This window comes from Pongo abelii, chromosome 4 (genome assembly GCF_028885655.2).
Source record: "Pongo abelii isolate AG06213 chromosome 4, NHGRI_mPonAbe1-v2.0_pri, whole genome shotgun sequence".
Lineage (NCBI taxonomy): Eukaryota > Metazoa > Chordata > Mammalia > Primates > Hominidae > Pongo > Pongo abelii.
The window spans coordinates 141,220,688-142,374,120 of NC_071989.2; the positions used below are offsets into that span (position 1 = coordinate 141,220,688).

The 1,153,433-nt window shown below is 45.3% G+C and overlaps 13 protein-coding genes, 4 long non-coding RNA genes, 1 other non-coding gene and 3 pseudogenes across 40 annotated transcripts; 9 read left to right on the forward strand and 12 right to left on the reverse strand.

The window, feature by feature from the left end:
* Window positions 1-11,618: 11,618 nt before the first annotated feature.
* GDF9 (growth differentiation factor 9) lies at window positions 11,619-17,016 on the reverse strand. Of its 2 annotated transcripts, XM_002815872.6 has the most exons (4): window positions 16,946-17,016; window positions 15,873-16,055; window positions 14,573-15,788; window positions 11,619-12,997 (listed from the first exon to the last, which is right to left on the reverse strand). In XM_002815872.6, exons 3-4 carry the CDS (start codon window positions 14,967-14,969, stop codon window positions 12,027-12,029), a joined length of 1,368 nt encoding a protein of 455 aa, XP_002815918.2. In that variant the 5' UTR covers window positions 14,970-15,788; window positions 15,873-16,055; window positions 16,946-17,016; the 3' UTR covers window positions 11,619-12,026. The 2 variants fall into 2 exon arrangements, with proteins under 2 accessions (XP_002815918.2, XP_063580336.1); XM_063724266.1 differs by lacking the exon at window positions 16,946-17,016 and having other exon boundaries at window positions 15,873-16,884.
* Window positions 17,017-17,061: 45 nt separating this feature from the next.
* UQCRQ (ubiquinol-cytochrome c reductase, complex III subunit VII, 9.5kDa) lies at window positions 17,062-18,117 on the forward strand (the record flags this gene model as incomplete). Its single annotated transcript, NM_001133345.1, is given in 3 exon segments — window positions 17,062-17,119; window positions 17,302-17,468; window positions 17,918-18,117. Coding segments are annotated over 2 exon segments (249 nt in total). The 3' UTR covers window positions 18,013-18,117.
* Window positions 18,118-18,245: 128 nt separating this feature from the next.
* Window positions 18,246-27,554, forward strand: LEAP2 (liver enriched antimicrobial peptide 2). Its single transcript, XM_054556506.2, has 2 exons — window positions 18,246-24,511; window positions 24,834-27,554. Exons 1-2 carry the CDS (start codon window positions 24,357-24,359, stop codon window positions 24,868-24,870), a joined length of 192 nt encoding a protein of 63 aa, XP_054412481.1. The 5' UTR covers window positions 18,246-24,356; the 3' UTR covers window positions 24,871-27,554.
* On the reverse strand, window positions 25,817-114,343 carry AFF4 (ALF transcription elongation factor 4). Of its 5 annotated transcripts, none has more exons than XM_063724263.1 (22): window positions 113,651-114,045; window positions 88,008-88,099; window positions 87,426-87,552; window positions 84,514-85,308; window positions 82,543-82,587; window positions 77,445-77,531; window positions 54,731-54,767; window positions 52,809-52,854; window positions 49,949-50,003; window positions 49,466-49,503; window positions 48,583-48,745; window positions 46,670-47,587; window positions 43,414-43,502; window positions 42,547-42,787; window positions 39,483-39,577; window positions 38,499-38,562; window positions 38,248-38,384; window positions 37,923-37,994; window positions 36,740-36,833; window positions 35,500-35,543; window positions 33,775-33,995; window positions 25,817-31,610 (listed from the first exon to the last, which is right to left on the reverse strand). In XM_063724263.1, exons 3-22 carry the CDS (start codon window positions 87,546-87,548, stop codon window positions 31,483-31,485), a joined length of 3,492 nt encoding a protein of 1,163 aa, XP_063580333.1. In that variant the 5' UTR covers window positions 87,549-87,552; window positions 88,008-88,099; window positions 113,651-114,045; the 3' UTR covers window positions 25,817-31,482. The 5 variants fall into 5 exon arrangements, with proteins under 5 accessions (XP_063580333.1, XP_063580334.1, XP_003776709.1 ...); XM_063724264.1 differs by lacking the exon at window positions 113,651-114,045 and adding an exon at window positions 91,088-91,372; XM_003776661.4 differs by lacking the exon at window positions 88,008-88,099 and having other exon boundaries at window positions 113,651-114,343.
* On the forward strand, window positions 93,155-95,297 carry LOC134761430 (putative elongation factor 1-alpha-like 3). The gene has a single exon (XM_063724267.1). It carries the CDS (start codon window positions 93,634-93,636, stop codon window positions 94,360-94,362), a length of 729 nt encoding a protein of 242 aa, XP_063580337.1. The 5' UTR covers window positions 93,155-93,633; the 3' UTR covers window positions 94,363-95,297.
* On the forward strand, window positions 96,851-99,113 carry LOC112133497 (V-type proton ATPase subunit e 1-like; annotated as a pseudogene).
* LOC112133373 (uncharacterized) lies at window positions 106,466-113,603 on the reverse strand. Its single transcript, XM_054556505.2, is given in 3 exon segments — window positions 106,466-111,279; window positions 111,281-111,322; window positions 111,324-113,603. Coding segments are annotated over 3 exon segments (612 nt in total). The 5' UTR covers window positions 111,735-113,603; the 3' UTR covers window positions 106,466-111,120.
* A 5,813-nt stretch (window positions 114,344-120,156) lies between the features above and the next one.
* On the reverse strand, window positions 120,157-131,738 carry LOC134761431 (uncharacterized). Its single transcript, XR_010140027.1, has 3 exons — window positions 131,693-131,738; window positions 131,209-131,326; window positions 120,157-120,395 (listed from the first exon to the last, which is right to left on the reverse strand). It is a non-coding gene; the product is annotated as an uncharacterized LOC134761431 (long non-coding RNA).
* Window positions 131,739-137,779: 6,041 nt separating this feature from the next.
* LOC100458653 (U4/U6.U5 small nuclear ribonucleoprotein 27 kDa protein-like) lies at window positions 137,780-138,299 on the reverse strand. Its single transcript, XM_054556507.2, has one exon. It carries the CDS (start codon window positions 138,282-138,284, stop codon window positions 137,826-137,828), a length of 459 nt encoding a protein of 152 aa, XP_054412482.1. The 5' UTR covers window positions 138,285-138,299; the 3' UTR covers window positions 137,780-137,825.
* An 8,841-nt stretch (window positions 138,300-147,140) lies between these two features.
* Window positions 147,141-176,539, reverse strand: ZCCHC10 (zinc finger CCHC-type containing 10). 9 transcript variants are annotated; one of them, XM_024247629.3, is made up of 5 exons: window positions 176,410-176,539; window positions 172,768-172,833; window positions 156,843-157,004; window positions 150,292-150,333; window positions 147,141-149,004 (listed from the first exon to the last, which is right to left on the reverse strand). In XM_024247629.3, the coding sequence occupies exons 1-5, from the start codon at window positions 176,448-176,450 to the stop codon at window positions 148,737-148,739; spliced, it is 579 nt and encodes a 192-aa protein (XP_024103397.1). In that variant the 5' UTR covers window positions 176,451-176,539; the 3' UTR covers window positions 147,141-148,736. The 9 variants fall into 9 exon arrangements, with proteins under 9 accessions (XP_024103397.1, XP_024103398.1, XP_054412483.1 ...); XM_024247630.3 differs by having other exon boundaries at window positions 150,292-150,361; XM_054556508.2 differs by having other exon boundaries at window positions 172,738-172,833.
* On the forward strand, window positions 152,596-153,462 carry LOC112133403 (cytochrome c oxidase subunit NDUFA4-like; annotated as a pseudogene).
* Window positions 176,540-201,475: 24,936 nt separating the features above from the next.
* HSPA4 (heat shock protein family A (Hsp70) member 4) lies at window positions 201,476-255,900 on the forward strand. 2 transcript variants are annotated; one of them, NM_001131557.1, is given in 19 exon segments: window positions 201,476-201,890; window positions 214,490-214,547; window positions 216,917-217,057; window positions 219,880-220,002; window positions 222,749-222,848; window positions 223,515-223,648; window positions 226,161-226,405; window positions 236,272-236,348; window positions 237,888-238,039; window positions 238,538-238,644; window positions 239,046-239,179; window positions 240,672-240,853; window positions 242,167-242,256; window positions 245,564-245,716; window positions 246,623-246,748; window positions 249,010-249,117; window positions 251,222-251,341; window positions 253,341-253,502; window positions 253,711-255,900. In NM_001131557.1, coding segments are annotated over 19 exon segments (2,523 nt in total). In that variant the 5' UTR covers window positions 201,476-201,783; the 3' UTR covers window positions 253,915-255,900.
* Window positions 255,901-259,326: 3,426 nt separating this feature from the next.
* LOC112133476 (uncharacterized) lies at window positions 259,327-263,464 on the reverse strand. Its single transcript, XR_008525739.2, has 3 exons — window positions 263,404-263,464; window positions 262,726-262,876; window positions 259,327-259,907 (listed from the first exon to the last, which is right to left on the reverse strand). It is a non-coding gene; the product is annotated as an uncharacterized LOC112133476 (long non-coding RNA).
* Window positions 261,543-423,950, forward strand: LOC129059707 (uncharacterized). Of its 3 annotated transcripts, XR_008525738.2 has the most exons (7): window positions 261,543-263,658; window positions 292,870-292,928; window positions 303,639-303,750; window positions 351,827-351,919; window positions 352,256-352,333; window positions 364,610-364,717; window positions 423,721-423,950. It is a non-coding gene; the product is annotated as an uncharacterized LOC129059707 (long non-coding RNA). The 3 variants fall into 3 exon arrangements; XR_008525735.2 differs by lacking the exons at window positions 292,870-292,928; window positions 423,721-423,950 and adding an exon at window positions 368,085-369,588; XR_008525736.2 differs by lacking the exons at window positions 292,870-292,928; window positions 303,639-303,750; window positions 423,721-423,950 and adding an exon at window positions 368,085-369,588.
* FSTL4 (follistatin like 4) lies at window positions 337,043-750,634 on the reverse strand. Of its 2 annotated transcripts, XM_024247171.3 has the most exons (16): window positions 750,380-750,632; window positions 741,931-742,066; window positions 711,286-711,319; window positions 542,735-542,983; window positions 464,511-464,704; window positions 460,693-460,816; window positions 393,550-393,716; window positions 377,324-377,444; window positions 369,568-369,729; window positions 369,060-369,194; window positions 368,069-368,095; window positions 364,577-364,695; window positions 361,060-361,209; window positions 354,186-354,293; window positions 345,959-346,068; window positions 337,044-343,828 (listed from the first exon to the last, which is right to left on the reverse strand). In XM_024247171.3, the coding sequence occupies exons 2-16, from the start codon at window positions 742,054-742,056 to the stop codon at window positions 343,126-343,128; spliced, it is 2,529 nt and encodes an 842-aa protein (XP_024102939.2). In that variant the 5' UTR covers window positions 742,057-742,066; window positions 750,380-750,632; the 3' UTR covers window positions 337,044-343,125. The 2 variants fall into 2 exon arrangements, with proteins under 2 accessions (XP_054412489.2, XP_024102939.2); XM_054556514.2 differs by lacking the exon at window positions 354,186-354,293 and having other exon boundaries at window positions 337,043-343,828; window positions 750,380-750,634.
* Window positions 534,988-539,981, forward strand: LOC129059708 (uncharacterized). Its single transcript, XR_008525740.1, has 3 exons — window positions 534,988-535,154; window positions 535,618-535,763; window positions 536,410-539,981. It is a non-coding gene; the product is annotated as an uncharacterized LOC129059708 (long non-coding RNA).
* A 101,903-nt stretch (window positions 750,635-852,537) lies between the features above and the next one.
* LOC100459382 (dnaJ homolog subfamily C member 24-like) lies at window positions 852,538-852,977 on the reverse strand (annotated as a pseudogene).
* A 76,345-nt stretch (window positions 852,978-929,322) lies between these two features.
* Window positions 929,323-930,211, forward strand: LOC134761428 (transmembrane protein 14B-like). Its single transcript, XM_063724249.1, has one exon. The coding sequence runs from the start codon at window positions 929,392-929,394 to the stop codon at window positions 929,734-929,736; it is 345 nt and encodes a 114-aa protein (XP_063580319.1). The 5' UTR covers window positions 929,323-929,391; the 3' UTR covers window positions 929,737-930,211.
* A 53,821-nt stretch (window positions 930,212-984,032) lies between these two features.
* Window positions 984,033-984,133, reverse strand: LOC112133652 (small nucleolar RNA U13). Its single transcript, XR_002915279.3, has one exon. It is a non-coding gene; the product is annotated as a small nucleolar RNA U13 (small nucleolar RNA).
* A 103,349-nt stretch (window positions 984,134-1,087,482) lies between these two features.
* On the reverse strand, window positions 1,087,483-1,100,768 carry C4H5orf15 (chromosome 4 C5orf15 homolog; the record flags this gene model as incomplete). The annotated part of the gene is given in 3 exon segments (NM_001133331.1): window positions 1,087,483-1,088,959; window positions 1,091,581-1,092,107; window positions 1,100,557-1,100,768. Coding segments are annotated over 3 exon segments (798 nt in total). The 3' UTR covers window positions 1,087,483-1,088,827.
* A 3,208-nt stretch (window positions 1,100,769-1,103,976) lies between these two features.
* On the reverse strand, window positions 1,103,977-1,138,785 carry VDAC1 (voltage dependent anion channel 1). Of its 6 annotated transcripts, none has more exons than XM_024247031.3 (9): window positions 1,136,941-1,138,785; window positions 1,124,956-1,125,025; window positions 1,124,302-1,124,351; window positions 1,122,986-1,123,138; window positions 1,122,839-1,122,891; window positions 1,112,710-1,112,937; window positions 1,107,894-1,108,044; window positions 1,105,853-1,105,910; window positions 1,103,977-1,104,927 (listed from the first exon to the last, which is right to left on the reverse strand). In XM_024247031.3, exons 2-9 carry the CDS (start codon window positions 1,125,020-1,125,022, stop codon window positions 1,104,836-1,104,838), a joined length of 852 nt encoding a protein of 283 aa, XP_024102799.1. In that variant the 5' UTR covers window positions 1,125,023-1,125,025; window positions 1,136,941-1,138,785; the 3' UTR covers window positions 1,103,977-1,104,835. The 6 variants fall into 6 exon arrangements, with proteins under 6 accessions (XP_024102799.1, XP_024102798.1, XP_024102797.1 ...); XM_024247030.3 differs by having other exon boundaries at window positions 1,124,956-1,125,028; XM_024247029.3 differs by lacking the exon at window positions 1,136,941-1,138,785 and adding an exon at window positions 1,136,706-1,136,858 and having other exon boundaries at window positions 1,124,956-1,125,028.
* Window positions 1,138,786-1,153,433: the final 14,648 nt, after the last annotated feature.

The following is a 1,153,433-nucleotide window of genomic DNA, read 5'->3' on the forward strand; positions in this document are numbered from 1 at the left end:
AGTTCACAGCACAATTTTCCTGGAGAATGATGCAATAGAAGCTGAGCATACTAGCCTTTTGACTTCAATAAACTGTGAAACCTGTTTGTCCATTTTCTAAAGGTAAAATTGAAACTCATTTTCCTACACTTAGACAAAACTTCAGATTACTTATTCCAAGTGATTCAGCCCTGCTAGTTAATACTATCTAATGAGGTAGTTTTTAATGTCAAATATGATATACAGTCGAAATGTTGGATGTTCTCCTGCCTTAGGAATACTCCTACTTTCCTTACCCAAAACTGATAGAAGGATGAGATGGAGAAATATAAGAATGCTATCAAAGAACATGCAGCAAATTATTTGTAGGTCACAAAGGGATTGCAAATTGCTATAGACTTTTCTTATTCATTTTCTCTAAGCAGAGGTTTGGACAAGGACTTTACATGGTACTTTAACGAGCATCTCTTTTTGACTTGGAGAACTGAGCACATGCATTTATCTCTACTTTTTCACACTAACGTTAGAGCAAGTGAACATCAAATATACCCATGAGGACAAAGAATAAGGGAGGAGAGAACAGCAGATGAGTGTGATCAGAGTTTCAGAAGTTAGAAACTGGCTAGAAGAGTGAGCAGTCAGGAAAAAGTGAAACCTAAACCTGCTGGGGATGGGAATGTCAATGAGAAGCAAATGAGTCAGGCCTCAGACGCTAGGGAAGCTCAGGATTCATGTACCATGTATCACGCCATGTACCATGGAAAGCAGGGGGCCAGCTGTGACTGTCAGCTGAATCTTTACATGGAACAATTGGGCCCCTATGTACACTCTCATCCCAAGCAGCTAGATGACTACCCCTCTCCCAACTAACAAGAGACTGGGAGTTGATTCTGTGGGAGAGTTTCAATCAAAGAGGTTCCAGGCAAATAAACTCCAGGCATGGTGGACGTTGGGGGAAGCGATACTCTATTGGGGAAAAAAGGTGAACTGTTCACTGCGAGTGATGAGATCTTAGCTAGCATTGCTGGGCTCTAAAGCCACCAGTAGCTAAGTGTGTATTTTTGCCCCATCTTTTTCCCACCAGAAGATTGGATAATTCTGTGGAGAAACCTGTAGAAATTGATAGGAGCTTCAAACCACAGTGCACTAACACATCTCATCTTCTGACAAAAAGAGCTTCCAATGGCTTTTCTAGGGCCTTATAAGTAGACAACAAAAGACTTTTGAAAAAAGTTTCTACCATGAAAGGTAAAGGCCAAAATAAATAAAAATTCAAATGAATAAATGCAAGAAGAAAATTTCAAAAAAGTTGTAATTAAGAAACACTTCATTTGGATGGAACTATAAAGCCAAAGAATGGGATAAGTTGTATCCTTTCATTTCACTCAATAAACTTGTTTCTTCTCTTATTAGAACGTTGCCACCCTCTCACTTCAGAGATAAGCCAAATAAGAAAAAGCCATGAAAATAGATTCCAAGTTTTTTTCACTTCTCTGCACCCCCATCTCCACTGCCATAGTCCAAAGCAGCAGCATCTTTCACCTGAACCATGACAACAGCCACTTCAATAGGTCTCCCTGCTTCAGACTAGTCCCTGCCAGACAATACTACATAGAACATTTAGAATGATTTTTGTTTTTTTTTTTTTTTGAGACTCTGTTGCCCAGACTGGAGTGCAGTGATGTGATCACAGCTTACTGCAGCCTTGACTGCCTGGGCTCAAGCAATTCCCCTACCTCAGCCTCCCAAGTTGTTGGGACCACAGATGTGTACCACCCTCCTGGGAATTTTTTTTTTTTTTTTTTTTTTTTGTAGAGATGAGGTCTCCCTGTGTTGCCCAAGCTGGTGTTGAACTCCTGGGCTCAAGCAATGCACCCACTTCAGCCTCCCAAAGTGTTGGGATGACAGGCGTGAGCCACCGCACCGGGCCAGAATGATCTACTTAAAAAAAAAAAAAGAGGCCGGGCACGGTGGCTCACGCCTGTCAACCCAGCACTTTGGGAGGCTGAGGCAGGCTTTGACCTGGGAGGTCAAGGGTGCAGTGAGTCAAAATCATGCCACTGCCCTGTACTGGTCAGTTCAAAACCAGCCTGGTCAACATGGTGAAACCCTATCTCTACTAAAAATACAAAAAAATTAGCTGGGCATGGTGGCACACGCCTGTAGTCCCAGCTGCTCGGGAGGCTGAGGTAGGAGAATTGCTTGAACCCGGGAGGTGGAGGTTGCAGTGAGCCCTTATTGCGCCACTGTATTCCAGCCTGGGTGACAGAATAAGACTCTGTCTCAAAAAAAAAAAAAAAAAGAAAAGAAGAGAATCCAACCATTTCAGGCCCTTGATTAAACATTCTCAATGGCTTTCTTTAGAACTTGGAATACAAATCTAATGCCTGGCCAGGCGTGGTGGCTCATGCCTACAATCTTAGCACTTTGGGAAGCTGAGGCAGGTGGGTCACTTGAGGTCAGGAGTTCGAGGCCAACTTGGCCAACATGGCAAAATCCATCCCTGCTAAAAATACAAAAATTAGCTGGGCATGGTGGCATGTGCCTGTAGTCTCAGCTACTCAGGAGGCTGAAGCAGGAGAATCACTTGAACCCGGCAGGCAGAGGTTGCAATGAGCCGAGATTGTGCCACTGCACTCCAGCCTGGGTGACAGAGTGAGACTCCATATTAAAAAACAGAAACAAAACAAACAAACAGAAAACAACTAATGCCTGGCCAGGCGCAGTGGCTCACACCTGTAATCCCAGTACTTTGGGAGGCCGAGGCGGGTGGATCACTTGAGGCCAGAAGTTTGAGACCAGCCTGGTCAACATGTTGAAACCCCCTTTCTACTAAAAATACAAAAATTAGCTGGGCATGGTGGTTCACACCTGTAATCCCAGCTATTTTGGGGGCCGAGGTGGGAGGATTGCTTGAACCTGGGAGGTCATGTCTGCAGTGAGTCAAAATCATGCCACTGCACTCCAGCCTGGGTGACAAAGTGAGACCCTGCCTCAATAAATAAATACATAAATAAATCTAATGCCCTTGTGCTGGCCAACAAGGTCTGGTATCATCAGGTCTGTGTGCTCTTTCAACCTCTCCCACTCCACTTACCATTCCACCCATTCCTTCTCCCCCCTGACATGCCAGCCACATGCAGCTCTTTCTGTTCCTAGAACACAAGGTTGTTCTCCCCTCAGGCCTTAGCCTAGAGGTTCCTGAATATGACTGCTTTTTTTTTTTTTAATTGTCTGTGTCCCCACAGTGTAACAAAAGCTCCATGAGAGCAAGTATCATGTCTATCTTATTTTCCATCAGACCATCTACAAGGGTACCTGACACGTAGTGTGCGCCCAATAAATATTGAATAAAGTAAATCATAGTACAGAAGCCTCAGAGTTTCAAGGGAGAGGTGAAACAATGTAAAATGAAAAAAATATTGAGCCATTAAGCAAATTCCATCAGGGAATATAAAAACTCTATTGATGTTAGAATCAACATTTCCCTTGGACCAAGTAGGTTTCAATGTCAAAAATTCTATTTTATCAATGTCAATATCCTGGTTGTGATATTATGCTATAGTTTTGCAAGACTGAAGGAACTGGATAAGAGATACACAGGATCTCTCTATTATTTATTTCATGTAAATTTACAGTTATCTGTTTTAGTATATTATTTGATATCTAAATTTACTAAATTATTTATATTACTTAGTATGTTATTTTAATCTCTGCTAAAATAAAAAGTTTAAACAATTCTAATTAAAGGTAAGATCATTTAGTATTCACCCAGCCTGCTTTTGCAGTGCCACCCCAAAATGTATTCCTCTATAGAATGTTCCGCAGAAATGAATGCTCACTGATGGAACTTAGGGTCATAGAGGAAGCCTCCGTAGCTGGTAGCTGATATCCTTCTCTGGGAGCTAAAAACATCAGACTGTTCTTAACCACACACAGTGCCTGGCCCATAGTCAGTGTTCAATAAATATTTATTCAGTGAGCTAGTTGTTTGAGAAAGCCAAAATGACATCCAGGCACAGGTTGTGAACTCTTATAACACTGACTGTTATTCCAGCATGGGAAGATACCAGCATCAAAGACAGGTCTATAAATGACTGTGTACTGTTCACAAAGCCCCTGTTACTCTTAAAGGAGTAAGATTCCCAAAATGTACAGTTGACACTTATCCACCTATGTCTAGTTCCTCAATTCTTTGATACACAAAATTTTTTAAAAATAAAATTCTTTGATACAAATTGCATTACATACTAAGGCAGGACAAGGAAATACTCTGGTAGGCCATGTATAAAATCCTGCTCTTTAAATAGATACTGAAATAGTCCTGGTCTTATTAACAAGCCCTTTCCAAAAATCGACTAGTAAATGTGTGGTTTGGGAAGGACAACTGTATCAGGAAGTAGCTACCCACATGAAGAGACCCTATTTGACTTCTCAATTATGGTAAAGGATGAAGTGCCTGCATCTCCTGGTTGTGTTTATATTTTGTTTCTATTTAGGGAACAGTTAATGGGTTAAGCACCATAGTTGTCTATTGTATCCATTTAGCTAATCTACATACCTAAAATATTTTTGGGTCTTACATCCTCTAAAAGAACATCTTAAAAATTTTAATTTCACTTCATTTATTACTTTATAAGTTACAATCCTTACAAAGTTAAACATTAAAATTGACTACATAAAAATTTTGTTTTTTAAATTTTTATTTTTCATTAAAATTGACTACATAAAATTTTATATAAACCAAGTTCTGTCTGAACATTTTTCATTCCCCTCTACCCCATGAAAGAGCAATTTTTTTTCCCCACAGACTGTCTAAACTGCACTCTAAACCAAATCCAGTAGCTGCTGCCCTTGAAGCTGATTAGCAAAACACAAAGTATTCAACATAACACAGGAGCTGATTTAAACTGATAAAGGGCAGGAAATTCAGAGCTGAAGGTAAAACCAGCTCCTGACGTACTCCATTGTTTCTTGGCATACTAAGGCACTCATCACATTAAGTGACCTCATATCTCATCTGGACTAAATACCAAAGCTGAATGCATCTATTTAAGGCAGATGTAGCTTCATCCTTAAATTTCCAGATTTAAATCACTGTTGTCCTTTCTCATTTGTTTTCTAGAGTGGCAGCTTTTATAAGAGTAACTAAAGAAAATAGGTTTCATATGGGAGAGAGAGTTGAGCGATTAGTATACCCTTCTCAATAGTGTGTAAGAGAAACTTTGAAGTTTAAATTTAAAAGATCTATCAGCCTTGACACACTACAGGAATATTAACACTGTCCTATGAGTGAGACTAGATATACAAATAAAGTCTAAGAAAAAAAATTAAATGTCAAGCTATCATTACTCACCTGTAGCATCAAAACACTATGCAAAAAAAGTTTAGGTAAGTACATTTTAGAACTTACCTGTAAGAATGCCCAACGATTTTTCTGCTCCTGAATTTTGGCATTGACCCTAATACTTAACTTCTATCAAAATTATCCCTTCATTTTCTTTTCCAACTCCCCTACTTTCTTCTTTTCGAAATCTTCAGATTTCAGACCACATTCACACTCAAGCACAGAACTAGGTCATGCAAAAAATAAATGGACTTTCGCTCGTTGCCCAGGCTGGAGTGCAATGACACGATCTCGGCTCACTGCAACCTCTACCTCCCAGGTTCAAGCGATTCTCCTGCCTCAGCCTCCCAAGTAGCTGAGATTATGGGCACACGCCACCATGCCTGGCTAATTTTTTGAATTTTTAGTAGAGATGGGGTTTCGCCATGTTGGTCAGGCTGGTCTCGAACTCCTAACCTCAAATGATCTGCCAGCCTTGGCCTCCCAAATTGCTGGGATTACAGGCGTGAGCCACTGTGCCTAGCCCATTCCAGATACTTTTTTACTTTTTTTATTTTTAGAAATTGGATCTCGCTCCATCCATCGCCCAGGCTGGAGTACAACAGCACAATCATGGCTCACTGCAGCTTCCATCTCCCAGGCTCGTGTAATTCACCCATATCAGCCTCCAGAAGAGCTGGGACTGCAGGTTGGAGCCGTCACGCCCAGCTGATTTTTTTTTCGTTGCTGTTAAAGACAGGGGTCTCACTATATTGCCCAGACTGGTCTCGAACTCCTGAACTCAAGGGGTCCTCTCACCTCGGCTTCCTTAAGTGGTAGGATTAGGCATGAGCCACCATGCCTGGCCCTTTTTTAACTCTTAAGAATGACATAATTGGCCAGGGATGGTGGCTCATACCCGTAACCCTACCACTTTTTTTTTTTCCTTCTTCTAGATGGAGTCTCACTCTGTTGCCCAGGCTGGGGTGCAGTGGTGCGATATCTCGGCTCACTGCAGCCTCTGTCTCCCGGGTTCAAGCAGTTCTCCTGCCTCAGCCTCCCTCAGCTGGGATTACAGGCACATGCCACCATGCCTGGTTAATTTTTGTAGTTTTAGTAGAGTCGGGGTTTCACCACCTGTCTCGGCCTCCCAAAGTGCTAGGATTACAGGTATGAGCCACTGCACCTGGCCAGTAACCCTACTACTTTGGGAGGGAGGCGGGAGGATCACTTTAGCCCAGGAGTTTGTGACCAACCCGGGCAACATGGCGAGACCCCATCTCTACTAAAAGTACACAAAATTAGCCAGGAGTGGTGGCACTTGACAACAGTCCAAGCTCCCTGGGAGGCTGAAGTGGGAGGATCACCTGAGCCTGGGAGGTGGAGGCTGCAGTAAGCCGAGATCACGCAACTGCACTCCAGCCTGGGCAACAGAGCAGGACCCTGTCTCAAAAAAAAAAAAAAAAAAAAGAAAGAAAGAAAGAAAGAGAAAAAGAAAAGAAAATTAAAGATTATTTAAACAAATGGAAAACATCTCATGTTCATGAACTGGAAGACAACATTGTTAAGATGGCAATTCTTCCGAAATTGATCTACAGATTCAATACAATCCCTATCAAAATCCTAGTTTTGCAGAAATTAATGAACTGATTCTAAAATTCATATGGTTTTGGGCGGGCACGTTGGCTCATACGTGTAATCCCAGCACTATGGGAGGCCGAGGTGGGTAGATCATTTGAGGCCAGGAGTTGGAGACCAGCCTGGCCAACATGGCAAAACCCTGTCTCTACAAAAAATACAAAAATTAGCCAGGCGTGATGGCGCCTGCCTGTAATGCCAGCTACTCCGGAGGCTGAGGTGTGAGAATCTCTCGAACCTGGGAAGTGGAGCAGAGATCATGCCACTGCACTCCAGCCTGGGTGACAGAGTGAGAGAGACTGTCTCTTAAAAAAAAAAAAAAAAAGTATCTATCTATCTATCTATCTATCTACCTACCTACCTACCTACCTACCTACCTATCTTGACAGGACCTTGCTCTCTGTCACCCTGGAGTATAGGCACATAATCATAGCTCACTGCAGCCTCAACCTCCTGAGCTCAAGCAATCCTCCTGCCTCAGCCTCCTGAATAGCTGTAACTACAGGTGTGCACCACCACACCCAGCTAATTTTTTTAACTTTTTATTTTTTGTAGAGATGATGTCTTACTTTGTTGCCCAGACTGGTCTCAAACTCTTGGATTCAAGCAATCCTCCTGCCTCTGGCTCCCAAAGTGCTGGGATTACAGGTGTGAGCCACCACTCCCAGCCTGGTCAACTGTTTTTTTGACAAGAGTACCAAAATAATTCAACAGGAGAAAAAGTCATCTTAACAAATGGTACTGAAACAACCAGATAATCACATGCAAGAGTAAGAGTTGGACCTCTACCTCATACCATATACAAAAATTAACTCAAAATGGATTTGAGACTTAAGTAAAAGCTAAAACTGGAAAACTCTTAGAAGAAAACATAGGGGAAAAATCTTCATGACATTGATTTTACAACCCAAAATTGGATCTGGCAATGATTCCTTGGATATGACACCAAAAGCATAGTCAAAAAATTGAAAAATAGATGTTTTAATCAAAATTGACAACTTTTGCGCAAAGGACTATCAAGAGAGCGAAAAGGGGCTGGGTGCAGTGGCTCACACTTGTAATACCAACATTTTGGGAGGCTGAGGAGGGCAGATTGCTTGAGCTGAGGAGTTCAAGACCAGCCTGGTTGGCCGGGCGTGGTGGCTCATGCCTGTAATCCCAGCATTTTGGGAGGCCGAGGCAGGCAGATCACGAGGTCAGGAGATCGAGACCATCCTGGCTAACAGAGTGAAACCCCATCTCTACTAAAAATACAAAAAAAAATTAGCCAGGAGTGGTGGCACTTGCCGATAGTCCCAGCTCCCTGGGAGGCTGAAGTGGGAGGATCACCTGAGCCTGGGAGGTGGAGGCTGTAGTAAGTCGAGATCACGCAACTGCACTCCAGCCTGGGTGACAGAGTGAGACTCCATATCAAAAAAAAAAACAAAAAAACCAGCCTGGCAACATGCTGAAACCCATCTCTGCACACACACACACAGTGAAAACATAACCCAAAGAATAAGAAAATATATTTAAAAGTGGACAGGGCTGGATGTGGTGTCTCCCGCCTGTAATCCCAGCACTATGGGAGGCTGAGGCAGGCAGATTACTTGAGGTGAGGAGCTTGAGACCAGCCTGGCCAATGTGGTGAAATCCCATCTCTACCAAAAATACAAAAATTAGCCAGGCCTGGTGGCAAGCACCTGTAATCCCAGCTACTCGGGAGGCTGAGACACGAGAATTGCTTGAACCCAGGAGGTGGGGGTTGCAGTGAGCCGAGATGGCGCCACTGCATTCTAGCCTGGGTGACAGACAGAGAATGAATAGACATTTCTCCAAAGAAGATACACAAATGGTCAGTAAACACATGAAGAAATACTCATCATCATCAATTATTAGGGAAATGCAAATCCAAACCACAATGAAGGTACTCTGCCTATGGAGTAACTATTCTTTTACTTTTCTAAAAGTAATAAATAAACTAAACAAAAAAACAACCACACACACAATGAGATGCCATTTCACGGCCATTAGGATAGCTATTTTATATAAAAAAAATATATATTTAAAAAGCAAATAAAATTACAAGTGCTGGCTATGAGGTAGAGAAATTAGAATACTTGTAAATTGCTGGTAGAAATGTAAAATGCCACAGCCACAAAGAATTACCATGTGATCCCGCAGTTCCATTTCTAGGAATAGATCCAAATGAACAGAAAGCAGAGATTCTAACAGATATTTGTAAACCAATGTTCATAGTAGCATTATTCACAATAGCTAAAAGGTAGAAACAATTCAAGCGTCCATTGATAAACAAAATGTGGTATGAATACAATGGATTATTCAGCCTTAATGAGGAATGAAATTCTGAGATATGCTACATGAATGAGCCTTGAAAACATTATGCTAAGTGAAGTAAGTCAGAGATAAAAGGACAAATATTGAATGATTCACTTATAGGAAGTACCTAGAACAAGCAAATTTGTAGAGCTAGAATAGTGGTTACTAGAAGAAAGAAATGAAGATTTTTAAATTAATTAATTTACTTTGAGATGGAATCTAGCTCTGTCACCCAGGCTGGAGTGCAGTGGCACGATCTCAGCTCATCGCAAGCTCCGCCTCCCAGGTTCATGCCATTCTCCTGCCTCAGCCTCCCCAATAGCTGGGACTACAGCTCATGCCACCACACCCAGCTAATCTTTGTATTTTTTGTGGAGACAGAGTTTTGCAACGTTGCCCAGACTGGGATTTTTTTAATGGGTAACATTGCAAAACCCTGTCTGTTGCCCAGGCTGGGAATTTTTTTTTTTTTTTAAACTACATGGGTAGAGTTTCAGATTGGAATGATGAAAAAGTTCAAGATAGTAGTGATGGTTGGAAATCAATGTGAATGTACTTAATGCCACTGACTTGTATACTTAAAAATAGTTAAGATAGTAAAATGTTGTTATATATATTTTATAATAAAATAACAAAAAGGTAACCTACAGAATGAGAAAATATTTGAAAATTGTGTAAGAAACTTATATCTAGAATATATAACTCTTACAACTCAATAAATATAACAATTAGAAAATGGGCAAAGGATCTTAATAGACATTCTTAAAAAAGATACACAAATGGCTAATAAGCAAATGAAGAGATGCTTAACATCATTAATTATCAAGAGAATGCAAATCAAAACCACAATGAGATACCATTTCACACCCACTTGGATAGCTAGAATAAAACAGTAAGTTCATTACACATTGTATGCTTATACCAAAATATCACATGTACCCTATAAATATATATAACTATTACGTACCCATAGAAAATAAAAACATCCCCCAAAAGTCAGATGAGTGTTGAAAGGATGCTGAGAAATCAGAACCCTCGTGCACTGCTGGTGGGAATGTAAAATGGTGCAGCTGGTTTGGAAAACAGTCTAGCAGTTCCTCAAATGATTAAATGTAGAGTTACCATATGACCTAGCAATTCCACTCTTAGGTATGTACCCCAAAGAAATAAAACTTCTACATGAATTTTATTAGCATTATTTGTAATAGCTAAAAAATGGAAACAGCCCAAATGTCCACCCACAAATGGATAAACAAAATTTGGTATAGCCATACAACGAAATATAGTCACTAGAAAGAAGTACCGATACATGCTACAACACAGATGAACCTTGAAAACATGCTAAGTGAAAGGAGCCAGTCTATTGTATGACTCCATTCATATGAAAGTCCTGAATCAGAAACCTATGAACAAGTTCCTAGTTGCTTAGGGCTGGGAGTGGGGCAGGACAGGAAATGGGAGTAACAGCTAAAGCGTATAGGGTTTCTTTTTGAGGTGATGAATGTGTTCTAAAATTGATGACGGTGATGGTGTCCCATGTTTATAAATATACTATAAACCACTGAATTCTACACTTTAAATGGGTAAATTATATGGTATGTGCATATTTAATGAAGCTAAAAATAGCACCAAGAAAAGATCATTTACAAGAATAAAAAGTACTTATTACATCTAGGAGTTACTTTTGGTTTATACATCAAGGTTTTAGAAACTCAAACACAAAATCACGATATCAACCCTACCTCTGTGCCTCCAGGGCTCTCTCAAAATAGATATATTGAAAACCTACATAAAAACCCTAGCATCCACATAACACCCAGTCAGTAACATAACCAGTCACTACTGCAAGCTTAGTAGGAACAGTTCTACATCGAACTGGAAAAAAACCTGTGGGGGTGGAGTGGAGGGAGCTAAGCAAATCAGCAAAAACCAAACCAAAACAAAAAACCTTCCCTGGCTGCCTTTCATAAGGTCAGAGGTTTTAAATATATAAAGAAAAAAAATACACATACAAAGTCTTGTACATAGGTTTTCTTGGAAAAACATGCAAGGCAATTTCCTTTACATGAATGGGACAAATGTTAAATTGTTCTGTATGACTCGATTGATTTATATATGCCAGTTAACAAGGAGAATTAGTATACTGTTCACCAATCACACTAAAGCAACGGAAGTGGGTTACACTGCCTACTCTCTAGTCCTAGAGAGAGTCTTAACTTCATGAGAATTTCGGTGACGTTAGCCTCCCTTTCACTCTGAAAAAGGATCAAAAGTCGAGCTATGGCCAGCTTTTAGACACTTCCTCTCTCCCCCAAATGATCACTTAAAAGCAATCTTTAATAAAACACACACAAAATTTATGCCATTGACAGAAATTTATTCTTCCATTAAGACTATAGCAATCTGAATTGCCTATTTATAGCTGCAAGTCCATCCAGGATTGATGCTAATTAAGGTTTTTTCCCTATCAAGAATAAGACTCCTATGAAAAGAAAAAAAATCGCTCAAGGAAAAAGATGTAAAGTTTGCCACAATAATTATATTTCATTTAAATTTGGAAATAAAAAAAGGCTCTGTAGCAACAATTGATGTTATCCCTTTATCCTGATAGATGCCATAGAAGGTACTAATCTACACAGGCTCCTCTTTATACAACATATGCTGCATTTAGAGACTTAATATATGAAGCTTTCTCTTGAAGGCACACATAGGCACACAGTAGTTACTTTGCCAAACAGGCTCAGGGTTTTAAGAAGACCATTTGTTAACGACAGGTGCACTTTGTAGCTATCATATCTTCGTACTCTTTATAGGCAATTGAGCCATCAGGCTCAATGGTCAAAACACTCAAGGGGCTGTATTTGGCAGGTACACATGACGGTCTTGGCACTGAGGAGTCCAGCTTCTCGTAGATGATGTTCTGTACCATGGTGTGAACTGGAGAGCCATACCGATGTCCAACAGCCCTCGGACAGTCCCCTTTACAGTATCGAGGGTTGTACCTGTGCGGAGCCACAATCCAGTTGTCCCACTTCAGCTGACTAAAGCTAAGTCTAAAGTCATGGAGCTCACACTCATTTTGGGGAAAAAGAAACTGTTTGAAGTATTCACTCAGATTGAAGGAAGCTGGGACCAAGGGCTTCTTCAATTCAGAACTGACAGTTTCCTGACCTCTGCGGTGACGGCGATGAGAAGATCTCCCATCCTCAGCAGCCTCTTCTCCCACAGGATAGGCAGACAGACTTCTCTCCTGGTCAGGACCCTGGGAAGGCCTCCTTTTATAGTTAAGGGAATACCAGCTGTGATAAGCCTGAGCACTTGTGTCATTCAAATATAAGATCAGTGAGGGGGACACCAGAAGAGTCATGTTAAACAAACCATTCTGTGCTGAAGGATGCTCCAGCTGGTCTTTCATGCATGTAAAATTTATAGACATGTGAATACTTCTCTTGTTGGAGGCCACTAAAGGTTGAAGGAGGCTGGTCACATCAATCTGAATCCATTTGTGTTTCTTTCCAAATTCAAACTGTGAGTTAAAGGTAAATGAGTATGGAGCTCTGCAGAGAGTCCTGCTAGAAGACTCTGGCTCCTTTATCATTAGGTTGCACACACATTTGACAGCAGAGGAAAAAGAAACTGAGTTGTTGATAGTGTACAGCAAGACTGACTTGAGTAAGTGTTCAACGGTAGTAATGCGATCCAGGTTAAATAGCAGTTCCACTGATGGAAGGATTCCTAAGAAGAAAAATAATCTACCGGTAGTGCTTGAATATGAGTCAACATAACAGGCAGTCAAGTCAAAGAATTAGTACTTCATAATATGCTTTCTCCCTTCTCTTTTCCCCACTTTCTCAAGCCTCAAAAAAAAAAAAAAAAAATGGCGGTTAATATAGAAAAGGAAGGCAATTGGTAACACTACTAATGCCCAGCAACCTTACTGGACATTTTATCTCCAGAAAGTCAGATTTGGTGGTGAATCAAAGTAACAGGGAATCACTACATTCTGAAGTTTCATTTTTATTTTTTTTGAGACAGGGTCTCACTCTGTTACCCAGGCTGGAGTGCAGTGGCACCATCATGGCTCACTGCAGCCTCCACCTCCCAGGTGCAACTGATCCCCCCACCTTAGCCTCCCAAGTAGCTGGGACTACAGGCATGAGCCAGCACGCCCAGGTGATTTTTTTGTTTTTGTAGAGACAAGGTCTCGCCATGTTGCCCAGACTGGTCTTGAACTTCTGGGCTCAGGCAATCCTCTCACCTCAACCTCCCAAAGTGCTGGGATCACAGGCATGAGCCACTGTGCTCAGCCTGAAGCTTCATTCTGAGTAATTTGCTCCAAACACAGAAGCAGCTGATAAGGAAAGTAGTATTTTTCTCTTGGATAATCTCTAGAGGGAAAACCATAATAAAAACACTTATCAGACTTATTAAGATGACACGCTAAGCTCTAGTGAAGAAAGTCAATTTAAAACAATGTAATTGGTCCTAGTTAATTTAGAACACTTGAGATTAAAAACAGATGCTCTAAAACCACTATACTAAAATAGGATATTAAGGAAGCAGATACAACTGCCCTGTTGGGTTAGAATGGTTTTAAATCAAGAGCTGGTAGATATATACTCTTTTTTTTTTTTTGAGACGGAGTCTTGCTCTGTTGCCAGGCTGGAGTGCAGTGATGCGATCTTGGCTCACTGCAACCTCTGCCTCCTGGGTTCAAGCGATTCTCCTGCCTCAGCCTCCCGAGTAGCTGGGAGTACAGGTATGCACCACCAAGCCCAGCTAATTTTTATGTTTTTAGTAGAGATGGGGTTTCACCATGTTATAATTTTTTAAAGCACCACACCCAACTGCTGAGTCAAACTGTGGACTGATACTTTGTTCTTGTAAGGGCCAACTGTTCAAAACGGGAACTTTAAGCTTTTCTCTCACAGAAAGTAACAAACAAGAGAAAAATATCCTATTTAACACATCACACCAATAGCTGTAAGAGATGTTTAAGGTCCATTTCTGGGCCAAAAGCTTGGTGGAATAGAAAGAGATGCTAACATTCTCTAGCAGCACTTCCCCTCAGCCTTGAAAGCCATTAAGTCTCTGGTGTTGCTTTAAAATTCCATATTAGCCCACCTTAACCAATGAGAGCATTAGGAAGAAACAATAAGCTCAAGTCCCAGATTTGTTTCAACTGGATATTGAGGTTTATGCAAAATAAAATGCAATTCAAGGAACTAGGCTCAGCTCCTTTCTGTAATTGAAATGCAGAAGTGTCTATCATCTTCCCTCCACCCAGTTAACCAATCTGCTTTTACATACCTGTTATCTGGTCTCCAGGAGCCTGCTTATGCTGGGTACAGGGGGTGAAGAGCCGAACAGTGTTGTAGAGGTGACTTCTATTGGATTTAGGAATCCCTTCCTTGGTAGCATATGTCTTATAGAGCTTTTTCATGTAGTGCAAAGCTCTAGAGTCTGGCTGCAGCCTAGGTGTCCTACCTCGCCCAACAGATAGAACTTTGAAAAGCGGGGGAAGGAGGCCAGCTCTGTCTCTCTCATCTATAGGCTGCAGCAAGGACCAAGGCGTAGCCCCAGATTCCAACTCAGCACTAGCAGCAATCTGAGCATCTCCCCCAGAAGCCTGAGAACCAAGGGTAATAGGAAAGCACAGCCAGGCAAAGCAGCAAAACCAAAGGAGGAATTTGTTGGGAAGTGCCATGGCTTGGAAGAACTAGTGAGGAACATATTTCTCCATGCCAGTCCTCTTTCTAAAGGCCAAGAAGAGCCTAGCTTGGTCTCTTAAATAAATTTCAGGTGTGTGGGTGGACTAGGGTCACTTCTGTAATCAGGCCTCAAGTATGCCTAGCTGAAGATGATTTTTATCAGCTCTATATCAAGCAGCTGATAACACCTTAGTTAGCCAATTTGTTAATTAGATACAAATTTATTTGGTTATTTAGCTTTCCTCTCTTTTCCCCTGGCGTTTACCTAAAACCTGTTATTGTTATACTACCGGACTAGCTATGTAGCTGAAAGTCTAAGATAAATTGAGGAATGATCTTAAATAAAATCTCTCATTTTTTGAGAAATTTGGATTAAGATGTTCGCTAGGTGCTTGCTGAAACTTATAAGGCATGTGGAAAAGCTAACCAATTATTCATGACGATACTCAGATCTGCTGGTATGCAACTTATGGTATTAGGTTTACTCTTCCTCTCAATTTATCCTCACGGCATTTTCCACTTCCAGGTGTTTACAATTGTAATTATTCGCTGCATGTTAATTTGAGGGGTGAGAAAGTCACAATTGGCATAGAAGTTCCAGAGAGCAGAAAACCGTTAGGTCTCTCAGTCCTCCCAGATGGCTGGGTACAGAATATGTACTTGGAGTATTGGAATTGTATTTGCAATGTTCTTAAAAGAGGACATCGCCTTTAACCTTGACTTATTTTTAAATGTAACATACTGATGTCCTTATTTTGGTCTGCACACTCATCTATACATATTTTGGTTGAAAAGTTTTGGGATCTTTGCAGATGCTATAAAATAAATGAATGTTTTATTACTATTATTATTATTCATCCAAATGGTGGTAGAATTTGCTACAATATTTCTGTCCTTACCTGTATTTCTGTTCTTGCCTTGGAGCTGAGACCAGGCTAGACATTACGGTTTAAAAAAATGAGGCAAAGGAGCACCATGAAAAGCTGAAATGAGGGGATATCCAGCGCCACCTCGAAGGAGACTATGCTGGAAGAGTCAGCCTACACTCATAGTGCAAGATACGAAGCCAGTTTGTGCAGTACCTGCATGAGAAAACTAAGGTATGTCTGCAAAATACAAGTTGACTGCCGGCCGAGCCTCCGTGGTCCGTAAGCAGTGTTATAAAACACACCCAACTGTTGAATGAGAGCTTACTCCTATATTAAATATGGCCAGCAATTCCATTAACAAAACACTGACAAGACACCTCAAGGCGAGCTGTACAGGACAACAGCATCATCAAGCAGAATGCACTTCAGGGAAAACACCATAAGGCCTCTCACCCGACTTTCCTTGCTTCTCGCGTGGGGAGAAGAAAGAACTGGGGCATCGTGATACCCCCCACCCCACGCAAACCATCTGGGGAGGAAGCTGGCTGCTGTCGAGGCGGCCTCAGCATTCAATTGACGATTATTTGATTATTTTTGTGGCTGAAATTGACGAAACGTTTGTATTATCTCTTGGGAACGTTTACAGCCTGCCAGTGGGCTCTAAAACAGAATCCAAGAGAAGCCTTAGATGTGTGTTCCTGATTTTGGTGCTGGGGTCGCTGATGGCCTGAAAATAACGAAGCCCCCTTTGAGCTACTGGCCAAGGCCAAATAAAACCTCGTGCTCCTCTGCTGTGGGGCGGCCCGGCCTCGGGGCTCAGAGGCGCTCTGTCTACAGCTGGGAAAACTCGCAGGCCCCAAGCTCCTGGCCAGCGCGGCCCCGGAGGTCGGCAGGCCACTTCCTCGTCGCCTTTTTGTTCCCTCACCCGCCTCCCGCATTCGGCCGCTTCCTGACTGGGATTCCACAGAAAAACCGAGGGCTGAGCAGAAGTGTGAGCGCCTCCAACAGTCCACTGTCCCCCAAAGTCAGTTCAATCCCCGACGTCCTCCGCTAAGCTCCACCCCACCGGCCCCGGCAGGGCCTCCAAGGCACCTCCCACCTACGGGTCACCCAGTCAGGCCACTTCTTTCTGGGACAAAGGCGTCATCCCTTAGAGACAGTAGGAAAATGGTATCTCCCGGAAGTTACCTCACGACCTCCAAGAGCGGCTTCCAATCTTGCCGGAAGTGACGAACGAGTCAATCGAATCGGTGAATACAGAGGGCGAGCTGACCCCTGTGCGTGAGTGGGGTCTGGTTGTGCAGTGTTGGTGGACCCTGGGAGGCTAGGGGGCGCCCCGCTGGGCTGGGAAAGGATAAGGAGTGCAGGGGCAGGAGTCTGGGGTTGGGGACGAACCCCCGCGGGGACTGCGGCGCTTCGCGAAAGCGAGCCAAGCGCCTGTCCACCCTCGGTCCTGCAGGGCCGCCGCCACAATGGGCCGCGAGTTTGGGAATCTGACGCGGATGCGGCATGTGATCAGCTACAGCTTGTCACCTTTCGAGCAGCGCGCCCATCCGCACGTCTTCACTAAAGGAATCCCCAACGTTCTGCGCCGCTTTCGGGAGTCTTTCTTTCGCGTGGTGCCGCGTGAGTGCCCTGGGCCCGCGGGAGCGGGAGGCTGGACCCCAGCAGCAGCAGTAGTCACTGCGCCTCCCCTCTGAGCTCTGGCGGCCGGGAAGGCGCTCTGTAACTTGCCGTATACACCGTTCTCATTGAATATTCCTGACAGCCCTTAAGTTGGTCATATTATCTTCCCCATCTTACACGGGGAAAACTGAGTTACAGAACTGAAATGACTGGCCCAAGGTCACTCGGGTGATTCCAGCGCGTTCCTCTGAGGTCATCTTTATTTAGTTCTTACCAGTGGTGAAATGCTTTGTGTTAAACGTGCAGCAGATAGTGATGATAGTTGCATGGCCTTGGATATGCTAAGAACTACTGAAGTGTATACTTTAAAGAAGACAAGAGGACTGAGACCTTTTTTCTTCTATGTGCCTTATATGTGTGCTCTCTGTTTACTCCCTTAATTTTTAAAGAGTTTGTAGTGTTTTATCTTATCTACACATGGGGGACTGAAGAATTCGAGAGATCCAAGAGGAAGAATCCAGCTGCCTATGAAAATGACAAATGAGCAACGCATCTGGATGACGGTTCCCTGTCTCTGAAAGACCTTTCTCTGGAAGAGGAGTCTGCATTGTAGTGTCTCAAAGACACAATAAACTTCCTATGGTCTGCACTGTTGTGATATTACATTTTTGTGAGTAGAATCCTGTGTGACCACTAATATTCAAGTTCATGAAGCGCCCCTCCTCAGCATGAGTCTTGAAGTTTTGCCTGGTCTCGGGTTTTGGTGAAAGAGCAGGGCTCGCCCTTTGTTCCATTATCTACAAGAAAATAGCTGCAGCTACTGCTGCAGCTAACCATTTGTGGGTGACATGGGCTATGGGGAGTGCTGGTTCTTGGGCCTCTGCTCCCATAACAACAATAAAGTCTAGTAACTATTGTAATTAGTGTGTGTCAGGGACACTTTTATTTTTTATTTTTTGAGATGGAGTCTTGCTCTGTTACCCAGGCTGGAGTGCAGTGGTGCGATCTCGGCTCACTGCCATCTCTGTCTCCTGGGTTCAAACGATTCTCCTGTCTCAGCCTCCTAGTAGCTGGGATTACAGGTGCAGGACACCACACCTGGCTAATTTTTTCTATTTTTAGTAGAGACAGGTTTCACCATGTTGGCCAGGCTAGTTCTGGAACTCCTGACCTCAGATGATCTGCGCGCCTCAGCCTCCCAAAGTGCTGGGATTACAGGCGTAAGCCATGGTGCTCTGGGCCTCAAATACTCTTCTTAGCTACGCAAATGAACTGTTAAACCTCACAAGCACCTTTAATGTATCCTCATTTGGCAGATGAGGAAACGGGCACAGAGAGATTAAGTAATTTGCCAGAAATTGTACAGCAGTGAATGGTGGAGTCTTGCACTAAAGTGATGCTCTTAAAACTATGCTCTATTGCAGGGGTGTCCAATCTTTTGGCTTCCCTGGGCCACACATAAAATACACTAACACTACAATAGCTGATAAGCTTTAAAAAATTGCAAAAAAACCTCAACGTTTTAAGAAAGTTTACAAATTTTTGTTGGGTTGGATTCAAAGCCATCCTGGGCTGCTTGCTGCCCAGGACTGCGGTTGGACAAGCTTGCTCTACTGCCTTTCCTCCTAAGGCAGGCCTTAGCCTGAGGGGATATCAGCTATAAAACAGATGAGGTGATCTCTTGGCCTCCACAGCAGTTTTCTGTTTCTGTGCCAGGAAGCCAACAGTGTTTTCAACTGTATGTGGTTCATAAAGCCTCAAAGATTTACTCTGGCCCTTTATGAATAAAGTTTACGCCTGATCTAAAGCCTTTAAATTATCTTTTTGGTATTAAAGGTACCATTTTCCCTTTGCCCACCGAGAGTTGGTGGGGGTAGGTGTGATTGGTAGTTTTATGCCTCTAGTTCCTTAGAGAGGCTTCTCTCTAAGCTTCGGGACATGGGTCTCACCTGTGGTAGCAGGTATGTGGAATATGATGCATTGTCATAGCTCAGTCAGTACAGTATATGATATGGGATCTGAGATCCATTTTTAGAAACTCTTCTAAGGACTCTTCCTGCTAGCAGGAACTTTTATTCTGGGTCAGACTTTTTTTTTTTTTTTTTTTTGAGATGGAGTCTTGCTCTGTCACCAGGCTGGAGTTTACTGGTGCAATCTCAGCTCACTGCAACCTCCGCCTCCCGAGCTCAAGTGATTGTCCTGCCTCAGCCTCCCGAATAGCTGGGACTACAGGCGCACACCAACACACCCAGCTAATTTTTGTATTTTTATTTTTTTGTTTAGTAGAGACGGAGTTTCACCATGTTGGCCAGGATGGTCTTGATCTCTTGACCTCGTGATCCTCCTGCCTCGACCTCCCAAAGTGTTGGGATTACAGGTGTGAGCCACCGTGCCCGGCCAGACTGTATCTTTATTATCCTAATTACTGCTATTGCCTTTTAAGAATCAAAAGTTAAGATACTTCAAAACACGGCCGGATGCAGTGGCTCACGCCTGTAATGCCAGCACTTTGGGAGGCTGAAGTGGGTGAATCACTTGAGGTCAGGAGTTTGAGACCAGCCTGGCCAACATGGTGAAACCCTGTCTCTACTAAAAATATAAAAATTAGGTGAGTGTGGTGGCACACGCCTGTAATCCCAGCTACTCAGGAGGCTGAGGCAGAATTGCTTGAACCTGGGAGGTGGAGGTTGCAGTGAGTCAAGATTGTGCCACTGCACTCCAGCCTGGGTGACAGAGCAAGACTTCAAAACAAAACCTAAAAGATAAACTACATTGTGAGGCAAGATACGGGGAGAAGGCTGAGTCTTATAGTCTTGGGCTCGTCCTCTTAGCCCGTCACTTCCTCATTATGTGATATAGGCAAGAAACCTACTTTCATGAGCCTTAAGCTTCTCACCCATAAAATAGAAATATTATAAAATTCTTGGGTTGTGGTGATGGTGAAATGAGTGACAAGTGTCTGGCAAGATGGTACGGGCTTAACACAGGGCAACTAACTGTCTGAGGAACTCTTCTACCTCACCCCCAAAAGACAGTCCAATTTTCCCATTTGCCTCTTTGTCCAGATTTATTCCCAGGTCTTGCAGCATATTTGGGTCATAGACTTCTTTGAGAATGATGAAAACTGTGGACCCATCCTTACCTTGCATAGCTTCAAAAAGTTCACAGCCCAGAGGAGGACCACTGCTTTGAGAGGCCATTGATGTCTTTCTCCCTCTGGTGTTTGCCCCAAGCCGCTGAAGTAGATGGCCACCCTCTCCCATCTTGCTCGCCTTGTTCTACACTTAGACTATTTCTCCCTGGTTCTTTGACTCCTTTGGAGAGACCAGCTCAAAAGATTCAAACCCCTTTTCTCAGCCCAAACCAGGCACCAAGCCTATTCTTTTTATTCCAGGAGTGCTCTACTGAGATGACTCTGCCGTAAGCCCTGTGATGTGTGGAGCTTCTGCTTTGGATGAAATTAGTCTGCTTTAAGCCTGTGTCTCATCAAAGGGCTTCCCTCTCTAAGCTTGGGGAAATGGATCTCACCTGTGTGGCAGGAGTGCTGAGGTGGTGGGTGTGTGGAATGTGGTGAGTTTTAGTAGTTCAGTGCTCCTATACGTGACCTGGGATCATTTTAGGGGACATTCTATTTGCAGAAATCCTCAGAGGAGGACCTGAGTAAAACCTTGTAAGAAGGACAGCTGCTGTGGGCTTCAGTGCTGGTAACCCATCTGGAGCCTCCAGTCCTGGGTATGGATCCCTTACCTGCTACTCTGGCACAACCACTTGCTCCATTTAACCTTTCTTTTTCCAAATGCTTCTGCCCCCACAAGCGTTTTTATCTACGGGCTGCAGAGTCTGATGAAAGGAATACCCTTGCTCTTTTAGTTTGCAGGCAGTCCTCAAAATGCAGGCCTAAGGTAGGCCCAAAAGTCTATGCCAGTTCCAGCTAGCAAAAAAGCAAATACACTTTGACCTTTTGTTGAAATTTTACCTGGTAAAGTTTTTCCATTTCAGAGTCTTTCATCTTTTATTAGGCACCTCCTGCTTAGGGACAGCAAAAAGTTTCCAATTACTGCCAACTCCTAGTGATCAACCTGGAATGTGTTTCAAACAGCTGCTCATGTAGCTATACCCTCTTTCTCCCATTTCATCCTAAGCATTTGCCTCAGAAGCATAAAATCTCTGAGAGTTGTATCCAGAGTTACCAAGCTCTCAGCTATCAAATCTGCTTCAGTCTCATTTTCTTCTTGTAAATTAGTCATTTGAACCTCCAAACTGACAGAATAGGAGACTAAAGCCCAAAGAGGGGAAGGGCTGGCCTATGGGCAGTTGCACTCTGTAGACCCCAGGCTACTGCTTACCAGCCAAGCATTCTACCTTCTTATGGCTGAAACTGTTAAAGCCTACTTAGGCCTTTCTATTGGATGAAGGAGCATGTAGTTACGTGTATATTCACTGAGCAAAATACTTGATTGTAGAATCCATGAAAATTTTTTTTTTAAATTTCAAGAAGAGGCCTTCGCAGTCTCTCAAGTATGGGATGGCTGTGGACAAAAACTGTCAATTCAGCTAAGTGCTGCCTGGATGTTGCTTTGAGTTTGATTTTTGCTCCATACTTAAACAACTAGCATTCACATAGACATATGTTAAAATACTTTCCCCTTCCCCAACAGTGGTTGCTTCCACAGACAGTGACTAATGGTTTTTTCTTTTGGGGAGAGGGTGGCATACAACATAGAGGCTTGAACTAAAGGCCTCTGCAATGTTGTCACACACTCATGAGGATGAATGGTGCTTTCCCCCTACACACAGAGCGGCAAGGGCTTCAAGCTCTTTCTTTCCTTGTGTTATTAGCTTTACAAATTAACACCATGCTAGTTTGATCCTGCTAGAAGTACAGGAAGGCAGAAATGGAGGATTAGGAGAATTACTCATCTTTTGGATGAACAGTTTCCAAATCCCATTTGGCACATCACTCTAGACTGGTAAAGTGGAGGCTGACACTGAGGCCACAGACCCAACTGGCTCTAGGACATCACGTTGTTCAGTCCTTTGCTTATCTAATCACATTTGTGTTCTTACCCAATGCTCACTAGGTCACCCACATAGCCACTTCCCCTCCCAGCAAAAGTTCCCAGTTAGGCCCCTGTCTGGGATCATCCAGTATCCAAGCTCAGGGGTGAAGGGAGCAGAGAACTAGTCTCAACTGGTTAGTTGGTATATAGGTCTCTTCTCAGTGTTCCTGAAGTGCATGCAGTGACATCCCCCTCAAGGACTGGCTCCATGATTCTGAGAGGACTAGAATCAGGACAGTCAGATCTGTGGTCACATCCTGCCCAATTCCAGCTCTAAGGTCCATCAAACCATCTGCTTCTCCCTTGGCAAGAAGCTCCCTCTATCTGACTGGCAGCAGGGTCAGTGGCCATCCTTTTCTACCTTCAGCTGTTGTGCATCTCCTCCACGTTTTCCTGGGGTAAAGGAACAAGCAGGTTCTTATCCAAATACCCAACCTGTGAAGATGAGACGGCCCTTGGGAAGAGGTATTAGCCAAGTTTTCAGTGTGATGCCTGGCAGAAAGAATTTGCTGTATTTGTCTTAAGCTTATTATCCTCCCAGGTCATAGGAAGATCTAAAGTCCAATGAATCTCCTTACTCGGAATTCACACCTTTCCCTTCAAACTTAAAATGCCCATGTCATTTCACGAGTACCCATAACTACCCATGGTTTAGATACATGTCCCCCCCTTGGTCTAGAAATCTGCAGCAGTTCCTACTTAAACTGATGGATGCTTTGGGCTTTGGAGGTATCTCATCCCTATGCCTGCTGCCCTGAAGCTGCCGGAAGGAAAGGCCCCACTCAGCTACTGGGAAGAAAGCTCATAATTCAAGGCTTTTAATACAGTCACTGCACAAGCTCTCCCTCTGATTTAGGAGATCTTGTTACCTCCTCATCTACATGTGCTTAAAGACAAAAAGAAACTTATAATTATTCAATTCACATGTGGTCCAAATAAGTCTCACATCCAGCCATTCCCGAGAGGGCAGGAGGCCAGACTTTGAACTTTCCACAGCTGGGTCTTCATTTTACTAGTGAGATAAAGAGATGCAGATTAGGGTGACAGTCCATCTAAGCAAGTGGATGATCTGGGGAACTGTAGACCTTGCTGAAGCATCCTCCCACAGAAAGGAGATAAGGGCCTTATCCAATTGCCTGTACACAATAGATCAGTGCTTCTTTCCTAGACAAGGCTGAAAGGGGCCAACATTATTTCTGAAGACTTCATTATTGGAATTCTATGGGAGTGATCTCACTGAGCTATTTTGGAATAGAAATGTGGCTAGTTGCCTGACCTCCCTCAATGGTTTCACGTGGCTTTCAAAGGGAAGGAAGGACAGTGCTGACTTTTGGTAAAATGGGCGAAAGGGTCCATGCCAGCAACACAATCACTCAAAGTCCAGATGAGGGATCAGTAAATACAACGTGCCTGAAAGGCGGCCCTTGAGCACATTCCTCCGGTAGACATTAACTTATTAAATTGATTCTGATTACAAATATAAACTTTGCCCCTATCTCACCCGGTAACAATGCAAGAGTTGATGTCAGTCTATAAAAGGAAGTAGGAACTGTCCCTGGCTTTCAGGCTCCAACATCCTCCCTCTGTCAAGATGTGGCACCTCAAACTTTGTGCAGTCCTCATGATCTTCCTGTTGCTGTTGGGCCAGGTAAGGAGGGAAGGATATGTATGTGTATGTGTGGAGTGTGGAGATGATAGTGGTGGTGGAACTTGAAAGCTAGATTCAGTCCTGGGGAATGGTTCCTCTGTTCTGAGTCTACAGCATCCGCGGAATGGAATGATCACTCTTCCAAGGTGTGCAGCACGGTGTCAACACTTTCATATCTGAATGTCTGCCCTACAGATAGATGGCTCCCCAATACCAGAAGTGAGTTCAGCAAAGAGAAGGCCACGGAGAATGACCCCATTTTGGAGAGGGGTTTCCCTCAGGCCTATTGGAGCCTCCTGCCGGGATGATTCTGAGTGTATCACAAGGCTATGCAGGTACTCCACGAACCTGGGAGCAGGGTTGGGTCAGAGAGCCCTGAGAAGCTGGGCAGAGGAGTGACAAGGGGACACATGAACCTAAGAATAAAGCTGGGATGGAGGAGTTCTAGACTGAGACTGGGAGCTCCGTGGAAAATCCCTTAGGAGTTAGGAGCCAAGAACAGCTCCATGTGGGTACCATGAAAGAGTGGTGCCTTTCCATTCTTCAGTCCTTCCTGAGACTGGACAGATCAAGCGAAGAGGAAGGAAATGCAGCATAGGTGGCCCTGGTCACTCCTAGACCCAGTCTTAAAAAAAACTACCCTTTCTTTTCCCCTAGAAAAAGACGCTGTTCCTTAAGTGTGGCCCAGGAATGATGTACATACCAGGGGAAGAAAGGACAGCAGTCACCTCTGACAATGCTCCGTTCTATGGAATATTGATTAACTGCATTTTGGCTGGAGACACCCAAGTGAAGCAATCTTGTATTTTTAATATTTAAAGGCAGATGTATGCTTTAAATTGGTCTCCGTTTCTTCTTAGAATGTTGATATATGGATAAGCATAACTAAACTTGTCAATTTAGAGTTTATTTTTCTATGGATACTATTAAATGTCTCAAATTGAAATTTTAGCAGTCTGGAATTCAAGCTTTTGAGGGAAAGAAGGATTCACTTTGTATACTAAAGAAAAAAACAGCATTGCCCAGTAATGTGTTAACTTCTCAATCTGGAAAGTGTGGTGAGAGCTACATAATCAACAGCTACGTAATCAACTTCAGCAAGTTCCTAAGCTGTGGCCCTGGATCCCTTCACTCCGTAACTCTTCAGGGAGGTGTCAAAGGTGGTCAAGCCTGGGAGGCTGAGGCAGGAGAATCACTTGAACCTGGGAGGCAGAGGTTGCAGTGAGCCAAGATCATGCCACTGCACCCCAGCCTGGGTGACAGAGACAGACTCTGTCTCAAAAAAAAAAAAAAAAAAAAAAAAGATGGTCAAGCACTTGCCATCTAATGAAGCACCCAGGTTTGTCTATGACTGTCTGAACATAATGCAGAACAGAAAGAAAAATCTAGTTTAATAAAGCAATAAAAGCCCAAGCCACCAAAAGCATCAAAAGAGATTTAAGATTTCTGTTGGGACAAGGTGAATTTTGACATATGCACAAGGACCCATGGCCAGCAAGTTCAGAATTTCTGTAATCAGAAAATGAGACCTCAGCTGGCGGGAACAGACTTTTAAAGAGTAGTAATGGACCTTAAGACACAAAACAGGAATTGCATGAAAAGGGCTCAGAGTTAAAGAAATATAAAGAGTACAGTGTTCATTAACTTTAATACAGAAAATCTATTTGATATTTATTAAACTTAGTTTCTCCAGCTATGGTTTGGCATTGTACAAAGCATCTTAATGACACAGTAGAGTTAAAAAGATCTTTACAAATTGAAATGTGATACCCTTGTCTCCAAATATTTTAATTGCCATAAATTTGTTTAAAAATACACATTAAACGCATGTTTGACACTCTAAACTTTCTATACTCTCAATACCACAAAATACATATAATATACTATACAGATGTGGAAAAATCTAGTTAGTATATAATACTTTGCTCACCATTAACAGCTTTATCACGTGAAATGCACATACTGACTTAGAAATCCTAGCTTTTGAGCCCCAAAGTACCTCTGAAATTGTAATGTATTGCAACAAATAAAAATCACAGTATATAATTGAAATTCTGGTTGAAAATGTAAGATGCCTAAATATTTTGGATAAAAGAAATGTAAAACAAAGATTTGGTTCATGTACAAAACAAAGGCATCCTATCAGTCACTAACAGTACCTTTCTGCAAAATCAACAGGCTTTTAATTTATCAGTGACATTATCTCCCCTCCAAAACCCTCCCCAAATATCAAACAATTATTTACCAAATAATTTTAATTTCAAATAAAAGGATTTTCAATAAATATATAAGCATTTCCATCCTCCATATACAAAATTTCTTAAAACCATTCAAAACGGAGGCTAGATAGAAATTTTCGTAACTGTGCTTACCAACCCCACAACTGGCCCTTAAAGGTGGTGCCTTTTCAGGCAATGTCAACTGGCCAGTTCTGTTGGTGAGCCCCCCACCCCCACCCCACCCATCCCAGTACTGTTGAATGCTCATGTTAATGATTTGCCAGGTGTGTGCATAAAGTTGTAAAATGGGGACACTTCTGGAACGCCAACAACAAACTCAACAATATGGATGATCATGGCATTGATTTGAAAGGCAGCATTTCCAAATTGATATTTTCCAGAGAGGAACATAGCAGGTAGAAAATTCCAATGGTTAAAAGCTGAAAAGAAGTCCCACATGGAAGCAGTAAGAGGTCAAAACTGAGTATCACTAGAATTTCTGGGTGGGAGCTTTTTTTATTTTTAAGAATGGCAAGTTATGTTTAGCTGAGTAACAGCGGCAAGGAGAGGTCAATGCTGACATTCCTGAAAGTCAACTTCTTTACATGATGACTACTTAGGCTGCTATTTTAGGATACTTAAAGATCTCTAAGACTTGGATTAGACTTAACTTGAATACCTTATTCTGTGACCAAATTACATGAAAAGAAGATACATAGTTATTCTTTCCATTCCCTTTTCTGGAGACAGCAAGTTCTTTCTAATTAACCATAGGGTTCATGTGAATAGGAGCTTTGTAAGACCAGCATCCACTTTACGAACTATTAATAATTTACTTTTTGTCACTTGCTAACTTGGTTTTGGGGTCTAGAGGTCTAAAATGAATTTCTCCATTAGTGAGTATCTGAAAGACATGCTCACAAACATGAAAAATTTGGCCTCTTGTCACTACATATTCCATGGCATTCAATTATCTCTTCTATTAATTTTACTGAATAGCAACCTTAGATGTACAGTATTATTACTGGAAAAAAGCCTGCCTCTTCAATACATTAATGCATAAAGCTGAAATGAAATTTATGTTCCATGTATTAGGGGTTATACAGGTATGATAGGTATCTATATGGGTTTGAAATGCTCTGGCTCCCCAAGTTACTTAGGTTTTTTAAAAAACATCATCACAAGCTGCCTAACAGTCATCCCCAGTAGATGTTCCTGGGACCCAGACACAAACTCCTATAAATCAAAATATATAATGAGGCCATACTGTTCAATTAGCAACTGGAAAATTAAAATCTTTCCCACCCTGTAAGAGCCCTACGACACTACAGAAGGGCTCAAATACATTTTAAAAGTTAATTTACTACAAATCATAGTAATTAAGCTTTAACAATCTAAAGGAATACACATTGCACCCTTGAACATTAATATTCAAGGTGTCAACAAGAAAGTGTCTTAGATCAATTTAATAAATAATGTGGAAATAGTTGCACTAAGCTAAAATACTAAACACACACATTTTTGACAAACTAATTTCATGTTTTCATACATACATACATATATATAAAGTGTGTATGTGTACATAAGTTGCATACCCTTACACCTAGAAGAGTGCACAGTGTACCCCTCCTCTATATAACTAGGCATCACTGACTGGAACAATCACTGGCTGCTCTGAAACTCCACAGAGTACTGGCCTCTAGAGCCAGAACTTTCATTTATAACAAGTGCCTTTTGTAGGCTCTTGCTTCAGAATGCAAGCTCATTCATGAAAAAATGTACCAACGTTTCTGTCATTAAATACAAAATTATGCTGTCTGATCTGTCTGATTAAACCTTTAATGAGAAGAAACAAACAACAATTTTTAAAAAACTAGTGAATCTAATAAAGCCAAGTGTGTCATTCAAAGTGCAGCCCAAGTGCCTAAGAATCCGCCACTGCGAGAGCTCCCAGAAACACAGGTGGCTGTGGGCTCACGCACACTGCTCTCAATTGCTTTTACACTAGAGAATTAAATCAATGGTGGTCAACCTTCTCCACTCTTCAGCAGCTATAGCTGTAAGTTTATCTGAAGTACTCACTGCATATAAAGTCACTTCTTGGCTACTTGCCCAGAAAAAGGTGGCACTCAGGCAAGGAATGGGCTGGATGCTCTCCAGCCAGACTGGAGCCTGGGCTGAGCTGTGGAAACTCCCCTGAAGGGGAATGCTCCCCACAGCCCAGCCCAGTCTGGCCCAGGCAAGACTACTGTGACAACTGCATCCACTGCAATTGGTTCGTTGGTTGCTTATAAAGAGTCTAATGGTGTATAGGCTGCTGCCTCCTGGCATACAAGTGTAGTCATAAAGAGCAGTCAACAAAGTAACTGTTTAAAATAGTTGTTGTTTAGTAACTGTTTAAAATAGTTGTTGTTTCTATAATTAACCATATACTAAGTACAAGTCTCAGACTAAGTTTTTAGCCACTTGTCAAATTCAGTTTTAAATGGTTAGAAAACACTGAGGACACCTATTGAGGAGGGAGGGAGGAAGAGGAGTCCAAAGTATGTGCTGGAGCAGATGATGACAAAGACAGAACATCTAAGACAGACGTGAAGGAAAGGGAGTAGTATTTCCACACACTATGACATTGAAAATTCAATTATTTATGATAGGATTTTGATCCATTGCCCATTACTACCTTGTGGGAAAAATCCTCCACAATGAAAAGGTTGAAAAATTCATTCTCCAAAAATTGACACAGTTTTAAAGAGAAAATATTAGAGCAGCACCATAAACCATGCAGGAAACTCTGCTTTAACAAAATATCAGTGTGACCCCAGAAATGCTCCTGCTGCCTTTCAGGACATACAAGAGACTAGAACACACTAGAACTTAGAGGTATCCCATTGGCTGTTGTTGCTGAAAGTCTGAAAGCCCAGAGGATACTTTTTCCATTTCTAAGACATCACTGCAAATTAAGGAATCCGAGTCAGAGAAATCAAAGAAGGACAAGACATAACATGTACTTGATTAACAACCATTATTTCTTACTAAATAACTATCATGATCATTGAGAAGTTGTCCTCTTATGGAAAACTGTTCCTAGAACACACTAAGATTAAGTTAGAAAGATATCAGAGGCAATTTCTCCAAGAGAAACAGGTTAAATTCAACATAATTTGTACATCTCAATCTTCAATGATATCTAAAAACAATCTGAGGTACAAAACAGTTAAGAAGCTCTATAAATATGAGGCCACAAGGACAATGAAAGTTCACTAACTTCAAAAATAAGTGTAAAAAAGTCTCAAACACAAAGGATTCACTGCACTACTGGACTTGAAACTTTTCTATTCCTTCTTTCCCCTTTCCTATTTCAAGCCTTAGCAATCATCTACAAATAGTAGGATAATCTTTTTTTCTGACTGAATGGATTCATTTTTGGAATGGGGAGAGGGACAAACTATTTTTCAAAGCAGCATTACCCAATTGGTTAGACTAAGTCATGTACCAAAGCAATAGCTTTTCTGAAAGAACTAATCTTTATATGACCCTAAAGAAAGATTTAAAACGAAAAAATTGAACATTATTATTGTAGAAGACCAATCATGTATGGACGATCTGGTCCTAGTGTAAAACTTCATTTGTAAACAATCCATAGAGTCTTCATTTAAAGGTAAGATTTAAGGCACACCAAACATGATAGGGGCATGAAAAATAAAGTTTAGAGGGTACATTTCTTATCTTAGATTTCTATATGCACCTTGTAGCAAAAGGTACTTTGATATACAACTCTTACAGAGCCAGCTTCTTAAGCTCTACCCCTGGCTCCCTTCCCTGTCCCGAGAGCTCACACTGAATCAAGTTAGGTACACTTTTCTAGTGTGAAATTTTCTGATTCCATCAGAAACATACATCATTGAAGAGGGCCTTCATAATACAAAAGGAGTAAACAGAAGATAGGTTTAAAAAGGAGAAATTCATCATCTCTACATCAGGCATTAGAACTGTAAGCTGTATAGCAAAAGCACACACCGAAGCTCCAGCCTATTTCTGTATCAGTAACTGCACGCTCATATCAGAGCATCACAATCCAGTATGAGGGGGAAAAATCTGAAAAATAACTCTAACCGTCAAAGATAATCAATTAAAGACACATAAGCAGCAATCCTCAGGAGTTGGATCATCCTTTTTTCCACAGTAACTTATTCTGTTTCGATTAAGTGTCAAATGATTAACAACAAAAAATAACATATGGTTTTAATAAGATCCGTAACGTTCAGGATTGTCCTTTTATGAAACCCTTCAACACGAAATGCTTCTTCTAGAAAGTCTGTCCTCCCTCTTTTGTAATGCATTAAATGCAAATTATAGTCACCGTGTGATTGCTGTAGTGTTAACACACATTCACAGTTTTTGAAATAATGCATACCAAATCAGACACATTTCATAGTACATACATGTAGAATGCCATTTTCTCATATTTAAGTGATTTTTTTCAATGTGTAGAAGAATATCCTTAATACTAACTGTAAATTCCACAATAATAAAATTGGAGTTAAGATTTCAAATATCAGGTCAGGTAGTAGGTGTAAAAAGAGTATGTCCTTATTTTAGATGAACCAATTCTTACTCTTAGAACAGCTACCACAAAAAGATATTAGGTAATAAAGCTCCCAAGGTATATAAATAAAAATGTCTACATTAAATTTATGCTAAATATTCAACAGAGTAAATTTATAGGCAGAAATAACTAAGTCTTAAACTATCCCCAATCTGGGAACTTAAAAAAATTAAAATAAATAAAATTTCAATTCATTAGTTATGAATTGCAACTGGAATTTCAATCTTATCATAGCTCACGGAAACCATCTTATCAATGTGCTGCAGATTTAAAAGCATTTAAATAATCTTTCACATTGGAAATATTAAAGGGCCAACTGACATGATGGCTTTGGATTATCAAAAACAACAACACATGAACCAACGAGGAGAAAACTATTCCTCATTCTTAGTGTCGACTAGGTGGTATGTTATGGCAGTTTTCCTTCGTGATGTGACACAGTGTTGTGGAGAAAATCAGAGGCAACGAGAATGTGTTCAGTTCAAGATATCAACTTGGCATCCTGGCGAAGCCAGTGCAGTCCCTGCCGGGTATAACGAACTAGATCTGTCATGATACTTGCATTAAAGATGAGAGGGCCCATTACTTTATCCAGTTCAGCAAAGAACTCTAGAAAACCAAAAACATTCATTAAATGATATATACTCTTTTGAATCACTGCTTTAAAATTATGAGTAGAGATTATAAAACAGCATTCATAAACTCAAAAAATACCTCCTCCTACACTAAAATGCTTATTGTCCATGTTTTAGAGCAAATCATTCCACAGTCTCTCAAGTTATATTTGTTCCCTAAGTCATGCAACATTTTAAACAGAATGTATGGTCAGAAATTAAGTGTTATATATAAGCAGGATTCCATGAATGGAAATGATAAATTGCTATTATGCAGTAGATATTATTAAAATGAAGATTTAATGCCATAATGTGCTATTGATTACTCAAAACATTTTGTGCATTGCTTTTCTATAAGAAGCAAGTGATACAAAAAGGAGGACGTTCTTTGCCTGTTTCCTGTAACAGCCTCTGTGAGGTTAGACACTTAAGATTATATCAAACTTTCAGCTACAATCATATGCCATGAACCAACTGATAACTAAATCCCATGTTTTTATTTATTTTCATTTATTTTTAGACAGTCTCCCTGTCGCCCAGGCTGGAGTGCAGTGGTGCGATCTCGGTTCACTGCAACCCCGGTCTCCTGGGTTCAAGCGATTCTGCTGCCTCAGCCAAATAAAAAATATAAAAAAGTGTTTTCTTTTTTTTTTTTTAGTAGAGATGGGGTTTCACCATGTTGGCCAGGCTGGTCTCGAACTCCTGACCTTGGGTGATCCACTCGCCTTGGCTTCCCAAAGTGCTGGGATTACAAGGTGTGAGCCACCACGCCCGGCCACAAATTATGTTTTTATAAATACAGCTTTATGTTGAATGTTGGGATTCCTAGCCTGGGCAACGTAATGAGACCTTATCTCTACAAAAAGTAGAAAAATTAGCCAGGTGTGGTGGCATTCATCTGTAGTCCCAGCTACTCAGGAGGCTGAGGCAGGAGGATCACTTGAGCCCAAAAGGTAGATGCTGCAGTGAGCTGTGACTATGCCACAGCCTGGGTGACAGAGTAAAACCCTGTCTCAAAAAAAAAAAAAAAAAAAATTGGGATTCCACTTTTACCTTTCTCTCACCATTGCCTCTCTTTAGGGATAGGAATCTTACATTTTCATCTGATTACCTGTTCACACTGTAAGTATTTAAATGTACTCTGTGACACAATGATACTTGATTGGCTAATGTAGTGTTTCTCTGTAAAGGATCTGCCTAAAGAGAAGCTGCATGCACATATTTGCTAATAACATCTACTAAATAAAATGGTGGTTTATACAGTAATTTCCACTAAGGTCTTCAAAGACTTTATAATTCTCAATGTCCTTGGTTTGGGAAATAATAAACTTTTAAAGGGCAAAGCCTCAAACAACCTAATTTTAAAGAATGTTAAGAATTCTGGCCGGACGTGGTGGCTCACACTTGTAATCCCAGCATTTTGAGAGGCTGAGGCGGGCAGATCACGAGGTCAGCAGTTCAAGACCAGCCTGGTCCACATGGTGAAACCCCATCTCTACTAAAAATACAAAAATTAGCTGGGCGTGGTGGCAGGCACTTGTAATCTCAGCTACTCAGGAAGCTGAGGCAGGAGAATCGCTTGAAACCGGAAGGTGGAAGCTGCAGTGAGTCGAGATCGTGCCACTGTGCTCCAGCCTGGGCAACAAAAGCGAAACTCCATCTCAAAAAAAAAAAAAAAAAAAAAAAAAATTCTATTCATTTCCTGGTCTCCTTTATTTCACAGGTTTCTTCCAATATACCTAAAAATCCAGTATGAGCATGCTTTCTTATACATTAACCTTCTCAGATGTACAGATGTTTGGATGTAATCTTATGTCTACTGCTAAATTTACTGTTAACCATCCTATGGTAGGACATATATTTTATTACTTTTATGGTATGAGCTGCATTTAATGTGCCAGAATATAGGCACATATGTCTTAGACCAAGAACTATTTTCAGTTTAGTTTTGTCACCAGAATCATGAGAGGTATCTTTTGACCAAATTCAGTTTCATTTATTGTTTAACTGCTAAGCAATGAAGACTATTAACAAACAGATTATCATTAACTCTAAAGTAAATAATAAAACTAAATACAGACTAAATACTTACTTAACTAAATTATAAAAGTTCCTTCTAACAATTCCATCCCTTGAAGTTTATCCAGAAACCTACCTACCTTTTTGCTCTTTGGAAAGCTGTTCAGCTTGGTCCCAAATTTCGGTGGCATAGAGGAAGTTGGATGTGACCTGAACATAGCTGGCTGCCATCTGGTGGATCTTCTGTGGAATGGTCACTGAAGAACCACTTGCAGAAGCACTACTGGCCCCAGATGAATAATTTCCTGAATTGCCTGGTGACAGCTTTGGAGAAACAGGGGAAGGCATCCCCACAGCTTTGCTACACAACAGAAATAGGAAGCTTGTTCATATGGACATGGTGAGCATTATAAAATCAAGTACTACTAGCTCTTTCTACATGAAAGCATTTAAAATGTAAAGATTCTCTTAAACTAGATGGGTTTGCAGAGAACTACAATTTCTTCTAAATAAGTACTATAATCTTGTAATTCATAATCTTGTTATCTTAGAATCTGTACCTTTTGTTTTAATGAATGACAACAAAACAAGAGATGGACAATAACTGAAGAAGTCATGCACCTTGTTACAGTTCAAAGACTTAAAAGCCAGATCCCCTCACTCTCTGCTCAACACTTTCCATCTATTCGGGCATATAATTACATATTTTTTATACTGTTTTGTAGAAAGTTTGGTGGAATTCACATTTAACCTAAAAAACTGTGGTAGAAGATGGGAACATCTTTTATTGAACTCCATAATTTCTGACACTTTCCTAGTTTAACCAAATTACTCAGAGCTGACAAAGAGATACAGCTCTCTCAAGCAACTGTAATCACCCCAAGCTTTCTGCCAATTAAATATTTCTTAGAAAACATACATGTTGAAATCTGGCAGGTTCATTTCAGGAGTACTAAAATTTGTGAAATGTTCAAGACTATGATCACACACTAAAAGAAAGGAAAAATCAAAAGTTGGGGTAAAAATAAACTTGTGTATACATATATACATATTTTGGAGACACTCATGCTCTGTCACCCAAGCTGGAGTGCAGTGGCGCGATCTCGACTTACTGCAACCTCCGCACCTCCCTGGTTCCAGTGATTCTCCTGCCTCAGCCTCCAGAGTAGCTAGGATTACAGGCGTGCATGACACCACACCCGGCTAATTTTTGTATTTTTAGTACAGATGGGGTTTCACCATGTTGGCCAGCCTGGTCTTGAACTCCTGACCTTGTGATCTGCCTGCCTTGGCCTCTCAAAGTGCTGGGATTACAGGCGTGAGCCACCATGCCCGGCTTGTTTGTATTTTTATCTGCACTTTTAACATTATAAACTTATGTAAGAAAATACATACAGGACAAAGAATGTCAATTCTTATAATAATTGAACAGATACAATTTAAAAGGTTCCATGGTGTTTTTCATCCTTTGGGAGATAGGTGGGATGAAAGTGACGTGGAGATGGAGGAGAAATCACAATCATGTCACTGTTACTAAATTCTGGCAGTGCCAAGATCTGACTAAAGATAAGCCTGCTGTGATAAGTCCAAGTAACTATGGAAATCAAACTGTGAAAAGGGTTGAGTGCTAGTAAAAACTCAGATTTCTTAACAGGTGAAATGTCTCATATCTAATCTTTATGATTATGTTCATTTATATTTTCAATTCATAAAAAATAGAGAAAAATTGTAACTTCTAAAAATATTTTATCAGAGACGGTTTTACTTATTTAAAAAGTAGTCATCTTTCCGTTTTTGGAAATTGGACCATCCTCATTTCACTTTTATTGCCACAATAATATTTTACATAATAAAATTTTACCTACCTTCCCAAGCCAGGCGATGGTGCTTGAGAATTATTATAAGAATTCTGTGGAAAAAGTAAAATGTACTTAACAACAACAAAAACCACCACTACTTTATAAAGTTCTAAATATATTTAAAAGCACTGGGCAAGAGCTGATCGTGAGCAGTTTTAAATATTTAAGACACCAAAATACACGTGTGTGTGTGTGTGTGTGTGTGTGTGTAAAAGTAGAAAAGAAATAAATTATTAGGTGAGAGCTGGGTGTTCTGGAAGACTTCACAGAAGAGGCAAGGAAAGAATGAGTAACACATGGATAAAGGGAAGGGGGATACATCCCAGCTACTCCCAGCTACCTGGGAGTAGCTGCAGTGAGCCATGATCGTTTTTTTAAAAAACTCCCTCTTAAAAAAGGGGTGGGTGGGTAGGTGGGTGGGGAAAGGGGAGAGATGAATCATACTATGCACAAAGGCTGCAGAAAAGACAATGTATGTGCCCCATGCAGTTTGCCTAAAGCAGAGGTTTAGACAAGGAACAAGAGAGAGACCCCTTGGGGCCAGGGTAAGGAGTTTAAACTTGACCCAGCAGGCAACTACTGAAGGGTTCCAAGTCATAATCAGAGGCAGATTTTAGGAGGATTTATGTGGTGCTGGCCTGAAGAAACATAGGAAAATCTTTTAGGAAACTAAGATAGTAGTCAGAAAAGGATGGCATGAAAACAAAAGACTTTTTGTTTTTTTGTTTTTGAGACAGAGTCTCTCTCTGTCACCAGGCTGAGTGCAGTGGCATGACCTCGGCTCACTGCAGCCTCTGCCTCCAGGGTTCAAGCGATTCTCCTGCCTCAGCCTCCCAAGTAGCTGGGACTACAGGCGTGTGGCACCACGCCTGGCTAATTTTTGTATATTTAGTAGAGATGGGGTTTCACCATGTTGGCCAAGATGGTCTCAATCTCTTGACCTCATGACCTGCCTGCCTCGGCCTCCCAAAGTGCTGAGATTACAGGCATGAGCCACTGAACCCGGCCAAAAACAAAAGATCATTTAAAAAGTAAATACAGCTGCTGCACATGGCTATAAGAGTTCTACAATCAGATACACGTAGATTAAAAAACTCGAAGGAACCTCAAACTTATTTGAAAGGTCCCAAACAGTAGCTCCTCCCCTGGTGTGTTTTGCATAAACATGAGGGCAGTTCTCAGATGGGGATGGGAGACTAGAAATTCTGTCTCCTAGGAAACGGACCTTGTGCTTTCGCATACTTACCTTCAGGTGCTCTGTCAGTGTCTTTGAGTACTTCAGAGCATTTTCCTTCTTCAGTTTGAAAAGCCTCAGGTACAGCAAAGACTCGCATCGCAGGCTAGCCAATGGAAAAGGGCAGCTTATTTACCAGGACAGCAAACTCTGGCCAGATTTGCACAGACAGACTTTGCATTGTGCAGGAGACTGGCTCATGTGACCATGGCATAGGCCACAACATTAACCGTTAGGCAAAACCAACAGATGTGTTCTTATTGTGGTACACATCCTAGGGAGGGGAAGATGGCTAAGAAGCCTAGGACTAGCCTCTCATTATTTGCTGACATTCCAAAATCCAAACCTTATCCATAGGACACCAACATGTCATGAAGTTTTAAAAATTACGAAGGGGTAGAATTTCCAAACCAAAGTGTAAACAATCTAAAATTAAAAAACAAAAACTAGGAAACTCAACTGCAAATATTACAAACCACAACATAGCTTACAAAGACCATGCAGGATCATCCCTGCCTATCTCTCCAGTCACACCCACTTCTCGCTGGTCTTCTTTTAGTTCCTTGAAAGTTTCCCATTCCTTTTCACCATCCAGCCCTTGTACATGTTGTTCCCTCTAAATAGAGTAGGTCTCCCTACCCTCTACTGTTACAGTTACATATACTTTTCTTTCAAAATACTTAATTCATATGGACTTGTATGATGATTTGATTTCTGTCTTCTCACACTAGACTATACTCCATGATGAATAGGGCTATGTTAGTTTTCTTCTCAGCTGCATTCCCAGTGTTAAACAGTGCCAGGTAAAGTAAAGACCTATAACAATCCAACTGATAATATCTCACTGGGATGAAGCAAACAAGTCACATCCTTTATTCTGAACAAACTAGATGCTTGCTCCCTAAGGAAAAGTATATGCGAATGGAGAGAGCGGGTACCAAAGGAAGAGTGTGGAAAAGTGATTATTCAAGACCATGGAGGTTTCTACTATCAGTCTCACAAAGCCAAGGCTTTCATCAAGAGGGAAATGGATCAGAGACTGACAACAACTCAAACCTTTCAGTAGGAATTTTGAGTTACTTCCTGCTTGACCCATCAGGAACAGATTTAAGACAGGATCACAGAAGTCTGATTCAAGGAAAACATTCAGAAGAGCACACACAGCACTATTCATTATAGAACACAGAAAACTCACCAAAGTACTGTGAGTCGTTTATCTGCAGCTGTAGCATCTGGTGCCAAGTAATTCTTTAGCTTCATAGTGTATCTGTTGAGTTACAATAACAAACAAATGACAAACAGAATACTTCACCTTGATCTTATAATTTCACTTGTCCTCAAAACATTAGAATTTCAAACCTAAATAAAAGCAAAAATACTCATTGAAGTATCTACTTCTGCTTTATCCAAGGACATTAAAGGATTATACACCCTCTTCAGTTTACTATATATCAGCCCCTTCCTTGATGGACCAGAGAAATAATGTTATTGCCAATGATCTGCCAAGTTTTTCCACTTACTTGATGAGATCCACCGTCTCTGAATACATAGGGAATGGGGATTTGGATTCCTGAGCATTCTTCTCTAATGCATTCCCACATTCAATGAAAGATACCACAGCATCAAGATAGTATACAGCTTTCTCAAACCTATCAGACTGAAGAAAGGAGAATGCAAGTAATGAGTAATTGATCTGTTATGGCTACAAACATCAGAGATTACTTAAGTTAATTTGATTAAATACGTAAGTATAAGGAGAATATTTACATACCAATGCATCTGCATTGTGCTTTAGCTTTTTTGCTTCTTGCAAATAATGGTCTGCTGAATAATTTCTGCAAGATAAATTTTCATTATAAATAGAATAGTAAATATTTTCATAATACTAGTTCATTTCAGTATGTAGTATCCCCCTCAGTTTTGATGTCCTCAAGCAAAGAAAATGAGCTATTACTAAGTATTTGTTTCAGTATTTTCTGACAAATGTTTATATTAGGTTAAAAGCATAAGTTGTTTTGACGAACTCATGGCAAATCTAATTAGGAAAATAGAAATCAAGCTCCCTAGTATCAAATACTAAGTTACTCAAGTTGATTGTAAGATTAAGCATAAATAAAATGTGAGTAGGAGAAATTATCTTTTATTAAAATAGAGGAAAAAACAATATTGCTCTTCCTCATTTAAGAAACCCTCCACTTTAACAGTGATATCAGCAGTAGTAAGATTCTTCTACTGGAAGGCAGATCATTCACATCCCTCATGGGAGTCATGGAGTTAAGTTAAAGGAGCAGTACTTGGACTAGTGGGTACTTTTCAAATTGAAACCTGAATATTCTGCAGATCATACATAAGTATACATCCTTCTGATCAACGATAGATTTTTTTTTTTTTTGAGACGGAGTCTCGCTCTGTCGCCCAGGCGGGAGTACAGTGGCGCAATCTCGGCTCACTGCAACCTCTGCCTCCCGGGTTCAAGCAGTTCTCCTGCCTCAGCCTCCTGAATAGCTGCGATTACAAGTATGCACCACCACGCCCAGCTAATTTTTGTATTTTTAGTACAGACAGGGTTTCTCCATGTTGGTCAGGCTGGTCTCAAACTCCTGACCTCATGATCTGCCTGCCTGGGCCTCCAAAAGAGCTGGGATTACAAGCGTGAGTCACCACGCCCAGCCAATGATAGAAATTAAAATGAGTTCCTTATATGCTGACTGGAATCATTTCTTAAATACAGATACAAAAAATCATATTATCTCACCTGTCATCAAAGACAAGCTTTGTTCTCCGAGGCTTAGAAGAATCAAGAGTTGGCGCAGATGGAGGACAGTTAGAGGAGCTACTTGGAGCCTTTTCCTGACCAAAAAAATATACAACTACAATGAAAACTGTAAGGAGATTAAAAATGAAACTAATAGCATTTCTTCAGCCACTGGTAAAAAAGGAAACAAAATTTCATTGCCTTTCGTAATGAATTTCCTTGTTACAAAACTTTTATAAACTTCATAATGTAAACTTTAAAAAAAAAAAAAGCGTCCATTTTATATAACTGAAATATTCATTCTAATATTTATATAAGGGTCTACTACATGCCAGGCTGTGGCCTAGGCAGTTGTTAAAACATAAGGAAGACAAAAGCCTAGTATGAAAATGGCAGCACTACTTACGGCAAAATTTATTGGTAGTTACTGGTCAACGAAAACAGCAATAATATTAATAGCATCTAATATTTATTATGTGCTTACTACTTACCAGGCACTAAGTTAACTAAGTACTTGGCATTATTGTTAATCCTTTAACAAACCTATGAAATAAGTACTACTATTAAGATAAAATGAGAAAGCAGTCTCAAGGAGGTTGAGTAACTTGCCTAAGTTCAAACAGGTTTTAAGCGGCATTCCTGGAATTTGAGTTTTAAATTCAGAATTGCCAGACTTCAAAAGCCTAGTTAACTCTCTTAAACTTTACTCTGCCTCTCATCCACGTCTTTTTTTTATTTTAAGAGATGGGAGTCTTGCTATGTTGCCCAGGTTGATCTTAAACTCCTAGGCTCAAGTGATCCTCCCACCTCAGCCTCCTGAGTAGCCAGGACCATGGGCATGTACTACTGCACCTGGCTATATGTCTTATTCTGCCTCCTATCAATATAGCCCTTTGCGAAAGAGCTATGACTCTCAACTGCCTTCCATGCAGCCCTGTCTTTAATAAAACGAATATACATTTTTCCATAATAAAACACCATAAACAAGTGGAATATATTCCAGGAATGTATGGATGTTTCAACATTAGAAAACTCAATAATATATAATTTTACTTTACCTAACAATTTACCCAATATAAAATTTTTTATATTTATATAAAAAATATAAAAATTTTAAATATATAATTATATTTTGAAGTGGCTTTCTGAATATTATGTTGTACTGTAACATTACTAGGATAGCTTTTCCTCTGTTTTATTTATTGAGAAAGGGTCTCACTCTGTTGCCTAGGCTGGAGTGCAGTGGTGCAATCATGGTTCACTGTGGCTTCAACCTCCTGGGCTCAAGCGATCCTCCAGACAGCCTCCCAAAGTGTTGGAATTACAGGCTGTGAGCCACCATGCCTGGCCCCCTCTATGTTTTATAAATAGACCCATAAGGACCTACATTCAGATTTGCTTTTCAGAGGATTTCTGAAAATAAGTTTCCAAATATTTAAACACAGTTTTCTTATATAAAAACTATGTGCAATGTTGGTTTTCCAGATCTAATTTTTTCTTTAGTTGATAGAATAAAAAATAGCATATTTCCTAACTAAATTAGATTGTTCTCTAATAAACTCAAATGTCACTGCCTAACTTGGAAATTGTCAAGACTAACAAATATTAACGTCAATAACTGTTAAGTGCCAAGAGCTATTGAAATCAAAGTGGTAAGGCCCTATTCTATATTTTGTTGAAAACAACGGAGTACCAAATGACTACATTTGATCCAACAAATATTTCCTCATTACCCAGCAAGTTAAGCACCGGATAAAACACAAAATAAGACACAAATCCCTGCTTTCAAGAAGCTGACGAACTTCTTGAAGAAACTCCCTTCTTATGTGTGATAGAAGCATACACAGTGATTTTTATCTATGAGATAGCAGAATCCAAATGAGCAGGAAAGCTCACTTATTTAAAAGCAAATAAATAAATTAATTAATTAAATAAAATAAAATAATAATAAAAAAAGCAATAGCAGGTTTCAAGAAGCAAGCACAGAGGCCTCAAATCCTACAGTTAAAGGATGGGAAATGGAGAAAAACCATCAGCAGGCAGATGGAGAACTGGAGCAATAAAGCAGGCCAATATAAGAGTCAAGGTCCTAAGCACCTTGTGCTAACACTAAATTACTACAGAAGGAGGTTGTTCGGCTAGAGAAAAAGCTTTCTGTGCATTTTGAGAATTTCTTAATTAAAATAATCTCAATTTAAAAAATTTTAATTTTACCACAGTTAATAAATATAATAGCTTTAAGGAGTCTTATTTTTCAACTCTCAAACCTTTGCTTACTAAGTAATAGGTATTTTCTGATTTGAGTAAATTTGCTCCTGATCAGAACAGTTTAGAAAGCAAACAACCCGGTAAACAAATTGAGGGTGAGTGACTATTAAAGTACAGCCTTGAAAAAGCTCCTTTGATCCAAATCTCCAACTATAAAAATGAAGAATATTCCCCTACATTGTGAGTATCCTAGGAATAATAATTAGAAATAATTTCAGTGCTAACTTAGCTAAAGATTTCTTTTTCTATTTCATGAATCAAAGCCAAATGATTGCTTTGTCACTTTACATAATATAACTTGTTTGTAAAGTATAATTCTGAGAAACTCAAAGCCTATTTCAAACAATACACAAGAACTCAATCTTAGCAACTAGAACCACTTAGTTCTTATTTTAAAAACTTCCATAACCAATTTTTCCAATTACTGGTTTCTATCTTTTTTTTTTTTTTAATTCTAAAGTTCTTTTACAGACAGGGTCTCACCACGTTGCCCAGGCTGGACTCAAATTCCTCAAATGATCCTTCCATCTTAGCCTCCCAAATAGCTGGGACTACAGGTATGAGCTACCATACCCAGGGGTTTTTATTTCAGTATGTATGTGACCAGCTGACTTACTGCCTTCACAGTCTTATATCACTGTATTAATTTATCAGGATTATTACATATAGAGGGTAAAAGGCATAGGCCTATATATTTACTGAGATGTTACAATAATTTCAAAGCACAGTGTCACCCTGGAAAAGTCACATGGCAAGTTGAGTGATTTTCAAAAGCCCCAGGCCCCCAGCACTTTACCTTAACCTCCTTGGAGCTACTGGAAGTCTTCCCTTCGGTCTTCTTCTGCTTTGATGTGGAGGAACTGTTTTTGCTACTGCCACTCGTCTCCTTGTTGCTGTTACTGCTTGACTTTAAAGAAGAAGACTGACTAATAGTCCTCTTCCGAGAGCCATGCTCTGTTTTTGGATCTTTTGAAGGAACAGGCCCAGCAGGAGAAGGCAACAAATCCTTTTCTTTTGCAGCACTCTGCTTAGACGACCTGCCAAATCAAACGAATGCCTTCATTTCTCCACACAGTAATACAGGGGTAATTGATTTTCCCATTTCTGTTTGTCTGCTTTCAAGACAAATCTGTTTTTTTCCCATTTGATTACTAGGACACATGATTTCTATAAAACAAAACAAGACTGTAAATTCCACGAAGGTAGGCATCTTCTCTGTTTTTATTCCTGTGGTTGTATATCCAGGGCCAAAAACTGACCTACCACTCAGTAGTACTCAATAAATATTGGCTGAATGATTGAACAAATTGATGAATGGTGAATGAAGAGATTACCACTTTTAAGTTGGCAAGCAGTCTCTTGGAAATTACAGATAAGTTTGCCATCTAACCAGAAAGTGGCATAGCTTTACTTTAATTCTCCCCCTATACTCACCCCTACCCCAATAAAAAATGAGGATAGGAAGAACTAATTAAATGTTAAATGTTTTTCATCCCTATTAGCTAAAAGCAAAAGCTCCCACTATTTGGCATATGTTATGTGTGTGCATTTATATAACACTTGCTTACTAAAAGGAACACTCAAAGCATGTTAGAAAGTACCCACTATCAAATGATATACATATATTAATAACACTAGTATGCAACATGTTTTGGGAACATACTCTCTGTTGCTGGATGGCTTATGGCCTGCTGAATTCTTGTCCTCCGTTTTGGGTTTCTTGCTCTCACTGGCTCGGTTATCATCTTCATTCTAGATGAAAAACAGAAACCGTAGTCTGATTTTTATTCAACTAACTTCAGCTTCCAGCACTAGCTACCCACAAAGAGTTTATCCATGATTAGGCATCAGAAAGAAGATAAAAGAGAAGTACAATAATTCATTTAAATAATATTCAAAAAGATGAGGTTTTAAGGCTGAGGTCTCCTATTTTAGATACACAGAACCCAAAGACTGAAACACATTTCCTACAGTCTCTAAGATGGCATCTTTTCAATGTAATGATTTGGGAGGTGGTATCTGTGAAATTATAATTAAGATATAATTTACATAACATAAAATTCACTCTTTAGAAGTGCCCAATTCCATAACATTTGGTATATTCAGAGTTGTACAACCATCACCACAATGAAATTTTATTATTTATTTTTGAGACAGAGTCTCGTTCTGTCGCCCAGGCTGGAGTGCAGTGGCACAATCTCAGCTCACTGTAACCTCTACCTCCTGGGTTCAAGAAATTCTTCTGCCTCAGCCTCCCAGCTAATTTTTTGTATTTTTAGTAGAGACAGGGTTTCACCGTGTTAGCCAGGATGGTCTCAATCTCCTGACCTCATGATCCACCCGCCTTGGCCTCCCAAAGTGCTGGGATTACAGGTGTGAGCCACCGCACCCGGCTTAATGAATTTTAAAATATTTTCATTATCCTGAAAACACACTCTATACCCATTAGTAGTCACTCCCCATCTCCTCCTCCCCCAGACACTGGCAATCACATTTCATCTTTATAGATTTGCCTATTCTAGACATTTCAGGAAAATGGATCATTCAGTAGATGTGGCCTTTGTGGCTCCTTTCATTTAGTGTAACATTTTTAAGGTTCATCCATGTTGCGCAGCATGGATCAGTACTGCATTCTCATTTATGGCTGAACAGTATTCACTGCATAGAATTTATTCATTTCATTTAGTCATTCATCAGGTAATGGCCATTTGGGTTGTCTCCACTTTTTGGCTAATATGAATAATGCTACTATGAACATTCAAGTACAAGTTTTTGTGTGGACATGTTTTCATTTCTCTTGGATATATACCTAGCAGTACAACTGCAGACCAAAAGGTAACTCTATGTTTAACTTTTTCAGTAACTACAAAACTATGTTCCAAAGCAGTGGTATCATTTCCATTCTCATCGGCACCGTGTCAAAGTTCCAACTTTTTCACAACTTTGCCAACATTTTTTATGGTCCATACTTTTGATCATAGCACAGCCTAGTGACTCAAAAAACTTTCTGATGGAAAACACAAGTGGTGGGCCCATCCATTGCCAATGTTACTTTTCTAAGTGAATCTAAGTTTTCCTTTTGCTTCAAATATCAGGGCACGAGAATGCAAATATTCTACCATAACAAAAGAATCTGTTCCCCTATACAAACGAATAAAGACAGACAAATGAAAACATGAGAAAAAGAAATCTACATCCTTCATTACCCTTAACTGGGTCTTCTCTTAGTACTACCTGCTTTATCTCCAGGTACTGCCCTTGACACTTCATATTTTAAATGTTTGAATACCTTATAAAAGGGCCAGGTGTGGTGGCTGACACCTGTAATGTCAGTGCTTTGGGAGGACTGCTTAATTCCAGGAGTTTGAGACCAGTTTGGGCAATATAGCAAGACACCATCTCTATAAAAAATTAGCCAGGTGTGGGGTCCCATGCCTGTAGTCCTAGCTACTTGGGAGGCGGAGGAGGGAGAATCACTTGAACCTGGGAGTTTGAGGTTGCAGTGAGCTATGAATGCCATGGCACTCCAGCCTAGGTGACAGAGTAAGACCCTGTCTCTAAAAGTAAGAAAAATAAAATAAAATCTTACAAAAAAAGTAATACTTTTAAAGCACAACCATTTTTTAAAATTCCATAAAAAACATCCTAGTTTCCTAAAGAGCAGAGTCTATCATACACAAGCTCTTATTCCACATAATTCTATGAATTAAATCCCACAGCCAAGTCCAGCGATCTGAGGCTGTGGGCTACAGGGGCCAGCAGCCCTAAACAGCTTACTAGTTGAGCAAAACATCTCTATACTATGATAATGGAAACTCATTAGGTATAGTATGGAGAGTAGTAAGCTTTGGTTTTCCAAAAATTTAAATAATGTGGACAATTTCAATTTTTAAAGATTCAAAAAAGAAGTATTATTCTAATTTGTCTGAATATATATCGTCTGCACATGGCACTGTGGTTTTATGAAAAGGAGAAAGGAAAATATCTCACTCCATTTTAAGAAAGTGCTCTACTCTCCCTGTAGTCTATGTGATTCTCAGGTCAACTGGAGTGGCGTTTGTGTTCTAAGTTTACTTGGTAAGGCCATTCTGGTACCTATCTGTTCACTTACTCAAGCTTAACTTCTGGTCTTTCACAATCATACACATGTATCGGAGGAAATTATAGTATTCTTTGATATAGACTACTTAAAACTTTACATTCTCCTGAAAATTCCTCACTAGAGCTGAAAAGGTAAGGCTGTTTTTCCCACAGAGTCTCTATATATGTAATGATTCAGATCTCTTCATTGCATGATTATTATCCCTCCAATCATAGACATGTGTGAGTTTTCACATTTCCTCAGTCTAAGAAAAGCAGATCTTAAATGTACAAATTTTGCCTCTATATCCAAAATTATCTTGGAAGTATTTAGAGATGACAGCTGGCTATGAGCCAGCAATATTTTTAGTTCTGACCTTTGTTAAGGAAAATAAGCTGGGGCATAGAGGTGCATAGCAGATGAGTTATTTAAAGTGTGACTTGGTTTGGGTGTACGACATAAGAGAACGGTAGGGATTATAACAATCCGGGGAGTACATATCCAAACTAAAAACACCTAAAACCAAAATGTTGAGAATGTTGCAAATGCCTGTTTGCAAGTTGCTGCTCTCTAACCTCTACACTGGCCAGCACATGCTGAAAAGCACTGACTCATTTCTTATTTCATTAGCAACTATTCTGCTTTACTGAAGGACACAGGCAGAAGCACAGAAATCCTCAGGAGACTGTTCCACATGTAGCCTCGCCTGGGCCTTGGGTTTACCCACTATTTTCCTTCACAGCTTATGACCCACCTTGTTACTCTGTGGCTTACTGAGATTTCCACCACATTTCAGATTCTGATGTTTCAAAACAAACAACAAAAACCCTTCACAAACCTTATGCTTCCTCTTGCCTTTGTTGGAAACTTTCTCTGAGGCTTGTTTCTGAGCCTCTCTCGTGTGCTTTTCTGGCACATTTTTCTTTTCCCCCTTGGGCGGCTCTGTTTCTTTGTAAGGCTTTCCTGGTATTCTAGTCAAAAGATTCAGGTCAATCTTCACAATAAGTGGGTACCTGTCATCAGGCTCACTGAGGGGTGAAAGAAGTTCCTTCTCTTCCATAGGAGAGAACATTCGTTGCCGAAAAAAGCTATCTTCTTCCTCCACTGAGGAGGGTTTAACAGGAGTCCTATTGCTCTCGGGGTACTTAGGAGTTTGTGAGGAAGGAGGAAGGCTCTCGCTTTCATCTGAATCCGAGGATGAGGTATCTGTTTCTATGATTTCCCTTGATTTCTGGGAAGATTTACTTGTTGACTTATATTTCTTTTTCTCTGCTGTAGGTCGAGGGGAAGACTTAGACTCCTTCTTTATATTGGGTTTCCTTGAGCCTTTGGTGGCTGCTTTGTGTCTGCTGGAGGGCATGCTGCTAGCCAAGTCTACAGGGGTTTCACTTTCTATCTTCAGGCCTCCACGAGGCTCTTCAGCAGCTGCCTTCTCAGCCTTTTTGGGTTGTTTTTTGCCTACAGTTCTTCTCTGTGTTGTGCTGTCACTCTGCGCAGGAGATTTCTGCCTCCCACGCCCACTTTCTGATCCCTTTTGGATGGTTTTGGAGTCTCGTCCAGGAGTAGCAGAACTCGTTTCTTTAGGTCCACTTGTGTCAGTGTAACTATTCCCAGTGCCCTGCTCTCGGCCTTCCTTTTTGTAGCCTTGAGATGATGGGATGTTACTGTCCACTGAAGAAGCGGGTGACACTTTATGTGGGTTCACTTTATTCAGCCAATTATCAAGTTGCCATTTGTTTGTTGGTGGGGGTTCAGGCTGAAAAACAGAGAAATATGTATGCTTTTTTCGATACTGAAGCGTTCTCCCTCCTTTACAACCTCAAAGAAGAGGAAAAACCACAATGCCTAATGCAACAAAAGCAAATGGTTCTCTATGAACCAAAGCAAAGGGCTGAGTATTGACTATTAGCTGTTATCATCTGAATAAGAAGATAAGCGGCCAGGCACAGTGGCTCACACCTGTAATCCCAGCGCTTTGGGAGGCTGAGGTGGGCGGATCATGAGATCAGGAGTTTGAGACCAGTCTGACCAACATGGTGAAATCTCATCTCTATTAAAAATACAAAAATTAGCCAGGTATGGTAGCGCATGCCTGTAATCCCAGCTACTCAGGAGGCTGAGGCAGGAGAATCACTTGAACCCGGGAGGCAGAAGTTGCAGTGAGCCAAAACTGAGCCACTGCACTCCAGCCTGGGTGACAGAGTAAGACTCCGTCTTAAAAAAAAAAAAAAAAAAAAAAAAAAAGAAGATAAGCTTAATGTTATATATGACCTTTAAATAGCAAATATTCCTATTCAAGAATCCAATTTCAAAGGCATAATTACAAATTACCATACAGAATATTTAACTCTAGAAAGTAAACAAATGATGTAGGTACAAAGAGAGATTTTTAACTGCAATTTAACAAGCTATACCAAAATTATATTACATAAGATTCTTTTTATCAACATGATGTTCTTTGTAACCACAGAACATCCATTACCATGTTGAGTCATAAAAATAAAAGACCAAACTAAAGGTACACAATATTTTGGTGACCTGTAATATGCAAAGCAGTTCCTTATCTAGACCGAATTTGTTCAAACAACAAGGAACCATCTAGGTTTCCTCCAAGGTACACAGTACAATTTCTTTTTGTCAGACTATGGAACCTTCTTTCCTTCTCCTTTTATATTTGGATCAGGTTTTAAATGGACATCACCAAGGACCCTGAGAGGGCCTATGGAAGGTACCCCACCGCCTCTGTCTCACCTCGGGAGATGCACTCTGGGATGGCTCATTTGCCTCACTGTCACTGGAACTACTTTCACTCTCTGAGTCAGATCCAGAGCTGCTTTCAGATCCACTGTGGCTACTAGAATCATCCCTGGAGTTATCTGCTCCTTCACTATTATGGTGTGAAGGTTCAGAGTTACTAAAAGAGATGAAATATATAAATGTCCAAAGTTTATTTTACATTGACAACAGGAAAACATCCACATCGGACAACCAACTTTCTTTTTTCTTGTCTTTTTTTTTTTTTTTTTTAGACGGAGTCTTGCTCTGTGGCCCAGGCTGGAATGCAGTGGCACTATCTCAGCTCACTGCAACCTCCGCCTTCCAAGTTCAAGCAATTCTCCTGTCTCAGCCTCCCAAGTAGCTGGGACTACAGGCGTCCACCACCACGCCCGGCTAATTTTTGTACTTTTAGAAGAGACGGGGTTTCACCATATTGGTCAGGTGGGTCTCAAACTCCTGGCCGCTGGTGATCCGCCCGCCTCGGCCTCCCAAAGTGCTGGGATTACAGGCGTGAGCCACCATGCCCGGCCGCAACTTTCTTTAAAATGTTTACTATGTGTTAGACTGCTATAATTCTACGAATCCAGAACTTCACTGTAAATGAAATGAGTAATTCTTTTTAAAGTTTCTGATGTGCTACTTAGCTATTAATACTCACCTTTTAAAAACAGTTTGAGGTATAATACAGAAAACATCCACTTTAAGTGTATAATTCAATGACTTTTAGTTAATTTACAGAGTTGTACAACCATTATCAAAATTGATATTTACTTATAAGGCCACTTATTATATCCCTGCAATGTTATCAGGCTGACCCAACTCTTACCAATAAAACAGAAAAGAAAAGGATGCCCACCTTCCTGGTGTACTCCTCGGCATTGTCTTATCACAATCCTAAAATTAAAACATAAGAAGGAATCTGTGAATGAATAAACAGTATTCTATTTGCTTAGTGTGAATAATATTGGAACTCTTAACAGAAAAAACTGGCTTCTCTAATGTATGCAACAATGTTTAGCACTTATACTGTTTTTACCTAAAGAGTAACTGAATTGCCAGAATAAGATCAAAAGCTTTGCTAATAGTTATTATTGTCAATAATCTACTGCTTCATGAGTATGTTTTGATCCATAATAAATGCTCAGGAAAACCCAATTTTTTAAAAAAATAAGAAAAAAATGGATATTTAAAAACAGAGAAGACAACTACAACATTCCAGTGTCAGAAAGCTTATAACAAACTTATTTTAAGTAATAAATGCATTATTCAATTATCATTTTTATAAAATACAATGAAAATACTATATGAGACTGGCAAAATAATACAATAGTAGACACACCTGTTCCCCATCACTGTCTTCACTGCTGCTTAGTTTTAAGTCATCTTTTAACATACTAGAGGGAAAAGACAAAGAATTATTATTTTTGGAACAGTTTACATGGTATGTCAGAGTACTAAATATCTACTAAAAATTCTAGAAATAATCACTGTGGTAGCCAAAAATTTAACCAAAAAACAAAACACCAGTAAGTCTTATTCTATCTGGTTTCGTTCAAAATCTCAAAATTGAGAATGGAGGAATTTAACCATTCCTAAGCTCTATCCTTCCCATGAATAAAATATTCACCTTTTCTAATTAAACAAAAGCTACTTTCTATAAACTCTCATAATTCAGTTCTGTAATCTCTAACTTTTCCCCTAGTTGCACACACACATTCATTATTAAAAATTAACAAAGTCATACCCAACAATCCACTATAGAGATATAATTCCTAAAAAGAAGGAAGATAAAATGAAAGCATCAAGCAATTCTTCCTTTGTCCCCCATGTTCCATAAAGAGAGGTTAGTATAACTGTTGACAACTAGGTAACTGTGAAAACCAGAAGTTTCCTAAGCCAAAGTTCTAGTTCATAAATGCCTTGCTATGAAACAAAGTGCCCTCTGTAGAAATAAATATTTTGGATAAAAGTCCTGGCTATATAGCAGAAATGGCTATGTATATATTTTTAAAACTCTGAAGTTCTGGCTGGGTGCGGTGGCTCATGCCTGTAATCCCACTACTTTGGGAGGCTGAGGTTGGCAGATCACCTGAGGTCATGAGTTTGAGACCAGCCAGGCCAACAGGGTGAAACCCTGTCTCTACTAAAAATACAAAAATTAGCCTGGCGTGGTGGTGGGCGCCTGTAATGCTAGCTACCCCGGAGGATGAGGTAAGAGGAGAAACACTTGAACCCAGGAGGTGGAGGTTGCAGTGAGCCGACATCCCATCACTGCACTCCAGCCTAGGTGACAGAGCAAGACTCTGTCTCAAAAAAACAAAACAAAACAAAAAAACTCCCAAGTTCCAAAATCTCCCTTGATCAAAATTCAAATCAATTAAAACACATATACACAAATACTATAAGCTGACAGTTTCTGGAATTTGTTTTTGAAAGCAAAATTAAAGATGTAAATTTTCTTTTAAGGCCATAAAATCAAAACCATTAAACTTAAAATTTTCTATGTAACAGTCCACAAAACATTCCTTGTCTTTTTACATGGGAGGAAAAATTAATACAAAGCTTAGGGAGAACTACAACTAGGAAAATGTCTAATTTCTCGTTATCAGTAATTCCATTACCTTTCTTAAAATTTCATTACAATCTCCAATCAGTGAGAAGGAAATCTTCTTTCACTCTATTAACTACTTGTACTTTTCCTCCTCAAAGTTTAACCAACATTTCTATATCTAATCCTAAGTTCAAAATATTACATATTAAACACCACCTTGAAATAAAGTAACCAGATGATTTTTAAGACTGGCTCAATTAAACAGAACAGGGAAAAAAGAGTTTTCTTTCAGACAGGGGCTTAGTGCATCTATCCCTATGACTGATTTTCCTCTAAGGAAATGTACTTAGTCTGAATTCTCTCGGCCCTTATGATTTAACAATAGCAGCTCAATGAACTTGTTTACACATGTGAATATGTCAAAGCTTTTACCAGACTGCTCAGGGCCCTGCACACTTTTGTTCCCTCACAACCAAAGTGATAGGTATATATATGGTAAGCACGCATCCGTTCTTTACATATAAATAAGTATGATGAATAGAAGTATAATTTGAATTTTTCAGCAGTGAAGGGGGTACTTCTTTTGTTCATGTATTTTCATTCTTAGTTCTTATATTCAGCTGAAGTGCTACCAGGCTAGGGTCATCACAGTATAGTCTGTGACTATGGCATAGAAAGCTGGCACTGTAGTCACTGCTTCTTTAGAACTTTGCTTTAATCACTGAGTTAACTTGTGGTCTCAGGAGTTCAGGAGTTCATTCTCTACGTTGGAATTTATTCTCATCCAATACATTACCCTGTTACATTTTTATATATATTCCTGCTTCTACCAACAAAATAAAAATAAGAAAACTTAAAGACAGTACAAACTATGTATGTTACTTAATCTAGTGGTTAAATGAAGGGCTTGGCCTAAAGAATAATTCTGTCTTTATTTTTTGACTTATTAAATATAAATTAGGAATATACACACAAAAACATACACATACAACTCTCAGATGAGAAAAAACCATGATCTCAGAGCAAAGTAGGCAAACTGTGGCCCACAAGCCAAATCCAACCTACCACATTGTTTTAAAGAGTGTGGCTGGAATACTGCCACACTTAGGGTCTACAGCTGCTTTCATACTACAAATGGCAGAGCTGAGCAGTCAAAACACAGACTATGTGGCTCTGAAAGCCTAAATATTTCACTATCTGACCCTTTACATAAAAATTTGCATGCTCATGCCTTAAAAGGTCAATATTTCTTTTATTTTTTCATTTTTCTGAGACCAAGTCTCGCTCTGTGGCCCAGGCTGGAGTGAAGTGGCACGATCTCGGCTCCCTACAACCTCTGCCTCCCAGGTTCAAGTAATTCTCCTGCCTCAGCCTTCCAAGTAGCTGGGATTACAGGCACTTGCCACCACGCCTGGCTAATTTCTTGTATTTTTAGTAGAGAAGGGGTTTCACCACGTTGGCCAGGCTGGTCTCGAACTCCTGACCTCACGTGATCTGCCTGCCTTGACCTCCCAAAGTGCTGGGATTACAGGTGTGAGCCACACTGCCCAGCCTCAATATTTCTAAATACTGTTCAAAATACCTAGATATTACAGGTAACTTTTAGCAAAAACGATAAACATTAAACTCATTAAAGCAATAAACTTACGATTTAGACTGGTGCCCATTTGAAGTTTTAGAAGGATTATATCTTTCTGGAACAAAAAGAATGAAGTGAGCAACTAAAGGATGGCTATTTAGACTGTAAAATGTCTATGTAAAATACCCTCAAATAAATGTAAATCAAACAATGAAATATAATTCTTCAACCACCAAACTGGTAACACCTTCAAGCCCAATAATACGAGATACTGGTGACTACAGGGGAAATAAGCATGTGCACATGTTGCTGGTAGGACTATAAACTCATACGATCTTCTTGAAGGGCAACCTGGTAATACCTTCTCAGTACTGTAACTATACTGCTAAGTGACTTAATAATTCCAATGAAAGGAATTTACATTACAGGTATAATCTTGAGGAATACACGAACACACAAGCACACACTTGGGAATGTTTATTATAGCCTGGCTTGTAATGGCAAAAACTGGAAAAAAAAAAATGTCCATCGATAGGGGACTAGTGAAATAAATTAAGATATTTTCATATTATAACATAATTTTAAGGTTAAAACAATGAGCTAGAGCTTTATGCTGATATAGAAACAGCTCTAAAACAAAGTGAAAAACACAAATAATGAGTAGAGGCAGCTTATGATCCCATTTGTGAACAGCTTTCAGAAAAGAGAATGGGAGAAGAGTAGAAGGATGAAGCATTCTTAAAAGATGACAACTAGGGAAAACAAGCTGAGAAAAAAAGGAAATAAAAAGAAGAGAGAAATTGTAAATTCTCTGGCCTATAGTTAGCTGTTTTCTGCATTTTAACATTTTCTGCATATTAACAATGTCAGATCCCTTTTTCCTGTAGCTACGGCCTTTAAGGTGGAACTAAGAAACTAATATACAGATAAAGCATAACATCAAAGAGGTATTCTTCTAGTTTTATCCCTGCATTAAGATCACTGAAGATAAACTAAGGATCAAAAAGTTCCACATTTTCATTTCCAAAATACCTTATGACTAGTATAAATCTACCTTAATTAAGAAGTTACTGCTCTTGGCAAAAAGAATACCTGTTTTATTACAGAGGTATAAGGTGAAGCCCAGACATTTGCAATGGTTCCTGATCTTACCACTCTCAATCTACACAACCACAATCTCTTGGGACCATAAGACTATCTTCCCCAGAATTCTTCTGACAGGCCAAGAGAGTAAGGGTGAAGGTGAGAGTATAGCGGGCAGCAGACTTTCTACCCAGATCAGAAAACCAAGGAAGAATAAACAGGGACTGTACAAATATAAGAAGAAAAGGGCCATGGTCAGCTAAATAAAATGATCCCTTCTTGTGCGGAGTTTTGCCATCATAGAACCAAGTATCTTCATGAAGTAAGTTAAAAGAAAGAAGAATAACTCTTGAGTTTACGAGGTGCCCATCAAATTGTATTCATGAACTGTTAGTTCAAATGCTTAATAAAAGTAGTGTATTTTGATCTCCAGTGACCTACAGTTCTTGAATTTTTTAAAGCATAACAATTTTTCAGCTCAACCCACTACTACCCATTAGATCATAAAAATTAGGATACGAGGGCATGGTGGTTCACACCAGTAATCCCAGCACTTTGGGAGGCGAGGCAGGTGGATCACTTGAGCTCAGGAGTTCGAGACCAGCCTGGGCAACATAGTGAGACCCTATCTCTACTAAAAATTTAAAAAATCAGCCAGGCATAGTGGCATGTGCCCATAGTCCCAGCTACTCAGTAGGCTGAGGCAGGAGGATCACTTGAGCCCTGGAGATCGAGGCTGCAGTGAGCTATGATCACACTACTACACTCCAGAAAAAAAAAAAGAAAAGAGAAATGAAAAAGGATATGACATGTAAAGGTATTACTAAAGTTATATACGGTGTGACCGTGAAAATTGAATGTTCAATAAATAGCTTAATTTGAAAACAAAGAGGGAAAGAAATACTCACTTTGTTCTCCAGGGCCAAAATTGGACTGCTGAGACTCCTAAGAAAAAGGAACATAAAATTATACAAAGTGACACTAAAAAAGAAAGGTTAATTAGTGAAAAATGCTTAAATTACATAAAAACACTTCAAGTACTTGAAAAAGTACAGAAACAATGTAATGATCCTGTCTGATCAACCTTGGCAATTTTGTGATCAATAATGGACTTTCCCAGAGATTAATACAAAAAGCATTAAGCCACCTAATAATCTTTATCATTCAATTCTTTCAGCAGCATCCATTGTAGTCATATCCTTATTTAGAGCCCTTTATAAAATAAATAATTTCAATTTAAAATTCTTGGTCTAAAGAAAACACTTCATTTAAAACTAAAGGTAATACCGAAGACAGTGTACTAGGTGAAGTATACCACTTTTTTGGGAGGCCGAGGCTGGCGGATCATGAGGTCAGGAGATCAAGACCATCCTGGCCAACATGGTGAAACCCCGTCTCTACGAAAAATACAAAAATTAGTTGGGTGTGGTGGCGTGCACCTGTAGTCCCAGCTACTTGGGAGACTGAGGCAGGAGAATCATTTGAACCCTGGGAGGCAGAGGTTGCAGTGAGCTGAGATCACGCCACTGCACTCCAGCCTGGCAACAGGGCGAGACTCTATCTCAAACAAACAAACAAAAAAAAGTATACCACTTTTATGGACTAAAAAAATCCTATATGGATCTTTCCATGTCATTTTACTCCCTCCTTCTCCCTGCTCCCAATATTTTATATACATTAGCAACGTGAGGAAGAGATGGTCATTTACTTCCATGTAAGCTCTATAACAGCATAGTGTCCAGCACTCAGGAAGCACCAACAGAAAGAAGCCAGAATGTCACCCTTAGTGAAACATGGCTTTCCAAACTCAATTTTCATGACCAGAACAGCTGTTCCATATGTGCAAACTATGCATTTCTCAAAATTAAATCTGGGTACAAGATGTAGCACTAAAATTACACAAATATTCCTAAAAGCTTACTTAAAAATAAGCATAATCTTCCTTTAGTTACAGAACTGTCTGTGAAAGAACAATCCAAATAGTTAGAAAGCTAAAATATAGTTTTGTGGTTAAAAAACATTAAAAACCTATTTCTACACTCAACTGATTTTCCAAGAGGATGCCAAGACCATTATATGGGAAAGAATAGTCTTTTTAACAATGGTGCTGAGCAAACTGAATATCCATGGGCAAAATAAAGCTGGGCCTTTATATCACATCATATTAAAAAAAAAAAAAACACTCAAGATGGACCAAAGACCTATAAATGTAAAAGCCAGAGCTATAAAATCCTTAGAAAAAAACACAGTGCCAAATCTAAATGACCTGGGATTTAGCAAGATAAACTTGACTTAATCAAAATTAAAAACTTCTGTGCTTCAAAGATTGCTATCAAAAAAGTGAAAAGACAACTCACAGAATAGGAGAAAATATTTGCAAATGATGTGTCTGATAAGGGGCTGGTATCCACAATATACTACAAAGAGCTCTTACAATTCAATAACAAGACAAGCCAATTAAAAAACAGGAAAAGGGCCTGAACAAACATTTACCCAAGGAAGACATATAAATGGCCAATAAGCAGATGAAAAGATTTCTCACACCTGTCATCACGGAACTACAAATCTACAATGAGATACCACTTCACAACCACTAGGATGACTAGAATCAAAAAGACAGATGTAACAAGTGTTGACAAGGATGTGAAGAAATCAGAACCCTGGTAAGAATGGGAAATGGTACAGCTGCTTTGGAAACATTCTGGCAGTTCCTCAAATAAGTAAACACAGAGTTACCACATGACCCAGCCATTCCACTCTTAGGTATACAACCAAACAAAATGTAAACATATGTCCACACAAACACTTCTACATAAGTGTTTATAGCAATATTATTCATAACAGCCAAAAAGTGGAAACAACTCAAATGTCCATCAGCTGATGAATGTATAAACAAAATGTGATATATATGTATACACTGGAATATTATTTGGCCATAAAAAGGAAAGAAGTACTGTTACATGCTACAACTTAGATGAATCTTAAAAACAATGTTAAGTGAAAGAATATAGTCACAAAAGACCACATACTACATTATCCTATTTATATAAAATGTTTAGAACAGGGAGATCTATAGAGATAGAGTAGATTAGTGGTTGCTTAAGGCCAGGAAGGTAGAGGGAAAGAGGGATAACAGCTAAAGGGTACAGTTTCTGAGTTGATGATTTATAAATAAACTCAAAACTACTGAACTCTACATTTGAAGTAGATGAATTACACGGTAAGTGAATCACATCTCAGTACTGCTATTAAAAAACTGTAAATAGAGCAGTGGGCAAGAGGTCACTTTTGTGACTTTTGTTTAAAATGAAGATTCCAGGATGGGTGTGGTGGCTTATGCATGTAATCCCAATACTTTGGGAGGCTAAGCAATGAGGACAGCTTGAGGCCAGGAGTTCAAGACCAGACTGGGCAACATACCAAGATCCTATCTGTACAAATAATAAAAATAAAATAAAATGAAGATTCCTTTACCCCCTCAAATTGTTTACTGTCTTATATTCATTTACTTGGTAAATGGCCTAAAAGTTAATAGTCCCATATTCCAAATAATCTGATTTCTTTGTCTTATATCTGACAACAGTCAGCAGGTCCACAAATACTACTGGATTCTGTCTCTTAAACACCCACCAAAGGAAAGACCATCTGAACCAGAAAGACTTCAGGTCCTCATCTTTTTTACCTACAATGGCCTTCTAATGGATCTTCCTAGCTCTAGTTTCTCTCCTTTACTCAACTATAGCCTCCAGTTTACCCTTCTACAGCCCAAGTCTTAGTATGCGTCATCACTGCTCTCCTATTTTTCGTAGAACTTCCAATGACTCTGTTTTTTCCTAAGGATGGAACCCAAACTCTCTGGCAACACACTTACTCATGTATCAAAGTACTGAGAAAACAATGATAAGCAAAAACTAACAGGGGCCCTGCCCCCATGAAGCTTAACACCTATTTGAATGTCAATAATTACTATCTTTGCAAGTACTCACGCAAATCAAAATGGCAACTGTAATAAATACAATGAAGGGCAAATACACATAATTATATTGAGTTTGTAATTGTGCATGCGTGTGTGTGTGTGTGTGTGTGTGTGTGTGTGTGTGTGTGTGTGTGTGTGTGTGTGTGTGTGTGTGTGTGTGTGTGTGTGTGTGTGTGTGTGTGTGTGTGTGTGTGTGTGTGTGTGTGTGTGTGTGTGTGTGTGTGTGTGATCTAGCCAGGAAGATGAGCAAAGGCTTCCCTGAAGAACTGCCATTCAGATTGAAATTTGAAGGATATATAGGAAACAAACTGGGAAAGGAAGAGATAGGCTAAGTGCCGTAGGGAGAGAGAAAACGTGTAAAGTCCAGCTTAAAGGTAAGAGCATGGCTGGTAAAAGGAACGTAAAGGCAGCCCACAGAGAGGAAAAAGTAAAGGTGGAAGAGTGGTGAGATATGAAACTGAATACCTAAAATGCCAGATCACACAGTTTACAGACTTATAGACCATATTAAAGACCTGTGTGTGGGCAGCTTATTAAGTAGGAGAGTTACACAACTACATCTGCACATTGTGAGGACCACCTCGCCTACTAAGTGCAGAACAGCTTTAAGAAAGCTAGAATGGAGTTAAGGATACAAAATGAGGTTACTGGAGTAGTACCAGTAGGAGATAACTACAGCTTAAACAAGTTTGTCTTCCAGCTTTTTTTTAATCATATACTCCATTACTAAGAAATTTTTCCATTTGTATCTCCAAAATATGTATAGAATATGCATTACTACTTAACATATGTATAAGATTAAAATACTGCAATTTCAAAGGCATAACAAAAATTAAATACCATTTTTAGAGTAATTTTAAAATATATTTATGAATGACAACAAAATCTTTCTTACACACAAAAATATAATGCTTCAAAGGTATGACACTAAGATGGACTTATTTTTGATATCTGGTTTCACTGGATGCCACAAAGATATAGTTATACTCATGAAGGAAATATCATGCTTATTAAATCACAGTAACAAAATTTCAGTCCTATACATTAATTATGTAAAGAATTCTATTGAAGTTGAATTAGATTTCCATGTTCCCTGTTGTAAATCATTTAGGAAAATAAATTAGAAGGATGCATTTTATTATTTTTAGCAAATAGGTTCAAACCACTGAATAGAAATTTTTTTTCAGCTCTTCAAAGTATTTATATTAGAACTGTAGTTTTTTGGTAATAAAAAACTAAAAATACATAAACAATGACAATATTATTTTCCTAGCTCGAGTGTATGTATATGTATATACACACACACTCATATATATATATCTATACTATCTATAGATATATATATATCTATTTTTTTTTTTGAGACGGAATCTAGCTCTGTCACCCGGGCTGAAGTGCAGTGGTGCGATTTCGGCTCTCTGCCACCTCCAGCTCCCAGGTTCAAGCGATTCTCCTGCCTCAGCCTTCCAAGTAGCTGGGATTACAGGCACCCGCCACCACGCCCAGTTAATTTTTGTATTTTTAGTAGAGAAGGGGTTTCACTGTGTTGGCCACGCCGGTCTCGAACTCCTGACCTTGTGATCCACCCACCTTGGCCTCTAAAAGTGCTGGGATTATAAGCGTGAGGCACCGCACCCAGCCGCTCAAGTATATTTTTTAGGGAAGCGGTTACTTCGTTCATTGTTAAAACATCTTTTTTTTTTTTTTGAGATGGAGTTTCACACTCCTGTAGGATGTTTTATACTTGTTGCCCAGGCTGGAGTGCAATGGCATGATCTCTGCTCACTGCAACCTCCGTCTCTTGGGCTCAAGTGACTCTCCAGCCTCAGCCTTCCAAGTAGCTGGGATTATAGGTGCATGCCACCACACCCGGCTAATTTTTGTATTTTTAGTAGAGATGGGGCCACCATGGTGGCCAGGCTGGTCTTGAACTCCTGATCTCAGGTGATCCACCCGCCTCGGCCTCCCCAAGTGCTGGGATTACAGGCATGAGCCACCACGCTAGGCCAACATCATCTTTACTCTGAAGAGAGAAGGGGGTTTAATTATTTTTTAAAAATACATGATGAAAAGATACATATAGCATATTTGGTGGTGGTGTGCGTGTGTGTATATCTGTGTGTGAGATAAGAGAGATAAAAAGAGAGAGGTGTCTAACTCATTTTTAAGTGGGATAACCGATATCATGAAACAACTTCTATGTTAGTGTAAAAAAATTCAGATTCACTCATTTCATTACAGAATATATTGTACAGAGCATGATTCTGTAACTGAGTTGAAGATATTCACAGTTTCAGACATTTCTGGCTTCGACATCATTGTTCCAACACTGCAACTGTGCATAAACTGCACTTTTGCCATTACTCTTGCCTTGTCCTGGGTTCCTTTTTGTAATTCCTGTTAAAGCAGCTACTGTATCAACAGTGGCATGTGGAAGGGGAAGGACAAGAGGGGAGGAGAAGATAAGATAAAGATTTGTGAAGCACCTAGGTAAAGAGGTTCTAGGTAAAGAACAGAATACAAAGAGAAGACAACTTATGTCTAAGTGTGATGCACACAACTACACATCCAATTAAACACTAATAAATAATTCCTATTGCTTTCTTTTGTATTATTGATTTCTACAACCAAATGTTTGGTACAGGCAAAACACATTTCTTGTTTCACACTTCCTTATAGCACCCAGCAAAATACCGGGGAAAAATAGCAAATATGAATCAATCTTTAGTAAGCTTTGTTCTAAACAAAAGGAGTGACTGAGGAATCACATGGAACAGAGGGATTGAATTGTTTTTGTTTTTAAATGGGACCAATTCAAGGAGAGAGATGAATACACTAAACCAGCTCCCCAATATGATCCTAAACTTAGCACCATTTGCCACCTGTGAACTGCTCTTTCAGACTCAACAATGGTGTGAAGTACTTTCTGAGTGTTCCTTATCGTCCCACATCTTGCTAGCACTCCTGTACTTCTCCTTCAAACTCTTAATTGCTGTCACCTCCTGTAGGATGCTAACCCCAAATTCCCTAGGTATAACAACTTTCTCCCTTCTCTGTCCTCTCATTGGACTTGGTACATATAGTCAGTGCACATGGAGAGTAAGTACCTATTAAAGTATCACACAGAGCTTTTAGGTATATTACACATGAAGTTGTACCCACTTAAATTCGGAGAATGAGATAAGCTATCGGTAAGAAGCAACCCATTAGCAACAGTCAGTCAGTAGCTGAGGTGTCTCACAAACACCAAAATCTAAACACTGTTACTTGAGTATATATATCCAAATTCACGTAACAAACATTCATTGAACAGCTACTTTGTGCCAGAACTATTCTAAGCATTGGCACAGCATTTTCCTATGTTCTTTAAATACTCATCTTAGAGCAAGAACATTTAAATTGTACAGCGTTCTATCTCCAGTGTCAAGAACACTGCTGGAGGTTGTTCCAAACATGGTAAGTGCAAAGGCAATCAAAATCTTTAATATTCCCCAAACTATCACTGGAAAATCTCCCAAGCTATCCCCAACTATACCCATATTCTCTGCTTCCGTCTGGTGCCAATGAAGTAGTGGTGTTCTATTCTAAAGCTACTGTCCTCTACTTGGGCACTGAATCTCAATCACTCTTGTGAAGATTTCCTAAGGTTACCTCTTCTCTTTCCCATGGATCATTTATTTTTCCCTTTCTACTAAACCATCAGCATTATAAAAATAACAAAATATCTTCATCTTATAAAAACGCTCCCCTGACATCACCATACAGTTCTTGGTTTATCACATTCTCTGTTTCTTTTTACAGTAAATGCTTCAAAAGACACTTACTCTGATATCTTTTGAGACTAGTACAACTAGTCTTTTACCCTCATCTTTCTACTAAAAATCTTTGTCATTAATAAAGAACAAATTGTCAAATCTCATGCCAGGAACATAGTAAGAAGTTAATAAATATCTGTTTAATTAATAAATATATAAGCACTATCAAATTTTTATCAATAAAAACATGTCTAACATAAAAATATGTATTAAATGTCTAACAGCAGATTAGACATCGCAGAACAACAGATTAGTGTGAACCTAAAGACACAGCAATACAAACCATCCAAAATGGAGCAATATAGTATAAGACCTCCCACAAAAAAAAAGAAAAAAAAAGAAAGAACAGAACATTAGTGAACTCTGGGACAACTTTAAGGGGCCTCATATATATGTAATTGGAGTCCTTGAAGAAAACAACAAAAGGGGAGAAGAGGGTAAAAAAAAAAAAAAAAATTGAGTAATACCAAGTTTCCCAAATTTGATGGAAACTGTAACAAACCTCAAGCACAAGAAAGATAAAGAGAGCTACAGGAGAACGTATCATAACTGAACAGATTAAAAGCAATGATTAAAAAAAACTTAAAGACGGCCAAAAAAAAAAAAAAAAAGGACATTTTACATACAAACAAAAGAATGACAACAATGTACATATCAAAAACAATGCAAGCTGGCAGATAGTTGCAAGGGGGCAAGGTCCGCAATCTAGAAATCTATAGCTGGCAAAAATACTTTAAAAATAAAAATGGAAAGGCAAAATAAAGATTTTTTCAAAGTACTAAAATAAATATTAAAGAAAGTCCTCCAGATAATAGTAAAATGGGCCAGGTGCGGTGGCTCATGCCTGTAATCCCAGCACTTTGGGAGGTGGAGGTTGGCGGATCACCTGAGGTCAGGAGTTCGAGATTGTCTCTATTAAAAATACAAAAAAACAAAACAAAACAAAACAAACAAAAAAACATTTAGCAGGGCGTGGTGGCAGGCACTTGGAATCCCAGCTACTCCGGAGACTGAGGCAGAACTGCTTGAACCAGGGAGGTGGAGGTTGCAGTGAGCCAAGATTGCACCACTGCACTCCAGCCTGGGTGACACAGCAATACGCTGTCTCAGAAAAAAGTAAAGATAACAAACTGTGTTTATTTATTTTGAGACAGGGTCTCACTACCACCCAGACTGGAGTGCAGTGGAGTGATGATGGCTCACTGCAGCCAAGACCTCCAGGACTCAAGCTATTTTCCCACCTCAGCCTCCTGAGCAGCTGGGACCACAGGTACGTATCACCACACTCAGATAATTTTATTTTTTGTAGAGACAGGGTCTCACTATGTTGCCAAGGCTGGTCTCAAACTCCTGGACTCAAGTGATCCTCCTTCCTCGGACTCCCAAAGTGCTAGGATTATAGGTGTGAGCCATTGTGCCTAGCCTAAAAGATAATAGATTGTTTAAATAAAAAATAGTAACAATATTCTGCCATTTATACTTTATGTGGAAGTAAAACATAAACAACAATAATACAGATTCTACAACGGGAGAAATCTAAGTATAATGACAATAGGGTCTTATACAGTAGAAAAGGATGGTATAAAATCACTTGAAGATAGAGGCTGACACACACACACACACACCCCCCCACACACACACACACACAAAAGGCCTGATGAGACAAAGAGAAATCAAAAAGCAAGATAGTAGATTTAAGCCCAACTGTATAAATAATCACATTAAATGTAGGTGGTCTGAACACCCTAATTAAAGAGCAGACTGTCAGATTATATTTAAAAAGCACAACAAAATCATATACTACCTACAAGAAATGCATTTTAAATATAAGAATACAAACAGGTTAAAAGCAAAAGGTTGGAAAAAAGTATACCATGCTAACATTAAATAAAAGAAAGTTGGACCTGGTCATATTAATATAAAAGTAAATTTTACCGCAAAGAATATTATAAGGTTTAAAAGGGGTTGTTTCATAGTAATAAAGACTCAACTCATTAAGAGGTAACAATCCTAAATGTTTATGCACCTAAAAACAGAGTTTGAGAAAGCATGAAGAAACAAAGCAAGAACATATATACAAATCGAAAATTATAGTTGGAGTTAACTCTCAATAATAATTGATAGAATTAAAATGAGTAAGGATATAGAACATTAGTATAACACCATAAGCCAACTTGACCTAACAGGATACTCCACTCAACAACAGCAGAATAAGCTTCTTTTTGAGAAAGGGTCTTTCTCTGTCACCCAGGCTGGAGTACAGTGGCATGATCATGGCTCACTGTAGCCTTGACCTCTTGTGCTCAGGCAATCCTCTTGTTTCGGCCTCCTGAGTAGCTGGGACTTCAGATGCCCACCACCGTGCCCGGCTGATTTTTAAATTTTTGGTAGACATGAGGTCTGGCTGTTGCTCAGGCTGGTGGTCTCAAACTTCAGGCCTCCAGGGATCCTCCCACCTCAGCCTTCTAAAGTGTTGGGATTACAAGCGTGTGCCACTACACTGGCTGCAATACACATTCTTTTCAAGTGTACACAAAACATTAGCAAAAAAAGACAATAATCTGGGACATGAAATAAGTCTCAATCTCATACAATGTATGCTTCATGACCACAATGGAATTAAATCACAAATCAAAACAGAAAATATGCAGAAAATCTCCAAATATTTGGGAACCAACACAATTAGATATAATCCAAAAAACCAGAAATTAGGCCAGACACGGAGGCTCACCCCTGTAATTCCAGCACTTTGGGACACCGAGGTGGGTGGATCGCTTGAGGTCAGGAGTTTGAGACCAGCCTGACCAACATGGTGAAACCCAGTCTCTACTAAAAATACAAAAATTAGTCAGGTATGGTAGTATATGCTTATAATCCCAGCTACTTGGGAGGCTGAGGCAGGAGAATCCTTTGAACCTGTGAGGTGGAGGTTACAATGATTCGAGATCACACCACTGCACTCCAGCCTGGGCGATGGAGCGAGATTCCATCTAAAAATAAATAAATAAACAAAGTAAGAAAATAAGAAAAATCTCAATTAAATGACCTTAGCTTCTACCTCAAGAAATCTGTTAAAAAGACGAGCAAGCCGGGCGCAGCGGCTCACGCCTGTAATCCCAGCATTTTGGGAGGCTGAGGCGGGCAGATCATGAGGTCAGGAGTTCGAGACCAGCCTGACCAACATGGTGAAACCCCGTCTCTAATAAAAATACAAAAATTAGCCAGGCATGGTGGCACGTGCCTGTAATCCCAGCTACTCAGGAGGCTGAGGCAGGAGAATCGCTTGAACCTGGGAGGTGGGGGTTGCAGTGAGCCAAGATCACGCCACTGCACTCCAGCCTGGGAGACAGAGCAAGACTGCATCTCAAAAAAAGAAAAAGAAGAAGAAGAAATTAAACCATAAGAAAGCAGAAAAGTAAAAGATCAGGGTGGAAATCAATGCAATAAAAAACAAAAACAACAGAGGAAGAAAAAACAGCTATCAAGAAAACTGACAATCTCTAGCCAGGACACTCAAGAAAAAGACAAGAAAACAAATTACCAGAATAGGGAATAAGAGAAGTGCTATCATAATAGAATATGTTAAACGTATAAGGGAATATTATAAAGAACTTACAGCAATTTGTTAACTTTGGTAATTCATAGATAAAATGGACAAATTCCTTGAAAGATATAAACAACCAAAGAGCATTCAAGGAGAAATAGATAACATGAGTAGCCCTATAGCTACTAAAGAAGTCTAATGTTTGCTTTAAAACCATCTTACAAAGAAAGCTTATATCCAGAGATAAATTCTAACAAACACTTAAAAAAAAAAAATACCATTTCTGGCCAGGCACGGTGGCTCATGCCTTTGATCCCAGCACTTTGGGAGGCCAAGGCAGGCGGATCACGAGGTCAGGAGATGGTCTAGACCATCCTGGGCTAACACAAAGAAACCCCATCTCTACTAAAAATACAAAAAATTAGCCGGGCGTGGTGGCGCATGCCTGTAGTCCCAGCTACTCGGGAGGCTGAGGCAGGAGAACGGCATGAACCCGGGAGGCAGAGCTTGCAGTGAGCCGAGATCACAGCACTGCACTCCAGCCTGGGTGACAGAGCAAGACTGTCTCAAAAAAAAGAAAGAAAGAAAGAAAAAATACCATTTCTATGCACACTATTCCAGAAAATGGAAGGGGAAGCAATTATTTCCCAATCCATTCTATAAGGCCATCATTACTCAGATACCAAAACAAGGCAAGGATATGAAACCATCCTCACAGGGTTAAACAGAATTCTGGACAGAAATATAATTATAATTAAGCATTAATTATACTGCACTTTGACCCACTTCTTTGTTTTTTTTTTGTTTTTTGTTTTTTTTTTGAGATGGAGTCTCGCTCTGTCACTCAGGCTGGAGTGCAGTGGTACGATCTCGGATCACTGCAACCTCCACCTCCCAGGTTCAAGCGATTCTCCTGCCTCAGCCTCCTGGGTAGCTGGGACTACAGGCACCCACCACCACGCTCGGCTAATTTTTCTATTTTTAGTAGAGATGGGGTTTCACCATATTGGCCAGGCTGGTCTTGAACTCCTGACCCTGTGATCCCCCCACCTCAGCTTCCCAGAGTGCTGGGATTACAGACGTGAGCCACTACAACCGGCTGACTCACTTCTTTGTAACAGAAAGTCACTAACACTAGATACTGACCATCAGCATCCCCACTGTTCCTATAGATAGAATTTCTGACATTAGAAACTTAAGGCTTTTGTTTAAGAATTGCTTAAGGCCAGGTGTGGTTGCTCACATCCGTAACCCCAGTACTTTGGGAGGGTGAGGCATGTGGATCACGCGTTCAGGACCAGCCTGGGCAACACTGGGAAACCCTGTCTCTACTAAAAAATTATCTGGGCGTGGTGGCAGGCACCTGTAATCCCAGCTACTCAGGAGGCTGAGGCAGGGAGAATCACTTGAGCTTGGGAAGCAGAGGTTGCAATGAGCTGATATCATGACACTGCACTCTAGCCTGGGTGACAGAGTAAGATGCTGTCTCAAAAAAAAAAAAAAAAAAGAATCACTTAAGCAAGACAGTCTCAGTAGCTCATGCTTATCAACCCAGTGCTTTGAGAGGCTTAGACAGGAGGATTGCTTTAGCCCAGGAGTTTGAGACCAGCGTGGGCAACATCATGAGACCCTGTTTCCACAAATTTTTTTTTAAAAAATGAAGAGTTGCTTAAGCACAGTGGAACAGCTGAAGCCAACCAGTTTAAAGATCTCCACAGGGGAACAGAATCAGCATGAGAATACTGCTTGTACATATTCCTATCCCATGATTTCACCTAGCATTCTTTGACAAATCAATGATCTTAATACTTCAGCCCACTCCAAAATCCTTAAAAGCCATGGTCTCAAATCCTTGGGAAGACAGATTTGAGGTTTCCTCTCATCTCTTTGTTTGGAGGCCCTATAATTAAACTCCTTCTCTGCAGCAACCCAGTGTCTCTGTTATTGACTTGCTGTGTGCATCAGACAACAGACCTGTTATGGTTACAGATTTAAGAAGAGAACAATACAGACCAAGATAGCCCAGGAATACAGACGCAAAAATTAGAAAAAACTTTTAAAATCAAATTCAGCACTATAAAAAAATACATCATGACCAAGTACAGTTTACATCAGGAATGTAATATTGATTTAACATTTAAAATTAACCAATGTTTTTTGGGTTTGTTTTTTTGAGATGGAGTTTCGCTCTTGTTGCCCAGGCTGGAGTGCAATAGGGTGATCTTGGCTCACCGCAACCTCCACCTCCCGGGTTCAAGCGATTCTCCTGCCTCAGCCTCCCGAGCAGCCGGGATTACAGCCATGTGCCACCGCGCCCAGCTAATTTTGTATTTTTAGTAGAGATGGGGTTTCTCCATGTTGGTCAGGCTGGTCTCGAACTCCTGACCTCAGGTGATCCACCCGCCTCAGCCTCCCAAAGTGCTGGGATTACAGGCGTGAGCCACCATGCCCAGTGAAATTTAACCAATGTTATTCACCATATTAATACAAATCAAAACAGGAAAATCTTATGATCATTCCAATAGATTTTTAAAATATTCAACAAAATTCAAAATTCATTCCTAATGAGAACTCTTAGGCAAAGAGGAATAGAAGAATTTCCTCAATGTAATAAATGACATCCACAAAAAGCCTGCAGCTAACATCACACTTAATAATGAAAGACTGGATACTTTCTCCTCTATGATAAAAAATAAGGCAAGAATGTCTAATCTCACTACTGGCATTCAACATCATACTAGAGATTCTAGCTAGTGCAATAAAGCAAGAATATAAAATAAGGCATCCATTTGAAACAAACATTATAAAATCTTTACTCACAGGTGAAATGACTAAGTAGAAAATATATGGTATCTACAAAAATGCTATTAAAATTAAGTAAATTTAGCAAAATTACAAGATGAAACATAAAATTATACATGAAAGTTATCTCTTTTTCTTTCTTTCTTTCTTTTTTTTTTGAGACGGAGACTCGGCTCACTGCAACCTCCACCTCCCAGGTTCAAGGAATTCTCTTGCCTCAGCCTCCCAAGTAGCTGGGATTACAGGTGTGTGCCACCGCACATGACTAATTTTTGTATTTTTTAGCAGAGATGGGGTTTCTACTAAACCATGTGGGCCAGGCTGGTCTTGAACTCCCGACCTCAGGTGATCCTCTTCAGCCTCCCAAAGTGCTGGGATTACAGGCATGAGCCACCGCATTCGGCCCATGAAATGTATTTCTATAAATTAGCAAGGAAAAATCAAATACTGAAATTTTTATAAAATTCCATTTATAACAGCACTAAAAGAATCAAACAGGGCTGGGTACAGTGGCTCATGCCTGTAATCCCAGCTCTTTGGGAGGCCAAGGTGGGCAGACCACTTGAGGCCAGGAGTTCGAGACTATCCTGGCCAACATAGTGAAAACCCGTCTTTACTAAGAGTATAAAGATTAGCTAGGTGTGGTGGCACTGGTCTGTAATCCCACCTACTTAGAAGGCTTAGGCTACAGTGAGCCAAGATTGTGCCACTGCACTCCAGCCTGGGTGACAGAGCAAGATTCTGTATCACAAAAAAAAAAAAAAAAAAAAATCAGCCAGGCACAGTGGCTCACGCCTGTAATCCCAGCACTTTGGGAGGCCGAGGCGGGTGGATCAGTTGAGGTCAGGAGTTCAAGACCAGCCTCGTCAACATGGCAAAACCTCGTCTCTACTAAAAATATAAAAATTAACTGGGCGTCACGGTGGGCGCCTGTAATCCCAGCTACTTGGGAGGCTGAGGCAGGAGAATCGCTTGAACCCAGGAGGCGGAGGTTGCACTGAGCACCACTGTACTCCAGCCTGGGCGACAGAGTGAGACTCTTTCAAAAAACAAAAAGATAACTCTAACAAAAGATGTCCAAAATCTATACACTGAAAACTACAAAACAATACTGAAAGAAATTAAATTAGACCAAAATAGAGAGAAATAAGGACTCATGGGTCAGAAGATTCAATATTGCTAAGACGTCAATTCTCCCCAAATTGATCTATAGATCCAACGCAATCCCTGTCAAAATCCCACAAGACTTTTATGCTGAAATTGACAAGGTGTTCTTCTTTTTATTTTTTTTTTTGAGACAGAGTCTTGTTCTGTCACCCAGGCTGGAGCACATGCAGTGGCATCATCTTAGCTGACTGCAACCTCTGCCTCCCAGAGACTCCTGCCTCAGCCTCCTGAGTAGCTGGGATTACAGGTGTGCACTACCATGCCCCGCGCCCAACTAATTTTTGTGTTTTTAGTAGAGACGGGGTTTTACCATGTTGGCCAGGCTAGACCCAAACTCCTCCTTAGGTGATCCACCCACCTCGGCCTCCCAAATTGCGGGGATTACAGGTGTGAGCCACTGTGCCCAGCCCAAAATTCTTATGAAAATGCAAAGGGCCTAGAAAAGTCAAATCTACTTTGAAAAACACTAATATAATATGAGGATTTACACTGTAGTGACTTTACAGTAAGTCTCAAAGTCAAATCATCAAGACAGGCTCATATTGGCACCATGACAGACAAACAGGTCAACAAAACATAAAAAGTCAGAAACGCATCACACATACAGAGTCAACTACAACTGCAAAGGCAATTCAATGGAAAGAGAAGGCTTTTAAATAAAGATGCTAATTGGATATGTACATACAAGAGGATAAAACTTCATTCCATATACTGTAACAATATAGAAAAATTAGCTTAAGATAAATCATAGATCTAAATGGAAAACCTAAAACTATAAAAAATCTAGGAAAGGCTGGGCACAGTGGCTCATGCTTATAACTGTAGCACTTTGGGAGGCCAAGGCAGGTGGATCATTTAAGCTTAGGAGTTCGAGACCAGGCTGGGCAACATGGCAAAACCCCATCATCTCTACTAGAAATACAAAAATTAGCCGGGTGTGGTGGCACGCACTTGTAATTCCAGCTATTCGGGAGGCCAAAGCATGAGAATCGCTTGAGGCCAGGAGTCGGATTTGCAGTGAGCCAAGATCACACCACTGCACTCCAGCCTGGGTGACAGAGTGAGACTCTCTGAAAAAAAGTCTAGGATAACTGAGAGCAGAGTCCCAGCTATGCAGGAAGCAGAGGAGGTGGGATGGTCACCTGAGCCCACAAGTTCAAGACTAGCCAGGGCAACACAGAGAGACCTGGTCTCTTATTTAAAAGAAAAAAAAAAGTCTAGGAAACAACATAGGAGGATTTGGGTTAGGCAAAGATTTTTCTTTTTCTTTTTCTTTTTTTTTTTCAGATGGAGTCTTGCTCTGTTGCCCAGGCTGGAGTGCACTGGCACAATCTTGGCTCACTGCAACCTCTGCCTCCTGAGTTCATGTGATTCTCCTGCCTCAGTCTCCCGAGTAGCTGGGATTACAGATGCCCGCCACCATGTCTGGCTAATTTTTGTATTTTTAGTAGAGTCGGAGTTTCACCATGTTGGCCAGGCTGGTCTTGAACTCCTGACCTCAAGTGATCTGCCCACCTCAGCCTCCCAAAGTGCTGACATTACAGGTGTGAGCCACCAGCCCAGCAGGCGAACATTTTTTTTTTTTTTTTGAGACAAGGTCTCACTCTGTCACCTAGGCTGGAGTGCAGTGGCATAATCATGACTCACTGCAGCCTCAACCTCTCAAGCTCAAACGATCCCCCACCTCATCCTCCCAAGTAGTTGGGACTATATAGGTCATGCCACCACGCCTGGCTAATTTTTACATTTTTTGTAGAGGTGGGGTCTTGACTTGTTGACCAGGCTAGTCTCACACTTCTGACCTCAGGTGATCTACCCACCTTGGCCTCCCAAAGTGCTAGGATTACAGGCAAGAGCCACCTCACCCAGCCACGCAAAGATTTCATAGACACCAAAAACATGACCTGTAAAAGAAAACACTGAAGAAGTGGACTTTATAAAAATTAACATGTGTTCTTAGAGGGACACTATTAAGAGAATGAAAAGGTAGTCCACAGAGCAAGAAAACAAATTTTCAAATCACATATATGATAATGGCAATAAGAATCTTAGCCCACTTCAGGCCAGGCGCAGTGGCTCACGCCTGTAATCCCAGCACTTTGGGAGGCCGGGGTGGGCAGATCACAAGGTCAGGAGATCGAGACCATCCTGGCTAACACGGTGAAATCCCATCTCTACTAAAAATATAAAAAATTAGTCAGGCATGGTGGCAGGCGCCTGCAGTCCCAGCTATTCGAGAGGCTGAGGCAGAAGAATGGTGTGAACTCAGGAGGCGGAGCTTGCAGCGAGCCGAGATCGCGCCACTGCACTCCAGCCTGAGTGACAGAGTGAGACTCCGTCTCAAAAACAAAAACAAAAAAGAATCTTAGCCCATTTAAAAATGGGCAAAATATTCAGACACTGCACCAAAGAAGATGGGCAAAATATTCAGATACTGCACCAAAGAAGATAAGCAAATGGCAAATCAGTACCTGAAAAGATGTTCAAGATACTCTGTCTCTAGAGAAATGTAAATTGAAATCACAATGAGGTACCACTATAATACTGCTAGAAGGCTAAAGTTTTAAAAGACTGACAATATCAAGTGTTAGTAAGGACATGGAACAAGTGGAACCCTCATATACCATTGGCAGGAATATAAAATGGTTCAACCACTTTGGAAAATAGTATGACAGTTTTTTTTTTTTTTTGAGACAGTTTCACTCTTGTTGCCCAGGCTGGAGTGCAATGACACGATCTCGGCTCACTGCAACCTCCACCTCCCAACTTCAAGCGATTCTCCTGCCTTAGCCTCCAAGTACCTGGGATTACAGGCATGCGCCATGATGCCTGGCTAATTTTGTATTTTTAGTAGAGATGGGGTTTCTCCATGTTGGTCAGGCTGGTCTCGAATTCCCAACCTCAGGTGATCCACCCACCTTGGCCTCCCAAAGTGCTGGGATTACAGGCGTGAGCCATTGCACCCAGCATGACAGTTGTTTTCTAATTTTTTTCCCCCCCCAGAGAGGGTCGGTCTCTGTAACCCAGGCTAGAGAGTAGTGGCATGATCTCTGCTCACTGCAGCCTCAACCAGCTGCAGTCAAGCAATCCTCCCACCTTAGCATCCTGAGTAGCTAAGACTACAGGCCTGTGCCACCATGCCTGGGTAATTTTTTTTTAATTTTTTGTGGAGACAGAGTCTCATTATGTTGCCTACACTGGTCTCAAACTTCTGGACTCAAGTGATCCTCCCACATCAACCTCTCAAAGTACTAGGACTACAGGTGTGAGGCATAGACACCTACCATATACCTAACCACCCCACTAATAGGCATTTATAATATAGACATAAAAACAGGCGAGGTGTAGTGGCTCATGCTTGTAATCTCAGCACTTTGAGAGGCCAAAGCAGGAGGATTGCTTGAGCCCTGGAGTTCAAGAGCAGCCTGAGCAACGTGGTAAAACCTCGTCTCTACAAAAAAATACAAAAATCAGCCAGACATAGTGGCATGCACCTGTAGTCCCAGCTACTTGGGAGGCTGAGGTGAGAGACTGCTTGAGCCCAGGAGTTTGTGAGTGCAATGAGCCATGATCATGCCACTGCACTCTAGCCTGGACAACAGAGACCTTGTCTTAAAAAAAAAGAAAAAAAAAAAGACATAAAAGTATACGTTTATACAAAGATTTATACACAAATATTCACATCAGCTTTATTTTTAATAAGCAAAAACGAGGTTGGGCTCAGTGGTTTATGCCTGTAATCCCGGCACTTTGGGAGGCCGAGGCAGGCGGCTCACGAAGTCAAGAGATCAAGACCATCCTGGCCAACATGGTGAAACCCTGTCTCTACTAAAAATACAAAAATTAGCTAGGCGTGGTGGCATATACCTGTAGTCCCAGCTACTTGGGAGGCTGAAGCAGGAGAATCGCTTGAAACCAGGAGGTGGAGGTTGCAGTGAGCCGAGATCGCGCCACTGCACTCCAGTCTGGTGGCAGAGCAAGACTCCATCTCAAAAAAAAAAAAAATAACCAAAAACTAGAAGCAACCCAAATGTCCATTAGTAGATAATTAGGTAAATTATGATGCCACATAACTGAATATTACCTTAGTAATTAAAAAGAATGGGGGCCGGGCACAGTGGCTCACATCTGTAATCCCAGCACTTTGGGAGGCCGATGTGGGCGGATCAGGAGGTAAGGAGATTGAGACCATGCTGGCCAACATGGTGAAACCTCGCCTCTACTAAAAACACAAAAAATTAGCCAGGTGTGGTGGTGCGTACCTGTAGTCCCAGCTATTCAGGAGGCTGAGGCAGGAGAATCACTTGAACCAGGTAGGCAGAGGCTGCAGTGGGCCAAGACTGCACCACTGCACTCCAGCCTGGGGAACAGAGCAAGACTTTGTCTCAAAAAAATAATAATTTTTTAAAGTCAACCAGGCATGGTGGTGCATGCCTGTAGTCCCTGCTACTCAGGAGGCTGAGGCAGGAGGATCACTTGAGCCTGGGAGGTCGAGGCTGCAATGAGCCATGATCCCGCCACTGCACTGCAGCCTGGATGACAAAGTGAGACCCTGTTGCAAAGAAAGAAAGGAAAGAAAGGAGAGAGAGAGAGAGAGAGAGAAAGGAAGGAAGGAAGGAAGGAAGGAAACAGGGAGGGAGGGAGGAAGGGAGAGAAGGAGGGAGTGAGTGATTGAGTTTTCAGTTTACTATAAATTTAGTGGTAGGCACAGTAGCTTGTGCTTGGGACACTGAAACAGAAGGATGGCTTGAAGTCAGGAGTTTGAGACCAGCCTGGGCAGTATAGTGAGACCCCCATCTATATGTGAGTCTGGCATGGTGGTAAGCACCTGTAGTCCGAGGTATTCAAGAGGCTGAAATGAGAGGATTGCTAGAGCTCAGGAGTTCAAGGGTATAGTGAGCTATATGATCACACCACTGTACTCCAGCCTAGGTAAGACCAGCCTAGGCGAGACCTCAGTCTCTAAAAATTTCAAATATAATAAGTAAAATTTAACATGCACTTACCCTATGAACCAGCAATTCTACTTTGTACTATGATACCCAGTATTTACCCAGGATAAAAGAAAACATGAATGTTTATAAATGCTTTATTCTTAACAGTCTAAATCTGGAAATAACCCAAATGCTCATCAACAGGAAGCAAATTTTGGTATTTCCATATAATAAAATACTGATTGGGAATAAAAAAAGAAAAACTGGGACAGGAGTGGTGGCTCACGCCTGTGATCCTAGCACTTTGGGAGGCCAACGCAGGTGGATCACGAGGTCAGGAGTTCGAGACCAGCCTGACCAACATGGTGAAACCCCGTCTCTACTAAAAATACAAAAATCAGCCAGGCATGGTGGTGCATGCCTGTAATCCCAGCTACTTAGGAGGCTGAGGCTGGAGAATCGCTTGAACCCGGGAGGCGGAGGTTGCAGTGAGCCAAGATCATGCCACTGCACTCTGGCCTGGGCAACAGAGTGAGACTCCATCTCAAAAAAAGAAAAAGAGAAACCATGGATATAATCAAGAACATGGAAGAATTACAAAACTAAATACTCAGCAAAAGAAGGTAAATATATAAAAGAAGCACACGATGTACTGATTCCATTTACATGAAATTCTAGAAAAAGCAAAACTTATCTACAGTGACATAAAATAGATAAGAAATTGCATAGGGACAGTGGTGGAGGCGAGGGAGACTACAAAGGAACATGAAGAAATTTGGGGGTGATGGAAATGCTCTAATTCCCAATTATGGTGGTGGTTATACAGGTGCACATATCTATCAAAACTCAAACTGCAGGCCGGGCGCAGTGGTTCACGCCTGTTAATTCCAGCACTTTGGGAGGCAAAGGCAAGTGGATAACCTGAGGTCAGGAGTTTGAGACCAGCCTGGTCAACATGGTGAAACCCTGTCTCTACTAAAAATACAAAAAATTAGCCGGGCGTGGTGGCGTGCACCTGTAATCTCAGCTACTCAAGAAGCTGAGGCAGGAAAATCGCTTGAACCCAGAAGGCGGAGGTTGCAGTGAGTCGAGATTGCACCAGGTGACAGAGCAAGACTCCATCTCAAAACAAACAAACTAACAAACAAAAAAACAAAACTCAAACTGCACATTAAATACCAGTGCATTGGCCAAGTGTGTTGGCTCACACCTGTAATCCTAGCACCTTGGGAGGCTGAGGCGGGTGGATCACCTGATGTCAGGAGTTCAAGACCAGCCTGGCCAACATGGTGAAACCCTGTCTCTACTAAAAATACAAAAATTAGCTGGGCGTGATGGCGGGCGCCTGTAGTCCCAGCTACTCGGGAGGCTGACACAGGAGAATCACTTGAACCCAAGAGGCAGAGGTTGCAGTGAACCAAGATCACACCATTGCACTCCAGCCTGGGTGACAAAGGGAGACTCTATCTCAGAAAAATAAATAAATAAATAAATAAATACCGGTGCATTTTATATATGTAAACAAAGATATAAAAGGTAAGAGTGATATGGCACACATATAGATAGAAAATTTTTAAATCTACCTGACATCATTCACAAAGGTAAACATAAAAAATAAAACTAAAAACCACATTAAAATAAAAATAAGAGGGTATGTTTATGACTCTAGAGAAAGAAAAGTCTTCTTTAACAAGAGATTAAAAGCAAAAACTATAAAGGAGGAAGATATATTTTATTCATCAAAAATTAAAAACTTTAGACCATAAAAAGACAAGAATCTAACTGGTAGATAAATTCTCAGCATGTATAAGAAATTATTAGAATCCAGAATTCAAACAAAACAACACAAAACAAAAAAGGAAGACCACCTAAAACTCAATAGGTAAAAAATGCAACCCAAAGGACAGTGAGAATAAGCAAATTTACCCACAAAGAAACCAAATGGATAACAAATATGTAAAGATGATGAACCTCACTAGCAATCAAGCAAATGGAATGCCATTTTTACTCAAAACACTGCTGTTTAATAATATCAAATGGTGGTGTGCATGTGTGAAACAACAAGTAATACAAGTGGGAATACTGGCTGGTACAAATCCTGTAATAGAACTATGGAAGGAATTTGTGAGAGTATGTATTAAATATATACTCTCAACACTCAGCAATTCTACTTTTTCCTTTTTACCCTAAAGAAAATCACATGCACACAGAAGGCACCAACAAAGTTACCAACTGAAGAAATATTTATAGAAATGAAAACTTGCTATCAGCTTAAATACCAAAGAGAAATGGCTAAACTAGGATACATTAACACTACAGATGCAATAAAAAGAAACGAAATACCTCTACATGTAGTAACATGGACAGGTCCCCAAGACCTACTGCTGACCGATGAAAGATACAGAACAATATATTTGTGTAGAAATAAATGAGAAAATGCTTACATGTAATTATTATATATGTATTACATGAATATAAAAAAGACTTGCAAAGGTACTTATGAAAGGAGCTCTGTTGGGATGAAGGGGACGGAATTGGGGAAAGGCTATTATTGGGGGACTGGTCAAACTTTCACAAGGAGAATGTATTTCTGTATTATTTGTTTTAAGTGTAAATTAATACTGTTAAGTATAAGTTTAAAAAAAAGTCAATCTGCTGATTTTAAACAACCTTGGAACTGTTATCTGAGGAATCTCTTTCCATGGGACATAAGTATGGTTGCTATGTCTTATGGAAACAGTTTCTTAAAACAACAGTTTGAGAAGCCCTTACCACCTCTGGCCTACAATACCATAATAGTCTGCAATAAATATCAATGTCTTTTTTTTTTTTTAGATAGAATTTTGCTCTGTTTCCCAGGCTGGAGTGCTGTGGTGCAATCACAGCTCACTGCAGCCTTGACCTCCCAGGCTCAAGTGATCCTCCCATCTCAGCCTCCCGAGTAACTGGGACCACAGGCATGTGCCACTATGCCAAGTTTTTTTTTTTTTTTTTTTTTCAATTTTTGGTAGAGACAGGGTCTTGCTATGTTGACCAGGCTGGTCGCCAACTCCTGGCCTCAAGAGAGTCTCTTGCCTCAGCCTTCCAAAGTGCTGGGATTACAGGCGTGAGCCACTTTGTCAGGCTATATTAATGTCTTTTAAATCTCTCTCGCATATTGCCTTCAAAGCGTTCTTAAATACCTCTTGATTCAAGATGCTCTCAATTCCATTACCCTGCTAATTATCTTCATAACAGTTGTCACTATCTGAATTTATTTATTCACTCATTTACTGTCTGTCTCCCACTAGAATAGGAATGGCAAGACAATTTTTAATCCATATGATTTTAGTCAAGCCATTTAGAGTTTTCTTACATTATGAAAGATACATTTTATTTACTTACCTTAGTTGGAAAAGGAAATTTGGAAGGTTCTGTTTTGCATGGTGTATGAATAGCCGTTAGAGGGGGTGGCCATGAATGCGTCATCTCCTGAAATGTAATTATTACAGTTTGTTTTCAACCAGGTCAAGGATAAAAATTATACAGCTAAAAACCAGATTTGTATTTATAAATACTGGTTTCATGACAGCTCCTCCAAAATTCTACATACTTAGTCAATAAATATTAAGCACAATTGTGTGCAAGGCACTATGGTGTAGTTAATAAGAAGATTAATAAATGCTCCCTGGCTTTGAGGAGTTTACAATTCAAATTATGAAACCTGTGAATAGTTACAGAAATCAGCCTGTAATCAAATACAAGGCACATAATAAAACACTAAACAGGAAGAGCTTGCTGGGAGAGTGGGAGGAAGGGGACAATGATAAGGAAAACAGCTAACATTTACTGTGTACCTTGAATGGGCCAGACACTGTGCTAAGTGTTTTACATGTTTATTACTCATTTAGTACTCACAATGACATTATGAGGTAGATACCATTATTATCCTACCTCTATTTAGGATGAAACTGAAGCACAAAAGTTATTTATTCAAGGCCATACACTGAGTAAATAATGAACATTATATTTCATCCTCAAAAGTCTGGCTATAGAGCCTATATACTCGTAGAAAAATTTTGTCAGGGGAAGAAATCAGAAGAGAAATTTCAAAAGCACATGAGGAAGAAAACAGAAAAGCAAGACCCTAAGTTTGATTTCATTCAATGCCTTCTGCCTAATCTTAATGCCAAATATGTCTGGGTGAAGTCTGGTAAGATTACAATGTGTATGTTAGATAAGCCGAGGAGACAGAGGTATCAGAATAAGGAGAGAGTATATTATTTCTGGCATTTAGTTCAAAGTAACCCATCAGGTAAATTAAGGAAATGCAACAAATTAACAGTGGTGTAACACCTAGGAATTTATCCCATAGCAATATCCACACAGTTTTGTAAAGAGATATGTATAAGGGGCTCACACTTCAAAAACTGAAACAACCTAGGTAGTCAATGTGAAAGTTGTGAGAATCAAAATGGAGTCACTAATTGTTTATATATTTAAAAACACAAAAAACAAAAAACAAAAAAACAACAACAAAAAAAACCAAAACACCCCGAGCTGGGAAAGACCATGAAGAAAGGCTTCTCATGCTTGTATGCCTGATAAACAAAAAAGTCTATAAAAACCACAACCTTGCACAAAGGTCATCAAAACCTTAAACCAAAAAAATATTTCCACAAGGACATCTGTCCAGCTTGTCCGACCTCAGACTGGTATCATCCTTACTACTGATCTTTGTAGCCAAGGATAATTATTTCAAAAACAATTATGTAATCTTCCTCATTTTTTCCTTTAAAAACCTTTGTCTCTCTTTACCTCTTTGAATATGACCATAGACTACTATGGCACGTGTATTTCCACTGCAATGCTTTATTCCCATCATCTTTTCTTTCAGAGAGCCTCTGTTATTTAGGTTGACACCAACACAGTACTGATTAAATAAATTACCAGACATCTATAAAACAGAACACCAAGCAGACATTAACATGAGAAATTTAACTGCTGATATGTAATGATGTCCACAGTATTTTATTAAGTGACAAAGACAAATCATAGTCTACATCCTAGTTAATGTTTAGCTTTGGGCAACAGAATGACAGAAGGAAGAAGAGACAAGGGCACTTGATATATTACTACTTGAACCTCTTAAAACAGCCACCTGCACATAATTGCTCTTTATTCCCTTAAAATGCTTTGTTTTTTAATAGAATTTCACTTCCCAAAATAATATTATGTAATAGATTGCTTCCTACACCCAGCTCTAGAATATCAGCTCAAAGGCATAACATTATGACCACTGTATTCCCAGTGGTTGACACAAAGTAGGTACTTAATGAGAATGCCTTGAATAAATCATTTTTTCAATAAATATACATTTAGAGTAAATTTTTTTTAAGTTCATGATGGGGTTCCTAAAAATGATATGACTACAAATACAAAGAAAACATGAAGGGAACACACACCTGAAGTTCCTTGCATACTACAGACAGGAAAGGGAAAAGGAAACAAAAATTCATAAACTCAGGTTTTTAGCATCAGCATTTTATATCTCAAATATCAAAACTCTCAATTGAAAATTTGATTTAATTCTCCAATCATCATCGAATGACTGAGCACCTATTAACTAAAGGCCAAGTGCCAAGCCCCTGCACATATAAAATATAGATGTCAATAACATTAAAGAGATCATTAAATGTAAGAAAATCTTCCACATACTAATAATTCTATGCACTGTTGAGGATTCAGAGGAAAATATTTATGCTCCCTTACACTTTTTATATACATGGCAACTAAGAAATGAATGAGATTCAAATGAAAGAGCTATCACTGTGGTCTCATAATCTGATATAGGGGAAGAAGGATTTCATTGGGATTACAGGGAAAAAAAATCTATATATAACTGAAGAGGGAGGAGAAATACATTCCAAGCTTGCTTTATTTAAGGAGGTAAAAGAGCAAGAATGTATGTGGCTTAGGGAAACCAGTTTGGCAAAAGCGGTCAGTCAGTAATGAGAGAGGTTAGGATTGGCCTGCGGATATTAAATTTGGATACTATTCTTTCTATAACCTTAGAGAGCCACTGAAAATTTTTAAGGGAAAAATTAATTTATGAAGACCACAGGGCCTGAAGTAAAGAATCAGGTAGCAATGCAAAAGACATATGAGTAGGGAGATTCTGGAGGCAGAAAGGCTGAATGAGGACTCAGTGTTATAATTACTGAAGCTCAAGGTGGCAGAAACAGGAAGAAAGGAATGGATATTTAAAAAGCAAAAATTTTAAAGTCTACATCTAGTTTTGCAACTACATAGAACATGAGGAAGAAATCAGAGATATTTAGGATTCTACACTTACAAGCATGGGAAAATGGTGTACTACTAATCCAAGGAAGTCTGATAAGTATGGCTTTAGACATGTTGAGTCTGAAGAGGCAAAGAGAAATAAATCCAAATGGAAACTCAGCTAAGAAGCAATTAAGAGACAAACCAAAACCCAAAGGAGGACAGTGCAGGATAAAAAGACTAAACAGCTGTCTAAGAGATAAAACCAAGAATGGTGGAAAAGGCAAGTCAAAGAGCAGAAAGAGCAGAGGCTAGAAGAATGCATCTGCACTTAAGAAATAAGAGAAGGCACAAGGGTTCCAAAAAGGGCAAAGAAAGAGAGGCAAGAAAGGCGGAAGGCAAATAAAAACAATGAAGCATAAAAACAGTCAAGGAAAGAAGAATGTTTGCAGAAGGAAAAAATACATAGCAGAAAGAATAAAAAAGAACTCAAATAATGCCTCTGGATGGAGGGAGAAAGACAATGACCATAGAGAAACAGGTTCAGCAAAATGACAGAGGTAAAAGGGAGATTATAGTGGGCTAAAGAAAGGAATGGGAAAGAAAAGAGTGGAAGCAACCAATGCAGGTAGTCTTTCAAAGGTGTTCACAGTGAATTTAAGTATATACACAAATTCAGGAGCTCATAAAAAAAAAGAAAGAAAATAAATACAAGTAATATGTGACTGACAGTTTTCTCTACTAAGAAAAAAGTAGTCATTGTCATTCACTAATTCACTGGACTTTCTCTTTTTCCAATAGAGTAATGTACTTTTTGGTCATGTGTCAATTTTAAACATGTGTCATTAAATACCCAAAATGTTGACTGGGCGTGGTGGCTCATGCCTATAATCCCAGCACTTTGGAAGGCCAAGGCAGGCAGACAGGAGTTCCAGACCAGCCTGGCCAACATGGTGAAACCCTGTCTCTACCAAAAAAAAAAAAAAAAAAAAAAAAAAAAAATACAAAAATTAGCCAGGCATGGTGGCGGGTGCCTATAATCCCAGCTACTCAGGAGGCTGAGGCAGGAGAATCACTTGAACCTGCAAGGCGGAGGTTGCAGTGAGCCGAGATCACGCCACTGCACTCCAACCTGGGTGACAGAGTAAAACTCCGGCTCAAAAAAAAAAAAAATGTGTAAAACAGCTGGGTGCAGTGGCTCAGGCTATAATCCCAGCACTTTGGGAGGCCGGGCAGGGGGATGGGGGAGTGGGGAGTAACTTGAGGTCAGAAGTTCAAGACCAGCCCGGACAAAGTGGTGAAACCCGATTTCTACTAAAAATACAAAAATTAGCTGGACATGGTGGTGGGCACCTGTAATACCAGCTACTCAGGAGGCTGAGGCACGAGAACTGCTTGAACTCAGGAGGCAGAGGTAGCAGTGAGCCTAGATTATGCCACTGTACTCCAGACTGGGCAACAGAGTGAGACTCCATATCAAGAAAAAACAAATGTGCAAAACTGGAAGGAAATCTATTACTGTAAGATTTGACCAGTATGTACAGATGAACCAAAGCAAGGTATTTTGATCATAATGGTTTGGCTGATAACTACTGAGTTTTTTGCACTCCAAATTATTAACAGTTAAGCATGAGAAAGTACAGTTATAATTGGCTTGTTAATGCTTTCCAGGCAAAGTTAGTGTTAAGATTAAAATTTATTTTACTTAAAAGCAAAGAACGCGGCCAGGCGCAGTGACTCACACCTGTAATCCCAGCACTCTGGGAGGTCGAGGCAGGTGGATCACCTGAGGTCAGGAGTTCCAGGCCAGCCTGGCCACCCCATCTCCACAAAAATACAAAAATTAGCTGGGCATGATGGCGGGAGCCTGTAATCCCATCTACTCAGGAGGCTAAGGTGAAAGAATTGCTTGAACCTGGGAGGTGGAGGTTGCAGTGAGCCGAGATCGCACCACTGCACTCCAGCCTGGGCGACAGAGTGAGACTTCATCTCAAAAAAAAAAAAAAAAAACAAAAAAAAACACAAAGAACAAAACTAGCTCTCTGAAGGCAAATGGTAAACAAAGAAGAGAGTAAATTATTTATGATGGACATAATCAAGTTACAAATATAAGCAATCTGTTGCTTCAGATCCTTTGTGAAATACAGGTAGAAAGAGGGTAAGAAGGTGGCAGAGCATAAAAAATTAAAGAAACTGAAATGATTTTTTTTTTAAAACTTACTTTTAAGATTTCATCCACACAGCTCACATCACCAGAAGCTGATGCCTTGAGAGAAAAAGCAGCACACATTAGATTTTTATCAGTAGATTTTTAGTATTTGCTTCACAGATTTAAAAACATTATTAAAAGTATTTATGACCCCACTACTCTAAATCAGTACACTGGTTAGAATCTTTGGATTAATTTCCTTAAATATAAATTTTTCAAGCACCAGAAGATTTTAATCACCAAACTATACAAAGCTGGGGGAACTTTATAGTTTTCAAAGGTTTTAAGTTTTTTATCCTGTATTTTAGATTAGAAATAATTTCTAGAATGTAATTTTTCAGGTGTGCAGCTTGTCTAAAAATTTAACCTTATCTATATATAAAATATATCATGATATTGAGATACATCATTTCACATAAACAAAGTTAACCCATTTATGCCAGAGGTTGCAAATTTTTTGTGTGAAAAATCGTACCTTAGCGATGACCTTGAGCAGTAGGATGTAAGTAACTCCTACAAGCTTAGCATTCCAATAATGGAACACCAAGCATAAATGGGTTAAACAAGTATTACTGAAAGATTACTAGTCTGGAACATGGACATTTTACATAGTCTTTCTAAGTCACAAAAAGCAAATTGCTTATTCTAAGGCACAAACAGGAATTAGAGAGCCGAACTCAAGTCAAACTCTAAAGATCATGTTGTTTAAAGAAAGAACAAATTACCATTTTACTGTTCTCTTGAGAGGAGTAATTAGGTAACAAATGCCACTCAAAATGAGTTTCCCAAGGCCACTGGAAAGATGTTTTAAATGTTTGCAAAACAGCATTTTACATTACCCGGATTCTTCCTTCCACCATTTTGAGCTAAGAGTTGTAATTTTTTGACTACTGACATCACTTTCCAAATTTTTTTTTATTGCACAAACTACATCAAAAGATAAAATTTGGGGCCGGGCGCGGTGGCTCACGCCTGTAATCCCAGCACTTTGCGAGGCCGAAGCGGGCGGATCACGTGAGGTCAGGAGTTCAAGACCAGCCTGACCAACATGGTGAAATCCCATCTCTACTAAAAATACAAAATTAACCGGGCATGGTGGCGCATGCCTGTAATCCCAGCTACTCGGGAGGCTGAGGCAGGAGAATCGCTTGAACCTGGGAGGTAGAAGTTGCAGTGAGCCAAAATCGCGCCATTGCACTCTAGCATGCGCAACAAGAGCAAAATTCCAACTCAAAAAAAAAAAAAAAGAGAGAGAGAAAATTTGGGCCAGGCATAATGGTCATGTCTGTAACCTCAGCACTTTGGAAGGCCAAGATGAGAGGATCGCTTGAGGCCAGGAGCTCCAGACCAGCCTGGACAACATTATGAGACACCCATCTTGAAAAAAAAGATATAATTTCAGCTATTTCACAATGAAATGTTCTAAAATGCTTTGGTAAGCAATTCAATTTAAATTTCAAACCATCACTATGAACCTGGAGCAGCTGTCTTAATCCTTTAAGTATAACCAGAGAAAAGGATCATAGCATTCAAAGTAAACAATATTACCATTTCCACAGACCCAAAAGTCCCATTTATCATAACCATAAACCATCACTTGCATCTCATTCATTAGTATCAATCTAAGCATAGAAAAGTTAATTTTGTTTTTAAACAACAACAAAGGTATATTGTTCTATAAAATCAAAATGCAGAAATCTAAGATATCAATTAGTCATTCTTTTATTCTATAACTGACTTGTCATCTTAGTATTTGAAAACTGTGAATGACATTTTCTCCATTTCCCAAGAGGACAAGTTAACAGATCTACGGATCCACTTGGGAGTAACTCACAAGTCTCTCTTTACATTTTTTTCATCTTTCAACTTTTACATTCCTTACTATTAAGGCAAGCAAGCAGTGTTCAAGTTCAATCGTAATTTCATGATCACTCAATTGCTTCACATAGTCGCAATGTTAAAAGCTCTAAATGTGTGACTTACATCCAGTGGTTGGGAAGGTATTTTCAGCTTGGTGAGATGTGCTTTGCTGCTGGGCTTCAGCTCAGTCATGCTGTTGCCATGGGATTGGCTGCTGTAGTGCTCAGAGGACAGCTTTGGTTCCATGGACTCCTGTCCGTCCATGGGCCGCACATAGGCAGTGGGTTTCTGTAACATTGAATTGGACTTTGACATCAATGAGGGTGGGAAAGATTGAGTTGAGTGCTGCCCACTTGAAAAAGGTACACGGGAAGGAGAATCCCAGTTTGCATCAGGGTCCCGAGGTGATTTGGAGCGTTGATGTTCCTTGCTATGGTGATCATTCCCGTGAGACCTGGAATGACTAGAACTTAATGAAGAAACAGCCTGGGGTTTTCCAGGGCTGGAAGAACGTGATTTGGAGTGTTCTGATCCATGCTGGCCTTTTTTCCGGCTACTGCTCCCACTACTGTTATATGACTCACGGTCGTGCCTCTGACCACTACTGTTAGTGCCACTACTGCTACCTGCACTGGTCCGCTGGCTACTATGTCCACTCTGTAAGCCTGAGGACCGTTTCTGAGACTGAGAAGTGCTGGGTGCAGGTCCTACTGGAGTCCATTTGCTACTCTGATGAGAGCCTCCATGTCTCTGCTCAAAGAAATTTGGGTTAGATTTTTCATCTGCTGATGGTGGTACTGTAGGCTTGGGAATTGCAACAAGCTTTGGTATAGATCTGTCTCCTATGAAATCCTTCATTTCATCGTAGTTTCCAAGCATACTCTGAATACGACTTGATAACTTATCTTCTTTGCTAGTCTACAAAAAAATAAAATAAAATTATAAAATGAGCAATAATCAGAAATAAAATATAATTCTGAACTAATTTTCCAAACTTCGAATCAAAAGGGGCTTTTCAAAGGGAGGCTTTACCTCATATCTTAACGTTAATACCTTGAAGCAAACTCCAAATATATCATTTCTGTAGCGAAAAAAAAATCATTGAAAAGTGCCTAAAAATAACCATACTAAAATAAAATATAATCCAAGCACAGTGGCACGTGCCCGTACTCCCAGCTACTCTGGGCAGCTAAGGCAGGTTTGCTCAATTCCAAGATTTTGAGGCTCCAGTGCACTATGATTTCACCTGTGAATAGCAACTGTACTCCAGCATGGGTAACATAGCAAGACTGTCTTTTAAATACACAAAGTATTTTGAAGGGCCGGGTGCAGTGGCTCACACCTGTAATCCCAGCACTTTGGGAGGCCGAGACGGACAGATCACCTGATGTCAGGAGTTCCAGACCAGCCTGGCCAACATGGTGAAAACCCATTTCTACTAAAAATACAAAAGTTAGCCAGGTGTGGCAGGACATGGTGGCTCACACCTATAATTCCAGCACTTTGGGAGGCCAAGGTGGGCAGATCACCTGAGGTCAGGAGTTGGAGACCAGCCTGGCCCACATGGTGAAACCCCGTTTCTACTAAAAATATAAAAATTAGCTAGGCGTGGTGGCGGGTGCCTGTAATCCCAGCTACTCAGGAGGCTGAGGCAGGAGAATCGCTTGAACCCAGGAAGTAGAGGTTGCAGTGAGCAGAGATTGTATCATTGCACTCCAGTAAGACTCCATCTCCGAAAAAAAAAAAAAATTAGCCTGGCAAGGTGGTGCATGCCTGTAATCCCAGCTACTCGAGAGGCTGAGGCAGGAGAATCACTTGAACCCAGAAGTCAGTGGTGGCAATGAGCCGAGATCATGACATGGCACTCCAGCCTGGACGAAAGAACAAGATTCCGTCTCATAAAAAAAAATCTTTTGAAGAACAGAAAAGTAATCTGCCTTTATAACATTAAGTTCCGGCTGGGCACAGTGGCTCACACCTGTAATCCCAGCACTTTGGGAGGCTGAGGCGGGCGGATCTCAAGGTCAAGAGATCGAGACCATCCTGACTAACATGGTGAAACCCCATCTCTACAAAAAATACAAAAAATTAGCCGGGCATGGTGGCAGGCACCTGTAGTCCCAGCTACTCGGGAGGCTTAGGCAGGAGAATGGCGTGAACCCGCGAGGCGGAGCTTGCAGTGAGCCCAGATCGCGCCACTGCACTCCAGCCTGGGTGACAGAGCAAGACTCCGTCTCAAAAAATAAAAATAAAAAAAAAAAAAAATTAAGTTCCACAGTCCAGCAGATTAGCTAACACTCGTATTTTGGCAGTTTATGAAAATATTATATTCCTTATAATTCAATGTTATAGTTAGAAGCAGAAACAAAAATTTAAAGAAACAAGTGATACCCAAATGACTATAACAACAGAAAAAGAAATCAGACTGATACTGAAGACACATTTATTCAAACATACTAATAATCTCTGAAACTTTGTAAACTAAGTAGCAAATGGCAGTGAGAAGAAACAAAAGCATGTGTGAAATATTCATTTTTTATTGATATCATACTTAAAGAATACCTAGGAAAAATCAAACAATGCAAATTGAGTCACAAAATTCTAATTCAATTCAAAATTCAGAATGGTGAAGTACCCGCCCATGATTAGTAGCACAACTAGGAAAATAGAGGTAAATGTATGAGCCAACTCAAACCACATTTTTAAGAACACAGGACAGCAATAGGAGGTGGGTTAGAAAATGACTTTTAGGGTGCTGGTAATGCTCTATTCCTTGATCTGAGTTGCATGAAGCTGTTGATGCTGTGAAAATTCTTCAAGTCATAATACCTATTTTGTGTATTTTTCTGTAAGCATAATATACTCCAAAGAAAAGTTTATCCCCAAAAAAGTATCTTCTATGTAAAGGACAGGAAAAAAATGTTAAGTGGTATTCATAGTAATTCTTTTCTAATATAAACATTCAAGTATGAAACATTTTAAAAGCAAAAATGTCATGCTCATGGGAAAAAAACATTCACAGAAGGGCAACTTACAACTTTGTATGGCTCTGCAAAGAGAGGAGAGCTAGGTGGGAAGGCGTCTTCGCCCTGCTGAATTTCCTGATTCCGCCTTTCCCGTTCTTTCATACGCAGCACATTCCGGTCTTCACGGTTCATGTTGCTATGAAAAGAAACACAATCTTTGTATCACAAAAATAAAAGGAAAAATTAAATATTCTGTACAGATTTTGTCAGCTTAACACTTCAATCACAGATTCCCTTTTGACCTCCAAGTAATAACAGGCATTAGTGCTGAAGCTGGGTTTTGGTAATGGTTTTATCAGTAAATACCAATAATGTCTTCCACAACTATTCCGAGGAAACACTAGCCCAGAATATTAGAACCCACCCCAACAAAACACTTAACCTTATCAATGTTTGAAGTACTCTGTTAGCTAAAAGCAAAAACTTGTACATTCACAGGGCAAGTAGTATCTGAACACAAATCCTCAGTATTTCCTTTTGGGCCCTCCTCTTCAGAAATCTGCCTATTCTTTGCCCTTAGAAGCATATAACCCACTCCCAACTACCACCCTTCCCTCCAGGGTCCAGTTCTTTTCTCTACTTTGCATCTACCTTATCTTGATTTCTTTTTGTCCCAAACACAGCTTCCTTGGTGTCCATCCTTATGGTAGTTTGACCTCAGCTTTGCTGTTGCTCTAGATTCCCTAAAAAACGACATTTCTCCTCTAAATATATTAATATTTCAATTAACACCTCAATAAATGGCAAAACCCAGGTTCTCAGTGATAGAATCAAAAATTAACTTGGGTTAGTAACAGTAACTAAAATTGTATTGAAAAAGGAAGTCTTTGGAGTGAGGGAAAAATGGAAGTCCCATCTCTATAATCATGACAGTTTGTCTTATTTTCACTAGAACAAACCAAGAGAAATACAGCCAGTTTATAGCAGCAAGGATTTTGGTTAAATAGACAATGGTAGTAAAGGCTGGCAAACTCTGGCACTAGGGATTACCAGGGAATTTGCAACACTCTTCCCTGGAGACAGATTAAATAATCAGACCTGGTTTTGTTTTTAAAAAAAAAAAAAAAAAAAAAAGTCCCACTGGAGCCCAGAAAGAAACAATCAGGTTATATGTGCGGAGCATTTCTGGCCTATAATTCATAAATCAAATCAGAAAATTAAAGTTCATCAGAAACTATAATTATAAAATTAGAATTAGTAACAAACCAGTATGATACCTTTTTTTTTTTTTGAAACAGAATCTTGCTCTATCATCCAGGCTAGAGTGCGGTGGTGCAATCTCCCAGCTCACCACAACCCATGCCTCCCGGGTTCAAGCGATTCTCCTACCTCAGCCTCCTGAGTAGCTGGGATTACAGGTGCATGCCAATGGCTGGCTAATTTTTTTATTTTTAGTAGAGACAGGATTTCACCATGTTGGCCAGGCTGGCCTGGACTCCTGACCTCAAGTGATCCTCCCACCTTGGCCTCCCAAAGTGCTGGGATTACAGGCATGAGAGCCACCAAGTACTTTTGAGGACTTTAATCAGTGGTTAGAACTAGTGAAAGCAAACATTTAAAATTAAAACTTCCTGATTTGCATACTAAATGTCATGCAATAAAAGCAATTTAATGGCCGGAGCGGCTCACGCCTGTAATCCTAGCACTTTGGGAGGCTGAGGTGGGCAGATCACAAGGTCAGGAGATCAAGACCATCCTGGCTAACACGGTGAAACCCCATTTCTACTAAAAATACAAAACATTAGCCAGGCGCGGTGGCAGGCGCCTGTAGTCCCGGCTACTCAGAAGGCTGAGGCAAGAGAATGGCGTGAACCCGGGAGGCAGAGATTGCAGTGAGCTGAGATGGCGCCACTGCACTCCAGCCTGGGCAACAGAGCGAGACTCCATCTCAAAAAAAAAAAAAAAAAAGCAATTTAATAATGTTTAGGAAAAAAAAAAAAAGGGACCCGAGGTGGGAGGATCGCTTGACGTGCCTAGCCAACATGACAAAACCGCATCTCTCCTAAAAATAAAAAAATTAGCCAGATGTGGTGGTGCACACCTGTAATTTCAGCTTCTCAGGAGGCTCAAGCAAGAGAATCACTTGAACCTAGGAGGCAGAGGTTGCAGTGAGCCATGACTGTGCCACTGATCTCCAGACTGGGAGACAGAACAAGACCCTGACTCAGGAAAAAAAAAAAAAAAGAATGTTCTAAGTGTTTCAGATATGTTTTCAAATTGTTTTGTAAGTATACAATTTTCTAATAAGCTTAAACAGGATTTCTTTGGTTTCGCTAGTACTTAGCACTCTGTAGAACCACAAAAAGTATTTCAATCTTTAAAGAATACCACAAAACTTAAGTATTCATAAAACAAAACCAAAGAACATATTATACTCCATCACATTTGAACCAGGTAATAGTTTTATATCACTAACAACCATGCTTCAAATAGGCCTCTTGGGCTATGGTTCTGCCAACATACAAAGTTATTTATACCTGAGAGACTAAGGAATATGTTAAGTACCAGTTTCCTTAAATTTAAATCCTGAAAGATCTGCAACTTCTTTTTTTTTTTTTTTTTTTATTTTTGAGACGAAGTCTCGCTCTTGTCCCCCAGGTTGAAGTGCGATGGCACGATCTCGGCTCACTGCAACCTCCACCTCCCGGGTTCAATTGATTCTCCTGCCTCAGCCTCCTGAGTAGCTGGGATTACAGGCACCTGCCACCACGCCTGGCTAATTTTTGTATTTTTAGTAGCGATGGGATTTCACCGAGTTAGCCAAACTCCTGGTCTCAAACTCCAGACATCAGGTGATCCGCCTGCCTTGGCCTCCCAAAGTGCTGGGATTACAGGCGTGAGCCTGTAAACTTTGGCTTAAGGCCAGGAGCGGTGGCTTACAACTGTAATCCCAGCACTTTGAGAGGCCGAGGTGGGCAGATCACTGGAGGTAAGGAGTTCAAGACCAGCCTGGCCAATGCGGTGAAACCCCATCTCTACTACAAAATACAAAAAAGTAGCCTTCTGTGGTAGCAGTTGCCTATAATCCCAGCTACTCAGGAGGCTGAAGCAGGAGAATTGCTTGAACCTGGGAGGCGGAGGTTGCAGTGAGTCAAGATCGCACCACTGGACTCCAGCCTGGGTGATAAGAGCAAGACTCCATCTCAAAAAAATAAAAATAAAGGCCAGGTGTGGCGGCTCACGCCTGTAATCCTAGCACTTTGGGTGGCGGAGGCGGGCAGATCATGAGGTCAGGAGATTGAGACATCCTGGCTAACACGGTGAAACCCCATCTCTACTAAAAATACAAAAAGAAATTAGCCGGGCGTGGTGGTGGGCGCCTGAAGTCCCAGCTACTCGGGAGGCTGAGGCAGGAGAATGGTGTGAACCTGGGAGGCGGAGCTTGCAGTGAGTCGAGATCGCACCACTGCACTCCAGCCTGGGCGACAGAGCGAGACTCCATCTCAAAAAAAAGAAAAAGAAAAACTAAAGTATGATTTTATTTTATAGATTGAGCAGCACTAAAATAATCATTCAAGAAGTATTTCTATATCTCTTGTAAAAATAGGTGATTCCTATAATAAAATTCTTTCTGTAATTCAATGTCAAAGAAACTGGTTTTTTAAACAATCAAAGTCACACAAGTGAACATTTATAAGGCTACCAGGAAGCTAAGAACTAAATTAACTCACTGTAATAATTAGGTCGGGTGCCGTGGCTCACTCCTGTAATCCCAGCACTTTGGGAGGCCGAGGCAGGCGGATCACCTGAGGTCAAGAATTCAAGACCAGCCTGGCCAACATGGTGAAACCCCGTCTCTACCAAAAATACAAAAATTAGCCAGGCATGGTGGCAGGTGTCTGTAATCCCAGCTACTTGGGAGGCTGATGTAGGAGAAAAGCTTGAACTCAGGAGGCGGAGGTTGCAGCGAGCTGAGATTGCATCACTGAACTCCAGCCTGGGTGACAAAACAAAACCACATCTCAAAAAAAAAAAAAAAGAAAAGAAAGAAAAGAAAAAATTAATATACCAGTTATAGTGCTTATTCTCTATTTTTTTCCGATCTTTTTGTATCAAATATATTGGTTCGATTTTTTTCCCTCCTGTGTCTCTTACCATCACTCTCTGCCTAAGATGAAATAAGTTTTCTCCAAAAGCAATAATTCCAGTAATCTGAACTCCTCCAATGTTAACATGAAATTTAAATGAGTCAATCTGAAGTATATCTTTGTCATACGGGCAAAACTATTTTATAGCTATGAGAATACAGGAATAAACAAGCTCAGTTTCTTTTCTTTTCTTTTTTTTTTTTTTTTTTTTGAGACAGAGTCTCGCTCTATCTCCCAGGCTGGAAAGCAGTGGCACAATCTCAGCTCACTGCAATCTCAGACTCCCAGGTTCAAATGATTCTCATGCCTCAGCCTCCCAAGTAACTGGAATTACAGGCACACACCACCACACCTGGCTAACTTTTTTTTGTATTTTTAGTAGGGACAAGGTTTCGCAATGTTGCCCAGGCTGGTCTCCAACTCCTGACCTCAAGAGATCTGCCCACCTTGGCCTCCAAATGTGCTGGGATTACAGGCGTGAGCCACAGCGCCCAGCCAACAAACTGAGTTTCTCACACAATACTCTCACAACATCCTTCTAACACCAGATGTGTGGGGTTTTTTTCCCACACACAAGCAAGCAATTGGCTGGGCGCGGTGGCTCACGCCTGCAATCCCAGCACTTTAGGAGGCCAACGAGGGCAGATTACCTGAGGTCAGGCATTTGAGACGAGCCTGGCCAACATGGGGAATCCCCTCCTCTACTAAAAATACAAAAATTGACAGGGCATGGTGGCACATGCCTTAATCCCAGCTACTCAGGAGGCTGAGGCAGGAGAATAGCTTGAACCCAGGAGGCAGAGGTTGCAGTGAGACGAGATCGCACCAGTGCACTCCAGCCCGGGCAACAGAGCAAGACTCCGTCTCAAAAAAAAAAAAAAAAAAAAAGTAAGCAATCAATTCTTCAGAAAATACCAGCTGGGTGTCCTCTGTCTCCTACCTGGAGATACTGTCAGACCCCACAGGTTGAGTGAGAGTTCGGTCCCCAAGGCTGCCCCCCACTTTTGATGTCAATCCCAAGTCCCAGGTTGTTTTTACCTGTGCTTCTGACTAACTGGCTAAAAATCGGGGTTCTGCAACCCCTTCCTTCAGTTTGAATAATTTGCTGGAGAAGCTCACAGAATGAATGGAAACCTGGTTACTGGGCTCTTACAAATGTTATTTTAAAGGATATAAATAAACCGTTAAATGAAGAGTTACAGAGGCAAGATGTACAATGGTGTAGGAGCTTCAATTCCCTTGGAGAATGGTGTGCCACCCTCTCGCTACGTGAACATGTTCTAGGTTACCTTTCTGGAAGCGCCCTGAACTCAGTCCTTTTTACCTTTTTTTTTTTTTTTAAGACAGAGTTTCGCTCTTGTTGCCCAGGCTGGAGTGCAATGGCGCCATCTCGGCCGGCTCACCGCAACCTTTGCCTGCCGGGTTCAAGAGATTCTCCTACCTCAACCTCCCGAGTAGCTGGGATTACAGGCATGCGCCACCATGCCAGGCTGATTTTGTATTTTAAGTAGAGATGGGGTTTCTCCATGTTGGTCAGGCTAGTCTCAAACTCCTGACCTCAGGTGATCCACTCACCTCGGTCTCCCAAAGTGCTGGGATTAGAGGCGTAGGCCACTGCACCCAGCCCATGTCAGATATTATTAATCCTGCCACTTGACAAAATACCATTTAACACCTGGGTGCAGTGGCTCATGCCTGTAATCCCAGCACTTTAGGAGGCCGAGGCATGAGGATCGCTTGAGCTTAGGAGTTCAAGAACACCTTGGGCCACATGATGAGACCCAGTCTCTACAAGGCTACTGAGATGGGAAAGGGGTCCTCCGAGTATACCTGGGTCTTGGATAAACTGAAAGCTGAGTGTGAGGGTGGTGGCACTGATGACAGTTTCCTGTGGAAACTTGAGGCCAGAAAGTATTATGTAACTAGTTGACGCCTCAAGACAAAGACTTTTTAAAAAACATGATTACAGGCACATCTCGGGCTGACTGTGCTACCCTGATTGTTGCAGCTGGTGAATTTGAAGCTGGTATCTCCTTCTGACTTACACATTGGGTGTGAAACAGCTAATTGATGGAGTTAACAAAATGGATTCCACTTAGCCACCCTACAGACAGAAGAGATACAAGGAAATGGTTAAGGAAGTCAGCCCTTACAATAAGAAAGTTGGCTACAACCCCAACACAGTAGCAATTGTGCCAATTTCCGGTTGGAATGATGGCAACATGCTGCGGCCAAGTGCTAACATGCCTTGGTTCAAGGGATGGAAAGTCACCTGTAAAGATGGCAATGCCAGTGTAAACACCCTGCTTGAAGCTCTGGATTGCATCCTACTACCAACTTGTCCAACTGACAAGCCCTTGTGTCTGTCTCCCCAAAATATCTACAAAATTGGTGGTATTGGTACTATCTCTGTGGGCCAAGTGGAGACTGGTGTCAGCATAGCGGTCACCTTAGCTCCAGTCAATGTTACAACTAAAGCCAAATCTGTTGCAATATACCATGAAGCTTTGAGTGAAGTTTTTCCTGGGAACAATGGGGGCTTCAATGTCAAGAATGTATCTGTCAAAAATGTTCATCATGGCAATGTTGCTGGTGACAGAAAAAATGACCCACCAATGGAAGCAGCTGGCTTCACTGCTCAGGTGATTATCCTGAACCACCCAGTCCAAATCAGTGCTGGCTATGCTCCTGTAATGGATTGCCACATGGCTCACACTGCCTGTAAGTTTCCTGAGCTGAAGGGAAAGACGGATTGCCATTCTGGTAAGCTGAAAGATGGCCCTAAATTCTTGAAATCTGGTAATGCTCCCATCTTTGATATGATTCCTGGCAAGCCCACGTGTGTTGAGAGCTTCTGACTATCCTTCTTTGGGTTGTTTTGCTGTTCATAATGTAAGACAAACAGTTGCTGTGAGTGTCATCAAAACAGAGGATAAGCCTGTAATCCCAGCACTTTGGGAGACCGAGGAGGGCAGATCACAAGGTCAGGAGATCGAGACCATCCTGGCTAACACGGTGAAACCCCGTCTCTACTAAAAATACAAAAAAATTAGCCGGGTGTGATGGCGGGTGCCTGTAGTCCCAGCTACTCGGGAGGCTGACGCAGGAGAATGGTGTGAACCCGGGAGGCGGAGCTTGCAGTGAGCCGAGATCGCACTGCTGCACTCCAGCCTGGGTGACAGAGCGAGACTCCGTTTCAAAAAAAAAAAAAAAAAAAAAAACAGAGGATAAGGCCAGGCACGGTGGTTCACACCTGTAATCCCAGCACTTTGGAAGCTGTGGCAGAAGAATCACTCAAGCTCAGGAGTTTGAGACCAGCCTGGACAACATGGTGAAACTCCATCTCTACAAAAAATACAAAAAAATTAGCTGGGTGTGCTGGCATGCGTCTGTGGTCCCAGCTACTCAGGAAACTGAGGTCTGGGGAATGCTTGAGCCTGAGAGGTGGAAGTTCAAATGAGTCAAGATAGTACCACTGCACTCCAGCCTGAGTGACAGAGTGAGACTCTCTCTCAAAAAATTTAAAATTGGCTCACGCCCGTAATCCCAGCACTTTGGGAGGCTGAGGCAGGCGGATAAACTGAGGTCAGGAGTTCAAGACCAGTCTGGCCAACAGAGTGAAACCCCATCTCTACTAAAAATACAAAAATTAGCCATGCGTGGTGGCAGGCGCCTATAATCCCAGCTACTTCAGAGGCTGAGGCAGGAGAATCACTTGAACACGGGAGGTGGAGTTTGCAGTGAGCCGTGACCACATCACTGCACTCCAGCCTGGGCAACAAGAGTGACACTCCATCTCAAAAAAAAAAAAAAAAAAAGAAAAAAAAATTTTTTTTAATTAAAAAAAAACAAAAAAACAGTGGACAAGAAGGCTCCTGGACCTGGCAATATCATCGAGTCTGCCCAGAAAGCTCAGAAGACTAAATGAATATCATCCCTAATACCTGCCACCAGTCTCAATCAATGGTATAAGAACAGTCTCAGAACTGTTTGTTTCGATTGGCCATTTAAGTTTAACAGTAAAAGACTGGTTAATGATAACAGGGCATGGTAAAATCTTCAGAAGGAAAAGATGACTGTTTTGTGATCCATTTTGAGTTTTTTTCATGTGGCAGTTTTAAATTACTAGTTTTTAAAATCAGTACTGTTTAATGGAAGCCACTTAACCAAGAATCTGTCTCAGAATGTTGAGACCCATGAAACAAAGTTTAATGAGAGGCTGGTTCGAAGGTAGTCAGTTATCTCAACTGATTGTTCACAGTCAAGTTACAGACTGAATCCCTTGCTCTAGTCTTTGACCCCTTCTCACTCCCACACTTGACTGCCTACTTTTAAAAACAAACAACGCTGGGCGCAGTGGGTCACGCCTGTAAACCCAGCACTTTGGGAGGCCAAGGCGGGAGGATCATCTGAGATCAGGAGTTCGAGACCAGCCTGGCCAACATAGTGAAACCCCGTCTCCACTAAAAATACAAAAATTAGCTGGGCATGGTGGCGGGCACCTGTAATCCCAGCTACTCGGGAGGCTGAGACAGGAGAATTGCTTGAACCTGGGAGGTGGAGGTTGCAGTGAGCCGAGATTGCACCACTGCACTGCACTCCAGCCTGGGCGACAGAACAAGTCTCCATCTCGAAATAAAATAAAATAAAAATTAAAATTAACAGGCCGGGCACAGTGGCTCGCGCCTGTAATCCTAGCACTTTGGGAGGCTGAGGCAGGCGGATCATCTGAGGTCAGGAGTTCGAGACTAGCCTGACCAACATGGAAAAACCCCGTCTCTACTAAAAATACAAAATTAGCCAGGCGTGGCGGCGCAAGCCTGTAATCCCAGCTACTCGGGAGGGTGAGGCAGGAGAATTGCTTGAACCCGGGAGGCGGAGGTTGTGGTGAGCCAAGATTGCACCATTGCACTCCAGCCTGGGCAACAAGAGCAATACTCTGTCTCAAAAAAAATAAATTAATAAATAAACAAGTAAAGTTTAATGAGAAAAAAAAAACCCACAATATCACTCCACACCCATTAGGATGACTATGATAAAAACAAAAACACAAAATAACACATGTTGGTGAAGACGTAGACAATTTGGAACCTTTGTGCACTGCTGGTGGGAATGTACAACGGTGCAGCTGCTATGGATTGGCAGTTCCTCAAAAACTTTAACAAATAATTACCAAAGGATCCAGCAATTTTACTCCTAGGAATATATCCAAAAGAACTGAAAGCAGACACTCAAACAGATCCACGTACACCAGTGTTCATAGCAGCATCGTTCACAATAGCGAAAAGATGAAAACAACCCAAGTGTCCATCAACAGATGACGATCCATCAACACAGATAAGCAAAATGTCGTATATATATATACATAATGGAATACTACTTAGCCATAAGGAATGAAATTCTGATACATGCTACAACATAGATGAACCTTGAAAACGTTATGCTGTGTGAAATAAGTCAGACACAAAAGGACACATATTGCATGATTCTACTTAATATGAGGCACCTGGAATAGGCAAATTCATAGAGACAGAAAACAGAATAGAGGTGGGGAGGTTCCGTTTGGGATGATGAAAAAGTTCTGGAAACTGACAGTATAGATGATTGCACAACACTGTGAATGTACTTAATGCCACTGAATTGTATATGTAAAATTATTAAAATAGTAAATTTTGTTATATATATTTTGCCACAATAAAAAAATTAGTACACCGTAAAAATAAAAATTTAAATGTGTACTCCTAGGAATTAAATTCATTCTATAATTTTTTTATAAACACATACATTAGTTATAAAACATTTTAGGTCAGGCGTGGTGGCATGCTCCTGTAGTCCCAGCTACTTGGGAGATGGAGGCACGAGAATCGCTTGAACCCGGGAGGCAGAGGTTGCAGTGAGCCGAGATCATGCCACTGCACTTTGTGGCGACTGAGTGAGACTCTGTCTCAAATAAATTAGTTAAATAAGTATATAAAACACTTTATGACTTTTTGCAAGTTTAATTTTAAAAAATTTAAAACAACCGAGCGTTGTGGCTCACATCTGTAATCCCAGCACTTTGGGAGGCTGAGGCAGTGGATCACTTGAGGTCAGGAGTTCAAGACCAGCCTGGCCAACATGGCCAAACCCCATCTCTACTAAAACTACAAAAATTAGCCAGGTGTAGTGATGCGCACCTGTAGTCCCAGCTACTGGGGAGGCTGAGGCAAGAGAATCATTTGAATCTGGGAGGCAAAAGTTGCAGTGAGCCGAGATTGTGCCACTCCACTCTAGTCTGCACAACAGGGTGAGACTCTGTCTCAAAAACAAAAAATTAAAACTATTTAGTGTAAAATGTGTACTCTAACATTCCCCATTCAAGTGGAGGTCAGAATTTGTTACAATGTTTTTTTGTTTTTTTTCACTTAGTGTCTTAGAATAACTATCCTACTGAAAAACAGAGTCATTCAACTATAAGATTATTGAGTGATTTAAACTCTGAAAGTCCAAATGAGATTTGAGCTAAGATTTCAATTATTTTCAAACCCAGTATATTACAACTGCTATTAAACTGTAACTTTACCACAATGCACTATGCTAAAGCACAAAGCCTCAGCAGTACATAAATCCCTCTTGGCCTCATTTGGTGGGATTTCTCTACCCATGAGACAGTCTGAAGAGGTCACTTCCTACAAGTCAGGGAAACAAAGGTTGTACACCTACAGATCAAAGCCAATAACAAAACATCAGGTCCCCAGACAATATTTAGCACAGAAGGACCTTTGCCCCAAAGTTAGTCATGAGACTTCTATAGCCTTCAGGTTTAAAATAATGTAGTGAAAAACATGAAAAGAAAGATAACAATTCCACACATTTTTGCTTTCTTCATCACATCCTTATGTATTATGTGAATTTCTTATTGTATTTCATAAATCACTCTCAACTCGTCCCTCAAAGTTTCCCAGAAATTATGTTTTTTTTTTTTTTTGAGATGGAGTCTTGCTCTGTCGCCAGGCTGGAATGCAGTGGCATGATCTCGGCTCACTGCAACCTCCGCCTCCTGGGTTCAAGCAATTCTCGTGCCTCAGCCTCCCAAACAGCTGGGACTACAGGAGCCCGCCAACACGTCTGGCTAATCTTTTGTATTTTAATAGAGACAGGGTTTCACCATGTTGGCCAAGATGGTGTCGATCTTCTGACCTCATGATCTGCCCGCCTCGGCCTCCCAAAGAGAAACTGTACTGTTTTTCTCTGATGAATGTTCTTTCCCACTCCTCACAAGTATTTCACGAAGTTCTGTGACTCCCCACAATCCTAATTTTCATTCACAAATAACCTTGTCTTAATGGACAAAGATTAAAAAACAATACTAAAAATCAGAGAGAGGCAGCTCCAGCAGCAAACATAGCGTATCATGGCCTCACAGTGACGAGCATGTTCTGGGGCTCTGTTGGCTTCTTTGTGCCCTAGTTCGTCCCTAAGGAGCCTAACTGGGGAATTATCATCACCATGATGGTGACTTGTTCAGTTTGCCGCTCTCTTTTGGCTGATTGCAATTTTGGCCCAATGCAACCCTCTCTATGGACCATGCTTGAAAGATGAAACCACCTGGTATCTGAAGCATCACTAGACTTGAAGAAGACATGTTCTACAGTGTTCAGTCATTGAAATCGAGAAAGCGAATTCCTTTTTGGATGCAAAATCACCTCCAAATGCAGGCCACCTTCTTCGACTTTGCCTGTTTGGGGCATCAGCTGCCTTAAATGTTCATACCACATTTGAATTTTTTTTCACAATGCAGTATTTTTTTCCTTCACCTTATTTACACTTTGATGAATTATGTGTGTACTTAACCTAAACTGTGCTGATTCCACACAATATTTATGGACTCTTCTAAAACAGAAGATGCTCTCTTCTGAGAAATACATTAATCTATCCCTTGGAATTTATAGATTTGAAGACGGCTCTTGCCTTATCAAAACATGGGAATCAGTGACGGGTCTAAAAACTGCTACTAGACAAACAAGACTCCAGTGGGGCAGTCAGTAAGAAGGCATGTTGAGAGGGAAGATCCCAACGAAACTACACCAAATTACATTTTCAGGATGAAAATCTTATTTCTGCCGTCTTTTTTTTTTTTTTTTGAGATGGGGTCTTGCCGTGTTGCCCAGGCTTGTTTCAAATTCTTTGGCTCAAGCAATCCTCCTGCCACAGCCTTCAGAGTAGCTGAGACTACAAGCATAAGCCATCATACCTGGCTCTCTACCATCTTTTGGAATAAATTATTTTTCTGCTTTAAGAAACAATGGGCCAGGCCCAGTGGCTCATACCTGCAATCCCCGTACTTTGGGAGGCCAAGGTGGAAGGACCACTTGAGCCCAGGAGTTCCAGACCAGCCTGGGCAACAAAGTGAGACCTCATCTCTTAAAAAATGTAAAAATTAGGCCGGGCACGGTGGCTCAAGCCTGTAATCCCAGCACTTTGGGAGGCTGAGGCGGGTGGATCACGAGGCCAGGAGATTGAGACCATCCTGGCTAACACGGTGAAACCCCATCTCTACTAAACACACACACACACACACACACACACACACACACACACCAGGAGATTGAGACCATCCTGGCTAACACGGTGAAACCCCATCTCTACTAAAAACACACACACACACACACCAGGAGATCGAGACCATCCTGGCTAACACGGCGAAACCCCATCTCTACTAAAAACACACACACACACACACACCAGGAGATTGAGACCATCCTGGCTAACACGGTGAAACCCCATCTGTACTAAAAACACACACACACACACACACGCACACACGCACACGCGCGCGCGCGCGCGCCCAGGAGTTTGAGACTGCAGTGAGCTATGTTTGCACTACTGCACTCCAGCATGGCCAACAGAGCAAGACCTGCTCTCAAAAATAAATAAATGAAAACAAAAAGCAGCCACGCATGGTGGCTCACGCCTGTAATCCCAGCACTCTGGGAGGCTGAGGCGGGCGGATCACGAGGTCAGGAGTTCAAGACCAGCCTGGCCAACATAGTGAAACCCCATCTCAACTAAAAATACAAAAAATCAGCCATGCCTGGCCGGGCGCGATGGCTCACACCTGTAATCCCAGCATCTTGGGAGGCCGAGGCAGACGGATCACCTGAGGTTGGGAGTTCGAGACCAGCCTAACCAACATGGAGAAACCCCGTCTCTATTAAAAATACAAAATTAGCCGGGAATGGTGGCACATGCCTGTAATCCCAGCTACTCAGGAGGCTGAGGCAGGAGAATCGCTTGAAAGGGAGATGGAGGTTGTAGTGAGCCGAGATCATGCCATTGCACTCCAGCCTGGGCAATAAAAGTGAAACTCCATCTCAATAAATAAATAAATAAATAAACAAACAAGTAAGCCAGGCATGGTGGTGGGCACCTATAATCGTAGCTACTCGGGAGGCTGAGGTAGGATAATCGCTTGACCCAGGAGGCAGAGGTTGCAGTGAGCCAAGACTGCGCCATTGCACTCCAGCCCAGGCGATGCTGTGAGACTCCATCTCAAAAATAAAATAAAATGAAAATAAAAAACAATGGAAGAAAAATATTTTTATCAATCAACCATCAACTTTCAAACTATCAGTGTCTACATCTATTCTCTTCCCTCCCAGTGACAAAGGAAAACAACTCGAATCTCCCTAACAAAGAACAATTATCCTTATTTTGCTATCTTCTAGACCTTTAGCAGTTGCGATCTTTTTCTCCAACAACTTCAACTTCTCCATCTCTAGTGAATCCTACGAATCCTTTCCATCAGCATTCAAACATATTCTTCTTAAAAAAATTTTTTTTTAAAGGCCAGGCATGGTGGCTCATATCTGCTGTAATCCCAGCACTTTGGGAGGCTGAGACAGGCAGATCACTTGAGGCCAGGAGTTCAAGACCAGCCTGGCCAACATGGCAAAACCCTGTCTCTACTAAAATTACAAAAATTAGCCAGGCGTGGTGGTGCAAACCTGTAGTCCTAGCTACTCGGGAAGCTGAAGCAGGAGAATCGCTTGAACCAGGAGGCAGAGGTTGCAGCAAGCAGAGATCACGACACTGCACTCCAGCCTGGGCAACAAAGCGAGACTCTGTCTCAAAAAAAAAAAAAAAAAAAGTCTTCATTGGCCCCACATCTCTCTCCAGCCAAGCTTCTCAAAAGGACTTTTGGTGATTCTCCACCTCCTCAGCAACCACTCATTTTATAAAATGTTACCCTAAAAGATAAGGACCAATACAGTGAACAGTTGTGCTACCCATCAAACAACCACCTTAGGAAATAAAAGCATTACCAACATAGTTGAAGGCTGCTGTGTACTTCTCTTGGATCACATCTCCAAGTATTCTCTCCCCCTGTAAGCAGTAGACACTATTCTGATTTTGGTGTCAACCATTCTCAGGAATTTCATTTCCTTTTTTCTTTTCTTTTTCTTTTTTTTTTCAGACAGAGTGTCACTTGGTTCCCAAGGCTGGAGTGCAGTGGCACGATCTCAGCTCACTGCAACCTCCACATCCCAGGTTCAAGCAATTCTCCTGCCTCAGCCTCCCAAGTAGCTGGGACTACAGGCCCTGCCACAACACCAGGCTAATTTTTGTATTTTCAGTAGGGATGGGGTTTCACCATATTGCCTAGGCTGGTCTCAAACTCTTGACCTCAAGTGATCGGCCCACCTCGGCCTCCCAAAGTGCTGGGATTATTGGCATGAGCCACTACACCCAGCTAGGAATTTTCTTTATACTTTTACTACATATGTATATATCTCTAAATAAGAAACTGAATTGTTTTGCATATTTTTTCAACATTATTAAAAAGGTATACTGGCCGGGCACGGTGGCTCACTCCTGTAATCCCAGCACTTTGGGAGGCCAAGGTGGGCGGATCACGAGGTCAGGAGATCGAGACCATCTTGGCTAACATGGTGAAACCCCGTCTCTACTAAAAATACAAAAAATTAGCCGGGCGCGGTGGCGGGCGCTTGTAATCCCAGCTACTCAGGAGGCTGAGGCAGGAGAATGGCATGAACCCGGGAGGTGGAGCTTGCAGTAAGCCGAGATAGCGCCACTGCAGTCTGGCCTGGGTGAAAGAGTGAGACTCCTTCTCAAAAATAAAAAAAAAAATAAAAATAAAATAAAAAGGTATACTCTTAACAACTCAGTTTTTTGAATCCTCAGCATTATGAGGTTAATCCATTGCTGTAGTTCATTTATTTTCACTGTGTATCCAGTTTACTTATCTACTCTCCAGATGGCACATATTTAGGTAGTTTCCCCGTTCTCTGCCATTACAAACAATGCTAAATGATCATTTTTATGCACATCTCTTTGTACCAACGAGTGAGAGTTCTTCTAGAATAGACAGCTAGAAGTGGAACTACCGCAGAGGATGAACATTTTCAACTTTAGCAGATACAACCAAATTATTAATACTTTCCAAAATGTCGTATCCAATCACTATTCAACATTCTACTGTTTCCAATTTCCCAACATTCTGTTTCCAATTTCCCACATCATATTTCTTTGCCAAGATCATTAGCAACTTCCATATTGCTAAATTCAACAGATATTTTATCATTTTACTTGACTTACCGTTCAATACATTCAGCCACTTATCTCTCCTTGATATACTCTTTGGCTTCTGTAACACTTAGCCTTCCCAGTTTCCCCAGTTCCTCTTCCCATCCTACCTACCAGATGTCTTCAAAAGTGGTGCTCCACTGTGCTCAGCCATGGGTCTTATTCTCATTCATTTTATATCCTCTCCTTACATTCCCAAAGCTTAAAATATCTCTATGTGGCCAGGCGTGGTGGCTCACACCTGTAATCCCAGCATTTTGGGAGGCCAAGGCAGGCAGATCACTTGAGGTCAGGAGTTCAAGACCAGCCTGGCCAACATGGTGAAACTCCGTCTCTGCTAAAAATAACAAAAAAAATTAACTGGGCATAGTGGTGCATGCCTGTAATTCCACCTACTCGAGAGGCTGTGGCATGAGAATCACTTGAACCTGGGAGGCAGAGGTTGCAGTGAGCCAAGATCGTACCACTGCACTCTAGTTTAAGTGACGGAGTGAGACTCTGTCTCAAACAAAAAACAAAAAAAAACAACTCTATGCCTACAACAAGAATGCCCACATATGCTCCCCATGACACTTTCTCTTCTGAAATACAAAACCACACATCCAGGAACCTGTCTGACAATGCCCTTTGGCTATCTAAGAAATCTAAATCAGGGCTAGGCACTATGTCTCATGCCTGTAATCTCAGCACTTTGGGAGGGCAAGGTGAGAGAACTGCTTGAGCTCAGGAATTCAAGACCAGCCTAGGCAACATAGGGAGAATCTGTCTCTATTAAAAAAAAAAAAAAAAAAAAAAAAAATTGTATTATCTTTTTTTAATCCCAAAGGCTTCAAAACTAAGAAATCTCTGTTTTTTTAATTTCAATTTTTTATTTTTTAGAGATAGGGTCTCAGTCTGTCACCCAGGCTGGAGTGCAGTGGTGCAATCATAGTTCACTGTAACCTCAAACTCCTTAGGTAAGTGATCCTTCCACCTCAGCCTCCTGAGTAGCTGGGACTAAAGGATGCATGACACCACACCTGGCTAATTTTTTTTTCTTTTTAATTTTTTGTAGAGACAAGATCTCACTATGTTGCCCAGGCCAGTCTAAAACTCCTGGCCTCAAGTAATCCTACCACCTCAGCCTCCCAAAGTGCTGGGATTACAAGAACTTTGTAATGAGTCACCATGCCCAGTCCCAAAAATCTCAATCTTAATACATCTAAAATTAATTTTCTGATCTGCTTTCCCTTACCACCAACCACTCCTCCTCCAGTGATCCTCATCCTAATAGTAGTGCATCCAGCCAGCCAACTGCTTTTGCTGAATTCTTCCTTCAACCTCTCTTCAAATCTAATCCATCACCATAACCTCCAAAATATATTTTGAATCTCCTTCCTCACTTCTTTTTCCACTGCCACTGTTCAAAACACACCACATTTTATCTTCAGCTTGAATAAACACTACAGCCTTTCTAATTGGACTTCTACTTCCCTCGGTCTCTCTTTATATGCCATACAGCAGCCAAAGTAATCCTTCTAAGACACAAGTCAGGTCAGATTGCCTAACTCCTGCTTAAAATTTTTAAATAAGCTTTCCGTTTACTTTAAGATAAACTTTAAAGTCCTCAACATGGCTTACAATATTCTACTTGATCTGACTCTTGCCTCCTCATCAGATTAATCTCATACTTTCTACCAGTCCCTTCCAGTTCTTGAACACGGTGTGCCTTCCAGATTCAGGAAAGTCATGCAGATGAGCACTCCCCAATCTTTTTGGCACCAGGGACCAGTTTCACAGATGACAATTTTTCCATGGATGGACAGGGGTTGCGGGGAGATGATTTTGAAAGAAAACCATTTCACCTCAGATCATCAGGCATTAGATTCTCAGGAGTATGCAACCTAGATCCCTTGCATGTGCAGTTCACAACAGGGTTCAAGCTCCTACTGACACGGCAGAGTTCCCTCGACCCCATCACGTGACTCGTGACAGGGGTAGCTCACTTGCTTACCTGCCATGCTCAAACCCCTTGCGGGAGGGGGAGCACACAGGGTGAGTGGGTGCAGAAGCTTTTGGGTGCTGGCAGGAATTAACCCCATACCAGCCCATGGCAGCATCTAGGGGTGGTTGCCCATGACCTCTGGAGCCCTAGAGGGTGTGTGTTACAAACAATGCTCTTTCATCATTTGCTGTCCACGGATGGCTAAGCGTTAAGCTCAGTGGAGGCTAAGTGTTAAGCTCAGTGGAAGGTCAGGGTGATAGCCTTTCACGTCCTGCCCTCTTGGTACCCAGGTTCTTCTCCGGTATCCAGGAAGAATCAGATCACATGAACTTGAAGGATGCTGAATGCAGAGATTGTATTGAGTGATGGAAGTGGCTCTCAGCAGGATGGGGAGCTGGAAAAGGTATGGAGTGGGAAGATAATCTTCCCCTGGAGCTCAGCTGTCCCTAGCTGAAATCCTCTCCAACCCATAGTCTCTGGTGTCCAGCTGCTGCTTCTCCTTTCTGCTTCTTCTCTTCTCTCCTCAGCCGTACCACTCTGTTCCTCTGCTAGTGGAGCTTGGGCTTTTTATGGGTACAGGGTGGAGGGGCGTGGCGGGCCAGAGTGGTTATAGAAAAGGAAACATTGAGGCAGGAAAACAGGGATGTGAAGTTCTTATTTAGGGTTATGGGTCAAAGCTTGAGGGGCCCTCACCAGGTACCCCACCCGCTTCTAGCCAGTATTTCCCTGCCTCCTATCTGTATCACTATGATAATCTGATCTGATAGGAAGCAAAGCTCAGACGGTAATGCTCACTTGCACAGTATACTAGTGTACATATAACTATACAGGTCAGGTCTAGTGGCTTATGCCTGTAATCTGAACACTTTGGGAGGCCAAGGCGGGCAGATCACGAGGTCAGGAGTTCAAGACCAGCCTGATCAACATGGTGAAACCCCATCTCTACTAAAAATACAGAAACTAGCCGGGTATGGTGGCGGACGCCTATAATCCCAGCTACTCAGGAGGCTGAGGCAGGAGAATCGCTTGAACCCGGAAGGTAGAGGTTGCAGTGAGCCAAGATCATGCCACTGCACTCCAGCCTGGGTGACTGAGTGAGATTCCGTCTCAAAAAAAAAAAATATATATATATATACACACACACACACATAAAATATATACATATACATGTATTACAGAGATTACATAGTATATAATATACAGCAGAGTATATTATATATACTACATATAAACTATACTATATGTACTACAATATATACTATACCATATATTATAGTATACATAATATGCACAAGATGTGTAATATATAAATATATAATAAATGTAATATATGTAAATATATGTATATTATACACATATGTATTATACAAATATACATATTCTACAAAAAAAAACCCTAACAGCCACCACAGTAAATAGGGACCTTGTAACTAACTGCTCAACCCTAGAGAAATCCTCAAACCCAAGTATCCACTAAGGCCGGATTCAATAAATGTTTTTAGGGCCACAGTAAATATTTCAGGTTTGGCAGGCCGTATAGTCACAATTACTAAATTCTGCCATCACAGCAGCAAAAGCAGCCACAGACAATACATAAACAAAAAACAAACGGGTGTGCTGTCTGTGTTCCAGTAAAACTTTATTTATGGACATTGAAATCTGAGTTTCCTGGCCGGGCCCAGTGGCTCATGCTTGTAATCCCAGCACCCTGGAAGGCCAAGGCAGGCGGATTACTAGAGGTCAGAAGTTCAAGACCAGCCTGGCCAACCTGGTGAAACCCCATCTCTACTAAAACTACAAAAATTAGCTAGGCGTGGTGGCGCACACCTGTAATCCCAGCCACTCGGGAGGCTGAAGCAGGGAGAATCACTTGAACCTGGGAGGCAGAGGCTGCAGTGAGCCGAGATCATGCCACTGCACTCCAGCCTGGGCAACAGAGCAAGGCTCCATCTCAGAAAAAAAAAAAAAAAAAAAAGAGAGAGAGAGCAAGAGAGAGAAATCTGAGTTTCCTAAAATATTGACTTGCTAAAAAAAAAATGATTTTTCTCCCACCATTTAAAAATGTAAACATGGGCCAGGCAAGGTGGCTCACACCTGTAATCCCAGCACTGTGGGAGGCTGAGGCAGGCAGATCATGAGGTCAGGAGTTCAAGAACAGCCTGACTAACGTGGTGAAACCCCATCTCTACTAAAAATACAAAAATTAGCTGGCGTGGTGGCAGGCGCCTGTAATCCCAGCTACTCAGGAGGCTAAGGCAGGAGAATCAGTTGAACCTGGGAGGTGAAGGTTGTGGTGAGCCAAGATTGCACCATTGCACTCCAGCCTGGGTGACAGTGTGAGACTTCATCTCAAAAAAAAAAAAAAAAAAAAGGAAAAATGGCCAGGTGCAGTAACTCATGCCTGGAATCTCAGCACACTGAGTGGCTGAGGTGGGAGGACTACCTGAGGCCAGGAATTTGTAACCAGCCCAGGCAACACAGCAAGACCCCATCTTTGCAAAAACCAAAAAATTTAGCCAGGTATGGTGGCTCGTGCCTGTAGTCCTAGCTACTTGCAAGGCTGAGGCAGGAGGATCACATGCGCGAAGCAGATCGAGGCTGCAGTGAGCCATGACTGCCCCATGCACTCCAGCCCGGGCAACTGAGTGCAATCCTGTCCAAAAAAATAATAATAATTATTATTATTTAAAATGTTATTTTATTTAATGCTAAATCAGATCAGACTTCTAGATGTTAACTATTAAAATTTACAGAAGGGACGGGTGCAGTGGCTCATATGTATAATCCCAGCACTTTGGGAGGCCGAGGTGGGCAGATCACCTGAGGTCAGGAGTTCAAGATCAGCCTGGTCAACATGGCAAAATCCCGTCTCTACTAAAAATACAAAAATTGGCTGGGCATAGTGGTAGGCGCCTGTAGTCCCAGCTACTCAGGAGACTGGGGCAGGAGGACTGCTTGAAATCCAGGAAGCAGAGGTTGCAGTGAGTTGAGATCATGCCACTGCACTCTAGCCTGGGTGACAGTGCAAGACTCCATCTCAAATAATAGAAATAAAAAAATAAATAAAATAAATAAAATTTACAGAAAATACAAGGGACAAAAGAACATATTACATGAAACCACTGGGATCTCATCAACACAATCTAGATTCTGAGAAGTATCATAGGGCAAAGACCTGGCTTCTTCAACAAACCGATTGTATGGGAATAACCACAATAAAAAGATAGAGGAAAACTTATAGATTAAAAGAAAAAAGTATCGATTACCTAAACCCAATGTAATATATACAGACCTTATTTGGATCCTAATTCACACAAATTGTAAAAACAATACAAAAACTATAATCAGGAAAATGTGAACACTTAACTGGATATTGATGATATTAAGGAATGAATGTTACTTTTTTTAGTGTATAATACTGGGATTGTTTTAATCTTCATATTTAGAAACACATAATGAAATATTACAACACTTACAGTCCTTCTTTTACTAGTGTCTTCTCTAATACATTTTTCGTGATGTTACTCAGCAGGCTATAGTCCCATAGTAGCTGCATAACAAATAATTAAAAGAGGTACACCAGCCTGGACAACAGGGCAAAACCCCATTTCTACAAAAAATACAAAAAAATTAGCAGGGAATGGTGGTGCACACCTGTAGTCCCAGCTACTCGGGAGGCTGAGGAATGAAAACTGCTTGAGCCTGGGAAGCAGAGGTTGCAGTGAGCCAAGATCACATCACTGCACTCCAGCCTGGACGACAGAGTGAGACCCTGTCTCAAAAAAAAAAAAAAAAAAAAAGGAGCTACAAAGTGATGCAGAGATTGAAAGGAAGTAGATCACAATTGGAGTGGGGTGAAGAATTAACCAAAACTTCAAGAAGGCAATGAAACGTAAATCAGGCCTTTAAAAACGGTGAAATTTTAACAGGTAAGAAACAAGTTAGAAGAAATAATATTCCAATTGGAAGAAATGGAAGCAACTGCAAAAAGGTGAGAAGGTGTGTCTCTGCAGAGTATTGGCTGGTACTCACCTCTCCATAAAACTATCCCTTCCCTAATGATGACATGAAAAGGAAAAGTCATAACCCACTAGGCAACTCCAAACTGACAAAATCCTGGGAGAGCTATTAGGCCCAAAGCAACCCCAGGGAGCCCTGTCCCCGAACAGATCTCTGGATAATCAAACCATACTGGCTTTCCAGTGCAGTCTATTCATGTCAGTCCCTGACTCCTCCTACCCAACAACCTTGGGAAAAGAATACATGAAGTTCTTTTACCTGTCCTAGGAAATGATTATTGAAGTAATTAGTTTAAAACAGTATCCACTAATAAGCTAGGTTTCCTTGCCTAAAAGCCACCAACACAGTTCATTAAGAACTCCGAGAAAGAAAAAGTTACATAAAATGCCTTCTGTCAGAACATTCCTCAGGTTACAGATTTTTTTTTTTTTTTTTTTTGAGATGGAGTCTTGCTGTGTTGCCAGGCTGGAGTGCAGCGGTGCGATCTCAGCTCACTGCAACCTCCGCCTCCCAGGTTCAAGCGATTCTCCTGCCTCAGCCTCCCAAGTAGCTGGGACTACAGGCGCCACCATGCCCAGCTAATTTTTGTATTTTTAGTAAAGATGGGGTTTCACCATATTGTCCAGGATTGTCTTGATCTCTTGACCTCATGATCCGCCCGCCCTGGCCTCCCAAAGTGCTAGGATTACAGGCATGAGCCACCAGGCCCGACAAGGTTACAGATTTTTTTAATAAAGCATAGCTGATAAAGCAGGTAGTTAAGTAAGTTTTCTTTTTTCTTCAAAAATAGAATAGGTAGCTCTAGTATTAAAATGTTTTGGAATACTCTGGAATTGAATTTGGAGGTTCTAATATTTCCGTGCCCCAGTATCGTTAAAATTTTCAAGATATGATACCAGTGAAAATGAACATCAAGACAAATAGGAATGCAGAATGCAGATGATGTGCCAAAACTCAGTAACTGGAACATATATTACTGCCCTCTTCCGTGTACTAGAGTATATCACTTCAAATAACCAAGAAGGGTATGTACAGGGAGTTAACAACAAATAGGAGTGCTTTTCTTTTCTTTTTTTTTTTTTGAGACGGAGTCTTGCTCTGTTGCCCAGGCTGGAGTGCAGTGGTGCGATCTTGACTCACTGCAAGCTCTGCCTCCCGGGTTCACGCCATTCTCCTACCTCAGCCTCCCGAGTAGATGGGACTACAGGCGCCTGCCACCACGCCCGGCTAATTTTTTGTATTTTTTTTAGTAGAGACGTGTTAGCCGGGATGGTCTCGATCTCCTGACCTCGTGATCTGCCCGCCTCAGCCTCCCAAAGTGCTGGGATTAGAGGCATGAGCCACCGCGCCTGGCCAGTAGGAGTGCTTTTCTTAAACCAAAGGAAAAAGCAGCAAGGTAACAGGTCAGGTTAGCTTTATGCAGTCTTTAGTCACTAACTACACCTTCTTTCACAATAACTAATACTAGCTAACACCCTCCCAGAAATCAAATAGAATTGTTTCAACTAATCAGAGGAAATGAATAAGGGAATGGGTAAAACAATAAGGATGCAGGAGAGCTGGGAACCTTTATATCATATAGCAAAGTCTTCATAGTGAGATATCTGTAGAATAAAGCTAAAGTAAAAAAAAAAAATCTAAGCCATCAATTTTTTATAGTACATGCTGTACTTCTGGGTCATTGTCCAGGTGTGCTCTCAATACTTAAGAATACCTCTTTGATTTTATTAAAAATACCACAAAGAAAAGTCCTCATAGATTTTGAACTCCATTCTAAACCAGTAGATGGCCACAAAGGAAGAAATACCTGTTTTATTTGTTCCTCTCAGGTACACATAAAACTATGGCATTTACCTTACCTTCTCAAAAAAGGCAAAATATATAACTTTTAGAAAGCTTCATCTTCTGTCTCATCTTCTGAAACTGACAGGTTTTTCCCTTTCAAATACTGATCCTTTGTTCATACAGCTTTCTTTACATTACCTTTCTGTGAAATCTTAGATAAGTTGATAGAACAATTTCAAGTTCAAAATATTATCACATTCAAATTCAATCTAGTAATTGTGTAAAATACTGAGGAAGATAAAAAGAGGAATAAATATAGTACTTCCTCCAAGACCCTGTAACAGATCTATAAGAAAATTACTATGCATCCCTCAATATCTGCAAGAGACAGGGAAAAAAAAGAAAATTACAATGCAAAATATATAGTGGGCTTCTGCTTGTTTTGAGACATCATCTAGGTTGGCCGGGCGCAGTGGCTCACGCCTGTAATCCCAACACTTTGGGAGGCCAAGGCGTGCGGATCACGAGGTCAGGAGCTCCAGACCAGTCTGACCAACCTGCCGAAACCCCGTATCTACTAAAAATACAAAAAAAATTAGCCGGGAATGGTGGTGTGTACCTGCAATCCCAACTACTCAGGAGGCTGAGGCAGGAGAATCGCTTGAACCCGGGAGGCGGAGGTTGCAGTGAGCAGAGATGGAGCCACTGCACTCCAGTGGTGTGATTTCGGCTTACTGCAACCTTCGCCTCCCAGTTCAAGCGATTCTCAAGGGATTCTCGTGCCTCAGCCTCTGGAGTAGCTGGGACTACAGGCATGTACCACCATGCCTGGCTAATTTGGTTCTCATGCCTCATGCTCTCAAGTAACTAGAACTACAGGTGTGCACCACCACATCTGGCTAATTTTTGTATTTTTAGTAGAGACGGGGTTTCACTATGTTGGCCAGGCTGGTCTAGAACTCCTGACCTCAGGTGATCCGCCCACCTCGGCCTCTCAAAGTGCTAAAGTGCTAGGATTACAGGTGTGAACCACCAGGCCCGGCTGCAGAATATATTGCTACAAAAAGGGTACAATAACTCAAGGGTACCCAGAAGAGAATGTATCAACCTGAATGTGAGAATCTGACAAGTAGAAAGTGACTCAGAACAAAAATATTCAATCTTTAAGAATTCTTAATTACACAGCTTCACCTTACACTCCCAAATTGTAGATCATGTTCCAATTAACACAGCTAGGCTCTTTTTTCAGACACCCTATCTTGTCCCCACTTGAAGCAAAATTTTATTTAAATTAAAATTTGCCTACTATTTCTAGAGAGCTAACAAAAATCAAAGTACCAGCCTGCAAACCACCACAAATTGAATGAAACTGCTGGTAATAAAGAAAAATTTGACTGCTTCCAGATTTTTAGTAAGTTAACTCTGAAAGATAACTTAAAATAACTTACTGGGAATTTTTCTTATGTTTAGGAGCTGAAAGATGCAGTGATAATAAGGAAAACGAACCTGAGAAATTTAAAGACAGCTTTGTTGAAAACCAAGTGGCCACTTGCCAACACTTCTTTATGCACGTATGACCAAAGATGATTCTAGGCAGACTCACAGACCACAAAGGCTCTTCATCAAATCCCAAATTAAGAAAGTTCTCATAAATATTTCAATTTTGATAAGTTAAAGGCCAGTTAAGTTTTAAAAAGCACTTTATGAAGTGCAGAATCAATATAGAAACGAAGCTTTGCGCTTTTCATATCTGAGCCCTAAGAACAGCACACATTTTATGTTACATTTACAGTCTATTCACAGACACCTATAGCTTAGATTCCATCAAGAAAAACGCTGGTCAAAGGAAAAGTGACTGGCCTTAGTATAAAATTTCCATGTGGCCAACAGGGAAGAAACCGCATAATTCTGAATTACAACTGACAAAACTACGAGAACCCTAAATCGAACTCTTCGCCTTTAACTCCATATACAAACATTTCAGATTCCTACTTCCACTTCCTGAAAATAATACTGTTTGTAAACGAAAAGGCAATAAGGTTACTCCCAAAACTCCTGTACTCCATGATCCATCCTCAAAGAGTGGAAGGAACAGCAAAGTAGAAGGAACAAAGCACTGACGTCAATTACGAGATTAACCCCAAGCACAGGCAGCTGGAGGAAAGGCCTAAACATCAATATCCACGCACAAGCTACTGGGATAACTAGGTAACAGACCGATTCAGAAGTTGTGGGGGGGAGTGTTCGAGTATTATACCCCCACGTTCCCATTTTTAGTCAACCCCCTTCGCAAATCGAAGGCGGAAATTTTTCCTTTTTTTTTTTTTTTTTTTGCGGGGGTGGGGGGTGTGGGAGAGGTGCGCAGGATCGCGAGAAGGAAAGCGAGAACTAGCTGGGTAATGTTAGCCAGAATCTGGGCCTATTTTCTCTTTAATTAGACACAATTTGAAATTGAGGAGGATATGAAAAAGTAACAAATCAGCCGATGGAATGTCTGAGAAAAGAAAGAGGAAAGGAGAAACACTAAACGGATGGATTTCTGGGAATTTTTGTTAGGACTGGGTTAGCTTTTTTTATTTTCTTATTTTTGCGGGAAGGTGGTGGGGTGGGACGCGCAGATGAGGGGAGGGATGACGCCTGATCGAGCAGCCCCAGCCCGGAGGGTCTCCCCGAGGCTCCTCGCAGAACTTGTGGCCCCCCACCCCACCCGGCCCCGGCCACAATCCCCGCGGCCCGGCCCGGCCCTGGGTCAGTCTGTCGGCCCTTCTTACCTCCAGTCCCGGCTCCGCTAGGCCCGAACCATCTCCTGGCTGCGGCAGTGGCGGCGCCGGGCCTGCACCTTCACCGGACGCGCATTCGAGCCCGCCCAGGGGGCGGTGACAGGCTGCCAAGGGCGAGGGGCTCCGGGAGGCGGCGGGGGTTCCGGAGGCCTCGACAAACGAAGGCGGCGCCGGCGGCGGCGGCGGCAGCGACGCGCCTCACACGGAACAGGCGTAGGCCCCGCACCGCTCCATGACGGTCGGGCCCGGACTGGGACAGCTGACTGAGGCGGCGGGGGCGGGTTGACGAGGACCTGGCACCAGGATCCCCGCCCCGTCCGCTGGCGGCGGCGACGGCAGCTGGACTCCTGCAGCCAGGGATGTGACTGACGCAGCGGCCGTGCCACCATGTGACCAGGCCCGGGCGGGTGCGGGGCGTCACGTGATGCCTCTGCGCCCCTCCCCGCTGGGGGAGTAGGGAGCGGGGGTCTGTGGGCCGGCTGGGCCGGGAGGCGACGCCCGGGGTAGTGACGTGCCCGGCTGTAGGGTCCGATGACCCGGGCCAGGCAAAGGACCCGCCCGAGCGATATAGGCCTGAGCCTCTGGGCACTGCGGCCGCGTCAGGCAGGGCTGCCAGGGCAGGAGAGGGCCTGCACATCCGGGAGCTCACGCCCTCCTGCGCGTAGCCAGCTAGTGAGGTTCCGAAGGGCGGGGCCGGGCCGAACCGGATATGCCGGTTCTGGGGCTCAGGTGACAGACCCAGGCCTTCCGCCCCTCGCTCCTGGTGGGGATCCGGCCCAACCCGGAGCTCCTTAGACTTTCTTCCAGGTGTCGAAGCCTCGAGTCCTCAAGAGGTCCAGCAAAAAGGCAAAGGACGCAGGAGGCTGTTCGGTATTTCCAGTAAACTTACCCTAAGAAGCCAAACCGTCCCTCTTTCTTCGTCATTTAAACATCTTCTGCCACTAATGTTTTCCTTTTTATTTATTTATTGAGGTAGATCTCGCTGTTGTCGCCCAGGCTGGAGTACAATGGCGCGATCTCGGCTCACTGCAACCTCCACCTCCCGAGTTCAAGCGATTCTCGTACCTCAGCCTCCGGAGTAGCTGGGATTAAAGCCGGGAGCCACCACCTACGGCTAATTTTTGTATTTTTAATAGAGACACCGTTTCACCATGTTGGCCAGGCTGGTCTCGAACTCCTGACCTCAACCAATCCAGCCGCCTCGGCCTCCCAAAGTGTTGGGATTACAGGCGTGAGCCACCGCACCCGGCCCACTAATGTTTTTCTTCAGCATATCATTCTGAACACTTCTTTCACCTCTAAACATCCTTTCAGTCAGGGCAAGCTATAATTTAACTCAGAGAGTAAAATGATATAGACTTGACAGGGTTTTCAAAGGGTCTCATAGAACCTAATAGGGTAACTGTCCAGGGATGAACCTCTTGTTCATCATTTCAAAAACGAGATATTGGCGGGGCGTGGTGGCTCATGCCTCTAATCCCAGCACTTTGGGAGGCCCAGGTGGGCGGATCACGAGGTCAAGAGACCATCATGGCCAACATGGTGAAACCCCGTCTCTACTAAAAATACAAAAATTAGCTGGGCGTTGTGGCGCGCGCCTGTAGTCCCAGCTACTTGGGAGGCTGAGGCAGGAGAATCACTTGAATCTGGGAAGCGGAGGTTGCAGTGAGCCGAGATCGCGCCACTGCACTCCAGCCTGGCGACAGAGCCAGCCTCTTACCTGTTTACTTTCAGTGAAGAAGCCTTATGAAGTTTTTTGTTGTTTTCTTTTTGCTGTTTACTTTCTGATTTTGAAGCGATCAATTTAGAGATTGTTTTTAATGAGATTCAAAGGTTTTGAGGAACTTTGTAATCAAGTAGTATAAGAAATATGAAAAATGCTTTTATGAGCCTCAAAGGTAGCAACAGAAGTATACAACTTTTTTCGTTTTTGTTTTTTGGAGTGGGTTTTTTGTTGTTGTTTGTTTTGTTTTGTTTTGTTTTTGGTAGAGCCAGGGTCTCACTATGTTGCCCAGTCTGGTCTGAAACTCCCGGGCTGAAGGGATTGCCTGCCTCAGCCTCCGAAAGTGCTGGCATCACAGGCGTGAGCCACCAAACAGTGCCCAGCCCTTTTTCATTTCTAAAATTCCTGACTACCGACCGGGCGCAGTGGCTTACGCCTGTAATCCCAGCACATTTGGAGGCCGAGGCGGGTGGATCACAAGGTCAGGAGTTCAAGACTGGCCCGAACAACATGGTGAAACCCCGTCTCTACTAAAAATACAAAAATTAGCCAGGTATGGTGGTCACGCCTGCAATCCCATCTACTCAGGAGGCTGAGGCAGGAGAATTGCTTGAACCTAGGAGGCGGAGGTTGCAGTGAGCCGAGATCTAGAGATAGCACCACTGCACTCCAGCCTGGGCCGCAGAGCGGGACTCCGTCTCAAAAAAAAAAAAAGAATTCTTGACTACCTACTATTTCTTTTAAGCTTCACTCTTTATATGCATTTTCTCTATAGAGCTATATAAATTAGGAAAAGTCTTAATACAAAACTCAAAACATGACGGAATAAAAAATAATTGATTCTCCCATCTCTGTCTGTTAGCTGTTTCAGTCCTGGAAGGCAATCACTTAGCATTTAATAATGTATCCTTCCCTACATATTTGTAAGTAATACATTAAAATATAGGGATACTTCTTTTTACACAAAAGGTAACACACTATATACGCTGTTCAGTCCTTTTTTTTCTCACTTCAAATATCTTGGATAGGCTGGGCACAGTGGCTCAGGCCTATGATCCCAACACTTTAGGAGGCCGAGGGGGGCTGATCGCTTGAGACCAGGAGTTTGAGACCAACCCTGGCAACATGGCAAAACCCCATCCCTACAAAAAATACAAAAATTAGCCGGGCGTGGTGGTGCATGCATATAGTCCCAGCTACTCTGGAGACTGAGGTGGGAGGATCACCTGAGCCTAGGAGGTCGGTGCTGCAGTGAGCCGGGAGCGTGCCATCCAGCCTGGATGAGAGTGAGACCCTGTCTCAAAAAAAGAAAAAAGAAAAAAAGAAAAAAATGTCTTGGACATCCTGCCATATCAGTATATAATGAACTACCTTTTTCTTCCTAGAGGCAGAATAATATTCCACTTATGCAAACATCCTAATTTATTTAACCAATCCCCTAAAGGTGGATATTCCGCTTGTTGCCAAGCCATTACTATTACATGCTAAGCTGCAATGAATAACCTCATACAAGACAGGGCAACATAGTGAGACCCCATCTCTACAAAAAATAAAAAATTAGCCGTTTGTGGTGGCACAGACTTGTGGTCCCAACTACTAGAGAGGCTGAGGTGGGAGAATCATTTGTACCCAGGAGGTGAAGGCTGCAATGAGCCCTAATCGCACCACTGCACTCCAGTCTCAGTGACAGAGCAAGACCCTGTCTCAAAAAAGTTAAAATAATTAAAAACGAAAAACAACCCCATATAATGAGCAAATTATACCTGTATGATAAATCCTTAGCCTGGAATCTTTAGATCAAAAGGATTTTTAATTTTGATAGATATTACCAAATTATCCTACACAGAAATTGTGCCTATTTCATTTACTTGCTTTCAAATTCTGCTTAAGAAGATTTACAAGGCTGTATAGGTTGGAGGGTTGAAGGGATGGAGAGTGGCAAAAGAAAAGAGTATTTGTAACTTTACACCATAATAATTTTTTTTTTTTTTGAGACAGAGTCTCGCTCTGTCGCCCAGGCTGGAGTGCAGTGGCGCGATCTCGGCTCACTGCAAGCTCCACCTCCCGGGTTCACGCCATTCTCCTGCTTCAGCCTCCCCAGTAGCTGGGACTACAGGTGCCCGCCACCACACCCGGCTAATTTTTTTGTATTTTTAGTAGAGACGGGGTTTCACCATGTTAGCCAGGATGGTCTCGATCTCCTGACCTCGTGATCTGCCCGCCTCGACCTACCAAAGTGCTGGGATTACAGGTGTGAGCCACCACTCTCGGCCACACCATAATAATTTTGATTAAAGATGAGTATTAAGGTGCAAATTGAAAATATGTAACAAACTTTAGGTTTCCTTGCTTATTTTGAAGTAAATGTTATTTGGCTAACGCAAATAATAATATGCTTTTGTTCCGTAAAGGATAGTGATACTTTTTCAATACAAAATGAAACCTTATTTAAAAACCAAAAAGGGGAGGAATGGCCAGTGTAGCCTTTTATTTGGCATTATTCTGCAAATAAGAAGTTTCTGGCCAGGTGTGGTGGCTCACGCTTGTAATCCCAGCACTTTGGGAGGCCAAGGCAGGCAGATCACCTGAGGTCGGGAGTTCCAGACCAGCCTGACCAACATGGAGAAACCCAGTCTCTACTAAAAATACTAAAATTAGCTGGGCGTGGTGGCCAGTGCCTATAATCCCAGCTACTCAGGAGGCTGAGGCAGGAGAATCACTTGAACCCAGGAGGCCAAGGTTTTGGTGAGCCAAAACCTTGCTGTTGCACTCCACCGTGGGCAGCAAGAGCGAAACTCCATCTCAAAAAAAAAGTTTCCTCTGTTTCAGCAGATAAAAGAAAAAGTTCCTAAAATTATTTCTAAATTTTTAATATTTTAATATTTTATCATTTTGTTTAAGAAGTTACATCTGTTTTAACAAAGTGAATGTTCTGTCTCTAACTTCATGTTCTAGAACAGTGTAAGACTACCGTGCAGAATGGAGAAATTGCAGAAAATAACGTACCATAAAACTAAAAGAGAAACAAAGGCCGGGCGCGGTGGCTCATGCCTGTAATCCCAGCACTTTGGGAGGCCGAGGTAGGTGGATCACAAGGTCAGGAGTTCAAAACCAGCCTGGCCAAGATGGTGAAACCCCGTCTCTACTAAAAATACAAAAATTAGCTGGGGGCAGTGGCAGGCGCCTGTAATCCCAGCTACTCAGGAGGCTGAGGTAGGAGAATTGCTTGAATTCGGGCTTCAGAGGTTGCAGTGAGCCAAGATCGTGCCACTGCACTCCAGCCTGGGCGACAGAGTGAGACTCCATCTCAAAAAAAAAAAAAAAAAAGAGAGAGAAACAAAAATCTCAAAGCAAAATATGATTGTTTTACTAGCATGCAAGATTTTAACAAAGGATTTAGGCCGGGCACAGTGGCTCATGCCTGTAATCCCAGCACTTTGGGAGGCCACAGCAGGTGGATCATCTGAGGTCAGGAGTTCGAGACCAGCCTGGCCAACATGGCGAAATTCTGTGTCTACTAAAATACAAAAATTAGCTGGGCATAGTGGCGCGCACCTATAATCCCAGCTACTTGGGAGGCTGAGACAGGAGAACTGCTTGAACCCAGGAGGCAGACGTTGCAGTGAGCCAAGATCTTGCCATTTACAGTCCAGCCTCGGCAACAGAGCAAAACTCTGTCTCAAAAAAAAATAAAGATTTAATGTATATTGTTAGAGTAGCAATACTTAGTAACTGAGTACTGTTTTTAAGTTAAGTCTTTGGAGGTAAAATTTACATATCATAAAATTCATCCTTGGCTGGGCGTGGTGGCTCATCCCTGTAATCCCAGCACTTTGGGAGGCAGAGGTGGGCAGATCACTTGAGGTCAGGAGTTTGAGACCAGCCTGGACAACATGGTGAAACCCATTCTCTACTGAAAATACAAAAATTAGCCAGGCATGGTGGCACACACCTGTGATCCCAGCTACTCGGGAGGCTAAGGCAGGAGAATCACTTGAACCTGGTAAGTGGAGGTTGCAGTGAGCCGAGATCTTGCCACTGCACTCCACCCTGGGCAACAGAGTGAGAATCCGTCTCAAAAAAAAAAAAAAAAGTATATAATGTACAGTTTTATGAGTTCTGACAAATGCATACAGTTGTGTAACTACCACCACAGTCAAGATATAGAACATTTCAATCACCACAAAATATTCCCTCTTGCCCCTTGGTAATGAACCCTTCATTTCAACCCCAGTTCCTGGAAAACATAGATCTACTTTTTGTCCTTATACCATTACCTTTTCCAGAATATCAAACAAATGGAATCATGCAGTATATAGCCTTTCATGTCTGGCTTCTTTCACTTGGTATAATGCTTGTGAAATTTATCCATTGTTGTTTTCATGTATCAGTACTTTATTTTTTTTAATCACTGAATAGTATTCCATTGTGTGGATATAACATAGCTTGTTTAGCCATTAATCAGTTGAAGAACATTTGGGTTGTTTCCATTAACAAAAAACAATTAGAAGTCATTGTAGAAGTCCAAAAATAAAATAAAATAAAATAAAAATTATGAATAAAGCTGCTATAAATATCCATGTACAAGGTTTCATTTGGGCCTTAAATGATCTCCACCAATATTTTCTGAAAATCACATCTAGATATAGGAACTACCAAGTCACAACTACAGCTACATAAACATTATTCCATATTATTTTAGAAACTCAGATAATTTATTCATTATTTATCTAATATTTATTAAACATCTACTATATAGAAGGTACTGTTCTAAGCACATGGATAACACAATTGTCAGATACTAGCTCCCCCAAAATACCACCAAGACAACCCATTGGCGAAACCCTGTCTCTACTAAAAATACAAAAAAATTAGCCAGGCGTGGTGGCGGATACCTGTAATCCCAGCTACTTGGGAGGCTGAGGCAGGAGAATTGCTTGAACCCGGGAGGAGGAAGTTGCAGTGAGCCGAGACTGCACCGTTGCACTCCAGCTTGGGTGACAGAATGATACTCTGTCTCAAGAAAAAAAAAAGCAAAACTGAGTTATTGTTCACTTCAATAAAAAAGATCACTACCTTAACACAGTCTCAGTAACATCTTTAAGGGGGAAAGCAAAGTTGGAATATTTATAAGGTTTGGGGATCTGATTTAAGAGAGTTTTTCAATTCAAGGGGTTTGATTACAACTGGGTAAGAATCATGATACATTGGGATTTGTGGACACAGTAAGGAAAGGTTTTTTTGAGACAGAGTTCTGCTCTTGTCACCCAGGCTGGAGTGCAGTGGCGAGATCTCTCGGCTCACTGCAGCCTCCGCCTCCCAGGTTCAGGTGATTCTCTGGCCTCAGCATCCTGAGTAGCTGGGATTACAGGCGCCCACCACCATGCCCAGCTAATTTTTGTATTTTTAGTAGAGACAGGGTTTCACCATGTTGGCCAGACTGGTCTCGAACTCCTGACCTCGGGTAATCCACCTGCCTCAGCCTCCCAAAGTGCTGGGATTATAGGCGTGAACCACCACACCCAGCCAGGAAAGGGTTTTAAAGAGTCTGGGATAGTGTATTAGTTTTCTACTGCTGCAGTAATGAATTACCACAAATTTAGGGGCTTCAAACACCACAAATGTGTTACCTTACAATTGTGTCAATAGAAGTCTGACACGAGTCTCACTTGATTAAGACAATGTATTGGCAAGACTGTTGCTTTCTACAAGCTCTAAGGGAGAGTCCTTCCCTTTTCCAGCTTCTAGAGGCTGCCCTCATTCATTGGCTTGTGACCCTTTCCTCTATCTTCAAAGCCAGCAACGGCTGGTTGTGTTCTTTTAAAATCACGTCACTTTGACTTTCTATTCCATCTCCATTATTTATTTTATATATATAAAAATATATATTTGGCCGGGCACGGTGGCTCACACCTGTAATCTCAGCACTTTGGAAGGCCGAGGCGGGTGGATCACAAGGTCAGGAGATCGAGACCATCCTGGCTAACACAGTGAAACCCTGTCTCTACTACAAATGCAAAAAATTAGCCGGGCGTGGTAGCACATGCCTGTAGTCCCAGCTACTAGGGAGGCTGAGGCAGGAGAATGGCGTGAACTCAGGAGGCGGAGCTTGCAGTGAGCAGAGATGGAGCCACTGCACTCCAGCCTGGGTGACTGAGCGAGACTCTGTCTCAAAACAAAAAACAAAAAACAAAAAATTAGCCGGGCGTGGTGGCAGGCCCTGTAGTCCCAGCTACTCGGGAGGGTGAGGCAGGAGAATGGCGTGAACCTGGGAGGCGGAACTTGCAGTGAGCCAAGATCACATCACTGCATTCCAGCCTGGGCGACAGAGTGAGACTCCATCTCAAAAAAAAAAAAAAAAAAAAAAAAAAAAATATATATATATATATATATACACTATATATGTATTATATAAAAGTAAAGGACACTTCTTATTATTTTGGGCCAACTCAGATCATTCAGAATCTCATCTACTTGTTTTAAGGTCAACTAAATAAACAACCTTAATTTCATCTGCCACCTCAATTCCCCTATGCCATATAAAGTAGCATATTAGGGCCGGGCGTGGTGGCTCATGCCTGTAATCCCAGCACTTTGGGAGGCCAAGGCAGGTGGATCACAAGGTCAGGAATTCGAGACCAGGCTGGCCAATGTGGCGAAACTCCATCTCTACTAAAAATACAAAAATTAGCAGGGCATGGTGGCATGGTGTTGGGTGCCTGTAATCCCAACTACTCAGGAGGCTGAGACAGGAGAATCGCTTGAACTTGGGAGGCAGAGGTTGCAGTGAGCTGAGATCGCACCATTGCACTCCAGCCTGGGTGATAAGAGTGAAACTCCATCTCAAAATAAAATAAAATAAAATAAATAATAAAATAGCATATTAGGTTGGGTGGGTTGGCTCATGCATGTAATCCCAGCACACTGGGAGGCTTAGGCAACAGGATCACTTGAGCCCAGGAGTTCAAGACCAGCCTGAGCAACACATGAGACCCCATCTCTTAAAAAACTGAAAAATTAACCAGATGTGGTGGTGCACGCCTGCAATCCCAGGTACTTGGGAGGCTGAGGTAGAAGGATAAATTGAGCCTTGGGAGGTGGAGGCTGCAATGATCCATGATCCTGCCACTGGGTGACAGGGAGAGATCCTGTCTCAAAAAAAAAAAAAAAAAAAAAAAGCATATTAGTATATTCACAGGTTCACAGGTTCTAAGGATTAGTACATGAACATCTTTGGGGAAGAATTATTCTGCCTACCACGGAGCATAAAGTCACTTGAAGTCATCTATTGAAAAGCTGAGCAGTTAGATGTTCTTTTAAACATTTATATGGTTTGGATCTGTGTTCCCACCCAAATCTCAAGTAAAATTGTAATTCCCAATGTTGGAGGTGGGGCCTGATGTGAGGTGATTGGATCATGGAGGTGTTTCTCATGAATAATTTAGCACCATCCTCTTAGTTCTGGTCTCATGATAGTGAGTTCTCATAAGATCTGGTTGACTAAAAGTGTGTGGCACAGCTGGGCATGGTGGCTCATGCCTGTAACCCTAGCACTTTGGGAGGCCAAGGTGGGCGGATCACTTGAGGTCAGGAATTTGACACCAGCCTGGCCAACATGGCAAAACCCCATCTTTACAAAAATACAAAAATTAGCCAGGTGTGGTGGTGTGCACATGTAGTCTCAGCTACTTGGGAGGCTGAGGCAGGAGAATTGCTTCAACTCAAGAGGCGGAGGTTGCAGTGAGCCAAGATCACGCCACTGCATTCCAGCCTGGGCAACAGAGTGAGACTGTCTCAAAAAAAAAAAAAAAAAGTTTGTGGCACCTCCCCCATTATGCTCTCTTGCTGCTACTCTGGCCTCGTGATGTGTGTGGTCCCTCTTCACATTCCACCATGATTGTAAGTTTCCTGAGGCCTCCCCATTAGCTGAGAAGTTGCTAGTATCATGCTTCTTGTACAACCTGCATAACTGTGAGCCAATTAAACCTCTTATCTTTACAAATTACGCAGCCTCAGGTATTTCTTTATGGCAATGCAAGAACGGACTAATGCCTGTCATTCCAGCTACTCGGGAGGCTGAGGCAGGAGAATCACTTGAACCCAGGAAGCAGAGGTTGCAGTCAGCCAAGACCCCACCATTGCACTCCAGCCTGGGCAATAGAGTGAGACTCTGTCTGAAAAAACAAACAAACAGACTAATACAAACACGATTTTGAAAAGTTGCTGAAATTGTTAGAGGTGTTCCAACAGAGAGACTCCGTCTTGACTACCGGCTGGGTGAAACAAGGCTGAGACCTACTGGGCTGCATTCCCAGGAGGTTAGGCATTCTTAGTCACAGGATGAGGTAGGAGGTCTGCACAAGATACAGGTCACAAAGACCTTGCTGATAAAACAGGTTGTAGTAAAGAAGCTGGCTAAAACCCACCAAAACCAAGATGGTGATGAAAGTGACCTCTGATTGTCCTCATTGCTCATTATTCCTTAATCATAAATCATTAGCATGCTAAAAGACACTCCCACCAGCACAATGATAGTTTACAAATGCCATAGCAATGTCCTGAAGTTACCCTATATGGTCTAAAGGGGGGAGGAACACTTAGTTCTGGGAAATCCCTGTCCCTTTCCTGGAAAACTCATAAATAATCCACTCCTTATTTAGCATATGATCAAGAAATAACTATAAGTATACTTAGTCAAGGGACTCATGTCACTGTTCTGTCTATGGAGTATCATTCTTTTGTTTCTTCTGTAATAAACGTGCTTTTACTCTACCCTATTGATGGACTCCCCTGAATTCTTTTTCTTTTGTTTTTTTTTTTTTTTGAGAGGGAGTCTTGCTCTGTCGCCCAGGCTGGAGTTCAGCGGTGTGATCTCAGCTTGCTGCAACCTCTGCATCCCAGGTTCAAGCTATTCTCCTGCCTTGGCCTCCCCAGTAGGTGGGATTGCAGGCACATGTCACCATGCCCAGCTAATTTTTTTTTGTATTTTTAGTAGACACGGGGTTTCACCATGTTGGCCAGGATGGTCTCCAACTCCTGACCTCAAGTGATCCACCCGCCTCGGCCTCCCAAAGTGCTGGGATTACAGGCGTGAGCCACCATGCCCGGCCTAGCAAACTTTCTATGTAAGAAACAGATAGTAAAATATTTTAGGCTTTGCAGGTCAAGTGGCAAAATCAAAGATTTTTTTTTTTTGAGATAGGATCTCACTCTATCGCCCAGGCTGGAGTACAGTGGTGCAATCTCAGGTTGCTGCAGCCTCCATCTCCCAGGTTCAAGCGATTTTCCTGCCTCAGCCACCCAAGTAGCTGGGATTACAGGCACCCGCCACCACACCCAGCTAATTTTTGTATTTTTAGTATACAACTTGGTTTAACCAAATTGGCCAGGCTGGTCTTGAACTCCCGACCTCAAGAGACCTACCCACCTTGGCCTCTCAAAGTGCTGGGATTCCAGGTGTGAGCCACCATACCCGGCTAAATCAAGGATTTCATCTAGGTACTTATATAATAATATAAAAGTTTCCATAAATATTTTATTGATAACATTTACACTTTGTGTGTGTGTGTGTGTGGAAAACACAGTCTCACTATATTGCCCAGGCAGGTTTCAAACTCCTGGGCTCAAGCTGTCCTCCTACATCTGTCTCCTTAAGAGCTGGGATTACAAGGTTGAGCCACCACGCCTAGCTTATTGATAAAATTTAAAATATAGTAATTAAGTTTTCAGGCCTGTTAATAAGAATAAAGCAATTTTGGCTAGACGCAGTGACTCACGCCTGTAAACTCAGCATTTTTGGAGGCCGAGGCAGGAGGATCACTTGAGGTCAGAAGTTTGAGAGCAGCCTGGCCAACATGGTGAAACCCGGTCTCTACTAAAAATACAAAAATTAGCTGGACATGGTTGTGTGTGCCTGTGATCCCAGCTACTTGGGAGGCTGAGGTAGGAGAATAGCTTGAGCATGGGAGGCGGAGATTGCAGTGAGCAGAGATCGATCACACCATTGCATTCCATCCTGGGCTACAGAATGAGTCTCTGTCTCAAAAAAAAAAAAAAAAAAAAAAAGAAAACAAAAGAAAAAAGAAAAAAAAATCTTTTCACACAGATAGGTACTCTTAAATATGATATCAATCCACTGTCATATGATATTATTTTAGAATAACCATTGCTGGAGAGAAATTTATAAAATTTTATTAGAGGTTGGGCCCAGTGCCTCATGCCTAAATCCCAGGACTTTGGGAGGCCAAGGCGGGGAGATCACTTGAGGTCAGGAGTTCGACACCAGCCTGGCCAACATGGTGAAACCCCGTCTCTATTAAAAATACAAAAATTAGCCAGGCGTGGTAGTGTGCACCTGTAATCCCAGCTACTCAGGAGGCTGAGGCAGGAGAATCGTTTGAACCAAGGAAGTGGAGGTTGCAGTAAGCTGAGATCTTGCCACTGCACTCCAGCCTGGGTGACAGAGTGAAACTGTCTCAAAAAAAAAATAAGTAAATTGTATTAGACTCTTCTCTTAATATATGCCTTTGAGCATATCATTACATTGAAAAGTAATCACCTCCAATTGAAGATTAGATGGGAGATCTTCAATTGTACATTTAAATTGATTTTGAAATATGGAAATTTCCAGCCGGGAGTGGTGGCTTACACCTGTAATCCCAGCACTTTGGGAGGCTGAGGCAGGTAGATCATGAGGCCAAGAGATCGAGACCAGTCGATCTCTTCTGGTGAAACCCCATCTCTACTAAAAATACAAAAATTAGCTGGGCATGGTGACGTGCACCTGTAGTCCCAGCTGCTCAGGAGGCTGAGGCAGGAGAATCACTTGAACCAGAGAGGTGGAGGTTGCAGTGAGCCGAGATCATGCCACTGCACTCCAGCCTGGTGACAGAGTGAGACTCCGTCTCAAAAAAAAAAAAAAAAGAAATACGGAAATTTACTTTATATGTGAGAGCCAAAACATGCTGCAGGCACTGTAGTTCAAATCACAGAAAAGATGTATGCTGCAAACTTGTGCAATAATGGACATCTCAGGTCTTGTTTTAACTTTGACACCAGGCCAGGCACAGTGGCTCACACCTGTAATCCCAGTACTTTGGTAGGCCAATGCAGGCAAATCACCTGAGGTCAGGAGTTCCAGACCAGCCTGGCCAACATGGTGAAACCCTGTCTCTTCTAAAAATACAAAAATTAGCCAGGTGTGGTGGCACTCACCTGTAGTCCCAGCTACTCTGGAGGCTGAGGTAGGAGAATCGCTTGAACTTGGAAGGTGGAGGGTGCAGTGAGCCGAGATCATGCCACTGCAATCCAGCCTGGGCAACAGAGTGAGACTCTGTCTCAAAAAAAAAAAAAAAAAAAAAAAAAATTGACACCATAGGAAGTGTGTAAATCAACCTGACATTTCTTGTGATTCAAACAACGTTATGTATTGCCCAAAACAACTTTATCACAGTAAGAGTTTCACATATCAATACCATTTTAACTGATAATTTTAGGTTGAACGTATTAAGAAATGTTATTACATCTTCAGCAAAAGCTAATCTCTAAAACCACTTAGTATTCAATAAAACTGGTTAAGGGCAATTCTCATTCATAAGAATTTCCATCTCGCAGAATTATTCATCATAGCCAAAGGTAAAAGCAACTGACTGTTCAACAATGAATGAATGGATAAGCAAAATGTGGTATAGATGTATATACAATGAAATATTATTCAAACTCCAAAAGGAAGAACAGCTGGGCACAGTGGCTCACACCTGTAATCCCAGCACTTTGGGAGGCTATGGCAGGCAGATTACTTGAGGTTAGGAGTTCGAGACCACCCTGGCCGACATGGTGAAACCCCATCTCTACTAAAAATACGAAAATTATCCAGGTGTGTTGGCGCATACCTATAATCTCAGCTACTTGGGTGGCTGAGGCGGAAGAATCCCTTGAACCTGGGAGGCAGAGTTTGCAGTGAGCCGAGATTATGTCAGTGCACTCCAGCCTGGGCAACAGAGCGAGACTCTGCCTCAAAAAAAAAAAAAAAAAAAGGAAGGACAAGTGCTAAAACTTGGATATACCTTGAGGATATTATGCAAGATGAAATAAGACAATCAGAAAAGACAAATACTATGTGATTCCACTTGTATAAGGTACCAAGAGCTGTCGAATTCACAAAGACATAAAGTAGAATGGCAGTTCCTAGGGGTTGGGAGTAGGGAGGTAATGAGGAATTATTATTCAATGGGTATAGAGCTTGAGTTTTGCAATATGAAAAGTTCTAGAGATGGGTGGTGGTAATGGTGGCCATGGTTTCACAACATTGTGAATATACTTAATACTATTGAACTGTACACTTAAAAATTGTTAGGATGGTATAATGTTATGTATATTTTACCACAAGGTTTAAAAATTTCCTTCTCAGCCAGGCACGGTAGCTCATGCCTATAATCCCAATACTTTGGGAGGCCAAGGCAGGCGGATCACCTGAGGTCGAGAGTTCGAGACCAGCCTGACCTACATGGAGAAACCCCGTCTCTACTAAAAATACAAAAAATTAGCTGGGCGTGGTGGCGCATGCCTGTACTCCCAGCTACTCGGGAGGCTGAGGCAGGAGAATTGCTTGAACCCGGGAGGTGGAGGTTGCGGTGAGCTGAGATTGTGCCATCGCACCCCAGCTTGGGCAACAAAAGTGAAATTCCATCTTAAAAAAAAAAAAATTTTCCTTCTCAGCCCTGAGCTTAAATAAAATAGTAAGTTACAACTGCTAAGCCATCAAACTGCTGTATGGTAGATCAAGTCAGGATATTCAGCTTCATTACTGAAAAAAATCCTGGAATTCATAATGATTAAGTCCCGAAGAGCAAATAAAGTTCACTGTTGACACTGTTGGCTCAATAACACATGATAAATTCAAATATTTCCTGCAAGGGTTTTTTTTTTTTTTTTTTTTTTGAGATGGAGTCTTGCTCTGTCACCCTGGCTGGAGTGCAGTGGTGCAATCTCAGCTCACTGCAACCTCTGCCTCCCGGGTTCAAGAGATTCTCCTGCCTCAGCCTCCTGAGTAGCTGGGACTACAGGTGCATGCCACCACACCCAGATAATTTTGGTCTTTTCAGTAGAGACGGGGTTTCACCATGTTGGCCAGGCTAGTCTCAATTTCCTGACCTCGTGATCCACATGCCTTGGCCTCCCGAAGTGCTGGAATTACAGGCATGAGCCACTGTGCCCAGCCCCCTGCAAGGCTTTAAACATCTTACACTGTCACGAGCTTAGTGAATCTGCCCAGCTAAGTTTCTTCTGTCCCACAAATATTGGTAACCCCATAAATTATAACACATCTTAGCAGATTCCACTTCAGGTTGTACTGAATTTCAAATTCTTTGAAAATATTCTTGCATGTACTTATTCCATAGAGACTACTCTTTGAAGTTAATTCTTCAGTCACTTCCAACTTAACATTGCTCATTGAATAAACAACAACTGAACAGTTTTGCTAACATCCATCACCTTTTTAACAGTCAAAGACATATAGATAAAAAAGAAGAAAAGACTCCAGAAATAAACACCGCTCATTTATAAGTAGTTGATATTGAACAAGAATTCTTTTTTTTTTTTTTTCGGAGACAGAGTCTTGCTTTGTCACCCAGGCTAGAATGCAATGGTGTGATCTTGGCTCACTGCAACCTCCGCCTCCCATGTTCAAGTGATTATCCTGCCTCAGCCTCCTGAGTAGCTGGGATTACAGGTGCCCGCCACCACACCTGGCTAATTTTTGTATTTTTAGTAGCAACAGGGTTTCACCATGTTGGTCAGGCTGGTCTCAAACTCCTGACCTCAGGTAATCTACCTGCCTTGGCCTCCCAAAGTGTTCGGATTACAGCATGAGACACCTCGCCCGGCCCAATGTTCAACAAAATTTCTAAGACAATTTAATCCAATTGCCACTGCACCCAATGACAATCTGTTTGTTTGTTTGTTTTTGCAACAGAGTCTCGCTCTGTCGCCCAGGCTAGAGTGCAGCGGCGTGATCTCAGCTCACTGCAAGCTCCGCCTCCCAGGTTCATGCCATTCTCCTGCCTCAGCCTTCCAAGTACCTGGGACTACAGGCACCCGCCACCGCTCTCCCGGCTAATTTTTTGTATTTTTAGTAGAGATGGGGTTTCACCGTGTTAGCCAGGATGGTCTTGATCTCCTGACCTTGTGATCCGCTCACCTTGGCCTCCCAAAGTGCTGGGATTACAGGCGTGAGCCACCACACCCGGCCCCTGACAATCCAGTTTTTAAAAAATGGTCGCTGGGCGCGGTGGCTCACGCCTGTAATCCCAGCACTTTGGGAGGCCGAGGCAGGTAGATCACCTGAGGTTGGGAGTTTGAGACCAACCTGACCAACCAACATGGTGAAACCCCATCTCTACTAAAAATACAAAACTTAGGTGGGCGCGGTGGTGGGCGCCTGTAATCCCAGCTACTCAGGAGGCTGAGACATGAGAATAGCTTGGACCCGGAAGGCGGAGGTTGTAGTGAGCTGAGATCGGGCCATTGAGCTCTAGCCTGGGCAACAGAGTGAGACTGTCTCAACAACAACAACAACAACAACAAAATAAAAAATTAAAAAATTTAAAAAAAATGGTCAAAGGGGCCAGGCGCAGTGGCTCACGCCTGTGATCCCAGCTCTTTGTGAAGCTGAGGCCAGTGGATCATGAGGTCGAGAGTTGGAGACCAGCCTGGCCAACACAGTGAAACCCCATCTCTACTAAAAACACAAAACTTAGCCAGGTGTGGTGTTACGCCTGTAGTCCCAGCTACTCAGGAGGCTGAGGCAGGGAAATCACTTGAACCCAGGCAGTGGAAGTTGCAGTGAGCCAACACTGTGCCATTGCACTCCAGCCTGGCTGACAGAGCGAGACTCCATCTCAAAAAAAAAAAAAAAAAAAAAGGTCAAAGGGCCACAGCACTTTGAGAGCTGAGGTGGGTGGATCACCTGAGGTCAGGAGTTCGAGACCAGCCTGGCCAAGACCAGCCTGGCCAACATGGCGAAACCCCGTCTCTACTAAAAATACACAAATTAGCTGGGCGTGGTGGTGCACACCTGTCATCCCAGCTACTTGGGAGGCTGAGGCAGGAATTCACTTGAACCCAGGAGATGGAGGTTGCAGTGAGCTGAGATCACGCCACTGTACTCCAGCCTGGGCAACAGAGCAGGACTCCATCTCAAAAAATAAAAATGAAAATAAATAAAAAATGGCCAGAAGATCTCAAAAGACATCTTTCTTTTCTTTCTTCTTCTTCTTTTTTTTTTTTCCAGACAGAGTCTTCTCACTCTGTTACCCAGGATGGAGTGCAAGTGGAATGATCTCGGCTCACTGCAGCCTCCATCTCCTAGCTTCAAGTGATTCTTGTGCCTCAGCCTCTGGAGTAGCTGTGACTACAGGCGTGCACCACCACGACCGGCTAATTTTTATATTTTTAGTAGAGATGGAGTTTTGCCATGTTGGCCAGGCTGGTCTCAAACTCCTGACCTCAAGTGATCCTCTTGCCTTGGCCTCCTAAACTGCTGGGGTGAGCCACAGTGTCTGGCCCTCAGTAGGCATCTTTCCAAAGAAGGTATACAAATACAAATGACCACTAAGCACATAAGAAGATACTCAACATTATTAACCATCAGAGAAATGCATATCAAAACAGTGAGGTATCACTTTATGCCCCCTAGGATGACTATGATCAAAATGACAGATACTTGATTTTGATTATAGTACTAGTGTCTTAGTCTGTTTGTATTGCTATAAAGGAATATCTGAGGCTAGGCAATTTATAAAGAAAAGAGGATTATTTTGCTCACAGTTTTACAGGCTGTACAGGAGGCATGGTACTGCCATCTCTTACGCTTTTGGTGGGGTCCAAAGGCTGTTTCCATTCATGACAGAAGGCAAAGGGGAACCAATGTGTGCAGAGATCACCTGTTAAGAGAGGAATCAAGGGAGCAGGGGAAGTGCCAGGCTCTTTTAGAAACCAGCTCTTGTGTAAACTAATAGGGTAAGAACTCACTCACTCCCTGACCAGTGAGGTAATTAATTTATTCATGAGGGATCCACCCCTATGACCCAAACACCTCCCAGTAGGCCCTACATACAACATTGGGGATCAAATTTCAATATGAGGCTTGGGAATACAAGCATCCAAACTATACTAGTTGTGAGGATGTGGAGAAATTGGAATGCTTATAGATTGCTAGTGGGTTTACACTGTAAAATGGTATAGCTGCTTTGGAAAACAGTCAGTTCCTCAAAACACTTGATCCAGAAATTCCACTCCTGATAACATACCTAAGTTAACATGTGATCCAGAAATTCCACTTCTGAGTATACACCTAAGAAAATTCAAATCATATTTTCACACAAAAACTTGTACATGAATGTTAACTGCAGCATTATTCATAAAAACCAAAATGTAGAAAACAACCCAAATGTCCTTCAACTGAAGAATCCATAATGAAATTGATATGTACATACAAAATATTATTTGGTAATAAAAAGAAATGAATTACTGGTATATGCTACAATCTGAACAAACCTTGAAAACATTATGCTGAGTGAAAAAAGCCAGCCACAAAGGAAAATATATTTTATGATTCCCTGTATGAAATGTCCACAATAGGCAAATCTATAGAGACACAAAGTAGATTAGTGGTTACCTATGGCTGTGTGGTTGGGGGGTAGACACTGGAATGTCCACAGTAGGCAAATCTATAGAGACACAAAGTAGATTAGTGGTTACCTATGGCTGTGTGGTTGGGGGGTAGACACTGGAAATGGGTAGTGACTGCTAATGGGTACAGGGTTTTGTTGTTGTTGTTGTTGTTTTGAAAGAGAGTTTTGCTCTTGTTGCCCAGGCTAGAGTGCAATGGTGCAATCTCAGCTCGCTGCAACCTCCGCCTCCCGGGTTCAAACGATTCTCCTGCCTCAGCCTCCCGAGTAGCTGGGATTACAGACATCCACCACCATGCCCGGCTAATTTTTGTATTTTTTGGTAGAGACAGGGTTTCTCCATGTTGGTTAGGTGATCCACCCGCCTTGGCCTCCCAAAGTGCTGGGATTACAGGCATGAGGCACCGCGCCCGGCTAGGGTTTCTTTTCATGGTGATCGGAATATTCTAAGATTTATTCTGTTGGGCCAGGCATGTTGGCGTACACCTGTAATCGCAGCGCTTTGGGAGGCCAATGCAGAAGGATCCCTTGAGCCCAAGAGTTCCCGAGCAGCCTAAGCAATACAGCAAGACGCTATTGCTATTAAAAAAAAAAATTAGGCCAGGCACGGTGGCTCACACCTGTAATCCCAGCACTTTGGGAGGCCGAGGTGGGTGGATCACCTGAGGTAAGGAGTTCAAGACCAGCCTGACCAACATGGTTAAACCCCATCTCTACTAAAAATACAAAATTAGCCACGCGTGCTGGCACATGCCTGTAATCCCAGCTACTTGGGAGGCTGAGAAAAGAGAATTGTTTGAACTCAGGAGGCAGAGGTTGCAGTGAGCCAAGATCGCGCCATTGTACTCCAGCCTGGGCAACAAGAGCGAAACTCTGTCTCAAAAAAAAAAAAAAAAAAAAAATTAGTCGGGCATGGTGGTGCGTGCCTGTGATCCCAGCTACATAAGAGGCTGGGGTAAAAGATCTCCTGGGCTTAGGGAGGTAGAAGCTGCAGTGAGCCATGATCATGCCACTGCACTCCAGCCTGGGCAACAGAACGAGTCCTTGTGAGTGTTTCAAGAGACAAAGCAGAAGCTGTAATGCCTCTTATGACCTCACTTCTGAAGTCACACACGGTTATTCTTGTACTATTCTATTGGTCACGTAGGTTATCTCTGATTCCATGTGGAAAGGGACTATATAAGGTCATAAGTAACTGGAAATGATTATCATTGGGAACCATCTTAAAGGCTGGTTATCACAATCCAAACCATAATTTTAAGCAATTTACACAGGAAAAAAATGTTAATGAACACTAAAGTCTAATTTTTAAAATATTGACTCAATTTTATTTCCATTTCATATCTATATGTATACCCTACATATACATTGCTTACTGTTTGAAGTTTATTCCCTTTAGGTGTATAAATTTATTTATTTGCTTGTTTTTTCTTTTTATTTTGAGATGGAGTCTTGCTCTGTCACCCAGGCTGGAGTGCAGTGGCACAATCTCGGCTCACTGCCACCTCTGCCTCCCAGGTTCAAGCGATTCTCCTGCTTCAGCCTCCAGAGTACTTGGGATTACAGGTGTGTGCCACCACGCCCAGCTAATTTTTTTATTTTTAGTAGAGACAGGTTTTCACCATGTTGGCCAGGATGGTCTCGAACTCCTGACCTCAAGTGACTCGCCCACCTCAGCCTCCCAAAGTGCTGGGATTATAGGAGTGAGCCACCACACCTGGCCTGTTTGTTTGTTGTTTGTGTTTTTTGTTTGTTTTTGTTTTTTGAGACGGAGTCCCACTCCGTTGCCCAGGCTGGAGTGCAGTGGTGCGATCTCAGCTCACTGCAACCTCTGCTTCCCGGGTTCAAGGGATTCTCCTGCCTTAGCCTCCCGAGTACCTGGGACTGCAGGTGCACGCCACCACACCCAGCTAATTTTTGTATTTTTAGTAGAGACAGGTTTTCACCATGTTGGCCAGGATGATCTCGATCTCTTAAACTTGTGACCTGCCCGCCGCAGCCTCCCAAAGTGTTAGGATTACAGATGTGAGCCACGGTGCCTGGCCTTGTTTGTTTTTTAAGACAGAGCCTCACTCTGTCACCCAGGCTGGTGTGCAGTGGCACAATCTCCACTCACTGCCACTTTAACCTCCTGGGCTCAAGGAATATTCCCACCTCAGCCTCCAGAGTAGCTGGGACTACAGGCATGCGCCACCGTATCTGGCTAATTTTTGCATTTTTCGTAGAGATGGGGTTTCACCTTTTTGCCCAGACTGGCCTAGAACTCATGAGCTCAAGTGATCCACCTACTTCAGCCTCCCAAAGTGCTGGGATTATATGCGTGAGCCATGGCGCCCACCCCCATCTGTTTATTCTTAAGTGAACCTTGGTAGTTTGTCTTTCAAGGAATTTGTCCATTCATATAATTTATTTATTTAATTTTTAAAGAGACAGGGTCTTGCTCTGTTGTTTAGGCTGGAGTGCAGTGGTGCAAACACAGTTCACTTCAGCCTCAGACTCCTTGGCTCAAGCAATCCTCCCACCTCAGCCTCCCAAGTAGCTGGGACTATGCACCACTAAGCCCAGCTAATTAAAAAAATTTTTTTTCTAGAGACAGGGTCTCACTATGTTGCGCAGGCTAGTCTCCAATTGCTGGCCTAAAGCAATTCTCCAGCCTCAGCCTTCCAAAGTGCTGGGATTATAGCACTTTGGGCTCTAATGTGGTATAAGCCACAGTGCCCTGCCTATCTAATTTATTAAATGAGTAAAGTTGTTCATACTGTTCTCTTAGTGTCCTTTTAATATCTGGGAATGTGTTGTAATAGCACCTCTCTCATTCCTAATGTTGGTAATTTGTGTCCTCTTTTTTATCCTGGGCAGTCTGGTTAGAGGTTTATCAATTTTATTAATCTTCTCATAGAACCATCTTTTGGATTCACTGAAGGTATTGTTTTTTCATTTTCTATTACATTGATTTCTGCTCTGATCTTTATTTTTCTTTCCTTTCTTATATTTCTTTCTTCTGCTTATTTTGGGATTTTTTGCTCTTATTTTCCTAGTTTCTTAAGATGAAAGCTGAAGTCATTGATCTGAGACTTTTCCCCTAATATAAATTTCCCCTACGTATTACTTCAGCAGCATTTCACAAATATTAATATGTTTTGTTTTCATCTTCATTCAGTTAAAATGCCTTCTAATTTTCCTTTTGATTTCCTCTTTGAGCATGGATTATATGGAAGCGTCTTGTGGCTGGGCACAGTGGCTCATGCCTGTAATCCCAGCACTTTGGGAGGCCGAGGCAGGCGGATCACAAGGTCAGGAAATAGAGACCATTCTGTCCAACATGGTGAAACCTCATCTCCACTAAAATACAAAAAAATTAGCCAGGCGTTGTGGCGTACACCTGTAGTCCCAGCTACTCAGGAGGCTGAGGCAGGGGAATCGCTTGAACCCAGGAGGCGGAGGTTGCAGTGAACCAAGATTGCGCCATTGCACACCAGCCTGGTGACAGAGCAAGACCCCATCTCAAAAAAAAAAAAAAGAAGTGTCTTGTTTAGTTCCATATAGTGGGGGACTTTCCAGAGATGTTTCTGTTATTGATTTCTAATTTAGTTCCACCATGGTCGAAGACTATATCTTGTATGACTTGAACCTTTTCATATTTATTGAGACTTGTTTTATAGCGTAGAATGTGGATTACCTTGGTAAATATACGTTACTAAATATTCTGGGTACACTTTGAAAAGAATGTATATTCTGCTATTGTTGGGTGGAGTGGTTCTGTAAGTGGCAATTATGTCAAGTGGGTTTATTGTGTTGTTCAAATCTGCTGTGTCTTCACTGATTTTTTTTGTCTATTGTTCTATTAGTTATTGAGTATGAGTATTGGAATCTCTCACTATAATTGTGAATTTGTCTATTTCTCATTTTATTTCTATCAGTTTTGCTTTATGCTTTCAAGCTCTGTTATTAGGTATATTCATGTTTAGGATGATTATATCCTAATATATGAATTGTCACATTATCATACAAAATTATGAAATAGTAATAATACAAAAATAGTATGAATATGAAATATGAATATAAATGAAAATATGAATGTGAAATGTGAACAATGCAAAATATATGAGTGATACAAAAATTATGAATTGCCACATCATCATACAAAATGACCTTTTTTATCCCTGTTAATACTTCTTTTTTTTTTAATGGAGATAGATAGTAGTCACAGTTTTTTTTGTTGTTGTTGTTTTTTTGAGACGGAGTCTTGCTTTTTCGCCCAGGCCGGAGTGCAGTGGTGCAATCGCGGCTCACTGCAAGCTCCTCCTCCTGGGTTCATGCCATTCTCCTGCCTCAGCCTCCCGAGTAGCTGGGACTACAGGCGCCTGCCACCGCCCGGCTAATTTTTTGTATTTTTAGTAGAGACAGGGTTTCACCGTGTTAGCCAGGATGGTCTCAATCTCCTGACCTCGTGATCCGCCCGCCTCGGCCTCCCAAAGTGTTGGGATTACAGGCGTGAGCCACCGCGCCCCGCCAGTAGTCACAGTTTTAATAATAATGGCAAGTCATGGGAGGCAAGTCAATGTTTATCAGTGAAACAGTAGTTAATAAATTATGATACAACCAAGTAGCTACTAAAAGCTAAGTTTCCAAAGAATATTTAAAAGGATTTTTTAAATGTTCACAGTACACGGGAGAAAAAAGGGTTAAAGAAAGAACTGCATACATATTCTGATCTCATGGGTGAGGGTGAGAAATATACACCCAAAGAAGCCTGGAAAGACATATCCCAAAATGTTAAAATTGATTATTTCTGGGAGTAGATAACAGGTGATTTTTGGCTTTCCTTTTACTTTTTGGTTTCTCTCAGATCTTTTTTTGCATGTATTGCTTTTATACTTGGGGGGAGAACAATAAATGGTATTTTGTCGGGGGGAACCACAGAAGATAGAAAAATCTAGTTATGCTTTTTCATTCTTCCTATTTTTAAATTACTAAGAATCAAGATGCTTAAATCTATGCATGAAATAAAAAAAGAAAATGTCTCGGGAGATTCTTTAGTAACAAAAATATTTATCAAATCTAAAAGGGTAGAAATACTGCTTTATTGGATAAACTTACTTCCAAATTACTTTCATGTTTTTTAAGAAGTCCTAATGAGCATTCAAGAAGAAAACATATACTGCTTCCACAGGAATAAGGACAAATAAAATGAGGCTGCCACTTGCCACAAATGATATTTCCTAAAAGAAAAAAATGTAATATTTAACTTTTCTTCTGTTGAGGCAAGGTAAGTGAACTGCATACATCATAAATAAGATTTTCTTGGCCAGGCGCTGTGGCTCATGCCTGTAATCCTAGCACTTTGGGAGGCCAAGGTGGGCGGATCACGAGGTCAGGAGATCGAGATCATCCTGGCTAACACGGTGAAACCTCATCTCTACTAAAAAATACAAAAAATTAGCCAGGCGTGGTGGTGGGTGCCTGTAGTCCCAGCTACTGGGGAGGCTGAGGCAAGAGAATGGCGTGAACCCGGGAGGCGGAGCTTGCAGTCAGCCGAAATTGCACCACTGCACTCCAGCCTGGGCGACAGAGTGAGACTCTGTCTCAAAAATAAATAAATAAATAAATAAATTAATTAATAAAATAAAAATATTTTCTTGCTTTACAAGAAGGAAGAACTGAGATCCTGTTTTTTGAATGCAAGTTAAATACAAAATCCACTCTCTGACCAAGATGAGGGGGAAAAAATCATTCTTCAACATTTCAATTCTCATGCAATGAAATCCAAAGGTCTGTGGAATCCACCTTTTCGATTCATGTACTGCCTGTACTTCCTCTTCTGAGAGACATTTATGGCATAGGCATTTACAGAGCAATCCACCTTCTTACCTTTTGTGGAGTCAAAGGAGGCAAATTCCATTAACTTCATCATTTCTATTTCTTCCTCTGTTTTGCCCTCTAAGTCTTCCTCAGTAATCTGCCATTCTTTGCTCTTTGTTTCTTTCTTTTCCTCATCTCTTCTTTCATTCGGTTGAGAAGGGGAAGGAGATGTGGATTTATGTCGTCTTGGAGATCGGGAGCGTCTTAGGTGCGGGGATCGCGAGCGGTTCCTTCTCCCATCTCTCTCCGGAGACCTGGACCTTTCTCGGCGCCTGCGTTCTCTCTCACGGGATGTGGACCGGGAACGCCTACCTTCCCTCCGTGGGGAGCGGCTGCGACTGCGACCCATTTGGAGTCCCGCTCCCCGGAAACGACTGGTTTTTTGTTGTTTGTTTGTTTTTTGGAGACAGGGTATTGCTCTGTCACTAAGGCTTGAGTGCAGTGGCAGGGTCATGGCTCACTGCAGCCTCAACCTCCTGGGCTCAAACGATCCTCCCAGTTCAGCCTCCTGAGTAGCTGGGACTACAGGCACGTGCCACCACACCCGGCTAAGTTTTTTATTTTTTGTAGAGATCGGATTTTGCCATGTTGCCCAGGCTGGTGTCCAACACCTCGACTCAAGCAATTCACCCACCTCGGCTTCTCAGAGTGCTAGGATTACAGGCATGAGCCACCATGCCTTGGCCTCTTCTGAAATCTACTTTGTCTAATATTAATATAGTCTCTCTGGTTTTCTTTTGATTAATGTTAACATATCTGTTTGTGCCTATCTATTTATTTATTTGAAATGGAGTTTCGCTTTTGTTGCCCAGGCTGGAGTGCAATGGCGGGATCTCAGCTTACTGCAACCTCCGCCTCCGGGTTCAAGCGATTCTCCTGCCTCAGCCTCCAGAGTAGCTGGGATTACAGGCATGCGCTGCCACCCTCAGCTAATTTTTGTATTTTTAGTAGAGAGGGGGTTTCACCGTGTTGTCCATGTTGGTTTCGATCTCCTGACCTCGTGCTCCACCCACCTCGGCTTCCCAAAGTGCTGGGATTACAGGCATGAGCCACCGCTCCTGGCCAAAAACACAAACTATTTTATAGTTGAAGAATTTGCCGGGCGCAGTGGCTGACGCCTGTAATCCCAGCATTTTGGGAGCCCGAGGCCGGTGGATCACGAAGTCAGGAGTTCAAGACCAACCTGGCCAAGATGGTGAAACCCCGTCTCTACTAAAAATACAAAAAATTAGCCGGGCGTGGTGGCACGCGCCTGTAACCCCAGCTACTCCGGAGGCTGAGGCAGATAATTGCTTAAACCTGGAGGGGCGGAGGTTGCAGTGAGCCGAGATCGTGCCACTGGACTCCAGCCTGGGAGACAGAGCGCGACTCCGTCTCAAAAAAAAAAAAAAAAAAAAAAAAAAAAAAGAATTTATGTCTGTAGTTGTCTGAGGATTGGTTAGGGGTAGAGTAAGTAGGGAGGAATGAGTAGAAAAGATTACAGAGGGGCACAAGGGAGCTCTTGGGGGCAATGGTTATGGTTAATCACCTTCCTTGTGGTGATGATTTCATGAAAGTATACATATGTCAAAAATTATTGAATTGTACTATTTAATAATATGCAGATTATTGTTAAGGTTGTAGGAAATAATTGGGAAGTAATGAAAGAAAAAATTGATCTACAGCCTGGGCAACATGGTAAAATCCGTCTCTATCAAAAAAATACAAAAAAAATTAGCCAGGCATGGTGGTGCCCACCTGTAATCCTAGCTACTCGGGAGGCTGAGGTGGGAGAATCGTTTGAACCTGGAGGCAGAGGTTGCAGTGGGCTGAGATCGTGTCACTGCATTCTAGCCTGGGCGACAGAGTGAGACCCTGTCTCAAAAAAAAAAAAAAAAATTAATATATAATCTTACTACCCAAACATGAGAATTGTTAGTAATTTGGCCACTATCAAACTCTACAGACACATTTTCAAATGCCTAAGTGTTATCTGAATTTTTTTTTTTTTTTTGAGATGGAGCCTCGCTTTGCCTTGCCCAGGCTGGAGTGCAGTGGTGTGATCTCAGCTCACCACAGCCTCTGCCTCCTGGGTTCAAGTGATTCTCCTGTCTCAGCCTCCCAGGTAGCTGGGATTACAGGTGTGTGCCACCACATCCAGCTACTTTTGTGTTTTAATAGAGACAGGGTTTCACCATATTGGCCAGGCTGGTCTCGAACTCCTGGCCTCAGGTGATCCACCCACCTCAGCCTACCAAAGTGTTGGGATTAGGATTACAGGTGTGAGCCACCGAGCCTAGCCTAAATTTTTTTTTTTTGAGACAGAGTCTTGCTCTGTTGCCCAGGCTGGAGTGCAGTGGCACAATCTCGGCTCAGTGCAACCTCTGCCTCCCGGGTTTAGGTGATTCTCTTGCCTCAGCCTCTCGAGTAGCTGGGATTACAGGCGCCTGCCACTATGCCCAGCTAAATTTTGTATTTTTCGTAGAGATGGGGTTTCACCATGATGGACAGCCTGGTTTTTTAAAAATTGTAATATTTTATTGTGTTAATAAAAATAGTTTGACATTTCTCACATTGCTAAGGTCAGTTTATATTTGTCATATAGTAGCTGCTATTATTGCAATTTTACTGAAATGTGTATTTTTATTTTAATATTCACCCAGTAATCCAAACAACAGACCTTGAAACTTTTCCAGTATACCTCTCTCACTACCGTAATCAACTAATCACAAAATTCTGTCATTTCTACCTTCTCGTCTCTCATATCTGTTACCTCCTTTCTGGTCTCATTGTTAATGTATTAGGTTAGACCCTCATTTCTCTTCTGGACAATTACAATAATGTGTCCCATTTTCTTTTCTTATTGCTAAAGACATTAAGCCAGGGAAGGTAAGATGGCTCAGGCCTGTAAATCAGCACTTTGGGAGGCCAAGGCAGCAGGATCACTTGAGGCCAGGAATTTGAGGTGAGCCTGGGCAACATGGTGAGATCTTGTCTCTACAAAAAAGTTTTTAAAAAATTAGCTGGGGGCCAGGCGCGGTGGCTCACGCCTGTAATCCCAGCACTTTGGGAGGCCGAGGTGGGTGGATCATGCGGTCAGGAGATCGAGACCATCCTGGCTAACATGGTGAAACCCTGTCTCTACTAAAAATATAAAACATTAGCCGGGCGTGGTGGCGGGCGCCTACAGTCCCAGCTACCGGGGAGGCTGAGGCAGGAGAATGGCGTGAACCCAGGAGGCAGAGCTTGCAGTGAGCTGAGATCATGCCACTGCACTGCAGCCTGGGCGAGAGAGCAAGACTCTGTCTCAAAAAAAAAAAAAAAAAAGTAGCTGGGCATGGTGGTGCATGCCTGTAGTCTGAGGTACTCCAGAGGCTGAAGTAGGAAGAGCACTTGAGCCTGGGAAGCAGAGTCATCTGTAGTGAGCTGTGATTGAGCTAGTGCACTCCAGCCTGGGTGACAGAGCAAGATCCTGTCTCAAAATAATAATAAGCCAATAAATTTAATAAAATATGAAAAGACAATTTTCCTTGAATATTTAAATGTTGATTACAAGCTGATCAGCTATGTATTTTGTGATTATTATACATATATGTTTACAAATATATATACTATGTATTTAAAATATTTCTTTCTTTCTTTTTTTTTTTTTTTTTTTGAGATGGGGTCTTACTCTGTCGCCCAGGCTGGAGTGCACTAGCTCAATCACAGCTCACTGCAGACTTGACTTCCCCAAGCTCAGGTGATCCTCCCACCTCAGTTTTTGTATTTTTGGTAGAGACGGGGTTTTGCCATGTTGCCCAGGTTGGTTTCGAACTCCTGGGCTCAACCAATCTGTCCGCCTGGACCTCCCAAAGTGCTAAGATTACAGGAGTGAGCCACCATGCCCAGCCTTCTGTATTTTTATATATATATTTACAAACACCATTAACATCAAGGGTTTTATTAGTTTTATCTTTTTTTTTTTTTTGAGATGGAGTCTCACTCTGTCACCCACACTGGAGTGCAACGGTACGGTGTCAGCTCACTGCAACCTCCACCTCCTGGCTTCAAGCGATTCTCCTGCCTCAGCCTCTCAAGTAGCTGAGATTACAGGTGCCTGCCACCACGCCCGGCTAATTTTTGTATTTTCAGTAAAGATGGGGTATCACCATGTTGGCCAGGCTGGTCTCAAACTCCTGACCTCAGGTGATCCGCTTGTCTCGGCCTCCCAAAGTGCTGGGATTACAGGCATGAGCCACTGCGCCCAGTCTGGTAATATTATTTTGATGCTTTCTCAGGATTACATTAATATTACAGACCCAAAAGAAAAGTAATACCATCTCACACAAACTGAGATGATAAAATCTGGGTCACAGATAATTTGATTCTTGGTTGAAGTATAGGGCTTGGCTGCTTCTTACAGAGTCATTTGATTGGTTTCTCTATTTCTAGTCTTGACACTCTTGACAAGCTTTTAAATGTTTCTTGAATGTAGGATTTTCCTGTCATCTTCCAAATAGAATACAAATTCCTTAGCCTGACCTATAGTACCCTTGATAATAAAACAGTTATCACCAGCAGCCTCAACCCCGGCTAGTCTCCCATACAAACAGGCTTCCCACCAGGCCCAACAGCTCTTTCTCAGCCAAATCCACCTCCCCTGGAAGACTCTACCAAACTTCCAGCAATTGTTTAAGACTCTAGGCACTCTAGCAAGACTTTTGCAGCACTTAAATCTATAATTATTTATTAATAGCCTGTAAACCCTCAAGGGACAGGGCCAGGAACTTAATAACAGTTGTTAAAGTTTGCCTGAATTAATAAGTTTTCTCTTCTGTCCATGGGCACAGTGACCCTTCAAGATTGCTAACTAGAGAGGATTTTTCCTCGTGCAGATGTCTCGTGGTTTTGGTTTACATGTTTTGTGATCGTAGATTTTGTTATGGATTTGCCTAGTACAAGACTCACCTTTTCAGAGTCCCCTCAGGACTTTTATTTATTTATTTATTTATTTATTTATATTTTGAGATGGAGTCTCTCTCTGTCACCTAGGCTGGAGTGCAGTGGCACGATCTCAGCTCACTGCAAGCTCCGCCTCCTGGGTTCATGCCATTCTCCTGCCTCAGCCTCCGGAGTAGCTGGGACTACAGGCGCCCACCACCGCGCCAGGCTAATTTTCTGTATTTTTAGTAGAGACAGGGTTTCACCGTGTTAGCCAGGATGGTCTTGATCTCCTGACCTCGTGATCAACCCGCCTTGGCCTCCCAAAGTGCTGGGATTACAGGCGTGAGCCACCGTGCCCAGCCTATTTATTTATTTATTTATTTAATTTTAGCTTAATTTTAGGCTAGCCAAGTGACACAATGGGAGTGGAGAAGGAACAAAGAAATCTGTAACTGGTTGTGATCAATTAGTTGTAAACACCACTGCACTTGGACCAGCCTCCCTCAGGACTTCTTAAGGAAGGGAATCAGTTTATCGAGTAGATAGCACAGTGTCCAAACACTAAAAAGTTACCAAGCAGTTCTATGGTTTTTCATTCTTGATTTTGTCCACAATTTTTGTTAGAGAAATATCTGGAGCTGAAGATTTATAAATGAGGCCCAACATTACTCATTGTTTTTATTCCAAGTGGTTCTTAGCATATGGCAACTTGTATTGTTTCTTATTTAATTTTAAATTAGTCATGGGCTGGGCGCAGCGGCTCACGTCTGTAATCCTAGCACTTTGGGAGGCTAAGGTGGGTGGATCACTTGAGGTCAAGAGTTCAAGACCAGCCTGGCCAACATGGTGAAACCCCATCTCTACTAAAAATACGAAAATTAGCCAGGCAGTAGTGGCGCGTGCCTGTAATCCCAGCTACTCGGGAGGCTGAGGCAGGAGAATCACTTGAATCTGGGAGGTGGGGGTTGCAGAGAGCCGAGATTGTACCACTGCACTCCAGTCTAGGGAACAGAGTGAGACCCTGTCTCAAAAAAATAAAAAATTAATTAATTAGTTAATGGAGTACTCATTAATCATGGCAGACGGTGTCTCACACCTGTAATCTCACTACTTTGGGAGGCTGAGGTGGAAGGATGGCTTAAGCCCAGGACTTCGAGACTAGCCTGGGCAACATGATGAGACCTCATTTCTACAAAAAATACAAAAATTAGCCAGGCATGGTGGCACACACCTGTAGTCCCAGCTACTAGGGAGGCTGAAGTGGGAGGATCGCTTGACCCTGGGAGGTCAAGGCTGCAGTGAGCTGTGATCACACCACTACACTCCAACCTGGGCAACAGAATGAGACCCTATCTCCAAAAAAAAAACAAAAACAAAACAAAACAAAACAAAATAGATGTTCACTACTGTTCACTTGCAAAATTTCATGATAAAAAAAATAAACCCACTAAGACAGCATGAACAGGAGAGGAGTGCATAGGGGTGCATCTCCTTACATAAACTTTCTACCAGTCTGCTTTCAAGCCCTCCTTGTGCCTTGGCTGGCAGAAGTCTATGGTGCCATCAAGTTTGGAAGCTTTTCAGAGTCTGTGGCTTGCTTCCTGTTGTCTTTTACTCACTGTGGGCTTAGGCTTTGGCTTTCTTTGGTTATTCAAGTCAACATCCGCTTTTCAGCTTCCAGTATAGTTGTCATTTCTCATCTGTTACATCTCTTATGGTGATTAATTTTATGTGTCAACTTTACTGGGCTAAGGGATGCCCAGATAGCTGGTAAAACATTATTTCTGGGTGTTTTGGGAAGACATTAGCATTTGAAACAGTAAACTGACTAAAGAAGATCCATTCCCCTAGGCATCATCTAATCCATTGAGAGCCTATATAGAAATAGAAAAGGCAGAGGAAGAGAGAATTCTCTTTTTTTTTTTTTTTTTTTTTTGAGACAGAGTCTTGCTCTGTTGCCCAGGCTGGAGTGCAATGGTGTGACCTTGGCTCACTGCAACCTCCACCTCCCAGGTTCAAGCAATTCTACTGCCTCAGCCTCCTGAGAAGCTGGAATTACAGGCACCCCACCACCACACCTGGCTAATTTTTGTATTTTTAGTAGAGATGGGGTTTCACCATGTTGGCCAGGCTGGTCTCAAACTCCTGACCTCAGGTGATCCACCCACCTCAGCCTCCCAAAGTGCTGAGATAACAGGCATGAGCCACCACACCTGACCTTTATGTCTTTGTATAGTACTTTCCAAAGAAGAGTTCTGTTAATGTTTGTGGTTATTACTGATTAGCTTGAATAGCAGACACAAATGCCCTTGGGGGTACACAAAAAACTTTCAAGAACATTGAAGTTATTAAAGCGATTCTCCTGCCTCAGCCTCCTGAGTAGCTGAGATTATAGGCATGCACCACCATGCCTGGCTAATTTTTGTATTTTCAGTAGAGACGGGGTTTCACCATGTTGGTCAGGCTGGTCTCGAACTCCTGACCTCATGATCTGCCTGCCTTGGCCTCCCAAAGTGCTGGGATTACAGGTGTGAGCCACCGTGCCCGGGGGTGCCTGGCTAATTTTTGTGTTTTTTGTAAAGATGCGGTTTCACCATGTTGGTCAGCCTCGAACTCCTGAGCTCAAGCAATCCGCCTGCTTTGGCCTCCCAAAATGCTGGGATAACAGCCGTTAGCCACCGCGCTCAGCCTGGAACCACCTTAATCAAGTGATCAAGGTCAACATTGCCAGTAATAAATAAGACACATGAACATTATGAATCTCATGATATGATTGAAGACATTCCATTTCTGTAATATTCTTCCAAAAAGCATAACCTCAATTCAATCACAAGAAAACATCAGACAAATCCAGATTTTTTTTTACACAGTCTCACTGTCACCCATGAAGGAGTGCAACGGCACAATCTTGGCTCACTGCAACCTCCACCTCCCAGGTTCAAGCGATTCTCCTGCCTCAGCCTCCTGAGTAGCTGGGACTACAGGCATGCGCCACCACACCTGGCTAATTTTTTTGTATTTTTAGTAGAGAGGGGGTTTTACCATGTCAGTCAGGCTGATCTTGAACTACTGACCTCAAATGATCCAGCCACCTCGGCCTCCCAAAGTGCTAGGATTACAGGCAGGAGTCACCACGCCCGACCAAACCAACCCAGATTGAGGGGTATTAGACAAGATAATTCTTCAAAAGTGACAAGGGCATGAAAGACAAGGTAACACTGAAGTATTGAGACTGTAGTAAAGGTAGAAGTAACTAAAAGTATTTCTGGGTAGTATTCTGGAATATAAAAAGGATATTAGTGGGAAAATGAGCAAAATATGAATAAGGTTTTCAGTTTAATAGCATTTTACTATGCTATAATAGGATGTCTTTAAAAAATAGTATTTTACTAGATGTTAAATTTCTTGGTTCTGGCAATTGTGACACGGTTATGTAAGATGTTAACACTATGGGAAGCTAGATGAGGTTTATAAAGAAATTGTGCTATTTTTGCAACTTTTCTATAAATCCACAGTTCAAAATTTAAAAAGAATAAATATGGCTAAGAATATGAAACACCCTCTCTGCACTTTTTCCACTTCCAGTGTTAACTTATGGCTAATGCTGTATTTTCATTCTAGGGCAAAATTGCTATATTATAAAGTCTATTAATATAAACAAAATGTATGTGGAATGAAAACCTATGATCTAACGACTCCTTTTGATATGAATGTGGTTAAGTAACATACTCACTACATTTGCCAGGGACTCAACTTCCAGAGTCCTGCCTTTAGGCAGGACTAAAAATAAAACTCTCTAAAAGTTAGTCCCCACTTTGCCATTGATTCTGTTTTTTGTTTTTCTTCACTCTGTCACCCAGGCTGTAGTGCAGTGGCACACTCATGGCTCAGTGCAGCCTCAACCTCCTGGGCTCAAACTATTCTCTTGCCACAGCCTCCTGAGTAGCTGGGACTATAGGGGCACATCACCATGCCCAGCTAATTTTTTAATTTTTTGTAGAGACAGAGTCTTAATATGTTGCCTAGGCTGGTCTCATACTCCTGGACTCAAGTGATTCTCCCGTCTTGGCTTCCCAAAATGTTGGGATTACAGGCATGAGCCACTGTGACCAGCCTGATTCTGTCTTTTTGAATGAAATGTGTGACTAGAAGAACTGAGTTCCTGCTCTCTGTACCTCTCCAGTCATACTTTTAACAGCCATAATAGTAAAACTTTAAAATTGGAATTTATTCAAATGTCTTTACACCTCAAATGGAATAAGAACTGGCATTAAATAAAACAGTAAAGCGAGAACAGAAGTTTAAGCTTGTGAGCACAAATTGTGAGTTTTATTTAACTGCAAGTGGTGCAACCTATGTAACACATTCTTTTCTCATCCGTGTTCTTTAACTGCTAATATTACCTTTACAGAGACAAACGTTATAAAATGTGCCTGACTGGTAATTTATTAACTCTATCTGTCAAGTGATAATATTCTGTAGGCAGCCTTTGAAATGATGTTTTGAGAATTTATTTACAACCATTGAACACAGATGGTTTTGTAAAACTGACAATTACAGGCTCCTTAAACTCACAACATACATATATTTCAATATTTAAATAGCCCATTTTCTTCAAAAGTAATTTTCTACTGCTTTTTCATAAAAATATAAAAAAGACAACATTTATAGTTTTAAAAACCTATATTTAACCCAAATCAAATTTTTTCTACAAATGATACCTCTTTCCAAAAAGTTAAAAAGACATCACAGAGTACTGTGATGTTAAACCAAAGACTCATCACAATAACAGCATTTTACTTTTAAGAAATATTGTGCAGTATTTCCTTAACCTTTCATGCTAGATTTCAACTATGTATATCCTATGTAAACACACCAGATGAATCCTAGTCATTCATATTTATGCAGTAGACTGTCATATATGACCAGTTACCATACAAACTATAATACCATATTTTCAAAAATAGCAAAAGGCAATCTTTATGAAAGCTTAAAAAAAGCTTTTAATAAAAGGCGACCAACATTGCCCTAATTTTCAGTAAAAATTACCTCTTCTTCCTACCTGTCCCCTGCTTTGAATGGTACCTTTTATTGCATGTTAATACACAAAGATATTTCTAGCACTTCTACTTAAGTTAGCCTCTTACATGGCTGCTTTCTTTTCTGATACACTGACTTTTATCAGAAGGCACCAAGATTAGACTCCTAAGTAGTTTCAATTTTTTTGTCCCTTTTTAGGTTCCTCTAGAATAATTTTCCTCAGAAAAGGATAACTTGAAAAACTTAAGGAACCAGAAGAAAATGAACGACGTAACACAGCAATTTGAAACTTACAGCATTCAAAAACTATAAATATATTAATAGGCTCCTTGAACATACCACTTAGGACAAAAAGTCAGATAACTTTCTGAACATAAATGTAAAAATAGAGCACATTTATTAACAGTAGGAAAACTCCTAAGCTTACAGTAACAACATATTAAATCTTACGTAACACACAGCCAAAAGCATTAGAAATCCACTGCCAGATATCCTGATGCACCATCCTGAAAATATGTCTGATACATACCACTAACATATAAAACAAAGTATGGCATTTATTTCACAGAGAGAAAAGATAGTTTCATCACACAAACAGATTTGCAGATTTCAGCTTTAAGTTCTAGAGATATATTTTAAAGATAAAAAAAACAAGATTCACCCTTCAAATAAAAAAGTCTCTCTATATAAGCCATTATTAATACTCTTTATGCTCTTACAATGTAAAACATTTAGAAACTTTTGAATTCTAGAAATGTTCACCAGTTAACCTACTTGGCCTTAACATATTCTAAATTCCCTTTCAAGAATCACATCAATGTTTTCAGTCCATCGGTCCAATATGAACGGAGCAACTCTATTTCTTTTTCTTCTTCTTTGGTGGTTCATCGTCAGAGCTGCTCTCTGTGCTGGTGCTACTGCTACTCGAAGAACTGGAATCTGAGTCTGAATCAGAGGAGGAGGAAGAGGTTGTGGAGGAGGCTGAGGATGAGGAACTAGAGGAGCTTTCATCAGTGTCACTGTCCTCTGAGGAGGAAGAGGTAGATGTTTCTTCACTCTCTGATGAAGAATCACTGGCAGAACTGTCACTGCTACTGCTACTGGAACTGGTTACACTCTTAGACCTATTAGATAATACACAGTTATATACATGGGAAGGTGACATGTAATAGAACGTTAAAAGCAATTTCTTTTTTTTTTTTTCGAGATGGAGTCTTGCTCTGTTGCCCAGTGTGGAGTGCAGTGGCACAATCTCAGCTCACTGCAACCTCCACCACCCAGGTTCAAGAAATTCTCTTGCCTCAGCCTCCCAAGTAGCCAGGATTACAGGTGCGCACACCGACGCCCAGTTGATTTTTGTATTTTTAGTACAGACGGGGTTTCATCATGTTCACCATGTTGGCTAGGCTGGTCTCGAACTCCTGACCTCATGATCCGCCTGCCTCAGCCTCCCAAAGTGCTAGGATTACAGGTGTGAGCCACTGCGCCCAGCCAAAAGCAATTTCATATGATTCCGTTTATATATATGCTTATATATTGAAGCTTTGCTAGCATGTTATCCTTAGGTTTGATGTTTTGGAGATTGTCTAACTGTTGTAAACCACAGTCCCTCTCTTTACAAGGCATTGTTACTTCAGCAACTTAATTCTCTTGGATGGAATTCAAGATAAGCATATCTACTATATTACGCTTCAGAGGGAATAATGTTAGAATAAAGCTGCAGTATAACAATTGGGTCTATTTAAACCTCATGTAGCTTAGCTGGTGACTGTTTCTTCATCTTTATTTTAACTACTTCAGACCAGATATGGCTGGCCAACAATTTCTTACCAGTCTATTAATACTTCCTATTCTAAGCCAAGAGAAGACAATTATTTATTGTTTCCAGGTATAAGGACTCTAGAAAGTTGGAGTAAAAGGAGAAATGGAAGCAATGCCTTTCCACACAGGTTAAAAAAAGGAACTTATCAGAAAATAGGATGATTATTTAATTATAAATTGCAGTAAGAGGCTTCAGATCCAAATCTTATAGCTATTTTTTTTTGAGACAGAGTTTCGCTCTTGTCGCCCAGGCTGCAGTGCAATGGCATGATCTTGGCTCACTGCAACCTCTGCCTCCCAGGTTCAAGCGATTCTCCTGCCTCAGCCTCCCAAGTAGCTGGGATTACAGGCATGTGCCACCACACCCAGCTAATTTTTGTATTTTTAGTAGAGACAGGGTTTCACCATGTTGGACAGGCTGGTCTCGAACTCCTGACCTCAGGTGATCCACCCACCTTGGCCTCCCAAAGTGCTGGGATTATAGGCATGAGCCACTGCATCTGGCATAGCTATTGTTTTAAAATCACTGTTCCCATCCCTCCAATTAGTATTACATGTTATCTATAAAACACTGCTAAAACCACACATACCTTTTTTTCTTGGCCTTTCTTTCTACATTGGTTTCTCCAATGCTGATAAACACGAGGGGGAAAAAAGCTCCTGTTAATAGAGTGATCATACACAGCTCAGACAAGCCCTTCTGCTATCCCCCAAATCATTTTACTCTGGAGAAACATTTTGTGTTTTTATCACATACAGAGTATAGTATTTCTTATTATAAGCAAGTGGAAAGTCTGCCATTGTAGGCTGTATATGGCACATGCAGTCAACTTAACCAGCATTTAAGCAAGACAATGTATCTTAGCACCTGTATAAAAGTCAGGTAAGTTAGTAGTTAAGATGATTAAATTTTTTTAGTCTGGAACTTAGGCTGATATAGCTATATCACTACCTCCTGAACAACAGAACAAAGCTAATAGCACAATAGCCATAATTTTTCAAAAGCAGCCCTTTAATTTAAAATAACTATTTCTTTTTCTGCATGTCCCCTTTTATTTATTTATTTTTTTGAGACGAAGTCTTGTTCTGTTGTCCAGGCTGGTGCAGTGGCGCGATCTTGGCTCACTGCAACCTCCGCCTCCTGGGTTCAAGGAATTCTTCTGCCTCAGCCTCCCGAGTAGCTGGGACTACAGGTGTGTGCCACCAAGCCCGGCTAATTTTTATATTTTTAGTAGAGACAGGGTTTTACCATACTGGCCAGGCTGGTCTCAAACTCCTGACCTCATGATCCGCCCACCTTGGCCTCCCAAAGTCCTGGGATTACAGGTGTGAGCCACCCTGCCTGGCCGAGTTATTTACTCTTTAAAGACCAGAAATGTAATACTTCAAAACTATGCTCACCCACATTATTTATAAAGTCTGGTAAATTTGAATGAAAGGGACAAATGGCTTGCTGCTATTATTCTGTCAAACAACATGCATACTAAATCACGTTTTTAAATTACAGAATTAGGCCAGGTGCGGTGGCTCACACCTGTAATCCCAGCACTTTGGGAGGCTGAGGCGGGCAGATCATTTGAGGTCAGGAGTTTGAGACCAGCCTGGCCAACATGGTGAAACCCTGTCTCTACTAAAAAAAAAAATACAAAAATTAGCCAGGCTTGGTGGTGCAAGCCTGTACTCCCAGCTACCCAGGAGACTGAGGCAGGAGAATCTCTTGAATCTGGGAGGCGGAGGTTGCAGTGAGCTGAGATCACACCATTGCACTCCAGTTTGGGCGACAGAGCAAGACTCTGTCTCAAAATAAAAACAACAACAACAAGAAAAAAACAGAATTAATTCTATCACCACTGTCCTGTAAATTTAACTCTTTTTTTTCTTTTTGAGACAGGGTCTCACTGTTACTCAGGCTGGAGTGCAGTGGCATGATCTTGGCTTACCGCAACCTCTGCCTCCCAGGCTCAAGCAATCCTCCCACCTCAACCTCCGGAGTAGCTGGGACTACAAGCGCACACCACCATGCCTGTATTTTGTATTTTTTGTAGAGACGGGGTTTTACCATGTTGCCCAGGCTGGTCCTGAACTCACAAGCTCAAGCAATCTGCTCACCTCAGCTTCCCAAAATGTTGGGATTACAAGTGTGAGCCACCACACATGGCCAACATTTTTATATCCTGGCCTTCTCTATATTTCCTAGATAATGCTTCCGTCATTGTTTCCTGAGTCTCCAAACATAAACATGTATTTATGTAAAGTTTTTTACACAATGGAATTACTTACTGAATTGTCATTTTGGGAGTAAAATAAGAGGGTGAAGTATACTTGTTAAATTATAACTGAATCAAAACTCAGCAATCTTTTTTTTTTTTTGAGATGGAGTCTCCCTCTGTCACCCAGGCAGGAGTGCAGTGGCAGGATCTCGGCTCACTGCCAGCTCCACCTCCCGGGTTCATGCCATTCTCCTGCCTCAGCCTCCCGAGTAGCTGGGACTACAGGCGCCCGCCACCATGTCTGGCTAATTTTTTTGTATTTTTAGTAGAGACAGGGTTTCACCATGTTAGCCAGGATGGTCTCGATCTCCTGATCTCGTGATCCACCTGCCTCAGCCTCCCAAAGTGCTGGGATTACAGGTGTGAGCCACGGTGCCCAGCCAGCAATCTTTTTTAACAGAGCCAGATTCATGTAATTATATATATTTTTAGACCAAAATACTTGTGAGATACAATTAGAAAAACAAAAGTAACTGTCAAAATAAAATCTTATTTATTTATTTATTTTTTGTAGAGATGAGACTTGCTATTTTGCCCAGGCTGGTCTCAAACTCCTGTCCTCAAGTGATCCTCCCACCTTAGCTTCCCAAAGTGCTAGGATTATAGGTGTGCGCCTAAACTAGAATGAAAATTTTCATAATCCGTATTTCATCCTTTAGGACACAGGTCTTCAAACTTTTTTTTTTGCTTACATTCCTAATAAAATAATTTCTGGAAAACTCATACTTGCAATTCTAAGTTTTAATATTTGCAAAGGGCATATTATATACATATTATAAAAAGTTCTACAATAATTTAATACCTATTATTCACATAAGAACATATGAACATTTTTAACAGCTGATACTTTTTTTTTTTTTTTTGAGGCAGAGGCTCGTTCTGTCGCCCAGGTGGGAGTGCTGTTGCGTGATCTTGGCTCACTTCAACCTCTACCTCCTGGGTTCAAGCAATTTTCCCGTCTCAGCCACCTGAATAGCTGGGATTACAGGTGCCCGCCACCATGCCTGGCTAACTTTTGTACTTTAAGTAGAGATGGCGTTTCACCATGTTGGCCAGGCTGGTCTCGAACTCTTGACCTCAGGCTATCCACCCACTTTGGCCTCCCAAAGTGTTGGGATTACAGGTTCCCGCCACCACGCCTGGCCTTTTTTTAAGAAACAGGGTCTTGGCAGATACTACTTAGCCCAGGGCCTGGTGGCTAGGCTGGTTGTCTCCTTTCCAGTTGGAGGCTTCTGCTGCAAACATTCTCCACCAGATCATGGGTCAGGCCAAGAAGCGTGTGAAGTTGATCCCCCTTTTTGTATTTATTGGAACTGGAGGTACTGGAGCAGCACTGTTTCTCTCGCGTCTGGCATTGTTCAATCCAGATGTTTGTTGGGACAGAAAGAATAACCCAGAGCCCTGAACAAACTGGGTCCCAATGATCAATACAAGTTCTACTCAGTGAATGTGGATTACAGCAAATTGAAGAAAGAAGGTTCAGATTTCTAAATGAAATGTTTTACTATAAAGCTCCTTTAGAATGAAGGTCTTCCAGAAGCCATCTGCACAATTTTCCACTTAACAGGAAATATTTCTCCTCTAAATGCATGAAATCATGTTGAGGTAATCTACTAGAGATTACACTGATTAATAAATAACTGAAAGTTGGAAAAAAAAAAAAAAAAACAGGGCCTTGCTATGTTGCCTAGGCTGTTCTTAGACTTCTGGCCTCAAGTGATCCTCTTGTCTTGGCCTCCCAAAGTGCTGGGATTACAGGCATGAGCCAGAGCATTTGGCTGATAGTATAAATTTTAATAACTATTACATTAAAACAAACTTATTGGTAATGTGTATATATATATATTTTTGGCGAGATAGAGTCTCACTGTATCACCCAGGCTGGAGTACAGTGGTGTGATTTCAGCTCCCTGCAACTTCTGCCTCCTGGGTTCAAGCGATCCTCCTGCCTCAGCTTCCCAAGTAGCTGCGATTACAGGGTGTACCACCGCACCCAGCTAATTTTTGTATATTTAGTAGAGGCAGGGTTTTGCCATGTTGGCCAGGATGGTCTTGAACTCCTGACCTCGAGTGATCCACCCACCTCGGCCTCCCATAGTGCTGGAATTACAGGCGTGAGCCACTGTGCCCAGTCCGGAAATGCATTTCTTAATGACAGATTTTTTTCTAGTTTATGTATCTATAAATAAATGTTTCTTCATGGTAGAATGTGACCAGGTTTGGCATCAATTAAATTCCTGTTTTTAAATTTTATTTTATCAATAGAGATGGCTCCTTGGGAATTATTTCTTATTTTTTCTTTCTTTTTTTTTTTTTGAGATGGAGTTTCGCTCTTGTTGCCCAGGCTGAAGTGCAATGGTGCAGTCTCAGCTCACCACAACCTCTGCCTCCTGGGTTCAAGTGATTCTCCTGCCTCAGCCTCCCAAGTAACTGGGATTATGGGCATGCACCACCACGTCTGTATAATTTTGTATTTTTAGTAGAGATGGGGTTTCTCCATGTTGGTCAGGTTGGTCTCAAACTCCCAACCTCAGGTGATCCACCTGCCTTGGCCTCTCAAAGTGCTGGGATTACAGGCATGAGCCAACGCGCCCGGCTTAATTCTTATTTTATTTTTATTTTTATTTTTTGAGACGGAGTCTCGCTCTGTCACCCGGGCTAGAGTGCAGTGGCGCGATCTCGGCTCCCTTGCAAGCTCCGCCTCCTGGGTTCACACCATTCTCCTGGCTCAGCCTCCCAAGTAGCTGGGACTACAGGCGCCCGCCACCACACCCGGCTAATTTTTTGTATCTTTTTAGTAGAGACGGGGTTTCACTGTGTTAGCCAGGATGGTCTCGATCTCCTGACCTCGTGATCCGCCCGCCTCGGCCTCCCAGAATGCTGGGATTACAGGTATAAGCCACCATGCCCGGCTTAATTCTTAAGTGTCACATATTTAACCTAGAGAAACCCTAACCTAAATAGATTGATTGGAATGGAAAGACTTTTGTTATTTCCATGTCACTCAGTTCTCTGCATTCCATCTGTTATATTCCACAAGTCACATAATAATATTCCATTAAAATATGCTTTTTAATTGACAATTCAATTAGGTCCTCTTCAATTTTGCTGAGGGAAAAACCTTAAAAAAGTATTTACTCTCAGCTGGGTGCGGTGGCTCACGCCTGTAATCCCAGCACTTTGGGAGGCCGAGGCAGGCAGATCACGAGGTCAGGAGATCGAGACCATCCTGGCTAACATGGTGAAACCCAGTCTCTACTAAAAATACAAAAAATTAGCCAGGTGTGGTTGCACGCACCTATATTCCCAGCTACTCCGGAGGCTGAGGCACAATCACGTGAACCTGGGAAGCAGAGGTTGAAGTGAGCTGAGATCGCACCACTGCACTCCAGCCTGGGTGACAGAGCGAGACTCTGTCTCAAAAAAAAAAAAAAATTTTACTCTAAAAAATTATGACCAGCTGGGCACGGTGGCTCATGCCTATAATCCCAGCACTTTGGGAGGCTGAGGTGGGTGGATTGCTCGAGCTCAGGAGTTTGAGACCACCCTGGGCAACATGGCAAAATCCCATCTCTACCAAAAATACAAAAAATTAGCCAGGCATGGTGGTGTGCACCTGAAGTCTCAGCTACTGGGGAGGCTGAGGTGGGAGAATTACTTGAACCCAGGAGGTGGAGGTTACAGTGAGCTGAGACTGCACTCCAGCCTGGATGACACAGTGAGACCCTGTCTCAAAACAAACAAACAAACAAAACTATTATGACCATTCACTTTCTCAGCACAAACACCACTATTCTGAAAAACCGTCTACGTTTTTATACGTGAGGACAATACACTAAGGTATGTTAGAGATGGGTGAGAGGTATACCTTTCTTTTGTGAGATTAGAAAAGTGTTGTTGGAAAAGGGGAAGTAGAAAAGGAGACCAGTAGGCAAGTTCTCATCAGATTTGTTTTAAGGAAGAATTGTATATGAATGTTGATAATCTAGAAATTGGTTATCTATTTCTGCATAACTCTTGAAGAACTTTCACATCACAAATTGGAAGACTGTTGCCTTGAAAGTCTAAATATTTAAGACACTATTATACAGCTAACAGCCCTTAGGAAGATGCTTTTTTTTTTTTTTGAGACAGAGTCTTGCTCTGTTGCCCAGTCTGGAATGCAGTGGCACAATCTCAGCTCACCAAAACTTCCACCTCCCAGGTTCAAGTGATTCTCTTGCCTCAGCCTCCTGAGTAGCTGGGATTACAGGTACCTGCCACCATGCCCGGCTAATTTTTGTATTTTTAGTAGAGATGGGATTTCACCATGTTGGCCAGGTGTGGGCCTCCCAAAGTGTTGGGATTACAGGTGTGAGCCACCCCGACCAGCCAATTCTTCTTTTTATAAACATAAATCATAGCATATTATATATTCTGTTCTCTACCTTAATTAATATACCTGATACTTCTTGGATAGCTTTCCATGTCAGCTCATATAATCTATCTGTTAATTCAATTGTCATTTCATTGACAGTTGAGGCAAAAAAGCAAAATGATTAAGACCATGAATCTGGGGGACAGGCTGCATGATTTAACACTTACTTTTTCTTCTTACTAGCTGTATGACAATGAGTAAGTTATTCAACATCTCCTTGCTTTAGTTTCTTCATATGTAAAATGAAGACAATAATACTGCCTACCTTAATAGTGTAGATATCAGGTTTAAATAAGCTAATAAAGACCCTAGAATAGTACTTGGCACACAGTAGCATCCATTAAACATTAGTAACATTATAATTAAAATCTGGAGAACCACCATGAAACGTCTGGTCCTTAATTCTATATACACATTAAAAAAATACTCCTTTGGATACCACATGTAAACCTACCTTTGTTGTAATAATAATCTGTTTTCTTTTTCTTTTAAAGCTTTCTTTAGTTCTGCTGTCCTTGAGGGCCTATGTAGGTATTTTCTTTTTCCTGTGCATTCATAAGTCCAATGTCCAAATTCCAAGCATTTCTGACATCTTACATGTTGCTTATTTGCTTCACTACAGAAAAAAAATAGAATACAAGCCTTAAAATTCTGTCTTGTGACTTTCACCCTAAAAACTATAAAAAATATAAAGGATAAAATTATGTTTACTCTTACGGTCCAATTCATAAAAATCAACATTTTACCCTTTATGTTACGTGAGATTTAATACAACAAAGTATAGTAAGTGTAATGACATGGTTTGGCTGTGTCCCCATCTAAATCTCATCTTGAATTCCCACATGTTGTGGGAGAAACCTGGTGGGAGGTAACTTAATCATAGGGGCAAGTCTTTCCTGTGCTGTTCTTGTGATAGTGAATAAATCTCACAAGATCTGATGGTTTTAAAAATAGGAGTTTCCGGCCGGGCGTGGTGGCTCACACCTATAATCCCAGCACTTTAGGAGGCTGAAGCAGGCGGATTACGAGGTCAGGAGATTGAGACCATCCTGCCTAACGTGGTGAAACCCTATCTCCACTAAAAATACAAAAAAATTAGCCAAGCGTGATGGTGGGCGCCTGTAGTCCCAGCTACTCGGGAGGCTGAGGCAGGAGAATGGTATGAACCCGGGAGGCAGAGCTTGCAGTGAGCCAAGATTGCACCACTGTACTCCAGCCTGGGCAACAGAGCGAGACTCCGTCTCACACACACACACAAAAACACACAGGAGTTTCCCTGCACGGTCTCTCTCTCTTTTCCTGCTGCCGTCCATGTAAGACATGACTTGTTCCTCCTTGCCTTTTCCCATGATTGTGAGGCCTCCCCAGAGATGTTGAACTGTGATTCCAATAAACTTCTTTGTTTTGTAAATTGCCCAGCCTTGGGTATGTCTTTATCAGCAGCATGAAAATGGATTAATACATATAATAAATGGTTAAAAGCATAGACCTTGAAGTTAAGATACAGTTGAATTCAAATCTTGACTCCTCAATTCTGTTCCAGTTATGAGAGACTAGAGCATTCAGACTACCTTCCAGCTCAGAACTAGAAAAGACTGTCAAGACATTTTTAACAAGCTTCTTTAAGAATCAGAAAATCGGCTGGGTGTGGTGGCTCACACCTGTAATCCCAGCACTTTGGGAGGTCGAGGCAGGCGGATCACGAGGTCAGGAGATTGAAACCATCCTGGCTAACACGGTGAAACCCCATCTCTACTAAAAATACAAAAAATTAGCCGGGTGTGGTGGTGGGCGCCTGTAGTCCCAAGCTACTGGGGAGACTGAGGCAGGAGAACGGTGTGAACCCGGGAGGCAAAGCTTGCAGTGAGCTGAGATCGCGCCACTGCACTCCAGCATGGGTGACAGAGTAAGACTCTGTCTCAAAAAAAAAAAAAAAGAATCAGATAATCAGGCCGGGAGCAGTGGCTCACACCTGTAATCCCAGCACTTTGGGAGGCTGAGGCAGGTGGATCAGGAGGTCAGGAGTTCGAGACCAGCCTGGCCAACATGGTGAAACCCTGTCTCTACTAAAAATACAAAAATTAGCTGGGCGTGGTGGTGGGCACCTGTAATCCCAGCTACATGGGAGGCTGAGGCAGGAGAATCATTTGAACCTGGGAGGTGGAGGTTGCAGTGAGCCGAGATTGCACCATTGCACTCCAGCCTGGGCAACAGGGTGAGACTCCATCTCAAAAAAAAAAAAAAAAAAATCAGAGAATCAACAAGGGGGTCAAGCTGACCAGCTGAAATGGCTCAGGTTTGTAATCCCAGCATTTTGGGAGGCCACGGTGGAAAGACTGCTTGAGGCCAGGAATTTGAGACCAGCCAGGCAGGACAACACAGCAAGACTCAATCTCTACAACAAATTTTGAAAAATTAGCCAAGGCCAGGCCCGGTGGTTCACGCTTGTAATCCTAGCACTTTCGGGGGCCAAGGGAGGCAGACAACTTGAGCTCAGAAGTTTGAGACTAGCCTAGGCAACATGGTGAAACCCTGTCTCTAAAAAAAACTACAAAAATTAGCCGGGTGTGGTGGCAAACACCTGTAGTCCCAGCTACTTGGGAAGCTGAGATAGGAGGTGCACTTAAGCCCAGGAGTTCGAGGCTACAGTAAGCTATGATTGCGCCACTGCACTTCAACTTGGGTGACTCTCTTTTTTTTTATTTTTTATTTTAAAGATGAAGTCTCACCCTGTTGCCCAGGCTGGAGTGCAGTGGCACGATCTCGGCTCACCACAAGCCTCCCAGGTTCAAGCGATTCTCCTGCCTCAGCCTCCTGAGTAGTTGAGACTACAGGCAAGCACTATCACGCCCAGCTAATTTTTATATTTTTTGTAGAGGTGGGGTTTTGCCATGTTGGCCAGGCTGGTCTCAAACTCCTGGCCTCAAGTGATCCACCTACTTCCGCCTCCCAAAGTGCTGGGATTACAGGCATGAGCCACTGCACCTTGCCTGATTCTGTCTCTTAAAAAAAAAAGATGGCCAAGTGCGGTGGTGGCTCATTCCCATCATCCCAGCACTTTGTGGTCGCTTGAGGTCAGAAATTCGAGACCAGCGTGGCCAACATGGTGAAACCCGTCTCTACTAAAACAAAAATTGCCAGGCTTGGTGGCACACACCTGTAATCTCAGCTACTCAGGAAGCTGAGGCAGGAGAATCGTTTGAACTTAAGGAGGCGGAGGTTGCAGTGAGCTGAGATCATGCCACTGCATTCTGGCCTGGGTGACAGACTAAGACTCCGTCTCAAAAAAAAAAAAAAAAAGAATAATCAAAACAAGATATGGAAGAAGATAGAAATCCAGAATTAAGTCAACTTTTGTGCTGGGTGTGTCTGTCCATCGCAAGAGGGTAAGCATCACATATGACAAGCTAGGGAGATAAACTCTGTGTCAGAGTTAAGACGAAGGGCTATACCCTACAAATAAACCCAAGTTTTTACAAACTTCAGCCAACTTCTAGTTACCTAGAAGACTGAGAAAAATCCAGTCCCTGAAATTGGACTGAGATACAGCCAAGGAAGAAAAAGAAGTAAAAGAATTGAAAAGGAAGAAATAAACCTGTCATTTCTTATCGATAACATGTTAGGTACACTGTAAATCCTAATGAATCTACAGATAAAATATTTTGAAATAATTAGAATTAAGTGAGTTTAGCAAGGTTTTAAATTTGGGTCAGCAATTTTTTTTTTTTTTGGAGACGAAGTCTTGCTCTGTCACCCAGGCTAGAGTGTAGCGGCGCGATCTCGGCTTACTGCAACCTCTGCCCCCCAGGTTCAAGCAATTTTCCTGCCTCAGCTTCGGGAGTAGCTGGGACTACAGGCACACACCACCACACAAGGTTAATTTTTTTTATTTTAGTAGAGACGGGGTTTCACCGTGTTATCCTGGCTGGTCTCGAACGCCTAGGCTCAGGCAATCCACTTGCCTCAGCCTCCCAAAGTGCTAGGATTACAGGTGTGAGCCACCGTGTCCGGTACAAGTCAGCAAATTTTTCTGTAAAGGGTCAGGTAGTAAATATTACAGGCTTTGTGGAACAAGAGGCAAAACTGTGGATGTTATATAGGTACTCATATAACATGAGAGAAAACAAATTTCCATATTTTGTGGATGAAATGAAGGCTCATATATAAACAACATTCTTAGCTTATGAGCCTCCAAAAACAGGTAGCAGGCAGGATTCAGTGACCATGGTTTGTGGAACCTTATATTAGCTATAGAGACACCATATAAAGATGAATTGAGTTTCTATATAACAAAAACAGTTTTCGTATTTTGTTTGTAGAGATGAGGTCTCCTTATGTTGCCCAGGCTAGTTTCAAATTCTTGAGCTCAAGTGATCCTCGCACCTTGGCCTCCCAAAGTGCTGGGATTACAGGCGTGAATCACTGCACCCAGCCACAAAAACAGTTTAAAAGGAACTTTTTTTTTTTTTTGAGATGGAGTTTCACTCTTGTTGCCCAGGCTGGAGTGCAATGGCGCGATCTCAGGTCACTGCAACATCTACCTCTCAAATTCAAGCGATTCTCCTGCCTCAGCCTCCTGGGTAGCTGGGATTACAGGGGCACGCCACCACACCCAGCTAATTTTTTGTATTTTTAGTAGAGATGGGGTTTCACTATGTTGGTCAGGCTGAGCTCGAACTCCAGACCTCAAGTGATCCACCCGCCTTGGCCTCCCAAAGTGTTGGGATTACAGGTGTGAGCCACCGCACCTGGCTAAAAGGAATCTTTTAATTAAAATTTTTTTTTTTTTTTTTAGAGAAGAGGTCTCACTAAGTTGCCCAGGCTGGTCTTGAACTCCTGGGCTCAAGCAACCCTCCTGCTTTGGCCTCCCAGATTACAGACATGAGCCACTGCATAAGTGAACATTTTAAAAAGATAATATTTATAATAATCCTAAAAACTACCAAATACCTAGAAAACAGAGAAAAGAAGTGTGAGACTTTTATACCAAAACAAACCTTAGGCCAGGCGTGGTGGCTCACACCTGTAATCCCAACACTTTGGGAGGCCAAGGCAGGTGGATCACAAGGTCAGGAATTCAGGACAATCCTGGCCAAGATGATGAAACCCCATCTCTAATAAAAATACAAAAAAATTAGCTGCGTGCAGTGGTAAACACCTGTAATCCTAGCTACTCGGGAGGCTGAGGCAAGAGAATTGCTTGAACCTGGGCAGCAGAGGATGCAGTGAGCCAAGATCACACCACTGCACTCCAGCCTGGGCGATACAGTGAGACTCCATCTAAAAAAAAAAAAAAAAAAAAAAGTGACTGAGATAAATTAAATACCGATAAAAGTAGCTAAACAAATAGAGGGATATACCATGTTCATAGACTGGAAGGTTCAGTATTATAAAATGTCAATTCTCCCCAGATTCCTGTATAGATTCAAAGCAATTCCAATAAAAATCCCAAAAGTTTTTTTGGGTGCAGAACTTAACAAGCTCATTCTAAAATATGTACACAGCCAGGCTTGATGGCTCTCTCCTGTAATCCCAGCACTCTGGGAGGCCAAGGTAGGCAGATCATTTGAGGTCAGAAGTTCGAGACCAGCGTGGGCAACACGGTGAAAGCCCATCTCCACCAAAAATATTTTTTAAAACATTATCTGGTCATGGTGGCACACACCTGTAGTCCCCAGCTACTTGGGAGGCTGAGGCAGGAGAATTGCTCAAACCTGGGAGGCAGAGGTTGCAGTGAACCAAGATCGTGCCACTGCACCCTAGCCTGAGGGACAGAGTGAGGCTCCATTTCAAAAAAAAAAAAAAAAAAAAGAAAGAAAAAAAGAAAAAAGTGGGCCAGGCTCAGTGGCTCACGCCTGTAATCCCAGCACCTTGGAAGGTCGAGGCAGGCGAATCACCTGAGGCCAGGAGTTCAAGACCAGCCTGGCCAACACAGTGAAACCCCATCTCTACTAAAAATATAAAAATTAGCCGGGTGTGATGGTGCATGCCTGTAATCCCAGCTACTTGAGAGGCTGAGGCAGGAGAATTTCTTGAACTCAGGAGGCAGAGGTTGCAGTGAGCCAAGATCACACGAATGCACTCCAGCCTAGGCAACAGAGTGAGACTCCATCTCAAAAAAAAAAAAGCGTACAGAAATTCAAAAGGCCAGTAACAGACAAAATGCCCTTGTAAAAGAACAAGTAGGGAAGATTTTAATTAAAAAAAAAAGATGGATAACAGAAAAATAAGATGAAGTAGAATATGAAAAGATAGTACAAAAATGGGACTAGGGGCCGGTCACAGTGGCTCACGCCTATAATCCCAGTACTTTGGGAGGCCAAGGTGGGTAGATCACTTGAGGTCAGGAGTCCAAGACCAGCCTGGCCAACATGGTGAAACCTCGTTTCTATTAAAAGTACAAAAAATAGGCCGGGTGTGGTGGCTCACGCCTGTAATCCCAGCACTTTGGGAGGCTGAGGCAAGCGGATTACAAGGTCAGGAGATGGAGACCATCCTGGCTAACACGGTGAAACCCCGTCTCTACTAAAAATACAAAAAAATTAGCTGGGAGCGGTGGCAGGTGCCTGTAGTCCCCAGGAGGCTGAAGCAGGACAATGGCGTGAACCCGGGAGGTGGAGCTTGCAGTGAGCCCAGATGGCGCCACTGCACTCCAGCCTGGGTGACAGAGCGAGACTCCGTCTCAAAAAAATAAATACATAAAAAATAATAATAAATAAATAAAAATACAAATACAAAAAATTAGCTGGGCGTGGCAACGCACACCTGTGGTCCCAGCTACTTGGGAGGCTGAGACAGGAGAATTGCTTGAACCCGAAAGGCACAGATTGCAGTGAGCCGAGATAGCACCGCTGCACTCCAACCTGGGCGACAGAGTGAGACTCCATCTCCAAGAAAAAAAAAAGAAGGGACTAGGAAACACAAATTAACAATAAACATATGAAAAACTATTCATTAGTAATCAAAGAAAAGCAAATTAAAACCCCAACAAAACCACTACATACATACCTCCCAGAAAGACTAAAAATAAAAACTGGTAATAGCAAATGTTAGCAAAGATATGTAGCAAAAGAGGCCAGGCTCACACCTGTAATCCCAGCACTTTGGAAGGCCGAGGCGGGCAGATCACGAGGTCAGGAGTTCGAGACCAGCCTGGACAACATAGTGAAACCTCGTCTCTACTAAAAATACAAAAATTAGCTGGGCATGGTGGTGCGCGCCTGTAGTCCCCCCTACTCAGGAGGCTGAGGCAGGAGAATCGCTTGAACCCAGGTGGCGGATGCTGTGGTCAGCCAAGATTGCGCCACTGCATTCCAGCCTGGGCAACAAAGCAAGACTCCATCTTAAAAAAACATATATATATATGTAGGAAAAGAAACATCCATCCACTATTGATAAGAATACAAATTGGTACAACTATTTAGGAAAAAAAAAAAAAGCCTCAAAAACAACCATTTACTATAGTTGAAAAGATATGCTTACTCTATGGCCCAGCAATTCTACTTGTATGCAATAGAAATCCATGCACAAGTATACCAAAAAATATTTACATATTGCTTTTCCTATTATAGCTTTTAAAAATTTTCAGTCACAACCTTACAGAAAAGTTCTCTGTTTCAAATAATTATTTTTCTTGAATCATTTGTAAGCTACCCACTTGATTCCTCATCAACCCAGAATATTTTCCTGCATATTTTCTGTGAACTAGAACCTTCTCCTATATGTCAATCAAAATCAAGAAATTAATGTTGATACATTCCTACTATTCTTTTTTTTTTTTTTTTTTTGAGACGGAGTTTTGCTCTTGTTGCCCAGGCTGGAGTGCAATGGCACGACTTCAGCTCACTACAACCTCCGCCTCCCACGTTCAAGCAATTCTCCTGCCTCAGCCTCCCCAGTAGCTGGGATTACAGGCATGTGCCACCACGCCTGGCTAATTTTTTTTGCATTTTTAGTAGAAGGGGGTTTCTCCATGTTGGTCAGGCTGGTCTTGAACTCCTGACCTCAGATGATCCGCCCACCCCGGCCTCCCAAAGTGCTGGGATTACAGGCGTGAGCCACCATGCCCAGCCCTATTTATTCTTTAGACCACATTTAAGTTGCATCAAATGTCTTAATGTCCCGTATAGCAAATTCAGTTCAGCACCACAGTTGCCCTTGTCACATTTCTTTAGTCTCCTTCAGTAGGGAAGAGTTCCTCAGTCACGTCTTGCTTTTCATGATCTTGACACTTTTAGAAAATTACAAGCCAGGTATCTTCACAGTGTGCTTCAATTTGAGTTGGAAAATTTGCTTCCAAGCCCACTCATGTGGCTATTTGCAGAAGGCTTTTTAGTTCCTGCCATGTTGGCCTTTCCACAGTGCTACTTACAACACAGCTTTGCCCAGAGTGAATGACCAAGACCATCGGTTTTGCTGTATTCGACTGATCACACAGACCAACCATGGTATAATGCGTTATTACACAAGGGTGTACCAGGGGACAGAGATCATCATAGTCCATCTTAGAGGCTGGCTATCACATCTGATATCTCTGAGTATCTTTGGCAGGAATAAAACAGAAGTGATGCTGTGTACTTCTCATTATATCCTATCAGGTTAACATAAGATTTCAATTTGTCTTATTACTGATGATGTTCACTTTGATCCCTTGATTAAGGAGTGTCTACCAGACTTCGCCACTGTTAGTTTTTTTTTTTTTTTTTTGAGACTAAGTCTTGCTCTGTCACCCAGGCTGGAGTGCAGTGGCATGATCTCAGCTCACTGCAGCCTCTGCCTCCTGGGCTCAAGAAATTCTCCTGCCTCAGCCTACTGAGTAGCTGGGATTATAGGTGCGCACCACCACACTCAGCTAATTTTTGTATTTTTAGCAGATACGGGGTTTCACCATGTTGGCCAGGATGGTCTCGAACTCCTAACCTCAAGTGATCTGGCTGACTTGGCCTCCCAAAGTGCTGGGATTACAGGCAGAAGCCACCGCGTTTGGCCTGTAAAGTTACTTTTCATCCTTCTGTAATTGTGGCAGTTTTAAAATATGTTCACAAATTTTGTGGAATTGTAATTCCCCTCTCCTTGGGTGTGGCTTGGACTTCACAACTTGCTTCCAACTAACAGAATGAAGCAAGGTGAGGGAGTGTGACTTTGAAGACTAGGTCAAGTAGCTGCCATGTTATGAAGATACTCAAGCAGCCTCCACAATGACCCATGTGGCAAGGAACCTTACCCTGCTGTCAATAGCCGTGTAAGTGAACCATCTTGGAAGCAGATTCCCAGTTCTGGTCAAGCCTTCAGATAACTGCTGCCCCTGCCAACATCCTGATCACAACCACATGGGAAAGCCTGAGTCAGAACCACTCGCCTAGGTCACTCCTCAATTCCTGACCCAGGGAAACTGTGAATTAATATTTATTGTTATAAGCCACTAAATTTTAGGAGTAATCTGTTACACAGCAATTGATAACTAATAATTATTTTGTGGGCTAATACTTGAAAGTCCATAAATATCCTACTCCTCATTAAATATTTAGTTCCTTTATTCATGAGTGTGGATTAATATTTTTCCATTTTATTCAATGGGTTATAATCCATCACCATCTTTTAGTCTGAGGCTCAAATTGTCACAGTTTTGGTCAGTGGGAGCCCCTTCAAGCTGGATTCTGTGTTCTTTTGACATGGCTCCTTTATTATTTGGGTATTTCCTTGATTTCTGGTACAAAAACAAAAAAATACAGGCTCAGTTTGTATTTTCCCTGCTCCAGCCTGAAACCAGCCATTTCTCCAAGGTGATCTGATAATGTTTGGAGCCAACATGTGCTTGCTGTTACTGCGATATTGCTGCTCCTAGTTAGTGTCAGTGGACAGAGCTAGGGAACACACATGCCTACTCACCTGTCAAATATACATACTTACATCTATATTTAATATTTTGAAAACCATGATTTCACACTGATAATTTTAATTCTAACCCAATTTCACAGATTTTTAAAATTTTCCTCCGCTTGATCTTAGCCAAAAAGCCGAGAAGCAATTATTATTTATTTTTCTCTCTTTTTTTTTCTGAGACGGAGTTTCGCGCCTGTGCCCAGGCTGGAGTGCAATGACGCAATCTTGGCTCACTGCAACCTCCACCTCCTGGGTTCAATCAATTCTCTTGCCTCAGCCTCCCAAGTAGCTGGGATTATAGGTGCCTGCCACCACACCCGGCTAATTTTTGTATTTTTAGTAGAGGTGGGGTTTCACCACATTGGCCAGGCTGGTCTTGAACTCCTGACCTCAGGTGATCTGCCCGCCTCTGCCTCCCAAAGTGCTGGGATTATAGGTGTGACCCACCGTGCCCAGCTATTTTTCTCTTCTATACTTCCTTCTTCAGGAAGAAACCTGGCTCCCACTATCCTTAATAGATTACTTATTTGGTCAATTCCCCTTATATAACCAATTGTCCATTGTTGCCACTGCTGCCTCCTCCCCCATATCCTCTTAACTTCGCTTGCAATCCTGCCCTGCACCCCCACCCACGAATCCCATTGCCAGGCGGGCCCCCCAGACACATTTCTCTTTATACTCGGGCTCTGGTACCCTATACCAAATTATACCCACTCACATACCCTGTGTGGATGTTCTCTCCATGAGGAGACAACTTTTGTTAAACTGCCTCATGTGGACACCTTTGACCCAGCTTGGGATCTGACACCCTGCATTGGACTTCCCCACTACTGGATGACCTCTGCAACCTGCTGACATCACAAGCCAGTTCAAGCTCCTCTGTAGGTGCTCTGACCCCACATTCAGCTCTAATATTTCAAAGCCAAGTTGACCCTCTGCATAGACACCTAGTGTGCTCTATTCTACCCAATACCTTTAGGATTGTATTGTTCAGGAAGCGAAGAGGAAGAACTATAAAAATGTCCATAGCATGATTTTTTTTCATTTTTGAGACAGTGTCTCACTCTGCTGCCCAGACTGGAGTGCGATGGTGTGATCATGGCTCACTGCAACCTCAATCTCCTGAGCTCAAGCCATCCTTCCACCTCAGCCTCTCAAGTAGCTGGGACCACAGGTGTGCACCACCACACATGGCTAATATTTTTAGTTTTTGTAGAGATAGGGTCTCACTATGTTTCCTAGGCTGGTTTCAAACTCCTGGCCTCAAGCAATCTGCCCACCTCAGCATCCCAAAGTGCTGGGATTGTAGGCATGAGCCACTGTGCTTGGCAGCATGATTTGCAGTATCCTCAAAATTGGAAATAATATGAAAGTAAAACAGAAGTTTGTGGTACAGAATACAGAGGAATACTTCACGGTAATGACAAAGAATAAATTACAGCTTCATTTAACATAATATATAAGATAGACTCAAAATAATTCAAATTGAACGATTCTACACAAAGTTTAGAGATAGCCAGGTGTGGTAGCTCACTCCTGTAATCCCAACACTTTAGGAGGCCAGGTGGGTGGATCACTTGAAGCCAGGAGTTCGAGACTAGCCTGGCCAACATGGCAAAACTCTGTCTCTACTAAATATACAAAAAATTGGCTGGGTGTCGTGGCACATGCCTGTAGTCCCAACTGCTTGGGAGGCTGAGGCCTATGAATCGCTTGAAACCAGGAGGCAGAGGTTGCAGTGAGCCGAGATCGCACCACAGCACTCCAGTCTGGGCAACAAAGTGAGAATCTGTCTCAAAAAAAAAAAATACAAAATTAAACTCTAGTGCACAGATAGTAAATAAACCAAGGCCAGGTGTGTTCGTTCACACCTGTAATCCCAGCACTTCTTTAAAGTTTTAAAGAAATCTTTACTCTTTCACTACATAGCTATATGATCTTCAGCAAGCTGATTTTTTTTTTTTTTTTTAATTACAATAGAGACAAGGTCTCACTATGTTGCCCAATCAGGTCTCAAACTCCTGGGCTGAAGCAATCCTCCCTCCTTGGCCTCTCTCTTTTTTTTTGAGACAGAGCCTTCCTCTGTCGTCCAGGCTGGAGCACAGTGGCACAATTTCGGTTCACTGCAACCTCCGTCTCCCAGGTTCAAACGATTCTCGTGCCTCAGCCTCCCAAGTAGCTAGGACTACAGGGTGTGCCACCCTGCCCTGCTAATTTTTGTAGTTTTAGTAGAGACAGGGTTTCGTCATGTTAACCAGGCTAGTCTTGAACTCCTGACCTCAGGTGATCTTTGGCCTCAGCCCACCTTGGCCTCCCAAAGTGCTGGGATTACAGGCGTGAGCCACTGCATCCAGCCCGCACTGCATTTTTATGGGCAAGAATCTTCTGCAATACTGTAAGTTTCCTATGACTTAAAGATTTGAGAAACAGTGCAAAGACAATGAAAGAAGCAGGCCCTCATAGAGTCACATAGCCAGGAAGGCTGGACTAGACAGAGCACTCAGTAATCATCTTTTCTTTCTGTCCATTTCAAAGCCTTTCACGATTTTTCCTAAAAATGAAAATATGTGAGGGTGTTGGGGGTGGGGGTCCATAGTCTTCTTTTCCAAGCTTATAGGTTGTTTTCTCCATATTGAGAAACTGATAGCTTGGGACCCTAGTCATTAAAAATATCCACCAGACATTCTGGAGTTTGTTTTTTATTGTTATAAATACGACATTCACAAATATCATCTAAAGCTCAGGTATGAGGCTGGACACAGTGGCTCACGCCTATAATCCTGGCACTTTGAGAGGCCAAGGCAGGATCACCCGAGCTCAGGAGTTTGAGACCAGCCTGGGCAACACTGTCTCTAAAAAAAAAAAAAGAGAGAGAGAGAAAACAAATGAAGCCCAGGTATGATTAACATATTTTATATGTATGTTTTAAACACTCACAACTCACAAATCACCCCTAAAAATACTAATTTTCCATAAAGATTGCTGAGTTAGACAAACATAATTTCAAAACAAACAAGATTACCATTTCTTTCTACCCAAATGAATTATCTATTCAAACAATATTTCATTTCTATTTGCTAAGGTAAGGCTGAGGGATGTATTTTAACGGTACAGGCTTTTTTACGTGAAATGACGTTCTTTGGTACCAAAAATACTAGGACACACTTGCCATATTGGCAAAGTTGTTTTTTTAATGCCTATTGTTGGCAAAAGCAGGGAATAGCCACTCTGTAAATGGACACTACTGGAGAGAATGTAAAGTGGCACAAATTTTTCAAAGGGCAACTTGTTAATATGCAACAAAAAAATTTTAAATGTGCATACCAGCTGGGTGCAGTGACTCACACCTGTAATCCCAGCACTTTGGGAGGCCAAGGCGGGTGGATCACTTCAGGTCAGAAGTTCAAGACCAGCCTGGCCAACACGGTAAAACCCTATCTCTACTAAAAATAAAAAAATTAGCTGCGTGGGGTGGTGCATCTGTAGTCCTAGCTACTCGGGAGGCTGAGACAGGAGAATTGCTTGAATCCCAGAGGCAGAGGTTGCAGTGAGCTGAAATCGTGCCTCTGTACTCTAGCCTGGGTGACACAGTGAGACTCCATCTCAAAAAAAAAAAAAAAAAAGTACATACCAAAAAGAGAACATAAAAGATGACCATTTATCTAGAAAATACCTAAGAATCCAAACAATAGAGCAACTAGGCCAGGCACAGTGGCTCATGCCTATAATCCCGGCATTTTGGGAAACAGAGGTGGGAGGATCATTTGAGCCCAGGAGTTCAAGACAAGCCTGGGCAACATAGAGACACCCTGCCTGTACAAAAAATAAAATTGTGGCCAGGAGCGGTGGTTCACACTTGTAATATCCCAGCACTTTGGAAGGCCAAGGCAGATCACTTGATACTAGGAGTTCAAGACCAGCCTGGCCAATACAGTGAAACCCCGACTCTACTGAAAATACAAAAATTAGCCTGTAATCCCAGCTACTTGGGAGGCTGAAGCATGAGAATCACTTGAGCCTGGGAGGCAGAGGCTGCAAGGAACCGAGATCGCGCCACTGTACTCCAGCCTGGGCCACAGAGCAAGACTCTGTCTCAAAAAAATATAAATAAAAAAATAAAATAAAATTGCTGAATGTAGTGGGTTGCAGCTGTAGTCTCAGTTACTCCGGAGGCTGTGGTGGGAGAATCATTTGAGCCAGGAGTTCAAGGCTGCAATGAGATATGATCATACAACTACACGCCAGCCTGTGTGACAGAGCAAAAGCCTGTCTCTTAAAAAAAAAAAAAAAAAAAAAGCTATTAGAACTAATAAATTAGTAAGGTCAGAGGACATAAGATCATTAGACACAAGACTACCAGCAACAACTGAAACTAAAAATTTTTTTTTTTTGAGACGGAGTCTCACTCTGTCACCCAGGCTGGAGTGCAGTGGTGCAATACTGGCTCACTGCAAGCTCTGTCTCCCGGGTTCATGCCATTCTCCCACCTCAGCCTCCCGAGTAGCTGGGACTACAAGGGCCCGCCACCACGCACGGCTAATTTTTTGTATTTATTTATTTATTTTTTCTGAGACAAGTCTCGCTCTGTCGTCCAGGCTGGAGTACAGTGGCGCAATCTCGGCTCACTGCAAGCTCCGCCTCCCGGGTTCACGCAACTCTCCTGCCTCAGCCTACTGAGTAGCTGGGACTACAGGCACCTGCCACTACGCCCGGCTAATTTTTTGTATTTTTAGTAGAGACAGGGTTTCACCGTGTTAGCCAGGATGGTCTCAATCTCCTGACCTCCTGATCCGCCCACCTCGGCCTCCCAAAGTGCTGGATTACAGGCATAAGCCACCGCGCCCGGCCTAATTTTTTGTATTTTTAGTAGAGACGGGGTTTCACCGTGTTAGCCAGGATGGTCTTGATCTCTTGACCTTGTGATCCGCCTGCCTCAGCCTCCCAAAGTGCTGGGATTACAGGCGTGAGTTACCGCACCAGGCCTTTTGAAACTAAAATTTTTAAAAAACACTATTACAATACTTAGGGGCAAATCTGACAAAAGACGTACAAGACCTTTGAAAACTACAAAACACTGCTAAGAGAAATTAAAGATGACCTAAATAAATGGCGAGATATACATAAGCACGGATCAGAAAACTCAATGCTGTTAGGATGTCAATTCTCCATAGGTTGATCTGTACACTCAATGCAATCCCAGCTGAAATTGCAGCAGCTTTTGGTAAGCTAATTCTAAAATTTATCTGAAAATACAATCTAAAATAGTCAAAATAACTCTGAAAAAGAGCAAAATCAGAGGGCTAACGTGGTTTCAAGACTTATTATGAAGCTACAGTAATCATGACACTACCATAGACTTTATAAATACTGTACATTAATTAGGCTGCCCTAAATTTATACATTTTTTAAATTTCAATAATAAATTAATCTTAGCTTACTACAATTTTACTTTATAACTTTTTTTTTTTGAAACAGAGTCTTGCTCTGTCACCCAGGCTGGAGTGCAATGGTGTGATCTCGGCTCACTGAAACCTCCGCCTCCCAGGTTATAGTGATTCTCCTGCCTCAGCCTCCCAAGTAGCTGGAATTACAGGTGCCCGCCATGACACCTGGCTAATTTTTTGTATTTTTAGTAGATATGGGGTTTCACCATATTGGTCAAGCTGGTCTTGAACTCTGGACCTCAGGTCATCCACCCACCATGGGCCACCCAAAGTGCTGGGATTACAGGCGTGAGCCACCGCACCCAGCCTACTTTATAACTTATAAATGTTTAAAACTTTTTGACTCTTTTGTAATAATCATTAACACACAAACACATTTATAGCTGTATAAAATTTTTTTCTTTCTTTATATCTTCATTCTATAAGCTGTTTTCTATTAAAATTTATTTTTGTTTTTAAACTTTTTTGTTAAAAACTAAGACACACACACATTAGCCTAGGTCTACACAGGGTCAGGATCATCAAGATGTCACTAGGCAACAGAAATTTTTTTAGCTCCATTATAATCTTATGGGACAACCATAGAATTAATATATGGGATGTTATGTGGTACATGACAATATAGAGAGAGATCCAGTTATGGCCTGCATGGTTTGGTATTGTTCAACTTTTTTTTTTTTTTTTTGAGACGGACTCTCGGTCTGTCACCAGGCTGGACTGCAGTGGCGAGATCTCGGCTCACTGCAACCTCCGTCTCCCGGGTTCAAGCAATTCTCCTGCCTAGCCTCCCAAGTAGTTGGGACTACAGGTGCATGCCACCACACCCAGCTAATTTCTGTAATTTTTGTAGAGATGAGGTTTCAACATGTTGGCCAGGATGGTCTCGATCTCTTGACCTTGTGATCCACCCGCCTTAGCCTCCCAAAGTGCTGGGATTACAGGCATGAGCCACCACGCCCCAGCCTTGTTCAACATTTTTATAAATGCCTTGTATGAGGACACAAATGTACATATTTATCAAACCTGCAGTTGACACAAAGCTGAGAGGGATACCTAATAACGATGGATGGCTGAATCAGGATCCAAAAGGTCTTGACAGGCTGCAACTCTGTGTCGAATCTAACAAGATGAAATTTAACAAGGACAAAGTAAGTCTGACACTTAAGTCCAGAAAATCAATACAAGGCAGGGGAGGTCTGACTTGATGACAATTCAGGTAGAAAACAGGGTTTTTTAACTGACTGAAATCATAGCAAGGGTGAAAAACAAGTGAGTAAGAAAGAAGTGGGGTTTAACTTTATAAATATTTTTTTTTTTCAGCTCAACATAAACTTTTAGATAGATTTGAAAAACACAACAGGCCACTTCAGGAGGTAAGTACACATTACTGGAAGTCTTCAAGCCAAGTTTGATGACGACTCTGGATGTTAAAGAGGGAGTAGTGGAATCTCATATAAGGTTTAATAGAAGAAATGACCCCAAATAGTGCCTAGACTCCATAATTTACTTAATATAGGTAGATGTAAGTACAGTTTACAAGGTAAAAATAATTAAATCAATTATTTCATTCCAACTTATTTAGTAGACTGACTAGTTAAGTCTCTGAAAGATCTACTGAATGAGGAGTTCGTATTTAGGCTTTTTTCCCCATTTTCTTCTATTAGTCCAAAGACCTTTTTTTTTTTTTTTTTTTTTTAAGAACGATAAGGCCAGGCGTGGTGGCTCACACCTGTAATCCCAGCACTTTGGGAGGCTGAAGTGGGCAGATTACCTGAGGTCAGAAGTTCGAGACCAGCCTGACCAACATGGAGAAACCCCGTCTCTACTAAAAATGCAAAATTAGCCAGGCGAGTGGCACATGCCTGTAATCCCAGCTAAAGGAGGCTGAGGCAGGAGAATCACTTGAACCTGGGAGGTGGAGGTTGTGGCGAGCCAAGATCACGCCACTGCACTCCAACCTGGGCAACAAGAGCAAAACTCCATCTCAAAAAAAAAAAAAAAAAAAAAAATTGATGATAGTACTTTCTCATTACTAACTTAAAAACTATTTTAAATGTGTTGTTATGGAAGTAACATATGCTCCTTGTAAATAAAATTAAACCTTTTTGATGAATATAAAATGAAAAGTAAAGGCTCCTCTCCTGCTTTCCCCCCAAATTCTCTTGGACTTCGCAAGCCTCTAAAGGCCCTCCTTTGCTGAATCCCTTGGAGACTTACACTCTGTATACCACAACAGTTTTTATAATATGCCACGTTTGCTTCCCAACAAGACCGGAAGCTCCTTAAAGGTAAGATTTGTCTTTTACAAATCATGTAACTCATGTACCAAATACAGACACATTGTAGATATAAAAATTTGTTTAACTTTTGATACTTCTGAAACAAGAAATAGCAGTATTATTCAGATGCTAAGTCTTATTTTCACTTCATATTTAAAGTGGACATTGGTTTTGCCAATCCTGCATTCATTTACCTCCTCTGACCTATCCACCCTGGTCATCATTGGCTTATGGTCATCCATTCAATTGTACTGAAAGGAGAATAAGATCTCTAAATCAATCAGAGCTTCACAATCCCACAGGCATGGTTTAGCACTGGGCATGTAATCCAATCTAGACCAAAGAACTGCAATCAACTTGAAGCTGAGAGAATATATAGGACCCTGGATACTGCAGCCATCTTGGGTGCAAAGAATAAAGCCTATCCAAATATGGAGCCAACAACGAAAGAGCAAGCGTGAGAGACAGACAGGGAGAAATGGGACCCTGGTGACATCATTTAGCACTCCCTTTAAGTATTATCATCCCATTTTTGATCTCAGAATTGTCTGACTTAATGGTGGCTCATGCCTGTAATCCCAGCACTTTGGGAGGCTAAGATGGGCGGATCACTTGAGATCAGGAGTTCAAGACCAGCCTGACCAACATGGTGAAACCCCATCTCTACTAAAAATACAAAAATTAGCAGGGCATGGTGACGGACACCTGTAGTCCCAGCTAGTCGGGAGACTGAGGCAGGAGAATCATTTGAACCAGGGAGGCAGAGGTTGCCGTGAGCCAAGATCCCACCACTGCATTCCAGCCTGGGCAACAGAGTGAGACTCCGTCTAAACAAAAAAACAAAAAAAAAACTGTCTGGCTTCGAGCCTTCTTCCTTCACCAAGCTTACTACTCTAACTCCCTAAGTCTGTCTGTACATTTGAGGAACTCTTCTTATCAGGCCTGAAACGGTAGATGGAAAGGAGAAGAGAAAGGGATTATTTGAATTAAAAATATATAAAAAGATATACAGATAAACACACATATATACTAGCAGACTTTGAGCTACATATAGACATGAAAATGGAGATGGCATGAAATATTTATGAAAAAGAGGCAGATGTCTGGATGTGCAAAGGCTGTTGGAAAAAAAAGCTTTAGAAGAAAGGGGTTGCCGCGCACGGTGGCTCACACCTGTAATCCCAGCACTTTGGGAGGCCGAGGCAGGCGGATCACGAGGTCAGGAGATCGAGACCATCCTGGCTAACACGGTGAAACCCCATCTCTACTAAAAACACAAAAAATCAGCCGGGCGTGGTGGCGGGCGCCTGTAGTCCCAGCTATTCGGGAGGCTGAGGCAAGGAATGGCATGAACCCGAGGGGCCGAGCTTGCAGTGAGCCGAGATTGCGCCACTGCACTCCAGCCTGGGAGACAGAGCAAGACTCCGCCTCAAAAAAAAAGAAAAAAGAAAGAAAGGGGCATCTGGGGTGACCCTTGCATTATTTGTCAGCTATGAATCTCTTCTGCCACTCTCTCTTGTTCATTAGGCGTAATGGCCATCTTTCAGTTCTCTAAAAAGTAAGTTTCAGGTTCAAAGCAATTATGCCACTATCCAGATGCTCTCTCAAAATCCTTGTATGACTGTTCCTTTTTCACCCTTTAAATCTCTGTTCAAATTCCACCTCTTCAGAGATGGCTTTCCAGTCCAACCAACCTAAAGTGGGCCTTTCCCTCTTTCCATCACAACAGCTTATTTCCTTGAAAGCTGTTATCACCAGCTGTATTTACAATTTGTGGTTTATCGACTGTTTCCATCACTAGAATGTAAGCTCTCTGAAAGCAAGGATTTTGTCTTCAACACCTCTTTTTATTTATACCCAATGTCTGGCACAGAACGGTAGGAACTAAATAAATTAATATTTATTGAAAGAGAGAATGAGTAGCAAAAGGTGATAAGATAGCCTGGGAAAGCAATCGGCATTGTAGGCAGGGTGTTCCTAGGGAAGGCGCTGGAATAAGGAAGTAGGAAAAGGCAGCTGGGCTGGACGCTGAATAGGAAACTGAAGGTTTACGTCGGCTGGAATAAAGGTGTCGGACCGTGGCTTCAGGGCTCCCCTGTCCACGCGTGGGGTTGGCGGAGGGGCATAAATCACTGAGTGACCAACTGTGGGCGTTCCCTTCAGAGAAACCAAACGCGACAGTTGTCTTCAAACCCCGCTCTGTCCCGTGCCGCAGACTTTACGCGGCTGTCTTCCGCGAAATCGCTAACCCACGGTCACCAGACTTATCGCCCGGGCCCGAGCCCCTCGGGAGCCAGAAGAGGGTTTGAGAAACGGACATTCTCCGCCGGTCCCAATAGGGGTCAGACACCAGCCCGTTGACGCGCGTTTCCCCGCTCCCAGCCCTCCAGTGGGCCCGAACCGGATCCTTACTTACGCTTGTCTCCGGGCTATCAGCCGATGCATGGGAGTCGCCATCTTAGCGCGGTCAAAGCCGGCCGCGCAGGGTTTTGGGAAACTCCTCGGAAGGGCGGGGCTTCCAACCGGGAGGCCGTAGACGTAGGCGGGGCCAGACAGGCCTCTAAGGGGATCTGGGGCAGCCTCCGCGGCAGTATCTTAGTGCCGGCTGGTGGGTTGGAAGGGGAGGGGCTGGAGGGGAGGGGCTGGAGGGGCTGGAGGATCGGGACTGGAGGGGCTGGTGGGTCGGGACGGGAGGGGCTGGTGGGTCGGGAGGGGCCGATGTCTCCAGTGTGGGTCTCGGGTTCTCGGGCCGAACAGGGTTTCAAAGGATGATTACAGGCAAGAACATTATCTGTGGAAAATGAGGACAACATTCTCGAACGAGGGATACACATACAAAGACAAAGAATGAAACTGTGGTGTTCAGAAAACTAGAAGTAGTCTGGAGAATAGAAAGGAATTAGTTGACCAGGATTGAGACCATCAATTGAAAGAATGACTTTAGCAAGCCATAGAGTGCAAACATATACGTTATTTCTGTTTTTTATGTATTTCACAGCGTTGTTGCAAGTACTAAATGGGACTGTATAATTAAAGCTGCTTTGTCAAGCAGAAAAGGACTATACAAATATTTTAGAATATTTTAGCTGCACCTACATGTAATGTCAGCTCACGGAGCTACTATTCTCTTAAAAAACCCACGTTCTCTGAAATATATATAACTTTCTGAAGTGTGTTTGTGTGTGTGTTTCTGGGTCATCCATATTTTTTCCTTTTTTTTTTTTTTTTTTTTTAATTTGAGACAGAGTCTCGCTGTGTCGCCAGGCTGGAGTGCAGTGGCGCGATCTCAGCTCAGTGCAACCTCCGGGTCCCTGGTTCAAGAGATTCTCTTGTCTCCGCCTCCCGAATAGCTGGGATTACAGGCACGCGCCACCATGCCCAGCTAATTTTTGTATTTTTATTAGAGACAGGGTTTCACCATGTTGGCCAGGATGGTCTCGATCTCCTGACCTCATAATCCACCCGCCTCGGCCTCCTAAAGTGCTGGGATTACAGGCGTGAGCCACCGCGCCCAGCCGTATTTTTTTCAATTAATAATTAACACTTAAAATGTTTTAGGAGCTGAGGACAGAGCATTTGAACAAATAAAATCCGTGTACACATGGAACTTTCTACAGACAATGAATGAAGACTGTTCCCATGGGTATAAGTACTCTAACGAAAAATATTTCAGAGTAAGTGATTAAAGAGTGATTAAGAGTTAGGGAAGGTGATGATGTGACCTTTGAGCACAACTTGTTCTTCAAAAAAATGGGCTCTTACATGTTGTGTTCTCCATCTTGCTTTTTTCATTCCTCAGTGTATTTATGAAAATGTTTTCCCGGTCAGGCGCAGTGGCTCACGCCTGTAATCCCAGCACTTTCGGAGGCCGAGAACGGCGGATCACCTGAGGTTGGGAGTTCAAGGCCAGCTTGACCAGCATGGAGAAACCCCATCTCTACTAAAAATACGAAAAAAATTAGCCGGGCGTGGTGGTGCATTCCTGTAATCCCAGCTACTCGGGAGGCTGAGGCAAGAGATTCGCTTGAACTCGAGAGGCGGAGGTTGCGGTGAGCCGAGATTGCGCCATTGCACTCCAGCCTGGGCAACAAGAGTGAAACTCTGTCTCAAAAACAAAAAAAGAAAAGAAAATATTTTCCCACGTCCGCACATACAGATCTAATTCATTCTTTTTATATATTATGTTATGGATTACATGGATATTCCCCAAGTATCCAGCCAGTACCCTATTGCTGAACCATTCGATCATTTACCACAACAACAGAAAGAGTAAATTTTTAAACAACCCCCCGTGTTGCTATAAGATGACGTCCTAGTAGGATTGCTGGGTCAAAGGACATGCACCCTGTTTTTCTTTTTTTTGAGACGGAGTCTACCTCTATTGCCCAGGCTGGAATGCAGTGACACGATCTTGGCTCACTGCACCCTCCGCCTCCCGGGTTCAAGGGATTCCCCTGCCTCAGCCTCCCGAGTAGCTGGGACTACAGGCGACTGCCACCGTGCCTGGCTAATATTTGTATTTTTAGAGACAGGGTTTCACCATGTTGGCCAAGCTGGTCTCAAACTCCTGACCTCAGGTGATCCGCCCGCCTTGGGCTCCCAAAGTGCTGAGATTACAGGCGTGAGCCAATGCACCAGAATGGCGCTATTGTTTTTTTAAAAAATGTTTTTACCCTTTATGTTTTACCATTGGTTATTGTAACTATTCAAGAAACCTCAGTGCTGTAACTGGTAAAATTGGAATCTGGTACAAAAATCAAGTGTGAGTTTACCCTTCATATGCCTTGGCATAAAACAACAAGAACTCTTCTTCCAGTAGCATAAAAAAATTTAACTAACTTGGCCGGGCATGATGGCTCACACCTGTGGAATGCAGTGACATGATCTTGGCTTGTGGATCACTTGATGTCAGGAGTTCAAGACCAGCCTGGCCAATATGGTGAAACCCCGTCTCTACTAAAAATACAAAAATTAGCCGGGCGTGGTGGTGCGTGCCTGTAATCCCAGATACCAGGGAGGCTGAGGCAGGAGAATTGCTTGAACCCAGGAGGCAGAAGTTGCAGTGAGCCGAGATTGCACCGCTGCACTCCAGCCTGGGTGACAGAGCGAGACTTGTCTCAAAAAAAAAAAAAAAAAAAATAGAATTACCCAGGCATGGTGGCACATGCCTGTAATCCCTGCTACTCGGGAGGCTGAGGCAGGAGAATCGCTTGAACCCGGAAGGCGGAGGGTGCAGTGAGCCAAGATCATGTCACTGCATTCCACACTCTAGCCTGGGTGATGGAACAAGATTCCATCTCAAAAAAAAAAAGAAAGAAAAAGAAAAAGAATTTAACTAACTTGGCTAAATAGGGGAGTGGTTCAGAGCAGGGTGACCATTCATTTTGTAAAGAACAGTGGCTGTGCAAGGGGATTTGAGAGTGGCCATTCTGGGCCTCTGTGGGTAAGAAGCTCTGATTCTCCAAATGAAAACAGGATTGGCTCTTTCATCCACCTCTGAGCATGAGGGCATGAGTAGTGCCCGAAACTCCCCGGAATGAGGTGAGACCTGCTTTCCTCAATTTATTTCTGCTTTCCAAGAAGACCTAAAAACAAAATGCTCAAAAGTTGTGTCATGTTTCCTTATCTTCAGATGAAGCTGCTTGGGTTCCTTAAAGTCCTTGGGCTTTGATGCAACACTTTGCTGTGACATAGATCATAAGGCTGTGTGATTGTGAGTCCGGGATTTGCTGGCTCCTCTGGTGATTTAAACTAGTCTGCAGTAGAAGAGAAGGAAATTGACATGCCAAGAGAAACAGAGATGAGAGACAGAAAAAGACCTACCTAGACTTGATTTGCTTTTCGTTTGATTATTTGGGGTTATCTCAGCTTCCTCAGTATATTCCTTTTTTTTTTTTTTTTTTTTGAGACAAAGTCTCACTCTGTCACCCGGGCTGGAGTGCCCCAGCATGATCTCGGCTCACTGCAACCTCTGCCTCCCAGGTTCAAACAATTTTCGTGCCCCAGCCTCCCAAGTAGCCAGGATTACAGGCATGCATCACCATGCCCGGCTAAATTTTTTGTATTTTTAATAGAGATGGCATTTCACCACGTTAGTCAGGCTGGTCTCAAACTCCTGACCTGAAATGATCTGCCTGTCTTGGCCTCCCAAAGTGTTGGGTTTACAGGCATGAGCCACTGCACCCGGCCTGCATTCCTTTTTTTATTAAGATAGTTCAGGTTAGGTTTCTGTTTCTTGACCCCAAAGGATCCTTGACTTTATCACCAGAGGTAGGGTTTATCCTCATTTTACAAATAAAGGGACTGAGACTCGGGCATGTTAAAAAATTTGTCCAAGGCCCACAGCCTTGAGCTTTTTCCATTACACATCTATTCCTCCCTTCCAGCCAGTTTTGTTTGAGATAACATAGAACCAATTTCCTTATGTCAATTCAGATTCAATTGCAAGAAAAACAAAACACCTCTGGCTAAGTAAACAATGAATTTATTGGCAGTTTATTGGCTAGCTCACAGTATAGAAGTAATTGAACATCCAGGCCTTGCAAATATCTTGAATCAGAAAAGTTCAGATCACAGGACTGGGAACTTGTGTGCTTCCTCTTTAAACAATTGCCAGCAGATCATCAGGTTCAACCCCCTGCAGTATCTGTGTACCTAATATTGCCTCAGCTTGAGCCGAGGTCACACCACTGCACTCCAGCCTGGTAAACAGAGTAAGACTCTATCTCAAAAAGAAAAATACTAAATCAAGATTAAGTTTACATGGTGTGTAATGCAAAATAAAACAGTAATTATAATTTGTTTTATGAATAAGAATGGCAAGAATGTCTCCACAAAAAGCAAATATAGCTTAAGAACACTTTAGGGCCAGGCATGGTGGTTCATCCCGGTAATCCCAGCACTTCGGGAGACTGAGGTGAGTGGATTGCTTGAGCCCAGGAATTTGAGACCAGCCTGGGCAAAATGGCAAAACTCTGTCTCTATCATATATATATGATAGAGCTATATTACATATATATATATAATTTTTAATTTGTTTTTATTTATTTATTTAATTTTATTTTTGAGACAGAGTCTCACTCTGTCACCCAGGCTAGAATGCAGTGGTGTGATCACAGCTCACCGCAACCTCTGCTTCCCAGGTTCAAGCAATCCTCCCACTTCAGCCTCCCAAGTAGCTGGAACTATAGGCATGTGCCACCACACCTGGCTAATTTGTGTGCGCGTGTGTGTGTGTGTGCGCGCCCAGGCTGCTCTTGAACTCCTGGGCTCAAGTAACCCACCAGTCTCAGCCTCCCAAAGTGCTGGGATCACATGCATATTAAAGCTTGCTTCAAATTTCGAAGTATTGCCAGCATTTGTAAATGTGTCCACTTTAGGTAATACAGTACACTTGTCCATTTATTATATGTTGGACCAGGATTATTTTTGTGACAAAATATTCATGCTCTGTCTCTGCATTTAAAAAATACTGTTTCTGGCCAGGCATGGTGGCTCATGCCTGTAATACCAGCACTTTGGGAGACGAAGCGAGCGGATAACCTGAGGTCGGGAGTTTGAGACCAGCCTGACCAATATGGAGAAACCCCGTCTCTACTAAAAATACAAAATTAGCTGGGCATGGTGGCACATGCCTGTAATCCCAGCTACTCGGGAGGCTAAGGCAGGAGAATCGCTTGAACTCAGGAGGCAGAGGTTGCGGTAAGCAGAGATCGTGCCACTGCACTCCAGCCTGGGCAACAAGAGCAAAACTCTGTCTCAAAAAAAAACAACAAACAAACAGTTTCTTTTCCATTTTCTCCAATGAAATTTTATTAGAGGTCATTTAAAAATCGATGTTCTGAAGGGCTATATTTTTTTATTTTAATTTAATTTAATTTTTTTTTGAGATGGAGTCTTGCTCGGTCGCCTAGGCTGGAGTGCAGTGGCGCAATCTCGGCTCACTGCAACCTCAGCGTCCCGGGTTCAAGCTATTCTCCTACCTCAGCCTCCTGAGTAGCTGGGACTACTAGAGAGTAGTGGTGCATTCATAGCTCACTGTAGCCTCGACCTCCTGGGCTCAAGCCATCCTCCAGACTCAGCCTCCTGAATAGCTGGGATTACAGGCATGTGCCACCATGCTTGGCTAATTAAAAAATTTTGGGGGCGGGGATAGAGGCAGGGTCTTGCAGGTTCACGACCACATAGGCTGGTCTTGAACTCCTAGACTCAAGTGATCCTCCTGCCTCAGCCTCCCTAGTAGCTAGGACTACAGGTGCTCACCACCAGATCCAGCTAAAGGGCTTTTCATCATTGATAAACCCTCAAAGTATATTTTAATCCCTGGCATTTTTATGTGAACATACCTACTGCACTGAATCATGAATTTTATATGTGGTAGACTGATTCGTTAGGGCTCCTCAAATTGCAAGTGAACCAAAATCAATCCTTGAAAAAAAAGTGTATTTAAAGGATGGGAAGATACTGGGAGACGCCAGAGCAGGGAAACTAAGCACCTCAGCCCAGAACCAAGGATGTGATGCCTTTTGGCAAGACAAACTAGCCTCTGCTTTCCTCCAAGTAGTGGTCTCTTTCCTTCAGGCCTCTCTGGCTTAAAGTATGGCCACTGAAACCTTGGGAACACATTCTTATGATTCCGCAGCCTGTCAAAGACAAACCCAAGCAAATAAGGCAATTGATTTTATTCAGGCTGTTGTGATATGGCAAGCAGCTTAGATTGAAGGTCAGACTCTTGACAGGGTATGTTTGTCCGACACTTACAGGGAGGAGTCGGTAATTCACAGGTGGGGTGTTTTATAGTTGGAATTGTTTTTGTGATCAAGGTGAGTCTCAATCAGCTGAACAGGAAATATCTCTATGGCTAGCTAGTCTCAGAGGGACAAACAGTTCCCCTTATGAGACAAATAATGCAAATTTGGAGAGTCTGTGTCTGGTCTTGCCATAAGTAAACGGGGTCACTGGTCTTATCTAAGTCCTATCCAGAAGAGTGATTCTTTGCAGTAAGCTGGGACAAAGAGTGTGTGTGTCGGCATGGGGTGAGGGGGGGTGGGGGGCGGGTGGTTCTTAACCATCTCAGTTTTCCAGAAGTGTAGGACTTACATAGAGTTCAATGTTATGAAAACAGGAGAAAGACTATTCCACCAGCTGAGACACTCTGAAGAGAGCGCCATGTGCTTGGTCACATGTTTATCTGCTTATCTCTCCTTCAAATCATTGTGGTCCAGTGAGAGGAGGTGCTGTGAATAATTCAGCTTGGGTTATGCCCACTCCTATTGTAGCGTGGTAGAGAGAAGGGGTCCTGGGAAGATCCAGAAAAATCACCACCACAGTGGGCAAACTGTCACAATTTAATTCCAGTGGAACTTAATTTGAAAACTTTTTCTTTTTCTTTCTTTTTTTTTTTTTTTTTGAGACAGAGTTTCGCTCCTGTTGCCCAGGCTGGAGTGCAATGGCACGATCTCGGCTCACCGCAACCTGCACCTCCCGGGTTCAAGTGATTCTCCTGCCTCAGCCTCCCAAGTAGCTGGGATTACAGGCATGCACCACCACGCCCGGCTAATTTTTTGTATTTTTAGTAGAGACGGGGTTTCTCCATGTTGGTCAGGCTGGTCTCGAACTCCTGACCTCAGGTGATCTGCCTGCCTCGGCCTCCTAAAGTGCTGGGATTACAGGCGCGAGCCACCATGCCCGGCCAAAAACTTTTTCTTATAGCAGAAAAAGACACAAACCTTTGTCCAAAATTAGATAAAAAATAGATAAAATTAGATAGTGGCACTGTAATGATGATGCTCCTAAGTTACCATAAATCTTTTTCTTGACCTTTAGACAGTCCAAGGAGTCTCACGTGACATCCCACGTTTCCTTCCTCAAATTGCCCCTCCCTCTTTCAAATCTTAATTCTATAAAATTAAGATGGCAAGGCCAGGCGTGGTGGTTCACGCCTGTAATCCCAGCACTTTGGGAGGCCGAGGCAGGCAGATTACCTGAGGAGGCAGGTGGATCACCTGAGGTCGGGAGTTAGAGACCGGCCTGACCAACATGGAGAAATCCCGTCTCCACTAAAAATACAAAATTAGCCAGGCGTGGTGGCGCATGCCTGTAATCCCAGATATTCAGGAGGCTGAGGCAGGAGAATCGCTTGAACCTGGGAGGCGGAGGTTGTGGTGAGCCGAGATCATGCCATTGCACTCCAGCTTGGGTAACAAGAGCAAAACTCCGTCTCAAAAAAAAAAAAAAAGAAAAATGAGACAGCAAATGTTAAGAAGCGTTGGTAATATTTCAAGTTACTCTGTTTTTGACAATTCTTTTGGCGGTACTTCCTAATTTCCCATTCTACCTCAAGGCCTAATTTGGCTTAATGTGAGCTAGAGGTCACAGAAATCCCTGTTCCAGAAATCCCTGTTCCCAACACCTAAGAGCTTTAAAGCCTCAAGATATCTGAATCAGTAAGGTGAGAAAACAGCCTATTGCAATAATGCTCCAAGGAAATTGGATTCCTTAGGCCAAAATAAGCAAATATAGACAGGAAGTCTTAGAGCTTAAGAAACACAGAAGAGTTTTTAAATCCTCACCTTTCCATTCCAACCAGTGAAAATGCAAACAGGGAAAAAGAGCTCAGAAATCTCTTCTTGTGAATAATTGGATTTCCAACCAGTAGTTAATTGGGCTTAATGTAATCACAGGTTATTCAATCAGGCTGCTATTGGTGAAATCTATGTGGTTTTCTTTTTTTGACCCTTAAAATTGTAACCCAGGTGTTACCTAGGGGCTTTGTTGAACTTGGAGAACTGGGTAATCTTGGCTACAACATCTAGGGTCTAGGGTAGTTGAAAGATGACTCTATACTTTTAGTGGTTTAATTTCACGTAGGCTTCACTGTCTCTGTTCCTGCTCCAGGTCACATCTGAATAAGAGGCTGCATCTCATTTGTGGGTGCCCACTAGAAATCCCACTGCGCCAAGCATCTCATGATTTTATTGAAGGTTTGTGGGCTGCAGTAAAGGGTTGTCACATGCCAGCTGTCTCTCTGGCTCTCAATGACTTTCCCCACTTCCTCTCTAATCAGGACCCCTTCCAAAATCCCACAGTCCCTACATATTGCCTTGTGAAACTCCCTGGAAAGTTATGTAAATAAGTGTCCCCTCCCCTATATAATTTAACTCAAAGCCCACCCAGGCCTATTTGGATTCCTCTGCTCACTGGTACTCTGGTGCCAACTTTTCCTCTAATTACATCAACACTGTGAGATATCTTTTAGGGTATTTTTTTTTTTTTTTTGAGATGGAGTCTGGCTCTGTCGACCAAGCTGGAGTGCAGTAGCGTGATCTCAGCTCACTGCAAGCTCCACCTCCCAGGTTCATGCCATTCTCCTGCCTCAGCCTCCCAAGTAGCTGGGACTACAGGCGACCACCACCACGCCTGGCTAATTTTTCTATTTTTAGTAGAGACGGGGTTTCACCATGTTAGCCAGGATGGTCTCCATCTCCTGACCTTGTGATCTGCCCGCCTCGGCCTCCCAAAGTGCTGGGATTACAGGCATGAGCCACGGCGCCCAGCCAGGGTATTTTCTTTTTTTTAGATGGAGTCTTGCTCTGTCGCCCAGGCTGGAGTGCAGTGGTGCAATCTCCTCTCACTGCAACCTCCGCCTCCCAGGTTCAAGAAATTCTTCTGCCTCTGCCTCCCAAGTAGCTGGGATTACAGGCACGCGTCACCATGCTCAGCTAATTTTTGTATTATTAATAGAGATGGGGTTTCACCATGTTGGCCAGGCTGGTCTTGAACTCCTGACCTCAAGTGATCCACCTGCCTCAGCCTCCCAAAGTGCTGGGATTACAGGCATGAGCCACCACGCCTGGCCATTTTAATGTATCTTTCTAGTTCATGATGACAGTCCTCTAAAAACTGGATGTTGGTGACCCTGTACCCCTAGCCACACTTGACTGAACTAGTTTGACTGATTTAAGCTGGGTCAATCAAGGCCTCTTACCTGAGAATTTTATGTTAGAACTCACGGTCTTTACTTTTCATCCCTGTGTAGGGTTGGTCCTGAAGCATGTATATTCAGAGCTGAGGGGCAGCCAGTGTCTGGAGAGAGAGAAATCTGGTCTACAGAGAAAGAAGGCTGAGGCAGGTGGATCACTTGAAGTCCGGAGTTCAAGACCGGCCTGGTTAAAATGGTGAATCCCTGTCTCTATTAAAAATACAGGGCCAGGCATGGTAGCTCATGCCTGTAATCCCAGCAATTCGGGAGGCCAAGGCAGGCAGATCACGAGGTCAGAAGTTCGAGATCAGCCTGGCCAGCATGGTGAAACCCTGTTTCTACTAAAAATACTAAAAATTAGCCAGGCATCGTGGCATATGCTTGTAGTCTCAGCTACTTGGGAGGCTGAGTCAGGAGAATTGCTTGAACCCAGCAGGCAGAGGTTGCAGTAAGCTGAGATTGCGCCACTGCACTCTAGTCTGGGCAACAGAGTGAGACTCCATGTCAAAAAAAAAAAAAAAAAAAAAAAAAATTAGCCGAGCATGTTGGCACATGCCTGTAGTCCCAGCTACTTAGGAGCCTGAGGTGGGAGGATCTCTTGAACCCAGGAGGTAGAGATTGCAGTGAGCTGAAATGGTGCCACTGCACTCCAGCCTGGGTGACAGAGCGAGACTCTGTCTCCAATAATAATAATAATAATAAATAAAAATAAATGTTTTTTGTAGAGACAGGGTCTCACTATATTGCCCAGGCTGGTCTCAGACTCCGGGGCTCAAGTGATCTGCCCACCCAGACCTTCCAAAGTGCAGGGATTACAGGCGTGAGCCACCGTGTCCGGCAACCATCACTACTACCTGTTTCCAGAACTTTTTCATCATCCCAAATAGAAACTCTGTATTCACTTAAAAATGATTCCCCAATCTGGCTGGGCACAGTGGCTCACGCCTGTAATCCCAGCACTTTGGGAGGCCAAGGCGGGCAGATCACAAGGTCAGGAGTTGGAGACTAGCCTCACCAACATAGTGAAACCCCGTCTCCACTTAAAATACAAAAATTAGCCGGGCATGGTAGTGGGCGCCTTTAGTCCCAGCTACTCAGGAGCCTGAGGCAGGATAATTGCTTGAACCTGGGAGGCGGAGGTTGCAGTGAGCCGAGATGGTGCCACTGCACTCCAGCCTGGGCGACAGAGCAAGACTCTGTCTCAAACAAACAAACTAAAACCCCATCCATTCTGCTTAGCCTCTGGTAACCTCTATTTTACATTCTATCTCTGTGAGTTTGCTTATTCTAGCTTCCTTATATAAGTGTAATCATATCCTATTTGTCCTTTTGGGTCTGGCTTATTTCACTTAGCATAATAATTTCAAAGTTCAGCCAGGTGGTGGTTCACACCCGTAATCCCAGCACTTTGGCAGGCCAAGGCAGGTGGACTGCTTGAGCCCAGGAGTTTGAGACCAGCCTAGGCAACATGGCAAAACCCTGTCTCTATAAAAAATATAAAAATTAGTGAAGTGTGGTGGCATAAGCCTGTAGTCCCAGCTACTCAGGAGGCTGAGATGGGAGGATCACTTGAGCCTGGGAGGTGGAGGTCTCAGCAAGCTGAGATTGTGCCACTGCACCCCAGCCTGGGTGACAGAGTGAGACCCTATCTCAAAAAAACAAACAAACAAAAAAACAAAATAATGTTTTCAAGGTTTATTCATGTTCTAGCATTTATCTGGATTTCATTCCTTTTTATGGCTCAATAATGGTCCATGCATGGCTGGGCATGGTGGCTCCCACCTGTAATCTCAGCACTTTGGGAGGCCGAGGTGAGTGGATCACCTGAGGTCAGGAGTTTGAGACCAGCCTGGCCAACCAACATGGTGAAACCCCGTCTCTACTAAAAATACAAAATTAGCTGGGCGTGGTGGTGGGTGCCTGTAATTCCAGCTATTTGGGAGGCTGAGGTAGGAGAATCGCTTGAACCTGGGAGGCAGAGGTTGTAGTGAGAAGAGATCGTGCCATTGCACTCCAGCCTGGGCAATAAGAGCAAGACTCTGTCTCAAAAAAAAAAAAAAAGTCTATGTATATAGCACATTTTGTTTATTCATCTGTTGAGGGACACGGGTTGCTTCCATCTTTTGGCTATTGTGAATAATGCTGCTATAAACATTGGTGCGCAAGTATCTGTTTGAGTCTTTGCTTTCAATTCCTTTGGGTATATAGGCACTTGTGAGTGGAACTGCTGGCTCATAGGTAATACTATGCTTGGCTCTTTGAGGACAAAGTATAATTTTTATTTTTTTGTTTGTATTTTATTAAGGAAATGTCTGAATCATAAAAGTATAAATTTTAAAAAGTTATGAACATGCAAATATATAGTGAGGGTATGTCAGTGATTTATTTAACTGACTCATGAGACAGCCAGCAGGAGAACAAAGCTGATTCAATAGAGAATTCAAGAGACTCGTGAAAGAAAGAATGCTGAAGTTAGATTTCAAAATTAGATACAAAACTTGTTATTCTACAGAGCATAAAAACACAATTTTGGGGAATATTTTATCTTTTTCTTTCTGTTTTTTGTGAGACGGAATCTCACTCTGTAGTCCAAGCTGGAGTGCAGTGGCGCCATCTCAGCTCACTGCAACCTCCACCTCCCAGGCTCAAGTGATTCTTGTGTCTCAGCCTCCCGACTAGCTGGGACTACAGGCACACACCACCATGCCTGGCTAATTTTTTGTATTTTAGTAGAGACGGGGTGTCACCATGTTGCCCAGGATGGTCTCAAACTCCTGAGCTCAGGCTATCCGCCTATCTTGGCCTCCCAAAGTTCTGGGTTAACAGGCATGAGCCACTGCGCCCAGCCTTTTTTTTTTGAGACAGAGTCTTGCTCTGTCGCCCAGGCTGGAGTGCAGTGGCGCTATCTTGGCTCACACAACCTCCACCTCCCGGGTTCAAGCGATTCTCCTGCCTCAGCCTTCTGAGTAGCTGGGATAACAGGCGCTTGCCACCACGCCCAGCTAATTTTTATATATTTTTTTTAGTAGAGATGGGGTTTCACCATGTTGGCCAGGCTGGTCTCGAACTCCTGACCTCAAGTGATCCCCCTGCCTTGGCCTCCCAAAATGATGGGATTACAGGCGCAAGCCACCACTCCTGGCGGGGAATATTTTTTTCTAACAGACACAAATAATTTACATCTCAGCTGGACATGGTGGGTGAGTTATGCTTATAATCTTAGTACTTTGGGAGGATGCAGCAGGCGGATTCCTTGAGCATAGGAGTTTGAGACTAGCATGGGCAAGATGAAGAAATCCTGTCTCTGCAAAAAAATAAATGAATAAATTAACCAAGCATAGTGGCATAAGCCTGTAGTCCCAGTTACTTGGGAAGATGAAGCAGGAGCATTGCTTGAGCCTGAGAGGTGGAGGCAAAAAAGAAAGGAAAAAAAATAAATAATTAATATCTCTACCATACAAAAATTATTTGCTGCCGGGTGCGGTGGCTTACGCCTATAATCCCAGCACTTTGGGAGGCCGAGGTGGGCGGATCACAAGGTCAGGAGATCGAGACCATCCTGGCTAACACAGTGAAACCCTGTCTCTACTAAAGATACAAAAATTAGCCGGGCGTGGTGGTGGGCGCCTGTAGTCCCAACTACTCGGGAGGCTGAGGCAGGAGAATGGCATGAACCCGGGACACGGAGCTTGCAGTGAGCCAAGATCGCGCCACTGCACTCCATCCAGCCTGAGTGACAGAGCGAGACTCCATCTCAAAAAAAAAAAAAAGAAAAAAAAATTATTTGCAATTTATCAGTCTTCTATAACATCTAATTTTATAGTCCGAGCCTTAATCAGTAGAAAACAGCAAGTCAGTTACATTTTCTTTGAGAAGCACATGACTATTAGATGGACTTATTAGACAACGATTTAGTATGATATTGAAAGGTCAAGCAAGCCAGGCGCGGTGGCTTATGCCTGTAATCCCAGCACTTTGGGAGGCTGAGGCAGATCACCTGAGGTCAGGAGTTTGAGACCAGCCTGACCAACATGGAGAAACCCCGTCTCTACTAAAGATACAGAATTAGCCAGGTGTGGTGGTGCATGCCTGTAATAACAGCTAGTTGGGAGGCTGAGGCAGGAGAATCGCTTGAACCCGGGAGGCAGAAGTTGAGGTGAGCTGAGATTGCGTCATTGCACTCCAGCCTGGGCAACAAGAACAAAACTCTGTCTCAGAAAAAAAAAACAAACTTCCATTGAAAGTCCTAGAGAAAGACACTAACTTAAGGAACTTGAAAGCAAAGCAAATGCTGAGTGATGTGTGTGTGTGTGTGTGTGTGTGTGTGTGTGTCTAGGTGGGGAGAGATAGAATCAGCAAACTTGTGTACTCAGAAAAGGCAAATAAATGAAATCCTTGACTTCAGTTGTTCTCAAAAGAGGAGCCCTGATTCTTTTATGTACTTTTTCCTTTATTTGCCATTTTTCTTTTTCTTTTTCTTTTTTGAGATGGAGTCTTGCTGTGTTGCCCAGGCTGGAGTGCAGTGGTGTGATCTTGGCTCACTGCAACCTCTGCCTTCCAGGTTCAAGCAATTCTCCTGTCTCAGCCTCCCGAGTATCTGGGATTACAGGTGCCTGCCACCACGCCTGGCTAATTTTTTGTGTTTTAGTAGAGACAGGATTTCACCATCTTGCCCATGCTGGTCTCGAGCTCCTGAGCTCAGGCAATCCACCCGCTTCGGCCTCCCAAAGTGCTAGGATTACAAGCATGAGCCACTGCGCCCAGCCACCATTTTTCACTCTTGCCCTTCTTAGGCCATATTCCTTGAGCTGAGGCTGCACCTCCTCCTCTTCATCCTGGCATGCAATGAGGTCTCAGGAACAGGCATGCATGGGCCTGCCTACACTAGGAAAAGAATGGCCTGTTTCTGAGAATGATCTCCCAGAAGTTCAAGATGTGAGTTTATGGGATTTTAACTGCCAGGCAGAAGTATTAAGAGCAGCCTTCCAAAACCAGCCAGGGACCACAGGTCATCATTCTTTGTTTTCTGATCTGTCCCTTCCTTCTCCAATCTTCTTAATTTATCCCCTCCTCCCTAGGTCAGGCACACGGGCATTGTCTCTCCCTATGTTACATGTGCCTGCATGCTCACACACCCACAATTGGGCTTGTAACTTTAAGTTCATAGTACCTTTGCAATCTGGCTTGCAACTTCATATTCAAAGTCCCTTTGAAGCTACTCCAGGTACCCACTGAATACTGAGTTAAGATTTGACCAAATCAGACCCAAACAAATGAAGAGTAACGATGCACCTAGAGGAAAGGTTGGTTGGTCCAGGTACCCTGTATTCTATAGTTAGGCTATGGTATTCAGAGTCCTGTCTTTTGATTCCTTCTTATCTTCTCATGGTGTGTGTGGGTTTTTGTTTTGTTATTTTTATTTATTATTATTATTTTTGAGACAGAGTCTCACTCTGTCACCAGGCTGGAGTGCAGTGGCGTGATTGTTTTATTATTCTTAGGTGGTTTCACTTCATCTCCCAGGCTGGAGTGTAGTGGCATGAACAGGGTTCACTGCAGCCTCCATCTACTGGGCTCAAGCAATCCTCCTGTCTCAGCTTCCAAAAGTGCTGGGATTACAGGCATGAGCCACTGTGCCCAACCTCCTGGTGGTTTTGAATTAAAACAGCAACCTGATTTGGCCTATGGTAGGATCTCTAGACGGATTCAATATGCTGCCACATAACTTTCCATTCCTTTAAAAGGGTTCTGTTATTAATGTTAAATTATTTTCGCCACTCTCCAAAAACAAGCCTACCCTAACTGGATTAGATAGTGCACAGTCGGCCCCTTCAGCAAAACGGTAAAGTTGGTAAGGTTTGTCTGCCTTTGCCCCTTTGAGCCTTCCTTCTTGTGCATGTGACTAAACTCCTCTCATTTCTGTGGTTCTTCTTCCTAAACTCCTCTCATTTCTGTGGTTATCATTTGTCTTCATTCACATGGAGATCTAAGACTGTTACTTTGTCTCCTAACCTTGGAAAGGAATTTTACTTTGAGAGAGGATGCCCTGGAAAGAACATGAGAGAGAAGCCCTAATGGAGATATTTCAGGTACTATTCTAAACTACTAAAAGTGACTTTTAAATTTTATGTATGTATGTATGTATGTATTGAGACGTAGTCTTGCTCTGTCGCCCAGGCTGGAGTGCAGTGGCGCAATCTCGGCTCACTGCAACCTCCGCCTCCCGGGTTCAAGCGATTCTCCTGCCTCAGCCTCCTGAGTAGCTGGGACTACAGGGGCGCACCACCACTCCTGGCTAATTATTTTGTATTTTTAGTAGAGACGGGGTTTCACCATGTTAGCCAGGCTGGTCTCGAACTCCTGACCTCAGGCAATCTGCCTGCCTCGGCCTCCCACAGCTCTGGGATTGCAGGCATGAACCACCGCGCCTGGCCAAAAGTGATCTTTTTAGTACAAGTAGGACCCTCATATATATATATATAAAGAAGAATTTATTAAGTATTAACCTAAATGATCACAGCGTCCCACAATAGACTGTCTGCAAGCTGAGGAGCAAGGAGAGCCAGTCCAAGTCCCAAAACTGAGGAACCTGGAGTCCGATGTTTGAGGGCAGGAAGCATCCAGCACAGGAGAAAGATGTAGGCTGGGAGGCTAGGCCCCTCTCGTCATTTCATGTTTTTCTGCCTGCTTTATATTCACTGGCAGCTGATTAGATGGCGCCCACCATCTAATCCCCAGCCTGCCCACCATCTACTTCCCTAGCCCACTGACTCAAATGTTAATCTTCCTAGGCAACACTCTCATAGACACTCAGGATCAATATTGCACCCTTCAATCCAATCAAGTTGATGCTCAGTATTAACCATCACACTGATCCTTTATCAAATTGCAAATATTCACACTCTGGGCAGGGCGAGGTGGCTCATACCTGTAATCCCAGCACTTTGGGATGCTGAGGTGGGGGGATCACCTGAGGTCAGGGGTTCAAGACCAGCCTGGCCAAAATGGTGAAAACCCGTCTTTGTTAAAAATACAAACAAATTAGCCAGGTGTGGCAGTGAGCGCTTGTAGTCCCAGCTACTTGGGAGGCTGAGGAAGGAGAATCGCTTGAACCTGGGAGGCGGAGGTTGCAGTAAGCTGAGATCGTGCCATTGCACTCAAGCCTGGGCAACAGAGTGAGACTCTGTCTCAAAAAAAAAAAAAAAAAGTTCTGTTAAGTTGCAGGAATGAGATGGCAGCTGCTATTACTGCAGTACAGTTCCCTGTAGGGGCCTCTATACTTAGGGACAGGACAGGGACAGGCCAGGCTAGAGCAGAGCTGGGCTGAGGAGGAGTCATGTTGGGCATCAGCAGACTAGGCCAATAGGCAGGACTTGGGGGCGGAGTTGGAACGTTAGCTGCTAGAGGTGGAAAAAAACCTAGTCTGGGGCTAGGTGAGGAGTGTTGGAGCCAGTGAAAATGTGAGTCATGTCAGGAAAATCACTGGTGATCAAGGGGCCTAGATGAAAGGGTTAAAATTTCAGAATGTCAGCTTATATGGCCCAGAGAAATCCGTGCAGTGTTCCCCCAGCACTTTTTTTTTTTTTTTTGAGACGGAGTCTCGCTCTGTCGCCCAGGCTAGAGCGCAGTGGCAGGATCTCGGCTCACTGTAAGCTCCGCCTCCTGGGTTCACGTCATTCTCCTGCCTCAGCCTCCCAAGTAGCTGGGACTACAGGTGCCCGCCACCACACCCGGCTAATATTTTTGTATTTTTAGGAGAGACAGGGTTTCACCGTGTTAGCTAGGATGGTCTCAATCTCTTGACCTTGTGATCCGCCCGCCTCGGCCTCCCAAAGTGCTGGGATTACAGGCGTGAGCCACCGCGCCCGGCCTCCCCCAGCATTTAAAAGTTACAAAGAGGGAAAGTGCTGGGACTACTAATGACGCTGCAAGCCATATACATTAAGTGAACCAACCTGATTAAGGACAAAAAAATAGAGCTTAAGAGAAAAGGCCACTGGATGAGATCATAGTGCTGTTATGTAAGCAGACAGTTTGATAGCCAGAGTGGAGTAAAGACCCTGGGATTTTAGCCAGTTTGGAGTTAGAAGTGAATTGTGGGGCCGGGAGCAGTGGCTCATTCCTGTAATCCCAGCACTTTGGGAGGCCGAAGTGGGCGGATCACGAGGTCAGGAGATTGAGACAATCCTGGCCAACATGGTGAAACCCCGTCTCTATTAAAAATACAAAAATTAGCTGGGCGTGGTGGCACGTGCCTGTAATCCCAGCTACTCAGGAGGCTGAGGCAGGAGAATCACTTGAACCAGGGAGTCAGAGGTTGCAGTGAGCCGAGATTGCGCCACTGCACTCCAGCCTGGCAACACAGTGAGACTGCATCTCAAAAAAAAAAAAAAAAAAAAAGAGAAGTGAACTGTGATGGTAGTTTTTGTATCAAAAGAGCATTATGGGCCTGGCATGGTGGCTCACGCCTGTAATTCCAGCACTTTGGGAGGTCAAGGTGGGAGGATCACTTGAACATAGGGGTTCGAGTCCAGTCTGGGCAACAAAGAGAGACCCCATATTCACAAATAATTGAAAAATTAGCTGGGTGTGGTGGCAGGCACTTGTGGCCTGACTACTCAGGAGGCTGAGGCAGGAGGACGGCCTGAGCCTGCGAGGTTGAAGTTGCATTGTACCATGATCAAGCCATTGCACTCCAGCCTGGGCAACAGAGTGAGACCCTGTGTGGAAAAAAAAAAAAAAGCGTTATGCTTAGAAAAATGCTTGAGTGGCCATGCGAGGTGCCTCAGGCCTGTAATCCCAACACTTTGGGAGGCCAAGGTAGGTGGATCACTTGAGGTCAAGAGTTTGAGTCCAGCCTGGCAAAACAGTGAAACCCTGTCTCTACTAAAAATACAAAAATTGGCCAGGTGCAGTGACTCATGTCTGTAATCCCAGCACTTTGGGAGGCCGAGGTGGGTGGATCACCTCAGGTCAGGAGTTTGAGACCAGCCTGACCAACATGGAGAAACCCTGTCTCTACTAAAAATACAAAATTAGCCGGGTGTGGTGGCGCATGCCCCTAATCCCAGCTACTTGGGAGGTTGAGGCAGGAGAATCGCTTGAACCTGGGAGGCGGAGGTTGCAGTGAGCTGAGATTGTGCCATTGCACTCCAGCCTGGGCAACAAGAGTGAAAGTCCGTCTCAAAACCAAAAAAAAAAAAAAAAAAAAAAAAAATTAGCTGGGCATGGTGGTGGGCGTCTGTAATCCCAGCTACCTGGAAGGCTGAGGCGGGAGGAATCGCTTGAACCCAGGAGGTAGAGGTTGCAGTGAGCGGAGATCACGCCACTGCACTCCAGCCTGGGCAACAGAGTGAGACTCCAACTAAAAAAAAAACAAAAAAAACAAAAAAAACCAAAAAAAACGCTTGAGTAAAAAAAGCAAAAGACTAAACTATGTTCTCCCAGTATTTTTAACCCGGTATTTCCTTTTTTTCTTTTTTTTGTTTGAGAAGTCTTGTTCTGTTACCCAGGCTGGAGTGCAGTGGCACGATCTCAGCTCACCGCTGCCTCCTGGGTTCAAGCAATTCTTCTGCCTCAGCCTCCCGAGTAGCTGGGACTACAGGCGCGCACTGTTACGCCTGGCTAATTTTTGTATTCTTCATAGAGATGGGGTTACACCACGTCGGCCAGGATGGTCTTGATGTCTTGACCTCGTGATCTGCCCTCCTCGGCCTCCCAAAGTGCTGGGATTATAGGTGTGAGCCACTGTGCCCAGCCATTAATCTGGTAGTTGGTTTTTTTTTTTTTTTTTTTGACAGAGTCTTGCTCTGTGGTTCAGGCTGGAGTGCAGTGGTGCGATCTCAGCTCACTGCAATCTCTTCTTCCCGGGTTCAAGTGATTCTCCTGCCTCAGCCTCCTCGGTTGCTGGGGTTATAGGTGTGTGCCACCATGCCTAATTTTTGTATTTCTGGTCGAGAAGGGGTTTCCCCATATTGGTCAGGCTGGTCTCGAACTCCTGACCTCGTGATCTGCCCACCTCGGTCCCCCAAAATGCTGGGATTACAGGCGTGAACCACTGCCCCCAGCCCCCAGTATTTCTTATATTTCTATTTATGATTATACAAAGTTAAAGGTTTTCCACAGGACTTCTCAGAACCTTAAAATTGTTAATATTAACCTGTCGATATCTCCTAGAACAAACGCTGTCCTGTGAAACAGTTTGGGAGGCCGAGGTGGGAGAACTGCTTGAGGCCAGGAATTCAAGACCTGTCTGAGCAATGTAGCGAGACCCCCACTCGTTTCATTCTTTCTTTCCTTCCTCTTTTTTTTTTTTTTTTTTTTCCCAGAGTCTCGCTCTGTCGCCCAAGTTGGAGTGCAGTGGCGCGATCTCAGCTCACTGCAAGCTCCGCCTCCCAGGTTCATGCCATTCTCCTGCATCAGCCTTCTGAGTAGCTAGGACTACATGCGTCCGCCACCACGCCTGGCTAATTTTTTGTATTTTTAGTAGAGACAGGGTTTCACTGTGTTAGCCAGGATGGTCCCGATCTCCTGACCTTGTGATCTGCCCAACTGGGCCTCCCAAATTGCTGGGATTAGAGGCATGAGCCACTGCGCTCGGCCTCTTTTCTTTTTCTTTCTTTCCTCCCTTCTTCTCTTTCTTTCTTTCTTCCTTTCTCTCTCTCTCTTTCTTTCTTTGAGACAGAGTCTCTTTCTCTTACCAACGGTTGGAGTGCTGTGGTACCATCTCACTTCACTGCAACCTCTGCAACCTCCACCTACCGGGCTCAAGCAGTTCTCTTGCCCCTGCCTCCTGAGTAGCTGGAATTACAGATGCGTGACATCAGGCCCAGCTAATTTTTGTATTTTTAGTAGAGAAGGGGTTTCACCATGTTGGCCAGGCTGGTCTTGAACTCCCAACTTCAGGTGATCCACCTGCCTCAGCCTCCCAAAGTGCTGGTGAGAGATGACAACGTGCTAGCAGCCCTCGCTTGCTCTCGGCGCCTCCTCGGCCTGGCGTCCACTCTGGCCATGCTCGAGGAGCCCTTCAGCCTGCCCCTGTGCTGTGGGGGCCCCTCTCTGGGGCTGGCCGAGGCTGCAGCAGGCTCCCTCTGCTCGTGGGGAGGTGTGGAGGGAGAAGCATGGGCAGGAGCTGGGGCTGCCCGCAGCACTCGTGGGCTGGTGTGGGATCTGGGTGGGCAAGGGCTCGGTGGCCTGCACTCAGCGCTGCTGGCTGGTGCCTGCTGGGCTTGATGGGGGGATGAACTCCCTCTGGGCTGCCGGAGTGCCCGGGCTAGGTGCCGCAAAGTCCCATGGTGAGTGCCATGAGAGGTGAAGCTGGCTGCGCTTCTGGGTCTGGTGGGGACTTGGAAAACTTTTCTGTCTAGCTAAAGGACTGTAAATGCACCAATCAGAACTCTATGTCTAGCTAAAGGTTTGTAAACACACCAGTCAGCACTCTGTGTCTAGCTAAAGGTTTGTAAATGCACCAATCAGCGCTCTGTGTCTAGCTAATCAGGTGGGGTACTTGGAGAACTTTTGTGTCTAGCTAAAGGATTGTAAATGCACCAATCAGCACTCTGTGTCTAGCTAAAGGTTTGTAAAGACACCAATTAGCACTCTGTCAAAATGGACCAATCAGCTTTCTGTAAAATGGACCAATCAGCAGGATGTAGGTGGGGCCAGATAAGGGAATAAAAGCAGGCTGCGCACCCCTCCCCCCCCACCTTCCCCATCAGCCAGCGGCGGCAACCTGCTCAGGTCCCCTTCCACACTGTGAAAGTTTTGTTCTTTTGCTCTTCACAATAAATCTTGCTGCTGCTCACTCTTTGGGTCTGCACTGCCTTTAAGAGCTGTAACACTCACTGTGAAGTTCTGCAGCTTCACTCCTGAAGTCAGCGTAGACCACGAACCCACCAGAAGGAAGAAACTTCAGACATGTCCGAACAGCAGAAGGAACAAACTCTGGACACACCATCTTTAAGAACTGTAACACTCACGTGAGGGTCTGCAGCTTCATTCTTGAAGTTAGGGAGACCAAGAACCCACCAATTCTGGACACACTGGGATTACAGGCATGAGCTGCTGTGCCTGGCTAAGAGATCCTCATTTTTACAAAAAAATGAAAAAATGAGCTGTATGTGGCACCACATGCCTGTAGTCCTAGCTACTCAGGAGGCTGAGGTGGGAGGATTGCTTGAGCCCAGGCTGCAGTGAGCTATGACCATGACACTGCACTCCAGTCTGGGTGACAGAACATGATCATCTAAAAGAAGAAATAGAGAAGCAGTGTAGTTGTGAGAAAGTTGTGTGACCTTGAACAAGTACCTTAACCTTATCAGGTCTCTATAAAATAGGAAAAATATCACCTACCTGATGGGCTTGCTATGACGAGTAAAGGAATTATGATATTGATATCAGTACAGTGTCTGGCATAATGCTAGCATATGCTGTAGGAATGCCAGAGACATGGTAATTACCATTATTATTGATTTATTGGAGTTTTGGAGTTTAAGAAAGGGTTGTTGCTTTGATTAAAGGTATTGATCCACTAAAGGTATTGATCCCTGTAAGATCAGGGAGGTCAGAAAATCACCATTACCTGAGCAGGTAGTTTCCTTGTGAAGCAAAAAATTGCAGAAGCTGCTCCAGAGTGTAGGGCAGGATTCCACTGGACACTTGTCGGGGAGAAATATGAGTCCCCAGCTGATGGAGAACCTTTTGTCTTTTGGTGGGCAGCCTATGAACACTGTATATTTAAAAACAAACACTTCTGTGATTGCTTAGGACTAAATTTAATCGTGGTATTTGAGAGTGGCATTTAACAACTTCCTGCTTCTAAAATACTTAAATACTTAAGATACTCTGCCAAATGGAAAGAATTTGTTCTCCAATCACAGTGCCTCCAACATTAAATATTCTGGACACTTCATTGGTTCGCAGTTGTGATACTTGGAAACTTGCCACTTTAGATTCTTCAGGATTCTAAAATAACCTTTTCCTGACTTCATTTATTTAAATATCCCAGAATAATCTCTTGAGCTATAAGTTTGATGATCCAGGAAACTATTTATAGGAGGATGAGTACTCTCTGTGACTGATGGTAGTTATGTTTTATTTTGAGAAGGACAAATCATTAAAAAGATTGATAGGGCTGGTGGTATTTTAAACTGAAAGCAGTACCAAGGCAAACACAGCAGTTAAGGTATGAAGTTGGAACATAGTAAGACATGGTTATAATTTTCATCAACTTAGCTAAGACATAGGGAGGTCTTCCAATAGAAGGAAGGCAAAAACAGGCAGTAACACAGACAGTGATCTTTTAGGTTCACCGGACACTTTAGCCTAGGCAGCTCGGGCTGTTTGCTCAGTGATTAACAACTGAGATAAACAGATAGAGACAGGACTCTGTCATAATTAAGGTCAACAGTGTGCTTGGTATTATTGATATTGCCCCTAGGTAGGAGAAAAACAGAGGAAGGAAGGTCAAGGTCAACCTAACTTAAAAAAACTTTAAAAAATTGTGGTGAAATATACATAAAATTTACCATTTTCATCATTTTTAAATGTACAAATCAGTGTCACTGATCATGCACATTGTTACGCAACTACCACCAGCATCTATCTCCAGAACTTTCTCATCTTCCCAAACTGAGACTCTGTATCCCTTAACTCTCCATTTCACTCTACTTGTGAAACCGCTTTTCTGTCTTTATGTAGTTTATTGTAGGTGCCTGATACAAGTGGAATCATGTTAAATTTTGAATATAAAATTAAAATTAAAAAAATTAATTTTGATTTGTTTGGCTTTTCACTTGGCGTATTTTCAAGGTTCATTTGTGCTGTAGCATTTATCAGACTCTCATTCCTTTGTCTTTTCAAAGCTGTATAATGTACTGTTGTGTGTATACACTAAATTTAGAAAACTCATTCACTGTCAGTGGACATGTGGATTGTTTCCTCCTTTTAGCTACCGTGAATAAGCTACTATGAACATGGGTATACAACGTACAAATATGTCCCTGCTCTCGTTTTTCCAAAGGCTGTTCCTTGCTGCCTCCACTCTTTTTACTCCCAGTACCCTTTTACAGGTAGCACCTGGTACTTGTCTTTGACGAACAAACAGGTTTTAGTTAGGCAAAATGTGAGAACTGTGTGGCCATTTGCAAGTTTTAATGGTAATCAACCCGGGTTTGGGGTTGCTCCTGTACAGTGAAGTACCTCCTGAGGTGGCAGGAAATGCAGGTATTTAAAGGGAAGGGCATACCAGGACAATGTAATTTCTACTTTGCTCATTCACTTTTAAAATGGCTGAAGGGCAGGTACTCTAGCCTTGAGACCTTCAACTCATGATATACCCTCCAGCAACGGAGAATTTCTTTTTAGTCCTTAAACTATGGTCTCTATTGCTAGTTTTCCAAACTTGAACACAGCCTTTTCCTTTCCTGGGAAGTTGTCCTAGTCTCCACCATTGTGTGCATATAGCACTTGCCATTCTGTACTGGGGTCACCTTTACTTGTTTAGCCACCCTCATGATGGGGATGATCCAAGTTTTGCAGAGGTGAAACTTATATACCGTTCGGGGGCCCTAAAAATACACAAAACAAATAATTAAAAGACAAATCACAGCACATTACTAGAGACTTGGAGATTCAGATTCTCCTTAGATCTCTCTGGGTAATTTATTAGAAATGCTTACATAGATTTGCTTCCTAATCTCAAGCTGGCTTCCCCTCTCCAGAACTCAGCAACTACCTGTTCTCCCAGGAGGCCATGCAAGCGAGGAACCCTGAAGCTTAACATTTATTAACTTCATGTAAAGGTCTGAGCGGACCTTTCAGGCCAGGCAGGGTGTCACTTGCCTGTGTTCCTTGTTAGGGCCTACCACCGGGTAGGTGCTTGGAATGTACTGTGGATTAAAGTCTTAAATCCTGCGGGCCCCTCAATCTATCTAAGGACATGAGTGGCTTAGAGAACGGCGCGACAAGGCTAAGCGAAAGAAAACAAGGCGGTGTGGCTGGGAGTGGGCTCCTTCCCTCCGCTGGTGAGGGTGCGATCTTAGACTCTTGACAGAACCCGACATAAGGGCCGCGTTCCAATGGCGGCCTTCTCCCCTACCGGCCAACCTGCCCCGAGAAGAGCAGAAAGCACCCTGGGGGATCTGCAGATCAGCTTGCGTCTCATTCTGGGGGACCGACACGGTGGAATGCAAGACACCCCACTACCGGAAGTTTCTTTGATATTCAGAAAAACGGCGGAAGTAAGCCGCACCGCTTCCTCAGTATAGTGCCTCGAGCTGGCTCGCCTACTTTCTACGGTAAAGGGAGGTGCTCCACATCTCCATGCAGCTGTGCAGCGCCACAGGTTCCATGCGCAGGCTCGGTTCGTCAAACGCGCTTCCCAGCCGTCTTTCAGCCAGCCACCCAGTCCTTTCCCAGGGTCTCAAGCCAGGACGTGACGTATTCATACGTACTGGGGGCGGGGCCTGAAGGGGGGGGAAATCGCCTGAGCCGGGATATCGCGAGAACATTCCGTTCTTTCGTAGCTCTCGTGCTGCGGCTCAGCTCTCGTCGCAACGAGATCTTTCGAGATCTTCTCCGCCCCCGCTACCGGCGCCTCCTCTGCGGCCACTGAGCCGGAGCCGGCCTGAGCAGCGCTCTGGGTGGCAGTCCCCACTGGAAGGATTTAGGCGCTCGCGTGGACACCGCACGCCCCTCAGTAGCCTCGTCCCAAGAGGCCTGTTTTCCACGCGCTAGCCCCGCCGGGGGTCTGTGTCCTGTCTCGGTGGCCGGACCCGGGCCCGAGCCCGAGCCCGAGCAGTAGCCGGCGCCATGTCGGTGGTGGGCATAGACCTGGGCTTCCAGAGCTGCTACGTCGCTGTGGCCCGCGCCGGCGGCATCGAGACTATCGCTAATGAGTATAGCGACCGCTGCACGCCGTAAGTGTGGGCCGGGCCGGCCGCGTGCACTGGGGTGAGGAGCTAATGCTTGTTCCAGTCTGGGACCCTCGCTGCTTGGGGAACGCGGGCCGAGGAGTCGCCTCCGTTCCAAGCCGAGGTCCCGGTGGGTCAGAGACCCCCAGTAGGTACTAGGACACTAGGGGCCGCGACCCACCATGAGCGTGGGTGTGTGCTAAGCGCGAGGGCCTTTTCCCTGGTGGCCCGTCGGCCGAAGGAAGGCTTCTGGCCGGTACTCGGACCAGCGGAGGGCACGGGTAGGAACTGGAAGGACTGCAGGCCTAGGATGTAAACGGATCGCGGTCCTTTTCTGGAGGGCAGAGACCAGGCCCAGGTCGTACTGAGTCTTTTGAGTCCAACAGAAAGCTCAGAACTTTGCACACAGCAGACGCTTAATAATAGTTGAATTGAACGGGTTCTGGGGCTTGCCAGCCGCGAGACCGTGGAGCGGTCAGCGTCCCACGTGAGTGGGGGCGGGGCAGCGCCCGGAAGAGAGCGAGCTGGAGCAGCCTCAGGCTCGGGTTCCGGATGGACTCGGGATCTTGAGATTGGGGTGGCACGGATAGGAATTTAATAAAATCGGTGCTCTTATGATAACTTTGCAATCGCTTTTGTTTTCCACATTATTTCGGGATATTGTATTATATTGAGTCATTCTCTGTTTTGTGCGCGTTAACCCCTCAATAGGGTTGCACTTTAACGGTAATGCATTCTAACCAGTGTGTTGGCCAAAATTGTTAGTGGCTCAAGTACCCGCCTTGACTTCTAGAACCCATAGTAAGTTTTGGGACCAGCATAGACACAGCTCTAAAAAATGGTGAGTCACTCAGGTCTTTCATTGGTTACAGTAAAACAGTCTGCCTTTTGAATACATGTAGATACATTTTAATCCATTGTCATGTTCTTAGACAAAATCTTGTAAGAAGTTCTGTATTATTTGCCATTTAGGGTCTCAATTCTTTTTTTTTTTTCTTTTTCTTTTTTGAGACAGGGTCTCGCTCTGGCTGCCCAGGCTAGAGTGCAGTGGTGCGATCTTGGTTCACTGCAGCCTCGACCTCCCTGGCTCCTGGCTCAGGTGATTCTCCCACCTCAGCCTCCTAAGTAGCTGGCGTTGCAGGCGTGCGCCACCATGCTTGGCTAATTTTATTTATTTTTAGTAGAAATCGGGTTTCACTATGTCACTCAGGCTGGTCTCGAACTCCTGGACTCAAGCAGTCCTCCAGTCTCGGCCTTCCGGAGTGCTGGGATTACAGACATGAACCACCGTGCCCTGCCCAGGGGTTCACTTGTTATTGATTGATTGAGATGGAGTCTCGCTGTGTTGCCCCAGGCTGGAGTGCAGTGGCATGATCTCAGCTCATTGCAACCTCGGCCTCGGGGGTTCATGCGATTCTCCTGCCTCAGCCTCCTCAGGAGCTGGGATTACAGGCGCGTGCTACCATGCCCGGCTAAATTTTGTATTTTTAGTAGAGATGGGGTGTTGTCGAGTTGCCCAGGCTGGTCTTGAACTCCTGACCTCAAGTGATCCTTCCGCCTCGGCCTCCCAAAGTGCTAGGATTATAGGCGTGAGTCACAGTGCCCGGCCCCAGGGGCTCAATTCTAAGGTCCATTATTTTCACCCTCAATTTTTGTCACATTTCTTCAGCAGGTTTCAGCCAAACTAGATTGTTCAGAAGTCTCACATTTCCTTTCCACTTGTCGAATTTCTGCACCCCGCACCTCCTAACCCAGGTGCTTCCCCTGAAAACTCATCCCAGAAGCCAAAACTATAGTTTGCTGTCCTTTTGCTGAGTTTAGTCTTGTTAACAGTCCTATTAAGGTTTTTTTTTTTTTTGAAAAGGAGTCTCACTCTGTTCCCTACGCTGGAGTGCATTGGCATAATCTCGGCTCACTGCAGCCTCCGCCTCCTGGGTTCAAGCTATTCTCCTGCGTCAGCCTCCCCAGTAGCTGGGATTACAGGTGTGCGCCACCACGCCCGGCTAATTTTTGTCTTTTTTAGTAGAGACAGGGTTTCAACCATGTTGGCCAGGGTGGGCTCGAACTCTTGACCTCAAGTGATCTGCCTGCCTAGGCCTTCCAAAGTGCTGGGATTACAGGCGTGAGCCACCGCACCCGGCACAGCTTTATTAAGGTTTAATTCATATACTATACAATTTAACCAGTTGAAGTGATTGTTTTTAGTGTAGTCACGAAACAGTGCAACCATTACTGTAATCAGTTTTAGAACATTTTCATCACTCCCCCAAAGCCCTGTGCCCTTTAGCAGTGTATTTTCCCTATTTGTACTTTTTAACAATGGGTAGTCTAACTTGGCATCTCCAGGGAAGTGTATTGTGCCATGAAGTTTTTTTTTTAAGCATTAAAGTTTGTTTTTAAGCATTTTAGTATTTATTTGAGAATATCTTTGGATCCGTGTTTTCTTGGTCTATAAAATGTCTCCCCTAAGGAACGGAAAAGGTTAAAGCGCTGAGTTAATTGTTTTGGTCCTTTCCTGCCTTGTGATTGAACACACTTTAGCTCCAAAGAGCGCACAGGAAGAGAATCCCAAGTATTGGGAAGAACAGTGTTTCTATCCTTTCTTTTAGATTATTATCACATGCTCCTGTTTTTCTTTTAGAAAGACAATAGCTGTAACAATTATACCATGAATTCTATTTGAAACTGAGTTGTTTCAGATAAAAAATTTGCCTCAAAGACATTGTGATATATGACCCCATACACCATGGAATTGTGATAAGAAAATTCCATTTAAATAATTTTCCTTACATGTTTTCTTTATATTTTCCTTCATAGTTTTCATTAACTTACAGGCATGCCATACATTTCAAGTAATTTCTGAACTGTATGATTTTGATTCACTTTTATTACTCTGTTTTGGAGTCTTGGGCTAAATAGAAAATGGTAGCAGGAAGTTTTTTTTTTTTTTTTTTTTGGTAGCGGTTATGGAGGGATGGATTTGGAGCTCATACGTACAAAAAGACTGCATGTTGTGGGTTTGTTTTAACGTGAGAGTGGAAATGAGATGCAAGTCTTAGAGGGTTTTTGATGGTGGAAGTACCTCGTTTCAGATTGTGGGTGTAACAATCTGGATTAGGTTTTTGAGGAGCCAGTGGAGTCTCATCCAGAAGAGACCCTTGATTTTCCACCCAATTTAGGCTTCCTTCATTTTATCAGATGTTGAGTGCCTCTGATGTGGTAGCCATTTTTCTAAGCACTGGAGGTACTATGGTGAACAAATAAGGTCATGCCATTATGGACATGGCTGGTGGATTAAACCAAATACTAAACAAAAATATATAGTAATTACTAACTGTGGTAAAGGGCAAGGTGGAAAAGTACAGAATACAGTGAGAGTGTAGAATAAGCGGGTCTAATTTAAATTGGATGGAAGGACCTGGCACAATAGCTCATGCCTGTAATCCCAGCACTCTGGGAGGCCGAGGTAGGAGGATCGCTTGAGGTCAGGAGTTCGCAACCAGCCTGGCCAACATGGTGGAACCCTGTCTCTACTAAAAATACAAAAATTAGCTGGGTGCGGTGGCAGGCGCCTGTGGTCCCAGCTACTCTGGAGGCTGAGGCAGGAGAATCGCTTGAACCCGGTAGGTGGAGGTTGCAGTGAGCCGGAATCATGCACTGCACTCCAACCTGGGTGACAGAGCGAGACTCTGTCTCAAAAATAAGTTGGGTAGAAGGTGCTTTGAAAGAAATACCATCTGAGACCTGAGGATGAGTAGGAGTTTACCTTGGAGGTCACAGTAGGTTTGAGGAAGAGTTGTTCCAGGCAAAAGGAACAGCAAGTGGGAAAGACCTGAGCAAGAAGAGCTGCATCCTTGATAGATTGAAGAGCAGCCACGACTCTTTCAGCTGCTTGAGAGAATGCTGTGAGATGAATCTGAGGAATTAGGCAGAGCCTTGTAAATAATAATAATGATTTTTACCTAGGTGCGGTGGGAAGATTATTTTTTGAGACGGAGTCTGGCTCTGTCACCCAGGCTGGAGTGCATTGTTGCGGTCATGTGTGTACACGCGGCTAATTTTTGTATTTTTAGATAGACGTGGTTTCGCCATGTTGGCCAGGATGGTCTCAAACTCCTGGCCTCAAATGATCCACCCGCCTAGACCTCCCAAAGTGCTGGGAATACAGGTGTGAGCCACCGCGCCCGGCCTGTAAAATTCTTTATTATGGCTCTAACACATTTTCTTCAAACAGGTTATTTCTAACTTTTCGATGTTACAAATAGTTCTTCAATAAGTAGCCTTACATATTTATGTTATAATGTTAATGCTTTTATTTTTGTTGTATAGATTTCCAGAGGTGAAGTTGCTAGGGTAAGGGATATACTGTATATACTTAAAGTTTCAGTAGTATTGCCAGAATTCTTTACACAAATATAAGGGATTAATTTGCAGTAGGAACAGATGTGATTTCTGTACTTCATTGGAGATTATAAGAATTACAATGAGTTAAAACTATAACTCATACCTTTTTTTTTTGCCATAGTGCTCAGAATAATGCCTGGGATTCAGTAAATACTGCCAAAGTATTTGCTAATAATACTATTACTTTTTGTATTTTTTATTAATTTTTTATGAGATTAGGACAGTAAGATGAAATCTATGGAAGTTTACCTTTTGGGTTCTACATCTGTGTACTTTTAAAGTGCAAAGGTTAATTACTGAGGAATTTGCTGTGTTTTTAGGAACAGCAAATCTAAAGTATGAGTTGTTTGGTCTGTTGGGTATCAGCTCTTTTTGGTACTTTCTAGTCCATGGCTAATGCAGTAACCAGAGAGTGCTCTGATTAATGTCTCTATTTCCATTCCAGTTTTGCGTATCAGTTGTATTTGATAGTCTAATTATTGTGGTTTCTCTGAAAAGCTCTTTTTCTCCTATTGTTGAAGAAAGTGAATTAGAGCAACGGCTATTGTAATATCCTGAGAGTAGTTCTGCATACCTTTTTTTTTTTTGAGACAATGTCCCACTCTTGCTCAGGCTGGAGTGCAGTGGTGCAATCTTGGCTCACTGCAACCTCCGCCTCTCAGGCTCAAGCAGTTCTGGTGCCTCAGCCTCCCGAATAGCTGGGACTACAAGTGCATGCTACCGCGCCTAGCTATGCATACACTTATAAAAATGAAACTATGCCTTTTAAAGGACCTATGCCAATTGCAGCTGTTCATAATATCCTCTCAGAATGTGCATAAATATTTGGTCAGTAGTCTCTTTTAAGAAAGGAAAATAGTGATATTGTCTGGCTGAAAAAGGAAGTAATTTCTAGGACTTAAAGATTAGAACAGAGGGATCTTAAACTTGATTTGAATTAACTCCCTGCAATTTGGAATGGAGGAAAAGCAATGTCAGTCAAGCAGCAAATGTGTGAGTACTTCTTATGGATTAAGCAGCATTGACTTGGCATTGTGTGTAGTATAGAGGAAGTGTAAGATAGAGATTCCTGCTGTCTAGTTGTAATCAATGTAGTTAAAATATGAATAACGTAAGCAGCAGTAAATAGAATGAGTCCAATTATGGACAAGGCTGTGTGATACAGACCTAAAATATCATGTTCAAAGGAGATGTAAGCAGTGGAGGCTAAACTGATGAGGAAAGGCTGGAGTGAGACTTGAACTAATAGGATTAGGTAATACATGGAATAAAGGATTCAGATAGTTTGAGTGAAGGATAGAAGTAGGAATGAATTAAGGCTGGCTGTGGTGGCTCATGCCTGTTATCCCAGCACTTTGGGAGGCCGAGGCAGGAGGATTGCTTGAAGTTAGGAGTGTGAGACCAGCCTGGGCAATATAGCAAGACTCTGTCTCTATAAAAAATTTAAAACATTAGCAGGCTGTGGTGGCATGCCAGCTACTTGGGAAACTGAGGTGGGAGGATCACTTGAGGTCAGTGATCAAGGCTGCAGTGAGCCGTGATTGAGTACTACACTCCAAGCCTGGGTGACAGAGTGAGAACCGTCTCTTAAAAAACATAACGGGGCTGGGCACAGTGGCTCATGCCTGTAATCTCAGCACTTGAAGAGGCTGAGGTGGGCGGGTCACCTGAAGTCAGGAGTTTGAGACCAGCCTGGCCAACCCAGTGAAACCTTGTCTCTACTAAAAAATACAAAATTAGCTGGGTGTGGTGGTGCATGCCTGTAATCCCAGCCACTCAAGAGGCTGAGGCATGAGAATTGCTTGAATTCGGGAGGTGGAGGTTGCAGTGAGCTGAGGTCATGCCATTGCACTCCAGCCTGGCCAACAGGAGTGAAACTCCATCTCAAAACCCCAAAAACAAAACCAAAACAAAATAGGGCCGGCTGTGGTGGCTTACATCTGTAATCCCAGCACTTTGGGAGGCCGGGGTCGGGGGATCACTTGAGCTGAGGAGTTCGGTACTAGCCTGGACAACGTGGCGAAACCCCATCTCTACAAAAAGTACAAAAATTGGCCGGGTGTGGTGGCTCACGCCTGTAATCCCAGCACTTTCGGAGGCCGAGGTGGGTGGATCCCCTGAGGTCAGGAGTTTGAGACCAGCCTGGCCAGTATGATGAAACCCTGCCTCTACTAAAGACACAAAAATTAGCTGGGTGTAGTGGCACGCGCCTGTAATCCCAGCTCCTCAGGAGGCTGAGGCAGGAGAATTGCTTGAATCCAGGAGGCAGAGGTTGCAGTGAGCCGAGATGGTGCCACTGCACTCCAGCCTGGGTGACAGAGTGAGACTGCGTCTCAAAAATAGTAATAATAATAATATAATAATAAAATAGGCTGGGTGTGGTGGCTCGTGCCTGTAATCCCAGCACTTCAGGAGGCCGAGGCGGGCGGATCGCCTGAGGTCAGGAGTTTGAGACCAGCCTGGCCAAGATGGGGAAACCCTGTCTCTACTAAAAATAAAAAAATTAGCTGGGTGTGGTGGCAGGTGCCTGTAATCCCAGCTACTTGGGAGGCTGAGGCAGGAGAATCACTTGAACCCGGGAGGCAGAGGTTGCAGTGAGCCGAGATTATGCCATTGCCTCCAGCCTGGGTGACAAGAGTGAGACTTCGTCTCAAAAAAAAAAAAAAAAAATTAGCTGGGCATGGTGGTACGCACCTATAGTCCCAGCTTCTTGGGAGGCTGAGGTAGGAGGATTGCTTGAGCCTGGGAGGCAGAGGTTGCAGTGAGCAGATTTCGAGCCACTGCATTCCAGCCTGGGTGACAGAGTGAGAGACTCTGTCTCAAAACCAGAAAAAAAATCCAAAATGTGTGTATACGTGGGGTTTGGAGTCTGACGGTCCTAATTTTGAATTACAGACTCTAATACGTTTCTGGGCACATTGACTTGACTTGAGTCAGCTCTTCCTCTATACTAACCCCATTTCTCAGAGAATTTAGGATTATCAAGTGTAGGATGCTTAGCACACCACCTGGCACCAGAAGGCTCTGTAATGAGAACTATGAAACAAGGGAGCTTGACCTGCTTGGATGAGAGAGGATTCCTGCCATGGATAGGGATCAGGGATGTAGATAGTGCAAGATTTGAAAGTTCTTGTTGACTGGAAAGTAGTAGATATATTTCCTTTAAATATTCTTGTCTTGCTTATTCCATGTCAAAATCCTCAATAATTCAGCCATTGAAGACTTTTCCGAGCATTTGTTGAGGAGAAGCAAACTGATTGTGGTATATCAGTTTTACTTTTTTTTTTTTAGGACTTACTAGATATATTAGGATTACATAGGAGTATTTACCTAAATGTTAATAGTGGCCCTCTATGGTGGGGGGAGGGTTGTGGAAGTATATATAATTTTTATTTTTTTCTTCATACTTGTCTGTTTTCTAATTTTCTACAGTAAACTTGTACCAAAAAGCATTGACCTAGGTTCTAGTGCTAGCGCTAATATTCAAGTTAATCTTTTTGAGTATCATCTCATTTAAATATTAGGTTTGTTTATGTAAGCTTTTAGTTTTCAAAATCCTTCAATTTGTGCTGTTTCCTTTTTTTTTTTTTTGCGACGGAGTTCGTTCTGTCGCCCAGGCTGGAACGCAGTGGTGCAATCTCGGCTCACTGCAATCTCTGCCTCCCGGGTTCAAGTGACTCTTCTGCCTCAGCCTCCTGAGTAGCTGGGATTACAGGCGCACGCCACCATGCCTGGCTGATTTTTGTATTTTTAGTAGAGATGGATTTCACCGTGTTGTCCAGGCTGGTCTGAAACTCCTGACCTCAGATGATCTGCCCGCCTCGGCCTCTCAAAGTGTTGGGATTACAGGCCTGAGCCAGCGTGCCTGGTGCTGTTTTACATACTGACCCAATTCAGCAAATTGATCATATTCTGTTTTCGGTTGTCATTTTTTAATGGAAGTAGAACTTTTTTTTTAATCTCACATCAGTAGATAATTTTAAAGGTAGCTGACTGGATTTCAGTTACAGTAGGTGAAACAGGACTTTTTTTTTTTTTTTTTTTGAGACAGGGTCTCACTCTGTCACTCAGGCTGGAGTGCAGTGGCATGATTATAGCTCACTGCAACCTTGACTGCAAGAACTGAGTTTTAAATTTTATTTAATTTTAAATAATTTAAATTTAAATAGCCACATGTGGCTAGTGGCTACTTCATTAGACAGCATGTATCTGTAACTGAAGACCTCAGATTTTACATTTTTCATTAAGACTTGGTACGTGCACACACACAACTGAAAAGCTTCATTAAACAATAGTACTTTCACATGCAATGTATACATGTGTTTTCTTTTTTTTTTTTTTTGAGATGGAGTGTTGCCCTGTCACCTAGGCTGGAGTGCAGTGATGTGATCTCTGCTCACTGCAAGCTCCACCTCCTGGGTTCATGCCATTCTCCTGCCTCAGCCTCCCAAGTAGCTGGGACTATAGGCACCCTCCACCACACCTGGCTAATTTTTTGTATTTTTAGTAGAGACGGGGTTTCACTGTGTTCCAGGATGGTCTCGATTTCCTGACCTCGTTATCCACCTGCCTCGGCCTCCCAAAGTGCTGGGATTACAGGCGTGAGCCACCGCGCCTGGCCGTGTTTTCTATTTAAGTTGCTGTTCGTGACTTCTTCCAATCCCTGATTGATTTTAGACCCACACATGGGTTGTGACTTACGGCTTATAAATCATTGTTTTAGCAAGAGAAATAAATGTGTTAGCATTGATAATGTAATTCGGTTTGTGGTTGGTGTTAAGTAGAAATTAAACCAAGTCCAATCAGTTTTAAGAGGTAAAAAGGATTACTACCCTTCCCCCCCACCCGACTGAGTCTTGCTCTCTTGCCCAGGCTGGAGTGCAGTGGCTCGATCTTGGCTTACTACAACCTCCACATCCTGGGTTCAAGCGATTCTGGGGCCTCAGCCTCCTGAGTAGCTGGGACTACAGGCGTGTGCCACCACGCCTGGCTAATTTTTTTGTTTTTTGTTTTGTATTTTTAGTAGAGATAGAGTTTCGCCATGTTGGCCAGGCTGATCTTGAATTCCTGACCTCAGGTGATCTGCCTGCCTTGGCCTCCCTAAATGCTGGGATTACAGATATAAGCCACTGTGCCCGGTAAACGATTACTTTTTATTTGGGGGTTGGGGTGAGTTGAGAAGGCTTTACAGACAAAATAGGTGGAATTTCTAGAGAATACGTGACGGTACTGGGCATTTCAGATGTCAAAAGTGACATAAGCAAAGCAGGAAGATTGGGATGCTTTATTCAACTTGTGTTGATTGTGTGGATGAAATACAGCTGGAAAATGGGATTGGGTTGGGAGAGGCCTTAGGTTCCATATTAAGGAATATAGGTTTTATTTGTTGGTAGTTGGTTTTGTTTGGAAGGCAATTAGAAGCAAGACAGTTTCAAAGTTACTGATGTAGAATAGGAAATTAACCCTTCAGCAGGATTTGCAGGAAAGTTGGGAATTGTAATTGTTTTGAGGAGATAAAGGTTTGAAAAAGGGCTGCAGGAAACAATGGAAGATGAGTAACATTGCCTTTTAGTTATGTTGTGATTGGGGTCATGGTGGGATATACCTTAGAAATTTAGATCTGGTGGTATTTAGAAAGATGGAGGTGTGCCAATTATTAGGCTTATGCTAGGCAGCCTTTTTGAGGTGGAGGAAGTGGGTAAGATTGCCTTGGGCGATTTCCTAAAGGGTAATATGGGCTTTGAGAGGAGAGACATTTACGTGGTACTGAGGATTTTTTTTTATTTATTTGCATCTAGTGTCTAAAACAGAGATTTTATTTGTTTTAGGGATTGGTGACAAAGTTGCAGAAAGGCTGAGCTTGACACCTTTGCTTTTGAGGGGCTACTCCCAGCACTTTCTAGGCCCAAAAGCTTAGGATTTGGAGGAATTCTGGTGAGGTCCTAGGGTGTACCATGTTTGTTCTTCCTGTCATTTAATAGAAGTCATGGCTTCCTGTGGCTGCCCTGGGAGATTGGCTCACAGGGGTTCTTAGCCATTGGTTGTAAAGGACCACTGAAGCCCAGGGAGGCCCAGCATTCTGCCAGTTTCTACAGGGCTCTTAAGTTTATGTTTCTACTAAATCAATAGTTCATCTAATTTAGTCGGATTTGGACCAAGGCCGTATGGTTCCAGAGCTCTTATTTACTCTGTTGACTTGGAAGAATTAGGAGTTCAGGGAGGATGAGAGTCAAAGCTTCAGACATCACCGAGAGTCCTGACTTCATTGCTTTCAGGTTGCATGACCCTGGATACATTTATTTACTATCTTTTTTTTTTTTTTTTTTTTTGAGACAGGGTCTCGCTTGCTCTGTTCCCCAGGCTGGAGTGCAATAGCATGATCACAGCTTTACTGCAGCCTCAGCCTCCTGGGTTCAGGTGATCCTCCTGCCTCAGCCACCCCCACCCCATGACTTCCTCCATAGCTGGGATTACAGGTGCTCACCACCATGCCCAGCTAATTTTTTTTTTTTTTTTTTAATAGAGATAGGGTTTCGCCATGCTGCCCAGGCTGGTCTTGAATTCCTGGACTCAAGTGATCCACTTGCTTTGGCCTCCCAAAATGTTGGGATTACAGGCTTGAGCCACTGCGCCCAGCCAAATTTACTCTTTTTTGTTTTGTTTTTGAGACGGAGTCTCGCTGTTGTTGCCCAGGCTGGAGGGCAATGGCGCGATCTTGGCTCACTGCAACCTCCGTCTCCCAGGTTCAAGTGATTCTCCTGCCTCAGCCTCCCGAGTAGCTGGGATTATAGGCCCCTGCCACCACGCCCAGCTAATTTTTTTGTATTTTTAGTAGAGACGGGGTTTCATCATGTTGGCGTGGCTGGTCTCGAACTCCAGACCTCAGGTGATCTGCCCTCCTTGGCCCCCCAAAGTGCTGGAATTACAGGCTTGAGCCACCACGCTCGGCCAAAATTTACTTATACTTATTAATGCCCTTTTTTGTTTGTTTGTTTTGTTTTTGAGACAGGGTCTTGCTCTGTTGCCAGGCTGGAGTGCAGTGGCACGATCTCGGCTCACTGCAACCTCCGACTCCTTGGTTCAAGCAATTCTCCTGCCTCAGCCTCCTGAGTAGGTGGGATTACAGACACATGCCACCACGCCCAGCTACTTTTTGTATTTTTAGTAGAGACAGGGTTTCACCATGTTGGCCTGGCTGGTCTCCAACTCCTGACCTCAGGTGATCCGCCTGCTTCAGCCTGCCAAAGTGCTGGGATTACAGGCGTGAGCCACTGCACTTTTTAAGCATAAGCACAGAGTTTTTATTTAACCTTCAAGCAGGTTTCAGTTTTGCCTCTCTAAAAGAAGCAGTAAATGGATTAAATCAGGAGATAGTGTATGAATTGGTGATTTAGAAGAATGTTCAGAAGTGGGGTTAAAGTTCCTTGTCAGAAATTCTGAGTCCTGGCCAGGTGCGGTGGCTCATGCCTATAATGTCAGCATTTTGGGAGTCCAAGGTGGGTGAATCATCTGAGGTCAGGAGTTCGAGACCAGCCTGACCAACATGGTGAAACCCTGTTGCTACTAAAAATACAAAAATTAGCTGGGCGTGATGGTGCATGCCTGTAATCCCAGCTATTTGGGAGGCTGAGGGATGAAAATCACTTGAACCTGGGAGGCAGAGGTTGCAGTGAGCTGAGATAGGGCCACTGCAGTCTTGCCTAGGCAACAGAGTGAGACTCTTGAAAAAAAAAAAAAATTGAGTGCCTGGAAACTAGTTGTAGAAAAATTACTTTTTTACTTATTTAATAGGGCGAGAGTTGTTTTCAGGGTTTGTAGACTATATTCTTGGTGAAGTTGTGAGCTGTCTTAAAAATGTTAATTGATACATTGACGTGAGGGTACATTATTTTATACTGGGATTTTGAACAGGAGACTTGAAAAATAATTAGAGGATGATAGAGACTGTCTAGCCCACCTCTCTAGTATTCTAGACAGGTAGTTATCACATCAGATCTGTGCTCCAGCATGTAAATGACAGGACTCAGTTGTAAGAGGCAACCCGTTCCATGGACAGATTTACTCAATAGAAAGGTTAAAATCATAGATTTGTACCATTAAAATATATGGCATTTTAGCTGACACTCAGATCTTGCCTGCTGTGCTTTTGGATTTATTATTGCAGTAAGATTTAATTCTTAAGTGTGTTTTTTGTCTTCTAGGGCTTGCATTTCTTTTGGTCCTAAGAATCGTTCAATTGGAGCAGCGGCTAAAAGCCAGGTAAAGTTTCATTTTTTTCCTAAAATGACTTATTTCTCCTCTTCATCCATGTGTTCAGCAAGTAGTTGAATGCCCATTATGTGCCTAGCACTAGTAGGCCCTGGGTATACAACTGACAGATACAGACCTCTTCTCTGTTCTCATGTACAGTCAGCCCTCAGAATTCCATGGGTTCTGCATCTGTAGATTCAAACAACTGTGGATCAAAAATATTTTTGGGAAAAAATACAACACTGGAACAATAAAAAATACAAATAAAAACAATCCAGTGTAACAACTACTTACATAGCATTTACATTGTATTAGGTGTTACAAGTAATATAGAGACAACTTCAAGTATACAGGAGGATGTGCGTAGGTTATAGGCCAATACTATGTCATTTTGTATAAGGGCCTTGAGCATCTGTGGATTTTGGTCTAATTCAGGGGGTGCCCTGGAATCAGTCCCCTGCAGATACCCAGGAACCACTGCTTCAGTGAGAAGCACATAGCCTTAAAATAGCATTAGCAGTATAATCTGTTTAATGCAAACTACCAGGGTGTGTTTTGTCCAGATCTTGTTAAGCAAGGCTTGCTTGTTCCTTGATATTTTACATGCTCCTTAAGTCTGTCTTGTTGGGCCTTTCATCTTACTCATATATAAGGTAAGTGTTGATCTTGTTAAACAAGTTTCTCAAGGAAGGAAAGCATACCTCTAGAAATACATTAAAGGACTTGCTGTTAGTTTACTCGGTAAACCAGGAACCTGACGTAGTTGCTGGTTTCTGAATAACCAGAGCAGCAGAACCCCAAGAGTTCTGTTATTCTAAGTGTCTGAGATATCTGTAAAATTAAGGAGTTGCATGTTTGACCTTCTTATGGTTCAGCCTGGAGCAATCCCTATAGGGTGAATCTGTTTTTGAATGGGGCAGGGCCTAAAATTTATTAGCCTAAAAAAGTGGTGTTTGGCCAATTGGTTTTTAATTAAGTTGGATGTTTTATGGTTCATTTTCACAGTGTTCAAGATCTTTTAGGAGACAGCAGGTAGAAAATATTGGGCCATTTTGAAATCTCTTCCTTCTAAAATTTGAGCAAATCGCTCCTGTTTTTTAAACCTGCTTTTCATGATTGAGAAACAGTTACTATACTAAACTGGCTGCCCAGTTCTAGGTTGATACAGTTATTGTGTTACAGAGTTTCTGTTTGGCAGCTTACTGGAGGAAGGCATGATTTGGGAGGCCTCATCTGTTTCACAAAAGGACTTCTGTGTGTTCCTTTCATCTAGTTGATAAAGGAGCTTACTACATCTCCTGCATTGGGAAGAGGAGCCTGTAAATCTTAAGCAGAAGGTCATTCTGGAATTTTTTGAATGTTTTTGTCAGCATTTTCCCCTCATAAATTGTGATAGTTTATTCTAGAGGAATTAGAAAACATAGATAAAAAAGTGTAAGGAATTTGAAAGTCACCTGTTCAACCATTATCCAAAAATCTTATAGACTTTGTCTTACCACCTTCTGAAAACTTTTACCTGTTGATATTTCATTGTATGAATATCCCATAATTTATTTAAGCATTTCCCTGTTATTAACCATTTAGGCTGTTTCTAGGCATCTGCTATTACAGATTATACTCTCCCAATATCCTTTTGTGTTCATTTTTGTGTACTTAGTATGATTTTTTTTCCCCTTTATGAGAAATTTGTTTCACTGGAATTTTTTTCTTTTCTTTTTTTTTTTTTTTTTTTGAGGATGCAGTTGCCCTATCAGCGCAACCTCCACCTCCCAGGTTCAAATGATTCTCATGCCTCAGCCTCCTGAGTAGCTGGGGTTGCAGGTGCGCACCACCATGCCCGGCTAATTTTTTGTATTTTTAGTAGAGACAGCGTTTCACCATGTTGGTCAGGCTGGTCTCGAACTCCTGACCTCAAATGAGGCCCTGGCCTCTTTCAAACTGCTGGGATTACAGGCGTGAGCCATGACACCCGGCCTTAACTAGAATTTCTAAATCAATTTATGTATTGCTGAGTTGGTTCCTGGAAACTTTCAACCATAAACTATGGGCAATTTTTAAAGGCTAAAAGTTATTTTATGTAAATGTTTATTAGAAGTTTAAGAACAGAAAATACTTATGCAAGTGTAATGACCTGACTTCATGGGATATAGGAAGAGCAGGGCTCTATTTTTAGCCCTGCCATTCTGGGACCCATGCAAATCCCTCCTCCCTCACTTCGCATGCTAGTAGGCACCATTTAGAAAAGTTTAGGGTCTGAAGAAACCGAAACCAAGAAGGAGACTCTATAAAGTTAAAATGTTGCTAATTTAATCTGAGGCTGTTGAAATAAAAAAAAAATTAGTAGTAGTCTTTCCACTCTTTGGTATTCTTTCTCTTAGGTAATTTCTAATGCAAAGAACACAGTCCAAGGATTTAAAAGATTCCATGGCCGAGCATTCTCTGATCCATTTGTGGAGGCAGAAAAATCTAACCTTGCATATGATGTTGTGCAGTTGCCTACAGGATTAACAGGTATAAAGGTAAGGTTGTCAGGTTAATGCCTTATAATTAAAATGCATTATTATATTTTATCAGTTCAATATCTATCTGTACCTTTCTGATGTGAGATTGTAATGAAAATGCTTACAGATGATTAGGGAAAGCTTTTTTATAGTAAAGACTATTTGACATTTTTTGAATGATATGGATTTTGGTTGGGAGCCGTGAGTGGTGCTCTTAATATGGGTTGGAGGCCTGGGTAGTGATGGTTTGAAGTTAATACGGCCATTGCTGCTTGTTTTGCTCACTGATGCAGTGGGCTTTTTAGCATGATTTTAGGGAATGACTTCTGGAAGAGCAGGCAAAGGAATCACAGTTTTTTTTTTTTTTTTTTTTTTTTTTTTTTGAGGTGGACTCTTGCCCTGTCACCCAGGCTGGCGGGCAATGGTGTGATCTTGGCTCACTGCCACCTCTGCCTCCTGGGTTCAAGCGATTCTCCTGCCTCACCCTACCAAGTAACTGTGATTATAGGCGTGTGCCACCATGCCTGGGTAGTTTTTTGCATCTTTAGTAGAGACAGGGTTTCACTGTGTTGGCCAGGTTGGTCTCGAACTCCTGACCTTGTGATTCGCATGCCTCGGCCTCCCAAAGTGCTGGGATTACAGGCGTGAGCCACCGTGCCTGGCAGGAATCACAGTTTTAAGTCACTAGCAGATAGATGGACATACTCTTGGAGATAGGACTTAATTTAGAAAGAGATGTTCTTTTGGGGAAAAGTGAGTTTGGTCTTTATCTCTGGTACATCTAGTGGAGTCTCTGTGAAGTATGCAGTGAACTGATCCCAGAAAAAGAGGTAAGAGGCTGGGAGATGGATAGGGTGGACACATTTGCCTTTCTTGCACTCAGAGATAGTAAGAGGAATCCACGACGGGGGGTGGGGGTGTGATTGGCTTTCCAGGCAGGTGAGTTTACGGAGAGATTTGGTTTTGGAGGCCAAGAATCAGGAGAACAGGCTGGAAAGCCAAGAAATGTTGAGAACCATGAGAAAAAGGTAGTCTGCTGTTGCAGTGTAGCCGATAATTTAGTTGTATTTAGAAGTGAAAAATTCTGAAAACTAAAGAATGATGACTGGGTTTTCTTAAAATATCTGTGGTAGTTAAGGACAGTTTGAATGGGATAGTAAAAGATGAAGCTGAAGCACAGGAGAGACAAAGGGGTTAAAAAGGGAGGTGAAGAAATGTGCAATATTTATTAGAAATAAGAAATAAATAAAAGAAATAGGATAGGTATTGGCAGATTTATTCATAAGCATTGCAAGAAGCAAAGGAGAAAAAGACTAGGAAGAAGATTTGGGAAACAAGTAGATGCAAGTCTAAAAGTGGTGGAATTGACCTCAGAATTAGGCAAATAGCAGGGAAGAAAGAGATAATTTAGAAAGGGCACCAGGAGGGATATTTCTCCATCTTTATCATGCAGTAAAGTAAGAACTGTTCAATTCTAAACCATAATAAATTGTGGTTGGGCTGGGGAGTGAGAAGGTGGCACGCAAGCTGAGTTAGGGCAGCAGCTAAAAGAAGAGAGCAACATGTTCTATTCTGGATTGTAATTGGGGAATATGGGCATGTAGGATGGGTTGGGATTATTTTAGGCAGTCTTCAACATTTAAAATTCGTAACTGTTACCAAAGTTGCAGACTTTTATCTGGAATAGGGCTTTATCTTGAAGCTTTGTTCATTCATTATTGTTACTTATTTTAATTTTTTTTTCTTTTTTGAGACAATCTCACTGTGTTGCCTAGGCTGGAGTGCAGTGGCACGATCTAGGTTTACTGCAACCTCTGCCTCCTGGGTTCAAGCAATTCTCATGCTTCAGTCTCCCTAGTAGCTGGGATTATAGGCACGGACCATCATGCCCAGCTAATTTTTTGTGTTTTTAGTAGAGATGGGGTTTCACCATTTTGGTCAGGCTGGTCTTGAACTCCTGACCTCAAGTGATTTGCCTGCCTCAGCCTCCCAAAATGCTGGGACTACAGGTGTGAGCCACTGCACCTAGCCCATCTTTTATTATTTAATTCAACCAGTATTTATTGTGCCAGATCCTGTTCTAGGTGCTGGAGCTATGGCAGTGAACAATCAGACAAATGCATGTCCTCAGATTAGATTGAATCCTAATTGTGGAGATGGATAATAAACAGTAAACACATTAAAATACACATAGTATGTCAGATAGTAAAACAGTTTCTACCAGCAGCCTCTTTATGGAGGGACAGTGTGGGTCATGGTGAGCTACACTGATTTGTCTTTGCAAAGGAACTTTTCTTAAGATTTGTTGTTTTACACTGTGGTCCTTCATCTCCAAGTATCGTGTTTGGTTGAAAGCTAAAATAGGCTAGGCGTGGTGGCTCATGCCTGTAATCCCAGCACTTTGGGAGGCCGAGGCAGGAGGATTGCTTGAAGCCAGGAGTTTTGAGACCAGCATCGGCAACAAAGCAAGAACCCTGTCTCTACAAGAAAAAAATAAATTAGCTAGGTATGGTAACGTGCTTTTGCTCCCTGCTACTTGGGAGACTGAGGCAGGAGGATTGCTTAAACCCAGGAGGTTAAGTCTCCAGTGAGCTGTGATCATGCCACTGCGCTCCAGAGAGAGAGAATGACAGAGAGAGAGACCCTGCCTCCAAAAAAATAAAAAAAGAAGCTAAAAGTGACCTTCAAGGTATTACTTCGAAAACTAGCTTTTTTTTTTCAATCCCCTCTTGAGATAATGTTGCATTGATAATGGGAAGCATTGTTCATTTTAGCTTTTAGGGCTAGGACATGAAGAAAGAAATATAATAAGTCTAGGCCCCTTTGTTGTTTTCTTGCAGGTGACATATATGGAGGAAGAGAGAAATTTTACCACTGAGCAAGTGACTGCCATGCTTTTGTCCAAACTGAAGGAGACAGCTGAAAGTGTTCTTAAGAAGCCTGTAGTTGACTGTGTTGTTTCGGTGAGTTTGATCCCTATACGTTATTGGGAATTTGCATGAAGAAGCAGAGAGAAGAAAGCTGCTAATTTCAAGTAAAGTTGTTTTTTGTCTCAGGTTGTAATGGTTATTTAAAAAATTTGTCAGGCTGGGCACGGTGGCTCACGCCTGTAATCCCAGCACTTTGGGAGGCCAAGGTGGGTGGATCACCTGAGGTCAGGAGTTCGAGACCAGCCTGGCCAACATGGTGAAACCCTGTCTCTACTAAAAATACAAAAATTAGCTGGGTGTGGTGGTGGGCACCTGTAATCCCGGCTACTCGGGAGGCTGAGGCAGGAGAATCACTTCAACCTAGGAGGCTGAGGTTGCGGTGAGCTGAGATCTTGCCATTGCACTTCGGCCTGGGCGACAAGAGCAAAACTCTGTTTCAAAGAAAAAAAAATTTATGAAACTAGTCTTCATTTTGTTACTCTCTTCTGCTGCTTAGCTTTTGCTCAGGCCTCTTTTGTTATTCTGCCTGTTTAAATCTCTTCTGTACTTCAAGGTGCATTCATCTTAGCCTGCCCACTTCTTCCTGGATTTTTTTCATCGCCTAGCATAGCACAGGGTAGCCACTCATTTGTTGAATTAGTTGGATACCTCTAATTGTAAATGGCACTTGTTCTCTATTTGTATTTGCTGTTGATATCTAGCGTTAAAGACAAAGGCAAGGACTGGGCATGGTGGTTTAATCCCAGCACTGTGGGAGGCCAGGGCAGGAAGATTGTTTGAGACCAGCCTGGGCGACACAATGAGATCCCTGTCTTTACCAAAAACAAAAACAAAAACAAACAAACAAAAAATTAGCTGGGCATGGTGGTGCACACCTGTAGTCCCAGCTACTTGGGAGGCTCATTCGAGCCCAGGAGTTTGAGGCTGCAGTGAGCTGTGATCACACCACTGCATTCTAGCCTGGACAACAGAGTGAGACCCTGTCTCAAAAAAATTATCCAAAAAACAAAGACATGGCAGCAGTTGACTTTATCTTTTGCATATCCGTGTTAAGATGGAAGCCTGGCTACTGTAGCTTTGTGCTTTAGTATGGTGGAATCCTTAGGGACTGTTGAAATACGTGTGGTTACATTGGCTTTGCCATCGTATCTCCTCATTCTGCAATTGTTACCTGATACTTTAGTTTCGTGGCCTCTTTTGTCTTAATGTTGGTGCATTGATTGGCAAAGCAAGGACTGTTAGGTGGCTTTTTCACCCCAGAGTCTGTTGCCTGGCGGATTCCTTGGTCCTTGGTTATTGTAAAGTAGAATTGACATTTGTCAGAAAGAATTGGATTATAGTTGTGTACACCATTCTGGGGATAGGCTTTATTCTTTATAGAAGAATGAAAATTCTGTGTTCCTTTAAAAAGCTCAGATTCAGTGACCTTGATTCCCCAGTGGCTGATACACCAGATCCTGTATTTCTTAGATGTTTCCTACCTTTCCTCAGCTCTCCATTGGTCTCCCAGATTTGTTTCCATTCTTCCATCTAGTGCCCCTAGCTTTGATCCTTCATAACACTCTGTGTGGGAGTAAAATTTATGTAAAATATTGGAATGCCTAAGTGTCTTTTCCAGTTTTGGGTATCAAGTTAAAAGGTGATAGTGTTGAGTCATGTTTGGGCGGGGCCTCAAGATCACACTTGAGTTTTGGTAATTTGCTTAGGAGGGTTCACAGGCCCTAGCATATAGCTATTCTCATGCTAAGATTTATTGTAGTGAAGGGATACAAAGCAAAATCAACAAAGGGAAAAGGCACATGAGGCAGAGTCTGGAGGAAACCAGGCACAAGCTTCCCAGAGTCAGCATGTGCTTAACTCCAGCAACAGGTTGTAACAATACGGGTGAAATGTCCTCTACCGCAGGAGTTCTACCTGAGCCTGGTCCAGGGTTTTTTTCTGTTTTTTTTTGTTTTTTTTTTTTGGAGACTGAGTTTCGCTCTTGTTTCCCAGCTTGGAGTGCAGTGGCATGATCTTGGCTCACTGCAGCTTCCATCTCCCAGGTTCAAGCCTCAGCCTTTGGAGTAGCTGGGATTACAGGCATGTGCCACCACACCCAGCTAGTGTTTTTTTTTTTGTATTTTTTGTAGAGATGGGGTTTCACCATGTTGGCCAGGCTGGTCTTAAACTCCTGACATCAGGTGATCCACCCGCCCTGGCCCCACAAAGTGCTGGGATTACAGGCATGAGCCACCACGCCTGGCTAGTCCACGATTTTTATCAGGGGTCAGTCACATTGGTACCCTATACCTAGCATGAACCAAAATTCCAACTCCCAGAAGGAAAGCCGGTAGTCAGCACAAGCTACATGTTTATATAAACAGTTTAGGTACAGTGAACCACTCTTAATCATTTAGGGAAATTTTTTCTATTGATATAGTGAACTGTTTGCGAATCAAGATCCTAGATGCCAGGCAAGGACCAACATGCAAGCAGGCGTTTTCTAAGGATATCAGTTTCTGGCCTTTATATTAACTCTTCTCTGCTGTCACTACTTTAGCTGTTGGTATTTTGGTCTGCCATGTAATGAGTATATGTAAGGTAATGGTATGGCTATATGTTAACCCTAACACTGCTTACTAAACACTCTAACTTTTCCCTACTAGTTTGAAATATTTTCTTGATCATATACAGAATAAATTGCTGTAGGTATTTGATGGCGTTCCTGGATTTTACTAACTAAAATTAGAATCTATAATACAGTAAACATCCTTTTTTTTTTTTTTTTTTTTTTTTGGAGGTTCCTTGTTTCTATACTGATGCAGAAAGACGATCAGTGATGGATGCAACACAGATTGCTGGTCTTAATTGCTTGCGATTAATGAATGAAACCACTGCAGGTAAGGAGGACTGTTGATTATTTTTTTGACTTGGTTAATCTTGAAGGTTGTGAAATTTTAAAACCCCAGAGTTTCTTGCTCTTTATTTTGCTTTCAGCACTGCTGCTCTTGCTTACCACTGGGGTCATGGTGTTTTTGGATACTGTGTCACTTGTGAAGAATTAATCTGACCAGTGCTTTTTGTGTACCTTTATAGCATGCATTTTGGTATTTAAACACATGCTTGTTGGGGAAGGAGCACACTTAGCGTGTGGAGCAGTGCTTTGAGTTAAAGACTGGTCTTCTCTTAGACTTGTGGACTGGTAGAGTCAGAGGAATGGGACATTAAGCAGCATCTCATGGACAGAACATGTGGGGATGTTAACATAGCATAGGGGTAGAAGAGATCCAGGAAAATATATTTGGAAAATGGGGGAAATGGCTTGGAGAAAATTATGCCAAAGTCCATTGGCAACTGTAAGGAAGTCTAAGTGAATATCAGTATTTAATTCTTGGAAGATAATCTTTTTCTTGAATAAATTATACAGTGCTTATGAAGAATTTGATTTCTAAAACATAACACATGTAGTTGCATTCATTATATATAAAACCTCTTTTTTCCTGCTTAAATGAATTTTATTTACTTAGATGTTCTTATGTTTAATTTTTGTGTTTTTTCTTCTGTAGTTGCTCTTGCATATGGAATCTATAAGCAGGATCTTCCTGCCTTAGAAGAGAAACCAAGAAATGTAGTTTTTGTAGACATGGGCCACTCTGCTTATCAAGTTTCTGTATGTGCATTTAATAGAGGAAAACTGAAAGTAAGTATATATTTTTTTTCCAGAAGACTGTGTTAGTAGTATGGTAATTAAGAAATTTTGAGAGACAATGATTTTTTCTCATCTACAATATGGGAGAAACAATGCATACCTTACAGGGTTATTCAGAGGATTTTTTTTCTTTTCTTTTTTTCTCTTTTTTTTTTTTTTTTGAGACAGAGTTTCGCTCTTGTTGCCCAGGTTGGAGTGCAATGGCGCTATCTTGGCTCACCGCAACCTCCACCTCCCAGGTTCAAGCGATTCTCTTGCCTCAGCCTCCCTAGTAGCTGGGATTACGGGCATGTGCCATCACGCCCAGCTAATTTTGTATTTTTAGTAGAGACGGGTTTTATCCATGTTGGTCAGGCTGGTCTCGAACTCCCGACCTGAGGTGATCCACCTGCCTTGGCCTCCCAAAGTGCTGGGATTATAGGCGTGAGCCACGGTGCCCAGCAGTAGGATTTTTTAACATGTAGTTCCTTGGTGAATTTTACATGGGGGATTGAGAGGGTGGTACAGGTGCTCTGTCCTCTTGCTCATGAGGTTTTGAGTGTTCTGGAAAAGGGGTTTCTTTTGGATTCCAAAACAAACTGGACTAGGAATTACAGATTTCTAGAAAGCCTAAAGTTTAAGCAGTTTTATACACACAGAAGTATAGAAGGCAAGGAGGGGCCAGAGGGTGATCTCTGTCATAGTTGAGTTTGCTGGTTTATGCTAGTTCCACAGTAGGGTATAAAATTCTCTGTCTAGATGATTTTATCTAGAATTTGGTGAAGAACCAAGGATTTCTCAAGTGTTTGCTTTAATTATTTGAATTGTATATTAAAATTCTTGGTGCCAAGGTCTAAATTGACCATCTTGTACCCATTGGAGATTGGTGGAGAGGGATTACCCCAAACTAAATATTTGGTAATTTTGGAGGCATTTTGAGACTTTATTTGTTATGGTCTTGTTTCTTTGAAAAATAGACGTTTCCACTTTATTTTCTGGTTTATATTGTTTCTAGGTGGTTTTGTTTTTAAATAAAAAGAAAGTGAATCTTTTAGATAATTGGGAAATGAGAGATTTGTGATTTTGCTTTTTGACAGCTATAAATGGTGGACCAAATGTAATTCTCAGTGTTTAAACTTTAATCACTAATAGAATTTCTAAGATCTATGCTATGCTTTCATCTTTTTAAACAGAAGACTTTGGTTATAATTTAGCCTGGCTTTGGATCAGAATGATGTGTATTAGTAGCCATCTGCTTCTGTTTTTCTAAATTGTCCTTCAGTGTTATCTGTCACCTGTCAGTTTTCCAATCCTTTTGATTACTTTTAAATTATAAAAATCTTCATTACAAAAATCTCCCCAAATTGGAAAACATTTATGTGTAAAGAAAAGTCTGGGCAAATGGTAAAACCCTGTCTCTACAAAAGTTAGGTGGGTGTGGTGGTGTTCCTGTAGTCCCAGCTACTCTGGAGGCTGAGGTGGGGGGATTGCTTGAGCCCGGAGTTTGAGAACAGCCTGGGCAGCATGGCGAAACCCCGTCTCTACAAAGAAAATACAAAAATTAGCTGGATGTGGTGATGTGTGCCTGTAGCCCTAGCTACTTGGGATGCTGGGGTGGCAGGATTGCTTGAGCCTGGATGGTCGAGGCTACAGTGAGCTGAGATCGTGCCACTGCACTCCTCCCTGGGCAACAGAGTGAGACCCTGTCTCAACAACAACAACAAAAAGAAAAGTTACTTAAAATCTTACCATTCTTAACAGCTTGGTGTATTTCAGTCTAGTTTTCTAAGAAAACAGAATTGGAGTCACTGTATTTAGCTCTGTGTCCTGTCTTTTTTTTTAAATTAACATACTAAGAAAATTTCCCCCATGACGTTTAGCATTCTTTGAAGAGATTGTTTTTACTGGTTTTATTCCTTCATAAGGATGTCATCACTTATTTAGCCTAACTTCTATTACTGAATCTAATTAGATCTAGTTTGCTTCTCATCTGTTAGAGATTTGAAAACGGGTAACCCAGGCTAATTAGACTTCCAGGTTAAATAGAAACACATTGCTGTGAGCTAAGGCTTTAAGGAATCCTTTGGTAGTAAACTGCAGAGAGTTGAGCCTTGGTATTACTCAGTTTTGTGATAGTGAGTAGACTAGAAGTATGCACATGACATGTTAGTATATTTTACCTTGGACATGTAACTGCTATTGGGAGTCAGACTGGTGTAGTGGGGAGGGCATGGACTTTGGAATTAAGGAGATTTGACTTTGAATTCCACTTCTACCACTTAGTAGCTTTGCGAACTGCAGTTTATCTCATCTCTCTAGGTCTGTAGCATTATCTGTAAATTGGGGATTATAGTGCCTATTTTTACAGTGTGGGGTAATAAGGATTAAATGATGTATACATTGCTTTGTTTTAACCTTAATGTAACCCTCTCTTTTTTTTTAAATAACTTACCAGGTAAATATATATCATCTGTTTCAAAATCGATTGGTTAATTGTTAGATTAATTCTCATTTTTTCCTTAAGGTTCTGGCCACTGCATTTGACACGACATTGGGAGGTAGAAAATTTGATGAAGTGTTAGTAAATCACTTCTGTGAAGAATTTGGGAAGAAATACAAGCTAGACATTAAGTCCAAAATCCGTGCATTATTACGACTCTCTCAGGAGTGTGAGAAACTCAAGAAATTGATGAGTGCAAATGCTTCAGATCTCCCTTTGAGCATTGAATGTTTTATGAATGATGTTGATGTATCTGGAACTATGAATAGGTAAGTATATTACTATTTCGATGTTAAAGTGAAGAGTGAGTTTTCTCCACATATATTAACCTTTAATTGGCTAATTGTTAAAATCATCATGGGGGTTATATGATAATTTTGGTTCCATTTTAAAAATTAGAAGCCATTCAGGACCCTGCTTTTTATGTAAAGTTGGGTCTGGTTATTCTAATAATGTAGACTAATGTTTTTGTTCTGATTAATTGAATATTCCAACATGTTGGTAGTTCTTTACATATGCATTTGTTATACACAAGATTTCAGTTTCCAAAAAATCAGGGCAAAGGGCTGTAATGCAGAATTAAATTGAATTTAATTTACCCATTGATTAAGAAATTGTAAATTTTTTTTGAGTTGGAGGTTTTTGCTCTTTTGCCCAGGCTGGAGTAAAGTGGCACAGTCTCGACTCACTGCAACCTCTGCCCCCAGGTTCAAGTGATTCTCCTGCCTCAGCCTCCTGAGTAGCTGGGGTTATAGGTGCCTGCCACCACGCCCAGCTAATTTTTGTATTTTTAGTAGGGACGGGTTTTCGCCATGTTGGCCAGGCTGGTCTCAAACTCCTGATCTCAGGTGATCCACCCACCTCAGCCCCCCAAAGTATGAGGATTACAGGTGTGAGCCACCGTGCCTAGCCTGAAATTTTTCTTTTTGAAAGATTCGGGTTCACTTGAGGGTGACAGCTCTTTTTGTATAGTGCTGCAAGAATTCTGGGTAATTGACATTTCGGGGTTATCCTCAGAAACACCCAGAGTGTTATTGTTGCCTGGTTCGGTTGCTTGGATGGTGGGAGTAAGATGTTCTTTTGGCTGTGAACTCTGCTGGTAGAATTCAGGCAAGACTGATGGTGTATTTGGAGACATGTGCCTGAGCTATCCATAAAAAAATTGAAATGGTGTTTATTGTTGCCTGGTATCCAAATTTTTAGTCAGCTCTCCCCCTACTTGCAAGAGATGGCTTTTGTTTTTGTTAAGCAGCAGTCTTGTGTGTGTGTATGTGTGTTCCATGAAGTCTGGAGGTAGGCCAATATGTTTCAGAAATTGTTAGTGAAATGTTACGTGTTTGTAAGAGCTAAGTAGATACTTATTAAGTAGTTTAAATTTTTTAAAAACTGAATTTGCCTGTGTGCTGTTTTTTGAAAATAGTTGTGGCCAGGTATGGTGGCTCACGCCTGTAATCCCAGCACTTTGGGAGGCAGAGGCAGGTGGATCACGAGGTCAGGAGATTGAGACCATCCTGGCTAACATGGTGAAACCCCGTCTCTACTAAAAATACAAAAAATTAGCCAGGTGTGGTGGTGGGTGCCTGTAGTCCCAGCTGCTGGGGAGGCTGAGGCAGGAGAATGGTGTGAACCTGGGAGATGTAGCTTGCAGTGAGCCGAGATTGCACCACTGCACTCCAGTCTGGGTGACAATGAGACTCCGTCTCAAAAAAAAAAAAAAAAAAAGAAAAAAAAAAAAGTTGTACTGTGATGGGGCGTGGTGGCTCACTCCTGTAATCCCAGCACTTTGGGAGGCAGGTGGATCACTTGAGGTTAGGAGTTAGAGACCAGCCTAGCCAACGTGGCGAAACTCTTTCTCTACTAGAAATACAAAAACTAGCTGGGTGTGATGGCAGGCGCCTGTAATCCCAGCTACTCAGGAGGCTGAGGCAGGAGAATCACTTGAACTTGGGAGACGAAGGTTGCAGTGAGCTGAGATCATGCCACTGTACTCTAACTTGGGCAACAAAGTGAGACACTGTCTCCAAAAAAAAAAAAAAAGTTGTACTGTATTTACATCATCAGAATACATAGCTCTTATATGTTCTATATTATAGCCTTCATTTGGTGTGATTATTGTTATTTTTTTGAGACAGGATCTTACTCTGTCACCTAGGCTGGAGTGTAGTGGTGTGATCTTGGCTCACTGCACCCTCTGTTTCCTGGGCTCAAGTGATCCTCCTGCCTCAGTCTCCTGAGTAGCTGGGACTACAGGCACGTGCCCCCACGCCTGGCTAATTTTTGTATTTTTTGTAGAGACTGGGTGTCACCGTGTCGCCCAGGCTGGTCTTGAACTCCTGAACTCAAGTGATCTGCCTGCCTCAGCCTCCCAAAGTGCTGGGGTTACAGGCACGAGATACCGTGCCTGGCCCCCTTCATTTAGTCTTTAACATTCACCTTTGTTTAAATCGATGAAACCAGATTATTTGACATTATATTTCTTTTAATTAATGGTTTCTTCACTTAAGAAAAACTTGAGGTGAAATTCAAGTATCATAAAATTAAGCATTTTAAAGTAAACAATTCACTGGAATTTAGTACATTCACAGGGTTGCGTAATGGCCACCTCTATGTAATGGAAAACATTTTCATCACCCCAGAATAAAACTTCATACCCAGTAGGTGATTATTTCCTGTTTCCCCTTACCTCTGGTCCCTGGTGATCAACAGCTTGTTTTCTGTTTCTGTGGATTTATCTATTCTGGATATTTCATATAAGTGGAATCATGTAATATGTGTCTGGATTCTTTTGTTCTAACTTCTCAGTGTAATGTTTTTGAGGTTCATCCACATTCTGTATCAGTACTTAATTTGTTTTTTTGGGCAGATATTATTTTCTTGTATGGATATACCATATTTTATTCATCCATTCGTTTGCTGATGAGCATTTGGGTTTCTACTTTTTAGCTATTGTGAATAGTGCTATGGACATTTGTGAACAAGTACTTGTTTTCAGGTCTTTTGCTTATATACCTAGGAGTGGAATTGCTGGCTTATACAGCAATTCTGTGTTTAACTTTTTGAGGAATCTCCAAACTGTATTTCTCAGTGATTACCCCACCAGCGCTGTACTGGGTTTCAGTTTCTCCACGTCTTTGTCAGCACTTATTTTCAATTTTTTGGATTATTTTAGTAGATTACTAGTAGCTTTGTGTTAATTCATCGTTTTGATGGTTGGAAGTGCATTCTCCTGCAGATTCCTAAGGGATAGCACCTGTGAATAGTATTCCTTAAGTTCTTGCATGTTGATGACAGTTTGCCATGTTTATACTTAAAAGTCACTTTAGCTGGATAGAACATTGTTAGCTTTTCTTTCCTTGTTGAGGATCTTAAATGCAGTAACAATCTATTTTCTTTTGGTGTATAACATTGCTGTCAAAGTGTGACAGCATAGTTTTTAGATATTTGTCACTTGTTCGTTTTGCTTAGATGCCCAAATATTTTTGATTTTTTTTTTCTTGAAAGTCCATTTGGGTGTGGTGGCTCACACCTGTAATCCTAGCACTTTGGGACGTCGAGATGGGCGGATGGCTTGAGCTCAGGAGTTCGAGACCAGCCTGGGCAACATGGCAAAACCTCGTCTCTACTAAAAATACAAAAAAATAGCATGATGTGGTGGCATATCGCTTGTAGTTCGGGCTACTCGGGAGGCGGAGGTGGGAGGATCACCTGAGCTTAGTAAGTCGAGGCTGCAGTGAACCATGATCACACCACATTGCACTCCAGCCAGGGTGATGAGAGTGAGATCCTGTCTCAAAAAAAAAAAAAAAAAAAAAACTCAATAATTTTACTACAATATGTTTTGATGTTGGTTATTTTGCATCAGTTTTTTTCCAGGTATGCAGTGTGCCTTTTCATTATATAGTTTGACATTACAAATTTAAGTTTAATTAAAATTTCTTAAGTTTTCTTGAATTATATTTTCTAGTATTCTGTTGTAGTGCTGTGGTTTTCTCTTTTGGGAATTCCTACATAATTATGTTGGATCTTCTTTGCCTATCTTACATATTTTTTTTTTTTTAGTTTGCCTGTTTTTTGTATTTGCCATTTTTGGTCCAGTCCTTCATGGCATTGCTCTTGTGTACTGTTTAGTTTTCATTTCTGACATTTATTCTTACACTTCTAATTCTGTTCTAGGTCTTTCTAATTCTGATTTGTTCTTTCATTTCCTGTATCACTTTTATTGAGATATAATTCACATACCATAAAACCTTACTATTTTAAAGTGTACAATTCCAAGGTTGTGCAACTGTGACCACTATTTAATTCTAGAATGTTTTTATCACCCCAAAAAGAAACCTTGTGCCCATTAGCATTTACTCTCCATTTCCCTCCATACCCTAGGCAATTACCAATATGTTTTCTGTCTCTATAGATTTGCCTGTTCTTTTTTTTTTTTTTTTTGAGACAGTGTCTCAGTAGGTCATCCAGGCTGGAGTACAGTGATGTGATCTTGGCTTGCTTCAACCTCCACCTCCCGGGTTTAAATGATTCTCATGCCTCAGCCTCCTGAGTAGCTGGAATTACAGGTGTGGGCCACCATGCCCAGCTACTTTTTGTATTTTTAGTAGAGATGGGGTTTCGCCATGTTGGCCAGGCTGGTCTTGAACTGCTGACCTCGAGTCATCCACCCACCTCTGCCTCTCAAAGTGCAGGGATTATAAGTGTGAGTCCCTCTTTTGTTTTTGTGAAATATTTTAAAAATGTGGCTTAACTTTCTGAGATGTTTTCCCTCCCTCTTCTTTTGTGTTTACTGTGTTGTCCTGCTTAGTTTGGATTTTTTAATCAGTAGTTTTTCTTCAGTGAGTTCTTTTTCTTTGAAGATAACTTTAGGTTGGGCCCAGTTTGCTGTGGTCCCTGAATACCTTATTTTAGGGCCTTTTATACTTGTTTTGGAGCATGCCAACCCCTGCTGATTTCAGCTGCTGTTTTCAATTTGGCGCTCTGAGTTAGGTTATTCTGGAGTTTTCAGGTCAATTATATACCCTTTTGTTTCCTTCTGTTTATTTTGCACAGAGCTGATACTAAGCAGGAATTGTAGCTGTGGGTGGTTTGTCTCTGCCTATATGTATTTTGAGGTTTGTGGGCATATTTCATTACCTAGTTTTGTTGTAGGATTGTTTAAGCCCAGGAGATGGAGGCTGCCGTGAACCATGATTGTGCCACTGCGCTCCAGCCTGGGCGACAGAGGGAAAGCCTCTTAAAAACAAAACCAAAAAAATCCGCATCAAATTATCACATTATTCAGCAGTTGTATTTCTAGATACATATTCAAGAGAAGTGGAAACACATGTCCACAGAAAAACTCATATGTGAATGTTCATTGCACTACTCATAATAGACAAAAAGTGGAAACAGCCCAAATGTTCATCAGCTGATGAAGTGGATAAATAAAACATGCTATGTTCATACAATGGGATATTTTTGGTACTTGAAAAAAATGTAATACAGATACATACTAAAACATGGGTGAACCTTCAGAAGTTCACGCTGCTGAACGAAATCACAAAAGGCCACATTTTGTATGATTCTGTTTATATGACATGCCCAGAATTGGCAAATCTGTAGAGACAGAAAGTAGATTTAGTGGTTGCCTAGGGCTGTGGGAGTTGAGGAAAGTAACAGTTAAGGGTGATGAAAATGTTCTTTTTTAGACTGAAAATGTTTTAAAATTGATTATGGCGATGCTTGCACAACTCTGTATATATGAAGTCACTGAATTGTATACTTTAAAAATATTTTTGTACCAAAACCTCATGCCCAAAAGTCAGTAATTACATACTTTATTTTTATCTTTTTAATTTTTTAAATTTATTTCTTTTTGAAACAAGTTCTCACTTTGTCATGCAGTCTGGAGTGCAGTGGTACGATCTCAGCTCACTGCAGCCTCACTCTCTCAGGTTCTAGAGATCCTCCCACCTCAGACCCCCAAGTAGATGGGAGTATAGGTGTTCACCAACATGCCTGGCTAATTTTTGTATTTTTTGTAGAGACCGGATTTTGCCATATTGCTCAGGCTGGTCTCAGATTCCTGAGCTCGGCCACCCTCCTCAGACTCCCAAAGTGCTAGGATTACAGGTGTGAGCCACCTCACCCGGACGGGAATTATATACTTTAAATGGGTGAATTCTATAGCATGTAAATTATATTGCAATAAAACTTTTTAAAAAGAAACTATCAAAAAACCTCTATTGTCCAGGCATGGTGGCTCACGCCTGTAATCCCAGCATTTTGGGAGGCTGAGGTGGGTGGATCACCTGAGGTCAGGAGTTTGAGACCAGCTTGGCCAATGTGGTAAAACCCCATCTCTACTAAAAATGCAAAAATTAGCCGGGTGTGGTGGTGGGTGCCTGTAATCCCAACTACTCGGGAGGCTGAGGCAGGAGAATTGCTTGGACCCGGGAGGCAGAGGCTGCAGTGAGCTGAGATAGTGCCACTGCACTCCAGCCTGGATGACAGAGTGAGACTCCATCTCAAAAAAATACAAAAAAAAATTACCCGGGCTTGGTGGCGTGCACCTGTAGTCCCAGCTACTCGGGAGGCTGAGGTGGGAGAATTGCTTGAACCTGGGAGGCAGAGGTAGCAGTGAGCTGAGATTGTGCCACTGCACTCTAGCCTGGGTGACAGAATGAGACTCCATCTCAAAAAAACAAAACAAAACAAAACCCTACTGCTGTTGCTATCTTCTTAACAATCTTTCCTTTGCTTTTCACAATTTTGATTTCGGATAGTTTCAGACGTGCAACAAAGTTGGAAGAATTTTACAATAAATGTCCTTATCCCACCACTTAGGTTCTACTGATAACATTTACTGTACTTGTTTTATTACATATTTGTTCATATATCCTATAAAGCCATCAATTTTTAATTTTTTTATTATTATTATTTTTTGAGATGGAGTTTTGCTCTTGTTGCCCAGGCTGGAGTGCAATGGCGTGATTTCAGCTCACCGTAACCTCCGCCTCCCGGGTTCAAGCGATTCTCCTGCCTCAGCTTCCCAAGTAGCTGGGGTTACAGGCATGCACCACCACACCCAGCTAAGTTTGTATTTTTTGTAGAGATGGTGTTTCTCTGTGTTGGTCAGGCTGGTCTTGAACTCCCAGCCTTAGGTGATCCGCCCGCCTCAGCCTCCCAAAGTGCTGGGATTACAGGTGTGAGCCACTGCGTGGCCTGGCCTCAATTTTGTGTTTAGCATATCTCAAAGTAAATTGCATCTGTATACTTCTTGCAGAAACTTAAATTGCGGACATCTATAAATGTAGACTTCTCCCCAAATACTAAGGTTTGCATATTAACCAGAATTCATTGTTTTTTGGATATATTTTTATATGACACACTCAGGTTTTAAGTGCTCATTTGCTGAGTTTCAACATACACATATATCTTTGTAACTAATGCCTTTATTATGAAATAGACCATTATGTTGGAATGTTTCTTCAGGCTTCCATAACCACTGATGTGCTTTTTGTATTTTTCAGTCCATAGATTAAGTTTGCCAATTCTGTAACTTCTTGTAAGTGAAATCATGTAGTATGTAGTTTTTTGTGTAAGGCATTTTTTAGTCAGCATAAAATTGAGATTCATTTGTTTGTTTCACGTGCCATTTGTTGTTCTTCTGTATTGCTAACTACTGTGCCATTGTAGGTTTGTTGTTATTGATGGACAGTGACTCTTCAGCTTTTTTTCTATTAGAAGTAAAACATTTTAAACTTCTAACATGTAAGACCTCTGGTTGCTATACATCTCACCAATATTGATGTTAGCAGTCCTTAAGTTTTGCATGCTCTGGTGGGTGCATTCTACACTTTACTATTCTTTTTTTTTTTTTTTTTGAGATGGAGTTTCACTCTTTTTGTCCAGGCTGGAGTGCAATGTCCTGATCTCAGCTCATTGCAACCTCTGCCTTCCAGGTTCAAGCGATTCTCCTGCCTCAGTCTCCCAAATAGCTGGGATTACAGGCATGCACCACCACGCCTGGCTAATTTTGTATTTTTGGTAGAGACGGGGTTTCTCCATGTTGGTCAGGCTGGTCTCAAACTCCTGACTTGAGGTGATCCACCTGCCTCGGCCTCCCAAAGTGCTGAGTTTACAGGCGTGAGCCACCGCACCCAGCCTACTATTCTTTTTTATTGAGATGTAATTTAATAAAGTTACCCCCTTTTCCCTTTTTTTTGGAGAAAGGATACCTATTGCCCAGGCTGGAGTGCAATGGGTTGATCATGGCTCACTGTAGCCTTGACCTCCCAGGCCCAGGTGATCCTCCTGCCTCAGCTTCCTGGGTAGCTGAGACTACAGGTGTGCACCACCATACCTGGCTAATTTCTTCTATGTTTTGTAGAGATGGGGTTTTGCTGTGTGGTCTAGGCTGGTCTTGAACTCCTGGGCTCAAGCCTTAGCTTCATGATGTGTTGGGACTACAGGCTTGAGCCACTGCACCCAACTAGAAGTCACCCTTTTAACGTGTATAATTCAGTGATTTAAAAAAAATTTTTTTTTTTTTTTTTTAGTATTTTCGTAGAGCTCAGCAGCCATCATCACAACTAAATTTCAGAACGTTTTCATTACTTCTTAAACCCTAAATGAGTGAGTAATCAGGCTGTGAAAAGACATTGAGGAACCTTAAATGCATATTGCTAAGTGAAAGAAGCCAATTTGAAAAATCTGCATACTGTAGGATTCCAACTATATGACATTTTGGAAAAGGCAAAACTATGCAGACGACCGGGTGCGATGGCTCATGCCTGTGATCTCAGCACTTTGGGAGGCCGAGGCAGGTGAATCACTTGAGGTCAGGAGTTGAAGACCAGCCTGACCAACATGGTGAAATCCCATCTCTACTAAAAAAAAAAAAAAAAAAAAAAAAAACCTAATTAGCTGGGTGTGGTGGTGCACGCCTGTAATCCCAGCTACTCAGGAAGCTGAGGTAGGAGAATTGCTTGAACTCGGAAGGTGGAGGTTGCAGTAAGCTGGGCAACAAGATTGAAACTCCTTCTGAAAAAACCCCCGCGCCCCCCCACCTCCCTCCAAAAAAAAACTATGCAGACAATAAAACAGTCAGTTACCTGGAGTTTGGAGCAGGGAGGGTTGAATAGTTGGAGCACAGGGAGGGATGAATAGTTGGAGCACAGGAATGAATAGTTGTAGAACAGTGAGATTATTCTGTATGTTACTGAAGTGGTGAATACTTATACATTGTTAAAACTCATAAAACACTAATAGGAGTTATCATTTATCAGCATTGACTCATTAATTGTAACAAATGTACCATACTAATGCAAGATGTTAATAGAGGAACTGGGCTGGGAGTGAGGAGGGGATGTATGGGGATTCTTGTTATGTTCATTTCTCTGTAGACCTAAAACATCTAAAAATGTGTATTAATATAAAAGAAAGAGACATGTTGTGTATGCCTGTAGACCCAGCTACTTGGGAGGCTAAGGTGGGAAAATCACCTGAGCCTGGGAGCTCACTGCTGAGGTTGCAGTGAGAGTGAGCCAAGATCGTGCCACTGCACTCTAGTCTGGGCAATAGAGTTAGACCCTGTCTCAAAAACAAACTCTGTACTCATTAGGTGTCCTTCCCATCTCTTCTTCTTCCCTTTAGTCATTGGTAGCCACTCGTCTCCTTTCTCTGGATATACCTATTCTGAATATTTCACATAAATTTTTGTTCTTGTTTGACTTTAACCCAGCATAATGTTTTCATGTGTTGTAATATGTATTAGTTCCTCTTATTATATTCATTCATTTGTATTGCTTTATGCAGTTGGTAGGCATCTGGGTTGTTTCGGCTGCTTGTGAACGTTGATATACCAGTTTTGTGTGTGAACATGTGTTTTCTATTCTTTTGGCTATATACCTAGAATGGAATTGCTGAATCATATGCTAACTCTCTAACATCTTGAGGAACTGCCAAACACTTTTCCCACGTGGCTGCACCATTTTCATTTTCTATTACCTGGGAATGTGTGAAGGATCCACTGTCACCACATTTTGCCAGCACTCGTTGTTACCTGTTTTTTTATTATAGCCATCCATTCCACATAAAAGTGGCATGTGATTTAATGTACTGTTTTTTTGTTTTGTTTTGTTTTTTATAGAGGCAAATTTCTGGAGATGTGCAATGATCTCTTAGCTAGAGTGGAGCCACCACTTCGTAGTGTTTTGGAACAAACCAGTAAGTATTTTTGTGATTGAATTTGTTTGCGTATCTCAGACTCTTTGGAAATTGTTATTTATTATCTTACTTTTGCAAGCAGTGATAGAAATTTTTATTGTATGAACTAATTCAGTGGTATATATTAAACTTTTTTTCAGTCTGTATCTTCCCCCTACCCAAAGTAATCTTTTGAAATGTCTAGGGAAATCTAATAAAAGTTTCTCCAAGAAACTGAATTCAGACTGAAAGTTGGATATAAGCCTCACAATTATTTAATGGTGGTAAAAATTGTCTTTTGCGATGCTGATATGGTAGTCTTATAAGCTTTTCTGTCAGTGAATTCTTCCCTAGCTGGATGAGAGCTACAGCAAAGTGGGAAGGTAGGATAACCATGTAGTTATTTAACAAGATGCTTTAATTTTGTCTCAGGCTAAAAGGTGACTGTTTGATTTAGGAATATATACTAATTTTCCTAAAATCTTTCTTTGACAGACCATTTACCTGGACTTCACTGTTGTGTTGATTGCTATTTCAGAGTGTTGAGATATACTGTCAGCTTGGCACAGGCTTTCCTTTAGTGATGATGGCAGATGGGCTTATTTCCACACTGGGAAAGCCCATTTCTTTAAATAGCCCTTCTCAAGAAGTTAGCAGTGGTGTTAGATAAAATGTGACCAGGAGATCAGGTGATATTAAGAAGTATTTTATGAGCAACAGCAGATCCTTTGATACACACCTTCTTTCTGATACGAAGAAACTGTACCTGTAGTTTATTTTTTATTGTATTTTTATTTTTTGAGATGGAAGTCTTGCTCTGTCACCCAGGCTGGAGTGCAGTCGTTCAATCTCAGCTCACTGCAACCTCCACCTCCTGGGTTAAAGCAATTCTCCTGCCTCAGCCTCCTGAGTAGCTGGGATTACAGGCATGTGCCACCACGTCTGGCTAATTTTTGTATTTTTAGTGGAGACGGGGTTTTACCATGTTGGTCACACTGGTTTTGAACTCCTGACCTCAGGTGATCCGCCCACTTCGGCCTCCTAAAGTACTGGGATTACAAGCATGAGCCACCATGCCTGGCCTCTACCTGTGGTTTAATGTGGACTATGTTTATGCCTTGGATTAGAACACTGGAGTAGCTGGATGTGATTCTTCTTTTTTTTCCTTTAATGTCAGGTCAGAGTAACTCAGTGGTTTGAGGCCCTCTTATTTTCCTGATGGCTAGCGTATTTGAATGTTTGGTCTATTGATGTTTTAACACATGTTTGTGTGAGATTGTGTGAGAAATTCAGGACCTGTACACTGCAGTACATTTGAGTATTCCTGGCCCTCACCTCCTAAATCCCACTAGCTACCCTTCCCCCATTATTTTGAGAATTAAAACACCTACTTGTTTCCAGATGCCACATGCCTCTGTGAGTTTGGGCATGAGTATACGTGTGTTGTGGAGGTGGGTGAGGGAGTGGAGGAGTTTTGTTATACATCTGAGTTATTTCATCATGGTACGATTATTGTTCTTTCATTTCATTAAAAAAATCTGTCTAATTTTTTAAAAATAGAGTTAAAGAAAGAAGATATTTATGCAGTGGAGATAGTTGGTGGTGCTACACGAATCCCTGCGGTAAAAGAGAAGATCAGCAAATTTTTTGGTAAAGAACTTAGTACAACATTAAATGCTGATGAAGCTGTCACTCGAGGCTGTGCATTGCAGGTGAATATTCTTTCTTTTATAGGTAACCATTTATAAATCATTGTAACAAGATGGCAGTGGTTTATGTATCTAATAACCTGGGGTTAGCTCAGGGTGATTTCAAGGTGTTGAGATTCCAAAACCTTTGTTTTAAAATAGAGGTGATGTTCCTAAAAGTAATTGTACTCTGTAGCACATAAGATGAATTAATTGACTAGAAACATAGGTAACTCTGAGCCTGAAGTATGACTAGAAGTTTGGCCTGTTATGTATGTCTATATTAAATAGTGTACATCAACTAAATAAGGGTTGGGGTTAATAGAAAGATAAGGAATAGCTAGATTATATAGGTAATTGACATGATAAAAGTTTGTAAAACTGTTCAGACACCATTAAATTACTAATATAAATATTTTAAAAAGACCATTGATTTTCTGAAGTAATTTGTAGGTTTAGTGATATTATCAGTTTATAATGTTTATACTTGTTAAATGGAATTTTTGAAAATTATTATTCTAGTGTGCCATCTTATCGCCTGCTTTCAAAGTCAGAGAATTTTCTATCACTGATGTAGTACCATATCCAATATCTCTGAGATGGAATTCTCCAGCTGAAGAAGGGTCAAGGTATCATGTTTATTAATCATTTACATACCTAAAGTTAATTGACTATTAGATCTGAGTAATATGTTGCTTTTCATTTCAGTTTACATAAATCTGTAACATTTTATCATAGTGCATGAAGGAAAGTGGTCATTTGTTTTAGTCAGAATAAATTTGTGTCCTTAATTAGTTTCTCACACTTGATTCTGCTGAAATCATTGGTGCCTTTTATGTGCAGATTGACATATATTCCTTTTTTACTGACTTTATATATAAAGATTCTTGGGAACTCCTATAATCTGGAAATAATACCAATTGAAAAGAGAGAGAAACTAACACTGTGCAATAATTACAAACCTAGAACACATGGGTGAAAGTGTTAGGAATATCCTGAATTTGTGTTTTTGTCTTTTTCCTCCATTCAGTGACTGTGAAGTCTTTTCCAAAAATCATGCTGCTCCTTTCTCTAAAGTCCTTACATTTTATAGAAAGGAACCTTTCACTCTTGAGGCCTACTACAGCTCTCCTCAGGATTTGCCCTATCCAGATCCTGCTATAGGTAAGTAAAGAGTTGGGAATTAAAAAAAAAAAAAAAAAAAAGCACAGTGGCTCACAACTGTAATCCCAACACTTTGGAAGGCTAAGGTGGGAGGATCACTTGAGCCGAAGAGTTCGAGATCAGCCTGGGCAACATAGTGGGACCCTGTCTCCATTTAAAAAAAAAAAAAAAAAAAGAAAAGCTTATCTACTTGGAGAGTTGGCATAGTAGAAAGAACAAGTACGGTATTCTGAAATTTAGGGGCTTTAGATTGCAACAGAAAACCTCTTCCAGTCTCATTAGCAGGTTTAGAACCAGCCAAATGGCTATTATTTAATTGGATCTCCTGTTGTATTGGCAGTTTTTCTTGGTTAGCACCCATTGTAATTACAACTTACATATAAGGTGGTGCTGTATACTATAAGGAGTTAACGAAATTCAATTTGGACCCTAACATACAGTTATAAGATGTATACAGAAAATCGCCAGGTGCAGTGGCTCACGCCTGTAATCCCAGCACTTTGGGAGGCCGAGGCGGGCAGGTCAGGAGATCAAGACCATCCTGGCTAACACGGTGAAACCCCGTCTCTACTAAAAAAAATACAAAAAAAAATTAGCCAGGCATGGTGGCGGGCGCCTGTAGTCCCAGCTACTTGGGAGGCTGAGGCAGGAGACTGGCGTGAACCCGGTAGGCAGAGCTTGCAGTGAGCTGAGATCACGCCACTGCACTCCAGCCTGGGTGACAGAGTGAGACTCTGTCTCAAAAAAAAAAAAAAAAAAAAAAATGTATACAGAAAATCATTAGGAGATGGTGATACAATATCAAAACATCCTAGGTCTCAGAACCGTGTTATCTAGAGTAGTTATAGACTCTGGGAAACTCTTATCTGGAAATAATACTAGTTGAGAAGAGGTAGAAACTAGTTATACTATAAAGACCTACAATATATGGGTAAAGAATTAGGAGTATCCTGAATGGCATTTAGAAGCTGTGGAAAGTTAACCTATTCTTTTTTCCCCATCTGTAAATCTGTAAAACCAGGAATAACAATGATAATTCATACTTTGCAGAGTTCTGGGAATGAAGAAAATGTAAATAAAAACCTTGTACAGTAACTGGATCTAGAAATGGCAATTTACTGATAAACGACAAGCAGAGTGGAATCTTTTTTTTTTTCTGTTTTGTTTTTTGAGTAGAGAATGTGACAAATCTGTTTTAGGAATTAATCTGAAAGTAGCATATAAAGATAAATAGAAATAAGAAATTGGAAGAAAGGAAAGAATCGGGAGATATTTGAGTTCTTAATTGGGGCAGGATAATAAGAGACTGTGAAAGAAGAAAGAGAAATCTGATGATTTATTAAGATTCTAAAAGGACCAATTTTGCTTATTTTAAGCATCATGTTACTGAGCTATCATTGAAAGTAGACATAATCTAGCAGTGTAGGCATATATTCATGCTTGAATTCATCCTCTTAGGTTATGTGTTCTTTTGTCTCTTGTATGTCCCTAGCTCAGTTTTCAGTTCAGAAAGTCACTCCTCAATCTGATGGCTCCAGTTCAAAAGTGAAAGTCAAAGTTCGAGTAAATGTCCATGGCATTTTCAGTGTGTCCAGTGCATCTTTAGTGGAGGTTCACAAGTCTGAGGAAAATGAGGAGCCAATGGAAACAGATCAGAATGCAAAGGAGGAAGAGGTAATCTAGACATTGTATACCATTTGTGATGGCCCAGAGGTGACTTGTCTAGAAATTATAGCAAGTAGACTTGGTGGCAAGGCAGGAGCATTGTGACAGAGCTGCTGAGTGAGAGTGGGTTTGTATGTTTGCCCTTCCCCCAATATAAGTGAACCAGCAGTAGATTTTTATGCAGAATTTGTATAGAAGTGGAACACAAGTTGATTTCTCCTTTCAGATCATACACTTCTCAACTTGAGTTATTCTTGATTCTGGTTATTGAAGAGTGCTCTGAGTCTCAGTTAATTATTTTCAAAAGTAGAATAGATTGTACACTCATTTGTTGGAATTATGCACTGGGTCTTCATTGTGCATCAGAATCAAAGCTTTATAAAACTACAAATTACCTATGATTCCAGCACTTTGGGAGGCTGAGGCAGGAAGATTGCTTGAGCCCAGAAGTTTGAGGCCAGCCTGGGCAACAAAGTGAGACCCTCATCTCTACAAAAAGTAAAAAAAAAAAAAAAACTAGCCAGGTGTGGTGGCACACACCTGTGGTCCCACCTACATGGGAGGCTGAGGCAGGAGGATTGTGTGAGCCTAGGACGTCAAGGCTGCAGTGAGTCCTGTTTGCGCCACTGCACTCCAGCCTGTGTGTCAGAGTGTGACCCTGCCTCGAGGAAAACAAAACTACAAATGCTTGGGTTTCATCCCCACAGATTTTATTGGAGTTGGTCTGGGCTGAGACCCAGGTAGCAGTAGTTTTAAAAGCCTCTCAGGTCATTCTAATATGTTGCAGGCATTGAGAAGCCACTGGTTCAGGCTCTCCACAAACCTTCTTTCATTGTTATTTTTAGGCTTTGTAATTTTAACGTGTTCACCTCCCCTAGCACATGCAGTGGTCATACTTTTGAGGATGAAGAGAGGCTGACTTAGGAGCTATTTGAAAAAGTTGGAACTTTTGAGAGAAAATACCTTTGAGGAAGCCTGGAGAAGCTTATGCTCTCTTCAGGTTGTATTTTGTAGATTGTATTAAATGATGCCACATTGTGAACTGTGAGTACTTAATGGTGTACAAAGCAGTTCCACAGTTATTCTTGTGTATGTAAAGGTAGGGCAGGGCAAGTGTTATCCTCATTGTACAGATGTATTAACTAAGATCCAGAGTGGAAAACTTCTGTGTCCTAGGTAATGTCGCCTACCTGGAATTTTAGCATAGGTCTTCTGATTGCTGGTAATTCAGCAGGAATTACATAACCATGTGACTTTGTCAATGTGTAATGAAGGTTGTTTAGTCTTCCTAATTGCAGGATTTAATTTGACCTGTTTTTCAGAAGATGCAAGTGGACCAGGAGGAACCACATGTTGAAGAGCAACAGCAGCAGACACCAGCAGAAAATAAGGCAGAGTCTGAAGAAATGGAGGTATGCGTTGTGTGTTTTTTTTTTTTTTTTTTTTTTTTTTTTTTGAGGCAGAGTGTCACTCTGTTGCCCAGGCTGGAGTGCAATGACATGATCTCGGCTCGCTGCATCCTCCACCTCCCGGATTCAAGTGATTCTCCTACCTCAACCTGCTGAGTAGCTGGGATTGCAGACGCCCACCACCATGGCAGCTATTTTTTATTTTTGTATTTTTTAGCAGAGATAGGGTTTCACTATGTTGGCTAGGCAGATCTCGAACTTCTGACCTCAGGTGATCCACCTGCCTTGTCCTCCCAAAGTGCTGGTATTACAGGCGTGAGCCACCACGCCTGGCTGAGTTGTGTTTTAGAGTATGCACTGCAGTCTTTTTAAAGTACATGGTTTTGGCTGAGGGGCAGTGTCTTGAAAGATAGTTATACTAGAAACTCTTAATTTATTTGAACAATTTTTTTAGGAAGATTTTGTAGTGATTTGTAGTGTGCTATTTGCAAGATGGCCTTTAAACTCTCTCCTGGTTGATACATGAGAAGAAAGCACTCAGGGATCCTAGTTTTACTAGGCTAGTGATTTGTTTATGCTAGTTTCTGAATGGCTTATACTAAGTCTTTCTACCCATAATTTAAGTCATTACTGATAAACAATAATGAAACTGAAAAAATTTTCAAAATCATCAATGATCCATGCCTTTTACTTTTTAATCTTTTTATTTTTTTGAGATGGACTCTAGCTCTGTCGCCCGGGCTGGAGTACAGTGGCATGATCTCGGCTCACTGCAGCCCCCGCCTTCTGGGTTCAAGCGATTCTTATGCCTCAGCCTCCTGGGTAGGTGGGACTACAGGCGTGCACCATCACGCCTGGATAATGTTTGTATTTTTAGTAGAGACAGGGTTTCTCCATGTTGGCCAGGCTGGCGTCGAACTCCTGACCTCAAGTGATCCTCCCACTTCGGCACCCTGGGATTACAGGCATGAGCCACTGCGCCCAGCCAAAATAACAACTTTTAGTAAAAAGGCGTGGGGCCTGGTTCGGTGGTTCATGCTTGTAATCCCAGCACTTTGAGAGGCTGAGGCGGGTGGATCACTTGGGGTCAGGAGTGAGACCAGCCTGGTCAACATGGTGAAACCCCGTCTCTACTAAAAATACAAAATTTATCCCATTGGGGTGGTACATGCCGGTAGCCCCAGCCACCCAGGAGGCTGAGGCATGAGAATTGCTTGAACCTGGGAGATAGAGGTTATGTGAGCTGAGATTGTGCCACTGCACTCCAATCTGGGCGACAGAGCAAGACTCCATCTTAAAAAGTTATTTTAAATAATGGAATAATGGATTTAAATATATTTTGTGAATAATGTAAATAATGTATTTATTTCAAAAAGAGTAGTAACATTTTTGAATCCTTTACAACCTATTCTTTAATTTTGAGTTGTCATGTTTAAATTTTTTTATCATTGAAAATATCTTTTATTTATAAAATTACAATGTATAATCTCACCATCTTAGGAGTTTCTAATTTTAAAAAGTTTCTAATTTTTAAAAATTTCTAATTTAAAAGTGGCATTTAAAAAAGTTGGACAGAACCTTAAAGTGGCTTAAGTCTGTTACATATTTTCATGTCAATTAACAAAATTTAATTGCTTTTCTTTAGCTGTGCAAGTAATATTAAAAAAGAAAATGGACAGGAAATGGTGCTTACAGATTCTTTAGTTGGGTCAGGCCTTTTTCAAGATGGAAGACCCTTTATGTTGTTGGGTGAGATGGGGGCAGCAGTGGCAGAGACAAGGACTTGTTCTCCTGTATGTTTGTGGAAGGTGGGTGAAGAGAAGGGAGAAGTGATGGCTGCTTCCCCAATGCCCTTGAGCTGTGGGGGGGTGGTTTTAGAGGTATTATTTATCTAGGCTTCCTTGGGATGGCTCAGAAACTAAAGTGCCTTTTGCATAGTATTGCTTCTAAAGGCAAATGAAATAGAAATGATAGATAAATTTCAGCAGCCGACTTAAGTTAGTTTGATAGGAGGTGGGAATTGACATTAAGATTTTGCTTTATCATAGAACAAATTGAATTCCAGATGAATTCTAAAGTTGAAAGTTGAAAAAGCTTGAAGTGAATATTTTTCTAATCTGTGGATGAGGAAGGGCTTTCAGAGTATGAAAGCAACATAAGTAATCTCAAAGGAAAAGATGGATAGATTTGACAGTCAAAACTTATATATAGACAAATAATACAGTTAGAAAAAACTAGAGGAGTCGCTGTGGCTCACACCTGTAATCCAGCACTTTGGGAGGCTGAGGCGGCGGATCACCTAAGGTCAGGAGTTCGAGACCAGCCTAGCCAACATGGTGAAACCCGATCTCTACTAAAAATACAAAAATTAGCTGGGCATAGTGGCAGGTGCCTGTAATCCCAGCTACTCAGGAGGCTGAGGCAGGAGAATCTCTTGAACCCGAGAGGCAGAGGTTGCAGTGAGCTCAGATGGTGCCATTGCACTCCAGCCTGGGCTACAGAGCGAGACTCCATCTCAAAAAAACAAACAAAAAAACTAGAAGAGTCAGTTGTTTGTAGGGGAAAGAAACACTGCAATCCTAAGAGAACAGTGGATAAAATATTACTAGGCAGTTTGAGGAAATAGTTAAGTATGGCTTGTAAGTGTCTGAAAAAGGTTAAAAGAAACTCATACTAAATAACAGTCAGATGATGTTAAATGAATTCTCATTTGTGGACAGGGTGCAGTAGAATGAGTTTTTTCCTTGTGAGAATGTAAATAGTTACAGACATGATAGAAATAAAATTACCAGCATGTTACTGATCCATAAATATTTCATACCTTCCTCCTCACTAACTTCATTTGAATGTCTATATGTTTAAATAAAGGTAGAAAAATTTTTAATAGTGATTATATATTGATATGGGGTTGTAGGAGATATGTATTTTATAAAATTTACCATCTTAACTGCTTTTAAGTGTACCGTTCAGTAGTGTTAAATATGTAGACATTGTGGTGTAACCAGTCTTCAGAACTTTATCTTGAAAAACTGAAACTCATACCCATTAAATAACTTTCCATTATTCCCCTCCCCCATCCCCTGACAGCCACTATTCTGCTTCCATTTTTATGAATTTGACTGCTCTAGATACCTCATCGTATTTACTTATTTTTTATTTTCTAGATGTTATGGTAGTCCTAAGTTACTTAGATCATCATCAAAAGAGAACGAAGTAAAAAAAAGCAAAAACAGTTGTTCAAACATGACTCATTTTGAAGTTTAAGGTAGTCTGTGTATGTGTTTGTTCTTAATGATTTCTATTGTTTTAGACCTCTCAAGCTGGATCCAAGGATAAAAAGATGGACCAACCACCCCAAGCCAAGAAGGCAAAAGTGAAGACCAGTACCGTGGACCTGCCAATCGAGAATCAGCTATTATGGCAGATAGACAGAGAGATGCTCAACTTGTACATTGAAAATGAGGTTGTTATTTAAAGTCTATTGGAACAATGAGCTAACAAATTAATGTTACCATAGTATTCAGACTCTGTGTCCAGTGACTTCATGCATTTTTGATTGTTTGGACTTAGAGAAAATAATTTAGACTTTTGTGTGGTATTGTAAGGGCAAGTTGAAGCAATAGATCCCATGTTATGTCAATTCTTTTACGGTAGTACTAAGATGTCTGTATTGCTAGAAGCTCTGTTATGAAAATTTTGACATATAATGTCTTTGTTGTAGGGGAGGTATTGTTCATTTTTGAATATGTGGGTATATTTGTTCACTAGAGATTGGGATATTTGAGGTTGGTGGTCATGGAAGTTATTCAGTAGGAGAAATCGTATGGCATTAATGGTGGCAGTATTTTGCTTATTCCTTTCCGTTGCCAGTCAGTATGTAAATATAGTAACTCTTACTGAGTGATGCAAGGTTTGGGATTTGTGAGCACATTAATTGAATTAATTTTTGTCTATGAGGTTTCTTACCAGGTTTCCACTGGATCTTAGAATAATTTGTCTTCTAGAAACTTCAGCATTTATACTGCGTGAATGAATTTGATTTTTCTTATCTCATAATAATACAGCAGAGGATATCACTTAGTAACATTGAACCAATAGTTTTTTAAATTTCTCGTCTTAAATTCTTTAATTTTGCTTTTGAGTGTCTACACCTTGATATTTCTATTGTTCTTTTTTTAATCCCACCCACAAAACTCTTTTTGATATTCAAAGTCTGTCAAAGATTAGTCTTCCCACTTCCCTTTGTTATGTGACTTGCAGAACTAAAAGGATGTGGGGAAGAAAGAGTCTCTACTTTTATAATTATATTGGTATTTAAGAAGAAATTAGTTGTCCTAATGTCTAATTTATACATAATATTTATTCTCAGGGTAAGATGATCATGCAGGATAAACTGGAGAAGGAGCGGAATGATGCTAAGAACGCAGTGGAGGAATATGTGTATGAAATGAGAGACAAGCTTAGTGGTGAATATGAGAAGTTTGTGAGTGAAGATGTAAGTCTGCCACAACATGCCTAACTACTGTGTGTCTTCCGTGAACATCTTTAAGTGGGTTAGAAGGGAAGTGTGCAGCTAAATGTGTATGGTAGAATTATTAAAAATGGAGTTTTTTTGGGGGGGGCAAAATTTTATATTTTTTTCTGTATTTCTCTATTAGTACAGTGTTTTGTAAGGTTTGGTCTTTGTGCATCACGTTCACAAATCACTTTTGACATGTTCGAATATTGTTATTTATCTTGTATTTTTCTTTTCTTTCTTTCTTTTTTTTTTTTTTGAGACAGAGTTTTGCTCTTGTTGCCCAGGCCGGAGTGCAATGGTGTGATCTCGGCTCACCGCAGCCTCCGCCTCCCAGGTTCAAGCAGTTCTCCTCCCCCAGCCTCCCGAATAGCTGGGATTACAGGCATGTGCTACCACGCCTGGCTAATTTTTGTATTTTTAGTAGAGATGGGATTTCTCCATGTTGATCAGGCTGGTCTCTAACTCCTGACCTCAGGTGATCCGTCCGCCTTGGCCTCCCAAAGTGCTGGGATTACAGGCGTGAGCCACCGCGCCCGGCATGTATTTTTCTTTAAATTGTTAAAGCTCACTTTTTCCCATTTATTGTAACTCACAATTTTTAGTTTTTTTAAAAAAAATTTGAATAGCTCTTGGGTACAGGTGGTTTTTGGTTACATGGATGAATTATATAGTGGTGAATTCTGAGATTTTGGTGCACCTGTCATCCACGTCCTGTACATCATACCTAAGATGGTAGTTTTTTTATCCCACACCCCACTTCTGTCTTCCCGCTTCTGAGTCTCCAAAGTCCATTATATTAACTGTGTATGCTCCATAGCTTAGCTCCTACTTATAAGTGAAAACATAGCAGTATTTGGTTTTCCATTCCCAAGTTACTTTACTTAGAATAATGGCTTCCAGCTCCATCCAGTTGCTGCAAAAGACATTATTTTGCTACTTTTTATGACTCAGTAGTATTCCATGGTGTGTGTGTATATACCACGTTTTCTTTATTTTATTTTTATTTTTTATTTTTATTTTTTTGAGATGGAGTCTCGCTCTGTCACCCGGGCTGGAGTGTGGTGACGCGATCTTGGCTCACTGCAAGCTCTGCCTCTCAGGTTCACGCCATTCTCCTGCCTCAGCCTCCTGAGTAGCTGGGAGTACAGGTGCCTGCTACCACGGCTGGCTAATTTTTTTTATTTGAATTTTTTTTAGTAGAGACGGGGTTTCACCGTATTAGCCGGGATGGTCTTGATCTCCTGACTTCATGATCCACCTGCCTCGGCCTCCCAGAGTGCTGGGATTACAGGCGTGAGCCACCGTGCCTGGCCTACCACGTTTTCTTTATTTATTCATTGGTTGATGGGTACTTAGTTGTTTTTATTTTTTTATTTTTTTGAGATGGAGTTTCAGTCTTATTGCCCAGGCTGGAGTACAGTGGTACGATCTTGGCTCACTGCAACCTCCGCCTCCCTGGTTCAAGCGATTCTCCTGCCTCAGCCTCCCTAGCAACTGGGACTACAGGCATGCTCCACCATGCCTGGCTAATTTTTGTATTTTTAGTAGAGACGGGGTTTCACCATGTTGGCCAGGCTAGTTTGTCCTTACCTCAGGTGATCCACCCGCTTCAGCCTCCCAAAGTGCTGGGATTACAGGCGTGAGCCACTGTTCCCGGCCGCACTTGCTTTTACATGCAGTTTTTCGTTCTGAAATTTTTTAACTTACCAAAAGCCCTCCACGGGAGGGAGAATAATATAATAAAACTCCCCATACCTATCAAGTAGACCAACATTTGCCATCCTTGTTTTCTGTATCTCCCATCTCCTTACTCCCCCTGTATCTTACCTTATTTTTTTTTGAAATGGAGTCTTGCTCTGTTGTCCAGGCTGGAGTGCAGTGGCCCCATCTTGGGTCACTGCAACCTCCACCTCCTGAGTTCAAGCAGTTCCCCTGCTTCAGCCTTTCTAGTAGCTGGGATTACAGGTGTCTGCCATCACGCCCGGGTAATTTTTTTTGTATTTTTAGTGGAGACGGGGTTTCACCATGTTGGCCAGGCTGTTCTCGAACTCCTGACCTCAGGTGATCCACCTGCCTCAGCCTCCCAAAGTGCTAGGATTACAAGTGTGAGCCGCTGCGCCTGGCTGCCCTCTGTATTTTAAAGCAAATCTCAGATACATCATTATATTCTATGCCTCTGACTGTATTGGGGATGTAATTTTTGATTGACCTAATTATAATATTTTCTTTATCATTAGGATCGTAACAGTTTTACTTTGAAACTGGAAGATACTGAAAATTGGTTGTATGAGGATGGAGAAGACCAGCCAAAGCAAGTTTATGTTGATAAGTTGGCTGAATTAAAAGTAAGTGACTCTTGAGAGCAGAGGTATCCAGAACCCTAGTTGAAGCTTCCTCTGAGGAGCTCAAATTTGGGAGGAATTCTCAAGTAAAGACAGACTGAAAATGATGTTTGATGAACTAAACCCTTTATGACTTAGGCTCATTATCATTCTCACTTTTAGAACTTTGTAATAACAAAATGATTTTTCTGAAAATTGAGTTTAGGTTTGTAATGCTTCACTGAATTGGATGTTTAGTGCATTCTTGGTGTCAAGAGATAAAATGACTGCAAGACTTAGTACCTGCCCTAAAGGCACAGGGAATGCAGTTGGGGCAGGGCTGTTTCTGTTTATGTAGTTTGGATTCTTGATAAAAGCAAAGCATCTGGTGGGTTATTTTTTATATTTTGATATATTATTTTATTATTTTATTATTTATCTATCTATTTATTTTTTAATACACAGTCTTGCTCCGTTGCCCAGGCTGGAGTGCAGTGGCACAGTCTCCGCTCACTGCAACCTCTGCCTCCTGGGTTCAGGGGATTCTCATGCTTCAGCCTCCAGAGTAGCTGGGATTACAGGCGTGTGCCACCATGCCCAGCTAATTTTTGTATTTTTAGTAGAGACAGGGTTTCACCATGTTGGCCAGGCTGGTTTGAACTCCTGACTTCAAGTGATCTGCATGCCTTGGCCTCCCAAAGTGCTGGAATTATAGGTGTGAGCCACCATGCCTAGCCAAAGCATCTGGTTTTGTATTTAAAGCATCTGATTTTTTTTTTTTTTTGAGACGGAGCCTTGCTTTGTTGCCCAGGCTGGAGTGCAGTGGCGTGACCTCGGCTCACTGCAGGCTCCGCCTCCCAGGTTCACGCCATTCTCCTGCCTCAGCTCCCAAGCGCAGTGGCTCATGCCTGTAATCCCAGCACTTTCGGAGGCCGAGGTGGGCGGATCACGAAGTCAGGAGATTGAGACCAAGGTGAAATCCCGTCTCTACTAAAAATGCAAAAATCAGCTGGGCGTGGTGGCGGGTGCCTGCAGTCCCAGCATCTGATTTTTTAACATTAGGATTAAAAATGCAAAGAATTACATAAAATTGAGGCCTTTTGTTCAGAAAAGGTTGCAGATGCACAAGAATGAACTTTTTACATTTCTCTTTAAATTTAGCTCTGGATTACTTGGTTTCTTGTGGAACTGGGCCATTTTGAGTCTCACTCTGTCAGTCGGGCTGGAGTTCAGTGGTGTTATCATGGCTTACTGCAGCCTCGACCTCCCATGCTCAAGTGGTCCTTCTGCCTCAGTCTCCCAAGTAGCTAGGACTACAGCTGTGTGCCATCACGCCTGGCTGTTTTAATTTTTTTTGTAGGGAAAGGGTCTCCCTGTGTTGCCCAGACTGGTATGGGAACTCCTGGACTCAAGCAATTCTCCTTCCTTGGTCTCCCAAAGTGCTGGGATTACAGGCATGAGCCACCGAACCTGACCAAGCATTTCTTAATATCACTGTTGTATTAAGTTTTCAAGTTCCAGTTATTTCATAAATGATTTTTTGTTTGAATCAGTATCCATATAGGGTTCATAGATTTTATTGATGTCGCTTATAACTGTGTCTATAGTTCTTCTTCCATTATTTCCCCGTGTCGCCCCACCCTTTCCTTATTTAGTTTATGAGGAAATTGGATCATTGGTCCTGTAGGATTTTCCTCTAGTTGGATTTTGCTGATTTTCACCTCCCTGGTGGTATTTAATATTATTTGTTAAATTGATGGTTACATTTAGAGGCTCCATCAGATTCAGGTGTTTAAGATTTTAAATTAAAACATTTTTTATTTTTGGCAAGTATACTTTATATTTGGTACTGTGTATCTCTATTAGGAGGCACCTAATTTTTGGTGGTCTCCCTGCTGTGTTTTGAGGGCTCAGGTGACAAATTGAAGCGATTCCACATGGAACAGTGTTGAGGTATAGTCTCATTCCCCTCCTGAAGTAGCTTCATATTTCCAAAGGCCTGGAGAAATATATTTAACTTCTTATATATAGCACACGGAGATTAAATGTACTTTATCACCAGTCTTAGTGGAATCAGTACTCTGGATCGTTGAACTGCCATATGAAGACTGTGTATTCTTCTGTTAAGAATCTAGGTCAACCTATTAAGATACGTTTCCAGGAATCTGAAGAACGACCAAAATTATTTGAAGAACTAGGGAAACAGATCCAACAGTATATGAAAATAATCAGCTCTTTCAAAAACAAGGTAACTTTTTTCTTTTTCCTACTCTTATTTTAGTAAAGTTAACTTTTTTTTTTTTTTTTGAGACGGAGTCTTGCTCTGTTGCCCAGGCTCTGGAGTACAGTGACGCAATCTCGGCTCACTGCAACCTCCATCTCCTGGGTTTAAGCAATTCTTCTGCCTCAGCTTCCCGAGTAGCTGGGATTACAGGTGTGCACCACCATGCCCAGCTTATTTTTGTATTTTTAGTAGAGATGGGGTTTTGCCATGTTGGTCAGGCTGGTCTCGAACTCCTGACCTCAAGTGATCCACCTGCCTTGGCCTCCCAGAGTGCTGGCTGGTATTACAGGCGTGAGCCACTGCTCCCGGCCGTAAAGTTAACTTCTGAGGCATTTACATAGCATTTTTTTCTCTTGTTCTCATTAAGTTGTTTAATAGCACTTTTTATTTTGGATATTAATGTAATGTGTAATGTTTTATAGCGTCTTAATAAGAACCATAGGATTTGCTGTATCTCTTTAATAGGTGGAATCTGGAATTGAACAGTGTTGATCAGTTTCCTTTTCGTTAGTGTTTGACTTAACATGCGCTATCCTGGTCTTTCTAACACCTGAGGCCAGTAATTATCCACACAGTACCTTTATAAGGTAGGGGGTGGTATCAGCATTTATAGATAAATTCCAACTTATTTAAGCCTCACTTTCCTTAAGCAACATTCAAGGTCACTAAATTGGGAGAACTGTCATTTAGCCAGAAGTCTGACTCCAAAGTTCAGACTTTGGAGTATAAAGTTCCTCCATTATACCCCAGGTTCTTGACATATTGTTAGTGTAAGAAACTTTGAATGATAAATTGAGCTTTTGTGGGGTTTTTTTTTGGTTTGTTTGTTTTTGTTTTTTGACGAGTTCTCACTTTGTCACCCAGGCTGGGGTGCAGTGGTGAAATCTCGGCTCACTGCAGCCTCAATCTCTCTGACTGAAGCAGTTCTCCTGCCTCAGCTACTTTCTAAGTCGCTGGGACTATAGGCACGCACCACCACACCCAACTAGGGTTGTCTTTTTTTTTTCTTTGAGATGGCATTTCACCATGTTACCCAGGCTGGTCTTGAACGCCTGAGCTCAAATGATCCACCCACCTCGACCTTCCAAAGTGCTAGGATTACAGGCATTAGCCATCAGGCCCCGCCTTTTTTTTTTTTTTTTTTTTTCCTCCTTCTTTTTTGTGAGACAAGGTCTCAGTCTGTTGTCCATGCTCTAGTGCAGTGGTGTGATCGTAGTTTACTGCATCCTCAACCTCCTGGGCTCAAGTGACCATCCTGCCTCAGCCTTCTGAGTAGCTGGGACTGTAGGCACATGGCCCTCATGCCTGGCTAATCTTTGTATTTTTTGTGGAGATGGGCTCATCGTGTTGTTCAGGTCTTGAAGTCATGGGCTTAAGCGATCCTCCTGCCTCAGCCTCCCAAAGTGCTAAGATTACAAGTGTGAGCCACCGTGCCTAGCCTGAAAGGCCTTCTTCTTCTTCTTCTTCTTTTTTTTTTTGAGACGTAGTCTCGCTCTGTTGCCCAGGCTGGAGTGCAGTGGTGTGATCTCAGCTCACTGTAAGCTCCACCTCCTGGGTTCACATGAAAGGCCTTCTTTTAAAAATAGTATTCATTATAGTTTTGGTTCCGAACTAGCATGCTGCAACTTCAGCTCTCATATCTCATGTAATTTTTTTGCATTGTGAAATTATCTTCCTAAGATTTTGTATAAATCAGGTGCTGCTGTTTATCTTGTTGAAGCCTTTTAATTGATACCTTATGAATTTTCTTGACCTTTAAAATTTAAATCTATCCTGAGTGTATTAAAAAATTGTGATTAGGTTTCTTTTGAATAATTCTGTTCAGATTGTGAGGCTAATAAATATGCTTTATTTTTTGAAAGATTATAAGTTTTTGAAAAATGGCAGAAACTAGACAGTATTTGCGGGGAGGGAGGGAGGGTATTACCCTTTTAGCACTTGTCTGACTGTCTCCTGGTTGCAGGAGGACCAGTATGATCATTTGGATGCTGCTGACATGACAAAGGTAGAAAAAAGCACAAATGAAGCAATGGAGTGGATGAATAACAAGCTAAATCTGCAGAACAAGCAGAGTTTGACCATGGATCCAGTTGTCAAGTCAAAAGAGATTGAAGCTAAAATTAAGGTAATTTAAGACTTTTTTTTAAGAGTCTTTTCTTGACAGCCTTATTATTAATAGTCCTCAAGTGACACTTAGGAGGGAACTTTATTATAGTGTTTTAGCTTCTAGGTTGAGGATTGGATGGTGGGAGAGGGTGGATTTGGCTTTAGCATGGCTTGTAAAATTTGTTGATTTTATAAGAAACCACAGTTTTCTCTCTTACCCATTCCAGGAGCTGACAAGTATTTGTAGCCCTATAATTTCAAAGCCCAAACCCAAAGTGGAACCTCCAAAAGAGGAACAAAAAAATGCAGAGCAGAATGGACCAGTGGATGGACAAGGAGACAACCCAGGCCCCCAGGCTGCTGAGCAGGGTACAGACGCAGCTGTGCCTTCGGATTCAGACAAGAAGCTTCCTGAAATGGACATTGATTGATTCCAACACTTGTTTCTATTAAAACAGACTATTATAAAGCTTTAAGTTGTCAACTTTGTTCTAAATATCAACTAGAGCAAGTGAATACTGAAGATTTCTTAGTCAGTTTTTAGGGGATTTTCGGGGAGGGGAAATAGGTAATGTATGGAGCATTTTGACTTCTAAATAGTTAGATACAGAAATTAAGTGCATTGTATCTTTTTCATAATGGTACTATTTAGAAGCCCAGTTAGTCTTACTGAGCTTATGCTTCACTCCTTTATGTTTAACCATGTGTCTACAAGAATAAGTTTGTTTTGGAAAGTTGAGCTATAGCTACAGCTCTAGCTATCCAGCAGACTTTTCATTATGACTTACATGGCAGGAGCTCTAATTATGCTTTAAAAATCTGTTGTGGAGATTGCTTTAAAGGCTCCCTGCCTGGTGTGGGGATGGGGTCCCCCTCTTTGTGAGGGCTGGAGCATGGCATGGCATGGATTAACACGGCAGAGGAACAAAGGTGTGCTCTGAGCTTCTTCATATTTCACCTTCACCCTCACCTGTGTTCTCTTCCCTCTCTCCCAATAAAAGGGCTCTCATTATAAATGCCATGTACTTCTCTTGGGAAAATAGACCCCCTTGCTTAGAGTAAGTTGTTAACTGAGGGCTTTAAACCTGGAGGCTCTTCCTGAAAGTATGTTCATGAATACCCCAAGCATCAAGGTCTAAATAATTTTCAGAAGATTAGAATTGGGTAGATATACTGTTGGATATAGCCATGGTAAATTTAACTGAGGAATTAAATCCTTGTTAATTTTGGTGTAAAGATTTGTATCCTGGCCTGTTTATTCAGGTGGGAGATGTTCTGTATAATTTCGAGGTATAGCTTGAACTCCTAGAACAAGAGTTAAAAGTTATTTTTAGCTCATTCACAATCACTTGTGTGTTAAGTGTTAATATCTGTCATGAACCTGCCAATTTGTACATGTTAAGCAGCTGACAGATGATACAAAAAAACTAAGATACACTGGATTGTACTGGATGAGTGAAATTAGTGTTAAAGAAGTGTGGTGCCTGATGTTATAACAACACCTCATTCTTAACTGTGTGGCCAGTGTCAGGTATACCAAAGCATTCCTCTGACTGCTTTTTGGGGCAGTGTTGACAGGAGTGAGGCATTTTGGAAACTCCAAGGGAAGCCTGTGTTTGAGGCCAGAGTTGGTACCTGCTTTAAGAAACTCTTACAGGGCTTGTTGGTAATGTTTTGGATCTTTGTAAAAATTGATATTCTGTATAACAGAGTGCCTCTCTGTTACTTTTGGCCTATGTTGTTAGAAATAAGATGCTATCTTGCATAGTTAGAATTAAGCGTTTGTCCATCTCTAGATAACATTGAAAAGTTTTAGAGTGTTACAGGCTCTAAAGTGCAATGGAGAACAATTGCTTAGGAGGAGGAAGGGGAAAGTATACTTATGTTGGTGTGTAAGCACACATGGAGGCCTCGAGGCACCACAACAAGGCCATGTTCTTAGCACATCCTCTGTTCTCTACCTGTCATGCTTCAAGAGTTCCAACTGGCCTGCTGTGAAGCCAGTAGCTATTTTAAAAGTGCTGGTTGCAGGATTAAGCCAACCCTTTACAACTGGCCCAGTCCTTAATGGCCATTTCTTCTTTAAAAAAAAAAAATTGTTTTTGTCTTTTTTTGGTGTGTGTGTGTGTGGGGAAGGGTGTGGGTGCTGGGATGGGGGTGAATTTGAAGTTGAAACAAGATGATGTGGTCTGCTTGCTCTCTGCTTAGACAGGCTTTAAGACCAATTGGATTTTCATGGAGGCCAGGACAGAGAGTGGTAATTGATGGCTTGTGTACAGACAAGCATTTATCCAGGTTGCGGTATCCAAACTGGTTTGTTAAAGCTCCAGGTCACGTTCTTACACTAAGAAAATCATTCAGTAAACATGAGACAAGTTTAGGAAAAACTAATAAAATAAACCTGTCTTACACTTGAATGGTTTCCTTAATTCCATAATGAAGGCTGCGGGGTGTGTTTGTGGGGGTGTGTGGGGTGGGGGCGGGGGGTATGTTTTCAGTAATAACGTTCTCTAGGAGTAGGAACCCTCTGAGCTAAATTTCACTTAACATCCGTTGAAGACTTCCAGCCTGAAGAGTGACAGCTGAAGCACACTGCCTACTTTGTGAGAAAATGTTGCCTAATTTTTCTGTACTCCCTCCAGTTGAGTCTTGGCCCAGTTCCTTTGGTGTTAGGAATCCTTGTCTTGCTCCTGTGACTGGGCCTTACTTTGAGGGTTTTGTTAGCAGAAGGTGGAGGTTATGGCATAAAGATAAGTGCTAGGACTGATACCTGGCCAAAGAACAGCATGGTCCAGGGTGTGCTAGAACAGTTGCCGCCACTGGATATGTGGTGTGGCTGCGTGGAATGTGTGTTGATGTATGTATGTGGTGGTGATGGGTGTTTAAAGGGCATTAAGCCAGTGAAAAAGACCTTAACTGGACAAGGCATGGGTCTTGTTCCCTGGGTCATGCCCCTTACACAGTCCTAGTCCTCTGGCTGTAGGAGCAGCTTACCTGCCAGGGCCTACCCAGGGCCTATTGTAGCCACGTGTCTAAGAAACGTGTCTGTAGTAGGTTGGGTTTCCTCCTGAGCATCTAAGTGGTTTCTGTAGGGGAATTGTTAGATGTGGTAGAAAGAGCTGAGATAGCTGGGTGTGGTGGTGTGCACCTGTGATTCCAGATAGTTGGGGAGCTGAGGCAGGAGGATCACTTGAGCCCAGGTGGTCAAAGCTGCAGTGAACCGAGATTGTGCCATTGCAACTCCAGCCTGGGTGATAAAGTGATACCCTGTCTCCGTAAAAGGTGGGGGGCTGAGAGATCAGGGTTCTGTTGTGGGGCAGTGGGAGCTGTTTTGCAGGGGCACAGGGGGCCTGGGGGATGTTGGAGGTAGTGGGACTTAGTCCACCTTTGAGGGGACAGCCAAATGAAGGGGAAAATTGCTGGGTTTGGTACCTGCAGGAAGAGGGAAGATGTAAGCATGGTTCCAGCTCAAAACCATGCTTTAAAAGTTGGGATAGTAGTTACTCTTTGTGGAGTAGTGACAAGATGATGTGAGGCTTGGTGATGCTTGTTTTTTGATCTGACTTTTGATAGTGTACTCATATGTACACTTGACCTATTTCAATAATTTTAAGTGGCTTTAACAGAAAGATGTGTATTACTTTTGTTGTTGTTTTTGTTTTGAGATGGAGTCTCGCTTTGTCGCTCAGGCTGGAGTGCAGTGGCGGGATCTTGGTTTACTGCAACCTCTGCCTCCCGGGTTCAAGTGATTTTTCTGCCTCAGCCTCGCGAGTAACGGACTAGAGGCATGTGCCACCACGCACTGCTAAGTTTTGTATTTTTAGTAGAGACAGGGTTTCACTGTATTGGCCAGGCTGGTCTCGAACTCCTGACCTTGTGATCTGCCCGCCTTGGCCTCCCAAAGTGCCAGGATTACGGGTGTGAGCCACCATTCCCGGCCTACATTTTTACACAAAGAGTGTAGGTTATAAAACTACATAGCCTCTCAGGTTTTGAAAGAACATTAAATGGGTTTGCAATAAAAAAGCCAGAAGGATTTTCCCAGATGAAGTGGTTTTTAGGGATTGTGGGTGATTGTATATTTTTGCTTGTTTCTGTTTTCAAAGATTGCTACAATAAGCATTTAGGGCCAGACATGGTGGCTCATTCCTGTAATCCCAGCCAAAGTGGGAGGATCTCTTGGGTCCAGGAGTTCAAGACCAGCCTGGGCAACATAGGGAGACAAGCCCCTACCCCCCACCGCCTCCTGTCACTAATAAAAGCATTTAGGAATTTTATAATGTTAAGAAAACTAGAAGTGTGTTTTAAGAAGAATGGCTCCAAGGTTTCAAACCTAGAATACGGGATATGATTGTACATGTGGAGCTTCTAGTCTTGAGGAGTCACTGGAGATGTGGTGGGAGTTTAGATTGAGAAGTTTTCCTGGGTGGGGTTGAGACATTGAAGCTACAGGTGGGTGTGGATGGAAGCTTTTGGGGCTGGAGTTGTGTTCCTGGTTGACGGGATGAAGGCTTGTGTTTAGATGTGTCAGGAAGAGGAAGTAGAAGCTTCGAAAGAAGGAACTGCCAGAGAGGAGTTACGATGCATAAAGCATGTTGGGAGGAAGGGAGCTAGAGATGTGAGATGCGGCAGTGGCCGGCAGGGTTAGATGCTTCAGTAGGGTGGGAGCTGGGTGGGGTGAAGGGGCTTGAGGTGAGGCTGCAGGTGCTGAGTACTTGGTCAAGAAGCTTGGCCTCTCTGAAATGAGGCATCAGGCTGCGAGAAAGGAGGTTGGGCAGTGTCCTGTGCCCACAGTCCTATGTGTAAATGGGGATGGTTCCCACCACTTAGTTGAGACCATTGGGAATCTTGGAATTGCCAGTACATTCGTTGGATGTACTTGGCTTTGGCTGGGGCAGCCTTGGGCCATGACCCTCTAACCTGGAATGCCACTGTTTTTGTGAACTATTTTGAGCAGATGCTGCAAGAAGTGTAGAAACTAAAGAGGTGACTTCTTAAGCATCAGTCTAGGAGGCAAATAGGGAAAATGGCCAAGTTGAGGTACAAGCAACACATCTGGAAAGATAAAGGAGGGTGTAAATTTCTGGAGGATCAGGGAGGGAAAGACCTCAGAGTATGTTAAAAAAAATACAGAACGCTTTCCAGATTTGCTCAATATCCATGGACAAGTGCCAGGCTAATCCTGACCTTATTCCTCCAGTTTCAGCACACGTCATTAGGACAGGGTGAGTAGAGACTCTACTCTCACTTCGTAAGTGGCATTCGCCAGCTTCAAACACAACACAGAAAAGAATACAGAAAGCTGTGTTTTTATCGGGCCTGTTCACTAGTGTGTCTGGGTTTACATCCTTCAAGGGCCAGGTGGACTATTAGATTTGGAGTCCTGGATCAGTGGAGGGAGAGAAAGCTGCAAGTACTTATCACAAGTACTGCAAGTACTTATCACAAGTAAGCAGACCTTTACTCACCACATACTGGAGGTCTCCCATTTTTTTTTCTACATGAACTTTAAAATGTATTTTAAAATATCTATTATTTAAGTTAGACTCAGCTGATGCTTACAGAAGAGAAAACTGGAAACAGATGGTCTTGGAAGACCAGTCAGTGGCCCAGCTTCCAGGATGTAAATCCCAGCAAAGCATTTCTAAGAATGAGCTGGGTCAGTATATATTCCACAAAAGGATGGTTCCAATTACAGGGTACCTTTCAGGAGTGCCAGTGGGGAGCTTTGTAGGACCCATGTGAGGTTGCCATGAGGAGCTGGTGAGCTGTGTGGGTTAGGAAAGTTGAAATGGTCCATGCAGTGGTAAAGGAGGCTGCAGCATGAGTGAAGGTCTTTCCTCAGTGACTGGTCCTGTCCTTGTCTTCTACATCCCACAACTGAAGGAGGGACTCTGCCTGGGTTACAGCTACCTCCCTGCAGCCCGGCAAGAAGCAGTGAATGGAGAAGGCGCTCAGTGAATACTTGAAGGCAGAAATGCAGTATTTTACTGTTTTCTATTGTTTTCAATGAGGGGAAAAACGGTAGAACTCTTTTTGAAGTCATCACACCTTCCATTTTTGGGGATGAGGAAAGAGTCTCAGAATGGGTGGATGGCAGAGCCAAGAATTTTAATGCCAGCTGTTTTGAAGAGTGCTACTTTTCTGGAAAGTTGTATGGCTAGACTATGGGGCTTTTGCCTTCCAAAAAGTCACCCTGAGTATAGCATTAGTTGGAGTAACACTCCCTAAGAATCTGATGTTCCCCTCCAGCGAATTCTGATTTGGTCTTGTGTGAAACTGCAGTGTTTGTGTTGCCACATGGCGGAGCCATCGCTCTTCCTTTGCCGTGGTGGCTGGTTCTGTGTGTAGATCAGACTTCACTCCTTGAGGAGTCCCAGAAGTTTGGAGAACACAGACGGCCACCTCCTCTCCTTCTGGGTAGCTAAAAGCGAAATAAGTATGGTTTAACAGAGGCCTCAAGCTAGCAAGCAGGGGCTCAAGCAAGAAAGTAGGCCTTTTGCTACTAATCTCTTAGGTCCTTACCACCCAAAGTATGGCATCACTGTTAAAAAGAAGAATCTTGGACTGATCCCAGACCTCAGGTAGATCCCAGCCCAGTGCTTCTCAGTATACCTGGGGATCTTGCTAAAATGCAGATTCTGATTCAGCAGGTCAGAGTGGGGCTGAAGAGTCTATTTTTTTCTTTTCTTTTCTTTTCTTTTTTTTTTTTTTTTTGACAGAGTCTCACTGTGTCACCCAGGCTGGAGTGCAGTGGCGCGAGCTCGGCTCACTGCAACAACCTCTGCTGCCCGGGTTCAAGCGATTCTCCTGCCTCAGCCTACCAAGTAGCTGGGATTACAGGTGCCTGCCACCACGCCCGGCTAATTTTTGTAGTTTTAGTAGGGATGGGGTTTCACCATTTTGGCCAGGCTGGTCTTGAATTCCTGACCTCGTGATCCACCCGCCTTGGCCTCCCAAGGTGCTGGGATTACAGGTGTGAGCCACCGTGCCCGGCGAAGAGTCCATTTCTAACAAGTTCCCAGGAGATGCCTATCATGGACTGTGCTTTGACTGAGAAAGACAACCTATAGGAGCCTCAGTTCCTTCATCTGTAAAATGGGGGTAACACCAGGCCTGTCCGGCATGTGAGATGATGGATGTGGAAGGCACTGAAGACAGGAAGAATAAAGGTATTGCACACAACAGGTGTGCAACTTGCCCTTTAAAGTGCAGAGTAGCTGACCCAGACATAAGCAGTCCGAGTTACCACAGCCTCCCGGCCTTTCTTGTCCTTACCCCACCAGGAGCCCAGGCTCCGGAGGAACAAGGTAGAAAGTCAACCTAAGAACCAAAGATGTACTGCCCTCCCATGTGACATGGTCATAGTACCCGGATGGGTAGGGAGTGCTGCTTCCTGCCCCTGGGGTGACAAGTGAATCCATCCCACCTGGATGGAGGAACGGAGGTCTCTCTTCCTTTTAACTTGAGCCATTCCAATGGACTCAGCCTCGTGTGATCCTATTAGTAGCCTCAGCAAGGAGCAGGAACAACACACTGACCCCTGTTCAAGGTGGAGTTCTGTAGCTGTGGGTAGAGACTCCTAGAAAGCAGCGATTTGCCTCTGAATCCTGGACATCTGCTGCAGAGAAGTGAGGAAGAGCTTCAGAATGCCTGGGCTCCGTGTGAGGCTCCTGAGGCCCAGTTTTGTTTCCTTGCCTAACTTGTGGTGGAGAGGCCAAATATGCATGGCATAAAAGAGACAAGAAGGCCGGATGTGGTGGCTCATGCTGTAATCCCAGCACTTTGGGAGGCTGAGGCAGGCGGATTGCCTGAGGTCAGGGGTTCGAGACCAGCCTGACCAACATGGTGAAACCCCGTCTCTACTAAAAATACAAAAATTAGCCTGGTGTGGTGGCGGGTGCCTGTAATCCCAGCTACTTGGGAGGCTGAGGCATGAGAATTGCTTGAACCTGGGAGGCAGAGGATGCAGTGAGCCGTGATTGCACCACTGTACTCCAACCTGGGTGACAAAGCGAGACTCTGTCTCAAAAAAAAAAAAAAAAAGGACAAGATTTCTTGGTGTATGAGGGTTCCCCCCTTCCTTCAAAGAGGATTGCCCCTTGGCATTCATCACTGTCTACAAGTTCTGTCTTGGTCATCTTGTTTTGCAGATTTCTATAATGCCCAATCTGGAAAATGGGAAGAAGAGACAACACAGGAGAGGCGGAGGAGAAAGGGAGGGAGGAATCTCCTTGTGGACCAGCTCCCAGGCTCTCCTTTGAGGTAAAGCAGTGGCTCGAGTGTGCATCTGAATCCCCTGGGGGCCTGGTTACACAGACGACTGGGCCTGCCCTCCAAGTTTCAGATTCCATAGGTCTTCAATGGGGTCCTGGAGTTTCATTTCTAACAAGCTCCCAGGTGAGCCTGCTGCTTTTGTTCTGTGGATAGAGAGTCCGGGTGACTGGTAAAGGAGAAATAACTGGGGCTGCTGATTCACATCACAAACAGCTGCGGGTGATGGCGGTTGTGGGCGAGAGGTGTAAAGAGCAAGGCTGAGTACAATGGTGAGGAGTAGGAGGAGAGGGAAAGGCAAAGTGTTTCTGAAGAAATGCCAAGGAAAGTTTGGTATTTCTCTGGAACTGTTTCTGACCACAGGACATTGTGTCTTGTGGGCTATGTGACTTGGCCCTAGCTTGGTTGTGACCAGTGCTAGTATGTGGAGCGGCTTTTCTTCGGGCGACTGGCTTATCTCCATGATGCTTCTGGCTCCCTGGCCTCGCTGGATAGTTGGCAAGTCTGTGACTTCTTTATCCACGTGTGTCTTTTTCCTGGCCAGGTGGAAAGCTTCCCCAGGGTGGAGGAGACATTTGCCAGGTTAAGGTCCTTCTCTAATGGTACCCACAAGCCAAGCCGCACCCCTGTCTGCCCCTCTCCACCCCTGTCCTCAAAGTGGAGAATGGCTCTGTGGCTTGGAGGGGCCTTCACAGCCCAAGGGAAAGGCCTCAGGGTTTCCGATGTACCCGAGTGAGACATGCATGTCAGTCAATTTCCATTAAATCAGATCCAGCGCTTCAGCTTGCTCCACACAGCTTTTAAGGACACTAAAAATAAGCCCTAAAGTGGAGCTAACTCCTCAAGCAACACTGTTAATGAAATTGCTTCCTGTTAATTTGAGTTTACAAAATAAGTATCACCTGACAATCTGGCATGGCTGTCATGGCACCCACCCCCAGGAATGGGCTGCTGGTGGAGGACTTCACCTGGGAGCTGAGGACTTTCTGGCCTCAAATGCCATGGCAACCGAAGGGGACCCAGTGGTTACAACAAATGGGGAGCCTGGACTTCATTTGTTGGCTTGTTTGTCCCTTTTGTAACCATTCTCTGAGCGGCCAGCTCTTAGTCTAGCGGGGCCTACAGGTAAATAGATAATTAACAATCAACGTGCAAGGTAGCGATAAGAGAAGTACAAGGAGCTAGGGAGCAGCCTGAGGAGGTAGCCAGGAGTGGCGCGGGGGTAAAGGATGAGTGCATGTCGGTTGCATAAGTGAGTAGAGAGAGGGTTTGGTGAGGGAGCTGGAGGCAAAGGGGACAGCTGGACCACAGAAGGGCAGGGAGTGACCAGTAGTTGGAGTGGAAAACTCAGGGCAGAGAATGGAGAAAGATAAGGCTGGCGAGATGCTAGCTGGGGCCTGCAGCACAGATGCTGTCAGTGGGTGAGGTCACATAAAAGGCTCCCCCACCTTCTTTTTGCAGTCACTGCTTGATATAGGGGTTAGGAGGATGCTGCTCTTGAAAAGGGAGCCTTATGAAATTCAAGATGATAGACACCATCAGAGATGGGGTGGTGACAAGCAAAGTCAGATTCTAGGAAAGGGCAAAGGGTCCCTGGCAGGGAGGAATCTGGCCTCATGATACAGGAGGGAGGAGGGCATCCTTACCCCAGCCCCTGCAGCTTGAAGGCATCTGGGTGTGGGCATGGAGAGAGCTGGCCCACGAGTCACAATGCCTTAGGCCCAGGCACCCTTGCTGGGGGGCACTGCTGCCTGAGTGTGGCACGCTTGAATAGGCAGGAGAGTGGGTCAGGGAGTTCAGCAGGTGTAGCACATCTTGGGGGCTGCTTGTGGCTCTGGGGCCTGGCTATGGAACCTGCTGACGCCTGGTGCCCCTTGTCAGACAGCAGCCAAGTCATCCATGTAAGCAACATCTCAGGGAGGCCTGAAATATTTGGGGGAGGGAATTCCTGGGGCTCAGAACACTTGTATCTTTCATACTGAGACAAATGAGGGCTTCATTTATACCTAGACAAAGGGCCTTGATTTTTTCCTTACGGTATTGGTAAACCATGGTGAGTTTTTGTTTGGTTTTGGAGGCAGGGTCTCACTCTTGCCCAGGCTGGAGGACAGTAACATGATCATAGCTCAATGCAGCCTCAAACTCCTGGGCTCTAAGTGATCTTCCTGCCTCAGCGTTCTGAGTAATTGGGACTACAGGCATAAGCCACCACGCCTGGACAGCCATGGTGAGTTTTAAAGCGAGGACACAGCCCTCCTGCTCCAATGCCTGGCCCTCAAGGGACAGGGAGTTGAGGGTGAAGGGGAAGGACTGGGTGGGTTTGCAGGAAGAGAGGCTTTTGTGAGGATGCAGGTGGTTTGAGATGAGGGCAGAACTAGGGGGCTCAGACCCCAGTGGGCTCTGGAAATGCTCCCTGTAAGACATGCTGGCTGTTATCCTTGTTCAACTAGCCTCTCTAATGTCTCACATTCTGTTGTAAAATGGCTCTGTGGCTGAGCTGCCCCTGGAAGGGTTGGCCCCCATTTATAATAGCAGTGATCAAGGCAGTTCCCAGACAATGCGTGACCTCACCTTTTCTCTGAAGCAAGTGGGAAAGAAGAATAGGTCCATCCCGGATGGCAGAGGATACAGTCCAGCAGGGTCAGGGCCCAATAGCAGGGCTACAGTTCTTAGGAAGGACACACGGGGCCAGGGGCGGTGGCTCACACCTGTAATCCCAGTACTTTGGGAGGCCGAGGTGGTTGGATCACTTGAGGTCAGGAGTTCGAGAACAGCCTGGCCAACATGGTGAAACCCCATCTCTACTAAAAATGCAAAAATGGAGTTGTGGTACGCACCTGTATCCCAGCTACTCGTAGGCTACTCGTAGGCTACTCGTAGGCTAAGGCATGAGAATCACTTGAATCTGGGAGGTAGAGGTTGCAGTTAGCCGAGATCATGCCACTGCACTCCAATCTGGGCAACAGAGCGAGACTCCATCTCAGGAGAAAAAGAAAAAAAAAAAAGGACACACGGACATGGATGCTGCTCTTTCAGGCCAGTCCCTTGTGTGTCTTCTACTTAGCACCCGCTTTGTTCCTAGTGGACCTACATGTGCTATCATTGGTCATTTTCTCCTCCTGGTGAAAATGTGGATTGACGTCCCTACCTCCCTTTCACACTGGGCCCTTGGGGGACAAGCTGGGCAGTGTGTTAAAGGGTTTCTTTAGAGGTTCTGGGGATGTCCCCTTCATGCTGTTTTCTTGGGCCTTTTTCTTCTTTCATAGGCAGAGCTGATGGTGAGTAAACTTCCCTTTTCTTTAGCTCTATTTGTGTTAAAATGGCCCAGTTTACACTTCACCAAAACCGTGGAATCATGTGGACACTTTGTTAGGGCCCCTCATGGGCCCTGGAGGTGGAGCCTCATGTTAGGGTGGACGTGCCTCTGCTCTGAATCTGCAATGGGCCAAGTGCAAAGCTGTGTTGTCAGTGCCAGATGGCCCAGTGATAGTGAGGGTACTGGTTTTGCAGGGCTGTCGTAAAAAAGTACTACAGCCTAGGTGGCCTAAACAACAAAAGTTTGTTCTCTCACAATTCTGGAGGCTGGAAATCTAAGATCAAGAGGCCAGCAGGGCTGGTTCCTTCTCAGGGCTGTGAGAGAATTGGCTTCACACTTCCCTCCTGGCTTCTGGTAGTCCCAGGCATTCCTTGGCTCATGGAGAGCCATCTCCCAGTGTCTCTTCACATAGTCTTCCCTCTCTGCAGGTCCCTGTGTCCAGATATCCCCTTTTTATAAGGACGCCAGATTAGATTAGGGCCCACCCTAATGACCTCATTTTAACTTAACTCTAAAGACCTTATTTCCAAATAAGGGGATATTCTGAGGTGCTGGAGGTTAGGACTTCAACATATCTTTTTTAAGGGGACACAAACCATTACAGCCCCCTTTGCCTGTGGGTTTCTCGGGGACTTCCAGGGCACACGTGCTCAGGCAGGGCCGTGTTGGCTGAGGGTTTCTAGGATTGCCCTTGGAGCAGGCCCAGCATCTGGCCTGCCAGGAAGGGCTCTGGGCTTGAGGGAAGGATGCTAAGGAACTGTGTTGAGAATTGTTGGGGCAGCTCCACCTTCCCAGACTCTTCGCTGTTCTCCCTACCTCCGTGTCCCCCCAGTTCCTCAATGGGCAGTTGCGTAAGGATGCTTGGGAGCAGAACTGGTTGCATGACTGGCTTCCTGGAGTCTCCACTATGGGAGTCCTGGGAAAGTTCCAGAGAACTTGTATGCAGATCACATCCAAATGTGCATGAACACACCCTCCTACTTGGCCTGTATATACGTGCCAAGAATCAGGCTGATCTGCGTTCTGGAGGGATGGGAGGGGCCTCGCCTGTTGGTCCGGGTTTGCATCGCTTGACCTGTAAATTCTGAAAGACAGTGGTTGGTGACCTCCTCTACCTCTCCTCCCAGGACCGGGGTGGTCAGGGCTTAGCCCCAGGTGGCCTGGCCTCTGCTGCATGTCTGTCCTCTGCTGTGTGTCGTGCAAGGTGTTTTTCTGCATGTTGTTCACAGGAGTTGAGTAAATTATGAGGACATCAACTCTAAAATGTAGCCTTGGCTTCAGAAACGTCGGACAAAATGGCAACAACTGAATTTCAGATGTAGAGCTCGTTGCATTTAACATTTATGAGTGGCAATAAAAGGGAAGGTTGGAATCGTATCTGCAGTTCCCAACCACAAGCCATAATTTTACACGCTCAAACATCTGTTTTAAGATTGTAGCAGAGAGTGTTGGGTAATTGGCTCCCTTTTGTCCTGGGCCCATCAGTTAGGCCCCATCAACTTTATTATAAATTCTCAGGGATTTATTAGTAAACAACATTTGGGGAGCCTGATGCTGCCGCACTGTAGCCAGGGAGCTTGAAGTGTCTGAGTTAGGGCCTATGCATCAGTGCTTTCCTGGGCAGTCAAGAGCTTCTAACCCAGGGAACCTCTACTTCTCAAGAAGCCCCTGGGGCAGGAGGGAGAGGGAGAGAAGCTAGAAGGTGCAGCTTCCTGGGAAGGAGGTTTGTTCCCACAGCCTGACCTGCCCTGGGGGCCGGTCTTGCGAGATTTGGGCGCAGAGGTGTCTGGTGGGACAAAGGTGGTCTCATCCTGGCTTCACCACAGGTAAGCTGGGTGATGACAGGCAAAGCGTTTATGTTTTCTGTGCCTCAGTTTCCGTATCTATAAAAATGGAGATAATACTCCTATTTCCTGAGGCGATTGTGGAGATTAACATGAACATGTGTGAGGGCTCAGCACTGTCTGGGCACACGGAGAGACCCGGCAGGTGGGATATTAGTACCAGGGAAATGAAAGGAGAAGGCGGAACTAAATAGCTGGAGAAGGAGATGGCTGTCTGCAGGAGCACTGGGGGGCCCTGGGGGGCTGACAGAGCTGCTTCACCCACAGTTCCATGTGGCTTCCAGGTGTGGGCCTATCAGGAGGGGGAAGTTGCTGACTGTACCTCCGTGTCAGGGCTGGGAGAGTGGGCGGTGTCCCTGCACTGCCTGGCCTCTGCTAGCTCTGCAGGCCTCATTCTAGCCCTTAGGTGGTCCCGGTGCATCCGCAGCCCTTTGCCCAACCTCTTGTCCACCTGCCAGACCACCACCCTGCCTCCACTCCTTCAGGGGTGCTGAGCAAGGCCTAGTGTGGACTGTGGCTGGCTGCAGGGGACTCCCATGGGTGGGTGGTTCTTCTTAAGGAGGGCTGGGGGTAGGGTCTGGCCCAATTTACTTATTTGTATGGTGGGGCACTCACAGGACAGGAGGATAGTGGGAAACCAATTGGTCTGCAGGTATGAACATCAGGGTTTGCGTGGAGGGATTGCCTGGCTTGGGGCCTCTCTCTTGGGTTTATTGGCCTTGGCACAGCCTGGCTGGCTGGCCTGCCTGGAAGAGCTGAAGCTGGAGCAATTTCTCTGGGAGGTGCATGTCCCAGGATGGCTGCTCTCAGCCTGGGCCAGAGACGGGCTCAGCTTTCCTGTTCATGACCAAAAGCTCCAAACTGGCCTCCCTGGGTGGGGTGATGAGGAATCCCAGTCTGCCACAGAGCACCTGAGGGTAATGGGATCCCAGCAACAAACACACGGCCTGCTGTGTAGCTCAGACAGCCCTGAGCCTGAATCCCCACTCCCCTGTGACCCAGCCCTGGAGCCTCCAATTAACCTCTCTAAACCTCAGCGTCTTCATTTATGAACTGGGAGTAATAATAGAATCCACCTGTGAAGATTGAACAAGCTAATGCATGGCAAATGCTTAGTGCCACACCTGTCACTAAGCACTAAATCAGTGTTAGCTGTTCTTGTTCATCAGGTTAAATGAGGCGTTGGCATTCAGTGGGAGATAAACCTAATCCGGGCTTCTTGGTGAGGCTTAAAGAACACAGCCTCTTGAGTTGCATGAGGCCTGGTTCAAATCCTGCCTCTACCGTCTGTGTGACCTTGGGGAAGTTACCGCCTCTGGGGCTCCATGTCCTCCTCTGTAAAGTTAGCGTAAGAATATGACCTATCTCATAGGGTTATTGTGAAGATTAAATGAAACTGTCTCAGTAAATGTAAGTTTTGTTGTTATTAATAGTATTAGTCACATTCAAAGGAACTTTTTTTTTTTTTGAGCCTGCTTCTCCACCCCGACATGTCCTGGCCCAGTGTCCAGCTTCATGAGGGGGTGTGGGGGCAACCCTGTCAGTGTTTGGCATAAGAGGTGAGGATCCCCTGAGGCCAAAAAATTCACCCACAGTTTCCCTGGGATCAGCATGTATCCATGTATCCTCTCACCCCCAACTCCAAACTGCCCAGGGAAGCCTTGAGTCTCAAGGCACAGCCAGAAGCTGGTGTAATTCGCGTTCAGGTCCTGGCAGGTCCAGGAGGGAAATGGTATTTTTTTGCCCCAAATAGGAAATTAGTGGCAGGAGAGGCCAGCTTGGCAGAGAGCTTGTGCCACGTTGTCTGCCAGCTGGATTCAGAGGCATTCTCACTGGCAGCTGGAGCTCTGGTCTCACCCAAGAAATAAACCTGCGTGTCCCCCCCCGCACCCCAGGGTGAATGCAGTGCTGCCCTCGGCCTTTGGGTGCCCCTGGGAATGACTACCCTGAGAGGTGCCAGCTTCTTCCTGTTACAGCCCAGGAAAGTGCACCAGGCCTCTGTTTTCCACCAGCAATAAGACTTTGTCTTGTGTGATCTCAAAGGCCTTGGAACAGGCCAGGGCCTCACCAGTAGGTGAGGAACAGTGACTCAGTGTCTGAGGTCCTGCCCCAGCCCACCTTCTACCCGAGTGAATCGGAGCATGCTCCCCAGTGGCTTCTGGTGTGCTTTGAATCAAACCCTCCCTCTTCACCAAGGAGATCTGGGTCTGGCCTCACCCTGACCCACTGTCTTCCTCCTCCCCTGGACTCCGGCTCCCCGAGCCTGCCTTTTATTCCTTGAATGTGCCCATGATTGGTTCTGAGTCAGGGGCTTTGTGTAGCAGTTTCCGCTCCCTGGAAGCCTCCCCACACACACTCTCCTGCCTCCCTTCCTCACTTCCTTCAGGTCTCTGTTTCTCCCCAGAGAGACTTTCCTTGATTTCCCTCTGCAAGAATGGCCTCACCAATCTCTCTTTTCTATCACCCCGTTTCCTTTACAGGTCTTATCCCAAAAGGCGCAGAGTGAGGGGATTGAGAGGAAGGCCTTAAACCTAGACACACCTGGGGTGGCTGTTCTTGATCTCCCTGTTCACTGGCTGTGTGACCCTGGACAGGCTACTTACTCCCTCTGTGCCTCGTACGTAAAGTGGAGATAATAACAGGACTTTCCCTTAAAGGACTAAGTGAGTTAATCCATGTGAAATGCCGAGAATCGTGCTTGCTGCAGAGTCAGTGCTCAGGAAATAAGAGCTATTATTATCACAGTCTATATTTCGTTACTGGTATTGCAGCTGCTGGACTATAAATTCTAGGAGCAACCACATCTAACCTGTTCACTGCTGTACTCCAGGATATCAAGGGTGCTCAATAAATGCCCACTGAATAAACCAATGGTGCCAAGGTGATCACAGTGAATAGCAGAGCCTGGCCTTAGGTGCAGAGAGGCTTGTTCTGGGGCTTGAACTTTGTTCATTCCACACTGACAGTCCTAGGTCAAAACATTTCAGATTATTTTAACTCAAATACTGTGGTTCAATTTTATGCTATCCCTCAGAAAAATGATTTATAAAACAAAAGGGCGTCCCTCCTGCCCACTCAGGCTTGGCACCGAGCTCTGCTGTAGCAGGAGCGTCTTGGTCACAGTGGTGGAGGTGAAATGGGGCAGGGGGCAGAAGTCAGCCTGGCCTTCCCTTGCCCTTCACAAAGGCTATCTGCCATAAAAGGAGACCCGCCCCGGTGTGTGGGGTGGGGAGTGCTGGGAACTGTTGGCTCTGCCTTCTGGTGCTCGGATTCCCATGGGGGTCTGCACAATGGCCTGGACTTTACCCCTGGTGTCCACTGCAGCCCAGCCTGGTGCTTTGGCCCTGGGAGATGAGTAGAGAGGGGCCTTTGGGGCAAGGATGGCAGGTGCTTTGGAAGACGGGCCCGTGTCCAGTTTTTCTGAGGGGCGAATGGGAGAAGGGGCTGGCAGTGTGGCCCTCAGGGTGTGCCTGGCCCACTGAGTGGGAAAACACTCAGAGGTGTTGGCGTCTGCCTCCTGGGCACGAGGGAGACAGGTGGCTGAGCCCACTTTGGCTACCTCATCTTGGACACTTCATGTGACCTCTGAAAGCCTCAATCTTGGGTGGAAATAGACATCTGTCTTGTTATCTCCTCTCCCCTCTCCATCTGCCATACTTTTAGGCCTGCGGCAGCACCAGGACCTAGAATTCCACAGTTCAGAAACCATCTAGGCACGTGAACTGGAGTCTCCCCTCTTGGCGGCACCCCTGCCCATCACGAGTGGCACTCAAGCCCCCACATAGATGTGGGAGCTGCACCCCTTTTCTTGTCCCCTCTGGGAAGGGACACTCCGCAATACTCTGCCCCTTCCTAAGAATTCCTTTTTTATAACATAAGTGTTAAAAAGGCTGGAGAGTGTCTCCTCCATCCTCTTTTCTACAGGCAGGAGGGGTGACAGGGTGGCTAGATGAAGGGCCCACTTGGCCATGTCTTAGTAAGTTCTGCTCAGGTTGCCTAGGTGCTCTTTTTAGAGTGGGACTTTCTTCCCAGTGTCCTGAGTTTTGGGGTTCAATCCAAATTCCAAATCAGGAAAATCCCATCTACCATCATTGACTGCTTTGTCAGGAGATCAGCCTGGCCAAGTAATAATTTATTGGAGGGGAGGGGCTTCCCCCTTCCCGCTTCCTCCCTCCCCTTCTATCTTCTCCCCCTCTTCCTATCTCCCCACTTGGCTGGAGTGTCAGAGCATGCAACTACTAGAACACCGCATTCACTCCACAAACATGTACTCACTACCTGCTGTGAACAAGACTCCCATTTCTGCCTTCTTTAGCTTGAGGTCCATTGGCAGAGGGTTTGGGGAGAGCCACGTTAGGAGCCCAGGGGAGTGGAGCTCAGGCCCTCACCCTTCCCTGTCTCTTCTCCCCAACTCTGAACTCAGTGTCCCTAAGACTTAGGGGCTGCTGGCCCACATCCAAGCCTCCTCATTACTAACGGGACTGCAGCTTCATTTGTTTGATTTATGTTTAATATTCTACTGGTTTATACCTTTTCTCAGCAGCTTAATAATGATCCATAAACCCGTCTCTCTGGACTTAGATTTGGAAGGCCTGTGTCTCTGGGGGCCATTTTGATTTTACAAAATTTTTAAAGTAACCGGGGGTCTAAACTCTATCCTGGCTCAACATATTCACACCTGTTCCCTGATACTCAGCCCCATCGGGAGCCAGTGCCCAGCACACGCTCCCCCAACATTTTGTGATTCCCTTGTACGTTCACGGGCAGGCTGAGATGGGGACCATGGCGGTATCTCAGTTGTGTTCTTTTTCCTTGCTCTAGGTCCTGTCTGCTGGGCACTGGCAGGTCCCATGGGCCCTGCTGACTCTGGCTCCAATTCTGAAGGGCACTGTCATCTCTCCCTGGAGCCACTTTCTAGAGTACTTCAGGTTCACCCATGTGGCCCTGAGCTCTTGCAGAAGTAGAAAGGTCCCTCTTCCTTGTTTGTGTTTGATTCAGCTGTGCGGTCCTGTAGTCAGGTGTTTGGGGTCCTTTAGCGCCGTGGCGTTTGCATGAGAGAGGCTCTCAGGTTTCAATTTCTAGCTCTCTCCTTTCTTGCACCCAGGTTGAATCACCAGGGACAGAGCTGGCCATGCCTCCTCTCTTACTGGCAGGTTTGTCTCTGGGTCCGGTTCATCATGCCTGGCCCTTTTTGTCTCAGGACAAGTCCTCTCCTGGGAGAGGCCTCAATATCTCAGCAGGTGGATACCTGGAGGCTGTCATTCCAGGCTGTGAAGACTGCCATTCATGAGCCCAGCCAGGGTCACCCTGAAACATCTCTCCATACACTTTAGGCTTTAGGGGGTTGTTTAGGGATGATATTTTTCTCTGAAGAATGTCGAGGGGCCTGCAAGATGAAGGCTGCATGTATGGGTGGGGACAGGTAAGGGAAGATGGAGCTGCCCATGGGTGGGTAAGTGATTCTGGTTTAGTGGACCCTAGATTTCTTAGAGAAATGCCTAATGCTAATTGTCCTATGGTCACTGGTGTTCCTTAGAGGGGCCTCAAAAGTGTGTCTGGGAAAGTGCTGGGTTGTACGTCCCTGAGGATATGGGTAAGTGGCCCTGAGCTATTGTATTAGGATTCTCCTGAAAGACAGAACCAGTAAGAACCAGTAGGAGGTAAGGAAGGAAGAGAGAGAGAAAGAGAAAGAAGAAAGAAATGTGGGAGGGAATTTATTAGGGGGATTGGCTCACATGATTATGGAGGCTGAGAAGTCCCACTCCAGGTTGTCTGCAAGCTAGAGACCCTGGAATGCTGCTAGCATGGCTCAGTCCGAATCTGAAAACCTCAGGCCAGGGGAGCTGATGGTGCAACTCTCAGCCTGAGGTCCAAGGCCTGAGAAACTGGAAGGCCGCTGGTGCAAGTTCCAGAGTCAGAAGACCAGAGAGACTGGAGTTCTGATGTCTAAGGGCAGGAGAAAACGGATGTCCTAGTTCCAGTGGGGAGAGAGGGTGAGCTCCTCTTTCCTCTGCCTTTTTGTTCTATCCAGGCCCTCAGTCATTTGGATAGTGCCTGCCCACATTGGGTGAGGGCGGATCTTCCTTATTGGGTCCATTGATTCAAATGCCAATCTCTTATGGAAACATCCTCACATACCCAGAAATAATGCTTTACCATCTGACTTTCCCTTAATCAGTCAAGCAGACACCTAAAATCAACCATCACAGACATCCAGTCTCACTCAAGGGAGTTATAAATGAAGGGTTGGTGTCAAGGGTCAGTCTTGGGCCACTGGGGACTGACTTAAGACAGGCTGTCTTAGGGAGAGCATTGACCTATGACATTAAGACCCTGATCTTGTCCTTGTTCATTGTTTATTTATACAGTAATTTTTCACTGAAGATGAATGATGAGCAAAATAGGTGCTAGGGCTCCTGGACTCTACTGGGGACAGACACTTAATAACCACACATATGAAAGCATTGCTGTAAACTGACAAATGCTATGAGGAAAATGTACATGGGCAGGGAGCCTTCCACCATGGGAAGGCATGTTTAAGCTGAGAACCTGAAAGATGACCTTGAATTAATTGAGCAAGAAGGGTGGGGTGCCTGTGTGGGTAACGATGAGAAAGAACACACACATCCAGGCCTCAGACTTAGCCAAGAGGACTTGGGGCTTCCTTTGGGCAACAGGAATGATGAGGGGAACAGTTTGCTTATGCAGTGTGACCCTGTTCACTCCCACTTACCCTTTTGGGTGGGCTGTGGCTTCTCTGGAAATGATGCCCAGTGTTCTGCTTATGGGAAAAATCATTAGTGTTCAGAATAAGTTTCTTGGCCAGCTGAAGACATCCTTTTTGCTTTGCTTTATTCATTGTTATGAATTGCAATCAAAGACAGTTTAATGGTGAAATTGCTATAAAATGGCAGAGAAAACATTTCTTTGGGTATTAGTTTTGTTTTAGTAAATTACAAAGTAGTGATTTAACTTGCCACCTTCAGGATTATTTCTGCCTCTCAGTGGGGTAATATAATCAGCGAGATCTACTACAGCCCTCATTTTCTAGAGAACACAGATAAATAATCTCCCAATATGCTCTTGAGCAAACTAAATTACCTGTGACATTTGATATCCCCCATACGGAACCAAGGGATGTCACTTGGAGCGTGAGGGTGTTTGTGGAGGATGCTAGAGATTCATGGGAATTCTGCAGCAAAGGAGACAGTGGATTAAAGATGGAAATTGGGTCCCAATGGAGAATCACTTGAAAAGGGTCCCTGCATGTGTAAATATATGCAGGAGTTTTCCAATGGCATTGCTGCACCAAGGCTGGGAGTCAAATTTAGCTATGTCTGCAGTCACATGGGAGTCCAGAGAAATGGAAGGAGGCTGGAGCACAGCCAGCCCTCTCATGATACAGGCTATTTGTGCATCACGAGCTTTCCAGCTGACATTTTAGTATATGTGCTGCCACAGTGACCACATGGCTGTTTATTTTTTTTAAATTTTTTTGAGACGGAGTCTCTCTCTGTTGCCCAGGCTGGAGTGCAATGGTGAGATCTTGGCTCACTGCAACCTCCACCTCCTGGGTTCAAGTGATTCTCCTGCCTCAGCCTCCTGAGTAGCTAGGATTACAGGCTAGCCTGCCACCATGCCTGGCTAATTTTTTTTTTTTATTAGTAGAGATGGTGTTTCACCACGTTGGCCAGGCTGGTCTTGAACTCCTGACCTCAGATGATCTGCTTGCCTTGGCCTCCCAAAGTGCTGGGATTACAGGCATGAGCCACCATGCCTGGCCGCACATGGCTATTTAATACACATTTTCTGAGTCTCTACTATGTGCCTGTTGGACACTGCTGGGGTAATAGGTTCCACATCTGTCCTCTGCAGAGCTCAGAGTGTGGAAGGGCACTGAAACTTGAGTACCACCAAGTATGTTGTTCATAGGACAGAATGGGGGCCAGGGATCATTCTGCCTGGGGGTGGGAACGCTTCACTGAGCTAAGGGTCTGGCTGAGCCTTGAAGGCTGTAAGAACTATTCTAAGCAGAGAAGGGAAGGGAAGGAAGGACAGTCCAGGCAGAAGGGACATCATGGGCAAGGGTGCAGAGGTGTGAAGTCCTGCTGTTGTTGAAGGCAGTGGGCAGGTGCAGTTTCCAGAGGGTGCTCTTTGAGGGGGGGAGAGTGGGAGGAGGGTGGGACCCGATGGTGAGGGGTCTTGAATGATAACTCAGACTCAGCTCCTCCTCATGGGCCTGTCTTCAGGATGGAATAGTTTCGAGATTTTGGAGGAACCTGTCTGAGACCCATCTGTTCAGCCTAATTCCGTATCTAGAGGGGCTGTCTGTGGGAAAGAGAGAGAGGGAATGGTTACAGAGTGGGCAGTGGGTAACCTGGGACCTCATCTACTGCATCACTTTTACTGATACCCTATGTGGCTTTGGGTAAATCACTCAGCCCCTTTGAGCCTCAGTTTTCTCATCTGTAGAATGCGACAGTAACTCGCATCTTCCCTTCCCGTTGGCTGCTGTGAGAGTCCAGTGAAGTCACGGGAGCCCCAGGTACACAGAATGAGGCAGTCTCTGTCCCAGGGATAGGTATCTCTGTGTTTTCCCTGCCTTCTCTGCTGGTCCTGGGGAAGAAAAGGTTTGCCTGAGAGAGGAGCTCCGACTGAGCAATGGTGAAGCTAGTGAAGAGGCAGGCTGGCTGGGTGGTGTCCTGGAGCCTCACTGCTGAGAGGAGCTAACACTGCCTGGATTGTGTGAGAAGTGGGAGAAGACTGCGGTGACAGAACAGCTCTCTCTGCAAGTGGCTGGAACAGATGACCTTGAGGGGCTTCTAGGGAGGGGGATAGCCTTCTGAGGGGCAAAGTTCAGTATACAGAGGGTGACTAGAATGGTTGGAGGAGGCCAGCCTGGCAACCATGGGGCCTGGGCTTTGCTGAAAGGGGTGCGCAAATTTGGGGCTAGACCTTATTTGCTCAGGACAGTGGAGGTCATGTGAGTCATCTTCAGTACGCTTTGCTTTCTGTCCTTACCATGGTGCTTGGCTGTTCTTCTGACTAGCTGCCAAGCAAATAGTTAGCAAATGTCAATTCGAAAAGGTCCCAAATGGTTAGGGTGGCCTCATGTCTTGGTCTGGACTTAAAATAATGGTGGTAGGGTCTAGAGCTGCATTGGCCAGTGTGGTAGCCACTAGCCACATGTGGCTATTGAGCATGTGGAATGTGCCTGGACTGAATTAGGATATGCTGTAAACATAAAGGTACACACTGGATTTTGATGACTTTGTACAAAAAATATAAGCTGAGTACATGGTGAAATAATATTTTAGATATATTGGGTTGAGTGAAATGAAATATATATAAAATATAGTATTATAATTTCACCTGTTTCTTTTTACTTTTTAACATGGCTACTACAAAATTTAAAATTAAATGTGATTTGCACTATATTTCAATTAGGCAGTGCTGGTCTAGAGGCTGAAGGGAGGAAGCATTGTAGATGAAGACCTCTTTGCATCTCCAAAGAGGACTTCCTCCTGCCTAGACTGGGCACTTGAGTGGCAGCTGCTCTGGGAAGCTGGGCACTCAGTTAATAGCAGCCCCACATGGGTGGTTGTTCTCCTCTTCTGCTTTCTGAGCCTTCTAGGAAACTGTCTCTGGGCCAGGCAGTGATGGGGCTGGGATAGCCAGAAAGTGTTGAGGATCCCAGACAGAGAGCATATTCAGGCCTACAGAGGAGGTTACTGCATGGCCGTTATTCATAAAGGCTCCTATTCATTACACAGAGGTCTCTCTGGATGGGGAGCAGCTCATATTCATTCCTATAGCCACAAAACCTGGCACAGATCCTTCATACAGTAGGCTGACTGGATGGATAGGTGGATGGTGGCAGGATGGTTTTTTGAGGACACAAATGAAACATAGAGACTAAAGACAGTGCAGCTGGATGAATGGTGGTTGGATAAGGCTCAGAGAGATGGACAGTTGGGTGGCTGGGTGAAAAGATGAATGAATGAAGGGGTAGATGGAGATAGAGGATGTTGAATCTGGGGGCGGATAGATGAAAGGAAGATGGATGGATGGATGGATAAATAGATGGAATGGGTAAAAGGAAGATGGATGATTAGGCAGCTAGATAATTGAATGGTGGGTTGATGGAGGACGGAAAAAGAATGAAGAGGCTCATCCCAACACAAGCAAGCATTGGTCAAGTTTTGTTGAGGACATTTTACCTCTTCTGCTCAGCATGCAGTACGTTTCCCTAACTCTTTTTGTTTTGCTCAGACATGTCTGGAGCTTCTCCAGGCTTTCATTGGATTCTCTGGAGAGTTCTCATTGCCATGGCTGTGCTAATCAAGTCTCTCTCTCTAATTAGAACTGTCAGCTCCCTGGTGGGCCGCCTCTGTCATTTTGAGGGTTGGAGAGCAGGTTGACAGGTTGGGACATGTGTATGAGGGTGCAGATGATGTGTTTGTTAGACTGTCTGGGAAATTCTTTATGACAATCATTGTTTTATACAAACATCATAGGATTCTCCAAATAATCAAGGAATCAAGAGTGTGAGAGAGAAAGAGAGAATAGAAAGCGACTCGAAGGATTCTGAATGAATGGGATAGGGGAGAGAAGATAGAGATTTCTTTTTACAACCCTATTCCTGATGTTTGTTGGAGTATAATAACTGCCTTCACATGTGCAGACATGACTATGACCTTCCAGAAAGTCCTTTCTCTGACAGCCCATTCTCCTTTTTCATGTCCTAGAAGGCCACATGGAAAGCCTGAGTCTCAGAACAAAGTACTGCCTTGGCATTTCTGGATTTGAGTGGTTTCTCTGGAGGTGGCAGGAGTGGGTGCTGAATAGGAAGCTCATAGCCTCTCTAGTGACAGGGATCCAAACAGTACAGAGGAGAGAACAGTCATTCATTGTCAGCTAGTGAGGCTGCATCACTGCCTAGGACAGTGGTTGGGGGCGCCTGAATTTTCTGCATCCGCAAAGGCTTTAATCATTGTGATCAGCAGTCAGCTCATCACCATTAATTGAATTACATTCTGAACAAGCTTCCTGGAGAGGTTCCACTGCAAATGGTGCAGAAGGACGGCTGGAGCCCTTCTGCACACCACAGCTTGTTCTGCATGCTGGGGCATAGTCTGAATGTGTAGTTGCCAGCAGTACTTTTCTCAGAAGTCCAAACCTTTCTCTAGCTCCCTTTCCTCTTATTTTTAAGATTAAAAACCACCAAATCTCATCCTCAATACCCTAAGTAGCAAACAAATCACTTTCCCTACTGTATAATTGAAAGAAAACTGGACCTCCTTTTATTAATACAATCTCAGTACAATTAAGCATCCAAAGGAAATGCACAAGGCCCTAGAAGCCTTGTGAGGGTCATGAACAGCGTTGCTGAAGGTTTCCTTAGGGGGGTTGTCAATGGGGAGTTATTTGGCAAATTTCCTAAATGTTCTCTCTTACCCATTTATTTCCTTGATGCCTGGATTTTCTAGCAACTGCTGAGCTCTCCGCTTTCTCTTCAAAATGCTCAATCTCTGGGCTGGCTTTCTTCTCTCTGGCTCTGGCCAAGACCGTTTAAGCAACTCCCAGCTCCAAAGTTTTGTTTTCCTTCCAGCAAAGGCAAGCTCATCCTTATGCAGATGATTTAGACTCTGGCTCATTCCTGTTCTCTTTTGGTTTCTCACCCTGATCAGTCTGATGAAGGGAGCCCGCCAAGCAGGTTTGGCCAAACGTTCCTCGGGTAATTCTAGCTTTTGGATGTGCAGGCTGAGCTACGAATGGCAGCCTCTGGAAGATGAAGGCTGAGGTGGAGAGAAGTCAGGGATGCTGAATGAAGTGCTCTCAGAGTGCTCCTGGCATCCTGAGATTTCACCTTTAGAAATGTGTTAGAAAATTGTCCTCGAGTAACAGAAGCCCACTTATACTAGTTCATTGCAAAAGTTATTATAAAGACATAGGAGTTGGTTTCAGAGCCTAAGACCAGGAAGGAAGCTGGAACTCGGGAATGGGCTGAGACTAGAACCTGGAAAGCTGTCAGTTTCCTCGCTTCCTCCCTTGCTCCCTCCCTCTCCTCCCTCCCTCTCCTCCTTTCGATTCTTCTCTCTCCCTCCCCCCTTCCACTTCCTCTCTTCTCTCTCCTCCCCTCTTTTTTCTCTGTAGACTAGCTTTCTCTGGCCATAACGGGGAAGATGGCCACCCCACACTCTTTGAGCTTTACTTGGCTCTCAGTTCCAGTCACACAAGGAAGTTAATAACTGAGTCTACCTGGAGAAGATTCTCACTGACCCACCTTGGGGCATGTAATCTTCCCAGATAATAGGTCCTGTCACCTCTGGCCAGGGAGATGTGCTTCTGAGGTGCACACATGGCTGCTGTGACCCACACTTGTGGTGTGGGAAGGCAGTTTTCAGGACAATGGGATGACCCATGGGCTGGGTGAGTCATCCCTTTAAGGTGTTTCCCGCAGGAGGCACTTATGTGACAAATACATCACCCAAGTGGGGGAAATGCTTATGGGGCTCCTGTTGCTATTAATGTGGCTAATCAGACTACATAGGATTTTGCACTATTGTCTGAGCAGTTTTCCATGTTATTACAAACATTTTATAATAGAGACTTTAAATGACTTTATTACAAATTACTTAATAAGAATCTCATTGTGGGACACGTTTTAATTTTGTTTCCACCATTACAGGTAATACAGCAGTAGTCATCCTTATGCATAGGCCTCTATCTAGGTTTTGGATTATTTTCTTTGAAATAGATTGCCAGAGGTGGAATTATAGGTTAGGGTTTTTATTTGCAAATGAGAGAATCCACTTTCTCTAGACGTAGATGTTTAAGGAGAAAGGAGTCTTTATAGAAGATACTTAGCCACTTTGGGGGATGGGTGCAAAGAACCAGGTTGGGATATGACAGCAAGGAATGATGTTGCTAGGATCAGTGCTCTGCCCCATTATGGGACTTTCCAGTGAAATATCGGTGCTGCTGCAGCCTGCTGACGGGCACGAATGACCCCAGGGCTGGTCTTCAGAAGCTCTGCCATAGATTCTCTAAAAGGACCAGTTTTCTCCAACAGCGTACTACTAGAAGACTGAACTGCTTGAACATGGCTGTCAATTCATCTCCCCTTCCATTCATATGGATGGGTCTGATTGGCAGAACCCGGGACACATGTCCTCAGTGTAGAGTAAGGATGTCTGATAAGTGGGCTTTGGCTTTGTAGTACAGGAAGGTAGGATGCATGAGACTGCCAAAATATCAAGCGGTTATTAAAAAGATGCCAGTTGTCTATGAATGGTGGATACCTACTATGTGTTCAGATGTAAGTTTAGAGGAAAAACTATACAGGCTGGAGCAATGGCTCAGCGATATCGTTAAAAGCTCAGGTGCTTTCTCTCTTCCAATGTGTTGACAGAGTGTCCAAGGAGGAAAGAAGGGTATGAGAGCAAAGGGGATTTATTCTTAAGAGCTCGCCCTTTCCAGGAATCAAAGTCTCCAGCAGGGCCGGGCACAGTGGCTCATGCCTGTAATCCCAGCACTTTGGGAGGCTGAGGTAGGAGGATCATTTGAGCCCAGGAGTTTGAGACCAGCTTGGGCAACATGGTGAAACCCTGTCTCTACTGAAAAAAAAAATATATATATATATATATATGTGTGTGTGTGTGTGTGTGTGTGTATGTGTATATATGAATATATATATGTGTAGGTATATGTGTTAGCAAGGCACGGTGGTGCACACCTGTAATCCCAGCTACTCGGGAGGCTGAGGCAGGAGAATCACTTGAATCCAGGAGATGGAGGTTGCAGGGAGCCGAGATTGCACCACTGCACTCCAGCCTGGACAACAGAGCGAGACTCTGTCTCAAAAGGAAAAAAAAGTCTCCAACAGACTTTCCTGTAATGGTCTAAGTCAAGTACCCACTCCTAGACCTATCTCTGGCAAAGATAATGGGACTATCCTGGTTGCATCAAGGCTGGGGACATTGCCACCCAGGCTGGAGTGCAGTGGTGTGATCATAGGTCACTGCAACCTCAAACTCCTGGCCTCAGGTGATCCTCCTGACTCAGCCTCCCAAGTAGCTGGGACTACAGGCACATGCCATCATGCCTGGCTATTTCTATTTTTTATTTTTATAGAGATGAGTTCTCCCTATGTTGCCTAGGCTTGTCTCTGACATTTGGCCTCAAGTGATCCTCCCTCCTTGGCCTCCCAAAGTGTTGGGATTACAGGTATAAGCCACTGTGCCCGGCCTCAGACGCTAGGTTCTGTTAGCAGGAACGAGCAGCTCTTGGCAAAGTAATAGTATCTGCCACAAGGGGTATTAACTTTTTTTGTATGAACGTTTTAAGACTCTTGATGCATATTGCCAAATTATCTCCAAAATGGTTGTACCAACTCAAATTCTTATGAACAGCATATGGGTCTATATGTTTTATCACATCCTTGCCAGCTAGTTTCACATATTTATTTATAACCATAGTACTGAACTCTATTCTTAGTAGTTCTGATAGTTTTTTAGATTAAATGACCTTGAATTTTATAGAAATACAATCTTATGAATGAATAAGTGGAAATGATTTTAGTCTCATTTTTAATAGTTACATTTTATTTTATTTATTTATTTATTTATTATTATACTTAAAGTTTTAGGGTACATGTGCAGAAAGTACAGGTTTGTTACATGTGTACACATGAGCCATGTTGATGTGCTGCACCCATTAACTCGTCATTTAGCATTAGGTATATCTCCTAATGCTATCCCTCCCCACTCCCCCAACCCCACAACAGTCCCCAGTGTGTGATGTTCCCCTTCCTGTGTCCATGTGTTCTCATTGTTCAATTCCCACCTATGAGTGAGAACATGCAGTGTTTGGTTTTTTGTTCTTGCGATAGTTTGCTGAGAATGATGGTTTCTAGCTTCATCCATGTCCCTACAAAGGACATGAACTCATCATTTTTTATGGCTGCATAGTATTCCATGGTATATATGTGCCACATTTTCTTAATCCAGTCTATCATAGATGGACATTTGGATTGGTTCCAAGTCTTTGCTATTGTGAATAGTGCCGCTATAAACATACGTGTGCATGTGTCTTTATAGCAGCATGATTTATAATCCTTTGGGTATATACCCAGTAATGGGATGGCTGGGTCAAATGGTATTTCTAGTTCTAGATCCCTGAGGAATCGCCACACTGACTTCCACAATGGTTGAACTAGTTTACAGTCCCACCAACAGTGTAAAAGTGTTCCTATTTCTCCGCATTCTCTCCAGCACCTGTTGTTTCCTGACTTTTTAATGATTGCCATTCTAACTGGTGTGAGATGGTATCTCATTGTGGTTTTGATTTGCATTTCTCTGATGGCCAGTGATGGTGAGCATTGTTTCATGTGTTTTTTGGCTGCATAAACATCTTCTTTTGAGAAGTGTCTGTTCATGTCCTTCACCCACTTTTTGATGGGGTTGTTTGTTTTTTTCTTGTAAATTTGTTTGAGTTCATTGTAGATTCTGGATATTAGCCCTTTGTCAGATGAGTAGGTTGCAAAAATTTTCTCCCATTCTGTAGGTTTCCTGTTCACTCTGATGGTGGTTTCTTTTGCTGTGCAGAAGTTCTTTAGTTTAATGAGATCCCATTTGTCAATTTTGGCTTTTGTTGCTATTGCTTTTGGTATTTTAGACATGAAGTCCTTACCCATGCCTATGTCCTGAATGGTATTGCCTAGGTTTTCTTCTGGGGTTTTTATGGTTTTAGGTCTAACATGTAAGTCTTTGATCCATCTTGAATTAATTTTTGTATAAGGTGTAAGAAAGGGATCCAGTTTCAGCTTTCTACATATGGCTAGCCAGTTTTCCCAGCACCATTTATTAAATAGGGAATCCTTTCCCCATTTCTTCTTTTTGTCAGGTTTGTCAAAGATCAGATAGTTGTAGATGTGCGGCATTATTCCTGAGGGCTCTATTCTGTTCCATTGTTCTATATCTCTGTTTTGGTACCAGTACCATGCTGTTTTGGTTACTGTAGCCTTGTAGTGTAGTTTGAAGTCAGGTAGCATGATCCCTCCAGCTTTGTTCTTTTGGCTTAGGATTGACTTGGCGATGCGGGCTCTTTTTTGGTTCCATATGAACTTTAAAGTAGTTTTTTCCAATTCTGTGAGGAAAGTCATTGGTAGCTTGATGGGGATGGCATTGAATCTATAAATTACCTTGGACAGTATGGCCATTTTCACGATATTGATTCTTCCTACCCATGAGCATGGAATGTTCTTCCATTTGTTTGTATCCTCTTTTATTTCATTGAGCAGTGGTTTGTAGTTCTCCTTGAAGAGGTCCTTCACATTCCTTGTAAGTTGGATTCCTAGGTATTTTATTCTCTTTGAAGCAATTGTGAATGGGAGTTCACTCATGATTTGGCTCTCTGTTTGTCTGTTATTGGTGTATAAGAATGCTTGTGATTTTTGCACATTGATTTTGTATCCTGAGACTTTGCTGAAGTTGCTTATCAGCTTAAGGAGATTTTGGGCTGAGACGATGGGGTTTTCTAGATATACAATCATGTCATCTGCAAACAGGGACAATTTGACTTCTTCTTTTCCTAATTGAATGCCCTTTATTCCCTTCTCCTGCCTGATTGCCCTGGCCAGAACTTCCAACACTATGTTGAATAGGAGTGGTGAGAGAGGGCATCCCTGTCTTGTGTCAGTTTTCAAAGGGAATGCTTCCAGTTTTTGTCCATTCAGTATGATATTGGCTGTGGGTTTGTCATAGATAGCTCTTATTATTTTGAGATACGTCCCATCAATACCTAATTTATTGAGAGTTTTTAGCATGAAGCATTGTTGAATTTTGTCAAAGGCCTTTTCTGCATCTATTGAGATAATCATGTGGTTTTTGTCTTTGGTTCTGTTTATATGCTGGATTACATTTATTGATTTTCGTATGTTGAACCAGCCTTGCATCCTAGGGATGAAGCCCACTTGATCATGGTGGATAAGCTTTTTGATGTGCTGCTGGATTCGGTTTGCCAGTATTTTATTGAGGATTTTTGCATCAATGTTCATCAAGGATATTGGTCTAAAATTCTCTTTTTTTGTTGTGTCTCTGCCAGACTTTGGTATCAGGATGGTGCTGGCCTCATAAAATGAGTTAGGGAGGATTCCCTTTTTTTCTATTGATTGGAATAGTTTCAGAAGGAATGGTACCAGCTCCTCCTTGCACCTCTGGCAGAATTCAGCTGTGAATCCATCTGGTCCTGGACTTTTTTTGGTTGGTAAGCTATTAATTATTGCCTCAATTTCAGAGCCTATTATTGGTCTATTCAGAGATTCAACCTCTTTCTGGTTGAGTCTTGGGAGGGTGTATGTGTCGAGGAATTTATCCATCTCTTCTAGATTTTCTAGTTTATTTGTGTAGAGGTGTTTATAGTATTCTCTGATGGTAGTTTGTATTTCTGTGGGATCGGTGGTGATATCCCCTTTATCATTTTTTATTGCGTCTATTTGATTCTTCTCTCTTTTCTTTATTAGTCTTGCTAGTGGTCTATCAATTTTGTTGACCTTTTCAAAAAACCAGCTCCTGGATTCATTGATTTTTTGAAGCATTTTTTTGTGTCTCTGTTTCTTTCAGTTCTGCTCTGATCTTAGTTATTTCTTGCCTTCTGCTAGCTTTTGAATGTGTTTGCTCTTGCTTTTCTAGTTCTTTTAATTGTGATGTTAGGGTGTCAATTTTGGATCTTTCCTGCTTTCTCTTGTGGGCATTTAGTGCTATAAATTTCCCTCTACACACTGCTTTGAATGTGTCCCAGAGATTCTGGTATGTTGTGTCTTTGTTCTCGTGGGTTTCAAAGAACATCTTTATTTCTGCCTTCATTTCGTTATGTACCCAGTAATCATTCAGGAGCAGGTTGTTCAGTTTCCATGTAGTTGAGCGGTTTTGAGTGAGATTCTTAATCCTGAGTTCTAGTTTGATTGCACTGTGGTCTGAGAGACAATTTGTTATAATTTCTGTTCTTTTACATTTGCTGAGGAGTGCTTTACTTCCAATTATGTGGTCAATTTTGGAATGGGTGTGGTGTGGTGCTGAGAAGAATGTATATTCTGTTGATTTGGGGTGGAGAGTTCTGTAGATGTCTATTAGGTCTGCTTGGTGCAGAGCTGAGTTCAATTCCTGGATATCCTTGTTAACTTTCTGTCTCATTGATCTGTCTAATGTTGACAGTGGGGGTGTTAAAGTCTCCCATTATTATTGTGTGGGAGTGTAAGTCTCTTTGTAGGTCACTAAGGACTTGCTTTATGAATCTGGGTGCTCCCGTATTGGATGCATATATATTTAGGATAGTTAGTTCTTCTTGTTGAATTGATCCCTTTACCATTATGTAATGGCCTTCTTTGTCTCTTTTGATCTTTGTTGGTTTAAAGTTTGTTTTATCCGAGACTAGGATTGCAACCCCTGCTTTTTTTTGTTTTCCATTTGCTTGGTAGATCTTCCTCCATCCCTTTATTTTGAGCCATGTGTGTCTCTGCACGTGAGATGGGTTTCCTGAAGACAGCACGCTGATGGGTCTTGACTCTTTATCCAATTTGCCAGTCTGTGCCTTTTAATTGGAGCATTTAGCCCATTTACATTTAAGGTTAGTATTGTTATGTGTGAATTTGATCCTGTCATTATGATGTTAGCTGGTTATTTTGCTCGTTAGTTGATGCAGTTTCTTCCTAGCCTTGACGGTCTTTACAATTTGGCATGTTTTTGCAGTGGCTGGTACTGGTTGTTTCTTTCCATGTTTAGTGCTTTCTTCAGGAGCTCTTGTAAGGCAGGCCTGGTGGTGACAAAATCTCTCAGCATTTGCTTGTCTGTAAAGGATTTTATTTCTCCTTCACTTATGAAGCTTAGTTTGGCTGGATATGAAATTCTGGGTTGAAAATTCTTTTCTTTAAGAAGGTTGAATATTGGCCCCCACTCTCTTCTGGCTTGTAGAGTTTCTGCTGAGAGATCGGCTGTTAGTCTGATGGGCTTCCCTTTGTGGGTAACCTGACCTTTCTCTCTGGCTGAATGGTTACATTTTTAAGTATTATTTTTATCTTATTGTATTGATGAGGCCTTTCTGAACAGTGTTAGATAATGGTGGTGATGAACATCCTTGGGTTTTCCTGATTTTTTTGTTTTGAGACAGAGTCTCACTCTGTCACCCAGGCTGGAGTGCAGTGGCATGGTCTCGGCTCACTGCAACCTCCGCCTCCTGGGTTCATGCCATTCTCCTGCCTCATCCTCCCGAGTAGCTGGGACTACAGGTGCCCGCCACCATGCCCGGCTAATTTTTTGTATTTTTAGTAGAGATGGGGTTTCACTGTGTTAGCCAGGATGGTCTTGATCTCCTGACCTCGTGATCCGCCCACCTCGGCCTCCCAAAGTGCTGGGATTACTGGCGTGAGCCACAGTGCCTGGCCGTGTTTTCCTGATTTTAATGTCAAAACTATAGTGTTGTTTTGGTAGGTTTGATGTGATTTGTTCGTTTGAGATATGTCTTATTTTCTCAAATTAAGCTATTGCTTATAAGATGCACCAACTTAATAACAGCTTTTGGAGGGTGGAGTGGGGAGAGGAAAAAGCTACTTAATGTTAACCTTACACATTGAAAGATACTCGTATTGCAGTGATGGTAAATGTGAAACAAACGTACCTTAGAATAACTAAAGGAAAAACTATATAAAAAATTTTCCCTCCCATGGTTAGTGTTGTAATTAAATACACACTCACTTGATGTAAGCAGTATCCTCACAGAAGATAAGTTCTTTTTTTTTTTTCCCCTGACTTGGAGTCTCACTGTGTCACCCAGGCTGGGGTGCAGTGGCATGATCTCAGCTTACTACAACCTCCGTCTCCTGAGTTCAGGCTCCTGCCTCAGTCTTCCAAATAGCTGGGATTACAGGCGCCTGCCACCACACCCTGCTAGTTTTTGTATTTTTAGTAGAGACGGGGTTTCACCATTGTTGTCCAGGCTGGTCTCAAACTCCTGACCTCAGGTGGCCTGCCCACTTCAGCCTCCCAAAGTGTTGGGATTACAGGCATGAGCCACTGTGCCTGACTAGGTAAATTCTTTATACAGTATATACTTTATGATGTTCAGCAAGTATCATTCTATTCTGTTTTAGAATTTTCATGAGAAATGGATGTTGAATTTAACAAGAGTCTAAGCATAAGGCTATCATTAGAAAGACTGATGCCCTGATATGAATAATTTCCTAATGCTAAACCATTTTTGTGATCCTGGGATAAACCCTACTTTATTGCTCTGTATTATTCTTTTAATAGTATGTTGAATTCTATTTCTAGTATTTTATTTAGGATTATTACAGCTATTTTCCTAAGTGAGGAGGATCCATGGGATTTTTTTTTTTTCCTCTTCCTGTCGATTGTGGTGTAACAGTTATGATCATTTCATCACGTAAACTCGATGGTTGTGCATCTTTTTTTAATGTGGTAGAACAGTTTGTATGACAAAAATTAGCAGTTCTTGAAAGCAAATTCAACATCAGGACCTAGAGTCTTTTGCGGAAGTAATTATTTGGTAACATCTTCAACTTTTTTCTTGATTATTGGTCTTAAAAAGCCTTATAGGGTCAATTTTGAGAATTTATATTTTCCCACAGAAATTTTTGTCATTGAGATCTTCAAATTCATTAGCAAATAATAGTGAAGTGTCTCATAATTTTTAAGTCTTCCCTTTATCTGTTTCATTTATTTATTTTTATTTTTTATTTTATTTATTTTATTTTGAGACGGAGTCTTGCTCTGTTGCCCAGGCTGCAGTGCAGTGGCGTGATCTAGGTTCACCGCAACCTCTGCCTCCTAGGTTCAAGCAATTCTCCTGCTTCAGCCTCCCTAGTCACTGGGATTAGAGGCGTGCACCATGATGCCTGGCTAATTTTTGTATTTTTAGTACAGATGGATTTCACCGTGTTGGCCAGGCTTGTCTCAAACTCCTGGCCTCAAGTGATCCACCTACCTCAGTCTCCCAAAATGCTGGGATTACAGGCATGAGGCACTGCACCCAGCCTGTTTTATTATTTTTGAATTAATTTACTTAGCTCCTCTCTGCTTTTATTGAAGTCATCTAATGTTCTCAATCCAATCAGTGTTACGTCTCATCTCGTCTCTTTTCTTCTCTTTTTTTTTGATGGCGTATCGCTCTGTCGCCCAGGCTGGAGTGCAGTGGTGCAATCTCGGCTCACTGCAACCTCCACCTCCCGGGTTCACACCATTCTCCTGCCTCAGCCTCCCGAGTAGCTGGGACTGTGGCTGCCCGCCACCATACCCGGCTAATGTTTTTTGTATTTTTGGTAGAAATGGGGTTTCACCGTCTTAGCTGGGATGGTCTTGATTTCCTGACCTCGTGATCCGCTTTCCTCAGCCTCCCAAAGTGTTGGGATTACACGCGTGAGCCACAGTGCCTGGCCCTTTTTTTCTTTTTTCTTTTTTTTTTGGCAGGTGGTGAGAATTGGGCTCCTACTTTGACCTGTGACTGTTTTGCTGCTGAGTTTTGGTGTTTCTTCATTGTTCTGTGAGTAAATGCTAAGGGGAAAGGGACTTTGTTCTTTCACTCTCTGATGTTTCCTGAGCATCTAGAACACTTTCTGGCCATAGTAGGGGTGCAATACTTATTCACTGGGCAAATGAAAAAATGACTGTGGGGAAACAGGTGAGAAGCTGCTGCCAGAAGCCTCCTTTTCAGGGAAGACCTCGTAAGGACAGAAAGAAGTAGGCGACAGGTCTTCTCCTGTCTGCAAAGGTGAACTTTTGCTATGGCCACCCCCCACCTCACCCACCCACAACCACCGACCACGCAGTTCGAACGGAATTCTTTCTTGGAGCTGGTGGTGGGTGACTGGTGTAAGGGACCGTCCCCTCTGAGCTCCCTGCTCCCAGGCCTGAGCTTTCAGGGCAGTGAGGCCTTCTGATCACAGAGATGCGCAGGCAGGAGCATGATGGTAGGGAGACAGGTGGGCTCCTGGAGGTGGAGAAGGTGACCGCTAGGGGAGGAGATGAGTCACTGGGATCGGGGGCTGGATGGAGGAGGTCTTGGGACAGGGGTTGAGGTAAGAAGACAGTTACTTTAGGTAAGGTTTAACTTCTGGTCCTGGAAAGCTCTGAGCTTGAGCCCAGGATAGCTGAGCTGTGGCTGCTGACCATGAGGGTGACTGTATCAGACTCTGCCTTAGGGATGAGGGGGGCCCTGTGGGCTGGTCAGGAGGGGCCCTGAAGGTGGACACCTGCCTTCACTTCATCTTCATCTAGAGTTGCCAGATAAAATGCAGGATGTCCAGTTAAATTAGAATTTCACATAAATGATGAGCAATATTTCTTTAGTATGAGTTTGTCCTATGGATTTGGGACCTCTTGATTTACCCATCTCTGAGGCAGGGGACTCCCAGGACCTGGGAGGGGCTTCTCACTGGGAAGGCAGGAAGGCGCCACCCTCTACCGCATATCCCCGCAAAATATTCCCAGCAAAAAGGAAGTCTTTAGCCGCCAATGAGCAATACTCCTCCTCCCTCATCCACTCTTGCTTCTCAAATGGAAGCATGAACTAAGCCCACTCTCTACACCCTCCTCTGCTTGGGGGTGGCCTTCTGGCCAGCTTTATGGGCTCTGCTGGACACAGAGAAGAGCGTGAGGAGTGCTTACCTTCCAGCAAGCCACAGTCAGTCAGAGCAAGTGAGGCATAGGCCCCGGAAATAGGAGTCTAGGCAGGCTGGTGGGCTTCTGTACCTAGGGTGAGGGGCACAATCAGGATGGTGGGCTGGAAGGTGAGTTGGGGAGGAGGGGCAGGCAGGAGGTGACCAGAGGCCGAGGGGAGCAGCCCGATGGTGTAGAGTGGCAGGGGTGAAGCAGGAAGGTCCTGAGCACCCCCTCCCAGGTACTTCCTCGGTGCTATCTGCTCCCAGGTGCTCTGGAAAAGCTGAAGGTCAAATTCTAACTTTCTGGGCTAGAAAGTAAGTTTTGGGAAGTAAGTGTTGTCAAGGAGACAACCTCTAGGTATTGTCACGAAGTTTGTGTTACCCTCAGGTTAGCCTCATTTATTTCTGGCAGAAGGTTAAAAACTATACAAATAATTTTTATGGACATAATTATGTTCTCATCCCAAAATAATGTGGCACAGTTCCATAATTACTCAGAAATGATCATTGTTTGAACAGCTATTAATTAGTGAATAGCTTTGGAAAAAAGTTTCAATAGGTTTGGGAAGCATTGCTAGTAACCCATTATGATATGTCTGGGGGTCAAATCACCATGTCATGTCAAAGCATAGATTTATAGTTCCATTTTAAATCATTTCAAAATAATTAAGAATGTGCTGTGCATCTGAGTGGGCAGAGTTGAGGCACAAAAACCATATATCTGCATTAGGAAGGGAACGGATCATTTCCGGCCAAAATGGAGATTAAAGCTCTTTCAACATCCATTTGGCAAGAGCATGCATGTTTTATGGCTTCTCAAGAAGTATCAGTGATTTTAGATAAATAGCATTCAGCTCTTCTTTCCCTTTCCCCATGGCCTTCTTGCAAGCCAAGAGAGGAAAATTACAAATCATCAGGAACTTCTGACCTTGACTTAGAATTTCAGGTGGGAGTCCAGCCATATGCACTCTTCCTGGCAGAGTGGGGGATATTTCTACATTACTCTTTGCTGCCTTCTAGAGTGGGTCTGGGGGAGGCAGCTCTGCTCTTTCCTCTGAGACACATTCTGTTTTTGGGGTATGTGTGCTAGAATACCTTTAGCCCAGCAACCTTCGTGCCTCCCTGGAACGCTAGGGCACCTCTAGTCTTTTGGAGCTGCCTTTCCTCCTGGGCGTCTTTGGAGCCCTTGTTGGGGAGGGGAAGGAAGCTGTTCCTTACTTAGTGTTGATGTGCTCCGGGCCCTCTGCTGCACACTTCATGCACATGATTGCAGCCTCCGATTGGGCAGGTACTGTTATCCCTGTGTGGCCCGGGAGGAGATGGAAGCTCAGAGAGATGAGAGGATTTCTGCAAGCTTGGGAAGGAAGCCTACAGCTGGAGGGAATCTTTAGGTTCAGTATGCCATATACCCTCAGATGTTTGACCCCTCTCCCCCACTCCCTTTTTTTCTTTTTTTTTTGAGATAGGGTCTCATTGGGTCACCCAGGCTGGAATGCAGTGGTGAACAAAGCTCACTGCAGCTTTGACCTCCTGGTCTCAAGTGATCCTCCCACCTCACCCTCCTAAGTAGCTGGGACCACAAGCCTGTGCCATCACTCCCAGTTTATTTAAAAATTTTTTTGTAGAGACAGAGTTTCACCATATTACTTGGGCTGATCTCCAACTCCGGGCTCAAGTGATCCTCTTGCCTTGGCCTCCCAAGGTGTTAGGAATCCAGGTGTGAGCCACGACACCTGGCCTGGCTCCCTTTGGTGACTTACCCATGATGAGGTCATCTAGTCCAGGCTTAAACACCTCTTGTGGAGTGGTGCTCACTGCCAGTGACGTGTTCCATTCAGCATAATTAGTATACACCCATTGTTTAAACCAAAAATGCACATAAAGTAAAAGATGATGGCCTCTCCTATGCCCCTGTTAATCCTATTCCTCAGAGGAAATCACTGTCAGCAGTTGGGTGTGTATCATTCCAAATACCTTCCTACGCTATATATATATGTACATTGAAAACATGTCAGTAGAATCATACATACTGATTTGCTTTTTCACTCAATAAATTGTGGATGTTCACTCAGGTATATGTAGGCACCTACATCATTCTATCTATTGCCTATTGACCTAGCTCTCATTGACATTTCTTTCATCTCTGTTTTATCTCTTTCTATTTATTTGTATAGTTAGTTCTGTCTTCCAAATATGATCTTCAAAATAGATCTTACCATTTATCTCACCTTGTCCATCTCTGATGTGGATTATTATCATAGCCTCCTACCTGGAATCCCTGCTTCTGCCCTGGCCCTGCCCTATAGCCTGTTCTGAACCCAGCAGGTGTAGTGGGCCTTTCAAAATGCAAGTTGCATCATGTCACTTCTCTGCCCAAACCCTCTTATGGCTTCCCTCCCATCAGAGTTAAAGCCCAGCTGTCCCACAGCTTGGAGGCCCTCCATGCCCCTGTCCTCCTGCCGTCCTGCTCCGTGTCTTTGGCTTCATCTCCCCATTGTTTTCTCTGCCCCTGCTGTGCTGGCCTCGTTGGTGTCCTTTGGACTTGCCAGGCCTGCTGCTACCTCTGGGCCTTAGGACTTAACATTCCTACTGCCTGTAAAGTTCTTTCCAGAAATCCAGGTGGCTCGCACCCTTACTTCCTTTCAGATTTTTGCTCAAATGTCAGTGAAGGCCTTCCCTCCCTACCTCTCTGTAGACTGATATGATTTCTTAAGGTGAGCTTAAAAAATATCTACACATATACCCCAAGTCAAAGCTGGCATTATGCTTACTGATAAAACAATGAAAGCATTCAAATTAAATGAGGTACTTACGTACCTGCACTGATGGTCCGGGAAGAAAGAGAAAGGACAAAGAACTGGAGGGTCTGGAGTGGTCAGTGATTGTCCAGTGTAGCAGTAGTCTAACAAGCTGGAAAGGGAGGGTGTGGGCATGGTTTGAATTAATGATACTGATAGGGGAGTATTATTGGTATTATTGGTGGATGACAAGGTCCAAGATGGGATACTGAGTGGCCAAGATGGAGTGAACAAGGACACTGGAGTGAGGTGGTGATATGGTTTGGCTCTGTGTCCTCACCCAAATTTCATCTTGAATTGTACTCCCATAATTCCCAAGTGTCATAGGAGGGACCCATTGAGAGATAATTGAATCACGGGGGTGGTTCCCCCCTACTGTTCTCGTGGTAGTGAATAGGTCTCACAAGATCTGACGGTTTTATCAGAGGTTTCTGCTTTTGTGTCTTCCTCATTCTCTCTTTGCCTGCTGCCATCCATGTAAGATGTGACTTGCTCCTTGCTTTCCACCATGATTGTGAGGCTTCCCCAGCCACGTGGAACTGTAAGTCCAATTAAACCTTTTTCTTTTGTAAATTGCCCATTCTTGGGTATGTCTTTATCAGCAGCATGAAAATAGACTAATACAGGTGGTGAAGGAAGTGAAGGTCAGGGTGCAGGTTGGGCCATCCATGTGGATGTTGGTTGCCTAGGAGGAAGGAAGGACTGAGGGTGGAGGGGAAGATGGGCACCAGGTGCCCAAGTCTCAGATGAGTTGCCCAACCTTGGTCAACACAGTGAGGAGGGTCCTGGCGGTGGGGAAGTAATGATGTAAGAGCAGAGAGGATAGGGACTCCACTTCCCATCCCTGAGGGCTCTGGGGAGGTGGCATCCACTGTGGAAAGCCAGGTTTCATTCAAGGCAGAGAAGGCCTGAAGGCTGGTGATATGGAAAGGTTTTGAGTAGAGGCTGGTGATATGGAAAGGTTTTTAAGTTGTGGAGCTGCAGCTCTGGAAGGCCCAGCGGAAGGCTGGGGTGTTAAGAGAGCCTGTCCTACAGAGCTGCAAATAGTAAAAGTCTTAATAGAAAATTTCAGACATCCTAGGCCAGGCGCAGTGACTCACGCCTATAATTCCAGCACTTTGGGAGGACAAGGTGGGCAGATCACTTGAGGTCAGGAGTTTGAGACCAGCCCGGCCAATATGGTGAAACCCCATCTCTACTAAAAATACAACAAACTAGCTGGGTGTGGTGGTGTTCACCTGCAGTCCCAGCTACTCGGGAGGCTGAGGCAGGAGAATCGCTTGAATCTGGGATGCAGAGGTTGCAGTGAGCTGAGATCGTGCCACTGCACTCTGGCCTGGACAACAGCGAGACTTGGTTTCAAAAAAAGAAAATTTCAGACATCCTTAATGTATTTATCATATTTATACTTATTTTCCTTCACAGTTTATCAATCTAAGTATAATTAGCATCTGATTGAGGCCAAATTCCTGCTTTCTTTCCATACACTTTATGATTCCACTGTTGTCTCAGTTGGCATGTCACCTCCCAAATCTGAGTAAAAGTACCTTCTGCTCTAATTGTATCCCCTCTTTCCATAAGTTCACACCTGAATCCATGAGCCCAGCTGGGGACCGGTATCCAAGACAGCTTCTGGCTGGATTCTCCCCAGCCACCATCCTTCTGAACAGCAGGCCCTGGGCATGGGCAGCTGTGGCAGGAGTGAGGCGCTGTCATCCACAACACTCCCAGAGAGGGCTGTTTGACCTCACGAGCGATTGCCCCAGAGACCCCATTTTTACTCATATTTCTGGGGAAATCTTACTTGAGGATCAAATGGGAGAGAGCCTATAAAAATGTTTAGCAAGTTGCTTGGTGCATAGTAGGTTGTGTGTTTTGCTAGTCGAAGGCATTCTTCTGGCAGTGGGATGTCCGAGCAGCTTGTCTAGCCTTCTTGTTGCACAAACACTGCTGCTGCAGGCCCCGTCTATCAGAACTGTTGCTGTCACAGAAGTTGCTGATGCACAAACATGAATCACAGTGTGAGAACTGCTCATAATTGCCTCATATATGTTTTCAGTTCTCAAATTTAAAACCATTTACTGCTGGGAACAGATGTTAAATTCAGGATGCTTGTCAATTGTTGGCGTGATACACAAACAAAGATGCTTAAAATTAGAAGCCTGATTGAATTTTAAGTACAGTGATCACAGTGGTTGGAATGAAAATAATTGAAAGGGTAAACAGCTTATTGTGAGAGATGGAAGTACGCAATGGAAGGAGAAGCTGAATTTGAAATTGGAAAACTCATGATGTGGAATTGTAATAGGGAGTCTACGATGATCATTAAGTTAATTAACACTTAATTGTAATAGAAACTCTCTAACAGCACTTAAGGAACATTAATACCAGATAGACTCATTCATAACTTAGGTGATCACAAGAAAAGCCATGTGGATTCAATAATGGTAACAATGATTACTCTTATGTGTTGGGCACCTACCATGTGTCAGATAATGGACTTGAATCTGTATCTATCTGATTAGCGTTTAGACCACTGATTGTTCTCGGAGACCACGAAGAACTGGCAGTCCCTTGCTTTGGCCAGTTGAAAAAATCATGCTAAAATGACATAAAATTTACCATTTTAATTATTTTGAAGTGTAAGGTTCAGTGGCATGAAGCAAATTTACAACACTGTGCAACCATCACCACCATCCATTTCCAGATCCTTTTCATCATTTCAAACAAACTCTGTACATATTAATATTAAACAGTAAACTTCCAGTCTCCCTCACTCACTGGTGGCCTCTACTATTCTTTCCATCTCCATGAATTTTCCTGGGCCAAATTTGGTAACACTAATGTCACCTCTACCTCACCCCAACTCTCAAACTGCTCATTGACGGCAAGGTCGGCTGTCCTCATTGTGCTGATCCCTCATGGCATGCAGAGCTGGGCAGGCTGACTGGAAACACCTCTGGACCCCTAGAACGTTCTCAGAGGCATTCGAACCAGAGCAACTTCATCTTGAATAGGAGCTGGGTAAAATAAGGCTAAGATCTACTGGGCTGCATTCCCAGACCGTTAGGCGTTCTAAGTCACGGAATAATGTAGGAGGTCGGCAGGAGATACAGGTCATAAGACCTTGATGATAAAACAGGTTGCAATAAAGAAGCTGGCCAAACTCCACTAAAACCAAGATGGCGACAAGAGTGACCTCTGGTCGTCCTCACTGCTACACTCCCAGCAGCGCCACAACAGCTTATAAGTGCTATGGCAACATCAGGAGGTTACCCTATATGGTCTAAAAAGGGGAGGCATGAATACTCCACCCCTTGTTTAGCACATCATTAAGAAATAACCATAAAAATGGGCAGCCAGCAGCCCTTGTGGCTGCTCTGCCTATGGAGTAGCCGTTCTTTTATTCCTTTACTTTCCTAATAAAGTTGCTTTCAAGATGGACTTGCCCCGAATTCTTTCTTGTGCTAGATCCAGGAACCCTCTCTTGGGGTCTAGATTGGGACTCCTTTCTGGTAACAACATCACAAGGAGGCCGTTCTCAGAGAAGGCTGGACACCTGCCATCAGGCTGCGGTAGGCCTGCTTCCCCTGTGAAGGCCACGTGCCAGCTGCTGGCTGCGTTCTTCATCCTGTCAGGGCTCAGGATGGAGGGAGCACGTGGAGGGTTAATCCTCCCATATTGCACACCAACTGCAGCAGCTGCTTCTAGTTTCATGAGTGGGCCACAGCCTTCCTGGCTTCCAGGCATTTGGACATGTTGGTGCTTCTTTCAAGAACACTGGCCCCTCACTGTCTCTTCTGCTTTGCAGAGCTAACTTATAATTCTTCAAGTCTTGGCTGAGAAGTTCTTCCAGGAGGCTTCACTGCTTCTGCCAGGGTGCCCCTCCTCTGCCTGGTATGGTATCCAGCATCCTCCCAGGGTGTTCTGTGTGTCTTGTACCCCAGCTCTGATCACACTGGGCTGCTGGCATCTGCTCACCGGTCCCTCTGTCCTCCTAGCTCAGGGGTTGTATGAGCTGCAGCCCCCATCATTGGCACCAGGCCTGGCACATAGTTATTATTCGGTAAGTGGGATGAATCCCCTCCATAGCCTCTGCACCCCAGAGAAAAATCACAGTACGTGGCCCCTTCTCTGCCTGTTTTGACTGGCATGTGCCCGAGTTCCCATGCTCCTGTGCTCACAGGGTTGCCCAAACACATGGACTTCTGGGAATAGATGTATATGGAGGGTCCATGGAGAAGTGACAGAAAGGGGAGGAGGCTGCCGATCACCCCTGCTCAGAGGCTGCACTTTGGCTCCCTGAGGGGGAAGTGTATTGTGTTGCATAGAAATGGGTATTTGTTGAAATTTAGTGAGTTCAGGTCATGACTCAGTTTGTTTCCTTCTGAAGTTTGCTCCTCAGTTGGGATTCCTGGCTGCACGTGTGAGCTGTGAGTGTCACAGTCTTGCTTGCTTCCTGTTGTGGTTGCTGGTGGACTGTGAGCAAAGTGAATTTTAATTTTCCTAAACCTACAAATGTTATTTCAGTTTGAAATGAAACAGAGATATCCTATTTCTGCCTTGTTATCTGTTTCGTGTGGTGGGTGAGAAAATTATGATGTAAATACTGTGTGTCAGGCCTGGATCTTACATAAAGAACTCGATGAAAAGCACCAAGAGGGTGCCAGACATCCAGGGAAAGTTCTTGGTGATGTTGCAGAGTCCGAGTTCAAGTCTCCATCGTGAGGTCTTGACATGGAAGAAGCATGGCCAGCACTGTCCATCAGTGTGAACAGAGGACTGACATGCAGCTTGGGAAAGTCAGAGCCCCTCACGTCTCTTTCCTTTACTGAGTCCTCTCCCAAAGGTGCATCTTAGAGACATGTGTCCATAAATTTGTAATTGCCACAAGGCAGTGAATGATTAAGATAGAGCTAGATTTGAGTTCTGATTCTGTCACTTATTAGCTCTGTGACTTAGGGCATGTTACTTACCTCTTTGGGCCTCAGTTTCCTCATCTGTAAACTGGAGGTGACAATTCCAGCCTCCTAGAGTGGTTGTGAATACAAAATGAGACAAAGCAAGTGCTCACCACTAGGCCTGGCACAGCATGAATGTTAAGTATAGGGTAGGTATAGTCTTAGTTCAGTTATGACTTAGAATTGCTAACACACGTTGAATTTGGGTTGCAGTCTCCCATGTGCTACCAGACAGACTGGTTTCTATATTCTTTCTTCTTTCCAGAGTAGAATCATCTGTGATTCCTATCCTGAGACTAATTTATTCTGTGATCGAATAAAAGATCTTCAGGAGGGTGTTCCAGGCAGCTGTGTGCCTCCCCGCTTGGGGAAGACTCTTCTGTCTCAGGTTATTCCTGCTTAAGGTGTTTGGCAATACAACCATGAAGGAGAAATGTTTGGTGTGGTTGTGGCAGGTAACAAAGGACTTCTTGTGGCAAGTCTGGGTGTCCCTATACTATCAATTGTGTGCTCCTCAGCAGGGGAGGGCCGTACGTACATGGGCATGTGCGTGTACATGGCCGTGGAGGCCTCCCTGTGCCTGCTGGGGGCCTGGGATTTGCCCAGCTGTCTAATGTTGACTAAAGCTGCTGCTGTGACAGATGTTCTTTTGCTTAGAGATTCACTGTGGAGTATTTAGTACAAGAACTTGTGGTAAGCAGTTACTGCTTGAAGATTCATACTCTACATTAAAAACTTCTTTATTAGCAATCTGATTTAATGGGCAGATAATCCAGAGTCCTGGAGACAGTCATCTGCCACTGTTTGAACACATTTTATCAGATAATGGTGTGAGAACTGTCTGGGCAGCAGCCCTGCGGGGGCTTAAGTTGCTCTCAGAGCTCCCAGGATCTAGCAGAGGTTGTTCTTCTTTTTAAGTGTCTAAAGGTATCCTTCCGTTTCCACTTTATCTCAGTCCTGCTGGTTTTTATATGCAAAATCCCTGGTGAGTAGAGTCAGAGGGAAAGAGCTGGGCCTGGAAGTCAGGCTCTGCTGCTTATTTGCTAGGTGACCATTTTGCCTCTCTGGCCTGGCCTTGTGACTATGTCATTACCTCTCATAATACAGGTTATGGAAAATTCCCTCACAGCCCCTCGGATGCAGAGTTCTGGTCTCATGGAGGAGAATGGGTGATCACTCAGCTCTCACCACCCTTGATGAAAGTACTCTAAGCTCCCAAAGCTTTCCATTTATCTTCCAAACAGCCAGGGTTATAGGTCCCTTGAGAGGGTTGCTGCATGGGCCTGGCTATTCTGGGGTTAGGAAACTGTTAATGGAAACAAGATGCAATGGTTGTCGAACTCCCCTTGTGTTCTGCCTCCTGGGGTCTCTCTCATGGGTATTTTGTTCTTGGTTCTGGAGAAGTCTGAGGGATGGTGGCAAAGGCAGCTGGAATGCCCATGATGCCAACAGATATGCTTCCTCCTCAGGACACGGGAGCCTGGTTTGCTGGTTAGCCATAGAATTCTTTTTTCTTTTGTATTTTCCATTGTGTGTCTCGTATATTGCCTCTTTTCAAAAGCATTAGTAGGTAGTTTTCTTAAGAAAAAGGGGCTGGGTGTGCTGGCTCATGCCTGTAATCCCAGCACTTTGGGAGGCAGAGGCAGGCGGATCACCTGAAGTCAGGAGTTTAAGACCAGCCTGACCAAGGTGGAGAAACCGTGTCTCTATTAAAAATACGAAATTAGCCGGGCATGGTGGCACATGCCTGTAATCTTAGCTACTCGGGAGGCTGAGGCAGGAGAATCGCTTGAACCCGGGAGGCAGAGGTTGCGGTGAGCCGAGACTGCGCCATTGCACTCCAGCCTGGGCAACAAGAGCGAAGCTCCATCTCAAAAAAAAAAAAAGGAAAAAAAAAAAAGAAAAAGAAAAGGTGAGAAAAAGAAAAATAGATTGAGCCAAAGCAGGAAAAATATTGAAAAGTAAGATCTTTATCTAGTTTGTCGAGCTTTGCAAAAATCTTATTTATCTTGACTAATATTTCCATATTTCATCTTATTCTTCCTTATGTATTCATACATTAAATCAATGTGCTGTGACTTGCTCTAGTGAAGTGGAACTGAAGGTCAAGAATTCAATTGCCCAGTAGCCACAGGGATACTCTTGGGTGTAACACCTGACTGGTTAACAGATGGATTTCTGGTTATGGAATCCATCAGGGCCTGCAGTGGTCCTCACAGTAACTCTCACAACAGAAGCGTGGCTGCTCATTTGTAAAGCCTGTATCTGCATTTGAGGGCTTCCTCAGGCATATCCCCAGACTTGAGGGGATGGTGGCACATGTGTGCATCTGGCTTTCCGTTCTCCTGCGAGAACCCCCTTCCTGGTGTCAGGAGCCATGTCTTGGTCCATAGGGCAAAGAGTGGGCCTGCAGGGCAGGCAGTACAGGCTTATAGCAGATCACTTTGCTAAAGCTTAGAGAGTGTTGTTGGCCTGGAAAGAAGTTGTACCCAGTCACTAGCTTTCCTCTTTCACCTAGACCCAAGCCTATAGAGGTACATGGCTCTTTGTGGTGGGGTTTGCAAGGGCATCAGAAAAGTCCCTCATTACCCTGAAACACAGGTAATTTCATTACCCTGAAACACTGTCCCCACCAACTTGCACTTGTGTTTGACGTCCTAGAGCGCTACCCTTTTTGTGTTAAGACACTCCCCGCCCCCATGAGGGAGTATCCATATAACTATGACCATGGTGCTGGAGGACACTGGTGGTTCAGCTCCTTCCTCCAAGGTCAGGGCTGGGCCCTGGGACTGGTGAGGTAGAATCTCCAAAGCCATACCGGGCCTGGGAGCTTTGTCCCGTGTCACACTGTCATTTTGTTTCAGAGTGATGCAGTCCTTGCCAGCCTGATAAAGAAGAACTTAGTCACTGAAGTGAAGGTGTTTCCTGGGGCTGCTTGACTTGGGCCCTGGGATTCAGTAAATTCTGGGATTGTAAGAGCTGAAAGGGAAACTGACAAGGCTGGGTGCAGTGGTTCATGACTGTAATCCCAACACTTTGGGAGAGGCAGGAGGATTGCTAGAGCCCAGGAGTTCAAGACCAGCCTGGGCAAGATGGCAAGACGTCATCTCTACAAAAATTAAAAAAATAGCTGGGGTCGCCGGGCTTGGTGGCTCATGCCTGTAATCCCAGCACTTTGGGAGGCTGAGGCGGGAGGGTCACTTGAGGTCAGGAGTTCAAGACCAGCCTGGCAAACATGGTGAAACCCTGTCTCTACTAAAAATACAAAAATTAGCTGGGCATGGTGGCGGGTGCCTGTAATCCCAGCTACTCGGGAGGCTGAGGCAGGAGAATCGCTTGAACCTGGGAGGCGGAGGTTGCAGTGAGCCGAGATCATGCCACTGCACTCCAGCCTGGGTGGCAGAGCAAGACTTCATCTCAAATTAAAAAAAAAAAAAAAAAGCTGGACATGGTGACATGCACCTGTAATCCCAGCTACTCGGGAGCATGAGGTGGGAGGATCACTTGAGCCCAGGAGTTCGAGTCTGCAGTGAGTTTTGGTCACACCACTGCACTCTAGACTGGGTGACAGAGTGGGACCCTGTCTCCATTAAAAAAAAATAATGACATGGATTTAGCTGGTCCAAGTTCCTTGTAAGCCCCAATCTCAGAGAAGAGAAGGTGATTGGAAGAAGGTGATTGCCAGAGGCGGGTGCTGTGTGGAGATGGCCGGCCTCCACTCCCTGTGTCCTCGCTGAACTTCCTATACGGCCAACTTTCTCAGTCTCCCTTAAGAGGATGCCCTTAGCAGTTGGGCCCCTCTCCTCCTTGGTGTCCCTCCCTCCTCTGTAGCTCTGTATTTGTCTTTGCCAGTTCCTTAGCTTCTCTGGCTCAAAAAAATCTCTCAGTCCTATCTGTGCTGTGGTAGCCCCACTTTTTTCTCTTGGAGTTTTCTGATGGCTCTCTGGGGCCTTAGGTGGGTTTCTGTATGCAAAGGGGCTGAGCTTCAGGCAGACGATTGGCTCGGGTGGGAAGGCCCAGCTTTCCTCAGTGTCCTTGTCCTGGCTTAGTGTCTGTGAGGGGCAAGGCCTGGGCTCCTGAGCCCTGACAGGAGGCCAGAGTGTCTAGAACAGGGTGGCTTGTAGGGATGGGTGTTCCTAACTCTAAAGAACTCTTCTGTTGGGGGCTGCCAGGGCCCCTTCCTGAGGAAGTTGTGTTCCAAGCTCTGCCTGAGCTCCTCCTCCAGCATGCATCTCTCCTGTGTTATGTTCCTGTTTCCGGACTGGGAACGACAAAGCTTGGGCTTATGTGCTGGTGCCTGGCTTCTTCCAGGAGTTAACGAAGGTGCCAGGATGGGGATATTTGAGGACTGGGTGCAGTGAGGGGGATTTTCTCTTGGAGCTCAGTAAAATGATCATGGGTAGAAAGAAAATGTTCCCACAGCCACAAAGCTGAAAACAAGGGGAGCATAAATAATTAAGACAGAAAATCCTTTGGGGCTCATGTCTGAGGTGGGAGATACAGATTTGATAATCAAATTTCATCAAAGTGCCACATGCAGGCTGGGTAGCCAGACCAGTGAGCAGCAAAACCAGGATGTCTCTCCAGCCTGGAGTGTGGCACCATCTGATGCAGGGGAGTACAACAGAGATTCAGCTAATACCTGTAATTTCCAGAGAAATCAATTTAGGTGTCACAATCAGAGCATGGAATTGGAGTGAAGAAAATGCCCAGGAGCTGATGAGTGTCTTCAAAAGGAATTGGAATTTCATGCACATTTTTTTTTTTTTTTTTTTTTTGAGACGGAGTCTCACTCTGTCACCCAGGCTGGATCTTGGCTCACTACAACCTCTACCTCCTGGGTTCAAGCAACTCTCCTGCCTCAGCGTCCTGAGTAGCTGGGATAACAGGCACCTGCTACCACGCCCGGCTAATTTTTGTGTTTTTAGTAGAGACAGGGCTTCACCATGTTAGTCAGGCTGGTCTCGAACTCCTGACCTCAGGTGATCCACCCACCTTGACCTCCCAAAGTGCTGGGATTACAGGCGTGAGCCACCGCATCTGGCTCAAGCACAAATTTCATATTCACCAAAGATGAGCAGAGGGAGCCCAAGGAGGAAGATGTTTCTTAAATGTGTCCCAGATCAGGCCCTGGGACTTGGCCTAGAAGAGATTGTGTAGAGGATCCTGATGGAGGGGTCATCTTTGTGGTCACACCCCAGGCACTAGACAGAGAGGTAGGCCAGTTCTTTAGCCAGGAAAGAAGTGTGTGAGGAATGAAGTTCACTCTTGACTGCATTTGTTCAGGTCAGAACCATTTTGGAGGGCTCTTTCTTGGTCTTTTTGCCTTTTGCAGGAAGGTTGTCTAAGGCAACGACTGTCCTTCCTGAGGGTTGGAACATGAGAGCCTGGGAGTTGCCGCAACTAGGAGGGGACAGAGGCTCCTAAATATTGGACAGAGCTCATGGCTAGTAAAGACAACAGGAAACCAGCAGGTGCTGGTGGGTGTCACTTCCACCCTTAAAACCTCTCCCAGGCTGGGTGCGGTGACTCACGCCTGTAATCCCTGCACATTGGGAGGCAAACACCTGAGGTCAGGAGTTTGAGACCAGCCTGGCCAACATGGTGAAACCCTGTCTACTAAAATAGAAAAATTAACTGGGCATGGTGGTGCATGCTTGTAATCCCAGCTACTTGGGTGGCTGAGGAAGGAGAATTGCTTGAACCTGGGAGGTGGAGGTTGTAGGGAGCCGAGATTGTGCCACCGCACTCCAGTCTGGCAACAGAGTGAGATTCCATCTAAAAAAAAAAGCCTCTCAAACATATATACAGTCATGCACCACTTAGGATGGGGATGCATTCTGAGAAATGCATCATTAGGTGATTTCATCATTGTGCAAATATCATAGAGTGTGCTAGCACAAACCTAGATGGTACAGCCCAATATACACCTAGGCTATACGATATGGACTGTTGCTCCTAGGCTACAAACCTGTACAGCAGGTTACTGTACTGATTACAGTAGGCACTTATAAAACAATCCTAAGTATTTGTGTATCTAAACATAGAAAAGGTACAGTACAAATATGGTATTTATACGTATATACATATATGGTATATTCTATGTATCTACATAAATACAAATATACCCATGGAAAATTCATAGTACTTGTGGGTATGTTTATGTGTGTGTTTAAAAATAGGAGAGGTAATAAATACATTCTACAAACTTGCTTTTTTCATTTAACAAAACTTCTTGGCTATCCAGCCATATTATCAGTATCTAAAGGTCTCTTATTTTTTAAAAACAGCTTCAAGATTGTGGTAGGCAGAAGAATACACTCTGCCCCCCAGCCTTCACCAGATGTCCACTGTGAATATATTACCTTCCATGGCAGAGGAACTTTGTAAATGTGATCATGGGTAAGGACCTTGAGAGGAAGAGATTGTTTTGGATTATGAAGGTGGGCCCAATCTAATCAATGGGGGCATTAAAAGTGGAAGAGGGAGGCAGAGGTAGGTCACAGAGAGGCGATGGGAGAAGGACCTGCTGTTTGGAGGGTGGAGGAATTGGGCCGTGAGCCAAGTGATGCAGCAACCCCTAGAAACTGGGAATGGCTCTCGGCTTGCAGCCAGCAAGAAAAAGAATAAATCAGTAGGAAATGAATTCTCCCCGCAAGCCTCCAGAAAGGAACACAGCCTGGAGACACCTTGATTTTAGTCTGCGGAGACACACACTGGACTTCTGAGTACCAGAAGTGAAAAGGAATAAATTTGTGTTGTTTTAAGTTGGTAATTTGTCATGGCAGCAATGAAAAAGACCACAACGGTGTTCCTTGGGGTAGCCTCCCCATGGTTTATTTAGCTATTCCCCTGTTGGTGACGGAAGTTTACATTCCTCATTTTCTTTAATGGAATGCTTTATGGGAAGTGTGTACACAAGGGAAGGTGTTGTTCTAGGACAGGGTTTTCTAAAAATATCTTTGATAATCTCCAGTAAGAAATACATTTTATGTAATGATCCAGTGGACATACCCACATATAAAACAAAACTTCAATAAACTATACTTGTCCTCAATACCTGTGTTACATTCTGATTATTTTCTGGGCTACTCTATTCTATTCCATTCAGAACATGCTGGTTGCCAGCCACTAAATTTATTTCACAGTTCATGAATGGATTTCAACCGAAAGTTTAAAAAATACTACTCTAGAAGCCGCTTGGCTAGGCTATCATGTGGTAAACTAAGTGAACATGTGCTCTGACCACCACTCAGCCCAGCAGGGACACCAAAAAATGAGGATTCTTTTTTTTTTTTGGTTCTTAATTTTGAGGATTCATTTTTTGATGACATAATCTACAATTGTGCCATCAGAAAATTTAGAAATAAGTGATTTTAGCATGTGTTTTATGGTTTAGTATTGCTCTTATTCATTAAATTTGAAAACTTTTTATTTGGAAATATGGAGTCCCAAGAAGTTACAAAGACACTACATAGAAGTCCTGTGTGCCCATCATCCAATTTTCCCCAATGGTTACATCTTACATACTACTTTTTTGAGATGGAGTCTCACTTTGTTGCTCAGGGTGGAATGCAATGGTGTGATCTCGGCTCACTGGAACCTCTGCCTCCCGAATTCAAGCGATTCTCCTGCCTCAGCCTCCCAAGTAGCTAGGATTACAGGCACCTACCACCACGCCTGGCTAGTTTTTGTATTTTTAGTAGAGACGGGGTTTCACCTTGTTGACCAGGCTGGTCTGGAACTCCTGATCTCAAGTGATCCACCCACCTTGGCCTCCCAAAGTCCTGGGATTACAAGCGTGAGCCACCATGCCCAGCCACATCTTACATAATTATAGAACAAGATTGAAACCAGGAAACTGACACTGGTATGATGTATCGTATGGTTAATATCATTTTATCAGTTGTGTGGATTCCTGTAGACAGTGCAATCAAGATACAGAACTAGTATCTTCCTGTAAAGATCTCCCTGGTGCTACCCCTTTAGAGTCAGACCCATGCCTCTTCCTCAGCCATTCCTAACCTCTGGAGCTACTAATCTATTTTCTGTCTCTATAAATTTGTCATTTTGAGAATGTTATATAGATGGAAAAATGTGTACCTTTTAAGATGGGTTTTTTTTCACTTAGCATAATGTCCTGGAGCTCCATCCAAGTTGTTGCATGTGTGAATAGTTCATTCCCTTTTATTGATAGTAGTATTCCATGGTATGGGTGTTTGACCATCATTGTATTAAGGGAGGTTTTTATTGTTTCCAATTTTTTTTTTTTTTTTTTTTTTTTTTGAGATGGAGTCTTACTCTGTCGCCCAGGCCGGAGTGCAGTGGCGGGATCTCGGCTCACTGCAAGCTCCGCCTCCCGGATTCACGCCATTCTCCTGCCTCAGCCTCCCAAGTAGCTTGGGACTACAGGCGCCTGCCACTACGCCCGGCTAATATTTTGTATTTTTAGTAGAGACGGGGTTTCACCGTTTTAGCCACGATGGTCTCGATCTCCTGACCTTGTGATCCGCCCGCCTCAGCCTCCCAAAGTGCTGGGATTACAGGCGTGAGCCACCACGCCCGGCCTTGTTTCCAATTTTTGGCTATTGTAAATAAAGCTGTTATAAATAACCATGTTCAAGTGTCATATGGATATATTATTATTCCTCATTGATTTCTGGGTCATACACAATTGCCAGTCATATGATAAGTATATATTTAATTTTCTTTTTTTGAGATGGAGTCTCACTCTGTCGCCCAGGCTGGAGTGCAGTGGTGTGATCTCGACTCACTGCAAACTCTGCCTTTCAGGTTCGCGCCATTCTCCTGCCTTAGCCTCCTGAGTAGCTGGGACTACAGGTGCCTGCCACCATGCCCGGCTAATTTTTTGTATTTTTAGTAGAGATGAGGTTACACCATGTTAGCCAGGATGGTCTCGATCTCTTGACCTTGTGATCCACCTGCCTCGGCCTCCCAAAGTGCTGGGATTACAGGCGTGAGCCACTGCGCCTGGCCATATATATTTAATTTTTAAAGAAATTGCTAAGTTGCTTTCTGGAGTGGCTATATCAGCAGTGTGAGAGAGATACAGTTTCTCCACCTCCTTGTCAGCAGTTGGCATTGTCACTACTTATTTTAGCTGCTCTAACAGCTATAGTGATATCTCGTTGTAATCTTGATTTGCGTTTCCCTAATGGCTGATGATGTTGAACATCTTTCATGGGCTTATTTGCCATCTGTATATTCTTTTCAGTGAGATGTCTCTTCATGTGTATTGTTTTTTATTTTGAGAGTTTCATGCTAGTCTGGTGGGAGATGTGGTAGAAGCACAATATTTTTTGGTGATTTTTAGTGCTGAATGGATACTAAGCTTTGAAGTTTCTGGTCTTTGAATAAGCAGACATAGACAACGTGACTATAGTAGTTTATACTTCTAGCACTTTTTGGGGTTCCTGTTTCCACATACCTTCATAAATATTTAATGTTGTTAACCTTATTCTTTTTTTTTCTAATTTGATGAGTCACAATTGATCCAACTATTTTAATCTGCATTTGACTGAATACTAGTAAGGATACGCATCTTTTTATAATGTTTTGGACATTTGTATTCTCAAAAATGATCTGTTTGTAGCTTTTGCCACTTAAAAATGAATCTTTAATCACACAAATAAATTACATCTTATTTATTTATTTATTTATTTATTTATTTATTTATTTATTTATTTGAGACAGAGTCTGTCTCTGTTGCCCAGGCTGGAGTGCAGTGGCAACATCTTGGCTCATTGCAACCTCTACCTCCCAGGCTCAAGTGAATCCTCCTACCCCAGCCTCCCGAGTAGCTGGGATTACAGGCCAGTGCCACCACACCCAGCTAATTTTTGTATTTTTAGTAGAGATGGGTGATTTGATTTGGCTGTGTCTCCACCTAAATCTCATCTTGAATTCTAGTTCCCATAATCTTCACATGTCGTGGGAGGGACCTGGTCGGAGGTTATTGAATCATGGCGGTGGTTACCCTCATGCTGTTCTCATGATAGTGAGTTCTCGTGAAATCTGATGGGACACTTCTCCTTCCTGCTGCCTTGTGAAGAAGGTGCCTTGCTTCTCTTTCACTTTCTGCCATAACTGTAAGTTTCCTGAGGGCTCCCCAGCCATGCAGAACTGTGAGTCATTTGAACTTCTTTCCTTTATAAATTATGCAGTCTCAAATATGTCTTTATTAGCAGTGTGAGAATGGACTGATAACAAAGGGATTTTGCCATGTTGTCCAGGGTGGTCTCAAACTCCAGAGCTCAAGTGATTTACCTGCCTTGGCCTCCCAAAGTGCTGGGATTGCAGGCGTGGGCCACTGGGCCAGCTTGTCTTATTATTCTTAATAATTTTTTTTTAAAAAGGAAAATGATTGGTAACGTTAAAGTCCCCTTTGAATACCATTCTGTCTCTTAACATATCACCCCAACACTTAGTTGCTTAAAATGACAATCATTTATCCATGAGTGTACAGGTTGGCTGGGTAGTTCAGCTGATTTGGGCTGACCTTGCTCATGCATCATGACCTTGGTCAGCGAGCTGGATGCCTGTGATGTAGTTGGTCTGATGGCCTGGATTGGAACGACTTTGCTTTCCTGCTGTTATCTTTCATATCCTTCCATTAGGGTATTCTGGAAATGTTCTCATCATGTGAGTCCAAGAAACATTCAAGCACTTTTTGAACACCCTTCTTGTGACAATTTTGCCTCTGTTCCATTGGCCAAAGCAAGTCACATGGTTAAGTACAGAGTTAGTGTGCAATGATACTACTAAAAGGCACAGATAGAGGGAAGCATGAAGCTTTGGGGCCACTAACGTAGTCAGTCTACCATTGTGCACTTTTGGCCACAACTAACTATATCCCTCCCATATGCAAAATATGCTCACCCCCCGTTCTAGGATCCCCAAAAGGTTATCCAATCACATCATTATGTTTGAAGCCTAGGATCTCATGATCTATATCAGCTCTGCTTGTGGCTCCTTGGATGCAATTTCTCTTGATCTGGGGACCTATGAACTAAAAAGATAATTTTTCTCCCCCTCCTAACATACAGTGGTAAGACAGGGACAGGAAAATTGCAATAGATACTCCTACTCAAAAGAGTGGGAGGCACATTGCATCACTGTCGGTAACAATTCTACAATCCAGCTTGGAAAACATTGTCGGGTTCCCCTATTTTGGGAAGAACTTCACTTGCAGGTACCCCTTACCACAGAGGTGGTGAATATCCCTTGATTAACACCCAATTCTGCTCACTCAGAGTGGCTTTCTTTTCTTTCTTTTTTTTTTTTTTTGAAAGAGGGCTTCTAGTTTCTATGAAGTTTTCAAATCCACTATTTTCCAAGGCCCTTGGCTTCACCCTTTGAGGTGTCCTCCTTTTTCCATTATCCTTCTTGGCCGCTTCTGAAGAGAAGATATGCCCTTTAAGCAATGTCCTTCTCAGCCTTCTTCCTGTCCACAGACCTTTTTTCATTTTGAATAATTTCTACTCAGACTGGGGGCATTTATGACAATGGAACATCCTCAAAAACATCGTGGGTTTTCTAGGCTTCTCATTGCATTTAATGCCATTTGTCAAAAGCCACACCCATAATTTTTTGAGAACTTTATCTTTTTTAGACTTAACCACTGCTGCTCTGGGCATGTCAGACATGTTTTAAAGACTCCTAGGTTCCCTTTCTTCAGGGACAAGAACTATAAGGCAATACCAAGTGTTCATTCAAGCTTCTGCTTATGCCAAGTTTTCTATTGCTCCATTGGCCAAAGCAAATACATAGCTAAGCCCAGTGTCAGTATGGTCAGTCACTGCAAGAGGGCATGGATTCAGGGAAATATGAAAAATTGAGGCTTTAATGCAATCCATCTATCATAAAAGGTAATTTAAAAAATGTTGGTGTGATTTCTTGGGTGTGTGTGCACATAAATATTAACTGTATATGATTCTGCATCTTGCTATTTTCACTTAGTAATATCTTTTCTTTGATAAATTTCTTTTAACTGCTATAAGAATTTCATAGTACAAATATATAGTGCATTTTACTGAGCCATTTCTGTGATGAACGAACATTTAGGTTATTTCTAATTTTTTCACTATTACTTTATATAGTCTGAGACATACTTCCCCCCCCATTTTATCATCTCTGATATTATTATGATACCTTACAAGTATTTGGGAGTTTTATTCTTAGTATGTAGAATAATTATGCATCTTGTAATCAGTGTTGCTTTAGGTTTGACAAAATGTGATACAAACGTTTATGAACATTCTGCTTGGACTGATTTCTGAATCAGTTTAACCATTTATACTCTCAGCACTGCTTTCCATCCTTGCCAATAATTGGTTCATAGTTAGTTTTTCGTGATTTGCCAACATGATAGATGTGAAATGGTATCTCACTGCAATTTTAAATTTACTTTTCTGATTACTAGTTAGGTTAAACATTGCTTCATATTTCTTGGCCATTTAGGTTTTCTTTCTGTGAATTATCTGTTAGATCTTTTCCACATTTTTATAGGGTTGTCTTTTTCTTGCTGATTTGTAGAAATTCTTTATATATTATAGACACTAATCTTTTGTTGGTGTGTTGCAAATATCTTCTTCCATTCTGAAGTTTAACTTCTTTGTTTGTAGTGTTCTTTATTATATAGATAATTTGAGTTTAATGGAGTTGAATTTTAAAAATTAATTTTTTAATGGTTTGAAATTTTTGTGTCTTGTCTAAAAAATTCTTCACTACTATTACTACTAGTAGTAGCAACTACTATTTCTCCAACAGTTACTATGTGCCAGGCACTGTTCTAAGTGTATTAACTAATTCAATTATCATAACTCCTTTGGATAGTTTTTATTATTAACCTTACCCTACACCTAGAAAACTGGGTGAACCAGTTTGTGCTAGGTTAAATAATGCACCACCCCAAAGATAACCACATCCTTATTCCTGGAACCTGTGGATATTACCTAAAGGATGGATTTTATATGGCAAGATATGTAATTGGGGTGAAATTATCTGAATTATTTGGGTGTGCCTCCAGTGTAATCGTAAGTATCCTCATGAGAAGGAGGCAGAGGGAGGTACCACATAGTAGAAGAGGAGAAGGCAGTGTGGCCACAGAGGCAGAGGTTGGCATGATGCAGCCACAAGCCAAGAAATACCAGTACCACCAGGAGCTGGAAGAGGCAAGGAACATGGAACATACTTTCACATTATTGTCTATGTGTTTTTCCTCTTTAATGAATTGCCTGTCTATCCACTTTCCTATTAGGTTCTCTTTTTTCCTGGGAGATCGTCATCTAGACTGGATACCTAGTTATGTGTATGATACATATATATTTTCCAGTATGTAACATGACTTTTTGTGTTGCTTATGTTGTTTTTTGCCAAAATTTTACATTTTGATTTAGTCAACTTTATTATTTTTTCTTTATATACACCTGTTTGTGATTATTATGTATGTTTCTAGAGACAGGGTCTCATTCTGTGACCCAGGCTAGAGAGCGGTGGCCTGATCATGGCTCACTTGAATCCTAGTCTCAGGCGATCCCTCCATCTCAGCCTCTGGAGGAGGTAGGACTATAGGCACACATCACCACAACCAGCTATTTTTTTTTTTTTTTTTTTTTTTGAGATGGAGTCTTGCTCTGTCACCCAGGCTGGAGTGCAGTGGCACTATCTTGGCTCACGGTAACCTCCGCCTCCCGGGTTCAAGCGATTCTCCTGTCTCAGCCTCCCGAGAAGCTGGGATTACAGGTGTGTGCCACCATGCCTGGCTAATTTTTGAATTTTTAGTAGAGGCAGGGTTTCACCATATTGGTGGTCTCAAACTCCACCATGTCAGGCTGGTCTCGAACTCCTAACCTCAGGTGATCCACCTGCCTCGGCCTCCCAAAGTGCTGGGGTGAGCCACCACGCCCTGCCTAATTTTTAAAGTTTTCTGTAGAGGTGGGGGTCTCACTGTATTGCCCAGGCTGATCTTGAACTCCTGGCCTCAAGAGATCCTCCTGCCACAGCCTCCCAAAGCACTGGGATTACAGGTATGGGCCACTACACTAGGCCTGTTTGTGATTTAAGAAGATTTTCTCAGACTTTATATTGTCTTCTAAAGCTTTGACTTTTTGGAATATTTAGGTTCTTTCATCTATCTGGAATTTATTTTTGAGAATAGCGTGTAGGGACATAATTTTATTCAAAAATAGAGAGTCAGTTGCCTCAATACCATTATTAACACGTCCAGTTTTCTCCCACTGACTTGAAATGATGCTATCTACACATGAACCCATTTCTGAGCTCTCAATTACATTTCTTTGGTCCATCTCTCCTTACTCTAAAACCAAACAATATCAATACCTATAGTTTCATAAAACGTTTTGATATTTGGTAGGGCAAGTTCTCCTCTTTTCGTTTCAAAACAGTTATTTACTATGTTCACATATATACGTTTTCATGTGCATTTTAGAATCACCTTATGCAAGTCCTTGCAAATCTTGTTTTGGTATTGGGATTGTGTTTGCATTGAATGTTTAGATTATTGGAAGGGAGCTGAAAATGTTATTATAAAAAATCTTCCTGTTCTCGAAAATGGTTTCTCTCTCCGGGTCATTTTCATTATTGTTCAGTTAAGTCTTACAGTTATACTATTTCTTGCACATTTCTTATTAGGTGTATGCCAAGGCACATTATGGTACTGATATCTTTCCTTTCCTACTATAAAACTGGTTAGCGCTAATATATAGGAGCAATTGATTTTTTGCTATATAGAAGTTTGACTTGGTTGTAGTTGTAGTCGAATTTATGATTTTTTTTTTTTTTTTTTTTTTTACTTTAACAGCTTCTAGATTTTAAATTATATGAAGGAACGTTCTCTCCCAATCATCATGTTGGATATTCACCTGTGTTTTTTTCTAGTACTTGTATGGTTTCAGTTTTTAACTTTTAGGCCTCTGATCTGTTTGGCATTTATTCCGGGGTTTGGTGTAAAGGATGGACCCAGTTTTATCTTCTTCTCTATGACTATCCTAGTGCACCAACTCCATTTTATCCCTAAAGCCTGTCTTTCCCCACTGATTTGAGATACTGCCCTAATGTAAACTAAATGTTCTTATTTCTGAGTTTTCTCTTCTGTTCCATTAATCTGTCTAGTCATGCACAGTACTCTACTGTCTTAACCATAGAAGCCTTATAATGAGTTTTCATGCCTAGTAGGGTTGGGTGTGTGTGATTTATTTATTTTGGCATTTAGTGGGCCCTTTCATTCGGCAGACACATGTCTATCTTCTGTTGTGGGAGGTGTTTATTTTTCTTCCTTCTTTTCCTTTGCTCATTTTCTTGTGTAGTTTCTATTATTCTATTCCTTGGTAGCCATTTCTGGAAGAGCTCTGGGCCTCTGATTCATTCTTTAGATGTGTTAATTCTGCAACTCAGCACTTTTATTATCTTCTTAATATCAACAGTTCAATTTTTATTGAGCCTGGTTCTTTCTTCATTGCTTATTCTTTTTACTTAATGGATGTGGTATCCTCCCATATTTTTCTAAGTATATAAAATATTTTTATGGTAAAAGATTCTGTTCCAGTCACGCTATTGACCGTGTTTCCTTTGAGCTCTCCTGTTTGGTGAGTTTGTCTCTCCCTCATGGCGTAGACAGTCCTCAAATGTTTGGAGATCTGTCATTGTGCGCTTATTTTTTATTTTTTATTTATTTATTTTCAGCTTTCATCTGTGTTTATTTTTTTTCATATAAAAGTTACATGTTTGAAATGTCTGCAGGAAGATGCCACCATCAGACAGGTAAGCTGGGGCATATATATTACAATGTAACCCTGTGGAGGTCGTGGGGCCGGAGCGGGAAGATGCTCCCCAGAATCGGGTTCAGGTCAGACATGGTGTGTGCCTGTCTCTCCTTGCCCCCCCGACACCTGCAGGTGAGGACTGACCTCTGCGAGGAACGAGTCCTCCGCCTGGCTCATGTCTGTCTGTGAAGACTGATTCCCACAACCCGCCCGGGCCCCCCAAAGGAACAGACGAGCCACGGCCAGGCTGCAGCACTGAGCACAGAGCTCAGCAATAACCAGGCCCAGGCGCAGGGGGACGCCTGCCATCAATAAGTTAGACATACATCGCACCTTGCCGTCCTCACGCAGGTAGCCCCCGGGCACTGCTCATGTGCTGCCTGGGCCCTGCTGCTCAGAACACCAAGGGCTCTCAGCGAGGGCCTGGGGAGTTGCTTGGGTACACTGGGGCCAGGCACAGGGTCTGTTCTGAATTTGGGGAAGGTGAAGAGACCCCACCTCTATCCGGCTCAAGCCCAAGAACAAGGCAGACAGAGCTGTGGACGGCACCCGACCACAGACACGGTTCCGCCTGCTGCTGGGGTAAGAGGCCTGGTTTCTGAGGCTGCAGCATGGCACTGGCATTGCCTATGCTACAGAGGGGGACTCCTACGAGTCTCACAAATACAGGGAGAATTTCAGTTCGCACAACCCAAGGGCCCTGTGTGCAGAGCGGCCCTCACACGCTGTGCGCTTATTTTTAATGGAGAATCCTTTAGCGCCTGTCTATTGCCTGTTACGATAATTGCCCTATTAAGTCACCTCTGACCCAAGCCTTCTCTAGCTGTGGGTTTCCACTGTGAGCATGAAACATCTTGTGTTTTACCATCCTTTTCTTTTCTCCTGTCTTCTCCTTTCCCTTTCCCTCTTTCTTTACCTCTTCCTTTTCTTTCTTTTTTCTTTTCTTTTCTTTCTTTCTTATCCTGGCCAATGGCATTCCTTTGCCGCTTTTTTTTTTTGTCTTTCAGGGACTTCTCACATTTTGTGGTCAGCCAGAGTGTCCCTTCTTGTTTTGAGCAGAGTATATAGTAATTATTAAACTTTTGCCCGGTACTTGAATAGATTTGTTGCAGGAGTGGGAGACTATCCTTGATTCAGTTCATCACCTTGAAACTGCAACTTCATCATGTTTTCTCTTTTCTTTCCTTTTTAAAATTTTGAAATAATTTTTTTCAGGATTCATGGTAATTTTTCCCCAATTAAAAAATATGTTGGAATATACATAACATAAAATTTACCATCTTAACCATTTTAAAATGTACAGTTCAGTGGTATTAAATACATTAATAATGTTGTGCAAACATCACCACCATCTTTCTCCCAGACTCTTTTCATCTTATAAAAGTGAAACTGTGTACCTGCTAAGCTACTTCCCATTAGCACTCCCTCCAGCCCCTGGATGCCACCATCCTACTTTCTGTTTCTATGAATTTCACTACTCTAAGGGCCTCATATAAGTGGAATCATATAGTATTTGTCTTTTTGTGACTGGCTTATTTCACTTAACATAATGGCCTAAAGGTTTATCCATGTCGTAGCATATATCAGAATTTCTTACCTTTTTTTGTTGTTGTGTTGTTGTTTTTGAGACAGAGTCTCGCTCTGTCACCCAAGCTAGAGTGCAGTGGTTCCATCACGGTTTACTCCTCAACCTCCCAAGTTCAAGCAATCCTCCCAGCTCAGCCTCCCGAGTAGCTGGCACTGCAAGGTGCATGCCACCACACCTGGCTAATTTTAAAATTTTATTTTGTAGAAACTGGGTCTTGCTATGAGCTCAAGGGATCCTCCTGCCTTGGCCTCCCAGAGTGCTGGGATTATAGGTGTGAGCCACCGTGCCTGGCATTATTACCTTTTTATGGCTGAATAGTATGTGTATACCACATTTCGCTTATTCATCTGCTGATGAATGCGTGGGTTGTTTCCACATTCTAGCTATGGTGAATAATGCTGCTGTCAACATGAGTGTACAGATATCTCTTTGAGACCCTGTTTTCAATTCCTTTGTGTGTATCCTCAGAAGTAGAATTGCTGGATCATATGGTAATTCTATTTTTTATTTTTAATTTTTAATTTTTTTTTTTTGAGACAGACTCTTGCTCTGTCACCCAGGCTGGAGTGCAATGGCACGATCCTGGCTCACTGCAGCCTCCACCTCCCAGGTTCAAGCGATTCTCCTGCCTCAGCCTCCTGAGTAGCTGGGACTACAGGCACGTGACACCACACCTGGCTAATTTTTTTGTATTTTTAGTAGAGGCAGGGTTTCACCATGTTGTTCAGGCTCCTCTCAAACTCCTGACCTTGTGATCTGCCTGCCTAGACCTCCCAAAGTGCTGGGATTACAGGTGTGAGCCACCGTGCCTGGTGTATTTTTAATTTTTATGGAAGCCTCATACAGTTTTCTACAGTGGTTGTACCATTTTACATTCCCACCAGCAGTGCACCAAGGTTCCAATTTCTCTACATCCTCTCCAACATGTTATTTTCTGTTTTTTATTTTTTTTGATAGTACTCATCCTAATAGATATGAGGTGATAACTCATTGTAGCTTTCATTTGCATTTCTTCAGTGATTACTGGTATTGAGCATCTTCTCAGTGCTCATTGGGCATTTGTTATCTTTAGAGAAATGTCTATTCAAATCCTTTGCTTCTTTTTGAATCAGGTTTTTGTTTTTTTTGTTGTATTTTGGATATTAATCCATTATCAGATATATGGTTTGCAAATATTTTCTCCCATTTTGTGAGTTGCCTTTTTACTTTGTTGATATTGTCTTCTGATGCACAAAAATTTTAAAGTCCAGTTTGTCTATTTTTTCTTCTGTTGCCTGTGTCTTCGGTGTCATATCCAGGAAATCATTGCTAACTCCAGTGGTGCAAAGTTTTTGCCCTATGTTTTCTTCTAAGGCTTTTATGGCTTTAAGTCTTATGTTTAGGTCTTTGATCTATTTTGAATTAATTTTTATTATGGTGTTAGGTCAGGGTCCAACTTCATTATTGCACATGGATATTCGGTTTTCCCAGTATCATTTCTTAAAAAGACTGTTCTTTTCCCATTGAATGGTCTTGGCATCCTTTCAAAAATCATTTATTTGACTATGAGAAAGTTTATATCTGGGTTCTGTACTTCTTTGGCCTATATGTCCATCTTTCTGTTAGTACCACACTGTTTTGATTACTGCAGCTTTATAGTATGTTTTGAAATCAGGAAGTGTAAATCCTTCCACTTTGTTCTTCTTTCTCAAGATTCTTTTGTCTGTTTGAGTTCCCTAGAGATTCCATAAATTTTAGGATGGGTTTTTCTATTTTCGCAAAAAAATATCATTGGGATTTTAATAGGGACTACATTGAATCTGTAGGTTGCTTTGTGTAATATTGATATCTTAACAATATAAGCCTTTCAATCTATGAACATGGAATGTGTTTCCATTTATTTATGTTATCTTTAGTTTCTTTCAGCAATATTTTATATAATAATTTTTGTTGTTCAGTCTTTGACCTGCTTGGTTAAGTTCCTAAGTTTTTATTGTTTTTGATGCTATTGTAAATGGAATTTTTTTTTTCTAACTTTCTATTCAGGTACTTCATTGTCAGTGTATAGAAATGCAACTGATTTTTGTCTGTTGATTTCATATCTTGTTACTTTGCTGACTCATTTATTAGTTCTAATACTGTTTTTGTGGAATCTTTAGGGGTTTCTACATAAGGCCATATAACCTGCGAATGGAGAGAATTTTACTTCTTTCTTTCCAATTTGGATGTCTGAAAAGATTTTTTTTTTTTTTACATTCCATCAATACCTAGTTTATTGAGAGTTTTTAGCATGAAGGGCAGTTGAATTTTGTCCAAGGGCTTTTCTGTATCTATTGAGATAATCATGTGGTTTTTGTCATTGGTTCTGTTCATGTGATGGATTACGTTTATTGATTTCCATATGTTGAACCAGCCTTGCATCCCAGGGATGAAGCTGATCTGATCGTGGTCGATAAGCTTTTTGATGTGCTGCTGGATTTTCACATCGATGTTCATCAGGGATATTGGTCTAAAATTCTGTTTTTTTGTTGTGTCTGCGAGGCTTTTGTATCAGGATGACGTTGGCCTCATAAAATGAGTTGGGGGGGATTCCTTCTTTTTCTATTGATTGGAATAGTTTCAGAAGGAATGGTACCAGCTCCTCTTTGTACCTCTAGTAGAATTTGGCTGTGAATTCGTCTGGTCCTGGACTTTTTTTGGTTGGTAGGCTATTAATTATTGCCTCAATTTCAGAGCCTGTTATTGGTCTATTCAGAGATCCAACTTCTTCCTGGTTTAATCTTGGGATGGTGTATATGTCCAGGAAATTAACCATTTCTTTTAGATTTTCTAGTTTATTTGCATAGAGGTGTTTGTAGTATTCTCTGATGGTAGTTTGTATTTCTGTGGGATCGGTGGTGATACCCCTTTACCATTTTTTATTGCATCTATTTGATTCTTCTCTCTTTTCTTCTTTATTAGTCTTGCTAGTGGTCTGTCAATTTTGTTGACCTTTTCAAAAAACCAGCTCTTAGATTCATTGATTTTTTTGAAGGGTTTTTTGTGTTTCTATCTCTTTCAGTTCTGCTCTGATCTTAGTTATTTCTTGTCTTCTGCTAGCTTTTACATGTGTTTGCTCTTGCTTCTCTAGTTCTTTTAATTGTGATGTTAGGGTGTCGATTTTAGATCTTTCCTGCTTTCTCTTGTGGGCATTTAGTGCTATAAATTTCCCTCTACACACTGCTTTAAATGTGTCCCAGAGATTCTGGTATGTTATGTCTTTGTTCTCATTGGTTTCAAAGAACATCTTTATTTCTGCCTTCATTTCGTTATGTACCCAGTAGTCATTCAGGAGCAAGTTGTTCAGTTTCCATGTAGTTGTGCGGTTTTGAGTGAGTTTCTTAATCCTGAGTTCTAATTTGATTGCACTGTGGTCTGAGAGACAGTTTTTTGTGATTTCTGTTCTTTTACATTTGCTAAGGAGTGCTTTACTTCCAATTATGTGGTCAATTTTAGAATAAGTGTGATGTGGTTCTGAGAAGAATGTATATTCTGTTGATTTGGGGTGGAGAGTTCTGTAGGTGTCTATTAGGTCTGCTTGTTGCAGAGCTGAGTTCAGGTCCTGGATATCCTTGTTAACCTTCTGTCTCATTGATCTGTCTAATATTGGCAGTGGGGTGTTAAGTCTCCCATTATTACTGTGTGGGAGTCTAAGTCTCTTTCTAGGTCTCTAAGGACTTGCTTTATGAATCTGGGTGCTCCTGTATTGGGTGCATATATATTTAGGATAGTTAGCTCTTCTTGCTGAATTGATCCCTTTACCATTATGTAATGGCCTTCTTTGTCTCTTTTGATCTTTGTTGGTTTAAAGTCTGTTTTATCAGAGACTAGGATTGCAACCCCTGCTTTTTTTTTTTTTGCTTTCCATTTGCTTGGTAGATCTTCCTCCCTTAATTTTGAGCCTGTATGTGTCTTTGAACGTGAGGTGGGTCTCCTGAATACAGCACACTGATGGGTCTTGACTCTTTATCCAATTTGCCAGTCTGTGTCTTTTAATTGAGGCATTTAGTCCAGTTACATTTAAGGTTAATATTGTTATGTGTGAATTTGATCCTGTCATTATGATGTTTGCTGGTTATTTTGCACGTTAATTGATGCAGTTTCTTCATAGCATCGATAGTCTTTACAATTTGACCTATTTTTGCAGTGGCTGGTACTGGTTGTTCCTTTCCATGTTTAGTGCTTCCTTCAGAAGCTCTTGTAAGGCAGGCCTGGTGGTGACAAAATCTCTCAGCATTTGCTTGTCTGGAAAGGATTTTATTTCTCCTTCACTTAATGAAGCTTAGTTTAGCTGGATATGAAATTCTGGGTTGAAAATTCTTTTCTTTAAGAATGTTGAATATTAGCCCCCACTCTTTCTGGCTTTTAGGGTTTCTGCTGAGAGAAATGCTGTTAGTCTGATGGGCTTCCCTTTGTGGGTAACTTGACTTCTCTCTGGCTGCCCTTAACACTTTTTCCTTCATTTCAACCTTGGTGATTCTGACAATTATGTCTTAGGGTTGCTCTTCTCGAGGAGTATCTTTGTGGTGTTCTCTGTATTCCCTGAATTTGAATGTTGGCCTGCCTTGCTATGTTGGGGAAGTTCTCCTGGATAATATCCTGAAGAGTGCTTTCCAACTTGGTTCCATTCTCCCCATCACTTTCAGGTGATCAAATCAAACGTAGATTTGGTCTTTTCACATAGTCCCATATTTCTTGGAGGCTTTGTTCATTTCTTTTTACTCTTTTTTCTCTAACCTTGTTTTCTCACTTTATTTCATAAATTTGATCTTCAGTCACTGGTACCCTTTCTTCCACTTGACTGAATTGGCTATTGAAGCTTGTGAATGTGTCACAAAGTTCTTTTGCCATGGTTTTCAGCTCCATCAGGTCATTTAAGGTCTTCTCTACACTGTTTATTCTAGTTAGCCATTCGTCTAATCTTTTGTCAAGGTTTTTAGCTTCCTTGTGATGTGTTTGAACATCCTCCTTTAGCTTGGAGAAGTTTGTTATTACTGACCTTCTGAAGCCTACTTCTGTCAACTCATTAAAGTCATACTCCACCCAGCTTTGTTCCACTGCTGGAGAGGAGCTGCGATCCTTTGGAGGAGAAGAGGTGCTCTGATTTTTAGAATTTTCAGCTTTTCTGCTCTGGTTTCTCCCCATCTTTGTGGTTTTATCTACCTTTAGTCTTTGATGTTGGTGACCTACAGATGGGGTTTTGGTGTAGATGACCTTTTTGTTGATGTCGATGCTATTCCTTTCTGTTTGTTAGTTTTCCTTCTAACAGTCAGGTCCCTCAGCTGCAGGTCTGTTGGAGTTCGCTGGAGGTCCACTCCAGACCCTGTTTGCCTGGGTATCACCAGCGGAGGCTGCAGAACAGCAAATATTACAGAACAGCAAATATTTCTGCCTGATCCTTCCTCTGGAAGCTTCGTCCCAGAGGGGCAGCCGCCTATATGAGGTGTCTGTTGGCCCCTACTTGGAAATGTCTCCCGGTTAGGCTACACGAGGGTCAGGGACACTTGAGGAGGCAGTTTGTCTGTTCTCAGAGCTCAAACACCATGCTGGGAGAACCACTGCTCTCTTAAGAGCTGTCAGACAGGGACGTTTAAGTCTGCACAAGTTGTCTGCTGCCTTTTGTTCAGCTATGCCCTGACCACAGAGGTGAAGTCTAGAGGCAGTAGGCTTTGTTGAGCTGTGGTGGGCTCCACCCAGTTCGAGCTTCCCTGGCCACTTTGTTTACCTACTCAAGCCACAGCAATGGCAGACGCCCCTCCCCCAGCCAGGCTGCCTTCTGGCAGATCCATCTCAGACTGCCACAATAGCAATGAGCAAGGCTCTGTGGGCGTGGGAGCTACTGAGCCAGGCACGGGAGAGAATCACCTTGTCTGTCAGTTGCTAAGACCTTGGGAAAAGCACTGTATTTGGGCGGGAGTGCCCCATTTTTCCAGGTAGCCTGTCATGGCTTCCCTTGGCTAGAAAAGGGAAATCCCCTGACTCCTTGAGCTTTCCGGGTGAGGTGATGCCCTGCCCTGCTTCAGCTCGCCCTCCGTGGGCTGCACCTACTGTGCAACCAGTCCCAATGAGATGAACCAGGTACCTCAGTTGGAAATGCAGAAATCACCAGTCTTCTGCATGAGTCATGCTGGGAGCTGCAGACTGGAGCTGTTCCTATTTGGCCATCTTGGAACACCCTCCTTTTTTTTTTTTTTTTTTTTTTGAGATGGAGTCTTGCTCTGTTGCCCAGGCTGGAGTGCAGTGATGCAATCTTGGCTCACTGCAACCTCTGCCTCCTGGGTTCAAGCGATTCTCCTGCATCAGCCACCTGAGTAGCTGGGATTACAGGTGCCCACCACTACATCCAGCTAATTTTTTGTACTTTTTAGTAGAGATGGAGTTTCGCCATGTTGTCCAGGCTGGTCTTGAACTTCTGACCTCAGGTGATCCACCTGCCTTGGCCTCCCAAAGTGCTGGGATTACAGGTATGAGCCACCACACCCAGCTGAAAAGAATTTTTTTTTGAGACAGAGTCTTGCTGTGTTGCCCAGGTTGGAGTGCAATGGTGTGATCTCGGCTCACCGCAACCTCTCTCTCCCAGGTTCAAGCAATTCTCCTGTGTCAGCCTCCCGAGTGGCTGGGATTACAGGCACTTGCTACTGCGCCAAGCTAATTTTTGTATTTTTAGTAGAGACAGGGTTTCATCATGTTGGCCAGTTTAGTCTCGAACTCCTGACCTCAAATGATCTGCCCGCCTCAGCCTCCCAAAGTGCTGGGATTACATGCATGAGCCACTGTGCCTGGACACTGAAAAGGATTTTTATTTATTAAAAAAAATGAGAAAATTATATCCAACATCCAGTTACATTTGTATGCATGAATAGATGATCACAATTTATGGCATATACTTATTTATTTGTACTTTAAATAATAAAAAGTATAGCAATGTGTTAGTTGTTTAAAATATGAAATACAGTAAAGTATAAAAGTTGGAATTCTCTCGTTTTTTTTTTAATGTATCAGTTATTTAATTAGGTTCTTTGTAAGACATTTAATATACCAATTTGTGAGGATAAACTCCTTTCCTCAGGGCAAATAGTTCACAAGTAGCCCTGGAGATGAGAAACAGCTTTGATTTTGATGCAATTTTCAAGTCCACATCTTTCTGGTCAACCCTGCACTGCTTTGTAATCTCATATTTCTCTTTATGTGTCAAAGATCTCACCTTCCTGGCTTCTGGGCTTTCTCAGCTGCTTCTTGACATAAGTATCAGTGAGATTATTTGGGATTTTCACATTGCTGATATTAATTTTTGTGGAGGTGGCAATGATAATTTCTGGTGTGTTCTATAAAGAGGAACTTGCTTGAAGACCAGAGGTCTAGTCACAAGTAGCTCAGCTACTTCAGAAAAGCCACCCTCCTGTATCTGTAGTGCCCAGTGATGGTGATCAGATGGTCCTGGGAGCGATGCTGGCTCACAGTTTTCTTGGATGTTGACTGAAGGGTTTTCGCCATGGCTTGGCAGCTTTAAAGGCACATCTTCAGTAGGGTAATATCTAGGCATTTTGCAAAGTTTACCCACCTGGGTACTACCATTCTCATCACCACCAGTTTTTTGGTTGTGTGACAGTGGCAAGAACCTTCTCCTTTTTCTTTTCAATCCTGGATTTAGTGGCTGAGTATTTCCTTTTTTACTGGAATACATAGCAGATAGGGAATATCTGCCAGTTCCTCTGATGAGGATAGGATTTCAGCTGTCATGGGGCTTCCCCTTCTTGGGATTTTTGGCTGTGAGGTTATCCTTTTTCACCTTGCCACCAGCATCAGCCTTCTTGGCTTCACATTTCTTCTCTTTAGTATCTGGCTTCTTGACTTTTTACCTACCATCTTGCAAGAGCTCTCTCAAGATTCTTGAATTATTTACAGGATGGGTTTAACTTAAAAATTATATTCATTATGTAGAAAAGTACAGAGGAGTGTATAGAAAATACTGATGTGTAACCATCACTTACTCTTTGCTACTCTATCAAATGTCAATGCCATATTTATTTAGGTTAATTTTATTTAGATTAAAAAATAATAGGAAAAGTCTTATAGATACAGTTGAATTCCATTACACACCCTTCCCTTCTCCTATTCTCTTTACTTCTACTCCTGAGGTAACCATTAATATGGATTTTTTGGTTGTCATTATCATGTATATTTCATTGCATGTAAATGTAGCAATGGACAATGCATAGTGTAATATTTTGCATATTTAAAAAACTATATAAATGGCATATTGTGCACATCTTTATAAAATTTCCTTTTTGTTTTCTTTTTCCGTCTTTTTTTTGTTTGTTTTTAGACAGTGTCTTGCTCTGTCACCCAGACTGCAGTGCAGTGGCGTGATCATAGTTCATTGTAACCTCAATTTCTTGACCTCAAGTGATACTCCCACCTTAGTCTCCTGAAGCATTGGGATTACAGGTGTGAGCCACAACACTCGGCCTAATTTCCTTTGTAAACTTGCTTGACATTTATCCATTAATACATGTAAATCTAATTCATTCATTTACTATTTCATTCTGTAAATATACCACGATTTATCTGTTCTTTTGTGATGGTCATTTAGGTTGTTTCCAGCTTTTCTCTATTACAAACAGTGTTACTGTGAACCTTCTAAAAATGTTTCTTTGTGCATATGTACTAGAGTTTCTCTAGGGTATATACTTAAAAATGTTACTGCTGGATTGCAGGGTGTACACATCTTTAACTTAATTAGATTTTGCCAAATTGCTCTCCAAAGTGGTGATGTCAATTTGCACTCTACTAGAAGTGTATAAGATATCCTATTTTTCCAAGTGCTCATCAACATTGGGTGTTATTGAACTTGTTAATTACTATCACTCCTCTGAGGGTGAAATTGTATTGCAATGTATATTTAAACAGCATTTTCCTGATTATTAATGAGATTGAGTAACCTTTCATTTGTTTGCTGGCCATCAAGTTTCCCTCTGTGATTTGCATGTTCATATCTTTGTCCAGTTTTTATTAGATTATCTTTTTCTTAAGAATTTCCTTATGTAGTCTGGACACTAATGCGTTATTTATTGTATGACTATAAATATCTTGCTTCAAATTATATGCCTTGTGTTTTTACTTTGCTTATGGTGTCTTTTGAAGTATAGACTTTAAAACACTTGTTTGTAAAATAGGTAGTATAATCACATGGTTAACACTATTGTAATTACTCAATTCCATTGGGGTACCTTTGTCTGTCCCTGCAGCAATACAACTGTGTTTTAATTATTATAGCTTTATAAGAAACCTTACCTGGTAAGATTAATTCTGTCATTCCCTATCCCCCAGATTGTCTTGGTTATTCTTGGCCTTATTGGCATTTGATTGGATTTAACTGGAATTATAGTTATGCACTGCATAATGATGTTTTAGCCAGTGATGGACCACATATGTGATAGTGGTCCCATAAGATTATAATGGAGCTGAAAAAGTTCTTTTCTATGTGTAGATACATTTAGATACACAAATACTTACCATTGTTTTATAATTGCCTATAGTATTGAATATAGTAACATGCTGTACAGGCTTGTAGCCTAGGAGCAATATGCTGTACCATATAGGCTGGGTATGTAGTAGGCTATACCATCTAGGTTTGTGTTAACTATGATGATGAAACCACTTAATGATGCATTTCTCAGAACACATCCCTGTCCTTAAGTGGTGTGTTACTGTACATAACATTTATAGATTAATTTGGGGGAAAACTTGTATCTTTAGGATACTAGGGCTTCCTAGTCATGAACACAACATAAATCATCATTTAAAAAATTTTATTTATTTGTTTTTTTGAGACAGAGTTTCGCTCTTGTCGCCCAGGCTCTAGTCCGATGGTGTGATCTTGGTTCACTGCAACCTCTGCCTTCCTGGTTCAAGCGATTCTCTTGCCTCGGCCTCCTGAGGAGCTGGGATTACAGGCCCCTGCCACCATGCCTGGCTAATTTTTGTACTTTTAGTAGAGATGGGGTTTTGCCATGTTGGTCAGGCTGGTCTCAAACTCCTGATCTCAGGTGATCCACCCACCTTGGCCTCCCAAAGTACTGGGATTACAGGTGTGAGCCACCATGCCCGGCCATATCATCATTTACATAAGTCTTTAAAATGTCTTTTATAAACATATAATTTTCTCCATAAAACACCTGCATACTTTTTGGTTAGATATATTTTTTGGTATGTTGTATTTTTGTGCTATTATACATTAGGTATTACTTAAAAATTACATTTTCTAATTGTTGCTATTACATAAGATCACAACCAACTTTTCTATATCTATTGGCAAAGTTACCAAACTCTTATTAGTTCTTAATAGTGTATCTTTAGAAACTCTTGGATTTTGTATGCATTTGCATCCACTGTAAATAATGACATTTTAATTTTTTCTTATGCAGTTCTTATGCTTGCCATCTGTCCGTCTGTCTCTCTACCTTACTAGACTTGCTAGGACCTCCAGCTCCATACTGAAAGGAGGGAGCCATCTTTGATCTGTTGTTGACTCTAAAGCGAATGGGTTTAACATTTCACCTTAAATGTGATGTATTGTTTCATTACCTCCGTTAATTAAGATAATATTAATAGCGGCTATAACAAGCATCAAAATCTCAGTGTCTATAATAAGTTTGTTTCTTGCTCAATTAAATTTCAAAACATGTATTGCTGATGGGTGGCCAGTCTCCAAAAGATCACTTAAGTGGGCTGAGTGTGGTGGGTCATGCCTGTAATTCCAGCACTTTGGGAGGCCAAGGTGGGTGGATCACTTGAGCCCAGGAGTTCCAGAGCAGCCTGGGAAATCCTGTCTCTACAAAAAAACACAAAAATTAGCTAGGCGTGGTGATGGGTAACTGTAGTCCTAGCTACATGAGGGGCTGAGGCAGGAGGATTGCTTGAACCTGGGAGGTTGAGGCTGTAAGTGAGCCAAAATTACGCCATTACACTCCAGCGTGGGTAACAGAGTGAGACCCTGTCTCTCGTAGAGTAGGATTTCATGGGCTAGGCCTGGAAGTGGTGTGCACCACTGATGCCTGCTTTCAAATCAAACTCCAGGTGATGTGCAGGCCTCTCCTTTAAGTCCTGATGTAGTTTCTTGTCATGTGGTGATCCATGAACTCAAAAGACAAGTCCCAACCCCCCCACCCCCCATGTCCCCAGTGAATGACCAGTGGTGTTGCAAGCACAGGAAAAATCACAATAAGAATTTGTATTCAGAAAAAGGAAGAGGAGATACATAGCCGTGCCTGGTCAGCAATGATTAAAAGCTTCCAGGTAGGCATTGGGAAGGTCGCTCTGCCCACTTAGTTTCAAGTGCCAGCAGTCTCATCCAAAGATCATTACTAGAGGGAATTCTCAAATCTGACTTATTTCCTAAGGACATTGCCATCTATTCCTAATTTATTAGGAGTGTGTGTGTTTTTATTAATGGGAGGGGTTCTTGCTATGTTGCTCAGGTGGGACTTGAAGTTGCAGGGTCAAGGGCTCCTCTTGCCTCAACCTCTCGAGTAGCTGGGATTACAGCTGCATGCCACTGCACCTGGCAGGAGTTTATTTTTTATTTGTGTTTATTTATTTTGTGACAGGGTCTCGCTCTGTTGCCCAGGCTAGAGTATGGTGGTGCGATCTCAGCTTACTGCAACACCCTCCTCCCAGGCTCAAGCAATGCTCCCTCCTCAGCCTCCTGAGTAGCTGGGACTACAGGTGTGTGCGCCACCATGCCTGGCTAATTTTTTTTATTTTTTTTTTGTGGAGATGGGGTTTTGGTATGTTTCCCAGGCTGGTCTTGAACTCCTGAGCTCAAGTGATCCATTGGTCTCAGCCTCCCAACGTGCTGGCATTACAGGTGTGAGCCACCATGCCTGGCCCAGAGTTTTTTAAACGATGAATGGGTATTGAATTTTATTAAATGTTTTTTCTGTATCTACTGAGATGATCACAAATTTTTCTTCTTTAATATGTTAATGAAGTGAATTACATTAATAGATTTTCTAAAGTTGATCTACGCTTGTATGACTGGAATATTCCCTTCTTGATCATGAGGTATTCTAAAATCTGATTTGCTAGAATTTTATTTAGAATTTTTCTATCTATTGCTCTTAAGTGATATTGGCCCATAATTTTCATTTCTTTTACTGTTCTCATATGGCATTTGTTTCAGGGTTTACTAGTGTCATAAAATGAATTGAAGAGCTTTTCCTTTTATATTTTCTGAAACATTTTATGTAAGATAGAATTGCCTCTTAAACTGTCTGGGCCTAGTGCTTTTGTTTTTGTGTGTAGATTAACTATTGATTTGCTTTCTTTTATAGACTTACCTGGGTTTTCCATTCGTTTTTGAGTTTGTTTTGGCAAACCATTTTTTCGAGGAAATGGTCCATTTCATTTAGGTTTTTATATGAATTGCATAACGTTGTTCATAGTGATCTTTTGTTTTAAAACATCTTTGCTTAATCTGTGAAAACTGTTTGCTTTTGTTCATACCTAATACTGTTTATAGTCTTTTTCCTGATCAGTCCTGCTGTGCATTTGCTATTCTGTTAGTTTTTGCAAAGAGTCAGCTCTTGTTTTTTTTTCAATCCTTTTTATAATTTGTTTTCTACTTTTAAAATGTCTCCTCTTCCTACTCTATTTTTGGCCTTCTACTTTCTTTGGTTTTACTCTGCTGTTCTTGTTATTTCTTGAATTAAATGCTCAGATCTCTGATATTTAGCCTTCTATTCTTTTCTAATGTAGGCATTCTTTTGTAATGTATACATTTCTGTTACTTCATGTGCAGTATAAAGCTCTGATATATATCTCTAATATATCAACTAGTATATTTATGATTTGATATATCTGTGTATATCAAGATATATGTATGTATATGTATAGTTATATCTCTGGTAATTTAATTGGAAATATTTTCTAATTTCCATTATGATTTCTTCTTTGAGTTCTGGATTAATTATACTTTTTTTTTTTTTTGAAATGGAGTCTTGCTTTGTCACCCAGGCTGGAGTGCAGTGGCACGATCTCAGCTCACTGCAGCCTCCACCTCCTGGGTTCAAGCGATTCTCCTGCCCCAGCCTCCCGAGTGGCTGGGACTACAGGTGCATGCCACTGTGCCCAGCTAATTTTCGTATTTTTAGTAGAGATGGGGTTTTACCATGTTGGCCAGGCTGGTCTCAGACTTCTGACCTCAAGTGATCCGTCTGCCTTGGCCTCCCAAAGTGCTGGGATTACAGGCATGAGCCACCGCGCCCAGCCTAATTACACATTTAAGTCTCCAAATGTATGGAGATTCTTTGGTCAGCTTTTTAGTCATTGATTTCTATTTTATTGCATTGTGGTCAGATAATATGCTCTATGATTTTGATTCTGTGGTAGTCACTGGAAATTTTCTGTGGCATTGTACCTAGTAAATGGTTAGTTTTTTGTATAGTTTCATGTGAGTTTGAAAAAAATTGTATTTTTTTCTGAATTCTATACGTAAGGTTCTATGTACATCTATGGATCAAGCTTATTGTGTGGCTCAAATCTTCTGTATTTTCATCAGCTTTTTTTGTTTTTTATTTTTATTAAGTACAGTGGTATAATCTTGGCTCACTGCAACCTCTGCCTCCTGGGTTCAAGTGAATCTTGTGCTTCAGCCTACTGAGTAGGGATGCTACTATTACAGGCGCATTAGGATTACAGGCGTGCCACCACACTCAGCTAATTTTTGTATTTTTAGTAGAGACGGGGTTTTGCCATGTTGGCCAGGCTGGTCTCGAACTCCTGACCTCAAGTGATCCACCTGCCTCGGCCACCCAAACTGCTGGGATTACAGGCATGAGCCACTGCGTCCGGCCATTTTTATCAGTTTTTATTTGTTCAAGACAATTATTGAGAGAGCTATGATGCTCTTTCTCTGCTGTGATGATAGATTTGTCAGTTCCTCGCAACACTATCAATTTTGCTTATTATATATTTTGAGGCTATGTTTTTAGAATTTGTTTTACCTGCCTGGTGAGTGGATACTTTTATCATGTAGTAACTCTCTTTATTCCTGTTGTTTGCCTTAAAGTCTATTGTCAGGTACTAATATGACTACAACAGTTTGTTTTTAAAAAATTATTACTTGGTGTGTATTTCTAATCCATTGTTTAAAAAATTTATGTATATTTTATTGAGATATAATTCACATACCATAAAATCTATCATTTTATACAATTCAATGGTGGTTATAGTTTATTCACACAGTTGTGCAATAATCACCACAATCTTTTTCCAGAACATTTTCATCTGCCAAAGAAATACTATAGTTAGCTGTCAATCTCCATTTTCCTCTCCGCCAGCCCCTGGCAGCCATGAATCTCTCTGTCTCTATAGATTTGCTTGTTCTAGGCATTTCATATAAATGCACTCATATGACACATGCCCTACTGCTGTGCCTGTCTTCTTTCACATAGCATAAGGTTTTCAAGGTTCATTCAGGTTGTAGCATGAATCAGTATTTCACTCCTTATTATGGCTGAATAACAGAGTTTTTTCTGATACTTTTTCGTACTTTTTCTGGTTTCCCTGAGCTAATGGGTAAATTTTTCTCCAGATCACTCTTTCCCTGAAGATAAATTCCTTTGAGTGTCTCAAGTTTATTCAGGAATCTCAGTTGACAATGTTTCACCTTGCTTGGGTCTGAGGTTTTATCTCTGTTCACACTTGTGTATCACAATCCAAGCCCCAATTTGTTCATACTTTCTTGTATTTATCTTTCTCTTTTTTGTTTTTTGTAGTTTTTGTTTTTCTTGGCTGTACATTTTTAAAGGTATTTGTTTTCTTTTCTCCAGCATTTCTGGGTAGTGGTGGATTTTTTTTTAAAACATGGTTCATGATATTGCCAGAAACAGAAGTCTTTTAATAAACATTTTAATGTAAGATATAACATAATGCACAAAGTACATATAACATAAATGCACAGTTCCATGAATAATTATAATCACTACCAGACCAAGGAATAGAACATTGTAAACACCCAAGAACCTCTCTTTGTGCCTCTTCTTAGTAGTAATCTCTTCTCTTTTCTCATGATTCTGACTTTTGGGATAACCATTTTCTTGCCTCTCTTCATAGTTTTGTTACTTATATGTGTCTGTGTTAAAGGACAGTTTAATTTAATTTTGGCTGTTTTTGAGCTATGTCTACCCTTTTGTTTGACATTATGTTTGTGAGACTTATTTGTAATGTTTTGTGTAGCTGTACTTAGTTCATTTTCATTGCTGTATTCCATTATATAAATGTATCATGTTTTTCTTTGTTCTGCTACTGAAGGATATTTGCATTGTTTCCAGCCTTTGCTATTACAACAAATGCTGCAATGACTATTCATGAACATGTACCCTGGTGTATGTATTCCAGCAACATTTATTGAAAAAGTTTGTCTTTTCCCCACCAATCTGGAGTGCTACCTCTGCTATAGATAACATTTTCATATATACATATATTTATTTCTGATTCCTATATTGTTTCATTGATCTGTTTGTCTAATGTTGCTCAGTTACATACTGTCTTAATTACTATAACTTTATATTAAGTCTTGTATTTGATAGAGTAAGTCCTCCCAAACTTTCTTTTTTCTTTCTTTTCTTTTTTTTTTTTTTTTTTTTTTTTTGAGATGGGGTCTCACTCTGTTACCCAGGCTGGAGTGCAGTGGTACAATCTTGGCTCACTGCAACTTCTGCCTCCCAGACTCAAGCGATCCTCTCATCTCAGCCTCCTGAGTAGCTGGGACTACAGGTGCACACAACCACACTTGGCTAATTTTTGTAGTTTTGGTAGAGATGAGGTTTTTCTATGATGCCCAGGCTAGTCTTGAACTCCTGAGCTCAAGTGATCCACCTGCTTTGGCATCCCAGAGTCCTGGGGTTACAGGCATGAGCCACCATGCCTAGCCCTTCCCAGACATTTTTCTTCAAGAATTTCTTAGCTATTTTTGACATTTTTAACTTCCACATAAATTTTAGAATTAGCTTGCCAAAATCCTTTCTTAAAATTGTAATTGGGCAGGCATCTGTAGTCCCAGCTACTCAGGATGCTGAGGCAGGAGAATGGTGTGAACCTGGGAGGTGGAGCTTGCAGTGAGCCAAGATTGCACTACTGCACTCCAGCCTGGGCGACAGTGCGAGACTCTGTCTCAAAAAAAAAAAAAAAAAAAAATTGGGATTGCAATTATTCTCTAAATCAGTTTGGGATAAATTAACATTGTTATATTATTAAATCTTCCAATCAACATGGTATATCTTTCAATTTAATGTTTTTAATATCTCTCAAAGCTCTAGAATTCTCTTTAGAGAGATCTTGTATATCTTTATCGATTTTATTTCTATTAAAAATGTTATTATAATGGTATTTTTAAAAAAATTCGTTTAAACTGTTGCTGTTATGGAAAAATATAATTATGTTTATTGTATTAATTTTTCATCATCAACCTTGCTAAACTCTGTTGCTAATTTTAATAATGTATCTTGTATATTCATTTTAATTTTCTTTTTATAGAGACAGAGTTTTGCTCTGTTGTCCAGGCATGCAGTGGCACAATTATAGCTCACTACAGCCTCACTGGGCTTAAGCAAGTTTTCCAAGTAGCTGGGACTACAGGCATGTGCCACCATGCCCAGCTAATTTTAAAATTTTTTGTAAGACTGAGTCTGGCTTTGTTGCCCAGGCTGGTCTGGAGCTCTTGGCCTCAAGCAATCGTCGCGCCTTAGCCTGCGAAAGTGTTGGGACTACAGGCATGAGCCACCTAGCCCAGCCCCCTCATTTGAATTTTTTACATACACAATTATATAGTCTTGTTGCTTTCCAATTCTTACACCTTTTATTTCTATTTCTTACTTTATTGATCCGGCTAGGACTACAGTGTACAGTGCTAAGTCAAAGTGGCCATAGTGGATCCTTGCCTTATTCCCTTTCTAAAAGGGGGCACTCTCAATGTTTTACTTTAATATTTTTACTTCAGTGAAGCATGTTTGCTATAGACCTTCATCTCTAATAATTAAGACAATTTCTGGTTCTACTTTGCTTAGAGGAAATCATGAATATGAATGAATTTAGGATTTTCTCAATGCTTTTTCTACATCTCTTGAGATGCTCATATACTTTTCCTTTAAACTGATAATGTGGTGAATTACATCAATTTTTTTTTCTAATGTTAAATCAACTTTGCATTTCTGGGATTCATCCAGCTTACACGTAATGCACTATCCTTTTTTCTAAATTGCTGGATTTAGTTTGCTGATATTTTGTTTAGCATATTGGTATTTACATTATGAGTAAAATAGGCTTGTAATTGTCCCTTTCTGGGGTTGTTCTTATTTTCTAGTATTGCACCCTGAGTTGGGGATGTTTTTCATCCCTTTCTATTCTCTGGAAGAGTTGTGTAAAATTGGTGTTACAGCTTCCTTAAATGTTTGATAATATTCACTGGTGACACCATCTGGGCCTGGAGGTTTTTGTTTTTTCTTTTGAAATAATTACAGATTCACATGCAGTTATAAGAAATACTATAGCAAGATCCTGTGTACTTATGCTCAGTTTCCTCCAAAAGTAACATCTTGCAAAACCATAGTACGAGATCACAGCCAGGATACTGACATTGACACAATCAAGATACGGGGCATTCTGTTGCCACAGGATCTCACATGTTATCCTTTTATAGCCACACCCAGGTCCCTCCTACCGCATCCCCCTTCTGCATCCCTGATGATCATTAACCTGTTCCTCATTTCTACAATTTTGCCATTTCAGGAATGGTATATACATATATACAGTATGTAACCTTGGAATGGAATCATGTACAGTATGCAATATTTTGGTATTGGCTTTTTCACTCAATGTAATTCTCTGGAGACTCACTCAAGGTCGATGTGTCTATCACTAAGTCATTCCTCTTTATTGCTGAGTAATATTCCATGGTATGAATAGGCTGCAGTTTGACTCTTCACCCATTGAAGAACATCTAGATTGTTTCCCATTTTAGTCTGATATGAGTAAAGCTGCAATGAACATTTGTATAGAGGTTTTTGTGTGAAGGTAAGTATTTCTGTGGGATAAATGCCCAAAAGTACAATTATTGAATCAAATGATAGTTAAATGCTGATTTTTAAAAAAATTGCCAAACCGCTTTTCAGAGAGTCTGTACCATTTTTTATATTCCCATCTGACATGCATGAGTGACCCAGTTTTTCTGCAGCCTCAGCAGTGATTTTTTCACTATTTATTTTATCAGAGTAGTATTTTCACAATTGTAATAGGTGTGTAGTGATATCTCATTGTGTTTTTAATGTGCATTTCCCTAATGGCTGATAATGTTAAATTTCTTTACATGTGCTTATTTAACATCTATATATCCTCTTTGGTGAAATATCTGCTTAAGAATTCTTTTTGCCCATTGTCTTTTCTTTTCCTTTTTTTTTTTTTTTTTTCTGAGACAAGGTCTCATGCTTTCACCCAGGCTGGAGTGCAGTGGTGCGATCTCAGCTCACTGCAACGTCCAGCTCCGGGGTTCAAGCAATTCTCCTTTCTCAGCCTCCCAAGTAGCTGGGATTACAGGTGCATGCCACCATTCCTGGATAATTTTTGTATTTTTAGTAGAGATGGGGTTTTGTCATGTTGGCCAGGCTAGTCTTGAACTCCCGACCTCAAGTGATCTGCCCACCTCTGCCTCCAAAGTGGGCAGATCACTTGAGGTCAGGATTATAGGTATGAGCCACTGCACCTGGCTTTTTTTTTTTTTTTTGCCTATCTTCTAATTGAATTGTTTGTTATTTTACTGTAAGTTTTGTGAGCTCTTCATGTATTTTAGATACTAGGCCTTTGTTGGATATGCGGTTTGCAGATATTTTCTCCTAGAATGTTGTCTTTCCATTGTTTTAACAGGATCTTTTATAGAGCAAAAATGTGAAATTTTGATGAGGTCCAGTGTATCAAATTTTCCTTTTATGGATCATGCTTTTGGTGCCAAGTGTAAGAACTCTTTGCCCACCTGTAACTCTTGCCTCCATTTCCCTGTGAGGCCACTGGAAGGAAAGCCCAAGTGTGTGTGGAGAGGCAAGCGCTGTTGGGAGAGAAGCAGCTCCCTGCCCTGCCCCTGTCTCTGGGTGCTCACTTCTCCATTCTTTCCTCACCTCCTGGATGATGTTCTTTAAAATTTTTTATTCCGTGTTTTTAGTGGTAAAATTGTTCTGAATGATTTAATCTTCCCCCTGAAGAGGAAGGGAAATCTGACCATTGTTTCTGAGGTAGAAGTTTGTGAGGCACTTACATACTTGGTGGTGGCCCAAGGGGAATTCTTGCCTGGATGTAGGAATGAGTCCATCTTCTTCGGCTCATCTGTTTTGTTTTCCTCCCCTCCTTTGCGCAGGAAGGAGTAGGTAGGATCTACAGGCTCTGTAATCGTGTCTCACTTTTGGGAGATAACTGTCTCCCCTCAGGGTGCCCCTGTTCACCAAAGACATGAGTCCTTGTTCCTGACTGCTGCAAAGGGAGCAAGGGTGGACGGGGAACCATGCTGTCTGTGTTGCACCTGTACCGCTCACGAGTGAGTGCCAGTGTCAGATTTCTCTTAATCTTGATCACAGAAGTGATACAGTTTACTGTAGAAGTTCTAGACAATAGAAATAAACATGTAGAGGAAAACCAGATCCACTTATAATCCCAGAATATGGTGTTTAACTTTTTGGCCTATTCCCACTTGCCCCCGACCCCCGAATTCTACTTTTTTTTTTTTTTTTTTTTGAGACAGGGTCTCACTCTGTCACCCAGGCTGGAGTGCAGTGGTGTGATCTTGGTTCACTGCAACCTCCACCTCCTAGGCTCAAGTGATCCTCCTACCTCAGCTGAGACTACAGGTGTGTGTCACCACATCCAGCTAATTTTTGTATTTTTGGTGGAGATGGGGTTTTGTCATGTTGCCCAGGCTGGTCTCCAACTCTTGGGCTCAAGTGATCCACCCACCTTGGCATCCCAAAGTAGTGCTAGGATTACAGGCGTGAGCCACCAGGCCACCCACCGCCAACTCCACCCGCCCCCGTACTCCAGTATTCTTTTATAAAATAAGAATATACAGCATGCATTTTCTTATATCCTGAAGAAATGTGAGTGAGCTTACCTAGCAGTGCATCAGGAGATGCTGATTCAGATTGCCCTGCAGGTTCCGGAGAGCCTGATCAGTGGGAACACAGGGCCTGGCTCCTTTTAGGGTTCCCCCAGGGTCTGGTCTATAAGTCACATTCTCTGTCTTGTGCCCCAGGGATGCTGAAGGTCTCCCTGTTGTTGCTCTGCCTGGGGGCATTCTCCCCATTGCATACAGGGTGGGTCCTGGGGGCTGTCACTTCCCATCCCTTCTTCCTGGGCCGCCCAGTTCCACTGGTCACTGCTGACCAATATCTCCCGCCTGGTAACTGGATTTCACTTTGGCAGGAGACTCTGGTTCAAGGGGAGGAACTCTGAACATGGGGATAATGGCCAGTGGCCTTGGATAAGTGAGAGTTAAGGAAACATAAACTAATTTTCTTTGGATGGAAGTTTACACATAGAGATGATACTTACCTAGACTTGCAGATAATATGATGTACTATTTATTGCATAAATACATTTGATTTTAAAACAATATTAATTTTAGCTCTGGGCATATCCAGCCTTAGCTAACTGAGAATTGTGGCTCTGGGACCATCTGCTGGCTGCTCTCCAGACTGCCACACCAGTCTGGGGAGCTGGCTCTCTTGGAATGGAGGTTAGAGCAAAGCCCCTGCTATAGGTAGCCTGTGCTTCTTGGGGTCTGCAGGGAAGTGAGGCTGGAGCAGCTGCAGTTCAGACATTTTCATGGTGGTGGATATCTCGGGCAGCAGGATCAGCAGTTACAGTATGCGTTCTGACCACAGACGTAGATTCAAATTCTGGCTCTGCTGCTCTGAGCCTCAGCTTCCTCTTCTGTAAAGTGGGGATAATAATAACACATACCTTGCTGGGTGATTGTAAGGTTTAAAAACAGGTGCTTATTAAGTGCTTATCTCAGGGCTAGGCACATGTAGTAGGTTACACCTCCAGGAGAGATGGGGAGCAGTACCTTGTTTATGTCACTGTGATGATTAATGTAATGTCAGCTTGGCCAGGCCACTACTAAAGACTGAATGTTTGTGTTACCCAGCCCCCAATGTGATGGTACTTGGAGGTGGGGCCTTTGCGAGGTGATTAGGGTATGAGAGTGAATGGGATTGGAGCCCTTAGAAAGAGGCTCCTGGAAGCTCCTTTGCCCCTTCCACCACGTGAGGACACAGTGAGAGGATGGATGCCTAGGAACCAGGAAATGGCCTCTCACCAGACACCAAGTCTGTTGCTGTCTTGATCTTGGGCCTCCCAAACTCCAGAATGATGAGAAATAAATTAGTTTATAAGCGACAAAGTCTGTGGTATTCTGTTATAGCAGCCTGAAGAGACTAAGACAGTCGTGGTCTCTGGTGTCTAGTCAAACACTACTCTAGATGATTCTGTGAAGGTATTTTAAAAATGAGATTAACATTCATTTCTTGGTTTTTATTTTTTGAGACAGTGTCTCACTCTCTTACCCAGACTGGAACGCAGTGGTGAGATCATGGCTCACTGCAGCCTCAAACTGCTGGGATCAAGGGATCCTCCCACCTCAGCCTTCCAAGTAGCTGGGACCACAGGTGCACACCACTATGTCTGGCTAATTAATTATTATTATTTTTTTTGGTAGAGATGGAGTCTCCCTATGTTGCTCAGGCTGGTCTCAAACTCCTGGACTCAAGCGATCCTCCTACTTTGGCCTCTCAAAGTGCTGGGATTATAGTCATGAGCCACCACGCCCAGCTCAGATTACCACTTAAATCAGTAGACTTGGAGGAAAGCAGATTACCCTCTGTGATGTAGGTGAGCTCCATTCAATCAGTTGAAGGCCATAATAGAAAAAGACTGGCCTCCTGGTAAGGAAGGGATTCTGCCAGCAGGTGGCCTCTGGACTCAAACTCCAACTCTTCTCTGGGTCTCCAGCTGCTGCCTGCCAGGCCGATTTTGGCCTTACCAGCTTCCATAGTCACATGAGTCAATTCCTTAAAATAGATCTCTCTTTCTGTCTCTTTCTTCACATAATACACACACACCCTAGGGGCCCTGCCTAATACTGTCATGGCATAGCCGTCTTTAAGCTCGCTGAAGGCAGGTGCTGGGTCTCCTTTGTTCAGCCCTCTGTCGCTCATACCTGGCACAGTGCTGGCTCCCCGTTAGTAGCCTGGTGATTACTGGGCACTTCCCACTTTCCATGTCTCAGTTAGAAAGTCTGCCCCAATGAGAGCCAAGAGTGGGCGGGGTAATGGATTCATGTCTGGGGCTGTAGTGAGTTTTTAGTGCCTGCCAGGGCAGATGGTGGGCAGTTTTGAACCGGATGTGGTTGTGCATTTTGGGAGCTGAAACTTCCACATGGAGAAGAGAGACTTCTGGGTCCAGGTGCCTGCCTTTGTCCAGCCACTCTTTGGACTGGGCCAGAGCACGACTATCGCACTGTGATCAGCATGAACCTGCAATTACGATGGAAAGGTGGGAGAAGGACGCAGAGTGGCTTTGCCTTAATCAGTTCTCACTTTAACAACTGCAAACAGACTGGCACCAGAAAAAGGTAGCTTTTCTCAAGTTTTATTGTAAAATCCTCAGAAAAAGAGCATTTACAATGACAATAGTTTATGATAATTTGGAGTCATGGTTATACCAAGTGGTACTGTAAATACACCATGTGTTTAATACTGTGTAATAGGTCAAAGTAAACACAAACTTATTTCAAATGCCACATACGGTTACTGTGTTGGTACAAATTTCTGCTAAAGTTGATGTATTAAAAATAATTCATATATATTTTATAAATAAGGAAAAATTCACATGTATAATAATTACAGGAAGCCTTTTGAGAAATACAGGTGATTACAGAAAATATATTTTGGAGGCTACACAACAGTTCAAAATAATGTAATCTGCCTTGACATGAGAGATCTGAGAGTTTTCTGAGGTGGGGAAGCATGAGACTCGAATAGGACAAATGATGTGTGTGGCTTCACATCTTGAGGGTCACTCAGCTGCGCTACAGCATGAAATGGTGTGTGTGACCACGCCAGCAAAACTCCATGCCCAGTTCTGCTTTGAGATAATCTCACACAGCCTTTGGGAAGCATGAGAAGCAGGGGAAAGGTGGGAAGCCACGGGGCCAGGCTAGGAAGGATGAGGGGGCCGGCCAGCCGTGGGAGCCAGGCAGGGAGGGAGTCGGGAACTGTGGGTCTGTGGTATGCGGCTTGCAAACCTGTTTCTCTCACCTCTCCCAAGTAGCACAGGACCCACAACTCTTCAACCTATGGCAGATGTCATGCTGGGCAGTGGATAAAGGTTTAGATTTGGGGCATTTTCTCAATTTAGAGCTCTTGGGCCTCACAACCCAGCCAATACTGGTTGCTCTTACTCAGAAACAAAGCTCTGATCTTGAAGAGGGTGCCTCTGAAGGGCAGCAATCTCTGATCCTGCCAAGCACATGTCGCCAAGCTTGGTGTAGGGGTAAGTCAATAGTTATTGCTTTGTGGAGTGCTGGCTGAGCCCTCAAAAGCCCTCTAGGGCATGGCCCATGTTCTCTGTGGCCACATGAGCAAGGGCTGGTTCCATATATGTAAAGATGAGCTTGGAAAGAAGCGTGCATGAATTGTGTGTGTGTGGTTTTTTTTTTTTTAAGTGCATGCTAAATACTCTGGTGCTGGCTAAAGAAGCCTCACTGTGAATTTTGGAGGATAATCCCCACTCTTCTATTCTCCATAATTTCATACATTGTTATTTAGTTAAATTAGCCTTCCCCACTTGCTGCCCACAGCTCCAAAGGAGGATGTGGATGCACAGGACAATGCTTGTTTGTGTCCCAGGGTCTGCTGTGTGGCTGCTGCCTAAAGCATGCAGGCCCAAATAAGATGCTCAAATCCTCATGTGACTTAGCAGGTAACCTGGTATAGATAAAAGCAGGGAGTGGATTGCATTCCACTGGCTACTTGGGGTCTTGTAGTCACACCCTGAAGATAGGCACTGTATTTTTTTTTTCCCTTGAATTTTTAAGCATCTCTGTTTTATGATCTCTATAATTTTGGAGAGAAACCAAGGCAGCTAGTGACTTTCTTGAACAAAATTTCTTTGCCTACATGCCAGTTTGGGAGCACATAGTAGTATCTGGCCTATGAATGACTTCTGGCTTGTACCCCAAAGCAGGAAAGCGGCACGGGCAAAGACCATGGGGTAGGGGCTGGTGTAGCGGTCAGGTCAGTTGCTCCTTGAATGGTAGGAGCTGTTGTGGAGTGGCTCATGAGCAGGGGGCCTGAGACACAGGAATGGAACAGGAAAGAGGGGAGAATAAAAAGGGAGTTGGAGGGAGGCTGCAGGGGCTTGGGACCTCTGAGAGATGATGCTTGGCTGAGATGTCATGGTCTCGCTATTCCTGCTGGACAACACCTGACTCCCCTGATGGTTCCCAGCCAGCTCTCTCTAGTCTTGGTCATCTAACTCCAAAGGTCTGCAAGCGAAGGTTTGGAGGGTGTGATTCTGGGCGGCAAGGGACTGTGTCCCTATGGGTTCTGACTGTACTTGGAGTGGAACCTGGGGTCCTGGGTGGGGGAGGCTGTCAAGGACTTTGGTGGCAGTGCTTCAATCTTATTTGTTACCTGCCTGGCCTCCTGGCTGGGGGTGGAGGGGAGTAGCATTCTGGGGGTGCTGGGTGTAGGGGTGAGTGTGAGGTAGATTGGTGGATGCATAGGAAGGAGCTGGGAGTGGTAGTGTCAACTCTCCTGGAGGCTTGCTTCTGAAAAGGAGGTTTGAAGAGTGGGAGAGAGAGTTGTGGGATTTGCTAGTGAAGATGGTTTGTTGTCTGTAATAATGGAATGAAACACATCATGATAAATGAATCAACTATACTTTTTAAGCCCCTTGTAGAAAAATATATCCAGAGTGAATCTGTTTCACATCTCAGTTCTGAAATCTTCTTTAGTTCACAGGTTATTGGTCAACAGAAAACAAGATGTGGCCGTACAAAGCCAACTCCTGGCTGCTTTCCTAAATGAAGACTCAGTAGTTGCAATCTCTATGGCAGCAGGCCATTCTCTGCTTTATTTGGGGTTGAAAGCTGGCTTCCAGTGCCTACCTGGAATGGGGAGCCTTGTCTGGACAGATGGAGATGGGGAGATGTCTGGGTTGGGGGTGGGAATTGTAGGGGTTGAGTTTCTGTCTCTGGTGATGCTATCTCTAGGTCAAAGTGCCTGAAGTTTGGTATTAGTAGTTGGCTCCAGCCAGGATTTACAGGGCTCTTCTAGCTTCTTCCTGGAGCTTGGGGAAAAGTGGGACACTCGAATGACTTGGAGACTGAAGAAATAAGCCTGGGCCAGCCCCAGGCAGGGTGGGCTGGGTCAGTGTTGGTGAGGCTAGGATGATAGCTTTGGCTGTGGGTGTGATGCTCATCAACCCTCCTCATGCAGGCAGGTCGTGCCATCGTCCAGAAGCCAACAGTCCCCCTTCCTGCCATCCGTCTGAGGCTGCCTGGGTGGGCTTTTGGACCCAGAGCCTTTATGCAGGGTTCTGCCCACTGGAGCAGAAGAAAGAGGGCCTCTATTTCAAAGCCTTCCTGTCACCACAGGTGCAGATTATTTGTCATTTTGGGGAAAAAAAAAACTATTGAATTTTTGTAAAATTAATTTTATTTCAAAATGACTGAGGGAGTTTATATAAATAGCTTTCTTGATGATTCTTTTGGTAAAGTCAGTGCTTCTTTAATAGCTAAGATATCAGTTGTGAATTGATCTTGTGGGTTCATTAGGAGGATTACCGGCTGGGCTTGCTACAGGAGGCCCCCCTGTAGTGAGGCATTTCCTACCAGTGGCTTTCCAACTGTGTCCCATGAACCTCTTCTGGGGTGAAGCATGGGAGAAAGGGCAGGCCAGTCTGGCCTTCCTCCTCCTCCTCCTTCTCCTCCCGCCCCTGACTCCCCACCCAACCAACTCTATTGGTTTTCCTGCTAAAAGGCATTTACCTCCCTGCATTGGTGACTTTGCCTCCTGGGGCTGGACTCCTGAAACCCTGACCTAGGCTTCAGGCCTGCTTCGATTCAGTTGTGTCTGGCATGCTGTCAGTGAGACCTAAGCCTGCCGTCTCCAGGAAATGCACTCTGAGGACAGCGAAGGGCAGCTATGCTTTTTAGACACGCTCCAAGATGGAAGGGACAGTGGGGGGGGGGAACAGGTGCCGTCACTCCTGATTATTTTAAAAGACCAGTTTGGGTCGAACTGGTCTTTGACTTAGGAATCCTGCTGCCCAGAGGGGCTCGTGTTCTGGTCTGGTAGTTGGTGGGGCTTTTCCTCCTTTAGGCTCAGAGATCCTTTTTCTGTCAGGGGCTGATACAATTGAAATTTTTCCAAAAAAAGAAGTTTATGAAAGTTGGAGAATTTTAGTGGTAAAAATGGGAGATTGGGAGTAAACATATCAAGATACTGAGGCAGGAAAAAAAAAGGGGTGAGATGGGTCATCCATGCATCCCAGCTACTGTGAAACTGCATTCTAGGCTTTTGAGGTGAGCTTCCTCAACTTATATCTACATAGCACATCTTTTAAAATAAAAAACAGATGTACCTGTCTAGGTACAACCCTAGGAGTCACAGGGAACAGGTGTTTGGTGGACCAAGATACATGAGACATACAAGTGATTGATCTCATGAGATCTGGGGCAGGGGATGCAGGTGGCTTGGGCAGTCAGGCAGGAGTGAAAGGAGCTGTGTGTGTTGAGAGTGACACAGAGTCTAGGGTTTCCTCTCCTTGAAAGAGTTCGTTCCTCAATGGCAAAGGAAAATCCTGGTCATGTCAGTAGGTGAAGGTGGCCAAATTAGCAAAGATGTCTGTGGTGAGACCACCTCTCCCAACCCATGTGGCTTGCAAAATGATCATTCAAACCAGGACACATGTAAGTTCCACTCATATGCGGGAGAGGGAAGGCAAGCCTGTTTTTGCTGAGTCTCTGATCTAGGCGGTCTCCAGAGGGCTGTGTGGGTTGCACTTCTTCGATGCCCACATGAGAGTCACCACAGCCTGAGACACGTAAGGAGAATGCAGTAGCGCCAGCCTGTGGCCTTCTGTTCTGGGTTCTGCAGTGTGTGTGTATTGATTGGGGAATGTGGGTAAGAAAACCCTCGCTGAAATGTGTTCTCGCTGCAGTGCTGATGCGGGAATGGGGTACCAGAGATGAGTGGATGGGCCACAGGTAGGAAAACAACATCTGTTTTGAAAAGGTATAGCTTCAGGAACTCACCTGGCCCCACTTGTGTCCTTGTGGTTTCTGCATTGAGCTTGGAGGCCACCCATACCTTGCCAGGCAAGCCCAGTCTGCCCTGAATCTGGGGTACCAGATCTGACTAATGAGATGTCTCCCTTCAGTGCTGAAAAGGAGGCACACAGAACTTGTTCTGGTTTTTTGAGGTCCTAACACAGAACCGAGTCCTTACGGATGAGGTGGCCTGGTCTGCTCTTGGAGAAGCAGGGTGGCAATAGTTGACAGGGCTGGTATTCTTAGATGACCATTGTTCTTTCTGGCCGTGGAATGTGGGGTTGTGACCCCCCCGAGACTCGGCCTAAGGCAGGGAAGGATATAGTTGGACCTCGGAGAGCATCTTTTTGCTTACTAGCATTTGAGATTACAAAAATTTTTTTAATCAAAAATTTCCAAAATAAAGTGAGTGATTTCCCCATTCCCCAAGATGCAGTAAGTCTTGTTGGCTCTCCCTCAGGCTTACAGCAAGTCAAATGGAAAGAAAAGCAAGAAGCAGCCGCGAGGGAGAAGATGTGGTCCCACGCGAGGACGGATGGGCTTTCAGTTCGAGAGGGAGGCCCCTGCTCCTGGTCGGCCTCTGCTTCCGGGCCACTCTGTCAGGGCAGAGTCTGGCTGGGTCTGGCGGTAAGGGACAATGACTATGTGAAGGCAACTGACAGAGGCGTCTGCTTGGAGAGCAGGATCCCTTGGTTCCATGATGTCCCCAGGTCACGCAGTGTGCAGCTTGGCACAGAAATGATCCCTTTACACAGCAGCATGTGTTCTCATTGTAGCTCAAGGCATAAATCATACTTCCTAACAAAAAAACCCCAATCTTGGTAGCAGCGCATACCTTATACTAGGAAACTTGCAAGGAGACCAGTGTTGAACCACAAAGCGAGTACAGGTTTTTGCTTTTGTCTGTAAAAATGTACAGCGCACCTGCTTGGGGCTGCAGTGTCAGGACTAGGGGGTGCTCCTTGGCCCAGGGCTCTGCTCTGGGTCCTTCATACCTCACCCACCCACACCACTGTGGTCCCCCCCTTTATACCTGACACCTCACACCGCAGCGTGTTTTGTCTCCCATTGATGAGGAACAGTGACTCTCGGGCTGGTGTGAGGAGGTACTGTCCAAAAAGCCCACTGTCCCTCATGATTCTGCGGGCACCCCCCCAGGGCTGGGCTGGCCCTGTGGGTGGCTCCTTTAAGTTCTTCAGCATGCCCACCTTCCCCGTGGACAGCTCCAGGAACAGCAGGTCTGGCTCCATGTGCAGAGCCGCATAGATGTTGTATTGATTGCTTTCAGTGAAGGAGCGCTGGAAGGCCAAGTCTGAGATGCCCGAGTTTATTTGCAGGTCATACAGGGTCTGGATCTCGCCCCGCACTGTGATCTCCTGCACGTGCAGCCAGGGGCTGTCAGCTGCACCACTGACTATGAAGCGCCCGTCGGGGGATGTGTGTGGGGTGCCTGTTACATCACCATTGGGGCCAATCACAGAGTCTGTGACACTGTCAATGAGCAGCTGTCGGGCAGCAGAGGCGGGGCTGTCCTGACGGCACTGGATGAAGAAGTAGCCGCCCAGGTGGGTGTGCGCCATGGCCTGGGGCATGCAGCCATGGTGGTGCAGGCCGATGGTCTTGAGGGGCATCATTGTTTCCAGGTCCACCTTGTGGACCGCAGGGTCAGACTTGTTGAAGATGAAGCCAAACCTGGGAGGGGAAGAACTGAGGTCAGAGGTCACCTCCAGGGGTGGGGAATCTGTCATTTGTCTTAAACAATTATATCCTCTGCCTTTTCCCTTTATTATAATCCTTCAGTGATCTGATAGCCTAGTAATAAGATCTGTCATTTTGCAGGGGATGTCTTCATAAACAAATAATCTATGATCTCAATCCAAACGCAGTGGAGTTACAAATGTTCCTGGATTTATGCTCTTGTAACATGCACTCATCGTTGGAAATGATTATGGAGGAAGGCGAGAGGCCCTTCAGCTGCTTCTCCGTTTATAATGCTTATGATCTGTTTCCCTGAGGCCCATGCCAGCTAGAAAGGGGCGAGTCTGTGTCTGGATGGTGAGCATGGAGGAAAAGGGCAAGAGATCCCTGCCCTGATTCTGCCTGTTACAAAGATAAGATATGAGTTCTATATCCTCGCTGTTTTCTAGACTAACTGGCAAGTTAGAATTTGAGGATGCAGATGCAGCCGAACAAGTGCAGATGTTCTGTTAGTACCCTCTTCCCCTGGAAGGGAAACATGCGGGGGTAGTCTCTTCTCTGGCCACATTGGTGATGTGGGTAGGAAGAACCCTGGGCATTGGGGTTGAGGACAGCTTTTCCCTCCGGAGCTAGATGGCCTGGTGCCGGCACACTGCCCTGCTAGCTGCAAAGCCTGGGGCAGGCTGCTTGCCTCTCTGAGCCTCAGTGACTCTAACCAGGGTAGCTCCTTCCTAGGGCTACTGGGAGGATTTGATCTAAGATGGAACTTTAGCAGAGGGACTCAGGTAGGTGGAAGCTGCTCACATCTGGATTTTCTAAAATTCCTCTTTGGAGGCTGGTTGGGAGTATGGAAAAGCCTGACTCCAGACAGGACTTCCCTTTGATCTTGAGAGCCTGTACCTAAATCCCTTGCTCACAGAGGCCTTTTGGTGCTGTGTACACCTACAGGAATAGACTGGATTCTCTTCTGTAATTTTCTCTAGAAAAACTGTACCCCAGAGTGGAGGAAAATACTCCCTCCAAGGCATATCTTTAAAGCATCCTTAAAGAACCGGAGCATGGAAATAGCAAGAAAGAAAACTCTGCTCTTATAAGAAACTTTAAGTTAAAAGCCGCACACAGGAACTGCAGAGCCTCTGAGTGGGCCCGACCCTCAGCTGAATACAGCTGCTTTATGAGGGCTTCACCATTTAATATACTCTTAGAGGCTCTTGCACAGGCTCTCTCTGCAGTGGGAGGGTTCATAAAGTGGCTTTCTTCCTTGGGTAAGGGTGAATGGGTGCATCTCCAGCATCAACTTGCAAAAACGAATCATTTCTTTCTGCAGAGAGGTGCTTGATGGCGGATTATAGAAAGGTATAAATAGTGCTACAAGACATTTGGGGTCTCGATGGCTTAGAGACAGGCTTGGTCGTCTGGCAGTGGTAAGTTTACAGAAGATATTGGGGGCTCTCTGAAGTGAAGAGGGATGGGGACTGACCATGCTGGGCCGAGGTCTGCAGTTGAGGCCATGGCTCTTATTGTTGGGTGGTTGTTTTAGGTAGTGGCAAACCATGGCAATCAGGAAGCCTTGTCTCTTTGTGGGCTCCTCGCTCTGGGGGTTCCTAAAGCATTATGGGCTGTGGTTAGATGGGAATGTGGAAGAATGGTGCACTGAAAGAAGACTTGGGTTTACATTTAGTCTGACTTTGCCAATTCCTAGCTGTGTGACATTGGTCAGTGTCTTAACTTCTCTGATCCTCATCTGTAACATAGGGGTTAAGACCACTTGGACTAGATTTTTGTGTCTAGCAAGCAGAGGGTGCTCAATTTACCGCTACTGTTTCTTTCTTTCCTCTGCTGCCTTTACCTTAAGGATGGGACTTCCTGACCTTTCTGGGCCACTGAGGGCATTAGGAGCTGGGTGCCTTCAGTATAATAGAGTTACTGACCCCAAGCAATGAGGACTAGGCTCTGGGTCTGTTTTACTGGAGCTTCTCTGTTCCTTCATGATGGGGTCCAAATCCAGCATAGGAGGAGTGGAGGAGACAGAGAAATGAGCAGGTCCCATGCTGGGCAAAGCTGCCCCTTGCAGGGCTGAGCTGGAGCAGGGAGTGCCTTAGAGGCATCATGGGCCAGTCTCACCTGATGTGGTTGATGATGAGGTTTGTTGGGGGAATGAAGAAATCATCCACTCCTGCGAAGGGTGTGCGGATGAGGTGCTGGCCCTGGCCGGCGCTGGCTTCTGTGATCACCTACAACACAGAGTGGGAATCCTAGTGAGGGCCCATGCAGGTGGGGGCTGATCCTGGAGACACCTGTATGCTCAGGTGGAGTCACCCTGGCAGAGGGGTGCTTGGGAGAGAGATGACTAACAAACGTCAATCTCAGGGAAGAGGCAAGAGCAAAGTGGGAGCAGTTCAGGAACATCCTAGGAAGGGACTCATTCTTCCTGAAAGAGGAAGTGGTGGGACAGGACTGATTGCCCGAATTGCTTCTGCCCCATGGTTAAGCCTGCCTTGCTGCACTTTGTCAGCCACCATGATGGCAGAGTGAGAACCTGAGGGGGGGGTGGTGGGGTTTCCAAGGGAAGTCTCCAGAATGGAAACATCACTGTAGTTGCTCAGAGACCACCTCCTCTCGCAATGGGGAATCCTACCTTCTCAACATGGAAGCCATGCTAGGGAAAGTGGGAGAGGGCTTTCAATCATGAAAATGTCAAGTGGTGGAACTGTCTACTGGGAATTCATTTTTCTCTGGTGCCAGATGCCTAGGCCAGTTTGTTGGTAGTCTCTGTCAGATGCTGCTCACAGGCATTCTCTGAGGTGCGACTCCAGGATTGATGAGAGAAAGCAGACATCCTACGGGATGCCACTCTGAGATGCTGGGCTGTTTAGATGTCTTGCAATTAGAATGGTGGGAAGAGGTCCTGATCTCACACAGGAGACTTGCTGTAGAAAGTCAACAATCAGGCCCTGTGCCTTGTACAAATTGGTGATGACAGAGCACGGCTGCCTCTGTTTCCCTGGAGGTAACGCTTTCTCCCCTGTGGACTCGGCAGGAGACAAGAACCTTTCCCTGGTGTGTGTCCCAGCTGCACTCATGTCAGGGAAGGCACAATGGCAGCTCCGAGCAGAAGCCAGGTGGTGTGTGAAGTCAGATAGGATGAGTGAGTGGTCTGGAGTCCCTGCCATGAAACCCTGTGGTCAGGCTGGGCAGCCCTTCTGTCAGCCAGTGAGGCCCAAGCCAGCCAGCCTGTGTCCTCCTGCCTTCTGCATATGCTCATCAGCCTTCAAGTTCTAGGCCACTGCCCAGAAAGCAGCAGACCAGTGGCCCGATGAGGGGCTTGGCCAACTTACAGGCCCCGAGAAGCCCAGACCTTCTGTGCAGGAGAGGAGGCAGATGCTGGGCCCCTGAACGGGAAGGTGAGACACTTTTTCTAATCATGATATTGTGGCCATATGTGTAGAAAGGAGGGTCTAGATTTCTGCAGCCTGAGGCTTGGCCTGTAGGGAGAGAGCTGACTCTGGTGGGGGCTTGTGACTCCCATGGCTGAGAGCTCTGGATGCTTCTACTTTTTAGGAATGGAGCTGCCTTCTGGCTTTTACTTTTATGACAAAACAAACAGCACCTGGCCTGCCTCCTCAGGCAGGCTGGAGGCTTGTGTCTTTTTTCGTCTTACTTTCCTCTGCAGTCAGCAGGCAGAGTGCTGGGCTGGAGTGATGCAAGCCATGATTTTCAGGCTTGAGGCAGTCCTCACGTTGCATTAGGTTATTTCTCTGTGATTTTTTTTTTTAAGAGGCCAAATGATTACTTCTATGGCAAGCTCATAGGAAAAAAACTCATAGAAGTGGGTGTTAAGAAAATATCAGCATTAGGAAACTGGATCTTAGAGAGTCTGAAAAGAAAATGCCAGGGAATTCCAAGAAGCCATGCAATCATTGCTTGGTATCAGGCCTGTCATTTTAGCTCATAGTAGAGATGGAAAATTACAGGCTGTCATCGGTCAGTGTCATTCACGCTTCACTGCTCTGACACCCTATATTCAGAGGTTACTTCATCAAAACGCAGTGCCACAGGCCATTGAACTGATGTGGGCATGTCAGCCTCGTTTCTCTGAGTCACGAGTTCCTCCTCAGCTTTTTCTTGTGTCCTAACACACTGCTGGGCCCACAGTGCCCTAAAGATAACTGTCAAGCCCCTCACATCTGCTGCTGTATGGGCTTGGTACAGGAGATGCATGCATGTGCCTGAATCTCAGGATATGCCCATCAGTTGGCAGGGTGGGGACAGGAAGGCTTGGGCATCTCCCTCAGAGGGATGTATGAAGCCAGCTGGGAAGTGGCATGTGGAGGGGCGGGACAACATGGTATCCAGAGGACAGGCTGGGAGGCAGCTAAAAGCTGGCCTGAGAAAGGGGGTGGGCCAGAGAGTGCAGGGCAGCATTGGAAAAGATGCCAAACCTTCCAAACCTTCCAAACCTGGGTGCTGAGGAGGGCTTTGGTGGAGGGAGCCTCATTTGTACAAACACATTCCTGTAGTCTTCCCAAAGTGTGTTCAAGAAATCCTTCCGTGTTGGATATTTAGGATATTATTTTTAATCTCTCGCAAATACAAAATTGTATTTGCGAGAGATTAAAAATAATGTCATAGCTCAATTTTTGTCCACATCCATGATTATGGCCTTTGGAAAAAATTCTGAGAAGTCAAGTTGCTGGATCAAAAATTACTCTTTCACTGGCCAGGCATGGCGGCTCACACCTGTAATCCCAGTACTTTGGGAAGCTGAGGTGGGCAGATCACTTGAGGTCAGGAGTTTGAGACCAGCCTGGCCAACATGGTGAAACCCCATCTCTACAAAAAATACAAAAATTAGCTGGGTGTAGTGGCATGTACCTGTAATCCCAGCTATTCAGGAGGCTGAGGCACGAGAATTGTTTGAATCCAGGAAGAGGAGGTTGCAGTGAGCCAAGATTGTGCCACTGCACTTTCAGTCTGGGTGCAGAGTGAGATTCTGTCTCAAAAAAAAAAAAAAATTAATCTTCCAGGCTTTTGGTTCACACTTCCCAATTGCTCACCACAAAGGCTATGCCAGTTGAATTTCCAGGAGCAGTTTTTGTAAGCAATGGTTTCTTTAACCCTAGCCCACAGTGATGAAGGTAGGTTTATTCAAATGATTTCATACTTTTTTTTTGTGATAATGCATATCCTAGACTTTCCGGTTATGAGGAGGGAAGCATCATGCTGTAATTCCTGGTATTATGCTTTCAGTGTTTTGTCATTTAGGTAAAGGTAAACTATTGGTTATTGGTTTTGGAGAAGTAGTCTTTATTATACCTAAAGAATTTCCTTCTATTCCTATTTTTAGGCTTTTTATTAAGAATGCCTGCTGTATTTAATTAAATGTCTTTTCAGTATTTATTGAAAACATCCTACATGTTTTCTCTTTCAATTTGTTGGTGTTATGAATAATATTGACTGATTTCCTGACAGTGAACCATCATTGCATCCTGGAAATGTGTTCCCTGCTTGAGCATTTAGACACATTCCTGGATTCTATGTCTTTTTCTTTGTGTGTGTGTGTGTGTGTGTGTGTGTGTGTGTGTAGTGTTTGTTTATACACATGCATCTCTCCTGTGAAACTCCCTTTTTAAAATAAATTATCCTTGCATAATATTCCTGGATTTGTATGTTAGACAAGGACATGGGTCCAAGTCATCTCTTGGATTCCAGTCATTCCTGTAACCAAAATCAATTCTTCACAATTTATTCATTTTAAAAAATCATAAGCCATGTGATTTCAATGCGCTTTAATTTGAATTCAATTAAAAAGAATTTAACAAGTCAACTTTTCCCAAACAAAACTTTGTATTCTATTTTCTTTAGCAGCTCAGTGAATCTAAACATTAAGTTTCAATATAAAATCTTTAGAAACACCGTAAAACTATTTAAACAGTGGTAGTTTGCATCTCTTTGTAATCACTGAGCCCATGAAATTCAAAGCCAGACAAATCCTTGTACTACTAAGGGTCATAAGCCAGAATGTCTTAAAAAATATCCTCAAAGCTTTGGAATCCATAAGAATTAGGAAATGAGTCAGAGTCAGACACCCCGAGCACAAACTAGCGCAACCCCACAAAACATGTTTAATTTGAGTTTTCATCCTGGACTCTATTTCTAATAGTATGTTAGAATTAAAAACAGAATTCTGCCTCTGTATTTATAAGTGAGATTAGTCTACAGTTTTATTTTTTTATACTATTTTAAATCAGGTTTTATAATCACAATAACACTGGCTATTTAAAACAAACTGTACATTTTCACCCTATGGTCTTGGGATAGTTCAAGTAAAATTACCTAATTTTGAGGACTTGACAAAACTCAGCTGTACATTTTTCTATGGTAGATTTTTCTTTAAAAAATCCATGGTAATTACTCTAGCTCAAGTTTCTCTTTTCATAAGTGAGTCAATTTTTTTAAAACATTTTGCAAGCATTCACTCATTTCCTCTAGGTTCTAAAATTTGTTGCCTCAGAGTTTCAATGTAGTGTTATTTTTTGAGATAAAATCTCATTCTGTCACCCAGGCTGGAATGCAGTGACGTGATCTCGGCTCACTGCAACCTCCACCTCCACCTCCTGGGTTCAAGTGATTCTCCTGCCTCAGCCTCCTGAGTCTCTGGGATTACAGATGTACACGACCACACCCAGCTAATTTTTGTATTTTTAGTAGAGACAGGGTTTCACCATGTTGGCCAGGGTAGTCTTGAACTCCTGACCTCAGGTGATTCATCCGCCTCGGCCTCCCAAAGTGCTGGGATTATAGGCATGAACCACTGCGCCTGGCCTATTTTTCGTCTTTTCATCCTCCTGTATCTGCAATAAAATTCCCTTTCTCATTCCTCATTTTGTCTATTTTTGTTTGCTTTTTTCTTTATTGGGGTTGTGAAGGATTCATCTTTTTTGTTTTGCTTTCTATTAATTTTAGTCTCTATTCTTTCTTGCAAGTTTTGTTCTCTTTCAATTTCTTAAATACTTCCTTTTCAGGCTTTTAAGCCCCAAGAATTCCTTGGTACAGCTTTCTCTGTATCCTGTAAATTTTGATACGAAATAGTCTCTTTTTCTTTGCTTTTGAGACCATTGGTAGTTTTCCTTTTAATTTCCTCTTTGATCCAATAGATAGATATATCCAGGAATGTTTTCTTACTTATCAGAAAATATAGCCTACAACATCTACTTTTACAAAAATTTAAAGTTTCTTTAGTGATATACTTTTTTATATGGAGACATACTAAAAAATTCTATTTGACTGATGAAAGGCTTTCTATATTTTTATTAAACCAAACTTCTTGTTTATATTCAATTTTCCTGTCATCTTGTCTCTTCGTATATTTTAAATCAAGCTCTTCTATGTTAATCACTCTTGTTTTATGTATTTGTTATGTTGTTTGATATAGATCAGCTGTTCAGCACCTACTGTCTCTCAACATGCTTAGTGCTCTTAACCCTAAATTCTACATTGCCTGATGCTACCATGCATGCATGCTTTTTTGTTCACCTGTCATCACTATTCTCACCCCTTTAAGGGCAACCTTTTATTATCACTTTATGTGTGTTTCTTGGAAAAAAGTTATTGCTAGTTTTTAAACCCAGTCTGCTCATCTCTGCTTTTAATTGGGGAATTCAGTCATATTTGGTATAATGAGATATTCACTTCTCAACTACCAATTTCAAACAACATTCTCTGTATCCTCTCTTATCCCAATAAAGTGAGGTTTAAAGTGAAGTTTTGAGTATTTTTACTCCCCCTTTCTGCATACTCCCTACTTTTGTTTATTTTTTGAAACAGGGTCTCACTCTGTCACCCAGGCTGGAGTGCAGTGGCATGATCTTGGCTCACTGCAGCCTCCACCTTCTAAGTTCAAGTGATTCTCCTGTCTCAGCCTATCAAGTAGCTAGGACTACAGGTGCATCACACCTGGCTAATTTTTGTATTTTTTTTTTTTTTTTGTAGAGACGCGGTTTTCCTAGGTTGCTCCTGCTGGTCTCCAACTCCTGAGCTCAAGTAATCCTCCTGCCTCAGCCTCCCAAAGTGCTAGGATTACAGGTAAGAGCCACTGCACCTGGCTCCTACTCTTTTTACTGAAACAATTTATCTTTAGTTACAGCTTGGTGCCAGAATTTCTTTCATTGTCTCTCTCGTCATTCAAATGTCCTCACCTAGCACTTATTGTACATTGCCAGATAGCCTCTCCTCATCCATTTTACTTTTAATTTTAGATCTTCCTCTCCTGGTTCATTACTTGCCACTATCTCTGTCCACCTTGATGTCTCTATTCTGGCTCATCTGATGTTTGTCTAGTATCTTTCCTTAGGTGTGGCCCATGCGTGATGGGCTCCCTGAGTTCCTGCATACCCGTATATCTTTCTTTTGTCCTGACAGGTAAATGATGTCTTGCTTGGGAATAGAACCCTTGGAGCATGTAAATGGAATACCACGGTCTTCCAGCTCCTATTGCAGGTGAGAAGTCCACTGTCAATTTGATTAGTTTTTCTTAAAACTTGGAGTTCTGGAACTTTATCACTAGTGAAGAGATGTGTCATTTCTCATCAGTTTAGCCTGGACTTGTAGATTCCTTTTAATCTACAGGATTAAGTTTCTTCAACTTGAATGTTTTATTGGAAACTTATTTAATGTTTGACTCCATTCTAATAGTTATCTTTTCTTTCTAAACTTCTGCTCTTCCCACTTCACGGCCCAACCTCTTCATGGGTTTGCTCTGTGATTTGAGAGAGCTTTTCTTGTTCTTTATCTTTCAGGCTACTATTTTCGGTCTCAGTAGAAACCACGTATTTTTCTTTTTTTTGTTTTTTGAGACAGAGTCTTGCTCTGCTGCCCAGGCTGGAGTGCAGTGGTTCCATCTTGGCTCACTACAACCTCCACCTCCAGGGTTCACGCGATTCTCCTTGCTCCTGAGTAGCTGGGACTACAGGTGTGCACCATCACGCCTGGCTAAGTTTGGGCATTTTTAGTAGAGATGGGGTTTCACTGCGTTGGCCAGGCTGGTTTCAAATGCCTGACCTCAGGTGATCTGCCCACCTTGGCCTCCCCAAGTGCTGGGATTACAGGCGTGAGCCACTGCGCCTGTTCACGTTTTTCATCTATTGCAGTTTTAAACTGGGAAATCTTTTTTGTTGTTTTTCTGGTGACCCCTCCTCTTGAATTTTCTGAAGTGCTTTCTTATTTTTTGTTGGTATTTCTGGCAGCTGTATTTCTTTGGGCTGGTACTGTGTTCTGAGTGACCTTTATTGTGGTGTCCAGGCTCTCTGATAGGTTATTACTACTTTTTGTCAGCTCACTGGGCCCAAGAATGGTTGGTGGCTTCCCCAGTGTGACAGTGGCCTCAGAGTATAGAAACTGAAGTTGTGAGTGATGCAGAGGTGCAGGTAGTTGGTCAGTCCCTAGGAGGAAGCTTCTCCAGACCCTGGTCTTTCTGCCCTCTTGCCAGTCTTGGTTCCAGAGGGTTCTAGAGGGGAGTTAGCTCCATTTGCAGCCCTTCTCACCTTGGGTTCTGAGAGAGAGAGAGAGAGAGACCCTAATCTCCAGAGGCATCCATTATACGTAATGAATTAACTTTTCTCCTGTGCACCCAGAATGGTTCTATGCACCATCTTTGGGAGAATTGAGAAAATAGGCATTCAAATCACTTTATAGGGTTCATTCCTCTTATGGATCCCTGATGGGCAAGTCTGGGCAGGGCATACTCAAATTACTCAAGTCAGGGTTGCTATTGACCTTTCTTGGCTGATGGGGGAAGGGATCCCACGGATCTCTGGAGCTCAAGCTCTACCCAAGGGAGTGCTAGATGTTTGGGCTCCAGAGCCACACTGTCTAGGGTGGACCATAGGCAAATTATGGAACTTTTCTGTACTCTAGCACACTGTAAGCACTTGGTAAGTGGGCTTTTGTTTACAGATATAATTGCTGCTGCTTCTCCTTCTTCACTGGCTAACATCTGCTGCCTGCTTTGACACTATTCTCCAGCCTCCCTTCTAGACCCCAGAGCCTCATTCTGTTGGGACCCAGGAGCTATTGGCTCAAGAGAGGCAGGATTGTGGGGCTGGATGGGGATTGGGTGCTATGTTCTGATTGTTGTGATGTCAGAATCCCATTCATCATCATTATTGCTGTCATCAATTGCCTGTGAGGGGCATTGGCCTGAGGCTCTTTCCTCCTCTCTCCTTGAGCCTTTATGGATATATTTTGGACAAATGTAATTAGCTACCTGGAGAAGCAGGAGATACTTATTTTATAGGGAGAGAGTTCTTCTCTCAGTGGAGTGTGGGTATCAGCCTCCAAGTGCTCAACATACCTGGAGACTTGGTTGGGACTTGTGCACGTCCCCCCAGCTCAGGACCCACACTTGGTCATGTGACTTGTCATAGGACAGCTTAGCCGGCAGAGGGTCCACACCTATGGACTTGAAAAAAAATAGTGACATGTTGTGAAAGCTGACATGATGGTCATTTCTGGGCGTTGTATGCATGGGCATCACTCCTGGGCGAGGGGAAAGCCAGTCTAGAAGCCTTGCCAATGGTTCCATTTGGGAACCCAGGGCAGAAGCTTCCCCTCTGGCTTTCTTCTCAGAGGCATAATTATTATTATTATTATTATTATTTTTTGAGATGGAGTCTTGCTCTTGTTGCCCAGGCTGGAGTGCAATGATGCGATCTCTGCTCACTGCAACCTCCGCCTCCCAGGCTCAAGAGAGTCTCCTGCCTCAACCTCCCGAGTAGCTGGGATTACAGGCATACACCACCACGCCCTGCTAATTTTGTATTTTTAGTAGAGACGGGATTTCTCCATGTTGGTCAGGCTGGTCCCAAACTCCTGACCTCAGGTGATCTGCCCACCTCAGCCTCCCAAAGTGCTGGGATTACAGGTGTGAGCCACTGCGCCCAGCCCAGAGGCATAAAATTAGTGGTCAATAATGTTCCTTATTTTCCTGCATGTTTTACTTAAAGGGACCTAGACTAACACGGCAAAAGTCTGAACACAGAGGCTAAGTTTTTCACTCAGGAACCAGCTCCAGGGTTCCTTCATTCTTCCTGAAAGTCTTGGACCCTCAGCATCCTTCCCTAGACTACTCTGTGGCCTAGATTCTGGTGAGTTGGTCCTTCCTCCTAGGTCATCTGAGGTGGACTTTGAGATCATCCATTATCACCCCTCTCTATCTATCTTTGTTCTACTCTGGGCAGTTTCTATCTTGCACAGGCTTTGACTGGCGCCTCTGGGTCTCAGACTATGGCATCAGCAGATGTGCTCTTTTTTAACTGCAGTACTGCTATCCCCTGATGATATAGCTTCTCCTATGGCCCTGTCAAATGAAAGCTGTTTTCTACTTCTTATAATATAGATTACAAGCTCAAAAACTCTGTTCTATAATGCTCATGTCACTAGACTATGGCCCCCTGCTCTTCTTCTTGTCACTGGTCAACATTCTAGTCCTCCCTTTGCTGTCTTCCTCTCTACTACTCACTTGGTCACTAAGTTTGGTGCCTTCAATCCACATGGAAGAGTCATCCAAAGCCCTCCTTAGTTCCTTCTTGGTTTCAATGATCTTTTCCTCCTCCCCACCTCAGCCACCATAACTTATACTTTATCTCACCCACCCATATTCTAGTATTCTAGTCTCTCTGATGTGGGGGAGAAAAACTGCATCCTCTCTGCCTCCACTGGTCAAAACTTTTCTAAAGAAGTAAGCACTTCTCCTTAACTCACTTTCACCAAGTTTCTGAATTCATGCCAAATTCAGAGGTCATTTTGTAATCCTATTTGACATTTCAGTAAGATTCCACATGATTAAACCCTTACATACCCTTCCTTACCTCACGTGGCCTCCCACCTCCCTGGCTTCTCCTCTTCATTCTGACTTTACCTTTGACTGGAATGCCATGGCTTCTAATAACCGTCTATACTCTGATGACTCTAGAATTCATTCATCTGTTGATGATCTCAACCTAACGTATAGAGAATTGAACTTTTGATTTTCCCACCCTGCTGAAATATATCTCTTCTCCACTCATCACCATCTTTGAAGTCTCCCTTTACTCTCTTGCTTTAATTAAAAACTCTTGTCCCCTGAGCCTTAAGTAGAGGCGGTTTTTTATTTTCTAGACTTTACATACCCCAAGTCCTTTGTAGCCTCCAGCTACCTGTATTTGTTCCTGCCAGCTTCTCTTCATTCACCAAAGGCTTTAGCACCTGACACTGTCTTCCTCTACTGAGGGCTTCCTAACCCATCAGTAATGATACCATCTTGACAACACATTCTCCTCCAGCTATCCTGTTCAACTTCCCTCAAGTTTGGACTTTAGCTATTCTCTCTCCTTTCTGCTTAACCTTCTCCCATTGGATTTCATACTCTTATTCTAAGGTGGTATGGAGCAGGAGTCTGGAGAACTTAAGCCAAAAATCATTTCAATTCAGGACAGAATTTTTCACAGTCTCAATGTGCTGAGCAGCAAGGCTATGGCAGCCAAGAGATCTGATTCTGGCAAACAAGGCCTAGGATTAGGGGCAAATCAGAGGCAGGCTGAGCCCTACAGAAGCTTCTACTCAGTCTCTACTGTCTTTGCCTAGCAGAGGAAAGTGTAATCTTCTATATAGAGTGTTTGCCATTAAAGGTTTATTAGAAACAGAAGATAGGTTGAGAGAACATATCCAAATTGAAGCAGAAAGAGACATGTGGGACCCAATGGAAAGTCCTAACTTTTTTTTTTTAAACAGAGTTCCCAAAGAAGAGGTGAGAGAGAACGAGGCAGCAGAATATATGAAAAAATAATGGCTGACATTTTTTTCAGTCTTTTGAAAGATATCAGCATACATATTCAAGAAATACACATATTCTTTGTAAATCCCAAATCATAATAACTACAAAGAATGCCATATGCACACACATAATAAACTGCTAAAGATCATGGAGAAAAATCTGGAAAGTAGAGAAAAATGATACAGCACCTTCAAAATAGCAACAATAAGACTATCAACAAAAATAACTGAAGATAATGAAATGATACCTTAAAATGCTGAAAGAAAAGAATCGCCAACATAGAATTCTATACTCAGTGAAGAATAGAAAGTAAATTTTTTTTTTTTTTTTGAGACGGAGTCTCCCTTTGTCACCCAGGCTGGTGCAATCTTGGCTCACTGCAATCTCTGCCTCCCAGGTTCAAGTGATTCTCCTGTCTCAGCCTCCCAAGTAGCTGAGATTATAGGCCTGCACCACCATGCCCAGCTAATTTTTGTATTTTTAGTAGAGACAGGGCCTCACTATGTTGGTCAGACTGGTCTCGAACTCCTGACCGCAGGTGATCCACCTGCCCTGGCCTCCCAGAGTGCTGGGATTACAGGCATGAGCCACCGTGCCTGGCCTGAGAAATACAAAGTAAAGATATTTGAAAAGAAAAACTGTGAGACTCTGTTTCCAACAGATCTTTAAGCAAAGTTGGTGTTAGAACTATTCAGGAATTAATGGCAAATGTGTGGGTGAATATAAATTAATGTCCTGTGGGGTTAAGTTACATATACAGATAAAATTCATTACCACAACAATGCAAAAGTAAGGGGGAGGAGGGTTGAAGGAGTTGAAGTGTTTTATGGTTCTAGCATTATTGGGGATATTCAGTAACAATTTGTATGAGACTGTATTGATGCAATGATGTGTGTTGTAATCACTATTATGTTAACAACATAAAAGAGTGCATCGTCAACAACAGAATAATTAAAATGCTTGGCAAATCCACAAGAAAGCAAAAAGGAGAAAAAAGCAACAGAAACAGGTAGGTCAAATAATAAAAGTAACATAGTAGATAAAAATCAACTATATAATTAATTACATTAAACATAAACGGATCAAATACTCCAAGTAAAACACTAAGATGATTAAATTAGATAAAAACCCAACTACACATGGCTTTATAAAAGAGGACCTTAAATATAATGACATAGAAAAGTTGAAAGTTAAAAGGAGGGAACAATTATACCATGAGAACACTAATTAAAATAAATCTGATTTAGCTATACTAGTGTTTGTTAGACAATAGATTTTCAGGCAGGCAGCATTACCAGAGACAAAGAGGGATATTTTGTAAGAATAAAAGGAAAATGATATAATTTTAAAGCAAAAATGGGTAGAACTTTGAGAAATATAGTGGAAGATGTTAACACACCTCTCTGCAGCTGATGGATTAAGCAGACAAGAAAATCACCAAGGATAGATCTGAACAATACAATGAACCAAGTAGATATAATTGACACATATATAGAATACCGTAGCTAACATCAGAATGCACATTCTTTTAAAGTACACATGGAACATTTACCAAAATTGGTCATAAGCTCAGTCATAAAACAAGCTTCAATAAATCTCAAAGGATTGATATTATTCAGAGTATGTTCTCTGGCCAGGGGAATCAATAACAAAGAGACAGTTGGAACATGTCCCATTGTATTTGCCAAGAGAAACATGACCCTGGCTATTTCCAACTTTCTTCATATAACAAGCCTTTACTGGGGAAACTGAGGATTGTTGAAGAGATCCAACTCTGGTCTCACTTTAAATTTATACCCACAGTTCTTAAGTGGGCCCTCATTGTTGCCCAGCAGTCCTATCATATTTGCCTGGACAGTTCAGTCTCATGTTCAACTTTTACCTCTCTCTTCAAACCTCCAGGCTTGACTGAGAAAAAACAACTCAAAAAGAAGTTCATCTAACTACCACCCATTGCATCACCTATTGTACTTGTGCCTGGATGTAAGATATTCCATTTCCTTCTGTTATAATGAAAGGATGTGATTTTATCTGGAGCTAGATCTCCCCTTGTGTGCTTTGGATTTCATTGACTCCTGCCTAGTGTCAATGCACGATGAGGATGCAGGAGAGAAAGAGAAGAATTGTGGGAGTAGTTATTCTCAGTAGCATATAGTGCTGTAATGTCACCTACTTTAAAAAAGTTCTTTTGGCATTCCCTTCCAGGCATTGCCTCATTTCTTTACATTTACTCACCTTTACAGCAAAACCCTTCCATATGATTGCCTGTATTCACCATCTCCATTTCCTCACCTACGATTCTAACTTGAATCCACTCCAGCAAGCTTGCATTCCACCATTATCCTATCTGTTCCTGCCAAGGTGATCCACGACTCTATGGTACCAAATCCAATGGTCAGTCCTCAGTCTTCATAACATACATATGCTCATCACAGCATAACTCTCCCTTGAAACACACTCTTCTTTTAGCTTCAAGAATATCTCTCTTTATCCTAATTTTTTCCTATCTTTCAGGTTACTCCTCCTTAGTCTCCTTTATTGGTTTATTCTCTCCTTACTGATGTTTAAATGTTGGAGTGCTTCAGGCCTCCAACCTTGACCTCTTCTTTGTCTATACCACCTCTTGGTGATTTCATCCAGTTTTCTGGATTAATACAGTTCATGTGGTGACGATACCCAAAAATCGATATCTCTAGCTTAGGCCTCTCCTTTGACTCCAGACCTGTTTATCTAACTGCTTACTTGACTTCTCTACTTACACATCTAACAGTATTTTAAACTTAAATCATCCCCCAATCTGCTCCCTGCCTTGCCCGAAGTCTCTTCTCTTATAGTGCATTAGTTTCATATTGCTGCAGTAACCAATTATTAGAGATTTCATGGCTTAAAACAACACATTTATTCTCTTACAGTTCTGGAGACCAGAAAGCCAAAATCAGTTGAAACCAGCACTCCTTCTAGAGGCTCTAGGGGAGAGTATGGTTCCATGCCTTTTTCCAGTCTCCAGAGCTGCATTTCTTGTATCCCTTGGCTTCTGGCCCCTTCATCCCATCTTCAAAGACAGCAACTCAGCATCTTGTTTCAGTTCTCACATTGCCTTTTTCATCTTTGCAGTCAAATTTTTCTTGGCCTCCCTCTTATAAGGACATTTGTGATTGCATTCAGGGCCCATCCAGGTAATCCAGGATAATCTCATTTAAAAATCCTTAATTTAAACACAACTGCAAAGTCCCTTTTGCTGTATAAGGCGACATCCACAGGTCCTGCAGATTAGGATGTAGACATCTTGGGGGCTATTATTTAGCCTACCACACATTGTAAATGGTATCACCCTCCTATAGTTGCTTAAGTTAAAAGACAACTTAAATCCTTTTTATCTCAAGCCTTATATTCAACCTGTCAGAAAGAATCTATCAGAAAGTCTTTCAGGCTTCATGTTTAAAATATGTCAAGAAACTGATCATTTTTCACCACTCCCACTGCTGTTGTCATCTCTTGCCTGGATTACATCAGACCAGATCCCTGCTCCATCTTCCTGTTTTTTTGAGACAGAGTTTCACTCTCTTGCCCAGGCTGGAGTGCAGTGGTGTGATCTCGGCTCACTGCAACCTCCACCTCCCGGGTTCAAGTGATTCTCCTGCCTCAGCCTCCTGAGTAGCTGGGATTACAGGCACCTGCCACCACGCCTGGCTAATTTTTTTGTATTTTTAGTAGAGACGGGGTTTCACCACATTGGCCAGGCTGGTCTCAAACTCCTGACCTTTGGTGATCCGCCCACCTCAGCCTCCCAAAGTGCTGAGATTATAGGCGTGAGCCACCACACCCAGCCCCTGTTTGTTAATACAACCACCAGGTTGATTCTTTAAAGATCTAAGTCAGATTGGATCAATCCCCTGATGAAAGCCCTTCTGTGACTTTCTCACTGAAATATCCTCACTTTGGGCTTTGTTTTAGCTCCTGACTGGTCTCCGAGGCCCTGTGTGAGTGGGCCCTTGCTTGGCCTGACTTCATCCTCCCACTCTACCCCTCATCACTGTGCCTTCTCTCAGAGTCTCGGTCCTACCTGGCATCTCATTCACTTTGAGGGAGAAGGCCAATTGAAAATAGTCTTCCAGTTCCTCTTTTGCTTGGAACCTGGTTTTTCATAGTCCTTATTACTTATAGTTCTCTAAAATTCTGATTTATGGTCTGTTCCCCAACTAGAATATGAGTTCTAGGGACATTATTGCTCATTCATGGCTGTTTCCCTACATAGTAGACAATCAATACTTAATGAATAATTACACATGAATCTTTTCTCCCTTCAGTCTGACCACCTGGCACAGCAGCTGGGGAGTATGCAGAAAGCAAAGAAGAACGTGGCAGGCTGTGCCCCAGAATTCGAAGTTTTCCTCACTCCATTAAAGAGGTGTACCTGTAGGACTTTCTGGGCTTGGATGTCGACCACAAGGACTCTGCTCAGTGCTGGCTGGGCCACATAGATGTACCGGTTCCGGACGTTGACTGCAGATACCCACTGGCAGGGCTGGGTTGCATTTTTTTCTCTTTGAGGACATATTTCTTCCTGCAAAGGAGATAGGCTGTCATATATCTTCTTAATTGCCCTTTCCCTCCAACATCTCTAGGTACTCTCTCCCCTGACCCTCCTCTGTGCCTTTCTTCCTCTCTGTTAGAATCCTTTGGATCCATAGAACAGGGCACCCAAGCCCTCCAACATCACCGACTTCTCACTTAACATTCCTTTAATCTTTTGGGGCTAAAACCCCCTTTGCACCCGTTCAGTTAGCAGCTTCCAGGTCCACGTTCTTCTATTCTGTACGCTACCTTCTCCCTCTCCTCATCCTCATTTTAAAAACTTCTGTTCATGGCCAAACTTCTGAAACAGTTGCCTATACTCCTTCTCCACTTCCCACCTCTTGTGTGCTCCTTAACGCTCTGGCTCTAGTCCTCAGAGCTGACGTTGTTCTCCCCAAGGTCAACATGGACTCCTCACTTATTACATTAAACCTGTGTTGACTCTTCTTCTGTTCCCTCCCGTCCATCCTCCCTCGGCGGCTGATCCTCTGTTGCTGGACTCTGCTCAGTGTGCTGATCTCTATATGCTAGCGTGTCCAGGGTTCACGCCTAAGTTTCTTCTCTAAAATCCACCCCCTTGTTAATCTCATTGAAACCTATGGCTTTAAATACAGTCTATGTGCTCACAACTCCCAATTCATACCTTTAGCCCAGGCCTCTTCCCCGAACTCCAGACTTGAATAACCAACTGCCTAGCTCCACTTGGTTGTTCAAAATCAACTCTTGATTTTACTTCCTAATCCTGCTCATTCTACTGAAAACCTGGCAGTTCTGCTGTTTTACTTCCATAGGCCGAAACCTTACAATCTAGTGAAGTGAGGCCATCCTTGATGCCTCTAACCTCAGGCCCCATCCAATGTCTCACAAGTCATTTCAGATTTACCTTCACAATGTATCCAGAAATAGGCTCTGACCATTTCTGCTCCATCACCCTGGCTCAAGCCACACTACCTGCCACTTAGGTGACTGCTATAGCATCCGTATATGCTCCTGGATTCCACCCTAGCCTCCCAACCTGTTCTTGACACGGCAGCCACAGGGATCATTGTAAAATTCAAGTCAGATCATGTGACTCCTCTTTCTCAATTCCCCCTCACTCCCAATAACATTATTTCCTGTTCAGAATAAAATCCCAAGTCTTTCCTAAAAGGCCCTCTACATTCGGTCTGCTGCTTTTCTCTCTTATCCACCCCACTCCACGCCATGGGCGTGCTCAGCACTCCTCAATCATGCCGCTCTCCTGTACCAGGGCCTTTGCCTTGGCTGTTCCTTTTGCTTGGAATGTTCTTCCCCAGATATCTACAGGGTTTATTTTCTCATTTCCTTCAGGTCTCTGCTTAGTGTCACCTTATTGGGAGGTCTTCTCTGACCTCGTCTATCTCAGCTCTCCTTGTACCCTTACTCTCTTACCAGCTGCATTTTTCATTTACCACTTGGCTTTCTGCATGCATTTGTCTACCTGGGCACAGCATTTCCTCCTTCACTAGATTGTAAGTTCCTTGAGGGCAGGTCTTTGGTTCACTGCTATATGATTAGCACCTAGTACAGTGCCTGGCACAGAGTCAGTGCTTAAAATGTATTTGTTGACAGAATAAATGAGTGTAAAAGGGGACCTTCTTTTCCCTTGTCTTACATGATGATATATAGTCTCATGGTTTTCCTTGCGATTGTGGCCCAACTCTGTCTCAATCTTCTTTGTGGTTCCTCTTAGTCTGCCTGTCCCTGAACTGTTGGTGACCCCAGGGTTCTGTTCCAGATACCCATCTCAAATCACTTGCACATGCCCTTGTCTGTCGCATTTGGCCAACACTCACATGCTAATGGCACCCAGATCTGTCTTTATCTCAGACCCTTCTTCTCCAGCTCCTGCTTGGTTCTCTCATGCCACCCTCCTTTCTCTCCTAGGTGACTGCAATAGCTTTGAAACTAGTCTCTCTCCTTTTACTCTTGTTTTCATATTTAATCCTTATATAATCCCAATTTGCCTATGAGACAACTGCAGCTTAGAGAGGCTAGGTAACTTTTCTAAAGCCACTTAGTCTACAGAGGTGGGATTTGAACCCAAGTCTACCTGACTCTGAAGCCTATGCCTTTATCTGTGACATCACGCTGCTTCCTTCTGGAAAAAGTAGACATCTAAGCCAGCAGAGAGGCCTGACGTGGGATGCACCAATCTCCTACTCACCAGCCCTTCAGGAAGAGGCTTGTCCCATTGTAACTCTCGTTAGGTGTTCGAGCATTTTCTAGATGGAAAATCGTTCTTTGGGATCATTCCCCAGCTCACTAGTCTTATATTGCCTGAAACACCTTCAGGACCTCTCTGTGTCTTGTGTCTAGCTTCTTAGCCAGGAAAACTGAATCCCAGTTAGGATTTTAGAGAGTCCCTCCAAGTTGCAGGTTAGGTTACTACAAATATATGAGAAATTTGTGCCAATGTGATGGAGTGAAATTATTTAAACCTAATTGCTAGAACCTTTCTAACTGGCTTCATAGCTGTTATTAATATATGGAAGGAACATTGATGGGAAATAACACTTCTAAAAGATAATTAACTCAAATGAAACAGCCTGGAAAACAGCTTTTCCCAAAGCCACAAATGTGAGAAATGGAACAGCCTGAGATATACCAATAGCTAGCACAGCAATGCTTTAGGAACTTGCCTGGGCCAAGCCCACTTCCTCCATGGGCTCCAAGCCCATAACTATTCACTGAGTGAATTGTGCAGTTATTTCGTTTTGTACAACTGAGGACACACTGTATCCTCAAGGGGAAGGCATATGGGGGATTGACATGACCCTCTGGGATTCAACACTATAGTCCTGTCCTCAAGGCGCTCAGGGGATCCCGCAAGGCCAAGTGGGAAACGAGCCAGAGGAACAGAGGCCTGGTGTGGGAGCCACAGCCCTGGGGGAGGCTTCCTAAGGCTATCCTGGAAGGGCTTTCCTGGATCCTCTATCAGCAATCATCTCTCCTGCCTCTGCCCACTGAATGTTCCATCGTTATTTTCCACCTGGCCTTAGTTTCCTGAAGGCTACTGAGAAAACACCTGTTTGGCAGATGTCTGTTCACATTGCTGTCTCCATCGTTTGACTGTGAATTTCTGGAGGCCAGGAACCCATTTGTACCGCCTGGGCCTCACCTGAGGCTCAGTGCAGAGAAGTGGCTTCTGGATGAAGGAATGAGAATTTTAAATTCTTAGCCTCATCTATTCCTCTCTTAGCCTGGGAAAAAATTTGGAACCACACCACATATAGCAAATGGAATTTTAGAAATCGAATGGCATGCCTGGTTAAAGATGGACTTTTAGAATTTTGCCTGTGTATGATGTAGAAGCTGCCCCAGGCACAGATACTTACATAGCTCATGAAAATCTTTTCTGTGGGTTTGAGGTGCCTCTGGATTTCACAGTCCACAGGATGGATGACGATGATGCCGTCGTCGGAGAAGACATAGAACATGTTTCCCACGCTGAGGCCTGGGAGGAGCAAATGGAACGGGTATGTCCTCCAAGCAGTCGGCCCCCGGGCAGGGTCACACGCAGCACTGAACACACAAGAAACCGGCCACGTGGATGCATCTGGTGCAGGCACGAGATGCAATTCCTGGTCAGGGTGGGGGTGGAATGAGCAGCCAGCTTGTAGCTGGATGGGTGCAGAGAGGGCCCCCAGGACTATGAATCAGTAAAGCATGTCACAGGCTACGTACAGCTGCCCTAAGTCATCTAGGGTTGGCCACAGGTTTTCAGATAAAAGCCTTGGCTTTGACGTACATTTGACCTTTCCTGTTCTGAAAGGGAAAGCCTCCCTTGATTGTTTATTATATACTAGTCACATCAGGATGGATCAGTGGATGCCAAAGCAGCAAAGGCTTTCATTTGCTTTTTTAAACCCATGTATGTACAGTGTCACTTCCTGGAATGTGGAGTCTAAGAATGCTGCCCTTTGCCCAAACTCTGTCCTGGCTGTGCTGGCCAACCCCTCTTTACAGACAGCTTGCTCTTACTTCTGTTCCCCGCCCCCCGTGCCCCCCACCATTTCTCTGGGGCAGCCCGTGCCAGGCAGCAGAACCTACACTCCAGTCATGCCCCCCTGCCTGCCCCGACCCCGGCCCAGGGCTGTAGCTGTCTGGGGAGAAGGTCTAAGCAAACCAGCTGAGAAGGGGCCTTGGGGACCAGGTAGCTCAGCCTTATTTTAAAGATAAACTGAGGTCCAAGGAGGGAAAGGGACTTGTCTGAGGCCACCCGTCTCTGTGCCAGAGCTGGAGCTAGAGCCTGGGCCCTGCCTTCTGGCCTCTGTCCCTCGTTCTGTCTCTATAAAAGGGGAACAAGGTACAAAGAGATGTAAGCTCTTAGAGCGCTCCTTCCCTCTTTCCTTCTCCCTGTCTTTCTGTCTCCTCCCGCCTCTGTCTCCTTATTCCTCTCTCCCCTTTCCCTTCCTTTCTTCATTTCTTTTAAATCTAGAACATTAAGATCTCTGTAAATTCTAGGGTAAATATGTAGAAAAATCTCTTTTCTAGTTTTTTTTTTTTTAGCATGCTGAGAAAACTGGTATGCTGGTTTAATGGACTATTTGGGCAAGTTTTTAGTGAGTTAGAAAACAACAAAACAGGAATCACTGTTTTACTTTTTTCCAACAACTCTGCATGCAGTTTTCTGGGCCTTGGGTCCTTGGCACCCAGAGGCACTAATGTGAGTGGTCCTTGCTGTTGAACAAGGGGCTGACTCTATGATAAACCTCAGCCGCCTCCAGCGTCTGTGCTGAGACAAGCTCTGGGCAGGAGGACTCCTGCCACCAGGAGCAGCTGGAACCCAGCCTCTCAGGAGCTGTGAACACCAGGGAGTATCCAGCATAGCTCTCCATAAGCAATCCCTGGGGAATCAGGGGCACTGGGCAGCCTGTTTCTCGAAAGCCAGATGAAGCTCACCTCCCGCCAAGAGTCAGTCTTAGCTCCACAGCATCTCGGTGTTTGGAGCCAGCACTCCAGCATACACCTGCCCTGACCCCATCTATCTCACCCACAGCAGGAACTTCTCTTCTGTATTCTTTCACCTGGCAAACTGCTTCCACGCAAACCTAGGGGCCAGAGGGGGTCAAAATCCCCACTAAGCCACAAACTCCAGGAACAGCCTCCCAAGGCTGCTTAGAAAATTGGAAGTTGGAAGAACAAACATGATTGAAAGCATAATAGAGCCCACATGGGGTTTGTGGCTGTAGCTACGTTCTGGGCTGAGTGCAGTACCTTGGCCTTGCTCATAGTCAGCCCTGGAATATGAGGCTCAACAAACAGTCATTCAACAAGTAATTGACTTCACGGGATACCCAGCCTCCTGATCCAGCTCCCTGGAAGCTGCCTGAGTGTAGCTTCTGCTAAGAGGGCCCGAGGGAGCTGTTTTTGCTTTTGTCTGCTCTCATCTCATTTCTCCTGTTGAGACTTGAGTGTCCCCTGAGGCCTGCTGGTCTCTTCATTTTGGCTCCCTATCCCTATCTCCAGACCTCCAGTTTCAGGAGTGAAGGGTACAAACATCTAGCTACCCAGGCAGGATAGAATTTGTTCATTGCTCAATTGTTCAATATACCTGCCAACCCTATGCCCCAAGGCAGTTGTGGGTCTTTAGCGGGCACTTGGGTCTTTACAGCTGATTTCACATCCCATAGGGCCTCTCGCATTTTTGGCAGGTCTCTACTTCTGAAACTTGAGAACCTTTGTAGTAACCTCCCCTAAGGAAAACACCACCTCTTAAACACTTGAGTGACTGTGCATCTCAGCCTAGGTGCTGCTAGTTCAGCAGCTGTGAGAGCCTAAGGGGCTGCCGTGATCAGCGACTGTTGCTATTGACAGCATTCCTCATTTTCTGGGCTCTGCCTTTGTTTTGTTCCCAGACTTTTCATGTCAGCTTTAGTGCCTGATGTTCAGGAAATTGTTCTGAGTATGTGTCTGCATGCATATGCCAGACTGCAGGTAACACCGTGTGAAGTTCTTGAGGAAAAAATGAGATGGGAAATGTCTTGGTTTTCAAACAGGGAGATTTTGTGCTTAACCCATCAATCACATGGTACCTCCTGCTGCTGCCCACTGAGCTGGAGAATGAGTTGCCACAAGGGGATTTGGACTCAGATCTGGTTGTGGGGACACAGTGGGGACTGGGACCCAGGCATGCACCTGCACCTGCACCCCACACAGTGACTCAGGCTCTGCCACCAGCTCCCACACATGTCCACTATATTTTCAGCCATATGAAATTGTCAATATTAGACCACTTTGATGCACAAAAATGGCAACTTCGTATGGCTCAACTTACTAAAGATTTGCTTGATAAACTTCATATGGCTTAACTTACTAAAGATTTGCTTGATAAATATGTTTCTGAACATCTATACATTTAAAAATATACATTGGCAGAAATCATGGCAGCTTTTTTCCTCAGCATTTCCTCAATCAAAGCATATTTAAGGTACAGTGACTATCTAGTAGAGATCTACAACTTTTTGTTTCTTTTTAAAACCACACAAGATAAGCAAAGCACTAAACCCAACACCAGTCAGCTACTGGAAAAAAGTTTAAGGCCCAGATCTTACCAGGAACCCCTACCAACTGTTCTGCTTCAGCAGAGGTTACAAGCCACTTTTAATGAAAGCTTTGCATTTTAAAATTTCTCATTAAAGACATGAGTACATTTTAAATTTGATTTAATGCATATGCCACTTGAATTTGACATTGACTTCCTGCTCCCATAGTTGTAAGGCTGCTTTGTGTGTGGGAAAGCTGATGGCAGATCACGGAAAGACGGCCCATCATAGAACCACACACACGTGATCACAGGCATGACACAAAACAATGAAGCTTGGTACCTTCCTCTCGCCACAGGATGTTTGCAACTGCAGCAGCAGAGAATGAAGAAAGCAGGAATGTGATGGAGGGAAGGAAAAAGAAGAAAGCAGTGTTAAACCTTCACTGTAGTGATTCCACTTACGAAGATCCTGGTACCTAGTCCATCACTTACAGAATCTATACCACTCATTGCCGTAGGAACAGTATCTTGGGGGAAGCTCTGGACATGAACAAATGCTTTCAGGTCTCCAGACCCTTTTGATTCCTAAGTGAATATTTGAAATCATGCCCTAGGACCACAGAAGCTAATGGAATTTCTCACATCTTATGGATGATCAAGAGTAAGCAACATCTCTCCCAGATTTCCTGGACTACCAGCAGGAGAAGTGACTTTCAACTAGGATTCTCCTAAGATGACCATGTGAAATATTCTGATTATCTACTTTGATGAAAATGGCTTAGCCTGGAGTCTTTGACCATGATTAATACCCATGTCTATGAAATCACACCTGCAGGCCTACCTGGGGAGCAGTGGTTATGAGGAGAGCACGCTTAGCACACCGATGGGCCGGACCCCTAGCGTAAAGGCTACCACACTCCCAGTGGTGTGCATGTGTGCACAGGTCAGGTTCTGGGCCACTGTGGGACATCAGTACCTGGTGGGTGGATAGTATAACAGATTTTGTGGATGAAAGGTAGAGGTTCAGGGCATACAGCAAGTAAAAAGCAGAGCTGGGACTCGACTATTTGGGTTTCCTTGTGTTCCTGGGCTCTGTCTGCTGTCCAGGGAATCTCCCTGTCTGTTTCCAGAGTTGTCTAGGTTGCCAGGGAAGACCTGCTCACCTCTGGGTGCCCTCCAATTCCAGATTTATGCAAAGAGGGATATGAGGCTTACCCCTGTCTTCACGGGCTCATGGTTGGCAGCTGTGGCCCTGGTCAATTGGTGCCCTCCCTTGCCACCCAACATGCCCCAGCCAGCTCAGTGAGAAGCATAAACGCGTGTCGACTTACGGGTCTTTCTAGCTGAGTCTTCAATGAAGAGCGAGGAGATATCTTCATCCACACCCACTTCATTTTTGGCAATGCAGGTGTATGCCCCTGTGTCTTCATACCGAACACTGCTGATGTGGAGTTCGCTCCCATTGGCTGCAGACAGGACAGTGCTCAGGATGGACTGCTCAGCTGGAGACCCCCTCACTTTCCTTTACAGGGCCATTGAGAGTGTTAGGGCTGCCCAGCCCCTGGGCAGCCAGCAGCCCTGATCATACGCCCAGGAAGGGCTGGTACATCTGAAATGCACTGAGGGTGAGCTGGACCTGAGTGACAGCTTCTCATCGTTGCTCTCGGAAAGCCCCAAAAGACCTGTGTGAGCCCAGATAACAGGGAAATTTGGGAGCCATCTGTTCACTCCTAACCTGTCTGACTTATAAACAAATTATACCTCTCATTTCCATTCCTGGAGTCTCAGCTTGATTTGAATGGGAATATCGCATAGACCTCTACCAAGGGCAGTTCTTACCTAAAAGGGAAAGCTGTTTAGACATCTGAGTTGAGACATCCACGCCGTTTTTCAGCCAAGTGATTCTGGGCATGGGAATGCCCTCAGCATGGCATCTCAGGCTGGCCGCCACTCCGGGCTCCTGTGCCTGGCTCTCTGGATAGACACGGATGACTGGCGGCACTGTGGGTGAGAGTCAGTGCTGGTGAGAAAGAGATGGCCCTGACCTGGACTTGGGCCTGTGGCCCAACCTGAGACCCTGCTCCAGAGGAGGTGAACCCAAGAGGTGACTGGAGTTCTGTGTTTAACCAGATTACAATAATCCTGTCCAGCAACTCAAGCTCTAAAAGAAAGGGCTATAAAATGGATTGCAGATAATAAACATGTCAGACTTTGTACCCTATGACTCATGGCTTTCATCATTATTCTAAATACGATCAGAAGACCATCCAAATATTTAATGCTGTTCAGCTGCTACATGTAAAGAGCAGCAGCCACTGAAATTTATTTCCGAATAAAATTTAGATACATTTCCTTTCTGTTATCAGAAAGCCATTGGATAGGGGTTAATTTCTTGCAGGAAATGTATCAGAAAGCACTTATGGCACTGACTGGCAGGGCCTCTGTTCTGGAGAAGTTCATTCATTTTCCAGTGGGCCATTCTCATTTCTCCACTTCTCAACCCCTGGAACATGGGTGAAAGGCCAGGTGTGCCCTCCTCAGCTTGGAGTGACTCAGCCATGGGCCCTGGCAGTCAGGTTCAGGGTTGGGGGTATGAGCCTGCCCACTCACCAGACGAGCATGGGTAGGCAAGGCTCCAGCACCCTCCACAGAGCTCTGGCCCTTCCTACCCAGCCTGGCTGTGGGGAGGGGCCTGGAAGAAGCAATGAGGGTCTGGAGGACCCTCCCTCTTACCCCTAGCTCTGGGTCCAGGAAATAAGTATCATTTTTAGTGGAATTGAGGGTTCTTCCTTATCTATAACTTTTACTTTATACACTTTCAAAGAAGATTTGTGAGATGTAAACATACCTGCATATTAAACTAAACTAAAAACACTGTCCCTGGAGATGGGGGAGATGGATTTTTCTTGAAGTGGACAGCTACATTTTCCTAGAGTTATCTGGAACTCCCTGTTGTTCAGTAAAAGAAAGCATCCCAGTACTTTAGAATAGAAAAGATTTTTCTTGGAACCAGAGCATAGAACAAATTGGTACTTATGTACGAAAGGCAATGGTGTGGGTCCCGGGACCTGAGTGGGGTAGAATTTTTGTGATGCATGTGGGGTGGGCAGAGGATAAAAGAAAAACTCCATGGCCTTCCTGTGAGAAATGAACTCTGTAGCTCCTGTCACAGCTCCTCAGGGGCTGCTCATAATTCCATCAACTCAGTCTGAATTTCAAGTCTTTTCTTGATCTGTGGGGACACAGTTGGAGGCAGAGGTGAAAGCTAAATGGACAACTGCCTAGGGAGACAATCTCATCCTCCAATGGTCCAGAGCTGTTTCAATAACATGAGCTCAGAGCACCCAATGCCAAACCACACAGAGACCGAAAACAATAAAGTCAGAGTCCTCGCGTCAGTTTTTCTTTGTTTGAAGCCCTGGGGGAGAATGCCAGGGAGTGGCAGAAAAGCCTGTCACAAGTCAGGCCACTAGGGGTGGAGGAGGTCCACGGAGCTCCAGCGGAGGCACGTCTGGAGGACTGCTTCCAACATAAATGTGTAGCTCTCTTCTCTGACCCCTGTTTGATCCAAAGAGGAAAGAAAGAAACTTCCCTGCTTGATTCAAAGAGGAAAGAAAGAAACTTCCCTACACCTTGCCTTGGGTAGAGGGAGGAGTGGGGTTCCCTTTGAATAGATAGAATTTTGGTCGGAATTCAGGAACACAGAGATAGAACCAGGAGTACTGGCCTTGGGGGTGGTTGGAGAAGGTGGTAGCATAGAGCCACCAGAGTTCTAGAATAGGAATGGCCAGGACGCTGGGGTTAATAATCTTGGGTTCTTACTAGATCACTGTCTATTTCTACAAGCCTGCCTGGCAACCACAGAGTAAACTTAAAGAAAGAAGAAGAATCAGTGGAGACAGAAGCAAAAATGAATGAATCAACCAGAAAGCTGAAGAACAGAACTGGTAAAGAAATCTAAGAGCTGTTTGTAAAAACGAACAAAACAGCCAAATTCCTGGGATGTTTGATCAATAAAAAAATAGAAAAAGAACACAGAGGGGATTAAAAAATATGAGAATGCTGTATTCAATTATTGGTAATAAATGTGAAAGTCTCAGTGAAATGGATCATTTAAAAGGAACCTTTAGGCCAGGTGCGGTGGCTCATGCCTATTATCTCAGCACTTTGGGAGGCTGAGGTGGGCAGATCCCTTGAGCCCACATGTTCGAGGCTAGCCTGGGCAACATGGCAAAGCCCCGCCTCTATCAAACATACAAACATTAGCCAGGTGTGGTGGCACACACCTCTGGTCCCAGCTACTCAGTAGGCTGAGATGGGGGATCCTTTGAGCCCGGAAGGTCGAGGCTGTAGTGAGCCATGGTTGTGCCACTGCACTCCAGCCTGGGTGATAGAGCAAGAACCTCTCTCAAATAATAATAATAAAAAAAGGAAACTTGGGAGTACCAGCATTGAGTTAAGGAGAGAATATTTAAAACAACTGTAAAGTACTACTAACTCAAAAGGCACTCTGACAAGTTTTATCAGATAATTCCTTCAATCATTTAAGGAACGAATAATTCCTAGAGCATAGAACAGGGAAGATGTTCCAAGTTACATCATGAAGGTAGCATAACCTGGACACCAAAACCCGGCAGAGAATGCAAAGAAGACTACAGACTGATCTCACTTAGGGTGTGATACACCAAAATTCTAAGTAATATATGGACAAGTCAAAACTAGCATGGTATTAAAAGAACATACTGTGGGCAAGGGTAATATGTTTCAATGGCTAACTATTAGGAAATCTACCATTAATCATTCCAAAGTCAAGGAGAAAAACCATTTGATTCTCTTGCTAGACACTAGAAGGGCCTTTGAAAAAAGTTCAAAATCAATTTCTTGGGGAAAAACCCTCAATAAAATAGGAACAGAATGATATTTTCTTCGTGCAATGAAGACTATCTCTATAAAAAGAAGAAACGACACCATTCTTTTTCAAATGGTGAAACATTAATTTGGGAAAAAAGAAAAAGGACAAAGGAAGGGAGGCAATACCAGACTCCCAATGTCACGCTGGATGTTGTCAATGGAAGGCAAGAAATGAGAGGCACAAATAGTACAAAGATGGAGAAAAATCATATGTAGTTATATCCAGGTAATGCACCAATAAAGTTATAAGGATTAATTGGTACGTAAAGAGGCCAGTACCAAAACATACAAAATTAACAGCTTGCTTGTACACCAGCAATGGCCAGACAGAAAATATAATGGAACTCAATGAAGAAAACAATAAAACCTCACTGATGACATTAAAAAAGGCTTGGATAATTGGAGAGAGATGCTCTTGGGTAGAAAGACTTAATATCGTTAGGAAACAAATTCAAAATTAAGCCATATGTTTAATCTAACTCCAATTAAAAAATCAGTTGGTAGGTGCCAGGCACCGTGGCTCGTGTCTGTAATCCCAGCACTTTGGGAGGCTGAGGTGGGCGGATCGCTTGAGTGCAGGAGTTTGAGACCAGCCTGGGCAATGTGGTGAAACCCTGATTCTACCAAAAATACAAAAAGTTAGCCAGATATGGTGGCATGCACCTGTAATCCCAGCTACTTGGAAGGCTGAGATGGGAGGATTGTTTGAGCCTGGAAAGTTGAGGCTGCAGTGAGCCTAGATCATGCTATTGCACTCCAACCTGGGCAACTGAGGGAGACCTTGTCTTAAAAAAAAAAAAAAATCAGTTGGTAGGGGCTTGACAAAACAATTCTGAATTTAGAAGAAAAAATATGCAAGAAGAGCTGAGGAAATTTTGAAAAAAGGGAGTGACTGTCATTTTGCTATACCAGATATTACAAAGTTAGATAATACCAAATGTTGCAAAGAGGGGTGCAGGGAGAGGACTGAGGAAGAGCTGAGGGCGTTCTGAGTGTGGCACCGCCTTAATGATCTTGATGCATTTTACAAAGCTGTCAATTCAATACTGTGCAGCCAAAGTTTACTAAATGCCAGCCAAGTGTCAGGCACGTCACACACAGCAGTGGGTGAGATAGCCTCAGGCCCTACCCTCGTGGAGCTTTTGGTCTGGGGGAAGTGATTCAAGAATTAACCATGAGTGAGACAGTCACTTCCAGAGGGAGCTTTGGGAGCACGGGGACAGTGGTCTCAGAAAATTGTCAGAATAGGGAACAGGCTCCACCCTCTCACTTCACCCAGGAAGTGCTTCCTGATGTCTATGGTGCCTGTCCTTTTACTGGCAGTGGGCTTGTCCAGTGAACTGGAAACTCAAGGAATGAGCTTGCCTCTGTATGGTGGGTGGTACACCGGCCCCTCCGTGAGGCGGCCAGCACCAGGGCTGGACACTGGCCTGTGCCTCAGCCCTGGCCTCTGATAGGAATCCTGCAGACCCACATGAATGGCATAGGGGCAGGTGCGGGGAGCCTGGTAAAGCACGATGCTGGGCTCACCCCCAGCATCTGATTCCTAAGATCTGAGATGGGGCTGGAGGATGTGCATTTGCCTAACAGGTTCCAAGGGAGACCCTGAGTCAGTCCTGACTTGGAAGCTCTCCCAGACCAATTCAGGACTAATTTTGAACCAAAGTGCATGCCAGTGTTCTAGAACAAAATGAAACCTGACTGCAAGTCAAGGGTGTGGAATGAATCATTCACTTAAAAATACATAACTAAATGCAAGACACCTGGGTCTCCATTAGCAGGGGCAAAAAGATGGCTCACATGTGCTTAGAGTGAGATGCACCCTCTGCTGGTCTTGAGGTTTTTTTGAGCCAAAGCGGGTAAGATGACTCCCCACTGGCCTCCAGCCCTTCAGCAGGACTAAAGAGGGGGCCTCAGATCTGCCTGCTCCACCTCCGGTGCCCCTGTGTCTCCCCAGTTTTGCCCCAACTCTCTACTGAGGGTCATTAGGCCTCTTCTCCTCCTGCGCCTTATCCCAGATCATGCCAATCTCCACTAGAAGCCTACGCCTCTGGGGCATCCCTACTCCCCAGAACCTCCTGTTGTGCCTTCTGGAACTCATGTTCTGTCATTAGCAACATCTCCCACATCCTCAGACTCTTCTATGAGCACTCCTTCACCTTCTTGCTCCAGTGGAAACCTGGCTTCCTCCTGAGAATGCAGCTTCTCCTGCAGTGGCTTCAGGGGCGGCCCCTTCTCTTGGTACCGCTAGGGTGGGAGGTGGGGTAGGCGTCCTCCTGGGCCCTCGTTGCCACTTCCAGACCATTCTCATGTCACGTCCACCTCCTACCTAGACACCACCCCTGCTCGGACATAGCTCCCACGCCTCTCACTCCTGCATCCTGGTCCCCTTTTCTACCGGATTTTTCCTGTTAGCCCACACAATGCTTTTATTTCTCCTACCTTGAAAAAAAAAACCCTTCTCTTTATCCCAGTTTCTCTCTCAACTATGCCCCATTTTTCTCCTTGAAAACACCCTGAAGTGTTGTCCATACTCGAAGTTAGAGCCAGCTCTGGGCAGCTCCTACCTGTGCCAGGGCTCTGGATCCAGCCTCCCGCCAGGAGGATGGAACAGTGTGGACAGGGAGGGTCTATGTAGGTGTGTGAAGTTGCTGGGGCCCTGCCAGGAAAGGCGGAGACCAAGCTCTCTGCCAGCAACGTGGCAGAGACCCAACTCTTTCCTTTGGCCCTGATCTCCTCTTTTCCTTTTGTGTTAATCCACACATTAAAAATAATGTGAAATTAATATATCCTAAGCACACACATTCATTTTCTCTCTTTTTTCTTTGAGATAGAGTCTCCTTCTGTCGCCCAGGCTGGAGTGCAGCAGTGCTATCTCAGCTCATTGCAAACTTCACCTCCTGGGTTCAAGCAATTCTCATGCCTCAGCCTCCCAAGTAGCTGGGATTACAGGCACGTGCCACCACACATGGCTAATTTTGTATTTTTTTGTAGAGACAGGGTTTCACCATGTTGGCCAGGCTGGGCTCGAACTCCTGGGCTCAAGCGATCCAGCCTCAGCCTCCCAAAGTGCTGTGATTATAGGCGTGAGCCACCACACCGGCCTCGTTTTCTCTTAAATTTGAAAACCTTCAAGTGAAAACATTTGCATCCATAACACAAAGGCCCCCTGTCTTTGGGAAACACTGACCATTCCCAATGTGAAAGGCAGTGTAAACAGATCCTTAAGTAAGAGGCACAGTCACGAAAGTAGCATGCGGGAGTAATAAACAGATTCAGGAGGTTATTATTGTGTTTTCGGGAATGAATCGCTACTTGTCTGAACTGTGGGGAGGTCAAGCATATTTTTAATTTAGGGGATTAATCATTTATGTCTGATTTCTTTTTCCTTCCTATGAAAGCAATATAAGAGGTTTACCCAAAGTTATAAATCACATCAGTGCTCGGGCCGCATCTCTGGGAGGTCTGGGCTATGGGCAAGTTATACTGATAATTTGAGAGAGGAAGTAGTTGCTGGAATGGTTTCTTTAGTCAACCGAGTCAGCGCAGAGTCATGGAAGGGCAAGTCCCAGAAGATGGTGGCCCTGCCTGTGCATGGAATCCTGCCCCCACTGCTGGCAGTGTGGCAGCTCCCCAGAGAAGCAGCCTATATTCTATTCTTGGCTTGAACATTTTCTCTGGGTCTTGATTTTCCAAACTGCATAATGAGAAGGAGGCTCTCTGAGGGGCCACCAGCTCTGACCATCTGTGTCCACCAACTACAGCTAAATTTGGCTTGAACTACACCAACACTCACCCCCGTATCTACCCTACCTTGGACTTTGAACTACATCCTCTGCCAGGCATTTCCCAAGCATTGTATACGTATTCTATTTCATCAGACAAGGTTGAGGCAGCCAGCGGTGTGACCTAGAGGTCAGAGTATGGGGTCTGGATCCAGAGCAACACCCAGCAGTTGTGTGACCCCAAGCAAGTGACCTTTTTTAGCAAATCATCCATGAAGTGGATTAAGATACGTGGATGGGAAGGTCCATGTGAAGGGCTGAGTACAGGGACTGACCAAGGCAAGTGCTGGGAAAACCCTGGCTGCTGTAATCAGGAGGCAGTGAATTCTTCAGTTTCTGGGACTCCTGGCAACACAGGGTCCTGTGAGAATCAAGGAAAAGCTTCCAAGCCTCAGTTTCTGTCCTGGCTTGGCTAAGATGAGGCTCACTGGGCCTCCTGGGGAGGGAGACGGACACAAGCCCTTGGAGGAAATAGAGCCTCCTAATTGAACAAGTGATATGGTTCCATACCACCTGGAAGGAGTGGTGGATTTCAGTTTCTGCTCTCACTAGATTCAGAGGCCACAGCGGCTCACCAGCACTGTGTTGCCTAAGGGGCATGCTCCATGCTCCACACGGTCTGTGGGAGCCCCAGCTGCCGAGTGTGACTGGTCTGAATGGCTCACGCCATGGTACTTGGATTTGTTTCATCTATGGAGGCTTTGGGTGGAGCCAAATATGAAAATCGGTCAACAGACTTTGCCCTTTCCACACGGTTCCCCTTTACTTATAAGAGAGATGATATATTTTGGGGTTAGATATTTCTTTAAGAAGACAGAATACAGGAGGGGGCGAGGCTGATCTGAGCAGCAGTTTGGGGGGGCTTTGAGGGGACAACATGCATGGAGCCATTTACTAACCATTCACCTGCAGGACGTGGGTCTGGAACAGCTGCTCGTGGCCGGAAGCATGGCACGTGTAATTGCCCATGTGGATGGTGGTCACCTTGGTGATGTACAGGGAATCATCCTCTCCAAAGTCCTGCACAGGGCAAAGACGACGATGAGACTGGCCTCTTTATTGAACAGGCTGGAAACCATAGCTGTCTCCTGGGTTTCCAGAAATCCTGCAGCTGGGAGAGAGTTCCTTTCTGCCTGGCCCTTGCTCAGCCAGAGCTGTCTGCAGGGGTGAGCCGTCCTGGGCAGCAGCAACCCCATCTCGCCTCCACATTGTGGGCCCAGACCCCTGCATCTGTTTAAGGCCTTGTGTACCTGGCCCCTCCTCCATGAGGCCTGGTTTGAACACTTCCCCCAGCACACGCCCTCTCAATTTCAAGCAACTAGGCCCACGTGTCCCCCCATTTACCAGCTGCCTGCTTGTTTCTCAGGGGTGTTGCTCGCCTGATGAGCAGCTCTGTTTCCGGAGGCCAGGCCTTGTTTAGAGCAGGGGTTAGCCGACTTTCTTAAGGGGCTAGTGAGCAGATATTTTTGGCTTCATGGGTAGCACAATTTCTGCCAAATACCCAACTCCGCCATTACAGCATGAAAATAGCCTTCACGACACATAAATTAATGAACGTGGCTGTGTTCCACTGAAGTTTTATTTAAAGTTGGTGGCCTGGATTTGGCCCATGGGCTGCAGTTGGCCTGCCTATGGTTTAGATCCCACCTCAATTCCAGAATGATTTCAGGCTGCTTGCAGAGATCTTGGTAACCCAAGGGAAGGGAAATAGAACTAAGGGGAAAATGGGGCAAACAAAAAAACCAGGGCAGGAACATCAAAGATGCCCATGGGTTCCACAGGAAATGGCTCAATAAGCCTCAGCACTGCCATCTCTGCAGCCTCACACGATGGGGTCTTAATAGGCCAGTGCATAGAGGAGGGATGGGCAGGAGGGGCTTTTGGCTGCATCAGAGTCCCCTGATGAGCGTTGGGCACCAAGCACTTGCCCAGTCAGCTGCATTCCCTTTTGCAGACCTGTGCCCAGTGCTGGCCCTTCCAGGCACCAACTACAGACATGCCAGGGATTGGAATCACCTGCTTTCTACAGAGAGCCCTCATCAGGTTGGGCCTTGGCTACCAAACATTTCCCAGGATATGGTGCTCAGAGCTGATGGTACAGAGAAGGCCCAGGCTCACTGATGAGCAAGGGGGCTGTGCACTGTCATCTGCGGGGAGTGATGGGAACTCAGGACATCCAGGATTTAGCTTGAGCTCTGCCATTGACCAATGTACCCAGTCTCTCTGGGCACTGGCTTCTCCACCTGTAAGTTGTGGACAATATATATGGCCTGTCTGCCTTATGTGGTGTTGGGAGATCCAGTGAGAAAATGCATGTGAGTGTATTTTTGAATGTGGGATGCATGATATACACAGGGGATGTTATTTTTCTTGTTATTATTAGCAGAAGATGCAAAACTCCTCTTGACCCACTGGAGCAAACACCAAATCATCCTTCCTGCCTTTGCCTGGCCCTTTCTGAGCTCCCTTTTCCCACAGAAGCATTCTGGTGGCAGGAGAGAAGGCTGTGGTGGCATGAGGGCTAAAAGCAGCTGAGGGCAGCTCCCCGGGTCCTCCGCTGATACTCACGTGAGCTCCTGTCCCTGAAATGCTGATGTTCTCTCTTGCTAACACTCCAGAGGGCCCGGCCACAATGGTCCCGAAACCCCTTAAAGACACTTTCTGGGCCGGGCGCGGTAGCTCATGCCTGTAATCCCAACACTTTGGGAGGCCGAGGTGGGCGGATCACTTGAGGTCAGGAGTTTGAGACCAGCCTGGCCAACGTGGTGAAACCCTGTCTCTACTAAAAATACAAAACAAACAAACAAAAAAATTAGCTGGGCGTGGAGGTGGGCAACTGTAGTCCCAGCTACTCAGGAGGCTGAGGTAGGAGAATCACTTAAACCCGGGAGGCGGAGGTTGTAGTGAGCTGAGATTGCGCCACTGCACTCCAGGCTGGGTGACAGAGCGAGACCCCCCCCCCCCCCCAAAAATAAAAGACACTTTCTGGCTAATTAGCTGGATGAAGGGGTGCTGGCCCAGAGTGAAACTTGGGGTAGGGCAAAGGCAGGAAGGTAGATGGTGAGCACATGCAGCCTGCTTGTAGGGAGGGTCAGGACAAAAACTCCTAGCAGTGCTCCCAAAGAAGTAAAATGTTGCAGAGGGCTGCGGAAACCCTGAGAGTTTGCTGTGAAACATTGCTCTGCTTCAAAGAGCCCTTTTCTACCATTCTGCGGAAGCCTCCATGATAAAATAAAACACTAGATAGCTGATTTATCCTGCATTGTAAGAGTCATAAAAGGTTCATACTTGAGTTGCTTATGAAAAGTTAATGACTAGTCAGTTCTGGGGCCGACATATTTCTAGTCTAAGCTGTTTCCTGTGTCAAAACCTAAGTCTGGAGGAAAATCTGTTTAGCTTGGAGTCTCAGTGGTGGGATGGCATCCTGAAATGGTACAGCCATTTCAAAGGGAAAAGGGTGGCAGGGCTTGGAAACTCCTCAGCACCCCAGTTGGTGGGTCCCAGGGCAGACACCATCCCAGAGGGCAAAAACCAGAGCTGCTTGCAGGGAGCCTGGCGCTGTGGACCTGCTGGCATTTTCCCTCCAAACTGCCTTCCTGAGCCTTCACATCCATAGCCCCTTCTCACGATGGCCCTTGAAGCTGGCCTCAGGCTCTGGCAGGCCCTGCCCTCATCACCACCTGTATGGTGTTGCTTAGTCATCAGCACCACCACATTCCTCAGGTTGAGATGGGCCCTGGGCTCTGAGGGCTGCCCCAAGGCCACTGTTCCCAGATATCAACCTCAGGTTGATACCCATTAATACCAACATACGGTCTTCAAGAGGTTACCGTGTGCCGGGAACTTACACGTCACCTTGTATGTATTTAATCCTCAGGAAAAAATCCCTGAAAACCCCAATCCAGAAAACAAAACAAAAGCCCAGTTCCCCAGGGGCTGAGACACTAGGCTGTCCTTGCAGATTCATTCAGAGTGGGGTCTTCTCTCCTCACCTGCATGGCTCCTGCTCTGGCCAGCCGCCACCTTCCTGGGGGATGCCAGGGACCCTGGCTTCTGGCCCACAGCCTCTGCCCCAAGGCAGCCGCATCACGCCCCTCATACTCAGAGCCTTGTTTGCTGGGGGCCAGCCCCTCTCAGACACTACCCCCTCGCACACTCCCCTTGCTGTTGCTCTAGCGTGCCAGGCATGCTCCCCTCCTCCCAGGCTGTCTGTCTGTCTCCCTCTCCTGCAAGTCTGCTCCAACCTTGTCTGGCAGCCCCATCTCTGGAGCCTAACCTCTGCCCCACACCCTGCTTGGTGCCTCCTGCGGACCCACTGCTGTGCCGCCTGCTGCTTTCTGTACTTACCTTGTTTGCTGTCTGTCTTCCCCTGCAGAATGTGAGCTCTGCAGAGGAGGGCAAGGAGGCTTGTGCCCCGTGTGCCTGTCACAGTCCTGGTGCACAGTGGGCCCTCAAAAAATAGCTGTCGAGTGGACTGTACAGGGCACTGAGCTAGGCTTTCTGCCGGGATTCTTTCAGTTTGACAGCCGAGGTGCCCACCTGCCTTCCTGTCCACTCAAATATTGCCCAGCCACACAGGCTCAAAATGAGGCAGCTGGCGGGAAGAGCAGAGCACTGGTCTCAAGTCTCGTCCCCACTTCCCCACTTGTCCCCTTCTCCATCCTGCAGCCCTGGGGAGAACTCGAGGCTCTTTTGCACTCCTCAGGCTGGGGCACGTTGGAATCGACCAAAGCTCAGAGCAGCAGGAAGAGATGGAAAAGCCCATCGTGCATGGATTCCCACCCTCTACTGATGACTTGTGCTGTCTGTTAACCTTGTGCTGTCTGTTAACCTCACTGTCTGTTTCTTTCCTGCTTACTAAGTACACATCCCTACTCCCCAGGAGCAGAGACTTAACTCTTGGGCAATCACTCAGGTGCTAAGGGGTGTGTGTCAGCCCTTGGAGGACTTGAGGGGCTGCTGGGTGTGTTATGGCTCTTCCATGAGAACCTAAGCATTACCTGCCTGTGGCTTCAGCTCGGAGGAGAAGCTGACTCTGTAATAAGTAAAATAACGTCTCTGGGTGAAAATGATAGGCATCATATAATTACAGAACAAAGCGCATATTGTTTTCTGGATATGAATACTGGCTACAGAAATCAAATTTACCTCACTGGATGTGAGAAAATTACTTTAACAATTGACTTATAAGAAGCTACATAAAACTAAGCCTGCAATCCTTCCTCTTCTGAATGTTCTTTGAGATGCATCTGAATACTGCTATCAATGCTTGATTGCATCTCTGTACTTGTCTCTTTATGGATGGCTTTTTTTTTTTTTGCTCTAATGCATAGAACTGTATTAGCAAAATCAAGGTTCCTTACAGAAATAAACAGATGTCAGATTAGACCATTCTTTGTATTGATGGATATCTATTTTCTGGGAAAGAGACAATTTTAAAGACACGGTTCTCACCTTTTAAAAAGCGATTTTCTAAGTATCTGCCCTTAATAAAGAACACAACTAAATGAGACTTAAGTATTAAACAATAGTTAAGCAGAGATGAGATGGGGGATGTTGTCATAGTGATCCATGGGAGTCAGGTATATGTAATATGGAAATGAGCCATCAATACTGAATATTTAGGGACTAAATGTTCAATGCAAGGACTCCAGAGTGATATTAGAGTTTAGGTTAATGATACTGTCAATGTTACAAGTTCAGACTCAGTTTAGAAACAATTATTCAGAGCTTTTCCAACATTGCCCTCCTCAGGAGCACCCCTGGCTCTCTTTGCGGGAGGAGGGAGTAAACGGGGAGTCTCTTCCTCCAACAATCCTTCAATTCTGGCCCCCAGAATGCCACTAACTTTAGCATGTCACCTGCACAGTCGAATGCAGCGAACCTAAACATAGAGTGACATGCGGTGCCTCGGTGATGGCCATTCCTCAAACACGTCCAGACTTGCCTGGCCCTTATCCAGACCAAGCCAGGACCACATGCACATGTGGGTGAGCACACAGAGGCATCCACATGGACACATGCAGTACATGTGAGCGTGCACACATGGGGGAGGGAGCACACCCAAACATCTACATGGACATGTGGTACACATGATGATGTACACGCATGAGTGCACACACGTACCAACACACTGGCTCTCTAGTGCTGACCTCCGTGACCAACACTGAGGTTACAGCGCCATTCACTTCATTCCAGCCCCTCATAGTGAGAGGTGACAGCGTTCTGGCAGCCCTCGCAGCCCTCCCTTGCTCTTGCCTCCTTGGCCTTGGTGCCCACTCTGGCCGTGCTTGAGGAGCCCTTCAGCCCACCGCTGTACTGTGGGAGCCTCTTTCTGGGCTGGCCAAGGCCAGAGCCGGCTCCCTTAGCTTGCAGGGAGGTGTGGAGGGAGAGGCGCGGGCGGGAATCGGAGCTGCGCGGGGCTTGTGCGGCTTGCCGGCCAGCGCGAGTTCCGGGTGGGCATGGGCTCGGCCGGCCCACACTCAGAGCAGCTGGCCGGCCCCCAAGCCCCGGGCAGTGAGGGGCTTAGCACCTGGGCCAGCAGCTGCTGTGCTCGATTTCTTGCCGGGCCTTAGCTGCCTCCCCGCGGGGCAGGGCTCGGGACCTGCAGCCTGCCATGCCTGAGCCTACCCCCGCTCCCTGCCCCACGGCCCGCGCCCCTGGCCCGCCGTGGGCTCCTGTGCATCCTGAGCCTCCCGGAGGAGCGCTGCTCCCTGCTGCAGGGCGCCCAGTCCCATCCACCACCCATGGGCTGAGGAGTGCAGGCGCGTGGCGGAAGACTGGCAGCTCCACCTGCAGCACCGGTGGGGGATCCACTGGGTGAAGCCAGCTGGGCTCCTGACTCTGGTGGGGACTTGGAGAACCTTTATGTCTAGCTAAGGGATTGTAAATACACCAATCGGCACTCTGTCTCTAGCTCAAGGTTTGTAAACACACCAATCAGCACCCTGTGTCTAGCTCATGGTTTGTGAATGCACCAATCGGCACTCTGTATCTAGTTATTCTGGTGGGGACTTGGAGAAACTTTATGTCTAGCTAAGGGATTGTAAATACACCAATCGGCACTCTGTATCTAGCTCAAGGTTTGTAAACACACCAATCAGCACCCTGTATCTAGCTCAGGGTTTGTGAATGCACCAATCGGCACTCTGTATTTAGTTAATCTGGTGGGGACTTGGAGAATCTTTATGTCTAGCTAAGGGATTGTAAATACACCAATCGGCACTCTGTATCTAGCTCAAGGTTTGTAAACACACCAATCAGCACCCTGTGTCTAGCTCAGGGTTTGTGAATGCACCAATCAACACTCTGTATCTAGCTACTCTGGTGGGGACTTGGAGAACCTTTGTGTGGTGTGGACACCCTGTATCTAGTGGGGATGTGGAGAACTTTTGTGTCTAGCTCAGGGATTATAAATGCACCAATCAGCACCCTGTCAAAACAGACCAATCAGCTCTCTGTAAAACAGACCAATCGGCTCTCTGTAAAATGGACCAATCAGCAGGATGTGGGTGGGGCCAGATAAAAGAATAAAAGCAGGCTGCTGGAGCCAGCAGTGGCAACCTGCTCAGGTCGCCTTGTGTGCTGTGGAGGCTTTGTTCTTTTGCTCTTTGCAATAAATCTTGCTCCTGCTCACTCTTTGGGTCCACGCTGCATTTATGAGCTGTAACACTCACCGTGAAGGTCTGCAGCTTTACTCCTGAAGCCAGCAAGACCACGAACCCACCAGGAGGAATGAACAACTCCAAATGCTCCTCCTTAAGAGCTGTAACACTCACCGTGAAGGTCTGCAGCTTCACTCCTGAAGCCAGCGAGACTGCGAACCCACCAGAAGGAAGAAACTCGGAACACATCCGAGCATCAAGAGGAACAAACTCTGGACATGCCGCCTTTAAGAACGGAGACACTCATCGCAAGGGTCTGCGGCTTCATTCTTGAAGTCAGTGAGACCAAGAACCCACCAATTCCGGACACAATAGGACGGAGTTGCCATCCTGCAAAGACCTGAAGAACCATCCTCTTTCTCAGAGTCTGCTCAAGAAAAAGAAGTCTGTGCAACTTGGAGCAATCTCTAAGTAGCTGACTGAGCCCCCTGGAAGAGGGCTGTTGTGGGCAGCTGCGTTCAGTATGAGCAATCCGGAGTGGGCCTGTCCTCCTGCCTGTTCCCAGGTTCAGGCTCAGAAGAGGGAGTTGGAGGCATGAGAGAAGTCACTGTGGGGAGAGCACCTGGTTCCTCCAAGGCTCAGGGCATGTGTGGTCCCTGGCTGACTTGGGTGTCTTCTGGTGTGTGCGGTCAGTCTCTCCTTCTGACCGTGGATGCCAAAGGGGAGGCCCTTATCTCTTAGTGCATGACTCATCTCTTTGTGCATGACTGTATTATCCTCAGCATGGCATGTGGTTCCTGTGCATAACTGGAGCTCAATGAGTATTTTCTGACTTCAGGGAGTGTGTTAGCCTAGCATGCTACCTCGTGGGGAGCCCTGAGAGGAAGGATAGTAAAGAATTCATATTACCCAGAGAGGTTTGGTCTTGCCCTCTTTGGCTACAGGGAGGCAATCTCTAGGCTCTGCAATGTCATGCCTCATAGGGGTCTCTTTATTTGCCTGGGGTCTTTGGGCCAGGTGGTACCAGTTCTGTCTCTGGAGGGGCTGGGGATGAGAGGGCAGCCACGTGGGCAGTATTTGAATGAGCTCCAGCAAAAACTTTGGACACCGAGGCCTGGGTGAGCTTCTCTGGGAAATTGACACTGTGACAGTGACATGTCTGTGACTCCACTGGGAGAGGAGAACAGAGGTTCCATGTTTAGAGCCCTCCTGGGCTCTGCCCTGTGGGCTTCATCACTTGGCTGACTTTAATCTGTACTCTTTTTGCTGTATTCACTTGGCTGACTTTAATCTGTACTCTTTTTGTTGTATTAAACTTTAACTGTGAATATAACACTTACAATGAGTTCCGTTTTTCCAGCAAATTGTTGAACCTGAGGGTGGTTTTGGGAACCACCTAACTTCCAGTTTATGTCAGAAGAGGGTGTCTTCTGTGGAAGAGCCAACTTCACTTGGCTCAAAAACTCAAATAGGGAAGTTCTGACCTAGTGGTATGCGTGCTGAAATTACATATAGGGACAAACCTGATTGTCTGGGTATACACGGGGGCTCAGCAACCTGCAACAGAAGCCTCATGCCAGAGACGTTGCTCTGAGCACTCCACTTGTCCACCCTTAGAGGCCAGGGGACAAATACCTCTTGACATGCCAGGACTCCAGAGTGTTATGTAGTAGGGGTGGCAGCTAATGGGGCCCTCTGGTGAGGTGCAGGCCTGAGCCCTTGAATGGGGCTTTGGCTCCTTGGCTAATTAGCGTGGCATCCCCAGCTGGAGCGGGAAGGGACTCAGGTTCTAGACTGCACTGCAGCGGTCATCTGAAGTTCCAGACCACCTCACACCCGCTGCTTTCCTTTGGGAAACCTGCAACCCTCTTCCTGGGGACCCTTGGATCATGAATCCCCAGGCTGAGAAGGCCTTACCAAGGGTTCCAGCTCCTGACTCTAACGTGGACCACACTCACAGCCATGACAGCTGATTCCTGTCCTTGAGACACTCCAGAGAGGATTTAAATCTCCTTCTATGGCTCACTTCAGGGACCAAGATGACTTTCAGTTAGGAATTTTCTCCTGACACGGTGTTCAAAACTCTTACACATTGTTGGAGAAGGCGTAGACTGGTGCAGCCATTTTGGAGGGAGATTTGGCAAAACCCATCAAAACTGAAAACGCATCACTTCCAAGAACTTATCTTACATGTCAACTTACACACATGTGCAAAGAGGTGGGTATAAGGATGTTTACTGCAGTCTTGTTTGCTGTAGACAAAACCTGAAACAGCTGCATGGGGCTGGGGAGGGGGAGTCCAGGAAGAGCAGTGCTTGGGCATGGCTCATGGGCTGCAGGACCTCTTGGTGGCTCCCTTGTCCTTGCTTAGTGTGGAGAGTGCCCTTGGAGGGGTGGGCTCCAATCTGTAGTGACCAAGAGAGGCACCAATCGGCCTCCTTCATTGGCTGGGCCTCAGTAGGGAGGCAGTGAGGCTCAGGGAGGAAGAGACTCTGTGGGGAGTTCCTGGGCTCTGCAGTCAGGGTATAGAAGCTGAATCAGAACCTTCCTGTGGGACCCTGTACCTTGGAGATGGGGCCGGAAGTGGTCACTGAGTACAAATCAAGCCCTGAGGCCAGGGCTTCCCCTAAGGCTTTCCCCTAAGAGGGAAAAGAGGACCTTGAAAGAGGCACTGAGAAAGCAAAGGCCAGAGGAGACACTTGGCAGGGTAGAGTCACCCCACAAGTTCCACAGGCTGGAGTACCACAGGCCCCGGCCCCCATATCTTGGAGAGCTCTGGACAACACTCCCAACAGTTTGAACTCATTCAAAACTCTAAACTGGATGTTCAGATGTTTTCGACACAAGCTACAGAGAATTGGCCAAAGCCTTTAAGTGCTTCAAGTGTAGTGTTTTCTAAGATTTTAAAACAAAATGTACCCAAGCATTTAATGAGATTATTTTAATGCAGAGCCTACAACCACTGTCTATCGTGGTGCAAACAGCTCTCCATGCTAATCAAACGCCTCTCATCTTTTTACAATGAATTCATGACTGGTTCATATAAAGACAATAAAAATTAAATGAGTCATGAGCTCCTAAATCATTTTCTTTTGGTCTTTTTAATAACTCACTTCCAAAGAAGAGCTAGCTGAGAGCATACGCTTCATTAGAATTATTTGTTCCTGGTTTTATACCATTTAGGTATGGGGAGAAAAGTGAACATTTTAACACATCCTTCAAACACTGCCACAAATACTTTCTTCTAATGGGTTTTGTTTTTCTGCTTTTATCACCATACTCTGCCTGCCGACATTAGAAAGCCCCAAATAGCGAGATTCAGTGAAAAAAAAAAAAACCCTAAACAAAAAACAGTGGCTCTTTCAAGTCATTTGAAATATACCGAGTTTGTTGTAGGCCTTTTTGTTTTTTCTGTTTTTTTTTTTTTTTTTAAAGAATACAATAGAAAAATGTTTTCTCTCCCTGAGAATATCCTGGCTAAACAATTCCACGTGCTGGTCTCAGAGCACGTTGCTTCCTTCCTTGCTGGGGCCAGAGGCCAGCAGCCAGTGAGAATAGGAGCTCCACACACAGGGACCCATATCCAATTTGATACATTCCACTGGGGCCTGGGAACTACAGACAGCCCCACAGCAAAGACTTGGAATTGCTGGGGGCTAGATATTATGTCCCACAAGCAAGGAACCCAGAGAGCTCTGGGCCAGGGCATGTAGGTGGCTGTAGGCCCATGGGCAAGTTCTCCACTCCTCTGAATGACTTAACTCCACGTGCCTCATGGGGCAGGGGTATGGGATGAGCTGATGCTTATGACCTGACGACCGGCACGGAGCCTGCACCGTGTATCAATGGTGACAACACTGGCAACAACACTTGTGATGGTTCAGCCCAACAGCCATTACCTGTGACTTTTCAGATGCCCTGTCCCTATTTCTGCCCATTCCTGTCTCCTGGCCCTCAGGATCATAAAGGACAGTGAGGAAGACAGTTATGAGACGAAGGGCGGGTGACACTGTTGAGGCAGGACATGCTGACTAGGTTTGGGGACAGTCACTTCACCCTCTGAGTGGCTGCTGTGCAGGCTGGGTGATCAGAGAAGCAGAGGGCTGAGGCCCAGAATGGGTTTTCATGTTCTGTTTCTGCAGAAAGTGAGGCAGCACCCCATCCTTCCCAACCCCAATACCTAGAATGGGGGCCAGAGTAGGGAGGGAATGTGTGGATCTGCTTCTGAGATGGGTCTCACCCCAGCCCCCAAAGCCTGGACCTGAGTCCCCAGGAGACAGGGGCTATAGGGGAAACTCACCAGGGAAGGGCCCCTTGTGGGGGCCCCACAGCAGGGGCTGGGGGTGAAGGCTCCCCTTCTACCAGACACAAGCACAGGCACACTCCTGGGGGCAGCCTGGCCCAGGCCCAGGTCGTGCAGAGCACAGGGTGCTGCTGGTGGCCACGCCTCTGCTTAGCTTCTGAGGTGGGGGCAGTGGGCTGTGCCTCCTCAAGGACTGAGGTGAGCGGGGGCACAGGGCCAGGTCAGAAGCACATCCAGACACACAGCTGCTTCAGTAACGAAACCCACAGTCGGCCAGGAAGTAAACAAATTACAGGCTGCACTTTGTTAGCTCTGGGGAACATGAGCGCGAGCAGACACTATTGATTTCTCATCAAACAAACAGAAGGCGGCATCATAATCCAGAGACCCACGGCCAGGAGGGGCTGCAGCATGTGCCCTGGGCTGCTGATCTGCTGGGGAGCACCTGTCTTTGGGGGCCTTACACCATTCGTCCATAATTCTAGCCTCTGCTCAGTGGTGGATTTGTTTTCCCTCCTGCAAGCTGGGCTGGGTAAGGCTGAAGCCTCCTGCAAGGCAGTGGCTCAGGTGTCCTTAGGAGACATACCAGGTCCAGGCCCAGGCTGAACTTCCTGACAACCTTAAGAAGGCAAAGGCCAGGTACGGTGGCTCACACCTGTAGTCCTAGCACTTTGGGAGGTCGAGGCAGGAGGATCACTTGAGCTCAGGAGTTTGAGGTCAGCCTGGGCAACATAGCAACACCCCTCTTCACAAAAAAATAAAAAAAATTAGCCAGGCATGGTGGTGCATGCCTGTGGTCCCAGATACTCTGGAGGCTGAGGTGGGAGGATCACTTGAGCTCTGGAGGTCGAGGCTGCAGTGAGCCAAGATCATGCCACTGTGCTCCAGTCTGGGTGACAGAGAGAGACCCTACTGCCTAAAAAAAAAAAAAAAAAAAGGCAAAGTGAAGACATCATGAACTGAACCACTGCCCCATCAGGGGAGCCTTGGGTGGAAGCCAGGGGGACCCTGGGGCATTGCTGCACTCCAGATGTGCCACTGGGGAAGTTAGAGAGGAGGAAGACTCAGAAAACATCAAGAAGGCTCCCCTCACTTCTGGGCCTTCTGTTATTTGAACTCCCTCTTGGATGCATGTTTAATCTTAGGCTAGAAAAGGCGCTCCAGACTCTTGCAGCACACATATCTGACCCTGTCACTCCCCCATCAAACATCTGCGCTTCCCTACTGCCCACAGGGCAATTGCTAAGACTCTTAATGTTAATATTCAAGGATCTTTATGTTCTAGCCCCAGTCTGTCCCTATACACTTCTTTCTCACTCACTTATTCCTGTCTCCTGAAGCCCCAGTCAGAAGGGCTCCTTTCTCTGGCCCCCAGAACAGTTATTAGTGGATACTTCGCCTCCCTGGAGGCTGTGGACAGTGTCTTTGTTCTCTACTCTGGTACGGAGCTTGTGACTCTCAGGCACTTAGCAAGTGAGTCAGCCCAAATGATGACTCCCCATGTACGCCACCTGGATGGGCCACACATGATTGGGTGACTCATAAGTGCTTCTGAGAGCAACACTGCTCGCTGCAGAATCTGAGTGGCTCCTTCTTACTTGGCTGCAGGCGAGAGAGGTACATTTACTTTCTGATCAAATATTATTCTGATGCTCAGGGCATGCTCGATGTTTGCAAGTCAGAAAAGTTTAATTACACGTGTCATTAGAATGGCATTCTGTAATAGCTCTGTGACTGAATTCATTAACAGAATTCTTAACAGATAAGACAAGGCAAATTAATATTTTGTTGCTCACGAAAGCTTCTCATTAAGAGAGTAGTGAAAAAGTGATTAATATTTTGTTGCCAATCAAGATGTCTCATACAAATGACAAAGAAAGGAGGCCCATGCTCCTTTGTGCTCTGTGATCTCCCCACCTTGGGTTTTGAAGGCCGATCAGCTTCCCCCCGTACAGCCGTGTTTGGGGGTCACCACTGATTACAATGCCGGTGATCGTATTTCATCTCCCACTGCCATGGGGTGAACATGGCCGCTGAGACACCTCAGGCCAAGGGACTCTGGGAGCTTCATCAACCCCAGAATCTTTGCTGCATCAGTGTTGCACTCCTGGGCTGTTCTTTCCTAATTCTTGCTTCAAAAATGCAAGTGAATCTCGATGACCTGGCTCTAGCCCCCTTCAGCCTGAATTCTTCCAAGGGTTGCTTTCCGCACTGTCCCGAGTGGGGATACTGCTTATGAGCACCTCTTGCGTGCCAGGCACTGAGCTGAGTCCTTGACACACTTCAGCCTGAAAACGCCCACGTAAGGAGGACATCATGCTTTTTCTCCACAGGCTCAGAGAGGTCCAACAGCTCACCCAAAACTGCTCTGGATTTGCTGGAGGCGGAGGGGCAGTGCCTCTCTCCCTGGGTGAATCAAGGCTGATGTGGACAGTGAGACCTCTGTCCCCACTGCGAGCAGCAGGGGCATGCCAAGGTCCTATCTGCCTGACCAGGGAGCCTCACCCGGCTGTTGCTGGCTGCTTGGTGGGGACTCAGGCTGCAAGATGCTGAGGATGTTATTTAGCAGCAGCAGGAATAATAATATAATAATAATATTAATGATAGCAACAATAGTAAAAATGATGACAGTGATAATAGTTAGCATTTATAGAACACCATACGTGAAGAGCCTTACATGCATATTGTCATTTAGTCCTTATTGGAACCCTATGAGGCTGGTACCATTATTTATCCCCATTTCACAGAAGGGGAAACTGGAGCTTAGAGCAGTCAAGGTTACTAGACTAGTAACTTTCCATGGTTCTAGCTAGTAAGTGGCAGACCCCAGGCTCATGCCCTTCACTAGCAAGCTGTGCCACCTCCTTCCCTCAGGTAGGGGAGGTGTGCGTGCGTTTTGTGTGTTTGTACACATCGGGCTTGGACCCCTGTGGGGCTGGTGCTGCCCTGCTCCCTTGTGTAGGGGGTTCTGAGAAGCCCTGGGCCCTGCCTATTTGCAGGCTACTGACTCAACCATGAGCAGCAAGTGTTTCCTGGGAGGTAACGAGGGGCTATTCATCTCTGGTTGCACCCACAATTACCCAAATTGCTAACCTTATTGTGAAAAGTAGAAATGCAATTGAGTTGGTGCTGGAGGCATGTTTGAGGGAGGGGAGAACCACTCCAAGTAATTTAATTAACCGATGGCAAGTACATTAAGTGGAGTTTTGCCTCTACTTTTATTGCTGATGTCTTTCAGTGGAGCGCCAAGTAATCCACATGAAATGCTCCCACAGACACAGGTGGACCTGTCCCAGTATGGATCAATCTTTCCTGGCCAAACATGTTTAAAAGCTGGCACTGTACCTTGTGAGCAGGTAGAGTGGAGGACATCACACTCACAAACATGCACCCCAACACAGTGCAGTCTTTACAGATAGGACACTGCTCTTTCTTGCTAAGTTCTCAGACAAGCCCTGGCCATCGCAGGCCCAGAAAATGAAGTGTTCTGCCCATCCAGCATCTGTCCAGCAAGCACCCACCAGGATTGTGCTGCATTGACATTCAAAGCTGTAGAGGATACTGGCTATGTTCACCGTGGCGGGAAATCACAAGGAAACAATCCTGTCCAGTGTGACAAGGCTAGGGGAAGGGTACTCCTTGGCAGCTCTGCCCAGGGTAGAACCTCCAGAGTGGCCCCCTCTTTCCATCTGCTTCCCCCATGACCCCCGGGATGTAGCTGAAGGGGCCTAGAGAGTAGGAGAGGACTAACTTTGGTGGTTCCTGCAGCATTTCATGCTGGGTCTCTCTCCCCACAAGTCTCAGAGTTGGAAGGGACCTTCAAAGTCACTGGGTTTAGCAGCATTTAGGTCTTGTGGCTAGCAGCATTGCTGACCACAGTCCCTGCTTGAGCTTGCACATGCCCCTTGGGATAAGGAGCCCAGTGCCTCCTGTGGCGGCTCTCTCCATGGTGGGGCAGGTTTGATGGCTGGAATGGGGTTCCATCTAAGGGTCCTAAATTGATCTCCTTTTGAGGTGCACCTTGTGCTAGTCCAACTCAGGGGGTCACACAGCCCAGGTCAGCTCCCTTTGCCCCAGCCCCTACCCCACCACCTTTGAGATGTTAGCAGGAACTGACCATTCATCCCACGGGTCTTTCTTCTCTGGGCAAGCATCCCACTGTGGACCAGCTGTCTTGTCCTGAGCCAACAAGGCTAGGCTGCCCTCTCTTCTGCCTGAAAATTATATTCCTGTTACTGTAACCTAAGACCCGTCAGCTGTCCTGGCAGCTCACTACGTGGGTGACATCACTCTGTCTTCTCACATGAACTTCTGGGAAGCCACATCACGTCTTGTGCCAAACCTGGACCAATAAATATCCTTGAATTATGCCACTTTTTTAAGTCCAATAGAAGGGAAGTATTGCTAATGTTTTTCTTATAGATTAATTCATTGAGGATCGGCAGATTAAGAAATTGCTCAAAGTGACAAAGCTGACGTGAGTGATGCTGGGACCCCAACGGAGGCTGCCTGGTTCCTCAGAGCACAGACATACCCCCTGATGTCCACACTAGGCTGCATGAGCTCAGTTGCTTTCTTCTTCCACACAGCACCACTTAACTCATCATACCCTCATCCCCTCACCCAGCAACGAACGTCCCCAAGGTGGGTCCCCTCTGGCCTGACCTGCTTTCCCTCCACCTTCTCATCTGGCACCTGCCATTTGTCTTCCAGCCAACCCAGCCCAGTGGCTCACCTCTGCCCTCCACAGGGACCACCCCTTCCCTGCACACAGCTGTCTACAGCCTACCCAGCACTAGGGCCCAGAACCTCCTCCTAAGGTCCCCCAGCCCACTGTTCTCTCAGCTGTGGAGCCTGCTGCACTATCTGCTGGCCTGTGGTCCATCTCTCTGAGCCCTGTGAGCAGGCCCACACAGTCTGTTCTCAGGGTCACCTCCAGGCCTTTGCTAATGCAGCCCCATTCAGAGGCCTCCTGTCCCACCCATCGCATCCCTCTTCTCTTCCTTAGCCGGACATAGCATGGCCACCATTCATCTATTTTCTTCTGTGGTGGGACTTGGATTTTCTGATACTGCCAAGCTGACAACTGGCTAGAAAAGCACCAAACACAGGATGTTAAACTAAAACTCTCCCATCCTGCCACTGCCTGTGGCATCTTACCCAGTGTACTCTCCCAGGGAGGTGCGCTTGAGCTCAGAGTGACTTCCAGGTGACTTACATTGATGTCTTCCAAGTCCAGGAAGTTCAGGGTGAGCCCGTTGCGCTTCCAGATGATTGGTGGTCTCAGGTCTCCACGGACGGCACAGGTCAGCACTGTGCTCAGCCCCACGGTCACTGTGGTCACACTGACCCTGTCCTCGGGGGCGAGGCTGAGCTGAACCACTTCTGCAGAGGGAAAGGAGGAGGCACGGTCAGGTGCAGGCCCGGGGAGTGGAGTCTCAACTCAAGGTGAATAGCCATGAATTTCCTGGGTAGAAGGGGCCCAGAAGGGCTTCACGGCTCCCTGAAAATTGTTTACAATGTGCTGACTAAATGTAGAGATAGACACTTTTGCTGGGCGAGGAGCCAAGACTTAGGTCAAATGCCCAAAAGGCTATGTGAGTCCAAACAGGTCAAAAACCATAATTAATGTGCCGGGGACAATCTGGGCCATAGATCTGTGTCAAGCCAAGAATGTGGGCTGCGAAGGCCAGGGGACCCAACACAGAGAGACCGGGGGGCAGGGGTGCAGCACCCTGCTCACAGCTCCCCTGGCCTATTGGAGTCTGGGCCTTGCTAAGGGCAGACAAGGTCTGCTGAGTGAGCTAACAAGTTCCTTTTCCATCTGGGGTCAGTTTTAAAGGTTGTGCTGTCTGAAATCTGAGGAATGAACTGGCTGATCTTTGAAGGTTTGTTTCTGTCTGAGGATTTGCTGAACTTGGATTTGGATTTCTGTCCTGTGACCATGCACTGTAGCTTTTAATTTTTTGAAGAATACTTCAGGCTGCAGAAATTATTAATCCTTGCCATTTTGCACTTGATAACTGGCATTAGGACTGATCATTCTTCAGGCAAATGGGAAGAATCTAAGATAGTTCTCTGCAATCACAAGCTTTTTGAAATTCTCAGGATTTATGAAAAAGTTAATCAAACTCAGGCTGCTCAAATGACCAAATGGGATCAGGCTTTGGGGGAGAGTCAGCAGCCCACTGATGGGACTGGCTCCCTTTTGCTCTTCCCCCAAATCTGTGCACTCAGGGAGGCTGGGGCTATTGCCAGAGGTGGCATGAGCTGAGGGAGGCAGGCTGGCTCTGGGTGCAGTGGGTACTATTTTGTCTATTCCCTATTCATGCTTATGATTCTATTGGGACCTGGGGGACCCCAACAGATGTATCCCCCTGAACTGGGACAAAGCAGAGTTGGGAGCTGAGCTCTGCTATTCTGCGGGACGCTTGTGAGCTGCAACCAGGCAGCAGCAGCCCCGCAGGCAGCACATCTGTGCTCACACCCTCTTGCCCGTGTGTGTGGGAGAGGGGAAGAGGGAGCGAAAACAGCCGCAGGTGCAAGGCACAGCAGAGCAGCTGAATTGAAAGCAGGGACCTGAGGTCAGACCCTGAGCAGCAAAGCCCTCCCTCCTCCACAGATGCTGAGTGGCCCTGCCCCGGGCTCACAAAGATGAACAAGCTATGCTAGGTGCTTCATCAGTGCTGTTGGATGGATGGATGAGAAATGGAGAAAATGAAATAAAGAAGTAAAAGAGCCAATAGGCTGGTGGGGAGGGGACAATCACACACAGGAAAAATGTGACTAACGGTGAAGGAACCCTCAAGGAAAGATAAGCACCCAGTGATGGATGCAGACGCAACTGGCATAATATTTTACCAACATTAAAGTGATGCATTTCAAGTTCCCCCTTAAATCAAGTTCTGCTCACTACCCTCCCACCTCCGAGTCATGAGGCTTATTGCCCAGGGCAGGAGGGAGAAGGCACTAACTCCGTAGCATGACCCGGCCTTTGGAGAGGAGAAAGAGAGAGAATGAGAATTTGCTAAAATGGTTTAGCTCCCACCGTACTCTGTGGGTCCGTAGGACTCAGACCTCAGCATTCTCCCCAAGAGTAGAGGAGGCATCCTTTCCTCATCAGATGACCACGAGGCTCCCCTGGGCCACGAGGCTTTGTGTCGCTGCTCCTGCCACCTGGGGCAACCGCATGTGTCTGGGCAGAGAGCCAGAACCACCTTGGCTCCTGGTATGGAAACAGGCCCAATTTTCCCAGATAACTGAAGCTTGAGAAACTTAAATTTGTTTTATCTGAGTTCTTTTAACAGGAAACCAACCACCAGGCCTCCTAGATCACTGCACCCGGACAATGAGACACACCTGCTGCCTGTTGACCATCTCCTGTCTTACCCCTCCCTAATTCCCTGCTATCTAAACCCCGAACTTTAGTCAGAGCGATGGATTTGCAACTGGTCTCCCATTTCCAGGCTGATGTCCCTGAGATTAAAGCCTTTCTTCCCTGGCAATATTCCATCCACTCAGTGATAGACTTTCTGTGAGGTGAACAACCAGACCTAGGCCGAACCCCTGGTGTTCAGCAACATCATATCTGGACCTGAGAACTGCCTTGGGCTGCCAGACCAAGGTCCAAAGGGAAGTGCCCCTGGCCTCAAGGGGCGTGGAGGCCAGTGGTGGCTGTGGGAGGCCTTGCTTGGGGGAATATCCTGACCCCCGAGTCCACCAGGCTGTGAGCCCAGATCATGAGCACACCCAGGGCTGAGCTCAGTTTCCAGTGACCTCAGACAGGGCAACTCAGAGTCCCTTGCCGTGGGAAGTGAGGCCACAGTGCACCACCACGCTGCTTCCCTGGACACTCAGAAGCCAGCCGGGGAGAGCAGCTGGGACGTGAGGTGGAAGCTAGAGACACAGAGCAGTTTTTAGACAGAGCACTACTTACGTGGACTCTTAAAATCGTCAGCTCATGCTAATCTTTACAATGGATTGAGCATTTAGTTGTGTTTTTCTCCCATTGGGGTGAGGCTTGTAAAGTCAGGTTAGTTACAAAAGGAACTAGATTTTCCCTGCACGTCTGATCCGTGGTCAGACTAGAAGGAAAAGACCAATTGGGCTGTCGGGGAGGGGCTCTTGGAGGCAGCAGCAGGGCTTCCCCTGGGCCCTAGAGATCCGCTTCTCAGGTGCAGATCCCCAGCCACCTGTATCATATCTCTGGGGGTGGGTAATTAAAACACAGATTCTTGCCCCTCTGCCTCAGACTGATGCAGATGCTCTGGTGGGCTGGGTGGACATCCAGATTTCAACAAGTGGGCTGGGTGGACATCCAGATTTCAACAAGTGGGCTGGGTGGACATCCAGATTTTAACAAGCATCCCAAGGGGTTCTGTGGTGGCCTGAGAACCACTGTGTTACAAGATGAGAAGGGCTCTGGGTACGTAGAGAGGGGGAATGCAGGTGGGAGACAGGGAGATGAGGCAGTCTGGTAGGCTGGGGTTTCCTGGGGCTCTAGACACAAGGCTAGGAGCATGGCCCCTCATTTGGAACATAGGACTGATGTGAAAGGTAGGATCCCCTCCTCCATGTGGCCCCAAAGTCACATATTCCAAGCGGCTCTAGAAAAAGGTCTGCAGGAGCCTCAAACATGGGGCTAATAGGAAACAAAAATCCAAGTGGGAGATGGAAGCCTTCTGTGTCCCTCCGGTTCTCTGCTGGCTGGGATAACTGGCTGCTGCATCCTCCCTGAGTTATTCCTAGTCATTTGTATGTAGAAGATGTGTACTTTGCGCAGGAAAAACTCATGCAGAATTAGAATGTGTGAATACTGATAGAACCATCGTAATTCTGCTCCTGTCAGCTACACGAATATTAACCAAACAGCAAATATTTGGATCACTTAAAGTTTAATTAAATGAATGTTTTATTGGATTTAATTTGTGTCAATATTCCCCAGCTCCTTTCACAATTCTGAAGGGATTTATGGCTACTGAGCCCTCTCCTTCCACCCTCACTCCCAGTTACTTCCTGGTCAACAAGCCTCCCCCTGGCAGGTCCTCCTTCCTTGCTAAGTGGCAAGGGTAGGACTAAGTGGCTTCCCAGGGTGACTTCCAGGGAGAGTAAAAAATGAGACAGCATCATGTGCTGGGCCCCGAGTGAGCAGGGCAGGCCACTTGGCCCCCAGGCCTGGCTCTGCTGCTGACAAGCTCAGTGGCCTTGGCAGCTCCCTTCCTGTCACTGGGCCTCAGTTTAGACATGGATACAATGAGGGCTTGGATCCCCCTCGCTTTTGACTCGGAACCGATTATTCTATGTTCATGTCCCCGGAGACCCCCTGAGTCTTGCAAGTGCTCCCACTGCATCTTTTCTTGCCCCTAAGTGTCATCTGCCCGTGTTCTTTGCCCACTTACCCATGATGGTAAAAGTGATGCCTCAAGTGGCAGCACCAATGGGTGCCAAGTCCCACTGAGGCTTCCCTCCTGACACCCTTTGAGGACTCCCCTGCCCTATCCCAGGCCCCCTATAGCCTCCTGCATGGTCACCTCTCCAGTTTGCCCCTGCTGCCTGCAAGTCTTTTGTTGCCACTGGCAGAACAAGGTACATCTCAGCCCTGCTCAACAGCTGTCAATGGCTCCCTATTACCCACAGATCACCACATAGAATCCAGAAGAGTCCCCGGTCTTGACCCTGCTGTGTCTCTAACATTATTTACCACTGCGCCAGCTGGCTCCCCATGGCATTTGTGTCTTCAGACCTCAGTGTGGGCCTGCTTGGCACCTGCTACTCATCCATTCTGAGCTCCTCACACTATTGGCCCCTACCTCCAAGATGACCTCATGGGATGTTTCTGGGACCCTGAAGTTTTAATGTAAAGAAACACTTGGACAGATATTAGGTGAAGAAGATTGAAAGAGACTGTCCTGGTGAATTTATCAGAACTTTTTCAGGCTTAGTAACAGAAACACTCAGAAATGCTCAACTATTAATAGCTTAGGGGGAAAAAGGTGGTTTAGTTCCCACAATGGGAAATCTAAGGGAGGTGGAAGAGGTTGCAGGCATCCAGGGCCTTCGACAGTGGCATTCTCTACTTGGTTGCAAGATGTCCATTGGTGGCCCCACACTCACATTGTTTCTGTATGTGGGATCCCAGAGGAAGGGACAAAATCTTGCCTGAGAGCCCGGAAAAAGCATGGGGGAGCTCTGATTGGCCACATACAGCTCCTGTGTTCTTCCCTGAAGCAAACACTGAAGGCAAGAGGACTGAATATTGTGCAGGTGTGGGACTGATTGGCCCATCAGGCCTGGGCCGTGTGGCCACCTCCAGGGGCAGGGACTAGGTGTTTGGGCTGGGGTAAAATGTCTAATGGAAAGGGTATATTGGGCAGATCGACACCCTATGACCATCACAGGGATGCAGAAAGGGCCCCCTCCCTTCCCTCCATCTACATCACAACTGCATCGGGAAGCCTGGGCATCGTGCGTGATCAGGGCAGATAGCTGCAGTCCTACAGTGAAGACAGTAAGAATCGTCAGAACTGAAACCTGATTTAGGCTACTGCAGTCCTGCCTCCACCCTGTGCCTTCTCTGGAGAGTGATGGGGGCAGCTTTCACAGGGAGGAGATGTGGCCCAACTAAGCAAACCCCACCATCCTGTTGAGCCTCACATCCTGATGGCGAGGGTCTGGAATTTGTGGAGATGGCCTTCTGTGTTCAGTGATCGCACATCTCCTGAACCTCACCCGCGCCGGCCACATCTGCAGGGCTGTGGACCAGCTAAGCCCCAGGCCTGGTCTCTGCTCTGGTGGGGAGTCAGGTCACATGAGAGGAAGATGAAGATGCCACATGCAGCCCTCTAGGGGGCAACGAGAGGTCCTTCTGGCTCCTGGCTGTGGCTCCAATGCCCCCGTGTTGACTGACCATCTGTGGGCTCATTAGCCACTATGTGGGAAGGTTTCCAAGGTCCCTGGAAGACCAAACGAGATATGCCCAGCACTCAGATTGTGATCGGGGGTCAGTGAGAGAGGGCTCGGCCAGACGCTGTGTCTGGGGTGAGAATGTGTCTACACACAGAGGCTGGTGTCTTTGGAAAGAGAGGGCTGGGCTGGGGGTCAGAGCAGCCCATCAGGGAGCTTGTCTGGCATTGCTGGGCAGAAGTCTGTGCCCACAGCGGGACTGACGCCCTGCTATGAGAACTGGCATTGGAGAGCTGCTCTGCAAGTAGGGAATCTGAGGAGGGCAAGGGAGTTGGGGTGTTCTCAAAGCTCAGGCCTTCCCATGATATCCCCCTGGGATGAAAAGACATGGGTCACACTGCAGTGATGGCCCAAGTCAGTGTGGGTTGGTTGGCACAAGACAGAGCTTCCTGGACCACTAGCTAGGCTGCGTGTCCCACAGTGGGATTCTGGGCAGGGCTGTTTGGCACTCTGGTGCCTAGCACAAGGCGTGGCACACAGTAGGTGGGCTCAAGGCCATGACCTGTCTCTCTAGGCCCTTCAAACCAGTGCAGTAGCATACCCTTGGTTTTCCAGACACGAGATGCCACAAACACCTGTCCTCACCTTTCTCCCTGAGTCTTGGAGCTTCGAGAGAAGAGGCAGTCACAGGGAATTAATGGGCTTACCATAAGCAGGCTAACAAACACCCTTCCTGAAAGCACGAGGCCATAACATTTCAATTGTTGGAGAACTGGGTTTTAGTTCCTATTACAGCTTTCCCTTAATCTCAGGCGCTATTTCTCACACTGACTTGAACTCGATGAGACACTCATAAACCCATCAGCACCCTCTCAAACACGATTCTGGTGCTTTGTAGCGATAGAAATTAAATTTCTCAAATTCTTGTCAAGCTGGTGTTAGTTTTCTTATGTCAGAAACACACTAATGGAACACATTCCTACTTGGATATTTGCCATTTTTCAAATGATGCCGTTGGTGAAAAAAACCCTGTCAAAAGCTCAGTAACCTGCCTGCACATCAATATTTTTGACTGAGCCTCGGAGGGCAAACTCAGGCTCAGGGGCCTGCTTGGGAATGAGGGCAATTTGGAGAGAGCACAGGCCAGGCGCTTAGACACATCTCTGTAACTGTGGCCTCTTCCCACATTGTTCTCCTTCTAAATTAATGTGCTTTCCTGAAATAAACCCCTCAGGTGACCTGGGTGCCACCAAAGAAGCTGTGGCATTGGAGTGACAAAGTCTATTGATCTGGTCCCATCCCTGTGACCAGAGTCACACTGTGAAGTTGGTGAGTAGGGGAGGAGCCAAGGTGCAGTGCGCATGCCCAGTGTCTTCTGAACAAATAGGGCAACATCTCCTGGACCTTGTGACTTTGGCTGGTGTTTACAGAGTGAAGCTGCTTTGGCGTATCCTAGTGAGCCGGGCAAGGCCGGTGGGAGGGATAGTGTGCTTTTTGTCTCCTCTGTTCCCTCTACCAGAGATTGTCACTCTGGGATCCTTTCAAATAACTCCTGAATGTTTGTGGATGGGAGGCTGGGGATAGGATGTCTTAAAGCCTTTCATCTTGACATTCCTGTTTAGAGCACCAGGGTGCATCCAGCCTGCACAGGTGGCTCTGTATTAGCCAGACTTGCTCCAAAGCCACACAAGAGAGCACTTGCATCAGTCCCAAATCTCCTGTTTCCTTATGTGTAACCAGATTCAATCTTCCTGCCATTGTCATTCCCTCTTGCTTGCTTCATTTTGGGGATGGCAATAAAATTACTAGTTAATTACCTGCGGGTCAGTGGGTAATTTACTTTTTCAACTGGCCTATGTTGCTTGATGTTGCTTCAAATTTTATTACAGTTTAGTTATCAAGTTCTGCTCTCTGGTGTGAACAAACACCTTTGTAAGCTGCATAAAGGCAGAGACTATATCTGTTTTATTTATGTTGTATCCCCAGCACCTAATACAATGCCTACCACGCAGAAGGGACTTAATAAGCAGTTTTAAGCAAGTGAACTATTAGGGTAGTGCTCAGTCAACAATTATTTATGGAGCTGGTACCAGGAGCCAGGGTACAGTGGGAATATACTGGTGAGAAAAACAGGCCCGGTGCTTGCTAACCTGGAGCTCATGGCTTAGCAGAGAAGACAAGTGTTAAGTGGGGAGGGAGAGCAGAGGCCTGAACCTGTCTACAGACCCCAGGTTAAGGGCCTGTGACTCCTGTAAAGCCTGGTTGCCCTCTTTCTTGGTAGAGCCCTCCCTGTGTGCCCGGCAGACCTGTGTCCTGCTATCAAGACATCCGTCTGATGTAGTATCCTCCTTGTTTGCAGGAGGGGCCTGTACAGGGGCAGGGTTACCTGGGCATCCCTCTGGGCTCTGGGGTTCCATTTAGCCTCCTCTGGCCAATACATCTTTTTGGTTTTGAGAAAACTAAACCTCAATGTGACTGCTATGTGCAGATGAACAGGAAGTTAGAGCAGAACTCAGTGCCCAGGGGCTGTGACATCACCATCCTGGGTGTCATGGGGTGCCACAGTGTGGCAGGCAGGAGAGGCATCCATCAGAAGGAGCAAAGGATCCTTGCTGAGGTGGAGAGCACAGGGCCTCCTGGTCAGCAGGGGCATGGCTGTCACAGTGCTGCATACCAGCTCTTCCACCTCCGCTGGTTCCTGTGTGTGGGGTAGCCTTGGTCAGCTCGGCCACTCTATGGGTCTCTCCCACCCTACTGAGTCTACACCCAAAGATGATGGGCATACCTCTGCTCAAGATATTTGCAAAAGGAGAGTATCTTAACTGCCTATTACTTCGGTGTCTTAAGGGGGAAAAGAATGTATTACCTTATGTAATTATACAGAGCTACTCAGAATTTACAAAAATTCATACGGATCTCTAAGGTTGGATCCAGAATCTCCTGAGCAAGTCAGTGGAGAAGAGCAAACAGTTTTTACCTAACTAGCAAGAGGGGGCCATGCTGTGTGTTTCCAAATGCCAGCTCATCTTCCAATTCCTGTGGACTCATTATGACTATTTCCTGGCCTCTCCTGGAGCCAGAATGGGGCCATGTCATTGGGTTTGACATGGCAGGTGATAGAAAGTGACCATACCTGGCCACACAACCTCTGTGTCATTGTCTTGGTTAGTTTTATATGTTACCTTGACTGGGCCACAAGGCACCCAGATATTTGTTCGAGCATTATTCTGGGTGTGTCTGTGAGGGTGTTTCTGGATGAGATTGACATTTGAATCAGTAGACTGAGTAGAGCAGATCGCCCTCCCCAATGAGGGCGGGCCTCATCCAATCCGTTGAAGACCTGGATAGAAAAAATGAGCCTGGGTAAGAGGGAACCCCTCCTGTCTCACTGCTGAGCTGGGACATTGGTCTTTTTCCTGCTTTCAGACTGAAACTGAAACACTGGCTTCAACAGAAGCCAATGTTTTATTGGTTCCATAGAAGACATATACATCTCCTGTTGGTTTTATTTCTCTGGAGGATAACGCAGTCATCATCCATGCTCTCCTCTCCCCGCCTTTGGAGGCTGTGTGGTCATGCATTTGATGAGAGTGAAGAACATGGACTAGTCACTGTTTAGGGAGAGCTGCCTGACCCCATCAGACTTGATGAGGATGAGAAACCAGCCTTTACTGTATTACACTACTGAGATTTTGGGATTTCTATAGCAGCTGGTGTTAATTACATAACACACCCCCTCAGAAGGGAAAGAAATACCAGTTAACGTATTTCCACTGAAGAAGTCATAAGGAAATGGGAAAGAGACTTTTGAGAGGCCAAGTCATCCAGGTCAGGAACCTTCTGAGAATGTTTTAACAAGAGTAGATCCACTTTGGCTCCAATCCCCAGAACACCTTCTGTACAGGGAGCTCACTCCTTCACTCCACATCTGTATCTGTTGCTACAGCGTCCAAACTGCTGGACTGAGGGAGCAAGGGCTGGGGGAAGGAGGGTGTCTCAGAGTAGGCTGGCAGAGAACATGCAAACAAATTACACAGTACAATAAGCATTATGGATAGAAAGAACAAGATGAGAGAATACCAAGAGAGTAGCAGGGGAGGGCTATTAAGATGTGTGTGTGTGTGGGGTGCTGGTGTGGGGGGAAGCCTCTTTGAGTAGAGAATATTTAAGTGAAGATCTTTAAAATGAGAAGAAACCAGCCAGGCCAAGAATGGGAGCAAGGACATTCTAGTTAGAGAAAACAGCCCATACAAAGGTCTTGAGGCAGGGTGGGGGCTTGGAGTGCTCTGGGAGCTGAAATAGACCAGTGCAGCTGAAGCACAGGGCACAAGGCAAGGGCATGTGGCACAGATGCGGTCAGAGGCAGGAAATAGCCAGTTGGAGCGGGCAGAGCAAGGTAAGGACTGATGGCTTTAATTTAAGGAGATTAAAAGTGATCAGAAGGATTTTTTTCTTTTTTTTTTTTTTGAGGAGGAGTCTCGCTCTGTTACCCAGGCTGGAGTGCAGCTGCGCGATCTTGGCTTATGATCAGAAGGATTTTATGTCAATCAGCGATGTGACATGATTTGCATGCTAAAGGATCACTCTGGCTGTTGTGCGAACGGACTGGTGGGAGAGAGGGAAAAAATGCAGGGGGACCATTTAGGAGGCCAAGGCAGTAGTTCAGGAGAGAGACAGGTGGTGACTGTGGAGATGAAGAGGAAGGGACAGGGCTGGGAAATAGTTTGGATGGGGTGGGGAGAAAAGAGGGTGTCAGAATGACTCCCGTGTTCTTGACTTGATCCTCTTGCATAATATGGTGTGATTTCCTGTGGTGAAGCAGGCTGGGAGGGGAGGTCCAGGGACCCCACACAACCTTGAGGTCCCATCTTTGTCTTGATGATAACCCCCTAACCCTCCCAAGGCATTTGATTTGAAATGTAATTTGGGATCGCTTTCTTGGCCTCCTCTGGTGAATGAGATTTGAAGATGATTTCTAAACTGTGGCATTCTTGTTACTAAAAACCCTTCTCCAAGGAAGCAGAATAGATGCATGTCTTTATCATTTGGGTCCCTGTCATCCCAAGTTTCCTGGGGTTGGACTGTGTCCGGCCGGCCGCTCGAGCAGCAGAAGGCAGACACAGAGCCTCCCCCACTGCATCCCTTCACCATTTCCACCCCACAGCACAGGCTGTGCCCTCTCCAAATGGGGGACTGTGCTTCACACACAGGAAGGGGAGAAGCCACTGGGTCCTGAAAGAACATGAATAAATATAACTTGTTTTCTGTTTAATTATCCAGTCTCCTGAGACTATTCAGTCATGGCTGTGTTTTGTAAACAGGCATCTGCAGACCATTTTGAACAGTTTACATCAGTGTATTTGTTTTTGATTCCAATTTCCCGAGTGTGCCACAGTGCTGATGAACTCCTGATGAGGGGTTCCTGTGCCAGCCATCAGCTCTGCTGCTCCCAGGGACCACGGAGCTCCTGCTGCCTTCTTTTTTGTAAAGGAAACATTGCTCACAGCCTCCCGGCCCCTCTCTAAGCACAGCTCCCAGGGACCTCTGCCCTCTACCTCCTGGTCCAGGGGGAGCCGTGATCAGACTCTGTTTCCCACTATGGGAGACTCCTGGTATCCTGTTTTCAGGGCTCACCTGAGAAGCTCTTACAGCTTGTTTGCTGAATATTTAGTAACATGGCAGGGAGCTCAGCTGAGCCCAATTGTTGGAAGGGCAGGGGCACTGGCCCCTGATGGCCTGATTTGGACTTTGGCAGAGGGGTTCAGGAGTGGGGTTTGGAAGAGCCTCATCCCTCTCCAACTGGTGACACTGTGGGCACGAGCAGAAAGCGGAAACATGGAGTAAGGAAGGCCTCTGGGGGCAGTGGTAAGAAAGGAGGCTGGAGATGTTGGGAGGAGGGGTTGGCGGGGCCTGTGGTCTAGTAAGGAGTCTATGTTTGATTTTCTAAGAAGCTGTTGTAGGATTCTAGGCAGGAGACTAAAATGGTCTGATTTACACCTTTAAAGACCATCTGTGTATTGGTTGAGATGGTCTTCAGCTGCATTAACAGAAAATCCTGACTGCAAATGGGGCTGGCTAATTCGGAAATTGCATCTCCATCACGAGAAGGCCCCACTGCATGTTTCCTGGGCAGGTTAATTCCATGGTTCCCGAATGTCACCAAAGCCTCAAGCTCTCTCTTTTCTGCAGTCCTCAGCACGCTGCCTTGATGCCTGTTGGGGTTACTGGGAAGCCTACAAACAGGTGGAGGCATCACACGTAGGTACATATCCAGTGGAGAGGATGTGAGTTTTAAGAACTATAAACTAAAAATAAAATCCTAAGACATCCACCAAATGGATGGACCCCCCTCTTAGCCAAGAGGACCCCAGAAAACTCTTAAAAACTGACTTCCCAGCCATGATGGGAAAGAGGTTGGACACGCCTTGTTATATCCACCCCATTTTGCAGTTTAGACACAACAATGGACCAGCATTCATGTTAAAACAGAGCTCATGAGGGTGACAGGCCAGGCGCAGTGCTCACACCGGGAATCCCAGCACTTTGGGAGGCCGAGGCAGGTGGATCATTGAGGTCAGGAGTTGGAGACCAGCCTGGCCAACATGGTGAAACTCCGTCTCTACTAAAAATACAAAAATTAGCTGGATGTGGTGGCGTGCACCTGTAATCCTAGCATTTTGGGAGGCTGAGGCAGGCAGATCACTTGAGCTCAGGAGTTCAAGGCCTGCCTGGGCAATATGGCGAAACTCCATCTCTACAAAAAATACAAATAATTAGCTGGGCATGGTGGTGTGTGCCTGTAGTCCCAGCTACTCAGGAGGCTGAGGTGGGAGAATTGCTTGAGCCCAGGAGGCGGAGGTTGTAGTGAGCTGAGATTGCGCCACTGGACTCCAACCTGGGCAACAGCAGAGTGAGACCCAGTCTCAAAAAAAAAAAAGTGACAGAATAGACTCTTTGTGGTAATAAAATACCAAATTATAAATGGGACCTAACGCCATGTCAGGCAAGGGTTAAGTCTCGCACCCCTATGCCTGAATAAACTGCGCTCTACCTGCCACGAGGCTTTTCCTTTCCTCCAGCAGCTAAACAAGCACTGGCCTTGAGATAAGCAATGCTGGAACAACTGCAGCTCCCCTGGAGGCCGACTCACTGCCCCAGCCCCTGTTCTGCAAGTCACAACTACAGCTTCGACCGGACAAGAGAGTGATTTCAGTAACTTTCTCCTGATAAGAGGACCACTGACCCTGGACTGATTCTGGCTGCTTCACACAGGCTGCACACTTGAGTGCCTTTGCATCCCGAAAAGACCTTTTCACCTATAGGGCCTAATTGTAATAGAGTGAAATGTTAATTTTCCACTCCAAAGTGAAAATGGGTCATATGTTACATGCATGTTTGTTCAATACCCATGCGCCAGGACCACCTTCCTAAATATCCACAGCTCCTCCTGTAACCTGTAGAATATGTCTACTTGGCCAACCACATTCTGCGTAAAGCTCCGACCACAATCCCTTCTCCTTCCAAGCACCTGTCTCTGGTCTTTGCTGCAGGCTGCGCTGCCCAGTCTGCGGGATGGTCACCTTGCAGGCTGTAATCCTTTATAAGAAAGAAAGTCTCCTTTTCTAAATTGACACTTGTGTGATTTTTTTAAGTTAATAAAGCAAAGAAGCTTCTCCAAGAGGCCCCCAGCCGACTTCCCCTCAGGTTCATTGGCCAGATCTGTGTCACATCACTCCTAAACAACTGTGGAAAAGCCACCCTGACTGGCATCAGGTGGTGTGGGGGGAGGTGGGCAAACAGGTTCTGTCAGGAAGGAGGGAGGGGCTGAGGGTGTTGGGATAGCACTCTGTTGGTTTGGGTGTCGGGGGGTGGGTGATAGAGGAGGCTGCCACCCAGGCATGGCGCTCTGGACCGAGCATGGCTCTGAGAGCAGGTGCTGGGGGCAGACTGAGCGGGCCACCTGCTGGAAGAGGGGCCAACAGGCTTGACTGGATGGAGAGATTGAGGGAAAGGGAGGAATCCAGGATGAATACTGGGTTTTTGGCCTGAAAAACTGTGTGGGTGTTGGTTCCATTTGCTGAAAGGCTGAGGGTTAGGGTAGACATTTCAGTTGAGATGCAGAGTTCTGTCTTTAACCATGGGAGGTGTGCTGAGGGGTGGTCAGTTGGATATGGGAGTTTGGGGCTCAGGAGGGTGGCCTAGGCTAGGTGTGCAACCTTGAAATTTATTGATGCATAAGTAATACTTACAAACACAGGATCACATGAGATCCCTGGGGAGAGAGTGTGGAGTGAGGAAAGAGATCTGAGGGTGGAGTTCTGGGACCCCCAATGTTTAAAGGCGAGAGGATGGACAGGGGCCAGTGAGGAGGGTAGGGCTGAGGAAGAAGGGCCAAGGAGGGTGTGGGTCACTTGTGCCCAGTGTGGCTGAGAGCTCCAGGTGGATGAGGAGTGAGATTTGACCATGGGCTTGGCAACACAGAGGTCATTTGGGACCTCTAATGTTTCGTTAGAGCACTGGGGAATGAAGCCATCTTTGGAATGGGTTGGACAGAGAACGGGAGGTGAGAAGGTGAAGAGGCATTCTTTAGAAGGGTTTTGTCATGATAGAGAGAAGAGAAATGGGATGGTAGACAGAAGGTCAAGGATATTGGGTTGTCATGTTTTTAAGGTGTTGTGTTTGTATGCTAGTGGGAGTGATCGGATAGAGAGGGAGAATTGTATGCTACAAGAGAGAGAAGGGAGAATTTCAGAAGAAAAGTCTCTGAATGGGTGAGGTGGGGGCACGGAGCCTGAGTGGGGGCCCAGCCTCTGATGGGGCAGAGACCTTGTGCATTGTGACAGAAGGTGGGCAGAGCCTGGAGTATAATGGGGATGTGGGGAACTGAACCCAATGGTGGAAAGATTGGGTAAAACCCATTTGGTATACATTAGTGCCTCTCAAACAAAGTGAGTTTTCTCAAGAGACATTTGGTAATGCCTGGAGGTATTTTTGGTTGTCACAACTTGGGGAGGGGGTGGTTTCTTACTGGCATCTGGTGGATGCAGCCTGAGGATGCTGTGGAACAACCCAAAATATACAGAACAGTCTCCATGACAAAGAATTAAATGGCTCCAAATACCAATAGTGGCGCCGTTGAGAACTGTGCTAAATATTAATAACCACAATGCTAGCAATAAAAATGTGACTTGCACACCGTTAAAATAAATACTTATTTTTCATATGTTGGGAGTGGCTGCCCACCCACTGCCCTGCCCTAGGCAGGGGAGATCGCCTGTGTGGATCCCTGTCCTAACTCACCCGTGTCTTGGTGGTTACACTCTGGGGAGGCCCCCTGTCATTCCTCATCCTGAGCTCGACAAGGCCAAACCTTGCCCGGGGGTGTGGCTATCACACTCTCCTGCAGACACCAGGCTTGGGGGGCCCACCTGCCCTTCCTGGTGGTGGAGGGTCTCTGTGCAGGCAGCTGACTGGGAGGGAGACTCAGAAGAGTGGGTGTCACCACCATTATCGTTGTGACATAAAACCAATTCCTTTGCCTTTGCCAAAACCTTTTCTGTGTTAGGCAGACGTGTGGTAGCAAAGTTTTAAAGTATTGGGATGCGAGAAATCTCTTTCCCTTATATGGGACATTTCTCTCTCTCTTCGTCTTGGGTAGGTTCTTTAAATTATCTTTCAGTGAGAACCCTATCCTGTCATGTATGCTTTATCCAAAGACAGGTCTTGGTAAGAAAAATGCCTCCTGTTTCCTTTCCAAAGACTCCTCCGCCATCTGTCAGTTTGGAAATCTCCACATCTTGACCCATGGCAAATTGCTTCTCAGCAGCACTGATGTGGTGCTTGCCTTAGGAGGCACAGGCAGAGGCTGCCAGCTGGCTGAGTGAATGGTCCATTTTAGGGATGAATGAACCAAAATCTCATCCACTCTCCCTATCTTAACAATTACAGCCAGGTGCCCTCCCACTCCTCTGAAGCCACACTTTTCTCTTTATCCCCTCTGTGCTGCTTCCAGTAGGGACCTCAGCATTTGGTGGCAGGAGGTGGCCTCTTCCCGGGGCATGCTGGCCATAGGGTGGGTCTGTGCAGCGCCACCTCCTAGGCCCCTTCCCCCCACATCATCTCGGAGGGAGCGGGCTCCTCTGCCTGGCACTGAAGGCCTGCTAGCACCTGATTTCCAGCCTCATCTCCCACAACTCACACTGAGCTGGACACAAGTGGAACTGCCGGCCACTCTCCAAATGTCCTGGGCCTTCCCCCATCGCTGGCCACCAGGGAGGGCACCACCTCACAGAGGAGCTCAAAACTATGCAAATATGCCCAGATCATCTCAACTCAAACTAGGCAGCTGAAAGTCAATGTGAAAGTTCCAGGCTTTGGTGACATCTCTGCCCTGCCCTCACCCCACCCTGCCTCTGGAGGTGACACAGGTGTGGTGACTGTCCTGCACCCAGTGAGGATGCCTGTCTGGGGCCTCTGGGGCAGGGGTGGGGCAGGACACAAACCCACAAAAATAAATTTCAATGATCACAAAGGTAGGGGTGAAACTAAAATTTGAAAAAGTATCTTTTGACAAATTTGCCATGTGGTGGGTTGGGTTTTGGAGAATTGGCCTGTAGTCTGAATGCAGGGGAGTCAATCCCCCTCCCACTAGGGACTCACAGGCTGGCAGGAGATGCTCCACAGGCTGCCCCTCCCCCAGCACCCCTGCAGGGCTGGTCATCCTGGACCTGATGCCACTGACAGGCCTGTCCCATGTGGGGATGTGAAAGCGGAGGCCCAGAGAGGTACCGTGGCAGGACCAGTGCCCCGGGGGATTCCAGCTCAGCACACTTTTTCCTTCTTAGCACCCCATTTCAATGCACAGGGGTTGGAGGGAGAAGGGGACAATGATAAATTCAAGGAAAAAATATCTGGATCTCATCCTCACATGGCTAACAAGTTAGCGAAAGGTAATTAAGACTTAGACATGGTGCCTCTGCTCTTTCTCCCACAACCCACCCAGCCAGGCTAGGGAGGGGGCAGGGAAAGCCCCCAGGAATGAGTGCTGTCGCCACTGTTCCTTGCACCATTTATACTCCCCGGCCACAGGAGACTGATTTCTCTTGATCTTGTGTGTTTTGTTTGCGGTTGTGGTGCTGATGACTTCACTGTTAGAACTGAACAGCCTCACACAGGCAGGGCCACTGCAGGGGTCCCAGTGCCCTGGGTGGAGGGGCCACATGCACAGCCTGAGCAGAAGTCCGCATCCTAACAAACAGCTCCTGCATCGAGAGGTCTACAGCCCATGTTGGGCTCAGTTTCTCTTTTGCACATTGTAAAAACCAGATAAAAGAAACTACCATCAGAGTGAACAGGCAACCTACAGAATGGGAGAAAATTTTTGCAATCTACTCATCTGACAAAGGGCTAATATCCAGGGTCTACAATGAACTCAAACAAATTTACAAGAAAAAAACAAACAACCCCATCAAAAAGTGGGAGAAGGATATGAACAGACACTTCTCAAGACATTTATGCAGCCAAAAGACACATGAAAAAATGCTCATCATCACTGGCCATCAGAGAAATGCAAATCAAAACCACAATGAGATATCATCTCACACCAGTTAGAATGGCAATCATTAAAAAGTCAGGAAACAACAGGTGCTGGAGAGAATGTGGAGAAATAGGAACACTTTTACACTGTTGGTGGGACTGTAAACTAATTCAACCATTGTGGAAGTCAGTGTGGCGATTCCTCAGGGATCTAGAACTAGAAATACCATTTGACCCAGCCATCCCATTACTGGGTATATACCCAAAGGATTATAAATCATAATCCTTTATGATTATATGCTATAAATCATATAGCATATATGATAAATCATATAACATATATGATTATATGCTATAAAGATACACGCACACATATGTTTATTGCGGCACTATTCACAATAGCAAAGACTTGGAACCAGGCCAAATGTCCAACAATGATAGACTGGATTAAGAAAATGTGGCACATATACACCATGGAATACTATGCAGCCATAAAAAATGATGAGTTCATGTCCTTTGTAGGGACATGGATGAAGCTGGAAACCATCATTCTCAGCAAACTATCGCAAGGACAAAAAACCAAACACCGCATGTTTTCACTCATAGGTGGGAATTGAACAATGAGAACACATGGTCACAGGAAGGGGAACATCACACACCGGGGCCTGTTGTGGGGTGGGGGGAGGGGGGAGGGATAGCATGTGGAGATATACCTAATGCTACATGACGAGTTAATGGGTGCAGCACACCAACATGGCACATGTATACATATGTAACAAACCTGCACGTTGTGCATATGTACCCTAAAACTTAAAGTATAATAAAAAAAACCGGAACACATTCAGGTTCAAAGGCCTCAGAAGTGTTTGGGATAAAACTATCCTTTGGGTTCTTGGGAGGCAAGTCTGTGGCTCCTTTATAAACATGAATCACATGAAGAAACCACACAGATACCTCATGGCGAGCACTGCCCTTCCCCCTCCTTCTGTATCCCTGGAGACCCCAGTTTCGCCCATGTAGCCTGCTTTGTGCTGACATCAGGCTGCCTGGAGTGCCCTTATGAGGTGGTCCTTTCAGCCTACCCGTAACCCCAACTGTGCCAAGAGGGCCCCTCTCAGTCTCACCTCCCCTTATCCACTCTGGCCCATCAAGAAGGAAAGGGTTCTGAGAAACTCACTCGTGCTCAGGAAAGATCAGCTGATGGCCACCAGGTGTGTTCCCGTCCCAGGTCCTGGCTGTGTTTGGTCTCCCCCAACCTCTCCAGGCCCACCTGAGCCTTCCTCTGCAGAGGTCTTGAGAAGGCTGGGGTGGTCTATCAGTCCATTCTTGCATTGCTATAAAGAAATATCTGAGGCTGGGTAATTTATAAAGAAAAAAGGCTTAATTGGCTCACGGCTCTGCAGGCTGTACAAGCATGGCACCAGCATCGTCTTGGCTTCTGGTGAGGCCTCAGCAAGCTTACGGTCATGGGGAAGGTGAAGAGGGAGTGGGAGCAAGAGAGAGAGGAGGAAGAGCCAGTCTCCCTTCAACAACCAGCTCTCCCATGAACTGAGAACTCACTTATCACCAAGGGGATGGTGCTCGGCCCTTCATAGGGATCTGACCCATGGTCCAGTCACCTCCCACCCGGCCCCACCTCCGACACTGGGCATCTCATTTCAACATGAGATTTGGAGGGGACAAGCATCCAAACTATCTGGGGTGGGAAAATGATCCTGATACCAGGAAGCCTCCACTCGCCCTCAGCTCCACAGATGCTGCACAGCACGGCCTGCCTGCAGCCCAGGGGCCAGCCCAGCAGTCCCCACAAAGTCCTGGGAGCCATCGGTGGCCACTGGCTCCTTCTGCTAAATCCGAGGTGCTTCAGGAGGGCAGCGTTACTGTCTCAGAGCCCAACACAGCCCTCCTGCGGAAAACAAATATGGCGTGGTTGGAAAGCAGTCACCAGAGTGGAAATGTATCCATCCACGCAGCTGCTCACCCTACCCTAGAGATGAGTTTCTGCTGGGAGCCATCCCCGGGTAGCCTCTGAGAAAATCCACAGCAGTCTGACCCCTGGCATTCCCAGCTGGGCCAGCCTAGCTCTGTTGGACCTGGTCCTCTATGTCCACAGAACATCCACCCTGGGTGACTTGTCCCATCCCTCCCTTATCTCCCCTGCCAGTTCCACTTTCCCAGGCTCAGCCTCATCATCCCTCCCATCCTTCCCTCATCTCCCCAACCAGTTCCCCTTTCCCAGGCCCAGCCTCATCATCCTTTCTGGCTCCTTCAGGTCCTGCCCTCCAGTCCTTGGGTCCGGGCACCTTTTCCTTCCCAAGCCTTTCAGCTTGGCCTCTCCTCCACTCCCATAGCCACAGGCAGAGGCTCTCCAAAGGGCTCTTGCTTGCAGGCCATGTCCTGGACATGTACCCTGACACCTGGGACAGCCTGGAGACCTTGAGTGTGAGCTGGCTCAGCACCTTCCCGAGTCTTCCCCGGCAGCCCCTCACTCACATCTTCCTCTTGCACCTCATGTTGGGATCACAGCCTATCAGGGTGCCCTGAGCCAGGTTTTGTGCCATGTTCTGTGGAGGCCGGGTCAATGGGACACTCTGTGGGGAGGCGTCAGCTGAGAAAGCAGCACCTGATGGGGCACACAGGGTGGGGTGAGGGGTGGGTGTGGTTGAGTGGCAGGAATGATCTCTGCCTGGCTTCCACGCCTCCTCAGCACCTTGCACGGGGCCTGGTGCTTAGCCGACCCCAACAGACATTAGCTGAGTGAAGGAGCCATGCTTGCCAACTGTAGAGGAGGAGGAAAACGGGTACTGTATGCACTGAAGGGCAAAGGAAGGCTGAGGAGCAGCGAGGGTCTCAAGATGCTTGGGCCGTGGCAGGCAGCAGGGAGAGGGGCAGGGGTCCTGGCAGCCCTGGTTTTCCAGGTCCCACAGCAGGCACCTCACACCCCCAGTCATGAGGTACACTTGTGGGTGAGGGGAAGGCCTCAGGGGCCGCACAGATGACACACGGGGGCTGTGCTGAGCTCAGCTGGTGCACCAGGCATGCCGCCGAGCACTAGGGTGGGGGCCCTCTCCTAGGGGCTTCATTTGCTGTGCTGAGTGTGGTTGGGACTTCATAGCCTACCACCCACACGATGGGGGACTGTTGAATGGCTCCAACCAAAATGTACTCTCCCTAGAGGCTGGTGGCAGCCCTACAAGTCCTGGTCATGTTGTCCCCACCCAGGCCCACAATGGAGTGGCTGAGCCCTCGCTAAGGGTGAGCACACCATGACTACACAGCTGGCAGCCCCGAATCCCACCACCTGAGCCCGAACACTCCCAGGAGGCCCTCACTGGACATCGTGAGCCCAGCCAGCGCTGGCCAGACAGCTCTGAGCATGCAGAGTGCGGAGCCCAGGTGTGGGGGCCTCTGTGGGCAAACCCAGGGTACACAGACCACAGCACGCACACCCAACATGGCTGCTGACTATTTTCAAGGTCCTGACCTTGGCAGCTTCTACAGACGGATTAGGAAGTTGTGGGTAGAACGGCTTTGTGCTGTCCTGAAACAACACTCTGGTTTAATGAGCTCCCTGTACACGCACGGCAATTGTCAGTGAAATCTGCCCATTAAAGTACACGTGGTTTGGAAGGAGACTTGGCCCTCTCCCGCCTGAGGCCCAGGCCCTGCCCGGTTCCTGCCTCTCCATCCTTCCCCAGGGCTGCCGTCCACATGGGCTCGGAGAGAAGGTGGTGAGCCAGGAATGCTGTGGAGCAAATCACTGCATGTCAGCAGAACCTGGGCTTCAGGATGCCTCTGTCCCTCTGTGAGAAGCAGGTGAGGCAGCTGCCTAGCTCTGCCCAGTCTGTCACTGATTAAGGAGTGGGGGAGTCCGTGGCAGCAGATGGTAAAGGACACTGTCCACTCCTGTCCTCTGTTTGCCTGGTGTCCTGGGACCCAGGAAAGCTGGATCAGGCCTAGGACCCCCTCTTGGTCAGCCTGCAGCAGACAAAGCAGCCTCTGCTGCCCTGCTCAGAGAGAAGCCTGGGCAGTGGAGGTCCGGAGCAGTGACCACAGCTTCCCCCTTGTGGGCTCCTCACTCGGTGTCCTCAGCTTTGGGAGGGTCCTGACATTTCTGGATCACCCCCATGGGAACCAGAAAAGGATGTGTATGCCGCTGCCCGCAGTGCCTTCTAAGAACACAAAGGTCCCTACAAGTCACACAGGTGGAGGGTCTGGCCTGCCAGCTGGGCAGGGTGGGCTCCTGTGCTGTGTCTCCACACCTGGAGTCTTCCCAATCCTATGTCTCAGGACGACTTTTCCTGGGAGGAGGAACAGTAGTAGGAAAAACCGGGTGATGATTCAACAGGTTCTGGGGATAGGGGAAGAAAAGGGAGGAGATGGGGTCTGCGAGGAGGAGGTGCAGGATTCTGGTAGGGGATGGTGAGGAGGCAGGCACGGGACAGGCCCAGCCCCTGCCATCTGAAAGCTGCAGACTGTATTTGCATGGGGCCGTGAGAGCCTGTCCCTGAGCCCTGGCTTAGGAGGGCCCCAGGACCCATGAGAGGGCCTGGGGCTGGGGTTAAACAGGCAGGGGCAGTAACGACAACCTGTTCTTCACAAAGCACGCTCATATCCACAGCCGCATAAGCCCCACAGGGAGGCTGGGTGAGGAGCATCTGCCCATCTCACAGATGAAGAGGCTGAGGCTGAATGAGGTGAAGCAATTTGCCCCAGATCTCAAGTAGATCCTCTCCCCTGATGCCCAGGCTGGTCAGAGCAAGGGAAGCACCATGGCCACAGTGCTCCTGGGGTGCCCTTGCTAAAGGGGGGACTTGGTGTTGCTCTCCTGCCAGTGGACACCTGAGTCCATCACTGAAGATTTGTTTCAGAAACTGAGACACACCTGGGAAGGAACCACCTGCCATGCTGTCAGTTATTAACACGCAGGCAGAAGAGACTGCTAGATAGGTTCCAAGCGGGGGAAGTGTGATTTGCTTGGGGCAGAGGTCAAGGTCCAGAGAACAGGAAGAAGGTCATGAGACACAGGAGGCAAACTCTCCCGACCTCCACATTTCACTGGCTTGGCTGGGGCAAGAAGCTCTGTGTTTAGAAGGCGCGTGAGCTACACATTCAGGCTCAGCAGAAATGAACAGTATCATTGAGGAGCTGTGTCTGCCACTGACTCCAAATTTGCTTTCAGTAGCATTAGCCATTTAACTGAAATTGTACCTTAAAAAAATGCCAAAACTAATGGGCTCAAATAAAATGTTAGCTATTTATTATGTAGTAGTTTCTGAAAAATCCAGCTGGTCAAAACTCAAGCTCTAAAGGGAGTTCACTTGGAAAACCAAGGTGCCAGAGACATCAGGTAATCAGAACAGAACTGATAAACCCACTCAACAGGCCTTAGCATAAGCACTGTTTTCACCAAGAGCAGAGGCTAGATTCCCCTTCCTGGGAGCTTCATCTGTTGTCGCCCAAGCTCCCAGGTCATCAGGTTACAGCACAGAACACTTTGGGTCTGGTCAGCTTTGGTCTGTGCCTTCCCACACCACATGATGGAGAATTCTATGCTGACTCCCAGGGCTCCAATGCCTCCCTGGCCTGTGTGCTGTCCCCTACTCTGAGTGAGACAAGTCACTACCCCCCTACATGGGCGTTGTTTGAAAAGCTGGGCTAATGCACATTTGAGTTTCCGGGTGACTGAGGAATCCTGGGAAGTTCTGAGGCCTTTGCAGGTCAAATGGGAGGTGGTGGAGGCCTGGCTCATTTGTCTTGGTAGCCCGGCTTCTGCAGGAGCACAGTCCAAGTGCAAACCTCAGCTGCCTTCCTGCTCATCCTGAGACAGTGAGGAGGGAGTGAGCTGTTTCATTTTTTTCCCTAACTTTGGAAACCATAAGACATGGAGACAAGAGCCAGTCACTTTTGGAAGAGATGTCAGGAAGCCTCTAGTGAAGGTATCCGATGGTATACTTACACAGATGTGCAAAGATATCTGTGACCAACGATGCCAATTGCAGTATTATCTAGTGAAAAACTAAGAACAACCTGAATATCCATCATCAGGGGATTGGTTATTATGTTTTGGTTTCAAATAGAATTTGAAAGAGCCAGGCAGGCTAGGCGCGGTGGCTCATGCCTGTAATCCCAGCACTTTGGGAGGCCGAGGTGAGTGGATCATGAGGTCAGGAGATCGAGACCATCCTGGCTAACACGGTGAAACCCCATCTCTACTAAAAATAAAAAAAAATTAGCCGGGCGTGGTGGTGGGCACCTGCAGTCCCAGCTACTCGGGAGGCTGAGGTAGGAGAATGGCGTGAACCCGGGAGGCGGAGCTTGCAGTGAGCTGAGATCGCGCCACTGCACCGCTCCAGCCTGGGCGACGGAGTGAGACTCCGTCTCAAAAAAAAAAAAAAAAAAAGAAAGAGCCAGGCAAATCTATTTGTACTGACCTGAAATGGTTTTAAATGAGAAAAGCAAGTTGCAAAACAATGTGTGGAGTCTGATCCTAGGTCACAAAAATACCTGCGTGGTGTTTGTACATGCAGGAAAGAAAGCCTGTGTGGGTCCAAGCAAATTGCCAATGGAATTTATCCATGAGGCGTGAGACGGGGGATAAGAGAGCAGTGGGATTTGGGAGGGGTTATCTTTCAACTTCTTATGTGCAGTAGTGTACAATTAGCATGTATTACTTTGAAACAAAATATATTCCAAAATAAAAGAAAGAAAACCCTGAGGAACATCCCTGTCTCAGGGTCTAACGATGGCCGCACAGAGGCAGCTGGACTTGAAGGATATGTTCTTAGGAACTCATGCTCACTTGGGTTCTGGAGTTTTTCAATCAGCCCAATGCTCTGGCCCAAGCCCTCACTAGAGATGGTCCTTTGTCTGCTCCATGTAAGGGGTGCTGGACCTGTTAATTCCGTTTGCCTTTGAGCTCACTTTGGTTGGGGTCTGGAAAGTTCTACCAGTCACATTAGTGCGTCCTCTCTCATCTCACTGGGTTGCTGACCACAGACTTCACTGCAGCTCGGACCCTTATGAATCTGGGTTTGGTGAACACTGTGCTTGTAAAGCTTAGAGAGGAGGTCTCAAATTTGACGGCATCTGTTGCTGCCTACCCAGTTCCGATGGAAGCCTCCATGCCCACGCACCTGCTCTGCTTCTCTCTCTCTCCTTTCCTCTCCAGTTTCTTTAATTCAGGTCAACCTTCCCTGGTAGCCCCTAACTCAATAAAGCATGTGTGCCTAACATGGCCCTTCCTGCAGAGTTCCACTTCATTATCTCCATAATCCAACCTGGGGCTGGGTAAGAAGAGCACAGCCACTCTCTGAGTGATTTAACAGGATGCTTTAATGATTTATAGAAAAGGAACATTGACCCCAGGTAAGAGGTGCTAAACTGATACTTTAAAAGCACACCATCCATTTCGCTCTGATGGACTCTCCTCCTTAAATCACCGTGTTGTCATTTTTATGATGCAGATCTAGCTATTGAGGCTACAGGACTGTGAAATGTCATATAAAAAAGCCAATAAGAAAAAAATAAAATTAAGTTGTGGGGAGCGTGCATTAGCATTTCAAAATGTTCTGTTGCATTATGCTATTATTCTCTCTCTGTCAAGGGGCACTGGGATCCTGTCCTCCTCATAAAGAGACTGTGCCACAGAATGTATTAGCGCTCCATTCCTGAAACGGCGTGGCAGCTGAAGGGCATAGTTACAATAATGGCAAAACACATTCTGGACTAAATTTGATAGGACGTGGGGGCAGTCCGCGTCCTCTGATGACAAAGTCCTGATTGCTTCTCTCCTTGTTGGTTCAGTCCTGTGGCTTTCAAAGTTTTGACAAATGAATGTTTTCAGCATTTCTGCCCTGCAAGAAAGTGAGGAATGAGATCTGCTGAGGTGAGGGTCTGACTCTTGCATTTCAGATGACAACGCGGGGGCTGGGATTTTGTAAAGGGCAGGTCACCCCTACTCTATGCTCTCCTGCCCCACAGCTTGTATGATAACCCCCACATTATCCAAGGCCCAGAACTACTCCAGTTGCTGGGTCTAGAGTTGCATAGTCATGACCCGCTGTGCCATCTGGAAAGGACCAGTTTAATAACTCACAATGGGCCTTGGTCTTCAGGACTGGAAGCCTTTGAAAAACTTTACCTCCATCCTTGGAGCTCAAACACTTGGCTCTCTGAGGTCCCTCTTCCATTGTAAGTTGGAGTTCAGTTAGAGCTACTTCCTGAGCTCTGCTTCCAGGCCTGAGTTGGGCCAGATGGAGGGAAGTGGCTGCAGCGGGAAGAGGCTCTGCTTGCCCGTCTTGAAGGGCCCTCTCAGTCTCCTGGGTAACTGTGGGAATGTGATTCCTTTCGATGGCTCTTAATTTGCCCAATTGGGGAAGATGAATCTAGTGCCCCTGGTAGGTGATTACATTAAGCCATAGAGACAATTGCAGTGCTTTATCTGGGACTTTTCAGAAAGCTGACTTGTTCTTTAGGAGCCATCGGCTTAATGGAATTCCACTGTGTTATTTTCCAGTGTGATGTGCTGCAAGATGGGTTTGGTCAACACTTTGGTTTGGGGAATATATTTTCATTTGAGAAGATGCCTCTGCTGGGCTTCTTGCGGCATTGGTTTTGGAAGCATAGATTCTCAGCCCAGCCGAGGGAAGGCCACGACACATACAGGGTACGGAGAGCACAGACCTGCTTTAAACTTCTTGCCAGGAGTGGCTAGGCTTTCCTGCCCCCCACCGCCCCAGCATCAAGCCCAGCTAGTGAGATTCTGTTCTGAATTGAATTTTAGCCTTAATGAGATACCAAGTCCCTTCTGTTCTCAGTAACAGAGACCTTGAGAGTTTTTATTAGAGAATGAGCGAGACAAAACTTTTCACTGTTTTTCATGTTCCTAAGAACAGCCTAAGTCGTAACCTGAATTTTTATGTAACTAATTATGACTGTGACTTGGGTATGAAAGATTTATACAATCAGAAAAGAAATTACCTGGGTTATCTCTGAGCAGGCGGGGGATGAACTGCATAAGGAAGTTAATCAGTTTTCTAGGTCATACAAAAGGCACCTGCACGGTGCTGGGTGGCATGGCCAGTGGCAGAGGGAGGGAGGGATGCAGGGGATGCCCTCCTGGGACCTCAACAGAGCTGCTTTTCCTCCTCCACCCTGAAGAGCAGCCAGCTTTGACCGGGGGGCTTTGGAATCGACACTTTCTCCCAACATGACTTTCCCACCCCCTGCTTCCTAAGAGTGACTCATGGGACTCAACAGTCCCAGGGAAATTAAAACACAGTGAGGTGAGTGGCTTAATGGGAAACAGGAGACATCCCAACAAGGGGAATGCGCCAGGAATGTCAATTCCTACAATCAGAACGGAAGCCAGAATTCTATTAATTTTTGCACCTTAAAGTTTCATTTCAGTTAAAAACAGGGACTGAGAATTAATGACACGGCCATTTCTTGAAGCCAACAACCAAAGGAATGAGTGTTTGCCAAGAAGTAATAGCTCTTGTAACACTTACACTCACTGCATTCTTAATGCATTGTTTATCTGTGGAAAAAGCAGTTTGCCCAGCGTGGTGGTAAGGAGGGTATGATGGAAAGCCGGCGTGGAGGGAGAGAGGAGGCACGCGCGTGCAGCGCCGTGATGTGCATTTAGTTACGCGACGGCTTCTGGAGGCCCACAACTGATTAATATACACGGGCTTATTCATTTACTCAGCATTATGTTTAATCATTTAATTTCGCAAGAGTTTTTAGATCTTTTAATTATCCTAATATTCTTCTTATTGCAACATATTACTAAGCTGTTAGTTCAATTCAATTAAAAAGTGTCATCCAAAAGTAATTTAATCCATATGCGTCGTTAAGTGGATACCCCAGATATGTCTGCATTTTAAAGGAATAATAACTCTTCCGATTTTATTAGTCTGTAAATGAGTGCGCTGCATTAGCACTAAAGGCAGCATCGCGAGTGGTGAATGTTTGTAGGCATTGATGTGGCAACAGATCTATAACTGTTTCTTTGGATTTTGTACTAAAACTCAGAAGAGAAGATGAAAACTTGGGCCATCTGTTAGGACTTGTAATTCTCAGGTGGCCCCTGAAACCCAGTTTGACTTTCTGATGCTGGTAATATTTGTCATAGAACAGCCCTTCAGTTCCCCTTCTGGGTTTGCCATCCCCTGCAGGAGCAGGACGGATTGGGCCATCAAGGGCCAGAGTTGCATGTGCTGGGGGCCAGCGCTGGGTGTGGGGAGAGGTTAGTCCCTTGTCACAGTTCTGACCTTCCTGGTTGACTCTTGTGATATTTCCTCTGTTCTCTCCAGAGAAGTGCTGTCCAATGGTATGGCAATGCAAGCCACATATCTGATTTACATTTCTTGTAGCCAAGTAAAAAGAAGAAACAGCTGATAGTAATTTAATAATATCTATTCTTTTAACATAAAATCAATGTAAAAATTAGTTAATGAGATATTTACCTTCTTTTTCCACAGAAGGCTTTAAAATCTAATGTGTATTTTATACTTACATCTCAATTTGGACTAGCCTAATTTCAGGTGCTCAGCAGCCACACATACCTAGGACTTGTAACATAGCCATGTTGGAGACTTAGCTCTAGAGTCCTCAGGACTGGGGCCCTGTGTGGCCTGTGGCTGTGGCTTACTTGGGCCTGTGGCTCCTCTTAATGGAAGAGGGAGCTGCTTGGGGTCAGGGTTACCTGGGGGATCTTCCTGAAGAAGTTGGCAGCTCTGTTCTTTGAGCTTCTCTCAAGGGGTGCACAACAGTGGATACTGGCTACTGATGACCTCTGAGGCTTGACTTACCCTGAGGTTGCAGGAACCCAGCAGGCCCCAGGCTGATGGAAAGAAACAGCTGCAAAGATGCTTGTGACCATGTATCTGTGTTCACAGGCCTTTGCGTAGCTGAAGGGAAAACTAGGTTTGCAGGCAGCAGAAGGAGTAACCCACTGCAGGGATAACAGGGAGCTCTGCCCAGGGAGGGTCCATATGCACTTGTCACTCCACTGTGCTTCCCCCAAGCGTGAGTCAGGGCATGCAGGAGGTGCTGACACACAGCGGAGTTCCCTTCTGCGCCTCCAGCAGAAGACTAGCCTGATTACTGAGCTCAGAGAGTCAGCTTGGTCCTTAGCCTGCTGCATCCCACAAGGAAAGATTTACTCTCCTTGGGGAACAAAGTCTTCCATGATGAAGACACTTGGGATATTAATGCCTGCACTTTGAGGCCCAAGTGTTCATTTTTCTTTGGCAAACTCTCAACCTGGCCAGGGCGGTGGCTGGGGCTGATGGAGTTGCTTGCAGAGATGTCCTCTGGGCAGGCAGGGATGTTATTTAATACTTGAGTCTGGTGACAGTAGCCAAAGGTGGTTCCCATTTCCTGAACTTTAAGCAGTTAATCCCCTCGGCCTGTGTCCTGTTTGGGCCAGCAGAGGAGCCTTGAGAAGTCAGGGACAAATAGAGAGACCTTGCAAAATCTTAATGCCCTTCTCTACTTTTGCAAAATGCTGTGCTTATTAATATCTCATTCTCAGAAAAAGGGCAATCTGTGCTTGTTTTTATTTATTTATTTATTTTATTTATTTATTTTTTTAGGAGAATAGCAATAAAAAAGGAAAATTAAATTAGCAACTCTGTCTGAGCTTCTCATCCATTCAAGTGTCTTCAACTTCATAACCTGTTAACTTAAACTCTGGCCACCTATTTAAGAGGTTTCAAGAAGACCGCAGTATTCTGCCTGACCCCATTGGAATGTCAGCCTAACAGACACAGGTCTGAAGCCTAGGGGCTGGTCCTGAGTGAGAGGGCTCTGGTGGGGTGGTGTGCTCAGCCCACCCACGTGACCCAGAAAGCTAATCCTTCCATCAACACAGCAGTCCTCGCTCCAAAGCACACACTCAACTCCAAGAATTAGTCAAATACAATTACACACATGAGGTGGCCTCTCCAACCCCTATTAAATAATGGGAAGATAAAACTCTTCAGAGGAAAACATCACAAAGAAACTGCACTTAGTAACCAGGACAAGGTACCAGTAATAGCTGCTAACAGTTATTGGGTGCCAACTGTATACCTGACTCTGTCCTATGCATAGGACCTGCTACATAATTTACAGGGCCTTGTGTAATATAAAAATGCAGTTCCCTTTGTTTAAAAAATTATAAGAATTTAGGCTGGGCACGGTGGCTCATGTCTGTAATTCCAGCACTTTGGAAGGCCGAGGCGGGTGGATCACTTGAGGTCAGGAGTTTGAGACCAGCCTGGCCAACATGGTGAAACCCTGTCTCTACTAAAAATACAAAAAAATTAGCTGGGCTTGGTGGTGCACGCTTGTAATCACAGCTATTCGGGAGGCTGAGGCAGGAGAATCACTTGAACCCATGAAATGGATGTTGCAATGAGCTGAGATTGCACCACTGCACTCCAGCCTGGGCAACGGAGGGAGACTCTATCTAATATATATACATAATGAATTTCAAGATGTGGTCAGGCGCAGTGGCTCATGCCTGTGATCCCAGCACTTTGGGAGGCTGAGACAGGCAGATCATCTGAGGTCAGGAGTTCGAGACCAGCCTGACTAACATGGTGAAACCCCGTCTCTACTAAAAATACAGAAATTAGCCAGGTGTGTTGGCAGGCACCTGTGATCCCAGCTACTTGGGAGGCTGAGGCAGGAGAATTGCTTGAACCCGGAAGGTGGAGGTTCCAGTGTGCTGAGATCGTGCCACTGCACTCCAGCCTGGGCAATAAGAGCAAAACTCTGTCTTAAAAAAAAAAAAAAAAGAATTTCAAGATGTCGACAGCAGAGCATTAAAGCAAGCATGGGTCCCTGCTGAGTGTGGACCCTTGTGTGACTACACATGTCTCAAGCCAGAAGGCTGCATTGCATCAACTGGTTTAATTCTCACAACAAGATACATACGAATACCCTCTCCACTTTACAGATGAGCAAAGCAAGGCTTAAAGAGCTAAGGAGACTGAGGGAATGAAGGTTTTGAAGTGGTCTGAATGGAGAAAGAAGTGGCGGGAGAGCTGAGTCATCATGCAGCACACGGCAAGGTAGCAGAAAACCCCAGAGAACAACAGCAGCCTGCCCCAGAGTCAGCCGTGAGCGCTGATTTAGTTTCAGGAAAACAATAACACTTTGTCCCATTAAATTAATGTTGTTAATTTGAAGTTTATTGGTTTTGCAGTTTGCTTTTATTTCATTTATAAATTTGTTTTAGCTTTATGGCTGTGAGAGAGCTCTCCGCATAAGGAACGTGTACCTGGTTTTATGTTTGTACATATTTAAGTAACATTATACTAAATATAACTCAAGTCAACAGAGAGCAATCACAATGTATCCCCTTTAAGTGGGGTCTGCACTTTCCTTAAGGAGGGAAATACATCTCTTGTCCCCCAGGGTGGAAGCCATAGAGGGTGCTCACAACCTTGTCTTCAGCTGGCTGCCAGCAGGGCTGTCCTGGCTGGCTTGGGGCCTGTGATGCTGGACCCCAGTGGAGAGGGAGGGCACGCATAGGTGGCTCCTCTAAGCAGGTGGCTGTCTACAGGCTGGGGATGGCAGGGCCCCAGAAGGTCTGTCCCGCCCTGGCCTCCCTCCTGGCTGCTGCCCTACATTCCTTTGTCTTGGCCCAGGGAGCCCTTAGCCTTATGGCAAATTCTTGAAAAGTGTCCCTGACCCAAAGGCAGGGGGGAGCCCTGTAGGAACACCCAGGGGCTCAAGGCCATGGTGGGGGAAAAAATAATGACCCCTCAAGACTGTGCCCCAAGCTGGCCCTGAATGGGTACCTTGGGGCCAAAGGCCATCCCTCCCCACTCCCCACCTTGGTTAAGTGTCTACTCTTATAACAGGAGCATGTTTAAAACCAGGCATCGCTATCTTATTACTCTGTGCATATTCTCCACCAGCAATTTGATGCGAAGAGATAGATTTCCGACAGAAATGCGTACCAAAGGCTTGCACAAGAACATTCGTAGGACCATTATTTATAATTTTCCCAAACTGGAAACAAGCTGGTACATCAACCCAGGTGGCATATTCTTACAACAGAATATTATCATCAATGAAAAGGAACAAACTCCTGCTATAGATGAAGTGACAATAGGCAAATCTCACATAGTTTGAAGCAAGCAGCCAGGCACACAGAGGTCATTCTGTATGAGTCCATTGATATAAAGTTCAAACATAGGCAAAATTACTCTGTGATATTAGAAAGACAGGGTAATAGGCTGGGCACGGTGGCTTACTCCTGTAATTCCAGCACTTTGGGAGGCCAAGGCAGGTGGATCACCTGAGGTCGGGAGTTTGAAATCAGCCTGGCCAACACGGTGAAACCTTGTCTCTACTAAAAATGAAAAAATAAATTAGCTGGGTGTGGTGGTGTGTGCCTGTAATCCCAGCTACTTGGGAGGCTTAGGCAGAATTGCTTGAACCTGAGAGGCAGAGGCTGCAGTGAGCCGAGATTGTGCCATTGCACTCCAGCCTGGGCAACAGAGCAAGACTCGGTCTCAAAAAAAAAAAAAAAAAAAAAATGGAAAGAAAAGTGGGATGATAATTGTGTCAGGTAGGAGGACGGGTATGGGGATTGGGTGCGGGCAGGAAGGAGGGCATCTGAGGTGCTGGTGGCACCGTGTTTCTCATGGGGACAGTGGCTGCACAGCATGCTCCTGTCTGCTTCATTGAGCTGTGCATTTTTCTGTGTATGCTGCAATCCACTTACTTTCTAAAAAATAACTGAAATATTATCACAGAAAACATAGGGCTAAACAGCAGATACAATCTTTACAGAGGAAAGAATGTATTGCTATTCCCCATCAGCTTCCATCTCTCTGCCCCTGGGCAAGTCCTGGGAGGAGCCTGCAGGAAGGCTGGGGCCCTCCTAGACCTGACTTGCCCCTTGGGGTGGGCCCCTGACGCTCTGGATAAAGCAGCCTCATGAGTGGGGCTGACTCTGGGGGATCCTGGGGCCCTGGGCTTTCTTCCCCCACCAGCATGATGTAGGAGGAAGCCCTCTTCTGAACTGTTTTTGGGGGTTCATGCCAGGGACACTTGGTGCTGATGGGAAGCAAAAGATAAAGAACAGCCAGTCCGGAGTAGGCGGGGGCCTCATAGCAAAGATGCCATGCGACAAGGGATTTCATCACCCTGTGCCCATTCTTGTGACCAGAGCTGTGTGCTCTTCTGAGCTCAGTCCCATGGCCTGGAACATTGCGGCCCTCACCACAACAGCAGGAGGGTGAGCCTAATTCACAGGTGGGAAAACTAACCCCAGGAACCTTAAGAGATTTGCATGGGTGCCCCCAGGATCACCCCCAGCACATCAGAGGTGACTGGCCTCATGGCCTGTACAAAGTGCTGCTGGGCTGACACAGTGACATTCAGAAGCAGAGAGGTCCCATGACTGCCTTCAAGAATGGCCAGTCTATAGGAGGGCTAGGCATCCTGTCCAGAGGCCTGTCTCCCTAGAGCTCTGGGGTTCCATGTGGCATGTGTGTTTGGAGCAAAGGGGTCTTGTGAAGCCCTGTGTAACTCTCTCAGCTCCCCAGGCCCTCTGCCACACCTCGGCTGCAGTCTTGGCTTGTGTTCCCAAATCCTACTTGTCCTCCAGCCACATGGAGAGCCCTTCCATTTTCAGGAGTCCCAGCTCCCAGCAGGGCTCTGTCTGTGCTGGAACTTTCTTTCCCATGTTCTTTCAGGGCTGATACCAGCGTATGCTTCCTGCTCTCTCAGGAGTTGGGTGTGTCTTAGTGATGACTTTTTCCCTGCAACACTGTCTAAGGGAGCTCAGACCTGGTCTCCTGCCTGTCCCAGAAGGCCATACCAGGTGAGGTGGCATCAGGAAACTTCCTGGGGGACATGAGAGGTGCAAGGAAGACCTCAGTGGAACACTGGACCCTAGGAGCTGAGCTCAGATGGACATGTCCCTCCCTAGAGAGGGTTCCGACAGGTCTGCAGGCCACTGCCATCTAGAAAACACCAGCCGCTTCCTCACAGCTATGCAGGGGCATTTCTTGCTCCGGACCAAGATATTAGGCAGGCATGAGCCCTTCAAGACAATCTGATCCCCTGCTCCTCCCACGGATGAATCAACTAAGGCCCAGATGGCAAGGTAGCCTCAGGTTTACAGGGCAGTAATAGCCTTCCTGGGCCTGAGTAGCTGAAGATGTAGCTACACATGTGTTTTGCCCGCCCTGCACTGGGAGGCCCCAGCTCCTTGCCAGTCCTGGCCAGCAGGCTTATACTGTGTGGTTGCAACTCAAATGCTGCTGTGAAGCTGGGGGTTCGTGCAAAAGAATGTCAGTTTCTATAGAGAAGTTCTTTAGAACTGACTGTGTGTTCTCTGTACTTCTAGTGCCCTAGACCAGGGGTTCCCAATCTCTAGGCTGTGGATGGTCCATGGCCTGTTAAGAGCCGGGACACAGCAGGAGGTGAGCAGCGTGCACTGAGTTCTGCCTCCTGTCAGATCAGCAGCAGCGTTAGATTCTCAAAGGAGCACAAACCCTATAGTGAACTGTGCATGTGGGGGATTTAAGTTATGTGCTCCTTATGAGAATCTAATGCCTGATGATCTGAGGTTGAACAGTTTTGTCCGAAATCATCTTTGTTCCGCTCCCCAACTCCCAGTCTGTGGAAAAACAGTCTTCCAGGAAACCGGTCCCTGGTGCCAAAAATGTTTGGGAATGCTGCCTTAGCCTGTTGCCAACAGGTGGGGCGCGGGAGCCTGGCAAGGAGATGCAGGCTGAATCTGGGTTGGCCGTGTGCACACATCTCCTAGGACGGTCCAAGGGGAATGTGAGCGCGGGGAGGGTGGAAGTCACAGGATCGGAGTGCTCAGGTGGGGTGGAGGGGCCACAGGGCTGGCAGGCCTGTGAGACCCGTGTCACGGCATGAGGCAGGGTCATGTGGCAGGGGCATCCTCCTTGGGGCCTATGGTGGGTTGAGTCGTGTCCCCAACCCCTCACCAAATTCATGTCTATTAGAACCTCAGAATGTGACCTGATTGGAAAATAGAATCTTTGCAGATATAATTACTTATGGATCTTGAGATGAAATCATCCTGGATTTACTGTGGGCTTGAATCCGGTTACTGGTGTCCTTATGAGATGAGGAGAAGCCATGGGGGACAAAGAAGGAGGCCCTGTGAAGATGGAGGCAGACACTGGAGTTACGTTGCTGCAAGCCAGGGAATACCAGGAGCCACCAGAGGTGGAAGAGGCAAGGGCCTGGAGACTTTGAAGGGAGTGTGGTCCTGCCAACACCTTGATTTCTGGCTTCTGGCCTCCTGAGTGGTGAGAGCACACGTTTATGTGGTTTAAAGCCACTGTGTGATCATCTCTCATATCAGCCCTAGGAAACCCACGGAAGGTCCTTATTGCACTTAGGGAGCAAATCGACCTCTAGCACCCTCTAGGCCTCAATGTGGCCACCTGCTCTGACCCCTGGCCAATCATTTCGGTACCAACCACAGCCTCATTACATGGATGCGAGTTCAGGTGGCAAGTGGCAGGTGGGCATGGGGAGGGGGTGAGGGGAGAGACCTTGAAATGGCAGGTTGCAGGCTCAGTTGGCCCACTCATACCCGCTGCAGTTAGCACAGAGCTTGCCGCCTCAGAGCCCAGGCATAAATATTTGTGAGTCGAGTTATTCCCAGTCAAGACTGATGCCATTTGGGACATGGACTGGGCCAGGGGTGTGCAGATGAGGCATAAAAGTCATCCCCGAGCTGCTCTGAAAACTGCTCTCAAAATGTGGCAGCACCAAGTCCCCAGCCCCAAAGCAGGTCTCCAAGATACTGCCCACAACTGGGAGGCTCCCCTCAGCTGCCTGGTCTTGCTCCTGATGTTTTGCCAGGGCTTAGCACAGAGCCTGGGAACACACATCCTCCAAAAACCGAGGCCCACTCAGAGCCACAGGGTAGCCACTGAACGCAGAGTAAAGACCACCCCCTTTCTGCAATGGCCTCCCCTACAGCTTCCCTGGCCCTCCACATTCCAGCCATGCTGGCCTGCCTCCAGCCCTTGACTACAGCAAGCGCCTCCCTGTCTCCAGGTCTCCCGGACATCTGGCTAGTTCCTCTCACCTCCCTGTCTCTTCCTTTACATTATCCCTCAGACAGGTGCCCTACCCATAACTACCCAATCTAGAGTAGACTGCCACTGTTTTCCTATCTTTCTCCCCAGAACTGTAAGTTCTCCAAGGGCAGGAACCACATCTGGCTTTGCTTACCATCAAATGCCAGCAGCCTGCCCAGTGCCCCACACATGGAACGTGCTGGGTAAACAGTTGGTGGGTGAGCAGTGAGCCTGCACACTGGTCCCTGTGTCTGGGACACCCCCTGGAGTCGCTTGTGTCCTGCCCCTTCCACCAGCCCAACCTCCTTGGAGCCCTGAGCCAGCTGGTTCTCTACTTTAGCTCAAATCCTGGGCCTGGTGTTTGTGATCTGCATTAATGGCCTGAGGGACACTTGAAGGTCTTGAGTCCAGAGACCCCAGAAGGTCCCTGCTGACTGTTGCCTGAAACGCTTTTCCTAGGAAAATATCTCTGAAATAGGTTGGACTTAGGAGGCAAATAATAACAGTAATAAAATCTGACATTCCCTGAGCACCCTGCCTCGCACTCTGCTAAGCCCTTTACACACATTTTCTCCTTGAACCCTCAGAACAATGTTTCTGTACAATTACTTCCATTGTACAGATGAGAAAACTGAGACTCAGACAGGTAAATCTGCCCAGCTCTGCAGGATTCCTGAGCTGAGCTCCCTAAAAGCTGCTGCAGTCCTGGGCCAGGACTCTTCTATGATTTGGGCTGAATAGCTGGAACCAGACAAAAAAAGTGGAAGGCTATGATGGACGTGGAGACGGAAGGGGAGTGGCCAGGGAGGGGTTTTCTTTTCGCCTGAGCTACCAGTTGAGGGTCTGCACTGGCAAGGCCCCTTGTTCTGGACTAGGGCAGTCCCAGTCCCCAGGACATGAAGAGGGGATATAGATTTTGGAGGATTTGGCTTTTCCAGGGCATGGGTTGGGTCTCAAAGGAGCAGGTCATGGGGTTTGGGTCAGGACTTCTGGGGAGAATGGTGGCTGAGATTTCACTAGATGAGTTGTTGACAAACCTGGGTCTGAAATCCAAGGTTCTAGGCTCCCAGACTAGAGACCAGGCCAGAGCCTGGCCTATCAGGTGGGTGGAACTGGTCAGGAATCTAGGCACCTATGTTTTCCCCGAAGCATGAATTCACAGAGCACTCATGATGTGCCAAGCCCCATGTAAGCTCTTGGGAATGGCAGATGAGTGAGTCCAGGGGAGGCAGATGAGAAGAGACATGGGAAATGCTTGGTGGGCATCTGTGGTGTCCTCAAGGCCTCTCTGAGCAGGAGACACTTGAACTGAGTCTTAAAGGAGTTTGCCCAGAAGATGGGAAGAGTAGGGCCTGAGGAGGGGCTTCCAAGCAGAGGAAACAGTATGTGCCCTTCTGTGGGCACACATGAACATGGCCAGGAGCACCAAACCACATGCTCAGGGAGTGGTAGAAATTCCTGAAACACTGGGGCCCCAGAGGAGTCTTCCTGGTAGATCCTTGCGTGTTCCAGGGTAGGAAATCTGTGGCCATTTGGGGGAGAAGCCACCAGTTCTGGTTTCCTGCCAGCTCACAGTTGCATTGTTGAGTCCCAATTAACATTCATGGAATAACTGAAACATGTAATTGGAAAACTTAAAATGCATTTTAATCCCATTAGCAGCAGGATCATTTCTCCCATATGATTCTTCTTGGGGGTGAGTTGGAGGTGCAGCAGTGGCTCCTGTGGGTGGGAGCAGAGGCCTTCTGTTCTGGGAATGACAGCCATCCCCTCTTCATGCCCTGGGGGCTGGGACTGCTCTGGTGTGCCCTGAACAGAGACCTGAGTTGCTTCACTGGTGAGTGAAACCTGCTAACTCCATCTGGTCAATGGGAACTGCCCTGAACCCTCACCTGGGCTCAGCCCCTTTGAACCAGGGGTTTGTCACCCTTGCCCTAGTCGTCTGAAGCCCTGAACTACTGCTCTGACAGGGTCTGTACTGACCTTGTTACCACAAAGAGCAGAAGCCTCTTTCCCAGGAAGATAACTTTCTCTAAACAAATACTACAGTCTTGCAATGCTCATCTGACACTTGTCTCTTTCCAAAGAGATAGCCATTAATACTTGTCAAGTTCTGAGAAATGATTTGGGAGCAGAGGGGCATGGAATGTCTGTTAGCACAAGGTTGGGGCCCTGGGCTGGAGGAGATACACCCCATCAAAGTAAACATGCCATTGTTATCTCACCAGGCACGAGGGAAACCTGCTGCTCACTTCTGAGAGCTGCTCATTGGTGACAGAGATTTTCAAGAGTGGTGGTGGAGAAACTGGGTGTACTGAACTGTTTGCATCCTAAAGATGTGCTGCCCTTCCTGGAGTCCTCTGGGCCTCTAAGCCTAGCTTGTGTGTGTGTGTTACAGGGGTGGGCAGTGTTCTCCAAGGCTCTAATGGGGCCATGCTGTGCCTTGAGACTCCAGCTGGTGGGGCTGGCCCTTGTCCAAATGGTGGACAGTGACCTGGGCCCTGTCTTGGAAAGATGTGTCCATTGGCAAGTGATAAAGAAAGCAATACAAGTCACTGAGACACAGCTGATGAGGAGTCTATTGCACGGTCCAGACCCGGGGGGACAGTCTGCTTTCCACTTCTCTGTCTCACCTTCCTGTTCATCCCAAATAATGCCAGACACATGGTGGCATTTCTTCCTGTACAGACCTGGGGCAGCAGATCCCCAGGGATAAGCAAATTCTAGTGCTGCTTGGGGTGGAATCGAGAGCAGGCCCTGGAAGTGTTTGGCCATAAGCTCCATTTGCCAGGGGCAGTGGCTCATAGAAACCATTATGAGGAATTGGACAGTGGGCTGTTGGCTCACAGCACTGCATGGGTGTAGGGCAATATATTGGTCTGCTCTCACACTGCTATAAAAAACTACCTGACACTGGGTAATTGATGAAGAACAGAGATTTAGTTGATTCGCAGTTCCTCAGGCTGTACAGGAAGCATGGCTGGGAGGCCTCAGGAAACTTACAATCATGGCAGAAGGCAAAGGGGAAGCAAGCATGTCTTACTATGGCAGAGCAGGAGAGAAAGAGCAAAGGGGGAAGTGCTACACACTTTTAAAACATCAGATCTTGTGGAAACTCACTATCATGAGAGTGGCAAGGGGGAAATCCGCTCCCATGATCCAATCACCTCCCATCAGGTCCCTCCCCCAGCATTGAGAATTACAATTCAACATGAGATTTGGGTGGAGACACGGAAACAAACCATATCAGGCAAAGACCAGGAGACACATGTAGAAGGCAAGATGTTATCCGCACAGAAGTGGGAGGAGGCTGCCCACCACTGGCCCTTCTCTCATGCTGATCCAGCCCCAACCTCAGAGAGACCATCTGCAAATCTGGAACTCCAAGCACATCATCAGGAGCAATTCTCACAAGTCCATGCTCCCAGGTCAGACCACTGCTAATCAAAGTGTTGCTTCTTCTAATTAGAGTGAGTCAAGTCATTAAAAACACTATCCTTCAATTGTTGGAGTGTGACATTTCTTCTTGATCCTAAGACAGATGCCCCTCAGGACAGAAGTGGAACTGGAGGGAGGGGAAGGAGTGAGCAGAGGGCAGCAGTAGTTCTGCTGCTGAGGCCCTGCTGATGTGAGCAGTGCCTGCCCGAGCAGTCTCCTCCCTCTACATCCTTGCCATTATCCTCTTCCTCTTCCCACCCAACCTGTGCAGACACAGGGTCTGGCATGTGCTGCTCTGGAACCACTCCTTGGACTCTGCCTTGGGCACTTGCTCTTTTTGTTAAGTCCTTGGGCAACCCTCCTGGAGAAGATTCAGGCATCCAAGATTTGGATGAACCCCCACAGGCCAATCTTCTTGGCATTTTCTGCTTTGAAATGGTTATAAACTCTCTCAAGTTGGAGAGGATGCTTGGTGTCAGATGCTGGAGGATATCTGACATGGTCCCTGCCTTCCTTAACATATTAGCTTTTTGCCTGGAGGGAGTCCTGGGGTAGGGTAGGGGAGTAAACAGACCCACGGGAAGAGATAGGCTGAGTAGGGTGTTGGGGTGCTGTGAAAGGACTGGCTAGGGCACGAGACCTAATGAGCAGGCAGAGGTGCTCAGACTTGGTGAGGTGGGAAATAGGGAGCCAGCAAAGGCTCTGGAGTAAGTGTGCACGAGATGATAGGTGATGCTATGGAAGCCCCGCTGGGCAGCCCTGAGAGTGGTCAAAACATGGCATTGAGTCAGTAGGGACGCCCTTGTTTTGTCCCTTCTATGCCTGGCTAGTTCATGAGGGAACAGGGAGATTTGCACAAAGTTTATTTGCCCTCTGATTATAAATGGGCAGGGCGCTGTTTGAAGGAAGAGAAGGCAAGAAATATTTGTAAACAATGAGAAGAAAAGCGAGAAGACAAATGGAAATTTTGATGGAGGTGGCACTGCTAAAACCTTGTAATAGTAATAATATTTCAGCTTTGACCAGTGTCCTGGCAGAATGAGGGGAACACACACAGCTCAAGTGAGGTTCGGTCAGGTGCCAGCTTGCTGGGACCCTAGCCTTTCCCTGAAGGCTGCCTCTGGTACCAAAGGTTCTCTCTGACTTGGGCAGGAAAGGTCCCCCATTCCCTTGGCCCTAAAATGTTACCCTCAGAACTGCCATGGAGTAGGATCTGAATTCTCACATTTTCCTCTTAACAGTTCCAAAGGAATGATTTCCCGGTTTCCTCCAAGGTCAAGTGCATGTCCTGCCACCACAAGGAGTTTCCCTCACTCACCTCACGTGACCTTCGTCCGTGAGGAAGTCACACAAAGCTCCCAGCTGTGGAGTCAGTCGGTCACACAAAGCTCCCTGGCGAGTCAGTCTCTGAGGATCACTCAGACTATGAGGTCCAATGGCTCCTTCGCTGCCCCAGCTGCACCCAGCTTAGCACCACCTGGCCCGGTTTGGTGATTCACTTTCCATAAACCTCAGGATGGGCCCGCAGGCTAGGCCACGCCCAGGCATAAACTTTGCCAAGACCTGTCCACTGGGCTCTCAGCACTCTCAGGGTTGCCCACTTGCCCAGAGCACGAAGTTCTAGAAAGGGAGCTGGATCGGTGGCCCTATCTGCCAGGGCACCAATAACTAAGCTCTGTGCCAAGCCCTGTCCTGGGTGCCTGAGCACAGCAGAATCTGACCTGCCCTGTGTCCATGGCACTTGCAACCTAGGTGTGGGTGTGACATGGTCATGACACAAGGCTGACCTCTAAGCATCCCTGGGTGTGATGTTGTGCAGTGCTTAGGAGCCTGGGTTCTAATCCCAACTCCACCATTTACTGACTATGCAACCTTGGGCAAATTTCTTAACCTCTCTGGACCTCAGTTTCCTCTTCTATAAAATGGGACTCAGAATCTGCCTCATAGACTTTTAGTGAGGACTGAATATGTGAAAACTATTTAGCATGTATCAGGCACATGGTTAACACTTGCTAGGTACTAACAGAGAGGGACAACAGACCTTAGAGCTTTGGAGGCCCTACCCAGATCTCCACATTCAGGCATGTAAAAACACTCGGAATGAGGCCTAACTTTTTCTGAAGAGATCTTGTTTCTGTGGAGCACATTTTTGATGTACATCCACCCGCTACAAGTTAATCGCCTCTTCAGTCTTGACTAAAACCTTTCTTCTCACCCATAGGCTATGGTTCAAAAGGCTTAAAAAGTCAACTCATGACCCGTGTGGCTCTCTGGAGCCCATGGATGTTGCCCCAGCTGGAGGCCACACCATCACATTGGGGACCCTCCACTATGCATCTGAAGCAAGGTAGGACTGCAGGCAGGGGACTTAGGGAGGGCTTCCTGGAGGAGGTGGCGTCTGAGCTGGTCCACAGTGGACTGCAAAGATCCTAACAAGCAGATCAGCCTTCTTTGCTGCTTTTTGGAAACACTTTTGTTTCTCTCTGTTTTTACTTAAAGTGTCAGTGAGCGTCTGGAAGTTTTAAGACACACTGATCACCTCAATGCTGCCCTCAGACCACATCTCTCCATGGGGCTTGAATGGAGAATTTTCAATCCCATAAAAAGAAAACCTAATTTGAGAAGTACTGATTGTAAATATCATTCTGTCTCTCTTACTTAAAAACAAAGCCTCGACTCTGGGCAGCCCCTGCATTGCCTGGTTGCATTCCCATCTTTATGTTCACAAGTCCAAATACCAGTGCTTTTCAGGAAGAAATCCTTAGCTTTCAGTGTGTTAAAGCTTTGTAGGTTGGCCGGATGCGGTGGCTCACACCTGTAATCCCAGCACTTTGGGAGGCTGAGGCGGGCGGATCATGAGGTCAGGAGATCGAGACCATCCTGGCTAACATGGTGAAACCCTGTCTCTACTAAAAATACAAAAAATTAGCTGGGCGTGGTGGCGGGCGCCCGTAGTCCCAGCTACTCGGGAGGCTGAGGCAGGAGAACGGCATGAACCCAGGAGGTGGGGCTTGCAGTGAGCTGAGATCGCACCACTGCACTCCAGCCTGGGCGACAGAGCAAGACTCCATCTCAAAAAAAAAAAAAAAAAAGAAAAAATGCTTTGTAGGTGACTATTCTACCGAGGAGGTGAACACTACTGCTGGGAGTCTGTGAATGACAGCTGCATGCACATCTGTTAAATCAGCAGCGGCTTGGGATGCTACCTGGGTGCTGGCCTATGACGGAGGCTGCAGTTGGGTCATTTCATTTCCTAAGATGCAGGCATGGGCATCCCAACCAGCTCAGCTCTGGATCTGCTTCTCCCCTGCCCAGAGCTTTGGATGGCTGTTCTTGGCCTCTCACTCCAGGCCTCTATATTCTGACTGACCTGACACTGTGGTCCCCACTGCCCCCTGCCGCCTGCACTCTGCTCTAGGATGACAGCAGTGCCGTTTCTTGAATGTATTTTGTGTCCTCCAGCCTCAGTGTCTTTCTTTGCTCCCACTGTTCTTTCTGCCCTTTACTCCAATCACACACATCCTTCTGGATGCCATTCAAATGCCAAACACCACCTCCTCCAGGGAGCCTGCCTTCCATGACTGCCACATCACGAGCACTCTGCATCTCTCCCTCATACCATATCCCCAATCTCCTGCCTCAGGAAAGCAGAGAAAGGCTATTTGTTTTGGACTTGGACTTGCCTGGATTTAATCCCAGCTGTGCTATTGCCCGACCTCAGTCATCTCATCTGTAAATTGGGGTTAATAATAGTACCTGTTTGAGGACTGAACTACATACAATATAAATGATTTAACGTAGTGCCTGGCACAAAGTAATGCCTCAGTAAAGAACAATTATTATTTTAAAAAATGATGAATGTATTTTGAGTATTCCAGCCTCACCTCTTACTAACTAGGTAGCCCTGGGAGTGAGTGACTTAACCTCTCTGAGGGTGGGGCTTTGCGGACTCCGCAGGCCTTAGATGAGAGTTTTGGAGACAGGCTGCAGAGGCCCTATAGTAGAGGCCCCTCTGTCCCGGGGGTCCCCCATGGTGGGACAGGGAGCCCCAGGCACCCTCAGCAGCACAGCCAGGGAGAGGCTGCTGCCTGCCCCTCCCAGGCCTGTCTGGGTCTGCTCAGGCCCCATTCCTGGCCCGCTCACTGTATTGAACTGTTTGGAGCGATGTTGCTGTTCATCTGGAAACAGCTTCATATTCAGTACGCACAAGACCAAACACAGACCCTGCCCAGCCACGAGGGGCTCAAAACCTGTCACAGTCACAATGCTCAGAGCCCCCAGCAAGAAATTCATCAAGATGAAGCACCAAGCTTTTAAAGAGCCTCTGCCTGAGCCCCTTGGCCCTGGATGCTGGGACAGGGCCTGCCTAGGGAGAGCCTTTGTGTCCTGGAAAGTGGAGGTAGACCCAAGGCCCCAAGGTGCCTGTGAAAAGGGCTCTGGCCTCGCTTGACTGACCTATCCAAGTGGCAGCCCCTGTCAGGACAGCTGGACAGCGCTGGAGGGGGCATCTGGGGACTAAGCATCACTCCATTTTTCTGGGTCGCATGTCCACCTTGATAATTGTTCCTCGGTTACAGGAAAACTGTCTGCTCTCTTTCTACAAAGACTGAGGTGAGGGTCTGTCAGAGGCTGCTCTCCATACCCTAGAGGTGGTGCTGTGCCATCCTCCCGTCTCTGCAGCCTGGGCTCAGAGGCACAGCCTGGCCTGGAGGAGGCCCTTGGGCAAGGGAGCTCCACAGAGTGTATGCCCCTCTTTGTTGCAGCATTTCTCAGGAGCCAAGGTCAGCTCCCAGCCACCCTTGGGAACTGGGATAACAGTGGAAACCTTGGGGGCTGTGAGGTCTGGAGCCTCAGGGCAAAGCAGGGCAGAGCTGAAAATGAGGTCACAACTCCAACTGCCCCGCCATTGATCTGCCCACCTTTAGCAGGTACTTAATACTGAAGGAATTATATTCTTGAATCTCCACTCCTAATCCTTCCTCTGAGCCTTTCTCTCACCTTGAAGTAGAACCCTTTCCTTCTCTATCTGTCCAAATCTATCCCATCTTCATTCTTCAAGATCCAGCCTTAGCCCATCTTCTTCCAGGAAGCCCAGATGGTTCCATAGCACCTATCATCCTAACCCTGTGGTTTAGCACTTGATATTTACATACCTCCTTCTTGCCTGGGAGCCCCACTTCCCTAGATGGGTCGGGAGCTCCTGAGAGCAGGGCCTGGGCTGCCACTTTCTCCCCTTCCTGAATGAATGACTGCACGTGTCTCCCTTCCCCAGGATCCATGCTGAAGGAAAAGGCCTCTAAGACACAGGGCAGAGGGGCAGGTGTCCTGCTGTGGTAGGCACCTGTCTTCCAGCTTGCCCAACTCTGGGACTAGTCCTGCAGCCTGTCCTGGCACAGATGTAGCACAAAGCCTGACATTCTGCCTCCAGAGCTGCCCAAAGACCAGCACCAAGCCTTTAACTGGTAATACAACCTGACGGTACCATGTCCCAGTGATGGGTGGGGGGGACTTATTTCATCTTGCTCAGCCAGGCACAGAGTTGTTTATTTCAACTCTCTTTGGCTGTCAGTTCACTTGATGAGAAATAGAAATGGAGCAATGACTTCTGAAACAAAAAGAATCTTGTCTCAATTGCATTTGTATTCAAATGGGCAAAATAAATTCCAGGGCCTTTCTGAGAGTGTGCCGGGAGTGAGGCCTGTGTGCAAAGGGGGTGCTGATGGCTCTCCATCCCCGAGAGAGCGGCCAAGATTAAGAATTCAGCCTCAGAACAAACCTTCAGCAGCCAATCTGTTAGGCAGCTGCCCAGGTGCAGCACCAGCAGGGTGCGGCTCCTCGCAAAAGCAGCCTGGTGATTAATTATTGTGTCTTGCCATCCAGGACTGTGAGGAGGAGAGTGAATAAATGACGGGGAATTTTATGTACCCATGATGGGCAGGAGACAGGTGAGACTGTTTGCTGCTCTAAGTGAACAGAATGTTTGGAGCTGCATCAGAGGGCACTCGCAATGCCTGCACCTCTGCTGACCCCCTCTGCCGCCAGCACTGGGCGAATGAGGAAAATGGAGCTGGGGGCAGAGCTCCTGTGAGGGCCATCGGGGAGTCCTTGAGCCTCTGCGGCATGGAGATAAGGCAAAGCTTCCAGCCTGGGTCTTCCCTCTTCATCTGGCATCCCTGCTTCCCAGCAGGCCAGCAGCCTTGGGAAGGGGTCCCACATGGGCGACTGGGGCCCCAGGGAGTTGTACTTTCCACTGGGTCTGTGGATTATGACATGGCTATCTGAAGCCCCTGAATTTTAGCTCTAGGCATTATGCCTAGGCTGTGTGGTCTCCTAGGATGAGGTAAAGCAGGAACCACAGGGGCCACAGCAGAGGGTGGCATGTGGCTTCCAACACAGCCCCCGCCCCTGGAGCCCTCTTGGATGGCTCTAAGCACTGCCCTCAGCTCAGTGACCTCAGCACACTTGGGGATGGACAGGCCGGCAGACAGGCCCATGGCTCCAGGCCACCTGCCCTTGGCCTGCGGTCCCTCGCCTGCAATGTGGACCGCTTCTCTTCAACATGACCCCCTGTGGGACCCCACTGAAATGACAATATGGCTGAATGCTGGCCAGCCTGTCAGGGAGGAGATCGAGCCCAGTGAGCCCGCAGTGCTGGGCTTCCCACTCTTGTGCCACATCTCCCAGCCCCTCAGTCTCCCTAGAGCCTCCGTCTCCGACTCCCCACCCATCTCCTGAGCCTGCGCTCAAGGTCACGTGCAGCTTCTCAAAGACTCAACCGCCCACTTGGAAGCATTTAACGATCTGATTACAAAAGAAGTACAATGGGAAGGGGGAAAATATGTTGGTGAGACAGGAGACACAGGAGGGGAGGTGAGTTTGGGGGAAGAGCGGGCAGTTGAGTCACACTAAGTGTGTGGTGCCTCTAAGTAATGACCCTTGGACCCCTTGGTCCCCTTGGACCTTAGGGACTGCTGAAGACCTGGTGCTGGAAACCTCATGTCTGGAGGCATGGGTGGGACAAGACCCTCCCCAGGGCAGAGTAAATTGAGGGGAGCAGCACACCTGAGTGTCTCAGACAGGCCCTCCATCTGTTTTTGTAAATCAAGTTTTCCTGGAACACAGACACATTCATTTGTTTACATTGTATCTACAGCTGCCTCACATTGCAATGTCAGAGTTCAATGGCTGTGGTAGACACTGTATGGCTTACAAGACCTAAGATGCCTACGTCCTGGCCCTCTACAAAGAAAGTGTAAGGGGCTGGCAGGGGAAAGGAGCTCACTTTAAAATAAGATGGAGAACAGGTGGCCAAAAAGGTGGAGAGCAAATGAGCATCTCAAGGAGGGAGAGGTCCGGAGGGCCTTATCTGCAGAGAGGTCAGACTGGATAAAGATAGGAGTGTTCTCTGGCTATGCCAACAGCAAGGCAAGAGTGACCTGTTGCAGGCCTCAGTTCCTGTACAGGTGTCGGGGAGGTGGGGAGGGTGTGGACGGAGCACAGAGGGAAGCCAGGGGTCAGGATTAAGGCCATGGAGTTGATGAGAACAGCCAGCCTTTCTGAAGACGCTTGGCTAGTTCAGTGGGAGGGGAGAGGGCTGTGGGCCATAGGGTACATGTTTCAATCAGCAAGCCCTTCAATTTCAGACCTAAGCCTTGAACACTTTTCTAAAATATCAGAGACTGCTTTCCTACCTTGGTTACAACTGTCCAGCAGCTTCCCAGACTCGGCCCTGCCAGGCCTTGAGTCTCCACCCAGCCCATGGAGATGGGCACTGGCGGATGGAGGATCACAGAGAGAGGGGAGTGGCAGACCCAGGGCAGAGCCTTGGGGTCGTGCTGCCCTGGTACTTTCCCGAGAAAGAACTCGCCAGTTCTTTCTCCATCTCTGACCCCTTTTCCACACCAGAATGCAGAAAACAAGTCCACCTTGCCATGCAGCCTTCTCTGACCCATGGCTCCCAACCCTTCTTCCTGGGGCTGCACTGGCCTCTGGGTTCTCTTTGTGGCACAAGAGCTCAGACCACCAGGCCTGCCTGGAAGGGGCCAAGGGGTGTGAACCATGCCCTTTCCTCCAGGCCCCAGTCCTCCTGCCTCTACATGCTACCTCCCAAGGCTGTGCCTCCCTGCCCCTACCTCGCACAGCTTGAGCACAGTGGCCACTCCAGGAGGGGTTGAGTCAGCCCACTGGCCTCCTGGGGTGTGCCATCATGATTCATCACAGTGGTGCCACAGCCAGGCCTGAGGCCCACCTGTGAATCAAAAAAAAAAAAAAAAAAAGTGTGAAGTAGCAAACTCATCATTTGAGACTCTCACGCTTCCTGAGATGAGATGATTCCCATTAACAAAACACCTCCATTTTCAGAAAATCCATGTTCACAGCTTGCTCTGTAGAGCCTGCCCCCACAAGTTATGATTTATATTTTATTACAAGGTGAAAAGAGACAAAAAAAATCCTCACAAGGAAAAAAAAAAGCCCACTGACTCTTTACAGCAACTCCCAGGGCATTTGATTTAAAGGGACATTGTCATCTTTAATGTTTTCATTTCGAGGAATTAGAGAGCGCCGCTGCGATAATTTAGAAGCTCCTGATTTAAGGGGCAGCCTTCGTGGTCTAGCTTCACTGTATTTCCCTTTTTATGATTCCAGAGAGTATTTTCTGAGAGATAATAATGTTGGGTGATATTTCTCCTTTGTCAGGTGGAGGCCTGAGAAGAAAATTAAAAGAGATCCTTTCTTCTCCCCTCTGTGAGGCCAGGCTATGGACTGCGGAGGACTGTCACAGCCACCTCCTGCCACTCCATCTCCACAGGGCCTGACCCTGCCTTCTGGCGCCCCCAGCACTGAGAAGGAGAGACAGGCGGCCATCTTGGCCCTGCGGGGAACTCTCGGAATGGTCTTCACTGTTCAGCTCCTTCTCTCCCGACTGCCACCCCACACAAGGGCCACAAGAGCCTCCCAGAATCATCTTTCTTTTTGTGCTCTTTTCTGTTCCCACTTTTGCATCTGTGTTCAGGTCTTCTACAGCCTCTGGAGTTTCCTAGCCCTCACTCTTCCCTGTGGGTGTCTACAGGTCGGTCCTCCTCAAACTGACTTTGACCACACCTTCCAGGCTTCCCGGGCTTCCTTGACATGCCCAAACTCCGTGGCCTGCATGTCTTTGGCAGAGAATGCTCTGTGTTCACCTCAACCTGCATCCATTCCCTCCTGTGGACACAGCTGGACTACATTTCCCAGCTCTTCCTGCAGTTGAGGGAGCCATATGACTGAGTTCTGGCCAGTGGAATGTGTCAGGAAGGATGGGTGCAAGGGCTTTGCTGGGCTCCAAAACAGCTCCTGCAAGCCCCTCTGGTATACTCTCTCCATCCCTCTGTATACTGGCCAGATGCAGCATCCAGTAAAGGAATCTGAGGCCCCAGGAGACGGAAGAACCACATACTGAAGATGCCCGAGTCCCCATGTCACTGTGTGCACAGAAACTGAACACCAGCCTTGAGCTATTACAGGAATGAAGAACAAATCTTTGCCCTAATAAATATTGCACTAAGCCCCTGAGATTCGGGGGTTGTGTGTTTCTGCATTTAGCTCCCTAACACACGCTCTTGCTGCTCTTGTTCTAATCCCTCCCTCCAGCATCATTTCTTCTCTTTCATTTGTCCATGGCACGGGACGAGTTGGCTATATTAGATGGTCTGGAGCCTTCCCATCTGTTCTTACGCTTAGGCTGTTGCCTCTGACTGGGATGCCTTTTCCCACTCCCATACCTGCCTGTGAAATCCCATCTGCCCTCCTTTGTGAAGACTAATAGCATCATTTTGCTTAGCTATGTTACACCCTCCTCTCAGTTTCCATGGCGTTCTTTTGGCAACCATCCCACAGCCTTTTGCCTTGTTTTTGCACACATCTTGTTTTCCCATAGAAGAGTGGACTTCTTGGGGCCAGGGACCAAATCTTACTCATGGTCAACCTGTCTGTGTTGGAAGGTACTCTGTGTGGTGTCCAGGGTGTTAATTTTGGAGGACATCCCCTGATTTGAGTTTCATCTCTACCACCACATACAACTTTTCGATGCCTCAGTTCCTCTTCTGTAAAATGGGGATAAAGAGAGACCCTGCCTCAAAGAACCTGCTCTCAGGGAGAAAGGGAAACCTCCGTGCATGCTCCACGTGCCACCCACCATCCCTCTTTGCTACAGTCACCTGCCGACTCTGGGTTATGCCTCACCCCATTTCCTGTGTTGTAGCCTATGGCTAACAGTAGTCTCCCTTACATGCCACCTGTGTAAGCGCCAGGTGATTTAAACATCCAAGTTGATTACCTGCCAACTCTCCACCTTACAGGTGGCCATATCCTGGAGTCCAGACACTGTCATTACAAATAATGGCAGCCTGAAAACTCATATCTTCAGGCATCCTACTCTCTGATCACCTCCAATCTCTTCTGGTTTATTCTGTCTGGTATCCAGACTCCAAGAATTCTTCAGCCCCACCAGGAATCTACTGACCAACTGTATGCCTGTCACCTGTGGTGATGTTGCTTCCTCCTTACCATGGAATTCCATGGAATTGAAATCACTGGAATGATACTGTCGCACACATTCAATTCCCTTACCCCCTCTTGACAATCCTCCAACCCTGGTGAAATCTGTCTGGGTGCTGTCTGCTTATACCCAGGTAGCTGAACATGCTGGGGAAACAGCCACCCTGCTGACTAGTCTCACTTTGGATTCAGGACTAGGACCCTCAAGTGGGTCCCGAAAGCTGCCCAGAGATCACACCGCCTCCTCTGCATCTGTCCCTCTTTCACTCTCCTACACAATCGTTCCCGACCTTCTTCTCCCTCCTCAGACTTCCACATCTCCTCCCCTATCCTCACGCTCAGCCATGACCCTGCTTCCTGATTCACTGAGAAAACAGATGTCTGCACACGTGCCCACCACACCGACCCACCCATCTCTGTCGGCTCACATGCTCAGGCTTCTTTCCTGTTAACTGGGTCTGCCACCCATGCATCTAAGACAATCCCCAACCTGGGCCCTGGATTCCACCTCCCCTCGCCTACTCAAAGAAGTCATCTGGTTGTCCTGCCTCTTCTTTCCACAGCCTCAATTTCCCCTTTCTCCTTGACTTTGCTCATCCACAGACATGCCGGTTGCTGCTGTGTGTTTGCAAAAGCCTTCTTGGCCCTGCTATCCTTTTAGCTACTGCCCTATTCTGTTCTTTGCTGCAAAACTCCTCAGAAGATTTATCTTCATTTAGTTTCTCCAGTTCCTTTCTTCCCACTCCATCTTAAACCCAATCCAATGACACTTTTGTACCCTCTCCCATCCCATTGCATGGAAACTGGCTTTCAAGCTGAAGACCTCCAAATGACTAATACAAGTCTCTTTTCTTTGTCCTCATCTTAACTGAGCTTTCAGCACTTGGGACAGCTGACCGCTTCCTGACTCACTCTTCTCTTGGCTCCCAGGACATTGCACTTGCCTGGGTTTCCTCCCAACACTCTGGCATCTTCCTCTCATTCTCTTTTGGGGCTCCCACTCCTCTTCCTGACCTCTTTCCATCTGAGGCTCTTAGGGCTCCGTCTTGCCTTCTCTTCTCTATCCACATTCACCTACTCAGTGATCTCATCCAACTCATAGCTTTAAATGCTGTCAGTATGCTAAGGGTTTCCAAGTTTCCATCTTCAGCCTAGACCTCTCCTCGTCTATCCAACTGCCTGTTCAACACTGCCACTTGAATGTCTGATAGCATCTCAAACTCAGTATGCCCCCAAATTAACTCCTGATCTTCCCTCCTAAACCTCCTCCACCCATGGTCTCCTCTGTCTCAGTTAATGGCAACTCCATCCTTCCAGTCCTCATGCCCAAAACCCTGGAGTTATCCTGGACTCCTTTCTTTTCTAATAACCACATGCAACTCACCAGCAAATCTCTTTGGCACTGCCCTTCAGAATACACCCATGATCCAGCCTCTCCTCATCACCATTGTGCTCATTAGCTGGATTATTGCAACAGCCTCCTAACTTGTCTACCTGCTCCTACTTTTGCCCTGTAACAGTCTTTTCTCAAAACAGCAGCCAAAGTGCTTCTGTTAAAATATAAAGTCAGATCACATCCCTTCTCTACTCGAAGCCCTCCAATAATCTAGTTTCACCCATTGTGAAAACAAAAGTGCTTAGGTTAGCTTCCAGGGGCCCCCAGGACCTTTGACCCTGCCCTCAGCTTCCCATACCACTCCAACCATCAGACCTATTTTTACCTAGGAGGCTAGGACACATCTTCCCCCAGTGACTGCGTGGTGAATGCCCTTACCCCTTCAACACCTGGCTCACACAGCCCCTCTGGATGAGGCTTTCCCTGGGCTATCGTATTTAATTTTGCCCACCCCTGCCCACCCCTGCCCTGCCCTGCCCTACCCTGCCCTCTGTGTTGCTGTTCTCAAAAGTACTACTCACGTTGTAATCTATGCATCCATTGTTGTTTATCTGTGTCTCCTCCCTGCAATGCAAGTTCCGTGAGGGCAAGAGTTTTTGTCTGTGTTGAAACCCATTGAATTTCTGCAGCCTAGAACAGCTCCTGCCAGGAAGTATTTGTGTGAATGACCGCACACTACCTCCAGGGCTAAGCGCTTTTCACCTGCAGGCCTGCCTTGGGGGCTGGGGCTGGTGGGGACACTGCAGCCTCAGGTGTAGGTTCTGAGGGGGCACCTCTGAGGTCACATGGGCAGGGAGTACCTGCCTACCTTGATGGCATCAGGAAATCTTCCAGAGTTCATAATTGCACCCTTTGATGGAAAGCATTTTGAAAAAAAGCTCTCTACAGGAGAAAAAAGGACAATTTTTCATGCCAAATAGTGTTACCAAAAAAACTGATTTTGCACAAATGGTATCCTACATGCAGGATCTCAAAGCATTTTGCAAATGTGTATTAATTGGTTATTACAACATCCCTTCCAGACAGAGGAAGAATCAGTCTCCTGAATAACAAGAGAACACTTGGTTTTCATGATTAAATCAGGCACAAAGATGGAATGTTGTGAGCCCCAGGGTTCCAGGAGCAGAGGAGGGTGCTCCTACCTGTCCTCAAGCCAAGGCTCGGTGGGACTCCTGGGTGGCAGGTGGCCTCATCAGATGTGCTGATGGAGTGCTGGAGCCCTCATGCATGGCTTGGAATTTTTGGTCTACTGGGTAACCACAGGCAATTATTTAATCTCTCTGTGTCTCCAGCTCTTCACCTCTAAAATGAGACACGTGGTATCTTTTCATAAGGATTGAATGTCGCTAAATGAGATAATGTTAAGCGGCTTAACACTCAGTCAATGTTATTAGTAATAACAAATGTTACAGCACAGCCACCAGCCACAGCCTCCTTGCCTCCTTCATGAGAATCCGGTACACCTGACTGGCCCTAGCTCTCACAGAAGTCTAGAGTGGGCATATGAAGTCTCAAGAAGTGCTTGCCAAATTGGGTTTAAGACCCCTGAAGCCTCACTGTAGTCCCTCCTGGACTCTGCTGGGTAGCTCAGATTCTAGAAGCCAGGGTGTTTCTGATGGGCTGGCCCTTGTGGGACAGGATGCCACGTGGGGTGGGCAGCGTCGGGACCAACAGTCCCCTATCCCTCATCTGGACCAGCAGTTCTCTATCCCTAGCCACTGGTACCTGCAAGGCCAACATCTGCCTAGTTTGAGGCACCAAAGGGGTCTCCTGAAACAGACGCTGGTGACCAAGATTGTCTAGAATGACTTGAGAGGCAGCATAGCTTAGTAGGTAAGAACACAGGCTTGGAAGCTGAACTCCTGGGTTCAAACCCTGCCCTGTAACTCTCTAGCTGAGAGGTGGGCAAGTTACTCTAGCATGGTGCCTCTGGGCCTCATCTATAAAAAGGGGATAATGATAGTTTCTCTCTCATAGATTGTTGCAAGGATTAATGAATTCACTTAGAATAGCTTAGCATCAACTATCAATGCTGTATGATTACCTGAAATTAATTATGTAGCTTCAGAGGCAAGCTCTGCAACACATGGTGAGCCCTGCAATGCTCTGCTCCTTACGTGTGCGATGCCTCTACACCAGGTGCTGGGCAAGTGTCTGCCCATCCAGCCAACACTCCATCGTGGGTGGGCTTCCCCACTGTGGGCTCTGGACTGGTTTCTTAGTAATCAACTTGCAGACAGGATGACAGGGCCAGGCTTGTCACATCACCATTCTTTTCCCAGGGCTCAGTCCAGAACTTCCCTGGGGCAGATGGTAGGCATGAATGGATACATAAGAGCAAATATTCATCTGTTGTGTTGCTTCAATTTGGGGCATTTCCTTAAACTCCTGCCTACTCAGAGCTGAAGCCCAAGAGCTTCCTAACCTGTTGGCTTTGTGACTTCAAAGACCATGTCTGTCACATCTGAGAGCAGGAAACTCAGCCATGGTGCTGATTCATGTGGCACCTGCGGGGCTGTCTCAGTTCGCTCTCAAAGCTTACTGTCCTCTGCAGAGAACTGAGGGACAGCCACTTGCCAGGCCACTCTCCCTGGAAGTGCGCATGGCATCAGAACATCTTCATCTGAGGATCAGGAACCGGGGCTGGAGACCAAGAGGCCAGTCCCTTTGGTGAGACCGAGGCCCAGGCCAGAGCCTTTGTGGTTGTGCCATTGTAAGGACTGCACTGCTCCCCTGGGATGAGGGCTACTCCCTGCAGCTTGGGCATCTTGGTAGACATTTGAGGTTACAGAGTTTGTAAGGGCCTGAGCCTTCTGAGACACTGTTTTCAAAAGGAACAGGTTGGGTGCAGTCAGTCTAGTCTAACACAGACTTTTAAAAGTCACGCTGCTCAGACTCTGGGGCCTGGGAATATTTCATCTACTCAGCTGCCTGGCCAGGGCTGCTGACAGAGGGGCTGGGGCCTGTGGTCTCAAAGGCAGGGATCATAGGCTTGGGCTGAGTCCGGCAAGATCAGTTACCTCTCCTGACTTCAAAGGGAGGTGCACACATGAGTGTGAAGGCTCAGGAAGGGCTCACATGGCCAGATGTCCCCAGTCTCTCTCCTTGTGTCCATTTAATGCTGAGTTCCTCCCTCCTCTCAAAAACCACTACTTCCCAGAGCCCTTAACCAGCAGCACATCCAGCTGCTTTGAGTTTCCCCCACCCTGTGCTGTCTCTGCTTCCCCTTCACATGGGCTGCCTTCAAATTCTAACCAGGCAGTGGCTGGCAGGTGGGAGGCAGGGAGGCTGCGGAGAGTCTGGCATGAATTTTCCAAAGTGGACAGTCAGCCTCTGAATGATGGAGAGCTGACTGGGTCTGGGGGCCCTGCTCAGCCCAGGCCATTATTGTTAATTTAGAGAATGCAAGGGAAACATCCAGAGTGGAAGCCCACTGGCATTCCTTTCTAATTAGATGCAGCTATCAACTGCTTCTCCAACCAGCAGAAGCCAGAGCTCCCTGAAAGGCTGCCCCATCACCGCTCCTCCTTGTGTCTGGGAAGGTGTGTGCACATCTTTAGTTGAAGGCAAGGGGAGATAGGTGCTCTGTGACTGGGGGACTGGGGAGGGTGAGACCCAGGAAAAATGAGCAGAACTTTGAACTGCATGGAATACAATTAGTCGGTACGCTGTCAACAGGGCAGACATCTGTACTTAGCCTGAGACACACTGGGTTGCCTCCAGGACTGCCTTTAAGGTGTGGCCACTATTGCTCCTTTTCCAAAACCCCACCTTCCTCACAGCTGGCCCTTCTGCCACTGAACATTCCACATTTTCTGTGTTTTCCCAAACTCAGAAGCCCTTAGCTTTACCAGGAAGCTCTGTCCTTCGCTTGGCCACCATTCACAGGACAGTCATTCTGTAAGTGCCCTAAGCCCTCAAGCCTCAAGGGTGTCGGTGGAGGCCCGGGCTGCAGGATGGCCGGATCCAGCTGCACCTTGCACCTACTCTGCTCCCTCTGCACTACGGGACATGAGGAAGGAGACGTGGTGGCCACATCTCCCACAGGGACACAGTCTTCTTGTTACCAAGTCTGCTCGTTCACTCAGCACCTCCAGGTGTCAGTAGTGGCAGGGCCCTGGGCTAGCTTTGCTCTGGAGCTTTCTAGATGCTGAGTTATTTAACCTGTAGTACTTTTAGGCCCAGTTCCCCACCCATGCCTGTTTGTTCTGTCTGAGCCAGCCAGGAGTCGACTCCACTGCCCTTAAATCCCCTACTGTGCCCTGAGCATGGAGCAGTGGCCTCCCCAGCTGTGGCCTGGTACAGTTGCTGCCTGGACAGTATTCAGCCTGGGGCTTCCTGTGAGCTCCTCCGAAGGCTGTCAGCCTTCACCAAGGTGTCAGCAAGTTACCCTGAGGGATGGGTGTTCCAAACACCCATGAAAGGCAGGGATGTGACTTCTGTCTCCAAGCCATCGTTTCCGTGATGTTGAACCTGCTGCCAAGCATCAGCACATTTCCAAGCACCATGGCACAGAGGTAGACTATTGAGGGTCAGGACCAACACCAGGGCTGGAAGTGGCTCAGAAGAGGAGTCTCTGGAGGTGCATTTATTTGTGGGAGCTGAGAAGGAATGGATATTTGATGGGGTTTGGGTTTGAGAGAAAGCAGTCCTCCATGGGACACCTGTTCTGAATAACAGGTCTACTGCTCGGCCCTGCTCTCTCTGTGGAGCCAGAAGCCCTGAGCTTTGTCAGGAGGTTGGAGGCGTCAACTGCTATGGTTCTGCAGGATAGTAATCCTGCTCCTTTCACACTGTCATCTGAAAGGGACCCAGGTGAAATGTGTCTGGAAACACCTGTGGCACACGGACTTCAGGACTCAGAAAGGACGCCAGTTCAGGGGCCCTTCCCTCTGCCGCAGCACAGGTGAACAGCTCCCAGAGAGGGTCTGCCTCACTGATCCCACCGTCTGCCCACCCCAGATCACACATCATGGGGGAAGACACAAAGACTCCAAAGAGTCGTGGCTGGAGCCAAAGTGCAGCCAGCATCCTGCCAAAGTGTGCAGGTCTGGAACTGCCACACCTGGCTGTGAGTTGGGCTCTGCAGCCCCAACCTCCTTGGGACTTGGTTTCCTTATTTTTGGAACTTGGAGGTCAGGAGAGGTGCTGCCTGCCAGATGCCTCACCTGGCGTCTGGCACGCAGTGAGCGTGCAGCCTGCAGTGGTTGCTGGGAAGCAACGGGCTCTGGAGAGTCATTAGCAACTCGCTAGTGGAGGCTCTGTCTAAAGGGGATTGGGAAGATGAGTAAGCCCAGAGATGCCACTCAGATGGAGAATGTGGGGCGGGCTTGGAGGTGCCGCTCCATACACTGCCCATCTCAACAACTGTGGAGGGGGAGAGAGTCCTTTGGGGCCCATTCCCACCCCACCTGGATGCGTTTTGCAGTCCCAACAAGTATATAAATAGTTGTTCTGCCTGGAGCACCTGTCTGATGAAAAATTGCCCATGCCATCCGGAGAAGAACGGCTCTCCAAGGGCATAGCTTGCAGGCTGCCCCAGGTGGTTCACACAGAGGCCTCCTTGCACCTTCCCTGAGCAGATCTAAATGGGGAGTGGGGCACGGGATGAGACTGTTGCTGCAGTGTTGGAATTCTAGTGGAAGCCCAAAATGGAAAGCCATTACCAAGTACCCCCATGCTAAAGAGTGACAGAAAGCCACCTCGTGTTGGTGACCAAACTGCTGAGCGGTCCTCAGCTCATCACCCTCCTCAGCCCACAGCCAGGGGAAGATTTGGATTCACCGGGAAGTCTGAGCAGAGGAGAAAAAACTCTTCTGCTTGTACCTGTGCTGAGTCCAGCCTGTAGTTCCACAAACTAGTTACGAGTGTTCGCTTGTCCCAGTCAAAATCAGGATCCCAAGGGTCCAAAGATGCTATCAGCCTTCATATGTAAAGGCAAAAATCTGGGACCTCCAGAACCCCACCAAATCCTGTGTGAGCTAAATGAGAACTCGGGGCTCTGAACATATGGCCGTTAGGTGTGCCCCCTTCTATATAGACTCAGAACATCTGCTCCTCCATCCACGGGGAAGATCTCCCATTGGTTTATTTCCACGCTGCACTTGTGATGACCTTTCTCTTCCTGCTTATCAAGAACACAAATAAATACCCAGAAAGATCAACTTCCACAGCCACTGCCATCCTCTGACTTCACAGGTCTTCCAAAAAGGGAAATCAGAGGAGACTTGGGTATGAACACTTTACTGCAGAGCATATTTTAATCCCACTCTACCTCTTGCCTCGGGCCTCCTTATGGTATCCAGGGAGCCTCTGGGAGGCATTTGGTAAGGACAGATGCTCTGTTATAAAGGGTGCTAAGGGTGGCTTGGCACTGTCCCGTGGAAGGCCAGCTTTGGGGGAAACAGGAGTCCCACCAGGACAGCAGTGAGTAAACAGGAGCATGGTGCCAAACTGAGGGGTAACTGCAGGTTCCATGGCCCCTCTCTGCCCCTCAGCCACCAGCTCACAGACCACTGTGTGGAACCATGGTGAGCTGCTCACCTGGTGCGTGCCACATGTGGGCAACAGGATGATTCCACCATCAAGGGGAACCCTCATGTCTGTTCTTCATTCTCTCTGGGAACTGCCACAACAGCTCTGAACATTTTCTCTTTACTACAACTTTTAAAAAGCCCACCATGGTCTTTAATCCCGGTGACAAATGTTTGTCAAGCACCTACTCTGTGCCAGGCTGAATGCCCACCCCATGGAAAGTGCTAGGCTCCTCTTCCCTGCTCTGCTGGCCTTGTCCTCCCGCTGGAGCAAGAGCCTTGGGCCATAACCACTCTGCCAGCTCTTCGAGGTCACCGCTACTTTCCCTTTGGCCTTTTGTGCCTCCTGCATTTGTTACTGTCTAGCCCTGCTGCCGTCTTTGCATACACTCATTAGTCCTGTGGCCTCTGACTATATTTCAACCACCTGGCGACTCTCCTGCTCTCAGCCTGCCTCGGTCCTCAACCCAGAGTGAGGGTGTGGGGAATGGCTGGCCTCTGGGCTAGAAGAGGTGCTCCTTAGCCTCTGGGGCTAAAGAGCTGCTCAGGAAGGGCCACGATAAGTAGGGATCAGTATTGCTGATGCTGAGAAAATCTCAGATGGGGCACTGGCCTATCTTCTGGGGGTTTCCAGCTCACTCCTCATCTGCTGCTTCAGGCAGGCAGTAGTAGCTCAGGTGTCCAATGCCTCTCTCTGCCTAGCCAGGGACTGTCTGTCCCCAGGGTCTGGCTCTCCAGCCAGCTCCTATCAGGGGCCACTTTGGTGCCAAGGCTTCTGAGTGCCCTGGCCCTGAGTGTGGCCCACAGCTGTTCACCCAGTCAGTCACTATGTCCCATGTGAATGGAGTTCCTCTTACATCCCCACCACTCCCTAATCCCAGGACACAGCTTGTTCCCGTGCAGCCCACAAGCTGGGCCTTGTAGTAGTGGTGGTAGGGTTTTGCAGGGCACTGTCATGGAGCCTGAGAATAGGTGACCAGAGAGGAAGGAAAGAGCAACAAGCTAGAGAACCGGTGATTGTGCCCTAAGCATCCTTCCTAGGCTGGTACAACCTCAGGCAAGGTTTACCTTTCAGAAACATGCGAAGGTGGGTCTTTTCCACACCTCAGGACACCTGGTTATCACTAGGTACCTCAGAGCTCACACCACCCACACCCACGCTGAGACAAGGGCCGTGCTGGCAGGCCAAGCAGGCAGCGGGCTGGGGGGCACTCCATGTTACCCTCAGTTTGGTTTCTGACCTCCTGCCTGGAGCCTGGGAGGTAGCCTCGGCCATGCAAAGATCTCCCTTGAGATGTGAGCTCTGGAAGGCTCAGGCATTCACATCCTAAGCCCGTCAACACTCCAATCCAAGGGAGCAAGCTGAGAAATCGGGAATGTGACCTTCAGTGCTTAATTGCATGTTGAAGTCCTCACAAAAGCTTTGCAAAAACATGGAGATTTATGAGGACAATATGGTGCTATCCTAGTAAAAAGCTGACATTTAAATTGTTCTCATTTTATATCTTTGTAATGAAATTCTTTGTTTCCTCTGCAGCCATTTTTGAGTATTTACTAACATTCAGAGAGCTCTCTCCTGCATGCAAAACTTTGAGCTTTATGATGTCAGGCTGGGCTGTGTGACACATGAACATGAGACTGTTCTGTAGCTCCTGGGGGAGTTCTTACCCCAGGAATAGTGAAGGACAAGGTGTCCAGCCACCCTGCTCCTGCCTCTCCCTCCAAGAGGAGGGTTTAAAAAAATCACCAAAGCTTCATATTTTAATGAGTTTTCTTTGCAATTTGTATATAATAGATTTTCAATAACAACCTGTAATTAGTTCATTTTCTGCTATTCAATTGCTCTGCACGGAGGCCACTGACAACTTCCAGCTGGGATCTTTAAAAATGGAAAGTGCTTGAAGACTCAGCTCCAGACAATGACTAGAAAGTGCCCGGTCCCACCATGCAGCTGTTAGAAGTAAACCATTGAGATGGGAAAGGGGCAGTCTGGGTTTAAAACTTCCAAGTGTGGGAGAAGAAGGAACTGGTGCAGGGTGCACTGGCCAGCAGTCATCAGTTCTGGTTCAGAATTGAGCCCTCTGTGGTGTAATGGGGGACAGAGATTGTTCCACCCAGAACCCCAATGCACAGATGGGGGCCCCATTCCTGCCACCCCTGTTCCTCATGCAGATGAGTCACTCATCAGACACTTGCCAAGGGGCTCCTGACAACTTTTCCTGCACAGCAGGGGCAGGTGCAGGCAGATGCATGCACTCAGCTGTGTTTCTGTCTTTATATAGCAAGGGAGAGCCAAAAAGGACAGAGTCCAGACCCCAGAACATCAGGAGGTCTTAGATAACAGCTCTAGGTCCTAGGAGGTCTTAAATAACGGCTCTGCTCGCATGTCTGTCCCAACAGTCATCACTGGAGGCCTTCAAAGGCCAAGTCCAGCTCTCCAGCTGATACTCAGTCCCCTCTCCAGCGGCTTGCAGGCTGGCATACCTGCAGTGATGGGACTCACCACTCACTGGGCAACTCTGGAGAGGCTGGGAAGAGTCCCCCTCACAGCCGAGCTAAGCTGGCCTTCTTCAAGCCCTGGCCTCTGAGTCTGAGTTCTGCCCCCAGGGCCCTAACTGTGGTGGTGGCCTTTCTACCCTGGATATTGCCTCCTCCCTCAGTCAAGCCCCTTGTCCCTTGGGATCACATGCTCCCCCCACCTGCCTGGGACACCTTTTTCCTCACCCTCTGCCTGGTTATCTCTAGCTTGGCATTCAGGTCTCTGCTCTGATGTCCCTTCCTGACCTCTCTGGGGACAGTTGGTCCTCCTGCACCCAGGATGCTCTCTCTCAGCTCCTACTTTGTTTATTGGGTCATCTTTCTGTTCCCCCCCTGCCTTTCTACCCAGGTGGCAAGCTCCCCATGGGCAGGGCCTGCTGTGGTCTTGCTCACAGCTGAGTCTCTGCCCAGTGCTTCCCCAAGAGTGAGCTCTGTGTGCATTTGCTGACCTAATGCCACCTCATCTTTCATTGTTTTCCTCCTCTTATGCCTCCCGACCTCAATTCCTGACCCTTTCCCTGTGCTGCTCTCCCTGCCCTGGTCAGGTTCCTCTGAAAGGCTCAGGTTGGTGGCCTGCCTCTTCCATGCCACTCCACGCCAAGTGTACAGATGGGAGAGGAGACCGGGCCTGTCCCTCCCTGCCCAGGAGCTCACCCTGCTTTCAGAGAGCCTCAGCCTACAGCAGCTTCAGGGCGGACCCGCTGGCCTTCCCACGGTGGTCTTCCTTCCGCGTTTGTCCTCACCTGCAGTGGGGAGCTTGGGTATTTGTGGCCGATGGTTTTGCTCCAGAGGCCTGCCTTGCCAGCCTGCCAGGGCCCAGCATGGAAATACAAACCCATATTCTATGCCTATGAATTATTTCCAAGGTATGTGGATTTGCACAGCCAGCAAAGCTGACCTCCAGGTGAAGTGGCAGGAGTTGGGCTGGGTGGGGCTGCTGGTCCTGGGCTGCTGTAGCCAGGATCTGCCGCATCATGAGGGATGTGGCTGTGGGCCGGCAGGCATACAGGGCTGAGGAGTGGGCTGAGCAAGAGCCCTCCTCTGCATACGTGGTTGCCGGAGGTAAAGGTAATTACACAGCCTGCCAGCCGACCAGAGCACTTACTCTGAGGAGGACTGAATGGCCAGTTAGCAGCCCTAGGGTCAGGACGAGAGCTTTCTAGTGTGAGTTACTTTCGTCTTCAATAAGGCGTCATTAGCCCATGTGAGAAGCAGGGGCTCCCCTCACACCCAGTTGCTCATCCAGTGATTAGGGATGTCCAGGCTGGGGATGTCCAGCTGGCCTGCTCCAGTCAGGCTGATGCTTCTCTACCAAGGGCTCCAGCTGTGGGGCCCCAACAAGGCACTTCCTCTCCCCCTGTTTTCTCAAGGCCCCCTGGAGGCATGCAGAGACCCTCTGGGATCGCTGGCCACAGCTGCATATCTGGACTCCTCTCCTTGCCCGATGTATTTCTCCATGTCCTTCATGCCCTCAATAAGAAACTCTGACCAAGGCCTTCCTGGGTGCCATACCCCATGCTGAGCAGGAGTGCAGGATGGGGGAAGCAGCCTCTATCCTCAGGGAGCCTGTGGTCCCTGAGGGGGAAGGACAACAATGGCATGGCACAGGGTGATGGGGCACACACAGACATCTTCATCATCACCCTCACCACCGCCATCATTGACGTGGTTAATGTTTGCCTAACACTTACTATAGGCAAAGTCTCATGCTATTAATCACTTTACATTAAGTAGCTCCTTTAGTCCTGAATAACTCTGTGCATGGTTGTTATTCCCATTTTACAGATGGGAAACTTAAAGCCCAGTTTAACCTCTGGTAGGGAACTGTCCAAAGTCACACAGTTAGTCAGTCGCAGAATAAAGATTCAAAACCAGGTCTAGCTTGGACTCTGGAGTCCACACTCTTAATAATCAGGCCACAGCCTTGTTAACCCAGGGCTGTGGGCGCACAGAGGAAGGTGTGTGGGGCTTGGTGGAGGAAAGAGAAATTGAGAAAGACCTCCTGGAGGAGAAGACCATTGAGTTGGGGCTTGAAGTTTAGGGAAATCACGTGAGGACAGTGAGATTCTCTTCAATGGAGAATGCAGATGGGTTGCAAAGTTTGTTTAAATGCATGAGAAAGTTCTAGAATCAGACACGCCCACTAAATCCTGACTCTGTTACCTGCTGACTATGTGGCCTTGGGTTAGCTACTTCTCTGAGTTTCAGTTTCTTCATCTGTGAAACTGGACATAGTGTACAGTGCTGACACATGTTAAATGCTGGGTATCACTTTATACAACTGGAGTACTAAGAGCCTATTACTAACTATAGTGATATTGACAAACAAAGTCATTCAAATGGAACACTGACTATGAACCCTGTCCTCTAGCGCTGGCCTCAGGAGACTCGGCAAGCTCACGTGGCAGTCTTCTTGAAGCCCTCTCTATACACTTGAAGTCAGGACAGCACCCCCACCTCTGTCTCCGGGAGGAGGTGGTGAGACTCCCACCTTCTGTCTTCCAATTTTCTTTTTTCTTTTTTTTTTTGAGATGGAGTCTCGCTCTGTTGCCCAGGCTGGAGTGCAGTGGCGCGATCTCCGCTCGCTGCGAACTCCGCCTCCTGGGTTCACGCCATTCTCCTGCCTCAGCCTCCCGAGTAGCTGGGACTACAGGTGCCCACCACCACGCCCGGCTAATTTTTTGTATTTTTAGTAGAGATGGGGTTTCACCATGTTAGCCAGGATGGTCTGGATCTCCTGACCTCATGATCTGCCCGCCTCGGCCTCCCAAAGTGCTGGGATTACAGGTGTGAGCCACCGTGCCCAGCCCTGTCTTCCAATTTTCAATTCCTCCCTTGGCCACTCCAGCTTTAACTGTTTTGTGCCCTTGAGAAAATGAGGGACCAAGGGCAGTGAATCAGTTCTTCAGCCACTTTATTTGCAAACCCTGTGTGGGAAAGCCAGTGTCTTCCTTTGGGGTAGGGGGAGTCACTGGCACCCATAGTCTTGGCTTCAGCCAAAACTGAGACCAGCCCATAGGCATTGCTTGCTCTCCAAATTCAAGAGCCAAGTAAATTCAGATAAAATTTTTGATGAACCCCATGCTATTTAAAATCTTGTTACTTACTATCCAAAACTCAGGAATGAAATGGAGTAGAACAAAGCAGTATCCTTGCCATCTAAGCTCCTTGTCTGAACTCACCCTACCTAGATAAAGAGCCAGATAGATCTGGGTAGTGAGGATGCTTGCGGTTGCTTATTTTACCATCCTGCTCAACACAGGGTGGGTGTGAGGATTGGCTGAGATAGCGTGTGTGGAAGTCTGGTACGGGGTCAGGCACTATTAGTTCCAAAGGATAGTGGTGTGGTAAGTGAAACTGCACCATCCCTTCACTTTGCAACAGAGACAGTGAAAAAACAGACGTAAATTCACCAGATGACCATATCATCTGTTTCATAAAGTTGCCCTCGCTGTAGTGGTAGTGCTGTAGATTAAAACACTGTTTTCCTTTCTGCTTGCCTGGAGCTTACACATGTCAGAGGTGAGGAAGGGTGTCTGGCTCCCCTACATTCAGCACCCCAGGTCCTCTTCACACTCCACCTGTGTGGTCACCGGACCTTAACATGTGAAGCCCTTTATCTTGCACTGCTAGCTGCTCAAAACCTTCCCATGCATCCAACACATTCATGGGCTTTGATCTCATAGGAGTAATTAAAAGGACAACTATTTTCTAAAATGCAGAAGAAACTTGCAATGAATTTAAAGTGAGAAAAATCCTTGTTTTAGCAACGTGTTCTCCCCTGATCCCAACCTGAGCACTCAGAACAGGGCAAAAACCATGCACTATCGAGAAGCTTTTTAGATGAGCAACTTTGAAGTTAATTTACTGTGATGGACAGACAGGGCCAGCATACACCTTGCTTATGGTGACCCCGGAGCCTGGGTCTCTGCCATGGCAGGGACAGGTGGCACTACTCCTTGTTGGAGTGGTGGGGAGTGGCGTGGGGAAGGGGAGGCAGAGGGCACTGCTGGAGAAGGACACTGAGCCTTTAGTTCCTAGATCAGCCTGTGGTTTGGGAAGCCAAAACAATGCAAAGAGAATGTTTAGTTGACAAAAGGAGGAAGCAGGGGCACGCTCATATTTCATTCCTGTCCCTGTACAGAGAGAGGCAATTGGGAGCCTTGGCTCCATCTGACAATCAGAAAGAGACTTCACTGACTCCCATGACTAGGCACTGCCTGCACCCCGGAGGAGAGTCACCTGTTCCTCAGAGCCGGCAAGGGGGTACAGCCCCATCATGAACCAGCTCAGCGCAGACAGCCACCAGCTGTGGGACTCCTAGCATCACCCCCCACCATCTGCAGACTGTGGCAAGCATGGCCCAGCCAGGGCCAGGCCAGCTGCATGGGAAGACATGATTTAGGAGACCACCCCCACAAACCTCAAAAACTGATAAATACAACTTCCTTCTCTGGGTAAAACAGCCCCCAAACCATCACCCTTTAGTAAAGCGATTAACTCCGCATTGGTAGGCTACTGAGCTGGAGTCACCCCACAGACCTCACCCTGCCTTATACCCAAGGACGCCAGCAAAATAGAGACTAGAAAATAAAATGCTCATGCCTCAACGTCTGCCAGCCCATCAGCTCTAGTTTTTAAAATTAAATCCAGAATGTTGTTGCTGAAATGTTTGAGATATTACTTTCTGGGTTTTAGTGAGATTTCTTTAATGCCCATCGATTGCTGGGTAATAACTTGTACCTATATGTCTCATTTCAATTACCTATTTAAAATTCGCTGAACCATAAATCTATTCCCAGAGCTATGGGAATTTAGTTTAGAGTTCCTGTGACTTTGAAAAACCATTGATCCCCATATGCTCCAAGTGGCTGCATGTCAAGCCTTTATAGTGGGGGTTAACTCATTTTGCGGCTTCCTTAATGGCTGTGAGTTTACGTTTTATTGCATATCTATTATTTGGGCTGGGCTGTGATGAATAGTTTGGCTGTCTGGTTCAAAACAAGTCCAAGGCGACAGCAGAATCTAATTTGCTTTAAAAATGATGATTATAAAGCTTTCCAAATAATAATCCAGGAACGAAGGGAGCTGAGACCACATTGCTCTGTATGAGACATGTGGCTGGAGGGAAGGTAATGACGTCCTTCCCTTTCCAGGGTAGCTCATGTTTATAATGACCTTACTAGGAAAGCTGGAGAGGCCTTCTCTTTCATCATAGGCAACAGGGATGCTTCCATTTCTTTGAGAGCAAAGCCAAGAGCTTGCTGTTTGGCCCCAGACCCATTCATGGGAACTGTGCTCATAAAGCAGAGGCTGCTATGGTACCAGGCACTAAGATGGTGCCCAAGCAGTGCTATAATCTGCTTGATGATGGCATCTGGGACATTAAGTAACGATGCCTGGTATGCCCCACAAATCCCTGAAGTCCAGTCTTGGCCTCTGGCTCTAAAAATGCACTGAGCTTTTCCTTCATAACTCTTTTGGCAGAGGGGTCTAGGCTCAGAAAGTGTTTTTGGGAATGTCTTGGAACTATCCCCAGAGAACATGTTGCTGCTTTCCTGACTCGGAGAGCTGCTGTTCCTGTAACCTGCCCTAGCTGCTCAAGCCTGCTCTTGTTCATGTTCCATGGAATCATCAAGGAGTCTCAGTGAGGGGAGGCGGGTGGGGAGGATATTGCCAGAAGTGGACTCCGAGGGCAGGAGAGAGGGTCTTGTCCAGTGATATGCAGGTCAATGTTTAACAACCGGCCCTCTAGAGAAGAAAAAATGTCCCCCCCTTCCCCTTTTTGGTAGCATATGTGTGGTGTGAATTTCTATGATGTAAATATTCCCAACGTGACCAATTTAAAGCGGCCAAGTGTCTAACTGTTTGCTTGCAAAATTCCTGAAAATTTAACAATGAGCTCTCATGAACCAGGTGTGGGGAGTTGTGGATACTTCCACACATTCCAAATGTATTTCCAGATGTATTTCTGGAAATAATCTCTTTGGCCCACAAGACAAACACCTCCGCAGCAGGATAAGCCTATCAGTCACTCTCACCTTATTATGAACCAACATAGGCAGGTATGAGTTTGACTAGTGGGCAGGCAGGAGGATGACGGGGACCCTGCACAGTCACAGTACATCAAGCAAAGCTCTGGAACCCAGGGTGGACTTTGGTACTAAGGATGATATGAACTGGAAAGGCCCCTGCAACCACGTCAAGCTCATGGACACTTCCCACAGGGAAGAATCATGCTTGCTTCTCTCCTCTGACGTCATCCAAGTACCTCTCTATTTGCCACAAGAGCCCTTCTTGCCAACAAATCACAAGGATCCCTCTTCAGGCCTTGTGAAGGTGTGGAATAGCAACAGCCCAAAGAGATGTCACTCTGAAGCAGGAATACTTTGCTGGAAAACGGGAGTCCAGGTAAAGGCTGGGGTTGAGGGAGGATACCAGGCTCTGTGGCTCAGGGTACTCAGTGCCCCTGGGGGTGGGGTGGGCTTGCACCCACCTCCCGAATGCCAGGGCTTGCACTTAGGAACTGTGAGCTGGCAGCTCACACCCAAGGGTATATGCATTGCCCGCTTTAAACAGAGCTTGAACATCTTCTAATGTAAGGGGCTTCATCTCTTTTGGGCCAACGATGTCCCCTCTAGTCTCCAGCATGGGCCCAGCACCGCCCTTTCCTCTCCTCTCTGCTGACCCCTGCCTGGAGCTATGCATGGCTCTTGTATCTTGCATTTCTTGTAAGTCCTGTCCCAGCACCTTCTCTGGTTAATGTAATCTCCTGGACAATCACCTCAAGTAAAAGGTACAGGTCCCGAAGGCATCCCATCCACTTGCATGTGCACCAGGCACTCCCTGGAGGGGCACTCAGAGTGCCCCTCTGTTTTCTAAGAGCACCCACTTTCCCTTCTTCTCCAGGGATCCCCTTCCTCTCTTCACTTTGGACCCTCACTCTCCATTGTCCTTGGGTAGTCACTGCTCCCTGCCGCTGCATGGCCAAGCCTCCAAGCCCTCCTGCAGGGTGTTTTTCTCCAGGCAGGGCTCCCCACATGGCCAGGCCCTAGCCTGAGGATAGCCCTAAAATCTGCTTCCCTCTCCTTCAGTCATAGAACCCCCAAAGGGTGTTCACATTGCCCTCACAGCTATGCTTCAATTACAGTCCTAGGCCCCTCAAAGAGCAAGAAAAATCTTTATTCAAAAGGAACAGGGAAAGCCCTCTCTGGCCCCATCCACTCTCCGTTTAGTCTTTTCTTAAAGCTCAGGCTTGTTGTAGAACAAATTCATCAGCTTTCCTCTGTATAAGAAACCAACCTGGGAGACAACTGAGGACAGACTCCAGGCACCCAACAGCATTTTGGTGCAGGAGCACCTGCAGAAATAAGCCCTTTTCCCACTGGGACCCAACTTACGGAAGGCCATGTAGAACTCGCGGAGGGTCAGGGAGCTGTCACTGTTGTAGTCGTCAAATCGGAGAAGGTCACCTGGTGAGCAACCAAGTAAGTCTTCATCCAGGTCCTGCTTCTTCAGCACATGCTGTGGGGTGAGGAGGAGAACAAGGCCAGAGTCAGGTGAGTTTAGAGTCATAGGCATTGATGAAAATGACCCAGGCCAAGAGGGAATCCAGGGACAGCTCAGTGGGCCTTGACGGGTACCTGAGGCTCTTTGGTTTTGTCTTGTCTGACTCCTTCATTTTATGGATGAGAAAACTAGGGCTCAGAGAGGGGAAGTGGCTTCCCCAGGTTCACACAGTGCTTGGGGCAGAGTCTAGACTAGAGCTCAGTTGTGTCTTCTCCTTGTCTAGGCAGACAGACCCAGACAGTCTGAGATGGGAATCCTTGAGGCCACCTGCTCTACTGCTGTGTGGTATAGGTGGGGAGACAGGAGAGAAAAGGCCCCATCAGATAAACCCAGCAAACAGTGGCTGAACTCAGTGTGGGGACAGAGGTCTGCCAGCTTCCAGCTGCATAGAGCTGGAGGTCACTGCTGCATCATGCACCCACCCACCACCCATCAGCCCTTACCCATGGTAGGCAGTGCTGCCTGGACACAGCACACTCCCAGGCCCCTCCGTTCTATCCACCTAGACCTGAGCTTCGCCCCTGCCTGCCCTGTCCTGCCCAGGACACAGATGTCCACCCTTGTGACTCTGGCACAGAGGCTACAGACATAGGCTCTCGTAAACTCCTCTCTGGTTGTGGTCTGAGCCATAGGACACAGAGGCTGCTCAGCATGATCAGCCACATGTCCCAAGGTAACTAAGGGTAGAACTTCCAGCCACCCTTGCTCAGCTGGAGCTACAGCCAGAAGCTAGTGTGCTCGGAACTGAAGGTCTTGGAGGGAAAATACTCAGAAGGAAATCTCAGAAGAAAGAAAATGATTTTATTTTATTTTGGTGTGGGGGAGGGGAGCAGAGGCATTTTCTCTTTATTTAACATTCTCAGCTTGGTCTGCTGTATTAAAGGCAATTTAATGTGATAATGTTAAAAAAAAATGACCCTTCACCAAGCCAGTAAGAGTGTTCGATAAGAGGGAGATCAACCATAACGCCTGAGATCAATCTTCCAAAGATGGAAATTTCCCTTTGTCTATTTCTGCATTGGAAATTGATTAACTTTTTATAGGACTGACAAGTTCTTCCCCAGCACCTTTGATTCAGGGTCAAGGAAAGGCCCACTTTAGCCGGGCTCTGCTTGGCAGATTTATGAAATGGACTTTAACTACATTAAATTTTAAAGGGGAAATCATTGTCCAATTACCACGCTTGTTAATGGCTTCAGGTGCCTCAGGCCACATATCTGCCAGGTTAGAGCGAAGTGCCTGGTAAGGTTCTGTTTACCTGGAGCTGTGTGGGCCTGGATACCAAGAGCTTATAGCGGCTTCTGTTCAAGACAAGTTGATGCCACCTGCCCTTCGTGCTCCCTGCTCGGTAGTTTGAGGAATTGCCAGGTGGTTCTTCCTGCAGGTAGCTGTAACTATCAGGACCTGGGATTTTCCCAGAGCAGCCTGAGTCACCTGCAGGTCCCTGGCCCTGCCCCTCGGGGTCTTAGCCAGAGCTGGGGCCTAGTGCTGATGGAGGTGATGACATGCTGGGAGGGCGGTTGCCCCGGGGGTCATGGGCAGCAAGCCTCCTGGGAGGCAGGCCTTGAATGGGCCTGCGCGAGCCGCTCAGGTATGGGTGAGCAGAGCAGAGCAGAGTCATCTGAGATTCCCAGCGTGCTTCCTGGAAGCAGGCTCAGGACTGGCTGGAACGGAGGGCCTACGTTCCAAAGCTTCTGGTGGCTGCTCCTTACTAGGGTTCTGTGGGTACTTGCTGTCCCTATAGACCTTGAAGGAACCATGCGGTGCCTCTTGGTGGGAGCCATTCTCCCCAGGGAGATTCCAAGTGCCCTGAGGAGAGCAGGTGCATGCAAGTCAGCCTGCCAGGTTTCATCTCAGTTCCGTCATGTCCCAGGCAGTGAACAACTCAGGCAAGTTGTCTGATTTCTTAGAGTCTTGGTATCCTCATCTGAAAATATCTGTGAAGTGGGATAATAGTTGTCCCCTCCTTACAGCAGAGGATGGTCGAAAGATTTAAGGAGGAAATAATAATAATAAAAATGATGATGATGGCAACAATACTGATGACTGTCTCTATTGAAACACACCATCTGGCCAGGCATAGTGGCTCACACCTGTAATCCCAGCACTTTGAGAGGCCAAGGTGTGTGGATCATCTGAGGTCAGGAGTTTGAGACCAGCCTGGCAAAATGGTGAAACCACATCTCTACTAAAAATGCAAAAATTAGCTGGGTGTGGTGGTGTAAGCCTATAATTCCAGCTACTTGGGAGGCTGAGGCACAAGAATGGCTTCAGCCCGGGAGGCAGAGGCTGCAATGAGCCAAGATTGCGCTACTGCACTCCAGTCTGGGTGACAGAGCGAGACCATGTCTAAAAAAGAAACATACCGCATACCAGGTACCACTCTAAGCCATTCGCTGTCTTAGCTCATTTAACCCTCATGATGACCCTGTGAGGTTCACAGCTGAACACAGAGGTACAGTGAAACGACATTGTCTCCCAAGGTCCACTAGCTCATACATGCTAGAGGCAGCACTTGACCTTAGGCAGTTTGACTCTAAAGTCTGCATTCTTTGCCACTATCCTACATAACAACGAACTCTTCTGTGTTTATTAATCATAGGTCAAGGGCCTAGCTCAATGTCAAGCACATGGCTAAATGAATGCTAGGGCACTCCCCACCCCACTTCTTCCCAATGACCGGGCCACAGCCTTGAGAAGGTCTCTGTGCCATGTTTAAGATTTCTTTAAATTGGCATCAAAGGTGGGGACCTGTCTTTATTATCCATTCACTGAGTGGACAGTCTGTGGTCACAAGAAAAAAGCCGCCCACCGCCCCCCACCACCCAACTCGGGGAGGCTGATCTCACTCTCCTTGCAGATCTTGCACCTGCCTGGTGCGGCTCTAGGGCTACAGACCCTTAGAAACAAACCAGTAAGCAGAAGTAGGAATGCAGGCCCCTCCAGCCCACCCCACCTTTTCTACCATCAGGACCCTACAGGCTCTTCCCTGCAACTGGCAGTGGCTGTGTCCCCAGTGAGTGAGGTCACTCTTTCCTTGCTTTCTATGCTGCAGACACTAACTACCCCTGCACCACCTTGTAGCTCGACAAAGGACATGTGTGCTGTGTTGAACACTGTAGTCTCAGGGGAGGGAGGCAAACCACAGGGTGTAATGCAAGTGTTTTCCCAAATGAGAGCAGGCTTGGTGGGGGGTTGACGGGTAGACACAGGGCTTTCTGCAAACAAGCAGTCTGAGGTTTGGGTTCCTGATCTTTGGATACTAAGGAGCAGTGATGTCCTAAGGTAGAAGACTTGGGGACTTCCAGGTTATAGCTCCAATGGTGTTCAATGGAAACCAAGCACTGCTTCCTTGTAACTTTTCTGCTGAGTAACTAATCCTACTCAAGGAAGAAAAGATTGATTTCCTAGTCAAAACATCAGAGACCAGGCCCTCTGAAGTGAGTTTTTTGCCAGATAGCTGAGAGGGCCTGAAAGCTTGTTTGTAAATAGAGGCTAAAGGTGGCTGGTGGGAAGAACCTGACCTCATTTTGTTTGTGAGATGTTCTCAGAGGTATTGAACACATGCTCTTAGACACCAGGGGGCCAGGGTGGGAAATGGAAAACTGGATTCCTCCATAATGTGACTTTCACTGAACACCATGCCCACCTGAGCCAGTTCAGAGCTGCTGAGGTGGCCACTGCCATCTGCATCTAAGTCCCTGAACAGAGATTCCACCAGGAGGCGCTTCTGGGAGGCAGGGTCTTGTCTGCTGTCTCCTTCTTGGAGGGGCTGCAGGCGGGTCTGGAGTGCCAGAAGGACATTCTTCAAGCGGGCATAGCCGGCCATGGTGCAAGTGTCACCTGAAAGAGAAGGTGAGGTTATTATTGTGAGACTTATCCCGTGGTCTTGAGAGAACGTTCTTGACGCTGGTCCATTCATCTCACTCGCAAACAGTCACTGGGCATTCACTATGTGCAGTGCATGGTGCAACTATAGTCGATGGGACTTGTTTGTGTTCTGCTCACCAATCCATCCCATAAATATTGATTGAACATGGAATGCATGCTACACATGATGCAAATGCTGGAGGGAATCTGTTTGTCCATCCGACAAATATTTATTGAGCACCTACTACAAGCCAGACTAGAGTGACTGCCAGATGGAATGGGAAATTCTTCCAGCGGAATATATAGCGGCAGCCCCACAGAGGCTTTAGGAAAGCCGTCCCCAATCCCATTTTGTAATCGCTGGTTTTTGCCTTAATCCTACCTTAAAGGCTGCTTTTGAATACTTGGCCTCCTAGATTAGGGAGTTTTAGTTAACAGGACTAATAAGCTCTGCTTATGTTAATTAGGCACCTTCCCAGAGCTGGATTACTTCAAAACAAACATATACACAAGTCTATGACCAAGAAACAAAAAGAAGCTTTACGATGTTAAAACCGAAGCACACAGCTCGTTTTATCCCAGGCGCGCTTGCTGAATGGCATCAGAACCGTGCAGTGTTTGGGCAAGTGAGGCCTGGGATGCATTGCAGCATGGTATAGTTTATCTTGCTGGTGACGGGCTTCTAGGATGGACATCATGCAAGGCATGGCACATACACTCAGACTGCAGGAGTGTCTGTGGAGAAGGCAGCCCCTCCAGCCCCACTTCCCATCTCCCTGGGGGATAAGTACTTCCAGCGCCTGGCTTTGCTGAATCCTGGAGAATAGGCATGGGCTCCTCACTGACCATTCCAGGTTGAAGGCCAATGGGTTGCTGGAGCCTGGGGCTCTTCTCCTTAATTCCAAGGCCAGTTTAGGGCCTGAGATAATATCCCAGAGTTGGAGAGTCAATAGAAAGAAGTGTTAGAGAGCATGAGCTCTGAGGTCCCCTGGGTTTGAGCTCCAGCTCTGCTGCCATCAGGCATGTAGCCTTGGGCAGGGTGCCTCAGTGATCTCATCTGTGAAGCAGAGATACCAGTGCGTCCCACACAGGGTTGTTATGAGGATTAAGTAAGATGTGCACATACAGGCCTTTGCACCAGCGTGGCACCCAGTAGGGGCTCATAACATAGATAGCTACTCTCTCCCTTGTCATTATGGGAACCACATTTACTGAAGAGCAACCATCAGGGAAGCTACTGGGGGGAAAGGGATGATGAGGAAGTCTGTCTGTCTGTTTCTCTCTTCCTCCCTTCCTCTTTTCCTCCCTCATACCCTCCCTTGATAAGCCTGGACAGCCCAACCACTTTTTCTTGTGTTTGTTTGTATTTCTAGATTTTCTTCCAATTTGAGGTCAATTGATTTCCGTCAGAAACAGATGCCCGTTACCATTTCCTCCTGCATGTTTATTTAGAAAAAAATCAATTGTTGTGTTCAATATAATCAGATCTATTTGCTCTCTGGGAGTCTTCATGCTCTGACAAGAATGCCTCTCTCCCACCCCCTCACCTTGCTTGCATCCCTCTTTTGCCTGGTAGGATATTGATTCCTGGGAGTTCTTGGGGCCTCCAGTTGGCAAACCCAATTCTCAAGTCTGTAGAGCTACGTGGCATTGAAAATAGTGGCTTTGTCCCCCTACAAAACTTCCTGGGTTTTTCCTTTTTCTGGGCCTGGATAAGGATCAGTTTTGGGGAAGGGGAGAAATAGTTTTGCCTGAGTCTAGCTCCTCACTCCCTGAAAGAGGCTGAAATTTTGTCCTGGCAAATAGACCAGAAGTGGGGGTACAGAATGAAAGTGGAGGTGGGGCCAGCTGCTGGGGTAAATAGAGATGGATGTGTGCCTGTGTGGAGGGTCTGCAGGAGCCAGCATTTCTGCAGCCCCCAGGACTTCCTGGAGTGGGGGGCATTTATACCCAGATACTGAAAAACTGATGTACACAGCAGGTGGATATGGTGTCAGGAAGAGGCTGCACTCAGAAACACCGGTGGGCAATCAGGCTCCGAAGAACATGCTGCAGCAGGGCCACCTGAAGGTGAGGCCAGGCCGTGTCAGAAAGGCAGGATGCCCCATCCTTGCAGATCCCCCCAACCTTCCTCCTGGACCTTGGTGGGGCGTAAACCACTTCTGAGCTGCCTGCTGTCCTAGGCAAGATTCCCTTCTGGGAGCCTCTTGTTTCGTCTCAGGACCCCAGTGGCCAGGCCGGCCTAAGCATGGAGAGCGCCCTGGGAGTTCTTGGGGTCACCAGCTGGCAAACCCATTTCTCAAGTCTGTAGAGCTACACAGACTGGGGTCCCCCTGTGAGCAGGGGTCTGCAGCTAGGCAACACCTCCAACACTGGCAGGTGGGGGAGACCATCCAGGTGGGTCTTGCTGGGATGGAAGTGGGGTGCTGAGGCATCCTCCCCAGGCTCAGCCCCTCCTCATATCCTCACAGCTGCCCGTGAGCGCAGACTTCTGGCTGCTTCACCCTGGCAACTGCCCAGCAGACACCTTCTGGTCAGGAAGGTGTATTCAGGTCTAGAAGTCAATCATCTGGGGGAAAGGGGTGGGTCCTGCAGGTCTCCAGCATCAGCTCCCTGAGCCCACGGTCCCACCCCCTGCTAGGGCCCACACTGGCCAGGCCCCTCCCATCCTTTTACCAGTGTTTATTTACATTCTGTGTGCCCGATGCTGGGCAGCTTCTAGTCCTGGGCACTGTGGGTGCCTGTGGTGGGAGGCCAAGGGAGGGATGTTCAGGATGAGACCTGTAGGATGAGGAGTTGTGGGAGGAAGCAGAGGGAAGAGCAGGCCAGGAGCAGGACTGCGTGTGCAGGAGCCATGGTGTGGCACGTCTGGAGACTGGTGAAAGCTGGTGTGGCTGGGCTGGAGGGGCTGAGTCAGGTGGAGAGTGAAACAAGACAGGCAGGAGAGGGCAGTGGGACAACCCAGGCAGAGCCTCCAAGGCCGTGGGGAAGTGTGTGGCACCGCACGTCATGCTGTTCAAAACTTTCTTTGTCATTTCTTCCCTTTACTGAGGGCACTCCATGCCCTGGCCAAGCTCGCCACTGGGGTCCTGAGATGAACCAAGGGATTCCAGGAAGAGAATCTTAAATCCTTCTTTACCCCAGGAGCAACTGTGCTTTAATGAGTTGCAAGAGAGAACTTTGCCTAAACTCAAATCATGAAGTCATTTGTCCGAAATTACTGAGCTCCTCTGGTGCCCGATAGCACTGGGGAAGGGCCGTGGACCCTGGAGGAAAGGCGGCCTGATGCTCAGAGCTTTGCTTCTGTGCAGATGATCACTCGAGATCCCAAAGTCCAAACTCTCTTTTTGGGAAGGCTTTTGATCCTTCATCTCCAAGGGCTGCCTTCTTGGTGGCTCCCTGCCTTCACTCCCTGCCTTTGTCATCCGAATTCCAAAGGGCTTGAGGTGGGGTGGGGGAAGGAAAACTTTCTTCTTTGCCTTCTTCCAGCCCCCAGAGGCGGATGCCCCAAAGCTGCAGCCTGTAGCTCAGTCTCCCTGGATAGCTTTCCTCCCTCACAGCTGGCCTTGGCTTCCAGGATAGATATCTTCCTAACAAGGTGTGTCAGAGTCATAGGTTACCAAATTCCAGTTTTATTTTTACATTCCTGCCCCCTGCTGGTTTCACTGTGGAGTCAGATAGGAGTGACTTAGCTGTGTGGAGCACTGGGCATTTTGGACACCACTGGACATGGTCTTCAGCTAACGGCTCCCTCCCCTCTTCCAGCTTCAAACATTTGTCTGATTCTAGAAGAAATACATGCCCATCAGAGAACCACTTGGAAAATGCAAATAAATATAAAGAAAAAGAAAATAAATCATCCTGAAATCCACCTCCCAGATGCAGCTGCTGTCAACACACTGCTGGCCAGATGTGAAGCTGGGCCCTCTCCATGAGTGACACTGAGCCCATTATTGAAATGAGCTCTTTCACGTAGTCCAGCCCTCGTCTGCTGTGTGGGCTCTGAGACCTGTTTTCTGATCTTCCTCCTATTCTTCTCAAATTCCAATCATTGGCCGGGCGTGGTGGCTCATGCCTGTAATCCCAGCACTTTGGGAGGCTGAGGCGGGCGGATCACAAGGTCAGGATATTGAGACCATCCTGGCTAACACGGTGAAACCCCGTCTCTACCAAAAATACAAAAAATTAGCCAGGCATGGTGGTGGGCGCCTGTGGTCCCAGCTACTCGGGAGGCTGAGGTAGGAGAATGGCGTGAACCCGGGAGGCGGAGCTTGCAGTGAGCCGAGATCACGCCACTGCACTCCAGTCTGGGCGACAGAGCGAGACTCCGTCTCAAAAAAAAAAAAAAAAAATTCCAATCATTTTGGGCAAGAAAGTGTCAACACCCAAGGTTCATGTCTTTCTTATCTTCACCCCAGTCAGCCCTGCCCACCTGCCCAGCAATTCCACACAGGTGACTACAAGAAAGGTAGGGGGTATGGGGGGACCGGGGGGACTTCAGCAGCACTGATCACTGGGCATGCTCCTGCCCAGGGGCCTGGCATTGACTATCCCCCTGGCTGGAGTGCTATTCACCCAAATCTCCACCTGGTGTACTCATCTTGGCCTCTGCTTAAACATCACCTGATGTAAGCTGGCACCCCTTACCTTCATCACTCTCCATGCCCTGACACTGTGTGTGTTGGGCCTGGCTCCCAGGGAGGGAGGGAATCAGATCTCTCCGGACAAGGGCAGGGTCCAGTCTTAGCCTTGGTCCACAGGATACTTTACTCCTTCGGAGGGAAGGTCCCTGGGGTGTGTGGCAGAGGCTTGGGGACCACCCCACCCCTCCCTGGTGCCCCTGTGGGTGATGGTCAAGATGATTTTGAGAATGATAGTGGCAGGACGGGTGCGATGGCTCACGCCTTTAATCCTAGCACTTTGGGAGGCCAAGGCGGGTGGATTACCTGAGGTCAGGAGTTCAAGAGAATGGTTCGAGAGAATGCCATGAGGAGCCCTGAGCCGGGGCCCAGATCCCATTGCCAGGGCCTCTCTAACACAGCCTGGGATGGGGAGACTCAGAATACAGTTGAACTTCAGCATTGATTAATCCAGAGGCGTGACTCTTCCAGAGAGAAGGTGGGATGCTTGCATATAACCTTGACGTCCATGCCTTGAACAAGGCTCAGCAGGGGCTGCCAGGTTGGGACCCACAGGGGACCTGCTTCATGAGTGGCCAGGACCGCTGTGATTTGGACTGCAGAGGTTTCTGCCCACATGTTTGGAAAGTCATTTCAGTGTTTCCTCTGAGTCTTGCTGGTTTCCAGGTAAGGAGAAATTCATGTTGTCATAAATAAGGGGATTTTGTTTTTGCCTTTGTGGTAACCTTGGCTAGGTCAAGCCTTACGGTGAGGTTTGGAGAATTTCAGGGAAGCCCCCTCCATAGCTGGAAACTCCCTGTGCTCTGAACACAGCTGCCCTTTCTCATGCTGCCCCACCCCCTTCCTGTCTTCAGGCCCAATCCACCTCGTCTGTAGGAAGCTTGTCCACTCACACACACCACACACACACACACACACACAGGACTGCCTTCTCCCTCAGCTTTCCTTTCTGCCTGATATGAAATCCTTTCTGGGTGAGGCTTGCCCCAGCCTTAGTTTGGGCTCCCCCAAAGCAGTCCCTGAGATGAGGATCTAGGGGCAAGCAGCATATTTGAAGATGATCCCAAGAAGTGCTGGAAGGAACAGGAAGTAGACTGGGAAGGGAGAAAAGCCAACAAAGGGCTCACTCATGAGTGGGATGCCGCTGTGGGCAATGGGGGTTCAATCCCATGGGGTCCTCAGAGGGACTGTGTAGAACACACCGCAGAATTGCTCCACTGAGGTGGGAGGGAGCCGGGATATTTTTCTACTGACTTCCATCCCTATTAGCTGAGGTTGCTCTTGGAGGAATTCACCACCTCCAGCTAGCAGTTCTGGACCTCCCAAATGAGGACTGAGTACACGCCTGAGACCAGAAAATGTCCTCAGGCTGAAGCTGCAGGTGCCTGGGATTGGATGCTCTTGGCAAGTGTTATGGGGAATCATCCACCCAAGCTGCACATCACCTCTGGGGTTGACTGAGAGAAGCTGGATGGGTGGCTTTCAGCATCTGCTATGTCCCCTCAATGGGATTACATGTTCTGAGCAGGCAGGAGTTGAAGTGGACAGTTCCCCATGCAGCATTACAGTATGAAATGCTTGTTGAGTGAGAGGACGAGAGTCCTATGGCTCCAGGGCAGTCTCATGAAGCTGGAGCCAGGGTGATGGGCTCACCCTGTAACAACCTTGTCTAAGGTCTTCAGGTGGACACAGACTTCATCATGGGCTGCCACGTCTACCTGATATCAACACTGCTAATGACAGTCACCACAAGGCCAGACAGAGCACTGGATGGGGGATCAGGAGACCACCTGACTTCAGCTGTGAGACCTTAGGAAAGGCATTCACTCCCCGGCCCTTCCTACTTCTATTCCCTATCTTAACATGGGGATAATAATAGCTTCTTACTGCCTTCCCGCGTCATGGCATACAAGGAAATGTGAGGACTTAGCAAGTGGTTGGCGAGGCCTGGGGTCTTCTCTTGGTGAGATGGGCTCAAAGCCCCAAGGGAGGGGTATGGCTCATTTGTCTTTGTCTCCTTTACTGTGGGGCCTGGGACAGGTTGGCAACTAAATCAGTGCTCATGGCTAAACAGAAGACAGAAGATGTCCTGATCCTCTCCCTCCCCCCCGACCGCCAGTGCACATGTCCCGTCTGGGGCTTCTTGGGGAGAGAGGTTGCACATCCTGGTCAGCCTGACACTGACAGCATCATTGACAGGCCCTGTGAAGGGCTCAGCCACCTTCCTGCCAGCCTGGGTGCCCTCCATGCCACAGGGCTGGCCTGGCCATCCCCTGGCCCCGGCCTCAGGCTCGTTGGCAGCACATGCGTGGGGCTCCTCCTGCTCCCAGACCAGGCCTGCTTTGGCAGATAAAATATTGATCAGCCTGCCGAGGAGCCCAGAGTGTGATCCTATTTTCATGTCAGAACTTGGTAATGAACTACATTTATCAAGCCCGTTCTCCATGAGAAAGGTCAGTCGCAGATCCGGCTAAGTTGTTATGACACCTCATTAATCTAGTTCCCTCAATAATTGTCCCTCTTTGAAGATTCTAATGTCCTCCCATTCCCACTGCACTCCCTTCACACTGAGGAAGATGATTATAGCAGGAGAACAGGCACATCCACATTTAATTTTTGAGCAAAGGGAGATAGGTAGCAGGTAGCAGTCTCTGGAATTAAATGTCCATCAAAGAAACACTTTCTATTGCAAAACAAAGGGAAGCAAGGGAGACACTGTAAATATTCCATCAGCCACTTGTGCCCCTGCCAGACTGTGCTCAAAGGGACCATCTTCATTCTGTGGCAGGTGAAGCTCCTATTAAAGGCGTGGGTGGGGCTGGGAGACTCCGAAGAGTCAAGGGGAGGGAGGCATTTGTAATATGGGCAATGTGGAAGGTGCTACACAAGCTGTTGGGAGCTCAGATTCTGAGAGGGAGACAGGCCAGGTGGTCAATGCCCAGGCCTTGGATCCCAGGGGTGAGGCACCTGCATGATGGTGGGGTGGGAAAGTGGGCTGTCTCTTGCTGCCCCATCCTACTCTCCCACTGCAAGGTGTTTCTTCGCCAACTCCTTCAGCCTCTCTCACCTAACACACCAACCCTGCCTAACGGGGACCCTCGTGTGCTGCCCTGTTCTCTCTCACCAGCCTTCTCCAGCCTTGAATTTCTGTGACTTTTTCATCCACTGTGGTCATCAGGCTCCCTGTTAGACTGTGAGCTCCTCCAGGGCAGGGGGGCCTTGCTTACAGGTGTACCCCCAGCACCTGGCCCAGCATCCACACATAGAAGGGACTCATTCAGTGTCTGTTACCTGTATGACTGTGGAAGACGGGCGGCAGGTGGGCTTGGAGAGTGGCTACAGCCCTGCCCTGAAAAAGAGACAATCCCAGCCACCCTGCACCATGGTGACAGGTCTGGATCTCTGGAGGGGGCTAGTGCCTGTGTCACCCATCATGTCAGTTCCTTGGGGGGCATGCTGACCATGTGGTACATGTGGCCATGCTCACTGAAGCCCAAACCTCCATACCTCACCCAGTGGGGACAACCGAAAACCTGCAAAGCTGGCCCCATGGAGTGAACTCCAGCATGGCCAGGCTAGGGGTGGTGGCAAGGTGGTCTCTGGACACTAGGTTGCATAGAAGTGTGGTGGGCGCAAGGCAGCTGCCTGGGAATTGCTTCTGGAGAGGAGGAGGAGGAAAGCTTCTGCCCTCTTGTCTTGGCATTGTTGGTCGGGACAGCCCTGGATCACCCTGTGAAGAGGCCAGCCGGGCGCCCTGTGCTTGAAACAGCCACCCAGGTAAGGAGGCCTGTGGATGAATTTGGCTATGACACAGCTTCAGGAAAGACCCTGTTTTTTGCCCCGGTTCTGATCAGTAAATGAACAGAGCCGACCCTGTGGACCATCTGTGTTCTTGGGGACAGCTTTATACACAGGCAGAATGTGGGGTCAAGGTGGGTGCGGGGAATCCCCAGGCCACTATAAGACCTCAGCCCCATGAGTCTCCAGGGTGCTGGAATTTCCCTTCTTGGGGTCACTGTACTCTCAGGAGTCCCCCTTTGAAGAATATCCAAAATGTACTGGAGAGGGGAATGCAGGACATGGCTCAACATCATGAAAGAGCTCAGCTGCCACTGCTGGAAGCAATCCCTTTGGGGAAGGGGGCGTGGACCTAGGGGCAAAGGCATGGGGAAGAAAGACTTGCCTGGGTGGGGGATGGTGGGTTTGCTCTGAATGCCAACAAATGGGGTGAGGATCTCTCTTCCCAAACCAGACACAGGCCATCCCTGCAGAAACCACATAGTAACCAGCCACTCTCTGGAGCTGCACTCACTGGGCTCCAGCCCCTCTTCAACCTGGCAGGGTGGCTAGAGCTCAGATCCCCAGACCTCACCTGAGAACCCCCCAGAGAGGCCCAGGGGAGAGACAGGACATGCCCCCATCCTCTTGGCTGCCTGTCCCCCAGACATTAGCAACACAGGTTTCCACACTTTCCCCATCAGCCTGGTAAGTCATGTCATGTGCTGCCCCAGCAAAGCTTCGATCTTCACCACCGAAGCAAAAACCTGGCTTAATTGTCTGGCACCCATGTTATATAGCTCAGTGTGGCTGCGTTACAGGGGCCTCGGTTGTGATGTGTCATTCTGAGGTCTATTTTGAAACTGCTAAGCTGTGCAAAGAACAAGCAGCATTTTACTCCCAGATCTAATTTAGGAGCTGCCGTAACTTTGCTGGAGTTTAGCTTAAGAGGAACAGATGTTTAACTTGATGTAAATTCATGAACATTAACAATCTTTCTGCTGCCATTTCTGGGAAAATTCAATTAACAATAAATGCCAAAACCAATGGGCTTATCTTTAAGATACATTTTAGCTAACACGATGTCGTTTCACTGACAGTGTTGACTGAGCCACAAAACTCTGAAAATTCCAAGAGATTGTTACACACATATGATACAGTCTTCTCACAATCCCCAAACAAACATAGACAGGTGTACTGGAAGTTGTGCCACCTGGTAACCCACTGCCGCTGTTCCCTAGGGTCTGTGACTTCTAAGTGAGTGGGTCACTATCCCCTTCTCTCAGCACTCTGTGGCGGTGTTTATGCCTGTCATTGGCTTAAAACCACTGGCTACTCTAGCCTTGAAGGCCCTCCCAGTGGTCCCAGTCTGGCTCCACGGACTTCCCACTCCCTGCCAGAAAGCCCGCCCGCAGAGCTTGCTCCCAGGTGCCCCACTCCTGGCAGGCCCTCTCTTCAAATCTGACTTTTCTGCCAAGGCCCAGTTCCACAGAGCTGTTTCCATCCATTCCAAACCACACACTCTGGACCTTGGCTCTGTGAGCCTGGAGGGGTTTGTCCTTGTCCTATCTCCTAAACAGAGCTTCTTAAAGCAATGACTGCTCCCAGCATCTTTGCATCTCTTGGGTGAATAGCTTCACGTTCTTAGACAACACTGCTAACAGGGACCTACGGTGGGCATACCTTCATCAGGTGCTGCAGCCTGCCCATGGCCTAGAGGAACTCAGCCTGCCTCCTGTCCCTTCCATCACTTGGAGCTCTCCCTGGAACACTCCTCACTCCTTAGTCCCAACACCAGAACCAGCAATGAGCCAAATGCAGTCATTAGACAGATGGGAAAACTGAGGCCCAGGGTGGGGAAGGGACACGGCTGGACCATGGGGCAGACTAGTAGCAGATCCAAGATCAGAACCCAGATCTCCTGACCCTGGTCTTTCAACCACATAACACCAGGGCCTCAGGAAACTCAACGAAGAACCTGTTTACTCTGGCTTTCCCTAAAGGAGGCCCAGGACAGGCCTAGCTGAGGAAGTGCAACGGAATGGGAGAGCTGCTCTAGAAGGTCTGCAGCTCTGTTAGAAACAAATTTTCAGCTTCTAGAAGGGTAGCAAGTATGGGGTGAGGCCCAGAAAGCTGCATTTTAAGAGTCTCTGCTGATTCTGGCACAGATAGTCCACTGAGCACACTTTGGGAAACACAGTTTTAGCAAACACGCTTACCTTCCCCCTACCCGACAGGGCTCACTTGGCCACCTTGCTTGAGAGCCGACTGGCTCTCAGGAGGGGCCTGGAAGGGAAAACTACCAGGGATTAAGTCAGAAAGAGAACCTGGGTAATAGCGGGAGGGTGCCTGCCTCTCAGCCAAGACCGAGACAGAGCCGAGCAGTTCCTTCCAACATCCTGCCTCTTGCTTCACGGCAAGGCATGGATGTGCTGGTTCCTCTAATTGGGAAACAGAGGCCAGTATAAGGGCTTCAGAGGGAGGAGGGCATGGCTACAGGACTGGGTCTGTCTCTTGTTCAGCTGAGCTGACAGCCATCACAGGCAGCTGAGTTTGCGGCTGAAAGGGTTGGTTCTCTCAAAGGTCATCTGCTGGCATTTGGCCATGCCAAGGTCCTGGGATCCTACACAAGGATTTTGGCATGTGGGTACTCTAGCATCCAGGGACTGGCTGAGGGAAATCAAGTGGTTACAGCCTCTTAGACGCAGCCCCTCATCCTCCCTGGATTCAAAGAGGGTCTTGCATCCAGGCTGCCAAACTATTCTCGGTCAGTTTCCATCTGGTCTTTTCCCTGGAGTGTCCATATTTGTCATCTCAGCTAATTTTGAATTTTCTAGGTTGAAGGTACAAGGCTCACTTTGGAACCACAAACAGAATCTGCATGTCTAAGGCTTGACATGGCCTTTTACCCAGGGTTAAACACACACGAGGCCATGTAGACCTTGTGCCTGGTTCCCCAGCTGTGCTGCACTGGAGCAGATCCAGCCGACTCCAAGTCTGGTGGCAATATCTACCTCCACTTGCACCTGAATCCGCAGACAATGCCTCATCTCAATTTGCACCCCAGCATCAGGTCATTTAAATTAACAAAACCACCCAGACCTTTGTTAGATAAATGGTACATTTGCTCATGAATGCCTGGTTCAATTGATGTTGCTATACAATCTGCCGTCTGACATTTACAATCCTCTCTTTTATTCCTATTAGAGAAAGCAAAATTGGTTGGATCCCTGGGAGAGGGATCCACATATACTTTTTATGGTTGACTGGCACAACTATCAGGTGGCCCCAGAGTGAAAGAGCACTGTATGAAAACATGAATAAATGCTAAAGCCCTCCTGGTATTAAGAACTTTAGTTTTTACTGTTGTGTTAGTGGAAAATCTCCACCAGCTAGATTCCCTAACAGGTCAGCATTCCTTCTGGAAGGTGGGCAACAGCTTCTTGTGAACTCCGGCTCCCCCTTTGCCCTGTCCAGCAGCTCAGCCCTCCTCCCACTCTCCCTGTCACCAGCCCCAAGAGCAGAAGCAGTAGTGCTGGACTAGAGGTCAGTCACCAGGCGGGGAAGTCGGAGGGGATATGGGAGTGTGGGCGCCTTCCCCACCTCCTGTTTAATTTTATTAATTTTGTTCCCAAGACTTCCTTGGGAGGCTGCGTCCTCCCAAACATCTAACTAAGGGGAAAAGGCCGGCTGTTGAGCTGGCAGTAACTTTGCTCAGCGTCAGTGAGGCAATGGCGTCAGCGATGTCCAGAAATGTAGATGCTTTGAGCTCGAGCTACTGTGGTCTTTGAGTGGCCACTAGACTGAGTGGTGGGCACATCCACAGAGACACGGCCGGGTCTGAGGCTGTCGCTTCCTCCGCGAATGATCAAGATGAGGCTTACTGGCTCCAGACTGAGGCTGATGGGTCAGGCAAAGGGAGCACTTAGCTCCCACATGGACTCATCACACATGCAAGGAGTCTCTATAAACGGTCTCAACAAGGGCAGTGCTGTCTCCAAGAGGCGTTTTGGAATTTTGTGGGGGTGTTTTTGGTTGTCACAATGATTGGAGGGCCTTGGTGGCACTTAATGGGTGGGGCCAGGGGTCCTAGCGATCCTGACCTTCACGGTACCATCCTGCACAAAAACTTCTGCTGGCCTGGTGTATTGGTCGGGGTGCTCTTAGAGGGACAGAACTCAAAGGAGATATATATATATATATATTTTTTTTATTAAGTATTAACTTACACACCTGTAACAGGTTCTGTCTGCAGCTCTCACAAGGTCTCACAATAGACTGTCTGCAAGCTGAGGAGCAAGGAGAGCCAGTCCGAGTCTCAGAACTGAAGAACTTGGAGTCTGATGCTCGAGGGCAGGAAGCAACCAGCCCGGGAGAAAGATGTGGGCTGGGAGGCCAGGCCCGTCTCTCCTTTTCACATTTTTCTGCCTTCTTGATATTCGCTGGAAGCTGACTAGATTGTGCCCACCAGATCAAGGGTGGATCTGCCTTCCCCAGCCCACTGACTCAAATGTTAATCTCCTTTGGCAACACCCTCACAGACACACCCAGGATTAATACTTTGTATCCCTCAATCCAATCAAGTTGACGTTCAGTATTAACCATCACACCTGGCATCTCATCTGAGTTTTTAAATGTCTCATTCACGGCAGCAAAACATCTGGTTACTATTACTTGAGCCTAGAATCTAATGTGTTACACAGCATTCACCCCCTTCGCCCCGGGTTTGGCAAAGGCATTCCAAGGATGCACCTCTGCTGTCAGTTGTAGATTTTGTTTACTATTTTATCAAGAGTCATTCACCATTTTGGAGAATCCCATCTCTAAAGCAATGACACTTGAATATTCAAGCTGTCAACATAACAGACATGTAACAGGTTCTGCGTGCAGCTGTTGTATTCTTAGGGTTCCATGTGTAGATGCTGACATCTGGCCTCCATGAGTGCAGCTGGTGCCCAGATATTCACATACTGAAAGGTTTATTTTATGTGCATCACTTTTCCTGCATTTCTCCTTTTTATCACATTGTATTAGGCTGTTCTTGCATTGCTATAAAGAAATACCTGAGTCTGGGTAATTTATAAGAAAAGAATTGGCTCACAGTTCTGCAGGCTGTACAGGATGTATAGCGCTGGCAACAGCTTCTGGTGAGGCCTCAGGAAGCTTTTACTCACGAAAGAAGGTGAAAGGGGAGCAGGTGTCTCACAGGGCAAGAGCAGAGGCAAGAGAGTGGGGAGAGAGGTGCCACACCCTTTTAAACAACCAGATCTCGCAAGAACTCACTACCGTGAGGACAGCCCTGAGGGGATGGTGCCAAGCCATTCATGAGAATTCCACCCCCATGATCCAATCAGCTCCCACCAGGCCCCACCTCCAACACTGGGGATTGCATTTCAACATGAGATTTCAGGGTACAAATATCCAAAGAATAATACACCACACATATATGGGATAGAACTTAGATATATCCTTTATATCAAATATATGTCATATTTGATGACATGTATCCATTTCAAGATAATAAAGGGGGGCTTTACAAAAGATTTGCTATAAAAAGGTGGCTTTAGGTCTGACAGGGGGTAAACACAAGTGATTTACACGAGCAACCCAAATCTGTGGCCTCACTTCTTTTCACACTCCCAGGTACTGTGATTTTTAAAGAACAGCGGGAACAGTGTGGGAGTATGCCTGTGCGTTCGTATGTGCTGAAGTGTGAGTGTGTCCCTGTGGTTATGCTGTGGACACATGTGCACCTGTGTGGAAGCTCTGCCAGCATGGTCAAAAACGGGGACAGGGGATTCAGGGTCATGCCTGGGGGCCATGGAGGCTCCTGGCCTCTAGGAAGGCAGCCCACAGCAGCCCTGGAGGAAGAGGCATCGCCTCTGTGCACTGGGGTACAGACAGTAAGCCCCGCTGAGAGGGAAAGCAGCTCCGCATAGGTCTCGGGAGGGCTTTCTCCAGAACTGGGCTCTCTCCTGTCTCTGTTCTCCCAGGACACCCCCAGGCAGGGCAGGTGTGACCTGAAATAACAGGTGGGGAGACTGGGGCAGTAGCAGTTTCTGAGCGGGTGTCTCACAGGCCTGGCAGCTCATGGTGTTTTTCTCTCCTCTGTGCTGATCTTCAGCTTCTGAGCCAAGCCAAAGAGTCACTGGGTATTCAAGACAACAAGCAGACATTCTGGTCCTCTGATGTGAGGGGTGCCTGGACTGCAAATCAACGCCATTGAACTGCGGTCTCCAGGAAGGAACTCCCCAAATGTTAACACATTCCACATTCACCTGCAGAAGGGGCTCCTGGGGTCATTTACTTTAGAAGAAAAGGTGTTAGAGGGAAACTGCCTCAGAATGCTCTCAGAAAACGGGTCTGCTATAAGCCGGGGATTTGTGCTCTTACATGAGCTTGGCAGGAAATGGCATTTCAGAGAAGAATGACCCAAACAGAGGGTTTTAGACCTGAGACAGCTCAGAGAAATTTCCTGAGGTTTGAAGATTTATCTTAACCTCTCGGACATGAACGATTGACAGTAAATCCCTGGTCAAAATAAAACAAAACTCCACAACTCGGAAAGCGAACACCAGCCATTTTGGGAGATCTTTGGATTATTTCCAGGGCTTGAGCCTCTGCGAGAAGAGTGAGAAGGCTCCCCTTCCCCGTCACCTACACTGCTGTTCTGAGGATTATCTACACGGGAAACTTATCAAAATGTGGGCAGCCCGTGGAGGGAGCTGCAGAAACCCTCATTTCTGTGAAAGTCAGTGCCAGGCGGAACGTGTGGGTTTTTCAACCTGAAGCTTCTGAGCTGATGAGCAGGCTGTGGTCCCAGTTCACATCCAGAATGCAGGGCCTGGCAGTGTGAGAAGCCGGGGCTGCCGAGGGAAGGTTGGCAGTGGGGATAAACAGCAAACCAGGTGTGGGTCCTCCGAGTGCTCAGAAAGCCCTCCTCTTCCAGCGATGGAGTTTGATTCCAGACACATCTCAGCCATAATGCATCTGCACTGCTCACTCCCTGAACACCGGGAAAGGAGCGAAAGCAGCAGCCTGATGGGATTTGGCAGATGTGCTGGCTCTCACTAGACTCACACACTGAGCAATCACTCCAACCTGCTCTCTGCCTCCATATTTATCAGTTCCTGGAGCCTGAGAATGGCCTCCTGGCTGCCTTGTCTGTCATGGTAATGGATTCAGATGCTTTGAGAGGTTCAGGATCCACAGTTGATGGGAGTGACAGGGACCCTCTTGGATTCTCCAAAGAAAAGTGTACACAGCTCAGAGAACTCCTGGGGCCAGAGGGGCGGAGCCAGTGGCCTGCAGCCTGAGGGTCTTCCCATCTGAGATCCCAGGAGGAGCCCTGTGCACCTGTGTCCCTGTGGATATGGTGCAGATCACGTGTCACAGAATTAGCATGTTTTGCTTCAGGATGTGTTTACCTGTCTTCTGACTTACACTTTGAAAATGTGGTTAAAATATTCATAAAGAACTTTCCAGGCAGAAGGGCAAATACTGAGAAATCACCTGGTAAGTGAGGCTCAAGAAATGCCAGTTGATGATGTCATGGCTCCTAATAAAAACAGGAGCCATCAGCTAAATAAGCCAATCACACTCTTACTTCTATTTTTGTTTTTACCACGAATGGTGCTCTCTCTTTGGTGAGGATAACACTCTGGTAAGAGTTTCAAAAGCCTGGGGTGAGAAACTCCTTCATTTCTTTTGGAGGCTCATGGCACCCAGTATAGGCTCAGGTGCAGAGAGGACACAGGAGAATAGGTCCTTGCACGTGCAGGTGTCCTCTCTCTCTCTGTCTCTCTCTGTCTCCTCTCTCTCTCTCTCTCATGCACACACATACACACACACTCACCCACACTCTCACACACAGTTGTGGATCTGGGTGTGCATCCCAGTGACACTGCTCCTGTGGTGGCAGCTCAGCCCCAGCCCCATCCTGCACCCTGTTTGCCTCTTGGAGGCTCCTACACAGCTGGCCCAACACAAATCCCAGGTCATAGAGCCCAGGAACAGGGATAAAGATTTTGGAATGATGTAGTCCAGGCTCCTCATTTATTGATTAGGAAACTGAGGCCAAGGAACAGTGAGAGGCCTGGGGCCCCAGGCAATGGCGATGCACCCAGGCCGTTGCCTGCCTGTCCTTCTGTGCCCCACATTCTTGTTTTTTTTTTCTGCCCATCTCCACCTCCTTTCTCTTCTGCTTTCAGCCTTCCAGCTCTAACTGTGATGGGAGAGGACAGGAATCTCTATAGCACAAGGACCATGTTGAAACCCTGCCCAGGCATAGGGGTCTCTCACTGGGCAAATCTTATTGTCACTAACACACTGGCACATCCTGCCTTTTACTGCCAACAGCTGTGGCTCAGAAATCCAGACGTCTGGGCTGGTCATCTATCTCATCCAGGGCTGAGAAATGTAGGGAACACAAAGATGGGATTTCCAGGTCTTTTAACTGACAGGAATGACCTGTAGCCGATTCCCAGAGCAAGGTACCCTTTAGAGGAAGCAGAGTCACACCCAGCGAGGGCATCTCCATGTCAGGCAGAGGCTGACCAGCACTGGGCAGGGCCTCCTGCATCAGGCAGAGGGTAGTGTCTGAGACTGAAGGGAAAGGAAATCTGGAAAGATCCATGTTGCAGGATGTTCTTCAGGGCCCTCAGACACAGAGCTATGAGTACAGCTGCTCTTGGGAAGGGCAGAGTGAGCTGGACCCCAGCCTGAGCCAAGAGGGCCCTTCAATGCCCCATGTCTGACCTCTGAGGCATTGGAAGGGCCAGGCCCCACCCAGGTCCCGAGGTCTCACCTAGAGCAGGAGGAAGCCTGAGAGCCAACAGGAGATCTTTGTTTTCTGCTCCACTGGTAATTTGTATCGCTTCCACTCAAAAGTCTGTCTTCCTTTGGGCGTAGAGTCTAGAAATGGTTGGAGTTCCAAACTGATATTGCAGCCGAGTTCCAAATTGATAAAGCATCTGAATCCATTACCATGACGACAAGTTCCTAGGTGATTGCTTCAAGTTCTACATGCAGCTTCCAGTCACAGTCGGTGAGGGTCCTGCCACGCTCACTGGGTCCTTCTCTTCCACACTCACATGAAGCTTTTCTTTACCCCATGGCCTCTGCTCTCTTCCCTGTTTCCCCTCTACCTGGGCACTCCTCTAAGTGGCAGTGCTGGTGTTAGCCACCTTTCTGCTTTGTCACAGTCACGCCCTCTCCTCTTTCAAAAGGCTACCTGAGTAGTGGGTATGCTTGGGTGGGTCACGCTCGAATAGAGCATGGTGTGGGGTGCGTCTGGGCGCTGGTAAGATTCTGTCTTTTGATCTGGGTGCTGGTTACGCAGATATGTTCTCTGTGGAAATTCACTGAGTTATATACTTATGATTTATTCATTTTCTCTCTGTGTTATGCTTCAATGATATGTTTATTTAAAAAAGGTAACCTGATGTTTCTCAATATATCTGAAAGACAGCAGTTGCTTTGAGTGGACAGTATTTGTCCTCAGCCAAGCCCAGGTCTAGGTACATGAGGGAGGGGTGGCAAGGTGCGAGGCTCACAGGAGAGGGTCACTGATATGGAAGTGGCGGCAGCTCTTCTGGTCCCTGAGACTCTGCCATCCTGGGCTGGGCATCCCTTCAACCCAGGGCTGCCAGGAGGCCTGGAGTCTCTGGGGAGGAGGCTGGGTGGGGGTGTGCGGTTTGCCAAGCAGCCTTAGGAGAAGAATACAAGGCCTAAGAGTCAGGGGATCTCCACTGCCCCAGGGCGTCCTGGCCTCACCCAATACTCAGCTCCAAGAGGTATCTAAAGGAGGCTTAGTCCAGGAGCTAGGACACCTTGGGGTGTCCTACACAAGCACTGTGAGCAAGGCTCCTGAAACACCTGGTGATCTGTGCTGACACGGCACCACTTCCTCATGTTGAAGGCGTGGATGGCCGTGGCTCCTGGCTCAGAGATATCGGCATGGAGGCAGGTGCTCAGTTAGTCTGTTCTTGGTGAGGGTTTGTTATGGGCCCTGACATAAAACTGGGCCTCCTTGGAGACCCCTGAGCACACAGGGCCAATGTGTAAGGCCTGAGGAGCCTCTCAAAGGCCATGCCCTGGCCTCGTCTGCCCTGCTCTCCCCTCCTGGGCTTCTCAAGGGTTTGAGGACTGAAGTATGGACTCAGGCACGGCTGGGACTCGACCTTCATGGCCCTGGCTGTTCAGCTCATGTGACACAAAAAGAGACATCAAGGGTCTCCTGCCCAGGAGGAATCAAGATGGACCTTTCTGCCCTTTCCCCTCATGGTCCGGTCATGCCTGACTGGCCAGCAAGCCACCCCTGGACAGGCCCAGCCTCCCTCCCACCAGGCCTTGCATGGTTGGCCTCCTCTACCTGAAATGTCCCCCTATCAGCCCTAACCTGTCCCCTGGGGACAGCTCCAATTTCTTTTTTTTTTCTAGAAAGCCTTCCCTGAACAGCTCTCCCCTCCCCTTTCTTGGGGGGGCAATCAGAGTCCAAATTCTGCACTTGACTTTCAACATTAACTGCCCTATAAAGTTGATTCTTCCTCCAGTATGCAGTGTGATGCCCACCAAGCAGATGGGCCCTGATGCACCAACACTGGGATTCTCAGGACAGGAAGAGTTTTGCCTTCTGCATTATTATACCCACCACACCCATGAAGGATGCTTCTTAATTATTTGGAATGAACTAATTGATCCCAAACTATGTGGCTTGCACTGAGGGAGCAGAGGGACCTCTACTTGACAGTGGGAGATATTTATAACCATTCCAAATATCTGGCTTGGCAGAGATAGGCAACCCATAGCTTACCCTGCTCTGTGAATTCATGAGCATGTGAATTACTACCGGGATTTACTGTAACTCTAGATCCCAGATTGAATATGGACCAAATAGGCACAAGGCAAAGAGCTCCAAACCATAACCACAGGGCAGCAGCCCTCATCATTTTGAGGCCCTGGAACTGTCCCTGACCCTTGCCGCATCCTCCCCAGCAAAGCTGGGCTGTCCAGCTCAGGGAGGAGGCAGGGGTGGGGTGGGGAATGAGCACAGCCAGCCCTGAACAGTCCTCATTACTCAACAAACAAGCACTGACCCCACCCTGCCTTCCACTGCACTGAGGTGTGAAGCAGGTGGAGAAGGGGGCGAGGCTTGAGCCCTGCTCTCCAGAAGCCCATGCCCCAGGACATGAGAAGATGTGGGCACAGCTGGCTGGGCAACTTCCCTTCTGGCTGTCTCTCTCCCATCCTGCTCGCCTCTCCTGACCACAGCCTCCTCTGCAGTCAGCATTGAGTGCTGAGAGCTGTGTGAATGCTCTTCTGTTAAGGAGGATGAGAAAAGGATGGTATGGATTTTATTCCCTGCCCCCATTTACCCAGGGCAGGGGTGAGAGGCTGACTGATGAAGTCACTGCCTAGACTTGTCACTGGGGCCCCCACATCTTCTTCAACACATCCTCCTGCCCACTCCATCTAAACAACCCTATGGCCAGTTCTGTCCCATGGTTCCCTGCAGACCTGACCCTGTGTGCCTGTCTTTCTATTGAGCCAGCCAGGTCCTTCATCCTCCCTGGGGCCTTTTCTGATTCCCCAGCCTGTGCTGGTCTCCCTTGAGCCCTTCTAGGCATGTGGCATCTAATGCTTGAGGAGAGTGAGCACCATTTCCATGACCACACTGTGCACCCGGGGGCAGGCGCTGTGTCCACCCCTTCCCAGGCTTCTCCAGATCCATGGGGTTGGCGGGCTCGCAGTATGTGCTCAAGACATGTGACCACTAATGGAATGATGAATGATTTGCCCTATCACAGCAACATACCCCTGTCTTGAGAATGGGACACCTCTGGCAACTGGGCACAGGTCTGTGTTCGGGGATGGCGGGCTGCAGGCCCACAGTGCTCGATTTGGGATATCGTCCTCTCTGGTAAGGTCCAGAGCCCCCAACCTGCCCTTACACCAGCATGGGGCTGGGGTGGGCAAGCTTACTTCCAGACAGTGTGCACCAGGATGATGAGGCAAACCACTAAGGGGCATCATGACTGCATTCTAGGTGGGGGCTTCTTGCACCTGTGACCCAAATGCAAGGCCAAAGGTACATTTTCCAACTAGGAAGTGGCCTGTTTAGCATCCTCTGCAATGGACTCTTGCCCACACTTTACCTAGTTTTTAAATGCAGATGAGGTATAACTCACGGTGGCAGCTGGCTCTGCTTGTTTAATTGGGGTGCATTAGCACTGAATTGGAGCCCTAGGCTTCTTCGAGGAGTGGATCTGGGTCCACTTATCTGGATTGCATCCACCTGAGCAAACGGCCGTGATTATAGCTTTTAAATGACTTCCTAGAGCTAATGGATCACAGAAAATAGTGTGAGACTAAAAGTAAATATAAAATGAGGGAGTTGGCTGGCTTGAAAGCGGGGCTGCCAAATGGGAACACCAGCAATAATTACATTTGAAATGCCACCCATGTCTCAGGAAATTTTCCCAGTTTATGCCTCCAAGTTTCAGGCTGGATGTTACAGAGTCGATGCTGCACACCACTCAGAGCTTTCAACATGCTCCAAGTAGCTAAGACTAGTTGTCCCCTCCATCAGAAAGCAAACATAAGAGCTGGAGAAGCATCTTTTAAAAAGTGAGCCAACTCAGTGGAGTTGATTTGACTTTTAAGGTGCTAGGTAGTAAGCATTTTGGAGGATAGGATACTGTTTGAAGAAATGGAGATCAAATGTGAAGACAGTCATGGTTCTTGCCTACAAATCACTTACAATTGTGTGGCCTTAGATGAGGGGGTTTGGGTGGTGAGTATGCGTACGGAGGGCATCTGGCAGGAGAGCTCCAGGGGTGTCTTTGCATCACAGGATGTATCCGAGTGTGAGCTTGACTCTCTGGGTCCCTGGTGTGCACATAAGTCTCCCAGGTCACCCATGGGGAGATGTCTGATTGGCAGGTGTAAATGTTGATTGAGTCATGTTTCTAGATGACTCGGGTCACTCACTGGCCCTGGCCCTGATGAGCCCCCGGGTGTGTGCCCCTATCCCTGTCTGCTCCATGCTTAGAGGCCCTGGTGGGGTGTGCTGACCCATTTATGCCAGTGCACACTCTGGACTGGCTCCTGCGGGAGCTGGCCTCCACCATGCTCCATCTTCCCACCCTGGTGTTCTCAGGCCCCTTTAAAGGTGGTCGTTGCTGAGAGTATTTGGCTGCTTCTCCTGCACCATGCTTTTCTAGGTTCCCAGAAGCTGTGGTTCTTTGGGACGTGGGGTGGCACATGCTATACCGAAACTTCCCTCTGCTCCCCCATGGACACTTGGTTCCCTCAATCGAGGCTGGTGCAGGGGAAGCTTGGAGCGGTGTCCACCCACTATCCAGCCCAGTATCCACTATCCTCTCTTGAGCTCCTGATGTCCCACCCCACTGTTGGCCTGACATTTCCCCACATTGTCCCACAGGTCCCTCGACTCAACATGGCCCAAATGGAACTCACCATCAACATTGCTCTTTCTTTCACATCCCAGCCTCAGCCGACAACCCCTCCACCCAAGCCCCCTGCTTCCCAAATCGCACACTTGGCACTACCTCACCATCTTGCCCATCCCCAGCCAATCAGTCCTGGCTCAGGTCATTTCTACCACTGTGTCTCTCAAGGTGCCAGTTTCCCACCACTCCTACCACCTCTGCTCTAGTTCAGGAAGCCATTAACACCCCCGGATGACCACTATGCCTCCGATCATGTCCCCACCAATCCTCCCCCACTCAGTAGCTGGAGGAATCTTATGGGGACTCCCACTGCCTTCGGGCTGGAGCCAGGCAGTGCCCTCCCTGACTTGCCCTGATATGACTATATGACTCCAGCCTCATCCTTTCCTACTCTCACACCAGTTCTGGTGACCCTGCACCACCTCAGTTCCTTAAACATGCCTGCCATCACCTTGGGGCTAGAACACCACAGCTAGAATCTTGCCCCTGCCCCTTTCCAAGCCTCTTCAGATCCGTGGGGCTGTGCAGAGGGCTGGCTTGCAGCATCTGCTCAAGACATGTGGTCACTGATGGAATGATGACTGCTTTGCCGTATCACAGTAGTGCAACCCTGAATAGGGAGCAGGAATAGGACACCTCTGGCAACTGGGCACAGGCCTGCTCTAGGGGAGGGAGGGGTAGAGGGCTTTGGGTCTTAGCGGGCATGTGGATTTCCTGCATGTCACTATCTTGACCACTCCTGGCTGGGTTCAGCCTCCTGTGTATTCTGAGAGCCCTGGACACCCCCTCAGAGCATCGATCATCTCTGCTTCCTCTACTTGTCCACATGTCCCTCCCACCATCGACAAGAGCCAACGGGGGTCCTGGCATACAACTAGCACTCAACAAACATGTGCCAGATAAACACAGGAACGAACACATGGCTTTGTCCAGAGTTGCTTCTACTGAGACATGCACGGCCTCTAAGTTTCCTTTGACCCCGAGTCCAGGCTGCCATAGGACAGCCCCTTGGTAAACTGAACAAGAATACTCCACGCTCACAGGCCTTCCCTTTTGCTTCCCCTGGAACTTTCCTCCAGTGAAATCCAACTCCTTTGCCTAGGTGAGAGCAGAAGAGAAACCAAGACAAATACATCCAAGTGTGAGGTGCTCTAGCTGTGAGCCCCTCCCCTGGCTAGGACCAGCCTTGATGACCTGGGGTCTGTTCTCCTCTTCAGAGATGGGGAAGGGAGCTCTACTCAGTGTGAAAAAGTATGGGGATTGGAGTCACTGTGGTTTGAAAATCCTCCCAGTTCTCTCTTTTGCTTTTATTTCCCTGCATGGGTGCTCACAGGACAGGCTGGAGGGCGTGGGGTGCTCTTTCTCCCCCACACTCGTGTTCCAGGCATGGGGGGGTCTCAGAGCAGAGCAGTACCCACTTGCTTGCTTGCTGGAAGCCCAGGGCTTCTCTCTCTGGGCCTCATTTCCTCATCTGTCAAATGGGGCTGATAACCTCTGTCCTGTAATTGCGATAGGAGTCAAGGCCCAGAATGGCACCTTGCCTGGCCTGGCTCCAGGGGAGGAGCACCCCGGATGGCAGAGAAATACTCTTTGCATTTTAGTGCTCAGATTTTCATCCCTCTGAGGCATGGGGTGAGTGTGGGGTGTATGGAAGGTTCTGGGGGTCAATCTCTCTCCAGAGGAAACCTCCAGGGGTTTGAGCCCAGGGAGTCCACAGGATCCAGCGTAGATGTCCCCTCCTGGCAGAACTGTGTGTGTGGGGTGCTCATGAGGTGACTGTAATGGAAACATGAATTGTCCTGCTTCAAGGCAGCCACTTCAAAATGTTGTAATAACCATTATAAACCCATTCTCTGCACACCCACTAATAAATACCTTAGTCCCACGTCACATTTCCTAGTATCTCTAAAGACACCAGGAGAAGGCATGAAGGCCATAAAAGAAACATAAAAGTACAGTTGCAGATGAGCCTAAAACCCATTTCTTTGAAGCTTAATTGATGGGAAAAGCTTCTGGCCCTAGAGAACTTAAAGGCCCATCGTACAGATATTTGATTAAGTGTCCTCATATCACAGACCACGCTAAACTGGAAATCATTATGCAGTAATTGCAAATACATTAATAAAATGATGATGTGGGTTTGTTCAGGACATAAAAAAGGAATAAAATAATTCACTCAGATAACTCAACAAAAACGAGCAGGCTGCCCCCGAGACAGCTAGAAGAGAGCCTCCTGAGACAGTGCCTGGCCCTGTATTGTCAAAAGCTTTTAGGGTAAGTGGATGCATAGCTAGGCTTCAAAACCACCCCAAGGCCCAGGTGCGGGGTGCCTGAGGGTGCTCCAAAGTCACTGCCCACAGCAGGGGCCGCCAGCCCACTCTCATTCGCATCACACAGCAGGGACAGACCAGGCTCTAAGGACAGTGTTCCTTAGACGACTTGTGCAGACATGACCTCTCTTCGAAACTAAGAGCACAGGAGAGAGTTCACATTAACTTTACTAGTTAACGTGATTATGTTTGAGTTCCTTCCCCCACTTTTTTTTTTTTACATAGGGGAAAGTAAAAAAAAAAAAAAATGTGTGCAGGAACTCAAATATAAAAGATATGTGCAGGAATTCAAACACATTCACATTAACTAGTTAAGGTCTCAGACAAGGTCAAGGTGACTCCCTAACCATGAGCTGGCTTCCCACAGGACGTGAGTTGGGCTCAGCGGCTGGCTCTCATACCCCAGAACACGGCCTCTCCTGGCATTTCCCTTGCACATGGTCCTAGGAATTCCTGCCAAGCCCCCGTGTGAGTGCATGTGAAGGAAGCAGCAGGGGATAAGGGAAGGGCTGGTGGAGACCTCTCAGACAGGAACCCTTCCCCCTCTCTCTCCGGTGCTCTTTTGTGAGGGGAGTACAGCCACCACCTACCAATGCCTCTGCTCTAACTCCAGGGCCTGTCACCTCTCTGTGCCATCCTCTCCAGCCCCTGCTCTCTGCTCCTCCATATCCCATATGTCCTACCAGGCCCACCTTGAAACATTCTTCCTTCAGGAAACCCTAGGTGTCAACCTTGAATGTGCCACTTATAAGCTATGTGACCTCTGGTAAGTCACTTACCCTCTCTGAACCTTAATTCTGTCATCCATGATGCAAGAACACTAACAGTATCTTATTGATGTAGCTGTGGCCCTCCAATGTATGACAGTCAACCCCCGCCTCTCCAGCCTATAAAAGAGCTAGTAGCTTTGCCACCAGGCCTAGTACCTGCTCCAGCGCTGTCTCCCAGGCACTTGCGGCTTCCTGTGTGATTTCTCTGAGGCTGGAGCCATCTCCTCACTGGCTCTGGCAACTCACACAGAGCCCACACAGGGTGGGGTCCACAGAGGCCCCAGGAATAGACAGGGAATCAGGCAGACGAGTGGCAGGAAAGGGAGCTGGAAGGAGAGCCTTCCTGTTGACAGGAGGGGGCACTGAAGGTCTGTGGTGAGGTCGCTTGAAGCTCAGGGAATGGCAGCACTGGCAGGAGGGAAACAGCGCCGGACCCCCACGTGGCTGGAGAGAGAGGCGGCAGAGGTGGGAGGAGAAGCCGTGGGGTCAGGCTGGTCGACACCATGGAGGGGCTTAGAGGGCACCAGGGGCGGTTTGCAGAGAAGGGGCAGGGGAAATTTTAGCTTGGAGTCAAAGAAAACAAAACTGTGCCTCTGCCAAAGCAAGGAAGTGGAAAAACCCTGTGTCAATTATCTCTGAACAAGCAGCACCATTCATCTTCTACTTACAGCACCGCAGTGAGGAGGCGAGCTGTCAACCTGCTCATCCGCAGCGCTTTTACCCCAACACCTGATGAAGGAGGAACATCTGGAGTCGGCCTCTGCCTGTCTGCTCTGGCCAGGGCTGTGTGTCCCACGAGTCTTTCTGGAGGGCCTACTGTGGACGTCCAGCCTGAATCAGATGCTGCAGGTGAGCTGAGCAGAGACACCCCAGACATAGGGCAAATGTCAGCTAAAAGCAAATTAACATTGTAACCCTAAACATTCCCCTTTCATGGGGACTATGAGAAAATTTGGGAAAAAGAAAAAAAGAATGACTAGTGATTCTCAGACCTCTAACAAGGCCACATGCATTTGTGCATACTCCCTTGGTCGTTTGCCTTCACGCTGTGTGTGTTTGCACATGGCAGCCATAGAACCCATGGTAACCAGAGTATGCCTTTCCAATAATCTCCCAGAATACCCTGGTTACTGATTGCTCATGGATCCTTACACCATAAGGGGAGCTGCTTCCCACCATCCCTAGAAAACCCACCTGCCAGTGATTGTCCTAATGACTGTGGGAGTTGAGGCCTTTCCTTCTTCCTAGAAGCAGGCCAGGGACCACCCCTGCTGGCCCATCGAGACGAAGGATGCTCTTGTCACACGGGTGATTATTGTGCATCATCACAAGGGCTCAGGCCACTCGTCCTGGGAAAGTCTATTTTATTTCAGTTAGCAAGAGGTAAAGCAGGGTGCAGATTTCCTTAGCAACTCTGGAAGAAGAGAGAAAGTTCTGAGTCCTCTGTGAGGAGGACAGAGGGAGGGTTGACGCTAGCTCTGATATGAAATGACTCCTTAGGGCCACTAGTGGTGCCAACAGAAAGCAGACATACCTTGGCTGGGCTGGATGCTCAGCACGGTTGTGGAGACAGCCTGCAGCCAGCATCTGGGCTCCCTGGGAGGCTGGCCCACGGCCACCTCTCTGTTCCTGGGAACACCTGAGCAGCTCGGCAGCTTCACACAGAACGTGGAATACAGAGGACTTTTCAAAACACTGCAGCATCCTTCTGAACCCTGGGGCTTGAGAATCTTAGGTCTTCCAAAACCACACATATCAGAAATACATGTTTTGGTCAAACTGCTTAGTGCAGTTGAAAGAAGACTCTGACCTTATACTGAAACAAAGTTTTTTATAGCCGGGGGCTGCAGTTTGGTGATGTTTGGTTGTATTCAAGGCAGTAAGAGACATTTTATCAAGGGTGCAGTTCCCATCTACTGGGTTTCTGTTTACTCTGCAAGACCTAATTCTGTATTGTCATTCCGTGAGCAACACCGCTTGAATTCAATTGCTAGATTTTGAATTTCCTTAAGCAAGTTCTATTTAGTTGAGGCCAGAATCTCAGTGGGTGGTAATAAATATCAAAGCACAGGATGGTCGAGGGAAACAAAGTAAAAATCCCAAATCAGATATGATTATTGATCAACGCTGAACTGCTTTAATCATTTCTATGCTAATTCCAGATATATACACACATATTGGCATTTTCATTACATAAATACATTGACATTTTCAACTGAGAAAATATACTGAGCAATTTAAAATTGCAATCTTTGGAGAATGGCAAATAAATAAAAATATAGTAAAAGGCACAGAACAGAAAAGGCAGTGAATTCTTATAGGCCTGAGACAGCCTGTGAAACACCTTCAGATATTTAATACGGCACCACTTTCTTGAAAATTTTTAAAAGCAAAATATGCATACCATAAAAAACAAAAACTGTAAATAATACAATTGGACAAATTAAACACCCTTTCTTGCCCCTTCACTATGGAAAAAATCAATTCCCTGATCCTTCCCTGTTACTTATACGGTCTAAAACATTAATTTTTACCTCATTACATTCTGTAACTATAAGTAATCAGTGTAAGTTTCTATTCATTGACTCTAAAAGTGAAAATGAATAAAGAACATTATCAACATTCTGATGATGTAACCCTCATCCATGGCAGAAAGATACAGTGAACCTCATGGCAGGGGAGATGTCAGCCCAGGTGACTCACCTGTGCTGTTTGAAGGAGATTATTTTAAGCTTCATAGTTAAATTGTTCTCTTTCTTCATCTTCCTTTAATTGCTCAAAATCGTGACATATTTTAGTTTGCTTAATATTTTATGATGCCTTTCTGGTTTAGCAATTTGCCTTCCCCAGAATTTTTAACTGCCTTAAAAAATTTATTGAGGGATAGCACATATGTATTCTTCATCATATCTCTGAGGACTTCCAGCTTCTTCATCTTATTTTTGTTCAATGGAATTAACTTTCTTCTTGAAGACTTGCTTTTCAGAACCTTCTGACTTTCTGTTCTAACTTGAATGGATTATCTCCCAGGTTTCTTACACAGTTGTACCACATGTCCTGCCGGGGTTTTGTTTCACTGGATACCTGGCTTAGCTCTTCTGTTTCTTGGACCAGCTCTTCTTTCTAGGTTCTTTTCTGTCTTGCTGGATTACACTCCTCACCCTCCATGCCCCCACTTTTTAAATCAGAAAGATATACAAGAAATCTCATTTCTTGTATATCTGAAAATGTTTTTATTTGATATAAAAGTCTAGGTACAAAATTGTTTGCCCTTAGAAATGTGAAGGCAAGTGTGTGTTCATATCCTTTGCCCACCTTTGGATGGGGTTGTTTTTCTATTATAAATTTGTTTAAGTTCCTTGTAGATTCTGGATATTAGCCCTTTGTCTGATAGATAGGTTGCAAAAATTTTCTCCTATTCAGTAGGTTGCCTGTTCATTCTGATGATAGTTTCTTTTGCTGTGCAGAAGCTCTTTAGTTTAATTAGATCCCATTTGTCAATTTTGGCTTTTGTTGTAATTGCTTTTGGTGTTTTAGTCATGAAGTCTTTGCCCATGCCTACATCCTGAATGGTATTGCCTAGGTTTTCTTCTAGGGTTTTTATGGTTTTAGGTTTTACATTTAAGTCTTTAGTCCATCTTGAATTAATTTTTGTATAAGGTGTAAGGAAGGAGTCTGGCCAACAAACATATGAAAAAAAGCTCATCATTACTGGTTATTAGAGAAATGCAAATCAAAACCACAGTGAGATACCATCTTACACCAGTTAGAATGGAGATCATCAAAAAGTCAGGAAACAGATGCCAGAAAGGATGTGGAGAAATAGGAACGCTTTTACACTGTTGGTGGGAGTATAAATTAGTTCAGCCGTTGTGAAAGACAGTGTGGCAATTCCTCAAGGATCTGGAACCAGAAATACCATTTGACCCAGCAATCCCATTACTGGGTATATACTCAAAGGATTATAAATCATTCTACTATAACGACTCATCCACACGTATGTTTATTGCGCCACTATTCATGATAACAAAGACTTGGAACCAACCCAAATGCCCATCAACAGTAGACTGGATAAAGGAAATGTGGCAGATATACAACATGGAATAATACTATGCAGCCATTAAAAAGAATGAGTTCATGTCCTTTGCAGGGACATGAATGAAGCTGGAAACCATCATTCTCAGCAAACTAACACAGGAGCAGAAAACCAAACACCACATGTTCTCACTCATAAGTGGGAGTTGAACAATGGGAACACATGGATAGAGGGAGGGGAACATCACACACTGGGGCCTGTCAGGGGGTTGGGGGCAAGGGGAGGGACAGCATTAGAATAAATACCTAATGCATGCCGGGCTTAAAACCTAGATGATGGGTTGATGGGTGCAGCAAACCACCATGGCACATGTATACCTATGTAACAAACCTGCACGTTCTGCACACGTATCCCAGAACTTAAAGTATAATAAATAAATAAAAAATAAAAATAAAAGAAATGTGAAGGCAATTACCTCACTGCCTTCCAGTGTTGCTAATGCCAATCTGCCAACAATGATTCCTGATCCTTTGTTGATAACTTGTCTTTTATCTCTGGAAGCTTTGAGAATCTTTTCTTTATCCTAAATGTTCTGAAATTTCAAGAGGATACACAACTATACAACTGCGGGTCTTTTTTCATTCCCCCCTGCTTATGTCTCAGTGGGTCATTCCTTTTGAAGGTCTATATCTTAGCTCAGCTCTGGGGAGTTTTCTTCTGTTATTCCTTTGGTAATTTCCTGCTCTTAAATTTCTTCGTTCTCTCTTTCTGGGTTGATATTAGTTAGATATTGGTATTGCTAGTCATCTGTGTTTCTCAGTTTCTCTCTCGCCTTTTCTATTTCTTTGACTTTTAATCTAAGTTGTGGGATACTTCCTTGACTTATTCTTTGGCTCCTTCTATGGAAGGTTTAGTATTGGTGACTGCATTTTTAATTTCCAAGAAATACTTCTTGTGCTATTTTCCTTTCTCATAACAACCTGTTCTTATTTTATAGAAATGTTTTATCAAGTCCCTCTAAAGGTTTTTTTTTTATTAGGTTTAAAAATTTAAAACTTTTTCCTTTGTTCCCTATCCCCCATGGCCAGTTGCTCTTCCGTCCTGTTGGTTCTTCCCTTTTGTGCTCTTGGCTTTCTCAAAATGTCTCATGATCCCCGTTGATCCACTGCATTGTGCATGATGGGTTGATCAGTGCAGGCAGTAGACACTGGTGTGCATTGCCTGTGGCTGTGTAGGTCTCTGTCTCTTCCCCTGGAAGGGCTGCGTGTGAACTCCCTCTGTCGGGAGGTGTGTCACACAGCAGGCTCAGTTTAGTATGCTCCCTGGGCAGCATACAGGTGACCCCACCTAATCCTCTTGACTTCTAATCTTTTTGATTTTTACTTTTTTGATAAAGTGTCTCTGTTGCCCAGGCTGGAGTGCAGTGGTGTGATCTCAGCTCATTGCAACCTCTGCCTCCTGGGTTCAAGTGATTCTCTTGCCTCAGCCTCCTGAGTAGCTGGGACAACAGGCATGTGCCACCATGCCTGGTTAATTTTTGTATTTTTAGTATAGATAGGGTTATAGATGGGGTTTCACCATGTTGGCCAGGCTGGTCTTGAACTTCTGACCTCAAGTGATCCACCCACCTTGGCTTTCCAAAGTGCTGCGATTATAGGCATGAGCCACTGAGCCCAGCCTTGACTTTCAATCCCTTGAGGTCAGATCAGCACCATGTATTTTCCTTTTCTTAGTCCTCAAGAGGACCCTGAATAAGACAATGATTAATAACAACAAAAACAAACAAAACCTCCCTTATTATTCATTAATGGCCCACTCTGAGCCAGGTATGTTATAGCTGCATTATTTCTGTTTATTTATTTAATTCCATAAATAGACCTAGTTTCCATTTTAGAGATGAGGAAACAGACCCAAAAAGAGTAAGACACCTGCATCATAGCCAGGAAGAACCTGAGAGACTAGCATATCCAGCCCCTCACTCAAAAGACAAGGAAACCGAGGCCCAGTTTTGTCCAAAGCCATAGTTTGGTGAGGATAGTATTTCAGAATGATGGCCAGTGATTTTTCATTTTCAGTGAATTATTTTTTTCTCCTAAGTTCTTCTACCATTAAAATAAGACATGAGGCTGAATGTTATGGTCTCAGAGAAGAGTATGGTGCACAGAGCATAAAGGTATCAAACTCTTGACTCTTGAAAATCATACCAGAGACCATTTTCTGAAAATGAAGGCTTTTGATTTGCAGAAAACAGGCTTTTGAAAGGTAATTTATGTCTAAAGCTGCAAAATCTTAGCTTTTCATAGCAAAGAATAAAGCTATGGAGTCCATAAAGTTTAGAGTCTAAGAAGAGGCACTGGGGAGAATGTGTAGGAATTTCAGAGCTAGTTTTCCCTCCCAATGAGAGATCAAGTCACTTGTCTGGGAGGGAGAGGGGAAATGAATTAGGAGATGAGAACAGTAGAGACAGCCACTAGAAGGGGGGTCTACATCCCATTCTCCTGGGAGGAGCATCCCATTCCATAGGAGTTGGTGGGGGTCCCAGGATGCCATGGGAAAGGGGCTGGAAGCCTGTGAGAGCCCCCAAGTCTGGCCAGGCGCAGGAGCTGAGGGGCAGAAAGGGCAGGAGTGCTCACGGAGGTGACTAGGCGGGAGCAGGCCACTCTCAGCTGTGTGTCCTCCACTTCGCAACCTGTGCCTCTCTAGTCCAGCTGCTCAGAACTCATAGCCTGCTACCTCTGCTTCCTTGTGGAGGGACTGTGGGCTACTTATCTGTGCCTCAGTTTCCTCATCTGAAAAATGGGGATACTAATAGAACTTGCCACACTGGGTAGCTGTGAGGATTAAGTGAGATGGTGTACGGAAAGTCCCCAGCATGGAGCCTGGAACAGAGAAACTGCCTGGAAAATGCAGCTCTTGTAAGACCAGCTTTAAAATCTACCCGCCTGAACCAGCAGAACTAGGGTACTCCTGCATGGAGGCCAATTAAAACGGCTAAGTCATCACCATCTTTTCAATAACTGCCACTTAGAGTCCTGACACCAGGGCTTGTGTGGTTTCTAATCGTATTCAGTGAGATCTCAGAATAGTTCTGTCAAGTACACAGACCCCGTGTCCTCGTGAAAATAAATAAAACACATCTTGTGACAACTTCAGTCCTCTTTGCAGAGGGAAGGCTGGGATGTGGACCCCTGCCTATGTGTGAGACCCACAAACCCAGAGATGAGCAGTGGGTAGCCCTGGGGGAAGAACACCAAACACTCTTTTAATTGCTAAAAGATGGAGTGCAAGGCTGCTCCGTTGTTGAAAGCCTCTGTGTGTGTGTGTGTGTGTGTGTGTGTGTTTCTCCATGTGTCTTCTTCCCTGTAGCCCCATCTCTCTGAGGAGCTTCCAGCGGTGCAGAAGTCATTGACCCACAAGGCACAAGCTCACTGCACCAAAGAAGCTAAGAGTGCAGCCAGCACAGCAGAATACTTCCAAATGTCATGCTGCCATGCGACTGCAAAGGACCCATGGGATGGACTTTCTGTTTGTCATGCTGCCATGTGACTGTAAAGGACCCACAGGATGGACTTTCTGTTTGTCATGCTGCCATGTGACTGTAAAGGACCCATGGGATGGACTTTATGTTTGTCATGCTGCCATGCGACTGTAAAGGACCCATGGGATGGACTATATGTTCTTTCTGTTCTTGGAGATAGTGTCATACACCTACGAAGAGTGATGGTTATTAGAGGCACTGAGACAAACCCCTGCTGGGGGCCAGCACTGCTGTGCCCGCTGGGGCCCCAGTCTGCCCCTCTGTGTCCAGCCCCATGAGAACCCGCTGTTGCAGGAAGGGCCCACACAGCACGGGCAGATCTTCCCTCCAGCCCCAGGCCCTCAGGGTTGACTACCTCCCCTGGTTCTTCACTCCTTCTCTTCCTTCTCAAGGTTTCTCTCAAGGTTTAGGTTCCTGTTTTCTTTCCTACAATCAAAAGCTCTTTGGCATGAGTGAAGATTAAATTTTCTGTAACAGGTACCATCCACATAATGGATTAAACAAATGATAAGTTTTGCTGTCTTTATGTAAAAGAACATAGAGGCAGGTGATCCAGAGCTGGCATAGTGTCCTCCATTAACTTGTCAGAGACCCAGGGTCATCTCAGTTCATTATTCTGCCATCCCCTGGGTGTGGCCCTGGGCTCCGTGGTCCGGGATGAAGCTAGCCAAAATATTCTCCTTCTAGGCAGTGATCGGGAGGAAAGGAAGAAGGAGGACATCCCCTCTCTTCCTTAAGGTGGCTTTCTGGAAATCTCACATAACACTTCTGCTTCATCTGATTGTAAAGAACATGGTAGGAAGGCTAACTTAGCTATAAGAAAGGCTGGGAAATGTAGTTTCTTATCTGGATGGCAATGTGTCCAGGTAACTTCAAGATTTTGTTACTAAAGGAGGAGGTGGGAAGATGTTTAGTGGAAGGCAACTAGTAATATCTGCATATGTAAATTTTTTTATTTCGGCCAGCAGAGGGAAAGCGGCACAGATGTCTCCAATGCCCCTTTGCTGCATTTCCAGTCCCTATACCTGAGCCCTTCTCGTAGCTTCTAATATTATTCCATTGTGTTCTGGCATCTGCTGTGTTTTTTCTACCTATATAATTGTCCCTTTGTAGGTAATATGTCTTTTATCTCTGGTTGCTTTTAAGCTTTTCTCATTATCTTTGACATTCTATAATTTTACCATTAAGTCTTGAATCACTTTTACAATTTTGCCTGGAACTTATTACACTTTCTCAATCTGAAGATGAAAGTATTTTTCAATTCTGGAAAATTTCTAGCCATTCTCTCTTCAAACATTACTCTCTCATTCTTGCTGTTTTCACCTTCTATAACTCCTATTAGATGTATATGAGTTCTTCTCATTGTCACCCATATCTTAGCTGCTGTTTTATGTTTTCCTTTTCTTTTTCTCTCTATGCTATATTCTGGGCTATTTCTTCAGCTGTCTTCCAAATTTTTAATTCTCTCTTCGGCTGCCTAATCTATATTTTTAATTTTTACTTTTTTTGAGACAGAGTCTCGCTCTGTCTCCCAGGCTGGAGTGCAGTGGCATAATCTCAGCTTACTGCAACCTTCACCTCCTGGGTTCAAGCAATTCTCCTGCCTCAGCCTCCCTAGTAGCTGGGCCTACAGGCATGCACTACCATGGCCAGTTAATTTTTTTATTTTTAGTAGAGATGGGGTTTTGCCATGTTGGTCAGGCTGGTCTCAAACTCCTGATCTCAGGTGATCCACCTACCTTGGACTCCCAAAGTGCTGAGATTACAGGTGTGAGCCACTGCACCTGGCCCTATATTTTTTATTTTGAATTAAATAGCAACTAAATTTTTCCTGCAAGTCTAGTGTGGCTCTTTTTTTTTTTTTATTTTTGAAGAGTGTTTAGATCTGTCACAATTTCTTATTGCTTTAAATATTTTATTTTGCTTTTATTTGTTGTTCTCAACTTTTTAGAATTGGCGGTACATATGCAGGGATGTTACAAAGGTATATTGTGTGATGCTGGGGTTTAAAATATGAGCAAATCCGTCACCTTGGAAGTGAGCATAGTACCCAATAGCTAGTTTTTCACCCTTGCTCAGTGCCACCCCCTACCCATTAGTCCCCATGTCCTTTGGGGACTATATAAACATATATATATAAACATATATATATATATAAACATATATAAGCATATATATATAAACATATATATGTGTGTGTGTATATATATATATATATATATATATATGTTTGTTTTTTTTTTTTTTGAGACAAGTTCTCGCTTTGTCACCCAGACTAGAGTGTAGTGGTGTGATCTTGGCTCACAGCAACCTCAACCTCCTGGGCTCAAGTGATCTTCCCACCTCAGCCCCCCAAGTAGCTGGTACTACAGGGACATGCCACCATGCATAGCTAATTTTTACAATTTTTGTAGAGACCAGGTTCTACCATGTTGCCCAGGCCGGTCTCAAATACTGTTCCCATCTTTATGTCCACATGTACCCAATGTTTAGCTCCCACTTATAAGTGAGAATATGTGATATTTGGTTTTCTATTTCTGCATTAGTTCACTTAGGATAATGACCTCCAGCTGCGTCCATGTTGTTGCAAATGACAGGACCTCCTTCTTTTTTATGGCTGCATAGTATTCCATGGTGTGTATGTAACACATTTTTTAAAAATCCAATTCACTGTTAATGGGCACCTGGGTTGATTCCATGTTTTTGCTATTGTGAATAGCTTATTGCTTTAAATATTTTAAACACTCTTTAAAAATTATATTTCAATCAAAGATACATAAGCCCATAATTTACAGTCCAATAATTATTTAAGATTTTTTAATGGAAAACAGCAGATCTGTCCCCTTCTTCCCATTTCTCTCCCCTTCCAGCCCATTTAGTTGGTTCTTTTGGAATTTACCTTAAAATATCCTACTTGTGCGTTTGGCATCTATTAACTTCCCAGTATAAAGATGAGAATTTAGCTCTCTTTTACACACTTCCCCTACCCCCTTTACAAATAAACACTCTCCTGCTCCTCCACCCCTTCAATAAAGATAGATAGCATTTTGGTTAGCTCCGTGTTTATGTAATTGGGCCTTACAAATGCCATTCACGGCCAAGCCAGGAAACGCACTGTGAAAAGTTCTTTTCTTGAATGGCTTCTTTTCTCTCCTACCTAATTTTTGGTGATGAACAAATAACCCCTCTGCAGAGGAGGAAGCAAAGGTCTGCATGTGGGCTGGAGCCAGACTGCTCCCCGGTCTGAAGGGGCGTGCGAGGGGTCCCTTCCACACCCCCAAAAGAGGCCCCAGGCGCTCCTCCTGCCCTCCCCTGGAGTTTGGCAGGAGAGTGTGTGGGGCACCATTTCTCAGATGGAAATAACAAGGAGTGAAAATGAGGGAATGTTGTATAGAAAATGAGGGACAGAGCTAGGTGAGGTGGGGGTGGGATAACCAGAGTCATACAGTTTGGATCAACACTTTCTAGAAGTTTTTCTTAAAAAGTTGCCATCTGACAGAGTTATAGCAGAGGCCATAAGGCCAAAGACAAAAATAACTGTACACAAGCACACACACACAGTTGCCATCTGAAAAAACAAACCCAGAAGCAAGAAGGAGGCATGCTGCCTGCGGGGCTTTGTTCACCACGGGCCTCTGGGTTGCAGCGGCACTTCCCAGAGGCCAGTTCTTTGAGCAGCGGCAGGAGCCCTGAGCGTGCTGGACAGCGTTCCGGACATGCGGGGGCAGTGCTCATCCTGCTTGGCTCTTCCCCGCTGAGGACAGGCAGGCCAGAGTTACTGAGACTGGGGCAGAGGTCAAGGGGTGGGCTTTTGAAAACAGGCCCCTGCAGCTATTCTGCACTGGCAGCAGGGTCAGGAGCTGCATCTGGTCTTAATTCTGCTCCTGCTATGTGGCCTCAGAAAGGTCACTTATCCTCCCAGAACCTTAGTTTGTGCATCTGTAAAATGACCCCTATTATGCAGGACTATTATAAGGATGGAGAGATAGCGGCCAAAAAGAAAAAAAAAAAAAGCACAGGGAGTTGATGATGCTATGGACCAGGTGGGAAGCCCTTCAAGGCCTTACCAGGGTGGAAAGAGACAAGGGGCTAGAATGACACATGCATGAGCCAGCGCCATTTGGCCCTGAGACAGAGGAGAGCAAAATCCCTATTGCTGAAATGGGAATGTGATCAGCTGGTTCTAAAAGGGGTTCCATGAATGTTTTCAAAGATGGATGGAGATGACTGGGTAGGCCTGGAAGCTTCCCCAGCTCAGCCCTCTTGGTTGAGTGTGCATTGAAGTTTTGACATGCAGAGAACATCCTGGAGAGCCTTAGTGGCCCAGGCCCAGGTCTCACTGAGGAAGTAAAGTGAATCCACACCCAGCAGTAACTGGCAGTTCCTTTTACTTCCTCAATGGGACCATGTAAGCTCCTTGTGAACAGAGTTTGAACTCATCCCTCCTGTGGCCTCAGAGAATGGGCAAAGGGCAGGGCACTGGGCAGGGAATCCATGAGACCAATCCATAGATACTGGTATAACTAAGGGCACAGCACCAGTCCTCTAGCTGATGGCCTTGAGACAATCTTACAATTCAAAGGCCACAGCCGTGCCCATGCAGATTCCACATCACCTACCTCACACCTGCAGCCCCGGGAGCACCATCTTTCCACCAGAGAGTGAGACTGACGGTACCCAAGTGATGACAGTAATGTACATGCATGTGTGGGATGAGGAATGTCACTGCCGTGCTGGCCTGGGCCTAGGCCTGCTCTGTGCCTGCTGGCTCCTGTCGTGCTGATGGTGGGCTCTGTCTACTGCTAATTGAATTTAGGAAGCCCTGCTGTCAGCAGCGGTCTCTGGTTGTGGTTGATGCTGAACTCCTAAGGGCAGATTTTATCAGTCCTAAGCAGTTGTTGGTATGTACTTTGCATGTTAAAAGAGGCGTAGCATCCTGACAGGCGCTACTGGAACTGCAGAATACATACTCACAGGTGCCAGCCACCTGTGCTAGATGTCTGTGCAGCCTGGCTGAGGAAGGCAGTGCTCTAGACACTTGAGTGCTCTCCTCAGCTATTCCCAGACAGCTTCCCAAGTTTTGAAAACAAATAACACTTAGCATGAAGCTAAATTGAATATGACTGAATCTTTCTTTGGGTTCAGAAGACACTCTAAACTCTAGCAGAAACTTAGGACTAGCATTAACAATGTCTAGTTTTGGGCCTGGGCATGGTGGCTCACGTCGGTAATCCCAGTGCTTTGGGAGGCCGAGGCGGGTGGATCACAAGGTCAAGAGATTGAGACCATCCTGGCCAACATGGTGAAACCCCATCTCTACTAAAAATACAAAAAATAGCTGGGTGTGGTGGCGCATGCCTGTAGTCCCAGCTACTCAGGAGGCTGAGGCAGGAGAATCGCTTGAACCTGGGAGGCGGAGGTTGCAGTGAGTCGAGATTGTGCCACTGCACTCCAGCCTGGGCGAAAGAGAGAAACTCTGTCTCAAAAACAAACAAACAAACAAACAAAAAAAGAACAAACGACAACAAAACAATGCCTGGTTTTGTTTTAAAAGAAAGTAGGAAACAAATCTTCTAGTTATTTAGGTTTTAACGGCCAAGAAGGGGTTTCTAATCCTTTATTTCAGACGCAGAATTCTGTTTTTGTGCTGGTCTGTGCTCCCCTTCACACTCCGGAGAAACTCCTTGAAACCAACACCCATGGCTGTGCACTGGTCCCATGGGAAGATGCATCGAGAACTGTCTGACTCTTAGTGAGGACCGATGTCCAGGCCTCTCAGGCAATCCTCGCATGGCTGGTGTTTTATCTTTTAAGAGGAAGAGGCTGAAGGCCTCTTACAGAGGCTTGGGGGCCTGGGTCCCAGGGGACCTTCTGGGTCCTGGAGGCCAGTTATAACTGCTGCGCAAACCTCCCCCATAGCCAAGGGCTAAGGGGGCTGTGCTGTAAGAAGTCCTGATCATGAAAAGCATAGTCTTTTCATGCAGACAGCTATGTACACTATGAAATAATTCTTATTTGCCATAGATTCAATCACAGACACATACTTTGTGCCCACTGTGTGCTAAGCCCTGGGGACACCACTGTCATCACCAATCAGACCCTTCATTCATGGGCTCATGGCTTGTGGGCACCAAGACAAATTTGGGCATGCCCAGGTAGTCTACTGATCTCTACCTGGCTATGCCACTGAACCTGGATTTAGAGATGAGGTCTGGGAGGGCCTCTAGGAGGAGGTATTGAGAGGGGGAATTTGAAAGGAAGAAGTATGTCATGGAGAGTTTTGATGGCCAGGGCCAAGTTCTAGACCCGAGGTCCAGCCACCTCCCCTGGGGAGAGGCCGAGAAGGACAGGTAGACGCCCCTGCAGCATGTTTCAGGAAACCTCTCAGCTTTTTTCAGATGGGACTGGTTACCAGAGAGGCCCCAGGAGCTCGTTGATGAGTATATGGTAGTGACAAGTGAGCAGAAACCACTTTGTAAGTGTCAACTGCAGGGTTGCCACAAGACTAGAAACTTAAAGGGAAAAAAAGCATGAAAGACCCACCTGTGTGGTGTGAAGCACGGCTGCCTCCTGGCCTGCCTCGCAGGGATGCCTCAGGCCCACGCAGTCTTTTTGGCAGGGGACCCCTCACAGCTTCCTGCAGCACTTTTATGGGGACGATGCTGGGCATGCAAACGAGGCCCTAGGCCACATCACACAGCCCCTTTCCTGCCCATCAGGAAGAGCCTGTGCTGGAGGCTGAGCTGGTAAAGGGCCATGCCACCCCCTTTTCCATTCCAGGTTGGTTTTACAGTCCAGGGCCAGAGTGGGTCCCAGCGCCCAACTAAAGGTTGCAGTAACTCTGGAGTCTGAGAAGTCCATTGGGCACAAGTGTGGAGCTGGGGCGGACTGCAAACCCCCGGACAGACCCAGGGCAGGGACCAATAGCCTGCTGGTCAGTGTGGCCAGATCAGATCCCTGGCAAGTGGGAGAGGAAGGACAGCATGTTTGAGATTTGCTGTGATTCACCTCAGCTGGCCTTGGAAGAGCAACTCTGATCCTTTGGCAGAGTCTCAGTCCCCCTCCTGTTTGTGCTGTCCCCGTGACCTGCCCTGCCCCTAGGAGAACTCCCCGTTGGCTTCTCTGTCTCCTCCTCCAGACTGGAAGCACTTCCTTCACTTTCTTCCCTCTCTTCTGCCCCCAAGGCAGGAGCCCCTCTCTCTAGCTGCATCTTCAGCCTGGCTCACAGGAGATGCTGATAGATATTTACACAAACAACAAATTGGCAGTAAGGAAAAAAGGTACAGGGATTGGGAGCCAGGGAACCGATTTCTAGTTGTGTTTGGCCTATCAGTGTCTGTTTACAGTTTAGAAGGGGCTGATTTCAGCTAAGGCTTAAAGCTGATATCATCCCTTGTAAAGCAAAATGGAATTCTTCCCAAGTAACCTAACCGTGAGAATGGCCATTTGCTTCCGAACCTACAGGGCCCTTTCATTGCCTCATCAGCTTCTGCAGGCTCTGCAGACCCAGGTTTCTTGCCTACCTCATTTCTTAAGATTCACTCCTTCTGGCCTGTCTTCCTAGCACACCTAGGGGGTGTTGGGGCACCCCCTAAAATGAAGCCAAAGCAGTTGACTTGGGCTCGGAGACACCCACACTGAGGTCCCCAAAGGAGAAGTGTGCTAGGGCCACAAAACACCTGGGGCCTTCCGGAGGCCTCTGCTGCCTCCAGCTTCTCAGCCCACTCCTGTTCTGGCTGAGTCTGGGCGGAGGCAGCACAGTTAGCGCTGGTGCCCACTCAGGAGGACAAGTCGGCTTGGGCTGGGCATAGAGCTCCAGCCATGCTAGCCAGTCTGTGGTCAGCTCAGCCTGGCAAAGTGTGCAGTGGACCCAGGGCCACCTGCCATCTGCTCAGCTTGTCCTTGCCTGCTGTAGGACGCCACCTGGCCTGACTCATTTCAGCGTAGCATCGTCCAATCTCCTCTGATTCTGACCCCCATTCACATAGAAGGACCCTTATGATTACATGGAGCCCTCTCAGATAATCCAGGATAAGCTTCCCTGGGTCTAGATCCTTAACTTCACCCGCAGAGTCCCTGTGCCATGTAAGGGGACATACTCACAGTTTCAGGAAATTGGCTATAACTATCTCTGGGGAGGGGGAAGTGGCATCCTGACGAACACACTGGCCGATTCAGCCTGTCAGCTCCCAGCATCAACCTGGGAAGGCTGATTAGAGGAATGACGGCTGGCTTTACATGTTGTTCTCCTAGTGAATCAAGCAGCAGGGACAGGACTCTGAGAGCAAAGGCAGCCCCCAGCAGGGAGGGCGAGGGGGCCTGGGCTGGCTATGCCGAGCGCTGTCCTCCTCAGGCCCTGGAGCCTGTGCTGCTGATACCTTGTGTTCACTTGCACGATGGGGCCCACCCCAGCCAGGGTTCCACTTCATTTTTTTTTTTTTTTTTTTTTTTTTTTTTTGAGACGGAATCTCACTCTGTTGCCCAAGCTGGAGTGCAGTGGCGCGATCTCAGTTCACTGCAACCTCCGCCTCCCGGATTCAAGCGATTCTCATACCTCAGCCTCCTGAGTAGCTGGGATTACAGGCGCCCGCCACCACACCCAGCTAATTTCTGTATTTTTACTAGAGACGGGGTTTCACCAGGTTGGCCAGGCTGGTCTCAAACAAGTGATCCACCTGCCTCAGCCTCCCACTTCTTTTAAATAAAATGCTATTTCCCGATTGCAAAACAGCACATACTCCCTGAAGACAAACTGGAATATAAAGGAAAGAACTAAAAAGGAAATAAGTCTCTGATGGTCCCAACATGCAGAGTCAGCATTCAGGTCTGGTTACCCATGTGTAAATTCTCACACGGTGGGGTCTTTCTGTACACCCTAACTTTTTTGCTCTTAACCTGTTGGCATTTCTTTTGCCATTGGCTGCTCTTCTAGCTAGAGCGTGATGTGTAACAATGCATAGGATTTGGTCCTTCCCTTCTCCTATAAATGACTTAATCTTTGGTGGCCATTCTGTGTGCCTTTCTCACTAATATTGGTAATGCTGCCACCTACATCTTTTTGTATCATTGTGATAGTTTCCTTGGGACAGATTCCTGGCAGTAGAGAAGCTGCGTCAAAAGGCGCATAGTAAACTCCAAGAAGGCAGGGACTGTATCTATCATTTTCCTGGTTTATCCACAGTGTGAATTCCTGTGGATATGTGAAGACTGACTGACTATGGGAGACTGATGAATAAAGGTGATGAATTTCAAAAATATTCAGCCAAGGAAAAGAGGACAGACACAAAAGAGTACATACTATACGATTATGCTTACAAGAAGTTTTAGAATAGGCAAACGAACTTATCATATTAGAAATCAGATCAGCAATGGCCCTTGGCAGGGCAGTGATGGGGGGACTGACTAGGAAAGAACCGGGGGGGAAAGTTCTGGGGATGACAGCAATTGTCTGTATCTTGATTGGCATAGTAGTTACATGGGTGTGATGCCTTTGTCAAAACTCACTGAATTTAGCCACTTATTGTTGGCAGTAATATTAGTGTCTTGCTTCTTATAGATTTAGAGTACACTTAAATTAATGAAAGGCCCCACATCTGCCCCACCCTCATTCAGCTTTTAAAAGCATTTCCTTTACTCTTCTTAGGCTTAATTGAAACTCTTCTCTGAGCCCCTTTTCCTACCCGTTCCGCTGCTAGTGATGGCCTCAGTTGTCCCTCACAGGAGCTTTCCTGGGGAGCCAAGGAGGCCAGGGCAGGTGTGGAAAGGCCTCTACCTGACTCCCCGTGCTGCTGAGACTGCCCTGGCAGACTGGGGAGCCAGTATTCTGAGCTCCAGCCTGCCTCAAGGCCCCTAAGCTCTCTGCTTTGTAAACCGCATAAGTGGGTTCCAAGAGAACAGATTTCCTGAAGTGCTGCCCAGGAATCATACAGCCCTAACAGTGGACCCTCAGCGTGGCTTCCCTTTCCTGCAGGGCTGGGGCCTTCATGGGAACACACCCTGTCCCTGTCCTCTGTGTCCCCAATCGGGTACCTATAAAGTACACTCCAAGTACAATCTTCTCAATGTTTACTCAAAATAGGAAAGAGAAATTCTGGCGATTTTCCTCCCACCAGCACCTCGCTGTTCCTTGACCTTTTAAAGCCCATTTTATGATGAGAAAGAAAGAACCCACTGTTGAATTCAAAGCTGGCTCTAAGATCTGACCTTAACACATGAAAATGTGTTTTGGTCCAATGATCATTTTGCAGAATCTAAGTCTGAAAATATTCTTGCTTCAAATCTCAAGTTAAAAAACATAAACATCACTATAGTATCTCTTAGAGTTTGTTTTCAGGCAATTTTTTTTTTTTTTTTTTTTTTGCAACAAGTCAGCTTTCATTTTTTGTGAACAATCTTCAAATTTACCAAGTTTGATAGGCTGGAAAAGGAACCTAGACAAAGCAATAAAATCTCAACAGCAAAGTTCCTATTGATGTGATTACAGTTTTAAAGAAACAAGAGATGACACATTTAAAAAGTAAACTTCTTATATTGTCCAATTATGCTCAGTAAAAATAAAAATAAGCTCATAGAAGGGCTATGTTTTCAACGTCCACTTTAATTTCAGACAGTTAAAAGCAGCAATGCACTACCCTTCAAAAATAATAAATAAAGTTCCAGAGTAATTGAAAAGCCTCTTCATCTCTTCTGAGATGACGCGTCCCATTCTCTGTCATGTTTCCCAATTATCACTGTGAGTGATACTCCCTAAAGCAGGGAGCTTAATTGCCATCTTACCGTGTGTTGCATTTACCGTATATTCCTAAAGCAAAATTTGGGAAATTAAATCTTTGAGAATAAAACTGTTCAATCACAATAATACAATTGTGTAGGACCTTTTTTTCTCTTCTTGGAGTTTACAAACCTCGAAATTCTGCTCTGAGCAAGAAACCAATTTTGGAAATGAGTTAAATGACCCAGAGTCAGGAGAACATCAGATTAACTTTTTCTGAGCCCTTGAAGCTGAGAGCAAGTCTGAAACATGATTCCCAACCTCTCCTCGCTCTAATAAACTTTTCAAGGAGGGGTCGCATACCGACCCTGCAATGCTGGCTTCTTTCCAGAGCCTTCTGATGACTTGGTATTGTCTCTGGATGAAAACCATCCTGGGAGTGGGAGACCCTTACCTCTGCCCCTTTGTATGTCATCTTGAGATTTCACGGTCATCTTGAGATTTCGCGGTTGACTGCGATAATCCTTTATAATTATTTACTATCTAATTGCGAAGCACCCTTTCTATCATCTGCAGTTTCTTCTACAACAGCAGCAGGCCCTGTCAGTGGGCCTCTTGCTCTGCCTGAGCTCCAATCTTTCCTCTTTTCCAGCTGCCATCTTTAGCTTCCAGAAAGCCCATTTCAACCTTATCTGCCCAAGGATCTCAGGGCTCCCTGGAGCATCAGACCAGCACGTCTTGGCCAAAATGCATAGGTATCTCTTTCAGAGTCTTCTGCTCTTGCTTCTAAATGTCACTTTTTACCCCAAAAATTTCCCTAAAAATTTTGAGGCTGGGAATATATAGCCACGAGGAAACCCAAAGGAGGTGTCAAATGCCTTCTAGTCCTGACAAGATTCTCCCTGTAAGACACTGGTTCTAAGTGGGGCAGAACTGCCTTGTAGTGGTTTTTTTGGAAATCACTGGGGCATTTTCAGCAGTCTCAATGATTGAGGTGGGGATGGGGTTGCTATTAGTATTGAGTGAGCAAGGACCAGGGATACCAGACATTTTGCATTGTATAAGACAGTCCTTCACAACAATACATTGTCACATGCCCCTATTTCTTTGAATATCCCATTGGATATTCATGTAGTTGAAAACATATTCATAATTATTTGAGCCTAGAACCTAACTCTAGTTATCCATGAATACAAAGTATTTTGTGCATGGCTTAATATACTTGGAATTTCTCTGGGATACAACTACTATAAAAACCAAGGAATGAGTATACATTATTTTGTTCAGAACTTTATCAACAGTTGTTTATCATATCTCGTTACCAATGGCAACACAGTGTTGTGGTGTATGAGTTGCCAATTCCATACACCTGTATCAGTTATATTTGTAGAGGCTGCCTTCATGCCAGCATCTGGCTACATCATTATGAATTCCACCGTGGTCTTGCATATTGAAATATGTAATATTTTACTACAAATTACTTTCTTTGTATTTCTCATTTATATTTTAATTAGGACATCATATTGTGAAATTATGTGTGGAAGTGGATTATATTGTCTATAATTTTCGTTTCAGGACAATACATGGGGTGTTATTAAACATTTGTTCTAAAAAGTCGGCACTGGATCTGAAAGAGTTGAGAACCAGTGTTTGAAGATTTGGCAGTGGAACCCAGTCACTCTTCCCAAAAGAGGGCAGGAGGAGCCTTTGTTCACTTGCTTGTGTGTTTTGATTAGTTTTCACTCACCCAGCATGTAGCCTGAGCGCTTTCTCAGCGCGTCTGTGGGGCTCCCTGTCTATGCGTTCAGGATTTCTCTGATAGGTCTGGGGGCTGAGGCCTCTGGGCCTGCTGTGTGCCTGTGCACATGGGAAGGCAGCCCTTGTCCATGGAGACTGGAAAATGCTCCCTGTCCAGACCAGGCAAAAGAACACAAGGGGGAGGCTGAGCATAGAAGGCGCTTCCAGGCCTGGCCCCTGCTCTCCAGGAACTCCTTCCCATAGTCTCAGCAGCCATTTCTAGATCCTAGTTAATTTCTATTTTAAAAGCATCATCTCATACTTTTGTTTTAACTCATCAATTACTATGCCTTTAACCTATCTCCTTTTTAAATCATTCATTTTAAAATTCATTTCTTTCTTTGTTTCTTTTCTATTTCATCTTAAGTTTAATATCTGAGATTTAAATTCCAAGCTAATTCCTCCTCTCCTGTCTCCTATAGCTGTCAGCCTTTTAGACCTCTTATTTTAAACCTCTTCTGTTTTATTCATTTCTCTCTCTTCTAACTTCTTCCTTTTTTACCTCCATTTGGGGTTTTATGACCTATCATTCTTAAAGAAAAATAATTACGCTTCTTTATTTTCTCTTTCCGAATAATCTGCATACTTCACAGAGAAAAAAAACATACAAACAGAATCAGGTGTACAAATTACCTCATGGTTAAGCATGTGGTAGGGGGCAGCAGCGACAGGTACCAAGTGCCCACAGAAGCTACCCACATTTCCATGAGTGGGGGTGTTCCAGGAGGCCCTCAGCTCTAGCACTGCTTTTCCTTTGGGGGATATCAGGTTATGGGGGAGTCTTTTACGGTAGCCCCCTCAATCCTTGTTTTCCCACAGCAACTCTGGAAATTCCCACCCTTAATGACTTTTCGTCTTCTACTTGTCACAATCACGCCTTCCCCCAAGCTTGGCCATTAACAGGAAGGTCTTCCCTGACCACCGCAGCCTGAAGTACTCCATCCAGCCCTGAATTTGAATGGCCAGCCGCAATGTAGGTCTAACTATATTAAATGCCTTTTCATTTCACTTTCCTTGCTCTTGCCTTAAAAATAACATTTAGCATCCATGTGAGAGGCCAACAAGGCTGCTCCTGAACCTCCAGCCAGTGTACTTGGCGATACAGCCAGGATGAAACCTGGGCTGAGGGCATCTCAGAGCTGGCAGGCTGTGGACCACAGGGACCAAACTCCTGCTTACTACCTTGGTCGAGCTGCAATTTCACATCCCAAGAGTTGCCTAAAAGGAGGGCTGCCCACACCCTGCCCATCCTGTCTTTCCATCAGCCTTAACAGCTTTGTGCAGGCCCTCTCACCACTCAGCTGGCCTCACACTGAGCTAACTCTAGTGTTCTAATGGCTGGGTTAATTCGTAGACGGTGGCTCAGAGGGCACTGAATTAACACTTGCCACTTTGCAATAACTCACCAGCCTTCCCGTGGATGCTTTAGCCCACCTCTGGGCCCTGAATGTGCTGCTGGGGACAGATCTTTAAATAATTCCCTTCTCACTGAACAGGGCAGCCTGGCTAAGGCAGGACATGCCTGACATTCCAGCATCAGCAGGCGACTGACAACTCAGAAATATGGAACCAAGAGTGCCCATGGGGTCAACAGTTTCCAACACTGCCCAGCAAGGGACACGTTCAAATTGCATCTTGAGCTAGGCTCTGTTTCTGAAAGTCCAAGTCTCCAGACAGCTTGTAACAACTAAAGCCCGGTTCTGTTGGAGGTGTGGGAGTGGGTAATGGTGGTCACAAGTAAAGCCTGCTGTCTCAAGGCCTGAAACTTCAAAGGGGACTCTGAGTGTACTTCCAGTGGGCACCTAACCTCCTGATTGAGGTGGCAACAGGCCACTGCAAAGGAGGAATTGGCAGGGGCTGCCCCATGCCAGGGGCCTCTTACACCTGCTGAGCCCTGATTCAAGGTCCTATGATGAAGACTCCCTGCTCCTCCCGCAGGAATCATCCCTCCTGACACATTAGCAAGCAACGTTTGGGAAATTGTGCAGTTATGAGGCAGGCGCCTAAATGAATCCTGAAGGAGATGGTACATTTTTTTAGCCACTTAATTGAATCTGTGGCAGTAAATCTTTTAGTCTTCTCTTAGCATTTAGAATTTCAATTTACTTCATGGATTTTTGTGCTCAACCCCCAGTGAAAATGAACATTTGTGCTGAAAAGCTTTTAATCAACCGTTCTCAAAATGTCAGTCCCCCTTATCTCCAAAGCCCACTGAAATCTTTGTGCCTGTGGTTTTAAAAATATATTCTGTGTATGCCGTTTCTCCCTTTCAGATTCTAGCATTCTTTATTGTGGCTTAATCAGAGTCATTTTTGATGTTCATCCCTCTCTTAATCTCCTTAGATTTCTTTTTAAGGTGAGCTTTCCACTTCAATCCAGCTTCACTGATCTATTAAGATTCTCTGAGGCCGCTGCCTCACAGATGAAGACACGCTTCTGTGGAAAGCCCTCAGAAAGCCCTCTATTTTAGTGCACAGAAGGTTAATTGCCCAGTCTTTAATTAAATCAGTCATTTTTCTTTAATGTTGTTTGTGGAACTCCGTAGTAAATTAAGCCGTAAACCTGTCCTCCTTTTACGAGGAGTTTGAGTTTTGACTGTTCTTGCTTGCAGTCAAAACTCAAAAAGGCTGGTCATGGCAAAAGTTAATTTCTAAAATAATAATAATAATAATAAACCTTAATGGAAAAAGAACACAAGATATCCTGAAAGAGATCAAATTTTAGGGATTTTAATGGCAAATGTTTTATTTGGGGAAAGGCGCTTTCTAATACTTTTCTGGTAAAATGGAAACGATCTCCAGCCAAGTTGCTGAGCCGGGGGACCACCTAGGCAGGTCCAGATGGGACCTCCCCTCTGGGGTCTTTCAAATGTGGCTGTCATTTGAGCGGCCACCCGGGGACAGCATGCCCCCACCTGCTGATTTGCTAATAAGCACCCCTGCTGCCCTGACCCCCTGCACGAGGCAGGATGTTCTATCGATTTCTCCCTGGCCCTCTGGTTTCCCATGAGCCTAATCAGCGGTGCAGTCTTCAGTCGTTGCTCCTTGATTTGTCAGGAGAATGAGTTATCCGAGCTGACGCTCCCTGTGATTTGTAGGTTGGAGAACTCAGCCGTACTGCTGTGACCTTTTCAATATTCTGTTATTAGATGGGCTGGCCATTTCAACTTCCTCCTGAACAAAGTATCTTCAACATGTGCTGAAGAGGGAGAATGGCCAGTTAATCAGAACACCGAATGCTGAAAAGGTCGGACCAGGGCCACGGGTATTAACATTCACCATCTGCGTCAGCCTCCTGCAGCCTGCAAGCCTCACGACTGGCAGGGGCTGGTGGTATCCGACAAAGGGATGAGGGCTAGCCCTCAGCCCTTCTTCCGCCCCTTGTAGACAGGGACTGCTTCTCTCAGTATTACCCTCCTCTAATGGGCAACCCAGACTCTTGTCATCCACAAGGCACCCCCTGCCTGGGCTTCTGGATACTTCTCCAACATCATCTCCTACCACCCTCTCACTTTTGATGCTCCAACCACAGTGGCCTTTGTGTGCCACCTTGAACGTGCCAAGCTCCTTTCAGGCGCAGGGCCTTTGTACTTGCTGAGCGTTGGCATGGGTCTCTCTTTCCCCTGATTTTTGCATGGCTGCCTCCGTCTCAAAATGCAGCTCTCATCTCAAATGTCATTGCACAGAGGCCTTCCGAGGATACCCTAGCCATTGAAACTCCACATTGAAACATCTCCCTCAATGCTTTTCTTTATGGTCTTTACCACCTGCCATCCTTGTCTGTTCATGTGTTTATTCTCTGTCTCACTCTATTCAAATGTGAGCAGCTTGAGGGCAAGGATACCATCTGACACGGTCACTGTTGTATCGCTGGTGCTTGACACAGCACAAGTCCACAGCGGGTCCTCAATCCATGTTTACTGACAGAGTGACAGTGACATGCAATTTATTTTTTTAAAAATCCGTAACTCCGATTCCTCTCTGGTCACTGAAAACTTTCTTCTGCCTGCTTCCCTATGTCCCTTTCCTCACTTGCTTCTTGGAGGACCCACAGCACACCCTCTGGTGACTCAAGAAGCCAGGTGAAACTCAGCATTCAGAATCTGAACTCACTGCAGCTCTTCAGTCCAAGGAACATCAAGGGACCAGTTCAAGATGGAAGTGTCTTACACAAGCACAAGGCAACATCCTAATTTACAGTAACGGGACCATTTTCAAGACTCCAGTTTTGAATTGAAGTCTACTTAAAATACTAATAGCTTGAAAAGGCCAAAAAAATTCCTACAATTCCCTTTGCTTAATTTTTTGGTGCAGAGCATTCTAATACTGTTAAATGATATATTTAAATGTTGAAGTATTTTAAATGAATATTTAAATGTATTGAAATGTTGAAGCCAAACAACAGCAGGATAAGAAGGCACCCCCTGCCATTCAGGGTCCTCCCCTTGAAGGTCTCTCCTGAAATAGTGACTCTGTTAGCTGCTTGCGGCAGACTTTGGTGGAAGACAGCTGTTCTTCTTTCCTGGAAGAGCTCAGCTCGGGACTAGCAAAGGATGAGACAGAGCCAACTGATCTGCTTAGGCAGCAATGAGAATAATGGACACCAAGATGTCCATAGGCCCTACAGGGAATAAAGACTCAAGTCAGCCAGCAATCTCTGCTCCAAAGGCCTGAGATTCATGTCTTATCCCCACAAAGTGGAACAAGACTGGTTTTTAGCACCACAAAAATGTGTGAGGTTGGATGTGTTGTCTCTGAAACAATGTGGAAGATTTCAGTCCAGAATGTCTCTCTTTAGCCCCAAGGTAAACAAGAAAACAGCCATATGGCAATGCTTTATTCTCAGAAGTTTTCTAGGAATCCAACCAAAGCATCCCAGAAAGGCCTGCGTTTTTAATTCCTTTCCAATTAGACCCTGGGATTTTAGGACAGCAACATGGGGAGGCTTCACTGCCACAACATGTGACAAATTTCTGGGAGTGCTTTCACTCCAGATCTTGGTTGGCAGCAGGCAGAACCATTTGAACAGCTGCAGCTTGGTCACGCTCTCTCTCGTTGGCTCTCCCGCACCTCAAGGATGGAAGATGTTAAGAAGTGCAAGGAAGTGGGTTTCCCTGCTACTGTGGGGTTTCTGCAGTAGGCCACATCAGGAGTTGGAATCAAAGATCAGGAGAGTAGAAAAGGAAATTAAAGCTAATGGTTTTAAAGAGCCTGCCAGCTATGATCCTTGGGAGAGAACAAATCAAACACAGTTCCACAGGTGACACGGGATGTACCTGAATAGAAACCTAACACAGTTTCACATTTCATTTGGCTGGAACTTTGTTCTCCATGTTCTGCTGTGAATAAACCCAGATCCAACAGGCAGAATCAAGATCCCAGAGTCTTAAGACTTTGGTGGAACCAGGAGACCATCTTGTCTAGCCTCTGCATAAGAAAGATACCCTTGTCCAAGGGGAGTTCTGGCCTTTGCCCCCTGCCCCTGGGAGGGGATTGCTGAGCCCTTGGACTGTGCTGCCTGATAAGAGCATCTTTGTTTAGCTGGGGGCTTTGGGCCATGACACAGTCTATGCTAACAATGTGATTTATGGTGGGAGGCCACGGACCATGTGGTGTCAGCTCAACCTCTGAAAGGCCAGACACTACGGTCAGACATGCAGCCAGCCAGCCATATCCATGTGACTGAGTCTCAGTAACATCCTTGGATGCCAAGGCTCAGGCAAGCTTCCCTGGTTGGCGGTGCTCTGAGTGTATTGTCACACACCAGTGCTGTCTGCACAACTCCACTGGGAGGGTACACTGGGGAGTTATGTGCTTGGAACTCTTCTGGGCCCCATGCCCCTCTTCCCTCTGTTGATCTTAATGTCTCCTTGTGCTGTAATAAACCATAACCATGAGCATAAAGGTTTTTGTGAGCTCTGTGAATCCTTCTGGTGAATTATTGAGCAGCTGATGTCAGAAGTGAGGGTACCTTAGAGGACTGCCAACCTCTGTAGAAACTAAGGTCCAAAGAGCAACAGGAAGAGCCTGGGAGAACTCAGGTCTCTTGATGCCCAGTTGAGTTCCCTAGCACGGGAGGTGCATCACACACAGATTCCTGAGCCAGGAAACAAACGTGCACCAGAACAGAACCGGTGGGTAGTCATTCCTGTAGTCTAGCCCCATGGGCAGCTGTGCCCCTGGCCTTGCTGTCAGATGTACTTGGACCCTCCAAGCCAAAGTCTACTTGGTCCCCTCTTTGTCCCCCAACTGTGGACATGTTGGCTTGTCATCTAGCCCATTCTAATAATTTTATTTCACTGAGTAAAGATCAGTTGGCAGGCCAGGACTTTTCCTAGTGCCAACTGGCTTTTTCTGCAAAAAGGGGATTTTCCAGCAGATGGTGCTTCAGGGATTCAGTTTATCTTATGCTGGGAAAAGTCAGTCTTGAGCCAAATGTAGGTATCCATCCCAACAGATGAAGAAGCCTCAGGGACTGACTTCCAAGGTTGGCTTGGGCTCCATGCAGGGTTCTGGCAGGCACACCCACACATGGCCTGCTGAATGCCACCAGCCTCCAAAGCTACCCAAGTTTGTCCTTTTCTTGTTAATGTAAATCTCTATATCTTCCAAAGTTTAATGCCCATCTGGCATGTGAGGCTTGGCTAAAGAGAATCATGCCTCTTAATAAAACAGGAAGCCAATTACACAAGTTGTTACATTTGGCAGCTGGTATCTTGCTAATTTGCAGCATGGGTGGTCCCTCTGTTAATCCCCTCCCTGGGCTCATTGCTCCTGTGTCTCCTCAGCAGGAACTGGGTGGAGAGCCACACTGAGACATCTCATGCCACTCACAGCAGAGTCTCAGAATATCACGATGAGAAGGGGACTGAGAAAACAGTAAGGCCAGCCCCCTCTATTGCACAGAGGGAGAAAGTGAGGTCACCTGGCAGGGGGTTGGGTGGGAGGACCAGGCTTGTTTCGTCACAACCCAGTGAGGTTAGAACACCAAGTCCTGGCACCCAGCCTGACACAGCCCCTCCCACTGCCCAGGCACCTACTTTCTTATTCTCCACAAAATGCTCAGCTTAGGTGGGCCCCATTCTGACAGGTGGGCGCCTCCTGCACAATGTGATTTTAGAGACTCTAGCAGGCTCATTGGGCCTCAAACGACACCACTAAGGGCAATACACTTGTGCCGTTTGATTTACTGGGTGGGTTCTGTCACCCGGCATCAGCAGGGCTTAGTTAACCCATTAGGCTCCCCACTCCAGATAGTCTCAGAGCTGAGGAATCCCTAGTGGCAGAGGACACAGGGCAGCTAGCTATGACACAGGCAGAAGAGCACCTCCCTCCCCGCCCCAGGTGCCAGCAAAGCGCTGCTGATTTGACCCCTTTGTTGGGGTTGGTCCTGTCTAGCAGGGCTGCCCTCCACCCACCCAAGCCAAGACCATCCTACTGGATTCCAATCCCCCTCCTCCAGGAAGCTTCCTGGCCACCCAGCTCTTACTGTTCTAGCTCCTTTGAACTGTCACCGTGCATGTGGTCATAGCCCCACAACCTTCATCTTCAATCATGCCCTGATATTTTCTGTCTGCCCTGATGAGACCCAGAGTTCTCCAGGGCAGAAGAGGAACATGATTTCTGCCCAGAGTTCTCTGCTTGTCGCTGAGGAAATGACGAGGTCGCTTGGAATATGGCAGCTGTGGTTGGCAGGCTGGGCCGTGGGCAGGGAGACAGGCTGAGACTGAGATGGCCCCTCACTTGGTATCTGCCTGCAGGCCAGCCTCTCTAAAGTGAAGCATCTGGATCCCATCTAAGGAGCCTCTCCCTGTGGGGGAGTCCTAATTTTTTTAAAAACATTAGCCATGGCTGGGCAGGAAGCCTGCTGGAGGATACCCAAAGGAAGACAGGGGTCCCAGGCCTGCAGGGAAACAGGACAGTAGTTCTCCCAGGCAAGCCAGTGTGCTCAGGGTCCTGTGTGGTCTGGCTTCCTAGGCAGAGTTGTGTGAGGACAGGCTCGGGGAAGGGCAGCATAGGCCCTCAAGCGTGGTCTTTGGGCAGCCTTGGGGTTTGGACTCCTGTCCCACCAGCTGGACAGAAGGAATGAGGGATGAGGCGGTGCTGTGGGAAGTGGGGAGAAGGGGTAGGCAGGTGTGAGGCAGCAGTGAGTCAGAGGCTCAGGCAGCCTCGCCCTCAGAGCAGAGGGGGTGGTTTCAGGAATGAGAAGAAGGAAAAAAAGCCAGAGTTCAAAGACCCATTAAGGTCTAAGGCAACTGGCCCCATGGAGCAACAGGGAAAGGCAGGTTGGGGTCATCGAATGGGTGCTGGGGTGCTGAGTCAACCCAGGGTAAGAGATTGCTCTCCCCTGCCATGACTGGCTGCAAACTGGGTCCCCAGCACAGATGTGAGCTTGGACATCAGGCCTGTGATGACAGAGGCCCTGGCTGCCTCCCTGGCCAGTACCAGCCTGGCTCTCTGAATGCCTGGGTAGTTCTGGGCAATGCTGGCAAGCAGGGCCCATGCAGGGATGGGGCATGGAGGGACAGCGCACAGAGGGCCAAGGGCCCCGAGGACTCAGAGGGTCACCAACCCCAGGCCATCGAGACCGGCCAGCTCTGGGACTTAATGGAATGAGCCACACAACCTACAAAGGGTGTCCACTCTGAGATTCTGACCACGTAAGCTCTGCCCATGTTTTGGGGCTGCCCAGAAGCCAGCACTGCTTTCCCAAGGCCCTCACTGCAAGAGGCATTCCTGACATTTAACATATCTACTCCTGAGGGTTTATCCCATGTAGTTCTCATGAAATTTAAAATCATGGCTAGTGTCCCTAAAACTCCCAGGATGGGAAAAAGCAAGCACGAGGGAAGAGGGCCTAGGGAAAGTGTGGGCCTGACTCCTGGTGGCAGGATGGACCTGTCTAGGGTGTGAGAGCCGCTGAGTGTCCCTACAGGGCCTCCACTTGTCTGGCACAACACAAGAGCTCCCCGGGGAAAAGCCTCCATTTGAAGTGCCTGTAAAGTAATGCGGAATGTGGCAGATGATTCATGTGTGTAACTATCAGTTGGAAGACAACGAAATGTCATTTTCACCTTTGTTCTCAGATTCCTTTGAAGTGTGAAAAAAGATGGTTTCAGCGATCACTGGGCATTGTTTGTTACAGGAGCATCATTAAAGAAACTGATTTGGGGCTTGAAAAATACTGAAGTATGAAGACTGTCTATTAGAGCTGGAAGGATTCCTCATCAGACCTCGCTCCCGGGGCAGAAATTCCTCCGCCTCTTCCCCAACAGCCTCAGCTGCTGCTTGTCCACTCCCAGGGACGGGAAGCCCACTTCGTCACCAGGCGGCCCATTGCAAAGACAGCCCCAGCTGTCGGAAGGCTCACCATTTTATGGTGGAAACTGCTTCCAGGAGAGAGGAATTGAAATCCATGACACTGACAAGCAGGGCATTTGAAATTGGCCTCCCTGTCACCCACCCACAGGCCGAACATCTGCCTGCTGGGGCTGCCCAAACACATCTCATCAAAATTCCAGGTGAAGGGCCATCAGCTTTGGAGACAGTTTTCATGTTTCTCCCACCAGGGAGATAATGCTTCATGCTGAGATTTGAGGACTGGCGGGGAATTATCTATCTATCTATCTATTTACCTATTTTTTAAAATTTATTGTCCTGTGGGATAAAGTTTCTAGACTGTGTGTGATCCTAGTCTTTGCCCCCTGGAGGTCACCTGTGTGTCAGAATCCCCCTAACCATGTGACACGAAAGAGAGAACACATAACTGAGCGCAGTGTTTACGTTGGTATTAGGACTGGGTCATGGCCCAAGGCTCCTAGTCACCAAACTTCCAAGCCTTTCCACAACGAGCCCTGGAGTCAGCAGGAAGCCAGCCTACAGGCTTCTGCAAAGGAACTTTTAAAGGTAGTAAAAAGCCAAGGAGGACAACTGCAATTCCAAGCAACACTTAGAGTGGGAGCCATAAAACCAGCCCGATGAAAGAGAGGTGTTGTGTTTTAGTGTTAACATCACTTATGGGGGAACGGATCCAGACACATTCTGAACAGCCTTTGTTTCCCCTTGGGTAGCCAGCTCCTCTCTGGAGAGTTCAGGGAATCTGCATATCAAATGTGGCATTTTATGGTGCGAACTGGGCCTCCAGTGGGGAGGAACTGAAATTTCTGGCATATACAGGCCGGGCACTCTGCTTTAATTGTGCCCAGAGGGAGGGTGGCTCCTTATAACAGGCTTCTTCATGTTCTTTGTCACAGCTGCTTTCTCAGCAGCTCCCCTCTGTGAGAACATCATGACTGGCTGCTATGGACTGAATGTGTCTCCCCAGAATTCATACATTAAAGCCTAAATCCCCAACGTGAAGGTATTAGGAGGTGGGGGGAGCCTCATGAACGGGATTAGTGCCTTTCTCAGAAGAGACATGAGAGAGGATCTCTCTCTGCCATGTGAGCATGCAACAAAAAGGTGGCTAAAAAGTCACTCCAAAAAGGTGGAATAAAATTTTCATAGTTGTTTAAATCATCTATTTGGTGCTATTCTGTTAAGGAAGCCCAAATGGACCATTCTAATCCCTGCCAGGAAGGCCTGTAGCTATTACGAAGAGCCCCCAGGGCTCTGCAGCCAACAAGAGCTGACACGACACCACCAGCCCACTGCCTTTTGGGGTGATGCAGGAGGTGGGTGGTCAGCATCTTGAATCTTAGGCTGTGGGAATTACAGGGATTGGAAGAGTTTGTTCCAAGGGTAACTTCCTTGAAACACATCCTGAGAGTAAGAATGTGAAATCCATGAGTAACACCACCATGTGGGAGCGTTGCACAATGAGCTATATGTAGAAGCAGAGATCCACTGGATGCACATACAAGAGGGAACCAGTGTGAACAGGCGGCAGCACCAATGTGAAAATGAGTGAGCTGGAATATACTGCTTCATGGCCAAGCTGATCCATGACTTAACACCAGGTTGGGTGTGTGGGATGCTGGCCCCACAATGAACAACTGTTTGGGGCAGACCTCACCAAACCTACCCTCTCTTCTTGGGAAGCCTTGATCATAACCTAGTCCATGTAGACTCGGTTGGGGCCATAGTGCACCCTCCATCTCCCTGAGTGGGGCACTAAGATGGGTGACCAGCACAAGCACCTGAGCAGCAATGGTCCCCAGAATCTCAGCATGAAGCATCACTTGCCTCTACCTTCAGCAACATGATGCCCTTCTCTATATTGACTTAAACAGAACTGGTCACAGAGCTTCAGAATTATCCCCACCCTTCAGGAAGCACGGGAAGTTTTTTCCCTTAGACTCCAGCTCTCTCCTGCAGTAACCACACTCAGCAGCAAAGATGTGAGGGCTAAGCTGCTTGCCTCTGCCTGACCTGAAATGAAATCCCTTGGGCATGGAAACCCTGAGCCCCACATTAATCTAGCTAGCCATGCCCTGAGTGGTAACTTAGAAGGGTAATTTCACAGGATCTGGAAAGGTCCTCCTGCCCCCTCCCCTGGCTTCCCTATCCTCCTCCAACTGCCCACACTCAGACTTACTGACCTGGGCACAAAGGATTTTATTTGATAATTACAGGTAGTTAGATGTGCAACTTTCTCCTATTCGGTCATTATGGAGGCAAATTTATTCACAAGAAGTCCCTTTCTGGACAAGGGTCCATTGTTCTGGTGGAGTTGAAGGGAGGAAAGGGGTCCACACAGGGGTTCTGGGCCCAGGGCACACAGTGATTTTACCAGAGACAAGTCTGAGTTCACCATCTCTTCTCTGTGGAATTGAGCTGTGCAGATGAAATGGTCTTTTAATATTATCTCTTCTAGATAGAAATTGTGACAGTACTAGTATCTTGGTTAAATATGAACTTTCCAATCATATTCTTGGTGGGCAGTTAAACAAGCAAATCAAAAACCCCTAAGTATGGACTGAATGTTTGTGTCTCCCCAAATTCATCTGTTGAAGCATAAATCTCCACTGTGATGATGCTTGGAGGTGAGGTGTTTGTTAGGTAATTAGTTCACAAGGATGGAGTCCTCATGAATGGGATTAATACCCTTTTAAAAAGAGACAGGAAGCGATGATCTCTCTCTCTCTCTCTCTCTACCATGTGCGGTCACAGCAAGAAGATTGTCATCTGCAAACCAGGAAGAGGACCCTCGCCAGACACAGATCTGCTACCACCTTGATCTTGGACTTCCCAGCCCCCAGAACTGTGAGAAATAAATTTCTTTAAGCCACTCAGACTATGATAATCTGTTATAGTATCAGACTGACTAAGCACCCCTCATTTCAACAATTCAGGCCTATGACAGTGTCAGGTGACATGGGGCCACAGATCTGACAGAAATCTTGGAGTCCCAAAATTTTAGAGTTGGATGGAACCTTGAGAGGCAATCAAATTCATGTCAGCCATCTAGAAATCAGTAGGTGGTATTCTAGGAGTCAGCTGGTGCATAACCTGGTTGGCAGTCTCAACTTAAACACCTCTGTCTCTCCTGAAGGGATTCTCTGCACTTTCCCTGCAGCACTCTTGAGCACCCCTCACCTGCCGTTTTCCAAAGAAAACAATGGTTTGACTTACTGTTGAGTAAAGAGATCCATTTATAAAGAGCTATTTTGAAAAAAAACCCAAAACATAGGGTGTGCATGGCATATATATATATATATATATATATATATATATATATATATATATATGAAGAAAAGACTCTAAAGTTACATACCAAAATATTATCCCTGGTTCTCTCTGATGGTAAATCACTTTTATTTCTCTCTTTTGTGCTTTTCTGTATGTCCTAAATTATCTGGAAATAATACGTAATACCTTTGTAATCAGAAAAACAACAATAAAAGGAAAGCAACAGCAGTTACTTTTAAAGACCCCTAATCAAGATTTTCCTGCCTTGATTGAAATAGCAAAGCCTCATGCTAGTTCCCCATTGTCAGAAAACAGCTGGAGTGTTGGTGAAAGCATGAAAGGAAATAAACTGGTTAGTAAAAAGCAGTGGAGGAGCTTTAAAGTAGGTGCTACTTTGTGATAAAAATGTACCTTATTCTACTCTCACTCCTGTTGGGTATAGTTGATCCATTAAAAGCAACTACCAAAAATATCTACTTGTCTAGAAATCTGGCTTTCTGTCACATTGGGATCAGTAATAGCCTCTAAAGTTAATTTGTTCTTCCCACATTGACATGATTTAAAGTGATATGAACGCTTGTGAGATGAGTGGAGATAGTAGAAAATATTACAAGTTTCTGGAAGATCCATGGCCTCAGAGAGCACACATATTGCTTGCATCAGTTGATATTTATACTTAAGTAATGGAGAGATATACTATGTTTACGGATGGAAAGCCACAGTCTTGTAAAGATGTTGATTCTTCCTGAATTTACTCATAGACTCAATGCAATACAAATCAAATTTCCAACAGGTTGTGTGTATACACACGTGTGCACTTGACAACCTGAATCTACAATTTATAAACATGTACAAAGTCCTGAAGACAGCTTCAGTGCTCTCAAAGAAGAAGGACAAGGGCTTTCCCTGTGAGATATCAGAACTTACTATATAAAGCTTTTGTAATTAAGACATTGTGGTATTGGTGCAGGAATAGATCAACTGAACAGAAGAAAGAACTCTGCAATAGGCTCCTGCAGAAACAGACATTTGCTACAAGAGAGAGGCAGTATTGTAGATCTCTGGGGGAACAGATAGACTTTTCAATAAATGGCGTTAGGGCAAATTGGAATTGGAATTCATGTGAAAAATAATAAAACTAGGCCTTTGCATTATACCATTCACAAAACATTAAATCCAGGTAGACTGAAAAAATACCATTGGGTCCCGCTTTTAGAATGATGGCATAAGGAACTCTGTAGACATGCTCTTCAGAGAAATAAATATAAATGGTGAAATGATGATTTGATTTAAAAAAAAAAAACACACTCCAAACCCAACCAGTTAAAGTGTCTGGAAATTTTTCTAAGTACCTATAGCACAAGAAGAAACATTTATTCAAGAAAATCTACTTTTGGGAGGCTAAGGTGGGTGGATCACCTGAGGTCAGGAGTTTGAGACCAACCTGACCCACATGGTGAAACTCCATCTCTACTAAAAATACAAAAATTAGCCAGGTGTGGTGGTGGGCGCCTGTAATCCCAGCTACTTGGGAGGCTGAGACATGAGAATAGCTTGAACTCGGGAGGTGGAGGTTGCAGTGAGTTGAGATCATGCCATTGCACTCCAGCCTGGGGGACAGAGCAAGAGTCCGTCTCAAAAAAAAAAAAAAAAAAAAAAAAAAAAAAGAAAATCTACTAAATTCAGTAAGAACAGCAAGAGTCTTACTTGAGCCACGATCTGCTTGCTCCCTCTCTCTTTGCCAGCTCAGTGTGAAGGAAGCTTCATTCTGGATGGAAGTGCCAAGGAGACAGTGTTCCCTCTTCCCCAGCTTCCAGTCAATGTATATAATATTTCCCTGGGAGGTCAGGATGCCAGCACAACTAATCCCCACCAGCTCCAAGCTGTGGAGACTAAATTCCGGGCAAATGCAACTGAGGAGTCTGAGGCTCTCATCTTCCACTCAGCTCTGACTCATAAGATGGAGACTCTATTGCTGGTGTGACAGGCCAGTGACACTGGGACCCAAATTTCCCTCACCCCAGTTTACTCATAGGATAGAGATTTCATGATGGGAGAAGTGAGCTGAGAGACCAGAGTCTACCATGACGACCAGGCTAGAATTACAACTAAGGGTGTCATTCTAAGAGAACTGGGCCATTATGCCCACACCAAACTCTGGAGCAGTGGCTTGGAGATTTTGGCCATGGGGAGAGACAGGCTATTAAAATGGAGAGTTCTGACTGAGAGGAATTTGGAACAGAGCATGAGGAAGTTTGAGCCTAAAAGTGCTCTTGAAACAATGAAGATTTTGGTGGTAAGTAATTAAGAGGAGGCTGGTAGCTCCATGAGAGCAACAAGCTAGACTGTAGGCCAGCTAGTTTACTAGGGAAGAAAATGAACAAAACAAAAAATGAACAAAGCCTCAGAGAAATGTGTGACACCATTAAGCACACCACCATATGTGCAGTAGAAGCACCAGAAAAAGAAAAGTGAAAGGAACAGAAAATTATTTGAAGGATTAATGGCTAAAAACTTCCTAAATTTGATTAAAAAATTAATCAGTACATCCAAGAAACTGAACAATCTTCAAGGAAGATATACACAGAGATCCAGGTGCACTCTACTAAAAATATTGAAAACAAAAACAAAGAGAAAAATTTGAAAGCAGCAACAGGTTTTTCTTTTTTACTCGTGTACAAAGGAACTTCAATATGATTAACAGCTGACTTTTCGTCAGAAGCTAAAGAAGCCAGTAGACAGTGGAATGACATATTTAATGTGCTAAAAAACAAAACTGTAAACAAAGAACCTTATATCCAACAAAACCACTTTTCAAAAATGAAGGCAAAATAAGGACATTCTCAGATAAACAAAAACAAATAATTCATTGCTACATACTCACTCTACAAAAGGTGAAAGAAGCTTTTTAGGCTGAAAGCAAGTGACCCCAGATGGTAATCACATCCACACCAAAAACAAAGAGCACTGGCAAAAATAACTACGTAATTATACAAGACAGTATAAATATATATTTATTCTCCTTTCTTGTTAGCTGATTTTAAAAGCAATTGTATAAAATAATATGCTTATAACTGTATGATTGTGCCTGTGACATACAGAAACATAACATACTTGAAAATAATAGCACAAAGGATGTAGGTGGGTACAAAACTGTATTGGAATAAGGAAATGATATCAAATGATAACTTGAATCTACAAAAACATTGAAGAAAACCAGCAATGGTAAATAAGAAGGTTAACATACAAATTATATAACTACATACTTGCTCTCATTTATTCCCTCAGCTTTTTTAAATGACAAAATTATTTAAAGAAGTAAGTTTAAAACATGTATTATTGGGTTTGTAACATATATAGGTTTATTTTGTGTAACAGTAACAGCAGAAAAATGTAAAGTGTAAAAAAAATAGGAATAACATTTCTATATCTCACAGAAATTAAAACTTTTAGTATGAATTTGGAGTAAATTCTGATAAGTTAAGATGTATATAGTAAACCCTAGAAAAATCACTAAAAACACTCTCCAAAAATGTAGGAAAAATATCATTGAATGACTTAAAATGCTACAACAGAAAATGTTCAGTTAATGCAAAACAAAGCACTAAGGGAGAAACAGAGGAATAAATAAAATAAGACATATAAGAAGCAAAGTAAAATTTCAAATATAAATCCAACTATATCAATAATCATATTAAATGCTAATGAATTAAGCAATCCAATCAAAAGGCAGAGATTTTCAGACCAGATAAAAAAATAATATTCAAATATATGCTGGCTGTAGAAAACATACTTTAGAATTAAAGATATAAATAGGTTGCAAGTAAAAGCACGGAAAAAGAAACTATAAGAAAGTTGAAAGAGTTATACTAATATCAGACAAAATTAACTTTAATACAAACAACGCTACTAGAGATAACCAGGGGTTACATAAACAGATAATAATAAAAGGGCTAATCAATTTGAAAGATTTAATAGTTTTAAACATATACACATCTAACAACAAACCCCAAAATACATGAAGCAAAAGCGACAGAACTAAAGAAAGAAATAGATGACAATGATAGATGGAGGCTCTAATATCTCACTTTTAATAATGAATAGAACAACTAGGAAGATCAACAAGAAAATAAAAGACTTGGACAAAACTATAATACAACTAAACCTACTAGACGCTGCTAGAATACCCTACTTAACAAAAGCAGAATGTACATTTTTCTCAAGTGTACATAGAACATTTTCCAGGATAGACCATATACTAGACCAGAATAGAAAGTTCAATAAATTTAAAAGAACTGAAGTCACACAAAATATGTTCATCTACCACAAAAAAATGAAATTAAAACCAATATCCAAATGAAATCTGGGAAATTCACAGATATGTGGAAATTAAACAACACACACTCACATAACCAACGGGTCAAAGAAGAAATTACAAGAGAAAATACACTTTGATATGAATGAAAATAAAGACACAACATAAAAAAACTTATGAGATGTAGCTAAAGGAGTGCTTAGAGAGAAACTTGTAGCTATTGATGCTTACATTAAAAAAGAAACAGGCCAGGCACAATGGCTCATGCCTGTAATCTCAGCATTTTGGAAGGCTGAGGTAGGTGGATCACAAGGTCAAGAGATGGAGACCATCCTGGCCAACATGGTGAAACCTCATCTTTACTAAATATACAAAAATTAGCTGGGCGTGGTGGCGTGTGCCTGTAGTCTCAGCTACTTGGGAGGCTGAGGCAAGAGAATCGCTTGAACCTGAGAGACAAAGGTTGCAGTGAGCCACTGCACTCCAGCCTGGTGACAGAGCGAGACTCTATCTCAAAAATAAATAAATAAAATCTCAAATCAATAACCTAATCTTTCACCATAACACACTGGAAAAAGAAGAGCAAACTAAACCCAAAACAAGCAGGGCAAGCAAGTAGTAAAGATTAAAGTGGAAATTAATGAAAGGAGAATAGAAAAGCAATAGAGTAACTCAACAAACCCCAAAATTGGTTCTTTCAAAAAAAAAATCAACAAAATTGACAAAACCCTTAGCTAGACTAACAAAAAAATGTTTTAGAAGTCTCAAATTACTAACAATAGTAAGGAGGATGATATTACTACTGACTTCACAAAATAAAAAGGATTATAAGGGAAAAGTATGAATAAGTATGTGCCAATAAATTAGACAACTTTGATGAATTGGACAAATTTGTAGAAAGACACAAACTATTGAAAGTAACTCAACAAGAAATAAAAAATCTATATAAGTAAAGAGATTTAGTTATTTAATTTCACACAAAGAAAAGCACAGGACCAAATTAATTCACTGGTAAATTCTATAAAACATTTAAAGAAGAATTAATACCAATTCTTCATAAACTCTTCCACAAAATAAAAGAGAAGGGAATATGTTCCAACACATTCTATGACTTCAATATCAACCTTATATCAAAACCAGGCAAGATAACACAAGAAAACTACTGACCAATATCCATTATGATTATAGATATAAAAAAATCCTCAACAAAATACTAGCAAACCATATCCAGCAATATATAAAATATATATCATATATATAACTTATAAAATAAATTTATAAAATACATTTATCCAATTATACCTAATATCAAATCCAGGGTATAAAAAGGATTATACATCATTACCAAGTGGGATTTATCCCAGGAATGTAAGATTGGTTTAACATATGAAAATCAATTACCGTAATAAACAACAGGAAAAAGGGCAAAACCCACAATAGTTGCAGAAAAAGCATTTTGTCAAAAAGGGGTTTTATAATCACAAGTGTTAGTAAGAATATGAATTATGGGAATTCACACACTGTTGTTTCCAAGGAAAGCTGGTCAACAATTTTGGGAAAGAGTATGGTGATATCTAGAAAGGAGAGTGAAGTACAGTGCCTAGCGTACACGCTAGAGGAACACTTTCACAGGTGCACAGGAAGACATATCCGAGAATGATTCCAGTTGCACAGCTTGGAATATCCCCAAATGGGAACTAACCCAAATGCTTGGCTGTCAACAGTAGAATGGATACATCATGGCATAGTTATATAAGGGGATATCCAGGAATGAAAAGAACAAGGTACAACTATACCCTATATGGACTAGTCTTACAAATCAGATACTGAGTGTAAGAAATAAATCTGAAAAGAACACCCACAGCATGGTTCCATTTATATGGAGTTCAAAAACAAGAGAAAGTAAACCATGTGGAGACACATGCATGAATATAAATTTAGATAACTATAAAGAAAGCCGCAAGATGATTATCACAGAACGGACAGTGGTCACCTCCAAGCAGGGAGGAGGACGTTGAGTAGGGAGGGGCACGAGAGAGGGAGCCTTTCTACAGCACAGCCTAATTCCTAAAACACGGCTCTTGTCTACAGGATCATTCTTTTAACTGCATGTAGACATTTTCATCCCATTGTCTGTATGCCATATGTCATAATAGAAAATGAAGAAAAACATTTCCTTTTCACCAAGTGGCTTCCCTTCCAATTCTATGAATGTGCCAGTAGGTCAGCCTTGCACGTGGACACAGCTATGTGCAGGGTTGTGTGTTCAAGCATTCCTATGAGCACTCAGCTCTCACTCTAGTTAAACACGCTGGCCGGGATGCCATGGACTGAGGAAGAACATGAGGAAGCAGGGCCTCTGTCCTCCACGGAGACAGCCAAGTTAGCTGTGGCTGTGTGACTTACTTTTCCAAGGAAATGGGGGTTTAAGTGAATGTGTGTCAATTCCAGGCTCTACGTTGGGGTTTTACTCCCTCTTCACATCCCCTTCCCCATCGTGCACTTCCTCCTGGTCATCCCAGAGCCCAGATCCTGGTGGGCTCAGCAGGGGCTGCCCAGATACCCCCTGAAGGGGTGGGGAGAGACACCCTCTCACGGAGGAGGTTTGCTCAGCACACCCCTCTCCTGCCAAAATCCTCCTGGTTCTCAGATGCACGGCCTTCCCTACAGCACTGACTGCAGAAGGCCATGTGGGCCTGGGTCTGTGAGCTGAGCCCCTGCGGACCCATGCTGGATGTACTGTGTGAGTGAGAAACTTTTACTGGGGTGCCGATGTTTTGCAGTTGTTTGTTACTGTGGCATAACCTAACACTCCCCTGAAACCTCCATTTCTTTACGTGGGTAATAATTTCCACCTACTTGTGATGATTGTTAGTTCTCATCATTCCCTCCTCCTCCTCCTCCTCTCACTTTAAACTGGATGCAAGAACACTGAGAAATAACTCATTTGTTGAATTAGTCATTTACTTATAATCCAGACTGTGATTGCTTGGAAAATTGGAGAGAGGGATTTCTCCAATAAAAGACAAACTTGCTGGCTCATGTGGGGTTGACAGCATTCACAGGACCATGAACAGTCAGATGGCATAGTTCATCCCCTGATGCTGGGGAGCATGGGTGATCATCTATTTCAGGCTCTCTCAACTCTGCTAGGGAAACTGCTTAATTCCCTCAACATAGAACTAGTAGCTTGCACCATGTAATACATACTCCCAGTTAACTGAGAAACACATTATTTCAGTCACTTGTTTTAGATATGTGTAGGCACACTGAAGTCAGACCTCACAGGGAGGGCATGGAAAGGGAAAATGAAACAGGAGGTGAGAAGATGAGGAGGAGTACAGGGAAAGAAAGAGGGCACAGACAGAGACAGGGAGAGAGAGAGAAGGCGGGTGGGAGAAGGAGGAACAGAGCGTGCAACTGCCTGGTGGATATTCAGGTGGCTGGACCTGGCTCTGCGTGCCCACGTGGACTTTACTGACATGTTACTCCTTGGCCCATTTTGAAATGACCTCTCCATTGGCATGACCAGCTACTCCCCAGCTGGCCAAGCCCAGCCCACCCTGATTTTGTCCTACCCTGAGTTTCAAATGTCTCCCAGTCACAGCTCTTCCTGTGGCCCACATCCTGCACTTCCTTGTGGCCATTCCAGAGCCCAGACCCTGGCGGGCTCAGCAGGTGCTGCCCAGGTACCACCTGAAGGGGTGGGGAGAGCCACTCTCTCAGGAAGGAGGTTTGCCTTCTCCTGCCAAAATTCTCTTGGTTTTCAGATGCGCAGCTGTGCCCTTTGGCTTTGAGATTCCTGGGGCTAGAAACTCCCAACCAGAAAGTCTCAGCGGTGGTGCTAGGGTCCGCGGAGAGGAGAGCCGTTCTGAAGGACGTGTCCTTTCCTGGGTCAGGCAAAGGTACTTGTCAAAACCAGATCTCTGTCCCATTGAATGACAAACCAGTGCCCACTTCCCTGGAACAAGTTTTTCTCCAATTAACTTAAGTCATGTATCTGCCTGTCTGACTGACAGGCCCCAGGGCCCTGGGAGAAGACAAGACATTCCATCACTCGGCTGGGACACCTCAAACATTTGCTCTGTTAATTGGCTGCTGCCTTATTAAGAGGCGGGTCTCCTGCCACAGCCTTCATTACCAATTTCCAGGAGTAACTAGGCTCCCCCACGCTCCAGTCACCAAGGCGGTTGATTAAATACCCTTATTCCCATGTCTTTGAACTCAGCAGCTTGCTGGCCGAGGCATGCATTTCCCAGACAAAGGTATCCTTAGAAAAGAGGCACACTTGGATCTAATCAGCAGCTTCTGCGCTCTGCCACTCCTCTCCCTCCATTTGTAGACTGTTCTTTTGTTCTGAGAAATCTGACACCTACATTCCCCTTTGGTCTTTCTCCCCTTAAGTTTGCATCTTACATTGTTTGAGTGTTTAAATATAATTTCAAATGGATATTGTTTAAATTATTAAGCTTCTGGAAGAAAAGAAGACTTTGCTGGGAAAAATGTGATTGGCAGAAAGCACCTCTGAGGCTGGTGGATGAGGAGAGGTAAAGTCTTCTGGAATCAAGCTGCTTCCCCACCCTCCTGTGGAACCCCTGCCTACTGGAGGTGGAGGTTGCAACTCAGGAAAGGACAGTGCAATGACCCTAGAGTGCAACACTCCATCCATCTATAGGCCAGGACAGGAACCCAGCCACGGGGTATGAAAATCACACTCTGACTTGGGCATCCAAGCCACATTTCCTTTCTGAGTCAGTGGCCCGCTCTCCAGATGGGGTGGTGACAGGGTGCGCCCTGACGAAGGGCTGACACTTCCACAGGGCTGTTCAGGGCCCAGCCCTAATGGGAAACTTGGCTCATGTCAGCTGAAGGACTTCACTCAGGCCTCGCTGAGATGACTTGTACTTCTGCTTAGAAAAGGACTGGCTAAGGATGGAGGAAGGCAGTTAGAACCATCCTGGGGTGGGCAGGTGTGATGGTTAATTTTCACAATCAGTGCCTGGTCCTGCTGACTGTATTTTTCCTAAGTGGTTCTCTGGTCTGCCCACTCCCCCGATTCAGGCCTCTGTGTGGCTTTGCTGAATGTCCTCGATGCCTCCTGCTGGGCCCCTGCCTCCAGGGTCACTCTGTCCCAAGGGCAACACAGGTGATCTTTCTGAACACCAGGCCTATGGTTTAAAACCCCAGAATGCTGCCTCCCCTTGCATCCAGGAGAAAGTCCACGCTCCTTAACCTGACGGTCCAGGTCTGGCCTCAGCTTGGCCAAAGCTCCTTTCCAGGCTTGCGCTTGCTGCTTTCTCTCTGCTCTAAACTCTATATTTGGAGAAACACCAATTGGCTTGTGGCTCCCCATGCTGGCTTCATACCCTAATCCTTGGCCTAGAAGACTCCCCTCCTCTTTCTCTAACCCATTTCTCATCATTTAGTACTCAGCCCAGATGGCACGCCCTCTTGGAGGTCTCCCTGTTCCTTCCATAACAGACTGGACGTGCTCCGTCGTCACGCTCCCCACCCTGGTTTACAATAGGCAGGGGGTGCCTCAGCTCCCCATAGGCAGGGCCATCTCACACTCCTCTTGGACCCCCGCCACCAGGCCCTTCACTAGGCCTGGTACACAGCAGGCACTCAGCACTGTTTGTTGAAGAAATGAAATGCAGAATTGCAGAAGCCTGCCAAGGCATGAATGGCCCAGATACAAGAATCACAGATCTTTCTATGAAATCGTGAAACACAGGAATGAAACTTGGTCGATGCAGCATTGAAAACAGGGACCACTACTTTACTTTTCTCAGGAGTGTGAACAACAGGCAGGATGAGGTTTAGAGCACATGCTGGTACCACTCATGGGTTCCTGTGTGATGTGCACCAGAGAAACTCTATCCCTGATCACACCCACCCTGAATTCCTTTTCCAAGGCTGCCATCTCGGGCTGCCCCACAGGCTCCTGGTCCCCCTAGAACCCAACCTGGGCTGCAGAGAGGCTGAGTCCACTGGCAGCAAATCTAGTTAGCAGCTCGGTCCCGAGACCACTCTGTCCATCGGCTCCTCTGAGGTGAGCCATACACAGTCCCTGGCTTTTTGCTAATTTTGAAAAAGGGAGAGACTGTGCAGGTGCTCACTGCAAGGCCTCCTTCCTTTTTTAATTACAGAAATCATTATATACATAGACAGTGTGGCATAATAGAAGGAACAAAGACAACAAAGAAACAAAGGTTTTCAAAAACCATCACAATTTCTATGTTGAGTCAAGAGTGGCTATCAACACGGGCACATGTCAGCTACATGTGCAGAAAGTTGCCTTCAGAACACAAGTGAGAGTGCAGGCACAATCTGCCCAGTTGCTGAATGATAGTCACTGTGTGTTTTCTTTAAAAATTGTACATGTAAGAGATGTGGCAGAGCAGACAGAGCAAAGACAACATTTAACATTTCAAAGCAGTCTTTATTGCAGCTTTCCTCCTCACCGGTTGAGTGGTGTTGGGCAAGTCATTAAACCTTTGTGAGCCTCAGTTTCCTCACCTGCCGAGTTAGGGGTAATAACAGTCCTTACCTTGCAGGGCTGTCATAGGATTAAAGAACGGAAAGTGCACAGAATGCTCAGCCTTGGACCTGGCATGTCACATGGGCTGTTTGAGTTAGTTGTTACCGTGTCCTCCATTCTCATCCAATCTCTGGTTTTTTAAAAAGGGTAAGATGTGTAAAATGACAATCATTTGCTGCAAAGCTTGATGATTATAATCACAGCCAGCAGAGTCTCCGTGGGGCTATAGCCACAGGAATCCTGGTGGTGCCTTCACTCCGAGTTCTTTCCTTCCCAGCCTTCTAGACAGGCACGCTCAAGTGTGCATCTTGTTTTGTGCCAACTGTTTCTCTAAATTAGTATATGGGCTTCTGTCGGCATGTTTTACAGAGAGAAACCACATTTCTCAGCAGTGGACTTTGCCTTCCTTTTGTATAGATTCCCCATTTCTTCAGGTCTTCCTGATACCCACAGTTGCTTACCCTGAGAACCACAAAAGTTTTTAATATGGAAAGTTTGTTCCTTTAAAATTGCTAGGATAATGTTTATTGAGACAAGCCTGGCACACAAATAACATCTTCATGTCACTGAAATTTGGCAGGGGGCAGAGGTGGGGACACTGGCGAGAAGGAACCCAGGCAGAAGTGGAGACACAGAAAGGAGTGACCGAGAAATATGGGTGTTTTTCTTCCTGTGCGATGAAGCCCTCATCCTATGTTTCACGTGGCATTGGTGGGGACTTTCTTCCTTTGTAATGTGCTCACTGGGGTTGTCATGTCACACAGCCACGTGGAGACAGCCACTGAAGTTCAAAGACAAGATGGGTGTAAATGTGATTCATTTCATTAAAACAACTGGATATACAATACTTGATGTCTGCGGTAACTCTAACTTCTCCTCATTTTCCCTTTAGGGGAGTGAGAGTATTTAGGTACCTGCTGTCCGATCAGTTGCAAGTGCCAAGTCTGGTGGAGGAGGAAAGAATGCAGCCATAACATCAGCAAAGCTGCATGAAGTATTTTCCTCTGATGCTGCTTCCCCTGCCCTGTACCTGATTGTTCATGTCCCACCCATCCACTCTTCCAGGTTCAGGTCAAGCCCCACTCCCCGACAAATATCCCTCCTAATCGTGGGAGTGGCCACTGACACACAGTGAAATGGGATAGGCAGGTGCCAGTACTGGTGCTGTCATTTACAAGTTCAATAACTGGGAAAGTTATTTGGCTTCTCTTTGTCTCTCAGTAAACACCAACTAGGAAGAGGAGTGCACGAGATGACGTCCATACAGCCTCTGGTGGTGGGCTGGCAGCCTGGCAGACTCTCGGTGAATGAGAATTTGTATTTCCCATGATCCTATCCACCCCACCCTGATGGCCATTCCTTCTTCTTTTCTGCAAGGCTGTGTCCCATGCTGGCCCTTTATTGTCTTGGGGGTTGAACCTCTACCTCTGTCTCTTAACAGGGCAGCTCTTCTACCTTCTTTGCCTTTTCTTGGCAACAGAGTTTGGCTCTCATGCATTTCTCTCTAATTGGTTAATCACATTGTATTGACTGCAACATTCGAACCAATAGTTCAGGCTTTCCCAATCGTCCTGACCATGTCGCTGGCATACTGACACACGCCCATGAACAAAGGCTTCATCACACAAGGAAGACACACTATGACCCGCTGGGGTTTTCTTCCACTTCAGTTGCAGCCCTGCATGCTTTCTGGGGAGCACACTCTAGCCACCGAGATGAAGGCAGGGGGAGGCCCGACTGTAGGGTCGAACACGTCAGTCAGTGGCTGATCCTTCCCATGGTCTCCGGATACACCAGTGAAGGCAGGAGTTGAAGTCTCCCAGGTCAACTGGGAACAACCAGGGACACTTGTCTGGGGCTGCGTGAGGTTCGTTCTGGGCTCTGATGGAATATTGCCCTCATGTATACTTTTTAACATACTGAGTCAAGGATTATGCGTGATCTGTTGAAATTCCCATAAGTCAGTCAAGAAAATTAAGTGCACTTAACCTCATCATTTACCCTTTGCAATTTTTGGTAACTATATTTGAAAAAGTTATTTAGACACCTTCTCATTTCAAGAGCCTCTGTGCTCACCTAAGCCTTGAGTTCCTCTTTGTCAGATTCTCTGATTTCTCTGTAGAATGTAAAGGATTCATCTTTCACTATTTTTTCCCAGCCAAGAGTACGTGGGTGGTGTATTATTTGAACCCTCGCCTAGCAGAAAATACTTTTTATTGTTTCCATACGTGGATGGCCATTTGATGAGTGTAGAATTCTTGCATCATGGTCTTACCACCCCAAAACTCTACCAATGTTCTTCAGTGCCTTCTTGCTTTTTAATATTGCAGAAAAGTCCAAGGACAGAATGTCTTTTTCCTTCACACCAGACAGTGTCTGAGACTCACCTTTGACAGAAATGTAACTGAAGGGGAGAAGCTGCCCCTGGGCAAGCTGGTCAGCTGAAAGCACTCGAGAGCCGCCAGTGAAACACCAGGTAGTTTTTTTCTTCTTTTTTTTTTTTCTGTTTTGTTTTTCTCTTCCTGGACACTTCAGATCAATTTAATTTTTTTTTCAAAACCTAAAATTTTAGCAATTATATTTTGACTTATTTGATAAATCTTTCAGCATAGGCACTTATTTTTTCAGATCTCTCTTTGCTTATTGTGTCCATTTGAATTGCTCTGAGGTCTTTAAGATAACCAATCACTATTATTTTAAATCTTTTATCTCTGTCTTACATAACTATCATCCTCTCCCACATTATTTTTTAAATCTTCTTCTCATTCTCGGTGTATTTGGGGAGCGGTTTTCAAGTTTGTTCCCTGTATTGGAACAACTGTGATTTCTGTATTGTTAATCTTTCCTTTTACTGCTTGAAGTAGAGAATGAACTTCTGCAATTGTATTTCAGGTTCTTTATATTCTTTCCTTACCTCCCCCAGCTTCCATTTTATTTTTGACTGTGGCTCAGCCAATTTACAATCCCATTTTTTATCTCATTTCAGAGTTCATGTTTTCTTGAATTGGGAGTAGAACACAGTTGCTGTCTAAAATGTGCTTCTGTTTCTTGTAATAATTTTTCCCCAAAGCATGCTCTTTTGCTGCATCTTAAGTGTGTGCTCTCCTCCTCCTCTGTTGCAGAAGCCAGCTTCACTTTCATTCGTGTTCAGACTGGTCTGTTCAGGCTTCACCTCTGTTTACTCTCACCGCAGCCCAGTGAGATTGACCAGACTGGAATTACAGCTAAATCCATGGTCACTGCCACGACATATTGCACCTGGAGAGGGGTCTTAACTTCCCGGTAACCAGCATTCATGGCTAAACAGTTGAGAGACGCCCTTGAAAATCTGGAGTTTTGCACGTGGGTGGGAAGGAGAACAAGCAAGCTCACTGTCTACGGAATTAGGATGATGTGTCACTGACCCTTTCTGGTACCACCTCTGCCCCTACCCTTGTGTCCCCTTCTGAAACCTCCTCCTTGGTCTAGGGTATTTCTTCTTTTGCAGCTTTACAAGAGACTTCTTCCTCGCCCCTGCTTTCCTGTCCATCACCCACCTATCCAGAAAGGTTCTGCCCTTCATATCCTCTGATGCCTCTAATCTAGGGTTCCCCAAATCATTGGACAATCTTGCACGGGGAAAAGATTAAAGTCTCAGCTATGAGGACTCATGCAGACCTGGGTCTGTACAAGCTCCACCTGACTGGATATAAGCAAAGATCTCTGAAAATCCCTGTAAAAATACCTTGGGTTTATTATATTTTGATGGAAATATGGATCACTGGATGAGCATCTGAGAAAGAGAGACGAAGATGGGGCGGAGGAAGACAGAAAGAGACAGAGACGTACAGGTGTATTGGAGGAAGAGTCAGAGAGCTAGCCAGGCTGAATGAGTGAGGGAGGCAAAGGCTCAAAGAGGCATTTGCTGGACCACTGTAGACCAGGCCTTTGGGCATACCTTAGCCAACTGAAGGGGGCATGGGGTGCACTGAACACAAGCAGTGGAAGAGAAAGCACAAGTTCCCTAAGGAAGACAAGAAAAGAGAGATGGCTGCTAAGTCCCTGGATGAGCCCTTTTTTCCAGCTACAAAGAGAAATGCACAACTCAGATCACCCTGCTTATAATAAGTGGACAGAGTTCACTGCATCTGGCTATTTTAATTACCAGCAAGCAAAGTGATTTTGCTACTTTCATTTAGAGGAGCTTTTTGAAAGTAGTTTTCACTCCGATTACTTTCATTAACAAGTGATCAAAACGCATCAAAGCAGAAATGAGCACAAGAAGAAAAGCAGAGGGAAGAACTCTCTAGGAGATGTCCAAACTCAGTAGTCACTGTTAAGCTCTGTCTTCCCTCATTAGCCTGGAGAATACATGTGTTCTGGATCTGGCCCTCATGAGGCACCCAGGTACAGGACTGGGCACAAGCTCACCTGCAATCAGGAAGCATGGGTGGTTCCCAGAGACCCAGGATGCTGTACAGGGCTGGGCCCCAGCTTTCTGTAGTTCTGTCCCTCAGTTCTCCTGGCTGAGGACTCAACTCCACAGACCTTACATTCAGTTGTTTGGTGTGGTCTTGTTCCTCATTCATCCAATGAGCCTGCTCTGCTGGGAAGTGTTTACTCCTGAAGACACTCTCTGCTGATGGAGATGAGCAGTCATTTACTCTCCCCTGGGTCACTGCCTCCTGATCCCCCTCATTTATTTCAGTTAACTTCACACAGTGGCAAGTGCTCCTCCCTCTCTTTGGAGAAGATGGCCCAAACTGGGTCATTGCTTCCCTGTCCAGAAAAGCAGGCAGGGAGGCTGAGTGACCATGCGAGGCACAAGGGCTGGGGCGAGGGAGGGAACAGCCCAGCCCCCAGGCCTCTGCTCAATTCTTGTACCCACTGTCCTCCCAGCCACCGGCCCCCTAAATGCCTTATATCACCAGGCAGCAGAGGAATCTGAAAAGGATCCCACTTCTAGAAAAGAGAACGAAAGTCCTGTCCTCGAGCTGCTTAGAGAATGCTCACTGCACACCAGGTGCTGCTCCTGTCATACTCACCACACTCTACGAGGTAAGTGCTGTTATTATTCCTATTTTACAGATGAGGTAAATGAGGCACAGAAAGCTCACGTGCCAAAGCAGTGCCCTCGAGCACGTGCCACATTGTCCCATCAGCCTGGGGCTCCCTGATGCTTCCACAGGCCCCAGCACCTCTTGCTACAGGGATTGTTCCACACCAAATCCCCTATCAATGCCTGACAGCATCGCAGCCCTGCAGCAGGATCTCACACATCCCAGGAAGTGAGTCTCCCGCTGAGAGCTGGACTGGGCTGACAAAGCTGGGGATGTAAGAAGCTTTCCCTGGCAGGACAGAGAAGACTTGTGGAAGTACAGAAATGTCCCTGGAGGTGTGGGGCCCAATTTAAATTCCTAAAGTAACAAGACTCAAAGTAACAACAACAGCAACAAAATAACAAGAAGAAGAAGAAGAAAAAAGGCTCTTTGGCGGCAACTAACTTGCAACAAAATACTGAGTTTTTCTGTCTGTTTAGAAACGAGTAAGAAAAAAAGATTCCTTAGTGAGCCTGTAGTATGTTTAACTTCTTTCCAAAAATGGAAATGATTTCCTATCTTTCATTAACTTGGGAACTCCCCTCTAAAGCACCCAAACCTACCTGCAACCGCCAGCAGGCTGAGGAAGCTGAAGGGGCCCCTTAAAACCGAACCTCTAACAGTCCCCTTTCTTCCATAATTTCATGGTATGTTTGGAAAACTGCCCAACTATGACATTGTATCATCTGGTATAATACAACGCTGGCTTGGTGAGTGATTGCTGAAAGGGAAGCTCATCTTCGTGAACAGCGTAGGAGATAAAGCGTGAATTCAAAACCAAGAAAAATGAGTTTAAAAGTGCCAACTAATACACAAATAGGAATGCGATGTCACAAGATAACTTTGAAAACACAAACTCTTCAAGAAGTTAAACAGTGAAATCCACCCAATATCTTGGCATTCTCTTGGTAGGATTTGGTGCTGAGAAAAAATGCGACTCTAATTTTGCTACAAGAAGAGATACATCTTTCCCACACCCCCTTTTGCCCCAGACTTTCAGTGAGACCCTGCTTGTGACTCAGGAGATCTGGGATCAAAGCTGTAAACTCTAGCTGCAGCAATCCTTTTGAGTCTGGTTGATTTCCCATACATGCTAATGATCCCTAAATGATATATTTCATTTTACATTCACAAGCAATCCCATTGCCATAGCAACTGGAATGTGATACCAGAAGTTTTCTTGTAAATGGGATTTAGAATGCTGCCTCTTCTCCCTTGCAGGGTGGTGAAGGCTATGTGTCCCCCACCAGTCCTCAGGAGAACCCCCTCGCTGACAGGAAATCAGGGCCTCTGGCCACAGACAGGGAGCTCTGAACTGCAGCAGCTTAGCCCAGCACAACCCATCACTTCTCTCCTCTTGCTCCACACACTCCAGCTGCACAAGGACTTGTCCTAATATTGACTTCTGGGGACAGATAAAGTCCCAGAGAATGAAGTCACAACTTCTTCTTGTAAAGTCTGATAGAAATAGAGAATGAAAGATGGATGATTTTAGAATTTTTGCTTGCATGAAAAACAAGGTATTTTTTTTTGTTTCCTGTATTAATAACTCCCTGGAAAATTGGGACAAATGACAAACTGTCATTCATGGACCTCAAGCTGTTATTAAATATTCTGCTGCCATTGTGGGGTGGGGACTGTAGGAACTTGTTCTTTATATCCTCCTTTGTTCCAGGACCCTCTGTCCCCACAGAGGTTCCCGACAGAGCCTCTGTCATCTATTTCGTTCTACTCCCCCCTGGAGCCGTGGTTCTGGTGAAGGTGACGTGCTCACCCCAAGGCACTCACCTGGGGGCTGGCCTGCCTTCCATCAGTCAGGCTCCTGTGAATCAGTGCCCAGGTCTTTCCTGTTTGCCGGGCACTCCCTATGGGAATGATCGAGGAGAGGCAGCCCAGCTCTCCTGCCCTCCCACCAGGACTACAGCTGACCCTGAGGGTGAGGCACTGAAGGCTTTCCAGTGGAGTCCAGGCCCAAGAGGCCATCTGCAGAAAGAGAAGTCCTGGCTCTAGGTGGACATTGCTGGGAGAGGCCCCAGCAATGAGTGTCTGCCTGACACTCATGTCTTCCTTACCCACTCTCCGGCTACCATTAAATAATCTGGGCCCAGAAATCTCTCCCCAAACCTCCCAGACAGAACCCTTGCTCCTGCCTCTGCGTTCTTCACAGTTTGTGCATCTCTCTACTCTCGGCCTGTGGCCACGCTGGATTAGAATAAATAATGATGGCAGGTCTCATGAACACCAAATCCATGCAATGCACCAGGCAGTGTGCTAAGTGGTGTTTGTGCAGCCCCTCCTTTACTTCTCTCCATGGCTGCAGCAGGTGGGTACTGCCATTAGTCCCATTTTACAGCCGAGGAAAAGGCCCAGAGAAGCAGAGTGATGCAACAAACACCACACAGCTGGGAAGTACCAGGGCTGGGATGCCACCCTTGGTCTTTCTGGGAGCTCACAGGCACCACTCTCCACTAAAAAGGGGTCCTTAAGAGAGGAGTTCTGCTATACCATGTGGGCAGCAACTCACAATCTTTGAAAACCTCAATAAGTCAGAAGGATTCGGTGGATAAATTCAATCAGCATGAAGCAGAACTGAGACCTGATCTGCTCAAGGCTGCCTGCCCCCTGCTCCACGCCAGCTTGTCCCCATCACTCCTCACCTCGGTGGGTTTTGTGGCGGCTGGTTTTTCCCTCCCATTAAATGAGAAATGTTGTTTGAATAACCGATGGTGAGGGAGGCTGTGCACACTGTGATGCAGAAATAGAAACCTTTAGGAAGATGCAATTTGGAGGATATTAGAAACCAGAGAATGGAACATCAGTCTATAAAATTCAACACGGCCAATAAAGCTGGAGCAACTGGTCAAGTGTTTTAGTGTGCACGGTTGCAGAGGAACTGGCGGCATGTGGCTGGGCAGTGCTTCCAGACTGGGGACGTTTTTCCTAGGCTAATTTTGGCCCCATTTCCATAATTTATCTCATGATCTCTGAAGCACCTCGGCATTAGCATCATAAGCACAGCTGTGAAAATGTCCAAGACTATTGTCATCACCGGGTAAAGGCACATTTCCCAAGCCCTGCCCTGCCTAGCACTCCATGCTGCCACGACTGCTGAGTGCAGTGGCCCATTTAGGTGGGTGCAGGTGACACAGATAGATGTAACAGAGGCCAACACACCTTTGCCCCACCACCTCAGCCGTGAATCCGCCTCCACTCACGTGTGTCATGCATCACACCATCCTCAGTGGGGGTCTGTGAGGGTGAGGCAGGAGCTCTGCCACTTCCCACTTGGTGCCCAGGCCTTTACAGCCTGGACTGCTCTCATGCCTTTGTCTTCTAGTGTTGCAGGCACTTGGCAGGTCTCTAGTCCAAGCCTCCTCCTCTCCTCCCTATGCAACCTAAAGCACATTCCTGACCTCACGCAACTCCAGGTGGGCTCTCCTAGCTCAGGCTATGTGGGCCTGTTCCCATTTGCCTGCAAGCTGCTTCTGTCTTCTACACATTTCCTAATTCATGTATAGCCATTTTGTACACAAATATTTGTATACAATAAATACTTCTACAGGCCACGGCATGTACTGTTTACCAGGGCCACATCAATCAACACAGGATGTGCATTCTGACTCTTGTATCTTCAAGCATCTGGGAGCCATTGAGCATTTTCTTGGTGCAAGGCATGGGGCTAGGTGCTAATACATAAGCGCATAAAACAGCCATAGCCGCTGCCCTAATGGCTCTTACTGTCCAGTGGGAGCTGGTAGTTCCCTTCTTTTCTGACTCAATCTCAGCCCAAAGCATGAATCCTTGGCCCCAGCTCCACAGACATGTTCTGATGTCCATGCAGGGGCTTCCTTGTCTTGCTCAGAGGTGTTCTGGACAGGCAAGACATGGGATGCCTTCCCATCAACAACTGCTCCAGGCCAGAGTTTGTGTCCTTGCCATGCTGGGAGCCATTGTGCTGGTGTCTGCCTGACCACATTCTATGCACAGCACAGCCTCCTGATTCATGGGACTCTGTGCAGAAGGGTAAACATGGTCCTTGTCACAACCTTGCAAAGGCCCATCCTATGTGGAGACCTGGGTAGTGCCCTGTTGCCTGGTCCCTAGTGAACCTGAACCAGCCAGGGCTTAATTTGACCTGCCTGGATTCTACTCCCCAAGGAGCTTCCTCTAAGGGCAGGGGTCTCTGGAGGTGGGACACACAGTATGCATCACCAAAATGCCACTGCTGCTATTTTGTTGCATACCAGTCTTTGTCTTTATTTCCTAAACATATGTAACTTGTAGACTCAGCCCCCAGGTCACTTGTCAAAAAGGCATTGGAAGATCGATCACAAAACCCAAAACCACAGGGCAAGGGCTCTGTTCCTACCTTTGAGGAAACAGTCCTTGCTGTGGATGACGGTGATCCTCTTTCCCAGGAGGCAAGCAGCACGGTGGAGCTTACAGTGGTTTTCATAAAACCTCCCATCAGAGCCGCACACAGGCACGTAGCTGGGCCTGCATGCCTCCAGGCACTGGCATTCGGGCTCCCCTGTCTTTCTGCTGAGCACGCACCGGCTCCCTCGGCTGCAGAACTTCTTCCCACAGGAGGCCAGCAGCTCGATGTGGCTGGAAAGCCCTGCCAGACACACAAACACAGAGGGTCAGCTACAAACACTCAGAGGGTCTGGGGTCAAGGGCTTCCTTTGTAGCTCACAAGCACAGACTCCATTTGCTTGTGCAGCCAAGCTACTCAAGGTGGGGCCTGGGGGCTTGGGGTCTCCTAGGGAGTGCCTGTCCCTCCATGAGGTGGTCATTGGTGCCAAGAAGGGTGTCCTGCCTTGCAGAGCTCAGGTTTCATGGCTGACTCACTCTGAACATCTGAAACACAACACCTTTCCATCCTAGGACCAAGCTGGGGGCTTTTGATCAACTCTTGGTTCTTTCTTAGGCTTACTTTTCCTGCTTCCAGTTGAAAAATGAAAACACCCAGCTGTTCTGTGCTCACAAAGAAGCACCTTACATAGAAGGACAAAGCCTGCTACTACTGCTCCCAGGCTCACAGTCAGCCTCCTGGACTAGAGGCTTATTAAAATCAATGACTTTTTAAAAAAGTGGTCCCCCGCTACCCTCTGCCTGCAATACCTTTTCCTTCCTTCCTTCTTTTCCTTTACTATGTCATGACTTTGGACCAGGCTGTGTACTAGGCACCTTAGGGGTCTCAAAGATGAACAAGTCATACCTTTCCCTCTTTCTGACTTTGTCATTCTGTATGGTGGTGACATGTATGCAGATCAGGCAAAGAGCCTGGGAGCCAGGGAACTAAGTTTGGAAGAAGTAACTGGGAGTGGCAGAGATCACGGAGGGGGTGATGTGCCAGTGGACCCTGCAAAGGAGAGAAGGGTTTTCCCAGACACACAGCAGGCTTGAGCCAAGACTCCCCCGGCCGCCCTGGGGGTGGCATTTGCAGGTCTCAGGTAGAAGACTAGATGTGAGCAGGAGTTTTGTACAGTGGTGGGGTTGGGGGTCAAGGTGTGATTTCTGGGAGACTTGGAGAGCCAAGCAGAGAAATTCAGGTACACTACTGTAGGCACTGGGGAGTCACTGCAGGGAGGAAATGTGGCGTAAGAAGAAAGTCATGCTCCAAGTGTTCAGGATGGGGGTGGGGGTAGCTGAGGTGGGGAGACCAGAGGCTGGCCGTTTCCTTGGGGGAGAATGTGGTTCTCCATGACACACGTCATCAGGGGAGACACCAGCAGCCTTTCCCCACCACTCAGTCCTTTCTAGCACAATGTTGCAGTTATGGGCAAGAAGGCGGAGCCCCTGGAAATGGGAGCTGCCACATTGCTTGAGTGTCCCCTGCACCCTACAACACCCACAGTGATCTCAGGCAGCAGCACCCAGAGCTCACACACCAAAGAGGTCAGGGCAGCTGGAAAGGGCACGTTTAAGTGAAAGGCGAAACAGGCATCCATCACCAACATCACACTGCATTCTGGGAGTCTGGAAATGAGATAATCGGCACATGTCACTGAAGGTACAGATGGAAATTTGAGAATTACACAGGGACACCAAAAGACAACTGAAATGTGAATACAGATTTTTATGGCCTCAGAAGACTTTGCTTTAAGTGTTAATTAAATCTCCATCAAAATACTCAGCAAGACAGAATGGCCCTAGTAATCATGACCAAACTTTTAGCCCCAGCTCCTACCCATGGGATTAAAATGTCTAAGCAAAAAAGAAGAAAAAAAAAGAAAGAAAAAAAAAAAATCTCTTTTTCTTGTTTTTGGTTAAGTCTGCTTTTCATCATTATAGATTTGAAAGGAAAAAAATCAGTTATCGGCAGATTAACTGCTTGATTCAATAATTCATTTAAATTCCTCCAGCCTTGGCAAACTAAGAAGTATTGACTTTTTCTTGAATCATAATAAACTAGAAGGTCAAATATCTCTGAGCAGTGTAAAAGTGCCGATCCTAAGCAGGTGGGAATCTCTTTTATCCACTTTGCTAATTGTTTGCATGTCACCATGAAGGCCCAGTGGCATTCAGCAGCCCCTCTACACGCCTTCCTGTCAAGGTTGATGGGGGTGGGGAGGGAAGGAGGCAGAAGGCAGGCAGGCGCTTGGCAGGGAGGCTCTGGGCTGGAGGCCCCCCACTCACAGTGTTTATGGCCGCTTTGCCATGGAGCATATTTGATTAGCGTGATTCTCCTGGGTTGTTGGAAACTGGGTTACCCTAGAAAGTGCTGGTGCCTACTAGAAGAAACTAACAGCTCTGAAAATATCAGCCTTTGTTTCTCTCCCAAGACAGGGCCAGGACGCAGAGCATTGCCATCGGATCACTGTTTTAATAACCTTCCCATGCAGATAGGATGCAACCCACTAATTGCCCATTTTGAAGAAACAAGAGGTAAAGTCTCTGTGCCCTGGCCTCTCCGAGCCTGCTTCAGAGCGTGTGCCCTGGCCCCCATTGCTCTCTCCCTCTGGCTAAACCAGCTCCAAGTCACTATTGTAGGCATTTCCTCTATGAAGTGCTTGCTACCAGCCTAAGTCCAAGAGTCCCTCTCTGAATCCTCCCACCCCAAAGTGCCTGCCCTGCTCTGGCCTCAGGAGGCCCCACAGGTGCTAGGCCTTTCTCCTTGTGTGGCCCCAGTATACTCAGGTTTTAAGAAATGTAGAAATTTTCAGCACTGATCCCTTGAAGGCTAATTCAGTGCAGTTAAGAAGCCAGGCTAGGGGCTCGGGTGGGGAGGATGATGAAGCCTCACACGTGTTGACCCGGTAGGGGTGCATTTTCCCTTTGCCTTCTCCAAAGCAGGCAGGATGGAAGTGGAAGGATGGAGGTATGAGGGGAAGATGGGTGTCCATGGAGGTGGGTCTTCTGGAGTAAAGAGAACTAGAATCCTGGAGAAGCAGAGTTGGAAGGGGCTTCAGAGACCACCTACTCCATCCCAGGCAGGCAAACCAAAGCCAGTTCATGGGGGGCTGGGGGAGAAGCTACTTTCCCCGACCCCCTCCTTTGAAAGCTGTGTGTCCAGATGGTAGTGAGCACCTCTGAGGCCCAGTGTCACACGGGGCAGCAGGTACCCACGTTGGCTTAGCTTGCTGGGGAGGCTCCCATGGCCTTCCCTGCAGGCTGCACTCCGAGGGGTCAGTGTTAAGGAAACTCTGGTGCCAACCTGTGGCTGCTGAAGTTGTCAAGAACACTCAGGTTCTCCCTGACATGGAAATTGGCTGTCGGCAAATATTTGATTCCTGATTACTTGCAATTAAGACAAAAGTAGCATGAAGGCCCTGCATACGCCCTTCACAATGGCCCCACAGAGGGCTGAGAATACCCCGGGTGGGGGTAGGCCCAGAATCTGATCCACAGCTACACAGATGCTGACCCAGGGGTGGGCTCCTCATTAAACAAGTCCCTTGTTACCGCTTCCTCCTTGTCATTAAAACAGAATGAATTCCCCACTCCTACCATGATGATGATAAAACAGTAATGGGAACGGTAACCAAGTGAGACTACCAGCAACTGCCTGTAGTATTTATGAGGACACCCACAATGCATGAAAAGTACAATGTGCTTAATTTATAGTCATCAAGAAAGCCATTTACTCAGGTTAAAAACTGATCATCCTGCCAAATAAGCTGCTTTTCAACACAAATTAAATTTACTGAACATGGTCAGAAATGGGAACTTTTACATTAACATTATGGCGGCAGGAGAAACAAGTCTATTGGTACCATTTGGTGCTGAAGACTCCCTCTGTGATCTGAATAAGGATTTTCAATAAGAATGTCACAGACCCAGGCCTGCCATGAACTGGGAGCATAGATAGGTACAGGTGGTGTAACTGAGTGGTTGTGGAAGGCAAGCCCGTCTGACCCCGGTGGAAGGCATAAAAGGTGGCTGAGTCCTGAGAGAGTCCTGAATCCCCAGAGAGAGTGAGTCTGCATCCACATGGAGCAGGAAGCCCCTCCGTTGTTCTCCCACAGCCAGCCACAACCAAGAGCACAGACAGTTGGGTAATTTTGCTTCCAAACTCTGACTCAGCCTCTGTAACTGCTTCCTGGGCCCAAAGAAAACTAACGAGTGCTCCCTTCTCAGGGACAGTGCCCCAAGTGGCAATGAGGGAAAACTCAGGAGCTCTTCCACTCTTGGATGCCGACGGCCTGCTGGCACATTCTTCCCAACACAGCTTTTCTGTGTCTGAGACCTCATCTCCAGCTTGACTATTGATGACAGCCCCATCTCTCCTGACCAGGCCTTGGGAGCTCCCTGCTCCCATCTCAGCCAGAGGTTCTGCCTAGGCCTCCTCCTGAAGGCTGTCAGTGCCCCCAGCACACGACCTAGCATTGAATTCCACTACCTCACCCCAACTCACTATGAAGCTTCAATGAGGTGATGGGTTGGCTCCGAGGAGACTACTCACTGGAAAGCCCAAAACTGGCTGAAAAGAGCAGGGTGTGAATGCAGAAGACCAGAGGCAGTGTGTGCAGCACCAAGAACCTCAAGAACCTCATCTGCCACCTGCCACGAACCCTGGCCCAGCACAGCAGCTGTCTCCAGCTTCTGCAGACAGAGGTACTTATCCAGCCAAGTGCCTGCCCATGGGCAGATACAGCCCCTTACACATGGCCTTATATACTTTATCCTCCAGGTACTGACACACCAACACACAGGGGAGCGGCAGCCCTTGCCTGGGGTCACAGTTGGGTTTCTTAGTGACCCAGAGATGAGGCTTTGCCTGCGGAAGAGCCATGTGCATGTAGCTATGTGCAGATATGTGGGGTGCACATCCAGGGATTGGAGGTAACGGTCCCAGTATTCTTCCCCGCTTTAAGACAACTTATACTCTCACACGTGGCAAGGTGGTCCAGGGACAGAGAGTGCCTGTCAGTGTTGACTCTCATTGCAGAAACCACCCAAGTATCTGGTATGCAGCTGCAGAATTCAGGTTTGTGTGAGAACCAGGCAGAGGCCCCACGCTCCAGTCCCATGCCATGTCTACCCTAAGATGGGGTGGGCACTTCCGGAGCACCTGCCTGTCAGCTCCCCACGTCTATCCACCCAACAAATATTTACTGAGCACCTGCTATGTGCCAGTCCTGATTCCAGATGCTGGGGATTCAGACAGAATAGGCTCCTATCCTCAGGGCACTAACATGACAGTGTAGGAAGACACACAAGAGGGTGAACTGGCAAACAAAAAAACAAGACAAGTATAGATGGTGTTAAACGCGAGGAAGGAAATAACCAGGGTGCTGCAGTGGGCACACTTTACTCTGGTGGTCAGGGAAGCCTCTTTGAAGAGGTGAGATTAGACCTGAGACCTGATGGTGAAGATGGCAGAGACCTGGGGGAAGGAGAGAGTGGAGCACGCTTGGGTGCCCTGGAACCTGGCATGCAGGGCGGGGAGGCCTGGTATAAGAAGAGGCCTGGCTCCAAAAGCCCTGCTCCAAGGTAAACATCACCAGGCAGACTCAGTCTGCAGGGAGCTGTGAGGCAGATGCAAAGTTTCACCCTACCCAACTGTCCCACCACTCAGCCCTCTCAGCTGAAAGAGGTCTATCCTCCTATTAGAGGCCAGAAAACTCTCGGAACCCCTCAGGGCTGCTGGTGGGAAGAGAGCAGCCCTCTCTGAGCTCTGACTACAGGCTACCTTGGTGAGGGCCTCTACACTACTAGATGGCCTGGGTGCTGGGGCTGCGTCAGGTCTACCTCCACCCTGTAATGCCTCATTTATACTCAAGGATTGGGAAGAGGATCTGTGATTCCTCCCAAGGACATGTGTGTGTTAACACCCAGCCAGAGAGGGCCACGTGTAAGTGACTATTATTTACTGAGGCATGCCCACCAGGCACCATGCTAAACTCTTAGAATCTATGAGCTCATCTGATGCTCATTTAATCCGCCTCAAAGCTCTATTAAGTAGACACACAGGCCCTACTCAGCACATACTTGTGGCATGAATATATGCCCATTTTACACATTAGGAAACATGAGTCAAGTGACTTAGGTGGTAGAGCCTAACTTCGAATCAGTCTCACTCCAAATCCCTCGAATTTGGGATAATCTGCTCAGCTGGCGATATGGTCCCTGCTTCAAAGAACTCATGCTAGGAGGATCTAGATGTCCATAGTGTGAGCTTCTCCAACATCAGGATACATCCACACATCAGCAACCCTGGCCTGCAGGATGGCTGCTGCTCATCCACCTCATGGACATATAGCTTAGAGGCCTAAGTAGCAACTCCTCTAAAGGCTGGAGGTTTACAGGGCTGCAGAAGGAAGCCCTGCTTGTATCTGTGAACATCACAGCCCAAACCCACTCCTTGTCATGCATGGACACCTGTCCATTAAGCCCCTTGCCTCCCACTATGATGTTTCCAGCTTCATCACCTCTCTGTCTCCACTCCTGCTATTTTGCCTGAAACTGGACAGGTGACTGCTGGGCAGATGTGATGTACTCTCAGTGACCACAGGTGATTTCAAACTCAACCGGTGAGCACAGCCTGTATGCTGAGGTTCTTGTGCACTTGACGAAAGCAGTTTGACCAGTTCTGAAAGACTTGACCACATTCTCCAATCCCAAAGCTCAACAGAAACACATGGTTATCCATTGCTGGAAGGTAATGCAACCTGCCATACATAATGTTTACAGATCCTAACCTGAGGTCTGACAAATTGACTTCAAAGTCAGAAATGCCTGGAACAAGAAGAGAAAAGGAACACCTTTCATCTGTCAGGAGGCCTCTCAATTCTGCCAAAAGAGTTTCTATCTAACCAATTTGTATCAAACCAAAGCACAAATAGGTTTCTACATATTGTCTAATGTCCCTGGGCACGGCTTTTGGAGGTGGTTATTTCTGGTCATAGTTGAAGATCAAACACCAAACACAAGTGCCAAAGCATACTTTTCAAAAACTTAAAAATGTGACTGTCACGATAATCTAAAGTGAGCATATGTTAAAGCTGTGTTTGTCTTCTTAATGAGAGAGCCCACAGTGCAGACGCTGATTCAGAGGAGGACTTGAGGAGCCACATAGGAAAGAGAAGGTTGGGATGAGATGCCTAGGCTAGGCACACAGTAGGTGAGTGATCTGCAGGGCAAGAAAACCACAAACTTTCAGGTTCTCTTTTCCACCAAAAAGAATCATGTGCATTTTTACTGGGAATAAATGTGCAAGTTAACATGTCACTGCACAGTCTGGGCCTTTAATCAGTGGTAAATTGTGAGTTGAACAAAGACGTAACCCTCTAGCCTGGGTCAGTAAATAATCCTTGGGCAGGTCTAGTAAACAAGGTCCCAGAGGGAGGACTTGCCACCCTCTCTTTCTCTTATTCCCAAGTTTTGGATAATTTTCTCAATACCACCTAAATCTCTACAGTAACCAACGTCAGCTGAGGGAGCTGCCAAGGACTCTCATCTCTTTCTTCTGCCTGGGGCACCTTCCTTCAGAGCCCCCAGCCTCACAAAAAGACCCCAGAAAGGGAGGAACGTGAGGCTCCAAGCCACTTAGCTGAGACTTACTGAGACAGAGAGAACTTTCTCCTGGGAAAGGCCCCTGGTGGAGCAGAGGGAGAAGGGGCTGGAGCTAGAGGCCATGCTGCTGTGGCGGGAGCTGACTGAGCTGACTGTGCAGCTTCTCTTCACTGAGGTGGGGGTGGGGTGGGGGCGGGGTGGGGTGCGGCGGGGGCGGGGTGGGGTTGGGGGAGTGCTGCAACAGAACTTCCTGGGTCTCAAGTAACACAGTAACACAGTAAAACCTTGGCCTCCACCCAGTCCTGTGCTCCTTCACAGTTGATAGCTGTGTGAGCCCAGGCAAGGTTCCACCTTCTTTTCCCTATTTAAAAGTGAGGATAACAATGGTCCTTACGGGATTGCCCCTTACAGGATTGCTTTGAGGATTACATGAGATAATTCATGTAGAGAGCTTGGCACTTAGTAAGTGCTCAATTCGGACACTCTGAATTGGTGAAAGGTTGAATAAATAGGACTGGAAAAGAAGTAGCCATTTGGTTTTACTGATTCAAGTGCATGAGCCTGTGGGGTAGTTGCTGTCTTCGGGAGGCCAGCCTTAATGGAAAGGTGAACATATTTATATTGAAAGTATTGAATGGTTTTTAAAAAGGCAGACGCAAAATAGCATGCTTCAAAATACCCCAAGGAAATGCTTCCCTTGCAATTTCCCTTGTGCCAGGGCTTCACTGGACCCTTATAAACTCTGCCGGGCTTCCAAGGTAGGGGAGTCTGAAATTATACATTCTCAGGGCAAAGTGACTGGAACTAACTCACAGCACAAACTGCAGGCTCCACTCATCACCTAAGGGCAGTGTCAGGTAGTCACCAGGACCGCTGGCCTGCCAGAGGAACCCTGGAGCTCAGTTTCAAAGGCATCCCCCGACCTGGGCCCAATGCCAGCATATCTTGCAAACCTCTCAGGCTCACCTGCTACAGACAGGTCCTATGGTTTCTCCTTCTTCTGGGAGCTCTTTGCATTGCGTGTCATCTCCCCATCTGCTGTCTGTGACAACAGTGAAGCTACCTGACTCACCATTTCCAGAGCTTTCCCCCCAGCCCTCCCAGGTCTCCTCCACCTAAAGGAGGCTGCCAGCCTGCTGGCCTGAGGACCCCACTCCTGTGGTTCCTTACACAGAACACCAGGCCCTGAGGCAGGGCCCCAGCAGTGCCTTCACAGCTGCTCAGAACTCCAGGCTGGGCGTCAGGCAGTGTCTGTGGTTTCAGGGCTGGGACCAGGCTCCACTTCATTCAGAGCTCAGCACCAGGCCTGGCACAGATCGGGCTGGGTGGAAGACTGAATGTGATGAAGACACTGCAGAGACCCAAGATTGGCTGGATAGAGAGCTGAGTAATCAATCAATGGTTTTACAGAAACAGACATGGTCACAGATTGAGTGGAAAGTGTGGAGATTGTAGAAAGCCCTCGGTGGGAGAATAGCGACCTGGGATCTACAAGGCATGTCTCTTTCACAAGAGAGCCTCAGTTTCCTCATGGGTACGTGACAGGGCTGTATAGAGATCCCTGAGATCGAAAAAATCATCCCACATCTGTGAATTGAGGATGTACATCAGAGCCTGTGTTTTAACTTGGATGTCTTTTGGCTATAATAAAACTGCACAAACCTTTTTCTTTTCCCTCTATTTGTCCTATCAAGTTATCTCAACCGGCTTTTGAAGGGTTATTTTGGAGACCTTCTTGGGAAGAAAAGCTGCGTAAAAATGTCAAGTACAATAGGATTTCTGCCCTTGGGAGAGTTTCTTTTACAAAACGGCTTTGTTTTAGAACACTTCCTCCAAATATATTCCTACCCCCGAGTTCCTTTTCTTTGCCTAAAGCCTCTTCAGCTCGCATCTGTCTTATTCCCTGTCACCAGCCCTCATTTTTCCTTCAGGTACTTAGCTCCTTTGTCACTTTCTCCAGCTCCTCTGGGCTCCCTCCCTCTTGGAGCCAAGGGGACCAGATGTTGCTGCTCTCCACGGTCTGCACCGTCTCGCTGATGCGCCACTACGCGGGATCTTTCCTGCTTTTCCACCAACTAATGATTCAAGGCCGTGACACCCCAGGCTGCCTCCAATTATTTCAAGAATCACTGTGGAGTTACTCTGTGAGCCGCCGTGATGCTCCTTGTCACTTTATCGTTGGAGACTTGCCAGCACAGATGGGGAGCTAAATTCTTCCAGGGCCCTTTACCTGCCACACAAGGGCCGCCCCAGTCTGCACCTTGCCTTGGTTGGATCACTTGTCATAGACGTGTCTCACAATAACAACATGCTTTTCTCCTTCATTCTACTTTTAAAGAAAAAAATGGGGGCTCAGTTAAAATATCTAATATTAGCACAAAAAACTACCATTTTCTAATCAGGAGCATTTCAATTTCTCCTCTCAAGTATCTGCCCTTGTCTCTCAATGGGATTATCAGCCATAAAAACATGCACTGGATAATATCAAGACAAAGCTTAGTAACAATATCGGACAACTTGATTTCCTCTATTCTCAACTTCAATCCCCTGGCTCAACTGAGCCAAGCAGTGGCTGAGGCCTCTGACAGGTGGGCCTGAGGGTTCTGGGAGGCTAACTTTCCTGAATGCATGGGTGGGCTGGTCTGCTCTACCCCTGAGTACAGAAGAGCATGTGGAGACCAGGGGTCTCCACTGGGGCCTGACAACCTGTCTACTTCCATGAGAAGCTCACAAGGTCAGCAACTGCCCTATCAGGTACTCTCTGTGAGACCACCACCGCCTTAAGGTGCTTCAGTGTTGCCTTCAAACAGGCTACGGAAAAGAACCATATACACTGGGAGCTCCAGCCTCTGAAAAAATGACTAGAATTACAGCTACTGCAGGGGAGGAGTGACACCTTAAATAGTGACAACAAAATACCAAAATGCCACAGGAATCAAGCACAGCACAAAGAGGGTTTTTGAGGGAGCTATGATTTTTGAGCCAACAAGAAAATCAGGAGAATTTCAGGAAAGAATTTAAGGAGATAATGGTCACTATTAAGATGTCAGGTCTTCCAAGGTTAAGAATATCAGGGCAATTTAAGGAGAGAATGGTCACTATTAAGACTGCAGTCTTCCGAGGTCAAGAAGAAGACATATCTCAAAACCCAGAATGAAAATAGAAATAAAGAAAGTCTTAAAATACAGTAATAATTCCATTTAAAACTTTAAGGACAAAGAAATAGAAGAAAATTCCTTAAATAGCCAATCACTAAGTGTTTCCAATTAAAATCAGGAGCCAGACAGGGATATTTGTTATCATCATTCTTATTCATAAAGGAAGTATAATAAGACAAGACAATGAAATAATCATTAACATTTGGAAAAGAAAGACAGCTAATCTCTTCTTGCTGATTATGTATCTGTATACTTAGAAATCCAAGAGACTCCAGTGAAAAAATATTAAAATTATAAGAGAATTATGAAACTAGTTGGACAGATGATAAATATGCCAAAATCATTCCTCTCAACAGTAGCAATAAATAATTAGAAGTGAAAAAGGGAAAAACCGTCTACTCATAATCATGGTAAAAACCATAAAATATTAGTAAACAAATTTGACAAGAAAGCCACAGGATCTATATAAACAAAGACTACAAAACCCTATTGAAGGTCATAAAATAAGATTGGAACCTTTCTTATTCGTGGGTAGGAAGACATTCTCATAATTACACAAATTTAATGCAATCATTTTAGACTTAGATAAAATGATCTTAAAAAGTTCATTTGAAGTAATAAGTGCCCCCAGATAACCAAGAAAAATAAGAGAAAGAATACTGTAGGGGGATGTGCCTTCCCAGATACTAGAACATTCAACCCAGAAAGCTGCTGTGATAAAATCAATATGAGATCAAACCAGGAATAGGCAAATCAGTGACTGCAGATATGGCAATAAAATAGAAAACAGGATCCAGAAATAAATGCCAATGTATATGAAAATTAGATGTATAACAAGAGTTACCACTCCAATGGGAAAATGATAGCTCTCTGATAGATGATGCTGGGGCAACCTGCTATCCACCTAGAATGAAACAACATTGGAAACCTATTTCACACCACACAAAAAATCAAATTTGAATAGCTATAAATGTTTAAATTATTTCTATTAAATAATGAGTAGACAGAAAAAAACACTTATCCACTCTGTGGATGGCTTAAGCATTATCATACAACAAACGGATGAATCCATTCATTTAAAGAAAAAGAACGGTGTCTTTCATTTTGAATTTTCCCATGTGTCCCTCTCCAGTTCTATTCCCTCATTGCCACTCAGAGATAGTCATTAGCCTGAATTTTGTGTTTATCATTCTTTTGGTTTATCTCACCTTTGTATTTCTATGCAGTATGTTGTTTTCCATGTTTTTGAACTTTATATAAATGAATCACACTCTATGTACTCATCAGAGACTTTCTTCTTTTGCTCTCCCACGATATTTAGTTACACCCATGTCTGCATATAGTGGTGATTCATTCATTTTCCTTATAGTACCCTCACATAAACATATTATTTATTTAGTTTATATTAGATTGTTTATTTGCCTTTTTCTGTGTTCCTCTTTCTCTCTTTTGTTTGCTTATTTTGAATCAAATACTTCACCCTGATTTTCTTCTTCTACTCATATAAAAATTAAATATCTCTTTTATTCTTCTACTGTTTATCTCAAATTTTAAAATGTATAACTAAGCCAAAGTCTATAATCAACACTTTAACCCTCCCCATGAAGAACCTTAGAACACCTTAGAACCTTTCCTGACCTAACTATATGACAATACTGTATATTGTGAGTCTATCTTTATTCCTCATAATTCCTTCTTATACCTCAAATTCTCTTTATGTTTGTCTAAAATGTCTATTTTATCCTAATTTTAAAGAGCTATTTATGCTGTGTAATTATTCTTACGTTCGTGTATTTTTTTTTCTTTCAACTTGATAAACATTTTGTTCCCCTACCCTCTGGCTTTGTTGAGATGTTACCTGACAGCCTTTTCATTCCCTTGTAGGTAATCCATTTTTGATGTCTGGATAATTTTAACATCTTCCCTGGTTTTCTGCAATTTCTCTGTGATGCAAACACACATATTTCTTTGCATTTATTCTGCTTATAATTCATCAGGTTTCCTGAAAGTGAGGATTTATGTCTTTCATCAATTCTTGAACATCCTTACCTATCTTCCATTAAATGGTATCTCTATTCCATTATTTTTCTCCTTCTTTCCCAGGTATTCTAATTAGACATATGCTACAAATTTTCATTCTATTTAAGTATCTCTTATCTCTTTCACATTTCCCATCTTTGGTTTTTCTATGTTGCATTCTGTATAATTTTTTCAAATCCATCTTCTAGCTCTTAAATTACCTCTTCAGCTATTTCTAACCTACGGTTACACTCTTCCACTGAATTTTGAATTTTGAATTTTCAGAAGTTCTTTTTAGCCATTCATAAAGATGATTGGTCATTTGTATAATCTCTTGATTTTCAATCATATTTTTAATTTTTTAAAAATATTAAATATACATATTTTATATTCAGTATAATTTTGTTATTCACAGATTTTGTTGGTTCTTACATGGCACTCTCCTTTTGGTGTTTTGATTTCTTTTTAAAAGAGCTCACATTTTCTGGAAATTAATCTGTGAAAATTTTTTGAGTTACAGTTTGGATATAGGCTCTTGATTGTGCCAGGCACCCAAGGACTCCACCATTCTGGGTTAAACTAAATTTTATGTTTGAGATTTTTCAGGTTACTCAGGTAGTTTGCATATGAGCTACAATTCCTTCTGGAGATCAGTCGATGGTTATAAATTTTCAAGGAAATTTCTCTCTCTCTACTCAGTGCCAAGATTTGAGAAAGGAACATTTTCCTGCCAGTCCTTGGGACTGGGTGGATTTCTTTCTTTCTTGTTCACCCTTACACTGCAGATATAGCACTTGAGGGGCCCCGGTGTATATATATAGGGGACTGGGAGTGGGAACCTTCCACATATGCCTACCTCGGAAGGACCCTGGGATTTGGCCTTGGTATCCTGAGCCACGGAGGGTACGTAAACCAAAACTAACGTTCACCTAGTTTGGCAAAAGCCCTCAAGGTAAAGTCAGTCTCACAGCTATCTTACCTCTCTGGATTCTTGATTTCACTTGTATTTTTAGCCTCTAGGTAGTCCTTATTTTCTTACCAAGCACATCAATGTTTAAAAGGATTTTAAAAATATTTATCTGCCATATTGCCAGAGGCAAAAGTCAGATTATGACTTTTAAAAATAGAATCCAACAATTAAAGAAACACTTCGAGGTAAATACAGGGGTATTATTTTCAACACAGCACCATTTAGCCCTTTGGAGAACAGACAAGAACAATTCCTGTTGCAGAAGAACCCCAGGAGCCTGGGTTATTGCCAGACAGCCTATTTTCATTTTCCTGAGACCACCTGCATGTTAAAAGCAAGTTTAAACTCTCCTGTCACCAGGAATTTAAACAATAAAGAGAAGCCTATTAATGGGGTACAATGGACGAAAAAAATGGACACATTTGCTACCAATAACCTATGCACATCTCTTCCACCTCCAAACCCAACGTAGAAGCCCTTAGCATCAGTACTTTCTTTCTTCAATATGTAGATGTGGCTGGCTACAAATACAAGGTCAGTGACTAGTTCCTTTTGAGCCACTTCTGATAGAAGAAATCAAAAGACTGAGTTGAGTTTGAAGTATCTTCTGAGCAGGCAATGCCTTGCTTTAGGCAGGCCCACCACAGTGTGGGTCTCGACCTATAATGTCATCTGATCTCTCATCTATGTTGGTCAGGACAAGCCTGTTTGACTGTCCTGCTCTCCTGAGATGGTAGCATCCGAAAGTGAAGGCTTTACCCTCCACTGTCCTTGAGGTATTTCCACCTAAAGCTTGGACAAAAGTCACTCTAAGTACTGGCTCAGTCTTACTTATGGTGGCAAAATTAGACAATCTTAAAAATCAAAATATTCTTCTGAGCAGGTCACATTAACCAAAACTAAATTATCTTTGATTCTTGTTAATATACTTAGATCTCAACTCTAAACACATAAGAATGACTTTTGCCTTTTTTTAATTCCAAGGAGAGGAGATTCTAACAATGTTTTATCTTCAAAAAGTCATAGTAAAGAGGAGGTGGCAGAGCATGGTGGTGGCCAAGTGGGGGTCAAAGCCATCACAAGGAAAGGGACATCACAAGTGGGAGGGTGGCTTTGTCGGTCTCTGGTAGCAGCTGAGGTGGGTGGTGGCAAGGTGGGATTAGGTGCAGGAAGGTGGCTGAGTGGTGCAGCAGCTTGGCAGGGGCAGGAGGTTATTTTATACGCAGGAGAATCTAACAGTACATAAATATATTGAGGACAGTGGGAACTAGGTTTTTCATGGAAGAAGAGAATTACAAATATGAAAAGAGGGAACACTAGAATGAACTCTGTGGTTGGACTGGCATTGGAGGTATTGAAGTGAACTCATGGTTTATAGCTCAAGATATATGTGTATGTGTCTACGTATACATAGGTCCTTATCCCCGCTTTTGGAGAGCGTCTGCAAGCAGCAAAACCCCAATAGCAAGGAGCACGTTTAACGCTCACATCTTTGCTTCTCAAAATAGCTCACCACTAAAAAGAACCAAGGCTCTTTGAAAAAATGGTTTGTTCCAGGGAAGGGGCAGGGAAAAAATAAGAATAGCCTGGAACATCTTGTACCAGAAAGTAAGGAATCACTTAAAGAATCATGAGATGCATCAAAAAGGACATAGAAGGCAGTCTGAAGAAGCTCCTACTGGCCAAGTCTGGGACATTTTAAGCATGAAAATTGTAAGGATCGTAATGGGTAATAGCTTTCTGTTAATTTGGTGGAACTGATTTTTTAAAAGTGAACAAATAAATGGGGACAAGAGAAACTCTTCTTTACAGTAAATTTTAACTTGTAAATGTAGAAGAAATGATGGAACTAGAACATTTTCATTTGGCAATCATAGTACTAGTTAATTCTGGTTACAGAATTGAGACATGTTAATATTAGCGGGTGAAAGAGAAACAACAAGATATTTACATAGTCTCAAAGTATCTCATCAGAAAACATTTATTACTTTTATACATTTTATTAATTTTAAAGAAAAACAGGACAAGTTTATGGTGGAGAAAGCTGGCAGATATCATTTTACTCAAGTGATCAAAATTAACATCACCAATGGTGTCACCAGTTGACATAAATTCCTACTTGATAGGATGTGGGGAGAAGAGCTCGGCATAATTTCAGTAATATTCTTGCCAAAAGTTCATGAAGAAACATCAGACAAACTCTAATAGAAATAAGTGGCCTGTAATTTTAAAAACTGCTAAGGACATAAAGATCAAGGAATGACTCAAGCACTGTTCTGAATTGAAGTAGGCTGAGGACAGATGACAGCTAAGTGCAATGAGTGCTCTGGTTTGAATTTTCTTTCTATTGAGGACATATTAAGACAGCTGGCAACATTTGAATGGGGTCTTTGGGTAAAGGATGTGGGGAAGTTCTGTGTACTGTACTTGCAGTTTTCCAATACTATTGAACATACTTGAAAAAAATAGGACATCCAAAATTGCATATGCAGAATTCTACTTCTAACCAGGATACAGAAGTTTGAAAAAGATTGTTGTTCTCATAACAAAAAATGCCAAATAAACTAAAATTCATATCTTTTTAAAAGCCATGGGGCAGTAATGAAAGAATATATGTCTAAGTCAATCATATTCCAGAGAAGAACAAGCCTTTAGTAGAACTGATATATATAACATCTGAAATAAAGGATTAATGGGCTTCGATAAGATTAAGAGCTGACTGGACATAGCAGAAAAAGGGATCAATAAATTCAAAGACAGGTCAACAATAAAAAAGGCCCGTACTGAAGCACAGAGAGAAAAAAGAGTGAGAAAAAAAATTAAACAGATTATTAGAGAACTGTGGGACAATAAGAATAGGACCAACATACATGTAATTGGAATTTCAGAAGGAGAGGAGATAATGAATAGGGCAGAAGGAATATTTGAAAATATATTGGCTAAAAATTTACAAAACTGAAGAAAGACAACTCAATGTCCGAGGCAAGGAATCCTCAAGCAAAATAAACACAAAGGAAACCACAAAGGCAAATTATTATCTAACCACTGAAAACCAAAGATAACAAGAAAACATAAGCAGCAGCCAGAGGAATAAAAGACACATTATTTTCAGGGGAACAATAAGAATGAGGTTTCAGCTGGGTGTGGTGGCTCACGCCTGTAATCCCAGCACTTTGGGAGGCTGAGGCAGGTGGATCACTTGAGGTCAGGAGTTTGAGACCAGCCGGGCCAACAAGGTGAAACCCCCATCCCTACTAAAAATACAAAAATTAGCCAGGCGTGGTAGTGCACAACTGTAGTCCCAGCTACTAGGGTGGCTGAGGCAGGAGAATCTCTTGAACCCGGGAGGCGGAGGTTGTAGTGAGCTGAGATTGTGCCACTGCACTCCAGCCTGGGTGACAGAGTGAGACTCCATCTTAAAAAAAAAAAAAAGAGGTTTCACTTACAATCAGAAACAATGAGAGTCAGTAGACAGTGAACTAACTTTCCACCTCAAGAATAAAGAAAAAGTAAAGAGTGTACCAAAAGGAAGCACAAACAAGAATAGTAAGGAAAAGACATCACTAAACTAGAAAATGAATAATAGAGAAAAATCAGCAAAGCTAAAATGTGGTTCTTTAAAAAAATTATGAATGTATAAATTCTTAGCAAGTCTGATCAAGGAGAAAAAAGATGGATATTATAAATTACCGATATCAGGAGTGAAAGAAAGAGTATTTCTATAGATATTACAGACATTAGAAATTATTAGGTGATATTAGAAATTTTACACCAATAATTTGACAAATTAGATAAAATGAAAAATTCTGTAAAAAGCATAATTCATGAAACAGGTCAATATGCTCACGGATTAGAAGACTCAATATATCTAAGATGTGGATTCTTCCTAAATTTACCTACAGATTTGACACAATCTCATTCATAATACCACCAGACTTCTTGAAAAAAATCGACGAGCTATTTTAAAAATTATATGGAAATGGTTATAGAAATAAGGAAATAAAGTTTATATAGAATATGCAAAACAATCTTGAAAAAGAACAAGTTTGGAGAACAAATGCTACCTTAACTCATGAATTACTATACAACTACAATAAATAAGACCATGCAGTACTTGAATAAGGAGAGCGACTGAGAGGCCAGAAATAGCGTTATACTATATGGTCATTTGACTTTTAAGGACACACATTCATTGAAGTATAATTGACAATTAACTACACCTATATACAGCATACAATTTGAAACATTTCAACATATATATACACCCATGAAACCATATCACAACAAAGACAACAAACACATCACCCAAGATTCCTCATGCCACTTTGTAACCCTCCCTTTGCCCTTCCCTGTCCCTCCAACCCAAGTCTGATCTGGCTTTTGTCATCAGACATTAGTTTGGATTTCCTATAATTTTATATAAATGGGATCACATAGTAGATGCTCTTGTTTTGTGCAGCTTTACTCAGCATAATTATTTTGAGATTCATTCATGTTATAGAACACATCGATAGGTTTTAGCTTCATTAAAGTTTGCCATGTGTCAAGAGTTCATTCCTTTTTTAATTTTTAATTTTTATTTTTTGAGACAGAGTCTCGCTCTGTTGCCAGGCTGGAGTGCAGTGGCGCGATCTTGGCTCACTGCAACCTCCCAGTTTAAGTGATTCTCCTGCCTCAGCCTCCCGAGTAGCTGGGACTACAGGCATGTGCCACCACGGCCAGCTAATTTTTGTATTTTTAGTAGAGATGGGGTTTCACCACATTGGCCAGGATGGTCTCGATATCTTGACCTCATGATCCGCCCACCTCAGCCTCCCAAAATGCTGGGATTACAGGTGTGAGCCACCATGCCTGGCCAGTTCATTCCTTTTTATTTCTGAGTAGCATTCTACTATATGGATATACCACAGTTTGTCTATTCATTCAACTGTTAATGGACATTTGGGTTGATTCTGATATTTTACAATTTCGAATAAGGCTGCTATGAACATCTATGTACAAGTATTTTTATGGACATATGCTTTCATTTCTTTTGGGTAAGTAGGTAAGAGTAGAATGGCTGGATCATACGGTAGATGTAGGTTTACTTTTTAAAGAAACTGCCAAACCATCTTCCAAAGTGGTTGTACCATTTTACATTCCCATCAGCAGATTATGAATGTTCTGGTTCCCCCAGATCCTTGCCAACACTGGCTATGGTCAGTCTGTTAACTTTTAATCTGTTTAAATTTAGTGGCATATTACTAAATGCGTAGTGGTATATCACTGTGATTTCAATCTGTATTTCCTAATGACTGATGATCTTGAGCATCTTTTTATGTGCTTATTTGCCACTCATAGGTATATATCCAAGAGAAATGAAAGACTATGCTCACAAAAGGACACATACAAAAATATTTATAGAAGTTTTATTCATCATAGTTCCCAAATGGAAACGAACCTAATGTACATTAACAGGAATCACAAAACAAACTGTGATATAGTCATACAATAAAATACTACTTAGCAATAACAGGAACAAGCAATGGATTTTCCCAGCTATGTGGATAAAACTCAGTGTTACATTGAGTTTGAATCAAAGAAGCCACAAAGTTTCCTTACTGTATGGTTCCACTTACATAAAAATCAAAAATAGCTAAAACTAATCTATGATGCTAGAACTCAGAACAGTGCTTGCCTCTGTGAATGGGAAGGTTGACTAGAAAGATCATTTTCTAGGTTGATAGCAATGTTTTATATCTTGATTGAGTGATGGTGTATACATTTGCTGAACATCATTGACAAAAATCTATGCATTTAATTGTATGTAAATTATACCCCAATTTTAAAATAGTTCATATTCAGGTTTTACTTTTTGTTGAAACCACACTTGTGATTAAATAATCTCAAGTGGAAATGTAAGAAATCTTTTATTCCTCCCAAATCTTAACAAGCAACCCAGGGCTTCACACATGTGCAGGCTGGCTGGCAGGGGCTCTGGTCCACTCTAGGCTCTGAAGATGATGGGGGCTCTTAGACAGGGACTACTGTGCAAATTCCCTGACCTCAAATGATGGTGCCACCACAGCAGCAGGAGCAAGAAGACAACAGGGACCTGGTGTGGTCCAGAGCTGCTCAAACTGCAGAGATGCTTCTAACACAGGAGAGGGTCACAGAGCCATGCTGGTGGGCCCTCTGTTCATGGCTGCAGCCAGGGCTGGCCCGCAGGTGCGTGGTTGTAGAGTAATACAGGGTCCCACATTCAGAAGGGTCTCGGGCTTGGGGCTTACCGCGGGGGTTCTTGTCTTGAAATGCTTGCTGATTCTCTTTGAACTTGTGTTCTATAAGAGAAGGGTGATGGGAGAGTGGAGAATGTGTCAGGGCTTAGAGCCTTGGCTCATGTGTGGCCCTGACTCTCACCTCCTCCTCAGCGTCCCAGGATGGCTCTCTGCTGCCCTTCCCACCCCTATCCCCTGGGTGGCCTCCCCCACTCACCCCTGTTGCTGCCTTCAACCTTGAACAGTGACCTGGTCACACTGGGGGAGGGAGCATTCTGCCATTGCCCTCCACCCCTGGAAGGGGCCTGGGTGTGGGTATGGGTGAGGCAATGGTTGGGCCCACACCACCAGGCATCTCAGGGCGGGGCAAGGGGATGGCTGTCACTGCCCAGGCTGATAGCACCATGGCGCATACAGTGGGCCTCTTGTCCACCTTCAAGTCAGGTTTTGAACACATCCTGGTACAGGAGTTGTAAGCTGTTGGACGTTGTCTGTCTATAGAGGGTTGGGCAGTGGGCCCAAAGGAAACCCCTAGCTGAGGCTCTACATTTGCCTTTTGCAGTGGGTCCTACAAATTATGTGGCCAGTTCTGGCTACAGCCACTGTCGGGGGACTCCCCTGCCTGCTGTCTGTATACTTTCCCTTGCATGATCCCAGGCCCGATAGCTGAGCATATGGGATACGAGTTTCCCCATTCGCTGAGCTCTTTGCTTGCCCTTGTGGTATGCATTCCACGGGGTGGACATTGCCCTAACGGTGGGTAACACTAGCAAACTGGTCCAGCAGGGGGAGCCATTTCCAACATCTTATGTGCTCTCTTCAGAAATGATCTCTAAGTGCTGCTCTCGGGAGGATAAAAAGTGAGCCCATCCTGCCACCTTGAATGACAGCCCATAGGACACAAAGATTGGCAGCAAGCTCCTTTGGGTGGGCATCATGCTCACTCATTCATTCATTCATTCATTCATTCAGATACCTATTGAGTGTGTGCCAGGCCATATTCTAAGTGCTAGAGATATAGCAGTGAACAAAACATACAAAAATCCCTGCCTTTATGGAGCTTATATTTGAGTGGAGGAGACAGGCAGGAAGTGATAAGTACCATGAAGAAAAAGAAAACTAAAAAAGGAGATAAGGAGTGAAGGGACAAGGGATATTTAGATAAGGTGGTCAGGGAGGGCCTCTTGGAGGAGGCAGCCTTTCAGCATGGAGTGAGGGAACAAGCTGAAGAGGATCAGAGTCCAGACCAAGTGCCAAGTCCCTTGGGTGGGAGTTAATTTGATGTTTTCGAGGAAGAGCAAGAAGGATGATTGGGATGAAGGAGAGAAGAAGGACGTGGGTGAAGATGGGGTTAGAGGCAAATTGGGGACAGAGCAGCAGGGCTGAGTGGGGAGCTCTGGCTGCGTCCTAAGTGTAGTAACAAGCCACTGGTGGATTTTAAGCAGGAGAGTGGTACAATATGATGTATGTTCTTACAAATGCATGCTGGCTGCTGGGTGGAGGATTGACAGAAATGTGGCAAAAGGAGAAGCAGGGAGGCAGCCTAGGTCTGAGCAAGAGAGCCAGGCCTGGACTGGGGGGCACTGAGGAAGAGCGGAGGGCTTGGTGAGACAGTGGAGGGTAGTGTGAGTGAAGGAGGTGGGGTAAGAAGGACTGCGTAGGTTTGCAGCTGAACAATGAGGAGGATGCTGTTTACCATTTACTAAAAGGGGGAAAATGTGTCAAGACCAGGTTTGGAAGGAAAAAAAAAATCAAAGAATTTGTTCTAACTACTTTAAGAATGGGATGGCTATTACGTGTCTAAGTGGGGAAAATCAAGGGGCAGTTGTTCATGTGAACCTGGAGCTCAGGAGGGAGGTGTCCCTGGAGATGCAGAAATGGAAGATTTTAAAGTCATGGGACTGGATGACATCACCTAGGGAATGACAGTAAATAGAAAACAGTGTCATCCTACACAAATTACTCTTAGACAATTATTGAGCATGGTAATTTGTGAAATTTAACAATTCTATCTCTACATTAGGAAAGGTGTGTTTGACTTGAAAATATGTGTTTAATTGGGTCATTCAGACCACTTCAAAACTCTTGCCACGTTTATTTCATTTTTCCTTTATGGCTGGAAGTTGTAATGTCTTAGAAACAACACCCAAGCCCCTCTGGGCTGACGTGATTGTTCTGATGAATAAGGCTTTTTGTCTGCTGAGAGAATGAGGCTAAATGAACAAGAAACAGGTCAGTGCTGTGCAGGCTCTGAACGGCTGAGCTCTCGTTTTGAAGTTTCATTTGTACAGTTGCTGTCTGGGGGAAATGGAAAGAAAAAGAAAAGATCCCCTGGTATTTCTGTCACAACAGGTTGGAGCTGGCCCGCTGGCTTTGTTCTTGGACTGCACCAATGAATGGGCGGCTTGTTTCCTGGCGCCTTTTGACTGCTCTGCACTGCTCACTTGGATGAGGCGCAGCCCCGAACTGGGGTCTTGGGACATTTCCAGCATTCGTTGACATCAGCAGAAACTTCAGTCCTAAATGCATCCAGGTGGTACCTCATGCTGTCCTGTCTGCCAGCTAGGAGCTGGAGAAGGCCCAACCTCCCTCTTCCTTGCTCTCTTGGGTCCTTCCTGCCCTCCTGCCAAGAGCCTCTCACAGCACTCTCTGTGGAAGAGGCCCTCAGCCTCCCTCCTGGAATGTCAGCGGGCAGGGCTGCCCAATTCTGCTGCTACATGGGGAGTTAGCCCCTGCTACAGGAGTGGCGGAGTGGATGGGGTGACAGTAGTGAAGGCAAAGGTGGCTGTGGTCTTCGAGGGGTGGTGGGAATGATGGCGGTGAGGCGGTGGTGATGGCTAATAGTGGTGGAGGCAACGGTAGTGGTGACGGCAGGGATGGTGATGGCTGATGGCAGTAAGGATGGCGATCGGGGTGGTGACGATAGACGTGGTTAGAAACAGCTCATTTTCTTCCCCTCTGAGAATGAGTACAGACAAATGACTCATGACTGAGGCCATGGGACTGCTCTCTGCACAGAGCAGGAAGAAGACATACATAACTGAGTATAACTTTGTCACAACGGAGTACTCGGTGTGTGCACAAAACTGGGTGTGCACGTGCCAGGACAAGTCCCTCGGTGCACACAGCGCACTTGAGCTGGAGCCCAGCATGGAGCTGAGGAACAGCGCTGGGGTCCCGGCGGTTCACCATCTTACCACCAGGTGTCGCTGTGTGCACGAGGGCAAAGGGCACCCGCAGACCAGCAGGGCCGAGCCTGGGCTCTGCAGAATCGGACTGGGCTCCCTGTGGGGAGACCACATTCTGTCTAACGCCAGCAGAAGGAGTGCCTGTCCCCAAGATTTCAGGGGACACCTCAGACCCGAGTCATGCAGCAGCTCCGAGGGAGGTGGTGCCTGAACTTTCTAGCCGTTCAAAGTCAGTGCACATCCAAGCGTTTGCTGAGTGATCCTGCTGTGCGGGTAACCAGCCAGACCCGTGAACAGTGCAGGAGGCCAGTTGGGAAGTTATCATGAGATGATCACCCAGCGTGATGGAAGCATCTCCTGGGACCAGCTGACAATTTGGGAAGTTTACAGAGCACTTGAGACACAACCCGAGGGGACTGTTTTGGAGATGGGAGATAAAAGGAGATGATATTTGTATTCAATACCTTAGAGACAGGAATGACATGTTTTGTGAGCTTTGCATTTCCCAGCAGTCTCTCAGATGATGGTCTTTAGAATGTCCAGGGGCACCTGGGTTCTCTACAGCTTCCCTGGTTGTGCTGTCCCACGGCGTCTCCGGGTTGGTGACACTCAAGCACTACAGGAATACATGATGGTGTCCTCTGAGAGGCACCATGGCACATGTCAGGCCAAGGGAAGGCTGGTCTGGACAGGGAAGCTGGCAGTGACCATGTGGTCACTAGGGAGCATTCCCATAGCTGGGCTCACTTCTAAATACCACGTAAAGGAGAGAGTACTGGCTTTGGAGTCTAACGATCTTGAGATCTTGAGTCTAATTCTCCCATCTGGAAAATGGGAGAATAAGCCTTTCCCTGAGGCCCATAGAGAGAAGCACATGCCATAGTGAAATGTAAGGCACTTAGCATGGCTCCTGGTGCACAGTGGGTGCAGAAAATGCTAGGCCTTTCCTCCCTTCCCATCAAATAGATAACCTAATCAAAAGAAAATCTGTAAAAACAAAACAAAAGATATAGCAACATTTCTTATGTGCATCAGACTGGGTCTAACTATTAGACTGTGGATTAATCTATTTCAAGTGAGTATTGATAGAAAAGATCTATGGGCTCACATGTATTGCACATTTATTGTGTTCCAGACACTATAAGGACTTGATGTAGATTTTGTTACAGATTTTTGACAACACTTTATTTAAAGTTTTTAGTTTGTAAATCTTTTTAACATTAAGATTTCTTCAAAGTGACCTAAAAAAAAAAGGTACCTTAGCTAAGTCCGAGGTTTGTCTTAGGAGCTGCTCTCAAGCTGTTTGAATGGCCTGTCCCAGCCTGGTCTTGTCTCCCAGCAGGAGACCCAGAGCAAGTCAGCCAGAGGCTGGCAGAGATAATGCCATCCCCAGGTGGCAAAGCTGTTAACCGCGCATCGCCAAACCTTCCAGGCCTGAGGTTTAACGATGCCCCACAGCAGGAGTTGTGCTGAGATATTAAGCAAGAGACAAAAGGGAAAGCTATTTCGAATGTGAGTTCAAATTGTTTAGCAGAAAACCTGGAAAAGTAATTAGCAGACTCTTGTGAGGAAAGAATTAATGCCCAACTGACCTCCCAAGACTCTGTAATATCTGAATTTCCACTGTCGGAGATTCATTTCTTTGAATAGCCCTTCTGGGTTCCTCTCTGAAACTCTACATTTGAACTTTAAAGTTAAAGCATTAATTAATTAATTCACTCATTGAATAATTCTGTGTTCCTACTGTGGGTGAGATGCTAGGTCCTGGGGACACAGCAGAGAATAAGGGAGACACGGATCAGGCCCTCAAAGCTTATGATCCAGTTTCTGGCTGTCATATGTAGCTGTGTGGTTTGTCCACTGCACGATAAGCCAAGTGGCGGATGAAATCCAGAAGCTGGTTAGGTCCAAAGGGAGAACAGGGACATAGGATAAAGAGTCTGCATTTGAAGTTAGGGTGAGGAGAAGGGAAGCAGGAATGACGTGGGGGGCTCTAGTCTTCCTGTCTAAGTGCTGAGGACCCCCCCTGAGCAAGACCCTTCTCTCTTGGCCTTGGTCTTCTCTTCTTCCACATATGGGGAGCTGGAAGTGGACCAGTCTTAACTTCCTCTGTAGCTTTCACCTTCCTCATTGCCCCAACGTCCCTGAGAGTGTGCCTTTGATCTCAAAAGAAGTCATCTTTCCCAGTTAGGAATTTTTAAAGCACAGAATGTGCTAGCAGAAGACTGAGTGTTGTCCTTCAAGCCTGATCGAAGGAAAGTCTTTCCCATGAAGGAAGGACACAGGGAGCAAAGGATAGCCGGGAGTCTGAGGATGTGAGAGGGGGAAACCTGCCTCTGTGGCCCTCCTGGGCTGTGCTGACCCGCAGGACCAGTGGCTTGGGTCTCCTGCATAATGACCCCATGTCACTTCATGGGGGTTCTGGGCAGATGAACAGCGCTGCCCTGCCCCCTTCGCACTCCCTAATTGGAGAATGTCATGAAGTTGGTCTCCAGACAGAGATCATTAGGAAGAGACTAACAATTCTGATCACTCATAACGGAGCTCTCATGGCCAATTAGCAGCAGAGGAAACTGAACTGTACCGTGGGTTGGGGAATGATCAATGCCGGCACTGTGCATTCTGGCAGGGTGGGTCACTGGGTGGCTGGGGAGTGGAGGCAAAAGTAGTGGAATTGGTGGCAATGGGGGCTATGGAGGAGCAATCTCTGGCTGGAGGCACAAGCCTCAGTCCTGTTATTTCCCAGGCAGACAGTCAGCCAGTTCTGCTTTAATAATGCACTTATAGAAGCTCCAGTTCCCGTCTTTAGTTTAGCAAACACCACTGTTACCACAACCCAGAACCCAAACCAGGCTAAAATGTTTCCTTTTTCCGAAAGTCAGCACAAGTTCTGGAAGGAGTAAGCTGAGATTTCAGGTTCTAAAACCTAAATCTCAGCATGTCTTATCATGTTCTCAGTGTTCCGTCTCTCAAATGCCCAATGGCCCAGAGGAATTTTGGTTTATCAAACCTTGAAATACCCCAACATTCCTCACAGTACTCTTCCGTCCTATGAACTAGCTCACACTGCCCCCCAAGACTACCCCAGCAATGTCACCACTGGAGAACATGCAGGCTCTGAAGTCAGGCAGCCCTGGGTTACAATCTCACTTCGGCTATGATCAGCTGTGTGACCTTGGACCAGCCACATCACCTCTCTGGGCCTCAGTTTCCACACCTATAGAGCATGAATAACAACTACTATTTTCCCCGAGGACGAGAGACGGCTCATGTGCAACGCCCAGCACAGTGTGGGCCACTAGAAGGTGCTCAGTAACTGGAAGGGTACCTTGTTTTATCAGCTCCCACAGCTGAACTCTGTTCTCAAGGAATGAACCCAGGAGCCTGAGAGGATGTAGCCCCTTTTGGCAGCAGAGATATGAGAGTCCACTTCCAAGGCTTGCCTTTCTCAATCTGCAGGGCTACTGCCTTATCCAGACCTCCCAAGCCCAGGAAACTGTTGGTAAGTGAAAGGGTGAGTGAGTGTGTGTTGGGGGGATGGGAGTTATACACAACACAGGCCGCTGTCCTTATGAGTGCTTCCAGCAATTAGTGCACACAATGGCAGGGGGAGGGGCGGGAGTGGCGGGGGCAACAGGGGTAAAAATGCAGGTTCCTGGACTCCACACCCAGTGACTCTGTTCAGTAGTTCTGAGGCAGGGTCTAGGACCGTGGCTGAGTTAGGATACAAAGCTGTGGTCTTAGATCACATGTTGAGAAGCCCTACAGGGTTCCAACTTCTGCCATCAGGACAGACAAGGCTTTGGTTTACATCCTTCTCAGAGGTTTCATCTGGCCATGTGGCTCCAGAGAAGTGTGAGGGTTTGGGTTTCTCTGGGGAGGTGCACACAGGACCTTTGCTGTCTATGGTTGCACCTTCTGGAAACGTTGGGCAGGCACAAGGGTGAGAGATGGAGCTGGGGAGGCAGCTATTTCAAGAACTCTTCTGAAGTCCCTAATGGGAGAAAAATCACACTCTATACCCAGATATCAACTTCTGTGAGTTGGGAGGTCACAAGTAATGTGTGAATAACAATACCTCAGGTGTGCTGAGTTGGAAATGAGTTGCTTTTATGATAATGAATTTCAAGTGGATTTAAATTTATCCCTGTAATATGATCATTGCCATACACTTACACGATGAAAAACTGTGTGTATAAAAGGGATTGCAGCCAATGTGTGGAACTGGGCAGGACTCTTGATCTATTGTACCTGGGTATGCCAGACAGATGATGTAATCTGTCATACACGTCATGGCAGAAGGAGGGCCTGCTGCACCATCTGGGCTGTGATCTCTGACTCTCTGGCTTGCCCTAGCTGCCCTGAGCTGGTGCCTTACTAAGCTCACCTTGCTGCCACCTCCAACTGGACCATGGGTAGGGGCTGCCCAGGGCCTTGCTTGACATGCTTGTGGAGGGTACCCTGTCCAGAGCCAACAGGACACGAACAACAGAAGGGTCAGGTCCATTCTGGGTCCCAGCTATCCACTGTGAGGCATCTGCTAAGGACATCCTGGGCATGAGACCTGTGTGAACTGGCACTTGTGCTGTTCTCAGCATGGCAGAAGCTGCAGAGACCAAGGCCCTGAGCACCAAGTGGTCACACAGCACAAGTGACTGCCCAGGTGCAGAGGTGCTGCAGATAGGGGCTCCTGTCCTCACTCTCTGCAGAAGCAACCTCGACTCCAGATATTGAGGGCTCTGTCATCCTGGATGCTCCTTGCTCTACGGCCACTAAACTTAATATGACTCTTCCAAAGGGTTTTTCTGTTAATTGTCAATGCCAGCACAGGGCTGGCAAGTAGTGGGCATGCAATGCTTCATTGTTAAGAGTAAACTACGACACACAGAGGCACCATTTCTGTTATGGTGTGAAATGCAAATGTCATCATCCTAAGCAGCTTCCCCAAGTCTCAGTTGTAGTTTCCAGAAATAAGTGACTGCCTTCTTATCCACATGCAGGAACTTCAGTTATTTCTCCCCAGCCCTAGTGGTGGGATCCTAAGGATAGCATAAATCAGGGAAAGAAACCCAACACTAAAGTTTCCATAGAGCATTACCCCGTGAAAGCCTCTTCTCCAGAGTGCCCTAAACTGGGTCCTGGATGTGGTTAAACTGATTTGCCCCTCGTTGGCCCACATCAGCAGAGATCTGCTCGTAGGACGCCCACAGCCCATGGAATCATGAATGCCGAGGAGCTGCCCCCTTCGTCTTTAACTCAAATGAGCCTGAGGATAACGATGGCAATGGCATTGATGTCGGCTGAGCTCTTACCACATGCCAAGTTCTGCGCAAAGTGCCCTCTGGAAATGATCATCTCCACAACAATCTCACAAGGGAGGTAGAAATAATACAACCTATTTCCATTTTCTAGGTGGGAACACAGGCTGAATGAGGATTCTACCCCAGGACTGCCTGGTACCAGGTCTATGCTCATGACTCTCCCACTGCAGGGATGAAGGGAAGAAACCGCATAAGCTGGAACAACAGTCAAGCCAAGAGAAGATGTCAGCAATGGGGGCTGACTTTAAGCTCACTCTCCCTCCAGAACCTGCCTTCTCCAAAAGTAGGCCTGTCCTCTTGATTGTGAATCTCCAGGCTCCTAAACACTTATCAGGTCATTTGGATTCCCTGTACTATGGGTTTCTGGACTCTTGGATGCACCGTACTATGGGTTGCTGGACTCCCTGGGTTGTCTACAAGAAGAACAGAGCACGGGAAGTTTAGGTATCCATTCCCCGTGGGGCATCCATCCTCAGCATGAGGCCACCATCCCTCAGTGACCTCCTAGAATCCATCAGCTCACTCCACCTCAAGATGTAACTCAATTAGAGGATAAAGTCCCTTCTCTCCTATTTCAGGTTAATTGGGTCTGTGCCAGAGTTCACATATTCTTGTTTTCGCATCTCTATTGATTAATGGGCAAATCATTGGTAATAGACACACACTGCATACTATGAGTATTTGAGACGTGAGCTGTAAATAAGTGCTTATAATTAGTACTTGAGAAAGATTGGACAGCCATAACATATACAAAGCACTTGGAAAATGTGAGGTGCAATTTTTCCTTGTCCAAGCAATTTTCAAACTCTAGATAGAAAGCTGCTTGGGTGTGGAATGTAAGTTGAAAGTGAGACTTTCACACTAGGGGCAAACTTTGCAACAGAGGAAACAATTGTAGAAAAACCAATTTAGTTAATTGTCTTTGTTTCACCTGCTGTTCATGTGTACCTGGAGCTTGCTGCTCTCCTGAAGCCTAGTCTTGCTCCAGTTTGAGTGGCCCTGTGGAGTAGGTCTTGCTGCTTCTGCATGTATTTCCACATCTCCCAGGGGTTAGGGTTAATGAAAAAGTGGTATTTGCAAAGGGTTTGAGGAGTGGCTCTAGGACAGTGATGTTTGTTGCCATGGAAATGAATACAGTCTCCAATTCATCACTATCATCTCAGCAGGACTTGGGAGAGGAATAGCCAAGCCAGAGACCTTACAAGTTTGGTCACAGATGCACCCATGAACTAGCAAGAGAAGTAGAGGAAAAACTGTTCAGGCATGCCTCAGCACCACCTATGTCTTTTTAGCCAAATTAATACCAAAATCTTACTCCACAGAACAAAAGGGTAAAATATGACTTTCCAAAATAACAGATTGGCTTGCTCTTCCCTCCCTCTTTCCCTTCCTCAAATTCCTGATGTACCTTTCAACATGATTCCACTAGTGGAATTAGAGGTAACACAAAACATTGGTGATATTCACTGACTGTTTTTTGAAGAATGCACCCATAACTGGATATTGAGATGCTTAGCTGGCTGTGCTTAACTCTAATTTGGCAAAACTATACAGGGGGGTCAGCAGAGTCTTCAGTAAAGGCCCCACAGAGGAGGCTTAGAGGAAAAGGACACCTTATACAAACAAGAGTTTCCCCTTCATTCCTGCAAAGTGGTGGTGAACAATAAAGTGTTCTATTAAACTTCCTGGTGGACAATAATTAAATGCAACCAGAATGGACTTTTGATGGAAAAAACAGCACATATATGTTGATAGGAAGAAAACAGGAGAGACCTAGAGGGGTGCATCATGAGGGAGAAACTTCTAAGTCAAAGGTTGCAAATATAGGGCCCCCAGACCCCCATTCCCCCAGCAGACAGTGGTAAACATCCAGCACTTTCCCACTGAGCCCAGGTGTGGCCTTCTTATTTACCTCTCACATCACTCCAGGCAGCCACTACCAAGAGAACTATGTTACCACCTGTGGTAGATTAAAGATGGCAATACATTCTCTGATGCTCCTTCCTCTGAGACGCAGAGTACAATTTTTCTCCTCTCAAATTAGGTGTGGCCTTAGTAACTTGCTTGAACAATAGAATGGAACAGCCAAGACTTGACTTCGGAAGCTAAGAAGGCTTGCAGCTTCCACATGAATGTCTTGGAACACTCACTCTTAGACCCCTGAGCCACCATGTAGGAGATCTCACTACCCTGCAGGAGAGACCAGGAAGAGATACTCTGAGACTACAAGGGGTGGAGGAGTACAGCTAAGCCCAGCCTTCCAGCTGACCCTGTCAAGATGCTAGATGTGTGGGTAACACTGGATAAGGCCCTCAATTATAGCCCAGCCAGCAGCTGAATGCTACTGACACTACTGAGTAACCCCAGTCAATGCCACCTGAAGCAGAAAAATCACCCAGCTGAGCCCTGTCTTAATTCCTTATTCACACAGTCATGAACTAAAATACAATGGTAGTTGTTTTAAGCTGCTAGGTTTTGGGGGTAATTTGTTACACATCAGTAAATAACCTGAATACCACACAAAGCAAAACTCATTGGCCACCTGGGTCTAGATAAAAACGGTATTCAGTGTCCAGAATGAATCCTTGGGGTTTTTTTCATTAATAATTACAATGGTGATACTAGCATTTATTAAGTGCAAGATACATTGGAACCATTTTATATAGAACTCATTTATATGCAAAATCCAAGTACCCAAGGATAGACACAAATCCCCATGAACTGAGCCAAACACTGATGGACCTACCTCAGTTGACAGTTAAATAACAATTCAGTAAGACAGAGGGTGTAAGTATAAGTTGTCAATCACATCTGTTCTGTCATTTGCACTTCACTATACCTCCATTCAAGCCGGGCAAGACTGGTTTCATTATCTTAAAAAAAAAATAGACTAGAAAACTGAGGCTCAGAGAGGTTGTGATTTGTTGAAGTTCACACAGGTTAGTGAAGGAGGTAAATTTGGAATCCAGATGTGACAAGTCCAGGACCAATGGTCTTTTTGTACGCCACAATGCCTCTCTAAACATTAGCTAATAGAGAGAAATTCTCTTCATAATGACATTTCTGCCTCTCCCACAATATCTACCCAATGCCATGAACATCAGACAATACCCTGCAAAGGAAATAAACTTTCAAATAGGCATGCACTGCACGAGAGATTTGCAGCACCTAATTTCTCAGGCTCCCTTCTGCCAAACCTACCTTGTGGGGGTGGTGTGAGGGTTAAGAGTTCGAGTTGCTATGAGACTTGAGCCAGGTGAGGCACACACTGAGTGCTCAGTAAATGGGGAAAATACTACTTCTCCTTTAACTTATTCAACAATTATTTATTGGGCATCTGCTATCTGCATGTGCTGTTCTAGGCACCAGGGATTTGGTGGTAAACCAAATAAGCAGAAATCTGCTCCTTACAAATCTTGTATTCCAGTGTCAAGTGGAAACCTATGGAAGATAGGATGCTGGGTGGGTGGCTGGCGAGGCCCACTCACTTGGTAACTGACTGATTTTCACACAGCAGCATTGGATTAAACTTGATTCAAATTTATCCACAGCAACATAACAAATCTCCATCTTTAGAGATCCTTGCAGTATACCCCAAGCCACAAGCCTAAATCTGGCAATTTTTCATATGCTTCTGTGCCTTGCTATGTGTGGTCATGGCCCAGATCTTTTAAGCAGTACTAAGGAATGGCTTACAAAGAGAATGCAGAAGGCTTCTTGGGTTCTATCTCATTAAAAGGCATCTGGCTCCTCTATTCTGTCTGCCCCTGACTCCTCAGGCTGTCAAAGAGGGAAAGAGAAATTTCAGGAGTTGCAAGGCAAAGAAAATCTAAGCTGTTCTCTTTTTCAGTGAACTAAAAGCCAGAGCTGAAATCCTGCATGTTTAAAACTGGAGCTCATTGGAATTCACCAAAACCTGGACAAGTTCCCCAGAGACCTGCAAAAGCTTAATAGTCCTATTTGTTTTTGAAGTAGGGGACACTGTGCAAATCCATTCCACCTGCCTGTCCATATTAGTGTCATTTTCTGGTCTGGTGGGTTAGATGGGGGAAGGATTACCCACTAACTGGCAACGGGGCACCCACACAAGGGTAGGGCACCCCTTCAAGCCTGGAGATTTCCCAAAGTATTTGATTTTTTTTAGCACTGTTAGTAAGTCAAGCTGTTTGGCATGATTTACCTGTTTCAGTTTCAATGAAACGTTTTTGGTTTGATTTCTATTTCATTCATGTGGCAAGCATTTATTGCCTACTAAGTGCCAGGCAGTGTTCTAAGTGAATATAGCAGCCTGCAATGGAATTTATATTCTCATGGGCAAAGCTTAGACAATACAGAAAGGAGTCAGTTAAGAAAAAAAAATCAGATGGTCATGAGTGCAGACAATTAAAATACATTGTTTCGATAGGTAAAGTCAGGGTGGCAACTCTAGGTGATCAGGAGGCCTCTTGGAGGAGGTGGATTTAAGCTGAGACCTCAGGAGCAGTCAGCTCTGTAAAGAGCTGGGGGAAGCATGGCAGGCAGAGGGAAGAGCTGGTGTCAAGGCCAGTGCAGGTGTCTGGGCCAAGAGGGGAGGCCAGAAAGGCTGAAGCAAGGTGGGAAGGGAGGGTGGCAGGCGATGAGGTCAGACAGGGAGGCAGCAGTGGGATTTCAGGGGCCTCCGAGCCATGGCAAAGGGAAAAGCTTAGGAATTTTTTTCAAGGTGTGATGGGAAAGCCCTGGAGGGTTTTAAGCAGGAGGTAGTACAATCTGATTTACATTGAAAACAGATTACTCTAGCTATTGCATGGAGATTGGTCTGTAACGGGGCCAAAGGGGAGGGAGGGAGACCAATGGGAGGCTTCTAAGTTTCTAAAGATGAAAGATGATGGTGGCTTTGACTAGGGCATAGTAGTGGTGATGACAGAAGTAGATGAGACTCAAGGTGCGTTTTGGAAGTAGAGTTGATAAGACTTGGTTTGATGGATTAGATGAGGAGCTGTGGGGGAATGTTATAAAATAAATAGAATGTTTTTCAGAGAGAATAACTCCACATTTTACTATATTTCACCCTAGTCTTTTCCAGTTACATAAATATACATGTGTACTTTATAAAATTGGAATCTGGAAGTAGTTTTATATCATGCTTTTAAACTTAACATTCTTTTTGTGACTATTTCCACAAGTCATAATTTTTAATGACCGAATAATATCTCATCATATGGGGCACACCATATTTCCTTTAACCAGTCACTGCTTGACATTTGGGCTGCTTCCAAAACTTCTGCTTTGACAAACAAGGCTACAGTAAACATCCCTGAACATAAATCTTTAGGCAATCTCTGATTTTTTTCCTTGTGATAAATTGCCTGAAGTGGAATTACTGAATCAAAAGCATTTTGAAAAAGAGACTTAATAAATAAGTACTGCCAAATTACTGACCACAGAGTTGGTGCCATTTTATATTTTCATTGGCTACCTTTGAGAGTCCCCTTTCGCTCTATCCTTGCTAAAACTGAATTTTATCATTAAAAATTGCCGATTTCATAGCCAAAAATATATTATGTTACTGTTTTAATTTGCCTTATTTTGATTATTAGGAAAGTTCAGAATCTAATATTTAATAATGATGTGTATTTGGTGGATGGATGTGAATGTCTGTGTGTGTATGTGCCCTCTTTTCATGTGCTTCACAAACTTTTCTATGTGGATGGTCATCTTTTTTATTGATTACTAAGAGCTCTTTCTATAGTAAAGTCATTCATAACTCCAACTATTTTTCCCCAGTTTTTCATTTGCCTTATGATATACAGAAGCTTAAAGATTTTATGTCATCAAAAATATCAACCATGTCTCTAATTGTATCTTCCTTTTTTATTTGGTTTAGGAAAGCCCCACTCACCTTAGTAAAAGTACAAAAATATCTGCTCATATTTATTTGAGGTCTTTTATGATTTTATGTGTTTTATTTAACTTTTTAAGCCACCATTTCCCAAGTGATTTCTGCAGAACATGAAACACCGGTCTCACAAAATACTCAAGTAATTCTGGGAATAGCATGTGCTATAGTTCCCTCTTGGGATTGTAGCATGCACAGTAGCATCAAAGATGGTTAAAAGTCCTGCAACAAAAATATCTGCTTAACTTTGCTTACCATGGTGTTTTGCAGATGTATTTGACTCCAGAATCCTTTTCTTGTCATGTTTATTAATGTCCTGTAAGAGCGTTTTGGGACAAGTGCTTTAGAAGAGCCACCGTATCCAACTGCAACATGAAGTCATCCACCTTATTAAAACAAATACTTCATCATTTGGCCCAGTACCATTTGAAAATAACTGATCCTTTTTCTCACAGTTTTGAAAGGCTGTGTTAGGTTAGCACTGTGTTCTAAGGTTTGTTCCTGGCCTTTCTGTTCAGTTCTACCGGTATGTTAAACTCTCACACTACGATTGTGCTCCTATTTTTCCTTTTATTCCTAACAGTAATCACTGATATTGTGTTATTTGGTACCTAAAGCTCCATGACCACAGCATCTTCTTTATGGATTTTATCACCATAAAATGGCATCCCTTTTTCTCATTTAGTGTTGTTGCCTTGAATTCTACTTCCCCTCTAAATTGCTACCCTTGCTTTCTGTTTTTGTTTTTGACTAATAGAACTTTGCCCACTCTTTTTCCTTTAATCTCCTTATGCCATTTGGCTTTAAGTGTGTGTCTTTTCATTCTCTCATGCATCAGAAATGTATGAATACTTCCCACATGCCAAGTGTTAGGCACTAGAGAATACAGTGGTAATCACAAAAAAAATACAATGCTTACCCTCTTCTGAGGGTATTCTAAGCATAGTATTTATTCTAAGTATAGTATAAAAGACAGACATCAGCCAGTAGTTTCATAAGTATATGTAAAATTACAATGGTGGCCTATGTTTTATGGTATATGGCATTATGAGCTAAGTGCTACAAAAGTTTACAATGGAATGACAATTTCGTTTGGTGGAATTGGCTCAGGAAAGACTTTCCTAAGGAGGGGACATTTGGGCTCAGCTCCGAAAGATGTGTTTGTTAACTAAATTGGGTAAGGGGGAGGCACTGGGAGTGCTCCAGATGGAGGATGACAGGAAGGAGTGTGGCAGGAAGGAGTGTGTTGTCAGTTAGTGGGGTTAGGCATGGAGAACAAGGAGAACATGGTGTGAGTTGAGGCTAGAAAGGTTAATAGGGTCAGACCATGCAGCATCTTTTGGATCCTGCTGAGAATTTGAGCCTTTATTCTAGAAGCATTGAGAAGTTATTAAATGGTATTAAGCAGAAGTATTATAAGCAATGATATGCTGGAGACTACTATTTATAAGGGCAGATGATTCGTATCTCTTCCCAACTCTGTGTTCCATGACATCACTGGACTGGTCAACTGAAGTCATCCACGGTAGTAGTATTTACACTGTGGAAATTGGCAAATGCTATAAATTAGGACTTTTCCCACCGAGAGCCAGTTGTTAAACATTTATCAGCACACCACTGATTGACATAATCACCAATTGTGTTTTGAAAAGAAATCACTCTGGTATTTGGGTGGAAAACAGATTCCAGGGGAGCAAGAGAGAATACAGGGAGACTGGTTAGGATGTGATTATGAGAGTCTTGTTGAGAAAAAACTGTATTTTGAATTAGAGTGGTGGTATTGGAGATAGAGAGAAGTGAATGGATTTGAGATGTGAGTAATATTTAGAGCCAAAAAAATTAATGATGGATTGGATTGAGTTGCTACAGGAGAAAGAGGTGACAAAGATGGCTCAAATATCTATGGCTTATGAAGATGGATGAAGGGTGGTACCATTTACTGAGATAGATGCGCTGGTTGGAGAATGGTGCTTTTTTGGGTTGTTGTTTATTTGTTTGTTTTTCTGGCAGGAAGGTTAGTGATGGGGAAAGACCATGAGTTTAGATTTGGACATTCTGAGTTTTAGTTGCCGGTGAGGCACTCAAGTGCCTTTGTTAAGTACGCAGTTGGACATATCGGCCTGGAAATCAGAGCAGAGGTCTAAGTAGGAGCCATCAGTGAGAGTCACCGCACTTGGGCACTATTTCAACCTTTGGGCATGGTTGAGGTAGCTTGAGAAGGGAATATGGAATCAGAAGACAGGATTGCTCATTTAATCTCTAAGATTTGAGCTTGAAGAAAGAATATTTAGTAGCCAACATTTAATGCAAACTGTATATAGTATGTAGTAAATAGGTGTTTTTTTTTTTTTTTTTAGATGGAGTTTCGCCCTGTTGCCCAGGTTGGAGTGCAATGGTGCAATCTTGGCTCACTGCAACCTCCGCCTACTGGGCTCAAGTGATTCTCCTGCCTCAGCCTCCCGAGTAGCTGGGATTACAGTTGCTCACCACCACACCCGGCTAATTTTTTGTATTTTTAGTAGAGACGGGGTTTCACCATGTTGGCCAGGCTGGTCTTGAACTCCTGACCTCAGGTGATCCACTCACCTCAGCCTCCCAAAGTGCTGACATTACAGGCATGAGCCACTGCACTTGGCCAGTAAATGGTTTTTTTTAAGTCAATTTGGAGTCTTTGCATTATCATTGAGAAGTTGTTCTCTTCACTTTCTTTTAAACATTTTTTCATTATTTATGTTATTGAGCTTTCTCCCTTCGTTCTTTTCCTTTTATTATTATTATTGTCTTCAGCTTTGTGGGCCAAGTTTTCTTTCTTTGGTTGGAATTTATAGCTACTGGATTGTAATGTATTACTCTAATTATATATACTTAATTCTATAATTGACTTGTTTGGAATCTCATGGCACATTCTTTTATGGTACGATATTTTGATTCATTTATCAGTTAGGTGGAGCATGACTTGAAGTACTTCTTTTAAAAAATAAGAAAAAGCAGGAAGATGGTGTATATCTGAACTCTTGCATATCTGAGAATGCCTTTCTTTTGCCTTCAACATGAACAACATCTAGGCAGAGGACAAATTCTTGGATCGTAATCTTTTGTCCTTGAAACATTCCAAATACTGCTCCATTATCTTCTGGCATTCAGTGCTTACAGGCAAGAAGTCATGAATTGATTTAATTTGTTCTTCCAGGATGCTAGTAGAGTTTTTTGGTGTAGGTATTTCAAAACCCTTTCCAGGATATGTCCATGGAGTAGATGGTATTGATTGGAAGGAGAATATATGATATTGGTGGTAGGAATTATATTAGGGGTTGTTAATAGAAAAGAATATATGAAGTCCCTGAATTTAGGGACACATGTACATGTCGTTAAGATGTAGAGAAATAGATACAGGGTGTGGAGGAAGGAGGTGGATCTGGTGGAAACTGCAGAACCTTTACATTCACATGATCACAAGTGTGGGACGAGTGAGGAACACAGTGGGAGTTTGACTAAGTAAAGATTTCAGTGAAGGCTGAGGTGCAAATTCATCATCCGGATTGCCCTGACAATGGGGCTCACACCTCATGGAAATGACATTATAATGAGGAAAACCCACATGCAAGATATAAATTTGATTTCGAGGATGAGCAGAACTGATCTAGTTAGCTCTGCCTTTGGGGAAGGTCTGAGGAGGAGTTAGGGAGGTATCTGGCTGCAAGCTAAGAATGGGGTTATGCGAGAAACAATTTACATTATATAAAAAAGGGCTGGGATGAGCACGGATGCTCAAGATCTTCTGGAACCTCACGGGCCTTTGATTCCTCCTGCCCACTTTGGTGGAAGTCAGTGTAGGTAATAAAGCATGTACCTGTGAAGTCACATTGTCTTGCTCTTATTCTACTTATTGTAACACTGTCTAGAAGGAAGCTTGGATAGAGAAATGGCCAAGTGTATTCCCTAATAGCTTGGGATGAAGTGATGGGCTGTAGGGATTTTCTCCCAGCCCTTGCTAACATCTAAGCAGTTTGGGCCACCTGGGGATGGGGTGGGGTGGACAGGGTGGACAACGGGAATAGAACAAGAGTGTCTAGGCATATCTTCCTTTTTATGTTTCTAGAACTCTATGAGACCTTTGAATCTATTATTTATTAACTTTAAATAAAACATTCTTTTTAGAAGCCTTTTGACATGACCAGGCCCAAACTTGCCAATATTTGGTTACTCCTGGAGCCATGAATTTCTACCTTCAATCAGGACAAAAGCTATTTGAGGCCTCTGGGTGGGACTGCGATTGACACCACACATTAAATTTTTCGCTCTGTTGTTGTCAGGTGGGAGGCTGGCTGTCCTTTCTACTGCTAAAAAGAAACAGCTCAGGATGACCAGGTTGCTAGCTAACTTAAGAAAACGCCTTGCCTTCATCCCTCCTGCTTCAGAGGTCTTCAAGTGCCAGCTCGTGGGGGTAACTGGGAGAGTCCCTTCCCTCTTGGGGCTGATCTCTCCCTTCGTCTAAAACAGGGCTTAGAATAAGAGGTGCTGCAAGCTCTGGCACCAATATCTATGAGGGCAAAGAGAGGGTCATTCTCCAAAGACGGCTGTGCCTGACAGCGTGCAGGCTCCAGATGCACACGGGCAGAGCAGGCCACGCCACTGGGAAGGCTTTGCCAAAGGGGGCAGGTATGGGGTTTTCATGTACTTAGCCCACCCCCACCCTCTTCCCCACACCTGGCACCATCAGTGCTAGAAATGCCTTCATTAGGAATTCACTTCCTCAGTAGTAGGCGTTGTTTTATTCAGGGCGTGGACACCCTGGGAGGGGTCAGATGTTGATCTGTGTTAGCTGTAAGCATAGAGGATCTGTTCAGTCATGCTGCAGACCCACAGTTCTTAGTGGGCAGAGCCCTGGGGGTGGGGGACACGTCAGGGTCGGGAGGAGGGAAAGGAAGAGTCACCCTGGAACACAAGCCCTGGCTGTGGAAGAATGGCAGGTCCAGCTGGGCGAGTAGTACAGGAGAGAGCTCTGGAACCCGGGGCTACACCCATTCACTGAATAATTTCTGGGCGCTGTGGAGGGAGAGGGCCTCAGCGGGCAAGGTGGGCACAGGAGCAACACACATCATTTGGGTGGCTGTGGGCAGCTCAGGGGTGCCCGTAAGATGCCTCACCGAGCCTGTTTTTGGCAAGGGTTTGGACTTCAAGGCCCTTTCTTGTGGAATGCTCAGCATCTGTCAGCTTCTGCTCCACAGGCCCACGGGGAGCTCTCAGCAGCCAGCCTAATGTGGGGCTGCAATGAGCCCTTACATCTGGCTGGCCGACCAAGCTGCTTATGGCAATGTCAGGCTTGAGCTGAGACTTTAAATTCAACTTCCTGGGAGAAGCAGTCGGTACTGGACTTAGCTTATCGCTTCCCCAGGATGGATGTGCCAAGGAGTGCTAATAGTTTTCCACGGAGCTGGGTCACCTCCCTGGAGGCACAAGGTAGTGGCCTGAGTCATTCCACTGGCAGAACACAATCTCTGAGAGGCCTGGGAATGTCCAAGAAGGGGGAAGAGAAGACAATGGAGACTGTAAAGAGCCTAGCCCAGACACAGCGTGGAAGACAGGTTTCAGGCAGGACATGAGAACCACGCCCCCAGCCCTCACCCATCACTTCTCTACACCTCCACTGGACCCACCTCAGCACCACACAGAGGAGGAATGTGTCCTAGAGGCTCGGATACAGTGGACTACTGCCTCCTGCACTTGGCCTCCTGGGTCTGGGTCAGGGCCAGCCCTGCTCCTGAGGATAGTCAGAAAGAGGAAGAAAACACTCCTGGTGTCAGGGCCTGCACAGCACAGGGCCTGGCTTGGGGCAGTCTTGATGTGGTTCCTCTGAAATCAGACTCTGAGTAGGACTTGAATGCAAATATATTGGGAAGTGATATCCTAGGAAGCACTGGTAGGGAGATGGGGAAATGAAAGAAGGGAGAGAAAGAAGCCAACACAGGGCAAATTAATGAGCAGGTTATCACTGTGGGCAGCTGGGATTAAGCCTGCCAGGAAGGCACCTGGGAGATGGGGCAGGATGCCTTCCTGCACCTGAGGGTTGCAGAGCTGGTACTTATCCGGCAACTCTTGCTCATTGTCAGTTGAAGGCTGCTCCTGGACACATGAACTCCCAGCACTCCTGGCTTGCCCTGTGCACTGACCAGACATGCCCCTGCATCCTGGTAGCATCCCGAGGGGAGACAGAGAGTTGCAAAAGATGCCCTCAGTGTGTAGGAAACAACGAGATCACTGCCAGTATCCGCTACAGTGGCCAAGAAACGTTTAGTGCAGATAGGCAAACTGTGCCTCCAGCCCTCACCCATCACAGTGACAGAGGGATGCAAGTGGAAAATCCACCAACACGGAGCACAGGACAAGGGAGGGCCACCTGCTTTGAGGCCTGAGGCAAGCAGGTGATAGACAGGGCTACTGAACCCTGGAAAAGTCCAGGGAAATTGAGTCACTTCCATGAGGCCCTAGAGATGGCTGGCGGCAAGGTCAGGACCAGAGAACTCAGATTTCCCCACTCCAGCAGTGTTGCCACCAGAGCCCACTCCCTCCCACAGGCATGCTCCAGAGCAGCAGGGTCGGCTGACACTGCTCCGCACATGGCAGCTTCACACAGTAAGTAACTGGCTACCTGGCAAGCCCAGCTTCTCTCTTGCATGGATTTTAGTCCAGGCTGGCAGGGCCTGGGACAAGTGGATGTTCACTGGTGGAGCTCTTTTCATGCCTCTGAATGGGTATGGGTGGCCATGCTGCCAATCAACCAGTGAGTTGCTGGCATTGTACCCACAGTGGTGAGAAGCTGGGCTGGTAGGGACAGCCCCGGTCACATGGAGAAATCCTATTCTGTGGATTTGAGCTGTCAATAAATTCTCAGACGTCCAGGTTAGAGGCAGGGCCAGGCAGCATCCTCCAGGAAGAGTGAGGATGAGCCTCCATGCAAAGGTCTCAACTGATTATTTGAGGTGGCAATCACCTTCCAATGGCTAATTGGCTAAGGATAAACCACTCAGTGGTTAAATCCTACATGTCCACGCCATGGGATAACAAGATCCTAGCTATCAATCTCCTTCTATTTGGTTATAAGAAGAGACAACAGGACTGAAAATTGATGACACAGGCATCCCTTTCAGCTCCCAATAACTTCTCTTTGTTGCTAATTATATAGTTGTGGTATCTGGCCATTAAGTCATTAGAATGAAAGATGCTAAATAGAGCTATGCTTGCATGGAGTCAGATCCATTTTTATTGAGCCGTCTCTTCTGCAGCTTTTCTTGAGATGTGATGTTGATGCCTTTTATCTACTATTCATCAAGATTAAGGAAAAAAAAATCCTCATCTGTTTTTGACCAGAGTCAATAAAAGCATGTTCAGCAAAACCAATATAATATAGCATGGTGTCATTCTTTTATTTAGTTTTTAAAAAATGCTCACACAGTGGTATATAATCTTGAGCCCTGGTAGAAGTGAGAATTAAAAACATGGAGGCATCTGTGGTATGACTTCCTGAGTCACAGAACCCCTAAATTTCATGTCCTCCCTTTTCCTGAGTCATAGAGGCTCAATCAGGCTTTTGGAGTCAGCAAAATAAAAACCACTCAGTGGCAAAGTCTGCATTATACAACTGACCCAACACCATTAGCATCTCTAGACTTTCTACCTGATCTATCTGTTTCATTTTCATCGTATCCAAGTACACACACCATACCTTCTTCAAAGCAACAACAGGTATCCTGTATATCTTAATAAGTTTAATAAACGTGAGCAAAGCACAATAAGTCAAATCTGGTGATTTTTAAAGAATACTTCTGAAGATTCCATTTATCAGAAAACTGTTACCTCTAAATACACCTGCAGAAATATCATTCTTGTTCCATATGGACCACCTTGACTTCTGCGCATCCTCAACCTCCTTTGGAGAATGTCTTCTGCACGACACCTTGTGTTCATAAGGTAAGTGTCACATTCTAATTAGAAATCAAACATGGGTGCTGGAGTCTAAATGTGGAATTTAAATTCACTCAAGGTCCAAAAATATCCAATCATTCCTATCTGAGATTTCTTCCAGGTGCAAGAAAGTGATAAGCGGAGCTCGATTCCTCTAATTTGCCTTAAAGAAGAAATTGCAACATTTAAGGATTCCCATCTGGCAAAGCAAAAACTCCAATGTTCTAAACATCCAAGCTTGAACTGAAATTGTCACACTCTCTAGTGTTGGGGCAACTCATTCATGGTGTTGGGAGGTCCCCAGTCCCTTCTGCTAGGACATCTGTTTCTTAAAACCAGGGCAAATGGTTAACCCTTCAGGCCCATCCCTCTGGAAAAGGGGAAATACTGGGCTTTTACCTAACGTGGCTGCTTTTTAGATGATGTTCTCCAATCTGTGCCTGGGTATGTCTGGACCTGGAGTGCTTTGGTGGTGCTCTGACTCCTCCTAGTCAAGAAATCCAACACCTCTCAGGCCAGCCCCTCTGTGGGTTCAGCCCGATATTCTGAGGAGGGCACAGACTAACTCACTGACTAGTGGGTCAATTACTGCCCATAGGGACCCTTAGCCTCATAGGAGGCCCCATCCCATCTCTGCCCCTTGCACCATATTCCAGCCACACTTTACTGTCTGCAGAAACCCACTACCCCATATGGGGCTCTGTCTGGCCTGGGCTTCACCTACACAATTCTCAGTTCAGAATACTAACCCTCACTCTCTTGCTTAAGACCCTGGTGTGCTTTCAGTGTAGACATCACTTGGTCCAAGGCACCCTTCCTATCTCTCCATTTTGGGGCTTGGGGTTCCTCCTATATGCTCCTACACACCCCCTTCTTTTCCTCCTGGGCACTTGTGCTGGGCTGCAGTTGCTCACCCACCATGGCACATGGAGGGAGGGTAGAAGCCACGTCTGGATTGGTGACTGCTGTATTTCCAGTCCTTACAGTGTCTGGCTCAAAGCAGACACTCAACCAATGTTTGTTAAATGACTAAACAACTGAAAGGAAGGAAGAAAAGAAAAATAAAAACATAAAGACAAACAGATAGGTAGGCATTTTCTTGCCCACAGTCCCCATGGGAGGATTCGCCCTCCAGACCGTTCATGATTTCATGATGTAAGTTGGAAGCAGTGAGCACAGTTGGGCCACCTGGCTTCTCCAGGGCCCATCACCAATGAAAGCCAGTCCTGGGAGCTCCAGCACCCTCCTCACCTACAGCCACCCTGCCTGGCAGTGCCCGGCCCTCTTTGGGGACCATACTGGCCCTCTGTTCCCTCTCTTGCCCAGATATGTTGTGCTCAGACTCAGTTCCCTCTGTTCCATGCAGGGTGATCAAAAAAGGTCTATGTCTTTTCATTTTTTTCTCTCTTGCTAGACCAACATGTGCCCCCAGTTCTGCTCTATCCAGGCCCTGGCCAGCTTTGAATCAGAGGCCTTGAGCTGCTGGGCTCTGGCTTCCCCTCTCTGAGCCCTGCTATATAGCCTGTGGGCTCTCAGGGACCAGGCAGGAAGGAAAGTGAAGTAGGGGCTTCTGCAGGGCACTGGATGGGGCTGTCCTTGGGGTAACTCACTCTTTCCCCAGATACATGGTACTTATTAGCTGTGGGCCCATGGCACGGGGGATGAGATGAGCACACACGAGGTCTCAAGCAGCCAGCCCCTCACCCACTCCACTAAGCCCATGGCATCGCTCCTTCCAGCTTCCATTTCTGGGGCCAAGGGAGGAGGGCGAGATGCCAGATTGCTCCTAGCCCCTGTTTAACCCCCACTGTCTCCTACTGCCGCCACTGACCTTGGTACATAGCCTGTGGAAAGGTGGAGGCAGCCTCCAAGCTGGGCGCAGATGGAAACACACACCTTGTAGCCAGCGTGTGAAAATACATTAAGCCCTGCACCTAGCACATAGCACCTCTTGAAGGGTAAGGACTGAAGACCCAGCAATCCAGACCTGCTTCTGCTCCCAGTGTTTTCACATTCAAGCGAAAGAGCAAGTCTGCCTTCTTTTGGCATGGGAGGTGCCGTTTACTTTCAAAAATCGAGAAGCAGAGGGGCAGCTTCCAGCTAAAAAAGCCTTACTGGTGAGGGTCCATCTATGGGGATTTCCAGGTGAGGGACTGGCCTGGCTGCAGGAGTGCTCCCTCAGATCACTGCTGCGGGGCAGCACAGGCTGGGGAGTGCTCCCTCAGATCACTGCTGCGGGGCAGCGCAGGCCGGGGAGTGTGGGTCTGGCCTCGTCTGGGTCACCTATCGGCTGGCTGCCACCCCATCGGCCCTGCCTGCCCTGACACCTGGCTGCAGGGCTGGTGTATGCTATCTCACCCAGGCCCTCTGTTCAAGGACTCCCAAGGATCCTTGTGGAACCTGGGGATGAAGTGCCACTCCTGGGAGCCAGCTGGCCCCACCTGGGAGTCTCTAAGATACCAAGCTGAAAGCAGACTGGGATGGGTAGCTGGGAGTATGCCAGGAGGGGCTTCAATCGGGGCCTTTCTTCCCCAAAACGTGCACAGGCCCTCCCGGGTCCCCAGGCCTGTGTATTTGCTTGTCAGAGCTGCAGCAATATTTAACAGAGAGAAATTCTTGGGGATTATTTAAGTGAGTTTTGAATTTATACTTGAGTTTTAAAGGAGAAAAAAAAAGACAATCTTCTTTAAACAACTTCCATGAAAGGTTATAAAACACAGATAATTTACATACAGGAGCAGATGGCAGGCTGGGTGCCATTCTAGGCAAACCACGTGTCCCCTGGCAGTTCTTTTTAATGGATACTACACGTTTATATGTGGTTTATAAACTCAAGGGCTAGCCATTTCCCTAAGTGATTGATTGTAGGGTATAAAAATGATGGCAGTCATGACCTTCATTTCATCCGAGGAGACTTCTCCACCCCACCCCTATTTGGGGGCAGCCAGAGCTATTTGTGCCCTACCAAAACCTGCAGGCTCTCAGGCCAGGCTCGGTGGCTCACACCTGTAATCCTAGCACTTTGGGAGGCCGAGGCAGGCAGATCACTTGAGGTCAGGAGTTGGAGACCAGCCTGGCCAACATGGTGAAACCCTGTCTCTACTAAAAACACAAAAATTAGCTGGGCTTGCTGGCAGGCACCTGTAATCCCAGCTACTTGGGAGGCTGAGGCAGGAGAATCACCTGAATCCAGGAGGTGGAGGCTGCAGTGAGCCGAGATCGAACCATGCCACTGTGCTGCAACAGAGCGAGACTCTGTCTTAACAACAACAACCCCTCACGCTCTCGTCCACTAGTGGGTTCTGCTGGCTACCTGTTCCACACTGTGGGGCTCTCTTCTGCTCCCAACATGCTGACACTGGCATTCCCCCCACTCCTCCAAGTGTTCTCTTTCGAGTGGTTCCTAACCAACTATCAGGAGAGCCTGCCTGGAACACATTGGGGCTCCTCCCTCCCGGGGCCCTCCGCAGGTGGGAATCAGGAGCTGGTCCTCTTTCAGGCAGCTGTATTCCCACAGCCCAGCCCCCTCCCAAAGTCTACAGCAAAGGTTCCTGTTTCAGCACAGGCCCCTAAGAGGACATGTCTGCACACCGCTGCTCCCTCTTCTGTTGGTGGATCCAGGTTCCAGGCCTCTCCCCAGTCCTTCCCAGCTCTGTGGCTCCACTCATCCTGTCCCCTCCTGTGGACCTCAGTCTCAGGCACTCTGACCACCCATGACTGGGCTGGTGGCTGAGGGGGTTCTGGAGGCAGAGGAAGAGAACACAGGTCTAGGGTATTCAGACCACAAATGGCTCCTGTAGGCTGAAGAGAAAAGACAACTCCTACAAAGTACATCTTTCAGCTCTTCAGGACCCAGAGACTGTTCATTGTGGGCTCCCCTGCCGATGCTCTGAGGCCACCCATGTGCTGAGATGTCAGGGCAGCAGAAGAGGCAGTAGGAAGAGCAGTGATGCTGATATCCAGGAGGACTTGTGTGCCAGGCCCTGGGACAAGCCTCTTGGTGAGGTAAGTGTCACCACCAGCCTGTGTGACAGCCGGGGAAGTCAAGGCACAGAGTGTGGGCACCACCTGTCCAAGCCCCTATATGGCCAAGTGTCCAGCCCAGGTCACCTGGTGCCCAAGTCTGCCCTTTAAACCACTGTACTATTCTGCCTTTTCTAAAGGCCAAACTTTTATCTGATGAATCAGAGTAGTACCTGATGCATCTCCCAGAAACTTCCAAACCCTGTGCTTTTGAGAAGCACCTGGCTGGCAGATCAGAAAGAACGACCCACTTCATAAGATGGTGGGTCCGGTTCCTGCAGTTCGAATTCCATAAAGTTCACAGAAACACAAGATGAACAACCATGTATGCGGGATTATAATTTCTTTTTCTTCTCTTTTTTTTTTTTTTTTTTTTTTTTGAGACTGAGTCTCACTCTGTCACCCAGGCTGGAATGCAGTGGTGCAATCTCAGCTCACTGCAACCTCCATCTCCTGGGTTCAAGTGATTCTCCTGCCTCAGCCTTCCAAGTAGCTGGGACTACAGGTGCCCGTCACCACATTCAACTAATTTTTGTATTTTTAGTAGAGACAGGGTTTCGCCATGTTGGCCAGGCTGGTCTTGAACTCCTGACCTCAACTGATCTGTCCGCCTTGGCCTCCCAAAGTGCTGGGATTACAGGTGTGAACCACCGCACCCAGCCTAGGATTATAATTTTCTGTCATTTTAGTGCAAACTACATAATCCCACCATTCTGATGGAAATTTCCTAATTTTTCAGCAGAACTCTCCTTTTTTTTTTTATTTCTTGGAACAGATGGCAAGACTTTTTAATTTCAGGTAACTTCAAGGAGGAAATTATTTCTCCTCTTTGTTTGCATGTGTGAGTATACCATGTTTCACATTTAGCATGAAAGTAGCCGTGGTTTAGTCTTTGCTCACACTTGAGATGCTGAGAACACACTTTAAATTAAGCACTATCAGTAAACAGTGATCATAAAGTAGCAGGAAGATAACATTCCGTTAATTTGCCCCTGCTGAAACCATATGCTGCTTCCCTCCCCAGGGCTGCCCTGCTGAATGGTTTCTGTTCACTCTGTAGTCACAGTCATGGCTTCTAGACTTCTCCCTGCACCTCTGTTTTCCACAGGCCCAGCGACCTTCCTCAGTGGCCCAGGAGATCACCAGGCCCAGCACCCACGCCGTCTGAAGGGGAGAAACAGGGGGGCCCCTGTATGCTGCCAGTGGCACAGCCCAGAGTGCAGGTGTGTGGATGGCTCTTCGTAACCCATCCCCACCAGGTGCCACCCTTGGCTTTTCAATGCATTCCCTCAGAGCACACGATGTCAGGCGTTCCCTGCTCCTGGGGCTCATGGTAGGGGGCACACAGAAGTTAAAGGGCGGTAACAACAAAGTGAACGGGAGCAGTGGGCACTCGCCTCTGTCAGAGCTCAGCTCACCGTCGCTGTCCTCACCACGACACCATTGGGAACACACTAACGTCCCCACTCTCGAGACAGAAGACTGAGGTTGAGAGGTCGCTGACAGCTCCCAAGGTCAGACAGGGCGGCTTCAGAATCCCTGGGGGTGCGGGGGCGATGGGGGGGGGGCCCACAGAATTTTCCACCTTTTGCACAGACTCCCCAGATGCTTCTTAAACACAATGAAGTTTGACACCCAAAGGTGATAAGATGGGATTTTAAATTCAGGTCCCCAAATCTAGTGCTCTTTTTAAGCCACAGCTGCCACCAATGTTTAGGTAATCAGCTGACTAATTCTCACCCAGATGTTTAATGGCAATTGGCTAATTTATACTGGGGAGGTAATTCTGACAACTCCCAGATAACATTTCCATTTTAGTGGTAGCCTTCAGGTATGCATATATATAAAATATATATTATATAATATATATAATATAATAATATATAACATATTAATATTATATATTATATAACATATTAATATTATATATTATATAACATATTAATATTATATATTATATAACATATTAATATTATATATTATATAACATATTAATATTATATATTATATATATATATTATATAGACAGGGGTTGAAAGGGAAGGGAGCATCTCTGCAAACAGCCCCACTCCTCTGATCCCCTGAAGATGCCCCCAGACAAGCGCTGAGTGTTCTACAGAATGATCCACCCCACGCGCCCCTGTGCCCCTGAGTCTGTGCACACAGTAGGCCTGGGGGGTAGGGTGGCCTTGCCCTGCACTGCCCCTTCGCGCCTCACCTTGAACCTGCTTGCCAGGTGGATTCCTGGCACTGAGATGACCCCGACACCCCTCTTCAGAACGCTGGGCCTGGTGCCTTGTTTGGGGGCATCTCAACCCCAGCATGTGGAGTTCCGTGGCATCAGGCACCACACAGAACCCTTTGGGGCTGTGAGAGGGAGGCTGGCATGACACTGTCAGCTGAAAGCTAGCAAGGCCAAGGGAAACCATGGCCAAATAGTCTAACACACGTGGGCCTCTGAAAGGCAGGAGCTGTGGTTGTGGTTGGGGCCTGGAGACAAGCCCGCGGTTTGGGACCCAATAAAGCAACCAGGAGTAATCTCCATGTGGGGAAAACCTGGAAAACAGACAGTGGCTGAAAGGGCGGATTACAGGGAGAGCCTTCCTCAAGCATCCACCCCAGGCGTGGTCCGAGGTGAGGGGTGAGGTCTGCATCCCTCCCGTATTTCAAGGTCCATCACAGCAGTTCCCAGACTTCTTTCTGAGATGGCGGGTGTTCCCTGTGGGATGCGCTCTTTTCCTCTCCCTTCCAACACCACTGTGCAATTCATTTTCCCTGCGGGTCTTTTAAGTATTGGCAAATGCAGGAAATTTAAAAAAAAAATGAAATGGAGGGCAAATTGGATTTCATCCTGAGTGAAAGGAATCTATAGAATTGATCCCCAGGCCCTCTGCTCTTGGGGTCCCACTAGGCCTTTACTGGGGACACACTGTGGTCAGTTGTCTAGCAGAAGTTACAATCCAGGCTTCTCTTTCTGGGTTTAGGTCAAGTTTGCTTCAGAAATGTGAAAGGGCTTTTGTGTTGGCAGCCCCTGTACAAGTGGCTTTGGAATAGCCGCTTACCAGCTGGCTTTGAAAGAATTCTTTTTGCTAAGAGCTTTACCTAGGTTCCTCACCAAATACAAATACTAGTCTTTCCTCCATCTCCAGGCCCAAGGAAAAAACAGCCCATGATGCATGCAAACCCACAGCAAGCAAGATGATTTCTATCAGGGGAGACTTTTACAGGCAGACCAGCTGTAGGGTCCATTCTCTTTATGACATGCATTATGGATCTCCCCAAGAGAAGGAGGCAGAGGAGGTCACCTGAGGGTGAACCTACTGAGCCCAGAGTGATGGGCCCCTCAGGAGCTGGGAGGCTCAGCCAGGACTGTGCCCTAATGGCTGGGGGAGGCTATGGGCTCCGGCCCTGCTGCTTCCTTTTAGCCATCTGCACACACACCGAGCACTCACGGCCCACAGGGCCCAGGGGAACTCTGAGAACCACCACTGGTCTTGTCCATCTTTCATAATTCAGTAGAATCAGGGTTAAAAAAAGTGCATGAGCAATCGACATAATTTATATGCTGCAAGTGGACGAGCTGACATCCTCTCGCATCATAAAGTTTAAATAACGGTGGTTTAACACCAGATGTAAGTGCAGCTGTCCTGAGCGGAACGCCATTAGCTCCATTACAACAGGAGATGGTAGTTTTCCCAGTTCAGCATCCCTAGGAAAACATCACACCTGTCATCTTGGTGCCACAAGCAGCTGACTTAATGCAGAGTCTACCGGCACCTTTTCAGATCAGATCCATCAGGGAGCTGGGGCATTCACAGAGGAGGGGAGATCAGGGCTGCAGACCAATGGGGGAGAGCCAGGTGATGCCAGCACTTAGTACATGCTGGACAAGACCCAGACCCCAGGTGTTCCCAGGTAGCAAGACTCTTCACCCTGGAGGGGGAATGGGGTGAGTGGAGGGAGATGCGGACAGAGGGAGGCAGAGGCATGATGGGAGGGAGGAAAGAAGGGGAACTGGGAGAGGAAGAAGAATGGAGGGAGAGGAAACCAAAAGGACGGGAGTTAGATCTGGGCCTAAGTAACTCAGAGAAGGAAGCTCTTTCCCAGTTATGGCAAAGTCCCTAAAGGGCAGGTTGAATTGATTTAGGCAGGCAGGGTCTGCACACATTGATTTGTTCCATCTGCATTGGCTGAGGGTCAATGTTTCCCTTCCAATCAGGAAGCCTTCTGAGGAACTGCTGTTTACGAAAGGAAAGTTTGAGAATGTTGGCCAGGCACGGTGGCTCACGCCTGTAATCCCAGCACTTTGGGAGGCAGAGGCATGCGGATCACCTGAGGTCAGGAGTTCAAGACCAGCCTGGCCAACATGGCAAAACTCGGTCTCTACTTAAAAAAAAAAAAAAAATTACCTGGACATGGTGGCAGGCGCCTGTAATGCCAGCTACTTGGCAGGCTGAGGCAGAAGAATCGCTTGAACCCAGGAAGGGGAGGTTGCAGTGAGCTGAGATCATGCCACTTCACTCTAGCCTGGGCAACAAGAGCAAAAGTCTGTCTCAAAAAAGAAAAAAAAGAGAATGTTAACATCAGGAAAAGGCCAACAGGACCAAAACACAGCAGAAACACATGTGTGGAGCAGAGCCACCAGCCTCTGTCTATACTTGGGCTAAGCCAGGGTCCGTGGAACACTTTGCTGGGTACAGAGCAGCCTCATCTCAGAGATGAAAAACTGAGGCCTGGGGGGAGGGACAGGAACTTTTCCAAGGCTCCTGAGGCATTTGAGAAGGAAACATAATTGTTCAAGTTGGGCAGAAGAATTGAATATTTCTGTTTGTCTGGCAATGGATTTGCTGTACCTCTCCACCAAGGGACGAGAGCATCAAGATTGCCCAAGATTGCACCAAGGCGGCCACAGCCAAAGAGAGAAGGAGCCATCTGTCTTGCTGTCTGCCTGCCTCGTAATGCTTCCCTGTCAGGCACTGTAGATGCAGACATAAAAAGCATGGTCCCTCTTCCCCCAGGAGCCCACACCTGGCTGGGGAGATAGACCTACAGAGTATCTGGGGCTTCCGTGGAGTTCCACACAGCAGGCTATTGGGGCACAGAGGATGGAGCCCTCCCAACTTGGCAGAAGAGCCTTGCCAGGAGAAGGAGAAGCTGGCTACCTGGCCTCACTCCCATTGGAAATATAAAAACTCCAGCTGCATGGCAGAGCGTCACTCTTGCCTATCTGATTACCTGGGGAGAAGCATGTCTAAGAAGATACAGACTATTCTTGTTGTATCATCCTTTGCTCATATCTCTCAAGTACCAAACCAAACAACTGAATTTTTTAAAGGCAACAAAGGTATTTGTGTTTCACTGAGCAATGAGAGGAAAACAATGGAGGAATACTTAGCGGGATCTGCAGCCAGAGAAATTTTCCTGAGCTAAGAGATTTCTGTGCAGGCAATTTCCATAGGCATTTCTCATTTAAATGGAAATTCCTCCGGAAACACCACCACCACCAACAGCTAACATCTAGTGCTTGACTAAGTGCCAGGCACTGAGAGGTGTACATGTATTAACTCATTTAATCCTCACAACTTCCTTATGAGGTAAGTGCTCTTATTAAATGTACTGTGTAGATGAAGAAATTGAGGCTCAAAGAGGTTAAGCAATTAGTCCAAGATCACTCAGGTTGTAAGTAGTAGAGCCAGGATTTGAATCCAGGAAAGCAGGAGCTGTGCTTGGACAGCCCCAGTGGGTGCTCTTCCAGGGACCCCAGGCAGCTGAGTGGAGTGTCCTGTTGCTATTCCTGCCAGAAAGAACACATATGGCACAGCTCTGCTGTTCTCAGACGACATCTAAAAGACAGGATGATGACAGTTCTTTATTGCAGGCGCACTCTGTGCAGTGTCCCCTTTAGTCAGAGTCCTACCAATAACTCTATGAAGCAACTGAGGCACAGCAGTGAAGTCATTTGTTGGAGGTTATACAAATGGTGCATTGTGAACTTGAATTCAATATCAGTGCCTAGAACAATGCCTGTGCACATACAGGCTCAAAAATGAATGAATGAATGAATGAATGAACAGATGAGTGACTCCAGATCCAAGCCCAGGCCTCCCCTCAGTGTGCCATACTGTATCTTCTATGTCACTCTTCTTCTACATCCAATGACAACACAGACAGTGAGAAGGCAGGAACAGAACATGGAATTTTTTCTCCTTCCTGAAGGGCCCCATTCATGCCACCTTCTCTTGAAGTCTGTAGTTCTTCATCATCATCATAATTCCCACAGTCTTCATATGACATCTGAGTGTACACAGTCTGCATAATAGCTTTTCTAAGATCTTGTATTCACACTAGATGAACTTCTGAGTGGATGCTCCCACCCCCAGGCAATGGAACCTGTCCCTGGGAGTAGCGCTTCACTACACCTGGGCAGAGGGGCCTCACATAGGGGCCTATGCTGTCTTATCTTGGGCTATCTCAAGACAAGCCCCTCCTGGACCCAGGCCAAGGAGCTGGGGACAAATATCTGCCTGAGCCTAGACCTGGGGGCCAGCCCTGATTCTTGCCCACCCAAGGCTGTCAACTTGGAGAAGGAAATGGAAGAGAAGGAACAAGCCATCTTCTTAGAAACCTCCTAGTGGGTCTGTGGCTGGGAGCCACAGCACACCCCAAGCAAGGGCACTGATCCCCATGAAGGGCTACCATGTCCAGCACAGAGTTGGTGTCCAATAAGGACTCTTAGGTCATCTCATGACTAATCAGGAAGAGGGGGCCAGGTTGAGGGGGTGGAGGCTTTGGAGGAACAGTGGCCGCCCAGCCTCTAAGGCAGTGTTTTCACAGTCCTGAAAACATTACAGCATTTTTATATTTCCTAAGAAGTGGAAACAACTAAGTTGGGTTGGGATGAGGCATTCCAGCAACACAGCAGCTGTCAGAAGAGAAGCATAAACCATTCTCAGCAATATAAATATCACATTTCCTCCTCAATCAGTGAGTTTTAATTTATTTATCTAGCTGAGCCATGATGGATACAGTCTGCCCAAATATATTACATAAGGATAATGCAATCTCTTATCCAGAAAACCACCATATTATAGATACTATCACGCTACTTTCTCAAAAGCATTTGCTACCCTAGCAACCAAAAAAGAAAAAAAAAACAACAACAACTAGGACATAAAAATTACATTGCATCTGCAATACTTTGTTGAAATTGGTTTTGCAATAAAGCATGTATTGTAAAAACAAAGGTTTAATGATATATCAGTTTGGTGAAAATCTGATTACAAAGCAAAAATACGTACATCTGAGTAAAGTTGCAGAGCTTTTAAAAATGAAACTTGGCAAGGAAATCCTGGACAAGCTTCAGCTGGAAGGGTGCTGGATTTTAATTTTTTCTGAATGGCGGGTTTGCACCAGTGATACCCCTTCCTTCACACACAACTTCAGCATCAATCCTGAATCTGAACCTTCAGCAGCAGTCGCTGGAGCTCATAAGCTCACAGAGGTGGCAGATGGCTGCCTGGACATAGAAACTATTTGTCAAGAAAGGAAAATATCTCTGCCCTCAAAGGCGGCATTTCTCTCACTATGGAATCACACGTTAGCTGGGAACATTTGAAGGGAATTCATGAGGCAGCCAAGCGCAAGTCACGATGGCTGCACCGCTCTGTGATAAGCCACCACCCACATTCTGTTGACCTAGAATTTGTCTGTTCTGAATACCACACAGTTTGCCAGTCACCCTCTGGGGCTTGAAGGCTCTTTTTCTTTTCTGTGGTGGGTGGTCCCTCAGCAACCAGACTGGGCCTGCAATTTCTGAGACCCCAAGATGTGTGGCCTCCTAAAGCATTCTCTCCTATCACAGGGGTCTCCTCATGGCATTTCATTTTAGAGTTTTCTCTGTTGACAATCTCCTTCACAAATTGAGATCGCCTTGAGGGCGGGGCCCTGTCTTGACTCGGTGCCCCACCCCCAGCCCAGTACTTGGTGCAGAGTAGGCCTCACTCAACACGGGTTGGTTAAATGAAGGCATGAGTGCCAGGCTCAATACCAAAGGAGGAGGGTGGAGAGATGAAGGAGACGTGGCCCCTGCCTTGGGAGGTTTGTGGTTGAGTTGAGGAAGAGTGGAGAGGGAGAGGTGGCACATTCAATAATCTCCCCATGTTTAGATTTCCTCCTCTTGATTCCTTCGTCTACCCAGGCTCCTCTTCTTGGTACTTCCTAGCCTTCCTGCTTTAGAAAAAGGATAAACTCATCCTATGAAAATGCTGGGCAATTATCTTGAGAGGTATTTTTATTTCCCAAGAAAATAATAGGCAAGGAAATGCTTAATCCAAAAGAATGAATGAGAGCATTTCTGGCATAGTAACTTCTGGGCGAAGGTAAAACATTGCAACTGCTACCAATAACACAGCAAAAGATAGAAGAAATTTGTTTTTTAAGCATATATATATGTGTACCTCACTGATTATATTTATTAACGTATATTGATTGCATTTTCAAATACCTGCTAGAAAGGCCTAGGCCTGCAGACTTAGCCAGCTGAAGCTGACAGGAGAGGGTCTTTGAAAGAGGCCTGCAAAAGAGAAATGTCTAGAGGGAGAGAAAAGAGGAAAATCCCAAGGGAAGTTTTATATCAGCTCAAGACCAGATTCAAGGAGGCTTCAAGAACAAAATGATACTTAAGGTCTTAGAAGAGAAGTGAATGGTCAAAAGGCAAAGGGTTGGTGACATGGAATTATGAACAAGACTCCTGGCCTGGTGCCCACACTCCACCACAGCCTGAGGACATGGACTTCTGCAAACCTGTGCTGGCCTCCTGCTCCCTTGCCAGAAAGGGAATGCCTCCAACCTGGGCTAGCACCCAGAAGTTCATGTGCATGCTCCCTCTGAACCCACAGGGAGGCTCCTGGAGGTCTGACAGTCGCCGAATACTTCTAGGGTCCCAGCCCTCGTAATGTCTTGCCATCAGCAAGTTCTACTTGCTATGTGTAAGGCAGGGGAGGGCGTTCTGGGGATAGTAAGTTAGCAATGCAGGTATTTCCTGTAAAGAGCCTCAGCCATGTGGATCAGCCTTTTGGGCATAATGTCCTGGTTATATTAGGACCCTGGGGACCCTTGGAGGAGCTCCTCAGGGTCCTTCTGTATCTCTGATTTCTGCAGCACGTCATTCACTGACTCACACATGCACATACACACACCCTAGCCCAAACCTCCTGGTGGGTGGAGATGAAGCCCACTGGCTGTGAAGCTGGCCGTCCTGAGACAACAAGTGGGCCATGCTTGGACTGGACGCCAACTTAGGCCTTGTGATAGCTTTGGCTTCTACTTTTTGCTTTAGCTTTGATGTGCTCTGGGTTACACACTTGACTAGTGAGCCCTGCTTTTGGATGGTCACCCTCCCCTTTCCTCAGTGTAGCTTAAGCATTAGTTCAGCTTAGGCAGGGGGAAAACCAGCTGATTCTCTGCCTCCTGCCTACACTGCCTTCAAGACCCAGACACAGGCTTTCCCTGCTCAGGCCAACAGCCCTTGGTGGTCACTGCACTTTGGGTTAGGACCCAATAGTATGAAGCTTTCTTTCTTTCCTTTTTTTCTGAAGACTTGTCAATGGTCAAGGCACATCATACAAAGTTCTACTTAAAAAAACAAAACAAAACAAAACAAAAAACCCTGAAGCACAAGTAACACACCACATAAGCATGCAATTTTCTCCACTATGGTTTTGCCCCAGTATAGGAACAAGCCCCCAACTATCTGTGACATGAATGGTTCTGAGTTGAGAAGAGCTGGGAGCACACACAGCCTGGCTGCTCCCAGAGGATGCCCCAGGACACCTGTCTGCTTCCTACCTCTGGTCCATTTGTGCCCTGCTGACTTTCTGAATTTTTGCCCTTCAGATCTCTACACAGTGCAGGAACTTGCTGAAAGACCTCATGAAATATGACTGGTGAGATTCCATTCCACTGACCCTCAGCAAGGATGGAGCTAAATGCACTGGGTGGAATTTACAACCTATAATTTTCTGTAACATTGTTCCTGGAGTGGGGAGATAGAGAAAGAAAAAAAGAAGAAGAAGAAAAAAAGAAAGCTAAGAGAAGGAAACATAATTTCAATTCATTCATGATTTATCTATTCCCTCCCTGTGGCTGCAGGGGAATTTTAACTCGGTTGCAAAATGGCCTGCTTGTGCAAGATGCCACATGCCATGGAGCTGCAAACAGCATGAGCATGTTAACATTTCCTTTGCTGGTTGCTTCCAGCCTTTCACCTTGCTGCTACCTGGCCTGACATTTTATAGATTTCAGCAACTGGGCAGGACATCACGGGCCTCCTGGAGCACACAGGTGGGTGGTACCTGGTATGCATAGACTCACCCCTTTCCCTGCACAAACAAAACTCTGTAGCCAATGTGAAACAGAGAATGTTTGAAATCTGTGTCCTTTCCACTTCTGCTGCTTTCTCCTTTATCCAGTGCCTTTCCTTTGAAATGCTGTGAAGCCCTGAAGGGATGTGAGTGAGCTGTGAAGAGGAGCCTCTTAGAATTATCAGTTTCATGTTAGCCAGCCAAGGCAGTGGGGCCAATCAAATGCTTCTCAGCTGCCTGTGTCATTTGCACTGATGGGCTCCATCTAAAAAGGAGTCGTCAGCATCTCAAGTCTGCGTTGCCCCACTTGGTGTAACAAAGCCCTTCCCCATACATTTCCCCATTCAATCTGCTTCTGCCATTTAATCAAGCATTCTTTAACTTCCAGAAGAAAAGGGAACACGGCGACCTTGGAAGGAGTGGATGAGGCCATTAATCAATGGTCTCTGCATGCAAGTGAGGAGCAGCCAATTCCTAAAGCTGAGCATCAGATTCCAATTAGTGCACAAGACTGAGTCCGGGAGGAAGGGGTTAATGCCAATGTCACCGGGCAGAAGAAACACAGGAAAATTCATTCCCATAGCCTGGCCTCCGACAAGCATCTCTCTATCTATACGTTCAGCTGAACTTTCCTTTCCCATTCTGCACGGTGAACAGTCATTGTTTAAAAATGTCATGATAATAATCAGCTTTTGCTGCAAAGATATGAAAAATGTATTTTAAGATCAAAAGGATGATATTGTCTTCCAGCAGATTACACATTCCGCCCACAGAAAAGGCTAATCTGATGTCCTCAGAGAGGAAATAGGTAAACATTTTCAACATTATCACCATCTGTGTTTCATTTCTTTGGGCCTGCTCAAGAAAAAAGTTATTTATGTATTAATAAAAAAGAATGATTTTGTCCTTAAGAAAATGGTAATGGCAGCCTTGAAATATCTGCCTTGGGTTTTACAATCCCAGCTGTGTACACCCAGGAAGAAACAGGGATGCCATCACCCCACCTCCTTGGGTAGTAAGCCTCCTTCCTCCCCATTCTCTGTCTTCACCCCAAATTGAAGTTAGGTCTGGCATTGGCAAAGGCAGCATCTCATCCCATGTAGTTCATGAGGAGAGAATAGGCTTCCTTAATGGGAATGCCAGAGGGGTGCCCTGGGGTTGGAATCCCTGTCCTTCTGCATCTGGCAAGCCACATGTCCTCTCTGGGCCTGGGTCCCATCTGTGGACTGGGGATGGCCTGGCCTCATGGGAATGCCCCCAGATGATGGGCAACTGTTTTCCAGTTACCAGGGCCACACAGACACAAGCACTGGCATCACTGTTGTCTGTGGGAGTATTATCACCAAACACAAGGTGGGAGAGGAGGAGGGAAGGATTCAGTCCTGTAAAACCTGCAACCTTTTAGATTATTTCAAGCGTTGGCTTGGACAGCCTCCTGTGAAGGCCCCATCACATCCTCCAGGAGCTCTGGAGCAGCAGGGGGTAGGGTGCACACACGCCTGTTGTAGAAGGGGACTGAGGAGAGGCGCAGGGGACATTAGACACCCCAGCTCCCATGGCCTTTGAAAGTCAGGCTGGTGCTGATGGATGCCTCAGACCTCTGCCTTAGAGGTGTGGTGTCACTGCCCCTGCCTCCAACAGACCCCACCTGCCTCTGGAAGCAGGGAGGCATGTGTGGGGCTGAAGGCTCTCGGGAAGCTTTCAGCCAGCAGTCTTCCAGAAACTGCAGAGATTCTACTGTTTTTCCCCATTTCCTTGAGCCTGAGAGGCTGAAGCAAAGGGCACATACGTTTATTCTGAGGCTAAAAACAAAGAACAAAGCAAACCCACCGATAGTCCCCGAGAGTGCTTTCCCTTTCCCACCACCCTGGGGTCCATCAGGGACAGCCCTTCCTCCAAAGCAGTGGAGAGGGGAGCCCCCATCAGCCACCACCCATGAAGAGTCTGCACGTGGAATTAATACCATACCAAGAGTCACTCAGTATTTAGGACAATTAAATATGACGAGGATTAGATTTTTTAATTCCAGGTTAAAAAAAAAAAAACACTTATCTAGAACTTCAAGTGTCAATATAAAATAATGTTTTTTTTTAAAAATTATTTTGCTCTCAAAAATCTACCTTAGAGTTGAGTAAATTAAAAATTCAATCAGCAGATATTATCAAACATCTGCAGAGGAGACTGTGAAGAATTAACAACAAAGCAAAACCAAACAGGCAGTCCTTGTCCTCCAGCAGTTTGTAGTCTGAGGCAATGGGGTCACACAGGAGAGGAAAGAGGCTGTGGGGGCCAAGGCTACCTCTCTCATGCGAGAACAGGAGACCATGAGCGGCAACTCAGCCTTTGGAAGTGAAATGCTGTGGCGTTGAGTTTTGGGTTATCTTTGATGAACTCTGGCTTATCCACACTGGACTAGTGAGCTGTGTGTCTCACCACCCTCCCCTTTCCCTAGGCAAAGAATCATGCCACACTCTCCCCCTGCCCCTGTCATGGACACAGGGTCCTCCTTTGAGGTAGGAAAATAGGATCTGGAGGCAGGAAACACATAAGGCTGATTCACACTTCAGCTACGAAAGGAAATATCCTCCCCATAGGGTGTACGCCGAGTAAATGACTTTGTAACTTTACTTCATCCTCTTCATTTAAATAGGGTGTAAACCAAGTAACCAATGGAATCCTCTAGAGGGTATTTAAGCCCCCATAAATTCTGTAAAGGGGCCCTTAAGGCCCTATGCTCAGGCCCGCTCCCACACTGTGGACTGTACTTTCATTTTCAATACACCTCTGCTTATGTTACTTCATTCTTGCTTTGTTTGTGCGTTTTGTCCAATTCTTTGTTCGAGACAGCGAGAAACTGGACACCCTCCACCGGTAACACCTTCCCCAACGCTCTTTCCAAGGGCAGCAGTCAAGCCGCCGGGGGGATGATGGCACCACCCAGTGTGCAGCTGTCTGTCCGCCATCTGATTTTGGGGTCCCAGCTCCTCCTTGCAGCGACCACATATTTTCTGCTCCTGGTCTTTTGCAGTTTCCAGCTCAGTTAGTTTCACCTTATCATTGCTCCTCGCATGAACACACATTTCTTTTCTTTCTGTCTATGAGCTCCAGGGCTCTATTCCTAGAGAAGCCTAATAGTCGTAAGCCTCATCTCCATTTTAAGAAGTAACAGGGCATGTTCTATAGTGAAACTGAAAGAAATCGACTTTCCAGTGGGGCCCAACGCTACCTAGAGGATCTGATTGTCTCTTTGGAAACTTTCTACAGAGAGTATTCACTGGGTCAGGGCAGGCCTGAATGCTAGTCACACTGCTGGCTGTGTGACTTTGGGCCAAACACCAAACTTCTCTGAGTCTCAGTTTGCTCGTTTGATAAATAAGGGCTTGAATTGAGCTCTGGCTCAAACGCCTTCCAACTCTTACATGCTATGAGGCTAGCTTCTCATCCTCTTTCAGTTAAATCTGTTTCCTTCAGGTTACGCCAAGCACGAGAAAAAAAAAGGAACAATTTCCCTTTCAGTGCTATAATTTTTCTTATAACACTGGGTTCCATGATATTAATTGTATGTATAAAGTAGTTTTTAGCAACATTAAAGGTTAAATAAAGTTTTGGACCCTAGTCCAGAAGTCAAACCACATTCAGGAGAATACTCCTGCGGAAAAAAATGCATTTTTGTTTTCAAAGGTCTAGATGACTGCCTAATGCTAAACTGCTGGGAGCAAAACTCTCTTGTGAGTTGTGGACTGCTTGCACAAATCACTCACTCACATTTCATCTGTCAGTGTGGCTCTGATATTCAAATTTCCAATCTAAAGGGACAATGCCCTAACTAGCATGGGCTTCAATCCATGACACAATACTGGGGCCTCCATCCATCCTCCCCTGTCATAACAGACTGATTACCCCCAGAAGTGGTTCTTCAAGATTCTTACAGGGTGAGTGTCACATTTTTGGCATTTTGGCCTCTTGCAAGGGACTTAATTACATTTCTAGGTAGTTTACTGGAGCTTTAAAAATTTTTCTGTTCCATATCCTAACTCTACAGTGCAATCTCCCAGTTTTAGTTCACCAATGTTTGTTGCTGTAAATCTGTCCTTGAAACATCCTGGGATGAATGCAAATTTGATTTTTACCCCCTAAACAAACAAACAAACAAACAAACCCTCCAAATTAGCAAAGAAATTCTACGGAAGTTACAAGCTAGGCTCTGTTGCTGACTGACTGGACGTATCTGGGGCTCTCAATAAGATATTTTTCACTCCGGTGACCTTGGAGAAGGGTTGGATGCTTCATCCTTATTCACTATTCTGCTATTTATAGCAAAGCATTTTATACCATTTATATGATTTATCATGCCATTTGATCAGCCTGCATAATAAATCTCATAAATTGTCTTCATTTGAGAACTTTACTCCCCCAACACATTTAAAAAGAAAAGACCGAGACCTAGGATGTTTAAATAAGAAAATAACTACACATTCTCACAACCACACCTCAGAACCTCCTGGCTCTCAGCAAGGATGAGACAAGCTCTAGGCCTATGCAGGTTTAGAGGAAGAGTCCTGCCAAGCACAGGCCCTGCTGCCAGCCATGATATGAGAAGTAAACAATGGTCTCAGGCAGCAAGTGGGGCCATCTGCTTTCAAAAACCATCTGACCTCACCTGAGTCCATCACAGATACTGTCCAAAGAAGGGGCAGTGGGGAGAGAAAGGTAGACAAAGATCTCAAGACCACATCCTCACTGGGGCAAGAGAGCCACGACAACTGCTTTTGTGACATCCCCCGATGTCCCCTCTGGCCCCCCAGATGATGTCTTATCAAAGAGAAAGCTGGCCAGGTGCTCACACGCAGGCTTGGCACTCATAGCCCTTGAGGGGCAAAGCCTGGGAGCTTGGTCCTCCCTCCCCCCACACCCTGGAGAATTCCTAGGAAATATGCCAAGCTCTGTGTCCCTTTGGTGCCAGGGCACATGCGTGCTCTTTTTCTCACTCCAAGATGTAGAAAACACCTTAATTATCTTTCAGCCCATTAACACTCAACTCTGTGGCCCAGAATTCAATTCAACTCAAGTGGACTCAAAGTAGCACATGTGGAGGATGCAGGGGTTGACTCTGGAGCCTCCATTTCACTCCTAATGATTAACCAAAGACACTCCTGAAATCCCACTTCCATGACAATGATTGGTTCGGGAAGGAGCAGGTAGACTACCCTGGCCAATGAAATGTGAGGAACGCTAAGAAGGATTCTGAAGAGATAGTCTGTTTCCTTGGATGTGGGTCTGTGAGTGACTCTGCAGGGTCCAGCTGGAAGGCTAAGCTGGCCCACGAAGGATGACAGAGTGGAAGGAAGCCGGCACTTGATACTGATGATCCTGGGGCCTGCCCTATTCATAAACTTAGCAATGTGTGAAAATAACTTTCCCTACTATTTGAGCCAGTTTGGGGCTTTCTGTAACCTAGAGAGCAGGTGACCTGACAGCACACTCAGTTTCTGAGCTGCCCCTGGGCCGAGGTCTCAGAGATGGGAGACTTTGTGCTCCTGGAGTTCGCAACCAGAGTCTGGCTTCACCTTCCTTCCAAAGCCTCGCTGAGGAACGCCGTGCGAGGCAGGAAGTCTCTTCTAGGTCTCAGGGATTTGATCATCTTTACTATGCATGAAGCACCAGCAAGCAATCACGGCAGGCCCAAGGCCACGCCAGCATCCTTAGTGACTGTGTGTTAGGCCTCACAGACACTCCCTGTCCTATGAGTACCTGGTGACAGAGATTTGGACAAATTTTAGTCAGGCTTTTTTGAGCCCTCTGCTTTGCAGGGCCTAATCCTTGGTCTACTGGGCCCAGTTTTAGCAAAGAATCCTGAGAAGCAAATTTATCCAGGATCCTCCACTCTTGATATCCAATCAAGTGTCTCTTCCTCCACCTAGATGTCTAATCAAGTTCCCACCCCCTACACCAAACTAAGCCCTCTTGGTAATTTTCCATCCACTCCCTTACTCCACCGGCTATAAATCCCTACCTGTCCCCATTGTATTTGGACTTGAGTTCAACCAAGTGTTAGAGCAATTTCTCTTCACCACTGGCCATCCATTTTCCTCTTGTACCTGTGCTTTGTGTTTCTTCTCTGGGGTGCAAACCCAGACAGCAAGGCAGGGGAAATGGTCTGTTCCCCAAAGCATGCTCTCCTCCCTCATCTAGTCCCGGCTTCTCAACCTCCTAGGACAAATTTCTTACATAATCAGAGGACTGGGTTTTTCATACAGCTATGAAGATTAAAGTACAATATCCTGTGTCAAGGAGCTTGACTTTAATATATCCTGGCATAGATGACTGATAGCCTTTCCTGAGAGCAAATGAGGAGAGAGAACGAATACAAGTGACTGTATGAATGAATCCATTACTAAATAAAGGTGCTGAGCACCTGAAGGCAGGCTGGAGAATAGGAAGGACCAGCAAAGTTAGGTGGAGGCTGGGGAAGCCAAGGACTGGTTTCTTCACTGGCAGTACACATTTTGTGCAGGGCAGTTCCAAGCCTTCTTGCCAAACTATTCTTCCATGTCAGTATCGATTCATTGTTTTGAATTCTGTCTCAATCACCTCCCAAGGTGACAGTCCCTGAACCTGGAGCGTGTACTCACTGACATATCACAACTGTGATGGATCAACCGTCTCACGTCTCAAGGTGCCCTCGGATGTTCCACCTAGGAGCTCTGCTTCTGAGATGACACTTACACTAAGCAGTGTTGGGGCCACCCCTCCCCGTCTGCACAAGACATCTGTAGCCCAGCCCTGCCTCTGCTCTATCTGAGCGCAAATCCACCAGGCCAGGTGCGGCAGTGGAGGTGCCCAGAAGAGCCCAAGTTACTAACTTGAAGGCTGCTACATTTTCCCAATAACAAAATCACTCTTCATTGCTGAGTCTATATGCGGGTTTTTCTGCTTTAATAATGAGAAAGACAGTCCCACCCCCCCACCACCAAATACCCCAAACAAAACCATAGTCCAGGCTTAAAAGGTTCCAGTTGTTCAAGGGATATTTCTCTCTCTCTCTTTCACAAAAGGAAAACCACTACTAGTTTTACAAACACAGCATCAGCAGAGGGGCCGGCCTTGTGGGGAAAAGTTCATTTGATTTCTGTGGCACAAGCAACTGTCCCAGACCAGCAGCTTCCAGCACTACGTTCATACTCCTACCTTCCTCCCATGGAGGGAGAGGTGCAGGTCAGCTGTGAAGGAGGGAGAAAGCTGCTGCAAAGAAGCCTGGGGAAAACTTGGTCCCTGGACCTGGAGGCCACACAGAGTCGAGCCAGGGAGTTGCTCACCCAGCTGCAGGATTTGATCAGGGAAATTCTCAAAGGTTATGCAAAGGAAGAGGCTGTTTTCATAATTTTTATATATGTATTTCATACAAAACATAGCGGAGTCGACTAGTAATTTAAGTGGGACCTTTCTGTGACCTTCCCTGATAGGAGCAGTCTCTACTCAACCACATCTACAATACATCCCCAAGAAGTCAGTGCTTGGCTTCCCCAACCCCCACCTACCTTTGTTGGTCTTTCCTATTTTCCAACCTGCCTTCAGGTGCTCGACACCTTCGTTTATTAATTGATTCATACATGCAGTCACTTTGTATTTACTCTCTCTCTCTCCCCATTTGTTCTCAGTAAAGGGTATCAGTCATTTATGTGAAATGGTAATTTGCACATAGGGCAGTCCGGCCTGCCATCTTTGCTAGTCCCTGAAAGGCACTGCCACATTGGCCTCCCCTGGCCTCTGCCCATGCCATGCTCACTCCTTTCTTTGCCTGGTGTTCCCTCCATTGGCAGCACCCATTCTATTTCTTACCCACCCTTCAAAGTCAGGCTCAAGTTCCTATGGCCTCTCAAAGTCTTTCCTACCTGATTTAACCCACATTAGTCTCCTCTGAGCTCCTCTCATCTGTAAGACCATATCACAGAAATATGAACAGGATTCTGTGCTGTCTTGTATTATCCCGTTACTTTCCCCCCAAATAGGGAATAAACTTCCTGAGGCCAGGTCCCGTGCCACATATTCCACGAAGCCCCAAGCAGGGTGCTGAGCCCAGCCCATGGTGGGAGCAGTGGGTGATTCAGGAGCTAGGCAGACTAGCCCTAGGTTCTAATGCTGGGTGGGTGACCCAGAACCAGTTCTTGCTCTGGGCAGGGGGTGGGGAGGCCACTCCCCACACACATGGAGGAGCACAGTGGGGTCGGGCCAGTGCTCACTGCCCTGGCAAGGGAGCAGTTCCTCTCAGACTCTGGTGAGTGGGCCTGGGTGACAGCGACTGTGTGAGCCTGAACAGAGGGACAGTGCGGTCTAAGGTGGGAGGAAGAGAGTCTTAACGAGGACCCTGACAAAGCAGCATGCAACATGGGCACTGAAACCAACTCTAACAGGGATACTGGATTTCCAAGTGATTTTATCGATGGTTGAAGGCTCAACATCGTGGCTAGCTTATCTTAGAGACCAGACCTCTAACCCCTATGCCAACAAGCTTCCGGTGCTTAAGGGAGAGATTAAGTCAGGATTTGTACATTTTCCTGCAGTGAGGCAAGGGGAAGGGATAATTTGTGCCCCTCACTTGGTTCTGAGTAGAAGGAAACAGGACATGGCCTCTGCCATCAAAGTGTTTACCCACTTCTTGAGCAAGTTTCTCACCACATCCTGCTCCCCATATGGGAAAGGAGGGGGCAGGGTGGGGACAGAGTCCCTGATGAGCCAATCCATCAATCTCTCTCTCTTCCCCCAGGGTTCTCATTTTGAGTGGAGTTGGGGTAGAAGAATTCCTTGGGACAAGAACACTTAACGGCCAGGCGCAGTGGCTCACGCCTGTAATCCCAGCACTTTAGGAGGCCAAGGCAGGCAGATCATGAGGTCAGGAGATCAAGACCACCCTGGCTAACATGGTGAAACCCCATCTCTACTAAAAATACAAAAAATTAGCCAGGCGTGGTGGCGGGCGCCTGTAGTCCCAGCTACTTGGGAGGCTGAGGCAGGAGACTGGTGTGAACCCAGGAGGCGGAGCTTGCAGTGAGCCGAGATAGCGCCACTGCAGTCCGGCCTGGGCAAAAGAGCGAGACTCTGTCTCAAAAAAAAAAAAAAAAAAAGAACATTTACCAATCCTCAGGGTTACTCATTCATTCAAAGTTCATCCATCCACCCATCTACCATGTATCCGGTCAACATTTATTGAATTCCCTCTGAGTAATAAATAGACCCTTTGCCACATGACAGGAGTATAAAGTGAACAGGGCGAGGCCCTGCCTCTCTCAGGCTGCTCACAATCTGGCAAGGGCAACAGAGAGACAAATGGATGCAAGACAGTGTGAAAGTGAGATAAGTCCTAAGCCCAGCACGGGCACAAAGAAGGGAGTGCCTGACTCTTCCCGCCATGGCTGGGGAAGGCTTCACAGGGAAGGACGCCTGGCCTGAGGAATGAGGAGCAGTGTAGGGTCAGAGTGTGAGTGTGTGTGTGTGAGTATAAGTGTGAGAGTGTGTGTGAGAATATGAGTGTGTGAGTATGAGTGTGTGAGTGTATGTGTGTGTGTTATGTGTATGTATGAGTGTGAATGTATATGTGAGAGTGTGTATGTGTGTGAGTGTTTGTGAGAGTATGATTGTGTGTATGAGTATGTGTGTGCACGTGTATGTGTGAGTGTAAGAATGTGTGTGTATGTATAAGTGTATGAATGTGTATGTGGGTGTGTGCGTGTGTATATGTGTATGTGTGTGAGAGTGAGTGTATGAGTGTGTGAGTATGCATGTATGTGAGTATATGAGTGTGTGTGAGTATATGAGGCTGTATATGTATGTGTGAGAATGAGTATATGAGAGTGTGTGTGTGAGTGTGTATGTGCACACCACTGCATTCCCTGGGACAGAGGCTGAGTGGCATGACAGAGTGAAGGTGTGAGAAGCCAGGTTTCCCACGGCTGGGCCTGCAAGAGGAGGCTGGCTCTACCCTCCCTGATGCCAAGGGTTGTCTGATACATTGTCTCCTAGCTTACCGGAAGCCACAAAGCCGTTAAGAAGTGGCAAATTATGATCTGATTGTGTTACTTGTGTCTTGGGCCGCCCCTACCACGACTGAGAGGAGGGCAGCTGGGAGGAAGACAGTGAGCTCAGCAGGGGCTGCTGTAGAAATCCGGGTCACAGAGGGTGGGCCTGAGTCAAGGCTGTGATGGAGGAGATGGGCACAAGACAGAATCCATAGGTCTTGCAGGCAAGGGGGAGAGAAGGGCAGGAGTTCCCTCAGAGAAGCCAGGAGTAGAAGCTTGCACCCCCACCCCGATGGAGCACACGGCTCACCTCATAAAGGCCTCGACCTCCTGAGCAGCCTGCGCTCCCTGGTGACTGCTTTCTGGCTGTTTGCTCAGACACTGCTGGCTGTGAACTAAACACTCCTAAAACGTTTCTTATACATTGCAGATGTTTTTCTACCTTGAAACACTTGGATGGTTTAATTTGTTTTCTGAAATAACAAAAGCAATTAGAGTAATTGCCTTCAGAATGGGGCACTCATAGGGAACAACCTCAACCCCACACAGGAGGCGCCTGGCAGATTCCTTCCAGGTTCATAATTTATGGAGCAATTTGCCTGTCCTGTCACAGGCAGGAGCCTCTCAGCAAGGGGAAGGTGTACCAGGCACCAGGTCCCTCACTTGGTAGCCTGTTTGTAGCTCCTCTTGCTGGGAAGATGAAAATAAGAGATAGTTACTTCCCACCACGGGGAAGGCTGGGGGAGGCAGGCAGGGGGAGGCCTGCCCACCCAGCACAGGACCTCTGGGCACCAACAAGGGCTCTGTGGGCCTTGTCTTAGTGCCCTGTGGGTGTCCCTGCCCCAGAGCATCGCTCTCCTGGTTTGCAGATGACTCCATCCCACTGAGCTAGAATCAGACCCTGGGTCCCAGAGTCCAGGATGGGTGGGAATGATAAGCTGGATGTGGTCCATGGCTGTCTGTATTTTGGTTCATTTCCAAGACAGGTGATCAGCAGTATTAGGGTGAGTTAAGAATGGAAGAAGGTGACTGTGGCTTCATCTCTTTCTCTGTTTTCTTATGAAGGCCGACTCGAAGTTTCTCTGAGAGAATTACTAGACCTCCCCACTAAGGCAGAGGAGCCCAAGCCATGGAGCCACTGCCTTTTCTCCCTCTAGCCATATCAACATCGTATCAGCAGCACCACCAGTCAGGCTGCTGATCAGCTGCTCAGCAGGCCACACCCCAGCCTAAGGTCCAGGTTCCAGACCTGAGACTCAGTGTGGCAGCACCGGGTAAACTCCCCCAGTTGCTCCTGTGCTGCAAACTCTGCCAAGGGACTTCTGACAGGCAGGCCAGCTATGACCAAGCTCACCTCCAGGACTCTCCAGCTCAGTGCGGGAAACACGGCTACCCAACCAACACGCATGTACAGGGCAGAATGACCTATACGCTACACAATAAGACACATGAGGGAACCGCTGAGAGGGTGGAGGGGGTGAGAGATTCCCTACAAGTGCAGGAATCAGGAAACTTTCTTGAGGAAATAGCATTTAATCCAGGCCCTAAAGGAAGGGCAGTATTTGAAAGGCAGGTATAATTATTTTTAATGGCAAAAACCATAATTACTTTTGCACTGACCTCACAGAAGCCAGTGCATCTCAAGCTGAACAAATGCACAGATATGTGAAGGCAGGAGATGTGTCTGAGAGGGGACTGCTGGTCTCACTTGGCCAGAGGGCAGGAGCCAGAGGAAAGCAGAGGGAGGTAAGGTTAGAAAGACCCCTCAGGACCGGATTGCGAAGAGGCCAAATGGCGATCAAGGTGATGGATTCTCCTCTGTGTGCTGGGAGAGCCAATGCTGCCAATTCTGAAGACCGTGGGCTGCATTGGCCAGGGATGCAATGGAGCCAGGAACTCTGTTGGAAAGATCTGCCCAAGGAGAAGAGAACAGTCCAAGAGCTCATAACCAGAGCTGCATTGAGATGTGGATATGGGAAAGGGATGAATGACAGATGACCCAGTTTTCCAATTTAAGCAAGTGGGTGAATTTTGGTGCTGTTCCCTGCAGCCAGCATGACTGGAGGAGATGCAGATAGTGTTGGACCTGGAAGAGGGGATGGAACAGTTTTGCTTTTGGCATGTTAAACTGGGGATGCCAAGTACTAATATTAGAAAGCCAGAAGTTTCAAACATTTTAAAAACGAAAGGAGAAGTTTCAAAATGACAGGGTAGGTACATGCATTTCTTTCTCCTGCTGAGACTCAATTACAATGTCTTTAATAGAGTAAATCACAACAGTAAAGATAGTGGAAGAGGCACCCTTGGTGAGCAAGGGATTTAAATACATTTCCAGAACACTCACTGGTGCACAGGGCAGAGGACACCTCAGTCCACAGCCCACAGCCCAGAACATATGCAGAAGAGGCAGCCGCTGTACAGGGAGCCTACCTCCAAATAACACCTCCCTCAGAGGCACAGTCAAGATAAGGATGGGGAAAAATTGAAGCGCTATATGTGGAAAATTCTCTTAGGCAGAAAAAAAAAGAATTTTTTTCCTAAAGAAATGGAATCCACAGCCTGCGGAGAACCACGGTGGTTCCTGTGGGTGTTAGCACCTTCCTTACTCTGGAAGGGCATTGCGTAGGGGCTGCTCACGTGACATCCAGCTCCCAGTCTGCTCATCCTAAAGTGGAAACTGCCAGCTGACAGGCCCTTCCCTGGAATAAGAGCTTCCAGTCAACCCTTGTGCTGTCCTTACTCCCATATTGGGAGTGGACAACCAAGAATTGCCAGACCCGCAACAGAAAACACACAGAGCAGGACCACAGATGAGCAGAAAACAAACAGATGAACAAACAATGACAGCTGACTAAAAATAAAACCCAAACAGAGATAATCCATGTGACAGAAGAAAACTAAAAGTAAAAGCATAATTCCAAAAGAAAACCAAACACTGCAAACTAGTATCCTCAGTTGGTTTCAACAAGATGCCACTTCTAGGAATCAGAACGCAAGAAAGTGTGCTTAAAAATTAAAAGCATGAGTCTTAGGCTGCGCTCAGTGGCTCACGCCTGTAATAGCAGCACTTTGGGATGCTGAGGCAGGTGGATCACCTGAGATCAGGAGTTTGAGACCAGCCTGGCCAACATGGTGAAACCCCATCTCTACTAAAAATACAAAACTTAGCCAAGAGTAGTGGCGCATGTCTGTAATCCCAGCTACTCAGGAGGCTGAGGCAGGAGAATCGCTTGAACCCAGGAGGCGGAGGTTGCAGTGAGCCAAGATTGCACCACTGCACTCCAGCCTGGGGAACAAGAGTGAAACTCTGTCTCAAAAATAAAATAAAATAAAATAAAATAAAAAATAAAAGCATGAGTCTTGAAACAAAAAGTTCAATACTCAGATCAGATGATAAAGCCAAGAAATATTTTCCAGAATATAGAATAAAATATATAGAACAGACACTTTAAGAGAAAAGTAACAGAAAATTTTGATACAGGAAGTCTCATATGCAATTTAGATTTCTAGAAAGACAGAAACCTGAGAAGAGGAAATTGTTTAAGAAAATTATAATTGCTTTTATCTGGGGAAGGATATATGTCTTTAGGCTGAAGGACCACAAAAGGAATCACAAAGTCAGACACATCATTGCAAAATTTTATAACACCAAGGACATTAATGTTATTTTGTTTGTCATGGATTTTTTGCATTAATTTTGATTTGTAAAATATTGCATTAAAATATTATTTGTTTTAACTACTGAGTCTTTGTGTTGGAGGCACGTGCCTCAATTGCCTCACTCTGATCCTCGCCCTGTTTTGTGCCAGGCATAGAAACTGGAGATAAGTGAGTGAATCAGCTTCTACTCTCATGAACCTTAAAGGGTTCATGAAGGGATTGCTCTAGTCCCAATGCTGTGTCCCCCTAAACTCATATGTTGAAATCTTAACCCCCAAGGTGATGGTATTAGGATGTGGGGCCTTTGGGAGGTGATTAGGTCAGGAGAGTGGAATTCTCATGGATGGGATTGGTGCCCTTATAAAAGAGACCCCAGAGAGGCCTCTGCCCCTTCTGCCATGTGAGGACACAGCTGAAAGATGCCATCTATGAACCAGAAAGTGGGCCCTCACAAGACTCTGACTTGGCCAGTGCTTTGATCTTAGACTTCTCAGCCTCCGAAATTTTAAATTTCTGTTGTTTATCAGCTACCCAGGCTATGCGATTTTGTTATAGTAGCCTCAGTGGACTAACACAGGGATGATCCTAACAGCTTCCAGATAGATTAAATGGGTCACCCATAAGGAATAAGAATCAGTCTAGCGTTGGACTTCTTACCAATGACACTGCTTGCTTAAAGATGATGCCTTTAAAAGTATGACGGTGTGGTTTTTCTCTCCCGGATACACAGTTACACTACACTTTTCATCCCCCTTGCTCTAGAGGGGGCCATTCCACTAGGTCTCACATACAGGGTGTCAGTAGAATGATACGTCACCTCTGGGCTGGGTCAGTTAAGAGCTGCTGGGCCTTTTCCATGTTCTTTCAAATCTCCCTCTCATCCTTGTCCATAGTGACATTGGGGGCCACACTATAGAAAGAATCTGGTTTCAGAATTACTGTGTGGAGCAGAGAACTCCCGCACTCCAACAGGGGGATGAACAGGCTGTGCTGTGAGTATACAATAAACTCTTATACTACTGACATTTGGGCGTTATATAGCAGTTATACTACCTTGACTATTAGAAGAAACATTTTCAACCTGGAATTCTATATTCAGTCAATCTGTCAATCAAGTACAAATACAGAATGAAAGCATTTTCAAATATTTGAGTAATTGAAAGTGGAACTCCTGTGCACACTTTCTCAGGAAATAACATAAGGGTATACCCCAGAAAAAAGAAAGTGCAAGCCAAGAAAGGAAATTCAGGATATCCTGGGAAGGAGAGTGCAAGCAAAAAGAACATTCTAGATTAGAGTAAGAAAAAGAGGGTCCAGAAGAGAGGACTCCATGAAAAAAAAAAAAGAAAGACAACTGATGATAAAAGAAATCGTATTAGTGAGTGCCTAGAAAATGTGAGGATATGTGGAAGGCAATTGATGGAGGGTAAAAAAGGAAAATTTATTTCAGCCTGATACCAGAGAAGAGTCTTCACTGAATGGCACAGAGTTGGTATGCTGGATGCACAGAGAACTAAATGAAATACTAGGACATGATTTGACTCTCCAACAATGGCATCTCATAGTCATACTAATGTAAATGTGATTTATTTGTCTTCAACTTTCAGAATCAGCTTGTAGACAAATGATGGAAGACCATCCAAATGCTGACACAGCAGGGACATCTTGGTCATCAAGTCTAACCCCAGCCTTGAAAGATGGATACACCAGGGTTTGAACAGGGATGTGATTTTCCCAAGGTCCCTGAGTGTGTAGCAGGGGTTGGAGGGCAATGGCCTTGGTGCCTGTACTCCCAGTCCCACTGTGCCCTGACTCTTGTACTGTTCACCTTGCCTGGACTCACACTCACAAGCCGTGGCAGGGGGAGCTCCTGCCCATGACCTTGCTTTCTCAGCAAAGGCTATTGTGACTCCTGCAGGGTTTACCATCTAGTTCCAGTTCTGACACGCCTTCCCCTCCCTGTTTCTTTAGATACTTTTCTTCCCAGTAGGGGCAGCTGTCGATTTCTTCTCTAGACAAGATAACCTTGCCTGTGCAATGTGCTCTAATCTAGTGCTCTGTTTCTATAGTTTTCAGATGCTATTGGAGAGACTCTGATTTGAAAAGAAAAGAAAAAAAAAATCAATGGTGTGCTTTGTAGAGGTGACACGTCAAAGCATGTCAAACTGCTTGGCAGTTTGACTCCACACCGCCCGGTCTGCAGTATTAGCGACAGAATAGAACGCTTGGCCCTTTGGTCATGACTGGACAAAGTGGCTCCTAACTGCATGCAGTGTGTCCCTCCCATGGTCTGAGATCAGCACTGACCAGTCATGCTTGACCCCGTAACCACTTGGACAGCCATCAGCACACGCTGCAGCACCACACATGCAGTGTGTGGTGATGGCTGCCCAACTATTTAGGGGGTCAAGAGGTTATTAGGCCAGACCTCTGCCTCCGCATCAATACATTACCTACATACACTTGAGTAGAGGAGTCTTCCACATCTGGAATCTCTAAGAAAGGTATAATAACAGAGATAGAATCTCTAGAGAAATCTTAGGTATTAGTCTGTTCTCATGCCGCTATGAAGAAATACCTGAGACTGGGTAATTTATAGAGGAAAGAGGTTTAATTGACTCACAGTTTCCCATGGCTAGGGAAGCCTCAGGAGACTTACAATCACGGCAGAAGGCACCTCTTCACAGGGTGGCAGGAGAGACAATGAGTGCAGAGTCAAGAGGAGAAAAGCTCCTTATAAAACCATCAGATCTTGTGAGAACTCACTCACTATCATGAGAACAGCTTGGGGGAACTGCCCCCGTAATCTAATCACCTCCCACGAGGTCCCTCCCACAACACATGGGGATTGCAATTTGAATTACAACTCAAGATGAGATTTTGGGTGGGGGCACAGCCAAACCATGTCATCTTGCTACAGGGATGGTATGATCTAACCCACCGTAAAGAAAACAGATTCTAAATCTCACCTCAACTCCGCCTGCTGTATTTTCTTTCCACCTTAGGCTCATCTTCAGGGGCAGCTGAGACATGGGGAGTGCAGCATCTGGGGTGGCCTCTTGCATACAGGTGGTGCCTAATAACCAGGGAATGGGACATTCACACAATCCCTCCATGCCCCAGTTTTTGACCCCTGTATCACCCTCTCTCATCATGTCCTCCACTCATGCTGCCCAAGAATGAACAAACGGGAGATGGGGCCAAGCTCTTGCTGAGAACTAGCAAGTACCAGTGCCCAGCTAGAGAGCACAGCACCCTCTGGAACACAGGTTCAGGCTGGGCATTTTCATCTGTAGCCCCCGTGAAGGAGTGTCCCTAGCTCCATCAGTGCACTGAGAAATGCACAGGCCAGTGGAAAATGCCAGGTTTTGCTCATTTGTTAATAATTCTATTCTGTAGCTGTCATTAAAGGCATTCTGTGCTCAAGGATGGGCAAAACTCCATGGCTTTCGTGACTTACAGGCAGGCACTGCAACATTAAGCAGCTATTTGCAATGAAGAGCCTTCATTTTCTGCTTCCCTACCCTGGCATTAATAAGGAAAGCACATCTAATTGCCAAAAATGGTTGATGCAATGAGAGAAAACTCTGAGCACCAGGTCAGTGGAAAGGACGGGCACACCAACGATTACTCTTAAATTATCTTTCCTCTGTCTTAGCAGCTTGCTTTAAACGCAGTAAACAAACAGCAACTGCTTTGCAGTTTTGACTGATAATTATCTCATGAATGAGGCCCGTAATTTTAATTGATGGCACCCACTTCCTCCCAGTGCTCCCAACACCCATGGGGAAACTCAGCCTCACAGTGTTCGAGGGGAAACCCCAGTCATTCGGTGGCCCCAAAGTCATCCTAATGTTAGGTTCCCAAAGGCTGTCCTCAGCAGAGAGAGAATAAAAAGGAATGCCACAGCTTACGTGTCACAACCAGGCTGTGAGCCTCGTGTGCAGCCCAGGCTGGCCCCAGGACGTGGCCCGGGCAAGCATTTAAGTCTGGGAAGCAGGGGAGCTGGACGTCTATCACATGTCTCAGTTAAGAACTAAAACTAAGCTTCAGGCTCCTGTTCCCAAGAATTTGCTCCGTCCTGACAAAAACCGCATCAATTTTCCCAGTTAACTACCAACAGGTGGGAGAGAAGGGCACGCACCAAAATGTCATTTATAATTTAAAATTCATTATTGAAAAGGGCTCTGCAGTAATAGTTCAACCTCAATCATTTCAAAGATGCTTTCACAAAGGCGGCGTCCGACTGTGGGAACGGGGAGGCCAGGAGGGTTTTCCAGGGCTGCCTTCCCTGTTCCCTGTACCGTGCCTCCCCCTCCCCTGCCACAACCCTCCTGTCAGAAAGCTGTTTTATCTCTGGAGAAGTTTTATGCCAGGGATATATGACCAGAATACATGAAGGTCTTTTGAATTTATTTTCAATAGCCCTGCTACTCTCTTCTGTATGAAATATTTAGCATTTAAGTCGTTATTTCTGCTGCTGGCAAAGTCTCAGGTGCAGGTGGCTTTGTAGAGATGGCAGAATGTCACACCAAGGTAATTGTTTCTCTTTATTTCCTCTAGATAAAGAATAAGTAATAGGCAAGTCTGAATTATCGGGTGGTGCTTGCATCACGGGCTCCTGTGATAACATAAACTGGGAGATTGAATTTGGAGTGGTCTGCATAATCAGCCCTCCCCTCTACTTCAACAATTTGCCTGTGAGTGAACCTGCATTCGTGAGCCACCTCTGCTACCCTGCTCTCACGCGTGTGTGAGAGTTCATGCCTTCTAGGAGCTCTGAGTGGTGGAACTGGCTTTTAATGTCCACCCTCCAGAGGAGTCCGGGCGAATAGGGCTTATCTTGTGGGGCTCTCTGAGAAGGTGGCAGGAGGGTAAGGTGGGTGAGGGGTGCACAGCAGGAGCAAAGTTCAGGAAAGGAGGAGGACGAGAGAAAAGGAAAGTAGCAGAGGCAAAGAAAGGTGCTGAGGCCAGCAGAAAGGTGTGAAGAGAGAGGCTGCTGGGGCAAAAACGAGATCATCACTCCCGGACAAGAGGCTTGCTGAGCAGCTAAACCAAATGGAATCAGTCTCCGAACCTTTGGAAGCTCTGTCATTCAGCTTGAGGCAAATTCCATTAAGCTCAGTTACACAAAGATGAAGGAATTGGGTGGCCAGTGAGTGCTACATCTTGGGCAACATGCTTATGGCCCCTCGACCACCTTGTCTTGTGTATACCTTATTGCAGTTTGGTTTTGATGCATGGCTGACATGGGCTTGACATGAACACTGGTCAAGGCCCTCAGTTTAGCAGCACATTGTTATACCAATGCTTTCATAGCTCTCAGGAAAATTTAAGACTGAGAACAAAGTTTGTTCCTCCAATCCCCAGCATTTTAAGCAGATGTAAATATTCATGCATGATGGGAAAGCTAGTTAGAGAGAAGTTGTTGTGGAGAAAATGGTTCTGTGAATTTTTTGTAGCCTAGCCACTTACCTCCTTGGTAAACTCACACAGAAAAAAAGTGCACAGATGTCAAATTTCCACCTTCACTGACATATGTCCATTCTCTCAGGATAGAGGAGAAATCTCTGTCCATGTCCAACATGTCCTTCTGAGCCCTCTTTACCCAACTACAATTCCCCTATTCAAGGGTCAGAGCTTGTCCTTTCTCTGTAGAGTGGACCTCACTGACCCCGAGTCAGGGGGACACTCATTGAACCATCTTTATATATATATATATATATGGTGGTCATGGGATCCTTCTTCACCTGAAGATCAAGCCAATCAGAATGAATCTAACTGACCCACCTGAAGGTTACACCCATGACCTTGGCCTCTTAGGCAAAGTGCCTCATCATCTGGGGGTGGGGCTGCATCTGGCACACAGTACGTCCTCAGTAAATCATTTTCTTACTGAAGACTTCTGTGCCCCTGCAGCCTTATTCTGCCATCAGCATTTTGCTTAAGGAGCAAGCAAACTAATACTATGGACATGAAGACGTTTACCCACTATTTATGTTTAAAATTTGGTTTAAAATATGTTTAAATGATTCAATAATTATTAGTGAGTAAAAATCTAGAAAGAAAGAAAAAAGAAAAAGAAAAAACTTAAAATATATTCTTCAAATCTGCAGATAGCTTAGTTGGCTTATACGAATACTACTCTGATTTCTAAAGGAAAGGAGTCAAATTTCTCACAGATAACCAATAAGCAGTTCAGCCATTTTCTCTCTCATTTGCTCTACTATTCTAACAAATTCCATTCTTTTTAGGTCTTTTCAATAGACTACCATTATGTTGGGCATTTACTTTATGCCTGCTAGTCTGTGTTCAATGATTTTCATACAACTCATTTAATCCTCCTAGCAAACCTATGGAGACAGGGTTTAACTATGTTCCCAATTTACAAATAAGGAAACTGAGGCTGGAGAGCACATGTGGCTTGCCCAAGGCCACCAGAGTTGCAAATCAAACTGTGCTGTGTGATTCCCAAAACCCCGCTCTTAATGGACTCAAGTTCTTCTCTTCTCAGGAAGACACGGGGGGAAAATGACCCTTTAATGTTTTGTCTGCTTCTCTTAGAGAACAACCTGCTGAAATTTTATTTGGTTTGGGCGGCAACTTTTCTGAAAGCATCTTCTTCAAACTTTATCTTCAAAACTCTGCAAAAAATGTTTTTTTTCTTTTCCTGAGAAGCGCCAATTTTCCAGAGAATTCAGACAGAAATTTGCCCAAATAATTAATAACTCTGTCTTAGGTACTGAGGCATACCTCTTGTTGGGGACATTTCGTGTCACTTTATGCTTCAGTTACTGGAAAGTTCCCATTGTCTGGCCAGTGTGGCTTTGACAGTGATGTCATCTGAGGGAGACGCCAATCATTAATGCCAGCCATACAAGTATCTCTTCCTGATTTTCACTGTGGTACATATCGTTGTGTGAGTGAGTTTCATTAGAAGGCAAATTACGTTCTTCTGCTGAAGGTCCCCATTGAACCAAAAACCACTTTTGATGTTCTTCCAAGATATTACTAATGAAAAATGTGTGAGAATGAGCCATGTAACCGATTCCCTGATTCTTTTCTCTTAATAAAATGTATGCTGCGTAAAGCCCACATTGTGGCCCCATTTGGATTTAGGCTCTCTCAGCTACCTTCATCCTCACGATTTATGGTGTGACTATACACACAAACAGTCTAAAAATATCTTGACTGCTCATCTGAAATTCTAACTGTATTGGTGAGCAAGTCGTCTGTCTCTGGACTGCTTCCATAACCCACTTGGGTTCAGACCACAGGAAGGAGCATCCGTAGCTGTGGTAACAGGCGGGGATAAATAATGCATTTTCAGGAGAGAGCCTTACTTTGCTGCAGTTGTTAGAATGCATTCCCCACATTACAGGCTTGCAAATTTAATCTTAATTTCTTCTGTGAGTTTCTCTCTAAGATTCTCCATTGATCCCCTGAGTCAAGAAAATGTGTAGTTTATCATCTGCCTGATGAACAATAGCTGAGTTGCTCCAAGTTGCCTCATCCTTTTCCTTACATCAGATCAGGACAAGATTTTAATTTTTCATGAAGAGCAAAACTGTAGCTTTCTACATGGCCAGATAACTGGGGTAATTTGCTCACACACACAAGTGCAGTTTCAGCTTGGGGCCATTGAGGACTCTGTGATGACCCGGATTGCGGAATGGAAAGGAGGGTGCCTTGTTAGGCAGCGGTGGCAGACGGAAGCGGGGAGTCCTTCACTGACCCCACAAAGTATGGAGAGAAGCTGCCCCATCCACAGGAATGTCTCAGTCCCTAAAGCATACAGATAAAAATGATTTCTCACCTCTCAAATCTTTGCACATTTTCCATGTAAAGTGAAATGTATTTGGATAATTCTTTAAGTAAAATAGAAATGTCTATTTGCTGGGGAGAAATTGAGAGAAGTTTAACTAAAATTAAAAAGCAGAAAAATTCTAAAGTCCTTATTAGATGTCTCCACATTATCTTATTTGATTTCCTTCCCAGCACTCATCACTACCTAACACTCACCTGCCTTGATTTGCTCACTTACTGCTTGCCTGCATGACAGTCCCATGAAGGCGGGGACCATGTGCGTCTTACTTGCTGCAGGGCTCCCAGGGCTGAGCCCAGTGCTGGGGACAAAAAAGGAGTAAATAGGTGTCAGTTTCGATGAGTGAATCAACCAGAAGGCACCGGCCTGGGCCAGCCAGACTCCACTGATGATGTCTATACTGAGGCCGTAAGACTTCTTTAGGATGCAGTTCTTTTTCCATCTAAAGAGGGTAATACAATAGCCAAAGAGTGGAAGCAACCAAGATGTTCATCAGCTGATGAACGGATGCACAAAATGTGGCACATGTGATGGAATATGATTCAGCAACCAAAAGACATGCAACAATATGGAAGAACCTCAAGAACACTGTGCCCAGTGGAGAAAGTCAGAAACAAAGTGACACATTGTGTATGAGTCCATGTGAGACATGCCCAGAGGAGGCAAGAGTACAGTGACAAAAAGTGAGTTAGGGGTTGCCTAGGGCTGGGGTGGGCATGGGGGTGCCTGGATATTGGCATCAAGTTTCTTTTGCAGGTGATGAACATGTTCTAAAATTAGATTGTAGTGACAAACTAATTTTAGAAAATTCTTCAAACAGACCAAAAATCATTGACTTGTACATAAAATGGATCAGTTTTATGGCATGTAAATTATATCCCAATAAAGCTGTTAGAAAATGAAATACTATGTTAATGCCATGAGATTTTTAGTTTTTTTCCTGTGGTCTTTGGGAAATGCATAGCAGTGTGGCTAATGTGTCTTTTATCTTCTTAAGCAAAATAAATTGAATAAAAACTCCAAAAAATTAGAAAAGAGGGGGACACTCTACCCTCCCTATAAGGATCCAATGGGACAATGTTTGTGACAGGGCCTAACACCAAATGCAAGGGAAAAAGGCAGATGTGGACCCCAGGCAAAGTTGACCCTGCTGGTCATACCACCCCCACATGCAGTAGGCAGATGGGGAGGGACTCACAGGCTGGAGCCAGACTGCCTGGGTTCAAATCTCAACTCCACCACTAACTGGCCTGATGCCCTTGGGCAAATTACTTCACCTCTGTAAGCCTCAGTTTCCTCATCTACAAAATCGGGACCATAATATTAACGCTTTCACCATGAGACCTGTACCTGGTGCAGAATAAGTCCTATGTAAATATTTGTCATTACTACTATTTGAGTTTCTTGCAGAAACTGAGGCGCTCAAAATGCCACCAAAGTGCTTCATGGTCATCCTGCAGCACTGAAGGTGAAAGGTGTGGGTATAAGTGACCTCTGGAATAGCACATATGGCTTTCAAAGTCACCAAGGTTTTGCCTAAGGGGACATTCTCTGATTCAACCCCAGCCACTCCTTGTCCTGGTTACACCTGGCTTGGATCAACGTGAAGCCGGTTCTACTTGTCGGCCCAGCTCCTGGAGAGAGGGTGACAGAGTCCTGGTATGGACGCGGTGGGAGCCAGAGTCTCCTCTGCCTCAATGTTTTCCACTGTATTCTCCCCAGCGAGACCTCTGGGCAGTCCCCTTGCAATCTAACATCTAGACCTTGAACCTCTGCTCCAGATGCCGCCACCCCAGCTGAATAACCTTCTTCATGATCCTGAAGAAATGCTTTAGTGGATGATAGTTCTTCTGTTTCTCTGGGAAGAGGAAACTTGATTTTTAAATGAGATTTCTCCCCAAGACTTCACCTACCTTTCAGCAAAACTTCCAAGAAAAGAGCAGCTCCTGACATCAAACAGCAGGTGCCACACATCACATTTACGGCCCTGTGTGTGGAGGAAGGCAGGCCAGACCATGACATAGCAGCGGTACGAGTAACCCGCTGGGTTCCAGCAGAACCCAGGCTGGAAGGGACCGTGGCTGTTGGCCTAATAAGCCCTAACAAGCTAGCCTGCCAGGGGCTGTGCACTGCGCTGTTTACCAAGGATGTCCTGAGGTCAGTACATGTGACTCCATGAGCAGTGAGCATGTGGCTCTCTGGCCTTGAGATGTTTAACTCTTGGTTGGCATTAATCTGGATTGCAAGTTTTATTTCTGAGACTGATCATTCAAGAGCTATCAAGCATTGGTTAGGCACGGTGGTTCACATATGTAATCCCAGCACTTGGGGAGGCTGAGGCGGGTGGATCACTTGAGGCCAGGAGTTTGAGACCAGCCTGGCCAACATGGCAAAACACCTATCTCTACTAAAAATACAAAAATTAGGTGGGCATGGTGGCACACACCTATAGTTCCAGATACTTGAGAGGCTGAGGCAGGAGAATCACTTGAGCCTGGGAAGCAGAAGTTGCAGTGAGCCAAGATTGTGGCCCTGCACTGCAGCCTGGGTGATGGAGTGAGACTGTCTCAAAAAAAAAAAAAAAAAAAAAAAGCTATTAAGCTTTTTTAAGGGAACTCATCACAGGTAGTCAGCTGCTCAGGTTGAAAGAACATTCTATTTATTTGTACATTCAATAAATGTTTATTGAGTGCTCACTATGTGCCAGGCTCTGGGCCACTGTCTGGGTTCACAAGAGTGAACAAGTCAGACATAGCCCCTACCTACATGGAGCTTACAGTCTGATGAAGAAGACAGCAGAGCAACCTGGAATTGACCAACTGACCTGTCATCAAAAGGAAGAGGTCTGCTGCTGGGACAGCAGCTCAAGCGCAGTCATAATAAAAAGGGCTGTAAATCTCCAATGCCTCTCTGTGCCATCTAAGCAGACATTCATACCCCAACAAAAACCACGAGAATAGGCAGAAAGTGCTGGGTCCAAGCTTTGGGGAATTTATCTTGAGAAGGAGGGAAGGAGCAAGGGAAGCTGCCACCAACATGGAAAAGGAAAACATCTGAAGATGAACTGGGCTGCGGTTTGGCGATGTCTGCCTGCAGATGCAGTGCCAGTTTCACTAACAGCTAATGCAAACTGATGCAAAAACGTCCATATTGCAAAGGAAAAGTGGAATCCCAAGACTGTTGATGGAATCTGCTCAGTATGGAAGGAAATGCCATGTAAATGTGTGTTTGAAAGATAATCAGGAAGCCAGACTGCAATGCCAAGAAAAATAAACCCAGTCTGATCATCCAGACTACCCTGGGCCAAAGAGCCAGATCTGAGCATTGCACAGGTTTCTGGCAGCACTACCCTAGCATCAATGCTGCAGAGCAACATTTACTACAAGCAACTGAGACAATAGGAGAATCTGTTAAAAATAATCAGGTTCCCATGAAACACGACTGGCAAGGATAGGGGCTGCCCAGAGGTTAGTCTGGGCTCAGCCATGGTTGTTGCAGGCCCTCAAGAGTTCACAGAAATGGACTACTTCCAGAGAATGCTGTAGGGCTAACAGAGGCTGACCCTTCACCTTGCCCATGGTGCACTTCTCCCTGCCAGAGAACTAGCCAAGCCACCCACAGCACAGCCTCACAGCTCCACAGCAGAAACAGATGCCGGGGGCCCCAGCTATGGTGAGGAGTGAGCAGGTGGCAGGGGCTGTCTCACCACAGCATATGGCTTGCAGGGTGTGCAGGTAAGGAGAAGGTGTTGGTATGCATGACAGTGGGGATCCCAAGGCCTCCAAGGGAGGGCAGAGGCTCTGAGATCCCTCAGCTATGCAAATTGGCAGGAGGGAACTTCAGAGCAAGCCTACAGGGAAGCTCTGCATTTCCTGGGAATGATGGACTCTTGGGCCCCTTGCTGATAATCCAGACTACCCTGGGCCAAAGAGCCAGGCCTAAGCATTGAAAAGGAACTTGCAGGCTGTCATGGACCAAAGCCACCTTTGGAGAATGATATGGTTTGGCTGCGTCCCCACCCAAATCTCATCTTGAATTGTAGCTCCCATCATCCCATGTGTCGTGGGAGGCACCCAGTGGGAGGTAACTGAATCATGGGGGCAGGTTTTTCCCATGCTGTTCTCATGATAGTGAGTAAGACTCATATGAGATCTGATGGTTTTATAAAGGGCAGTTCCCCTGCACAAGCTCTTGCCTGCCACCATGTAAGATGTGCGTTTGTTCCTCCTTCACCTCCCACCATGACTGTGAGCCCTCCCCAGCCATGTGGAACTGACAGTCCATTAAACCTCTTTTTCTTTGTAAATTGCCCAGTCTTGGGTATTTCTTCATAGCAATAAGAAAATGAACTAACACAGAGACAGCACAAATGCCCAGCAAAGGGCATATGACTGACGGCCAGCCTTGTTCAGGGATGCAAGTGTACATGTCCCTACATGTGTGTGGACTGCAGAAGCCCATTCCTAGCACCCATCCCAATAAAAGGGCTAGGATAAGCTGGCTGGGGTTCTGACTGGACCCTCTTTAAAGCCTGACCATTTAAGGCCACTCCAGTCCCCCATGGATGGGCTAGTTATCATCTATTCTTTCACCACAGTTCACCCTCTGACACTGGCTTCAGAGTTGCCTCATTATTTAGCCTGGAGGCCAAGGCCAGGTCATGATCCAGCCTTTTCCTTTTGGTGTTTTGGAGCTTCTCATGATCAGACTTTGTGTTTCAGTAAGGCACAGGCGTGGCATGGTAGTGGGAGACATCAGCAGGTCTCCAGGGCAGGTAGGGGCCTCTGCGTAGGGGCAGAACGTGCTCAGCAGGAAATAAAATCCTTTCCCGCTGCCAGTTCTGTTACCCAGCTCACAGGCTGCCTCCTTGGCTCTCACCCAGAGCAAGGCCTTGCCCAGCATTCTGCACTACAGAGGTGCTGGCTATAAAGGCTTTCCTGTTTGTGGCTCCTCCCTGTAGCCTGCCAGGCCTCCAAGAGAGAATGTCCACTCCTGCTGTCTTTCTCTGGACTCTTCTCTCCCTACCCCTACCTCAAATCTCCAGCTCTCCTCATCCTGGCTCCAGCAACCTGGCTGCCTTTCACTTCCTTCTACCTTCCTCCACATGCACCTCTGCCTAAATAGGAGGTCCATATAGATTCTCTCTCCCTGGGTGTGGCACCTTCTCTGCTGTACAGCAAATTGGGCAATGTCCTCCTCTCCCAGGCATGGGCTCCTGAAGCAAATGGAAGGCGCTGCACAAGTGGCACCATCACCATCTCTGAGCCCTCTCTTTGCAGAACATTGAAATGGAGGAAGAAAAAAGCTTTAAGCAGCATTTCATTGAAAGGCCTTCTCACACAGAACTTTGACGATGACACTGGAAGAGAGGCCACTTATACAAATAAAACTTTTTAAGAAATAGAGTTTAAAATCTCGGTTTTCTTCACTAGCCCAGGAGGAAGGAAGAATAGAAGATATCTACTAGCCCACATGAGAGAAAAGCTTTATTCTCTTACATTTATAAGAACCATCATGTGTCAAAGAAAAATATGCTATTCTATAACGTTTAAAACAGGTCATCTTAGAATTCTCATCCTGTCTTTACCAAAACATAAAGAGAATCTCTCCTGCTTTCTAGACCTCCACTGCTTTATCTGCACTTGGTGGAAGACCTTTCTACACGCTGCTCAGCAACATGGTCTCTACCATCTCTTAAGTAACAACATAACACAGTGAAAAGAGCCTAGTGTCAGTGGTCAGGGTCGGGACACTTGAAATGTAGCCACACTTCTGCAACTGATGTCAGTGTGAGGGCTTCATAGTCCCCTTCTGTAAAGTGGGGATTCCTTCCTTCTTACTTTACATGGTTGTCATAGAATTAGTTGAGATCGTGAATGTGACAGCTCAGAGCTTTCTAAATGTAAGCACCTTGTATTTATTAGGTAACAGTTCTTATTATTGCTGCAGGGAAAGGTGCCACGCGGTTCAGACTCAAGCTCAATTCAGGCATGGTTTGAAGGGTAACTTCACCCGAAGAACTTTCTAGCTCTTCTCTTTTTTCTTTGTCAAGGATTTTAAAACATTAATATTACCCTTGACAGTAACCACAAATTTTGGTTTAAAAATGAAATGTGTCTGCCCCAGGTAGTGCCATTTCTCTGTCCAGAAAATAATTCCATGAGACACTCCAAGAGTTTCTTTCAATGGCCACAAAGAGGACCCTTCAGCAGCCCCTGCTGTAGGAAAATTTGCTCTCTTAAGCCCGTGCTTCTGAACAACCAAGGAGGCAGAGTTCACATTCACAGCCAGCTCTTGGGAGCAGATGCTGAAGAATATCTGCCTGGAGACTCAAAGAGAAAGCAGGAGGGAACCCTTTATGGGCAGGTAATGGCGCTGCTTCCCATGCAGGCAGACCTCGCTGGTTCAGGCTAATTGGGAGGACGGCCAGCCTGTGTTGGCAACAGCTGAATTTGGGAACATTGAAAGTGAAAAGTAATTTAATTTCAGTATATGCAGCAACTCAAATTAAGCTAAGGAAGCATGGTCAGGACTTGCTGCTCAGCAGAGATCCTTTAAACCCACTTTAAGAGAGGTAAATGACTTATAATCAGCACATTCCAAGCAAATATGCAAATAGCAGGAGCCACTGCAGCTGCAAACAAGCTGTGGTCCTAAGTGGGCTGGCAGGGCAGGCAGGAGGCACTCCTTCAGGCCGCAGCAATGTTCGGGTCCTCAGCAAGCACTCTGGCCCTGGAAAACTCAGCCCAGCTGCTGGCTAAAGAGTCAGATACCGTGCAGGACCAGGGCTGAGTTGCTGAGGCTTGCCTCGAGTGCCTGGGAGCATCTTACCCACTGTACATGGACACGTTTTGTTCCTGAACCACAGTTATCTGAGGGAGTATATCCGCATTACCTCAACACACTACCTGTCACAATGGGCTTCTTCCAGAAGACAAACTCTCCTTCAAGTGGCAAATCCCAATTTTCTCCAGTTCTGGACTATGGAGCCTGTCTTCCCATTGGTAAATGGGCATATTCCCAAGGGAGCAGGAAGTACGAAGGACCAGCTCCTGGGGGAATGGCACTCACGGCGAGACTGGCTCACACTCACGAACATGTGGCCTTCAGGCGACCATCGGTAAAACACGGGCTCATGGAGGAGAATGAGCAAGGTGTGGGCAGAGGGGCCTGAGAGACAGAGACAGGATTGGGGGAAGGAAGGAGAGAGAGATTGGGAGCAAGAGACTGACACACAGAGACACACTACGAGAGCATCAGAGAGAGACCTAAAGAGAAGGAGGACAGGGTACGAGGGGCGGGGAGAAACAGAGACCAAGAGATGGCAAGGAAGAGAGATACACAGAGATAGTGAGGGACCAAAGGAGAGTGACAAAGAGCGGGAGGGAGGGGAGGGGAGAGACAGGTGGGGGGAGAGGGAGAAAGAGAGAGAGAGCAGAGGAGCGGGGATTGATTTCTCTGAGGAACAGGAGAAAGGGACATAATTCCAGCAAGCGTTCCCTCTCCTGTCCTTCATTTTCTTTAAAACTAGCTCAATCATCGACCACATCTGAAAGCACATTTGAGGAGATAAGTTGAAGAAAAACGTGTTTCCCTATGAAAAATCCATCACCCGACACAAGTTACTCTTATCTCTTGTGCTAAGAAAGCCAAAACAACCCTGGTGACCCTTTACAGTTGTGTTACTCCAAAAACCTAGAAACGGCCCCCTCTTCACCCTGTCAAACCCCAGCTCCTGGTCTGAAGTGATGGTCTCACAGGGGCCAGTGATCCCAGAGCAGGAGCTGGCGGTGGGTGGGCGGAGCAGGAGGAACTTTGAACCACACCTTCTTAGGCACTAACCTACATATTGAAGCGCCACAAAACAGAGCAAAGTAGTGTTATCGCTATTTGACCTATGGAGGAAATTGAGGCCCAGAGAGGATAACTTGCTCAAAGTTATGCAGCCAGTAGGGGAGAATCCGGGGCTCCCACCTGACATGTGACACTGGCAGGAGGCCCCTGACCCTGGCTTCTGAGAACTGCACACCCTTACAGCACACAGCTTTGCCATGGAGTGCCACTTACTTATATTACCCCTGCCAGCAGCTGTATCTGGGGGGAGTGGGTCTGATTCTGGAATCCCATACACCAACGAACTGCATAGAAGGACCTTGTGAGCACATTGCTCAAGAGGATGCTCTGATGTAGGCATCTTCCTCTCTGAGCACGTGGAAGGCCTGACACAGAGCTCCTGGTCTCACTGCCCAAGTCATGCCCTTACATTTCCCTGCACTTGGCACGTGGCTCTGCACTCCTCCCAGGGTGACTGGGTTCAGGATGATCACACACAGCAAAGAGAAGGTGCCTGTGATGTAAGTTGCTGCTTGGTATTCACTTCCTTCTGCAATCTGAGCTGTCACCATCTTCCCTTGCAGATGATGGAGCGTGAGCCACTCTGAGGTTCAGCATCACTCACAAAGTCCCTGCATGTGCAATGGCAGAGTCCTTGTCTTGGTGAACTGTTCTGCTGTTCATCAATCTCTGTGACCTCAGGTGAGCTCCTGCCTCTGAGCCTCAGGCTTTCGTTTATTAAATGTAGAAGCTGTACCCCATAGGGTTGTTGCCAGTGTTTCCTGAGTTGATGTACATTTCAGCACGGTGCCTAGTTGATGATGAGTCCTCTCTCAGTAAAGGAAGGTTGGCCATGGAAAGCTTCTCCCTATGCAGGTGCTTCTCCCTGTACAGGTGTGGCCAGGGACCATCTCAGGATGGTGCTGACCACCCCCAGCAATTGCCCCACTGAGCTCATTCCCAGCCCTCCACTGAGCCACAGCTAAGGACTAGCATGAGCACTTCGTGACTGTCTCTGAGCTACTTAAAATCCTGCAGACACCGGGTCTGGCTCTAACTCTGCTGCCGAGGACACTCGGGCAAGTCTCCCCACTGGTGTGGGCCTCAGTTTTGCCATCTTTAGAACCAAGCATAGATCATCAGGTCTGAAAGAGACCAACCAGTCAAACACCAGCCTTTTGCAGATGGGAAAACTGGCATTCAAAGAGGAAAGGGCTCACTACTAATACAAAGATAGTGAAGGAAATAGAATTCAGACCTCTTCCTGAACAGCTGATGCTTTAAAGGACTGGAGCTAATTTGAATATCTGCTACCATATACACATATGGTTTTTAACTGGCATTTTATAATTTTGATTTTTGCTGATATAATTATCCTGCATTGTTTAGGATTATTTTAAAAAAGAAAAGCCAAGAGAGTTAAGATAATCTTTGCAACAAGCTCTCTTTTTTTGAGATGGAGTCTCACTCTGTTGCCCAGGCTGGAGTGCAGTGGCACAATCTCTGCTCACTGCAACCTCTGCCTGTTGGGTTCAAGCGATTCTCATGTCTCAGCCTCCTGAGTAGCTGGAATTACAGGTACCCACCACCACATCCAGCTAATTTTTATATTTTTCTAGAGATGGGGTTTTGCCATGTTGGCCAGGCTGGTTTCTAACTCCTGACCTCAAGTGATCTGCCCACCTCAGCCTCCCAAAGTGCTGAGATTACAGGCGTGAGCCACTGCGCCCAGCCAAGCTCTCTTTTTATGGTAAGAAATCTACACAGATTGATGATGGGACATGTCCTTTCATGTGTAGGGTAGAAATCATGTTTATCTGTAGATGAGAAATATGCTATTAAAAATGTAGATTTGGAAGAAAATTCCCAAACCATTGCCAATTTTTATTCTTGAGGAAAATGAAAACATAGTAGTAAGAGCTTCTGTGGGATGGGAGTGGGTGTGGGGGTGCTGGCTGTGAATGAGCCATGAGTGCTTCAGAGGGCCACCCTCACCCCAATCTCATGGGCCCCATGATGCCCCTCACCCCTCCCACTGCCTCTGGATAACTAATCCTACTCTCTGGCATCTGGAGAGTGCCCGTGAGAGATTCACAGAGCCTGGAAACTCCAAAGCTCCTGCTGTAGGACCATCCAAAAGGCCATCTTGTCAAGCCTCCATTGGACAGAGGGTAGGGGTACTGAGAGGGGCCAGATAGCAGGGGTTAAATGAGCACAATCAGTGTTATTGGATGGTTGACTCCTCCTTCCTCTGGGTCCTATCCTGGCACAGGGTGCCACTACTAATCAGGCCCAGAAGCCTCCAAAATTCTTAAGATAAATACCAAACTCTGGACCTCTGAAGTGATAGGGCAGACCCTCAGGAGAACCTATTTCTCAGCTAACCTTCTGTGGGGCATCTGCCTGGCCTAGTCCACTGCAGAAACCTGGTTCCTGTTCAGAGATGTTCATTGCACTGAGTGTTGGGATGGGGCCAAGCGTCATGAGAGGCGAGGAAGAACTTAGTCAGCTAAATAATGTAATAATCCTACACGTGGCAGTTTATGCAAGTGACTTCCATTGCCACCATGTAAAGTAGCACAGAGGGCCTCCATTTCTCTTTTCTTTTTTTTCTGTCACATGTCTGTCCCAGAGGCTTCCATTTTTCAAGTGAGAAATGCTAGAATGCCTTTGAGGTACTATCTAGAAAGTTCTGTTAGCAGATATTGCCTGTGACATTCAGGAGAACTTGGGGCTAAGACTCTCAAAATATTCTTAAGAAGACATTGCAAAGAGCCAGGCTCAGGGACCAATGCCAGTTCTGGTGGAGGAAACGTTCCCTTTTAGCACACAGACAGCACACTGCCTCTGAGCAGTGGATACATAATATGTCACCCCCAAAATAGCCCTAGCTTCTCCACTCCATGTTGACCAAGAGAGCTCCTTGACTCTACCTGTAGGGCCCTGATGCCCTCCCCGGGTGGTGACAAAGGACAAGGAGACACTTATCACTGACATTTGAACAGATGCCCATGAACATTAGTGAGATCAAAGGCTTACCTCTAGCCCTGAATGCAGCCTCCAGCCTGAAACCAGTGACATCATCTCCTACAACTGCAACCAGTGACATCATCTCCTACAACTGCAACCAGTGACATCATCTCCTACAACTCATTCCTTTTGCCAGGAAATGCCTGTTTCCATGCTAACCTTGACTGCCAGGAAACATCTCATTCCAGGTTCTCAGTACAGGACATTCTCCTCTTTGTCAAATTAGTTTCTTGCCTTTATAAACTTAATTTTACCTGCCCTGGTTTATGTGTATTTTCCTCATAAGTCTCCCATCTTTGCCTCATTGATTTTTTTTTTTTTTTTTAAATCTGCAGGGTACCATGAAAAATGCAGGAATGTCCTACAATGGAAGTGTTTTGTTCAGGTGTCACAGAGTACTAGTAGCTGTGTGGTGAAATTAATAACAAACTGATCTACTTCTTAGGTCATTTTGACCTTTGAGTGAATTAAAACATAATTCACATAGAACAGTCTCTGGCACATAGCATTATTGCCAGTCTTGTCAGAGTTTGACAATTTTAAAAGTTTTTTTTTTTTTTCCAGGAGGCCAAATTTTGATTTTGTTGATCCTCACTATTGCTTCTTTATTTTCTATTAAGGCATGCTCTTTTCTTTATTATTTTTAAAGTTTGAGTTGAACTACTGGCTCTAATTTTCTAAAATTATACTGAAGGCTATAACTTTTCCTCCAATTATTGCTTTAGCAGCATCCTATATACTTTAATATGTAGTGAATTCATTATTGCTTGCTTCTAAACTTTCAGTGATTTCAGTTAGGACCTATTCTCTGACCCTTGAGTTATTTCAAAATATGTTTTTAAGTCTCCAAGTGTATGGGTTTCTAGTGGGCTTTTTGTTTATTAATTTATAATTTTGGTGCAAATTAGTTAAGGAATATGGCCTATCAATTAGTTGGTATTTGTTAAAACTTGTTTTGTGGCCAAGAATGTGGCTAATTTTTGTATTGTGCATGCAAAGAATGTGTATTAGGTGTGGAGTTTTACATATAATGAATGGATTAATCTTATTAGTTAACATTTTCAAATAGCCAGTTTTTATTGAGTATACACAGACACAAAGAAAGGAACAATAGACACCAGAGCCTACCTGAGGGTGGAGTTCAGGTGAAAGGAGTGTAAGGACTGAAAAACAACTATCTTTACTATGCTGTTTACCTGGGTGACAAAATTATCTGTATACCAAAACCCTGTAACATGCAATTTACCCACATAACAAACCTGCACATGTACCCCTGAACCTAAAATAAAAATTGGAAAGAAAAAAAAAATCCAGTTTTTAATAAATTTTTGTTTGACATCATTTTATAAAAATATGTGTCACAATATCTATTATTGTAGACTGTAAATTTGTCGATGTTATTGTATGAGTTCCTAGGCTTTGCATTATGTCTGTTTAGGAGCTGTGTTAAGTGCATATAGGTTCATGATTATGGTGTGTTCCCATGAATTGTTTCTTTTGTCACTGTGCAGTAAACCCAATAATGCTTTTGTGCCTTAAACAATACTTTGATATTAATGTTACTACAAATAATTTTTTCTTTTTTTTTTTTTTGAGACGGAGTCTCACTCTGTTGCCCAGGCTGGAGTGCAGTGGAACGATCTCGGCTTACTGCAAGCTCCACCTCCCGAGTTCATGCCATTCTCCTGCCTCAGCCTCCAGAGTCGCTGGGACTACAGGCGCCCGCCACCATGCCCGGCTAATTTTTTTGTATTTTTTTAGTAGAGACAGAGTTTCACCATGTTAGCCAGGATGGTCTCAATCTCCTGACCTCGTGATCCGCCCACCTTGGCCTCCCAAAGTGCTGGGATTACAGGCGTGAGCCACTGCACCCGGCCTAATTTTTTCTTTTAGAATTTGTGAGTACATATTTTCAATTAATTTCATTTCAAATTTTGTGCCATTATATTTAGACATGATCTTTGTAAATAGCACATCTGTGTATTTTAAAAATTCAATCTGAAAATTGCTGTTGACTAACAGATAAATCCAATCCACTAAAACATATTACTGATATATTCAGTTTTTGCCAACTTGAGTATTTATTTCATATTATTTTTATTTCTATATATTATTACTACTTATGACGCCTTTACTTTGCTTCATTTTGTCTACTTCTCTGCCGTCTACTGAGTTGCAATCTACTGAGCTGTCTGAATGTTATTTATCCAACTCTTTTTTTCCAGACTCTTCTGTTAGAGGTTATATTCTATTTCTTTTCTTTTACAGGTTACCCTTAAATTTTCAATATGCATTCTGACTTAAAGCCTAAAGTTTTTTAAGGCCTAGTATCTTCTCAAATAACACAAGAAGCATAAAATTCTTTAGTACTGACCATCATCACCATCTCTTGTCTCATATTTTAAATGCCCCCAAATTAGTCATTTTATTATCTATGCTTTTCTTCAGTCAACACTTACTTATAATTATGCCTATGTTTTTTCCTATTCCCTTTCTCACTAGCAATTATTGTATTACATTATTTTCTTCTGGGGTCAATTGCCTTCCTCCTAAAGTATATATACCTTTAGTTCTTTCAGTAAGAGTTTATGTAACCTCTTCAGTAACCTCTTAAATCTTTATCAGAAAGTATCTTTGCCCTTCACTCTCAAATAGAATTCTAAGTTGACTATTTTACCTCATTATTTAGAAGATATTATTCAATTGCCTTCTGGCTTCCATTGTTGCTAATGAAGTTTGCAATTAGTAATTGTTCCTTTGCAGAGAATCTTTTTTCCTTCTTTGGTCACTTTTTATCTTTGGTATTCTGCAGATCATTGTAACATAATTTGTATTTATATTGTTCATGATTTGGAGTGCTGCTTTTATCTAGGCATTTATATCTTTAAAAAAATTTTGGAAAAGGCCTAGCTTTTATCATCTCCAGTGTTTCTTCTCCCTCACCTCCTCTACACTTTTCTTATGGACTGCCCTACTTGTTCTTCAAAACTCTTAATAATATCTTTTAACAATATTTCTTAATATTTCAATATCTTAATATTTTCTCTTAATATCTGTTTTATATTTTCTATCTTTGTGTCTCTCTGAGCTCTTTCCTGAGTAATTTCAGAACTATCTTCCTGTTCAACAATTCTCTCTTCAGCTATACCTAATATGTTTTAAAATCATTTATTGTATTATTAATTTAAATAATGTTAATTTCTAGAAATTCTACTTTTCCAAATTTGCTTGTTTTTCCCCTATGATTCCTTCTTTATAATTCTCTTCTTTTTATTATTCTAATAATTTCAAACATGGATTTTTAAATAGTTACTTTTACATTGTTTTATTACATGAAGATTCTGAAGGAGCTAACCCCAGTGTGTTGAGTCTGGGGTTAACTCTTCCCGATGGCAAATTAGTTCCTTATGATCTGCAATTTTATGTTGTAGGTTGAGATTTTCTTTTTCCCATCGGCATCCTGTACATTCTGGTGTGGAGATTGTCCTTTAGAATGGATTTGCATGTGTTTCTTCTAGGAGCTCTAGTGGTTTTACTGATCTGGGACCTATCTTTAAGTTTATTTCTAGGTTTAGAATTTCTGTAACATGTAAGTAGTGTAAATTCAATGTGGTTCAAAGTCTAGGCAGACCACAAGCTACTTGCCACATTCCTTGACCATTAGGTAAAATTTTCTTAGTCCCCATTTTCACAGAGAGGGCCGTCCTCCCAGGTCTCAGCCTTAAGTAGAATCCTTTCTGTCTTGTGCAGGCCCAAAGTAACTTGCTGTCCTGGGATGGAGATAAAAGCCTTTACTACTAGCCCTGATGTGGCCCGTACTGGGTCTGACGCTGCCCCCTCAAACCTCAGGGTGCCATGACACTGGCTTGCTCACTCATCACTGCCTTTGAGAGTGGTTTGTTCATTTTTGTGCCTAGAAATTTCTCTAACCTTCAAGTCCAGTCATATATTTAGAAAAAAAACATTTTCCCCAGTAATATTTTATTTTCTATATGTTTGGATTGAGGAGAATGGAGGGGTCCAGGGTCAACTCAGATCGTCCTTCTGCCGGATGTTGAACCTTCTAGCCCCTTTCTTCAATATTTATTTTCTTCTGAGACAGAAACCAGCCCCCAGCCAATCACTGCTTCAAACTACACAAGGTTATGAGAAAGAAATCCCAATAGTGAATTACAGAGCTTCAGCATGTGTAAAAACAATAGCATATTTACTATGTGCCAGACACTGTTTTAAGCACTTTAGCCATACTAAGACATCTGGTTCCTATGACAGCCCTGTGAGGTAGATATTATTATCCATTTTACAGTTATGGATACTGAGGAACAGAGAAGTTAAACACACTCACTCTGTGCTTCATAACATGTAAACCACAGCAGAAAGAAAAAAGAAAAGGAAGAGATTTCCACTTTCCCTGAAATCTGGGATGATAGAGGACTTCATGTGTGATGGTTTTGCAACTTTTGCCTGACACTGGAGCCTTAACACTATGTTATCCTGCCTAAGATGATACTTGTGATATCTTTTTTTTTTTTTTTACAACACTGTGTTGTATGAATGTGTAATTTAATTTCCTTAAAAGCTTTCCAAGTCTAGCATCGCACAGGAGTGAGGTCACTGAATCACTGGTGTTGTTACTAATGTCCCCAGCAGACATTAACACAAACTGAATCCTGCGCTGAAAGCACATTTTCAGGCATTTTTGGATATCCTGCCAGCACAGAATACACTGAGAGGCAGTAATTTTTGAAGATAAAATGTTCAACAACTGCATCTTTTGACCTTCTGGGATTCCTATCATACGTTTTGATCAACTTAGTCTGAATTCCATGGGGCTAAACTGTATGTGAGAAAATGTGAAATCCTGATATCCCTTTGAAGAATATGGCCTGGTTTATGTGCACATTTATTTCAATATGACATTTAACAGAAGAGGGCCTGTGGCCCGGGTGTGCTGAGGAGACTCCGCTCCTGAGACTCTCACCTTGAGCACATCCCTCTGGCGCACAGAGGGGCACCGGCTTGCATTTTAAGGCGTCTTATGCAAACGTTTTTATCAACGTGGAAAGTGAACTGTGTGTTTTCCTTCCTCTCAATCCTGGAACTGTAGGTTACGTTTAGTAAATATTTTGACTGGTGAGGCTGTAAACAACTGTCTCCATTCTCAGGCAGAAAAGCAAACATATCCGTGTTGAATCAACAAAGCGGATGGGATGTTTCATGTCTTGGCCCGTAGCATCCTGACAGGAATCCATCCGTGGAAACGAGCAGCCAGAAACATTTGTGAGAAGGATCCACACACATGCTAGCCCACTTACGCACCGGTTGGGAATGAGGGATTGTAGCCAGTACGAGAGATGGGAGAATCGTGCTATGAATGAGCAAGGCCAAAACTTGACCAGGCCCCTGCGGGGAAGCGCTGGGTGGATAAGTGGGTACCTTTGAGCTCAGAGAAACTGCAACTCATCTCCAGGCCACTCACTGTGATTGCTGGAGAAAGGAGCAAGGATCCCACGATGTGGCAGGCACACCCAGGAGGCAGCTGTTCTAACCGTGGAAGAAGTAAGTGCCTCAAATCATTCCCTAAAATTGGTTCATTTGCGGACATCTCTAAGGGGATGAACGATAATCCAAATAACTGAGCTTAAGGCCTTTACATGACAAAATACGTTTTATTCTAAGTGTAAATATTTTGGATGGAGTTCCTGCTCTGGGGTATAACACACTTCCACACCTTCTACAAAGAGAGAACTGAAAAGTCTCTGGAGCTTGATGGGGAAGTTAGGATCATCACAGTGAACAGCAATGATGAGCCCATGCTCTGCTCCGGGGACCACTCCGGGGCCTAACGAGAAATTAGAGGGAGGTTTGAGGCAAACCTGTGTAAACTAGTGGCCTTCTGTCCACTTTTTCAATTTGCATTTGGGTGGCCACCTGTCCCCTGCACTGTGACCAAAATCTGTCTCTGAGAGCTCCTTTCCTGCATCTAAATGTCCATAGGCCATGCAATCAGATGATCAAGGTGGTTAGAATTATGTTTAAAGCAGGAGACTCTAGGCTGTGAGGACACCAAGTGGGGTTCCTCCACTGAAGTAAGTAAGAGCATAAATGCAGGGACAGTGGCCTCAGCATGGGTAGCTTAGGGGTCTTTGGGGCTCCTGCTGGGTTTAACGATGTTCAGAGGCAGAGGAGGGCAGATGTGTTGTGCTGCAGCTCTGCCACTGGGAGCAGAAGGACCAATGCCACCTCCAGCACATAACCTGAGATTCCATCCTCCGATCACTCACTTCTGTCTATACCACTACACTCTACAGCATGTGCCCTGACATCCAAGCCCACCTACACCCAATTCCTTTAAGTAGAATGTATGCAACTCTGTGAAATAAAGCAGGGAGATGTAACAAATGCTCTGTAGGTATGGAAACAGTCAAACAAACAAAGAAAGCAATCTTGTAGATAAAAATGCAGGGTGCTTTCCAAGATGTTAACTTGGAAGAGAAGAAACTGCCCAGTTCCGTGGTCTGACACTCAGCTCTCTCTCTCATGCTAAACCCCTTCAGAGGGCAGGTGTGCAGACATCTAAGATTTAAGACAAAAAACCACAGTTGACTTAGCTTCTCCACTAAACCTGGCCACACGGCCCTCCCATCAAAGGAATCAGGGAGCCCTGGGACCTGTGTTGTAGGCAAAGATCTGCATTCATGGCTTGAGGCTTTGAACCAACCCAGGACCAGGAGAGGAGGCTCCTGCATTCCCTGACGTGGTATCTCTGGCCACAATACCCTCACAGATGCCCCATGATGAACGTCATGGGAGGCTCCATAGGAAATGTGGACACGAGGACAAGGAGTGAGGTGATCCTGGCCTGCCCTTCCCCTGCCTTTGCCCCACTCTCAGACTGGGGCTGTCCCAAGAGGGAGATTCTAAGGGACGCTCAAACCACTTGCAACCAGGCTGCACTGCCAGTCTTTCCCCGCCAAGCCATCGTAAGCCACTGTCCCATCCTCTCCCACTCAGCAGCTAGCCTTGCTCTTGTCCTCCCTATACGTCTGGTTGGACTGCCCAAAGCCCTGACTCCCCCTTACTGCCTCCCGCCCATCTTCTGGTCTTAGCCAGCCCCACCCCAATCCTCTTCCCTCACTTGTCCCCTTGGGGTACCTGGGCTCCCCATGGGAGCCCAGGGAGCCTCTGCCCACCTCAGCTCAGGGTCTGCTCTTCCTTCATGGGTCCCGTGCTATAAACATATTTATACTGACGAAGAAACCGGAAATCTCTTCCCCTGGGCCCATCCTCACTGGCACTGCCCACAGTGCCCAGTTCTGAAGCAACGGGTCTACCACAGCATTAGCTGAGATCCCTGCTTCCACATGAAGAAGGAGCCTTCCCTGGAGGGAGCAGTTCACTGAGCTCTAGGCTCAGGCACATCTGAATTCCAATCCTGGTTCTGTCACTCAGGTGGCTGTGCGACCTTGAGATGGTCACCTTCCTTGAGTTTCCTCTTCCGATGGAAGAAGATGGATAATAAAGCCTACCTCATAGAGGGGCTGGGGAAATCAGAATAATATACATAGAGCACTGCTGAACACATAGTGCATGCTCAGTAAGTGGTAGCCATAGCTGCTGAGAGTATTTTTGCTGTTGTTTGCCTGAGGGGCAGGAGAAGCCTCTGCATCCCCTTCAGCCCAAGCTCAGGCAGCTCCTGAGGCTTATTCCTTATCCTCACTCATCAGGCCTCTTTCTCGGACATCAGATCCTGAATCTGTGGGGGTCATGCAGGCAGACAGGGGTACTGGGGCTGAAACCCTCTGACCTGGTACTGGGGAAACTGGAGTCTATGATGCATAGACATCCATCTCTGATAAACTTAGAATATGATTCAGACCCAGATGCATGAACTTGCTGCTTCCAGAGAAGTCCTGCCTACATTTTTCCCCCTTGCTCTTTAAATAGAAAGCACAATAGAACACGGTTATACAACTAAAAAGAAAAATGTTTTCTAAGTAGGAGATGCTCTCAAGAAAGACCAGATTTAGGTGAAGGTTTACAGAAAGGAAATTTGCATGAAAGATTTTATCTAGAAGGTGCTTCCGCTGAATGCACACTAAGTGGTCAGAGGGGTTTATGAAGGCCCAGCTCTGTGCACTGGGCTTGTCTGTGACTTGTGGGGTCTGTCTCCATGCATGGCACGCAGCCTACACACTGGTGGCACTGAGGGGCAGCTGGAGAGAGGGAAGCCTCTGCTCTCCCATAATATTCTTTAGCACCCCACCAATAAATACATACTGGGAGTTGGAGTAGTGGGTGTACTGTGCAAATGAGACTTCCAGATAAATCCTCAGGTGCCTCACCGCATGGTGACTGCCTCCCCAAGCTCTTCTCCTTAGAGCTTCCAGAGCTGCTATTGGGGCTAATCCCACATTCTCTCATCTCTGTCTTCAGTGAAATAATGTTTGAGAAAGTTTCCTCTCCCCAAGACTCATTATTCATGGTCTTGCTTACTAAGAATTGCAACACAGAGGTGGATAGAAGCCAGGATTATTATTACAGAGTCTATACATCTACACATTATCTATACATCTATACATTTAAAGTTATCCTTTAAAAAATAATAGATCAGCTGGGCGTGATGGCTCACACCTGTAATCCCAGCACTTTGGGAGGCTGAGGCAGGCAGATCACCAGAGGTTGGGAGTTTGAGATCAGCCTGGCTAACATGGTGAAACCCCGTTTCTACTAAATATACAAAATTAACTGGGCGTGGTGGCACACACCTGCAATCTCAGCTCTTCGGGAGGCTGAGGCGGGAGAATCACTTGAACCCGGGAGGTGGAGGTTGCAGTGAGCCAGGATTGCACCACCACACTCCAGCCTAGGTGACAGAGTGAGACTCAGTCTCCAAAATAAAAATAAAAATAAAAATAAAAGGATCATGCCTTTTAAGCCCTTTCCAACTTTCCAGAGTACTTTCCAGTTCTCATAAGTGACCATATTCTCCCCTCCCTACATACTCAATCCACACCAACTCACTCACTTTTTTATTGAGCACCTGCTGGGGCCTGTCTTCTATGAGGTCTGTTTTAGCAGAACTAGAGATGGGAGTAGGAACAGACACAGACCCTTGTCCTCAGGGAGGCTCTTGGGAATCAATGCCTGGAATCCCAAAGGCCACCATGTTTTCAGCAGCAACAAATTACACACACACACACACACACACACACACACACACACACGTTGCACTCGCAAGTAATTTTCTAAATATGTAACAACCGATATAGCATGAGCAGTGACCAATCAGAATGAACCCAAGTCATATATGCCCAGTTCGACCACACAGTTGCAGACTGAGTGAATAACAGTTCTTCTCATGACCATGTTTCAAAAACTACACACAGGAGATCCGCAAAGCAGCTCTCACACCATCCCTGTCTAATGTCCTGGGATGTCTGGTTTAGCTCAAATCTCTGGAGGGATCTGACCATTTGAACAGAGCCCTCTCATGGCTACACACATCACTGGGTCCTAGAAGTGCCTGGGAGATGTGGTAGGATTCCCCTAGTAAGTAACACAAGGGGAATACACACACACACACACACACACACACACACACACACACACACATACACAGTGTGTGAGTGTGGATCTAAGCAAAAGTCAGACATCTATGAATCTATGATCTGGGCTCTGAGGGTGGCGTGTCTAGTATCAGCTTGCACAAATTGGAATTACCAACTGCTTCCCCAAATCCAAACCCAAGAATCAACCTCCTAGGTTGCAGTTCAGCTGAAATGTGCTGTTCATAACAGTGACAACTCATATTTGCTTCAGTGAAGCACACTCTTACATGATTTTCAATTCCTTCTGTGACTGAGCACAGGCTCAACTGATTAATCCTGTGCTGGGGATTTGGGGCCTCTGACATGCTGCCAAGGCCATGCCACCCAAGCCTCTCTCTCATCCCTTTGAAGTCCTTGAGGCAGCAATGATCTCTACCCATCTCCACCTCCCACAGTACACATTTTAGCTTTATTACGAGATCCTGGAAAGGTAGAGCCTAAATCCTGCCATGTCATATTTTGCTTGACATTCATTTATTCGATCAACCAATGTGTATTTCATGCCCACTCTGAGCACTCTCATCTTTGCCACTAGACCAGATGGGCTGCAAACCATGCTGCATATTTCCTTTTCATCACCTCTCATGGGCCAGGAAAAGGCTGGGGATGTATAGGGCGCTTCATAAACACTTAGAGCATTGAATCAATATTTGCTCTGCTACAGGAGTAGAGCAGGAGTTCTAAGAGCATGTCCTGGGCCCCATTTTAAGTTGAAGGCTTACGTTGAGTCTTTTTATTGCCTGGGCCTGGCTCACCATCCTCCTCTTCCCTGAAGTCTTTATACTTTCATTTCTGTGAACTCATCTGATCCTTGAGTGTCCCTGGAAGAGAAACTGAGCTTTCACTTTGCAGACAAAGAAAGTAGTTAGCTGACTTGTCCCTGGTTTTGTATGCCAATAAGCCTTAGCATTGAGACTGGAGCTCATGCTTACTGAACTCTGAACTTGGGCTTGTCACCCTGCCTGACTCTGCCTTTGAATAAAAGGTAATGAGATCTAAGCTATCGGTTCAATTCCTTCCTCAGAAGGAACGCCTCATCATCCTTTCTTCACAGAATGCCCCACAACACAAAGCTTTGGTTTCCATGGGTCCAGCTAGACCAGATATGCCTGGAACTTTACCTTGGCAACAATAAGACCCAGCCTCCTGACTCTAGGGGTGTCATGTCATCTTGGAGGTATAAAAATCAACACACATACCCACAAAATAATGAAGGTGTTAATTTTCCAAGCTTGCACTCTCAGGCTATTTTACAAAATAGTCATGTTAAAAAAAATTAAACTGATTAACATATTAACCTTTGAGAATGTAAAAGCTGATAAAATAGCCAAACCTATTTCCAAAAAAGATTTCCTAATGACTAATTCTACTCTCTAACCTTTCTGGATAGAGTAGATGATCATATAATAATTTAGCATAATTAAACTCTCCAAAGGAAATTGCCCAGAAGAGAACAAACTGGACACACAGTGGGAAGCCATTCAGTTTTCAACACTCTTGTAAAGCACAGAAACTGACAAGACTCCTGTTTGCTTCATGGAAAAAAAAAAAAAAAGTCATCTGCTTTAACTTTTGAATTTGCTTGGCATCTGGAGGAAGGGGAGATAAAAGGGAGACTCTAAGTGCCGTGTAATTTTAGCCAGTTGCAGATGGAACATGGCTATCACTCATGGTGGGAAATGCGCTTCTGGAGAAGATGAAAAGAGAGGGCAGATCACAAGGTGGCCATAGAGACGATTCCAGCCTGAGCCTGAGTGTGCTAAAGCGTGACGTACAGCAGACGGCTGGGGAAAGGAAGACATCTTCCAACCAAAACCATGTGAGAGAAAATGCACAGCAATTTGTTATATGCTTTACAATTTTAAGAAAAAAACAATAAAAAGCAAAAGCAAACTTTCCTTTGCTGTGGATTGCAGCACAAAATTGGTCATGTTTGAATGATGGAAGAGTTCTTCATTTTCGCTGTGTCTTGTACCAAATATCGTAATCAGCTCAGGCACTGAGTTTCTAGGAGTCTACCACCCCTCTGGAAGGAGAACAGTGCAGTCCATGAGAAAGTCCTGTTTGTTAGGCAGACAATACTCAAAACTGGAGGAAGGAGGAACAGGTATAAACTGAAGTCATCCAGGGAGGCACCATGGATGACATGGGATCTATTTTTAGGTAAGTCAGCAGATGAGACAATTATTTAAAGGGCACCTTTGAAGACTATGTAGGCAGAATTCTAAAAATGCCTCCTCACCACCCAATATTCCATGCCATAACCCCTGGGACCAATGAATATGATGAAGTACCATTCATGTGATTACGTTCTATTTTGTTACATGGCACTGTTATGGGTTGAATTGGGTCCTTCAGAAAGGTATGTTGAAGTCCTAACTTCCAGTACCTGTGAATAGGACTTTATTTGGAAATAAGGTATTTGCAGATATAATCAAGTAAAGATGAGGCCATCGGTGTGGGCCCTAATCCAACATGATTACTGGCCTTATAAGAAGTGATGAGTTTGGACACAGACACCACAGAGAGGAGAACGCAGACACACAGGGAAGAGACCACGTGAAGACAGAGGCAGAGATTGGAATGATGCTGCCAGAAGTCAAGGGACACCTGGGGCTTCCAGAAGCTGGAAGGGGCAGGAAGGCCTCCTTTCTTAGAGGCTTTGGAGGGAGGACAGCCCTAATGACACTTTGATTTTGGACCACTAGCCTCGACACTTTGATTTTGGACCACTAGCCTCCAGAACTATGAGAGAATAAGTCATTCCCAACGCTTTAAGCCACCCATTTTGTGGCACTTTGTTACAGCAGCCCTAGGAGACTAACACAGGCACGGGTGATGCAAAGACAGAAAGGTTATCCAGGTAGGACTGATAGAATGACACAAGACCTTCAAGTAGAGAGCTTTGTCTGGCTGGTGGCAGAGGAGAAGTCAAAGGGAATCAAATCCTGACAAGGATCTAACATGTCACTGCCAATTTGAAGATGGAGAGCCACATGGGAAGGGAAGAAGGCAGGTGACTTTTAGGAGCAGAGAGCATCCTCTAGCTAACAGTCAGCAAAGAAAGCAGGTGATACGGTTTGGATCTGTGTCCCCATCAAATCTCCTGTGGAATTGCAATCCCCAGTGTTGGAGGTGGGGCCTGGTGGGAGGCAATTGGATCATGGGGGCAGAGTTCTCATGAATGGGTTAGCACCAACCCCTCAGTGCTGTTCATGTGAAATGAGTGAGTTATCATGAGGTCCAGTTGTTTTAAAAGTGTGTAGCACCTTCTCCCTCCCTCTCTTCCTCCCGCTCTGGCCACGTGAGACGTGCCTGCTTTTCCTATGCCTTCTGCCATGACTGTAAGTTTCCTGAGGTCTCCTCAGAAGCAGAAGCCACTGTGCTTCCTGTAGAGCCTGCAGAACCATGAGCCAATTAAACCTCTTTTCTTTATAAATTACTCAGTCTCAGGTATTTCTTTATAGCACTGTGAGAGTAGCCTAATACAGCAAGGATCTCAGTTCTACTCTCACACAGCACTGAGTTCTTTCGAATGATTTTAACTTTGTGAGTCCCTAAGCAGAGAACCTCATTAAGCCCTCATGAGGACTCCTAATCTACAGACACTTTAAGACAATAAATTTGTGTTAAGTTGCTATGTTTGTGGTAATTTGTTACAGCAGCAATAGAAAACTAATACAGAGACTGAGGAGGTTCACTGTATCAAGGTAAAGTCATTTGCTTACTCCCTCATTAGCAGAAAGGGCTGGTAATTTATGACAAAATTAGAGACTTTCCAGAGAGCTATAGAAATGATCACAGATCATGCTTACTCCCAGATTCCAAGGGAAAGAACCCACAAAGTTGCAATAGAAGCGAAGATGAGTTGGTTAGAAACAGAGATATGCTGGTAAATGTTAAACAACCAGCACTCCAGGAAGAGGGAAAAATAAATTTAAAACCTCGATTACTAGAATTTGACAGTTTCCACGTGTGATTGTTCCTAACATGGCCAGTATCAAACAAGCGGCTCACAAAATTCCTGCAAATTTAACAATAAGCTCTCATGAGCCAGTGTGCACTGGCTCCGGCACACCACTGGGATCATAAAGCAAATGGAGGGAAGTTGTCTTGAGGGAATTTAGACAGGCTTGGTGTGAAAGAGACGAGGAGACCCAGCGTCAAATGCATCCACCTTCCTACGAAAGAGCTCAGTGGCTCTGGCTCTCCAGGCCCTGTGGTAGACCTTCTTCTCTTCAGACTCTACCTTCTTGCCCCAGACAATTTCAGCCACTCATGGCTTCTTTTGCCATCCGCATGCTGATGACTCCCAAATCTCCATATTCAGCCCAGTTCCCTGTGAGGCATTCCAGCCCTACATAGCCAACAGCCTGTGTGCTCTCTCCTCTCCCACTAAGTTGGCACATCCAGCTTAACACGTCTAAACCAGAGTCCATCATTGTATTAGTCCATTCTCACACTGCTATGAAGAACTGCCAGAGACTGGATAAATTATAAAGGAAAGAGATTTAATTGACTCACAATTTCCCAGGGCTGGGGAGGCCTCAGATAACTTACAATCATGGCAGAAGGGGAAGAAAACATGTCCTTCTTCACAATGGTGGGAGGAAGGAGAAGAATGAGAGCCGAGCAACGGGGGAAACCCCTTATAAAACCATCAGCTCTCGTGAGAACTTACTATCACAAGAATATCGTGGGGGAAACTGCCCCCATGATTCAATTACTTCCCATTGGGTCCCTCCTACCACACGTGGGGATTATGGGAACTACAATTCAAGATGAGATTTGGGTGGGAACACAGCCAAACCATATCAATCATTTACCCCCAAAAGACCTGGTCTTCCCCCGAAACTCCCTGTATTAGTGTTTAGTGCCTCTGTCCAGGTGAAAAAGGCAGGAATCTAGGAAGTATCCCTGAAGCTCCTTTTTCACTTTCCATATCCAGTAAGTCACCATGTCTGATCAAAACGCTCCTCAAACATAGGGAAAAATAGGTAGAATCCATCTATTTCTCCTATGCCTACCATTGTACTATTCCAAACCACAAGTGTTGCTCTTCTAGGTTATTATAGTAATTTCCTAACTCAGCCTCCATAATCCCCATTTTTTACAACAGAATAATCCTTTAAAACTATAAACTTCATCAAGTCACAACCCTGATTACAACCTATTGATGCTTACCATTGCTTTTAGGATAAACTCAACATCCTTCACTGGGACTCTGAGTGACCTAGTCCCTGCCTACCTCTACTGCATTACCTTGTCCCATGTATCCCCTCACTCCCTAACCCATGCTGGCTCTTCTCAGCTCCCAGAGCTCTCGTCTTCCTCCCACTCTTATCCTGGGCTCTCTTTTTCTAGATAACCTTTACTCAGCTACCAGCTCTTGGCCTTCATGCCACTTCCTCAGGGAAGCCTTCCTGATTTCCCCAGACTAGTCAGGTGCCCACAGCCCTCTGTTCTTTTCCTTCATAGCTCTTAACACAATTGCAATCAAATAATTACTGGTACAATTATTTGTTTAATGGCTGCTCTCCCCCCGTGAATATGAACTCGAGTAGGATCAGGACCCCTGTAAGAGACTGGTCATTGCTATATTTTCACAGTTCAGATGTTGTCTTTATGCAGAGATGCAGAATATATTTTTTAAGTAACAATAAAGAAAACATATAGTGCTAAGTGAAAAACCTCAGGTCATAGAATAGATTGTACAGGAAGATTTCAATTTGTGGAAACAATGTAAATGCATTAACAGAGAATAGGCTGGATATAAATCAGAATAATAACAAAGACTATTTCTAGGTGGTGGTATTACAAGTAATTTTTGCCTTCCTCTCTCTATTTATATATTCAATTTTTTCTAAAAAGGACAAGTTTTGTTTTTATAACCAGAAAAAAAAACTATAAAAGGTATTATTTTTAAACATAGCAGAACGGGCATTGTGTCTGAGATTAAAGAACAGAGGAGGTTCCTGTCCTTCTCCATTCTCTAGTCATCAGCAAGTCACTGAATAAATGAGCACCCTCAAAGCACATCTGCGGCAGCAGCAGGTTTCACAGGCAGATGTCTGTGTCCCAGAAGGTGCCTGCCCCAGTAGGTGCCGAAAACAAGATTCTCCTCCTAAAGTCTGATTAGCCCAGAAGACAAACAGTAAGAGAAGAAAAGCCCATCCTTACAAGTCCTTCTTAATCAAAGCCCAGGAGATATTCTGAGCCATTAGACAGGATTTTTATTTCCACTGGGATGAAGATATTTTGGAATAAATTCTCTGTCTTATTCCTTAGAATGAATTCTTTAAAAGAAGGGATGCATTCCCTACAGCTGCCCAATTTTTTCACAAGTGGATGAGAAACTGCAACTCTATCACCTACGTGATAAATTAAGGTTCCTACTAGCAGATGAAGCAATGGAAGGTTGTTTATAATGTTACTGCTCCTGAGGCCTGAAATCACAGCATCAGGGTTACATATCAACATCTGGCAGAAACAAATCAGTTGCCAGATAAAATCCAATAAACTACACTTCTTCTCAATCCCCATCAAAAATACCCATCCTACTTGCTTCTGAATATATTCTTCAAGTAGGTTTATTTAAGGAAAGACAACTGTAGAATCCCAGACAGCGGGCAAGTAGGCTGCCTGCCAATCCTGGCAAGGTGGGAGTCTCTTTTGGAGCTGGGGAAGGACCTTCACCTTCAGGAAGTCTTCATTGAATAGAAAATCATCAGAGCTGTCACCCAAACCCACCTCTTACAGAAAATGCTGGTAATTGTTTTGTAAAAATATAATGACTGTCAATTCATTTGATTGTCCAGGGATTTGTGACATGGCAGAACTATGCTCTTACCTCATTACGAAGTTTTAGTCCATGTGTTTCCCTAACTCTAGCTAACACAGGATCTGTTGGAGCCAAAGGCAGAGGATTTGTTTGACAAGCTGATGACCTTGTGCCAGGATAGCAGCAAATGCACAGCAGGATAATATTAAGCCATTATTAGCTTCCTAACCATTCACACAGATGAGTTGATTCTATCAACTTGTCACTCTGAAAAGTCAACAGCTCCACTCTAGAAGAATGAGAAAGGGGACAGATTTGGTCTGATGAGCAGGGAGGGAACAGAAGAAAGATTGGAAGCTCAAGTGGGTGGACAAGACAAGCAGGACGAATAAAAATTCTGGGTTTTGATTTTTCACTTATTCAGATGGTTCATATAACCGCTACACAGTCTTGGGCTCCATTTGCTCACCTCTGTAACGGGGGATTAATTTGCCCAGCATTGTTATGAGAGCAGATATGACACAAAGTGTTTCATGAATTTGAGGGTTAAGGCAGGGCACAAACAAAGATGAGAATTAGGTTGAAAACAAAGTTGTCTAAGCATCCATCTTGGCTCTCAGTGCTCAGATCAATGCCTGGCAAAAGTGAGGTCATTCAATAAATATTTGTTGGATAAATATTTGTTGGAGGAATGACTGGCTGGCTGAATGAATTAACAAATACCAAGTATTTCTGAAAGATTCACCTGAAATAAATTAGACTGGGCCTTTAAAAAGCAGGCAATAGGCCGGGCGCGGTGGCTCAGGCCTGTAATCCTACCACTTTGGGAGGCCGAGGTGGGTGGATCACCTGAGGTCAGGAGTTCCAGACCAGCCTGGCCAACATGGCGAAACCCCATCTCTACTAAAAATACAAAAATTCGCTGGGCATGGTGGCGCATGCCTGTAATCCCAGCTGCTTGGGAGGCTGAGGCAGGAGAATCACTTGAACCCAGGAGGCAGAGACTGCAGTGAGCTGAGATCACGCCACTGCCCTCCAGCCTGGGTGACAGTGAGACTCTGTCTCAAAAAATAAAATAAATAAAATAAAATAAAAAGCAGCAATATAAATATTAGTTTAGTTCAATTTTTTAAATAAAAATGAACAGAACAATGCAGCATGCTGTACCAGCTCTTGATAATCTTCCCAAGCAGGCTGAAAGTGTTTGAGCCCTTTGGGTCCTTTCTGCAGACTGATCAGAAAGCTGCTTTGGAAGCAGCTCAGAAACTACCTTCGCCATTTCCAGAGTCTACTGCTCTTTTTTGAAAGTAAGTACGTACAGTCGGCCCTCTGGATCTGCGGGTTCCACATCTACAGATTCAAACAACGGAGACTTGAAAGCATTTTTTTTTTTTTTTTTTTTTTTGATACGGAGTCTCGCTCTGTCGCCAGGCTGGAGTGCAGCGGCATGATCTCAGCTCACTGCAACCTCCACCTCCTGGGTTCAAGAGATTCTCCTGCCTCAGCCTCCTAAGTAGCTGGGATTACAGGTGCCCGGCACCATGCCCTGCTAATTTTTGTATTTTTAGTAGAGACGGTGTTTCACTATGTTGGCCAGGATGGTCTCAATATCCTGACCTCATGATCCGCCCTCCTCGGCCTCCTAAAGTGCTGGGGTTACAGGCATGAGCCACTGCGCCTGGCCAAAAGCATTTAAAACAAAACAAAACAAAAAAACAATAAAAAATAACATAACCATAAAAGTAGAATTTAAAAAAAATACAGTATAACAACTATTTATACAGCGTTTACATTGTGTGAGGTATTACAGTCACAGACTGCTTAATGATGGGATCGGTTCTGAGAAATGCATCATTGGGTATTTTGCCTGATGTCATCATTGTGCAAAATTGTATTATGAAAGGGAACAGCAATGAATTTTTCTTTTAGCTACACTGGTCCCTGGTTGCATGAGTGTGGCCCTCTAATTATGTTACTAAGTCTCTTTGCACCTCACTTTCCTCATAGGTTAAATGGGGATTAGAATAGCACCACCCCCTCAAAGTGATGAAAATTAAATTGCAGGTAGGATTGGTGCCTGGCCCTCAGCAAGCATGCAGCGAATGTTAGCTAACTGTTATTAACTATTATTCTGCCATGGGGATGGGTGGGAATCATCTTAAATTGCAAGGATTCTAAAATAGCCCTTTCCTTTGAGGTCAGGCCTCATGTGTCAAATGCTTGGCTTTCTATCTTGAAGGTCTGAGCTACCTTTGGGAGGGTCACCCATGGATAAGCTAAGTACTCCCCAGCATATTTTGCAGTAGGTTTGTTTACACCAGCATTGCCACAAACACGTGAATAAGGATTATGATGTGATGACAGCTATGACATCACTAGGTGACAGGAATTTTTCAGGTTCAGTGTAATCATACAAGACTTCCACTGTATATGCAGTCTGTTGTCAACTGAAACATCATTATGCAGCACATGACTAAGTAATCCAGAGATCATTTAAAGTGTATGGAAGAACGTGTGTAGGTTATATGTAAAAACGACACCACTTTGTAGAAGGGATTTGAGCATCTGAGGATTTTAGTATCTGTGGAAGTCCTGGAACCACATGAGTGAGAAGCAAATAGCTTTAAAATAGCATTAACAGTATAATCTGTTTAATGCAAACTGCTAGGATGTATTTTGCCCAGATCCTGTTTAAGCAAGGCTTGATATTTTACATGCTCCTTAGAGTCTGTCTTGTTGGGCCTTTCATCTTACTCTTATATAAGGTAAGTGTTGATCTTGTTAATCATCTTGCTCATATATAAGGTAAGTGTTAATCTTGTAATCCTTCCTTGTTTCTCAAGGAAGGAAAGCATACCTCTAGAAGCACATTAAAGGACTTGCTATTGGTTTACTCTGTAAACCAGGAACCTGACATAGTTGCTGGTTTCTGAGTAACCAGAGCAGTACAACAAATGAAAGGAAATAAATCTAGTTTTGATTCTCAAAATGCAGGCCTATTCCAGCCACCCCATTACATTCCCATTCCTGTGTTTAAGCCTCCTTCAGACCACAGCAGAGCTGCCCTGCTACGCTGGGTGAGCCCTTCTCCTGCAGTTTTGCCCTGGCTACAGAGCTGCAACCCCCATACCTCATCTCCTCTGGGCTCTGGATTCTCACGAGACAGAAACCTCCTCTTTTTTCACAACACAGCAAAGACTTGGCCAACCTTCTCCGTCTCCTCGTTTTCATGGCCTATTCAGATTTTTGCTTTTCTAATTTCCTCTTCTGATTCTTTATCAGAGAGGAGTCTTTGTGGTCCCAGGGCCTGCCTCCTCCTTGCTCATTTCAGCCAGCACCCAGAATACCCTTACAGAGAAGCGAATCACTCAGCAAGCACCAATTTATCCCAAGAAAACCTTTTAAGGGGTTGAGACCAATGAGTGTTCGCTCTTGCTATTTAAACGGTTATTGCTCTCAGCCCAGGAGTATGGCTGTTGGAGCTTTCACTTGTTTTCTCCTGGAAATGATTCATTTCATAACAACAGAGTCCTTCAATGAAGGACTGCAATAGCTTCTGGGTTGCTAAACACTCTGAATGTTTCATTATGGATAACGGGCCTAACACGATAACATATGTAAGCAACCAGGAAAGGAGAACAGATACAAAGACAGCCATGAAGCTGGGCAGGCAGTGTGACAGCTCTGTCTCTCCTGCTGCCCTGGGCAGTGCTCACTGGCCCAGAGCCTTGACCTTGAAATGCTTGCTCTGAACCTTGGCAGGAACCTCAGAAGTCATGCACATGTTCACTGACCACAGAGCTCTAGGGACAAACATCTGGTTTCAGATATGGAGTGCAGGCAAAAGATCTGGTCCACTCACTCATACTTCATAATCATAACCAATGATTTAGTGCCCACTGTATGCTAGGCCCTGTGCCAAGGTATTTAGTACGTTATATCCTTTAATCCTCAGAATAACCCTATGAGGAAGGCACCAGTATTATCCCCATTTTACAGTTCAAAGAACTGAAGCTTAGTGTGATTAACTAATTTGTCTAAGGTCACAGAGTTAAGTGGCATGGCCAGACAATGGAACCTTGTTGTCTTACCCTCAATGCTGTGAAACAATAGACAACAGCCCATAGCAACACCCTCTACACAGTGGTTCTGGGCAAAACACCTTGTTGGCATCATATATTAACAAATCCACTGACCCCCAAAAGACCATGTGGTAAGTTAAATGAGCTCCTGCCTATTTCTATATAATAAATTACCTTTCAAACCCCAAGGACTGTGCATGGATATTCCCAGGTTGGGCTAAAGCTCATGTTGTCCAGGTGGTACCTTCCTGTCAGCTCTCCATGATTAATTTATGACTCTGGAGTTTGCTACTGGACCTACCCAACAATGTTCCCAGCCTTCCCTGAGAACAGACCACACAAGTTTTCAGGAAGATCAGTTTTCCCAGCAGAAGGAAAAACCACAAACTCAGCTCCCTACCCAGATTTTATCTCCCACTCCAAGAGAACTGGGGGAAAACAAAACATTTTAAAGGCAAACAGGAACAAAATGTAGTGTAAATGTTACTGAGATCACTGTCTTCATGGAGCTCCAGGGAGTCCTTTCTGGAAGACAGGAGCTTGGCGATCCTGTCCTCTGCCTCCACCGGTGAGTCAGCAAAATGGATCTGAGCGCAAGGTTAGAGCCACAGCCATGTCCCACTCGATAAGGTTTCTGCTGGTTCTCTCCTCTGACGTCAAAACCCATCTGTGAGATGGGGACACGAAAGCCAGCTCTTGCTCAAAAAGGGTTTCTGTACAGCTCTCAGGCTGCCCCCTGTTTCAGAAGCCATTCTTACAGTGATTTCGTAGCAACTGATGTTTCTCTTGCTTGATCATCTCTCACCTCCAGCTCAAGGAGTTTTTGCAAGCTCAGTTTCTGGGCCTGAGATGAGATGTAACCCCTCTGAGTTCCATCAAGGCCACAGGCCATGCCTTCAAGGGCACCCCAAGCACAGCCAGACCAGCTGTGGGCCAGGCTCCTCTGGGTCCCTCAACCTAAGCTGGCATCTCTCTGTGGCACAAGTGGTCTGCCATGGGCCTGGGTCCCTGGTTAGGACATGATCAGAACCCTGAGATACTCAGGATCATTCAGCGATGGAGTTGCATGTGCTCTTCTTCTTTCCAGCCAGACCTTAAGGACAAAGAACCAGGCTTCTGGATTTGTGCTGTTCCCTCTTCTCCTCCCCAGTAGCCAGCAACATCATACAAATCCTGTCAACCACGATCCTTACCATATCCACAGCCTCTTCTAAGGAAAACTGTCTTGACCGCAGACCCAACTGAATAAGTAGCTCCAGGCAGCCATATTTTGTACCCCACAACTTGCTGTGACCACGTCTAACTGGAGCAAGGGGCACACGTGACCCAAAGGCTGCAACTCCAAAGACTCTCCCGTGACACGTCCTAAGAGGTGAGGAGAGCCAGCTGGACAGACCTTTTTGAGAATTTAAACTGAAAAAATGATTAATTTTTCAAGTGATTAATCAGTTTGCCCCATTAAAAGTGAGACTTGGAGGAAGCTTCAAAATGAGGTATGCCAGGAACCAGAGGGATCCAAGCCAAGCTGAGTTTGGAGGAGGCAGAAGCCAGGAGTATTCAGAGGCTGAGAGGCAGAGGAAAGAGACAGGGCAGCAGGGATGCAGCCAGCTGACATGGCCATGGTGGGTGGAGCAGGCAGATGGGGGTCAGAAGTGAAGACAGAGCTGAGCGTCATTCAAGGTGGAGTGACGGAGTGGAGGGTGAGGAAACACACAGCTGCATGGCGGGAGCCAAATGCTTTGGACCAATTCCAGTTTCACGGCTCCACCATGTTTGTAGTTTTCAGCATTCTGCAAAGTCCTTGCTCCCTTATTGCCCCTCATGTAACCCACAGTACCCTCCTTCTACATCCTTCACTGAGGAAGATTCTACAGGACATGCATGCAGGCCCACACTGGGCAAGGCCATTCCTCCCTCCTCCAAAGCCCAAAGCCCACGCATCACCCTGCCTCACCACAGCGTCACTCTTTCCCTGGGGCTGTAGGCAGCAGACCGTGCTTCTCACCTGCGTCCTACCCACCTCTCTCTCTGCCACATGTAGTCTAACACACAGTTCAGACTCAATGCTGACTATACAAATCTCCCCACAGCTCACTGCATTCTCTTCAAGACCCTCAATAGGTGCTTCAGATTCCCAAATGACACAGTGAGCAAACAACTATGTCGCAGGAAGGATCTGTGATCTTCCTTAGAGGGCTTGGATCTCAAATAGATTGGAGATTTGGAGTTGAAAATCAGCTACTGTCCAGTGAATTTTTCCAGTTTGTTTTTTAAAAGAGATTTGACATAGAATAATGTGGGTAATTCTTCAAAGAATTTTACACATTAGACTTTTATAGTACATGTCCTTCAATTATACTGCTACATATCCCGAGCAGTATTTTAGGCAATTGCATGTGTTTTTCAATCTCTTTTCCCTCTGCATCATAAATTATGTAGTATATTCTGTAAAAAGATAAATGTGTACCTTCACACATATGTATATACCCAGATACCTGTACACTCAGAAGGAAGAGTAATGGCTTATGCATATGATGCTGCAGTAGCCTTAGTTGCCAATAGGGAGGTAGGCCTGGGTGGAAAGGTGATGTCCAGAGACTGGATAAGATTTTCTTTCTTTCTTTCTTTTTTTGAGACAGTTTTGCTCTCTCTCGCCCAGGCTGGAGTGCAGTGGCATGATCTTGGCTCGCTGCAACCTCTGCCTTCCAGGTTCAAGCGATTCTCATGCCTCAGCCTCTTGAGTAGCTGGGACTACAGGCATGAGCTACCATGCCTGGCTAATTTTTGTATTGCTTTTAGTAGAAATGGGGTTTCCCCATGTTGGCCAGGCTGGTCGTGAACTCCTGACCTCAAACGATCAGCCCGCCTCAGCCTCCCAATGTGCTGGGATTACAGGCATGAGCCACTGTGCCCGGCCTGGATAAGATTTTCTAGTATCTCACAGACCTCCTCCAGAGAGCTGCGCCTTTGCTAATCCTCTTCTGTAACAGGCATTTTGCTTTGATGATGCCTAATTCCAAACTATAAGCATGGAATATCTTGGTATACTTATATTCACATCATATATGTTCCAATAGGGCAGAATTGTTTCTTTTTACAAATATGCATATTATTAATTGCTATATGAGGAGAAACCTTGAATTGTATTCTTTGGTCACAGAGAAGAATGGTTACCACTAGGACAAGCAGGAATACGTGAAATTCACGCCGACACAGTGGGTAAGAGCAGAGACCCTAGCAGCAGTATACACTATGAACTGCAGTGTGTCCTGTACCCATCCATGTGTTCAGCAGGGCAGAGCAGCAGCCAGCGGGGGCTGGAAGAGGAACCGCATGAGGTGGACTCTTCCTACAGAATTCTTCCAATTCCAATTCTATGGAATTGGATGCTATTAAACCTGTCTTCAGCCATCCACGTGGACAGACGGCAAGGACAAAAGCTTCTAAACATCCTGACTATTGGTCAGCAGTGACTGGGAATGGATCACTTCTTTTTCAGTGGTAAGTAAACGAGATTTAAACCCAACATGAGGCCTGGTACAAAGGAGTGGGGATAGAGGTGGGAGTAGAATCTGTATATTGAGACAAACAGAACATTATCCTGAAGAGTCCTCTCTGAAAATGATCTACTTTAGAATTCAGAAGAAAGTAAGAGAACTTCGGCACCTCAAGAGAATTAAATAAACTGTCGGGGCTGGGCGCAGTGGCTCACACCTGTAATCCCAGCACTTTGGGAGGCCAAGGCGGGTGGATCACGAGGTCAGGAGTTCGAGACCATCCTGGCTAACACGGTGAAACCCCATCTCTACTAAAAATACAAAAAAATAGCCGGGGGTGGTGGCAGGCGCCTGTTGTCTCAGCTACTTGAGAGGCTGAGGCAGGAGAATGGCGTGAACCCAGGAGGTGGAGCTTGCAGTGAGTCGAGATCACACCACTGCACTCCAGCCTGAGCTACAGAGCAAGACTCCATCTCAAAAATAATAAAAATAAAATAAAATAATTAACCGTCGGTTAGGGAGAGCAGGAGGAATCCCTAGAGAAGAGGAACAGATGAAGAAACAAGAGGGTGAATCAAAGGCTCGAGAGAAGAGGATAAAGGAAAAACATGAGGAAATGAGAAGTGAGGTGACTTAGAAAAAGGAGTGCAAGAGGTGGAAAATGCATTTGCATAATTAGCATCCACATAGGAGCCAGTAAAGAGCAGAACTGAAATGATACAAAACTCAGTCAATGACATGTTGGACAAACTTTAGAAGCTTTCCCAGAGTGCAGAGAAGAAAACGAGCAGATGTGCAGGCCAGGCAATAGAGTTTCCACTACACACAGATAATTTCAGAAGACAAGGCTAGAACAAATAATCAAGACAAAGACATAGTTGTGGGAAATGTTCCTAAAGACTGAAGCATAGATTAAAAGCATTCATCATGTTCCAGAAGAAAAAATGGTAAGAAATCGATACTATACTTACCCAAATAAACATTTGGATAATGAAGACAAAGGACAAGTGGTTCTAGCATTTTAGCCAGAAAACCACAAAACAATTTATTTTTTAAACAAAGGAAACAAACCAGGCCTCCCTTAGACTTTTATTCTGGAATACAAAATACTAGAAGATAATGGACCAATGTCTACATAGTTGTAAGGGAAAGTAATTTTATTTAGGAAGTATAATAAGGAAGGTGGTCTTTACTATATAAAAGTAATACTTTGTATTCTTGGATATGCAATATTCAAGACAATATAACACTCATGCATTCTTCATTTAAAAACATCACTTGAAAATGTAATATTAATATAATTAACCTGAGAAAAGAAAATTAACATCTGAAACTATAATATAGAAGAACCCCCGATAAGCCATGCAACCAAATAAATAAGAGATAAATCTAAATAAATGCTATAATGTTGGTTAATAAGTTGAATAAATTGTCAGCATGTTTTAGAAAGAAAAGACTAACAAAAAGTTTTTCATTGGTTGGCTCCAAATTCCTAATAATAATAGAAACTAAGAAGTGGTACAGGGCCAGACATGTGGCTCACCCCTGTAATGCCAGCACTTTGGGAGGCTGAGGTGGGAGGATCACTTGAGGTCAGGAGGTCAGGGCTGGAATGAGCCATGATCACACCATTGCACTCCAGCCTGAGCAACAAAGTGAGACCCCCATCTCTTAAAAGGAAAGGGGAAAAAAAAAAAACTTTCAAAATTTTTAAAGGTAACCTATGGGAGATTTAAGAATAGGGAATATACGAGGCACTGACAGATGATAATAAAATAACAACAGTTTATAGAGTACAATACAGGAAACAAAGAAAAAGAAAGCATAAATTCAGAAAACAAAATAAGCTGCAAGAAGCAATTCTGATCATAACACATATTATAATAACTATAAATAGGTTAAATCTTCCTGTGATAACATAAATAATTCTCAGATTGGCTCAACAAATAACACCTGCTTTTTTTTTGAAAAAAAAGCAAAACATACAAAAAATATAGATTAAATGATAAACCAGTAAAAATTAGTATTTAGAACATAGTATGCACTCAAGAAATATTTGTTGGCAAAGTGAATATCAGAAAAATCAAATAACAAAAAAGCAAGGTTGGTAATAACATCAAAGTACTTAGGATGGCAAACAATATTCAACAATTCCGTATACTGAAAAAATTGAGTTTCTTAACTCATTTTCAAAGTGCGTCAACCACCATATGAGAAATAAAATGTAAAAACTAAAATCTACAGCTCATGAAAAATAATGCAAAAATAAATAAATAAAAACCTTAAGTAAAGAATACCAAATCAAACCTAGTGCTATTTTTTTTTTTTTGAAAGAGTAACGTGCCATGACCAAGGAGGACTTATTCTAAGAGTTCAGTGATAATTTACCAATATTTTAATGAACCACTTAGGAGCAATCCTTTTACTTTTAGAATTAAGACGAAGCTCACGTACTATGTACTAAGACTTTGTTTCCTGGAAGGTCTAGACCCTGCGGTTAGACAAGAATACAAGATAATAGTCAAAAAACATTGAAAAGAAGAGGAGAAAATGATCATATTTTCTGGAAAAAAAATCTACAATTCACAAAATTACTATTAGAATTTGTAAGAGATTTAGTAAGGCACTGTTTACAATATAAATTAACACACACACATACACAAAACCAGAAAATTATAATAACAAACAATCCAAAAGCAACCAAAAATATAAAATGTCTATAAAATGTGCAAAACACCTATGAAGAAAATGACAGAAATTTATTGAGAAAATAGGAGGGTTGAGTAAATAGAGAGACTCTGTGTCCCTGAATAGGAAAATTCAGGATTGTAAAGATTTTAATTTTCTCCACATTCCCCTATAACAGTAACACAATTCCAATAAATTGTGAATGGGATTTCTTTTGGGAACATAACAAAAATTATTCAAATTAACTCATGTGGAAAACATTTCCAAAAAAAGATTCAGAAAAGGGAGTCTGAGGTGCTGACTTCTCTAACATTAAAGTGCATTGTAAAACTAAGGTTACCAAAACAATGGGGTATGGCAGCAGGAACAGGCAGATCCAAACAACAGACTAAAAATCTAGGAAGATACATGTAAATAGAGTGTCATTTCAAGGAAAAAAAGAAAGGATATGTCATTCAATTTATGGTGTTGGAACAATTAGTTAACCACATGGAAGATAATTAAATCAAATCTCTGCCTCTCTGCCTTGAGGCTGGGCGCCTATAATCCCAGCACTTTGGGAAACTGAGGCAAGAGGATCTTTGGTCCCAGGAATTCGAGGCTACAGTAAGCCATGATTGCACCACTGCACTCCAGCCTAGGAGACAGAGTGAGAACCTGTCTCAAAACAAAAAACAAAAAACAAAAAACAAAAAACTGCCTTATAGCAAACATTGAACTCTCAACTGACTAAAAAAATGTACAAACTGGCCAGAGTCAGTGGCACATGTCTGTAATCCCAGCACTTTGGGAGGCCAAGGTGGGTGGATCACCTGAGGTCAGGAGTTGGAGACCAGCCTGGCCAATATGGTAAAACCTGTTCTCCACAAAAAATACAAAAATTAGCTGAGCATAGTGGCAGGTGCCTATACTCCCAGCTACTCAGGAGGCTGAGGCACAAGAATTGCTTGAACCTGGGAGGTGGAGGTTGCAGTGAGCCGAGATCATACCAATGCATTTCAGCCTGGGTGACAGAGTGAGACTCCATCTCAAAAAAACACACACACACACACACATATATATATATATATATACACACACACACACACACATACACATACACACATAAACTGAAAGCATAATAATACTAAGAGAAAATATAAATAAACATTTACATAATTTTTGGCTGTATATTATTAGAGTTCTATAGAGAAATAGAACTAATAGTGTGTGTGTGTGTGTGTCTGTGTGTGCGTGTGTCTGTGTCTGTGTGTGTGTGTGGGGGGGGGGGTGATTGAGGGAGAGGGAGAAATAGATCTTTTTTAAGGAATTGGCTCATGTGATTACAGAGGCTGGCAAGTCCAAAATCTGCAGGGTAGGCTGGCAGGCTGAAGTCCCAGGAAAGAGTTGATGTTACCACTCAAGTCCAAAGCAGTCCACTGGCAGAATTATCTCTTCTTTGGGGGAGCTAAGTCTTTTTTCTACTAAGACCTTCCACTGACTGGGTGAGGTCCACCCACATTATGGAGGGTAATCTGCTTTATTCAAAGTCTAGTAATTTAAACGTCAATCTCATCTGAAAAGTATCTTCACAGAAATATCTAGAATAATGTTCGACCAAATATTTGGGCACTATGGCCTAGCCAAGTGGACATACAAAATTAACCATGCCAAATTGGAAAGCACTTTCTATGCATATAAACAAATGCTGATACCATAAAGGAAAAAAGTTAAACATTTTTGACTAAATAAACATTAAAAACCTTCTGTTTGTCAAGCCTACCATAAACAAAAGACAAATGACAAATTGGGAAAATACTTGCAAAATGTTTGCTGAAAAATCAATGTCTTTAACATATAAAAGTGTTATTTTACAAATCAATAATAAGAAGAAATACATCAATAGAAAAAAGACAGGGAGCAATCAAACTACAGAGAAATCAATACAACTGGCGAATAAACAAATGAAAAAATGTTCATCATCACCAATAATCAAAGAAAGGCTAATTAAAACAATGAAATACCATTTTTATACTATCAAATTAGTAAAGCTGTTTAGAAATGTTAGCACCCAGCAAAGGATAGGTGGGGCAGGGGGCAGCATTATCTTCAATTTCTGGGATGTGAATTGAATAACCTTTCAAAATGGCAGTTTGACACTATAGTTCTAAAGATCTGAAACTCTGCATATGTTCTGCTCTACACTCCAACAATTTTACTACTAGACTCTATGTGAAGGACAAAATTAGGAGTATACGGACAAGGATATAAGAACAGAGATCTCCCTCTCCCTCTCCCTCTCCCTCTCCCTCTCCCGTCTCCCGTCTCCCGTCTCCCGTCTCCCTCTCCCTGTCTCCCTCTCCTTCTTTCTTCAGTCTCCCTCTGTTGCCAAAGCCGAAGCTGGACTGTACTGCCATGATCTCAGCTCGCTGCAACCTCCCTGCCTCGGGCTCCTGTGATTCTCCTGCTTGCGCCTGCCGAGTGCCGGGGATTGCAGGCACGCGCCACCACGCCTGACTGGTTTTTGTATTTTTGATGGAGACAGGGTTTCACCGTGTTGACCAGGCTGGTCTCCAGCTCCCGGCCCGAGTGATCTGCCCGCCTCGGCCTCCCGAGGTGCTGGGATTGCAGACGGAGACTCACTCACTCAATGCTCAATGTTGCCTAGCCTGGAGTGCAGTGGTGTGATCTCGGCTCGCTGCAACCTCCACCTCCCAGCCGCCTGCCTTGGCCTCCCAAAGTGCTAAGATTACTGCCTCCGTCCCGCCGCCACCCCGTCTAGGAAGTGAGGAGCGTTTCTGCCTGACCGCCCATCGTCTGGGATGTGAGGAGCGCCTCTGCCCGGCTGCCCCGTCTGGGAAGTGAGGAGCGTCTCTGCCCGGCCGCCATCCCGTATAGGAAGTGAGGAGCGTCTCTGCCCGGCCGCCCATCGTCTGGGAAGTGAGGAGCGCCTCTACCTGGCCGCCCCGTCTGGGAAGTGAGGAGCGCCTCTACCTGGCCGCCCTGACTGGGAAGTGAGGAGCGCCTCTGCCCGGCCGCCCATCGTCTGGGAAGTGAGGAGCGCCTCTACCTGGCCGCCCCGTCTGGGAAGTGAGGAGCGCCTCTACCTGGCCGCCCCGTCTGGGAAGTGAGGAGCGCCTCTGCCCGGCCGCCCATCGTCTGGGAAGTGAGGAGCGCCTCTACCTGGCCGCCCCGTCTGGGAAGTGAGGAGCGCCTCTGCCCGGCCGCCCATCGTCTGGGAAGTGAGGAGCGCCTCTACCTGGCCGCCCCGTCTGGGAAGTGAGGAGCGCCTCTGCCCGGCCGCCCATCGTCTGGGAAGTGAGGAGCGCCTCTACCTGGCCGCCCCGTCTGGGAAGTGAGGAGCGCCTCTACCTGGCCGCCCCGTCTGGGAAGTGAGGAGCGCCTCTACCTGGCCGCCCATCGTCTGGGAAGTGAGGAGCACCTCTGCCCGGCCGCCCATCCTCTGGGAGGTGAGGAGCGCCTCTGCCCGGCCGCCCCCTCTGGGAAGTGAGGAGCGCCTCTGCCCAGCCGCCCCGTCTGGGAAGTGAGGAGCGCCTCTGCCTGGCTGCCACCCCGTCTGGGAGGAAGTGAGGAGCGCCTCTGCCCGGCCGCGCCCATCTGGGAAGTGATGAGCGCCTCTGCCCGGCCGCCCCATCTGGGAAGTGAGGAGCGCCTCTGCCCGGCCGTCCCGTCTGGGAGGTGAGGAGCACCTCTGCCAGGCCGCCCTGTCTGGGAGGTGAGGAGTGCCTCTGCCCGGCCACCCATCATCTGGGAAGTGAGGAGCGCCTCTGCCCGGCCACCCTGTCTGGGAGGTGTACCCAACAGCTCCGAAGAGACAGCGACCATCGAGAACGGGCCATGAGGACGATGGCGGTTTTGTTGAAAAGAAAAGGGGGAAATGTGGGGAAAAGAAAGAGAGATCAGATTGTTACTGTGTCTGTGTAGAAAGAAGTAGGCATAGGAGACTCCATTTTGTTCTGTACTAGGAGAAATTCTTCTGCCTTGGGATGCTGTTGATCTATGGCCTTGCCCCCAGCCCCGTGCTCTCTGAAACATGTGCTGTGTCAACTCAGGGTTAAATGGATTAAGGGCGGTGCAAGATGTGCTTTGTTAAACAGATGCTTGAAGGCAGCATGCTCTTTAAGAGTCATCACCACTCCCTAATCTCAAGTACCCAGGGACACAAACACTGCAGAAAGCCGCAGGGACCTCTGCCTAGGAAAACCAGAGACCTTTGTTCATGTGTTTATCTGCTGACCTTCTCTCCACTATTATCCTATGACCCTGCCATATCCCCCTCTCCGAGAAACACCCAAGAATGATCAATAAATACTTAATTAAAAAAAAAAAAAAAAAAAAAGAACAGACATGCTGAATGCTTGTTTTTCTTAACCCATGCATAGGAAAAAGCTTGGTTGGGAGATACATGCCAATGGTAATGGTTTTTAATGTCTGGATGATAATTTAAAAATATTTTTATGTGCTTTGCTATATTTCCAAATTGGCTACAATGCAATTTATCCATTTTGTAATTGGGGGAAAAATTTAAAACCATTCTTAAAACCAAATTACAAAGGATATTTATTCCCTGACCCCCACGGAATGCATTAAATTAACAATAATCTTTGTATGTGGTTAGTACTTGAGTCTTTCATCAATCCAGTGAAAGAAGAAAGACTATTATTAGCACCACTTTACAAATAAAAGTACGAGACCTGGGGGGAAGAAAAAACTTTCGTAAAACCAAGCTCTCTGTTTTGAGGCTCACTTGTCAGGCAGAGTACAAGGTCCTCCATGCAAGGAGGGGTTCCCCTCCTGCCTCTGACCCTTAACATTCCACTGCTTGTCCTTATAATCTAGCATTGCCCATGGTACTTTCCAAAGGCCACCATTTGTTCTGATCATTGTAAAAACACACAACACATTTCCACCCCAGGGCTTCTCTTCTATAAGGTGGAATGCGCCCCTGCTTTCTGGATGTACACTGACTAATCGGGCACTAGAAGTCACACATATGGCTGGCTTCCTCTCAGATAAACACCTCTCAGACAGGGACCAAGTCCCTTCTGTTCCCATCCCAGCACCTGGCACCTTGTGAGGTGCTGAGCTGGCCTCAGGAAGCAGGTGCTGGGTTAGTGCCTTGAGGCTGTCATGCCGCCAATCACCAATGTGCATGCTTCTTTCTGTCTGCTCGCTCCAAAGTAGCAACATAAAGGCAAGCCGGGATGGCTACAGTCGATTTCAACGCATCAGCCTTTCCGAGAAGGGCAATAGCAGTAATGATGGCGCCTGGGCCCCTTTGGTATTTTTCATGCAATAACTGTCTGTACTTTTCCAACCAGATATTATCCCTCCTTCCCCAGCAAGATGCCTTTTATAGAGAATTTTGTTGTTTAGCAAGAACCATTCCTGCCCTAAGAGGCACAATCAGGAACAAGAAATCAAAATAAGTCATCCTAAGATCTTCTAATCGGAGAGCGAGGTCACTGAACCTTCGACCCTGCAAGTCACATGCATTTCATTTTAGGTCTAATTACAATACTTAGGCAGGAGATGTAGGTGTCACCCTAGCAAGGAGAGCTACAGAAGATTGAGGGTAAATTTTTTACATGAAATGACTTGGGATAAACAAGTAGCTAGAGTAGACCGTGGGCACCACTGTATTAAAAGAGTAACAACATAAAACAGATGCACATGAAAAGAACCTGCAAGTGGCAATTGCAGGTGGGTTTCCATATTTCTTTTCTCAATTTTTCTTCTGCTTTTTTTCCTCTTCTCTTCTCCTTTCTCAGGACCCTCCCTTCTCTTTCCCTCATTTTCTTTTTTTGCAATGTGGCTGCATTGCTTATGTACTTAAAACCACAGGTTTGGGGAAGAAGGTGTGGAGTAGACGGGTGGAGAGCTCTCAGAAGGTGTCACAGGACACTGGAGGAGGTGCAGTGAGCAGTAGAGACGGCCCTGTGCCCACTCCTTCCCTTCCATGCTGCAGGCCTCTTCTCTTCATCTCGAGAAAGCCATTCCACTCAACCATCCAGAGCACACCATGGAGGGCTGTGGGGAGCACCAAGATGGGAACCCCAGGGTTGCCCCCAGAGATATTTGGCGTCAGGGTGGGGGTGGGAGGGGCCAGAGGAGAAGCAGCCAATGATGGACAGCACTTTCATAGGACACAAAGGACCTGCCCTGGAGCGTAGCACTTCAGGAAGAAAAAATAGTGCATTCTTCCAATGGCAAGGTGCTAAGTGTGAAATTAGGGGGCTGGTGGGTTCCGGCTCAGAAAGTGTAATCTTTGCCTCAGATCTGTCAGAAGGCAGGGGAGGGTGGAGAGTGTTCACTGAAGGGGTTTTTAAGAGCAGGGTTGCTTTTATGAAAAGTCACATATATCATCCAGACACAGGTATGTGTGTGTATTCTGCATACATATATTTATCACTGTGCATAATATAGAATGATGTAGCATTTGGGGCAGCACAAAGCTAGGCCCTGAGAAGGAGGTGTGGGCTAGATGGATTCTGATGGGATGGAGGGGTGGGTCTGAATCACTGGAAAAGCTGATGTGGAGGAAGAAGGTGGTTCTGGCAGCAGGGGCTAGGCAAATATTTCTCCTGCTGCTTCCTGAAGAAGCACCATGTAAGAAACGATGTGGGTTCAAAGTCCCTGTGTGGATTAAACCTTCTGAAGTTTGTTTTCTCCTCTGGTAAAAAGTAACTACCTTAAAGAAATTTTTTTTCATCAAGCATTCACTGTTCCTTCTTTGGGCAAGCATGTCCTGAGCTTGCTTTAGCAAAATGACCCCAGCCCCACTCTTAGGGTGAAGCTGACCCCCCAACCCCAGCAGCAGGGGGAAAACATGCCTCCACTTAACCTTAGGTGCAGCAGTCTTTCCTTCTCTATATAACTGGTGTTCAGGGATGGTCCCAGGACCCAAGCTGGTCCAGCAAGAGGAAACCTCAGAGATTCAGCTGAGCAATCGGGCAGGCTGTCACTTGCTTCCCTGCTGAGCCCTGAATCCAATCCAGCAATAATATGCAACCAGTTATCACCAGTCTTCCCAGTTACAGATCCTTTTCTCTGGGCTTAAAGCACTTTGGGTTGGATTTTTGTCACTTGCAGTTGGAAATCCTAATTGATGAGGACTTGCAAGCTCACCAAGGCAGGAGCTTTGTACTGCCTGCCACCCTATCTTCAGCACCCGGGAGAGTGCCCGGCGTCTAGTTGGCTCTCAAAAATCTTTCAGGAATCATCAAATGAATGATTCCAAAATAGCAACTCCTTTGTGAACCTGCTACATTTTAACAGAAGAAATGATTCTCAATAAACATTATTTCCTTTTCTATTTTATTGCCCATTATCCTATCAACTCTTTCTAAATTAACTCCCAGAGAGGAACCCTATTAACTCTTTATTTGGCTATTAATGTCTTGTGAGAATTTTTATTTAATTCCCTCTCATGGAGAGGCAGAGTGGGCAGCCATGACATTGCAACCATCTTTAATTTCTAAGTAAGAAAGCCGCTAGACATTTTGGCCACAAAGGGGCTTCACAGGTCATCTGATTTGATCTCCTGCCTCCAGGTAGATGGATTTATAAACTGCAGGGTTGTCCCAAGAGCACAGTGATGCAATTGAGAAGAGATGCCAGAAGGCACAATTAGATGATGTAAAGCTCTCTAAGTGCCAAAGATGTGGAAACTTCAGGAGACACTGTGCAAAGCAGAATAAGGATATAGATCCCCAGGTCCTCAGAGTTCCCCACAGTGACATATAGCTGTCAGGAAAATTATCTATGAGGAGCAAGAATTCTACCAGGTGGGAGAGGCTTGAGTCTATGCACATGAACCATTCCAGACAAATAGCTGTCAAGACAGGACCACTGATATTGTAATTCCCTTGCTGGGAATTAATTCAGCATTTAATCACACTAAAAATCAAAACGATTGCTTCTTTGCCTCTCCACTTCTCTTATGCTGGACTTGAGCCCATGACTCCTATTAAATTTCCCAAGAAAATGTTAAAACAGTTGGTCAGCATTCTTCCTTTAACCACCCTAGAAGATAGTAATTACCTATGTGCCACAATCTCTTGGGCATTGGGATTCAAAAAATAAAAAACGCAACTCTTATCACCTTTTCTCATAGCATTATTTTCTCTCCCTTAATTCATCCTGTTGTTTATTTCTGGACCTTCTCCAGCTTTCTCACATTCTGGAGGCCAAATCATGACATAATGCTGATGCAGACATCTCTCTGATGTGACTTGCAAACTAAACAATTTTCAGTAGCATCTTTCACATTTCCTATTTCAGTGGCTGCTACTTTTTAAATTAAGCTAATTGATTATCCAATTGACACGTTCTTAGCATGTGTCTGCCCCAGTGGCCCTTCAGGGCTGAGGGGCTTCAACAGCCCCAATTATCATTCTAAAAGCCCCAATTATCATTAATAAAGCACACAACTCAATGAGTCTGAGATTTGAAACGCTAAGTGCCTCGGGGGCAGGGATCATGTATTTCAATGTTTTCTAGCCCTCAAGCACTGATTGGGAACTGTTAATATTACTTTTGTATTTTAATCCGTTGGGTATAATTAAGGCACTGGAAAAAGTGTTTTCACAGAATGTGTAAGGGACTGAATTGTGCCCCCGCCCCCCCCAGCCCCCCCACTCCACATTCATGTTAAAATCCTAACCCCAATGTGACTATATTTGGAGTTAGAATTTTCAAGGAGGTAATTAAGGTAAAATGAGGTCAGGAGGGCGGGGCTCAAATCTGATAGGACTGGTGTCCTTATAAGAAGAGACGCCAGCCGTCTCTCTCCCGGCATGCGTGCAGAGGAAAGGCCATGTGAGGACACAGCAAGAAGGTAGCTGTCTGCAAGCCCAGGAGAGAGGCCTCACCAATCCTCCCGGTACCTTGGCTCAGACTTCCAGCCTCCAGGACCGTGAGAAAATAAACTTCTGGTGTTGAAGCCACACAGTCTGCAATACTTTGTCATGGCAGCCCAAGTAGACTCACACAGGACAGACATAGGAGAAATCTGAATGGACTGGCATCCATGCCTGGAGCTGCATGGGTGCAGAGTGGGTGGGAGAGGGAAAACCAGCCAGCAGGGAAAACCACCAGATAGTGGATGACATAGCAAGTTACCTACTTCTTCTTCAGAGAAAGGGCATGGGTTTCTGAGCCAGTCAGACCTGGGCTTGAATCCAGGCTGTTAGGCCTATTACAAAAGTGAAAATCAATGTAACATTTGTGAATCTCGGTTTTTTCATATGTAAAGTGAGGTTGACAGCACTGGTCACTTGGGTTTGGTGTGATGATTAAATGTGGAGCCTGACACATAACAGGTACTCAATAAATAGCAACTACTCCTAGCATTGTTGCCATTCATTCATTCAACAGCATTCCAGGGATCTAATATACAATTTATTATTTATTATGTTACCCATTTATTACAATTGTAAATTTGAAACACATTTTAAAATACCAAGTCTGACAGGACATTTTTGTCTTAGAACTGACATCTTAGTCCACTGTACAGACATTAAACAATAAATAAGACAATTTCCCATAATAACAATTGCTGTGAAGAGGCTAAAACAAAGTCACAGGTGGGGAGGGAAGAGGGGCGTCCTTGTGACAGGAACGTCAGTGGTGGTCTCTCTGGGAAGTTAACATCTGGGAGACACCAGATGAGACAGCAGCAGTCACAAAAGATCCGAGGGGAGACGCCCAGGGAGAGGGGACAGCACAGCATGTGCACAGGCCCAGGGTGGGAGCAGGTGTGTCCCGCTTGAGGGGCAGAAGGAGGACAGGTCAGCGTGTCTGGAGCATGGGAAGCTGGAGAGAGAGATGGACAGGTTTGAATGGAGAGAGGTAGGCAGAGGTGAGATCACACAAGCACTTGGAGGCCTAGGAAGCAATTGGATTTTATCCTAAGCCTAATGGGAGATCACTGACAATTTAGGAAGATAAATCATTTTCATGACTGTGGGTTTTCCAAGGTCTGACATGATAAAGGGAAAAAGGTTTGTGATGACTGAAGAGTGAAGAACCAGAGTCACAGCCTCTGGCAATGCAAGAAGAAAGGGGAGAGCAGTGTCAACCCTCAGGAGTTTGTAGGGAATACGCACCATTTGCCCGTGTGTCACTTTGCCTCATTCGAGATGCTGTAACTTGCTGTAACAGAGGGCTAAAACAACTTCGCGCAGAGAAGCCTGCTCACAGAACGTGTGCTTCCCCCAAGCTGTGTCTCTTTGGACCAGTACTTGGGATACTAACAGGTGCATAGAGGGCCCTCTAGAAATGCACCCCCCACCCCGCCCCCAGGTGGGTTGTACAATACTGCAGTGATTCAAACGTATAGCGCTAAAGCCAGGAAAATCACAACCAACACACAGCCCCCATGGGCCTCTGCACACACAAGGCAGCCATCCCCCTGCCTGGCCCAGCTAGTGAATGAGGCCACCCACTGGGCACCCACTCAGATGCACTGGCGGATGTTAGGTTTCAGGACTGAATTTGGCCTCACTGTACTCAGTCCTCCTCACAGCCCTTTGGAGTCACCTAATCTTGCTAATTTGTCTATAAATGCTTTAGATAAGGAGTCCCTGAACAGACACACGGCACCACTAACTTCATGGATCAGAAAGTCCTCTGAAACTTTACCTTTTTAACCCTGTTACATGGAGTCTTCCCAGCAGATGGGTGCCCCAGCCTTTCCGCTGTTCTGGCAAAACAGGCCCACAGTTGATATGTCAGTTTGATGTCTCAAGGGCTACCATTAATTATGTATCCCTTTGGTTAGAAATGCAAATGACCCTTGGCAGTCATTTAGATCTCCATGTGAACTCGCTTATCATGCACATTCCACCCCAAACAGAGCTGGCCAAGCCAAGCATGATGCTTGATGAGAGCTGGGTTGTTTCTCCCTGCACTGCCCAAGTCCGTGTCTGCTTAGCCTGTGCCTGACTTCTGCCTCACAAGGATACACAGAGTTCCCACTCAAAGGCAGCTTCTTTGTTTCCCACTGAGAAAGAGCTGCTTAGGGAGAATTAGAGCAAGCTAAATTAGGGGCATTGAAACCATCCTGCCCAGTGGTGTTCCCCAGCTCTGGATCCATAGCTTTCTCATTTGATGGTGAGCAGGGGGAGTTTCTCATTCATCTTAAGCAGTCTCCTCACGGTCTCTGTTCTCCTGAGACTGGCAAATGATCATCAGAAACCATCCTGGCCTTGGCAATGATGCCCGCCTCACTAACAAGCTATATCTCAGCGGTGTAATTGCCAGTTAAAGAGCACTTCGTCCTAATTAACCTCTTCAGGGAATGAGTAAAAGCATCAAGAATTCCAGAGTTCACAGAACCTGTGCATAAGCCCTTGTCATGCAAATGAAGAAATTGAGTTTTGGGATGATTAGGACCCAAGGTCCCTCAGCTAACCAGTGCAGGACTCAGATCAGAATCTGGACTTCTAGACTGACTCCTGAAGCCCTGGTTTACTCCATCAGCCAGTGGGAACTGTCAATATTCTCCTAGCTATTTATGTCTTCAAATATGTCTGTCAAAGACATATTAGTTGAGCATTACATGCTCAGCACTGTCCTGGGTGCTAGGGTCATGGGGGAGATGGAGCAGCTTGTTATTCTCTCAACTGTCTACTGAGCACTTCTCACAGGACACACACACTGAGGGCCCTGAGGAAAGCACTACTTTAACAGATGAACAGTTTTGATACCTAGCACTGTGATTTTCTAACTACAATGAGACATTGATACTTATCACACACAGTTATTGGACATACTAAATGCCATGATATTTATGAGGCCTACAGTAAGTGATCAATACACTGTAGCTATTTTTATTCTCTTCACTACATAGCGGGGGAGATGAAGCGATTCATGAAACCAAGGGGGTAGCCTCATTATCAAGCACTGGACAATGAGGGGTGGGTTTTGAGTGTTGAGAGAAAGAAGGTGAACAGGAGGGAACTGAGAAGTCTTTGCAGAGATGAGATCTCAGCTGGGTCTTGGAGGAAGAGGAGAATCCATTCGCAAATAGGGAAAGCCCAAATGTACAGCCAGAACGAAGGGGACTTGCTGGGTTAGGGTGCGACTCCTGTTGGAGAGGTAGGGTAAGGATCCCCCATGGATGGTCTTGAAATTTGGGCAGAAAAAAAGTGAGGGTTCCTAATGACCCCTGGAGGCCATTTAGATCTCCATGTGGATTAGCTTATCACACACACTCCAACCCCAACTGAGCTGGCCAGTGGTGAGAAGATAACATGTGCGGATGAGCTGTGGAGTGGCGCTATGCAGACAGGGTCAGGGAGGCTCATGGGGAGGTCTTTGCAGGGAGCTGGGGATGAGGACTTTGACCACATGGGAGTAGCAGGAGGAGGTGGGATGAATGCGAAACAGGAGAAGGAGCAGAACTTGTCGGCCAACCTGGACAATGCAGACTTGGACCAACAGGAGCTGGTGAATGGGCTGAAGTTTTGAGCTTGAGTGGACAGAGTTGCCAGTCAACTTCCTTCACCTCCAAAAGGCTCTCCGGAGGCAGTTTCCAAGTCCTCCTTTTTCCCACCCAACAGAGGGGCAACTGGCAGCAAGCTGCCAGTTGTGTAAGTCCACACAGCCACAATCACTGTGGACGAGGATGAATCCTGATGCAGCCCTCTGTCCTGAGAAGCTCATCAGGTCTGTGTGGGTATCTCCAAAAGACTGCTAATGTGCTGATTCTCAGTCCCCACATGTCCCCCTGTCTCTTGTTTTGTTTCTACACTGCTGGAAAATGAGAGGTTTCAGCAGAAGATGGAAAATTATCCTTTATTTTGATTCTGTGTTTGAACATCTTCCACTTCTCTGCAAATTGAGGGGTATATTTTAGTATAATGCTTGGCTAACGGAACCAGAGAATCAAAAATTAGTCAAGGCTCCAAGAGGACTGGTGAAGCTTTATGCCTCATAGAGACATGCTACTTTCACTAGAAACTGCTTCTGACTCCTCATGAAGACCAGGGTTCACCCCCAAATCAGGCAGGGCTAGCCAGTGCCTGTTCTCTCATCCTCAGTTGTGATCTCTTTTGCTCTGAGATGTGCACGCGCACGCATACACACACACACACACACCCACCCATAAGTGCATTCACTGCATAACTGACCAATGTTATAAGCATTCCAGACACAAGATGCTGTTAAACAACCAAGCATCATCCCTGAAAATGTAGGCTGAACCGATCCTATAAGAACTATAAACTGAACAGCTGAGGGAACTCAGAGTAGCAAGAGTCATTCACATTCTAGAAATATGCTCCCCCTCCCCCCATCGCACTTTTCCTTATTTGGAAACATGAAGGTGAAGGTGCAAAAGACACATCACACACAGACTGAGCTATGGAGTGATAACCAGCAGGGTGCCTGGCCCAGCCAGCTATGTCAATTCTCGGCCTAGACAAGAGAGTCCAAGTAACCCCCAGGGGTCAGCCACCCCACATGGCAGCCTTGGCCTTGCTTGGCTTCCCACCCCCAAGGAACACTGGGCACTCACCTGCAAGCTGTTAAGACACAAATCTTATTAATTTAGCTCCCCCAAGCCAGATGCCTATGTTGGGAAGGAGGGTGAACCTGGTCATCAGGGTTAGCCCAAGCACCACAGAATAACCTTGATAAGTGTTATCATCTCAGGGATTTGGTTCAGGTGTACAAGGTGGAACAGATGGAATGTGGTTGCAGGTAAAATGCCATATCCCCTCTTGCTGTTTCAGTAACAATTTCAAAGACACACTATTATGGCTCTAAGAAATAAGTCACCTTTAACAAACGGGGGATTTCCCACAGAAAGGTGAGCTGCCCATTAGGCCTCACTATGGCCTACAAGGTCTGCCAACCTTTCTGGTAACTCTTGGCTTCTTCTCCTCCATTTAACATCTGATCATACTGAGTTTTCGTTCCTAACTCAAGCCATGCTCTCTTGCTCTCAGGACCACTGCTCATGGAATTTTCTCTGCTTTAAACACCCTCCCTCCACCTGGCCCCTGCCCCACCCTGCCCCTGCTGGGCCATCTCCTTCTGTTCTCTGGTTAGATACCCTGTCCTTGGGAAAGACGTCCTGACCACCACGTCTGGATTCGACACCACATGCAAGCTCTCATGCTACATGTCACGCTGAACTGTGATTCCCCCTCCCTGAGCTTGTCATGGGATGACTACATCCCTAGCACCCAGGGCAGAGCCTGGCACGCTCCTCTGTGAACACTTTTTGAATTGAGCTGTGCTGCTGAGACACCAGCAGAACCCCCGCCCCACTCTTCTGCAGGCCAAGGCCACTGTTCCCAGCCAACAACTCCCTTGTCCACACAGCTCCTTCCATCCCAGGTGACTTGATATCCATTACAGCGCATGGTTCCCCCAACAACCCGTGTAAGTCAGCATGGCAGGGATACCACCTCATATTTTAGAAATAAACAAATTGAGATGTCTAGTAAAACGTGTTCTCCTTGTTTGGACACAGAGCTGTTCGCTATCTCCAGCCTCTCTTGCCATTAGATGTGGCTAGGTGATTAAGTCTCCTCCATGAGAATGTGCATGGCAGTGAGCAGTGCCACCTCCAGGTCTGGCCCATGAGAACGTCCCACAGGCATGGGGGAGCCTCCATGTTCTTTCTCTGGCTGCCTGGGATGCTGATTCCCAGGGCAATCTTGGAAGCCATTGTCAGCCTGGATCCATGAATAACCACGTGGAAGACAGCTGCCTTGACAATCTGAACATCTGCTCAGAATTGTTCCTGGAGCAAGAAGTAAACGTCTATTGTGTGAAGCCACTGAAATCATGGAGACTATTTGTTATTGGAACCTAGCATTCCCTGTGAATACCCAAAGACTCAGAAAAGATAAATGACTTGCCCAAAATATTAACAACAAATGCCAGCACCAGAATCCATGTTTTAATTAAGAATCCTCACATGACTCTGTGCAGAACTAGCATTCATCACAAGGTATTTTATTCAGGTGTCTCCTTCTCTGTCTTCCCTATGAGACAAAAACCAACCCAGACACAAACAGTCGGCCCAGGAACCTACAGAGCTAGCATCAGGCCTTGTACATTGCAGGCTCCCAATGCTTTCTTGAGCACACACTGACATAATACTTACTATGCACCAATCTCTGTTTTAAGATTTTTATAAATTTTAATTTGTTGAATTCTCCTAACTTTATGAGGTATGATTATTATCATCTCCATTTTATAGATGAGGATAATTAGGCAACACTGCCTCCCTAGTGCCTGATCAAGGAGCTAAAAAGTCCCCAACCCAGACAGGGCTTTTCTGGTTCTAAACTCTCTCCTAACAGAGGCTCAGCAAATGGTAAAGTTCTGCTTCATTGAAGACTCACCCTTCAGAGTTGCTGGTTCAGAACTCTGTTGAATGGTTTTTTGTATATTGCTATTCATCTGTGTAATATTTATTTTCTGTGGGAAAGGAAAATAAAGCAATAAAATGTTTCAGTTTTTTTTTTTTTTTTTTTTAAAGCATCCTGTCTGATTGGATTTGTGCAGCAGTCCTCAGAACACGGATCCAAACCAGTACATGAAGACGCTGGCTTTGTGTAACCATTTCTCTTTTCTAAGGCAGCGAGTCCAGCTTTTTGGAGTGTGACACCCAATTTGCTTGTTTGGATTTTGTTGCACTTTTTTTTCTTTCCTGCCTCCAAATTCAGCTAAAACTGCTGTATTCTGTGTATTTGTTTTTTGTTTGAAGCAAATGGTTTTGAGACTTCTGTGCCAGCCCTTGAGACAGCTGGAGACACCCTGGGGTGCTGTAAAACCGAGGGTGGGAATCACTGATCTCAGAGAGAAGAAAAAACAGTTCAAGGAAAACTAGCAAATCAGCATCTTCTGAAGCTGCAGCATGAGCCAAGGGCGCTGCGGCCCTGGATAGCGCCGTTAGGAGCCGCAGAAATGCCTCCCCACTCACGCTGGAATTCAAGGTTACAGCAGGTTAAAAACACCTTGCCGGACTCCAGGTGCCCACCTCAGCACCTTTGCTGCCTGCTCAGGGACATTCACAGTGGAGCAGTTCTCAGGGCCCATGTGTAATCCTCAGTCATGTGACATGCATTGTGTGCTCAACACTAGCCTAGGCACCTTGAAGACAAAGACAAATAAATAAGCTTAAATGAAGCAAATCTAGTTTCTGCCTTCAAGGAGATTGTGGTAAGGAAGAAAATAAGACACAGGCATAATATCTTGCATGTGTCCTGGAGAACATATGAGTTTAGCTAGAAAGAGAACCTCATCTCCTCCAGCTAGAAATTGCTGTGTGGCTGTGCCAATTTTAGGTGGACCTATGGCCAGGGACCCTGCCCTGACCACAGGGACCCTTCCTCATGGAGCCCCAAGATAAACAAGGCACATTGGCAGAGGAGGGCCAAGAAACCCCTAACTAAGGGCTATACCCAGGCCCCACACCCCAGTGCAGAGACCTGGCAGGCTCAGCTGGGCCAGAGACTCAGACTCACACAGGCCCTGAGTGGGCTCTCTGTGGTCTTTCCCTCTCACACCCACAGACTCATATGGGATCTTGCCCCAGTGCCCAATGCTGCACAAGCCTGGACCACAGTGGGCTGTGCCCAGATTGGACATGGGCCAGACTCACATCTAGAAGGTGGGACTGAAGATGAGGCTGGGCCCTGGATGGGGCCGATATTCTTCTTTGCCAGGAGAGCAAATGCAGAAAAGGATGGGCTCAGACGCACAGACTGACCCCTCCTTGTGTCTCACTGGCTGACCATTGATGGGATGCTCTCTTCACACGGTTTCTTTCAACATCTTTCCATTGAAATCTTAGCAACCTTCTTGTCAACATATTCCTTTAAAGCAATTGTTACAAGGCACCTCTTTGGGAGAATGTGCTGCCCCCGTCCCCCAGTGCTATGAGTGAGACAAGAAAGGGGAGGAGGTGAGTTGTCTGGGGCCCTGACTTTGGCCCTAACCTCTGTGGTCACCTTGCCAGAGAGGGACCCACATCATGAGTTTCAGGATTATCCCTACCCATGACTCACGAGGCCTTGAGCGTCCTGCTTCTGCCAGGGAAGATCCCCTGGAAAGACTGAGGGCCAGAGCTGAGTGTGGAGTGTGGATCCCTCCACACTGGCAGCAGCCAAACCCCTCCATGCTGCATTTGTTCCCTAAAAGAACATTTTTCTAAGCAGGCCTCTCAGCTCTGGGGAATGAACAGCGATGGAGTGAGCAACAAATTGTTTCATTTGCTAAGACTGTGAGCTACAACTTGCAATAAATCAGTGTGAAATGAGAAAATAGAAAGGGAAAGATGATCCTTCTCCAGTTGCCAGTCAAGCTTTAGTTTACAGCACCACAGGTTTGGTGATGGGGCGGAAATCATCAGACTCCTCGCTCACAGTCATATTCTCAAAGGAACCATACTGAAAGCATTCCAGTGAGCTCATTCCTGGCATCCATCCCTGTAGGACACAACCCTTCAATAATCTGCATGCCTTTACTGTGGGAAGGAAAACCAAGCACACTCCAGGTCAGGGGTGGAACAGGGCATGCCTCACAATAGATGGAATAATGGCCCCACAGATATCTACGTCCTAGGCCTGGTACCTATATATATGTTCTTTTACACTGCAAAAGGGACTTTACAGAAGTGAGTGAGGTAAGGATCTTGGATGGAAAAATTATCCTGCAAGATCCAGGAGGGCTCAATACAATCACAGATCCTTCTAAAAGAGAGGCAGGAGGGTCACAGTCGGAGAAGGAGACATGATGACAGAAGTAGACAAGTAGACATCAGAGTGACGTGGGGCCACAAGCCAAGAAGGCAGGTAGCCTCCAGAAACTAGAAAGTGCAAGGAAATAGATTCTCCCTTAGAGCATGTAGAAAGAAGAACTGCCTCTGTGCTTGTTAGCAGCCCCACAGGCCAACCATCATAAATAACTTCCAGGAATCTACAGTCACCACAAAATGCCCCACATTATCCCCTCCATGCTGTGTATTTTCTACATTCCTAACATAGAGAATTATGTTCAATATCATCTCCAGGTCTGATTGGGAATAGAAACAGCCTCCTTTTTGGTTGTGTAGGCACATGGCAAAGCCTCTATTGTAGAACAAGGCCAGGGAGGGAGGTATTCCGGTTAACCCAGGACACTGGGTTACTCAAGAGTTCCCAAGGAAGACCGTGCTAGACAGAACGGAGGGCCCTCTCACGAGCCACTCATAAACAGGACTCTGGGCGTCAGAACCAGGCCTTATCTACCCCATAAGGACTTCTGATTCTCTGAACACAACAGGACAAAAATGTACATTGCATGATAAACATAAGTTGGATTTGCTCTGATAACCAAGGTCAGAGCCTTCTTTAACAACATCAGTAGGGGCAATGTCACCCGTGGCCATCCTGGCTCAGAAAGGCCGGTCACAGATGGGCTGGCCAGCCAGAGTCCTAGAGTACCAATCCTGAGTCTCCCCTTTGGTCAAGGGCCCTGGAGTCTCCCCTTTGGTCAAGGAAGTACCTGGAGAAAAACCATTCAGAGGACAAAACACAGCCAGGGCAGGTGATCTCCAAACCCCAAGCATCCAACCAGAAATGAACCCCAGAGACCCTGTCTCAGCTGTGAAACTTCTAGGGCACAGTTCCAGGGATTCCTGCTCAGCAACAAACAGCACTTTGTGGATTCTAGGAGTTTATGCAAGAAACAGAGGGGTCTTGTGGGCTTTATCATGGAATTAGAGCTACCAAAAATAATCCTCATGGTCATGATGTAGCTTTCACACCTTGATTTTAGCTTAGTGAAACTGATCTTAACTTCTGACTTCCAGAAGTGAGATAATAAGTTTACGGGTATTTGTTGGGTTTCGTTTGTTTGTTTGAGACGGGGCCTCCCTCTGCTGTCCAGGCTGAAGTGACGTGATCTCTGCTCACTATAGCCTCAAACTCCTCGGAATCAGGTGATTCTCCCATCTCAGCCTCCTAAGTAGCTAGGACTACAGGCATGTACCAACATGCCCAGCTATTTTCTTGTATTTTTAGTAGAGACAGGGTTTTGCCATGTTGGCCAGGATGGTCTTGAACTCCTGGCCTCAAGCAATCCACCCATCTCAGCCTCCCAAAGTGTTGGGATTACAGGCGTGAGCCACCATGCCTGGCCAGTAAGTTTATACTTAAGCCACCCAGTCCGTGGTAATTTGTTACAGCAGCAATAGGAAAACTAAGCCAGGCTTTCCATGTTCAGTTATCTCCACCCTGCTTTGGGCATGACAGGCCTTCAGCAAAACCTAGTGAGGAGGGGAACAAACATTCGCTTCATCAGCAACCTCACTCCACATTGGAAATGAGTCACCCTGAGTGCCCACCGCAGAGCAGATGGACTGTGAGTGTCAATAAGGAAGAGTGGGTGGTAGATCTAAGTGCCCCTAAGGAGTCTCCATCCTGCCCCATCACCCTTTCCTGCCCAACTTCTCCCTCCAGGTGCTCCCACAGCTCTGGCTCCCCCGAGTCCTTGCTCCTGCTGCAGTGCTCCTCATCTACATCTCCTCCTGAAACCTCAGGCCTAATACCGTACATTGGGCCTGACATTCTCCTGCAGCACCTACTTGTCTTCATCTGTTTTGTGCTGCTATAACAGAATTATCTGAGACTAATTTATAATAAACAGAAAGTTATTGGCTTATAGTTCTGGAGGCAAGGAAGTCAAAGAACCCATCACCTGGAAAATAAACTGGTTGTATTAAAAAAAAACTGACTGTAAAAAAAACCAACAAATAAGTACATTGAGTCTCCTATGAAATAGCAGAGACTCCATGTTAAAGCTAACAAATCATCCTAAACTATCAGATGCAAATTATTTTTCTGTCACTTGAGTTTAAGAAAAGGTAGGTAAGAAATTCCCTCTGCTGTTTTCCAGTGAGTCAAGGTCTTCTCTGCCTTCTACAATTTGGTCCTAACTCTGGGACGAGTCCAGGCACGGGGGCAAACTGAGCCCCAGGATAAAAAGTGGATCTTTTCTAATACATTTAACTACAGTAATGAATTCTTTATATTCTGATGTATTTCTTCACACTATTCCTGTTACTTTTATGCCTAGTGATGAAGTTTCAGATAGCTCTGCCCTCCATGTGCCCATGATGACTATTATTGTGGAACCATTAAATTCAGAACTTATAAGGTCCAGCCTCAGAAGAATAATGTGGTTGAAGGAACATAGCCCCAAGGTCAAAAATAATTTTAACAACACAAATTCTTTCCTTGCTTTTTTCAAAAATGGTTACTAGGATACAAATACCTAATTCATGGAGACATTTGATAACATCCCTTCTTTTCTCCCCTAGTTCCCTCACACGCCCAGCTGTCCCCAGCATCACATCCCCAGCTGTCCCCAGCATCGCTCCCAAAATTGTCTTAATCTCTTCACTCCCAGCTTCTCTGCAACTCCCTCCCTTTTTTCCATGCAGCCTCCTTTTCATCCTTTTAATATGTGGGCCGACCTGCCTCTTAATGAGAAAAGAAGGAAAGAGGGGTGCTACGAACTGAATTGTGCCCCCCCTAAAATTCGTATGTTGAAATTCTAATCCCCAATGTGACTGTATTTGGCATTAAGACTTTCAAGAAGGTAATTAAGGTTAACTGTGGTCATAAGGAGGGGGGTTATCTGATAGGATAGTTGGCCTCATAAGAAGAGGCACAGAGAACTCTCTCCCTCTCTCTACCATGTGAAGACAGAGCAAGCAGACCACTATCTACAAGCCAGGTAGAGCACCCTCACCAGAAATCAAGCTGGTCAGCATCCTGATCTTGGACTTTGCAGCCTTCAAAACTGTGAGAACTGTTGGGAGCAAGCCCCCCAAAATCTGGCCATAAACTGGCCCCAAAACTGGCCATAAATAAAATCTCTGCAGCAATGTAACATGTCCATAATGGCCATAATGCCCAAGCTGGAAGGCTGTGGGTTTACGGGAATGAGGGCAAGGAACACCTGGCCCGCCCAGGGCAGAAAACCGCTTAAAGGCATTCTTAAGCCACAAACAAAAGCCTGAGCCATCTGTGTCGTAAGGGCGTGTTCCTGCTGCAATTAATTCGGCCCATCCCTTCGTTTCCCTTAAGGGATACTTCTAGTTAATTTAACATCTATAGAAACAATGCTAATGACTGGTTTGCTGTTAATAAATACGTGGGTAAATCTCTGTTCAGGGCTCTCAGCTCTGAAGGCTGTGAGACCTCTGATTTCCCACTTCACACCTCTATATTTCTGTGTGTGTGTCTTTAATTCTTCCAGCGCCGCTAGGTTAGGGTCTCCCCGACCGAGCTGTTCTCGGCAGAGAACAAATGTCTGTTGCTTAAGCCACCCAGTCTATGACATTTTGTTGTAGCAGTCCAAGTAGATTAGGACAAGGGGGATAGAAATTGGGTTAGAAATTATGGGATTTTCTTTGGTGGACTGAAGGAAGTGAAGAGGAAGTAAACATTCTCATACTAATGAGTGTCATTTTGTGTCATAATAGTGCATACGGCACTAGGTTATTATTTATACAGAGACTGAGAGACTGAACTGCTCCAGAGCAGGGACAATGCCTTGCTCATCTTTCTTTCGCTATCACCAAGCAGAGGGCCTCTCACACACAGTAGATCCTCTGCAAATACACACAGAATGGTGAATAAGCAAGTGAATGAATTAATGAACTGAGCACATGATGGAAAGGCATGCACTGGTCTCTGGTTAGCATCAGATTTTACCCCCATTATAAAAGTAGTATCTGTTTATTGTGGGAAAATATTAGAAAATACAGATAATAATGAGAGAAAGAAAAATTATTCAAACTGACTAGTCAGAAATAAACCTCAATTTTTAGTCTATATTCTTCCATATTTATCTCATTTATTTATTTATTCAAATTAGAAACTAGAAACTGACAGTACATTCTATTTTTAGAACTTGCTTTTCTCCTCCCTTAACAGCATATTGTGAACAACTTTCTATTTCAACAAAATACTTGTAAAGGTATAACATTGTTTTAAATATTTGTTTAGTATGCTATGGCATGATTGTATTGTCATTATTTCAGTCAATTACTTTTGGGGGACATTTAAAGGTACTTTATTATTATAATCAATGCCATAATAAATATTTAAAATTTCTTTAAAATTATTTAAAATTAACTTATGAATAGAAGCAAAGTAGTTATAAAGTATATGTGGCATATAAAATAACAATACAATGATTATCCATGTATAATCCATGTATAATAATTTTACTTGTTTTTGTCATTTGCTTCTTTTTGCCAAATATTATGTGCCTGAGACTTATCAATTTTATTACATGTAACTGTAATGCATTCATTTTCACTCTGGGTATAGTATTCTAGATCTATCTATTTATATTCTGTATATTATTATAGGATAATTGCTATATTCTTTATCACTATAGACTATATCACAATTTAGAATTTATACATTCCTCTGTTGCTAGATCTTTAAATTGTTCATAATTTTAAATTATGAACAGAGGTGCTAGAACTTTCTTGCTCATGTCTCCCAGTACAAATATGGAAAAGATTCTATGGGAGGTTGCTCCTGGGAGTGGGGTGTTTGGTTCCTAGAGTACGGCATTTTCAGCTGTATTAAATAAAGCCAAACTGTTTCCCAAAAGAGTTGCACAAGCTTCTGCTCTCACCAGCAGTGTCTTGTGCTATTTCTTAAGGATGGCCATCATTATTTCTGGTCCTTTGGTTTCCACATAAATTATAGAACCTGCTTGTCAAATTACATGCACTCATTCACATACTTTTTATAACAAGTTAATATACTGTTCATTTTGGGGGAGAATAAACTCCTTTACAGTACTGACCTTCTTATTAATTAATTAGCCCCTTCAACAAAGTTTCATAATTTTTTCCCCATGAGGACCTTATACATTTTAGTTTTATATTCATTCTTGCTTTATATTTTTGATGCCAGTAGTGGTATCAATTTTAAATTACATTTTCTCTTTGTTACTGTTATATAGATAAGCAATTACATTTTGCATGTTGATTTTGTATTTAACAACCTTATTAAAAGATATTAGTTATCCTAGTAATATATTCACAGAGCATTTGGCTTTTCTACACAACCATATCGTTTGTGAATAATCACAGTTTTGTTTCTCTCTTTCAAATTTTCATATTGTTTATTTCTTTCTCTTGCCTTACTGCACTAGCTAGGACCTCCAGTGCAATATTAAACAGAAGTGAGATAGCAGGTGCTCTCATCATGCTCATGTTTATTTTGATATCATTTCAAACTCACAGAAAAATAGCAAGAATAACATAAGGATCTCCTATACTTTATCTCAGATTTAGCATTTTGCCCCATTTGCTTATCATTTCTCTCTCTCATATATATATATGTACACACACACACACACACATAGATACATACACATATATAGTGTGTATCTATATATACACACACATATCTATAAATATATAGGCATACATGTATATATGTATACATATATAAACACAGTACATACATGTATTTTGGGGGGAACCATTTGAGAACAAGCTAAAGCCCCAAGTGCCTTTAATCCTAAAGCATATATTTCCTGAGATCAACACAGCCTCCTACAGTATAATTGTAGAAATCAGCATTGCTATGATGCTATTACCTAATCCACAGTCCATATTCAATTTTTGTCAATTATCCCAATAATGTCTTTATATCTAATTTTTTTTCCTAGTCCAGGTTCGAACCCAGGATCACAGATTGCATTTAGTTGTTATGTCTCTTTAGTCTCATTTTATCTGGAACAGTTCCTCAGCCTTTCTGTCTCTTGACCTTAATATTTTTGAAGGGTACAGGCAAGTTATTTTGTAGAATGTCCCTCAACATGGATTTGTTTGATGTTTCCTCCTAAGATTCAAGTTATAAATTTTTCACAGGAATACCAAAGAATTGACACTTTGTCCTTCTTCGTATATCACATCAAGAGGCATATGATGCTGATTCATCCCAATATTGGTGATGCCAGTTTTAATTGCTTGGTTAAGGTTATATCCACCAAGTGTCCCTAAAGTAGAGTTACTCTTTGTCCTTTTGTAATTAAAAAGTAATGTGTGGAGAAACACTTGCAGAATATGTAAATATTCTGTTCCTCATCAAATTTTGACTGTTGGTTTTCCGTATCTACTGAGACTTTTTTTTAACTCCATCTTTCCTTCTATATTTCTTATCTAGCATTCCACCAGGAAGAGCTTTCCTTTACATCCATCTACTTATTTATTCATTTATGTATGTAGGGACTCATGCATTCCTATCTTATTCAGTGTGTTGTAATTATTTTCCAGTTATGTTTTGTTGTGTAACCATTCAAAAGCCTGGGGGTTTGACACAACACTTATTTTATTATTTTTCATGGTTTCTGTGGGTTGGGAATTTGGGATGGACTCAGCTAAGTGATTATGGCTCTGGGTCCCTCATGTGGTTAGAGTCAGACAACGGCCAGAGCTGGGAGAGCGGGGGGCTAGCCAGCTGGGGGCTTGTTGAGCGTCTCTCTTTCTCTTTGTGTGGCCTCAGAGCATCTCCACGTGGTCTCTACATGTTGGCTCACTTGGGCTCCTTCACCAGATGGTAACCTCAGGGCACACTGTTTATATGGTGGTTCGGGGATCCACCGTGAGTAACCTAGCCAGCAAGGTGATGATTTGTCATTTGTATGACGAAGCTTTAGAAGTCATATAGAATCACATCTGCCACAGTTACAACCTGCCCAGATTCAAGAGGGGGGAAATAGATTCCCATCTTTACATGGAAGAAAGGTCAAATTCATGTTATAAGGATATGCGTGATGAGAGATATTGTTGCTGCCATCTTTGGAAAATCAATCTGGTATGATCCACCCTCTGGCCACAATTCACATCCCTCCCATATGCAATAATCCTCTCTCTAATATTCCCAAATCTATTAGTGCAGCAGCACAAAATCCAGGATCGAAATCAGGTTATATGTTATCTAAGTCAGGTCCAGGTTCAGACAAGACTCCTCAGGTGACGTTCCTAGGATTCAGCTCCTCGTGCACCATTCCTCTGAATCTGAAGACCTGTAAACACTCACCCCATAGGCCCATGCATAACAGTGGGGCGGCACACGACAACTACAGATATTTTCATTTAAAAAGGGAGAAAATGTGAGGCATACATCAGGTGCTGATCCATAGCAGTTCTGCAATTTAGCCAGTACTTGTTTCTAGTCCCTTGATTAGGACTCAGGTTGACTCCAGGAATAATTCTCCAGGGCTCTTGGCTCCACCCTTTTGAGTCTTTCTTCCTTTCCATACAAAGTAACCCATGTTAAGTAGTTTTCTCAGCCTGCTTCCTGCTTGCAGAAGTTAGGACATTCAGGGGCCTCTTCATTTTGCACTGTCTCTATCACTTACAGTTTAAGCTTGAATAATATTTGAAAAAACAAATTTGCTTTCTTTTAGCGTATCAGTTTACAATGTACTCTGTGGTGATTAGTGTGTCATCTTGGCTGGGTCACAGAGCCCAAATATTTCATCAAACATTTTACTGGATGTTTCTGTGAAGGTTTTTTTTTTTCTTTGATGAGGTAAACATTTTAACAGCGACACTTTGAGTAAAGCAGATTATCTTCCATAGTGTGGGTGAGTCTCATCCAATCAGTTGAAGGCCTTAATAGAACAAAAATTGACCTCCCCAAAGCAAGAAGGAATTCTGCTAGCAGACATGGCCTTTAGATTCAAACTGCAACCCTTCCCTGGGTCTCCAGCCTGCCAGCTTACCCCATCAGATTCTGGATTTGCCAAGCCTCCACAATTGCAAGAGACAATTCCTTAAAATAAATACATTCTTAAGCACACACACACACACACATACACACACACACACACACACTCATTCATTCTCTCTCTCTCTCTGTTGGTTCTGTTTCTGAAGAGAACCCTAATACATACTCTTTCCAAGAAAAGCCAAACTCACAAATCTCTTCAAGATAAACCCTACTGTTTCCTGGGCTCCCTATGGGACAATGCTGTTAAGATGCTAGAAGCCCTATTGTTCAGCAGCAAGGCACACCTTAAGATCTGTAAAAATCCTCCTTTTTTTCCTGGATGGAAGCGTTTATGATACCTTGAATATTTCTGAGGTTTTAACAAAGAACCTTATAGGTACCCCTCATGGATTTTCTTTTTGCCCTGAAATCTTTTCTTAATTTGACAACTTTTCACCACCTTTGAGAGGCTGGGAATGGAACAAGTTTGACTTTCAAGCCTGGTAAGTCTTGGCTCCTTTATATTTAACAGTTTGTTCTCCAGCTCACCTCTCCCTCTCATGTTTTAACATAGGCGAAAAAAAAAAAAAAAAGAAAAAACAAAACAAACAAAAAAAAACTAATCTGGTGGTACTTTCTAATTTCTGTCTGACAACCTCTTTAGTGGAATCGTCAAGTTTATTTAGCATATTTCCTATCTTTTTGCATTAGCAGAGGTGACAATATTATTAAACCACCCACTACCCCACATCCAGGGTTCTTCCATCCAACTTCTTGGAACATTTTCTTCCCTTGACTTTAAGTGCCCACTGAGAGCCTCCTCAGGACTCTGCCAGCCCGCTCACACAGCCCCTGCAAGCTTTCACCAGCAGTCTCAAGGCCTCCTGCCACCAAAACCAAAGTCAGGTGTTTTGAGGTTTTGTCATGGTGTCATCTCATATTTTTGTCCCCAATATATTATGATTACCTATTACTATGCAAAGAATTGCCACAAAACGTAGTGACTTAAAACAACAACAAGCATTGCATTATTTCTCGATATTTCTGTATGTCAGATATCTGGGGAGGGTTCAGCCAGGTGGATTCAGCTCAGGAGCCTCTCACGTAGTTGTTGTCAGATGGTGGCTGAAGCTGTTGGGGGCCGATGTGGCATTCTTCTCTTTTCAGGCTGTCTCAGGCTCTCTCCATGTGGTTCTTCCACATGGACTAGTTTGCACAGGGACCTCAGGACAGTTAGACAGTTGACATGGTGGCTTAGGCTCCAGCATGAGTGTTCCAGCCAGCATGGTGGAAGCTACCCTGTCTTCTGTGATTTGGCCTCGAAGTCCTATAGCATCACTTCCACAAAAGTCCCCAGGTTCAAGGGGAGGGGACATAGACCCTGCCTCTCAACAAGAGAAGGGTCAAAGACACATTGTAAGAAGAATATGTAAAATGGAAGATACTGTTGTGGCTAGCTTTGAAACATACAATATGCCACAAATCCATTAACATGTTTTTTTCTTTTTAAAGCTCAAATTGTCCAGATGTGGCCAGCATGAGTCCTTTAAGTTTGCTATTGAGTCGTTTTGACAAGTCCCCATGATGCTTTGAGCACTGCTTTATTTTTCTGACACAAAGTAACCTTCCAGATTCATTGTATACTTTTTCTGCTTCATTTCCCCACTTCTCCAAGGAAGCTTAGTTCCCTTCAGTGGAAAACCTGGCTGCTAGGGGTGTACATTGCTACTGGAGTATCACTGCTTCTGTGCCTTCTCAACACACAGAGCTAGAGAATGTTACACACACACACACACACACACACACACACGCACACACTTAACTTCAAGCAATACTTAACCGATACTTCCAACTCCCATCTGAAAACAAATGTACCATTCTAGATTTCCCACTTTCCATATCTGTAAAACCCTTTCCTAACAGTGAAAAACCTTGCTTGCATTATATACTAAATACATTTATTATTTGCTACTGGTTTTAAAAAAATGGTGTTTGAAGTTAAAGAAGTTCCCTTCTATTTGGTTCTCCTTGTGTAAGAATTTTTTCTGTAATAAATGAATGGATATTAGATTTTTAAAATACTTTTCTTACATCTATTGAGATGATTATATGACTTAGCCACTTAAAATTGTTCTGTGGTGAAATATATCCAGAGACTTCTAGTGAAACAAATATAGTTTGAGATAAATCCAAATTGTTATGGTTTCTTATCTTTTATTAATAGACTGCTAAATATAGTTTGCTAATTTTTGCCTAGGACTTTTGTACTTATGTACAAACTGGCATTTAAAAAAACATTCTTGCCAGGTTTTGGTGTCAAGTTTATGTTATTCTCATCAATGTACCCACTTTTTCTGGATTCTGGAATAGTTCATATGAGATGAAAATTGTTGTTGTTGGAAAATTTGTTAGTACCCACTGGTAAAATATCTGGATCTGATATATTCTTTGTGGGAAGATTTCCAGTTAGAAATCTGATTATATTTCTTGAATGATGCTAAGACTGATTAGGTTTTTTATTTCTACTGAAGTGAGTTTGGACAATTTTTTTTTCAGGAAATTTGACCAGCAGAGCTTTCAAACATATTGGTGAAATAAGATTCTATTATTGTTTTGATTTCTGCAGCTTTAATTATTACATCTTCTTTTCATTTCTGATATGTGTATTTATTCCCTCCTCCTCCCTCCTTTTTTACTCTTGACATAGTTTGGTTAGTTTTATTGGTTCTTTCAAAAATCAGCCTTTGGCTTTGTTGAACCTTTCTGTTGTACTTTTTTTTTTTTCAATTTTATCCATTCCTTTTTATTATTGTTCTTTATTACTTCCTTCCTTCAACTTTATTTGGGTTTACTCTGCTACTCTTTTCCTAACATTGTGAGGTGGAGATGTTTAACCCATCAACTTTGGTCCTGTCTTGTTTTTTCTTTTCTTGTCTTGTCTTTTCTTCTTTTCTTTTTCTTTCTTTCTCTCTCTCTTTCTTTCTCTCTCTCTCTCTTTTTTTTTTTTTTTAAAGAAACAGAGTCTTGCTCTGCCACCAGGCTGGAGTGCAGTGGTGCCATCAGAGCTCACTGCAGCTTCAAACTCCTTGGCTCAAGTGATCCTCCCACCTCAGCCTCCTGAGTAGCTGGGACTACAGGTGTGTACTATCATGCCTGGTTAATTTTTTTATCTTTTTGTAGAGACAGGGTCCCACTGTTTGCTCAGGCTTGTCTCCAACTCCTGGCCTCAAGCAATCAACCCACCTCAGCCTCCCAAAGAGTTGGGATTACAGGCATGAGCCACCATGCCTAGCCTCTTTCTTCTCTTCTAATGGAATTATTTAAGATTATGTAATAGCTCCCATTGTGATCATGAGCTTGTCTATTTCTCCTTATAAGTCTGTCAATTTTTACTTTATATGTTAATCTGATCTTACTCGGTAAATACATACTTGGAATAGTTATTATCTTCCTGGTGAATTTAATCTATTATTACTTAGTGGTCCTGTTACTCTCTAGTTATGCTTTATGCCTTTATTATATTGTGTTTCACTTTATTATACCTATACCAGGCTCTTTCTGCTATTTTTCTGGAATATTGTTTTTCATCTTTTATTTTCAGCCTTTAATCCTTGTATTTTAGGTATGTTTGTTTGTCAAATAGCTGGGCCTTTTTTTTCTATTCTGATAACTATTATCTTTCAATTGGAGCATTTGGTTTGTTTACATTTATTGTAATTACTAATATAGTTGAATTTAAAGCTAATATTTCATATTTTCTGTTTTTTCTGCCTTTTCTATTTTTCATTTTCTCCCTTGAATTCTTCCTAGATTTTTTGAATATTTTTCTCACTTCATTTATTGTCTACTACTAAACTTGAAAGTTATGCTTTGTTAGTGGTTTCCTTAGACATTTTTACCCTCTATACTTATCAAAATTAAGTTTATAGGTATCTTTTTTCTTTTTCTCAACCATACAAGGATTTCAGTACAAAAATTCAAAGTTGTCCTTTTTTGACTGATCTGCTATATTTTCACATATTTTCTGCCAAACTTTTAAAGTTATGAGACATTATTATTTCATGCAATTAATACTTAGATTAACACAAATATTCCCACTTTTAATTAATTAAAATTAAATTAATTCCCAAATATTAGCCCAAATATTGCCACTTTCTTTACTCATTATTGCTTCTTATATCTTAGACCTTCCATTCTTCCTATTCGAAAACATCCATTAAAATTGCCACAAATGAAGGTGTGTTAAAAATCTTTTATTTTTTTTTCAGAAGTGTCTCCATTTTAAAGTTTTATTCAAAGATATTTGAGGGTATAAAGTTCTATACTGAGGAAACATTGGCAACTTATGGTTCTGGCTTCAATAAAATAGCTGTTGTTTGACTTAAAAATCACTGTACAGCTGGACTAGAACAGTAAAACAATTGTTTCTAGGCCCTGGAGGCAGGCATCGTGTGCTGCTATTCTTGAAAGAAAGAAAACACACGAGATGAGCACCACGCTCACCCCTGTTTTCTTCCTGAGGGTAGTTTTTAATGGGTTCAAGGCCCAAACCTTGTCACAGGGAAACGGAGCTCAAGTAGAGAGCAGCAGTCTTACTAGGTAGAAGAAAAAGATGTCAAAGTCTGAGATTTCTGAGGCTGGAATTGAGCTCAGGATAAGAGCAAGTTACAGAAAAGGAGCCCCAAAAGCCTAAATAGGGTTTCTCTTTGGTCCCGGACTAAATCCTAAGCTGTATGAACAGCAGCAAGATTTCAGGGTCCTGGAAATATTTGGGAAGCTAAGAGCTCAACAGAGATTTTACAGGTTGTATAGCACTGAGTAGGTGAAATTCTGGCCCAGTCAAAGTATAGAGAACTTGGTAAATACCCTGAGCTTTTGGGCAGTGGAGACCCAGTGGTATAATAAAGAATTTGACTGGTATTTGTCCCTGGTTTCTGAAAGGGAGAAAATCCTTGGAGTAATAGGAGTGTCTTTATTATTTATCACACCTTGTATCACACCCTTATATCACACCCGAGTTTACATTAAGAGATGAGATGGCTCAGGACAGGGGCTGGTCACCAGAAATATCAACCACGTGAGTAGAGGGTTAGGTCTTAGAGCTAGCCTGACTTCTGGACAAAAAGAGGTCCCATATATGGTTTGAGAGCGCTCCCCAAGATTCTAGTGTGAGATCTGGTCCCTGGTGTGGCAGTGTTGGGAGGTAGAGTCTTTAAGAGGCGATTAGGTCACTAAGAGGGATTCATGCCACTCTCGTAGGACTGGATTAATTCTCAAGGAAGTGAGTGAGTCCTTGCTCTCACAGGACTGAATTAGTTACAAGAGTGTGTTATTATAAAGCAAGGCTTCTCCCTGAGTTTTCCCCCTTTCACACCCACCCACTTCCCTGCTATATTACGGCATGATGCAGCATGGAGCCCTCACCAGAAGTCACCCAGATGTGGCTGCCTGATCTTGGACTTCTCAACCTCCAGAATTGTGAGCCAAAACAAACCTTTTTTCTTTATACATTACCCAGTATCAGGTATTTAGTTATAGTAACAGAAAATGGACTAAGAGAAAATTGACACAAAAAGTAGGGCTACTGCTATACAAATACCTGAAAATGTTGAAGCAGCTTTTGGAACTAGACAATGGAACAATTTTGTGAATTGTTCCAAAATTGTTCCAAAAAAGTGAATGCTAGAAAAAGCCTATATTGCCATGAATGGAGGATTTAGGGAATTCTGGTGAAGGTGCAGAAGAGAAAACTAGGGATAGTCTAGAACTTCTCAGAGATTATCTAAATGGTCATGACCAGAATGTTCACAGATACGTGGAGAGTAAAGGCCATTCTGACAAGGTCTCAAATGGAACTGAAGAACAAGGTATTGGAAACTGGAGTAAAGACTATAAAGTTGTAAAGAAGTTGGCTACATTGTGTTCATGCCCTAGGGCTCTATGGAATGTAGAACTTAAGAGCAATGAATTAGAATATATGGTGGAAGAAATATCTAAGAGGCAGCAAAGTATTCAGGCTATTATATGGCTACTTTTAATCACTTACGTTAAGTAGTGAGAGAGGAAAAAATGACTTACAGATGAAACTCATAATCAAAAGGGTAACAAAGTGGAAAGACCTGGAAAATTCTCAGGCTGGCCACGTAAAGAGTGAAAAAGTGGCTGGACGCAGTGGCTCATGCCTATAATCCCAGCATTTTGGGAGGCCAAGGCAGGTGGATTACCTGAGGTCAGGAGCTCGAAACCAGCCTGACCACATGGTGAAACCCCGTCTCTACTAAAAATACAAAAATTAGCCAGGCGTGGTGGCACATGCCTGTAATCCCAGCTGCTTGAGAGGCTGAGGCAGGAGAATTGCTTGAGCCCAGGAGACGGAGGTTGCAGGGAGCTGAGATCATGCCACTGCACTCCAGCCTGGCTGACAGGGCGAGACTTTGTTTCAAAAAAAAAAAAAAAAAAAAAAAAAAAAAAAAGGAGCGAAAAAGTGTGTTCAGGAGAGGAAACCAAAGATGTGGTCCAGCAACCTTTTGCTAAGGAGATTAGTATAGACAGAAGGGATAAGCAAGACAATGGAAGACAGATCTGGAAGGTATTTCAGAGACCTTCAAGGCTGCTCCTTGTATCATATACCCACAGGCATAGGAGAGCAGAATGGTTTCAGGAAATGAGCCCAGGGCACCCTCCACAGGCTTGCTTCCCAGGGCTCCCTGAGGTCTCTGTTCCCCACATTCCAGCGTAGCACTCCTCTGCCAACCCAGCCACAGCTCCAGGTATAGCTGGAGCCACTGCTCTAGAAAGTACAAGGTGACCTTTGTGGCATTCATGTGGCAACAATTCTGCAGGCATGAAGAATACAAGAGACATGGGGGCATGGCTTCCTCCCCGCAGATTTCAAAGGATATTGTGAACACCCTGGGGGCCCAGGAAGAGACTTGTCAGAAGGACTGAGCCACTGCAGACAGCCCCCATTAAGCAACGCCTAGGAGAACCATGGGAATGGAATCACCATGGAGACTTCAGAATCATGGAGCTACAGCATGCAACACCATTCTGGGAGAGCTGAAGTGTGAGACATAGAGTCGGAGAAGATTATTCTGGAGCCTCAAAATTTAATGTTGTTCCCTGTAGGGCTTTGGACTTACTTGGGGCCTGATACTCCTTTCTTCTTGCCTGTCTGTCTGTCTGTCTCTCTCTCTCTTAGAAGGGAAATGTCTATCTTATACCTGTCCATTCATTGTATCTTGGAAGTAGATAACTGATTTTGATTCCACAGGCTGCTCATAGGTAAGACTTTGGATTTTTGAGTTGGTGCTGGAACAAGTTAAGACCTTTGGGACTATTAGAATAGAATAATTGTATTTTGCATTGTGAGAAGAACATGAAATTCTGGGGGGCAGGTGTGAAATGCTATGGTTTGAGTGTGTCCCCCAGAATTCCTGTGTTAGAAATTTGGCCCCCAGTGTGGCGGTGTTGGGAGATGGGGGCTTTAAGAGGTGATTGGGTTGTTAAGAGGGATTAACACTGCTCTTACGGGACTGGGTTAATTCTTATGAATGTGGGAGTCCTCCCCTTCATGAGACTGGATTAATTACCACAAAAGCGAGTTGCTATAAAGTGAGGCTGTCCTTGCATTTGCCCTTTTGGCATGCACTCAGCTCACCCTCATGTTATGATGAAGCATGAGACCCTCACCAGAAGATGATCAGATTTGGCAACCTGAGCCTCTAGAATCATGACCCAAAATAAACCTCTTTTTTAAAAATAAATAAATAAATAAACCAGTCTCAGGTATTCCCTTATAGCAGCAGAAAATTAACTAAGACAAGAGGGGAGCTGGATTACACGGCCAATCATTAAAGTTAACTGGCCAATCACTAAAGTGATAATACCTACAAAATAAAATCCCAGTAAAAACCCTGGACACCCAAGCTCAGCAGAGCTTCCTGGTTGGTGAACACACTGATGTGCCAGGAGAACAATGTAGCCTGATTTCATGGGGAGTGGGCATGGAAGCTCCGCATTTAGGACCCTCCCAGGGTCTATGTATTTCTTCATTTGGCTTCATCTGTATCATTTATAATAAAATGGTAATCAAAAATATAGAACTTTTCTGAGTTCTGTGAGTCACTCTATGAATTATCAAACCTAAGGGTGTCATGGAAAGGATTTATAGTCAGTGTTTATAGTCAACAATTTATAGTCAGTAGGTCAGAAATGCAGGTGGCTTGGGGGAACCCTGAACCTATGGTTAGCGTTTGAAGTTAGAGCAGTCTCATAGAGGACTGAATCCTTAACTTAGGGGGTCTGCTAACTCCAGGTGGTTAGTGGCAGAAATGAATTGCAGCATACTAGTTGATATCAGACTACACAAAAAGGCTTTGTCCTATGGGTAAGAATCATATCCTAGGAATAAGGCCTATACATTACAACTGAGGGAGAAACCAAAAAAATCCCCTAACAAAGTCTAAACATGAACAGCAAAAAATGGTAACCTGTAATCATGAGATAAAATCATCAACTGAGGTAGACCTAGAGATGCTAACACTATTGGCATTAGCAGACAGAGGACTTCAAAATTACTATCATCTGTGTGGCAAAGAAAAGAAAGAGTAGCTCAGCAGAGAACTGGAACCCATAAGAGAGAATCAAAAGGATCTAGAACTGTAAAATATTATATTGAATTTTAAGAATTCACTGGCTAGAATTAACGTAAAAAAAAACTGAAGAAAAGGTTAATGAACTCAAAGGTAGATTGAAGCTTGAAGGGGAAAAAAAGAAGGGAAAAAACAGATAATAGAGTAAGAGTGTTGTGGAACATGGTTAATAGGTCTAAAATTCTAGATTGACCAATATTTTCTCTCAGCATATTAAAGATATTCCAATGCTTTCTGATTTCTACTGGGAAATAAACTGTAAGTCTCTCATAAGTAATCTATTTTTTCTCTCTAGCTACTTTGAGGGTTGTCATTTTGTCCTTAGCATTCTGCAAGTTTATGTTGTAGATAGCCTTACGTTTCTTTTTGTTTATCCTATTTGGGATTCACTGGGCTTCCTATATCTGAGGATAGCTGTCTTCCTTTAGCTTTGTAAACTTTTTTCAACCATTATCCCTTCCAATATTACTCTTCCTGTTTTCTCTCTTTAACCCCAATTACAAATGCTTGAGTCCTCCTCATCCTAGTCTCTGCCTCCTAACCTCGATAGCTTTGTCTCCTCCTTGTATTCTGGTTACATTTTCAGATGTATCTTCCAGTTCTCTTCAGTTATGCCCTGTTTGCTCTGAAGTCTATCGTTTGATTTTTAAAATTTCAATTACATTTTTTATTTCTAGAAATTCTATTTGGTTATTTTTCAAATAATCAAGATAGTTTATATAGGCTTATTCTTTGTTTATATTGTCAGCTCCCTTTTTATTGCTTATAACATAGCATGCATAATTTTTTAAATGTTTATTCTATTATCTGGTCTACATAGTTCCTTTCTGCTGGCTCTTCTTTTGGTGTTTTGCATCCTTTCATTTTTGAAAATTTTAACTGGGAGCTCATATTCCATGGATGGAAAACTGTCAAAATTATTTGAGGCCAATGTTGAAGAAGAGTTCTTTTACACAGGATTTGTGTTTGCTCTGCCATGTACCTAGGAACACTACCAACCAGGACTGTTTCAAGCAAAATTCTTCGCTGAGGCTTTCTCAGACTAGTCTGTTATATGAATTCTACTGAAAGCTTAGCTTGTGGTTCCTGTTCTCAGAGGAAACATTTTGGGTCCCACTCAGCATTAAGGTTTAAGGCAGGCAACTTTCTTCACACATCCTTGAGAGAAGACAGGGCATGTTTATTTTTATTTCACCCTTACACTAGAGAGGTAGCCTACTGGGGTCTGTTGGGGTCTCAGTTTTTATGTAGAGGAGGTTTTCTAACAGACTGATCTGCCCTAGGCTTGACTCCTGTCCCCATATCTCTTGAGGTCAAAACAATCAGAGCTCAAGGTCACCTGCGTTGGGCAAATACTCTCAAAGCAAAAGTCTGCTTCAGAACCCAACTTTCTCTGAGTTTTTGGCCTCTTATGAATTCTTTAGTTCCTGCTTTCTCACTGAGGTATTTAAAAGATTGTTTAAATGTTTTATCCATTATTTAAAATTGTTTTAAGTGGGAGAGTCAGCTAAGTTATCTAGCCTCCCACAGCCAGAAACAATAAGCTGCATAAATAGTTCAAAAATTTTCATGTTATTAGTACCTACTCTTTCTGAAATGGTGGATAAATGTGATTACTCAGTTTTGAGGAAAGAAAATAAGTTGGTCCAGTTAAATCCAAGGCTTTCTAACCCAATGCATTTCAGTAAGTATTCCTAACCCAATGCATTTCAGTAAGTATTCACCAAAGACATCCTAGTCCCCCATACTATAGGCCCACTCAGAATTAGAAGTCACAACCCCAGGCAACCCCAGCCCCAACTGTGGGTGAATAATAGCTAACAATGATGGCTAATATAGAGCCTACTCAGAAGGTGGGCCAGTGCTATGCTAAGCTTTTTAACATGCATTTAATCCATACAACTGCCATAGGAGGTAGACAGAATTATCACCACTATTTTAGATGTGAGAAAAACTAAAGCACAGAAGTTTAAATAACTTGTTAAAAGTAATATAACCAGTACATTGGATCATACTCAGAATGTCTGGCTGTATAATTTTGAAAAACTACGCCGAATAATTAGAGAACACAGAAGGAGACAACTCTCAACTCAATGAGATCATATGAGTAATAAGAGTAGGATAAAGTCCCAATGTAATGGTGGCTGGAAATGTTATAGAAAGCCAACTTTTAGGTAGAATGGAGTTTGGCTTCTTTTCACTGTATGAGTGATGATTTTCTTGTCCTTTTATATCGTGTGCCATATTATGTGGTCATTGTACACTTACAATGCCTGCCCCAAGCTAGAAAGACTCATCTTGCTCCTCCCCTCCTTTAGGGAGGGAGGTTAGAGTTTCCATGCAGATCCTGTTAATCCAACTTTCTTACTATTACTTAGAACATGTTTCTAATAAACCTCCTGGGATTCATATAAGTTCTTTCATAGCAGTCAAGCAATTGGGAATGAACCATCCTAAAGACAACGGGCGAGCCACCCAAAGCAACCAACAATACCACCAGCTTTGTTTGCCTGGGTCTTGCCTCTGTTTACGATACTTGGGGAACAGCAAGTGTGGGAGGGAGGATAAATTACAAGATAGCTTTTATAAAATGACTAATAAAGAAATAATGGAAGCCCAATAACTACCAATTACAGAGGCAAGAGAAATAATAAAAATAATAAAGCAGAAAATGTACAAAGCAAACAATTAAGACTATTTTATCAAAACATACTGAGACTCAGCAAGCATTAATTCTCACTGCACAAGGGCAGTAACCGTTTATCATCTGAATTTTGCACATTAAGAAAATGACACCAAGGGAGTTAATAATTTCCTCCAAGCTCTAGGACACTTCGGAGCCCAGATTAAAAGTTAGCTATGCTCATGCTCAGCTGAGATGTCATCTCTCATTAAAGTCTAAATCAGCTCAGAGAACACACCACATTTATTATTTTTTATAAAATCGTGTGATTCTGGAGGAGCCAACAGTATCTTTGGGATAAACACACTGATTAAAAACATACTTTTAAAATGTCTCTTTTTCTAACCCAGTGGACCAAATATATAAATTAGAGCTATTCTGGTCTACTGAGTACTGTAAATGTATATGTAGATGTAACAAAGTATCAGTTGGAAATATCTTTGAAAAGTTATTACTCTGCAATATACGTGGAATGTCTTAAATGCTTAAAGCAACTGCCTCATTTTAAAGACATAACTTACATAGAGAGGCACAAATATTAATTACAAAGCTCGAAGCTTGCTTGTAAATTTATTGCCTAGAGTGAATATTTACAGATTAGCATAAATATCAAAAAATAAGATAGAATAATGGAAGATTTAACCGCCTAAAGCAAGAACCCACTTCTAGACACCAGCATCATTAGAGACATTCAAGGAGGGCTGAAGAGGTAAAGGGTTCCTTCAGCCTTTACTCTAATTTTCCCCACCTTCCCTCCTGCCCTCCATTTTCCTCTCTCCCCCATCTCCTTACTGACATCTGACTCTACTGGTCCATAATTAACAAGTTCTATACCTTAGTACAAAACAGGGATTGAAAACTCAAATGTCTATGGAGGCTACACAGGTAATTTAAGGAGCTTGGGTCTTCTGGAATTTCTACTTGGTCATATTTATTCTACAGAACTGTATCTAACACACTTAGTCTCGCTATGAGGAATGCACTAGGGAGTGGTGAGGACTGCGGAAAAGCAGGAGAGCATGTATACCCTTCAAAGACACGGCTGCTCTCACCCAAGCCTGCTGCTGCCATGAGGTCATGTGGGCCCAGGGTTATCAAAGCATTTTGCTTTCCAAGATCATCTGTATATTTGGATATTTGAATCTGTTGGTAAAATACCCTTATTTTCAAACGATGGCAACTCATTCATATTGAAATATTTTTATGTTTACAAAAAACCTCGCAGGCCAAGATGGTATAAATCAAAATCTGCCGGCTGAATCTGGCCCACGGGTCACCAGTTTGAGACCTGTCATATGAAACAAATATGGAACAGAAATCGGGCTCAAGGGTCTTAGGAGAAACCTGTCTTAGGTTTTCTTATGAAGAGGCAGACAGGCTTGGTGAGTTTCCAGGTAGGAGATGATGTGGCTCAATGAAAGTTCAGCTGTTCCTCCAGGACCCAACGTGACTTTGGGGGTATTCATAAGGAAACAGGGGATGAAGCCCTAACAGTGGGTGTTCTAGGAATTAGCAGCAGATAGGAGAGATATATGTGTGCAAAAGTCTTTTCTGGACACTTGCACATGGTAGAAGAGCCACAGAATTCTCAACTGAAGGGTTCAGGGCAAGCGACCTCTGGGTAAAGTCTCCTGGTCCTGCCATTCCCTGTGCTCCAACTGCAGTGGCTACTTAGTCTCTTGCCATCAGGTCTCTGGGCCTGGAAAACGTAACTCTCCCTCTGACCTCCAGGGGGCGCGGGAGAAAGGGTGAGTCCCATGGTACCCGGAACCCAAAGTCTGTATCAAGAGGGAGGAAGCCTAGGCTTGTCCAAGACTAACAGCCTGGACCAGCATCTTCACCTCTTTTCCGAGGCATGGCAGCATCTTCTCAGTGTCTTGCCCCAGACGTTTCTTTTCCGTTTCCCTCTGTCCTCCACGTTTCCCTCCCATCAAGCACAGCTATGGATGTGCCTGCTCTTCCTAAGCTTTTCAAGGACTGTCCATTTAGAAGTGACCTTGCAGACTTGCCTTAGAGCTGAGAGTCCTCAGGACAAGGGTCCTAGCAAAGCTACAGTAGCAAGACACAGGGGACATCCCACCACAAAGGACTGAATATTTAGGTACAGTGAAGTCAATAAATAAGTCACCAACTTACTGAAACGCCCAGCAAACCAAATCACAAATCCTTTCAAAGCTGTGTCTTCTCATTTCTAAAACACTATCTGGCCACATTGGACTATTGTGAGTGTTAAAATAAGTGAACTCAGCATAGCGTATGGCATATGGTGGAGGCTTTAATAACAACAGTTGTCATCATGTGCCCCCTCCCATATAATCTCCGATCCCCTAAGGCAGGAAAACAAAACACTTAGAAATAACTTAAATTCAAAACATAGAACTTAACTAGAAAACTCAGCCAGGACCGCCATCACTAGGATATGGTGGCTAAGTCTCTGGGATATGTTGGACACTATGCCACCCTACAGAGAAGGGGGAACCTGGACTCAAGGGTGGGAAGAGCAAGAAAAACAACCCAGAGAGCCCTGAGAACTAAGAGCACTGGCTTAGAGCCCCAAATCCCTCCTCTGCTACTCACTAGCCCTGTGACCTCAGGCACATCACTGTACCTGTTCAAGCCTACCTCATCTGTACAAATAAGGGGTGACCCTGTGGGGCCTTTGATCTGGAGTTGGATCATTTGGATGATTCCATGAATGGTAGAGACCAGAAGCAAGCCCGACCTTGCAAGGAGGGAATGGTCACCGCCATGCCCAGCATTCAGGCAGGATGCTTGGTGGACGGAGTTTAGTCATGAAGACTGGCTACGCAGCTGACCTTTTGGAAATCCAGACACAGAGCCTGGGGAGATGGGGGGGAGGTGCCTGGACCACAGTGGTGGGCACATCTAGTGCTCTCTCAGGTCATCTACATGGGCCTCTGCTGCAGGTAGCATGTTTCTCGCTATATTCCAAATGTCTCTGATCCATGACACTTGCATCCTAATGGATCCTGCTGTCAGCAATGGATGAGCATTGAGCTAATAGATGTCAAACAGCATTTACATTTCTGAAATGGCTTCATCTGCTCCCTCTCCCAGGACTCTCCAAAGTGAAATTTGAAATGTGGACAGATGGGTCAGCTCTGGACAGCTCCACTTCCAGAATTCTCATGGGCAAGAAACAATTATTTATTTTTTCCTAAACAGACAGACAGTGCTGAGCTTATTCAACAACAACAAGCTGCTTTTCAACCTTGTCTTCTTGGAAAGGCGTGCAATTTCCTAAGAGGCACATGGAAATATCTGTCACCTTGTAGTTTAAATAGCATTCATTCATTCATTCATTCATTCAAAGCACACTCACAATGAATTATCTTGTTCATTAGAAATTCTGCAGAAGACCAGTGAGAGGTTTGGATTGGAGAGAGCATGGGGGAGTTTAGCATCTGCGATGTGGTACGAGAATCAAACCGCGCTGCTAGATTCACCCAAGCACCCTCTGCATATTGACGGCAGGGTCAGAATGGTATTCTCAGTCTGGGTTTCAGTAGCAGGGACATCTGTAGCTATCAGAAAATGCTGTGGAATCATCTGTCTAGGGACCATCTGTATTTGGGGGTTATTCCAATGTAGCACCTGACACATGATAATGAATGGATTTTTCTGGCTCTCTCTGGCTCTATTTTAAACTGTCATCATTTTAAACCATGAAATATGTCAAGTGATAATTAAACCTCACCACAGACAGGTACTGTGAAAATGATTAACTTTTACCATTTCCTCCATACGCATTTTGAATATTTTGAATACCCCAGGTATGGGATCATTACATTGACAGATGAGAGAAGTCATCTTTACAATAATTTACTTTTAAAAGAACCAAAACAGAACTGAAAATTCTGTGTTTTCCCATTGGGTTTTAATTTGAAAACTTCTGCCATAAACTCTTATTTTCAGAGGAAGCCTGGTGAGAGTAATACAGAACTGGATGCCATAATCTCCAACTCTGCCTCAATTAGCTGTGTGACCCGGGGCAAGTCCCTTGCCATCTCTGAGTATCAGTCTCCTCCTCTGTCAAATACCAATGACCATATCTTCACTCTTCCCAACTCACAGGCTTTCTTGAGCATATTAAATGAGAGGACAAATGGGAAAGTTCTTTGAGAGCAAAAGGCACACCAGTTACACTATTTGAATGTAAGGTATTATTTTAAATTCTGTATAAAGGGGAAAAAAGTAATATGCCAGCACAGCTTTACAGGCTTACTGTTTTTAAAAAATAAACACACACACAAAACTGAAACCTCAACTCATTTTATTTTCAGCTGAAGTTTCTGAGCAGGAGATTAGATCTGACCCTATCAAATCAACGTCCCCTCTGAGCCACAGGACTCCCATTTTGTGTCCAAATATGCAGGGACTCACACAAACGATAAAAATTCAAATGAAGCAGCCAAGCAGCTGGATGGGAATGTTGCTTCCAGCAAAAAGGGAGAGCAAATAACTGCTAAAATTAGTAAAGCGAACAGACTGAAACATATTTTTACCCCCCACAACTCATTCTCCAGACCTGTGGGTTTTTTTACAGGCTTATTTCTTCTGAACTTGGGGTTCTCTACTCCCCTTTGGTAGCAGCAGCAAGACACAGCTCCCCAAGATGGGAGGTTGGGGGAGGTCCCAGGACCTCTGACTCTGCAGGCATGCTGACTGTAGAACAATGAATCCACGTTTTTGAATACGAATATTTCAATCAGAATTACACAAACATTGTCAGATTCCCATAGAATGTATCTTCCTGAATGACCTTAGTGAAGCCCATTTTAATTCTTTGATCAATTTCCTACAGAGTACAAAGGTCCTCATTTTTAAGATTTACAAAATAAGATTGCAATGCCTATCTCAGAGGTTGTTTATGAAGATTAAATAAGAAGTTGAATGTGAAAATGTTTCCATTTCCAATCTACAGAATTTATAGTAAAGGACTAAACCTTTTGCCTCTAAATTGTCTTGAATGTGTGGACACACAGGAAATTACTTATTAAAAAGTGGCTCCTGGCGGGGTGCGGTGGCTCACGCCTGTAATCCCAGCACTTTGGGAGGCTGAGGCAGATGGATCACCAGAGGTCAGGAGTTTGAGACCAGCCTGGCCAACTTGGTGAAACCCCGTCTCTACCAAAAAATACAAAAATTATCTGGGCGTGGTGGTGCACGCCTGTAATCCCAGTTACTCTGGAGGCTGAGGAAAGAGAATCGCTTGAACCCGGGAGGCAGAGGTTGCAAAAAGTGGCTCCTGAACAGCAGCCCTGGTTATAGGTAAGGTCCATCCCCCATCCTGTGTTCCTGTCTGCCACCCCATTCCCATTTAGAAGCAGCCAGCCCAGCGAGCCTCCACCAACCCCTTCCCAAGAAAGAAGGCGATCTCTTAGGAAAAATGGAAAATAAAAGCTTCTGACAAACATCATCAAGGAAAGGACTGAAGCCACTGCCAGGGAAGGGGCTTGCTCATTCACTTTTCTCTCTATTTGGGGTGATTTCATCATTTGATGTTCATTTGCTTTTCATCCTTACGTACTTTGGCTAAAGGGCTAAAGAAAGGATGTCATGTTTGGGGTAAAACCCCTCTCAAGTTTCGGCTAGTGAATGCTTGATGCACCTCCCCAGGTATCTCCTGCACCTACCCTAGGGGACAGGGCAAAAGAACAAGGTGAAAAAACCCAATCGCTGGAGACAGCTGTGATTTGAAACAACAAAAAAGTGCCCTTTATTTGTCATCAGGGATCTGAGTTCAAACTCACACTCTGTTAGAAGCTCCTGTGACCTTGGGTCAATTGCTTAATCTCTTAGCCTTGGATTCCTTCTGAAGACAGAAGAGAGCACCTCCCCCCTGAAACGCTAGGTGAATGTTTGCTCATTCTTAGCCTGCTTTGAGGCACTCAGAATCCTTTTAGGGGTGGAGGGTGTGAGAGACACCCAGATGTGAAATCATTAAGTAGATGTTAATATGTTTAGGGAATTTCCTTTTACCTTCCTGCTTCTGTGTCCCCTATTCAGACCCAATTGCCATTTGGGGATCCACCTTCCTCCCACTCTCACTTCATGATATCCTGACCAGGGGTATGGCTGGTGACTGTCAGGAAACCCAGCAGCACACAGCATTAATTAAGTGTATGAATCACATGACCTGAGTCTGTCCAATCCCAGTGAGCTTTAGCACTTTTGTGGGATACACTGGACTAGAGGCCATCTGTCTTCCACTGGACCTGGAGTTGTGAAGAGGGGAGGCTGGCACTCACCATGAAGGGGAACCCCAAGAGAGGGGCAAAACGGAGGGAGAAGCCAGGTCCTTACACTCCATATCAAGTATATCTGAAGCCCAGCACCCCTCACCTTCCACCCTCACTGGACTATCCAATTACATAAGGCATAAGTCCTCTTTTTGTTTGAGCTAGTTGGGTTGGGGTTTGTTATTTGCAACAAAAACATCACCACTGGTACAGTGTTCCCTTAAAAGTCAAAGAGGACCCTCTGCTGAGACAGCCATGCTTTGGACAAAAGATCCTGAAACTTCACCTCCACCAGAACATTCAGAGAGTTGTTCTCCCAGATTCCAACATCAATTACACTGAACAAATGCTCTCTCTATGTTGCAGACCCAGCTGAGAGGTGGCTGGCCATAGTGCAGGTACACCAGGTAGACATCTGTCTGCAGGACGCTTGGGCATCTTCTCAACTGACTCATCTATAAGGGCAGGGACTATGCTGGGTCATCTCTGCACACCAAACTCCAATCAGCCCAAGGAAACTTCTATAAAGCAACCAATAAAACCTCACCTTTCCAGAGGAGTCATTTCTCCATTACAAGTAGTAGTTATCAAACTAGAGTCCCAGATATTGTTTTTGAGGCACTGATGAGGTGAGAGAGCCATTGAGGGGCAGAGAATGGAGCTGAGAAGCTGGAGCTCCGAAGAACAGGGTAGGGGCAATCACTGGCTTGCAGTACATGGGAGAACCAGCTCTGTGCACCAGCACTGACTGCGCTCAGACCCCGGCCCAGGTCTCCCCACTGTTGGCTGCACTCTTATCCCAGAAGGCTGTGGGTCACTGTCTCCACAGAGCCAGTGCCCGTCCCACCTGCTCATTTCTGGGACACACGCTCCCTGACTTCCTGGACAGCTCAAAACAACATTCAACATTTTGTGAAAAGGTTTTTTTTTTTTTTTTTTTTTTTTTTTAAATGCAGGCCCTGACGCATTTCTTGGAACCCAATGGCAACCTTGGCCAAGAAATATAACCCAAATAAGAGCATGTAGAGACCAGTGGAGTGGGTTAGAATGCACAGGATTTTCCAACCCTGGTTGCCTGATCTGCCAAGACGCCGTGGCTTATTCACCAAGCCCAACTTGTGCACCTTGGTGGTCCTTACCACAGCCACAGGAGAGAAACGGGCCAAATGCAGAGTGAGTGAGGCCAATCAGGAGAGAGGGTATTGGCAGGTCTTGCTGATTTAGAGGAGAGGTCTCCCCTTACAGATTATTTCCAGTCCTGGCTCTGCTCCTGCTGAAGCAGAGAGATTAAAGATTTGTTAAAAAACAACACAATCTTAAAATAATGAAAAGGCAGGTTTGTTGTTTTTTACAAAAGAGCTTTAAAAGATGAAGTCATTTGGATGAAAAGAATAGAATTAGAACATAATGGTCAGTTGCATCCCGTACTTCGTTTCCTAATAAAGAAAGATTGCCAAGCAGCAATGAGATAAAAGAGACAGAAACAAATGATTTTTAAGTCACAGATAATTAACCCCAGAGGCTTGTGGATAGCACATTAATATGCTGGGGCAAATAGCTTAATGAGGTTTGAAAAGGGCTTCAGTGTTTATATGGAGAAGATAATTTCAAGGGTTCCTGAAAAGCAAAGAAATGCCTCTGGCTTGGGGACTGGTCAAGTAACGAAGATGACAAATGTCAAGCTTAACTTCTGCTGGGATCTGAGAGATGAGGGTGAGTCTCCTGGGTGGGGCGGGGATGTCAGCAGGTGTACAGGGAGCACTATCATCTCTCTCCACTGGTCCTTGAGGGGCAGGATCAGCGGGCTTCAGGCTGACACCATCCTGTCTTTTGGTCTTTAGGAATGTGCAGTGGTTTATACCCTTTAGGGGTCATGACCTCTTCGACAATGTGACTCTTCCCCACAAATTCCAGATAGTGACCTATGACCAAATATTGCAATGCAACCTCTAAGGAGACCCCTAGGCAAGCACGAGTGATTACACAGGGGTTCATTATCTTGCCCACACCGACCTACAGCTTGCCCGTCATAACCACAGAGGTTTAGCTCATGTGCATGAACACATTTTAAGCTCCTTCTAGCAGAGGGACCTACAAGTCGTTAGAAAGGGCAGAGGAGCTCTCTGAGGATGGTAGTTAAGGAAAGTGAGCATTCCCAGGGACTGGTGGGAAGAGCAAGCTCAGCAAATAGGACCAGGTATCCTGGAGCTATGGGGTTCACAGTCAAACAACCTGGAAGGCCGTATACCTGTGATCTGACCTTTGTGAGAAACGGAGAGATGACATAGAGCCAAGTCAGCCCTGGGATATGCCAGGCATCTAACACTTTTTCAGTGCCCACTCTGTCTCAGGGACAGGGGACCCTGGGAGGAAGACATCTGACCCCTGAGTTTCCAAAACTTGTGCCTGCACAGCAGCATGAGAGCTGTCCCAGGGCAAAGGCTACAGGTACCAGGTGAGTGGTGCTGTGGCTCTTGGGGAGGATTTACATACCTCAGATTCAGATAGCATCACTGGCAGATCCATCATGAGCCCTGAGCTATCCACCACAAGGTCCTGCTGCCTCCAATCCCTGGAGAGAGCTGAGCCCAGCCAGAGGATGGGATGGTTTATATCTGTAATGCTTAAGGATGATTTCTGACCCCAGTGCTCAGAAAGCATCTTGGGAGAGAAGTTTATGTTTGTCTTTAAGTCTCACTCTATCTCCCAGGTTGGAGTGCAGTGGTGCGATCTCGTCTCCCTGCAACCTCCGCCTCCTGGGTTCAAGTGATTCTCCTGCCTCCTGAGTAGCTGGGACTACAGGCATGCACCACCATGCCTGGCTAATTTTTTGTATTTTTAGTAGAGACGGGGTTTTCACCATGCTAGCCAGGTTGGTCTTGAACTCCTGACCTTGCGATCTGGCCACCTCAGCCTCCCAAAATGCTGGGATTACAGGCGTGAGCCACCGTGCCCGGCCATTTGTCTTTAAGTTCTTAAAGGCACCATCTTAAAGGCTTAGTTCTTCTGATTGTAGAATGAGAGAATTCGAGCATAAAGTTAAAGAAAGACTCTGACAGAGGAAAGGGACCAGAACAGGCTAAGTTTAAGATAATTCTTCGGCCAGGAGTTGTGGCTCACACCTGTAATCCCAGCACTTTGGGAGGCTGAGGCGGGCAGATCCCAAGGTCAGGAGATAGAGACCATCCTGGCTAACACAGTGAAACCCTGTCTTTACTAAAAAAATATGAAAACTTTAGCCGGGCATAGTGGCAGGCACCTGTAGTCCCAGCTACTCGGGAGGCTGAGGCAGGAGAATGGCATGAACCCGGGAGGCAGAGCTTGCAGTGAGCTGAGATCGCACCACTGCACTCCAGCCTGGGTGACTGAGTGAGACTAGGACTCAAAATAATAATAATAATAATAATTCTTCATGGAAAAGTCAATAGGCTACAACATCCAGGGTCTCATGAATGCATCTTGGAGACAGAAGAATGAACTGGCTTACTTGAGAAAGGCCTCTATGTCTATGGCCAGGCCTGTAAGAGCTCTAGTAAAAATTACCCAGGCACTGAGCACTGCCAACATTGCCTGTCCTGTGCCAAGGGCTCTGCACACACAGTCACCCCTCCCAATATGTCCACGAGGCTGTGTGGACACGGAACACATCCCTGCACAGAATCTTCCTTTGAGGACCAAACCATTGCCTGTGGTCTGGATGAGGATGATTTTGCAAACCCTGAGGGGATTTTTCTGGTGTCATTCTGGGGGAAAAGTTTCACCCTCTGAGACGGTGAGCAGGCAGGACTCTGAGCTGCAGCTGCTTGTGGCCATCCTGGAAGGCTACCTGGAAGAGGCCAATGTGCCAGGAGAAGGAAGGACAGGAACAGTGTGAGAATCCTTTTATCAGCTGTTCTTGAAGCCAGATCCACCCTTAGATTCTGCAGCTTCATAAGCCTTTCAGGCTTCAGCCAGCACAAGTTGGGTTTCTACAACTCAGAATTGGGACTGATGGTTTGTACTATTACTATCTGCATCCTTTTTCAGGTAAGGTTGAGTAACTTACCTGAAGTCACGCTGTGAGTAAGCTGCCTACCAATTGGTCATGATCAAAACTGGGCACCAAATCACTACTTAAGCAGGACACATTAGCTAGGCGCGCCATGCACTTCCCATTCGGGCAACTAGGGCAACTAGGCACAATATAGTTTCCCAGCATCTGAAAAAAGGCAACACAACCCAGAAAGAGCCAATTTCTGTGAGGTTGGGAGACAGGAGATAGATGTCACTCTCAACTTCTTTGAGCCCAGTGACTGTAGAAGAACACTCAGTGCCCCATTGTATGTGAGAGACGGTACGATGGGGGAAGGAAAAGCCATCTCTTTCCCCAGATGGCAGTCTTGAATTGAAAAAGACCCACGGCTCCACACACTGTCAAATCTGGATGGCTCCCTTTTAAATTCCCTACATCTGCAGCTATTAAAGAAGTTACCTCAAAATAACCTAGGAGTTTATTAATCTGTTTCATTGAAGACAGTCAACCATTTCACATTACACCAAGATAGATTAGGCAGGGAACTGAGAGATCCAGAAAACATCTGCTACACAAAATCAAAATTAATGGTAAACAGAATGCAGTTCTTGATAGCTGAAGTTCACCCAGATGCAGAGAACTATAAAGGGGCTATTGGAGGCAGCTGCCAATTAGGGACTGATTCCACGGGTTTTCAGAAAGTGAGGCTCTAGTTTCACACTCAGGACTGGCAGGTCATGTTTGCTTAGGAGATTCGCACTGCGAAGGAGCCAGAGCCACGCTGAGTGTGCATGTGATGGTCACCCCCTTTTTTCCTTTTCCCTGAAGACAGCAGCGGCCCTCCTCTCCCGGGCTCCCTCACAGCCTTGCTGGAAGCCAGGTCAGGCTGGACAGGGCTGGAACATATGTGGAGCCAGCGTTGGGAGGGTGGGTAATGCAACATGACATTGGTGCTCATCCCCAAACTCGCAGCCCCTAATCACAGCACAATCACAGACATCTGGAATAGCTTACAGATCGCCCTATGCTCCTTAGAGATGGCTGACAAGAGCTGAATTATCCCAGCCATTTGCTCAGCTTACTCAAGTGTTCGCTCATGGCTGTAATTCAATGTGATGGGATCAGTCAGAGAAAAGTACTGGTTTGAGTAGATGAATTTTGGCAGTCACAATCAGCACTGGTCCTCACAGTGGACACAGGAGTGTCTTAGAGAGGTAAGGGTGGCACCTTTTGCTGAAGCTTCAGAAAAGGGTGAAATTAAATTTTAGGTGTCTGGAGGGAGTTATAAAAATACCTGCATTGGAAAGCACAGAGAGATGCAGCCATCACTCCTTCCCATGCAGTTCGTATAGGCAGGTCCCAGGCATGAATATCCAGGGTCATACGGGGCTGTGCTGAAGGAGGAATGGCTCTGTCTCCCTTGGGGAGACATGCAACCTTCCCAGAGGACACCCTATCAGTCTCGTAGTCCTGCCACAATCTTTGCTACAGTGTCTACCTTCAAGTCCCACAAATCTAACTTGGAAACAAAGCAAGTCCCTCTCAGCTCTCTGGACTTGGCAACCAACATAAGGTACAGACACCCTTGGATGTGATGAAGCAAGATCAAGTCACTTAAGCAACCACCACCCACTAAAGAGAGGTTCAGGGCATCAGAGAGGTACCAGCCCAGAAGCATTCCTCATCCCTACTAAAAATTAACATGGAAAGGAAGGAGTCTCATGTGTACAGTGCTATCTGCTCTGTGTCACAGGTTACTCAAGGGAAAGGGAGGTAAAGAACATGAACGTTCTCTGAAAACATCAGAACGACCAAGAAGATATTCTTATTATTGCTGTCACACTGTTCTGTACATGCACAGCCCATGGAGCACAGTCTGGTGCCTGGGCACTCTGAGGAAGCTCACCCTCTTCCCGGGCTCTCTAGGGCAGGGTTTGCAAAAGGCACTGCATGGAATGCCTGCCCTGAGATGGTCAAAAACAACACAATTAATTTTGTTAAATCCCACAGAAAACCAAGTTTGGAAAATGCTGCATATTACATTCCCTGTTGAGAGCGACATTTTGTCTATGAAAAATCCTGAGAGATTCTCCAGTCAAAATATCATCATCATCAACAACAATGAAAACTAAAGCTTACTGAGTCCAACATTTTCCAAGTGTATTACTGTCCTAGGGCCACCATAATAAACCACAAACTAAGTGACTTAAAACCAGAGAAATGGATTTTCTCCCAGTTCTGGAGGCTGGGAGTACAAAATTGAGGGGCTGGCAGGGCCATGCTCTCTCTGAAGGTTCTAGGGATGGAGGGTCCCTTGCAACTTGCCAGCTCATGGTGGTTGCCAGCAATGCTCTGCTTCTATCATCACACGATGTTCTCCTTGTATGTCTTTGTCCAATTCTCCCTTTTCTTATAAGGACCTCACTATTGGATTAGGGCCCACCCTAATCCATTATGACTTCATCTTTATATCTGCCAAAACCCTATTTCCAAATAAGGTTCCATTCACAGGTTCTGGTTTAGGACTTTGACATGTCTTTTTGGGGAACACAATTCAACCCATAATACTAAGCTTACTTGAATTTTCTTCAGTGCATCAGCCAGGAAAATCTAATGACAGCCATAGAACATTTCTTTAAAAGTGCCTTTCTAGAACCAAAGGGCCCAGTGCCTCACTTGTATATTACTGGGAAAGGCCAGAATGAAAAGGCTACACACACAAAGCAAATGTGTAGCTTGCACTTAATTTAAGAAACAATTGTTGATTAACTACTGACCCTGGGCTAGGGCTGTGAGGAATTTGGGGATGAAGAAGGCGGGAGGGTCTCTGATCTCAGGAAATTAACCTGATGGGAGCCCTTCCCTCTCCAATTAGATAGGGTAAGCTAAACACTTCAAGAAAGAGAGTTGGAAAGGATGAAGGGGAGGCGGATTTGACAAGGATGAGGGACAAGGCATGCAGGAATAGTGTAAGGCCAGAGGCAAGAAGGCTAGACAGCATGACATCTACGGCTTGAGGGGAGGAGGGGGAAATAGGGCAGAGGACAGTTCTAAGGCACACAATGCATTCACTTTGCCCCAACTGTCACTAGTTCCCACTATGACTTGGCCTGGACTCGATTTCCACTGCTAACATTAACCCCTCTCGCTTCTCAACACACATACTTAGTCAAGAGTTTTCAAAAGTCACATAATGTGAAGTTGCAGTTGGTTAGCCATTTGTGGCCCTAAACCTTCAATGGAGGGGATGCTCCTGAGTCAGGTACAGTACTGAAATAAGGCAAACCAAAACAGGAAACCTCCTCAGGTTCTGTGACTGGGAGCTTCCTCTCTAGACCTGAAGACTTTCTAGACTCTCCTGGGCCTTGTAAGCTGTGCAGAAAAATCAGCTATTACTCGTCTGTTCCTCTTTCAGTCCAGTGTCGAGTCAGAGCTGGGAACCAACCCAGGTGTTCATTGCTAGACAATATCTTACTTTTCTTTGAAAGAAAAATAGTTTACTGAAGCACCATAGTGCTTCTATTCTTTTTATACTTGTGCACTGTTCTGGAGAAGATTAACAACCCCACAACCCAAGTCAGTGAGTCAGTGAATTCCCAGACCTAAAAATACTTAGAAGCAGCCGGCAAGGTCCCACTCCTTTTCTTCCTGCCAGGTTGTAAGCATTGACGTTACAGCACTGGGCTATTTCAGGAACTCTCAAACATTCAACTTTGACAGAAACAAGCAAGAAAGACATCAGTGCACAATAGGAAGAAAAAAGTTTCTGTGATGTCAGAACAGATTTGCTAGTACAAACCCACAGTGTATGTTCCTAGTCAACCATCTTTGAAGGCTGACACTTCCAGCGGTGGAGAGGTTACAGATGAATGGAGTGCAGCCTGACTACACCTTCACTTGTCCTCTGGACACTCTCATTCTTCTGGGGGTTTGAAGTCATAAGTTCAGTCAGGCCTTTTTCATGCATTTGAATAGAAGTACATGGCTCTTTTATAACCCCAGCCTTATTAGAGACATTTTCAACACAAGGACAGTAAGATTCCAAAAAGGTTAAGTTTATATGTGATTTTACGATGCAAATCAATTCCAAACATTCACAGTCGGGATTCTGGCATAAACAGAATATTATTCAAAGCCAAAGTTCATGTCAAATTCTCCCCTCCTTATGGCTATTTCTCTCCAACTTACATGGTCACAGTACCCATTGTGAACACTACTTTCCCTAAGAAACATCCTTCCCAGCCCCATCAACCTTCATCCATTTGGTTTTGATATTCAAACAGTGCAGTTTCCTTTACATATTGTCCTACAGTTCAGAGGACATCGAGTCCGAAACCAAAGATAATGGCAAATGGGAATGTAAGCCAGAAAGTTCATCTTAGAGTCAGATTATCCAGATCCTATGACCCTAGGGATCCAGCACCATGGACAGCAGCACACTATCAGCTGGACTCGATATAGTGTGAAAAGTTTGTGTTACCAAGGTCTCAGGCATGAATATCCATGTATCAACGCATGTTGATAACATAGCCATCCTATGTCTTTTGCTGTGTTGCATAACACAAGAACTAATGAGGAGGCAAAGCAATGTTAGATTTAGGAGTCAATATAGAATTTGCTAACTTCTTTTAGATTTGTCTCCCTTTTTGGAGACAGTACCACAGAGAAGGATGTGGTGAAGGGTAAAACCAAAGCCACATTCTAGACCAGGAACTCATTTTCGTTTCTGATCTCATCATTCTATCCGTGTAATAAAAAGATGATTGTTAATGATTCCACAAATCATACAAAAGACATCCCTTATTAGAGACTAGGTATTACTGAAAATGAATAAGGGAAACTTCAATTTCCACTAAAAGATTTCTGAAAGTAACACCCATATATGTTTACCTCAGAGACCATAAAACAAATGTGCTACAGGAACTCTGGCGGGGGAAACAGAACATCATGGAATTGTTTTCAAAAGGAAAATTAATTAGTGATTTCTATTTCAGCTTAGCTGAAGCTGTAAGAAATCTATTCAGAAATATTTTTCACAGCGGCATCTCTTCCTAGATATTGAAATACCACAAACCATAAGCCATTTTTTGTGTTGTTCATGTTGCTTTGTTGGGTAAAACTAATAATTATTCCAAACTTCACTCAAGAATGAGGCTTCTCTTAAGAGACCAAAAACATGATTGTGAATGAGCCAGTTCTTCAAGTATCCCACCTCTGGTACTTGAAGGTAGAAGTCATAGTTTTCACAAGCAAACCTGGCCTTCAGTTCATCCAGTCCCTACAGACAAGTGCTAAGCAGTCAGCACCCAGAAAAGGCCACATGAAATTTCAAAGAATGAGCTGCCCACAGTCTAAAGTTCATCTTAGTTTCAGCAAACTACTTCAAAAATGTCAACACTGAAAATAAAATGGGTAAGAGTGCATTTTTCCTACCTTCTCTTCTTGTGACTTCAAAGCTTCTGGGCTCCTGCAAGAAAAGAAAGACTTTGTGTTTTTTGAAGAATAATTCATATGTACAGACACTTGCAAATATCTCCTCTCTTGTTAGTCATATATTTATGAAAAGGTGAACAATCTACTAAGAATATGACACTGAGCAATGTTGGTCTACTAAACTCTCAACATGTACATCTATAAATGTAAACAACTTGTTGCTTTGAGGGCTTAGGCAAAAAAAAAAAAAAATCCTGTTAATCACAAAATTTTTAATGAGCACAGCTAATTCTCAGGGCCTTCCTTATTTGGAATCTGGTCTGGTACCAAGTGTTAAGGAAGACCCTCTTCCAGGTTGATGACCCACCCTCTGCCTGAACTGTAGTGCTTTTAGGGACTGAAGAAAACATAAGCAGATTGGCTGAAATTATCTGGCCAGCAGCAGGTTCTGCTTTGTGGTGCTATGGTGAAGATCACCACTGCTCCTGGATATGTCACTGACATCACCTGATAATGGATTAAACACAATTTATAGTTTCCAAAGGGTGAGATCCTATGAACAATTTGGATAGCCAGTTCATGCCACTGGACTAAATTAAGCCCTTGGGTTTTCCTCATTCAATCCTATCTTTATTGATGCCTACTATGTGCAGGGCAACAAGCAAAGTGCTTCAGAAGTTACCCAGGTAAAACTGAGTACCTGCATTGATATTCACAGTTGATTAGGGGGCTACAGAAAAAACACAAATTACTGAGAAATCAAAGGGTAATTTGTCTTGTAAATACCAGCATTTCACATTCCAGTTGGAAACATAAGGAAAAGTGTTTTTAAAAGAACCTTTGAAAATAGCACTGAAGAATAGGCAGGTTTTCAGACAGAAATGGGGGAAAGAGGGTGGACCAGAAAGAGAGAATGGCATGGGAAAATGTTGGGTGGTAGGAAAATTCAGGGTAGCTCTAGAAGAAGGAAAAGTCCTGGTGAGAAGTAATGGGGGGAAAGACTAGAAATGCATATTGCAGTTTCATAACTAATATAACGTATCTCCAATTCATCATAAACGACATGTTTTGGATAAAAAGCCTAAGGTTAAAAATAAGCTGAAAGTCCATACTAGCAACTAAAGAAGAGAAGAGAAAACACCAAACTGGGACTACTGCCTCAACGCCGCAGCCAAGAAGGTAATTCAGCAACAGTGCTTTTTAAGGCAATAGCATTGTCTTTCACACCTTAGCATTCTTGTCTAGCATCCTCTTGTCAGAAGGGGGAGGCAATATTAGAGATGAAACTAAGAGGGCACTGGGAAGGTTGTCCCACCCAAATTACATTCCCTGACTGCTACCTTTCTACTGAGGAAAAAGCCCTGGTGGAGATCAGTGGAAGATCCATGTCACATGCCAACAGCCCATCACACAAACCAAACTCTGGTTCCTGAAGGAGTACTCATCACGTAAGGGTTCAGAGGAGGAGGCATAGAGAAGACAGGTGTAATGCAGGAAACATAAACCACAGAGCGTATTTTGCACAAAGCAAACCCAGCTCCTCCCAAACTGTTCCTCAGTAACCTGCTCCAAGGCCTGGCACCTGTTTCTTCAAACAACTAGTATTCGTGGAATAGGAGATATTCATAATCAGCTCCAGAAAAAAACTATGAAATTTTTGTTGTGGTTACATAAAATTTATAAATTAATTTAGGGAAAGCTGACATCTATATAATGTTGCATGTTCTTATCTAATAACACGGGATTTTAATAATTGTTCGAGTCTACTTTTGCTTCTTTCGAGAGTATTTTATAGTTTTCCTTGTGCATATTTTGAATATTTTTTTTTATGTCTTTTGTTATCATAAATGGAATGTTCTCTTATTATTTCTTCTAGCTGATTTTTGTTTGTATATTTGATGGCAATTTAAAAATAATTTTTATATTTATTTTATAACCAGCTTCTTGGTTAAATTTTACTGTTTGTAATAGTTTTTCCATTGATTCTTTTGGGGTTTCCATTTGAGTATTTATGGAATTTGCAAACAGTAATTGTCTTATCTCTTCTTTCCAATTCCTATACTTCCAGTTGTTTTCTCTTGCCTTAGGGCTTTAACCAATTCTCAACCCATGTTAGGCGTTGTGGTCATACTGGGCACCCTTGTCTTGGCTTTTGCTTTCAGAAGAAAACCTTTAGCATTTCCCCATTAAGTGACAGGCTGGCTTTTAGCCTGAGATATGTTTATTATGTTAATGAAACCAATATACATTTTACTGAGTTTTAAAAATAAACGTATGTGCCAGCTGAAAAACAGCTTGTTCCTTTACTCATTTGTTTATTGACTGTTTCCCTCTAGTGGAATGTGGGTTGGGATGGCGCCAGTATCTTTTTCACTCTTGCATCATCAGTGCTGTAGCAGAACAGATGCTCAATACATATTTGTTGAATAAAAAATAAAATAAAATAAATGTGTTGGATTTTATCAAGTACTTTTCTCTGGTATTTAAGGAGATAACCATATGATTTTTCTCCTTAGTTCTATTAATAGGATGACTTACATAGTAGATCTCATAATATTCCACTACCCCTGTATTTCTAAAACATGCTTTTCTTAGTCATAATATACTTTTTAAAATATGCTGCTGGATTCTGTTTATTATTTTAAATATGTTTTACATTTATTGGTCTATAATTTTTTGTATTGATATTCATAAATGAGATTGGTCCACCAATCTCATATTTTTCTTATCAGATTTAGAAATTGGCCAGGCGTGGTGGCTCTCACCTGTAATCCCAGCACTTTGGGAGGCCGAGGCGGGCGGATCAAGAGGTCAGGAGATCAAGACCATCCTGGCTAACATGGTGAAACCCCATCTCTACTAAAAATACAAAAAATTAGCTGGGCATGGTGGGGGGCACCTGTAGTCCCAGCTACTCGGGAGGCTGAGGCTGGAGAATGCCGTGAACCCAGGAGGTGGAGCTTGCAGTGAGCCGAGATCGCACCACTGCACTCCAGCCTGGGAGACAGCAAGACTCTGTCTCAAAAAAAAAAAGCAAAAAGAAGAAATTAAAACGAACCAACTTTATGTAATGTAATGAATTTGGAAGTTTTCCTTTTATTATACTCTGAAATAATTTAAATCAAAATAGGATTATCTTATTTTAAAATTTTTTTATTTTTGAGACAGAGTCTCACACTGTGGCCCTGGCTGGAGTGCAGTGGCATGATCTGGACTCACTGCAACGTCTGCCTCCCAGGTTCAAGTGATTCTCCTGCCTCAGCCTCCCAGTTCTTGCACTTCATTTCTCAGAGACTGACTGAAAGGGAGGAGAGGTTAAACTTGTCCAAGGTCTCACATTTTGGTCAGTGGCCAGCTAAGATTTAAATCCCAAAATCTGATTCCAATGCCTATGCACATAGCATTCCAACTTTAAAAATAGTCATGATAGTTAATTCCTAGGGACATTGTGAAAATTTTATGAGATAGACTTCCTCTTTGTGCCATAAAAAAGTAGCTTGTATGAGACTGATCCTTCTGCTATCAACAGCTATAAAAGTGGAATTAAAAAAAGTTTTTGAAGGCATCCAAGAGCAACAAAAACAGCCAGAATTTAAAGGAAAGTTATGAGAGAAAAGTCCATTGAGATGAGCCCCATATTCACTGCCACATTTCCCCTTTGCGACATTTGCTGTTTTGCATAGAAGCCAAACAGAATGTAATATTCTAGAACTTAGAGAAGTCTCTCTGAGATGGGAAATAAACATCAGAGTGCAAGGCTACCAAAGAAGACAGAAATTGAGGGTCAGAAACCCTGGAAAAGGAAACCAGAAAGAAGTGAGCTCAACATTTTCAGCTTCCCCTTGAGTTATATGATTATGCCTGAGCTACACACATAAAGGGCAAAAGGCTGAGAAACAAGTTAAAAAGTAGCCTCAAACAAGCACCAAAAAAAGCCTCAAATAATAAAATCTAAGTATAGATTTTGAAAGTACATGGTACTAAAGAGATAAAAATTAGGCTTTCCAAGAAATAATCACCCTGGCAAATGCAGCAGACTTACCACTAAGATCATATATTCTCAAATTATTCCTATTCTTGAGTAGATAAAGATGATATTCCAGGACTCTATCTGTCTAACAAAGAAAAATAAATCCTCTGTGGAAAACAATAAAGTGATCCACAGGCTTTACAGTTTTTCATATATAATCTCCAGCATCCAGTCTAAAATTACCAGACATTGCACGAAATGGGATAGAATGGCTAAAATCCAAGAAAACAGACCACAGAAACAGAGCCATGTGTTATCCAGATCTTAGAATTCTTAGGCACAAGCTTTAGAATAACTATGGCTAATATGTTTAGGAAAATGGGAGAAAAGATGCTGAATTTCATTATAAAACTAGAATCGATTAAAAGACTACACATTGGGTACAGTGTACACTGCTCAGGTGATGGATGCATCAAAATCTCAGAAATCACCACTAAAAAACTGTAACCAAACACCACTTGTCCTCCAAAAACCTACTGAAACAAAAGTAAACAAAAAATAATCAAACAAAAATTTCATAACTGAAAATGAAATAACTGAAAAATTCAATAGGTGAATTTAACAACAGATTAAACACAACTGAAGAAAGGAATAGTAAGATGGAAGCTAGATCAGTAAAAAGTAACCACACAGAAGATCTGAAAGGAAAAAAGATAAAGAATGAAAAATACAGGAAAAGTATGAGACACTGTAACATCGTGAAGAGTTCTAACAAGCATGTAATTAAATTTTCAAAGTGAAAGTTCAGAGGAAATTGGGCAGAATCAATATTTAAAGAGATGCTGGTTGATACTTTTCCAAAATTAATGAAAGACATCAAGCCAGAAATTTGGGAATCTCCACAAGCCCCAAGCAAGATAAATACAAACATAACCATATCTAAGTACTCAGTAAAATAGTTGAATATTCAAAGACAAATAGAAAATCTTTAAAACAGCCAAAGGGTGGGTGGTAGAGATGGGGAGAACATTGCCTACAAAGGAGCAACAGTAAGTGTGATAGCTGATTTTTCAGGAGGAAACAATGGAACCAGAAGACAATGGAATGCCATCTTTAGTTTTTAACTTTTTAAACTTTTATTTGAAGTTCAGGGGTATATGTGCACATTTGTTATATAGGTAAACTGCATGTCTTGGGGGTTTGGTGTAAAGCTCACCCAGGTAATAAGCATAGTACCCACCATCTTTAAAATTTGAAAAAAAATTAGAATCCAATGAAAATATGGGTATTCATAAGGTAAAAATAAATGAAGGTAAAATACAGATATTTAGACAAAAAAACCTTGAGAGAATACATTGCCAACAAATTAACACTAAGAGCAATACTTTATAGCGAACTTTTAAGGCAACAACGCAAAAAATTATTCAGATGAATGTATAGCTATGCAAGAAGAAATAATGAGCACCAAAAAGGGTGAAAAAAAAAAACAAATAAAAATACATTTGGCTACTTAACACAACAATAATGCACTGTAAGATAAAAATATTTGTAGAACTAAAATACATAGTAATATGATTTTTTTAAAAAGGTCAGGAGGTCAAATGAGATTAAAGTGTTATAATGTCCTAGTACTGTCCAAAAAATGGCAAAATTAGTACTATGACACCAAAGGAATGAAGTAACCAAAACTGTCTCATCCAATAGAAGACAAGAAAGGCAGAAGAGAAAAGCAATATAGAACAGAGAAAACACGGGTTTATATTTAAACCTACTTAACTATAAATGGGCTAAATAATCCCACTAAAACACAAGGATTCGGCTGGGCACGGTGGCTCATGCATGTAATCCCAGCACTTTGGGAGGCTGAGGCAGGTGGATCACGAGGTCAGGAGATCGAGACCATCCTGGCTAACACAGTGTAACCCTATCTCTACTAAAAATACAAAAAATTAGACAGGCATGGTGGTGGGCGCCTGTAGTCCCAGCTACTTGGGAGGCTGAGGCAGGAGAATGGCATGAACCCGGGAGGTGGAGCTTGCAGTGAGCCCAGATTGCGCCACTGTACTCCAGCCTGGGCGACAGAGCAAGACGCCGTCTCAAAAAAAAAAAAAAAAAAAAAACATACAAGGATTGGCATAATAGAGAAAACAATATCTAACTATATGCTGCCTACAAGAGACATATCATAAATATATGTTTACAAAAAGGCTGAATGTAAAGATTTAAATGATAAACCATATTAACGTCAACCAAGAAAACATCGCTATAGATAAAGTAGGCAAGAATTATTATTAGTGATAAAAAGGGACGGTTCATAATTAGAAAAGGAACAACTTAACAGGAATATATAGCAATTCTAAACCTGTACATACCTAGTAGCATGGTCTAAACATATGCAAAGCCAAAACTCAAAGAACTAAGAGGAGAATTTTTTTAACCCACAATAATTGTTGGAAAATTTTAAAAATCTCTGTCTTTAACTGATAGAACAAGTAGAGGAAAAAAGCATCAGTAAGGATATAGAAAAGTTAAACACCATAATTTTAAAACTTGACCTAATTGATAGACATCAAACACCGTACCAAATAGCACTTCATTTCAAGTGTCCATTCAAGATTTATAAAAATTGGCCATATGCTGAGCCATAAGCAAGTTTAAACACATCATGGCAACCTCATGGAAAAAATGTTGGACGTATCTTAGAATATACATAAAAATCATTTCCTGATGGATTGTAGATCTACATGTGACAAGTAATGCAACTAAGTCTCTATAAGATATCAAGATTATCTTCATGACTTTAAATACGTAGGTGAAAATTTCTTAAAGAGGATGTGAAAAGCAAACCAAAAGAATATCTCAGACTTTATTAAAATTAGGACTTCTGTTTATTAAAAGATAGGATCAAGACAATGAAAAACAAAGCCATTAAGGAAATATATTTGCAATCCATATATCTTACGAATGACTTACTGAGAATATATAAAATACTTTTGCAAATCAATATGAAAAAGACAAATAACCTAATTGAAGAATGAGTAAAAGATTTGAATAGGCACTTCGCAAGTTGAAACCACAGTGGGATACTGCTATAAACCACATATAATAGATGACATTAAAAAAAACTGTTAATACTAAATGTTTACAAGGATATGAAGGAACTATAATTTTTATACCCTCAGAGGAATCAGCACCAGCAAAACTTTCCTCATTGGTCTGAGTCCCAGTATGGAGAGGCTCCTCCCTTGGAGATGGTAGTGATAAAGTATTCCTTCCTGCAGGTACTGCTCTTAACTATTGCAGTGTTTCCTTTTCCACCTTCTTAATCCTTTAATATCTGTTTAACCAATTCCCTGTAATTAAATTATGTTAAAACAACTATTGTGACATCTATGTTCCTGACCCAACAATTTAACTCCTAAGTAAATGTACAACAGAAGTACATTCATGTGAGCACCAAAATGCATGTATAAGAATGCTGAATGCAGCATATGTAATACAAATGTCCACCAATGGTAGAACGGATAAACTGTGGCATATCCATACAATGGAAAACTTCACTGCAATGCAAAAGAGAAAACTCTGCAACATGTGATAATGTAGCTGAATCTCATTGTCATAGCGCTGAGGGAAAGAAAGCAGAAACAAATAGTACAAGTTTATAAGATTTTATTTTTATAAATCTCAGAAACAAGCAAAATCAATCTCTGATGATAGATGAGTAGTAACCTTTGCGAGGATAATGACCGGGGGGACACAGAGTGGTTTCTGGGATGCTTGAAATGTTCTATATTATCATCTTGGTGGTGGTCACATAGATGTGTTCACTTACAAAATATTAACCAAGTACTACACTTAGGATATGTGTATTTACTATATATTTGATATGCTCCAGTAAAAATTTTTAAAATAAGACAAATTACCCAGGAGTAATCAGAAGTTTGTTAAATAGAGGGAACAAACCCCACTTCTAATTTACAGATGAAGAAAGATGTACTGAGGGAAAGACTGCAACTTGCTGAATATCACGTGAGAAGTGGTCACATCAGGACTAGACTCAAACTTCTGAGGTCCTACCACTATACTCTACTTCCTCCAAGGAAATGCTCAACACACATTCGTGAAAAATATGACAGGGATTAAGAGTGGGGGCCAGCTGTGCCTCTGTCACCTTTGTTGAATTATTTAACATTTCCTAAGTCTCTGTCTGTTGATCTGTAAAGGCAGAAATAGCACATTCCTCACAGAGTGGTTGTGATGATCATATGAAATAATAATAAGCTTGTCCCATGCTTAGCATGGTGTCTGGCACATAGGCAGTCCTCCAACATGTGCCACCATCATCAGCAACATTACCATTCATGAAAAGAGCTAAGAGAGGGAGACGATCAGATTATTTTTGGGAGGTAAATGAGTTCAATGGCTTCCTCAATTATTGAGGCTAAATAAGAATCCATCTTTCCAGTGCTTAAAAAAGCAACCCCTCAAAAGCTGTAGCAGAAATGTAAGGAATGAAATTCATTGACATAATGACACCAAGGCCCTGGATGCATTGTCTAAGGAAGAAATTATTTTCTGCAGAAGCTTCAAACCAGATGGTTATAAATGAGACTTAGCGCATGGGCATTACTTAATGACTAAATTTCTTTAACTAAAAATCTAATTTTATTATAGTATAAATCACACTTTCTTGAAGCAGGGAATTAATTTTAGATTTTTCATTCACTGCTCATAACCTTTCTACGAGTTCGACAGCCAAATCATTTAAAATGTCGTTTAACCAATACAATACAACAGCTTTATTCCTCATTGTGCCCTTCCTGAATCCGTTATCTCTCGCTATAATGTAGCAGAACTTAAATAAAAAATTACAATTCTATAAAGCTGTATTTTACTATGCAGTTAAACTACACAATCTTTATTTTTGAATCAATATAATATGAGTGCTGAGCAATATTTTTCATAATCCAAAAGCCGATTACAGATTCTCAGTTACCAAAAAACAGTTTGAAGGCTGCTGAAAGAGTATAAATGAGCACTCTCAAATTCCACCCCTAGGTCCATCCCATGTCCATCTTGGGCACAAGGGGTGAGGCTCTGGAAAAGGATGGTGAGGCCCTGCCCCAGATCATAGTCACGCCTCTGCATCCATGCTCTCAGAGGTCTTTGGTTAGGGAGTAAGCCTCAGTCTGTCACCCAAAATATTATGGGATTCACTGGGAAAATATTGGCTATGTGGGTTACGAAAGTGGGGGATCAAAAGCATCCACATTGAGAAGAGAGTGAAATGAAAAAGTAAATGGAGTGGAGCTCCACGTGACCAGATCTTCGTAGACAAAGCAGAATGGAGTGGAGCGCAACGTGGCCAGATCTTCGTAGATAAAGCAGAAAGGAGTCTGCTGTACAAGGGGCCCAGCCTGAGGAGGTCCCTGTGCCAGTGTCCTGAAGATGGGCCCCTGACTGGCAGCACCTCCATCCAGCAGCAGAGGGGCTGAGGAAGCTCCTGGCTTCAGAGTTCCTCAGGCCCCAACTTCCTGAAGACACACAAAAGGAAGCCCACGTGTTCAATTTATGAACCAATTAGTACAGATGAGATGGAAGCTTTGCCATGGGACTCATCGATACTGAAATTCTGATGTCTAAGTTCTAAGTTTTTCATATCTGAGATGCTCTTAAAATGAATGATTCTTTAACAACCTTTCTTACAATTTTTCATTTATTCACTTGCATTTTAAAAACTTGACTCTAAGCAGGTTCATTTTTGCTAGCAAGACACTATTCTGCAATTAAAATCTTCACTTGGACTGACAAAATACAGCTAAATAAAGTGGCGCCTTATGTAGCACGTATTCCACTGCTGGCTCCCACTTACTGTGCACACAGTAAGAGTTTTGCACACTTTATCTCATTTATATGTCTGAGTTAAAGGCAGAAGGAAAACTATTGAGTTGTTAGATTTCTCAGCACACCATGTCTGGGTCCTCAAAGCCAGAGAAGGTTAGAGAATTAACCCTAAACCCGGGGCTAGTTTGAAAGCCAAGCTGAATAATCCAGCAAAGAACAGGATTTTCTGGGGGAGGGTCTAAACACCCCCTGCTTCCTCCAGTTATGCACAGCTTGCTGCAAGTGCTCATGAAGAACACCAAAGGAGTGCTGGCTCTTGAGAAATGCCACTTTAATCGAGGGGTCAGTGTTCCCCTCCTGCACCACAGAGAACAGTGTCAGATGGCTCTGGGGTTAGGGAGAGGTGTGTGTAGCCCTGGTAGATGGGCTTACTGCCTTAAAGGACAGTCAAAGGCGGGGGAGGCACAGCCACCAACACTAAACCTTTAGGGTCTTAGATAGCTGAGGGAGTTTGATAAAGGCCAGGGGTCCCTGCACCTTTCAGCTAGCCCTGCCTAGGAGTTGCCCAACCAGCAGAGGCTGAGCTTGCCTTTCTCATCTTCCCAGGAGACCAAGTGTGAAGGGGAGAGGGCTGGGCACGGCCATATAGGCAAAGAATGTGCAAGTCTCCTTTGAGCCCAGGAGTTCGAGACCAGCCTGGGCAACATAGTGAAAACCCATGTCTACAAAAAAATATGAAAATTAGCTGGGCATGGTGATGCCTACCTGTAGTCCCAGAAACTTGTGAGGCTGAGATGGGAGGATCACCTGAGCCCAGGGAGGTAGAGGCTGCAGTGAGCTGTGATTGCGCCACTGTGCTCCAACCTGGGTGATAGCGTGAGACCCTGTCTCAAAACAAACAAACAAACAAAACAGTGCAAGTCTCCGGCACTTTGGGGCTGAAACACAGATAGCACAGCAAGCAAGCTCTGTGTCCCCTCTATTGCCTGTCTTACAATAAATGACAATAAATGGATCAATGTAAGGAAACCAGTATTACACGGGGCTGGGAAGTCTAAAATAACTAAGCCAGAGAGTTTAAAGGGAGGTTTATCAAGAGAAAAGGAAGAGATCATGTCAGATGACTTTTTAAAAATACCAAGGAAATGTCTTTACTATTAAGGTACTCTTTTACTTTACTAATTTAAAAAAGAATCATCATAATAAACCCATCAATAGCTTCTTGTGGGCAGACCTGGGAATGCCAACTTTACTATACCCATGAGGGCAAAGCCTCCAGTAGGTCTGAATCACCTGATTCTTTCAGTAGCTGCTCCGCCAGCTGCAGGCCTCAGGAAGCCACCCGGATACTTCCCACTCCAGTTTGCCCATCTGTAAAACGGGCAGACCCGACAGCCCAGCCAGGACAATTGAGGCGATATCTCAGAAACATGGGCAGAGTCCCACAGAGAGTTGTGTCCAGGGCTTTCTGACAGGAAGCAAAGGGTGGTCAGTGAAGGAGAAAGCTGTGATACTCTAAAAAGAAATGGAATTAATGGTGATTACCAGACACTAGACAGAAAAGAAAGCAAAGGGATATGTGCCCATCTTCAGAAATTAAGATGATTTGGAAATATCATATGAGGATTTAGTGATTTTAAATTCTAGATATCATTTAAAGCTTTATGCTAAAGGTTATTCATTTACAATTTAAAAAGAAAAGTTAGCCCTGAATTTAAGACAGTCTTTGGTAGCAAATCCACCGAAGTGACAATATGAGTAAACACTCAGTTACATTTGATGAAATAAATGTTAATAACTGATTGATCACTGCTCCTTGTTAAACATAATCACCTGCACACAGCCAGATTAAGGGACCAAGAAGGCAAGAGGGGAATTTTCCAGTTGTATCTCTCAGACAACCCAACAAATTAAAAACTAATTAACTTTTTGATTTGGAAAGTAATCCACATCTCTCAGAATGCGCAATCACCACGTCCAAGACCATCACAACAGTCAGCAGCACGGGGCTCTAACTCAGCACCCCGAGGAACAACCTCATTAACATGTCATTGTTATTTCCACTGACACTAGCAGGGCTCAACCTAACACAGGCATTATCTGCAGAGCTGCTTAACCACAAAAGCAATGGTCGTACTAGACTGTAACTACAAGAGGGGTGTCCATCTCCCCGAGGGTCCACGTCTCCTTCATGTCTTACAGCAGCACAGAGCCTGGCATAGCGTAGGCCCTAAACACATTCTATTGCTAGAATGAAATCAGATTATCCCAAGATCTCCTGGTAAGAATATGGAGGTGAGTGCAGTTTCCCAGTTGGCTCACAGAACACACGGACTGTCACTGAAGCCTTACGTTCTCTATTTTTCCTTTTGTAGGTAGTTTCTACAGAAACACAGGGACAGCCTGTGATGCGTTCCTCATTCTGAGACGCTTCATGTCTACCAGCTGTTGATCGAACAAGCTTCTCTTCTGCACTGACTTCATTCCAGCAGTCCATGATCCATAAGAAAATCATGACAGTCTTGTGGGTGTCTGAGGGAGGAGAGAGGACAGCAAGACAAGTGGCTCTTGGGAGGAAAGGGGACAGGAGTTAATGTTTAAATTATTTATTACACCCTCCAGGAACCATCCAGTAAATGATACAACTTAACATCCACCTGTTTAACATGATATTCCAATCTGCTACTTTTCTTTCTGCCAACTGCAAGCCCAAGATGAGGTTTAGAATAACCTGTGCCTAGAAAATTAAAAGACAAAAAAGGAAGAAAGTGTGCCCTCCAGTACAGTCCTCATGTCTGAGTCTCTTTTTCATTCTTTGTTTTGCACAGTTAGGGAGTCACAGATACAGACGGTCTGACATAAAGATGCAAAATGTGCCAGAGTCATGGTGGGGCCAGCGGTGATTGATCGGGCTAGAGCCTCTGAGAAGGTGAGCAAGCTGGGAAAGGGCCGGCTGGGGGCAGGACTGGGTGCAAGTGGTGTCTGATCGGGATAAGCTGAAAACACCCAAAGTGGCCAATGCTTAAGGTCAGGCACACCCTCTTCTCCAAAGGGACACTTGAAGACCCCTTAATCCAAGACTTCCAACCAGAAACTGTCATCTGACACAGCAACAGGTCCCCTCCCCTTGGATCTTCCTGCTAGCTAGTGTTCCCTCTGTCCTCCTGAGCATCTTCTCTGCCCCTCTTCACTTCCACTCCCATCCCTCACAGCCTCTGTGGCTCAGCTTTGTGGATGCCTTCCCATCAGGTCCCAGCTTGCAATTCCCACCTCCTTGACCCTCCCCAAGACCCTCAGCCCCATCACCCTGGTCTCTCAGCAGAGCTCTTGACAGGCCTCCTGAGCAATTTATTTCATCATCCCTTCGTTTGTTTATGTGTTCACTCATTCAGTAGATATTTATTGTCCTGGAGATGTAGCAGTGCCAAGACAGCCCCAGCCCCAGTCCTTATGAAGCTTAGGATCTCACTGGAAGAGACAGGCAACAAACAAACAAAGGAAATATAGAGAATAGCTCATGCTAAGAAGTGCCAGGCACTTCTAAGTGTGCCTGGGGGTGCCTGGAGGTGCAAAATGAAACAAGGAAGGGGGATAGACTGCCACAGGGGAAAGGCTTTGCTGTGTTAGATCAGGCAGTCAGGCCGTGCCCCTCCTGGGGGCTGGTACTGGAGTAGCTCTCTACTTCAATACCCAATCTGAGCACGTTTGTCTGCTCAGGACTGTTCAATCCCTCCTGCCCACTAGGTGAGCCTCTCTTTTCACTGTCATCTCCCCACTTCATAGCTGTGGCACCAGCAGTAAGAACTAGCAAGGGAAGCAGCGGAGGTCCTAGGGATGGCAGTAGCATCCCAGTAGCAGCTTCCATTTGCTAAGCAATTACCCATGCCAGGCTCCATGCTGAGCCCTCTCCACACCCGCCTCCTTCAATCTTCACAGCCCCCAGAGGAACTTCCAACTCCTACCCACACCCACGAACCTCCACCATGTGTGCCTTACTCAGGGTCTGGTGATTTTGGATTGCTGTCTGAATAAATCATTGGTTGGGGCTCCCACAGGCTTTTTGTACAAGGAGATAAATCCCCATACACACTTTGATTAGAAGGCACTTTCATTGTACCACTATAACACTTATATTAAAAATGAAACTTAAAGTAGTTTAAATTAAATGAGTTATATTTAATTAAAAAGGCTTTAAGGCACAATAAGACTGTTTTTCAATTTTCTTTTACAACAGAGTCAAAAGGAAGAAAGGCCCCCAGTGGTCAGCAGAGCTAGATTGGTGTTTACTTGGGACCTGGCCCATCTGAGAATCCCAAGGAAAATCCAGTTTTATTCCCTGTCTTCTTTCTGTTCCTTAGGTAGGATGCACCATGAGCTTCAGTTTCCTCGTCTGAAGAGGAGATTGAAAGGTGCTACCTATGAGATTGTCGTGAGAAAGGAATGAGGGAGCATGCAGACAGCATGCAATGTCACTCCCCAAGTAGAGAAATACCTGCCCCACACATGCCACGTCAGGAATCAGGCCAGCCTTAGCCACCCACACCTCCCAGGAGGGGCCTTGTGCCTGTGCAAAGGCACAGGGAAGCTTTGTCCCCTACAGCCTGAATCAGTTCTTTCCCTTGAGGAGTAGGTGCTGAGAAAGACAATGAGGACAGAAGTGGGCATTTTGCCTGCAGTTCTCTCATAGGCTAACCCAGCGGTTCTCAAATGGGGACATTTAAATAATCCAGAGTACAGGTCATACCCTAAACCAATTAAATCACAATCTCTGGGGGTGGGACACAGGCATCAGTATTTTTTGAAGCCACCCCAGTGGTTCTAATGGATGGACAAGTTTGGGAACTACTGGGTTAACACCTTAACATCTTAACACCTTACAAACTTTTGCCCCAGTGGGCCTGGCCAGTGCTGTGCACCATGGTGCCCAGCTGCCTCAGACAAACCTCTGCAGGTGCCAGTGGGCTGGCAGGGTTCTCCAATGAGGGTGCCCTGCTACTCCCACATATGGGGAGGGGTGTCCCTTCATAACAGAGGGTATCAGTTGGGTGTCACAGGCACAGAAACTACTGTAAACAGTGGTGCCAGTTTCTCTTCCCAGCAAGAGTCAGTGGAGCCAGAGGATAGCTTGGGCAGGCCCACACTCGCCTTCCATGAGGACCGATGCCAGCTCAGTATCCAGAACTCACTGGATGCAGGTGGGAAGAGTAGGCTCAAGCAGCCAGGACTTAGAAGCCTCCTGGTGACATGGAGAATGGGGCCACTGGGCTTGCAGTGCATGAGCCACAAAGGGGCTCACCTGCACCCCAGACCCCCGGCACTGGGTCACCATATACATGGCATTAACCTCCAGGAGCTTCAGTTTCCTCATCTGCAAAATGAGGTAGGGTAGTGTCTATGAGACTGCAGTGAGAGCTGAGAGAGGAGGGCAAAGAGCACTCAGTATCTGGTAGCTGCTGTCCACCTGCCAATTTCCACCCACAAACAGCATCCTGGCTGTGCCCCCAGCAATCAGCATAGCACCCAGCCTGAAAGAAGTGCTCATCACTGTTTCTGAGACTCTGGAGTGGGGAGGGGTCCACTAGTTCTACTGTGGTCAGTAGGCAACAGCTGGGAGACACAGGATGGGGGAAAGGCATCTGTTGGTACAGTGTCAACCCATGGGCCATGGCCAACCCCTGTCAACACTGCTCCCTCACACCTCTTCTTCCTTCCACGCTAGGCTCTCACCCATGACTTTCTCTCAGCCTTTGGGGCTGCCCATTGGCTTATTTGTTCTAACCCACTTGAATGCCAGGATGCCTTCCACTTGGTCTTCTGCAGGCGTAGATACCTCATGTGTCCTGGGCCCTGTATGTGTCTGGGGTATCCCTGTCCTGCCCATAGAGATGCCCTCCTCTCCTCACTCATGGGCAGCTCTGACCACTCACTAGCCATGGCCATATCTTAGCGCAGGGGTGCTCACCCACCTAGATGAAAAGGGCATACTCTGAAGGAGCCACCACAGCTCAACCAATCTTTAGTACTCAGTGTGCCTGGGGGTGCCTGACACTCCCACCTCTGAGGAGGAGGCTGTCCCTCCATGGCAGCACCTCCAGCAGAAGCACATGAGCTTGCCTCTGGCCTCGTATCAGCAGCAGCCCCGCTGCTGTCTCCAGCGGCCAGTGGAAGAGTCAGCAAACACCAGCACATTCCCACTAGGTTTCCTGACCCTCCAAAAGCCCTTCACAGTAACCACAGTTGGTATCACTGTAACCAACTTGGCTGCCAATGCTGGGAATCTTACCTACTCTTTAAGATCAAGGCCCCAGAACCTTGCTTCTGAAAGGGAGACTGCTGTGGTCAACCTTTAGGAACTTCCCAAGACCAATTCTTAAAAGCAGAAACAGAGACCACCAAATATCACACACTTAGTCCTCCATCCACAGACACTGCCCTCACCGTCCCATGTGAGGGCAGTAGCTGCCAAGTCCCCACTGGAATCCTGGAAGAAGTGCAAGGAAATAGCCAAAGGAATGTTAATATGTTAATTCTCAGAGGTTCAGTGGCTGCCTGATGGTGAAAGAAGAGAAATTGCGGGGGAGGAGGGTGAATAGGGGAAGAACTCATCTAGGTCAAGAGGCCCCCCCACAGCCCAGCCCCAGGAGACCACCTCAAACTCTGCTGCCCTCCAGGAGGAGGGGATGCCTCCTCTGATGTGACGTTGTCTGCTTTGGCCTTCCAAAGCTCAATGTCATCAAATGTCCTTTTCCTAGACTCAAAAATATGTCCTTGGGGATAAGAGCACAATACTGTGGTTAGGAATACATGCTAGATAGTCAGAAAGCCAGATGCAAACCCTGGCTCCACCACTTACTATATGGGAGATCTCAAACAGCTCACTTATCTTGAAGCCTCAATTTCTACATGTGTAAAATAAACAAATTAATAGTACCTCATAGACTGTCTTTGGGAAGTCAATGAATTAATCCACTTAGTGCTTTGGCAAAATGAAAGCTGTTTATTAATTCTATCATTATCAATAGCTATGGAATTAAAAGAAATTCATATTAGGAATGAGAATTCCTATTGGGAATCTCCTCTTTATTTATTTATTTATTTATTTATTTATTTGTTTGAGACACAGTCTTGCTCTGTCGCTCTGTCACCAGGATGGAGTGCAGTGGCACAATCTTCCTCTTTATTCTTATAAGAGAAGGATAAGAGGAGCCATTCAGACTTCCATCCCAGAGCTCCAGAGGACACTGCCCCCTTTCATCCTCACCCTAGAGATGTCCCTGGTTCCCTAGCCCTCTCTAACTCTTGGCTACACAGAAAGAGACATCACAACAAAAACCAAATTTTTAATGCAATAAGACTTTGTATCTGGCTGGGAGCAAAGCTGAGATTCAGAACTGGGGAGGTGGGGAATACATCTATCCCATCTTGTCTTCCATGATGACGGGCCAAATTATCCCACAGCAGCTCAACTATTTTGCTTGCTAGATTTGGCAGGGTGGTGGACCTTCTAAGAAGAGGCATCTGGTCAAGCCATGACTCCCCTCCCATGTAACCCCTCTTTCTTCCCAAGAATGATTCCAGCTAAACCTCAAAGCAGCTGCACTAAGGAGCTCCCTACAGCCACAGGATATGTATCTCTGGAGTCACAGGGCCACAACTGAGCACCAAAGCCTGCTCCCCTTTAATGAGTTTGATGGGTCAGGAGTGGACACAGGCTGCCTTAGTCCATTTTGTGCTGCTATAACAGAATACCTAAGACTGGGTACTTTATAATGAACAGAAATTTATTGGCTCACAGTTCTGGAGTCTGGGAAGTCCAAGATTGAGGGGCTGCATTTGGCAAGGACCTCCTTGCTGCATACTCCCATGGTGAAAGGTCAAAGACAGAGAGCAAGAGATCCAATTCCCAGTCTCAAGCCCTTCTATAATCAGCATTCCTGAGGGTGGAGCATGGAGCCTTCGTGACCTAAACACCCCCATTAGGCACCATTACCCAACTTGTGGCACTGGGGATTAAGTTTCCAACACATGCTTTTTGGGGAATACATTCCAACCATAGTACCCCAGGAGCTAAGCGCACTGGCACCAGGATGGAGGGGAGGGCCAGGGTAGTGACTGGCAAAATGCAAGTCGGCCTGTGGAGGCCAAGCCTATTTTACAGCCTGTCTGCAGGGACATCCTAGGAATGGATAAGTTGGGCTTCCGAGCTGCCCAGCCACAGACAGGCCAGGTTGGTGAGGTAGGGTATGGCGAGAGTGCTGACAAGACAGGGAGAGGAAGGCAGGCAAGCAAAGCAGGGGAGCAAAGATTTAACAGCACAAGGCAGGCCTTACTGCCAGGGCCAACCCCTGCTCTGAAGATCCAAAAATGCAACTCCATAAAATGCCCCATGTTTATATAAACTTGGCTCACATTTCTCTGTGTGCTTGCTGAGAGGTTTGAGGCTGGCTCTGCAGCCTCACCAACTTTCCTCCACCCACAATAACCTCCTGCCACTCCTTCACAAGAGCCACCCAGTGCTGTACCCACATCCTCCCCTCAGAGTCCCTGGAGGCCCCCTTACCCACTGGGACCTGCCTCCTGGCCACAGGCAAATGGACCTGGGAAGATATTTCCCCAAGCTGAGCCAATAAGGCTCTGCCCCTTGAGAACCTGAGGATACAGACAGACCTCAAATGAGACAGAGGCCCAGAGCTGCAGCAAGGGCTACACTCAGAGCTCTCTGGAAAGACAAGTCTCTGGAGAGAACAGGCAGAGGAGGGAGAAATGGAGAAGGCTCAGAAGGGAGTTGGGCGACAGACTGCCAATGCCTCTAAGCCTGAGCCCATGAAGGCATCCTGCCATTGGCTTTGGGAGAAGGTCTGGGGCCTCATGACAACCCTTCTTTGTACATGAGCATGTTAGCAGGTGATTCTGCTCCTTGCTACCAAAGGGTCCCTGATGAATCCCCTGGTCCACAGACCCAGATACCCACCTTAACCAATCTCTTCCGTTTTCCCCTCCTGACAGATACGGCCCTATTCCACCCTACACCTAGACTCAGAGTGTTACTCCTTCTTAAATACGCTAATACTCTGCCCACCCAGATCCTGGTCTTCCTCTAGAAGTACCTCCGCCTCCAAGAGGTCCTTCCCAATCCCACCTTCCACCCTGCGCATTTCTGTGCTAAATTCTCACATCACCCACGGTTTGGCCTGTGCTGCTAACTAAATACTCTTTGTGCTGCATTCACCACTCACCATTGTGCTCACCACATTCTTAAAGCTGTTTGTGATTATTCTTTCTTCTTTCTCATAATCCCATGGCGAGATATCAGATAAGAATTTCTTGTACAGGGCAGTTCACGATCATCTTTACTTGTAACACAAGAACAGTCATTTTGAATAAATTCAGATTTAAATTATATATATCGTTCTCATCTGGAATGGATAACGAATCACAGATAATTTTGTTCTAGTCAGCATGGTCGTAAAAGTGTTTCTGTTCCTAAGAATTACTGGACAACTGGTGCTATGGTTTGGATGTTTGTCCCCTGCCAAACCTAATGCCAAAATTTGACCCTCAATGTTGGGGGTGAGGCCTAATGGGAGGTGTCTGAGTCATGGAGTTGGATCCCTTAGGAGTGGCTTGGTGCCATCCTTGCAGCAATGAGTGAGTCCTACCCTACTAGTTCCCAAGAGAGCTGGCTTTTAAATAGAGCCTGGAACCTCTCACTCCCACCTTGCTTGCTCTCTTACCGTGTGATCTCTACACACACCCATTCCCTTTCACCTTCTACCAGGAGTGGAAGCTTCCTGAGGTCTCACCAGAAGCAGATTCTGGGGCCATGCTTCTTGTACAGCCTGCAGATCCACGAGTCAAATAAACTTACTTTCTTTATAAATTACCAGACTCAGCTATTCCTTTATAGCAACACTAAATGGGCTAAGACAACTCGCCACAATCAACTGGACCAGGAAGGATACCTGGACCAAGGTGCAACTCTACAGCAAGGAATAAGACCTCCAATAGGACAGTTTTGGCCACTGGGGTGGTAGTGTCACATGCTGCAGTACCCTAAGCAAGATGAAGGACGACAGAGGAAGCTGGGAGTCTCTAAGTGTCACCCACATAGGATAGACACAGTGCTGAATGTGGCAGCCCTGTGGGTGTCCAGAACCTCAACAGCCCCTTTCTTCACCCTCTTTCAACACCACCCCTGGCCCTGAAACTTGTCCACCAGTAATAATGAGCACCCACATCCTCTACACTGCCAGCCCAAGTCCTCTGAGGGGAGCTTAGGCGTCACTGAGCCAACAAGAACACAGCCATATCAGGAGGAACCACTTCAGGGGAGAGGTCCCAGAGCGGCACAGGCTCTGGTGGATAAGTTTTGGGAGGGAGTGTTGAAGGACCGTAAAGGAGGGGGCTGGTGGAGGTTCTGGACACCAGAGGGCTGCTGCATTCAGCACTATGTCCATCCTATGCAGGTGACACCTAGAGACTTCCGGCTTCCTCCAGCCCCCAACCCGCACTCTTAAGGACTTTAGAACAGCTGAGCCAGGGGCCAGGACAAACCTGTGATACCAGATCTGCTATCAGCCACGTGCACCTGGGCAGGGAATGTCTGGACTATGAGCACAAGTGTCCAGCCCTGGGACCAGGCGTGGGGAATCCGGGAGGCAGATGGACTTCTTTCTTTATTAAGATGTACTTCTTTCTAATAAAGATGTACTTCCTTCTTTATTACTCAATAAATATGCCTGCTTTTCTTTAGGCTAAAGTTGAGAACTTAATTTCAACATTATATACAGACTAGAAAAAGATCATTAACTAATGTAGGTGATTCCTTCTGCTAACTTGGAATCCATTCTGAAGCAGCTGATTGCTCCTACCTCCCACCCCCACCCCAGTGGCCCTCAAGCCTCAAGGATAGAATCACAAATCCCATTTCTCTTCAACCACTTAGCCAGCCTTAGTACAGGGCCAGGCACACAGCTAGGTGCTCAGTGGATGTCTGTTGATTACTAAGATTAAGTCAACCAGATGTCCCGATTGGCCAAGCCAGCCCAGGGCTCAGAGACCCTCTAGGTAGGGATAAGAGAAAGTCAAATGGGAATTTCTGCTTCAGGAAACAAAGATATGATCCTAAGCCATACTGCCAGGCATGAACACTCAAGCATGAAGCAGAGAGGCCTACTTTGTTTTTATTGAGACAGTCTCACTCTGTTGCCCAGGCTGGAGTGCAGTGGTATGATCTTGGCTCACTGCAACCTCCGCCTCCTGGGTTCAAGCGATTCTCTTGCCTCAGCCTCCCAAGTAGCTGGGATTACAGGTGTGTGCCACCATGCTCAGTTTTTTTTTTTTTGTATTTTTGGTAGAGACTGGGTTTTGCCATGTTGGCCAGGCTGGTCTCGGACTCCTGACCTCAGGTGATCTGACCACCTTGGCCTCCCAAAGTGTTGGGATTACAGGCATGAGCTACTGCACCCGGCCGGAAGCCTGCTCTTCACTCTTCAAATGCTAATATGAGAACAGCAGTAACAACCAAACAGAAAATAGCAGAGGAGGAAGAGGAGGCACCATGGGGCGTATTTTAGAGCCACTCTAATTAGAGTATCTGCCTGGCAGGCCTCTCCCGTTGGACACCTCCCGGCATCCTCACATGAAAGCCTACTTACCTGGAATGGACACTCAAAATGTGGCATCAGCAGAACCAACAGAAACTTGACGTCTTTTCTATTGAGACCAAAGTTTTCAAGGACGTTTTAAATGCAAGACCAGAAAGGGAAATAAATGGAAAAAGAGTTCTGTTCTCTTTACTTAGAGAGCAAGCTTTAAATGATAGCAGAGCTCAAACAAGCTTTCAGTTCAATTGTCCTAAGACTGGCATTAAGGAAAGCCATCAAGAGTCTTATACCTACTTAATGACATTTTAAAAGAGTAGTTCTGCTCCTTTCTGCCCTCTTTGAGGATGGCTGGCAACCACCTACCCCGGAGCCACAGACTATTTCTACTGACCCTGAAAATTCTAAGCACAAACAAAGCATCCTGCATTTGTTTGACTTTACATTTCACTCTGTGGATTCATGGTTTTGGCAAGGGTCTGGCTGCCTGCTAGTGATGCTGGCCTCTGCAGAGGAAACAGTCAGAGCCAAGCAGGCCCTCAAAGCCATTCTAGGAAGGGGATGGCAACTGAGTCAGGGTCCCACCTGTTCCTACACACATCCCATACGACTCTCTGAAGCCTCTCCTGGTTCAAGAAGAAAGTTAAGAAGATTTGAAACTGATGGGATTCTACCAGATGTGGAAGCCAAAGGCAGTCCAGTGACTATCTCCTGGGATTTCTTATGTAAGGAGTCCCAAAACTGAAGACACCTTGTCCAAACCCCGTATGATGACAAAATGAATAGTAAAAGATGGCTGACTCGTTCACTTATTCAACAAATATCTGAACATCCTGCTGTGTGCCAGGCTTTCTGGACACTGAGGATATGGGGCCCAGTCCCAAGATATTTACCACTCCACTGGAAAGAGGACCCTCCTACCCTGAGGGCTGCCTTGCTACGTGATATGTGGCCATGGCCAGCAGTGACAAGAACTGCAGCAGCTGAAGTTGACATATCAGGCTGTGGCTCAGGAAGGGCGCACGGTCTTCTTGACAGCCACTGACTGTGGTTCTGGGATGACAAACACGAAACCACAGTTCTGTCTGCTGTGTTCTGTGGAGGCAATCTGTGCCGGGCACCTCATGTACCATCTTAGTGCTCATAAAACCCTGAAAATGGTATTGTTATATTGCCTGCATTTCACTCGTGGCAAACCTAAAGCCTGGAGGGGGCGATTCCCTTAGCTCCAAAGCTGGCTAGGGAACAAACAGATTTTAGCCCCTGGGCCCTCTGAGTTGAGGGTGCACTTGAAGCAAAGGCAGGGCCGGGGATGCCTTAGGCAGCAGCACAGGCAGCAGGCAAAGTGATTCAGTCCCAACAGGAAAAACCAATTATGGGGTTTTAAAACAGCAAACATCCTGGAGGAGAAAGTGGCAACATAAAACACACAAGGTGAGAGTTAACAGGGTTCCACGGAGGGGGAGGAGGACAGCAGCCATTTCTCCCAGGAGCCTAGAGAGCTGTGCACATCAGCCTGCCTACACCAGGAGCTAGCCCTGCCATCAGCCAAGCAGGCCACCAGAAGCACTGAGGACTTTCAGCCTGAGCAGGGGAAGAGGCGTCCTCTGAAAAAGCAGGCCATGCTTCAGGGGCCCAGGCCCCTGGCTGGGGCTGAAGCCTGGGATGTGCTGGGGGCGTCTGTCACCTCTGAGGCTAGGCCAACTCCCTCACAGGTGGGAAGGCACTTCTGTGAGCTGTATCACAGGCTCGCTGGTGGTCTCACTGATTCTCTGGAAAGGGCTTTTGCAAGAAATAGAATATGACTTCCATTCTCAACTCTTAAAAAGAAAAATACACACAGTTTTCAATCTAGATCCCAAATAACACAAAACCTTAACCTTCAAAGTACTTTAACAAAATCAACAATGGCAGCTTCCGTCTCCAGCTAAGCCCTCCAGAAGGGTTTCGATTTGCACCCAAGGCCCTCTTGGAACAAAGGAAGAAAAGCCAAGGGCTCAGTGTCTAGACGCAGCATCAAGCAGGTAGACAGGTGCTACCTTAGGCCGGTCCCACCGACCAAGGGAAGACAATGCTCTCAGAGTCTCTTGACCAACGCCAGCACCAGCACCAGCTCTCCCAACCCTAACCCCTGTGCAAGATCAAACTGAAACTCACCTTGTGATTGAGGGAAGACCTCAGCCCCACAGGCCACTCACACTCATTCTTCACCTCTGCCAAGAGCACACACTCCTGGCAGGAGTAAAACAAGGCTGATTTTTATTAGGAGGAAAGAAATTGGGTTTCTCTTGTTCCAGACCTTCCTGACTGAAGGGAATGCCCCAAAGGATGGCTACCCATCAAGAGAGAGGCGAGGCTGGTGGACAGATGGCTTCTCAGCCACCTGGCCACACTTCCTCCCCCCAACACCAATGTGCCAGCACCCACCACAGTGTCCTCCGTGTCGCCTGCTCAGAGCACTGGGCCCATATCCTCCCACATCCTCCATGTCTAGATCCAGTATGCTCCACCTCCCAGGTGGCTGGTGACAAGACAAAGCCCGGGAGCCAGTGGCAGAGACCACAGCCATGGAGGCAGAAGGACAATGGCTCTGGCTTGGCAGGCCCGAAGAGTAGAGCCCACTCATTGGGCCTTGTTAGAGCCTGTCTGACACAAGGACAACATTTACTTCCATCCAAATGGGAAGCAAAAGCAATAACCCACAGGGTGTAGGGGATAAATCAAGCAGATGATTGGGACTTGGCAGATCTGTGCTGCCAACTCCCCAAAAAATGGAAATTGGAGCCCCATTTACAATGCATGGCCTGATGTCCTCATTACAAGGGTGGGAAGTTTCCTACAGGATTATAGATAATTTAGCAACAGAGGAATAAATAAAGTAGTTAGATGAGTAAAATGTTAAATTAAGAGGAAGACAAATAATGGGCTTCTGTGAACTCATAAATGCTCATTTTCCTGGGTCACAGAACTTTTCAGGGCCAATTAAAATTCTATCAACTATGATCTCAAAATACTAAAGAGGCACACAGTGCACTAACTGGTACAGTGTGGAAGGGCTGGCTGGGAGCGGTGGAGAGGACACAAAGAACAAAGACAGTGACTTTCCCTGTTCAAGGATAAAGAGAAAAGCAAGACTCCAAAACAGTGCACCAATGCAGCAATGCTCATCCCCAAAACAGGCTGGCTGGCCCTAGGGACAGAGATGGGACAGGACACCAGTAGGGGAGCCACGGTGGTGGCGAGAGGTGAGTGCGTTGTTGGTCCTTGGAGCAGGGAGTGTGGGCTAAGCCTCAGCATTTAAAATCACCTCTTTCAGAATTTAAAACCACCTACAGACAAGCCAGGGAGGAACCATGGGTTCCGAGAGCGAGAGTTACCTGTCCAGTTGCTTGAAAACAGGTTCAAATGACCCTAGAACCAAGGTTGTCTAAGTTCATCTTTCTCATCACCTACCTGCCCACTAAGCTAGTCTCATCAAGCTATTTTCCAGCATGACTGCAGCCTGCCCATTTCTCTCCTTTTCCTGACTGCAGTCAGCATCAAGTCAGCAAGAACTAAAAAAAGGCCAAGGTCAATCCAACTGGGATTCTCCTTGCGTGTGTGCATGGGAGGAGGCAGGGGGCTCCCCAGTGTCCCCCGGGATCTGAAGTATCAGCATCACCTGGAGCTCAGAATCTTGGGACCTACCTCAGATTTGCTGCATTAGAATCTGCATTTTAACAAGATCTCAGACCGTTCACAAGCACATTGCATCTCAAGAGGTGTTGGCGCAGGTTATAGCACACCCCATTCTGTAACTGGGAATGGGTTCATCCCAATGCCCCTGAGACCTTGGGAGGTTCTGCCACCACCATTTGCCTTGAAAATTATAAATGTACTGATAACGTCTATAGGCGGGAGGTTGTGCCCTCCCAGTTGTACCTGAAAAACGAATATCCACATCCTCTGACTCAGAATAATCAGCAGAAAGCCCTGGCTAAGTGTTAGGGACCCAGAGAAGTGGCCCCCACGTCAACCAGCACCGCACCTGCAGAGGAAGTTCTGGATCCTTTTGAAAGGGGTACATGGTTCGGTTATCCCAGGGCTCCACGGCCCTGGGGAGAAGACCATTCTCGCCTCTTGCTGAGATACCTTGCCCAGGGTCTCATCTTCTTTGAAAGCAAGTCAAGTACTAGAATTTGCAATGGTGAGTATCACAAGGGTGATGCGGCAGAAAAGCCATAAGAGATGCACACGTACTGCAGGTGAGGCTTAAGAAAATGCGAACGTCCAGCTTGGACCCCCCGTTGGTTCACAGGGAAGAGGGAGTTCCTTTTATTTATGCCCACAAACCAGCTGAGGGCCAGGGTGAGTACAAACACCAACGAGCAGATCTCAAGCCCTATAGACGACCAGCTGTTCTTCCCCAGTAATCAGTCAAAGAGCACAGTCAGGGTTATGGGTGGTGGGGAGAATTTTATCAGAAAGGGTGGTTGGGGGTGAGGGGCACTAGCGTTAAGACAATGAATACATAAGAACAGTGAAAGTGTTTTGTAAAAATCAGTGCTCAGTCTTAGCAGCCCAAGTACTACTGAATGCCCAGCCAAGGCAGAACGAAGCCACGGAGCATCTGGGGACTCTGCAATTTGAGGCTGCCATGCCTCGCGTGGACAGGAGTGCCGTGCCTGCCGTCAACACTTGTAGCAAGGGGAAGGGGCCGGTCAGTCAGGGTAGGATCAATGCTGTCTTAGGCTGACCCCTGAGGTTAGGGAGGCGGGGAATCATGTTTAAGTTACCTGACACCACTCCACGTATTTCTTCTGCAAAGACTTTACTTTGAGAGAATTTGCAAATACTGAAAACCCATGGTGTCTGAGCTCAAAACCTATCTGTCATCTATAAACGCTGAGGCATATGAGGTGACAATTTAAGAAGGAATCAATATTAACATGTACAGGTATGTAGTACGTGACTATGTATATGCCATGGGTAAGAGTCATTTAGAAAAAGTTCAGTAAAATGCATGAAAGACGTATAAGACCATGTAACGCCCACCATTCAATCTCAGAGCCCAGCAAATGGGTGAGATGCTGGTGCTGGAACACGACACCCAGGCCCCAAAAGTGGGAGGCTCCCACCATAGCACCCAGGCCCCAAAAATGGGGTGGCTCCAATGGCAGCACCGAAGCCCCAAAAGGGGAGGCTCCCACCACAGCACCCAGGCTGCAAAAGTTGGGGGGCTGCCACTGCAGCACCCAGGCCCCAAAAGTGGGGGGCTCCCACAAATGCCTATTTCTCAAAAGCAGGTCTGCTCTCTGGAGGCTGCTACCATATCACTTCTCACCCCTTCCTGGTTCCTTGGTTCCCCCTCAAATACAAAATTCTACCAATATTGATTTTACTACTATATTTATCTTGACCAGTGTACAGACAGTCCCTGACTTAGGTTTGGTTTGACTTAGGATTTTTCAACGTGAGCATAGTATGAAAATGATACACATTCAGTAGAAATCGTACTTTTAAGTGCCCATACAACCCTTCTGTTTGTCACTTTCAGTACAGTATTCAATAAATTACATAAGATATTCAACATTTTATTATAAAATAGGCTTTGTGTTAGATGATTTTGCCCTAAGTGTAGGCTAATGTCAGTGTTCTGAGCATGCTGAAGGCAGGCCAGACTAGGCTACGATGTTTGGTAGGATAGGTGTATGAAATACATTTTCGACCTATGATATTTTCAACTTACAGTGGGTTTATTTGGATGTAACCCCGTCGTAAGTCAAAAAGCATCTGTGTAGGATAAGGGGGGGGGGCATATAACAACATTTCATTATTTCAATAAATTGTACCTCTCAGAATTGTTTCCTCTGAATTCACAATTCCATTAGTATTCTAGGGCACGTTCTGCCACTCCACTCTTATGAAAGAGGCACTCCACCCAGCTGTATTTCTTTTTATCTATGTCTGTAAAATGGTAAACTCCTTGAAGCTATTTCCACTGCAGTCTTTGTACATAAAACAATAATTTAACACTTGCTATAATTGCTTTAAAAATATGTGCACACTCACGCGTTGGTCATTTAATTCTTATTTACCCTTAGGTCATTCAAATAATTGGTATAATAACTTTAAAGGTAAATCAAATCTTATTAATGCTTTCTAAGTACTTTAAAAATCTTAAGTCAATGAGTATTTGTGTGAAGTACTACTACTGGGAAGAAACACAGAAACATTTTAATATCTGGTTCCTGAAAAAGGTTTTTCACTTATTTAGAGTCTCAGGAAACTCTGCTGGTTTTGATTCTTCCAGGAAATAAGACTGTCTGCGGAAACTGCTAGAGGAGTTTAATATAGTTTGGACTGTGAGTTATTGCTACATTAATAGCTACAATTCAAATAAGAAACTTCCCAGAAACTATAACACGCAAGGACTATCTTGGATATTAGGATGCAAGCCTGCCTGGCCTGCAGGCTGCTCACAGATTTGCTGGGGAAAACCATCCACGTCCCCACTGGGAGTGAACCTGCTGTGCAGGGAGGTATACCCTGCACTGAAATGCCTGATGGTCTGGTCTGAATTTTGGAAGCACCAGAGTGACTTTATGACCAGGACCAAAGGTCACATAAATATCGATTGGCTTAAAAATGCATTGAACCTCTATTTTGTTTATAAAATTATTAGACACTGTAAGGAAGAAAAGATAAATAAGATAGGCTCCATCCATATGCTAACGTAAAAATAAAAGACTAAGAAAACAAAGAGAGAGAGGAAGGACTAAGAATTCAGAAAAAGAGACCAGGTGTGACCAAGAGTGGTCAAAGAAGGTTCTAAAGAAAAAGTGAGAACCAGAGCTGGGCCCTGAAGGAGGAGGAGAGTCAGGTGTAGAAAGGAAAGACACAGAAAGGAGAGACAGCACACCCCGCAGGAGGCCCCTGGTGAGCAGGGGCATGGAGGTGCATGGAGGGATGCACAGAGTGTGAGCAAGGGCTGCAAACAAACCCGTTGAAATAAATGTTCCGCTCTCTGTTTTCTTTTTTTTCCTTTGAGTTTTTTCTTTTTCTTTCTTTCGTTCTTTTTTTTTTTTTTTTTCCCAGACATGGTCTCACTCTGTCACCCAGGCTAGAGAGCAGTGGCACAATCATGGCTTGTTGCAGCCTTGACTTCCCCAGGCTCAGGTGGTACTGCCACCTCAGCCTCTCGAGTAGCTGGGACTACAGGAGTGCACCACCACACCCAGCTAATTTTTGTATTTTTAGTGGAGACAGGGTTTTGCTATGTTGCCCAGGCTGGTCTTGAACTCCTGGGCTCAAGTGATCTGCCCACCTCGGCCTCTCAAACTGCTTGGATTATTAAGTGTGAGCCACCGTACCTGGCAGTGTTCTGTTCTCTACAGCTAAACATTTAACCTAGGCTATCCTAAGCCCTAGGCCCATTCCCATTATCATCTCATTTAATCACTGATAGAAACAGTTTCAATGATTAGAAGTTATTATACTGCAAAAACAAAAGCTATAGCAAAAAACTATATATACATGATCAATAGGGCAATAGTTCTTGTGGTGCAGAATCTACGCAGTCATCACTTCCCTTTCCTGAAGCAGCAACATTCCTGGACTTGGAAGACAAAAGCTACCCTGGAGCGGGGGTTGCAGGGGAGCAAAATAACAACCCCCAAAAAGCGTTACTTCCTCCCAATGACCAGCATTTGCTCCTTCTTGTTGGCACACAAAGAATTAGGGTGTTAACAGCTAAGATAAAGAGGCCCTGGTTTGATATTAACTTACCTTCAATTTACCTCCAGCTAAATCCCACCTTAATTGACTTGATACTTTTATTTGAAATAAGTGGTTTAAAACAGTGGGCCGATGAGCCCCAATAGTAAGCAGACTAAGCTTACCTGTGTGTTTGTCTGTTTGCTTTGCTATTAAATATTCGACAATATATGTGTAGGATTTAAGTGATCATTTTCTCTTCGTATGGATATGAGTGTACTGATAAAGCTGTTCCCATAAGGGAAATGCTGTTCTCACCAGCAAGCCAGCCTCCACACTCTTTCAAAAGAGCATTAAGTTGCGTCCTTCATGGATTTAGATGGCAGAGATAGCGTTTCTGTTTAATCATCTGCTCACCACAAAAGGAAGGCACACTAACTTCAGCAGGAAAAGTGTACATTAAATTACTTCTGAAGCTCCCCAAGGATTAAGGCTGGTAGGTTTGGGATTGCATTACAATTAAGTAATAATGAAAGAGAAATCATGTCTTTTGATCAAATAATGCATTAATCCTACCCTGCACTGAGTAACCTTATTCACTCTCTGGGAATGTTGACTTTTTGAGGTAATTTTTATTTCTCATTCCACAGGACAGGAAACAGGGACAGAGAAAAAAGAGAATGGCAGGCATCAAGGAAGACAATGGGAGGAAAAGTGCCCTGGAAAGCTCCCTATTAGGAATTAGTATTCATCACAGCATAGAGAAAATCCCAGGTGGTTTTAACGGAAGGGTGAAGTCATTCCTTAAGAGTCAGCACACACAAAGCATTTTCTGCAGAAAAATACATTTTGCCCATGAACCCCAAATTCATGGGACCTACTACCTTGGGCAGGGCCAGGTTGCAGTTTATGGATCTTCTTTACTACATAAGACCAGGGTTCACTAAGCAATTAGCAGAACATCCAGACTCTCCACGGAGGTATTTGAGAAGTTTTTCAAGCACTTTAGAAGCATTTATATATACCTAACATGCCATTAATCATTCTTATCTGTTCATTAAAGCACTCTCCCTCAGGACCTCCACTTGCCAGTTCTTTCTCGGCCTGGTGCTTTTTATCTATAAACCTGAAAAGTAGTCCATTTCTTTTCAAATACATTTTATAATTAAAATACTTCACTAATTCACATGGGTGTGCTCCACCAATTACTCTGCATTTTCAGAGTTTTATTAAATATATAGAAAAGTCATTCTCCTGAGGGTCTTTGTAGAGACTAATCAGGCAACTCAAGCTTGGTTTTGGAATACACTTTCAGCATCTGAGAGGTTTTAGAGCCATTACTCACGTTGCATTATCAACCTCTTGTCTGTATCCACACATGTTGCCTTCTTCTGTCCCCACCAAAAAGGAAGTGCAATTTTAATTCACTTTGTGATCTAATTGATCTAAACTAAAGGTGGAGGGGAAATCAGATACTGTAACATCGGAAAGCAATCAGTTTGAAATGTCATGTCAGCAGGGATTTGACTATACCTCTGCCTGTGACTCCCCCACACCCACATCCGGGCCTCTGCTGGTTCCTGGGTCCATCCATCCCAGCGCGGCCGGCAGGGAGGCTCCGAGCAGTGTGAGATGCAGCCAAAAGCCTCCTGGTTTCATTTTGATGAGTCTGTTGAAGAAATGACAAATGCTGAGAATAAAACATTGTGAGATGGATATAGTAAGTCACAGTGAGTTAGTATGTGTTCCACAGAATCAGATAAACCTGGGTTTAAATCCTGGCACCAAACTTCTGTTCTACCTTGGAGTAGTTATATTACTTCTGAGCCTTAGTTTACTTATTTCTAAAATGGCAATAATATGTACCTTGAAAGGCTTTTGTGAGGATTGAAGGAGTTAGTGTCGGGCATAGAGTAAGAACTCTATAAATGCTGTTACGTGGAAACCCATTTGAAATGCCACCTACCGTTACATCTATAAGAACAAACCAGGGTGAGGCAGGTGGGTCACCTCTATTAGGCTGCCATATAGCCATGCCTTAGTTTCCTGAGAAAGCATTTGGGGCTAGGCACACAATTAGTGCTCGAGAAATTATGATTATGGCTGGGCGCAGTGGCTCACAACCTGTAATCCCAGCACTTTAGTAGGCGGAGGCAGATGGATCACTTGAGGTCAGGAGTTTGAGACCAGTCTGGCCAACAAGGTGAAACCCGGTCTCTACTAAACATACAAAAATTAGCCGGGTGTGGTAGCAGGCACCTGTAATTCCAGCTACTCAGGAGGCTGGGGCAGGAGAATCGCTTGAACTCGGGAGGCGGAGGTTGCAGTGAGCCGAGATCATATCTCTGCACTTTAGCCTGGGCGACAGAGTGAGACTCTGTCTTAAAAAAAAGAAATGATTATTAAGAATTATGTTACATCTCTGGCACCTCATTTGCAGCCGACACCTCAGTTTATAAGACAGTGAGCTTCAAAATGGCATCATAAGGTCTAATATCTTAGTTTCAAGACCAACCATTTTTGTAGCAGAATCCAAGCATCCAATGATAATAGAATTTCAATAACCTTTAAGGTGTTTCCTGAGGCTCACTTGATAACATTATTGTATACAGTCCTAAAAGACAAGAAGTGAGCAATTCAAGGTAATCAAATAATCACATGGATGAAAAAACTAAGGATCAGCTACAACAAATATTCAAGTCCAAATCATGTGCTAAGCATTGTGCTGAGGAAATGAGGATGCAGACTATCTTACTTGTCCAATAAGCTGTACTTTTGGGAAAAAGTTTTCCACTGTGAACACAGTCCAGCCATAATTTCAGTATTCTGATTATGAAACATAACCAGATACAGCTCATTATGCAGTACTTAGAACCCTTACTCAAGGAAACTTTAGGGGTTATTGATTTCTGCTTGTACCACACAATTTATTGCTTAATCACATGTGGTCCACACTGCATCCTGATCTAGGCTGGTGAGTTAAAGACACCGGAGCTCCTTGGAGGCCAGCACCCAGCATGAACTTGCCTGGGGCTGGTCCAGAACAGACATCCAAGTCAGAAAGAAGTGGGTGCTTGAGGGACCTGGCAGTCCATCCCTGCTCACTGCCATAGGCAACAGCTTTGGAGCATCCATAGTTTAGACAATGGGGTGGAAGTTGTCACACAGTCACTAGTGCTGAGTCCAGGGCTGGCAAACAATTACACTCCTGCCACATCCCAGGTTTCTTCTGGCTGCTATCCACATCCAAATAGAGCTGCCTCTCCACATTTGCTTTATGTCTCCAGCTGGAGACAGAAATGCCCACAGGGAGAAGAAGTCAAACTCAAAATTGTGGGCCTATAACACTGGCCTGTGAAAAGGCAAGGTTATAAGATATGACTGTCTTTTAAGAGAAGGTGTCTGCTTGTTTTAAAAAGAGTCCATAAGCTCCCACTCATGTATCTGTTTCTTCGGTCACTCATCTTTGACATCTGTTGACAAAGCTGAGCTACCGGGAAAAGAGTCTGGGTGGCCAGTAAATATAATCTGAAGGTCACAGTCTCACCATCAGGACCTGCCCCACACTCCGAAGAAGGCAGAGTTGAGTGGAATAGTGCCGCTTCAGCTGCCACCCGGGAGAGGACTGTGAGGACTGTGAGGACTGCAGCAGTCATGGCACCCCCTCCCCTGCCCCCCAATGGCTTCTGCACTCTTGATCTAGTGATCTAGCTAGGGTATGTGAAATCTTACAGGGAGAAAGAGCAGGAAAAGAAAATCATATTCAGGACTAAGAGAGAATAAAAATGTCTTCCCCTAACTGCAACCTGTTTTTCTTGTTTTCTTGACATGGAGTTTCACTCTTGTAGCCTGGGCTGGAGTGCAATGGTGCGATCTCGGCTCACTGCAACCTCCACCTCCTGGGTTCAAGTGATTCTCCTGCCTCAGCCTCCTGAGTAGCTGGGATGACAGGCATGCGCCACCATGCCCAGCTAATTTTGTATTTTTAATAGAGACGGGGTTTCTCCATGTTGGTCAGGCTGGTCTCGAACTCCCAACCTCAGGTGATCCACCTGCCTCGGCCTCCCAAAGTGCTGGTATTATAGGAATGAGCCATTGTGCCCAGCTGCAACCCATTTTTCTAAAAATAAACAAGGTAACTCCCTATTCTCCATAAGTGATCCTCTTCTGAATGCAGAGCCACTTTCCAGAGACTGCAGAAAACAGTGAGTGGATTTTTGGAATTTTTAAAAACCAGCCATAGGAATTTAAGCTAGAACTAGAAAGACATTGCTACTTATTCTCATTAATTTTGTCCTACTTATCTACTATCAAACATTGTTCACAGAGTAAACACAAAAAGTCTACTTTTCTCCCTTTCCATGTCTCCTAGCTCACATAAACTAAAAACAGCATGATAATCCAAATCTATTCTAGTTAATGTACAGCTGTCAACTCCTGGAGTTATGAAATACACAAGCCACAAAATCTGGTATTTAACTTTTAATCTGCTTTGTAATCTAAGATCAATTATGTTTTATGTTTTGGTACTAATGGGTAGCATTAAAATAAAATATATTCATTTCAACTGTGATTTTGGCAAACGCCAAATCAGTTCATAAGAGGATGCACCAAGACTGCTGGTTTCTGGGTTGTGTTTCAGGAGGCCCAAGATCCAAGCCTGGAGCTTGGCCTGGAGTTGCCACTGGTTTTATCTGGTTTGTGTTTATATTTCCTGTAAGATTGTATTCAGAAACAGGGAAACACATGAACCAGGCCAACTACTGAAATACTCCTGGGCAGCTTGTTTGTAAAGTTTAGCTCAGTCTGTCTACTGCTAGCTGTGATTTCATTTGCACTGTGGATGTGTTTTAGATGTCATTTTATACTTAACGGTGATTGACAATTCATTATATCTACAGCATCAACAGCCTGGAAATTTACAGCTCAAGTTTTATGACAGTTCAGCTCATAAAAAAGAATTAATATTGGGTCTAAATCAATTTTGATTATCTGTCTAATAATCAAATAGAGACTATCAATTTGGTTAACACTTATATAGCAATTACGATGTGTCAGGTACTGTGCTAAACACTTCACAGGTATTAACTCATAACCCTCCTTTTTCTACTCCATGATGGGGGCAATGATTATCCCTCAATCAGATGACAGAGGAGATGGGGTCACAGAGAGGTTAAGGACTCTGCCAAGGCCATGTGGCAAACAAGTGGCAAAACTGAGATTCCAAGTCAGGCACACAGACCCACGACATCTATTCTCTTAACTCGCACCTGCTGCTGACTGTCTGTTTTGTTTTGTCCTCCCTGTTTTGTTTTGATAAACAGTTGTTTTTAGTATAATGGGGAAAATCTAGAGACAGTAAGATAGGAGGCCGTGTCCCCGAGACTCTCCTTTCCTCTGAAAGCTGCCACGAGCTGCTCTCCTCTTCATGGCTCCAAACAAGGGGAAAGAGCCAAGCTGCTCACCCTTAATTCCCACATTTCCCCCGGGATGAGGGCCCCTGGGCAGACTCTCCTCAGTCCTCACTGCTGCTCTATTTATGGGCTAAGAAAAAATATGGTAGAAGGAAAGAAGGGAGGGAGGGAGGGAGGGGAACCATGAAAAGATGCACAGAATCCCAGGCAGATGCCCCTCAGCTCACGGAGAGCGCCAGCATCATAAGGCTAGTCACTCTGGAGAAGTAAATCTGTTAACAAATTAATTACTCCTCAAATTCAAATTCAAATAGTCCTACTGGCCTTCAGATAGAGGCAAATGCAAGAATCTCCCCATTATAGAATTGGGAAGGTGCCATCCCTAAGGTCACAAATCCCCTTTTTAACCTAGAGCTCCTTTTGAGATCAATTTAGATTAATAAGTTTCATTCAATCCTTGCTAAGTCCTAAGTATTAATTATAAATCTACCTAGGACTGTCCACATATAAAGAGCTGAGACTACCTTTTGTTCCAAACAAGTCATAAAGTACACTGACTTGATACTTAAGCCATCTTGTTTGGAAGGGAGGTGTTTCAATGCTTCCCCTGTGGTTTCCTACCTGAGCTGTGACAGACATTCCCCCAGTCAGGAGAACCTGGTGCTAACCTGGCTGCCGCATAGATAGGACACCTGAAGACCAGAAGGTGGACGAATCCACCCAGGTTCGAGGACAAATCAGTGGCTAGGCCTAAACTGGAACCCAGGCATCCTGCCCCCAGGGCAACTGTTTGGTTCCTTATATTATGGCACACTTACATCTAGAGTGGGAATTTGCATTCTCTGTTTAGATAGGCAGATTTTGCTTTTCTCAATGCTGAAGGACCTCCACTAGATTGTCCACCTCCTTGTGAAAACCACAGGATTTTCGGGTGTTCTAAAATAAGCTAATATCTGTGCTATTATTTATCTGTATTTAGAATTACAGAAGTACTACTGGTTAGTATGACGCAACATTCCAAATACTGTCTTGCTTTTTGAAGAAAGCTGAAAAAGCATGAAATATGAATGCAAACTGTTAGGGAGAAATAGGTATTCATATGAAAATACCAAAATCTGCCCCACCCAGAGAACACACACAGGCATGTAAGCTGGCTTTATTGACCAAGCTCACAGTCCAGAGAGAAGCAATCCCATTAAACTGGCAATGGGTTTAATACAAACTTCTCTTTCTATTCCAGGAACCAGCCCTGTTGGGAAGAATGGGAATTCTGGCCCTCAGAGTTTCGGTGGCGTTGTTCATCCATTCTCTCTGTCAGCCTCCCTCCCAGAACTTGGTAACTTTACCAGACTAGCCATTAAGGATTAGCCATACAGAAATGGCTTCTTTTTGTAACCAACAGGACCAGAAATTACAAAGATGATTTGGCAGAACCAAGCAATGCCACCCAGCCTTGGAGAGAACAGTCAGATTTGTGACCCTGAAACATCTGCATTCTCAAGCTTTCCAAATGAAAAAGTGTCTGCCCTACACACACTGTAGGTGTGTAGCATTTTATACATGGCATGTTGGCAATCAACACATAAAAATCAACTGGGATTCTGGAATTCCAAATACTGACTGAATACAACCTGGAATTCTCTTCTGCATGACTGCTCAAATTTAAAAGGAAAAGAAAAGCCACATTTCAACCCCAGCGTGAAACCAGGAGGCTGTATGGGAACCTCTCAAAGGCTTAGGACCCTAGTTTTGATATGTGAGTGTTTTAGAAAAAAAGAAAGTGGTACAGATTTCCTAAGACAGTCCCTAAAATACCAACCCAGGGAAATTAGGCATGGAAATACAGCAAGCAAACCTTGCAGCAAGCCCTAATGAAGTTAAATTGCATTTCCTATTAATTATCTACTCTATATCATTAGTTAATTCTTCCCCAACACTTGATAAATTAGATGCCTAAATTATTGTACGTGCCATGTCGAAATCTATGATATTCCTATTTACCATGAAGTTTAACACAGACACACATGTGACTTCCAATAACCTTTATCCTTCCAACCTTCAGGTTATACCTCTTAAGAACCACATTCTCTTGACTGCAGTTCTATTTTGTTGGAAATTCCATGCCTTATGTTATGCATTGAGACAGAAAATGTAAAGAAAGATGTGCTCTTGAGATATCTAATTGCATTAAGCTAGGAAGCACACAACTGACCACACATAAGCAACTCAAGAAGGTTGAGTTTGCAGAGAAACACTCAAACAAGGCAAGGTAGGAATTAAGGTAGTTTTATGAAATAATGACTATTCAATGCTAGTCTCTGAATATAGTGTTAAGTCAAACAAAAAATCATAAGGTGAAGGTCACATTTAAAAAGTCCTACAGCCCTTAGTAAAAGGAAAAAAAGTCCTCAGTGCCTGACTGGTCATGGTGGAAAAATCCAACCTCCTCTTCCCTCACCCACCTCCAGGGCACAGCCAGAAGGATAAAAGTTCTCCTAATACCCAGAAAAACAAGCTGGCCCTTTTCCAGAAGAAAAAGAGCTTTCCTAGAATCAACAAAAATTGAGGATGATCATAAAATTCTAAGAGAGAAAAAAGCACTAGGACAACTCTAACGAGCAATTTTAATACATTACATCAAAGTGGACTATTTTCTTATGTGAACTTTGGCTCAGTCTGAAGTCTTGGGAGAGGGTGGTGCCTTTTTTTCCTAGGATGGGAGAGAAAAAGCGAACATCTAGCAGAGTATGGCAGAAATGGTCTAGTGATGCTGCAGTGCCTCCTCACAACGCTAAGATGGGAAGCAGACACGTGCCCTGTAGGGCATCTGCTCATATGTCCGGCTTGAGCTCCTGCTGTGGCTCTGGAGTCTCAGAAGCTGCATCACTCACACCTCTGACCATTCCCTTCCCAGGTGACCCCCCCCCCGCCCAACCAGACCCAGAGCCTGTCCTGGGGGCCAGAGGGGCAGGCACAGAAACTGGTGCCTGGCCCCCAGGATTAAGAAGACACTATTAAAAAGCATCGCTGGTTTCCCCTAAATTTGGCAGTAGGAAAATAACTTAGGACTTTAAAGAAGAGTCCTACTCGCTCCCCGATCCATCTTTTCCCCTCACAGATTGTGACACAGGCCCATTCCCGGTGAACATTTTGGCTGGCAGTTACTTCACCACCTATTGAAATTCTGTTTACGTTTGGCCCAGAGAACCTGGACGGATGTTTGTATCTCGGGGGCCCCATCTAGTACAATTCCTAGTGCACAGGCTTGCAACAAATTTACGAAGGGAACAGACCAAGCTGCCGGCGCTGTTTTTCACTGGAGGAAAGCTCGGCGGAAGCGACACCTAGAGGGGAGCGGCGGGCTGTGGCCGCGCCATTCATCAGTGTCGGCGGCCCACGGCCGCGAGCGAGGGCTGCTGGACAGCGCCCCGGCACCCGCTCTTGGGCCGCGACACCTACCTCGCCGGGCCCGCCCCGCTGACCCGCGCACTCCTAGTGCACTTGCCGCGCCGCCTGGAGGCTCGCCGCGCTCTGGAAACCAAGAAACCCCATAGCCTCGGCGTCTTTCCGCTCCCGCAAGAGTTGCGGGCACAAAGTCCTCAGGTGGCAGGCCTCGGCTTGGCGCCGCTTTGTCGGCTGCAGGGAGCCCCAAAGACTAGAGCCAGCTCGTCCCCAAACTCGAGGCGACACGCGCCGAAAGCAGAGTGCTGTGCCTGCCTCGTCCAGGTCCCTCCTGAAACTCAGAACTGCTTTGCGGGCGCAAAGAGGGCGGAGATCATCCACAGTGCAAGCTCTCTTAGCACCAAGCCCCCAGCCCGAACGCTGAACGCCCCCAACACACTGCTCCCTAGACACCTTCAAGCGGGGACCCCGGGCCGCTCGCTCTGGACCGCGGCCGGCTGCGCACAAGCAGCGCCGCAGGCTGCCTGGAGTCGGGTCGTGCCCGGATTCCTTCCTCCCCAGCCTCACACGCGGTGGACCCCGGGGTAGCCAGGGCCAGGCGAAGCGCAGCGGGCCCTTTGGGCTGCAGCGAGGAGACGCCAAGTTTCCCCGCAAAGCCGCGGGGAGGAGGTGCTGAGAAAGCCTGCCCCGCGCTCTAGTCCGGAGCCAAGGGCACCGGGTCCGGGCCGAGGGGCCGCGCTCGCCTGGCTCCGCCGGGGTCGCTCGGGGTCCTGAGCCCAAGAACGGCGCCTGCAGGGTTTCGGAGCCGGGCGCCAGCTACGGGCTCGGCCCGAGCGCTTCTGCGTGGCGCCCCGCGTGCCAACCGGGTCACTCCGGTCCCCACCGCAGACCCCGGCCACGAACCTCGGCGTCCCAGCCTCTACCTCGAGTCCTGGCCTTGGCCGGGGTAGCCCTGCCGAGCCCTGGCCCGGGGGTCCCTTCCCCGCGGGCAAACTTGGCTTTCCCGGCGCGGGCAGTAAGGACAAGCAAGCGCCCGCGCCGGGCCCTGCAGCAAGATGCGGGGCCGCGGGGGCCAGGACCCCAGTGGGGTGCAGCGGGACCGGCTAGTGGCGGCGCCAGCGACATGGCACCCTCCCCACGCCCGCTCCGGAGCTGCGCCCGCGTACCTGAGACGGCCGGGGCCGAGAGGAAGACCAGGTGGCCGGACTCGGGCGGGAGGGAGGGAGCGCCCCGTGGCGGCGGCGGCGACCCCGCCCCGCGTCCTTCGGCTGGTTTCTCGGGCTGTCGGCGGGTCCCGGGCTCGCTGGAGGCTGTTGAGGCTCCAGCTCCCTGAGCCGCCGCTGCCCGCTGCTGTGCCACCGCCGCCGCGGCTGCCCTATTTCTGCCGCCGGGACCGGAGCCCGTGACGTCACCCTCCGGGCCCCGCCTGCCCAATCGCCGCCACCTGTGCGCGCCGCCCGCCCGCCAGCCGGTCAGACCCGCGCGGCGGCCACGGCAGGTGCGCGGAGCAGGCGGGCGCGCACGCGGGGCGCGATGACTCGGGAGCGCTGGGGCCATCTAGGGCCCGGCGGGAGGAGGACCAGCGTAGTGCTCCTGCCTCTGGCTAGCGTGGAGCTCGGCAAGTGACAGCCCCTCTTCACCTCTGCTCTCCTCCAGGCTCCTTTCCGGGCCAGGTTCCCCAAGGCTGTGCTCTCCAGGCGCACAGGGGGTCTCTGAATCCGCGGCCATTGCTCGTGCTGGTATACCACAGCAGGAGAGCTGTCCCTGGGGACAAAGTGGGTGAAACCCCCCGCCGTTGAGACCCAACAACCTGGGAAACAGCAAAGGTTTTCTTTCTCTTTTCTGAATCTTCCCTCTTCCAACTACAGAATCTTAAGACATTCTGGGCATACAGGGGCAATCCCAAGTGACATTTGCCTACCTGACCTAGCTGGGCCCAGAGGGTCCCTTCTCCCTTAGAACAAGGTATTTCCCCTTCCTGATCCCATCCCCAAGCCTGGGGCTCCCAAACTTTTCTGGATCCCTCTTTAACATCAGCAGCTTTTGAGATCAGTCTTGGTTCCCGAATGAACTGGAAACACCTTTGTAACAACTAGGGGCCCATAAATGGTCATACCGTAGCCTCAGTCTGGCAGGAAACTTAGGAGGGAGCCCCTACCCAGGCCAGGCTGATGGCCAGGAGCCTTTCTGAGGGCCTGCCTCCTGCTCTGGCTGCGTGGGCACCAAGGGCCTTCCTGGCTTAGGTGAACAGTGTCCTGTCCATGCCTCTGTAATCTCTCCTGGCCTGGGGGAGGTGACAGAGGGGATTCTTCTGCGGATGAAGCTAGTTAAATATAAGGAAAAGGGGAAGAATAATGGAAGGCTGACATGAAGAAAGAGATATTACATTTGTTTTTTCCTTCCACAGATTTTCCTGCAGCTGAACCCCTCCAATGCAGCAGGCACTGTGCTATTAATAGTTGCTGGAGATACAGCAGTGAATGGGCCAGCGTGGTCCTGACATCACACGGTTTTGGTCTGGGGTCCAGCTCTCCCTCTATCACTGCCAAGCTATGTAATGCAGAGCCAGTCGTATCTCTACTGTAGGTATCAGTTTCCCCACTTGTAAAATGAGCGGTTGGACAAAATCTGGTTGACTTCCCATGTGGATACCATGATTTTTACTCAGAAGGATAAAAGCTACTCCATCCTCAGTGACCCTGGGCCCTAGCCAGTGTGATGCTCTCTCGGATTTGACTATGAATCTTTGCCAAGGCCACCATGACTGAACTTCTGGGGCTGGCTAGGGGCCAGATTCTCTGTGGCAGGACTGGGGAAGGGATGGCACTTTTCATCTTGGAAAACAGAAGAGAAAATGAATATAAAAGGAAGCAGGGAAGTTTGGAAATGTGCTGTGCCTCCCTCTGAAATGTAATTCTAAGTCTGTGGTTAGGAAGGTACACCATGGCTTACAGGCCGGATTCAGCTCTCCTCTCAGACATGAGGTATTTGGAAAAGCAGATTTCTGTTCTCAGCTCTGATCACAAAGTCCCTGAGTCAGCCTAGTGGCCTTATTACATAATCAAAGCAGGACTTTGTGTATTTTTTGTTTTTTAATAACTCAAGGTCATATGTAAATCAGGGTCTGTAGATTGACCAAGATCAGAAATAGCTCTGTTTAATGCAGTGAACAGGCACTGAACTTCTACACGCTTCCCAAAGAAGTAGAAGAAGGTAGTTGCTGCAAACCAGATGTATGGAATATTCCTTAGAGAGAATGCTAACATCTGAAGTGAGCTGTTTGACTACTGTTCATAAAATAAGAGTGAAATTAAAAGTCACTTTGGAATGAGAAAGGTGAAGTGTGAATGACAAAATAAAACAAGGCTCCAGGGAAGCAGCATCAGATGCCAGTAACCTTGACACCTCTTTGAATTGCTCTGTGCTTTTACCTCTCAGTGTAATTTTTTGTTTAATAGCACACCCCAAATTGGAAAATAGGCTAGATTTCACACAGAGAATTTCAAAATTTGCCTGAAACCCTGCTTCAGAACTTGCAAGCATACTGATTCTCAGTAGCCAACTAGGATTCTTAGGGGAAAAAAGTGGTTAAGTTTTGAATTTCATGTAATTCAATAAGCTTGGAATAGGGGAGCTAAAAGGAAACATAAATTCCAGTTACTGCCCCCCAGCCTCACTCTAAGTTTTTGGTGAGTGGTTCAGCCATAGATACACATAAAAACGTTATTGATATACTTTTACAAGATCAAAAAGTTTAAGCAACCCAAATATTTTTTTACTTTGCCGGTTTAAAATCTTTTTTTCTATTTCTAATCCTTACCAAAAACACAACAATATAATGAAAAAGTACTGCCAAACGATGTGTGTCTCTTTTAGGACATTTCAGATTACACCTGCATATCAGGATACTCAGAGATGACACATAGCCATGGGAATCAGGAGGAAGCAAGGCACTTTCTCCAGATCCAACCAAAAGTATCTGCATCACTAACTGTGGGTCAGCTTACCCTTGGGAGTCCCCACTAGGCTGGTCAAACAGTGCCTAGAAATACCCATTAGAAGCCAGACTGGGAAGTCATGTGAGAAGGTGGGAAAAGGCAGGAAACAGTCTTCCTTGTCTTGCATAATTTAACGTTCTGCTGCCTGTTCAAAAAATGTTTTTGTAAATCTTCAAACCAAACCATGCAGTTTACTGAAGAGCCAGCCCTGTGCTTAGGAGAGCCCTGGATGGGAGGCACAAGGATGGGGTCTCTCTTCTGCCTCAGCCTCTAGGGCTCAGTGAGCCTGGGAGAGTCACACCTTTCCCAGATCTTGTTTTCTCTTCTTTTAAGTGGGAATTGGGGATGGGTATGTGGGAGGCAGTCATACTAAACGACATGTCTAAGACCATTTTCAGTTCTAAAGGTCTATGCCTTTATTTTGCCTGTATTTATAGAAGTTCAGTTATTCTGATCTAAACAGAGCTATGATGTTGAAGTTTTCTTCTAAGTCTAATATTAATGCTTATTTTTAAGATGATAATTCATTAATCATCTAGAAATTAAGGGAATGTTGGCAGTAAGTTCAATATCCTAGACTTAAGATTACACATACATAATTGTTTTTAACTTTGATTCAGCGAGAAAAGTAGCTAGCATGGAGATAAGGTATTCATTCAAGGGACAACTGTGATTGGGGAAATTTTTCAAGACAAAGAAGAAGGGGTATAGAGTAGGAATTTTAAAGAAGTTGGGATAAATGAGAAGATGCAGTGATGGAAAGGGAATTGTGAATGGTAAAAATGGAGGGAGATGAACATAAAACCCTCACCATGGAATTGTTACCAAGGCAAATTCCCATCAAACTCCCAGGGGCTGGATTGATGGCACAAGGGGACCAAGAAAGGTGCTGATAACAGGAGGAAACTGAAGTCTGCTACTCTTAAGAATGTATTGTTTACAAGGGATAATTGGGGATGAGATGGCCAGGCCTACAGCCACAAACTATCATACCTTACCGAGTATAGGCAAAAGGGATGAAAGAGGGAACATATTAAGAGGAGAGTGAAGAGAGGGGTCAATTTCCTTTCTTCAAAAGGGACAACATAAATTTTTATCATGACCCTGTTTTCCAACTCACCAGTATAGAATCATAAATAATGTGAAAATCTAAATCTATCTATCTATCTATCTATCTGTCTATCTATCTATCTATCTATCTGTCTATCTATCTAATTTTAAAGGTGAACTGCTACCTTAGGGAGCTTCCATTCTTTTTCTTCCTCTTCTTTTCTTTTTGAGACAGGGTGTTACTCTGTCACCCAGGCTGGAGTCCAGTGGTGGGATCACAGCTCACTGTAGCCTCAACCTCCCTGGGCTCAGGTGATCCTCCCACCTTAGCCTCCCAATAGCTGGGACTACAGGCATGCACTACCACACCCAGCTAATTTTTGTATTTTTTGTAGAGATCGGGTCTCCCTATGTTGCTCAGGCTGGTCTTGAACTCCTGGGCTCAAGTAATTTGCCCCACCTCGGCCTCCCAAAGAGCTGGGATTACAGGCATGAGCTACCTGGCCAGCTGAAGCTTCCATTCTTCTAAATAAACATTCCTTTCAAATGAATATGCAGTATTATGATGGGTCACCTCAAGGGCTATGAAGACAACTATCTAACCTTCAGGGGTATAAGATGGTACTGGACTTAGTTGATAGGCCACCCTAGATCTGAGCAGCCGTTCTGACCTCTTTGACCCTAACCTGGACCAGGGCTTTGGACACTTACTTGCCTTGCTTCCTAGCAAGAGTGGCCCTATTAACTGTTCCATGCCATCTCCACAGTCTTAGAGCCAGGTCCCCTCTGCTGTTACTGCCACTACTTCAGATCAAGAAGTCCTGTCTGGCTGGGCATGTTGGCTCACGCGTGTAATCCCAGCACTTTGGGAGGCCGAGGCGGGTAGATCATGAGGTCAAGGGGTCGAGACCATCCTGGCCAACGCGGTGAAACTCCGTCTCTACTAAAAATACAAAAATTAGCTGGGCATGGTGGCACGCGCCTGAAGTCTCAGCTACTCAGGAGGCTGAGGCAGGAGAATCACTTGAACCTGGGAGGCAGAGGTTGCAGTGAGCCGAGGTCATGCTACTGCATTCCAGCCTGAGCAACAGAGCGAGACTCCATCTCAAAAAAAAAAAAAAAAAAAAAAAGTCCTGCCTGAGGAACCAAATGACAGCAAGAAACTGGCCTCCGTGCCTATGCATTTGTCAGACTCAAGACCTGGGGCTCTGGCTTCCCCCAGAGACCTCCTGAAGAGGCTACTTAATACAGCACAGTTAACGCCCTGAGGGCTGGACTTTGACCAGTGGGAGACTAGGCACAGGAGGAAGCCAGCAGACAAATTCCCCCTTGTTTCCCTGGATGGTCTCTATGGAGATGCAGTGCCCCAAGTCTTCTTTGAAGATACTGTGGCGGCCCAGCACACACACAGCTGCACTTGTTACAAGGCTGTGGCCTGTTCAGCATTTGAGCTTTCTCCTTCCCTGCACCTGCTTCCCTGGGATTTTCCTTCTCCTTGATAAAGTGTTAGCTTATAAGCTTTGCCTCCAGTTCTGTATTCTAGAGACCCCAGACTGATAGAAGTAACTGGAAGTAAGAGTGGTGACTTTTCAAGAGGGCAGAGGACAAAGTTCTTTCACAGGGGTGCTTAGGCAGAGATATGATTAGATGAGGGCATGACATACGAGAAGATCTAGCTGGGAGGGCATTTAGGCAGAAGGCCTAGCAGGCATAAGGAAGGAACTGGCTGATGTAGCTAAGCAGAGGGATCCAGGCGAAGAGTTGCAGAAGAAGGAGAGGGATAGGCAAGGACCAGATCACACAGGGTCCTGACAAATACGGTAGCCCTTCGTTATCCACGGGGATATGTTCCAAGACACTTAGTGGATGCCTGAAATCATGGATATTACTGCACCTGTGTATACTGGTTTTTCCCGTACATACATACCTATGATACAGTTTAATTTATAAATTAGATACAGTAAGAGATTAACAACAATAATTCATAACATATAACAATATATTATAATAAAAGTTATGTGACTATGATATATCTATCTTCCTCTCAAAATATCTTATTATATGTAATGTTTCAGACCACAATTGACTGCAGGTAACTAAACCTGTGGAAAGTGAAAGTGAAACCTCAAATAAGGGGGAACCACTGAAAGGACTCTAGATCTGATGTCAGGTCTAAGGAAAGCCATGGAGGGGAGGAGGGTGAGCAAGGATCTATAGTATGTTTTTAACAGATGTCTCTGGCTGCTGTATGAAGAACAAACTGGATAGAGAGGATAGTGACCAGGTGCAAGAGTGAAAGCAGGAAAGACCAGATGCTCAGTTGTCAAGAGGTGCAAAGTGATGTCTAACCCATTATCGTCATCACTACCATCCAACCAGCACCTAAGGTTTATTGACTGCTAACTATGCCTTGGACACCAGTCCTAGCCCTTTATATGTATTGTTTTTCCTAATCCTCGTGACAACTCTGTAAGATCCTTATTGTATAAATTAAGCTCAAAGAAGTTACCCAGTTTATCTAAGGCAATTTGGCTGGCAAATGGCAGAGCTAGGATTTGACTCAGAGCCTGTCCTCATAATCACTACACAATTCTGTATCAGTTACACACTGTGTGTGTATATGGCAGCTGTCACATATCTCAGGATTTATGTACTACAAATAGGTGCCTAGAGAACCTTCTCTTCTGAATCTATTGGTATATTTAATTCGTTGTCCTCATCATGAACCCTTGTCATATAAAATCAAAACCAAACATGTAGTCTAAGAAATTATGGTAGACATTGTTGATTGGATACTCAAAGTATATTTCTCTCTTCTTTTCTGCATATGGAATGTCAATTCCATTCAGGTGTCTCACCTTCAGCATGGTCTAAGCCAATCATGAAGCTCTTTTCCAGTGGTAATCAGGGAGCCCAGTTCTGGCTGAGGAGAGGTGAGAGAGTGTCAGCTGGGGAGACAAAGAGGTACACAGGAAAAGGTGGTACCTCTTCTCCCTCTTGATACTGTCATTAAGTATAAGACACCCCTAGACCCACAGCCACCAACTTGTGACCCTGTAAATGGCTAAGTTGACTCATGGAGGATGGTGGAACAGGGAAAGAAATAGAACCTAGGTCCTTAATGAGCTGCAGAAATAACCCATTCTAAAGCTGTCCTACCTCAGGATTTATTTTCCTTCCTACTTAAATCAGTTGAGTTGGGTTTTTCTGTTACTCAAAGTAGAAAACACATCAAATGAAAAATAAGTCAAAATGTAAATAAAAACCCGATGCATTATTTGACTGGCTTCAGGCACACAGTATGGGAGGCAAATGCTATTAATATGAGCATCATCTCCACTTTCCATGTCAAGATGCGTTTTGTACATTATTTGCCAAGAACCTCAAGCTGGTCAGTGGTTGAAGTCTCCTGACTCCAACCCAGTGCTGAGACATATGGTAATTTTCAGTTATGGAGAACATTTAATTAACTAAGACCCTCCATTTCCTAATTGCAGTAAATAAAAACAGTGGGCACATAACAACTGATATGAACAGGATGCTTTAAAGCTGACAAATGCATGCACATACATCAGCATTGCCTAGCCATATGTGACTTGCAGGCCTTTCACTACAACCCTCTTCAAAACATTTTACAATAGTTTTACCATTTTGGTGTAGTATATAACAAAGAAGTGATTTGAAGTTTAAACAAATTATTTCAGAGTAACATATTAAATGTTATCTTCTAAAATTGGCTTTAATACAATCATTAATAACATTCATGAAATATAGTCACTACAGATAAGTTTCCATTTTGTATCATTTAACAAGTATATAATATTTAATTTTTATTTAATTAAATGAAATAAAGCATCATTTTCTGACACATATGCTAAAAAATGATGTCATATCTAGTTTGGGGATAGAATGTATACGAAAAAGTGTTTTAGGACTAAAATCCTTGACAGTGCCTCAAGTATAGGCAAAAACTGTCTTTCAAGAATTGGTGTCTAAAATTCTGGAATTGCATGCTTTAAAACACTACCATTTTATTTATATATTTTCTATGTTTTGTTTATAAATGGCAGGAGGGGAAAGATTTCAGGCCACTATTTCCAAGCACTCTGCAAATAACATATTGTGGGTGTGGATACAGCCTTTATTCTCAACACATGAAAAACCAAACTGAATATAATTGTCACTCTATTTTTCTCTTTTTAACACTGTTTTTGAAGTATGAAAGACAGCTTGATAGTCTATATATAAGGATTTTTATCAGATGAATGCAATTTACAGATTGGTGAAGGTAATTTTGAAGCAAAATTGTAGACTTACCATTTTTTGCTCTTAATTAGCTTGTATTTCATCATCACGTTCCTTATGTTTCTAGTCTTTAAACACAGCCTATTATGGGCACAAATCAAACATGTATGACTAAGAAAAACACCAATTTAAAATTATAACAGTCTCAAGCATCCCAGCAGTCAGTGATGTTCAACCAAGAGATAAACTGAGTAAAGGAATCATAAGTGTCCTCATCTGCCTTCCTCCACCTAACCACTGTGTGTGCTTGCTTGTTACATACCAACAGGCTTTCAGTCTTTTATTACAAATGGAAAAACTGTGGTGATCAGGGAACATTTCTACACTGCTGGTGGGAATGTAAACTACTACAGCCACTATGGAAAACAGTGCGGAGATTCCTTAAAGAACTAAAAGTAGAACTACCATTTGATCCAGCTACTGGTTATCTACCCAGAGGAAAATAAGTCATTATTCGAAAAAGATACTTGCACATGCATGTTTATAGCAGCACAATTCATAATTGCAAAATCATGGAACTAACCCAAATGCTCATCAATCAAAGAGTGGATAAAGAAACTGTCGTATATATACACGACAGAATACTACTAAACCATAAAAACGAATGAATTAAGAGCATTGGGCTGGGCTTGGTGGCTCATGCCTGTAATCCCAGCACTTTGGGAGGCTGAGGCGGGCGGATCACGAGGTCAAGAGATCGAGACCATCCTGGCTAATACGATGAAACCCCGTCTCTACTAAAAATACAAAAAATGAGCCGGGCGTGTTGGCATGCGCCTGTAGTCCCAGCTACTCGGGAGGCTGAGGCAGGAGAATGGCGTGAACCCGGGAGGTGGAGCTTGCAGTGAGCCGAGATCACGCCACTGCACTCCAGCCTGGGTGACAGAGCGAGACTCCATCTCAAAAAAAACAAAAAACAAAAAACAAAAAAAACAAAAAAAGAGCATTTGCAGTGACCAGGATGAGATTAGAGACTATTATTCTAAGTGAAGTAAATCAGGAATGGAAAACCAAACATCGTATGTTCTCACTGATATGTGGGAGCTAAGCTATGAGGACACAAAGGCATAAGAATGATACAATGGACTTTGGGGACTTGGGGGAAAGAGTTGGGAGGGGGCGAGGGATAAAAGACTACAAATATGGTGCAGTGTATACTGCTCGGGTGAAGGGTACACCAAAACCTCACAAATCACCACTAAAGAACTTACTCATGTAACCAAATACCACCTGTATCCCAATAACTTATGGAAAAATAAAATAATAAAAATAAAAAAAAAACAAATGGAAAAAACCTAATATATCACTTAGTGATTTTTTTATTTTTTTAATTTTGAAATAATTCTAGATTCACATACATTTGTAAGAAATAATACAGAGAGATCTTGTGTACTCTTTACCCAGTTTCCTCCAATGGTAACAACTTGAAAAACCATAGTACAATACCACAACCAGGTAATTGACATGGATAAAATGAAGATACATGGCAGTCCCATCACAAGAATCCTTTCTGTGGCCCTTTTATACCCATCCCACCTCCCTTCTCTCTCTCCCTCCCCCCTTATCCCTAATCTCTGGCAATCTCCATTTTTTTTCTCATTTTTATAATTGTGTCATTTTAAGAATGCTATGTAAAGGGAATCATACAACATGTAACCTTTGGTAGACTGGCTTTCTTTGCTCAGCATAACTACCTTGAGAATCATACAAGTTGTTTCATGTGTCAATAGTTTTGCTCCTTTGTATGACTGAGTAGCATTCCATGGTATGGAAGTGCCACATTTGTTTAACCACCTGGCTTTTTCTATTTTTTGGTGATTACAAATAAAGTTGCTATAAATATTTGTGTACAGGTTTTTGTGTGAACATAAATTTTCATTTTTCTGGGATCTATGCCCATGAGTACAATTGTTGGCTTGTATGACAGTTACATGTTTACTTCTTTAAAAAAGTGGCCAATTTTGAATAAAAATATTACACGAAAAAGCCAAAAAATAAAAGAACCAGCAAAATTATTTTTCAGAATAGCTAAACTATTTTACCTTCCTCCTAGTAATGTCTGAGTGATTCCATTTCTCTGCATCCTTGCCTGCATTTGGTGTTGTCACTATTTTTTATTTTAGCCATTCTGACAGGTGTGTGGTTTTAACTTACATTTCTCTAATGGCTCATGGTGTTGAAAATTTTTTCATGTGCTTATTTGTCATCTGTATATCCTCTTTGGTGAAATATCTCTTCATTCTAATTGCATTGTTTGGTTCTTTTACTGTTGAGTGTTGAGAGTTTTTTGTACATTCAAGATGCTAGTTCTTTGTTGGTGTGGTTTAGAATGTTTTCCTCCAGTCTCTAGCTTGTTTTTCCAGTCTCTTAACGGGTCTTGTGCAGAGCAAAAGTTTTTAATTTTGATGCAGTCAGACTTATCATTTTTTCCCTTTTGTGGGTCTTGCTTTTGGTGTCAAGTCTAAATACAAAATCCCAAAGATTTTCTCCACTTTTAAAATAAAAGTTTAATAGTTTTATGTTTTACAATTAAGTCTGTCCCCATTTTGAGGGAATTTTTATACAAGGTCTGAGACTTAGGACGCGGTTCTTTTTTTTTTTTTTTTCCTACAAATGTCCAGCACCATTTGTTGAAAAGGCTATCCATTGACTTATTTTACATCTTTGCCAAAAATCAACTGGGTAGAAATTGCAAGGGTCCCTGAATAGCCAAAACAATCTTTTAAAAGAAGAACAAAGTCAAAGGGCTCACACTTCAATGCTTACTTCAAAGCTACAGAAATTAAAAGAGTATGGTACTGGTATAAGGACAGACGTATAGACCAATGGAATAGAATTGAGAGTCCAGAAATACACATCTATGGCCAACTGATTTTCAACAGGGGTTCTAAGACTATACAATGGAGAAAGAACTATCTCTATGACAATTGGCCCTGGGATAACTCGATATCCACATGCAAAAGAATGTGTTTAGACCCCTACCTCACACCAAATTTAAAAACTGACTTAAAATTGATTTACGACCTAAATATAAGAGCTAAAAACATAAACTCTTGAGGGGAAATCATAGGAATAAATCTTCATGACCTTGGATTTGGCAATGTATCCTTAGATATAACACAAAAAGCATGAGTAACAAATATAAATAAATTTGAGTTTATCAAAATTTAAAAACTTTTGTGTATCAAATAACCTTATCAAGAAAGTAAAAAGACAACCCACAGAATAAGAGAAAATATTTGCATATATATCCAATAAGGAATAAGAACTTGCATGACTCAACAACAAAAAGATGAACAACTCAATTAAAAGCTAGGCAGAGGACTTGAACAAACATTTCTTCAGAGAAGATATATAAATGGCTGAATACTTGCATTAAGGAAATACAAATCAAACCACAATGATATACCGCTTCATACCCACCACCAGGAAGGCTACAATAATATATATTTTAAAGGAAGATAACAAGTGTTGGTGAGGATATGAATCACTGGAAGCCACATACTTTTCTGATAGAAATGTAAAATTGTTCAGTCATGGAAGACAGTGTGGTGGGTCCTTAAAAGTTAAACATAAAATGGTCATATGACCCAGCAATTCCACCCCTAAGTATATGCCCAAAAGAATTGAAAATAAGCGCTCAAAAATTTGTACATGAATGTTCGCAGCAGCAATACTGACAACAGCTAAAAGGTAAAAACGACTCAAATGTTCATCAATGGAAGAACAGATAAATGAATTGTGGTATATGCATATAATGGAATATTATTTAGCCACAAAAGGAATAAAGTACTGATACATGCTACAACATAGCTGAATCTCAAAAACATGTTAAGTGAAAGAAGGCATACACAAAATGTCACATATTATATGATTCTTTTAATATGAAATATTCAGAATAGGTAAATCCATAGAAACAAAGCAGATTAGTGGTTGAAAGAAGGAATAGAGTAACTACTTCCCATAAGATATGGGGTTTTATTATGGGGTAATGAAAATGTTTTGAAACTAGCTAGAGGTGATGGTTGCGCAACATCGTGAATATGCTAAATGTCACTGATTTGTTCATTTTAAAACGGTTAATTGCATATGAATTTCACTTCTGAACAAAAAAATACTCAAGCACATTTTGTGGGTTTATTTCTGGGTTCTCTATTCTGTTCCATTGATCTATGTATCTGTTTCTCTAACAATATCACATAGTTTTGATTTCTATAGTTATGTCTTGAAATTAGTGATTCCTTACAATTTTTCTTTTTTTCAAAATTATGTTAGCTATTTTTGGTCTTTTATCTTTCTGTATAAATTTTATAATCATCTTGTCTATATCTACAGAAAATCTTATTTTAATTTTGGTGGGAATTTTGTTAAACCTGTGTATCATTTTGGGGAGAATTGACATTTTACTATGTTGAGTATGTCTCTTCATTTATTTAGATCTTCTCCCATTTCTTTCATTACTTTTTAGTAGTTTTCTCTTTATTTCTCTTGGTATATAATTCTTTTTATATTTTGTTGTATTCTCTGCTAATATTTCCGTTAAGAATGTTTGTGTCTATATTCATGAGAGATATGGGTCTTTAGTGTTTTTTTTGTAGTGTTTTTGTCTGGTTTTGGTATTAGGGTAATACTAGCTTCATAACATGAACTGAGAAATATTCCTTCCTCCTCTGTTTTCTGGAAAAGATAAGTGTAGAATTGGTGTTAGGTCTTCAAACATTTTGTAGAATCCTCCAGTGAAACCATCTGAGCTGAAGATTTTCTTTTGGGGAATTTTTAGTTGCTAATTCAATTTTCCTAATAGTTATAGGACTATTTAAATTACCTTAATATTGGAGGAGTTGTGGAAGTTTATGCATTTTGAAGAATTATTTCATTTAATTTTAGTTGTCAAATTTGTGTGTATAGAGTGGTTAATACTACCTTATTCTTTGTTTGATGTCTATAGAGTCTGTAATAATATTCCTTGCTTAATTCCTGGTATTGGTAATCTGTGCCTTCTCCCTTTTTTATTTTTGTCAGACTTTCTTAAGGTTTGGTGTCAACTTTATTGATCTTTAAAAATAACTCTTTGTTTCATTGATTTTTCTCCATTGGGTTTTTGTTTTCAATGTCATCAATTTCTTTTCTTATTTTTATTATTTCCTTAGTTCTGCTTGCTTTGGTTCTATTTTAGTCTTCATTTTCTAAGCTCTTGAGGTGTGAGCTTAGATTATTTGAGACAGTTCCATATATATATACATAATTTGTGCGTGTGTGTGTGACAGAGACAGTCTCCCTGTTGCCCAGGCTAGTCTTGAATCCTGAGCTCAAGCAATTCACCTGCCTCAGTCTCCCAAAGTACTTGGATTACAGGTGTGAACCACTGCACTTGGCCCTCTTTTCTAAGGTATGCATTTAGTGCTATAACTTTCCCTCTCAGAACTGCTTTATGTCCCACAAATTTTGATATGATGTGTTCTCATTTTCATTCAGTTTAATATATTTTTTTATTTCCTTTGAGACTTCCTCTTCGACCCATGAATTATTTAGAAGTGTGTTGTTATGTTTCCAATTGTTTGGAAATTTTCCTGTACCTTTCTATATGGATTTCTAGTTTTGTTCCATTGTGGATGGAGAATGCACCCCACGTGGTATAAATTCTTTCAAAGTTAGGTTTGTTTTATGGCCCAGTATATGGTCTATTTTGTTACATGTTCTGTGCACACTTTTAAAAATGTGTATTCTGCTGTTGTTGGGTGGAGTATTCTGCAACTATTGATTGGATCCTGTTTGTTGATGGTGTTCTTGAATTCTTCTTTACCTTTGCTGATTTTCTATCTAGTTGTTCTAACAATTGTTGAGAGAGCAGGTATTGAAGTCTCCAACTATAACTGAATGTGTCTGTCCCTCCTTTCAATTCTTTCAGTACCTGCTTCACGTATTTTGCAGCTCTATTTATGCTGCATACACATTTAGTATTGCTATATCTCCTTGGTAGACTAACCCTTTTACCATTATATGATGTCCTCTCTGTCTCTCTTTTTTTTTAATTTTTTTTGCTATGACGTCTACTGTCCTCACACTGCTAATAAAGACATTCCCAAGACTGTGTAATTTATAAAGAAAAGGGGTTTAATTGACTCATAGTTCCACGTGGCTGAGGAGGACTCACAATCATGGCAGAAGAGCAAGGGATGTCTTACATGGCAGCAGACAAGAGAATGAGAGCCAAGGAAAAAGGGGTTTCCCCTTATAAAACCATCAGATCTCATGAGACTTATTCACTACCATGAGAACACTATGGGAGAGATCACTTTCCTGATTCAATTATCTCTCACTGGGTCCTCCCATGACACATGGGAATTATGAGAGCTACAATTCAAGATGAGATTTGTGTGGGGACACAGCCAAACCATATCATCTATATTATCTGCTGTTAATATAGGTACTTTGAATTCTTTTGATTAATGTTTGCATACTTTTACATTCAACCTGCCTATGATGTTATATTTGAAGTGAATTTCTTATAGACAGCATATAGCAGGATTATGTTTTTTAATCCATTCTGAAAATCTCTTTTAATAGCCTATTTAGACCATTTACATTTAATTGACATGTCAATGCTTAAGCCTACCATTTTATTTTTTGTTCTGTGTGTGTTTTCTCTTTTTCATTTGTTTTCTTTTTCCTGCCTTCTTTCAAGTGAAACTTCTAAGATATATTTTTATATAATATTTTTGCATTATTTATATTTATTTTTATTCAATTTGTATTTATCTGTAGTGTTTTTGAGTGTATCTCTTTGTATCACTTTTACCTGGCTGCTTTAAGAATTACATTATATAAAACTCATTCAAAACCACACAACTACATGGAAACTGAACAACCTGGGTAAATCAGGAAATTAAGTCAGAAATAAATAAGTTCTTTGACACCAATGAGAACAAAGACACAACCTACTAGAATCTCTGGGACACAACTAAAGCAGTGTTTAGAGGGAAATTTATAGCACTAAATGCCCACAGTAGAAAACAGGAAAGATCTAAAATTGACACCCTAACATCACAATTAAAAGAATTAGATAAGCAAGAGCAAACAAATTCAAAAGCTAACAGAAGACAAGAAATAGCTAAGATCAGAGCAGAACTGAAAGAGATAGAGACACAAAAAACCCTTCAAAAAAATCAATGAATCAGGAGCTAGTGTTTTTCTTTTGTTTCTTTTTTTTTTTTTTTTTTTGAGATGGAGTTTTGCTCCTGTTGCCCAGGCTGGTGCAATGGCATGATCTCGGCTCACTGCAACCTTCGCCTCCTGGGTTCAAGTGATTCTCCTGCCTCAGCCTCCCGAGTAGCTGGAATTACAGGCATGTACCACCATGCTTGGCTAATTTTGTATTTTTTAGTAGAGATGGGGTTTCTCCATTTTGGTCAGGCTGGTCTCGAACCCCCAACCTCAGGTGATCCACCCACCTCGGCCTCCCAAAGTGCTGGGGTTATAGGCATGAGCCACCATGCCCAGCTACCAGGAGCTTTTTTTTTTTTAAAAGATTAGCTAAATAGAGACTGCTAGGCCAGACTAATAAAGAAGAAAAGAGAGAAGAATCCAATAGACACAATAAAAAAAAAGATAAAGGGGATATCACCACTATTCCCACAGAAATACAAACTACCATCAGAGAATACTATAAACACCTCTATGTAAATAAGCTAGAAAATCTAGAATAAATGGACAAATTTCTGGACACATACACCCTCCCAAGACTAAACCAGGAAGAAGTCAAATCCCTGAATAGACCAATAACAAGTTCTGAAATTGAGGCAGTAATTAACAGCCTACCAACCAAAAAAAGCCCAGGACCAGACAGATTCACAGCCAAATTCTACCAGAGGTACAAAGAGGAACTGGTACCATTCCTTCTGAAAGTATTCCAAACAATAGAAATAGAGGGACTCTTCCCTAACTCATTTTATGAGGCCAGCATCATGCTGATACTAAAACCTGGCAGAGACATAACAAAAAAAGAAAATTTCGGGCCAATATCCCTGATGAACATCAATGCAAAAATCCTCAATAAAATACTGGCAATCCAAATCCAGCAGCACATCAAAAAGCTTATCCACCACAATCAAGTCAGCTTCATCCCTGGGATGCAAGGCTGGTTCAACATATGCAAATCAATAAATGTAATCCATCACATGAACAGAACCAATGACAAAAACCACATGATTATCTCAATAGATGCAGAAAAGGCCTTCGATAAAAGTCAACACCTCTTTATGCTAAAAACTCTCAATAAGCTAGGTATTAATGCAACGTATTTCAAAATAATAAGAACTATTTATGAAAAACCCACAGCCAATATCATACTGAATGGGCAAAAGCTGGAAACTGGCAGAAGACAAGGATGTCCTCTCTCACCACTCCTGTTCAATATAGTATCGGAAGTTCTGGCCAGGGCAATCAGGCAAGAGAAAGAAATAAAGAGTATTCAAATAGGAAGAGAGGAAGTCAAGTTTTCTCTGTTTGCAGATGACGTGATTGTATATTTAGAAAACCCCATTGTCTCAGCCCAAAATCTCCTTAAGCTGATAAGCAACTTCAGCAAAGTCTCAGGATACAAAATCAATGTGCAAAAATCACAAGAATTCTTATACACCAATAATAGACAGACAGCCAAATCATGAGTGAACTCCCATTCACAGTTGCTAGAAAGAGAATAAAATACCTAGGAATCCAACTTACAAAGGATGTGAAGGACCTCTTCAAGGAGAACTACAAGCCACTGCTCAAGGAAGTAAGAGAGGATGCAAACAAATGGAAAAACATTGCATGCTCATGGATAGGAAGAATCAATATCGTGAAAATGGCCATATTGCCCAAAGTAATTTATAGATTCCATGCTATTCCCATCAAGCTACCACTGACTTTTTTTTACAGAATTAGAAAAACAACTTTAAATTTCATATGGAACCAAAAAAGAGCCCGTATAGCCAAGACAATCCTAAACAAAAAGAACAAAGCTGGAGGCATCAAGCTACCTGACTTCAATCTATACTACAAGGCTACAATAACCAAAACAGCATTGTACTGGTACCAAAACTGATATATAGACCAATGGAACAGAACAGAGACCTCGGAAATAATGCCACATATCTACAACCACCTGATCTTTGACAAACCTGACAAAAACAAGCAATGGGGAAAGAATTCCCTATTTAATAAATGGTGTTGGGAAAACTGGCTAGCCATATACATATACAGGGAAAACTGAAACTGGACCCCTTCCTTACACCTTATACAAAAATTAACTCAAGATGGATTAAAGACTTAAATGTAAAACCTAAAACCATTAAAAACCCTAGAAGCAAACCTAGGCAATACCACTCAGGACACAGGCATGGGCAAAGACTTCATGACTAAAACACCAAAAACCATGGCAACAAAAGCCAAAATTGGCAAATGGAATCTAATTAAACTAAAGAGCTTCTGCACAGCAAAAGAAACTGTCATGAGAGTGAACAGGCAACCTACAGAATGGGAGAATATTTTTGCAATCTATCCATCTGATAAAGGGCCAATATCCAGAATCTACAAGGAACTTAAACACCTTTACAAGAAAAAAAACAAATAACCCCATCAAAGAGTGGGCAAAGGATATGAATGGACACTTCTCAAAAGAGGACATTTATGCGGCCAACAAACATATGAAAAAAAGCTCATCATCACTGGTCATTAGAGAAATGCAAATCAAAACCACAATGAGATACCATCTCACGCCAGTTAGAATGGCGATCATTAAAAAGTCAGGAAACAACAGATGCTGGAGAGAATGTGGAGAAATAGGAATGCTTTTACATTGTTGGTAGGAGTGTAAATTAGTTCAAACATCCTGCAAGACAGTGTGGCAATTCCTCAAGGGTCTAGAACTAGAAATACCATTTGACCCAGCAATCCCATTATTAGGTATATACCCAAAGGATTATAAATCATTCTACTATAAAGACACATGCACACGTATGTTTATTGCAGCACTATTCTATTCACAATAGCAAATACTTGAAACCAACCCAAATGCCCATCAATGATGGACTGGATAAATAAAATGTGGCACATATACACCATGGATTACTATGCAGCCATAAAAAAGATGAGTTCATGTCCTTTGCAGGGACGTGGATGAAGCTGGAAACCATCATTCTCAGCAAACTAACAGAGGAACAGAAAACCAAACACCGCATGTTCTCACTCATAAGTGGGAGTTGAACAATGAGAACACATGGGCACAGGGAGGGGAACATCACACACCGGGGTCTATTGTGGGGTGGGGCTTAGGGGAGGGATACCATTAGGAGAAATACCTAATGTAGATGACGGTTTGATGGGTGCAGCAAACCACCATGGCACATGTATACCTGTGTAACAAACCTGTACGTTCTGCACATGTATCCCAGAACTTAAAGTATAATAAAAAAGAATTACGTCATATATACATAACATTACACAGTCTTACTAGTTTTAAAATTTCACCAGTTCAAGTAAAGTATAAGACTATTACCTCCCTTTACCCTCCCCTGTTTATAATATAAGGGTCTTAAATATTTTCTCTACATACATTTATAACCACAACAGATGGTGTTATAATTTTTGCTTCAAATATCAAACATAATTTAGAAAACTCAGGAGGAAAAGGAAAATCTGTTGCATTTACCCATATTTCTGCTTACCATGATTTTTCTTCTTTCTCAATATTCCAAAATTCCATTTTTATTTTCTTTCTTTTTAGAAAACTTCCTTTAGACATTCTTTCAGGGTAGTTCTGCTGGAGACAAATTATCTTAGTTTTCCTTTTCCTAGGAATTGTCTTAATTATCGTTTTATTCCTGAAGAATATTTTCTCTAGATGTGGGATTCTGGGTTGACAGTTGTTATTCTTTCATCAGTTGAAAAAGGTTATGCCACTTCCTTCTGGCCTCCATAGTTTTGTGTTTTTTGTTTGTTTTTTTTGTTGTTGTTGTTTTCTTTTGAAACAGGGTCACGCTCTGTTGCCCAGCCTGGGGTGCAGTGGCATGATCATGGCTCATTGCATGCAGTCTGAACCTCCTGGGGCTTAAGCAATCCTCCCAATGCAGCCTCCCAAGTAGCTGGGACCGGAGGTACATGTCACCACACTCAGCTAATTTTTTTTGTATTTTTGTAGAGATGGGCTTTCACTATGTTGCCCAGGCTGGGCTTGAGATTCTGGGCTCAATGATCCACACAACTTGACCTCCCAAAGTGTTGGAATTACAGATGTGTACCACTGTGCCTGCCCAGCCTCTGTAGTTTTTAATAACTCCTCTGTCATTCACATTATTTTTGCCATATAGATAAAGCCTCATTTCTCTCTTGTTGCTTTCAATATTTTTTTATTTGTCCTTAATTTTCAGAAATTTTAGAAATTATCTTGGTGTGGATTTATCCTGCTTGGAGTTTGCTAACCTCCTTGAAAGTGTAGATTGAGTCTTTTGTTACATTTGGGAAGTTTTCAACCGTTATTTCTTTGAGTGCTTTTTGAGCCTTGCCCTCTTTCTCCCTTCCTTCCAGGACTCTAATAACATAGGTCCCACAGGTTCCTGAGATTCTGTTAATTTCAGTCTATTTTCTCTACTATTTTCAGATTGGGCAATGTATTGTTCTATCTTCAAACTCACTAATTATTTCCTCTGTCCCCTCCAATCTGCTATTGAAACCATTCATTAAATTTTTTTCTTTCAGTTACTGTATCTTTCAGCTTTTACATTTTTATTTGGTCCTTCTTTATATCTTTTATTTCTTTGTTGAGACTTCCTCTTTTTTTCATTGATTTCAAGTGTGTTTCGAATTGCTTACTGAAGCATTGTCATGACGCCTGCTTTAAAATCTTATCAAATAATTCCAACATCTCTGCCATTTCAGTGTTGGCATCTGTTGATTGTATTTTTCATTGTTTGATATCTTCCTGGTTGGTTGTATGATGAATGAGTTTTGAACGAAACCTGGCCAATTTGAATATTATGTTCTGAAACTCTGGATCTTATTTAAACTTTCTGGTTTAACCAGCTTTCTCTGACATCACTCTAGTAGGAGAAGGGACAAAGGTGTCATCTGTTACTCCCCAGTGGGTATAGAAGCCCAAGTTCAATACTTAGTGTCCATTGAACCGAGAAGAAGGAGAGGCTCCTTGTTGGTGCTTGGCAAGGGTAGGAATTCAATCTTCCTGTTAGGCCTTCACTGAAACCTCCCTGGCAGGGAATGATAGGAGTGGCTCATTATGGCTCACCCCATGGCTTCCACTGACATCATGGGATGGAGAGAAGTGGTGGGAGAGTGGCCTTTTTACCAAGGGACAAGCGGTGGTGGTAAAGGTCCTGACTCTCCACTAGGCCTCCTCCAACACTACCTCAATGGCAAAGAGAAAGGGTGCCTTCTTCCTGCTGGTGGGGTACAAAACCAGACTCCCTACTTGGCCATCTCTGACACCATTGTGGTGAGGGTACTGGGGCACCTTGTTGCAGCCTGGCAAGTATGGTAGTCTAGGATCCCTACTTGGCCTTTGTTGGTGTGTGTAGGGATGGGGTCACAGGTCTTTCTGGGATGGTTGGGTGAAGTAGACTGGTTAATGTCTAAAAGTTTTCTGTCTTGCTAGGCTGCCTCTTTCCTGGTCCTTTGGCTAGAGAGAACAGGCTTTTCTCTTTTTTTTTTTTCCTCTGTACCTGTTGGCATTTCCAGATTGCTGCCTCTTCAGCTCCAAGTCTGGAACATATGAGGCAAAAAGAAAACCCAGAGAACTCATCTCTGTGACATTCTTTGTGTCCTAAATTCCCTAATGAGTCTGCCTTCTTCTCCTCACCTTATGTCTCTTTATAATGTCCAGGGATTTTAGCTGTATTTAACAGGAAGAATGGGGTGGGGGTGAGGAGAAATCATCCATCATCCTAGAAGTGAAAGTTCATTTGTTTATTGTAAAAATAGCAATCTGTACTCTCTAGAATATCTCCAGTTGTGAGGTACTTACACAGATGACATCAACTGAGATTTGTGATATGTCAGACACGTTACTAATTGAGAAAATAACTACATGATAAGGTTCTCATGCCTGTTCCCCCACCATTCTTTGTCTAATCTTCTCCAGAGAGTACCCTCATACTCTACAGCGAATAGCATGGCAATTAATTTCCCCCAGGATTCAGACACAATATGGATTGGAGAGTACCGCCTTGTTCATCCAGAGCTTAGTTATAAATATATTGTTTTTAAAACAATAGACTCCAGACAATAGGATCTCTTATTTATTGCATCCTTGGTGGAAGGTAAAGGAATAAATAGTTCCTCTACTTGGCACTTTATTGATCTCTTGCCTATTTTATTCTTAAAAAAAAAAAAACATAAGACACTATAATGTTATCCCATCTGTTCTTTATGTCTAAGTTGGAGTGGAAAGCAGTCCCCTGCTAGTTTACATATGAAGGCAGTTAGGAAGAGAGGATACATTGGTTTCAGGAGGCTTCAGTGATGAGTCATATGCATGATGTACTCTGAGGATCAGACTCCACAGCGAGTGAATGATTAAAACTCAACAGGACTGCTGTGGTCAGAGAAGACAAGGTAGCCTCCAGAGAGCACTGCACTTACATGCTTAATAACAGTAGGTCTTGATGTGAAGTAATCCAATTGCTTCCACAATAAATGTGGAAAAGGATGACTGCTACATCCCTGATATATGTATATGGGAAAGTATGCGGACCAGAAGTCTTACCAGTTCCTTAAAACTGCTTTGGCGGCTGGGCACAGTGGCTCATGCCAGTAATCCCAGCACGCTGGGAGGCCAAGGTGGGCAGATCACCTGAGGTCAGGAGTTTGAGACAAGCCTGACCAACATGGAGAAATCCCGTGTCTACTAAAAATACAAAATTAGCTGGGCGTGGTGGCACATGCCTGTAATCCCTGCTACTTGGGAGGCTGAGGCAGGAGAAATGTTTGAACCCAGGAGGTGGAGGTTGTGTTGAGCTGAGATCACACCATTGCACACCAGCCTGGGTGACAGAGCGAGACTCCATCTCCAAAAAACAAACAAACAAACAAACAAAACTGCCTTGGCTCCTACTTTCTGTGTTTGCAAAAACAAGGAGTGAAAATATCATCACTCCTTTCTCTTCCCCCAGAAAAATCCAACCCAGTTCAACTTCAGCCCAGTGGTGAGAGGAGAGGTCCTGCCGTGGGCACGAATGACCCTGGGTACGAGAAGGAGGCAGTAAAATCATTATAGTACAGCGTCACCTCATAGTGCATGGCATCACGTGAGCAGGGACTCTGTGCTGTCATCATTATATCCCAGGGCCCAGGTCGGCACCTGGCCTATAATAGTCCCTCAATAAATGTATGTTGAATGAAAAAATAAACAACCCTGAGGGGCTGTTAGGACAAATGGCTGTTTCATAAAAGATATTCACTGGCTTCTGGTTATATTCAAGGCAAGACCAAGAATCAAAGACCCAGAGGTCCCAGAACAGAAGCCTGACATTCACTGGGGAGTTTATAGTCTGGCAGGGAGACAGGCCAGGCTCATCTGCCACAGTGAAACTCAGCAGCCTGAGAGCTCCACTCTTTGAGTGGGATAGAAAGGAAGGGCTGTGGGAATTCCAAAGTTGTATTTTGGGACTCAGCGGTCAGGAAGCCCAGCCTGTGGGCTCTTTGAGGACATAGGCAGGGTCTTTTACATGTCTAAACCCCTTGGTGTCCAGTGCTGGGTCTGATTCACAGTAAACACTCAACAAAGGTTTACTGAATAGTGAATCAATAAAATGACCTGGCTTTTCCACCTATGAGCTGTGCAACCTGAGACAAGGCATCTAACCTCTCTGTGCCTCAGTTTTCTCTTCTACAAAATTGGAATAATAATAGAACCTACCACTTAGGGGTTACTATGAGGATTAAATGAGTTAATATATGTAAATTACTCATTTAGTTGAGAGTAAGCACCATGTAAATATTTGCTGTTATGATTATTATTGTTGTTATGTCTGAATGAATGGATAGTTTTTAACAGGATCCTAGAGATGATTTTAACAGATGGACTATGGTGGGGGTGGTAGGACTAGTAAAATCAAACATGAAAAAACAGGAATAAAAATTATTGCTATGTTTCGAACAACAACTGAACATTGGTGCTTAACAGCCCAATGAGGAAAATATAATTATCCATACTATACAGATGAAGAAACGGAGGCTCAGAGAGGTTAAGCAACTTATTCATGGTTACACAGCTGGTAAGGAACATAGCTGGAATCTGCACTGTTTGGCTGGAATGGAAGCATAAGCAGAGGGACAGTAAATGGCAAGTTCAAAGGATAGATGGCAGCTAGATTATGGCAGGAGAGTTTGGAGTTTTTTCTGTAGTGGTGCAACAATGACAACATGAAACCCAGGCTCTTGAAAGATGACCCTATTTATGATGTGACAGGACAGACTGGACTTGATGTCATAATTCTTCCACCTAGAACTCACTTCTCTGTTTTCTGTCTTGTGCTTGCCCTTTCTTCTCCCTGAAACCTACTCCAAACACGCTTTCATTGTCACCACTCCACTGAAACTCATCTTGTAATATCATCTACGACCTCCCCATTGCTATTAATACATCCAATGGCAAATTTTCAGTCCTCATCTTATTTGGCTCCCATATTCACTCAACAAAAATTTTGGTTGAGCATCTACTATATTCTAGGTCCTAGTTTAGGGGCTGGAGACTATGCATAGAATAAAATAGAAAAAGGTCCCTGTGCTCATGGAAGTTGCAGCCCAGTAAAGAGTAGAACTTGACACAGCTGTTCACTCACTTGTCTTAACACTTTCTCCACTTGCTTTCTGGGACATTGCACTCCTGGTTTTCTTTCTATCTCCTTGGCCATTTCTTCTCAGTCTGCTCTGCTGGTTTCTCCTTATGTCTCTTCCATCTAAAAGTTGGGATGCTTTGGGCGCTAGTCCTTGAATCTCTTCTCTGTCTCACTTGTGTTGAAGAGCTCTTCCCCTTCATGGGTTTTGTCACCTTGTATAAGATGACAACTCTGAAACTTACATCTCCAACCTGGACCTCTCTCTTGAACCCTAGACTCCTACATCCCATCACCTGAGCACTTCCACTTGAATGGCAAATGGGCTGTTAGCTGACTGAATGGGCTCAAATCTAAATTTCTGATCTTACTCTCTGCAAAACTGTTCCACCCAAACTTTCTCAAATCACATCATAGCAGCTCCATCCCTTCAGTTAATCAGTCTGAAAGCCTTGGAGTTATCCTTGGCTCTTCTCTTTCTCTCATATTCCAATCCAATTTATCAGCAAATCTTAGCTCCACTTTCGCAATATAGCCTAAATCTGACAGCTTGTCACTGCCTTTACAGCCACCACTCCCTTGCAGGCCACCATCAACTCTCAGCTGTATCCGGAGCTCCCTTCTTCCCCTCCTCACTCCCCAGGACTATTCTCAAAGCAGAAGCTGAGCTATCCTGTGAAATAGCTGTTGGATCACAGCACCCATGTCTTGACTCCCTCCTTCAGGACTTCTCATCTCACTCCAAGGAAAAGCCTGAGTCCTCGCAGGCCCCACGCAACGAGGCCCCTGTCATCTCTCCAGCTGGGGTCCTACTTCTCTCCCTCTGCTGCAGCTCCACTGGCCTCCTTGCTATTCCCAGGATACTCCAGGCATGCTCCTGCCTAAGGACGTCCCTCCCCAGGTACCCACTGGGCTCACTCCCTCCTCTTCCAGACCCTGCTTCTCAATGAAGCCTTTTCTGACCAGCCTCCTTAAAATTTCAGCTCCTCCAACCCTAGTATTACCTGTCACCTTTCCCTGCTTTTTCTCCCATAGCACTTATTGTCTTTCAGCATACTATATATTTTGCTTATTTCTTTTTTTTTTCTGTATCTTCCCTCTGACATATAAGCTCCATGAGGGCTGGACTTTTTTTTAATATACATACACTGCATGCAATTTGTAAATTGCCTTTTTTTTTCACTTAAAAGTATATCGTGAACACTTTCTCATGCCCCTGCATACTCATAGCTTAGCTCCTGTCATTAAGTATTTCTCTAATGACACGTATTTTAGGGTTTTTTAACCTTTTAAAATGTGCTTTATTGGAACTTTTATTATTTATTTTATTTTTTATTTTAAGTTCTGGGATACATGTGCAGAATGTGTAGTTTTGTTACATTGGTATACGTGTGCCATGGTGGTTTGCTGCACTTATCAACTCGTCATCTAGGTTTTAAGCCTGGTATGCATTAGGTATTTGTCCTAATGCTCTCCTTCCCCTTGGTCCCCACCCCCCGACAGGCCCCAGTGTGTGTTGTTCCCCTCCCTGTGTCCATCATTCTCAGCAAACTAACACAGGAACAGAAAACCAAACACCACATTTTCTCACTCATAAGTCAGAGTTAAACAATGAGAACACAGGGCTGCACTTTTATCTTTTGGGTTCATTACTACGTCCTCAATACGTAGACTCATATGTAGCAATAGTCAGCGCTCTATAAATATTCACAAGTGGGATGCTGAGATTCAGAAAAGAGGGGGTCTGTGGACAGCCATCAGGTTTTCGCCAACCTCAAGTGAACAAACAAACTGTGTGAGGCCCATGGGGTGAGCTTGGCGAGACACAGGGTTTCCCAAGCAGATGAGAAAGCCTTTGCTCCTTCCCTGAGAAGGGCCCTTGCCCTGTCCTCAGAGCTTGCCTTGCTTCCAAAGCAAACCCAGAGCTTTGAGTCAAGTCAGAAGGTTCCAGGCAGGGCAGAATCCCTGGAGGAGGAAGAGGAGGATCTCCTACTCTCCGGCCATCTGTGGAAGCCCCATGGTGGGCAGTGAAGGGCAATGGGCACAGAGGAACCTTGGGGGGAATGCCTTCTCTCTCTACCACATTACCTCTGCCCATGTTCAGGAGGTCCCATAACAAGTGCGACAAGCAAGCTTTTATCCACATCTTATGTGCTACCAGCTGGGGGTTGAGCTTGCATGCAAGACAAATGTCTTCACACCACCCAGAGTGATCTTTCCCACAAACTCTGAAGGGTCAGCACCTGAGACAGGGACAATCTCCAGGCCCACATTCTATGAGCCAGGAACAAAAAAAGAGTCAGAACTGACTTCTTAGAAAGAAAAGAAAGACTCTGCACTGGTTTTGTTTAACATTGAAATACAGACCCCATTCACACCCACCACAGTTATGTTAAGCAAACACAAAAGTAACAATAGGCATGGTGCAATGACAGAGGAGCCTACAGTTATCACAGTGACAAGGTGTGCCTTGCCCACAGGCCATTCTTTAAGGCTTTTCACTCTGATGATGCATGAAATTACCCACCCTGATGGAGCTGTGCCTACATTCATGCCAACTAGCAACATGGCATCTCCTCATTAGCCCCTTGGTCACAAATCCACCCGGAGAGATGTGATTAATGAGAATCTCATAAAACCTGGGGGAATGGGCCATCTTAGATGCCTTGGAAGGGAGACATTGTCATTTACAGCCACATAAATCACCATGTGTCAATCCCTGCTTTCTCACTGTCACACCTTGGTGAGCTGCCCTACCGCCTTCAAGATGTGACATGGTTTCTAGGACAGCAGAACCTCCTGCTCTGTGGGACACCTTATACCTAGTTTCAAAGCAAGGTCAGAGTTGAGCTCTAATTATCCCAGTACACTCCTGGCTCTGAGACCTGCTAACAGGGTGAAAGAAAGGAGCAGGGTGTTAACATCAGGAGAAATACCAAATGTGGAGTGCTAGCCTGATTCATTTCACAGCTGTAGTCTTTTTTGATTTGTTTGTAATTTTGTACACTACTGCTTCCAATTTGATACTGTCCGGGCCTGGGATGAAAATAAGAATGGGATAACAGATGATGAGCTCAAAATACTGAACACAATCATACTCACCCTGCATGTATGTACAGCCAATATGTCATTTGGAAGAAGGGACCATTGGCCACTAGGCAAAGTTGAGAAGGTAAAATGTCACAGAATTTAAGATGCATTTCTTATGTACTTAGGAGCTGTCACCAGAGCTGCGTCGCTGCTCTGGAGAGGAAACTAGGCTTCATGTTTCATAATCAGTTACCTTACACAAATGAATTAAAAGTCCAAAAAGAGTATTGGAAGAATTTCCATGTACTTGCTTTCCTTGGCAGGGGTAACATGTACTGTTGTGCAGGTTGTATACTGCACTACTCAATGGGGCACAATTCCTATAGACTACATTTTCAAATAGCACCTCCTAGAGTCATGAAGTCATTACCCTACAACCATATGGAGCAGCCCTGCTGCTGACTGAGTAACTTTGAGTATTCCGAAGGGCTCATGGGAATGTCACAAATAGATCACAAAGACCCAACCATATAGTGCCCACACCGATAGCCTAAAAAACAAAACAAAACAAAACAAAAAACACACACACACAAAAAAAAACACGTACTGATTCATGAATTACTAATACAGTTGGCTTACTGTTCTCAGGCTCAATAGGACAAGGGGCCATTCCATTTATTCTAGATATTCTGGAATAATACATTTTTTGTATACTTCAATATTTTAAAAACTCCCTAAACTTAACAACTGTTTTAAAAATGATCTTTCTTTGCTGAGCGGCACTTCTGCAAACTTTTGGGAAAACAATGTTATAAGTATAAATATGTTAGATTTCAAATACTCTGGGACCAACACTTCTACTCCAAAGAATTAATCCTATAAATAAAAGTGTATGAATATATTTGCATGTTTGTGTATATATGTGTATGTGTATATACACATACATAGGCAAAAATGTTCACTATAGTATGGCTTTTAGTAGCAAAAAATAAAGGAAATTATTTGAATTTGTACTAATAAGGGATTTGCTAATTACAACATATGCATACAATGAAATACAATGCAGTCTTTAAAAGAATCCACATAGCTACTTGTACTTGTAGAAGACTATTCTTCTTTTTCTCCTCCTCTTCCTCCTCCTCTTTCTTCTTTCCTCTTTCTTCTTTCTTCTTCTTACCTTTCTTCCTTCTTCTTCTCCTTCTTCCCCCCCTCCCCTTCTTCTTCCTCCTCCTCCTTCTTTCTTCTTTTTCTTCTTTCCTCTTTCTTCTTTCTTCTTCTTTTCTGGATTCCTAGAAGCTCTTGAACACTCTTCTAATGTTTGAGAAATTAACTCTCTCTCAATACCTTCTTCCCAAGGTAAAAGGCAGACATCACACTTCCAGGCTTCCTTTGCCACTAGGTCCCAGCTATGTAACCTGATTTCACCAGTGAAATACACCGCATAAGACTTCAAAAGGGAAGTGAGGAAATGGGATCAGAGAGGGGCAGGGTTTTTCTGGCAAGAATAGTGCTTGAAACAACCTCTTTTGGCACTTACAAGGCTAGCTTCTGAGATAGAAGTGCTATCAGCGTTAGTGGCGGGGCAGTTTCAGCAAAGATGAGTCCCCAACAGAGCCAAGCACTGCATCTAAACGGCTTACTGGTGGCAGCACTGGGGTTTTCTCATCAGTACAGTTCTGCAGTGTGGGTTTGGCCACCGTTCCTCAAAGCAGAGCTCCAAACCTAGTTCTTTGTCCCTCCAACACTTCTGTGAGCTGTCTGATCTTCTTTTAGTAAGCTTTTTTCTTTTTAATGAGCTGAGTCAACTGCCTGCAAAGACATGCATGATACATGATCCTTAACTTTTGTTAATCCACACTTCTGTACATCGCCCATGGAGACCCTCCAAGCCACCATTCAGACACCATATTTAGACCTTCAGAACTCAGCAGAGGAATGCATATGCAAATTTTGCAGGATGGAACTGCCAGCCTGTCCCCAACCTAGGTTAAGGAGCATGGCCATCTCTGTCTGCACAGCAGGACAGAGTTGTACAATTATGCTCAAATATTTTATTGCATTATGCTCTTGTTAGCTTAGAAAAATAAATAATAAGAAATTTAAATGTAGACATGTACAAGAAGAAGACAAGGTCTAGTATATGCTTAATAAAATTGAAACAAAGAAATCACAGGGGTATTACAAGGAGGAAGTCTTTGGCCTTGATTTGCTACTCATCGAACTTGAGCTGGTGGACTTGGTGTTCAACCATAAAGCACAAGAACAAATTGCAAGAATGTGAATGAGATGCCAAGATAACTTAGATCTCTGAGACTGCAGTCACCTTAGAAAATGTATGTCTATTATTCACTTTTGCATATTTAACTTCCAAACATCTTTTCAGAAGTATATTATGTGTGAAAGTCGGAGACTGCCTATATATTCTAAAGTAAAATAAGTAGGATGCAGAAGAGTGTGCATAGGTTTGAACTCAGCTTTAAAGCATACGTATATGTATATGTATGTATTTTATATAGGCATTGAACAAATCTGGATGTATACCCTGCAAACTCTGAAAAGTTGTTAACTCTGTGGGTTGAGATGGTAAAGAAATTTCCTGTGCTATTTCACACAGCCTTGAATTATTTGAAATTTTGCAATAAGCAAGTTTTTCATGCTGTTATAATCATCAAAAACCCTATAAGTCATATCCGTTGGGAAGAAAAGGCACAATGGCTCTTCAGAGCTTCCTGAGGCCTGAGGCTATTGTGTAGTGATGAGCCTCAGACCCTAGGTCTCAGGAGGCCTTTGTCCTCCTCCAACCTTCCTTCAGGCTGATGTGTGGTCGGGTGCCTGCCATGCCACCCCTCTAGGCCTTATGTCTAATCCCTAATATTAGCAGATTGGCACACACTATCATGGTGGTCCTCTGGAGTTCTTCACAACAAACGCAGGACTCAATCCACCAAGCAGGTCATCCACCCCAGACAGATGCTCCTTGCGTAAGCTGACAATAAACACAAGAACTATGTCCTGTCTTAACACAGTGCCCTGAAGATGTAGTGCGGTGTGAGCAAGACTGATTGACTATCCTGCCTAATAAAGTGAGATCCTGCCCTGAAGGGGGCATAGGCCGCAGAGCTCACAATGATCAGAGAGAAAATCGAATGAAGCCGGTATTACCCCATACTTACAAGAAGGAAGGTGAGAGCCTCACAGCAATTCGGGAGAGGATGAAACAACATGCAAAGAAGACATAAGGATGGGATGAAACTGTTGTTATGTTAGTGCTTTGCAGGGAGGCCATTTACACTTTCTAACACTTCTAATACTTATTCTATTCTTCTAGTAAATAAAATAAAAAGATTTCCTAAATTCAAGTGGCTATCAAAGTAAAATGATGGTGGGAAAAGGGTAAAGGTATTTTACTTGGTAAAATGTGTCCTTCCCAGGGCCACAGGGATGCACTGTGCTAGGAGAAATGAAGGTTCACTGGACACACAGAGGAGATGTGTAATCTGTGCTTTCAGCTGGAACAGCCCTTCTGGTCGCTAGAGTCCGAGCTTGCAGCTGTGCTGAAAAAGACCACTCCATTGCTTATCCTTTTCTTTGTTCCAACTTCTGAGTAAAAAACTAAAGTTTTTGTGTGTGTGTGTGTGTGTTTTTCTTTTAACCCTGTGGCAGGGGCAGGAACTGAACCGTGAAACCCACAATGGAATTAACTTGCTGAGATTCCTCTGCCTGGTCCTTGTTAATGTCATGGTGGCCTTTAGCCCCTGCTCTCTGCAAGTCTCTCCCTCTGCTGTTGGTTCAGCATCTTCATTCACAGTGGCCGGGCCCCAGAGTGACAACAGTAGTGTAATTGTTGGGATGAGAATGCAGGGAAACCACCGTGGTGGTCCTGCCTGCTGACCTGGGAGGACAGCTTTGGTGGAGAAGACATGGAAGGAAAGACCAACTGGAAGTTTCCTACTCATTGTTCACTTACATCAGACCAAGTGACAGCCTGATTCTTTGAACAAAGGCATTGCTGGGAACCTGTTCTGCTGGTTACTTTCCATTCGCCTTTCCCCCATACCCATACCCTGCCCTCTGCCTGGCTCTGTGCTTTAAGAGGCTGACCTCTATGGATTGTGGTCAACATCCACAAGCTCCTTTTTCCTCTGGCTCTAGCTGGGTTCTGCCAACTGGTTACACCAGTAATCAGAGGCTGGAAGAACAGATTGGGTATTTCTTCATTGGCCCCTCCCTGCTTTGGCCCATCTCTCGGTGACTACAGCTCCCGACAGGCAGCTCCCCTCCACAGCCTCAGTTCTCATAGGGCTCTGTGAACATTATTTCCTCCCCTGTCCCTTTGGTCCTAATGGTGGTAATAACTTCCCACCAGGGACCTCATGACCCTTCGGTTTTTTTCTTCACCTCTCCACTATAGAGTATGGTAGCTCTCTTATTAAAATCTCTTCATTTGACCCATCTGCATGAATTCTGTGTCCTTTCAAAATCCTGATACATCTGCCATTCTTTTGCTTCAGGGGTCTGCTTTTTCCTCCCCAGTGGGTGATGCAGAGAGTCTCTGAAACTGGGGGTATACCTGTATGAAACTATACTATGAAACTGAAACCTTATCTGTAGCTCTGAAGTAAGAGAAGCCCCAAGAGGTGTGCATGGTTCTAGGATAGTGAATGAAGCAAGTGCCTCGAGTGTGTGGGCAAGTGCTGATGCAGGTGGCAAGCACCTCTTGGAAAGGACACCCAAGGACAGGCATTTCTAATCAAGGGTAAGGGCCCCTGAGGAAAGCTGGCTGGTTTCTCTGCTACTACTTTTTTTCATTCATTCAACAAATGTTGTTTGAGAACTGACTAGGTGCCTGGCACTTCACTAAGTATAGTAGGCTGACTAGTAACCTCCCAGAAGGATACATCCATATCCTCATCCCCAGTACCTGGGGATGCTGCTTTTATGGACAAAGATGTGATTAAAGCATTGGAGAGGAAGAGTTTGTCCTGAATTGTCTAGCCAGACCCTAAATCCAATGACAAGTATCCTCATAAGAGTGAGAAAGAGGGAGATTTGACAGGCAGCAGAGGAGGAAGCAATGTGACCATGGGGACAGAGATTGGAGTTATGCAACCCATCAACTAAGGAACACCAGAAGCCAGAAAAGGCAAGAAAGTTTCCTCCTCTAGAGAACTTTGGAGGGAGCATGGCCCTCTGAACACCTTGAATTGGGACTAACTGGGTGGCTGCAAACAGCAGACAGAACTGTGCAAGAATAAATGTCTGCTGCTTCAAGCCACCCAGTTAGTGCATTGTGTTATGGCAAGCCCAGGAGATGAATACACCAAGTACTGGGGATCCAGTCATGATCAAGAAAGACATGGTCCTACCCTCCTAGAGCATGCAGTCCAGGAGAGCAAACAGATAATGACCAGGTGGACAAAAATACACAATTACAAACTAATAAGTGCATTGATGTGCTTAGATAGAGAAAAATGCAAAAGAGGCCTTATTTAAACTGGGGGTCAGGGAAAGCATCTTTGAGGAGGTGACCTCTGAGCTGGGACTTAAAGGATGAGAGAGAACCAGCCATAGAAATCTCTCAGGGAAAAGTGTCAAGACAAAGGAGAAAATAAGTCAAAGGCTCTGAGTGAGGGAATAGACTAACATGTTCAAGAAACTCAAAGAGGTTTAGTATAGTTGGAATGAGGTCAGAGAGGTAAGCAGGGCCAGGATGCACAGAGATTATGGGCCATGGTAGGGTCTTGGGATTTTATTCTGTGATGAGAAGGCTTCTGATGGTTGAGAGGAATGGAATGCCATGAGCTAATTTAAGGTTTTACATCAACACCTCTGGTTGCTGCTATGAGAGAGAGCAGGGAGACCAGTTAGTATACTGTCACAGCCTTCCAGGGAAGCAGTAAAGATGAACTAAGGTGGTTCCTTCAAGGTGCAGAGGAGATGGATTGAGGACATAGTTTGGAGATAGAACTGTCAGGAATTGATGGACATGGGATATGAGAGAAAGACATGAGTTAAGGATGACACCAAGATTTTAGGCTAGAGTAACTGGGTGTATGTGGTGCCATTTATTGAGAAGATAACGAGCAGTGAGGAAGACCCAGGAGAACGACATAACTGGGAAATGTCCCCCTACTCCATTTACATTTATTATCAAAGTCTTCTGAGTTAGAAAAAGCTGTACCATTTTCGTTGTTTTAGAGGCCCAAGAGAAAGTATCTTGGCTCCTGCAAAGGTGTGACTGGAACCATTGGTCACCTAGATTTAATCACTCTAGCACCACAAAAACAACATAACAAGGAGCAGAGAAAAACCACAGAAGTACAAAGCTGGGTCTTCTAAAGGCAATGTTTGTTTTGTCTCCTATGCTGCATGAAGAGGGGCCCAATGTAAATTGTGGGTTCCATGGATTGGGATCTAATCTAGTAAGCACCACACCCCACCCAGCTCTATCCACTTACTATGGTCTTGACTCCATTGGAGGCACCAGGAGAAGACACAGCAGAGGGAGTGGTTGAGAGATATATCCTGAATATCTGAACAACCCACCCGTTACCAAACACTCCACTAAAATCACTGATGTTTTAGCCAAATGTTACCTCAGTATATTGAGTTCCGTAAATTGACTACCCTTCTCCCTAAAGCATGGGATTATGAGAAAGTGGCCCTGAGAAGGAATAAAATACCCACATCATCTAAACCTTCCTCAACTACTAATCTGCCTTCCAGGAAGCAGAGACAAGGCAACTTGCAATGATAGAGGCTGTGCAGGGCCTACCAGCAAACTCTGCAGTCTTATATTGAAGTCCTAGATAAGACTCTTTCTGGGGAAGTCATCTGAAGAATCATCTCTCAAATCCATAGATTATTTCTTCATCCCTTTCCAGGATATAGCACACAGCTAAGAACCAGGAAGAAGGAAAAGATGCACACACAGCCTCAAGCCATAAGCTAAAGGCTTATGCATATTTCTCATTGGAAATCCAGAAATCCATTCACTCTAGTCTCTTTACCCTTCTTAGGGTTTACTTAATTTCTTATTTTAAGGTCATGCCCAACTCTAACATTCTTGATGATCTGATTACTCAAGTTAGATCTTAGCAGTAATAACTATGAAGGGAAGTGATACGGTTTGGCTGTGTCCCCATCCAGATCTCATCTTGAATTCCCATGTGTTGTGGGAGGGACCCAGTGGGAGGTAATTGAATCATGGACGCAGGTCTTTTCCGTGCTGTTCTCATGATAGTCAATAAGTCTCATGGGATCTGACGGTTCTATAAAAAGGAGTTTCCCTGCACAAGCTCTCTTTGCCTGCTGCCATCCATGGAACGTGTGACTTGCTCCTTCTTGCCTTCCACCATGATTGTGAGGCCTCCCCAACCATGTAGAACTGTAGGTCCACTAAACCTCTTTTTCTTCCCAGTCTCGGGTATGTCTTTATCAGCAGCATGGAAGTAGACTAATACAGGAAGAAAAATAAAGTACAAACCAGTGAGTGACACCTAAAAGCATGAGAAAAAAGGAGGTGATAGAAAATACAAATTAAAAAACCAGAAACAAGAATTGGAAAAGCTTAGAGCTAAATAGTGCCAGAGCAAATGTTCCAATTCAGTTTAGTAGCCCAAGAGGGCAGCTTTGAATTGCTGCATGGTTTAATAATTGATTCCAAGCACAGCAACTGGACAAGAAGGGTATCCCTTGACTACAGTTGTCAGGCCCAACCTTTCCAGGGCTGGGCTCAGGGTAAACTGTCTCTCTCTGGGCTACCCCCATACCTGACCCTCAGCAAGAGGGGGTCACATAGCCCATAAAAGTAGGCATTCATCAACCCCCTATGGTACATCCAACACAATTCTAAGCCTGGGAATAAGCTTAATGCAGCTGCCTCCAGAGTCATGGGATGCTTATCAGCCACAGTTCCCCTGGCTTCAAAGGGTCTGTTGAGCACTGACACTCTGCAGGGCAAAGAAAGGGACCCAGTGCTGACTTTTAAAAAATGGACTTTATTTTTTAGAGCAGTTTTTAGGTTCCCAACAAAATTGAACACACAACACAGATATTTTCTACATACGTCCACCTCCCACATGAATAACCTCTCCTACAATCAGCATCCCCCACCAGAGTGGGACACTGGTTACAATCAATGACCCTACATTGACTCATCCTCGTGTATGTGTGTCTGTAGTGCGCATTAGGGTTCACTCTTGGTGTCGTACATTCTATGTGTTCGGACAAATGTAAAATGACATGTATCCACTATTATAGTATCATACAAAGTAGTTTCACTGCCCCAAAAATCCTCTTTGCTCCACCTATTTGTCCCTCCCTTCCCCAACTCCAGGCTACCACTGATCTTTTCCTGTCTCTATAGTTTTGCCTTTTCCAGAATGTCATATGGTTGGATCATGTAGTACATAGCCTTTTCAGGTTAGGTTCTTTCACTGGGTAATATGCATTTCAGTTTCTTCTGTGCCTTTTCATGGCTTGATAGCTCATTTGTTTATAGTGCTGAATAATATTCCACTGTCTGATATGCCACAATCTATCCATTTACCTACTGAAGGACATCTTGGTTGCTTCCAAGTTTTGCCAATTATGAATAAAGCTGCTATAAATACCCATGTGTAGGTTCTTGTGTATAGAGTTTTCAGCTCCCTTGAGTAAATACCAAGGAGTGTGATTACTGAATCTTATGGTAAAAGTTTTTTTAAAAAGATATGTTTAGTTTTGTAAGAAACTGCTAAATTGTTTGCAAAAGTGACTGTACCATTTTACACTCCCACTAGCAGTAAATGAGCGTTTCTGTTGCTCTACAACGTCAGTGTACTGGGTTTTGACCATTCTAATAAGTGTGTAGTGATATCTCACTGTTGTTTTAATTTGTATTTTCCCAGTGACACATGATATGGAGCTTGTTTTCATTTGTTTATTTGCTATCTACATCTTCTTTGGTGAGATGCCTGTTAAGGTCTTTGGCCCATTTTTTAATTATAATATGTGTTTTCTTATTGTTGAGTTTTTAAGAGTTCTTTGTGTATTTTGAATAAGGGTCCTTTATCAGATGTTTCTTTTACAAATATTTCCTCCCAGTCTGTGGTCTGCCTTTTCATTCTCTTGAGAGTGTCGTTTCCAGAGCAAAAATGTTTCATTTCAATGAAGTTTAGTATCTTAGTCCATTTTGTGTTGCCATAAAGAAATAGCTGAGGCCAAGTAATTTATCACACACACAAAAAAAAGATTTATTTGGCTCACAGTTCTGCCAGCTGTACAAGAAGCATGGTGCTGAAATCTGCTTGGCTTCTGCTGAGGGCCTCAGGTTCCTTCTGTTCATGGAGAGGGCAAAGGGGAACCAATGTGTGCAAAGATCCCATGGCGAGAGAGGAAGCAAGAGAGAGTGGGGAAGTGCCAGGCTCTTTCTACCAGTCAGCTTTCATGGGAACTTACAGAGTGAGAACTCACTTACCCCAAGAGAGGGCATTAATCTATTCATGAAGGATTCACCCCCATGACCCAAACACCTCCCATGGGCCCCACCCCCAACATTGGGAACCAAACTTCAACATGAAGTTTGAGGGGACAAATATCCAAACCATAGCATCTACTTAATTAATTATTTCTTTTATGGGTTGTGCCTTTGATGTTATATCTAGAAAGTTATCACCATTATCACCAAACCCAAGGTCATCTAGATTTTTTCATATGTTATCTTCCAGGAATTTTATAAATTTGCATTTTAAATATATGTCAGTGATATATTTTCAGTTAATTTTTGTGAAGAGTGAAAAGTCTATGTCTACATTCATGTTTTTGCACATGTATGACCAGTTGTCCTAGCATCATTTATTGAAGAGGTTGTCTTTACTCCATTATATTGCCTCTGCTCTTTTGTCATATTTATATGGGTCTATTTCTTGGCTCTTTATTCTGTTCCACTGATCTATCTGTCTGTTCTTTCACCAGTAAAACACTGTCTTGATTACTATAGCTTTATAGTAAGTCTTAAAGTTGGGCAATGTCAGTCTTCTGACTTTGTTCTTGTCCTTCAACATTGTTCTGGCTATTCTGGGTCTTTTGCCCCTCCATATAAACTTTGAGATTAGTTTGTCAATATCCACAATCCATACATCAAGTTGGAAAAAACTAACTTCTTGACTATGTTGAGTCTTTCTATCCAGGAACATGAAATATCTCTTCATTTAGTTCTTTGATTTCTTTCATCAGAATTTTGTAGTTTTCCTCATACAGATCTTATATATACTTTGTTTTATATGAAAAGCATTTTATTTTTTGAGTGCTAATGTAAAAGATATTATGTTTTTAATTTCAAATTCACATGTTGCTGGCAAACAGAAAAGCAATCGACACTTGTGTTTTAACCATGTATCTTGCAGCCGTGATATAACTGCATATTAGATCCAGGAATTTTTTTTGTCAGTTCATTTGGATTTTCTACATAGACGATCATGTCATCTACACACAAAAATAGTTTCATTTCTTTCTTTCCAATTTGTATAATTTTATTTCCCTTTCTTGTCTTATTGCACTAGCTAGAGTTTCAGTACGACGTAGAAAAGCAGTGGTGAGAGGAGACATCCTTGCCTTGTTTATAATCTTAGAAGGAAAGTTTCAAGTTTCTTGCTAAGTATGATGTTAGCTATAGGGTTTTTTTGTGGATATTCTTTATCAAGTTGAGGAAGTTCTCCTCTGTTCCTAGTTTACTGAGAGGTCTTTTTATTATTATGAATGGGTGTTGGATTTTGTCAAATGCTTTTTCTGCATCTATTGATATGATCACGTGATTTTTCTCCTTAGCCTGTTGATGTGATGGATTACATTAATAGATTTTTGAATTTTGAACCAGTCTTGTATACCTGGGATAAACCTCACTTGGTCATAGTGTATAACTCCTTTTAAACATTGTTGGATTTGATTTGCTTTTTTTTTTTTTTTCAGGCGGAGTCTTGCTTTATCGCCTGATTTGCTTATATTTTGTCAAGAATGTTTGCATCTATATTTATGAAAGATACTGGTCTGTATTTTCCTTTTCTTGTAATGTCTTTCTTTGGCTTTGGTATTGGAGTAATGCTGACCTCATAGAATGACTTAGAAAGTATTTCCTCTGTTTCTATCTTCTGAAAGAGATTGTAGAAACTTTATATATTTTTTTCCTTAAATGTTTGATAGAATTCACCTGCCATCCATCTGGGCCTAGTGTTCTCTGTTTTCTTTAATAGATACAGGCCCTTTCAGATTGTCTATTTCTTTTTGTATGAGTTTTGGCAAATTGTGTTTTTCAAGGAATTGGTTCACTTCATCTAGGTTATCAAATTTGTAAGCTTAGAGTTATTCATAGTATTCCTTGATTATCCTTTTAATGTCCATGGGATCTATAGTAATGTCCCCTCTTTCATTTGTGATATTAATAATTTGTGTCTTCTGCTTTTTTTCTTAGCCTGGCTAGAGGCTTATCACTTTCATTAGTTTTTCAAAGAAGCAGCTTTTAGTTTTATTGATTTTCCCTATTGATTTTGTTTTTAATTTTATTGATTTCTGCTCTAATTTTTTTATTTTCTTCTGATTACTTTGGATTTAGTTTGCTCTTCATTTTCGAGTTTCCCAAGGTGGAAATTTAGCTGAATGACTTTAGATCTTTCTTCTTTCTCATATATGCATTCAGTGCTATACATTTTTCTCTTAAGTGCTGCTTTCATTCCATCTCACAAATTTTGATAAGTTGTGATTTCATTTTCATTTAGTTCAAAATATTTTAAATTTTCTTTTGAGATTTCTTTGACCCATATGTTATTTAGAAATGTGTTGTTTAATTTCACAGTATTTTGGGATTTCCTAGCTATGTTTTTATTTACTTTTACTTTTTGCTTGCTTTAATTCCATTATGGTCTGAAAGCAGACATTGTATGATTCCCACTCTTGTAAGCATGTTAAGGAGTGTTTTATGGCCCAGAAAGTAGTCTATCTTCATGAACATTCCACATGAACTTGAGAAGACTACGTATTCTTCAGCACTGACTTTTTAAAACCTGAAACAAGGACCACACTTATCCTGGTTAACACTGATATCCAGACAGTATTGTAATCAAGCTATAGGTGTATTAAATAAACAAAAATGTGACAAAGAGATGATCAATTAGGAGAAGTAACTGCACCCATCATGGTAACAATGGGTGTCTTGCCCACATTCCATCTCTTGGGGGTTTAATCTTCATTATAAAATTATCCACAGACTGAGATCCTATGTCCCTGCCAGGACTGGATTCATATACCCATAAAATAGTCTATATAGAAGTGCTCATTCCTTGTGAGTGTCAGCCAAACACTGCATTAGGCTTTAGACAGAACAAGACATAACACACACACCTACACACACACATACACATTCACACCACAGAGCACAGGCATGCTGAGTCAGGCTGTAGACTGTTAGCGCTAGAAGGAAGGGCCTTTAACGATGATGTACCTCTGCCTCCTCCTGAGGGAAAACTCAGGTGAAGATAGGAGAAATTCTAAAATCCCCTCAGTTCAAACATGTCACCATCCTGACTCACAGACGTATGTAGTTCACATAGCGTTTGTCCATGGGGCCTCATCTCCTCAGCAGATGATGAACTTTCTGAGGTGAAGTACAACCCACAAGGCACCCCAGCCAACTGGAGGCTTCCGTAGAATCCTAACCACTCTGGGTCACAAAGAGGCGCCCTGTGTGAACGCTAGCTCTGGGTATATCCCTCAGGACTGTGTCCCTCCCTGCTCCAACTCAGGCCCCTGCCTAGAATCTTCTTCCCCCCCACTGAGGATTAACTCGTCTGCATCTTCGGCAGGAAATGAGTTCTTTGCTGTTTATGTGGTCAAATCCTAAAATGAAGTCAATCCAGCAGTAAAGGCTGAATAAGCTGATGTCTCTTTATTAATGCATGAGGCACTTTGCAGTCCACCACTGTCCATGCTGAGATTGATGGAAGCCGAAAAGGAAGTGCAAGTTAAATTATGTCTTTGATAACTTCTGCTTAACTTGCCTGTCTGGGACCAAGAAGATTAAACATCTATGATTTATTCCCATGTTAATCTGAATAAACACATGCACACGCTCACACACTCACACACATGCACACACGCCTGCTCGTGAGAGACTGCACCGGGCTGCATTGTTAAAGGCAATTCTAACAGTCTGCAGTGGTCTGCACTGACAGGACAGAACAGAAGGGTCATTATTCCTTTCTTTATTCCTTCATTCCTTCGTTCATTTGCTCATGCAAGCTTTCCTCATTGGCTTCTGTTCTTGCTATGAAGGGCCTTGTGCTGGGCAGGAAGAAAACTCTAGGGGCCCTAAAGTTTGCCAGTTTCTAGGCAAATGGTCTGGCAGTAATTAATCTAGAGGCTTATTCGAAGCAATTCCTAGCAGCTCCAGCCCTTCTCTCACAGGTGAGGCTGTCTGCAACCAGCTCCCTTTCCCCAGTCATTCTTTCCTCATGAGCAAACAGTGAAACCAGAGTGCTTCATAATCATCGCAGCCACCCTTTACTGACACTCATTATGCATGGGGTCCTTTATATGAATTATTTTAGTTAATCCTCCCCACAGTCCTCTGAAGGAAGCACAGTTGTTTTGCTCTTTTTACAATCTGAGGCTCAGAGAAGTTACACAACCTGTCCAAAGCCACCAAGGCACGAAACAGGGATTCTAAGTGCAGAAGGTAAGACTTCAGAGTCCATGTTCTTAACCCCCACATCAGACTCTGAGTACAGTCCTCATACACTAGCATCAAGGCCAGGTGGGTGATCTTACAGGTCTTTGGACTGCTCTGGGCCACAAGTGTTCATTGCCTGCATTCTCTATGGTTTTCCAGGGATCAGCTTGCTACTGTCTTTGAGTGATGTCTTTATGCTACCTTTTCTTTTCAGACTTCTGCTGACGATGCTGGTCATGTGGAAGGGACTTGCCCTAGCTTGGCCTTCAAGGACTCCGAGGGCTGAGTGCAGAGCCATGGGGATACCAGGCAAGGGTGGGGAAAGAGGACAAAGTGATCAGCATCCTTGATGGTGAGCACCTGACACAAGTGCAAAGGGACCCACAGGGATCCACGAGTTCAAGTCCTTCCCAGGGATAACAAAAGCCTCAGGGCTGCCCTGGCCACCTCGAAATCTCAGGAAAGCCCTCTGGTATTACTTGAGATTCTCCTTGGACAGGAGAATATATTACAACCTAACCTCGTAGTGGCATGACATCATCATGAAGGAGATGATGTCACTATTTTCTCCAGTTAGAAAGGTATTTTGAATAGAGGCTGCCTGTTGTTAATCAAAGCATGGAAAAGTATGAAAAGTGGTTTCCAATGGATGTATAATACCCAATCTACAGTATCTCATAATCATTTCTTAGAATTGGTTTAAACAATAAACAAAGCTCTTGTTTATAAAGATAACTCTGTAATTAAGTGAGGGCATTACAACAGATTCTTTACAAACTTCTGTGTTGTCTTTAATTGGTTTAATTTAAGAATCTAAGGCATCTGGTCATATTTTTATTAACTTGTTCTTATTCATTTATTTAGTCACTCATCATGTATTCAACAAATATTTGTTGGATTCCTATCAGAGAAGCATATGCATAAAGTAGGCATTCAATTAAAAAACAATTTTATTACCAGAATCCAACAATACATATATGCTTGATTATATTTAAAAATAGAACCAAGTTTGAGTTTTACTTTGCTTAAACTTTACAATAAACTAGCTGATCTATAGCCAGTACATTTTTACTTCTTGAAGATTGTTTTAGAAAATTTATATTTCATTAAACTTTCCAGATTTCTAAAAAGGCTTTAAAAAAATCCAAACTCCCATGTAGTGGCAATACTATAAATAGATAAACTCACTAAACAATCATTTACATTCCTAAAACATGAGCAGCTTTCTTTTCTATCTAATTCTCAATTTTTACATATTTTACTTTTCCATTTACAGTTGAAATGCTCCACAGTGCCATTAATATTTGCCAAATTACAGTGGATATTTTCACTCTGTAGCTAATCACTTCTGAGTATACCAAAGTTGGAATGGAATTGGAATTTGTACAACTTTTCTCCAGATCAGACAACCCTAGCATACAGACCCCCTATGAAGGCATACACTGTGGAGGAAGGAGGGAACGTGACAGCCTGTTGTCCCTGCCAAAATGCTTTCCTAAAAAAAATCTATGGTTTGACAAGTTTAATTACCCTTGATTTTTATTCCTGCCTTTTGGAAACACTGAAATCTTCAGGCCATGAAAAATGTTAGTGTTTGAAAGCACAGAATCATTAGAAGAGGACGGCAGAGAGTCAGGTGTGTCCCATTCACAGTTCCAGAGCCCCTGGGAGCTCCCCAGGGCTGTGCTTACTGTGAACGCTCCTGTGGGGTCACCTGGCTCAACATGGCGCAGGCTGCCACCTCTTTAGGTACTGGCTGTGGGGGTGTGAGTCACTCTTCTATCCTAAGCCAAAGGTTTACTCATTTAACTATGTGCCTTGGGGAGGCTTTGTCACATTGCTCAAGTCTAAAATATAACGCCATCCAATAACTTAGGATCAAGAGTACATATATGCAAAAGATTCCCATGAGAATTATCCTGAATGAAAAAAAAGGCAGTCTCAAAGGCTTACATATTGTACAATTCCAACACTCTAGCATCCTCAAAGTGACAAAATTATAGTGGTAAAGAACAGATCAGTGGTTGCCAGCGATTACAGTTGGGAAAAGATTTTATTATTAGGAGTAATGTGAGACCATTTCTTTGGTGACTGAACAGTCTGTAATTGCGGTGATGGTTACTTGAATCTACACATGTAATAAAGTATCATAGAACTACACACACACACACACACACACACATATGAATGCATATCAAAACTGGTGAAATCCAAATAAGGTCTGTAGCTGAGTTGAAGTACTGTACTATGCACAGTTTAGACACTGGTTTAGACAAGGTACGATAGTTGTGTAAGATACTGTCACTGGGGGAGGTTTCACGAAGGGAACTAACTCTACATCCCGTTCTTGCAATTTTTTGTGAGCTTTTAGTTATTTTAAAATAAATTTTTAAAAAAGATATCAATGAGCCTTTCTTCACCAATAACTTTTCACGGGACCAAGAGAACAGCCATTGGTTAACTGATGAGTGTTTTTGTTTGAGAATAGAGGTGCTAACACGTGCCTCTTCACGTGCCTCATCTACATTACTGACAGCATGAGGAAAGGGGCGTTCAACTGCTGCATACATGGTCTCATTGCCATGACATGCATTTCTGCTAGAGTTGAATGATGTAGGAGTGAGATTCAAAAGGGGATCTTTCCAGTGACTTCACTGTAGGATAGAGAAGTTTGAGCAAGGAGGCTTTTCAAGCCAGAAGTGCTCCCCCATGGGCTCTGGGCTGGTGCTGTACCTTGAGGCAACATGGCAGCCAGGGGAAATGTAAGCTGCAGGGTCCTCAGACCAGGGCCTTTGACAACTTGAACAAGCCAGGGAGGCCATCCAGGAGGTGAGGGGTCTGGAAGCCTCTCTAGGGAATCTTCCAGCGTTTCTGTGAGAGACTCAGCATGGAGAGCCAGTGTGGGGAGCCCAGTGTATATGGGTGGGGGGGATGTACCCTGAATGCTATGAGCAAATGTCCAAAGGCCTGTTGAATGGCAGACCCAAGTGGGCTTATACTGTATGAGCGTGGGGGCAAGGCTGATATCTGCAGGCCGCAGCTACGTGAAAGCAGGTTTCAGCTCAGCACAAAGAATTATCCAGTAGGCCTTCTTTGACAGGTAATAGGTTTCCAGACACTGGAAATATTCGAACACAGATCAAATGATCACATGTCAGGGAGGCGATCAGGGGACCCATTCAAGGGACCCATTCTACTCTAAGAGGATGACACCAACAGTGAGGATGCTGTGGGTGGCACACCGTGATCCGAACACATGGCACAGCATAGCCTGCTGATTCTTTTTTTTTTTTTTTTTAATTCCAGTAGAATTTCCTAGGCACATTAACTCTTCAGTGGTTTACAGTGTCTCAAAATGAATCTCACCCCTCCACAGCAGATCCATAGGCCTCTTGATGAGAGGAACATCAGCTTTACTGCTCATCTTCCCCAAGGGAGGCTGGCACGAGGTGAGTCAGAAGCAAAGCTCTGTAAACACCTGACTCTGAGTGAATGATAGCTCTGGCATGCCTGAGGCAAGAAGCCAGGCTGGCTGCCCGCTCAGGGTCCTCTCACCCTGCAAGTCCATATATTTTATGACCCCACTGTGCTTCCTGGCCCAGACTCTCCAATGGTGACTCATCTGTCCTCTGCAGCTTTGTCAGTGTTTGGGTTTTCTACTTAGTTCTCAATGAACTAGCTATCATAGTTACAGCTCCCTAGAAAATGCCATACAGTACCTCTGTCAGGGGTTTTATTTGCTTTGATGGATCATTTTATTTCAGCAAGATGTTTTACTAGCTTAGAGCGTCATGAATCACTTCAAACGTAGATGAAAAATGACCCAGTATACGTGATTTTATGTGGAATGTGGTTCTTTCTATTGAAGATCATGTCTCCTTGATTAGGATATGAAATCAATTTAATTTCATGCAAATTATGAAAAATAGAACCATATCAGCATTTCCATGCACCTACCCGGCCGGAGCTAAGAAGCTGACTCCAACAGGCATTTGGTGGCCACCGCTCAGAAAATTGTCCATCAGCATAGGGTTATAATGGCCCCAAATGAAGCAGTATAAGGCTCCTTCTCTGAAGCACGTGCCTTCTTGGGCCCAAACCACACCAACGACTAAGACTCCCAAAAGTATGAGAGTGGGACTTTGAAAAAGGAATTGCAGTATTTAGGATAGACTCTGCTATGCTGCAGTAACACCTAAATTCCTAAACCTCAGTGGCTTGACCCAACAAAAGCTTATTTCTTATTCTCATCAGGTTTCAAGGAGATTTGGTTGGGCCATGTTCCATGGTGACCAGGAATCAATTCAGTCCTCTTCCATCTTGTTATAGAAAGAACAAGAAGGAGGATAAATAACTCTATGGAGTTTTAAATGTCTGGACCTGGAAGTAACACCCATTGCTTTTCCTCACAGCCTACTGGCCAGATCCTAACTGCAAGAGTAACAGAGAAGTAAGGGAGCATCCAGATATTCTAAGCCCGACATGCCTCTGCCACGGTGCTTGCCCCTAAGAATAACTTTCTCAGTGCCCAGATATCGCCTTGGCCTGTCACCCTGGTGGCTATTGGCATCAAGGTTTGTTCAGGTGTGTATGCTGGACTGAGAAAGCAGCCTTCACTTCTGTGCCTGGAGAAGGAGGAGGCTGCACATCCCAGAAAGCCTCTTCTAGAAGCAAAGGCAAGGGTTAAATGTGCTGAACCTGGGAACATCTGGCTGACATAGGGGTATATAACAGAGGGGGCTGAGGGTCTCTTCCCCCTCCTCTGCATTCTAAATCTGAAAGCACCTAACCATCAGAAAAATACAGACCAAGAGAGCCCAGGCCTGTCTCTGCACAGCCCTTGCTCAAAGGCTGGTCCTGGGGAGCACTTCTGTTTGAAGCCTGCAAGCTGGGCCATTGCAGAGTCCAGAGCATCACATACCTGGGCCACTCGGGATTGGCAGCTCAGCTGCAGCACTGTCTCTAGGCCCTGGCTTAATGCCGATTAAAGTCCCTTTTAGGAAAGTCAAGAGTGGCAGTGTCCACATATACTATCAGTTGCCAATTTAAAAAAAAAAAAAAAGGATAATCACCAAAGGAATAGCTGCTAAGACCCAGCAGAATCTCATCTGCACATGAACCTGTCAAGCTGCTCAGATATTATATTATACTATTATGGAACTCACATTATAATATCTTCAATGTAAAGAATCATTTCAGTGAGAAAAGCACTTTTTTTCTTTTCCAAATCCTGTTTTAATTAGAAAATTGATGGAAAATATAGAACTACCACCCCATAGTTACTTTAAAAAAATCTATTTGGAAGCCTTGAAAATATTGGCGAATTATAAAAGAAATTGAATTCTGATACTTTTCTCCCATTTTATCGTTCCCTATTCCCTGAAAAGCCACCAACGTTGTATTTCTGTAGTTTGGAATAAAGACATATTTTGCCCTTAGAAACTGTAGGTATTCTAATTATATGTAAATCAGTTCACAGAAATAAATATCCATGGTTAAAGGATATTTAAAATGTTAAAGCTTTTTCTCAACTGTTCACTGTTAAAAAAAAAAAAAAAAAAAAGTCTATTTCCAGAACCCTGGTGGCTTTAACACTGTTTTCCGCTTTCATGAATGCACACAAGAACCTGCTCGTGTGGTATAGTTTCTGGGCTGTTCTCCACTCTGAAAAAGCAATTCTATGTTAATTTCCCTTTCCTAACAGTTAAAACTTTTTCTGTCTTATTCAGAATCAAAATTTTTAATTGGACAATGAAACTGAATAGAAATTAAGAAAGTTGTTCCCATGTTGAAAAAGGTTTCTTAAGAGTTGTCTTTTACTTTCTGAAAACATTGCCACAGTTGTATTTTTAAAGGATCATTATTTCCCTGATATTTGAATTATATTTTATTCTAGTCTCCTGGCTATAAACACCATCAAAATGATGATGATCCCCAAATTTCTGTCTCCACCCCTGAGTTCCAGGCTCATATAACCAACTGCCTATTTAATACCTTCACTTGGTTGTCTAACAGGCATTAAAAACTGAGCCTGTCCAAACCTAATTCCTGATCTTCTGCAAATCTGCTCCTCCCTAACTTTCTCCATCTCGACAAAGGGCCCACACCATGCTTCTAGGTTCTCAGGGCAAAAGCCTTGCAGTTACCCTTGATTCTGCCCTCTCTGTCGTAATTCACTTTCAACTTATCAGCTGAATTCTCCTTTCCACCCCTCAACCTATGTCCAAAATGTTACCAGTTGTTATCATTTCCACCATTATTACCCTGGTACGAGCCACCATCATTGCTTACCTAGATTTTTGCAATGGTTTTCTCTTTGATTCTGCCCTTGTCCTCCTACTATCTGATTTTAACACTGCAGCCAGAGTGATCCTTTTAAAACATAAAGAAGATGATGTCATTTCAGTGCTGTAAACCCTTTGCAGCCTCCCATCTCAACCAGTGTTAAAACAAAGTCCTTTAAATGGTCCATAAGACCCTGTTTGGCCTCATTTCCTGCAACTCTTTCCTGACTCACTCAGCTCCAGCTCCAACATACCAGACCCACTTCTGCCCCAGGGCCTTTGCACTGGCAGCTCCTCTGCCCAGAAGGCTCCTCTTCAGATATCTGCAAGGCACTCTCACCTCATCAAGTCCCCACTCCAACATCACCCTGACTACTTGCAGTAGCAACATCCTCACTCCTAGCCTGCCCTCCCATCCCTGCTACATCTTTCTTCATATTACTTATCATCATCTGACATACTTTATATTGTACTTATTTGTTTAACTGTTATTTTCTTCTACTAGATGACAGACTCCACAGGGACAGGGATGTTCATCTGTTTTATCCACTGTGATGTCCACGCAGAATGGTGCCTGGCACACAGTAGACAATAAACATTCATTGAATGAATGAATAAAATTGCATTCAGTGGTGAATCAATGTGTTTGGCTAAATTAGGGACTCATGCTTACCTTTCATGCCTGATAACACTTCTCACTCACATGATTGTGGTGAGTGAAGCAGTGGCTGCCCCAGGAAGCTCCTGTGACAGGACTAGCAGGTGCTAAACCTGTGTCCGGACTTTAGGGATGATTTCAACATCTGAATGTTCTCGTGTGCTGCACACAGCATGCTGGAATACACTCCTGGGCTCGCTGCACAGGGTCAGTCACTGCAGGCATGCTTATGGACTGGTCAGCACGATTCTCTCATATCAGGAACTAAGAAACCCTCAGGAAGACCACCCATCCTGCAGGGAAAACAGAGCTTCAGGGGTCAGGGAGTATGGGTGATTTAGAAGAGAGTCACGTGGAACCAGGAAATCAGCCCCTCTCACACACCCTTGGCTGGTCAGGAGAGGAATGTAAGTAAAAATGCAGACTCATTTCACTAAATGATAGAATACCTGCAGACAGGTGTATGACAGAGGAGAGAAGTACCTTCTCAGATACCATACCATGCATCTCTATTTCCTCTACGTTCGGCGAGCTGCCAGAGCGAATGGTCTGTGAGCTGAAGACATACTCTTGGGGTATATTACAAAAACATGCAGGAAGGGCTGCAGGCCTGAGTGGCCAGCCTTGTGCTAGACCTTCTGACACTGGGTTCTGTTGCTAACATGACCTTGCCAGTAGCCAGAGATTGGCTGGGTCTGGAGACATTTGGGCCCCCTTTGGATGACAGTTCCAGCTCCGATGCTTGACTGGATACTGTCTTGTGACATCGTCAAGCGGAAGGTTAAGGTTGCCCATGGAGGGGTGATTTCGGGTGTGAGATCAGATGTCACCAAAACAAATGAGCACAGGCCCATCAGGCATAGTGCATTAGATGAGTTCCGAAAAATTCTGAGATGTGGAGAAATCTGATGAAATATGTCAGAAGCAGAAAGGGCAAGAAATGTTTCCAAGTTTCATTCGCTCTTATGAAGTGGCATCTAGAAAGAAAAGGAATCAGATAAAAAGGAAAAAGCAAATTATGATATTAAAAATTCATTCCCATTTAGCAAATTTGCTATTAGCATCACAATTCAGGATATTTTAATAAGTCCAGCCTCACAGAGCTAGCATAATTGGATGCTTCAATGATGGGATTTAGGGAACACCAGAAAAATCTCTTCACCAAAATCACTTCTTCAACAGCCTGAGCTCACCCACTACAGCTGGACATGCCAGGTTCTTCCCTGGCTCCTCTTCTAAAATCCACATTCCCCGGGGTCAGCTACGGAGACCCAGCTCTTCCTGGTGAGCAGGTGGGGCAGATGAGGGCCCCAAATCCTGAGATGGGGGGGCAAGAGGGAGCATGAGGTGGGCAATCAGGCTCCAGGCTGGCCGCCCTGCACCCCGGGGGCTCATCCTCCCTGAGCACTTCTTCACAGCCTGACCAAAAGTGCTCAGGAGGGCAACATGCTCTGTGTTCTTGTCTAAATCATTGAAAACAGAGGAAGTTCACAGGAAAATGACATCCTTCAGCCAGGGAGGTGTCTTGCCAAGTCTCGGTCAGAAAGGGCTTAAGTGTGCCCTGCCCTCAGCAGCTCGGCTTGGCAGCACCAGCCTGTGGTGTGGCTGAGGACCCACCTGCCTCCTTCAGCCAGGCTCCTTGGGAGCATCTGGGACAAGCAAAGGATGCTGCTATTATGTTACCTCAAATATCCACCCTCACATGCCAACTGAGGACCAAGTTGGTCCAGAGGAGATGAGCCCTGGTGGAGTCAATAATTCTGAGGCTGCGAGTGCCTCTGCCTTCTACAGCCCAGCTCACGGAAGGTGAGTTTATTCCCAGGACCACAGATCCACCTAGCCCACACCCTAGGCTAACCTCCCCACACTGCAACCAGAGGGACTTCTGAAGTGCTAGGCTGAGCCTCTCTGCTCTCTAGCATAAGAGTCATTAAGAGTTTCCAAGAACCTCAAGATAAAGACCCAAATCCTAGCCAGGGGTCACCAAATGCATGAGATCTGAGTCCTGCCCATGTCTCAGGCCTTCCTCACCACATTCCCTCAAGACCCCTGTGTTTGCTACACGCTCCGCTCCCAAGATGCCCACAGTGCTGCAGGACCCACGTCCTTCTCTCCGACAACACACCCCTTTCCGTCGACTCCCCCGTCATTGGAGCTGCAGCTTAAGTCTTTCCTATTCTAGAAGGAGGGGATGGGAATAGACCAAGTTAAAATGCCACAAATCTTGATTTTTATCAAGATTTAGCTAATTTTTTGGTAAATATTTCTCATGTTGTTGCAAGCCTTTGGTTAATTTCCAGAGTTCTGAAAAAATTAATGTTGACAATTTTCACCCACATTCTCATTGCTTTTATGAAGGAACAAATTTTCAGAGGTCCTTGCTTGGCCAGTGCAGAATTGCTCTTGCTAGTAAACTGATTTTTGACAAAGACAACTCAGCAGATAAAGGATAGTCTTTTCAGCAGATGGGCTGAACAACTGAATATCCACACATGAGAAATAAATAAGTGAATACACAGAAAAAGACTTGATCCATGTCTTGTACCATACAAAAAAAATTAAGCCAAATGCATTACAGTCCTAAATGTAAAGCCTAAAGTTATAAAACTTCTATAAGAAAACATTGCAGAAAATCTCCATGACCTTGGGTAGGCAAATATTTCTTAGTTACAATGCTAAACACATGATCCTTAAAAGAACAAATTGATAAATTGGCTTTAATCAAAATTAAGTTTCTACTGTCCTAAAACACTATTAAGAGAATAAGAAGCAAGCCACAGACTGGGAGAAAATAGTTACAAATCATATCTCTGATGGACTTGTATCCATAATATATAAATAACTCTCAATACAATCTCTCAAGCAAACAACCCAATTGAAAAACAGGCACAAAATGTGACCAAACATTTCATGAAAGAAGATATATGGATGGCAATTGAGAACATGAACAAGGTAGTCAACACCTTTAGTCCTTAGAGAAATGCCAATTAAAGCCACAGTGAGTTACCACTCACTGGAAGAGAATGACTACAATGGAAATGACTGCCATACAAGTGTGGGGGGCATGTGGAGCCACGGGGCTCTCACAGGTTGCTGATAGGAAGGTAAAATTGCGCAACTATTTTGGAAAACAGTTTGGCAGTTTTTTTTAAAGTTGAATATATACCTATCGTATGTCCAAACCACTCCACTCCTAGATGTTTAACCAGGAGGAATGAAAGCACAAGTCCACACAAAGACTTGTACTTGAATATTCACTGCAGCTTTATTTGCATTAGTCAAAAACTGGAAACAACCAAGATAATCATTAATGAGTAAATGGATAAACACATTTTGGTGTATTTGTACCAATGGAAAATACTACTTAGCAATAAAAAAAGGTATTGATAAATGTAGCAATGTGGACGATCTTAAATATGCTAAGCCAAAGAACCTAAACAAAAACCCAGTACATTCTATATGATTCCATTGATATAAAATTCTAGGAAATGTAATTGTGTCCCATTTGTTTAATACAAACCAACCTACAGTGGCAGATAAGAGATAAGTGGTTGCATGGAATGAAGCAAGGACCGGGATGGCCTGAAAGGAGGGATTACAAAGGGTCTCAGAAAGATTTTGGGCGTGAAAAACATACAGAGTGATATAGCGGACTTTGGGGACTCAGGAGCAGGAGTCTGGGAATGGGGAGAGGAATAAAAGACAACATATTGGGTACAGTGTACATGGCTCAGGTGACAGGTACACCAAAATCTCAGAATTCACTACTAAAGAACTCATCCAAGTAACCAAAAACCACCTGTAACACAAAAACTATTTAAATAAAAATTTTTTTAAAGAATATCAAGAACAGGATAGTATCTACCAGCTTTCACAGCTTCCTTTTTTTAATGAGTAATGCTGGAATGCAGATTAATATCACTATTAACCCAGTGTGCCTGCAATTTTAATGAATGTCTATGTGAAGCAAAAATGTTACTTGCCTTTCTTAGCTGGCAGGAAAAGGAAGAGAAATTATCGTTTCACATACCAATTAAATTGTCTTTTCCTGACCAATTGAAAAAAAAAAGTTTGGGGAATGATGCGTATGGGCATTATCCTGACTGTGGTGATGGTGTCACAAGTATACAGGTATGTCAAAATGTATTAGGTTGGTGCAAAAGTAATTGTGAATTTGGCCATTACTTTCAATGACAACAACCGCAATTACTTTTGCACCAACTAAATAGATTGTGCACTTTTTATACACTTATGTCAAGATTTAGACTGTGTACCTATCTCATGTATGTGTGTCAGTTTAGATTGTGCACCTCTTACATATGTATGTCAAAACTTAGATTGTGGCCAGGCACAGTGGCTTACACCTGTAATCCCAGCAGTTTGGGAGGTCAAGGCAAGAGGATGGTTTGAGCCCAGGAGTTTGAGACCAGCCTTAACAACATGATGAGATCCTGTCTCTACAAAACAAACAAACAAAAACATTAGCTGGGAGTGGTGGCCTGTGCCTCTTGTCCCAGCTATTTGGGAGGCTGAGGCAGGAGGATTGCTTGAGCCTAGGAGGTCAAGGCTGCAGTGAGCTGAGATCGTGTCGCTGCACTATAGCCTAGGCAACAGAGCGAGACCTTGCCTCAAAAATAACAACAACAAAAACCCACATCCCCAAAACTTAGATTGTGCAAAAAACTTAAATATGTGCAGGCTCATTGTATGTCAATTATTCTCCTACCGAAGCTGTTAAAAATAATAAAGCCTGGGGACAATTGATCAAATCTGTATGTGGCTGTAAGACCTTTTCCTGAGGCCTTTAAAAGAATGACTGAGCCTGGCACAGTCGCTCATGCCTGTAATCTTAGCATTTTGGAAGGTCAACGCAGAAAGATTGTTTGAGGCTAGGGGTTCAAGACCAGCCTGGGCAACATAGCAAGAGATTGTCTCTACAAAAATTATTTTAAATCCGCAGGGTGTGGTGGTGTGCATCTGTAGTCCCACCTGCTAAGGAGGCTGAGGCAGGAGAATCACTTGAGCCCATGAGTTTGAGGCTACGGTGAGCTATAAATGTGCCACTGCACTTGAGCCCAATGACAGAGTGACACCTTGTTTCAAGAAAACAAAACAAAAAAAGGAAAAGAAAAAGAATAAATGCACTGCCCAGATGAAAAAATGGGCTTTAGGAAGCTTAAGGGCAAGGGCAAGGGCAAGGTCCCACAGAAGCCTAATCTCAACATAGCAGTAAATCAGCTGAGAGAGAGGGATATTTGACATAAATTGTGGATGTGCCTTTCTGAGCATGAAGCGGCTATCATAAAATATGTAGAAACTCCACAGTGTTTTTAATATGAATTGAACGGTAAAAGTACTGCCAGGTTGGGCTAAAAGAAACTGAGTCTGTTCAAACTGCAAAAAGATCTTTGGATCCTTAATTTTCTATGGCCAGAAAACAGGCTGAGAAAACCACTAAGCTGTCTACATCGACCTTTTCTTCAGAAGTAGCCATGGAGTGTGACACAAAGGAAAGCGTGGGCAAGGCCAAAAGCCAAGGGAGTGGAACCAAGAGCTGTGGACACACTGGATTGGGGCATCATTTCCAGGGAGTAGAACAGTGGTCTAATCAAGGAACACTTTTCACCCCAGAGTTGGGGGCCCCAGCAACATTTCCACCCTGTGGGATTTCAGAATTATTATGGAGTAGTGATCAGCCTGTTTCAAACAGGAGAGTTTATTGCTATTATGTTGTCCCTGTCTCATCAGAACATGCTGAGGGTGTGGGAGACAGATTACTTTCCTTTCTCATTCACTGGGTCTCCAGAACAAAAAGTGCTCCATCTGGATTTTTATGCAGATTTTATAAGATCCTGAATGTTAAGCATTAGGCCAGGATGGGATGAGACTTTGAGGGTCTTCAGAGGGAGTGAGTACATTTTGTGTGTAGAAGGATGTGAATAATTTTGATCAGAAGGCAGACTGATATACTGGTTGTACAAATGGCTCCAATTCCATATCTATACCTTTTGGGTGTGGCTTTGCATCTCTACCCATCAGGACCTGGATTCCATCTCCGGATCCTTTGAATCTGGGCTGACTGTGAAATTTCTTTGGCAGATAGGATGAGGAAAAGGTGATGGTGTACCAGTTCCAAGCCTAGGCACATCAAGACTTCTATTCTTTTGCTTTCTTGGCTTCCTGCCTGCTCCATGAAAATAAGCCAATACTAGCCTGCTAAGGGGCAAGACCTTGTGAAAGACAGCCAAGGTGCCCCAGCTGATGGCAGACAGCCTCCAGGAGCAGAGTTCCCTTGATGACAGACAGCTGATAACCTAGGAATGAGACAGCCCCGCCAAGACCAGAAAAACTGTCCAGATGAGCCCTACCTAAATTGTCAAACTGCAAACAATCTATGTAAATACTTGTCATTTAGGACGCTCAAGTTTGGTATGGTTTGTTACACAGCACTACATAACAGATACACATGCACCATCTCTTTTAATCTTCACAACAACCAAAGAGATAGATGCTGTTATTATCCTTATTTTGTAGGTAAAACTAAAGGTTAGAGCGAGTTTCATGGGTATGTAATGTTACAAATGCTTGTTCCTCAGTGCCGTAAAGAAATAGCACTTGAACATAAATTTAATTGCCTCAGCAAGGCCGTTTTTACTTTCTGCAGAAAGGGTACACTCGCCAGCAGTTTTGCCTCGAGAGTACACCAAACAAAGGAGACAGGGTCATTTATAAACTGATGCATCCACTCTACCGCTGTGTCCGGTTTCCATTGGCTGGAACGGGACCTCATATTCTGTATTTGTCCTGATTGGCTAGCAACTTAGAACATTTTAAAAGAGGTAAAGGCAAAGGAGAACAAAGGAAGGAGGAAGTAACTTGTGGAATGTTGAGAAAGGTAAAAACATCTTCAAATAAGGAAGAGGAACAGGCTATGACCTAATGCTTGCTTGGACCAGTATAAGCATGCCAGGGCAAACATTTAGGCAAATTGTGGGAGCTAAGAACATAAAGTACATTGATTTCTTTATTATGGCTAGCAGATATTTAAGAATGTTAGCACAGGTCTTTGAATAAATTTTGCTTCTAAGAGAAGTTACTATTTATTCCTAATTAGATGGGGAGGAAAGCCTTTGAAGAGGAACCTCTACTTCACTTTTTACACTAAGGTCGTACAACTAGCAATGGCTTTTAGTCAGCAGAGCTGTTTGTTAATATCCTAGTTCTGCTTCCAGGCACTTGGTGAGGTTAAAGTCGAGGAGAGAGTCTTGGGACATGCTTTGGATGATATCAAGTGGAAGCAATGTGTATTACTTCCAGGAAAAAGACTATTATGAAATGCATTATTTGCATTGTTTGCTTTCTCTTGCTACTGTACTCGATGGTGCCATAGATAGTGATGGCTCCTACAGCCCAGGTCTCTCAGTGTGACTTGGAGCACAGCCCCCAGCCACCTCACGATGAGCATGGAACATGATAGTGAAAAAACCCATTTTTGGTTTAAGCCAGTGTGATTTGGGATGATCACTGCAGCATAGCATAGACCGTCCTGACTGATACAGTGGCTGAGTTAGAATTAAACCTCATATCTATCTGGTTCCAAAGCCCATGCTCTTATTCACGAATGTATGCGTGAATAAATGAACTTTGTCCAAAGGACAAGACCAACAGTGCTAACTGAAGTAAAAAAAGAGAGAGAGAAAAGATTAAAGACAACAAATCAATGCAATTGAGACAGCAGAGGTGAGGGGAACACATTTTCTGTCCAGGGTTCAAAGCATCTATGGAAGTGTCAAGAAAGGAGGTTCTTCCTGCCACAGCCCTCCAGAGCTGTGCTGCAGGGCTGTGAAGAGAACTGGCTTCTGCTTCTCATCCCAAGAGATTTGGAGGAATCAACTTGTGAACCCAGGAAATCTGAGACAGATTTCAGTTAATTTAGAAAGTTTATTTTGCCAAGGTTGACTATGCGCCCATGACACAGCCTCAGGAAGTCCTAACGACATGTGCCCAAGATGGTCAGGGCACAGCTTAGATTTATACATTTAGGAAGACATGAGACATCAATCAATATATGTAAGAAGTACACTGGTTTGGTCTGGAAAGGCCGGACAACTTGAAGCAAAGGCAGGAAGGCTGGAGGCGGGGAAGGAGCTTCCAGGTCACAGATGGGTGATACATAAACAGTTACATTCTTTTGAGTTCCTGATGAGCCTTTCCAAAGGACGCAAATCAGATAGCATCTATCTCAGTGAGCAAAGGAGTGACTTTGAATAGAAAGGAAGGCAGGTTTGCCCTGAGCAGTTTCCAGCTTGAGTTTTCCTTAATGATTTTGGGGGCCCAAGATATTTTCCTTTCGCAAACTCAAAGCAGGCACTACAGGGCTAGCTGTGAGTACAGGTGTGGCATCTCCGGCCCTTCTCCATGATGCAGGAAACTCAGCAGTCACCAGGGCAGAGCAGTCCCAGATGGGACCACCCAAAGTCCCTCCCAGGGCAGGGGTGTCCCCTCCTGGCTCTGCTATCCTGGCTGTTGCTCACTGCTGGATATTCCTTCCCTAAAATTAGGTGGAACAGGATAACTTGTCAGCACACCTGTCACTCAAACCTCTTCAACTTAAAGGTAACCAAGATTGCCTAATTAACCAGCTCAGATCCCTAATTTGACATCTCACGGTGCCTGCCAACCATTGTGGATTCAAATTCAACTCATCTGCTTCTACTTTGAATTCTCCAATTTAAGTGACATTTCCAGATTCCAAACTTTAATTCTATGCAAATCAACACATGCTTATCTAGAGCCTATTATATGCGCAGAGCTCTGGCCGGGAAATAAATAAAACATCTTCTCTGCCTCCAGGGACTCACAATCTAGTGAGGGAGAAAGATACAAGCAGAAGAAACCGCAGTTCAAAGCAGCATTTGATAAGGGCTGTAATGGAGGGACAAAAGCAACAAAGAAGCCAGGAGGGCAAGACTCAAACTCTCCAAGTTCCTCTAAGTGCCAGAATTAACTTCTCTGTTTTTGTTCTTACTGTAATTTTTCACACTGCCATTCTTATTGTTTTTGCCTTAGTAATGAGTAGTCTTAGGAACATAATTAAACTTTTGTGATGACCCTGGCAATCACTGTAATGATAATTACAGTTCACGCTGTGATACAGCAACAACAGAGGCCCCTACCGTAGCAAAGGTTGGGGGCCTGCACGGGGGCTCCAGGTCACTACATTGTGAGAGGACTGACAACCCTTCCTCCACCAGCGAAGGGCTCCCTGCACTGCTGTCTGTGAATCACTGTTTTTATCCTGCCAACTTAAATCATTCCCAATGATCTGGGTGCTGAAGGCTGTTCTGCCTTTCCACCGAGTAAAATGCATCAGCCGTATGACAACAATTTCCCCCTCTGTGAGATATTTGTTCCCACCTACTTCAGAGCTTTTGGCTATCTTCTTAATGGTGGAGGTCACTGCAGTTTTGGCCTTTAGATAAATGGGGATTGTAGGATCATTTCTAATACTACCAGTAACCATGAGGATATACCCTTCACACAAAGTAACCAAAAGAGAAAAAGGATCTTCATGTACTATAATAAATAGGAAAAGCTAACTTTATTAATTTAGATCCCATTAAGATGAAAAGAAACCTTGAGAAATCCTGTAGAGAATGAGACAGGCATACCAAGGAGCCTTCCATATGTGTGTGTGTGTGTGTGTGTGTGTGTATGTGTGTGTGTGTGTATGTGTGTGTGTGTGTATGTGTGTGTGTGTGTGTTAATAAAAACCGAACCGATGCATGAGAGAGACCTTTTTTGGTTCTGCTGTCTGGGGATCATAGTGTATGTCAGAATACCATGCCTGGCACACAGTGGTGCACAATAAATGCAAATTGAATACAATCAGTGCAATCACATGAGCTGTGTGGGTAGTGAAAGGGGAACGTGCTCATAGGCATCAGGGAAGGAAATTGAATGCTCTTCTTCACATAAGCTGGTAGATTTCTCATGATAATCACATATTCATTAATTTAGCCAAGAAACCTATTCAATGCACTTGTATTGAGTTCATCCCATGTTTCAGGCGCTAATTTAAGTACTAGGCTCATTGCAGTGAATAAGTGCTCGTGGAGATTGCATTCTAGTGGTGACACAGAAAGTGAAGCAAACAAACAAACTTAAAAATCAGGTCATGATTTGTTCTCTAAGAAAATAATCTATAAAACTGTGAGCTGATGGTGCTGGAGCAGGGGGGTCCACGGGGACTCATGAAGGCCTCTCCGAGAAAATGGCATTTAAGTAGAGACCTGAGCGATAAGAAGCCTCTTTCCATTCATGAGACAGGAAAAGCACCAGAGCAGAAGAAACAGCTAGCATGAAGAAGCTCGTGTGAGAAAGAGCTGGGCATGGAAATGGGAACACAGAGTAACTGGAAAAGTGGGAAGTGTGTTTTTAAATTGACATTTTAAAAAAGAGATTTGTTGCCAATGTCTCCAAATCGCAATTTGAAGGAGTCAGCAGAAGCCAAAGATTTTTAAACTGGCCATTCTTTGCTACTGAAGGCCGAGTGTGGTGGCCAGAAGGCTGTGGGTCTGCACAGCTGGGCCTCTTGCGCCCGTGGCCCTCAGGCAAGCCACTCACCTCTCTGCCCCAACACCACTGCCCACAGGGGTGTTTATGAGGATCCAATGAGAGAATCCGCTGTGTCAACGTTAGTGCTGGTGCCAATGCCTAGCGTGGTGCAGTCCCTGGCAGTAGGCAGGACAGTGCATAAGTACCTGCTGGACTGGGCCACATGAGGGCTTTCTGCCAAACCAGGCCCCAGGACTTGAGATTTAACCCTTCCTGGCTGGCTTGTAAAATATGTCCATTGTGACCACCCTAAATTGACTGGGATTCACAGTACACAAAAATTGGGGGTTAAAGTGGGAAGAGCCTACTAATTTCACCTGGGCAGAATTTAGAGAACCTCTCAGGGGATTGCAGAAGGGCAGGAAGGAGTCACCATCACTCCTGAGCCTAGCCAGGGAAAGCCTTGGTCTCCAGGCCTGGCAGCAATGCAGAGTCAGCCTAGGAGAGTCTGACAGGCCCTGGGACCAATGGGAATGCTCCAGGGCCCTGCCCTTTGTGACTCTGCCATCCAGACACAGGCCCTCCCCACCCTAGACTCCATGACCAGGTCCCAGGGGGCTGGGAGACCCTCAGATGTATGAATGAATTAGAATGTTTACTTTCTGCTGGAGTAGAGGATTTAAGAGGCGTTGTTAGAGACCACAGCAAAACACAATATGGGGTGGGAGGATTAATTTCTGCACATTATATTTGTTTTCTAAGAAATATCTTATCCTAAGAATTTTTAAAAAGAAGTTTCCAACACTGAAATTAGTATGGAAAAACAAATGAGGTCTATGTATTTCTTCTATCTTATAACCCTATGGACTAACACTACCTCTGGGGTTTTTCTGGTTACTTTTCAATCCTTTTCAGATAGATAGAGAAAACTCATAACAATACCTTTTGTTAAGAACACTTTAAATTCCAAGTGTTCTTCATTCTCTTAAAGTGATCCTGCTTCTAATAGGGCTTTTTATTAATTAGTTTCTTCTTTCAAAATCTCAGTTCTCCAAAAATCCTTTGAAATGTAGCTGTTCTCCTTGCATTTTTCTTTTTCTTAGAATAGCCTTCTTCTCAGCCTTAGAAAGAGTTTGATAATAACCAATTTGGAGCTTAAAAGCAAAAAACATTAGTGTTAACATTGCCAATTTTCTATTACATGAAGATGTAAGAACACCATGAGGTTTTGCTTTTGACTAAATCTACAGGCTCAGATATTTAAAAGATAGATTGTTCTTTTGGGCTTCTTAGAATAAAACTGAGTCAACTTTGTGTCAGCCTGAAAATTAAATTGTGAATATTGTTATAATGGAAATTTCTTACATTTGCAAACTAGTCCCTTCATCAGAAACTGGAAAAAAAAATGTATATTTCTTTACTTGTCTTGCCTAATTCTGTATTCTGTTGAGTCTTTTGATGTTAATAGTTTAAATTACTCTGAGTACTTTTCCACCATGAGGGTTTTAATCCTGCTTTCAAACATCTATAGATATAATGATGTGCTTCCCCAAATGCCATGAGAAATTTTATGAACTCTTTTAGAACCCTTCCCCGGAGAAGGGGCATTTAATAGACGAAAATGTCATGTTTCATTAGTACATTCGTGCTCACACAAATTTAGTCTTTGGAAAAGATAGTGCTTGTAAAACTGAAACCAAAATTGACAAATTGTGCCTCTGTTTAAAAGCTGAAATCCTCAAATAGAGGATCATACACACACACGTCAACCTGAATCCATAAAACATTTACTTTCCCCTGGAATGAAAATTCTTCTGCTAAGACTCTTTCCCTGGGAGGCAAATCTAGAGGGCCCGAGTCCTGGGCCCTGGAGGTCATTTAGCTGGATTCCATGGGATCTGGTCACTCTTATCCATGATTTAGCCTCTGCATGGATGTGGATATGGAATTGGGAATGCCTTATACTCTCATTGTCCATGCAACAGCATATTAAGGACTTCTGAGGTTTCTACTGCACTTTGCTTCCAGCTATGAAACCAGAAATGCTTTGTGCAGAAAGACCATTAAGTTAAGAAGCAAAGTCGATTCCATCCACAGGAGATACTAACAGAAGGATAGTAAAAATGTATCCTGCAAGTGAATAGACTTAATTTCTGATCCTAAGAAAATAGTCTCTCCAAGCTTTAAGCAGCCTAGAAAGAAAATACGATGTGAAGAGTCTAGCAGAGCATTCAGATCTGTAACTTTGGACTCAGTAGATAATTTAAATCTGGAATCTGCCGTTAATAACTCAGGGACTTTGGTCAAGTTGCTTAACCTCTCTGAGTCTTAATGTCCTCAAGCAAAGGATTAAATAAGATGCTGTGTTTATTCATTTATTTATGGACAAATAACTACCAAAAATACTACAAGGGCCAGGAATTATTCTAGATGCTGAGAAGAATGCAATAAACCAGCCAATATAGGTTCCCACCCTCATGGAGCTCACATTTTTTAAATCATTTTTTAATTGACAAAATTGCATATATTTATCATGTGCAACATGATGTTTTGAAATATATGTATGTTGTGGAATGGCTAAATTGGACTAATTAACATATGCATTATACCTCAAAGAATTATCATTTTTGTTCTGAGAACATTTAAAATCTACTCTCTTAGCATTTTTCAAGAATATAATATATTGTTATTAACTACAGTCACCATGTTTTGTGTGGAGCCCACATTTTAATGCAAGGAGACAGATAATAAACCAATACATGTAGATGATGTTGGGTGGTGACAAGTACTAGGCAGAAACATTTTAAGAGCACTGTTCTTGCTGTGGTTGAGAACAAACTCTAGGGAGACAGAAAGAAAGACCAGCTAGAGGACTGTTGTAATAAATAATTCAAGCAAAACGTAATGACAGCTCGGACTTGGGGAGTGGCAGTAAAACAGTGAAAGCTAGGCAGATTCTGGAATTACTTTGATGGTGAAGATGATGGAATTTGCTGACAGCTTGGAGGTGGAGTATAATAAAAGCAAGCCAACAAGGGTAATCCCAAGATTTTAGATCCAAGGAGCCACTGGATCAATGTTGGTAGCATTAACCGAGATGGAGAAGCCTGGGAGAGGGGCAGGTCTGTGTTTGAGTGTGTGTGTGTGTGTCTGTGTGTGCGTGTGTGTAGGAGGAAATCAAGAGTCCAGTTTTGGACATGCTCATTTTGAGATGCCGCTGAGGCATACACGTGGAGCTGTTGAATATGGAAGTGGATGTATGAGTTTGGACTTCAAGTCAGGGATGGAGTTACAAATATGAGAATCATTGCCGTCTAGCTGGTATTTAAAGCCCTGAGACTAGATAAGATTACCTAGGTGAGGGAGTGCAGATCTAGGAGAAAACAGAGCCCAGGGTTAAGGCCTGGAGAAGTCAGTATTTTGAGGCTGGGGAGAAGAGCAGGAGCCAGCAAAGGAGGCTGAGAGAAGTGGGAGGGTGGCCATGGCACGATGCGGACAGAGAATCCTTCTGCATCATCATGTTGTTCCATACCACATTGCTGTCAATCAGGGATCCCATTTCTCAGCAAAAGAAGTATAAAAATCTGCTCAGCAACATAGCAAGACTGTATCACTGGATCATGAGCAGGGAAGACACAGACAGAACCTGGAGGAATCTGTGTGCAGTCTTCCCTACGCCCTCTCCCTCTCAGGAGAGGACACACAGAGCTCACTCTTCCCTCAGCAACATGCATGCAACATTTCTGCCCAGGGAAGCTCATTAGAGCCCCAGGTTTTAATTATACGCTGGTCACACAAGCACCCTCTGCCTAGCATGTACCCAAATTCCAGACTCCCAGGAGGAAAGCAGGTGTTCAGAATAAACCACACTCTCGGTACAGTTTAGGCACAGTGAGCCACCCTTATCATTTAGGGACCAGCCAAGTTCCCAGACACTGGCCAAGCACAGGCTTGAAAGAAGCCTTTCTGTGGGTAGCAGTCTCAAGCCTGCCATGCTAACTCCTTTTTGCACAGTGGGGATCGTGCTCCCTCAAGCTTCTGAGGACTCAGTGCTGGTCTTGGACCATTTCCTAGGAACCTGGGTACCCAAACTCCTGAAAGGCCTCAGAAGGTGTGCCCATCACTTCGGAGAAGCCAAGAAGGGACCTTCTTGGCATGGACTCAGAGAGCTGGAAAGTGGTTGCATTCATTCTAGGCCTCACATGGGAATTCCTGAAAGTAAACTCTGACAGTGCCTGCAAACAGGCCACAGCCAGCCATCTATTTGCAGAACAGGCTGTCTGTTCATGTCCTGAGCATGTGGGGGCCTCCCTTCTCCGTAGGAGGTCTCTGCACATGGCCTCCTGCTTGTTCCTTAGTCTTCTGACCTCATCCTATCCCAGGCCTACCCAGATCTCAGGCTGCACTTTCCTGGACTATGGCAATAGCCCCTTATCTCTACCCCTGGCACTATACCTCCCTTTCCCTCCAACCAGGTAGCTTCTTGTCACTACTCTTCCGAGAAGTCCACCCCGTAGTACCCACAAACAGGTAGGATGCATGTGTGGCCATGGATAAGACCGTACTAGAACTCAGAAAAGTCAAGATGGTGACAGGAGCTAGGATGTCAGAGTGATGAGCAGGTGTCTTCTTTTATTTTGATTCTGTAAATCATAAAACCTGATCATTTCAAACAACCTCTGCTGGCTCCCCAAAGTCTACATACTAAAGCCCAGATTGCATTCCACAACATGGCACGGTCTTCCATGCCTTCTCACTCACTCGTTCATACTTTCATTCATTTGCTTGTATGTTCATTCATTTATTCAACACTACTGAGACCTACTATGAGGCCCTGTGCTGAATTCTGGAAATACACAAACAGCATGCCATCCTCCGCACTCCATAGCATGCCGCTAAGAGAGGGGGCACACCTATGATCCAAGGATTTCCACCAGACGTGTAACACCTGAGCCAGCTCCAAACACAGGATCCTTTCCAAGGTGGTGGGCCGTGCCCTTCCAGCCCACTCTCATACCCCCTCCTTCTGTGGGATCCTCATGACTGAAAGTAAGTACTCCCTCTCCAGGGTTCCATAATACAAGGCCTCCACTTCTTAGAGGATTACTGAATTTTACTCTCTGATCTCCTCTTCTCGATGATCTCATAGAGGACAAGAAACAGCCCATGTTCATCATTGCAGAAGAACTTGCCTCCCAATGGGTCCTCAATTCACACCTGCCAAATGAAAACCCCTTGTCAGCCCCACGAGACAAGGCTCCTCCTTATAGGCACCCTGTCCCCATCTTTTGGCAGAAGGGAGGGGTGGACAAAAAAGCCCCGCATTTATCTGGTTACAGCAGAATGAATACTGACTGACCTCACAACAGCTGCCATCTGCAAGGACTTAGAGCATTGGGGATTCCGTGCTAATGACTTCACGTGTGTTCATTCCTGTTACAGGTGAGGAAACTGGAGCTCAGAGAGGGGAATGCCTTGCTCTAGGTGATGCAGCTAGTCATGGGCAGTCAGAACTGAACCCAGACCTGTGGAGTTCTGGGGCCAGAGTCCTTCTCCACCATGTGCAGTGGCCTCTCTACTCAGGCCTGGATGTCTGAAGGCTGGACAGAGCAGGGGCAGCCAGGGCAGCTGAGGTGTGCATGGCACAGGACTTGTTCTAATGAGTGTGCAGTGAGTGGTGCAGCACCAATCTCCTGGAGGCGGACAGGCAGGCAGGTGGGCAGGCAAAAGCCCCAGGCTCAGCCTCCTGCTTCGTTTCCAGATCCTCAGCTGTCCAGGAAGGGCAGACCCCGGGCAGTCCTTGGCACGTGGTCGTTCACCCGCTTCTTTCTCTGAGCTCCCCCTAAATAATGTGAGTCTTGGGCCAGAAGTGGTGAGTGAGGCAGGGCAGACCTCCGCCACACGGGCATATGTGCTCCTGCCTCAGGGGGATTGGAGAGGACTGCGACAGCCCTTCTTCACGCCAACAGAACTGAATCAGATGTTTCCCATCTGGAGCCACCAGACAGACTTGGCTGTGGCCCCCATGGAGTCTGTGATCCAGTCCTAGATACGTTAATATATTCTAAAGCCAAAATGTAAGAGTGATTTACTCATTGAAAAATCAAAGGGGAGAATGTCTGATCATCCTCTCACTGAGGAAAAAGAAAAAAAAACTTGACAACTGTCATTGATAATGTGATGTACTTGACTTGCATGTTTCTGGGGCTCATTATTACAAAATGTGATTTTAGAAATGCTGCTAATCAGGAGGAATTGGACCCCCAGTGAGAGAAGCAAGGCTGGGAACATTCCAGCTGGTGGAAGCTCTGTGTGATGGGAAAGCAGAAATGACCCATCACCAGAGGAGGGTGGGCCTGGTCTCTGAAGGACCCAGCATTCCAGACTCGTCCTTGGGTCCCTCTTGTATAGAACAGACTGCTGAAAGCCATCCTTTGGCCCCAGCCTACCCTAAAATCCACCTCTGAATGAGATCCAGAGAATGCAACCACCAAGCCACACTCAGGAAATGAGCTCCTGGCATGGAGAAAGTGGGCTGTTGCTGGTGGTTCCACAGTGGTTTCGTTCCATTGCAGAGATTCCCCAGGCCTGCTTGCAGAGGGTAGGCTGGGCAAGTGAGGCTCTCAGTGCTTTGTGATACAGTAAGAGGAACCCCAGTGTGGCACCAACCCTCTTGGCCCAACTGGCATCCTCTGCACAAGGATAGCCCCAACCACAGTCTCTGTCTGGAAGGGAGGAAATGCAGCAGCTCAGACCCTATTCAGACATGACATCCATCAGAGTGGAACTAAGGGCTCTCTGAAGCAGTGAAAACTTGCCAGGGGCAGAAGTGTGAGTTCAGCCTCCCAGGTAATGGCAGAAGCACTTCCCTACTCTTGCTTCCAGTCCCCCTAGTCTGTCCCAGATCGTAGCACCCATCTCACTGCATTGTTATTTTCTCCTGTTTTACTCCTTGAAGGCAGGGACTGCCTTGAATTCATGCTGCCTAGAATAGCATAAAGCCCCCATGTGTAACCCAGTGGGTATGGAAAGGACTTACTTGCTAAACACCGATGCTGGCAATACGCACAGCCATCTACCACAGGAAAAGTCTTTAAGGAAATAATGCCGCCCCTTTCCAGGCACCTGGATGATGACACACAGCAAGGGGCTGCCCTGGAGACAGAGCTTCTGAGAACAACCCAATTTGTGCACCATTAGTCACTGCAGCCATGTGACTGGGAGCCCTGAATGGCTATGACCACAGAGCAGCCTGAAATGCTCACGCATTCGACCCAGCTGAAAGGAAAGGAGGGCTGGTGGGTGGGGTGGCCTCCTGCAGAAAGAGGATGCGGGGTACAAAGTCCTACAGCAGTCCTAGCACTCAGGTTGAGAGGCTGCATCATAGCCTCCCTTCCTTAGGATCCATGTGTTGATGCTGAGGCCTGTGTTGGGGCAGTGGCCCCAGAGAAAACTACCAAGTTCTCCATTGTAGCAGAGTAAGGTTTGTGTACATTTAGCCCGCAAGATTTGCTTTGGACACCACTGAGCCATCTTGGTGGGAAACCCAGGTGACTAATGTCAAGATATCTTTGGAAGAAATATTTATTTAGCCTTTGGGATGTGGTTGAAGCCTTTGCACATCACAGAGAAGCAGAAAAAGAGATTTGACATGGTCCATATTTTCCCGAGTATTTTCTAGGTGTGTCTGCCAAGGGGTGTTGAAGCACAAGGTGCAGATCGGCAAGGTTTGCATATTTTGAGACCAGCTACAGGCAGAGGAAAACCCTAATGAGAAAAGATGAATATTATGTTTGGTATGCAGGGAGGGCACCAGTGGACAGTTACATCTGCCATCCCCTAAATTAGAGCTATTTGTCCTCATAGAATTAATTGCAGAAATAAATAAAATTTATCTTCAATGTTTGGCATGCTATCTTAAAAATTAGAATTCATGAGCTCACATTTTCAATAACTCACATATAAATATAGACAAACGGATGTTTTAATGCAAATTTAATATACAGTAGTTAAATTAATGATTTTTCTCCATTCGTTTTTAATTGAGAAAAAAATCCTCAGAGCCACACCATATAAATCAAACTTGCCCGGCATGTTTGCGTGATAGAGAAGTTGGCACGTTCACAGGCCATGCATCAAGATCCGATTTGTTTAAAATAAATGGCTCCTGTTTCCAGTACCAAACGCAGCATCATGCTAATACATATTCATAACTGGCCATTTATTTCCTTTTCTCCCCTCTCTTCTCAGTTTTATATTTTCCAGATTGAAAACATAACCAAGGACGTTGATTCCCAGAGGCCACATGGGTCAGGAATGCTGTGTTCAGTGGGATTAAAGATGTGATGAAGCTTCTCCCACCACCTCAAACGCAGAAAGGCAAGGCACCTGCTTCAGAACTGGACTTGGGCTGCTGGATGGTGCCGCAGGAGCCCTCCCTGCTGGGGCGAAGGCGGGTGTGGGCACAAGGAGATGGTGAAGGACGGGACCCTGGACGTGGGCTCTGCTAATTGCTGCTGCGTGTCGCTCATCTTGCCTCGTCCGCAGTGATTGCCTCTTGATTTCATGCTAGATGGCTATACTGCTATCGGGAGCCTCTTGGTGAGTTTGTGGACCATACCAAAAAGGCACTTTTATCACCGGCTTAATGCCCCATGGCTGACAGGGAACAGGCGAGAGAGAGAAGTGATGCTACTGCTCGGGCATTAAAGGGATCATTAAGCTCTGCGTTCGGAAAGGTCTTGTTTTCAGTTACATGTCAAGCTCAGGGCTGAAAGTGATGGGTAAGCAAAAGGTAGCAGGGGGATGTTCACCTTGTCTGGGCAGCTTCTGCTGTGCACCCTCACCTTCCTCTGTCCTCCCCGACCCTTGCAGGTCAATGGCTGGGGAGGGAGGGTGCAGAGGAGAGAGCACCCGCGAGGCTCCAGCCTAAGTCCACTTATTGGTTGCATGCCTCTGGGCAAGTGATTCAGCCGGGACTCCCTCCCAGCACTTGTTGCTTCTCTCTCTCCTGAACCTCCCAAGCGCAGAGAGGCAGCTACTGGCACTGACCTTCTCCCTTATCCCAGGCCACTTCTGCAACCAAGACTTCACAGTTTTCTCCCTGAAGTACCCATTGAGGCCTTTCTTTGATGCTTGGCAGACAGAGTTACATACAGATTCTCTGTCAAACCTAATCCCTGGTCTTTCTGCCTTCGAGTATCCAGGGACTCATCATTGAGACACAGAGTTTGTGGAACATAAGCATTCAACCAGGGGACTCAAAGCATTTCAAGAAATGGGAAATTGTCCTCATAGTACAATTAATTGGTGCATGGATATCACCCACGGTGATGGCAGTCTGGAGAGATGGCTCCATGTAAGGAAGAAATCAAGCGTAATTGAGGGCTGCATAATTTACGGATGACCTGGGGCAGCTGTAAATAATGAACATCCCCAAATTATTATTCATTGTTTTATTAGGCATCCTGCTTCTTTCCAAAGAGAAGCTCCAGGGATTGAGATGTATTTGTGACAAGATTTAAATAGCAGACACGCTTTGCTTTAGTCTACACCCAGAGGACCTGCTCCAAAGAGCCTATAAATTCTTCTCTAGCAAATGGTTGGTAGCATCGAACTCTAGATTAAGTGAACAGGGCCTGTCCAGCCTTGGCAGGGTCAGCCAATCAGTGGCAACAGAAACACACAGTTCTAATTTTCAAAGGGCATGGGCAGCATCTCCTCTGGTGCAAAGGACTTTCAGGAGCCTACCCCTGGGGGCTCAGTATCTCTCCTGGGATGGGGCCCATCCACACTCTTTTGGATGGTCATTGGATTTCTTTTGCTAGAAATCTGGCTTTGAGATGACAAACCCTTCCCCATTCGATTCAAGGTTTGTGCACTTTGAATATGGCTCCTCGGAAGAAACATGACAGCTGACATTGAGGCACAGTCCTTGGCTGGCTGCATAGGGAAACGGAAGCTAAAATGGTCCAAAGAGAAAATTTGTGTCCATATAGCAGTGACCAGCAAGAGCCTAGCACATGCTGTGTCTACAGAGAGGAAAATACCCAGATGTGCAGAATGTAGTGATGAAACAAGAGATATGTGTGTGCTTGGAGACAGTGAAGTGCTGCATTCATGTGAGGGATGCTCACCCCTGTGGCTGCCAGAACACTCCTGCTGCTTTCTAGCACCTCTGCAGGCCCCACCCAGGAGGGAACTGCCTCACCGCTCGCAGTGGGATTCTTGAGCCCTCTTGGGCACGCACAACATGATAGTAACGGAAGGCTGGGACAACTAGCCAGGCATGAGCCAGAGGGTATGGACTTATGGCCAGTGCTGGCAGGAGGCAGGCAGGCCCCAATTCCCTGGGGACAGATGCCCATGAAATCAGTCCCAATGGTTCCACTGGCAACTGCCTTAAAATCGCATGCCCTCACTGTGTCCCAGGCATGTCCCTGAGGCTTATCAGCTCTGACGTACTCCCGACTCATTTATTTTTCTTATTCCCCACACAATCTCTTCTAGAGAGGCATCATTTCCCTGGCAAGTGGTGCGGTTGTCTGATCACCTGATTAAGAGGTCTGCATTCATTACTGTGAAACTGCCCAGCCCTGCATCTATAAGGAGCCCACAGGACAGTGCAGGGGACTCTGTTCTGGGATTTTTGTTTTCTCCCCTGATGTCAAATAAAAATTACAATTATGAGCATCCTACATGTCTTCTATGACAAAGCTGTCATCCCTCTGGCCCTTGCTGGCCTTGGGAAAATAATCTGTGTAAAAGTGAACAGCCCAAACCCCAGAGTCAGACTGCCTGCTTTCAGACCCTGTTCGTCTACTCACTAGCTCTGCGCCTTAAGCAGTGTCATCAAACTCTCCTCAGTTTTTCCGTCTGTAAAATGGGGGTGAGAGAAATGCCCACCTCAGAGAGTGGCCAATAGGATCACATGAGGTAGTGTTACATGAGGTAGTGTTATAAGGTAATATTATAAAATGCTCACAGAGTGTCTGGCACATGGTCAGTGCTTTATTAAGAGTTACACAAATCAGTCAGGCCCATCCTTTGGATAGTTCATTTTATTCAGTGTCAGAATTAATTGTGTTTATTGGATGTGGCTCAGAAGCCACCCCGTTAACACAGCGTGAATAACTGATGTGTATGTCCACGTCCGTGCAGAAGCTTACCCTTATCCACACATGTTCTGTCGATACCTATAGGCCAGGTGGGATAGGCAGCAGACATATTATCATCCCCATTTCACATACAAAGGGACTTAAGGCCAGGAGATAAGGGAAATGACTTATTCAGAGTTACAAGGATAGAATAAAACCAGGGTCGCTTGACTCATGTGTTACTTTCATTGATGTTTAGATTAATCTGCACATCAGGAATTAAGGTGTAGGCAACCCAGGCTGCCAGAGGGGAAGACTTCGGAGAACTGACCTCTGCAGAAACACATTTTGCAATGGAAGTAAGATTGTGTCGGGAGCAGCCAGGCATGGAAGGCTGGTCTGTCTGGACAGTGGTGGGTGGGAAGAAGCAAAGGCTGAGTCTTGGAGGATGAGATGTTCCCCATGTGAAGGAGGTGGGAAGGGCACTGCAAGCGTGCACACAACAAAACATACACAGGCACCAGAGTAGGAAACAGTGGCATGCCTGGGAGCCACAGGTTGCACAGTGGGCCGAGTCTGTGGCCCAGGGCAAGTGTTGGGAGAACTGGGACTGAGGACCCCACATGTCACAACTCAAAGAGTGTGGACTCGATCCTGTGGTCAGCAGGGAGCCACTGAGAGGCTAAATAGGGGGGCATGGGTTGTATGGTAGGATCTGCATGATAGAAATACTAAGAAAAGTGATTTTGTGGACTGGACTGGGGAGGAGGGAAGTGAGCCCAGCGGCAGGGAGGCCAGGTTGGAGCCTTATGTCTTTTAATTCAACCAGCCCCTCTCATCTGCCAAACACTCTGTGGTGTGAGGCTAAGTGGTAAGCAAAACAAAGCCGCAGTCCTCTTGGAGTTTACCTTTCAATCCCGCAAGACGTGATAAGCTCCTCAGCCCGGGTAGTGATACTCCAACACAGAGAGGAGGAGAGAGATCTGAAGAATACCCAGGGGGGCTTTGCAGGGCATGAGTTAAAACTCATTGCACACGGGAAGGTCTTTGGAAAGCCTTCCATTCGTCCTACTCACTAAGGAATGCCTCCAAATTCAAACATGTTTTGGGTTGCCAAAACCAGAAGGTGGTTTGTTTAGGCATGTTCCTTACTCTCCAAATGCATACATTCAACTTTCAAATTAAGAATTATAATTGATGATCTAGATGTAGCTGCTATGAATAGAGATCCAAAATAGTAGTAGCCTAAATAAGAGAGACATCTATTTCTCTCTTGCACCACAACTTGGGCACCATCAGTGCAGGCTGGCACTGTGGCTATTACACACAGTGTCAGGAGCCCAGACTCCTTCCAACTGCCTGCTGCACCCATCCCCAGGGAAGCTGCCTCCTCCGCAGGTCCCAGATGGCTCACCCCCACTGTGTTTGCATTCCTGACAAAATGGGAAGGAAAAAGGGGGAAATAGAAGGCAGACCCTTTAAAGGAACCACCTGGAAATAGCTCACATCACTGTGCTCAGCTTGGCCGGAACTCAGTTAACTGGCTAAACCTAGCTATCAGGAAGGCTGGGAAATGTAGCCAACTAAAAACTGGTGGTTCTAGGCTGGGCGCAGGGGCTCATGCCTGTAATCCCAGCACTTTGAGAGGTTGAGGCAGGCGGATCACTTGAGGTTAGGAGTTTGAGACCAGCCTGGCCAATACAGTAAAACCCCATCTCTACTAAAAAATACAAAAAAAATTAGCCAGGCGTGGTGGAGTATGCCTGTAGTCCCAGCTACTCAGGAGGCTGAGGCAGGAGAATCGCTTGAACCCAGGAAGCGGAGGTTGCAGTGAGCCGAGATCACGCCATTGCACTCCAGCCCGGGTGACAGAGCGAGACTCCGTCTCAAAAAAAAACAAAAACAAGCAACAACAACAACAGCAACAAAAAATGGTGGTTCTAGAGAATGACAAGGGAATAGATGTTAGGAGACAACCAGTTCTCTCTGGCATAAAAAGTTTTGGTGCTTTGTCATTGGCTTGAAAATGCTTTATGACTCAGCCTCAAAACAGTCCTTGTCCTCCACTGTTCTCAACCCAGTCATTCTGAGGACAGAACAGAGATTCTGTAGACAGAGCTCACACAGAAGATAAGTGAATTTAGCCTCCAAGGGAGATAAATAGGTCTCACTCAGGACTCATTTTTTTCTAAAGTCAATGATTCTGACTTCCTCAGTAAACATGTGACTGATGGGAAATATGACAGGGCCCACAGTTCTGACGACCTGCAAGGTGGAAACTTGTGCTTAGCTGCTGACTGTCCCGGACTTTCTGTTTTGTCCCTACCACGGAGCCAGGGATGTCATCTGCTGGAGCCCCATGGCAGGCGAACTAAATTTCAGAGCCTGGAGAAACAAAGCCCTGTACCCTCCTCACACGGCTTGGTCCTTTAGCTCCTGGGTGTGGGTGGCAGCCACTCACTCAGGGTGACAGGAGCCCTTGCCACAGGCAGAGTGTCGCTAAGACTCCGGTGTCATTGCTTGGGTCCCCGAGCAGGGCCCTGCAGCCAGCCCCTCGCCATCTGCCCTCCCCGTGGTCCTCAGTGTTTTCCCCTGCTCCACATCCTACTTTTCTAACCCCTCGACCCAGTCTCTCCACAGTGGCCCTGTTGGCCAGCCAGTTTCTTCCTTCCCACCTCTTCAATCTGCCCTTGCCTTAGTTCCAGAACAATCTCCTCAGGGCTCATCTTTGACCACTCCCTTCCCTTGTCCAGATAACTCCCATGCTAACCCCACCTGGGGCATGGTGCCCTACTTCTGAGGCAGGAGGTCCTCGTCAACAGCACAACTGAATCCCAAACTCAAGAGCAATTATATAAGTTTAGAAAACATTCCTTGAGGCAATCCACAGTGCCAACCAGCTACTTCAAATTCAGTAAACCTTTTAAATACATTTGCATTTTTTTCCCACAATAGCCTCCATGTATTCAGATACAGTAGTGGGTATATGTGTGAGAAAGATTATTTATTTGGTCTACAGATCGTTGCGTATGCTGTGCTGGGCACAGGGATGGGAGGATCTCCTGCACAATCTCTGAGCCACTCAAGAAACCACAATACCCTGAATAAAGAGAAAACTCTTTCCTTTGGGGATCCAAGTTCCTGTCCTTCTGACCCTGCCCTACTTTTTCAAGCTTATTGTTTCTTATTCCCCAAAATTCAACCCACAACCACAATCAGGCAAGTGGTCTCAGCACTCTAAGTGCCCCCAATAAAAATTCCCCCAACAGGCCAGGCACGGTGGCTCACGCCTGTAATCCCAGCATTTTGGGAGGATAGGCGAGTGGATCACCTGAGGTCAGGTGTTTGAGACCAGCCTGACCAACATGGTGAAACTCCGTCTCTACTAAAAATACACAAATTAGCCAGGTGTAATAGCGGGCACCTGTAATCCCAGCCACTCAGGAGGCTGAGGCAGGAGAATTGCTCGAACCCCAGAGGCAGTGAGCCAAGATCGCACCATTGCACTCCAGCCTGGGCGACAAGAGTGAAACTCCATTTCAAAACAAACAAACAAACAAAAACTTCCCCTGACCTCCCCACCGGAACTTCCCTTCCACAAATCAACTCATCCTCATCTCCATACCTGTGCCCTGCTAGGAACATGCCTGTCTCCTCTCTGTCACCTAAAATGACCCCCTCCTCCCATTATTCCATTCATAAAATCAGACATAGATCTAGTCCCTGCCTCTAAAACGGCTGTCTGCCTGCCCAGCCTTCTCTGGATCCTATCTCATATCCAGAAAGGACTCCATAGTTAGGACAAGAAAGAGAACCAAAGTGGAATTATGCCATGCTTGCTCACTTTGTCTTGCAAGCAAAATGCCACTTTCCTTAAATGAAGAATTATGACATATATCTGCTGCACCTCAAATATGCTTGGCATAAGATCAATAAATACCTAATGACGGATTATAGTTATTGAAAACCTAGCAGTTGATTACAGTTCTTAGAGAAGGAATAAACCATTTTCAATTCCTGCCTGCATGCATATAGGACCCCATGTAGGGACTATCAAGCATCTGGGTGAATGATAAATTCCACTGATGCTCCGGATGTTTCTAAATATAAAGATGCAGGGCAAACACTCGGGGGATGAACTGAATTTCTGACTTTTGATGTGAATGTTTTGTGGCTATGTGTATACTACCTAAAATCTTTTTTGTAAACCTTTGCCTATGGAGACAGTGACTTGCACATCCTCTGTCCAGCCATCTCCAAATTCAAAATTTCATAGTTGCTTCTTCTAATAATTTTCCTCTGCCCACTTGCCTGCTGCTCCATTAACATGGGATGACTCAGAAAGAATAAGCCCTCCTTTGCTGTCACGTTTCCTCCACCCTGGCAGGGGCATCTCAGGATTTATGCTGTCTCCCAGAGAGCTCCATAAAAGTTGAGCTAACTAGCGGGAAGAACTTTGGGAATCAGGGAAGCTCTGAGCTCGCAGTCATAATCCTGCCATGCTTTGGATCCGAGGACACTGAATTAAACCTTTCTTCCCCTTTACCACATCGGTTTTTCAGGATGTCTCTGAAAAATCAATTTGGAAAGGCATTTTGGGGAGAAAACAAATAAAATTTTGTTACTGAATTTTATTTAGAGAAAAATGCAGTACTTTTCTATAAAAATACAATTTGATTATATTACAATTTCTTCCCTAATATGTGTTTCCTATGCCAAAGCATTCTTTAATGAATCAGAAATACATAATTGCTAGCCATATACTCTGTTGCAGCCTCCAGAAACAACGTGTCTCTAATGTCTTCTCTCCAGGGTCTGTATTCTTGGCAACACTCAGGCCAGACTCCCACCAGATGGATGCCCCACCCAGCTGGCAATGTCCTGCCAGCCAGTCCATTATGATTTCAGAGGTGGCTCTGACCCACATCTAAATTCTGAGCTGCCCAGAGCTGAGGGATCATTAACCTGAAGGCATGGACCCCCCACATCATTTCCCTACTTATTTCTGAGTTCCTTGCTTCTATCCCAAGAAGGGTTCAAGGCTGAGTCACCACTGAACTCTCCTTTGGTCCAAGTCTCACACTGAACCCCGCTCTTATTCATCCCTGCAGGACTGAATGCTCGAGTCTGGGGTGAAAGGAGGGAGGGCTACCTGGCCTCCATACTGACTCACTCAACAAGCAGAGAAATGGCACACAAGAGGTGCTCTGTAAATAGTGTCAACAGGAAGCCACATCCTGCACAGGGATAACGGTCCATGTGAACTGTCCCAGAAGACAAACACTCTTAAGTAGCTGAGAACATCCCAGTGATGGCAGGGGGTGGGACACAGCCACCTTGAGCTGTATCTTCACCACTCACTGGTTTACTGAACACCTACCATGTGCCACCTATTATATACACATTAATAGCACACTACACTATAGATAAAACATGTGTGCTTGGTCTCATAGAATTTACAGTTCAGAGGGGGAAAACAAATACTGATCAAGCATCTACAGTAAAATGCAACAGAAAATTACATCAAGGAGCTGGAAAGAGGGGTGCAGCAGGAGTGACGGGAAGCTGCCCTGAAGAGGTGTTTTAAACTGATAACGGAAGGAAGGGTAGGCGTCTGCCAGATGGATAAGAGGGCAGAGTCCTGTTGGCAGGAAGTGTTATGGGGAGAGTAAGTGGTATGTGCAAAGACTCTGAGGACAGCATGAGTAGGGCACATTCACGCCCCCAAGATGAGCCAAGTGCCTGGAGTGGACAGGACAGAGGCCACAAGGATCTTGGAGGAGGTTGGAGCCTTAGCATGGCTCCATCCTTTGGTTGTGGGGAACCACTGGGGGTTTGAGCAGGGGTGTGATGTGATCAGATCTCTCCGTCGTAAAGATCCCTCTGGCTGTGAAGCATGGCATAGTGGCTGTTGTTAAGTAAGGTAAGACACAGTGAGAAAGGGCAGTGGCCTGGGCTTGTACAAGAAGAGCTGGATTCAGTCCCTGGAGCCACAGCTTGCAAAGCACAGAAACTGACACAGAGAACCCCTTGAATAGAGTGTTGGTGGAAGAGGCTGTGCTGTGGGGGCTGTGACCTCTCCAGCAAAGGTGCAAATTCCATGTTCTCTGAGATGAGATCCTTACCTGTCTGGCCACAGGAGATGTGAGAGGAAGAAGTAGTGTCTTCCAAGAGCAAGCAGAGAACAGGTCAGACTCCCTCTCACTTCCTGCTGCTCCCTTGACTTGGGGTTCCAACCTCCCCATCCCACTTATTATCCAATGACTTCCTACTCAATCTTCACAGCCCAACTCAAATATCACTTCCTCAGGGGGCCTGCTCTGACCTCCCCCATTAGGTCAGGTCAACTGCCATCTGCTTCTGCTACACTGTGTACCTTGCACCACTGCTCATGTCACAGCTGCGATGTTATGTTTCTTAATGAGAATATTTGAGCCACATCTCTCTCACCCTTATGTGGGTGCTTCATGATGGGAGAACTACAACAGTGCCTGGCACAGAGTAGGTGCTCAATAAATGCTTTTTGAATGAGTATGAACTAAACACAGCCACATACTGAGGAAGTTCTCTCACTCCTGGCTCACCCTTCTGGGTGGACAGGGTCTTGACAGGGCCATTGCCCCTGCTTTGCTGATCCAGCCCCACTGAAAAGCATATAGCTAGCAGAATCCAAACTTTATACCAACTCTCTCATAAACATTTTAAAAATAAGAAAACTTTTAAAGATGGGCCATTCTGGAGCTCAAAAAACATCCTCTCATAATTAGAAGATTAGGGAGCCTTTTATGGGAACAGAACTATAATCATCACACTTTATTACAAGAAATTGTATACAAATTATACAATTATAAAAAATTTGTTGCATCTTCCCAAATTACAATACCCTATGCATCTCCTGAGGAAAATTGTACTCTGTTTCCACCCAGAGGGAAGGAGAGATTCTGATCTGACATTTTGAGAAGAACCAGCATGGATTAGTGTCAGCAGCCATATTTTATTGATAAACTGATTTACTAGGTTGCTGTAGCCCTGACCTCCCAAGGACTCTGACTGCCACCTTGATATGGATAAACGCTTCCTGTGCCAGACATTATGAGCTGTCTTAGTACATTTTGTGCTGCTCTAACAGAATATCTGAGACTGGGTAATTTATGAACAATAGAAGTTTATTTGGCTCACAGTTCAAGAGGCTGGGAAGTCCAAGATCAAGGGGCTGCATCTGGTGTAAGTCTTGGAGTCTAAAGGTTGGAGACCCTGGAGTTCTGATGTCCAAGGGCAGGAGGAGAAGAGTTTCCCAAATCCAAGGTAGTGGGGGTTTGCTATTTCTCTGCCTTTTTTGTTCTGTCTGGGCCCCAGCCAACTTGTTGTTGCCCACCCACATTGAAGGCAATTCTTCCCCATTCGGTCCATAGACTCACATGCCCATGTCCTCCAGAAACCTCCTCACAGACATGCCCAGAAGGCATACCTTATCAGCGCTCTAGATATTCCTCAATCCAGTCCAGGTAACACCTAAATTTAACTTTCCTATAAGCCTTACCTGAATTCTACATGGAGGTGCAAAGACTTCAAATTGCAGACTGAAATATTCCCTCCCGTCCCAAGCAAAGCCATGAAAAGCATCAACTGATGCAATTTGTGCCTAGGATTGGGACAGGACCTGGGAGAGGAGATCAAGAACCTGCCCTCCAAAGGGTGCCACATCTGGACTGTGCTGTCCCCTTGGGCCCAGAGTGGGTCCCATCTGTGAGTGCCACAAACGCCCAGATATACCTGAGGGCCTAAGGCCGAGTTTGCCTGGGCAATCTTCCATGTACCTCCTCTGCACCTCCACTCCACAGAAATTCTTTAGTCTTCTCCTCTCAATCAACAACATTCATCCACAAAACATTAACTGAGCATGTGCTATGTGCCAAGCACTTTGCTAGGTGCTGGCGCACCGTGGACTGTAAAACTCAGCATGGTTCCTATTCTCCTGGAGCTCACAGCCTAGCCTGGGAGACAGAAGTTGGTCTGCATGCTCCCACATAAACACATAAGCATGAGCTCTGTGTGGAGGCACACAGTACCCTCCTAGTGCTCAGGGTTCCTGCTTCTAGCACCTGTGACCATTCATCTTATGTCTTAGTTTCTTCAGGCTGCCACAACAAAAATACGACAGACTGGGTGGCTTAAACCACAGAAATTTATTTCTCATGGTTCCGGAGGCTGCAAAGACCTAGGTGTCAGTAAATCTGGTGTCTAGCAAGGGTCCTCTTCCTGGTTTGCAGATGGCCACCTTCTTCTGTGTCCTCACATGGCAGAAAGCAGAGAGAGCAGGAAGCAAGCTCCCTTGTCTCTTTTATAAGGGCACTAATCCCATCATGAGGGCTCTGCCTCCCAAAGTACCCACTTCCTAATACCATCAGCTTGGGGGTTAGGGTTTCAACATACGAATTTGGACTGAATACAAACATTCAGTCCATAACGCCTTGTTTTGAGCCACTGTGTTGTGGCATCAGATGAGGGCTAGGACCTTCAGGTCCCTCCCATCCCAGAGGCTTTCCAGCAGATATAGGGAGTGAAACAACAGACCTGCCAGGCCTGCCATGTTGCAGTTGACTGCAACCCTCTTTATTAGCCACTTCTTCCTCATGGTCGTCATCATGAATGCCATCATAGCTACCAGCTTCTGAGCACCCATCAGCAATGAAGCTTTGCTAGCACATTCTCAACTTCCCCTCTTGGTTGCAAACTGTTAACCTCACTGTGCATACCAGGTTCTGGCTCACATTCGTGATCTGTGGTCTCAGGTACCCAGCACAACAGCAAGCACCCTCACCCACACTATAAGCTCAAAGAGAACTCCACATGTCAAATGTCAGAAGGGAAGGCAGGTTTCCCTTCTCAAATGTCAAAGCAAGCAGAACGTTTATTCCCCGTAAATCGTCATTTTCTTCCAAGGGATTTGTACATAAACATAGTTCCCACTCAAGCAGTCCTCTCCCCTAGGACCAAAGAAGTCATAGCTGGAGACCTTACACCACTGACCTAACAGGGACAGCAGCCACAGTAAGGAAGATGCCCGGGATGCCACTGAACCCAACATTCAAGTCCAGCTCCTGCTTCAGCCAAGCTCTTTCAACTTGTCATCATCAGGATCCTGAGGCAAAGCTCAGAGCCAGGTACTGCTCCTGTCCTCAGCGGGCCCCAGACAAAGCCAGGACAGCTAGAGACCAAAGACAACCCCCTCCCCTCCCTGCAAACCAGAAGTATGTAAGAAAGTGGGAAGGGGAGATGGGACAATATGGAAGTAAAGATGTGAGTGGCCTCCATGGAGGCCAGCCTTAGTAAGGTCTGTTCTTTCCATGAAGTGGAGCCCAGGTTCCAATGCCTGCTTCTGCTGGCTCTGTTCCTGATCAGGCCAGCCCGTCTCCCTCATTCCTTCTGTTCTGAGATAAAGCCACACTTCTCCCAGCGCTCCATCTCCATTTAAACTCTGGGACAGAGTCTGTGCTCAGTACTTTGTATATATTACCTAATGTAATCTTCACACACACAAACCCTGTGAGGTGGCTCTTATTCCCACTGTGCCGTCTAAAGAAGTTGCAGAGTAGCCTTTTCCCATGGCTGGTCTGTGGAAGCCTGCGGGGAGAACACAGGGCTGCCTGGCTCCGAAACCTACACTCCTGACTTCCATATTGACCTCCTCTCTCCTCCTTCTTTGCTCACTCCTGGTTTTCAGGGCATGCAGGGGACTAGGGGGTATCTTTGGTCTTCAGCTGTCCTGGCTTTGTCTGGGGCTCTAAGCTTTGCCTCAATATCCTGCCGAAGCCCTGTGACCATCCTCTGGGCATCCGCCCCATCCGCCAGCCTTCCTGCAGGCCCTTGGGACCCATCCCAGGCCTGTGCCCTGTGTCTCTGCTCAAGCTTACCCTGACCCTAGAATTCCCCTGCCTGATCTTCCTGTCCTCGAAGACCCAGAGCCCTTTATCAGGGCTCTCCTCTGGCATGTTGTACTCCTCATTTTAATGAGTCGTGTCTCTCTCTCCTACCAAAAGGTCACCTCTGATCATTTCTGCATTGCACACTTCTCTGACATGTGGCTGGCCCTCACAAAAGCATCTGTTGAGTGAATAACTACACGTGGATAAGTGAACAGATGGACAGATAGACAGATTCCCCAGGTGGCTCCAGTTCATCTGGGTTAGGCAAGAAGGGCTGTGGGGAAGGAGGAGGGGGAAGCCCCAGTGGGCAGCCCCCATGAAGACACCCACAGCCTCTGTGTTAGGTATGCGAGTGGGTGCAGGGGTGTGTGCACGCTCTCATGTAGATAGGGGTCTGAAAATTATGCTGTGAAATCATCAAAGTGTGAGGCTGAGAGGTTGTCTTTTCTGAGCCATGGCCTGGGGCCCCTGAAGCCTAAATGGACCCCAAGCTTGCGTGTAGGAGAGGAGCCCCAACACCCTAGCATGAGGTCCTTGGACCAGACAATGCAGCGACCTCAGCCGCAGTGCCCGAAACACAGGACGATTAGGAGGAATTAGTGGAGGGGAGGGGGAGGGCTTGGAAACCACCGTGGCAACTGTGGGCACATCTTTTGTGTGGTACTCCTCTTTGTCTCTGCCGGTGACTAGCAGGGATATTATATAAGCAGCAAATGTGCTCTCTGTTGGTACTGAGCCCACACCGCTGGCAGGCCAAGGGCTGGGAGGCACCACATGATAATCCTGCTGTTCCCATCTACCACCCTGAGGAAGGACTCGGTGGGGCTACAGCCAGGATCAACTCAGGCAACCCCGGGTGAAACACAGCCCTGCCCAATTCAGCGCCCACTCTCCAGACGCAGCCTCTCTGCCAGCCACCTGGGCAGCCACAGTATGGGATCAGCAGGTTTCTCCCCCTACCCCAGACCATGCTGACATCTCCCCATTGACAAATACACACATTCATCCTCACTGTCTTGGAAGCAATGGAAAAGATAGTCTCCACCCCACCTTCTCCATTTGCATGAATTTCCCAAGAAAACCCAAGACACATCAACAGCTAATGAGGAGTGAAAACTGAAGCCCCACTTGCTAGAATCTCTTTATTTTTAAGAGGTGAATTTATAAAGTCAATCTGAAATGGGCCCCTTCTGGCATGACAGAAAGCTCCATGTAGATGGCAGGCTTCAGCAGTCCCCTATGCAGGCTCTGGCCCTCAGAGGCAGGGGAAAGTGAGGGCCCGTTGCCCATGGCCCAAGGAAGGGTTGCCACTTTCCCAACCTTGCGTGAGACTATCCACCAGCACGGCCTGGCAAAATCAGCAAGGTGCCAGGACCCATTGCAATTCTCAACAGATAATTTCCTGCTGGAGGGCACATGCCCACTGTACTCCCCCAGTGTCTGTCCCTGTCACCAGGGGAAGTACCCCCAAAAAGATAGCTCCCATAGATGAGGGCTTATCTCCAAGTCTTTATCCTCAATAGAACAGCTTTATTTCTACTTGGGTTCTAGCATTTTCTGGAGGGCAGATTCTTTTTTCCCAATTCAATTCCATGAGGATTTATTAAGCATCACTGTGTATGTATGGCTTTCATAAAAGAAACCAAACAGAGCAAGCTTTCTCTGACCCCTGACTATCAAAGTCAAAGCCACAGAGAGGAAGCAACTACTTCATACCCTTACTTAACAACCCACACCCTGCTCGCATCGAAAAATCATTCAGGCAGCAGCAAGCAGCACCCCCCAGAGACAGGAGGAAAAGATCCAGAAGCCAGGGGCTGCCAGAAGCTTCCAGAGATGGCAGGAGAGCATCTGTACTGAGGTCTGAGCCTCACCAGACAGACTCCAGGGAAAGGAGGAAGGACAGACAGACAGGGACAGTCATTGTGGCAATGAAGAGTACAGTGTGAATCACAGACCTGAGTCCAAATCCCAACTCTGCCACTTATCAGCCAGGTGACCTTGCTGGGGTGGGGGGGAGCACTGTCTCTGTCAGCCTCCATTTGCTCTTCTGTCGAACATCACACCAAACTACCACACCAAACCACCACACCAAACACCACACCAAACCACCACACCAAACCATCACACCAAACCACACCAAACCCCACACCGAACCACCACACCAAACCACCACACCGAACCACCACACCGAACCATCACACTGAACCACCACACCAAACAACCACACCAAACACCACAAAAACCACCACACCAAATCACCACACCAAACCACCACACCAAACCATCACACCAAACATCACACCACACTACCACACCAAACCACCACACCAAACACCACACCAAACCACCACACCAAACCATCACACCAAACCATCACACCAAACCACACCAAACCCCACACCGAACCACCACACCAAACCGTCACACCAAACCACCACACTGAACCACCACACCAAACATCACAAAAACCACCACACCAAACCACCACACCAAACCACCACACCAAACACCACACCAAACCACCACACCAAACCATCACACCAAACCATCACACCAAACCATCACACCAAGCCACACACCAAACCACCACACCAAAACATCACACCAAAACATCACACCAAGCCACCACACCAAACCATCACACCAAGCCACACACCAAACCACCACACCAAAACATCACACCAAACCACCACACCAAACACCACACCAAACCACCACACCAAACCACCACACCAAACCACCACACCAAACACCACACCAAACCATCACACCAAACCACCACACCGAACCACCACACTGAACCACCACACCAGACCACCATGCCGAACCACCACGCCAAACCACCACGCCAAACCATCATGCCGAAACATCACACCAAACCACCACGCCAAACCATCACACCAAACACCACACCAAACCACCACACCAAACACCACACCAAAAGTTTCTGCTCACGACAGGTCTGCTCATCCTCCAACAGCCAAGGTGAGTGTGCCTGATGGGGCAGGTGCTCTGCCTATGCCAAGGGCATGGATGTATCACTGTATTCCAGGATGGAGTGCAGCCCCAGGAATGATACCCAAACCTACTGCAAACAGCCCCCAAGGGGCAGAGCCAAAAGAGGTGGACCCAAGCAGCTCATTCTCATTACTGCTCTGCCATCCCAACCACCATGTGACCTCTCAGGGCCTCGGGTTTCTCGTCCACTCAGGGGGTAACACATGACCTACCTCACTGGGCTTTCTAAGGCTTAAATGGAGTGTGAAGATGAGTCTTTGAAGGGACCCAGGTATACATTTAGAAATAAGTTATTCCCGGCCTTCATTTGGAAGTTCCACAGGACTCCAAATCTTCCATGCACAGATAATGTCGAATGACAAAAAGGCAGAACTGCCCCCACGGACTTGAGAAGGATGGGCCTCTCTCTGCTCCTTCAGATGCAGGCTGAAACTTAGGTCCATTTTGTGTAGATAAGAAATGACAGTGTCTTTATCATAATTTTGACAACTGTCCAGGGTTGACCAGGTTGACTTCCCCAGGGGGACATTCCATATTGAATAGAAAAACCAGGTGAGAGCCAGGCATGGTGGCTCATGCCTGTAAACCCAGCATTTTGGGAGGCCAAGGCAGGCAGATCACTTGAGGTCAGGAGTTCAACACCAGCCTTGCCAACATAGTGAAACCCCATCTCTACTAAAAATACAAAAATTAGCCAGGCATGGTGGCAGGTGCCTGTAATCCCAGCTATTCCAGAGGCTGGGGCAGGAGAATCACTTGAATCCAGGAGTCGGAAGTTGCAGTGAGCCGAGATAGCGCCACTGCACTCCAGCCCGGGCAATAGAGGAAGAGTCAGTCTCAAAAAAAAAAAAAGAAAGAAAAAAAAGAAAAACCAGGTGAGAACCTAGTCAGAAAGACACATAAACACACACACACACACACACACACACACACACACACACACACACACACCCCCACAGGCCAGCCTCAGTTTCCCTGAATGGCATTGCTGAAGAATGCAGGTGACCATGGTTGGAGGACGTGGTTCAGTACTGCACAATAATCTGTTACTGTTCATCGCTGGTTCTTAGTTCCTCTGCACACACCTTCTGATTGGTACCTTTTGATATTTCATTTCCAGATCAAAGTAGCAGCAGGGGCCAAGCTTAGAAATGGTAGCAGGAACACAAAAAGCATAGGGTTCTTTACAAAATGCACACAGTAGAACATGTTTGCATGTTTTTCCCAATAAAACGCATGAGTGTGTGCCCCGTGCAAATGCCTGAGCTCATCCCACTCAGTTCCACAGAGAACAGCCAAGAGAACAGGTCCTGTGATATCCCTGCCGGGGTTCAACTGATGCCGTGAGCATTCCATAAGGAAACCTATGTAGAGCACATAGCTCATGTCCTGGCGCCCAGGAAATCCTCAGTAAACTCTACCACTGTCATGAATACCAATCTGCTCCTTTGACAGGCAGCCCCTGAAACCATCCCCCACCCCAGACTTCTCTCCAGCTTTTGTACAGATTCTAAGAACCAGATATCCACATGTCCCTAAGGAACACATTTTAGTACTGAGCACACATCACTGCAATCTGATTTGAAGCATCGCTGTGTAAACATACGACCCTTTAATTCTATTTCAATTCAATTATGCAAATCTCATCACACATTCGGCATCAAACCATTTTTCTTTCCTCTCAAAATCTGTCCACCAATAGCGAACTGAACCTAGTATCAATCCTAGACTCAGAGTGAGCAGAGTCCCAGCATCTTAAGCTTAAGTGCTAGAGAAGGCTATGGCTCCTTGGCCTGAGCACAGGGCCAGACCAGCGGCAGGTGCTGGACAAATGAGCCAATAACCCTGGAACCTCACAGCATTGGGGCAGGAGGTAGGACCAAGAATACCCCTCCAGGCCTGTTCACACTGTGCTCCATGGGGCCCCCAGAGTCCAGGGGCTTGGGGACATCTCTGTGTTGGGGAGCAAGAGGGGTGAGTGGGAACAGGCAGGAATACAGGGCCCATCCTCCAACACCTTCGACACCACTTACTACTTGCCTGTTCTCTAGACTAGGGCTCCAGGGAAACCTTGGTTTGGAAGAAAGTATGCTTTTATAGATGTAAAAGAAGTAGTTAATTAGCCTTATTCTAGAATCCTTCTTCTGGAAGTGGAGAACTGAGGACTGAGTTCCAGGGAAGGAAAGGAGTTAGGTAAAATCTTGGAGAGCCTGGGAGCCAGAGCTGAGAGCAGACTCCAGGGAAGGGCTGTTCGTACACAGAGCCTGGCACTCACTGAAGAGGCAGGGCACTGGAGCTTCCTCCACAGGTGCCAGGCACACAGCTGCAAATAGGGCAGCACATACCCATGGCTCTCTCTTCTCCCTATATGGGGACAGGAGTGGAAGATGCTGTGGACAAGGTCCCTGACACAGTCACAATGCTGCCCTACCGTGATCTGTCTGCTCCCATGACAGGGCGGCCTGTGGGCAGGAGAGCCAAGCCACCTACTGTGGGGAGCACAAGAGGCCTGCAAAGTCTTAATATGACCTGTCTTAGCTTATTAACTGGAGATGGATAATATCTGATAAATTACAGGAGATAAATTGTTAAGCAGTATGCAAATATGCCTGCAGCAGGAATGGAAAATTACTATACAGTAAAAACCTTTTATGGCTGCAAGAAAATTCAGAGGTAATTTGTCTCTGCATCTCCTCAAATTCCAATCTCTCTGTTAGCTGTGGCAGAATGCTACATCTGTTACCATTCCAATTAGATCATTTTAAAGGGGCTCCTGCATAGCCATCAACTTTGAAGGGCTGGGAGGAGAAGGCATTTACAAAGCCAGGGTCAGCTCCTCCCAGGGCTCTATCTCTCTATGGACTGTCACTTAGACAAGAGCCCAGATTAGACACCAGGACTGTCTCTGCCAAATGCATACCCATCTGGGCCATTAACGATCACTGCAGCAGGCCCAACTGACAGTTCTTTGCGAGACACTTCCGTAGAATGTCAGACAGGTTGTGCAAATGACCAGTCTGCCCCGGCTGAAGAGAGGGGCCAGCCAGGATGGAAAGGTCTTTGTACCTGAGGAAACTTCCAGAGAGGAAATGGAGCCATCTGTGAAAGGAGCACCTGCAAGAATGCCCAGGCTCAGCCTGCTGCAGAAACAGAAAATGAGACGAGGCTCTGCAGGGTCCCAGGCGGGAAGAGAAGGCCAGGAACTTGCTGAGGGCACAAAAGTAGGCCCCTGAACTGCAAAGCCTAGTGAACCTCCAGAGAGAAAAGCCTCAGAGAGAGGAGGGCACTCCAGGGCCGAGCAAGGGATGCTGCTCCTGCCACTCCAGGACATGCAGCTAGCACAGGCAGCAAAGCTTGATCTTCGTTTCGCTCAGGCCCCTTGATTTTCCATCGAGAGGCAATATAGGAGAAAAGCCTCTGAAGGAAAATTGCTGTGTTCAAAACACATTTGTGGACACCTGCTACTCACCACACGGATGTGAGGCTGGGCTGTGCTAGGGGTGGGGGGGTGGAGGGAGAGGGAACAGGGCTGGGGATAGGAAGAGGCTATCATCTCCACACCATCAGAGACAAGATCTTGACTGGTAGCAGAGGGCCCTCTCTGGAGTTCTGCGAACAGCTGTCTACGTGATGGAGGAGGAAACTGGGAAATTCAGTCCCATAACTAATTTGTTTCAGCTTGTTTCTGCTTTAGTATTTGATTATTTTGGCTAATTGTTCTAAGAAATTGTTTTAACAAACAGCTTCATGGAATTGACTGGCAATTGTGAGAACTTGTTGGCACAGCCCTAGTGAAGAATCTACAGCAATAAGCAGAGATCCAAGAGACCAACTTTATGGTTCCCGTGTCTCCCTGCAGGCCAAGGCTGGGGTCAGTGACCCAAGGGTTCAGGCCCCCAGGCAGAAGGCAGACCCACAAACATTCAGCTCAGATTGAACTAGGAAGTGGAATGCCAGTCCTAAATCCTACATCCTCATCAAAGGGGCTCAAAGGTACCAGGTTGCCCTTGTTCTTACAAGGTAAGAAGCACCCAGGTAACACCTGGATATGACCAGGGGCATGTCTTGATTCAAATTTACTGCAGCTCAAGGGTTCTCTTCCTCTGTGAGGCTCCCCAGCCTGGGCATGATAAGGTACTGTCACCATTGTGGGCTTCACTCCACCCCCTGGGGTGTACCCAATGCCTGTCATCACTACTTCAGGTGACTGCCTGAAGAAAAGGCCAGTTCTGCCAGCAGTAACCTCTGCTATGTTCAGGCATGGTGTCAGCTGGGTCACACACCAGATCCTAATGGCACACCCACTACTGTCCTAAGATGCGACACCAACAGAATCAAGGTTCATCTGTGATATGGAAACATGAAAACGTATTTGCCTGTTCCCTGGGAATTATAACTGCAGGTGACAAGACATTTCTTCCATGGGGCTGAATGGCACAGGCATTTGGATACTGGCTAAGTGCCTCATGTCTGTGGTGGGATATGAAGGTTAGTGGAATATATGTTTTTGTTGTTGTTGTTTTGAGATGGAGTTTTGCTCTGTTGCCCAAGCTGGAGTGCAACGGCACAATCTCGGCTCACTACAAGCTCTGCCTCCCAGGTTCAATAAATTCTCTGCCTCAGCCTCCCAAGTAGCTGGGATTACTGGTATCTGCCATCACACCTGGCTAATTTTTGTATTTTCAGTATAGATGGGGTTTCACCATCTTGGCCAGGCTGGTCTTGAACTCCTGACCTCGTGATCCACCTGCCTCGGCCTCCCAAAGTGCTAGGATTACAGGTGTGAGCCATTGTGCTCAGCCGGAATATATGTTTTACAGATTAATTCTAGCCATAATCAGGGAAATGGCACAGAGGCTGCCTGCAGGCTCCACACACCTCCTTCTGGAATGGTGGGACCCTGGCTCTCCTCTGCTCTGGCCTCCACCGGCCTCTGTGCAGGTTCCTGCTCACCTCTTGGCTCTGAGGCTGCCTCAGTTGGGCCATAAATCCTTCTCACAGGACCCCTGACAACCACCACAAGACCCAGGATCACCTTGTGCATTCCTGTGATCCTGCAGGGATCTTCCTAGGGGATTCATCAGGGACAACCCAGCAACCTAGGGGCATGGGACTTGGCAACAACAGAACCCCAGTACCTGTGTGAGCAGCATCTTCAAATCTCTCCATCCCTGTGATGGGTCCTCTGAGTTCCCATCCAGAGCCCTTTCCCCTCTACTCATCATCTCCCTCACATTATTCAGGATCCAAATCAAATTGCTTCTCTTCCAGAAAGCCTCCTGCAACACACACACATACTGTGGCTCTAGCACTTCTCAGCTATTTGAATCATGTTAATGGCAAGGAACCTTAAGCACCTTGTTTGCATTTCCTTTCTCCTCTCCTCTGTATTTTACCATCTCGCCAACTATGCTACAATGCACGGGCTGAGTGCGCCCCTGCCAATGCTCCCATAAAGTCTGCCAACAATGTAGGTGTCCAATAGCACCGTAATAGGAAGGAGGTGAGCACAGAAATGGAATCAAATCTATCCCTATCCCTTGGTCTGTATGGTCTTGTATGCACTATTTAATCTCTCCAAACCCTATCAGTTAATTACGGGCAATAATACCTACTTAATAGGGTCATTGGAACAACTAAACAAAATTCATATCAATTATTTAGCACACAGGGCCTAGTTTACAGTTAGCATTCAAAAAATGATACCTATCATTATGCTTTACTTGTATATCACCATTATGATCAATACTGGAAAACTGATGGATTATACCTCTTTTACCAAGCATGGTTAGCAAAAGGATGTTCCGGTTCATTAAATATCTTAGTTAAAAGAAAATTACCAGAGTTGCTTAACTAGAATTACCAATTTTTTTCAAGGAGTAAAATAAAATACACTACAACTTAATAATTGATGAAACTGAAGGCATTTAAGACTCTTAGAAGGCTTTCAGTCATCATGGTGAATGCTGACCATCTTTTGTACTGGGAAATTTCATAAATGCCATGTGACAGACCTTTCCGACTGCTAGAAGGATGTTTCGTCCACCCTTTACTGTGCGAATTACAGACTTGCATATTCATAAACACTCACAAGCATGTACTTCTGGCCAGCCCACTTCCACGAGGCTCTTCCACCTCCAAAAAACACAACAGAAACAGGATGGTTTCATCCCATCCCTCTCTCCTGCTATACCAGAGCCCTTGAATTTGGAAACCATGCAATGCTGCTCAGGGACAGGATGACATGGAGGAGGAGCAGTAAGGCAGTGCAGACAGGCCCCACCCAATAGCAGCTTCCATGATTCTCTGGCAGCTCATCATGTCTCCACTGGGCTCTCGGGAGGCCACAGCCCACACCCATGCAGATGGCGAAGGAAAGGCACTCTCTCACACTGCATCATCATGAGGTCATAAGCACAACGTTATTCCTTTTATCAGGAGCTAAGCATCCATGAGAATCTAAGGCTTAGGTGAGTTTCCCTCTTCTACAAAGAGGAGTGGTCAGAGGACCAAACTAGTGCCTGGCTAAGGAGCACTGGGCACCTCCCTGACTCACCTCTTCCCTGCTGCTGCTCTCCCATTCCCTAACAATCCTGTGGCAGGATTTGTTTATATGATAGGTATGATTTTGTGCACCCGTTTCTCCAGGATCCTGCCCACCAGCTGTTGCCAAGCCCCACGGCCTCTGGACGCTCCCCTCTCACTGATGTCTTGCCTATCACATGGTCTAGGAGGCTGATGAGGCCCACAGAATCCTCTGGAGCCTGCCAGTGGCTGTTGACATTTCAAAAGGTCAATCAATCACTCCATTTCATGGAACATAATCATCTTCCGGGACCTAAATGCAACAATAAAACCAAATAGGGCCAAACAATTGGGGAAAATGAATGATGCACACGAAGGAGGAAGGCTATAGCTGGCTTGGAAAGCATCCCTGTAGCCTGGATCAGGAACAGGAGCCTGGAGCCCAGAGCTCTGCCTCTGAATCCTACTCCTTCCGTTAGCCCTGAGAAAGCCCTTTCCTTTTCTCGGCCTCAAGGATGAAGTGAATTGGCTTTGGGATGCTGTGCTCTGAGGACTAAACAAACTTTTCTTCAGAGGAGGAAGTATAGGAAGCTGGTAAAATTTGTAAGGCCCCATTGGGTACCCTGTGGGGTGGGGGCCACCAGGCTAGAGCAGCTCTCCAGAGGCTGCAGCCATCTAGTTGGGTTGCAAAGTGGGCCCCTCTCATGTCCACCTGGAGCCCTTTCTGCACAGTGCTTCCCTTAATTCCAGGCTTCAGGTGTTGCATGAGGCCCGGGCACTGGGGAGGCTTCCTTGCATTTCAGGACCCTCCCATCTGTACTCCCAGGAGGCATGTTTAATTACCAGGTTAGAATTCATCTATGGATTCCTCGAAAGCTGGGAATGTGTGTGACTCCAATGCTTGGAACAGAGCCTAGTACATGATATTGTCAGTAACTAGCTGTGGGGTAGAAAGAAAAGAGGGAAGGAGGGAAAGGGGGCAGGAAAGGGGAAGAGAAAGAGAAGGGGGAGGGAGGGGGCAAGGAATGAAGGAAGGAAGGGAGGGAGGGAGGGAGGGAGGGAGGGGAGGTGCAGAGGGAAGGGAAGGGAAGAAAAGAGGGAGAGACTCAGTTCATTAAAGACGTCCAGTTGCCTCCTCCTCTCTAGAATGAGGTGGCTTGCTTGTATTTGGCCCTGGCTACACAGCTTCCAAGGTAGGTTTCCTGGCAATACCCTTTTCATCTCCTCCAGGACCCGCTGTGGGTGGGTCTGTGCCCTATTTTGTCATGGTTGAGGCTGCTATACTAGGGCTACTCCCCAGGTGGTCCCTGCCCTTCACTATGTGACCTGATTACTCTCCAGCCTGATTACTCTCACTGCTGGGCCTGAGTCATGAACCAGACCCACTGGACCTGACTGTTCCTCCTCCCAGACCCTGGCTTGTCCTGCTCCATTGGAGCAGACACAAGCTGCCTCACAGGCTGTGTATGGCCCCAATGGCACAAGGAAATCCACAGAGGAGGGGACAGTCACAACCCTGGCCATGTGTTCCCTAGGCACAGAGCCAAAGGAGCTGAAACTCTATCTCCTGACATTACCTTCTTCTCTGGTTATTCTCTCCTTTTAAAAATTTGAGAACAAACCAGTCAATGTGGCCCAAATGTAGGCCGGCCCAGGGAGTTGCCTATGATGTGGCGGCTATTGCCTTGGTCTAGGTCTTCCTGAGATGGGGTTGGGAGAGAAACACAGCTGGCCTTAATTTACAGGGAATAGGAGAGCCGGTGAAGTCTATCTCCTCCACCAGAAAACCAATTCCATGAGAGCAAGGTCCCTGATGGCTGTATTCACTGCTGTATTCACACCAGGCCGTCTCTGGCACATAGTAGGCATTCAATAAATATCACCTATTATGATTGATCATAATAACAATCCATAACAAACTTCCCCAGGGCATTAAAAAGAGATCTGAGTTATAAATTCTTTTATACACAAAATTGTAGACACATGGACTGTGTCAAAGTGAAGCACAGCTGTCACAAACAGGCAGGAAGGCCATCTCTCCAGATTACAGACCACCCGGGTCATACCCGTTTTGATCACTTTAGAAGGAACTAAGAAGACAGGGTGGAAATGAAGGATTTTATAGTGATTGGACCAAACGGTTCCCAATTAAGAGCCCATCTATTCACTGGAATCAGCTCCAATCTTGAGACATCAGCTGGAAGTTTTGTCAGATAAACCACATTGTCTCCTGTATGTGCAAACTCCACATTTGACTTCTATAATCCTTGAGAGATGAGCTCTACAAGGACTGGCTCCACTTATTCTGAAAACACTGGCTCCTTCAGTGTATTTTTCTTCAGTTTATTTTTCCTGCCTTGGCAGCAGGAAGAGCACTTTCAGAGATGTTTATTTTCCCTCATGAAAAACAGCCATCAGCTGCTCTTGGCATGCTGAGCAATAGCTCGGGCCACTCTGGAGCACTTCAGAGCAGGCTGCAACTCCTATGTCCACCTTGCTGGAACAGTGACTTGTCCTCATCATGCCATCTTTTCCTTCTTCTCCTCCCTCACTGCCAAAATGACCAGAAAAATGATGGTTTCATCTCAAGCCACCTGAAGGGCCAGAGACTCTGCTGTAAATATTAATAGTTTCCAGATGTAGCATAAGGCTCATCCATAATGCTCATGCCCCCAGCCAGTTCTAAAGGAGCTATCTGTGAGGATAGATCTTACTTTTATGTAGGAGATTAATATTATTTTTGTTGGCTTGGAGATGAAGGGGCTCTGACACATCTCTGTAAACTTGCAGAAGCCCAATATGCTCTCCCTGGGCACGCTGGGCAAGAGGACTGAAAAGACACTGAGTTTAGGAAACTACCCCTGCAGAGCCTGAGATGTGTCTTTCCATGCTCTGCAATCCAGAAAGATCTGCATCTAGAGGATCTCAACCAGAACTGACGCTGGCATGGATGGGCTCAGGGAGGAGTGCCATGAGGCAGGGGTCAGCCCACTGCACGGGAAGATGGTGCTTCTCTCTGCCCTGGACATGAGCCATCAGCTATCAGCCATCAGCCTCCCACAATGCCTATTCCTTGGATAAAGGAAAAATGGACTCTGCAATATGCTCACCATGACAATCATTGGTTGCATCTGACCAAACCATCCCTTCCTGGGGATTTGCAATCTGAATATAAGTCCGGCCCTCCACCAGGCTCAGCCCAAGAGCACCTATCTTCATGAAGCCTTCCTTTGGCTCAAGTGAACCAAATGTCCCATTTGCCAGGGACAGCCTGGGTTTACACTTATTGTCCATTCTATTTATCAATAGTGCCCCCTGTCACTCAAGCATCCCAGTTTGGATGATAACTGGGATGAGTGTCCTCTTACTTTCTTACCCCAAATCCTCAGATGCATGCACCGATCAGAATCACACTGTTTCATGGGGCAAAACCCCACCTTCCTGGGACTTGGCAGTTACCCAGGGAATGGAGGCCACATCTCCTTTCTTTTCTCCTGGGTACTCCACAGCCCTCGGCCCCAGCCTGGCCATGCAGAGGTACCCCTAGAGCTGGTTAAAAAGAATGACCCTGGCCGTGCAACATGGTTGTTGCACTTGGCTGTGCAACCTGGTTGTTGTATAAAACTGGTCAAATCATAAGTAAATTGGCAAATAACCAATATTTGAGGACAGTTTCAGCATCTGTGGGTTGGGAGATAGTGGAATGGCTCAGAACATCCTCATCATATGAGAAAAGAGTAACCAAATAAATGTTAACACAATACCATCACCGTGCCACCTTTGTCCCAAGACTTAAAATAAATACTGTCAGGAACAGTAAAACTTGCAGGATGAATGAACAAATATATGTACAAATGAGCAACTGAACAGGGGAAACCTCTGTCTCTAGTTGCACTCTGCGCTCACAGAGCCTCTCTCTTCTGAGCCTCATGGCCTCTCCAGGTTGTGGTTGGATGTGCACCTGGTCATGTTCTCAGTCAGAAAATTTAAGTACCAAAGAGCAGTACAACCCCTGTTGGGTTCCAGTGCTGGGAAAATGGAGGCCCAGGTTCCCAGGGAGCTCTGTCTCTGGAGGAAGAAGGATAGCATTTGGGATGGGATGCAGCTTGAAGACCAACCAGTTTCTCTGGTTGGACACTTCATTCCATGGACTTTGGGCACATTGGGCAGTTTCTAATGCACTGTGTGAGGCAGAGGCTAGATGGAAACCCAGCCCCCATCTAAAAAGAGCAAGAACAGCCTGACTCAGGAGGCTGCAGTACAGAAGGAAAGGCACTAACTGGAAATCCAGAGGGGAGGGAAGGAGAGCCAGGAGCTCTTACCCGGGGGGGCCACTGAAAGGGCCAGGGATGGAGGGTGCGAGGGGCCCCACCAGCCCAACAGACTTGCTAGCTAGCACCAGGTCTCTTCCAATGGGAAAAGGCCACTGTTCCTCCCATATGTAGGAGCACGCAGTGCTCAGAACTCCAGAAAGAAAGGACTGTTCCTTTGTACTCTGCCAACCTACTGGTGACAGACACAGAGCTGAGCACTGTGATTATAGAGAAGAAACAACCGTCATTGAGAACTTCCTGATCTGATCTAGTTTTCTAGGTCATAGACTCTTTGGGAAAACACAAAAACCATGATCGCTGCCCCCTCCAAAATACTTTTGTGTGATACAAACCCCTTCCTGCATTCCATTTCATGGACCGACCTTCCAAGGCCCAACCATGGGTGCTGGGTGAAGAACCCTTGGGCTTAGAGGAAAAATGGTGGAAGGACAGGAGTGCTGCCATGTGCTGGGCTCAGGGCTTTAACTCTTCTCACAACAGCACACAGAGATGTTGGCTTCATTTCACAGATGGGAAAACTGATGACAGCTCAGAGAGGTGACATAAATGACCCAAGGTCACACGGCTACACAATACCCCGCCCAGGGCTTTGCACTATTCTCTCCATCCCCAGGCCGCCCAAGAACAAGTGCCATACAAGGGGCTATGTGACAACCAGAAGGATGAGCTATCCTATTCGGAACAGGCAGTTAAAGTCCACTGAGGCCAACTCAGAGCTGTAACTCCCCAACACCATGCGATTTATGCAGACGTTTCCCATTAGCTCTAATGGATGTGGGGAGCATAAATTCCAGGGCACAACTCCAGACAGGCTCTTGTGATCTGAATGCCACTAAAATCAATGGCATCGTCCAGTATTGATATGGCAATTGTAGTGCTTTATAAGTAGGCCTGTGGGGTTGGAAGGAGAAGCAGCATGGGCCCTGCTGCTGCAGCCTGTCTCCATGGTGCCCCATCTGGTGGGAATGGTGCCCCTAGATAGGCAGTCTGGCAGAGTAGGTCGAGAGCTGATTTCAGAGCTGGATTGACTGGGTTCAAATCCTGGCCCCAACTCTTTCCAGCCATGTGACTTGGCAAGCTATTGAAGTGCTCTGAAACTCATTCTCAACATCTGTAAAGTGGGGATTCATGAGTTAACATGGGTAACCCCTGAGAACAGTGCCTGGCTCCAAGGTAAAATTTCACTTTGAGAAACACAAAAGGCCTGCAAAGGTCACTTCCAAGGGAACCTCCCCACTGGGTTACAAACCCAAGCTGAGGCTAGAGTTATCAGGTTGCTCATGGATTTGTCCTGAAGACCTTCTAAGCAGATGTCAGCACTGAAGTCCAGTTGGCTTAAGGGCCAGGATTCCCAAGGGGGCCACTTTGAAGGCCAATGCGCACGAGGCTGTGTGGCATCTGGAGGGGCAGGAGGGAGAGTGAATGGCCACCCAGCTCAGCCCCTGCAGGAGGTCCAGGCCATGCGTGATTCTTGTAGCCATCCTACTTCTTTCTCTCCCCTGCCACGGGATAGATGAGCATGTAAGAAGCTGGTGCCGAGACCCACTAGAAGGCCAGAATTCCATCCTACTCTTGACAGCATAACCAAATCAACATTTCAATCAATATTTTGAAAAAGAAATATACAAAGAGATCCTGTTATCCTAGGATAACAGGTACCAGAAACAGAGCCACAGCAAATCCACACAAAACAGGTACAAAACCCATAGTGAAGGGTGAAGAAAAGTTTTATTGAGACTTCATCTTAAAAATTAAGAAAAATTTATAAAGATATGTTTACTTTTATCTTATATTTTAAAATCTATGTGATAATTGCGACTGCTAATTATTAGAATGAATAAAGAATAAATTATGAGTTGGCATAATCATCTAACATTTGCTTTAGACAAACCCATAAAAAAGCAAAGCAAATTGCATGATCTGATAGGAAGGAAATAGCTCAGGACCTGCCTTGCCTGGCTTCAGCTGCCCTAAGGCTGCCAGGCTACCCCTTGCTGCAAGATCCAGATCTGACTGATGCTACCTTTGCACTGTAGAAAGCAAGCACCCAGTGGTGATGCAGAGAACTTGAGATTGAAAGAGAGACAATAAAAGTTCCCAGGATTCCCACAAGGCAGGATAGATGCACTGAATCAAGAAGCCATGAGCTCAAGCTAGCTACCAGACAGCTTTTGGAGGATATTTCCATCTTCCCAGGATACCCCCGTTTGGGCCAGTCCAACCCCCAACTAGGGAACTTCATCTGGCTATGCAAACCAAGCCACTGGGTCCTGGGTGGGAGAGGATGGGAAGTGTCAAGTCCTTGATCTCTCTGGCTGAGCAAGATCTCAGAATTTTGGAGAAGAGAAAGAACCAGACTAGAAGAGATGGGATAGCTCGTTTTCTTCCAACGCTGAAACTAGGGAAGTAGCAAGAATGAAGTCGTTTCAATCCGTCATACACTGTAGTGGTGGGCAATGCACATCCACACATCGGCTCTCCCATAAACCTGGCCACAAAGGGAGCCCGGACGCTGAGCCCCTCTTACAGCTAGAACCCTGGAGACACAGAGCTGCAGCCAGGGTTTTTCTCACAGCAACAAGGCACTCTCCAGGAGGGACTTGCTTTACACAGACCCTTGTCCACTGACCCACGGAAGAGGTGAGAAACTGGACACAGCACCAAGGGCTCGTCTGGGCTCTGGGTTTGACTCACACAATAATGATCTGGGCAGAGACTGCTCCACAAAGACATGCCTCCAGCTCAGCCCAGCCCAGACACACATGGAGAGAGAAAAAAATAAAATACCAGATGTGGCTGTTGTCCAACATGGCCCCCCGTCTCTGGCGACATAAAATAACCTTCGCTTATCAAGCCCTTTCTACAAACCAGGCCCTGGGCTACCTTTAATCTTCTCATCAACTCTATGACTCACTTACTCATTTGACAAATACGAGAGCTCAAATGCATGCCTGGACAGTGGTGTAGCCCCAGATTCTAACTCATGCCAAAGCCCACGCTCTTAACCCTGAAGCCCGGCGATCTCACTAGGAAGCTGAGAGCTCTGCAGATCAGATGCCTGGAACAGTGTCTGATACAGAGGAGGTACTCAAAAATACTCGGTGCCTCTTTGCTGTGTCTTCACTTCACAACAACCTGGAGAATTGAAAAATCTTGGCAGATAATCTAAGCTTTGTAAAACTTCTGCCAAGCTGTGATGTGTGGGTAAATCTTGACTGTGGGCTCTTGAAGGTAGGAACTGAGTCAGATCCTTTACTCTCCCAGAACACCATATGCCTCCCCTGCTCTGCATGGAAGTGTGGTCCTGTGATTCATTAAGTCATGCCTGTCTCCTCCACTGGGATATGTGTTACCCCAGCGTCATTTCATGATTGGCACACAGTGGGCAACAATGGATATTCCTTGAATGAAGAGGCTAATAACAGGCAAGGAGGCTGGTGTGGCTGGAGCTCGGCCAGGAAGACGGTGAGCTCCAGAAATGAGATTTATGCACCAGCTGGGTCCCCCAGACATCCCTTATGCCCTTGAGTTTCCTCATCTCTTCAGGATCTCTCCATGGGATCAGGGCAGCCTTGGCTTCCTGGTTCAGCCACCTTCAGCATAGACTTACTCAGTCAAATCTTCAAAATATTCCTCAGTCATTTAAATATGAAAATTTTGTCCTGAACTGAAGAAAATGCTCTGAAAAATTGTGCTGTCTCTCAAATGAGCAGATTCCCTAAATTATGAAAGCAAACAAATTAGGATAGAAGATCTCCAAATAATTGCATAAACTCCAATTTCCTGTGTTTTAACATAAACATCAAAATAATAAACTCACACATATACAGGGAGAAAAAATATCCAGCTTGATGCTGTTGCAGTCTTTAGAAGCTGAAACCTAAATGACTAAATTGGCAGTTTATTAACAGGAAAATTATGCTAAGTAGCTTCATGTTGATGTCAAGAATTTTATGCAGTGAGTTATGGCGTGGTACCCTGAGTGCTTCATTTGCATTTTCTCATTTAGAGAGAACAGTGGCTCCAAATGAGTGCATCATGTTCACATTACAAACCCAAGAACATTTGCACAGACAGAAAGGCATATCTTGATACCATAGTGATTAAGCCTTTTGTTCATTATGCTTCAGCATAGACTTAGGGGAAAGAGGGCAGATTAACTTTACTTAGGCTGGTAATGAAGGGACCTGAGCCAGAGCTCTTAAACTTCTCAAAGGACAAGCAGCCACAGCCCACAGGACTCTTTATTTTTCAGGACTCCCCTGTTTAATTTTGCTCAATGAGGACTGGGAGCTGTGTAATAGGTAAGTAAATACACACCCTAGTTCACATCGTGGAATGCCTTGCGAAATCCCAAACATTGCGAAGAATAGGAAGGAGACTCTCATGCAGCCCACACCTGCTAAACCTGGGCTGCTTTGCTTTCCCCACTCAGCTCCACAGAGTGGGTACTTCCCAGCCCCTGGCTTGTTCAACCAATGCTTATTGAAAACACACATTTATTGAGTATCCTCGTTGTGCTTAGTCCTCGGCTGAGTGAAGGAGCAGAAGAAAGTACCATGCCAGCTCCTTAAGAGTTCAAGAAAGAATTCTTAGATGTGCAGCACTGCTAGAAATCATGTGGTCATCGATAAGCAAGTGCTGGTTCAAGTGCTGTTAAAATGTCCAAATGTAAGTGCAGTTAATCAGGCCATGTACCATGGAAGAATTGTTGCAAGAAGTAACACTTGACTGAGTGTCTAAGAATGGATCCAATTTTTAGCTCATCCAGCAAGAAAATGGAAGGTATTCCAGATGGAAGAAACTGCACAAGCAAAAGTATAGAAGGACAAGTGAGCTTAGAATCTGATGTAGACCATCAGGAAGAGTCGTGTTCATTCAGGCAAGCTCATTTTCTCAAAACCACAGGCCATTAGCAGAGATGTGCCTCATCAGTTTATATAAGTTTATATAAGAATATATAAGACTTAACATGGCAGAAATAATGCTATTTGTTTGCCAAATCTCATTTCATACCCGTCCTTAACTGGGAACATGTTAAACTGTGTTTTAAGCTTCCCTGCAGTCAGGCAGGACCATGGAACTACCTCTGTGTAAAAGATATTAACTTTTGTTATTTAATCACATGGAGATTTGGAGGGTGCTTGTCACTGTGGTATAACTTATTTTATCTTGACTAATACATTGGAAAAACCATATTCATTATGTGAATCCTGACTTCATAAATTTATACAATCATTCAAAAAATATTTAAGAGCCCACTGTGTGCCAGGTACATTAGACATCGGGAACACAGGAGTGAACAAAACAATAGTCTCTTATAGTTAAAGGGAAATCATTCCCAAATATTAGCTTTTACGAATCACAGAAACAAATTCCATTTTTAAAAAAGGGAAACTTTAGACAGAACATTTCTTAAATTACTGAATTGGAATAATAGCCTCCAACCCAGTATTTCATTCAGTCTAAGTATCTGTCCCTTGGCCAATGGCCAGTTGGACTTTTGGCAAATCCCTTATCTGGTTCCTAAAAATCAGGAGTCTGTCCTGAGCCAGAATGACCTATCAGGCAGCAACTCTCTGGCCTGTAAATGGTTTCTTCTGACTCCCATCACAGAGCAAAAATCTGGGAGTTCATCATCACAGACAACTATTCAAACTAGTTAAAGGTTAGAAACAATCCAAATATGAATTGACTATTTCTGACCTTTAACTAGTTTGAACAGTTAAAATTCCAACAGTCGAGTGGATAAGCAAACTGGTTTATCCATACGATGGAATACTATGCAGCAATAAAAAGAGCCCTTATACTCCTTATAGGGTCCTAATTTTAGAACTTCAAAAGAGGCCTGTGAGAACAACATTTGTTTTCTCCAGGACAATACTAGTATTTCATTAGGATGGCAGAAATATACTGATTGTTTTAAATTTGATTGGTACTATTTTGTTTTTAAGAAGTTCTTTATTTGGGTATAATTTACATGAGTAAAATGCACATATTTTAAGCATAATGTTGATGCATTTTGATAAATTTCCACTCTCACGTAACCAGCAACTGCAATCAAAATATAGAAAGTCTCCATCACAGCCAAACGTTCCCTAGTGCCCCATCCCAGTCAATCCCACCAACCCCGCGGCAAACAATAATCTGCTTTCTGTGGCCATAGATTAGATTTGTCTTTCCCAGAGTTCAGATAAATAAAATATTACAGTACCTATTCTTTTATGTCTAGCTTCTTTCATTCAGCATAATGTTTTTAAGCGAAGTCCATGTCATTACATCTATCAGTAGTTCATTCCTTTTTATTGCTGAGTAGTACTTCATCATGTAGATACACCATACTGTCTATTCATTTATCTGGGCATGGACATTAGGATTGTTGCCAGGTTTTAACCACTATGAATAAAGCTGCTATGAACTTTCATGCATACCTTTTAGGGTAAACGTGTTCATTTCACTTGGGTAAATACCTAGAAGTGAAATTGATGTGTATTTTTAACTTTATAAGAAACTGCCCAACTGTTTTACAAAGTAGCCGTATCATTGTACATTCTCACCAACAAGGTATGAGAATTCCAGTTGCTCCATATCCTCTCCGATATTTAGTTTGTTTGTTTGTTTGTTTGTTTGTTTGAGATGGAGTCTCACTCTGTCACCCAGGCTGGAATACAGTGGCACAATCTTGGCTCACTACAACCTCCGCCTCCCGGGTTCAAGCAATTCTCTTGCCTCAGTCTCCCAAGTGGTGTGTGCCACCATACCCGGCCAATTTTTGGCATTTTTAGTAGAGACAAGGTTTCACTATGTTGGCCAGGGTGGTCTCAAACTCCTGACCTCATGATCCGCCTGCCTTGGCCTCCCAAAATGCTGGGATTACAGGCATGAGACACTGTGCTTAGCCAGTATTCTTTTCACTGTAGCTACTCTAAAGAATATGTAGTGGGTCTCTCCTTGTGGCTTTATTTTTATTCATGCATAGATCTTCACACACTACACACATATAATTTATTGTATAATCTCTGAATGTTCCAAACTTTAGAGTTTAAATACATATACTCATGCAAGTTTATTTTCTGTCTTATTTTGATGTAGAAAATTTTATTCTCGATTGATAAATAAAGCATTTAATTATCTGACAGGGAGAAAAGGGAAAAAGAAAATAGAGAAAGGGAAATATGATGATGTCATAACATCATTTTCATTAATTGTCTTCAACCACATTTTGATTTTACAGATTTGGCCTCTGAGTGATTTTGGATTTCTATGTGACAGCCCTAATGGCCACAGATTTTCACATAATTAGCAAGCATTTACTCTTTTGACTTGATTATTATCTCCTATTCAAGTAAATGTATTACTGCCATTGAAACCATGTACTTACCAATAAGCTATTTGCTGTTCAGATTTAGTTCTTTTTAATTGCTAAATGTAAAGAATAAGCAACATATATTCTACAAGCTATATTAGTTCAAAATATATAAATAAAATGTAATCCAAAATAAGTTATTTAACTTTATGATAGATATAAAAATATTTTGGGGGGAAAACCTGGATGACTGCTTCACTTTTATATTTTTGGTTTTATAGATATAGTGAAAGTAATCTTCTGTTTTTGAATATCTCTTATGCTTTGGCTACATTTACAAGTCAGAGTAGTAACTATTCTTACTTACAAATCCAATCTGACAATGCTAAGAGTTGGACTTAAGAAAAAGCTGCTAAATTACATGCTTAGTACACACATTTGAAGTAAAAAGTTTCAGGGATTCCATAAAGGATCCCTTAAAGTTCTTTAAATGAGTTCTTACTTGAACTGTACACAGAATATTAAATATATAGAAAAATAAATCTTTAAGGGGTCTACAGTCTTCTGTGGCCAATAATAATACATTATAAAAGTCCATTTGAGGCCAGGTGCGATGGCTCACACCTGCAATCCCAGCATTTTGGGAGGCTGAGGCAGGTGGATCACCTGAGGTCGGGAGTTCGAAACCAGACTAACCAACATGGGGAAACCCCGTCTCTACTAAAAATACAAACAAAATTAGCCAGGCGTGGTGGCACATGCCTGTAATCCCAGCTACTCGGGAGGCTGAGGCAGGAGAATTGCTTGAACCTGGGAGACAGAGGTTATGGTAAGCCAAGATCACGCCTTTGCACTCCAGCCTGGGCAACAGAAGCAAAACTCTGTCTAAAACAAAAGAAAAAAAAGTCCATTTGATTATATTAGCAATGAAATAGTTCCTTATTTATAAATATAGGCATTAATACTATATCTTAATACTCTGAAAAAGAAAAGTAGTATGCCAATTTTCAATTATTTTTATAAAGCTCCCATGTCCTATATTACATTTAAAGTTGAAGATGGCAGTATTCATGAGCTTTGGAAATACAGGATAAGATTGGAGTCAAGTCTTCTGACTCTAAAGCTATTTTTCTTTCTAGAGTTGCCACTTCACTTTCTTTATTAACTTTGAAATAACCTCATGAATATCCATATTCAAGCTTCATTATGGGAGAACTGGCTTCACACGTATCCACAAATATTCTAATTTAAGTTTAATGACCATAGAATTTGAGATAGGTGTATAACAGGCCTATAACTTTAGCAGCAAGAAATATCATCTGTTAGATCAGAAACTTAGTAACTATAAAGGAATGCAATGATACTGTTACCCACTAAAAAAGGAGATGCTTATATTAGGAAAAAGAAAATTCTCATTTTGTATCAAGAAGACAATGAAATAATAAAGTCCTTTGGAATGCACTAAATATAATTTGTAATTCAAGTTCTTTTTGTGGCAATCTTTAAATACAAACTATCAATACATGTAAATAACTAAATTAGTTTTCTATTAATCTGAGGTGGACTTTGCTTGACAATCATATTTTCATTGAAAATGATAGGGCTAACAAAAATAGAATCTATTCCCTTGAATGGACAAAGCTCAGATGGCCTCTCCTCACCATGTCCAAATACACAGGACAAGGCTTCCAAGTAGTGAAGAATTTTACCAATAATGAAGAAGTTCTGTAATTAGTGAACATGTATCACAAGAAAATAGGTTAACTTCTTCTGCTTCATCCTTGGAAACACTGTGTTTTCTACCACATTGGCAACTTGGGGAAAAAGAGTCATCATCTTTTTTCCAAGACACTTTTTCAAGATATAGTTGAGCATCTACTGGTTCCATATTTCTTAGATCATCTTCATGCCACTGAGGGTCATACTCTTTTTTTCTCTTCATTCCCTGGAATTTTCCATGCCTGATCAATTTCAATGAATTTCTGTATACAGTCCTCCACTATTCCTGCTGGCACATCTGTACTTTGTTAATCTGAATGATACTTTAATATAAATTTTTTATACTTTTGTTTTAAGTTTGACACATTTCGGTCTGCCCCCCAAAATGCTATACCAATTATTTTTTGGCATCATCTCAAATGCCATTATCCATTGAATAAGAACTGGGCCTTCTCAGATGAGCAAACTTCATATAGCAGTCACCTGTGCCCACTCTTTGCCTGCCACTGGCCAGAACTCGAAACCAGCTTCTCCTCTTTGTGGTTTTAATTTGCATTTTCCTAGTGATTAATCCTGTTAAACATCTTTTTATGTGCTTATTAGCCACTCACATATTTATTGTGTGTGAAACAATTGCTCAAATATCTTTTGCCCATCTTTTTTACCCTCTACCCATGACAATTTGTTTTTGATGTCACAATTTACATATTTTTATATTGTATATTCTTTAACAACTCATTGTAGCTTTATTTATTTTTGATGACTTTTTGACTTTTAACTTTCATAATAGAAATTTATATGATTTATACACCAGTGGTATTATAGTTTTCTGGATCTGGCTATACATTTACCTCTACCAGTGAGTTTTATACTTTCATACATATTCATGATGGTAATTATTGTCCTTTTATTCCCACTTTAAGAACTCTCTTAAGCATTTCTTGTAGGGCAATACTAGTGGTGATGAATTCCTTCAGCTTTTCCTTATTTGGGAAAGACTTTACTTCTCCTTCATTTCTGAAGGACAGCTTTGCTGGGTATAGTATTCTTGACTGACAGTCTTTTTTTTCTTTTAGCACTTTGAATATATCATCCCATTCTATACTGGCCTGTAAGGTTTCTGCTGAGAAATATACTGATAGTTTAATGTAGGTTCTCTTATATGTGACTTGGTGCTTTCCTCTTGCTGCTTTTAAAATTCTCCCTTTGTCTTTAACTTTTGACAATTTGATTTTGTGTCTTGGAGAGGACCTCTTTGGGTTGTATCTATCTGGGAACCTTTGAGCATCATGAATTTGGATGTCCATATCTCTCTGAAAACCTGAGAGGTTTTCAGCAATTATTTTATTAAATAAGTTTTGTGTCCCTTTCTCTATCTCTTCTCCTGTAACTCCCATAATGCAAATACTTGTTTGCTTAACGGTATCTCATAAGTCCCATAGACTGTCTTCACTGTTTTTCATTCTTTTTTCTTCTCTGACTCAGTGATTTCAAAAGACCTATCTTCAGGTTCACAGATTATTTCTTCTGCTTGATCAAATCTGCTGTTGAAGCTCTCCATTGCAAGGGTCCCCAACCCCTGGGCCACAAACTGGTACCAGTCCATGGCCTATTAGGAACCCAGCCACATAGCAAGAGGTGAGTGAGTAGTACTTCCTGAGCTCCACCTCCTGTCAGATCAGCAGGGGCATTAGATTCTCATAAGAGTGCAAACCCTATAGTGAACTGCACATGTGAGGGATCTATGAGAATCTAACCATGCCTGATGATCTGAGGTGGAAGTGTCATCCTAAAGCCATCCCCCCACCACCCAGTCTGTGGAAGAATTCTCTTCCATGAAACTGGTTCCTGGTGTCAAAAAGGTTGGGGACCACTGCTCTATTGTATGTTTTTTATTTTATCAATTGAATTCTTCAGCACCATGATTTCTGTTTGGTTCTTTTTAATGATATCTCTTTGTTGAATTTCTCATTCAGACCATGAATTGTTTTCCTGATTTCATTAAGTTGTCTATTTATATGCCCTTATATCTCACTGAGTCTCCTTAAGATCATTATGTGGAATTCTCTTTCAGAAAACTCATAAATTTTCATTTATTTGGGGTCAGTTAGCAGAGAATTATTGTTTTCCTTTGATAGTGTCACGTTTCCTTGCTTTTTCTTGTTTCTTGTGTCCCTGCATAGCTGTCTGCACATCTGGTGGTATAATCAGCTCTCCCAAACTTTATAGAGTGGCTTTCAGAGGGGAAGACTTTCATCTGCAGATGGGCCTGGGGGTTTTGGTTGAGCAGGTTCTGGTGGCTCTCATTTCATGTGGGTGAAGGGATGTAGACTCCTTGCAGCTTCTTCAGTTGTGATCAATATCAGTGATGAATGCAAGTGCCTCAATGGTCTGGGTTACAGAAGTTTGTGGCCATGATGGTGGCTACATAGATATTAGGTCAAAGGCTTTAGTGATCCTCCTGTTTTTGTCTTCCCCATGGTTAGGAGTTATAAATGAGGTGATTTCTCTTGGCATTGGGTCTTACAGGTACACTGGCAGCTGCAGCAGGACTGGGATCTAATGCACAGGTGCACAGAGCAGCTGTGGAGCTAGGGTCTGGGTTTAGGATCTTGTGAAAATACTGTAGCACCTGCGATGTGATGTATAGTTTTACTTTGAGGCACAAGTGGATACAGTTCTTCCACTAAGCAAGGGTCTTTGTTCTGAGTTATAGCCCAGATACTTGGGCCCACAAGGCTGGGATGTGGCTGTGGTTTTCACCCTAGGGCAGGAGGGCAGCAATAGCATGGCTCTGGAGAAGAAGAGGTACTCCAGAGGCTCAGGCCTTGGAGAGCAGAACATAGCTGTAGTTTGGGATGCAGAATCCATATGACACAGAGGGAGCTTGGCCTTTGAGGGATGAGATACCACACAGTGGTGACTCTTGGCCCTGGGGTAGTGGGACATGGCAGTAGCCCAGGCTCTGTGAGGCCAGGTGCAGGAGCAGCAAGGATCCAAAAGTGGCAGGCTATCACTATGGCTTATGAATTAGCAGGAAGGAAGCAGCTCAGCCATGACTCCACTCCTCAGAGAGATGGGGTGCCTCAGCAGCTCAGACTATGGGGCTGCTAGTCCAATTCCAGGTAGGCAGGGGATTGTGGCTGTTCAGCCTGGAGGGCAGAGTGGTGCTGCTCAGCCAAGGCTCTGATTCCCTGAGAAACAAGGGCATGCATTTGCTTAGCCCCCAGGGAGTGTGGCTACATGGATCAGTGAAGCCTTTTGATCCTTGGTGGATAGGTCATCATGTCTGCTATGGCACTGGGGAACCCAACTACTCCAGTGTGCTGGAGGCCTGAGTTCCACATTGGCTGGGGAACCACTTCAGCTCATCCCTAAAAGTGCACCAGCAACTGGGCTGGGGGAATGGAGAAGCTCCATAGTAGCTTGGCCCTAGGGGTTAGGGCATAGCAGCAGCTCAGCTCAGGGATGGTATACTGCCAGGTGGGCATGTTGCAGTGGCAGCAAAATTGGGCAGGCTGTGCCATCCTCAAGGATGGAGGGGTACAATGGCTACTTGCCCTAGAGCAGGACATACCCCAGCAGTGGCTCCCACTCCAATATGGCACAATGTAGTCACAGCAGGGGGCACAGTGGAGGTTGGGGAAACAGTGTCAGCTCCCTCTCTGGGGGTAACTCAGCATGTGGCCTTGGGAGAGCTCTCTCAGTTGGGCTTGAGCCTGTAAGAGTCTTTGGTAGCAAAGACTTCAGGTGTCTGTGGAGGTGACAGAAGCTGCTGGGATCCTCTCATCTTTTCCCTGAAGAAAGGAGTCCCTCTTGGTTCCAAGATAATCCTAACTGAGGAGATTGGGTGGCAGAGGCAAGATGTTTCCTTCCCTTCCCTATATGACCATCCTGGGTTTCTGTGCTCTACAAGATTTCTGCTGCTTCTTTGCTGTTCTCCAGAGCTCTCCTTTAGTCCTTTTGGTTGAAATATAGGTGTTTATTCATTGTTTTTTGTTTTCCTGGTGGGGGAGGGGAAGAGCACTAGGAGCTTGTAGTCAGTCACCTTGTTGACATCACCTTTTTGCCCATTTTTTAAATGGGGTTGTCTCTGAGTTATTGGGTTCTGAATATTCTACATTCTAAATACAAAATCTTTGTCAGAAATATGTATTGAAAATACATTCTCTCAATCTGTGGCTTGTTCATTTCCTTAACAGTGTCTTTAAAAGGACATAGTTTAATTGCATGAAGTCAAATTTATCAGTTTTATCATTTCTATTTCTTGGTTTTTGTGTCCTAAGAATCTTTGCCTATCCCAAAGTCATGACGATTTTTCTCCTAATTTTTCTGGAGGTTTTATAGTTTTAGCACTTACATTTAGGTTTATAATCCATTTCGAGTTGACTTTTGTGCATGGCATGAAGTAAAAGTTGAGGTTCATTATTTTCCTTACGAGCATTCAGGCTTTCCAGCACCATTTGTTGAAAAGACTAACCTTTCTCCATCAAATTACCTTGACAACTTTGTTGAAAATTAATTGGCCACCTATGTAAGGGAGGATTTCTGGACCCTATTCCATTTCATTGATCTATGTGTCCATATTTATGCCAATGCCATGCCATCTTGATTACTGTAGCTTTATAGTAAGCTTTTCAATCAGGTAGTGTAAGCCCTCCAACACTGTTCTTTTTTAAAGCAAAAATTGTTTTAGCTCTTCTCAGTTCTTCCTATTTTCATATAAAATTTAGAATACCATCATTAAAAGGTATTTAGGAATGTGGTAAGTTTCGCTGTGTTGACTGTAGCAGAAAAAAAGCTGAAACTAGATCCAGAGATGAAAACTTAGATGCAAGTTGGAGGTTGGTTAGTTCTGTGCAGTGATGGGGAAAATGGCCTGTTACCAGGATGCAGTATTATTCTGTCAGTAAATAACAGTTCTACACAGAGATGTGTTTTGTTTTGTTCAGGAGATGAATGTCTTTCAGATACACATGACACACATGTACATTGTTAATGGTAGAGACAATCAACCTTCAAAGTCCTGCCTCTATTTCACTCCTGTCTTTTACCAAATCTTCTCACCTCTGGGTGAGTTGGCCTGGACCACGTGTGGGTACTCACAGGAATGTGGAGGGTGGTAATAAAACATCATGATGGATGAGGAGGCTTGAAAAGGATGAAGCTCTACACCAATATAAGGGGTTGTTATTAACAACGCTTTTTGTAATATTTGAAAGAGGGTGGGGTGTGTGTGGGGCCAAAGCTGTCTTCATGACTCCAAAACTTCAGTCAGTCACATGAAAAGAGCAGTTTACCTTATGTTTGGCATCAGGTGGGTTTCCACTTGTTGAAACTAGGGAGACTCAGTTTAGGAAAAACAAGAGGGCAGGGTCTGGATCAGGAATTCTGTTAGAACCTTTGTCATTCTTGAGTTAAAGTGTGAAACAACAGTCACCCCTCACCAGCATTCTCCTGTGGTCTGAAGAGTGCCAGAGGCCAGATCAAGCCAGCTAAGAAGAATGTTACCATCAGACCATCCTTATTACATTTACCTTCTCCAGAACGCTGGGTGATCCTGCTTACTATTAGCTGAGAAAATATCGAGGCATGGCTGATAGCATCTCCTCCATATGGAACTGATACCCATATGAGCAAGTCAGTGTCCCTATGCCTGACTCCTGTGCCTGAGCCCACATCACCCACACAGACAAGGGAAGGCAGGCTAAAAAGTGGTTGCATGACTCAACTCAGCCATGCCACCTATCAAGACCTTACTGAGAACCCTAGATTAGGCAGCTGTGCTGAACATTTATATACTTGGTATCCAGAGATGCCATCGACTCAGCTAACATGCCCCACAGTCCCTGAAACACTCCTCTTGCAAAAGTGGTCCTGAAGCTGGTGGGTCCCCATGTATAAGGAAGGGCAGCTTCCCCATCTGTGTCCTTTTTGGGGAGCTTTATCTCACTGAGGCACAGCCATCCTCACTCTCCTCCAGAAGATGTTACTGCTACTGAAATTATTCCAATTTCCTTTATCCCCATGAGTGAGCCAGGAGAAGGCACAGAGGGGGTTTTTGTGGCTCTAGGGGCCATTTCTTTCCGTTGCAGAGTTTAACATATTTTAGTATTGTGTGCACTGAAAATAACAAAGGGATAGATTCAAGAGGGGCTGGGCAGGTGGCTTCAAATACAGCCCCTTGTATGGGAAAAGGATCCCAGCTGAATAATGCACCTTCAGCTTCAAAAAAGTATGAAGGGATTTAATTTGTAAAACCAATCAGACTTCAAATAATGAAAATAAAACCAGTTTGAACAATTCTTTCTTATGCCCCCATCCTTTGCTGAATGAAATTAAGAAAGGCATATTGCCACTTCACATGCAAGATAAAGCACTGTTTCACATAAAGCATTTTTTTCATTTTTTTCAAAGTCTGGATTCTCCTATGTTAATGTTTGAATTATTCCCGAGCTGCAGATTGGAGACCGTGGCATGTCGGTGTATTAACTATGCATTGGAAAGCCGGGTGGCAGGTGGGGAACCATCACTTTATTCTCAACTATATCTTCACATCATACAAACCACATCCCACATCCAGAGCTAACTATGTCCCAGACAAAGAGAAGATGCAGGGACCCAGAGACCAATCAATGTTCAGAAGTAGCAGGACAGAAAATGAAATGAAAAGCTCCAGCAGGCAGCAAACTTTGCAACAACAAAGGGCATTTTAATGACTATAAGATTTAGCTTGACCCTAGTGCAAGCTGAAATTCAGATGGCTACTTCCTGAAGGGTTAAAGAATCATTGCAGACAGACCAGAACACTAGTTTAAACTTAAAAAAAAAAGTTCTCCTCTTCCATTGTTGAAGCTGTCATTCTTGCTGAAGCTGTATCTATATAATAAATACATCCTGAAGACCAGCAGGAGAAAATCATCAACATTCCACCCATCTTCTCACTGGGCAGACCTGGGGACCAGTAACCAAGGGCTGTGGTGTGAGGCTAACTGTAAAGGGACAATTGATGAATAATTTCTCCAAGAGCCCAGGGACTGGGAGAGACTGTCTTACAAGGTTGAGGTAGGACAAGAAGCCTCTTCAGGGTCAAAGAAGTGAAGGCCCAGCCAACATCTTAGCTTCTAAGTCCAGGAAGACTGCAAAGCAGGACACAGATTTCTGCTCACATCTGAATCCTGGATCCATTCCATGCTAGAGTAAAATGAAAAGTTCAGTATGAATCAGTGGTCATCGTGTTTCAGACAACTGAAATAAACCCTTGGAACACAGTGCCGTGAAGACAGTGAAGAGCCTGGGAACAGGAAAGGATTCCAGGATGCAGCATCAGGGGAGCCAAGAGCACGGGGGCTGTTGGTGGCCTGACGACACCTATCACCATGTCTTGAAGCCCCATTAGGAACTGAGGGTAGTGGAGAAAGGATGGGAAGAGAGGAGCATCAGTAACTTACAGACAGGTTTTGCTGGCCCTTTGTGCATGTAAGGAGAGAAGAGTGAGGTGAAAAGGGGCCAAGATGACAGTAGCAGCTGCCCAGCCTGACCCAGCACAAGGACAGGGCCTGTAGAAGAGATGGCATTCCAGCCTGTTTACAGGGACCTGTGCTTTACAGCCACTCAACAGATTTGTACTGTTCCAAGCCTGGGAGTAGCTATTTGAGATAGAAATGTGAACAAAAACAGGGATCATCACTAGCACATAGCAGATTCTGAGCACTCAGCAAATAACTGTTGCATAGCCAAATGGTCCCCAATGCTCAAGGACCTACAATGAGAACCTGCAGAAGCAAAACTCTCCCAGGTACAGGTTCAGAGCTGCCATGTATCCCAGTCAGCACCTCTGCGGTTAGTATGCCTGGAGATCTGTGTACCTTCAACCAGGGAAGTAGCCTCCAGAAAACCTTCTCAGAAGGACCCACACTAGCATACGATTTGGAAACTAGGTGCTGGGGTAAATAAGGTCCATCCAGCTTTATCACTGGAAGCTGGACTTCATGCTTCCTAAAGAAGACACCTCCAAATCAAGGGATAGGACTAAAGAGATGCAACTGGCAGGAGGATATGATTCCTAGATTCCTGAAGGAAAACTCCTTTGTTTAGAGGAACTGGAATCAGCCTGCATGAAATATGATAGTCCTCAATGTGGTACATTTCTCCTTGGAAATTGCAACATGGTATGAAGTGACTTAGAGACAGAATGGTCTGTAGTCAGACTGGATGTCTAACCAAATAAAAGAGGTAGGGAGAGTATCAGATAATGTTCTTTAATTGTGAGCAATGTATATCAGAAGGAAAGAAGGAAGAGAAGGAAGGGAGGGTGGGGGAAAAAGAAAACAGAAAAAGAAAAGGAAAAAGAAAAGAAAAAAACGAATTTATCAGAAGGATAAAGTGTAGCTCAGCTAGTCCAAGGTCTTCAGAAAGACAGGAATAAATCAGCCCAAGAACTGCCTTGGGTGACATGAGCTCCCAGGCCAGGACCTTGGGGAACAGCTCTGAGGAAAACTGCATTCTACATTCCAAGGCCAGGAGACAGTATCTGATAGGTCCAGTTCAGCCACATGCTGAAGCTGAGAGGAACAATTTCTGGAATTAGGTGGGGAAAGGTTCCTGAAAGGCAAGAGGGGTCCTCTTACCAAGGAAATAAAAGAACCCCATCACATATAACCCCTTGGCTGCCTGGCACATGAATTCCTGCATATGTAGATTCATAAAAACACACACACACACACACACACACTCATACCCCTGTCCAGGCAGCCATATAACTGAAGGGCTTTGGAGGCAGATTGTCAAGGTTTGAATCCTGGCTTGACAAATGCATGACCTTGGGAGAGCTACTTAAACTTTGTATGTCTCTTTCCTCATTTGTAAAACAGGTATAATATCCCTACTAAGTGTTGCTGGGAGGGTTAAATAAATAATGCATATGGAATTTTAGCACAGTGTCTGGAGTGCCCAATAAGTATTAATTGTGGAGGTTTTCCACATACACTTTTTAAAATCCCCCCAACACCTAACATTGTATTACCATCTCATCTCTTCTCAAAAGGAAACAGCCCCAAACCGTTTCTAGTTACTGCATTTAACTTCAAGCCCAAGATCTCTGGATAACATTCATTCCTCCCATCTCAATATTCTACCACCTACAGACTAAATGGTAAATTTACCCACCACGAACACACCTTTTACTAAATGAGGGAGAAGAGAAGAAGAAAAAGAAGGAAAATTTCAAGAGTATACGATTCAGAAGGCAAGGAGATATCTAGAGAGTCCTGCCCTCTGTATTACCCCATCCCCCAATCCTGAGGGGAAGATGCCAGCTTCTGAAAACACCTGGCTCTGGGTTTGAGAGGAACGAGTCTCTCAAGCAGAGGGGCAGGCTCAGTGGGAAGAGCCCTGATGACACCTGACACTCTTGACTCTCATTCTGGGCTCACCAAACAACCTTCAGATAATTCAGGCAGTTTCATGGCCCCAGAAAACGCAATGTGGCCACCTGCCATCTGGTAGACTGCTTGTCCGCCTCTCAGATAGTTGACTAGTAAGTTGACTTTGATTGTGGGAGCTGGATAAGACTGATGTGAAGTTAGCCTGGCTGAAGCAGTCCTTTTTGGACTTAATTTCCCATATATGGACAGACTGAAGGCAGACATTAAAGTCATGTGGGAAGATATAACTCTGCCATTCCTTATTTCTAGGGCAGTGGCCAGAGAATTCCAAAGTGGAGGAAGTAAAATTTCTCATCTCTCAACTGTGCCACCTCATCAAGACTCTCTGTATTCTTCTTGAAGAAGAGCCAACTATTTTTCTTCTAACTGTGTCTTATTAAGCCCCTTCTGTGTCAGGCTTCGTGACATGAATGAAAGTGAACTAGACGGGACCCAGGAGACCTCACTTTTATTCCTAGCTGTGTGATCCTGTCAGCACATTGCCCTCTGAGGCCTCGGGTCCCACAGCTGCACGATGATGGGAAGGATGACCTGGTATGCCGGACCCAGCCCAAATCACTCCTGATTCTACACAAGTCTAGAGAACTCACATCCCAGCTGGCCGTTCCTGGACAACAGTGTCCTTCATCAAGTCCAGCAAAGCTGCTAGACGCTTTCTGGAAGGAAATATGGCCAGGCCCAGATGGCTGATTAAAAACAGAAAGTTCCTGTGATGGCAAACCAGCCATCGAGGAGAGGCATGCAAAGTTAACTGACACATCTGAGCCTCCATTTACTTTGAGATGATTTTTAAATTTCATCTTGGCTAAAGAAACCAGCCCATCTGTCTGGCTTCTGGAGCAATTAGGGAACACAGTAGAACTTGAAAGGCAGAAAATGAAACAAACAAACAAACAAAGAATGAGAAATACAACCCAAAAATGGGGTGCTTAATGCCTTGGATGTGTCCAAGAGAAGAAAAGAGATGGGAGGTGGACCTGGGGACTGGTTGCAGACTCTGGACCTGACTAGAACACTTTAGGGCCAGATGGCCGCTCTGATGCTGATCTGCTTGAGAAATCCCAGGCAGTCTGTATGTGGGGCAGGCAGAGAGCTGGCCCATTTTCCCTTTATAGAATCAGCAGAGAAAAGGGGTAAAGAAAAAATGGGCACAATTTAGGATGGGCACTTGTTTCTTGCCTGATATCGGGGCCGAAACTGGAAAGCTTTCTCGGGGAGGTTGTGATCAAGTCATCTGTGTCCATGGAAACTCCAATTATAACCCATTCGTATTTTGGTCTAGACAGGACTAGACTGGAAGAGCCCTGGCCTGAAGACAGGGATGGAAACAAAGCAAGTCATCTACACTCTGGAAAAGATGCAAAACACTGTCTCAGCCCATCTATACTGCAGCCTACATAAGAAACCACATCTCACAGGAGGAGAGTAGGCTTAAGAGGGGAACATCACAGGGAACCAGATGTCAAGAGATACCCCAATGCCACACAGCAAGCTAGGAACACAAACTCTCTAACACATGGTCCAGTTCTCTTTTCATACAGAATCTGGAAAGTGGGAGGGAGGTTTCTCAGGGAGCTGATAGGCTGGGAGTTTACACATATGCAGGGAAAAGACTAGATATTTAGAGTTTGGCTTGGGTGAGGGTCCAAGGGAGTCAAGGGTCACAGTTATCTTTATACTATGCTCTTGAAAGTAGAAATAAACAAACAGGGAAAAATGATAAAGCAGGACAGAGGGGCTGCTGGCCGGCAGTGGGATGCCTACTGAGTCACAGAGCATCCCTCCAAGGTGCAAGGAGCTGCTGACCGGAGAGGAAGCAGATAGACACTGCTGGGGTGCTGGCAGCTTTCCTTTCAATCTGGTCAGAGACTTACTCCAAAAGAAATAAGCATTTTCTAATTATCTCTAAAATTGGCATTCCTTCCTCTCTCTCATTCTGAGATTCTAGATACTCAAAAGCTTCACCAGCCCCTTTTTTCCAGAGGGCAGGAGAGACCCAGCTCAGCCATCATCTGATAAATGCCCACTCCCCCCAGCTGAGGATGGTCCCCAGTGACTCAGGCACAAGCAACTTGTGTGCTTCCCACTGGGCACCTGGGATTGATGGCTCTGTCCTAAGAGTAGGACCCTGCTAAGGTCAATCTAGAGCCAGGCACCTCTATCAGGCAGGCCCCACAAAGGCTCTGAGGAGCGGGAAACCTGTTAGGTAGTCTGTGATCACCCAGGGCCCCCTGAACCTGTTTACCAGAGTGAGAAGAAGGGGAGGTGTGTGGTGCAGGTACCAACCTGGGCCTGTGTACTGATCCTTGCTGGGCCTGCACTGTGGGCCCCGAGGAAGATGGCCCTGCACAGGGGGTCAATCCACAATCAGCAGACCCTAGAACTCCCAGAAGAGACCCTGGGCAGAACCAGAGGGCTGGAGACACTCCAGTAGGTGTCATCTCAATTACTCCCTGCACATCTCTGGGGCCTGTCTGTGCCACAGATGCTTTAACTCCCCTTCACTTCCCTAGTCCAGCCCTAGGAACAGGGTGAGAAACTTCCAGAAAGCCCTTCCCTCAGCAGGTTCCGTCTCCCCACCCACACCCAGCGAAAACTACCATCTCACCAGTACTGCTGACTACCTCTTGCACAGCCTCCTCCCGGGCTCCCCTTCTCACCCACTTACATCAGTCACACACTTCCTGCTGCCCGCCCAGCTCCAGATCCTGTGCTTGCCCACTACCACTGCTCTCCTCTTTGCTTTTCCACATGTCCAGGCACTCCGGCAGCAGTGAATTCAGCCCAGGCCTGTACGGCCCACAGTGCAGCGGTCCCTGGGCTCTCCAACTCCACCTCCAGTCGGCTACCCCTGATGAAGGGGCCACCTGAGGTGGCTCAGAATAATAGCCACACCCAGCCAGTGAACAGGCAGATGGATGGATGCTGTTGGCTTTGACTTCTCATTGTGTGTCACTGGTTCCAGGTCACTACCTGACCCCTCATGCCACACATGGCTTCTCTATGCTCAAGTCCGTAATTGCATTCCTTCCTGGACAGTTCAAGTTCTGACCCCCACCTAGCATAGTGCTTCAGCCCATGGTAGTTTCTCAGATACTTGTTGAATTCACAAATAAATGGCATTTATCCTCAAGGTAAGTTTTCCCCCAAGAAATATATGTGGTACATATCTCTGAACTTTTGTACATAGGAATCAGTCATTCTGTTGTCTTCACTCACATGTAAAAACCAGCTTCATTGGTTATAACACTCTTAGATTCCCAGTGTATCCCGTGGTGGGTAATCTAGTTTTTCTGACTACGTGCTTGCAATGTAGGTAGAATTTTCCCCTCCATCCTTGAAATTCAAAAATGTTGCCCGACCATCTGAAACCCACTGATCAACATTAACACTCCTATATATGTTATACTTAGACATTGCGTACCTCCTGATATTCATAATCACATGCACAAAACACCCCCCTGTGAAGTATTCTGGCCAAAAATACTGAACCCAAATCAAGGTTCTAGAGCAAACTTCCATTTACAGGAAATAGAAAAGGCAGAAGAGCTAGTTAAATGACACTACAAGGAAGTTAACAGAAAAATCCAGATGGTGGGACATTCTGCAAAACAACTGACTCTATTTCTATAGCATGAAAAAATAATAATAAAAGGAAAGGTGTTCTGTAGATTAAAACAGACTTTAACAACTCCACTAGTTATCTATCACTGCATGACAAATTACTCCAAATTTTAGTGCTTAAAATACAACAAACATTTATTAGCTCATGGTTTCGTGTGTCAGGAGCTTGGATGTAGATTAGCTGAGTCACAGTGGCTTGGGTCTCTCATGAGGTTGCAGTCAAGATGGGAGCTGGGGCTGCAGACTCATTCAAAGGTCTGACCAAGGCTTGGACGCTCTTCCACGTGGGCCACTCCCATGGCTGGAGCATTGATACTGGTTGTTGGCAAGATGCCTCAGTGCCTCCCCATGTGGACATTTCTGCAGGCTGCTTGAGAGTCCTAATAACATAGCAACTGGGTTCCCCAACAGAGAACTCTCCAAGAGAGCACAAAGTGTAAAGCCAGGTGTCTTCTATATCCTAGCCTTGGAATGCAAATATTGTTACCTCTGCCTTATTCTTTGTTAAAAGAAAGTCACTAAATCCAGCCCACATTCAAGGGGAGGGGAAGGAGTCTCCATCTTCTGAAGGAAAGAGTGTCCAAAAATGTGAGAACATCTTAAAACCACCATAGCAAGCAAATGTAACATAGAGACTTTTGTTTGGATCACAGCTAAGAAAAACCAATTGTAAAGGCATCCTGCAGTCAGGGAAATTATATTATGGATAGCTATTACACAATACCAAAGATTATTGTTAATTTTACTAGGTATGATAATAGCATTGTAGCCATATGAGAAAAATACCCACATTTTTACAGATGTGTGCCAAATATGCAGAGGTGTTATCTGAGATTTGCTGCAAAATACTCCAGTAAAAATTAAAAGAAAGAAAACCAAGGGAAAGGAGAAAAAGAATGAGAGAAGACAAGGGAATAGATGAAGGAAATGTGACAAAATTTTGATGACTTAAAATCTGGGTGACAGGCACATGATGGGGAGTCATTGCACTAACTCTCTACATCTGTGTATGTTTGAAATTTTTCATAATTTGTTTTCAAATGCTAGCAGGCTATAGCTAGTTATGGATCTCATTTCACTTATCTTGCTTGGAGCATAGTGAGCCCTTTCAATTTGTATACATGTCTCATTTCTCAGCCCAGTGTTTTCTTCTATAATATCTTTATTTCTTCTATTTCTTCTGCTCTGCTCTCTTTGGCAAGTTATCCATGTGTCAGATCCTGGTTATCTGTGTGTCAGATCTCCACTCTCTGCCCTCCATGTCTGTTACCTTTTCCCTCCAACTCCTTTGCATTCAAGGGGAACATCTTGTAGGAAAACCCTCACTATGATGGGTCAACAAGTGAGAAAGAACAGTGGGCTGTGCAATGCAGGAACTCAAAGAACAGGGGGCCCTGTGGGACTGTCCGAGGAGGCTCCTTATCACAAAGTGCCACTCATGCTCTCCCTCTTCCCAACAGGCCTTGCAGCATTGAAGGAAAGTCCCTCTTCACAAACATCCATTAGAAGTGAGTCCCCTGGCAAGCCCTGGAAGCACCTCATGCCTGACCCAACCCGCAACCAATGTGAATTTAGAAAAAAAAGGCCGGCCGAGCACAGTGGCTCATGCCTGTAATCCCAGCACTTTGAGAGGCTGAGGGAGGCAGATCATGAGGTCAGGAGATCGAGACCAGCCTGGCCAACATGGAGAAATCCCATCTCTACTAAAACTACAAAAATTAGCTGGGCATGGTGGTGTGTGCCTGTTAATTCCAGTTACTCAGGAGGCTGAGGCAGGAAAATCGCTTGAACCAGGGAGTCAGAGGTTGCAGTGAGCCAAGATCGTGCCACTGCATTCCAGCCTGGTGACAGAGTGAGACAGCATCTAAAAAAAAAAAAAAAAAAAAAAAAAAGAACAACGACCAAAAAAAAAAAAAAAAAACATAAAAGGCCACAACTCATTCCTCAAGATGGCTTTTTTTTCCTTCATCATTCCCTTCACCAAAACACTTGCCTGTCCGCAAACAACCTTTGCCATTTTTAATCACTGCGGCTGCCTTCCTGCTTCTGAGTCATAGTCTATTAACAAGGGTCTGAGGATTTCTTTGCAACTATAGAAATAGAAAAACATATTTACCAACCATTTAGCGTGGGTCTATTTTCTCACAAGCAATGCAAGTCCTCTGCAAGCTGAAGAGGGACCTCACATCTCTATAACAATGTGGATTCTATTGTTATGACCCCTCCATTTGTATGGTCCTAAGCATAAGATAAATGTGTTCCTGAAAACCTGCCCTAGTGCTTCAGCTCTCCCAAAAGGAGAGAGAAAACAAAATTGCATCATGGTAGAGTCGTGAAAACTAGGATTCCCTTCTCCACTACCCATTTTCTGACTCAATAAGACAAGTCTCCAGTCTCTGATGTTGAAATGCAGAGGAAGACAACAGTGGGTAGAAAGGTTTGTTACCTACACTTGACCATCCCTGGCCTGGATGCTATCAGGTGACAAGGAGGCAAGACGTGCACAGTGCCTGGAGGATGGTGGGTACCAGGAACCAACTGTGCAGGGCCTTGCAGACCATGCCGGGGAGTCTTCCAAGGAGTATGGGCCTTGGCCTACGGTAAAAGGAAGCCAAGGAGGATGTGTTCAGTTGTATTCCAGAAAAACCTTTCTGTCCACAGTGCAGAGAAGGGACTAAAAGAGGCAGAACTGATGGTAAGAAGGCCTCCTAGAGGTTGTTTTCAAGTCCAGGATACCAGTTATTACTTCAGTTCTGGCATTAATTACTTTAATGCACAACCCACTCCCGCGGATACTTCTGAACCACAGGCTCTGAAGGAGGGAAGAGAGGCCGCAATTCCCCTGACTTTTCCTGGAATGGTACCTCTTGTCTTCCATTAAAGCAACAGCAGAAGGAACATGAGATTTAAAGCCACAACCTTGATTCTGCCAATCTGAAAAAAAGAAAATTATTTTGAAACACTGGTCCTTTAGCGGTCAGTCATTTGTGACTTGTGACCCTTTTCGCCACCAACCTGGATGCACGAGGAGAAGGTGGCAGCCTCACAGTCCAGACAAGAGACACCAGGGGTCTGTGAACCAGGGGTGCGCAGCGGAGACAGAAGTGAGGGAGCAGACATGAGACAAGCTGAGGACGCAGAGCCAAAGGCACTGGTGCCTGGGTCCTTGCTGAGCAGCCCCTCAACTGCATTGCAGCCTGCTGGTGTCCAACCTGCAGCTTGGCTCCCTAGAACAGCAGGAGACAGGTTTGCAGATGGACTGCAGCCTTGTCAGCGTCAGTCATAGGTCCAGCAATGTGAGAGGCTGGCTGTGGGAGATGTGTGCATTCTAACGCTGGAGATGTGCCCACAGAGAACAAGGGGATCTTTTTTAAAATAATGTTTGTGGGTACACAGTAGGTATATATATTTATGGGGTACATGAGATGTTTTAATATAGGCATGCAACGTGAAATATGCACATCATGGAGAACGGGGTATCCAGCCCCTCAAGCATTTACCCTTTGAGTTACAAATAATCCAATTATGTTCTTTAAATTATTTTAAAATGTATAATTAAGTTATTATTGACCATAGTCACCCTATTATGCTATCACATAGTAGGTTTTATTCATTCTTTCTAACTATGTACCATAGTTAGAAAAAAATGGGTATATTTTTTGTACCCATTAACCCTCCCCACCTCCCCTAATCCCCCCACTACCCTTCCCAGCCTCTGGTAACAATCCTTTTACTTTCTATGTCCATGAATTCGATTGTTTTGATTTTTAGATCCCACAAATAAGTGAGAACATGCAACATTTGTCTTTCTGTGCCTGGCTTATTTCACTTAACATATTGATCTCCCATTCCATCCATGTTGTTGCAAATGCAGGATCTCATTCATTTTTACGGCTGAATAGTCCTCCACTGTGTATATGTGCCACATATTCTTTATTCATTTATCTGTTGATGGACACTTAGGCTGCTTCCAAATTTAACTATTATGAACAGTGCTGCAACAAACATAGGAGTGCACACATCTCTTTGATAGACTGATTTCCTTTTTTTTTTTTTTGAGACGGAGACTCACTCTGTCACCCAGGCTAGAGTGCAGTGGTGCGATCTCAGCTCACTACAACCTCCACATCCCAGGCTCAAGTGATTCTCGGGCCTCAGCCTCCCTAGTAGCTGGGATTACAGGCGACTGCCACTGTGCCCAGCTAATTTTTGTATTTTTAGTAGAGATGGGGTTTCACCATCTTGGCCAGGCTGGTCTTGAACTCCTGACCTCGTGATCCACCTGCCTCAGCCTCCCAAAGTGCTGGGATTACAGGCGTGAGCCACCACGCCCGGCCTGATTTCCTTTCTTTTGGGTATATGCCCAGTAATGAACATGGGGATTTTACTGTGTGCAGGAAGGAGGGGCTGAGGACACCCTTGAGGCCTCCCCAGCAGTACCTCTTTCTCCAGGCTCGGGGTTATCAGGTAGCTCTTGGGACGTGCTTGGACCTGTCTCTGGTTCATTAAGTAGAAACATTCCATCAGCATCCTAGCCAGCCTGTCTTCATCCATGGCTCCCACCAAGCCAGATGTAAAGAATCGCTGGACTTCTACCTCCCAACATCACTCTCTCTGTCCTTCACAATATGCAGTCCCAGAGTTCAGAGACTGACTGGATTACAGCCTTCCTAATTCAGTTTCCTTGGAGTTTTCTCTCTGAGGAGCTCAGTGCTCTGAACTGTGAACTTACCGAGTTTTGCTTGTTTGTGTGTCTGTGTTCTTATAAGAGCATTTCATAACTCAGACCTCAGTCTCCACCTGTGAAGGGTGTAGAGCAGGACGTGGTCTGAGCCTTTTCCCTCTCCTCCTGCGACCTGAACAGGCCTGGCCAAGGCCATGTGTATGATTCAGCACCTAAGGATGGACCACATGAATGAGCCTGTGTACTTGAACAGGCTCCAGATCCCCTCCCCTGCATGCACCACCCTACTCTGCTTGGCCATGGCAGTGGACACGACAGTGGCTCTCCTTCTCACCCAAAGAACTTCTGTGGCCTCTCTAGGTAGTAACTCAGGCCCTGATGCTGTCTTACGGCTGCCCCTTGCTTGCCACCTCCTTTATCCTGGGGGAGGTAGTACAATTCCCCTAAGAAAGGACCAAGTTTTCAGATGGGGCTGAGAGATGACGGGAGCAATTGACCACAACATGGACAGTCAGAAAGACCCCAGAGTTCTAAGCATTGCATTAGGAGTCAGGGATGCCATTCTGGGCCCAGAGCTACTGATAAATGGAGATTTTACTTCAACAAGGCACCAGAGCCAAGGCTGGGGCCCCACAGACCTAACCCACACTTCCTCCTCATTCCTACTCTCACTCTTTCCATCCAGAACTTTGTAGGGCTCCTTGGTTGGGGGCTGCACAGGTTGCTGCTGTGGGTCTTACTGGGCTGGGGTTTACTGATCAATTGCCTTGAGCCAGTGCCACCCCCTCGTGGAAGCAGCTGTGCCCCTCAGAGCCCACAGCTGCCAGGCAACAGGATGACTACACAGCTGCCTACAAAGCACCTATGATTTTTTTTACTGAGCACTAAATCCAAATTCCTATTAGACTCAACTCTCAATTACACAGAAATACTCTAACCCAGAGGGAGAACCTCAAATAATCACAAACTGCCGATGATCCAAAAACCTGCCACACAGAGCCTAAGAAACCAATGAGGGCTTTGATTTTTCTTTCTTTTTTTTTTTTTTTTTAACACTAAGTGGTTTTGTGATTGAGCGGGCCTTGTGCTGTCATCGAAGTGAGCCCGCCAGGAGGCACTGGGTAGGGAGTCGCAGGCGAGGAACAGCTACAAAGGAACCCACTGCCAGCAGAAAATCAAGGCTCTGCCCAATTGGGTCTTTGGGAAAATCTGTGTTTATCTCACACAATCAGAGGGAGAGTCAGATCTGAACTTCACCCACCCTGACAGGAGAATTTCTGAGACGAGTAGAAATCATGCAACTGGGTCTTTCTCCATCATTAAGCCAGCCATCCCACAGCGTAACCTAGGAGCCCGTCTAAATCTTCAAGGGTCCTCAGGAAAGGCCTAGGCCCTCGGAGGAAAAGCTCATGTTTACTGAGCACCAACAATGTCCCAGGCACTGTGCTAAACACGTTGCATACACAATCTCCTTTAATACACGATCTCCTTTAACTTTTACAATAATACCTTTCTTCTGTGGAGAAGGTACAAATTTGCTGCACAAATGAAGAAACTCAGGCTCAGAGAGGTTAACTAGCCCACCAAAGAGCTCTCAGGTAGTAAGTTGGAGAACTGAGATCATAATGAAACATAAGCTCTGTCTTTTTTTTTTTTTTTTTTTTTTTTTTTTGACAGTGTATTGCTTTATCACCCAGACTGGAGTGCAATGGTACAAACACAACTCACTGTGCCCTCAATCTCCCAGCCTCAAGCAATCCCACCACCTCAGCCCTGCAAATAGCAAGGACCACAAGGGTGCCTGATTAAATTTTGTATTTTTTGTAGAGACAGGGTTTTGCCATGTTGCCCAGGCTGGTCTCAGAGTCGTGCACTCAAGCAATCTACCCACCTTGGCCTCCCAAAGTTCTGGGATTACAGGCATGCACCACCACACCCGGTCCGAAACATAAGCTCTTTAAGTTCTAAGCAATACCACCTTAGACAGGTGGAAGACAGTTGTTTCAAGTTCCTCATACCTGGGATCGACACATCAAACTCTAAGAGTGGGGCAGGCATTCTCTCCTATAAGCACATGTCTGAAGGCCTGCCCCTGGCCCCACATCTAATCCATAAAGCAATCCAGGCCCATTTTGTTAATCCCTCGATCTTGATATTAAAATACATATGACACTCAAAGCCATACCCCCAGCCTGGCCCAGATAGTGTGTGCCAATCCGCCCCCACTCCTCACCGCAGGCCACGCGGTGTTGACCTGCTGATCGAAATAACGCAATTAGGGGATACAGAAAATCCATTCCACATGGTGCCATCTGCATTCTCTTCTGACAGCTAATTTGATTGGTGCTCTGTAATCAATAAAGCACTCACGCAGCAGCCAGATCATTCACCTCGATTTTTTCTACACCATTTACAAGAACACTCCCTCTCCTGTGTCTGCCAGTGGCCAGGGCCAGGTGGCAAGCCTCTGAAAAGCAAGCTCATGAAATGGTGGAGAATGGACTAAAGGTGTGTCAGTGCTGGATCCACAGGGCCATTTCCCGCTTCTGGGTGGCTGTTCTTCTTGGCTGGAAGCAATGGCATCCAACCTGGTAGATGCCAGCCTAGAAGGGTTAGGTAGCCCCAGGCAGGACCATCTGGGCAGAATCTGAATCCTAGTCTTTCGTTTTATGGGAGAGTTTGAAGTCAGCCTCTGGATGGATGGATGGATGGATGGATGGATGGGAGGGTGAATGGATGAATGAATGGATGGGCAGGTGGGTATACTGCAAGCATATGAAACACCAAAGGAGGGGAAAAGAGAGCAAGGGTAACCAGGCAAAAAAGAGAATGGGTTGGCATAACTAGAATGAATGGAAGACACCCCCACCAACAACTGCTAATAGGTTTCCAGACACGCCTATGCCAATGACACAATCCTGGTCAACCAAGTGTCTTAAACCACATTCCCAGAAGCAGAACCTAAGGCAGGGATTTGGATTTATGTGATTTACTGAGCAAGTATTATCAAGAAAGGGGGATGAAAGAGCAAGATGGGTAGAACAAGGGCATTGTTGCAGCTGGAGTCTGGCTGCAGCCAACTCTGTGGCATGCTCTGAAGCACAAACTGCCCCTCAAGGCCAGCCCCACCTTGAGGAAAGTGGCCTGGCCTTTTGTGCCTTCTTGTTATTCAGTCACTGGCTATGGACTGTCTCCCCATGCAAGGGTGGAGGAAGTGGGAAAACTTTCTTGGCAGAGGGTGATTCCTAGAGAACCGCAGCCTGTGAGCAGCAACCACCCACAGCAGCCAGGGAATGGGAGTGGGGGCAAGAAAAGTGGCCAAGACAAAACATCACACAATGAACAGCAAGAGCCAGAAAGCCCTAAGAGACCACAGAGGCCTCTCTGCCCAGGTGGGAAACCTGAGGCTCAAAGTTGTCACAGTAAAACTCATGTATCCACACTCCCCACACTGTGCTGTGGCCTCAGGCACTTCCTTTGTCCACAGGCCACGCACTCAAAAGCTAACACAGAATGGCACAAGGAGTCAGTGGGGCCTCTCCCTGCCAGCTCTCATGACCGAGGGCAGTGTAAAACATGGTTTAGGAGATGTTTCTATCCTCAAGAAGACATTCAGCACCAGGCTTCAGAACTCAGATTGGCTTCTCACAACTTTGAAAGACTGCATGACTCTTCACCCACTAGACACATCACCTCCCCAGGACAAACAGCCCTCCATCATGAAGGACCAACATTGCATGAACTGGTGCTTGGCCCCACCAGAGGGAAATGCAAACGTGGCATTTTGCCCATATGGCTTTCTTGCATGGGGACACTACATCAGTGCTATGGACCCTGCACCCTCTTACCTTTGGCGGGTCCACATGGTGACACAGCAGCTCATTAATTTGAACACAAACATAGTCAATCATCCTGATGCCAAGAAACTAGCAAAGCCGCCCTGTGGAGTACGCTGAGCAGACTGACATGTGGCCGGGTATACCCAGCCACCATCAGAAGTGTCATCTCATGCCCCCTAACCCCAGCTTCCCAAAGCCCTGACGGCATCATTGACGCTGGCTAAGCACAGCCATTTACAACCACAAGGGAGATGTATACAGAGAGAGAAAAAAATCAATGTCCCTCAAATTAAAAGGGAGGTGATATATAAGGAAACAAAAGCTATTTTCAAGATTGGTGACAGAGACACCTACATAACTGGAGGAAGTGAAAGCTCAGATGTAACTGTCACTGGGCGTCCTTTCAGCAGTAATACCAAGTTGGTAATACAGAGCAATATACTGACATATGTGGGTACCTGTTATCCCTCAACCATGAAAGGTCCTCAGCTCTCGGAGGGCTGACCCTAAGGAGACGGAGAGGTGGAAAGGACACCATGGCAAAACCAGATAATAGGCAGAACAAGCGACTGAAAATTAAACTGTTTCCTCCTCTGGAGGCTGAGGAGGTGTGAGGGGGTTAGTGCTTTCATCTGATCCTATGAACTGGAGACCCATGTGGGCTCTGTGGTGTCCCTGAAGGAACAAGGAGCACAGCAGGGTGGGGGTGTTCAGGCAGAGCGCCTGCCTGAATGACAGGAGCACGCGGTGGAGATCAAAGTCCCCGGACTGCCTGGTGACGTCTTTCAGGCAGATCTACCGTCATCCCACCGGAAAGTCATCCCTGGGTGTGACTGTTTGTGGCTTTTCAATTCTCTGAGATTAGCAAAGAAAATATTTGAATATTTCTTTCATTTAGGTGAAAAACAAGAGCCTATCAAAGCAATCATCTCTCCTAGGAAGAAATATACCAGGGGAAAAAAATTCCTTCTGCCTCTCAGGAGAAAAAAATCCAAGTACAACTCAGACTCAGGGAGCCCTGGGCTGTTGTTGAAGGTGGGAAAGACCTGAGAGACTGCAGAGTCCAATCTCTCATTTTGTAAGTGAGGCAGCTGAGACTAGGAGAAGGCAAAGACCCAAGGTCTCAAGGTGTGTTAACGACAAGAACAGGCCTGGAACCCAGGAATTTGGACAGCATTTCTTGAGAAAAACCCATAAAAATATTCAAACTCTTTGTTGTTGGAAAATCCTCACCTTGCAATATGTACAGTGGCTCTGGTATGGTACCTTTAAATGCATGGATTTGGAGTCACAGACCAGGGGCTGAGCTGCTGGTTCTACTATTTGCTGCCTTTGTGACTCTAGGCAAATCCATTCACTTCTCTGTACCTTGGTTTCTCTATCTGTACAAAAAGACTGATGATGATGGAAGATAACAATTTCAGGGATTTGTGCAAAAACTAAATAATGCAATTCACATGAAGTGATTAACATATCGTCTTCTCTAAGATCTAATGGTAAATTCTCAAATAAATGGTAGCCGCTGCTATTTAGGAACCTAAGCTGTTTTCATTATAATTATCTGTAAACAAGATACTAGCAGGCAAAGCTATGGGTAAACTCAGCCACGTCTTTTTTGTGATGAATATTCATTGCCTGCCTTTCTCAATCTAACCTGCTTTAACAGCTCCTGATTTCCATTTGGTTCCCATACCCCAAAGATGGAGCTTATGAGCTCCTTCTGTCCACCAGCAATTGGTTCAGGAATAGTCAGGTGACCCCAGCCAGTCCAGTCTAAGTGAATCTCAGGGACTGCTGGGAAAATTGAGATACGAATGTTTCTACTCCCTGCCAGACATAGAGGAAGAAGCCCATGGCCCTAGGAGCGGCTGGCAGCCAGCGGAGGCCCATCTAGGAAAGAAACTGTCTTTGGTGACATCATTCAGTTCCCGGATCAGTCCTCACCTGAACTTACATCTGAAATTTTTTATTCACTGAACCAGCACATTTCCTTCATGCTTTAAAGCCAGTTTGATTGGGAGGAGGGAGGGGAGTCACCTGCAACCCAAAGATTTATAACCATCATAATGATCTTAAATGCCAAAGCCACATCTTCCCCTTTTCTAAGTTGGAACTTCTGTAAGCACAGTTGAAACTGCTGTCTTTCTTAAAAACAAGCTGCATGGAATCCACTCATTCCTCTAAGACCCCAGTCAGGACTGTGATCCTGTGGTTTCTAGTCCTCGTGTCAGGGATGAGCCCAGCTCCTGCTGCGTGATAAGCGCCCCATGTAATCCAGGCTCTGTGATTCTGTAGCCCACAGCCCCCGCTGTGCCGCATGGTGCTGCAGACAAGGCTGTCACTAGGCACCACGACATCCCTTTGTAGGTCCTGCCCTGGTACAGAGTGTGTGGGCGATGACACCATTCAGCAGAGGCAGCTGTGACTAAACTCATCTCTTTGCTCCGGTGGAAATCAAAGCTCTGTCTGCTCACCCTTCTTCCCTAGAAGCATAATATTACACCACCCAGGACAAAAAGCTATATCATCAGCTTTACACATTTTCCTCCATCTGTATCCCCCTTTCTGCCATTCAGGTTGAATGCAAGCAGACATGCACTGGACTAAGACACACCCTTCCTGCTCACTGAAGTGTCAGTGGGACGTGGGAACTCGGAACAATTTCCTTAGAGTATTTTAAAGATTCCACTTGGGTTTCCATGGTGATTTTACAGAGCCAACACTCAGCAAGTGTTTGCTGGATTGAATGTATTGAAAAGTAAAGTGAATTAGATATTCCCATACCTGGTCTGCATCGCCACAGAAAACTACCTGGTCCATCAAAGGGACAGGCTGGGAGTTGAAGGCAAGGAACTGCTATCAACCATGGGGTCAAGGCTCTTTGTTTTCAGGAATGAGGAGCCAGATCTGGCCTTCTTCCCATCTGTGCCAGGAAGATGACATCCTGTAAGAAACCAAGGGTGCTTATTTTAGAAAAAAAACCTATTTTTAAAAAGAAACACTCACTGCTAGCCCATCCTGCCATGAGCAGAAAGGTTTCCAGAGTGAGGGCACTTGCTCCTCAGCACAGGCAAAGCCGTTTCAATGGAAATACACCAAGGGCCTTGTATAGACCCAGCTTCCCTTCCTACTGGATGATCCTCAAGCTTTGCCTTTATTGGAAAATGTTTTAGACCCAGATTAGAATTTAACAGGCAAAACAGCTGAATAAGGGCAAAAGTGAAAAGCCACCAGCTCTAGCAGGGAATCAATAGCACATAATTCAATAAGCACATAAGAAGTCAGACACAGAAGCTGCTGGTCGGGGGAGAGGACCGTGTAAAATTTATAAATCCACACATAGTGTATACATAGATTAATATTCTTTTAGCCAGAGACCCAAATAGACACAAATGTTGCCTTACCTAAGCGGGCCAAGCCTATAGCAGGTGGGCTGAATTGCAAATGAACTAGATCCTTGGCAGAAAAGTGGAATTACACAGGGATTCCAGGTTGCCCTGCCCTTTGACCTCTTGGCCTCATCAGACTCATTCATAAAAACTTTGCTCAGGGCCAGAGCTGCCTGGCAGATTCATCCACAAACCAAATTCCATTCCATTTGCTAAAACTGCCACTTGTCAGCTTTGTTAAAACTACGAACTGTCATTTTGTCAATAGGTACAGCCCATTTCTGAGGTTAGATCGATTCCAGAACAAAGTTTTGAGTGACAACATTACCCCTGCAGGGGTTCCAGGAGCTTTTGCTTTTGCATCCCCCTCACATTAATGACAAACAAGTTCCCCGTGATGGATATACCTGCAATTAATATTGAAGGGACAGTTAATGATTTCAAGGCACCATGATACAGGCCTCATATTTCAAATTTAAAACTCTCCTTTCAAAGTAGGATTCGTTTTCAAAGCCTAGAAATGAATGCTAATAAATTAGGCAAAACAAGTTTTTTAACGCCTGAGAAAATGAAGCAAAGAAAATTAATATTAAGGACTCCACTCAGTTGAGACAGCCCCATTATCGTTGAAAACCTCACAATGAGGCTTTGTCCTAGAGGATGTCTTGTCACCATGTTTTAAAGGATTCGAGATCTGCAAATCATGGATTCAAAAGCATACAATATATTACTCTGAAGAGCACATCAGTTAGCAAGCACATCAGTTAGCAAGCACACTTTAGTATGTGTGTGATTCTCTTTCTCTTTTTTAGCCTAGTGGAGATTATAAACAAAAGTTCACGAAACTACGTGGTCCTGTCCTTCTCTCAGATGGGCATAAGCAGACAGCTATTTGTATATTTCTTAGGAAGGAAAACTGAAAACTTACAAAGCAAAAAAAAATGTACTTTATTTCTGAATCACGTAAATCAGTTTGTCTTCTGAATCTGGAAAAACTGCTTTCCAGAAATAGTGAGCAGAAAGGTTTCCAGAGTGAGGGGACTCACTCTGGATAGAAAAAATAATTTTTTTCTCAGACAGAAAAAATAATTTCTGGCTCAGAAAGCCAGACAAACTGCTCACAATGACCAAATGAAACACCAATTACAAGCTAAATGAACAAGAACCAGAATAGACAGAAACTGGTATTGCAAAAAAGACATTGCCAGTATACAAAAAAAGATTCCATTTTCACCAAGAAAGCAAAGAGAAACTGGATAGACATTTAGGTCTATCCTAATTGTCTAAATGTTTTTGCCTAAAACAGCAAATCTAACTATTGAAAATAACAGTAGCCAATCATTGCCCACTGCTAAACAGCCTGGTTTAGCTCTGAGAATACCCGGCAGGTGAGAGAATACTCATTCAGGATATTCATCCAGAGGGATGAAGTAGCAAGCATACTTAAGTGTGCTTGCTAACTGCCCTAGGCATCCTGACGGGCTTGGAGGAAATGACCCCAATGACTCCTCCTGGCCACCAGGGGCACTGTGAGGGGAGATGAGAAGCTTCTCTTTGGCCATGGAGCACCCAGCCTAGAGGCCATGGCTGATGGCCTCCTGCTACCCCTGCCTGTTGTTTTTATTGCTCTAAGGTGGACTTTCTCCTGCAGGCCTACTTTGGTGCCTGGGACCTCCTGCTGTCTGCAGCAGTGGGCACAGTGAAGGCAGGGCTGAGAACCCAAGGGCAGATCAATGCACTAAATTTGCCAAGCAAATTATTTTAATTAAAAAATTAAAGTTTTCCTTCCTAACTTCAGCTAGCTTTGGCAGGCCTGTGGAAGCTAAAGTACTACCCCAGCGAACCCAAATCCAGTGATTCTATCAGAGCTGTGGCACCTGGTAATTTAGCGACCCTTTATTGAAATGCTAATCAATCCTGATGGCAAATCCCATAACCCAAAGTAAGAACTGTTAGTAGCAACCTCTCATTGTACAGAGACCTCGGGTTCTCCCAGATTCATGCTCATGATAAACTGGCTCAGCCCACCCACCCCAGCTAGAAGTATGAATCCAACATGAGGCTCCCAAAGTCTGTTATTGCCAATTAAAAAAACAGGTTAAGAGAGTATGTAAACCAAGCTAGATTATGTAATCAGGCTCTAATAAGAACAGCGATTAGAGAATGAATCTGGGTTAATTTTTATTTTATTAGCACCTAAATAGCTGCTGGGAAACTTCTCTGTGTCCTTGGTTGTCTCCTCCCTCTTCTCCCTATCTTCTGACCTTACCTACATCCTGAGGGCAGCCGGGAGTAGGGCTGGTGTTGGACTGGCTCTGGAGGATGGTTTTAGGCAGATTGATCCGGTAGGTGATGGGTGGGAATCAAATGGCTAATACACTCAGTTTTGAAAACCCAAACCCAGGCTGGGCACAGTGGCTCACGCCTGTAATCCTAGCACTTGGGGAGGCTGAGGCAGGTAGATCACAAGGTCAAGAGATCGAGACCATCCTGGCCAACATGGTGAAACCCCATCTCTACTAAAATACAAACATCAGCTGGGTGCGGTGGCGTGTGCCTGTAGTCCCAGCTACTTGAGAGGCTGAGGCAGGAGAATTGCTTGAACCCAGGAGGCAGAGGTTGCAGTGAGCCGAGATCATGCCGCTGCACTCCAGCCTGGCAACAGAGCGAGACTCCGTCTCAAAAAAAAAGAAGAATAAAAAAAAGCCCAAACCCTTCTTCAACCAACTGCTCCCTTCCCTTGTGAAGTCACTGGGAGGAATTTAAGCATAGGAGACAGAAGAGAGGCCAGGTGTGGTGGCTCACATCCGTAATCCCAGCACTTTGGAGGCCAAGGCAGGTGGATTACTTGAGGTCAGGAGTTCGAGACCAGCCTGGCTAACATGGTGAAACCCTGGCTCTACTAAAAATACAAAAAATTAGCTGGGCTTGGTGGTGTATCCCTGTAATCCCAGCTACTCTGGAGGCTGAGGCATGAGAATTGCCTGGGAGGCAGAGGTTGCAGTGAGTCGAGATGGTACCACTGCACTCCAGCCTGGGTGACAGAGTGAGACTCCATCTCACACACACACACAAAATAAGACAAAAGAGAGTTCCTGAATTGCTAACTAGTGATTTGCAACCCCTCCCCACAAGCTGCTCAGGGAGCTGGGCAGACTGGCTAGGTTGGGAGGTTTTTGCTCTTGGCTGGAGGCAGCAGAGTCAGCCCTAAAGTGTTTCTGCTGAAATACAGGCACACTCCACATCGTGACTTGACCCAGTCAGGCCTTCCTAAGGTGGGGGCAGCAGCCCCAAGCCCTGCCTACTCAAGCATTTGAAAGGGAAGAGAAGGCAGAAAGAGAAAGAGAGCATTGAGAATATGAGCGAGAGAGTTCCAAGAGCAGCTCTCTCGTAACAGTCAGGGCCAGAGATGTAAAGCCCAGAGATGCAAACCTAGGGGGATTTCGGTAAAGAGCAGATGCATGAAACTATGAACACAGACCAACCCTCTCAAGGATAGGACAATTGGTGCCTTGGGCAGGAGGACATGCAGGTCAGAGGCAGAGGAAACTCTCTGGGAGTGGTTTGGTTGTGGGTAGATAATAGGTTAGAAGAGTTGATCTTGACCATTTAGTGCTCAGACAGAAGCCACTGACTGGGCTCTGAATCCCTTAAGGAATGCAGTGATGAATGAACATCAGAGAAGTGGCACTGGGAACCGGGCACAGGGGTACAGCTTAGGGAAGTAGCAAATGAGAAGCCAAAGTGGATGGAGTTAAGGCATGGGTACACTTTCTTGGAGGGATTCAGAAAGCATAGACTTCTGAGTGACCAGGCTTCACTCTGAGACCAGCCTGAGGGTTTCCAGCCAGTGCCACCAACCAGCCTGTTATTTTGTATGAATCAGAAAATATGATGCCCCTAGGCAGATACAGCCCCAAGGGCACATAGTTGCTATTGCAGTGAAGACTGGATTTCAGCCATTTGCTCCCTCAGCTGAACCCCTTTGGGCAGTGCACAACCTGTTCAAGAGTCCAGCTGTTCAGTGAAATAACAGCCATGGGCTGAAAGCAAGAACCAAGGCCCACACACATGACGCTGAGACCTAATAACATGTTCACATTTTGCCCTTTCCAAAGCCTCCCACACCCTTATCTCCTGTGGAAGGGATAAAGCAGGGATTACTGGCCTGTTTCACTGATGAGGGGACAGAGCTGGAACCAGCCTCATAGCATGTATCTGGCAGTCAAGCTCTTCCCTCCCGCGATCACTGCCACTCTTCTCAGTCCTGTTGTGAGGTGGAGGTATCAGAAATAAAAGCATCGCATCATCACTGAATCACCCTGAGCCTTAGAAATGACTTGAGTAGGGTTTAGGGGAGAAATGTTTAAGCCAGGTATTATAACAGCTCAAGTGACATTGTGAAAATCTCATAAGAAAATTTTTTTAATCCACTTCCTTCTTAAGTTAAATGTGTTCTGCAGAGGGGAACTGGCCACAAAATCCTCTTCTCTCCAGGGGGCTCCCAATCCAGATCTGTAGGAATTCACTCCACCATGGTGTGAGCTGACTAAAGGTTAATGGGAGGGGTGAGCTGGGGATGGGAGATGGATAAAATCATATTTTGAGCCAAAAGACAAGTCAGAGTTAGGTGACCTTTTCACAAAGTGGCACCAGAGAGAACAATACTGGAAGGTGCAGGACCCAGAGGGACCCTAAGACATCATTTTTCTGGTAGGCAACCTGACCTACTAATTATCTACGAAATCCAGGGCAAGTGCTTGCTCCGTGAAGTAATTATTCAAAAAAGCCCAAAGCAGTGGTGAATTAAAGCAAAATGTTGGTGGAAGGTGCTTTTTGGAGAATCACTGCACACTTTCTGTGCCCATTTCCTCACTGCCCTGGCCTCTGAGGACGTCTGCCATTTATGAAACAAAGAGATGTTCTGACTCCCAGCTTCCCTCCCTCCCATCACAGCCCAGGCACCCAAGGGTGTGGCCCCGAAAGTGACAACCAGAGGATTGGGACCAGCAGGAGCATCACTGTGGGTGAGGGCAGACGTGCCTCTGAATCACAGGCTCGGGTCAGTGCCCATGAGGAGAGAGGAGCGTGAGGGAAAACAAGTCCCTAGAGCGGGTGCGAGAAGCCTACCTCCAGGGGCCCGAAGGAGCCCAGCTACCTCCCTGTCCCGGCTCCTAACATGGCCATTGGCCTTAGGGATTCTTCTACTAAAACACCCCCAGATGTGGGACCCACTGCCGGGCACAGGGTGGGCCTCAATAATGGTCACCCCTGTGATTAGTCCTGGAAGCTCTCCCTCCATGGCTGCAGGGCTGAGGCACAAAACACCCCTGCCCTCTGCCTGCCACACGTGACCACTGATCTACGCTGACCAAGGTCAGAAGTCTACAGCCCTGAGAACATATCTGTCCCTCTGCCCACTGAGCAGCCTCCCCCACCCAGTACTCCAGTGGGCCACTCTGCACTTCCACTGCAGAAAATAATTTGGATGTCTTCACCCTCCCTGTCCCCCCCAGCTTGACTCTTATCAAGGCCCTCCCATCCTTCGCCACCCTACGTGCACCCCACCTCTGCATGAAGCTTCTTCTGACCCAGCTCCCTCTCCCCCCAGCCCTCAGGGTTCTCCCCTACTCAGAATCCCTACCTGCCAGTCATGCCTGTCCCAAAGGCCCCCAAGCAAGAGCTCTCACTCCTTGCTCCTTTGACTCCAACAAGACCCCAGGAAACAGGACACAGGCCCTTGCTTCTCACTGAGAGTTTTGCAGGCCATTCGGGCTAAGAACAAGACACTCTGGAAGAAAATGTCACAGAAGGCAGTGCACGTTCATCAAAGTCAATACACAGTGTATTTCAGCACCATTTGTCATTCCAGTGGCCTAGTTATCAACTTCCCATCTTGTAAATATATTCCTCTGGGAGTAAGAACTGTTTCTTTTTGTTATCTAAGGAAATTGTGAAATACTAGTATTCAATGGAACAGTTGTCAAATCTGGCTTTGGAGTGCCCCACATAGCAGGAATTAAATGTTTTCTTCATCTAGCCATATTGAACAGCCAAGATTGCCACGGCCAGTCATTAGAGAGACAGATGCTCCCACGTTCGGTGGGGCGTCTGCAGCAAGAGGCGCAAATTCCAGTAGCAGATGGAGGGGGAGGGAGCAAGGATAATCATAAACAAACTGGAATTATTGACTGTCTGAGAGGTGTCGGGTAAAATAGACTGCACCTAGAATAAATAGTCTTGTTACAAAATGCTTTTGGGAGGTGCAACAGCAATTTCTTCTTTCTCTGCCCAAAGCTCTCTGCGAGAGGGGCACAGACCAACTGTTTCTGCTGAAGGCTTTTTGGAGTCACAGGTGGGTTTTGGATCTTTATCTTACCAAGTCTGATAAATCAGTTGCTAATGGATCAGACAAAGGAAGACTCACTGGCAGGTCAGCAATGTCATCCCTTCTCCACCATCCCTGCTGCTAATGGAAGCTGGATGGCAAAGGCTGCCAGAATGCTGGCAGGTATCGTGCAAGCCCCGCCCTTCCAGGCACACTGGAGATGCTGTCCACCTGAGATGCTAAGCCATAGAAGGTGCTGAAAGGGCAACCAAAAACCTAGACAGGTGAAGGGATTGGGCCCGCCTTTGCCCAACCTGCTCAGAACACTCTGTCAGGACTGGATCCTTGGTTGTGGGCCTCATTTTGGGTAGAATCTTAAAAACCAAAGGAGTTACCTAACTCCAGCTTCAAAGAGCAAAGTCAGCAGCTTATGATTAAGCCAGCACTATGGGCCCCTGGCTCAGACCCCTGGGAGTGAGAGAGAGGGCAGCAAAGGCAACGGCGCTATGGCTGAGCCTATAGGTTTTCCCAGTAACTGTCTGGCCACAATCCCCCTCTCATAAGGTCAGGAGTTTGAGACCAGCCTGGCCAACATGGTGAAACCCCGTCTCTACTAAAAATACAAAAATTAGCCAGTTGTGGTGGCGGGTGCCTGTAACCTCAGCCACTTGGGAGGCTGAGAATCACTTGAACCCAGGAGGCAGAGGTTGCAGTGATCTAAGATTGCGCCACTGTACTCCAGCCTAGGCGACAGAGCGAGGCTCTGTCTCAAATAAAATAAAATAAAACAAAATAAAATAAAACGGCTTCCTTTCCTAGCATTCATGGAAAATAACTGAGATGTGGAATTTTGAAAGTCCTCTTCCACCGCCTATATAACAGTGATCATTTGTCACTGTGCAGGGGTCATGGGGGGCAGGGGGTCAAGGGTCAGTGCTGCCAGCACAGATACCCCAGAATCTCACACAGAGAAAAGCTACCACAGCCTCTTACTAGTCGACCAGCTCTCTCCCCTTCTAATGAGGTCAAGTTGCAGTTATTTTCTTGCTCTCTGAGCCCCACACTTTCTTTCTTCATGTGAATGTGGGTTTTCAAGAAAGAAAAGAAAAAACAAGACCTCTTTGTGATTCTCATACTATTTTGATTCTAAGTATAATGGTTGTTATGAAATAACCCCTTTAAAAGAAAACTACACCACAATCAACCAGCTACCCTTATACAATCAGAAAATGTAAATATGTTACAACAACAAAAAGAAAAAGTCTTTTTGTGTTCATTTCAAGACCAAAGTTGCCTGTATGCATTATTCACAATAAAGGCAATCCAGGCTTGCTCCCAGGCCCACAAATTGACCTTCTCTGCTCCCTGCTCGGCATCTTGCAGACAGGGAAATGAGATCTGGAGGGTTCTTTTGGCTCCTTCTAACCAGAAAATTGGACCCTGCTGAGAGCCACAAGAGCCCCAGATGGGCATGTGTCCACTGGCAGGCATGGTTACTTCCAGCCAGTGACTTAACAGCCCTCGTCACTGATGCTTGTTCTCCCGACTCCTCTGAAATAAAGGAGGGTGGGACCCAGGAGTCCCCAATCTCAGGTGGCTCACATTGCCTTGTTCCCCCATCAAACTGGCCACTCAATGAGCTGGAGACGATTCACAGACACTTATATGGGAAACTGAGCTAAGCCAGATGGTAACTATCACTAGGGGCTGGCAAGGGGACTGGACACATGGGTCCAGCCAGCTGTACCACTCAATAACTATTTGACCCTGCCTGGACTTCTCCCTTCTCTCCCCTCGGCCTTTGTGTGTCCATATTTGTTCTGTGTGTGTGTGTGTGTGTGTGTGTGTAGTGGCGGGGAAGGTCTGGCCCAGACATTCTGTGACCATAACAAACCCTCCCCATTCCTGCATAGCATCAGGCAGTGAGTGGCTGTCTGGGCACACCAATACAGTGAACCATAGTGCAGCCCAGTGTTTAAACTATGGACTTTAAATGCAGATAAGCCTAGGTTCAAGTCCCAGTTATGCCCCTTAACTTCTCTAAGCTGCAGTTTCAGCCTCTATAAAATAGGATAAAAAAGAAGAATGCAATAAGAAAATGGCTGTGAGTCTTAGCATAATGACTAATAGTGGGGAACCCAGGCAGGAAGTTCTGCTGCACCATTCGTGCCCTGAGGATATCCTAGCCCCATGTTGTGCCAACAGAGGAGGCAACTTATACACAGCATATGAAGTAATCAGAGTCAGACAGGAGAATTCGACTTACAATTCAATCATCCAACTCTGGACAAGAGAGCAAACTGGAACCATCTCAGGGAACCTAGTCATCATTTTGTAATAAATTAGTGAAGAAAATAAATATAAACTATCAATTTTTATCCTAGTCATAATGAAGTTTATTAGAAGGTATAATTGCTATGAAATAGAACTGACAATGATTAAAATTCCACACTGTACACTTTGCTAGAGCTAAAAGATATATATATATATATATAAAGATCAAAATGTCTTAATAAAATTTAGATCTGCAAATATTTGTCCACGTAAATTGGATTTGAAAGAAACAATGGCCACACAAAAATTCACAACGGCAGAAGTTATAATGGATACAGTTTGATAGAGGTATTCAATTCTCCCTGTATAGTTTACACAAAACAGAATTATTTGAAATAATTTTAGTAAAATTAGTATTAGAAATAAGTTTACTAGACAGGATAGAAAACCGATGAAGGAATTAAACTAGTTTAATGAGGCTCACCTCAGAAAACCCATTACGTCTGCATTCATAAACACCAAGCCCAAGAGACCATGGTCAAAATATGTCAGGTCCACGCTCTGGGGACAAAATGCCCAGTGCTCACTAGAGGGCAGTATCCTGAGCCCAGTGGAGCTCAGACATGTGTGAAGACAACATGTTGATTCTGCTCTAACCCTAGAGCCTACTGTTTAAGACAGACATTCCTGGACACCATCCACCTTTCCAGCCATCCCTCCCACCTTCCCCCACACCTTGAAGTCAAACTGGATTATTTTAGCCTGGGTTCCTTCGTGTACATTATCCCCTCTGTCTGGCAGGTCCTCCCATACCCCACTTCCCACCCTTCCTTCAAGACCCAGCTCTTGCTCCTCCTCATTGCCTCCCACATAGCCTCCATCCCCCTGCAAGCCAGACCTCACCCTTCCTCATAGGCTCCTCCTGCCAAAGTCACCAATGACCTCTGTGTTGCCAACTCCGGTGGAAACTCTCAGATTGCCTTCTCTGCCCATCACCCCCTCCTTCTGGCAACCATTTCTTTCTAAGTTTCCATGACCCCTTGGGCAATGCAGTTCCTTTTGGCCAAGGGCAGTTCCTAGAAAGGGATGCAGCTGTGAGCTGTTATCAACCTACACCCAGGATAGCACCCTCACTCTGTCCCAGTTGCCTGGAAATGTCATTTTTATTCTCTCTAAACATTCTGATGACCAAGAGCTGGTCCCGGGACAATAAAAGCAGCAATGAACCTGCCCCTCCACCTGCTATAGACAGGATACCACCATTATCCTTCGTCCACCAGCTCTCTGGGCTCAGAAATGGCCCTAAACCCAAAGCAGTAAAACTCAAGCGCCTCTTCCATCAGACCCTCACATCCTCTCCTCCCCCTGCCCACCACCTCTCACACATACCCTAGACCTCACCCACATTTCAGCATGCCTCAAATCTTGGCATAAATGTGCACTCCCCTTTCTCTGCCTGATGGGCTTCTACTTGCATCTTCAAAATCCAGCCCCAGCATCACTACCCAAAGCACCCTTCCCCATGTAGATCATAGCCAGCTCTCTGCTTTACAGAAGGACTGTTTCTTAGCACTGGGAGCTGAGACTCACCCTCCACAATGCTTTGGACTCCAAGGGGAGCACCTGGCAGGTATAAGCATAAAACAACCCTATTCTTTCTCACAACTGTCTCTCTTCATCAAACTATGTTCAGCCCATTTTCCCTTCCCAGAGAGAAAATCTCTGGCAAATTTCACAGCTGTTTGGTCACTGTCATTTATCCATTTCACAAATATTACTTAATGCCTACTATGTCCCAGGTTGCAGCAACACACAATGAACAAAACAAGAAGCAAAATGCAACACAACAAAAACAACCTTCTTGCCTTCACAGAGCTTACATTCTAGTGGAATACACAGGCAGTAAGCAATACAGGGCAGAGCATGTTAAGTAGGGAGGAGGCAGCTGGCAAGAGCGGGCTTATAATTTTAGTCAGGCTGAGAAAGTGGTGTTTGGGAGGAGACTCTAAGAGGAGAGGAAGGGAGATGCACAGACACCTCAGGCAAAGCATTTCAGGCAGGAGGAAGAGCAGGCACAGTGTCCTGGGATGGGATGTGCCGGGACACCAGGGAACCTGGGTGGCAGGAGTGAGGTGGACGGGGCAGCAGCAGAAGATGCAGCAGAAGGGGTCTGCAGGTCCAGTTCACATGGAGCCCTGCCATCATAGGACTGTGGCTTTTAGTCTGTGTGGCAGAAAAGCCACTGGGGGTTCCAAGCAGAAGAGGGACCTGATTTGACCCACATATTAAGAGGTTCAATCTGGCTGCTAGTTGAGAAGAGATCATAGGGTAATAAGTGCATAGCCTTTTGGTCAGAGTTTTAAAGCTCTAAATTCCACCAGTTTAAGGTTTCCTTCTCCCAGTTCCAGCCCACCATGGGAAGAGGGGTTGTCAGGGGCTTCTGCACACCCCACCTTGGTCTTCACTTCTTCTCATACCCACCGAGTGCACCTGGCCCTCCGACATGGAGATGGGGGAGGGGGGTGCGGGATAGAGGCAGGGAGGGTACAGTTGTGATTTGTCATTGGTGCTGTCTGGACATAGCAGGTGCTATATCTGGAGCTTTTTTTCTATGGGCATTGTGGTGAGGTTTTTTTCTAACAGATCTTTCACCATCCCTGGGGGGTTGTAGTGGCGGGGGTCTCTCTCTTGCAGTCCTCTGGGATGGATAATGCCTCCTCCTGCTGCCCACTTCGGAACCCTCTCAGTAAGCAGTTTCTGGGAATCTACCATATACAGAGGAGTCAGCTCACCCCGCCCCAGACAATGGTCTCATGTGAAGCCCCTGTCAAGTGGCCCCCATCTAACTCTTCTCTTTCAGCGAGAGCCATATCTGGCTCACCAGACTTACAAGAATCCTGGGCAATTCGCCCCCAGAAACTCTAGAATTGCCAGGCCCCTCCCATTTAGCAAATCCTGCACAAATGGTCTAACCTGCACAAATGGTCCTGCACAAATCCTGCACAAATGGTCTAAGCCAGTGAGCTTCATATGTAACTTCATATTTTCTAGTAACCACATTAAAGAATAAAAGGGTAAAAATAATTTTAATAATTTTCTTTAGCTCAGTATATCTAAGATGTTGTCATTTCAGTGTATAATCAATATAAATATTTATCAATGAATATTTTATTTTTTTTCCATACTAAGTCTTCAAAATCCAGAGTGTATTTTATGCCTGCAGTGCATCTCAGTTTGAACCTGCTGTATTTCAGTGCTCAATGGCACATGGTGATTGGTGGCTACAATACTAGATAGCACAGGTCTAACCGCTTGCTTTAGAATGTGGGATATTTGGCAGCTGAAATTTTGTTCTCCACCTCGGAAGACTTAGCTAAATGCTAAGAAAACAGGAAAAGATGGATTTGGCGTCATGCTACATGTTTGCTGAGTTAACTGATTCCAGCGGCCCCACCCTCATGGAGCATTCGGCATGGTGGGGAGGACAATCTAGGGTGCCCTGAGCTTCTCTCAGAGGAATGAGTAGAAGGAGTTGGGAACACAGAGCTTGGAATGCGAGGCAGTGAAGACCTCAGACAAAGACACCCGAGGCTCTTCTAGTTGATTCAGGGATGCATTATTTGCATGATTTCCACATAAATTTGAATGTTGAAGTCAAGAGGTGGTAACTTCACAGATGTACAATACAAAATGAAGCTAACTAATTTGTACCGCCTACAAGGACTTTAAATCCAAGGGCTTGACACGTGTGAAAGGCAATCAATCTCACTGCTACGGAATGAGAGCAGCCTGGAGCCCTGTGAGAGCTAGTAAAACAACTCATTATGTATGTTGTATGCACACACTCTTAATACACAGTTTGGTTACTTTGAGTCAAGGGAGTCGGTATAGGTAATGTTTGCTTTTATTTCCTTTGATTATGAATAAAAGCAGTAGCAGCAAATACTTATGGGATGTACTTACCATGTACTAGGCACTAAGGTCGATCCTTTACATCAACTATTTGATTTCATCCTCATCAACCACTCGCTGAGGGATGTGCAATTATTATTCCCATTCTACAGACATGGCAGCTATAATTCAAAGAATTGAAACTAGGAAGGTTGAGAATAGATGTATCACTGAATTCATCAATTTTTAGTTACTGTTAAAGTAGTCTTATCATAAATAATCAATTAGAAAATACAAAAATAAATCTCACTCACAATATCAACAAAAAATATAAAATGCCCTAAGAATAAACATAAGGAAAGTGGGGAAGGGCAAGACCTAAACAAATAAAACAACCAAGTTTACTACAAAAGAATATTTCAATCTATGTTCCTGGCCAAGAAGAACTAACACTCTTCTTCCCAAGTAAAGGAAAAGATGTTGCCTCTCCCCAAAATAAGTATAAATTCAATGCAGATTTAGTAAAAATCCTAAGGGATATTTGTGACATTTGCCTACAAGTAATTGATATTCTTTATAAATAAAAAGCCCTTACAAGTCAATAGGAAAAGACAAATACTCTGCATTATTTATCTATTGCAGCGTAACAGATTACCTCCAAAATTTAGCTGTTTGAAACAATAAACATGTATTATCTCACACATTCTAGAGGTCGACATTTTGGGAGGAGCTTAGCTGGGTGGTTCTGACTCGGGTCTTCCATAAGGTTGCAGTTAAGATGACACCACCAGAGCAGTCATCTGAAGCTGTGGCTGTCTGGCAAGTTGACGCTGCTGCTGATAGCAGACCTCAGGTCTTCATAGAGCTACTTGAATGTTCTCACAACATGGTGCATACTGTCCCCTCAAGCAAACTATTTCAGAGGGTGGAAACTGCAAGTTCTTTTATGACCTAGACTTAGAAGTGACTTATTACTTCTACCACATTCTGTTCTTTAGAAGTAAATTGCTAAATCCAATCCACATTCAAGGGGATGGGAATAAGGGTCCACCCTTTGAAGGAAGGAGAGTCAAAAAACATGCAGGCATATTTTAAAACCATCACATACTCCAATAGAAAAATGAGCAAAAGATATAAACAGGAAGTTCTGAAAAGACTAATAAGTATATGAAAAACTTCAAGTTTGTTAATAACCATGGAGATGCAAATTAAGCAAGCAAATGCCATCAGACTGGCAGAGGTTAAAAAGAATGCCAATACTCAATGGTGGAGGTGGAATGGAAAATGGGCCCTCCTGTACATATGTAGTGAGAGCATAACTTGGCACAGCCCTTTCAGTGAAATGTGGTAATTCATATGCACTGATCTCAACATGTAACTACCTCTGACCTACTCATCCAATTCTGGGAATGTATACTGACCCAAAAAATTCAGAAATGTGCTCAAATATTTACCTACAAAGCTATTTATTATGGCAATGTTTGTAACAGAGAAAACTTGTTAATGGCCTTAAAGTCCAACAATAGGGCCCAGTACTATGTGATATATACAAATATAGAACTATACAAGTATACAAAAAATTTTAAACAATATACAAAAATATTTGTACAATATAATCCTATTTCCATGTTTCTCTAACTGTGGACCAAGGCACCCCAGGTGCTGCAGCTATTCATAGGATGCCATGGGATATTTTAGATTTTTGAAGGAAACACAGGTCTACTTAACATTGTTGGATGCCACATGAACTACTAGTTGAGTTAGCTCACCGTTTCAACAGTAAATGATTCTACATTCTACTGTAGATGAGATGAGAGGTGATTTTTTTGTTTCCCACTGTGCTTCTCTGTTTAATAAGGATGGCAAAAAACAAACAAACAAAAACACAGACAGTGAAAACACTAGATGCCAAGATGTGTTTTATGTCTGGCTGCCGTGGAAAAACCAAACAGGCTGAGCTCTTTTTCTCCAGCTCCCACTTCATCCCTACCCGGCTTCCCTGGTTCTTGCAGACAGTCTATGAGGACAATAAGAGACAGGGCCTGTCCCTGGAGATTGTACAGGGCTTGCAAAGACAGGCTGGTCCTGAGAGCATCAGCCCTGTCGTGACTGTACCTCAAAGAGGCATCAGGCCCTTGGGGAGGTTGGACAGGGACACCAGAATGGCCAGCCTTGACTGCAAGTCCCTGGAGTGGTGAATGGAAGCCACAGAGTCACTAGATGTCTAAGGGCCACAGAGTCATTTCAGGGCTCCAGCTCTTCCAGTCTCACCAGAATTATGTGGTTCCTGGAAAGGGAGCAGAACCTCTACTTTCTAGGAGTCACTGACTGGCCACTGACTTCCTCATGGCCTTCACTGTCTGGTGCAACTGGTGGGTCTCTGCTGCCTCCGTGCCATCATGCAAGAAAATGGTACCCCAGGGCTGAAGCCCCATCTCTATAGATGCACCATATTTGGGCCTTATCACCTGACTTGGAGTGTCCAGACAGGGCGATCTCCACTTAAGGGTAATGGGGGTAGCTCTCTGCCTCTTCCTTGCCCAGTGCACTCTGTCGTTTTCCCAAAATCCCATTCTATACCATGGTCTTGGGCTTTTGAAAAATAAAAGCCAACAACAAGTCAGGCAGGTGATTTCTGCTTGCAGCCTGGCCCTGCAGTTCCACTGAGGCAACAAAACCCCAAGTCTGCTGCCTGCTAGAGTGAGAAAAAGGAAGAGCGGAAAAACCTGGAAAGGAAAAAAAAAAAAGCAAGAAAAAATGAATATCTCAAAATATGATTCAGCCCACAGGCAATATTTGCTCAGCCATTGTGGCTTGGTGTGTTAGCAAACCAGAAGAAGGTGAGTGGTATTTTATCCACTGACCTCTAGATTCAAGTCACACCATAAAATGGAGAACAGCATGGCCAACTCCAGGCAGAGGGATGTGGAGAAATGACCTTCAGGCCCAGCATGGCGGAAGCTCCTTGCACACAGACTTCATCCCACTAGAGCTAAGCCATAATTGATCACCGCAGCAAATCAATGTGAGTGAGGTCCCTTCCAAAGCTCTGTACAAACTGACTTCATAATGAAATATGAGCTTGTGAAGTTTCTCATTTTGTTCTATTCTGACATTTCTTGCAATGTGATTAAAATATAATAAGATCAAATAGAAAATACTATTTGCTCAATCACCTCCAAACCTAACACAGTCAATAGTCCAATTCCATCCAGGAAGAAAAGTCATTTTGAAGACTCCATAAAGAAGCCTACATTTAAATTTCATGTTCTCTGCTGTTACTGTGAAAAATTACATGTTTTAAATATAGGACAAATACAGGGTAGGCCAATTCTTGTTATAATAAATTTTATTCTAACATTCTCGGTAAATAAAATCTCCAAGCTCCAGCCAATGAATGGCTGCTTCAAGGTTCATTCAATAATACATAATTCCAGTCCAAATAATGATTTGCTCAGTTCCTTTGAAGTCTAATTCAAGCCCCATTTCCCCTGAGAAAACCCAGATTCCCAACAATCGTTTGCTTCTTTCAGACTTCTTAGAACATACACAGCCTTAAATGTAGCCTAGCTGTTAGGTTTGTGTACCTTCTCTTCCAAGATTGACACAGCAGCCCCTCAAGGTCAAGGGAGGCTCTACCCCTTCTTTAACGTCATCCAGAATGCCTGAATTCCTGGGTACTTGGCCCAGTGTTGGACAGGCTGGAGGTGCTTGACAGCTATTTACTGATTGAAAGGGCCTGTAATGATGGCATTTAACCCATGGCAAGCTTTCTAGCCATCCATCTCCTGTGCTACTAGTCCGCATCACACCAGTCATTTCTAGTGAAGACATTATGTTATCCTCCGAGACCTCAACACACACAATCATTTTACACATTGTCAGCTGCATCTATTAATTTTCTTACTGTCAGAGACAGTTAAGGGAGCCTTTGTGGAAACATCTGAGGATTTGTAAAATGGAAGCCTGTTTGTTTGGCTTCCCCTGACACACAGGCTAAGAAACTGTGCAATTTTAAGTACCAGAGTGAGCTGTATGACTTACAGATAATTGACTCTGGGAGGCAAGAACACAACTTGGAAAGAATTTTCTCTCTTCACTAGTATTTTCCAGTCTACAGACCATTTGAAGAACGAACCTAAATCTTCAGGTTGGATTTTTCTAGATCTAGACCACCCTCAACCCCCAACATACCACAGGCTAGGCCAGCCTCTAGACCTGAGTGCCCCAACAATGCAAAGAGGGTCTTTCCATGCTTTTAAAGGGACCTACAGTGACTGGACTAAACAAGTGCCCAGCACAGTTCAGCTTGTAGATTCCAACCTCTCTGGACAAGCAGAGAACTAGCCGCCCTCAAGTCATAGCCCCAGACTTTCATTTTCACCTCCTTTGGGCTGTGGTCCCAGAACATAGACTATAAAGTCAAATAATCAACTTTTAGGACTGAGAGGATCCTTAGAAACTAACGTGTCCTGACCCTGTATGTCAGTTAGAAAGCACTTGATGCAAGAATCAAAAAAGCCAAATCAAAATGACTTGAATGATGAAGGGATTTATAGACTCGTATATCCAGAAGGTCCAGCTCCATTTCCTTGTAATCCTCTCTGCTCTGCTTCCCTCCATGTGTTAATTTTATCTTCAGAGCAGGTTTGCTCATGGTCCCAAAATGGCCACCAATAGCAACCAGGACTCCATGCTTCACTTTTTACATCCAAAGGGAAAGAGAGTGTCATTTCCGAGACCACTGAACTAAAGCCCTAGACTTTGTTCTGACTAGACCATCTCTCTCTCTGTCTATCCCTCCAGCAAGTGGGAAGTGGGATTTCCCCGACTCACTTGGACCAATCAGGTCCACCCAAACCATGAAGCTGCTGGACCTGGGGAGGGTGAGATGGATACTGGCAAGGCACCCATGCTGTCCATTTCCTCCTGCATCTGAGCAGGATGGCACTAAGCCCTCCAGCCTTTATCCTCTTCCTAACAGTTGTCTCCTTCCTTGGAAATGGCTTTGGGTCCAGGAGCACTGTCTGTGATGGCATTCGGTTTAAGCCAAACCTCAGGAGTCCTAGGAATGCTGAGAACCACTCATCTCCTCTCCAGGACTGTGAATCCTGAAATCACCAGCTACTTTGGACATGAATGCTTCTATTCACTAGGACACGCCCAGTAGCCCTTGCAGGTGTGTCTAGAACTCTGGGATAGGCCACTGGCCATGTTTACCTACAAGAGTAGCCAATTACTGCTCTGCCATTGAGAGTATGTTAAGCCAGTCCTGCTCATCTCAGCCCTTCAACATCTTGGAATTAATTAAGTGACTCTAACAACTGACTCTTATTCTCTAAAAAGGGCCAAGTCATCAGCTTAGGGCACAGATGGAGCCCTAGCTCCTCCTTCCATGGTTTCCTTGACAAATAATTCCCTTCATGCATTTATCTGCATTACAGATGAACCTCTCATGACGGTCCCACAGCCCCTCTGAGCCTCCTCCATGCATTTTCCAGGCAGACCTGGCTCACTGTGAGCATCTGCTGGACCAGCTGACTGCACAGACCCATAGCCCAGACAGCAGGACCCCATCCAGCACATTCATCTGGGCCTTTGTTTCCCCAAGTACCTTCTTCATTTCATAGTTTATAAAGCCTCATCACAACTCCTCCCCACCTCCCCCAACCAACCCTGGGAAAAGGAAAAACAGATACAGCTAACCATTCCTCAAAAAGAGAGAGACTGAAATATGAAGTGGGGAGGCAGGTGATCTGAGGTACCCCAAGGGCAAGAGGCAGACCCAGACCCCAGGTCCCTGACCCTTCCCCACCTCTGCTGACTGCCTTGTTCAGGCAGCCCCTGGCAATACTTCTGGAACAGAAAAACATGGCAGCAGACAGGCCCGTGTTCAGTCCACCAGAGCCCAAGCCAGCCCAAGGCAGCTGCCTCCTGCTACAGAGAGTTGCTTCAGAAGTGCTTTGTGCTACAGTCCCTGCCCGCGGCATCCAGGGCTGGCCAGAGCCCAAGCCCTCCCCAGGCTCAGAGGTAACTGTTCAGAGAGTGAGCTTCAGAAAATCCAATTTGTCTTTCCTCTTGCAGTCTTTGCTTTGCTTATTGCTTTGAGATTTCTTTTGCAGTGATGTGGGTCTTTGATTCACAGTTTGGGTCTTTGGTGAATACAGCCTTTTCCTTCCTCCTTCCCACCCAGCTCCCAGCCCAGCCTTCCTAGAAAACCAAAGTAACCTCTTTCCTTCAGGAAGATGACAGGCAGAGGGCTCTGGGATCAGAGCAGCCCAGATTCAAGTCCTGGTGTGGCCATTTTCTTCTTTCACCTATTGAATCATTCAGCCTACAAACACACAGTGGGCCCGTATGATGCACCAGGCATGATTCCAGGAGTGGGAACCTGGGGACCCAGCAGAGAACAAGTCAAAGGTCCCCTTCATGAGGCATCTCATCTCCTGAAACCATGCCATAGGCAAGCCAAAGAATTAGCTCCCCCAATTCCTTGCAAATCCAAAGAAAAGCCCTAGACTTTCTCCCCCAAAACAATGCACCTAAGCACAGGCACATAAAACCATGTGCCATTTCAGAGGGCTGGTGGATCCCTGAAGCCCACAGGTGGACTCCTGGGGGTCTGAGAACACCAGGTTAGAAACCTCTGAGCAAAGAGAAAGCTGGTACAAGGCCCTCTTCAGTGGGCAGAGCTCTCTAAGGGTTCTGTTCAAATACCACCATGATCTGTTGAACTCCTTCCATGGATCATAGTCACATTCGACCCGAATCTTCAGATCTTGACTTTCCTGCATTCCAAAGACAGATTCTTACAGGTGAGCTTCTTAAGATAAAAGAATAGAAGAAATATGCATTCTGGAATGTGAACTAACTGCCCTGTGGGATTTGGGGGTAGAACATCCACATCAGACTTGCAAATTATCTTTTCCTCACATACGTGGGGTAACAATTTTCTCCAGGTGAGCATGAATATGCTGTGCTTTATGCAGTCCCTATGCTCCGGAAAAGTTATACCTGAATCAAAACTTTGCAAATAAAACCACTTAACATGCACTCAGGGAGCTTGCTACTTTATAAAAGCTGGCAATGAATTCTTCTGCGAAGCAAGGGAAACTTTGAAATGTGCAAATTATTTCTGCTCTTTGTTGAAGCGGATTTCTGTAGAATGGGTAACTATAAGTGAATAATGCCAATGGGGAGAGGGGGAGGTTAAAGCATAAGGTTTTTATTTATCATGTGTCTGTGCATCCAGGAAGAGTTTTTCATAGAAAATATTACTTTGTATTATCTGTTTCAAAAACCAAATGAACCAGTATACAACTAAATTTTTTGATGTGAAGAGGCCAGACAGGATGTCCAGGGACCTAATTCATCACGAAGGCACCCACCATGGAGGACAGAACAGGAAAAGGGGCGGACACTCAAAAAACCTTGAGTCCAAAACAGCACTGGGTGCAGCCAGCAAGGGACACCTCATTGACTGCTGACCAGCTGTGACCTCAGGCCAACATCAGGGCCTGTGCCCCTGCAGAGCCCAGGGGATCAGCAATGGAAGAGGTCTGGCTATCAGTGTGAGAGAGGCCATCAGTGATTTCAGTGATTCTTGGGAAGGCCCTTGAATGGCAGGAAGGGAGGAGAGGTGGGTGAACACAGGCCAAGCACAGTGGAAGAGGGAGGCTACAATAACAAGAGACAGGCACCGGCAAATGTGGTAGGGAGGGGCAAAGGACTGGAGCCTATTAGGAGGTTAATATGGGGTGAGTTTCCAAAGGAAAAGCAGAGATAAGATTATGCCATTACACTGAAAATTCATTAAGCAGCAGCAGCCATTTAGGAAGGAAGAGACAGCTGAATTCCAGCTGAAATTAAAATTGTAATCAAGTCAAGACAGCCACAGTGAGACAGCAGCTATGGCAGAGTGGAGCAAGAGCTGTGCAGGAAAGTTCCCCACCCCGTTGACAGCTGCTCCCTTCAATCTCTCCGGCATATTTTCAAACACCTACCAGATATGTACCCACACTGAGGAGGGGACCCATAAGGAGGAGTGACTTTGCCAGATAGGTGCCAGGCAGAGTGTAGGTGCTTAATAAATGCTGGAGGGGTGAATTGCTGCATAAATGCAGGAGTCGGCAAACCTAGGCCTATGGGGCCAAGTTCAACCCATGGTCTGTTTTTGTACTGCCTAAGAATGGTTTTTCCCTTTTTTAAAGGGTTTTAAAACAGAAAAGAGGAAGGAGAGGAAGAAGAAGAAAGAGGAAAAGGGGAAAAGGAAAAAGAAGAAGGGGGGAAAGAGGGAAGGGAAGGAGGAAAATATGTGACAGAGACCATGTGTGTCCCACAAAGTCCAAGATAGTTACTATCTGACTGTTTACCGAAAAAGTGTGCCTACCACTGAACTAATGAGTTAACACCTTGAATTTAAGATTCACCTTGTATTTTCCTATCCCCATAGACACTATCCTAATAAATGATTCACTGAATTTATTGGTTGCCTGGAGAATTTTAAGAGCATTTCTTGGCCTCTAGCTTGGAGGACAGTTCTGAGGGGAGACTCAACTGGTCTCCATAGGAAGGCTGGGGTACCGTGCCACTGAGGCTCAGGATGACTGCCTTGGCAGAGTGAAAGGAAAGAGAGGGTCACAGTGACCTGGAAGAGCTGGGTGTGGAGGGTTAATGCAGCCAGCATTTGTTGAAGATCCAAGTGCCGAGCTCCAGGTTAGGCACTGCAGGAAATAAAAACATAAAAAGGCCTCATTCCTACCGATGAGACAGACATCAAATCCAACAAACAATACAATGTAGAGAAGAGAACCAACAGAAAGTGTTGTGGGAGTGCTGGGTGGGTTCTTTTGATGCTTCCCACATGAGGCCAGCTTTCAGGTGAGCCTAAACATAGCAGGACTCTAGAAGGCATCCTAGGTGGAGGACAAGGCTTGAGCAAAGGTGCGAAGACAGGTGGAACCAGGAGATGGTCAAGGAAAGGCAGAGGCTCTGGTGAGGAGACAGAGTAGGAAAAGGTCATTTGATGACTTAATTTGGGTTCCTCTAGAAGCAGATCCTGAAATGAAGACTTGAGCAAAGGTAGTATATTTAGGAGATGGAAACTCCTGAAGGCTACCAGAGTTAACCTGATTGGGGAACTCTGGGAGTCAATGCAGAACATGAACCTCAGAGTTATCCCACCCAAGGGAAAGAAAGCTGTAATGTATCTATAGCAACTCCCATCAGTCATTCATTTATCGAGAGTGGCTCTCAGGGGTGAGGGGGGCATCGATTCTAGCCTGTCATGTGCCATTGTAGAGTGGGTTCTGCATCTGCACAGCTATGCCAGAGAGCCCTCAGGCACAGGGATGCAGATATTGGCACCTGGAGGGTGGAGGGTGGGCCTGCGTGTGCTGATACGGTTAGACATAAGGGATATGAAAGGGCATCAACAGGATCTGCTGCAGTTGGGTCCTGATTGTGGAGAGCCTTGAATGCATCTATGCTAGGGAGTTTGCTGGTCTATAGGCAGTGGGAACCAACAAGGTTTTTGAGCCTGGAGGTAGCATGACTACCACCTAGAAAGCTACTTGACCATAGTACAAATGAGTCAAGGGACAAGTGAGCTCAGAGCTTCATGGAAAGATTCTGTAACTATCCAGAAGGCTGAGAATGGGGGCCAGAAGCAGGCCCCCATGATACTGAGGATGAGAGGAGGGAACACATGTACAGAGTGATGCCTGGATGCCATCAATAATGCTCCCATGGTTCTAGAACACAGGCAGCTGTGCAAAGAAGCAGAGAGAAAAGTAAGGTGGATGGGTCACAGGATGGATAGGGGCTCTGCAGGGGTGCTGCTTGGTGCAGCATCTCCCTCTGTAGCAACTAGAATGGAGTCTGGAGCTTTAGAGAGAATGCAGGACTGAAAACTCAGGTGGAAAAACATTGACAAAAAGGTCAAGGCATGGCCAAGATTACTCAGGGAAAGGATTTTGAAAGAAGACTTATATGAGAACTATGAAAAATATTTATGCTGATGGAAGAGGAGAGGAATGAGCCAATGAAGCAGAAGAAAAAAACTGGGAACCCAAGGAAGAAACAAGAGGATTTTTAGTAGGTAACTCTTTCCTACACGAAGGTATTCCTCCTCCTGGGGTCCACACCCAGGGCCAGAACCATCTCTCCATCTAGAATGGAGCAGGGAGTGTACCCGGGGTTGTGACAAATCCAACTCTGCCATTCAGGACGATGGATGTTGTCATACCCCTATGTCCTGAACCTCAAGTGTATACATTTCTGGATAATCTGAAATTTCAACCACCACCTCCGGAAGTGTTGGCAAAACATCAGTGTGCCTGTGCAGCAAGCATTTTGTGGAGGAAAGGATCTATCACTTTCATTGATTCTCAAAGGGCTCTGTGAACCTATGAAGGACAAGAACCACAGGTCCAAAGAACCAGTGAAGTAGCCACTCTGAACACTCATTCAGCATTAGCCTGAGGTGGAATAGCAAGAGGGAGACCAGAGACCTCCCTGAATAGGCAGGGATGAAATTTTCCCTATACTTTGCAGAAAACTGTCAGAACCAAAAAACTTCACCTGCCATTGCTTCAGGCACATCTACCAAGAGAGTTTTATTCTGTGTAAAGTTTGCTCTTGTGCCTGCCCCCAAGACCACTGCTGACCTGGAAGATCTGCTGTGCAGGGCTGCTAACAGAGCCACTGGGCAGCAGAAAGGTTACCCTGAATTTTCCCTCAGAGAACAGAGAAGCTTCTGTTATGGAAAAAGGAAGAAGAATAAAGCTCCAATATTAAAAAGCTTTGAAAAGTGTTTCAATGCAAGGAAGTTAGCTCCACTGCTGGGGTACCTTTATGCTCAAGAAAGACAACTATTGTTTCCTGCATTTTACATCAGGTACTCAAGCCTCTTCAGGTCTGTCCTGTAGATCACAAGGATTGTTGTGTGGAAAGCTACACTGCTTCTCCAAATAGGACACAGAGCCTGTTGCAAAGACATCAGTACATCTGAACTTCTGCTTGCTGGCTTTACCAGCAGCTTCTGGCTTCAAAGAAAGTTCTTTGGGCAATGTTTTCTAATTCTGGAAGAGAACTACATGTACCTAAATCAGAAAGCCATCATGCCTGCCACAGGAAAGTGGGATCGGTGATCCCGGTGGCTGGAAATGTGCCCAACAGCAGACATTTTCCAGAATCATTTATAAGGAGAGGTGACAGTGCTTGGTCTCATCATGGCTCTGACACTGGTAAATCTCTGGGATTCTGTTTCCTCCTCGGTATACAATATTCAAAAAGATGTGGACCATATGACGCCAATGTCTCTTCCAGCTCTGACATGCTGGATATTTGACTTCCTGAACATGCCACTCTGTAGGGTCTGGTCACCCCTGCCCCACCTCCCATAAAGCTACTCTGGCCCATCGGCATCATCAGTGGCAAAGCTAGAGCAAAGGGGCCCCTAGCTCTGCCCAACACCGCCATCTACAAACCTTCTGCAGGGTTATAGATGGTAGCAAGGGTTCACATTCATAAGTAAGTATTTCCATTTCCAGTCTTTAAAAAATTACATAAACTAATTCTTTTTAAAAAAATCTTTATGTATTTAGGAGGTACAAGTACAGAATTTTTATATACATATATTGGGTAGTAGTGACACCTGTTCTTTTAGTATACCCATCACCTGAATACTGAACATTGTACCCAATAGGAATTTTCCATCCCTCAATCCCCTCCCAACTTTCCCACCTTTTGTAGCCTTTGGTGTCTATTATTCCACTCTATATGTCCATGGGTACTCATTGTTTAGCTCTCGCTTATAAGTGAGAACATGTGGCATTTGATTTTCTGCTTGAGTTATTTCACTTAGGGTAATAGCCTCCAGTTCCATCCATGTTGCTGCAAAAGACATGATTTCATTCTTTTTGATGGCTGAGTAGTATTCCATGGGGTGTGTGTGGGTGTGTGTGTGTGTGGGTGTGTGTGTTTAACATTTTCTTTATCTAATCCTCCATTAATGGACACTTAAGTTGATTCTTTCCTATTGTGAATAGTGTTACAATAAACTTATGAGTGCAAGTATCATTTTAATATAATGATTTCTTTCCCTTTGGGTAGATACTCAGTGGCTGGATTGAAAGATAGTTCTATTTTTAGTTCTTTGAGAAATCTCCATATTATTTCCCATAAAGGCTGTACTAATTTACATTCCCACCAACAGTGTGTAAGTGTACTCTTTTTTCTACATCCTTGCCAATATCTGTTGTTTTTTGACTTTTTAATAATCGCCATTCTGATGGTGTAAGATGGCATCTCATTGTGGTTTTAATTTGCATTTCTCTGATGATCAGTGATGCTGAGCAGTGTTTTCATATGTTTGTTGGTGGCTTGTATGTCTTCTTTTGAAAAAGGTCTGCTCATGTCCTTTGCCCAGTTTTTAATGGGGTTTTCTTGTTGAGTTGTTTGAGTTCCTTTCAGATCCTAGATATTAGCCCTTTGTAAGATGCATAGTGTGCAAATATTGTTTCCCATTCTGTAGGTTGTCTGTTTACTCTGTTGATTGTTTCTTCTGCTGTGTAGAAGGTTTTTAGTTTAATTACATCTTCTTTATTTTTGGTTTTGTTATTCTTGTTGTTGTTTTGTTTGTTTGAGGACCTGGTCGTAAATTCTTTGCCTAGGCCAATGTCCAGAAGAGATTTTCATAGGTTTTCTTCTAGGATTTTTACAGTTTCAACTTATGTTTAGGTCTTCAATCCATCTTGAGTTAATTTTTATATATGGTGAGAGGTATAGATCTAGTTTCCTTCTTCTGCATGACTATCCAATTTTCACAGCATCATTTATTGAATAGAAGGTTCTTTCCCCAGTGTATATTTTTGTCAACTTTGTTGAAGATCAGTTGATTGTAGGAGGGTGGCTTTATTTCTAGGCTTTTTATTCTGTTCCATTGATCCATGTGTCTGTTTTTATAGCAGTACCATGATGTTTTGGTTACTACAGCCTTGTAATATAATTTGAAGTCAGACAATATGTTGCCTTCAGCTTTGTTCTATTTGGTGAGGTTTTTTGATGATTCAGGCTCTTTTTTGATTCCATATGAATTTTGGGATTGTTTTTTCTGACTCTGAAAAACAACATTCATAATTTGATAGGGGTTGCCTTGAATCAGTGGATTGCCTTGGGCAGTATGGTCATTTTAACAATATTGATTCTTCTAATCCATGAGCATGGGATGCTTTATTTGTTTGAGTCTTCTACAATTTCTTTAATCAGTGTTTTGTAGTCCTCCTTATAGAGATCTTTCATTTCCTTGGTAAAATATATTTCTAGGTTTTGTTTAGTTTTGTTGTTGTTGTTGTTGTCGTAGCTATTGTAAATGGAATTGCTTTCTTGATTTGGTCCTCAGCTAGATTCTTATCAGTGTATAGAAACGCTACTGATTTCTGTACATTAATTTTTTTGTATCCTGAAACTTTACTGAATTCATTTATCAAACCTAAGGATTTTTTTGTGGAGTCTTAGGGTTTTCTAGTTGTAAGATCACATCATCAGTGAACAGGGATAATTTGACTTCCTCTTTTCCAATCTGGATGACTTTTATTTTTTTCTCCCGCCTGATTGCTCTGGTGAGGACTTCCTAAACTAATTCTTTAGAAATTAAAGACCTCTTTAATGTACATCAAGAGAGCAATAGCAGTTTGTGAAGATCAGATGAACCTGAAAACAAATCAGTTTTGTAATCAATTTGTAACTTAGCTGAACAAGTGCTAACTGCCATAGTGGGTTTGATCATTATACTCTTTTCAAATGTTCTTATTCTTAGTTATACATTATTTAATTTATATTCACAATGGATCATTGGTTAGAGTCAGAAAGCATAGAAACACTGATGTTAACATACAATAAGTTAATGAAGACTGTAAAAAAGGACAATAATTCTTCAAAATAACCTGGGATGATTTTTGCCAGGTAAGTTAGTTGCATCTATCTGATCAGAAATCACATATAATGCATCTAGATGTCTTTAGTACTGCAAAATCAAAATGTTTAAAGAAGAAAATATAGTGACAATTATATCCAATTTGGCTTTCCATTTGTTGGAAGTAAAGACTGCTCATAGATGCCATATGTTATTTGTGGCAAAGTGTTTACAAACAACAGCATGAGGCCATCTCTCTTATCTTGTCATTTAAAACATAATGCAAATGTTGTAAAAATAAACCATTTGTGATTTTTAGTGCAAAATGCGAGAATCCAAAATACCAGGTCACAAAAGTAGTTTTTGTCCATTTGATGCTGAATCATGTAGTTAAATTTCAATCTGCATTTTAATATATATTCAGTCTCCAACTGTCTTAGTCCAGTTTGTGCTGCTATAATAGAATACCACCAACTGAGTAATTTATGATGAACAGAAATTTATTTGGCTCACAGCTCTGGAGGCTGGGAAGTTCAAGTTCAAGGGGCCATATCTAGAGAGAGCCTTTTTGCTGTGTCATTCCATGGAGGAAGGCAGAAAAGCAAGAGAACACATGTGCACGAGAGAGCCAGGGAGGGCCAAATTTGCTTTTATAACAAATCCACTCCTGCAATAACAAACCCACTTCCAAGATAATGGCATTAGTCCACCATGAGGGCAGAATCCTCATGACCTAATCACCTCTTAAATGTACTACCTCTCAACACTGTTGCATTGGGGATTAATTTCTAATAATGAACTCTGAGGGACACACACAAACCATAGCACCAACGAACGTCATAATTTCTTTGTTGGCAAAGCATGCTTTTCCTTACCTAATTAAAAAAAAACTAAATTGACTAATGCCTGTAAAGCACTTAATATGGCACCTAATATATAAAAAACACAAAATAAATGTTAACGATTACTATTATTATTAAATTATCAATTGTTAAATGGGAAAAAGTTTAATTTGTTCTAATACAGAATTAACATAACTAAATGCTATTTATGGGAAAAAATTATAACACAAACTTTAACAATATTGATCTCCTATCGCAAGGACAAAAAACCAAACACTGCATGTTCTCACTCATAGGTGGGAATTGAACAATGAGAACACATGGACACAGGAAGGGGAACATCACACTCTGGGGACTGTTGTGGGGTGGGGGGAGGGGTGAGGGATAGCATTAGGAGATATACCTAATGTTAAATGACGAGTTAATGGGTGCAGCACACCAGCATGGCACATGTATACATATGTAACTAACCTGCACATTGTGCACATGTACCCTAAAACTTAAAGTATAATAATAATAAAATAAAATAAAATAAATAAACAATATTGATCTCAATTTTTTAATTCAAATTTTATCTTCATTATATACCATTCAAGAATGACTAAGTGATTTTTAAAAATTCTTATGGGGACTGGAAGATTAAAGTACTACAAAATAAGTTCGTATGACCAGAAAAAAAAAAAAAAAAAGGTTGAGAAAGAGCAATGACCCTGCTCAGCCACTGTCTTGATTTGTCCTCGATATTTCTTTCTGCTTTTCTCTAAGAAGAATGCTCTGCTCTGTGCCTGGGGAGACTGACCTGTATAGATTGCAAATATGGGTTTCCTTCACCTCTGGCTTCTAGTTCAGCCAACAGGAGGCACCAGGTGATTAGAGGGTAGACAGAGAGAGAGAAGACAGAGTATTTATTCCCTTACCTACTCTCCTTCTAGGCAGCAATTTAACAGGAGCCACATTTCTCTACCTAAGACTACAACAACGTGACAGATCTCTCTCCCTTGCCTATAGCTTTCTTTGGGTCCCAGTAACAGCTTCTTTCCTTTCCTCTTTCAGTTTAGAGAAGGTATCAGCTTACTGTTCTTACTAGTTCCTGCGTGCTTCATCTTCTTTTTGTTTGTTCCCTTCATCCTGCTCATACCTTTATAAATAGTACTTGCATTAACCTCTCTTTAATTACTCTTTTGAGTGTGTCACTTTTCTCCTGACTTTTAAAATAATTGGTATTGGAACTGGCCCCAGGAAGCAGGCCCTAAAAATAGAATTTGAAGACTGGGTTACTCACCCATTTGTAGAGAGCATGAACAAGCTTCTAAGGGTAGACGGGCTAGTGATCATCTGTAGCATTACAATTAAAATTATCACTGGTCATGGCATATGATGGAGTGCAGGTGGAAGAAAAAGTGTTGAGAGCTGAAGTGGCTCTGGCACTTTGTCACTATAAGAGCAATGGTGATTATGAAAACCCTGGGATACGCTAACCGCTTCTGACTGCTCTAGAGAGAACACACACAGAGAAGGACAAAACGAAAACAGTGAATTCCTGAGTAAAAGAATAGTTGGAAATCAGGAAGTTTTGAAGGAGTTTCTCATCATCTGTAGTTGCAGAACAGATACGGCTGAAGATCAAGCATAAAGCCTAAGTATGAGGATTACAGAGTTGTGGTACCAGTGAACATGCATCTTTGCCAGGGATCTTATGCTAAGGCAGTGATTCTCAATCAGAAGTGATTTGCTTGTCAGGGAACATTTGGCAATGTCTGAAGACATTTTGGGTTACCACAACTGTAGAGGGTACTACTGGTATCTAGTGGGTAGAGGCTAAAGATGCTGTAAACATCCTAGAATACACAGGATAGCCCCCCATAACAATTATTTAGCCCCAAAAGTTAGTAGTGCTGAAGTTAAGAAACATTGTGCTAAGGTCATGTCACTGATAAGGAAAATCTAAGACACTGATACATGGGATAGGGACACTTACATAGTTGAGAACATTGAATCCCTAAATCCTCTTAAAATTTGTTTGCTGGTTGAAACATACTCTTATCTTATAATAAAAGCCATTTGCTTTCACATGGCAGGGATGGCAGTATACCTTTGCCATCTTATCTACTTATAGATAAAGCTATTATCTACCCTCCCATTCTCTGTCACAATATAGCCTTAATTGTTTTGCTATCTCATAGAAAACCACAATAGTCTGTTATATTGATATTATTAGGCTAATTGTACCTTTTGAGCAGGACTAAGAACCATACATATTTTAGCAAGACATGCATGCCAGAAAATGGGTGATAAATCTTGCACAAATTCAAAGACTTGACACATAAGTGAAGTTTCTAAGAGTGCAATAGTCTAGAATGTATAGGTATATTTCTTCTAAAATGACAAAAAAAAATGTTGCTTTTCCATCCACCATTCACTACAAAGAAAAGCACAACTTGATTGAGCCTCTTGGAATTGCAGAGGAAGCATATACCTTGCAGTTACCTCTTGCCAAATAATGGGTAAATCTCCTAGTTTGTGAGAGGTCTTGATCAAGACAAGTTTCTATAGAAGGTCCTGGCAATAAACTTCTCTATTATTTGGTGATCCAGTATATCCACTTGTACTAGAAATATCTGTGGCAGACAGAGATGCTATACAGAGCATCTAACAAGCCTGAATAGGGAAATTACAGCATAAATCCCATAGTTTTAAAGTAAGAATTCTGCTAATAATTGTTCTCCATCTGTAAAGAAGCTTCTGCCTTCCCAGTAAGCCCTGGCAAAGACCAAACACCAGACCATGGGACACCAATCTAGTGGGTAGAGGCTAGAGATGCTGTAAACACCCTAGAATTCACAGGATAGCCCTCTACAACAATTATTCAGCCCCGAAAGTCAGTAGTGCTAAAGTTGAGAAACACTGTGCTAAGGTAATGGCATTGATGACAAAAACCACCGATTATAGTGTTATGTGATTCACTGAATCATAAAATTGGAAGTACATAGCGGAACTCCTTTTCAAATGGAAATGATATTTATAAGATCAAGCCTGAGCAGGCCCAGAAGGTGGAAGAGTAGATTGCACAATAGGTGACTTAGACTCCTATGGTACCTGCTCCTACTGATTCACCAGTTCTTTCTTGACCCACACCTCATAGGGAAGTTCCTATTATCTATAGGAGAAGAAAGCATGGCCTGGTTTACTGACGGTTTGCACAGTGTGATGAAATGAGTCAGAATAGACAATATATTACAATCCCACTCAAGGGTGACTCTAAAAGACAATGGTGAAGGGAAATGCTCCCAGTGGGCAGAATCGATGTTAATTGTTTATTTTGTTCTCCCATTTTCCCCACTACCTTATATGAAGGACACAAGTAGAAGCTAACATTTTAAGCTGATACTAAGAATTGACATCATCCCAATAAGACCCAGTAGCTGATGGGACTCTGTGTTCCGCTATGTTGGGGCCATGCTTTTTCCCTGACAAGAGAGCAGAGCAGGGGCTGAACATGCTGGAGAGTCCCCACTTGCTCTCCAGGTCTATGCTCCACCCATCTCTACCCTGCTCTGTGCTCTGGGTGGCAGCCCACAGAGACTATATCACCCAAGTTCCCTTGTCCTCTGGCTTTGTGGTTCAGTTTGTCAATGGGAGGTACCAGCAGGCAGAGGAAAAAGAGATTGGGGTGTTTATGTCCCAAGCTGCCTTTATGCCAAATCTTAGTTTACAATAATAGCTTAAAGCCACAGATTCTGTTTGGCAGCCTCTTTCTTATGGCTACAGCTCTCCTTGAGTTCCAGTAACATCTCCTTCTCCTTTCCCCTTCAGTCCTAAAGGTAGTAATGGTTTGCCCATGTTGCTAGTCCCAGGGTACAACGATCATCTCTTGCTGGTTCCCTTAATCCTGCCCACAGTATTCTAAATAGCCCCTTCTTTAACCTCCCTTAAATTGCTCTTTTGGGTTTTCTACCTTTTTTCCTGGTGAGATCCTAACTGAAGCAAATACCTTTATTTCTCAGAGCAGAGAACTGAGGCCTAGAGGAAGGATAGGTACAGCTTCTCCTTGACTGCCCATGAGAGGCACTCTGGGGACATGATCACACCGAGTACTTACCTCCAGAAACCTCCTTTTCTGTATTCAGATAACAAAATGGTTTGCAGGCTGGTGAAAAAGGTTTTCCATAGAGGGAAACAGAGTTAGTACCAAGGTAGGTCTCTAACCCAGGGCTCTAGGGCCCCAGTACTGAATGCTTCCAGGCCATCTATTGTCAATGATTTCACAGAGGAGGCCTGTATGTCTGAAAGGTCCCACTGACCTGGCTTATCCACCTCTGGCTTGAATGTATGGCCCACCCTTTTGTGCCTAAATGACCCTCAGGAGGGCCATGGATAGCCCACCCCTAAGATAGTACTTCAGCTTCCTATCACTCATTCATTCACGCACACACACACATGCACATGAACTCACTCCCCGCCATGTACCAGGCACTGCACCAAGCATGGAAATAATGATTTTATTTGGCTCACAAGACAGGTGGAAGGGTTCCTAGGCAAATAGATATCACTTTTAAAATGAGAAGGAAAAATAGGAAATAGTTAAACATTCACAACGGAAAATTACAGAGCTATTAAATATATGTATATATAGAGAGAGAGAGTTTAAAACAGTATAGAAAGCTTTTATGACAAAATGTTTAGAGGAAAAGTAGAATACAAAATGTTATACAGGATGCTTATGTAAAATGCATGAGGAAAAAAATGGACTGGAAGGAAATGCACCAAAATGCTAATAGTGGGACATAGCGTGACATTTCTCTGTATTTAACAACTTTCTTATAACAGGCATCAATTAACTTATGTCTTGTTATGACCTTCTTAATTACACAAGTAGTTTTGAAAACTATTTTTTACCCATATTCAAACCGTAGTTATGAAACAAAATCCCACTTGAGAACGCCACTTCTAATCCCAGTCTCCTCCCAAGACAATCACTGTTTTCAGTTTGATTTGTCTGGTTTCTTATGTACGGACAGAAATAAAGTTAATATTTATGGGAGGTTTTCAACATAAGTGGAACGTTACACAAATTATTCTGCAACCTCACTTTTTTCACTTAATAATAAAGCTTGGGGATCTTTTCACAGATACTGTATACATATCTAGCTAAGGGTTTGAAACATTAATAGTAGATCCTAATATGGCTATTCCACCACTTATTTAATATTCAGGCCACGAAGGTTGTTTCCATTTTGTCATTATTAAAAACAAATTGCAATGAACAGTCACATAGATGTCTCTTTGCACATACGTAGGACTATGTTTCTAGAATGGACACTAAGAAACAAACTTTCTTAGTTGAAGTTTTGGATATTTTAACTTTAAAAGCTTCCATATAGAGATCCCATTCCCCCAGACACCACTGGCTACTTCTGGGAAAACTGGGGGTCTCAGCTGGTCAGTGGGGTCTCAGCTGGTCAGTGGGCCCTAAGGCTCTAGAGGTGGGGTTTCCTAGCATCCTCGAGGTCCTTGGGGTCTCTGCTGGGTTGCCTATCACCCAGGAACACAGACCTTCCACATCTGCCCCCTAGATGTGCCCTGTGGATCGAACCACAGGCTCTGCCTGGTACCAGTCACCTGCAGCATCCTGTTTAGTATTTAGATCACAAACAAATGAGCAAAGTGGGAGAAAAGGCTTCTCAAAGAAAGCCCACCACCCACTGAAGCTTACCATAGTTCTTTTTGCCTCATGCAGAAAGGAGGTGTTTCCTCTAAAAAAAAAAAAAAAAAAAAAAAAAAGAAAAAAAGAAAAAAAAGAAAAAAAAAAAAGTCCCCTGGGGGCCTGAAAGTCAGAGCCAAGTGTTTTAATATTCCAGATAATTAATTTCTGGAAAAAACATAACTTAGAATGATTATCATTGCTTTCTCAGGAAACGTTATCTTTCTTTGCAGAGGCCAAGTGGACTCCAACTCAACCCAGTTGCAGCCAAAGTGAGTTCATTCTGGCCCTTATGCTGAAAAGAGGGTCCTCAAGAGAGCTTGTGGGAACTCTGAGCTTGTGGGATGCTGGGTGACACACTGTCCACTCAGTTCACCTCACTGAGGCTATGACAGAGCAGGTGCCTCTGGGAGAGAGGGAGCCTTTGACCTTCCACATCCCAGGCAAAGCTTTCTCCAAAACCTCCCTTTGAAAGGCCTCAGAATTGGCCTCAGAAGGGTTTCGGCACTCGCTGCGCTGACTCTCTTCATTCTAAAGCAAGGAACCAGGCCTCAAAAGGGGCAGAATCTGCCCAAGACCTCACCGTTCTGCCCAGGGCTCTTCCCACATGACTCCTCTCAGAAGGCCCAAGCTGGGCACAGCCTGGCAGCAGGAACAAAGGCAGGGCATAAGTAGCTGGGACAAGGTACAAAGTGACCAGGTAAAAAGGCACCAACAAGGGCTTCCTGGGTTCAGAGGAAGGTTACTTCTTGTCTTTATGGTGGGGCAGGGGGAGGACCCATGAAGTAGGAACTCTGTGGGACCACCAGTGGCGCATAGTACCCATCTTGAACTCTTAGACCTGCTATGACTTTGGGAAAACTATAAAACTGAATATGTATTGTCAATCATCTACCAATCCTCCAGAACAAATCCCAAGCCCATCTCCTTGGCTCCCCTCCTAGTTCAAGCCCATCCTCTCTGCTGGGTGACTCCCACAGCCTCCTTCCACTCCTGTCCCCTAATGGTCCATTTTCTACCAGGTGACCAGAGAGATCTTCCCTTATAAAATAAGTGATGTGGGCCAGGCGTGGTGACTCACACCTGTAATCCCAGCACTTTGGGAAGCCGAGGCGGGTGGATCACAAGGTCAGGAGATGGAGACCATCCTGGCTAACACGGTGAAACCCCATCTCTACTAAAAATACAAAAAATTAGCCAGGTGTGGTGGTGGGTACCTGTAGTCCCAGCTACTCAGGAGGTTGAGGCAGGAGGATCACTTGAACCCGGGAGGCAGAGGTTGCAGTGAGCCGAGATCTTGCCACTGCATTTCAGCGTGGGCAACAGAGCAAAACTCCATCTCAAAAAACAAACAAAAAAAAAAACAAAATAAAATAAGTGATGTGATATAACTCCTCTGCCTAAAAACTTCCAATCACTCCCCACTGCTCTTGGAAGAATTCAAATCTAGCATAGCCTACAAGGCCCCAGATGACCCAGGCCCTGCCTAACTCTCCAGCCTCAGCTCTATCCTACCTCCCCAGCTCTCTGCTGGTCTTCTCACTGTTCATGTGACAGACCATGCCCATTCCTGACTCAGGGTCTGTCCCGGGTTTCCCAGAAGCAGAACCTGAGAGGAGGGGTCCATGTGTAAGTGCTTATTAGGGAAGTGTTCCCATGAAAAGCCAGAAGGAAGGTGAGCAAGATGGATCAGGAGGGGAAGGAGGCCAAGAAAGTGAGCACCATATCACCAAGGCCTACAGAGGGCGTCTGTGACCCAATACCTCTGGGGAGCCCTGGAAACAGCATGGGCCACTCCTGGAGCCATCCTCACCAGGGACAAGAGGGCTCGCAGGTACACATCCATCAGTCATGGGTCAAGGGCTGCCCAGAAATGGATGAAAATTCCCAGCTACCTCCTGCTATCTAGGGAAGAAGAACAGCAGTTCCAGCAGCCTGAGGCCAGTCTGCCAATGCAGAACTGCCAAAGAGCCACAGATGTGGGCACCGGGAGGAGGTGTGTGCACGAGCAGGGGATGCAGACATGTGGGGATATGGGCAGAACAACAACAGCATCTCTCTCCCTGCTCTTCCCATCTCCTTGCGTGACTCATTCCCTCTTTTTCCTACAATGTCCTCTCTATTGTCACTGGCTCCATCTCCCTAAAATCACCCTCCCTCCCACCCTGTCACTCTGCCACCTTACCCTGCTCCAGTTATCTTCATGGCCCAAACTCCCTCTGAAATGATCCAAGCAAATCAGCTTGTCTCCTGTGTATTGTTGGGGTCTCCTACTGGACTGGAAGGGTGGGGACCTGGCCTGGCTTATCTGCATCTTGTATCCCCAGCACTTAGCGCAGAAGACATTTTGAGGACTTTATTAATACTGCCTGGAGCATAGCAGGGCAATTTACATAACTATAACTTTTCATTTATTTCTATTTCACAAGCACTGGCATAGCATTTACTATCTAAATTCCTTACAACCCATTTAATCCCCAGAATAACCTGATGAGGTAGGTACTATTATTATCCTCATTTTCCATGTTAGGAAATTGAGACTTGGAGGCTACAGAACTTGCTCAGAGTCACACGGCTAGTAGGAGATGTGGGCCAGGGCGCCAAGCCCAGGCCAGAGGCTTCAGAGGATCCGTTGGCTCTAAACAGCCTGCTGCAAGGTGGCGATCATTATCCTCTATCCAGGAGAAAACACTCAGAGAGGCTTCGTGACTGAGCTCAAGCCCCAGAACTGGTGGTAAGTGGAGCAGAGATTCTGATTCCAAAGTCATCCCCCAACCCAGGTGCTGCCATGAGTGACTTTACGGGCAGCATGCACAGATGCCTCATCCCTCCTTCCTCTGACTCTTCACTGCATGCTCTTGGCCCTCTGCATTGGTCCCTGGTGATCATCTCCAGCCCACTTTCCATGGAGGAGAGAGATGCTGCCCCATGGCTGAGGAAGCCTCTGACCTCCCACCTCCTGCAAACTATGCAGGCTATTTGGTGTCCCAGCTGGGATAATAACAGGTCCAGACATCTTGCAGCCAGTAGCCCTCCCTGCAACACATTCAGCAGCCCCTGCCTAGAGGTAGAACACAACTCTCAAAAAGAAGCATTCCAAACAAGGTCACTGATTGTTAAGCGGTTGTGTGTGTGTGTATGTGTGTGTGGTGTATGTGTGGTGTGTATGTGTGTGTATGCATGCATGTGTTGTCTTACAAGTGGTAGGAAGGGACAGAGGGATGTGTGGACAAGCAGATGAGCTGGCAAGGCTGGAAACTTCCCACCATTACCATTCACAGTGAGACTTCATTAACCCAGATACCACAGTGCTGGAGACTGGAGGAAGGTGCAGTGTGGCCCACCACATTACCCACCAGCAAGTCAGATCCCCTGAGGGGAACCCTCCAAATTGGTGAAGTGATTCCTGCCACATTGTGTGTACCCTGCTCAACAATCTGGCTTTGAAACAGACACATGTGCACCCCCGCCCCCACAACCAGCATGCCCACCTCCCAGCTGAGCTTGCCAACAATTATGGCAATTCTTAAATCACAGTAGACAACTCACTGGGGGTTATTCAGTACCTTCTAATTAGTGTTACACACTGATTATCTGAGGCTATTGATATTGGCTTTAATGGTAATTATAATTTTCACATAAAATATTTAATAACCATTCATAATACAAGAAATTTGATTAAGGAGACAGCATTTTTCTTGGATTTCCACATTGATCTCCTGAAGGCTCAGCTGGGTTTATTCCAAGCAGGAGTAAATATAGCTGACACAATTACCCATCAAAGGCTGTGGAAAACAGCAAACTCAGATTTACCCACCTCCACTGCTTCTCTGAAATACTCAACAACAGCTACAAAAAATGGGCTAAGGCCATAGACAGGAGATTCACAAAAGAAGAAATGTCAATGGCCAACACATCTGTGGGAAAATATTTAGCCTCACTAGTAATCAAGCAACATCCATTTAAATCAGACACCATCCCTTCTATCAAATTGGCAAAGACATATTTTATAACTACAACTGCTGCTGTTAGCAAAAAGATGTACTGGGCCACTACAGACTTGTCTGCCACATTCTTCCCCTTCTAGAACATGCACCTGCTTCCTGCAAATAATCACTTTTCCACCTTCTGCAATCACATGGTAGGAAGTGGGGCTGTCATTTTCTGTCTGTCACCTCCACCTACTGTAAACGGCCAGAAGTAGATCTTTGACCTAAGATGAGCCCATCACAGATGCCCACCTCACTGCCCTTCACGACTGGTCGGCCACAGGCATGTGACCCAGCCAGGCCAATGAGAGTGCTTCCCTGTGACCTTTCCATCTGGGAGCATAGACAGCTTCAGTACCTCTTAACAAAGGGGCAAATCTGGGAGATGGAAGCTGGGAGAGCCAGCAGCAGCCATCATCCGTCAAACTCTCTGTGACACTTAAACATGGAGTTGTACAACCAAGACCCAGGATACTGTAGAGCCGGTTAGTGTTTTTGTCATCCACAACAGCAAATAGTACTCAAGCCACATCCCTCAAGTCCCTGCCTATTTCCCTCAGAAACTATGACAATATGCCTGAGTTCTCATCCCAGGCCATCATGAGGACAATCCAGGAAGCCCAGAGCAAGCTTGGAATCAGAATCTCATGCTGCTCTGTGGGAGGGAGGAGGAACCCTGTCCACTACTTTCCTCTATCAGGGACTTGCAGGTGGCGGCCCAGGGGATGCCCTTCTGTAGGTATTCCAATGATTGCTTTGCAATGTCAATTCTCAGCACCCTCACCACCACTTCTTCCAACACATAAAACGCTACAAAGTTTACATTTCGTGAAGTGATTTCCGAACTTCTAGAAACCCCCTTGAGGTGACAGAACCCAAGTATACAAACTCCCAAGTGCTCACAGTTTTTGCAGCTCCCCACCACAAGCTTTCCAAAGGCCTCTGTGGCTTCCCTCTTCCAAGATACCTATTCTGCGTCAACCTCAATGAAATTAGGTCATCTCTCAAGTGACTTCTAAACATGGACATGACTCCAACCAAACATGATCTGCTCTTCAGAAGCCAGAAGGGCTGCTTTAGTAAATAAATAGGAATAATTATGATTGTACCCAAGGACAATCCCAGCTTAACGCCTTTTATCCCAGCATAATTATTAATAACACCTTTCCCTCTCAAAGGCATCCTGGTTTAGGTGATAAATTAGCCTTATCTATCAATAAATCTATAAGGCAGCCAGCCCCAGCCTAACAAACATGCAGCCTCGCATGTCCTCCTGCTGCCTTCATCATGGTGGAATCGCTTGCCCCGTCTGAGCTCCAAGCAATATCTTTAAAACTTTCCTTCCACTGTGTGCAAAATGACTGAGAAGGAAAGTCCAAGTTCTTTTTGTCATCAGCTCACAAAATGGCTGAGCCAGCCCTGGGCCCTTTTCTTTGTTTGTGGGCTGTGCTGCCTCGTCCTTTCCAGCACGCCAGCATCCTCAAGTGGTTTGGGGGAATGTTCCTTTCTCCAGAATGGACTGTAGTTCAAGGGAAGTTACAAATCCAAAAGAAAATGAATCACCTTCGTGAGGCTCCTTTTTTCAGGTTTGCAGAAAACAGGAGCAATTCCTTTCCACTGCCCCCGCCCACCCCCTAAACACACACAGAGTCTGCGAGAACAGTTAGCTCACAGGCAGGAGTTACAATTCCTACCACGTAGGCCTCCTTTATCTCTCTGCCCTGCAGTCATACTGCCTGGTTCAAACCCTGCCTCCTCCACTTACTAGTTCTATGACCTTGGCCACCTTGCTTGACATCAGTAGGTTCAGCTGCATCATCCACTGAGTTATGAGATTAAATGGGAGGATATGTACAGGGAATTTAGCCCAGGGCTCCTTAACATGAGAAGCTTTAGACAAATGTTAGCTATTGTCATTAATAATAGTAGTAAAGATCTATCAATGCAAGTTTAAAGTAGATGGATACGGTATGCTTTAGTGAGAAATTCACTCGGCATTTGAAAAGCAGACTTGCTGATATTTATGACTAATCTGACCACATATTAAGTCTATTTTATGGGTGCATAAACTGAGGCCAGGAAAAACAAGTGCTTGCCCCCAAACTCCACCCTCTAAAAGGCCAAGCAGGGCTGAAAGTCCCACACTCATGTCACCGTCCTGGGGAGAACACCCCATTCCTTGAAGAGTACTGGTCAGAGAATTCATTTTATAAGCATAATGTGAGGTGGACATCATTGTTATCCCCATTCTGAAGTGGAGAAAACAGATCTACAGAGGTTAATTAACTTCTCCAAGGCCACACACAACTTGTAAGTGGCAGAGCAGGGATATGATCTCTGTGTGAAAGTCCAGATCCTGTGATATTAAGGAGTAAGTTGCATCCCGGCTTCCACCACTCCAAGAAAAAGATTTTGCTCTTGCCTAGCAGTAGGGCAGAATTAAGTGAGACCTGTTAACATTTTCATTCCCTTAAGAAAAAAAAAAAAAAAAAAGCAGCACATAATAAATTGTTTTGGCACAAAGTTTGTTTTCAGGTTTCAGGGCTAGATATTCATATGGTCCTGTGTGTTTCTATGAGTGGCTGTTGGCATAAGAAAATTCTCCTCCTGGTTTCTTCTAAATGAAATGGTGAAATGGTGACTTTGGCCACCTTGCTTAACATCAGTAGGTTCAGCGGCATCATCTACTGAGTTATGGGATTAAATGGGAGGACTTTGGGGGAGAAAGAATAGAGACCCCAAGGGAAAAAGGCCATGAAGAGGATGACAACCCAGCCCACAGGGACACATTCCTGCTCCTCTGAGCTCGAGAAGGAACAGATCTACTCCCGACAGGGCACACCCAACACCTGCTCTGCCTCCCCTCACAAAGCTCTCAGCCCTCAAAGCACATGAAGTCTTACAAACCACGCTAGGCTCACCCACTAAGGACATGCTGGTGAGAAAGCAGGCACTGCAGCCCCTGTTCCTTCCTGATGGTCATGTGCAGCTGTGCTCCAAAGGACAGGTGGGCCTAAAACCAAGAGACCAACTCCAGGTAGAAACATGCCCTAATTCAAAAACGCACCTATAGGCCAAGAGTGACCTACCACAGGGAAGGAAAGCCCGGGAACGTTTGCCAAGATACCTTTAGCAGGTAACTCACCTTTACTGCCCCCATCAGGCTCCAGGGAACCTCTACATGCCCAGCTCAATACTCAGCTCAATGCCTCTGACCAGTACTCTTCAAGGATGGAGACATGAGTATGGGACCTTCAGCCCTGCTTGGCCTTTTAGAGGTTGGAGTTTGGGGGCAAGCACTTGTTTTTCCTGGCCTCAGTTTATGCATCCATAAAATAGACTTAGTATATGGTCTATGAAGAGGAGGAGGAAGAAGGTGCCACCTTCCAGAAGCACAGCACATTGTCCAGGTTCAGATGAGAAACACTCACGGGGCCCTCAGTGGAGAAGTGGAGAACAGAATCGAGGGCCAAGTGGTGTGGCTCAGGGTGAGGTTGGGTTCTTTCAGAGATAGAAGTCATGGCCATGTCTGGGACAGCCATGGTTGCTGAAGCTCGGTGGAGAAAGGCACATAGACAATCTGCCCATTCTCCCAGATGCCCTAGTCACCAGCAGCATGCAGGCCAGGTGAAGCTGGCAGATGCCAGCCCATTGTCAGGTCTGTGCCGCTGTTGGCCAGGAGGTAGGACAAGTATGACACCTTTGGGGGATTTTTGAGGACCCTGAATTTACAGTGTCTCTAACCACACACCCATGATGTGCTGGCATGCACCTTTCTGCCCTGAGTCAGAAGAGAAAAAACTTCAGCATCCCCAACTGGGCCCTTACCTGACCCCTGTACTCCCAGAGCCTCCGTGATTCTTCCCCACCCAAGCAAGCCTAGTTTTGTGTACTTTTCAAGTGGCCTTTTCCTCCCCAAGTGCCTACCAGCAAAGCAGGTCATCCTGGACTTTACAGCCTCCCTTGGGCCAGGCCTGTATCCTGGACCATCCCACTTTTCTGAAGAACGGAACAAGGGATGTTTTCTATTTTAAAGGCTGCAGTTAAATGTTTCCTGGGCCAAAATTGAGGCCAGATCACTTTATAATCATTCTTTTGGCTCCTGCATAATTGATGTCCCTTATGCACTTTTCATGATCTGATTTATCTACCTCCTAAAATATTTTGTAAAACCTGAATCCCATCTGTAATGATCTATGTCCTCGTATAAAGTCTACCAAAGAATTTGCCATATAAGCTGCATTTGTGGATCTACACTCAGCTGCATTAGGTGAAGACAGGACTGTTTCCAGGCAGGGCTGGAGGCCCGATGGGTCAAACAAGTCTAGCCTTGGCTTGGGAAACACACCCAGGGGAGAGGGATGCAGGGAGGGGGAATTCCCAAGAGAGGCCAGCCTTGAGGATGGTGAGGAAGTGAGACAGGCATTGAGGGAGCAAAAAGGACTTCCTAGGGTCAAATACAGAGAGCCTGTGTAGCCCATCAGGTGGCAAAGATAACAACAACAACAACAATTATAATAGCAATAGTAACAGTGGTGACCGCTCTATCCAGACTGTTAAGTGTCGGGCACTGTGTAAGCACTTCTCAGGCATTAATTCACTGATTCTCACTCATGAGGTGGGGACTATCACCATTCCCATTTCACAGACAAGAAAACTGAGGCTTAGAAAGAGGTAAGTAACTTGCTTGAGTTCTGGTAGTTAGTACATTAGACAGATGAGATTCAAACCTGAGCAGGCTGACCTGAAGCCAGGTTCCCAACCCCTGCATCACCCTGTACTCCTAGGTGAGTCTGCCTCCTCAAACTTGATGTCCCAGGAACCTAGAAACCCTGAGTTTCAATAACCAATCAGCAAGCATTTTAGGGTAAAGTTGCCAGATTTCATTAAAAACAAAAACAGGACACCCTGTTGTGTGGGCAATATTTGGGATATACTTATACTAAAATATGATTCACTATTTATAATTCAAATTTAGAATTATAATTATTCACTATTTAGAATTCAAATTTAATTGGGTAGCCTCTATCTTACCTGGCAGTTCTATTTTGGGGCCACTCACCATGTGTCCAGGACTGTGCTAGGGTTGGGACTACAGGGACTGCCTTCAACTGGAACCCAGCCTGCCTGGGTTTAAACGAGATGGACACCAGCACAAGGGACAAACATGGGAAGGGGCAGTCTGATCCAAGTCTGCCTGCTGAACGCCTAGGGTTGTTGGGGGTCAGAGGCTCACAAAACAATGTCTACCTGGAGGAGCATGGGGCCTGAACTGAACCCAGGGATGGGAAGAAGAGCAAAGACAGGAAGGAAGGGAGTCCGCCCTCCCTCCCATCATCCCCAGTCCCATGCCCTGTTCCTGAGGCCTGCACTCCACTCCTGGGTGCAGCCAAAATCCCCACTGGAGTCCAACACTCAGAGCAACAAACTCCAGGGCAAGCCAAAACTTGGGGCAGGCCCATCCCATAGGAGACCCCACCCAGAGGGGCCCACCTGCTATCCCATGGGCTGACCCAAGTCCACAGCTCCCTACACTCACATTCCCAGCCTGTGCTCACTCTGCCCCTCCCACTTAGAAGCTGCCTGTCCTCCCCAGACCCCACCTCTCATCAAGGGTCCAGCTCCACCCTCCCCTGTTCTACCTGCCAATCTCACGCCTGCTGTCCTGCCCTTAGACTATATCCCTTAGACCAAACATTTGCACATTGTTTATTATGCACCTAGCATGGAGCCTGGAACTTAGTTGGTGCTCGGTAAGTGGTTGTGAATGACTGAGAGTCACTCTGGCTGGCACCCTGCTTTCTATGTGTGTGGTTCCCCAGCAGAGGTTGGAACGGAGGGCGTGTCGGAGGAGATCCAGGGACAACACTCAACAGAGGAACACTGATGTGTCTCCATATCCCCAGTGCCCAGCCCAGGGCCTGGTGTGGAGCAGAGGTAAGAACTGTTTGCTGTAGAGGGGGACGTGAGATGGGGAGATCAGAAGCACGGTGGGAGAGTCCAGGCCTGGGAAGTGCTGCCTCTCCTCCGCTTCCCTCCATGGCTTGTTCTAGGACTTGGACAAGTCACAGACCACTCTTCACTTCGGTTTCCTTGGCCGGAAAATGGAACATGGACACATTGCTCTGGCTGCCCAGCAGCCGGTTGCTAGGGTAACGGGACCACTATAATAGTAGTACCTCCCTGCAAGGCGAGGTTCACAGGAGGCCTAAAATGTAGTTGACTTGAGGCCCTGGACCTTGGCAAGTGCCACTCACACCAGTAGCCTCCCAAGCCCCAACTGGCCACGGCCCTGATGGTGACAAACTCCTCCTCCACGAGCCCAGCCACACAGCACTGCCCATGTCTCTGTGGCTTCTCCAAGTCCAGCCTCTCTGAGCAGAGGCCAAATAAAGATGGATTTGCTCTCTCGCGCGGCAAACACAACACCTCCGTCAATCTCTGGGCACCCAAACCATGCTCATTGTTCTCGTGTGAATTCCACTGATGCTTATAAATACTTCCATTACTTCTGAAGTTTTATTTATGGTTTTTGTTAAATCTTTACTCTGAAATTTGCCATTTTAAACACTCCCTGACTGAGTAAGATTTATGTGGTTTCCTCACACAGAAGCTACCTATAATGGACAGAGCCAAAATCAATTTATAGGGCCTCCAGAGCAGCAGACAACTCGTTTTTATTGGAAGAAGGTGTTCTCAGGAAGAAGAAAAAAAAATACATTACGACCCCAGAAACATCCACTCCTCCAAGAGGCTGATTGCACTGGGCACCCCTCTCTGCTCCTCCTTCAAAATGAGCTCAATAAAATGGCATAGAACCTGCTCCCCTTCAGACCAGAGATGGAAACAAGGATGCCAGCGTCCTCAGGAGAGGTCCCTGCCCCTCAGTGGCTTGGGATATACAGGTAGGGCACATGCTAACCTGAGCCCAGTGACTCAAATGGAGCCAGGAGTGGGAGGTGGCCAGGGTGGTGGGGGAAGGTTGGCCATGTTACAAATTCATTCATGTTCTAAATCCGCATCCAAAGAGAACCTCACCCACATGTTTTCAGGCCTTGTCAAATAAATTAGGAAATCTCTTCCTTTGAAGATCAATGGTATAGAGATGACTTGGAACTCTTAATATCATGCATTAGCAAGATAATGTTAGGTTTTACAAAGAATGAAAAGAATTTACCAATTTTCTTCCAGCAATTCTCTCTGGACTCTACAAGGAAGCTAATCACTAGATAATTGTTCAATGACTCTTCAGGTCCATTCAAATCCATTGAATTTTTAGAGAGGGAAAAAGGAGAAGTCCCTTAAAGGACCAATTACCAAACTGCTGGGACCTATACCTCTGCCAGAAAACACAGTTCTGGGAAAAGCCAGGATGCAAAGAGATTGGTGTATTAGTTGGCTCAGGCTGTCGTAGCAAAGTACCACCGACTGGGTGGCTTAAACATCAGATGTTTATTTTTCTCACAGTTCTGGAGGCTGAAGTCCAAGATCAAGGTTCTGGCTGATTCAGTCTCTGTCGAGGGCGTTCATCTCGGCTAGTAGATGACCACCCCTCACTGTCCTCATATGTTGGGGTGGGGGAATCTCTGATATCTCTTCTTATAAGGACATGAATTTTATTGGATTAGGGCCCTGCCTTATGTCCTCGTCTAACCTCAGTTACTTCTTTAGAGACCCCATCTCCAAATACAGTCATATTGAGGGCTAGGGCTTCAATACATGCATTTTGGGGAGACACAAATATTTACCCCATAACGCTGGGTCTGCCACAGCTTGGTTCTCCACTCACAGGATTCCATTTCCTACCCCCACTTGGCGGCCCAAGCTTTCTCCATGCTGTCCACCTCTGGTCTCCACCTCTCCCTCCCCAGTACCTTCTGCAGGAGCCTCCAGTTCCCAAGCCACAGCTCAGAGTCCTTTCTCTGCTCAAAAACTTCAATGGCTCCTCCATCATGCATATAATTAAGCCCATAAGTTAGAAAGCCAGTAAATGCATTGATCTAAAAATGAACAAACAAACTTCAGAGTCAGACAGACCTACGTGAAAATCCTGGCTCTGACCTGTAGTAGCTGTGTGATTTGGGATAATTTACTTAACCCCTCAGAGCCTCAGGTTTCTCATCTACAACATGGGGAAAATAACAGCTCTTACTTCATTGGTTTGTGGTAGAGATGAAAAGAGGGAATGCTGGGAAGTGCCTAGCAGAGTGCTTGGCATTTAAAACCAAATAAAATATTAGCTCTGAGTGTCATTATGCTCTCTCAACCACCCACTGGTGATCACAGCCCCTCTTACGGTTTTAACACCATCTAAAGGCCAATGGCCCCTACATTTCCATCTCTAGCCCTGACCTCTCTCCAGGACTCCAGATGAACGAAGCCAGCTGCCCCCTCAACATCTCCACACAGATGTCAACAGGCATCTCAGGATCATCACGTGTAAAACAGCTCCTGATCCACTCCAACCTGTTCTACCCACAGCCTTCCTAATCCTGACTGCTGAGGCTAAAACTGGAAGTCATCTTTGATTCCCTGCTGTCTCTCACATCCCACATTCAGATGTTAAGAAATCTTCTGTGTCCAGAACAAAACCACTTACCACCTCTACGGCATTCGTCTAGCCCTCGCCTCTCACCTGGAGGCAGCAGCATCCTCCTAACTGGCTCCCTGACTCCACCCTTGCCCCAGAATGCTCAGGTTTTGACGCACACACACAAAATAATACTTTTAAAACAGAAGCCCCCATCTCACTGAGGGTAGAGTCCAAAGCCCTATACTGGCCTGCAAGGCCCCATTGCCTCTCTTATCCCTTCTCCTACCACAGTCCCCTCACTCACTCTGCTGTAGCCACACTGCCCCCTTGCTGGTCCTTAGCATGCCAGGCACACTCCTGCTTCAGGCTCTCCTGCCCTTGCTACTCCTGCCTGGAGTGCTCTTCACCAGATAGCCACCTGGTTAGCTCCCTGCAGCCTTCTCAAATTACTCAAATATCATCTTCCCAAAGAAGTCTACTCGGCTACCCTTGGCGAAGTTGCAACCTGCATGCACATGTGTGTGCACATAAACACACACACACACACACACACACACAGTTCCCATCCTCCTATCTCATCCTACTCATTCTTGTTTCCTTGCACTTCCCTCTTCCTAACATACTATATACGTTGCATGTATATTATATTTATTTGTTTATTGTCCGCTTCCCCTTGGTAGAAACTAAATTCACATAGGAGTGATATTTGTTTTATTCACAGCTGTATATCCAGCCCCTAACATACTGTCTAGCACACAGAGGTCACTCAGTAAACGTTTGTTAAACTAATGAGAGCTGAGCCATTCACTCACACATTTATTTAACAAATACCTGCTGAGCATCTTCCAAGCCCATCAGGGCTCAGTGTTTCCAGCCACTTTCCCTGGATGTCCCTCCCCAGAACCTCTTACCAAACTGCCCTCGTCTGTCTACACACCTGCATTCTGAGTGTCCCTTCCCCTGCAGCCTTGCCCATTCCTATTCCACCTGTGGAAATCCTAGGCCTCCGCCAAGGGCAGCTCCCCTCCTCCTCCTCTGTGAGGTTTTGCATCGATGTGGGAGCCTGGCCCTTGAGTTTCCCCACGCCTTTCCTCTGGCCATCTTCCCATTCTGCTGGGCATCAGCATGGGTTATGGCCTGTCCTACATTCCCACTGATCGCATTTTGCTCTTCCTCAACCTCACCCGTGGTTCCAGGCACACCTCAGCTGTTCCAGAAAGATTTAGGAGTGAGTTGGCATGCCTTTGCATCAACCTGTAAATTAAGAAGGCAAAAGTAAACCTTAGTTTTGGAGAGTCAGCTAATTTGGCCCCTTGAGACAAGAGTGGTATGTAATGATATAATTACCTTCCTCCTGCCAGGCTCACAGCCCCATCAACAGCCCCAGAAGGAACATGCTGCCTCTCCCTCATGACATGTCTCCATGATGCAGCTGACCTGTGTCCTCCCACCAAATGCAGCTGCTGCACAGCCTGCCCTCAGGCCCCACCCCAGGCCCCATTAGGACTGCCCCTCCCAGCCCATGAAAAATACTGTGCATTCAGGAACAGAACAATGATACATTTGCTATAAACATGGGGTCTACCAGGCACCACACTCCACTGGTTTTTATCCTTGAAGGAATGAGTTCTGTTGGGCAATTTCTTGCTCAAAGATGGAATAACGCATATGATCAAAAGCATTATCTTCCAGCCCTGCCACCTCATTCTCTGAGAAAATAGGTGACACACCACCCATGACATCCCAGAGTTCATGTGTCCCCAAAGCTTGCTTCATCCATGCACATCCATGCAGAAATTAACATAAAAACAACATCCTTGTTTCCATCACTCTGTCTGACTGTCACTGACTTTAGCTCCTGCTCCTAGCAGGGGTCTGAGGGCACCGAGGTTAGGTGGGGAAGGTGAGGCCTATATTGTAATCACATTTCCTCTCCTTTTGCTCATCTTCCCAGAGGAGAATGCAGTGGAAGTCATGGAAAGTCGAAGGAGAGGAATTATGTTAAATGAGACATCCCTCCTCAAGTCAGCAGTGATCCCATGGCCCAAAGCAGCAATCCAAGTTTTATTTGCTCATAAACATTAATGGGACCAAACCTCAGGGAAAGGAACAGGAAAAGCCAAATGGCAGAGAGCACAGTGATGCTGTAAAACTCGGGCTCAGAGCAGGAGGGGAAAGTCAGAGCTCTGGGGAAAGGGGCGCTCAGAATCTCCCCTTCACAGAGGGACTGTCCTTGCTGGCTCTGGGGGGTAGATCTGGGCAGGTTTTCTAATTCCTTGGAATTCTATAAGTGCTTTTCTTGGAGAGGAAGAAAAAACTTAAAATACAAGGTGTGCTTTTAATGGCCAACCTCTGCCAAAGAGCAGTGACAACTGAGGCCCACCCCTCAGGGTCTACATCCCTGACCAGCTGAGACCTGGGGAGGGACCACCCTCTTGGTGCAGGGACAGGACATCCTAACAGAATAGACAGATCCCAATCCCAGTCTCTGCCCTGTTAGTGACAACCAAAATGATTTTAGGTAAACTCATACAACTGCTCTCAGTCTCTGCTTTGTTATCCCCGCCATGCGCACATCCCCTCTGCCTGCTGCTGGGGCTTAGAGCTGGTGCAATGCACCATGTGAGCAATGAAAGTGTTCCCAGGCACCGTGCTGAGCTCCCGCCCACACCAACTCATTTGATCCTTTCAGCAACCCTGTGAGATAGGCACTAGGTTCCCCATTTTACAGATTAGAAAGTGAGGCTCAGAGGACCTAAGTCCCTGGTTCAAGGTCTCACAGCTGGAACATGGCAGAGCCAGGACTAGAACTCAGGTCTGTGTCAGGAGTCCATGTTTTCCAGCCAGAAGCTACCTGACCTGATTCCACACAGCGGCAGCCCAAGACTGGTACACAGTAGCTGCTTAAGCAAAGCCTGCTGAACTGAATTGATGCCCACTCCCGCGGTCTCACATCTCGCGGCAGCCCCTCAGGGTCAGCGCCACCTCCTCCCCTGGCCCTACTAGAAGCAGCCCCGGGTTTGTTTCTCCCTCTCTGATTTGGAGGGAACCACAGGAGCGTGGAGGCCATTTCTGACCCTCCAGCTCTGTATTCAGGTTTTAACTTAGAGGGAGGAAAAGAGAACATATTTTCTTTCCCAATTTCCTCTCTCATTTGAATATTGAATTCTGTGGGATTTGTAGATGCCCAGTTCCCCGGAGGAATTCCATGAGAAGCCATCTGCTTGTGTGCTTCTGAGACTCCGTGGCAAATGAAAATGTAGGAGGCTAATCAATCATCCTGGGGAGCCGCTTGCCCTTTCCTGGGAGATGGGTGTGTATGCATGCCCTTGAACATGCGGCTGCACCTCTGGAGCTCCGGACTCTGCAGATGCACTGCCATTCTGGGCTCATCTCTGACTTGGGCCAGGTCTATCCAACCCAGAGGCCAAGGCAGTGACAAGGCCAAAAGAGAGGGCCAGGATAGCATTTAGAAGGGTTCATGCTTTGGGTCAGAAATGCCAGGGGGCCACAACTGTGTGTTTGCCCACAGCAGACCCCACCACGGTTACAGACAGCAATGCAGACATAACACTACAAGCATATCCATCAGGAGTCAAGTCATGGGGCTGTCCCCAGGAGGTCAGCTCATTAGTGTGGCTAGCCAAGGCCATGCTGGCCCTTAGAGGTGGCTGCTCCAGGTCCAGCAGCGACTCTGCGGGCAGGAAAGCCTGGGTTCTGTTCGACCCACAGCAGACCACACTCAGGTGGGCCCTGTAAGTAAGCCCTTTCTTCCAAAATGGCCACTGGATACAATTTCTCTCACTGGGAATCAAGGCAGCATTGGTAGGTAACAAATGTGTAAACAGACAAACCAGCTTCTGAGTAGAATCCTGTTACATAAACCCTGACAAGCTGCAGAGGGCATCTGGTCACCCACATAGTTCTATCAGTGGGCAAATCCAAGCCCTCTGGAGAGGGACAAGTACTTGCCTAAGGACTGCAAGACTCCCAACCCAGCGCTGTATCCAAGCACACACCACAACCATGTCCTCCCAGACTCCTGGTCAGCAGCGCCCACCTTTTGCAGCTAGCTGGCAGAAGATGGGGAGGGGAAGATCCATCGCCAGCCACCCTTGAGCCATTCCTGGACCTCTCAAGGAAACTCCACCTCTGAAGTGATTCCTCTTTCCCATTGGCCCTTCAACTCCTCCCTCTAAGCTGGGTTGGGGAGGGGGGGTTGTGGTTTCTGTCACATGTCCAGGCTGCTCCTGGTGCCTTGACAAAAAGGTTTTTCAAACCAGAAGAATTTCTTTTAATATTTCATCATTATATGCAAAACAAGGCAGTCAGAACAGCCCGGGGCCTGAGCAGCTGCAGGTGATTGGGAATGGGGCAGATGGAGAGTTCCTGCACACATCCTGTCCCCTGCCGAGCTTCCTGGCCCCAGGTGAGCTTTATTTGGCCGTGAAGGTGAATGTACAGGCTGGCTATGGGGCCAAATGCTCCAACTGAAGCAGTAAGCAATCCATCTGCAAACTCAGGCCGGCAAGGGGATAGTGGGGTGGTGCCGAGTGAGCAAATGCGCCTGCACCCTGGAAGCTCAGGGGAGGCCACAGCAAGCCAGAGAATAAATGCCCTGCCTCATGTTCACTGTGGAAGGAGATTTCAAGCTTGTAAGTCCACAAGGCTGTTAGCATGAGAATATAAAGTCATCAGAGTGCCCCAAGGTGTGCATGTCAACTTTCACAGGCTTTCTGTGACAAAAGGGATCTGTGATCAAATAAGTTTAGGAAACACAGGATTAAAAAACAGTTTAACAGGTTTCTTTAGCAGAAGGACTTCGGAAAGCTTTGGAATGCTGATGTTCATTGGGAATCTCCAAGAAGGAAGCATAGAATGCGACATTTTCCAGGATTATTCAGTTGGCCATAGGCAGCATTAACAGAGCATCTTAGGAGACTCTACCCTCATAAGGCCTTCTGAAATGGAGTGAAATCATGTCTAAGGAAGTTCTGGAGAAAGACACAAGTGCTCACAGGAGCCGAGTCTCTGTGGTTTTGGGTAACATGGCCTCCTTTTTCATGCAGCCTAAATTCCCCACCTGGGAACCTCCAATGAGTAAGGGAAGCACCATGCCCAAAGCCTGGAGTCCAAGTGGACATTTAGAGTGTGAATCCAGCCCTGCGTGGGGAGGAGGTCACCTGGAGTCCACAGGGTCTCCCAAGCACTGAAGACCCTGGCCCCTTGCTCAGTGTCCAACGCCCCTGCCCTGCACTTCCACCCTCTTTTCTCGCCTGGTCACTAGTCCTTCTGCTCTGCTTACCAGCCCCCCTCCCACTCCAACCACTTTCCCATGTGCTCCTTATATAGCTGTCCCTCAGATAAGGACACAAGTCTTATTTGAAACGACAGAGAAATCTGTGCTACTGAAATGGGAGAGTTTCCTGAACTCCCTCGCAGGACATGCAACAGGGGTGTAGCTCACCTGTTCAGTCACCGCTGCTGCTCAAATCCCTTACGGGAGGGGGAGCACACAGGCAGACCAGGTGCAGGAGCCCAAGTGGACTTGTGTTACAGTGTGCCCTTTCAGCCTTGCCGTCTGCGGACGGCTTGACTGTCAACCAGCTCAGTGGACCCTCTGCCTTTCTGCAAGGGCAGAGGGCCAGTGTGACAGCTTCCTGTATCCCGAGCTCTGGTCCAGCATCCCAGAAAAATCAGGCCACACACAGACTCAAAGGATGAGTGCAGGAGTTGTACTGAGTGGTGGAGGTGGCTCTCAGAGGGATGGATGGGGGATGGAATGGGAAGATGATCTTCCCCTGGAGCCTGACTGTCCAACAGCCAAATCCCTCTCCAACCACCCCCAACCAAACTCCCCCTTGGCGTTCAGACATTCCTCCTCTTCTTTCTCTGCCGTGTCATTCTGCTGTTCTGCCATCTGTCTGTCTGCTTGTCTCATCTCCTCACCTACTCTGGAGCCTGTGGTTCAGGGCTTATATGGGGTACAGGATAGGGGGGCATGGTGGGCCAAACGGCAACTTTTTGGGGATGAAAACAGGCATGGCTGTTCCCATTTAGGGCCTCGGGTATCCAGGCTTGAGGGTGAGGCCTTTGCCAGGGAATCGCCCTCTTCTACCCAGTGTTTCCGCCTCCTGTCTGTGTCACTGCCAGATTCACCAAGTCAAAAAGTGTTATGAAATCTTGGAGATGACCAGTGCCCACCCTTGGCTCCACTGAAGAGTAGACTGCATTGAGCCCAGGACACCTCAGTCCCCTTTACCACCCTTCCTCTTGTTAATGGAAAAAACAAACTCTGTAAAATATTTTAAAGAGATTGTGCACCCTGCGGGCCTTCGGGAGATGCAGGCCTGGGTCGTCTCCTTTCTGGACTGAGAAGAGAAGAATGGAGAAGCCCCTCTTCCCATTAGTGCCTTTGCATTGGTTTGGCTTTGGCTACACAGCGCTGGTTGTTTCTGGTGGGATCGTTGGCTATGTAAAAACAGGCAGGGCGCCGTCCCTGGCTGCAGGGCTGCTCTTCGGCAGTCTAGCCGGCCTGGGTGCTTACCAGCTGTATCAGGATCCAAGGAACGTTTGGGGTTTCCTAGCCGCTACATCTGTTACTTTTGTTGGTGTTATGGGAATGAGATCCTACTACTATGGAAAATTCATGCCTGTAGGTTTAATTGCAGGTGCCAGTTTGCTGATGGCCGCCAAAGTTGGAGTTCGTATGTTGATGACATCTGATTAGCAGAAGTCATGTTCCAGCTTGGACTCATGAAGGATTAAAAATCTGCATCTTCCACTATTTTCAATGTATTAAGAGAAATAAGTGCAGCATTTTTGCATCTGACATTTTACCTAAAAAAAAAAGACACCAAATTTGGCGGAGGGGTGGAAAATCAGTTGTTACCATTATAACCCTACAGAGGTGGCGAGCATGTAACACGAGCTTATTGAGACCCTCATAGAGATCGATTCTTGTATATTGATTTCATCTCTTCTTTCTGTATCTATAGGTAAATCTCAAGGGTAAAATGTTAGGTGTTGACATTGAGAACACTGAAACCCCATTCCCTGCTCAGAGGAACAGTGTGAAAAAAATCTCTTGAGAGATTTAGAATATCTTTTCTTTTGCTCATCTTAGACCACAGACTGACTTTGAAATTATGTTAAGTGAAATATCAATGAAAATAAAGTTTACTATAAATAATAAAAAAAAAAAATATATATTTTAAAGAGATTTATTATGAGCCAATATGAGTGACCATGGCCTGGCAAAATACAATCCCCAGAGGTCCTGACAAAGGGCACCCCAGGCAGTCAGATTCCAGTTTGGTTTTATACATTTTAGCGAGGCAGGAGTTACAGGCAAAGACACAAATCAATACATGGAAGGTAGACATTGGTTGGCCTGAAAAGGCAGGATGTCTTGAAGCAGGGGCTTCCAAGTTTAGGTGGATTCATGGATTCTTGTAATTGGTTAAAGGAGCAAGGCTCTGTCTAAAATTTGGAGTCAGCAGAAAGGAATGTTTTGAATTAAGATAAGGATGCTATGTAGTAAGACTGATGACCTGCAGGGTTGACTTAATCCTTGCCTTGCATGGCCTTAGATCTTGTTTATAATTTGGCATTATTGCCACAAAGGGTCTGTTCCATCTGTCTTAGGATCTCTATGTTAGCATTAATGCTGGTCAGTTGTGCCTAAACTCCAAAAGAGAGGGGGTATAACCGGCATGTCCAGCTTCCCTCCCTGTCATGGCCAAGAACTCAGATTTTCAGGTTTCTCTGGGGTCCTCTTGGCCAAGAGGGGGTCCTTTCAGTCATTTGGGCATGCTTAGGATTTCATTTTTAATTTACAGTCTTCTCAGTTCTCTGTAGGAGTCCAACTCAACCTCCTCCTTCCCCAGGACTGGGGTACCTTATTTGCATCTTCCATCATCAAATGCCCCTTGCTTCAAAGACCCATCTCATAACCTGAGCAGTGTTTTGCTCCCCAAACATGCCCTGAGGTCAACCAGTCCGCCGCAGGGGACCCAGCCAACCTCCTGCTTCAAGTCTCAAGTCAGTCTGCTCTAAAAACATCCTCCTGGCCCCAGAGCACAGCCACGAAAACCCAGATATGCTAAACTTCTCCCCACCCCCACAAACACACACCATTGTGCAAGGACAACACTGGCCCGCAGGCTCTTCCTTCACACAAGAATCCAACAACACCTATAGCTGAGCCAAAGCAAGTGCAACTTGGCTCATTCCAATCCTACATGGCCCTCCGCTCATCTGTGAGCACGGGCCCATCCCAGACCCTGCTGCTCAGCATATTTGCTTTTTCTCTGGTGATTTTCTCCTTCTGAGGTTTCTTCCCCTCAGGCCAAAAATAAGTAAAAATAAAATTTTAAATCATACATTTTGAGTTTCCAGAAGATGGGTTCTAGAGGTTTGGAATGTTATAATCCTTGAAATTCAGCTACTTCAGCTATCTCACTTCCCAGAGGAGCAAACTCAGGGTGAGAAGGATGAAGGCAGCTGTGATTCTCAGAGGGAGGTCTGTACAGGGAAGTTTTTTTAAAAAATACCAGATTTTATCATTGTGGACAAATGAACTCTTCTCATATATTTGTTTCCTGGACATGGTTTTATGTTAGCTAAGCTGTAAGACTAGATTTAGAGAAAAAAAAAAAAACTTTAAAAAAAAAAAAAAAGACACCAAACTGCATTTAACTAAGGGAGAGCTGGAACAGAAACAAGGGACACCATGTACAGGTACTGGGCTCTCCCTTCTCTCCCAGTCAATCCTCACGCATAGGGCTCTGACCCAGCCAACCTCACGACATCCTGCAGTGGCCATACCCAGCCATAACAGAGAACATCAAGGGACAACCGAAATCTTAGAAAGTCTCTTGTCCCCGCTCAGTTCTGTGGGCTCCTACAGCCCTGTACTCCCCAAACCCACCACCCCCATGCCTACCAAGTAGCTGTCGGTTCTGTCTGCCTTCCCCATCCTGAAGGCATAGACCTTAGTCATTGTATCTCCAGCCTCCTACGGTGGGCCTAGGACACATTAATTAATTTATTAATGGAGGTAGGGGAGGGAGAGAGAAAGGGAAGGAGACAGAGGATAAGGAAGGAAGAGAGGGAGGGATGGAGGAAGGGAGGGAGAGAGAGGGAAAGGGAAGGAATTAGAGGGGAGGAGAGAGGGAGGAAGGTAGAGAGGAAAGGAGGTGTGGAGGAAGGGAAAGGAGGGAAGGCAGGGAAAAAGAATCTAGCCAGCCACCCCTGACTGGTGAGACACCAGCTTCCCTGGGTTCCACGTGCTCCTCTTCTCCTGGGCATGTAAGCTAATGTTCACAGGTCTTCTAACACTGGGATCTTCCCAGCACCCCGTGGGCACCAGGCCCAGAGACAAAACCTAGTGGGGGAGTCAACACGAGGGGTGAGCCATCCCTGCAGACCTTTGTGGTCTGGCACTCTGAAAATGGCCCACTGTGACCAGTACCCATTCAAGCTAGTTTCAGTAGAAGAGAACTTATGAGGTCACTAAAGCATCCCACGGTGCTCAGGGACTCAGGAAAATTCTAGAACTGAAGATGGGTTAAGCCACAGACACTGCTTCTCGTCTCCATACCTCCGAGCTCCTGACAGGTGAGCCACTCTGCCCTTCCAGAAGTCCACCTGTCTGCAACCCCACATTAGGTACAGGGCTCTGAGGCAGGCCCTGGGAGCCCATTCAGACTCAGAGACATGGGGTACCTGTGGCTGGCAGGCACAACGTCTCTCCTCCTACCCTGCCCCCAGCAGGAGGTGGTTGTGTGCTATCTGCAAATTCTTATTCATCTCATCTCTCTCCCAGTCTGCAGCTGGTAACGCCTCCCCTTCCTGGCCCAGCTTGCCTAGCTGCCCTCACCTTGACAACCACAGAAGAGCCAAAGACTACACACATGTGCACCACACTATCCTCCTGCCTGTGTTTGCTACGGTAGCCCCATATAAAACATAACAAGGCCACAATAGAGATGCGACACGTGCCACGTACCAGCTCCCCACACTGCTCAAGGAGGAAAGGCACCTGGTGATGTTCTGCAGTTCATCCCCCGCAGCACCTGAGCACCCTTCTCTCTCAGCATACATCCCTGCCTGCTGGGGGAAAGCCAGGGACCTGCATGAAACATCAGCACGCGGCGTCCCAGCCCATGTAGTTGTCATGGACAACAGGAGTTCAGAGGAAAGCGCGGGGTCATGTAGACCACATGGCCTGCAGGAATTCAGATAGCTATCAGAGTCCAGGATGATTTAGGGAAAGGAGTTTACGAAATAGGCTTATTTTGGAAAGGTTGGTGCTGAGAAGCGGTCCTTCCAAATGTTGGGGGCAGTCAAAGCAAGGGCAAAGAGATGCAGATGGGATAGAGACAGTACCCAGGGAGGGGACAGGGAGGAACCACCTTCCTGGCCAAGGCTGGTGAGGCACAGTCTTGCACCAAGGTTTAGGGCAGGGGTATCCAATCTTTTGGCTTCTGTAGGCTACATTGGGAAGAAGAAAAATTGTCTTGGGCCACACATAAAATACACTAACACTAATGATAGCTGATGAGCTTTAAAAAAGGTCGGTGCATAAATGTCATAATGTTTTGAGAAAGTTTATGAATTTGTGTTGGGCTGCATTCAAAGCCATCCTGGGCCACAGGTTGGACAAGCTTTGTTTAAGGGGAACAGGGACCAACCGCTTCCTCCTCCCACTGCCCTGCAAGCTGGCATTTTCTCCTTCCCCTCCCCCTGCAAATGACCACCTTTCTCAAAATAACTACTTTGCAGCCCTTTCTTGAGGGGCTTTTAATGGCTTTTGAAATATAAGCCCGGAGCTACAAATGCTGCCTGGCCAATTTACTAGAATGCTTCACCTCCTCAGACATTTTTTCTAAAATGACTTTCCCTCTTCCACCACAAACAGAGCCTTTGGAGCAATGGGCCTTTTAGTCAACAATTATAAGAAGTTTTAAAAGTCACTTTTAAAAGGCTGTCATGGCAAAGCTGCTCAGCTATTTCTCTATTCCTGAGAGACTGCCTGGTTGTGGCAGGAAGCAGGCACCAGCGGGAGGTGGGGAGGTGGGGAGCAGCCTTCATCCATCACGCTGCCGCGACAGGCCCTGGCACCCGGGGGTCCTCGAAGTGCACATCTGCAGCCCGGCAGCACCAGCATGATTTATCGCAGGCAGGTTGTCACCTTCACCTGGTCGCATTTCTCCGTTTTCTGGTTGCTTCTCCTCTCACCGACCTCCAAATATTTCTGTTCCTCGGGCCCCAGGCCTGGTCCATCCTGACCCCACACATTGGTGCCCACTGCTGCGACTTTGCTCACTGTCTCTGAACCAACAGCTTCCATGCCTGTGTCTCCAGCTCAGACCCAGAGACCAACTGCTTTCCAGGCATCTCCTCAAACTCAGTGTCGAAGAACACGTGTTAATTTCCTCCCAATCAGCTTCTTCCCAGCCTTCTGCACCTCAGCCAGTGGCACCACCATCTCCCCAGGCCACAAGCCTTGCCATCACCCTTCATTCCTCTCTCTCTCCACACCACCGTGTCCCAAACCAGTTCCATCCATGAGACCAGTTGACTTTACCTCCTAACCACATCCTGAATCTGACGCTCTGTACCACCTCTGCTGCTTCAGCCTCCTGTAGCAGCCACCATCTCTCACCTGCACAACAGCCTGGCCTCCTTTCTCTCTGCCTCATGCAGCAGCTAGGGAGGCCATCCTGCAGTGAGCATAACCACAGCAGTGTCCCTGCCCCACTGCCAGCCAGGGCCTTGATGCAAGAGGTTCAGCCCAGGTGCAGTTAGGGGAACCTCTTCCTCCCCTCCAAGTTATCTGGGGCTGGAGAGACAAGAAGAGGCATGGGGGAGCCAGACAGTACCCACTCCTCCGATCCTCTCCGCTGAGGGCTCTAGTGGGACAGAACCAAGTTCCTATTCCCAGGCGAGCTGGAGGTGGCAAGTGGAGACCCTCAGTCATTGCCCCTTCCAGCCAGCAGCCCTGTGCTCCCTGGACAGAGCTTGGGCATGCAAACACATCTCCTCGCTCCCCACCCCTTTCATCTCATCAAAATCCAAAATCCAGCCCATCCTTCCTCTCTCAGCCTACTGTGCCCTTCTCAAGGGAGCCTCCTGCCCCATGGACCAGGTCAGTCCTGAGGTATCTGAACACCTGTGCCTCTCGTTCAGAGCACTTAGCTCATTGCTGCTAAGTAATATGTTAATCAACTGGGTAATGTCTTTGGATTGAACACCTGACTTCCCTGATGGACTTTTAAACTCTGTAAGGGCCTGGACTGATTTTGTTTACAATTAATCTCCAGGGCCTGGCACACAGTAGGTTTTCAGTAAATATTGACCAAATAGATACATAATTCTGCAATTCCTAAGGAGGAGGTTGATGGGAACTAAGGAATCAAGGAAAGAGGAGAGAAAGGGAGTGTTTGGATCACTCCTGGATGGGGTGTTTTCCACATAAAACCCATGCAGCTGAAAGGTCCAGTTACCTTCAGACACAGTATCCAGGGAAAAACCAAATATGACATTCAAAATAAGCTCATGGCAAATACAACATCATCGAAGGAAGCGAGAACCTTTGTAACGCTCCAGGGAAAAGTCCAGCTGCCGTCATCCCCAGTCAGCCTGCAGGGCACTGGCCAGCCTTACCAGAGCTGGGAAAGGGCCTGGCTGGACTCCCAGCTACACACATGTAAGATGATGCTGACAAAACTGAGGCCCTCGTGCAGCATTTCTTCTCTGCATAGAGGCACCATCATCCCAGCCCAAGCCTCTTCCTGTTCTATTTATTTCTGAAAATAGATTGCTGTACCTGCAACTTTTATTCCTTTGGGGAACCATCCCTTCTGCTCTCCTTGTGGTCCTGTGGGACTACCAGTCACTGTTTCCCTCCTCTAGCCCCAGACTCTCGCCACAGAGGTGGGCAGCTGTGCCCAGCTGAAACAACTACAGTGCCACATCTCCCCAAACACAGTAACTGGTATAGGTGTACACAACTTAGCAAGGCCTCTCATTTCCAGGTGCATATACATAGGTGTGGAGAGGAGGCTTGCTTTCCACTGATTGCCAAGCTGGGGCCACGTAAGCCTGGAGCTGCTAGCAGCCATCTTCCCTGACTACATGAAGGAAGCCCACCTGTAGTAGGGGAGAATTAGACTCACACATGAACAAACAATCAGAGCAGAACCAAGAGAAGGGGGAGAGAGAAAGACCATCATTTGTGTTGCTAGATCTGACCTTACCTGAAGGCAAGCACCCCTGAATGTCTCACTCTGTGAGTCAAACAACCTTTTCAGCTTGAGGGGTTTGCCTGTTGTGTACAATCAAGAATACTGATGAATATAGCTTTCTTCCTGAGACACTTCCCAGATTGACCCGCATACCTGAACAAACTCACCTCCTCCAACTCCATGCCAAGTGTCTAAGATGTCTAAGATTATAATCTGCATGTAAGAGCTGGCCAGGCAACAGTAAGGTAGAAGAAGGGAAATCACAGTTGGGCCCCGCCTCTATACTTCAACCCAACCCCCAGGGATACACCTCCCACTACGGGCTTTTATTTCCCCATCTTAGGAAGCTTGGAATACAAGAGCCACAACTGTCATCTCCCCAAGTCCAAGAGCACCTCCTGGAGTCCCAGACTGTCTCTCCTTCTAAATGGGAAAAAATCCTCTGGAAACCCACTATTCATCCCACCCTAGGTGGCAGAAACATAGGGGCAGAAGCATGGTCTTTCTGGGTGGAGTAGTGATGCCCCTCTAAGTGGTACTCCCACCCACTCTTCATTTCTTCAAAAATTGTGTATTTAGTCCTTACCTTGTGCCAGGCACTGTGCTAGGCACTGGGACTACAAAGACCCTCATGCCAAACTGTCTGTTGTCTACCCAGTATCAGTAGGCCTCCTTCTACACCCTCTTCCACATCCCAGGAGTCCCATATCAGCAGGGTTCCAATTACAGTATACCAATGAGAGGTGCTCATGTGAGATTTGGAGGGCAGAAGAGAAAGAGAAGCCCTGATTTTCAGGTGGAAGCTATGAGCCAATGAGTTGAGGTTTCACCAATGGCCTCCAGGTTTCCTCTGAGAATCTCCTGCTTCAAGGCTGGAGGCAGTTGAAATCATCAGCTAGCTTCCCACCAGATGCTTACATTTCCAAATCCTGAATGTAGCCTTTCTGAATTTTGTTTCCCCCGTCCCACCTCCAACAATTGGACAAACCTCTAAATCCCTATATTCAATCCCTTTCTGCTCAAAATGCCTGGACCTGTTCTCCATGCCCTAAGGGACCTTGGCCTCATCCTGGATAAAGGCAACAAGACCAAAGTCTCCCCACAGTGGCCCAAAGGAAAAGTTGGGTCTCTCCTGGCACTTTGGAGAAAAGCCTTGCCTGGTCACATTGTCCTCAGGGCCCGCCAGGATACTGCTCAGCTGATATAGTGCAGTGCCCACTACACCATAGCAAGTCAGCTCAGCCAATGACTGTACAGTCATTGAAAACCCGGCAAACCCTCATAGGATCACACCAGGCAAGGATAAGTGAACTTAGCCTAGTGGGTACACTATGGCTGAAAATACACACACAGGAAGTAAAACTGTATCTCTGACCCCTAAACTTTGAAAAGAGCAGAACAGAACAAGCCATGAAACAGTCTGTCCCTTGTTAACTGATCTGCATGATATCCAGAAAGGGGTGCAGGGAAGACATTTATGCCAGACCCAGTCACCCACTGTCACCTGTGTGGAGCCCTCCTTGGATGGGGCTTCCACTCCCTTCCTGACTCTCAGAACTGCACATGTTGGGCTGAGGCGGGCGGATCATGAGGTCAGGAGATCGAGATCATCCTGGCTAACATGGCGAAACCCCGTCTCTACTAAAAATACAAAAAATTAGCCGGGCCTGGTGGCGGGCGCCTGTAGTCCCAGCTACTCGGGAGGCTGAGGCAGGAGAATGGCGTGAACCCAGGAGGCGGAGCTTGCAGCAAGCCGAGATGGCACCACTGCACTCCAGCCTGGGCGACAGAGCGAGACTCCGTCTCAAAAAAAAAAAATAGAACTGCACATGTTGGGACCCTCTTCACAGCCCCTCAGGCAGCCTTCTCCTAATGCCACCTCTCTCTTAGCCCCAACCCCACTGCCTCCTTGGTTTCTTAATTCCCTCTGCTTGCCCCTCCCAGAATCCCTCTTTTGGCCTCCTCAGTCTTCAGAGTCAGCACTCCTTCATCCACTTCACCCACCTCCCCTCATTTCCCAGCCCATTTCCCCATTGAGCTTGAGAGCCAGTCCCCTAGGGAGGCAATGAAGGTCCCACATTCAAAAATGCACCAGACAATCATGCCCTACTCTGCCAGGAGTCCACCCTAGGCATAACCCCATGCGCTATTACCCAGAAAGGGCCTCCGCCTCCACTCCCTCCTTGAGCTGCGTCACTCAAGAGTCCCTTGAGCTATCCCAACTTGGTGTATGCCCTACAAGGAAGGTTTGTGCCATGCTCCAGCCAGAGGGTGGAGAAGAGGGAACAAAAAACTCAAGCTACCACATGTGCATATGAAAAGAACTGTGCAGAAATGTGACTATTGTATCCAGAGTGGTGAGATGATGGGGTTGTTTCCTAAGATTCCCTGTTATTACATGATCTTTTCAGTAAAAACAAAATAAATGGACAGAGATCACGTGATCGCTTAAATCTTCCTGAAGGTTTGTATGCGTGCTGAAATTAGCCCATGTGGCACTGTGGGAGAAGAATTTTTCCAAGCTCTCCTCTCCCAGATAGCTGTTCCACCTCCAGGATGTCCTGTGCCCTGCTCTGCTCAGTTCTCCCAACAGGCCTGAGACCTTCATGGTACTATTACTTGAGCACCATTTTGAGTTTGAACTGTTTGGAGACTGTGGGTGTAGCCCCTCACCAGCCCTCAGTTCCCTGCCAGACTTCTCAGCTCTGGGTCACTGTTGTGAATCTCAGTGTCATCATCTCTATGTGGCAGAATGTGCAAACTGAGTTAACATCACAGTCAGGCTGGGGCCAGACCCCCCAACCCCCGATCAGAAGGTTCCAGTTCACCAAGTTGCCTGCATCCCCATGTATGGGATACTGCCTAATGAATTTTGCTGGAATCACCCCAGCCAATATTGCTAACTTTTCTTTTATTTTCTATTCTGAAAATCTGTCAAACTCATCATCTCTGGCCTGCAAAACAAATTTATTTTTTGAGTCATGTAGCAAAAAATTGAAGTTGAAATGCTGCGAGGGTAGAGGCTTTTGTCTTGGTGTCAGGCGTCTGTGAAATCTAATGGAGTCATTCTTTGACAACATTATCTGTGTTTGGTTAATTTGGTGGAGTAGACAACGTCCTCCATTGAACAGAAAGAATAGAATGCACAGTCCTAGGAAAGCAGAGAGTTGGCCCGTGGTAGATAATTTCCTTCCACTATTCATCCTGCAGATAGGCACTCAATTACAGAAGTGCTCATAGGTAAATTTCCATTCATTCTTTCATCACCTTGCAAATGAAATAGTCATTTTTTAAATAGCATGAGCAGAGATGCATGTCAGTAAACAAAAGGGCAGGCTTCCTTATCACAGTATATTTTGTCCTGATTATTTGTTCTTCTATCCCACAGAAAGCTCTGCATCTAATTCACACGTTTGGCCACCTCTTGCCAACTTTTTCTTATTAATGCAGCCCAAACTGGGTTGCTGATGCACAGTAACAGGAACAAACCTTTCCTGAGCTCAACGTTCACGGGCCTTGGCCCAGGGCTGAGTGGGTGGAGGATAGGAAGTGCCCCTGCCCCTGAGAACCGCCTGAGTGCTGCTGGGTGGCTGCTGGTATCAATTACTGGTATTAGCTTCTGGTACCAATTATGCTGCCCCATAACTGCTTATTTTCTGAAGCAGGACTTGGAGTAACCTGGATGGGGGCACCCTGCTGTGCATAAATGGGAAGACAAGTACCCCAGATGATCCTCCAGGCAAATGCCACCTAAGGGAGCCCAGTCTTTGCAGAGCCCACCTAGTCAGGGCGATGCCCACAATCATGACTGAAATGACTTATGAGGATGCTCCAGGGAACATTTCAGGTGTGGACTGTCAATCATGCCCACATTCTATGAATATGCATAAGTTCCATGGATATTCACGAGCATCCCAGCAACCTCAAAGTTCCTCCTTACAACAATAGCACAATTCCTTTTGTTGTTAAACAGCCTCTTCACATTAAGTGGTCTGCTGGGTCAGAAGAGGAGGCTGGGAAGGAAATATAGATCTCTCCTCTCTGTTCCTCAGTCTCCCAGCCAGCCGGGGCTAATATTTACTTACTGTAGCTAAAATGCTTTGTGCCTCAAAGGCAAGCGACTGCTTTCGAAATGCAAGCATGACCCCTTGAGTGTCACTCACCTCACCCAGCTCTATATAGGGAGACTGTGTTCAAAACTCCATTTCTGTAAATAGAATTCTACTTCAGAGAGTTTTTTCTTAAAACATTCTTTTATGACCAGCATATATGGGGTCAAGGGGGCTCCTCATACTTTAAGCGGAGGACAAATGGCTTAATCAAAGAGGATGTTCTGCAAACAAATGTTTAACAGCATGGGAGGGTACTCAAATTTCAGGAAGCCTGTCATGCTGCTCTCCCTTGGAACTCTGTTCCCTCTCTTTCCACCAGCTGAACTGTGCCTCTGATAGTCAGTGAGGACGCTCTGTAACCAGCAAAGAGCTGTAGCTATGTGGGCCGTTGAGGCAACACCCTGGAAACCAAGAGGTCTTTGGTAAACAGGATAGGGCAGGGAGAACCACAGGGTTACCTCTTGAAGCTGAGACGGCCAGAGGGTCATGTCCTCTCACCGCAAAATCCAAATGGAACTGAGGGAGACCCAAGTCACACATCTAGACAGCTTAACTTATGAGTGAATCTTGTCCCTGACGGTAGAGACAGTGCCTTCTCCTCATGCTTATGATGGTGCCTTCTGGGAGAACTTCCTGATTTCCAGCCTGAATCCTCCCTGCCCTAGATTTCCTGCGCTCAGCTTCCCAGGCACTTACTTGGACACTGCCTTCTGCTGCCTTGGATTTTTTCTGCCTCTGTCTCTACCCACCAAGCACTACCAACTCCTTAAAAAAAGAGGAGCTCATCTGCATGACCCAAAATAGGTCCTTGTTAGATTACACACAGAACTTCACGTTTCTAAGGTATGAAATGTGAAATCCTCAACTGAGGCTTTACTTTTTAATATAGTCAAATATTTTATGTTTCCCCAGAATTTAAACTTCTATCAAAATTGTCACTCCAAACTAGAATGCATCTTTAAGACATAGTGCATCTCTAACAGAACACAACATGTGGCTTTTCTAAGTAGCCAGGGTGCTGAGAGCTCATGGAGCCCTCGGGGCTAGACCCAGGGAGAACAGACAGAGGAGGTGAGTGTCCCAGGACAGAGCAGGCTCAAAGGAACGAAGCCATGTTGTTCAATCTGGGGCACATCTGGTGAAGCTCAATCTCCAGTCCTGATGGTCCAAGCCAATTAACTGCTACCAGACATGACTCTTGTCATCTTGTCCTCAAACCCACCTAGGCTTGAGGGCTAGTGTGAAGCAGGAACTGAGAACACCCGCAGCTGGAAGTCCAGATGTTAAGGGACTTCAGTGTGAACTTCGCAGTATTAAAAATAAAATCAAAAAATTAAAGAGAAAAGTTAAGTATCCTATCTTGGCTTGTTTCCTTCAGGATGACTTTGAAAGACTGATGGTGAAACTGAGTCTTCCGAAATATTTTCCCTCATGTCTCCCCCAAAGTCAGTGAAAGAGGACATCCAGGAACAAGCCAGCTGGGATCACACTCAGCTGCCCCTCCATGTTTCTGTGCTGGAGGAGAAGATGGAAAAACCCAGAGTCAACCTGATGACCCAAACACCACAAAGGGAAAATGTACCCTTCACTCACTCCCCACCCCCCGCCACCCCCCACCACCCCTGCACACAAACAAAACACAATTGAACCTGGAATTCAGCGAACCACCAGGTTCAATAGGTGGTTCAATAGAAAAAGGAATTCTATTTGAACCACCAGGTTCAATAGAAAAAGGAATTCAGCGAACCACCAGGACTGTCAGGACGTGTGGTCACTAGCAGCTCAATCTGCTCACTTCAAGGGCAGTTCTTTTGGACAGGTTGTGTGAACTTAAGTATAAGAGCCAGAGACAAGAGGGCCATTTCCTAGTGGTAGGTATAATAAGAGGACCTCAGGCCAGGTGCGGTGGCTCACGCCTGTAATCCTAGCACCTTGGGAGGCCAAGATGAGCGGATCACTTGAGGTCAGGACTTCGAGACCAGCCTGGCCAACATGGTGAAACCCCATCTCTACTAAAAATACAAAAAAGTAGCTGGGCATGGTGGTGCACGCCTATAATCCCAGCTACTCAGGAGGCTGAGGCAGGAGAATTGCTTGAACCCAGGAGGTGGAGGTGCAGTGAGCGGAGATCGCACCACTGCACTCCAGCCTGGGTGACAGAGGTAGACGCTGTCTCAAAAAAAAAAAAAGACCTCAGAAGGTAACATGGTTGCTGAAGATGGTGTGGCAGACAGAGGAGTGCAGGGGTATCTTTTGCTACCCCCAAAGCGCTCAGTCTGGTGTGTCCCAGCATCCCCTCCTGGGCCTGCACCCCACTTTCAGTAGAATTGGTCTCAACAAACAAGATCTGGGGTTTCAGAAGCTCCAAGAAATAAAGGCCACTCCCCAAGTCAGGATAGCACCAAAAATGGAAAAAAAAAAAGAACAAAGAACATTGTATAGAAATAAATCCCAAACTACCATGTGGCCACATGAGACTAGTTTGCAGAGACAGAAGGAAGATGTAGGGATCAGCGTGAGGACTATACCTAAAGCTGCCAATGCCATGCATCCCACAGCTGTTAGGGGCTGCATGGAAAATGGAAGGTACGACTTCTTCCTCTGTGTGAGGTCTTCCCAGCCTGACAGTCCAGACCAGGAGGACACCACTGCCTTCCAACCAGTCCAGAGACATTAATTGAGCACCTGCTATTTTCCAGGCCTGGTGCAGGGGTCTGGGAATATCATGATGCACAAAGGCAGACCAGGGCTGCCCTCAAGGCACTATGGCTCAGCTTGGGATATAGACATTCAATACACAATTACACAAAGAAGAGCAATGCACTGATAGGCGGGACAGGTGCTTCAAGGCTGTAAGTCTCTTTCAAAGGGTGCCACATGTGCCACAGACTCAGCTCATTCTTGAGAGCAGGGAGAGCCTGGGAATGACACCTAAGGACCTCCTCTGCATAAAACCTGCCCATGCAGATCTTCTGGCTTTTGAGGATCTGACTCCTGGAGCCACCACTAACTACTAGGATTGCCCCTCTTACAAATGACACCTCAGGGCTGGCCCAGAACCTCCAGGCTATCAGAATCCTCCAGTTCTTCTGGCATAGCCTTCCCAGTAGCCTGTGTCCAGCTCTCCAGACCTGATGGCTACAGGATTTATATTTTGAAAATTGAGTTGCCTTTCCCATTGCCTCATGCCAAATTAATCAGCCTCAAACACCACTTTCATCATTCTGAAGCTGCATTGTTGTCTGTGGTAATACCCAAGGTCCATTGTCTCGTGCCAAGAAAATTAAGGACAGGGACACATACAAGGCGTGAATTTAGGAGCAGGGGTTTAACAAGCAAAAGAAAGAGAAAGAAGAATAGCTCTCTCTCCTGCGAGAGAGAAAGGGGAGCCCAAGTAGGAATTCTGGCCCACAGCGGAGTGCACCAGATTTTATAGACAGGCTTGAGGAGACAGTGTCTGATTTACATAGGGCCCAAAGATTGGTTGGACCAGGTGTGATGTTTACATAAAATGTGGGGAAACTGACTGCCCCACCTAACCTTACTATGCAAATGGGGTCTTTGCCCGGCCAGCGCCATGTTGCCTGTTCCTTACTGCACATGTGACTGGCAAAGAGAAGGGAACGTGAAGCCACCATTTTGAACACACCTAGTCCCAGGTAGTCTTTTCTTATTGGCACAACTGCTGGCATTCACCTGTGCAACCTTCCAACTTGGTTGTCTATGCTTGCAGCTCGATTTTACAGGCTGCTCTTTGTTAGAAAAGAAAATTATTTGGGGGCTGCTTTTCATTAAAAGGAAAATCTTACCAGGGGCTCCCATACCCTCACTATCTGCCTAAATAATTTCTTTAGTCCTATATCAATTCCACTCCTCAAAAGCGCATTATTTCCAAGCAGTCACTCGTGGGCCTGTCCAGCTCTATTTCCCTTATGCAACCAAACAAAACCTCTACTTTTGAATAAAAAACAAAGGTTATTGAGTTCTAATAGAGACACTTAGCAAGCTGTCACACTTACCCTAGACCTCTTCATAATCCCTTTCCTCTTCACCACTTCCTCCAAGCACTTTGAGCTACTTCCACCTCAAGGTTTGGTTTCATATCTAGAGGGCCCTCTCATATCTTTATTCTCTCTGCCCTTCAAGGCTTGCTCAGGACTTGCCTCTTCCATGCAGCCTTCCTAGATTGCTCTCATAAATGGGTGTCTAAAATCCTATACTGAACAAAAGCTCCTTCTGCAGCATCCTGGGTACACCCTGGGACTCAGCCAGCAAGACTGCTGCCTGAGGCATCCCCAAGAAGCATGTCTTCCCCACCCAACCCTGAGCCTCCTTGGGCCTGGGAATTCCTCAAACACAAATCAGCAAACGGCCAAAAACTAAGAGTTCATACTTGACACCACACAGGGCTAAGGAGTTTCAGACTTTTTCAGGTGTGGCTCTGTACTTTTAATCAAGTTTACCTTCACCTTTGCTGGCTTCTCTTTTCTGCTCAGCCTCTAAATATGGGAAGGCCCTAAAGCATGGGGTTTCCAGAACTCTGCCATTCCCCATCTACTCTCACACCCCTGGGGAGCCCATCCAGATCTGCAGTTGTAAATGTCACATAGGTGCCCATGGCTTCCTTGTTTCTATCATAGGCCCAGACCTTTCCCCTGAGTTCTATCCTGGGTCGTAGACTCAAGATCCTCCTCCTTGTCTTCACTTGGAATTTCTAATGTAACCTTTAGCTCAACATGTCTGAAACTGCACTCTTAATAACCCTCTTAATTCCCACCTGTTGCAAAATTCATTTCTCCCACCCAGGCCTCTTCATCTTAGTAAAGGACACCACCATTCAAGTATCCAGTTGCTCAGGATAAACATCTAGGCATCATCCATATGCCTCTCTTTCCTTCACATTCCACAGCCGAATAATCTGTCACTCCAGACAGCTCTACCACCAAAATAAATCTTGAATTCAACCACCTCTTTCCACTTCCACTGCGTCATCCTGGTTCACTCACTACCATCTCTTGCCTGGGAGGACCCTCTTCAGTGGTCTTCCTGCTGCCAGGCTCGCACCTCTGTTCCATCCTCCACTAAGGGGCCAGAGTGGTCACGTCACTCCCAGATTGAAACTCCGCAGGGTTCCCAGAGTCTCAGACTAAAATTGGAACCCCTTACCATGGCTACAAGTTCCCCCATGATCTGTCCCCTGACACTTCTCCATCCCCAGTTCCTATCACACCCTTCCTATGGGTCTTCCTTCTGATTCTCAAACACACTAGGCTTGGTGAAGCCTTAGGGCCTTTGCACCAGCTGATCCCTCTACCTAAAGAAATGATTTTTCACATTTCTGCATGATGGGCTTCTTCTTGTCATTCAAATCTCAACTCAAGTGTCACCTCCCCAGAGAGGCTTTCCTAGACAATCCAGTTTAAGGTCCCCACTCCAACCCCCATCATTTTCTACTCAGTGTCCCCACTTTATTTGACATCCATGTAGCTATCACTGCCTAAAGGCATCTTGTTCATTTATTTACATACCTGTTTATTGTCTGCCTCCACTACAGAATGTAAGCTCCGGGGGGTAGGAGCTTACCTGCGTCGTCCACCACTGCATCCCAGTGCTCAGGAAAGTGCTTAGCACTTGGGAGATGCTTAGTACATTCATGATTGTTGAATATTTCCCCAACTGTATGACATGGGGGCTGGGCTGGTTCCTTCATGGTAGCACTTCTGCTTTGAACGAAGAAAAAACATAAACTGGGCTGAGGTTTCCAAAAGACAGTTCAGTGGAAGATGGCTCCCTTTGGCCATCGTGTTAACATTCTGTTGATTGGCTTTCCAGGAAGAACAGACTCTGGCAAAGGAGAGGCTAAGATGGGCCAGTGAGTTTCTCAACCACATGCCCACACTCATCTCCAGAAGTCAGCAGCCTCCTGTCCAGTGGATGACTCTCCTCCACACTGTCCTACAGAAATGCAAGCCACGTATGTAGCTTGGAATTGTCCTGTGGACACATTTTTAAAAAGAAAAAATAAACGTGAAATAAATTTCAATAATACATTTTACTTAACCCAACATATCTAAAATATTATAATTTTTCATTGCTTCAGACAAATAATAATAGTATAATTTCATCAATATAAAATTTTTATTGAATATTTCACTTTTCTTGGTACCAAGCCTTCAAACACCGGAGTGTACTTTATACACATTGAACATCTCAATTTGGACTAGTCACATTTTAGAGGCTCAGTAGTTACATGCAGCTAATGGCTGCTATATTGAACTGTGGGGACCTAAAATAACCAAGCTTCACACATGTAGATTTGAGGAAAGCATAATGTCAAATGTAGGATTCATTTTGTTCTCATATGTTTAATCTTTTTACACAATGCAGGTTTTCTTGCCATAAGACTAAAACACAAAGGCTGCACTGATTTTTCTTCTTTTCCCCTACGTTTTTGCAATACATTCCTTTGGCATGCCTTAAGTTTGCTGCATGTGTAAATAATGGGCACCAGCCCTTCCCTGCCAAGGAACAGAAGCAGTGTTTCTCCCCCTCCCCATGGCATTGCTACCATCAGGCTCCTATATTTCCTGGCTTTGAGTTCACTGAGAGACTATTACAGTTTATTAACTGACTTTAATAGGGATCTGTTTCTAATAGCAGAATTAATGAATCCTATAAACCAGTTGCACAGGGTGAGAACAACTCCACCGCAAAGAGACAATATGCTTATTTGGAAATCTGAGCGTGTGTAGGAATCATACACCTTCATATTAACAAATCTCTCCCCGACTCCTACAACTAGCTTATTGTACTGGGCTCAACACCAGGCAACAGGGGCTGGGAAACCAGGGACTGTCACCAACAAGGACGGCAACAGCCTGCTGAAGTGAGAACGCAAAACCTGACACTAATACTTCTCAGGCTTGCCTCTTCGGGTGGATCCAATGTGGGAAGAGTGAGAAATTTAACTGAATTAGATGTAGTGAGTTTTTCCTGAGGGCTGGCTGGGTCTTCGTGCAAGGGTCTGGGGAGGAGAAAGGGAGGAACTGGGCAGGATGTGCATCCTCCGGTTGGAGGTTGCAGGGAAGCCACGTGGAATGTGAAAAGCCGTCTTCCAGTGCTCAGCATAACAAGCACATTCCTGTCTTGGAAACTGAAGCGGGCAGGAGTCCCTGGGTGTGGCTGGAGGGTGTTGGTGGATAATCTGTATTCCACACCAGTGCCCCCAGCACACCACAGCAGAGAGTGACACCACCCAGCCCGGGAGCTAGGTCACACTGGAAATAAGATGATGGAGAAAAACACAAGGGATGGCTGCAGACTTCCTTCTACTCCTTTCTTTTGGTGTTCTGGAGAGAAAAGGTTCAGATGACTTAGTGGACCAGAAAGTTAATCTTGCCCTCACAAAAAAATAAGGGCCAGAGAAGGCACAGATGGTGAAAAGCAGCATTAAAGGCAAGCAGTAAACCAAACAACTATGTCGAGAGCGGAAGTCTGTCCGGTCAGCAAGCAGGGATCAGAGGGTGGCCACCATCAGTGTCATTTTGAAACAAATTGCAACAATGAGAAAGATGTTTAAAATTATCTGGAAAATGGAGTAAGACACCTCAGTGATGAGAAATAACTAGAGTGTAGTAAGGGAAGTTCTAAACTGTGCGCTAAGTGTTTATATTTTCTTAAATTGTGCTCCAATTTGTTTCCCCTCATACTGCACCACACATGCATGTAAGCTACATGGCTTGTTCCAGGGGCTTCTCAAATCCAGCTCGCATCAGAACCAAGCCCAGGACCTCACCGCAGAACAACTGAATCCAAATCTTAGTGCAAGAGGTCTGGGTATTAATATGTGATTTTGAGGTACAGCCAGGGTTGAAAACCACCACTCTAGGATAAGACCCATGGCCTAAAAGGACAGAGATATGGATACTGATCCTCTAATGATGAAGATTCTAACAGGTTAGGCTGCTCTTGGAGTCATCAACATGGCAAAAGAGTGAGCTCCTGTAGCTGGAAGGGGTCTCGCAGGGAATGACTAGAGCAGAGGAGATTCTTGAACTATTTGGCTAAAGGAGCTTCCAAATCTTAGATAAGAGAATTAAAAATCAAAGGCTTCATGATGATTTTTCTGGGAAGGATGCAGTTTCCATTTCCTAACTCAGGACCTGAGGTCTGGAGAACACCTCCTGCCTGATTTATGTTTGAGAGGTGGCCTGAAAGATTCACGTTGGGTAAAAAGCCTGAGGCTTTCTGGACTATTTCCGTAGTTTATGGGATCAATGGAACAAAATGCTTGAAATATGACTGTCCTCAGAAATGTAAGATGTGGCATAGTGGTAAGGGTAATTGGCTGGCTCATGTGCCAGGGTTCGCACACTGGAGATCAGAATTACCTGGGGGAATCTGGTTTTAAAATACACATCCCCAGGCCCTTCCTCCAAAACTACTAAAGCAGAATATTAGGGGTATGGTTTGGGAATCATATTTTTAAATATTTTCCCAAGTGTTTCTGGCACAAAGTCTGAAAACGTTTGGTGTATAGTTTTCCTTTATCCACAGGTGGGAAAGTTTAGGTGATTGGCCCACGCCGCAATACTCTAAAAGCTCTGTCTTCTTGATACAAGTACCCAGAACTGTACCCAGGGCCCCAAAAGGAAGTCCAGATTCCTGTAGGGTTGACCAGGCAATCTCATGCATTATAGAAACCAATAAAGACACTCCAGCCTGACATTTACAAAGACCTGGAGAATCATTTAAAGCAAAACATAATGACATGTCTATTATACAATACAGAGGAAGACAAGAAGGATAGAGTTAAGCGGGCTCTGGACAGCCAAGGAAGGTTCCTTAGAGCCTTACAGAACAAGTAGGATCTTCATTCATGGAGAGGAGACCTGAGCGAAGTAGCCAAAGACTAGGGGGCCATACTGAGCACCCTGGAAGCTGACCTATCTGAAGGCGAGGACGCTTGTGAGGCAAGTGGGCTCCCAGCAGTGAGGGCACATTGTAGAGTGGAGGCCTTGCACTCTGGGCTGCTGGAGCTACTCGAAATACATGGTTCCCAGCTCCAGCTCTCCAGGACCACCTGGGAAAAGGCAGCGTCTGACAGTGCGGAGTCAGGTAGGCAGTCTACACTGTCCAGGTGACCTGCTTAGGATGCAGGTTGTCTCTGCTGATTCGGATCCTTCCAAAGTTTGCAGAGTCTTGGTTTGCTCAGCACGACTCTTCCCTCCTAGAGATGAAAAGCCCAGGGAAAGCCATTTACAATGGAGATGCTGACCTGTCACTCCACAGAAGCCTGAAGGATGGCACATCGATCGGCTCCCAGGCCCTGCAACTCCCAGATAACTCCCAGGCAAGGCCAACACCACAAATCCCCACTGGAGTGTCGAAGCGAACAAGTGCTAAGAGGTTTGGCCATTGAGCAGCAGATAAAATACCGTAGCTCTCCAAACCCCACGAGTGTCATTCTGAGGGGAAAATAACATTATAGGTTTGTGTTAGGTCATTGGCTAATTAGGTGAAATGAATAAGTTGATTTTAAAAGCCACACTGCCAGCGACTCTTCAGACTGAGGCACTGACCCTTTCTCTCTTACCTGAGCTCTCGAGACTTGGGGAAAAAGCCATGGCACCAGGTGGCCCCAGGGAGGGCCTAGCCTCTGCTGCTTAGCTGAAGCTCTGAACCAAACTGGGAGGAATGGCAGGGAGATCAGGGGTGTAAAGACTGCTGTACTCCAGGCAGTCCCCATTCAAGCCTCCCACAGCTCCTTGCTGCCGACAGATACCCAGGCCCAGGCCCACTGCCTCACTTGCCCTTCCCAGTGGTATCCCAAACACTCCTGGGCCAACATGAGAAAACAACACACACATCTAGAAACAAACCCTCATGTTGTGTGGATGTTCACTATCCCACTGTGTTAAGCTTTTCACTTCTACTGTTATCTTTTTAAATCCTTCTGACAGCCCTATGAAGCTGAGTCTATTATCATCCCCATTTTATGGATGCAAACACAGAGGCTCAGGTCACACTGCAAGTAAGGAGTGGAGCCAGGGTGTGCAAACGTCTTGTCTGACCCCAAGGCCATGCACTTGTTATAACTAATGGGAGTTCCACTGTATCAGTCACAGTCCAGTCAGGGAAACAGAAGCCATGCTAGGTCCTTCAAATAGAGGAGCTTTCACACAGTGAATTGCTTACCAGGTGCTGTGACAGGAAGAAGGAAGATAGGGTGACCAAAGATTAGGTAATGTAGAAAGCCAATATCTCCCCAAAGGCTGGGAGTCACAAAGGCAAGAGATAATGTGACCTAGACCTGAAGTGTAAGAGGACCGGCTTCTGTCCCAGGAGCTGGGAGCATGGAGGAAGGGCCACAACTGCCCCTGCCTCAGAGACACCCCTAGAAGAAGACAAAGAGCAAGAGAATGAGGAAGAAGGAAGGCTCCTCTCTCTTCCAGCCCTCTGACCTCCTATGGGCAGAACTTGGCAGGGAGCCACCTGGAAAGGGAGCCCAGAAAATGCAGTTTGTGGGTGTTCTGGCCCAGAAATACAGAGTATGGAGGGGCAGGTGAAAGCTGGGACAGAGAAGAAAGAAACAGCATGACCCGGCACAGTACTAAGTGCTTTCCATATCCTAAGTCACATCACCCTCCTAACAACGTATGATGCCAGCAAAAATAGTGGCCCCATTTTAAAGATAAAGAAAATGAATCTTGAGAATACACATGACATGTTCAAGGTCATCCAGTAGAATCTGGATTCAAACTCATATCTTCCTGGCTCCTAAGCCAGGGAACTGGGGGTAAACATGGCAACCTTATCCAAGAGAACTTCGATCCAAGAATCTCATGGCATGTGGCCCACCTGAATGACTCTCCTTCCATGTGGTGCAGCCTTGTCACCCCTTTAGGGAACGTGAGCGCAGGGGTGAATCACATCTTACCTTATCACAGTCCTCGGCATGCTCCAGGTCCCAGAAATTCTGACAGCACCAGCAAGAGTCAACAATGGTCTGTGGATTAACAGCATTTACTCTGCAAGGAGCTGCCAGGACTGGGAACACACAGCATGGCCATGCAGGGGCTGTTGGCCAGAGAGGCAGCCCCATCACAGAGCCCAGCTGCAGGCCAGTACTGAAGGCCTGGGGCTTGCTGCTTTGGGTCACTCCCAATTTCATCCACATCCTAAACTCCGCTAGCTCTGCGTGCTGCCTCCTTGCTGGATCCAGCTACTGGAGAGGGGAGCCAGCTGTGTCACTGGGGAACTTAACAAGGCTAATTCCACTGAAACCTCCATTAACTTTACTACTTCTGTGTAAGTGTTTCATTGTAAATAATGATCCCGCACCACAGAAACACACTGCCAGAATCTCCCGGTGGACATAAAATTAAATCCAGCCCCCACAGCCTACTCACGAAGTGCGTTGTGATAGCTGCATAATCTTCCAAACCACAGAGGGCTACAAGCACTTTCCACCGATTTCAGGGGAGGCTTGACTTTAATCTGCCCTAATGAACAGATCTATGCACCCCTACACCTTCCCCTGCGTCACACCAAATCCCCTCTCAATTCAGATTCCTTTTTGAGAATGAATTGTACCACAGTTCTGAGCACAAAAGAACCTCACTCATCTCAGACAAGGACTTGGCTTAAAGCCCCCCACCCAGCCCTTCTCTTCTAACAAAGTCCAGGAAAAGATGTTTTAGAAGATACTATACACACACACACACACACACACACACACACACACACACACACACAATTTCCAGGAAGATCAGCAGAATTTCTAGAACCAAGGAGATCTGCCCAGCCGTCCACTCACATGCCCACCCGTCACACACACATAGCTTCCCCAATCCTTTCTCAATGCTGGGTCGGAAACTGCTGTTTCCCTGCCTCGCGTACACATGAAACACCTCCCTCCAACCCTGGAGAGAGACTGCACAAGGTTCAGCTAAAATAAGAACCACCTAGAACAAGAGAGTGAAGTCAACTTCACTTTGAAAATAAACAGGCATGCCCTCTGTCTCTCCCAGCCTGGGCAAGGGACAGGAACAGCTTTTGGGTGCAGGGCCCTTGGGAGGAAGCCTTCCCTTCTGAGTTTTTAAATACAGGTTTCAGGAATGCCCGAACCACCAAGCCTCTGTCTGCTCCCTGCTCACACCCTGCTCCCCCACTCTGCTCAGTGGCTGAGAAGCACGGAGGTGTCATTGCTGAGCTCTCAGGAGCCTCTCTGACCTCCTGGAACCCGCACAAGGCTCTTCTCCCTCTCTGTGCAACGACACTCAGCCTGAGGGGTGCATTCAACTGCAGGCTATAATTTAAGCGTCTGTTTGTGTGCTCTTCACTTGCTAAACTCATAGCACTGTTGGAGTCGCAGGCAGGTTTAGGTGACCCGAGAAATTCACAATACATCCACAGATCAAGATGAAACCGGGCTGCCCATGCATTGTTCCAGATGAGACCTCCTGTTTCCACATTCAAATTTCCAATTCTGATTTTAAAGAAGAAAAGGAATAGTCTGTTTTTCAAAAACTAAAATCCTGAATGAAGACTTGCACATGAAGAATATTCAGGCTGAGGGACCTCCACATCAACTGCTCCTGGCCAGCACCTCCTTGTTAATCAAATGACAGTGTGGCAGCCACCCTCCCTGCCCTTGGAGATGGGGCTGCTGCGTTTAATCCTCACAGCAGCCCCATCAGACATTAGCTTCAGCTCCATTTTTCACATGAGGAGGTGGCCACTCATAGGTACACTGACTTGCTCAAGGTCACACAACTATAGAAAACGGCAGAAAGAAGACTCAAACTTGGGTCTTCTTGCTCCAAATCCTCTTCCCAGCATGGCACAGCGCAGGTTCTGCAGTGCCTCCCGTCAGCAGGCCTGAGGGGTTGCAGTCACAGAGGCCTGTATCCTCCAGGGCCCCTTTCCACCAATGCCTCCTCCCCCAGAAGTCCTTCCCCACAGAGCAGCACAGCTTCCCCGGGCCGGCTGAGAGGGTCCAGCTGTCACGCTGCATTTCTCTCCACTTATTTCTGCTTCCCTCATGACCTCAGTTTCAACAAGATGTGCCTTTAAATTAGATCCCAGAAGGAACTTCAAGGCAAATTCCCACATTTGTGACGTTTATGGAACTTGTCATTGTTTATGCTATTATAGTGCCATCAGCCGCGAGGGCACTTTCTTCCTGGTTACAACATTGTTTTTCTTCCCTTTGGGAGGGAAGTACCCTTGAAACCAGAGGCTTGTCTGGTACCGGCACAACCTCCTCATTCCCTACTCCACTTATGTATATTTTTCTCTGTGGATCATGTACATGGTCTTTCAATTTCATGTCTGTGATTTATACATTACAGTGTTTGCTATCCTGTGTACAACAGACAGAAAATAGTTACTTTACAGGAAGAACAATATGACAGGCTCCCAACTCTGCAACATTAGCCAAACCCAGAGTCAAGTGCAGCTTGAGCTTTTGTAAGTGCTGGAATTTAGGCTTCGTGTTTCACTTACTCTTGCAGGCAACTAAAGAGCAGAAACCAACTGTTTGTGGCCAGCCCTGAGCTAGGGACCAAGGAGGAACCAAGACATGTAATATCTTATATCCTCTCCCTGGGGACTTCTCAACTTGTTGGAAGGAAAAAGATATATTAAACTATTAGAAAACAATGCAATGTATGTTATTGATAGTGTGTTCTAATAAATAAGCTGCTATTTTCAGAAAAGGGTGGTAATAGGAGATGTTTAAGATTTGAAGGGAAGTTACAAGAGAAAACATTGTGTTTGAAAACTATACATTTTATGAAAACTTGTTTTAATGTATCCCTTTAAAAGCTTAATATAAACTATCTCATAGGCTGTTGCCAAGCTTTGAAAAGTCCACAAGGAGGTAAGGAAAGAAAGAAATTATTAAATTGTAAAAATACTGATTAAAGGAAGAAGACCCTTTCTTTAGAAAAAATAACTTTCTTCTGATTAGTCACAGAATTTCTTGAGCGCTTCATGCTAACATCATGCCTTCAGCAAAAGGTCATGATTTCTTTCTCATCTGGTTCTTGATCAGCCTGAGCTAAAGACAGACCCTCCCTGGAAATGAGCCATCAAGGATGAGAGAGACAGAAGTTGAATTTAGCAAGAGGGAGAATGAAGATGAAAAGTGAAAGCGAACAGGGGTAGGACGCAGCCACAGTGACCACATGTCCTGGCTTGCTGGGACGATTCAATTTACACCCATTGTTCCAGCATAATTATTAACAGTGTCCCTTTTCCTTACCAGAAGAATCCTGATTGGGACAATAAGTAACATGGGCCACTCTAGAAACAGTGGGAACAAGAGTCCAGAGGCAGGAATTGGCAGTGTGTGTGCTCAGGGGTGAGAGGTGCTATGAAGACTCCAGCTCAAGTGGAGAGTTGAGCACATGTGGGGAGAGGGAAGAGGGCGCGGTGGAGGAGGTGCAGGACTGGATCCAACAGGGCCCAGAAGCCAGCAGGGAGAAGCTCCTACTTCATCCTGTGGGTATATTAGGGAGTCACTAAGGATTCTTGAGCAGGATAATTATGGCCCCAGGCAACATGCTCAGAAAGGACAAGGAGTGAGATACCAAAGACAAGGAGACCGGTCGGAAATTCAGTTGCCAGGAGCGTGCCGGTGCAAGGAGGAGGAACACGAAAGGCAGGAGGATCAGATGCCAAGGGTCTTACAGGAGCCCACTGAGGGCACAGTGAGAAGGGAAGAGTGAAGACAAGTGACTGTGGGGGGTCACACTCAGGCACATTTCTCAATCAAACCTCCTGCACTTCTTGAGTGACAAAGATGACTTGCCTCCAAGACTGCATTGCAAGAACAAAGAGAAAAGCTGATATGACAAAATGCTTAGAATTATGTCTTCGATGTATGAACACTCCTCGCCCCCTGGACCCTGATAAACAGAGTTCACCCCAGATTCCCTTGACGTATCCAAAGTACACATCTTTAATAACAAGAGATCTCTGAAGGTAGATTTCCTCTTCCATTTGTGGAGCTATTTCCATTTTTAGGGGCTTGGAGATGCTTCCGATTAATTGTTAAGTTAGCCTTTTGAGACCTCAATTTATATGCAGCATTGACCAGTGTCTGCAAATAATCTGAGCAGAGGAAGGAAGAGATCCTTAGGAAATTAATGTAATAGTTTCAGCTCATTATTTGAAGAGCATGTTCTTAGAGCCCAGAAACTTCATTTATTCATTCAAAATTGCTCTGAAATCCAATTAAAATCAGGGGTCACACACAGCACCATTGTTTATTTCTTCATTACTGAGATGGGAAAGTAGACTTTAAAACTGCAGAAATCTAAGGAAGGTGAGGGTGGAGCTGTGGGAAATCACGCAGGGTCCCCGGTGAAGCCAGAAAGCTAAGGATGTGAACATTCCGGGGGCGTCATGGAAAGGCACAAGAACCGATGCTCCTGGAAAGGCAACATTTCAACAAGAATATGAATCCCTTCTTAATAAATAGTTTTTAGTCCTTCAGCAGATATTAAACATCCTTTTTCAGGCCCATGAACTCTAATGCCATGCAAAAGGAAGCCCAAAACCGAAAAACAAAGAGTACAGAATTACCTCCCAGAGGTAATTCTGCCAGAAGTCTGAAGATATGTGGGAAGGAAATGTGATTCATTTATTCATGTGTCCTTTTAACAATATCCATAGAGATCTTATCTAAACTACAGCAGTGAACAAAACAGACAGTCTCTCTGCCCTGGAGTAGCTTACATGTGGGGGCAGGAGGTGGGGTTGGGGGCATGGGCACGGAAACAGACCATGAACAATAGACAAAGTAAATAGGTAAAGCACATGGTACATTAGAAGGTGATCAAGTGCCATAGCGTTCAGGAGACAAACCTTCAAGGCAAGAAGTCAAGAACTTCTGGATGGGCAAGAACAAAACAGGAAAAGAAAGCAGAGCCCGGAGCTGGTCACCACCAGGTGCTCCTGGGCCATTCATAGGTCCCAATCAGCTCCTCTCAAAAGAAGTTTCAGCACCCCAGGAAATAAGTTGAAATTAAAACATCAGAAGAGGGTGTCCCACAGCAGCCCTGCTGGTCGCCTGAGCAACAATCACATTCCACAGGAAAGGACTTCAGCACAGCCCCAAACCATGCCCCTGTACACAGAATCTCTCCCCAGCCCTGCACTCTCCTCCTCTCCAGGGGCTGGTTCAGGCCCTCTTGGACAGAGGGAGTGGTGAGGTCTTATTCTGAAAGTCAGTCTTACAGGACTTGTCACACAGAGGGGAGATCTCACTAGAGGCCAGATCCTCAGGATATCAGAGACTCAAACACCCAGCAGGGCTGAGAATAGCTCCCAGAGAGGCAGTATGGTGTCCCGGACAGAGTGCCCCTGTCTCCCTCCCAACTCCTCCACCAAGCTGGAAACCAGGGGAGTCCTGCTTGGCCAGGAGCCTGCTGGGACACATGGACCAGCCCACTCCCCTCTCTTGTCTCAAGTCCCTCTGTTGTAAAATGAGGAGGCTGATTGGGTGGCTTTCTGACCAAGGTCAGCATACCCTGGAACTGAGACATGGGGAAGTCCTCATGCCCCCTCCAAAGCCAGACTGCCCCTGGGGAGAAAGGGCCAGATGGGAGGGCCGCAACTCCCGCTGCAGAACAGCTCCCCTTTTCTTTGTCTTACATATTGAATTTCCTTCTAAGGTTTAATTTTTTAAACAATGTTGCTACTAGATAGACGTTTGAAAGCCACTTCTAGTGTTCTGAGATAAATACCTTTGAAGAGACAGGACAAAGACCAAAGTGTTTTTCCCTCTACCCCCACACCACCCAGCCACTCAAGACAACACTTCTGACACCAGACGCACGGGAGGGTTTTCTCACACACCATGCAATTCTGTAGGTGATTCTCCAGCAGACACCCGCTGGGTGTCCTCTTCTTCAATTCAGTTCTGACACTGTCCACCTGGAGAGAGCATCAGATCCCACAGGACTGCTCCCACTCCAGATGCCAGTCATAAACAGTGGGTTGCCACCTATGCTTCTGATGGACCCACTATAAATGAGGGTTCCCACAGCCCCCTCCTCGGGTTTGATTAATCTGCTATAGCAGCTCACAGAACTCAGGGAAACACTTTACTTAATTTACCAGTTTAATCCAGGTGGAAGAGATCCACAGAACAAGGCATGTGCCCCCATCCTGAGGCTATCTAGGGGCCACCAGCCATCTCAGAAGCAGACAAAAGACACCCATATCCCTCTAGAGATTCCAGGGCTTCAGGAGCTCTGTGCCAGGAAAGGAAGACAAAGACCAAATGTATATTTCACAGTATCAGAGTACCTGAATATATTTCACCACCATTAAACAAGAGGTGATGCATGACTCAGCTCCATCAGAGAAGTAAGAAGACTCAGGGCAAAGAAGGCCCTGTGCCTTTCCCTGACACGCTGAAAGCATCTGCTTGTGTACCAGCTCCTTACCAGGACCCCCGTTGCCAAAGCAACCAAGTTTGGCTTTTCCTGCCCAAAACACGCAGGCATCCTTGAGCAGGGGAGAGGTGGAGCCAGGCATGCACCGGGAAACCACCACATACCATGCCCAATGGCTGAGCTCTTTGAACTCTCAAGGTTGCTGAATGGTACCTGAGTCCAGGACTCCCACCAAGACACCCAACTCCACAGACAGACAAGTTAATAAATCACACGGTGAATCCCCTTCAGAAGGTGGCTGCGTGGAAAAACAGAGAGGGCAACACAGCTTCCTGTCCGCCTTTTCCTGGTGTCCCTGGAATCATTCATTACAACCACAGGGCAAGAGTCTGTGGTGGCAGAGATGAAGAGGCTCTGCGGGCTGGCTCCACCTCCTCACTTCACAGAGACACTGAGGTCACTCAGAGACTTGGTGCCTCGCTCCACTCACACAGAGACTCAGGAGTCAAAACCAGTCAAAACCAGGCCTCGGGTCTCCCTACTCCCACGCCACCTTGAAGGACACACCCCCCAGAAACCACAGCTCACTCCTTTTTCAGGACTTCATAGTCAAGAAACAAGCCCAGCCAATCCTATGCTCAAAAAGTCCCAAGGCTGAGATGCAGGTCTTTCAGTTGGGCACCAAACTTTGGTCTGGAATCTTGAACTCATTTCAAAGTGTTTCTCAAGATGGTTCTTGTATAATTTCCACCTTAGCACAAACTAATAGCTCCTCATTGCAATTCCTCTGCCTCTGCAGCCATTTACCACCGCATTGACCTTTGCTTCTAGGTTAATTATCAATAGTTTTGTCTATTGAAGAAATTGAACTGAATTAGCTTAGTTTTAGTCTCTCATCAATAATTCAAATGACCATTTCCCACTGATGAAAAATAAAACTATCCAGGGGGGTGGGTGCAGCAGAGCCACCAACTCCTAACAAGGCTTCACCAGGCAGGGAGGGGCATGGCCCTCACCAGTAGGCATCAAAGCCGTTCCCCTGGCGTCCCATGCATGAGTGCCCTCGGTCTGGTCTGGACTCGTGCCAGGGAGCACAGAGGATGTCCCAGGTTGGTCCGGCCCTGTCTGACAGCCCATTAGCTCCAGCTGTCGGTGACATCTGCCTGCTCTGATTACCGTCAGAGCTGTGGAGAAGCAGTGGCCCCCAGCATCGAGCTGTCTCCCCCTGTGCTCAGCTGTCATCAAGTATTGTGCTTCCACCTCAAGGCACTCAGAACCCATCCCTGGCTGCTATTTATAACCTTCCTGTGAGGTCGCCTGCTGGTGAGGCTGCAGAAGGGGTATGCCACTTCAGGGCAAGAGGCCCCAAACACCACCAACTTCCTGCCACTGCCTCCAGGTGAGAAGCAGGCAACTTCTGAGCTGAGCAAAATCAATTCACAAAAGTACATGCAGCACCAGGTCAGCTTCCACTGCGCTCCATGGCTGGGGACTCCAGGCTACATGAGAGGGACACTGAGACTAGGGCAGCTTGCAATGTCACCAGAGGCCTGGAGAGATGGATTCAGATGGCGCCACGTGGCTCCATGCTCAGCCCAACAGGACTGCATCTGATATCTAAAAAGATGCCACAGTGATTGCAAAGGGACTGAAAATCCCAGCCTTTGACATGTACTGAGCCACCCATGTTAGTTTCCTGTGGCTGCCGTAACAAAGGACCACAAACTGGGTGGCTTATAATGACAGAAATGATTCTCCCACAGTTCCAAAGCCCAGAAGTCCAAAATCCTGCCACACCAGACTCCCTCCAGGGACTCTAAGGGAGAAGCTGCCTTTGCCTCTTCCAGCTTCTGATGGCCATCAGCGTTCCTTGACTTGTGGCTGCATCTCTCCAACCTCTGCCTCTGTGGCCACACTGCCTCCTCTTCCTGTGTCTTCTCTGTATCTCAAATCCCCCATTGGCCTTTCTCTTATAAGGACACTTGGATGCAGGGTCCACCTAGGTAATCCAGGAGTATCACCCCATCTCAAGATCCTTAATTTAATTTCACCTGCAAAACTCTTTTTCCAAATAAAGTCACACACACTGGGCTCAAGGATGTAGATACATCTTTTGGGGGACCACCTATTCAACCTAGTCTATACCCCAACCTGTGAGAATAAAGCAAGAGTCTGGCTTTTAGAGTCAGGAAGCACTGGGTTTGAATCCCACCACTGCCACTGACTTAATAACTAAAATTCTGTATTTTCTTAGGATGTCACCAGCACCCAGTGTGATTCCAATAACGGGGCCCAGCAGGGCAGGGATCTGAGAACAGGCCTTGCCCTCCTCCCCTCTCACCACAGAGGGTCCAATGGCCTCCCGGTGACAGTCCCGCCCCAGGCCCAGATGGGAGCAGGAACTTCGTGGGTCCGTAAAGACAGCCTGCAGAGGAGCCATTTGCTTTCCCCACTCCAGGGAAGCAGCACTCTGTCACCTCTTATGATACTGCATCATCCTCGGCTCTGGGACCTGGCTGCCTGCCTGCTTGTTTCTGCCTCAGCGCCTCCAGCAGCACCAATAGGTCTCCATCCAGGCTTTGTTTGCTTTTAATTACTAAGCCAACTAAATGAGCCCCCAGCACAGACACACCTGGCTGCCTCTGACAGGTAATGAATCGTTCAACCACGTTCAAGGACAGGCCTTCCTGACAGCAGCGGGGTGATCAACTGAGCAAAGTCAGGGTGAGCTGGGAGGTCATATTGACTAAGGAGCGTCGCGGATGCCTGCCTCCCCGACACTGCTCCTGAGCTCAGCTGATATTGATGCAGATAGTCTTGGGACCACAAGTTTCTGACGAGGACGATTGATTTCTCTAGGAAAATGGAGAGTGGACACTGTGCAAATACTCTCTTATATATCAGCACCAACATGGAGATCCTTTAAACATCACTTTTCAGTGACCAAGAGAAGAGTTTTTCTTAAGGCCAGAGAGAAGACATCCAAGTCTGTGGACTCCTCTTGTATGATTTTCCTCCACAGGCTGAAAAGACCTGCAAAGCCATGGGTTTCTTCCACACTATCTCACCCCAAATTCTGTACATTGCACACAAGGCTGGTCACACACCTGTCTGGAGCCATCCTCAAGCAGAAGAGGGTCATGTTCGACAACCCAGGGTTGACAAAGGACAGAGCATGAGGCACGGGCACAACTAGGGGTCTTGCAGGCTATAAGGATCAGGATTTGCCTCAAAACTTGAGGTCAGCCACACCCCGTGCATCAATAGCTATCCCAGCCCCCCAGGCAGGAGAGAGCTGCCAAGAAATGCTGAACACTTGGTATCTCCTGGGTCACAAAGCCATTGAGGGAAGCCAGAGGGTTGGCCACCCCAACTCCTGTCCCTGGCAGCAACATGGAAACTCCACCCCCACGGACACAGACCTTTGGGTTGGGGACATATGGTCAGTGTTCACTCACCCTCCTCTGCTGTGTGTTAAGCTGGGGAAGATTCCCTAGGGGAGGACAAGGGCCGGGAACAAGGAAGGCTTCGTGTGAGCTGATGGGTCTGGCAGCTTCCTGGGGAAGCAAAGACACCAGGGCTGTGAAGGGAAAGAGCAAGTGTGGTTTTGACCCCTTTCTTATAAAAATTCTAAGTACATAAGTATAGGTATACATACACACATGTGCCTAGTGGATCCTAAAGTTTGCGCACTGAAGTGTTCACAATGCTTCACCCTCAGTGACAGGATTTTTCACTGTGCTTTGTCTCTATTTTTCAAATTTTCTACAATATACACCATATTACTTTTATAATGTGAAAAAGTGCTTTTTTTTAAAACTGTACAAATGCAAAGAATTGGCACTCTTAATCTCAGATCGCTACATCCATTCTGTAGGAATGAGTGCCCAATTTGTCAACTGTTTGTAACAGACTGTGCCTAATTAAATTCTAGAGAAAACCCAGCCACACCCTTGGCCAATTGTGCATCAGGCACTATGGGCACCGTGATCCTCCAGGCCTAAGGGGGACACCGGACTGCTGGTTCTCTCCTCTGCAAACGCTGGAGCCCCAACACCACTATTTATCCCATTTAAGAATAACCAAAAGTACAAAATAGATTTCATAAATCACTTAGTCTTTACAGCTTGCTCCTCAAGGACATGCATGCAGGCTTCTAGCAAAGATGATGCAAAATAACAAGACAGATGTAGTAAGTAATACGAAGTGCTTGCTTCACTAAACAAAGAGCTTTTGATGCTGTAACTCAATTTGCGTTGGCATAATAGGATCTGAGTGGGGCTAAGAGGAGCCATGTAACAGCGGGCAGGCAGCCTCACCAGCAGAGGGGAGCATGGAAACACACGGCAGAGCCTCCCGGGGCCACATGCTTCTCATCTGGGACCTCTGAAAGGCACCATTTCTTCAGGTAATTCTCAGAGGGACTGCTCATGTTCCTCCAAGAAAAGGCTCAAACAGCTGGGCGTGGTGCCTCATGCCTGTAATCCCAGCACTTTGGGAGGCCAAGGTGGGAGGATCACCTGAGGTCAGGAGTTCAAGTCTAGCCTGGCCAACACAGCGAAACCCTGTTTCTACTAAAAATACAAAAAAAAAATTAGCTGGGTGTGGTAGCATGTGCCTGTAGTCCCAGCTACTCAGGACTTGAATGGCTTGAACCGGGAGGCAGAGGTTGCAGTGAGCTGAGATCGCACCACTGCACTCCAGCCTCAGCAACAGAGTGAGACTCTATCTCAAAAAAAAGAAAGGAAAGAAAAAGCTCAAACATTTCATGGTTGTTTGTGGAACCAAAACCCAAACCAAACAGCTCTTCCTTCCCTGTGCCCTGCTCTCCCATTCATTTATTCAGCACCTGCTCTATATTGAGCATCTACTGTGTCCACCAAGGTGAGTAGGGAGAGGAATTAGACACAGTTGCCAACACTCAGGAGTTCACAGGCTGACAGATGCTTTCCTTGTGTTGTCGGGGGGAGAGAAAGGGTTCATGGTTTTGCTGCCCCTGCTGCCCTGAGAGTGGTAGAAAAGAGCCAGAACTGCTGGCTCCCAAAGGTCCCAGCCTGGGGAGAGATAGAAGAACCTCATGCCAATTCTTCTTATGAAGTCTGTTCTCCTCAAAGAGGCCGCTTCTAGAGCCTTGCTGCCAGGCCTGAGGAAGAAAGCCTTCCCAGAGACAGGGTCTCTGGGGTTTGCTCCAGGGCGGCCGGTCAGCTTCCCTCCACCCTCACAGCCATAGTCCCTCTGCCCTGAGAAGATGCTCTGGGTCTGGGAATCCAGTGATCCGCCCTGGCTCAAGACTCCCATGAGGTCTTGAACAAGACCCTAGCCCCTGCTGAGGGATAGAATCCCCCCAGTGACCGCCAAGGTTGGCCTGGATGAGGATGAGGGGTGGGCCCACCTCTGCCCTCAGACATGCTCTGAGGATGCTTCCCTGGCATGCAGGCCCCAGTGACAAGATCAACAAGCATGTCCTCACATCAGTGGACAAATGGGCTAATGAGATAGTCATAGCCCTGACTCAGAACTGTGGGTGTTCACTTTGTGCTCAGACTTGAGTACCCCAGTCAAGGTAAAAGGATCAGAGGGGTGTGAGATCTGGAGCTGCCTCAGTGATGAGTTAACCCCTGGCTGAGCAGGCTTCTTGGCCATAAATCTGGATGTGCCTGTGTCAGAAGAGCCAGCCACTTGGCTCTCTGTACCCAGGGGTGCTGCCCAGCATGGCTAGAAGCAGCTCTCAGAGGCCCTGCCAGGGACAGGGTCTGGAATTACCACCGCACGGAGGAAGTGGGGGGGCCACTATTGCCAACAAGGGCACAGGACTGGGGCGAGGCCCTGCCTCACTGTACTCACTCTCCCTCCATCTCTGCCCAGCCTCCCAGAGTCAGGGAAGGGACACAGAAGCACAAATGCTTTCTCAGCAAGCCTTCTACGTGATTCTCACAGGCACAGAGACCGTCGGGACAGAAAATCATCCCCACTTCCCAGATGAAAAAACCGAGCCTCAGGCAGGGCCATGCTTGAAAGGACAGATCTGGCACCTGCACTGGCCTCCTGCCTCCAGTCCCAGCGCTCCCCGCTCCGTGCTGTTCTGCCTCATTTAGGGGAGTCCTCGTCAATTAGGTGAACACCCCAGACTCTGCAGCACAGCCCAAAGCACCCTCTGCCTGGCACTGGAGCTTCCTCTTTTCTCCTATCCATCCATTTAAAGGCTGGGCCTAGGAACTCAGAGAGATGGTCTCTGTTTTCTGCTTGGCCACTCATCAAGAACAGATCACCTCTGAGCCTCAACTTCTCCATCTGTAAAGGGCATCCAGAGCCTCCCAGCTCTCCCCACTATAATTATAGGGGCATCTGGGAGATGTTCACTACCTGTCAGAGTGCTGAAAAACACAGGGCTGAGACCCTTAGCAGGTGGGAGGTGCAAGTTATTTCTGCCCTGGTGTTGTAAAAGATACTGAAAATGAAACCATGGTTCCACACAGCCCATGAGCCAAGGCTGTCCACCACAAGGTACATGGATTTAAGCCCCAGTGAGTGCTCTGAGTGTCCTAGAGGTAGCAAGACAGCTGGACCCCATGGAAGGGTATGTCTGCATGGCTCCTGGTCCAACCTCTCCAACAGCAAGGTGCATCCAGACCGCTGTATCTGTGCATATGGAGACTTTCCCTGAGCTACTAGCTCCAAAAAGGACAAGGGCCCTACATCTTGAGGTTACCAAATTCCTTTTAATGACTCTTAAGTGCTTCCTTACAACTTTCTACAAATCCACCAGCTCATCCCCACCCCAGAACTGGCAACCTCATTAGGAGGCAGTAAGTGGTGGAAAATATTGATACTTCTGGCTAATGGCGTTATTAATACCATTACCATTCATATCACCTCGTAAACAACTCTTATAGGACATTTAGCATGGCTAAGTCCAAATGAAGATAATATTGCTGCTAATTATATCTCTATGAACTTATTTTATGGCAGGGAACAAGGGCTCTTATATCCTCTGATTACTCAGTTGCCAGAACCATAAGGAAGTAGGAAAGATTGCATGAAGACGTGCCCTCTGGGGATGATTCATTATGAAGAAGTGTGGTTTGCAAGAGCACAAGAGCTGTTTGGAGATTTTTTAAAAGAAAGGAATGCTAATTTGTGAGAGAGGGGACAGGCAGGTAACACCTCAGGGAGCCAGAACTGAGCAAGGCTGACCCTCTGGAACCGCTGGACAGGATTCACAAGCTGGCTCTCTCGGGTCCCTGTGTCCAAGGGTCAGAAAGTGGCCTAGGTAGGGCATGCCTGAGTTGCTCATTTTAGTGATAAATACACGGTGGAGGTCCAGGGAGGGAAGGTGAGCAAGTGTCTTCATCTCATGAGAGGGTTCTAAATCCAGCAGCCCTACAAGCACATTTTGAAATGACTTGCATTTTCTTATTTACTCAGTGGCTTACTTAGCACTTGTGGACTTAACTGGACCTTGTCTGAAGCTGGTGGAGGGGTTTATGCTGTCTCAGGAAGCAGTGTCAGCCTTGCGATTTCGCCTCCTGCATTGTTTGGGAAACATTACTCCCAGATAAGACTCCAAAGTGATTACTCTAAAGGAAGCTGTGAATAAGAAAATAAATGTTTTTCTTTTTCTCTTTCTAGCTGAGCTCGGACGATTTACAGTATTAAATGTCCCCTTGTACTCAGGAGAATTAGAATTGATTTTTTTTTCTTAAAACTGCTCATTGGGTTGCTTATAAATTTCTGTAGCTGTTGTTATCAAGTTGTAAATTGCAGTTATGAGAATAACCACAGATCGATGGCAGTCATTCTGAGGGAGGACCAGGTCTGTGTGGACAAAGGCAATTCAGGCTTTTAACAGACATTTATAGTCAATTATCTTTAGTTCAGATTTGATTAATTAAGAATTGGTGAAATCTCAGCCAGATATTAGATAGGAATTTACCTTCGCTCTGCCCATGGGTAAGTCCATACGGCCATTCACCAGATATTTCCAGCTTTCCTCCCTACATACATTTCTCCATCTCTTTTGCAGTTAGGCAAGACCATTAAACTTGTTTTGACCAACAAAATCTGAGTATGAGTATCATATATTAGTGCCTGGTAGGTTGTTTAAAACAAGGGGCAGATAACTTTTTTTATAAAAAGCCAGACATATATTAAGGCTTTGTGGGTCATATGGCCACTGTCACCAACTATCCAACTCTGCTGTTGTGGCACCACCAAAGCAGCCATAGATAATAGTATCAAATGGGTGTGGTGTATTCCCATAAAACTTTACTAATGGACACCAAAATTTGAATTTCATATGATTTTTGTGTCACAAAATCTTTTGATTTTTTTAACCATTTTTGAATGTTAAAAAAAAAAAAACCTTATAGAATGCACAAAAAAATGTGACAGGTCAGATTTAGTCTCAAGGCCATAATTTACCAACCCCTGCCATAAACAAAATCAGTGGGTGATTTCCTATATCCCCTCTCCCTGCTGAGACAGCTCTATCATCGGTCCAGGTCCATGAGTGCCTATGAGGAGGAGACCCCACAGTCAGTCACCAGTGGACATGGAGAGTGAGCAAGAAAGACACCTTGATTGTTGGAGTCACTGAGATTTGGGTGGTTGTTACTGCAGCAAACCTACCCTCTGAAACCGTCTATGATGGGATTTTCTAAGATAACTAATGGACTAGACAAAATTGCAACATAAAGAGATTATTAATGATTTTTTTGAAACATACTTTATTTTTTGTAGTACCCATTTTTATTAAAATCATAAATTATGCATAAATAATATTAATCTGTTCGTTAAAGCAGATCCTGAATATGCTGAAACTTGACAACATCTCCTACATCTATTTAGAATCACGGGGAAGTTTCAGAGTCATGACCTTTCTTTTCCGTTTCAAGGATATTTACATTCAGCCTGGGCTTTCTCCTCATCTGTCTCATCAGTGACACTGACCGTTTGGGAATCTCAGTCTCATACCCAACCTTTCCATCTTTAACCCAAGATATGAGTAGGATTCCAGACAGAATGAACCATTCCAGACATCACATTTTAATAATGAGACAGGAAGAGGCAGAAGCAGAAAGGTATGCCATGTGACTTCAGGTATGCCCCTTGTCCTTTCTGGGTCTTTTTTCCTCCTGTAAAACTAGGAGTTGGAAAAATAATATTTATAAGCTCTTTTAGTTTAGATATTCTAAGACTAGATACAATGTCCAACAATTTAAAACAAACCCTTTTGGATCTGACTACAAAAACAAACTAGAAAGAGCCTTTGGACCCACTCAATCTAGCTCTTTACCTAAGAGACTTCTAAAGAAGTCAGGCATGTCCCTATTTTGATCCCACAGAATTAATCTAGAATGACCTGGAAACTGACCAAAGAAGAAACACAAATGAACAATGAAAGTCTGAGAAATATTCAGTATTGCTAGAGATTAGAGTAATACAGATGTAAAGATCAAGAACCATTTTCCATCCACCGGCTTTGCCAAGGTTCCTTAGGAGGATCATATCCCATGTTGGGAAGAGGAGGGAGTCCAGAGAACCTGTGCTAATGGGGAAGTAAGTTGGCATGATTTTTCTAGAGCAATATGTATTGAAAGCGATAAACATGGGCACCCCCTTTGACCAAGCAATAGCACTACATCTACTGTTTTTTTCAAAAAAATGGATAAGCACAAGACTTAGGTAACACAACAAATAGATACAGCATCATTTCTAATGACAAAAAAAAAATTAGAAACACTAAATGACTAAAGGTAAGGAGTGATATAAATTAAAAATGGTGCCTTGATAAAGTGAAATACCATCCTGCCATTAAAGATAATGCTGCCATACATTATATGAGCCTAATTTTGTGGGGGGGGGGGTGGGGGGAGTAAAAATTATAGACATACATAGAAAAAGGACTGGAAAAAGTATCAGATGGAAACACCAAATATCAAAAATATCAAAATACCAAAAATGGAAGTAGTTATCTCTAGAGGTGTTAATTTTCTGAATTCTACTTTTCATTTTCCATATTGTTATAGAATCAGAAAAAATAAGCATTAAATGGAAGTAAAAACTAAAAAATATAAATCTATATATTTATTGATTTCAAAGGTGTTCTTGACATAATTGAAAAGTTATTTTTCTAAGTTAGCTATCAAATAACATGTATAGTTAGATCCTGTTTTGGAAAATGAGAAAAAGACTGAAAATATCTTTATGATATTTATGATATATATGATATATATTTTATGAAAAATGCATAAAAATTAAGTGATTTGTGGGGTAGGGTTATGAGTGAATTTTTTCCTTCCTGTCTTTTTTCTGATTATTCTACAATGAACATATATGTGTAAAAACAATAAAAAGGAAGCAAAACTCTTTAAAAATAAGTGAATTAAGAAAGATCCAGATGCTTCAGGCAAGTTTGCTCTCAATGCTAAATAAGTCACATAGATCAGTCCCCTCCTCTTACACACACAAAAAGACAGCAACCTCCATGGTCTTCTATAACTTCCCCATGATTCTATATCATCACTGCGTGGATGAACAGGCTGCCTGGAAGAGGCAGGAGGGAACACTGGGAGCCCAGCACACTTAAGACTAGGGACACACTTTTGATTCTTGCTACTGACTCTCAAGGGTCCCGATTCTGATATTCTGCCTTTCCACTTTTGGGCATCTCACAGCCAATACCCATCAGCCCATGTGTGTTCTGTGTGTGAGCCTCAATTTGCTGAATGATATAAAATATTAGGCAGTAAGAAGAATATGGTTCTGGAAGAGCACCAAAATGGAGGTTTGGCATTCTTTAAAGTTCTTACCTGTTCCTGAAATTTGTTCAGGTAGTTAGACACCCAGGAAACAGGGCACTTACTACACAACACTTAGATGTAGCAGTATACATGATCTGTATCATATGAACCAGGAAGATCTCTCTTAGTGAGAAATCTCTGTTTATATATACTACAGAAATCTCCATGAGCACATAAGACCACAGGTAAAGCAAGCTCTAAGAAAATGGCTGCCCTGCTATTATTTTCCACTGATACTTGTTTTTATTTATTTTGTCATCTGCTAGTGCTTACTTCAAATAAAAGGTATCAGGATCCAGATATTTAAGAAAAAAATATATGGGAGAAAACTTAAAGTTGAGAAAACGCTATTAACTTGTAAAGAAAATTTCCTACCATTATTATAAATAGGTCTATTTCTCCTTTTGAGTCTAACAATTTTTGCTTTCTATATCATGAAGCTATATTATTAGATGCCTATAAATTTGGATTTGTTCTAGATTCCTAGTATGTTGACGCTTTATCATCATGAAATGATTATTTTTATCTCTAGTAATGATTCTTGCCTCTATACATTGTGCCTCTGATTAATATTTGCATAGTAAATACACAGTAAAAGTTACTTTTTCTCCTTTTACTTTCAATCTTTTTGAATTCTTACATATAAAAATATGTCTCTAAGAAACATAGTTGAGTCTTGTTTTTATCTAGTCTAACAATCTTCATCCTGTAATTAGTCTATTTACATTTGATATAATTACTGATATATTTGAGTTTATAATCTTACTGTTTAATTTCCAGTTGTCCTGTCTGTTTTATGTTTCTTTTTCTTTTTTTCTTACCTCTTTTGGATCAAGTATTTTCACTACCTCATTTTTCTTCACTCTTAGCTAGTTAGCTGTACATCGTTTTACAAATCTTATAGTGCATACCCTATATTGAGTTCATTCTTGACTTGTTAAAGCCTAAAGTAAATTAGTATTTTGTATTACTTCTTGGACAAATTAAAAATTTTAATTTCATTTGTCCCAAACTCACTGCCGTTTGTACTTTGTGTTGTGTATTTTAATTGTATATTTTTAACCCTAGAATACATAGTCAGATTTTTACCCATACATATACACACACACGTATGTGTGTGGATGCATTTATACTTTTTGTTGCCCTTCATTCATTCCTCAATTTCCATGTTTCCATATGGGATCAACATCCTTCTGTCTTCAGACGTTCCTTTTTTTTTTTTTTTTAGGGTGGATATAATAATTTCTCACAATTTTTGTCTAAAAATATGCCTCTGAAGTTTTTCACTGGATATAGAATTCTGTGTTGGAGATTATTTTGTTTCACCATGAGTGATATTTCAGTTCCTTCAAGCTTCTGCTGTTCCTTGGAAGTCAGTGTCATGCTCACTGTTGCTCTTAGAAGGAAATTTGTCCTTTTTTTCCTCTGAATTTTATAAGATTTCCTCTTTTCCTTGATTTTCAGTCGTTTTATTGTGATGTGTCTAGGTGTATTCCTTTTAATTTTTTCTATGTGGGGTTCATAGTGCTTCTTGAATCTGTGGCTTGATGTTTTAGTCAGTTTGGGGAAATTCCTGTCCCTTATCTTTTCAAATATGGCTTCTACCCCTCCCTAAGACTCTAGTTACTCATGTTAGACCATTTCACCATCTCACATATTTCTCTTAGGCTCTTTCCTGTATTTCCTATCATTTTTTTTCTGTCTTTTAAACTGGAAGTTTTCTACTGATCCTTCTTCCAGTTCACTAATTTGCTCCTCCACTGCATCTAATATGCTATTAAATCCCTCTATTGAAGTCTCAGTTATTGATTTCTCAATTCTCAAATTTCTATTTGATTATATAGTTTCCAATTCTCCACAGAAGTCTCAATGTTGTTGCTCAAATTCTTGAACATATGAACCACAGTCATTTTAAAGCTCATGATGGATAACTCCAATTTCCAGGCTTCCTGTAAGTCTATTCTACAGGCATTCTCTCTCGGTTTTCAGTCAGTTATTGTCTTTGTGCACACCTAGTTATTTCTTTACTGGGTTCCAGATACTGCAGAGATAATGCGCGTTTCTGGATGATGTGGCCTCGTTCAAGAGAGGGTTCGTTTTTATTTCTGGTGGCAGTTAGAGTAGGAAGAGATGACCTTAATCCAGTAAATAACTGAGCTGATTTAATGATGGCCTTTGTGAGAGCTGGCTTATTTCAAGGTCAACTTTACTCTTATAAATTTCAACTCAAAGTTAGGGAGGTGTTTACCAGGACTTCCTATCTGGTAGAACCACAGTTTTCCCCTGAAGTCCCATGAAAATGCCAAAAGCTATGATCAACATCTCAGGCATTCCGAGCCACTTTCTGCTCAGCCTCTCAGCAGCTGCATTCACGTCAGCAAATTTGGGGTAAAAGTAGCACCAAGTATATGGCTCTTCCCTTGGGATTTCCCTTATTTTTATTTTATATATATATATTTTAGGATGGAGTCTTGCTCTGTCACCCAGGCTGGAGTACAATGGCACACTCTTAGCTCACTGCAGCCTCTGTCTCCCAGGTTCAAGCGATTCTCCTGCCTCAACCTCCCCAGTTGCTGGGATTACAGGCACCTGCCACCACACCCAGCTAATTTTTGTATTTTTAGTAAAGACAGGATTTCACCATGTTGGCAAAGCTGGTCTGGAACTCCTGACATCAGGAGATCCACCCCACTCAGCCTCCCAAAGTGCCGGGATTACAGGTATGAGCTACCGCACCCAGCCAGGATTTTTCTTCTTCCAAGAATCTTGGCCCTTTGAGCCAAGCTCTTGTCACCTTGATAGCTTTCCGAAGACTTCAACTCATTTTTTATTTAATTTTGTAGAGTTGTATTCTGGTTATTATGGCAGCAAAACAAATTCCCCTAAAACGTAGTGGCTTAAAACAAAGTCAATCATTTATTATCTCCCACAGTTACTGTAGTCAGGAATTCAGGAGCAGCTCAACTGGACAATTCTGGCTTGGGGCCTCCCATGAGTTTCCAATCAGATGCTGGCTGAGCTGGACAATTCTGATTTGGGGCCTCCCATGAGGTTGCAATCAGATGCTGGCTTTGGCTGGGTTCATCTCAAAGGCTGCTTCACTCACATGTCTGGTACCTAGTCTGGAAAGACTCAAATTGCTAAGAATTGGGCTCCTCCAGTGTCTCTAACTATCTTTATGTATTCTCTCCCTATAACTTGCTACCACCTGGAAGCTTCAGATTAGTTATACTTTTACAAATTGGCTAAGGGCTACCAAAAGCATGTATCCCAGGGGAGAAAAGGAAAGGCAGGAGGTAATTTCTATGGCATAGTGTTGAAAGTCACACAGGTTCACTTCTACAGCATTCTGCTGGTCGTGACAATTACAAAGGCCTGTCTGTGTTGAAGGGAAGAAACACAAAAGCCACCTCTCAGTGCAGGTGAGTCAATGTCTCCCTGTAAGGGGACATCACAAGCATGGGCACACAGCATGGGCGAGCTAGTGATATGGCCATCTGGAAAATACAACTGCCACAATGGCTCCAGTTGTCCTTGATAGGAGATTGGTCTCAAACAAGTCAGTCTGCCATTTCCAGGAGTAGAAAATCCCCTCTCCGATAACTCGGAGTTTTCTGTCATTGAGAAAAGACTGCTGTGACTGTGTTCTAATGGAGATGCCTCTGTGTTGGAGCCCTTGTGTTAGCTCAGCTGAACCCATCTTCTCAGAGACCCAGTGAGAGCTTTGGCACCATTTCAGCAAAGCTTAGGCAGACATGGCCTGAGTCTCCTGCTGCCCCACTCAGACTCACTCCCAAGGCTGGTTTCTAGAAGCCCAATAAAGAAAATCCACACCACTCCTCACGGTCCACTCTACCTTTGCTTTATTCCTGCAGATGAGTATTGCACAAAGAATATTCTGTAAAAACGCTGTCTGTACAAGATATGAATTCTGTTAAAATTTCTTTTCAGAGAATTTAACATATTCTTTCCCCCTCTTCCAGATTCATAATGCATATTAGCATAAAGCCTCTGAAAAGTCCTGTAGCAAGGAAACTTTGTTTCATCCCCATTTTCATGAATTTATTTAATGACAGAAAGTGGGTTGAGGGGCTATCTTTTTATTAGCAGGACAGAAATTAACACCCCATGAACATTGTACAGAACATGCAAACATTGTACAGAGCATCCTTAGACTTCTGATCCCACCATTGCTCTTGTGGGACTGTGGAGCTAAGTTGTTCATAATAAAACATTGTGTCTCAAATTGCCTTATGGGAGCTAAGTCATGGCTGAGCGCCCCTTTGCTGAGTGGTATGCTTTTTTGGGTGTTCCAAAGCAAAGATGGGCCATGTACCATTTTCCAAATTAGACTGATGAATGCATCAACCTTTTCCACCTGCCGGTAACACAACAAGAAGTTTTTGAAAGGCTTTTGTTTACTGTCTGCCAATACACATGAGGCCATTAGCCAGTTGGCAGGTCTTGTGTGAGCTTCATTTCTGCCAGCTTACAGTGAGCTGCCCACTCCTTAGCTGAGAGCCTCGATCAATACCCCTTCAATGCTAAAGGGCTGCAGGGGTGAGAGGTGGGGGAGAGCAAGTTGGTTTGATGAGAGAGTAAGAAACAAGGAGAAAGGGACAAAACCTTCCTTCTACCTTCCACATTAGAGAGTCCTCCCACTCAAAGCCTCATTACAGGCATTGCTGCCTGTCTGTTCTACCAATCTTTTGATAATTTAGTTGTGCTTCCAATTGAGAGCTGTGTTGTTTAATAAAACAGAGACAATCGACTCTTCCTCAGTGTTGTAATAGCCTCTCTGTGTGTTTACTTGAGAACAAATGCTGTTATAATTTCTTTGGGGAATCAATATCTTCCAGTGCATATGCACAGCCCTATTGGAGGGAGGCTCAGATTGTGTAAGGAGAAAAGGGGAAATTTATTGCCTTGTAAATGCTGGCAGAAGGTAGTAGGTTTAGTGAGAGCTGTAATTAAAGTTTTGCTGATAATAAAAAATGGAGGCAATAAACACTCCGATTATCCAGTCCTCAGTCTCAGAATGGCTGAACCATCACAGGGTCCTGGACTCTTGCTGGTCTCTGCACAATTAGCCTCTGAAGGTGAAGGTCCCAGGGCCCAAAGGCTGCCAGCTCCTGGGCCCTTGAGATGCCCTCCATGTGCTCACAGGCCCATCTGCTTTCTTCAACTTTAGCGGCAGCAAAGTCAACCTTTATTTTGCCAACTGCTTCTAAAACTGGCTATTCAAGCCAGAGCTACCAGGCTAAAAGTCTACACAGGATTTGAGAACGAGGAGTTCAACCTGGAGGCAAGCACCTGTACTCCAAAAAGAACTGAAGTATAAGGGGAGGTAAATCACTCCTTTGTCAATCTTTCTGCAGGGGGACCCCTCCCCGGGAATTCACTCAAGTCTTCCAGAATAGCACACAAAGATTTTCCAAAGGTGATTGCTTGTTTCTCTGCTAAGCACTTGCTGTGCAGTTTTGTGTGTGCTCTAGGTTTGATGGAGGCAGAGGAATTGCATGGTTAGGAAGGGGATGGAGACCTCCTCATGGTCACAAGGCGGCAATGTCCACAAGGTACCACTGACACCTTGCCACTGGCTAAGGACATCTGCATTGTCTTTTCCAACTGGGATGAAATCACAGTCACCTCTCTCCCTGCAATTCCTGGCTGTGTCCACAACAGTGTCAGACTATGGAAGAAGGAGGCAATTTCTCTGGCCCACTGGGATGGGGGCATCTTCAAGGCTTCTTTGGCCCTGGGTATCAAAGTAAGATCAACTGGCTGGGAAAATCAGAAACTATCCCACTCACCAGCTCCACTACCACCAACACCCCTAGGTTAAGTTCCCAAAGGGGAAGAACTTTGTCTATAATCTCTGTAGCCATCCAGACAATAAATATCTACTGAGCACCTACTATTTGCCATGCACATTATCACTGCACCCAGCACCAAACACTTGCAGAAAGAACAAACAAGTGAGCAAATTGGCCTCCATATCCACCAGGAGGTTCCTCTGAGAATACAGGAGCCTGAGTTCTTCTAGAAATAATAAGATGCTCCATACTGAGCAGCTACTATGTACCAGATGACCTACACAGCCCTTTACACATGTCCATTCTCTCTTTTGATCCTTACAACCACTCCCCACTGTGAGGTAGAGATGGTGGTTGTTGTTGACAGTAGAGGATGGTAAGGCTCAGAGGGGAAAGCCATGTGCCCAGAGCCAACGCCACCCAACACACAGCACAGGGGCAGCGAGGAAGGCCCCAGTTGATGGTGCTCCAAAGCCTGCATTCTTTCCTTTATGCCATGTTCCCTGTCAACAATGTCACATGAGCCCCTCATCTGCCATCACTTGTCTTCTCCTCGCAGGGTCTGCTGAGAGAGGAGGTGGAAGGTGCAAAAAGAATTTCACTCCTGAGTCCTTGAGAGAGCTCAGCAAAAAAAAGGGCTGAGCAGGGCTGCCAAGGAGCACCACAGGGAAGCAGCAAAGGGGTCTAGGGCTTACCTGTCCATAGGAGGCAGGCCTGGCCGGGACCACCGGCTGCCGGCATTTCTGTATTCTGTGCCTTTCTCTCCTGTCTCATCTTCTACCTTCCTTTGCTTCTCTAAAATGTTCAGAGGACTAAGAGCCTGCAGGGAATCTCAGTCCAGTCCCCTTGCCAGCCCAAATGCCTTCCACTGGGTGGCCCTTAGCCCTGGGGCTCCTCCAGCCAGTGCCAAGCATATGCTGCCCCTTTCCAAGGCCGGGCACATGTGGTGCAAAACCAGCTAGGCACCAGACATAACAAGGTACTGGTGAGGTGCAGAGGCTGGCTGTCCCCAGAACACAAGACCCTCCCGGTGTGTAGCCCTCTCCTGGGCAGCTTGCCTTAGAGAAACAAAGCTCCCAGCAGCAAGTTCCAAGTCCAGGATGGTCCTGCACCAATTCTGATGCTGTCCTTGCAATCTCTTTCTTCAGATGCCTAGCACTTGCACAGACTTCAAGTTGCTCATCTCCAAATGGGTGAGGGACTCACTCTGTCATATCAGCTCCCCTGGATCTGCCCACAGGGAGCAGCAGGCCCAAGGGAGAGTCTGGAGAAAGTGTCCACATTTGCAACTCTCCAACACTGTGGCTTCTGCAAGGTACTCAATGGCCCCACATGAGAGCTCCAGAGCTCAGGCTGCAGTGGGGACCCTAGGCTGCTGATTATCCAATAATATTACCAGCAGGCATTAAATCTATCCTCAGTTAACCCAATGTCTTTAATAATAAAAAAGATTTTGCACTGGGGATAAATACTGTGTCTCATTTTCTCACTCTCACTGGTCTGTCACTGTGCACTTATTAATACAATCACTAATATATGGCTCCCAATCAGCCACTAAAATGCTGCTGTTATTCCTACTAATTTGACAATAAAATATGGCTGTGCCAGGCCGTAACAAGTAGGCTGCCATGTGACTGGGGGCTCTGTGGGAGGTAAGCCAGGGGGCCCAGGGCTCTAGACTGGCCACCGGGAACTCAGCCACCATGGCCACGGCCCTGCAGGCCCTGACTTCCAAGGGCCCAGACACCACCAGAAACTCAGAGGTGTTCCCTGCTATATTTCCAATACTGCATAACAAATTACCACATACTTAGCAGCTTAAAACAACACCCATTAATCATCTCACCGTTGTGTAGGTCAGAAGTCCAGGCGTGACTAAATTCTCTGCTCAGGGGCTCACCAGGCTGAAGTCAAAGCGTCAGCTGGGCCACATTCGCAGCGGGAGGCTTGACGAGGGCCGAATCCACTTCCAGGTGCATCTCATTCAGGCTCTTGGCAGATTTCCGTTCCTTGCAGCTGTAGGACTGAGGTCTCTGCTTTCTTGCTGGCTGTCAGCCAGGGCTCACTCTCTGCTTCTAGAGGCTGTCTCAGGTCCTAGCCCCCCGCCCCTCCACAATATGGTAGCTTCCTTCTGCAAAGCCAGTGGGAGTCTCTTCAGTCCTAAACTGCATAATCTAATCGGGGCTGGGGGCAGGTGATATCCCCTCCTATCCACAGTCCCACTGCACTCAGGGGAAGGGGCATTCTGCAGGCCATGTATACCAGGGGTGGGAATCCTGCCCACCACACACAGTATTAAGATCTTCCACTTGCTCGTCTTTGTGTGTAGGCAGCCTTTCTGCCGACAACTGGACCTTGGTTCTAATCTCACTCCCCTTTCTCCACACACCAGAGAAGAATCCTACAGCATCTGGCAGCTCTTCTCCCAGGCCAAGCCTCCACCGCTGGCCAAACAGAGAAGAAAGCAGTGGACTCAGGTACCGTGATGTGCAAGGGATGGACGGAGGGGCTCAGGAGCAGCCCCAGCTCAGGCTGCACAGCGCGGAATAGGTATTTGCAAAAGCGTTCTCTTCACCAAGGAGCAATAATTCACTTCCAATCCAAAGAAGGCCCTTCCTCAGACCTTCTTACGGCTTCTCCTAAAAAAATCTCCTCTTTGTAAAGCTCCCAACTACTGAGGCAAAGCAAATCCCATTACCCACCAGGTTATTTCCTCACCCTGGTTCTGAGCACCCAGATTCCTGGGCCCCATCCCCAGATCAGTGGACCCAGAGAAATAGGATCTGCCTTTGTAAAGCTCCCAGCCACAGCTGCTGCCCAAGAGCTCTGTGGGAGAAGCAGGCCTAGGGCCCTGCCCTGATCCAGCTGCTTTCAATGAGTTCTTCAAGCCCAGAGAGGAAACAAAAACAAATTGGCTTTTAAGAATCAGGTTTATATGAAAATACACCCATCGTAATTAAAACACCATAACCCCAAATGACCCCTATAGCCTTCCAGATAATGTCCACCTTCTTCCAGCTCCCCACTCCCAGGCCTGCACAGGGGGCCCCTCACCCTGTCTCACTGGCCTTCTCCACTCCATCCAGGGCCCCTTACTCTTCCTGAGCCTTTACTCTTAGGGTCCCCTCAGCTGGGAACACTTTGGGAGGCTGAGGCAGGAGGATTGCTTGAGCCCAGGAGTTCGAGACCAGACTGAGCAACATGGTGAAACCCTGTCTCTTTAAAAAAAAAAAAAAAAAAAAAAAAAAGAATTAATTAGCTAGACATGGTGGTGCATGCCTGCAGTCCCAGTTACTTGGGAGGCTGAGGGTAGAAGGATTTCTTGGGCCCTGGAGGTCGATGCTACAGTGAGCCATGATCATATCACTTGCACTCGAGCCTGGGTGACAGAGTGAGACCCTGTCTCAAAAAAAAAAAAAAAAAAAAGTCAGATTTTGCAAAATCTGCAAATGAGAGTCAGACTCAGGTGACCAGAATCAACTTATTTAGGAATAGATTCTTGGCAGGTGGGGACCTCATCTCAAACCCTTATCCCACCCCCTAAATTCGAGTGGCAGGGCACAAAGGCTTGAGGCGTGGCAACAGACTATGACTTTAGAATAAAGGCGGCCACAGCCATCGGCGTGACTATGAGCTGCTGGGCATCAGTGCCTTTCTCCTGGCAGCAAACAACCCCCACGCCAAAGCCTTGGGGCAAATCTCAGAGAACAGGCCAGGCAGAGGGCCCTGGCAGGGGAGTCAGCTTAGGTTGTGTCCTGGGGATAGCTACACGCGGCAGTCCTGCCGCCATCCCCCTGTGTCTCCACACTTTCCCTGGCGTCTGGGACCTGGAGACTCAGAGAACGTGTTTGCATCTGTCAAGCCCAACAAGTCATTAATTACACCTTGGGGAAAGTCACAGAGGCACGGTGTGGATGGGCAAACACTGTTCAAACATGCTGAGGCAAACTTCGAGGTTGTGTTTGACACTGCTGGGATTATTGTGGTAAGTCTCTGTTTTGGTTGACTACAAATCCCAAAACTTTCCAGTGTTCCTTTTGGAAGGTCTTTGAATTGAAAGATTCAAGCCTATACTGCTCCTTCCTTCCCTGAGGGAGTTCCCTCAGTCACTGTGACCTCACCTATGGTCCTTGAGGCCTGATGGGTCCTCCCCAAGGTCCCTCTCCCAGCCCCCAAGGTGAAAACTCCCCCCCAGAGCTAATGCCAGGGGGTTGGAGCGGGATTAACCTTTGTCACAGCCCTCCGCCTGCTGCTGCCCTGACTCAGGATTCTAGGAAGGACTTTTGGGGCCAGGAGTCTTGTTCGGTTTGTTTGGTTTTAAGATGGAGTTTCACTCTTGTTGCCCAGGCTGGAGTGCAATGGCGGGATCTTGGCTCACTACAACTTCCACCTTCTGGGTTCAAGAGATTCTCCTGCCTCAGCCTCCCAAGTAGCTGGGATTACAGGTGCACGCCACCACGCCCGGCTTTTTGTATTTTTAGTAGAAATGGGGTTTCATCATGTTAGCCATGCAGGTCTCGAACTCCTGACCTCAGGTGATCCACCCGCCTCGGCCTCCCAAAGTGCAGGGATTACAGGCGTGAGCCACCGCACCCAGCCAGGACTCTTGTTTTGCAAGTGGGCTCGGGCTCACAGCAAGCAGGATCCTATCTAGCTTCAGCTGAGCTCTGAGTTTCTCAAACTGTAGAATCATCTAGGAATCCTGTTACAGTGCCAGTAACAGGTCTGGAGTAGCACCTGAAATTCAGCATTTCCCACATGCTCCCAGGTGACACCCATGCTGCTGGTTCACAGACCACACTTTGAGTAGGAAAGCTCAAAAGTAGCACTGCCCAGCAGAAATAGAAGCAGAGCCACATAAGTCATTTTAAAGTGTCTCCTAAACACATCAAAAAGTAATTGTCATAATGTATTTTATTTAACCCAATGTGTCTAAAAGAGTATTATGTCAACATATAATGAATATAAAAAATTACTTATGAGATAGCTTACATGCTTTTTTTGTACTAAGTCTTCAAACTGCAGGGTGGATTTTACCCTTACAGCACATGTCAACGTGAACTAGCCATATTTCTGCACTCAGCGGCCACATGTGGCTGTGGCTGCTGTTTTGGACAGTGCAGCTCAAGGGGATGGGAGAAAAGGAAAAGAATATGAGAGGAAAGAAGAAAAATCAAGGAGGAGCCACTGGGTGACCCACCTTGGGACAATACAGAAAGAGCATAGCAATGAGTTCTAGACTCAGCCCTGCCTGTCATTCAGTGTATTGCCTAAAGAGAGTCAGGTAAACTCTGGACCTAGCCCTTTCCACCAACAAAATGGGTACAGCAATGCCTGCCCATCACTAGGCCCAAAATGTGGGCAAGACACTGTTCCCAGCTTATGGGGCTTGTCAACATTGGATTCTGCCAAGCAGAAACCTAGAGTCTCCAGGCAATTAATACCTGGCTCCCCAGGGTGGGGCCTGAGCCCTCCAGAGAGCTCCAACAGGAGAGTCTGTATGTTCACTGTTCGACAGAGCCTCCTGGGGGGGGTGGGCAGGCTGGCAGGGGCTTTACCCCCACTCCAAAACCACCCTGAACAATCTGGCCCTATTTAGGAAGGGCACTTTGCTGTCACTGTGAATCGAGGAAACGCAGGCAGATAGAATTAGTGCTGCCCACCCATCTCACACTGTCAGAGGAGCTATTTTCAGGTCCTTGCTGTTGAGTTCATCTTCACATCCTTTGCTCTTTTTCTGTGCTTCAAGAGCTGAAGCAACAGGGAGGCCAGTCCCGGTGTATATTCTGGTCTGGCCACTTCCTGGATCTCTGAGGCCCAATAGGGATTTGGGGGAAGTGAACTTTGTAGAACTCAGGAGCAGGATGGGGCACGAAGTTTGAACACCAGCCTATAATAGTGAGGCACTGAGTGCCACATATAATCGTAGTTACCTACGCTTTACAGACATCAAACCTGTGGCAGGAGGAGGAAAAGGAGCAGGAGGAGAAAAGTAAAGCCAGGCTAGGTGACAACCTAACCCAGCAAATCCCTAAGCCAGGACCTGAGCTTTCCAATTCCTGGTCCTGTGATGCTGCTGCACCAGCGGGTGGCAGGTGAGCCAACTGTCCACCTCTGGCTCCCCTTTGGGGCACCAATGGGCACAGTGCCTGCCCCAGCCTCCAGGGAGCCACACACACAGCTCAAGGGCCTGGTTCTCTGAGAGAGCAGTGAACCTCCCACCAATGCCCTGGACTCTTCCAGCCCCTGGTCAAGAGACAGTCTTGTCTCAGTCATACTAACAGAATCTGAGGCAGGGGTCCTCGGTGCCTGCCTGTCTCACGTTCCTGAAGGAGGTATCCACAAGTCCTCCAAACCTCAGCCAGGAACCAAGCATCCCCAGGCACTGGAGGGAGCTTTTAGGTTAAACAGAGGCAAGAAGAACCTGTGGACTCCTTCCACACCAGCTGGAAAGGGAAGGTGGGTCTGATGGCCATGCCATCTCCCATCAATCCCCAGATGAGAGTCCCAGCAGGAGAGGTCACTGGCCCCTACATCACCCTTGACATGAGGGCACTCACTCATCTCCCATGGGGCCTTGATGGAGTTAACAAAAATAATTAATTCCCTACCATACCTGCTGGAACCACCTCTTGGTCAAGTTCTCCTTGCCCATTGATACAATACATACTATTTGTTCCCAAACTATTTCATTCCCCAACTGGTCCAAGGGTCTGAGGATAAGAAACACTCCCAGTCTCCCCTCCCCAGCCTAAGACAACTTCATCATGCCAGGTGGGCCCTGGTGCCAGCTGCCCCTTGCTGTCACCTCCACAGTCCTTTGAGCTCCATGGGTCTGGCCACGTGTTGCCCCATATCTCATAGCATTCCTCTCAAGGTGCCAGGCCTGCACATTGCAGACCCTGTGCCCCATACTTCTCTCCTGGAGGAGGAAAGTGCCAGCAGGGTGACCTCTGCTCATCCTTCAGAGTTCAATTTAGACGTCACCTCTTCCAGGAGGCCCTCCCCAGCTGAACAAGGTACCTCTCCTCCAAGCTCCCACAGAACCCCACCCTTCCCCATTCCCAAGGGAAACTGGGAGGTAACCTGGCATCTTTGTTTGACCAGTGACTGATATATGCAGTTGGTACTCCAAAAACTCTGGCTTGTGGAATGAGCATGCTTCTCAACAAATCCAGCCAACCACATGGCCCAGGGCACTGATACACACAAATACTCACAGACTCAGCAAACACACCCTCCTGAGCCATGACCGCAAATATCCTGCTGAGAGCGCCTTTGAAGTTCAGAGAAATGCTGGGCACAGTTCCTCAGGCCAAGATAGGGGCAGCTGGGAGAAAACAGGCCCCCTGCCAGTGCCACTGCCTACCGCCTTCCCCACCCCAAGAAACCTACACAGCACTTTCCGGAGGAAAAGCAGCCAACAAAGACAGCAGCTGCCTCCCTCGACAGCCAGACCCCCAGAGAGTTTAAATGGAAATAAAATAATCTCACTTCGTTGCCCCAACCACAGATAGGCACAGTCAGGAGAGAAGAGCTGGCTAACTGCTTCTTTGAAGAGGTGAAGACTCTTTTACCCAAAAGCTATTTGTCCTCCGTAAATGGGATTTTAGAAACAGTACTGAAAGGGAGGCTATGGCCACAAGAGCCTAAGCTTGTATTATACATTAGACAGATATTTAGAAATAAAGCGTGATTAAAAGGAAAGCTATAAATGACAGCCGAGAGCTCCAGACCCTCCGAGGCCTTCATGCAAATGTCTCGCTGCTCTGTCCGTCCCAGAAATCTGGGCCAAACTGTAACCATTTCTCTGATTTTTTAAAAACTGTTGTCACCCCAGCTGCTTTGAGGGGCTGTGTTCTGTCCCTGGTGGTGGGCTCAGATCTGAGGAGGGGAGGGTCTGAGCAGGGACCAAGCACTTGTGCCAGGGGGCCCCTTGGAGCCGCTGTCCCACAGAGGTTGGTGTGCATGCTCAGACTCCCCTCTGCGGGCTCCCCTGAACACCGCCTGATCCAGGAGGCCTCCCCTCATCTGTCATCAGGCTAGGTCGGTGTCCCCTTTTCACAACACTCATCACACCCTGTGCCACCAGGCTGTGTGTGACTTCCATGGGGTAGGGAACCCTGCCCTGCTCTGGGCAGTCTGTGAGGTTAACTAAAGAACGGTGTGTCCCACACACACACACTAAGAGGCATGTCAGGAAGGAGGCCAAACCCCAGCCAACAGACACCTGTGTAGTCAGCCTCACCTGGTCTTGTTAGTTACTGCTGTTATTATTATCAACATTCATCAGTGATAGCTGCAGTTCCAGTCTTTGGCTAATGCCTCCATTTATACCTAGCGTTCCATTATTGGAATGCTAAGCATGTGGGAGTTATTTATATCTTACTGCTCAAGGTCATCACCAAGCTCTGATTTTTCAAATTCAAAAAATTACAACCTCAGGCATAAATGGGTTAATCGCTGTTAAGACCCCCTTAGAACTATCATAGGCTAAACTCTTCTGAGTCTTCCCTTTTCAGAGAAAATGAGCTTACTTCCTGTTGTTTTTTAACTGAAATCCATACTTTATTCAGATTTTAGTAGTTTTTACCTGGTGTCCTTTTCTTGTTCCAGGGTCTTCTCCAGGATCCCAATTACCCTTAGTTGTCACATCTGCTTAGGCTCCTCTTGGCTGTGAGGTTTTTCTCATACTTTGCTGGGTTTTGATGACCTCAACCATATTGAAGGGTACTGGTTGGGTTTTTTTATAGAATGACCCTCTATCAGAATTTGTCTGATGTTTTCCTCATCATTAAACTGGGTTTATGGGTGGAAAACCACAGAGGTGAAGTGCCATTTTCATCATATCATACCTGGAGTACATACTATTGACATGATTTATCATTGTTGATGTTTATATTGGTCACCTGGCTGAAGTAGTGTTTGCCAAATTTCTCTAGCTCTTTTAATTGAAATCTTTCCCACCTCTCTAAAGGCCACATCGAAAATCACCTCCTCCTAGAAGTCACCCCAGATTGCATGTGCACACACAGGCACACATACTCTATTGGCTCCTCTCAGGACTTAGCACACCTCAAAGTATTTCAGATGTCTGTGAACTTTCCAACCTTATTTTGACTGCATGCTCTGTGAAGCAGTGACCTAAGACCCAGCAAGCATCTAGCCTATGATGAAAAGTGACCACACATTTAGTGCTCACTGATAGTACCTCACAGGCACTACCTGGCTATAACCCAATGAGGGAAGGTCTCTTGTTATTGCCATTTTACAGATGAAGAAGGATCTTGTACAGCAAGTAACCAGCAGAGCCAAGATCTGGCTGTGTGGCTGTGCAATCGGTTCCCTCTTGGCTCTGCTGCACTCCTTCCCCCGGGGGTAGGTAAGCACTCTCAGCTTATCCTCCACAGCTGGTTCAAGGACATGCTGCTGTAACGGAGGCAGAAATGTTTGGTGGGCTGAGAGTCTGGGGCCTCCAACAGCAGCACTAAGGACGTGAGGCTCTGTCCCACCCAGGCTCTGTCCCGCTCCCAGCCCTGGCAAGTATGGACCATGACACCAGCACACCCACATCCCATCCCTATAAATCCTCAAATAACCACAACCTTTTTTTTTTTTTTTTTTTTTTTTAACATCAGATGGGTAATATGCTGATGTCATAATGAGGTTTAAGGGAGGCACACTTCACATGAGTATGAAAACTCAATCATCACACTTAGGAAACACAAAAGATCAAGCCTTACCATTTTTAACATCCAGAGACGGGAGGCCAGGCTGTGCACTTGCTAACATGCTGTGTCAGCGAGAAGTCAAATGATGTACATGGAACTGGAACATCTCCCATAAATTTTGTTTTATTAAATTTTAAACTTTAATAAAACAATGACACAATTCAAATGCCAGCTCTGAACTTCCTCATCCCCACCACCTACCATCATGGGTTCCCCAAGAACCCTCCCACTGGCAGAGTATTCAGAGTGTTCAAGGCTTTCCTGTGGTGTTGGCATTGGACTCTGGGCCCTCGACCAGGGAACCAGAAGACAGGGGGCCTAGTGGGAGTAGATGGCCTCAGAAGGCCCAGGTGGGCACACAGCTAGATATGACCCAGGCAACCAGTACAAGAGGTTTCCAGTCTCCAAGATGGGAGAAAGAGAGAACAGGTATTGTCAGCTCTGATTAAGGATGAGTCTCTCTGTTGATTCCCCAGGGACCCAGATTTAACAGTGTAGTTAAGAGCTAGGACCCCAAGTTTCCTAGAGTCAGACAGATGGTAAACCGGGCTCCAGAACAATCACCCACTTCTCTCCAACAGCTACACCAGAAGAGCAAATCGTCCCTTCTGTGCCCCTTCTCCTTCATCTTCCTTCAGATTCAAATAAAAGGTAGGGAACAAAGTAATCAGCATCCACTCAGCCAGGATACTTCTCCAAGCTTCACTTCTCCAAATCATGCCACCACCACACTGGCTGTGGTCTGGGGAGATGAGAGGACTGTCCACGTGTCCCCACATCAGCCCCCTTCAGCAAAAAAGGAAGTAAGGAGGTCTCTACCACTGGGGGCAGGGCATAGCTGAACAAAAGGCAGCAGAAACTTCCACAGACTTAAACATCCCTGTCTGACAGCTCTGAAGAGAGCAGTGGTTCTCCCAGCACGGTGTTTGAGCTCTGAGAACGGACAGACTGCCTCCTCAAGTGGGTCCCTGACCCTTGTGTAGCCTAACTTGGAGACACCTCCCAGTAGCGGCTGACTGACACCTCATACAGCCGGGTGCCCCTCTGAGATGAAGCTTCCAGAAAAAGGATCAGGCAGCAATATTTGCTATTCTGCAGCCTCCGCTGGTGATACCCAGGCCAACAGGGTCTGGAGTGGACCTCCAGCAAACTCCAACAGACCTGCAGCTGAGGGACCTGACTATTAGAAGGAAAACTAACAAACAGAAAGGAATAGCATCAACATCAACAAAAAGGACATCCACACCAAAACCCCATCTGTAGGTTACCATCATCAAAGACCAAAGGTAGATAAGACCACAAAGATGGGGAGAAACCAGAGCAGAAAAGCTGAAAATTATAAAAGCCAGAGTGCACCTTCTCCTCCAAAGGATCGCAGCTCCTCGCCAGCAATGGAACAAAGCTGGATGGAGAATGACTTTGACGAGCTGACAGAAGTAGACTTCAGAAAGTCGGTAATAACAAACTTCTCCGAGCTAAAGGAGGATGTTTAAACCCATCGCAAGGAAGCTAAAAACCTCAAAATAAGATTAGACAAATGGCTAACTAGAATAAACAGTGTAGAGAAGACGTTAAATAACCTGATGGAGCTGAAAACCATGGCACAAGAACTACGTGACTCATGCACAAGCTTCAGTAGCCAATTCAATTAAGTGGAAGAAAGGGTATCAGTGATTGAAGATCAAATGAATGAAATGGAGCGAGAAGTTTAGAGAAAGAAGAGTAAAAAGAAACGAACAAAGCCTCCAAGAAATATGGGACTATGTGAAAAGACCAAATCTACTTTTGACTGGTGTACCTGAAAGTGACAGGGAGAATGGAACCAAGCTGGAAAACACTCTTCAGGATATTATCCAGGAGAACTTCCCCAATCTAGCAAGGCAGGCCAACATTCAAATTCCGGAAATACAGAGAACACCACATAGATACTCCTCGAGAAGAGCAAACCCAAGACACATAATTGGCAGATTCACCAAGGTTGAAATGAAGGAAAAAAACGTTAAGGGCAGCCAGAGAGAAAGGTCGGGTTACCCACAAAGGGAAGCCCATCAGACTAACAGCGGATCTCTCGGCAGAAACTCTACAAGCCAGAAGAGAGTGGGGGCCAATATTCAACACTCTTAAAGAAAAGAATTTTCAACCCAGAATTTCATATCCGGCCAAACTAAGCTTCATAAGTGAAGGAGAAATAAAATCCTTTCCAGACAAGCAAATGCTGAGAGATTTTGTCACCACCAGGCCTGCCTTACAAGAGCTCCTGAAGGAAGCACTAAACATGGAAAGGAACAACTGGTACCAGGCACTGCAAAAACATGCCAAATTGTAAAGACCATCGATGCTAAGAAGAAACTGCATCAACTAACGAGCAAAATAACCAGCTAACATCATAATGACAGGATCAAATTCACACATAACAGTATTAACCTTAAATGTAAATGGGCTAAATGCCCCCAATTAAAAGACACAGACTGGCAAATTGGATAGAGTCAAGACCCATCAGTATTCAGAAGACCCGTCAGTATTCAGGAGACCCATCTCACGTGCAGAGACACACATAGGCTCAAAATAAAGGGATGGAGGAAGATCTACCAAGCAAATGGAAAGCAAAAAAAAAGCAGGCGTTGCAATCCTAGTCTCTGATAAAACAGACTTTAAACCAACAAAGATCAAAAGAGACAAAGAAGGCCATTACATAATGGTAAAGGAAGTAAGGGGGTCTCCTGCACAGGAAGGGCAGTGTGGTCCCCCAGTCCCCCCGTCATACAGCAACAACCTCAAGGACCCTGCTTCCTCATCCCCAGCCCACTTCTTGCCATTTGCTGGATTGCATGCCTTCTAAAATCAGACTTCCTGCAGAAATGTTTTAGGAAAAACATTACAAAACAAACTGGTGACTGCAAGTACAATACTGAGCTTCCTGGCACCCTGCCCGACATGCCCCAGTCCCTCCACCACACACTCGTGATGAAACCCCTGGGACGCCCTCATGGAGGTTCAGCCTACTTAGCTCAGCACCTTTTAAGCACCATTTCCAGCCATCATCACTTTTTTCCAGGCCAGAAATCTTGTTGAAAGGATGGAAGAAAAGAGAGAGATCTGCTAGCCTCGGAACTAATCCATTGTCATTCCAGCCAAGGGGCCCTCCATCAGCTTTGTAAAGCTTTCACTATGAAGCAGCTTCTAAGTCCAGGCAAACAAACCAGCCTGTGGAATTCCATCAAGGACCCAGGAATCCTTGGAGTTGGCACTACAGACCCTCCCCGCTGGATTTCAAGGGCCTCCAGGATTGCTGACTCTGTGCTGCAGCCGCCGCCTCCCTCACTTTCACACCAAGCCCATTAGGTTTTCTTCAATTCTTAATGCCCTTCAAGGATAAACATGTTTCCTTAAAATGAAGAAATTTTTTCTCTCCCAAAGGGTAAGAATGTTTCACACTAGGGAGAAGAATAGGAGAAACAGTTCAATTAGGTTTAAGGCATACGCCCACCAAACCCACTCTTTTGTAATTGAAAGTAATGAAGTTTAATAAAATACCAGCACAGCCCCTTCAGCGTCAGATTAGATAGATGTCACTGAAACTCATTTGAGCGCTGTCTTTCAAGGTTCCTTCCGCAGGGCATTGCAATGAGCAAAAGCCAAGGAGAAGGAGGAGAGGTTAATAGTTCTGACTCCCTTCTAATCAGTCTCGGCTGGGAGGGGATTCTGGGATGGGATGCCTACTGCCTGCCAAAGCCCCTCGCCAAGGACCTGTTGAGCCCACATCAGGGCTCAGCCTTCACGGTCACTTCATGCGTTGGCTAGGCTGGGAACACACAAATGTGCACACATGCACACATACACAGCGGGCTTGCGGAGGCCAGGCTACAGCGCCCCTCCCTGCCAGCACCGTCTCTCACCCAGCAAGGGTCCTTCAATCAACTGCCAAGGAGCCCAGGGTCATCAACCCACCTGCAGAATGCTCATTCTCGCCCAGGGGCATTTTCAAGAGAAAGATTCACAAATTCACTCCCTGAACTCTGACCCTCTTCTCCTAAATGCCGCGGGGCCTGTCACCTCAGCATAACTGAACGGAATTATCGAGCATCTTTCGCCCAAAACAACTACTTCCCCTGACTTCCCTAGCCTTCTCTTCCATGTTTTTACTACAAAAGTAATAGATGTTCATTATAGAAAATTCAAAAAATACAGAAAAGCCATAAGAAAATGAGAATATCTCATCATATCACCACTCGGAAATCACATTAACATTTTGGTTTACAGTCTTCCGTGCATTTTTGTGTGCATATGAAGACATGTTTTTGGTTTTGTGCGGGTGTTTTTTCTAAAGCAAAAATGGGATCCGAACATTGGCTTCCTTATCTCTGTTCCTATCAAAGTGCATTCTCTGTCACACAGACTCAGAATCTATGACTCCTGCTCCCCCAAAACCCACTTCCAGGCACTCACCGAGCTTGTGGCACCTCCTTCATTTGTCCCTTTACCTGCATTCTCATTGCTTTGTGGCTGCATTCAGATTCCCCAGTGCCGTAAGGCCGGGCTCTCATTATCCTTCCAGCTGTTCTTCCCTCCTAGCCCAGGAGGAGGGAGAGGTTAATTGGTTTTACTCACCATCTGTCTGTGCTGTAAACACATCTGAGAAGAGTTCACAATCTCCCTCTCCAAGGTACGGATTGCATCAGTCCCAGAGACTGGTGAGATGATGGTATATTCCAACCATGGAATACTACGCAGCCATGCATAAATGGTGCAGTGGGACAATGTTTAAGACTTGGAGAAATGTTTAAAAAGCAGCATACACAACAATATTTATAGTAAAATCTCAATCTTCTTCAAAATTGTGTACATTTATAAACATACATATATACCTATAATAATGAAGTGATGTGCACTAAAAAATTAACACTAATCTGCAGATTACTTAAAATTTCTTCTTTGTGCTTCCCTGGATCTTCCAACCTTTATATATTGAACATTTTTGCTTTGGGAAATTTTTATTTTTAAAAATGTAAAAGCTTGGGGGGATTTAAAGAAAAAACTGCCTAGAGCAATGGTTATCAGATTTTATCCGCATCAGAATCACCTGGAGGATTCATTAAAACACAGATTTCTGGGCCCCATGCCTGGAGTTTCTAACTCTGGATCTGGGTAGGAAAGCCTGAAAATGTGCACATCTAACATGTTCCAGGTGCGGCTCATGTGGCTGGTCCAGATCCTTTGAAAACCACTGTCCTAGAAGCTCCCAGCAGATGGCATTTAGGAAGAAGGCAACAGCACCATGCTGAATCAATGATGGGGAAATACCTCCTCACTCCTGCAGGAAGCCATCAACCTTCTAGGGATCCCTGAGCTTTGACCCACGTGGACAATGCGCAATAGACACCACTTGTGTCCCTGAATTGTGTCCAGAGGACACTGCTGGCCTCTCCTTTTCCCAGAATGGGCCCTTCAAGACCCATTCGCCTTGAACTTTTTTGAACATTGCTCTGTCCTGCCACTGTGCCCTGGGGTCCAAAGAGATGCTACAGGAGAGATGAAGGGTGGGTCAAGGAAGCTGCCAGGCTGTGAGCTTCTAAGGGCCTAGGAAAGCCCCACACAGAGATAGCCAAACACAGAAAGCCAATGTCAGCACATGCTCCTCCCCATCAGGGAAGGACTCCTCATCCTGTGGCCGCATGTTTCCAGGACACTCTTCCTTAAATAGCAAACTCTCCTGAGCCCATGCCTTCCTTCCTTACTTTCAGTTACCTGTCTTGTGCCTGGCTTGTCATCCTATCTAGCCGGACAGAGAAGAAACCAATTATGGCAGTGCAGGAAGGCCCATCCTAGGACCGAGGTGTACATGAGGGCCATCGGCACACCAAGGAGGGCATTCAAATGGTCTGAGGACAGCAAAAGTGTTTAAATAACGTAGGCTCAAGAAAGCAAGACAGCAAAATGGTTAAGAAGGTGGGCTCTGAGCTCATCCAGGGCTGGATTCAAACCCCAGCTCTATCTTTTACTAGCTTAACCTCTCTGGACTACAGCTATCCCACCTGTAAAGTGGGTGGGTAAACAGTTTCTAAAATGATCCCCAATGATCTCTGCCTGCTGTATTCACACCCCGGTGGAAACCCCTCCTCTTGAGTTGAGTGTGGCTGAATCTAGCCACTGGCTTCTAATAAATAGAGTATGGCAGAAATGATAGAATGTCACTCTTTTATTTTCTTTTGAGACAGGGTCTTGCTCTGTTGTCCAGGCTGGAATGCAGTGACATGATCATAGCTCATTGCAGCCTCCAGCTTCTGGGTTCAAACCATCCTCCTGACTCAGCCTCCTGAGTAGCTGGCACTACAGACATAGGCCACTACACCCGGGTAATTTTTTATTTTTATGTTTTTGGAGAGACAGGGTCTCATGAGGTTGTTCAGGCCTCAAGCAATCCTCCCACCACAGCCTCCCAAAGCACTGGGATTACAGGCTTGCATCACTGTGCCTGGCCAGGATGTCACTTCTGAAATCGAGGGCTGTGACTTTCACTTTGCATTCTTCCACTCTCATTCTCTTTCTGTTTCTCAGCATTTGCTCTGGGGGAAACAAGCTGCCATGCTGTGAGCAGCCCACTGGAGAAGCTCACGTGACAAACTGAACTGAAGCTTCCAGCCAACAGCCAGGGAACCTGAGTTGGGAAGTAGACCCTCCCCCAGTCAAGCTCTTGGATGACACCTTGACAGCAGTCTCATGAGAGACCCTGAGCCAGAACCACCCAGCTAAGCTTCTCCTGGATTCCTGACCCACAGAAACTGAGAGATAATACATGTGTGTTGTCTTGAGCTGTTTTTTGTTACACAGCAGTAGATAACTAAAACGGTATAAATAGTAATGGTACCTGACTGCAGGCTCTCAGTAAGCAGTGAATAGGCAAGCGCAGGTAGAGCTCCTAGCACACAGCATGGCACATAGTAAGTTCTTACAAATATTAATTACAATAGAGAATATCTGCTTCCCGCAAGTGCCTCTAAAGGAGCGAGTCTGGTGGTATCATTGTGGGCACATAGCAAGCTGTATGTAGAGAGTCAACGGTGCATGTATCATTTCCCATTGTGGCTGTCACAAATTACCAAAAATGTACTGGCTTAAAATGACACAAATGTATTACTTTACAGCTGGGGAGGTCAGAAGTCCAAAATGGATCATACAGAGCTAAAATCAAGGTGTCGGCAGAGATGTGTTCCTTCCGGAGTCTCTAACAGAAAATGCATTCCTGGCCCTGTCCAGCTTCCACAGGCTGCCCACATTCTTTGGGTCTTGGTGGCACCACTCTGAACTGTTTCCATTGTCACATCTCCTTCTCTGACTCTGACACTCTTGCCTCTCTTTTTTCTTCTTCTTTTTTTTTTTTTTTTTTTTTTGTGAGACAGAGTCTCACTCTGTCACCCAGGCTGGAGTGCAGTGACGTGGCTCACTGCGACCTCCACCTCCTGTGTTCAAGTGATTCTCCTGCCTCAGCCTCCCAAGTAGCTGGAACTACAGGCATGTGCCATGACACCCAGCTAATTTTTGTGTTTTTAGTAAAGACAGGGTTTCACATGTGGCCAGGCTGGTCTCGAACTCCTCACCTCAAGTGATCCACCCACCTTGGCCTCCCAAAGTGGTGGGATTACAGGTGTGAGCCACCGCACCCGGCTGCCTCTCTCTTAAAAAGACCCTTGTCATTTCATTGGACCCACCTGCATAATCCAGGGTAAGTTTCCTGTCTCAAGACTCTTCACTTGTTCACATCTACAAAGTCCCTGATGCTGTGTAAGGGAATCTATGCACAGTTCTTGAGATGAAGATATGGACATTTTGGGGTACATGATTGAGCCTACCATAGCAGGATTCCTCCTTGGTCTCTGAGCCTTCTCTTCCCCAGTCAAAGCTGTTCCCTGTTCCTCCCACCAAATAATTCCTTTCCAGGCTGGGCATAGTGGCTCATACCTGTGATCCCAGCACTTTGGGAGGCTGAGGGAGGAGGATTGCTTGAGCCCAGGAGTTTGAGACCAGCCCAGACAAAAAGGCAAGACCTTGCCTATACAAATTTTTTTTTTTTTTATAATTAGCTGGGCATGGTAATACACACCTGTAGTCCCAGCTACTTGGGAGGCTAAGGCAGGAGGATCACTTGAGCTCAGGAGTTTGAGGCTGCAGTGAGCCATGATTATGCCACAGCACTCTAGCCTGGGTGACAAAGCAAATCTCAGCTCAAAAATGAAATGAAATGAAATGAAATAAAATAAAATAAAATAAAATAAATTGATCTGAAGGCCACCTCTCCTCTCAATGTTCTCCATGTCTCTGCCACCTGATTCTTTAAAAAATCAGGCTGAGATAGGAAATCTTGACACTGTATTCCCACAGGACTGAATTTAATAAGTGAAGATTTTGGTTCTCACACATTCCGCAACACTTCAGGAAAACAAACAACATATCCTCCCCGCATCTCTAACACTGATAGCAGCATGAAAATTCCTACTTCCTGTTCCAGTAGCTACGAAGTTGCTCACATAAGAAAAGGTGAATTATTCAGTGCAGTGTTTAACTAGCATTTAATATTTGATCAATTAGCAATTGATCCATTTCCTAACAGTAGGATGTCCCTGGCTGCTGTCACAGGATGAACAAGGCTCGTTTCAGAAGGTGGCTGTGGGTGTGGGCTCGCGTGTATGCAAGTGTGTGCATGTGCTTGTGCAAGGGGAAGAGGTGCACACACACACCTGTGACCTGTGCATGAAACACAGAAGCACAAGCAGCCCGTGTTGAGAGTTGAGGGGAGCGAGGAGAGCAGGGCTTCACAACTTAGCAGCGTAGACACCTCCCTGGGAATCCCCTGCCTTGCCAGCTAAGCCCCACAGGGCCACCTATGCCCAATCAGCCTGCATCACTGCCACCCCCACTATGGCTCTGGCAGCACCATGTGGGCACACAGCACAAAACTAGCATAGGATCAAAGAAACAAGTGATCTGAACTTGGGGGGCTCAGTGAAACCTCCACTCCCAGATGTCCCGTAGGTTTGGACTCAGGACCAGCCCTTGCCTCCCACCCGCAGCCAAGCCAGGACCGTGGAGGAGTTTAAGATTTTATGTAAATGTTCTTTGTCCCAACAGAGGAATTGATGAATCACCCTCAGATGGATTGTCTCCTGCTTTGCCAATTGTCACTTGCAGGAAACTGGATACTTGCTTTGATCTTCGGTTTCTAAAATGAGAATGTTACCTACAAAGCCAGTCCCCCCCAGAAAATGAGGTCTTTCCCTCTTTGGTGCCACAAAGCCAATACACAGAACGAATAGTGAGCATCAAGCAATACAGGCTTTATTTCATGGCCGTAGAACTGAGAAGCAGGAGGGGCCAGGCGCAGTGGCTCACGCCTGTAATCCCAACACTTTGGGAGGCCAAGGCGGGTGGATCACAAGGTCAGCAGATCGAGAGACCATCGTGGCTAACACAGTGAAACCCCATCTCTACTAAAAGTACAAAAAAAAATTAGCCAGGCGTGTTGGCGGGCGCCTGTAGTCCCAGCTGCTCGGGAGGCTGAGGCAAGAGAATGGTGTGAACCTGGGAGGCGGAGCTTGCAGTAAGCTGAGATCGTGCCAGTGCACTCCAGCCTGGGGAACAGAGTGAGACTCCAACTCAAAAAAAAAAAAAAAAAAAAAAAAGGCCAGGCACGGTGCCTCATGCCTGTAATCTCAGCACTTTGGGAGGCCAAGGTGGGTGAATCACGAGGTCAGGGGTTCAAGACCAGCCTGACCAACATGGCGAAACCCTGTCTCTACTAAAAATAGAAAAATTAGCTGAGTGTGGTGGCAGGCGCCTGTAATCCCAGCTACTCAGGAGGCTGAGGCAGGAGAATTGCTTGAACCTGGGAGGCGGAGGTTGCAGTGAGCCGAGATCGTACCACTGCACTCCAGCCTGGGCAACAGAGCGAGACTCCGTCTCAAAAAAAAAAAAGAATTGAGAAGCAGGAGCTTGGCTTACAAATCAACTTCTTGACTAGTGAGGGGTGAAGGAGTTAAAATATAGACACCAGGTAACAAGAACACTGCAAAAAGAGGAATGCTACTCCTGACTCATTAGGGAGAAGCCTGGGCATCACACAGACACACAGGCACACATATGCACATACATACATATATACACATACTCATGTGTATATATACACACATACACTTCAGGAATCTCTCCAGTTGAGCACAGCTCATCTTGGGAGCTAAGAGCCAGTAACTACTCTGAAAGAGGCTGTCTCACAGGTACCTTCCCAGCTTCAGCTCAAGGCTCCTAGATGGGAAAAGGGCTGCAGAGAGGAGGACTTCTGATCAAACATGGCCCAGGACCTGGCCACATTGTCAGAACCCTCCTGCCACCTTCCCCTATTTCTGAACAACAGCACAAGCCAAATATGCTGCTTAACAAACCAAAAGTGGCACTTTTATATCAGAATGAGGCTTTATAAGTTTCTGTGCCTCTCCCACTGTGAAGCAATTTCGGCATATCCATTTACTTGTCCCAAACTGTGAAAAGAACTGGGGCTTTTGTTGGTTAGGTATTATTAAACACAACCATCAGCAACTCCCATATATGTCACTGATTGAGATAAATGACACTATTTTTTACTTAAAAAAAAATCTACACCTAATGAAGTCTCTTTGGTGCCAACATCTCAGCAGTAGAGATAAATGAGAAACAATTTCTTGGTATCCATTATTTTAAATTACAGACATCAACCCTGATGCCATTTTCAAGGTTTATTGAATTTTCATAGACTATCATCAGCTTTGACATTGCACACATGTAATAGAAACCTGATCTCAGACAGGTTTCATGGCCTCCTTTTAAAGCCTCAATGAGAATGAGCCTCATATCCCAGACTCCCCAAGAAACCTTCCAGAAACTTTTAGGCTCCCTTGGGCAGACCAGGAGAGAGACAGAGAGGGAGAAGAGAAATCTGCAGAAGGAAGAGAAGTGGAGGAGGGGAACAACCAGAGGGAGTCACTGCTTTCCTCAACTCTTTCCCCAGCACAGAGGCTCATCTGTCCCTCTCCAGCCTCCCAGCTGAGCAAGGCATCACTTCTGGGTGGCTGGCTGCCCAGCTGACTCCTCCCAAGCCTCACTTCCCTTCTGGATATAAATTCCGTGGAAAACTAGACCCACCAGCTACTTGACTATAGCCTGGAGTAAACACTTAGTGAGAAGGCATTTTGACACCATAAACCCTCATGGAGTCTCTCTCCATCCTCACTCCTGGGCAAGTCCCTCCAGACTCCTGCAACCTTCCTCCAGCTGCCACAGCTGACCTGGCACATCCCACATTCGACACTGTGACCTCCAGGGGTCACCAATAGACCAAGAGAAGCTGGCGCATAAGCTCGTGGATCACCAAGGGAGGTGGTCACAGAGAAGGTACTGCTATCCCTGTGCAGGGAAGCTGAAGCCTAGAGAGGCTAAGCTGACACAGTGTGGCCACACTGTAGGAACACTGGTGGCTTCTACAAACTGGATCACAAATAAATGGAAGGAGGTCACGAAGTTCCAGGCCCACTTGCTCAGGAGCAACCTCTGTTCCTATCTGAAGGCCCCAAGCTGCCAGAGCCTGCAGAGGCTTCTGGTGTATGGATACGTCTGCATGTACACCCAGGCTTGTGTCTGTAGGTAGGCACACGTGTGTGGGTGTGCATGTTCATTTGACAGATGTTTATTGAACACCCTGTGTGTGCCAGATCTTGGGAATTCAGCAGTAAACCAGACAGTGCTGGTCCCCCCAGAGTGTATCATCTAGAAGGGGAGATGAATAGTAAACAAAGAAATTTAAAAGAAAAGCAGGTAGGAGTCCTAGTCAGAAAGTAATGGCACCATCCGACCTGCTACTTGGAGGGGGGACTATTGATTAAAGTGTGTGTAAGGCAGTACTTAAGGAGGAAGCAGTGACCTCTAAGCCTAAGAGTCAAGGGAAGAGCAAAGTTTCTGGAATGCTGGGAGGGGAACTGCATGGAGAGAACCCCCTGACAGGGGCCGAGGCCTTCCTCAAAGGGACACAGGGATCAATGTATAAACACGCCCATCTCCCTTTCTTTCCACCCTCCAGTCTCTGGCCTGTGCCCACACTCAATGAATACAACAGGATGCTGGAGGCAAGGGAGCCCCATGGCGTGGCCCATGCATGGGAGCTTTCCAGCCCAGAGCAGGTGGCGAGGGGTGCAGAGTCTGAAGGGATGAGTGGACAAGCCAGATATAGAAAGACAAATTATTGCTGGGCAGCATGGGGCGCAGTAATAAGATGAATGGGAGGGAGGTCAGGAAGATCTTTCCAAAGAGTGCATTTTTTCAGGAGAAAGGATGAGAAGGATGAGCTGAGGACCTTGGAGGCAGGCATGTGGTGTGTGAGGAGGCTCAGGGTACAAGGGGGCTGGAGGCGGTGGCAGCAGCAACTCCCACAGGCCTAGAAGAAGGTGGTAAGAGTCCAGGCTTCATTCTGAATGTGATTAGAGTCCGCTAGACAGTAAAAGGGTGACACCCACAAAGATGTGAATGGGACAGGAGGCAAATGGCATCCAAATTTAGGCAGCTGGAAAGCAAATGGGTAAACAGTGACTGACATAGCCGACCAGAGAAAGCCAAGGCAAAGCCAGCAGTAGAGAACTCTGGAAGCAGCTGATTTGCAACCTCCTCAATGCCACCCGAGCTCTGGAATGAGAGGCCCACGTGCCTGTGAGAGTTGGGGGAAGGTGGCACTGCACACTGAGGGGCTGCTGGAAATCTGTGGAAGAAGCACTAGATCCCCAGTGCCCTCCTCACTTTGTACAGCTGAGAGCTGCTCACCACACCCACCTCCCCACTTGTCTCTGGCAGGCTGGAAATTTGCTCTCAAGACAGGCTGGTCCCCAAGGGCTGCTCTCTAGGACCCCAGGCCCAGCTGAGTGCAGGGCTTACCCTAAAGATAAATGAAGTGGAGGTCTACTTACCAAATGGCAAGAGTCCCAGCCCCTCTCCCTGCCTGGTTCTGATAACATTGGTGACCTGGCTCACAGGAAGATTATAACCTCAAGAAGAGAGACTTGTAGATATAGACAGACAAGGGTCCCCCTTTCTGGTGGGTTGTCATGTCCACTCAGAACCTCAGAATGTGACCTTCTTTGGAAATAGAGTCTTTGCAGATATATTAATAGTTGAGGTAAAAACCAAGATGGGATCATATTGGGTTAGGCTGGTCCCTAATCCAATGAGAATGTCCCTGTAAGAGACAAAAAATGGACAGAGAGAGACACGGGGAAGGCAGCTGTGTAAAGACAGAGGCAGGGACAGGAGTTGTGCTGCCATGACCCAAGGACACTAGGAGCCACCAGCAGCTGGAGGTGGCAGCCCTGCCTGCACCTTTATTTCAGATTTCTGGCTTCCCAAACTGTTTATAGTCATTTGTTGCAGCATTTTTAGGAAACTAAAGATATGATACCCTTCAAATCCAATTACCCTCTGCAGTGAAACCCACTGCTAGACAGCGCACAGGTGTGCACACACATCGCACACACACACTCTTCCATTCCACGCTTTAGTGCCTCACTCTTAAATATGTGCACAGCTCTGCAGAGCTGTAATTTAATAGGATACTCAACCTTTTCCCCAAGGGAGCGGGGCACAGAGTTCGGACAGCACTGAGATCTTCTTCCTTCTTGCTGCGCTGCTGCCTGGGCTTGCTTCTCACCCGAGGAAGGAGAGAGAGCGTGAGCCTCCACAAGCAGCATAGCCTTTCTTCCCTGCCTCCCTCCCATAAGAGCCAGGGCCAGCACTCCCCAGAGCCCAGCAAATCCTGGCAGCCTGCCCACTGGCTGCCACCCCTTACTGGCCCATCTCCTAGAGCACAGCCCCCATCAGGATAAGCGTACCCTGGCAGCTCTGTAGAAGATGCAGAGGCCATACCCTGGGGCCACAGGGATGTGAGGGACCCGTGGGGTCTGCAGTATCTGTCCTCATTTTCCTCTCTTTGTGTATACTGCCTGGGCCTAGAGACTGCCCGGTCCTGGACTCACACAGCCCCCGGAGGCCTGAGCTCCATCCCCGGCTGAAGAGGTGATAGGCCATAAGGCAGCCCCTGGCCCTGCCAGAAACCCAGAAAGCCAACATCACACTCCCCAGGTATTGCTTTTCCTTCCAGAATAAGGTGTGGTGTCCCTTTCAGCATCTGCAAGGTGAGAGGCCAGCCCTCCCTGGCTTCAAGCTTTAGGCTGGAGCCGTTTGTCCTCCAATCCCTTCTCCAACCGCTCAGCCCTCCAGGTGGGGGAGCAGCTGCAACCTCAGAGGGCTCCATAGTTCTGCCACAGGATGCCACCCCCTTCTGGGCATACCCTGCTCAGAATCCCCAAGCAGAGAGACAGAGGAGGAGCAAGTGCAGACACCTTGCTCTGGCCTCTCAGGCCCCCTATGATCTGAACTCAAAGGCACTGGCCCCTCTTCTTGTACCCCATGCAAGACAGGCTGGGTCACTCCTAACATTGTCGTCTTTTCCTATCTCTGAGCCTTTGTCCTTGCCACTGCCTCAGCCCAGAATGCCATTCCCCTTCCTGTTTATCAGCCCTGCCCATACTTCTAGTAAGAAGTGGCTCAGCTCCAGCCCCCACTCTTAGTCCCCGACACCCCTATGATTTTTCTTCCATTCACTGAGATCAGGACTTGCTGAAGCCCAAGCTGTGTACTTGGTCTGGGGATACAAAGACTTAAGGATGAGACTCCTGAAGTGGAGCTTGAACCGCATAATCCCACGAGCCAATTCTGTTTCCTCCACTGGACTGTGAGCTCGCTGGGGGAGTTCCCTCCCTGCTCAGCACACACAGCCACCCTCAGGGAAATGCAGCAGCCACTTCACGACGCACATGGTGAACACACAGGTGGAAACATGTCCACAGACTCCCTGACGGCCAGCACTACAGTCTGCAGAGACACAGCTGACCGCATGCCCTACTTTGCAGATGGGAAATGGTCCTTTGAGAAAGGAGAAGAGGCTCCTGGGAGGAGAAAAGCCCAAAGCACTCCTCCAAGGATAAAAAGGATGGAAAGTGGAGCCTTGAACTTAGGTCCCTTGGAGCCCGGAAGCCTGGGTTCGCATTAAGTCAGGTTCTTCCCTGCCCTGCCCTATCCTCAGGCCTGCAACAGACACCCTAATCTCATTCTTGCTCCCAGATTTTTCCCTCCTCCTCTTCATAACTTGCCCCGCTTCCTCCAGAAGCCGTCTCCAGCTCACTCAGTCCCAGTCCAGGCAGATCTTGCCATCCGCTCCTCCTTACAGTAAGCTTTCCAGGGCCACAGTCCTGCCCTCAAGTACAGCCAGAGCCTGGGATCCTGTTCATGACCTCAAAAGGTGGCCCAGGCAGTGAGGGAAGTGCTCGCTGGGTCCCTGGGTGACATTTAGCCCGCCTCTCTGACCACTTGTCCTGTACATTAAATATTAGTACCTTGGCTCATCCAGGATTACTGAGGCCTTTAGGTGTGCCAGGCACAGTGCTGAGTACTGAGGGAAGAGCAGAAACCAGACACGCTGCACCCTGTCCTCATGGAGCCAACAGCCCAGTTTGGAAGATGGCCAGTGAGCAAGTATGCAGAGCTCAGGGTGAGAGCCGGGCCAGTACCATCCTGGGGAAGGTAGCACCATTTCCACCCCATGCTCTGCCTGCTCCCCCAGCTTCCTTGACATGGAAGGGAAGTTGCCTGGAACCTGCAAACTACAACCCGTGCCAGCCCCACGCTCTTAGCCAACTTGGACTCTGGCAGGTGTGGGGCGGGGGGTGGGGAAGGGAGGGGGTATGTATGCATGCATGTGTGTGTGTGTGTGTGTGTGTGCACATGCATGCATGTGCCTGTGCGCATTTTCAAATACTTTCAACTTTGCAAAATAATGACATCTCTAACATAAAAACAGAGAGCCCATCAGCTGCAATCTGCCATTATATTTTTACTGGGACCCTCGTTGATCAAGAGTGCAATCTGTAAGATAACATAAGTGCTAATAATATTTTCCAGGGAAGCATTTCTCACTGTTACGAACACAAAATGCTATTAGGGGGTATATTTGTTAACGTTGATGAGACATAGATTACCCAGCTTCTGCAACAAGATGGGAGCAGGCTGATTCTTTTCCCCTCTAAGCTGTTCAACTTCCGGAAAAAAATTAGCGTAATGTGCTGAACGTTCTATACAATTCTAAGTTAATCTTAAAAACTCCTTTGTGATTCCTCTCCCATTAAAGACTTTAAATATCTTTATTCTCTTTTAATAGAGCAATTCATCAATGTATTCCTCTCAAAGGTAAGTAATATAGAAATATTAGATGGGGGCGAGGGGTGACATGTTACTTAAAAAGGAAGGCTCCATCAGAATGAATATGCTAATTAATACCGTACCTGGCACTTAGTAGGTGCTTAATAAATGGATATTATATTACTTGATTGATCGAATTTCCCTAACATTTATAAAATAAAGCTTTTCAATATCATGTCAAGATTTTTAAAATACGAAACGCTTAATCATCATTTCCTGTTTAATTTTAAAGTTGGGTAGATTCTCGAAGCCCTTGCGTGCGACAGGCTTTCCTGCCCGGGCTTGGATCTCAGACTTTGACAGAGCGCCACCTACTGCCCGAGCCTCACCACCTTCTCACAGACCCGCTATTAAAATCGCCACAAGCAAAAGTAGAAAACAGTGTGTTTTATTCTCAAGCATTTGGCCAGCCCTTACTCTGTATGTGGCAGACCCTGGGGGAACAGACAAGACAAAACGCATCCCTGCTCCGAGATGTTCAATCTACAAGAGAAATGACCAAGGAGGCAGAGCTAAACGGGGTGACATCCACCACGGGATAAGTCACAAGAGAGAAGCCCAGGTCAGCTACAGGCCCCCAACACTTCCCACCAGATGACTGGCCATGAGCAGGCAAAGCCCTCTTCCTCATCCACTCAGACCTCTTTACACACCCAACACAGCTGCCAGGTGCCTCCTGGTCCTGACCTCTAGGTGAAGTAACGGTCCTCAGCCAGGACAGTGACGATGGCTGGTCACTCAGGACTTGGGTGCTGGCCATTAAAGCTGCACTGTGTGCAGGAAGACTCACAAGGAGCAAACAAAGGCTTTGGCAGCTCTCAACTGAGGCCTGCTCTCTACATTGCAAACAGGTTGTATTCCCCATGTTGGCCAGAGATACAATTAAGCTATTGATCCTCGTGCAAAATGGGCATTGATAAATCAATATGGAGCTGATGCTGTAGATAAACAGCGCGAGTCATCAGCAGGCACGGCATGTGTAAATGATTCGATACAGATTGGTATCTGGGGAAATTCTCCCTCAATATGGCCGAGAATGCCGAACGCTGTTAGGATGTGCAGCAGCTGCTTTTGCCGTAATTTATTGCTGTTCTCTTATTTACTCAACAAGAAGAGACTGAGCACCTTCTGTGAGTTTGGCCATGTGCTCAGTCTGGGGACACAGGGACAATTGAGCCTCCCCATCACCATCCCCCATGAGCTCACGACCCAGGGCAGAGCTGGTAGAATTCTCCCTGCCCTCTGGAAGGTGGGAGACCTGAGTCAGGGTGGTCCCCTGCTGAGTACTCGCTATGTGCCAGGCCCTGGGCTGGACACGCTATAGACAAACCTCTCAGTCTCCTGATGGGGACTGAGATAGAAGTTCCTGGCTCAGTTTTACTACTGAGAAAATTGAGGTTTAGAGAGGTTAAGCAGTCACATAGCTAATAAGTGGTAGAGTGGGGATCTGAACCCAGGCTGCCCAGTTCTAAAGCCTAGACTCTTCCCTTATCTGGTTTATACAACCAACATCTTAGATCTGGTCATCAAACAGGCTATTTCCACAACCAAAAACCATTCTCCCATCACAGGCAGCCAAGTGGCTTTGACCACATGAGAATGGGGACTCCTAAGAGCAGCCTTGCCTGACCTTGGCGGCACAGGTTGGAGGCCAAGGCCCCTAGCAGGTGGGTAGAGCAGGAATACTGTCACAGACACACAACCGCTAACCACATCTCCCTTGCTAACAGAACCCTGGTGCTGTCCAGGCATCCAAGCAGCAGGAAGGCTGGCCTATATCCCAGCCCCATGACAGGATGTGAAGCTGGATTAACCTTAAACCAATTAGGGCAGTTGCATTCCTTTTGCTGATGACTAGCAAAATTCTGGCCAAGGAGGCACTGCTCAGGAGAACAAGTCTGCTAGAGAGGCTCCTGGGAGTGGAATGGTTTATTAGCTCTTAAATAGAGACACAAGAATCATTTTTCACCCACCATACTGGCAAGAACCCAAAAGGTTGAGAACACATGCTACTGGTGTGAGGAAACAGGCCATTCATACTTCACCGGTGGGAGTACAAACTGGTATCAATCCCCATCTCCCAAAAAAACTCCCCTAAAACAGCAGTATCTTAAAGTGACAGAAACCCACAAGAACAAAGAAGAGAGAACATGGTAGAAAACAAGTTACATCAACAAGACTTTGGATGCTGAAAAGCAGAGGCAAGAGCTGACTTAGCAGATCAGAAGGAGCTGAAACCTAAGCCTCGGTTTGCATGAGTGAGCCCATTCAGAACCCAGAAAACCCAAGAATTGAGAGAACACCAACTTCCTCAGAAGGCAGAGGCATAGGTGGGGCTGAAAACAGGAGGAACTTAACACTCAACAATAAGAAAATAAACAACTCAACTGAAAAGTGGGCAAATGACCTCAACAGACACCTCATCAAAGCTATACAGATGCCAAATAAGCATATAAAAAGATGCCCTACATTATATGTCATTAAAAAAAATTACAAATTTGGCCAAGCACTGTGATTACTTGGCTCTTGCCTGTAATCACAGCACTTTGGGAGGCCGAGGCAGGAGGATCATTTGAAGCCAGGAGTTCAAGACCAGCCTGGGTAACATGGTGAAACCTCATCTCAAAAAAAAATGTTTTTTTAATTAGCCTGTAGTCCCATCTACTCAGGGGACTGAGGCAAAAGCATCATTTAAGCCCAGGAGGTCAAGGCTACAGTGAGCCCTGATTGTGCCACTGCACCCCAGCCTAGGTGACAGAGCTAGACCCTGTGAAAGGAAGGAAGAAAGGAAGAAAGGAAGGAAGGAAAGAAATTCCAAATTAAAGCAATGAGATGCCACACACCTATTTAAATGGCCAAAATCCAGAACATTGGCACCAATGCTGGTGAGGATGTGGAGTGCCAGGAACTCTCATTCATTGCTGATGGGAATGCAAAGTGCCACAGCTACTTGGGAAAACAGCTTGGCAGTTCTTACAAGACAAAACAAAACACAAAAACAAACAAACAAAAGAACATTCACAAAAAAAAAACGGTCTTGGAAATTAAAAATATGAGAGCAGAAATGTTTAATCAATAAAATGTTTGAAAAATAGAGAAAATCTCCATTAAAATTAGGGGGAAAGTAGAAAATAAGAAAGATAAGTAAATTCAAGGATAAATCTAAGAGGTCCATCATTCAACTAACGAGTTACAGAAAAAGAAAATAAAACAGAGAGGATGCAGTTATAAAAAATAATGTAAGATATTGCTCCAGAACTAAAGGGACTGTATTTCAAGATTTTATGGATTCTCCAAGTGCATGGCACCATGAATTATACCTAAAAAAGAAAACAAACATATCCCAAGGAACATAATCATGAAATGCAGAACACAGAAATGGAGAAAAATCCTAAAACTTCCAAAGAAAATAAGCAGCTCAAATACAAACTTTGGAATCTGAAAGGCATCTGATGTCTCAACAACAATGGAAACTAGAAGACAATGGAACAATGCCTTCAAATTTCTGAGGGAAAATGATTTACAATCTAGAGTCGGCCATACTGTCAATCAAATATGAGGCTAGAATAAAGACGTTTCAGATAAACAAGGTCTCAAACACACTTACCACCTTTTCACCCTTTCTCAGGAAGTTACCGGAAATATTTTCCCCCAAAGAAGAGAAAGATCCAAGAAAAAGCATGATCCAAAAAAATGGAATCCAGGGTCCAGGGAATGCCCTGGTTGATGGTGACAAAGTTCTAGAATGAAAACCTGCTAGAGAACAGCAGTCTAGACAGAGGTGGGGCTGGGAGGCTCTGCAGGACTGTCTGAAAAATAAGAAAACAAATAAAACAAGTAGACTGCCTGAGGTGTTTGAAATATTCAGAGATTTTCAGTTCCGTCATGGAGTTTGGGAAATAATTTGTAATTGGTACCTATAAAACAAACAAATGAAAAGAAATGGGGCAATTATTAACTTCTGAGAAAATTAAAAGTTGTACAAGAAAGAAAAATATAATCACAGTACTACATGTGGCTCACTGTGAATAATAGCTACATAGTCATAATAATGTAAACATTGAATATTGACTTAGCCCAAAATGAAGATTTAACATTGTCAAGAGGCCAGGGGAAGAGGAAGATTGTGGGGGCCTTGGGGGAGGCTGTGCAGGTAGTAACAATAAAAAAGCCTTCCCTTCCACAAAGGGAAGTCAATTGATCATCTCTAAAATGGAAAATAAAAAAATAAAAACATAGCAGTTACATCAAGTTTCATAGAAATACAGAGAAAATACAAGAAAAACTCAAACACTGAAAACAGGTGAAACCCAGGAGATGGGAGCAGGGGGTGAGGGGACGGGGCACCACCATCTTTCATTACAAGCCCAGTAGTTCTATTTTGGTTTTGTTTGTTTGTTTGTTTTCAGTATTCTATTTTGATACCCATATACACAGAACCTGGATAGAATATTAAAGAAGAAAAAAAACAGAAAGTGTTTGCTGATCTCCTGGCATGCAGTCAGATCTGCATCCACTTCGGGGAGGCTGAGAAACAGCCAAGGACCCAGCTCCTGGCCTCTGGAACTTATTAGTCAGCTGAGAGACAAGACCAAGAAAGAAAACAGGCTGTTTCAATGGTACACTGTTACAGTGCTATAGCAAATATCATGCCTCTTTGCTCATGTATGCAGGTATTTCTCTAGGCCAGAGATCTTGAAAGCTGAGTGGTTGGGACAATGGTGTACTTGATTTAAATTTTAATAGATACTGCCAAATTGCCCCCCTGCAAAGGCTGTACCAGCATACACTGCCACCAGCAGGGATGCAGAGTTCTCCCTTATCCTTGCTGACACTTGATAATAGCAATCTTTTTAATGTTTGCCAAACTGCCAGGTGAAAAAATTGCATTTCTTCTTTTTAAATTTGCACCTTCATGATTACTGGCATATGTTCTATAGTAAATAAACAGGGAATAGTCTGCAACAGTTAAAAAGGGTAAGGTGTTGGCAAGACAATATCTCCAAAACGTATTGTTGTTATAGGACCAACAGGTTCCTGTGTTTGCTGCTCAGTAACAGACCAATATACTGAGACAGTACGGTTTGTGGCAGAGAAAGAGTTTAATGATCACAGAACACTGAGCGAGGAGATGGGAGGAGACCCTCAAATCCATCTCCCTGAGTAGTTCTGGGCTGGGGTTTTTAAGGGGTTTTTTTATGGAGGGTAAGGGGCTGGAAAATTGTAGTCAATGATTGGTCAGGGTAAGGTGGATTGAATCATCCGGATGTGGAAATTGCATACTTTGGTGAGTCAGCTCCTGTGGGGCCCTTCACACCAGCTGACATCAGTATTGAAAGAATATCTCATTGAAAGAATATCTCAGATGGAAAACAATGTTTTATAGTGTTCAAGTTATTGTCTGCAGAACAGTTAAGAGGAACTACAATCTTGTAACAGGATCTACATCATTCTAAGTCAATTGGCACCAAACAACTATGAAGACGCAGGAGGTCAGAGAGCAAGCTGACCTCATGATCAATGCTGGGTGTGCTGCAAGCTTGGTTTATTGTCATTTCTCCCTCTCCCTTCTTTCTTTTTTTTTCCTTTGAGACAGAGTCTCACTCCATCACCCAGGTGGGAGTAAAGTGGCATGATCTCAGCTTGCTGCAACCTCCACCTCCCAGTTCAAGCAATTCTTGTTCCTCAGCCTCCCGAGTATCTAGGATTACAGGCGCACATCACCATGTCTGGCTAATTTTTTAATTTTTAGTAGAGACAGGGTTTCACCACGTTAGCCAGGCTGGTCTCGAACTCCTGGCCTCAAGTGATCTGCCCTTGAGATTACAGGTGTGAGCCCCTGCACCCGGCCCTCTCCCTTTTTCCTTAATTTTATAAGGTTTATAGGTACAATTTTATTGTTCAGTGAAGCAAACAAGTTGCAAACAATATATAGCAAATTATACTACTTATGTTCAAAAACACGAAAACCTGTGTGTGTAAATTCTTAGGAAGAGGTATGAAACAAGACAGAACAAAGCATTAACTGTGGCCCTCTGTGAGAGAGAGAGTCAGACTGGTGTGAGAGGCAATGTTCTCAAGAGAGACTTTCACCTTCTCCATAAGGATAGAAGGAAGCAATTATAGGGAAGGAAAATAATTTTCCTTCTACTTTTGTGAGTTCTTAGCTAGGACTGCTGTAACAAAAGACAGATCAGCAAGAGAAAAACAAATAAAAGCTTATCAATATGTATATTTCATATATACATGGGCAAAAAGTCAGGGAAAGAGTGACTCTCAAAGAGGTGGTTTCAACTCTGGGGTATATAGCATCTTAACAAAGAACAATAAATTTTTAGAGAAGTGACAAAAGAAAAAAAACCTTGAGTCTCTAAAGGAGGCAAATTGTGCGAAGGCAAATACATGGGAAACAAGCGGTAAAGACTAATTACTAAATTTTGGTACATAGATTCCTCTGGTGTGGTCTCCTGACTAATCAGGGTCTAAATTGTATTTTGTGATCAACCTTTGTCCTTCCTGCTAGAGAGGGGAGGAGGGACACCTTTGTAAATGTATGTCCTGTGTTAGGCAAAGATGAGGAGGGCAGAGAAACTGTTCGTGTAAATTCATGGGAAAAGGTATGAAACAAGACAGACCAAAGTATAACTGTGGGCTTCTGTGAGACGGGGAGAGAGTAAGACTGGTGAGTGGCGGAATATTCTCAAGGGAGACTTTCACTTTCTCCATAAGGATAAATGGAAGCAATTGTAGGGGAGGAAAAATAATTTTCTTGTATCTGCTTCATCTCAATTGCCTTTAGCTCAAAATAATCCTTATGCCAAAGTGACATTTTGGTGGGTGGCATATTCTGCGACCCTTTGCAACATAGCATAGGAATCAAATGCACAGGCTCTGGCCTGCCTGGGTTCTAAGTTCAGCTGTGTGTTCTCAGGCAAGGGTGTCCATGTTCTCGTGTATAAAAGAGAAATAATACCTACCTCATGGGATTATATGGGGATTAAATGTAGTATACATACATACATTCAAACACATAAATGTCCAAAATTAGGACTATATGTTAGCTTTTATCATTCATACTCTGATTTCTTATCAAGAATTAATTAATATACTAATCATATAATCTTTTCATCTTAAAGAAGGAAAAGAAAAAAGTGAAACCAAGTTTGGACAAAATATAACAAAGAGCTCAACCAAGCCAAGAGTTCACACCCACAGTACCAATCCAAAAAGAGCCTGTTCAGCATGGCCACCACCACCACCTGCCAGAGAGGACCAAGGTGAAGGACCAGGCACCCTAGGGTTGGGGTCTAGAGCTTAGCCCTACCCCTTACCAGTAGGGTGACCCTGGCCTACCCATTCCCCCTCAGAACCACAGTCTCCTAACCTGTACAATGCGGGGTGGGGAGGTAGGGCAGAGTGAGAGTCTAAATGGTCTTAGGAGTGTGGCTGCCTGCCATGTCAGCACCTCCCCTTCTCAGCCTGCATCTCCTCCTGCACACCAGCTCCACACTCACCTGGGTAACCTGAGCCTTGGGGTTCCAAGTTCAGAGCCTGTGGCAAGCACAGGTCCTACTGTCAGAGGCATTTGAACCAGAGCAACTCCATCTTGAATAGGGGCTGGGTAAAATGAGACTGAGACCTACTGGGCTGCATTCCCAAAAGGTTAGGCATTCTTAGTCACAGGATGAGACAGGAGGTCAGCACAAGACACAGGTCACAAAGACTCTGCTGATAAAACAGGTTGTGGTAAAGAAGCTGACCAAAACCAAGATGGCAATGAAAGTGACCTCTGGTCATCCTCACTGCTCATAAGCAGTTATACTGCATTAGCATGCTCAAAGACACTCTCACCAGTGCCATGACAGTTTACAAATGCCATGGCAATGTCCAGAAGTTGCCCTATATAGTCTAAAAGGGGAGAGACCCTCAGTTCCAGGAAATCCTGGTCCCTTTCCTGGAAAACTCATGAATAATCTACCCCTTGTTTAGCATATGATCAAGATATAAGTATACTCAGTCGAGCAGCCACTGTTCTGCCTATGGAGTAGCCATTCTTGTATTCCTTTATTTTCTTAACAAACTTGCTTTCCTGTTACTCTAGGGACTCACCCCGAATTCTTTCTTACATGAGGTACAAGAACCCTCTCTTGGGGTCTGGATTGGGACCCATTTCCGGTAACACTGCCAAACCAGGTCTTCCGGAGCCCACAACTCTAGAGGCTCTGTCCCCGCCTGCAACCATCTGGAGGCCCCAAGGTCTCTTACCTCCAGGCCCAGACACTGCCTCCCTTTCTGCTGCAAAAGCCAAGCTGTCTACCCTAAATGTGGGAGGATGCAACTGTTTCAACAAGCCCCACATTCACAGCAATGCCCTGTCGATCCCAGCATGACCCTGGGCCCTCAAAATGACTACTTCTCTGCCCACATCACACATAGTCTCTGGTGTGGGCCAGCTGGGCAGCTGCCACCCCTTGACCACATATCCCTGCCACCCCCACCCACCTCACTGAGAACCAGGCTCCCTGTCCTGGCTGCAGCCAGAGTTGCATTTCAGAGCCCACAGGTGCCCATTCAGTCTCCCTCTCCTTAAAACACTCCATACAAAGGCGCTTTTATCTTCCTTTGAAAGCTTTAAAAGTCTTTGCAGTGGTTTCCCGTGTTCTAGTCTCTTTCAGATGATAATAGTTTTAATTATAACAATCATTATAGCATAATACCTTCAATTTAGGCAATCAGCTCCATTCGGAATATTCAAATGGGAGGAGGGTGAGCTTGTGTTTCTGAAAGAAGCCCCTAGCTTTGGCAGGTGCCAGCTACGATCCCGGGGGTGGGAAGGCAGCTCTGAGGGGAAATGCCTGGACCTCCCAGGAACAGACCTAGAGGGAACACCCCATTCCAACCCAGGAATCCCCAGGCCTCCAAGGAATAGCCCTGCAACCCTCAGAGACCTGTCGCAGCTCCCCATTGCCCAGAGAAGAAGGTGCTAATTCTTCAGTCCTCTGGTATCAAGCTCCAGGCTCATTTGCATAGCATTGCTGCACACACCACCTGCAGCAGGCCCAGCCGTCTAGTGTTTCCACATATGAGACACAACTTCCCCAGCCTGGTGCTAGGCACCGTGCTGGCAGGGTGACCAGTGGTCTGTCTCAATTTTAGCTCTGAAAGTCCTGTTACAGTAAGTAGTCAGGCAGACATGAACAGGGCAGGAGAGAGCCCCCAACACACCCCCACCCCCGCCTCCGTTCTGCAACCAGGAATGTCAGATGACCATCAAGGGGTGGTCAGGCAGCTGTTACACTGTCTCGCTAAAGTAATAATTGGTCATAGCCGGCAATAGGGAAAGGCAGTCTCCCAATAGACAGAAAAAACCCTGAAACTGGTGATCAGCAGCTTCCCAGTAAGATCTCAGAAGTTGGGTGAGTGGGCTCAGCATGCACACTAAGAGGCAAAATGGCGGAGTTTAACTGGTCTATGACTTTCTAGGAACGTTCCACTGGTAAGGGAATAACGCCTCAAGTGAGCATGCGTACAACTCCAGTAAACACACTGTACACGCTCCCCTCCCAAGTACTGGCAGGCCGCTGCACATGCGGACAGCCTACCCCAAGGGAAGAATCAGGGGAGAAGGAACACAAGACCCTGGAAGCATGACAACATATAAAACCCCACGTCAGGTTAAACTACACACTTGATCTTGCAAGTCACCCCTTTCACCCTCTTCTAAGTGTACTTTCCTTCCTTTCATCCCTGCTCTAAAGCTTTTTAATAAACTTTCACTCCTGCTCTAAAACTTGCCTCACTGTCTCATTCTGACTTATACCCTTCGGTCAAAGTCTTTCTTCTGAGGAGGCAAGAACTGAGGTTGCTGCAGAAACTTACGGATTCACCACCAGTCACAGTCCTACCTGCCAGGACATCCCTCAGTCCTCATGCAAACCCAGATGCTTGGTCACCCCACGTGCTAGGCACTGGGCATCCAGCAGTAAACCAGAATTGCTCCGTGATCTGACCGAGCTCTCGGTCTAGAAAGGAGTGAGAGCTTACAAAATATTAATAGGGATTGTTTTAGTGTCATGGGGCTGCCGTAAAGTCACCACAAATTGGGGAACATAAAACTACAGACATTTATTATCTCACGGTTCAGGAGGCCAGAAGTCCAAAATCAAGGTGTTAGCAGGGTTAGCTGTTTCTGGAGACTCTGAGGGAGAATCTGCCCAGTGGCTCTCCCAGCCTCAGGTGGCAGCCGGCAATCCTTGGCATTCCTTGGCTTTTAGATGCATTACTCCAATCTCTGCCTCCACCCTCACAGGCCCTTCTTCTGTATGTACTCTGTGTCTTCACCTCTTCATATAAGACTAGTCATTGGATTCAGGCCCACTCTAAACCCAGGATGATTTCATCTCAAGATGGTAACTAATTACATCTGAAAAGACCCTATTTTAAATAAAGGCACATTCTGAGTTTCTGCATGGACACGAATGTTGGGAGGATACTATTCAACCACTACAGGAATGAACTCAATAAATGCCAGCTGGGGTTTGTAAAAATCCCATGGGACCTCCAAGGCTGGAGGGAGAGGAAAGTCTCATTCATTCATTACCCAGATATTCCCTGAGCACCTACTACACACCAGGCACTGTTCTACACTCTAGGGAAACATCAAGGAATGAAGTCAGGAATCCTTGCTCTTGTGGAGCTTCTAGGGAGTGCAAAAGGAAGGACTGGGAAAAAGTCCCAAAGGGTAGCTGGAATTTGGCAGACATAGAAGAATGAGGGGTTGTTCTGGGTCAAGAACAGCCCTTGGTGGGTTGAAAACTATGCGAGCCTGTGTTCTTAGATATAGGCACAGGAAAGAGGGCTGCTGTTGGTAACCTCCCTCAGCCCAGCAATGGCTTCAGATCAGACCCTGAGAACGGCGGCAGAGATCATGAGTGGCTGGGGGTGTCTTTGGGGCCACAGCTCTATCAGTGCCCCCACTCTTGATAGGACAGTTGCCCATGTTTCCCTGCACATGTGAAGCGCCACACAAACATAGCTAGTCCTCTAGCTCCATCCTTGCACAGACCCTTGCCCTGAGCCTCTCCTTCCCATGGAAGAACTCTAGAGCTACAGGTAGGGAACTGCTGCCCCAAAGTTTGGCCAGCAAAAGGAGAAGCCTGGACTTGGTCTAGAGAGCTGTTATCTCAACCTCAGCTCATGGAACCTCATGAGGTTCTAACAGAAGTGGGACATTTCCCTAAGGTTGGGCCATTCTGCTGAGGCATTCAAGGTTTTAATGATCACTGTCCTGAGAGTCACGGAATCCAGCTCAATGCCTGCCTCCTCCAGGAAGCCCTCCCGGACTTACCCCACTTGTGAACACCTATTGTACTTTCTTATAGCTGGTGTGTTCATATCCTCTCACCTCCTCAACTGTACCATGGAGGTATTTCTATTTTCTTTTTTTATTTTTATTTTTTGTTTTTTTTTGTTTTTGAGACGGAGTCTCACTCTGTCACCCAGGCTGGAGGCAGTGGTGCGATCTTGGCTTACTGCAAGCTCCGCCTCCCAGGTTCACGCCATTCTCCTGCCTCAGCCTCCCAAATAGCTGGGACTACAGGCACCCGCCACCACACCTGGCTAATTTTTTGTATTTTTAGTAGAGACGGGGTTTCACCGTGTTAGCCAGGATGGTCTCGATCTCCTGAACTCGTGACCCTCCTGCCTAAGCCTCCCAAAGTGCTGGGATTACAGGCATGAGCCACCACGCCCAGCTGGTATTTCTATTTTCTAGGTAAAAGTATATTGTACATTCCCAGCTCTCGACGCACTCTGGTCACTGAGACCCTGGCCTTCTCCTGGAGCTTGACAAAATAACACACCAACCAAAATCTTCCCCCAGAGAATCCCACTCTAAGGCAGAATCAGACACTTCCTCAGTCCCCATCTCCTTCTGCTTTAAGTGTGTGACAGTCACCAAGTTATGCACTGTAGCCTTTTCCTTTTTAACACCAAGGGACACTTCCTTCTGTACTACAAATAGTCATTCCCCACTAAGAGTCAGTGGTCCTGGGACTCATAAACTTCAGGTCATTACTAACCAATGTGTGTCTTTCCTCGGGGCTATAATCTTTCCAATAAGCCATGGCTGGGCTGCAGTTCCCTCAAAGATTAATGTGCATGCCAGTGCTAATGCATTCACCAATTGTCCTGTCTCAGAAGGCATCACACACACACACACACACACACACACACAGCTCTAGGGCTGGCTGGTCTCTCATCCTTCCTGCACACCACACCACCTCGCAAGGTGATATGGCCAGGCTCTTCTCTCCCTCTTCAAAGTCTGGAAACAGACTGTGCAAGCCAACTGATGCTTGTGCTGCACCCAGACTGCCCTTGACTTCGATGCCCTCCCCATATACCAAATGTCAATTTCCCAAGCTGATGGGGGCACAGAAGGGGGGCAGGGCTCATCCCCTCACTGAGGAATTTCCTCAGAAAGAATGATCAGTCTTGCCATTTCCCTGCTCAGAAATCTGGCCTGGCCTCCTGTGGCTTTTAGGATAAGGACTCACAGCTCATCAGTCCCTGGGGCCTCCGTGAAGGTGAGGTGCACCCCACTGGCCTGGCCTCCCAGCGTCAGCCCCAAGGAAGCCGTTAGCTCCCTCAAGGCACCCAGCTCTTCCCTTCTTGGGGTTTCCCCCACTCCAGCTCCCCTCCTGGAACTCCCCTCTCCCTGCCGCCTGCACATGGCCAACTACTTCCCAGGTCCAGTGTGAGCATGCCCTCCGCTGCCAAGGCTTCCCTGCCTCCTGAGTAATCCTAGTTTACTTTTTCTTCTGTAAGAGGCAATAACACACGGTGGTGGACAGCAGGGGATCTGGAGTCAGACTTCCTGGTTCAAATCCCGGTCTGTTGCTCACCTGCTTGTGGACCGTGGATAAGCTGCTTAACCGCTCTCTACCTGTATCCTCGTCTTAAAGCAAAGCTAAGCCATAGAGTTGTCATGAAGATAAAAGGACAATGTCGTCCCTTCTAAATGTTCTGAATCATGTGGGGCACGCAGCGAATAACCAGTGTCAGCTGTTGTCATCATTACCATCACTTCTAATCTCACATCACCTTCTTTTGCCTGCCCAGCCCTTCTCGCAGGTGGTGGCTGCACATCTACTTGGTGGTGATTTGCTGACTGCTGGGATGTCAGCTCCAAGATGAGCATAACCTGAAGCCTGGCATGGTGCCTGGCATGCACAGGTGCTCTGTAATTAACACTTGTTGATTAAAAATCATCATCACTGGCTCTTCTGACTTTAAGGGTCACTGTCCTGGTGGAAGAAGGCTGTAGAGGAGACGAGTGGTCAGGATAGATGCCAAGTGATGAGCTGAAGCCCCCACCGGGGACACAGATGGACAGGGCAGCCTGGGAGCCGCTCTGCAGGCAGCTTGTGAAGCCAGTGCCTGATCAGGCTGCCCAGGCCTGTGGCCCAGCTCTGCCGCTCCTTCCTGTGTGGCCCTGGACAGGCTTTCTAAACTTTCTGACCCTCTGTTTCTCCACTCATAAAACTCCAGTGGGAGGCCAGGGCAGGAGGACTGCTTGAGCCCAGGAGTTTAAGGACTGCTTGGGCAACATAACAAGACCCTGTCTCTTAAAAATAAGAATAAAACACACACACACAAACAAACTCCAGCAGGAAAGCTTTGGTATCTAGTTGAGGCAGCATCCTCTACAGGAAGAGCAAAGAAAGGCCGGCCCCGCTTTCTGCCTGCTTCTGGCATGGCTCCTGGCTGTCACCAGCATCTGCATTGCCATCTGTAGAGTATGCAAATCCATACAATTAATACTCTTCATAATCTTACCACAACCATTTTTCTTCACGAATGTGTTCAGTTTCAGGAAACGCAGCATGTTCTGGAGGCACATTTACATTTCATTATCTCTAAAAGCTTAACTACCGTAACTAATGCTAGATTAATAAGTAGCCCCGTCGAACTACTTTAAACACCACCATTTACACGGTCTCACTGGTGGTGGAAGAGGGTGCTTTCAAACAGCCGCTGTGGCTGAGAAGGGGTCAGTCCAGGAAGCTAAGCAGATCTAATTTCTGGATCTCCCTTGAGAGACTTTATATTATTCTATCCAAGCAATTAAATCTCAGCCAAAGCTATCAATTTCCCGATAAGCCTGGGACTGAAAGAAAGTCCAGGTGGAGGCCATGTGAGCCACCTGGAGTGTTCCCAATCTCCACACCAAGGGAGAACCCTGACTGGCCTGGACTCTAAGCACGATACCTAGCTATGAGGCTGTGTGTGCTAAGCACCAGGACCAGATAATGCTCATTTGCAGCTGGAAACCTCACATACAGCCTTTAAAAGAGGAAAACAAACCACCAAGTTGAGAGACATCAAAGTCAGACTCTGGCTGAAGGCCCTGGGACTACCTCCCTAAAGGACAGCACATGAACCACCCCACTGAGGCAGCTGCAGGGAGCACGCTCCCTCTGGCCCTTTACCAGCAATCCTGGCACCCGGAAGTGCATGCTTTGTAAATTCCAAGCACAGCCATTTGGGGCAGGTATTCGTTATTATTGTATTTTTGTGACACAGGTGAGTGTAGTGTCACAGTCAACTATCAGTGCAGGTAGACAGTGGTGTCCAGAAATCTCTCCCTCCAGACTTTCATCCCACCTGACACCTCAGACCCCCAGCATTTTAGCTCATGCAACTGATTTGGGTTTGGCTGCTGCAATGTCTCTGGTTTGTTCAAGATGCTTCTCCCACAAGGATGTGTTCTGCTCTGAGAATGTGGTCACAGATGCTGGATGATGCAGGGGCCTTCAGCGAATGGGCTGGGCTGCACCTGCCCTCCAGCCACCTCTGCCCACTCTATGCATCACTGGCTAGAGACCCCTTGCTCACCTCCCACAAATGCTCTGGGCCTACCCGTGGCCTTCAGCATAACAGACCCAGCCCAACTTGTAGGGAGTGGGCCCGCCCTCAGCTTCAGGACTGGCATCCAGGGAGGAGGCTTGCTCAAGGAAAGCCCATCCTCTGCTCCCTCTGCTCCAGAAGAAGGGGCCGAGGCCCTCAAAGTTCTGGCTCTCTGACTGTCATCCACCTCGAACTACACAGAGGCCCAGAAGCTAAGCCATCCACTGTTTACCAACTCTCCTCCCCAGGACCATCCTGGATCTCCCTGGGCTCCAGAGAGCAGTGCTAGCACCCATTGTGACACAGGTTACTGCTTGCTCAGTGGTGCCTAGAGTCTGCATGCTCATCTCCCCGGCAAGTAGGGTGAATCAGGGCAGGCCAGAGCACCTGTAGGATCTTGCCCCAGCTCCATGGGGTGACAACTCCACCTCTGCACCAGGAATTATTCTGATCCCTATTATCCTTCTTCCACGTATCCCACCAAAAACACCCATTTCTCAGGAAGGGCTAAGACTCCTGGATGACACTTCATGGGGAGTCAGAATTCCCCATCATGCCAGGTGACTGACTAGCAGAGCCTGCTGCTGAAGGTCACATGGACAGGGAGGCATGCACAGAACACAGGAGGTCTCATCTCCTCCTCCCCCACACCATGACCCTAGAAAAGCTCACGAGGGCAGGAGCCAGCCCTGCCAGCTAGACTCCCCCTGCAGCTCCTCAGCCAGAAACAGGGAGGTTAATAAAACACAGGACGAGGGTCTCCCGAGGGACAACTCTTGGCTGCCTCTGAAGTTTACAAAAGCAGCGCTTCTGATGCCTCAAAGGCTGCCTGCCACGGCTTCCTGTGAATTATTACACTGCAGGTTTTCAGGACATTCTGACTGCAATGCCTTGGGAATTAGAGTAATTGTATTTTATCTGTTTGCCAAGAGTTTTCAGTAAACTCCTTTAATGTACTGTAAAACTCACAGCCCCAAATAGCAATGTGTGCCTTCTAGCTTATGCACCAGGCACTGAATAAACACAGGGTGATATATGGGGCTGGAGAGGACACTATTCATATATTTACATCCTTTACCAAAACACACATTCATCTTAATGACGTTACTTACCACATAGCCCAACAAATGGAGCCCTCTGAAGGTCACAGTCACAGGCGTTCCTCCAAGATGGCCTCCTCAGTTTGCAGAAGACTTGCCCCAAGGCAGTCCTTGTTCCAGGGATTCCCCAACATGGAAAATCAGATGTTCTCCCGCTTCCCTGTGAGTCAGAACCTGGGGCAGGAAAGCCACCCAAGGCCTCTCCTCCTCATCCCCCAACAACAGGGCCCAGACAGCTGGTGGACACTGACTACCACCTCCTACACCCAGACTTCAGCAACAGGATACCCTCGAATTGGCCTCAACTCCTTCTTCAACCAGGACAAGGGGGAGGAGAAAGAGGAGGAGGAAGATGAAGCAGAGGAGGCAGAGAAAGGAGGGAGGGAAAAGTAGGGGGAGCTGACGGGGGAGGAGTGTGCCTCAGTGTGAGGAAGAGGAGCTGGGGGGAGGCGAGGGTGACAGAGGACAGGCAGAGTGGACTTGGTCTTTAGGCCACATCCCCTATCCTCCAAAGTAAGGGTCCAATCGAGACCAGGTGTGGAAGAAAAGCCATCCAAAGGAAAGGCCTTGGGCAATGGTGTGTGCGGCCAGAGGCCGGATCTGGGGTTCCATCCAGCCACCAGCCCCTAGGGAGAGCTTGACAAGGATTTCCCCTTATGCCCCCTCAGTCAGTTTCCCCATCTAAAACAGAGGAAGTCAGACCCAGTGATCTCTTGAGGCAGCCTTCACCCTCACAGCCACCGTGGTGGGTCCAAACCACCACTGTCTCTCTCCCTCTGTGTGCCTCTGCCTTCCCGCAATGTATTCTCCACACAGGAGCCACAGCAGGTCTAGTAAAATGAAAATCAGGTATTGTCACCCCTGTCTGGAACCCTCCAATGCCAACCTCTCAACCAAGACCTATAAGGCCCTCCAGGATCTGGCCCCCAGCTCATACCCTCTCCCTCACTTCCCCCACTCCAGCCACACTAGGCTCCTCCCCGGCTGGACCTGGAAGCCACCGAAGCCCTGGGTCTTTGTATCTGCTGGTGCCTCACCTGGAATGCCCTTCCCCGAGATATCTCCAAGGCCTCCTTCCTCTCTGCCTTCAAGTCTTTCCTCAAGAGGCCCCTTCTTTATAAAGCCTTCCCTGGCCAGTCACCCTGAGGCCCCACCTTCCCTTCCTGCCACTTCTCTCCTTAGCACTTATGATTTCCTGCTGTACCATACATTTTACTTACATTGTCCATTGTTTCTTCTTGTCTACTCTCTAAGAAGAATATAAGCTCTGTGAGGGCAGGGATTTCATCTGTTTTGTCCATTGCTGTACACCAGTGCCTAGAATACCTGGCACAGGGCAGGCACTCAATAAATATCTTCTGAATTTTTAAAGACCAAGTCCTTATCTAACCCATCCAGAAGCCTTGTTTTATATATACATACATACATGCATATATATACACACACATGCACACACACATATATATATTTACAGAACAAAGTTCCAATTTACCTTCAAACCTGAAATAGAATACAAATCCCACATCAATTAACTAGGACCTGGCCAGGCACAGTGGCTCACACCTGTAATCCCAGCACTTTGGGAGGCCAAGCCACAAGGATCACTTGAGCCCAGGACTTTAAGACAAGCCTGGGCAACATCGAAAGACCCCATCTCTACAAAAAAAAATATTTAAATAAATGAGCTGGTCATGATGGCACATGCCTGTCAGTCAGTCCCAGCTACTTGGGAGACTGAGGTAGAAGGATCAGGATCACTTGAGCCCAGGTGTTCAAGACTGCAGTGAGCTATGATTGTACCACCACACTCCAGACTGGGCAGCAGAGTGAGACTCAAAACCAAACAAATTAACTAGCACCTGCTTCTTTTGAAGCAGGCACACTTGGAGGCTGCCCCCACCCTGCCCTCATCCTCTGTTTTCAATACCATCAGGCACTCTCTCCATGCCAGGGGTCAGTGTCTCCTCTGATCATCACATGGGCTCCAGCATTTTGGCAAGAGAGCTGTTTCACTGTTCATGTCATACAAAAGAATGGTGGAGCTTAGCTCTCTGGTGCAGACACACCTCCTTCTTTTGGGGGTGAGGAGATCCTAAAGAAATCCATCCTGGCTCCCAAGTTAGCCATATGCATCCAGAATAAGGTCACCAGGGCCAGGCATCCTGCCATGTTGGCTGCCCTAGCCTGTCCAGCAGCTTTAGGAAAGAATTCCAGATGTGAGAGAAGGTGGACATTGGACATGGGCGATCTTGGACATCGACATGAGAGGCCATGGCAATTATGCATGAGGGATCATAGACACAGACACAGGAGACCAAAGACATCGCACATGGGGAAACCTGAACACTGGACTGGGGAGGCCACAGACATCAACTGTGAGAGAGAGCAGCCATGGCTTCAGGATTGGGTGGGGAGCCTAGGACTCTTCCTTCACAAGCCTGTCTTGTGGGTAGACCTCAGCTTTTTTCCCCTGGGTCCCCACTGTGGTGCTGGACCCCTATTCACTCCAACAGCGATGGCACCAGGTTCAAGACGCTGAAGAAGAGACCCAAAGCCAGCAAAAGAGACATAGGGTTTTATTTAGGGGAACTTACATACACGGACAGTCCAGTGACTGTGGACTAGACAGGAGAACTACCATTGCTTGCAAAAAGCCTGCAGCTTGGCCAGGCATGGTGGCTTACACCTGTAATCCCAGCACTTTGGAAGGCCAAGGCGGGTGGATCACTTGAAGTCAGGAGTTCAAGACCAGCCTGGCCAATATGGTGAAACCCCATCTCTGCTAAAGATACAAAAATTAGCCAGGCATGGTGGCACGTGCCTGCAGTCCCAGCTACTCAGGAGGCAGAGGTGAGAGAACCACTTGAACCCGGGAGGCAGAGGTTGCAGTGAGCCGAGATCACATCATTGCAGTCCAGCCTGGGTAACAGGGCGAGACTCTGTCTCAAAAAAAAAAAAAAAAAAGCATGCAGCTTATATAGCACCTTCATTTAGCACCCTCCACCCAGAAACCTCTTTGTGCAACTCTCATTTCTCAAACCACGCCATTGCTGTCAGGTACATCTGCCACGCAGGGTCATTCTCAGGGTATGGTTAAGTTATTTTTGTCGGGTGCATCTACCAACTGCCAGGACCAGACAATGCTTATTTGCAACTGGAAACCTCATGTACAGCCCATAAGCAGCCAAGTTGAGAGACATCAAACATCAAAGTCAGATCTACATGGCCCTGGAGTCAGACTCTACAAAGCCACTATCTTGCCCTGGAGGTTAGTGTGTCCTGCATTTGACTCTAGTCTCCTCAGTGAGAGCCAAGTCCCTAGTGGTGGTTAGCTCCTGCCGCAGCGTTAAGCTGATGAGGTGAGTGCTTCCACGCCACCTGGCAGGTAGGTGCTCATCAGATGAGCTGCAGCGACAGTGAGCACTCTCCAGGAGGCTTGCTGGCTGCTTAATGGTGTTCTCCATCTTTCTTCCTCCCTAAATTTACATCAGGATTCTGCAAGAGTCAGGATTTCTCATCATTCTCAGTAAACTATCGCAAGAACAAAAAACCAAACACCGCATATTCTCACTCATAGGTGAGAATTGAACAATGAGAACACATGGACACAGGAAGGGGAACATCACACTCTGGGCACTGTTGTGGGGTAGGGGGAGGGGGGAGGGATAGCACTGGGAGATATACCTAATGCTAGATGACGAGTTGGTGGGTGCAGCGCACCAGCATGGCACATGTATACATATGTAACTTACCTGCACGTTGCGCACATGTACCATAGAGCCTAAAGTATAATAATAATAATAATAATAATAATAAAAAAAGAAAAAAAAAAAAAAAAAAGAGTCAGGATTTCTTAGAAATCCTGATTCCCATCCTGACCCTGCAAACATTAAGCCTGCTCTTCCCACAGCCTTCCATTTCAGAGAGGGCCCACGCCATCCTTCCAGTTGCTCAGGACAAAACCTAGGAGTCATGTTTCATTCCTTCCTTTCTCTCGAAGACGACATGCATGTCCAATCTGTCGGCATGTCCTGCCAGGTCTACCTTCAAAACATGTGCAGGATCTGATCACTTCTCTCCACCTCCATCCTACAACCCTGGTCCAGGCCACCACCCTCTCTGGCCGGATTATTGCCTTGGCCTCCTTCTACTCAACACCACCTAGTCTGTTCTTATGATCGGCAGAATGATGCCCCCAAAGATGCCCACCTGTTCATCCCTGTAACCTATGACTATGATGCCTTACATGGCTAAAGGGCCTTTGTAGATGGGGTTGAGGTTCACGACCTTGAGCCAGGGACAGCAGTCTGGATTTACCCAAGTGGGCCCAGTCTAATCACTGGTGTCCTTAAAATCAGAGAAGGTTTTCCGGCTGTGGTCACAAACGTGACAATGGAAGAAGGAGGTCAGAGAGAAGACAGCGTGAGGATCCAACAGCATTGTTGGCTCTGAGAGGTAAGAGGCTCCATGCAAGGATCCCAGCAGGGCCTATGGGAGGCAGGGGCAGCCCCAGTTGACAGCAAGGAAACAGGACCTCAGGCCTGCAGCCCATGGAACCAAACTCGGCCAATATCTGAAAGAGTGAGGAAAACAGACCCTCTTCTAGAGTCCCAAGAGGAACACACTCTGCTGACACCTTGATTTTAGCCAAGGTCAAGAGCTTTTCAGACTTCTGACTTAGCACTGTAAAGTAATAGATTTGTGGTTTTTTAAGCCATTAAATGTGTGGTAATTTGTTACAGCAGCAGCTAGAAACTAATCCAATTCCCCATCCAGCAGCCTGGCAAAATGGAAGTCAGATCACGTCACTTCTCTGCTCAAAACACTCCATTGGCTTTTAATCTGACCCAGGGTAAAAACCAAAGTTCTTACAAAGCTGGAAAGGCCTGTGGCTTGGGCCCTCCCTTTACTGCCGTTCCCTCTCTCGCTTTCCCGCCGGCTCTCCCCAGCTCCTCCTGGCTTTCTCCTTGCTGCTGCTCCAATGCACCGAGTGCATCTCTGCTCCAGGACATCTGCATGGGTTACTCTCTCTGCCTGGGACCTCTTGCCCCAGATGTCTGTGAGCCTCCTTCCCTCCCGTCAGTGTCTGCTCAGTGTCATCTTTCAGAGGGGCCTTCTCTGACTCCTCCACATGCAAGTGCAAACCTCCCCCTGCCCCAGGACACCCCATCTCCCTTCCTGATTTATTTATCTTCTTAGCACCTCATATATATGTATATTCATTTACTGTCTTTTCCTCTGTCCCACCCCACCTCCAGCTAGAAGATAAGCCCCATGAAGCCAGGAATTTTGATCTATGTTTGTGACTTCGCTATGTATTTCCAGACCCTAAAGCAGTGCTTTGCGTGTACCCAGGGCCCTGGAATATTTGGTGAGGACTGCATGACCTCGCCCTGTCTCATGGAGAAACAGTATTGAAAGGGAAGTGGGAGGCTGTCTATTCACATGGCCCACATCCCCAGCAAGTTTGCTTCTGAACTCTTTCCACCCTGTGTGATGACCCACGAGGGCCCCAGAACCTGGCCCTCTACCCACCGCAAGCAGCGGCCATGTGGGCACGAAACAGCATGCACAAAGGCCTGAGGACTGGCCCATCACTGCTTGCTGTCCCGGATCCCCTAACGATAGGTAACAATGGATGATACGTGATCTGCCCTTCCAGGTCCAGGGACTTTCCCCTCCCTACTGTGGGCCCTCCCACACGCCCACCTAGAACAGCTGGACCTATGCTGCCCAATACAGTAGCCACCAGCCACAGGCGGCTTTTGAGCCTTGAACTGCGACTAATATAAACTGACATATGTGAGCATAAAATATACTCTGGGTTTCAAAGACTTTGTACAAAACAAGAATGTAAATATAAACTCTCATTAATAGTTTTATGTATTGAATACACATTGAATGACGGTATTTCGGGGAAATCAGATTAAATAAAAAGCATGATTCAAATTAATGTTACCATTCTTTTTCACTTTTTTCACGTGGCTACTAGAAAATGTAAAGAGCATGTGTGGTTCACACTGTATTTGTGTAGGACAGTGCTGATCTGGAGGGAGAAAGCCATCTGGGAAGCAATGCTGAGCACAGGTGGGAGGCTTTCCTCTGTGGTCCCCATGCTCCCTCCCCGGAGAGTTGCTTCTGCCTGTTCATCACAACAAATGAGAAAGCCGTATCCTCCTCTGAAGCCAGGAAGCCCCAGCCTCAGTGGTTGCTGATGGGGTTCCAAGTCCCCTGCAGCCTGGGCCTCAGACGCTGGCTAGAAAGGTCAGCCATGCCTGCTCCATGGGAGGCTCCTTTGCCAGATGTGGCCTTTGTGCCCAGAGGGCCCCAAACATGGTCATTCCCTTGGGTGAGTCTCTTGTGGAATGCATTGAGGTCAAAGAAGTGGCTGAGATGGGAGCCCTACCTCTGCAGACTGGCATCTCTGTCCAAGCTGGAATCATATAGATTTGGAGCCCAATGTGGGCACCCCATTTTGGTTTCTGGCTGTATCGCCAGCACTCTGTGCCAGGGTCTCGGCCCATGAACACCAGGGGCATGGTTGTTGGAGGACATGGCCTGAGGTGTGGGCCGCAGCATCTGGAGATGTGGCACTTTGTTTTTAAAAATAAGATGAGTCCCGGGTTTCTGGCACTAATGACTCTCAGATCCTATCACCCTTAAAAATATCCTCCAAAGGCGGCTGTTGTCACTGCATTTTTAGCACATACTATTTCCAAGGCTGCAAACATTCTGGGTCCCTGCTGGAGTGGAGACTGCAGATGTGTGAGTCTGTGGAGGCAGCAGCAGCTGAGGAGGTGGAACCAGTCCCCTCTGAGGCTGGCAGGCTTGGGGACTGTGTTTAGCTGCTGCGGAGGAGGGGCAGATAGCAAGGTGGGGAGCCTGGCTTGGAGGCAGGGTGACCTGCCCTGGGAGAGCCACCTTAACCACCCAGACATGGAGGCTCAGGAACCAGCCATCAGCCTCCCCCAAATACACCTCTCACCTCGCCCCACATGCCCAGGTAGCTTAGAAGTCTCTTAGAGACACACTGATACTCAGTGGATCTGCAAATTCCAAATCTCCCAGTTTCCCACTCAGGATAAAAAGGTTGATGACAGAAGCCCAAAAAACCAAGGTCCACATTTATGATGTTTTTTGCTCTTTGGGAGATTCAGAGACGTCAAATTGAAATAATGAAGTTTTAGAAACTAACACAGGTGTCTCCGGATTAAATCACAGGACTCCCTTTTCATTCTCTATGAGGCTGCCCCTTTCCAGAATTTTGCCGAAGTTTCAGAGCTGTCACAGGCAGCTTCTCTCCAAGTGTGAATTATCTGAGTGAACACGCAACTTTCACCTGGTTTCTGTGTCCTTGGGCCCTGATCACTGCCCAGCAATTCAGAGAAGAAAAACTGACATAGGTTTTTGCCATCTATTAAAAAATAGAGGCCCTGGGTGTATCCCAAAGCCACCTGTGGGTATCTGGAGTGGGGGGTGGAGTGACAGTCACTGTTTTGAATAACCTTTGGAAAGAATCCCTGACCAGTGGGCTGAAATGGAGAGAAGGCTTGCAGAGGAGCCATGGAAGCCATCCACCCACCCCTGCCCCTAGAATCGACTGCATGAATGGCCCTCAGGGATCAGGATGGAGATGAGCCAAGCCCTTGCTCTGGCCTCTGGGACATCTCTTTGCCCTCTGAGGATGGCTGGGTCTGGGGTTCAAGTGCAGCTGGAATATGGGCGTCTTTCAGGTAAACAGCTCTGATGGGGAGCACATCACTGAGCCAGCCCCCACCTGTGGCCTCAGACCCACCAAGCTATTGGCCTTGAGGGCCAGCTGAACTTGATAGACATCTTCTTTCCTCTGAGTGGATCTGGCTGGTATAGAGAAAGGACTCAAAGAACAGGGCTCATCAGAAAGGATCCAAGACTTGGCCTCCCCTCCAGCCAACCCCTCCCAATTGAGCAGTGGAGGACAGTGGATGCTTAACAGCACAGACTCTAGAGTCAAAAATGCATGAGTACTAATTCCAGTTCCGCCACTTTGTGGCTTTGAGACCTTGGATGGGTGACCTGACTTGAAAAATGGGAATAATAATACCCAGTTTATTAGCTGGCTGTGAGTCTTCAGTGAGATGCTGTGAGGAAAGCTCTTAGCTTCTCCAGAGGGCACCAATGGGGGCAGACCCAGGGCAGGCATGGAGATGCTGCCTCCAGAGGTACACAGGGTAAGCCTGCGTGCCCTGGAGCAAGAATCCCTCTTGCAATGGAAGCTGCTGTTTTGCGCATATATCTAACACTTCATGGTCCACTCACCCAGTGCTCCTTTCAGAACATGTCCCATGAAGGGTCGTCCTACCACCCTCTGCAATGAGCCAGCCGGATGAAGCTCCTAAGACTGGGAGAGGGAGCCACTCTGCATCCTTGGGCCTCAGAATCACAGCACAGAGCCCCCAGGATTGGCAACTTATTTCTGAGTTCCTCACCCCCTCCCCATGGTGCTTGGTTTATGGACTTTTAGGGCCTCCCCATCATGGCCATGATGACCAGATAAATAAACTTGGCTAAGTTAGAAATTCTAGTCCAGAGAAGCTCGTAGAAGACTTGGACCCATGGCTTCCATTAATAGAGCATATTTCAGCAAAGGCGTCTTAAATCGTGAAGGCTCCGGGGCAGGAGCTGTGGCATGATGGATGCACTCACTCTAATGGCTCGACGGGAGCTAGAAATCAAAGTGAGGGGTGAACATGTGCTGGTTGGAAGAAGGCCTTCTGCAGCCAGGGCACTGGTTGCTTTCAGGCTTGGCTGTCCCTTTGGGTATTGAGAGTTGAGTGACCTCTGAGGGCCGTATCAATACCCACCCAGAGGGCCAAGGGAACCCTGGCCTGCAAGTCAGACCACCCACCACCAGCTCACCATGGGAGCTCAGACTGGGTCTTCACCACACTGTGCCTCAGTTCCTTCATCTGCCTGTGAGCTGGCTGAGCTGGATGGTCTCTAACTGGAGGCCCTCTCTCTTATGTTAGAGGCATGTGGCATCAGCTCACAAGGCACTGCCTCCAAAGAGGAAAACTGGTTGTCTTGTCCCAGAGGAATGCAATTTTCCAGGGATTTCTCAGTTGTGATGACAGCAGAGGGTTTGGGGATCCAGCTCACTCAGGAGTTTGAAAACAAAGAACTTTGAGAACAAAGAACTATCAGAGCTGCTTTTAGTCTCCCCAAGGGCAGAGACAGTGGTTCAGCCAAGAAGGGACTTGGGACTTGAGAATGCTGGAAAGAGAAAGGTAAGATTGCCTGTGGCGCTAACCCCACCTTCGTCCAAATTACTTCTGACCCATGGAACAGGACCAGGGACACTGCCTCTTAACTTCTGATTGCAAGAAAACAACACTTCTCTAAACATTGTGCCGCAGCATCCTTCAAGACCATAAGACAGTGGCTGTGCAGCACAAAGCCCTTGTGTTCTTTGCTCACCTCTTGCCTCTTTTCCTTTCTGCCTCCCTTGTGTGTTTTCCTGTGTCTGCTTTTCTCCAGCGTTCACCACCTCTTTATGGACACTGACAGAGTGTTCCCTGTCTGTATCAATTCTGGCAGGAAATGCACGAGCTGACCTCTTTGCTAAAAAAAGATCCACCGCTGACAGAATTTCCTCAGGCTCCAGGGTCTATGAGTGCAAAGCTAGGGAAGTATGTCCCCCTCAGGGTCCCCAGGGCTTACCACTGTGCCTGTACCCAATATCTCCACAATAAATAATTCTTGAAAAATTTTAAGAATAAATTCTAAAACAAAATCAGCACGTATATCTGCCTAGGGAACTGCTAATAAAAACCCTAACAAACCCTAGCTCTAAGTAGTAAAAGCTAAAATATGACCCTGATATTATCTATACCAAAAAAATTAAGCAAGAGTCACATTGTAACAGAGAATGATTTGGTAGCAAAGAGAATTGTGAGATACACAACGTTACAACAGAATATTTTCAAAAAATGAAACAATAATGACAGTCAACACAAATAGGCAGCTCAAACACCATGACCACAAAATAGATGCAAGAAAGATGGACATTTCTATGCACCTAACTGTACGTTCTCCTCTCTAAGTGACAGATCAAGCAGACCAAGAACAGAGAAATTAGAAGCCTGAAGAATGTGGCAAATGTGGTCTAATAGCCAACATATGGAGGGAACCTGTATTCGTTCCCTATGGCTGCCATGACAAAGTATCATAGTTGGCAGGCTTAAAACAACAGAAATTTATTCTGTTGAGTATAAGAGAAAATTATTCTGTTGAGTATTCTGTACTCTCCAGAGTACAGCTCTGGAGGCCAGAAGTCTGAAAGCAAAGTGTCAGGAGGGCCATGTTCCCTCTGAGACCCTGGGTGGAATCCTTCCTCACTTCTCTTTGGCTTCTCATGGTTAATCCTTGCTGGCTTTTAACTGCATTACTTTAATGTCTGCCTCTGACATCACATGGCATTCCCCACATCTGTCTGTGCGCAGTTTTCCATCTTCTTACAAGCACATCAGTCATATTGGATTAGGGTTCACCCTACTGGCCTCATCTTAACTTGATTATACTTGCAAAGGCCCCATTTTCAAATAAGGCCACATTCACAGATGGCCGGGGCTAGGACTTCAACATATATTTCTGGGGACATGATTCAACCCAGAACAGAACCCAATGACAAAGCAAGAAGATGCATTTTCTTTGCAAATGTGCGAGTGGCACCAAGTACAATGACTTGGACTCTGCAGTTATTCTTCCACATCCATGTATTTATTCATATAAATGAAATCAATGTTCTCCACAAATCTTACAAATCTCTTTTATATTATTTGTTGCAGTTCATGTTTTATTTCTGGTTTTATTAGTTTATGTTTTTGTTCTTTGATCAGTTGGACTAATGCCTTTGTAGATTTTTTCAAAGGCCTAATTATTGGTTTTGTCCATCAATACTCATTTTTTCCATCCTATTTATTCAGCTTTATTATTGCTTGCTTTCCTAATTTTCTTGACCTCTTTCTCACATCTCTAAGACCTTTAAGGTAGAGACTTAGTTTACTCTGTGTGAAGGTGTGTGTGTGTTTAATCTTTCCTATAGACACAGGGATTTAAAATAATACAGTTTTTCTTTCGGCAATATTCCATATGTTTTGATATATTACACTTTTAAAAAATTATGATTTTTGTTCTGGACTTTCTTCTTGGCTTAGGCATCTTTTAAGGCAATTCTTTTTAATGTCCGTTAGTGGGGCACCCCAAAATTACTTTGTTTATTTCTAACCTTCTTGTGCTACGGTTGGGAATGTGATAAGTGGAATTTTACCCACAGTCCAGCATGCTCTAGGGGAAGTGGCACTGTTTGGGGTTCCAGATGTGATGGCTGACTCAACTGCTGTGATTGCTGACTCAATTCCTGACCTCTTCTGCCCCTCCTCCTTCTTACAACAGTTTTTCTGCTTCCAACCTGTGTTTCTCTGGCCTTCCCAGCGTACATCTGCCTGCTGAACTGACCCTACAAAGACTAGAGTCCTCTCAGCCAGGGATGAGCTCGGGGAGGAGGTGAGAGAGGAAAAGAATGTGGGTGCTTCCATCCTGGTCACACCTGTGACAAGGGCCCTGCTCTCCCTATGTGAAGCCAGTGGCTGGGTGCAGATCTGTGAAGTCAACAGCAGAGTTCTGGGGGTGTTCTGGGGCCTTTGATGCCAGGCAGACAAGGATGTGGCCAGGCCTTGGCTCCTTCCCTATCTCCAGTGACATCCAGAAGGCAAAGTCACCCTCCTCGGAACACCCCCTCCAGCCCTCTGAAGTGGCACCCCTACCGCCTGATCAGGCCTTTCCTTCCTGAGGTGTCCCTGGCTCAGCCCCAACCAGCTACCATCACTGCATTCACTTGAGTGAAAAGGCCATCACTGCGTTCACTCCAGAGACTGGCTCTGAGCTTGTCTCGCCTCCCTCGCCACCACCCACCCACTCTCAGAGGCAGGAGAAGGCGTGCACCTTCCCTGTGCCAGTCCAACTGCTTAGAATATTCTGGCTTTGTTTGGCTCTTTCTTACTCACTTTTCAGGTCTCAGCTTAATAGCTGAGATTTGAGCACATGCTAAGTGCCAGGCACTATGCTGAGTAATTTACATATATTAATTCATTAAATCCTCATAATAACCATATGAGATAGGTATATGTTATCTCCATTTCATAGATGAAGAGACTGAGGTTCAGAAAGGTTAGCTGCTCATCCACAGTCCCTCAATTTGCACAACTGAGGCTTACATCTGGGGCCACCTTACTCCAAAGTCCCCACTCTCAAGCACCCTTCACTGACTCTGGAAGGCCTTCTCTGACCCCCGCCCTCTGCTCCTTCCCTACCCCATGATGGCCTGTGCCTCCTCTGGTCCCACAGCCCTGTGGCTACACTGATGGGTAATTGCTTGTTTGCCTTCCTGCCTTTGCCTTTAAGACAAGGAGCTTTTTTAAGGCAGAAATGGAGGGCAGGTTGTCTGCTGCTCTATTACCTGCACTTAGGAAAGGGCTTAAAGGTCATTAAGTGTTCACTAAGTGGATTAATGGATAAATGGGTGGATGGGTGGATGGGTGAATGGATGGGTGGATGGATGGATGCAGGGGTGGATGAGTGAATAGATGGATGGGTGGATAAATGGGTAGATAGATGGATGAATAGGTAGATGAATGGCAAATGCTGGGGACACGGAGAGTGCTAAGACACTGTACCTGCCCTTGGGGAACACTCGGTCTAGAAAAGACAAGCCAAGGATAAGGATGCAGGTGACTAGGTGTGGGTGGAACATGTGACGGCCTGGAAATATCATTCTGCCAGCAGCTGGTTCATGGGGCGCATGCTCAGTGAAACCTCCTGAGACAAAAGCTCTCATAGGTGGGGCATAAGGGCTGTCAAAGGTTATGAACTCAACGCTGCTATGAATGCCCTTCCTCCATGCATGCCTTATAGGATTAAGTGTGGTCTCTAAGCTGGAATGCCACGCGTAGATTCTGCTCTAAACCTGAGGAATAAAAGTATTGAGATTATTGAGAAATCTATTGAGATTACCTCCTTCCAGATTAGTTTTCTAGACTCTAAAACAGGATCACATTCACTTAAGGGGACGTGGGCCCTGATGAACTTCGATGCTGCGAGTGAAGCGAAAGCACTCCAGTTGCAGCCACAGCAAAGCAACAGCACGGAGTGGGAAACGGATTCATGCCCAGCAGCCATGGGGGCCTGGCAGAGAAAGGCAGAGGTTATAGTGTTGGAAAGCTAGTTTGGGGCCTGTTGAACATTTCCAGAGAAAGGAGTTCAAACTTGGTTCTGCAAGCAGGGAAGGAACACCGATGTTGCCAGAGCAGGGCTTGGCGTGCTTGCAGCAGTGCCTTAGAAAGGCACCTTTCTAAGGCACTCAGGAAGGCGATGTGTGCAGGAGGGCACCTTAGGGGAGTGTGTCAGGACATGACCTCTCACGGGCTCTGGCTGGACGCAGGGAAGCTGTGGAGGGTCAGGTGCTCTTAGCTTGGCAAGACTCAGGAATTGAGTCCCAGGAGCCGCTGCCATTCCAGGACAAGTTTGTGGAAGCCCAGTTGTGAGAAGTAGGTGGGGTGCGGGGAGGGGAATGCAGTGGGAACGGTGGAATGGTCTGAAAATTACAAGCTATCAGAGAAGTTTTCCGCCCAGTTACACTTTAGCGATTTGGATCTCCAACACTAATTTGAATATTAATCATTTTGAAAAAAACATACACATGCAAATATTTTTCCTTTTAAACACCTGTCACCACCATCCTGATAAATGGCTTGCTCAGCAGCCCTGCTTGCATCCAGAGGCTCAGCCCAGCCATCCCTCTTTTTGCACAGTCTCACCAACTCCTCCCTCTACCAGGGCCTCATGTAGCACTCTGACCCCTCTTCCCTGGGCAGGTCTGGTCTCCCAACTCTGTCCTCGAGCTCCCCCAAAAGAGAGGACCACTCTGCCCTTCCACTGCCTCCCCCAGGACATTCTCCACCCACTCGGCCAGCACCAGGTGCTTCGGTGGCTGATCTCTCAGCTAAGTTTGCCAAGTGTCTCTAAGGATGTCATCCGGCCACCTCCTCCGAGCATGCCTGGGGGCATAAAGGCTGGGCCTGAGGGTCCCACCCAGAGAAAAAGGGTGAGGGAAAACCGGAGACAACAAGGAGTTTCTGGACTCCCAGGCAGTGAGTAGTGGGCGGTACCAGACAAGATGCTCATTTGGGAGCCTCTGGGGGAGTCGGTTAGAGGGTAGGCAGTGTGCACACCCCTATCTCCAGGTCTTATTGCCTGCCTGGCTAGGACTGCAGGGAAAGTTCTGCAATCAGGGGCAGCTGAGATGTTCCTGGAAACCAGTGAGGAGCACAATAGGTGCAAAGGTCATGATAATGGCAGTGGTGGGAATTGATGTTGACTGAGCCCTCCCTGCATGCCAGGCACTGTGCCACCTACTTTCAGGGCCTGACTTCATGTAACCCATACCACAGTACCAAGAGATGAGTGTTATCATCTTCACCTTACCTTTGAGAAAACTGAAATCTGGAAAGGTCATGCCTCTTGCCCAGTGGCAGCACCAAGATTGACCCTCTTCTGAACCAAGCACCTGCCTTATTAACTTCCTGTGCTGTGGTGCTCTTGGCCACCCCCACCCCGCCTCTCCCTGGCATCCCAGCTTTGTCCCTGTACTCTGGCCTCTGCTCTTCTCTCCTGTCCTCGCTGCCCTCCCTGGTGCTTTCTTTCTCCCCTCCCCTGAGCAGGACCCCAGATCTCATCCTGACCTCAGCCAATAGCCCCAGCTTTGGATCCCACGTCCACCTCAGAGGCCCCGGCCTGGCTGCTCCCATCTGCAGCCTTAAGCTGTGCTCCAGCTGGAATCCACAGGTGGACAGGGCCTCCTTCCTCTGAGTAGGAATGTGTCACTGAGCCATGCCTTCTGCAGGTGTTTGGTGAGCATGTGCTGTGGCCAGCATGGTGCCAGGCACAGGTGGAAATCCCAACAGACCACACCCCTTTTCCCCTGGCCTGTGGTTCTCAGGCTGCTCTCTGATGGAGCCTATGGGCACCCTGACACTCTTGTCTTCACCAGCGAACCTCCTCAGGCATATGGTTACACCAGAGTCAGCTCCATGCCAAGAGTCAGAAGTATTACTGCCACTGGCCCAGGTGACCTCTCGTCCCAGCCAGAGATCTCCTGCAGATGCAAGAGACTGAGGTCAAAGGCAGGTGCCGGGCCATGGTGAGTGACTGCTCCATAAATGAGGGACCATGTAAATTCTCAAATGCAAGAATGAGTATCAGGGAGAAGGGCCAGAATTGCCTTTTCTCGGGTATTTATTGAGGAGGAATGCAGAGAAGTCCCTTTCTTGAAGGAGGCAGGCACAGAGTAAGCCTTATATCTCTGCAGCACTCTGATCTGCAAAGTTTTGCACGTCCATTATTTCATACTCATCTCTCACAAAAACCCAGTGGATGAGGCAGTCCTGGGAATATTGTACTGAATTTACAGATGAAGAAACTGAGGCTCAGAGATGGGAAGCAAATTTCCTAATATAACACAATTAGTAAGGGACAGAGACAGTGCCTTCCCTTCCCCACCACCACCATAACCACCACCACCACCACAAAAAAGAAAAAAAAAAAAAATCAGGCGAATTTCTTAGGCCCTGCCTTCCTGAAGAGAGTATATGGCTGTGGGGAGGGGGTCTTTCTATGTCTAACTGCCACATGGCAGAGCTGGCTGCTTCACATGCAGAGGAAGGACACTTGTCTGCATTTCTGAGCTGGAGGGGTCATTGCTTAGGGCTTGTCAAGCAATCACGTGCATCTCTAATCCAGATCTGGGAGGGGGAAACTAATTGCCATTTGTGACCAACCAACTCTCAGCAGTGACCAAGCTCCTCCGTGACAAATTACGGTGCCTATTAGTCCCTTGGCCCTGAGGCCGCCTTGGTCTCAAAGTAAAGTTCTGAGTGCTATGGTGGCCGGCGCTAGGGCCCCTGCTGCGTGGCTGGCACCGCCCCTCCATGCCCCATGGGATGGAGAAGCTAATTTATTCAGATACGTGACAGCTAACAGGCTTATCTAACTACAGTAAAATCATTTTCTGAATTATTCATGTGATATTTGAAATCATGATTGTAGGAACAAATTAGCTACCCAAAAACTGGAAATGAAGGCTGCCTCATTAATAATGCATTGGGCAGGGCAGGCAGGATAGCAGGAGCTCGGAGGACTTGGCTCTGAGCATACTGATGTGGGGAGCTCCATTTCCAGCAGGCCCTTCCAGGGCAGGCATCACACATGCGGCCTCCAGCAAGAGTGGGTGAGTCTGGGCCACTCCATGCATGTGTTTCCTCTTTGAGGATGGGTGTGTTTGGCCCTCCCGGGGTCCCTGCTTTTCTCCTGTGGTGTCCCCAAGGCTTACCTTCATCTGGCCAGGAGTGCTCCGTCTGCCCCTCTGACCCTCGGCCTGCCCGGGTCATGAACAAGCTGACTTCACATCACAGAGGTGAGGTGTCTGGCTGAGAAACCTAGCACCTTCCCTGATGAGCAATTGGATATCCTTCTCTTGTCCTGGGGAAATCTGCCTGTGTATCGTGGAATACACAAGACCCCAGAAGTCACAGGCGACTCAGGCCAGTTCTCACAGTGGTTGTGGTGAAGCAAAGGCAGCACCAGCAGCCAGTCTCTGTGACTTTTTATAATCGGGGGGTGGGAGGCAAGAGTCCAAACTTCCTTATCTGTGTTAGATCTGGTTTATCAGGCTGGGCACCTAAGGACTTGGACAGGGGGCTGTGGTACGTCAGGGCCTCACAGCTCTGCCGGGCCTGATGGGAAAACCTAGGCAAGTCAACAGCCTCTCTGGGCCTCAATTTCCCCCTCTGGCAAATGAGATTAGCAGGACCTGATGTCATAGGATCATTTTAGAAGGAAATAAATGACAGTCCAGTTGAGAAAGCTCTTCAGAAAGTATCAGTGTGTCACAATGTGTCATCAATGTGGTAAATCGGTGCTGCCAATTCATTTATCCACCTAATTACACTCTAATTGTTCCACAATAATTAGATGATTATAACAGTAATATCAGTCATAATCTCTTTAGCCACATCTCTAATGCCAAGTTCTGGCCCTTTGAGATCTGGAGACCCCTCTGGGCTCATGTCCTAGGTCTCCCAGGCAGTCCTGGACTGGCAGCATTTGAGAGGGCTTCTCCCTCCAGAGAGGCTGCCTCCTGGAGGTTGGTTTAGCAGGTTGGATGTTTCCACAAACAGCAGTAAGTGCAGCCTCAGAAATAATTAGGGAGGTGACAGGTCCAGCTGTAACATGAAGTTGCTAAGGGCCAGGCACGGTGGCTCACGCCTATAATCCCAGCACTTTGGGAGGCCGAGACGGCTGGATCACTTGAGGTCAGGAGTTGGAGACCACCCTGGCTAACACGGTGAAACCCCATCTCTACTAAAAATACAAAAATTAGTTGAGTGTGGTGGCAGGCACCTATAATCCCAGCTACTCAGGAGGCTGAGGCAGGAGAATCGCTTGAACCCAGGAGGCAGAGGTTGCAGTGAGCCGAGATCACACCACTGCACTCCAGCCTGGGCGACAGAGGGAAACTCAGTCTCAAAAAAAAAGAAAAAGAAGTTGTTAGGACTCCATTAGAACCTGCACTCAAGAGTAAAGCTAGAGCCCTGGCAACCCCTCCCAGGATAACATCAGAGCAAACTGGCTCCACGCCCATGACAAGAGTGCAGGGGTTAGGATGTGGAAGAAGAGGAGGCACCACGTGTTGACAGAGGCATTCAGACTGGAGCAGGGCCTGCAGCCTCCAGGTCTGACAGTGGCCTTCCAGAGGGCCAAAGGGGACAGAGGCTTTTGTGCTGCCTGGAGTGACTTCATCTTATCACTGTCCCCCACCTGCCATGTTCAGCAGCATCCCCCCCAAGGCTTCTGCCAGATGGTAGCTCCTATGAGCCCAATGGCCACCTCCTGGAGCCTCGTCAGGCCAGACCCAGCCACAGTGAGCACGTTAGACACCCACAGACCTGACAGCAGTGCCATCTGCCAACACACAAAAGGGTGAGAAGTCGAGATCCACCAGGAGGCCACAGGCAGAAAGGAGCAATTTAAATGCTCAAGCCCAGCTTCTCAATACATCAAGTAGGATGGTGCCCCTGCTCCCAAAGCACGCAATTTCCTCATTTTTTATGCAGGCAAACAAATACATTCTTTAAAACATTAATGGCAAGAATGTATTTGATAAGCAGATTTTAGCTACTGTTGTCACCAATATAAGAAACTATGTGAGATTTATTAATCCGCTTCACTATAGATTTCTTAATCTGCTTCACTATAGTAACCACTTTACTACCCTACCCGTATGTATCCCACAGCATCGTGCTGTAGACCTCATATATGTGCAATAAAATTTATTTTTAAAATATACTTATTATTACCTTGGGGAAAAAAGCATATTTGAAATCCACAGGGACGGGCAGTGATAGTGTGGGCATTTGCCACCAAGGTGACTGAAAGACAGAATGTAGGCCAGGCGTGGTGGCTCACGCCTGTAATCCCAGCACTTTGGGAGGCCGAGGCGGGTGGATCATGAGGTCAGGAGATCGAGACCATCCTGGCTACCACGGTGAAACCCCGTCTCTACTGAAAATACAAAAAATTAGCTGGCTTGGTGGCGGGCGCCTGTAGTCCCTCCCAGCTCCTCAGGAGGCTGAGGCAGACGGCGTAAGTAAACCCAGGAGGTGGAGCTTGTAGTGAGCCTAGATCGCACCACTGCATTCCAGACTGGGCGACAGAGTGAGACTCCGTCTCAAAAAAAAAAAAAGACAGAATGTAGTCACTTTGTCAGCTCTGCCAGCCTCGACCAGACTGGTGATGCTGAGCTGTACTGTGACCTCAAAGTAGCTACATAAACCTTGGGGGCTTAAGAAGGTTGCTAGAAAAAGAAAGAACTGTTCTTGAATTCAACCCAGTAAGGGCTTGCTGCACACCTACTGTGCACCCAGGTTGCTGGAAGCAGAGATAGAAAGGGAGAGGGTCAGGAGGAGACAGCCCCTCTCCACAGCCCTTGCAAACTCCAGTAGAAGCCAGATGCAGCTACGGTCAGGTGGTCTCAAGAAGGCTTCCTCAGCTGACCTTCTCTGCTCCAGGGTCTCTTTCCTGATTCTGCCCTCACTTCTCCCACCTAGCTTACTCCTCCTCATCTTCAGAGCTCAGCTCCCTCGCCACTTCCTCCAGGGAGCCTTTCCTGACTTCAATGACTGAGTCGACCCCCACGCTAGGCTCTCCCAGCACCTCGTGTGTGCCTCTCTCTTGGCATTTACCACCACTATAAATTCACATGTGCTCAGGTGATGAACAGAGGCTGAGCTCCACCAAAGAAGGCTTCACATTTGCCTCACAGAACATACTCAGGATACACTTGCTGAACAAATGAGTGAAGAGCGAGTGAATATTTCTTGGGCTCTGGACCCCAGAGAGGCACCCAAGTGAAAGATTTCCAAACTGTCTACAGATAAGAACAAGGGCAGCTGGGTGTGGTGGCTCACACCTGTAATCTCAGCACTTTAGGAGGCTGAGGTGGGCAGATCACTTGAGGTCAGGAGTTCCAGGCTAGCCTGGCCAACATGGTAAAACTCCATCTCTACTAAAAATACAAAATCAGCCGGGCGTGGTGGCACATGCCTGTAATTCCAGCTACTTGGGAGGTTGAGGCAGGAGAACTGTTTGAACCCAGGAGGCAGAGGTTGCAGTGAGCGGAGATGGCACTACTGCACTCCAGCCTGGGTGACAGAGCAAGACTGTCTCAAAAATAAAAATAAAAAGAGCAAGGGCAAACGGGCCACCTCCTATGGGGCCCTCAGTTCTGGGCACAGAGACAAACACCTGGGAAAGCCTCGTGCTTCACTCCAGGGGACGGACCACATGGGGGTGGAGATAGAGACCAAGAGGTCTCCAGCTCATGTGCCCAGTGAGCCTGTCCTGTAGAGAGTCCCGCCAGGTAGACCAGGAGCCAAGAAGGCTGCAGCATTCATCCCAGAAACACACTGGTAGGGGCTTCAGACTTTAGGAAGAGCAACCAGCCAAAATCCGTGAGCTGTCTTGAATTTAAAAACAGAATAAGGGCCTGGACCTTACCCCTGACAACTCAGTATCAGTCCATGAGGTATAAAGTAGGTCACTTCCTCCCTGGTGCAGAGGTGCTGTGTATTTTTATAACTAGGTTTGATCATCATCAAGTGATGAGCTTATAACATTGTTGTCCCTTAGGGCACGGCCTCAATTTATGAGCCTTATTTTTAACTGGAGTGGAACAGGGCTGGATCAAATGCTACTAATGTGTTAAGATCCCCTGGGCCTCGCGTATGGTGCGGAGTGATCAGTCCAGGTGGGTGGTCTGGCCATGCGAGGTAGGGCAGTGCCTAATGACTCATGCCTGCTGGGTACCTGGGCATCCTCAGGGCCTTTCTGTGGGGCATTCTCAGCTCCGAGTCTACCTCCTCATGCTCCTCTTCCCTTCACGACTTCATTGTCTCTAGGGGCCTTCACTGGCTCGAGAAGCAAGCTGGGCTTATCAAGTATTAGAGGCCACAAGCGATCAATGGCCTCGCCCATGGTCACCTGGTGCCTCGGTCAGAGCTGGAGTCCAGCCCTAACCCAGGGTCCACTACTCAGGGTTTCTGATCCTACAGCGGCACTGGGGCCTCCAGCAAGGGGAGCACACAGCCTGACAGACAACAGCATTCTGAGGCTGAGCACTGCATAATGCAAGGGCGATAAGAACAAGGACAGCAGGGCCCCATCCTGCTGGGATCTCAGCACCAGACACAGGGGAGGGAGGAAACGCAAACACCCAGAAGGCCTCATTTCACACTCCAGTGGACCATGTGCGCCAGAACTTGTTTTGCTCTCCTCCTGGGCCCTCAGTTGCAAGGCATTTCCCAGCTGCCCTTGTGGCTAGAGGTGGCCATGTACCCGGGCTCTGACCAGTGGGATGTGGGCAGAAGTGATGGGTTTGCCAGCCCGGCCCATCCAAACCTTCCACGGGAGATTCATCCTGCTGCTTTCCATTCTGGCTGGAATGGAGATGACCCCTTAGTGATGGGGGGTGGTCATTAAAGTCTGAGGGGTCATGACACAGAAGGGAGCCTGGGTCCCCGAATCACTGCCTGGAGGAGAGCTGCCTGACCAGGGTCACTCTTACTAGACTGGGTGTGAAAAGGAAAGATACTTTATAGTGTTATGGAGCTCAGCTACACAGACAGCAAGGATTTTCCATCTCAGCAGCAAGTATTTGCCCTGATAGACCCCAGGCACTCCAAGGGACTGTGACCAGTAGCGCCTGGTCTCCTTTCCCAGCTCAGCTGGCTGCAGGCCCAGCACTTTAAGTCACATTTCCTTCACAGAGTAATAGTTGAGGATCAGGGACCTGGCGAGGATCTGACATCAGCCACACAGAAAAGGAACAGATGCCCTCGTGGGCTCTGTCCTGGCCAGAACCTTCCCATGGGTAGAGACACTCTGGCTCCAGGTTGGGCCTCCCAGGCTCATGCACAACTCATGGCAATGGGAGGTGGGCAGTCCTGGTGGAGACTACCTGCCCCTCTAGAAATCTGGCTCCCCATGCAGCATACCCACTAAGGGGCTCTCAGAGTCCTCACCTATCAAAAAACAAGCCAGCCCAGAGAGCTGCTAATAGTGTTACTGGGAGAACTGAGTGATATGACAAAGGAGGACATGGTTTGAAAAGTCAAGTAAGGAAGGGTCTTTTTCTCTGAGGGAATCTCTATCCTGGAGGAAGGGATCTCGCTGTGGCTTCTATCTTGGTGATGATGTTGACTCACTGCAAGCAGTGATCAGCCTGAAATGTGTCTAAAGCAGGTGTCCCCTTGCTCGGAGCAGCTCGTGGCTCTTCTGTGAAGGAGAGTGTGAGCACTAGCTGTAGGACCTCAGCCTTGGCCTCTCTGATCTCAGCCACAAAGGGGGAAGCATATTGGTGAGGATTAAATGAGGTGCTGCACGGAAGGTGCTTTGCACAAAACAAGCACTTACTAAATGTTAGCTGACATGCTTAGAAGGAAGTGAAGAAGAAGGCAGGACCAGAAGACCCTGGCTGAGGCTGTAGAAGCCCCTGGGCCTCTGTACTCTTCCCTCTTCCAAGCCACAGGGGCAGACTGCCGAGACCGAGCCCATGGGCCTGGGGCTCGAGAGCTAAATCTTGTCAGACAAAATGACTATCCAGCCCCTGAGTTGTAGCTCTGAGCAGCCATGTCCACAGTGGGGAGCCTGCCTGCGCAGGGCTCCATGTGACTCCAACCTGCAGAAAGGGCCTAGTGGGGTCCAGCCAGGCAGATGGACTAGAGACCCTGCTCTGTGGGAGGCGAGATCCAGTCACAGGAGGTTGGGCACCAGCCACAGGAGCTCCAGACTGCCTCAGTCAAGAGCTGGCAAGAAGCCTACTCTGCTGAGGGGCAAGCATCTGGAAGACCGAGATGGCAGGCCCTGAGCTTGGAGCAGGTACAGGCTGCATTCACAGGGCCCAGAGGAAAGCCCAGAGGCCTTCCACCTTCCCCCAGAGGCCACGGCCTCATATAATCTCTGCAAATGGGCCACGAGGCCCCTAGCAGAATGCTAAACAGATGGAGTCCGGGCCAACGGGAGAGGCACCAAGGGCATCTTCAGAGGCCACCCTGGGAGCTGCACCAGAGGGACCACCATCTCCCTTAACTCCGCTCTCACTGAGCCCCAGCGTGGGTCACCCTGGGCCAAGGGTTACTACCCTGAACTGTTATTCTAGCTGCTCCTTTGTCCCTAGGCTTTTGTTATACCTGCAGAACATCTCCATTTTGTGCAAAGAGCCTGACCCTCCCTGCCCTCCCTTCCCAGGGCTCACACTCTCTTCTCCCATTTTGGTTCAACTCAGGAAATGTTTCATGGTGCCTACATTCAGAGGACTGGGAAGTAGCGCCCCCTTCTCCGCCTGAACTCTAAACCAGTTGATGAATAAGACACTCATTATCTTATAATGATAAGCAGGTAGGGGACCAAAAGGTCACCTTTATTTCTAAATAGCCTGAATTAGAGACCATGACTTGTGTCTAAGGGCAAATGGCTTTCTCCTCTTCTACCTCAAAATGAGGGAGACTGTCCCATCGAATCAGGTGAGGACACGCCATAGGACTTAGAACAGTTAGGAGCATACACTGTTGAGAAGCAGCCCGGCTCCCAGGACCAGGAGGAAAGAGATGGGCAGGTGTACATGCCCCTTCCTGTCCCACACCTGTCAGCCAGGAACAGCCAGGGTGGGGCAAGAGGCCAGGAGCGATTGGGAAAGCAGAGGTGTGAGAAGTGCTATTCCCCTAACATCGTGGCATAGACAAACACAAACAAGCCAGGGGGAGGAGGCACAGAGCAGGGGTGGCTAAGAACACAGGCTTTGGCCGAGTGCGGTGGCTCACACCTGCAATCCCAGCACTTTGGGAGGCTGAGGCGGGTCAATCATCTGAGATCAGGAGTTCGAGACCAGCCTGGCCAACATGGTGAAACCCTGTCTCTACTAAAAATACAAAAAATTAGCCAGGTATGGTGGTGGGCACCTGTAATCCCAACTACTCAGGAGGCTGAGGCAGGAGAACTGCTCGAACCCAGGAGGTGGAGGTTGCAATGAGCCAAGATCATGCCACTGCCCTCCAGGCTGGGCAACAAGAGTGAAACTCAGTCTCAAAAAAAAAAAAGAACACAGGCTTTCTGAGTAAGGCTTGTGTTCCACTCTTGGCTTCACTAGCTGTGTGACGCTAAGTTTCTTAGGCTTTCTGAGCCTCAGCTTCCTCCTCTGTAAAATGAGGATAGCCACACACCTGCCTCACGGGGAGACTGAAAGATCAAAAAGATAATCCACATCAGGCCTTAACCCAATGCCCTGTACGTGATGGTGGTGGCTGTTGTGGTGGTTGTTGAAATTATCTGAGCTTCTCCTTCAAGGCCTCACAGTCCAGGAGGCAGGTGTTCACAGACAGGACATCACCACACAGGAGCAGAGCTGGGTGGCTGGACCCATGCTCAGCTGGGCCCATGCGGGAGGTGCCATGACGGAGGGTTGGGTCTGGAGGCAGCAGCGTGGGGCAGGTATCCGGGAGAAGCCATTATTTCAACTGGGCCTTGAACAGTAGATGGGAGCCAGGGGTGTGGTTGGGGCAGTGATGGAGGTTGCAGGAAGGAGAAGGATGAGGGAGAATTCCAGGCAAGAAACAGCATAGATGAAATGGGGACAGGTTGAAATTAAGGCTTATTAAGGGCCTAGGAAGCAGCTGCTGGCAAAGGACACGTTCATGTTGGGTGGGATAGAGGAAGCTATGGGAGAAACGGTAAGAAGGTGGTCTGGCCCACCTTAAGATGGGCCCCTGCTGGGATTCTGAAGCCAGGGGGAGCCAGTGATGGAGGGGAGACATTCACTCAGTACATGCCAAGCTCTCACCACCCTAGCGCTGACGCACAGTGAACAAAATAGATGAAAACCCTGCTTCGTGGCAACTACACTCCAGTGGGACAGACAACAATGAGCAAACCTAAGAGGACAAAACACGGATCATGTCAGTTACCAACGGAAAGAGAAAGTAGGGAAGGGGAGTAGGTGGTGTAGAGTAAGGCTCACAGAGAGGGTGACAGCTGAGTAAAGACATGGTCAAAGCTGCATGCTCAGGAGTTTGCTTAGGTGATGATATAGTGAATGAATAGGAGACAAGGGAAGCTGGACGACTGGGGCCACACTTAGGGGCTAGGGCAATGGTCAGGGTTGGGGAGCCCTGTCCCCCTGCAGGCTGAGCCCAGTGGCTCCCCAAGCTCACAGTGGCAGGGTGGGTGGGTTCTATGCCTTCTTCATTCTTAGACACACTCCCTGAGCTGAGCTGTGAGGGTTACTTCTAGCAGGCCTGGAATTCATCTGGGCTGTGTTACTAAAATAAGGGCTGTATCTACACAGTGCTGAGCCCTGGTCAGGTTGAGAAACTTACAGATTAACAGTGTTGCTTTCCAGCCATGGAGCTGCAGGGCAGTTTGTACCAGCTTGATGCATTGTTTACTGATAACGGCGAGATTGATGACTGCACCTGGTCTCAATGAGGCCCCCAAAGGGCACTTCCATTGGTGTAGTACCCTGACAAGAAATAGGCGTATGTGACCAGCAGGATATCAGAAGCCCCGGCCAAGACTACATTTCGGGTTTCCCGGTTCTGAGGCATTCCGTTCTCATGTCAGTCGTTCTTGATTCAAGAAATTGCACCCAGGATGCTCTTTCACAGGGAGGACAGAGTTCACGCCCGGCCTCTTCACACTGCGATGAGGCACTCTGGCAGTGATACAATTTCTGACTGTAATGCTGTTGCTGTCTTATATCCTCTTCTTGCAATAAACCATAAATTTGTAAGCACTGTCATTTGGGTCCTGTGCGCCTTCTTTATCCGTCAAACCCTGTCTAATTGCCACCCTCAGTGCTTTCTCTAGCACTCTTCATGTTTCAACTGCTGGGCAGGGTTTCTCTGCCTTTCTAAATTAGATCTTAGAACCAGACCACCATTGCAGCCTCTTTTAAATTTGTCTTTCACTTTGTACTCCAGAACCAGTCATTGGTGGTGAGATGGGGCTCACTCAAAATTTGGAAATGTTTCCAAATTCTGGGGGAGGAGAAAGTTTTCCTGAATTAAAACTTGTGGTAGTGGAAACTTGAATTTCAAATCAGATTTTCTAACTGAATTGAAGGCTATGCAATTAAGCAAATGAATGACTAATGAAATGATTATAAAGCACTTTGCAGAAATGTTATGTAAATGCAGGCAGAGAATAACAAATGTGATGACAGTCACACTGCCATTGCTTCTGATTTCGGAGAGTGCAGTTCCGAGTCCTCCTGCAGGGACACCAGGCGTTGGTATTCAAAAACACCTCATTGTCTTGACAGCTCTGAAGCTGCGCCCTTTGGGAAAAATTGGGTATCCTAACCACAGGGCTTGGGAGTTGCCTGTAAGCCCAGGTGTACACTGTGTTCTACTCGGCAGGCAATTGAGATGGCCTCAGGCGGGGCTGCTAGGAGAAGTTCTGCAGCATGTCAGGAAATGGTCCCTCCAAGACCCCCCTTGCCCAGCAAAATGACCTGCGGTGGCAGTTAGACAGGGCTCAATGGCTAAACAAGACACACAGGACCCAAATGACAGTGCTTACAAGTCTACGGTTTATTGCAAGAAGAGGATATAAGACAGCAATAGCATTACAGTCAGGAATTGTATCACTGCCAGAGTGCCTCACCACAGTTTGAAGGGGCCAGGCATGAACTCCAATTGTCCTCCCTGTGAAAGGACATCCTGGGTGCAATTTCTTGAACCAAGAACCACCAACATGTGCACGCAATGCCTCGGAACTGGGAAACCCGAAATGCATAGATTTTCAACCTATTATGAAGCTCAAGAATATCTGCTCACATACCTGCGCAGGGGGGAGCAAGGACTCTGCTACCCATGTCCTAGGTTGGTCCAAGTTCATTACAGAAATGGCTGAGGCCCATGGACTGCAGGGGCATACAACACTGGGGAACTAGAACTCACTGAGCAGCCAGACAGAAGAGTGGACCAGGCATAGTCGTCCCAGTGGCTTTAACCAGAAAAGGCTTCCAGGGGAGGTAGGGGTCAAGGAGGGCCTGTTAGAGCCCAAGCCAGCTAAGCTTCTTGGAGGGACACTTCTAGGGGACGGAGGAGTGAGAGTGGAAGGTTTCATAGAAAGGGTCAAGCATCGCCCTGCCCACGCTGCTTATTTCAAAGTGCAAAGATCCCATGGCTGCAGTTAAATGCTCCCCATGGTTGGGATGCTGCCTGTCCCTGTTCTTCACAGTTCCAGGCTGGGGATTCACCTCCGCCATGTAAGATGGAATGTGGCTCCGCATGGCCAGGTCTGTACACCATCAATCAGATATGAAGCAACTCTGGGGGCTACCCCATCTTACTTCCTTCCACTCTGGAATTATTTGTGCTCGAGGGTACCTTGGAGCAGTAATTTCATAGACCAACAATGTCCAATCGAGTACTGTAGAACTGCTGTTCCACAATTAAACTCTGTAGCCACAATTTGTTTATCAATAAAACGTAGGCCGAGTGCGGCGGCTCATGTCTGTAACCCCAGCACTTTGGGAAGCCAAGGCAGGCAGGTCACCTGAGGTCAGGAGTTCGAGACCAGCCTGGCTAACATGGTAAAATGCCATTTCTACTAAAAATACAAAAAATTAGCCAGGCATGGTGGCGCACGCCTGTAATCCCAGCTACTCGGGAGGCTGAGGCAGGAGAATCACTTGAACCCGGGAGGCGGAGGTTGCAGTGAGCTGAGATTGCGCCATTGCACTCCAGCTTGGGCAACAAGAGCGAAACTCCATCTCAAAAAAAAAAAAAAAATGTAATTGTAAGGCCAGGCGTGGTGGCTCATGTCTGTAATCCTAGCACTTTGGGAGGTCCAGGCAGGAGAATCTCTTGAGCCGAAGAGTTCGAAACCAGCCCTGGGCAACATAGTGAAACCTTGTCTCCACAAGAAGTTTTTAAAAATTAGCCGAGTATGGTGGCGTGTGCCTGTCATTCCAGCTACTTAGGTGGCTGATGTGGGAGGGTCGCTTAAGCCCAGGAAGTCAAGGCTGCAGTGAGCCATGATGGTGCCACTGTACTCTGGCCTGGGCGACATAGAAAGACCTTGTCTCAAAAAATGAAAAACAAAATTTTTGGTTTTTTTTTTTGATATGGAGTCTTGCTCTGTTGCCCAGGCTGGAGTGCAGTGGCATGATCTTGGCTCACTGTAAGCTCTGCCTCCCAGGTTCACATCATTCTTCTGCCTCAGCCTCCCGAGTAGCTGGGACTACAGGCGCCCGCCACCACGCCTGGCTAATTTTTTGTATTTTTAGTAGAGACGGGGTTTCACCTTGTTAGCCAGGATGGTCTCGATCTCCTGACCTTGTGATCTGCCTGCCTCGGCCTCCCAAAGTGCTGGGATTACAGGTGTGAGCCACCACACCTGGCCAAAATGTAATTGTAATTAAGTTTACTTTCCCAAGAAGAAAAAACACTCAGAATCAAAACAGCACAGGTGGAATCAAAGGCTTCTTCACAAAGATGCTTGGGGTAATGCGGAGTCCCTTTTCTTAAGAAAAATCTCTGCTCAGAGGGGATCCTGGCCTTGCTGTTGCAGTCGTTCTAAATCGTCCATGGGCATGAAAATGGAGATGGTCTTTGGAGGCCCAGGGAGAGATAAGGAGAGTAACAGACGCCACAGAGGCCGTGCTTGGCTGTGGGTTGCAGAGATCTCCATCCCGACTGGAACAGTAATTGCTTCATTGGATCATTGCTTTGAAAAATAATGTGGTGGGGGAGCAGAGGCAGCCCGCTGTGAATTCCAAGCAGGAACATACTGAACTGCTCCAGAGAGAGGGAACTCCACAGCAGGGAGCGCCTGGAGCCAGGAGTCCACTCACCCCAGCAGGAGGACTCTCCAAAAAGAATTCGCCACTCCTGACCCGGAATGTGGAGATGGGAATGGCCAGACAGGCCCTGGACCTGGTGAAGGATGTCAGGACACTACAGTGTCACTGCTCCTGGTGGCAGCCACCATCTCTGGAGCCATCCCTCAGGGAGAGTTAAGATTCAGGTCAGCACCTAGAGCAGCTACCTCAGAGTACTTAATGCCAATCCCTGGGCAAAGAACTTCTACACTAAATTCCATTCTGTCATCACCACACCGGGAGGTGGACTTTATTATCCTCATCTGACAGACAAGGAAACTAACACTACAAGGAGATTAAATAGCATGACAAAGTCTCCGTCCTGGCTGAACTTTGGACAAGATCTACGTTTGAGATTCTTCTTGGTGATGGATGATGCCTAGACCAGCCCCAGACATCCTCCCCAGCCTAAGCTCCCCTCTCCTGTTCTGACATCCCCATCCCACCAGGAACCCAAGCTTGTGGCCATCGTGCTAGGAGGACTTCTTCCAGGTTTTAGTATAGTCTGAGTGACCTCTAGGAGTCCTTGGACCTGAGCTAACTCCTGTACAATTTTGGCCGGTTGTCTGGTTAATAAAGTAACAATTGGTAATGATAACAGCTAGCCAACATTGTTAGTTATATGCCAGCCACTAAGGTAAGCATTATCTTATGTGGCCCTCATAATCTCTCTTTAAGATAGAGTTATAATCCCCATTTTATAAATGGGGAAACTGAGGATTAAGCACATGAGTCGCCTGTGGAGAGGCAGAGTCTGGAATCCAGGGGGTTCGATTCCAAGGTCCATGCTTTTAACTCCTGTGTTTTTTTGCTTAGTTTCAGAAAACCCAGTTCACAAAAATCTGATACTTTAGGGATAAATTATTCACATAACAAAAGGATCTTTTACCTTGGGGAAGGATTCAGCTGGACTTTGAGCATAACTTCCTTCGTGCATTTAAAATGTGACCTGACTTAGGGTTTTTGGTGTCCTGCCCAGGACCTGATGGGAAACTATATTTGTCCCCAGGCTTCTTCAGCTGATGTCCTTCTTCCCCTACAGGGAAGGAGGTCAAATCCAATCCTAAGCCTGGAAATGCTTGGCCAGGGCCTGGTGGTGCCCAAGCCCCTCTCAGGCTGGGCTTTGGCTTCTTGGGGCCAGGCCCTGGGTATAGAGGCCACTGCCCACACTCAGGCCCAGACAAGCTTGGTGACCTTGCGTGGGCCACTCAGTGTCTCTTACTTTGCCGCATGTAACCCTGGTCATGCTGACTCGCTCTTGCTGGGGCTCCTGGGTGTATCTAATAAACGATGTAAAGCACTTAGAGACATAAGTGCTCAACTACTGGGGCCATAAATTACCAGGGATGGATTCCTGAATGATATGATGATGTGCTTGTGCTTGTTCTCAGTAATGAATAATTATCCGCTTAGTACTGCAGCCACATCCAAACATCTTCACCCCCCAGGACTAGAGGAGTCACTGACCCTGACTGCTGGGCTCCTCCGATGGGCATGGGCAACAACCAAATGCAAAGCTTGGTCCCTGGTGGACACCAGTCCGAAGAACCTTTTCTATAAGGCACGTTTGGGTAAATTTGAACACAGGCAAGGTATTAGATGGTGTCAGGAAACTGTTAACTTTGTTAGGTATAATCATGGCATTATGATTATACAGGAGTTTTTTGTTTTGTTTTGTATTTTTTTTTTTTTTTGAGATGGAATCTCACTTTGTTGCGCAGGCTGGAGTGCAGTGGTACAATCTCAGCTCACTGCAGCCTCCACCTCCTGGGATCAAGCAATTCTTGTGCCTCATCCTCCCAAGTAGCTGAGATTACAGGCATGCACCACCACACCCAACTAATTTTTGTATATTTAGTAGAGCTGGGGTTTCACCATGTTGGCCAGGCTGGTCTTGAACTCCTGACCTCAAATAATCCACTCGCCTCAGCCTTCCAAAGTGCTGGGATTACAGGATACGCCTGGCCAGGAGTATCTTATTTTTTTAGAAGTGCATGTTGAAATAGGGGTAAAATACCTGTCATTTATTTTTAAATACTTTAGGAAAAAAAAGATGAAGCAAATACTGCAAATACTGCAAGATATATACAGTAGCTTAATCTAGGGATAGGCATATGAGTGCTCACTACATCATTTGCTCTGCTTTTCTATATATGTTTATATGTAATTAAGTTTAAAAACAAAACCAGCAAAGCATGATGATTTCAGAGACCTGCTCTGGCTAAGGCACAATTCCCTCACAAGCAACAGGCAGAGGGAGATGAGCCATTTTCAGAGAAAGTGTATCCCGGCAGGGGCCAGAAGCACAGGGCTCACCCTGGTGCCCAGATCAGGGAGAACGAGCTCCTGGGATCTGTTTCTAAAACTATCCTCCCTTGTCGCACCCCAGCCACCACAAACTTTAAAATCTAATCCAAGACTAGTCACGTTACTTCTGCTCACTTTTCTACTCTTAATATCATAGGACAGTAATCCCTCCTTCTGGAGGCTATTAATGTAAGCCAAGAAGTAGCTACTAACCATGCATTCATTTATTCATTTGTCACGGTTTTGTTTAGTGTTCCCTATATTCCAGGCCAGGTGAGGAATGAGAAATGGCATTTTAGTTAAGGTCTATTTGTACTACTATAATATGTATAAAGACTCAAACACAAATAAATGGTGGTTTGTTTCTTGCTTATAAACCAGTTTAAAGCCAAGGTCCCAGGTGGGTGGACAGCTGTTCTCCACTCAGTGATTCCGGGACCCAGGATCTTTCCATCCTGTGACTCTGCCATCTCCTAGGGCCTTGTGGTCATCAGCCAGCTGATAAAAGGGAAAGAACTTCGCCTGGAAGCAGCATGTGTATCACCTTTGTTCATATTCTATTGTTAAAATCTGGTCTCACACCCATGCTGAGATGCATAGGGATGAGGGTGCAAGAATAGAGGCTGGCTGGAAAATGCAGTTCCTGGATAGACTTTCCATCTACAGCTCTTTGCCATGGCCAGAGGAGAATGGATTTTGGTAGGGAGTCAGCCATCTCTGCCACACACGGTTTAGGCCCTCTAGAAGTTTACAGACTAGTGACAGAGTCACTGCAGTTTAGAGCAAGGTAATTTGTCCACTAGGGCAGATAGAAGCAAGTCTAGTAGGACCCCCAACTCTGTGTCTGGCCCTATGCTCGGATGTGCTGCAGGGGAGACCAAGGAACTTCTAGGAACCTACAGACTTGCTGGGACTCTAATGCATAAAATCAACAGAGACCAGCCCAAAGCAGGGGTGGGTAAACACTGAACAGTGCCTAGAGCAAAGATGAGAGTGTATATTTTTTTGAAGAGAGGAATTGTATCTCTGTGTTAACCACTGAGTCCTTAGTGCTCAGCATGGGAACTAACACAGAGGCAAACCTTAAAAGTTCCCTGCCCACTCAAGCTGTCTGGGAAGATGGGACAGAGAAGGGGAAAGTGGCAGCCCTGAGTATTCTGTGGCCTTCCTTAGAAGGAGTATTAGGGGGTGGAGGGTTACTAGATTATAAGGGAACCAGCTTAAATAAAGGCCTGGGGATGGGGGTGAATACATCAAGCACTAAGAACAACAGTGATCTCCCTGGTCAGAAGGTAGCAGGGGTGTTTTGAAGACCAGGGAAGGGACCTGGTTCTTTTCCTTCATGATACTTAACACCGGTAATTTTATATTTATTTCCATGCCTACTTCTTTAGAATCCCCTCCTGCTCTAGACTGTGAGTTCCCTAAGGGCAGCAGCCTGCCTGTCCTGCGCACCACTGTGTTCCCAGGGTCCTGAGCAGGCCCTGGCCCACCTAGGTGCTCACTGAATGAACACACAAGAGAATGAATGTAAGGCCAGCTGGTAGGACAGTGAGCGTCTGCCCGCACAATGAGGCTGCCCAGGGGAGGAAGGTACCCTCTACATGTGTATCTACTCTGCTTGGAGCTTGATTTTGTTTCCAGCCTGACCTTCTTTTGTTTGCTCATTAATTCAATATTTGCTATGTTCCACCAAGGGACCTCAAGAGGCATAAAGGTTTTCCTTCTCCAGTAAAAGCAAACTTGCATTTGTCTTAAATTACCTCAATTACCTCATGGTGAACCCCATCTTTGTGTCCCACACTCTCCCCCACCTCCAAGCCCCTCTGGAAGCAGCAACATGCTATGGTTCCCCTCCATGTCTCCAGAGGAAATACGAGGACTTCCCTGACATTGACTGGGGGAAAAGGGTGAGCAAGGAAACCTGGGGTTCCTCCCGGGCCTCTGCTGCTGCCAGGTCTCCTTTAGGAGACATTTAAGCCCAGCTGGGAGCTACTCTGCTTTCTCATCCCCCAGAAAGCAAACATTGGAACTTTGATGTATTTGAGAATCATTTTTTTACCTTAATTAGAAAATACACATTTGAACACATTTGAACGGCATTAGAACACATTTGAACGGCATTAGAAAATACACATTTGAATGGCATCAAGCATTAATGAGAATTGCAGGGGGGTCACCTATAAACAAACTTATTAAACTATGTTTAATAAAAGCACGACTGAGCCCTCTCCTCAACTGTCTGACTATGTTGCTCCCAGTCCTTCTGGGCTGGTCATTGAGGAGTGCGCCTGGCAGCCACATTCTGTTAAGCCAGGCTCTGGACAAGCCCCTCCTGATGGCTTTGCTGCTGGGCCAGGGACTTACACGCCTCTTTCCACTCTGACAGTGGACCTTTGTTGTCCATTTATCCTCATATTGATTTTGCTATAAAGCCACACGCCACTCTCTCCCAGGCCAGAAGGAGAAACCTCCATTGATTATATTGGAATAAGCTTTGTTGTAAAGAAGCAAAATGCCTAAAACATTGAAATGAAGTAAGCTCTTTGAGGGTCCATAAATCACCCAGGATAATGCCGCAAATGAACAGGGTTCCTTAAACACCCGGCAAATACGACCCCATAAAGCAGTTCTGACAAGAAATCACAGTCCCTCTCTCTCTGTACCTGCCATTTGAAAAACACCATCAATAATGGTTATTGCTGTTTGGTAAGCAAAAGAGGGAAGTTGTGTCAGTCTCCTTTAGAAAGTTCCCTCAAAGTCACTTTGCCCAAATGGCAGCGTGGCGTTTTTCGCGCAGTAAATACATCCCAATTATGAGCATGTCATGTTAGCTTTTACAGTTCACTAATCACAAACTTTTTTGTATGTCATTGCCAACCAGCATCTTTCCCTAATCGGAATTTATGGCTCTGGTTGGCAGTGAGTGGAGATAAGCAGGGTCACAGCAGTTTCATTTTTCCAGAGCTGGAGGCCTCAGCCAGGTTTGGGGCCCAAGGTCATGCCCCCTGCCCTCCTCCGGTCTGAAGACCAGGGCCCTGTGCACCTCAGGGATGGAGGTTGGGGGCTTCTGTGGAAAGCTCTCCTCTAGATTCCCGGCATCCCTGTGGCCCAGGCCGCAAGGCCGGACTTAGGTCCCCTGTCCTGGCTCATCTCTGTGGATTCACCTTCCCAAAAGTGCTAAACCACTAAGCGAGCAAAAATACTCAGCAAAGCCTGGAGTCAGACCCATCTCCACAAGGGATTCCCTCTGGCTCCTCTGAGCATCTCTCCCCTTGGCCAGACCGGGGCAGCCACTGGGGTGGGTCTGCCTCAAGGCCGCATTCTCATCCCCTCAGGGCTCACCGATCGCGCCCTCCAGCAGACGTCCTCACCAAATCAGGTGGTACTCTCTGGGCTGCCCAGCGTCATACTCAGCATTCAGACTCTCCTGGCCTTTCCAGCCACCACAGGCATCTCTCTGGCCTTGCAGTTCGGCCTACGGGCCTGCCCTACAGGGGCTGCCCACAGCCAGGCAGTTTCAGAACTGGCAGGGGCGTGTGCAGCTGTGATGGACCTGGCTCCACACCAGCTCCTCGGCGTTGCCTTAGAGTTGTCCCCAGGCCCCTCCAGTTATGTGGCCTGGGGTGCGCAGACCAGGGAATAGTGGACACAGTCAAGCACAGGGTGCCCTTCCACCTGGGGCAGGGGGCCTGTCAGGCTGGAGCAGCAGCCTCTTGTGGAAAGCAGCCCCACAGACTCCTGGGCGCAGGGCTCCAAGCAGGCCACCCCAAATCTGGGGGCTGTGCCAACTGTTCTGTGACCCTGGTTAACACCACCACACTACAGCACCAGCCAGAAGGACACAGGGCTGCACTGGATCAAGACCTTAGAGGATCCAATAGCAATTTCAAATAAAAACAACAGCAAACCAGTTGTGAGTGTCAGCAGTCAACACCAATCTGATTTCCCCCATGGCAATGGCTTTGATGCTTTTTCAGTCAATTTTTTTCTTGGAGCCTGTGTAGGTTTTCTGGGCCTGCCATAGCAAAGCGCAGTAGCTCCCCCTCATTCACAGTTTCATTTTCCAAGGTGTCAGTTACCCACGGTCAACCACAGCCTGAAAATGTTAAATGGAAAATTCCAGAAACGAAAAATTCATAAGTTTTCAGTTGCGCTCCATTCTGAGCAGCGTGATGAAATCTTACACTGTCCTGCTCCATCCCACCTGGGATGTGAATTATCCCTTTGTCCCAGGTGGGACAGAGCAGGGCAGTGTACATTACTCACCTTTTACTGTATAGGAAAAAGCAGTGGATATAGGATTTGGTACCATGTGCGGTTTCAGGCCTCCAGTGGGGGTCATGGAACATGCAAATAAGGGGGGACATGCAAATCAGTCCCCTGCAAATAAGAGGGGACTACTGTACCACGAACTAGTTGGCTTAAAACAACAGAAATTTAGCTCTCACCGTTCTGGAGGCCAGAAGTCCAAAATCAAGGTGTCGCCAGGACGTGCACCCTCTGAAGGCTCTACAGGAGAACGTTCCTTGTCTCTTCTAGCTCCTGGCAGCTCAGGAGTTCCTTGGCTTGTGGCTGCATCCCACGAATCTCTGCCTCCGTCTTCATCTGCCCTTCTCCTCGGTGTCTGCATCTTCTCCCCTTCTGTTTCTTATAAGGATAATTGTCATTGGCTGTAGGGCTCACCTGGGTAGCCCAGGAGGCTCTTATCAAGATCCTGACTGTAATTACATTCACAGGTTCCAGAAGATGGACATGTCTTCTGAGGGGACCTCGTTCAGCCACCACAAAGCCTGTGCTTTGCTGGTACCTAATCCATGCTTGGTTCAACCATTCAGGTTGATGATTTGTGACTGCGCAAAGGTCATCTCTATTTGTCATGACCACCATCACCAGAGACACTACCTTCAAACAGTGAACAATACGGTGCAGAATATGTCTCCAAAAAACCCATTCTATAAGAAGTAGGTAGGTAAGTGCTCTATGCCCAGCCTGTGCAGAGACAAAAGAAAAAAGAAGTAGGGCTTCTTGGAAAAACAGCTGAGTCTGGTTGTAGAGCAAGGGAAGTACAGGTGTACCTGGAGTATCCCAGGTCAGAAAGCAAGGGAAAAATCAAAGACCAGGGAGTCATGTCTAAAAGACACATGTGCCAACAGAAAGGGGGTCCCATGGGCCAAACTTGGGACAACTGCCACATCAAAAAGAATAATGATAAGCATGGAGAGTCTAACACATTTAGTGAAAAAAATAAATCTCTGAAACCACAGCAATACTCCACAAAAGGAGACCAGGGAAGGAAGAAAGGAGAAAAAAAGAAAAATCTCTTTTTTATCAGAGAACAGCAACCAATAAATGTAGAAGAAATGATCAAATTAGAAAACTGAGTGCATTAGGAATCATGAATAGATGCTAAGGCTACTGGGAGAAAGGATGCTGGGGAACAGGATCTCAGTGCACCACCCACAGATGACTTAACATTTATGAAGAGGAAAATGTGACTTTAGAGTGAAGAGATGTGGTGGTCACCACGCCAGGGTAAGGGTAAGGGTGTGGGTGTCAGAGTTGGAGCCCAGTCTGGAGCTGGGACAGGTTAGGTGTGGGATGGGGAACTAGTCATGGATCAGAGCTGGGACTCAGATATGTTCTGGAACAGAGCCAAGGCCACAGGACCCCGGCAGGGACAACACTCACAGCCTCAAGCCCTACACCACAGCACTGGGCTCCAGCTGGCAGAGCTCTGATTCAGCCATCACCTGGTTTGCTCCTAGTGCTTCTTGCAGGGCTGCAGCATTTCTTTAAAGAGTAACGGGGCCGGGCGCGGGGACTCATGCCTGTAATCCCAGCACTTTGGGAGGCCAAGGTGGGTGGATCACCTGAGGTCGGGAGTTTGAGACCAGCCTGACCAACATGCAGAAACCCCATCTCTACTAAAAAAAAATACAAAAAAATTAGCCGGGCCTGGTGGCACATGCCTGTAATCCCAGCTACTCGGGAGGCTGAGGCAGGAGAATCACTTGAACCCAGGAGGCAGAGGCTGCAGTGAGCCGAGATCGCACCACTGCACTCCAGCCTGGGCAACAAGAACGAAACTCCGTCTCAAAAAAAAAAAAAAGAAAGAAAGAAAAAGAGTAAGGGGCATTTCCCACCAGGCCTAGACACTGAGACAGCTCATTCAGGGACTAGGAGTATTCATCATCTCTGATCTCAGGGCAGCGAAATGACTCTTTGCAGTGCGATTTTCCTTAAGAAGGCCCAGGGGCAAGTGTCCTGTTCTGAGGCGGGAGGGAAGCAACTGAGGCGCGTGGGGCTGGGATATGTGTAACCCCCACTGCCCCGCCACTGACCATGCCCCTTTCCTTCTCAGTCCCGCAGCACGTCTTCTCCTGGCTCTCCTCCAGGGAAGACCTCACCTCGGCTCCTTCCCTGCTCCATCCTCCTGGTCACAGACTCTCCCCTGCTGGGCGTGAAAGCAGCCATCTGTCCTTCTTTGGCCTCTGAGAAGCTCAGGTGCAGGCAGTGTGAGGTCTGTGTCAAGAGTGACACAGGAGGTACAAATGCAGGTAGTCGGCTGTAGTCAGGTACTGTTTTTTCTGCCTCTTTTAACATTGTCTCAGGGCTTGTGACCAGCTCTGCTTCTTTCAGCCCTGGGGGCATATGGAGCTCTTGCTTTTAATAATTATCCTGAATCCCCCCAGCCTCAGACAAAGGGAGCCGCTGCTATGATAAATGGGTCTGGATGGTGATCATTTGTGACTTGTATTAATATTTACAACAATAACATTTTTCATGGGTAGAATTTTTTTGTCACTGCAGGAAATGAAATGCAAATTAACAACTGTAAAGATTATAACATAATGAAATAGGACATAAATGATAAAGAACCAATGAATTAAGTGGCTTCAAAGCATGGAGGGAAAATGTCCTTCAAAAGCAAACATGTAGATAGGGCAGGAGATTAATAATATGGGGAGAGGCCTCAGGAGCTCAGGCCTGGATTTTCCACTTCCCAGGGGCTGACATCTCCCACTTCCTTTTCTGATCAGTGGCTCTACCACTGTCCACCCAGTTGCTTTAGCCAAAAAAACCTCAACCCTCCATTCTCCCCGCAAGCCCCTCAGATCAATGTCTTCCCTCTTGAAGATTTCTGTTCCTCTTGAACTCATCGTGCTGCCTATTCCTGAGTTCAGGAGCTCATTCTAATATCTGCCCTCCAGCCCACCTTTCAGGAGAGCCTCGGCCCCTCCAGTTCATCCCCATCACAGCTCTTGGGGTGGAAGGTACAGGCATAGTCCTGCCATTTCCACCCCCCACCTTTTTTTTTTTTTTTTGAGACAGGATCTTGCTCTGTCACCCAGGCTGGAGTACAGTGGCACGATCTCAGCTCACTGCAACCTCTACCTCCCAGGCTCAAGTGATCCTCCCACCTCAGCCTCCTATCTGGGACTACAGGCACACACTACCACGCTGGGCTAATTTTTTATTTTTTGTAGAGACAGGGTTTCACTATGTTCCCCAGGCTGGTCTTGAACTCCTGGGCTTAAGTGATCCACCCACCTTAGCCTCCCAAAGTGCTGGAATTACAGGCATGAACCACCATCCCTGGCCCCCACTCTTTTAAATAAATAAGGAAAATAACAAACCATCAAAAAAAACAAAATGTTAAATTAAGTTTAGCCTGAAGTTGCCTCCTAACATATTTTAAGTTTGGTGCAAAGATTTCTCTATACATAGTAAACTATTCTCTAACTAAATATATAAACAGACTATAGCCTATCTTATAACAAGTAGCCAGGTGTCAGCCAATCACAACAGCCAAATGTCAACCACTCACAAATGGCCAATTGTCAAACCATGTTCAAATAAGGCACATGCAGGGCCAGGTGTGGTGGCTCATGCCTGTAATCCCAGCACTTTGGGACGCCAAGGTGGGCAGATCACCTGAGATCAGGAGTTCAAGACCAGCCTGGGCAACATGGTGAAACACCATCTCTACTAAAAATACAAAAATTAGCCGGGCATGGTGACAGTTGCCTGTAATCCCAGCTACTTGGGAGGCTGAGGAGAATCACTTGAACCTGGGAAGTGGAGGTTGCAGTGAGCCGAGATCGCGCCACTGCACTCCAGCTTGGGCAACAGAGGGAGACTCCATCTAAAAAAAAAACGAACAAACAACAACAAAAAAAAAACACATAAGGCACATGCAGAGCTGTAACCAATCCAGCTGTTTCTGTACCTCCCTTTTCCAGTCACCTCCGTTTTCTTTACCTCACTTTCCTTTTTCTGTCTGTAAATTCTCTCCAACTACAGGACAGCACCAAAGTCTCTCTAAGCCTACTCTAGTGCCAGATGCTGCCTGAATCGCAAATTATTATTTGCTCAATTAAACTCTGATACATTTATCTAAAACGTTTCTTTTAAAACAAAAAGATCCTCACCAGGGATTCTCCATTGTTTTCTCCTCCATCCCTCTTTGCACAACCTCAGATAAAGGCAACTGTTGTAAGATGTCCCTATGGAAAGAAGAGTCAGTGCCACAGAGAACAGGTGTTCAGCTGGAGGGCACAGCCTCAAAATGACGGTGGGGGAGGCTCTCCCCGCGTGGATGTGGGTACATTGATGCTTTGGTCAGAACTGTTTGAGTTGCAAATGACAGACACCCAGCTCAAGCCGATTTGAGCAAAACTAGGAAATTATTGGCTGATGAAACTAAAATCCAGGGGCTTGGGCATGGTTGAATGTGGAGCTGAAATGGCCTGGGACTCTGCCTCCCTCTGCGTCTTGCATCTGGCAATTCTGATCTGGTGCCAGCTGCTTACTTGGACTGGGAAAATGGCTACCAACAGCTCCAGACTCATTCCTCTCTCCAGCTAAGCATGGTAAGACAGAAGAGAGCTTGCTTCCTGTGCTCTGTGACTCCAGTAAGTACCCTGGCTGTGCTCTGATCAGACCAACATGGGTCCTGTGCCTGCACCATGGGCAACACAGTGGCCTGGGGTGAGAAGAAGCCAGGAGGTTCAGCCGCCAGCATGAAAACCCTCCTAGCTTTCCTCCCACCTCCCTGGCAGCTTCTTTCCAGAATCTTTGTGGATTCCACCTGGCCTGTGCCACTGCTTATCACTGAATGTCTGAGGGTGCAAGCTTCGGGCTTCCTCTGCGTTGCACCAGCAATCACCAGCTTGCAACACTGTGCAGCTTCCTGACTTCAAATGCCCTTCATGTGCTCCCCAATTTTGTATCACCAGCCCCAACCCACCCTGAGCTGGAGGCTCACTTGACAGCCTCGCTTGCATTTCTAAGGGACATGACAAACCTCACGTTTCCAAGGGGGAAATCCTGTCTTTAGCTGCAAGGCTGTTTTTCGTATATTCATCTGCCTCTCGGTCAGTGGAAATCCACCCTCCCATTTGCTGATGCTGAAAGCCTCCTCACTGCCTCCGTCTCTCTCACTCCATATTCAAGAGGTCAGCAAACGCTTCAAAATCCATACCATGTCGGACTCCTTCTGCCCCCTCTACCGTTTCTCACCTGGATTCTGCTGTGCCAGCCTCCAGCAGGGCCCCCTCCCCACCGGCCGTTCATCACAACACAGAGTGCTCTTGTCAAAATGTGGGTGAGACGGTGGCATTTCTCTGCCCCATACCCCTCAGTGGCCTCCCATCACCCTCTGAGCACCAGCCAAAGGCCCTACCTCAGCCCCCACCTCCAAATCCTCTCCTCTCTGCTCTGGTCACAGCAGCTTCTTGCTGCTCTTCAAACCCACCCACCAGTGCTCCTGCCTCAGGGACTCTGCCCTTTCCATTCCCGCTGCCGAGTTCCTCTCTCCCCTCCTTCAAGTTCTTCCTCAGGTGCCACCTCCTCAGTCCTCCCCACTTCCATTCCACCCATGTACACCCTGTCCCCTCCTCACTGTATGGTCCTCCCAACCATTCTAACTTTCTAATGCAGTGGATATTTGATTTTTATTGTCTTTCTTCCTCCACCAACATGTAAAGCCCACAGCATGGGATTTTTACCTGTTTTATTCACTGCTATTTCCCAGGCACTTGGACAGCACCTGCCATGTAGAAGGTGCTCAATAGGCATTTACTGGCTTGGCCAGGCCTAGGTCTAATGCACTCCCGAAGCTGGGTTGGTATAGGTGGAGGGCCCCCAAACCATGCAGCCTGAAAGTGATGGAGGGGAGGGTCCCCAAGGCAGGGCCTGCTCTGAACCATGTGGCAGAGTGGGACCCCATCTCCAGGGTGGACTCTCCCCATCCCCACCCTCAGGGGCCCCTCCCCAGCCTGGCCTTCCTTGGAATTCTCCAACCCTGACCCACTGGTACTGAGCAAGGGGTTTGGAATTTGGAGCTGCAGGACCAGACTGTGTGACCTGGAGCCGATGAACCTCCACTTCCTGCAAGCTGAACTCTCCCATTGTCTTAGTCAGCTCAGGCTGCTGTAAAAAAACACCACAGCCTGGGGGGCTTAAACAACAGACGCTTGTTTCTCCCAGCTGTGGAGGCTGGGACTCCGAGGAGGCTGCCAGCATGGCCAGGTTCTGAGGAGGCCCTCTTCCTGGTTTGCAGGCTGCTGCCTTCTTGCTGGGTCCTCATATGGCAGAAAGAGGAAGCTCTGGTGTCTCTTCCTCTTCTTACAAGGGCACTAATCCCATCAGGAGGGCCCCACTCACATGCCTTCCCCTCAACCCTCATCACCTCCCACAGGCTCCACTTCCTAATGCCTTGGCATTGGCGGTTAGCCTCTAACAGATGACTCTGGTGAGGACACAGGCATTCACTCGGTAACTCCCGTCCTGAAGAAAAACTCCGAAGGGAGGTGAAAGTGCTCTGTAAACGCTGAGTCCATGCTCCTGTAGGGTGTATCTGGATGGAAAAAGGTGCACGCGTGCCTAACCCCTCCCTTGATGGGCCGCACGTGGCTCCTCTGTGCCTCTGTTACAGTCCGTGGCCCCAGGCCTCCCCACCACTGTTCCTGGCGCAGCAGGGTCCCACCCTCTGGCCAAGCACTCCACAGCACAGCCCGCAGCCCGGCGAGGGACAGCCCCACTCTGGACATATGCTAAGAGATGGAGAGACGTTGCTGCAGTGTTGAAGCAGATGCTCCTGTAGCCCAGGAAGTCTCACCCGGGTCATAAATCCCAGCCCAATGGCGTCCCCCACTCTCAGAGGCTGGAGAAGTCCTGCCTGAGGAGCCTCAGAGCCATGAGGGTGGGTGCTGGCTGGGCAGATTGTTCCCCAGTGCCTGCTCACTAGGCAGCCTGAGCAGATGAGCCCTTACAAACACGGATTCCATTTCCATACAAATGTCTGTGGTTGTAGCAAATACATGACGGGGAGACAGCAATGTGACATAAAAGCCAAGTCAGTTCTGTAGAAGATGCTTCCTGGTGTTTGGGGGGCTTCAGAGAGCTGTGTTAGCCACCTGTCAGGAATAGTGAGGGAACCAGATGGAGCTCTTTGGAGAGGCATCAAACAAGTTTGAGATAAATCTGCATGGAAGGGGTAATGTAATCAGGCTCAGGGAGCTGCGGGTCAGGGTAGGCAGCTCTGTTCAGGAGAAGCAAATAATTAACCACAGACTGTTCCACTCGGCTCCAGGAGGGCAGCTGCCAGCTATGGGAGTTGGCTCCTTCCCCCGGAACACCCATCCTGCTAGTGACACTCCAGGTACCCACCCCTCTAGAGCCCAGCCATCCTTCCCAAGAGGACCAGCCAGCACAAGAGCCCAGGAGGGTTTTGTTGCCAGGCCTGAGTCTTTAGCAGCGAGGTTTCGGCCCTAGGCCCTTCTCCCCTCCATGCCATTGTCTGAAAATGGTGAATGAGGGCTTTCCTTGTAAGGAAGATACCAAGGAATTGGATGGCATCCAAATTTCCCACTGCAGGATGTTTACTACTAGAAAGGAAAGGAGGAGGGAGAAAAGGAGGGAAGGGGGCGGACTCCTAAAGTTCAAAACCAGAGGAAAACACAGGACTCGATGAAGTTAAATGGGCCCCCTTCCTGTAGGACTTAGAGATCCTGATAGATGTGTGTGTGATACCTTCCCCTACATCCTCTGTGGGAGGAACAAAAGTTTGCAGATTTTTCACAAAGGATCTTGAGGACCTAGAGTCTTAGGATACATTTTGGAAAATGCTGGATCAGCCGGTTTTCTTTTTCAATGCCATGATTCAAATATAAATTAATAAATACAACTTTTACAGTCCACACTGATCCAGGGCATGGGACATGGACTCCAGGCAGGACAGCAGGGTTCCTGGCCCAGTCCTGTGTCACTATGAGCAAGTCATTTCACTCCACGCAGGCTCCATTTCCCATCAGTGACACGGTGATCTTAACGCCGACTCCAGCACTTTATACCTGTAAAGGTACTCTGGAGAAATTACAGACACTGTGAATATGTGGTTTGGATTCTTCTTCTTCACTTTCAAGGAAAAAAGTGTGTGCCTTCCCTCTCTGTCTCCTTCCACATGGATTTGAGATCACAGTCAGCACGTGTCTCCGCAAAGCAGCAATCTTTTTCAGATTAATTGATTCGATAAATATTTTCTGAGCACCCACTATGGGCCAAGCATATTCCACACACTGAGGACACAGCAGTGAACAAAAGGAACAAAATCCCTGTCCTCCTGGGGCTGTGAGCAGACATAATAAACAACCATTTGCATAAAAAAAATGGACATCGGGGGCCGGGAGTGGTGGCTCACGCTTGTAATCCCAGCACTTTGAGAGGCCGAGGTGGGTGGATCACCTGAGGTCAGGAGTTCAAGACCAGCCTGTCCAACATGGTGAAACCTCATCTCTACTAAAAATACAAAAAATTAGCTGGGCATGGTGGCGCATGCCTGTAATCCCAGCGACTCGGGAGGCTGAGATGGGAGAAAAGCTTGAACCCAGGAGGCAGAGTTGCAGTGAGCTGAGATCGTGCCACTGCACTCCAGCCTGGGTGACAGAGTGAGACCCTGTCTCAAAAAAAAAGGGTTGGGGGGGGGGGCGGGAATCAACAGCAATAAGATCTGAACCCTGAAGGGGACTGAAGGATTTGTAAATAATGACAAATAAGAGAAAGGAGGGGAGGATTCAGGCTTCCGCTCTGAGCTGGATCACTCAGGTTGCTGTCTGGCTTTGGGGAAGGGGAAGTTCAGTTCCCCACAAATAAGCTTTTACCCTTGCTCCGGCCTGTGCTGGCTGAGGCTTTGATGGTGGCAGCTGTGGGTCCCCATGGACCCAGCCGGGTTTCTTCTCCATCAATACAGATACTGGGGCGCTCCTCCCTCAGCCAGCTGCTCCTTATCTCCAAATTCACTTTGCGAATGAGAGAAAAAGGAAAGAATGTGAGAATCAGGTACTTTCCCCATTCAACTCTGACTCTCTGATTAACTATTTTTATCTTCCAGTTAAAATAGAGAAATAGGGGGTGGTAGAGAGTGATACAGAGTTGCTTGTGCTGATAAACAGACTTAAAATTCTAGTCAGAAACTTTTTAAGATGATTTAAAGGAAATCACTTTCTAGTTTCCGGCTTGGACGTACAAAGTCCAGTCTCAGTATCGATCCCATAACACACAGAAACTTCTCAGCCAGACCAGTCCTCACACAGAGGATATGCACTGTCAGGCCCACACAGACCCCAGAGCCTGACCAACCTGGGAAGGCCCCAGGGACAGACCATTGAGAAGGCCAAGAACACAGACTTAACGGCCAAGCTTCGAATATGTTTCCTTCTACTTGGACTTTTGGATTGAAAATCCTGTCCTAACCCTTCCTTCCTCTTTTGAGGATGTTGTTCCAGCCTCTAGGAATGGAATCTAGTGCCTCGGGTGGGCCAAGCCCTCCAATTCACCCCCTATATTAGTGTTCATAACCTGAGTGGCTTTAAACAAAAGAAATGTAGTCTCTCAGTTCTGGAGGCCAAGTCCAAAATCACAGTGTCTGCAGAACCATGTTCCCTCTGAAGGCTCCAGGGAGAATCCATTCCCTGCGTCTCCTCGCTTCTGGATCTCACCAATCTCCACCTCCATTGTCACATGGCCTTCTTAGAAGGACACCAGCCATTGATTTAGGGCCCACCCTAATCCAGTGTTACCTTATTTTAACAAATCTCATCTGTAAAGACCCTATTTTCAAATAAAGTCACATTCTGAAATAATGGGGCTAAGACTGTAACATGTCTTTTGGATGGCACAGGTCAACCCACGACAGTCCCCGTGCTGCCTCCAGTATGGGTACACACTCTCCAGCATCATCACAGTCTTACTCTGCTTTTTCTTCATCAGCACCTTAGACTTTGGCTGGAAGAACATTCTGGAAAGACAGGCTCAGGAGCTTTGCAGGCTCCTGGAACTGGGAATAGTCCAGCATATGTGGCAACTGGGCGTTTGCATGTGTCACCCACAGTCTGGATGTCTCTCCTCAGCACATCCGTGGGTCCCCAATCCCCTGAGAGACCATGGGAGGCCTTCTGGAAGCACTACACGGTGCCTCCTCTCTTCTGAGGTAGCTCAGGCAGGGCCTTGGACCTGTAAAGCTCTGCTGGCCACATGGGCCTCCTTACCAAGAGAAATGTTTCCAGTGGCTCTGAGCCCAGCAGTGAGTCACAGCAGGGTCCCCCACCAGCAAATGTGCTGTTCCAGCTCCAATGACATTTTGAAGCTTCCTTCTCAAAGTTTCAGATGTGGTGGATGGAGGTGGACAGGAGCTTTGAGCCAAACGAATGCAGAGGAAGTGTCAGGCTCAACAGTCCCGAATTGGAAGTGTTCAGACACCCACCCGGAAGATGGGGTGTGTAAAACCCAAGCAGCAGAGAAAGTGAAAACGCGAACGGGCATGTGGGAGTCAGCTAGTGACGATGTGATTTACGTTTGTGTCAGAGCCGCCGTCCCTGCACTGCGGTGGGTGGTTTGCTTTTGTTTGTTTTAAGTTCCAGCATTTCCACTGACTCTGGGATCTTGGGCAAGTAGTTAGCCTCTATCTGTGCCTCAGTTCCCTTGTCTGTCAACCAGGGGCAGAAATACTGTCACCTTAAAGGGTTGTGGGGAAGACTTGAACCCTTCAGGCAGGTAAAGAGAAGGTTAGCTCTGATCTGGCGCACACTACACCCTCGCTAAAGGGACAAGAGCTCTGAAAATGGGTGTTTGCATCTAACTTTGGAGCTCTGGGTCGGGACACCTCCTTATACCCAAGCTGGGTCTTTGCACAGTGACTCTTGACAAATCACGTTATCAGAGACATACGTAAAGACCAATATGCGAGGACGTTTCCAGCAGCATTATTAATAATAGCAAAAAAAAAAAAACCAGAAAACTGGAAACAACCCAAATAGCCCAAAAAAGGGGAAATGTATGATAGCAGATCCATGCAGGAGAATATTGTGCAGCTGTTAAACAAAAGGCAGCAAACAGAACTCTCTCTACAGTGGAACCCTCATCCTGTAAACTGCGTATATTCATCACTAAACAGGCAAAATCATGACTGGAGAGAAAGAGACCCGAATGGCAGTAGTGCTTCCTCCTGGGTGGTGGGGTTCTGGATGAGTCTGGTCGTCTTTGCATTCTTCCATATTTTCTAAATTTTCTAAGACGGATTGCTTTTATAGTTAGGGGGAAAAATGAGTAGGTGGTGTTTCATAAGCCACTTTCCAAGGCTGATGAGAAAGCCAACATTGGTCAGGTTTTAGTGAGGCCTCTTTCCCTCCCTAGGGTCATGCAATATTCTTGGGGGTCCTGTACACAGCAGAACATTCAGGGAAGAGTCTCACATCACCCCTGTTGTGACAGCAAGGGTGGGCCTCTGCCAGATACCCCCCTGAGGTCCTGCCAGGTCTTAGCAAGTGCCTAGGCCAGGTGTACCATTCTCTATTGCTTGCAAAACCTGCACACTGAACCACCAGCCCCTTCCCAGCTTTAGGAAAAGTGTCCCAAATCTTAGAGTGAGACCAAAACAGATTCATATCCAAATACACTGTCCCCTCACTGGGGTCAGAAAAGTGTGACAAGGACAATGGACCACTGGCCACTGCAGGAAGAAGCTCCAGCACCTACGGAATCAGGAAGGGTTGTGGAAAGGCCGAGGGAACCACAGCGTGAGGGCCAGGAAGGCAAGGTGGGGTCCTGTGCAGCCCTGAGTCTGGCACTGGGCTCAGAGAAGCAGCGAAGCCCAAGTGGAAGGAGGGTGCAGAGACTGCTGCGGTTAAGGGCACACTGGAGGATTTGACCTGTCAGTCTGAAAAGATGGAGACAATGACTCCAAAGGAAACCATGGAGATCTGGAATGTGTGGCCCTGGGCCACATCTCCATCTTTCTTTCTTTTTTTTCTTTTTTTTTTTTTTTTTTTGCAGTCTTGCTCTGTCACCCAGGCTGGAGTGCAGTGGCGCGATCTCGGCTCACTGCAGCCTCCGCCTCCCAGGTTCAAGTAATTCTTCTGCCTCAGCTTCCTGAGTAGCTGGGATTACAGGCATGTGCCACCACACCCGGCTAATTTTTTGCACTTTTAGTAGAGACAGGGTTTCACCATGTTGGCCAGGCTGGTCTCAAACTCCTGACCTCAGGAGATCCGCCCACCTCCGCCTCCCAAAATGCTGGGATTACAGGCATGAGCCACCGTGCCCAGCCTGTCTCCATCTTTCTGATGGCTCCCCAAGGCCATCCGTGAGCCCAGATCTAGGGTTTCAAGGGGAGAAGGGGGACGGAAGATACTCTAGGGCTTCCCACATCCCAGGACCCTGAGCCTGCACCTGTCAAGGTCAGTTTGCCCTCTTGGTGGCTGGACCTTGAGACTACTGGCCTGAAGACATTCAATGTATCTTCATTCAATTCCACGTATTTCTTCTCCATCGGATCAGAAAAATGGAATGGTCCTCTACTAGGAATAAGTTTGATTTGGTTTAAGCACAGCAGGGGCAAGAATGTGCCAGAGAGCTTTAATGTGTCTTCCTGGGCAACCTCCTGGGGCCCTCGCAGTCCCCGACAGCCTCTCCCGAGCTCTCACTGAGCCCTTGACCATGCTGCCATCTGCTCCAGCTCCAGCCTTCCTCCTCTGCCCTGCACTTGAAGCAGGAGCTCTAAGCCCATTAGTTCATTTGTGCTATAAGGCCTAAAATGAAGGCGTACTATGTGCCACCGTGACAACTGGTAAAATTGGGAGGGCCTCGGATGGTCTAACCACAAGTTCCCCCTCCACCTCTGTTCCTGTGGATAAAGTCCTTTGGCCAGACAACCTCCTTATCCGGGAGACCAGATGCAGTTCCTGCTTCTCTCTGAGTTTCAGTTCCCCGCCAGCCCTCAGAACTATTCGGCCAAGTCAACCACGTCCTCCCATGGGCAGCAGGGGCACCTCGTCCTCTTGGTACTACAAAGCCTGCTTCCACAGCCCCAGGTGGTTCACATTGCTCCTGAGTGTGACTTCCCTGTGGCTGGTGTGGAGTGCTGAGTCCTCCTCCCCGGGGCTGTGAGCACATATGACTGATCAACTGCTGTCGATCTATCTGTCCAGTGCTGGGTGTCAAGTGTTCACGCATCCCGTAAGCATAGGGTGAGATCCTCCCTCACTAATGGGGTGAAAAAGAATTGATTAAAACACCTTAAGTTCTCCCAGTGGTAGGGAGGCTTGGTGGCTGGCCAGGGCTTGCAGAGCCAGTGAGGTAAGACATCCAGCAATGTGTACAAGTGGGAACTGGGCCTAGGGCTCCCGCAGCCTGAGGCTCTATCCCTGAGAAAGGCTTTCCCCGTGGGGCTGCCCCAGGCCCAGAGGTCTGGACCACATCCACTTACTTTATCCACATCCACTTACTTTATCAGGCCTCTTATGGATTAAAAACCAAAGACATACCAAGATGCGGATATAAATCCTGTGGCAGGTTTTAAATGCTTACATTTAACAAATTACTGCTCCTAACATTAAAACCTCACTTGGAACCATTCCCAACATCTAAATGTAAAGAGGCAATTGTGAATGTGAGGCTTAGGCCAAGAGGCTCCCTTCCCCCGGCCACCAGGCTGAGCCCCGTGTCTGGAGGGGAAGCATGTGGGCCACACTGCCTGCACCAGGCCTGCCCAACGACCACACGGCCAGGGCTCCCCTCCCTCCTCACCCCTTCCTTCATTCCTCTTCTTTCCCTGTTCATCCCTCCTCTTCTCTATCCACTTCCCTTCCTCCTCCTCATCCCCACTTTTTCCTCCCACCCATCCTTCTTTCTCCCTGTACCCTCCTCCACTGCCTCTCCCCTCCGCTCCCACCCCCACTCACATATCTGAGCACTGAAAGCCTGTGGGGACCTTGTGGCCCCAGGTGGGCCCAACTGCTCGCTGCTGCCTAACCCTCTCCCTCCCACCTGGGACCTGCTGTGTTGTGGCTTGTCCCAGCGGCGCCAGCCTTCTAGATCTACATGACCAGGTCTTCACTTTAACGCTGCTGGTGTGCTCAGCAAAGCCTGGACTCGTCAGCAAGGGCTTCATGATGCAGGAACTGCGGTGAGTCCTGTACCTTCGCTGTGGCCTCATCTCTGTGTCTCCTGACATCCTGACACAGCCTGGAGCTTTGCCTCCCCACCTGACACTCCCGACACCCTAACAGACCACACTGCCCTTGCCCACGAAGGCCTCACCTCTCCACAACCTGCCTTGTAGAGTGTAAGGTGGCCTCTCTGTCCCCTATGGCCCACTCTGGGTGACTGACATGATGGCACCAACCAGGATCCTCCAGTGCAGGCACCGCGTCTCCTGCCATCCCACTCCTGCCTGGCTAAAGATCACAGCCCAATGCCCCCAGCTGTATGTCCTCAGGACACCCTGGTGCAAGGTCTGGCTGGCCCTTCCACTTCCTTCAGCTGGACTGAGTTGTGGAGGTTGCCAGAGGTTTCCAGGGAGGTGAAGGGAGGTCTCAGCTGTTGGAGTATGGGTGCTTCTGGTTTTAAAGAGGTGGGGGCTCTGCTAAAGATTCCGTCTTTCATTCAGTCACACTCCCTGCACACCCACGGCATGCCAGGCCCCATGCTAAGTGCTAGGGATACAGGGAGCAACAGCCAGACACTGCCCTGTCCTCAGAGCTTTCAACAATGGCAGGCATTCAGCCAACAACGACAATGATACTCAACAATGAGTATATAATAACTATTAGAATTTGAGGGACACAAGAGTGTGCACCAGGGGCTCTGATTTCATCCAGGCCAGGGATAGAATGATAGGGGAAAGCCCATCTGAACAATTTTGGTTGGGATTTGAGGGGCAGGTAGAAGAAGCTGGTCAAAAGAGTAAGAAGAGGAGGGTGTTCCTGGGAGGCGAGGAACCCCACAGGGAACCTGGGTTTCATGCATATGAAGTCATGGAAGAAGCCTCCTGTGGCCACAATGTGGTGAGTGGGGGCGGCCAGCAGGCTGAAGTCAGACCCCCCAGGCCTGGGATGCAGACCACTGCTTGGGGCTGAATTGCTTCAGGTGGAATCCTGGTGCAGGGTCCCAGGCCTGACCCCAGAGGCTGGCTCCTCCCCAAACTGCCCCCAGCCATATGCTCTGTTCTTTCGTGGTCTCAGAGAAGAAGCTGGTCAGGACAGAGGACCCTGAGGAAGGGCTCTCTGATCAGACAGCTCCTATCCCACTCCTTCAGGCCAGTCCTGGTCATGCTCAGGACATGCACCGGGAGCAAAGGGCTATGCTCTGCCCCTCCCTGCACCTGCCAGCCCCACTGGTCACACCCCGATGGCCCTTACATACTTACAGCTGTGCCACTGGGTAATTTAGCTCCCAGGGGTACTATATTTAAGGTTTTGTCAACAGGCTATTTATAAAATGCCTCTCAGGCGTGGATAGGAAGCTCAAAGGGAGTATGGGATGGGCACACTGCTCCTCCAGAATTATAGAGCTGCTAGAGAACCAGCTAGGACTGCAGAGGCAACAGGAATGTGTATGGTCATCAAGGTGGCTGTGGCCCGAGGACACATGACCCCCATCCTGGCAACAGGGTGGCAGGTGCGTGTGCTGAGACTGGCCTGCACTCAGGCTGTTCTCTGCACTGGCCACCTCAGGCCCCTCGCCCTCCCCATCTTCAATTGTTCAGATCCCACCATTCTTCAACATTCAGCTAGGATGACCCCTCCTCCCCAAGCCCCCACTGATTCTGTGGCTCCTCCCCCGGTTCTGCGGCTCCTCCTCTGGTTCTGTGGCTCCTCCCGCGGTTCTGTAGCTCCTCCTCCGGTTCTGTGGCTCCTCCTCTGGTTCTGCGGCTCCTCCCCCGGTTCTGTGGCTCCTTCTCCGGTTCTGTGGCCGCTCCTCCGGTTCTGTAGCTCCTCCTCCGGTTCTGCGGCTCCTCCCCCGGTTCTGTGGCTCCTCCTCCAGTTCTGTGGCCGCTCCTCCGGTTCTGTAGCTCCTCCTCCGGTTCTGTGGCTCCTCCTCCGGTTCTGCGGCTCCTCCCCCGGTTCTGTGGCCCCTCCTCTGGTTCTGTGGCTCCTCCGCCGGTTCTGTGGCCCCTCCTCTGGTTCTGTGGCTCCTCCTCCGGTTCTGTGGCCCCTCCTCTGGTTCTGTGGCTCCTCCTCTGGTTCTGTGGCCCCTCCTCTGGTTCTGTGGCTCCTCCCCCGGTTCTGTGGCTCCTCCTCCGGTTCTGTGGCCCCTCCTCTGGTTCTGTGGCTCCTCCTCCGGTTCTGTGGCTCCTCCCCCGGTTCTGTGGCTCCTCCCGCGGTTCTGTGGCCCCTCCTCTGGTTCTGTGGCTCCTCCTCCGGTTCTGTGGCCCCTCCTCTGGTTCTGTGGCTCCTCCCCCGGTTCTGTGGCTCCTCCTCCGGTTCTGTGGCCCCTCCTCTGGTTCTGTGGCTCCTCCTCCGGTTCTGTGGCTCCTCCTCCGGTTCTGTGGCTCCTCCCCCAGTTCTGTGGCTCCTCCCGCGGTTCTGTGGCCCCTCCTCTGGTTCTGTGGCTCCTCCTCCGGTTCTGTGGCTCCTCCTCAGGTTCTGTGGCTCCTCCTCCAGTCTGTGGTTCCTCCAGTTCTGTGGCTCCTGCTCTGGTTCTGTGGCTCCTCCTCCAGTTCTGTGGCTCCTCCTCCGGTTCTGTGGCTCCCCCCGGGTTCTGTGGCCCCTCTTCCGGTTCTGTGGCCCCTCGTCCAGTTCTGTGGCTCCTCCTCTGGTTCTGTGGCTCCTCCTCTGGTTCTGTGGCTCCTCCCCTGGTTCTGTGGCTCCTCCTTCGGTTCAGTGGCTCCTCCTCCAGTTCTGTGGTTCCTCCGCTGGTTCTGTGGCCTCTCCTCTGGTTCTGTGGCCCCGCCTCCAGTTCTGTGGCTCCTCCTCAGGTTCTGTGGCCCTTCCTCCAGTCTGTGTTTCCTCCAGTTCTATGGCTCCTCCTCCAGTTCTGTGGCTCCTCCCCTGGTTCTGTGGCCCCTCCCCTGGTTCCGTGGCCCCTCCCCTGGTTCTGTGGCCCCTCCTCTGGTTCCGTGGCCCCTCCCCTGGTTCCGTGGCTCCTGGTGACCTTGCTGTTATCACAGCTCTACAGCTGGCTCCCACCATGGTTTAGAAAGGCCTCAGCTCCACAGGGCAAACCGGCAAGAGCTTTTTTTTGTTTTTTTCCTGTCCCTGAAAATCCCATAATTTGGGGTCACTTTTGGCTCTAAGGATGACGCTATCTTCAGGTATTAAAGAGTCTTATCTAGTCCAGCTAAAATCAAAACTTTATACAGCACTGTGAATATATTATCCTACTGAGCTGTACACTTAAAAAATGATCAACAGGGTAAATTTTTATCTGTATTTTACCACAATTTAAATTTTTAAAAATCTAAAAACACTTTAATCTCACAAGCAATCTTAGCCTTTTGTCTCCCTCAACTCAAGCCTGCACCTCAGCTCAGGGACTGGCAAGGGGGGCCAGTGGGGGTACATTGTTTAACGACATGAGATGAGTGGCTGTACTAGTCAGAGTCCTCCAGAGAAACGGAACCAATAGCAGCCATATATACACATAAAGAGTTTGTGAACATGGCTACTGAGAGATGGCAGAGAGAGAGAGAGAGACTTCTAAGGAATTGGCTCACATGATTATGGGGTCTGGCAAATCCAAAATCTGCAGAGCTGATGTCCTAGTTTAAGCCCAAAGGCCAGAAGTTGCTGCGGAACCAGGAAAAGCCTATGTTCCAGTTCACAGTCCATCAGGCAGAAGAATTCTTAATTGGCGGAAGGTCAGCGTTTTTGTTCTATTCAGGCCTTCAACTGATTGGATGAGGCCCAACCACATTAGAAAAGATAACCTGTTTTACTCTGTCTACTACTTAAATGTTATTCTCAGCAAGGTGTGGTGGCACATGCCTGTAATTCCAGCATTTTGGGAGTCTGAGGCAGGTGGATCACTTGAGTCCAGGAGTTCAAGACCAGCCTGGGCAACATGGTGAAACTTAACATCTCTACAAAAAATACAAAAATTAGCCAGGCGTGGTGGCAGGCACCTGTAGTCCCAGCTACTCAGAGGCTGAGGTGGGAGGAGGGCTTGAGCCTGGGAGGCAGAGGTTGCAGTCAGCTGAGATCGCACCACTGCACTCCAGCCTGGAGGCTGGGCAATGGAGCGAGACCCTATCTCAAAAAGAACAAGACCAGCCTGGGTAACATAGCAAGACCTCATCTCTACAAAAATAAAAATAAAAACTTAGTTTGATGTGGTGGTGAACATCTGTAGTCCTAGCTATTTGGGAGGCTGAGGAAGGAGGATCACCTGAGCCCAGGAGTTTGAGCTGCAGTGAGCTGTGATCGTGCCACCGCACTCCAACCTGGGTGACAAAGCAAGACTCTGACTCTTGAAAAAAAAAGTAATAAAAAATAAGAAAAGTTATTCTCATCTAAAAACACCCTCACAGAAGCACTCAGAATAACGTCTAACCAAATATCTGGGTGGCATGTGGCCCAGTCAAGTCAACACATAAAATTAACCAACATGGAAGTAGAGAGTAGAGACAGTGGGCCCTGCCCTGTTTCCAATAGCCCTCACTACTGGCTGGTGTCTCTGGGCCTCAATTTCCGCATTTCCTCAGTGAGATAAGGTCTGTGAACCCCTCTGTAAGCTACAAATGTGTGCTGTTGGAGTTGGAGTTGGAGTTGTTGTAGTTGTTGTTGTTACGATTATTTTAGCGACGTTAGTAAATATCCTGAAGGTTGCTGAGGAATTTGGCAGGGTTCCCACACGCAGCTGAGGTGGGGGTGGGGGTGGGGTTGAAATAATTGCCAAATACCTTCCTGGAATGTTGATTTCCAAAGGGAATTTATGGTCCCTGGTAGTCATTATTTCAGGGCGACTTATCAAAAAAACTGCCCGCAGCCTCATCATAAGCACTTATTCCACAGGAAAGTTGTTTGCAAAACACAACAAACATCAATAATGATGTTCACAGAGCTGTAAATCTTCTAAGCCTGCCTTCCCTTCCTGGGACTAAGACACTTGATTTGGTTCTCCAGGAGCTCAGAAGTTTCCAAATAGATAACAGAATATCAAAGTCCATTAAGCAAGGTAATTTACAATAGTGGCAGGCCAAATTCAGGGAAATACATTAGAGCATTTTCCCATTCGGTTTGTAGAAAAGACGTCATTCTAAGCACACACACAATGAATGCTGTTAGGTGACAATGAGGAAATCCGTTGGCTCTCCTAACGAGTTTATTCATCTCCCTCACCATGCAGCACATTAATTTTGAGTGAAAGTTGCACCACCAGATAAGATTCTCAAAGCTCTGACATAAACACCTGAGACCTCATTTCCGACCCATTAAGTAAGCATCACTGGGCATTGTAACAAAGAGAAGGGGGGCGCAAAGGTGACTTCCTTTAGAGCTCTGACTCTTACCTCAAGCTATCCCTGGAGTTGTGAAACAAAGAAGCAATTTCAAATTGTGCACTGCAAAACTTTCAGAGGCCCTGAGAGTGTTTGGGGAGAGGAATGAAATGTAAAGTGATACTAAACATGAACTGAAATTGCTACATTTTTTTTTTCATGTTTTAAAAAACAACCAAAGTTTGTTTCCATTCTTTGCTGCTCTCTCCAGGTTGTACCCCCCTTTGCCCCCACCCCACCTCAGAGTGGACTCCATTTCCAGGTGTAGTCAGGAACCAAGTCAGAATGGACCCTCCCACCCATAGAAAAAAATGGGAATTATTCATGCTATTCTGTGGCCCATTCATGGAGCAACCTAAAGAGATGGAAGAGAAACTAACTCACAATTTAGTAGTTATTGAGCTCCTACTATATATCTTTGTTGCAAAGGACAGGAAACCAACTCAAACTAACTTAAGCAAAACAATGAATGTATTGATAATCAGGATCAATCATCCCAACTAGTATGGTGATACGGTTTGGATCTGTGTCCCTACCCAAATCTCATGTTGAATTGTAATCCCCGCTGTTGGAGGTGGGGCCTGGTGGGAGGTAACTGGATCATGGGGGGTGAAGTTCCCATGAATGGGTTAGCGCCATTCCCCTTGGTGCTGTTCTTGTGATAGTGAGTGAGTTATCGTGAGATCTGGTTGTTTAAGGGTGTGTAGCTCCTCCCCTCTCTCTCTCTCTCTCTTCCTCCTGTTCCAGCCACATAAGACATGCCTGCTTCCTCTTTGCCTTCCACCATGATTGTAAGTTTCATGAGGCTTCCCAAGAAGCATAAGCCACTATGCTTCCTGCATGGCCTGCAAAACTCTGAACCAATTAAACCTCTTTTCTTTATAAGTTATCCAGTCTCAGGTATTTCTTCTCTTTTTTTTTTTTTTTTTTTTTTTTTTTTGAGATGGAGTTTCGCCTTTGTTGCCCAGGCTGGAGTGCAAAGGTGCGATCTTGGCTCACTGCAACCTCCACCTCCCAGGTTCAAGTGATTCTCCTGCCTCAGCCTCCCAAGTAGCTGGGATTACAGGCATGCTCCACCACGCCTGGCTAATTTTTGTATTTTTAGTAGAGACGGGGTTTCACCATATTGGTCAGGCTGGTCTCGAACTCCTGACCTCAGGTGATCCACCTGCCTCAGCCTCCCAAAGTGCTGAGATTACAGGCGTAAGCCACTGCGCCCGACCTCAGGTATTTCTATGTAGCAATGCGAAAACTAATACAAATGGTAAACACCATCTGTGCCTGTTAGCAGCCTAACATTAGAGGCTAGGTAGCAGTCTCAACTTCCAGTTCTGTGATGTCATTGCTGTGTTTCCTGGTTTCTCCCTTGAAAACCAAGACTTCCAAACTAGCTGAGTCCAAAGTTGCAAAGTCAGGAAGCAAAAATTATGAGTGTGTTATTAGGTATAGTAGTGAAGGAAGCTCTGCCCACTTTTACCCTCTTGATTCCAGGATCCCTGTATTTTGACGCTATTCTCTAAAATCCTCCCCTATCCCCCTGCCAAGGATGCAATATTGTTTTTAGCTTACTATCCTTGCAGGAAGAGAAAAATTCATAATAGCTCTCAGTCTACAGGTCGGGAGCTAATGTGATGATTCTGTCAATTGCAGAGTATGTCTATTCCAATTAAATACCTAGAGACTAGGGAAGTATCACAAGAGTGAGTCCATGGGTCCAGTGTGAGATGAAGTTTGGTCAAACTCCATTTATCAGCTCACCACCATAAAACTTTCCTTTGAGTAGTAGACCAAGGGGGCAGTTTGAGTTCCCAGGAATTAGCAAAAATTAAAATCTAGTGTCTAGCGGCCCCTAAAAGGACTGCCTGTTTCCTCATTCCTCAGATCCAGTGTCTGCAGATCCCAGTGGTCAAGGCTTAGGAGTAGTTTTGCAGTATATATATGGATGTATTTGTGGCATTTTGCAGATTTCTTTCTCAAGATGGCCAAGAACCGCTTTGATCATGTGGTTCCAGGACATGAACCGGCTTAGGTCTGGGAAACTGAAGGGGGGGACCAAGACTCCATTGTGGGGGCCGAAGTTGGCTTCTGGCCACAGATTGTGCTTGTCAGGATGGTTCAGTGTGCTGTCCACCCACTTCAATCCTAGAGGCGCCACATAAAGCAGCTACCACCAAAGTGCCCGTCCGTCAAGACATTCTGATTCCCACACTGGGTATGTGTGGAGTGGGAGAAGGAAGAGGGAAGGAACGGTATTATTTGACTGTTACCGGTGTCACCCGGCATTGCCTTTTTTTGCTCACAACTGACATTTAAGGCGGGTTTTCTCTGGCCTGAACTTTCCCTTCATGGGTGCTTTGTGGATTCTTTGGGGACCCCAAATGGAACACTTGGCTGCAGGTTCTTCTGTGTGGCTGCTGCTTTCCTCCCTCAATCTCCAGGAATTTGGGGGTCCATCTGTCTTCAGGGTCACCTTTTCCTTCTGGGCAGTTTTATGAGGCCAGCCCTTTGCCCCATGTGGCCCATGTCTGTAAGAAACACTTACTTATGCATCAGTGGTCTTACTACTGGTAGAAGCACAGTTGGCTCCAAATGTGCCTCACACCTCTCTCTCTCTCGCTCTGTGTGTGTGTGTGTGTGTGTGTCTCTGTACCCCCTACCCTGTCTCCTCCCTTCCCCTCCTCCCCTTTCTTCTCTTCCCATCTACCCCCACTGTGTCTCATGTTTAGAGTCTTCAAGTGAATCTCAGAAAACAGGGCCTGTAACCCTGACACTGGGAGGCTGAGGCGGGCAGGTCGCTTGAGCTCAGGAGTTCAAGCCCAGCCTGGGCAACATACAAAACCTTATCTCTACTAAAAGAGGCTGAGGCAGGAGGATCACTTGAGCCCAGGAGGTCAAGGCTACAGTGAGCTGTTATCACACCACTACACTCCAGCCTGGGTAACAGAATGAGACATTGTCCCCCAAAAAAAAAAAAAAAGAAAAGAAAAGAAAAGTGGCCAGGCGCGGTGGCTCACACCTGCAATCCCAGCACTTTGGGAGACCAAGGCAGGTGGATCACCTGAGGTCAGGAGTTTGAGACCAGCCTGACCAACATGGTGAAAACCCGTCTCTACATAAAATGCAAAATTAGCCCGGTATGCCTGTAATCCCAGCAACTTGGGAGGCTGAGGCAGGAGAATCGCTTGAACCCAGGAGGTGGAGGTTGCAGTGAGCCGAGATCATACCATTGCACCCCAGCCTGAGCAACAAGAGCAAAACTCCATCTCAAAAAAAAAGTTATTTTATATATATTATATTCCATATAGCATCTACCTCATAGGGCTCTTGTGAGAATTAAATTGAACAACCCTGGTGAAGAACCTAGTTAAAGTGCTCAAGAAATGGCAGGTACTATTAGTATTCCTATTAATATTATAAACCAGAGCACACAACGGCCCCAGCTGATCTACCAGGTTAGGAATCAGGAAACATTTCCTCCTCAGCTGCATCTCAGGCAGTGAAAGGCAAATCTCTCCAGAGGAGAGGCCCACAGATGCACCTGTGCATGCCCACCACCATCGTGTGCCCGCCTGCACACACGCAAGCAGCTTTTTGAGCTTTGGAACTTTACAGGGAGGACTGGATTTGGGATGAGGCCTGGGTTCGGGGAGCAAGAGGCCTGGAGCATGGGCATTGGCCTCCAGCACACAGACATTTTCCAGTTTGCAAAGTTTCCAGTCTAGCAGTAGGAGGGTGGTTGGGGTTGGGGAAGTTGGCAGTCTGAGATGGATTAACATTTCCCTTTCTCAGGGACTAGAGTAGTGGAGGAATTTGGAGAAGCTGCAAAGATAACTCAGGGCTGCTCTGAACATTTGAACCAAGGGCACTTCTGAAGGCAAGGGGTTGGGCGGCGGCATTGATTTTCAAGTTCATCACAGCTACAGCCTCAGATGTGGACTGTGCTGAGGACCCAGGACCTGAACTCCTCACGGAGGCTGGTAGAAGAAATCTCCCAGCCTGTCTTTGCTGGGGACCATAACCAAAACTCTCTCCCCAAGATTAAAAAAAAAAAAAAAATTCAGCCCTCAGAGTCCTGAGCAGGCCTTGGGGCTGTCACAAATTTCTGAGTAGTCCTTTCTGTGAAGTTCTTGGCTGTTCCCCAAGCCATGAAACCGCTCCCAGAACTGGTTCAGCAGAAATCGTCCAGAGCAGAGAGCCAGCCACTACCTTACCTTCTCAGGAGGCTCTGCAGAGGGCCAGGGCAGTCGGAGCCCTGTCCCACCAACAGTCTTGCTGTGGGACAACCATGTCCCACCAACAGTCTTGCTCCCTTCTCCTTCGGCATTATACCCTGGGTGTGACTGGCTCCCAGCCTGTGGGAAAGATGGAACTTTTTCGCAGGTTTCTGGCTGAGAAGCTGCAGACATCCGAGGGATGTGCCTTCTGAGCCAGCTGCCCCAAATGGCCAAGCAGTCTCTCAACAGCAGTGCCCATTAGCTAATGCATATAACACATCTGGGGATGCGTGCACCCCATCTCTACTTCCCACCAAGTGGTTCTCAGGTTGAGGAACCGTCTGTGTATCTCTAAGAAGGCATGTTGCCAAGGACCCTACTGTGGTACCAGCATTGTCCACTGAAGCCGAAGCCATTTCTCCAAGTTCATGCCTGCCCTTTGCCCTTGGTGAAGTCAGTGGAGCCAGGGACTGAACAACGAAGGACTTCGGGTTGGGACTAATGGACCCGCAGGTGCCCTGAGACTGGGGGAGGTATGACAATCGTACTTTCTTTTCTTCTTAATTTATTTTTATTTTATTTATTTATTTTATTTATTTATTTTTTTTTTTTTTTGAGACGGAGTCTTGCACTGTCGCCCAGGCTAGAGTGCAGTGGTACGATCTCAGCTCACTGCAACCTCTGCCTCCCAGGTTCAACCAATTCTCCTGCCTCAGCCTCCCAAGTAGCTGGGATTACAGGCATGCGCCACCATACCCAGCTAATTTTTTGTATTTTTAGTAGAAACGGGGTTTCATTATGCTGGCCAGGCTGGTCTCGAATGCCTGACTTGGTGACCCACCTGCCTTGGCCTCCCCAAGTGCTGGGATTACAGGCGTGAGCCACCGTGCCTAGCTGATAACCATACTTTCTTTTGCCCTCACTGTCGGAGATTTGGACTCACTGCCAGAAGCATCCTTCCAGCATCCAGCAGAAACTCGAAGATGCTTTTTCCTGAGAACCCAGGTAAAGAAGGAGGTCCCCTTTATGGTGTAGTCACACTACCCCCTGCTGGACAGAAGGCAGCATGGCGATGAGGGCCTGCCGTGCCCAGCATCCATGGATATTTGCCAGGTGTCGTGGGCAAGGCATTAGACACACAGTAAGCACTCAGCAACAGTCACTTATTGTTATCGTTTAGTTGCTGTTGTTGTCATAGAGTGAGGACCACCACAGAAGGTCAGAGAAAGAAGTTACTGTGAGGCAGAGGGTCGCTATCTCCTTCCGGGCTCTGCCTCTGGCTGTCTATCCCAGGGGAGATGTACGCAGAGCTCTTGAGGTGAAGAAGCTGCTTGTGGGCCATCATCACCTACAAGGGCACCTCCCACTTCCACAGACGGGCTCCGACCACCTGGGCCCCAAACGCCCTTGAACTAGCCTCTGTGTTGCCAAGTTCTTTCTGCCCCTGTTCCCTGAACAGACCCTCTGCAACCTCAGCTGGTCCCTGCACTGCAAACATTTGCTGATCTATTCAGCTCAATTTAAGCTGCAGCAGACCGAAACCTCAAGTGAGCTAACATGACCTTGCTGTTTTCATTTTCATCAAGATAAGAAAATGCCAAGATAAGTAATTGTCAGAGTTAATAATTTAAAAATGCAATAGACCTTGTAATTAAAAATAAGCTGAAAGAGGCCACAAAGTGATTGTAATAATGTTTCAAGGGCCAATTACACAAAACCCTCCTCTGGCTGTGCCAGGAGGGCTGGAAGGAAAGAATCAAACTCTTGGAGGCTCTGAGCAGTTTATGTACCAGGAAAATCCTTTTCTTAAAATCTGGTCCATCAGAAAGCTTTGGATACATTTATCCAATACTGGCCACACCTTCATGAATTTTCCCTACTTATTCATGTATCTTTTCGTTTGTTTGTTTGAGACGGAGTCACACTCTGTCACCCAGGCTGGAGTGCAGTGGCGTGATCTCTGCTCACTGCAACCTCCGCCTCCCGGGTTAAAGCAATTCTCCAGCCTCAGCTTCCCAAGTAGCTGGGATTACAAGCGCCCACCACCGTACCTGACTAATTTTTTGTATTTTTAGTAGAGATGGGGTTTCACCATGTTGGCCAGGCTGCTCTTGAACTCCTGACCTCAGGCTATCTGCCCGCCTCAGCCTCTCAAAGTGCTGGGATTACAGGCGTGAGCCACCGTGCCCGGCTATTCATGTATCTTTTTATCGGAAGTAATTATGGACTCCCTTTCTCCCTGGCCTAACTGGAATCTGTGGACTCTGTGGCATGCTATGTTTTCTGGTTGGAATGGGATTACTGAGTCAGGAAGCTGTACCCTTCTGGTACATTCCCAAAGAATCTAACACATCACTTTGAAGCCTCAGTCCCCTCCCTGTCTGGTGAGCCTTGGCGTGTTATCAAATGGTTTCCTTGTTTCATGCAGAAGGGCTGATGAGGAAAACACTGTGCCCTTCATTGATTGGCATTCATACTTGCTCTACTGAGAGAGCAAAGAGGCCTTATACCATCACCCAGGAAGGTTGCAGCTCCCATTTCTGATGGCCACTCAGTTGGTAGCAGATCAGGCTTCCCTCTGCCTTCTTAGCTTCCAGGGCAGGATACAGCTTCCCAACTCAGTAATCCCTTTCCAACTGAAAACTTAGAATGCCACAGCATTCACAGATTTCCACTTAGAGAACCTCCTCTACAGTGTGTTTTCCAGACCCAACTGTTTTATTTTTAAATCCACAAACTTTTATTATTTCATTGTAACTAATTCTGACCATCATATCATAGACTTTTCCTCCCTTAAAAAAAAAAAAAAAAAAAAAAAACACCTGGGTTTCCTCAAAAATCTAAGCCTGTCCATGGAAGGAACATCATCATCCTGCCAGTGACAGTGGATACAAGGCAGAAAAGGACTCTGCAACCTGGTGGGAGGGCAGAGAGAGGGGATGGGGGAATCAGGACAAGATATGGTCAAGGGTGTGTCCAGGCACACCATCCTACCTGGCCTCGAGGTATTATCCACCAATGTGGTCAAGTGAACCCCAAAAAACCAGACCCAGTAAGCAAGGTAGCTCTGCCTGCTTCCCTTGTTCATGACCTTAGGCCCCAAAGCCAGAGGGCTCACAAGAACATGACCAAGAAAGGAAGTCGGAGGTATATTTATAAAACTAACAAAAGGAAGCCCAGAAATCGTTTTTGGAAACCTAGGAAGTCTCTGGAATATTAGAACCTGCAGAGACCTCCCCTTCAACAGAAACTGAATTTTCAGAGAAAACATCGAGACTTTAGGGAGGTAGATTCACTTATCCAAAGAACATACAGACCCCATAAATGTTCACCCTGGCCAACAGTCTCCCTGCTCAGGGCACCGAAAATAGAACTACCACGTTTCTACCCATCACAAACCCAACCACAGACTATGGGTGCCAGAAGAGCAAGAAGGGAGGGTCCAGCCCCCAGAGTAACCCAGTGATGGATCCCAAAGGGCCACACCTGATCCTACTTTGTGAAATTGGTGTCCTCAAGCTCAGACATCTGTTTCTGAGAGAGAGGAGGAAAAGGAGGAGAGAATCAGAAGGAGTCCTCAGGTTTCCAAAAAGGACAGAAGTGCGTTCATATCTTCCACTATGGAAATACAATTGGATCTGGGTTCTTGAGAGCCTGTGGATGGGTTGGGCAAGGCCAGGGGTCCCCCTCCAAGCAATGCTCCCGAGCTCCAAAATGAAATCTCTGGGTTCCTTTCCAAAATATGAACTTGATTTGTATGTTCTTTTCTTCAAACATGGAAAAGATGAGCTCACTGCAATATTTTTTCTCAATTTTCTTTGGAACCAAGATTTGACCCCAGGAGCCAATCCAAGCATCATGTGTTTGGTGAACCTTTCCCTCGCCCTGTATCCCCAAAACTCAGCACAGGGCCTGGCTCAGTACAGGCAATCACTAGATGTCTATTGAATGAATGAGTTGCTTGTGGGCTCCTGGAGCAGAGTGAGACGCCAAGCTTCACATTCTTTATAAGCATAGCATGTCTCAGGGTAACTTTCCTGTGCTGGTGTTTGATTTGGCCATGCCTCCTTCCTAATGGGCTGAAAGACATCCCTTGTGTGTCTCCCTCTGTTGGAACACTGTTTACTACATGGCTTTCTGCCTACAGGCCCAAGGCCAACAATCTAGCCCATGAGTTAATGACTTTCAGCAGCAAAGAAGCCCAGTAGACCTTTGAAAGGGTCTACTACTCTCAACCAGGCAGCAGGGCAACCTTAACTTTTTCGCTGTAAAAGGGCAGACTAATATAGGCAGAACTGGATTTGTAATAAGAAATGAACACACTCTATTTGGTGGTAACGGTAAGATGAAACATTTCCAGGATCCGAGAAAATCTTACACCAGTGTTTATGTAGTAGAAGCTCCTTCATTTGGAGTATGCTAAAGGCAGGGGGTTGCGAGACATTACAGCTATGCACTTACAGAGCCGAACAAGTAGTTGCCATACTGCTCATAGAGACCTGACAAAGGGTCAGAGAAAGTGGCTAGCTCTGCCTGGCATCTGTCTCAACATCTTTGCCAACACATGCTTCACTTCATCAAGAAAGAAAGAGGGAAACTTCTGCTTCCAACTATGATGGAGTAGTTGGTACCAGTCTAGCCCTCCCACCACGTATTAGTTTGCTATTGCTATAAAGGAATACCTGAGGCTGGGTAATTTATAAAGAAAAGAGGTTTACTTTGGCTTACGGTTCTGCAGGCTGAACACGAAGCATGGTGCCAGCATCTGCTTCTGGTAAGGGCCTCCGGATGCTTATAATCATGGCAGAAAGCAAGTGGGGAGCAGGTGCATCACATGACAAGAGAGGGAACAAGGGTGGGAGGAGGTGCCAGCCTCCTTTAAACAACCAGCTCTTGCATGAACTAACAGAGCAAGAATGCATTCATTACCACGGGGAGGGCATCAAGCCATTCATGAGGGATCTGCCTCCATGACCCAAACATCTCCCACCAGGCCCCATCTCCAACACTGGGGATCACATTTCAACATTAGATTTGGAGATTCAAACTATATCAGGCCAGGCACAGTGGCTCACGCCTGTAATCTCAACACTTTGGGAGGCCAAGGTGGGGGGATCACTTGAGGTCAGGAGTTCAAGATAAGCCAAGGCAATATGGCGAAACGCTGTCTCTACTAAAAATACAAAAATTAGCTGGGCAGTAGTGGTGTGCCCGTGTAATCCCAGCTAAGCTACTCTGGAGGCTGAGGCAAGAGAATCACTTGAGCCTAGGAGGCAGAGATTGCGGTGAGCCGAGATCACGCCACTGCACTTCAGCCTGGGCGACAGAGGGAGAGTCCATCTCAAAAAAAAAAAAAAAAGTTATCATTGATGGAACTTGGGTAAAGTGTACCTAGGACTCCTGTATTATTTCTTCCAACTGCATGTGAATCTACAGTTTATCTCAAAGTAAAAAGGTTAATTATATATACTCATATTTTATACGTTAATTATTAAATATTAAAATATATGATTAATATATTAAAATGTTTATAATATTAAATTCATATATAGCTAGATCAATATCTGGAAACACCACCAACATCCATCAACAGGAGAATGGATAAACAAATTCTGGTTTATTCACTCAATGAATACTACTCAGTGTTATTGATGAATCTCAGCAATAAAAAGGAAGGACTATTGACAATTCAACAATATAGATGAATCTAAAAATTAAAAGCAAAAACATTATACAGACCAAAAGAAGCTAGACACAAAAGAACACATACTTTTTATTCTATCTATCTGAAATTCTAGAACAGGCAGAACTAATCTATTGTGATAGAAATCAGAAAGTAGTTACCTCTGGAAGATTGGTGAAGAATTGCCTAGAAAATGGCACTAGGGAATTTTCTGGAGTGATGGAAATATCTTTTATCTTGTTTGGGGGTGGCAGTTACAAAGATATATACAGTTGTCAAAACTGATTAAATGTTTAAAATCTATGAATTTATGTATGTAAAATATACCTCAATAAAACAGAGCTGTAATTTCCTCCAAAAAAAAAGCAAACTGTTCATGAAAAGATACCATTCTGAAAGTGACAAGGCAAGTCACAATATACGAGTGGCTGTTTATTGCATATGGAACCAATGAGGGCTTACATCCAGAACAGAGAACTCACACGAATAAGAAAAAGACAAACACCCCAATGGAAAAATAAGCAAGTGACTTGACTTGAACAAGCACATCACAAAAGAAGATATGCAAATGTCCAATCAACATATGAAAAATTATCAATATGATTAGTCATCAGGGAAAGGCAAAGTCAAACCACAAGGAGAGACCACTGCATATCCACCAGAATAGCTGAAATTAAGAACACTAACAATGCCAAGTGTTAGCAAAGATGTAGAGAGCAACAGGAACTTGCACAGGCTGGAAGAAATATAAATCGGGCTGGGCACAGTGGCTCATGCCTGTAATCCCAGCACTTTGGGATGCTGAGGTGGACGGATCACTTGGGCTCAGGAGTTTGAGACCAGCCTGGGCAACATGCTGAAACTCTGTCTCTAACAAAAATACAAAAATTAGCTGGGCATGGTGGTGCACACCTGTAGCCCCAGCTACTCGGGAGGCTGAAGGAGGGGAATTGCTTGAACCCAGGAGGCAGAGGTTGCCATGAGCTGATATCACACCACTGCACTCCAGCCTAGGCGATAGAGCGAGACTCCATCTCAAAAAAAAATTTTTTTAAAGAAATATAAATTGGTCCAATCACCTTAGAAAATTGTATGACGTTAGCTATTCAAGCTGGACATATACATCCAGCAATTCCACTCAAGTATATACCCACCAGAGATGCAAATACCCCTGCAAACAAGAAAAGACATGTGTAAGAATATTCTTAACAGTATCACCCATAATAGTATGAAACTAGAAACAACTCAAATGTCCATCAAATGTGGGTTAGATAAGCACAGTGAGTATATTTTTATAATAGAATACAATGTAGCTATGAAAATGACTGAACTGATGCTACACACTCAACTACCATGATGAAACTCACAATCCAACGTTGAGTGAAAACAGCCAGCACAAACATGTATAATGCATGCGGCATGATACAATTTACCTAAAATTCCAAAACCTATTAACGATGGTTTTACACATATATGCTTAGATAGTAAATCTAAAAAGCAAAGTGAAAGAATAATTGCCATAAAGATCAAAATGATAACTCCCTGTGGGGGAGACTGAAGGTAATAATTAGGAAGTGAGGACTGAGGGTGCTGGCAAAATTCTATTTCTCTACCTGAGTGGTGGCTAAACAGTGTTTACTTTATAATAATTTGTTAAGCTGCACATTTGTTTGATGTATTTTTCTGTAGTGTGCTATGTCATAACATAATAAAAGAAAGTTTAAAAGGAAAAAAAGGAGAATACACACAAATGTTGAGGGCCTAAGGGTAGAGAACCTTTGAATAATTTCTTTTTCTTACCTTCTGTAGCTGTTTCATTTTCTAGAGTAATGGGGAATTAGTGAGAGAGAGCAGGGAGTATGGAAATAGACCATGCCTTAATTCAAATCCCAGCTCTCTCTCATCAGCTCCATGACCTTGGGCAACTTGCTTAAACTTTCCATGCTCCTGGCTCCTTATCTGTAAAATGAGGATAATAATAGTAACTGCCTTATTGGGTTGGTTGCACACACAGAAATGGCAAATACTCAATCCGTAGTAAGCCCTGTGTTAGCTGTTATCAGAATGTCTAAATTACCTTTATAAGGAAAAAAAAGTAAAATGCAGTTTTCAGCCTATAGCATTCATTACACTTCACTATGATTCTTTTTCTTCTCTACCTGACAGTGGGCACCACAAGGGCAGAGACAGCATTTGCCTTGAACCACTCTGTCATCCCAGCACGCAGCACAGGGCCTGAGTAGAAGAAGTCCAGGTGTTTTCCTTTTAATGCAGTGCCATGGTCATAGTAGAGTGTGGACCCCTGAGAGTGACCCTCCACAGCCCAAGCCCTGCCTCCATCCCTGCTCCCTGAGGAGAGGCTCAGGCATACATACCATGTAGCCTAAAAGTAGCCACCTCTCTGGGGTCCTCGGTCCCCTTGCCTCTCTGCTGTCTATTCTTGGGAACAGTCCAGGGGATGATGGGAAGGACCCCTTGGCCTCTTTATTGGGAAAGGATGAGGCTGGAGAACAGGGAATGGGGTTGAGAGGCTCCAAAGGAGACCCACCTATTCCCTAATAGGACCATACATGCCTGGGTGGTTCAGGAGAAACCCAGCTCTGACCAGCTGTGTGCCTCAAGGTAGTCCCAAGGGGACTAGGGAAGGCAGCCTCAGGACTGTGGGCTATCCCTCCTTGGTGGACTCAAGGCTCAAGCTCGCTCTTCTGTGGTCAGTGACATGGTGAAAACTCCTTCCTATGCACAAAGTCCTTCCACAAACATCAATCCATTTACTCTTCCTAACAGACTAGCAAGCTAATCAATCACTCATTTTATAAGGTAGGATACTGCAACAGGCACAGCAAGCTCAGACTATGGTCATCCAGCCCTGACCTCAACCCATACCCTTCTTTCCCTCCATTTCTCCCTAGGTCTGTCTTCCTAGAAGACCAGGTAGGTGCCACATGGGCCAGGATGACCTTAGTCCCAGCAAGGGGCAGGACATTCGAGTTAGCCCTCAAGACCCTTGACCCTTCCTCATTTCCAAGGAACAGTCAGGAAAAATGGCCTGGCAAGGACGCTCAGCCTAGGGGTTAGGTCCAGAGAGGGATTCCAACCCAGGCCTGTTATGATTTCATGGCCCATCCTAGCTCTTGCAGGGCCCGCTGCAAAGCATGGCCTCCTCAGGTGGGAGTGCTGTCCAATCCACATGCCAAGGGGAGAGAAGCACAAAGGGCCCTATGAGAAGAAAGGCATCCAGGAAGTCAAGGATCCCCAGAACATGGCATCTCTGGGTTTCCCAGCAGAGAAATGAGACAGTGAGAGAAAGAAGCATAGGGTTTCAGAGCGGAACTATTAGGATAGGTGGAGAAAGGCTTCCTAAGTAAGGAGTAGGGGTTTTTTAATCTAGAGCCTCATTAGATTAAAAAAACCCTTGGCCAGACGCAGTGGCTCATGCCTGTAATCCCAGCACTTTGGGAGGCCGAGGTGGGCAGATCATCTGAGGTCGGGAGTTTGAGACCAGCCTGACCAACATGGAGAAACCCCATCTCTACTAAAAATACAAAATTAGCCAGGCATTGTGGTGCATGCCTATAATCCCAGCTACTCGGGAGGCTGAGGCAGAAGAATTACTTGAACCCAGGAGGCGGAGGTTGTGGTGAGCAGAGATCGTGCCACTGCATTCCAGCCTGGGCAACAAGAGTGAAACTCCATCTCAAAAAAGAAAAAAAAATCCCTCATGGGATAGGCAGTGCATTAAAAGCAAAACACCTGGATTCCTTTTACTCAGGCCCTGTGCTGCGTGCTGGGATGACAGAATGGTTCAAGCCAGGTGCTGTTTCTGCCTCTATAGTGCCCACTGGTACCAGCTAGTACAGATGGGTCTGGGACTCTTTAGGATGGAGCTAGAAAAGAGGTGGGCTTAGACCTCATGGGGTAGAAGCTGCTGCTTACTGGTCCAAAATCAGGCTCCCTTGAGCCACTTAAACAGCCTAGACAGCAGACCATTACCACAGACAGCTACTGAGATGTGAGTCAGAAACAGCTCCAGCTCTGAGCCCCAGTGATGCAATTGGTTAGTGCGTGGTACTTACACAGAAATAGCCCTGGCTCCATTTCCGGAATCTGTCCCAGCAACTTCCGCTCCTAACGTCAAAATGAAAACAGAATCCAGCTAATTGAAGGGAACCATCCCATATATCCTGGCTCAAGCTGTGCTGGGTCAGGCCAGACTGACAACCTCAGGACAGCCTTCTTTTCTGTTCCCTTGGAAGACATTTGGTCCTCAAAAGACTTTTAACCTTTTGAACTTCAGCTGAGAAGAATGAACTGCTTCACGCTGAACCCAGAAGGGAGGCAAACTGTCGCACCAGCAAACCAGGCTGAAAAGAAGGCCGAAGGGCAAAGCCAGCCCTGCTCACCCCACCCTACACACAGGATGGGGGAGAACTGGAACATCAGCAGCAGTGCCAGCAGTGACCGCCTTCACCTTCAACAGGCAGCACCTGCCCTGATAAGAACCTGGGATTTGGAGGAAGGGGTGATATCTCATACAACTAGTGTGGGCTTTAGCTTCCTGTAGAATTGTGGATGTGCACATAAGGACTGACACGCTATACTCGGCTCAGATCCTGCACATGCATCTGTGTACCCAGGACGTTAGTAGTGTTGGACTCTATGCAGACTATGTGATCTTGTGCAGAGCCTGAGTTGTCTTGGTTTTCTCCTCATCTAATTTCTCAAATACTTCATTGAATAACAATTTAAAGGGGCCTAGCAGGTGCCAGGTAGAGTAATGAGCTTGGGGCTGGAGAGGAGTAAAAGCCAGTTCCTGTTCTCAAGCAACTCACTCGGTGGGGCAAACTACACACGTTCCACAAAAGCTTGCACTCCCCCTCAGGAGATCACATTTAAAATCAAGAAAGCCCAGTCAAGGTATGTGGTATGGTTTAGACCTGTGTCCTGCCCAAATTTCACATCAAATTGAAGTCCCCAGTGTTGGAGGTGGAGCCTGGTGGGAGATGACTGGATCATGGGGGTGGTTTTCTCATGGTTTAACACCATCTCCCTTGGTGCTGTTCTCATGATAGTGAGTTCGCATGAGATCCGGTGATTTAAAAGTGTATAGTAAGGCCAGGCACAGTGGCTCATGCCTGTAATCCCAACACTTTGGGAGGCTGAGGTGGGTGGATCACTTGAGGTCAGGAGTTCAAGACCAGCCTGGCCAACATGGTAAAACCCCATCTCTACTAAAAAAAATAATAAAATACAAAATACAAAAATTAGCTGGGAGTGGTGGCAGGTGCCTGTAGTCCCAGCTACTCAGGAGGATGAGTCAGGAGCATCACTTGAACTCAGGAGCAGTGCCGGCAGTGACCGCCTTCACCTTCAACAGGCAGCACCTGCCCTGATAAGAACCTGGGATTTGGAGGAAGGGGTGATACCTCATACAACTAGTGTAGGAGGTGGAGGTTACAATGAGCCAAGACTGCACCACTGCACTACAGCCTTGGTGACAGAGCGAGACTCTGTCTCAAAAAAAAAAAAAAAAAAAGAAACTGTGTAGTACATTCCCCCTTACTCTCTCTTGCTCCTGTTCCTGTCATATGAGACACCTGGTCCCCTTTCGCCTTTCACAATGATGGTAAGCTTCCTGAAACCTCCCCAGAAGCTGAGCAGATGCCAGCATCATGCTCCCCCAAAACCTGCAAAACTGTGAGCCAATTAAACTTCTTTTCTTTATAAATTATCCAGTCTCGGGTATTTCTATAGCAACGTGAGAACAGACTAATACAACATGCCTGCCTGACTGCCCAAATTCTAAATGTCTGTTTCTGTCTGCCCCACAAGTTTCAACACATTCCTTTTCAGCTAAGACACAGAAACGGGAGCTAAAAGGTAATCTATTATACCATTAGTACCAAAATCAGGTGCAGAGCTTCTGGTCTGTCCAGAAAGTGAGTCTAGGAGAAAGGAGCAGACAACATCACAAAGGAGGAGGTGGCATGAGGTTGCAAGGCTCAACCGTGGCCCCTGGGTGCCTAGTCCCTAGCACTAGTGCCTAGTGCTCAAGTGCCTCTGTGAGACTCCAGCGGCATTTTTAATCAATGTATGATCTGATCCTCCAAAAGTCTGAGGCTACTTAATTGCAGCACTGTGACCTAGGTGGCTGGACCACCACAAGTACCCAAGAATCCCCAATCCACTAAGGGGGATGAGCCTCCACACTTGGGGAGCCTTCCATCCCAGATAGGGACCCCAGGATGCTAGAAAGAGCACACTGATTTAGCCACTTTGCTTTTCTTTGCCATCCTACTTTGCTACAGTTTTCAATAAACTTCAGTACCTAGCAGTAAGTTGGACCTAAACAAGAATTTAGAAATGTAAGTGGAATTCATAGAGGCAGAGTTGCACTGCTGAGAGTGACACCTGCAAGTGAGTCAGGTTAGATTGCTCGCAGACATACGCTACTCCCTGTCACCACCTAAATGTCATCACTGAAATGAAACACATTCGTGAAATCACAGATTTATATCTTTGCCATTTATTTTTTAAAATCTTATTCAAAATATTAAATAATAGTTTCGGATATGAAAAAAATTACTGCAATAAAACGGTTCAGGGGTATTTCCATTGTGCTTCCTTTCCCTATTAGGAAAGTACACTGTCCGCCCAAGAGACAGGCTGGACGGCCTTCTTCCAGCTCTACATAAAGCGCAAGCCCACTGGCTCACCCGGGTCCTGCTTAACATATATTAGGGCTATGTTTTCTAAAAGGCTGTAGTGACACTTGTAAGTCAACCATGGTTGAAATCACATATTTACATATTGATCAATTCTTTATGATAGAAAGACAGACATAAATGAATCCCATAGTAAATACTTTCCAGTTGCCATAAAAAACAAAAACAAAGAAAACAAGTGTGGGGGAAAAAAGGTCATTGTACACAAATATCCTTTATGTATACAAACAACTTCATTCAGGTATAATTTTAATTTGAAAGACCTAGATACAGTATTATTTAAGTGATAATGGCCCCTAAGATTTATTCAAATTTACTGTAAAATAATAAACAAAGTAAACGAATCTGATATAATTTTAAACTCTGCCCATTGCTTGAAACCTTGGAGGAACCCATGCTATAATCAATTGCTAACTAAAAGCAATTGTACATGTATTTAACATTTTCCAGTTTCTGCTTCTAAATTTAGTATAGTAATTCCAACCAAAAAAATAGTATCTCTGTAACATTTTATCTATGTCCACTGCAAGCTGCAGAGTCTCTGCTGCCAAGATTTCTTGACACATTTAATGTTTTACCTAAAATTGTGGTCAGATTGAGCAATATCATTATCCTAAATTATGTTTAAATTATCTAAAAATATCCAAAGCAGTTTTCTTAGAAGAAAAAAAAAATTACACAAATCCAAAGCATTATCACACATATCCCTGTACATTACAGTTTGGGAACAAAAAAAAATATGTGGATTAAAAATAGTATTTGAATGGCAGAGAATGAATGTGAGTCAGCAGTAACAGATATGTCAGAATTTAGTTACAAGCTTGGGATCTTTTAAAAGTAGCATCACTAATACTTCCAGAAGAAGCATAATAAATCTAAAACAATAAAAACTAACAGTGTAAATATAAGGTAATGTTTAACTCATATTTTGGACACCTGATTAAACTCAGCTCTAAAAGTACAGATAAAAAATTATATACTCGTTTGTGACATTTAATTTCCGAAGCACCAAGGCAAAAGAGAGACTCACCTCTCATTTAAGTACCAATTGCCTATGGCAAACATCTGCACAATATCATATAAAAAGTCAAGCAAATAAAATTACATAAGCAAATTCAAATCACAGTGCTTTAAAAAATATAATCATTGGTAATCTTCAAAGAAGGCATTGCCTCATTAACATTCTGATCTAAGCGATGGTATTCCACTGTTTTAGAACAAAGGCCATCACGCCATTTCCTGCTTTGAACCAGAAGAAAAATCTGGAAAACAAAAGTCATTAAATAGGCAAAAGAGAAAACAGAGAATATGGTAAACATTTTTATAACAAGTAAAATATCTCTCTTCTAGGTTTCTAAATATAAAACACAAAATATCAACAACAAAAAAAGCTATTTTAGGCCGAGGCAGGCAGATCACTTGAGCCCAGGAGTCCGAGACCAGCCTGGGAAACATGGTGAAACACCATCTCTACAAAAAATATAAAATCAGCCAGGCATGGAGGCGCTTGCCTGTAGTCCCCGCTACTCAGGAGGCTAAGGTGGAGGATCACTTGAGCCCAGGAGTCCGAGACCAGCCTGGGAAACATGGTGAAACACCATCTCTACAAAAAATATAAAATCAGCCAGGCATGGAGGCGCTTGCCTGTAGTCCCAGCTACTCAGGAGGCTAAGGTGGAGGATCACTTGAGCCCAGGAGGCAGAGATCACAGTAAGCTGTGACAGCACCACAACACTCCAGCCTGGGTGACAAAGCAAGACCCTGTCTCAAAAAAAAAAAAAAAAAAGCTATTTTGCTTTCCATCTTGTAAACAAGGCTAAACAATGCTTCTCAAATTTCAATATATATAGGAATGTTCGTTAAAGACTCAGATTCCTAGGCTCTATCTTCAGAGACTGAGTTAGTACTGGAGGTGGAGCCCAGGAACCTACTTGTTTAACAAGTCCCTTAGATGTTCATAATAGAGATGGCCAAACACTAAACAGTGGGATATAATATCAGCAGCACTCAAGGTTCTGTCTACCCATAAACACTTACAAAGCTAGCAATATATCACTAAATACAAATAACCAGAACAGTTGGTTGGTTTGCTTTTTTTTTTAACTATTATTAGAGTCACTGATTCTCAAAGCAGGAAGGCATTTTGAAATTATCAGGTCCAGTTTCACTATTTGTCAGGTAAGGAAATCAAGTCCCCGAAGGGGAAGGTGGCTTTCAGGGTTACAAAGCAAGTTACAATAAAGTCAAGAACGGAGACTTCCTGACCAGTAAGTATTAAAAAGGAACTGTGTGTTTGATCTCCCTTTAAGTATTTTAAAAGGCTTAACTATTCAGCTTTGGGACTGTACAGTGCCAACATGTACCCTCACACTAAATGTGATGTATCCTGTCCTATAGATGTCTCTTGTGCCTCATGTAATCCAGCAAACTGGTAACAGCACAGAAATGTTCATCACAATATTATTTCTGAACCAAAAATTGTAAACCATGAATCCATTATGTTTTTAGCCAGGCACAGTGGCTCACTCCTATAATCCCAATTACTTGGGAGGCTGAGGTGGGAGGATTACTTGAGGCCAGGAGTTCACCAGCATGGACAACATAGCAAGATCCTGCCTCAAAAAAAAAAATGTTTTTAAAGAATATTAAGGATATGGAAAATGCTCATGATTGGTCAGGACATAAAACTCTATGAGATAGGCTGGGTACGGTGGCTCACGCCTGTAATCCCAGCATTTTGGGAGGCCGAAGTGGGTGGATCACTTGAGGCCAGGAGTTCGAGACCAGCCTGGCCAACATGGCAAAACCCTGTCTCTACTAAAAATACAAAAATTAGCCGGGCGTGGTGGCCTGCGCCTGTAGTCCCAGTTACTCAAGAGGCTGAGGCATGAAAATTGCTTGAACTTGGGAGGTGGAGGTTGCAGTGAGCCGAGATCGCACCACTGCTCTCCAGCCTGGGAGACAAAGTGAGACTCTGTCTCAAAAAAAAAAAAAACACACAACTCTGTGAAATAAAATTCATTAAAAATCATAACATACACCTATATGTATAAATTATATGCACATTTATAGACCAGAAATACACCAAAATATTAATGCTGAGAAGTAGTTTAAATTTTCTTTTCTAAACTCTTCTGTCTTCTGAATTCCCTAAAATAAATATGTAACACTTTATAACCAGAAAAAAAATCAAAAGATTAAGTTCAATGTTAATAAATTAAAAGACAAATATTAAATTAACACTTTCTCCACAAGTATTCCTGCTGAAGTAATGATGCCAAATTAAGACATAAACTCTTAAAAAAAAAATCACTGGGTTTTGGTATTACTCATTAAGAAATAGGACTACTACTTTTTTTAGAAGTACATACATTCAAGCATTCTGTCTGCAGTGTGTTAAAATACACAATAGATGTACATGCTGATTAGACATCGCAATATTTTACTATGAATTTAAACTTCACTGAAAAAAAGGAAAGAGGGCTGGGCATGGTGGCTCATGTCTGTAATCCCAACACTTTGGGAGGCCAAGGCGGGAGGACTGCTTGAGCCTGGGAGTTCAAGACCAGCCTGGGCAACATAGTGAGACCCGTCTCTACAAATAACAATAATTTTAAAAATTTTAATTTAATAATTTTTAAACATTAGTCAGGTGCGGTAGTGTGCATCTGTAGTCCTACCTACTCAAGAGGCTGAGGCAAGAGAATCACTTAAGCCTAGGAGGTCCAGGCTCCAGTGAGCTGTGATTGTGCCACTGTACTCCAGCTTGGGTGACAGAGTGAAACCCACTACACTTTTTTTTGCAAAAAAAAAAAAAAGAACCATGAATCATCAAAAGCATTATGACTGAAATAATAAAGGGCTAAAAAAATCCCAAACCTACCTTCCTTTTGTTGTGATATGTAATGTAAACAACAGCAATGCAAAAAGCAAAAATAATAAGATGAAAAAAGAAATGGCTGTCTTCCTCTTCTATATTTGAGGATGGCATCTTAAAAGATTTCACCGACTGTTCAATTTCCACGTAACCCCTGTTTTCTTCCAAGGTGTCATCAGACTCGTCGTCGTCCCTGGGGCCCGTGGTCCAGTCATAGTCTGGTTCTCCATAATCGCCATTGTCTAGAGTGTCTTTGGCTGTGGATGGAGAACTGTTCAGCATGAGAAGATCCTCCTCCTCTATACTAGGATCTTCATTGTTATCAGCTTCCTCTTGAGACAGAGGAGTAGGCGAGGGATGAGGGGCCACAGATGCTCCTCCACTTTTCTCGGTACTCATCGTGGGAGGGAGGGTGGTGCTGATTTGGGAAATAGAAGGTTTGGTTTGGTTTTCATGTGTTAAAGCATTCACATTTGGGGTAGAAATATGTGAGTTGAGTACGGTTGGGCTCGGTGAATCAGTCCGTGATACAACTGAAACAAACAAAGAATATCAAACTGAAATCTCCAACTTTATCTCCACCAAGCTAAAAAAGCATATTTACCCAAATTTTACACTAAGCATTCCTCTCTGCTACATTCCTATAACTTTCTCAAAAACTAGTTATTAAGTCTCAATGGCCAGCAATCAGTTACATTTCTTCTTAGTTATTCTTCAGATAATAACTGCTTTGCTAGATACTAACAACTTAAGCAGCATAAAAGACCTACTGCATTATACAGCCTGCCACCAAAAGAAAAGAAAAAGGTCTGACTTTAGGTCACAATGGCAAAGTTCACATACAGCCCTCACCCATCCCCTCTGTTTTCATTTCATAAAGGGTGTGGACTTCAGTTACCTTGTCCAGACTCTACCTGATCCCTAGAACAGAACAAAAAGTGGCTGATTCTCACTCAAGTAGGTCCCAAAAAAGATATGGAGTTTGGACCTAAATACTTTCAACACAACATAACAAATTCAGGGGAAGCTATAAGCATGCTGTAGACAGTAATTCTAAGTGATACTTGAACTACAGGACTCCCTCTCCTAAATTAAAAAAAAAAAGAAGGATCCTTACAAAGAAGAAAAAACTTCTAAAGGAGAAGCATCCGAAACGGGAACCTGAGAGCTAAGTGACAATTAGACTATTTTGAAGATGGGGGAAGGCATCTAGGTATGGGAAATGACACCAAATACATACACATTCTTATTTCCCTGTGCTGCTACCTACTCAGCATAGTTTACTAAAGGTAAAATTCTTTACATAAGAATTCTTATTATTCTTTTACCAAGAAGAATGAATAGAGGAAGATTCAACAGACGAATCCCTGCAGAAATTTAACCATCTCTAATTTATAATCTAATGTAGCATCTGTTGAAGAACTTCAAGGACATCTACTACACTTAAAAAATAATAATAAAAAAATAAAAAAAAAACACCTCTGTCATGTGAGATCTAAACATATTCAGACAATATTTTAAAGTGTATCACATTAAAGTAAAATATTTTATAGGGGTAAGATTAAACCAAGTCATTCTAGTGCTTTCACAAACATGTGCATTCACACAAGTTAACAATCTAACAGACAACCCTTTCTTCATGTGAATACACTCTGGTTTGTGTACCACAGTTGACATCCATTTTGTGTAGAAAAAAAAGAAATAGCTGGTGTCAATTAGAATGAACAGAGGATCTCAGAAAAATAATGTAGTAAGTTAGTTTAAAAAAAAAAAAAAAAAAAAGGCCAGGCCCAGTGGCTCACGCCTGTAATCCCAGCACTTTGGGAGGCCGAGGCAGGCGGAACACCAGGTCAGGAGCTCGAGACCATCCTGGCTAACATCATGAAACCTGGTCTCAACTAAAAAATACAAAAAATTAGCCAAGCGTGGTGGCAGGCACCTATAGTCCCAGCTACTTAGGAGGCTGAGGCAGGAGAATGGCGTGAACCTGGGAGGTGGAGGTTGCAGTGAGCCGAGATGGCGCCACTGCACTCCAGCCTGGCCGACAGAGCAAGACCACACCTCAAAAAAAAAAACAACAAAAAACAATGAATTAGTAAAACTCTTTTTTCCCTTTTTTTTTTTTTTTTTTTTTTTTTGGACAGGGTCTCACTCTGTTGCCCAGGCTGAAATGCAGTAGCACAAACATAGCTCACTGTAGCCTCGACCTCCTGGTTTCAACCCCTCCATGTAGCTGGGACCACAGGCACATGTTACCCTGCCTGGCTTTTTTTATTTTTCATATATTTGTCCAATGCCACATGCAATTTTTTTTTTTTTTTTTTTTTTGAGACAGCATCTCGCCACATTGCCCAGGCTGCTCTTGTGTTCCAGGGCTCGAGAAATCCTTCCACCTTGGCCTCCCAAAGTGCTGGGATTACAGTAAAACTCTTAAAACATTTTCAATAATTGAGTTCCTTGAAATTTTTTACTGGAAGAAAAGAGAAATAAACAGGACCTACAACTGAGTACATTACTCAGAAAACTACTAACAGGAATTTCTGAAAATAATTTTTGCATTTATCACTTCAACTTAGTTATAATTCAAGAATTTAAAAATTATTATTTTCTGATATATTTAATTTTCCTGCCAAAGTACAAAAAACATGTTTTAAAATAAAATTTAAAATTGAAATAAGTGGGAGCCAACTAACTAAACTTAACTTTTAAAAGAACAGTTTTTCTATGGGTGAGTACCTTTAAAGGACACAAGCTGATAGGGTGGGAATGATTATAAAGAAACTTCCACCATGCGGTATAGAATTCACAGTCATCAGCAAATCCCTTCTTTCACCCTTCGCTTTCTTGTTATTACTGAAACCTGACTCTTCCTTAAGGACACATTTTCCTTTCAGCCTGTTTAAATAATAGCTGTTTTTTCTCCCACATCCTTGAACCACTGAGTCTCGAGGAGGCACAGTTCTCCTCCTCATTGCCCTTTTCAGACCATTCTCCCGTTCTTCTCCCTAAATGCCTCTAGCTTTGATTCTCTTATCTTAAGCTATAATGCACTAACTTACTTTCATCCACCAACTCCAAAGTCATGCCCCCTAATTTTTAATGATCTTTAGCTCCTGGCTCTAGAGTTCACTCCATCTAAGACAAGTACTCCCGCCTTGATTTCAAATCTTTGACCTCCTCTCTTCTCATGAGCTCGCCCTCCTCTTTACCTCAGCCACTCACTCCTACAGTCATTATTTATTATCACAATTCTTCCATAATCTCAATTTCATGCATTCTACTTGCTGGCAAGACCTCCTATCCTTCCAGTTCATTCCCTGGTATTCTCAATCCATCAACACCTACAACCCTCTAATCCTTTTCATTCCCTTATGGTCACCATCCAAACTTGCCCAATACACTCTCTTCTCCCTTTATTCAGATTCAATTCTGTGTCAGCTATTATAATTGCTTTATAATCACTCTCTTAAATCCATCTTCAATTCCCTTCCCCCTTGTCCACTTTGACCCATTCACTTGGTGAGACTACACTCATCCCTAGTTATTAATAAATCAAGCTCTCTGACTACTCACATCTGCACCCAGCAGCTGAACATGGCTGGAAAAAAATATACACATGCCACTGTTTTCATTTCATTTTAAATTCAATGCCAAAGATTCAGGTGTATGTTTAAAGCTGTTGGCAATTAAAATTGTTAGCAATTATATTTTCCTAGTCCATTTACCCTTCTACTCTCTTAGGACACCAATCACATTCTCCTCTATCCACAAACTTCAAATGCCTTCTCTGTTATCCTCATTTTCAACTGATGACATCACTTCCTGACTTTTCTGAGAAAAATTAAAAGAACTTCCAAGAACTACCAGAATTCTAGACTCATAAATCCAACCACCTACTTGACATCTCCTCTTAGATGTCTGACATTCACATTAATATGTTCAAAATGAATTCTGGCTGGCTTTCAGGAAGACAAACACACACTTCCCTATTTCTCCCACTAATAACAACTAAAAGCTCTGGACATTATGTATAAAATAACACAAGAACACTCTGAAAGGTGGAAAGAACTGGGTAGAACTGTTAGAGACCTCAGGATATGTGAAACAACATGGTGGTGACTTCCTTAGGTTTTTCTTTTTACCTCATATATCCCAGGCTAAAGACAAAAAATAAAAATGGCAGACTTCAGCTCTAACATATCCATAGTGCAGTAAATGTAAATGACCTAAATACATCAATTAAAAAACAGAGATTGGCAGACTCAACTACATGATGTCCATAGAAAGCTCATTTTAATTTATTTTTTTAAGACAGGGTCTCGCTTTGTCACTCAGGCTGGAGTGCTGCACAAACATGTTCATAGCAGCTTTATTCATAATAGCCAAAAACTGGAAACAATCAGGCATCCTTCAACAGATAAATAAACAAAGTGTAGTCTACCTATACCATAGAATATTACTCAGCAATTTAAAGGAAGAAACAACCAGGACCGGTGGCTCACACCTGTAATCCGGGCACTTTGGGAGGCCGAGGCGGGTGGATCACAAGGTCAGGAGTTCAAGACCAGCCTTGCCAAAATGGTGAAACCCCATCTCTACCAAAAATACAAAAATTAGCCGGGTGTGGTGGTGTGCACCTATAATCCCAGCTATTCTGGAGACTGAGACAGGAAAACTGCTTGAACCCAGGAGGCGGAGGTTGCAGTGAGCCGAGATTGTGCCACTGCACTCCAGCCTAGAGTGCAAGACTTTGTATCGAAAAAATAAAAGTTAAAATTTAAAAAGGAACAAACTATTGAGACATGCAACAACCTAGGTGAATCTTCAGAGAATTATGCTAAGTGAAAAAAGTCAATCCCAAAAGTTACATACTGTATGATTCCATTTATGTAAGATTCTCAAAATTACCAACTTATACAAATGGATAATTTGTGGTTGCCAGGAGTTCAGGAGAGGTGAGGTAGGAGGGAAGTGGGGTGGCTTTATAAGGGCAATATGAGATATCCTTGTGGTGATGGTAATGCCCCGTATTTTGACTGTACCAATGTTAATATCCTGGTCGTGATATTGCACTATTGTTTTGAAAGATGTTACTATTAGGAAAACTGGGTAGGGGATATGCAGGATCTCTATATTATTTCTTACAAACTGCAAGTGAATCTATAATTATCTCAAAATAAAAAGTTAAAATAAATTCCTATGGCCCACTCAAAAAACAAAAAAACTTGTTCTACCTAGTCTCCATCTCAATTAATGGCAACTACATCTTTCTAGTTACTAAAACTAAAAACCTTGGAGTTGTCATTTTTTTAACATCCCACATCCAATCTGTTATGACATATGCAGCATTTGAGGGCTTTTCACCCTCCACTGCTCCTGCCTGGTCCAAGTAACCATTATCTCACATGGATTATTACAATAGCCTCCTAATTAATCTGCCTGCTTCCACCCTAACTTCTACTGTCTATACTCAACACAGCAGCCACAGTCATTCTGTAAAAACCTAAATCAAATGTTACTCCTCTACTTAAGACCCTCCAGGGCCATCCATTTCTCACAAAAGTGAAAGTTTTTATAATAGCCTTCAAGATCCTACATGATCTGGCCCCCATTACCTCACCCTCATTATCTTACTAATCTCCCTAACAGCTCTATCCCCGTTACCTACTTAATAGATAGCAGGCACTCAATAAATATTTATTGAATATGCTCTCGATTCAACTCTCACCACAAATCCCACACCACATCCCACATAGCATCTATGCACCTACTGCACTCCCTCAAGAGCCCATCCCATGGTTCTCAGCAAAACGCCACTCATTCTTCTAAGGACACCCCCAATATCACCCTATTCATTGTTTAACTCCAATACCTAGCACCAAGTAGGAGCAGAATATGTATTAGTCAAGCAGTAAAATCTTGGAAGTAATATACAAATACAGCACAAGAAAAAACAAATAATTGATCTGAAACATGTAATACAAAGGCTATCAACTTACTCAAACTCCTCTCCTTCAAATCAGAGAAGTTGATTAAGTCAGATATGAAGAGTATTCTGAACAAAGGTACAACTCTGACTTTACGGATTTAACTGTTGACCTTCTATGAGCATATAAATAAGACTTCTAAATCTTTCCTTTCCTAATTGATATTACCTCTCTAATTGAAGCTTAACATTTTAAAAATAAAGCTTAGGCCAGACACGGTGGCTCACACCTGTAACCCTAGCACTTTGGGAGGCCAAGGCGGGCGGATCACTTAAGCACAGGAATTCAAGACCAGCCTGGCCAACATGGCAAAACCCCATCTCTACAAAAATACAAAAATTAGCTGAGCACGGTAGCAGGCACCTGTGGTCCCAGCTATTCAGGGGGCTGAAGTGGGAGGACTGCTTGAGCCCAGGAGGCGGAGGTATCAATGGGCCAAGTTTGTGCTACTGCACTCCAGCCTGGGCGACAGAGCAAAACCCTGTCTCAAACAAACAAACAAAAAACGCTGGGCACGGTGGCTCAGGCCTGTAATCCCAGCACTTTGGGAGGCCAAGGCAGGCGGATCACGAGGTCAGGAGATTAAGACTATCCTGGCTAACACGGTGAAACCCCGTCTCTACTAAAAACACAAAAACTAGCCAGGTGTGGTGCGCGCCTGTAGTCCCAGCATACTCAGGAGGCTGAGGCAGAAGAATCACTTGAAACCGGGAGGCGGAGGTTGCAATGAGCCGAGATCGCGCCACTGCACTCCAGCCTGGCGACAGACTCAAAAAAAAAAAAAAAAAAAAAAAACACTTTGTAATTCTCCCCTTCTACTGGTCCCTTTTTAAAAACTGCCCTAAAATAAAACTATAACAGCATTTCGTAAACTTAAGAATGCAGAGGACCCCGAGAACTCATTCACACACTGGTTTGAGAAACAATACCTTAAAAATGAAATGCATTATACCTTAAGTTTAGGTGATCATTTGGGGACAATATAATGGCAAATGTAGAGAAGCAGGCATTTTTGAAATGGCATGACCAAGAATTAGTCACCCAGTGATCCAAACTGCTTATGTTAAATTTTTTAGACTTGATCAAAACAAAAATTCTTACAGACTGACAAGCATATAACCAAGGACTGACAGTTTTTAAAACCTAATATGCAACAAATTTGAATAAATCTAATGTGGTAACCTTCTACCTTTGTAAACTCACTTGAAATTTGGAACTCAACACATTCTAGACTAATTTTCTTATTACAGGACTACTTTGAAATTATAAGGTATGCTTACAAAAAATACTTATATCCCAAGTACACTGTAGTGCAATGGAGCTGCTCGCCTATTAAAGACATGTATGTTCGTTTTCATTTAGGTTCTTTTCAGGACAGAATAATCTGAATTTATGACATTTTAAACTGGTGTATGTAAAGACTTAATTTAAAAGATAAAGATTCTCTAAAATGTCTCAGTATAGTTAGAACAATATTTATAGGGCTCTAACAAATAAAAGCAGAAACTAAAGGACACTTACCACTCCACATTCTGCCTCACTTCTTGCCCAATTTTCAACCATCTCTTAGGGGAAAAAAAGCTGTTTCTGAAACTACAGTTGCCAGATATATATCCCTTAAGCATTCCAGCAGGAAATATAAATGTTTGTGTTTTATTTTTCTTAGATGATTAAATGGCCAAAACAATTAAGCTACTTAAGTACTTTAGGAACGGGAATATCTGCATCAACCAGGGAAATCCTCATTACATTTCACTAATGATGAAAGGGCCTTAGGAAATGGACAGCAGTCCTTCCTCAGAGACTGCAAAGACTTCTGGGAGGGCGTCCAGTTAGCAACACTGAAATGTTGCTGAGGAAACATAAGTATGTACCCACAGTACTGTCGCAGAGGAATGTAGGGCTGGACAGGCCCTGTTGGCAAGAAAGAAAACACTATAGCAGGTCACACTGTTTTGCAGCTGAAAATTCAAATTTAGGGAGAAACGCAGGATTGTGTCTTGGCCTGAAAGAAAAATGGGACTACTAACCAAAATACCGTTTAATCCTTACAAGTTCTTAATAGTGGATTTTTCCCACCAAGTATCAGGCACTGGTTTACAGATATCCTAATTTCTCAATAAAAGCCTTCAATCTCTTGATTTCACCATGCGACATTTGCAAGAAATGAAATCTTCTATCAATCAAATCCTACAGATCCATTAAAATGAGGCAGGGTTATCCTGGTTAACTCGGAACACAGGGAAGAGGAATCATGATCTCCCTTGTCTCCAAACTCCTCTCTGCCTCCCAAGCCTTCAGGGGCCCAACGCCCCAGTACTCTGAATCTTTATCAAACACCAGAACCTCCCAGGCTTCAAATATGCACCAGTACCCGAAGACAGCTCTTTCCCTTTCACTTTCCCTCTCGGAAATATTCCATTGGCTCAGTCCAGTCACTGGATTACTGCCCCTGCCCGCCTCGGTCTTTACCACTGACCTCTCCCATTCTGGAAAACCCCCACCTTTCCTTGGTCCTACAAGATTCCTGAGTCCCCCAAACTCAGGACCCTTTCCAGACACCTCACCCCCAGCCCCGGCCACCTCCTCAGCCCCTGTCGCCACCCTCTCTTCTAGAGCCTCCTAACTTTCCGATCCAAGAAATTTTGGAGACCCCACCACCCCAATTCCTTGTGGCAGCCCATTCTTCAACGATCTCTAGGCGCCAACACCACTCCTCCCTCCCCGCCCATCTACACACCCTGCTCCCTGCTCCCTGGGTTCCTGCATCTCTCAGGGACCCCACTTCTCAGACCCCTTGGAGACCCTACCACCTTGGACCCCTTCAGACACCATACCCTCTGTCCTCAGGCCCGCGGAGACCCTGCCCCAACCAGACACCGCCGTCTGCTCCTGACACTTGGAAGCGCCCTTTCCCTGGCCCGGCCTGTCTCCTGCCCTGCGCCCGAGCCCTCCTAGCCTTCCTAAGCCCGCACTGCCGCCGCGCCCCCTTTACCACTGGATAGAGCGGCGGACACAAGCAGGAGCGCCAAGACCAGCGGCCGCGCCAACCCCACAAGGGCTTGGATGGCCGACCCGGGCAGCAGTTTCGCTTGTGCTGGCCCCCTCATCCTCTTCAGGGCGGCAGCGGCCATAACGGACTCGGCTGGGAGCCTGCGCTGTTGCTAGGCTCTACGCCATGAGGTCAGACGCCGCGGCCCTCGGCACTTACGTCCCAGCGTGGTGACGTCGAAGCCTGGAGACGTGCTCCGGAAACCGGAATAAGAAGGAAGGATTGCAGGGAGGAGGGAGTTATAGCTAGGCGAAAGTAGGGAGCGCCACACACTTGGCTGCGGGTTAAAGGTAGGGTGTGACGTGCTGAAGAAGGCCAAAGCGAGCCCCTCCCTGCCGCCTACATGATTGGGTACTATACAGCCAAAAATAGCGTTTTTGGCCGTTTTAAAAACGAAGATCCAGCTGTAGAATAGACAGATCACGAAAAAGAAGTAACTGCTCTTCTCTCAAAGGCGAAAGAAACACAAATGTTAAGTAGTCCTATTTGGGTGATGGGATTATGAGTAATTTTTAAAAATCTTTCCCGACAGTCATTTATTTTTTTCAGCAAAGATTTAGCACCTCTCCCTATTTAAGATACAGCAGTGAACAAAAAGAACCCCCCCGCCCTGGCAGTTTTCTTGTGAGGGCGACTATGGTGTAAAATACACACTATCCAAGATGATAAAGATATTATGGACTGGCCCTAGTGCAGTGGCTCCCAGCACTTTGGGAGGTCGAGGCAGGCGGATCACCTGAGGTCAGGAGTTCGAGACCAGCCTGGCCAACGTGGAGAAACCCCGTCTCTACTAAAAATACAAAAATTAACCAGACGTGGTGGCGCGTGCCTGTAATCGCAGCTACTCGGGAGGCTGAGGTAGGAGAATCGCTGTAACCCGGGAGGTGGAGGCTGCAGGGAGCCGAGATGCCACTGCACTCTAGCCTAGGCCACAGAGACTCCGTCTCAAAAAAAAATTATGGAGGAAAAGAAAGGAAGGTAGCTAGGAAGTAGAGGTGAGGGGCTGCCATTGAAAATAACTTCCAGATTTCCTAAAATAAGCTTTTTTTTTTTTAAATTTTGCTACTTCAAATCCCCAGTATATAAAAATGCAAACTTCCAAACTTCCAAGAAGTTCACCTAGGGCCCTGGCGCCATGCTTTGCTCTGTGTGTACGTTCTGTGAATGTCTCCTTAATAAACAGATACAGTCTTCAATTCATAAAAGTTCCATTTGATCAATTTCAGGAAAATCAATGTGACATTAAGCAAGACATTTATTGTGCCCACAGCTTCACCATTCTGGTCTCTATGATTCCCTGCGAAGATTGCTGTTATCCCCCAGAGACACAGCTGAGCTGTCTCTCTAAAGGGCCTGTGTTCTACTCCTGAATCTGGTTTCCCCTAAGCTTTTTTATCTCACCCTGGTGACAGCTCAGAAACACACAAACTCTGTGTTAAGAAAACTAAGAAGTCATTCATCTGCACATTTCCCGAAATCCCCCAGAAGCCCATATTAGACTGAATGGTCTCCTTATTGCAAACTCTCCACCTTAGCCAAGGTGCAAAGTCCTCCCCGTCCCCCAAGAGCTTCCCTTCTCTGAGCTGTACTTAAGTTTTCTGTAAAACCACTCAGCTCAACAAATGAGCTTCTCAATCTTAGTTTCTGCTTGTTGACTTTGAAGTTCATCTATAATAAACACACTGCAGTCCTCTTCCCTGACTCATTGTCCACTTTGTCCATTTGTGTCCTCATACCAGATTGTCTCAATTCTCTTAACTGCTGAGGTATTACGAACTCAAAGCATTTTGCACAATATTCCAACATGCTGCATGCAACAGGCAGACAATAGGTAACTAGTGATGGAAATATTCCCTCATACTCAAGAGAACCCTTTATACATTTTTAAATATTTTAGGGCCAGGCTTGGTGGCTTATGCCTGTAATCCCAAGTACTTGGGAGGCTGAGATGGGAGGATCACTGGAGCCCAGGAGTTCAAGGCTGCAGTGAGTTATGATGATGACAGTGCACTTCAGCGTGGGTGACAGAGTAAGACTCTGTCTCTAAAAGTAAAATATCTTAATATTGTACCTGACATCTGACTAGATGTACCCAGCAACCACTATGTGCCATCATCTCTGGATAAATTCTATGAACATTCACTTAGAAATAGCTGCAAGTCCCTGAAGACAGTATGACAAATACTGAGGCCCACAGTTTTTGGGTGATCAGTTGCATAAAATGCTAAAAATAGATGGTTCCTGTTTTGAATGTCACTTTCAAACATAGAAAAAAAGGAATTCTGCTGAAAAATCATGAATGGAAAAAAATGTTCATATTTGTTGAAGCTGGATCATGCATAGTTTATTACTATTTGTTTCCACAATAGGCCGGACGTGGTGGCTCACGCCTGTAATCCCAGCACTTTGGGAGGCCGAGGTGAGTGGATCACCTGAGGTCAGGAGTTTGAGACCAGCCTGACCAACATGGAGAAACCCCGTCTCTACTAAAAATACAAAATTAGCCGGGTGTGGTGGCACATGTCTGTAATCCTAGCTACTCGGGAGGCTGAGGCAGGAGAATCACTTGAACCCAGGAGGCGGAGCTTGCAGTGAGCAGACATTGTGCACCATTGTATTCCAGCCTGGGCAACAAGAATGAAACTCTGCCTCAAAAAAAAAAAAAAAAATCCACAATCAAGTTATTAAAAACATATAAATATATGGGAGAATTCCAAAATCACCCCTTCCCATGACCCATATGGAGGGACCTACAAATACGAAAGGATATTACCAGTGATTAGGTTACTTTACCTGGCAGTTAACTTGAAGGCAGATTACCCTCGGTGGGCCTAACCTAATCAGGTGAGTCCTTAAAAGGGTTGGGGCTCTTCCTGGAGGAGACTGGAAGTGTGAGAGGGACTTCACCTGAGGGAGTTTTTCTGTTTCTGGCTTTGGTGATGGAGGGGACCACATGGCAAGGAATGCTGGCATCCTCTGAGCACTGAGTGGCTCAGCCAACAAAGAAATAGGGACCTCTATCCTACAACTGAAAATAACTGAATTCCACCACAACCCTGAAAGCCTGGAAGAGGACGCCAAGCCCCCAGATAAAATGAGAAGACAGCCTGGTTGACACCCTAATTCCAGCATTGTGAGACGCTAAGCAGAGCCCAGGCAGGCATGCACACCTGCCTCGCTTTGACCTGCATAACTGTGAAATAAATGAGTGTTGTTTTAAGCTGCTAAATTTATAGTAATCTGTTGTACAGCGAGTGAAAACGAATAATATATAATACATACACAGAGCATGAAGACAGAAAACAAATCTAAACAAATGCCCTGTTTATTTATATTTTATTAATAAAGACAACAGAAGGAGGATGAGGTTTCAATATTTTATTCAAGTTTTTTTAAGTGTTGTTAATTACAGCATTTGAAGGGGAGGATCTAATTCCAACAAAATGGAAGACTCTAAAATGTACCCATTAAACTGCTAAAAAAACAAATTGAGTGGTGAGAATACAACAGAAGTCCAATTTAGATTGAGTGTTGTCACCATGTGATTACAATCACACAGACACTTCCAAGCTTATAGCTGGAGCTCCTGGAAGCTATTTCATACTCTGGTGCAAGGGCAAAAAAAAAAAAACACAACACAAGAAGGAATAAGTCCTGAATTATTGGCTTCATCACATCCACCTTCTCTACCCCAAAATGGCACAAAAGAAACAGTTACCACACCCTGCAGACCTTTTGGTGTAAAAGAGATGATGATGAACTGGGGTGGGAACAGGTCATGAAGATCTGTCTAAAAAAGTCCCATTCAGGTGAGTTTGTACACACCATCAAGCAGCAAGCCTCTCATCAATTAGGGTTAGGAAACCAAGGTTTGATTCTCAGGAAATCACAATTTCATTCATTTACTCAATATGAATTTACAAAGTGCCTACATATTATCAGCTTCCACTTGCAGCCATTTCTAGATAAAAAAGAAACCTGGCATCTCAAAGGGGCCACCAAGTTCTCCCCGAGTCTACCACTGAAAGGACCTTTTTTGGAAATAGGTTTCTTCTGTACCTCTGGAAGGGTAACATCTTAAAGCTGAATCAACTTTAACCTGGAGGGCTAACATATTTAGCAATACTTGCATCCCAGACATACAACATTAAAAGATACACTAAATTCTGAAGGTAGCTATGCTGCAAAATAGTTTAAAATTAAACAATTGTACAGTATTCATTTATGCTTGAAATTCCAGTCCTAGACCAAGCTTGTGGCCACCAGCATTGACATTCTTGCCATCCAGAAGAGCTGACAGTGTCAGTTTGATACCTGCAGGGAGTAAAATGAGGGAGAGGAAAGGAGGAGGAATGGAGAAAAGAAATGACAAGAAAGATTAACACCAAATTCAGAACCTGTTCCAGGTATTATCAGCAGGGTCCAAACTACATGGCCCTTCAATCCTTGTTACTTAGCACTATCTGACCCAACAGGTATCCTAAGTGGGCTTATAAAACAACTGTAATTATCCCACTGCCCAGAGAGCCTACCCAAATCTACTTCTGGAACCCCACTTTCCTTTTTCCTCTCACTGTTCCCCTGGTACAATTAGTCTCTAGCACTGGTAGCATGCAGTAAGCTTCTTTGGCAATCATCCCTTTAAATGAAACCTCAATCGTGAATCCAACCTAAGGTCTTACATGTTCATGTTCATAGTGTACACACACGTGTAGTGTGCATGTACATCCACAGATGCACACAACAAACTGACATTCCCTGGAATAACCTGATTCAGGGAGTAGCTGGTAATCTTAGATTTCCAGGGTTCAAAGGTGGTTATACGCTAGAACTATAATACACCGTGGACTGGCCTAGCCAACTGTGCAGAGGAAACCTGCAAACCACTTTTCCTATTTGTCTTTTTACAGTGGGGCTGATTTATAAGTTAGTTTTGAGAATCTGCCAGAAATAAGTATCAAGCATTATGTACACACTGGAAAAAAGGATGGAAGAAAATAGCAAAGAATATATGTTAGCCTCAGCCTTCTTCCTCCTGCTTGCTACATCTCATATTCTCCAAATGTTTTATGACCCCATACTCCTTTATAAACATTTAATTATACTTTACATATATCCATTTATATATACCCACTGTATTATATAAACATTTTATAAGCAATGACATAAATCAGCAAACCAGCACCACAATTTTTTTTAAGATAAAGAACCGATTTTACACACAAGCAACAACACATACCTGGCTTTAGAGTCTGAGTGTATCCTAAACCTATCAGGCTGGAGTTGTTCACTTTAGCCTAATCAAGGAAATGACAAAACAGAGAAAACATTAAGTATAATACTTTGCACTTCCATCTCCAAAATTAGAGCTTTTTACTCAACCAACCTTGGACTTTAGAATCAAAATTTTTTATGACCATCTTGTTCATGAAGTCATTAAATTCAATACAAAATACATCAATTTTAGGTACATACTTTCCTGTTCAAATGGTGTGCTGAGATCTGACACCCCTCATAAGAACAAAGCAGAGAGAAGGTAGGCCTCTTAGGGGCCAGTGTCCTTTGCTCATATTAATAATGAGGCTCCTTTTCTCTTGTTTTTAAGTGCTTGCTGTTAAGGGAGCCAAATTTGGTTCTAGTTTAGGAGACTTAAAAAGGGCTGTACAAACACCATTCTGCAACATGAGATTCCCTCATTTCCCCCCAAAGAGATACAGCCTCCAGTGCCCTGTGACAACAGAAATGAGCCCAATAGGATTTACTGTAAAAACTATGAAGTAGTTCGAGGGCCTGTGAGCAATGCCAGAGACTCGGCAAGATGCCAACTGACTATTGATTTCTTAATATGCAATGCAGGAGCTGAAAAGGAGAATGAAAAGTGAGGCGGGGGGTAATTATCAATTAGAACCCTAGATTTCAGAGTGCCCCTTGAACTGGTATTAATGGAAGGGGCTCAACAGTAAGCCAGTCTGGTTCAAATCCAGTCCCCGGCACTTTCCTGCTGTGTACCTTTGAGCAAGTTACTCACCTCTCTAAGCTTCTAGTTCCTCATTTGTAAAAACAGCGATGATTGGCTGGGGGCCATGGCTCATGCCTGTAATTCCAGCATTTTAGGAGGCCGAGGCAGGCAGATCACCTGAGGTCAGGAGTTCGAGACCAGCCTGACCAACATGGTGAAACCCCATCTATACTAAAAATACAAAAATTAGCCAGGTGTGGTGGTGGGCGCCTGTGGTCCCAGCTACATGGGAGGGTGAGGCAGGAGAATCACTTGAACCTGGGGGATGGAGGTTGCACAGTGAGCTGAGATCGTGCCACTGCACTCCAGCCTGGGCAACAGAGGAAGACTCCGTCTCAAAAAAAAAAAAACAGAGATGATTGGCCAGGCATGGTGGCTCATGCCTGTAATCCCAACATTTGGGAGGTTGAGGTGGGAGGACAGCTTGAGCCCAGGAGTTTGAGACCAGCCCAGGCAACAGAGTGAGACATTGTCTCTACTAAAAATTTTTTTTTAATTAGCCAGGCATGGTGGTGTGCCTATAGTCCCAGCTACTTGGGAGGCTGAGGTGGCAGGATTACTTGAGCACAGGAGGATGAGGCTGCAGTGAGCTGTAATTACACCACTGCATCCAACCTGGGCAACTAAGCAAGACCTTGTCTCAAAAAAACAAAAAATAAAAAAACCCAGAGATGATTAAAAAAACAAAGCACCTATTTCAAATGGGATTGAACACAGTAATCTACATAAAAGGCTCTGCACAGTGCCTGGTACCCATAAGAAGTACTAGTAGTACGATCACTGTACTCATTTGGAACTCTTTTCAAAGTGAGAACATCTCTCACTTTGTTTTTGTTTTTTGAGACGGAGTCTTTTTTTTCTTTTTTTGAGATAGAGTCTCACTCTGTCACCCAGGCTGGAGTGCAGTGACACGATCTCAGCTCACTGCAACCTCCGCCTCCCCGATTCAAGCAATTCTTCTGCCTCACCCTCCCGAGTAGCTGGGATTACAGGCACACGCCACCACGCCCGGCTAATTTTTGTATTTTTAGTAGAGACAGAGTTTCACCATGTTGGCGAGGCTGGTCTCAGATTCCTGACCTCAAGTGATCTGCCTGCCTTGGCCTCCCAAAGTGCAGGGATTATAGGCGTGAGCCACGGCGCCCAGCAGTATCTCTCACTTTGAGTAAGCTGAAGCACAGCACTCCAGCAAACCTGAAGGATTCCAACATAAAGAGCAGATGGGCCTGCCTGTGAAATGCGTGATTCCACAGATACCCACCGAGAAGCAGGCGTCAGGGTCAATCTGATACTTGGCTGCTATTCCGAAGCGCGTGTTACTGTTTCCTGCTGTCCAGGCAAGATTGACAGCAGTCTCCAACTTCTTGTTCACTTTCTGGTAAATGGAGCCGCCGAACTCTGTCCCGTCATTCCTGCAAACAAGCACAGCACAGATGCTGAGCTTCCCAGGGAGGTGAGCTTCAGCCCAGACAAATCCACCCAAGTCTCCCAGAACACAGGGATGCCAGAAACGGACTGAACCAATACTGGTATTAAGGGAAGTCAAAAGTTCACCAAATTTCACAAAACAGGTACTAAATTACAGGAAGTCTGATAAGTATGGAACAGGCACCTGGACAGGCACAGTGGCTCACACCTGTAATCCCAGCACTTTGGGAGGCCGAGATGGGCAGATCACTTGAGGTCAGGGGTTTGAGACCAGCCTGGCCAACATGGTGAAACCCTGTTTCTACTAAAAATACAAAAATTGGCCGGGCTGGTGCCACACGCCTGTAATCCCAGCTACTCAAGAGGCTGAGGCAGAAGAATCGCTTTAACCTGGGAGGCAGAGGTTGCAGTGAGCCGAGATCGCGCCACTGCACTCCAGCCTGGGTGACAGAGGAAGACATTGTCTCAAACAAAAAAAGAAAAAGCCAGGAGAGAGGAGGTACGCGGTGACTCACGCCTGTAATCCTAGCATTTTGGGAGGCCGAGGCAGGAGGACTGCTTGAGCCCAGGATGTAGCTTGGGCAACAGAGCGAGATCCTGTCTCTATAAGGAAAAAAAAAAAAAAAGAAGAAGCAAGTAGAGCACTGAGATTCTGAGTGATTTATTTTTACTGCTACTGATGTTATTACTTTTATAAATGATTCTACCAGAAAAATGGCATGGAAGTCTGGGTGCAGTGGCTCATGCCTATAATCCCAGCACTTTGGGAGGCCAAGGCGGGCAGATCATTTGAGGTCAGGAGTTTTGAGACCAGCCTGGCTAACATGATGAAACCCTGTCTCTACTAAAAACATAAAAATTAGCTGGGCATGGTAGCGGGTGCCTGTAATCCCAGCAACCTGGGAGGGTGAGGCAGGAGAATCGTCTGAACCCAGGAGGCAGAGGTTGCATTGAGCTGAGATCTCACCACTGCACTGCAGTCTGGGTGACACAGTGAGACTCTGGCTCAAAAAATAAAAGTAAAAATAAAAACTGGTATGGAAAGAGAAGAAAATGAGAAGAGAACACAGCCAGAAATGGCAAGAAAGGTGGGGCTGCACATATGCCTCAGAAGGCAAGTTAGAGCCCTTGGCACAACCTGCTGCAGCCACTGCTGGGGAGATACAGTTGGCACTGGCCCAGACTCTTGGAGGAGCAACACTTCAAAAGAGCTGAATCCACAATTCATCTCGTCCACCTGTGCATACTCCTCACCCATGCCGCAACATCTAAGCCCGGCAGGATTTGAAAGGGAGCTTTTTGCTACATCATAAAATGTCTCCCTCTTTCAAAAACATTCAGAATGAAACCCCAGCTGGCCAAGCTTCTTCCTCTGTTACAAACATACTGAATGACTCCAGTTGCTGGGAATATCCCTTTCCCTTCTTCAGTCATTCAAATTCTCCTCTTCCTCTTTTGGGACCCTGCTTAAGCTCTCAGAATTTGAAAGTCTGCCCCACCCAGCTGAACAGCCTATACAAACTCGGCAGTCACTGCCACCCCTAAAAAAGCATACGAAGAGCTCAGAGTCTACACTGTGTCCTCTGTCGGGCTGGGGTCTGCACAGATCAGACTGTCTCTCATTACTGCTTTCAGATTGCTGTTTATACGCAAAGTGCATACTGGTGCCTGGTCAGAAGCAACCTTCTCCGTGGAGGGAACCACAGAAAACAAAAACAGTTAAAGTGGCTGCCACCGGGTAGCTGGGATGAGCAGGCTGAGGCAGGCTGGAATCACTGCTTTTCATAAGCCCATCTGTACTGTTTGATTTTACAACCATGGGTTCAGACTCCTTTGATTAAAAAAATTAAGAAAAATTTTAATGCTGCAATTTTTTAAAAAGGAATGACCATCCTCCTTGCATCAGATGGTCTTCAAGCCTGCCTAGACCCTCTCAAACATCTTTAACATAAAATCAGTGTCTGAGTTCTGCCTCATCATTGTGGGCATTTCCAGTGGAAATGGCATTGGTAACTGTGAGTCAGAGCCCACGTACTTTGGTATCCAGCAAAGGGCTTCAGGACCTAAGAACAAAAACTCTAGTCTTCACAAGACACTCTCCCTAAATCAGAGAACACATTCTAAATTTTCTTTTTTTTTCCCCCCGAGATGGGATCTTGCTCTGTTTCCCAGGCTGGAGAGCAGTGGCAAAATCATAGCTCACTGCAACCTCAAACTCCTGGGCTCAAGTGATCACAGGCATGTTGCCACCATGCCCAGCTAATTTTTTAAAAATTTCTTAGAGACAGAGTATTTCTATGTTGCCCAGGCTGGTCCCAAACTCCTGGCCTCAAGTGATCCTCCTGCCTCAGCCTCCCAAGTAGCTGGGATTACATGTATGAGCCACACATTGTAAATTTTTGTTTCCCCATGAAATTCAGCGGGACAGACATTATGCTTCTAGAAAGTACAGGGAGACTCAGGCACTGCCTGATTCACAGAGAATCCTGTCTTCTGTAGACAGCCCATGTATGCTACAATAAAACAGCAGCCTGTCAAAAATAACAGATTTTTGAATGACTTTAGTAATATATTCAAATGGGGAAGTTTCTTGGGCTTACATGTTTTTAAAAAGGCCAGACTTTTCAGAATATCCTAAAACCAGGAACACAATACTGCCTTCCTGTACAGAGCTTTCAAAACCATAAACAGAGGCCAGATGCAGTGGCTCACGCCTGTAATCCCAGCACTTTGGGAGGCCAAGGCGGGCAGATCACTTGAGCTCACAAGTTCAAGAACAACCTGGGCAACGTGGTGAAATCCTGCCTCTACAAAAAATACAAAAATTAGCCAGGTGTGGTGGCATGCACCTGTAGTCCCAGCTACTTGCAAGGCTGAGGTGGGAGTATCACTTAATCCCAGGAGGTGGAGGCTGCAGAGATCGTGCCACTGCACTCCAGCCTGGGTGAGAGAGTGAGACCCTGTCACCAAAAAATAATAATAATAAATAAATAAATAAACAGGTGGAACTGTTCAAATTCATCTATATGAAGCACAAAGAATTTCTGTTATGCATCTGGGCCCCTGCAAGCACCAGGGCAACCCAGATGAGTTGTATCAGCTGCCTTCATGCTGGTTCCAAAAATAAACCATACCCACTTGTTGCTTATTTAAAATGCTGAAGCTCAGGTAATGTGGGGGAAATGGCTAACAGCCATCGTTCCTCCTAGAATTGATGCCGAAGAATTGGTGCCAATGCCCAATTTCAAACCAAGGAAAACACTTCCCGTGCCAATCAGCATTCTACATTCAAAAACATTTCTATGCATGTGGTATGTTTCCTATAGCTTTTTTTTGTATGTTTCACCTCTTCTTAATTAAACATACAATAAAATTGATATTTTCTTCTTTTGTTTTTTTTTTTGAGATGGAATCTTACTCTGTAGCCCAGGCTGGAGTGCAGTGGTGTGATCTCGGCTCACTGCAACCTCCACCTCCCAGGCTCAAGTGATTCTCCTGCCTCAGCCTCGCGAGTACCTGGGATTACAGGCGCCCACCACCACGCCCAGCTAATTTTTGTATTTTTAGTACAGACTGGGTTTCACCTTCTTGACCAGGCTGGTCTTGAACTTCTGTCCTCGTGATCCACCCGCCTCGTCCTCCAAAGTGCTGGGATTACAGGCATGAGCCACGACGCCCGGCCAAAATGGATATTTTCTTGGTATACATTTTTATGAATTTTAACACACGTACACAGATTAATGTAATCATGACCACAGTCAGAATATAGAACAGTTCCCTCCCCCAAATTCCCTCAGTCACCACTTTGTAGTCGTACCCTCCCCGCCCCCTGCCAACCACTAGATTGTCCATCTCTATAGTTTTCCTGTGACTTTTTAGCTGTAACAGATTCCAAATGATAAAAATTCATCAAAAAAATTTATTAATGGAAATAATATTAGTTTACACATTAATATCATTGATTTGCCTTAAGAAGTTACTTCTTTAGTGACCTCTAGTGGAAAGAAAGAAACATGGTAACCCTGCACCCAGCTTGTTCCTGTCACAGGTTAATTCCTCATGAAACTAAATAAAACAAGGTTTATGGATAAAACAAGATTCATGAATGAAATGTGTTTCCCTTAACCTAAATCATCAATCTACTTCAATTCTCAAGGAGCTCTCTCCTAACCTATAATCACTGTTTCCCTTCACCATACTGTCCAATAGTTACTTTTATATGCTTCGCTGTACAGAGAAGATACTTTGTAACTGAGATAATCAGCTCTTAAATTTGTCTACCATTTCTACATGTCGTCAAGCCCAGCAGGCTAATCCTCAGGCATCAGACAGAGAAAGAGAGCTGTTTTAGGGAACGGACATGCTCTGGACTGACACCATGTCCCTGCTGTAATTAATCAGCCACTTCGTGTACCTGTGGCAATATTTACTGTTCATAGAGTGGAAAGGATCTAAGACACTCCAGGAAATGGGTAGGTGGGAAACAAAAGATAGCGGCAGGCCACGTGGCTCATCTAATGCCAACAAACTCACTTTACAGTGGTTAAAAATTGGGCTTTCTTTTAAAAAAAAAATAGTGAAAAGCAATCCCCTTACCACACACACTCCAACCCCATCCCTCCCACTCCGCTGCCCCCATGTACACTTACACATTAGTGTGAAGCTGGAATTCATCAGTCTTGTAGCCAACTGCAAAGTTGCTCTGGGTCACTCGGGATTTTGCAGTCTCAAAATTCATCTGGTAGCCGGCCAGCCAGCCCTCATAACCCAGCACCAGAGCACCCCGGATGGAAGGCCCAGCAATGTCGAAATCCATGTCGCAGCCCAGGTTAATGTGCTCCCGCTTGTACCCTGTCTTGATTTTAGCATTTTTTTTCCTGAAGGAAAAGAAGTTGTATTAAGATCAGAAGCTAACTCACCTTGAAATGCAAGTTGTCTTTTTTGTTTGTTTTTTTAATCCCAGGTCAAATAAAGGGAGCAGAGTGGGGGTGAAGTCAGGGCTCCAGTTCTCCCTTAAGCCACTGCCATACCACCACGAGCAGGATACAACCTCTCTTCCACGGGGACTCAGTCTGCAGAAACCCCACACTAATGAAGTGAGAACACAGACAGGAAAAGCCTGAAAAATAAATACGAAATAACTTTCTTCTCCTATCCTCTTTGTATGCTTAATGTAGCAGCCTACACAGGCATTCATTAGGTAGAAAGCTACCATGTAATTACGAAACAGATGCATCTTTGATATTTTCCAAACCTGTGGAAAAGATTTATCTGTCATGAAGGCAGCTACCTAAATAGCAGCTTTTAAAGAGACGTTATCTTCTTAGTCTGTGGCTCACACGGTTAAGTAAGGAAACAAAGGCTATGTTCCTTCTAAGTGAATACAACAGTAAAATGGATTTCAATTCCATATTCATGAGATCCCAGTGAGTACATATTTCAGAGAACCGGGTACTGATGTAGAACCTGGAACTCTGCAGTCATGGGGGCCAGGAAGTGTTCGTTAGCCAGACAGTACCCCAGGTCCAACCTGATGGTACCAGATGTGAGTCTATAAGCAGTTCAGTGTCTCTACTGCCTGTTCCTCAAGACCCAGCATCCCTTAGGAAGAGCAGGTGAATAGTGTCACCTGCAGACCTATTATTACATGTCTTTTACCAAAAGTACACACTGGAGAACAAGATCACATTGAACAAATAAAACATGGACCGTTTTTATCTGACTGTTTCTATCATTCAGTTACAAGATCGACATCTCCCACAGGAAGCTGCATTCTCAGCAGAGACCACAGGAGGAACCAGATCCGCTCAGAGCCTCAAGGACTACATGGCACTGTTCACTTCTAGCTTTATTCACATTGAGATTAACACTTCATCCTCAGCACCTAGACCATTTCCTCCTAAATGGAACCAGTGCTCCTTGGAGAAATGGCCGACTATAGATCTTATGCAGGAAATGTACACAGTGACCTAAAACATCTATCAAAACTATTGAAAAATACTGGGGTGGAGGCAAAAGGACTTACAAGCTAACCTGAAGAGGCTCCCAAGGGCTTTGACAATGGAGCAACGTGAGCCTCAATAAGAAAAATATCAGCAATAGGCTGAAACATATTAAACAATATGTTTATTCTAGGCATTATAATGACACTCGGGGCTGGGCGCAGTGGCTCATTCCTGTAATACCAGCACTTTGGGAGGCTGAGACGGGTGGATCACGAGGTCAGAAGTTCGAGACCAGCCTGGTCAATATGGTGAAACACCGTCTCTACTAAAAATACAAAAATTAGCTGGGCGTGGCGGGGGGCGCGTGTAATCCCGGCTACTCAGGAGGCTGAGGCAGGAGAAACGCTTGAAACCAGGAGGCAGAGGTTGCAGTGAGCTGAGATCGTGCCACTGCACTCCAGCCTGGGCAACAGAGTAAGACTCCATCTCAAAAAAAAAAAAAAAAAAAAAAGAATTATAACGACACTCAAATCACATAGCTGTCATCTTTAGAGACTAGAGAACCAACCTGTTATTTTAAAAAACAGCAAAAGGCCAGGTGCGGTGGCTTATGCCCATAATCCCAACACTTTGGGAGGCCGAGGTGGATCACCTGAGGTCAGGAGTTCAAGGCCAGCCTGGCCAACGTCGCAAAACCCCGTCTCTACTAAAAATGAAAAATTAGCTAGGCGTGGTGGCGCATGCCTGTAATCTCATCTACTCGGGAGGCTGAGGCAGGAGAATCGCTTGAACCCGGGAGGTGGAGGTTGCAGTGAGCCAAGATCATGCCACTGCACTCCAGCCTGGGTAGCAAGAATAAAACTCAGTCTCAAAAAAAAAAAAAAAAAAAAAAATCATGAAACAATCACATAAATTTGAACAGACTAGAGATTTGACAATATTAAGAAATGATCCACTGGGTGTGGTGGCTCACGCCTGTAAACCCAGCACTTTGGGAGGCCAGGGCAGGTGGATCACCTGAGGTCAGGAGTTCGAGACCAGCCTGACCAACACGGAGAAATCCCATCTCTACTAAAAATACAAAATTAGCCGGGTGTGGTGGCCCATGCCTGTAATCCCAGCTAGTCGGGAGGCTGAGGCAGGAGAATCACTTGAACCCGGGAGGCGGAGGTTGTGGTGAGCTGAGATCACACCATTGCACTCCAGCCTGGGCAACAAGAGTGAAACTTCATCTTAAAAAAAAAAAAAAAAGAAATGATCAACTTTTTTCAATATAATAATAATATCATGGTTATGCTCCTTTAAAATGGAATCTTGCCATTTAAAGATACATAAAATATTTACAGCTGAAATTAAATGCTGTTATTTACTTAAAATAATATGTGTGTGGAGGACTGTTATATTTATGGCTGTATAAATAAAACATGATTGGCCACAGGTTGGTAACTATGAAAGCTGTGTGATAGGAATAGAATGAGGGTTAAACATATTTTTCTGTATATTTTTGTATGTTTCAGGTTTCTCATTTAAAAAAAAATAAATAAAGGTTAAACATTCCAAATTCTCAATGAGATAAGAATTTTAGAGGTCACAGTTGAAAATAAAGCCAGCACCCCTCCCAAGTGATGTAGGAAAATAGCCTGTTCCATGGCAAGAGTGACACCGTCTTGAAACAAAACCACCACTGATACAGTTTGGATGTTGTACCCTCTAAATCTCATGTTGAAATGCAGTCCCCAGTGTTGGACCTGCTGGGTGGTGATTAGACCATGGGGGTGGATCCCTCATGGATTGGTGCTGTCCTCACAATAATGAGTTACGAGATCTGGTTGTTTGCGTGTGGCACCTCCCCACCACTCTCTCTCTCTTGCTCCTGCTCTTGCCATGTGATGCGCCTACTCCTGCTTCATCAATCTCCATGACTAAAAAGCTTCCTGAGGCCTTCCCAGAAGCCAAGCAGATGCCTGTGCTATGCTTGTACCGACTGCAGAACCATGAGCCAATTGAACCTCTTTTCTTCATAAATTACCTATCCTCAGGTATTTTTTTCTTTTTTTGAGACAAGGTCTCACTCTGTCGTCCAGGCGGCAGTGCAGTGGTGTGATCATGGCTCACTACAGCCCCTACCTCCTGAGCTCAGGTGATCCTCCCACCTCAGCCTCCCAGGTAGCTGGAACTGACTATAGGTGCGCATCACCAGGCCCAGCTAGTGTGTGTGTGCGTGTGTGTGACAGGGTTTCACCATGTTGCCTAGGCTGGTCTCCAACTCCTGGGCTCAAGCAATCTGCCTGCCTTAGCTTCCCAAAACGCTGGGATTATAGGCGTGAGCCACCTCGCCTGGCCAGGTATTTCTTTAGAGCAATGCAAGAACAAGACTATAGGCACTCACCACAATGACCAGCATGCATGCCTGCGTGCGTGCGTGTGTGTGTGTGTAGATGGGGTTTCACCATGTTACCTAGGCTGGTCTCCAACTCCTGGGCTCAAGCAATCTGCCTGCCTCAGCCTCCAAAAATACTGGGATTACAGGCGTGAGCAGTAATGCAAGTAGAGCAGTGCAAGAACAGCCTAATACAGCCATGACAACCAAGGAATGCATCACAGACAATCCCATAAAAGAAACAATGCCAGCTGGGCACAGTGGCTCACACCTGTAATCCCAACACTTTTAGATGCCAAGGCAGGTGGATCACTTGAGGTCAGGAGTTCAAGACCAGCCTGGCCAACATGGCAAAACTCCATCTCTACTAAAAATACAAAAATTAGCTGGGTGTGGTGGCGCACACCTGTAGTCCCAGACACTCAGGAGGCTGAGGCAGGAGAATCGCTGGAACTCGGGAGGCAGAGATTACAATGAGGCAAGATCACGCCTCTGCATTCCAGCCTGGGTGACAGAGTGAAACTCTATCTCAAAAAAATAAATTAAAATAAAAATTTAAAAAGTAAAGATACTTATCTAACCTCCCTGTGGTCACAAGTTTTGCGAGAGATTTTTGCAAGATGGTCTAAGACATGCACATGTCTTTACTCTAAAAGCTTGCTATATAAAGAATACTTTCTGGAGGATGAATGCAGGGATCCACTGTCTCTTGGCTGCTTGAGACATCGCTTCTATTTGTAAGTCTCTATTAAATGTTTCTTTCTGAGAAACTGGATTTGTCAGTCTCTTTCTTTGGCCACTCAGCTCCCTCAGCAGTTGGGGGTAGGTGTGCACAGACCTGCTCACCAACAGAACAAGTGACAATGAAACTTATGCCTTGGAACCTCAACTTTGTTCAAGTTACTTCTGTACATTTTGGCAAGGTTTGAAGGAAAGGAGTAACAACCAAATTCTCTCTCAATAAGAAAAATCCAAAACTGGTCAGGCGTAGTGGCTCACACCTATAATCCCAGCACTCCAAGGAGGGGGGATCACTTGAGGTCAGGAGTTGGAGACCAGCCTGGCCAACATGGAAAAACCCTGTCTCTACTAAAAATACAAAAATTAGCAGGACGTGGTGGCATGTGCCTGTAATCCCAGCTATTCAGGAGGCTGAGGCACAAGAATTGCTTGAACCTGGGAGGTGGAGGTTGCAGTGAGCTGAAATCACGTCACTGCACTCCAGCCTGAGCGACAGAGTGAGATGTCTCAAGAAAAAAGAAAAAGAAACCTATCTTCATCTGCCTGCTCTTTGGGGAAAGAAGTCTGGGTTTCAGCCAAGTATGTGATTGGCACCAGGCTGGTTGAGATGACTGATGATTAGACAGCTGTTGAGAGGCTGACATTTACAAAGGGAAAAAGAAATAAAATCAGGCATCTTCTAACCACTACCTTTTTCAATTTTTAATAAAAAGCTGCTGATGATCACAAACTATGATGCCTATGGCAGGGCCTCTGACCAGTGGTGTGCACCACCTGCACCAGTTTACATGGCATCCCCACCCACTGTCTCACTGGATTCTGGCCAGGGCCCACAATCCCCAAGAGAAAGGGCAGTGCTGGGGAGTGGCTCAGGCTTCTCTCCAGGTCTCTTTCTAACACTGCACACCATGTCTGTGGAGTCTTCCTCTTTCAGATATTATTGGGATTTATTTTTAAGCTATTTCAACAGTAGTGCTAATTTGACAAGCACCCGAGAGAGGCCTGACTGATTTGTGGTTAACAAGCAAGCTTTATTTGTGGTGGATACTCAGTGTGGGTGCTGGTCCTTATTGAGGTCTGCAGCCTCATCCAGATGTGGTCTACACTCAGCTCCTCCTGGGGGCCAGGTGTTTTCCCAGGCTGTACCCTCAGTCACTTTGGAAAGCCAGCTTTCATTGCTAATCTCCATCATGCATCACCAGAACTTTCCTCAAATACCCAGTAGCAATATGTACATCTAGCAGGCAGAATTTTAGTGGTTTTTTTTTTTTTTTTTTTTGAGATGGAGTCTTATTCTGTCACCCACATTGGAATGCAGTGGTATGATCTCGGCTCGCTGCAACCTCCACCTCCTGGGTTCAAGCAATTCTCCTGCCTTGGCCTCCTGAGTAGCTGAGATTACAGGTGCGTGCCACCACGCCCAGCTAATTTTTGTATTTTTAGTAAAGACAGGGTTTCACCACGTTGGCCAGGCTGGTCTCAAACACCTGACCTCGTGATCCGCCTGCCTCGGCATCCCAAAGTGCTGGGATTGCAGGCATGAGCCCCTGCGCCAGGCCCACAATCTTAGTTTCTAAATATCATTCTCCAACATAAAGAACCAAGGCTCCTTGGAGAAATGGCGGATAGCAGGACTGGGGAAAAACAAGTACTAGATGAGCGTGGTACACTTTCTAAAACCAGAAATAAAGACATGCTCTGAAAAATGACAGAGGTTTGTCAAAAAGCACACAGAATGTATTCTCCCAAAGCCCATACCTGGGACAACTTGAGCAACAAAATAAATGACACTGGGGATTATAGCCCATAGAGTAAATGTTCATGCATCTATACTAATATAAATAAATAATTGATTGAATACATACATGGGGAAGAAGGAATAGCTCTTCCTTACAGTAGAATACCAATTAACAAGTGAAGGAAGGATGGCAATAAAAAATTACCATTTGAGGCCGGGTGTGGTGGCTCACACCTGTAATCCCAGAATTTTGGGAGGCCAAGGTAGGGGGCAGATCACTTGAGCACAGGAGTTCGTGACCAGACTGAGCAACATGGTGAAACACCGTCTCTACCAAAAATATAAAAAATCAGCCAGGGGTGGCAGCAGGCACCTGTAGTCCCAGCTACTGGGGAGGCCGAGGAGGGAGGATCCCTTGAGCCAGGGAGGCAGAGGTTGCAATGAGCTGAGATCACACCACTGCACTCCAGCCTGGGTGACAGAGTGACACCCCATCTCAAAAAAACAAAAACGAAAAGAAAATCACCGCGTGGTGGCTCACACCTGTAATCCCAACAATTTGGGAGGCTGAGACAGGTGGATCCCTTGAGCTCAGGAGTTCTAGACCAGCCTGGCCACCATGGTGAAACCTCATCTCTACTAAAAATACAAAAATTAGCTGGGCTTGGTGGCACGTGCCTGTGGTCCCAGCTACTTGGGAGGCTGAGGAAGGAGGATTGCTGGAGCCCAGGAGGCAGAGGTTGCAGTGAGCCAGGATCCCACCACTGCACTCCAGTCACCATTTACGAAGCGTAACTGTTGCAGGCAAGAATCACCAATGGATGTTACTATTTGTGAGCAAAAGTATAATGAGAAATAGAATATCTGCATAATCTCAAAGTGTCCACCCACAAGATACTTACTAATTACAAACAGAAAAATTGTAGCTTTACAGTGAAGAGAGTTGGCAGACACCCCTTCAAAACTGATCACCAAAAATGAGGCCTATTGAGACATTCTTCCTAACATCACATGCTGAGAATATAATACAATAACTTCTACAGTTGCCAAAAATGCATAACCTAAATTTAATCATAAGGAAGCATCAGACAAATCCAAACCGAGGGACATCTTAACAAAATAATTGGTCACTCTTTTTCAAAAGTATCAGTCAGAAAATATTCCAGATTAGAGAAGACTTAACAATTAGATGCAATTTAGGAACCTGAACTGGATCACAGATCAGAAAAAAGATGTCATTGTGACAATAGATTAATTAACTATATGATATCAGCATTAACTTGCTGATTCTGATCATTATAGTTACGTAAGCCATTAACATTAGGAGCTGGGTGAAGAACACAGGAGAACTCTGCATACTATCTTTACCACATTTTTTTCTAAGTATAAAATTATTTTGAAATAAAAAGTAAATTTAAAAAAAAAAGGGCGGGTGCGGTGGTTCATGCCTGTAAACCCAGCACTTTGGGAGGCTGAGGCAGGCATATCACCTGAGGTCAGGAGTTCAAGATCAGCCTGACCAACATGGAGAGACCCTGTCTCTACTAAAAATACAAAATTAGCTGGGTGTGGTGGCGCATTCCTGTAATCCCAGCTACTCGGGAGGCTGAGGCAGGAGAAACACATGAATCTGCCCAGCACTTTGGGAGGCCGAGGCAGGCGGATCACGAGGTCAGAAGTTCAAGACCAGCCTGGCCAATATGGTGAAACCCCCATCTCCACTAAAAAATACAAAAATTAGCCAGGCATGGTGGCCCGTGTCTGTAGTCCCAGCTACTTGGGAGGCTGAGGCAGAAGAATCACTTGAACCCGGGAGGAGGAGGTTGCAGTGAGCTGAGATCACACCACTGCACTCCAGCCTGGGCGACAGAGCAAGACTCCGTCCCCCTCAACCCAAAAAACAAAAAAACAAAAAACTTACTTTGTGTTTTATACTGCAGGGCCTGGAGACCTCTGCAAACGTCCCTAACGTCATGGTAAGGAAATTGTCTACAAATTCTGAAGTGTGCTATCCCAGGGCAACAGGCAAAGTCCCAGGCAGCAAATTCAAGCATGTGGGCACATCCTCCAGCCCCTCATCCTATCCCAGGATCTTTCTGGATAACCCCTCCCTGATACCATGGCAGAGTTCCTCGGGGTAGAGTGCACAGCACTGCAAGAAGGCAGTGCTCTTGCAGGAGAAACTACAGCAGCGAGGAGGAATTGAGAGTAAATCAGCCCCGTAACAATGGTCTCTTCAGATCATCTATAGCCAGACTACAAGAAGACATCTCCAGAGGGTAGGAACCCTGTGTGCCCAGTCACTTGTGTGCACTGCACACCCAGCACAGGTCTGGACTTGGTAGATCCTCCCTCTAATAAATATCTGTTGGAAAGGAAAAAAGGAAGAAAGAAAAAAAAATATGAAATGGCAAAACTGAAAAATTCATAGTGCCATTTAACTACACACTTAAAAATGCTAAGTTTTATATGTATACCTTACCACAATTTTTTTTTTGGAGACAGAGCCTCTCTCTGTAGCCCAGGCTGGAGTGCAATGGTGCGATCTCAGCTCACTGCAACCTCTGTCTCCTGGATTCAAGCGATTCTCATGCCTCAGCATCCCAAGTATCTGGGATTACAGGCACGCACCACCATGCCTGGCTAATTTTTGTATTTTTATTAGAGATGGGGTTTTGCCATGTTGCCCAGGCTGGTCTCAAACTCCTGACCTCAAGCAATCCACCCACCTCAGCCTCCCAAAGTGCTGGCATTACAGGCATGAGTCACTGCATCCGACTCTTTTTTTTTTTTTTTTTTTGAGATGGAGTTTTGCTCTTCTTGCCCAGGGTGCAGCGCAATGGCGCCACCTCGGCTCACCACAACCTCTGCCTCCCAGGTTCAAGCGATTCTCCTGCCTCAGCCTCCCAAGTAGCTGGGATTACAGGCATGCACCCACCATGCCCAGCTAATTTTTATGTTTAGTAGAGACAGAGTTTCTCCACGTTGGTCAGGCTGGTCTCAAACTTCCGACCTCAGGTGATTTGCCTGCCTCAGCCTCCCAAAGTATTGGGATTACAGGCATGAGCCATCACGCCCGGCCCACAATTTTTAAAAACTGAAATTCAGTACATGCCCTTGATCCTAACATCAGTATACAAAACAATCTTCCCCAGGTTTAGAAGACCCACCAATATGAGTGGAAAAAAACAAGGGTATATTCTAAAAGGGAATAACTCCTTCTAGGCACTTTGAAAAGCACCCAGGAATTGAGGCAGACCACCATGCTATCTTGCCAACTGATGGGTGAAGAACTAACAAGCCTAATACATCTATAGCCAGAAGGCCTGGGGAAAGTGCAGCCTCAGGAGCCACCTCGCAGATATACCCACAGGGTCTCAGTGTCCCTAAGCAGGAAGCTGGGAGAAGGACTTCCACGCCTGAAGAAATGAGGCTGGCAACAGTGACCAGTTAGGCCCTGCTTCCAAATGTCACCCACTCCCATTTGGCCATGGCCACTTACATCACCAGCAGCCTAACTCACATGAAATGGCTATTACTGAACAGAAATCCTGCAACCTCCATGGCAGAAACTAGGAGAACACTAACAAAATGCAGAATCTTATTACAAAACATGGCTAAACACTGGTCTGAATCCTCTATTAGAAAGTGAGCTCCCTGGCGGGTAACAATCATGGCCTGGGCACCCTTAGATCTCCAGATGGGCACAGGGCCAAGCACAGGTGGCACTTAGAAATCGTTTGTTGGGTAAATACCAATCCTGAATTAGGAAGTGCTCATTATAGCATAGTCTGTTAGTGCATAGATGTGGATACGACCCCTGGGACCAAATCAAAACCAGAGGACTTAAATCGCCAGGTCTTGGAGGCCATATTTTAGGTGCTGTCAGCCCCCAAAACATTTTGTCACAAAGGGCTTCCACCACCTGCAACATCAGAGAACATCCTTGTGGAGAAAACAGATGAAACTCTTACCCAGTGTTAGGTGAGAAGGATGAATCGAAGGTCAGCTTCAGTCCACGTGCAAGCTGAACAGAAAAGAAATATGCCAGTAGATTTAGTCACAAGGCAGGCCGGCAGATGTGAATTAATAAATGCGTGTCTTTTCACAGCAGCCATTACCTGATCTTCCACAGTAATCTCGGTGCCTAGTGTATTGTCGGTGTTCCATTTCTCTGTAAACGTCAGGCCGTACTCAGTCCATCTGTACTTGGTTTCCAGACTGCCCGTCACTTTGGTGGTCTCAGTGTTGGCTGAGCCTGAGCTTGTAAATTCCTTCAAAGGAGAGAGAGAGTCACAGCCTGCACCATAGCACTCACTTGGCTTCACTTTACTCCTAAACACTATACTTGCCTTTCTGCAAGAGGCAAGACCCTGAATGCGGGGGGGCCAAGGCTAACTCTACAATTCAAATAGATATTTAAAGTACAGATGGGAGTAAAGGAGCCTGCTATGTAAAGAAATCTTATGGGGAATTTGTTGTCAGCAGACAGCTTCCTTCCTCTCTGTAACTCTTCAGTCTGGACAGGAAAGCATCTCCCTTCCATCCTGGCTCCAGCCCAGTACAGAGAAAAAGCACTGAGCTAAAGCTGACACAGCAGTACTTCAAACCCAAAACTTCTTCCTTCCAACAATTACTGCACACCAATTTAAAAGGGACTACTAAGATTACTTTAAAAACACTTATGTGGTTGAACGCAGGTGAATTTGAAAATAAGAAGCACAAGGAAAACTAAAACTGAGACCTGCCCCATTCTCCTCTGAGTATTACCTGCTGCTGAACTGGGGGCCTACTGGCATGGTTCCCCTGGACCACCCATCATGTAGAAAATGGAATGAATGTGAAAACCACAAACTGCCAGAATAAAAAAAAACAACAACAAAGTACCTTCTTTTGGCTTTGCCGGCCAGGTCACGACAGTTATTTGTTGATCTACAACAAATTCCCACGTCCCATACAATGGTCACTATTTGGGTAATGGGAACACTAGAAGCCCAAACCTCACCATTACACAATACATCCATGTAACAAACCTGCACATGTACACCCTGAATCTAAAATCTTTTTTAAAAATAAAAATAAGCCAGGTGCGGTGGCTTATGCCTATAATTCCAGCACTTTGGGAGGCCAAGGTGGGTGGATCACCTGAAGTCGGGAGTTCAAGACCAGCCTGACCAACATGGAGAAACCCCGTCTCTACTAAAAATACAAAATTAGCCGAGCATGGTGGCAGACGCCTGTAATCCCAGCTACTCGGTAGGCTGAGGCAGGAGAATCACTTGAACCCAGGAGGTGGAGGTTGTGGTGAGCTGAGATCACGACATTGCACTCCAGCCTGGGCGACAAGAGCGAAACCCCATCTCAAAAATAAATAAATAAAATAAAATAAAATAAAAATAAATAAATACTCATGTTCCATGTGGGTTGGACAACTTACCAATCCATTCTCAGATTTTGTTTTCAAATCAAGCTTTATTAAGCCAAATCCTAAAGAAAGAAGAAGACAACTGTCAATAGGTTAAATAACTAACTAGAGAACAGCACCTCTGCCCCCCTCACAGTTGCTTCGAAATGCTTTTTTAAAAGAAGCACACTCCTGCCACAAGGGCTGAGGGCACCCAGTCTCTGCTGCTGCTTGTGGGGTGAGCTCAGCTGCCATGGAACAGCAGCAGACAGAATGGGCACAGAATGGGCACCCCCACCTGGGTCCCACCTGCACTCCCAGCAGGGTCTGATAAGAAGACGCCTGACAGCTGGCAGAGACACAGTCATTGGGCCTTGTGGGCATGTGCCTAAGCACAGGCTAAATATAGAAGCCGCCCTCCACTGCAGCAGCTTCTACAGGGCTGCTCCATACTTGGAAGAGAAAACAAGAATACCCACTTGACAGCACCAATGCAGGAGCCTGTCCAACTGGGTGCACAACCAAAGTTGCTTCAATTGCCACACAAATGAAAGCTTCTTTTTTCCCTCATGTGAACGTTCAGAACAGCTGACCTACCCGGGTCTCCTAAACAGTTATCGGGGTAAAGTCTCAAACATGCCAACTCAGTCTGTGAGCTGAAAGGCACTCCCTCTCTGCAACACTCACCGTAGCCCTTGGTGAAGACATCCCTGGCAGATTTTCCAAGATCAGCATACGTGGGTGGCACAGCCATCTTCTGCTACGATAAAAGAATCACCAGAATAAATGCATTGGTAATTAGGGAAATTAGCTTTCCATCAATAACAATTATTAGATGTAATTAGCAACCAATAAAAATCACCTAGCACTAAGACTTCCAGGTAGCTTATCCTCCCAGATGGGCCAAGAAGCCCTTGCTGTCTTGTCCTTCATTCTGTGGCCAGAGCTTGAGACACTCAATGAGTCTTTGTTGACAGAGGATCAACAATTTAGACCTCTCCTTCTCAGCATCCCCAGGACTGAGCCCAGGCCCAGAACAGAGTAGGAGTCAGGAAATATTTGCTTAATGAATAAACTATCAAAGACACATTCCCATGAGCCAGTGACTTTACTGAATTGTAGGACTGTTGCCAATAAAACATATCATCTTACAAAATGTCAGCTATTAGGACATTAAATGCACCGAATAGAAATCAGAGCTTTTCATGGGAACATCATTTTCCATGTGGCTCTGATTTCATTCATTCAACAAATATTTATGGAGTACCTACTATATGCCAGGATGGGCCCAACTTTTCACAAAACTTTTGGACTTTATGGGAACCCACTTCATATTTCTCATAGAGAACACAGTAAAATCTAACCAGTTTGGCAACTCTTCACATGGAAAAAACCCAAATACATCCTCCAAATACATTAATTTAAACAAACATTTATTGCGCTCCAGTTTAACTTTATTTTTAAAACCAACCATCAAAGGACTACTTGGGATTGCTGCATATCGCTAAGTCAATCAACAAACATTTATTAAGCACCTCGGTGTTCAAGGAAGGAGAGTAACTCAAATAGTCTTCGCCCTAAGGACCACACTGCATTCCTGGAAGGCTTTGCTTTGGCATGCTGTATATGCTGTGTACACAAGATTAATATCCTAATCTGGGACTGTACACGGTGTGCTCTGCCCAGGAGGAGAGGGGGTCATGCATGAGAAAGCCTCATCTCCTGCACCTTCTCCATCCCCAGAATCATTAGTCTCAACCAGAAGGACCATTCCATTCGTTTTAAAATAAAGTATACCTAAATTATCAAAATTCATCTGCATATATACCATCTGAAGTTACATGTATATATATTCACACAAATAAACACATGTATGACATGCTCCTGGTGAGTGGGAGGGAGCCCACTAAAAAGTGGTTCAGGTGATCCCAGGGGAACAATATCACAAATGGAAGTTGCATTCTTGGCCAAAGCTTTAACTTCAAAGGCATTGCAGGAGGCCACAGACTCACTGAGTATGTTGTAAAAGAAACAGTATAAACTTCTACAATTTTAAATTGTGAAGTTGTGATCCAGGTCCTACTTTACTTTTTCCAGATGCTTTGTTAATTTTATCCCAGCTCACTTTTGTGTCAAAGCACAGACAGAAGAGCAGCGAGCTGTTTACTCTGTCCTATTTTTGTCACTGCTGTGTTATTTCTTGCACATGATCAGGCTGAAACCATGGACAGGTCGGCCCACATTAGTATCAGGGTAGAGAGACGAGGGGGGAAGATCCATTTTACACTGCCCGCCACTGGCTCTTTCAAGTCTGGGGGCTCCCCTCTCCCCACTTTTTCCTCCCTCCCAAACTAACCCTGTAGGTGCCTCCCCCAGGGATAGACCAGGAAACCACCCACCAGATCCTCAAGAAATACCCTTTACCTGACCCCTTCCTAGGAGAACAACTCTGGATTGAAAGCTGAGGCAATGTAACCCCAGGCAGACACAGAACATAACAGTAAAGGGCCCAGAACGTTCTCCACCCGACAGGGTTAACAAACAATCAGTGAACCAAGCACCCCTCTTCAGTGCTATCCCTCCCAGGGGGGCCAAAAACTCAGCCGCGGGTGGGGGTTGGGGAGGCAGGAGGAGAAGCAGTCCAGTGGTAAGATCTGTGGGTCAGCTGAGACCTCCCTGGACCTTAGGAGCCAGAGCCTTCCCCACAACTCTGCCCTGACCCCACAGAAGAGATGCCTCCCAGACACAGCAGCCTTCACATCTGGACTGGTGCCCGCTCAGGATAAAGGCAGAGCACTCATCCATTAAATGTTCCCCAAATGCCCTCTCTCATCACTAATCCCCAAAACCCAACAAGCACAGCCACCTGTCAAAAAACACCCCACCCACAGCAAACATCAGCCTAAAGTACAAGGCCACTAAGGAGATTACCACCCAAGGACAAGGGACTCAGAGAGCAGAGCTCAGAAGAGCAGACAGGACCCCTCCTGGGGCCTCTAGGAGCTCTGACACGGCCAAGCTCTTTTGGGGCTGTGGGGTTCCACAACACAACCATGTAGTTGGTACCAGCAGCACACAAGTGAACTTGCTGGTTCACTAAAACATATCCTTATCCAACGCCTCACTGTAAACATGCTGGATGCTGGCTTTCTCATCTGTGTCTTGCTTTCTTCCCCATCTCCTTGAACACCGACAATGAAGCATAATCTCCCCAGTTCTGGGCCCCCAGGTAAGCATTCTACCCAGCACAGCACTTGGCAAGGAAGACACACAGAAACCACTGGCTGAATGGAGTCAAGTCCACTCCCGGGCCTGAAGTGACACCACCGAGGACAGCAAAAGGATGACTCGCCCTTTCACTAAAGGCCCCCAACTGCCAGGTAGTGGTAGCTTCCCCTCCTGCTTTTTGTGCACTTCGGCCCATCCCCTGCTGCACTGATCTGACGGAACTAAGGAAGGCCCGAGACAGCTCTGCCGCTCCCTGAGAAGTTCAGCTTTCTTATAGCTACAGACAGCACCCCCAAAATGCCCATTTTTACACAGCTCTTGAACCCATTTCAGAGACAATTTTATGACAGAAATAATAATCTGCATTAGTTTTCTAAGGCGAGGACTGGAGGAAAGAAAAGTCGGCAACCTGCTTTCACTTAACACCCTGCCAGGGCGCTGACTTGAAAGCTGAACCCTGGCCCCCACCCCTCCCAGTCACTCCTTCCACCCAGATCTGCTCCAAATCAGAGTCTGTACAGTTAGCTACTGACACACAGCTGTCTCTGCAGCATCCACCCCCCAGGGGCCTTCACAAGCTGAGCCTCTAGAGGCTGTGCATGAAACAGGGCAGTCTGGCATCGGCAAAGCAGCTAGCCCTGGACAGACAGAAGTCAGAGGGCGTCCTGGGGGAGACAGAACCACAGGGTTCTCTGTCTGAGTGATGGCTTCAGGGCAGAGCCTGGGGGCTTCATTCCCACTGGTTGATAGGAAACAGAGGGATGGGCAAGGCCAGGCTGAGCAGACCTGCCTGCAGTCACTGAAGACTTTGAGAAGGACCAGCAAGTCACACCAGGATACAGGAGTCCCTGGTTCCCCTCCACAGCCTGCCAGTCTACCTACCCAACCTTTCCTTGGCTGACCTTGAACAAATTATGCAAGCCCCATTCCAGCTGAGGAATGAAAATCCGGCCCATACTGGAAGCTCAGAGGGGAAGGATAGTGTATCTATCACCCAGCAGAGTCTGCATAATACTTACATAACCTCTGTCTTGGGGGTACACATCCTTCTTGGCTCATCAGCTGCATGGCAATGACAGCTGCTGTGCTCACTGTGCCCCCACCCCACCCTACCCTCATACACCTACCCCCAAAATCACACCTTTGAACTCAAAGCACCCCAGAGCCTGTCATGCATAAATTTATCCAAAATATGGAAAAAGTTATGTATATAAAGATGCTAAGCCCTGGCACATAATAGGCATTCAATATAAATGTGTTTGATGAGTGAATGAGCAATGAGCATCAAAGTATTATTTAGCAGCGGGGAAAAAAGTAGAAACTTGGAATCTGACAATAGGAACTCATTACAATGCAACCAGGAAGTAAGAGCTCCCTCTGCAGGGTCACTGTTGCAGCATCACCAAGAGTGGGGGAGTTGGGGAGACCCTCAACTAGCAATGACCTCCACTACCTGCCTGCTCCCACCTCGGCCTAAGGAGAGCTGAACTCAGGCTGAGAAGACCAAGTGCCATCAGAAGCACTGGTTGCTTCTGACCTCAATACCATGCATGGATTTTATTCTAAGGGCCACCAAGAGCCACTGTTGAGTGACTACCACATCTGTGTTTCAGAAGCTCATTTAACCAGCAGACTGGCAAAAATGTAAATAATATCCAGTGTCAGTGAGGGTGTGGAAAACAGTCACTCTCGTTCACGCCAAGGGAGAGTACTACAGGTACACTCTTTTTGGAAAGCAATTAACCCAGCATTAACCCTAGTGGCAATTCCACTTCTAGGAACCTGCTCCACTGTGGCAACCAAGGCACTACTCAAAGATGTGTACATGAGGATGCTCACTGCAGCAGTATTTGTAACACAAAACCCACAAGCAACCTAAAAGTCCATCAAAAGGACAATGAATGAACAAAAATTAAGGTACTATACTTGCAAACTAAGGAGTACCATATGGTAATCAAAAAGAATAAGGTGGGTGGATCACGCCTGTAATCCCAGCACTTTGGGAGGCTGAGGTGGGTGGATCACTTGAGGCCAGGACTTCCAGATCAACCTGGCCAACATGGCAAAACCCCGTCTCTACTAAAAATACAAAAAAAAAAAAAAAAAAAAAAATCAGCCAGGAGTGATGGTGCATGCCTGTAATGCCAGCTACTTGAGAGGCTGAGGCACAAGCTTAAACCAGGAGGCAGAGGTTGCAGTGAGCCAAGATCATGCCACTGCACTCCAGCCTGGATGACAGAACGAGACTGTCTCACAAAAAAAAAAAAAGGAAGAAGAAGAACGTGGATGTATGTGGTGGCATAGAAAGCTAGCTATGAAGCTATGATAGCCGGGCGCAGTGGCTCATGCCTGTAATCCCAGCACTTTGGGAGGCCGAGGTGGGCGGATCACCTGAGGTCAGGAGTTTGAGACCAGCCTGAACAACATGGAGAAACCCCGTCTCTACTAAAAATACAAAAAAAAATTAGCCAGGCATGGTGGCGCATGCCTGTAATCCCAGCTACTCGGGAGGCTGAGGTGGGAGAATTGCTTCAACCTGGGAGGTGGAGGTTGCGGTGAGCTGAGATTGCGCTATTGCAATACAGCCTGGGCAACAAGAGTAAAACTCCATCTCGAAACAAAAAAAAAAAAAAAAAGAAAGCTAGCTAGCTAGCTATGATACAGTTAAATGAAAAAAGTCAGAAAATTTGTAATTCCATGTAATTGGAGGAAAACCTTTTTACACATCTTTCTATGTTCATGAATGGATGGGAAAGCATGTGGAAGGATACAAGCCAATCTGCAAATTGGGGCTGGCTTAGATATGCTTCTGGAGAAGGAGGTTTAGGGAAGGAATGGACTTCAAATCGAATTTTCATTTTTTGTTCTGCTTCATTATTTAAGCTGTCTGTGTATACTGATAATTTGTTTAAGGATAAAGAATTTTAATACAAAAATTAGCCGGGTGTGGTAAGTACCTGTAATCCCAGCTACTTGGGAGGCTGAGGAATGAGAATCACTCGAACCTGAAGGCAAAGGCTGCAGTGAGCCGAGATCGTGCCACTGCACTCCAGCCTGAGTGACAGAATAAGACTCCCTCTCAAAAAAAAAGCACTTTAAAAGCCAACCACTGTGCCTGAAATTGAGCTGTGTTGTGTCCCAAATCACGTTCCAAGGCTGCTGCCATAGCAATGCCAGAAGGCTACCTAGAGGGTCCATACAGATTGCGAGAACAGATTTCAACTACACTGAGGTGGAAGAGTTATCAGGCAAGGTCCGTCGGGGCACATTTCACTCCCAGGTGACCACTAGTGGCTTGGCCACCCTGCCAGAAATCATGAGCAGGGCAGAGCTCCCTAACTTCAGGGTGCACAAGAATCACTGGAGGCGCTTGTTCAAGAAAAGCCTGCCAGAGGAGATGGAACTCCTCCTGCCCTACCTCTCAGCCTGTGCCTAACAGGCAGGGCTGCCCCCAGATGCCACTGAGAAGCAGCAGCTCAGGGCAGTCCCTGCACTAAGCACCTACCAGGCCCCCACCTGGTAGAAATATGTTCTTTTCTCTGCAGAGGCTCCCTCAAAAAAGGATTCAGGCATGTGCCAGGCATGGTGGCTCACACCTCTAATCCCAGCACTTTGGGAGGCCGAGGCAGGAGGATCGCCTGAATGCAGGAGTTCGAGACCAGCCTGGGCAATATAGTGAGACCCTGTCTCTTTTAAATAAAAAATAAAAAGAAATAAATTGTAATAATAGAAGGATTCAGGCAGATGAGCTTTGCACCCCTGGAGAGCCAACAACTACTGCAATGGTTGATACAAGGAGCAGGGTGGCCATGGGTCTCCAAGACTCAGCTAAGAACAGCTGGGAGGAAAGGCCTTAGGCCTAAGGAAGTTGTTACAAGGAATAAGTGAAACAGGCAGAACAGCAGAAGTATCTGGCATGGAGTAAGTGTTCAACAAATGGCAGTAATAACCATAATCCACTACACTAGATACTCTGTCTGCCCCTCCAGATCCATTCTCCTCCCTTCCACCCTGCTCTGTGCCCCCAGAACTGATCATTATGGACTGCTATCCATGGGCTTATGATTGGGTTTAGCCTTTCAACGTGAGGTACTTGCAGAAGATGGGAGTTTAGGGAAGAATGAAGTTGGGGTACTCATCCCGAGTCTCCCTCCCGGCTGGGCTTCAGATGGGCAATGAGTACCTTCCTCTACCCAAGGCCACAGCTCCTGCCAAGAAGCTCCCTCTCTTGTAGGCCTCAGGGTGTTAACAGACCAGACCTGACCCCCTGTCCACAGCTTTGCAAATGATGTCTTCATTAAACTCTCTTGGATTACCAAGTGTAAGTGTGCACCAGATCCCTGCAAAGACGCTAATCAACAGAGCAATCACAACCATCATCACCATCATTGCCATCATCTTATGATTCTGCCAAGGAAGAGAGTACTATGGAAAAGTCTCTGGCCCCGCTGTTTCACCAACACCATCCTAGGTGGTTTGTCAGGGCAGAACTAGGCCAGCCTATAGGAGGGGTATCAGACCAGCCAGGGATCACAGCAACAGCACCTCTTCCTAGCCCTGAGGACGAGGAAAAGCAACTTCCCCAGCAGAAGGCAACCCTAGCTCTAAAAGCCAACATGGGGGCGAACACAATCAGCAGCTCGCTCACACACAGCACACATGCACACACATACGCTCCAGCACTTTCTCTTTCTTGCCAGGAAGAAACAACCCAGGGGAACAGTTCCTGGTTCGAGCTCCAGGATGCTGGCAAAGGCTGATGGCCCTGTGCTCTGGTAGCAGGTCTGTGTACCCAATGCAGCTGTTCTCTCCCTCCATTCTTCCACAACAGTCTCGCAGTGGGCAGTAGAGCTTTCCAGGGGTAGCTTCTATTTTGAAACACCCTGGCAGCTGGGCCACCACCAGCACAGCTGAGTTCCATGCTGAGCTCCTGGGCTCAGGAGAAGGTTGCTGACTCAGGGCAGCCTGCCCACCCACCTATCAAGGGGAGATGGCCTGCGCTGGCAGCCAGTACACTATGGTCTGGATCCCAGGCATACCTGGGGCTCCTACCTGACCTCAGGCACCTCAAGTTCCCTGGAGCCTCACTGCTTGGCTTGACCAGGTGGGGTTGAGACAGACAGTGCTTAGGCAGGAAGCCTCGAGAATCAAATAGACCTGAGTTCTAACCCACCCCACCACTTTCTAGGTATGTGACTTTGGGCAAGTCGCAACCTCTCTACTCCTTTTTCTTCAGCTCTAATATGGAGAAAGAGCCTGGATTGGCATCACTGTGAGGACTGAATTAGCTCGTTAATATACAACACTTGGTACAGTGGCTGGCGCTTGGTAAGCAGGGAACACACACAGTATTTTATCACAAGTTTTCATTTTGTATATTTATTATAATAATGGCTGCTAAGCATGTTCAAAAGGTCACCCTGAACCACAGGGTCCAGAGTCCTTCATGTCCACAATGAGGCACTGTTTAGCTGACCAGGTCCTGAAAGAATGCCTCCCACCAGATCCCAGGGAAAACGGACCCTTATAATAGACACTCAGCACCACTGTCCTTGCAAGAAATAGAGGTGACTCCATTGTCCACTGCCAGTTGGCCCACAAGCAGCCATGCACAAGTTCACTCTGACTGGTGTGGAAAAATAATGTCTCCCATCTGAACACCAATTTTGACTTTCCAAAAGGCATTCACATCTGTTAGCACCTTGCAAGGGTCCCTTGGAGTGCAACTGCAGTGTGAGAGCACCACCATTCAGACCAGGCCTTGAATCCCAACTCCACTCCTGCCAGGCTGTGTTACCTCAGAGTGGTTACCTCACCTCTCTGTGCTCAAGTCTGCTAACCTGTGAAATGGAAACACACTACCTCTCTCCCAGGGTATAGGGTGGTGAACTCAACATCACAGAACATTCGTTGAGCCCCTAGAAAGGTGCTGAGCAAGCCCTCAATCAGCAATCACTGTAATGACAACAATCATACTTTTATAGCAGAGAAACTGGGCCGGGCTCAGTGGCTCACACCTGTAATCCCCGCACTTTAGGAGGCCGAGGCGGGTGGATCAGGAGGTCAGGAGTTCAAGACCAACCTGGCCAAGATGGTGAAACCCCGTCTCTACTAAAAAATACAAAAAAATTAGCCGGGCATGGTGGCAGGCACCTGTAATCCCAGCTACTCGAGAGGGTGAGGCAGAGAATTGCTTGAACCCAAGAGGTAGAGATTGCAGGGAGCCGAGATTGCACCACTGCACTCCAGCCTGGGCGACAGAGCGAGACTCCATCTAAAAAAAAAAAAAAGAGAGAGAGAAACTGAGGTACAAGACAGTGACTTGACCTGTATGAGACCGACCCTATGGCTCATCAGACCTGTTGTGGGCCTAAGCTACTCTCCAGTGCTCTTTCCAGCACAGTTCTGAGTAAAGAACTTAAAGTCCCACTCATCGCAAACCCCATGAGTACGTGGTAATGTGGAGAAATGCGCCCAGACCCAGCTGAGGAGCCCACTGGTCACCTTTTCTCAGTGGCTACCACAGTACTCCATGGAAAACCCAAAGCCGCAGACTACAGAATCTCTGAGCACCAGGAGGGGCTGCCTCCAAGCTTCGGCTGGTCCTCAACCACACATGCGCCTCTCCCAGTCACTACCACCGAAGACACTGCACCATGGGAAATTCCATCAAGGGCAAAGTGGACTTCAGTGCTTCAGGAGCATCTTCCTGGTAAGGGTGGAGGTTGGATGCCCTTCACCACCCCAGCATGGAGTTCACTGTCCACACCTGCCTAGTGTTCAGCAAGGCCAGGGGCCCACAGGCACCTCATCCCTGTATGGTCTCCCACTTTCTGAGCTACAAATAACCCCTGCCTACAGCCCCACTCTAGAATAGCAGAAATAAAACTAAATAATCAACAATGAGTAGTCCCCACTACCCACAGGCAGGCACCCTACTCAGGACAACCCCAGCACAAGCTGTCCATCCACCCACCATGAGGGAAGGGGTAACAGGCCCAACACCTTCTGTAGAATCCCAGTCACCCCTGTCACCCTCCCTGCAAGACCAGAAACACCAGTTCAACAAGTTTCCCTCGGGACTTGGAAAATCAGAGAATGAAGACGATGTGTTTAAAGCACTTATTTCAAGAGACTATACATACTGTTACCGTTCTTTAAATATTTGTGACTCTCTGCTAGGTGAGGCTGTTTTCCACAAGTAAGATGTCTGTGTCCCTCAAAAAGATGTCCAGGATCGGGCATGGTGGCTCACGCCTGTAATCCCAGCACTTTCAGAGGCTGAGGCAGGTGGATTGCTTGAGGCCAGGAGTTTGAGATTAGCCTGGCAAACATGGTGAAACCCCGACTCTACTAAAAATACAAAAATTAGCCAGGCGTGGTGGTGTGTGCCTGGGATCCCAGATACTCTGCGAGGCTGAGGTGGGAGGATTGCCTGAACCCAGAAGACAGAAGTTGCCATGAGCCGATATGGTGCCACCGCACTCCAGACCTGGCAACAGAGCAAGACCCTGTCTCAAAAAAAAAAAAAAAAAAGTCCAGGATCAAAGGACTATGGTCTGGGCCTGCAGCCCTTCATATGCCCATTCAATAATTCCACAAATACCTAATAAGCACCTACTATGTGCCATGTACTGGAATAGTAAAACTCTGTCAATAAAGGTGGGTGAATTCTGATACAAGAGTGCATTTACCCCCACAGACCCTTCTCAAGCACCTACTGTGTGCCAGGCAGCACCACCCCAGGCACTGAAGACAAAGTAGCACAGGGCCTCAGTGCCTCAGTCTGACCCTTAGGAGCTGAGACGGTCCAGAGCTGGGGTGGGAAGAATGAAGGCTGGCCCTCGGTAGTCTGCTCTGGCCTTCTCCTGCCTCAGTGGAGAAGTTTAGGCAACAGAGGAGCCCTTTCCCCTATCTCCCCAGGAGAGGGGAGGCTAGTCAAGGGGACAGGGACCCCGGGCGGAACGGGCCTCTAAACCAGGGTCTGCTCCTGCATTCAAGATCTCCACATGCAAACTTACTGCTCGAGCTTGACAATGTCCATTTGTAAACTTACAAGATTTTTCATAAATTAAGCTGAAAGTTACTCAATACCTGGTATACAAATGCTTGTCAATAATAGTGAAAGAATGTTTAAAAACAGGAGCTACATTTATTGAACCCTTTCCACAACGCCACGTGTAGCAAAATGGTCTGCAGGGCATGGGCTGGATTCACCCAAAAAGCCCCAAGGGTGTCAGGGTTTCTACTTAGCCCTTCTCCATACCGGCACTATTCTAAAGGTTTCATGTTAATCAATTCATTTTATTATTCCCCAAAACTCAACGAAGGAGAGGTATAATTGCTCCCATCCTACAGATGAGAAAACGAAGGTTTGGGGTCTTCCCAGCTAGCTGTGTGACCTTGTACAAACCACTAGGACTGCGGGCCTCTAATCCAAAGTCAGGCTCCGAAACAGTTTCCAGAAAGCACCGCCGCATTTGGCGAATGAATGAACGACCGAACCAGTAATCACTCCTAAGACCAAAAAGGCCACATCCTTCCCCGTGGGGCCTCCTTTTCCGAGGCCAAACCTTCAGCCCAGGCCCGAGCTCCGGCCTCTACCGCCTAAGTCGACTCTCGGCCGGCGCGTTCCGCTCTAGAAGGCTCTGGCACAGGCGGGCGGTGCCGGGCGCCAGCTTCTGCGGGCGTGGGCCGGCCAGGGCGCGTGGGCCTGGGGACTCGGGGCCACGGTCGTCACGTGAGCTCATCCCCGAGGCTGCAGCGTGGCCGGCACCCGCCCGCTGGCCTGGTCCGGCGAGCGTGGGCGGCGAACGGGTCCCCGCCGGATGCACGCTGGTGGGATCCAGGGCCAGAGGGCGCCGCCGGGGAAGGTCACCTAGACGCGCGGCCCTCCGGGCCTCCACGCGGCCGCCCTTGCCCTTCCGCCCGCAAGCCCGGGCCGCCTCTCGCCGCCAGCCGCAGGCGTCTCTGGACCCTCGGCCTCGCGCTCCCCAGCCCAGACCCGTTCGGCGCCCGCCTGCGCGGCCGTCTCTGCCCGCCCGCTGACCAGCCAGGCCCGCGCCGGCCGCTCGCGATCCCTCCCCGGGTCCGGGCTGCCGGGGCCCCTCGCCCACTCCTCCCTCAGCGCCTCCCTCTCAGCTCCCCAGGGACCCGGCCCCCGCCGTCCAGGGCGCAAGGGAGACGGGGTCCTTTTCCGCTGCGCCTACCTCAGAGGATGTGGCGGCGGGCTCGGAGGCGGATACGGCGGGGGCTGCGACGCGGAGGCAGGGAGCGGAGCCGAGCGAGCGGCTGGGCCAAGGGCGGGGCGGCGCGGACGGCGGCGGCGCGGACCCGCCTCCCCTCCTGCGCGCCCGGCCCGGCGCGCTCCGCCCCCAGGCCCCGCCCGGGACAGCGTCCAGGCTGGGCCGGGGTCCCCATCCCGCTAGCGAGCCGCGTTCTTACCCTTCCGGGCCCCGCGGCCCCGGCAGCAGACACAGGAGCCTGCGGGCGTGTTGCGGGCGCGCGGGAGGACCTGCGTCAGTCGGGGCACGGGGAGGCGCCGGACTGACGTGTGCACCGTGTGTGCGTGCGCAGGGACACACGGATTCTTGCTGGAAACCTCGGCCCCAGTGGCAGCGCTCGGGAAGGGGGAGGAGGCCTTCCGATTCTCTGAGCTGTGGCCCGGAGGTCCCTGCGCTAATGGAAGACGCGCGGGGCTCCTGGGCCTCCTGCTCGGCCTCCGCGCTGCTAGATCCCCCGAGAGTTGATGTGGCCGGCGCTGGACCCGAGCCTCGCCTGGGGGGACGAAGTGGCCCCCGGCCCCCCATCAAAGCCCGCGTGGGCCCCATCCCCCGAGGGCAGTCCCAGGCCCAGCGCGGACACTGGGCGCCTGGGGCGGCGCAGATACAGAGTAGAGGCGGCGACTGTTGCTCCCGAGCTCCGCGCTCCGGATACAATGTGTCTGGCGCCTCCGACCCGCCCGCGCCGCGTCTAGACAATCGCAGAGAAAACCGCTGTGCGCCGATTTTGCACTACAGATTAGCGATTTTCTCCTGTAGCAAAGCTACTAGCAGCCAATTTCCATGCATTTGAGAGGTAAAAAAGATAAAATAAAACGTGAATTGGGTTTTGCGAGGTCCCTGCTGGGTCTCTCGGCGCGAGGAGATCACGCCGGTTATGACCGGCCGGCCGGCTGAGGGCGCCCCGGGGAACCCCCGCGACCAGCCTGGGCCTGTCCTGCGGGACCCAGTTAGTGTGTGTTGAGTGAACGGTCACCTTCTCGCTGCTAGGCCTAAGCGAGTGGTCTCGTTCACCACTGAGTGTCCCCCTGTGTTCCGCGCGAGGCCCACTCGAAGCAGGTTTCGAGAATTAATTCGTAGATGGACGAAGATTCTGCACACCCTTCGCCTTTGATCAACAAACGTCCTGGAAGGCTTGAGGCTCTAGGGCCCTGTGGAGGAGGTGCCGGGTTACAGAATCAGGACGCTCCTCACAGCCAGCTGCGACACTAGCTAAAGCAGTGGGCAACTGGGGCTGCGGAGGAGGCAATCAGGACTGGCTGCTGGAAAGAGGCAGCAGATTAAATGTGAAAGTGGCGACTCGAGTTAGAAAAGGTGCTCCAGTGGGATAGGGTGCTGAGGAAGAGGGCAGCTGATACAGTGGGAGTGGGGTACAGACAGGGTGCCTAGGCCCTATGTAGGGGCTGGGGGAGGGGTGACTGGGAATGTAAGGAAGAGCCCCCTTCAAGATCGTGGGGAGCGTAGGATGGATTCTATGACCCTCCCAGGCCCACGAGTTGCCTGGGGACTCTGGGCTTCCCAGCCTGGTGGTCCCCACACCGCACACTGAGACTGGTGGGCAGGAGGAGGACAAGAACTCAGGGAGGCCGGGCGGGACAAGGCGGGGCTCCAGGAACCTCACAGGACTAGGAACAGATGCCAGTGCAGCCGAGTTTTGAGGCTGGCAGCAAATGTCGAAGGGCTTCCTCCCCTCCAGCGCCACCTCTCGACTCCGCTTTAGAACCAATCTGGGCAGGGCGCAGTGGCTCAAGCCTGTAATCCTAGTACTTTGGGAGGCCGAGACAGGCAGATCACTTGAGGCCAGGACTTCAAGACCAGCCTGGGCAACATGGCAAAACCCTGTCTCTACTAAAAATACAAAAATTAGCCGGGCGTGGTGGCGCGCACCTGTAGTCCCAGCTACTCAGGAGGCTGAGGCACGAGAATCGCTTGAACTTGGAAGGAGGAGGCTGGAGTCAGCTGAGATCGAGCCACTGTACCCCAGCCTGAGTGACAGAGTGACACTGTCCCCCCCCAAAAAAAAAAAAAAAAACCTGGAAAGAGTTCTTCATGGCCTCTGCTATCCTGGGCCCCTTCGCCAGCTCCCCTACGTGCTAGTTTCAGATTAACCACTCACTTAGTGGCTGCGTGACCCAGGCAAGAAGGCTGGCCTCTAAGAGCCTCAGCTTCAGAGTGTTGGTGTAAGTTTAAAATGGGACACATAAAGAGTAGGCACTCGGCCCCGTGCGGTGGCTCACTCCTGTAATCCCAGCGCTTTGGGAGGCGGAGGCGGGTGGATCACCTGAGGTCGGGAGTTCGAGACCAGCCTTACCAACATGGAGAAACCCCGTCTCTACTAAAAATACAAAAATTAGCCGGGCATGGTGGCACATGCCTGTAATCCTAGCTACTTGTGAAGCTAAGGCAGGAGAATTGCCTGAACCCGGGAGGCGGAGGTTGCGGTGAGCTAAGATCTCACCATCACACTCCAGTCTGGGCAACAAGAGCGAAACTCCGCCTCAAAAAAAAAAAAAAAAAAAAAGTAGGCACTCAGTAACTGGGCCAGGCTCGGAGGCACATGCGGGTAATCCCAACTGTTTGGGAGACCAAGGAGGTAGGATGGCTTAAGGCCAGGAGGTCGAGGCTGCAGTGAGCTAGCATCCCACTACTGCACTCCAGCCTGGACCACAGAGCAAGTTCCTATCTCAAGAAATAGTATTAGTAATTTTTTTAAAAAGAAAATCAGCTGAGATCTGCAGGTCCCATAATCACTAGAATCCATTGACCCACCACAACCCTGAGGGAGAGGGAAATCCCCTGAGCCCCACCTCCATTCCATGTGCCACAGCTGATTGGGTCAGGGTTGGGCCCCTGACCCAAGCCAGGTCAATCAGATCCTCTCTTGCAAATCTGAACTGAGAAACCCAGAGATGAGTACGGCAGAGGGGAAAATACGGGAGCTTTCAAGGCCCTTGGGTAGACCTGGGTCTGGCATCCCTGTCGGCGTTGGGAAGCTAACGAGGGCGTTTCACAGAACAGAGAATGGAGCAGCCGCTGCAGAGGGTGGCTCTGGGTCCCTGTTCCTTGAGTGCCCCCTGTTCTTGCCATGCGTGGGTTTCCCTGTGCCACTTCGATAACCCCACTTGAGCTTGACCCTGCTAGAGCAAGTCCCTGGCGAAGACAGTCAAATCTTGGTGGGTGGAGAAGGAGGTTTGTGGGGACAGGACAATCCTAACCTCAGTTTTTCTCTGGGGGAATGACCCTATTTCCCTCTCCTTTCGGTCAGCAAGGTTTCATGGAGCTGACTCCATCCCTGACTCCAAAGCCTTCCTGGGAGTGGCCACATGGCCACATGGCCCAGTCTGACCAATTAGAGCCCTGTATACCTCTCCCACCCCCACATCCTCGCCTCCCCCCGCCCCCGATCCCCGCCCGGCAGGGATGGACCAATGAGACCAGATGAGAATTCCTGGGGCTACAGAAATAAAGACTCCCTGAAAATGAAGTCAGCCCATAAGAGAAAGGCAGAGATGAGGTCCTGAATCTAGCCATGCCGGAGACTACACGGTATACTTACCATTTGCCCGAGCCAACGGACTCCTGTTTTGCCTAGTCCAGTTTGGATTGTTTTCTTCCAGATGCTAACTCAGTTCCTCTCCTCCATTCAAGCAGAACAATGTAAAACATCCAGGGAAAATGAGATTTTTCTTTCATTGTTAATATTGGAATGGGTTACCAATGTAAGACTATTTCATTTTAGGGAGTTTTTGGTTTTTTTCTTATCTCTAACTTACAGCCTTAGGGCTTCTACTGTAGATACTTATCAAAGTGGAAAGCAGCCAATTTATGATCAGAATCATAAACCTATTCCACCCCCCTTTCAAGAACATAGGTTGAAACACTCCCAACTCTTCTCTTTTCAGAGCCAGATGTCCCTGGATTTCTATGTGGTTTCTTAGCATTGTCTATGCCAAGTACCAGAGCTTGAAGATGAAGTTCATGAAGGCAGAAATGGTAGTAATTTATGTAAATTAATTTTTAAAGAGAAAAATATTCTGCTTGTAACCAGCATCAATTAATTAGATTATAAAGTTGCATTGTCATAAAACCTAACCTTCCAACCATTTTCCAGTGAACTCCTCAGACTAGAGTCTGGGTAGGAAGAATCAAGATGGTGTGTTTGTGGTCAGGGATCTCAGGCCACACTCCCCACACTGTGCCCTGACACTCAGCATCCAGGGAAGGACCCAGCCAGGCCTCCAGATTCTGAGTGACAGCAGTAATCTCTTGGGGAAACAGGACAGAAACCATCCCAAGGTAAACACAACTGATAATGTTCTCCTGCATATCCCAAAACATGAGGTGTCCTAGATCTAATCTAAAACAATTCCAAGAAGTTCCAACATCATAGCTATGATTTTTAAGAATTTTGTATATATATACACAGAGAGACAAATATTGGAAATAAATGTATTAAGTATTAATGAAGTATTTGTGGGAATTTATCAATTCTTTTTTTTTTTTTTTTTTGAGATGGAGTCTCGCTCTGTAGCCCAGGTTGGAGTGCAGTGGCATGATCTTGGCTCACTGCAACCCCCGCCTCCCAGGTCCTGGTTCAAGCAATTCTCCTGCCTCAGCCTCCCAAGTAGCTGGGATTACAGGTGCACGACACCATGCCCAGCTAATTTTTGTATTTTTAGTAGAGATGGAGTTTCACCATGTTGGCCAGGCTGGTCTCGAACTGCTGACCTTGTGATCTGCTGGCCTCAGCCTCCCAAAGTGCTGGGATTACAGGTGTGGGCCACTGCATCCAGCCAGAATTGATCAATTCTTATAAATTGAAACATAATTATTAAGTTGTGTTTCTATTTATGAGACTATGAGTGATTTTTTCCTTTGGCTCTTTTTACATTTCCCAAATATTCTTTTGTTTGTTTGGTTTGTTTTGTTTTGTTTTTTGCGACAGAGCCTCCCTCTGACACCCAGGCTGGAGTTCAAGTGGCACCATCTCGGGTCACTGCAACCTCCACCTCCCGAGTTAAGCTATTCTCATGCCTCAGCCTCCCAAGTAGCTGTGACTACAGGTGCGTGCCACCATGTCTGGCTAATTTTTGTATTTTTAGTAGAGACATGGTTTTGCCACTTTGGCCAGGCTGGTCTCAAACTCCTAACCTCAAGTAATCAACCTGCCTCGGCCTCCCAAAGTGCTGGGATTACAGGCATGAGCCACCATGCCCGGTCTCTAAATATGCTTTAATGAGGACATAATCCCTTGATTACAAAAAGAGCGAACATTTTTCAGCTTTAAGAAAGTCATATGAGGTTCATCAGAAGATGTGTAAAGTGATACAATCCTTCTGAAAAGCAATTAGGCTATATGCGATCAGAATCATAATCCTATTCCACCTCCCTTGACCTGCTGCTAGGAACCCATGCTAAGACCATCATTATAAGTATGGGGAATGCCTGCTGCAGGAAAATGGACAGCAGCCCAGGACGGAACACAACCTGGTTTCCAGCTTGGGCATATTGAATCACTCACAACCTTGAGGAAATACGGTTACAAAAACTTCCTGTGGGGGTCTGGGTGCAGTGACTCACACCTGTAATCCCAGCACTTTGGGAGGCTGAGGCAGGCAGATCACCTGAGATCAGGAGTTTGAGACCAGCCTGGTCAACATGATGAAACCCTGTCTCTACTAAAAATACAAAAATTAGCCAGGCGTAGTGGTAGGCGCCTGTAATCCCAGCTGCTCAGGAGGCTGAAGCAGGAGAATGGCTTGAACCCGAGAGGCAGAGGTTGCAGTGAGCCGAGATCACATCATTGCACTCCAGCCTGGGGGACAAGAGCGAGACTTTGTCTCAAAACAACAACAACAACAACAACAAATTTCCTGTGGGGAAATATTTCTGGTACAATGTTAATGGAAGGCAATCTATGTTCAGTATTACTGGAACCCCAATATTAAAAACTGTGGAGGCAAACTATGGTAAGTACAACAATGGCCCCTCAAGGATATCCACATCCTACTCACTGGAACCTGTGAATGTAAAAAACAAACAAACAAAACAAAACAAAAACTACTTCATTGAGATAGGATTGCATACAAAAAGCTGTACATATTTAATATATATATATGTTGATGAGTTTGGAGATAAGTATATTTCCATGAAACCATCACCACCATAAAGCATATAAACATACCCAACACCTCCCAAAGTTTCCTCCCCCACCCCCATTCCCTTTTTTTTTTTTGTAGGAGCACTTAAGATCTATCCTCTTGGCAAATCTAAGTATACAGTGCAGTATTGTTAGCTGTAGGCACTGTGATGTATAGTAGATAATGATTAGTGATGATGAACATTTTTTAATATGTTTCTTGGCCACTTGTATATCTTCTTTTGAGAAGCACCTGTTCATGTCCTCTACCCACATTTTTTTCTTTGTTTTTAGTAGAGATGGGGTTTTGCCATGTTGCCCAGGCTGGTCTCAAACTTCTCAGCTCAGGCAATCTGCCTGCCTCAGCCTCCCAAAGTGCTAGGATTACAGGTGTGAGCCACTGCGCCTGGCCCCCTCTGCCCTCTTTTTAATGGGGTTATTTGTTTTTTTGCTTATTGAACTGTTGAAGTTCCTTATAGATTCTGGATATTATACCTTTTGTCAGATGCATAGATCTCCAGAATTTATTTATCTGGTGTAACTAAACCTTATACCCTTTGATCATCACCTCTCCATCTTCCCTTCCCTCCAGCCCTGAAAATTACCATTGTAATCTCTGCTTCTATGAGTGTGATTATTTTAGATTGTACATTTAAGTGAGATCATACAGATGTTACGGATCTTGACATGGGGGGATTGTCCTAGATCATCCAAGTGGGCCCAATGTAATCACAAGAATGTCATCACAAGTTCTTTTTTTTTTTATTTTAGACAGAGTCTTACTCTGTCACCCTGGCTGGAGTGCAGTGGTGCAATCTCAGCTCACTGCAATGTCCCCCTCCCGGGTTCCAGCAATTCTCATGCCTCAGCCTCCCAAGTAGGTGGGATTACAGGTGCCCGCCACCAGGCCCGGCTAATTTTTGTATTTTTAGTAGAGACGAGGTTTCACCATGTTGGCCAGGCTGGTCTCAAACTCCTGACCTCAGATGATCCACCCACCTCGGCCTCCCAAAGTGCTGGGATTACAGGCATGAGCCACCATGCCCAGCCTACAGTTCTTATAAGAGGAAGACAAGAGGGTCAGAGTGAGAGAAGGTGATTTGATGACAGAAGCAGAGTGGGGCAGGGGTGAGGAGAGAGAGAGAGAAAGAAAGAGAGAAAGAAAAGAAAGAGAGAAAGAAAAGAAAAAGAAAAAAAGAAGAAAGAGAGAGAGAGAGATTGGAGATGCTACGCTGCTAGCTCTGAAGATGTAGGAAGAAGCCATGAGCCAAGGAATGCAGGCAACCTATAGAAGCTGAAAAAGACAAGGAAACAGATTCTCCTCCCAAGGCCTCCAGAAGGAGGTGCCCTGATGCCCACTTAATTTTAGCCCAGAGAGACTGATTTCAGACTTCTGACCTCTAGAACTGTAAAATGATAAATCTGAGTTGTTTAAACCACTGAGTATGTGGTTCACAGTTACAACACAATATGAAGTGTTACAACAGCAATAGGAAACTAATATACAACCTCTAAAAGACAATTCTAGAAGTGATTTATTAGAATGGGGCTATAGTATGAATGTTTATCTCCCAAAATTGGTATGTTCAAATCCTAAGTCCCAAGATGACGGTATTAGGAGGCAGAGCTTTTGAAATGTAATTATCATTAGGGCAGAGGCCTGAGAGCTTGTTTACCCTTTCCACCATGTAAAGACACAGTTAGAAAGCATCATCTATGTGACACAAGCAAATGGAAAAACACTCCATGCTCATGGATTGGAAGAATCAATATCATTAAAATGTCCATACGGCCAAAAGTAATCTGCAGATTTAATCCTGTTCCTATCAAACTAACAACATCATTTTTCACAGAATTAGAAAAAAAAACTATTATAAAATTTATATTAAACAAAAAAAAGAGCCAGAATAACCAAAGGATCCTAAGCAAAAATAGCAGAATTGGAGGCATCACATTACCTGACTTCCAGCTATACTAAAAGGCTACAATAACCCAAACAGCATAGTACTGGTACAAAAACAGACACATAGACCAATGGAACAGAATAGAGAACACAGAAGTAAAGCCACCCTCCTACAACCAACTAATCTTCAACAAGTTGGACAAAAATAAGCAATGGGGAAAGGACTCCCTATTTAATAAATGGTGCTGGAATAACTGGCTATCCATATGCAGAAGAATGAAACTGGACCCCTGCCTATCACCATATACAAAAATTAACTCAAGACGGATTAAAGACTTAAATGTAAGACTTCAAGCAATCAAAATCCTAGAAGAAAACCTAGGAAATACCCTCCTGGGCATCAACCATGGCAAAGAATTTATAAATGACTAAGTCCTCCAAAGCTGTTACAGCAAAACAAAAATCAGCCTGGACAACATGGCAAAAACCCATCTGTACAAAGAATACAAAAATTAGCCTGGCATGGTGGCACACACCTGTAGTCTCAGCTACTCAGGAAATTGAGGTGGGAGGATCACTTGAGTCCAGGAGGTCGAGGCTGCAGTGAGCTATGATCGCACCACTGCACTCCAGCCTTGGTGACAGAGTGAGACTGTGTCTCAAAAAAAAAAAAAAAAAAAAATTGACAAGTGGGACCTAATTAAACTTAGGAGCTTCTGCACAGCAAAAGAAACTATCAACAGAGTAAACAGACAACCTGCAGAATGGGAGAAAATATTTACAAACTATGCATCTAACAAAGCTCTAATATCCAGAATCTATAAGGAATGTAAACAATTCAACAAGCAAAAAACAAAGACCCCCATTAAAAACAAAGCCCAGCAGAGGGCTGGGCACGGTGGCTCAAACCTGTAATCCCAGCACTTTAGGAGGCCGAGGCAGGCAGATCACCTGAGGTCAGGAATTCAAGACCATCCTGGCCAACATGGTGAAACCCCATCTCTACTAAAATACAAAAATTAGCCAGGCATGGTTGCGGGCACCTGTAATCCCAGCTACTCAGGAGGCTGAGGCAGGAGAATCACTTGAATCCAGGAGGCGGAGGTTGCAGTGAACTGAGATCGTGCCACTGCACTCCAGCCTGGGTGACAGAGTGAGACTCCATCCCCCATCCCATCCCCCCAAAAAAAGTGGGCAGAGGACATGAACAGGCACTTCTCAAAAGAAGACATACGGCCGGGCATGGTGGCTCACGCCTGTAATCCCAACACTTTGGGAGGCCAAGGTGGGCGGATCACCTGAAGTCAGGAGTTTGAGACCAATCTGGCCAACATGGTGAAACCCCGACTCTACTAAAAATACAAAAATTAGCTGGGCGTGGTGGCACGCGCTTGTAATCCCAGCTACTCAGGAAGCTGAGGCAGGAGAATCACTTGAATCCAGGGGGGTGGAGGTTGCAGTGAGTCAAGATCGTGCCACCACACTCCAGCCTGGATGACAGAGTAAGACTCCGTCTCAAAAAAAAAAAAAAAAAAGACATACAAGTGGTCAACAAACATGAAAAAATGTTCATCATCACCAATCATCAGATAAATGCAAATCAAAACCACAGTGAGTGCCACCTCACGCCAGTCAGAATGGGTATTATTAAAAAGTTAAAAAATAGATGTTGGAGAGGCTGCAGAGAAAAGAGGATGCTTATACACTGCTGGTGGGAATGTAAATTAGTTCAGCCAGTGTGGAAAGTAGTTTGGATATTTCTCAAAGAACTAAAAATAGAACTACCATTCCACCCAAAGGAAAATAAGTCATGGCTGGGCGCGGTGGCTCACGCCTGTAATCCCAACACTTTGGGAGGCTGAGGCAGGTGGATCACAAGGTCAGGAGTTCAAGACCAGCCTAGCCAACATAGTAAAACCCCATCTCTACTAAAAATACAAAAATTAGCCCGGCATGGTGGTGCACGCCTGTAGTCTCAGCTGCTTGGGAGGCTGAGGCAGAAGAATGACTTGAAACCGGGAGGTGGAGGTTGCAGCGAGCCAAGATCGTGCCACTGCACTCCAGCTTGGGCAACAGAGTGAGACTTCATCTCAAAAAAAGAAAATAAATCATTCTACCAAAAAGAGACATGCACATGTAGGTTTGTCACAGCGTGATTCACAATAGCAGAAACATGGAGTCAACCTAGGTGCCCGTCAGTGGTGGATGGAATAAAGAAAATGTGGTACATATATATGACAGAATACTACACAGTCATAAAAAATAATGAAATCATGTCCTTTGCAGCAACATGGATGCAGCTGGAGGCCATTATTCTAACTGAATGAATGCAGGAATAGAAAACCAAATACTACATGTTCTCACTTATAAGTGGGAGCTAAACATTGGATACACATGGACATCAATATGGGAACAATAGACACTGTGGACTACAAGAGAGGGGAGGGAGGGAGAGAGGGGGGCAAGGGTTGAAAAACTACCTGTTGGGTACTATGCTCAATACCTGGATGACAGGTTCAATCATACCCCAAACCTCAGCACCATGCAATATACCCTTGTAACAAATCTGCACACGTAACCCCTGAATCTAAAAGAAAATTGAAAAAAGAAAAATAAAGTGCCATCTATGAACCAGAGAGCAAGCCCACAACACACACTGAATCTTCTGGTACATTGATCTTGAACTTCCAGCCTCCAGAACTGTGAGAAATAACTTTGTTATTTATAAGCCACCCAGTCTATGGCATTTTGTTATAGCAGCCTGAATGAACTAAGGCAAATGGCAAGGTTGTAAGGAGCACCTGTAATCCCAGCTATTCGGGAAGCTGAGGCAGGAGAATCGCTTGACCGATTTTTTTTTCTTTTTTGAATCGCTTTTTTTTTTTGAGACGGAGTCTCACTCTGTCGCCCAGGCTAGGGTGCAATGGCACGATCTCGGCTCACTGCAACCTCTGCCTCCCGGGTTAAAGTGGTTCTCCTGCCTCAGCCTCCCGAGTAGCTGGGACTACAGGCACACACCACCACATCCAGCTAATTTTTGTATTTTTAGTAGAGACGGGGTTTCACCATATTGGCCAGGCTGCTCTCGAACTCCTGACCTTGTGATCTGCCTGCCTCGGCCTCCCAAAGTGCTGGGATTACCGGCATGAGCCACGGTGCCCCGTCTACACCCAGGCAATTTTTGTATTTTTTGTAGAGATGGGGGTTTGCCATGTTGCCCAGGCTGGTCTCAAACTTGTAAGCTCAAGCAGTCTGCCCATCTCGGCTTTCCAAAGTGCTAGGATTACAGGCATGAGCCCCCACACCTGGCCTCCAACTTTTAAAGGAGGCCTCCAATTTTTAAAGGAGGCCGGGTGTGGTATTAAAATCAAACGATCAGGAAAGAGGCAGGGATTCTTGCTGCATAAGACAGATTGCAATTTGGGGTAAGTGCAGATCTCATTATTATTGTACAGCAAACTCGGGCCCAGTGCTGGTACCTGTGACATTCTCTGAGAGGGACTGTGTGTGCCTGTGCACATGGCTGTGATGGGGAGTGGGTGTTATAAGGAGAACTGGCCTGGGGCTGGAATCCTACCAGAAAATTCTGAGTTGAGAAGGCAAGGGCTTCCCCCTTTGCTCAGCACACTCTGGTCCCTGATAAAGGTTAAAGAAAAGCAGGAAAAAATTAGGCTGGGATCCCTTTGTATTGCAAGGGACATGGAACCCCTTCTCCAGACCCCACCAGTGAGTGGACCCAAGCAGTTTTTCCTCGAGCCAAAAATGGAGCTGTCTCTTCCACTTGACTTGCATTTATGCCTAAGTGGCTGGGACTTGAAGAATGTCCCAGTTTCTGTCACCATGGCCTCTGCTAACGGGCACCACTTTGTTTTTTATTATTTAAAATGTGGACAAATGCAAGGACAGGGAGCATGAAAAATAGAAAGATAAAAATAAAATGTGGACAAGGCCAGATGCAATTAAAATGGCCTGGCGTCTTGGTGCCCGCCTGGTAGAGCTGCACAGGGTGCTGGCTTTCAGGCACTGTCTGTCCAAACCTGCTGTGTAGGGTTGTGTGGCTTACACACTGCATCAGCACAGGGGATGTGTAGGGCTGAGACCCTGGCCATGCACGACTTGCAAAGCTTGGATCCTGACCAGACTATGTCAGCCACAAGGAAAGGGCTGTGTTTCTGCTTTCACAGTCTGTAGGGGGCATGGCAGCAAGGCCCATGTGCCCCTCTCCTGGGCATGTTCTTCCCAGATGGCTGGTGCCTTCTCATTCTCTGGCCTCTGCTTAAATGGGACCTTCTTGAATCTACCTTCCTTGCCACAAAATCTAACACAGGTTCTTTTCTCCTCTCTTTCTTTATTCTGAGCTCAGCCCTCTGTTTCCTTCATAGCTTGTAGCAATTTATAAGTATTTCAAGCCGGGTGCGGTGGCTCATGCCTGTAATCCCACCACTTTGGGAGGCTGAGGCGGGTGGATCACCTGAGGTCAGGAGTTCGAGACCAGCCTGACCAACATGGAGAAACCCCATCTCTACTAAAAATACAAAATTAGCTGGGTGTAGTGGCACATGCTTGTAATCCCAGCTACTCGGGAGGCTGAGGCAGGAGAATCACTTGAACCTGGGAGGTGGAGGTTGCAGTGAGCCGAGATCATGCCATCGCACTCCAGCCTGGGCAACAAGAGCGAAACTCCATCTCAAAAAAAAAAAAAAAAAAGTATTTCATCATTGGTTTGCTCTGGCTTCCTCGCTAGAGTGAGGACGTGAGGGCAGGGACTGGCTCTGCTTTGTCCATGCTTGTGTCCTTTCCATAGTGCCTGCCACATCTTAGGTATTACTAATACCTAATAAATAATGAATGGTGAGTAAACAAATAACTGAATAGGCTGGGCGCGGTGGCTCACGCTTGTAATCTGAGCACTTTGGGAGGCCAAGGCGGGCGGATCACGAGGTCAGGAGATCAAGACCATCCTGGCTAACACAGTGAAACCCCGTCTCTACTAAAAATACAAAAAATTAGCCGGGTGTAGTGGCAGGCACCTGTAGTCCCAGCTACTTGGGAGGTTGAGGCAGGAGAATGGCATGAACCCGGGAGGTGGAGCTTGCAGTGAGCCGAGACTGTGCCACCGCACTCCAGCCTGAGCGACAGAGTGAGACTCCATCTCAAAAAAATAAATAAATAAAAACAAATAACTGAATAGATGATGAATGATGTGTGGCATAAAGGCAGGTGACTGACGTAGAGGGGCTTATCACCCCTCTATGCAGGTTGCACACTGTGTTAGTCTGTGTTTGTGTTGCCATGAAGAAATACCTGAGGCTGGGTAATTTATAAAGAAAAGAGGTTTAATTGGCTCACGGTTCTTCGGCAGGCTGCACAAAAAGCATGGTGCAGGCATCTGCTCGGCTTCTGGTGAGGCCTGTGAGTGTCTCCTAACGAGGAAGCTTCCAATCATGGAGGAAGGCCAACAAGGAGCAGGTACATCATGTGGCAAGAGCGGGAGCAAGAGAGAGAAGGACGAGGTCCCAGATTCCTTCAAACAACCAGCTCCAGCATGAACTAACAGAGCATGAATTCACTCATTACCTTGCGGTGGGCACCAAGCCATCCACGAGGGATCTGCCCCCATGAATAAAACACCTCCCACCAGGCCCCACCTCCAACACTGGGGCTCACATTCCAACATGAGATTTGGAGGAGACACATATCCAAACCATATCACACACCTGGGGGACAGCTATAGGAATCATGCCTCTTCAGTTGTCAATCTGCCAGAAACAATGGACTCACATTCTTGGCGTGGGGTGGGGACTGTTTAGTCTGCCTGTGGAGTAAATAATTTAACCTTGCCCAAGGAGAGGCCTGGACTTTGCCCTCAGCTTCCAGAAGGTAATCTCTAAGCCCTTGCAATGTCATGCCAGATAGGAGGATATTTAGGGCAGAGGCTGGCCACACCAGATAAACGAACAATGTGATTTAGGGTGGGGTTGGCCACATTGGATAAACTAATATGTGATTCAGGGTGAGGACTTTGAGTCAAGTATGCTCAGCTGAATCTCTGGAGAATGGAGAGGATGTCAGCCCTGTGGGCATTTGACCAGGGAGCCCTAGTAAAAACTCTAGGTCCCAAGGCTCGGGTGAATTTTCCTGGTTGGCAAGACTCCATGTGTACCCCTACACATCATCGCTGGGAGGAATGCACACCCTCCGTATGCCTCCATCAGGAAAGGCCAATGGAAGCTCGGTGTTTGGAACCCTCCTTGACTCTGCCCCATACATCTCCCTGCTTGGCTGATTTTTATCTACATCCTTCCCCTGTAATAAAATGTAACTGTTATGATAAGATCGCACTGAGTCCCTCCAGTGACTTATAAAATGTGTGAAGGCATTGGAATGAAAATGGAGTCATTTGTGTTAACAAAAAAACAAGCAAACAAAAAAATCCCTACAAGTAGACACAGGGAAGGCCATGAAGGGAAGGTTCTCCTGCATGTACACCTAATTACAAGAATGATCACAAAAGACTGCAAAAACCACAACTTTGGCCAGCCACAGTAGCTCCCACCTGTAAACCCAGCACTTTGGGAGTCTAAGGGAGGCAGATTGCTTGAGCCCAGGAGTTCAGGACCAGCCTGTGAAACATAGTGAGACTCCGTCTCTATGAAAAATAAGAAAATATTAGCCAGATATGGTGGTGAACACCTGTAGTCCCAGCTACTGAGGAGACTGAAGTAGGTGGATTACTTAAGTCCAGAAGATTAAGGCTGCAGTGAGCCATGATCATACCACTGTGATCCAGCCTGGGTGGCAGAGCAAGACTCTGTCTCAAACAAACAAACAAACAAAAAATGGAGTATTTATTTCCTCACCTCCTATCCTTCCAGGCAGCAACATAACAGAAGCCACATTTCTCTACCTAAGGCTACAACAACTCTAACGTTGCCCTATCCCACAGCTGCCCCAACCCCCATCACATACGCACATGCACCTGAATGAGGACTGGCTTCTCCTGGCTGACTGAGGCCTGGTATCAGACCAAGCACCTGGCCTGTCTGAGACCACACTGCCTATGGGCTCTTATTTCTCTAGCCTCCTGAATCTGGAGAGGACTTGCTTCATCACTGGCCCCACACCAACACCTCCTCCTCTGTCCTGGTTGCCAGGAAGGACTTTCTCTCTGACATGTGCAATGACAGATAGATACACAATAAATTAATAGCCAGGTTGGCCAATGAGCCCACAAGTGTCCCTGCCTTTGTCCTCACCCCATCCTTTCATACCCCCCATGACCTACTCTCTAGCCTTTCCTGCTCGAAGAGAGACTGTGTGGGGAGGGGTACGCTGACCATCAGGATTTTCTCTGGAAATATCATAGCTTTCCTAAAACTCATTCAGTCCCACCTTTTACTAATGCCACTCTTTCGCCAAGCCACAGATAAAGCCTTTCCTGCCAGAGCCAGCATAGTCAGAGGCAGCAACAGCCTCAGATGCCTCTCAAAGTCCAGAAGTTTCAGGTTCAAATCTAAACCTAGCAGCCTGCCACCCAACCTGTTACAAAAGAGGTTCTTCCATGACTCCCCCACTCACCCCTCCCCAGCTCCTGTTCACCCCTGAGGAAATATTTGCTTCCCCTTAACTGTGCTAAAGGCTCCTCCCCATCACCACAGCAAAGGACCCCACCCCTTGTCTCCCTAAACCCTAAACATAAACTTCCCAATTCCGCACACAGTAAATCTGAAGAGGGAGAGAATCCAGCTTTGTTTCCTCCCTACTTGGTGTGGAGGGAGTCATCCTGCCCAGTCATGAGGCCCTGGGCCATATAACCTCTCCACAAGCCTCGAAAGGTATATAAACATGCTGCATTTTTCAGGGATTATGGAACAAGCTTCTTTTTTGTTTGTTTGTTTGTTTTTTGAGACGGAGTCTCGCTCAGTCACCCAGGCTGGAGTACAGTGGCTCACTGCAAGTTCCACCTCCCAGGTTCACGCCATTCTCCTGCCTCAGCCTCCCAAGTAGCTGGGATTACAGGCGCCCACCACCATGCCCAGCTACGGAACAGGCTTCTTTACAAAGCCTTCTGGGGAGGCCAGGCACAGGAGCTCACTCCTGTAATCCCAGAACTTTGGGAGGCCAAGGTGGGAGGATTGTTTGAGCCCAGGAGTTTGAGACCAGCCTGGGCAACATAAGGAGACTTTGTCTCTAAAAAAAAAAAAATAGCCAGGCACGGTGGTGTGCAACTGTAGTCCCAGCTACTCAGGAAGCTGAAGTGGGAGGATCACCTGAGCCCTGGGAGGATCACCTGAGCCCCCGGGAGGTCAAGGCTACAGTGAGCTGTGATCGCACCACTGCACTCCAGCCTGCGTGACAGAATGAGATCTTGTCTTTTTTTTTTTTAATATTATACTTTAAGTTTTACAGTACATGTGCACAATATGCAGGTTTGTTACATAGGTATATATGCGCCATGTTGGTTTGCTGCACCCATCAACTCATCATTTACATTAGGTATTTCTCCTAATGCTATTCCTCCCCCAGCCCCCCACCCTCCGAAAGGCCCTGGTGTGTGATGTTCCCCACCCTGTGTCCAAGTGTTCTCATTGTTCAGTTTCCATCTCTGAGTGAG

What these genes read in the sequence shown, in the direction of transcription:
- FSTL4 (XM_024247171.3), bottom strand. Translation starts at nt 742,056, where the DNA reads ATGAAACCAGGAGGCTTTTGGCTGCATCTCACACTGCTCGGAGCCTCC. An exon ending in AGACTCAGCTAGAAAGACCC is followed by an intron (nt 368,096 to 369,059) that starts GTAAGTCGACAC and finishes CTGCTGCTGCAG; the next exon opens with TTGCAAACATCCTGTGGCGA. An exon ending in AAGCCCAGAAAGTCCTACAG is followed by an intron (nt 354,294 to 361,059) that starts GTACACCTCTTT and finishes TTTTTTTTCAAG; the next exon opens with TCCATAGGTGTGGACCCTCT.
- LEAP2 (XM_054556506.2), top strand. Translation starts at nt 24,357, where the DNA reads ATGTCTGCCCTACAGATAGATGGCTCCCCAATACCAGAAGTGAGTTCA. An exon ending in TGTATCACAAGGCTATGCAG is followed by an intron (nt 24,512 to 24,833) that starts GTACTCCACGAA and finishes CTTTTCCCCTAG; the next exon opens with AAAAAGACGCTGTTCCTTAA.
- VDAC1 (XM_024247031.3), bottom strand. Translation starts at nt 1,125,022, where the DNA reads ATGGCTGTGCCACCCACGTATGCTGATCTTGGAAAATCTGCCAGGGAT. An exon ending in CAAAATCTGAGAATGGATTG is followed by an intron (nt 1,123,139 to 1,124,301) that starts GTAAGTTGTCCA and finishes TCTCCTTTGAAG; the next exon opens with GAATTTACAAGCTCAGGCTC. An exon ending in ACCCTGACGCCTGCTTCTCG is followed by an intron (nt 1,105,911 to 1,107,893) that starts GTGGGTATCTGT and finishes TTCCTTGATTAG; the next exon opens with GCTAAAGTGAACAACTCCAG.
- HSPA4 (XM_063723859.1), top strand. Translation starts at nt 219,889, where the DNA reads ATGGAGGAAGAGAGAAATTTTACCACTGAGCAAGTGACTGCCATGCTT. An exon ending in AGAAGTTTGTGAGTGAAGAT is followed by an intron (nt 246,749 to 249,009) that starts GTAAGTCTGCCA and finishes CTTTATCATTAG; the next exon opens with GATCGTAACAGTTTTACTTT. An exon ending in TCAGCTCTTTCAAAAACAAG is followed by an intron (nt 251,342 to 253,340) that starts GTAACTTTTTTC and finishes TCCTGGTTGCAG; the next exon opens with GAGGACCAGTATGATCATTT.
- GDF9 (XM_002815872.6), bottom strand. Translation starts at nt 14,969, where the DNA reads ATGGCACTTCCCAACAAATTCCTCCTTTGGTTTTGCTGCTTTGCCTGG. An exon ending in TCCTGGAGACCAGATAACAG is followed by an intron (nt 12,998 to 14,572) that starts GTATGTAAAAGC and finishes TTTTCTTCTTAG; the next exon opens with GAATCCTTCCATCAGTGGAA.
- LOC134761428 (XM_063724249.1), top strand. Translation starts at nt 929,392, where the DNA reads ATGGAGAAGCCCCTCTTCCCATTAGTGCCTTTGCATTGGTTTGGCTTT.
- LOC134761430 (XM_063724267.1), top strand. Translation starts at nt 93,634, where the DNA reads ATGGTTAAGGAAGTCAGCCCTTACAATAAGAAAGTTGGCTACAACCCC.
- ZCCHC10 (XM_054556508.2), bottom strand. Translation starts at nt 176,450, where the DNA reads ATGGCGACTCCCATGCATCGGCTGATAGCCCGGAGACAAGC. An exon ending in CAGCTTTGTGTCAACTGCAG is followed by an intron (nt 157,005 to 172,737) that starts GTTTGATAAATA and finishes TTTTTTCTGTAG; the next exon opens with TGAAGCAAATAAGCAACATG. An exon ending in AGATTATTATTACAACAAAG is followed by an intron (nt 150,334 to 156,842) that starts GTAGGTTTACAT and finishes CGTGTTTATCAG; the next exon opens with CATTGGAGAAACCAATGTAG.
- LOC100458653 (XM_054556507.2), bottom strand. Translation starts at nt 138,284, where the DNA reads ATGGGTCGCAGTCGCAGCCGCTCCCCACGGAGGGAAGGTAGGCGTTCC.
- AFF4 (XM_003776661.4), bottom strand. Translation starts at nt 87,548, where the DNA reads ATGAACCGTGAAGACCGGAATGTGCTGCGTATGAAAGAACGGGAAAGG. An exon ending in TTTTGGCCCTGGAGAACAAA is followed by an intron (nt 52,855 to 54,730) that starts GTGAGTATTTCT and finishes TTTTTGTTCCAG; the next exon opens with AAAGATATAATCCTTCTAAA. An exon ending in AAGCCATCCAGCAACAGAGA is followed by an intron (nt 42,788 to 43,413) that starts GTATGTTCCCAA and finishes TTGATTTGGCAG; the next exon opens with GTCGTCTAAGCAGAGTGCTG.